This window comes from Hetaerina americana, unplaced genomic scaffold (assembly GCF_022747635.1).
Source record: "Hetaerina americana unplaced genomic scaffold, ioHetAmer1.1.p SCAF_1, whole genome shotgun sequence".
In the NCBI taxonomy this organism is placed as follows: Eukaryota; Metazoa; Arthropoda; class Insecta; order Odonata; family Calopterygidae; genus Hetaerina; species Hetaerina americana.
In genome coordinates, this window is record NW_027286069.1 from 78,371,402 (window position 1) to 79,522,146 (window position 1,150,745).

A 1,150,745-nucleotide genomic window follows, 5' to 3' on the forward strand; every position below is an offset into this window, starting at 1 on the left:
GAGCAGGCACGACGACCTGAAACACAAACTGCCACCGCGACGGGATCCCCAGCAGCGAAGGAGACCGTTCGCACCGATAGCTGAAAATTGGCTAGAGCGGAAAGTTTGTGGGAGGGGGGGGGCAGCGAAAGAGGTAGGCAGTGAAGGGAGAACGAAGGGCGTGGGGACGAAACGGTTCGGATCATTCTACCTCTCTCTCTCTCTTTGCGTGGCAAATCTCCCACGTTTACCTCCTCAATCCTTTCACTCGGGAACAAAGGAGCGTTACGCGTAAGTAATTAAAAAGAATACTTCCATTTTCCGTTCAGCGAGGATTCAGGGAGCCGAGGGGATATGAGGAGGAGGAGGGAGGGGAGAAGGAATGAAAAGAGGAGGGGGTTGTTGGGAGGGCGAGTGGCGAAAGATGAGGGGGTGTGGGTGCGAGGAGAAAATGGAGTGGGTCAGAGGGAAGGGGGTAAAAGGTGGTAGTGTGAGAAGGTGGAAAGGAAGTTAGGGGTGCGAGGGTGCCACACGTATTAAGCGCCACCTCTTTCCCTCCCTCATCTCTCCCCTCATCCCAGCTCTCCTTGCTCCCCCACACCGACCACTCACCCTCCATTCCCCTAGAGGAGTGAGGAGAGAGAGGGCTTCTCTCCTCGGCGAAAGATGATTAAGAGGAATTCAAAAGTGGCGGAGACTGTGCTCATGAGGGTGTAACGAGATAAGGACTCGCACGTGTATATATAAAAGGACGGGGGATTTTCAGGCTGCGGGGAAGGGAGGGTTGAGATGTAGGGAGTTCCGCGTGGGTGGGGTAAGGTGTCTGTGTGTGTGGAGGATAAGGGTGGAGGTAGAAATAGCGGAAGAAAGGGAGTGGGTAGGGGGAAATGATAGTAGTGGAAGAGAGGATGAGAAACTAAAGGAAGCGTGGGGCGTGGGGAGGAGTTGGGAGAAGTGGGGATTGGGAGGAGGAACAGAGAGGAGAAGATATGCTTAGGGTCTTCTCACGTGGGGCGAGAGGTGAAGCAAGGAGGAGGTGGAGAGCGCGGTACTTTGAGGAGTTATTGAGACAAAGTGCCTTCGCGGGAAGAAAGTGGATTAATTGTGCTAAGAGGTTTCATTTTAGCGGAATGTTATAAATTTATGCATCAACCACTCCCGAAGATATTGATTCCGATGGGGGTGGGAGTGGTTGATCATGTCACACCGCGAGCGCTACCTCTCCGCCCACCACCCGTCCCCCATCACCCGGGGTACACTCTTTTCGTCTGACACCGTCGAGCGTAATTATTAGCTCCCCGTGTAGCAGCTCATATTACCTCGTGAACTAAGCGCGGGGACGAGATACACGGAAAACTAGGTTGTTTATTTTTGTGGCATAGAGCTATTCGTTAGATGCCTTAAAATGGCATAAAGTGCTATGAAATACCTTCGCCGCCGACATGGAATTTTGAATGTTATATTTCCATGTCTTTAAATCATAAATTCACTGTAGCGTAAAATGCCGGTCTGTACATATGCACAGGATACATTAATTTAAAATTATAAAGAAATAGCTGTTTTCATTTAGAACACGAGGTTTCCTCTATGCTCATAAAGTTGAAGTTCATACAAGGAAATTTAAATGGCCCCTATAGCTGAATTGTGCTCAAGATAGTACTTGCTATACTTTTAGTATAGCTCAATCATAGTACTTTCACTAAAGATGTGGACTTCTTCTCCATTTAATTTTTATTGCCTCACCCCCTGTTGGCTTTTTTATTTTACATCCTTCTTAATTTGTCCTATGTACTTGTCTCTTGGTCTTCCTCGATGGATATTCCCTTCAGTTTTCCCTTTTCCATTCTGCTTTTCCGCATACTTCCCCGTTCCTCGTTTTGCCAGTTCATATATATTCAGCATTTTCCAACAATCCGATATTTCAAAGTATTTAATTGCTCGCTGGTTTACTTTTCCAACGTTTCATGTCCCTGATCCGTAGAGAGTCATGCTCCATAGAGACGTTTTGACAAACCCCTTAACTGTTTGAAAATTTAGCTTCTAAGAGTATATTAGCTGCCTCTTCATGATGACCTTCTTAGCTTGAGCTATTCTTTGCCAGATGCCGGTCGTACTTCTTACAACTCTAGTCGTACTGTTGCTAAAGTAGATGAAGCATTCCACTTGCTCTAACTTCCCTCTTCCAATCGTGTTATCGGCCTTCAGCTACTCTCTTCCAGACACAAGGACTTTAGTTTTCTTCTTGTTGAAACTCATATTGATATCCCGAAGAAAATTGTTCATAGCATTAAAATTTGCTTGAAGGACCTCTCCTGTTTCTGCTTCTGCTGCGATGACATCTGCCAACCGAAGCACGTTAATTTTGACATTCACGTTGACTCATTTGATGCCTAATTCTTAAGCGTCCTTTATTGCCTCTTCCCCTTGTCATAGCTTTCTTTGATTGGTTCAAATATTGTATCCTTCGCTTTGACCTCGAGTGCCTTGATTATTTGTTTTGTTTCTTTCTTCAACTTCTCGGGCCTTGCTGTTCTACGTGTCTTTCATGGTTCTGTGTAATTCGCTTCTTAGTATCTCCGGGCCCCATTCGTCTTCTTCTATCAAGATTTCTTCTTTAATTAAGTCTCATTTAAATATTTTGGATCCTTATTAGAGTGATTAGATTTCTTCTATCTCTTCCCAATCTTTCATCAATTAGTATTCCTCCATTGGCATCTCGAACGTTGTGGAAACTGTTTTTTTTTTTTTTCTTCACCAGTTAATAAGTCGTTTTGCGTTTTCCCTAATTTATGTTTCATTGATTATTTCTCTGCAGTCTTCTAACTAGCCTTCCTTGATCCTCTTGCCGTCTCATAAGACTTGGTTCCTCTTATTTGGTTTTTTAGATTCATGTATTTTCTTTTTGCCTCTATGAGGTCTCTCATTTGAGCTTCTACCCATGGCTGATTGGATTTCGTCGCTCTGCTCACGAGTTGCTCATCTCCTCCTTTGGTGACGGTATTTTTTATTTCCTTCCATTACAATTTTATACTAGTCTCATTGTTTCCTTTATTTTACTGTCTATGTTCGCGATAAATGTTCACTTGTTTGATTTTACTACATTATTTTTGTGTCCCATCTGGGCTCCTGAGCCACTTTCTTCATCTTCTTGATGACCAAATTTGCAGTCTTTAGTTTGTGACTACTATTTTTATCTGCGCCGGGGTAGCTCTTACATAGATGGCTTAACATGGTTCTTTTATCGCATTCTGATGAGGATATAGTCAATTTGGTAAATTTTGCTGTCCCCCGAGATCTCCCACGAGTGACATTTTCTTCGATGTTCCTCGAAGATGGTATTTGCCAATGTCATGTCGCAGAATTCAATCAGTGTTTTCCCGCGAAGTTTCGTTTTCCTCGTCCAAACTACACCACGCTGCTTCCCTATCGTTACTCTCTGACCACAGCGTCCCATTGTCTCATCAAGATTAAGTTTTTTAGGCTCTCCCTAAAATTTTATTATTGGAATTCTCTTACTGTATTGCCAGCACTATTAGACTCTTCTTGCCCGATCTTTTTTGAGCAAGATGCCTACAACTGTAATCTTCTCGTAGTTACTTCAGTATGATTATATCACTCAGCATCCGTCCCTCCGGAAGACGTCAGTCCCAGCTTACCTAATCTCGCTCACTTCGAGTCCGTCCAAATCCATCTTAATCTTTCCTAACTCCCAGACACTTCCAAAAACTTAGCGTTCCATATTCTATACTTCATCTATATCTACTATACTATCTTTACTATCTATACTTCATCTGTCCACTTTTCCTGGTATTTCCCACCGTGTAGTCCCAACCTAGAGACCCAATTTGAGGACTATTTTATATCCAACATATTTTTTACCAGGAAGCATGCAATAAATTAACAATCAAATTTTAAACAGCGTCTCTAAGTGATACCAATACGGTGGTTCCCCGTTCCCCTTCCATGTCGTAGTATTTCGACTGATTCCGGGACTTTCACTTTCCCCCGCAGTTGTGGCCGTTAATACTGGACCTATATTCTTGATCTACGCCATCAGTACGTTATGGTGAAACAGCTACCTCGCTCCGGAATAATTAAAAATACAATTTTTTTAAAGCTGAAAATTTATGGCGAGATAAGAACCGGCGAATTACAGCTCCTTAGTCAAACTCACTACCCCGGGGCTACCTATACCCAACTTTCATCGAAATTGTCAAAATTCCTTGACATTTTTTTCCAATTCATTTCTAATTATGCCATAATCTACATAATCTTGGAATGTTGCAGGAAAGAAACAGTTAGTAAATGAGCGGAACCACACGATATGCAGGTTAGGCAACGTAACAATTTTATCCCGAAAACTTATGCATCAAATTGAGCAAATGTCCCAAGAGAATTGTAAGTGGTACTTGGTTTAATGATTTCAACATTTATATTTCCAGACAAATATTTTGTTGTGAAAGCATTTTCCTTGTTACGTAAAAGATATAAATAGGTATTAAGCTACTAAACAAAGAGTTAGCTCAAAGAAAAAGTTTAATTTGACAAACAGCAAGGTTAAAAAGTAACCCAAACCAAATATTATTTCATATGATACTATGTTTAGGCATGAGCGCACGATGGTTTTCTACTAATACTGAGGTCAAAAGTGAATTGTTAGGAACCATAAATGGTCAAACAAATTTCAACATACCCCAGAAAGAACTTCAAAACTATTCCAAGAATTTAAAATACAGATGGATAATTTCGGTAAAGTGATTCTTCGAAACTTTATCCCGATTCCGAAACCACTTTCCGTCGCTCGCACAGCATAAATAAGCTGTTTTAAAAGGTTTCGTAGCATATTTTGTCTACGAGCTCAACTAATATTTATTTTATATTATTCAAGATATTTCAAATTATTTGAAGACAAAAACTGGCCTAATTACAAAACTGAAACTATTTTTTTTCGTGCATGTAAATTTTTCACCACTGGAAGCGTCAATGGCCGCACCTTTCCATCTGGGAGAACTTGCGACCTGCATATATTTCACTTCAGTGCACATGTGCGGCAAAACGGGAAATAGTATAACCTAGGAAGGGAGATGAGGGAATGCAGAGGTGTTGAACGTCCCATTATTCCCACTATTACCTCTAAAGAAACGCGGTTAAACACGGTTAAGGACACTCAATTGGCGAAGGCTTTGATTCCTTAGAGCGTCGTCGACTGAGACACACCCGGTGGAGGATTCCAGGAACTACGACAACTCATACCTATCCCCTTCCCGCCCCCCTCCGCTAAACCAAACTTGCTCCTTTTCCCCCTCCCTCCCTCACTTTCCTCTGGCCATCCGAGGCTTATAGTCCCCCTCGTTTCCTCTGGGGTCGGGTGGGTGAGATGGGGGGCGGGGGAAAGGAGGAGAGAAAGGGTTGCGAGGGGAGGATTTATTTAAGAAGTGGTTGGGAGGAAGGCAGGGGTTAGAAGGGCCGAGAGAAGGAAAGGGAGAGTTCCGCCTGTTCCTGTTTTATTGCCTCCCGCCACCGCTTGCCTGATACGAATGCATAGTGGGGAGGACAGCGGCAGTTCCTCTAACCTTTTCAATAAAAAGACTTTACTTCCCCCGCCCTCTTGCCCCCCGAATGGAACGTCTCGGCGGCAGCGGCGGAGCACCGAGCTCAGTCCTATAGATGGAGTAGGGTCTTTCTGAGGGGAGTGGGTATACCGTAAGGACTCTTTGGACTTTTTCTCTCTCGCTCGCTCAAGGGCTCTGAAATCATAGAAAATTACGACGCAAGAGGGGAACAGTTTGGTGAAAAATAAAATATTTCATTGCATCTTTATATATACGCGCGCAAAAATTCACAGACACACTCATGGATGTATGTGTGCGTATATATATATAATTATATATATATATATATATATATATATATATATATATATATACACATATATATACATATATATACACATACATACATACACATATACATATATATATATATATATATATATATTTATATATAGTTTATATATATATATATATATATATATATATATAAACTAAACAACCTTCGTCCGTAGAAAGAGGGAGATGACTTAGATCTCTAACGTTGAATCTTCTCTTTGATTAAAGAATGTGGTTGTTACACGGAAAGTTAAAAATATGTGCGAGTTTATTTTTTCCGCGTGCTCTACATGTTTTATTAACGTGTTTGTTTCTTGCCTGTATCCATCTATCTATCTAGCTAATTTATATATATATATATATATATATATATATATATATATATATATATATATATATATATATATATATATATATATATACAAATATATACATAAATATATATATATATATGTGTGTGTGTATATATATATACTACCAAACAGTAAAATCCTCAAACCGTCCACGCAATAAACTCCTCTCCCCAAACCAAACCGCCCAAAATGCCCTAATCTTATTACCACTTTCTTCCTCGGAACACACAAAATTAAACATTTAATTCGTGACCTCTTCCCAATTATTAATAACACTCAGTCCACATCACTTTTATTCCCACATTGTCCCTCTGTTTCGTTTAAACGCCCGTCGAACTAGCGAGACATCTCCAAGTCCACAAAACCAACTGCGAAGACCCCCGTCTCTCCCCAGCCCACGCCACCATGCAACCGCCCACGCTGCGAGTGTTGCCATCTTCTAAGACCCTCCCCCTCACTTAGCACCAACTCCCAACCAGTGCCTCAAAAAATTTTAAAAATTGCGTCTCCTGTAACTTCTACCCTGCCTTATACGTGGGCGAATGCACGACCACACTTTCCCGCCGCATGAATAACCACCGATATTCCACCAAATCTCCCACCTTCCTTAATTATCCCATCCCTACTGACACTGCTTCCCACAATCAATCTTTTGATGACTGCTTCTCCGTTTCGGTGATTGAAACCCTTCCCAAATCTGCTAGTATAATAGAGGTGAGAACCCGCGAGATGGCGCATATCTGGGTGACCCAGTCATTTAAACCGCTAGGACTGAACCAAGCCCACTGAATGCAACATATGGATGCCTACATATCCTCTCCCACCCCCCTGTTCACTTCCTATTGGTCCCTTACCTCTCCTTCTTTCACCTCTCCCCTGCACATGTCCTCTCCGCTCTTCCCCGACAACGCCATTCTAAAGAGGACGGCCGAGCCGTCGAAACGTCAAAACAACATATTGTGAGTGTCCTTTCTTTGTCTCTCTATGGTTGAAAAATCGACATTTGTGTTTCTTTGTATTTGTGCGTCGCCGAAGAGCGTTCCATTTCGAAGATATATATATGTGTGTGTGTGTGTGTGTGTGTGTGTGTGTGTGTGTGTGTGTGTGTGTGTGTATATTTATACATATATATATATATACATATATATATATATATATATATATATTTATATCTATACACATGTACATACATACATGCATGTATGTGTATATACATAAATGAATAAGTATAAATGTCAACTAAAAAATGTAAATACTTGAATACTTGTATATATTACACAAACCACAATCACACTCTCCCGGTAGTTAGGAAAGGTCTCGAAAGAATTCCATGGCACCGATTAAAGCGCGGCATCTACATTTTTTTCTTTCGAATAATTTCACAGGGAATACATGCTTGGGCTGGAACATTTTCGGTGAATTATTTTTTTGAGAGAAATCTATTCGGGGGCAGGAAATAATAACAATAAAATTGGAATTGGCTAAGGAAGTTGTTTCTCACAGCTTACCGCGATAATCCTTTCAGTTCTGTTTTGTAAAAATTCACATTGGAAATGTTAATCCCACAAAAACGTTGAAAACTTATTCCACTGTTCCAAATAACTTTTAAACGTCAGTATTGCGAGGCATAAAAACGTCTCACTAAAACCTAGGAATCCCTAATTTAGTCTGTGTAATTCATTCAAAATATTTTCCTACAATATCTACAAAATATCGTATTTTAAGACTACAGTCCAATAAATTTATTCAACATCAATGTCCTTCGAGGAGCTAAGCGCGCTATGTTCTGACACCTATAGTATCATTTTTACAACGTCATAATTACCATCATATATTTTGCAAATAAATATGCTATCTGCATATGATGGATAAAAGTAGGATGAGATATTGGCTCATTTTTAAACGGATAGCATGGTGTAAAACACACTTGAATCCAATTTGGATGTTCCAATGTCTTTGATTCTTGAATTTTGTTGGTTATTTGAATGAATTGCAGTTACTCAATTAATAGAAATATCTAATTTAACTTTGTTATCCATTTATGTATGATTTCACTCTAACACTTAATGAATCAGTTACACCGCTTTATTAAATGCCAAAAAATGATTAGGTAACCGATAACGGTACTTCTTTGAAGAGTTTATAATGCTCTGATAAGCACATGGGTCAGTAACTCGGTAATGGCTATTACTGGTATGATAATTTTACCTTCTGTTCTTCAACATCCAATTAGAGTGTGCATATATTATATTCCTCTAATTAAATCACAAATGTATATGAATACGCACAAAAACATTGTAAGCATAGCAAAACAATGTAACTGCAAATTTTTGGTTTCTCACCAATGCACCATAGGTTTAGTGAAAAGATTCTCAATAGCACTGCTTTTTTGTATGCACGGTATGTTTAGGAAATATAAATTAAGAAAAATTATATTTGAGCAAACATCTTTCCCTATTTTCCATATTTCCTAATACCTCGACTTATTCCAAAATTCAAGTGCATCCTTCAAGTCCTACTGTGCTTTCTTAAATCTGCAAGGATGTCTAGGTGCAGGGAAAGGACCTGGTAGGAACAAGTTGCGAAACTATGCCAACTCGCAAGTGATGGTGATATTTGCAGCAAGAACGTTAATGAGTAGGGAATGCGCACCATAACTCGTTAGGGTTGGTATTTTGGATAGAGGTTAACGTTTACTAGGGCGTAGCAGCTATTAATTCTACTGACGATTAATTTCAGAATTAGTATTACCTACATCGGATAGGGGGTTGCATTATCCCGTATACTGCACGAGGATACAACATATACTAGGAAATATGTTTATCGAGTGAAATCTTGGCAATATGTCATATAATATTCAACATATCAGATTAGCACTATGATTAATGAAAGAAACATTTCATATTTTACATTTCATGCTCCTCTTGTGTGCGTTAAGTGTGCATTAAAAGATGAAAGATTAACACGGCGTCAATAATAGGTGCAATATATGTAGAGTACAAGAGAAAGCTACTTCCTAGAAATATGCAATAGTTCCCAATAAGTGAAGGATCTTTAAATGGTTTTGTTCCGTTTTCTTCTGCGTTCTGTCAGATTCTATTTATCATAGTAAAAAATTAGATCCCTGTTTCCCCAATATTTTAATTAAAAATGTCGAAATTTTTGCTTTGATAAACGAAAATAAATGAAAAAGCTTCTTTTGAGTAAATATTTTTCGTATAACTATACTTGATCATGTAAAAGAATTAATTTTAATAATTGATTTGAAATTTATAACAATTCTCAATGCTTTTTTACATGCGACATGTAAATTTCCATACTTAATGAGTAACTTTGCATGTTTTAAAACATTACTGGAACTTACTGCGCGTTTTACTACACATAACCTTATTCATTAGTAGCATGTGCTGTAAAATATAGAGATACCGTTCATCCATCGGTATTCATAATAATCATCATGTTACGCCTGATTTATTGATTTTATACGTATATGCATTACATTGATCAAGACAGAAAAATATCACGTTTCTCAGTATAAAAATAAAAATATTCATGATTCTAAGACACTCCAAGGTGGGGAAAGCACGCTGCATCATCATTAAGGGCATAATATTGCCATCAATAATGAGGAATCCACAGCTTGCACTGGTCCAACCCTAATAAGTAATTTGGGGAAGAGAATCTGTTTTCATCCCCTGCAGCAGTTAGCTCGGCTACGTAACGTGGCCATAGAACCATAATGTCATTCGCAATGTGACGTTGTGGCTTAGAGGTCGTTTCCATCAAGAAAACCTCTTCTTCCATGTAGATGCTATGAATTTTCGTAATGAACCTGACAACACAACCACAAACTACAGATGTAAATAATCGCCCATTTGCATGTTCAAAATTTTGGAGTTGTTTTATTTTCTGAATAAATGTGTTTGACACTATCATCGAATACCCCTTACTCTCCCGTTTCTTTGCACCGCACGGACAAAAATTAAATGACAAGGATTCTACAAGACATATTCTAAAGGCATACATTGACCCTTCGCATTTTAACCCCCAACAAGAAAGAAATAAAGAACACCACTACTTGAAATACGATTGGTATCTACAGGGTTCGTCCGGAAAATAAGTGTACTGATTTTTTCCCGCCGCTCCAGGCGCGCCCAGCACCGCTCTGATGGGCTGCGATTGGAGGGGGGTATGTTGGCAAGCGACGCTGAAAAAGGCAGTCGGCTCTGAGCTGTGGTGTAGTGAGGAGCTCTGTTAACGCGAACCTCCACGCTCGACCCACGTCACGGAACGCGATGCCGAAGTTTTTGGAGTAGCGTTATTCCATCAAACTTGCGGTAAAGCTTGGGAAATCGTCTACCGAAACTGTCGGTATGATTAACCAGGCTTACGGGGAGTTAGCCATGTCCAGAAACATGATCTTTCGGTGGCACAAGATGTTCGTGGAGGGCAGAGAAGAGGTCGACGACGAACCACGGCCTGGACGCCCATCAACGACACTCACCGACGAAAATGTGCGAAAAGTTCGCGATGTACTGAACTCTGATCGTCGTCTTAGTGTTCGGATGATAGCAGAGCAGTGTAATGTGCCAAAAACAATAGTGCACGAGATTATTAGGGAGCAATTACAGATGCGAAAAATTTGTGCAAAGTTGGTGCCGAAAGTGCTCAGTGATGATCAAAGACTCAATCGTTTGGAAATCGCGACACAACTTGCGGATCACTGCAAAAATGATCCACATTTTTTAGAGAACGTTGTTTCGGGTGACGAGACGTGAATCTTTGAGTACGACCTGGAGTCGAAGAGATAAAGTGCGGAGTGGCACACCCCATCATCACCCCGTCAAAAGAAAGCTCGCATGAGCAAATCTCGGATCAAGGCGATGCTCATTGTCTTTTTTGACAAAAGGGGAGTCGTCCACTACGAATTTGTACCTGAACGACAAACTGTAAATGCTGCATTTTACGTCCAAGTGCTCGACAGGCTTCGAAAACGAGTCGCCCGCGTCCGGCCAGCGATCAAAAACATCTGGCGGCTGCATCACGACAATGCGCCGTCTCACACCGCGCTTGTCGTGTCGGACTTCTTGGCCAAGCACGGCGTGGCAACGTTGCCGCACCCGCCCTACAGCCCGGACTTGGCACCACCGGACTTCTTTCTGTTCCCGAAGATAAAGAGGAGTTTGAAAGGAACGCGATACGGGACTTTGGACCCCGTCAAAGAGGCCGTGACGACGTGTCTTCGAGAGGTTCCCGATGATGCTTTCGCGGGAGCGTTCCAGGAATTGGAACGCCGCTGGAACAAGTGTATCGACTCACAAGGGTCCTATTTTGAGGAATATTAGCTTAAGATATGTAAAAGTGTAATAAATGTTTTTCCTGAGCTCAGTACACTTATTTTCCGGACGAACCCTGTATGCGTCATAAACGCAACAATAGATTTTTTCATTAAAATGTAGAGAAAGAAAAACATTTTTAGCCTTTCTCTTTCTTTCTCCTGGGTCATCCTCTCACCAATCATCGATTAACTTTTTTACGGAGAATATTGTGGATCAATTACCACCAAAAATGAAATAGTGAAATATGAGATGAGTGTAACACCGTCCAAAGTATTTTGTTAATTTCTCAGCCAAAATCATCTGTAAGCGTTTAGAGAGCGTGGAGTATCTCCCACTCACTTCACCGGAAATTAACGAAGGATCGGGTTATTTCTCCTTAACCCAAAAAGAGAACGCCTCCTCCCTCATGGAAAGACTAAGGAAGCTGGCTCAAAATGGACATTCATCAATTGTACGCACCGCGGTGTTCTAGACGGATAAAAAAGTCTCCTCCTAAATGACTTATAGATAAAAGAATTTCACTAGGAAGAAGGAGGTTGTAAAGGAAGAGGAGAGGGAGTACGATGCTTCTCCGCGTGAGAGAATATCTATTACACCATGGAGTAAGGCTTCCAGCACACGCACACACACACACAAGGATCAGTGTACGGACAAAGTTGCGCGCGCAACTGCTTGGGGATGGTGGCCTCGTGTGTTGGTCCGCGTGAGTGTGTGTATTTCTGGAGGTACTCATTTCTCTTCCCTCGCCTCAAGTGCCGTTCATTAGCAATTTCTCCGCTCCAAACAAGCGCCGTCAACGGCGGCTGCCAACTTCCTCCTTCGCCGTTCCTTTACCACTCCCTGCTCGACTCCTCGTCTCCCGCCTCGTCCCCCCCTCCCCGATGCAGACTACCTCACCAACCCCCGCAGCACCCTCAGCACCACTGGCCGTCTCCTCGCGAAACCCCTCCCTCAGTCTCCCCCTCCATCTCTCCGCCCGTCCACTTCCGCCGCTTGTCTTGTCCCGAAAGTCATTTACCTTCTTCGTCTCACTCCCTCCGTCCATCCCCGAGACCCCTTCTCCTACACTTCGCTTCCCCATCCCCGTATCTATATCCCCCTCCCCTCTTTTCTTTAACTTACCCCGTTCTCCACCCTCCTTACCCAAAAGCAGGTTGTGTCCCCTCCCCTTCCAGTTCCAACTCGATACAATTTGACCTTCTCTTGACCAAGTCCCCAACCCCTCTCCCTTAATATCCCAATTATTTTCCTCTTCCCAAATTCGGGTCCAATATGCTTTGAGACCAGGTGTGAGTGCCGGAATTCTAGAGAGGGAACGATAATGGAGATGATAAAAACATTGATTCCAATAATGCTAAGCAACGTTGCCATATCACATTGCATGTTCGAGATTAAAATCTTGCTGGTGGGTTACATCAATCGCATTCTTGCCCGCTGTGAAATAGTAGATGAATCACGTTACGCATGTATGAGACACGGATCCTATGAACCCGTAAGCCTGCTGCAGGGGAGCATACTATACATCTCTGACCGAGTTAGAACGGGGCTCTCCCAATGAAAACTCCTCCGGGCGAGACGATGGAATTCAACCTCGGATTTATCCAAGAGATTCCATGAGGAATAAGAAAATTAAACTGAAACGACTGATATTTCATAAATCTGCAACGTCAGCGCTCCTACAAATGGATTGAGACAAAGATTAATTAACTCCGGCCGGTTCTCGATTATGGGTAGTTTAAAGATCCCATCGGGTGCGTGATCTTTTATACTGCCGAACGGACGTTTCCATTCAGTATTATTTCCATATCCATGATAGTATAATACATGAACAAAATGCTACCAACAACAGGTTATAAATAAAAATCTCATGAAAACATATATTTTCCTAAAGGTAGCGCATCAAGTTATTGCAATGGCATGGAACGTATGCCGCGCACTCATAGCGTAGCCAACGACTAATAATACCGAGTGCTAAAGGTGAGATAAAGCGGTTCTAATAGAATCATTATTACATTTCATTGATTGCACTGATATTTATTTTGGTCCATAACGCTTTTTGACCCATCATAAGCTTTGTGTGATTGAAAAACCACATCCTCAATCGTCAAATGCAAAGTAGGTATTCAAACTAAATATTCATGTTTGATAAAATCTCTGGTCTATTATTTTGTGGAAGTTTTAGTCAAAAAACGAAAATGCAATACATAACCTTTGATAATAATTGTATTGAAACTTAATTAATAAATATTCTCTCTAAATAATATGGAACACGCTGGTTAGATAATCAGCGTAAAATATAACATACGAGGGTCATCCGGAAAGTAGTACCCGTTCGTGAAATAAAGACACAAAAGTAAATATTAACAAACATAAAAAATTTTATTTGAAAGAGGATACTTTAAACTACTTCTCAACATAATCTCCAAGCAAATTAAGGCATTTGTCATAACGTGTGACAAGTTTCTGTATTCCTGCTGCATAGTCCTTCGCCGCCAGCTCATTGAGATACGCGAGGGACCCATCTTGCACAAATTTTTGCATAATGCAGATGGTGTTTAACAATTTCATGAACAATTGTTCGAGAAACATTGGGAAAATGCTCACAGATGTCATCAATTGTGACGCGCCGATCGTTCCTCACGAATTCGTCAACTGAGCTCACCAGTTGGTCTGTAATGACAGACGGTCTCTCCGAACGCTCATCGTCGTGTGTGTTCCCCCTCCCCATGTTGAAGTTGCGACACCACCGCCGAACAGACGACTCGTCCATTACATTGTCTCCATACACCTCCTTTAATTGGCGATGAATATCACATGGGCGAACGTTTCTTGCATTGAGGAATTTAATCACTGCCCTCACTTCACAACTGGCGGCGTTCTCAATTTTTTTAAACATTGTAAACAATCACAGAAACAACACAGGCAATGCTAGCGTCACGCAACTTGGCTCAGAGAAGGCAGACAAGCCACTGAAGCTATCTGACCTCGTCCAGCGGCTACTCGCGTCGTCAGCACTTCATGCGGCACGAACGGGTACTACTTTCCGGATGACCCTCGTATATCCTTGCGGCAAAAATGTAAATTTACGAAATAACTTCCACGGTAAATATTGTTCGGTCATTGAGAAGATATTGTGGGTGATATCAGGGAAGGGATACAGTCGTAAAGAAGAGCAAAATGTAATTGTCAAAGCCTTTCAGAAAGCATAATTGAAAAGATGGCCTAGTACGTCGAATATCTACATATTTTAGTCCACTTACTGTCCTGCCTTGAGGGCCAAAGAAAGTGGAAGTACGCTATTTAGTTCCCCTGAAAATACATATCAAACTCGTAGAGACAGAAGGAAACAACGGAATATAAAAATGTATTAAGCCAATTAATTTAGGATAAGTACTGGGAAATTTCAAAGTCATTAATTAATTTCAATTATTTTTTTAGAGCAATTCTATTTCTCAAGAGCATATTTTGAATCCCACATCTTATTAACTGTGTAATTCATTTACCTGATGCCTGTGGCGAGAGTCAAGGCACATTAGGAACGAGAATACTCATCTCTCCATAGATTGATCTATCAAAGCCCAGAGATAACATGGCCTTCACTCTAACAGCCAAAATGAAATTGATGAGTATAGTTGTCGGTGAGTATTAGAGAAATATAGAGCAGAACCAATACTGCAACGAAATAGTAAGAGTTTGGAAGCAGCGATATTATCCAGTTTTTATCTTGTTTCAGCATTACTACTCCACTGCATCCTTCCTTCTTCCTCTTTATTTCCTCATGTCCCGCCTCTTCTTCTAAATTTTCAAATAATTTCGAAATTTTCCCTTCAACACCACTTTTCAAAGGGAGATTAAGCTACATAAAAACATAGAGAAGTCATTTTCACTATCACACTAAGATATCAGGGAATCACATTAAAAGTAGATGAATGGACGATATTTGATGAATCATGATTTGTACTTAACGATGAATGCGGTTATTATTTTCATACGGCATTTTTCACAATTTTGCCAGGCAAAATTAAAATCACAATCAACGTGTCGTGAGAGCTTGACTACTTAGGCATGAGGTCAAGATGCCTTGTCTTACCTGAGGGCCTTAATATCTTTTTCCAAATTAATCAAATAACCAACTATTTAGTCGCTCTTTTATTTATCCTGCACTGAGAAAAAATTTAATCATCTGTGTGATCAGGTACACCTACATGGTATCCTGGAATCCACCTCTTGGATTTGTGGTAGGAGATATTTAATCGCAGGTATGTAATATCAATATTAAGTGTTCATTAAATGTTAGCCACTAATAAAAAGGCGAAATTTTCAAATAATTGATTACTTGTTAACTACACCTACATGCACCACGGTACATGGTGCAAAATACTTCCCTACGCATGAGAGTCAAGCTGTTGCTAGCAAGAAGAACAATAAAATAAGGGTCAGATAAAACAATTCCATCAGCAGGATGCCACATCGTTTCGGATGGCGAGGTAAATTATTAACCGAACATGTATAGGTGGTGCTCTACCACCACTCTCCACACGCCCTTGCGGCGGCTTGCAGGATATTGAGCGTATGTAAATGTAGATGAAGGAGCATGCCAAACAAACGTACCCTAGCCAACCAGTCCCGTTACCCCGACTCAGGGCCACACCGTGGACTTTGGAAGTATGCTCCTCACACAAGTAAAATGCCAAGGATAGATAGTCGATGTTTAAATTGCAGCATTTAGAGACCATAATATTATACATTTTCTCGAAATTTTCTGATCCTATTTTCGAAGATAAGCAGAAATCTATTTTGGTTAATTCCGCCCTTAAATAATCCTTTCTCTCGAAAAAAATGATTAAGAAAGTTTTGAAATATTTATGGACAAGTATTTACGTCTTGAGGTTCATCAATGTTTGCTACTCTTTTTTTATTTGAACGTAGCGAGTCAAAATTCTCATCTCTCCGTCAAATACATTCCACGTTTGATGTCGCAAAAGAGGTCCATCCTCTTCCAATCTTTTTAACTTGGCAATTATTTGGACGCTCTTATCACAAACTATAGCAATTGACTACTTATCTCTGATCCAAACTCCCCAATTAATTGTCTGACGACGAAGCCCGCACACTAGCTGGCCAGAATATAATGGCAAATTAGAGACACCACTGAACAGTTAGGCTCGAGAACTCATCTTTCTTTCCAAGAATTGATGAAACAAGCGTAATGAAAGAATACTTCTACTTCATTAACAGATGATTCGTTTCTCCATCATTTTCAAAGTCAAAGCCTTAGCACCGTCCACACGCCTCTGCCGTGTGTTGCGAGGTATTTTGTAAGAGCAGACACGCACGTATGTTTCCTCACGCCAGAGTAGGTGATTTGATTGCATTACTAACACTTTAAAAATTATAAGTGAGCATCGTGGCAACTATTTATTTGATAAATCATCAGCAGGAATTACTGTAACAGTTTAACAAAATATTGACAACGTCCTTTATTTTGCTAAATACTATATTTCAAACGCTCAAGGGAAAATTGCTTGTGAGTAGTGGGGGAATGACAGACTACTCCGGTACCCTCGTGATCTCATAATACCTGTACCTCTCTGACCCAGCCTTCATCCAACCAACTGTAATACTTCTCGTCCTCTTTAATTCCCTTCATTTCCCCCTTGCGGGCCCTCTCCCCGCCCCCTCACCCGGCTTCACCTTTATCCTCCCCCATTCATTCTCCGTCTCCGCTTCCCTCACTCAAACTACTTGGGTGAGTACAAGCATTTTACGACTCTCTTCCCGGCATCACGGGCCATGAAACGCAAACACTTTTATGCGTGCCAGATTACAATTGCTAATTATTTTCGAAAAGTTTGGTGCTTCAGATTTATTGGTCGTTGAAGCATTTGGTTACACGCTGCAGAACCGGAATAACTTCATTTGGATGGATAGAGCAGGTCCATTTGAATTCATCCACATATCTGGCTAAGCCTAATAGTCATGAAGCCTCGCCTCGACTCTGAGTAACATTTTTCCCAACAGCGGGTTAGCATTAGCAGCCACCGTGGAAGGCATTCATCTCTAGCGTCTTCCAAAATGTGGTCAATTCAACCACACTTACACACCTTCTATGAGCTGTATTTCCACTCCGTATTTTGAAACCATGAATAATTTTGTAAGGAAAATAATGCATAACTGCTGTAATGTAATTGGATGGTCTTCATAATTAGCGACCGGGCCATTCATGACCGAACCCCATGCTATACTGCGACAATTGGCATATTGAACCAAATGATTGAGTCAGTCAAGCTGTGTTCGCAATGACTTAATTTATTATTTCGAGTCATTAAAAAACGGGATTAAACGCCTCTGATATTTTTACGTAAAAGGACAAAGGCAATATATCTTCCGTTTCCATAACAATGTCAATATTTCAAATAAAACTTCAAAAATTATTTTACTGTTCCTAAATTCCTCTTATTCTCATTTCTCGACCATATCAAATATTTTATTCTTAAATGTTTCGGATTTACAATATCGTAATATATCTTAAAATGTAGTTGAGGTAATAATTTTTCGGTTGAGTTACCTAATTGTATGCACATATATTCGTTGTCGTGCATATTCGTTATTGCGGGATACTCAACTCGATATCAGGTAAAATGATGACTTCATACGAAGATAATATGTGATCTTAATTTAGAAAAATTTAAACTCGATTATTTGTTTAAAAACGCTAATTCACATTTGTAAAAATATCCTCTCAATCATTCTACTTTGAAACATTTTAGATAAAAATAATGATTTTTCAATATATTTCTCTTGAAAATCCTCTGTTATTAAATATTGCATTAAAATTTGCCCTCGGAATAAGATATTTGCCAACGTTTGAGAAATTGTCGTCATTATGATCGTCACCACTATTCTATTCAACAAGCAGTATGAAATTTACCGTTTCCTCCTCTTTTCGCTGTGATTACACGAATGAGTTTTAAGATTTGCAGACATAAAAGAACGTTGTGTTCTTGTCACATCAGGTTTTTTTATAAACACCGCTGGCCTAAAACGTTTAATTACTGCCATTCGGTCGTTGCAACGGCGAGTTAAGTACTAAGACGGATCGTTTCTGCTGAGGAGATAAAGTCATTTGTCCTTAGTCTAACGCCCGCCCATTTTCAATCCCCCTTCACCCCTTGTCTTTCCGAAGTCCCAGTCGACCCCTTTTCCTTTCCCATTCGCGGATCAAACTTGCAGGCCAACCTTCTCTCGCTCCGTCCTCTCCGCTCACCCGCCATCTACCCCGCCCGCCCACCTCCCATTATTTCCCCTCTCCCCCCTGACGTCTTCCGCGCGCCCCACCATTTCTTCTCCTCCCTAGGGAGCCTTCTGCGAGGAATATTCCAGAAATGACCACTTTTAGGAAGGTTTTAACTGCGGCAATATCGCACAAACCCCTCCTCTCTCCCGTGCGCATTGTTTCAAGTCCGATCGATGTTTGCCTTTTGCGATGATGAAAGCATTCTTCTGCAAGTAGAGCGCACTTCATTAACAACGCGTAAAGGCTTATTCGGATGCCAGGCAATCATTATTCATCTTAAATGATGGCACCTTCATGAGCCCTGCAGTATATGAGAATTTCATGAAGGTATTCACTGATGAGTGTCTCCCGACAGACGTTTAATCCGAAAGAATTCCACAGAGGATACTTTGAAATTAAAAAAAAACAATTGACATACACGGAGAAACAAAGGTTCAATAAAACATTATTTTCGGTTCTTGGGCAAAAATTTAGAAATATTAATTTCAACTATAATCTAATTGTACTAAAAACCTGTTATTTCTAGTAATATTTAAATTTAATTCTGGTCGGATAATTCGTTTAATTTATCATCAGAAGTAAACATTTTAATTCTATTTTCCTGATTGATTGCGTAAATAATGGGAAGAATTATTTCCTCGCAGGTAATTTTACGGAAACTGAGAACAAATTAGTTCGAATTCATGCTGATAAATCTAAATTTGTTCCTTTTCTTAAATTAAGAGGTAGTGGGAAATGTATTAATTGATCATAATGGTTCTTTCTGAAAGGTTATATTTAGGAAATAGCATAAAATTGCGATACTAACTATAAGTCATAGTTAATTTAATAGTATATAGGGTTTTATTTAGTTAATAATTAATGTTTCTACTTATTTATGATACCCAAGAATTATGAACTTTTACGTTTTCCACAGTTTATGGTTCTGGTTGTTTATAATGAAAAGGGTAGTGAACTGACAAATATGACTGGGACCAATTCACAAATTGTAATAGAATATATTCCAATATACTAATCCTAATAGCGCTAGGCAGTGCGAAATGTTCCGACACAACGCAAAGGTAAAAGATACTACAACAAGCTTAAATTGGCAAAGGTAGTTACTTATTCCACAGGAGACGACGACTTCAGATGTCGAGCCCAACGCAACTTCGCTCCTTTATGTATCGGTATAATTTGTTTCAAGTTACTCCATTTCACGTACCATTATTTCCGCCGTTTCCTTTCAAACCATTCTGAAATATTTCCCACATGTTTCCCGAGCAAAGAAAAGAGAGGAAGAAGGAAAAAATTTAACTTTCTGGACCTACTTCACGCCTCGGCGCACGAAAACTATAAAGAAGGTATCGCTCTGCGTCAGACGCCGAAAACGCGAGTGCAAAAAAATAAATAATTCTCCGGGAAAACAGAGAGAACAGGAGAAGGTGTGCTGCCGAAGAACGACATTTCTGCTTCATGTCCAGAATAAGTGAATGTTTGCAGGGGTTGGAAGGGACACATGGGATGTAAAGAAAAAAGAGAGAACACATCCTTTGCGGAAGCCGCTGCTGTTGTTAAATCAGTAGTAAGGACAACGAAAAGATAAATACGGGGGAGGCATGGGGAAGAAGGAAAAGTAAGTGGGTGAACACTCCATGCCCCGGCCCTTTCCTTCGGAAGGGTACCCTGCGGAGGAGGAGAATGTAGTGGGAACGGAGGCAATAATAAGGGTTCAGAGATAGAGGGGTAGGGGGAGTAGGAGGTGGTCCCGTGAAAGGTTGAGCGAGGGAGGCTGAGGAGGAAGGATGATTGATGAGGAAATGACAGCAGCGGAGGGCAGGGGTGAGGGAGACGCAGAGGGGGAAGGGAGGGGGAAACCCTTGGAGGGAGGTCGGGATGGCCCCTTCGGAGAGGTAGGAGAAATGACGAGAGAGGAGAGAGGGAATGTGGGGGAGGGGGAGGAGGGTTGTAGGGGGCGCGCGCGAGTAGGCCATCTTCTTCAATATTCTGGGCCTTGTTCGTCCTCACGAAAGCGTTGGCTTTTGTTGGCGGGGAGGGTGGTGCGGAAGGGAGTTAGTTGTCTTGAGGGAAATTTCGTTCGGTTGAGTCAGTAAAGAATAGCGTTCCTCGCAACTCCTCCAAGTTCGAACACCTCTTCTTAAAAATAATGACCCAGGGAGAAGATTCGAAGTCCTTCGACGACCTAACGAGTATGACTGTAGCAAAGGCTTTTTGGGGATGGTGTGATTAGGCACCGAAACATCCACGATGATTCTCCTTGAAGAGACATATTTCACGAATGATTATGTAGTGGCCAACTAAATTTGTAACTGAATTTGTTCATTTCCCCTCTCGATATCCGTGGAATGGAACGTGCTAAAATACTAAAAAAGGATTTAAATTTAACATTTTTCTGCCGTCATGCATGGTAATATCCGAAAGCAGTAAGATCGAGAAAATGTATGTCAGTGACTGCACATCAGTAATTAATAAATAACTATAATCTTTAATAGATGATAAACGCTGAGTAATAATTCATTGGGTTTTACTATCGCCTTGTTATGCACTAGCTTAAAAAGTACCACTTGGAGATTCCCAAAGAAATATTTCCTTTTAGGGCGTTTATTTACGGAAAGAATAGGAAGGCATTTCGTCTTATGAATAATTGAATAGACTGTCCTTTAGCAGCTTCAAAATTTGCATGATTGTTAAGTAAGACATGAAAGTAGAGAAACATTCTTTAAGTTTAGTGCCTATGTAATTAAGGTGTTAAAGTTCACAGCTAAAGTATTCATCGCACAAGCTTGAACTTCACCAAATGAATTTCACTTTAGTGTTTCACGGAACAAAAACTTAGTTAAAACCGTGCAATGAATTTTTCATTACCAACTAAATATCAGGGTTTGTAATCGAACAGATGGTGAATGTCTGCACTATGACTGAGTTAGATTTAATTAGAGTAATAAGTCGGAAGTCATCTCACGTTTCATTTTTATCTTGGTAAAAGTTCAAAATTCCGGAGAAATAATATTTTAAAAAGGTATTTTTCTTTTGAAGCAGAACAAATTGGAAAATCAAACTTTGCCAGGCGTTCACGACAGAGTTGAATGATATAGGCAATATATTTATTTTTATTTCTAAACGGATAATGAATCGATGTATTCTTATAATACTGCTTACTTAAAATACACTATTTTTCATATAAAATGGAAAATAAATATTAACCTAGCAAGAATAGCGTAACTTGTTATGAGTGGACCTTTACCTAGTCCATCTACTAGACATTTATATGTTACAGGTATAGGAGGAAAATAATCACGTAACAAATGGGCTTCCGGCGTTTTGACTAAAGATTGCAGAAAATATTCCAAGCATAATATGAAAATCACCGGTAACCCGCGCATAATACACCTTATTGTACAACTGTTCACATCTTGCGAATTCAAAAAAACTATTTTCTAATGAAACTTTCCATTCCGTGGCAAATATGATGATAACGGAGCATGCGCAGCCGATTTCAATGAGAGTCCACTTTATTTTGCCATAGGAACTGGGAATTGGGATTCGTAGTACAAGACATGGCAGAGAACATTGCACCCGTACTCAATCAAAAACAATTTAATACTGGACAACACATAAGTACACTCCCGAGATAATGTTCCTCATAGTTCACTAGTAAGGGCGTTACTGATCAGACATAATTTGGCTTTCATCTCGTGCTTTGCTGTTTCGAAATAAAAATAGCACGCATAGAGGAGACACCATGGAAGTCGTAAAAGTATTCAAAATTCTAAAAAATGTATTTAAATTACAACCATCGTTTCAATCCAATCTAGCGGTGTCTATTCTCAATTATATATCGAAAGTGAACAATTCTATTGAATCACAGCATTAATAATATAAAATGTTAAATTACTAGTTACGTTTACTCTTTAAAATCTTCCTTAAAAACGGATGTACCTGTTGCAATAATTTAAAGACGGAAACTTTGGAGAGTTTGGTTCCAAAATTAGAATGATTATCCCATTCTACTCTTTGATTTCTCCCAGAACTCCCACACACAATAGAGAATGAACGACGTATTCCAGAGTAAAATGGAGTTAACTTTTCTCCCGGGTCAGAAGCGCCACGCGTCTGGGAAGATGTGATTCAACAGACTCTGTGACAGTATAAGTAGGCTGACGCGCCATTATTGGCAAGAATACAATTTTGTGTCTAACAGATGGTATCAATAAGCCCAAATCTGAGTTCAAGAGCAAATTGAAAACCCCCTGGAACAGGGCGATGGAGCTGATTCCGCAGATCGCCCCCGCCGCTCCGGCTCCACCATCGATCCCGCCCATCGATAGGAAGAAAGTACCCACGCGTACGAGGGGCATCGTTGAGCCCCTCCATGGCTACATCACTGCCGCGTACACGCATGTAGGTACGTATGTATATGCATTAGCTTCCGCCGCGGACCGCCCGAAGATCATACCGTCAACGGCGCTATAGATTGCGATCAGGTGTCCACTCTCGTCTTTCTCCTTAAAATAAATACGCAAGCCCCCCACCCGGTCACCTTTAGACCTCCAGCAAAAAAAAAGGAAAGGCACATCTCCCAAACCATAATCTCGACCCCTATGACCCACCGCACGCACACACATAAGCTATATCAATGCGCGAAACTGTTTTTCCATCCATCCCTACTCCCTTCCGATCAGATCCGACCACCCCAGTAAACCACCCTTCCCCTTACCCCCCTCCCCGGTCCCCGGCCTCGTTCCCATTAAATGCTCTGGCGGTATTCCCGCCCGTTCATCGTCCACCGACCCAACCCGCCTCAAACCTCCCAATGCCGCCTATCAACTAGCCCGCCCCGCACTCCTACCCCTGTGAAATCATTCTCAACCCCTCCTAGGCTTGTCCCCCCCTCCCAAGTTCCAAGCCTGCCTACTTTTCCATTTAACCCACCCTCGAGCACCACCACCGCCACACCCACCCGGTTTCGCCCGCCCTACCGCCCGATTCCACTCCACCCCCCGCACTTCACTCCACCATCTCTCCCTCCCTTCCTCCCCCCTCCAAACCCTCCCGATCCTTCCGGCCGGCTTCCTCCCCGCCAGACCCGTTTGTTTTTGGCGTGCCTTGATATATCGCTCGCGAGCGAGGATAAATGGCCCCCCGGGAGGGAGGGTCGGGGGAGTTTGGTGACGGAGTATGGGGACGAAGGGGCGGGCGGGTGTGGCTGGAGGGAGGCAGTTGGGGAGGGAGAGGGAACGCGGGTGGAAGGGTGACGGAAGCCGACAGAGAGGGAGGGAGGAATGAGAGGGAGAAATTGAGGGAATAGGACGTTTGGGGAGGTTAGGCGGGCTGGCGAGTGGGGATTGAGAGGAAGGGATGAGGATGACGCGCGGGAGACGGAAAGGTGACGAGGGAATCGAGCAAGGGCGGACAAGACGAGATCATCGGGGAGATTTCGCTCCAGGAGGAATTGAGATCGTGCGAGAGACTGCGTCTTCATTGCAAACCCTTTCATTCGGCTTCGGTCCAATTTTTATCGCCGAGATACGGAGAGAGAGAGAGAGAGATAACGGGAGAAACGCATAAAAAATAAACTCCAACGTTCGATTGATTGATGAACAGGAGGGGGTGGGAGAGAGAGGGAAATGAGTTTTCCACAGAGAGCTAGGAAGAGGGTGAATCTGGCCGATCTAGACAAGTAACTCCTCACCGAAAAAACAATATCCAAGGGGAGAGGGAAAAGTAGGAGGGCGAACAATCTCAGACACCTAGTGGATTGAATGGCGGCGTTAAATTGTAAATAATTGAACGGATTTTGGAAATGTCAGTGAAGCTTGATTGGAATTAAAATGTCAGGTGACGCACCCCACGTTGGACGTGAAAATACCTAAATAAAATATAAACGCCAATCTGACCCGAAGTTCATGGTATGCAGTACGTTCTCTGTCACGGGCGTGTTGCTCGACTTTATGATTTTTGTCAAACGTTTTTCAGATTGTAAGGTGAAATTTGTCAACAGAAAAACTTTCATCCCTTCATTCGCCTGGTTGGAAAAATTATACAATGAGAGTAAACTCTTTATCTATTCCATATACATGAGTTGGCTTATCTCTGTCTACGCAGAAACAATCAATTTCTTCTATCAGACAAATCATTTATCATCAGCTTGATTACAATGAATTTCTAACTTCACATATGAGCATAATGATAAAAATGGATTTAAACACGCTTAAAAATGAAGACACCGTCATTTTATTTAAACTCTATTTATTAAAATTAAATTGAAAAAATCTGATAAAACTGATAGAAATATTTTATTAAAATGACTTCATTCGTAGTCATGAAAACAGAACTCCTAAATTGTTTAGTCAATCGTTGGTTAATAACAGAGGGTATAAAAAGCATTGAGCAATTTCTAGTTTCATCTTTTTCTTAAAATTTTATGGGATAATAATTAATACCACAGTAATCACACCAGGTCAACAGTATTTTCAAATTACTGGATTAACGGAACTTATCCATTATTAATAAAAATTCTTCAGAACTAATTTAGCTATTTGCATAATTTCACAATTCAAAAGGTTAATGTTAAGGAAATAAAATATTTTTTCGAGAAATTTACGAAAGAGAAATTAAATGCTCCGTATGAAATCACGTGATCCTCAATAGTTGCAAATTCGGCAGAGAATGAGATGGACATGAGAGAAATATGGTAGTTAGGATGAAAGAGATGGACGAGGAGATAGGAAGAAGCCACGCCGGAGGCGAGGCAGCGTCACCGGAGGGCTGATTTCACGCGGAGGGGGAGTGAGGGCGGGGATGAAGCCGCGTTGAGGTGGAGAGGCTGACGTGGAGAAGCGAGCGAAGGAGGGACGACGGGGCGAGAGAGAGGGGGGAAGGACAGACGTGGGCTGTTAGGGTGAAAAGGGAGCGGGGATGAGAGAGAGAGAGAGAGGGAAGGGAATATGCGGTATATCAAAAGGCACCTAAGTGAAGAGTAACGCAGCGGAGGGAAATGATGAGGATAGGATGGAATTGTGGGGGATTTTGAGGATGGCAGTGGGGATCGACGGGGTCTGTGGATGTTGAGGGAAAAGGGGGATTCGACATGGGGAGGAGGTAGGGTGGAAGGTCGTGGAAATGGGGTTTCGACAGATTGGCGCCGGGAGTCGGCATTTGATGCCGGTTGGGGAGGGAGAGATGCGAAAAATTATGGAGGGGATAGAATTCTGGAATGGAGAGAGAGAGAGGTAGGAGGGTGAAGAGAAGTGAAAGGAGAATGAATGGAGAGAATGAATCATTCGGGTGGTGGTAGACGTTAGGATTTTGAGCTGGGAGAATGAGACAAGGACGGTGAGTGGAGTAAGGCCCGAGGGAAGGGTTGGGGAAATGGGGGAGGGGTGAGGTTCGGCAGATGGGCCGGGAGAAAGGCGACGCGTGCCGACTGCCCCGAAGGACTTCACCCCGCCCCATTCGCCCGACATGCCCTCGGCCTGGGCCCTGTCCCGCCCCGCCCTCGGCCGGGGCAGGGGCTGTCCAATGGCAACCAGAAATACAGCGAACTTCTCTCTGTTCCGACTGGCAACTTTTTGCGTGAGGTCTCTTCCTCTCCTTCCCACCCACGCGAGTGCATTCACGCTTTTACATTGCAAACCACCCAACGTTGCATGGAAAGCCATGCGCGCACCAATGGGAAGGGAAAAGTAGGGGGAGGTTTACGGATGATTTAATTACAGGAGGGGGGCCTTCTTTCAGGTATTCGGAAAAATAGCTCCTATATCAATTGATTCCGGAATTCATTTAATCAGTTTCAAGATTCTTGGCTCCATTTTTAAAAATTAGTTGGCTAATTGAGTCATCTCAAGAAGAAAACCCGGAACCTCCAATATCTTTTAAACAATTAACATCGATGAGCAATACTTTTTCTCAAATTATCTTCGATAGAAGACTGAGAGAAGAACAGTGAGACACTTTTTGACACTAAAATAGGTTAAATAAAAAAATAGGCAAATTAATATATTTTCGCCGTCACGAATATACATTTCCCGTCCGTGGTTCATTTAACTTCTCCTTTCCATTTAAGTCTATTCCCCATATGCCAACTCGCCCCAACTGCCAACCTTAGCCCAGCCCCACCCGATCTCCGATATGCTTCGAACCCCTCTCTCTACTTCGATCTTGGTTCAAAGTGAATCTCCTGGATCCCTGAAGTCTCAAGGGAAGACGTGACAAAGTTGTAAAGAAATTATTTATCTGCTGGTATAATGTTAGCTGGTCTGAGTAAAACCTTTCCCGGTCTTAGCTACTTCCTTCTAATTAGTTCAAGTAAAACCCAGCTGAAATTTTCCCATTTAATCATCTACATTTACTTATCATGTGAGCCATTAAATATGTAAATGTTTGTGCTTTGACTGTTTTTACATTGATTCTACTTTTAATATTCAGAGGATGGTAAGGGAACTGAAGCAATTAAAGCGAGTCGAATAATTTAAATAAAATATTCCCCTGAAATAGAGAGTTATCAGGTGAATGGTGTCACTTTGTGTTATGATATCAAATCCTGCAGTTTGATTGTTTGGATACTGTATTCCTACAATGCCCTAAATGTTCTAGTTTTTAGTATGGTTACTCACTCATTATTTGAAAATTTATATCATGCGTCATACTTTTTAAGGCCTAAATTGATATTGATATTTTAAATTCAATGTGGATAGTCCCCTCTTCTAAAATACATCCTACATATTAAATTTACTCATACTTCTGGCCTGGTACATACGGTACAGCGAGGAAGGCCTTAATCTATTTATAAGGATGTTCAACTGAAGCAAAATAAAACCTAAATTTTGAATAACACTAGCAAAAACTTTAAAGCTGCATTGGAATATAATTTTTTCGGGAAATGAACTCAATATTGTTTTAGCTCTCAAATATTCAAAACCATATCCCAGCTCCAAAAATAATTCATGAAGGCCTTAATTTAATGCTCTAAGTTCAAATTTGTATGCAGTGTTTCCTTTTTCATGATGAGTGTTTTCAGGGTAGCGACTGTCCCTCTGCTTTTGACAACTACTTTTGCTCTAACTTCAACCTAACCTCTCCCACCTCCCCTCCCTTGTAGCTTCAATGCGTTTGCCCACAATCCCTCTCCTCTATCTCAACCAATCCTCAGGAAGTTCTGAATTATTTAACCACGTTACCCTCTTCAAAATCTACTAGATTCGACTGTATCTGTTCTCTTTTTCTCAACCGCGCTGCTTCATCACTCTATATCCCGATCTTTTCAACAGATTCTTCTCCAGTGGCACCTTTCCTTCTCAACTGAAGATTACTAATGTAACCTCAATAATAAAATCTGGCCGTATATGTTTAGTTCAAAACTACCGCCCGATCTCCATATTGCTCGTGATTTCAATAATCTTCGAGCGCATCATTTATGATCGTCTTCTTCACTTTACGCTCCCTTACATCTCTCACCATCAGCACAACTTTCTCCCCGGTGGATCATGCCTCACTAATCTCACCGTTCTACACCGCCATATCACAAAGCCTTTTGAGCTTAACTCATAATTGGATGTTCCCTATATTGACTTCTCGAAAGTATTTGATTCCATAAACCACTCCCTGATGGTCCATAAACTCAAACATCGGTAAAACATACATGGCATTTCCTTTCTTTAATTTCTTTATCATTCTCAACTCTTGCAAACAGCTTGTTCTTATTGATGGCATTTCATCCACTCTTCTTTCTGTACCGCCCGGGGTAACACAGGTCAGTTTCCTTGGCCCTCTCCACTATTCACTCTACTTAGACGACATTATTGACTATGTCATCCCCCTTGGACGCAATATTTTGCTTTGCGCAGACGTTTGCAAAATTTTCAAACAGATTGATTGCCTATTTGATGCTGTTTCCCTAAAATATGCTCTTAATTCCATCACTGCTTGGTGCTCCGAATGGCAGTTATGCATGAAAATCCCTCAAAATCAGCTCTCATGACCTTCTTTTTAAAGCGGGAACCACTTTCGATTCCCTACACTCTTTCGAACAACCCTATTCCATCCGTCGATTCTCACTGCGATTTATTTGTAATTTTTGACGCGAAGCTCACCTTTCGCAAGCACGTTCTAAGGATTTTCGGGAAAGCTATGACAATAGTCGGCCTACTTTATCGCCACACTGATGTTCATGATCCTCTTGCCCTTAAGACGATGTTGCTTCTGAGAAATTAAACAAGTCGTAAGCCATATAAAAAAATAAGGGAATGTAGGTCCTATAAATTCACTATGGAGCTGTGTTGATAGGAATTTTAGTTATGAAATCTGGCATTCCTTCTGCACTAATGAGCAGCCCGCTTCGTTCGCTTAAACTACGATACCACACAAAATATTCTTTTGAGGCTCAAAATTAGTTAAATATTATGAGCAGACCCCATTTACATATATTTTCAAATATTCCAAAAGTCAATTATTGTTGCAACAAATTAGAAAAAACATTTTTTTTCAAAACTTGAACTTATCCATAGTCGATTCAAAAGGAATTTTAGATAAATATGTATTTTAGTTCATCAAAATAAAATAACAAAAACAACTCTTATATTTAATCAAATAATGTAATGTTAATTTGAAATCATGTTAAAGGGGTGCAACTCTGATACGTTGCCTATGCGTCCAATGCCACACTTTTTCTACTGCACCGTCCTCAAGTCCCTACCATTCCCTCCATTCCTTCGCCTTTCCTTTCCCTTTCTCGCCCTCACTCTTCTTCTGTGTATCATATCCCTCAAACCGGCGCCATTTTACCCCACTACAACGTATAGACACCGCACCAGCAACAAAAACTAAATTGTCCCGCTTTCTCGACGTATCCGTGCATCAATCATGTGCCGTTGCAACATGCTTTCTTAATTTGGAACAATTTTTCCAACCGGTTTTGGCTGAAATATTTTTCTTGTTTGTCTTAAGTATCCGCGTTTTTTTCAATTGAAAATGAACACAAAAATGAAGACCATGACTTCGAACACTTGGGTGTGCGTTAAGGACGGTGCAGTTAAAATATGATATTTTTTTCATTTCTTAGATTTCGCAGTGAGCAACCTCGAACGTACTCTTCCGATCCCAAAGAAACAGTTGTGTGTGTGTGAGAGTGAAAGAGAAAAAAAAGCGAGCAAAGTTTAAGAAGAATACAACATTCATAGTAAAGGTTTTCCTCGCAAAATTGATTACATTCGGCGGGGGTGGATAAACAGTCTTAAAGAGACTAAATGAGCGTTCGAAAGAGACGAGGTTAAGGAAGCGAAAGAAATATCTCTTGACTAACTGAAATTAATTACAGACCAGAGAAAAGTCAGCGTCTCTCTAAACTCCTTCCTTCAGGCGCCATGACTCTCGCACGCCTATTACACACATGGTTATATCGCGGCATTCATCTGCGACTCAATTCCTCCTCTCGCTATTTATTCCTCCCAAGCCCCTCAATCGTCTACCAACACCGAAGACGCCGGGATAGGAATTTCGGAATCCCCGTTAATGATTACGTACTTATGCTTAAAGAGGCCAATGGGGAGACGCAGCCACGATAAACGATCCCATTCCCTCCGAAAATATCAACGTCCTGGCATCTCTTCCCGCCACTCTCGTGGCAGGGGTTCCATTATTTCCTCCGCAGCACCACTTCACGTCTCCTCCTCTCCCTCGGTCTCTCCGTCGTCACCACCCCCTCCGACCCATCCGTCTGCCTTTAACACCACTCTTCCCCCACCTCTCTAGTCCTCTCTCTTCCCCTCCCCGACGAGCCCTTTCCCCACCCCATCGCCCCCCCCCCCCCGGTGAATCAGAATCCCCCGATTGATGGCGTTCACCCTAACAGGCGCCACCATTCCACCCCCTCCTCACCGAAACCCCCGTCTCCCAAGACCCACGATCCTCGGCCAACTCATACTCCTTCCCCGAGGACCCTAGGCTCTTGTTTCCCAGAGGAGGAAACACGCTGGAACCCGGGTCTGGCCGTCAAGGGCTTTCGAAGGAAGAGGGCACAGACGGCGGCTAATTTCTTTTCGAGGAATTCGATCAACCCTTCTCCTTCCCACACATCCCTCCCCTCCCCCGCAACTTTTCACGATGCCCACTCTCCCCCCCCTTTTCTCTCTCTCTCTTCCTCCCTCCCCTTTCCTTCCCCCTTTACATCCCGCACCATTTAGAGTTTACGCAGATGGAAATCTCTCTCCCTCCACCCACGGCTGGAAGTCCTCCCAGCCACGTCATCTCTCTCGGCCCGTCTAATCAACGCCCTTTTTTCTCTTTTGCGGGCGATTTCGCCTTCCTTTCCTTTTTTTCGTCCTGAGATTACGACCAGACGCGTGGGGACTTTTCTCCTTAACTGACTGATCCACGGGACAATTCTCCTTTTTTATCGATTCTCCAAGAAAACCCCGGACGGCGAAATGCGGATAGAGGTTTTGCGATTACTTTCAGAAAATTATTTCCTGGCTTCGTTTCAATTAAAATTTCCAGTTAATCGAAACAAACTCTCTGCAAATATAAAAGTCGCCAAGAATCGAAGAGCTTCTTCTTAAATAAGTCGATGCAAAAATATACAGTGCTTTGGGGTCTATCTCCTTTTATTATCCTGTATCTCTTCCTCTAAGGAGCATCGAAGTACCTAGTGAGCAAATAATCCACCTTACGTACTCTTCGTTAATCTAGCTGACCTCCCTTTTCGTTATTGTGATTATCTCAGATAACTCGGTGAATTTTAACTTTTACTCGAATTTAAAGTTTTAATTCCTTCCAAAAATATGTCATTTTCTTGGCTTCTCTAGCTATAGCAGTATTAAATTTTCTTGACTTAAATAGCTAGAAGATTGGTCTTAATATCCTAATGCTACAGGGTTCAAAACCAGAGTGATCACTCTAGATATCCTCTACAAAGCCAAGACGAAATAAAGTTATCAGTAACTAAACTGTGCAAAGGATAGGTAAGTGGAACAATTAAATGAAAATATATACTTTGCAAGGCATGAAGAGCTCTACATTCAGCTACAAAACATAAAACCGTAAAAAAGATTAGTCTGAATTGGAGCAATTGAATAAATTCTCATGCGCAGAAGAAACGCCGACTATCTGGTAGGTTTAATGACCATAATAGTTAATTCTTTTACAATGAACCTCGACTGACTAATTGTCATTTTTATCCTCCATAATATAATTCTCATCATTTCTATTTTAGATCTCAAGGAAATGTCATTGATTATCATAAACACAAGGAACTCTTTTGGTTGAAATAAAATTAATTTTAAATTTTCCCCGTTCTGTTTTAAAATATGTATATTCCTCAATTCTAGTATTTGCCCTTTGCAACACAAATCCGATGTGACTTGATGTTGACAAGATTTGCAGCACGACAAGTAACCTTCTTGTGCTCCGGGGTGGCTGTGTGGAATATCCAAACCTCTCCGAAACATGTTGAAGCATGGTGAAGAACATAACTTGGTTCCAATTTCGGCACGGGGTTCCTACCATCCACACCAAAAATTCAGGGTGCGAAGAGGCTCTTTTGCACAGCTGACGGAAAATGAGTTCTTCCGAAAATGTTAACCGAAAAACGGTGAAAGAGAAGAACCTATGAAAGGAGCCAAAAGAGAAACGGCGTGCCTTTCATTTTGTTTAGACGTTTAAGGTCTTAACAGATAGACTTCTTTCGTTGCTTATGTGAAAGTAGGTAATTTCAATGGGTAAAGAACACGATTTTCATTTTATATTAATTATCTTTAACTAAAAATCTACAAAGTACTCAAAGTGAAGTAACATTTTGAAACTCTCGTACTCTTAGGCTCATCTCTATAAACCCTGCGACTTCTCTATCGTTAGAGCATCATTATTGATTAAAACTCAGAAACAAGCATTAACAAAACCTTGATATCAGCTTTTATCAATTGAATCTGCAACCATTTAAACTTGGGACAGCAAAAATAAGTAACTCTTTGGGAAATATAATATTGCATTTTATGTTACATATGAATTTCTGCTCGCTATATTAGCTTAAAAAGTGCTTCTGACGACGTAAAGATAAGTTCCAAATTATGAGTGGAAAAGCAAACTTTGGCTGTAAACCTCAATGAATATGAAGTTTAAAGTATAAAAATTGTGAAATAGTGTTGTTATTTATATATATACATATATATATACATATATATATACATATATATATACATATATGTATACATATATTATATATATATATATATATTTTTTTTTTTTTTTTTGTGAGGATGTCTGAGAACAGTATTGATTTAAGAACTTACGAACTAAAATCACCCAAAAATATTTCTCCTATATCCTAACGGACCAGCCATTGTACACGAACATTTTTTACTAGTTAAAACTCATAAGAAACTTGCCTAAATCTATCCAAAGTTACGATTCCTAATTGTCACTTAAGTATAAAGTTCATCATCATTGTGCCATTACATTTCATTCGCTAAAACTTGGATCGTAAAATTGGAACGTCTGTGCAGGCGCTAAAGACGTTACGCACCTGCGGAGGTAGGTCTAGAGAGAGAGTAAAGTGCGAATAGAAAGTTTGATGTTGGGAAGTACCACGAACATCTGCAGAATAGATTTAAAACTGATTACATTTTAGACAGAATAATTGCATCATTCGTGCTTAAACTTTGAATAGTATAATTTTGACAGACAACTAATCATTTTTATAACCTCCGAAAACTCTTTTGGACAATAACATGACAACACCAAATCTGGAGTCGAATGCGTGGCCTTTGGATTACATAAAAGACACACGGGACAACGTATTGGACAGCAATTGGCAAAAGTAATATGTCTGGTGATAGGTAGACGCAATATATCTGTTCATATGCCGTGACTTTCAGCAAAAGTAAATTCATTCGTAGTAACGTTGCAACACTCGAGCAAACCAAGGTCGAGGAAATATTGTGCGTGCATGCATCGAGGTCAGCGTCCGCTTTGAACCGCAAGCATGGCTTAATTTGAATGATCACATTGTGACTCCAATAGCTGTGGTAGGATACCAAAAGCATGGAAATTGGATCAGCAGATGGTGTGGACTATACCTTTAGAATTTACAAGGGATGTACGCATTCTCAGACAAATTATTCCCCCAGAGAACAATTCACTATTTTACATCATTTACGTTTTAATCTGTTTAGAATGGTATTTTTGAAACTGAATACGGATTTCATAACGGAAATAATGTTTAGTCTTGTTTGTATGGTTGTCATTATTTCATTACTGTCAATAATTTCTCATGGACTTTATTGCATTTATTTCATAACTCAAAGCATAGAATAAATTTTCTTCAATTAGATTTTTAATCCAAAAATCTGATGCTTATATTAAGCACACGGATTTAGATTTATGTGTATTAACTATGACCTTGAAGTGCTACAACTAGGGTATTTCTCAGCGAGGAGATAGCTTTCGTTTGATTAGAACTTATTCCGGTGGCTTACTGATTAATATTTTGGTACCCTTATTCATGGTTTAATTAAATTTAAAATACTGCATTTCTTGGATCATCTTAAGGTTTGTTTTCAAGCTACTGCATATCTAACATGGCTGGGAATATATTATCAGGTTTTTAACGAAATAAATGCATTTTTTATTTCATTATTTGATGCCCAATATATTACTTCCTTTCGATTTGTTTGTGAATACATAACGAAAAAGAGCCAGCATTGATTTAAGTAAACACAAAATTATAAAAACTGCAATTAATGGATCAAGTACACTTGTAACTATAAGGAAATTCCTCATTTCTTTGAGCTGGTGTGAGTCAAGGTACTAGGAAATGGCAAATCATATCCTACCATCCACCTACAGCCCTCATCCCTAGCCCCACACCATAACTCTATATCCCCTTCATCATTTTCTTAAGCTTTAACCTCCAACCTCTCGTCCCATGCAAGTTGCCCCAATCCCCATCCCCTCCCTTATCCACTCATGGCGCCATTCGCGAGCCACGCCACGGAGCAACCCTCCCTCCCCCTATAACAAACCTTCTCTAACCCACTCCCATCACACAGTTCGCCCCTCCCTCACTGCTGCACCCCTCCCAACAGCCTTGCCCCTGGCAAACGGCCATTACGTTCCTACCAAAGCTCCAATGCTCCTTACGCCCCACCCTCCCACCACCCTTTCCCATCCCTCTCCCTCCGTTCTTTCCGCCCTTCTCGGGAGATTCGCTAAACTTTCCCCTCCCAGGGCCCGCTCTCGGAGGTCAGGAGATGGGACTGGTGGAGGGAAGAGATCCTTTTCGGCAATTGTTTCCTTGTGAGACCACTAAAAGGATCCGGAATGACACAAAAATAAGAGTCACCCCGGCTGCCTGACTAGGGTCCGTCCTCCACCCTCCCCCACACGGAGTTTATTATCCCCTTCCATACACGACTCTTACTCCCTGTGTCCTCCCTTCCTCTCCCCTCTTCTTCCTCAACCACCCCCTCCGAAAACCCCCTTCCCTCTTCCCCCTCCATCTCCCGAGCCTGAAACTCCTTCCGTCCCGGAAATCAACGTTCCTCCGGGGAGGGATTTGGAGGGCTCCCCAGAGAACCCCACGCCTGGAGTCGCTTATGCGCGATTTGACTCCGTATCGACACACTCCCTCATCGACGGAGTCGCGTATTAAACTTCGCTTTTTACGGCCGAGATATATAACAACTACGCCCAGAAATTAATGGCCCTGGGCTCGATAATGCCGAAGGGAGCAGAGTGAGCTGAATAAATAAGAGGGTAATTGCGGGGCAGGGGAGGGGAGTTGAATTTAAGCCATCGTCGGCGAGCGGGAGAGGGCCTTCCACTTGCAACTGAATATCGAGCCGGCGAGTGCGCGCGGCGATAATCACTTTCAAGCCAGAAGGGAACCTGTTGGCGTCAGTTTTATTCAACGTCCTAGGGAACGGCTACTTTTCTCCAAAGCAGATCTTACCTAGGAATTAACCCAGAGAATTGCTCCGGCGATAAATGTTAGCAATTATCCCGTTTCGTCGTGCTCAGCTGCATTCTGGAACAAAAGGCTATTTGAAGTCAATTGGGTTATAGCATAACATAGGGCCAGAGCGTTGGCAAATTTGAATAGGGTCCATCAATAAAGCGTATCGCCTAAATGAATAAACGAAAATAGCTATTTCTTGATGGTAAATTTAGACATTAGGTAATTTGGAAAAAGGTTACGAATAATTTAGGGAAAATGTTCTAAGCTAAAGTAGATACATTTAACAATGAATATTTTCCGAAAATCATCAGAATAAATGGTTTGTTACGTCACGTCATTTATCATGCTACCCACGCACACTCTCAATGATGCGAGTTTGTATATAGTATATTGTATTTATAAATCAAAAGACAACTTTTTATGTTGTATAGAAGACGTAGGGGTTTTATTAGATCATATGCATACACAGCCTATAATCGCAATAATTTAAGTTATTAATACGGTAGCTAGTGGAAAAATATACTTAATGTCTAAATGTCATCCACACCTCCGATCTTGAGGTCTATCGATTTTTCTTTCTAGGTTCCTGAGGCCGGATTTTTGTATCAGTTGGGTAAAGTTATCACTGCAGTCAGATATGTGAGGGAAGAGGCACGACCAAAATTTTAGTCAGGCAACAATCCTATTCAAGACCACTGTCACCATCACCCCCCCCCCCCCCAACCCGTCTGCCACAATTCGATTCGCGATGCGAGCAGCTAAACACGACGATGGAGGAGTGGGAGGAAGGGGAGAACGGTAGGGAAGCAAGAGCAGGAAATCGATGGGCCTCCCGGCGGCGCTACTGTTTTTCGGGTGTTGCCTGTGTCCTTGTCCGCGCGTTCCAAAAGCAGTACATCCGCAATTGGCTCTCGCAAGGACGGGGCACTGCATTTCCCGGCGTCCGCGCGCGTGATTTAAGGCGGGATGGCGGTTGTCCGCGTGTAGAGGCCGCCGCGCGGTCCCTTCCCTCCCTCCCGCGGTCCCCGGTAGAGAGAGGTCGCGTCTCCGCTGTTAGGGAACGCAACACTGCGGGGACGTCGGCCGCATTAAATCAACGCATTCCACCGCCCAATTTACGAGGAAAACGGGACAACAGAACAGTTCCCCGCTCTCGTGCGGCCTCAGCAGTTGGTATTCCGAACAATTGAAGGCAAGAGGATAATTTCTTTTTTTTTAAGATGAGTATTTTACTGTCGTTCACTTTGATTGGTAATTGATATCGTTTCATTGATCCGCTGCGATCTTGAGCATCCCAGTACGCAGGTTATAAACGTCTGCAACGTGGCATTTAGTCTTTAGAAACCAGGACTTTCACGTGTGAGAAAGTTTCATATACCCCTTTTGCTAAACAGAAGTGCAATTGATGAGTATGTGTATGCGGGAGGAAAAACGTTTTCCGGACTATTCCTTAATAATTAACAGTTTAACACAAATATTCTCCAATTGTTCTGGTATAATTTTTGCCCAATTGCTATGAAAATAAACCCATCTAAAAACATATATGTATCTTTGCGCCTCTGATGCTCTGTTATTACTTCATTTAAGCTAAAACTTCATTTTTATAGGAAGTTAAAAAGTTCTGTTGTAACTTCAATTTGTCTTAAATTAGTATCGTCCAGTTTTTACTTATACCCACTCCTATTTGAGAGACCACATGCATCACCTGAATGACGGTGGACTGGACTAGATAAAATACACTTACTTTAGCAACATTAGTACTTTGAATTTCCTAATAAAAGAAGAAGGAAGGATAAAGGTGATCGACCTAACACCGAAGTGAACATCGATTTTTAGGTTTAAGCAATCTAAAAGTTCCGAGGGAATATTTTCTGAAAAATATTCCAATAAATAATATAACCGTGGCATAAAATATCCATGCCTTATCTTTTTCTAAAAAAAATTCAATTTAAATAATGACCAATTCTTCGTAAGTATACAATACCTCGGCATACTTCAAAATATTAATTGTATTTAGAAATAATATTCAAGATGGCGTCTTTAAAATCTAGGCGGCCACTACATTTCCTGTTTTATTTTACTATTTTCGATTGAATATTAACCATGGAAATGGAAATATCAAAAATTATCATCTAAAATTATCTCGCCCATGAATTGTTTTTCATTATTACAAATATGAAGTTCTTTAGTATAAATAAAGTTAATACAAAACCATATTGCTAAATGTCTGGTTGCAAAAAAAAAGAAACACTACAAATATTTTTGCATGGGACAGAAAATCATTTGGACTTTTCTTTGAAACTTTTGTCCTCCGACTTGAAAATCAATTTTCAAATTTTTTTTCGATCGCTACCAAAAATTCAGTTATGATTCAGGATAACATGTGGACAATAAAATATAAAAAAATATAATACTCTTATGAAATTTAGTACCATTTTTTTCTTAAGATACCGATTACTAATCATTATTTAAAAGCATAATCATCCTAGCCTAAAATATAGTGGAACTGTTTTATCATTTTCCTTATACCTCCTTAGCATACCAACCCGTCTATGTAAAGAACAACAGAAGGGATTTACCCACAGCACTATTAAAATGACAGATCTTCACGTCCAATTGTGGACTACGCTTTTTTTAACCCAATTTAAACTAGAAAAAGACTAAAAAAATTAAAATCACAAATGAATGTGTAAACAATCAGCAGTTCAAGCTACTAACTAACTTAAACTAAAAGTAAAAACTTATGAACTAAACTAATAAAAAGAATTTGTAACCTATGAAATTTCATAGAGCAGCCGTGGTTAGCCTCATGGAGCCGAAGGTATACGTAGAATCGAATAATAAGGATAAAATGATCGAAAACGAAAAAAAAACTACGGAATGTGATTGAAATCCAATCGCTTACCCGTAAGGGTGTTTTTTTAAACGTAGTCTCGGGCTAAATGCTGTATTTTCTTGAAAAACTATGCTTAGCTAGCACGATCGCTTAGGATGAGAAAAAGGCGTTCAAAAGCACGAACGAGAGCGAATCATCATCATCATCGGGGTCCTTCGAACCCGTTAAATTGGGAGTGCTGTCGTGGAGGGGAGCGGCGAGAGAAGAGAACGGAGGGGGGGGAGGAGGACGTGAGCTCGCGGAGCGCGGCCAATCTTCCGGGAATCCATTTCGGCCGGGAAGAGGATTTGCGGCCCGACGAAGGATCGACGTCAAACCCGCATGACGATTGAATCATGCGCCGCAGATGGAGCCGACCCCTCTTCTGTCTGCGCTGACTCGTCCGTGTGAGGTCAATCGAGCGAGAAACGAGGCGGGTCCACACACACTTACGCCCACACACACGAAAAGAAGAGAAAGAAGGGTGCGCTAGAAGGAGAATTTACGCGGGCTGAGTCCGGGTGATCGCCACCGAGGCGGGCAAAGAGTCATCTTTGACTCTTTTGAGGACGAGATGCTTGAATCATTCGGTGGCCCCCACACACACATCGAACTCCGAACGACATCGGGGTGAAAAATAGACTCCTTTCCTCGTCGCACATTTCATTCAGGTATATCGGGAATGATTGACTGGACAATATTTTTTGAAAAGGACGTCGATGTAAAAGCACCCACCTCTTCCGACTCGGTGTAGTGCAGAAGTCTGGTAGCGGGTGGAAATTACACATAACGACGGGCATAGAGAAAATTTAGAAAAACTTACGGTTGTAGAAGTTTATAATATAGATTGGCCTAAATTGGTACTGAAAACATTATATCCAGTTTTCATTTATAAGCAAAAATATAAACAGGTTTACATTATAACATATGAAGAATTTTTGCTTCTAAGCACGTCGTAATAAAAATGTTTGAAGGCAATAAGTGAATTTTAATGCAATTAAATTCTGAAGCAATGGTCAAAAACATTCCACGATGTCTGGTGTAGATAATTTATATGATAGCACTGACAACAACGATATTGAAGATGTTATCGATCATACCCTCTTCATATCCCGTTTACCTCATTATTCTGATAGCATCGATGTATATCGTAATGCCGAAATTTATATCGTCAATACAAGGGCATGGCATAGCTCAACGGCGGTTGAAAATCGTTTTTTGACGTCATACGTGCATCGCAGGCGATACATCGCGTTTTCGTGCGGTATTTCTCTCTTTCTCCCAACCAAAGTCAGTGCCACGGGAGACGGTGTATGGGAAAGAGGGATAAGGAAGGACGCAGCGTGGTAGGGGGAGCGGGGTCTGATGGCACTGTATTCCTCCGATGTTAACCACGATGACTCACTCACCTCTAATACACCGAGCTGCATCCCTCCGCCACTCGTCATTCCCGGCAGTGCACCACAGTCGCCGCCATCACTGATGCCACGCCGCTGCTCCCTCCTGCTCGCGTCCGAGTCATTGGATCCAGGAGATGACCTGGAATTTCACCTCCGCCTTTCCAACCCACCCATCTCCCTTCAGACACTTCAAGAGTCCGCGGTGGCCTTCTTCCACGCCCACGAGCCCTCCTGCTCAACCGCCAATCGTGCAGATGTCTGCTCCATCATCCATTGACGGGTCCTCTCCTCCTAGGACTCCGCGACTCGGAAGATTCCCCCACTTTAGATTGGTTTATCCGTGGTAATTGTGTTCCTCCGGGCTGTCGCCGTATACCCTGCAGATAAAATCGGCTTAGTTAGTGAGCTTCACAAAGAAAATTATTACGCATTTCAAGAGAAATCTAGAGAGAGCTTTAATTGCTTAAAGTAGCAAGCATATTAACTTACAATCAATATCTGATATATTATTGCACATTAAGTTGAAGCTAGTTTTACAATTGAATAGCATTACTAATATGTTATCTTACACAATTGAAATATAAAGGCAAATAATGGTATCTTTCGATCAACTCGGTGGATGTTTATGTCAAAATTTTATCACATTATAATTAATATTTTTGAACTAATAAAAACTTTTAATAACCTCAGCACTTTTGGCAAGTCAGAAGCAACCTAAAATTTGAATTAAGTGTAGACAAATCCTAAAATGGAACGACAAATCCAAGGAAAAGATGCATGCTATTGTAAACAGAGCAAATATCGATAAAGGAGGCATAAGAGAGACAAAGCTTTGATTTTGGTTTCCTGGATATTTTCGAGGTTATTTAATTTTAAATTAGTCATTTTGTGACATTTATAGGATCCAGACCCGCCCTGAAACAGCAGGGACAGGAAAAGGAGCGAGTCACCATGATGTGATGTGTGAGTTCCACACAGCTTAGTGCTGAGCTCTAATATGAGCCATTGCTACAAAACCTAGACTTGAACACTGTGGCTTTGCATTTTCCAACAACTTAATCATCGAAGACTTTATCACTAATTGCACCTTTTCATCCACTGAAAAATTCAGCAGTGCGATAAGTTTATGCGTTAGAGTCACTTCTTGGCCAGATTTATCGTGCATATATTTGAATTCGTTGTTTCTGTTTTTAAAAATCCGATCAAAATTGTAGTAAAATAATTAACCGGACAATTAAATTACATTTCACTTCCGCACTAATGGTAAGAGTAGCCCATAATGAGGGGGCAGGTTTTTTGATACGGAGATAGTTTATCGTCACTGCCAATTAATTTTATGACTCTCCACAGCAGCTTCTCACAACAGTTGCCAATTGGTACCAGCAATAGTCCATTCCCAATAGCATCTCGCCGCCAGAAAATATCATATGAATTACAACATTTCATTAAGTGCTCACCGAATTCCAAACTGTGCGCTTAAATTGAAAATGAAACCAGAAAATACTTTATTTAGAATCTAACGTAATTGATTTTCCCTAGTAGCATTTGCCTACCTCTGGATAAATCTAGATGCTAGAACAGGCAAATCGATTAAATTCTAAATGATGGAATGGACGAATGAAAATATCACAACAGTGGCTGCCTACATACCATGACTACAGGCTATCGCCAAAACGATGTCTATGAGGAGAGATTATTAAAACAAAATTCCTTATCTGCGGTGGCTCTTTCAGAGTTTAATTTGCTGCATGGGTAATGTGGTAGAGTTGGATTTCAGGGAATGGAGGATGGAGGGAGAGATTCCTGGCTTCGACATTAGCCTTAAAGAAAGACCCCGAGGGAATTACATTTTGACGTCCCATTCGGCAGACGCCATACTCCACATGAAGTGTACTCCACATAGCACTCAAGTTCAAGTTCAAGCAAGTAGCACATAGTTCAAGACACCTCTGAAAAATCCTGCAAAGTCTGAGATTCGAACGAGTCTTCAAGTTGGAAAAGTACACTTATTAATACACCAACCCGATCCCCAATCTGGTTGTTGGAGTGGCAAGCCAATTGGAGAATTAAGGATAGAAAGAAGGGTTGTGTGCAAAACCGGTGTTTTCATCACCCTGTTCCCACAGAGTGACCCCAAGGTGACCACTCTCTAATGTCGCATCCAGTGGGATGAACTATGAACTCTCCTTTAAGCGCCCTCCACTAGATGGCAGAATGTAACTGGAAATTCGGTCCCAACTGGTTGGTATGTGATTCCCGGGACTCGTGTGGGAGCTATAATTCCACAATAATAATCCGATCTCAGCGCTAACTTCTGTTTTCGATTGGAAAATAAGATGATACGGATCACTTTTCATCGACACTCTATTTATTCTCGCCGCATTCACGTGGATAACAAACAGTAAGCGCGAATTAATCGTCAGAGAGAGAGTATTTATCCGAGGAGAAGATAGAACGGAGAGAAGAGAAAGGACCTGATTTCCCGGGCTCGCTCCATTACTCATTTCAAATGAAAACTCATTCAAACAAGGATAACATTGACAGGGTACACATCAAAACCAATTACTTCTGCCATTACGACGGCGCTAATTCGAGATATCAAGCTGATGATGAATAGCCTACGTATGAATATCATAGTTCCGACTGAAATCTACCTATTTAGAAACTGAATGGCGCGGATTTTTTAAAGCACATAAGCCCTCTGGAGCCCTTATCTAATAACGATGTCAAAACAGCTTGAGAAGACATGGTGGTGCTGATCGCATCTTTTCTTGCGCTTGGTTGGTCCAAAATATCTCATTCATTTACTTGAAAAATCTTTGCTACACAAAAACACCGCGGAAATAGAGAATAAAAAAGATGATTTTTAAAAATGAATTAATATAGGATGTAAGAGGACTGAATCATTCTTTGACTTGTAGTCAGTGGCATCTATACAGAGGCTTTCATGTCAAAATTTAATTTATTTCAACCTGGAATCAATTACTTATATGAGTGATAGAAAAATTATCTAACCACTCAATCAATTAGAACAACGTAAACGCACCGCTGATGACCAGCGAAAAAAAAATTTAAGTTAGATACTTAAAGGAAGTCATACAAAATGCAATATCTTACAGGAGTATACAAGAAGTAGTCGGAAGATTCAATTGACTTTTCGCACAAAAAACAGGGAAAGATATAATCCTTGCATGCGCCAGTAAGAAGCTGAAGGTGTCGTCATAGAGAAGTAGAGAAAAAAATGGTGACGGAAAATGGCAATTAAAAATTGCATTTACCGACTTCACAGAGCACTGCAAGTACCTGAATGAACTCCAAATGCTCAATTTTTCTTTTACTTTGCACCTGGAAAATTGAAAAACACCAGTTTCCTGTGCTCAACTACATTTTTCTTTCCCTAACTGGACGATACGGCATGGGAAATCGCCGGGTAAAGACACTCGAAATCATATATCCAGTATTCAGCGCAGGGTCTCTCCTGGGAACTGTTTGTTATAATTTTGGATCCGGCTCTTGAATGTCATTAAAAATTTTATCTGGTTTTTTGTTCACTAAAGATGAGTATCAACACCATTTTAGTATATTTTGCGTATTCTCTTTTTTCTTTCTCCTTTTTGAACGGATCACCTTTCCTCAGTGAGAAACAAAAACCGTCAACGACCGTTAAATGTGAATTCATTTTTACCGTTATGGAGGGTAATCATTTACATTACTGAATGATTAAAAAAAGCATTTCCCATGAAAATTTCACAAATTGATTCTCATATGTAATCCGTAAGACGCATTCGACATTAGATGAAAAAATGAATACCACTGTATGTATGTATATGTCATGAATATGTCACTGTTGGTATAGTTTTGCATGTATATGTTGATTTTGCATGTGGTGTTGTTCCTTTTTACGGGTGGTGAACTAACACCCCCCGCCACACGCCCTTGCGGTGGCTTGCGGAATATTATGTAGATATAGATGTAGACTAAGTAATTTTTTTTTGAGGCAATGACGATGAATTTTTGCATGTTTAATAAAAATATTTTTCATTTGGATCTCTTTGTTTTATTTTATGAAATCGTGTAACTTTCCAATTACAATAAATTATTCTTGATAAGGACATTCTGTTGACAAATATAATAAAATTATATGGTAATAGATCCAAAAATGCTGTTTCAGGCATTTTCTGACTGATAAAATTCGTTAATCAAATTAACGTTGTTTGGGGAAACCTCTGAAATATTGAAGAATTCCCTGTAAATTTATTAGCTTAATATACTGTTTGAGACTAATATGTACCTTAGGATGACACAGTCGGTGAAACCGGTTGTTGTTTTAATAATCTGTGTTTTGCGGAACTCAATAAAGTTCGATGTGTATTCTCTAACGATGACATTTGTTTTTACCCGGTAGTATGATTTATATCCCATTTCCGCATTACGGTGTTGGCCTGAAAACGTGGTTGTTGTCAAATATTTTGAAAGTTATGTTTCCTATATATTTTGCAACCAGGTCATTCAGAAAAATTCGTTTTCTTTTTGACAGCCCGATCATTTATCTATGATTCGTGTATTCTACTCGCCTTTATCTATATTAATTAATGCAGTGCATGAATGATGTGGAAGAAAATTTCCTAAGGTGCGAAATAACGTTCATCTTCCTTCCAAATAGCCAAGTTCCAGCCGACTCCATATTGATAGTGGTTCCAAATGATTTACACTGGAAGCAGTCCCTCGAAGGCATAAATGTAACCGACGAGTTACACCTTACGGCGGCATTTCACTGCCTTGTGCAAGTCATAATATTCGGTCGGTGGCCGTTTCGCCTCCACGGCCAGCTGAGTCAATCAAAATCTTGAGCAGTGAGAATGAAAAATCGACCCATTCAGGGTTCAGGCGATCTCGATTGAGTCAGGGAGGCCTTCCGCAGTGCCCGAGCCAGAGTGGGTTGGAATAGGTCCAAGGGCATACAGTGCAGAGTAGTTTAAGAAGAAAGCAACCAATATACTCTCGGACGATAGAAGTTATAATTAAAGAACCAGCTTTAATTGAAAAGATAAGGGTCGTATGTGTCATCCGAAATGCATGGATCACTAGAAAATTAAACAGAAGAATAGGAGAGTCTTCAACCGTGACGATAGAAAGTAATGGTTAGCTTTGAAAAAATCACATGAGGAAGCATACAGAGGAGTGGAAAAGCTAATGTGCAGCGTTAAATGTAAATAAATAATAAACAATTATTGAGGCAAAATATATTTTTAGAAACATTATTCATATTAGGAAAAATTAAAGAGAATGACTCGCATCTAACGCCAAGACAGGAATACTAATTTCACATAGTATAAATAGATGCAAGAAAGAAGACACTTGTGGTGTAAAAGAATTAGAATATAGCAAGAAAAATGGAGGCCTGAACATAAAAAATATTCATACAAAAATAATAATGATAAAAGAGTTCATCACAATCAACTTCCGTTTACCAAAAAGAGCATTAATTTACGCACGAGCATTAAATTCACTCTGTTACGCTCAATCATGGAAGAACACGGTGAACTGAATGGACTGAATTTATAATACACATCTGAAAATCTCCGCCGAAAAATGGTCCATAGCCTTATGTTATAAATCTTGCAAACAATGACGTGGTATCGGTACATTTGAATGATGGACTCATTTCCGGAATTAATAAATGAAAATTGGTTATTGTATTCGACAACACGTAACATGAAGACTACTAATGTTGGCGATATTTCAAAATTCCAAGGTAAACGCAATCAATGATCAATTAAATCCTTGCATGAGTATCTGGTAATTTTTAATTAAAGCACCAATTTGGTAACCGATAAATTTTAATCCGATAATTAGTGTCCATAATTATAAAATTAAATATTATGTTATCACTGCAGATTTATTTTTATAAATATCACTAAATACAAAGGTCATTTATGAATGCTTGGAGCTCAGTACCATTTAGGTTAGTTTCTAAATTTCGCCAAGGTCGTTCCAGATCAGTCATAGAGACTGCTGTGGTTTTAAAACGAGTCAAAACATGCCAAAACAAGTCATTTCAATTATTTTATAATCCTTCTCATTGAATCTAATGATCTTATTAGCCCACGATATACACAGTGAAGTGGTAATTTTATTATAAGCCATAAATTCTCAAAAAAGGTAAATTTCAAAACCATAGTCACTCTAAAATAAAGTGTTTCATTATTCCTTTGATTCTTTTTTTCCAATGCAACTCAGCCCTCTGTTCTCTCACAACACAACAGAGTCGAAATTATACATCGACAACTGGTAATGGATAACCACATTAAAAATAGACGAACGAATTCCGAGGGATTTCGATAATTTCATCATCACGAAAATATTAACAGGTTAGAGCTACCCAAAAGTGGCGCCCAGTGGTATTATTTTTGGGGACTGCTCAAAAAGTTACGAACAGTATTTCATATCAATTTAAGAACTCATTATCGCAAATTTTACGACCCGATTAGCTTTAATAAATGACGATGCGAGCTTAATCCAGGCCAACGCCATAAAAACAAAACCCGACCTTATAAGCCTTCGCTCTCTTTCAGCGATACCCCCGTTTACCCTTGTCCGCCGCAACCCCATCCCTGGGACCCTCCCCTAACTGCCCCCGACACGACCCTTCCTCCACCCCCATTCCTTCCCCAGCTCCCCCGGAACCAGCCCTCTCCCTGGCCGTTCCAAAACCACTCTTCCCCGCCCACCGAGGTACCTTCCCACACTACTCCAACTTCCTATCGCCACGCTTATTACCCCCAAACCCCTCCTACTCCCGGAACCTCCCCCATTCCATAGAACCCCCTCCCCTCACCACCCCACCTCCCACGCATCCGACCACTTGGGTACCCTTTTCTCCTCTCTTTTATTATTTCACGGGTGAGAGTGCCCCCCAGACCTGCCTGCAGTTGTCGCGTTGATTTGCTGGACACGGCAAGCGCAGTGTTGTCCGGCAGTAGATAGCGCGCTTTCTCTCTCTCTCTCCACTCTCTTTGCTCCCCAACCGCCACCACCCCCACCCCCATCCACCCCGCGTGCGTGAGTTATGGGTATAAAAGAGAAAGGGAAAGAGGGGGAAGGGAGTCTATGGAGAAGGAGAGAGGGGGAGAGCGAAGAGAGCAAAGGAAGAGAACTCGGCTAGTAAAGAGCCAAAAGAAGGAAGGGAAGTGGCGAGAGAAAACCCGGGCCCTCCCCTCGCCCGACCCGTAATCCGTCGTATCGCCGTGCACTGGCAAAAAAGCACGACCAACTCGCGGGCGCATCGTCCGGCGGACGGCTTCGCCGGCTATACCATCCAGACATACCCTTGATCTGCCGCGACCGCGATTCTCTGTGGAGAGTAATTTCAAGGAGTATTAGTAAGACTGGGAGTCAAGAGAAAAGGAGTATTGGTGAACCTGCAGAAAGGGAATAGGAAATTTCGCGAAAAAAATGGGGAATGGAGGAGTAGTTCAGCTGCCACTTACTTGCATGAGAGAAGTAAGGATATTTTAAACCTAATTGCACATATTCATAAATATGAATGCCAATACCCATTGTTTATCTAACCAAATTTTTGGAAGAATGGAATTTGTAGATGCTGCATGATGAGCCTTAGGTAGGAAGGAAGACCGCCACACTCACTGAGAACATTTACTTGTCACGAAAAATATCCGATCCAATCCTGAAGACGTGACAATCCAGGGGTAAACACTGAGGAAGGAAGCGGTGGGGTGGAGGGCTTCGGGAGTTGAGTCAGGGTTGGTCGTCAGGGGGCATATGTGTTTGTGTTTGAAGGGGTGCTAGTGTGCGTGGAAAGGGGAACTGTGCCCCGACGATTCCCCGGCGAACTACCTGGCCTCCCCTTCCTCCACCACGAATGATGTGTTGGACACTCGTGTTTGGGGTTTTGCGGGTCTTGAGGGTGGGGGAAGATAAACGGCGGAGGACTGTCAGAGAAAGGGAGGGGAGGGAAGGGGAGGCTAGGAGGAGGCGGTCGGGAGAGCGTGGGTGGGGCGGACATGGGGTAATCCCTTGTCCGGGGGCGGGGTGTGTTGTTGGGGTCCCAGAGTCATAGAGTGTGATAGAACCCCCACAGCAAAAAATAGAGGCGAGGGAGGGGGGAGATGAAATGAGATGGAAGGTCGGGTGGTATGGGGTGAAATGGGAAGAGCGAGACCCAGTGGAATGGGGAAATGGGGAAAGGGAGAAGGGGCAGGGTCAGCAAGAGGACCGAGAGTAGGGCATGCGAGGCGACGGCTGCGTGTGTATTGGAACCGCGCCGCGCGTCACGAGCAGTTTGCATGGATTAACTGTAGGCGGAGGGACGATGTAACAAGCAAGATGAACATTTATTAGCGTAATTTTTTCACTCTTTTCGCCCCGGGCACCTCTTTTTTTATGCACGCTTCCAAGGATATGAATTCAGCATTGAAGAAATACCTACTTTTTGCTTCTCTTTTTTTACCTAATTGCTTCTCCCTCCGCCTTAAAGCAGGATGCCTCACAAAGTCAAGAAATCGTGCAGAGGAATGTAAGAAAGGGAAAGTAAGAATTGAAGAAATAGCGTTTTTACGTGGTAAGCGAGTGAATAAAATGGGCAGACTATCAGTCTTGTCGTAGCTTCGCGATTAAAACCCTCCGCGAATAGCAAAAATAGTTTATTCGTCCTCAACGTTTCGGTCACTAACAAATGAACTCATTGCCCTGTAGACTCGTATATAATGAAGTAAGATTCAGTATTTTTTCGTAAAAATCATTCGTCATTTATTTTATTTAGAGTTAGGTATCCGCTGGCCTTAAATCAAATCTTGTTTCCTTGATCTATGATGCAACCTAACAGAATTACTTGTTAATTGAAGGACGAGATAATTATTTACTAGGCGTGATTCCAGCAGAGAATAATTCCATTGGCGAGAAGAATGAGGCTCTCAAAAGTAAAATAATAACTCTCGGGAAAATTATGTTGTCTTCATTTTGCCTACGAGCAGGAATAGGCTCAGTGAATTGATTACGAAAGCAATTCATTAAAATTGAGAGCATAATTTTCTGAAAACATGAAAGAGGCTGAGTCAGATATTACGTGTATCCACACGCACACTTCATATTACTAACAAATATGAGAGAGTGTGTGAGAATAAGTTTGTGTATTTCTGTGTTTGTAGTAATATACCCTTTGCTTATCGGGTAAGTATATTTCTCTCCATAATCAGCAACTTCCGCTTGCATGTAATTATTATCAGCGATGCAAATTCCATTGCGGATATAAGGCTAATAGACCTTCTTTCCCCCCCGCCACCCTCCCTCCGCACGTTACGCATTCGCGAGGACCCTAGGCATGGACGCGGCGCTCTCGCTGGCCCTCTCGGACCGGGTGCGTTCATCAAAAGGGGAACGATAATGTGCCAATAAGGACGGGGGAACGCGCGCTCGAGAAAAAATGGCGGATGCTGTGTTTTGTAGGCGTGACTGCTGCACCCGCGTCCACCGACCGCGGCGGAGGTACCCCCGGTTCCAATTCCGCCGCGGGCCCGTATGATACACGCTCTATCGCCGAATGCCGCGACGTCACGGCCAACCAAAAGGACCGTTAACAAATGACTTCGCGAGCAGATAAGGGACGGAGGGACCGAGGGAGAAAATAGGCATGCGATAATCCTTCATGTTTGAATTCATTGCAGGCGGTTGTCACGAGCAACGAGGACGACCGATCCAATGGAGCGAGTAGTAGTATATCCCGCTACGCGAGGTCGCCATTAAGCGGTGGAAACAAAATAACCACACCTGCAACGCTATCAATTACGTCGAGAGTGAATATGAAAAGGCCGTTAGAAGCGGAGTGAGGTCGTTTTCCTCTTTGCCCGGAATGGCGGTGAAAGAGGAAGATTGAAGAAATAATTATTTTAAAATTCTCGAGTGTTTACAGTGCTCAAAGGGTTGTTTTCTAAATCGTGCGTCATGGCTTTAGCGGAGAAGTGAAAAAATAATGAAGAAAATTGAAGAAAAGGAATCTCATGGAATAATTCGACTTCGCTTTGAAAATGCTACCTTTAAATTCTGATTATCTAAACCGATGTATTTCTTGATAATGAGGTATTGTAATAGATCAAGTTTAAACTTAATCAAATTCAATAAAGAGATTTTAGATTACTCGTATATTATTACACGCTTCTGCTAACAACGAGAAGTTCACTTCTCAGGTGTGTAAGAAATTAACAAGCCTGGATTTTATTCCCGATTCCTCCGTCTACGTTCAGTTATTTGTTGCTCTAAGACGATAGTTTGGAGTAGCGGATTTAAATAATTTTAAAAGATGATACTAAAAATGCTGGGTATATCTTGACTTAAACAGGAGGAACTGTAAAATATATTCGAAAAAACCACTTGCGTAAGCCGCTGTATTTATATACAGCGGTATCTTTCGCCCCAAAAAACGAATATTATAAGATATTTGTATTGAAACGATACAATTTCAGTAAATGAAACCCCATCAGTGAAAAATATGATTTTGAACTGCGATCAGGAATATTTTCTATGAATATCTCACTACACTTATAAAGTCAAAGCCAAATAGCTCATAAATGTATTGCCAAAAATAATTAAATACAATTTTTCAATACAATTTTGGAGGATGTCTTTCTATCCCTCTCTCTCTCTTGGAGCATGTCATAGTTTTTATTACCAACCAAATATTATACTTCTTAATCATTCTAAAATACCTAACCATACTTTTCAGGCTCCTAAACGACAGGTATGTCCATTGAAATTATGTATTTAAACTACTTGTATGCGCATTGACGCATATTAGTTGAACAATTAGGAGTCCTTATCCTTTCAGCATTTCTACGTCATTAGTGGTGTGTCCATACGCACATAAAGCTATCACCCGACCAATTACCAGAGCATTTGAAGTGGATTAGAGAAACCCTGTACAAATTAAACCAGTCGCGAATACAACTATGCACAGAGTCCGCCATCTACGCATGAATGTGATAAATAAGAACCTAAAATAATTAAATCATATGCAAATTATTGAGTCCTAATTTATCATTATTTTATGTATGGCATCATTAACGTCTACCAACTTTTCTGAGCTCAAAAAGAATTACTTTGAGAGATAATATTACGATACGTTATGAAGGTAAAAGTAAAATACTATATAATCTCCTTACATTCTCATCGCTGGAAGCGTTTTCACATAAACCTTTGTTAAACCTTAGAGAAAACTTCAATCGCATCCATTTGATAGCAAGGCATCGCCTACAAAAGGTAAAGCTTGAATGGCAGATCATTCAAACTTATATCTTCATATACTCTTCGAATTCTCAAGAGAGCCCGCGGCCATCCAACGTAAAATTCGAATAAACGTACTGAATTAATGTACAATCACTCGGATACTTGCTGAAATTTACTGAATTTTTATTATATCATTCTCGCACTGATCCAAAAAAAATATGAAACGCGGATTTTCATACCCCAGTTCTGAGTAAAATAAAGGAAATGGAAATACAGAGCGAGAGTCAGAATTAAGTGGGCAAATATTTTGGCGTATACACACGGTATTAAGGGTATGCAAAAATGTTTCTCCCTCTGCGATGCGGCATTTTTGTCTCTATTTTCAATATATGAAGCCTCAATAACCATGGACTCCAGAATTTCCAAGCATTTGAACGTTTCAAAATAATGTTTAAGAAGGAACAGCTCTGTTCAATCTTTCAAGAAATGTCATCCTTCGTGCCCATTTTTGAGATAAACGGCGTACATGGGTTGCCAGAGGTGCTTAAAAATTGAAACAAATATACGTGTTTTGCATTGCGTCATTATTACTGATGGTGATTTGAGATATTTTACTCACGTAAATGGTAGGCATATGATTCATTTTATTATATTTTGCATTGCTGTAGCAAACATTTTTCAGCTACCCTGATTTTATACTGTTAAATGAAGTTAAGGAAGACGTCATGAATACCTTCAGTGCTCTGCGTCTAACCCTTTCACTCATCATGTGGTAATTCTAACTCCCGGACGGAAGGCACGATCGAAAACGGTTTAACTTTCACCATAAACGAAAAAATATTGGTCGCGAAGCGCGCTTAGGGACTAGACAAATCAGAGCATGAAATTAATCAGATGAAATAGATCATTGTTTCATCGAACCACCCGTTGGTACGTTTCAATCACTACCAAAGTAATAAAAATATCTGTGTGGTTATGTGAATGATGTTAATGTACGTCACATGATTCTCACCGATGGGGAAAAACTGTGACTAATTACAAGTATTACGAATTCTATCAAAATATTTTTTCAATGCTATGTTATTTTACAATGAAAAAAGAGTAAGCATGATTATATTTCGCTAACTCCGACAGCAGTCAATCTATAAAAATAATATTAATATGTTTCGAGCTGCTACTTACGCTAAAACATAGATAAATAATAAGAAAAATCATGTTCACTGGTAATTCAGTTATTGATACGAAATGAAATTAATTATTTCCTTCAGATGGCATGCTTACACAGTCAACTAGTTGTACGTTTGCATACAAATGACAAGAATATTTTGTCCAAGAAACCGTGCGATTGTATGGTAACATGTACAGTACATACATTCCATCAAATTTCGAGCGAAAAATTGATTTAGTCTGAAAAAGATGAATTTATTTAGGTGAATATTAACTAAAATATTAATTAATATGAAAAATTAACTGAAACTAAATACTTGTAAATATCATCAAGGTTTTTTAACTAACGAAGCAATCCTAAATATTAAAGCTGCGAGAGTGTGGGCATTCACTTTGAATTAGTTTTCTTTTTGTTAAAATTCCCAAAATGTCTCTGCAAAATAGTTTCTTGCTATTTAATTCCAAATCAACCCTAGCTATTCTCGATATAAACGATTATTTATTTGGTTAAACCAAATAAGTTTAGTTCTTGCTTAATAAAAATATTGCGAGAACAATAATTGTATTTTCATGCGAATTTGAACGACACTTTTAGATGGTGTGCTGCAACTTTAGCAGCTGAATAGCTGTAAAAGAAAAATTACAAATACCCGGAATAACCTTTTGATGCCATATTTATTAAAAATACGAGTAACAATTTTCGTTGTTGCACACGAGTCGTTCGTGGAATTTGGTATTGATTCTTTATCCTACGATCCGAACCTTCGCACTCACTCGCAGTGTAATTTTTTGCATTATTTATTAACTACATTTTTTTAGGGAGCGAAGCGAAGCAGACAAAGATTAAAACCAATAAATTCCTCAGTCCAGCGTAAAAACACCCCTAATAAATCAATCGTGCGGCGTACCTCGGGAGCAAAACAAACGAATAACTCCATGCGCACACCCTCTCCCAATACTCCTTATTCCCCCTAGCCCCTTCCTCCCACCCCCCCATTTCCTCACCGCTCCTTCCCTCCTTTTCCTCAACTTCCCGTCCCCCTCGCACCCTGGGGCCCCGTCCCCCTTCACCCCTATTTCACATACCCCAGACCTCCGTGCAGTTGGGCTGGGCGCCCTTGATGTGGCCGTGGATGACCACATCACAAGGGCGAAGGTCACGATGGGGTAGGGAATCGGGATGTGAAGGAAAGACAAAGCCCTGTGCTTGCATATCTGCCGGGCGAGAGGTTACGAAGGAAGAAATCTCGGAGGGCTTTGCGGGTAGAAAAGGGCAAGGCGCGTATCGGATGACGGAGATATTAAGTGAGGTTGGGAGGGATGATGGCGGGCAGAGGAGGTTTTGGGTGGCTGGGGCTGTGGAGAATGGAAAGCGGCGCGAGGGCAAATATGAAAATCGGTTTGGGAGGATAGAAAGAGGAGAGAAGGCGAGAAATATTCAGTTATATATATATATATATATATATATATATATATATATATATATATATATATATATATATATATATATATACACACACATATATAGATACGGATTTGCGTGTGCGTGTGTGCGTGCGTATGTTTGTGAGTGGGTCGTGGTAGTCCAGGTGTAGAGTGTTGGACTACTGACTGGAAGACTCGGGTAGTGGTTGTAGTTTTAGGGGAAGCGACCGACAGCTTAGGCCATTTGGCCCTAACTCCTTGGCCCTCTGGAAGTGGGCCCCCTACCCTGATGTGTCTCCTACTCTCTACCATCACCTACCAAACCGGCCTTCGGGTTGATTACTGTGTGTGTATATATACAAATATATACTGTGTGTGTACATATATATATATATATATATATATATATATATATATATATATATATATATTGATAAGATAAGTTTTTGATTGAGGAAATGAGTAAAATGTAGGGTAGGAAAAAAGAATGTAAAAGGTATGGGAGTGAAGCATTCCTCAAAACTATTTTTCTTCAGCCTGTTGAAATATAACTTCGCGAATCAATATTCCGTAGAAGTCGAGAGCCATTAATACTCTTTTCAATATTCCGTTTTTTTCAGTAATTCGAGTCTCTACCTAGAGCCCATTTAAATGCAACCAAATCTCTACAGCTGTTTAAATGAACCTTTTTTTCCATGTTATGATTCACTCTGCTTTAGGAGAACTTTTACCCCAAGAAGCAATGGTTATAATGGTTTTTAATTATTTCATTGGCTGCAGTATTTATACACACTACATAAATATAATACACATTTTCAGTTATCTTTTAAATTCAAATCGATTGCTTTATTCAAATATTCCCTACGATCATTAAAATGGAAATAAAAGTTAATGCTAATTGCGACGTTTATACCAGCTTTCATGCTACATTAATAACAGTGTTAAAGCTATTAAAATGGTTTTTTAAAGTCATATATAGTCTAACAATCACAATAAAAAATAGCCATCTTCTGGCAATGACATCGATTTTTAAAGTATTAAATGTTTTTAACGTATTTAATGTTTCGCGGCAGCAATCCAAATAATATTTAAAGAGAGGCATGGCACCCCGTGTGGCAGAACCGCATGATGAACAATTTGAAAAAAACTCATCACTGACGGTAATCCGCTATTTCGTGATTCACGGAATCCACCCTAAACCTTGGAAAACAAATTAAATTGATCCACTATACCGAAGCCCATAAGTAAAAACAGTCATTTTTTAATGTAAAAATGGATACTTAGGAAAACGAAGGCATGTATGAGTAAATCTTCTGAAAAACATTTCTAATGAAGTTAAAAAAGTTTCATTTTCCTCTATAGTTAAAATATAATACTTGTAAATTATCCTTTCAAAAAATTTATCTCCACATAGGAGCTTGAGAAACGGGCGATGGAACCATAGTGCTGAGGGAAGAGAAGGGAGGGATATGAATATGAGGAAGAAGATAAGGGTGGGAAAATTCGAAGTGGAAATAGAAAGTTTTCGCCACACCATCCGGAGTGAGCGTATACCTTGTCTGGGATTGCGAAAATGGGAAAGGCTAAGTGGACCGAAAAATTTGGGAAGCCGAAAAGTTTCGTTTCGCGGCAAGACTAGAGGTGGTAAGGACGCAAGCGAGTGTGGATATGTGTGGGTGGCGGACGGTTTCCGATGGTACTGTCTCGCAGCCCTAATGTATACGCTGCCGTGACCCAACGCCGTGAAAGATTTATATCGTAAGAAGAGGCTTCTAATACGCGGAATTCCGTTCAGGGAGCTATGGGCCCGAAAAAATCCGAATAACTCGATATTCGCACTATCCGGAGGCTCACACCGGATACATAAACTATCACGGTTATTCGATTACCAGCATGCGATCATTCAAAACAATCCGATTCTCCTAACTTCTGGATTTGAGTTCTAACTAGCTGGTAGAGAAAACTGTAAGGAAATCAATTTGTTAGTGAATTTTTCTTGGTATATATCTTGTGGGATACAAAATTCGTTCCGTCAAAACTTCCGTCCATGTTATAATCACACTCTAGGATGCGTCTTGAATGATGGGGATGTGATGCTATTTTCATTGCATTTTAATCCTTTATACCTCATGTACAAATGATAATCGGATCCGAAAACCCTATGTACATGCACTATGTACGAATACGATCATCATCACCACTAGTTACCATTCCTAGCATAGGCTCGTAGGAGCTCTCCAAGGTAGGCACACATCTTTTCAGCCAGCCTCTTCATTCATTATTTCCAGAGCTGTCACTTTTCATAACGTGCCTCTCTTACATCGCCCTTATCTTTACCCTTTAGTTCTCTGTTTTCTTTCATTTTGTTCTCAGTAAATTATCATGCCTCATATCAGTTTCCTTCTTCCTCTCAAGCTAAATGTCCTCAATAAGCATCTCTCTTCCCCCACTCTTCGAATTACTTCGTCGTTAGTCACTCAGTGTCTCCATTTATTTTCATCACTCCCTGTGAACCGTATATCCATTTTTTCTCGTCTTCTTTTCACTCCTGCTGTTATTGTGTATAAGTGTTGCTTTCGTAGAAATAAAAATGACTCCATAAATCTTAATTCCTTCCCTATGGTTGGTCTAATGTTTTCTACCGTTAATAGAGAGGGTTATGCTGATATAAAGTCCTTTTCCCCGGAATATTTTGCTTACTAATTTCTCCATGTTACTACCACTGTTGGTGATCGTATTGTCTGAATATCAAAACTCTACTTATGGTTTAAGGGTTTACTTTCCAAGTCATCATTTCATCTTTCTTACCGTAAGAGAAAACTATTACTGTAGTCTTACCCTTTTGCCTAGAGATTCTACATTTGTATACCCTTCTTCAATTACAATCTCCCGCTCTTATCCTAATATCGTACTACCTCCTTCTCATTAATATTTAAATTAGATCTTTTTTCTTCTCTTCAAAGTGGTTACATAATCAGAAAATCGCTGAATAATTACCCTTTCTCTATGCATCCATGTCTCGCCTTTTCTTTTATTTTTGCTCTGACTGCTGATACGGAAAAGCATGTGTTGCCAAGAGAAATGATTTTGATGAATTAGGGTATCAGGACCCTTGCTATATAGTTTGGATTTCTGATCGGAATCTTGAATCCGGGTGGATCCGAATTTGTTTTTCCCCGTAATCGGGAGAACATCGATTATTTGAATGGTCTCTTTTATGATTAATATGATGACATCATCATTTTGCAAAGAGTAGCGCGAAGGAAAGGCTGGAGCACCATCGCTTGTGACTTAGCTTAATGAATATAAAAAGCCGAAAAATGAATTTGCGTTTCAAAATATAAGTAATATAGAGATTCTATGGTGAAAGGAGGACTACGGAGGAGAAATATTTCTATGCATTAAACCAGAACGAATAGTGAAAGTCATATACAGAAGTGTGGGATATGTTGCAAGTCCAACCAGGCTCGTTAATCTAAAAATAAGCAAAACGCACCCAATGATATATATTTAAATTATGTAAATCAAAGAAGAATGGCAACAGTGTAAGCAGCCTGTCATTGATACAGAAATAAGGACAGTGATATCAATTGAACTAGTAAAAACTATTGGACCTGAAACCTCAACCTCAATAAGTGTATGTCATAAATATGCTGACCCTTTTTTAATCTTAATGTTGCGTCAGTAAAATGTGATTCGGCACTGGAATTAAAATGTATTCATACGTTCAGCGATTTTAATGCGGATAAAAAAGAATATTTTATCTTACTAAACCATCGCCTCTCTGAGTTTTCAATTATCCCAAAATTGGTTCCATTTATAAATACTATCTTTAAAGAGTTTAAGGTACTTTGAAAGTTTCAGTTTCCCTGGTTATTTATATTCGCTAATCATTCCCTCAATTAAACTATTTTTCTCCTCAATTTCCATTTATGGTAACTTCCTTGTTTGTTTTAATCCAATATATTTTCATATATTCTTTTCATCATTCCATATTATAATTACCAAATCTCACTCACAAAGTATTTCACATTTATTTTTCAAACATCAAATTCAGAATGAAAACTTCAAAATGTTTGCTTATATCAATATTGAAGTAATTTATACAATATATGTAACATATATATATATATATATATATATATATATATATATATATATATATATATATACACATATATCTGTCGGGATACATTGGAAAAGCTCTCTAAAATAATAAAAAATACTATAAATTGTGTCATCAAAGACAATTACCATTAACTATAATCTAATGACACGTTAAATCGCAAATTTGGCTAGATAGGAATTCAGTATTTCAAATTTGCAAGAAATTTTTATCGCATTTATAATTAAAACTATCTGATTTACGTAAAACACTGAATCAAGTATAGCTTGCCACTTTCCCATTTCCTTGGCTTCTGTTATTTTAAGTTTCAAATTGAAAAATACATTTCTCAAAAATTTCACGAAATAATTATTTCAACTTGAATGCCTATCTAACCAATTCCTGTACTACTTGGCGGAATAAGTCATGAACCTACGACTCGACTAACTTCCTGGCAAATATTTCACGAAATAATTATTTCAACTTGAATGCCTATCTAACCAATTCCTGTACTACTTGGCCAAATAAGTCATGAACCTACGACTCGACTAACTTCGTTAACTCCTGACAAAAAGATATTTTGTTGCTAAACAGTGGCAGACATTTCTTTTCTGAATAGTGCGAGAGTCAAGTTGAATAATTCTAGGCACCGACATATATTTGTGATATTCTAGACCCCGAATTACAGTAATCCAACTCATCTATCAAGCATTAATTTTGCATTTTACAATATATAATCCTCTATAATTAAAGTTCATCGTCGAAAAATATTCCCAATAGGACAACTACACAGAAAAACGGAGGCGGCAAGTTGTAAATTTTTAAGCAAAGGCATTAAATTTTCATTTTATTGACGAATGAATTAAAAATAATTATAATTTTGTCAAAATTAAAGTAGTTAAATAATAAAATCTGTCGTCAACCGCTAATATTTAGTACTAGATCCAACTAATAGTGTCGAATAAGAGTTTGAAACTAGCGACTGTCCAATATTCATGTTAAACTCTTGCGGTGGAATTCCTCGCAAGTTAGAGACGCTGAAAAGGAAGTCTTCACGGACCTTCAGACTCCGGACCCCTCCACCCGACTCCCACATCTCTCCTCACATCTCTTACCACCCCTCCAGTTTACCGAGCAATCAATTTTCACGGTTATCCACTCTCTCGCTGCCTCTCGTTTATGCGATCATCAGTAAAGCGAGTAAATGGGTCCCAAAATGAGCGCCAATCGTTATCCCTTTCTGCCGCGATGAATTTAACACACTGCGTTTGGCACGATTCCATCCACTCACTCTCTAGCGGAAAGCGATTCCCTTCCTCACTCTCCCTCTCTCTCTCTCTCTCTCTCACGCTGTCTCACTCACGGCAGCATCCGAGGAATAACCCAAGAGAGCTCCCCAGAGAGGAACCTCTAACCCCCACTCCCCCTCCTGCCTCCGCTACATCCCGGCCCAAACATACATCCACCCTCTCGCACGCCTCTCCCCTCATCCCTTTGAACACCTGCCAATCACGGCGGCAAAATTCCAGCACCACATGTCTTCCATCCACTTCAATCATCTTCAAATCATCATAGTTTCGCGTCGCTCGCTAATTCTCCACTATCCCGTTTAAATACCCACGTCCTCCTACTCGACCCCTTCCTATTCCTATCTCTTCTCTATATCTATCAATCTCGCTCGCCTTTTGCAACTACTGCCCCCTATCTAGGCTCCTAACGCGGTAATAACCTGTTTTTGCACGTGAATTTTGACTCTTTCGTTCTCCGCGCCTTGTGCAAAGGCATCGATCCACGCCACGCAACGAAAAAAGAGGAATCACAGCTCAGGAGCACCGAGTGGAGCATCAAAAAAATCTTTTATCTTCAATCACCTTGCCTTGCTGCTATTTACCTTGACTTGCTGCCACACGTGGCCACAGTCGATATTCCCTTCGTAAGTTCGTTGAGGTCGCATTCAAATAGGTTAGTGGTGAATAACTTTCATAGTTCAAAATATAATTTCGCCTCCTCTGCTAAACTGCTGATTCTTATAAAATCTCGTAAATTGTACTTGGAGTTGTTTTGTTAAGTACTCATTTCCATTGCGGATCAAGTACAAGGTTTTTTGCCAGTACAATTCAATCATTTGAAATATCTTTCGCATTCATAGTTTTAATTAATTTTTCCATCTGAAATTTAAATAACGAGAAAAATATTCTCATATGTAGGGTAAGGAGCAAATGGAGAGGATAACAAAACAGGGGCAGTGTTTGAATGAAATATTTTAAGGGGCAAGCGTCTCGAGCGATTGAAGTATATCAATGTAAAGTATTCCTGCTCTCGGAGATTGTAGAGCGTAAATGATTTTCCCGAGTTTCACGGATGGGGAAGAACCCAAAACTGGTCCTGTCCAGGTCTCATTAGTTAAATAAAAATGCATAATTCATGCTTGAATCTTAAACTGAATTGACGTCTACATAAATTGCCGTATTTCTTTGTCTGTAAATAACTGTGTCTAACAAAAAGTATCAAAAGATTTATTGTTGATTATTTGTGGCATAAATAGGCAATGTTGTTTGCATACAACCATTAAATACAAAGAAAATTAAGGAAAATAGTAGGAAAAAGAAAGAAAGATGAACCAATATGACGTTCTTAACTCAGCTCTCTAACTTATTTTGAAATAAAATGCCAAAAATGTTCTCCCTTCATAGAAAATATTTTACTTAACGCACTAATTATTCATTGATTTCATTATATTTTAATGCTGTAAATTGTACATGAGTCGTATGGACATTTTTATAATATAATTCAGCCATTGGGATGGTTCAGTGGCTAAGGTCCTGGCTTCCCACCGAGAGGGCACAGGTTCGAATCCTGGAGACAGCAGATATTTTTCAATAGTATCCTGATCCCTGCTTGAGGTGCTTTGTAGAGAGCACTTTGAGTAAGCACTTAAACTGCGGACCCCTTGGCGACTTTCAAGAAAAGTAGGCTAATGCTGACACCGGGTTTCTATCCACCCTTCCTTCACCATCCATCCCTAATGGCGCAAATGACCTGAGATATCGGTCCTAAAAAACAAAACTAAAATATAATTTGTTGGAAGGTTGTTACGCAAGATTTGTTAATTACTATTTTCTTACATAGCGAATACGATTGTTGAAATTAAAACTCAGAAAAATGTTCACCTTTGCGAGCATTAGAGAGAGGTCAATTAAGTAATGATTACACAGAGATTCCTGTTTATAGTAGTATATAAGTATGCTAAAAATATACATGCTCCGGTACAAATAATTTTCAAACTATATCTAACTAATTCTCATTAACATAGAACGGTATTGTGTACACTGTAGATTTATTCATGTAAATTATTGAATATATAATAGGTTATTATTAATAGATTCACGGTGTAAGTAACGTTATTGCCACAGTTACACCTTCAACAGAAATTAAAATAAAGCAATTATTTTCCATAATTTCGTAGTGAAAGCGGCACTACGCTATTTTTGATTCTGTAAATTATGCCACGTCATAGCCGATTTACGACGATCCTGGAAGGTGTAATATATGCATGTATATTGCCTTAAGTCACGCCATTGCAGGGTATGAGATTTCACTGAATTGTAACTAAAATTCCTCTTAGTCAATGGGATTCAAAGATATGTAGCCAACGTCACTGATAACAGTTGAAGAATGAATACCCTGTTCAGCTACTCCAACGAAAACAACACGGCATTGATTTTGATATTTAAAAGTTTTTCACAAAAACGGGGTTTCACTGGATTGAAGTAGGGTAGCACAACGGCTTTAATTCAAAGATAACAAAGTCGTGGTATGTAATGATAAAATAGCCCTTGATATACAGTTATACCATAATTACATATTTCCTCAGAATGTTAATTTATTTTATACGAAAAATTGAAGGTATTCAGAATATTTATGGTGCCGTAAGGATATAAGAGATAGATTTTCAATGGCAGTGGTGAATTAATGGATTAAAATAGGTTCGTTAAAAGGCACATTGCACATATTTTGATTTAAATGGATCGAGTTATGATGACGGAATACTGGTGAATATGCACAAGCATCATCAACGCAATTGTTATTTTCCATACATGCATATAATATGTTCTTCAGATGAGCAATTAAAACTCGAATGGTTATTATTAGTGATGGTATGGTGTTCCAACGTACATTATAAAGAATAACAATCCGCACGCCTGACAATGGGAACATAACACCGAATGTGTAATATAGTGCCAAAAGATAGAAAGAAAAGACTCAAATTAAGTCACATTCAAATGACTGAGTGATCTTCCTTTTATTTTCGCTCTTTGATAATGAGATATACCTAATTATTGAACACGTTTGTGATCATTTTTTAGCAAGTCTATTAAAAAAATCTTGTTTTCGTTATTAAAATAATTATAGAATATTTAATTGATAATATAATACCAAATTTGATATTTCAAAAATAATTTCTCCAACACTGCTATTCCCCAATTGTTAACTACAGTTACGGCTGATTTATATACGAGGGTCATCCGGAAAGTAGTACCCGTTCGTGCCGCATGAAGTGCTGACGACGCGAGTAGCCGCTGGACGAGGTCAGATAGCTTCAGTGGCTTGTCTGCCTTCTCTGAGCCAAGTTGCGTGACGCTAGCATTGCCTGTGTTGTTTCTGTGATTGTTTACAATGTTTAAAAAAATTGAGAACGCCGCCAGTTGTGAAGTGAGGGCAGTGATTAAATTCCTCAATGCAAGAAACGTTCGCCCATGTGATATTCATCGCCAATTAAAGGAGGTGTATGGAGACAATGTAATGGACGAGTCGTCTGTTCGACGGTGGTGTCGCAACTTCAACATGGGGAGGGGGAACACACACGACGATGAGCGTTCGGAGAGACCGTCTGTCATTACAGACCAACTGGTGAGCTCAGTTGACGAATTCGTGAGGAACGATCGGCGCGTCACAATTGATGACATCTGTGAGCATTTTCCCAATGTTTCTCGAACAATTGTTCATGAAATTGTTAAACACCATCTGCATTATGCAAAAATTTGTGCAAGATGGGTCCCTCGCGTATCTCAATGAGCTGGCGGCGAAGGACTATGCAGCAGGAATACAGAAACTTGTCACACGTTATGACAAATGCCTTAATTTGCTTGGAGATTATGTTGAGAAGTAGTTTAAAGTATCCTCTTTCAAATAAAATTTTTTATGTTTGTTAATATTTACTTTTGTGTCTTTATTTCACGAACGGGTACTACTTTCCGGATGACCCTCGTACAAGTCTTGCACTTCAGTTAGTGGCTTATTTCCAATGACTTTTATTTTTACTCCCTAATCTCTTTCTCATGTCACATACATATTCTCCCACGTCCCCTTTTTTAACATGGGCAATTATAAAACTTTGCATACAACTTAACAACTCATATGAATATACAACGAGGAGTTCTAAAAAAAACCAACCTGTCCTCTCCAAATGAAAATGTCCTGAGTCCTTTTTAGTACCATTTTTATTGGGAAATGACTTGTCTACATTCATTATTTTCTTTTTATTGTCTGGTCTTTCATATACGATTCAAGTAAAATTGAAAATTCTATTTAATAATATATATTTAAAGACAATCACGTTTACATAATGAAAATATTTTTAAATGAAAGGAGGCATCACTCAAAAACGTCTAAGAAAACTGGACCAATCCTGAATCCCCCAAAATAAATTTCAGACGACTTTTAAAGAAATTGCCCAATAAATTCATGTTCGAAGCGTGTTCATATTTTGTTCCTAAATGCATGCCATAAGAATGAAGGATAGAAGCAGCAGCTCTCTCGCCCCAAGTCTAATTCCAGCGATATCCAATTCGCAACGTCTAAAATAAATGCTCTTTAAGCTCGCGCGCACCCACGAATACTCCTCGACTACGATTGTTTCGGTATTCGAGTATAGAAGCTGGAAGCTACGTATCTTTTAAATCAGTAAGCTTGTGGGGAGAAAAAAGGGAAACTATAAAAAGCCGTTAGCGTAAAGACGTCCTCCTTATGCCACACGTTAGGGGAATGTAAAGGAAGGGGAGGGGGTGGAATTCATAAAAGGCAATGCATCTCCATTCGCCATTTCCCCAACCCTGCTCCCATTTCCTTCCGAGTCCGTAAAAATAAATATAGCGCCTCCCACTTTATGGCGAAACCCTTAGAAAGAAATTTGAATTAAGGCGCTCGTCTTTTCTTTTTATTCTTTTCCTCGGCATCGATAGGGTAGAGCGTAAGAGAACCGGTCCGCTGGAACTGCCGCCGACCATCCATCCTGCGCGTATCGTTCAACGACAAGCCAAGCCGAGGGGAGGATTGGGGGGTGGGTAGCGAAAGGAAAAGGGGGGTGCGGGAAGGAATGGGAACGGTAAGGGGAAGACGGGAGAAAGAGGGACAGGGGCCAGGGGACCATTCGATACCAAGATTATTCCCTCGGAAAGGACGTTTTCATTGCATCGTGCCCGTCCCCAACCTCGCGTACCTCTCCCCCCTTCGTGTATTTTATTGCGTCGAGGGTTCGGCGTGGGTGGGGGGGGAGCAGAACCTTTAAGGGGTTTAGCGAGGAGGAAGGGTGACGGGGAGGGAGAGTGGCTGAAACAGCGCATGAGGAGAGTGTCTCACATGCAGGAAGGCCGAGAGGAATGGCAGCTAATATTGCCGCTTACGTATCTGGACCCTGGTTAACGGAATGGATAGGGTAGGGGAGCATCGCAAACTTCTGCATAAGCTTCCACGGGGAGCGTTCCTATATTTTCTGTCGCTTGACCGTAATGCTCATCATTTGATCACCTCGTCGTCGTATGATGCATCCCAACAGTTCTACTCGGCTCCTAATCCGTTTTTGCGTGACAATAATATAACATCTGCCAATCCCGGGTTTGTGGCCAACAAAAATTTGAAATATGTGCTAGTTAAAAAAAATCTGAAAAGGGGACATTAAGTCCAGATGATTTACTAATAGTTCCCGGGATGGGATGAACAAATTCCATTGTATTGTATGTTCGACTGAGTTCAATAACTTGTCACAAATGGGTTACTAACGTAGCAGCATAAAAAATTACAAGGAAAAATTCCTGAAAAAAATTTTGAAATAACTTCCCACCAGATTTTTTCACTGATGCGTACCGCAGGGGTTAACAATACTTATGATTATAAATAACGGCCGAGATGAAAGCACTCATGTGGTAAAGAGTTTTTTGATAATAATAATTTATAACACCAAAGTGAATACAGCTTTATAGGGCATCCTCTAATATTTTATTGCGATGAGATATGGGATGGTTTTTTATCATTGACTCCTAATGAATCAGCCCAGAGTTACATCCTCTAGGTGAGATATACCCACACATAGATTTAGGAAGTTTTGGTAACTCCGGAGCGTAAATCTACGTTGATTGCTGGATATTTATTTCTTCCTAACACAAAACGACGGAGATAATCAATTTTCTAATTCACTTTACATCATTAGGAAGGCACGTAATGTATGAACTTTAAGTGTATCCTGCAAAAGGGAGCATAATGGTAAAAATATGCTCTATTTTATATACTATTCAATACTTACTTTAAAGTCTAAGTTATAATTTACATAGTTGATTATCATTAAGAAATATTTTAGCCCATGATCATTTGATTCATATTTCTTTACATGTATAATGATCTGAAATCTTGGTCTTCATATAAATACTTTATTAAACCTCCCCAATTAATATGATTGAAAAAAGTAATTGTAATGGGGTATTATTATTGCGAGGTAACATACTATATTCAACCGCATTCACTTAGTGGAGAGCGATGTCTTAACACCCGCTTGCATTCGCCTCCGCGAGTGCTAGTAAGGTGTAACGCATATGTAAATCAATATTTTTCACTTAGAAATTATACTTTTAATTTTTACTAATTATTTTCTTAAATATTATGCATAATTATTTAAGATACACGTATATTACAGAACTTAGGAATTTAGTCCCAACGACCTTTCACTATAATGTTTTACTTGAACGCCATTTGCATAAATAAATTCATTAATTGCCTAGTATCATCAATCCATAGTTATACATAACTGACTATTTAATTGCATAAAGAATGATCTATGTTAATAAATCGACTGTCAATGAATGCTAAATTCAAAGTTTGTAAGATATTTGTTCTCCACAAGTCTGTTACTCATGCATTTAATTTATATTATTTTGGTGCATTTGGTAAACGGGGGTTTATTAGTACTGAAGATGTATATGACTATCATCATTTGAGAAGACGTCATCAGAAAATTATCCAAGATTAAAAATCCCGAGATTAATGTGTGTGCAATACGCCGGGATATAAGCGACCTGTGTATATTAGTGGCCACTATCGTGAGGTGAGAAAAGTTTAGAGAGTAGTGATCTTTGTCATTTATGTTCATTCGTTTCAATCGCCTTGAAAATTACTCTTGGAAAAATAGCCCATTGATGAAAGACGAACGTTTCATTTTGTGAAGACACCTGTTATAGTAATGTATGTATTTCTGTAAAAGTCCTTAAATTATCTCCTATTTTCTCGACAGATTTACTTCATTTTTTAATTCTATAATACTGCGGAAATATTGCAATTTATAATCACTCACGCTCGCAGTTTCAGGTAGAATAAGGCACAGAGTGTAATCGATTGTTTCACTAGATGAGACAATAATTTAACTCCATCGATTTTGAACCGGGCCCTCACAATTACTGCTCGATAACACTATTAGTTAAGCTGTATTCCACTACAACGCACTACCTAGTTGAGAGTCTGATGTTAACACCCTGCATATTTAGAATGATTAAAGCTCGCTTCTGGCAAATGCAGACGCATTAATGTCTTCGGCCGAACCGTAACAAAACGTTTGAAGACGTGAACAAATAAAATGAAGCGGTGCAAACTACGGCGACGTTTGACAGTGGAAATGGGAAACAGCATTCATAAATATGTCCTTGGGAAGGAAACTAATGCCCAAGAAAAACTGAACATCAGTGTAATGATAAAGACCCCAGGCACGAATCTTGCGCCGCCAAATTACGATTCCAGTCTAAAAGTTTGATTTACAGTAATGAAACGCAGTTAACAGCTCTCCCAATTGATAATCCCAACTGGGAGTCCTGGCATTGAATGATAAGAGAGGATATGTAAATAATACTACAACAGGTACCTATCCCCTTCAACTGACTGAAGGTTGCCTACATTACCATTTCTCAGAAAACAGGCGCCTTCTGGTTGGTAAACCAGATAAATTACAAATAATTAAACGAAAATATTTACAACCAAGTAGAAACCTGAATCCACTTGTTAGCGTTTAGGAACCTCAACGTCTACCTGATGAGGAATATATGACAGGGCGTAATGACGAAGCTTAAAGCTATCGGAAACAGATACTTATAATGGCGTAGCGTAACGTTAAGTTCTTTCAATATCTTAAGATACATCGCCAGAAAATTTGCGCTACTATCTACGCGAAAACTCTCGGTATACAATCCTATCCACTAAATTGCTGAAATTCACTCTTTTAATTCAAAATAAAATTAATTGAACTACATATGAATTTTTTTAATATTGCAAATCATCCAAATACCCCAAATAAAATTATCAACTCTATTTAAATGTCTATAGAAACTAAAGCTTTTTTAAGATGTGCATCACAGTGAAAACTCCATTTTATGAAGGAAGACAAGACAATGCATTCAAGGTCAGAGAGATTGAATTCAAAAAGAATAAGTTTAAGAGATCGTTTTTTCCAAGAATATAAAGAGACAGAAACAGTTGTGGGTATTAACAGTATAATTATGTTTTAAGTATTGACCTAAAAGAATTATTTTCTATTTTCTTCCTTTCTTTTTATTTCGTGAAGCTATGATAACTAACAATTCTAATACTTATTATTTGTTTTAGACTGGTGAAGTTATTACCTTCACATTGGAGTTGATATTTGGATATTACTTGCTTACCTAGAAATTTTTGTCATGAATAGTGCATGTCTACTACATGATTTTCCTACGATTTTCTCCTAATAAATTTGGCATTTAATTTTTAATTTAATTTTTCATTTAGCAATGGTGTCACGTTAAAAACACTATTTAAGAGGGCAAAGAAAATTCAACTCAAACATTTAATCTACGATCATATTATGGACACCAGTATGAATAGTAATCACCCATAGAAGTGGTCCTCTGGGCCGTGTATCAAGCTTGGCAGCGGGGTAGGCAAGACTTCCGCGGTCGTCATCCTGCGAAACCCTTACCAAGCGGAAATTACTTCAGCAACAGGGAGGAAGATACAAAAGAGTAACCGCTCAGTTGCAATAGGGATCGGAATGTTAGAACAATTTTGAGGCCATAAAAATTAGAATTTATAATTCTGGAGATAGAGAGAGAGGAAATCTATATATTTTAGGGCTGTGCGAGGTAAGAAGATTAGCCAGGATTACTTCAGTGACATTTATAAAATAATATATAGCGGAGGGTACGAGCCAGCGAGAGAAGGCAATAATATTGAATAAAAAATAGGAAGGATCATAAACATAGAGAAGGTGGTTGATGGTATACTATTACTAAAATTAAAAGCTGAATTAAAGAAATTAGCCAATTTTCAGGCATACATGCCACCAAGAAATTATATAGAGAAAGAAGTCGATAGGGTATACGATCGATTAGAGGGCATCATTGCTGGTGTTCTTCAGGGGAAATATTTGCTGAGAGGAGATTGGAAAGCGAAAGTTGGCGAATTAAGAGGTGTAGGGGGATGCGGTTTAGGAATATGAAATGGTGGTGGGGGTAAAGCACTAGTTTTACAGTGAAAAGGGTTGAATCATAACAAACGCTTTGTTTTAACACGATAAAAGACGTAGATGTACATTGAAAATGCCCGGAGATTCAAAGATACAAGAATTGCATCAAAAGGTACACTTTTTCCTGGCGTGACTGTGTATTGCAGCGTACTCGCATCGCGCAGGCGGCTGCGACGTGGAGGGGTCTGACCGTCAACACGCTCTAAGCGCCAATCACCGAGCGTTTATTTAGACTAGATAGTGCTTTTAGTGGACCCTAATCGAGTGACTCGGTGCAAGCTAAAATGCAGAGTACGATTGAAAAGCGATGCGCCATCAAATTTTGCGTTGGATTGGTGACATCAGGTATGGAGGCGTTGGGTATGACTCGCTATATGTTTATTATACGAGCACGTCACAAACTTCAGTTTGTAAGAGGCACAAGCTCTTCGAAGATGGCCGAGAGGGTGTGAAGAACGATTCCTGCGCTGGAATGCCGTCGACGTCAAGAACCAGCGACAACGTGTGCGTGAAGTGCAAAATTCAGACCGTCAGTTACGTGTGCGTATGATCGCAGATCGTATTTAAATTGATAAGATGACAGTGCATACAATTATCACTCAAAATTTGGCAATGCAAAAGATCTAATCTATACTCGTCCTGAGGGTCTTGACGGACGACCAAAAGCACCTGCCTAAAGGTAACCAACTACCTGACGAAAAATGACATTGCGACGATTCTTCAACATTACCCTCACAGTCCCGACTTGGTACCAGCAGACTATTTCCTATTCCCAAAAATGAAATCCTTCCTCAAAGGACACCACCTTAGACCCTAATTGCCATCAAAGAAGCTTGCACGTGTACCCTTAAAGACCTTCCGGAACCCGCCTACCAGGCGCCATCGAGTTGTAAAAAATCCGCTGGTAAAAGTATGTCGACGTTCAAGGGATGAGCATCGAAGAATTTTGAGGCATTGTAGAAATATCAGAAATAAATATTATGAATATTTCGAAACTTTTTCCGATACTTTTTATTTAACCCTTGTATATCATTTAAACTAATTAATGGTTATACACAGACTTAGTAACCGAGTTACTGATGCAAAGTTTCCTAGGAGCGGATACGGGCTCAGATCACAATTAAATACTAATGAAGTGTAAGTCAGATTTAAAAGGATAATACAAAGGAAAAGGTTAAGGAAATGGAATGTAGCAGCATTAACCGGGAACAAAATAAAGAAACGCCAGCATTATGTGGTGAAAATTACGAGTGAGACCAGGATGACGGATACAAAAGAAAAAAAAGGGGTCCTATCAAAAGGAAGACATCAAAAGCTGAAAACGAAGCAATGATAATAGCCAATGGGAAAATGACAAAGAAACGAGATGATTAAGAAGACGAATGAGAGACGCAAATGGAATACTGTAAACTTAGAGATAGGGAGAGGGAAGTATAAAGAGTTGATAATAAACTCAGCCGGGAAACTAGTAAGATGAAATAAGCGTAATGGAAGACGCAGTGCAACAACATGGGAGAGTTTCCAAAGTAAGGTTGAAATGGGTACACTGTACAGAATGGTGAAAAATTCATTGGGAAGCAGGAAGATAAAATCAGTGCAAACAAACAGAAATAAGTCAGGAAAATTAATGATTGAACCAGTACAGATTCAAAGAAATGGAAAGAATTAATTAAGGAAGTGTTCATTAGGATATTAGGCTAGGCAGCTTAGACAGAAAGAGATTATAACGTGGTAGGGACTAGCTTAGGCGCAGACATACTTGATTGCTGGATATAGAGGGCATTAAGGCAATTGAAATCAACTATGTCCTTTCGATAACATTCCCGCGTAACTACTCAAAGGTTTAGGAAAACGTTGAATATTTATTATGCGCTAAGTCTTAGCATTTATTAGAAAGAAATACGGCCAGAAGATTTTGCTAGAGCAGTGTTATTTCCAATCTCAAAAAAAGCTAATGGCAGTCATATGTGATGACTATAAAACAATAAATTTGATTTCGCATATAGCTAAATTAGAATCATCAATAGGTTCCTCAGTAAGAGGATGGAGAGAAAGCCAAATGTTTACCCAGGGAATAATCAAATTGGGTTACGAAATGGGGGAGAAGCGCGTGATCCATAGCGTTAATGAGGTCATTCATAGAGAGGAGCATATTATATAATCAGAATGCATATTTTTGTTTCGAAGATTTCAAGAAGACGCCGAATAGAGTGAATTGGATTAAAGTGATGAATTTATTACAAAATATAAGGGTAAATTGGAGAAATAGGTGACTTATTCTCAACCTGTCAATATTCACAACGAGCCAAACTTAAGAGTTGCGAATGGCCAAGCTTTAGTTAGCCAGTCAACCAAGACATTGCTATCATTGCTGAGGAAATTAGAAAATCAATATACCATGCTCGGAAGTGTCTTGGACTGAAATAGTAGGTACATAAGAAGAAGTAAATCAAAGCTGATTTCACAAGGAGGAGGGAATTGATGATAGGGTCAGAGTAAGGATGTTAACAAACGGCTCGTTAAAACATTAAATTAGAGCGTGGTCGTCGACAGCTTGGAAAATTGGTCATAGAAGCAAAATGATAGATGTAGATTGGAGGCTAATTAAATGTGGGGGTGCAGGTGGATAGAAAAATGAAAATAGAAAATCAAACTAAGAAGTACTTGGCACTGAGGGGAAAGTTAGAGCGCCGTTGGGAGAAATCCAAAGTAGGCAGGAGTGCAGAACATTTTCATTGATGATGGAATCCCGAGAACTCTACAAGAGAGGGGGGCGTTAGGCATAGAATACCGAATAATTATAATTTTTCATTGCCTTATATCTTTATAAATACGTTTGTAACAACCAGTCTTATATATACTTTACGTGACCACAACTTTTCAAGCGCTGAGCATGCTTGGTGTATATTAACCCCCTGCCATACATTTTGCCAATGGTTTTTAAAATTTAGCGAGTCATAGAAAAAGGTAAGAAGATCGCAGATGGAAAAAATATTTAGATACGCTTTTGGGCCGCATTGCGCGTACATTACTTTGGCCGAAATACACGACAATTATTCATAAGTTCAAATATTGAATCAGCTCTAAAGAAGCGCCAATATTTTAGTACTTAAACAGCACTCTCAGTTGCAATAAACGATTTGTAACAGGAGATAAGGAAATACTTAAGCCCCGAAAGAGGTTTCACTTATAAAGATCAGTCAGTAATTACGAAATTCAGCAGGTTAATCACCTTTGGATAATGCGCGGACTCAAGAACGCGGGGCTTTCTCCCTGCCACACCCTGTTCACCAAAAATCAATCGGCGTCACCAAAACCGTCCCTTCTGGCACCGACGCGAACTGAATTGTGAACTAACCTGCGATACTTGGAGAATCCACGACCCCAGTGTATCCTCTGAAAGTGCTCGCGTGAACACCCCATTCCCCTTAGGGCGACCTAACCAACACCCACTCCACCCATCACCCTACTTCCCTCTTCTCCGCCTCGCCCCAAACACTCGTACAACGGAAACTTAGACCTTCATTACGGCCTTCAACGAATCCCCTTTAGACACCCGGCGACACGTTCGTGCACGTATACATGGAAGGTTGTGTGCCCACGGCCTTCTTCGCCCCAGGACCAACTTCTCGGGATACCTCACGCAGTTAGTCGCTTTCCGCGGGTACATGGAAAGAGTGAGGAGAGGCGAAAATGAGGGAGATGCGGGGAAAAGAGTATCCGAACCTATTACGACACTGTCTTTGCTGGGGGGGCGGGATGGAGACGGCATGAGGCAGAGAAAGGAGGTGGAGGAATCCTGAGACGGAAGGGAGGTGGAATAAGAGCGCCGCTGCTTCTACGTCGGTCATAAAAGGGCGGGTGGGCGCATAAAAGGGGAATTAGTGCCGCTGCATATAGAAATTGATACTTAGGGCACTAGGCTGGATGGAGCGGGGATGGAAGAGGGACCAGAAAGAGGTGGTGGTGGTAGGGGTGGTTTCCGACAGGGCTTCGGAGGAGGAGAAGAACTGGGACACGGGGATCGCGCAGTTTCCATGGGAGTGTAGGATATTGTGGGGGAGAGGCAAAGCGAGGAAAGGCAAGGACGAGTGTGGATGAGGTGAGGAGGGGGAGAGAGAGAAGACGAGGGAGGTAAGCGTATGTTGGGGAGAAAACATTGAGGGTACCAAAACTAGACAGAAAGGTTAAGGTAAGGGCGAGGAGAGGTGTGAATAAAGTGCAAAGGAGAAATTCCATTGAAGAAGCAAAGAAGACGGTGGGATGACAGTAGGGGAGTGAAAAGAAAGAGGAAGGTGGAGCTAGATGATGTTGAAATATTTGCGGTTTACCAGAGAACTTTTCATTCCCTAACTTAATGCAGTCGTGTCGATGCTTGGTTTTCAACGGGGTTCGGTCATGCTATCAGGAACATTCTCAGGTGAAAATAACTTATTTTTCGACCTAAATTTTGTTTTCGCAGATTTCTTTACATAAAAAATATTGATTAAATATTACGTTTGCTTAAAAGGGATAAAATTCCAGTTAGATCTAATTTATTCCATTACTTCCGTTTTTATAGAATGATGTAGTAGCATTAGGGGTAAAATTGGAAATGAAATTTAGGTGAAAATTTGTAAAAGGGCGGCGGTAGCCGGTTGGCGAGGTGAAGACAAACGATGATAAAAAATTATTTGCCATAATAAGGAAGAAATGAGAGAGGCTTCATTTGGAGGAAACCGTATGTGTAATCTGTATCAGGTCACTGACAAACCTCAGCGAATCACAAACATAGGCGTGCTCAGAAAATTATGAAATTGGAAGGGAAAAATATCGTAGAAATAAAAAATAAGGAAATTTGAGAGTAAAAATGACCATAGGTAGATGAAGATAGGGCTTGAAAAATAAAAAGTTGGAGTCATTTCCTTTCCTAAGGAGAAAGGCCGAGAAATATAATTGAGAGGGATATCATAATGGGAGCAGAAAAGAAAGAGAGAGGAGCAATAAAAAATTAAAGTTAGAGAAACATTAATGACATTTAAAAGGTTCCTACTCAACAGGAGAGAACATATATTTGAATTTTACAAAAATACATACAATGAGCATATTTGATACAAATCTTGAATTTGACTTTATAATACATATCCCAAAATATTAGCTGCAGATAAAACTATGAACGAAAGTGTTTAGCAATAAATATTCCTAAAAATAAGGTAAGAAAAATTCATTTCATGGATTTTTCCTTCCCAAGTCAGTTTCTGCCTAGTGCATAGTTCATTCACTGAAGCATTCCTGCTTACTCCTCAAGGTAACACACTTCGTTCAGTTTTATGAAGATTATGCTAAAACCGTAGGGATTTGGATTATATAAATATCAATTTATTACCCTTTTCTCGATTATGTCGCAACATTAAGTATTTTTCGATGAATTCCCATATAATATTCACAGATGATCAAACACAATTTCTAGGTCTCGTAAAAGTCTCATTCGCCGAATTCACATCCGACTCGTTGTCAGCCTTCGAGCAATGTTGCTCCCAGATGGTGATAACAACAACACCAGGAGAATTTATATTATTCGATGATTATATTAGTGAAAGGCTGGGAGTTCAGCATCAGTACCATATCAGATAAAAAGTAATACTAGGAGAAAAGTCGAGCATGTACTCGACGTTTTTGCATGAAATGAAGTATGAAATTTATGTTTGCCAAAAGGTGTGGCGGATTTATGAGGCAAAGTCGAAGAAAAAAGGGCCGTTTTTTATATTTAAACATTAGTGAACCAGAATAACGGCAATCACAATTTTTTCAAATAATTTGCAAATATTAGTTTTTTTGACTAAAAATTACCTTTTCCAAAATATTGGTAGGCCACGAGAATGAAATGAGGAAACAAGACAAACACATATAGAGTTAAGGGTTCTTAGTCCCTGACACAATTTCAGCTCACAAAATATGTATGTGTATATATATATATATATATATATATATATATATATATATATATATATATATAAACCATAAACACAGTAATCAACCCGAAGGTCGGTTTGGTAGAGTTCACTCAGTACTAAGCCCGACGGCGTGTGAAATTCACACATCAGGGTAGGGGGGCCAGTTCCTTTCCCTGTGCCGGTTATGATTTCCCAAGAAGACCTGGTACCCGAAAAATCACATAGCTTGGGTGGAGCTGCAAGTGCCCAGAGTGCCTTGCCCGGGAATGGAACCCGGGACCCTCTGGTTCCCGAGTCCAACGCTCTGCTCTCTGGACTACCGCGACCCACATCAGGGTAGAGGGGCCAGTGTATATATATATATATATATATATATATATATATATATATATATATATATATATATATATATATATATATATATATATATATATATACTGGCCCCTCTACCCTGATGTGTGAATTTTACACACCATCGGGCTTAGTACTGGCTGAACTCTACCATCTAATACTAAAATACTAACGGATTGATTACTATGTTTATGGTTTTTTTATATATATATACAGGTATATTCCTGAGTTTCTGCTTGCTTTTCCTTTTTTAATAAATTCGAGTCTCCCTATCAATCACAAAGTTCAACTCAAAGATCGAATTGAAAGATGAGGTAGAGCTTCTCTACGCTCTAGTTCCACGGCAACAGTCAAATGCTCGGACAGAGAGAACTTTCCCCACGTCTCTTATTCATTCAACAAGATTTTATTCCCAGAAAATCACGCATATATGGTTTGTTTAAAAAAATGTGGAATGATTTTTTTCCGCCGATGTGGACGGCTAGATTGGTGAAGTTTGTGGCAGAATTTGTGAAGGGAGGTCTGGGGAAAGCAACGCGGAGCACGTCAGTTGTCCGTGGGACGTTGCATTGTGCTGATCATTACAAAACCTGATCTCTGTTCGGGGGTTGCGTCACGAATTCACGATTCCACGATCCATGGAGCAACGATGCGCGATAAAAGTTTGTGTTAAGCTCAAAAAATCGGGTTCGGGAGATACAGCTATGTCCCGAGGAATGGTTTTCCGCTGGCGCAAGATATTCCGGGAGGGTAGAGAGGAGATGGACGATGAGGAATGCACTGAACATTCATCAACAACAGTGTGATGAAAATGTGTGAAAAGTGAGACTCATGCTCAATTCTGATTGACACTCAAGCCTCAGGATGTTAGCAGAATAGTGCAATATTCAGAAAACCATAGTGCATTGTATTTTTTCAGAAGATTCAGCCATGAGAAAGGAGTGCCTGGAGGAAGGTGTTCCAAGATGGTCAGAAAACTGCTTGTGTGAATATCTTGCCTTGAATCTCTTGGACCACGGTGAAAGCGACCCGAATTTTTTTGGATAGGTGGTTACTGGTGACGAGGAATGGGTCTTTGAGTACGACCCAAGTACGAGTACCATTTTGGACCACTGGATTACGTCAAAGAGGTCATTTAAAGGTGCCTGAACGAGGATCATGTTTTGGTCTTATAGGAAGCATACCACAACTGGCGGAGGCACTGCCATTGAAGTGTAGATACCTAAGGGTGCTCTAATGAAGAATTTTAGCAATTTGTACTTTGATCTGCAATGCATTTTTCCCCAGATTTATTCTACTAATTTTTGGGACCGATCTTGTACGTTCAGTTAATATCCGGGATTGGGATTCCGGACTCTCTGTCGAGTGACCTAACAATCTAGCCACTAGATAAACACATCAATTACATCAGCAGAGGTCGGTCGGTGTACGGGAACGCCCATCCTCACACGAATAAGCGAAAACTTGGTGAGTACGTTGGAGCAAAGGCGGAAAAGAGATATTGGAAGGTTTCCGAACCGCGGAAGGATCGATGGAGGGAGGGGTGAGGGGTTACAGGGGAGAAGAATAGGATAGAGAAAACCCGCTCGTGCTCATGAACCTTAATTGCCCGTCGGCGAGAGCGAGAGGGAGGGAAGGAGGATGATGGCGATGATGCTCACGGGGAAACGGAGGTATACCGAAGAGAGCGAAAGAAAGAGGGGAGGGGGTAAGGTAAGAGAGGGGAGGATGGACCTCGGCGAGTGGAATGGGGTGAGAGAGATCGCGAGGCGCGCGTGTGTGCTCGGTAGTGCGCGCTTATGTGTGTGTGTGTGTCAGTGTGTAGCGTGCCTTTTTGCATGAAAAGGTTTTCCGGGGGGGAGGGACGGGAGGTTTTTGGGAAGAAGAGGGAGAGAAGAGAGCGAGGAATTTGGGCAGTAAAGTGATTCTTACTTGGGCCACAGGAGGAGGCCACTCTCTGGGAAGAGCCCCGGAAAGGGGTGGGGTGGGTTTGAAGGGGTTGGAGTCGAGGAGAGGTGGAGAGGTGGGAAAGAGGGAGAAGGGGATGGAGGAGGAAGGGAGAGGGAGAGAGAGGAAGACTCTGTGGCGTGGAAGGAATTTGGATGACGCATAAGAGGAGATGGAGGAATTCAGAGGAGGAAGGAAATATCCCACGTTGCTCAAAAGCACACGCCGAGAGTATTAGGGGAAAGAGGTAGGGGGTGGGGGGAGTTGGAAGGTGACTGGAGACAAAGGACAGAGGTAAGTACGTAATACGTACAAGCGGGGCACCAGGCATTGCCGTGTCCCACATTATATGGTAAGCTGTCAATGCTCGTGCAAGTCACCAAGAGGGCGTCATTCAATCTGTAACCTGCTGGAGTTACAAAGACGTAATCGACGACTAAATGAGACTTTAAATTGAACAAAAGCAGTGGTCTGGGGTATTCATCTCAACGAACCATGTTGGACTGAATTCTTTTAAAGGCCTGTTCAAAAGAAATTTTTTTTCTACTAAGCCCAGCACGACACAATATACTTGTATTAGGCTTTCCTGAATGAAAAAATAGCAACCATCTCATTTCCGTGTCATTCATTATATGAATGCAATCAGTTAACATTAAGTGAGAGAGCAAGAAAATTCAACATCATACTTTTAACATATGTGGGTCTATTTTCGTTTTTCTAGTTATAGAACCTCAATATTTCGTTCTTGATTTATCCACTCAATTGATTAAATTTTTCTTGAATAACTGACAGTAGTATATTTCCATAAATTGTCACAACTACAATTCTCAGCAGATAAAATCCGAGAAGAATTGATGTTGTGGTTCAGTCTTAAAGAACTCTTTTCACTATATTTGTTGAGAGCAATGAGAAACATCTTTAACCTGCGCTTTTCACTACTATGATTCAGGCAGTTAGGCTTAGGCCTTTATCGCGAAGTGAAAATATATGCCGCACTCGACCCCGACACTTACCACAAAACGTCTCATATTGCAAAAGCAGGTACCTCTAGGTGCTTGCAGTATCATATTATCGCATTGTATACATTTTTCTCACACTTCTCCAAGTCTAGTTTGACCTTATCAGTAAGTAGTAGATAATTTGAAATTTAAAAAAATTAGTCTACTCATCAAATTAATATTCATTCAAAATCTTGGAAGTTATCATAACATGAAAATGTCAAAAGTACCGACCCATTTCCAGTACCATCTCGCCTAGGCCAAAACTCCTGAGTGGTCTCTTTATTACGTTCGCAAAAATTTCACCCTTTATGTCAAAATATATCTCTGGTTTAGTGAGTACAGGAATTTTGGTGAAATAGCCCACGAAGTGCAACTTTCATACGCTCTTAATCCCAAAAGCGAGCGGTTCAGTGCGTCTAATCTATGACTTGTCACTATGGGCCAAATTCTATAAAGCGTCGAATTTCTCTCTCCTAGATCCAGGACGTGCTCCGAGGAAAAAATTCGTTCGGGATCTCAACTCGCTAAATTGGACCTTTCTTATCCTCTTTTATCAGTTACAGATAAATCTCCACCACTGTAAATTCTATGGAATCAAATATGCACCGAACACCTTCGCCTTAACAAGGTTGCCAATGGGCCATCTTAGCCCAGCAATTTTGCAAAGGTGGGCTGAAGATTATAAGCAATTACTCCAAAATAATTTTGCGGTATAAGTTATTCGCTACCTTGATGAATGGTTATTTTATTCTTTGAAAGTATTTCGTATGTGTCCTATTTTGGATTGCCTAAATAACATCCTTGGTAAAACTATTAACTTAAAGAAATCACAAATGCGACTTTTTTAATCCATTAAATATACAGGAGTAATTATAGACAATGAACCAGGTGCTTTGCAACTGACCCGTTCTAGAAAACGTGTTTTAAATGTGATCAAAATTTTCCCTCGATTGTAGCTAATTGATATCCTGAGAGCAGCAGGATACTTAGCATGAGTGTGCTGTATGCTTCGACCACCCATGTTTTTGGTGTCTTATGTGTATTAACGACAAAACTCGTGTTGGAATATCCTCCTGGAATCAGAAATATTTAACCAGACGGTGACGTGAGTAAGCGCCACGGAGGAACTATTAGTCTACACAGATGCAACAGTTTCCCGGGGAGGAGTGATCTATTGACTACTGACCTGAAAGGGACTACAGGGTCGCACCCAAAATTGGTAGGACTGATTTTTTTACAAGAATTTTATTGACGAAATGCTTACATCGACTTAATAATCTTCAAAGTATGCTCCTTGAGCTGCTACACACTTAGTATAACGTTGCTCCCATTCCCCATACGCCCGCTGGAAATTTTCTTTGGGGATGCCGTTGATGACCCTCGTCGAAGCCTCTTGAACGGCCTTTATCGAGTCAAAACGTCATCCCTTAAGCTGTCTTTTCATCAGGAGGAAGAAGAAGAAGTCCGGTGGTGCTAGATCAGGAGAATAGGGCGGGTGCGGAAACGTAGCAATGCCGTATTTGGCCAGGAGCTGTCTGACGACAAGCGCGCCAAGGCAGAATTTTCGGCACCATCTTGGCGCAGACCTTGCGCATGGCCAAATCCTGTGAAATAATGCGTTGGACGTTGGATGCAGACAGATCCAACTGGTCTGCAATTTCTTCACTGGTTAAGCGTCGGTCTGTGTTCAGCAGTGTCCTCACTCTGTCCACATTCGTGTCGGTTCTTGCCGTCGACGGCCGTCCGGAGCGATAGTCGTCTTCAACGAGCTCCCTACCCTCTTTAAACAACTTGTGCCACTCAAATACTGTGGAACGGCTTAAGGCAGTGTCCCCATAAGCCTGCTTGATCATATCGAGGGTCTCGGTTGTCGTCTTCCCGAGTTTCGCACAAAACTTCACGGAATAACGTTGCTCTAATTTCAGATTCATTTTGTTTTTCGACGCGGACAAAAAACTTGCTTCACTAAAAACGGTGTCCTCACTCAACGACAGCCCGCAGGCAACTGAGGTTGGTGTTGGTCTGTTGCTAAGAGCCCCCTCCACCTTACCCTGCCAGGCAAACCCCCCTCCACCGCTCCGTTCGCGCCAGAGAAAATCAGTCCTACCACCTTTGGGTGCGACCCTGTATAAACCGGAGGATCTGGGTTCAAATCCCGAGCAAGCCCCTCTGGGCACCCTCAGCTCCACCAGCTATTCAATTTTCCGGGTATCAGATCTTCCTGGGAAACCTTAACTGGCACTGCCTCCCCTACCTGATGAGTGAATTTCACATGCCATATAGGGCTTATTACTGGGGTAACTCTACCATCACCTACCAAACCGACCTTCGGGTCGATTACTGTGTGTTTATATGTGTGTATGTATGTGTATATATATATATATATATATATATATATATATATATATATATATATATATATATATATATATATATATATACATATGTATATATACATATAAAAATAATATAATATACTACCTTGATCAAAAATTTCCCGGAATTTATTCAGAAAATTAAAAATACAAGTTTATTCATCTAAATCTATATTGTCCCCTTCAAAGTAATCCCCATCGACTGCAACACACTTATGCCAGCGCTTGATCCAATCCTCGAAACATTTTTTATATTCGGTTTTCGGTATGTCCATCAGTGCTTCCTGCGATTTTTCCATTACTTCCTCTCGGCTGCTAAAACGCGTTCCCCGTAATGGTTTTTTAACTCGATTGAACAGAAAGAAGTCACAGGGAGCCAAATCAGGTGAATTCGGTGGCTGTTGGATGGTATTTGTTGCATTTTTCGTCAAAAAATTACGAATAATGATAGCACTGTGCGACGGTGCGTTATCATGGTGCAAAATCCACGAGTTTTCTGCCCACATTTCTGGTCTCTTTCGGCGAATTGCTTCACGCAAACGTCTCATAACGCCCAAATAATACTCTTTGTTTACTGTCTGGCCTTCTGGCAAAAATTCATGATGCACTACACCGTTGTAATCCATGAAAACCGTCAGCATTGCCTTCTTTTTTGACTGAAAACGACGTGGTTTTTTTGGTCTCGGCTCATTTGGTGAACGCCATTCACTTGCCTGATGTCTGGATTGCGTGTCGTACTCATAAACCCACGTCTCGTCTCCAGTAATGATCCTTTTGATGAATGTGGGATCGGATTCAGCCTCGCAAATCATGTCTTTTGCGACGTCAACACGGTCTCTTTTTTGCATGAAATTGAGGTCTTTTGGCACCAACTTTGCTGCTACACGACGGAAACCCAAATCATTAACCACAATGTCTTGGGCGGATCCATAGGCAATGTTCAAGTCCTCCGCTATTTCTCTGATGGTTAATTTGCGGTTATTGACCAACATTTCTTTTACTTTATCAATTTTTTCACCGACTTTCGATGTCGATGGTCTGCCACTGCGTTCATCATCTTCGATTGACTCACGACCACTTCTGAACCGCTCGTGCCACTGGTAAACGACCGTTTTTTTTAGAGAATCGTTGCCGAAACACTTTTCCAACATTTCCAACGTCCGTGCGCCACTAAATCCGTTTTTTACGCAAAATTTAATACAAGTTCGTTGTTGCAAATTTAAATCCATTTCTGCAATTGTAAAAAATCGCCAACACACACAGAGATAGATGTACTCTTGGCTACGTAACTTTTGCAAATGTCAAGTTATGACACTAAGATTTAAAGGGAATATCAACAACAGATGTACCAATTTAACAAAAAAACAGAACTCAAATCGGAACGATGGGAGCGCCACACGGTGGTTATTCCGGGAACGTTTTGATCAAGGTAGTACATGTGTCAATAAATATATGTATGTATGTAAATGTATTTGTATATATACATACATTTGCACACAAATATATTATATGCAATTTCTTTTGGATAAGGATGATTCACTGACGCAGGAAAATAGCGAAATTCGACCTAAAACGTTATACTAGAAAATTTATTAGTTATATTTGATGTCTACACTGGCCCAAACGAAGCAATTCCATTATTACTAGTTTCAGTATCGTTTAATAGGGTAATTTTAACTTCTATAGAAAAGAGTTCCCAATGGCTTGTTCGTATACAATCAGTATTAATTGTTCTCATGGTATTATATAGACTATTTATACATAGAAATCAGATGATTCATGGACAAAATAATAAATCCGCACTCACGTCAAAAGTCACGGCCAACCATCTAAGGCAATAAAGACACCCATTTTACAGCTTGTAAAAATTTCAAAATCTACCTGAGTCAATTTATTTATTTCTAGCATTTACATTTCACTGACTAAAATTGAACTAAATTTACTTCTGTAAAAAGTTGTCAGCTTTCAACTTATTTTCATGAAATTATACAAGCATTTCAGGAGTAGCAAGATCCCATTGCATTTTTGTGGCCACGAAATATGAATCGAGAATGACTATTGCATTTAATTCGGCATGTAGTATGGAAGTCGGAATTCACCATTCTATTTGTGAAAGTAGGATTACATTGACTACCATTGTGCATAGTTTTCATAAGCTAATACCTAAAATAACTAAAACGGTTTGACAGTTCGCGATTAATTATAAGTCATTGGTGGTCAGACCTAAACCAAAGCAAACTTTGAGAGCAAAAAATCCACCGCAATTCGCTACCTCGTAAAATTTTGGTCGTCAGAGGGGATTGCATCCTGTATTGAAAAAAGGCGCTCTTTTTACGGGTGAACAAGTAAAAATAATATGCCTCAAGGAATTGAAATAAATATTTTACATAATCTGCCAATGGTATTGGTTATCATTCTTTTTTAAATGTAAACATCTTTACGATTCATTATGTACCCATTCAGTAGAGGGTTTTTACCTGAAATGGGAAAAACTCACAAAAGGTTATATCAATTAATTTATTCACTAAGTATTTTTAAAGTTTTTTCTAGAACATGAACGATTACAAAGTCTTGGCATTCTCAAAAGACGATATTTAGGTTAGGACAAAATTTTCTTTTATTGAGTTCATACACGTAACTTCCTAATAGATATGCTTCAGGTAAGGGCACACCGCATGATGGAATATCATAATAATTAAGAGGAAATATTAAATCAAATTCATTTTAATTTGTCATCAATGCTGTTATCAATACATTTCTACTCGGGATTATATTGCATCTTATAATGTTCATAAAAACATATAACTCCGGCCGAAACACCAGCAAAAATTTTGTTTATCATACGCAGATATAATTTCAAACAGAAATATCTCCGCCAGCACCATTCCGCGCAATCTTTCACATAAACCTAATATTGGTTTTGACACAGCTCTTCTTTATTTTCCTCAGAGCTCATCCCTGCATGCCTATTTGTTTCTTCTCTATATATTTTGACATCAGTCACTGTATCCTGTTTGCATTTCTGACGGGTTTTTCCTCTGCAGACAATGACTTATCTTAATTTTTCTCTGGTCTCTATATAGTTTCAAACTATTCAAATCATTTCATAAATACGAAGAAGTCAAAAAATTAGATAGGTGGATACTAAAAGGTAACGAAATTATTAAGTTTCTGGTTGAATATGAGTACTTGTAAGGAAAGTGGAGAAGAAACTAAACAGGAAAAATTATAACACTTCCTATCCAGCCGGAAGTCATCTCAAACCTTGGTACGAGAAATACTAACTCAAACACAAACATTCCCACCTCAACTAATGTCTAACAAAAATTAGAGGAATATAAAACTTGAAAAGTCAAAATTTAAAACATATTTTCAATAAAAAGGAGTCGCGACTTTTTTCAAAAAGTCGTCAAAGTCCACGAAAAAGTGTAATAGTTTTCAGTGACCGTAGAACACATAACGTACCTATATACACTGGGATACTACTGAAACCTTCATGGCGAAAAACTGAAAGATAAAACGCCCAAAATTATCTCATCGAGGGATATTAATCCAAAGATTGGTTCGTAGAATTTTTCCAAACTATACTGCCAATTACTCTACTGTTCACTGTCGCAATCTCGTGATTTATTCAAGGCTCTCTAACCTGAAAAAATTCCTTTTCCTATCTCATAGTTCGCCTCCCTATTTAATACCTCCCCTCCATGTTCTCTTCAACTATGAGCCTACTAAATTATCGTACCTCTAGATGCACCCTTCTCTCCCTCTTCTACTAAGTATCCTCCATAGGATACTTTCTTCACCCATCTTTCAAAATAGTACGCTTTTACCCCATCTATCCATTTTATTTTCGTCCCTCTTCTTTTGACGTAACATTCCTATTACTTCCAATCTTATTTTATCTGCCACTCCTATTGCCCAAGTCTTAAATCTGTAGAAAATTAGACTCCATATATAACTTTAAACGCCTCGTTATATCTTTTCTAGTATTTCTTGCTGTTATTACGTGGGTTGTTTATATGATGGAATGCCTTTATAGCCATTACAATTCCAGTGAAACCTTTACGGCGGTGCAAGAAAACTACTCACGCCACAGCTAAGTTAAAAATACCCTTCTCTTTGAAAAGGACAGATTTCAAATGGAAGAAAACCGAATTATTTGAAAAAAAGATATTGCTCACCTAGCAGCCGAACATTTTACAAGGTTTTAGAACCTATTCGTCCATGAAGCTTGGCAACACGCTTTGCCCAAACGACCAGAGAATAATAAAAGCCAATTAGTTGCTCAGGCAGGAGGGATGACTATATCAGGAGAAAGTTTCAAAGTTAATTTACGGTCGCTGCTCAATCATACAGCCGCAATGACTCCATCTCCTCTTTCGACACTTTGAAAAGATCGTGCCGGCATTTCTTCCTTCCTAATACATATGCAAATTCAGTGGGATACCACGTTCTGGAGTTCTGGCCACTCTCAGTGTGAACATATGTGAGAGAACCAAACTTAAGCAATGAAAACTTCTCACTATGTTCGACTAATTAATAAAGGGTACCGTTTTCACAAAACATTGAGGTGCTAATGACAAAATTGGACGTAAAGCTTAAGTTATAGTATTAAATGCCACCTGTCGTTTACAAGTTCTAATTAGACCGAGCAGTTATTGTGAAGGGTGAAATAAATTCGATTGATCGAGATAAATTCGAGGGAGATCTTGGAAGTAAGTTATGAAGTCCTAGAAGAATGCGATGAAAATACCCAGATTTTGCAATATCCATAGCAATTTTCAGAAAGTGCTGTTTTGGTTTTACTTTTATTCCGTCCTTTAAGAGTTTCCGTTCATGTAGTGCCATGGTTCAGTCAGTAATTAGGTTCTTAGCTTTCGTTTTTAGTTTCAGTTCCCGGTTCACATGCACGTAGTTCTGATGAATGGATAATAATGAAACAATCAAATTTTGATTGGCAAACAAAGTCTTGTTCACTTTCAAAGGTAATGGTACATTACTAGAAGTTATCCGTGAAGTATACGAGATGTTTCATACTATTACACAGTTCAGTACACAAAATTCGTGATTTTCGGAAATTTTAAACTGAAAAATAATTTTACAATATGCTTCGATACATGTGCAATACTCACTATTTTTTTCTTATCGGATGTGATACATGTATTGTTGAGAATACACATAAGTACGTTTACGTACATTCATTCTTTTGTAAGAATCCACAAATATAACTAGGTCATAAGCAGGTGTAGTACATATTAATAATTCTCTTGTTTGCAAAACAATTTCGGAACAGATAAATTCCATTTTGATTCCGGTTCTTATCCCAAGGTTCATTGCAATCGGGGACCGAAAAACTGAACCTATCCTTTTCCATTTTCTGCAGATAATAATTCCGCGTAATTCGGTTTTTTTATTGTTTTTTCTCCGGGACCAGCTAAAAAGGAAAGGAAACGAGGATAAAAAGGAGAGTCATCTATTCTGAAACGCTAAACCATCCATGCGATGAATAAAAACCAAGGGAAATGTTTGACGTAGATGTATTAACTTTCAGAAGATTAATAATATTAATGTATTAACAATGATTATACCCTGTCATGTAATAGAAAAATTCATTTGTTAAAGTGCTGATTTTCCCAAACAGTTTTGGTAAGTAAGAATTTTTGTGCACCAAGGAATACAAAGGTCGTATTCATTGATTTATCTTAGGATTCACAGCGACCAATTATCTCGCAACAGAAAATATTCTAGAATAAAACAACCATTTCTCCTTCTTTTTTTCCTTTATCGGGGGATAAGCATTGGATCATACTTTAAATATAAAAGTATTTCAAATTAATCAACCAAAATAATGTCTGTATAGGTTCCCCCCAGCTTTTCTTTTAATGCAACCCAATGTGAATTCCTCCGAAAAAAAGCAAGGTGTGTGTGAATCTTTTTACTAAAATTTAATTTTCTCTGTAAGTCGTATAATTGTGCCACATGAGTGAAAGATCTTCCCAAAATACTCTCGTAACCAGTAGTGGGTTGATAATTAATTATTTCTAAAAAAATACATAGAAAAATAATAATAATTCCAAGCTGCAATAAGTAAGCAAAGCCATAATGATTTTACTTCCGATAGCTGCGTTTAAAAAAGGTCTGCACGTTTCCGCAAAAAGACACAATCTTGACTCTGTAGTGTGACATTGCTCACTAGTGAAATACTTTTTTGCCACGCAATAAATATTTCGAGCCAAATTCTATTCTATCAATAAAGGATATCACAACACAGTCAATAATCATGTGGTGAAATCGTTTTCTCGATTTCAATTTATTCACTTTCACATTCCTATCCGTTTTTATATTCTACGCTTGGCGTTTCAAGCACGCGCAGAGTGCGGACTATTGCAAAAACAACATTGACGATATTTAATAATACTCGATGAGGGAGCCATTTGTTTTTTTTTCTTTGTATCCCATGTAGCTGCACTACTGCTGAGACATTTTTCTCGGTGGAGCGGTTAAGAGAAAGCTCGCACGGCCCCACTAAACATTACTGCATGTGTTCAGAAAAGGGACCATTTACTTTCTCAACCCAATCTTATATGTCCCAGAAGGGTACTCCTTGTCTTTCGAGAAAAAACAATGCTTTCGTAGATTCCTTAAGTGCACCAAAGTCCCCACTCAAAATTGGTTCTTTCACTGGGGAAGATTACCTTCCATTCCTTGTTAAAATGAACCTAGGTTTTGGGTGAAAAAATAAAAGTTGGAAAAAGTGAATTTCCTTTAAGAACGAAAGTTACTGTGGAGTTCATAGCGCAGAGATATTACGAGAATTTAAACCCTATACTATTTTAGCCGAAGCCGAACCCTATAAACCCTACACAACCCCGCCGCTCATCACCAACCCCTACTTCACCCCGCCTATCCGTAATTACTTGCTATGCGTTTCTCTATCTGCGTATTAATAATCTCAGAATAAGCAGTTTATTTTCACCTTTGATACTTTCCAAAATGTTATCACAATATTTCCAGTCTCAGAATAACGGGATACCATACCTGGTTTAAGAAAAGGTCCTTAGTTTTATGTAAATAGCGTTCACGAGGCTTTGGTCTCAATGTGACGTATGAGAAACGCTCACCCGCAAAATACTCCAATCGCCGGAAGAAAAACTAGGAAATCTCCTCACCCTCGTGCACAAACTTCTGTAATTATTGTCTTAATTCGGACAAAATTCTCAGTTTTTGGCAAATTCCAATATTTAGAAAATGTACCAAATTGATAAATAGTTTATTTTAATCCTTTTTTATATTGCTCCTAAGCCTGATAATCCATAAATTATATTTCCTCATAAATTCCCACAGCTGAAATAAATAACTATTATAACCATGAATAATAATCTAAGTTAACCTAACTTATATCCCCGCGTAGTATATCTTTCTGTTATTAAAATTAAAAAGGTCAGGTTGATTTTTTTCCATAGGTTTACTTACAATACCTTGGTCACGTTCGTATTCGAGTTCCTCCTAAATTTAGATATTACGTCTGTGTATATTCTAAGTCACAGATTGAGCGAAATCCAATTTTTGAAAGAAATGATAACTTTGGTGAATCCAAGTTCACAAAAGGTTACAATTGGTTTGCGAAATTTGTCAAACAAGTGGTTCTTGTAAATAGCGGACAGTTAATAACACTGTCATTTTCGAATCTTGCTAAATAAATATCTGATTATATCTTTATTAATTGAGGAAAATTTCTTCCTCATAAGCATTGCTGTTATTAGAAGTGCTAATTCAAAAATAATAATCTAACGGATTAGGTTAACTACAATCCCATGGTCTAGATTCCAATTAGCATCGTGTTATTTTTTTATAACATTAATTTATCAAGCCACTGAGAAACTCGAGAATGTTTTCAATTAAACTTCTGCACTAATTATTTAGACCAGATTTTTTAACTTAGTTACAGATATATTGTTGAAAGAGCTCTTAATTGGTCACGTTTTTTGTCCTCTCAAAAATGGAAGAGCATTTATCATTATAAATACAACATTGATCGTAAGTAGGCTTTGGACGGCTTCAATCATCTATTATATATCATAAGTCAGTTCCCTCTTGTCTTTCCACCCTTATTTTTTCTCCAGTCTCCTGCTGCTAATATTGCCTATTTTCCACCTTCCTATAAAGACCTTCAACATTCTAGTGCCTCTTAATATCTTCTCCATTCACTCTTTTCCCCATACCACGGTATTTTGTGATACTTTTTAGGTCTTCATCAGTCATCAAATCCATTCTCCTTATATATACTTTATTCACTAATACGATTCTCCTTCAAAAGTGCTTTTATTGAGCAATTGGAAAAATGATAAGATACTCAAAAATAAATTTTAAAATAATTTAATTCCTGCTTCTGATGATTGACTGTCCTTGGTGATTGGTTATGCTAAACCACGCTTATTTATGACTTCTTGACAGAGGTGTCACTGAATTTACCTATGTGGTATTACGCATAATCCAGCATGTACAGGGTTCGTCCGGAAAATAAGTGTACTGAGCTCAGGAAAAAAATTTATTACACTTTTACATATCTTTAGCTAATATTCCTCAAAATAGGACCCTTGTGAGTCGATACACTTGTTCCAGCGGCGTTCCCATTCCTGGAACGCTCCCGCGAAGGCATCATCGGGAACCTCTCGAAGACTCGTCGTCGACCTCTTCTCTGCCCTCCACGAACATCTTGTGCCACCGAAAGATCATGTTTCTGGACATGGCTGACTCCCCGTAAGCCTGGTTAATCATACCGACAGTTTTGGTAGACGATTTCCCAAGCTTTACCGCAAATTTGATGGAATAACGCTGCTCCAAAAACTTCGGTATCGCGTTCCGTGACGTGGGTCGAGCGTGGAGGTTCGCGTTAATAGAGCTCCTCACTACACCACAGCTCAGAGCCGACTGCCTTTTTCAGCGTCGCTTGCCAACATACCCCCCTCTAATTGCAGCCCGTCAGAGCGGTACTGGGCGCACCTGGAGCGGCGTGCCCAGCCCAGGAGTCAGTACACTTATTTTCCGGACGAACCCTGTAGGTGAATTGCACCTAAGTAACTAATGAAGGGCATTCTTTAGCAGTAAACTTGTATTTTTTCTAAACTGCAGCCCAAAACTTTACGCAACTTTTCTTAATACTCTAAAATAATTTATGTTACACCTTATCTTTGTCATTCAATTCAACTGCAAAATTAGTCATGGCTTGATTTAATCACGTTTGCTTTGCAATATACCGTAGCTGATGGCCATGAAAAATGCCGCTAAAAACAGAATCAAGTGCTAATATCGAGTATGTGTTTGTGTTGTATGTATAAATATGACTTGACTTCAGCTAAGTGAACGGTAATGCAGATTTTTCAATTTTATTCCTCTCCATTATTTCAGTGAAACCACCAACGCAAACCGTAATATAAGAAACATTCTGTACAGGAGAAAAGAAGATTAATTAAGTCATCGAAACTGTACATTTATGTTAGCAAAGAAACGCAGCCATACAAGTTCCAATTTTTTCCGATGCGTTTTCAGTATAGATTTAGCGAAAAAGTTAAAATGTCATGAATAATAAATGGCATTGATTGTTTTTCGCAGCTCGAAAACTCAGGTTAACTTAAATAAGTTACGGCTGCTTTTAAAAAAAACATCATGAGAAGGGCGATTTGCATAATTTAACGATTTCAGCTCTCCTTCACGCTTACCCTTCATCGCGCATCGCTAGGTCACACTTTCATAATCTTGAATCTTACAAAACATAGAATAGGTGGGAATGAATAAATGGATTAAAGGTTTTTATGCCAATGCATGTTTTAACTCTGTAACATTAAATTTAAACAAAATATGTGTCTATGAGGATCGTCGTTTTTGCTATTAGATCTTACTAAAAGTGATTAGTTTTGGTGAAATATTTTGTATTCAACACTATCTCATCAGAAGAGTATTTTCTGGTAAAAAGACACTTCAAGTTATCGAATGGTTGATTAAATGCCCTACTGAATATATGAGACTAGCGATGTCATAATTCTTCCGCCACAAACCCAAAAGTGGAAAAACGACAAAAATATGAGACGTTCTATAAAAATAAAAATAAATTTGACTATAAAATAAGTATTAATGGAAATTAACCTTGGAGTGATTATCTCTCTACACTCATTCTCCACTTGGGCACTTTTTTAAATATTCTATTCGCTGAAGTTTTCACAGAACGCTTTCAGTGGATGGAGGCGGATTGGGAAGACGAAATCCGGAAGGATGCCTTTCGATATCTGTCGGAGAGCCGGAATAGTGACAGTGAGGAGAGGAAGGGAGCAGCTAAAGAGTCAATGTTGTGGAGGTTGGATGTAAAGGGGAGACTCATTAGTTGCTGAGATAGAAAAAGGATGGTGATTCGAGAGTTGATGGGGGGAGGGTATTAGGGTGGTGGAGGTGGGGTGATTCCACCGAAGGAGTTAAGGGAACATGGTGATGCGGCCGGCGAGAAGGTGGAGCTGACTGGCCGGTAACGAAAGGGGAGGAGAGAGGCAGGAGAGTGGAGGAGAGGATATGGTCGGCGGGCAGGGGGTCGGTCGAGCGCGGGAGAGGCGAGGGTGGCCGGCGGGCGGATGGATTTGTCGGTCGGACTGGGGGAAATGTGTTGAGGGTGCGCGCGGGAGGAGATGGGTTCTATCCGAGAGCGAGAGCTCCCAAGTTCGGTTATTGTTCACTCGGTTTGCGTCCATTCTCGTGAAAATTCCCCGCCATTGTTCCACTGCGTTCGGCTCCCATTCGTGAAGTGATGAGCGTAGATATGTAGACACGCTACAAACACGCACAAACAGAAAATTACCAAAATTCCAAATCCACACAAAACACGCACGAATACATGCATGCATAAATACGTACATGGATGCACAATGGGATAATGGAAAAGGAGAGTGAAAAGAGATGGGGGAGATGGAAATTAATATTTTCGTTCGAATAAATGTCGCCCGTCGCCACTTCTTCCGTCGTCACCCGTTTCCCCCCTCCTTCTTCCTTCCTCCCCCTGACATCGTCAGTTCCCTCCCCTCCCATTCCACCCGCGCCTCAACCCCTCTCCCCTCACGATGGACCGAACGACTCGAAGCATTAACAAGCAGGAAGAACGAGTAGAGTTGGGCGCCTTTTGTTTCCCCCATACTCCCGACGTCCGTGAATACCGATTTCTTTGCAAATGTATGTATACATTATTCTGATGAAAAAGTCGGACAAAAGAATTGGAGAAAAGTGGAGCCTTCCACATTTTTAAAGACCTTTTGTCTTCTCTTTCGGGCATTACTAATTTGTAAGGAGACCACATTTCGGCCATGCTTCTCTCTTCCTGTAGAAACGGAGCCGAAAAATAAATATCATGACAGTGCTAAATTCTCATGGCTCTAATCAAGCTAATTGTGGTTTGACTGAACACCAGCGGCCAGGAAGGAATTCAGTGTAATGCAGGGCATTTCCCCGCGGAATAAATGCCTCAGAGGTTTGAAACTTTGTCTAACTTCTAGCCAAAAGATGTAATTCAAACATTGATGTTTCTTTCTGTACATATTCTAACAGTGGATTTAACCACGATTTTGTTTTTCCCGGGGGACTAAAGACTGAATTTTTAGACCAAAAATAAAAAGGATAAAAATGAGTTGACTAGGCTTTATAGGCCTCGGACGCTTATTATCGACCAGGAAAAGCTAAAGGTTATAATTGAGTTGATAGAAAACACGCTTCATTCTGTAAAATTTCATCGTATTATGGAAAAAAATAATTAATCATTGGTAAAGTACACACTTCTTCATTACGATGCAACTCATTTAGAGAGCTAATTGTCATAATTAAGATGATGATAGTCAACTTTAAACTGGAATACCGTAGTAAATAAGTGCCGAAAATTACTAAGAGTTAATAATTTGGTCCTACAATACCTTTTCATGACGCATTATAACCAAACCACCTCTAAGGTCGCCTGTTATTAACCGAAAAATGACAATCCTAGGTAGGTAATTACATAAAAATTGTAATTTTTATCACATAGTGTATCACAGGTCTGTTATTTTTCCCTCGAAAAAATTATTTTTCGAAAAGGGGGTTTTCTTTATCAGGAAAGGTAAATGTCAGTTAAGTTTCAGAAAATTCAAGCAAATCGGAGTAGTCAAGGGGTTAACGCGCTCTCCAGTTAACCCCAAGATTACGAATCGGAGTATCGCCCTTGGCATGGGCGTAAACTCTGATATTTGGGCCCCTGTGACACACGTGATAACAAGCCATAGATTTTTCTTGGGATCTTTCGTGGGAAAATTTAGCCTTTCCCTCGACACTACTTTCATTACCCATTTCCGTTGACATTAATTTAACACGTAACAATCACTAAGGTCGTCACATGCCTTCAAGGACGTGAGTTTTGACTATTATTTATTCCTAATTGGTGAATACTGAATTGGTGAATTGGATTGGATGTCAGTGAAAGTTTGCCTAACGTTCAAGAAACCAAATGAACTTCAACCCACTCCGGTGGGACATGAACTCACTTTAAATAACCTCTCAAAAGGATTTGAAAAATTTGATTTAATTATCTTCATGCGTCAAAATAAAATTCTAATTAAAATATCCATAGTTTTAGCATAAAACTGAATTTAACACAACTGGAAGCAATAAGACATCAGGGTATGAGGCCAGTCATTACTTCTAAGTCTGCCACTAATTTGCAATTCTATCGTCGTTGACGACTTCTACGAAATCAAAACTATAGATGCTGAAAGGATATTCATTTATTTTTTTAAGAACAAACCTAACTTTAACTTGAATAAATACATATTACAATTTAGAGTCCAAAATGATACTAGTACCAATACTAAGAAAAATAATTTCCTTGAGATATTAAGCACCTATATATGGGTGGAGTGGAAGTTAGGTTGAATTTTCGATAACTTATCTCCCGCTCGTAACGGTCATAATCTAGAAAAAGCAGTGGTTCTGTCAACCTGCAACGCATGCTCGTCGGCAAATCACAGGTTCCAAGCTGGATGCGTCCACTATCCAGACATGAATTTGGTGCGTAGTTGATGAAACTCAACGTTCGATCAATTTCACGTCATAATGCACGTGTGACAGAGACAAGGGTGTTTTCCTGATGCATCCACGAAAGGTGAAGCCGAGCGCGAAAGGCACTGCGGTCAACATTCAGCGTGCTCAGACAGATAGTTCATGCTGAAACAATCGCATCTCCATTCACCCTCCTCCCATTGCATGTTTCCCCACTCAATTCCTCGGCATTTATGTCCGACACGTTCCGAATGGAGACCCTGGCAATGTTGACGAATACCGCGCATCCTCGTGCGTCATGTACCCGCGTTAAGACAATTCGGCCACGAGACAGACTTTTTGTAGGGATTCAAAGGTTTGTGTTCGCACAACAGTTCAATTGATTTCATGAAAAATTTACATAACCGAACGCTTTGTTCGCTCGTATTAACCAGACTAACGTATACTAAGATATTCCGGTTAATTTGAAAATCATTTAAACTCGTATTCTCAAAAACATTAACCAACATACCAAAATATCTAAAAAAAAATGTAATAGTTCCGTTACCCAAAATCTAACAAGTAAAGGAAAACATTAAAAAGTTAATGATTGTTGGAAGTAAATTTTTACGTTCAACACATTTCTAATAATGTTAAATGTTATTCATATGTACTGAAAAAACATTATAATCTAAATAATTTGAAGCATAAATATACTGTAATCTTTTTAAAAACTATTTTAACTACATATTATATATATATATAGTATATATATATATATATATATATATATATATATATATATATATATATATATATATATATATATATATATACATACATACATACACACACACACAGATATAAATTAACCCTATTCTCTTTCCCTTCGCCGTGCCCTACACCCCCCACCCCACGGGTTAAATAAGTGCAACTCCCCTTCCTCCTATGCTCCTTCGGCGTTCCTTAACCGAAGCTCTTTCAAGAGTGTTTCCGAACCGCACACCCCCTTTCCCCGCACATCTCCTGGCAACCCCTTCTCCCAGGACAAGGAGAGGTTTCTTTCTCTCCCCGGGGGGCGTTTGTTGACTCCTGCGCCGCGGGCAAGAGGCTGGAGTAGGAGGGGCTGGTAAGGAGAGACGTCCCCTCCCCCCTTGCATGCGACGACGAGGTCGCGTCGTCATCGTCGTCATTGCCTTCCCTGCCGTCGAGCAGTTTAGAATGTAATAAGACATTGGCCTCCGGGAGAGTATGCGGCCCGTGGAATCTTGCCGGCCCGAGCGACAAAGCGTGGAGAGACCGGGTGGGGGAAGGCAGTAGAGGAGCAGCGGTGAAGAAGGATACGCGGAGAGGGGGTAGAAAAAAATACTGAAGGGGATGAAGGGGGCAAGCAAGACAAAGAGTTCGAGGGGAAAAGGGGAGATGGGCGAGGGGAGGAATAAACGGAAGCTGGGGCTGAAAATGGCGAAAGGGAAGGGAAGGCGACGCCTCGAGGGAGGGCGGAGGCTGGAATGGGAGAGGGAGGGAAGGAGAAGAAGATTCGAATGGGGCATGTGGAGGGGGGCGGATGTGGGCGGGGGAGAGAGAGGGGAGAGAGAGGGGGTTGGCCCATTCGACTCGAGATGGAAGCACGGACGGGGCAAGGGTGTGGGCGTGTAAAAGGGGAATGGGGGGAAGGGTGGCGTGTGGGGCCTAGGGGTGAGGCGGATGGTGTGGGGACGAAGGTGGGTGGAGGTACAGAGGAGGAGAGGGGGGGTTTGCGGAGGGAGGGAGGATTGCACATTCCTCTGCGGCCTCCTCGGCGGAATGGCGGCTTAGTTCCAGCATTCTCCACCCCGGGCGCTCCTCAGACGAAGCCAAGCGTAGCACGCGGTCCTCGAATCCAACCCCACCCGCCCACCCATCCCCTTCCCCGCCCGCCCGCCCCAGCCCGACCCCACTTCCGCTCGCCGGTCTCTCCACTCCATATATCGGGAGATTAGAGGGCTCCGTGGGGAGGGTGAAGATTCCGGAAACCATGGAAGATGCCCCACACGCGAGGGAAATCCATCGCATAGCACGGAAAATATTTCGCATTCGCGTCCACATTAACCTGCATCAATTCCCGAGTCCTGACGCCTACACCTCGAGACACGTGCACGTGTAAGCTGAATTCTATTGTCGGTTGTCGGAAGTATCGATTGTCGATTTCAACGAATTTTTTAAGATGACTGTAGTGCAATGAGGAGGGAGATTATAATAGGGAGACATTAACATCCGAGTTCATTAATACGACCGTTTCCTTTTTATAGAAATTGTTAGGTGTTGCTATGTTAGCAGTATCGGTATTAGATTAATTATGAAAACTGAATATTAATCAACTGAAGTCCCTAAAGTAATTATGCGAGTAAAAAAGTTTTGATACCAAACGTTTTTGTAATTCATTCTCTAAATATCCACATTAAATAGGCACACCATAGAGAACAACGCAATTCACAAATGGTTTAGTGCAGGAAAGTATTCCAACTTTTTTTATATAATTATTACAAATGCAGACTGTTTGGAAAAGCATCTATACTTTCATCAAGGTATACTGTAGTTTTAAAAACTATCACATATGCCTTCATGAAAGGATTCTGGAATTACGAATACAGGAAATAATTTGCGAAAAATAAAAAAACATGCAAACTTCAATGGGGTAAAAATTAATCACAAGTTAATTACATTTAAATACGGAGAAGCGATATTGTCCTCAATTTTTTATTTAGCTTTGCAAACTAATAAAATTATGAACTGTTTAAAGAGCAGTTAATGGGCAGATGCATCTATTGTGCAATGAATTGCACAGAACAAAAATTGAATGTTTACCTAACTAAATAATTTTTGCGACAAAAGCTCTAGACTATGAATATTCAATAAAACTTTTGTAATCTGAACTGTGTTTACAGCTGATTACTCGGTCGTACGTTGAAAACTCGCCGCCGACCTGACGTTTCTGCACTGCCTCCAGTTGCCTCCACATTTGTCAATTTGCGCTTGCGGTAAGGAATGGCATGGGGCAATATGGAACCTAAAAATCTAAATTTTTTATTTTATTCTAGCGCGTACTTTCATATTCTAGCATGACAGTACCTTATGAGTGTGCATGGTCCATTATGGAAGTAATGCGTATGATTTTATTGTGACGGGACTATCCATGGCAGTGCGGTAAAACCGATCGGGAAATGTGGCAGGGGTCTGCCCTTCCAACGCAGCCGGTTGAAAGTTTGCTCCGATTAGTCTGAGCCGCAATACGTGCCTCCACGTGAAGTGTGCTTTTCGACTTTGTAACACGGCGCGATGGAGCGTTCACTCCACCACGACAATATCCCCAGCCACACTTTTTTCATCGTTACCAACTTCCTGACCCGGTGAACTACTATACTCCCGGTGGTCCTACAACAGCCTTAAAGTCCCGACCTTGCTGCGTGCGACTTTTTTTTGTTCCCTCGACAGAAGAGAGAGCAGAAAGGAAAGCATTAGGAGACCATGGAAAACATCCAACATCATGTTACAACGTTTCTGAGAGAAATTCCCGTCGAGTTTAAATGTGCCTTCCATGCGTGGCAGACACGTCTCCGTAACTGCATTGATGGAAGGAAAGACTATTTTCAAGAATTTGAAGCATTTTTCTAGTATCATCAAATTTATTTTTCCAAGTGAATGCGCATGGCTTATATAGTGGTCCCTGTATATAGATCAAAGTACATCATTTTTTTACAATCATTTTAACATCATGTTAACGTAAATAGTACCTGATCAACATAAAATTTGAACTATAATCATAAGTACATAAAATGTGTTGATTAACTGATAACAATTAACATGAATTGTTGCTATTGCTTGTCCTAATTCATCAGTCTATGAGTGATAAATAGGAAAGCATATTTCCTAATAACTGTATAAACACGAGCATCAACATGTGAAACCATGATATAGTAAGGAGTAACTTAGATCATCAGCCAGAGGCTTTTTCAATTTTGCACTGGCCATTAAACTCGCAATTTGACTTGGTATCCTTAACCCACAAATACTTCTTTCAACGTCCTTAGTAAATGAATCCAAAACTTGGTTGAATTTTACCCTCCATTTTTAATATTCTAACTCTATCTCGCAAAACCCACACAGCCTAGTAGCTCAACAAAGGTGATCAATTAGCAGGTCTTACAGGAAATCCAAAAAATCTCAATGATCTGAATATTTGCAGCTACATACAGGGTGCGTAAAAATGTGATACTTCGCAAACCTAGATGATTTTATAAACTCTTAATCGACTTTCATTCCTATCTCCAACTCTTCCCATGCCTTTTTAATCATTTCCTCCACATATTCGTTGAACAGACGTAATAATGGACGACCCAGCCTTACTCCTCTTCCTAACACTATCCACGCGGACACTTCCACCACTCGCGCCTGCGTAGTCTATGACATGTACAGTTTGCGAATATATTCTACTGTTTCAGGATTCCCTCCGTGAAAGTGTTTTATATACATACTAAAAAGATTTGTACTCTTCCACAGATTTTTATCATAAGGTATCTGATGATGCGGTGAGTCGGTGAATTGCGTTGTACCTTATAATAAAATATTACATGATAACCTAAGCAAACGCCAAATAACTCATATATGATTATTGGGCGTTTAGACAACCATCTGTTTAGCTTTTAGGTGGGGTAGAGAATATGCAATTCCATTACAGTAATTAAAGCATTATTATGAGCTGATTATATGATAAATCCTATGATATATATAAATAAATAAGTACATATAGTATATACACACACACGTATAAATATAAAGTATAGCCGGGATGGTCTGATTGCGAAATTCATGGATGTAAAATATGAGTAAAAACCTTGGTTAAATATTACCTTAGGATTTTACTGGAATACATTAAATAATAGACGATCGTGGTAGTTAAGGGGTAGAGTTTTGGACTACTAACCGGTGGGTCCGGGTTGGATTCCCGGGCACGCTTCTCTGGATACCCTAGCTCCACCCAAGCTGTGTGATTTTTCGGGTACCAGATCTTCCTGGGAAACCATAGCCGTTACAAGGGGTGGAACTAGCCCCTCTACCCTGATGTGTGAATTTCATGCGCCGTCGGATAGTACTGGGTGAACTCCCACGACCAACTAAACCGATCTCCGGGTTGATTACTGTGATTAATGTTTTTATTAAATAATAGAGTACCGTGTTGAATAGAGAGAGGATGATCAATAAAAATTAGCCCAGCTACCTTATTTATCTTACTATCTAGCCACTGCTGCGTGGTCTGACCGAGATTCTCCCTTGTTCGGCGTCTGTTCTTCGTCTTCACGATCTTGCATCGACTCACACAGACAACTCCCAATCACTCATGGGGGCACAAGTGGCCAATATCCCTAGTGCCCCATCTCTCGACTAAAAAGACATACTAAGTAAACAAAAGTGTTGCAAAATATAGAACTGCGCTGGAATGATAGATAACCATTCGAAATTTAATGAAAGAGACGATACAATCCGGGTTAGCAGGATTGGAATTGGGATGAGTAGCGGAATGCAATAGAATTTTCTCTTATTTTCAGGGCTGTTTAACCCATAGGTAGATCGGGTGGCAGGTTATGAGCAAGATCTAAGACTGAATGTGGTTGGAGAATTTATTGATACAGGTTTTTCGATTAAAAAAATATTAGCTGTTCAGATACCCATGGGACTGCAGTTACGATTGAATTTATTACAATACGAATCCATGAATAGTGAGTTAAAAATTAATTACAAGAAAATTAAAGCAATTAGATTCTGAAAAAGCGTAAAGGCTAAGTTGAACATAAATTAGGATAGAGTAGATGAAACTGCTCACATATTTTAGCTGTATTTTGGAGTAAAATCGTATGGCATTAGGAATATCAGCAGAATAATTACAATAGATAAAGTGATATTTTCAATGAGAGATTACATGATGAAATGAGATAAACCAATTAAAGACCTTACGAGTATGTGGATTAAGAATTTCATAAGAGGCACAAGGTGATATGTATCCGAAACGTGACCTATGAGGCAACATCAACTATTAAACATTTTTGAGATACAGGTACGTAGAAGAATGTAAAAAATAATTTGAATTTAGTAGAAGACAAACGACCTCGTCTTCAAAGTCCTTTGGGCAGATATAAGGTTACTAAGATTCGAAATCCGAAGATGGCAATGAACTCAATAGCTGAGACAATATGCAGGGCTAGAACGGAAGGTTGTTGAGTAAATGGAGAAGAGAACGAAATAAACCAGGCTGTTTGGACGAATGGAATGCTAATAAAAAGTATGAGGAGTGATAAAGATTATGATGAGGGAGGAACAAGATTTTTTAATTAAGTCACTGAAAATATGGATTAGTTTTAGTAATGTTTTGAAAATTAATCCTAATAGAGATTTCATAACATGATATTTTGATCAAAAGTATTATCACATCTTTGTATGATATGCGTTTTACCAATAATAGAGGGGCTAATTGCTTGGTCATAACAGTTGGTCTCAGAGCGTTTTGTGGAAATATTTATATAAACAATATGCATCACCAGTAATTTTCCTATAACATGTAAATGGATTGTACGCTGTGCATTCAAAAGTAGAAACCCACTTAATTGTTTAGTTTCCGAGGTATTTAACCATTCGGATTGATTTAAATTGATATTTTACGGTTGTTTCATCCTATAGTTAAAAGAAACTTTGCTCAAAGGGTAAACGCGTTGGACCATTCCTGACCTAACATTATGCTATGAAATCATTCGATTTCCTCCTTAAATCGTCGATTCATTTCTGCTTGTAAAATTACAGCAAAGTTACTTACATTAAAAATTACAGCAAAGTTTATTACATAAAAAAGTAAAATTGGCACAGTCTTTTACACTGAAGACGAGTGATTGCCGATCCAGCGCAGACTTATCCAATCTCAGGTGGTATTGGAGTATTGCACCAGTTTTAATATTGAGCTGAGATGCTGGTACATGTAGAGTACTTTAACTCCCTGAGCCAGCGCCGGCGTATTTTTCACATCATTGACAGGCGTTGCTGGTTTTGAGTGCTGCATTTAATTCCTCACGCGCTCCCGAATCTCCTTGAATGATTTTTGCAATTCAAACATTAAATATCGTCATTTCTCATACTTTTTTAAGCCTATGTTGTATTCAGGCCCTTAACGTCTTTCTTGAAGAGAAATTTTGAAATCATTTATCACATTTCTCAAATAGAAGCGCTTGTAGACGTTATTTATCATGGTTCTCACTGACATGATTTATCGCAGCAAGAAAATTATTTCTACGTTGCACGACTTATATTAACCGATAATGTATATGTACGCGATTTTTACGACCTTTTCTAATAATATTGAAACATTCACTACTACATAATATATTTCAAAATTCATTTAATTCAACTGACGCAGAATAAAATGAAATACTCACGTACATAGTAATTATAAACCATACTACAGAGTTTTCTCCCGTTGGAAAGTGGGATGAAAACTGTTCACAGTTTCGATACAAGATTTCACATATTCCATGGGTAAAAAACATGAAAGGCGCATGGTTAGCAATTGGAACGAAAACAGATTGTTAAAAATTTCCAAATTTTTACAAACAAAACTAGGAATTTTATTTTCAATTTTGACCACACCGGGAAACTACTACAAAGCCCACCAAAATAAACACCGATGAGACAAAAAAACCTCATATTGGACCAAATGACGTAGATAAATTATCTCATAAGTATTTAAACTCGACATTGTAATTGAACAATCACTGAACTGATTTATTATGCCCTGTAGTTCACGGGTAAAAACTGTGGAGGGTGAGGAGCACACTTTCGAAGCGAGAGAGCAACGGAATTTGTTTTGTACATGCGGCTTTTGAGCGAAGCATGCATGGCCCCCTGCCCCGGATGTATGAGAGGGTAGCAGTGCAGGGATAAATTTCCTAGCACGTGAACGCCGCTCTGAGCAAAATTAATTATGCACACAATGCGTGAGGAATATGTAATGACTCGCAATATTTCACCGTAAAATGTCATCCATTATTTTCGGGCACTTTTTTGCGTTGAACTGAAGAAAAGATATACCGGTCAGGTATTTTAACGCTCCGTAATATCAAAAGTTGGTACTAACCATTTAATTGAAAGATATTAATCAGAGAATATTAAAAAATTTTAAATAGCGATAAATATCAATAGAAATAACGCAATCTCGATGGAATGCTTTTATTAGTAATTGAGTATTTTAACTTGGTCTGACGGCTGAATTCAAAGGTCATATCGCACCGCTTAATCCATAAAATCTTTTACCTAACAAAATGTATTTCAGATGTAAGGTAGGATTAAAAGCCGCAAAATTTTGTTTTCTACCGAGCTCTTGCTATTAGCCTAACCCACTCGGTTGTCAATTATACCCTGAACGAATTCAATTGAACTAAAAATACATAAAATTTCAATCAGCAACCAGTTCGTAAGTTAAAACTTGTAATAACCACAAAAGGATGGCTCGATAAATCATATCTCGTATTTATCTCTTCAGTTTATGAAATTCACTAATCAGGGTACAGCAGTTCCGTCCCTAGGCCGTCTGTGGTTTCCCAATAAGGCCTTGTCTCCAGAAAATTACACAGCTTAGGTAAAGCCGGGCCTGCCCGAATATGCCCTCCAGATTTGAACAGGAAATTCTCCGATCAAGAGCCAAATGGTCTACCCACTTAGTCTCCACGCTACTTAATGCAATTCACAACTTATAATTACGAACCTTTTCCTGTTAAAACATTTTCTGAAAAAAAATTGTTAGAATTGAAGATATTGTAATGAATAAATACATAATAAGAATACAATGTGTGATTGAAGATCATACTCATTCCTATTGGTACACCTAAACAGAATTGAAAACAAAGATCGGTTACAGACACCAAGGTAGTCATTCTTGTTCATTGAATGTCAGTTTGAAAATCGGTGACGAAAAACACATTGCAGATTCCAAAGAAGAAGACTTACAAACATGGAATAACTACGTGAAAAAATTTCTGTAAATATTGCGGCTATCTATGGATAACAGACCTGTATGGAAAATTATAGTAAAAAATAATGGTTGGCAACTATCTTTGGAGCTGGACGCGGATGCTGAAGACAACATATCTAGATAATGTAAGAAACAAGGATGTCTACAGATTTGTAGGATAAGAAATGAGCTAACAGGATGTGTAAAATAATTGTATACAAACGGATTGCTCACTCCTCAAGACTCGACGGATTTGTCAGAGGCGTTATAGAAGAGAAATGAGATGGAATGGTATGTAACTTATGCTTCTTACCTCTTGACAAAATATTCGGGTTCGATAAAGGAACGCGGAAAACTTGGTAAACTGACAAACGTTCAACTCTACTTTCAACTATTATACAACCAAGCTGGAACTTAAAGAGATAAAAATGAAATTGATAAAAATTCAATTGAAGTGAAATAATTAGTAACTCAGAAATGAAGGCTTCTCCGAAGTCGTCCCTGATGTCTAATGTAGTCACTTGTTTCAATGCAACAATTTCAGAGTGTAAAAATCATTCGTCTTGACTGGGATTCGAACCCAGATCCTTCAATATCCGGTCGAGTGCTTTAGCCACTTAAGCTACCGAGGCGTCCTCTTAAACTCTGAAATTTTTTGGGGCTTTTAAAAAATTTCAGAGTTTAAGAGGACGCCTCGGTAGATTAAGTGGCTAAAGCACTCGACCGGATATTGAGGGATCTGGGTTCGAATCCCAGTCAAGGCGAATGATTTTTACTCTCTGAAATTGTTGCATTGAAATGCACATTAGCGGATGACTCCGTTAAAAGTTACTGTTGCGGCATATCCCGCAGTTTCTTTGGAATTAGTCACTTGTTAGTCACGAGTGTCGTCTCGATAGTTTTGATGGCATTTGTATTATTTTAGACTAAATACTTTCCTGTGTTATTTTTGTGACATTGCTAATGTACTAACACCCTTTATAAGATAGGTGTATGCCATATGGTTCAACAATAAAAAACGTTTTTCGAGTAGCTGCCAGAAATCCTCGGCTAGGCAAAAACAGAGCTTAAGTAACTGCACCTTATAGTCGCGACTGATGGAAGCTTTGAACTTGATAGATTCCTTACACTAAAACTATCATCAATTTTTTATTTTTATTTCGCCACCCCTTAGTTAATGGTGTATTCATTAAAGTGGTGCAGACCTAATAGAGTGGTCTCTTATAATTCCAATATATATAATATTATTCCAACAAAAATATAACAATATTCAGGATATAAAATGTGCGCTAAGTTTTTGATATGCTTATGTTAAGGCATAGTTTATTTTTTGTCAATGAGCTAAAAAAAGTATAAAATATTTATCCATATTTTACCAATACTTTGAAAATTTTGTTGTGCAATTTTATTGATAGTTAAATCCCTTTCTTACGATTCCGGATAAACATAGAGAAAATACATTCTCAGGTCGAGAAATCATATTTTCAAAATATTGTAAAGACATGATTATTACAAAGAATTTTCTTGAAAGGAGTATAATAATTTGGCATAGGTAACGTACTTTTTTTAAGTCTCTCATCAGCTTGATGATTGCAGAAAAGATGAACATTCTTCTACTACATTGAGATGCTTATTATTCCTGGCGATTAATTTCAGATATTCTTCAGGCGGCATCTAAGATATTCTTGTAACAATAGCTATGAAAAACTGAAAGGAAAATGTTTCCTTAGTTGTTATTTTTCCATTTCCACTCCGATTCCTTTTCAATTTTGAAACTCAAATTCTTGGATTTTTTCCTTTTCACTATGTCAATTAATTCTTCAAACTGAATTGCAGCCAAAATATTTACGTTGTAACACAACAAGGTATACATTTTTTCATTTAATAGCATAAAAATTTCATTAAATATATTTCACATCACAGGAAATGTGATCAAGACAACTTTTTCATGATAATCTTCATTCACATTTTATTGCCTTTACTTGTTTCTGTTTGGTCCTATTTTGTCTTTTGTGTATCTCCGCGTCATATTAACTTGCTCGCCATAAAGTCATTATTCCTTCAATTATACGGCTTACTTAAGGGTCGAGTCAATTTGACTTGGCACGTTGGATTGCAGCTAGCTAATTCGAGGAAATTCGAATCGCGCCCAAAAGGGGCTAGAGTTTGGTCGTCCTTCACATGAAACGAATAGAGGCGATGTTTTGGTGACAAGAATTTTTCCTACCGGATGCCCTTCGTGAACCTGAAGAAACAACAAAAACATCCCCTCCTCCATAACATGTGTCCCGATATACTCCATTGCCACCATCGCGGGTCATTCTTCCCGGAAGTGCCGAGAGGGGTGAAGAGGTAACGGGAAATGTAGAGGCATGGGACGGGGAGCAATCCTGTACAATGTGGTAGCGAGAAGGACAAGGGAGGTAGGGAGAGAGAGAGAGGGATGAAATAGGAGGTTTCCGTGGCATGAGGCGGGAGAAGGGACGGGAGGGAGCATCGCAGCGTGCGGCTGAGTGTTCTTCCTAAGGAACGGATTAACCGATAACTTTTATTTACCTTATTCGGGCTTCCCAAAAAGGTTGGGAAGAGGAGGGGGTGGAAGAGAATGAAGGGTAGGTGGTACCAGAAGGGTTCAGGGGGAGGAGAGACGGGCTCTAGAGGCGAGAGAGAGGAAGCGGTGGGGTGATTGCAGGAGGGGAGGGGTTAGCCATGCGTGCCAAACGGCCGCGGATTCACCCCTGAGGGACGGGTGGGAGGATGCGACGGGGGGGAAGAAGAAAGCCTTACTCTCCTCGGACTCAATTCCCCTGGCGAAATCTCTCTCCCTCCCTCTCTCTGTCTCTCTCTTTACACTTTAACCCCCTTCCTACCACCAACCCACCCCCGTGCTTCACTCGCTATCTTTCCGCCCCGCAACGGCCTTCCCCGCCAACCCCCTCACTACAACCCCTCCCCTCCAACTTCCCTCGCTCCCTTACCCCATTCCCTCGCGCCCACCCAAATCCCCTGCCTCCGTCTAAGAGCGCCATTCCGGGATAAACGTTTCCCTGCCGTCCTCCACGATCCCCACTCCCTTTCCGAAGTCCCTCCACCGAGGCCTCACCCAACCCCGCACATACACACACTCGATGTATCCCTCAAACCCTTCACCCACGCCATTTCCGCCTCCCTCCCTCTCCTCTCTCGGTCTCCTCACTCTCTCCACCCCTATCTCTCCCACCCCACTCACCGCCCCCTCACCCCTTGCCGACTTACTCCGCTTCCCACAGGCGCACGAAACTCGACTAGACTTAAGCCCCACTCTTCTCTCTTCTTTTCCCTCCGCCTTTTACCCTCCTTTTTTATCTCCATCTCTCTCGCAACACTCTGTCCATCTGCTTATCTATCTCTCTCTTTCTATTCCTCCTTTGGGCTCTCCATTTATCCTCTACGCCGCTCCCTAGTGTAATTACGCGATACCACTAGCCCCAATCAACGATTAGATCATGTTACTCGAGTTATTATTGCGACGAGTTATCGAGTTCTTCCTTATTCACAAGCTCCACCCCTACCTCCCTACTCGATTACCTAGGATGGATGTATTCTTAACTTGCGTCAAGTCGTCGCATTACTCACCGAAGACCAATTCGTTTCGCCGAGAAAAACACGAAGACAAAGCCATGCACTGCTGGGTCTACTTTTTGGCAATTTATCTTGCCATTCCGGGGATCACGATTTATTCTATTTCTGATTCGAACTCTCGTGTATTAAGGTGCTGGCAGTATGTCGCAAGGGATTTTTTTAGTGTTTCAAAAGTGCTGCTTCTTTTCGCACCGTCATTTAATTGCTATAAAACCCATGTAAAGACAACGAAATCCCCAGATGTTCAGCTCGGTTACCAGACAGTGACGCCGGGCTAGGCAAAAAAGAGATAGCAACATGTTTGTTTACCTATGCTCACTCGACTGAGGTTTCTAGAAGTTAGGCGCAATATATATCTCGCCAAGAACTTTGGGGAGACAAAAAAAAACAAAAAACGTCCTAATAACTGATGGAATAGGCTATTATTGTAATAAAAAAAATTATAAACACAGTAATCAACCCAAAGGTCGATGGTAGGTGTTCGTAGAGCCATCCAGCACTAGAAATCACATAGCTTGGGTAGAGCTGCATATGTGCAGAGAATTGCCCGGGAATCGAACAGGGGACCCTCATTACTGTAACCCCGGGTCAATAGTCCAACGCTCCACCACTGGACTACCGCGACCCGCATTATTGTAATAATATTCTACATAATATCTTGGCATAAAATTAGCTTAAATTAAATTTCTGGCCCATTTAGATACTTGCCAAACTTTTTCATATCGTAATATTTCCGCATTCCGTCTGTAAAATCAGCAAAATAGAGTTTTTTAAAGAATATTGGGACACATGCCATTTCTCAAACGTGAAATTTAAAGTAGATAATGAATTACAAAGTCTGTTATACCGTAAGGACCGTATATTAAATGCATTGCATTAATTTATCAATGATAAAAATCTCTTACAATTGAAACCCCTACACGCTCAGGTTCGACCATGTTTGTTTTTATCATTAGGGATAAGTACGATGGAAAAATAACCTGATAAAACCCATTATTATAGCGCACTATTTTCCGCGTAATCATTTACAGCGATAAGATTTGGCATCTAATAATTGGAGGGTATTTCGTTTTTCTTAAAGTTTCATCTGGCACCTCTTTTGAAGAGATGCGAAGAGTTTACTTTCTCTTATCTCAATGAATCGTAATTCAAATTTCTAACATGATAATTTTAAATTATCTAATCTCTCGCCTTGCATGTCACTTCATCTCTTTCTTATCACTTTGTGTAGCTGGTCCCAAACGGTAAATAATGTTTCACTGGTGGCCTAATCTTATGACTTGCATCTCTCAAGATAACAGCAATAAGACGGATAAACGGATCCAAAAATACTCCCTAAGGGAGCGATTAAGGGTCAATGACCTCAAGGACGAAAGTGACAACGAGCATTGGACCACCGTGCAAAGTTTGTTGACTATTTTTTTCAAGAAAATTTTCCAAAAATTCTGCATTTCTTTAATAAATATTGTCTTAAACAAGTGATTAGTTATGAGCTTCTGACATTTATAGGATTAATTTATAAAATCTCTAGTATTTGGCTGGGAATTAGGGAGGGGGTCGTAGAGCCGGCCGTTGGGACGCAGTGTCCCTAAATCTGCCGTTAAATTACGCTTATAGGCGGAAGGCACCATAGCAATAACCATAATTATTTATCAAAATAATTACCACACATCTTTTAATATTAAATTGTGAATATTGTTACTACTTTAAGCCTTTTTTTAGGTAAGCACAAGTTTGCTCACCGAGCAATTTTCATTCCGCGCATAACATCCTTCTAGGGTAGCCATCCCGTTAATTGTTTGTTGTTTTAGTTCCTGACATTACTAAAATAACTAAATCAGCCTTGAATCTTACGAAAAAACCGTTGTCAACACACTTTATTTCCTGTAATCAATCTTCTTTATTGCAAACTGCTATCATTTTTCTGTTTAAGGAACAGTTTTCCATATGAATTAACTCATCTCATTCTCAGTATATAACAAAATTATAAACAATGGAACGTGAATTCCCTATTGCGAGGTACCGTGATTAACGAATGCTAGCTTCTTTGGAGTCTAAGGGACCCTGTCGTGTATTCTGATAAAACTTCGCCTTCCTTGATCCCCTTCTCTCATTCTCTCCCGTCCAATCTCACTCGCTCTACTCCCCTCCTCCCCTTCCAACAGCTCTCTCACCTGTCACCTTGATCCCCAAGTCTCTCCTCTTAACTTTCCCCCATTGTTTCCCTTTCCAGGATTATAATGAAGAAACACTGTCTTGCCCTCCACAGGCTTTCCTCATAAATTCCGATTTGACTATTTTTCTGACTTTGTTCAACCTTTTTCACTACATGGTTCCCCTATGTTCGTCTAACCTTCGTGGGACAACATCGCATGTCACACGAAACGGCTTCCACATGCTTTTTTCATATTAATTCGCTATTTAAAAAAGCCATAAGAGGATCAGCACTATGAGGTGCACTTTTTTGATATTAAACTCACTCTTTACACCAAATGGTATGAAATATAGTATATATTTATTAGCAACCGTAAATTGTCGCATGCTTCGAGAATATACGTTTAAGTTAATTTAAATGCATCATGAATACAATAATTCAATTTTAATTGAGGCAAATATTTTCCGCTATGTATTATTGATAACTCACCTCATGTTATTTCTAACGCGGGATATTACTATTATTATATTATTACACTCAATGCCGTATTTAAGTCTCAAACTGCGGTGCTGAGCGATGAAACGGTAATAAAACGTGAAGTGTGTCAAAATGACGATATGGTGAGGATGTGAAAGCTTCCCATTTCATTTTATAAATGCAATTATGTGGTCGTTTCCTCAAATTTAACCGCAGACGATTTAAATTTTATTGCGGCATCTTCAGATGGATGCTGCAAGGGCCATTGTACGAGGCTGGGACATTACGCTCAAATAAAATCCGCGATAAAACACACATCGTTCAGGAATCTCAATGAGCCATGGCGAGGGCTCAAAAGCGTAACGATCCACATAAATTTGGAAAACGCATAACACAAGGGAGCCAATTTCCTTAGGACAACCAGAATAAAATCTATGATTTGTATAGACTAGACGAAGTGAACCTCCAGACGGATCTATTGAACAGGCACGCAAATTGTGTTAGGTTCCCGTACTAACGCTTCTTTGTTTCGTGAACTTCTTTAAGGTTTTTCTTTGCAAAAAAAAAGTCATCCTCATCTCCTGTTTCAAAGCTTGAATCAACTCTCTTGGATCTCCGGGAGAATTTGGTAATACAAATGCTAGTTTGGCATGATCTTAGTTTATAATCTAAACCTTAAGAAACCTTAACCAAATATCCCCTATGATAAGCTAAATTTTACGAGCCTGAAAAAGAAATATTGAAAATATAATATATGCTCAAAGTACTTTCAGCGAGGATCTTGTGTAATTTTAATTAAAATATCTCCACGCTTAAAACATAAAAATGAAAATAACCAAGGGTCATAAGTGATTTCCACCGGAACAGTCTGCCAGAGAATAGTAGTTTAACTCGCGCACACTGAAGAGCAGTGTGCGCTCTGCTCCCCACCACGTGCAGAATTAGAAAGGGGCTTCTCTCGCTGTCTGTCGTCTTCATTCACAAAACGCAAAGCATGCACCCAAATTCGCATGTGTGCAAGGGTGTACTGGAAACCGAACTCAAAGTCAGGAGGTGTGAACTATAGTATTTGTGGTAATGAACACTGTATCCTGCCAACACAGAGTGACGAAGTTCGTACAAAGGCGAACAACGTTCCTGAGGTGTAAATGATAATAATTGAAACTCTGGTGAGTAAAGGAGAGAAAACAATTTTTAATTCCAAATTAAATACGAACAAAACAACATAAAGCCAAAAGTAGAACGTACGTAGATTTCTGATAAGTATGTGGCAAATTCGAGAAGTAAGAGCCGTTTTCCTATATTAGAATACTCGCGGATAAAAAAAAGTGTGCTCATGTAGAGCCATTGTTATTTTTTATTGTTTCTGAAGACACTTAAGTTATTGCCTTGATTCAATATTCGTTTTCCTGTCGGTGAATGCAGAGGACTATGCCCGAGAACATCGTTGCTCCCGCCGGGTGCGAAGTGCATACTTTGATTCGATTTTCACGTGCATAAGGATCATCAGATGCAAAAATTCAGCTGTGCCTAGTTTATGGACTTACAGCAATGAGTAAAGGAATGTTAGCCTTTGGTATCGAGACCTCAAAAATGGCCGTACAAATGTGCATGATGAAGAGCGGAGGGGCGGGCTCAGTATCCAGACCGATGAAATCGTTCAACAAGTGGACCAAGAACTATGATCTGATGGACGATTGACATTTAGTGCTCTGGCTGATAAATTTCCTCTTACTGTACGCAACACTTTTACACAATTGTTACGGAAACGTTTGTATATCACAACCTGTTCCCAAGGTGGGTATCAATAATGCTTACCGACTAACACAAAGCGCAAAGACTGTTGAGCGGACGAGCGTTTTTGGACCGCTATCCCTGCCCCCAACCTTGTACCTTGCGACCAGTCTCTCTTCTTGCACTTGAAACAGTGACTTGGTGGCCAACAGTTCGAAAACGACGAGGAACTCAAGACCGCGGTTGTGAACTGGTTCAATTCCCAGGAAGCGAACTTCTATACTGAGAGATTAAAGGAGCTAGTGGAGCTTGATGAAAAGTGCTTAAAATTGAACGGCGTTTAATTATAAAAGTGAAGTAGCTTTTTAGAAATCTGGAACCACCAACAAAAACTCTTACTTACAAATATATTCTTTTAATGATCAAACGGGCCTTACTCATAAAATAACCCCCTTATTTTACGCAAAACTTCTGCATAGTACGCTATTTTGGTGTCACCCAGATAAGGATTATATTAACTCATTTTCACTGTTTTTTTTTGTCCAGCCAGTATCAGTTATCTTAATAGGAGAGCCGGTGGCAGAAATATCTATATAAGAGTATTTTTTATACGATTTCACAATTTGATTCTGTGATGTAAATACTATTCATCTATCAATCAGTTCAAGGCAATGAAGTGAAAGGCATTGTAGTCGGGACTAGAATTGAATTGAGCCCGATATCAACCAAAAACCCCTCGTATGATTTCAAATTTAATTCGTAATTTTGATTTTCCTTTGATCCCAAGCCAAACTCAGGAATTTTCCGGTTCGATTCCCCGTTCATATTAAAACAATCAAATGAAACACTAGATGGATTGGATGGATGGATGGTTGGAACTTAATCGTAACACGCAGTTCATCTTGTTCCCTTCATTATAACAGGCAATAAATGCAGTGCAATTTACTTATGAAGTACATTAAACGTAATCTTGGAATTTCCACAAGTATATTTTGTAAATTTAGTTGTTTTAAAAATGTGTAAAATATAACCTCTTGTAGATTTTTATGAGCAATAAATATTTCATTTGACCTCAGAGGGCACATACAGTCAACTGCCTTGATACTTCTGATATACCTACTAAGTGGTTCCCAATTATTACTCTAATTACTAGAAGAATTACTTACAAAAATCAATGTGCAAAAGATTCCCCCGCGAGCGTTAGTGTAAATGTTTTCCTTCACAAATGTGATCCTCAAAGCAAAGACAGCATTACCCGACCAATTAACAGTTGGAGATCTAGAACTAGAAGAGAACCGGAGAATTAGATCAGCAGGTTACTCTAATTGCACTTATGTCGAGCCAGCAAATGTTTCCTCATTCCGTTGTGTAATTTTTATGCGGAACTAATTAATAACCCGGTCAAGGCGAATGATTTTACACTTCGTAGTTTCTACATTGTAATTCTACACTGATGTTCTAAAACCGGAAAGACAGAGGGCAAACTTCTTGTGCAGGCAATAGATTTTCAGATCAAAGCAGATTGAGGTAGTGATCTCCTTTCAGGCCTATAGTTCCAGCTTCGCATCCCTTAATACTTATCTAAGAGTGCGAGTCCTGTCTCCATACCAGTAATCATTCAAATCGATAAATGCCATTTCATGGCGTTCCGTCTTCAACATTCAGCGAGGTAAAATGGGCACATTCCTTGAGAAAGAAAAATCGATCAAGTTTAAATGCCGAAAAATGTTTTTAGAAGTTTTCTTTTCCAAGGAAACATGCTCCGAATTACGAGAAAATAGAAAAAAATTGGAACCAGCACCACATTTCAAAACTCGTTTGAATAGACTCTCGACGCTAACCGTGTCCCACCCTCGTTCCTGTCTTTTTCCCGTTCTCTCGAAGCCAATTCCTTCCGAAAAGTTTCTTTCCAACCTCCTCTTTCACTCAACCCCATCCCGTTGAGGATTTGCCTCCTTTCCTTACTTTCCATTTCCCTTTCTCCTCCTCCGCCTCCTCGCACCCACAACTTACCCATCCCTTTCGTTCCCCTCCTTTCTCCTGCCCAACCCCGGCGCCTTGCATCCACTAATCTACGCCATCCCGCCTCTCTCTCCCTCTCTCATTCTTCATCCGCCCCAACCTCATCCCAAGCATCCCGCTCTCCGCGCTTTCCCATCTCCAACGCTCATTGCGTAAGCCGCCCTTCCGCTTCGTACGTACGGAAACTCACTCTCTCACTTTCTCCGTTTCCCTTATTCACTCCCTCTTCTCTTTTTTCCTCCATTTCCCTCCATCCTGAGGCGACCCCACAATTCCGTTAAAACTGTTCCTCGTTCTAACCGCATTGCCACGCAGTCTAACCACTATCTTCCTTTCCCCATCCCCCACTCCAAGGCACCCACTTCCCCCGTTATCCCTTCAATCCTGTCTGAATTTTCATTTTGAATCATTTTTTTCTTCCCTCCCAGTCCATTCCCCCTCTTCTCCTTCACCACATTTTAAACCTTAAAACCTCATTTTTTTCCTCTAGTCTGCATCCTCCTCCATCAATAACTCCAACATCACATCCTCCTTCCCCGGTGGAACATCCCTCATTTGAAAACCCCCGGCCAAAAAATTTGTAAGGGCCACACCACTAGCGACTTAGGAGCCCTACCTATTCCACCGACTTCTCCCCATCCCCATTCCTTCCTCCCCGAGAAGAAACCCACCGAAAAACTCTCCGAATTAATTTTTTTTGTTTAGTCCTGGTGACAGAGATTATATCATCTCTTTTTTCTCATCGCGGATTTTTTTCCGATCCCTCCGATCCACAGTTTTTTTTCGGCCCCACTACCTTTTCCCTCTCTCGACCGCTTCTTTTTCACTCCTCACCATTCCACTACCCCTTCCCACGTTTCCCTCAAACCCGTGCGTCCTCTTCCCTCTTGTCCTCCGCCCTCACGAATCTCATCCGTCCTCCCTCCCAGCTGTCTCCCTCCTCATTTACCTTTCCCTCCCGTTCGCTTCCCTTTTGCCACTCCTCTCTCTCACACACATTCCTCCTGGATGAGAAGGAGAAGGGAGATAGATATTGCGGAGCAGCGAAGCAAGTCCTTTCTCTTTGGTGTATCTCTCCTTCCCACCAAAACACTCAAAAACCCTTCCTGCGCCTCCACGACCGCCACTCCCTCCCCTTTCGGCCTTCTCCGCACTTCTCCCCTTCCTCTTTATTGCCCCTCTCCTGCACCCCTTGCGCCAAACCCTACACTGATGCCCAGAGAGAAGTCGGATGAGGGAGGGAGGGAGAGGGCGAAACCCGCTCATCCACGGGGTCGGGCGTAAGCCGCGGACTTCGGAGAGAGACTTCGGCCCGCCGTCCTTATCTCGCACGCAGCGACTCGCTGGCCCATCCCTTATCGCCCTCCATCCACTCACTTCTCACCCCCCCCATTCCCCGATTCAACCCCTTTCCCTGACTGGAGAGGGGCAGGGAGGGGGGAGAGTAGAGAAAGAAAGGGATTGCTCCCCCCGCACACGTCCTCCGGACCCCTCTTATCCTGCCACCGTCCCTGTCCTCCACTGGCAACCCCCCCCCAAATCACCCAGCCTCTCATTTCCACTCCCTTGCCGTCCTGCACCTTTCCTGTCCAACCGCGACTTCTCCCTTTCCACCCTCTCCCGCAACTCCCCCGTGCTCCGCAAATTCCGTGTCCGCATCCCAGTGTTCCCGCAGCAGCCGCATCCAATGTCAGTAGGGAAACCCCAAGTTTATCCCCCTCAGTGCCCGTCTGTCCCTATTCACTCTCTTCCTATCACTAGTCTCCATCCCACACACACATTCTCTCTCTCTCTCTCGCTCTCTTCCCTCATTTCAACTAATCAAACTCTTAGGAATCGAATGTTCATTGAATAATTGATTGAATGGTGCCCTTGGCCTGCACTAACAAGAAATCTCCGATCTTATCCGCAATGGCGGTTTCACGGGACCAACGGGTGAGTTTGGTTGATAAGCATCTGATGTACTCATTGAACGAAAACGGTGAAAGCAAAAATTTACTTTCCAATGTGAGGTGCCTAATAATTTATCATAAATATACCCGAGTGGCGCCTCCAGTGTTTGCAGAGGGGCAATAAGAGATAGCACGTCTTTTGGGTAAAACTCAGGAAGGCAAGGTCGACGAAGTGCAGACCACATGGCTTAATATTCTCACTGTTCATGACCCTTAAGGAATAAGTAATGGCCCTTCAAGGCTTCCCGCCTCAAACTCGTAAATTAAGAGTTGGTATTAAGAAAGTAAAACACAATTTCTTTAATTTTATGTAACTCTACGAGACACGAAACAAGTTGATAACCTAGAAAATATTTGCCCTTTTGTTCTCATCTTAACATGTACCTATATATTTCTCTGAATAAAATATTAAATGTAAGAAAAATCTACTCAAGAAAGAAGGCTCAAATTATTTACCAAATTAAGCGGTTTATTATAAAGACCTTCCTCTATCGCGTCGTTTATGCTCATATTAACTAACTAAATAATACACGACTATGTAGACCCTACATTCTGGCAACCAGCCGTTAATTTTGGAATAGGGTTTTGAAATGTTTTAATAGATTCTAATAGATTGGGAACAGATTCTTAACTGCGGAAATGATTTGGAAGTTCGATAAGAGACCCTGATAATTTTGGTGTAAGCTAAGTATCTTTGATAAAATACTAGTATCTGGCCGCGACATGGTTCAACTGCCGGCCGCTCTCACGGGCGCCCGCCTTTTGGTATTTCCTTTCAATACCTAGCCCAAACGACCATCCTTGATGTCTTCCCTCCGGAGATACAGCCAAACACATTTTCATCACGCACAATGTTAGAATTCGTTTGATCTCCGTTTATTCTGTTTGTATTCTCGTTCCTAAATGACCTTCTCCAGCACCGGAGGGGTAGCCCCTATTTTTTCTATAGGGGTTTAATATGGTGGCGTAAATTTATTTGTTTTCTTCCCCAATGTTTTATCCGATTCTCAGATTTAACTTTACTTAAACCATCCCATTTTTAATACATTGTTTTGCGAATTAACCGTGCAATAGGTGATACATGTTGCATTATATTGCATAAATATTTATTGATTCAAGAGTTAACAGAATAATTTAACGCATCTGCCATATCTACAACTATAAGAGTCAACCATGAATTAATAGTTTTAAGTAATGATTAAAACATTTTGACATTTAATCAAAATAGAATGTTAATCTCAGTATTCCCGCCCAATGACTGAGTTACGGTCAACATTAATATGGATGGGTCTAAGGAGATAAATTTTTATTCCATTAAGCATTAACTAATCTACGGATGGAAACCTACCTCATAATATATAAGTTTATAAGCGAAACATATTTAAGTTTATACACATCCTGCTTGTATTCTTTGTCCATCCTCTTATTCTTAAGCCATTTATCTTTCCACTACGGACTTTCCCCAGAGAATAATAAAGTTATTTCTATGTATTTTCTCCCCTCTCCTTCTCTCGAAGATTTCAATTTCCTCCATTCGAAGAATTCAGCCAGCCGTGTACGCGGAAACTTTAGACAGCAGGACGATAAGAATTTTTGACATCAAAAGAGAAGATACAAAACCGGAACCCTATCTACGAAAAGAAAATTTGGGTAGGAAGATTTGTCTGCGAAAACTTTGAAATGACTACATTGAAATAAATGCCATTTAATAAAAGATTTCCAAGTAAAGACCTGCACGCGGCCAAGTTGGGATGATGGCCAGTGAGTTAGCCTGTTTTTCCAAAAGTAGCAGGTCAGTACTTCTCGAAACTCTAGATGGTGATTGTAGGTTTGCAATCCTGCATATAAATAGCCATCGCAATGCTTTGATCACACGTTCAGAACTATTCGGAAGGCTAAGAACTTTAAAAAAATAGTGAATTCGCGGCTTGAGAATCACCAATTAATGCAAGCTTCAGAATAGGGATTTCAAAATAAATCCAAAGTATCCGATATTTTTTATGGTAAGTTCTTAAGTTATTATTACGGTAAGTATCTTTAAACTTAGCCCATCCGAACTTAATCTTCAATGATTGAATTTGAAATGAAAATTGCTTGAAGTCTTCATTCTGTTACCTTTGATGCAAAGCTTATATGCAATGGATGTGCATATAAGCTTTGCATCTAAGGTAACAGAATGAAGACTCCACGCAGTTTTACAACTTCCTTCTAAATGACACCAAGTTTTAGAAAACAAATTAATTTTCAAGAATTTATACTGCAAAAGGAGTTGACCCGAGCAAAAAGTATCAGAATACGGATCGTTCCACAAACTCTCATAAAGTTGAAGGAAGCAACTTGCTGCTAACCATAAGAGAATTGATAGCGTGAAACTTCATTAAATACGCCTCCCTCGTGGTAGGTACATTCATTTCTGATTTCCTGTTGTGTTTACAGACGTGCACGTACAATCCTCGGGTAAATACTTATCTAGGTAGTGAAATGGCGCGATAATAAAATGAATGGACAAGCACAAAGCAACCTATAAGTGGTAGCCCATGGCATGTAATCCACCGAGTGTCTAAATTTATTTTTAACTTATAATACAAATCAACTCCAAAACTAATATCTTAACATACCCTTAATTCCTTCGTAGAGATTCGAAATTTTAAACAGCATAGTAAATTTCGAGTAGAATGTTCCATAGGTTTACTTAACCCGCTGAATAACTATATTAGTAAAGAAATATATGATCGCCTTCAAGAGATAGAAGCGCATTGAATTACTCAAATAACCCGTGTGATAATTCTATTAAAACTTGACTTATTTTCATATACACTGTATACTAGATCATCATCTGCAAACATTTTATCGATGTAACAATATCACTAAACGAATATGAGGGAGTTCTGAGTCGAAGTTATCATGGGTCCAGTAAAATTATTGAAACACAACTAAACAATTTTATCGTATTAAAAATACAATAGAGTTCATCTGAATGAATATTCAACACAAACCCTCTTGTATTTAAAAAAAAACGTATTTATTAACCTTCGAGCTCGAAAGTGCAAAAATGTTTTTCTCTTGAGATTAATGGTGCTCAATATCATATTCATTCAGGATCAACAGTTCATACTCTTTTTTCAACACTCGTGCAACGAATCTTTATTGCAATCCTTAATTCTTTAATACCTAATTATGATATTTTTCCATCCGACCTCATTCGGCAATTAATATTACACTTTATTCAGTAAAAGAATTTGTGTTTCTAACGAGTTATACTGCAAAGTAATACTTTTGCCTTAATGCTCCTAGTTATTGATTTACTTGGAGAAGTAGATATATATCAATCATTTCTGCTTAATGTGGAACATGTTATGGATAGTGATTTTTTCCGACTAGATGAAATTAACTAAAGGGAGTATATTCGTCGCATTTTACTTCCACCCTCACACCCGTCTTCGCATTCCGCGATTCCTTCTCTCAGGTTTTCTTGACACCAATCTCTCCTTTCCTCATCCACTACCAATCTAAAACTTCATTCCTCGACCTCTTCGTGATAGTCACTATTCCGCTGTCTTTTGTTTACAACCCTCCCACTGCTACGCGATCGCTGCTACCCCTTCCCTTAGAAAACCTTCCCTTCTACCTTAAAGGGAGTGAGGGAGAAATCTTGACCGTACCCTCATTCGGCACTAACCCCTAATTTCCGGCCCTGGCCTGGGCTGTCAGGGGGGCGAGGCGAGGCTAAAGAAGGTGCCTTCGCTAGGCTGATGGAGTAAAAGAGAGCGGATTGTAGGAGGGGAAGGGCCGACTTAAAAACACCCTTCTCCATTCCCACCCTCCCACGCCCCTCTTCCACACATAAGCACACAGTGCCGCTAATGGGACTTGAAGAATCACGGACGATGGCCAAGAGATACGGCGGAATTGCGAAGTCAAATGGTGCAGTCCTCTTCATCCCCTCGCACCCTTTCCAACACCACTCCCTCTCCCGACAACTCCTTTACCACTTCTTCGACTCTCCCCATTGCCCTAACCACTCCCGTGCCGCACCCCTAACCCCTTAAAGTCAAAAGAGCGAGTATCTCTCTCCTTCCTGCTCGACTCCCAACTTGTCTGTCCCCTATCTTCCTCTCGCATCCACTCCCTCGTCGGTCCCCTTCCCCTTCAAAGCCCCTCTAACCCCCTCTGGAAGGGCTGAGGGGAAGGGGAGGGAGGGAAACGCAGGTGACCCCGTAGCGTCCTCTTTCTCCTTTCATGGAGGCTTCCCTTCCTCGACCGCCTCTTATTTAGGCGGAGGAAAAGGGTGCGACGTGGTCTCGACTGAAAAGAGGCGCGAATCGAGATGCGTGAGTAGGTTTCACGCGAGGCCGTCTTTCAAAGCGATGGAGCACTGATGCACTTAATGAAAGTCGTGAAAACAACAGTACTCCGCAAAAATTTCCCTATGCGGTGCCTTAAACCCCGGAGATTCGAAAATAATTGAGGAATGAGCAGATCCTTCTTCATTACTTTTCGATTTTAATATTTTTGGGAGAAATTAAAATAATGTTTCAACTATGAACTGTGTGTCTCCCATGAGTTCATGTGAAATTTTATAACATATGGTTCAGGCTCGGAGAATTGATGCCACACGCAAATTTCCAATAAAACTTGGATGATGGAACAAATAAAATAAAATAAAAGTTCGTAAAAGTATAAAACTCGTCAGTTTATTTAACATAATATTTTTAGGCATTTATCATCCATAGTGGAATTCAAAAAATTGAGTCGAAGAGTTCCAAATCGAAAGAAGGGCTCACGGTACCACTTCAAAGAATTGACGCGTTGTACTAATGCCACTTAGCCTTAATCTATTTAAACTGGTAACATCTTATCAGGGAACCCAAGCTCTAGTGAAGTTTCTTCATCACAATGCAACAATTTTAGAGTGTAAAAATCATTCGCCCTGACCGATTGGATATTGAGCAACCAATATTGGTTGATTATTCTTATCTATGAACATATATTGTGTATATTAAACAAGGAAAAGTATAAGTCAAGCACTATTCACATTTCAATACCCATCTTCCGACCATAATCATTGCCATTTACAACTTATCTGACATATTTCCGAATATAAAAAGTTAAAAAGCACTTATGATATTGATAATTTATTATCTAACACAAACTATAAAATACCCACGTTGATTACTATGAAACATTTGGAGTTTCATAGAAATCATATGATGTACATAAATCTATTTCAGTATACGAATGTAATAAATGCTCGTAATGTATGGTGATTTCGCAGGTATAGTTTCATTTTTCATTATTTGTTTGAAGTGAAATGTAGTGTAGTGTGCAGGAAATAATAGAATATCAGTGCCTCAAATAAGGAGAATATATATAAAATTCAGTGGTTGAACAAATGACCGTAATGAAACGAAAACGAATTTGTAATATTAGTGCACAATTATTGACTAACTGAAACAGCTCGCGCATTTCATGTGTTTGCTTCAATGCGTGTAAAATATTGCCCATTTAATGCTAGTTGTAAGACTGTTGCGTTAAATAAAGAAACGAATGAACGTTTTTCATATTTACGCGGAGGGTGGAAGAGTCAACGGATCTGTTAGCCCTTGAAGTTCGATTACAAGTAATTATGCAGGAATCCAGTGAATTTTATGTCTTGCCAAAATGTATCAAATATTTTTCTATAATTAATACTAGAGTGCTAAAGAATATATTTAAAGTAATTTCATTTCTCTAAATGTAGTCTTATAATTAAAAGTACGTAGATGGGTATAACGACGAGCTTCAAAGAAGTTATTGTTAATTAATCTCCCCTTTAAAAGTAAAAAGCAGGTAAAACATTTCTTAAGGTGAAACTGAACTCAGTAAGTATAAGGATTCAATTTAATTTATACTCCTAAATGGAATATTTCTCTTCATGATTAATTAGTTTTTGTTTGCTATTTGCATCATAATTATAGAAATGTTTATGAATGGCTGTTATTTATAATTCATTTTTAAATTACGACGGAGTTAAATATAATTGTGTGATTGTAAACTTTGTTTGTATGATTGTTAAAGTAGAGTGCATATACGAATAAAAATAAAAAATAGCAAATTTCTATTGCCATACCACTTGTTTCTTTCGCCTTATATCTTAATTACAAATAATAATTTAAAAAATGAAATGCCAAGAAACTGCGGCAGATGCCGAAGTAGAAACCTTTAACGGAGTCATCCGCTAATATGCATGTCAATGCAACAATTTCATGGCATAAAAATCATTCACCTTGACCGGAATTTGAATCCGGATCCCTCAATGTCCGATCGAGTGCTTAAGCCAGTGAAGCTATCGACATACCCTCTTCAAATTTAAAATATTTTTAAAGCCCCCCAACATTTCAGAATTTAAGAGGACGCCTCGATAACTGGCTAAAGCATTCGGCCGGACATCGAGGGATCCGGGTTCGGATCCCAGTCCAGGTGCATGATTATTACACTATGAAATTGTTGCAATAAAAAGAAGGATATTTTTTTCATTTTCAAGTAAGTTTGAACCGTTACACTTGTCCGGGGCCTTGGAATACATGCATGAACTACTAAATAGTGAATTAACATTATTTTAAAATTGGAATCCAACACGATATAACCGAGAATATTTTCGAAATCAGCGAAAATAATATTTGTTTCAACTTGATAACCATCAACGAGGTATTTGGAATGGAATTTGTGTTTGATTTCAACGCGTTTCTACCACAGTACAATGAAGTTATCATTGCGACTAAAAAATGGAGATTAATAAATGATGAAAATATTGTCCACAGATTTTACTCATTCCAATTACTCTTTTTATTTTGACAATAAAATGCAGAAGACACCAGTTTTCAGAGGTGTGGCTTTCAAAAAAAATCACAGAGGTAATAATTGAAAGTCATGGAGCTAAACCTTATTTAATTGTTTCGCAAGGTTAACTATATACATATCATGATGACTCCATAATTAAAAATACTAAAAATGCCTCCAATATTAATTGTAAATAAAATTGCAAGTAAGTTCTAATAAACATGAAGGTTTCAAATATAATTTTAATTTCCCCAAGAAGTGGTATTTAATAAAAATACGAAGTTTGAGGGTGGAAAAATGAGTAATACTGACAGAGAAAATAATTCATATTTACGAATATATATATTAAAAAATAGGTCATCTTTATCAAATGCCAAAAATCGTTAATCGGATCCAATTGTCCCGAGATGGAATTTCGTACTGTCATCTTAAATCTTGACCCTTCCAAAATTAGTTAAATTTTTCGGATATCGTGCATCTAGAGTTTTCCGAGTATCATGAAATACATGTTGACGGTGATATAACGAGGTAAATTCATATTTCTCTTTAAGTATTTCCGCATTAAGCATTTCCGATTAAAAGAATCCCATTATTTACGCATAGGCTGTTACTTCAAATTTCCGCAACTATTTTGCAAAAATAAACTTCATCGATTTGCGGTTACATAAAAATCAATTTTGAAAAATACCTTCACAATATCCAATAATATCACTTAACCACTTTCGCGCACTGAGATGCAAATTCTTTTGCCCCGCCCCTCCATAACTCATGTTATGCTTACGCTTTATGATTTCTACAACACCTCATATTTTCATCTTCACAATGGTGCTCCATGAGTCGGTGTTCCTGACAGGAATTTCAAAATATTTACTGGTCTAATTAATTTTGTCTTCTTAAAATAAATATCAAAACCGACACTTCCTAACCTGAATTTGAGCATATGTATATTTTCAATTATACATAACCAGTCATTTAACTATTTGTAATATGCACATAAAGGTTAGTATTAACATAATAACACAGCATTTTGCTTTCGCACCTTAAATGTTTCACCTTTCATGAGTATTTAGAATGTGAATGTTTCCTTTAAATTTTAGGGGAGAAAAATGTCCAAAAATTATTTTGAAGTAAAGTGACTTATATTAAACGTGCCTCAAACAGTAGAACACGTCCTATGCCTTAATAAATATCATCGGCAAGATATATATGTTTAAGTAAAACAACCCATCATAATACATTTTCAACAAAAAAATCACGCATGAGAGAAAAGCCAAAATAAATTCTTCAACCAATTCACCAATCGTGCAGTAATAATACGCCCAGCAAAAATCCCTGACCAGTAGGCGAACGAAAACAAAATTCTCCCGCTCACAGATTTGATGTTTTATGCGTAAAAGAGAACGGTGCGCTGGTCTTTATTTATTATCCTCGAAAATACTGAAGTGAAATTTGAAGAGGGCATTGAAATGAAGTCGTTAGAGTCGGCACCAGTAGGATTCCAAAATGGTTCTCACAGAATCCTCTCGTTACAGAGTCGTAGTTTGCGACCTTCGCGTGACGAATTAAGGCAAAAACCTCGGCTCCATTGGTGAGAGGGGAGAGTAGAGCGGGCTTATCTCGCACTTTGGGGTGCCGTCCCCCTCTTATCTCCCAACCACCCAGCTAAAGTTATAGAACATTTGCCCCCGCCTTCGTCCCTTCCCGCCCTTCACCCTTCCCCCACCCTCTCGGCATTTCAACCCTTTTCCCTCTGCTGTGTCTCTTTCCCTTGGTGCTAAGGAGCCAACTTTTGAGTCGATCCAGGGTGCCGTGCCCTTATTTTCGTAATCTGGCCCCGGAGGATTGCTATTTGGACCACTAACAGTTAAAGATCTATTAGAAAAGCTCTGAATGTTCAATCTATTTCACTTATGCACATCAAATACTAAAGATGAGAAGAAAATTCAACCGATTTTGTAAATGACGAGTTTCCACGTGTACCGATGATTGAAAGGCAGTTGAGGTCAAAAGAAAAAGGTAGTTTTCAGAAATTTTCAAATAGAAGGAAAATCAAAGCAAACACAATCTCCATTTAATCACTCTAAAAACTTTTGAATTTGGAATAAACACTGATCTCATAAAGTCTTCCGGCCAGATTCCTTACTTGTAGATGCTACGACTCAGTCCTTAAAGAGTCTTCCTTCCACATTTTCCAAAACGTTTTAGCAGTTCCGCAGGAATTTTTTCAACCCCCACGGCCTTATTTGATTTCATCTCCCGTAATGCCCTTTCTATCTCATCGTCGAGTATGCCTGGGCTTATGCTATCTTCATCTACGTCATTTTCTCTTTCAATGTCTAACCTTGCTGGCCTAAGTTCTTTACCATACAGTTCTTCTATATATTCCTTCCAACTCTCTTGGATCTTTTTGATGTCAACTTATATCTTAACGAACTTATCTCTAACTGCCAACACAGATCTTCCCTTCTTACTTCCCAATAATGTTTTAACCTTCTTGAATAGCGCACCAATTTCACCCTTCCTCAGCAAAACCTTCCATATCCTTGAACTGCGTCTTCCACCGTGCTTCTTTTGCTTCATTTGATACCAGTCTCAATTTCTTATTTAAATATTTGCCGCTTGGCCATACTTGGCCGCTCCAATGCATCATGCCTCTTCCCTATCCAGGTGACATTCCATTTTTTAGTCAAATACGCTCCAGAGAATTAAGTAAAAATACCTTGCCTGTATCTAGTCATAATAATATCGGTATTGTAAACATCTGTAAGCTTGAAGAGTTTGCCTGTCAAACCTATTTCTCCAATAAAAAAATAATTTATGCTATTGTTCACAAAAACTCAGTAGTGGAAAATTAAAAAGTCAGTTATCATTTAAAGAATTTTATGTCTGACTTATTCATTTACAATTATCGAGTGAAGGGGGACATGGTAGTCTAGTGAGGAGAAGGTTTGGATTACTGACGGAAGAGCCTTAGTTTGATTCCTAGGGACGCCACTATACACCCTCAGCTTTACCCAAGCAGTGTGATTTTTCGGGTGCCAGATCTTCCTGGGAAACAGAAAGGATTGGGTAAGCTTCTAGGTAAGACTACTACGTAAGGTATTCCTACCTCTCAAACTGACCTACGGGTTGATAACTGTTGTTTGGTTTGGTTCAACAGATGATCTACTAATGGCCATAAAATTGCTTCTACTCGTTAACAGTATTGATGAATATTCATCTCTCAATTCTACTACCATGCAGGCCAAAAAACTTTAATATGGTCACAATTGTGACTTCACTTTGGCTTCAGTAGTTGAAGCAATGAAAATCAGCTAAAACACGATACAAAATCTGGGAGTGAATATTTGACAAGAATGGTCAACTTACACTACCGATCTTAGATGCTGAACCAGTACAGAGGTAGATAACAGAAATGACGGAGGACGCATTTAATATGGCACAGGTTAAAATATTTTACCCTAATCCTGAATTGAGCGGAAGTAAAGTAATGATTTGACGAAAAACAAACATGACAACTCACATTATTTTTCTCAAATTTACTTAGTTGGAAATTCAAAAATATAAGACATGCATTTTGGCGTCCATCTACGATATATTATCTCATTAAGGATGATATCTTATGATAAATATGTGGGAATGATATTTTTAAATCATAGTGCTCAATAGTATGATGTGATACTTATAAACACAGCTGGAAAAATTATTTTAGCAACAAATATTGCTTTACTCTTCATTGTAAAATGTACCCACGTCTTCTCATATTCATCATTTTTTTATTTAAACGGTATAGCTCACGAGATAACCCATTGAAAATTTGAAAATTAAGACTTTACCCGGTAATATTTACCAAATACGTTAATTTAATTACGAGAAAGTTGTCTTTTGGATATTTGAAATTCTTGACTTTACATTACATTTAAGTAAGGGAATGGTTACACTTTTCGTGCAACGCATTCAACGCAAACATTTGTTATGCATGTAAACATCATATTGTAATTAGTAATCTTAAATACACCTATTTGTCTGCCCATCACCACTCTTGTAAAATTACCGATTGTTATCTATATTCCGATTGTGATGAGTTCAATCCTCTATCTTTCGCCATAATTTTTTTCCAGAACCAAAAATCAACATTTCAAATCCTACTTTGCCACTTTAATGCTTAAAACCTTCGGAATGAGACCCCAGACAAGAGTTTACATCATCACAATATCAAAGCTCTGGTGCAAGATACGTCAAAAATTAGTGATTCGGTGGTAAGAGGCTAATCGCGTGGGTCGGTAGAGCCGAAAAAGATGGCAGTCATCCAATGATATCTCATTCAAAGCATTTCTAGCATTTCAAAGCATCCCTAGTTTAATTCAAGGCCTCCTCTTTAAGGCTTCCGAGAATACTATGTGAAGGAAGGAAGTCGGATTTAAGACGACGATTTCTCTGGAATCGTGCACTTGATTCTTTAGGTGGGCTTTCCGGGCAGAAAGGCAACCATCCTTTCGTTTCAGAGAATCCATTATGTAGATGAAAGAATATTCCTCACTTGCCTAGTCTCTTCGTCAACCAAAAATTTAAGATAAATGAGGACAATGGAAAGTTCAATAAAAAATAAAACTTAAATCACACATGGTAATCAATAAAAAAGTTTCCGGAAAGTCATTGCATGAAAGTAAATTTTTCAAACACAAAATAATATCTTTGACCAGCAGCACTTCTAGAAAAAAAACACCGAAAAACAAAGTGCCCTGGTGGAATTTTTGGAGAGGCAACCAGAGAGTTTTCCCTCCCATTTTTCCACAATAATTTCTGAACCACTTCCGTAGTGGAACAATTGAAATGCATAAATGAATAAGGGAACGTTTCGCACCCTCGCGACTCGGGAGTTAAAAAGGATCGAGGTTCCTCTCTTTATTTCTCCCTTCCTCCCCGCGCCTTCCCCACGTCAGTTCAGACGAATCCTTCCGCAAATGAATTCCCTCTCGGAAAAAAACAAACTTTTGGATAAATGAATCAGGAGTTCAATTTCCCTCTTCATTTGCTCTTCATTATTTTTTAAACCCAAAAAAAAGGTAAAGGTTCTCCATGAAATTTAACGAATTTCCATATCCGAGAGAACACAGTGAGATATCGAAACACAGAATGCGTGTTAGTTCATTCATGATCTTGAAAAATATTTAACAATAAGAAGACACCTTTATTATTATTCAGGATTTTCTTGTAGTGATTTCTCTCAGATTCGTGTCTATTCTGACTAAATTTGGAGAAACCATATTAAGTACACCGCTTATTATATTTTGGAAAAAATGTTCGTGTCTATGTGCGATTTCAGAATTTTAAATCCAGCCGACTGAGGAAACCTTAGTCTTATTCCGGATACGTTTATTTTATTGCATTTTATTTAATATTTTGACTGTCGGAGAATATTTATAGCAAATTATTCTTTCAAACTCGACATAAGGTAATAAAAAATGTGAAATGTTTACTTAGTACTTCATTTTTCCCATATTCGTAAGAAATTCGATAAACATTAAAATCTGATGAGACCAGCACATTATTTTATCCATACAATTTTTAAATTCATGACCAAAGGTAGGAATATAATATATTAACTGACAGCAACGCAATACTTTACTCGCGTCTATTTTAAGTTTTTCTTGGTGCCTCTGTAAGGCGAATCAAAATAAGTTTCGGAATCCTTTTCTCTAGCATTTTATTCTTATATATATAGATTATCATAGTTTTCCATTCAGGTATGGCAAAAAGAATAAAAAATCAAAAAACTTACGTAATTAAAGTGCTACAATATTTCGTACCAGATAATGTAAACGGTGACAGTGATTTTAAAATTCAGTTCTTATCCATAAAATGATTTAATTTTTTTCTCAATTATTTCCATTTTGATAAGAGAAACATAATTGTTCTTTGCAAAAATTAGTACCAGTTTTAATGCATGTATGTGTTTTTGAGGCGAGGGAGATTATTATTATGCTTTTGGTATGCTAAGAACTGAGGCCAATATCTGTTTTAGTTGGTTAACATACTTCTTCGTTAGTATCGGGTAGTTCATAGAATGAGCAATCATTTACCAATATTTCTTCGTTTTTCTTTCCTTTATGGCAAATCATATGCTTTCCAATTTTACATTCTCACCAAACGATGCATCAAAATTCTTTATATGATGACTACAAATTACATCCTACATTATGCGGTTATATTCTAAGCCTATACTATAAAATAAGGTAAATATACCTGTCTTACACTAATGCTTTTAAGGACCTCTCCACTTTTTCACAGTTACCCTGTACCCCCATCTTCTCCGTCATTGAAATATTTTCCTCCCTATCCTAGATCCCTCATCATTGAGGTATTTCTGCTGTACAAGTTTTCCACGTCTTCCACATTTCCATCATTCTGAGTTATTTGCCACCTTTCCTCGTCCAAAGTACTTTTCAAGCTTTCAAACTTAAATCTTCAAACGTGAACATACAATTGGAGAGCTCGTCTCTGGATTCTTTGAACCACTGATTTTCCCATGTTCATTTTTACAATTATGTCCATTACGTATATTAATTTCATTGTTTTCCTTTATAGCTAGATATCCTGGCACCTCTTCTTATCTCCTCCATCTTCACAGCTTTTCCAGCTCTCTGCCCTATAAGTCAGCACATTTTCTATGACTGTTTGCAGAATTCTCTTCTATATTTTCGCACATATAGCTCTATTTCATAGAATTCGATTTTACATTTTAATTGATCGTCGATCCTTAAGAACTCGGTATTCTACATCATATTCACACCTAGGTTGGAAAGAAGCTCTCATAACAGAGAGTTTCTTTCCTATCTTAACTAAAACTTGACACCATTTCCAACGTTCAAAAATTGATTTTCATTGGACTTAAATACCATTGTTTTATTCTTTCCTAAATTGGCCAATAAGAACGGAATCATAGGCCTTTACAGCACCCACAAATATCAAATCAATTTCCTGACCCTTAGTGTGCATCTTCTCACTTATTTTCCAGAGGCTAAAAATACAATCAAAACAGGATCTTCCCATAGTAAACCCTCCCCTGATCTCCCCATATATGTATTTCATATTCAAGCCTATTTTTTTGGATGGTTGTATATTCATATATTATACGCTGCTATCATTATTATCACGCATGCCTCATATGATAAATTATCTATTTATGGTAGAATAATTATCTTGTAGCTGTCGGAGGAGAGATTTGGAAACTTTCGCCCTCCCAACAGTCAACGAACAAACTATTCATGTTCAAGAAACAGTTCCGCACTCTATGTATATTTTGACTTGACCATTAAGTGTGTGTTCTAGGTTCAAGGAACGGGCGTGCTCATCGCACTGATTAGCTACCGAGTACCGTCTCCATGGCAGCCCTCCAGCTTCGCCGGCATGGGAATTCAATGCAGTACAGATTCCGAAGTATCACAGTTCTGCGATCAAAGCGCCGAAACCCACGCAGTGACCTACTTGCGCAACCGCATTAACGTTTATTTAGACCGCAGTTGGCAGTTCGACGACGATTTTCCTTTGTCGATCGCTTTGACGTGGCGCAGGGTCCGGACTGTTTTTCCGAGCTCTGGGATGGATGCAACCCTCCGGCCCGTGACCGCAATCGTTCACCATACCGAGACGAGTGCCTCGATTCAATCTCCATTCATCCTTTCACCCCCAACCTCTCCTTCGAAGTGTGCCGTGGGGTCGCATGCAACTGCGATTTCAGACTCTCGCGAACTTCTGTGTCCTCAAGCCACGCCAAGTCAAATGCCCTGGACTTGAACGTGAAATGTGGTTCGACCAGTTCCTAAGAGATCGAAAGTCAAATACGTGATGCGGTGGGAGAAAACTCGCAATCACAATACACGCTTTTCTATTACTCGTAGTTTACACAAAAACCAACAAATAGAAAATGTAATGTAATGATTTAGTACTCGTAAATGTACATGTACTCATTCAAATTTCTTACATTGATTTGAATAGATGCTAAAAATATTAGCAATGCTGGGCAACTAAGTATCCCAAATTGATTTCACGGACAGCGGGATGTTGATGCTGATTCTGTGACTATCTCAAAATTCTCGATACTTATGGTCACTTTTTCGAATATAAGAGCGGACCGCTATGATGCGAGTAATTAGCGGGGCATGTAAGACGTCATTCTTCGTTTTTTAGAATATTACTTTTTGGCATGAATTCATTAGATTTAATTTTAATCAAATACTTGCAAAACCAGTCTATTCCCTAGATGTCCAGTTGTATCCCTGGGTGTAACCAAATGAGGCGTTTTACAGTGGCACGAGTGGTTCTACTTATGAAGTTAATGTTAAAACTTTGCTGTTTCCATATTACGAATACGGTTATTATATTATTTATGCAAAAGTCCTCTATCACCTTGGATAACAATTTAAATAAATGCCGTAATTCGATTTGATTTGAATTATTTCTTCTAAATTGCCAGAGCGCGAGATACAGGAAATAATTTATCCGTTCCATAACGAAGGATACATGTGTGAAATGAAACGTTCATTTTTCCCTTAGCTTTGTATTAAATTTGAAATTGCATTCTCGCAAAATTCATTTAATTTATATTGTTGCTTTTTTGCGGTGTAGCTATTGACTTGGAGAATATCTAATCTCTGCGGTCTCGGCTATTCTGTTTTCCAGCTAATCTCTTCCTTAAATCTGCATCCTTTCAACCTATATATAGTATACGTTCTGGCTAAAATCAGATACGGTTTCTAAACATCCATATTATATTCCAATCAACTATAAAGAAGAAAGTGGCAAAAAGATGAGATAAATATATTTTCTTAGAGCAAATCTTTAGTTTAATTTCAGTTACTTATGCACTTAGTCAGAAAAATAATGTTATATTGTTAACAGGATCACACAATTATTTTCTGTACTTGAAAGGTCTAGTTCCAAAGCAAAGGAGGTATTACAAGGTAGGCCATTATTTCTGTGGATAAGAAGCCAGAAAAAAATTATTTGAAGTAGTTTATGATTCATCCCGGAATTCTCAAAGCAACACCAACACTTCAAAGCATCCACAAACCCAATCTTGAATTTCCGACGACCTCGATTAAAGGAAATTTTAACGTAATGTTTGGCATTCGCTGACAACACATATATATTCCCATACATATCGAATGAAGTGAGGGAAGAAGTATGCGGAATGGAAGAGGGACTTATTGAAGACTTACATCTCAGGTTGTCAGGATCATTTTATCTCTAGCGTACTTTCGCATGCTTTATATAAAAAGTAACAACTAAGCTGAAACTACAGACATAATTATTCTTCAATTTTTAGCACTAACCCTCCCGGATTTTTTTTATGATTAGTAAAATATAACTTGCATGTTTTTAACTTGAATAACTCACCCATTATTAATTTTCTCTGTGGCTATCAACAAACAAAATAATCACGCATCATCATTTCGGTACAATACGCCTTAAAATTTCAAATTCTTGGAGCTAAAAAAATCCTGCTCTCAGGGATTTTCGATTATGGCCACGGGGCCTTGCCATAATCTGAGGTTAAACCGGAAAAATGTTTTGGAGAAATCTAATCGATGGCAGTTCACAATCTGCCGATGCGCATTATGTTCATTGCCTCGTCCTTACTTCAGTGAAGCGATGTGTTCCCCCTCACTCCCCTCCCCCAGAAATATTCGCCGCGCTCTCATTTGAGCCCTTCCTCTCTATTCACGCGAAGAGTCACATCATATCACGCCAAGGCGAACAATCCGCCTCACGTACGAGCGAGCACTTCGCTTTAAAACTTGCCTTCCCCCCCTCTTTGGCTCCTTTTCTACTCCCCCTCCCCGTCCGCTGACGGCGGCAAGGAGCAAACATTTGCTCTGTCTCCCGTGCTCGCGCACACGTGCGAGAAGCGCGATTGTCACTGGGTTTACCCCTCTCCCGCTCTCTCTCTCTTCCCCTCCCTTTCTAATCCTCTCTCCTTCCATATCCGACATTCGTGATTCCCATGGCAATCGGATGGCAGTGCGCCGTGTTGAAATCACTTGAAATTGCACCCTGCGGGAATGGGGGAAGTTTTATCTTTTTTAGGAGAAAGAGAGAGTCGTTCCATGAGGGGAAACACCTTTGTGGGAAAAGGGGTTAGTGGGGATGGGGGAGGAAGCACCTAGCAGAGAGGAGAGGAAATGGAGGATAAGGCCAAAGAAATTGGGAGTATGTGGCACCGAGTGTTGATGGAAATAACAACCTTTTCGGGAAAAGTTCACCTGAGATCCTGTTCACCGGCTCAAAACTATTTAATTGAACTGATCGCTTCTGTAATGGAAGTTGCAACCTAACGGCTAGAGATAAAAGACGTTCAGTGAGCTAAAACGGGCATTTACTTACTAAATTGTAGAGTAGGGGAAGAAATAATTTAAGGATTAGGTAAGAGTTGTAATCAGGTATCCATGAACAAAGAAATACATCTCGTTGAACTATTCATTCATTACTAATAGTTCTCTCATCACAGAGGCAAATGAATCTTCAATACAACCAAATAATGATATAACAACAGAATTTTCAAGTTCACGGCAAACCGTCCCTCTCCGCTCTCAAAAAACATGATAGAACCTTTTACGAATACACCGAAACTTTCACGGCCAAAACAGATATGGAGAATTTAGCAATCCCATTTTCACAACGCTCACATTTTCCTCTTCTCTCAAATTATAAGAAATGTCATCGTATATTAGGAATAGCACTCAACTACGCTGTTAAAAATGTTACAATTTTAGAATACCTGTACGTAAGTATTAAAGGGGAAATGGAAAAAAAATCAAATGGAATTACTAAATTCTAAACTCTAAAATTTTGAAGAATTTCCTGAATTTACTAAATACACAATTCCATGCGCACAAAAATGTAACTTTGGCTTATTTCAGGCTAATGCACCATATTTTACAATTTACAAACACATCAATCAAATTCATTAAGCCTAGGGTAAAGGTTTTTCCCATTTTAAACGTGGAAGATTTATTAAATCGTGGAGGTACAGCGAAATATTTTGTGGATTCCTACCACAATATGCCCCTTGTAAATTGCAAACTCTAACCAAAGCATTGGGCTAAATCCAGACCCGTAGCATAACTTCTACAAACCCATTTCTCTCCTATACCAGAGACAGGTAGAACATTCGATCAACGGAGATAACGAATCCATTACAACGTAACCGTTTCCGCTCGTTTCCCCACATACATTAGTTTTCCCAATCCAGCGCACTGCTTCAATTATCTTCATATAAGTCGTACATACTTGCCACCTTTTCCACGAAAGGGCCCCGGTCAAAACTCTTACCCACTTCCTCTGTGTCACATTGGTGTTCATTTGCGCTCAAGTTCCCCTCCCAGGGCCCTTTCTCTTGCAGTCGAGAAATCGCGATCAAAATTTCAAAAATCGTCAGTATCGCATCTGATGGGGCAAGCAGAGCTTCGGAAAGAACACGTACGTTGATCGAAACGCCTGCTCCTTCTACAATTCAACATTTTATGTTTCAATTCTCTCTTTCAGCCATAGTTTTGGTCGTGTTCTTATTACCATATCCCCCGCAAAAGGCACCACATGGTTCATCGGAGCCTGTTTTAAGCTAATGCGTGTATTCTACCTGCAATACTTCGGCAAAGTAAGTACTAATTTTATTCCTCACCAAAATAATTCACCTTAATTTCACTTATCTGCTTTCTCACGCTATTCCCTTAGTAGTATTTTATAATTCAATTTTTCCGACAAAATAACGAAAGTTTGTCAGGTGTATTAAATTCGAGTAATTTAGCTCGCAATAATCTGCCCAATTATATTGCTGGCAGAGTCCCAATGCATGGGAATGTTCAATCAATCACCCACATTCTTGCTATAGTCCAGTTATAATGGCGAGGCCTAACTCGAACTAAAAAATCTAGATACAAGGCAAGAACATGAGAGCATTGATAAAGGCTCCTGTTGACCGGCAACTAACATCTACACCAGCTTCACACCTTTCAAGATGTCACAAGGATTTGTGTCAGGAAGTATTATAGTGACATTGCTTGTTCTGTGATTCAACTACGCGAACTTGTATGAATAACATTTCGAGGGTGAATGGATGAAAGCGATCATAATTACCCATAAGTGTGCGGCTGAAGTAGTTTTTTTTAATGGGTATGAAAAAAGTATAGGTACTTATAGTAAGAGTGCGTTACGTCGAAGATACAGTAACGAATTTAAAAAATGTTCACTTGCTGTCAATATCACTCAGAAAATTTCCGAGTGAGGTTTTTTTAACGCCGAATGACTCATAGCTTTTACAAATACTGAAACGCCCACTCAGCAAGTTGCTAAAATGTATTTCAGATAGTGTTATCAAAAAAACAAAAGTGTTCTATTACTATAATTTACTGATTCTTAGATATTAGAATTCGTCAACTAATTAAAATTAGAGCCATTTATGAGAGTAATTAAAGTATTCTCTAGATACATCTCCGACTATAAAATACCAAGATCAAATACTGTAAATTGATGCCATTTATAAACTATGTTCTTGCTAATTACAGCTATATCAGGAGAGGGTCAACGCAATTGTGTCAAAAATTCGGCCGACATTTTTTGTGTGAAATGAGTAATAGAATGTAACATACCTTTCGAAGTTTGTACCTTCTGCAAGAAGCAAAATCCATAACGCGGGTGTTACTGCCTTCGCGAGATGCAGCCCCAAATTAATACCCGTTTTCTTGTCGATCCGGCGACAAGAATGTCGATGCAGTTAACCTCTAACAACGCACTTGATACACTACGCCAGTCTTGCTATCCATGCGGCACACGCCACGATGGGCGATACTAAGGTGTTAACGAGGGGAGGAAGGTGTCGGGGAAAGAGGGGTAGATGGGGAGATCCTCTGCACAACGACCTTGAGGTCCCGTGATCACCAATCACAGCGTCTGAATGATTCCTCCCCCCCCCCTCGAGCCCCCTCACTCCCTCGTCTCCATGGAGACGGACTGCCACCGACGTCCCTCCGACTGCTCTAGGGGGTGATTTAACATGACAGGTGACTCCGTTAACATTTCCTCGTACATCTTTTGGTCGTAAAAATATTAAAATTCTACACTTGGTCGCATGAGTGCTGGGACAAGCATGATCCAAGAAAATATCATGATTACGAAATATCACGATTTCCTTTTCCTGTTACTCCTAATATTAAAATAGATGATATCTTACTAGTTTCTATTTTTCATATTAAGAAAAGCTAGCTGTACGGCCGTAAAACTATTGAGTGAAAATAAATAATTATTAAATAAAATTATTAATTATGAAATATTATGATAATACATTTTTAAAATAAAATTGATAAAAATTCTACCGTACTGATGATTGGCTAAATTAAATTGATACACAGTTTTTGGCCATTTTATGACCACTATAAATTGTGGGGATTCTTGGTTAACCTACGTATGCATGGTGCGATGTGAGCTACCGCTAGTATGTGGCATGGAGTGATTCCACACTAGGCGTGAATAATATATTTCACATATCTCTAATAGTTAGGGACTAAGATATAAAAACCTATCATGCCCTACAATAGTAATGCTTTGACAAGTACTAAAAGCTTATTAAGTAAACTGAATGGTGCTAGAACAACAAAAGCCATAGGCATCAACCCGTTTGTTCAGTAGGTGAGGATGGACGTCACCGCTCTCTAAGAGGTCCAGTTCCTCCCCCCCCCCCCCCCGTGTCGCATGCCATGGTTTTCAAAGAATTTCTGTTCCTCGAAAAATCACACAGCCAGGGTGAACCTGGGGATTGACCAAGTTACCAGGAAGGGTATTGGAGGAAAAATACTCCTAGAACGCAGTAATGGCCACAAAAAACTAGCTAGTTTAACAAATTAGTCCTCTAATTCAACGGCTGCAATGCTTTTTGCTGTTTTTAAGTTCACGAAAAAATGGCATTTAATGGCTAACAAGTCCACTTTTTATCTCTCTGATCTTAACCAAGATCTCATAGTTATCATTCTCTCCGAATGCTATTACCACAAACAAGTACTTAACTGTTTATGAGAGGCCAGCGCTTCCTTCGCACAAGTTCCAGAACAGTTCGTAGAATTTGTTATGCATAATGATTGTAGGGGATGAAATTTTTCAACCTCGAATCTTTGTCTATATTTTCAACAAGCTTTCTTTGTGAGTATAAAAATGAATCGTTGTAGAAATGTTTTACCGTAAAAGCTTATATTGAAAACCTATCTATCTAACTCTTTGATTCTAAAACAAGGTTACATTAGGTACCTGTTTCAGTAACCAAGTTGGCAAAATATTTTTGTATTATATCAGTCTGCTTTTATCTTGAGGAAATAAGTTGAATGAGTGATACGAAAAATATACGAAGGGAATGCATTTTATAATCGCTTTTGGTTTTTTCTTGGATTGGCAGGGGAAGTTTTGAATTTATTAAGACCTGTTTAAACTCGAGACCTTACTGTTTTCTTGGCGAATTCACATATACTTAAATCACATCAAGAAAATATACATTTCTACAAGTCATACAGTAAATAGTGTATAACTAGTATTGGGCTCTGGATATTTATTAAATCAGGTCTAATTTTGAACAAAAAATTCTTAACCCGTGCTTTTGAGTGACTAGAAAAATCATCAGGAATAATTATTAAAATTATAGGGATAGCATCTTCATGCTCAATAAATATCCATGTTATCTATGTTTTCAGACACAACTTTGTGGAAATCCATCACCACTGAAGTAAAAAAATACACAATGTATCCCTCCACCAATTTCATTAGGTGTGACTAGTCGTACCTAATATAATTGGTGGAAAGGCATATTGTTTGTTTTATTTGATTTAGAAATATACGTGATTTGATATTCCACATGGGATGTGGAATGTATTCATCAAATTATCATCATCGTGGTGATAACTGTCGTGAACGGCTTTTCTCTGAATGCTCATCCATTCTTGCCCATGCTCGCACCTTTTCCTTTTTTCGACGTCCAAAATTGTGAAAACTCTAAGGATAATGCAGAATCCAGGTTAATTCCCAAAACTGGGAATTGTATCCGTAGCAGCGTTCTTGGGAGTCAATCTTTGCGTGACTTCTCATTTCCGTAGATTTCCATTTCTATTTATTTCTGATGAAAGTCCTTTTTTCTAGGCTGATGATGGTTTAAAATGGTTCACAGCACACCTATGCCTATGTATATGGCTTACGCCATGAAGCAGGGGAGTCCAACCTTTAGGTGAAAAAGTGTTGTCTACATTTACACAATACCTCGCAACCAGCCGCAAGGGTGCGCAGATGAAAATGTTGGGCCACCAGCCACACATCTACAAATATCGGTTCATACAAGAATTTTAATACTTTGAGTTACATGTAAATGCACCCATTCATGTCTATAAACGTCATACAGCAATTGACTTTAAATGATCGTCTTTATGTAAATATTATAAGAAGTATCGGTAGACTGAATGAAGACTTTGGACTGACTTGTGTTTAGAAAATATTTGCTATTTGAGAACCCACGAAATGTAAAATACCATTGCATCCCCGTTTTGGTCCTCCTTGCGTAATCAGAAATGATACGAGCGACGAGAATATGGGAGAAATATCAGTGCGGTGACTGATAAATTAGGAAAAGGAAAATATGCAAGTTGAAAGGACAGCCAAGGAGTAAACAAAGTGCAGGTACCCACCAATACCGGATATAAGACCGAAATTAGTCGAACTATAAAGGATTGAGGAATCAAGCCTGCAGAAGAACTTTATGAGACAGTTGTCCTTAGAAGTGAGGGATTAAAACGAGTTTTTGGCTCCGTGAATACTAGGAAGCAAAACCGAAAATCATCATGGCAATTGAAGGAGCAAAACGTAGTTGCGAAAAAATGCCTGTTCCCTATGCATATTCAAGAGTTAAGGAAAAATGAAAGTAAGAGCTTCTCCCTTACAATTTCACAGCGTTAATGATGGAGCTCGGCTAGAAGACTTAATTAAGTCAGTAGTAATCCCCGTCCCGAAAAATAATACGTAAAGCAGCATTACGGGCAGACCATAGCTGAGTTGAATTTCGCACGAGGATAAGGAGACGCGGTGAACGTTTGGAGAAGTGAGCAAGCGACTACTACTATGGGAAGATTAATTTTGATTTCGGAATAAAAAAACACGCGAAACACCCAAATAATAATGATTATATTAATGTAAATGAATATAGATTTCCTTCAGGGATTACGAAAGGGAGGATTTTAAACTTTTGTTTTCCGAAGGCGTAGCTGAACAAAGTAAAGTAGAAAACTGTAGCAAATTGTAAACATAGGAATCATAGGCGTCTAACTGGAGGTCTGCATATGGTATACATTGCACCGAACGGGGTATGAATAGGTAGCGAATGGATAATTGGAATCAGCTTGGACAGATAGAGAATTGACACTGAATTTTCCATTTATTAATTGTATGCTGTGAGGAATGTGGGACGGGCTGAGGGTAGGGGTAAAAGTGGACGAGGGACTTAATAGGTTAGATTTAATGAAGCCAGTAGCAAGAAGTTTGGTCATTAGCAAGAACGATAGCGCGTCATGAAGCTAGTTTTACATGTTACCCTGCAAGCCACCGCTAGAGTGTGTAGCGGGTATTTATTACACACCAGGTATTCAGCATCGAAAGCTAAGTTTTTCTTTATTTTTAGTTACAATACATGGGTGTAAAATAATTCAAATAATGTAGCTCATGTTAACTACGTGTGCATGCTCCACAATATCTAAGTGCATACTAAATATACACTTCTCCACGCGCACGAGAAAAGATATTAGGAACGAAAACGACGATAACCAAGGTTGTGTGAGATAATGAGAACACACTAGACCACTTAGAATAGCGAAAGAAAAGTGCCTTTTCCTTCCCAGCGTGATCGGATACAGTCATTCTGGTTCCTTATCGTTTTTGAGAAAAATGCCATGTCTATCTGTTTTATCTCTCTAATTTTATTTGCGTGATCTCTCTTCTATAACACTATTGGACTAATAATACATTTCCAACATCATTGTTAACGAGACCTGACTAATTAGTGCAATGAATTTCATCTTTAGTCTGGCCTTCGTTTCGTGGGTGGTTCCTGCCCTAGTTCCTCCAACAATATTGATCCGTAATAACAGAAAACAATTTATCATACGAACGGTTAACAAATCTAGCTCCTCTACGTTCCAAGCAATCTAATTCCGCACTCAATCAAATAAACTAGCAGAGTATTCAAGATGAGGCCTAACTAGCATAAGATAACATTTCTTTTTAAGCTTCTCGTCACATTCCCCAAAATACTCGCATAATAAATACAATTTTTTGTTAGCTTGTATAAGCACATATTTAAACAAGTCTACACTTTTTGTTTCGATATTTCTGATGCAGACAGGAAGGGAACTACTTTGGTTTCAAAAATTATTACTTAACATTTTTTAAAGGTCAATTCTAATTTCCAAGTGTAGCACCATCATTTTATTGCATTAAGGTTATCTGCTAAAGCTACGTTTTCCTCAGTACAACTGATACATCTATTAATCACTGAGTCGTCAGCATATATGGGAAAGCAAAGCTATAGGTAGCCAAAGACAGCGATATATTTCAGTCATAGTTGGGAAAATCAAATAATCAGTTTTGGATGTATTTGATTAAATATTAAGCCATATAAATATCAAAGAAACAAGATTTTCAAGAAGTAAGTAATCAAAGATTAGCTTCGCAGCAGGAGGGAAAATATTATGGGTAGCAGATGTTAACTTGCACGAACTTTTAAATTTTTTTCGTTAAGGTATATATAGTATTTAGAGGTTGAGAAAATATTCACCAAGCAAAGAAACCATTTTTCATGTTGTGCGGTGGTTCAGAGTCCATAGACAGTGTAACGCTCTATAGGAATGGTCCAAAATCACCTCCTTCAAGTAACGTTTTGTGAAAATAATATTCTTTTTGCGGTAGTAAAACTTCTATACACTTTTTCCTCTTCGAGCCGGTATAAATGAAGTTATGTATTATATTTTACCACGTTATCCCTTTTGTAGGCCAGATTGAAAGACTTTTTGGGGCTGAATCGTGACTGCGGGCAGTGACCCATTTTTTATTTATTCTTTACATATACTCTAGATTAATGCTCTTAATACTCATTCCTTAGTTCTGTCGATGAACTAGCTTCTCATTTGAACCCATTGATCATATACTCCTGCATTAATTAACTACTATATAATCACGTAAAATATGCTTTCAGAATTACGGTCATTTGATTTTCAGGAAGGAGATCCTATTAAAATTTATACTTTTGACAACAAACTGAGTATTAGAACCCATATTTTAATCTTAATTTAAAGAATGCCGTCTTAAAAAACGCAAAAAGATTAGATCATAATTTAGATATATTACGACTTTCTCTTTTTCTACTGATTAGAGATCGGAAAAGATTTTGCCGCAATCGTGTGCTAAATAGCGGAAAATTATAAACTTCATTTCAAGGGCTATAATCATACCTATTATATTGAAAATTCTCCATTCTGAGTTACTATTTAGTATATAGTTATGCGTAATTTAGTTCGATAGCCTGCTACCAAGCCTCCGTACTCTATTTTGATTAATGAGAGCGAATTTAGTCACTAATCGCAGATTTATGCTCTAAAAATGGCAAACAGCAACTATTTTTGCAATTATAAATTTAACCAAATCAATTAGAACAATTGTAATACTTGTACATTTGGGGTGAAGCTTGGCAAGTGTATAAAATGGTTGCCAAATAATGGCTTCCTTTTTTGGAAATGTACAGGGACCTTACTTGTATCTCCCTAATTACACAGCCCAGGCGGTCTGGGGTTTTGTAATCAACATCAATAGCTGTCCTTCTTTTTGAATTAACAATGCCTGGAGGCCTCACCAGCCGCACAACAGGGCAACGGTCGCTATGGAGTAGTCATGCCATCATCCGAGGCAATGGCGTGGCCGGGAGGAGAAATAAATTCGGAAGGGTGAGTCGGGAGGGATAGAGAGAGGATAACTACCTTAATCGGACCAATAACCTCGGCAAAGTGATCACCTGAGTTACCTGAGGTTCAGATAAACAACCTTTGTTCGTTGCCTTGTAAACCGCGTAACACGCCTCCTGCTGGACCGCATTGAAGAGTCATCCCACACACCTCCGACCCGCTTCCACTCATCCCCTCAATGATCCAATAAATTAATAGACCAGGGTCTTAGCACCCCAATAGTGAAAGGATTAGGGCTGACTGGATTCCCTCCCAGTAAAATAAACGTGAGTGCATGTCACCTATCATTCTTTTTGGGAGATTCGTACACCACTGGGGGTCAAGCTCTCCGGCAAATTCTGGTGCGGTGATATAATACAAATACAATGCTAAGACTCATACTTAACGGTACAATCGGCGTAACTTGTAAATCAAAAATTGTATTGATGCCGTGTAATTTTCACCTTGATTTTGTAATAAATAACTCATTATTGTATACGGTGTCCTAACTCAGGGCAACCAATTTTCAAATTAATTGGGAAGATTATAGCCCTAGAAATCAGTACTATACTTTTTCGGCATGAATCACAGAAGTAGCGCAACAGCTTTTCTAAGCTCTAGTGAGAGGTAAAATACGCTGCTATACGTAATATTTACAAATTAGGATACCTAACCTATTTGCCGTTGCTTGAGGGTATTCTTCAGTGAATGATTACGATTGAATAACGTTATTCGTCAGTGAAATTACCGTTGTTACCCAAAAACTCAAGAGTAAAACATTCAATCAGTATGTATAGTAAATTTTGCATGAATTTAACGAGGAATGCAACATTTTAAGGGATCACGTCAACTTAAAATTAGATCCACTAGATCCGTGAAAATTGCTTTGAAAAGAATGTAGATGTGACGGGGTTATTGGAAAAGCCAGGTCTTGGACGCCAACGGACGCGAACAGGAGCAGCAATGGGCAAAGGCCGCCTGAGTTCCCACCTGACACCGCGGGAGTATTAGGACACCGCAATAGGACCGGCGAACACCTAGAGATAGGAATTACACCGACAAATTTTAATGCACACGATCCCCTTGCACCAATATCGCTCAAAACAAACACAATTTGAAGTACTCGTTATCCATTATTTTGTGACCACAAGTCCTGTCTGTCTATCAAACTTTTAACTTCACGTGTGTGCAAGACACGATACAGACAAAGATGCAGATATAACCGCGGCATTTCAAAATTGCATAAACGTATAATCCTAAAAATTGTAGAGAATATATCTCTTACCATGAATATTACACCACAATCTCTGTCTTCTCGGTAAGTTTTATACTTAACGTTCAGACATATTCTGAATCACGACTACAATGTTTTAACCATGTGTCCACCTCTGCATAAAATTTAAAAATTTGATTCAAACAAATATGCATTATATGTGTTCAATTTTCTCCTCATACACCATACATTCTGCTAAGTAAGTGGATATCACTCACAAAGCGAAGGTTAAATTACAGATTGAAGCTCTTGCATAAATTGGAATGACATCTCTTTATCAGTGATGTTGAACATGTATTATTACTCCCATCGTACTACAGTAGGAAAGATCACACTAATCAAATTAGAGAGATTAAGTGTAGAACAGATAGATTTACGATGTCATTTTTTCCACGAACGACAGGGGATCATAATAACATTGTTCGACCGCGGTAGGGTCATGTTCGAGTAAAAATATTCTGTGTATTGACCCCCTGCCCCACACCCTAGCGGTGTCTTACAGAGTAATATATATATATATATATACGAGAGAGTACATACGAGAGTATACGAGAGACAGAGTAATATATATATATATATATTAAAAAGTAAATATTATTCGTGAAGAGTTTGTTTGCGTATTGGCCAATCGTCCTGTCACTTCGTTTACTCGTTTATCACTTCGTTTACTCGTCAAAATTGAAAACGGATCCTTAACTTACATCATCATTTCATTGTCACATTTACTTCGCACATATATTCCATCGTCTTCTTCATTTTTTGCGAAGGAATAAACGGCTCCACTTCCCCACAAAAACTTGAATTATCCATCGTGCGTAAGGTCTTTTGCTACGGGAAAAAATCTTGCTGATATTTACCTTAAAAATTCGTTTATGAAACTGGAAATCGTCTAACTAAAACCGTTCATGTCCAAACAAAGGTCAAGGAGTGAGATTCTTTCTCATTCCCCTGGGCATGGTATACTATACTATATATATGCCGTGAGACAGAGATTTTAGGGTTTGTGAAATCTTCCGATAGATTAGAACCTAAAAAACCGCACAATAGGTTTGGTTCTTTAATTGACCACTGAAAAACGTGTTGTACAGCTTTCCTCCGACTCTATGGGGTGCTTCAGTGTCTTGAGTCTCCTCCAGGTAAACTGACAAAGCAAGGTCCATTTTACAAACTAATGCAGAAGGAATTTCTCCATCCAAAAGGGAATGCCCAACTTGAATTTCCACGACGTTTTTAGGCAATTCTGCCAAAGGGCATTCAACTGAGTATCAGGTGTTTCTTTAAGGTCATAATGTCGTCTAACAATCTATCCAAACTCAATTCACTTGCTAAGATTGCCCACTATGGGTTCTATCTAATAGTTTCACATAATTGATTCTTGGGCGAATTTCGTTTTTAGAATATCGGTATAGCAAGAGAATAGAAATAATTTGTAATTTTCCTTACTTCAGTTTCAATATACCTCAACCGGTGTCAACGCTTCCGCGTCGTTACCAAGTGTCTGCATGCTTTCCCATGTCCACCAAGAGCCCTTCTGTGCTCGGTAACAGTGTCATTTTAAAGATTAATGGAATTTTTCAACTCGCGTTCATCGTTTTGTAACGCAGAGATTTTCTTCAGCACCAAAGAGCAAAGCCGCGGATGATTCCTCGGATGGTTGCCGCGGAGTTAGCGGCGTCTCCGACGAGTTCCTTCATTCTCGGTGTTAAGTGGATCTTCATATTTTCAGCTGTTTCGGGTCACTCGCTGCTGACGTTTCTCAAGAGAATTTAGCGTTTCTTCTGACACCCATAGGCAGAGAATAAAAGCTCTTTTTGCAGCTACTACAGGAGATTGATCCCCGTGCTTGCTTGACAACATTGCCAAAGAAATCACACTTTGAAATTTCACTGTCTACTAGGAAAACGAATAACGCCGGAAATAGAACAATCGACAAACACGCCCTTTTACCTCGTGTTCGAGGCTGAGGCGGACCAAATTTCATCATAATGACAATAACAAATACTTTATTTTAATGAAAGATCTGGTGCGAATTCACCCTACTTTATTTTAGTTTACTATTCCTGTGCAAATGGGAGTAACCCATTTGCACAGGAATGGTTATTACGCATATTGCATTTCAGTATTATGAGAAAGACACATTTGAACTGTGAAGGAAGGGATATTTTCGATCCAAATGACCATCTGTACTGCTGCGTCCAGCTGAAAGCTGTTTACAGCATACTTCTTCTATTGGGAGTTTCTATATATATATATATATATATATATATATATATATATATATATATATATATATATATATATATACATATATATATATACATATATGTATACATATATGTATACACATATATATGTATACCTGTAGAAACATATATGTATGCATATATATATATATATATATATATAAATACATTATTATTAGGTAATCTACCGGTTAAGGTAAGTTTTTGGATGGACAAAGCTACTAAATAAAACATTTTGTGACTCCTAACAAAACACAAAATCTAGCATCCTACTCTACATCAGGTCCTTCAGCTCTGAGTACTTTCTTCCTTCCTTCATCCCGGCCAACATCCCTATCCTGTTCCTTCCCTTTCCTCGTTTGCCTAACATTCTCCCCTCTATTACAGTCTTCAACATCCCACTACGGGTCAATACCCCCTTCATCCACTTTTCTTGCCTCCATAGGATTTCTCCCAACAAACCCCTCTCTTCGCCCACCATACCAAGCACTTCATTTGTTTTCTTCCCTGTCCATTTCACCTCCTCCATTCTGCTCCATACCCACATTTCCCCGTTCCCCACCCGTATCAGAGCAGTCTGAGATATGTGCAGGTTGCGGATTAGCCTCCTTTCCCTCCAATCTATTCCTATTTTCTGCAATATACTCATTAGTTTTTCCCAATTCACTCTATCAAACGCTTTTTTGAAATCTAGGAAACAGGCAAATACCTCCTGGTTGTGTTCTATATTCCTCTCGATTAATAATCTCATTATTGCAATGGCATCACGCGTACCTCTCCCCTTCCTAAACCCAAACTGATCATCCCCTAAGTAATCATTTGCCCTACTCTCTATCCTTTTGTTTATTATCCAAAGAACAACTTTAGCTGCGTGGGATATCAAACTTATTGTCCTGATATAAAACCATAAACACAGTAATCAACCCGAAGGTCGGTTTAGCAGGTGATGGTAGAGTTCACCCAGTACTAAGCCCGACGGTGTGTGAAATTCACACACCAGGGTAGGGGGGCCAGTTCCTTTCCCTGTGCCGGTTATGGTTTCCCAGGAAGACCTGGTACTTGAAAAATCACTTTAGCTTGGGTGGAGCTTCAGGTGCCCAGAGTGCCTTGCCGGGGTATCGAACCCGGGACCCTCCGATCAGCAGTCCAATGCTCTACCCACTGGACTACCGCGACCTATATATATATATATATATATATATATATATATATATATATATATATATATATATAATATATTTTTCATTATTGAACTTTTTTAGTTAACCTATTCATTTCGCTCTCTTAATTTCTTTTTTAAACGTGGATTCCTTAATGTTTTTAATAGGCTTCTAACTTTTTCGCAGTCAATCCGGTATAGGGACGTGAGCTGTTGTGCCACTTTAAGTCTCCTGTGCGTCGTGGTTTCTCCTGGGGAATATCCCCATAGGTCCATTAGGATTGGGTTCTTTGTTTTTTGTACTGAGCTTTGCATGTTTAACGTTTGTTGTTTAGCGACGGCCAGAATTGGTGTTAGTTGGAGATCCTTTCTCAGTTCTTTGTTTCTTACAAACCACGGAGCACCGACTATTCTTCCAACGATTTTGTGCTCAGTGGTCTGCAATTTCTGAAGCTGCGATTTCGCCGCTAAAAGCCTCGCCGGAGCAGAATAGCTAAGAAGGGGGCGGATAAATGCCGTACAGATTGTTTTTTTTATGTTGAGATTAAGCTGAGCTCTGGGTTGCAGGATAGGGTTAAGTGCGGCGACTACGGCTGTTGCTTTTCCAGGCATTTTCAGGTACAAGACAAGATTCATATTTACACCTGTTTGAGGAAGGGGGGGGGAAGAGTGAGGAGTAAGGTAGGCGGGGACAAAGAGGGGAAATATGGAAAAACCGAAGCAACAGAGAAACTAAAGGAATTAAGAAGTAGAAAGAGGGGGGGCAGATAAGCACTTGCGGTCATTATTGAGAGGACGGTGCTGGTAGCTTGTATCATGGCGGTAGGAAGAAGGGAAGAATAGAGAAGGGTTAAGCGGTAGCGGGACATGGAAAAGATAGAGGCAGGTTGAGGGATGAGGTATAAGTGATTCTAAGGAGGACACAATATCAGGGAAGGGGTGGTCGACACCTACTGAGAGAGGAGGGTAGGGGGTGGTTGGATGGGAAAATATGCGAAGGGTTGAGTCTGTTGGAGAGAGTAAGTTTCACTGTTAGCTGCGGAAATGGAATTCTGAAGAGGGAATATTGGTTTATAAAAATATTGTCATTTAAAAGAACATTCCTTATTAATTTTGCAATTTCAAGTTGCAACTTTGCATTTCAGTACATATTAGAAAAAAAATACAAATATAGAAACCACATACGCCAACAATATAAGAAACCGATGCACTAAAGATGGGTCTCACCGAAAATAAAAATATATAAAACGCTATAAACTAGAAGTAGACTGAATACTAAAAGTAATAATAAATAGAAATTTTAATGAATAGATAGAAATTCAACAATCGAACTGAATTCAGATAAATACTTAAAATATTGCAATAATCACTCTTTAAGAGTGAGACGTATCTAAATTACCTGAATCCAATTGTACAAAACACGTACAAATTAAAGTAGAAAGCATGTAGCACACAACATTATACAGTAATTCGCCAAAGGCGGTATGGCGAAAATTAGTAAATTTCTAAAATTTAGACGTTGAGATGAATAAGCATACATTATATATCATCCAAAGAGGGTAGCGGTAGTGTAGGGGTACACTGTTGGACTACTGACCAGAGGTCCCACGTAAGATTCTGGGCACCCTCAGCTCTACCCAAACTGCGATTTTTCGGGTACCAGATCTTCCTGGGAAACCATAGACACGGCCGACACAGGGAAAGAAACTACCCCCCACCCTAACATGTTATGTGAATTCGACTCGGCGCAGTGCTTAGCATTGGGTGTACTCTTCCATTACCTATTTTGTTGATTACTGTTAAAAAGATTCATTGCTGGATTTAGTGGGGTATTACTGGCATAATTCGTTCCCCCTGTTAATATAAAATAATTAATTTGCCAATAAAAATTAAATTAACTTGTACCAGCAAATCTGGAAAATACGTTTGAATTCTCACTAATTTGAGAATAATAACCGTATCGTTATCAGCACTTTTCCGTGCTGTTAAAGAATTCTGTCTGACTAATTCAAAAAGAACTTTGCAATTAGTTATTGAATAAGACGTATCCATACGATAAGAATGCAGTCTACGGAATGTACATTGAACTTTTTAATTATAGCATTTTGAGATGAGAGACCAATACCGATGATATTCCAAATGTAGCCCAACTAATGCAAAATTATACGTCAACTTAAAATTGCATTTCCTTACTAACCGCGGAATGAATATTTTTTTGTACGCGCGCATTAGGTTAAGATAAGGGTGACTCCGATGAACGTTTGTATTCTTGACCTGCCTTAAATTATTCAATATGACCCCGTGTATATGTTGCATGCAAATTAACTTTCTCATTCTATTTATTCAAAAAGAGTATCAGTTCCATTTGCTAAAAGGAATACAAATTCTTTTCTTCACTCCAAAATACTATGTTAACCATATTGTTTTAAGACCTTTATCGAAATCTCTTAAAAGTTAAAAATTCTGCAGACACTTAAGTACCCCTCCATCTACCCTCATTTTAGCCCTTCGTGAGTAAATGGTCCGATTTGATTTGACTTGTTAATTCCTACGGCTTTTGTTGTACTAGCACCATTCAGTTTATTTAATAAGCTTTCAGTACTTGTCAAAGCATTACTTTTGTAGTGCATGATAGGTTTTTATATCTTAGTTCCTAACTATTAGAGATATGGGAAATATACTATTCACGCCTAGTGTGGAATCACTCCATGCAACATACTGGTGGTGGCTCAAATCGCACCATGCATACGTAGGTTAACCAAGAATCCCCACAATTTATAGTGGTCATAAAAGGCCAAAATCTGTGTATCAATTTAATTTAGCCATTCATCAGTACGGCAGAATTTTTATCAATTTTATTTAAAAAATGTATTATCATGATATTACATAATTACTAATTTTATTTAATAATTATTTATTTTCACTCAATAGTTTTACGGCCGCACAGCTAGCTTTTCTTAATATTAAAAATAGAAACCAGGAAGATGTAATCTATTTTTATATTAGGAGTAACAGGAAAAGGAAATCGTGATATTTCGTAATCATGATATTTTCTTGGATCATGCTTGTCCCAGCACTCATGCGACCAAGTGTAGAATTTTAATATTTTTACGACCAAAAGCTGTACGAGGAAATGTTAATGGAGTCACCTGTCATGTTAAATCACCCCCTAGAGCAGTCGGAGGGACGTCGGTGGCAGTCCGTCTCCATGGAGACGAGGGAGTGAGGGGGCTCGAGGGGGGGGGGAGGAATCATTCAGACGCTGTGATTGGTGATCACGGGACCTCAAGGTCGTTGTGCAGAGGATCTCCCCATCTACCCCTCTTTCCCCGACACCTTCCTCCCCTCGTTAACACCTTAGTATCGCCCATCGTGGCGTGTGCCGCATGGATAGCAAGACTGGCGTAGTGTATCAAGTGCGTTGTTAGAGGTTAACTGCATCGACATTCTTGTCGCCGGATCGACAAGAAAACGGGTATTAATTTGGGGCTGCATCTCGCGAAGGCAGTAACACCCGCGTTATGGATTTTGCTTCTTGCAGAAGGTACAAACTTCGAAAGGTATGTTTCATTCTATTACTCATTTCACACAAAAAACAGCACATTGAGTGAGTAAATGGTCCGATTTGATTTGACTTATTATTTTTCCAAAACTCATGTTAGCTTCAACTTAATATGTTTATTCCGCTTAAAAAAAGGCGTTTACATTATACAAGCATGTATACTTGCATAGCAATGACACGTTCCAATATTTTGCTATATATGGGGTTAAATATCGAAGTCTGTCAATACCCTGATTTTTATTTGCTACCCTTGTACATTGGAATAATGTGACCCAATTTCCAAAGGCTAAATATACTTTGATATCAGTTGAGTGGGAATTTGCTTCTGAGTAAGATGCAGCGTCTTGAGCGAACTTCTTTGCTGAATTCTACCAGAGATTATTTCCGGATCTGGTGCTTTATTTGCTATTATGTTTCAAAGCCGCTTTTCTATCCCTCTCTATGATGTTTTGCCGACCATTTTCTCATCACATGATCAAGAAGTACCTTTTGATGCACTTGTATTTTTAGAATAGCCTCTCTGAAAAAAATGGTCTGGAGTATTGTCCGTATCTGCAACGAGTAGAGAAAATTATCCAATCCCTTTGAATATTTTCCAATCCTCTGTATTTCTACACTGATTTTGTGTTCGTCTCTAAATATTCGCATAGAATGATGCTTTTGAATATACCTAGGGCCCTGCGCCCCATGCTATATTTTCCTCGTTCGACATTCTTGGAGCTCTGAAGTTTTAGGTAGCCTTTTCAACTATTTTTAGAGTAAACGTTTTATCCTCTTTTCCGCCTTTACACGCATCTAACTTTTCCTCTAGATATACCTTCTCGTACTCCTCCCTACTCCTTTACCAAGAAGCCAAAGGTTAAGAAAAATTTCCGGGACAAAGTTAACGGATCGTCCACCATTAGTCCCTCTGAAAGTTTCAAATGATAAATTCTAATTACAAAAAATCCTTGCCGGCTCCTCTTTGATAAGCCCTACCTCCCGCGTCAATGCTAACCCACCGATCTTTTCGATGAGTTCTTCTAATTTGCCTTATTTTTTCTAAATATGGAGTACCGCATGCTCTGTGGGTTCGTGGCGTTGGAGGTGGGTGGGATATTTTTGCTTACTCTTCTCTCTGTGAATTCTTTAAAGCGTAAACTGAACATTCGTCCAAGCCAACTATCTCTCAATGAAATATATACGTTTTCAACCTCTAGGGGAGGATGATAGCGTGGACCTGCCTGCGCTCTTTGTCAAAAGCGGTCGGCACGTACGCTTTTGCAGGCGCGGGTCGTATGTAATATTGGATGCATCGTAAAGACCGTTTATGATCACGTTTTCCAAATATTGGCATTAGAAAATTACCTTCGAAATATTACGAAAGTACTATCAGGCACATGGAACCCCTTTCAAATGTTTCATAACCAGCAGAAACTTATTTAACACTCCTTATACCAAAGGTGGCCAGTCCAATGGCAATTGAAATAGAAAACCGTTTCTGATATATCAGCTGATATTGGGAATTTAATAATGCCACCCAGTTTTACCCGATTGGCTATATTACTAGATCATTTCCCGATTCCAATACCTTAACTGTAGCATATTTTTTAAATATATTTTCATTTTGGACTCATCCAAGTTTAATTATTTCAACCGTTAGCACTTAACCTCACTGGAAACCCACAATCTGCGAGCAGAAGTGACAATTTAGAAATTCGTAACATTATTTACCGGGTTTTTACTTCTTTTAGAGACCGTTTCCTGTTTTTTAAGACAGCTCGTCATGTTATATTTCATATCTTATCACTGAAAATTACAAACTCTCTGAAAACGTTTCCAGTTAAAATTTACCCAATTGTTATAAAGTCGAACAAAATACAACTCTCGACCTGGGCTTCCATGAACACTCATCACCTTGAGTTTATGATTGTAATTATTACAAAAATTTTCTTTCAGTAAATTTCAGTGGACTGCCACAAATTTATAAAATCTTACACTTAATTTCAAATTGAAACTATTGAAACATTTGTTAATACGATCTAGAACAAGGGGGAACTGAATATATAGTTGATAAAGAAATACTTGAAACAGGTTTGCCTGTTTTTGAATAATTACAGTACATTATCCTCTAGTGAGTTAGTATATTGGACACACATGTATGTGCATAAATATATAATAATGTACCAGAAAATCTACAATAATCCTAAAATATCTATACAAATATTATATTCATAGACGTTTTGATTGGAGCTACTTTTCAGCTACTTCAAGGATAAATTTAGTGGTATGATCAAGATAATTATGGCAACTATATCCTCAACTATTAAATGAACAATTTTTGATAAATAAAAGCCATCGACGTACCCTGATATACAGCGTAATTAAAAGACGGCGCTTGGGACAGGTTAAACTTGACGTCAACTAGACCTAATGTTTTGGAATTGAAGCCGATGGAGCTGAGATTTGGGGACGGGTCTCTATTTATTTTACTTTCGAGCGTCTATACACTCGGGAGTTGTATAGAGCTCCTTTCGAAGCGAGAGGAATCGAGGACGCCAAGGACGCTTCTTGATTTTGATCAGAAGATTGAAGACGACAGAAGATCAGAAAGTTGATCCTAAAAATTTTGTATTAAGGAGACGAGTGACGACGGTACAAGTAACCCTTAATCTTCTATAATCATGCTGCGGTCACACAGAGCGTCTCTATGTCGTTATTAATACGTTTTAAAACATATTAGCATTGATTATAGAAATACTCTGGCGTGGGAAATTGAAGGCTATCCTAGGTGGGAATTCACTGTAACACGTAATTTGTCCCTTTCCTGCCGTGCTAATTTCGATTTCGTGCCAGAATCTCATTTAATATTTACTTTTGTATTATTTCTCTACTTATCGCTCCTGCTATATTATACTAAATCATCCAACAGCTTCGATATGAGAGTTATCCTACGCCACGATGTGCTACGTTGCATGTTTATAGGCAATTAACGCGTGAGCAAAATTTAATTTTGATGCTGCATCCATATTAAAAGACTTATCGCGTTTTCTCAACTCATGGCATAATTAGGTACGCCGCAAGAAATACGTTCTACCATAAAGAAAATTATGTGGAAAAGTACAAAGTCTTTTAATATGGGTGCTGAATCCTGAAACCGTAAAACCACGAAGAAGAATCACGAAGTGAATCCTGAAACCGTAGAGTGTATTTATGCTACATGCCTGGTAATTTTAACCACTCCCTGCCACACTCCCCAGGGGTGACTTGAAGTGTATATGTAAGCAACGGGGTAATTATGAAGAAAACAGTTCCGCGCTAGTGAAGAGTAGCCAGAGCATTCGTCTAGCGTGGATTTATTTAATCTGCATTCAAATTTATTAATCATTGTAATAAAGTATTATGAATTATTCATGATACCTGATTTGCCAATAACTTGAGGGAAGTTTTTTTACAAAAATCTCAACGGAAGATAACTATCACGAAAAGGGCGTACGATTGCTATTATCAAAGTGAATTCATAGTGGTATTCACATTTCATGGCCATATTTATTCCTCGAAATTTAGTGTCCTACTTTGTTCCGATTATGGAAGTTATTTCAATAGTTCTACACCATGTCCTTAACTTGTTTTTACAATTTAAAAAGTTCGATGGTAAAATTTTGATTCATTTAATTGATGATGAAAACGCCTATATAAATGCTGAAAATCGAAGTTTCCAGATATAGACTCTATGAATCCCAGTCAGCCAAAGGAGTACAATGACCCTTGGCTTCCGTTCTGATAGTTTCCGATAGCCTTCGACAAGGCCGCCTGCCACACTAGGCCGGTTCAAAGATTCTTGACCTCAGCTCGAAGGGAGCTGGAATGAAATCGAACCTCGCATCACCTTTCGGACTTCTTTTTATCATTAGAGTTCCCAATTGCCCCTACGCGCAGTAAGATAATTCTCATATTTCGTATGTCAAGTGCAGACTACTAAAATTGTATTATCATACGACATTTTTGGAATATATCGGGAGTAAATAGTGACACATTCGAAGGATCTCACCTACATTGCAGCCTAACACTTGAGCAGACATACGGGAAATACACACACAGTGGAAATCTTGAAACTAGGCGGAGTTAATCAGTGATTCACCCTATTATTAACTCAATTTTTTGCGTCAAAATTCATTCATCAACCTTGCTGAGTGGGGTTGGTATTCATTAGAATTGGTATTTCCTTCGTCATTTTTCATTGAAGAAGCGGAACACTGTTGACAGTTTGATGTAAACATAACTGATGAGTCGGCTGGTTGTGTGAGCGCCATTGCCATTAAAGTGACTAACGCACGTTTGAGCGATGCAAGTGAAGGGAGCGAGTGAACGATCGTGTGAACACGGCTTTACGACCACTTCATGAAACAATTCATAACTCGCAGCAAATACTTGAGACCGGTTCCCTTACACCCCCTGCCACAGACTTTCACGGCAGCTGGCAGGGTATGATGCCGACGTAAATGGTATACGGTCAGGGTATAGGTATTATATGGTCACGTCGAGCACGTGGTCGATGGGAGTGAAAGACGTAATTTTTCCGCGGAAAATTCGCAAATCTTCTGCTAACTCTCGTTACTTCTCTCCCTCCCCTCCCTCTCGCTCTCTCTCTTTCTCGCTATCGATGTCCCAGGGCTGGCGAAATACGTGCCTTCTGCAACCTCTCCTCGGGTCTCTCTACTCGATTTCTCCCCCCTCCTCCCCATACTGCTCGCTCTAAATCCGGCTACGAGAACCATCCCTCCCCACTCCACCCTCCGTCCCTTTCGTCTAGGCTACGTAACTCTCCCACACACCCCCTGCCTTCCCTTTATCCCTTATCTCTCCCCCTCCCTCTTTTTTCGCTACCTCCCCTTCTCCCTCCTCCTTTCCCGCACAATCATCGCGCCTTTCGTCTTTTATGTCCCCCCCTAAAAATCTCCCATTTCCTCTCTCTCTCTCTCTCTCCCGTTGGGTCCATGATTCGTCCTTAAGGCCCCTGTTCTCCACCGCCGCCGTGCAGTTTTGGAGCGGACTCATGTCCTTCCACTGCAGTGTCCACAAGCACAATGGCCGGCATGTTATTGCGAAACGGATGATGGCAATGAACCAGCGCCACCTTATTTCAGGTCAGAGTCAGGTGAATAGGTGTAGGTGAACAAATTAGACACCTTGATTTTGCCTTCCTTAAAATGAGTCAGCAAGTCCTCGGTAAGGTTTTTCAGCCCCATATTAAAGATTCCTCGTGCCCAATATAGATTCGATGAGTGTGCGGAGCAAACAATCAAAAACAATAGCTCCACACCACCGTTGAAGGTAAATGATACATTCAACAATGTGCAATGAAAAAAGTTTCAATCATGAAAAAATAGAGTGAAGGTTTGCTTGCTCCAATTAAATATTCTGAGCCTGCTTCTCCATCCATCTATGCACTGTCGGTTACCCAATCATTAATCTGGCAAAATCCAAACTGAACTGCGATATTCGTTTTGAATATTCATACAATAGGTACTTTAATTGTAATTCAACGTCCTTGGAATACTAAAGTCAGCAATGCCTTCTATTTGTGTTTCAGAGGAGGTCAACTCCGAGGGCCCCTTTAGAGCAAATGTGACTTAGATTAATCCTTCACATGCATTCCAAGTCGTGACTTAGGGTGAATGTCAAAATCACAAAAATGGCAATAATATTCGCGTGAGACGAAGAACATATAATTCCAAGATGAGATTATGCCAAGATGAAGAATGTTAAGCCTGGGGAATATTTCAAAGGGCTTCATTAATACGTATTATCTTACGTGTCCACATAAAAAAGTGTCAAAAAGTGTTATTCAAAATCATAATATAATAATTTTCAATAATTATATCGCTACTGTACGATTAGGGAAGGGTTACAAAGCGGAAGATTCAGTTTGTCGTCGTGCCACTTTTGAGATATTTTATAGAAAAAAATTGCAATTATAAACACAATTTGTCATGGATCTTCTACTAATCCCGATTAATCCTAATACTTAATGTCCACTCCGGCGTTGAATATTTTGCTATAATGCCTTGCAAACAACCTGCGAATGGTCATAGGAACACTACAGAATAATTTATGCGATCGGCGAAACGAAAACTGTTCCTCAAAATGGGAAGAGTAAGTAGTAATGGCATCGCAGAAATCCGATTCCTTCCTCTCTTCCCTAATTTGCGCCTTGATTTCAGCGAAGATTTAGGCGAATTGATCAAAAATAAATCTATACCTCATGTTAGATTCTTCAATTGGATAGGTATATCAGATATTCTCAATCGTCAGCATGAAGAATATAGACGATAAACGTTCCATCTGGGCTTCTTCTAACTCTTGAAAAATATCTATAATACTTGCACCTAATTGATAAGGAATATTTACTACCCAGCGTTTAACTTTTTTCATCGTTCTTTAAACTGTTCTCATACAAATATAACCCACGTCTCATACTTCAGTAATTTGTTCCATTTTAACGTAATTTTAACTAAATCTTCGAAATTGTACGAAAAATACTAATAAAATGTTCTCTCTTCGTCTCTTTTATTGCTAAATACTTCCTCAGATTATCGCAGTCGGGTAAGAATGGAATAAAATTGTTAAAAGATTTCCATAAGCTAATATACTGTCTATAAAACCGAAATCAAAAATCTATTTGAAGTGCAGTGATAATTCCTGGTTATCTTATTGGGGAGCAATGGAAGTTGGATAACTAGATAAAACTCATTCAACCTGCGCCTCTCGTGGACTACGAACTTGACTTACAGGTAGGATTGTTGACGTTGACCAATACTGGCGGGTGCAATGGTAATTTCTTCCGGTACGTTAACCCATGTCAGAGGGTTGAAGGGTAGGATCCAGATGTAAGGTAGTCGGCGCAGCGTTTTTTCCTCTGGGAGTCGGTTGCAAGGACATCGAACCCCAGTAGAGCAAAAATTTCAGAGATGATGTCATTTTAAAACCCATAATAAAGAAGACAACGGGAAACCGTCTCAATTATTTATTTCAATGATAAATATGAACGGACACAAATAAGAAATGTATCATGTCAACTATGGAACTCGGTCCATTGCGCCGGATGTCGTACCCGGCAACAGAGGTGGCGTCATGACTTGCACGACTTAGATAAAAGTAGGGGGAAAATGCTCAGAAGAGAGCCGCAATGGTTAGTATACGTACATGGAATTTTAGGTCGACGTTGGTTTCTGGTGTGATAGTTACGGGGGAATTTATAGTAAGTGTTCTAAGAGTCAACGTGGAGTGGCCATAGTACGCGTACTAAATAGGAAATTGGGGAGAATAATAATTAATATAGAGCAGGTGAGCAATAAAATTCTATTGATAGAAGTAAACCCAGAACCGATCATTTTAGTGATAATTCAGATGCATATGCTGGCAAGTGTCACCGTCTGGGAGAAGCAGACAGCTAGAGTGATCAATTAGAAGACATGATTGAGAGCGTGCCAAGAACGAAGCACTTAATAGCAATGGAGGATTAGAATGCAGTGGTAGAGGAAGGAATGGAAGAAAAGAAAGATAGGAGAGTATGATTTAGGAATTATAAATTATCGCTGAGAGAAAGCAGTCGAGTTCTGCAGAAAAAGGGGTTTGATAATAACTAATACCTAGATCAAACATCATCAATGGCATAGGTAGGTAAACATAGAAAATACTGGGAGAAACCGGCAGGTATCGATTAGTTTATACCATGGTTCGGCATAGATTTTGAAACAATATCATCTACTAACACAGCTTTCCGGGGTAAGGATTCAGATTCGTATCATGAATTAGTTTCTATTAAATGTAATGTCATGTTTTCCAACGATACGGAGGTTCAGTTGAGTACCTAATAGGAATCTTGCAGATGGAACAGGAGTAAAAATAAAGGAGCCACAAGAAAAATTTAATAAATATCTAAATGAGGATTTTGGGCTGAAAACAATCGGGGAGAAGTGGTTGGAGTTTAATAATGGGATGGAAATAGCCACAAGGAAAGCAATTAAAATAGTAGAGAATACTATTTAAGAATATTAAGAAAAGATGAGTTACAGAGCAAATGCGTCAGAGAATGGTTGAAAGAAGAAAACGAGAGAACTTACAGGTATACACGGAAATACGGAGAAAAATGTGCGTAGAGCTAAATAATAAACTATAACAAGAAAGTCTCTTATAGTCTATGGAATATAGTGGAAAGATCAGTACCATAATATGCAGAAATTTTATATACAAAGGAAAGTAGAAGATCTGTATAAGAGTACAGAAAAGTTCTTCATAGAGCCGGAAGAGGTACAAGAAAGCAATACGCTTATGGTAAATATGCAATGCGGCACAGTTTAAAAAGGGAAAGGGAATTTGGCATTGATACGAATAGCTTGAGTCCAGTGTTACCAGATAGCAAGATATATAATCCGCTAAGGGAGATGAATGTGGAAAAGACGGTAGGAATCGATTAATATATTCGCAAGTATAAAAATTTTACTAAAACAATTGGCAGTATGTAGGTATTTAGAATATGCCTTAAACTAGCAATATCCTTGCGGTTTCATCACCTTTTACACATCATCTAGTCGTCATCACTAGAAGATATCTTTTTCCAAATCTTTCCATTGCATTAACATGCATTTTATATTTGGATTCCTCTCGTATATATTTTCATAATGTTTGTAAACTTTATATTTTAATTGATATATTAATTAATTTTTATCTATGATACAACATATAACGGAGAAAATGAATTAGAGAGGAAGACAAATGCTGAGATTTTAAATAGCGTAGGTGATGAAAGGAAGTTACCGGGGGAAATCCTAAACAGGCGGAGTAAGTGGACTAATAAAATACTGAAAGTTAGTCGTATGCTGAAGGTCGCGATAGAAGGGAGAACTTTGAGTAAGCAGGATGGAGGAAGGAAGAGATGGGGCTTTTTACACAGAGGAATGACTGTCAGTAGTTACGAAGAAATGAAGAAAGGAATAGGAAGTTTTCACGATACTTAGAAATAAAAAGTCGTTAGAGATTATCAAAAATTCTCCTTTTAAACAGATAGGATTTACTCATTGATTGACGACAAATAACAATCATGAAAATTTACGGATGTCTCGAATACTCTCCAATAAAGACGCTCATCCACTCATAACTCAGTGGAGAGTTTGTGGTTAATGAAAGAAGAAAATAAGTGCCTTAACCCCACCCACTTTAAAGAAACAAAACTACACTGTCCTTTTATGTTTCTAATATAATTAATCGTATCAAGAAAAAAAGCATTATTATGCATGTGGAGAAGGCAGCGAGAGAAAGGGGAGGTTGTGGCGGCCAACGAATGGATACGGAGCGGCTATGATTAAACGAAGACGCTCAGCGAATGGTAGGAGGGTGCCTGCGGAACGGAAAAGAACGGGAGATGAGCAAGGGAAGAGTGACGAAAGGGTGAACAGAATGGAATGGAATGGAATGTTGCAGATGGAACATGAGGAGGAGGGGAGCGGTAGGGAAAGAGAGGTGAAGAATATGGGGAAGAAGGCGGTTTCGGGAGGAGGGCAATGGGGGATTGGTTGAAAAGAGAGGAGTTAGCATGGGCTTTGGAGGAAGGTGATGCTGGAGAGTACTGGAGGGGATGGAGAGAGAGAGAGAAAGAGGGCTTGGAGAGTGAGGGGGTGGGCCGGGAGGAGGGTTCGTAGGGGCGTAGAATAGAGGTCGGGGGAAAGGGGAGGAGGAGGAAGTTTGGTGTGCGGAAGGGAGGAAGACACAAGCCCACCGAGTTTCAATTTGGGTTTCATTACTTGGAAACGTTTGATTCCCTCCCGAGGCGTAAGTAAGCGTGTTTGCAAACGATGGGCTTTTATTGAGGACTATGCTGAGGATACGGAAAGGAGTGGAGGATGAGAAAGGCCAGATAAAAAGATTATCTCTCTCCCCAGCCTCTCCTCCACATCCCCTTTATCCCCCTCACTCCCTGCCGGCATCCCCCCTTCCGCCGCAGTGCCCTACGCCTCCCCCCAATCCTCACCCTCAATCTTCCACCCTCTCCCCCCCCCTTCTAACCCTCCCTTTCAGACTCCATATCCCGCGCATTCGCCTCCTTGGCACTCTGGAGCTTTCCTCTTCACGAACACTCTCCCTTCCGCCTCCAATCTTCCCTTACCACCCACAGTTGAATCCCCCCACCCCTTTTCTCCTGTCATACATACGTATTTCGAGTATGCGACGTCAACCCTGACCCTGGGAAACCTTGGCGGTTCTTTTCGTGCATATTTGAACAGGTTTGTACAATCTCTACATTACTGGGGCAGGGTGGATGCAGAAAACTCTAAGTAAACCCGTCGAGTAAAACTTGCCAAGATGAGCCACAATGGCACAGGAATTCTCTAATAATAAAAACATGTACCTATTAAAATATATGGATGATAATAGTTTTTTTGTACATCATTATTATCAGATAGCTGTTCTGTGTGCTTTTATCATTAAAAATATTCTTGTTGTAAAATTACGACAAATTTAAGAAATAAATTTTGACCTTGGGTACTAAAGTAGTTATCTATACGAGATCCCATGAGAATTTTTAGTGCTACTTTACCCGTCATTTACTACAAAATAGTGAGTGTTTGCGTGAAAACGTCGATTTAAGGATTCACTTAAGAAGGAAGATTTTACTGAACCCATGCCAGACACAAGACTCCGATGCAGTATTAGCGGCCGACTAGATTTTTCTTTACCATATAGATTCATTCATATTTTAAAAAATTTAAACCAAGATTCGCTGCATGTTCTCAATTCAAAAACTTACTTTAAAATTTTTTGTTCGAGAAAATCCAAATTCAAAGAGCATTAAGAGTTGGCGGTACATATGGAAAATGGCCTTGGCTCATATTTGGTGGACAAGGTGGACACTATCGGTACCCCTCAAAGCGGTCGCATTTCGTGGAATTAATATTCAATTAGGTTATATAAAAGCGTATAGGGAAACAAGAAGCAGATAATTAGAAATAGAATTTTCCTTAAAAAATACGGAGATGATAAACACGATCACGGAAGAAAAAGACGTAGAGTAATGTGTTGCAAATTATTTCATCGATAAATTTAATTTATTCTTTCAAGTACGTACTTGTTATTCCATGAGTTCGGATAAACCCCAAGACACCACCAAGTTTTAATCCAAACTAGAAAGAGTGAAGACTCGCACTGGAAAACCCGAATAGTGACTGGAATGTACACATCGATTTTTAAGGCGTAGCTGGCACAAGATATTTTTTCTCTGAAGAGAGTGATAAATGTTAGAAAGCACTGCCGAATCCAAAGCAAAATGTGAAATCATGAGAAATATCCCAACCCTTTCTCCCTCCCGCTCGATGCCAATCACAGTTCGTTTTCTTCGCACAGGAAACTGTAAGTTACTGGATATTTTCTCCATCGATACTCTTTCCTCGCTAATGAAATATTTATTGATGCGGTTACAATTTCTCCAAATTTTATCCACGACAATAGAACCAAACTTTCATAGCTTTCAAATAAACTCAAACTCCATGATGGTATGTTTCACAGCGGCAGAGATGCTTTTGAGGATTCTTACGAGAAAATATCATGCGTTTCATATAGTTGTTTTACTTTTCTGAATGACGAAAACACTTTGAAGTCAATATTCTTTCAAACGTTAAGCTAAAAATGTGAAAATTACTTAAACCATAAATATCACGTAGTCCCTAGGGTCCGTTTTTGATAGCCACCGCTCAGTTTACAAGTATTTGTAATTTGGACACACAGAGTCTGCTGATAGTAATAAATGATGCAAGACACGACACTTGGCTAAATGCAGGGCATGCAAAGATGAGAGTTTTAGATTAACCTAAGACTCTTTTTACTGAAATAGGCCAGCGATTTTGATAGACGGACCCCAAATATGAGAGATTTCCAGGGTAGGGGAATATTCTGCCACCCTCTCACACGCCCCCCGCCTATGTCCACAGCAGCTTTGATCGCATTGCGTACTGCACTTGTCACGTTTCAAGCACCGACGCACCGCGGCACATCGACTCATTCGGATGGACGTCGCCATAATCATCAACCTATTTGGGTTCCGCACACCGCGGGGACAATAATTCACCGAATCGTCCCTGATTAGGATCGACCCCGTGTGCTTGTGCGTGATTAGATGAAACCGGCTGTGGGGCCTGGGGAGACCTGGTGGGGGGAGGGGGTAGAGGCAGTAGGCAGTTAGCCTTTCTCTCCTCGGATGAAACGATCAATTAGTGGAGGGATACGTTAGCAAAATAACTGTGAAATTAGATGTTCCCGCTCCCGTCGCGATTGCAATCAAAATCAATTCTCGTCCTCCCACCCCCTCTCTCCTCGTCCCAGCGAGGCCGTCTATCCTCGTCAGATCTCCCCCCGCCCCCTCTCTCATTGCCCGCCTCCTACCACCACTCACACCCACCCCGCCTATCTACCCTCTCTCCACTCACTTCACCACCCACCCGTCTTTTCCCCCTCAACGTATTAGGCAATCCTTTCCTCTCTCTATCTCCCCCCCTCCTCCTTTTCCCTCTCCTCCCTCCCCCCACCCCCCTCTATCTCTCACACACTCCTCCAGACAGAATCCCACCTCTCCCTCATTTTTCTCCCATATCTGATGTTTCCGTCTTCTCGTTCCTTCCTAGTTCCCCTCAGACCCCTCTACCACCACCCCAATTCCGGAATCGTAATCTCCTCACTTTCCCTTCTTATTGTCGTCTCTTATCAGAGGGGAGTCGAGAAGGCGGGGGTGGGTGTTGTCGAGAGTGGAAGCGGAGGGTAGAGGCTGATTTCGAATGTGTATGAGGATCGAGAAGGAGGTTAAGCGCCCCCGTTCGATCCTAAGGGAGGAAATACGTCTCGCTCTTGGCGTGCTTGACCTACCCCCGCCCTCCAGTGCCGTAACCCCTGAAGCAGTCCCTATCCGCCTTTCCCCATCCCTCCTGCCCCTCCCCCATCCCTCAGAGTATTCTTTGTAACTCTTGTCCTCTCGTCCTCTTGCCCCTTCTCTCTCCACTCACCCACTTTCTCCCTCCCTCCACTTCTAGTTCCTCCACGCGGGACACCTACAAACGCCTCTCCGTCTCCGCCATGACCTCCGGGATTAGCCTCCTCTCCGCCCTACTGCTGCTCTTCGAGGGACACCTCTCCTGCCCTTTCCCCCCTACGTGCCCTTTGATCTCTGCGAGTCAAGACCGAGGGATGGAAGGGGTCTCCATTTATCGAGGGCTTTTATCCGTCTATCTTCCCCTCGCACCCCGCGGGGATCTGTGGTATCATGTATGTGAGTATTAAAAAGCATGCTCTTTCACACACACGCACGTATATTTTTAGACGTTCAATCTTCATGATAAAAAACACAGCAGAGTTTAACAAAAAAAAATTTGCTTGTGCGTCCCTTAACCTTTTACTGATGAAGGTTAAGGGACGCACGTATATTTGAATAAATTGTTTTATTTTGATTAAAGAGCTTTGTTTTGCAATTTCTAAAACTATAGTACAGGATGAAAGGTGTGTGTAGAAATGAAGGTGTGCGTAGAAACCAGAACACACGAATTATCGATATCAATCGAAAACTCAGGAGTAGAGTGGAGAGAATTTTAAATTATTACCATTACACTCCTACACATTCAAGGGTACACCTAATATATGGATAAATATACACCCATGCATGTATGGATCCATAAATACGCATCGCATTATGTGTATGCATCAACCTTCCCTCATAATCGTCGGCTCAACTACGTGGACTAAGAAATGGGACTCACAGGATGATGACTACGTTGTATGTATGTATGTTCGTTGTAAGAGTGATCATTGATCAAACTTGACCATTGCCAACAGGACAATTGCCTAATTGCCACTCGTGTCCTTTTCAGAAAAATAAACAATAATGGCATTGAATTCGCCTATAGCGAGCGAACTAGTCAACAATATAGCTTTGTTGTTTTAGAGCTAAAAATCCTATTTGATAAACTCATCTTAATCTTCAGAGATTAATGTTCAATATACGTTCTTTAACCTTTGGAAGCAGACGACAAATTTTTTATTTTGTATTAACGACAAATATTTGTGGGTTTTTAATTCACAAAATAATTAAGAGTATGATTTAGATAGGAGTTGAGATAAATTATGGCATATTTTAATCATCAAATTGAGTTTCATTTTACTTTGAATTTAGAATGAAAACTGGAAGAGCCATGATAGTTTATTAACATATTAGCAATAGCGTGATACGCTGAGTAACGACTAACCCATTTTTCCGGTGGAAATTTTAAATTTTAAATCTCTACGTTACTTTTATTACGCTCCAATGAATACAATTTTGCATGAGACTATTTAGCATTTTACAAAATAAGTCAAGTAAATCAACTTTTAATCAGACAAGAATTCCCATGTCTCGTCGATCTCTGTAATCAATCCTTAAAAATAAGCTAAAATTTAATAAAGGCTAACTTACTGCTTCATCTTACGTATTCCACCACCTAGGCCTTTCACAAATCATAGCGCACAATGGAAACTCTTGAGCATCAAGAACGCTCTCGAAAAACTCTTCATTTCTGATCGGCTCATCTCCTCGCTCGAGCAGCTTACCACGGCCAGAAGCGCATTTTATTTTGTCAGTTTCCTTTTACCCTTCAATCAGATCCCGGCGCATTAGCGAATTGGCTCTCCTAAGACTGCAACACTCGCGGTTTAATTACCATTGTGCTCGAGAATCAACAGCTCCCGCTTCTCTTTTTTTTCCCTTCTCCATTCAGCGCCGCGTGAAATTCCTTATCCAACAAGAGGAATTAGATTAAAATGACGCAGCCGTCGCTCTCGTGACGCGCTCACCGCGGGGGCAAACGACTGGAAGGGCAAAAATCATCTCCCTCGCGGAATAAAAGTGGGGGCGGGAGGGGCGGGTGAAAATGGGATGAGGGGAGAGGCGGTAAGGAGTGAAGGAGCGGCGGGAGATCCCTGCCGGCTTTTGACTTTGAGTGTTGGCGGGCGATGGGGTTGGAGGGGAGGCGGAGTGTATTTTGGAAGGGGGAGGGGTTGAGGCAGACAAGTGCTCTGTTTACGTGAGCACAAAAGGTGGGGGAGAGGCGTACGGGGGAAGGTGGGTTGGAGGCGACAATCGCGTGACGAGCACTGGCGTGGCGACATTCCCGCGCACCCGTGAACACACGCTCACACACACACACAAATACAAAAGAGTGCACAGAGCAAACACACAATGGGATCGCTGGTGGAAAATATGCGCCGATTCAGGAGTTCGCCCGCCTCCCCCCTTTCCCCCACTCACTCCGCGGGATACTATCGCGTCCCCCCACCTCCCTCCAAATATCTTCAACCCCGATTCCCATCCAGCGCCACATGCTCCTCGCTACAACTCCCACAGGGAGCGGCGAAAAACACCGTAGCTTAAGGAGGCGGAAGAGTGAAGGGGGGTGGTGGTGGGATGGGGGAAGAAAAAACCGCTCCCAGATGCAGCGGAAGGCACGGAACAATAGGGATCTCGCTCCTCACACTTTTCCTCGCCCCCCCCCTCCAGCCTCGGCACACTCCTCCCCCCGCGAACAAAGTGATGTTCCTCGCGGTGAATGAATAATACAGCTTATACTTCCTGTGTCAATCTTAAGGCTTTACATCTCCCGGGAGGGGAGGGAAGGGAGCGATGAAGAGGGCTAAAGTGGAAGAGGAGGAGCACGACTTCTCTCAGATGCATTGCTTTGTGGCAAAATCTTTATTCACAGATGGTTGAAACAGCTCCGAAAATGTCTCCTCCCACGATGCGCCGGATTATAATGGCTGGTGGATCTCTTGAGAAAAGAAATAATCGTAACTTCTGTCGAGCTTTGCGGGATCGCGTGACATTTGTTTCCGGATATTTTTAAGTGGCCGGAGAGGTATTCATCTCGTCTTTAAATCTCTCCATTTTTTTTGCTGCCGTTTGTGAGATCGCTTTTAAACTAGTTCCTCTGGCAGTTTCTTTCGGTGAACGGTTGACGTGATTTATTTTGACTCGGGAGAAAAAAAAAATATAAGAACATACGCTGAGCGTAATGGAGTTGCATGTCCCAGTAATCTCCGGCATTAACAATTAACGCTTCTCCCGAAACTGACGAGCCTCAAATCCACTCTTTTTTGCTAAGCCTCTTATGGCGAAACTTTACTGAAAATCGAATTACAACGCCCGAGCGCGAGTACGGGGAAAAAAGTAATGAAATGAAAATAAAATGATGAAACAGTCAATTAAGTCTTAAAACACCGTGTTTTGGAACAATCTCGCCCTTAATACCCAGCAGTGCTTCCCGTAAATTGATGTCACACAATAAAAATCATAGAAGACATAAAGAGGTTTTTTTTACTTAGGTATTATTTTCTAGAGGCCCATCTCGGATCTATCTTAAATTACAAAAAACTCTTTAAACAAATTATCTATGGAAATGTCCTGCCACCAATTTTTTAATAACATTTATAAATTTTTATTTGTTATTATCTGACAACTGTTTCACGTCACTTAATTAAATGAGTGATACCCCTTCATGTTCTGTTGTAACTGAATAATTTAAACGAACTTTGAACACAAATGTCAAATTTTTGTTCGTAAAAGACAAGTTAGTTCTGGTACTGGGGCGCCATTATCTCTAGTAATCGCGATATTTTATCAAATCTCATTCACTATTTAACAATTATTTGCTCCATTATCAATCATTTTTCTCTTCCCTCTTGCGGTAATGTACGCATTGCACCTTTCCACCACCCTCGTAGCTTTCTTGCATAATGCATCTGTCATCCGACAGCTGTACTGTACGGCTACTTACAATTGTCAAAGAGTGAAAGGAGTTTATTTTATTTTAAGGGGTCTAGAGATATTTTAGTTTATTGGGTGCGTTTGATTACGAGTTCGAGATCCCCTTGAATTCAGCCTGTTCGACCTGTTCCGCCGCTCCTGTATGCTACACTAATTAGAGTTCCAGCAAATATTTTGCCATTTGATTCAAGAAATGGGAATACGGTATACACTTACAATTTCCATTGAGGCGCGAACCTTGCAATATGCCCGAATGCAATCCTCATGAGCTCAGCATTTGCATCCTGTTATGTTATGGAAAACGATAAATTCATGTTTAGTGGTATTCTGTAGCCTTAGACTAGGTTTTTGAGGGACTCTGAGACTACATACAACTTATTCGTCGATCCTAAATGAAATGACACATATTTTTAAACCCCATACTATATATTAAAATAACTCCCTCTTTAGCTTTACACACTTTCGGCTTCCTGAGTTCCATCAAAAATGATTTCTCTTTACCTCTCTTTAACTGGTTTTCCAAGCATTTAACTCTCTATTTCCACCTTCATAACCCATTACAACTGAACTTTAAAACGTATGTACGTATTAAAAATGTAATATTTCTAAATTTTTACCTTAAATATCAGCAAGAAGTACCCCAGAACTTGGTTTGGAGCAGTCGGAAAGTGCAATATGTGTTCGATTAGATATGTATAATATATCTCTCAAAATAGTTAAAATGTTTCAATGTTAGGTTGCGGAGGATTATCTCCTAACCCACCCGCTAAATAAAAATGCGCTGTTAAAAATATCTTGGAATAGATTGGGATAAATATGACTTAACCACCAAGACCAACTCGCACGCCTCAATAAAAAACTCAATTGGACAAAGCAGCGTCCTTGCCCTCATTGGCATACTCGCCAACTTTTGCTCTGCCCTGCAAATGCCCGAATAACTATGATAATTGTCCTGAGATTAAGATCAATTGAAGAACCAATGGGTAAGATCAAGGAATTGCTTCATGAACAATTACTTCATAGTTATTACAGCAAGAAATCTTAATTTTTTTTAAATAGTTGCTAAATCAAAATATTTGGTGATATTTTCTGCAAATAAGTCTAATTAACTGATAATTGACCAAGTCTTGAGATATCGGATGGTTATTGTGCTGGGCATTGCTATTGCTTGAAATCAATGGTGAAGTGTGTTGCTCAAAGTTAGCAAAATATCTGTACCAACCACCACACCAATTATCCCGAAGGGAAGGTGGGATTTATATGTGATGGAATGTGATGGCTAGGTGGTAGTAAGCCCTATAATGACTGAAATTTTTCATGCCATTATCTTCCCCAGGTTTGTTTTGATTTATTACAAAGCTTTCAATTCCTCAGTAAATATTTATCTGAAAATGTCCAGAGGGCATCGAATGTGAGTGGATCAGCCGCATCTGAACACAGGTACTTTCCAGTCTAAAGCTGAATGTTCCTTTCGCTTGGACTACGGCTGAAAACCATTTAACACTAAAATATATTTTCTAGCCTAACCTATGCATTTTCCCCTAACTTTAGAAGCATGATTGCAACTGTTATATCGGTTGCTTTCTAACATGCATATTTTGTAATTGTAACTAAATGAGTCGATAGTGAAATTCTAAGCTTATATCCATACGAAATGAATGAAAACTTAGTATATTTTCCATGAAAAGTTGTTTTGGGTTGATGACCACTGTCATAATTTCCACCATTATCTGTTTATACTAGAAAATAATTTATACGAAATTCTTCGTAAGTTTTTTTCTATTTTTTCAGTGTAAATGTGCATAAAGAGATGGATACCACTTAAAAAAATGGCACTATATAAGTGACATAAACGCATTTGTTAATTAGTGGTAATAGCCGACGATTGATAGCGTATACATAAAAAAACCAATTCATCACCTCAGTAAAATGGAATAATAAATGCGAAGAAATGTTTGATAGTAGAGAATAGTGTCCACTACATAAAAATATCCTCTATGGATTGTGATATTCATGCATCGAAGTTGGGAGGCCAGTTCTCCGTGCAAACATTTATCCTCAGATATGCCTGGTGCCCGTGAAATCACACACAATGTAATTTTACGGGTACCAGGCATAGCAGTATTTCCAAATGTGTGTAGCAGTATTTCCAATGTCATCTCTAATCTACCACGTGTCCTGCGGTAAGTAATCAAACGCTCTACCCATGTATATATTTTAAATCATATTTTAAGAATTTTATCTACATATATTCTATCTATCTATTTATGTACAGAAATAAACAATTCAAAGAAGGCCGATAAGGAGTAAAAGTGTAAGATTATCTCCTTTAGTACTTCAGACGTTCCAGATTGATTTACCTGTCCTTCAGATTTGGGAAAGGTATATAAACTCAAATTTCAAAAGTGTGTGTACTCAGCGTGTACTCCAAAATTTGGATTTAAAATTAATGTTTCGCTATTTTTCCTATTTTAATATTACTAATTCCTACGGTGTTTATTCCTGGATGTGAGATTCTCAAACAAAGAAATGTTTTTACCTCCTTTAGTGTTGAGATTTTACAAGTCGTTTAATTATCTTTTTGTTCGAACGATTATTATTTGACATATTTCTCATTCCCATCTAATTCACTACATTTTTATTGTTTGGCTTCATTTAATGAATTTAATTCGGTTCCTTCGTGTCCTTGACGTTATTACAGCTCCACTTATCAAAACTTGATTGAAATCGTTACAGTTCCTCCCAGTTATATCCATGGGTAAAATAGCAACTAATATGGAATTACAAATGAACAAGTTGGCGTGTTTTAGTAATTGCATTTTCTGTATTCACGTTTTCTGTATACAGACGTTCCAGAATCTTTCGGCTGGGTAAGTATAGCTAAAGTCCGAATAATAGTTATGCTTGGTTCGCGTACACTGCAACGGCTAGCTCTGCCAATAACGGAAACTCAGGAAAATGTCCCACTAGTAAAAACGAGATTATATGCAAAGGGACCTTCAATTGAACCATTACAAAATTACCAACTCGTTGAATAGTCGGTGCGGTAATAAATAGTACGATGGCTAGTGTTCTAACTCCCATCACCATGAGCCCGGGTTCGAAGTTTAACGATGGAAAATTTTCAAACACGTATTCCAATGCTCGCACCCACTCAGGATTTACGTGGAGCGGATTTCTAGAGAAGTACGTCGAATGGAGTGCTAAACTGCTCACTGTTGGGAGTATTTCGTAAAGAGTAGGCTCATTCCGCTTCTCTCCACCATTCCTCCGCTCTCAGAAATTCTGCCTAACTTCAACTACCCAACTCTGTATCCCTAATGGTTATTAAGGCGATGATCGTTCTTACGGTCGTTGAATAATGTGATTGTATTACCTCTATGCCCTTAGATACTCTTTAAGGGAAGTGGACAGTGAGAATGGGTTCAAATGATCTCTGTTGTCGGTCCTCTTCCCTAGCTAATACTGATAGGTACTAAATTGACATCAATAAATATTACGGATTATGAAACTGGATAACAACTCTATCACCATTTAAAGAAACATACTAAGGTGCTCGTGATACAATTAGCTTAACTATGTAATAACTCTTGTATCATCTGCTTTCTTTCCCGGAAAATTCAACGAGTTAACTGAAAGAAACCATAAAGATGTACATGATTCAGTCTCCACTATAGAGCCCACGACAATAATTTCCAAACAACATTATGGTCTAAGATGGCTGTATAAAAAAAATTATTTTCTAAATGCTAACAACGAACTTGGGTGCAATCATTCGGCATTACAATCAGTATACTCACATTAACTCTACCCGTTTCTTCTACTTATGGTGCTCACAGGAGCCCTGCCTTTATCTCCACTTTCGGCACGCCCTGGAAAATTTCTCGGGCGCAACAGGAGTGGGAGGATGGAGGCCAGGCCGTTATCCTCCCAGCATTTCAGTCGGGAAAAGCACTCGCCTTCCCCTTTCGACCTCCGGTGGCATCTTCCCCAGCCCCGATGGCCCCAACGTGATTTCCCGCGGACGGACCCCACCCTTCCCCACCACGCCACGGCCACGCCCCTCCCTTGAAAACCCTCCCGCTCCGCTCGTCCCCACAGCCCCCCGCCATCACAAGGCCCTTCCCGTGGAAAAGCAAACAGCCGCCTCCGCGCGCTTTACGAGCCGTTTTTCTTTGCGCGATGCTCGCTCTGGATCGTCGATCGTAGTATGGTGCTCTTCTGATATCGCGACAGTACCGGTGCGTCGACAACGCGAGAAAAATGGATGATGTCATATCCGCATCGCAGTGCCGTACTTAGTTCGCGCGTCGAATTTGTTTCCTATCAAGAGCTGTCGCGCGATTTGAAACCTTCCTACGACATTTCGAATGAAGCCCCTATCCCACCATACCCATCCGGAAAAGGTGATATTGATACACTTGGATGTTTCTCATTTCGCCTTCTAAGCATGATAGTCACTTTGTCACATCGCTGGCCGATGCTGGGAATGGAATATCCCGCAGTTAATTTTCACATTGTGATATCGTATCGCTACACCAAAGTGCTGTCGCCTTCTCAAACGTATCGATCTGTCAGTGCGGTATCGCACGAGCGATACACATCGCAGTAGAGGCAGCGCTTCATAGCACAATTCTTTTTCTCCGCCCTTTCCCTTCCCTCGAACTCTAACGGACCCAATAAATTTTCTAGATTCTCATCCGGTTCTAATCACACGCTACATTTCCACTCAAACACACATTGACTTAAAGGCAAAATAGGACCTGGTGTCATCCCGGCGGTGTTGAATATTTTTCAGAGGTATCTCGATCCCTACTTGAGGTGCTTTGTGGAGGGCACTTTGAGTGAGTACGCCGTCCGTCGGATGGGACGTTAAGCTGCGGACCCCTTGGCGCCTTTCGTAAAGAGTAGGCTAATGCCGACGCCGGGTTTCTCTCCACTCTTCATCCTTTCCTATCCATCCCCTATGGCGCAAATGACCTCAGCCGTCGGTAACCTCCCCTAATTACTACTACTACCAGGACCTGGTGGGGGTTGTAGGGCACCAATAAGCTAAATCAATAACGTTTCCGGTATCATTGAATGCTTGAAATCCTGATAATTTCAATGAAATTTGTATATTAATTCGTTCATTTAAATGTTTTAGGGCTATATATTTTTGAGGATAATGTCAATGAGGTAATCAAATGAGATATTTTCAAAGAAAACTAATATTTCATTTTCCAAAAGCAACATATATGGTAAGTAGCTATTATTTACAGTTCCTTCAGGCTGGAAGTGTTTAATAAATTAGGCTCAGCAAGGCGCGATTTCGTTTTTTTTAATTGTTTTTTGAACCTCAGCCTCTACTACAATTTATGTTTACTGAATCCATGCGCATATTGCTCTCAGTACTTTGATAATAATGAAATTTTCTTCAACTTGAAATTTAATTACATACGAGCAAAAAAAAATCCCTTCCCGAAATGGTCCTTAACATTTTCAGGGTGCACTTCTTTTGACTGGCGAAACCGATCCTCTCCCCCACCCGCTCCACAGACCCCTTCTCCAACTCGCTCCCCTGCGCTTGCTTTGCGCTATTCTCTCCTTCCGTTCACGACTTCGCTCCTTTTCTTATGCCTTCGCTCTCGCACCCCCCCCACCCACCCCACTCTCCCGGTCCGAAACCCCCATCGCCACTCTCCAATTCCTTCGCTCTTTCTATCCATCTCGCCCCCTTCCACAACAACCTTCATGTTTCCCACCCTCCCCCCCATCCACCCACCGAACACCCCCAAAAAGCTACACGCTTCCCACCCACCCTCCCTCCCTCCGCGCCCTTTCCCCCTTCCGACTTCGGTGGTGAACCCTACGTCGCGGGCGCCGCATGTGCGTCTGAGGGCCGTCCAATGGGATCCACTTTCTGCGGCTTCCTCCTCACACCTCTTCTCCCTTCCCCCATTTAAAGCCTCCCGCTACACCACACACACACACATACACACACAAGCGCTCTCCCTAATACAACGCCGCCTTCTCCCCCTGCCTCTCCTCTTCCCCCGCTTTATTTAATCCCGCAGCCTCGATTAAGGTTAATTGGTTTAAAGTGGCGCATGGCGAATTACCGCAAGCCTCCTCTCCGTTCCATGACACCCCTCAACGGCCTCCCTCCTCCTCCTCCTTCAAGTACCCCACCCCCCTCTACAAATACCTCTCTTTCTCACCCTCCCTCCTCCACTTCCACCCCTCACTCCATCGCCCATTATCACGCTCCCTCCTCCCTTCTTTCTTTCCTCTCTTCCACGTCTTCCTTCCTTCCTTCCTTCCTCCCTACCCTCTCGGTGACCATCAACCCGGCTGCGAGGCAGCGTAGTGACGAGGGATTCCCAAATCCCCATCCCCCTCCCGGGTGGTCCTCATCCCGCGTCCCCCAATCCCTCCACTCCCTCTCACCATTAAGTGGCATTTGTACCAATTTGCTCCCTAGGTGCTCTTCCGACCCCCTTTTGGGATCTCCCGCGGGAAGTGCACTGCGAGGGATCCGTAGGTGGCGCTCTTAAACGCGCGGCCTTTTGTTCGGCCATCCGCCGAGTGCAATACAGCTACCTCTAAAGCCACTCGAGGGGAATATTCGTACGATATCGATGCAGTCTCCATTGTCTGTCTGTCTGACTGCGCGGCAGATATTTTTTAAGACTTACCGGAACCCGACGCAATCTGCAGCCTGCCTGAGTATGTGTGGAAAAAATGAGATTCTATGCAAAAGATTACGCTCAATTCAGGAAGATAATTCACGGGCTATGGACGCCTTCTGGCCATCTTTGTAAGCCGTAAGAAATTGTTACAAAAGAAAATACTTGGATTTTTATAATATTCGCATTTATTACGAATGTCAAAATGATTGAAAATGTGTATTATGTGAAAGAAAATAACATCAATTTGTAATTGAGTAACTAATACTGTACCTTGCAAGTGAACATCACTTAATACTTGAGTGTCGAATGATGTTTCTCCTCCAATTGTTACTCTCTGCTAATACATTATAGAAATGAGATACGTTAACGCTATGATTAGCTAGTGGCATAGAAGGCGGGAAAAACAATACAGGTCATTGTTGGTCTTGGCGAATACAGAATATTTTAGGACTCGATCAAAGGAAATAAATGAAACAACCACGTAGGCCATTTTACCGGCTTTGGTCACATCCCAGCTTTGATCTTGTTCAATATAGATACTAGTTACCTCCTGCTGTCGGCGCTTGACTTCTGAGGTATTCTGTGCTATAGGTCGACAAGTGATTGATAGAAATAAAGGAGGATGATAAAGAGAGGCAATTAATTAGCTTTCCCTTGACGGAGAGTATTCCGATGCATGCCCAACAGATGGTTCATTATCCTCTAAGTGGCTTCATGCGGAAAGTATAAAAACGGTTACTGTTTTTTAGCTAAATTGAAAGGCATTGTCGAGGAGGCAGTAAGAGGATTCGTATATGGACTACATTCCGAAAGTAATACGCCAGGCACCGCTGGAGAGTAAGTAAACGCACCAACCAGACCAAACCAGTTCCCTACCCCCGTGAAAATAATTATAACAGGGTACGTTATACATATGCACATCATAATTAAGTCCCGAGGATCATAACAGAAAGAAAACATTGACGACCACAGTCAAAGGGAAAGGTAAGGGTTGTGACAGAAAGGATATTGTGAGAATGGTGAATAAGATAGTACGTGCGAAGTGTAAATAAATATTTTTGGCAAAATAAAAGTAAAGATTCATAGTAATTTAATGTGATAACCAGTCCTGTCATAAGATATAGGTAAATTGACTGAGTAAAACTGACGCGGAAGCACAAATAATTGCTGGAATGATTGTTTTTGTTTCTAGTAAATACAACCAAGGAATTCATTCCATTTGATATTTTCCCCTTTCATCGATAAGAGACCCACTTGTTACAGTCCGAATCAGCGGTTCTTCTGAAGTCCTTTCTCGCCACACGGCGCCAAATAGCAATGCAACCAACACTTCCACACCTTCCAGGATGTGGACCCGGCTCTTCGGCGGGGAAAGTCGAAGCATTAGCCGCCGCTCCGCTGTCCGATTCTCCCTTCATATTTATTCATTCATGGGGAGGAATATCAAGGGTGGAAATCCACATTTGGAAAAAAACATGATTTATCGAAAGAATTAGCACATATTCCAAGGGGGCGGAGAACGTATTTATTCTCCTGATGAACAGCCGGCTGCTCCGATCGAAGGAAGGAAGTTCTTGTGGGTAACAATGTCACTCTTTTGAAATGTGCGTAAGTGGTGACTTCCGCTTTCGGTAACAGACCAGTCAATTTGGTAATGGCTCTCGTCACAGCCACGCCGCCGCCGGCGCTATTGGCGATCTTACCTTTCTTTCGGATTTACATCCTCGTCCGCTCGCTTACCCTTCCCTTCCTCCTCCCACGCTGACTCCTACCTTACCTCCCCCCCCCCCCAGGGACATCCGATCCCCCGGGACCTTCTCTCATTCAGACATCCCGAGGGGACACTCGGGACCGTCGGTCGCGCGGGGGTTTTAGAGAGAGGGGCTGAGCGCGGAAACAGACGGACGGACACCCAAGGTGGGTCCCGATCCCCGGGGATGGTCGGAAGGGGGCGATGACGGGGGATTTTCGTCGCCCCCTTCCGACGGGCGTCGGTCGGGGTGCAGACGGGGCGGAACGGCAGGGAGGGGGTGAGAGGAGGAGGGAAGGGAGTCAGCAGACCCCGATGGCGCACAAGGTTCGCGGTGTACAATGTACTGCTGCCCACATCCCCCCGCACGGAAAGCCGCGAACTCCCGCGCGCTCCCTGACCAGACCGGCGTGCCTCGGCCTCATCCACTCCCCCCATTTCAAAATCCTAAACACGTCACCCCTATCCCCTTCCAAACCATCCGATTTCCTCCCCCGCCCACGCCAGAGCACACGAGCAGGGCGTGCATGCATGCCTTTCCAACCCCCTCCCCATACACCCGCCGTCACACCACCTTGACCCCCCTCACCTACCTCCCCCGATATCAAAACCTCATCCCACCACACGCAAGCCCAGGGCACACACATTCACACACGGTCGCGGACCCATAACGACACCGTCCCCCTTCGCACCGCTATGTCCCCCGTCCCACCCACCCAGAACACCAAGCCGCCACCTCCTCCGGCCCCTCCTTGCAAATTGGGCGGAGACAATTTATAATCGGCCGCGCCTTTTGTTTGGTTTTGCCCTTGTTAATCTCCGGATAATGGGAGAGCGTATATTTCCCCCCTTTTGTGGCCGGGGATAAAAGGGCCGGGCGCGCGGCGACGATCCCGAGGGGGGGGGGGGGGTTGCAAAGGGGAGGCCGGGAAATCCGCCGCCCCGGCGCCGCAAAAGGGTGCACGCGGCGAATGAAGCGGTAGGCGGAGCAGGGTTGGAGGGGGGGAGGCGAGAAGGAAGGTGCGAGGGGAAGGGGGGGTAACGGTTAACCCGGGGGTGTAAGGGTGGGGGATGACGTGAGGGGTTTTATGAGGAATGGGTGGAGGAGATATTTGGGTGGGAGAGGGGGAGGGTGTATGGGGAGGGAGGGAGAGAGGAGGCGGTCGAGTAGAATGGGAGGCGTCAGGTGAGCCTCGGGCTAGGAAAATTAGAATAAAGGCTCGCAAATCAAACCCAAGGGGCGTCGTGAGGGGAGGGGTGGAGGGTCGCGGGGGTTTAGGATGGCTAAAGGGGATCCGAGTGGGAGGAGGAGGGAAGAATCGGCCTCCTTCGGTGGGGTGCGGGGGTCGAAGGTTGGGTAGAGAGAAAGCGGATGGGAGCGTATGGGGTGTTTACCGGGAAACCGCGAGGAGACACATATACTGGAAGGGAAAATAAGAAATTTCACGCGAGCCGACGGGGGGAAGCAAGGGTGTGAGGTGGGTTTAGGGCGGGAAGGGGGTGGTTTTTTAAGGTTGCGCCGCGTCGCTTTAAATCGTCTCCATCCTTACACTCCTCCTCCCTTCACCTTTGCGGGAAAACTTAAGCTTTGGCCTTTTATTTTATCTCGGCGTTGGTATTAAGTAATAATAATAATATTTCTTTTTCCTTTTGCTCTAAACCCATCGTTGACCTGATATCTCCGTCGGGTTTCCCACAGCCGCAATTCGAACTGTACCGGGAGGATTACTTGTGTTGTTGCGCGAATGTTACGTGTGCCGTGTGGCCGTTCGCATATTTAGGGTGGAGTAGGATCTGAGGCGATCTCGGGGGGTGAGGGGGGGAAGGCTTGCGGTGGCTATCCGCTCCCTGCTGTCTTCCCTGCGCGCGCTCTCTTCGACCTCAAAGACAAAGGTGTGGGGAGCGTTAACAGGCTCTCTAACCGGAAAGTCCAGCTTTTATCCTCAGTGAGGGACTTTTCATTGGAGTGATTAAGTACAGCAATAAATAATAAATGGTATAATGTGACGAATAATGTGACCATTGGGGTTTAATTCCAGGTTTATTCTAATTTCACCGTTTGAATAAACTCTTCGCGATGATCGCCATTTCGGGAAAATCTTCAACATGGTTTATTTGAAATCTTCTCCAACACGCACATCAGGGTATGATTCGACTTATTTATACATTTTAGTATTTAATAACCATTTCTCTATTAGTCAATTTCCATCTCTGACGGTTTGTTTCATTAACTCTTTATTTCATTTCATTCCCATAGAAAATGAACCAAATATCATGACAAATTTTAAAAACTATTTAATGTGTTCCACTAATAAATTACATTAGTTTATCATTCTATAAATTTCACGTTTCAGAGGGAATCGGATTTTTGCGGCGAACCTCGAAATAACCTCCGGATCCTGTTACTCATAAGCGATCCCGGAATCTAGTCTTTGATCTGCCCCATCCCATCGCCCTTTGAACGCACGATTTTATCGGTAAGTTAGTTTCCTGTTTATTAAATACAAATATGGTACATTTCATAAAAATAAATTTATAGGAAAATAACGACAGAGGTAAATAATAAAGGGACTTTATTAGTGAAAGATATTAGAAGAGACATTTGATATATTTTTAGCAAATGACCTGACATCATTAATCTGCTTCCTCACTGAATTGCTACAATACATTTGGAGCATATCCTTTTTCAAAATTAAAAGTCAAATATAAAAATTAAATAAAAAATTATGATGCAAAACATTTTTCAAGAATATTAAAAAGAGGGCGGGCGGGGAACTCTCACTGAATCACTAAATTTAAATATTTTACAATGTGAACATTTTTTTAAATCCAACCCAAGTATCCCTTACGTCATTAAACGAGTCTATTAACGACTCCCACTGAAAACGACTGCGGTAAATTTCATTTTCTGAAATTGGCGAATGGGATGCAGATCAAAGTTCTTCCGCTAAAATTTGCTGGTTTTTTAGCTCTGATATTGGACAAAGAATTTCTTTCCAGCTCCACTGACCTCTCTGAAAATCACAAGTGAGTCAATTGTCTATCTTGACTGCAAATATATTTCGTTACAGTAAATTATTTCCTCCGTTATTTGACGATTTGAAACCTTTAGTGCATTGATGTCGTAATACAATTAGCCACGAGAGAATGGGTGAATTTACCTTTTTAAGAGTGCATTTCAAGTATATCAATTATATTATTAAAATATAGTCGAATATTTCAAATATTTCTCTAATGCCATTGACATGCGAATGACACGTTTTCATTTTAAATAAGTGTTCAATTTTTTATTTTATGGTAATAGCCTTCGGGATACCTTAAAAACTTAATAACTCAATATCCTACATTACGTTCATAATGGTAATTATCTAATGATGACAATTTATTTCAACTAAATGTTTTCACTTTGCGATTGATAGTTTTTCTAATGGTGTGTTTTTCTTTTTTTCACTTGAAAGCATTCTCATACATGATTGCCCTAAACGTTGCTTGAATTTATTTTATTGAAACGGCAACCTTGTACTACTATATTTTTCTACGTAGAGCCGTCGGTCCAAAATATATTTCAATTTAACTTTAAATAAAGACGATTCTTAGCTACAGTATCATTCTAAGACAATTTTTATTCAGCTAGCTTAATTAGCAACAAGTTTGAAATAAAAATCTGCTATAACTTTCCACCCAATTAATATCCAAAAAACTATTTTTTTCTTCGATATACTTAACAAGTACCACTTTTTCACAATACATTTTATTTGTAAAACTTGCTCAAGTATTTTCTAGATTTATTCTTTGGGTGACAACAGCGATAGGGTTTTTTTTAAGTATTGAATCAGCTCGCCTGTCGATAAGACGAGCATGTTTCTAGCCATTAATTAGCCGTGGCATTTCGGAAAGTGACTTGTTATGTGTTTCCTTGTTTCACACGTCGTCGGGCCTAGTACTGGGTGAACTACCATCACCTACCAAACCGATCTTTAGATTGATTACTGTGTTTATATATGAATGTACATTTCCACGTATATATACATATATTTTATAATGGTATTATTTATTATTATTATTTCCCTGATTAAAGTAGGTTTTGGATGGACCCAGACTCTACCACCAAGCAGCAATATATCCGTTGACTGCTCTGATTCTCCTTGCGAAACACAACCTGGCATCCCACACTTCAATAAACACTTCTTCAATTCTGCATACTTCCTTCCTGCCTTAATTCCGTCCAACATCCCAATCCTATGCCTGCGCCTTCCTCGCTTGCATAACATTCTCCCCACTGTTACAGTCTTTAACATCCTACCGCTGATCAAAATTCTCTGCATCCATCTTCCCTAAATTCTACCAAATCTCTTCCACCACCATGTCTAGAAATTCTCCTTTGTATTACTCCCTGTCCATTCCAAAGTGTCCATCTTTTTGTACTCTAAGAATTAAGACTCCAATCAACGTTTTTAGCATACTTACTCAGTCCATATCATCAGCTCTCTCTTCCTTAAGAAAGCCTCTTTGTCTAGCGCAATTCTTTTCTGTCCACATTCTTCAATACCCCACCTACCTTGACCATTTTGGTCAAAAACACTTCCATAATACAGGGTGCGGCAACATAACTTCCTTTTTTCAAACGCAAAAGGCTTTCCAAAAAGGAAGTTATGGTGCCACACCCTGTAAATTAACTGTTCCACCAGATCAAATTTATGAGATCCTATTTTATTATTTTTCTCTTTCTGGAAAACTGTATAAACTTGATTTTTCTTTATCGCATTTATCCTAAACCCATACCTATCGCACCGCCTGCCAAATGCGCTGAGTATTGCTTGCCCATTGGCAAGCTAAAACTTGATCCTCCGTGATTTTATTAACCCTCTATCGACTTTCATTCCTATCTCCAGATCTTCCAATGCCTTTTTGATCGTTTCCTCCACATATTCGTTGAACAGCACCGGTGATAATGGACGACCCTGCTTCACTCCTCTTCCTAGCACTGTCCAAACGGACACTTCCGCCACTCACACCTGCGCACTCTATGGCATGTACAGGTTGCAGCTAGGTCTCCTATCTATTCAATCTATTCCTATTTTCTGCAGTATATTCATTAGTTTTCCTAATTCACTCTGCCAAACGCTTTTTCGAAATCTATGACACAGGCAAATACGTTCTTCTTGAAAGATCTGGTGCTTTCCCGGCGTATGAGTTGGGTGAATTCTTCTCGGGTCTTCCATCGGGTAAATGTCTCCATGGCTGCCGACGTTTCGATTCCCGACTCGGTCATCGTCATCAGGGCTTCTGATTGAAGCCCTGATCTTAGAAGCCCTGATGACGATGACCGAGTCGGGAATCGAAACGTCGGCTGCCATGGAGACATTGACCCGGTGGAAGACCCGAGAAGAATTCACCCAACGTTCTTCTTGTATTCTATGTTCCTCTTATTAGTGACCTCACGACTGCAATTACACCACGCGGCTCTCTCCTATTTCTGAATTCAAACTGATAATCCTCTAAGTAATCATTTTCCCTCCTTTCCATCCTATATTGATGATCCTGAGTACTACTTTAGCTGTGAGCAAAATCAATTTTTTTCAAATTTTTTCTCTTTTTCTCACATACGGCTGCCTTTTCTTTTTTGTGAGGGGAACTAATACTGATCTAACAGAATCTTCCGGTTAAATTTTTCCCTCGTAAATGCTTCGAATTAGTCCAAAAAAAATCTCTCCCTTCCGCGTTTTCATAAATCCGTTACTCGTTCCACTGGAATACTATCTACCACCATGCCCTTATTTGATTTCCATTCCCTTAATGCCCTTTTCATATCGTAATTTCGCAGTATACATATATACTTGGACCTAACCTATCTTCATGTGCGTCATATTATCTTTCTATGACTAAGCTTGCTGGCCTAACGTGCATACTATATATTTCGTCGACGTATACTTTTCATCCCCTTTGGGATCTTTCTTCGTTCAATTTATATTTTTTCTGAGATATCTTTGCTTTTTACAAGGATTTTCCCTTTATTTTTTTCTTTTATTTCGTTCTGCTTACTTCTTGACTCATGTTATTATTCAACTCTTGATACATTCTTCTACCTAACTCTGTGTTCAGATTCTTCCATTTCTTTCTGCCTCGCGCACGACTACGAATGCATGTGACATTGTATGTACGGTATTTCGTCATAACATCTAGTTCCTTTAAAAGCCCCAAAATTTCAGAGTTTAAGAGGACGCCTCGGTAGCTTAAGTGGCTAAAGCACTCGACCGGATATTGAGGGATCTGGGTTCGAGTCCCAGTCAAGGCGAATGATTTTTACGCTCTGAAATAGTTGCATTGAAATGCACATTAGCGGATGACTCCGTTAAAAGTTACTGTTGCGGCATCTCCCGCAGTTTCTTTGGAATTTGTCAAAGTGAAAACACCATAAGTGTTTAAAGTTGGCTTTAACCTCGTGGACAGTGGCGCCTCGCGCACGACTACGAATGCATGTGACATTGTATGTACGGTATTTCGTCATAACATCTAGTTCCTTTAAAAGCCCCAAAATTTCAGAGTTTAAGAGGACGCCTCGGTAGCTTAAGTGGCTAAAGCACTCGACCGGATATTGAGGGATCTGGGTTCGAGTCCCAGTCAAGGCGAATGATTTTTACGCTCTGAAATAGTTGCATTGAAATGCACATTAGCGGATGACTCCGTTAAAAGTTACTGTTGCGGCATCTCCCGCAGTTTCTTTGGAATTTGTCAAAGTGAAAACACCATAAGTGTTTAAAGTTGGCTTTAACCTCGTGGACAGTGGCGCCTCGCGCACGACTACGAATGCATGTGACATTGTATGTACGGTATTTCGTCATAACATCTAGTTCCTTTAAAAGCCCCAAAATTTCAGAGTTTAAGAGGACGCCTCGGTAGCTTAAGTGGCTAAAGCACTCGACCGGATATTGAGGGATCTGGGTTCGAGTCCCAGTCAAGGCGAATGATTTTTACGCTCTGAAATAGTTGCATTGAAATGCACATTAGCGGATGACTCCGTTAAAAGTTACTGTTGCGGCATCTCCCGCAGTTTCTTTGGAATTTGTCTTTGTTTACTGTCTGGCCTTCTGGCAAAAATTCATGATGCACTACACCGTTGTAATCCATGAAAACCGTCAGCATTGCCTTCTTTTTTGACTGAAAACAACGTGGTTTTTTTGGTCTCGGCTCATTTGGTGAACGCCATTCACTTGCCTGATGTCTGGATTGCGTGTGGTACTCATAAACCCACGTCTCGTCTCCAGTAATGATCCTTTTGATGAATGTGGGATCGGATTCAGCCTCGCAAATCATGTCTTTTGCGACGTCAACACGGTCTCTTTTTTGCATGAAATTGAGGTCTTTTGGCACCAACTTTGCTGCTACACGACGGAAACCCAAATCATTAACCACAATGTCTTGGGCGGATCCATAGGCAATGTTCAAGTCCTCCGCTATTTCTCTGATGGTTAATTTGCGGTTATTGACCAACATTTCTTTTACTTTATCAATTTTTTCACCGACTTTCGATGTCGATGGTCTGCCGCTGCGTTCATCATCTTCGATTGACTCACGACCACTTCTGAACCGCTCGTGCCACTGGTAAACGACCGTTTTTTTTAGAGAATCGTTGCCGAAACACATTTCCAACGTCCGTGCGCCACTAAATCCGTTTTTTACGCAAAATTTAATACAAGTTCGTTGTTGCAAATTTAAATCCATTTCTGAAATTGTAAAAAATCGCCAACACACACAGAGATAGATGTACTCTTGGCTACGTAACTTTTGCAAATGTCAAGTTATGACACTAAGATTTAAAGGGAATATCAACAACAGATGTACCAATTTAACAAAAAAAAACAGAACTCAAATCGGAACGATGGGAGCGCCACACGGTGGTTATTCCGGGAACTTTTTGATCAAGGTAGTATTCTATCAGTTGCTTGCTCTATGTTTACTACTTTTCTACCTACCGTTTCGTTCGATACTATTAATCCTTCGCTGGCTCTTTTCCCCTCCACTGTATGTACATTACTATATAACTATCACTCCAATAATCCCCGCTTTCCTTCCATCTCAACTCGCACAGCCATAAAATATATGTGTCCTCTCTCCATTTCCCGCTTTATATTCTCTAACTTTCCTGGCCTTGCATCTCCTGCTGCCGGGCATGGCCAACGGCCGATGGGATCGAGTAATTTCCAGAACTCATCGTCATTAAAATATCCATCATAACAATCTTAGGATAAATAATTGAGGTGGTTTACCATAGTATTTTTCAATAGTGTTGTTGAAGTGACACCATCACTTAAATGGTCGCCTCACTGAGGAACAGACGCCGGGCGTTTCACCAGGCTGCTACCCTCGGATCTATCTGGCTTGGATGACTCTACCGAGAGCAAGAAATGGCATTGCTCTCGGCAGCATAGCTCTAAGGGTTATCAGAACACGCAAGCCTTTACACCACGTGATGGTTGTAGTCCATGGAGAGGGCAAATGTATGAACGCATCAATTAAAATTGATGCATGGATGGTTGGTCCCGTACCCCCGCTTTCACTCCCTTGCGGCAGCTTTTAGGGTATTATGTAGATGTAGATCTATACTGGTTTCCATAATTACTATTTCTAAAATTATACTTTGCTTCTGTTGCAAATTCAATATATTATATACTAAAGCGTAATTCAAACCATCACACACCTTAATATCTGGATGAGATCATATCAAAATTACTTATATATTTTCTAAATATATTTGTAGTCTTCAAAACTGATATAGTTTGAATAATTATATCCTAAAGATTACTTGTTTAATAGGTTATATAAAGATTTGTTTGTCATTGAGTATGCGCTACTCAATATGTTCATATCAGGCGAAAGGATTGAGTGGTTTTAATACATAATTGAAACAGAAAAATGGGGGTCTTACTGAAATAATATATATGATTTGCAATATTTCCAAAGCAACTACGAATCCATTTCTAAAATCTCCGCGTCCTCAACTTCATTATCCCTAGAGTCATACCGCAACCATCTAGAAATCATTTCTTTAAGTTATTTAAATAGTAATTCATGATAATTATCTAATAAGGTTCTCCTTCACCAGAGATTTCAATAAATATATGCCAGAATTATTTGCATTCAGTGTCGGCTACTCCTATGGGAACCAAAGGAGTGTGACCACATACCGTCTGGCGGAGGTTGACGTGGATCAAGGGGAGGGGAGAAAAAAGACGGAGGAATGAAGGATAGAGGAGAAATGAGAGAGGGAAGAAAGTAATAGGAGCAATGCTAAGTCCACCCCAATGGGCGGGATTGAGAAGTGGAGAGATGACCGTGCCGCCACAGCATGTACGCCTTGTTAGCATAGGGCGCCAGCGTCCCTGTTCTCAGCCGAATCCGCTTCGAGATCACTGTTACTTAAGTTTTTGTCACTGCTCATATGAAGCACTTCGTACACGGTTGATTGTTGGATAAAACAAAGTCGATATCCGGTCCTATTTCTCCCTCCATATTTATCCAAAACGTCGGTGAATTAGCACAAAAGAACGTAAAAACCGATCACTCATATGTTGGCAGGTAAGATGAGATGTGGTGGCTTTTATTAAGGATGCATTTCAATGCTTTCCTTTTTCTGTCTCACCAACAGTAACATTAGTCATTTTTTCTCATCATCCTCCTTATCGATCTATTTCAGTTAACTCCACCCCTAACGGATGTGGAAAAATCCATCTTTCAAATCTATCAAAACTCACCCAAGCGCTACTTTGCGTCGTTTCACAGAAAAATGAAATCCATAGGTAATTCATAAGTTAAATCATACGTATTGTATCACATGAACTTGTGAGAGGATCATATTAAAAAAAACATATTTAATAAATATAAATATTATACTGTTCGGATAAATATATTATTATACTGATTTTACTGCATTTAGTAGATTTAATAATAGCACTTCAATTTAATATCATACGAGATCTCGTAATCTGAAAAGTAAATTTTATTTGGGTACTCTACTCACCCATCCTTGTTTCTCATGAAATGCAATACATAGCGTTTTCAGACGTATCAGCTTGCGCATTACTTTCATAGGGAAAGGGTGCACACTGCATTGAGTTTATTTTTGCGCAATATTTTTTCATGATATCGTTAAAAAGAGCAAAATCCCTTAAATTGAATTTTGCCAATGTGAATAGTCTTTCTAATATGACCATAGGAGAGTTGATCGGATCTTTCTCGAGTAATTCTTACCTTGGCCATCCACGGTTGCCCGTGTCAATTTAATTCTGATTGCAAAATAAAATACGATTCCAAACAAATAATAGCATTATAGATATAATATGTGTCAATATTTCTTCCAAATAAAAACCTAATACAATATACGTTTTGTAGATATGGAATATGTAAGGAGGCAATAGTGAAAAAGCTGGAATAAAAATTGTTGCATGAATGAAACGGGAGGATGGGTGAAAATAAGTGGGAATAAGAGTATGAAGGGAATTCCACAAAAAGTGAGTGGTTCAAGAAAGACGTCTGCGAGCTGCACTGAAAAGAATAAGTCATAAAATTGTTTGGCATACTTCGGGCTGCGATAGTTTGACAAAAACACGAATTGGGAGGTTAAAGGGAAAAAGTACAGAGGAAGATCTCGGACGGGATAAATAAAACATATAATGGCGGAATCGAAAGTAAGGAATTGTGTAGTTCTGCAGAGATTAGGCGAGAAGAGAATTGAGAGGATAGCTGCGTCAAAACCTATCCTAGAACTTACCATTGATGTTGAGCAAAACCTTGCAAAATGCCATATGACAAAAAGATAAAAGTATATTCCGAATGGTTTTGAGGAGATTCTTAGATCTTCGGATTTCCCCGCAGCCTTATCCTTACTACACCGATTACGTTTCATTTCGCAACTTGGCCATTTCCTCAGAGTGTGTAACGGCCCCGGACTATAAGGTCTCCTGAACAGCCAATTTCGGAACCTATTTTTTCCATTTCTCCTTCAGCCAGCCAGCTATCTTAGCAGTTTTGCAATTTACGCAGGGAAGGGAAAGATTTCGAGATACTTCTATACACTGGTAGGGCAACCGCGCAGGCATTTGCTGAAAAAAATTGCCGCATTCACTGAAATACTTATTCGTTTTGTGGAATAACATTTTTTATCTGAGCGTTTAAATCCTCAATTGGCAAAGGTAAACAAATATTGTCATCGATTGATGCCGCTTAAGCGCTGCATTTTATATGTTGTTAATAGTTTTGCTTTTACGAATCTCTCTTTGCGACGGGAAATGATTCCTTCCCAAAATGGAAATTAGGATTAAATATGATGAAGTCTTTCAGTATTGCAGATTTCTTCATGCAATTGCAGCAAAGCAATGTCTTTGCTTTTATTTTCAATGCATATATGGCCTACTTTTAGGATCACCATATGAATAACATTTATATTCTATTACACAACTATAATGTTTTCACTCAAAAAGTGGAGGAAATTTGAAAATCATCATTCATCTACATCTATATAATACCCTGCAACCCAACGCAAGGGCGTGCGGCGGGGGGTGTTAGGTCACCACTCGTAAAAAGGGACAATACCACATGCAAAATCAACACATACATGCAAGACTACACCCAATGATTCCCTTCCTCAAATACGCATGCAAAAACATACACTATCATCCAAGAAACAATTGCGCCCCAGGAATTGCAGCATGGAATCCATCCAACAACGCCCAAGCCAGAACATGAAAAGCAAGACTGCGAAACTCCACCACCACATGAACATGCAACATAAAATGCTCTCCTCCCCAAGGAAACAGGTAGGGAATGTGACCCAACGCTGCAGGCAGCGCGAGGGCCCCCCCACGGAGAGGGACGAGGGATGGAAGGGGATCCTTAGAAAGATAAAAGGCAGAACTAACAATACTGTAAAGAGCACTACATCATTTATAGGCATTCTTATGAGTTCATGCGGAAAGAAAGGGGTTTGACAACAACACACACGAGGTTAGTGAGAGTGCATGCAATTGAGAAGACCTAATTGTTCTCTAGACGCTGAGGGTGGCAAGCGGAATTTTTTCCATCTGTAACCCTGCAGTTGCTATCCCGTATTATCCGATGGAAGAGGGAGTCCTTGAATCTGCTAGTTCTGGTATCTATTTCACGAATTTTACATGCATGATCCAAGCGACCAATGTATATTGGAGTGCGAATAATTTGCGAGACCTCGGTGCTGAAACATGCGGATCTGAATTTACTCAGTATATTACCCCTAGCATTGAATCGTCTTTCTTCTAATGATTCCCACCCCAACTCCATAATCATACCCATTAATGTCATCGTTAATTTAAAATTTCCTCTGAGTTAATGTTTTTTTAGAGCAGTAGGTCAAAATAGTTGTAACCCGCCTAGATAGCTAAGAAGAATAAGAGGGTTGAGTTCAGAAGATATATGTGGTGTTGAGAACACGTAGGTTTCTCCCGTTAAGATTCCGATAGCGGCTCAACATACCCAGGTGCCGATGTCTCTAAGATAAATGGGAAATGGAGCATGCATACCATCTCCATTTTTATGATTTTTTAATTGAAAATTAAATTGAAATTTTAAAACAATGATCTATATTGTATAATTAATAGGCATGCTCCGATAAAATGTTCTCTTACTCAAAAGAGTCATCTCTCAATGGCGTATCCAAGTGTGAGACCTCCGCCTCTTCCCATTCCACTTTGTATGATCTCATCCCACCGCTAGTTACTTGCCAGAACACAAACTTATTAATGTTCTGATGCTTTTTCTTAATTTTCTTTTCAATTTTAAGCCCTCTCGCCTCTGTCTCCATTCCTGTCCTCACTTTTTCACTCCCTTCTCTTTCCTTCTCTCCCTTCCCTGCTCTGTCCGCCCGCGGCCATTCGGGGAGGCTGCGCCGTGTTGAGGTCTGAAAGACGATACATTTCCTGTGGAGGCACTCCCTGGGAGGTGAGAGGGGCTTTTTGCTCTTTACCCCTGGATGAAGAGCGAGAGCGACTGCGCCATCTAAAATCCGTGTCCGACTGCTCCTTTTCTATGATCGCAACAGTGTCTCGTATTCTATAGTCCGATTGAGTCACTGTCCACTATAGTTTAAAAAAACAAAATTCGAGGGGTACATTGATCGAGATAATGCTCATTGTGAAATAAAAAAGTTAAAACGTTTTTCTTTAAAACGTGGTGGAGACAAGTGAAATTTTTATGCTGATATTGATACTACGACATAGTGAATTAACGAATTAACTATAAAATGTGAAATGCCCATCTGAACATTTAAATGGAATGATTCATTTACATAGGACGTTAATTTTTCACTTCAGTGTTGCTTTTTATCGTTTAAATTACTTGTTGGCTATGTATCCATAATATAATTTGGTGGATTATGTGGATTATGAATGTCCTTTACGTTTAGCTTTTATAATTGGATAACTTTTCTTTCTCATGTTTGGCCAAGCAATGCGAGGCAGGTTGGTGAGAAATAATACCGCCATCTAATCCAACATTTGTCTAGTAGCGTTTGGATTTCCCACTAAAATTTCCTTCCTATTTTGCAATTCAGAGGTCCGTGTGTTGCAGGATGGCCTTGCTTGATTATTATTTTTTTAAACCTTTGTCATTTACTTTTTGACCAAATACTAGTAGTTGTTTCGCGTATCCAATACTGTGTTATGCGTTGTATACAACGCAAATATAAAAATTTTTTCAAGCCATTAAATTCTTTTGATACCTTTGTTGAATGTTAACTGTTGACTGATACGAAAAAATAATGTAATTAATTTTTCCGGGATATATGTATCACAAACATGCTCTTTACCCGGTTTCCTTTTTATGTTAGTTAGGTAAAATAAGTCTGATTTGACCCCATTACACAAACTTCCATGTAATCCAATAAGTCTATCCAAATTAGTCCGCTCTCTCCATCTGCTAAAAAGTACTTAACTATCCACCGCTGTCTTTCCATCGATCTTCACAGTCTAATACTTCCATTATTTCTTTCCCCATTACTTCTCCTATGTTGCAACTCCCGTGTCTTCAATGTCATTCTATCATCATTTTTCCTGAAGGTCGAAATTGTCGTTCCATTCTATTCTCCTTTCCGGGTGCTGCACATTCATTCATGTTCAATGAGAAAACAAGGACACTAGCGGTTCTATAGAACCTGTTAAGCAAAGAATGTTGAAAGGAAAGAAATGAAATGGGATTCGGTATCCTGAAGTTATATTAATGAATTTATGTAAAAATTTTCAATGAGCTAATGATTTGAATGGCTGAGTTTGAAATGAGGGATGCAAAAGATGCTTATTTGCCAGTGACTTCCCTGGAGTAAAAAAGCAAATTTAAAACTATAATTAGCATGGTTATTATATTGTATACAGAGTTATTGCCCAATATATCTTCTATTTTATTAGTAGATTAATGTATCTATCTTACATTTATGGTTTCAAGAAGTCTGGTCGAAGTCACTCACTTGTTCAGTCCTCTAATTATATACTTGAAGTTGTAATATAATTGATATTGATTGGTTTTAGGGACTCTGAAAGTAACCTAATTTAACTAAGGTTACTACAGAGTTATTTTAATTTCATTATTGGGGGAAAGTACATTCAAATTTTCATACTGAATAGTAGGTTACTTTTTGTCCTGATTCAAGGTATCTTGGCTTTGCCGCCGATATTTTTAATTTAACTCCTATGAAGACCCTTATTCATAAAATAAATAATATCGTACGTAGTATGTAGGATTAATTACATTATTCTAAAATTATACGTCCGATAGTTTTAATTTCACTTCTATGAAGATCCTTATTTATTCAGAATAAGCGATGCCGTAATTTGTAGAAGTAATGACATTGTTATACACGTGAGTATAAACGCTTACACTCGCTATCCAATCTCATCGGTACGAAAAACCATGAAGACGGCATAGTTTGAAGTGAGCATAGCTGAGTGATTCGCATTTTACTTCTACCTTGCAGTGAGATCCTCAAGGCATTGGGATCAGATGGGTTTCACCTGGGAGTGTCGTAAGGTGGTCCAGGCGTCACGCATATAACGTGCAACACCAATTCATCACTTCCCTGTTAAACCTTGAAGGATCAAAATTGGCAAGGGACATGTATCATTCCGTACGGTGCTCTCTCAGACGTACTTATCGCTAGCTATTTTAATTTTTAATATATCTTCTTTATTTATGACTAAATATTTTATTATTTCCATTTTCCCATTATAATATTATATAGTTAATCAAATTTTAATTAGTATTAGATTTTTCTCTTTAAATCTTTCTTCATTATGTAAAATTAAGATATGAGTCGAAGTTCAATGCACGCAGAGACATCTTACGAGGAATAAGGTAATGTGTTCACGGGAATGAGCAATTGCCCGGGAGATTTGAAATGTTGGATCGTGGATCTCTTTAAGCAATTTAACCCGAAAATACATTGATTCTCGTCGAATTTTACAATTTATTCATATAATATCGTTTTACAATTACAATTACAATATTTTACAAAATATTAATAAAATTTTTACGCAGAAGTGTCTGGTTAAACTTCGTTCCCATAAATAGATAATGCTTGTTGCCCCTAGCGATATCTCCGCCGTATGAGGACTATTGACGCCCTCAAAGATTTCTTTATATGCTTCATATTCGCCTTCTCAACTCTTATAGAGATTAAATGAGTGCACATATTTCGAAATGACAACAATTTTTTTGTAAATTATCATTCATCATAAAATAAACACAATGCTCCCATGAGCACCATGATGCAATGTGCCTTGGATAAGGGTTTGAGAGCTCACATTCACCTTCAGAAAATTAAATTAAGAAAGGGGGAAACATTATTTTGCACCGAATTTTTCCTTAACATTGCCATTTTTAATATAAAATTTGGCAAGGTTAGTAAGGTGGATGTTGCTACCTTTGACAGGACAACGGCAAATAAATATAATCGCAGTATATGATAACCAACAAATGATACTTTCGTCTCTTAGTCGGCAAAATCGGTAAGTTCCAAGGCGAACGACTAGTTTTACAAGAGAAAAATGAGACATGACGTAGTTTCGCCACCATTTCCATATCTGAAGTAGGATATTAAATGTTAACAGAAGAGGATAGCTACCCCGGAAATTAAACTGATACAAATATGAATAGCCTGAATCCTCATTCCAAGTGTCTGCCATTCCAATCCTCCGAGCGCCATGCTGCATGAGTAGGATCGACCTTAACTAAAAATAAAAGAAGCACATCGTGCGACAGATTTTAATAATTCCTTTCGGACAATTAACTATCTATAATGAAATTTTATATCATATTTTTTAACACGATGCTTATTAACAAACTTAAAGTCAATGGCGGGAGAGCTGTTTGCCGCGTGCATTACACCCTGCTCGTAAAGTACCAAAAAATTGAAGAACGGCAAATCTATCCTAATGAGTCATGCATGCTACAAACGTTCATTACGTTTCAATGACTTCTAGGGATCTTTGGTCCTCTTAGCTTCTCATTTTAAATTAATTAAATACTCATATGCATCATTTAAATTAAGTCTTCTGTTTATAAAAATGTTTAGTCCATTTCATCGCATCTTCTTTCATGCCATTCATGTATGCATTCTCACTTGAGATAATTTGCTTCGAGATAGCAAATAAATGGACGGTTGCTCGAAAACCGTGAAATCAGGAAATGGGTGTGTCGAGACTAAGACTACGAAGTCTTCAATGATTAAAACTGGTCTGAATAACACGGTTGTATTTCACGGCCAGCTATAAAGTCACTTTTCCCACAGTTGGACCCATTTTCATTTATTGGCGACGTCTTGTCTGAATTAAGTAGTTACCTCAAGAGAATACTAGAAAATTTCCATACAGGAAGGGATCCTCAATTGCTGATCAATGCCAGTGCCTTCCTTATAGGCTTACCTGTATTACTTACGAATTTTATCCATCACCTGGATGCCTTTTAAATTATTTGCTTCTTTCGAAGCTGGGGGGAGTTTCAATATTCCCTGCCAAAAGTTTGCCGTTGCTTCCGAAAGAAGAGAGTGAATATTGTATCTCTTTCAAATATTTCATACAAGGCATGATGCTAATGTCTTCGAGGAGTAATCGAAGGAAATGTCACGGAATCCATCATTCATTCCCTCAACTGGCACTCTCCTAGACACGTGCGATCCTGTCACCCTCCTTCGGTGCTGGTGGCGCTCCGAAGCACCGCAAACGAGGGGATAGCTCCGGGGCGAACATAACGCTTGAGGAGGTAACTCGTGTTCGCAGCGACGAGACGGCCATGTGCTCGCCGTTCCACTCCCGCCCCTTTAGTAAAGAAGCATGGTCACAGGACGGGAGAGGCACGCGAGGGAGAAAGGGACCACCGACACTCATTTCTCGTATGGGCAGTCGACGGCCCAGTAACCTCCCGTCGGTCGCCTTGCAGCTTAGTTTTAATTGCCCATGCTTATCACTGAGATACTCACTCCGTTGAATCGCTTTAATACAAGCAAATGCTAGTCATGTTTGCATACTTAACTTGTTTCAGGGGTCACCTCTATAGATGAAGTATGTGCATTAAGCAGATGACGTTGTAATTTTTCTTTACCAAGGTGAATGTTAAACGACACAAAAACATTTGTAATGTAGTTATACAGTCTGTGACAATTTTTCCCGTGTTTTCCTTGAGGTTCAATGATGAGAATCGATAGCTATATGTGTACATTTTGTGAAATTAAACTTAAAACACAATAGTTTGCATTGCTTTTGATGTGAGCAGATACGCTCGATACACCATTTCTCTCGTGTCATTTCACTCGACAACAAAAGAAGGTAGAGTCAGTGCTTCAGAATCCGCTGAATCTACCAATGCCTTGAATGAAAATTTTCAAATTGTTATCCAATTTATTTCTCGCATAGATAACCTCATAAATTTCTTTTTTTAGGTGAAATTCGATTAATAAAAATACCCTCGTGACTCGTTTAAAGCATTTGTCTATACAGGGTTCGTCCGGAAAATAAGTGTACTGAGCTCAGGAAAAAAATTTATTACACTTTTACATATCTTAAGCTAATATTCCTCAAAATAGGACCCTTGTGAGTCGATACACTTGTTCCAGCGGCGTTCCCATTCCTGGAACGCTCCCGCGAAGGCATCATCGGGAACCTCTCGAAGACACGTCGTCACGGCCTCTTTGACGGCGTCCAAAGTCCCGTATCGCGTTCCTTTCAAACTCCTCTTTATCTTCAAGAACAGAAAGAAGTCCGGTGGTGCCAAGTCCGGGCTGTAGGGCGGGTGCGGCAGCGTTGCCACGCCGTGCTTGGCCAAGAAGTCCGACACGACAAGCGCGGTGTGAGACGGCGCATTGTCGTGATGCAGCCGCCAGATGTTTTTGATCGCTCGCCAGATGTTTTTAATCTCGTGCACTATTGTTTTTGGCACATTGCACTGCTCTGCTATCATCCGAACACTAAGACGACGATCAGAGTTCAGTACATCGCGAACTTTTCGCACATTTTCGTCGGTGAGTGTCGTTGATGGGCGTCCAGGCCGTGGTTCGTCGTCGACCTCTTCTCTGCCCTCCACGAACATCTTGTGCCACCGAAAGATCATGTTTCCGGACATGGCTGACTCCCCGTAAGCCTGGTTAATCATACCGACAGTTTCGGTAGACGATTTCCCAAGCTTTACCGCAAATTTGATGGAATAACGCTGCTCCATAAACTTCGGCATCGCGTTCCGTGACGTGGGTCGAGCGTGGAGGCTCGCGTTAACAGAGCTCCTCACTACACCACAGCTCAGAGCCGACTGCCTTTTTCAGCGTCGCTTGCCAACATACCCCCTTCCAATCGCAGCCCGTCAGAGCGGTGCTGGGCGCGCCTGGAGCGGCGGGAAAAAATCAGTACACTTATTTTCCGGACGAACCCTGTATATAAGTATCCGTAAGAGATATTTGGTCTGAGAGAAAATTCCAGATGTTCTCAGGGAAGATTTAAAAAGGAAAACAATATGTCAGCATTGTGAAGAAATTGAAACATTTGCATTAATTTAAAAAATTTACATTGATTTGTAGCTTTTGACCACATGCAAGCGGCAGACTCTCTCCTATCATTTTTTTCCCATACTGTCCTATTCTCCTCTTGTCATGCTCACTCATCGCCCAACACAACCACCCTTGACTTTCTTGATCTTTTGAACCCCACCTATCCCTCAAACTATTTACTCTCATAAATGTCTATACATTAACTATCATAAATGAATATGTTTGGTTCTCCAGCGCTCATCCATTGTCAGCGAAATCAAGAAGCACCCTTCTTCCATATTTGTCTATAACTCCAGAGAATTCAGTCCACATTCTTTCATAACCTAATCATTCCTAATCCTATCTCGTATCCCGCTTATTATTCCCATGTAAAAGGTATTTCACCGATATTTACGAGTATGCTTACCCTGGCGTTTCCATTTTTCACTTCCATAATGTAAATCGTGTAAGCACTTTCACTAACTACAATTTTAGCTTCTTTAAATAAATTAAAATGGTTTAGTGACAACTAAATTATTAAAGAATATTTAAAGCAAAAAATTACGTTTAGGTGTGCATTTGCTATGAAAAGTCACCGCATAACTATTAACGCTCTTTGCTTAAGTTACCCGTAGGTAAATGTTGTCTTTCTTGTGGCCCACAGGTTCACAAAAATCAACGGAATTGAATGAGTTTTTGGTCAACGATGTCCTTCCAGAAACTAGCCATTCAGCTTATGCACGTTTTATATTGATTTGGCTTTTAAGGAGGCCCGAATTATTTTTTGTGAAGGGTATTTTGAACTACTGGTACCTTGTTATAATGGTTTTAGAACAAAGTAAACCTCTCGAATATTAACGTTGTTTCCTTTCTCCGAATAAATTCCATGAATAATTAATATATACTCCCAACCAACGTTTATGGATTTGGTAAATGCAGGCTTTGAACAATAGACAATTGAAACCTACTCTGAAGATTTGAAAAGTGAAACTAATTTCGGCGTGATCCATTTCCAGACTACTGCAAAAATAAACATTTCTGGGGTGGCAATAGGAAACACCACTAGTACCCCGGGCCCCTCTCCGAATTCCCCGACGCCTTTCCCCACCCCTATCTCGGAAATGATTCATTGAGAATTGAAGAATGAATTCTCAGTTACTTTATCAAACGATGTTGCTCTGTAGCGAAACCATGGTCATGCATATAATTCCATATGTCACAACGTAGTGCTGTCCATTCCATTGCGTTTGTACGGATTCAAAATGAAAATATAGTGGCACGCACTAAACTAATGCGCTTAGGTAATAATATAGAGCATATGATGCCCAGTTCAGGCTAACATATGATTCCAAGCGACTGCTCACCCGATTCAAGATGAGGTTTCAACACAGAGAATATTCCCCTCAGAAAACGGATGCCCAAAAGTTGATACATACTTGTTTTGCGTGTTTAAAAAGTAAAAAGTACCACTTCGCGATTCATGAATTTTACTATTCGGGCAAGTCATTGTTGAAAGGGTAAAACACTATTAAATCACAAATAATGTCTGACGATTATGATACCTCTAGTGGTGGAAAAACCTCTTCCCATTTATTACACTCGAAGGCTGGCGCGCCGATGTAGATTAGGACACGACAGACGCGCTTAATGCGCAATATCCCCGACAGGGTGCAGCTGGTAGTGGTACCGCAGAGTCGCCTGTTTACCTTATGTACCAATGTGTCGTTTACGTCGAAGTTATGACACATATGTGAATTGCTTCTTTCTAAGGGAAGGTTTTTTAATACCACATTCGTTATTACGAATTTTTGATACTGTACTTGGATGGCAATATTTATATAGCTATCGTATAAACGTACATACATTTTTTCCTGGCATGCATTATTTGTTATCCCTCGAGGGATGGGGTTTTAAGATACTAATTATAATTTCTCATGCAGATAAGTTTTCCGCTTCAATTTCCTCCTTAGGTTTTTCTATAAAAGAAGATCATACTCCATGTCACAATCTTTTTTCCATGTAACGTTTTAAAAGTTTTTTTTACGAAGTAGAAACCTTATCTTCAATTCATTTCTGTTAATGCTACTCTTGCTTACGACATTCTCTTTCCGGTCTAATGATCTTAAGAGCAAAGTTTTCGAGTATAAAAAGGGTAAACAAGCAGTAGTAAGAACAAGGAAAATAAAGTTCCAAGTGAGTATAGACTCCTTGTTCATAATATTTTCATCTTAATTGGTAGGAAAAATAAGCAATCATTTTTGTATTAATCAATTAAATATTTATATTATACAGGTATATGGTGCACTTCCTTCTAACCTTATTTAAATTCTAATGTAAAGGCGTCAATATATTATCAACCGTCTCTTTCATTGTTTAATCGCATGACAATAAATAGACAATTTTAATTCCTTCAACTTAATGTACACTTCTTTGTCATTACACTGGCAAAATGAATATTTGCAGCAAAACATCAAACTTCATTGTAATCCTGCAAATGAAGCTTCCCTTATGCACATTCAGGCTATGTGGAAAGGTGAAGCTGGTCTCGGAGGCAACATCATCATGAAGTTCATCGGCACCATTCGTTTTCACTATTTTCCAATCAAAGAAACAAAGCTGGAGTGAGTGAGAAAATCTTGACTTCCTGGTGCATGAAGAATTGGAATGAAACCAAATACTGTCCATTTGCTCTGTTTAGAAATTAAACCCCACTCATATTCACGATAGATAATGCAAGTATTTATGGAATTATTGAAAGGAGTAAGCTAAGACTAACAGACTTCATCATCCGTCATTATTCATGAACTTGTATGCACAACTATCCAATAAATGCTATTTGACTCTACACAGCTAGTCTGCAATGCATAGTGGTTCTGACCAATTTACCACTTTTTCAGCTATTTTATCACATCACCTACCAAGCCGTCCTTCGGTTTGATTACTGTGTTTATGGTTTATTTACATGATTATTTAAAAATTCCATATGAAGACAGATTTTTTTCCAGTTTCAAAAATCTTGTCTCCATTCACTCTTATTGCCAAAGGTCTGTATTTTACACTAATATATTTGCAATTTATAAAAAGTATTACTGAGTTTCAGCTTTATATATAAAATTCATTAGATACAGCATGTGTTACCTGAAAACTCTTTCCAAAATGCCATTCCTTTAATCTTAATCTGTATATATTCGTAAGACTCCCAATTAAAAATTTAAAATAGAACTATGGTAGCAGCACATTAATGCTATTTTTAAGGAATTGATAGTTACACTTATATGCTGAAGTCATGGCCAGGTGTTAATGCATCAGAATGGGAATTATGTATTTTCTCTTCTGCCAAATGAAATATCTGCAATATGCCACCCCCGGTGGCAGCAGAGTAATGTCCTCGCCTACCAACCTAGAAGTCGCGGGTTTGATTCCTGTCTAGGTGGATTTTTCTCCATCTAGGGCTTGGTTGTGTGAGATTATTTCCAATGTAATGTCTGAGGGTTTCATGGAAGTAGGAACTATTAGTCTCAACCTCACCCAATGAAGTTGATATATTAATAAATATGTATCATATTTATTTCCTCTGTCCACTCATGTACCCTTCAAACCTCAGTGTGATGTAACAACACTTACCATCATAGTTTTGGCTTTCCTGGCTGGTAGCATGCAGGATACACCACGCTTTTATTTCATTTAATAAAAACTTTGTGATTTGGTCAGTGTAATTATTGAAGAGAAAACCTCTTATGGCGGTTCTCAGAGATGCTGTTTGGAAAGTGAGTGAATGGGTATGGTTAGCTGGACATCATGACCTTCACAGCACATGACTGTGGCACAGAGCGAGACAGAGTGCTTCAGTGTGGTAGGAAATCCATTAAGGGAAAGTGGGCTAAAGGAATAACAATGGTTGGCTCTCCCCTTTTTTTTTGTGCAGCTACATGGACTTAGTTATATACTACAATGGAGTATGTGCATTCCCTGAGCATGTTCTTTTCTGTCTCACTCTGCAGCCAACTGAATCTCATATCTTTTTCATTTGTATGTTGATTCTATCATCATTATGATTTGACTGTGTGCATATTATGATTGTATGTACGTACATGTTTTTTTACATAGTCCAAAGAGTGAAATTTTAATAGATGAAGGTTTCAATTCAATATTACTCTCAGGCCTATATTGTGCACATTCATTCTCTTTCTGAGTTACTAATGAATGTTTTATGTATCATAAATCGAAATCTTTTGAAATTTATGTTGAGAAATGTACAGAGAGAGATATACAGGAATTATATTACACATCCACCATTTAAACATTCACTCGTGTCAGGCACCCAGTGACAATTTTTCCAATTAATGCAGAAATGGCTCATAACTAAAAAGGATGCAGTATATTTTACAAGGGAGCTAATGTGAACAAAATGTTACAGTGTTAGGTATTTTATTATGTGGAGTGTTCAAGTTTTGCCATTTTTTATTTGTGATGAATTCACAAGTCCCTCTGCTTTTATATGGTATCATAGAAGTAGGTACACTACTTCAAAACCTGCTCTCTAAGTGAGGAAGGTAACACAAAACAATTTTTTGCATAATTTTGTTGTAAGTTAGTTGGATTACTTGGCTTTTGAGAAGATTAAAACAAACTTTAAAATAATCTTTTGTTCATTCTTAAGAAAAGGTTTTATGGAACCCATTTCTTTTTTACAAAACAAAAAATTGTCACAATGAAAACATGATGATAGAATAATATTGGAAATATTGCATATGAAGAGTGCAGAAATTGCAATAAACAATGCATTGGTTACCTTCCAAATCGCCCTCTTAATCTATACATGTGATTTAGTTTACTTTGCAATGACTGTTTAACCCTTCAATGCACTTAAGCAGCTCTACGTAGGGCAAATATTTAGTTAGCATGTCTATTTATGTATCTTTGATTTGCTGTAAGGTTCCTTATATTTTCATGATGTCCAGAATTCACATACTTATAAGTACAATTGTGATGTATGATCTTTTGTAATACATGTTTTGGACCAATTGAAATACTTCTGGGAATAGTTTTCTTGCTCTAGAAAAAAAATATCTCTGCCTCTGTTTACTTCAATTCTCATTCCAAATGCTTTTTCACATGATCAATATTTATAATATAAATCCTTTTTCATTCAGGACAATAAAAATATCTATACTTAATGTTGTAATGTTAGATAAGTATGTTAGTCCTAGAATGTGCAGTTTCAACATAGTACCCTATGATTTTTTCAATTAATCATCATTCACTACGGCATGACTCCTAGTTTCAATTTGTACGTGGTTTATTAATTTGATACAAGTTTTCTCCTAATTATTCTTTAAAAAATCCTCAAGTTGATTAAGATGACCTCAAAAAATAGGTATCTAGAGAAAAATTGCTGTTTTCACATCCTGCTGTTCAAGATTTAGGCCAAGGTAATTAACATTCATACAATGAAAAATCTAATTTCAAGAGAGAAACTTATGATATACCGTAATTCCTCTCTGAGAAAAACTTTGCAACTAGTTAAATTCTTTAGGTTTCACATCCTTCCGTTTCTTCTTTCACTTTAAAACATTTAGTTTGAATTGTTCATTTACCCACTGATAAATCAATCTGTTCCCATAGATCATTCCTTTTTAACGGTTTTTGAAGTCCATCTTTAATTTCCTATTCCCTAACAAATGTCATCCCCCCTAAACATAGCTTCATATATTGTAAGAGGATTACCATGCAAGTTTATGAGTGCAGATTAAACTTTTAGATTAGAAATTCTTTCTTTTTTTCTGATGATGAAAGAAGACACTTTGCTTTTCTATATAGAATTTTTTTATTACAACCTAGGTTTCATTACAGCATAACATCTTTAGGTCCAAGTTCTTAGATCTGAAGACGTTACACTGTAATGAAACATGGGTCATAGTAAAAAAATTCTATTAAGAAAAGCAAAGTGTCTTCTTTCATCATGAAGGATTTCCACCATGTAATGCCCGAAACTCTTTCATTTTTTCTTTCTCTCTAAGGACACCAGTAATTTTCCTCAATTGGTAGCCCCAGTTCAAACTTTATTGGGTGTTCAGTCATTCCAGCTCTATGCAGATTTTGTTATTTATGTGAACAGTTGTATTGCACGCTTCTACTCACTGTTTTTTTGTCTACCCAGACGTCGTCATCATTGCATGTGTCATCTTTTATCCATATCCATCCTCTCTGCCACCTGATATTGTTGTAATTTATGTTGACATTTTGTTTTGATGTTGGACACCACTTTCAGCTAAACTTAACATGGAAGTAAAGCTGTAAAATTTGTTGCCATTTACAAATTTCATTAACTTCATTTTAGATTTGCATCATTTTTAAACCTCACCTAAAATAATTCAAAACTGCTGAATATCTCGGGTCTATATTTCAGAAAATGATGGAATGTTTAAAAATAAAATCATCCACAAACCAGATCATATAGACAGATATAGACCACTTTTAAGGAGTTCAGTCAGCATCCCACACAAGTTTATGTTTTATTTGCAACTATTCCATAGCTTTGATACTATTTGTCTTCAATGATTGCCAATATATTTTTCCTTGGAAACTAGGCATGGCTGGTTTATCATCAACATCTAAATAATTGTTTGTTCTTCAGATTTTCTACTGATTACAGTCAACGATGCCACAGTTTCTTATTTTTGATCTGGCAGAATATGTTCACTGGTGGTTTTGCAGCTTAGTGTTATTTTGTATGGTCCATCCATCCCCCCTCAGTTACCTATGGTTAGCAACCAATTTTGCAATAACCCTGATGACACACCATGGAGCTTCTATTTCAATAATTATTTTGTAGCCATTGTCTGTCATGTGAAACAAAACAGTAAACGAGTGCATAATTTTTAAAAAAACATTACATTTTTCCTCTCTCTAATATCATGAATGTTAACTACAAAGTCACCTATGCCTTCAACACTGAATATATTATCATTTGCTCAGCCAAACTTTAGACCATTTTCCTTCTCACTGAAGCCATTGATCCAATTTTTTGGGGGAGTCATGTAGCCTGATTTACCAGAACATATGTACCTACATGGGGTATAGCAAATTTACCCACTTGATGTAGAGAATATATCCTGTAAGTATAGTGACCTGAACCCCAACAACAATAGAGGTCTTCTTTTGTTTTTGGACTCTCCATTGCTGTTTTCTTGTTTTGGAACTAATTTTCAATCAATGCTGATGTTATTGATTCGTAAAATTTACTTAAGAATATTAATTTCAATGCTAACAATTCATCCTCTCTTCCCATACTGGTAATATTTTACTTGTTTGAATTAGTATTGGGATTTGGGTTATTCTATGAGTATGAAGGTTTTTTTCCTTTTGTCGATGGTGCAGATGAAGACAATCTTATGCCATTCTCCACATTTCATACAGCAACTTGTCCGTAACCATTATGCTAGACAGGTACTCTAATCTTTGCACATATTGGAGAGTTATCACTGAGGTGCCACATGTTGAAGACAAGCCACTTGGCAAGAGCAAACAAGAAAAATCATAACCCAATTCCTGGAGCTCATTTGTCGTCAGTATTGCTTTGTGTTAACTTTGCAATGTATGCCTCCATTTGGCCACAGTCTTCCAGATTCAGATCTATTACTATTCTCATTGCTAATTTTCTTTATAAATTCTTCTGAGAATATGTCTGCACTATGATATTGCGAACAGTCTTTACTGAAGTTGCATTCATGCAATATGTTTTACATTACAGTAAAATCATCAATCTTCATCAAATTCTGGATTTAAAGAGCTTTTATATTAATCGAGTGTTTGCCTGGCATACTGCGTTTCCAAAGCTGGTCTTGTTTTAATTGTGACTCAATCACAAACTTCAAGGTTTCATAATCCTCCGTAACTTTCAATACTTACGTGTTGGGGTAGAACAAATAATGCTCCATGTTGCCACTTTAGACTGATTTTAAATCCCTTCAGTTCTCCCCAGAAAGTCCTCCCACATAGTGCTCATAATGTGATATTTGATTTCATGCATTATTCAGCAACTTTATTACTAAAAAAAAAGTAACCGTTATCAGTAGCCCATACCCATAGATGAATGAAAAGGGTCCAGGCTGATGAAGATGGCTGTATGATATTGTGCATTATTTTTGTCATAGTTTGTGCAGACAAAAATTGCCGTACTTTTGCTATTATTGTAATCCTTCATCCTACAGAATAATATTACATAATTGACTTATCACTTCTGAAGAATATATTACTATAAAACAAATTCCAAAGAAACTGCGGCAGATGCCGCAACAGTAACTTTTAGTGGAGTCATCCGCTAATGTGCATTTCAATGCAACAATTTCAAAGTGTAAAAATCATTCGCCATCCCAGTCAAGGCGAATGATTTCTACACTCTGAAATTGTTGCATTGAAATATTACTATAATTTCATGAAACTATTCTGTATTTCCATTTCTGGGATATAAATTTTGAATGCTAGTCGCACACCTAGGGCTATTGTTTGGTTCAAGATTTCAGAGCCTCTATGAAATAAACATCTTTTTGTGGCAGAGCAAAAAGGAAGCATTACATCTAATAGTAGTATGATTCAATGTCATTACATAAATTGAGTTATTATGAATTACAAAAAACCATAAACATAGTAATCAACCCGAAGGTCGGTTTAGTAGGCGAGTAGAGTTCACCCAGTACTAAGCCCTTTACAGCATGTGAAATTCACACATGAGGGTAGGGGGTCCAGTTCCTTTCCCTGTGCCGGTTAAGGTTTCCCAGGAAGATCTGGTACCAGAAAAGTCACTTTAGCTTGGGTGGAGCTGCAGGTACCCAGAGTGCCTTGCCCAGGAATCGACCCCGGAACCCTCCAGTCAGCAGTCTAACGATCTACTCACTGGACTACCGCGACCCACATTTTGCATCATATCATTGCAATATTCAATGACAACACTAATCAGTTAATTCCAAAGCCTAAATTTAAAATTCAATTGAAATCCTTGAAAATATTCTAGTAACCCTATTAAATCCTTGAAAATATTCTAGTAAGCCTAGTAAAGTCTTACTTTACAGGGGAGATAAAAAAAATTACTTATTGGTTTAATGACTTATGTTTTTATTAATGGGTCTCTTTAGGTATGAATAGCGGTGATGTTCACTATTGGTGTGACTAAATTTATCAATAGTGCATAGTAATCTATAAAATGGCACAAGCCTGTTGAATTACAAAAAGAAATAATTTTTAAAGAGTCACAGTATTTACTTGTTATTCTGCAATAATTCTCAATTTCTATCAGGAAAGCATTGAGCATGTTCCAAAGGTGATATATGTATATTGAAAAAAACATTTATGGAATTTGATCTGTTTCTCCTTAAGTCTAGCTTTTAAACCTGGCCCTGAGGATAGGCATATGAGCTATGGAAAAAATCTTTAGCCATTGGAATTTGAACCGGAGATCTTGTGTGTTAATAACATTACCATACTACATATGTAAATGTCCAAATAACAGGTTGACAAATATCAAGGTAGTGTGTGCTTTGAGGAAGGGAACCAACAAATGAGTGCTGCCAAGTGAATTATATTCAGTGATTGTTTTCAGTATCTGCCAATGTTGAAATTGTTTTTTTATTATCATGAAGACCACAACAACAAAAGTCTCTTCAATAATTGTGTATTGTCAGGTAGTTTTATTTTTATGAATATAGTTTGAATGTTCATAGGAACAGGCCTTTATGGGGTTTCCAATAAATGAGTGGGGAGTACGGCATGCATGTCATGCACTAATTTAAGATTGATATTTCAGTGTTTACAAGTGTAAATTGCAGAATAACTCAGTTAACGTTTGCATGGGACTAGTAAAATAAATGTAATTCATGCATGCACAGAGTGTAATGAATAATTTTTTGAGCATTGTATAAATAACAGGTATTCAGGAAATATATACCAAATATTTTCATGTATTTTATTACATTCGTGAAATAGAAGGTTTTGCCTTGTGGTATCAGTAATGAACTACAGAATGAACTATAATATGTAAGTAATTGCATTATAATTACATATCCTCAAGTTATGCTCTCCCACATCACAATTGCAACTTGGCATAGAAAGTAAAACCTGGTTTGTATATTTCACTGAATAGTACATTCAGTATTCCAGATCCCATCAGAAACATACTAATGAAAGCCCCTAATATTACTCTTTTAGGACCACTTCATGATGTGTACTTAGAAAGAAATATTGCGAGATTAATATCACTAACAACTGGCTGTTTCCCATCACTTGTGGGAAATCTCCTACCAAGTATTTGCAGATCATAAGTCTTGAGAGTAACAGTACAGTTGAGCCTTGAACCAATATTGTATTATACTCATCATTCCATGTCATCTCATTCATTGCACAGTGGCAGCACAGAAGATATAAAAGAGGACAAAACCAGTAGGAACAGGGACTTGGAATGTTAGGACAATGTTGAGGAGAGGGAAATTAGAAGATATCAAGTGGGAAATAGAGAGGAAATGCAGGTATTTTAGAGCTCTGCAAGCTGAGATGTAAGGTTAGCAGGAACTAGGTGATTTCCACATTTTTCGGGCTGCGTCCGCGTATGTCGTTTAAATGTACAACAGTTTCGCCAGCTATCCTGCTGGCGTCCTCAGGTCAAGGATGAAAAGAAGCTTGTTGTCCCGTCTTATATAGGAAAAATCCGGCGCCAATACCGGGAAATTTCTTGGCCAATCAGGGAACGTCCTCATATTTGCGCGGAATTATTCGTTTCCACGCATTGTGGAGTAAGACGGGACAACAAGCTTCTTTTCATCCTTGACCTGAGGACGCCAGCAGGATAGCTGGCGAAACTGTTGTACATTTAAACGACATACGCGGACGCAGCCCGAAAAATGTGGAAATCACCTACTCATCGCCGCGGAAACCTTCGAACGAACATTAGCAGGAACTACTTGAGTGATAGTTATGAAGTAAAATAGAGCAGAGGGAAAGAGAACCAGCAAGGGGTGGCAGTAGTATTGAACAAAAAGGTGGGGAAAACCTGATTAATTCAGTTTCGTAGGAGTGAATGCAGATTCAGATAATAGTTGAGAACTAATGAAGGATAACTTAGGGGGATAAAATGGATAATTCAGGGAGATAAAATGGAGTATTGTTGAGGAAATGGAATGTTGAAGCCAGGAAGAATGATAAGAATAGCCAGGAAGATAAGAAAGGAGTGAAGCAGGGTTTAGAAAAAATTATGAGGGAGATAATGAAGATGGTACAATGGAAGAAAAATAGGAACATATCAAAGGCTGCAAACAAAAATATTGTACCTGTAAATAGGAAAAAGACAAGGAAACCATGGATTACATGCAGGATTCATAAATGGGAAGGATGTAAACACTAAGTAGGGTAGAATAAAATATAGAGAGTTGTATGATAAACTGAAGGCCATTAATAGGGCGAAAGAAGTATGGTAGAAGATGCAGTTCGAGGATGTTGAATTACAATGCAACTTCAGAGCGTAAAAATCATTCGCCTTGACTGTGATTCGAACTCGTATCCCTAGATATCCGGCCGAGTACTTTAACCAGTTAAGCTATCGTGGCGTCCTGCACTACGAAATTTTGGGGGTTTTAAAGGAAGAAGATATTGTAACGAAATACCGTGCATACAATGTAACAGGCATTCTTAGTCGTGCGCGATGCACCACGCAACTTTCGACAGTCATTCGCTAATATGCGGTTACACTCCGACATGAACTGTTTATTGGAACAGCGCTACGGCATCAAATTTTGGGTGAAACTGGGTAAAACCGGGAAAGACTCATGACATGCTCAAGACATGGTGATAACACCATAGGTAGATCGGGTGTTTTCGAGTGGTACAGGTTGTTTCGGTAGGGTAGAGATGTTGAAGACGCCGAACGTTCAGCAGGCCCTTCAACCTTAAAAAGTTACGAAAATCTTGCAATAGTGAAGGTCTTGTTGGACAGGGATTGTAGGTTAAGTGTGCGCGTGGTTTCATTTCATTGATAAATGTGTGTCGTCTATACGACGGAACTACGGTAGTTATCAATATATAGAATATCTATTCCATTATTTTGTGCATCATTGTCAATAAATGCTTGAATTACTCTTTATACAGGATGGGAAACTTCCATTCCAGCCCTGGAGTCTGGGAACTTTCGATGGTCGCAAATCGTGTCACCCGAGAGATGTCTTACTAATCATTGGATGCCGGAGAAATTTCAAGGTAGGTACTGATTTCTTCCTCTTCATGGCCTGTTTTGAATTTAATACGCAAAGTATTTAGTGGAAATGATCGATGCTGTTTTCCATTGTCATTACTCTAGTGGCCAACAAGCAAAAGTAATGAACATATCTCCGCCATAATCCATTATCGGAAGTTATCGGAAGTTAGAAATAGATTTTTTTTAAATTTCCAAAACGTGATATTCTTTCTCTGATAGTTTGCTTCAAAATTTGACATAGAGACTAAGATCCCTTTAAGTAACTCACTTTCTCTGAACGTTACCCAGCGTCCTAGAATACGTAGTTTTAATGCCTTTGGCAAAGGTTTAGGGGACATTCTATTAAATATAATCGAGATCAGCAAGCACAATACGCGGTATTTCTTGCAAAATATTGAATAAGCATTTCTCATATATATTTCATAATGTTTGAGGAAAAATATGAATTAAATTTGAGACAATATCTCCTGGGAGAGAATTATGAATATTTGTCGCAGTCTTTTGAGGGCAGAAACTTACTGTTAGTGATGTCCTGGCTTATCTTGTGGGCAATGAGCTCGCAGACTTCAACCTAACTCATTTCTTTTACTTCCCATTCACGAGTTTGACTTTGGCATAATGTTAACTTATTCGTTTAATGGAATTAATTTAAAGTTATGATATGATACAGCAACATAAAAACTGCTAATATCCCTAGGCATGCAGTAACAACGGGTTAGTTTTCTTTCCTTCAAATGGTATATCCCATGGAATTGAGTTCCGTAATAACATTCTCTTTTCCCCCATTTCTTCCCACACCATCAACCATTACACTTTGCTCGCTTTAGAAATGTAATACTCTGCGTTCTAGATTCTTCTTGGATCCATGGACAGGCCATGAACAAATTTACGACTGATGTTTGGTTTACGCATTTGATTGACTTTTTTGAAATTGTAATTTTCGCCCGCTTCTTGTGAATTTCATTTGAAAGAAAGTATTCATAACATTTATGTAACTAATATATTTCAAAGTGTGACTGGTAAATATTAATAAGTAATGGCACATGGTTGTTTAGCAGTTATTTTTGTCAAGTATGTGCATACTCGTCATTAAAATCGTTATTTTCTATATTTTTGTACTTCATCATATACGAAGGAGTCTGAAAGAATGAGTACACAGTAATTGCCTGCCAGGTATGAACGCAATTTATGTTAGCAAACGTCAGAGTCCTTCTCCATTGAAAAAATAAAATTACAGAATAAATCGAAATTAATTTATGTTAAATTCTCGTCGTGACTAAAATTATTTTCTTTTGAATAATGAATTCCTAAACAACACATACGAGTATACTATCCAAGTTTACTATTGTAGATCTGTGTTCATATTTCATGAAAGAGAGAAAATCTGACTTTTTCAACGATATTTCCCAAGTTTGAATTTTTTATAAATACCTCTAATATTTTTTAATCGCAATATGATCACGCTGCCGGGCGTGTAGTGCCAACAACCTGAGACCTTTGGCGGCGTTACGCTTATCACCATCCCTCCTGTATGGCTGAGCAGAATTCCTCTTCCTCAAAGTAAGTTAATAACAATTAAGACAAGATATTACTTTTTTGCTTGAGGCGACGGGTGAGGTCATTTTGCGGCAACCATAGTATATGGCCCGTTCTTATTCACACAAGTTCGGGAAAACGAAGCAAACCAGGCCATAGCAGATGATAGGTTGAATCACCACCAGTAAAATTATAGCCTTGTCAGTTGCCTTAATGATTTTCACAAAGCAGGCAAATAGTTTCCGATAGTAATTATATTTTTCTCTTATTGCTATGGCATCACGCGCACCTCTACCCTTACTGAACCCAAACTAATGATCCCCGAAGTAATTTTAATTATTTGCCATCTCCATCCTTTGGTTGACTAAGTATCGTGACTTCTCTGCAAAACCAAACTTATTTTCTTATAATTCTCACTTTCTCTCAATTCCTATTTTCTATTTTTGGAATGATAGTACTGGTTGTAATATATCTTCGAGCCAAATCAGTTCGAGAGATTAAGGGGGCCAGTTCAGCATTATTTCACAGAAAAACTAATGTGGTGCAACTAAAGTGAATACAAGTCGTTGAAATCGGAATTTAGCATAAACTAGTAAAATGAGAGATGTAAGGTACACACCGGGTCAAGTCAATGTTTTTGATGGAAGGAACGATTACCGAATTGACTATTTATCTTAAACTCTCCTGGAATGTGACTGAACTGAAGTTAACACCAGATGAGATTCTATGAGCGGTATCGAAAAAGAAAGGAGGCCACTTCAATGAATGTTTCCCACCAATATACACAAATTACCGCGAAAACCTCATTACAAGTCTTTATGGTAAAACGACGAAAACTGTTCTACAAGGACGTCCGAAAAATATTATAGCTAAGTCAGAGATTGTTTCAATTTAATCTATATAGTTAGTCTAGTCAGTAGGCTGAGTCAACCTACGTTGGGTTCGTCACGAAAATGCTTATCGAAAAGAACGTGCCAGATTTCGGAATTTAAAAAAATTAAAAATAGCAGGAAAACGTCTACGCAACAAATATAATACGTCGAAAGGCTAGGCAATGAATGTTTTTCGTACAAGAAATGACTACAACGCATATACGCTATAAATGCTTTTAATATATTACGAAACCGCTTCAAATTATCAAGTATAAACTTCAATTACGATGAAACAAGCTACGAAACCGCCACAAATTATTTAGTAGAAGCTAATAAATATTATAAAAATTAAATAATTTAACATTTGTGATTAATTTGGTGATCTTCAACTAAATTTTGATCAAAATATTTAGCAAGAAACCCAGAAATGCTGTTTGACGATATTCCTAACGTAAATGTTCAATTAAAAACTACATTCGAATAATCCAGAACCATCAGACTAGCAGAAATATGAAATCATCAATCGAGGCAGTAAATGATTCATATTCACCCAAAGTGTTACATCGTTACGTTATTTCAGAGGCGGAATGAATCCCGTAATCTACAGGCGAGCGCGCGACCTCCATCCTACTCCGAATGGAGTATGCACCCGCGCCTAACTTTCTTTTTTTTAAATACTTTTTCATTTCTATTTTTCATAAACATTAGTTTTATGATCATCATATATGAAAGTACAAAAAATTGCAGACGATTAATTCATGATAATGATACAATCTTTATCATATACCATCGTGGTATGATGTTCATAATATACAATAGTAGTATACTAAATTAAAAATTTATAAATGTAATACTCATTCAGGTTGTGCCAAACCTGTTCTAGCTTGACAGCAGGTGCCACATAAACAAAAATGATAGCTTAAAGTGTTGCAATTATAAAGCTACATATAATGTGTCAGGGTTTGTTCCAAGCCCTAACAAAATTACAATTTAACTAATTCAATGAATCTTTTAAGTTGAAAATTTTCACAGATAGTAAAAATCAATGCGCAGAAATCTTACCTTTTTGGAGTTGGCATGAAGAGCATCAGTGAAATCATCTCGCCGAACATCTGATCACAAGGGAGAAGACTTCGTCTTCCCATTTCGAAACGTGCCTCTGATTTGATGAAGTAGCAATGAGATGCTTTCTTCCGCAGTGGAAGTGGTCAGGACTCCTCCTCCAAGTAATACGATCGGCAGGTTTAGTTTAAGCGTCTGTTAGGCATTAAATCAGTAAGAAGAAGCTTTTTTGGAAAAAAATATTTTGTTGATTATTTCTTAGATGATAAGGATTTAACGTATTAAAATCGGGTAGGCTCATTCATACTCAGCCAAAGAAGCACCAATGCTCTGAGTCGGGGAAATCGCACTCGACGGGATGTCTTCCATGAAACTCGCCAGTTGCGACATCACACACCTTCGGGTGGCTGAAAGAAGAATGTCACACCGAAAATAATAAATTAAATCAAGTATTCTTAATTATGACATTTGCTTCATATTTAGCAAATTTTCGTTATTATGCCATATTGGGCAAGAGAGATTTGACAAATATAATTCCCGATGTAAAATTAACTTTATTCGCTTCTTCAAACGCATTTCCACGAATCTCGAGCATGCCTTGAAATAACGCAACCTAGTTCTCCCAAGTACAATATAAGGTCTGAAGAGTACAGTGGCTCAAAAACTTGAGAGCATACGCTTTCTGTATGCCTCTCGTCAAATTCCACCTTTCCCCAAATGCATAGTGTCATCACCCGCGATGCCTTAATTCAGTTACGGCAGAATACATGCACAACTTTATCCTTTTAAACGTGAAACAGCATTACTAATTAAGACATTATTAGATCTAAAAAAATAAGACGAGGTTATGACGTTCGTGGGAAATGTGTTTTAACAATATGAGGAGGATACTTAAGTTATTCAGGAAAATTACCGAGAAGAATACAAGTACCTGTACATCGCCACTTACATGATTTACTGGAGACGTGTGATCTTCCGTCGCTCTCGCTTCATCGTTTGCGCCGTGCAGACGTTCCCCCTCTCTTTAGCACACCTGTGGCAACCAGAGCTCGCAATCTTTTAAGAAGGTAGTTCTCGACCAGGGTATGTAGAGGGAGGGACGGCGGACGTAAGGGATTGGTGAGTGAAGATAAGAGAATGGAGCGGAGGGAGAGGCTTGAGCTGCCGGAAAGGAGGGAGGGGAAGAGTTATGGGGGGTGTAGACTATGGTGGGGTGGAGGGAGATTGGGATTGGTTTAATGGAATATTCCTAAGAGGGTATAACGAGAGAGACAGCTGAATGCGAAATGGCACGGGCCTAAAACAAGACAAGATTTTTTTGATGGAACTATATATGTAGTACAAATATGTGACAAAAATGAAGTATCTTGCGACATTGATTGGAACACAATGCTCTTGTCACACTCATCGGTATGCAAGGTATATCTTAAGTGCAAACAAAAAAGTATTATATTTCCCACTACCTTTTGTATATATACGAGTAAAAGACAGAGCGCACGAGAATAGAATAATATTGATAGCATTAAAAACTAAACGGTCACGAGAAAAGTTTTCACTGAAAGACTTAAAAACAATAACTGCTGAAGAGTATCATCAATCAGACCAATAACACGACATCTTGGACAATGAACATGGTCTAGGTGATCAAAAGTCATCCAAATTATCAGAAATTATTATTCCGACCACAAACGTCATTGTCAAATATTAACACTAAAAGAGTGAACGTTTCCGAGTATACTAGGGTATTTTTCAATTACTTGAGGTCTAAAGGGGGATCGGATGGTGTGATGGCTAAGGTACTGACTTCCAACCGAGAGGGTCCGGGTTCGAATCCTGGAGGCGACAGATATTTTTCAGTGGCATCCCGATCCCTACTTGAGGTGCTTTGTGGAGAGTACCTCGGGTGAGAACAACATCCGTCGGATGGGACGTTAAACTGCGGACCCCTTGGCGCCCTTCGACAAGAGTAGGCTAATGCCCACGCCGGGTTTCTCTCCACCCTTCATCCTTTCCTGTCCATCCCTAATGGCGCCAATGACCTCAGCTGTCAGTCGCCTCCCCTAAAACTACCACTAGTTGAAGTCTAAAGGATCCTCATTTAGACTACGACGTGTTTTGATCCCGTCGTCTGAATAGCTGCCCCATTGAGGTCGTCCCCGAGTAGACGAAGTTCACTCGTTTGGGCTCAATTGACGCATCGGCGATTCGAATGGCTTCCTATAGGACGGGTCGGATTTATATTCGCGGCAGCCGGATGTTTGCTCAAAAATGATCTGCCACCGCCTAGGGAGTCGCTGGTCTAAAATTTCAAAGGAAATCAGATCATGGGTCCGCTAAGACATCGCTTTGCACGCCGACCCGTTCGAACTGCCTTACCACGCTTCCATCACCTTGCAGCCAGCAGATACGGGAAACCCGAGTAAGCTTCCCCCCACCCCCCTCACGTGCAATGCTTCGCGCCTATCCGAGCCCGAAAAACCCGCCCACTCTCGAGAGGCACATATGAATCTGATTACCTGATCAATGTCATGATTTAATGAGCCCTTATCAATGATTTAATTTCAACCACGTACATAATTAAAGCCACTTTAATTTAACTAAAAGCTGTGTCTATCAAGAGGTACGAAACAGGAAGTTCTCTCGCGAAATTATCTAGTGCTCACCATTAAGCGAAAGAGTATAAAGGATGTTCCATTGCACTGTGATTTGAATCAGGGTAAGTAATAGTAATCCATTGTGTTCTCAAGGTGGTTCTCCATATCCTCAAAGAAGAGGGTCAAAGCTGAGCGGATTCGTTCGCGGAAAATTTCCAATTGCATCCACTGTACTAGCATGAGGAATGTCGTAAAAGGGGTGAGCATACCCCAAGAACAGAACGTTCTTCACTTCTCCATACGCAAGCCGAACAGGGCGTCAAACACAATGGGCCAGAATCCTTCATGTTTGCGGGGATCGGACAGCCATGGATACTTAGCGTTTGGTCTGGGGGCGCATTGCAAAGCCCGATGGCGTGTAGGGGGAGGGGGGTAAGCCCCAGATCAAGCTGAAAACCAGTGGACAAAGTTTCTTTAGTCTCTACCTCTTCCACGGACATGGGTTCAATATCTTCTCTCTACATTCCGCGTCGTAAAATGCGATCAGTTAAATATGTATGGATAAGTTATAATATTCGTAGTCTAGAACGGCATAAGAAATTCCTCCGGTATAAATTCCGCTTGCGATCTTTAGCCTTAAAACAAATGAAAGGACTCCTTTGGGCGATCTCTATTATTCGATCGGCATGTTACTAAAATGGAATATTGTGCCGGAGACACCACGGATTTAGAATAAGGTATTCGTAGGAGGCACAATTAGGTCTTTTTAGAATTTAGGTTTTTTTAAAAAATCTTCTTTCGCCGTTAAATTCACTTCCTCCATTTCAGATTCCACAACAATCTCATTTCACAACAACAAATTCACTGCCACAGTACATATCAAACCAAATAACCTTCATCAATACCTACAATTAACCAACTGTCATAATACTCACACCAAACGCTCGATTCCCAATTCTCTCTCTAACCTCGGACCCTGGATTTGCACTTCACAAACGCGGTTACCCAGAAAAGCTCCTACAAAATAAAATCCAACGCTCGTCCTGACCATACACACCACAGAAAAACAAACCCATATATGGCGTAGGACTCAAACTTTGCACTCCCCATTTCACAGGATCCCACAGCCTGAAACCCTTTCTTAAAGAACTTTTCCTACTTTACACGATAATAACGTTACCTCATATCTACTGCCCCAATGCTCCTCTCTCGCATGCAGACGACCTGCCATTCTCAGAGACATTCTGAGATCACCAACCCTTTGGCTCCCCTGACAAATTTCCTCATCTTTGCCCTACTTGCAACCGCCCCCAATGTAAAACGTGTCCGCTAGATATTGTCTGCCGTCTCCCCACATCCCCTCCATTGCCATCCCACCTCGGTCCTACGCTAATTGCCTCTCCAAAAATGTTATATATCTTTTGACATCAATCCTCTTCATTTTACATAGGCGAATGCATTACCCCCTTGTCCATTCCCATGAATAATCATCGTTACTCCTGTAATTCCACCTCACTCTCTTCTCTTGCTATTCCTTCACACGCTAATTTCCACCTTTCCTTCGACCAATATTTTTCCCTCGTCATTTTAGAATTCCTATCCGATTCAGCCACCAAGAAAGAGGTGAGAATCGCGAATCCGAGTGATTCCGATTTTTTACAATCCCCAGGCTTAACCTTCACGACTAGATTTTTACCGCTTTACTCCCCCCTTCCCAGCAAACCCTTTGCCACCCCGCCCTCGCTCACATTCCCGGTCAGGGTGGCGGTCGGGTAACGTCCTTGTCTGCCAACCCAAAGGTTGCGAGTACGATTCCTGCCAGGGTGGGTTTTCCTCCACCTAGGGCTTGGGTGTTTGTAATTTTCCAATGTTATCGTTGCTAATAGTCCTATGTAAAGGCCAAAAAGTGCTGTTTCGGAATGATGTTAAATAAATAAATAACTTCCCTCCGCCCGAAACCCTCCAGTCTGACCTGAAGAAAGCCAGAAGCTTAAACTTTCTGAAATGTGAGTGTCCTTTCCGTGTTCTCTATTTATACTTTTGTGTTTTATTGTGCCGTCCAAATGCTATATTTTTCTCATGAACATGCAAAACTACGTGATGTACAAATGCTTCATTATTAGTAGATTGAGCTAGGCGTCAGTATTTGCGATTATTTTCAGTGCTGTTTTCGGGTGAACTCGCATGATCTTTGTTAATACGGGAAGGTGTAAGTTGCCGCGGCGAGATATTTCTCCTGTAATCACTGTCTTTTAGCCCGTAGCATCATAAATTCACAAAAATTAACATCATGCGAGTCTTATTCTATTAATAATGTAAACCTACTAATACTCAGTGAAAAACACATGCGCCTCCATTTCGGATATTTCTTTATTTATAATTTTAAAATGGAGCAAATGAAAGCAAATGCTTGCGGAGCATTATTAGTACTTGTCGCTAGAGGTCGTGCAAAATTACATTCATCTTGGCAACTGGATGTAATATGTTTCCGAAAATATTCAGGCTAATATGCCTATTCTTTTAAAAATTACGTCAGTGAAGTTTTTACGGTCTTTAGGGAATGCTATCGAAGCAAACAAAACGTCAATTCTCTAATAACTCTTTTTAATTCGTCAATTTTTGATTTATTTCCTCGAAATTTTATCTAGTTAAGTTGTGTAAATATTTCCTTTAAATCAAGTCGACCTTGGTGTAACTACAAACGAGCTTAACCGAGAGCGAGAGCTTAAGCGAGATGAATACTGTAGCTAGGATAAACGAAAACTTTAATATGAGATTGTGCTTAGCGATTTGATATATTTCTGCAACCTATGAGTAATTCCTATAAATCACTCATTGTCGTGAGACAGTTTTCCCGATAGAAAATACTCATTTTCGCTCAACCATCAAACAAAAAGTCCTTATACAAGCGCCGTCCCCTTAAAAGAGGTAATACCTGTTTCTTGTGAATATAAAAACAAGTGCAAACGTAACGGCGCTGTGATATTTAACCGATTTTTCATTTGAAATATCATAATAGCTCATGCTCAGTCGAAATCCAGATCTTAGAATAAGTTGAAAAAAGCACAGCCATGAGCACATTTCGAACCCTGAACGGCAGAGGGAAAGAGTTTTCATCTTCCAACGGAACTCGCCCTACGCGGCGCCACCTCGCGGGGTGAAGGACTGCCGTTGCCGTGGCTTGCGACTCGAGACGCTCGCCTCCATTGGAAACACACCTCCTGCCCTGTCATGGGCTCCTGAGACGCCCAACACCGCCGGGAAGCAAAACACAGGCGGAAGGCAGCCACGGGCGGGGGTAATATAGCCCGCCCGCTGCGTCAACCCTCCCCGCAAATGGCATCATCATCATCATCTTCCGAAGCTCGCCAATTTAGTTTCTTCTCCCCCGCCTTGTGCCGCTGCTGCTCACGGTAGATGAAATCCGAGCGTATCGCCACCTCCTCAACCGTCGGGTGCACCTGATGCTCGCGGTCCTGCCTAAACTCCGCTCCCAGCCCCACTCGGGGATCCCGGTGGATGGAATCTCCCCACCGAGAGGATCAACTTGGGCTTTTCTGCCTCCTCCCCCTGATCTCTCCCTCCGATCCACTCCTCCGCCGCGCCCTCCCTCTTGGCCTTGGGAGAGCGAGGTTAATCTCCTCCCGACGATAACGGATATCGCACAATCTCTGTTGATCCTGTTATTGATCCTCCTTGACTGAGGGGGAGAGAGAGAGAGAGAGATAGATAGATATCCTCCTTGATTCATCATGTCCTATTTCCACGGAAGTCTCCGCACATCACTACGGCCGAGAATTATCTCCGTATTCATTATGGAAGCTCTTTCGAAGTGATACTAATCGTGAAGAATTCTTTCTCCATTTTAAATGCTTTCCTGCTAAGTTTTTTAAACACCGCGCGGTTTCATGTCATTATATCAGAGGAATTTGGCGACGAAAAAGGCCAAAAATTAGTGTTGTGAAGTGAAACAGTCAAGTATTGAACATGTTTTTACAATGCATTATTTTTTTCTTGATTTCAACCGCCAAATTTAAAAATTAATGTCCTGAAGTAGAGGCTTCAATTTTTCTCTTCCCTCTCTTGTCGATATTATGAGCATAATATAGGCAATACAAGGGGCCCGTCGTGTCTACTTGGGAGAAAGGGATGCTCAATGCGCGTTGATGGGCCTTGAGGCTGCTGCGATGTGGGTGTATCGGTTCAACAGTCCTGAGCACAAACAAGATAGTAAGCAAGGAACGTCGTCAATAGCTCAATCCAATTTTTAGTGAATATCTGCTTTGATAGTCGATATGATATCGTATTAATTTCATAAAATTACCATGACAATATGCATTTTTGGCCATAATTTCCGTTGGCACTGCTCATTCTAGGGTTTGGTTTCTTGGGCCATAGGCTTCGAGGTATCCCCGAAGCAAACAATTCTACGGGTGCACTTATCATATAATCAGACATGAGTTTCTAAACCTGTACTAGATGAAATATACAAATATACTTGTATCCAGGGATGTAAGTAAGGAATAGCGAAAATACACCATTTATATGGATCCGCATTTACTTTAGATTTATGAAGTGGTTTTTAAGAAATGGTAACATGGGACACATTCAGTAATATTTAGTTACAGAGACGCGTGAGGCGACGTAAAATTCACTGCATCATGGTGATAAAACAATGAAATTTTTCTGTCTTAATTTTTAAACCCTTTCATTTAACTCGCAACGAAATAGAGTATTTCATTTCATGACCAGGTGTGAATATGCGTAAATAAAATGATTTTCACTCGCGGTCGATGGTTTGTAAGCATATCAGGTATATTTAAATTCTATTACGTTTCCATAAATAATGCTGTATGCCAACTAGTTTATAGGACGCAACCCATGCTGTTTCGCAAAGAAGGATCTCGTCGGTTGTCTAGAATGGATAAAAGAATGTTGCATATTGAAATCTTAAATTTAACTCTCCGCGTGTCATCCAAAGGCTAATAGTGTAACATAGGCCAACCTATTATTAATGTCTAATAAATCATTTAAATGAAAGAATAAATGCGTATCATTGATGTTCCGTCAATACTAACAGCATGTAAGGGCTATCATTTCCTGCGTGTCCCAGTCACACACTCTCCCCTAGTGGCTCGTTTGGTAATTGGTGAAATAGGCGCTCGTTTAGTGCTCTCTCTGTTTTTATTGACCGCAAAACGTTTAAACTTTCTCATCATCAAATGATATACAGCGTGGCCCATTGGGTAGAGCGTTCGGCTACTGCCTAGAGGACTTGTTTAAATCCGGGTGATACCTCTGGGTATCTCCAGCTTCACCAAAGCTGTGTGATTTTTCAGGCACCAGATCTTACGGAGAAGCAAACCACAGGTGGCACTGGGGAAAGTAGCTGTCTCCCCTCCCCTGATGTTTGCATTTTGAATTTCACAGGCCGTTGGGCTGAGTAAGATGGGAGCTCTAACCTCATCTATTACAACATCCTTCGGATTGATAACTGTGTTTTTTTAAATAAGCATGCCACAGCAAACATTTCATTTTAAGACTTGAATAAAAATATTTGAGAAAATAAGGACATTCATGCGTGTGCATTGCCGAGGTCATTCGGCTGTAAACATTTGCAATCGAAATGGGTCCAAAAATCGAACAGCACCTCCACGTTTATTTGCACATTGTGTATCTTGTGTGTTAATCTTATCAATCAAGGAACCGTTCAACGATGGAACCTTTTTTTTTCTTTTTTCTTAACATCATAGTTGATATTTGGCGATCAGTGAATGAAAGCTGTGCAATTATTTTTTTTGTTGTACAGTATGTTGTACGTGTACATACTGCACCTATATAGTAAGATTTGCTCAGCCAGCCAAAGAAATTGATTCTTAAAAGATTTGCAACATGATATTATAGTTATCATAAATCAATTGATTTTCTAACTATTTTCGTGCACATTTATAATATATTCTCCTTCTTTTTGCCAATAATACTTTTCAATCCTCTGTTGTAGTGTACAATTCAACTAAATAGGCGAATCTACCGATTATACCGCAGAAACAAAATATCGCATCTCAAAGTTGATCTTAGAGTCGTTTAAAAATAAAAATTAACAATGCATTTTTTTATTAATAACTCTAAATAGTATCCGCTGTTTCCAGAGACAATCAGGATTCTCGAGGTGGTGAACTTTAATCATGACTAGCTCATTAATGAAACCCACATTTTTACTGATTTTTTCATCAAAATCTTTATTTTGTACATCCACACAATGTCGACTGTTCCTCTTTTCGAAGACTAGTCTCATATTTTAATTTTGTCATATCCATGCATCTAAAATGATCAAAATAAAATAAGTGATGGGAAGATGAAAGAGATTTTGAAGCGGTCACTTGATTCGTCACAATTTGGCTCACCGCCGAGCTCCGACATCCTGAATTTTCCCGAGAGCCAAATTCACAAGGAATCTCCTCCGCGAAGAAGGAAGTTACGAGACGCAAGGCGCTCAACGCAAGAACGTGCCCCGACTTCAAACATCCCGCGGACCCCACTCCCCGATTCGGTAGGTGTTTCTTCGTGGGTGGAGGGGGAGGAGAAGGACCACCACGGGGCGGCGCCGCCGAATGGACACTCGCCCAAGACGAAAACACCTTCTTCCAGCTCATGTGCTCCTCATCACCCGCGACTCAAGTGCAGGGCCGAGGACGTGTTCACGTGGCCCCCCGCGATCTGCAAAACCCACACTCAACGCTCTCACTCCTTCTCTACCCGCCCCGCTCTACTGATCACAGATCCTCTCCCGAAACGTACCCCCGCACCGCGTGACCCCTCCTCCCGTTAACTAGGATCGCGCCCGAGAGTGCTGGCGAGTTTGTTTACGCCTTATTCTCGCCGGACAGTGAGACCTCGCCCGAACCTCGCCCGCCTCGCTCGCGCGCCCTCGGAAATTGGGAGCAACGGGTGGGGAGAATGCAGCGCGACGGATCGGAGACCTTGAAGGGGTCGCTGATGGGGCGTGGGCGAAGGGGAGTCTAGTCACGCGTCCTTATGCCCCTCCTCCTCGAAACTCTCCCTTCTTCTCCTTTCCGCTAGGTGGAGACCCGAAGGACTTGCGGCAATGTGTAGCGTCTCGAAGAAACACCAAAGGTCCTCCCCACCTACTCTCTTCCTCTCTCTCTCATTTCCCTCCCTTTTTCTCTCTCTCGCTGCTGCCGCCGCCCCCCTGGCTGTATCCTTCGCTTAATCATTGACCGGGGTCCAGTGGATTGGCGCGCTGGAGGAGAGAGAGGGCGGTCAGGGGTAAACGCCGCCCTCCCTCTCGCTCTCTCCCCCTCCCCTCGCCGCCCCCAGAACCTCCGGCGATGGCGGAAAATGACAAGCTTATCGTGTTTGCGGAGAGAAAGGAAAGGGGTGATTGTGTGGGGAGGGGAGACTGGAAAGAGAGAGAGAGACGCCCTCGCCATCTCACGGGAATACCTCCTGCCAGGGCATGCAAGCCCACTCCCCACCATTTTCATTTTCAAAGACTTCACGCGTGAAGAATGAGCTTTATTTAAAGAGACCTTCCCCGGAGGCAAGGGGAGAGGAGAGGGAAAATGAAATTTGTTCTTCGTTACCCGGGAAAAATTATTTTCCCTCCCCAACTCCAGCCTTCGCCTGCTTCCCTCCAGTTGAAATTAGGCATTTTTCATTTCCTCGCCCCTGTAAATTCGCGTTCATAGGGCGAACAACGACATGGAGAGAGGGGAGAAAAGAGTGAGGTGTGCGAAGGAAGGATCAAAGGAAATGCGATCTATTTGGTTATATTTTGGAGTTAAGACCAGATTATACAGTCAAAGAGGATATTCAAGCGTAATTAACAGCAGAACAATTGCATTTCAATTTCGCAATTCCTCTGGATAAAAACTTTCAGTTACGACCTAGGTCGTTACCGATGACACAAGGTGACAATGCAATAATACATTGAGATCCGAATCGTAATTAAGCTTTTACGTATCCGTTGGAAATATTTTTGTGGTTAATCAAATCACCACGGGATTCAGACTTAAATTAAAGTTTTTTATGATTCTCTCTACAAAACGGTTCCAAATGTTGTGGCTACACTCAATGCATTCATTCATTTTTCAAATAAATTAACTTAGAGTGATCAAATTAGTGCATACATTTTGAGGGGAAATTTTGAAGAAAAAGTAAAATTTTGCTTTCAACTGACCGTGAAATTAGGAATATGTCCAAAGCGCAAATGCCAAATTACTCAGAAAAATGATCAAAATAGGTATAAAAATGTAATTGTTGCGAAACTACATTCAGTCAATTAATTCATTTCGCCAAATAATACATTAGAAAATATTGCTTTGGCAAAAGCTAACGTATCAGCGTTCGAGAGAAGAAAACTATGTAGTGTCCACGTACATATGGATTAAAATGAAAGAATTAACAGTATTCATTAGCAATAAAAATGTTATATCCAATTATTTCCAGGCATTACATGTTATGAAAACATAATGTAATCATTAATTGCTCTTATTTATTCTTCCTTGGGGACTTGTTATCCAACAGGGGCTAAAAATTACCTTTTATACAAAAATGATAAAAAATAACGCTAAATTGAGTCATTTCGTAAGCTTGAATTTTTTACTTCTTTCTAAAATCATTTGGAGGAATATTTTTAAATCTCCCAGCTTAAGATTAGGCCATATAACAAGGGTTCTAAAAATCACGTTTTAAAATCTAAGTATTCATAAAATGCATTGCGAGAAAATGTCAATAGGCATGGAGAAGGACGGATTGAAGTACGAAGATTCTTAATTGGCATGTGCGGTCCATGGAGGCATTTCCAATTCGTAAAATTCAATTGACATTGTTCAGATAAATAGATAAGACCGTAGTACATGATACACAGAACATTCTGAATCATAGATTAAAAAATTTCGATGAACTGCGTTACGAGACATTTTTTGCAACGAAAAATCCTGCACTATGGAACAAAAAGAATTTGCGCTTGTAAAGCAATTTACAATGTCCAAATACAGGGTGCGTTCCAAAAGTAATGCAATTAAATTTCCCACGCCGCTCCTATTGGTCGGAGTAGGATCGAACCACTTATAGCAGGTGCGGGGGGGGGTTTGAGCTTTGCCACGGAATCGGCCTCAGTGCTTACCAAGCTGTGGAAGAGACAGGACGTCATTTATTGTAAACCTCAGACCGTGTCACGAAAAAAAGTAGAACCGACGATTGTGCGATGTTACGTGATTAAGTTTTATGCTAAACTGGAAAAATCTCTTGAGGCTAAAAAAATGATTCGTGAGACTTACGGGGATTCAAGAGGAAGAGTGAGGGCAGGACCGGATCCAAAGGGAGGGAGGTCATGGGCCCACGTTGCGAATATTTTTCTTCTAATAAAGTTGAAAATTTATATTAATTGTCCGACATAACTTCTCAATACCTGTTGTTCCCTTAGCAGATAATTATCTGCCGCAGCATAAGTCGTTGCAAATTAGGTCGATTTTTTTTATTTAACACCTTTCACCAAATTAATTAGCAGGAAAATTATTTTTGTTAATAATTAAAAACCTCCCTTAGAGGTTCTACATATATTCGCTATTCAGTGTGGGAGGGTGTAAATGGATCGGCACCTAGCTGATTGGATTGGGGATAGGCAAGATAAAGGTGAGGGGTGAAAGGGTAGGAGAGGGTGATATTTATTTATATGCCCTGCAAGCCACCGCTAGGGTGTGTGGCAGGGAGTGAATATACACCAGAATAATTTTACCCGATCATCACCCTACCGCGGTCGGACAATGCTATTCTTATCCCCTATCGTTCGTGGAGAAAATGAAATCTTAAATCTATCTGTTCTACACTTAATCTCTCTAATTTTATTAACATGATCTCTCCTACCGTATTACGATGGGGGTAATAATACATTTTCAACATCACTGCTAAAGAGACCGCCTTCCAAGTTATGCAAGAGCTTCAATCTATAATTTAAGGTTCGCTCCGGGAGTATTTCCCAGCCCAACTGCTACAACGTTTTACAAATCTAGCTCCTCTACGCTGCAAGCGATCCAATTCGGCAATAAATCCAACTTGGTGAGGATCCAATATACTTGCAGCATATTCTAAATTATGCCTAACTAATGACAGATAACATTTCTCTTTGACGCTTTCATAACATTTACCTAGTACTTTTCTAATAAATCCTAATTTTTATTAGCTTGTCCACATATTTCCCGCATGTTTCACCTTTGAGATTGTGAGTGAGGGTAACGCCTAGATATCTAATTGAGTCAACACATTGCATTTCGGTGTTCCCAATGCAGTAGGCATTCGGAGGGGAATCGCTCTTTTTTCCAAAAATTTATGACTACGCACTTTTTTAAGGTTAATTCTAATTGCCAAGTGTCACTACGGCGTTGTATAGCATTAAGGTCATCTGATAAAGCTGCTGTGTCCTCAGGATCACGGATATTACGGTAAACCACTACATCATCGGCAAATAAACGTATCTTACTAGTGACTACGGAGTCAATGTCGTTAACGTAAAGTGAGAATAAAAGAGGTCCGATAACACTTCCCTGGGGATATGGAGGATGTGAGTGAGGTAAGTGAGGTGATGTGAGAAAGAAAAAGCCCTTTTGTGTGAAGCTTGTATGGAACGAATAACCATCGAATGTCCAGAAGATATAATGGGATAAAGCAGGGATAGACGAGCGGTCGAAGCCCGTCGGAGGGACCCAAGTCGGGGAATTCCATAATGGGCCAAAATGGTAGAATAGAGATTGTTGGTTGAAACTCGACGGGGGCCACCACCGCCTTTTCACTGGCGATGGGAAACGATGGGACTCACTCACTCACCGGAGAGGCGTCTGGGGATCCAACGAAGCCAACCCCCTTCCGGAGCATTGAACCCGGACGCACGGGGTGAATCGACAGGAGCATGGCAGCCGGCCCCCCGGCAGGGGTGGGAGAGAGACTCCGCGCGCCGATCCAACCCACACGGGCTCCGGAAAACTCGCATCGCCGTCAACAGACCGTGGAAGGGAGTGTTAGACGAGGGGGGTGGTGGGGTAATTGGGGAAAGAGAGACTCGTGCCGCTACAGCGGCGGCACCCACGAACCGCACTATCATAATTTCACCTCGCCGACGATGACGGGATGAAAAAAATGCAAGTGGGATTAAACAAAAATAAAACGAAGTGCGACCGCGTACGCTCACGCGATTGGAGGAGGAGCGCGGAGGACAATAGGCGTCGGAGCGAGCGGGTTCGCCGTCATCCAGTCTATAAACAACACCGGGAAAACTATACACAGCGAAATATCGAGGAGTAGGCGTCGATGGGCGGCGAAGAGGTTCGGGCTTGGGGAGGAGAGAGAGAGAGAAAGAGGGAGGGAGCACACACGTGTTAGCATCGTCCGTGTTTTGTTTCGGCGCCCGGTTCTCGTCCCGCCGGCGGAACACGGGGCGCACCCTCCCCTCCTCTCTCCCCTTCCATTTTCCCGCCATCGCTCTCGTCCCGGCGGCGCAGTAGCCACTCTAGTATTTCTCCCACCCCCCCCCCCATCCCTTTACCCTCTTCCTGCCGCTCCCCACCTCAACGCAACTCTTCCCCTCCATCCCCGTCCCATAATTCCGTGCGGGCTCGGAATTCATCGAACAGCTGAGAGGTGGGTGGAGGAACGGTGGTGGGCTGTAGACTGACGCATTCCATATCCACTCATTTTCTTGGCTGCTTGCCAAGTAAAATGTTCAGGCACTTGCCCATTCTGATATGTCATTCATACATATCGACACCAAACTGTTGGTTGCTGTACGATAATCAGACGAGAGGACGGCTACTGTGGGTCTCTTGGAAATCGTATGCGATACATCCATGGGTTCTCTGAAAAATGTTTTCCGAATAGCCGAAAACGAGTGGTCACCTAATTTGATTTTGTGAATATTTTCATGATTTTGTCCTTTTTCCCAAATATGAAGCACCATTATATGAGTCAATAAAAAAGAACTTGGCCTATACATAAAACACATATGTATATGAGTTTATTCTTTCAAGCAGGCATGACTCTTATTTGCTGAGTGAAAATCTCTTACACCCTAAACTCGATAGGTAAATAAAGACAAAGAGCGAGGATCGAGTTTGAAGCATCATAATTAGTATCGTGGTCGCATCATAATAAGTATCGTGGTCGCATCATAATGGTGTCGCTCAAGAGAAAAAGGGCCCAAGGGTAGAGGTCATTTAATTTTGGTTGTTACGCGTTTAATTTTGCAAATAAGGGATATGGGATGAGGGATACAATGAAACACGGGATAAATTAGCGAGATTTTCTTTGGAAAAATCAAGGAGTCTTAGGTACTCGTTGACTTAAAAAAATGATTGAATAAAGATCCATCCAATTCACAAAACTTCCACGAAACTGCGCATGGTATTAAAAAACAAGGGCCTAAAGAATGGAAGCCTGGTGCCTGTGGCAGGGGGGAGGATTATTCAATCGCTTATACAGGTGAATATCGTTCATATACAAACATTACATTGTTTTCATTATTCCTCGTGTCTCTAGGATGAATAACTAAATTCGATTCATCTGTAGATGCTTTACAAATGTTGCAACACTAAAACATATACGTTTTATAGTACTGACCCTGGTCTCGATGCGTCTACCCACGGTAATGTGCAAATTTGATTGTTATCTACACTTTTGTTTTTGAAGTAGACATTAAACTAGTGTTTATGGAAGGGTGTTAAAAGGGTCGGAATATATTTCGATTTGCCCACGAGGCGGCGTGAATGCAGCGGAAGAAAAATCACCCAGGAGATACTGGAGTGATTATTTTTTTAATTTTTAGTACCCTGCAAGCCACCGCTAGGGTGTGTGGCAGGGGGTGAATACACACCGGAATAATTTTACCCGATCATCACCCTACCGCGGTCGAACAACGTTATTATGATCCCCTATCGTTCATAAAAAAAGGATATCTTAAGTCTATCTGTTCTACACTTAATCTCTCTAATTTTATTAGTATGATCTTTCCTACTGTAGTACGATGGGGGAAATAATACATTTTCAACATTACTGCTAAAGTGATCCCCTTCCAATTTATTCGAGAGTTTCAATCTGCAATTTAACCTTCGCTCCCGGAGTGATTCCCAGCCTAGCTGCCCTAATATTTTGGATACGCTACTGAGTTTATCATAACAACGTTTTACAAATCTAGCTCATCTACGATGCAATTATTATTGAATCCATACTCGCTTTTTATGAACAACGGATAGGTAAAGTCAGTCATTATAGGGTGCCAAATTGGGGTAAGTGGTGCGTATAATTAAATGAATAGTTTGCAACGAGCACATATTATGTAACGTGAACTTTTGTAGTAAGCAAACCATGACATTTCGTGACTAGAGGGAGGAGAAAGATTGCTCTTCATGCCAAGTTAAATGCGATAAAATATTGTAATAGTTAATAACTCAATGGAGCTTTCTCGTCCCATTAAAAGGCCATGACATTAAGGGTACCATATAACAATCAATTAAAGTACACACAGAAATGGCAAGGGGTTGCGACATCTTACAACCCATCCCGTCCTGCAAATTTTACTCTTTGGAAATATTTTATCGGAATAAGTTTCCATCATCGTTAATTTAAAATATAATTTCCTGTGTGCCATGGAATCAAACGATTTTCAAGTCAAACTAAAGCAAGGGCTTCTCGGAAAATAACTGAGAGAAGAAGGCCGTTGGAAATAACGTGACTCATGCGGAATACTCAAGTGTGATTGTGCGACAAAAAGGAGGTAGTGGGAGAGAGGAAAATGTTTGAGATACGTAGGCAGCAAACGGCGTGACGTCGTTTAGGGTCGGCGTAGATCCCAGGGCATTTGTTTGAGCGACGAAGTTACATTCCATGGGGAGGAAATGGAACTGGTATAGCCGTTGGTTTTCCAAATTAATATTTCAAGACCCAAAGATGAAGAGAATCGGTGGTATAGAGAATACCATTTTGGATAGTACATCATATCCAATTGAGGGGGCATTAAGGTAAACCTCATGTGAAGGATATGCTAAAGCCTTGGAAATACATTTTAACATTAATGTACGCCAACAAAGATATGGAAATTCCATTAAACTTTCATCTCTATAAAATTTCCATCGCGTTCAAAGTACATGATGCTTAATTGAGTGATGACTTATCATAATGAGCTCAACAAAGACTAGTTTTTTTTAGGCAAGTTAGATTTTTTTCATATTGGTTTCCCAATATGTTTGATGAAGGCAGGAAACAAGACAGGATCAGTTCTGGGGGGGGTGGATAATACTGACTTGGAGTTGTCTGAATTACAAAAGAACACAAAAATGGGAACATCAGATAAAAGTACTAGAGCTAAAGTAACATAACAGATTTTTGAATTAAGTCCTCCAAACTGGTGGTAAAGTTGGCTGCTGCAGAGTTACACCTTCAATATCAGAGCTATTAAGGTAGGATAGGTGGTTTAACAAGTGGTGCTTAGCTTCTGGTTCAGTTGCTGAACCCTAGCTGCCCAATTAGTATTCAGTAACAGCATCTGAAAGATTATTGGGTCATAGCAAAGAAAATATGGGCACCAAACATTTGATCTCGGAATCTGTTAATCCTTCCATTTATCTTGGAGCCTCTACACCTAAATTCAGTTTCAAGTTATTTTAGATTCCTCATGAAGTAATTTTTCCAAGAGCAAATGCAGTGAAATCCAGGATATAATTTTAGAAAGGTACAGGGCACTCAATATTATAATAAAATTGATAAATTATATCATTCAGATCAAAAGAAACATAATTCCTGCACGGATAAGTCATGTACTCCTACATACTAGTTCACAAGAAAAAGGAAATCACTTATTAATTCTTTTCAGAACAAAACATGACAATAATGATAGGGAGGTAATCCAGTTTTTGAATTCCACAGAAAATATAATTATTGATCAACTAGTTTCACTAATTTTAGTATCAACAGGATACCATGTAATGGTATATGATAAATGTATGTATACTTATATAAACATTCTCAAGAGGTGATGGGTGAGATGGGAGGAGGTACATGGTGCGTAGGTGGTGGTGTGGGATTAGAGTAAGAGAAAAAGAGGAAAATACTAGAACGGGGGTTGGGATTCAGAGGTTATGGTCATCTGTTACTGGAAAGGGGTGGGAGGATGTGAGTGGGTTGTCTTGTGAATTCTTTGGGAATAGCCATGGGATTTCTTAGTGGGAGGAGCTGAAAGGGAATACGTGGTCATTTGTATTGAGTACATTCTTCCTAAAACAGGTTAATGTCGTCAATTGTTCTCAAATGTCCATCTTCATCCCTTTTCTATCTTGGTGAATCGTCTGCAGGATAAAGTGGTGGCATTAGAGAATAAGATTGGCTGCAAATTGTGACATTCCCAATTTTTTAAGAAATCTCTACTATGTTCCTCTGCTCACACTCAAAGACTTCCTGTCCGTCTGACAAAGATGCCTTGAAATGGTCACATTCGAGGCAGAACTCCATCTGATGGAATTCTTAAATGAGACGGTTCACAATTGGAAGCAGACATTTTTCATTTGTGATTGTGATGTTGTGCTGGTTTGATGCTCATGTGATTGGAACTAGTTGATCAATAAATTTATTTCCTGAGCAAAAAAAGTCTGGGTTATCTATATATCATACAGATAAAGTTAAATATCATTTTTGATAATACCTAACCAATCTATGGTCAAACTCTGTTGAAAACAGAAAAAAATATTGAGGCTTCTTAAATGATGTCTACAAAAATTCTAGAAAAAAAGAGAAAAACATTTTATCCATTACAAATGACAGCAGTAACTCTTTATAATTGAATACTATCACCTTTAATGTTATCTTATCCTAGCTATTGTTTACGGATAAAAACTAAGTATCAACACAGGGATGATAAAAATTTTAGTAACTAGCCCAAATCATTATCAGAGAACAATGGGTACAACATACAAAACACTAAATACTGGTAAATAGCAACATTTATTATGTGCACTAAATTATGATTGTTTAGAATGAATCCTCTATAATCATGACATAAGACATACACTCAGTGATCAATGGTGTGGGACTGTTCACATTAAAAATCACTGATCTAAAGTTAGCTGATTCCAAAAACTACGTCCTCAATTAGTACGGTATTTGATCCTTTGGAATTTCAAATATGGCTGACATACTGCTGCTCTTCACTGTCATCATTAAGATTTGCTGGGAAATTAGGAGAAAATCAAATTGGCATGAACACATGAAAAAAACAGCCTTCTAAAAAACAGTTTTGGCTTGGCATTGGGTAGCAAAACTCTACCATTACCTATCAACCAAACTAGAAGTTGACACAAATACACAAATTTCTGAATAAATAAATGTTGGTCATTTAAAATTGACGAGTGAATCAAATCAATATTTGGCTGACAGTTTGTATACAGTTTTATGATATACATTTTAAAGATCCTTATAATTTTTTCAGATTTTATTGCAATAAAAGAAGTACAGATTTAAGCCATACATACTTCTTCAGACATTCTTCCCATTAAATACTTCGTTAATGGTGCTATACAAGATTGTGAACGAATTTAGAATTAACACTGTCATCCGTAGTCTTTTCAGCATGGAATAGCCAATGAATGTATAAAAATAAGATTTCTATTTACGTGAACCATAATTACTTCAAAAAACTGATAAGATACTATTATACAAATATGTTTTAGTCTTTGAGCAATTAATTACGTAAAACACACAAGACAGTTAAAAGATATTTTCAGAAAAGAACTAATAATCCACAGGGTAAAAGTGACAGGCAGTTAAACCCACTCCAACACAGTAGGTAAAGTTGAAAGCACATATTACATACTGAAATACTTGTGACATAACAATACATAAGGTTATTTATTGCTCTGGTAAAATGTTTTTGACTCCACCTACATTTCAAATTCAATGTAATTTAGAGACAGGATCATTAACACAGTTAACTTAAATGTGAAGCATTCCTAAGTAACACATTATATTGATGTATTCCATGGATTATTATGGTCATATGCTGAGGTTTTTCATCCATTCCTCTACGTATAAAGATGTTAGAATTAAAAAAAGATTTATGAAAACATGATGGTTTTTCTTCTAAGTAAAAACATTATTAAATACTGAATTGGTGGAATTAAATGAAATATCAATCATCTCCAAAAATTTGAGAGCATAATTAAATAAAACAAAAACCTATTCATTTACTTAGAAATCGCTAAAAATATAATGAAGTCCCCATTGAATGAAAAACTGCTCCACAAATATCAAAGCATATGATTGTACACTACTATTAGCCAACATAATCTCATATGATATCATATTTGATGCATATTTAATATTAAATTTTGAAACGGAACTTAAAATTATGAAGATGATATCTTTCTACTCATTTTTATTAAGCATTATGAAACCAAACCCAATATTTTTGTCTTTCAACAAGCTTCACCTGTGCATGTCCTCATTAAAATTCCTCCACAATTGGTATACAAGATAATTCCGCCATACTGCTTGCACACTGTTAGATTTTTCCCAAAGAGAGGTTTTTCTCCAAATTTTGTAAAGAAGGAGCTATTTTTAGATATGTTTCTTTTTAGAACAAGAAAGATTCAACTTCCAATTTACGTTCAAATGAACTATTCAACACATTATATATAAAATCAAGAGTATTTCTTAATGTTCACTACAACAATATGGATATGTTTTCATGCATGTTCATTAAAATTAAATGAAAACAGCATTTTTAGGTTAACAAATTTGTTCAGTGTACCACACTTTGTGCATGTCACAATATTTATAGGCCACTTACAGACCAATTGGAACAATTTCGCTCTCATGGCTTAATACTGTGCGCTATCCCATTTGTTTTTTTTTCAATTAAGACATTAATTCACTATGTTAAGTTCACAAGTAACATTGTTCCCCAAACTTATAGGATGAGAAACAAATTGAGGACTTGGTGGAAGACTTTCAATCGGCATGTATGAATTTTCTGCTTAAGTCCAAAGTGAATAGTTTAACTAATCTCCAAACTATGCCGTCACATTCCACACAAAAGAAATTCCATTGAGAAAGTCCCTTCTTGTCTAAAATCGGTCTATGCGGATTAACTCTAGGACAAGAAAGGCCCTTCTGAAGGTTTATTGGGGTTTTTGTGCTTCATATTTCAAATGATTTACACAAATTCGCTATCATGAGAATTCAAAGTACTCATATTCAAAGTACAACACCACAATGTGCTTGTCTCCAGTGCTTAACATTTACAAGTTTTTCAGAGTACTTGACAAGTGCTGATATGAATGCAAACATGCATGCATCTGATAATGTGCTGCATCTATACATATAAAGTATTGAAATGTTTGTAGCAACTTTCCCTATAAAACCTAAATACCAGAAGAATTTGATTAATTTCATGAAGTCAAATATCATTTCCGCCTGCAGTTCCCTCCTAGAAAATGAATGATTACTTACTTCATCATACTGATATGTGTGAGTAGAGACTGGAAGGGCTACTCAGGACTAAGTAAAGCAAGGCAGATACACTGAAGGTGATGTTATGCAGCTGGTAGGAATGAATTATTATCACTTACAAAACAGGATTAAGGAATACTACAATTTGGTAACATCACAATAAGAAATGAGTATGTTTTGTGTGCTTATAAAAAACTTGTATTCCAGTCAACATTTACCACATCCCATTGAACATGGCCCACTTAACAGATTCACTTGAAGATGCTTGAATCAAACTCTGATGGGAAATACTTCAATCCCTCAAAAAAAAAGCAACACTTTCCTCAAGCATTCCTTTTTATCCACTGCACAAATTCACAACCACACTTTTAAGACATGCTCTTCTGTGACCAACTCTTCACGTTGCTCACATTTCACTGCATGTATCCTCTTTAATTGCACAATCACTAGTGAAGATCAATTTTATTTTCTTTAGGTCTACACTCCAAATCACTTGATGCCATAACCACTCGAGTTATTTCCCACAGACATTTGCCCCGAGACAATCTCGCCCTCTTCGCTCGGGGTGGCCGAACCCTGCTCATCGTCCGTCATCACTGTGACTAATTCACCCACTGCTTTCCCAAGGTCACCTGCTTATGAGAAAATGCACAGTTGGTGAGTTTTGTGCTCCAGTGATACTGCAATCATTATTCATTCAGTGGTACTCAAAAGCTTTCAACGAAAACAAATTACTTCAACATTGCACATTTGACACAAACAGATAAGATTTTAGTGGCAATAGCTCTTTTGTAAGTCTGGAATTTGGGTTTATTCGGATGCAAATGAACCTGAAAGCAATACAAAAGATAAAATTGAGAAAAAATGAATCCACTAGTCAACAAACTAGCCTGGTAAGCATGGACATAAATCTATGAAGGTTTTTTGGAAACTTCCCTCTAATATTAAGAAGATTATTGAAGAAATAATTACTCAGTGCATTATGTGATCCCATATAATAATATTTAAAGTTTATAGGATACAAATTATTAAAGGTAAGATAAAAAATAAAAGTGACAACAATAATAAAAACCATTTCAAGTTACTAATTTGCTGACATCCCCATATTAGCTCTTTGCAAAATTGAATTAAATTGTGAAACTTAAGTCCCATAAGCCTTTTAAATTAGCTTGGACAAGAAAGTTACTCAATCCAAAGTTGAAAGTGTTCAAATTACAAGAGAGGTTTTTTTAAAAGCTTTAATAATAGAGTATTACATTAAACACATCTAATCTTGTTTCATGTATTTTGTCTTCCATTTCACACACAAAATTTTCTTCTTACGCCCATCAATATTAATTCCACAACAAAGCATAATGTTTAAAAACAAATAGACATTAGTTTAGAAGTAGCCGATAATGTACATGGATCTTAATTTGATCTTATATTCTAATTCCATGAAGTCATTATGTTTGGATATGCACCATGTGCAAACATCCTAGGATAACAATACATGAAATGATATTCCAGATACAATTAAGGACTCAGACCTGATTTTAAAAATTTGAATTCTGCCCTTTTCCTAATTAAAGCCCATTAATTATTAAGAAAAGATGCAAAAATTTCACCCATAAAAACGAGATGAACATCACATGTGCTTCCAATCATTCATTTGCTTTACATTGTCTGATCATTGATTTCTGCAAAATATAAAAAAATTTCCCATCTTGATATTTATGCAAAACCAATAAATAAATCGACCCATTGCTAATAATACATTATTCCCTGTAAAATCATAAATTTTGCAAGACAGGCAACCACATAGCTATTTATATTTAACACTCCATTTAAAAAAATAAATTATAGCCACTAGTATCCCCTAACCCTGAGAAAAATTCTTAAATATTCTCAGTTGGAATATATGCCACGTAATATCACCCATTTACCCCGCCCAATACACCCTGAAAAGTACACTAAATGAGGTTGCCAATTTAAGTGGAGATTCCAAAATTTTAATCATTACAATATCACCCAAAAGAGGTGAAGATGTAGAGGTTTTACTAAAAAAAATTGGGTCTCCAGGGCCTGGCTAATAAAAGATTTACCGCAACAATTTTTTCTTCAAGCACATTTTTTTTAAAGTTGTCGTCAGTTTGGATTGGGCAATAACTTCAAAGTGTACAAAAAGTAAACTTTCTAAAAGGTTTAACCATCACTCATACTTATAAACCACACCTGATATCTGACTGAAATCAATGTCAATGCCTTATATTACAGCGAAGCCAAAAAGACAAAACATAAGCAGATGGTTATAAGACAGAGAGAGAGAGAGAAGAGTTTGCCCACCTGCCATATTCAGCAGATTGCCAACATTCTGGGAGGATGAGGAGTGAACGGGAGGAGGGGGAGGGGGCCTTCCATCCCCCCCACGAATGCCACTCCCGTTGCCACTCATGGCCCCAAGGCCACCAGAGCTACCAGTCATGCAGACTCCATCCACCCAACGACCTATTGGTTGGTATCATGTCAAGAAGATTACCCAGGAGAAAATAGAAGAAGCCATGCCACCAAAGGAAGTCATCAAAAGAGTACCCAGGGCACCAATCAACATTGACACTGTTTACTCCCAATACTTGCTATCCACGAATTTAAGGTACAACATAGTGGACTAGGAAATGTTCCCAGATCATAGATTTATAGACATTACAGAGCCATCAAGTGAACTACCGAAAGATTAAAGTCAAAATAAGATGGCAAGTGGCATATTAGAGCCATGAATTCCCCAAGTTCAAGCTCAGCAAAAATTAAGCAAATGCTCTCGTATTAGTCACATTTTATGCATCAGTAAAACTAATTCATATACATTCAAGAGAGGTAGTGTAATTTACAATTAATCCTACCTTCAATAAGAGCATTTTGAGTCACTTTTCAGTACTTAACCCTCTTAGTGCGGCGGGGATTTCAGGGGTACTAGTGAGAAGTGCAAAGTGTAATTTAAGAAAATGTATCACCTTAGGAAAAAAAACATTATAAAGTTATTTGTTTAGATATCCATATGCAGTTTTTTTATTTTAAAATATAATATTGTATTTAATAATGATGTAATACATTTACATCATCTGAATCATAAACGTAATTATTACAGTATCATAAATTTGATGAATATTTTTTAGCAATAATATTTCGATTTTTAGACACAAAACTAATATTTTTTTAAAAACATTTTTCAATTAAACTACGATATTTAAATATAATAAAGAATCAAAAAGACATGTAGAAAATATTATAAATAAATAAAGAAAAACCATTGAGTTACAAATTTTTTTGTCAGCCTCTGCATAGTTCGATTTTGTTGAAAAGGCTGATCTCACTGAGTCAAATTGGGACTTTTCCCCTTTCCTTGAGACTGCGGCAATGTACTTACAATCTAAAGGCAGAAAAAACTAAGTTCTAACTCACAGAGAACTGCCGACAATGTAATCCATTACACAGGGCGCAATTGATTAGATACGTCGGACGGCAAGAGAAACCAAAATGATTACAAAGCAGTGCTCTCATTTCCATCATCTCAACAAAGTCTGAATAAGCAGGTATATATCAACACCACGACACCACAACACATTCAAGAGATTACAGATGAAAACAGATTTGTAGCATTTCAGTGGCTTATCAAAGTGGAAAGACTACTCAGAAAAAAAAACGAATTAGGCAGAGCTTCCCGACATGTACAAAACTGAACGAAAAATTATGGTAAGAATTATACTTTTTTAAAAGCAATTAAAATTGCTAATAAAAAATTTTAAAAATAGTTACGTTATTCTATGGAATTCAACCTATCGATAGCACAAAAACCATAAATTATTAAAGAAAAAACCATAAGTTACAACGATTTAAACAAAAGCCTACGCAAGAGCCGATATATCGGCCCGCTGCACTTTTCGCCAGGGATACGAAAGCCGATATATCGGCCCGCCGCACTAAGAGGGTTAAGTAAGGAACATTGACATGCATATACCACATTCTTACCACAAAGAAATCATGCAGAAAGGTATTTGAAACTGTAATCCAAACATGAAAGTATATGAAGGTAACATTTTTTCAGAAAATGATAGCAAAAAGCTTGTTCAGAGATTGTTAACTTCAGCATAATGGTATAGATTCATGTAAATAGAAAACTGCTACATGCATTTCCAAATATTTTTAAAAACTCATGCACTCTTGTCGAGGAAAATTATTTCATTTTAAAAACAAAGTATCATGCAAAACTTTGATGCCTAATAGTAGCTTAGGAATTATTTTAATCCTAGTTTTAAAGTTAAACCTAGGAATCCGATAGCATTTTTTGATTGTGTAATGTCAGTTGGCTCATGAAAATTAGCCAACAATATAAATTCAAAAACACTGAGTATTCCACAATTTTTTTTTCTAGCCTTGCAATTCCCATGTACAATAAATAAAAATTTCCTAACAATTAAAAAGTAAATTCAATAAAAAGCATACCAAAAGGTATTTCTTCTCAAGCTTACAATCATAATTTTATTCAATCATTTAAGCTAAACTAAAATCAACTTGAACTACATGGTTGGCTCTATCTCCCTCTATCTCATACTTAAAGTAAATATTATGATACTATTTCCATTTGGTATAACTTCCAAGTGATTTTTGGTTACATGAAAATCAATACTAATAGACCAAAATATGTTTTAATAATTTACATAAGCAAGGTAAAATATCTTGCTGCCATAAGAAGAGCTATGTTAATACCTATATAAGATTGATAAGATCCACAAATAACAATTTTAATACTCAATAAAAAAGTGGCTGTTACAATTGGGCTTTAGAGTACAGAAGTACATTATTTTTTTTTTTAAGGTAATCTACCGGTTAAGGTAGGTTTTTGGATGGACACAACTACCAAACAATATATTTTATTACTCCTAACAAAACACAACATCCATCATCCTACTCTATATCAGGTCCCCCTTCATCTCTGAGTACTTTCTTCCTCCCTTCATTCCGTCCAACATCCCTATCCTGTTCCTTCCCTTTCCTCTTTTGCCCAACATTGTACCCTCTATCACAGTCTTCAACATCCCACTGCCGGTCAACACCCCCTTCATCCACTTTTCCTGCCTCCATAGGATTGCTCCCAACAAACCCCTCTCTTCGCCCACCATACCAAGTACTTCCTCATTTGTTTTCTTCTCTGTCCATTTCACCTTCTCCATTCTTCTCCACACCCACACGTATACGTCTATCCTCCTGCTTCAATGACCATGTTTCCGCACCGTACATAGCTATGCTCCATATCAAAGTTTTTATGAGTCTTTTCTTAACATCCTTACTCAAAGTTATTGCATGAATAAATTCAATTTCTATTTTAAGGATATCATCAGTACTATTATTATAAATTTACAAAACTGCTGAAATAGAGCAAATTGTCCAGGACAGGATCGGGCAAAGTTCAGCCTAAAATATTTCTCGGTAAAAATTAAACATTCTATCAATATCATAAAATAAATCATAAGCAAATCAGGGCTTAATGTTTTGAATTATAAGTAGTGTACAAAAATAATGAATTTGCAAGGAAAACATGAATTTATCATTTAATAATTATAGAAAATCAAGACATTTATATCGCATGGGCCGAGAGCAAAAAAAATTATCTTATCTAAAATATAGCCATTGTGCATGCAAATGTATACATATGCATATATACACATTAAATATTAGATTTAAGCCGGCAAAATTCTGGATAATAGAAAACATTTTCAGACAAAAATGAATTAAATTAAGTTTGCAGTGAGAGACCGATAATTCCAAAAAAGATTTCCAAGAAATGAATTGTCGAATAAAAAATGCAATGATTATGTAGTACAACATTTACCAAAGAAAGACAGAAACATTCAAATGCATAACTAAAAGATTAGATAGAGAACATCAAAGAAAAAATATGTTAGTTCATACTGAACTCATGCTAAGAAAAAGCATAATAGTTTTATGCTTTTCCATGAAAATAATAAGAGATGCACTGCATAGGTTACCAATGCTTCTTATGAAAAGCAAATCTTGGCTAGCAAACAGACTAAACCCATGAAAAATTGGAATTAGTTTACTATCAAATAGCAGTTAAACCAGCAATAATATTTCAAAAAATCAAGCTGTAAATTTATATATTTTCTGCTCAAAGAAATTTGGCCTGGTTTGTCCCAATTAGCCAAAAATCTCGCAAGCCTAAGGGTGTGAATACGAAGTAAGGTAGAAAACTTCAATGGCTGCTCCTATTATCTTACCTGTGGATGATGAAGATGTGATGGGGTCATGGCAGTGACCATTAACTTTGGCCGGTGAGTCTGTGGCTAACTGGGAAGCTGTCACAGACCGTGTTTGAAGAGTTCCGGTCTTTGATGGAGAAGAAGACCCCATGCCCACTCCAGGCTGTAAAATAATGTGATGGTATGTTGTCAGCAGCCAAAATTAATTTAAGAAACCTTTTAGAGCAATTGAGTAGTAGACTCTGGATAACATCAAAATGCAATTCCATAAGGCCATCTAGCACAAACTGAAATGTCTGTATCATCTACATCAATTCTTGACAAATTTATAAAATTGAATCCAAACAATCAATCAAATTTACTAATACAGAGTATTCTTATTTCATTAAAATAACATAAATGAATTGCTGTTACATATTATCATTAGACCAATCCATCTTAGTCATAACATGTTACACCATAAGGTGTTTAAATACCTTTTCTGGCGCCTCAAGTACAAATGACTTTTTGAGAAAACTAAATATAGAAAACCATAAGATGCAGTAGAAGACACTTCCCAAAAGAGAGTAGGGTACTTCACAAAATAGATTATACTTAGTAGAAAATTTCATGGGAAATATGGTTTTAATTAATGTGAACTGAGATGCCGGAGATTTTTGTTCCATAAGTTATAATTGCTTAAATTAATCTTAAAAATGCTTAAAGTACTCATTTTAAAAATTGAGGCATTAACATAGAGACATTCTGGTTTCTCAGTATTCTTTGATACATGCAACGTACTAATTCAATTTATAAGAGAAAAACTGAACTTCAAATAAATAGCAGACAATTCACTCATCTTTTCATGTTTCTATTCCCTTATAATTACAGATGTTCAAGCACAGTGATTAATTAGAAGTCATTCCAAATTAATTCTTATCCCTAGAGTTGAAAATTAACTGAAATACAGTACAGTACAATAAGTATCGTGACTGGTTCATTGGAGCCTCAACAGAGCTGTGGATGGGGGTCTGACCGGTCGGCTAGGTAGCGGTGTCCCCCACTACACAGGCGCACTTTACTTCAGTTGCCTCTGCACATACGTTAAAACAGGAGGTGGATTTCTGTGACGTGTGATTGTTTCTGGTATCATCGCACCAGCATGGAGCACTCCGTCGAGCAACGCTACGCTTTGAAGTTTTGCGTTAAACTTGGGTAATCTGCGTCAGAAACCCTTGAACTCATTAAACAGGCTTCTGGGGATGATGCCTTAAGCCACACAAGAGTTTTTGAGTGGCAGAAAAATTTTGAAGGAAGGCCGGGAGCTCGTCAAAGACGAGCACCGCGTCAGACACCCGACGACCGCTCGAATCTATGCTCAGGTGGCCAAAGTGAAAAAAGTTTTGGACTCTGACAGGCATTTAACCATCGCCCTTATCAGTGAGGAGACCAGCCTATTAGTCAGAACCGTCCACACCATTGTAACAGAGGATCTTGTAATGAGGAAAGTGCGCATGAAGCTGGTGCCGAAAGTCTTGAGTGAGGAACAAAAACTGTTGCGGGTAGAAATTTTTGCAAGAAATTTTGGACTGTGTCCAGGAAGATGAAGATTTTCTCAATAACGTTATTACCTCAAAGGATGGCTCAAAAGGAGCTCAAAGGATGTCAGTTGGACTCCATCGAGGCGGTTCAAGCGGCAATGACAAAGGCTCTCAGCAGTATTCTGGAAACTGACTTACAGCGGGCTTTTGACGAGTATCAGACACACCAAACAATGTGTATTGATGTAGGAGGAATGTATTTTGAAGATTATTAAGTAACTGTAATGACAACTGTAATTGATTTTGATTTTTGGAACCAGTCCAGATACTTATTGTACAGACCCTGTACATATTTTTTTTACAGTCTTACCTCATCCAGCAGCTGCCTTAGCCTCTGAAGCTGAGCCTCAAGCTGACGGTTATGATCTTCTAAAATCTGCATCCTTGCTTCCAGGCGTCCCTTATGCTGACGTAACAAATGGGCCTCCGCTAGCATGTCTGAGTCTCCTCCAAGGCTTCCCTGCTTTAAAGTAAATAGAAACATCAATACTTGTACAAAAATAGGGAAGCAGCCAACATCAAAAGTGATCCGAGATAAATATTTAAGAATTATTTTCATTACCATCAATTTCCAACATCATACTAAGTTTACAAGGCCCGAATCACAGATGAATAAATACAACTTACACATTTAATTTAAAAAACAAATACACTTGGATGTCTAAAACGTCAGTTTAAAGAATACTTCACAAAGTAGCGATTGATACTTGGAGAAAGAAACCAAAGTGATTTCTTTTTATTTACTTACTGAGTGCACTCTACCACCACCCTGAGCTAGCTGATGCTGCTGAAGTAGTAGTTGTTGCTGTTGGAGATGGTGCGGCTGAGATTGGAGGATATGTTGCTGCTGGTGCAATACTGGGGACATCCCAAGAGTGGACACAGAGTCTTCAGGAGTTGAGCCAGGGGTCTGCTTAGCTCTGAGACGTTCATATTCATTCTGCAGCTGTGAATTTTCTTCTTCCAACTCCCTATAATTCATTGAATTTATATGGCTATTTAGTCATTTAAATTTTCCTTTTAATATTGAAATATAAAGAAGAATCTCCTGAAATCTCAGTAAGTGAAAACTTACTCCATATTATTTGATACTATGCAGTGGATCTTTTAGGCACTAAGCACAGTAAATTTTTAAATCCTCTTAAACATTTTATACCAATTAAAAAAAGGGTGAATTAAATTACGCAGCTTTTCTCAAACTCAAAAATGTTGACAGCTATTGACAGCTCATGCTTAATGGCTTTGACCTAGAAGGCAAATCTCCCCTCAAGATACCATGATCCATGACCCATCAGCAGCAAAGCAGCAGAGGGGTCAAAGGAGTGACTCATCTTCCAAGATCTCTTATGAGCAAATGGTGATAATTGCAAAACCTGAATATTTATAACACACACACTGGCCTTTTTATGACAATTTCATGGAATAAAGCTGCATATAATGAGGGATGATAGGATGTATACAAAAGAATGAATCCCCAACATTTGCATAAATCTGATATTCCAAATCCACAAATAATACTAGAGTATACTATAATAACATAAAAGAGTAAAAAAGAGATACTCTTAAAGAAACGTTGCCTTATTTTCATCTAATAAATTTTTATCTAAAAGACTTACTATCAAATATGCTTTAATAATATTCAATTATTATCACTGACTGTAATAATAATATTAGTTGGAGGTAAATAATGTACTGGTCATGACATTTTCATAGTATAATTTTTACTATTATGTGAAATTGGTACTAGTATTTCAATTGAGAGATTTCAAAGTTATAGAGAGTCTTTGTAAAAACAAGTCTGAAAGTTATACATTTTACATAATACTCCAAAAATTAGCAAACTTATGGAACAATACGAGTGACATAACTTTCAACTGGAGAAAGGAGATTCAGAACTCGGTGTATTATATGCTTGATCAAAAAATTTATCTACATAAATCAAGGCCACATAGCTGTACAACTAAGTTGCAAAAATTATCATCAAAGAAGGAATTCACTCACCTAATCATTGCTTCTAATTCCTCTCTCTGCTCTGCATCAATTGCAACCATTATCTGCACAGGTGATCGGGGTACATTAGGTAATGATAATGACAGGGACTCTCCTAACACTCCCCTCAATCCTTCTCCATTGAGGGACTGACAATACTGGGCTATCAGTTGATGCTCATCATCCCTAGAATAAATATCATGTTTTGAAGTTTCAACTTTGTTTAGATTTCAACTTATTAAAAATATTGGGAAAATTAACTGAGTACATTCAAGTATTACAAAATTTTGGGAAACTATAAATCATCACACTAAATTATTTGCACTGAGAGACAGACTGTCTCCAGAATAAATCCATCTTCAAGTTGCTCCTTATGGCTTAGTGATTTAATTACAAATTTAGCCAGAGAAAAATTAAAAAATGCCAATGATATGCATACAATAGTCTGTAAATCATGATGTCTTTAGATTACACAATGGATGATATTTATTAATGAATGAAAAAAATCCTTACTATTGGTAAAAGCATAAAAGCACATACAACATTATTTAACATCTTAAGAAGCAAGTTACTTCCCATCAAGAATTTACCAGGAAAGCACCTTCTCATTCATTAGTCAACCATATTCTTCAGCCCAAAAGTTGTTACTTTCTTTGCTCAAGAGGCTCACATATGAAACCAAGTCCTAGGGCATGTGGAATTCACTTAATCAGGTAAAGGTAGGTCTGTACCTTTCCTTGTGTAACCAATGCTATCTAAAAAGTTATACTTGCCAAAAAAAAACATTCATTTTGGTTTCAGAGGCAATACCCAAATCTGAACCAATCAATCTATAGCAGGTAATCCATCAAACTGGTCTGTTCATTTGGGGAAATATTCTGTTGAGAAAATGTGCAAAATAAAGAAATGTTATTTTTTCTTACGAGTCCGGTGTGGAGTGTGATCGACCACGAAGTTCAACTTCAGCTAGCCTTGAGGCATACATCTCCAGCCTGGAGTGCATGTCTGCTGTGGAGGATGTGGTGGAGGAAGGTGCAGGGACAGAGGAGTTGGCTGACACACTGTTGGCTGGAGGCCCACTGGCCGGAGTGATATTCCCTTGCGGGGGTGACTGCTGGGGTGTACCCTGGGAGAGGTGGTGGTTCTGATGAAGGAGATGGTGGGGAGAGGGTGCAGGGCTCTCCAGAGGATCACCCTCAAGCACTGTCTGCACAGGGAGATATCCCACACGAGGGTGCTTCTTAAAGTAGCGCTTTGACTTGAACTTATTGCGAAGGGCACGGGTGAAGTCTCTCACATCCTCGCCAGAGGTAGTCTGCAATGATCACCAAGACAATGCACGTTAACAAAGTATGAGTTTTCTGACTGAATTGCTACAATTGGAAAATTCATTATTTTTATTATGAAATAAACACTATTACATGAGAACATAAAAAATGACAATCCACACATGCATTGCTAAGTTTAATTTCACTTTAAAATAGGACTTAGGAATTTCAAATACTTTTTTCACTCTTAAATTATTTTAAATGCATTCATCATCAATTTCAGTAATATTTTTATTCTCAATAAATGTTACAGTAATAAAACTTTTAGACATATCATTTCTCTAGGCATGGCAGTGTAATTAAGTTATATTAAACTCTAATTTAGCTAAGTAACAATGTTTCATGGATAAAATAGTAATTTTATTCACCTAAAGCAAAACAGTAAGTTTTTCTTCGATGTTTCATTATTATTCATTCATAAAAAATTATTGCTGAATATGCATAACCTAAATTAGTCAGGAATCTGTATTCAACATTCAGAAATTTGACAAAGAAAAGTTTACTTTTCGTGCACATAAATTACTCTGGTTTGTGTTGCATCACTCAAAAATGCACTTTCAGTAAAAACTGAATATTTAGAACATTACTTCAATTCATGGCTTTAATTTTAGAATCCAAATTACCTACATCACTCATCTAGAGATTCAATTTTTTCTGCCTAGCTTAAGAATGTGTCACTTTATGTATTATCAACTTGTTTCAAAAGAGTCCATGTTATCACTCAAATAATAACATGCTATACTCACAGCCATACAATACTCTTGCATGGGATGAGTCAGCTTGTGATTCTTTGCCTTCCGACCAGAAAAGAAGCAGTTCTGGCACATGTCAAAGTTGAAGCATTTTAAACAACGGTACCTATTAATGAAAAAGGGAAACATTACAAAGAGTTTATCAATAATTCATTTCAATTATCACAACCAGGTATAATGATGAGAAACATACCTAAATCCAACAATTGGATACTCTTTACAGATATTGCACTTCGCTTGATGTTTGGCTGTTTCTGCAGCAGAAAGGCGATGGAGCACAGGTAGCCATACTAAACTCTGAGGCTCCTGCTGCAACCAACTTAAGAAATGGACAGCCTGCACAAAACAAATACACCAAAATATTGTAGACAACTAAGGATATAAAATCCTATCAAGATTCTCCTCCTCAAACACCAGAGCTCAAGAAATAATAAAGTCACAAAATTAATCTGATACATCATTTGGAATTACAACTCTCACAATGAAACCAAAGACTAAAATATGAAACAACGGAGTGAAAACATTTTAAAAAACCATTTCCTCCTTGCCCATGAAAAATATAGAGAAATAAATTATGCTTTCAAAGTTAATTAATCATGTGCTTTGCTAGAAACATAATGCTTTATAATATATTTTTTTTTAACTTTTTTGGAAATACTCATCGAAATTGAAGTATGAATAGTTTTTACTATGATTCTTTCTCTTGGCTAACATATACTCACAATGGCTATTTTAGGGTTTTCATATGGCTTTTTATGGGCTCACAATGGCTTTTTTAAATGTTGAAACAAGTTAATTAATTGATAAATATGTATCATCATGAAAACAATTAAAATAAGAAATAGTACTAGTTTGAAAATACTAAAGTAATAGGGTTTTCAACACTTTAGCAATAAAAAGCACTTTAAGGAGGGAAAAAATATCAAGTGTGATGCTAGAGTAAATACAGGTGTATATATTTGACTCTGCATTACCCTACTTACATCTATTTCTTCATTCTCATTTTTTTTAATATCATACAACTTATAACTGCCTTATAATCGTAATGCCATACCTCAATGGTAGTCTTGTCCTTTCCAGCCTTTTCAAAGCAACTCCTGACTGATGGCTCTATGTTTGAACCACCAAAAGCAGCCACTTCCCCAAGCTGACGTGGCACCTGAACACAATCATGAAGCAACAAACCTAGTTTCCTTTGATCAGCCAAACGATTTGGGTCAGCAATCAGCCGGAAAAGGTCTTCACCATGAAATAAAACAATCGTGTTAATTCACCCATTGTGATCTGAAAGCCATTATTGCAATAGACAACAAGCAAGGCACTTACATCTATATTTCTCTTCTAGATGGCCTTTGCAGAGTAGCACCAATCCCACTTTGAAGGATAGAACCCGGATCTGTCCAGTTCGTTGGCTAAATTTAGAAACAATCACATTAGCAGAGAATTAATTTCCAGGTCTTCATCAATGATTGTTTAGACATTAATGATTTTTTTGTAATAGACATTTTAGAAATTTTTTCCCTAAGACCATACCAATATTTAAACAGTCTTGGTTCATAAAATCATTCAGTAAATGTAGCATATAACTATAAATTGCAATGAATAAGATAACAACCTATGCCTAGCAAAATTAGAGCCACAATTATTTACCAACAACTTGATACAACTGCAGTCTAACCAATGTTTTATGGGAGAATGCTGAATTCTGAAATTTTAAAGATTTTACAATGTATGATTACAACATAGCAGTCTGCTGTATTCCAGGAAATGAATCCCCATTTTCTTCCCCACCTTAATACTAATTAGTCACAAAAATCAGTTTGTTTCTTTAGGTAGGGGTGAAGACACCCTTCATACATATAACAGAAATGCCTCTGCTGCGTCAAACGCCATCGTATTTATGGTATTTCCAAGACATTCATCACTCAAGCAGCCATCTCCATGATGATGACTAGCACATTTTTTTTAATACAAAATTTTGTAGCTCTTTTTGGAAATAAAAAATATTTACAAATGACAGTTAGTAACATTTGGTATCATCCCTTCAATTTCACAAGAAAGACAATTTAATATTCTTAAAAAGAACCATATCCCTAAAACAGTGAAATTTACAGAATACATTTCAATTAAAAGAAAATAAAAAATAACAAAAGCACATAACTAAATTATTGTCATGAGAATTCATCTAAACCAATAACCAAAGAATGGAATTAACAAAATTTTAGATGAGAAATGTATAAACTTCCTATCTGTAAAATAGTAAATGGAAAGGAATTCAGTCTCTTTCTTTTTTATCAGAGGGTATGTTAAACCAGGGAAAAGAACCCTCCCAATTAGACTAAGGCTGTAAATTCTGTCTATCATACTGCATGTTGACTTTTTCGAAGGTTATTTCACTAGTTGTTGTATGAAAACGTTTTTTTGATTTTGATCAACCAAATTTGCTTGCGCTTATTGTTTCACTTTAAAAGCTAGCATGCTGTTTCACTTTGTATTAGTACCAATCTCACATCAATTGATCTTATTCCCTGAATTACATTTGAAATTCTGTTAAAATACACTATGAACTTCAATAAAAAAGTCCCATTTCTTTCATCAGTGTATGTTTGGCGTGGAAGGTGAAGGGATACCCCAATCATTATTCCTACTAAGGGATGAAGTACGAGAACAGTTAATAATGACAGTAGAACCTAATTTACACTGTAAGATCACCTACTTATAAATTTGACCGCTTCAATATCTTACTCTTACTTGCTGTCACTTATGTAGTATTAACATTGTAATTTAGTAAAAATACCATAATAATAGTAATATTTAAATTTAATCAATTTCAAGATTTTATCTGTGTCCCATACAATCAAGAAAATTCAGTGTCAACTCCAGCTACGTAATCAGTACAGAGGCTCTCTACATTTATCTACAGAAATATGATAGAAATCGATACAAACCTATCATAAACATTGAGCAGCCAATTCAAGCAAAGGTCAAGGCATAGGGGCAGATCAACAAGGGAAGGAGATTCAGCTGCCACAGCTTCATATAGTGATGAGAGTACTGTCACCATATCAGTGACATCAATCAGTTTGTCATTTTGTGCTCGAAGACCATGTGAGTCGAATGAATCCAGGGCAACACTGAGCTGGAGCAGATCCACTGGAGGGATGGAAAAAAGTTTCAGCACATGAAAATCACACCATAATGAATTACGATAGTTTCCCTTTTCACAAGTTTTTCATTAAAAAAATTAATATAAATATTATGGAGCAGCAAAAACATGCTTACAGCACAGCCTTTTCTGGACAGTTCTGAGCTTCATAGCTGTTCGATAGGCAGAGAATCTAACTTCGTTGAGGTCAGCCAAAGAATTGACTAGATCAATCATTTTAGGATGGTCCCAGTGGGTGGTTTCAGCCTGATGACTGCAAGAAATGCAAAAAAATAAGATTTTCACCATAAACTCATACAAGCGTATGTGTACTGCAGCAGCTTGTACTGCAGTGATTCTGCAAATGAAAACAATCCTGTTAATCTCAAGGATGCATAATGACAATTTTTTATCAACCATTGATATGGAATAATTCTCTTTCAATTTTTTTACCAAAATTTGTAATCTTGAGAATTTTATTACATGCTAAGATTCACTTCAAGACCTTGGAAATTCAGTATTTGTGAGTAATAGACATTCTCTTCCAATCCCTTAAATTGTGTCAGTGAATTCAATCTCTCCAAAGAAATTTTTTAAAGGAATGGTTGGAAAGAAATTATTGCCCATGCATGTTATTTTGACTATCATTTATAAATGTCTGGTGAAATTTTCAGACAATTTCCTTTGCCATATTGTGATGAAGTAAATTTACTTTTGGCACATTAACATGAAATGTGTTAAAACTGCTCACTTGATGTAATAAGGCACTTTTGTGGGTGTGGTGGCTCTCTCCCATGGGTGCTCCACCGAGGCCGAGAGGAATGCATGGCTGGGCACTGCACCACCCTCCTTCCCAAAGTCAGTTAGCTGGCGATATCGCTCATCCACAGAAACCTGTAGTGCTTTCCACCTGTATGGAAAATAAGAAGAAATTAGCTGCATGCAGAATGCATATGCTAGTGTGTGTATACAATCCAAAGAGCATCACAAACCTTGTGTTTTGTTCCTCAAGACGAGTGATGTTGCTTTGGGAGAGGGCAATGTTAGAGGCCGTGAACGAGTTTGCTTGGTCATTCACTTCATCAATGCTGCGTTGGATGGGTCCAAGTTTTTCACTAAATTTCTGAAAATTAACATTCAATTAGTACATAATACAAGATGTTTATCAATTTAAAACATTTAAGAAATTTAATTTAGACTTAATGCTAAGAATTAAAATTTAGATTTATAACAAAACCTTAAACAATTATTCATTAAAAATAACACCATGATAATCATGAAGCAAAAATGCCATACATATTTCCATGTCAATCACTCATTTAATGTAATTAATTCATACAAAGATTACTGCCATAATCACAGATACATTTAAAATTAGTTTAAGTGCAATGATGAAATTATGGCTTAATGATAACAAAGTTTTGAGAAAGACATGGAGTAGTCGAGTGAAAGATACATGCATCTTCCCATTTGAATTAAAAAATGGCTACTAACTAAATCATTCCAACCATGAATAACATTACATGGATTAATTAAAAATGTCCAAAGAAAAGGTTAGGGAGCTTACATTTGATTCAGGAGATTTCTTCATGAATTTGTAAAACATAAGCGTAAATGAATGTATTTACTTTTGAAATACAATGATAATTATTTATTTAGCATTAGTTGGAAAACAGCCCTTTAAGACTTTCACATCGGACTATTAACAATGATAAAACTAGACACAATTACAAACACCCAAGCCCCATGCGGGAAAAACCCACCCAGGCGGGAATCAAACAGATGACCTTTGGTTTAGCAGAGGAGGACTTTACCCCACCACCACAGGGGCCAACAGGGTAAGGTCCTCATCTCTTTATTAATAATAAAAGAGACATAAATTAGATAAATGAAGTTCAGCTGGATCATTTTGAAAATTTTAACACATATACCAAATCCAGAGAGAAATTAAGGGAACTTACAGAAATTTGGGTGCTTACTTGTAAATTATCTAGCATTTCCTTCGCTTCTGCTGCATCTGATGGATTTTGCCATTCTGATCTCATGGATTCCGCTGTTGACAATCTGTATGCCAGGTCATCAAGGTTCTTCTGCATTACACGCATCCTCTGCAAGAAAATTACAACCAGATCCATTATTGAAAGCTAAGAAATAGCCAATCCTAGCAAAAGAGAGAGTAAACGAAGGCCTGGCAGTGGGACTATGACTAATAGTTTTAATTTTTTTTAGGGTAGGCGACCGACAGCTAAGGTCATTTGCACCATTAGGGATGGACAGGAGAGGGATGAAGGGTGGAGAGAAACCCAGTGTCGGCATTAGCCTTCTCTTAATGAAAGGCGCCAAGGGATCCGCAGCTTAACATCCCATCCGATGGAAAGCATACTCACTCAAAATGCCTTCCACAAAGCACATCAAGTAGGGATTGGGATAACACTGAAAAATATCTGCTACCGCTGGGATTCGAACCCAGGCCCTCTGATGTGGGAAGCTTGTACATAAGCCACCACAACATCCCAACCGCCACTATCACTCATCCAAACAAACTAAAATGCTGGACATTAAATATTAGTAATAGTCAACAACATCCTAAGTCAATGTGTCATTAAGTTTACACTTTCAAAATGCCATGATATTATACCACGTTTAGTAGATTAGTCCAATCCTCAAAAACACATACAAGTTATACAGTTATTTCAGCAATAAATTATGAATTTCAGACCTAAAATTTTCTGCCCATAAACTTTTTTCACTGCAAATAACCTTCTTTTTAAGGCTGCAGAAGACTGGTAAATTTTTTATTTTAATACTAAAACATGTCAATGTTGTACATATGTTTAATTTAATGTAAATCATGCAATAAGTTAGCAGATACCTCCATTCCATTTAAGCTAATTCTTGCCAACTGAGGATCATCACCCAACTTCATTTATTTGAGCTAAGTATACGGGTGTAAATAAACTAGAAAAACCTTGTTCTTACACAGAACCTCCGGACATTTCCTTTACAGAACTCTTGGAAACAAATAATCAGAACTCTTCAAGTCAAATGCTTTCTCTGTGGTCTCCTTCATCTCCCGGGTGCACAATGTCACGTGCGCCCCCGGGTAAACAGATTACTCTATGATTGACAGAGATCGCGCGCGTTCTCCCTTCTCAAATGTCATCCTCACTTCTCCTACACCACCATGCGTGGCGACAATCGACGCCGGAGCACGGAAGGTCACGAGGCACTCACCCCGGGAGACGAACTGCGGGGTCCGCTCGCCGCCGAGGAGGAGCCGAACATATTGAGACGGCTGCAAGGAGAGCGATGGACTATGAGGCGCCTTTTCAGGAACCGAAATGGAAAAGCCAAAGAGGGAGGATGCACTCGGGAGAAGAAGGACGAACCATCGGCCGGCACTAACACGACTACCGCCGGGGAAAACTGTGACACCGCCCGAAGAGGAGGCGAGGGTGGTCCAGGAAGGAGGATAATAGGGAGTGGGAAGTGTTGGGAAAGAAAAACTTGGGCAGAGGGAGATTTTTTAGACGACGCGTGTGAGGGGAATCCGAAAAGCACTAAAAACCACGCGCAGTGCTCGACGGCCAGGAATTCAACTCGGGTCAAAAATAAGATGTGAAAAAGTCCAAAAGGCGTATAGGAGCGGGCGTTGCACTCTGTCGAGTCGAGTCGGGGCGTCAAAACGTCAAATAATTTAGCACTGCGGGGGCGGGGGAGGGAAGAGGAGGGAGGGGAGGCGCTAAATTGCTACCAGTGGGGCAAAATTATTTTTTCATCCCCACCGATTCCACCATATTTTCACTACGTCACCGTCGCATAGCCCTTCCGCGTCAGTGAAATTATTACAATTTAAAAGCTTTTTCCCGCCGCGCGACGAATGAAGGTCTTTCAGAGAAGAAAAAAAATGTTCTTCCAGATGGTTGGACGGGAGGGGGGGAAAACAAAAAAACGACACCACACGTCCGTCCGTGACCTAGAGCGAAGTGCCGAGCGACGCGCAACAATGATCCCGCGGGCCGACCCGTGATCGCACGCTTTCCCATCCGTCACGTGCGGTGACCCTTTCGAAAGGGGCGGGGGAGTGCCCGAGAGGGGAGTGTGGGGGCGAAAAGGGTGAGAGGACGCTTCCGAAACAAGAGGCGATCTTCCCTGATCTGCGGGGAGAGAGGCTGACGAGAAGAGCACACTGCCTGTGGGAAGAGGATAGGATATCCTCATCTCGAGGGCCCGCCCACGCTCGCGCCCCCCACTTGCAGCGAAGGCGACTGCGGAGCGGGGGACGGCGTGAGGGGGAGGGAGGGTGGGAGGTGGGCGGGAAGGCTGGGCTCGGGGTCGCTCCCGCAGACACCCGGCGGCCCCGCGCCGGCCCGAGTGCAATGTACGCCCGTGCGACGCCGTTTCGTTGACGCGATCGACGCAGAGCACTTCGGGGGTTCATAGAACTATCGAAAAACCAAGATGTACAATTCACATTGATTCCAACCAAGGATAAATAAACCTTTATTCACGATGAAACCAAAGTCAACAGTCGAATGCCATTACAAACCATTGCCTTAATCGATTTTAACCAATAGGTACGAAAAAAGTACACTTTCGCGTCCTAACTCATTGTTTTATTTACCTAACTCACATAACGTGCATATTTAAGGATCCTCTTTAGCGGGGGACAATATATTTCGTCAAAAAATATTGCTGGTCTTTTTTTTAAATGACATTTTTGGAGACTGTATAGTACTTCATGGCAACATATTTTGCGCTTATATTATAACAAACTTCAGGATAAGTGAATACCGTCCGGATACCAATGCAATAACAGTATTAACAGATATCAATGTACCTGATGCTGACGTTAAACAGAGAAAATCTAGGTGCTGTCGAAGTCTCAATAAAACTATAACGGGATAAATATATTACTTGGACTTTAATGACCCTCCTCCCCTTTTTCCAAGTAACGCTAACAATAAGTGACCAATATTCAATCCCTACCCATTACTACCACTAAGCCGCGCATTCCTTCCAGCACATTCACGAACATTTGAATCAATATCAGCGACTGTTCCGTTGATTAGCTACAACCTGGCGCTGGATGACGAAAGCTACTTCATTTTGTTGTTGATTATCGTACTCATCGAGGAGATTTTGGGCAATGGCCGTGCACAAACGCGTTCCCTTCTAAAACAACCGCCCCTCCCTCCCATGACGCATTTCGCCTTACCCTTCGTTGGGTTGACATAACTTACGGACAGCACCTCAGTAGCCATTCTCACCTATGAAAGAGAATGGAGTAAAGAAGAAAAAAACTGCTGTCCTAATGGGATTTAAACCTGTTCCGCAAAAATAATTAAAAATTGAAGAGATGTTATTCAAAATAGTCACGGGTTTTGCAGCGAATATTTTGGTCCTATCGCAGAAAGAATTAATTAAGGCATGGGATCAATTAATTAAAAATAAAAAATTGGCAATTTTCCACAAAATAAAATTTATTAATGCGACCGGTTTCAATGTAACTACATCATCGTCAGGTCCATTAATTTATTTTATTTTGTGGAAAATTGCCAATTTTTAATTAATTATGATATTCCACCATATCACCCCGGAAACGTCTCTTTTTATGCATTGGATCAAGTTTGAAGAGGATTCAGTAAATTTTTGAAAAATAATGCACGAAATGAAAGTAATTGATACATGGAAATTTGTGAAATAATAATGGAAGCTTCGTCAGTCTGGGAGAAAGCATACCAAGAAATCATCATGTTTACATGACGACAGTGGAAAAGTTCAAGAAAATCTATTTTAATTACGACACCAAGAAAATTAATAAAACTTCAAATTACTATCGACGGAGTAAAACTAGTTCAGGATGAAAAAAGATATTTCCGAGTTACATTCTTCAATTCTCGTTATCCACTTGCACTGTTAAATAAGAAACCTAAACCACTGTGAGGCACACAATATTTGTAATGACTATGGATGAAAATGTGGAATTGGCGAAGGATAACACGAACAGAGTAGAAAAGAAACATAGTAGTCAAAAGGGAAGTTAAAGATGATACGAATATGATAACAGAGTTGGGGGAAAGAAAAATCAAATATGCCGGACAAGTTCTGAGATATAACAATTTTCTAGAAAATACTATGGAAGGAAAGGCCCGTGAACAAAATGCATGAGGAAGGCGACAAAAGGAATTTCTGAATGGCATAAAAAGCATTACGGATGCTACAATACGTGTACATCAGAAATTGAAAACAACGGCAATGGAGAGAACCATACGACCACAACGACAAGGCTCTCTGCCTTTAGATAATGATGATGTACACCATATTTTTAAGCAAAAATCTTGCCTTTTTTTCTATCCTTATATTTAATAAAATACATTCTCAACTCTCCACATTTTAAGGACACGGCAGAAAACACAGCAGTGAAAACAACTAACTTCAGAGTTATAAAAAATACAATCCTCGTTGAATGACGCAGTGCAGCACATATGAAATGCAATAAGAGGGAAAGTGGATAGAAAAAATAAATGCTGCGGCCAGTAAACATTTTGTTACTGTGAGACAAATGAGCAACGCGATACTCGTGAAGTGGAGAATTGGCGCTTACGACGTGTACCCGGGGAGCCGTTCAATTATGAAATTTATGGCTAGAGTCCCACCGCCCCCAGCCCATGCGGCGGCTGGCAGCATGTGATGTAGTAGATGCAGGCGTGCGCCGCGAACTCCCGCTCCCCGGTGGCGCGCCTCTTGGCAGCCACGCTAGTTCACGCAGAGATCACCGAGGGGGGGGGGGGGTACCGATGTGGTGGCCGGCCTCCCACGCGCCGAGTCGGCGGCCAGGGTTCGATCCCGGGCCGCGGAGTTATTTCATTGATTCCACACTGCGAGACCCATGTGGGGGCTCTTTTGTGGATGGCAATAACAGGTTGACCCTCCAGCGGGTCCATGAGGAAACAGGTCGTTCACTTTTCAAACAACAGGAATGGATGAATTTTTCCAGGGATGATCGTAGGCACCGTGGAGGAGAAAAGGAGAGAGAGATCGAATCTTGCCGACTATCGTGACAACAGCGACTTAAGCATTTTTTTTGTGATTCAAATTCGAGTTCCTCACTCCGCACTTATTATCGCCATAAATTGCCCCAGAACCATAGTAATCAATCCGAAAGTCAATTCGATAGGTAGTAGAGCTCACCTCGTTTCAAGTCCAAAGTTTTTGTACGGATGCCAGTTCCTTTCTCTCAACCGCCTGCGGTTTCACAGCGAGATATTACGCAAATTTGATGGAGAAGAGGTCCTAAGTCGTCATGATTTGAGCAAGGACCCTCTGGTCATCAGCTGAACCCTCAACCAATACCTTATCACGCTCCCGCGAATCACAATTGAACGCTTCAAAGCCTGAAGGTACCATGGATGTCTTATGTCTCTCAAAAAAAACATGTACGCACTCACATCTGGAGGTCGGGATGTATCTCAAAGTAAGGCCAGCCAGAAGCGACTCAGAAGCCATCGGGCGGTTCACACGAAAACACAAGTTCTCACATAATGGCAGGAGGATAAAAAACAAAAAACACGAAAAAAAACACTTCACCACTCTACGCTACGATTCGCTCTCGAACGACACCACGGGATTCACCTTCCTTTTCTCCCGAACGGGACGAGCCAAAGGAGACGACGCCGGGTCGAAGGCGCACCACCGGCGAGCGGTCAGCACCCTTATTCCTTGGCGGGGTCCCTCCGCACGGGGGCGGTCTGGATCTCGCCGATCCTTCCCCTCGGAGGCTCGCCGCCGAAGAGCCTCCGCTTCCGAGCCGGAAGAGGCATGGTGAAAGGCGGGCGACGGAACGGGCCGACCGTCGGGAGGCAGTTAATTTAGGATTCTTTCGCGGTTGAATGAAAACCGACGGCCCGCAGCGCATGCAGTCCAAATAAAAGACCGACCGTCTCCCCCGCGGCATATTTATAGAAAAATTCAGAAAACACGGGACGCTCCCGGCGGTGGCTTCGAGTCTGTGTGTGCGTGTGGGGGGAAGGGAAGGAGGGAGAGAGAAAGGAGGAGTTTTGTCGAGGAGTGACCGCAAACGCAAGGCTTTTTTAGACGTAGTCACGGACGCCGCAACACAGCTTCCTTCCCCCTTCCCCATTCCTTTCGTCTCCCACCCACACCAGCAACAGTTCCTTTTCTCCCCCATCTCCACCGACTCCTCCACTCCTGTTTCTTCGTCTGCCCCCCCCCCGGCAGACCCCGTTCCTTACCCTCCAGGCCCCTCACCCGCCTCCTCACCACCCTCTCAGGAGCTCCGTTCCAAAACTCTCCAACACCCCCACCCCCTACTCCATCCATCCACCGTCGTTATCCGTTTCACTTCCAACATTCCACCAGCATTCTTATCCTTCCCCCACCCAAAGAGAGTTCTATGAATTCTACGAATTTCCCCGACATGACAATACCACGCTTCCCTCGACAACATTTGTGTCCATCCACATCATCATTTCATCTTGTGGACGACTCGCCCGAGTCAAAAACCACTACAACGCTCTACTTATTACATTAAGGGGATTGTAACTGATGTACTGCAGCCACGATGTAGAAGTTTCAGAGGTATTCAACGCAAGTTGTGTTTGGTTCACCATTTCACTTTTTTTTATCACAGACATAACCAGGTCTCAAATGTTCAAACAACTTTCAGGAATGAAAAAGTATTTGACCTGAATTAGCTCTACAACAAAATTAGTGGACTAACACAAAATGATTTTTTTTAATGACGAGAAAGTACCTCAAGCCTATGAAAACTTTCAGGTGACGGAAATATCATGTGTCTGCATTAACATTACAAAACTATTGTTTTTTAACTACAAAATTGGAATCATGATACGAATGGCGTTGTTTTTTTTTATTTCTCCACCTAAAATATCACGATGTAAATACATTTCCTCCACACACAGAAATTTTGCGAGTAATAACACTGAATTTGCATCCATTTCATACATTTTTCAGGAGTACCAGGCTTTCCGGCAATCTTGCGCCGTCATTCTTACCCCCCGTGCCGTACCCATCTCTTTCCTCTTTCTATTCCCTCTCCTTTCCAGCCCTTAATTCGCATCAAATATTACCCTCCCACATACCCCCAGGGCACCGTTCCACGTGCCACGGATACCCGCCACGACCCCCCGCCCTCCTCCGAACCCCAGGTGGAGCCAGCACTCCCTCCTCAACAATGCAGGAGCGAGCCCCCCTCCCCCCCCCCCCCACGGGACACAGCTGACTGCCACCTCGCTGGCATTTAAGACCGGGAAACGGCCGCGTCCGAAATGTTGCCCGCTCAAGCGGCACAGTAATTTTCAGTCCCACGGTAATTTTTAAGGGTCGCCCACACACCCTCCCTCCCACGCGATTTCAATATTTTTAACATGCTCCCCATCCCTTCCTTCGCCCTTTCCTCATCCAGTCCCCGACCTACTACCTACCTCCCTGGCGTCATGAATAAGTTACGCACGCCACAATTATCCTGTGATTATGAATAAATCCTACCCTCAAACACGCCCAAGGTAATCAACGCACAGGTTCGTTGGGTAGGTGACGGGTCACTTCCCACTAAGACCAACGTGTGTGAATCTCGCACATTAGGGTATGTGGCCAGTCCCTTTCACCGTACCGCCTGCTGTAGTCCAGGAAGTCTGGTACCCGAAAAATTACACAGTAGGGAAGCTGAGGGTGTCCATAAGCGTCACCATGATATGAACCCGATCCCTCGGGTGAGAGGCTCAAAGCCGTAGGTACTCGGCAGGTGACTACGCCGTCAACATAGGTTACAATTCTTTTCAATACGTTCGTATATTTTACAGTCAACATAAATGCTCACGAGTACTTCTAGTAACCCTTCAATTAATCGCAACACGTGATACGGTCATTTCGACTGGCAGGTGAAGGCATGGCCTATGCATAAATAGATGATCTCAAACTTTGGTTTCCCAAGTTCCCGACCACACATCGTCGGTATTTAAATCGGTTGGTTTTTGTTCTCTTTGAATTTTTTTCTAGTGATCCTCGATTCCTATATTGTAATCTATCATTTTGGGCCATGTTCACCTGCTTATTTCACTGCTTGAATTCCTTTTTTTAGCAAAAAAATAATTCGCCGTTTGCAAACTAAATACCTTCGCAAGAAAGGAGGAGTAAACTTACAAAGTTTTACAGCCCCAGCAATAATTCCATGAAGCAACAATAATATAGCTCTGCCGTTTCATCGCCCGGATTTTCAAACCGAGCATTTAGTAGGAGCGCACTTCAATCACACGCTGGCTTTCACCTAGGCCCCATCGGGATTGGGCGACTCCGCCGCAATTCGGAAGAGAAACCTGGGTAGTGATCCTTGAATTTCCTGCGCAGAGAAATTATTTCGGAGGACGAGAGACGCGCAGAAACACAAAAAGTTTTCATCCACCACCGAAGACCAGACGAGCTTCATCAGAAGAGAGAAAATTCCCAATCATACCTCGGAAGTAAAGGATATTTTTACAGGACCCGATCCATCTTCCCCCGACTCTGACATAATTCCCCGGGGACAAATTTCCGAACATCCTCGGCCGAACAGATCCAAGTCTTGATGTCTGGCTTAGGGTAGGGAGAAAGGAGGGTTCGGGGAGGATGGTATAAAACGAAGGATCCTCTTACTCCCTTACTTCCACGCCCACGTCACCGGTGACTTATCCCTCCACTTTGGGAGGGTCCCGCCGCCCGAATTGGAGACGATCCCACCGTTGGAAGTCCACGATATCCGAATTTTTCAAGCGGGCTCTTATTCTACGCCGGCTACAAAAAAGAGGATGTTCCACCAAGAGTGAGGGAGAGAGGGGGCGGAGGAAGGAAGGGGTGCAGGGAGATGGGACAGCGCGCGTGGCTCCTTGGGAGGATGGAGCAGGAGGGACGAAGGGCGGGGAGATGAGGCAGCGTTCCCCACTCGGATGTCTCTCGGGCACAAAGCACTCCACACATATTCTTCTTAGGTTTCATTCGTATCCCAGGAGCCGTGAGAAAGATGCCGAAATACAAGCCACACCAGTTACGTATCAAACGAAACAATGGAGGTTCTAGTTAGCGTCAAAAATCAAATGTTTCTAGCTATAAAAAAGCAACAATTAAATACGTTCGTTATAAAAAAATTACCGCAAAATAATAAAATACCGGACGGCATTTTTATTCAATTAGCCCGTTTTCCGTCCGTTTGGACTGTTGAGATGTGGGGTAACTAGATGTCACGCTTCGATTTAAACGACGGTGAATTACACTTTTTGAGGAATTTTTACAATTAATTAATAAGATAAAAAGTTAGAAAATCCACATTTTTATTTTATAATAAAAAATTAGCTTAAATGCATACAAGTTTGGGCAATATGTGCACTCCGAGAAAATATATTCCACGCTTTTGATCTAGATTTTAGAAGAAATTTATTTTACCGGTGGCTCATACCTATTCAGCCACATACAATTAGCATTTCTTTATTGACTCAGGTTACCATCATGAGGCAATTTCATAAATAGACATGACTTTGAACACAGAACTTAGTAAAACACGAAGGAGTTAAAAATATTGATCGAGTGATCATACACGTTTACTTGCCTAATTTTTTACGAATCGTATGATAGCAGGTGATGCCCTATTTCAACTAGATAGTGACAAGTATTAATTAGGTATTTTTTATTTTGATATGGAAAGAGCGCTATTGAGATTATTTATCACAATACTGACCTCAACATATATATAATTTACTTCTCCAGGGAAAAATATTCTATGACTGTATAGATCCTAAGGCATATTTATTGATAGTCCTGAGAGTAACAAGGTCACCAGATAACCAGAGGTCTACCGGTACGAATCGAGAGGCGTGGCCAACTGGGTGCGGAAAAGGGTATGGATAACGAGTGCGAAAAAAACAGTAAAAGAAAAAAAAAGGTCCGAAGAGTTGGATTAGTGGGAATTGGATTTTTGGCGCTCTGACAGGGGTGGAGAGTTCGCAACGTTTGAGCCATTTAAAAAAATTACATCACAACAAAACATCCATTTCCGGAACGACAATGAAGCATGTGCAAAAGCCGGAAAGTGCACTGCCCGACAATGTAACCAGGCTAGCGAAAAAAATGGATAAAGAAGAGATGATCATCCGAAAGGCACAGATTTCAACAAACTAATCATGGTCTTCATTATTATTGTAAAAGGGGACCATTAGGGAAATACCAAAATAATTATTTATACAAGTTTCCTTTAAAAGAAAACCTTTATGGAGCAGCGCATACATATCGAAGCGAAGAATTACGCCACGAAAATGGGAAAATTTTATAAAACAATGCGCCTAAAACTTATACGTTTAAAACTAAAATTACTACGACACTTTGTTGGATTCATTTGGTCCAAGAAGGATTTATTTTCTTTAGCAAAAAAATTTTAAAGAATCCAATTTTGGGATTCATTAATAATATTACACCGCAGACTGGTAGTATATTTCCCAAACACACGGCCAAAAAGACATGGAAATTTTAAATAATTTTAATTATCGTCACCCTGCATTCCTTGCAGTTTTTATCACAATGAATCCTAAAGCGGAACTTCGGAGAGGCGGCTGCAGACGTTTTACGGAAAGGAGACGACGATCAAAGGAGTTCGGGTACCACTGTTTACGTAGCAAACACAGTAGGGACACCATCGACAATGGGAAGTACACCGAAGCCGTCCCTTTCGCCCCAAAATCAAAAAGGCACTCCATGATTAAACTGAGACCGCCTTCCTTCCTATTCCCCGCATATTAGCGCAAGAGACGTCACACCCCCCTCCTCAACCCTAACGCTCCTGCTACCTAGCCCTCCCCCTTCCCTCCAAAAGGCATCCCTCCCCAGCCCCCCATTCGCCACCCTTCCTCACCCCAATGCCGCTTCCCGAGGCGGCATTCTCATTTTTGCCGTCTCATTTAACACCTCCCTCGCACCCTTCCCCAACCCCGCGCCCCGTCTCCCCCTCCCTCTCTCCCACAGGCCATCCCTCACGCCCGAAGTTGGCAGTTCCCCATCAAGGATCGCCAATTGTTCACCAGGGGCTGAAGCGAGTGAGATGGGGAGGAGAGGAGAGAGGGAGGGACGCGGCATTTGCACGCAAATTGCTCTTCGCGGGGCCCGAGATGTAAAATTTTATGTGCGTATGTTAAGCCGGGTCGGCAGAGATGTGGAACCCGTGGTACGGACAGATTTTTAACGCTTTCGAGAGAGAGAGAGAAAGAGCGCCCCTCGTTTACGTCTAGGCATTCGTCGGTGCGTAGAGCGAGGGCGCAGAAGTGAGCGGCGGGAAGTACCGGGACGGCGGTCTCAGGAAGATGGAGAAAAATGAGATTTTTCGCAGAAAAGAAAAACCGTCAGGTGATTAGTGGAGACGAAGAGGGAAAACAAGGGCTATTTTAAAGATGAAATATTACGACTTTTTCCGCTCCACTCTTGGAACTAAGTCAATGCTGCGTTCTACCTCTCTGGTTTGGTCGAGAGAAAAAGGATTGGTTATACTTTGTCGCAGGAGTGCGGTCACTTTTCCATCATATAATTCATTTCTGCATAGTTCAAGCCTAGCCTGCTAAGAGAATGCGAACCCTCTATAATCCTGGCTGTATCAAAAGTAAATTCTGTTTTCAGTACGTTCCGCAAGGACTTGAATATTCGTGTTTCTGGGTGATGCCATGACTGAGCTCGTTGTGATTGGTCCTTCGGTTATGTTTCATAATAGCGTTTTCAAATAGCCGGGCAGATTTCCCGTAGATTCCGTTCGAAACTTGAATAAAAACAATTTCCGGTCGGTTCCAAATGCTCCAAGAGTGCTGCAACTAAGGTGATAAAAACGAAAAAACAATATCACGCTTAATTAGCATTTTTATAGTCGCTTTACTACGGAGCAATATTTATATGCATTTTATATATACATATATTGGGACACTTGGTAGCATGACGGCCCCGCAGATCTCAGTGTACATTATAGGAGGAATTATTTTCAGATTTAGACAATCTGAATGCTTTGTTAGGGCAGAAAAGAAGTTCGTGTCAATCGGCAAATTGATTTTTAGAAACCTAAAATTTTTCGGATCCAACGCAAATTGATCCATGCAAGAGAAAAGGAAAGTGAATAGAATTCAATCCATCGGTATCGCGCGGATAGAGCGTCCGTTATGATTTTCATTTCTTTTGTAATGCCACAATTTCCGTAGAGCCTTGTGGCTGCTTTTGAGGTACAAAGCAGATGCGGTTTCCTATTATTTCGACGGCGCCCTCGCCACGCCTCGTCATAATTTCTTCTCAAAAAAAAACGGTGATATGACCGACCACACTCGACTAACTCGAAATATCCTTCCAGAAAAAGAACTGTGAGGTCATGCCTAAAAAACTCACTCGTTCACAAGCCTAGAAAACTTCTTCGCTCCATCGGAGAGCGGTGATATCACTTGCAGATGATGCTCAAAGCAGCTCGATTCACGAAGGGATTAAAGATGGGAATGCGTGGGCGAAGGCGCCGGACGCGTGCCGGGAAAGATGCGCAGCGCCCACTCCTGCTTCTCGTTTTGTTACCATCGCAATCCATTGCAGTTGATGCATGGGTTAGAGAGGAAGGAGAAAGAGAGACAAAAGAGCTCAGAAGAAAAGGGACCGTCGACGTGTTACGCCAGATAATAGCGGGTGGAGAGAGAGTACGGGATGAACCTAACGCTCTTACGAAGTACTCCGAATAAAGTGCATTACCAGTAAGGAGGCCTCAGACACCCCCGGAGATTTACGTACTAAGAAAGATCTCAAGGTACACACAAAGTACCTTGCTGACCCGGTGGATGACTGGCTGGTTTTACCATGAGCAACGGCATCCTACATTGCTCCAAGCAAATTGATAGGCACTAAAAGTAATCAGATTAAAAAATTTCACACTTTTTTCTAGCCGATTACTCCGATAAAATAAATTTTATCAATTTAAGCCCAGTTTTTGGGGCATATCCAAGATGTCTAGTCTCTCTAGCAATGTTGTCTCATGTTGCAACGAGTGTACTGCCACTAATTAAATGAGCATCACAAATTTAATTAACTCTCGCTAAATTCAATAACGCCATTTCATTTAATGCTTCAAAACTAATGGAAATCTTTAACTGCCTAATTTATTTCTGTAAAAATGTTACACGAAGGAATGTTTTAGGCAACAAAAACGACTTTCCGTTGAAATGATAACTAGCTTAAAGACAATATGGGAAAATTATTAATTGCATTATCAACTATATCTACCTATTGACCCACTAAAATGATCTAATTCTTAATCGAAAGAAAACATCAGAAATGTCAATGAGTTCGCGAGAGGAAAAGTCTCGGTATATTCGCATGTATTTTATCTAGTTTGGATACGTACAGGTAGGTATCATTTAACAACAGTTTTAAAAAGATGCTACCCTGGTTCACATCTAAAAGGCTGTCCTTCGAAGATTCAGAATAATATTTTTCAGAGCATAAAAAATACTCCACACCATGTGAAGTTTACTAATTAACATGAGGAGCTCAATTACTATTTGAGTAACATCTCAGAAGCCCTTTCAACTTCGGCCGTAAAGTTCGCATAAGAGAGAGAAATGAAGAAAATGAATCACATGAAAATTACAGCATTATGATCAATGCGAAATTCGAGTCCTCAATCTTCGAATAATACGAAGCGCAGTTACCCTTCGGATGGACAGCGTTGGAAATGCTTTATGTTTGCGTTGAAATTACGTAAGAAGAAACCCAGCAACTTCCCCATTTACCACGAACATGTGAAAGTTTATTTTAATGATGATAAAGGACCGCCATAATGAGAGATCCCACGCTATATTTCATTTAGCTGTACCGCACCTCTATGTGCATATCCGTTTCGGAAATAAGACGTTTTAAATTTGGATAATAAACCTAAGTTTTTCGGCAGCTTATTTGCAATCTATTAACTACCCTTTCCCACCGTGGTCACGCAGTTCTCGGATTCAATGCCAACAAAAACACCACACTGGGCGAGTCAACTCTGCTCTGGATGCGATTTTGACGTGACAACGGAATGCGAACGAGACGGAGCGTAAATTTGTGTCAAATTCTTTAACCTATTTGGGATTGGCATTTTGTTAGATCGTAGTCGGCGGAAAAGCCACTTTCATCCCACCGATATTGTAAGTTACTTTCGCAAACCAGTGCACGAGATGGAAAAAATGTTCAGCCTCGTGTTCACAATATTACAGTGGAAAAAGGGCAGGCGTTGAAAATGTGCGACCGGGCGTGGCGCGGGGTGACGGCATGTTTGGGAGGTGAGAGGCCATCGGAAGAGGTTGGGGGTCGAAAAAGGGGGACGTAATATATCGACAGCCCCCAAACACCAATAACAAGGCCCTGGTTAAAATACAACGCCATGACGAGCAGCCGAAGTCCGCTTAAAACGGCAACGCTGCTGCTGCTGCCGCCGCTACCCAGCACGCCGAAGGGCCAATGATGACGAGGCAGGGCACGCGCAGCGGTACTGCCCCCGTCCTTGCCCTCTGATTCCCATTGCAGAACCCTGCCTTTCGACAGACCACCCCTCCCCCCCTTCTTTCGGGAATCCTCTATCACTTCCCTCTCATCTTCCACTGCTTCCTACATTCCTCGGCGCACGATACTGAATTACGACACATTTTATGACGGACACAATACCGAATTCCGCCCCCTTTCCTCCCCATCTCCCACCTCTCACACCACCCAGGGGCATATGGCCGCGGTGGAGAGGGCGATATCTGCCGAAGGAACGCAGACCACTTTCAAAAGCTATTTCAAAAGAGAGGGTGAGGTGGAAAGGGGTAGAAAAAGTACAGGGAGACAAAGAAAAAACTGATATGCAGGGAACACATGGAAAAATTATCACGGGAGCTTCAGCGAACGACATCGAGCTTTTTTTACGGGGTGACCCAAGTGACAGATTATCGCATATTTCCGTAGTTCCCTCCCCGTGGTGATGCCGAAAAAGTGTACGACAGAAGCCCATTTGCGTAGAAAAAAACCACAGCGAACATTTCAAAATGCCAATAAAAGATGAATTTGAGAGGGGTGAAAGTATTTAGAATTATTTTGCGGACAAAAACGATGGTATGCTTAAAACGCTCGAGGTATTCAATGAAATAGAAATCATTACACATTAATGAAATGATACAACATCATTGTTGATTTATTATACAGTAAACCTACTATAATTAATTAAGTCATACAACTTACAGAATAAATGGGTGACCAACGTTGCTGTTATAATAACATTCTTTTATTTTAACATGTAACAGAAGAATGTGTTGGAAATTGATATTTGCGATTATTTTTATACTGGTACTTAAAATTGCTTCCCTGGATCTGGTGACATCTCTATCATTATACTTTTGCATTCGTTTTTTAAACTTCTAGCTAAACATTGATTTTTGGCATCACCTTGAACTGTACATTTAAAAATCTTGGATAAAAACAATTATTCGGCCATGCTAAAAGATCATTTCCTCAAAACATGAGCAACTGATGAGAATATTTACAAGTCATTCTGAGAATAAATATTTTAAATGGATGCTTTCGGGCATTATAACTCTCTCAATTCTAATAACAGTTTTTACTGTTACAACACATTTTAAGAAGTTGATCAGTGGAAACTAATTGAACTTTTACGGCTTGACAGCACTTTTTACTCAAATATATGAGTAAACTATTAACCTGATTGGATGCATCACATTCCAATGTTTACCTCACCTATAACATGCCACACCATGACTAACCATTTTCCTTCCCATACCATTTATGAACCCCTTCTCCACCTTGGCTCCCCCTCTTTTCTCTTAGCCTAAAGCATACTATAAGAGCTTTCTCTCTCGCCCATTGCAATAACATTAAATAAGAGCAATATTTATTTTGCAAATACAACACATAAATCATCAAGATATCTTTTAATTAAAAAAAATAATAACTAAATCCGTTCTGAACTGAAGTTTTTTTTAATAGTTATATTTGATAAAAGGGGTCACGGTAGTCCAGTGGGTAGAGTGTTGGACTGCTGACCAGAGGGTCCCTGCTTCGATTCCCGGGCAAGGCACTCTGGGCACCTGCAGCTCCACCCAAGCTAAAGTGATTTTTCGGGTACCAGGTCTTTCTGAGAAACCATAACCGGCACAGGGAAAGGAACTGGCCCCCCTACCCTGATGTGTGAATTTTCACATGCCGTATAGGGCTTACTACTGGGTGATCTCTACCATCACCTACCAAACCGACCTTCGGGTTGATTACTGTGTTTATGGTTTTTTTATTTGATAAAAGATAAATTTTAGCTACTCCAACAGCTGAGATAATATTTTATCATAGAGCCCCTTAAATGTACAAATCAATGAATAAAGACAGCATTCATACCCCAATGGGTTTCGAATCTGTGACCTTTCAAATTCCAACATGGAATGTTATTAAACTGACTACTGTGGCAGGCAGGAACAACTTATGCCATGAAATTTCAGAAAATATTTAGCAGAGCTTAAGTAACCAATTTTAAAAGCCTTTAATATGTTGACTTATATACCACCTATAACTTTAATAATCAATGTGTTGATTATCAACCAGTGATTTTGAATATCACAAGTTTATGACAAACTTTTTATCTATTTGATTCATTACTTTGGCACTTAACGGATTCATAACCTGAACTTAATGGATTCTAATACTTAATTCAATACCAAAAGTACTATCATGAAACTCAGAGCAATGGATTGATTTCAATGCTAATTATTAAGCAAAATTTTACATGAAACCTATAATTAATGTTTAAATGTGTTTTTTTCTCTTAAAGTACAAAAATGTCATTTATTAATTCTGCCATGCATATAATTAAGAATAAATTAATACAATCAGGATGGCAATGTTGGCTTACAATTCACTTATGCGACATAAATTATGTCTTGGGGTACTCAGGATATCTACAACAGATTTCAAAGAGGTAGTTTATACATGAATCTATCCAACTAATTTCCACACCTAATATAAACAGCTGACATGCTGTACATTCGAACCTCTCTACTTGTACGTTAAGTAAGCACATGTCACCTAAATACCATGGCATTCACTTTAATTTTTATAGGCGAGAATAGAACCAGCATCATATAGCCAACTGTTTGGGAAACTTAGGAATTCAAAGCAGGGAGATAGTTCTTTCTCTGAGTCCTCATAATAACTTAATGGTTTATCAACAATCTTTGAAAATTCATGACGACTGAACAATCTAAATTCTATTGAAATGCTATATGCATATCTTTCCTTAATGGTCCTAATAAAACTATGTTCTACATGGTATGCGAATTAGGAATATAACTTCTTAGTTTGTAGTTTAACTTCAAGAATTAAATAAAGTTTTAGTTCGAAAATTAAACTAAATATCCAATCCAATGACGTGAAAAGCTTTTAGCTTTAAGTTAATCTTGGACATGTTTTAAGTGACAAAGCAAAAAAATGATTAGCAATACTTCTAGACAAACTTGGCACTTATGCATGCAACATCTTTTTTGAAATATTGATTTGATGTACTGCCTGATAATTCTTTTATAGAGGTATATTCAACAGTGGGGCACCATGGGGCTATATTTTACTCTGATAATTTCCCAATCAATATTACTTGAATGCTCAAAACAACTTTTGAATACCTTTTGCCTTCCGAGCATAAAATATAACTGCAAGGTTCATTGTCATTTCAAATTAGCATAATTTATTTAAAATTCAAAAAGATTTTCAACTTTATTTGTAGAGAAATAGGTAATAAAATTATTTTTGTTTTTATATGAAAATACCACACGCCCCCATCCCCTGGAGGTTTTCTGCTACTATATATTATATATATATATAACAACTTAACATTCTAGTTTCCCGAAGAAATTCAAAACAAAACATAACAAATACTGTAAGTACTGACCGGAGTAGCCAATTACACTTAATTGGAATTTAAATCCTACTCCAAACCACTCAATTTTCCAAATCCAAACCTGAACTCCATGCATAAATTTCTTTTTTTTAAACGGCATTGATTTTAATCAAGGCTAGTTCTTATTGAAGTTTGGTGAGATTAATTTTACTCCTAATACTTTGGTTAGTCTAACACAGGATCAAACAATAACTTTGATTTGAAAAGGGAAAATGTGTTAACAAAGTTTGGATAATGGGGCATGATGGCATAAACACACAATAAAACATAATGAACTCTCTTTCTCACCGGCATATTTGCTGGACAAGCAGAAAGTGAAGCTGATTCAGCATTATCACTAAATAATGATGAATAAGTAGCCTTTGTGTTGTCAAGTGGGTGGTGGAGCAGGAAGAAATTTGAGCAAAAATGAATTCTAGTGAGTCCAATGAACATAAGATGAATAATTTCTAAAATGTACACTAGACACAGACAAATGTGGCACTTTTCACTAAATAAAATTTCAAATAACCAAACTAACTGGAGTTCAGAAAATTCAAATCTTCTGAACTAATAACTTCTTGACTCACTACACTTAAGAGAAACTACAATTATAACTATAGATTTTAAAAATTATCATTACATTTAATGTACACCACATGCATAATTCTTCACCCATATGAAGACATTGGAATGGATGAGGTAAAAAGATATATTTCAAGCACCTTAATTATAAAAGCCTCAAAGTAACAAGTTTAACTTATGCCCCATTTAGTGGCAGACTGAACTCAGGAGGTAGATCACTATAATCAGTTTTTCTTTGCTTGGTACCTTTGAGTGAAGAATTTTAAGTAAATTGTATGATCAGTGAATAAAGAAACTTGGTAATTTTTAGCGTACTTTATAATACTACTGGTTTCAATACATAGGTGACATCATCAGGTATTTCAAATAGGCAGAAAAACCAGACGATGTAACGATGCATCGAAACCAGAAGTATTATAAAATTTTTTGGGAGAAAAAATTTCAAGTTTATTTATTCCGTGATCATAAATTTTCACAAAGTAGAGCTTATTCACCATTAGTATGAATTTGAAGAGACAACCTTATATCATACTTTCAATACTAATTGTAAGAGTTGAAATGAAATGAAATAATTGACTTTGTAATTTCACACACTTTATTCAAAAAAACACGACCCAGGTTTCAACATTGAACGTCATCAGGTGGTAACCACCTGATGATGACGTTCAACGTCGAAACCTGGGTCGTGTTTTTTTTTAAATAAAGTGTGTGGAATTAGAAAGTCAATTATTTCAATATGTTATGCAAATTCCATAAAGTTACGCCTGAGACAACAAAATTTAATTGTAAGAGAATCATCAGGGTTCATAAGGAGGGAACACCACATACTACGAGGGTCATCCGGAAAGTAGTACCCGTTCGTGAAATAAAGACACAAAAGTAAATATTAACAAACATAAAAAATTTTATTTGAAAGAGGATACTTTAAACTACTTCTCAACATAATCTCCAAGCAAATTAAGGCATTTGTCATAACGTGTGACAAGTTTCTGTATTCCTGCTGCATAGTCCTTCGCCGCCAGCTCATTGAGATACGCGAGGGACCCATCTTGCACAAATTTTTGCATAATGCAGATGGTGTTTAACAATTTCATGAACAATTGTTCGAGAAACATTGGGAAAATGCTCACAGATGTCATCAATTGTGACGCGCCGATCGTTCCTCACGAATTCGTCAACTGAGCTCACCAGTTGGTCTGTAATGACAGACGGTCTCCCCGAACGCTCATCGTCGTGTGTGTTCCCCCTCCCCATGTTGAAGTTGCGACACCACCGCCGAACAGACGACTCGTCCATTACATTGTCTCCATACACCTCCTTTAATTGGCGATGAATATCACATGGGCGAACGTTTCTTGCATTGAGGAATTTAATCACGGCCCTCACTTCACAACTGGCGGCGTTCTCAATTTTTTTAAACATTGTAAACAATCACAGAAACAACACAGGCAATGCTAGCGTCACGCAACTTGGCTCAGAGAAGGCAGACAAGCCACTGAAGCTATCTGACCTCGTCCAGCGGCTACTCGCGTCGTCAGCACTTCATGCGGCACGAACGGGTACTACTTTCCGGATGACCCTCGTACATTACCCTAGTGTCACAATGAGGTAGCTTTATATCCTCATACATTTTATTTTGCCACTTTTTTGCGGAGTATACAGCCCAAGTTGTTATTTAAAGAATTATTCATAATTACTAGAATAAATAAGCTAACCATTTTCTTTTGTAGAAAGTACACTAATTAATAGCCAAAATATTGCAAGAGGCTTACTAACAGTCATTTTGTCTACAAATATTTTATCTACGCAGAAGTCTGGTTGAAAATGTGGCCCAGCATACTTTTTATTGTAATACAAAATATATTACTGGGGTACACAAGTATCCAAACTTACATTAGCTTAACTTCAATATGTCATTGTAATAGAGAGATGCTGAATGCTAGAGAAGAAACATATCATGATATGCCCTCTATTATATATACTCAAATTTTCTGTTTTCAGTTTTACAAAATAAAATACAAACCAAAATCCATGGTTAACCAGAACTGATAGCCAAGAGAGTTCTCAAGATTATGGTTTAAGCCATCGAGTAAAACCAGAGAGAATTAGTATGCAGAAGCTTACTATAAGAAAGCTTGAGTCTGTCCACTCTTATGTATATTTGTTGGAGTATTTGTAACTATTAGAGATCACAAACTTATGCTCAAATAATTGCTTTTTTGCAATAATTGTGCATAGTGTAATCGTCTGGCTAATAAATATAGTTTAACTTCATAGAGGCAACATTTATAAGAAAAAAATTCCATTAGGATATGATTTCCTGTTTTCTTTCCTGGTGAGATCTTCCTAATGATATCATGTGGCAGTTACCATACTTAAATGCCCTCTTTATTATCCAATCGTTCATAATGAAATATTCCAAAAATGAAGGAATTCATATTTGAAAATTTGTTTCCTAAATTTTGAAAATATTCTAAATAATTTAAACACTGATTTTTGATTTCATACATTCAATTACTATTTTTATTTCTCAAATGGTCACACATCTTGCATCAGAATAGCTGAATTAGTACCATAGAATTTGCCAGTCATTAGGAGTTATCAAATGATACAGTATAGGATGATCAACAGCCTGAGCCATTTCTTATTCTTATAGTATTGTTTTGGCCTAGTTCTATGTGACAAATACAGGTAAAATATAAATTCAATAATGTTTCCTCAGTACTTACTGCCATTGCATCATCCAATTTGCGCTGCCAGTGATCAGATCTCTGTATCAAGTCGTTCCATTTCTCTGACAGCTTGCCGACTTCCCGGCGAATACTACGAGTTAACTCTCTAGCTTGCTCTTCAGCAGATCGGTATCCTCTCGAATCACCATCAATAGGAGGCTCCACACGTCCTGCAATAAATGCACCACAACTTCAGATAATGCTATATAATTTGCAACTATAACAATTAAAATGTCACCAGTAAATAATTTTTCCTTGGTAAGCTAATAAAAATTAACTTCACTAACATTGAGGCATGAGAAGAATTTTAAAGCACTATAAATGGCATTCAAGCATCACAATTCTTTAGTTTGTGGTTTGAATGATCATATTGGTTTCAAGCTATACGTTTTTATTTCAAGACATTATTTCTGCAATTGGGAAGTATTTTTTGGAAATATTTAATTTTGATTACATTATATATCATGGCTAGTGCAAAAATGTGATGACAAAATTACAAGAATGGAAAATGGATGCATGAATTTAGGCTCAGATTAAAAATCTTACTTATAACAAGGAAACAAGAGCATTCATAGGTGAGGGAGGATAGTCAACTCTGAGAAACATATCTTAACTAACCTTCTCCATCACTGGCATCTGAGGAGAGTGGAGGTGCTTCATTTGCTATGTACTGCCTGCCACTCAGGAGGTTGCTTTCGACAACAGGTCGCTTGTCCTCAAGCTGTCGCCGGAAGGCTCTGTGGTCATCCTGAGGAAGGAAACCAATTGATTTTAACAACTGAAATACCTTCATGAATCTGTGATTGAATTTCACCAATTGTAACCTGAAATTTGGATTAATACATGTAGAGATTGAAATGAAGAAAAGTTAAGAGAGGCATTTTATCCATCTGAGTTTACTCCAGAAAAATACAATGAGCTTTCAATCTTAAGTCGGGGCAAATTAATTTATTTACCATGGCATGGTTCTGCCATTACTTTGAAATAGTATCTGCATCCTTCAATTAAAATATTACCCGATGCATTTTCCATGATATGACATTATTTATTCAATATGAATCAGCCAGTATCTTATCACATTTTAACAGTTCCATCAATCACTCAATAAGAAGTTAAAGAAAGAAAGTGTAATCTAAACCGTAGGTCACTCCTTGAGAGGACATTGGGATTCAAAACACCCATATCAGGCATAACTTGTCAGCAACTATTACTGTCTCTATTTGTTGCAAAGAAAATAAAATGCTAATAAATGCTAATAGCCAAGCAAATAAAGATTAACTCCGCAGATAATTGATTAAAAAACTGTTGCAGTAGCTTTAGATAATAAGCACTTAACACTATCACCTAATTTTTTTCTGATTTAATTTAAACTTTTGCACTCAACTCAGGAACTAGAGGGCAGCCCTCTTGAATCAAGCCATAAAGATTTTTTTTCTAATTCAACTCTATCATGAATGAAAATTCCACTTAAAAATTGTAGTCAGATAATTTAGGACGCAATTATTAATAACTATAAAAAAATAAATTTTCTATGATTTTCATCAGAGCAAAAAGTAATTTCAAAATAGAAATAAGACAAAATTTATAGCTAAAAACTCAATTCAATTATAAAACAGAATGTCCTAAGGTAAAACAGATTCAGAACTGTACTAAACCGACTATCAAAAAAGTACGTCTAATTTCTTGGAATTGCAAAAATGAGGTATTCTTATTTTACCTGCTGTTTTTGAAGGGCAGCTACATCACCACCAATTGGTCCAAGACCGCTGAGTTCGGTGTCTTTCCTTATGACCCACTCAATCAGTTCACGCAGAGAGAGGAGGAGGGCACCCCAATGCTCAGTATTACTCTCCAATCGATTCCTAGGATGTATAAAGGAAAAAGACAAAAGGTGTAAATTACTAAGACATGCATCCACTTTTATTTGAGGAAAATTATTCAGTCAACTCGATTGGTGATCATCGGGAAAAATATAGATAGGTCTCCAAAAAATTAACCTTAAAATGAATTTAAGTGGTTGACTTATCTCACTCTGTCCAATTCCATGATAGTAAAAAAATTCTTTCCATTGAAAATTATTATTCATAATTATTTCAGCATTTACTACTTCCTTTAAATTACATACAGAAAAATAATTTCATTTTTCATCGAATTCATTTAAAAAGCTCTATTTAGAATACAGAATATTTGTAAGGATATGTCACCTTTATGGTGACATTATATCCTTACAAAATATTGATACATTATTTATAAGAGTTTAAGTAGTTTTGTTTCTCAACTTGTAATTCTAAAACTTACAAGGAGGCATTTTCTACAAGTAACTATTTCTACAAGTAACTATTTTCTACATATCACTATTATGTTTCTTAATTTTCTTATGAACAATAAGCATATAAAACTGAATGTTGATGCCACAAAGGATATCTGTATGCAGTCTCATTATTTCTATAAGAATCACTGCCGTATTAATTATTTCCCATGATTTGAGATGTCGCACAACAAATGATGAGGAGATGGAAGTATACATGAATGCTATCACTCCTCACCTTATGGCCATGCTCTTGGCCTTCAGCGTGTGCCAACGTTGATTCATCTCATCCAGTCGCCTCTGCAGCATTACAGCATCTTCCTGAGATGCCAGACTGCTAAGCAGTTTTCTGCCAGTGCCATTGAGTGAGGCTAGAACGTCCCGATGTCCTTCCATCTCAGACTGAAGATCCTAATGAGGAAGCGGAACAACACGCTTGTTAGAGGAAAAATATATCAACGTCAAATAAATATAAGCAACCAGGCAGATACATTACATCAGACAAATATGGTCAAATCACATCATTTGATCACAAAATTTCATTTGTATTTTAACATTTTGCTTTTTAAAAAGGCAATATTTGAATCAATTGTGCATTTTTTTCATTTTCTTTTTATGTTCATACTATAAGACCATTTGAAAAGTGCTCTACAATTCCACTAAGGTGTAAAATCTGTATAAAAGCAAATAAAGATTTAGTCTATTTCAATGTGAATCCTCACAACCAATGAATTGGCATGACAACACAACTAAAAATTGTTTCATACACTATGATCACAAATGAAATCATTCTACATGAAAAGTGACAAAAATAATCTTCCATTAAAAGACTAACCACTTCATGAAACAGCTTTTCGTGCCACTGAAATGTTATATTAAAAAATAAGGGCAATACTGAGCATAACTAAGATATATTCCAGCAACACAAATTTAAATAACAGTAAAATATAACCTCATTAATATGAATTTAACAGTTATTAGGTTAGTTATTAAGCATACGGTAATACTTAATGGTAACTCCTCCTTTTCAGAAAAGCACTACCATTTTTCTCTAATATTTGATAAAAACTTATACAGGATTTAAGAGGTCATCAAAACATATATTTACATCTTTGACGCACTACATCAGTTCCAGATTTAAGTTGGTTGCACAAAATGAATCTTTAATCATCACTGTCTCCATAAACTTAATCAATTCAATGATAACAAAAGGTGTGCGGATTTCTATAATTTGGAATATACTTAAACAATACAAAACAGAAATGATTAATCATTATGTTAAAAGTTATCTACTCAGGAACAAGACAACTTGTCACAGATTGTTTCCCCGATGAGAAAGAAAACTACAGAGTTGTGCTCGTTAATAAGTACCTGACAAGGAGTGCACATTAACAAAATACATCTTGTAATCCCCATACAGTCCGACATGATTCCCGGAAAAATAGCCCAGGGTAAAGTGGGCAATGTAAAAAAATACCCCAGCTCTCCCTTGGAGTCCCTCTGTACCAGTCTTAAATGCTGTCCTGCAACTCTGATTTTAATATGAATGCCCAAGCATTTAAGTGGCCCACATCAAACTGGGGAAGTACCTCCACATGCTCAATTTAAATATTTATAATTTCTCAGTTCATCAACCAAGAATCATGTTTTGTGAATAGGGGATAATTGAACCTTTTTCTCTAAGTGATAGGCCTCTTTCATTGCTTTTGGTGCGGTAATAAATATATGAATAAATAACAGAGTGTAAGAGTCTTCCAGGCTACCACCAGGATCACAGCGCGACTTAAAAAATTTGCACACACAGCTTCATCACAAAGAAGCAATTTTAGCTTTGGCAGCATTCATTCCATTGGCATTTCACTATTTGGTCAACACAATGACTCGTCTCCCTCATCATCACATGATTCACCACTTAATGCATCAGGTAAATGAGCAAATAACTGCATACATCAGGAAATGAGTAGATAACTGAACAAAAAATCCAGTCGACACCTAGGGGTATTCTTTCATAATTTGGGTGGAGGAGGTGATCTGTCTGGGATGCTGAGAACATTCCAGACACTCCTAGAATGAAGTAGAAGGGAATGCTACACTGACTTGGAGTTATGCAGGAACATTATGGTCCATAAAAGATTTAACAGTGGTACACATATTTTTTAGATCTTACTTCAAGAAGTATTTTCATGACGTTTCATTCTAATTTTATTAAGTGCTTAGTAAAAATATTTTTTTGGTTGCATTTTCAAGTACACCTGAAGTATTTTAATTGTAGTCATTTTTATGAATGTGAATATTTATGTAGTAAATAAAAGTAAACGAATTTTTGTCAAAAAAAGTAAACGGTAGGCCTAATTATCTGGCTGCAAGTGGATGATTCCGCGTCCCTAACTAATGGCAACACTTTTTGGGCGATTTTCCAAAGCTTCCATCCATCTCATGGGATGATTAGTCACTAAAGAGCATTTATCATGCGAAAAAAAACTGCGAGAGCTTACCAAAAAATAAAGTCTGGAGGGCTTTATTAGTCCTCACCATTTCGTTCTCCCAACCTAGAGTTCTGAATTGAGAGCAAACTTCCTAAAACAACTATGATCTTCTAACCTTCCCTACTAGTCTAATATCCCATGTGGATTTAAGAGTGAAATGGAACCAAACTACAGATATTATTAGACCACTTATCCAAACGGGTCACCAGCGTAGTTAAGACCAAGCTTGTGCAAAGAACATGTTCGCCCAGTATTTAAATCCAAAGTATGGTTGACTATAAACTTTAATATTTCCCTTGATCAGTCCCGAGTAGATAGGGCTGAAATTAAAAGTAATTATTTTCTAAGATGAATTACGAAGGGGCGAGAGAAAGGATTACCAAAGCAGTTTACCTCAATCTAATGAAAGAATTATTCGCGTAAAATTTCACGGGACATTTGCAACGCGGGGACGGCAAAGCAAAGAAAATAAATCACATAGTGAGAGAATTGGTTTCCCATGCGACAACCCCACAAAAAGAATGTTCTATCGATCTTCAATCTCTGGTGCTCTTATATATATATACACATTCAAACACGAAAACCCGCCAAATGGCGAACACACATTCATTCATATGGACATTGATATAAGGAAAAGGGATAGGAACACATTCGGCTCGGCAAGTTGAAGACCCTTGGATCGAGTCCCAGCCAAGGACACTATTACCCTTGGGATCTACTCGATTCCACCTTCCCTCTCCTGTGTTGGTCTTTTATGTGCTCCCATCCCTTTTCCTTATATCTATTTCCATGTGAATATATATATATATATATATATATATATATATATATATATATATGTATAACACTTAGCACTAGTGGACACAGACAAAAACACAGAAACACACAAAAAAAGAGACTCACTATTTTTCGAATTTTCGGTGGTCGTTGCCACCTTTATCAAGGAGGAGAGGGACAGAACTCAGAAGACTGAGTTCTGTCCCTCTCCTCCTTGATAAAGGTGGCAACGACCACCGAAAATTCGAAAAATAGTGAGTCTCTTTTTTTGTGTGTTTCTGTGTTTTTGTCTGTGTCCACTAGTGCTAAGTGTTATGCATTATTATTCACGTCCGTGAGTCTTTCAAAAAGTGTTATATATATATATATATATATATATATATATATATATATATATATATATATATATATATTCACAAGGAAATAGATATAAGGAAAAGGGATGGGAGCACATAATAGACGATATATATATATATATATATATATATATATATATATATATATATATATATATATATATACGGGCGCCTGAAAAATATTTTCTTGCCTCTTAAGAGAGATTACTAAAATTCCATTGCTGCACACCGTTTTCGAGGGGCACAAAGGAGAACACAAAAAATAATCTGCCGGTTTCTGGCTGAATGCAATCTCTGAGCCCCGAATCCACAATGGAAAGCTCTTATGTGACGCGATCAGTTATGAGGGACCGGGGGAACTCTCGGATAATCGGCTTAGAGGACCGATTTTGCCAATTACGCACGCCGCTTGACGGAGAGAACCATAGAGTTCCGCCATTTCCGGATGAGAAGAGGGAGAGATTTACACAACAGCCAGTGTGAGTTACTACTAGTTAGCAATGCTCCCTCTTTCCCTCTCGGCCTTCCAAGAAAGGCTCGCACTAAGGGCCCATTTTTTTTTATTAGCCGTGCACCATCTTCCCTCCGTATGGGAGGGTAATATGGAGTTTACCATAAAACGATCAATAGTATCACTCTCTCTCTCTTCCTCCATCGCTCTACCCCTTCCCCTCCCTCCACCTCGCCAACCTCACCCCCACCTTTCCCTCTCAACCCCTTCCCCGTTCATAACCCTTGCTCACCCCTCCTCAACCTCCAACCTCCTCTCCACCACATTCCCCTCCCCTTAACCCTCGGATCTCCCTCACTCCCGGCCAAGGATCACTTGTCTTTGCCTCCATTCTCTTCCTCTCCTACCATTCAATTTTGCACCATTCAAATCCAGTTGATTCGCCCGATATTCCTTGTCCCTCGCCGCCAGCGATCACCGGCGTCGTTTTTGTTTGCCCATTCCGATCTTGTCTCCCACGGGGAACATCAAACATGACCACTCCCCTCTTCCCTCCCCCCTCTCTCACTCTTTCTGCCCTCGCTCATCCTCGCACGCTCTTCGCCCTCTTACGCTTACATACAGTGCACGTTTCGCGTCCACACGGCCCGGTCCATTATTGAGCCTCTCACGACAGATGCGAGGGGGCCTGCCTATACACTTCGACCTGGGATCCTCTCTCCAAACTGCTGACTGCGAACGTACACACACACGCGCCATGCTCTGTGAGGGCCCTCGTGCTATTGTCGTCGGTGTCGCCGCCGCCTCCGCCGGGGTGGTGGTGGGAGTAGTAGTGGCATTGGTGTGGCGGCACTTTTTCCATTCTCACTGATCTTCCGAATGTTTTTTTTTTTTACAACTCCTCTCTGGGGGACATTAGGAACACACAGCTGATGAAATATGACGGGCCGTTCGGATTGCTTCCATTCACTTTTTTTATCGCGCTTTTTTTAATTTCTGGACCCGAGAGTTACAATTTAATCGGGAAAGTCTCATCGCAGAAGAATGGCACGACTTCGTATTCCATCTTCGATTCACTCCCGCGGCTGGGTCTAAACTTTCATGAAATGTTTCGGACGATAGGTTGTATATGCGTACATGGACACCGGTAACTTGTCTGAGCGTCGATTCGAAAGGCGGCGAGGGATTCTGTCGAATTGCAACGTCCTCGGGGTGCAAGAAGACCTGCGTTCACCTGACATAATTTGTCTAAAACGGCGTTCGAATTTTTCCCAACAGCCCGTCTCTCTTCCCCTATATTGAGAGCATTTCATGTTTTCCTTTCTGTACATTTTATTTTTTCCATTCTTCTCCATACTCACATCTTTTAAGTCACCAATCTATATGCTTTACACTTTCAGGCTTCACTTCGTGGCATTTTTAGATGTATATATTAAAAGAGTTTGTAATTTGCCCCTAATTTAATTTCACAGTGCAAAGTTTTACACTCTAAGCGGCCTTTTACACACCCCTTACTCTCTCCACACTCTTTGCTAATTGCAACAAAAACAGGATATGTTTAATAAATCAGGAATTTAGAAACTTAAATGCGATAATATGCAACACTTCTTACGTCGGTCAAACTGGGAGGAATTTCAAAACACGAGCCCAAGAACACGCTGGGTAGCACAAAAAGCAAAACCCCAATTCCCTCTTCGGAAAAAATTCCTCTTAGATTGTAACCATAATAGCAATGTGGTCCCAGAAATACTACATTTCCTCCCTAAAGGATTTAAAATGAACGCTCTAGAGCTAATCGACATTCGAAGGCACTTTGCGGACCCCAACACAACACCTTGTAACGAGCAACTACAAGCCCATCCCTCCCCTTTCCTTTCCGAAAAATTGACCCCGCGGATAACTAAACCTAGAGGTTCAACGTAGACAGTTGCATCTACGCCATGACCAGATCCTATGAAACGTCATAACCAAAACAACACCATTCTCCCGTTTTGTTTTCTCTTTCCTCGACCACCGACTTTCACTTCCGAAAGATCCCCCGAACCTACACAGCCACCCCTTTCCCCGAGGGTAAACAAATCCAAAGGTTCTAAGTAGCCCCACCCCCCAATAAACCTGTACCAGACCCAATGCTTAGTAATAACCAAGGCGCCACCAACTCTACTTCCTTTAACCGAAAAAGCCACGACCAGCGACTTCGAAGTCCCAGCAACCCCCCCCCTTCAACTTCCCCCTCTCCTCTGTCCGATAAGTATATATGCAACAACTATGTGTGTCACTTGTACCTGATGATGCCGCAAGTCGGTGAAACGCGTTGTCTTGTGAAAAGAAGTCTGTGGAAAATTAAAAACTCTTTTAATATGGTCACCAATCTATGCTTATCCTCTTGACTCGATGACCAAATTTCCAAGGTATACGAAAGTACTCTCCAAAATATAGTTCAGTATTTCCTTGGTGCTTGTTACTTGAAGTACTCGTCATAAAGCCTGTCTCTCTGTTCAAGATTTAATTGAACACAATTCTTCATTAAATACCCACACTACTTTTCCCACCTTCATCTAGACCACATCCAAAATAGATGGGCTGTTCTATTTTATTTAGTTTCAGTCCCTCTGCTAAAATTTCAATTTTCGCCTTCCCTTTTCTTCAAAATCTCTATAACGTCGTTTTCTTAAGACTATCAACACCTTGCACATTCATTCTGCCATTCAAAAATCAGTGATTGCAATCTTTTGGCTGACTGACGACCTAAAATCCGCAAATTTAACTGAATTTCTGAGTTCAATACCAACTTTTATTCCTGCCTCTAGCTCTTCCCATATCTCCCCTCCACTCGGCATTTATACTGAAAACAACAGTGAATGAATAGCCTTGTATAATTCTCCTGCCTAAAACTCTCCATCCCATATCCGCGCGTGTAGCCTAGGACAGGTACGGGTTTCGGGTAAGAAGTCAATCCCTCCTCCATTCCACTCATATTTTTTGCCAAATGTTTTTAATTGTGCCCAATTCACTTTTTCGAACCTTTCCAAAATTCACCGAGCCCTTTCAAAAGGCATAGGCCACATTAACACATCGGTTCCCATTATATCACCGAAGTTAAGCAATGTTGGGCCCGCACGGACGCTGGATACGTTACCCACGTACCGTGGTGCGCTTGTTCACTGTCTGCATGTGGCAGAGGGGTTAAACATGTGTTGGCAAAATGGACGAGAGGTCTGAGTGCCCTGGGATCCGGTCAAAATATGGAATCATCATCAAGTCTTCTCGAGGTACGTACCGCGAAAAAACCCATTTTAGGTTATGAGAGGTAAGTATTTTTTACTTATTACTTTCATCCTGTACCATCCTTGCTATCTTCCTATCTTTCACATCTGTTACTTTCATCCGTTTTTACACATACCCTTCTGTTCCCGAGACTTATAATACCTATTCCTAGCCTTTATAATCTTATCGACCTACGACTTTTTGGCAAAACCCTTTCTCTCAAACCATCCAGTTTCATCCCTTTCACTGGGACATGCCATGAGATTACGAGTTCATAAGCTTTCAAGCCTTCTTGGCATAGACTTCAGCGTAGAGCCCAATTCCATAAATACCAAAAACATCTTCCGATATTTGTATCTTTTAACGACAAAATTGAAAATCCATTCCCACTAACGAGATATGTCTGCCCTCATTGGTCAAATTGAAACGCTCGTGTCGGAGGTACGGCTGAAAAGGATATAATGAATATAAGAGGCGCATAGGCTCCGGTTACGTGCACGTCAAGTTTAATCAATATCTCCATTCCGCTTCCAGCTGTCTCCTGCAGACATCACGCAAAAAAACACGGTGCGAGCATCACGATCTTAACATTATTCTACGTATCGCTGGAATTAAAAAGAAAACTCTCCTAACAGCTTGCACGCGTTTTCACCGCAATTAAAGGAGCGTGTGTATGTGTGCGCGCGCACTGATTCAGTCCTGCGAGTAATAATTTCAAATCGTAGCCACTCGTGAAATGGAGACTCCGCTAGAAAATCCTCCCGCTTCCCTACCCTCTCAGTGCCTACTCCTCGCGTTCGACAAGGATTTGCTTTCATTCCCCTTTGGAAGCAGGGCCCCTGCTTCGCAACCTGAACGTGCGATAGAAGTGCTTACACATTTCCATTCACGGCCTCTTGATTCGGGAAAATGACGTTTATAGCATCGGCCGGAGGGAAGATAGCGGGCGGGCAAGCCGCAGATCAGCAGTCGCAACGCGGGGGTCAATCGACGCGGAAAATATCATTGTGCGACTGTAAACATGCATTCGCCCTGGAGCGAGTCTCTCCTACGCTGCTTGGGGCGAGGGTGGGGGGGGGGAGAAAGAGAGAGAGAATAGGGTCAGCGCAAGACAAACCATTCGCCACACGATGCACATAACTCGCCTCGTTCCGATTGCGAGAGGTTCAAAAGCAAGGTTTATCGGCTGACTGCGACGGTCAGCTGTGCAAGTACGAAATCCATTCCCGACGTTTCCAGTGGACGACGAAAGCAATGACCTCATCCCCGAGGCCGAGCGGGCTCGATGCAAAACACGTTATTCTTTCGCGTGTTTGCCCCACGCGCCCCTCGACCCCAGGGTCGCGAAAGGATTTATCCCACGATCAACGCGCCGAAGTACAGGGGTTGAATCGCGTCGATGGCGAGCCGGTGGGACCCCGAGGCAGTAAATGAGGGTGAGGGGGGGGGGAAAGGGCGAGCCCCTCCGTCCTCCCCGAGCCCATCGAGTGGGAGGGTACATACACGCTCTGCCGCTGCCGTCGAATCGTGAACCAAAATTAAGACTTTTCGTATGGCAATAAGAGGTGTAAGCGTCGAATAAAAACGGGATCTGCATTTCACAAAAAAGGATCCGCCGTGCACAAAAAAGCAATGCAAGCTCCTATGAGCACAGCTGACAAAAGGCATTCATGGAAATGGCACACACTCATTAACGTGGGAATGGAAAAGAAATAATCACGACTATAAAACATTTCCAGAATTATGTGACATGCAATCAGTGTGTCTGGTAGGCTACTGGGAAGAAATAGGGGAAATAGTTCCGCTAAGCGCAGTTACAAACAGCACGGAGCGTCCTTTGGCGCATAACAATGAATAATCCTCGGACTGGTTAGTAATTGGAACTCATTCATAACTATGAAAATTAATATTTTTTTTAATCCATCACGATTGAAAATGAAAGGCTGACTGAACTTTACTTACGAGAACAAAATTTACTTACGAGAGTATACTATTAGCTCAAGAGTTTTAATCACCTACGTAACAATACGGATTTAACAATGATGATTTTCTCGTCGAGAGGTAATACATTTGTCAATTAATCATTGAGTAATAAATTAGGCGTCATTAAGTACGATACACTTAACACGGCGTTTAGCAAAAACCTTGATAGTTACCATGTCAACTGCGAGAATTTACTATTGAATGACATTTGTGGGAGATTCAAAAAGTCTAAATTTATCTATAAAATCACTGCGGTAAATTTAAGAGAATCTTAAAATCGAATGTACATAATGTATTAAGGACCTGTCCCACAAAACACCATTCAAGACCAAAGAGTAAAACAAAGTCTCAAATTGAGTTATTACAGGAAACCCTTTCACTGGTCCCTTCCATACCACACAATTATTAAATAATTCTTTCCCCTTCGTCTCATTCATATTTTTTTCACGCGTGCTCTTGTCTTTGATACTTTAATACATTACCCCTTCTGGTGATGCATTATATTCTCGTTAATATAATATCTCTTCGGTCGTCAAATAATTACTTCATTTCTGAAATATACACTTTAATACGCGAAGACTTAATATCAGATTAAATGTTTCACAAAGGTATCAATCCTGCAATTGCACTCGAGGGAGGAATAATTAAAACTCAGTCCTAAACACGTAGATCGGACAGCAGTGGCCTAATTCAAAATGGATTGTCGAACACAGAGATTAGTGAATTTTCATATCCCTGGTTGTTACTCCAAACAACATCTAATCAACTAAATTGAGTCCGGAGGTACGAGTTGTACTACTATTTTACTCATATTGTAAAATATTAGCCTCAGTTCAGTGAAATATTATTGCAAATAAGATAAATTCAAGGAGTAATTCAGCTCACGCACAACTTACGACCTAGACACAAAGGGAGTAGGCCAATTTCTTTGAAGAATACATATATCTCCGTTTCAGACTCCTTCCACTCCTTTGCATAGCAGATATACTAACACTCTTGCCAGAACTCTTCGTATCAACTAGCGGGATATTACGGATAGAGGGCTATTTAAAGGCGATCTATACCAATTACTTCAAACACGATCACCACAAACCGGCAAATATTACTCATGCGAAAACGATCTTCAAATTTCACCGCATAACATTTTCACTACTTTCACCATGAAGCCACAAGATAATTAGCGAGGCAGTTAATATGCACACGCAATACTCCAAGGTCACTCACTGGTTCGAGTTCCACATTTCAATCATGTTGGTTCAGCCCATATAAAAACAAAAAAAGGCAAAATTGGATTTTCGGGATTGGAGAGAAGCTAAGGGCATGAGAAGCAAAGACTCCAAATGAAAATAATAAATTAGTAATAAACCGTTTTACGAGGCACAAGAATTTATTTTCCGTATGGACCCTGGGAATATTGAGCAGCTCCAAATCGAATAACTAATATTTTCTACAAACTTTTCGAGGGGCTAAAAATGCTTAATGTGTCTGTGAAACTAAACGACTGAGGAAAATTCTAATGTAACAATGTTATAACTCGCTTAAAATACGATACAGCTCATGCAAACCTAATTTAAAATTTCCTTACTTCCAACGGAAAGAGGAACTATAAAGCGTCATACTACTTGGCTGGGAATTCTAAAAATTACCTTCACCCTCAATTTACGTCCAACTACAGGGTTCGTCCGGAAAATAAGTGTACTGAGCTCAGGAAAAAAAATTTATTACACTTTTACATATCTTAAGCTAATATTCCTCAAAATTGGACCCTTGTGAGTCGATACACTTGTTCCAGCGGCGTTCCCATTCCTGGAACGCTCCCGCGAAGGCATCATCGGGAACCTCTCGAAGACTCGTCGTCGACCTCTTCTCTGCTCTCCACGAACATCTTGTGCCACCGAAAGATCATGTTTCTGGACATGGCTGACTCCCCTTAAGCCTGGTTAATCATACCGACAGTTTCGGTAGACGATTTTCCAAGCTTTACCGCAAATTTGATGGAATAACGCTGCTCCAAAAACTTCGGCATCGCGTTCCGTGACGTGGGTCGAGCGCGGAGGTTCGCGTTAACAGAGCTCCTCACTACACCACAGCTCAGAGCCGACTGCCTTTTTCAGCGTCGCTTGCCAACATACCCCACTCCAATCGCAGCCCGTCAGAGCGGTGCTGGGCGCGCCTGGAGCGGCGCGCCCAGCCCAGGAGTCAGTACACTTATTTTCCGGACGAACCCTGTATTTCTACATCCTAATGATATCTAACTCATCTCGTCAACGCAAGAACGACAGTAATGACCGCCAGATTAAATAAAAAATTAGATGGACGTAAATGGAACATGGTTTGATCAGTGAGGCATGCCACAGCGATGGATACATTAGCTTAGAGCTAGGAATTTTTCAGCAATATCCCTATTCTAGTCTGGGTGCCGTGGGAGGAGAGAACCTAAGCTAACATACAACCTTCCCTCGGGTGCCACGTTCAACCGGTGCTCCCTTGACACCTTTCATTAGCACGAGGCCAACGTCGAGTGTCTTTCTCCACGTCCCCCTGGCACTAACTGCGTGCCTATGTTAAATGGCAAAAAAGCTCTGCCAGTTGCACCGCTTTCCTCAAATTTCTACTATCAGGGAATCATAATGATGTCCATTCGTCATAGGCGGCCTTGAAACTTTCGATAGAGCCTCCTCCATTACAATTATCAACCCGAAGGCTGATTATCATTGGAGACGGCAGATATCACCTTGAATTTAACCACACGCCGCATGGAATATATTAGGGTAGGAAAGATCCCTTCAATATGCCTCCTGAGGTTTCCCAGAAGGTTGCGTCCACTACAAAATCGCACCTCTTGGATTTTGAATGGGGTTGTCCATAGGGCATCACACGTGTAAGTGCCCGGTACCCACCAGTGAGCCGCAAAATACACTGCCCCAGTAGACCATCACGCCACCTTCGCGAAAGCATAACAAGACAAGAGCAGAAAACCATCCGTGAGGGCCCAAAGATTTAGTATTCAACCCGTGGTCCTATCGCCGAGCATGCCAGCGTATAAGGATGGTAGGCAGTGACGTCCGGATGACGTAGAGAAGGTGCTTTCAAGTCTGCATCGTATCTTGCAACGTGCTTACTGCCCAGTCTACGTGCCTGGACTTTTAGGCTTCGACGTTCGGTCGGTCTTAGGGTGCTCTCGTAAAAGTGAAAGGTCGCCCGCGCGCAACGTCGAAGTGCGCAGGCATCCGCCAAGAGCTCGGCTCGAACCCCAATTTAACGACACTATCATCCTCGGCGGGTAATAGTAGTTATTGCAGGGGAGGCGGCAGATATCCGAGGTCATTTGCGCCGCTGGGAATACGTGGGATTTCAGGGAGCAGAGGATGGTCGTCATTCGCCTACTCTACAGCGATAGCGGCCGGAGGGTTCAGCATTTTAGTGTCCCATACGACAGACGGAGTACCGCACTTGAACGGGGGGGGGGGAACGACAGAACGCGCTGGAATCTAAGCTTCACCGAAAAATCCACCACTGTGATTTGATGCCGCCCTCGACGAGGAAAGGCGGGACATCCGCCAGTCACCACGCTGATCCGATCTCCGGACTCAGTAGAATTGTGATTCCAAGACGGATGCACGATAAATTCCGGGTCAAATTCCATCCTTCCAGAACGAGGGAGAGAGAACGAGGCCTTTTCTTTCGGGCGGGCTCCGTGTTCCACCTGCGAGAGTGATGTCCTCGCCAGCTCCAAAAACGTTTTCGTGTTGCCCCCCCTCCGGTCAGGGAGCGCCATTCATTCAGGGCGGACAAAAAAATGGACGGCGTACGGGCGTCGCAGAAATCCAGGGGAGCCTTCCCCATCTCCCTCCCCCCCCCCTCCTTGGGGTGGGAAGGGAAAGGGAGTGTGCGGCCCCGGCCCATAGTTTTAGCAACAATGCGTTACTATGGAAATATTGCCCAACGCCGCCAAAGCAGACAATAATTATCCTCCCATCTAATTAACTGCCAGAAATGAGCCCATGGGAGGATTCATTCCGGCGGCTTTTATTTTCTCCACTTAGGCTTTACGAGTTCATAAATTTAAGGGGACCACCGCCAACTAATTTGACGATAACCCGGGTCACCGCCGGCCGACTGGCCGGAAGGCGGATTTTCCTCGTCGGCTCCCGCCGGGGGATCCCGGGGGCCCCCTTTTCCTTCTCGACTCCCGATTCGGGGACATTCCACGCTCTCACACACCGGATCGCTCACTTTCTCCTGATTTAGTTTCCGTCAGTTTAATGATACCCTTTCGGATAGGATCGCCAACTTGTTTTAACCGAAAATAAAGGCAGCCCAACTATTGCATATATTTTCACGCATGGAATTGAAATATTGTTGGAACAATTTCGAGCGCAACTTTTATCATGTCTGATACGAGCTAGTTGCACAATTAATCGATACCCCCTGCAGAAAACGTAAACAAAAAAGTATTTTCAGTAAATAATTAAAATTTAACCTATGCCACATCCTCAATGGATGACCGCACTTTTGTGTAAAATTAAATCAACGATATGAAAATTTTAAACAAATTGAGGGAAGTCTACGTTATAGGAGCATATAATTGCAGGAGAGTGGAAAGAAACAAATGTAAGCGAATTGCGAGTGATCTGAAATCGTTAGTCTTAATTTTGGTAGAGTTCATGAGAATTTATGAATCAACATGTCGATTGAATACGTGAGGAAATTCCTTACAACCTTTAACTTAGCGTCCTCGAATCTCTTCCTTAAATTTCCCTTCGTTCACCATTGTTAATTGCTTACACTAAAATAATATAGAATATTATAAAGTGATTCTCCGCTGGAGACAACATACATGATGGCTAATTTTAATGTAATCAATGCTTCGTACTCTTAAACCGCTTGGTAAGCGCCCCGAGCGCTCGGGCGGATATAGGAACAAAATAAGGATTTAAAATCACCAAAAATAATTGCATTTTAATTTTGTAAGTTAATATAATACAGTGATTAGAACATCAAATTCTCAAGACACCAATACCAGGGCTTACGCAGTGAATTTACAATTAAAATTCTTGCCATCAACAAAAGAGATGGATGGCGCCAAGGAAACATATTAGAAAAATGTTTCTGGACATTTCTCTGGCATGCTGACTTTCCCTTTCAGCCATAAATTTTACAAATTTTCATAAGGAAAAAATATCTAATTTAAGCAGCGAACATATCTAACATATTTCCTAATTCCCCTGTCGGTCCCCGATAGTAATTGCTTCCGGCTTATCTTGGTAATAAATTTCGAAGGTCTTTGCTCTCTTCCGTCGTTACGTTCTTTGAATGGTTTTTTTTCTCGACGACCTAAATATTTTATCAACGCCGACAGCTTTATCTCCGCCTCGAGCACTCGTCCTTCCTTCTCACGGCGCAGTTTGTATTTAAAAAGCATCCACTCGTAATTTCGGCGACCGGTTGCAATCCTCATGGGATTCTCCACCGTCCGACGGCTAACCGCGATCATTAGCACCGACTCGCACGCTCGCTCCTAAATTCTCTTCGGGAAACGAAACGGATGCCTTTCGATGTAGTAGTCCCTGGACGGATCCTCGGGAGGGGAACGAGAAGGAGTTTAGAGTCTTGAGCCCCACTCTGAATGAAAGCAGTACGAGTCTTTAAACGATTTTCCACTACTCTTTTTCATTCTGAACGATAACAGATTACCGTCGTCATTTTTTAATTTAATGAAATTGATGATGGATCGAACTGCATCCACAGCCAGGATCGCAACGCCGTGATAAACTATTCTCTTTTCCGAAATAACCAATAGTTTCATATCTTCGCGTTTCACAACGCGCTCTCCCGTGACGATACAGTTTACGTTAAATACATTGTCATTTGAAATCAAAAGTAATACACTAGTCTAATTACATAAAAATAAGATTTTTACATAAAAATAAAATACGCATACGTACGCATAAATAAACTTGAAAATCGCTTCTTCCAGTCCAAGGGACATGGATTCGCGCTCATCCGATGGGCATAAATAACAAGAAAAAACGACCAGAAGTAGCAAGCGAGGAATTAAAATAAATAAAATCCATTCGAATTCGACGGACAGAAGATTGTGCATTCCCTCTCTTGTGAAGATTAGATTAAATACATTGAAAAAAGATAAAAGCGGAATAAAAAAAAAGAAGAAACTCGAGAGGTCTCTCAAGTACCACCACTGACAGTATCTAACGTGGACGAACGGCACGGCGACCGCCTTAATGGCCACAAGAAGGAAAGGGGGAGGGGGAAGAAGAGGTAAGAGAGAGAGAGGATCAAAAGGAGATCAAAATAAATCCTTTTGTGAGAAAAGGAGAAGGAATAAAGAGGAAGCATAGTGAAAGAAAGGAGAAAGCCCTGAAGGGCGACCTCCGCTGGAATCTTCAGGGGGAGTGAGGGAGGCAGCCGCAGAGAGGCGGCTGCGTGGATCTCCCCGTCGTCGTCTTCGGGAAGTGGCGGTGAAGGGGGTGGGGGCGGAGGAGGAGCAGGGGGCGGAGGAGCAGGAGGAGACTTGCTTGTATACGAGAGCGGACGACGAGCTGGACATGAGAGTACCGCGGAGGGCGTGGAGGCACGGGGGCGGGAGAGAGGGAAGAAGAGAGTAAGCGGGGGAGGTGGGGGGTCGAGAGGAGTGAAATGGAGGGACCAGGGCAGGGTAGGGGAAAGGGATAAAGGAGGCGAGAGATGGGGGAGAGAGGGAGGGAGGGAGAGAGAATGGATTCTCCGTCAGACGAAGCGTCCACGTGGGGGAGGAGAGGAGGCAACGGGAGGGGCGGGAGAAGAAGGATGAGGGAAGGAGGGTGGTGGGGTTAAAGGTTGGGAGAGAGATACGGGTGCGGGGCGAGGATAAGGGGGGGGGACAAGGGGCACACAAGGGGTCGGCCAGAACACTCGAGGGGGCAAAACGCTCTCGTCGGCTTCGGAGCGCAGCGTGAGAGAGGGATTGAGGGGGCACACGCGCTCGTCGCCGTCCCGGGGATGATACGAGGGAGTCAAGTGGGGATTTTTCCAGGGAAGAATTAACAATGACGATACGAGGCGGCGGAGCTCGACACACACACATGGAGACAAAACACAAGAGGGCACATTCACGAGCGCCTCTGCACGCCGGGTTGTTTTTCATCAACATGAGTACGATTTCCTGGAAGCCATTTTCGCTTCTCCCCATTCTTCTCACTCCCTTTACCTTTATTCCAAAAAAATAACGGACAAACATTTCCCTCTACCTGCTTTTTCTCTTTTTGCCTACGAAGTTATCCACGCGCGATGAGGTTTCGCGTCGGTCTGGGGTACTATCGCGAAAGGAATCCCGACGCGAGCGGAAGGCAAACGATTCGCCTCGCTCCTCGGTCGGATGGGACAGATCGCGACCTTGATATCTTCAAAGCGGTCTCACTAGTGTGCGCCCGACACCGCGGATGTCGGGTGTCATCCAATTTCCCACCCGTCCTGACACCTCTTCCCCTCACCCCGCCATTCTCTCCCGGTCTTTTCGCAACCGACGAAATGCACAGGGTGCGATCTAATTTTTGTGCCGCGAGCCATTACGGAAAGTTGATGCGCTTATACGTGTGGCTGGAACATCAATTTTTTGCCTGGATGTCACATTCCATAACTACTCTGGGACGGTTCCACAATATAAGTCTTAAAAGAGTCTGATCTTGACGGGAGTCATGATTGTATGGACTCCGAAAGTCCAAGATAACTATTATTGTGTGCTAGATTTTGCCGCAATAAAGCTATTAGAATACACGACGACGATTATAACAACTTTTGTGTTCCACGGAAGGAAAAAATTAAGTCCATTTTATTCTAGTTGACAAATCGCTTAAATAGATAAGCATAATGAGAGCGATAAATGCCGAATGATCGTAAGCCGAATGATAAAATTTCGTAATTTCCTTAGAATGTTGAAATACCAAGTAAGGATTTCTGAAAGCTTCTTTTTTTATCTAAACACTTTCATTCTTTTGCCCATTCAAATATCTGAAAAGAATCGAATCCCCTTCGGACTGCGACTAAACTATACTTTGAACTATTTGCCGACTTTCTTCCTAAGGTGTCAAACCTTTTTACACATATTTTCTTGGTAACTGATAAATAATTATGCATCGAGCTAGAACTCATATTTTTTACAAAAGATATCGTTGGCTAATTCCTCTTTCCTAAACTGTAAGTTTTCAATTTATTGACTGGTTGAAAACTTTTACAGACCGAAATCGCATGATCCGGGTTTCAACGCATTAGCATTATCATCCGGTAAAAAGTAAAAGTTATCCATCAATCAATATTTTGCAATGGATTACTACAAAGTTTAAATAGAGCGAGTTTTTTAAGTAGATGTTCATTTAATAAATGTGCTACGCATTCACTGTAAAACAAACTATTACAAGGGCAAAATTTCTCATTGCATTAGATTGTCCAATGGCGAGTGGCAAATAACAGCAGATTTAATGCTTCAGCAATGACAGGAAGATGTTATAAGATAACAGGAATGTTTTATTCACATATTATATATATATATATATATATATATATATATATATATATATATATATACATACATACACACACACATTTTATGTAATCTTAAAGGAATTCTGGTCTCTAGAAATACCAGCGCGGGACGAGAAACGTCAGGTATCACCCCAATAAGACGCTGTATATTTGTCGAAAAGCTCCGTAACTAGGATAAGAATTCGAAAAATTCCTAAAGAGCTCGAGGAATGAACTTTTTATCGGGGAAGCTCGCTCTTTTCCCTTGAAAACATTCACAAATCATTCCGTGATCAGTGAAATACCGTAAAAGATATATTCTAGTAAATATCGGATGTACGACCAAGAGTCGTCATGTCGGGTTTTGCGGTGGCTCCTTTTAAGATTATTTCCACCCAAAACAGAATTTATCTTCCTTCTTCCCGCTATCTTGACGGCTGCAAGCTAGTATTTATAGACTGCAAAACGGGTAAATAAAAACGGCGACGTGGACGAAGAGGAAACTATGACCGCCTGGAGGCTTTAACTTTATACGCGAGAGGCATTTCTCCGCCATCCCGGAATTTATACGAACGATGGGGGAGAACGGAATTTTACTCCGACGAATCGAGAAGCAGCCCTGTTGATATACGGCCGACGACCCTGTTGATACGCCATAAAACACTTAGGCCGCCGCTCCTGCTCCGCGTCTCCTCGGGTGGTCCCCGAAATTCAAGCCTTCACGGCGCTCGACCAAAATCAATGCGACACGCAAATTCAAATGGGCTCCCCGACTCCACCGTCAACCCCCCCCCCCCCCGGCCTTTTTTTCCAGTCGGCAGCGGCGAATATCAGGTGGATTCGAGTTGACACGGCTTTCCTTTTCTCCGGCGAGCGTGAAAATTTGGTAAACGGCCTTGCTCTCGTGCGATAATGATTCCACGGGGACTGTTAATGCGTTCCCGAGATGCATGCGGGCGCTTTTATTAAAGTAGAACCGCAAGATTCACGGAAATGCTTTTCTATCTTATCTACCGCAACCAACTTAAAAATTCGAACGCTCAAAGCAGAGCCGTGGATTTCATAATAAGTAAAGTTTTACATGCTGGCCGTTAAAAAAAAACAATGCAAACCGGGTACTTCGTGAAATCCGATAGAGCGGATGGTTTGGATGATTTAAATATTTCAAGGAAAAATACGTAAAATACAAGAAAAGCAAGACTGAATACGACCTCGGTCTGAACTGGTGTCGTTAGCCAGGAGATCTGAGAGGTTCCGAACTATATAAATTTATCAACACTATCATCGAGAAGCGAAAATTTGATAGCCATCTTATCTTGATAGTAGAATCCTTATTGTAACATATCCATTCTATACAAATGCCTGTATTTTGTCATTAAATGGAAAATATTAATGACGAATAACACGTAGAAGGTCGGACAGAAAACTACACTTGAGCGGCTAAGCATGGAATCATCCATATACCGGATTTAATACGATCATCAGGAAAGCAAAGAGATGCTGGAGTAACGTAATAGCATAGTTCTGCCCATAGAATGTTATCAGCGGTTAATTTAAATTCAGGGCTATTAATCAATACAAGGCAGTTAGGTTTGCTCTTAATGGCAAAACCCTTATGCAAAGACTGGCGTTCCCTGAGGAACCCTTCCTTCTCAGTGTCATATTCTCACCCTATCCTCCCATGTCGTTCACTCTTTTCGCAGTAGGACACTTACGGATGGATTTTAATTTAAATAGAATATTTTGGGTATTTCTTTCCTTAAACTGACAATCCATCGGAGAAAAACTGAAAAGATAAAAATTTCATCCTATTTTTCGTGCCTAAATAAATTGCCCATATATTTACACGAAATAAGTCTGCAATTTTTTGTATGCACACTGATGCTTTTTCCTGTCTTATCTACATCAAAATTATCGTTAAATCGTACCTGGGACCCTGCTTGCCTACACTAGGTTCCGCCAGAGGCATTCAAACAGTTGAAGACCTCTCCGTAATCTCGGGTTCCAATATGAAACCGTTTCCATGATTTCATTTACATTAACGAAAATTAAAATAATGATCTACCGATCTCACTTCACGAACGATGGAAACACGAGATATCCTTAAGGCGGTGATGTAAAGCATATCAGGTAACGCTTTATGACAAGGAAACAGTTGTAGAAATTTGAATCAATCTACCATAGGCACATTCTTAGAGATTAAAGTATTATTGTTAGATATGGTAATATACGACACAAATTTGGGTACATGAGAATATTTAACTTCATTGACCGAATATTCTACACAGATTAATTATTAATAATTTATGAATTTCCTATTTTAAAATACGTCGTTTTTGGCGTGGGGAAAGCAGTTTTCGGATCCTTTTTATTCCTGGTTTTGGCTACTCAGTATGGAGGGAAAATATTTATCCTAGGTTTCCCGCATAGGAAGTGTCACTTAAACGACGACTTCGGAGGGGTATTTCCATCTCGCATGCTGCCTAACCTAATTTAAACCTACTACCGGGGCACGGTATATTGTTCCTCCCAACACTAAACCCGGACACGAATCAAAAGCGAACACGAAGATGCGGTGATTTGTTTGGGCGAGAAGAGCCACACAAGCACATCCCATATAACCTCGGGAGAGAACTCGCAATACCAGAATAGCCCCACGAACATTAAAGTACGGTTCGCGTCATTCCCTTGTTGAGTTCTACACGATTTTCCCGGGGCGCGACGGAAACGAGGGCCATTCTAATGCGACCGGAAAGACTCGAAGTCGGAACGGAAGAAAACGGTTCATTTAAGGGGACTAGAGGCGAGTTCCGTTAACTCTCGGACCGTCCGCCTCACCGAGGCTACATCGCAAGAGAGCGAAACGAAATAAAAAAAAAACGTCCAGGCCCATTGCCGCCTCGAAATAGACGACGTCACACACACACACTCAAACATCCGACAACAACGCATCCCAATATCTTCCCGAGGAAGCACAGGGAGGGACGGAAACCCCCCATACCCCCGAAATCCAAACCCCACCCTCCCACTTGGAGCAACATAAATAGTGGCCCGTTTATGGGGAGGGGAAACTCCTCCCGCCAGCCTCCGAGATGGACCGCTCGAGGAAAACATTTTTCTCCGACCCGACGTGACTTCGTTTTTTTTTCATCCCCTTCCCGTACTTTCCTTCACGACATCGGACCCCTTTCTCGTACCCTTCACCCTTCCGCCCTCCCCGCTAACCCTCCCCCGCTCCACTCCCACCCCTTGTACCGTCGGCGGGGAGCACTCCCGACAGAAATCAACCACCTACGGGGCAGCAGCAGCATCACAACACACATTGAGCCACTCAAGAGAGGGCCTCTCGAGAGGAATCCGAAAAAAATGAAGAAACCTTCCTCTCTCTCTCTCCGGCTGTGAACATTATAAAAGCCGCCTCCGCGGCTGCGGACTCGCCCCTACCCCTCTCCCCTCTACATCCCGACAAACCCCCGCAACCCCATCCCTTGACCGCCCGACCCCCTCCACTCATCTTCCTCTCCTCCACCCGTCCAGACTACTCAAAAAAAATAAAAAGAAAGAAAAAACCCACCCACACAACCCCTTAAAAAGCCCCTTATAGCCTATCTCCAGACCCCGCTTTTGCCCTCCAGATGTGTGTGCACCCTTTACATATATCCACCCAACCCCACTTTACACGCCACACCCCCCCCCGCATCTTATGCGACGACCCGCACCCCCGAAACCCCACCCCCCTGCAACATCCCCTCTCCCCCGCTTCCACGCCCGCGCGACTCGCTCAATCCTTGAGCGGAAGGCGGACAAAGGATACGGGGGTTGGTGCGGGGGCGGCCGACTTGGGGAGGGGGGGCGTGGGTGTATGCGATGTGGAGAGACGAGGAGAGGGAAAGTAGGAGAGAAAGACGTAGTGGAGGCAGTTAGTTGTAGGAGGGGAGCCAAGGAAGGAAGGACGTTATATCGAGTGCGCCTGCGCAGAACCATCCATCCCCGGCGTCCAAACACATACACACACACACACGTGTGCACATGCACATACATACAGACAGACACACACACACACTAGGGTCTCTCCTTCTAACGGGGGGGGGGAGGGGACCTTAGACACGCTCCTCGGCACTCGCACTACCCTACCTTCCACCCTCCCACCACAGTTCCCCTCTAGAGGAGGAGGAACAACGCCACCCGCAGCGAAGGCATGCGGAGTGACCTCCAGGGGCGGCGGGAGAGGAAGGGGGAGAGACAGAGAGCAGGTGAATGAGGAAAAGAGAGAGAGGGGGGGGGAGGTAGGGGGAGAGATAGGGAGGAGGACGGTGCGGAGGAGGATGAGGAGGTGGAGGCAGGATCGATACCAGCGGGCGTGGGGGAGTGCAGTGTGGAGGGGGCGGGGGAGGAGGAAAGTAAAGGGATGGAGAGGGAAGGATTTTTGGTGGGGGGAGGGAAAGGGACCAAGGTAGATCTAGGGAACGACAACAGTGGGGTGGGTAGAGGAGGAGCGGAAGGAGGGGGGGATAGATGGCTGCCTTAATTTGGGAAGATCCCCTCACGCTTAATATCAAGTCAAATATCAAATTCACTCGTGCGAATAACAAAACACACACATGAGGAAACGAAGTATAATGTTATTAACGTAAAGGCTGATATGATGCGACGAAACTCTAATCCTGTTCAGGTCTTAGGGAAAATGCATTACTAATGCAGCGCAAATAACAATAATACCGAAGAGGAAGAAAACGCTAGCGAGCGTGGAGAGATAGAAAGAGGTAGATACCACGAAATGTAATTAAAATAAAAGCAAGATTATAATAAAGATCCTTAAGATAAATTTTAGCGAGGGTGGGTAATTCAGAAGGCAACGGTTCACTAATAAGTTCATCACCATTTTTGCCTCCGTTTTCATTTCGCAGCGGGATGTGGGGGGGGGGGGGTAGAGTGCGGAGGGAGACAGTAGGTAGAGGAGGACAGCATAGGGGCGAAGGGTGTAGGGAATGAGGTAGGGGAAAAAGAACGAGGCGGGATGTAGAAAAATGAAGCAAGGGTGGAGGGAGAGGAAATTAACAAACCTCTGGGTTTGAGGGAGAGAAAAACGGAATGAAAGACAAAAAATACGGATGAAGAAGGGCGTGGGAGAGGAAAAAAATAATCGAGTACGGGGACGTGTGCGCGGAGACCAAGTAATTGGGAGAGGAAATTAAACAAAAAAATAATAAATATGAACGGAGACAATTATTCCATCGCACCATTGTATTCGGACGCGAGAGAGAAGGAGAGAGAGAAGGGAGGAGAGAGAGATGGAGGAGGAGAGAAGGGAAAAAAATAAATAACAATATCGAAATAATTCTGGCGTCGACGGCGCGCTAAGGGGCGACGGAAAATTGGAGCGACAACGCGGAATAGCGATCGGGAGTCACGATACATTTTCGCATCGGACCGGCTCGCACCATCGACGAGCGGATGTAGGGGTAGGGCGAGGTGGAGGGCGAGAGGGTTTGTTTAAAAAAAAATTACCGCCGCGTCAGTGCTTATCTCCCGCGTGATTGATTCAATGTCCGTCCACTCGCTGCCCGACTGGAACCCAAACTACTCCACACACCACGGTGCATGAATGAGAGGATGCGCTTTAACAGGAGCGTGCGGCGGCGGATAGGGGGGGAGAGAGGCGGTGCGGGGGCCGGGGGTTGGTGTGTGTGGGGGGGATAAGTGTGAGACGGTAAGGGGAACGCGGAGGGTGGTTGGGACCGCTGAAGGCTGGCGAGCGATTAGCGAAACGTTTATAGGGGCTGGAATGGGGGGCGTCGGGGGGTCGATGGGGTGTGTAAGAGAGGGCAGTTAAAACTTTCTTTGTTGAAAGGCCATGACAATTGGAGCAGGTTGTAATTACGGCCACATAATTAGCGGACAAGGCTATTATCTAACCATTAGCGGACACGAAATGAGAGAGTAATATCACAGAGGGCATTATCCCGATGGCGCCGATGGGAACAAAAGAAGCACACACTACCCGAGTCCTTTTCTATTCCCACCTTGAAGTTTCTGAATCCCTGTCCCCCAACTCCTTTCAAAAACCTGCGACCCTAACTCCCCTCCCCCCCGCGCGCGACCCTCTGCCTCTTTCACTCCCCCGAGGAATATCTACTTTTAAATTCACTCTGCTAGCTTCGGCATCGCACCCTCCTCTCCCCCCCCTCCGATTATTCATCTGGGAACCTTTTATTTTTTTATTGTAATAGTCTCGTTTCTCTCAGAGCAAAATGCAGTTGATGTAACGCCGCAATAAATTTAAATGATTTTTAATCATAAAAAATTTTTAAATGAATTTTTCTATCACCATCCCGCGCCCGTTTTAATCGGGCGCGGGATGGTGAGAGATGAGGAGGAAAAAGTAACAAGAATTACGAAGGAATGCGGAATATGTATTGCAAATTAATGGCGGGAAAATTCGATTGACGGGGAGGCAGAGAGGACGCGCGCAAAAACAATTCGAGATGCGTAATAGCAAATTACCACGAATACTTTAGTTATCGGAAAAGCGAACGCTAAAATTTATAACGCAATTAATCCAGATCAAACGATCATTTTACGTACGCATCACCAAATGGCGTGGTGAATGAAATGAGAAATTCATTTAATTACTGAATTATTTATTGTATTTCTTGGGCTCAAAGACAACCAGTATCATATCATAAATTCCTACTTCAGTTTTCGTCCTTTTAATATTTTTATGTGCGTATTAGTCATAGTACTAGTAGTAATTGAAAAGGCCATTCGAGGGCTTCCAGGATAATTCTGCATTACCCTTAATCTTGTTGACACTCATTAGCTAAACTCAAAACTACTTATCTATAAAAATTAAAATGCATGCAATACTTATGCGTATTTTCACACAGAATTAATTTGATTGCTCGGAAAGTTACCACAGACTTATAAGGCCAATTTTCTTAATACGGCAATTAATTGAATATTCCGGTAATTTATGTATTCATATTTATACTTATTGCTTGCGTGATCGAAACGACATCATAATAAAATATTCAATAAAGTCGGATCAAACAAATTAAGTGATTTTTCAGTAAATTAAAGTATAAAAGACTCAACAACAGCCCAACAGAAAAAAGACTTCTGGTTAAATTTTCTAATCAATAAGGCTTGAAAACAAAAAAAGCAAAGAGCCATAAAGGGCTGCACAAAATTCATTTACCCAATATTTGAATTTAAGGTTGTGAACAGATACTAATGATAATAATTTAACATCTACAATCATCGGAAAAATATTGAATAATTTTATTGATAATTTTGAATTCGATGATTAAAATACAAAATAAACTTATTTCACGAGAAAAAGATAAAAAAAAACCGTAGACTAAGCCGTAAAAGTAACGAGGCACAATAAACACACGCAAAAACAACGCTACCAGGAAGCCACTGAGGCTATAATGGTCGATCGAAATTAACGAACACCGACTGGACCATTAGCCTTCTAATCCATCTCCTCTATTAACTCATAGAAAAGAGATACACAAGCATGGCTAGACGGAAGGTCGTTACGAAACATGCCCTTAGCCTTCAAAATTTACGAACACACACAAACGACGCAGATAGATTTCCCTCTCTTCAGAGCAAGGTCACATTTAGGAATAAATCAAGCAAGCGTAATTAATCATTCCTGCGCTCGAAGCTTCGAACACTTATCAAGGAACAAAAGCGTTCATGCAATGCAATCCATTATTAAGTTCGCTCCATTTATTATTCGAGAGCGAAATTCATGAATAATAACACAATGGCGCGCTTTATTCTACTTTATTAGCTTTATTTCTTTATCTCCGCATACTCCTTCATGTTGAACTGCCAGACAAAAGGACTTCTATAAAATTCGGAACCCATGTACTTAGAGAATGCGGAAAATCACAAGCAAAAAAGACAAATCGGACACACATTTCAAACTCATTACACAAGAAGTAGAATACCTGACGGCTAATTCCACACTAACCCTTATTTCTGTTTCAATTACTTACATCGTTGCTTGAAATAACTTGAGAAATTCTGGCAATACCTATTCCAGAAGCTGAATGCATTAGTTACAAAGCAGTCAAATTACCCATGATTTTATTACAGCAGTGAATTTCACGGACGATATTCAGTCACAAATATTTAACAATTTTAAATTTGAATGTACTGATGTTATTTCTAGTTACTCTATAGACATTTCATCATTAATTTAACACATTTAATATCATTTGTATTCCAGGTAAACTTTAACATGCCAGAATATCCCGTTAAGTCTATAATATTGGTATAAAAATTTAGAAACGCCAAGGAAATGGACTATTTTCGCGAGGGAGAAACGATCTTACGTCATCCTCCACTAACAGTCTCAACAAGTATGCCAAGCTTGAGAAGATTCAACATTGGATAGAAATTACCGAGGATATTTTGAAAGGCAATGATATTGCGGGAAAAAAACTTCCAGGGCTTCATTCCAACCAATACCATTTGACAACTTTTTCGAAGATATCACTGGAAATTTCAACTCTCGACTAGTGTAGTAATCTATTGATACCACAAAGTTAAATCTATTACTGATCTTGCTATAGAATATTTTATGTTTACATAAAATAACCGCCATTAAATAGAAGACTACGCCTCAGGACTAATAACAGAACGGCAAGGAACGTGAACAACGGTCGCAATTCTCCACGCCACTGCCCCACACACAGAGAATTGCTTCAGGCCTAATTAAGGTCAATTGATTGGTTTAATTGGTTAAGAGCATGCCTTAGGGAGTAGAAAGGACGCCATCCAAGTAATTTACAAAGCTCGGTCTATTGTATCGTGAGAGACGCTGGCAGATTAAAACGCGAGGCGGAAGAGAAATGGAAAGGCTTCATTGAGCGAAATAATACCCCGGACCAACGACCCAAATCAAACGTTTACGACCAAAAGAAAACGAGTTTCGTGGGAAAGACGAAATTCCACCGCCGAATCCTCTCGTTACCTTTGAAAATCTGTCCTGAGAGTCCATTATTTCGATGAAGAGCTTCATTTTGTTGTCTATCATCTCGAGGCCAGCCTTCGAGTCCGCGGCCGCCGAGAAGAGGAAGAGACGGAGATCTTCGGCCGGACTCAAGCCCGCCTGTGCCAACCGAGAGATGGTCATCCGATGGGCGGCACCTTGGTGACCCCCCGGACCCACCGTCACCTGGTGGGGCCCATGTAGACGCGGACCGTCGTACGGTGAGGAGGGCAACGGGGAAGGAGATCCCGGCGGCGAGGGCGGAGATGGATGAGGCGAGGGGGCATGAGCCGGGCGTGGAAACCGGCTATGCACCCCGTCATCGGGACCTTCGCGATCCCCTGAGTAGGGCGACGCACCCCCATGGGGGCCTCCAGGCTTGCCCGCAGCGAGGAGGAGCGAAGATGCGGCGGGGCCACCGTGGGAGTGAGTACAGCCAATGAAGAGGGCCGGGTTGCACGCGAAGGGTCGCGCGGAGGGGGAGAGCACGGACTGGAGCGCGGCGGGCCGGTAGACGGGGCCGCTGGAGGGTCCGGAGGGCAGGGGCCGACGAGTGACGGGCGAGGGCCGAAGGTCGGCCGGTGGGGCGGAAGGCACGGGGCGGGCTGCGAACGGGGGCACGGAGGCGGAGAGCGGCGAGGGGGATGCAGAGTGAAGGCGGTGGTCGCTGGAGGAGGAGGGCAGGGAGCGGTAACCCGAGTCAGGGCTGAGAGAGGTGGAGGGAATGATGGGGGAAAGGCCAGGGGGGTCGGGGGGATCCACTCTCCGCACGAAACCGCCCTCGTCGTCGTCCTCGTCATCGGCAGCGGCCCCGGGGGCGTCTCGGCCGCCCCTACCCGCGGAACCCGGCCACGCGGCGGCATCCCGCTGCTGCGGCCACAGATGGAGGGCCTGCGGCGGGGAGCGCCTCCGGGAGGCGGCCTTCCCGCTCATGGGTAGCAGCGCACCACGGCGGGCGGTGGACGCGGGCGGCGGGTGCAGGGCGTGCGGTCAGCGACGGCGGCGGGCGGGAGGACGTCCCGGGCCATTTCACGCACACGCCAGGGAGGAGTGGAGTGGGGGCGACGCGGAAGGGAGAGAGATGGGGGAGGGGATCTCGGGGGGGAATGAACTGAGAGCGAGATATGTATAACGAAGGAGGGAGGGGGAGGAGTCGGGCCACGGGGGGTGGTTGGTGAGGTGAGGGTGGGGGAAATAGACGCAGGATATCTGAACGCAGAGAACGGTTTTTGGCGCCGGGGGAGAGGAAACGATGACAAAAGACGGGACCGGGAGTGAGGGGTGGGGGAAGGCGAGGGAAAGAGAGATATTGCAGGTAGAGCGGGTGGGGCGAGGAAATGGAAACGGGAGAAGAGATAAAATGAGCGAGAGCGGAGGGATGGAGAGCGAGGGAGAGGACAAAAGGGTCGACGGGACGGGTCGGAAGTCGGCGGCTGCGGAGGAACTCTTCCGGAAGGAGACTAGCACGGGACCGCGGAAGGAGAGGAAGGGTGTCGGGGATAGATGGGGGAGTGGGTCCTGGACTGCGAACGAGGGCAGGGGAAGGAGGGACAAGGTGGCGGGAAGGAGACGGAGGGGAATCGGGATCGAAGAGGGGGGATTTGAAGAAGGCGGCGTGCGGATTACGGGCCTAACGGAATTACCGCGAGGGTTTCCCGCAGCCGGGGAGACGGGGAAAGGGAAGTGTATTTTCGCCTAGCAAGAAAGGCGGGTGGGGACGATGCACCGGCGGCGGCGGCGGCACGGACGGGGAGCGGCAACGACACGAATACGACACCGGAATTGCCGCACGGAAGAGGCCTGGATCACAGGAGTAAGAGAAGAGGGACGGAAAAAGTTTCCGGAGATGAATCGGGGGTGGGGAGCGCGTTATCGCATCGGACGGGGAGAGGAGCCGCGACGGACGGCGCGGAGACCGTGTCTCAGGGACGCCCCCGGAGGCGGAGGACGTCGCGGAAGATGGGTCAAGGACGGAGGGAAGGTAGGATGAAACGAGCCCTCCGGCGATGCGAGGGCCGGGTTCTCCTCCCCCGCCTTCCGCCGTGTCGGTCGGTCGCACTCCCAGGAAATCGCGGATGATCTTCCGGCGGTCCCGGCCCCGGTCCACAACCTACGATCGGCGTATGAGAGTGCGGCCACCGCCACTGGAAGGGAGACCCCGTGTGGCGGGACGCGGGGGAGTGGCGACGCGACCCCGACGACCTGACGTCGCCGCTCGGACACGACTGCTTCTCCACCACTATCTGTGTGCACGGCACCCGGTGAGGTCCCCGACTCCTCTCCACCCCCCCGCCCGTTTTTCCTCCTTCTCCCCCCACAACACTCCCCTTTCCCCCCTCACCATTCCCTCACCCCCTCCCACTGAGTGAGCGGGTGAACGCCATCTTGATGATGGTGGCCGGGCAGAAGAGGCGGCACACAATCCCCCTCCTTCCCTCACTCCATCCTTCCCCACTCCCTCCTCCCTCCCCCATGACGTAATGCGCCGCCTCCAGGCAGGGGCACTCTGCCGCCACCCCCTCCCCTCCCCCTTGGCCTCGCCGCCCCCTTCCTCTCGCCCCACCACGCCGGCCCCGAGGCAGTGGAGTGTCGAACGCGCGGCTGCGTGCGGCTCGGATGCGCGGATTTGAGAGGCGCAGGAGACGACGGATCGACGGAGGTGGGGGCAGAGGGGCCAGGGGGGCTTTTTGGTGGGGTGCGGGGGCGAGCGAGTGAGTGAGTGAGCGAGCGTGGTTGAGGTTAAGAGAGGGATACCGAGGGGAGGGGAGTGGGGAGGGGTGGGACGGAAGAGGTGTCGCGGGGGATTTGACGGCTACTACCATGCATGTATACACTCACACACTTCGGTGTGTGCATGCTCGCGCCTTATTTACATTTCCCCACAATCACGTGTACCCGCACACAGAAATTAAACTCTGCCCTGTCTTAGACGTTTGATCAAACGATTAAATGCCCGGGATCATCACACCTAAGTGCTTAAGGGGCCCCGCGCGATTTTCCTCATTATATAGGTAGGGAGGGATTCGAGGAACGTGACAACGAGAACTCCGCAGATTCACTCGAGTGGATTCTGATAATCCATTCGTGTATAATTAACGTACTCGGCGCAACTTGGCGCAATTTCTTCAAAAATGGAGACAGAAGTAAGAAGCTTCGTTAACTTCATCGAAGAAATATTAGAAACTCCTAGTCATGCAAGACAGCGAGCATGAAGAATTCTACTACTTTCGTTTCACATAAGAGGTAGACTCCGTTTAATTAACTGTCTCGGTACCTTCCGGAGTCTTTCTATGCCAGATGAAACCGATCTGATATGAACGAGCTGATTTGAGTCGTGTGAAGTACTCTCTTGACATATTCATTAATTTGATTAAACAGAAGAATTTAGTGATTTCTCCGCGTCGTCATCTTCTGTTTTTAATTTCGATATTGCTAACAGCAGCTCTTCTTCATCATTCGTAATTAGAGCTCACTGCCAATACCGGCGTATTTAATTTATTTTTTTCCTCTCTTAGATTTCCTCAAATTCCTCGTACCCTGTGCCGCTCTCAATTTATTTTCCGAAGTCCGTGAATAATCCTATCAATTGGTAAACATTTTAGATCGCTTCCATCCGCAAACATTCACGCACCGGTGGATGGGATACGGGAGGGATAAGAAGCAATATTTACACATGGGCCCGGAGGAATTCGTACGAGAGCTGGATCCACTTTGACGCGCGTCAGGGTATAGCAGCTCCGACAGAAAAATATTGGAGACGAACCGAAAGGGTTTGAAAATGTGAGAGTAGAATCCCCTGTGACAAGGACTTTCGAAATCGCATCAGTTGGAGCGACAAAGTTTAGGTGATTTGGGCACTCGCACGGTGACACTCACAAACGGCTTATGCCGCTCTGAATTCGATCCCGCGGTCCATGGGGGAGGGAGGAACGAGCGGAAGATGAATTCTTCCATTACGTCTCGGTTCCTTACGAGCAAACTGACAGGAACAGATGGACGCCTTTATTATGCAATCGATAAACTTGTGCCAAGTCACCCGTAAATAGAGGATATCGAAGAAAACAAAAGCGGACATTATCGGTTTTTGTGGACGCTAAAATCTTGAAATAACAACGGCTGAACTATTTAAACGGCAAAACTAAGTTAGAATTTAAGCACCTCCTCACGTTTACGCATAGCTCTTTACATTTTCTTCATTATTTTATACGCGCAGATTTGACGACAAAATTTGCCCAAGACAGTAAGAAATTCGACATTTCTGAAGTGGATGAACAGGTGTGCTACTGAATGATAATTGCATAGTATTTGGTCTGGGAATGCAGTGTACATACAAGGGATTTTAAAAATTAAGTTATGTTTTAATCCGACAGAATAACTCCATACTTAATTTTTACAATGATTATGAATCATAACAACATTATTTGTATGGCTACTTTCAATAATACTGAACTCCAAATCTTCTTTGAGCGTATTTTTTTTAAATTGATCATTATTATTAATATAAAGAATATCTACTACATACTCTGTATGATGGTAATCGAGCTATTTACAATTCAAGACAACTTGCAGCACGAGCGCAAAGTCACTGTATTCTTAATACGTAAGTTAAAATAATACCTGTAACTCAAAATTTAAATTACGTCTGCTGTGAATGAAATCATCAAGTCGATCGCGATAATCCTGACAGTAGCTTCTTTAGACTCATTCATTGGTACCTTTCTGGTTTCAGGGAAATGCTTTTATGGCCAGAAGTGTACTATTAAAGGTTGCTAATCTTCTAGCTCCATGGGTTACACTTGCAAGAATAGCGAGGAAGAACTGGCGAGAAATGATGAGGTAATTTATATCGACATTTGAGGCGCAGCGGTTGCAGGCCAGAGTGACTTCGCCCGACCAGTTTGTCGTGCATTTGACAGGGGAAGTGATGAATCGAAAGGAAGTGACCCTAACCAATATTAGAATACTTTGAATCTTTTTTTTTAATCCTGTACACCCCTTAAGTCTAATGGTAAGAATCGTGCTCACTGTAAAACACACGTAAACTAAAACCAGCAAATCTCACATGGATAAACCGCTGAAATTCCATCAAACATGATGCCAATCGGTGGAAACGTTACCCAAAGTGAACCCGAATCCAATATACCTTGGACTAAATGACATCGATGGTTGATATTCACACCGACAAGAAATGGGAGTTGGCACTCTTCCTACGCAATCAAAATAGCTGACTACGCGGTTCAAATTTCCCATCGCCACTGACCGGAAGAAATGGATGGAATTGATTTAGCTCGTCGCTTTTTTTTAGAGAGGGCGGGGGTGGGGAAGAGGGGGGGGGGGCAGAGATATACGTGAGTTTTTCACGGTTTAAATTGCGCCGTGGAAATGCACTCCAATTAAAGTAGGAGTGATCTCAACGCCCATACAGGCTTTAAATTAAAAAAGCTCCACCGTCATCAGCGGTTATCCATCTTAGTAATGACTGGTGATAGCTCTACGTTCAATTCACTTCCCAAACCCATGTTCACCTCCTCGAAAATATTTAGCGGAATTTACATCCGTCGTTTCCTTTTTGGTGAACTCCATTTTGGATTTCCTTCCCTAGTTTGCCCAGGAATTTTCCATTCGTTTCACGACAGGCCTTTGGTGAAATATTTAGGCAGGTTGTCCGCCCATTTCTCTTCCGGCGTTATTATTTCATTTTCCGTGCTTTAACTGTGGTTTTTCGCAACTTGCGATAAACACGATTAACTAGATATTCAATTTTTTGGGCAAAATGAGACATTTTCCCCACGATAATGATCTACGCCCTCCCTAATATTTTTAAAGACATGCAAGAACGAGCCGGAAAGAAAGAAATCGACGCATCAGAACACTGTGATATAAACTACTAGAGTGTATCAGGGTGTAACAGAAAAATTACAATGGTATCATTTTTACTTTTATATCATCATACTTCTGTTGAAAAGGGCAATTAATTCAATGAAGAACAAGGCTTTCTCGTCAAAGGCCAACCTACATAACTGGTTGTACGAATGGCATTTGTAGTACCAAACATTAAAAATGGAGAAAAGTTGCCGAGAAAATTTAGTCTTCGCGAGAACAAATGAAAGAAGTTTCATTACAATGGACAAAAATTGAATAAATGATATCACTAAAGTATATCGTAAAAGGAACGTGATATTTCAGAATCCTATCCGGATTAATCACACATTCATCGATTTTCGATAATCTTCCGTATCTCTATCCTCATCCAACTACTATATTGCGTTTAATGGAGAAGAAGTTCCATCATTATTCCTGGCTCAATTATTTCCACGGAAATTTCAGAATTTCAAAGAGTGCCATTCTCCGCCGTACTGTTAATGACGGATCAGGGCACTTCCTTAAACATACCACGTCCTCGGGCCACTTCTTCAACAGGGAACCTCACCGTTAAATCCCATCTATCTTCGAGCAGATCGCATCGATAGCATTCGCTCCGCACGGAAGGCGGGCACTAGAAAAATAGTCGGTCGCGGCGAGAAAGGGAAACCGCACTTTGCACTGAAAAAAATCCGGCCCCGACCATCTAGGGGAGATAAATCCCCAAGACGTGTCAACCCTAATTGCGGGGGATGCCAAAACAGGCGGCCGGAGAAATTGATCGGCAACTCCGATCCTGAGTATCACTCAATTCCGCCAAAGAGCATCGGATGGGAGGGGAGATGGTGGAGAGACGCGAGGGGGGGGAGTCAGGAGGGAGGGAAAGAAGAAGGATGAGATGAGTGAAGAGCCGAGGGAGCGGTGGTGATGGAGGGAGAGTGTGACACGGGAGAGGGCTCACTCTCCCGCCGAAGCCGGGCCGACCGTCGAGGAGGCGGCGGAGGAACGCTCGCCGCCACTGCAGCCAGCCGCCCTTATCGCCGCCACTCGAGCCTACGCGGGGGAGAGGAAGGGAAAGAGGGGAGGCAGAGTGACGGGGGGGTTGGAGGGGGAGTGAGTGAGTGAAGCCAAAACCCTTCTTCCACTCTCGCTCCCGCCCCTCCCTCCCACCCATCCCACCTCGCCTCCTCTCCTGTCACCCTCCCTCCCGTTGCCATTCCTCCTCCCCCCGCACCCCTAGCCCCATCCCACACCCCGCTCCCCAAATCCCTTATCTCGCCGCTCTCCGACCGCAAAGCCTTGCGGGCACGTTCGGATTACCGGGGAGCACTTGGGGAGCTCCCCCTTTTCTATGGTAATCCCAAATTTACTCCGCGTATTACGAAACATTCGAGGACGATGTGATACACTTGATTTTCCCCGCATTCCCTCTACTAGGCCCACTCTCATACATGAATGCACATACGTGCGTGTGTGTGTGTGTACGTATGTGTGTGTGTGTGTATATATATATATATATATATATAAAATACAAATACATTGTTATATATACGTATTAATAAATATCTATATATATATACATTTATTATATATATATATATATATATATATATATATATATATATAACAATGAAAGTCACTCTCTCTACATCCCTCGCGGAATGAACGGCCGTATGGCAGCGGGATGAAGTAGATACGTTTCCGACGCTCGATAAATTCAATGAAGAACCAATTCGGCGAAACAGAGGGGAAGGTACGTTTAGCAGAAGGATTTACTCACGTGATCCGGCGTCGTTTGGCTTGCGGAAATAGAGAGAATTAGTTGGAGCCAGGTAGCCGGCGAGGTATCTTACCTGAAATGGAGAGAGACACGGAATGTTACACGTTTGTACGCTTATAAATCGTTTACATAAAGGCTACTCTCCCTCGAAACACAAGTTTCAAAAGACAATGGTGGAAAGGTACAACTCAATTCTATATATAACATATATTAATAAATACACACTATCGCTGCCAATGTCATGATAAAATAGATGACTTAGTTGATTTTGTCACTTTATTCTTAAAAAGAGCCAAGCGCAGTCACAGGTAAACAATTAGATCAAGAAAATAAAATCCTAAATGCTGCACCAAATGTTTCCTCTCATAATTACTTATGCTACTAAGGTGTTAGCACTATTATAAAAATCCTTCAGATGGTAAATCAATCTAGTTCGGCATTATCTTCGACGGAAGTCAGTCACAAAAAAACAACATTATTGGAAAATAATGATGCAAACTCAAAGAGCTCTTGACCTGCCATTTAAAAACACGTAATGAGACTGTCATGAAACATGAAAATAAACAGAAATAGCAAAAGACTCAATACAATTTATACAAAGCCGAGTATGCTATCTCATAAATGTAGATTTCCTATTACAGTTCACCGCTGTATCGCAACTGCAGCAAAAATTGAATACATAGCATAAAAGAATATGCAAAGTTTGCAATTAAATAATATTATTCCTTACCAGATTTTAAAAATTACTTTCATAGCTGAGAAGTTCAATTAAAACTGCGAAATAAATTTATGGAATATAAGTATTGGGAGCCTCTGGGAGCACAACCGCTTCGAGCTCCTCGAAATTATTAAATCCGGTAGGATGAGATGCTCTCAAATCAAATCGTTCGAATACCTCGAGTCAGCGATAAATGAATTTCCTAATTTCCCCCTAACAACACCGGACCCAGGGGGCGAATCTTCGACGGCAGCGGCTTTATATTTTGGTCAGCTATATCTGCATTCAATATTGATTTCGGGGGCCACATTTAATTTTCTTGTCGGACGCAGCCGCGCATCGCAGATACGCGATTAATTATACATTGCTCGTGCCGCAGCAAAATGTGAAAACACAAGTTCTCCTCAATCTCCTTCAGTGGAGGAATTTAAAAAAGTACAAACGCGAGTATTTCTACATTACCTTGCCACGGAACTATTCACGAAAGTGATTTATTCTTCCCCGCGACGTCTGAACGCTATCAGAGTAATAGGCAATTAAAAGAAGCAAATTCCATGTTCAACTAGCAGAATTAAGGCTTTTTCGTGAATAAAGAATGAATATCTCATGCTATATGTTCCTAAACTGCTAGACAACCGATGTGAAAGATACTTCGATGGATTCCATTCGATGCTTTGAGAAGTTGTCCCTTAAAAATACATTACCAATGGCTAATATCATGTCCTTATGCAGAATATAGCAATGTTTTTTTTTACATTTCAACAGAGACACAAGATTGTGATACTAGCAGCATATAATTACGAAGACACCTTCGCCGAAAATTCTCCAAAGAAAACATAATACAACGCGTTGCACTCAAATATCACTGCCAATCAAATAAAACCAAAAGGCAAAAGTTAATATAAAAATTCATAAACCGAACAAGCTGCAGCCTTCTACCGAAAAATAATATTTTTTAAATGCACGTTTTATTCGCCTTCATCTTATTTATTTTGGTACGTCGCCGATTCAAGTTGGGTTTTAGAGGGCTACGATATTTCAATCGTTTAAAATAAGAAAGAAATATACTTCTCAAGTTAACGATTTTTTCTTTTCAAGCCACCACAATTCACCTCCTGATATTTAATTTATTCCATTTGTTCATGGCTTTCAATGGTGAACATTCCCGGGGAATTTTATGAATACATAGCTATCAGCGTTGTGTTAAAAGCTTTTAACTTTAATCTTATGGATTAGAAAGATGGTTAATTTACTACATTTCACCTATAACGTGCTAGGCTAAATGCGCGTACAGTTTTATGATCACACTAAAAAAATATGGAAAGGCACAGCCACTCTTTAAATTTTAATCTCACGTTCCAAAAGCATGCATTTCCAAACCACGCCACGAGCTACTCCACCAGCGCACTTCGACGCGCACAGGCGGCGTGCCAACTCGCGCATAACCCCCGTGGATTCCCTACACCCGCCGCACATATCAATACGGCGGACTGCCTACAGAGTAGGCGCCCTTACAAATTGAAGCCTCTGGCAAATCGAGAAATTAAGCCGAAAACGTATCAATATTTAACGCCATAATCGACTTCAAGACTGAAAAATATATATGAACACATTATTAAGGAAATCATGGGGTCATTATAAATTTTTACGCGACTGAACAAAAAAACCTTCACCTTACGAATAAGAAATTCCTATTATTGACTCCTCCCGAGAAATATAAAAGGTATTCAAGGGTTGAATTTTTTTTGCAGCTTAAGAGCTTTCCTTTCGGCATTGGATGCGTTTTAAATTTCAGAATATGAAAAACAATCAAGTTTTATCAAGAATATTAAAAGCTTCACGGGGGCCGCAATGGATGCCCGAAATAACTGTCTAGCGGTCTTTAGGGTGTTGGGCCGTAGCACAACGAGCGGACGCTGAGGATTTAAAAGGGGTTTACGAAATTTTCTTCCCTGCTGATTCTGAATGTTCCCATAACCTTTAATATTCGTAGCGAGACTTTAATTAAGGCGGTTGGGGCAAATTTACATATTAATTTGGGATCTTGTTATTAAAAAGTTTAAAAACAAAGGGCTAATAGGACACTTTAGAATCCTAAGAGTTACGTTTTCGCTGTTGATTTTAATTAATGAAATATTGCGTCGGTAATGTCTGTGTAGATATTATTTAATTTATTCATTTTTAAACTTTCAAACGGCGGCAAAAATATTAACCACGAAAAAAAAACCATTTCGAACATAAAAGGCACATTTCAAAGGATATACTTGTAAAAGAGAAAGGTACAGAATATTAAACCCAAAGAGTGTTCATCCAATTAAACGTCGTTAGATAAGGAGAAGAATTACGCCCGAAAGTTTTTTGACGGACGAGCAAAGGAAAAAATATATCACCAGAACAATAAGTACGCTTAAAAATCTGAAACAACATGATAAATTAATTAATAAAATGAATTCATTCTTGAATTAATTACTGACCATTCTACCCCAATACCGTTTGATGGTATGTGTGCAAAAGAAAATCAAACTAAATTCCCATTCATGAATAATATTAGCACTAAAAATGTAATTTCAATAGTTCATGTACATTTTTTTAACTATTGGTGTGGCACGAATGGTTTTCCAAACAACCGTAATGATGATTCCCTAATATTCATTCAAATATCAAATCCAGGCGTTCATTACTATCTCAGTAATGTAAAAACAATCTAAAACCATTAAAATGCACGAAACTCGTAGCCCTGAATGGGTTTCAGACAAAGAGCACTTAAAAAAATACGTATCAGATGTAAACGCGCAAGACTGAATTAGCATTTCCAGAAACGCGGGGCACTGGTAGCCACAACATCACGAAAAATGAAACTAAAATAAGATCCATCGATCATTCTCAAATTTTCAACCCATATCCTACCATAATTTTTATGCCATCAATGACGAATAGGAGTCCAACTATAAATAATTCCTGAGGCTAGCTTACTAAAAAAATCCGTCTAGACCAATTTATCAACGTCAAGCATTCGAACGGGGCACATGGATTACCCAAATACGTCAAAACCTTTCGTCCCACCCGCAAAATACCTCTGTGGGTATGAGAAGGAACGGAAATCCGGAGATATCCTGAGGATCCATTCACTCATTCCTCGAATACGTGCTGCGAAAAAAAACGCGCCGCGGACATTTAAGACACTTCGTTATGGTCAAGTAAAGACCTCCCTAAACATTTCCTTGCCTCGCCTCCTCCTTCCCCGTGGGAGGAGGGGGAGGGGGGTTGAAAAAAAGGGATGGCCACGTACCTACTCGGGGAAGGTGGAGGAGGGTTAAGGTGTGGATGGGGGAGGGGGGTGGAGGGCGTAATTGCTCGCGGGGCCCGGCGGTAAAAGCGATCGGCTCGGAGAGATTTCCGGACCGTTACACGCGCCCTAAACGTATATTTTCCTGACGCGGCATATCGATTTCTTTGTCACATGCCTCGGTGGTAAAGAGAAATGTCGAGAGCCAGTTGCGGAGCTTAGAGGGTCGTTCCTAAAATCTGGCGGCTCCGAAGCTCACTCGCTCCCTCTCTCACTCACTCTCTCCCGAGGAGTGCCCGACTCTAAGAGGGTGGGAGGGGTGGGTGGAGGAAGGGGAGGGAGGGGGTGGTGGGGAAGAAGAGACGAGCGCGCCATCACCGAGATGGATCCACTCCTCCGCCTTGCCTTGAATCTTTTATTAACGCGGTTACGCTCCCGCGCCTCCCGTGTTTAATGAATCAAGCAGCCTCTCACCCTGGCCTCTTTCCAAATTCCCAACCCATCCTTCGCACCCACTCCCCTTTCTTCACCCATCAACGTCCTCCTCGCGCCTCCCACAATATCACCAACACCACCAGCCACCGCCATCAGACTCGGATGGGACCCCTGTGCACTCGATGTGTATCCAACACCCGACACCAACGAGGATGGGTAACAGGTGTCCTTCACTTCCCACCATCATCTTCTGGGCCGTTCGCGTGATAAGTGATTTACGTGGGCACCGGCCGGGGGAAGGGTGGAGTAAGTGAAGGAAGATGGCAGGGGAAGGTCATGCCTCCTCCTTCCTCCTCTCCCCCATAGGCTTTCGATTCTCTCATAAATTTTGGATAGACTATGTTTCATTTTGTTAACATAGTCATTTGAACCTACCTACCTATACGTGCTGGATAGAAGAAAATGACATACCTCGGAAAAGGTGTTGGGGAAAGGAGAGAAGGTGGGAAGGGAATGTAATGACTAATGAGGAAGCTCCGTCAGCAGCCTACTCGCTCTCGACGTTTCAACCTGCCGGAGCTCGTAGTGATTTACGGGGCTCCGGGCGAGAGGGGCGCTGCAATATTAAGTCGGTGGGGGAGGTTGGAAGCAAAGAATTTGTAGAGAGAGAGAGTCACGTTCCAGCCGAGCGGGGGAAGCTCGGACGGAAGGGGTTAAGGTTATTACGGTAGGGTCCGTCCTCCGTGAAATGAAAGTTGACAGCTGTCGTTCGAACGGCATCGGTTTTAATATATGACACGAACGGTTTGGATAGGACGGAGAGGAGAGGCGGGTTGAAGGGGAACTTTGGAGAAGGCGGAAAATGTGTATTTAGGAGATATCGAGAGGCAGCAGGCCATTGAACGAAACGTAGAAAGTGCGGCAGTGGGTAGACGAAAATTATTCAATTTTAGTCTACACGGGTTTTTCGAAGCAAAGCCCAACCTTGCATATTTAGAACTCTTCCAAATCAAAGATGATAAATAACCGAAAACGGGATGACAGTAGTCCATATTAATATACTACCCTATTATCCTTCCTGTTAGTCAGAAGCGATTTCAATCGATAAGCCATCGCTGAGAATGGTTCAAAACATAACTGAAAGAAATGGTTTCTAGCGTGACTTAATTAAAAATATTTTCATTGTGTAAGTGTACATGTAAATGTGGAGTATATAACGAAATGCTCCACGACTCTAAGAATTAGCGGACTACAAACAAGATATATTGGAACTGGCATCATCTTTTCACTGATAATAAATTTTCACGGTCCAAAGAGAATAAAATAGTCAAGTTTGGCAGACGGAAACCGTAAAAATCCTGATCTCTAATCGAGACGAGATTTTTCCCCAACATAAAAATGAATCTGATGGCCAAAGCATGTACCCGCTGGACCATCGGTCGCGGACTTAAGAACCTCCTCTAGAATAAATGTACGGTGCAGGTGTAGAACTCACTCCCTGAGATCAAGATGACAAGCTAAACGTGGCTTTTTGGGATCCACGTGGACATACGGGAAACAAAGACCACAACCTAAAAGGTTATTGGAGCTAATTACACATAAAAACCTGAAAAGTTGAAAATAAATGCATCACTAGCGGTGCGCATAACAACGGCTAGCAAATCAATAAGGGCATCACCGTTTTTACCTATCAACCACAGCTAATGTCATTCCCTAGACCAAAAAATCATTTAATCCATACATTAACATATATTTTTGGAATCTATTCATATAAAAATATTCGATTCAAAAGTGTATCTGGATCATGGTTACACAATTTTCTGAAATCAATTTGAAAGTCTACTTTGCTTCATTTGGTGAAACTTGGATACTATTTCAATGCCCCACTTAATAGTCTATAAAAAAAAACCAAGAGAACCTTACTCTTTTGCTATCGCCTTTCATTCAGCTCCAAATAACGAGGAATTAATACATAACACTTCTAGTCACAGTATATATTTCATATGAACATACTTCCAAGGAATATTCTAACTACCTTAAATTCCGGGGCAAAATTATTTTAAATGATTCCCAAGATAAAACTAACTAAATACAGTAAAAAAATTGAGGGTGAAACTGTGTAATGAGCTGAACTTCTCATTCTCTGCTAAGAACTACATGATAGCTGAAAAACCACAGTGAAATATGATTTCAGGAGATGGCAGAACAGTGTACAGTGTGAACAGTGCTTTGCATTCATGCTTGAGTGAAATATTTAAATTATTGACACCAGTGAAAAACTGAATGGTAAGTCCTACACAATAGGCCATATGCCTTTGCTGTGATATACTCATAATTTGCAACTGTCTTTATAATCCCAAAAATTTTAAAGTACATGAACTGAGCGATTTGCAAGAGCCACAAGCATTATAACCACATAGGGCATTACTTGCTGAAACTGAAGAGCAATTTCATCCCTGAGAACAGTTTCAGGTAAAATGAAATTCATCGACGTTTCCAAGATTTTGGGTTCTAACTACAATTGATTTTGCATAAGATGTTCCAAAACAGAAAAGGCACTCAATGAATCAAAATATATGATTTATGAATCCAGTTTGAACAAAAAAGCGCAGTAAATTATCAGGGACATGTACCGTCATCAAAATAAGTAAGCCAGATTAACACCTTCAACTTGCTTCCCAAAACTATATTTTTATGAAATATTCATCTGCAAGTGTATATAATTCTATGCAAAAGGTTTAAATCATTTTGCAGTTCAATTAATTTGTAGTTCAGTTGAATATTTCTTCTGAATACTTCCCAATATATGCATAAAATAACAATATTTTTATAAGACTTATGCAAAAGATAAACTAATATTAAAATTGTATATGCTGAAATCATTTTAGAGAGCCAAACCTCTAACACTTTTTTATAAACCAAGTTTCAAAATCGTTTTTGAAAATCAGAATAATTAAATTCAATAGAAATATAATGCCAGCATGTCTGCTTTCAATGAGTTATGACAGGGGGCAATTGCAGCAGACAAGACACCAAGCTACCCAAATGATTAGAAAGAAACCACAGCAAAATTGGGCATTGAGTACGTCACTTCTTCTTAGGACACACAGAAATACTCACTTGTGGGATTGGACAATCTGAAATAATTCCTGATAAAGAGTCTAACCAATCGAATTCAAGAAAATGATCAAGTATCAGTGAAATCCTGTCCTGAAATATTTCAGCATTGACTTTAAATTCAAGAAACCTACTACTAACTGTATTTACTAATTCAATGGGATATAAAAATCAAATTTAAAGAATTTTGGTCATGTGAAAAAATATTTCATTGATTATCTCCATGAGTACAGAAGGAAAATACAATATAATTTACTCTATAGACGTCTGATATTGTTTTTTTTTAATTATGAAAGTCTGTGGGGTTCAACTGAAATATAGGGCTTACTTAATGTTGACAGCCATATAAAATTTCAATTTTCAAAGGGTTGATCAGTGAAATGCTATTGATCTCAGGAAATTCAAAGCTAGCAAATCTAAAAATTAGTTCCACTGAAACTTCATACCATAGGTCACAGTTCTACGGAATTGTGATTATCGTGGGACAGTTTCCCTTTCACTGATTTAGCAGAGGATAAATAAATACTAAAACATTATAGTTATTAATGTGGAATTATTTCATTACAATTGTAATAGTCAAAAGTCAGTATCTAAAAATTGAAGAGGTGTAAAGTAAGTATATTGGGAATTATACACTGGCAATGATGTTCAAATCAATTCCTTAGTTTTCACATAACTAATGGTAACTATGCATCAGCTCTAAATTGCAGAATTATAAATCCAGTCAATAGCCATTTCTGAGCCATGCCCGTAAATACCTGAGTAAGATGGGGAGTCATTATGAGATGATGCAGCTAAAATGGAAAGCATTAGGAATTAAGTGACCAACTAACTACTGTGATCAAATTACAGGAAATGGAATAGTTTATGACTATGGATGAGTTAAATTCCCAGATGATGAGCAAAGAGCCATGTGCCTGAAGCAAACACTTGCTAATACAACGACGAAATGCCAGAATCAATTGTGGCATAGCAAGCAATATACCTTATCTGACTTTGTATTCCTTTTAATGACTTTAAAATTCCCTTCATTGACATTTATTCTATTCGATTCACTTTCTTTTAAAATCTAATACAGTATAAAATACTTGAGGATGATTTTATTGAATAATGAAGCTCATGTTTCCATTTTGTCACCAAACTTTCACACCTCATGGGCATATTTATGGATACAGTTTATGGTAGAACAATGGCAAATGTAACTTTTGCTTAGTATTTAGTATGAACAAGGTCAATTTTCACTGCGTTAGGATCATTAACAATTTAATTTCAACTGCACAGCTGTGTTGAAATAATTATTGAATTTTATTCTTTATATATCACCCAAATTATAACGGGAAAGCCTAATTGAGTCATTAAACGTCAAATAAGTTCAACATATTGAGAAGTAATAGAAATATCAATACCCAAATTTGTATTTTTGCCAATAAGTTGGAAATTTATGGACAGAGGGACACCACATATGTGAGACCAAAAGCATGAAAATGGAAGTACATCAAACGTGTATAATTTGTATTTATTCCATACGATGACTCCATTCTATGGCCATCTAAATATGCATGGATAGATCAAACCACAAATGGATAAAAATAAAAATTTTGATCAAAGGCAGCTTGAATATATGAACAGAGGGAAAAGAAAGCTTATCACCTCCAGACTTGGGGAAGCACACGGTAGAAGTTAGCTCAAGTAAAATGCTTTGTATTTTTTAGTGAGTTAATTTAAAAGTTCAAGCTTAATAAAATTATTTTCAACTAAGTAATGTTAAATCAGAATGAACTTTTAAGTTAACTTGCTTAAGTTAATTTAACAAAAATATTTTTCCTCTGTTGAAAACTCAAATAAAAAAATGTGACAATTTCTCAAATAAAAAATGGCTTGCTATAAAAGCAGAGGTCATTTAGTTCCCCAAAGAGGGCAGAAGTTCTGTGCTGAACTTGGAGACTTCTCATACTCTCTCATTTCCCTCACACTGGCACCGACCTACACAACCACTCCTATGAAGATCCACTTTCGTCCAAAAGATTCATTTTAAATACTTCAAGTTTTACATTGTTCTGCCTAATAAAATAAATGCATCTAGCCAAAACATTAACAGATAAATAAATTAGTGAGCCTAGTAAGTCTGAGTTACTCAAAAATCAAAATTTGAACATTTTAATTCTTGATGCATTACTACCCAAGTTTGATAATCTCCATTAAAAAATTACAAAAACCTGGCTTCCCTATATGATGACTAAATGTTAATGTTCCAAATAGTTTGAGCTGAATTTTGAAAGAAATGCCATTTGAGATACAGATATTTCTATCTTTTATATTCTATTAAGCACAAACAAGAACTCAGTCTGTTCAGATTAATGCAAAACAAAATTTATTTAAAAAATGAAATACTGAACTCAGCATAAGCACAGTCAACATCTACATATTGTGGAATAGAAGAGCTACACATCAGCCTATACTTGCCTATTGCATGGAACACTATTCAAAATATTTTGCTGTTGACACTTCAGGTATAAGAAATGTAATTGAATATAAATGTAATTTTGTTCATACATACTTTCTTTTAATCCGGAAACCCATCATCACAGGGCAAGAAATAAATATTTCTTCATTGGAATCCTTAAAAAATTTAGCCCTATGCTGATTTAATGCATTTCAAGATTTAGAATTAAAATAATTGGATTATTCTTTGAGGATCAATTCTCTAATCCACACATTTGTACTTTAAGACATTATCCAGAATACTGCTTAAAGGATATCACTGCCAAGTGAAGTCAGTGTCCTATCATCAGATAAAGCTAATATCAACTTATTTTACTGAAAATTATATTGCATTTTGAATTGCAATTTGGTCCTAGAGTTAACTTTCACACTTTGACATTAATCCATTAAACAGGACCAATCATATTGCTAAATACCATAAAAATGAACTCATACAAATTGATAAAACAACCATTGATCCCCACTTCATGTTGGGCTTCACAAAAATACATAACATTCAGGTAATTTTTTTACATACGTGAGAAATGCTAACCAAGGTGGCAAATTTTATGATTTACAAAGAAAAACAGCCTTAACACATTGGGAGAGAGAAGCTGCAGTTTCAAATCAGGAGTGATACTGCTAGAAATCGAAGATTTTTGTAAATGCTGTTCAACATGTTGCAGATATATGTTGCCTGTCAAAGTCTTTCAAGAACGTTCAACTTAGGGTTTCTCAAGTCAAGTTCTGTGGACAGCTAACTTATTGGAAAAACAGTGGTGATAGCAGCAGCAGAAAGTTTACCCACTTCTCCATTCCCATAAAATGGAATTGGTGAAAAAAATTAGAAATTGATAAAGTAACTTTTAGTGATTGAATCCAATTCATGAACACCAATGCCTTAGTATATTCAGTAATTGGGTATATTTAGTAATTTTGGTGAAATGTTGTGCTATCTTAATGTATATAATAAACTATATATCTTATAACTAAATAGAATACAGGGTTCGTCCGGAAAATAAGTGTACTGAGCTCAGGAAAAAAAATTTATTACACTTTTACATATCTTAAGCTAGTATTCCTCAAAATAGGACCCTTGTGAGTCGATACACTTGTTCCAGCGGCGTTCCCATTCCTCGAACGCTCCCGCGAAGGCATCATCGGGAACCTCTCGAAGACATGTCGTCACGGCCTCTTTGACGGCGTCCAAAGTCCCGTATCGCGTTCCTTTCAAACTCCTCTTTATCTTCGGGAACAGAAAGAAGTCCGGTGGTGCCAAGTCCGGGCTGTAGGGCGGGTGCGGCAGCGTTGCCACGCCGTGCTTGGCCAAGAAGTCCGACACGACAAGCGCGGTGTGAGACGTCGCATTGTCGTGATGCAGCCTTTTTTTTCGCATCTGTAATTGCTCCCTAATAATCTCGTGCACTATTGTTTTTGGCACATTACACTGCTCTGCTATCATCCGAACACTAAGACGACGATCAGAGTTCAGTACATCGCGAACTTTTCGCACATTTTCGTCGGTGAGTGTCGTTGATGGGCGTCCAGGCCGTGGTTCGTCGTCGACCTCTTCTCTGCCCTCCACGTACATCTTGTGCCACCGAAAGATCATGTTTCTGGACATGGCTGACTCCCCGTAAGCCTGGTTAATCATACCGACAGTTTCGGTAGACGATTTCCCAAGCTTTAACGCAAATTTGATGGAATAACGCTGCTCCAAAAACTTCGGCATCTCGTTCCGTGATGTTGGTTGAGCGTGGAGGTTCGCGTTAACAGAGCTCCTCACTACACCACAGCTCAGAGCCGACCTTGCCGCACCCTGTATATTGGTCTACAACATCACACTACCTCTTAATATTTACTCCAATAAATTTATCTGCCTTCTGGTTTTCCTGCGGCATCTTCCACTCTTCTCCCACTATATGACCAGAGAACCAGAGCCATTATTCTTCCTCCCAAACTTACTCTCTCAATTGTTCTCCATATTCACACAATTTCAATACCTCTGATCTAAACTAACCCTCTTGACTCGTGAATCAAGTTTTGATTGAATACAAAGGTATGCTTCGTATTAAAGTCTTTACTAATTTTTTCTTTTCTTTCAGCATAATGTCATAAGTTCCTTTCTTATTGAAACTATTTCTTTTGCGAACAATGTTCTTCCCCCAAAAACCATTTTCCTCTGAAAGAGTGCTAAAATATAAAGACTTCTGCCTGCACTAGTTTAGTCCACCCAACTCTTATCTTCAACTTCAGCTCCTTATTTAATGAGAATCTTATTATTTTGGGTTTCTTGATAGCAGACAACCCTGTCTTACTCCCATGACAGTTACTGTCCATTCCAATTCTCACGCAACTCTTACTTGCAAAATACGATTCCTATCTGGCTTCAAATAAATTGCCTAAACATCCAGTTCACTCCTAGGCATGTTCCAAAATATTTTCATAAACTTTTCCAACTCCACTCCACTGAACATTCTCTCAAAATTCATAATACAAGCCAAAAAATCCTGATTATATTCTACGCATATTCCCCTTCTCTTTCGAATTTCAAAATTATTTTCACTGAGGCTTGTTCAAAATTGCATTCTTTTATTTTCTGGAATACCTGTTGCACCATTTTAAGAAATAAAGAGCTCTATTATAAGTTATTTGAAGTAACAATGAACCTGATTTTTTGTGTGTAAAAAACAGACATTACCAGAAATGGAGTCGAGATCATTAAATATTGTTTTATTTAGTATCACATTATTCATGCTTGATTTTAAAAAAGGTGGCATTCCAGCTTTTGCCTATAGAAAGCTAAATTGTGATTCCAAAGAAACTGCGGGAGATGCCGCAACAGTAACTTTTAACGGAGTCATCCGCTAATGTGCATTTCAATGCAACAATTTCAGAGCGTAAAAATCATTCGCCTTGACTGGGACTCGAACCCAGATCCCTCAATATCCGGTCGAGTGCTTTAGCCATTAGCGGATGACTCCGTTAAAAGTTACTGTTGCGGCATCTCCCGCAGTTTCTTTGGAATTTGTCAAAGGGAAAACACCATACGTGTTTAAAGTTGGCTTTAACCTCGTGGACAGTGGCGCCTCGCGCACGACTACGAATGCATGTGACATTGTATGTACGGTATTTCGTCATAACATCTAGTTCCTTTAAAAGCCCCAAAATTTCAGAGTTTAAGAGGACGCCTCGGTAGCTTAAGTGGCTAAAGCACTCGACCGGATATTGAGGGATCTGGGTTCGAGTCCCAGTCAAGGCGAATGATTTTTACGCTCTGAAATTGTTGCACTAAATTGTGATATTTATCCTAATGCTGTTTCTTCGGTGACAGAGAAACATTTCAAATGGTCAGTATGTATGTTTAACCCAGCAAAGCTTCTTTAATGTTGGCTACTATTTATAGATCTCCATCAGGATATTTTGATAATTTTCTTTAAAAATTGGAATGTCTTTTAAAAACCTTGTACAAATAAAAGTGATACATGATTATTAAGGGTGACTTCAACTGTGATTTCACGGTGAATCATCCTCATTTAACTAGATTATATAATATTTGTCAATTTTTTGGAATATATTTTGTGATTTATCAACCTACAAAAGTTGCTTGGTACAGCTGTGCTTCACCTGAAATTTTGCTAAAACCTATGCTTCTTCTAAAGCTTGGATTCTGCAAGACTTGGGCATACCTGATGAGCATGTAATAGAAGTTTCTATGCTTATTGATCCTAAGATAGCGAACAAGTCACAATTTTTGACTACAGTATTATCCCCAGGGAATCTGTCTGGCGGGATGCTTTTCAAGCAAATTCTCTTAATGCATGTCTTTATTGTTTTCAATCAAAATTTCATTATAGGTTCAACAGTGCTATTCTAGAAAAACACATTTAATATTCTAAAGCATCAGGTGACGGGGTATGGCTAACAGAGGAACAAATTTCCAACTCAAACTAATGAAGGATAAGGCAAAATTTATACATTTTCAAACCCCTATATTAGCATAAATAATTTAAACAAATGAAATTTATTATTCATAATATTTCAAAATTGGCCATGAAATTCTATGATTACAATTAACTGGAAAATGCAAAGAATAAAATTAGCAAAATGTGAGATATTATAAAAGAAGAAATTAATGCTATATCCCACAAAAACATTCCAAAACTTTAAAACAGCAAGGCCAAAGAAATAACAAACCCTGATTCCAAATGTAATATGATATGAGGCCTTTTTGACTTTGTCAAGTCCACCTTCTGCTTTGAATTGTAGCTATCCAGCGCCTTCCTCTATTTCTATATCTCTGACTTACTGATTTCCCTGCCCATTTAATGAACAAGAGATTTCATTATGTGTGCACAAATTAACTTAGCCATCCACTCCTGATATTGATGGCACTCTAGGAAAGCTTTTGTATAATCCTAATGAATTTATATTAAAACCCTGGTTTATCTGATCAATGAATCTTTAAACAGGTTACTTTTTCAGAAGATTTGAAATTGGGTAAAGCCACACCAGTTTTATAGATACATGTTACATGAACAGGATTACAACCACTCAAAACTTTGTTTAAAAAAATGGAAAACTTTGAAATTCCCTTAATTTATTTTACAATTTAAATATTTATATTAGTGGTAATTTAGAAGAATTTACACTCAATAGCAAGCTACAAAGTCATGCATTAAGGAGCTGTTTGGGTATTTCACATTGATCTCCACAAAAAAAAGGCTTGCAGCACAAAGCCCTATTGCTATAAGTGGAAAACTTTAAAATAAGTTCCCTCTTTTTCTTGAGGAAACACCATCAGTTGACAACTTCAAGATAACGTTAACAATTGTTTTGTTAAACAGTATTACTCCGAATGTAAATGAGATTCCTTCCTCACCAATACTACATGTAATCCACACAATTCTATATATTTCATTTTTCCTTAAAATATTTAGTACTTTTGTGGGGATTATATCCATTCCTGCTAGCTTGTTCAATGTCATTTCTCATAGATTTTTGTTCCACTTGGCATTTAAAAATAATGGGCAAAAGATGGTGTCACCTATATCACTTTCCATGTCTACTACCTTGATCAAAAAGTTCCCGGAATAACCACCGTGTGGCGCTCCCATCGTTCCGATTTGAGTTCTGTTTTTTTTGTTAAATTGGTACATCTGTTGTTGATATTCCCTTTAAATCTTAGTGTCATAACTTGACATTTGCAAAAGTTACGGTCGGTTTTCGGTATGTCCATCAGTGCTTCCTGCGATTTTTCCATTACTTCCTCTCTGGTATTTGTTGCATTTTTCGTCAAAAAATTACGAATAATGATAGCACTGTGCGACGGTGCGTTATCATGGTGCAAAATCCACGAGTTTTCTGCCCACATTTCTGGTCTCTTTCGGCGAATTGCTTCACGCAAACGTCTCATAACGCCCAAATAATACTCTTTGTTTACTGTCTGGCCTTCTGGCAAAAATTCATGATGCACTACACCGTTGTAATCCATGAAAACCGTCAGCATTGCCTTCTTTTTTGACTGAAAACGACGTGGTTTTTTTGGTCTCGGCTCATTTGGTTAACGCCATTCACTTGCCTGATGTCTGGATTGCGTGTCGTACTCATAAACCCACGTCTCGTCTCCAGTAATGATCCTTTTGATGAATGTGGGATCGGATTCAGCCTCGCAAATCATGTCTTTTGCGACGTCAACACGGTCTCTTTTTTGCATGAAATTGAGGTCTCTTGGCACCAACTTTGCTGCTACACGACGGAAACCCAAATCATTAACCACAATGTCTTGGGCGGATCCATAGGCAATGTTCAAGTCCTCCGCTATTTCTCTGATGGTTAATTTGCGGTTATTGACCAACATTTCTTTTACTTTATCAATTTTTTCACCGACTTTCGATGTCGATGGTCTGCCACTGCGTTCATCATCTTCGATTGACTCACGACCACTTCTGAACCGCTCGTGCCACTGGTAAACGACCGTTTTTTTTAGAGAATCGTTGCCGAAACACTTTTCCAACATTTCCAACGTCCGTGCGCCACTAAATCCGTTTTTTACGCAAAATTTAATACAAGTTCGTTGTTGCAAATTTAAATCCATTTCTGCAATTGTAAAAAATCGCCAACACACACAGAGATAGATGTACTCTTGGCTACGTAACTTTTGCAAATGTCAAGTTATGACACTAAGATTTAAAGGGAATATCAACAACAGATGTACCAATTTAACAAAAAAAACAGAACTCAAATCGGAACGATGGGAGCGCCACACGGTGGTTATTCCGGGAACTTTTTGATCAAGGTAGTATTTCTATGCTGGTTGGCTAATTTCTACAACATTAAGTCCCACAGTGTATTTTTTTCACCTTTCCTGAATATTTTCCATTTTTCCTGTCTTTTCTTGTATTGTCAGCAGTTTTTCCTTTGATACATTCGGACAATTCTCTTACCTTCTTATGTAGTTCTTCCAATTTTCCTTCTCTCCAAAATTGCTCTGTATCCTGCAATACACTGACCTTTACATCACATTTCCTTGGCTTTACTAGTCTCCTGACAAAGTTTTTTATTCAGCTCTTAGAATATTCTTATTACTAACTCCACATCAACGTTATTTCATTTTCTTCTCCTTCCTACCCTAATCATTTCTCCTGTGATCAATGACTTCTTCATTCTTTTAGTCATTACCATTCCTATTATTTTCTCTGCAGCTCTTGATATCCAATTTTTAAGGTCTACCACACTTTACCCAGCAGTTCCCATCCCTTTATTCTCAGTCACACATTTATGGTCTTTCTTGATCTCCCTTCCTATTCACTCAATTAAAGCTTCAAAATTCCACTTTTGCACTCTCTTAGTCCAATGCTTTAAATTTTTAAATCGTATAAACTTATTTTATGTTGCTTCACTTCATGTAAAATTTGACATTCCCAAGGGTTTATGCTAGATTAATTAAGGGCCATTCATTAAAGGTGTTTGTGCAGAGAGTGGGAGAGGGAGCTAATATTCTTTAATCATTAAAATTGCCGTTGTAATTGTTTCCATCTTAAGTGTCCATTAATATCCTATCACCTCTCAATATTTGGCCAAATAGAAGGAACATAGGGGAAGAGCATTCAGCTACTGACTGAAAGGTCCAAGGTTCAAAAGTGAGAGATGACTCGGAACAACCATTCAAGCTAAGTAATGCATCTATTTCTCATATATTTTGTGGCTCCACTCAATAATCCAGAAAAGAATCACGTATTGTATTGTTAACACTTAGCAAAATAGGAGTCATATCATTGTTTATCCATTGTAGAATCCCAGAAATTTGTCGTCACTGCTGCTACAAGGTCTGACCTAAAAGAAGTGGGACTTATTTTTTCCTGGATAGATGAACTGACAGTCAGCAGTTTCTCTGGCTGGGTTTGCGAGAGGAGAGGCTCAGGAAAGGATGGAGGCCAGTGGCAGTTGGCTTCCAGCCTTTGCAGAGTACAGATTGTTTGTTTGCAAAATCTCTATAACATTACCTAGCTATGCTCCGTCATGAACCAATTATTGGAACAGCACTACACCAACAAATTTGCATGAAACTGGGTAAACTGGGAAAGGGATTCATGATATGTTCAAGACAGCTTATGTTAACAACACCATGGGTAGATCGGGTATTTTAGAGTGGGTCAAATTGTTTCAGGAGAGTAGAGAAGATTTTGAAGACTGAACTTTCAGGACACCCTTCAACCTCAAAAAGTGACGTTTTGCAAGAGAGAAGATTTTGCTGGACAGGGATCACAGATTAAGTGTTTGCATGGTTTCTGATGAACTTGGCATCCCTAAAAGTGATATGCATCGACTCATGACTGAAAACATGGGCATGAGAAAGGTGTGTACAAAGTTGGTGCTATGAGTACTCTCAGACGAACAAAAGGAAACTCACACGCCGATCCACCAAAAGCTTCTCAACCATGCAGCAGCCACCCTACAGCCCTGACGTTGACCCACCAGACTTCCTCCTTTTACCCCGCTCCAAATCAATGATGAAAGGACATCAACATGGCTTGATGGAAGCATAACAACAGGCCATGACAAGAGAGATTGGCAGCATTCCAGCTCAAGATCACATCAGTAATTGACCTGATTTTCAATGTATCTACTCTTTTATTATGGCAACAAATATCCTGAGATCTCATAATACAAGTTATTAATACAACAACTCACTCTTAGTTCAGCATACTTGTACCTTCCTTAATTTTATCCTAAATGTCTATTCTTGTATCCTTCTTTCTTGCTTTCCCAGCACTATCCCCTTTATTACAGTCCTCTACATCCCATTGCCTCTCAGCATTGCATAAATTTATCCAGCCTTCTACAAAATTGTTCCAAAAGCAGTCTCTTGTCAACTACCACACCTATTGCTTGTTTGCTCCATTGTTTATTTTACTGTCTGCCTATTTCATTCCCTTGACTGTTTTCAACAGCCATATCCTAAAAGTCTTAAATCCATGCTTAATCTCTTGCCTAAATGACCAAGCCTTTAAACCATACTCAATACTAGAGTTTTCACTAGTCTTTTTTAGATCTTCACCTTTAAGGTGCCCAACATGAACTCCCATATATTTGTAAACATTCTTTACCTTATACAGTTTTTCTTTCATTTTCATAACTGGTCACCTTCTTGGGAAAATTCCAAAATAGATGAGCTGTTCCACCAATTCTAACTTCTGTCCCTAACTTAAATGTTTATTTTACCATCCTATTTCTTGATCATCATTTTACCTTTATTTTTCTAATGATTAATTCTCATTCCATACCTATACCATGCTGATTCTAAAATGCACTAAGAAATGATTGCAACCATTTTGCTAACTAAATTGTACACAGTTTAACTTGTGAAAATCCTTATCAAATTATATAGCATACAAGTACATTGTTTAAAATCTATGCTCTTAATTAGTACTAACCTAATTGATTCTATGGCATCACACACCCCAACCCCTTTCAAAACGCAAACTGACCTTCCCATAAGTACTCATTTACTCTCTGACACATCCTTTTGTTGATGATCCTAAAAACCTACTAAATTTTCCCTGAGTAATGTCAAACTTAAAATCCTACTGCTGCTTCTCCATTTTTTTTGGAATAGGTAATAGTTTTGACAAATCTTATGGACAAATCTGCCTTCATAAATACGTGCCATTTAATAACTACTTGGAAAATCCAAGAGATACCTCTCCAGTATTTGTGACCATTTTACAATTGTGTCAATGAGTTTTGTTGTGGTCATTCATCCCCAAATGTCAAACATCATCCAGGATGTTCAGCAGTAGTGACTTCTTCGGAAATGATTGACAAAACCCATGGTATGGTTTTGAGTGATCGACAAACCAATGTTCGGGAAAAAATTGAGGCCACAGGCATAAAACAGGGTATAGTGATTTCAATTTTGCATGAAAAACTGGCAAAAAATCTGCAACAGTAACTTTTAATGGAGTCATCCATTAATATGTATTCCAATGCAACAATTTCATAGAGTAAAAATCATTCCCCTTGCCCGGGGTCCTGGTCTGGGTCAAGGCGAATAATTTTTACACTCTGAAATTGTTGAATTGATATTCTCAGAGCCTTTTCATTCCACTTCCTTTAATGCTTTTACCTCAAAGTAAAAGATTCCTGGTCATATGCTATCCCCATCAACCTCATATTCCCTTTAACTATCCAAACTCACTGGACTATAACATCTACCATAAAGTCTCTTTATGTATTTTATGCTCCCACCATCACAACCCAAGAGGTCCTCATAGCACACAAACCATTCTGCCATGTCAAGGTTGTACTCCAAGAGGAAGTAATGTTAGGTAATTGAAAACAATCAATGCTAAACTGATGCCAGGGAAATGGTATTGGATGAATTTTTAAATGATGATTTTCATGTATATAAACATTCACTGTTGACTTTTATGCATAAAGATGAGGATAGGTAATAAAATATTATTGATAGGCAGTAATTTTAACTTGTTGAAATTTTTTAAAGGATAAAATGAATGAAAAATAGGTTCAAGGAAATGAAAAAGAATATACAAAATAATTTGCTAAAAGATACATGCAAGGCTTTTATAAGACAAACATCTGGAAATACAATCTTAAGAGCTTGGAAATTTATATACATCCTATTATTCATCATTTATGATTATCCATTATCCCTCTCCCCCCACCACCATGGATAACTGGTGCTCTACAGTTTACATTATATATGTGTGTATATATATATTTACTTGTTTTGTTTTCACAGTGTATATGATTGATATTGATGGCTTTCAGGGGCTACTGCATATCTATTAGGGGTGCCTTTGTCCAAGCTTTCACATTCATTGCAGGCTATATCATCAGGAGTTCTGTGGAACTTGGAGAAAAACATCCCCAATGATAACTTATACCCTACTATACTGCATTATTCAATACTATCATCCATTTTGTTTATGGTACTTGAAAAGTTTACCTCCATAAAGTACTATGCCAAAGGTATACAATGTTTCATATAAATTATTATAAAGGATCAAGGCAGTAACAACCTCAATCCAATTGAAGACAGCTACTATTTGCAACGCTAAATAAAATCTTGGCGATATCACTTTTACTTAAAATATGGATTTCACCAGTAAAACTGATGATAAGAAATCTGTACCTTTTATAAAGAAAACAAAAGTGATTTTGCAGACAATAAGAATTTACGGAATAAAGTTAACCAGTGTCTAAAACTCACATCTGAAATGGCTTTGTCCTGAGGATGTCTGACAAATATTCAACTGTGCATGCATGGAAATGAGGCAAACAAATCTAACAGTAATAAGATAGTTGAAAAACACCTTCAGTTAGACAAATTATGAATGCAAATACATTATCTGAACAGACTTTAGTACTGGAAAGATATCTTTAACAGGCAGAATGTTCATAGATTTTTTTCTGACCAAGTTTAACATTTCTAGTACTGAAAAATTCATTAGTACAAAGCATATAATGAACTTAAGAGCAAACAAAGTATTAAATGATAGTCTACCTAACATAACTAGTGCTATTACTCCTTGACTACATCAAATGGCTGTTAGGAGAAAATTAACAAGGTGTACATTTTGTGACACCTCACGTGACAGCACACCAGTGCTGTTGCATAAACTGTTGTTCGAAAATAGGAGAGTATGCAATATCATGGGTCACTGAGGATAAAAAATGGCTGTTATAATTACCTTGAGTTGAGCAAGAGGTAGTCTCACAGCAGCCTGATGTTGCTCCCTGCGCATCCCTAATGGACTAGCAACAGCCGAGGCCAGTGCAGCTGCTACACGTGCATCTGCATCAGCTTCAATGCCTTCTAATGATGATTCGGCTTCTGAGAGCCATGCCAGGAACTTATCCAGGGATCGGTCAAAGTTTTGCAGTGAATTCATGGCAGTGTGAAGAAACTTCCCTCGAGCAATTATGCTTTCATGGAATAAAAAACATCAAGAGTTAAAATTGCAAGCATTCAACTAATTCACAATTTAAATTTAAAAAAATTCCCTACTACTTCTTTCACCCTTTTCAAAAACACTTCTTTTACCACAATGCTTATGAAAAACTGAAATTTGTAACTTGCTATGTTTCACAAAACATCCTTTCACAATATGTTATTGGTGTGCATTATTATTGTACATTTTCCCTAAATTTTACGTCGAGAAATATGAAATATTTACCGCATGGCTGCTTCCGTTGTTACAGGTTCCAGTAATGGGTGCCCATTTTCTTAGGGTGGAGATTGCAAACCTATGGCACTCATGCCCTAAGTGGCACGCAGAGCAATTATTTTGGCATGTAAAGCTGGGAGGGTGCTACAAGCAATTCCATGGTGATGAAACGATGGATTGGCATTCAAGTCAAGACTATACTCTTATTATACACATAAACATTGGCACTCAATTGCCAAAAGGTACACCATCCCTGATATAGCGTTGCCTCAGGACTATATAACCCACAGTCAGTACAAGGAATCATTATGAAAGGGTAATGTCACTTTTTATGGTTGAAATACTTAAAATCTATATCAGTGATAAATCAAGTCATGGCACATGTTTTGTTTAGTCTACCTCATTTGACTGTAAGAAATGGAACGTGAGTACAATGCTACATTCTTATCACCATTTACTTTACACCACTAACAGGAATTAGTGCAATAAAAATCAATCCATCTCACAGTATTCCAATTTTTTACATTGCCATCTCACCCTTGTCTATGCCATTCTTTGATACAACAATTTCAAAGAGTAAAAATCATTTGCCTTGACCTGAGTTCAAGCCCAGATTTCTCAAATTCAGCCTATGTGCTTTAGCCAGTTAAGTTACCAAGGCATCCACATGCGCTGAAAATTTAAGGGGCTTTAGAGGAACAAATGTTTATAACTCAATACAGAGCCCACAATTTCACAAGTATTCATAGTCATGCAAGTTGCACCATAGCTCATGAGGTTAAAGCCAATGCTCAAACACTAGGGTGTTTGCCATTAACAAACATAGGGAAACTGTGGTTACAGGAACTTTAGTGGAGTCATCTGGTTATGTGCATTACAATGCAAAAATTTCAAAGCATTAAAATCATTTGCCATGACTGGGGTTTGAACCTGGATCCCTATATGTCCGGCCAAGTTCTTAACCACGTATTCTCTTACAACCAAGACCAAGGCATTCTCTTACACTCCAAAAATTACAACGAGTTAGAGGAGAGAGGTTAAGCTCAAAGTTCTCGATTTTTTTACAAAAACCAACATTGGTGCCACCACTGAAATGTTTAAGGTGCATGAAAAGAATATCCCAGACTGGAAGAAAGTTTCTGAATTATTGAGAAAAAGTCCCAGGACTAAATGTGTTAACAGAGGAAAGTGCAGTAAATGGTCAGGACTGGAAGAGGTGAAAAAGTATGTCTTTAAAAACCATCAAAAAGGAAATGCTGTTTCTTGTGTATCCATTCGGCCCTCTGTAATGAAAACAGTAGAGCCCTTCAATGTTGCAGACTTCAAAGCAAGTACTGATTGGAATACAGATTTATGGAGAGGAACGATTTTTTATATTGTAGCTCTTACCATCAAAACTTGATGAAAAGTAATGGAATTTCACAAGTTAATATTAAGCAAGGTAAAAATGAACAAATTAAGTTTGGCTTGTCTTGTAAGTAGGAACAAAACTCCAATGTATTTTGATATGCCATCAAATTGGGCTGCAAACAGAGCTGAACAGAAATTACTTCTAATTAAAACAACTGAGCATGAAAAAACAAGGTTCACTGTTTGTGCTTCCCTGTATGGACGATGGAAGTAAACTAAGCCCAAGATAATATTTCAGAGAAAAAAAATTCCAAAATAGACATTTTCAAATGGTTTTGGCGGCACTTCTACAAGAAAAAAAGATTGGAAGGATGAAGATGGGTTAAAATTTGGGCTGAAGGGAACTTGGAATGTTCGGTTAGGACGGTTATGAAAAGATAAGAGTCTTCTAATCTAGGATATGTCCCATGCATGGAAGGGTAATAAAAGATATTAGGTTGCCAAATGAAAAGACATTTCAGTGATTTCCAGCAGCGTAATACTATTGAACAGCCATTGGATTTATCTCTTAAGAGGCCATCTAAATACAATATGAGAAAAAAGTGGAATGAATGAATGACGTGGAATTACTGGAGAGAAAATATTCACTTAAGGAGGGTGCCATAAAAGCTCCTGCAATCACGACATTGCGCAAATGACTTCCGCTGGCTTGAGAAGAAGCATTAACTGAAAATATCATTAAATCTTTAAAGATATACAGTTAATCCAATTGAAGAGATGGGTAAGAAGATGATCTACTGTGGGATAATGAGTCTGATAATGAGCTTATTCCTGTCAATTAACATGATGACTTACAGGGTTCATTATAAAAGTAATGCGCATTCTCTGGGCAAAGTAGATTTATTGATCGTACTTGTACAAATGCTTAAAATTCTTCCAAATACTCTCTCCCTGCATCAATACACTTGCGGATACGTGTCTGCCATGCCTGGAAGGCACCCTGAAACTCCTCGATGGGGATGTCTTTCAGGAACGACGTAACATGCTTTTGGATGTTTTCCACAGCATCCTAATTCTTTCCTTTCAGCTCTCTCTTCAGTTGGGAAAACATTAAAAAGTTGCACGGAGCCAAGAGGGGACTGTAAGGGGGCTGGGGGACCACCAGGTTAGTGCTCCTGGCCAGGAAGTTAGTAATGTGTTACAAGGTCGAAAAGCACACTTCATGCGAGGGCACATCTTTCCACTCAGACTAATTGGAACAAACTGGTGACCAGCTTTGTTGGGAGGGCAGACTCCACAACACATTTCTGGACCAGTTTTACCATGCTGCCATGGATAGTCGCATTAGAATAAAATCATGGGCATTACTTTCATAATGGACCATGTATAAAGGCATGATATAAACATTTCAGGAAAGGACAGGTTTGAGTTATTTAGAATTGATATCTCTGACGGTGAATTTGAAGGATTTCAATTCATTTTGCACTTAAATAATATGGTCTCATCTCCATGCATAAAGAGTTAAACTCTCATCATTGATAAACATAACAGTTTCAGGTTTGACTTTGTGGAATTCCTTCATGATGAGGGTAAAAAAATAAACTTTACACTTCCACAATAAAAATATTAAGTAAGTAACACTCTACCCTTCTTAGAAATGGTGGCGGACAAAAAAACACATTGTGCTCTACATTTACTTGGGAGGGGGTGTTTGTCTACAGTGGTTTGACCTTTATTAAGGGATGGTCGATGATCATCACTGCCTTGATGTGGGTATGGTTGATGCAGAAAGATATACGAGTCTTTTAAGAATTTTAGAAGGGGGGAACGGGAGAGGTATAATGTTTCATTAACCACCTCAAACCTGTCAGACTGAAGGGATTGCCGAATTTCCACCTCGTCCAAAGCATTCAACCTGCATCCTTTCATTTCAATGTGAAGAATGTCTGCTGTGAAGTTACTGGTGTGATTTTTATCAAGGAGGTGTTTGGCAAATTGGGATCCGCTGTCTTTCTTTGTGAAGCATGAACGGTGTTTTTTAATTCTAATATTGAATGTCCTTCCTGTCTGTCCAATATAGATGGCGTTGCAGTCCGCACAATTGAGCTACAATTCTTTAAAGACTCCAATATCTTTCCGCACCAACCCCACCCCCACCAAAGCAGTGATGATCAGCAACCGTCCCTCAATAAAGGTCAAACCATTGTAGACAAACACCCCCCTAATTAAATGTAGAACACAATGTGTTTTTTCCACCGCTATTTCTAAGAACGGTGGAGTGTTACATTGGGTTCTTCATTTAATGATCATTTAATTAACATAACCTTTTGCAAATTTGAGCCAGTGGCCTACCAATACATGCCCTTCTCCTCCCCCAGCCCACTAATAGGTTGCTGCACCTGCACTCAACTTACCCCCTCTCCCTCACTCCCCCTACCTTACTCTCCCATTGGAGCCAGACTATATAAGTTGATACAAAGTTGATGCATATTGAATAACTGATTGAAGCACTTTTCCACTTGATAAGACTTTATCTTCATAAGACTTTTCCACTTTATCAAGTGGAAAAGTGCTTCAATCAGTTATTCATTATGTTCGACTTCCACCACATCACGCCTGAAGCTACTCAATTTATTGATGCATGTTACCTGATGATGATGCGCAGCATCGAAACCATGGTCGTGAAATATTAAATTTTTATTGTGGAAGTGTAAAGTTTCTTTTTTGCCCTCCCATCATTGACATTAGCTGAAAATGTAAATGATATAGTAAATTATGATGGCTATCAAGTAATTAATAATCAATATTTATTTCAATTCTTTCAATCCATTGACCATTATTGGCAATATCTAGTTTGTGAGTGCATTCCATAATTTTCCAAAAAGGCTGCCATTAATGCCTTAAATCAGAATGTCGAGTGATAATGCTGTAATTGTTTGCTTACACTGCAGTCCTGCCACAAGCAGTCAGTAGTTACTTTATCAGTAAGAAAAGTCTTAACAGTGACATTATTTGGCAGTAATGGCAATACATTTCAGAATATGAACTTATATAAGTTTAACTCTTATCTAAAATAACATCTTTCTTTGAACTTTCTATAAATACCTCCCTTGTGTATAGCTTAACCCTTGAATTTTTAATTTAAATTTTTTATTTAAATATCGACCTATACACAGGTTTATAAGGTAAGTATTTCCACTGACCAGTCTGGAATAGTAGAAAAAAAGAACTTCATGTCAACACTAAATTAGCATTTTATTAATTATTCTGCTAATCAAGATCTATTAAAAGAAAAAATAGAGAAAATCAGGCACTGACTAAAGGCAGGCTGCATAAGTGGAGTGCTGTTTCCATAGGGGATATTAAAAAATTCCCATTAATACTTTTACATATGAATATCAGTGGAAAACCAAAAATAACTGACCTTTGAAGCACAGATCCAGTGGATTTTTATAATTTATCCGTTGATCTGATTATTCAAATTCCTGTCCAGATTGCTATCCTTCACACAAAATTCAACCACTGCACGAGATGATTCACTGTCAATTTAAATTTGCATAGCAAGCAGTGTAATTTAAATGTGCCTCAATGACTGAGCATACTATGTCATATTGGCCATACTAGGGCCATATTAGGAACGACAAAGGAAAATGATAAAATATACTAATTTATTGGGGATTAGGGATCTACATATATGATAAAGATATAAGGTCAAAAGGCTAGGAATAGAAATATACAAGGTTTGCATAAAAAGTATCGGAAACAAAGATGGCTGAGAGAGTGTTGAGGATTAGCCCCACGCGAAACGGCCATCGATGTAAACAACCAACTACAACATGCAAGGTGCGCATGAAGTGCTGAATTAAGACCATAGTTTAAGTGTGCACATGATCGCAGATCATATTGGCACTGATAAGATGACAGTCCACACCATTATCACTGAAAATTTGGTGACGTGAAAGACATGCTCTAAACTTGTCCTTAAGGTCTTGAGTGCTGGAGGCTCCAAGGTAACTGACTACCTGATGAAAAACGACATCGCAATAATTCCCCAACCCCCCTACAGTCCCAATGTGGCACCAGCAGGCTATTTCCTATTCCCAAAAGTGAAATCCTTCCTTAAAGAACATCACTATGGGACCTTAAGTGCCATGAAAAAAGTTTACCCATAAGGACCTTCCAGAATCTGATAACCGAAACCGAAACTTTTCCCGATACTTTTTATACAATTCTTGTATTATGACATAGTTTGGGATATCTTAAGCCAAGGAGAACTTAATTGCAAGAAAATACAGTATTAATGGAACTGAAAAAAAACAAGGCTGTGGGGATTGATAACATCCCCAAAGGATTTATGAATCTGCTTAAGGGTTTAGGAAAACCCAAAAGAAGAAGAGTTAATATGGGCAAATGCATTGCATTTATGAGAGAGGAAATGGTGAAAGAGACATAGGAAGAACTGGAGATAGGGATAAAATTGGTGGAGAATTGATAAAATCAGTTAGATTTACAGATGATCAAGCCTTAGTTAGCCAGTTTTCTAAGGGATTAAAATCATTTCCAAGGGAATTGAAAAATCAATGAGACAATATTTGAGAATTAATGTAAATGAAACAAAGATTATGAGGATTTCGAGAACGAGTATGTTAAGTATTAAAAAAAGAGGGCAAAAACTAGAGCAGGTGAAATGGCTAACCTATCTAGGCAGTACTTTCAACCAGGATGGCCATATTAGTATAGACACGAGCTTGTATAAGAAGAATGGCACTAGGCAAAGACACTTTCCCAAGGATGAGGAAATTGATGACAGGGACATTGAGTAAGGGTGTTAAGAAAATATTAGTGAAAATTTTGCTATGAACTATGATTTTGTACAACACAAAAACGTGGTCATTGAAGCAAGATGAGAGGTATAGATTGGAAAGATGGCTACTGAAATGTAGGTCTGGAGAAGGATGAAAAAGGTGTGACATATCAAAAAAAAACAAATGAGGCAGAGCTAAGCATGGCAGAGGAGGAGAGAGTGGGTTGTTGGGAGAAATCCAAAAGAGGCAGGAAAGGTGGATGAAGAGAATTTTGATGGGTGATGAGATGTAGAAGGGATGAAGGAGATAACATTGGGGAGGTGAAGTAGGGAGAGGAGAGGGATGGGCATGTTAGTTAGAATGAAGAAGTTGATGAAGGGTTTATTGTCGTTCAGGGTGTCAGATTGTGTTTTCTTATGAGAGGCTAAGAATGTATCAGTTCTCATTACTTGTTCATCCAAAACATACCTGAAATGATAGACTTCCCAATAATAGTATTTTGCATGCTCATTAAGTCTATGATGAGTTTACTAGTTGACATGAATTATATTTTACAAAACAACTCATATTTACTGTCAATTGGAAAAAATTAAATATTGATGACATAACTCGCATTGATTACTAGTTTAAAAGTAAAATTAAAACTTTTGAATGAAACTGGTTATAATGTGCCTAATTTTATTTGCGTCATGTAAAAAATGTCTGAATACAGTGACAATGATTGGCACTAACGTAATTGCACATATCACATTCACTGGTGGGCACTGAACGCTTTAATAATTAAGATTTAAAAAATGTTGGACTATAAGTCACCATATGAAAATATTAAGAACAACTGTGTATGAAAGCTTCTAATTTATGGAACAGAGTAAATCCACTATTCTCATGCCAATAAATACAAAATATATTTGAATCATCTGTAGAAAACCTATCAGGACAAAATTTGAAGTAAAACCAGGGATTTCATGATATTAAAATAAGGGAAATCATTTTACTAGAACATAATAGTGAGAACTGGCTACCTCTTTAGATTAAGTAATGTGCTGAGCAAAATCATGTTCATGGCATTTTAATATGTTCTAGCTGCTTGTGTAGTACTGTCAGACTTTTGGGTGTAGCAAGGATTGGCAACAGACCAAAGGGTCCCACATTCTAAACCTGGGTGATGCCTTTGGACAGTCTATTCTAAAATTCAAGTGATGTTGCTGCTGACTTAAGCAGGTGTCCCAATTTAAGGTGCCTCCCATACACCTTTGTCAAGACTTCTCTGTCTGCTTATTGAAGGAACACCAGGAGCACCTCAGATTGGGAGAACTGCTTTAGTTAGCAGCTGAAAAGCATGGTATTAATAGTGATCCTATGATTATATGGGACAAGGCAAAACTACTTGGTCACTCACAAGATTATTGGGACCTACTGACAAAGGAGGCTGTTCAATGAGTTCTAGCTTCACAGCAATCATTTCAATAGGTGTTTTGGTTACCAACTCAGGAATACATGGAAACCTATTCAGATATGTATCCAAGGAATTAGAAGAAATGGACAGCCAATTAGGATATGAAAAGTGAGGAACATTCTACCAAACAATCAGAAAGCACTTGACCCATGGGCAGAGGATACATACAAGACCTGTTTGAAAGGTTCCCGAACTTTTTGAATAGCACACCTACAGATGGCTATTTTTTTATCTACTTGGAGGTGTTGTCTCCACAGAAACTTCCACAATTACAGCCTTAAACCACTTTGTTGATATCTTGCTTCGTTGATAAATTACAGCTGTTTACGTAAAGGGGTGTTAGTGGAGTGCGGCAAAAAAGGGATACAAGGAAATGAGGAGCTCTTTGAAGGAGCAATGTTGTTCCGAGGAATTCTCCGTGAAACTCTGTAAACCCTTCACGGAAACTTTCCAGTTGATTATCAAGGCTTATGATGAGGATGCTATGAAATGCACTGCAAGTTACGAAAGGTTTACCGAGTTTAAAAAGCAGTAGCAATTAGGGGAAGATGACCCACTCCAAAAGAACATTAACTTTGACTGATGACCCCGACATCAAGAAAGCGAAAGATCTCATTCATGCAAATCGTTCTTGGACTGTCAGGGAACTTGCAGAAGAGTGTGGCATCTCAATTTGTTCATGCTATGAAATCCTGACTGAAAAGTTGAGAATGCATTGAATCACCACCAAATTTGGGCCTGACTTGATGACAGCAGACAGGAAACAACATCATGTTTTCATGGATATGACATAAACAAAAGTGCAATTTTCACAATGTATAGGTAAAACAACCCCAAAAAAGAATGGACAAGTTCGCTTGAATGTCATGGTGATGTTAACTTTTTTTTATGCATTTGGGGTTGTGCATCACGGATACCTATCTAAGGACAGACAGTCAACACAGAGTACCACCAGGTGGTTATGAAATGCCTAATAAAGAGAATCAGGCAAAAATATCCTAAGTGGCGAGTGGTTTCTTTCACCATAATAATGCACCTGCTCATTGGTCTCTTGGAACTTGTGAGTTTTTAGCCAAAAACAAGACCGCTGTGCTTCCCCCCACACCCTACTCACCAGACCTGGCCCCATGTGACTTTTCCTGTTCCCTAAACTAAAAACCCCACTCAAAGGAAAAAAAGTTGCCACTATTCTAGAAAAAGAGAAATATTCAACGGAGGAGCTTATGAGCATTCCGGAAGAAGTGTTCAAGGACTGTTTCAAAAAGTGGAGACACTGTTGTGATAAGTGTATACGTTGGGGAGAAGACTCCTTTGAAGGGGACCCGGACCAATAATTTGTCAGTAAAATTTTTATTTGTAATAAAAATGTTCAGTAAGTTTTTGAACCGACCTTGCAGTCAAATTTATTTGCCAAAAGACCAAAGAACCGGAGAAGAGGATTTCTTAAGGAAACAGCTTGTCCTATTTGGAATTGGAGCATTTGAATAAGTACTCTATGGGAGGAGGGAAGGAGTAGGTGTAGTGAATCAATGTTGCCATGAAGACAATGAGTGAGTTGTTCATCAAATCACTGGCAAAGATAGAAGAGACAACCGGAGATGATTTCATCTACAAAATATGCCAGGAAAACACCAGAAATTTCTTCTGTTACTTTTTATTCAGAAAACAGTGGTCAGAGTTGCCTTACTCAGGTCCTCTTGAACATTGTAGACTTATCTTTTTTGGCAAAAGAATTATGACCATTTATAGTTTTTTTTATTTTATTCTCCATTTTACATTAAGGAAAACATTAATATTGTGGTATATTATTAAATATTAGGCCCCATATATGAGTGGAATCTGACATTCAGATGTTTTTTTTTGTATTGTGGTTAGTGTGGCACTACATGTTCGCTGGCACTTCCGGTCATGAGGTTTTACTAAATAAACGTGCTATTATCAGATCAAAGCATTATCCTTCTCGTCCTTCATAATTAATAGGTTATGGGCCCAAGCAAGTGAATAACTCGATAAACTTTTATGTTTAAGCACAACTAGTGTCATGTCTTTGAGTGTAGTTAAATCAGGCTCTCTGCCTGTAATTGAAAAGGTTCAGGGTAATTATACAGTAATTATAATAACTGGAAGTTCCTGATGGAGCTCTACTTGGTACACGAAGACCTGTGGGATTGTGTTCAGTTATTGATTATTCCCGAGAGCAAAAGCAAGAAAGACCAGAGGGCAAGAGCAAAAATTTACCTCAGGATCATACCACACTGCTTGATTCATTATCATCGAAAACTTCTAAGGAAGCTTGGGATAGCCTTAAAGCAGCGTATGAAGACAAGAGGCTCACCAGAAGGCTTGGATTGCTGAGAAGACAGTTCGTGGAGAAATTGGACCACCATGAGAGTATGGAATCCTATGTAACATAGATGTCATTATGGCAACAGTTGGCTAATAGATAACCCCATAGATGACGAATTTGTTAGGGTCATCATGCTGAGTGGTCTGCCATCAGATTATGACCCGATGGTAATGGCATTGGAGAGTTGTGGTGCACAGATAACCAGAGACTTCATGAAAGGGAAACTGCCGAAGGAGGATGTCAAGCAGTCATCTGAGAAAAAATGTCACTCCAAATATGTGACATGGTTGTCTAGTACTCAAGGCAAGAAAGCACCTGGCACAACCACTCATAATAAGTTCAAGGAGAGCCAATATAAGTAAAGTTTTAAGTGTATTGAGTGCGATGAAGTTGGTCATAAGGCTAAAGACTGTCCAAGGAAACAGCCTAATTCTCATTCCAAAGGAACAGGTTGGTTGTTGTTTACCGCATTGTCAGCTAATATGCACACTGGTAGTTGGTACATAGACTCTGGGGCGACCAAACACATAACCATTGCATGGATTGGCCAGAGAACTATGATGAGTGTATGAACAAAGAAATTCTGGGTGCAAATGGTGAAAGCCTGCATAGCAATAAAAGTCATGCTAACATTAGAGTAAATCATAACAAAGGTAAAAGACTGATTAAGATTGTTGTTCATGTCCCCAATTTATCAAGCAACTTGTTACCTGTTAGTGCTATGGCCAAAAAGGGATGGTTGTTGTTTTAAAGGCATCAGGTTGTCAGATTTATCACAGACTGTAAAATTCAGGGCAATGTAAAAGTGACGGCAACAGAGGTCGGAGGAATTTACAGGCTTGGTGGCATGACAGAGATGGCCAACATAGCATCTATGAAGGATAGCCAAGAATTATGGCACAGAAGGTTGGATCACTTGAGTAGATATTACATGAGATAGCTGAAAAATGGTTTGGCTACAGATATTTCTTTTGTGGGGGGAGACGAAAAATCTTGTATTTCTTGCTTAAAAGGAAAGCAAACAAGGCAATATTTTAGTAAAATTAAGGCTAAGCAAGTACAAGAAAAGTCAGGGCTTGTCCATTCTGATTTGTGCGGACCTGTGAGTGAAAATTCATGGAATGGTGCTCAGTATCTCTTGAACTTCATTGATGATAAGACAAGAAAGACTTATGGCTACTTTCTTAAATCAAAAAGTGAGGTTATGTCCAAGTTTCAGGAATTTCATAATGCACTGATTGAGATTGGCTATGATAAATCAAACCCTGTGCCTATATGAAAGTTAGTAGGGAAGCTTAATTGTGATCTCAATGTACTGTATGTAGATGATATTGTAATCTTTTCCATTGACAAATTGGAGAAAGATGGACTTAAGGCTTAACTTATGACTAAGTTTAAGCGTAGAGATTTGGGTAAAGTCAATTAATGTCTAGGAGTAATAATTTTGCGAGATAAAAGTTAGGGAGAGATTTATCACGACCAGAAACCCTATATTGAACAATTGTTATTCAAATTTGGAATGAGTGAGTGTAAACCTGCGAGTACTCTCATGGATGTGAGTTGTAAATTGCATACAAATGATCGGAATAATGATAATGTCAATAAATTTTCTCATTTGCCATATCGGTGTCCACTGGGCTCATTAATGTACTTAGCTGTACAGTAGTAGGCCTGTATGTAGTAGGCCTGACATTTCACATGCTGTCAGCTTGTTAAGTCAGTTCAATTCCAACTACAGTGAGCATCACTGGAAAAGTGCGACAAGGGTACTAAGATACCTAAACGGTACTGTTAATAACTCTCTTGTATTTAGAAGGAGTGGCATGGATGTGCACGGTTTTATTGGGACAGACTGGGGAAATGACATGAAATACAGAAGGTCATATACTGGATTTGTTTTCAAGTTAGCGGGTGCTGCTGTATCAGAGGAGTCCAAGAAACAGAGAACTGTGGCTATGTCAAGCACAGAGGCTAAGTACATTGGGATGGCAGAGGCAACCAAGGAGGCCATTTATTTCCAAGGTTTCCTCTCAGAGTGGTTCACAATGGAAAAACCTACTGTTCTGTACAATGATAATCAGGGTGCTCAGAAGCTAGCATGTAACCCTATCTTTCATGGTTGGTCTAAGCACATAGAAATTTGCCACCACTTCATCAGGGACCTTGTGCAATATAATCAGATGAGCTTTTGTATCTACCTACAGATTCCATGCCTGCAGACATACCAACTAAGGAACTTGGTGTGTCAAAGCACAATTTGTACGTGAGAGGTTTGAGGATGGAGCCAAATCATTAAGAGAGAGTGTAGTATATTATTAATTCTTAAGCTCCATATACCAGCGGGGTCAGACATTCAGATGTTTTTTGTATCGCATTAAGTGTGGCACTACCTGTTCGCCGGCACTTCTAGCCATGAGGCTTTACTAAATAAATGTGGTATCATCAGATCCAAGCATTATCCTTCTCATCCTTCATAAATATCTACTTCAATGATCTTACACACACAATCACAAAACTGAGACTAAATATACATGAGATATTCCCAGATGTGGTCTAGCAAATATAAATTTGAGTGGTGTCTCATTTGTTACAACATGCAGCCAAATTCCATCAAAAATGTTGGCAAAAGAATATTTAGACTGGTCTTATAGAAATAGTTCAGACCTTCGTATTTTCTAGATGAATATTTTGACCTGGATTTCTCAAGTTTCAATTTAAATCTACAAGTATATTTCTTTTAACGCATTACATGTGTATTTGAAAATATTTTTTACATATTTATATTTTATTGTATATTGTGTTGATGACATTCATCATAACTGGTACTATGTCAAATACATAAAGAATATTGTTATTATAACACTCAAGGGATACCTCTTATGAAAATATTTTCAATACCCAACGAAAAATATAAATTTCATTTATGTGACCTGAAGTTTACAAGAAAAATTGAGACCTGGGTTGTGTGAATAAAAATAATTTAGTGAAAATCACAATTATTAATTATCATTTCTCACCAGTATGGAAAGTTTCCACAAAGCTAAGGCTGAAACTATACCGTTCTTATCATTTTGTTAAGAGAACGAAATCAAAACCTCAAAAGTTATACAAGATGCCCATTGTCATAGGACTTTATTTTTTTATATCAGAGCATGCATAGTAAATGTTTCAACTAGGAGGCTTTTTAATAAACCATTTCAATTAATTAATTACTTCAAGCTAAGAAACCTTCCCAACCATTAATGAGAGGAACCTTTTGTCACCCATATCTACTTTTTGGTTAGCTAGTTTCAACACAAAATATAATAGCACAACATAGCAGAAGCTAATTTTTAACACACACTTCTGCTTACCGCACACAAGTGAATTCCCCATCAAATTTGTCCTTACAAAACCAAATCTGTCAGTGCAATACTTCATATTAGAGAGGAAACCAGTATAGTAGATCATATGGGGCTCAATCTGAGTCAAAATCTCATGTTATACATACTCATTAAAATTGGATTGAATGTACATACATACTTCATCCATTGAGCACTAAGCTGTGAGAATATCAGTTGAAAATGGCAATTAGAATAAACCTGATGTAGAAACAAATAAATAAGATTTTAGGGTAGTAAATACAAGCCTCAGAACCTTATAAATGGAGTTTTTGAGCTTGCTGTGGCCTTATTATTACTCTAAGCGGAAAGCTAAGAAAAAGTAAGGGATTAATGGAGGGGTCGCTGAATATTCTCAGAGATTTTGCAGATATACATGTTATGTAAATGCCCATTTTCATGGCAATACAACCATATCTAAATAAAAATGAGCAGGAATGATTTAATTACATGCCTCAAAAACAATGTTTTTCCTAAAACCAATGCAAAGATGATAAAATCAAATATCCCAATCTAGGTTAATAGACTAAAACATTCTACGAGGGTCATCCGGAAAGTAGTACCCGTTCGTGAAATAAAGACACAAAAGTAAATATTAACAAACATAAAAAATTTTATTTGAAAGAGGATACTTTAAACTACTTCTCAACATAATCTCCAAGCAAATTAAGGCATTTGTCATAACGTGTGACAAGTTTCTGTATTCCTGCTGCATAGTCCTTCGCCGCCAGCTCATTGAGATACGCGAGGGACCCATCTTGCACAAATTTTTGCATAATGCAGATGGTGTTTAACAATTTCATGAACAATTGTTCGAGAAACATTGGGAAAATGCTCACAGATGTCATCAATTGTGACGCGCCGATCGTTCCTCACGAATTCGTCAACTGAGCTCACCAGTTGGTCTGTAATGACAGACGGTCTCCCCGAACGCTCATCGTCGTGTGTGTTCCCCCTCCCCATGTTGAAGTTGCGACACCACCGCCGAACAGACGACTCGTCCATTACATTGTCTCCATACACCTCCTTTAATTGGCGATGAATATCACATGGGCGAACGTTTCTTGCATTGAGGAATTTAATCACTGCCCTCACTTCACAACTGGCGGCGTTCTCAATTTTTTTAAACATTGTAAACAATCACAGAAACAACACAGGCAATGCTAGCGTCACGCAACTTGGCTCAGAGAAGGCAGACAAGCCACTGAAGCTATCTGACCTCGTCCAGCGGCTACTCGCGTCGTCAGCACTTCATGCGGCACGAACGGGTACTACTTTCCGGATGACCCTCGTACATTCACAGATTATCTCTATAATCAAGTTGATATTCTCGCAATGTGCATAGAAAAATATATGCCCACACTAATTTCTCTCTTCCAACCATGTCTCATTCCACTCTATCAGACTTCCTTCTTTATTTTTCAGTGGATAGCATTTAAACTATCTCCAATGAGTATATATGAGGAATAAATTTTTTCTTCATTTGAAACTTGTTCTGAGCCCAAGAACAGCAAATCACACTACATTAAGATGAAATATCCACAGATATTTCAAACTCCTGAAATATCTGAGAACTCATTGTGATCTGTAAAATTTGAAACTAGGCAGATCACACCTCACCAATTTAGGCCACTGATGATCACTTCTGTCCCTCCACAGGAATGGTCTGTCAGATCAGACATACAGTATTCAACATGATTGAAGCAAGTGATTGGTTCATTATGACACAGAAATGCCTCTAACAATCACAATCTAAAATTTAAAATCTGTTACCAAATCAAAACACCAAGTGTGATTGGCATATTTAATCAGTGCAAACTTTAGAAAGATAACTTTATTTACCTGGTATTTAAATTTCCATATCGCACATTGACCTGTTCTGTCATCCTCTTCACCATGGTGGTATCGTCTTGCTGGTACACAGCAATCAACTTTTGGGTCAAATGCTGAAAAATTTCTATGTGCTGTTTGTACTGATGAAGTTCAGCATGGAATGACTGGAAAGAAAAAATTAACTAATGAATCGGAGAATTTTATGCATATTTACATGATGAATATTCACTGATAAAGACAACCGATAAAACCTCTAACAGTATGAACCCTCTTTTAAAGGGTTTAAATAATATAACTTAAGAGAAGTAAAACGTGGAGTAGAACAAGAGAGACAAAAAATTTGGCACTTTCACAGCCCCTTTGATATTTCCGCATTACATAATTAAATTAGTAATAAAAACATATAACAAATAATAATTGGATTTTGTTTAATTATAAACAGCAAATTAAATGTGCAACATAGTTAACATTCTAATGCCTCCTCTTAAATTATTTTTCATTGTCCTTCCATTTCCTTTGTACTTAATTACTTTCATATCGTAGACCTGAGATATGAAGTTGGTTGGGCCATTTAACCATGAAGAGTGAACGTAATGCATTCTTTTTCAGTACCTATTGGTTTTCCAATTCAGGCAGCAATTCGATTTTCAGACTCCTTTACCCAGCATGATCCAGAGTTCAATCTTATTTTTTCACTAAGGCAACAGATTTCAATGAACTCAGCAGAAATATACAATGTAGTATCTAGCGTTACTTTGTGGAATTGATCCATGACTCAAAGAAAACACTCAATATTTCCACACAAAATATTTATTCAAATGACCTAGGTTTCATAGCATAGCATCATTTTCAAGTGTATACAAAGAAAATCCTGTACATCAACCTGAAGATAATGCAATACATTGAAATCTAGGTCATTTGAATAAATATTTTATGGGGAAACGTTGAGTTAATTCATTCAACCAACAGAGGAAGTGAAGAGACAACAAAAGAACTCAATCACAGCTGGTGATGATGAAGTTTTTTATCTTGCTACTTCTTTGTAAACTAAATATTTTCCTATAGGTCATTCAATTATTGATGCAAATCATCTAGCTTCTTCGAAGTATGTACCCAAAACTATCGGTGTGCATGGAATAAGGCAAAACACCTTACACAGCACAAAAATAAAAAAGATAGCTGTTACACAGAGTAAAATATTAATTTGTAAATGGTGAAAAAAAATTATAGAGGTCCTTACTTTAAGATATTATTTTAATCTACAGGACAGGATCTACATGAGCACATCCAAAGTATCACAAAGTGAACCAATTAATACAATTATTTGTGGTGATTTGCTAAGCATGATCTGTTGGGTTATAAAAATATGTATAGAATATAATTTTTTATATTCCACTTTTGGTCATAAACTTTTGGAGAGATAACTGAGGTGATAAATGACATAAATGTGGTGCATAATTAATAGCTATATATTATGGAATGAAAACAACTCAACTACTCTCAGCTCAAGAATAACTCATCTCAAACTTATGCATTGGTGCTACAACTAACAAGTCACTGGTAACCAAAGGGATACCTTTCTTCAACAGCCAACAACCCCTCCAATCGCCTCAAGCTACAGACTGATAGCATTTTACTGAAATGCATATAAATTATACCACAAATTCAGAAAGTCTTAAATTTCAGCAACATAGAACCTTAATTTCTTATTTAATTACAGCTAATTATCGACTCTCACAAACATAAAGAATTTATTAACTTCTGTAAACAACAGAAATAAAAATGTTCTACTTAATATTTTATAACTTAAAACACATGAAATAAAAATTACTGATGAGACTACTGGTTCTTATAGTGACTATGTCTGGGTTCATACAGATATAGCAATGATCTCAAAAACAATTTTAGTGACAAACCAACATTTCCAAAATGCCCTCAAACACTGCCTACCCCTCTCTAAGTGTTTTATGGGTTGAATACTTCCCACATACTCCTACAGCATTCATACAACTTCCTGAAATGGCTTATGTTTCTATGCCATCAAGCTTTCAATGTGTATCATCCTCCTCAAATCTAAGTTAGCACCCAGAAACTGTTGATATGTCTCTTACAATGGAAACTAATCAAAACTGCATTTCTTTACAAATTAAAATCATTTCCAACCTCAATATAAAGCATATTTTTTTCAGAATTTGAAAAGTTGATAAAATAAGTATTTAATAGCTCTCAGCAGTTATTTAACTAATTAATCCATGCTTTGGTAGTCACATATAACTTAATATTTTATCATGCATCCGAAACCAACTTAGTCCCTCTGGATGCTTTCTCTGACTCTTCGCCATGCTTTAACATAAAGTCACATTCAGGTATTTGGTGATAGAAATCAGTTAAGTCAGATATCTTCCCCATCTTATTTCCCATCCAACAGAATTCTTACATATGAATATTGTTCACCAGTGTTTTCAATTCACTATTATAAATTAAGCAACACTAACTTTTACCTTTTCCTGAATTCCTGTGTTTTTCACATGAATGATTAGGATTTTTTTAAATATTTTTTTACCAGAGCAGGATTCCCTAGAGTGGTACTTATCCTTCTCCAAGCTCCTCTACAGTGAATTTATCTCTTAATGGCAGGTATCAAAGAGGACATTCTCTCAGGCTTTTGCCAGAGATATTCCTTTGGTTTAAAAACAACCTTGATGCTTGTAAATAGTTTTACCCCATGTACATGCCTCCTTTGTTCAGCGACATTACCACCCTCAGTATCTTCTTCCCCAAGTATACTCAACGTTGGCTGCTAGAGGGATAACAGATGTCGTTGTGGAAAACCCAAAGGGGCTTTGATCTCTGATAGACATTTAAAGGGAAACACTCCAATTATGATGTCTACCAGTGGCATTATATATACATAAATATATACAAGAGTGCAAAGGAGAAATCAAGTCTTCAGTCTTAAATGAACAATTTTGTTCCAATTTCATCCCTGCCTCCTGCAGCAATTATTTCCTTGCCTTTCATCTATTTCCCTCCAAAACTTCTCCTTTGCAGCTGTTTCTCATGGCATTTTAGCTTCCTTTTCTCTCTGACCTACTCTAAAAAACTCCAGACCATTTATTTTTTCTGTTTCACATCCGATATTCTTTGTATTTCATTTTCCAATTACTTCAAAAGATTCTCTTACCCGGGTAAATCCTATTTCAGTGGAAAAAATCCAATGCAGTTTTCATTTAATAATTCATTTTGCAGGTTCAACTGATAACTGCTGGCTTTTGTTTCCATTTTAATGGTACTGTCTCTAATATTTCATCATATCCACCACAATTTAATTCTTTCATTCAATTTTTCAACCAGTTTTTGTTCCTGAAATATCCTACATTACAAATTATTCTATTTGACAAATAACTGCTGTATTCAAAAAGGTTATAACTTTTCATACTTTAAACATTGTTAAACGTTTAGCTATTAATTTTTTAATGTAACAATTCAATTTCTTTGTATTGCGTTGACCTAAAAATATTTTGATCTTTTCCATCTGATCCACGTATTTTTTGCATATTCCAACCTGAAAATTCAAGGCATATCTTAAACATAGGTGCATCTTATGGGCCAGAAAATATGATAAGCACTGGGGAAACTACAGTGTCCAACTCATTACACAATACTCCCAGGAGAAGTAAAACTATGCTTCTATCTCCAATGGCACATACAGCCCTCATTTTGCTAAGAAACATTAACAAGAAATATGCTACAGCTAGAGTATCATTGTGCAAGTCTCTACTTTTTTGAACTGAAATCTGAGCAACTAGAATCATTTAAATGCCCTCCTGATAAACAAGCACCTAAGACGTCCTGAGACAACAAATACTAAGAGTCCTCAATTATATTATTATACTCTACAACTTTAAGGAGATAAAGTCCAGGTAACAAATTTTCACTATCTAAAATATCTATCTAACCTCGTGAAATAGCAGAATTTCACATAAAAAATCAAATGGGAGACATTTAGCCAGAATAAGTGGAACAAAAGGGAACTTTTGTTGATTACATGATCTTATTGAGACACTCACCTTTTGCTCCCTGAGTTGGGCTTCCAGTACATCTGCAGTGTGACCCACAGAGCCCATCCTCTCTAGTCTTGCCTCCATCCTGCTCAGCCACGCCTCCACCTCAGCCCTCTTCGCTTCGTAGCGCTGACTGTCAGACAGCATGGCATCCAGCTGTGCCTTGCGCTGCATCACCTTTGAATTTGTTTCCTCCCAGTGCTCTCTAAGTTTGGTCACTAAAGGGTACAAGGAAAGAGTAAATGAAAGATGCACATAAATCTAGGTTACAACCTAAGACCATTAGGTGTATGACTGAATACAAAATTATTTGAAATGCCTGCAATTACAATTTTAATAAGTTCCATTTCTTCTCAAAATTAGAGCAATTGCATACTATGGCATACAGAAAAAAGCTATGTAATTAGCTTGACTGAGAATACATTAATTTTTACCCCAACTTCAAATCAACTAAACCGTTTCCAAGTTAACTTGTATTTATTTTGTTCAATCGTAATTTGCAAGAAAAAAATGACATAATGGTTATTTCATGGAATTAAAAATTATTCTTTCTTTAGTGAAGAGATTATTAAAAATTCTGAAAGCTATCATTACTTAGTTACAATGTACCATTAAGGAAGAAAAGACAATATGCCCATCCTCATTCCATCCCACCCTGTTAGCATGGCTCCTAGCCTTGAATATTGCCTAAACATGCTGGCATCTGCACACCAAACCATTTCAAAGGTGAAAAAGTGAATACTATATTTAGTATTCTAAAATGTGTAATGGTGAGCACCAAGCATTATTATTAGGTATAAAATATGTGATACACATAACTCTTGCAAGAAAACTATTCATTCTATGTGTGTGTGGAAGTCATCGCTGAGTTAAGAAAGCAAACAAGAAGTCACCACACAAACCAAATTTCCAAGATGGGCAATCACTATTTCCAGTCAGAGTTGAGTAACTGAATAACAGAAAAGTAGAGAAAAGATTAAATCACATGTACATAAACTTGCACATACTTCAAACCATAGTGAGTTTTCAACTATATTTCCTAGTTTGGATGTCCTTATTACTAATCAATTATATAAGATTCATTTAAAATTGCTACGTTCATAAATACCAAACTCTTACTTAGTGCCCTTTATCTATTGGATAAATACACATTCCGGGGGAAGATATGGACTGATTGAGAAAAAATATCAGGCATATTTGACAGAGCCTCCAGACCCATATTTGTTGCCCTATAATCATCAAGGATGCATAGAAATTGGAAAACTATTAAATGCCTAGCAAATATACATAGAGCCTCCTTCAAACACCTATACAAAAACATGGATAATTCCATTAACACTATCAAATAGGTTTCCAGCAGAGCCTAATAACTTTTTTAATCAGGCCAACAGAGTACTCATATTCTTCAATAATCAATTAAATGAAACAGAAGTGGCCATACATCAATGCTTTAAAATAGAGAATAAAAACTGGAAATGTTTTCCACTAAAGTTGAAAACCCTTGCTCAAAATTCTTTTTCTGTTTGACTTAGGGTTTCTGGATGTAATTGCAAAAATTACTATCAAGCACCAGTAACTAACATGAGTACATTTCAGTACCTAGCCATATTAAATGAACTTTTCACAACCAAATATCATTGCTGTAACTTCACAAAATATTCCTCATCATGATTTAATCCCTGATATAATAGCTAAGGGTCATTAAGTAAGGAAATTCCAAGGCAGTGATGTAGAATTTGGCCTATGAATTATATTTAAAATATAAAAATTGAATTACAAACGACATAAACATTAACAGCATCCAAGAATGGCTATTCTAACAGATTAGTCAACTCAACTGACAAAAACTGAAATCTCTCGTCAGCTGTATTTTCAGTCACAAAACATTTATCAAATTAACTGTAAATTAAAATCAAACATTGGTCACAATGAAAAAAATAGAAGTTAATTCTCACATGTCATTCATCTCACATTCTCTGTGTGAGATGAACATCTCAGTTGTTATTTAAAAAGGTGCAAAATATTTCCTAGCAATGGTATTAACAAAGGTTTCACAAGCCTCCTTGGCTCAACACAGGCAATATATGTATTGTTACAAGAATAAGTCCAATCTATGTGAATATATTCAACATGAGTATTAATCTACTAATATATTCCTCATTACAATTTTGCTTAAATTATATGAATACTCTCAAAGAGCATTTCCAATTTTGTAAGTTATATTTGCAATTTATTACATGTCTGGGACTGATGAAATTTAAAGCAAACTAAATGATTTCAAAATTAGTCTAAATAAAGACGAACCTTCAGAATATGAGTTCTGAGATTTCCAATTTAAAATTCCCTACTTTACCATCTATTTCACATCACTCCTCTCGGCACCCAAAGCAGGTTTGATACAATTATTCAAGTGAATTAATTAATTAGAATTTGTCCAAAAGACATCTTACAAATGGAAATAATGCCAGTTTTAAAAATATCAATGCTCATATATGACTCAAGTCCAAAGATGCTGCTTCATTTTGGGAGGACTGCTTGACTTGCTACATTCTATTGGTTGACTGATGTCCTTTCCCACTCTAAAAAGAATTAGTACACTTGTCAATTCCACCAATTAAAACCCATGTCAGAGTCCCATAGATAATTTTCCTTTACCATCAACATGAAAAGTAAAAAGGTTGTAAAACTTAATGGCAATGGTGCAGAAGACCATTGCAGAAGTGTACCAATCATATACAATGGCTAAGTAACCCCTCTCTCTGATGTCACAATACATGCATTGTGGTACTATTAAGTCCAGTGACTGTCTTATAACTTTAGAGTTTGATCATACAGATCATTCTCACCAATAATCAGGAGACTAGCAAAGAATTAATTTTACATTACAGAAGTTTTAATTTTAAATCCTTAGTTAAATAATCTGGTGACACACACAAACAAAATATTTTATTTTACAATGAGATGAAACGATTCAAATTGTGAGTAGACACGGGCCACTTTAGAACCTATAGGAAAAGATGTTCTGAGGATGTAGATGTTAATGACATCTAAACTTGCAGTTTCTACAAAACAAAGTAAAAATGCTACAGCAGACGACTAAAAATCAACCAGGGAGCTTGTATTAGAGGACCAATATATCTCCTCCTCTTCACACCTCATCAATCAGCTCATTTAGCATAATACTATGGCATTAAATAGAATGAGTTTTAATTAAATCCATATAGCAAAATATAATTAAACTCCATTCAAAATAAAATACACTTAAACCTTTAAAAGGTAATTTAACTCCAAATTTCATGGTCATTAAACTCCTATTTGTAATGTTACCATCTGGAACTGTAAAATAATTATTTTTATATAGGTATCCACGATGAAAACGCTATAAATTGACTATGGTATTGAAGAGCTATCAGATTGGGCTTGTGAACTACAGCAAAAATATCATGGTCAGTCAAAAATCAAAAAGGGATGAGGTATGTACATCTTCCAGCTCTTTTTCCCAATTAAGCTCAACCTTTCTCTAAGTGGTTCATGACAGGGTGTTTTTGTGCAGTATCATACCTAAGGCAATTCATGTGACATACAGCATACTTATTTATCTATAAAGGTATTTCCTTAATTGTTCTAGATTAAATCCACAGTTTTTGACTTAACTCGGTAGAATTTTTGAATGCTCATATAATTAAATTTAGAATTTTTAAAGGAATTAATTTTTCACAATATCTTTTATTATATTAAAGAATTTCATGAAAAAGTATCAACAATAATTATGAGAGTATTCCAGGTGGGTGAATACACACCCTGTCCATGTCCCCAGCACTACCAGGCCAGGACCATATGGACTTAAAAGTATCTTTTATTGTAATAAAGAGAAGCAAAGTATCATCAGCTCATAAAATGCTTGATGAGCAAATGAAAGAAAAAATTCAATTTTTTCGATGTCCAGATGTCACCTTCAATGTAAAGTAGAATTGTAATTACAAAATTTCGCCACATCTTTACACTACTTGTGATAATGAGTAGGTCTTACACAGCCAAATTCACAAAACAAAATATTCACGCCAAAAATATATATGCCAGAATGATAAAATGAGCTGATTATTGATACAGAAAGCAACACTTCCTATGCCGTGTGCTTGCATGGCAAATGATACGGAAACTCACATAACTAAACATTGACCAGGCTTTTTGATAACGGTAGTATTCCATTTGGCAAAAACGTAAACACCAAGTTTTCTTTCTACCGTATATATCATACCCATCAAACAATAAACCTTTCAGTCGAGAAACACTTTTTAAGTGGTATCTGTTTGGGCATGACCTAGTCGAATATTTATGATATTTAAGAGTAGACTGATGGTGAAATACACTAATGGAAAGTGGCGAATTTCCTAGGATCGACTATTGGTGATCCAAGAACCTTATCCCTCTGAAACGTTATCATAACAATCAGCACAAACACCATTACATACCAACTTCCACTGTGAGATTCGACCAGGCGACCAACTCTTCCCAAAATCCCGGTCGGAGGAAATACATTTCGATGACACTGTACAAAAGGTGACAGTCGACGAGGTGCAGTCGTTTGAAAGTACGTAAACCAAAGAACGTAACTCCGTTCTATAAATTGGTACTTCTGTCGTGAAAAGAGTGCATTCAACCATTTATTGCGCAACTGCCTCTTTCAAAGTTCACGCTCGTCACCCCACTGTCTCGATCCAGTTTCCAAGTTTCAAAGAGAGAAATATGAAAGCAAACTCGTTTCAGCGAAATTCATATGAAGAGGAAAAAAATACGCGAGATGAGCAGCAGTGATGCAAACTACATTTGCTCGCCTCGTGAAAAAGGTCACATAATAAGTCACAATCTTCACTTCCTACATCCGGGTTTTTTCAAACTTTTCCAACCTGTTAACCCTTACTCGAGTGCCCGATACACGAGGCCCACGGATTGACGCTAATTGTGTTTGTTTTCCTGTATTTAGATACGGAGGTAATTCTCCTGAAAGCATTCACGACTCTCGTGAGTTTCCGAGTTTTCTGCAGGGTTAACTTCATCGCTAAGCGTTCGAGTTAATATAACAAGATTCCTAAATGAAATTTAATAATTAAATTGAATAATTTAATAATTTCCACTTTTAATTAATCTTAAACTCGGCAAACGTGCTTGCCGAAGTATCTGGCTCGAACAAAATTTTTCCATTTCCAAAACTAAGAGCATGGGAACACTTGCGCATTTGAGAGTTAAACTAATGCAGTTTAACTATCTAATGCACGAATTATTTTTCACGAGGTAAAAATAAGTTTTTAAGGATGCGTCGTTAGCTTAAGGGGACGACACCTCACGGAAGCCTGGAGAATCTTTGTTGCTTAAAAGAGTTACATCAGAGCCCTTAGAAGAGTTATTGCGCACTATAGAGGAGAGCAAAATGAATCCCGAGATGAATGAATATCCAGCGAGAATATCGGGATCATTTCCGGCATCTTACCCTCTCGCGTTGTTGAACTACAGCTGTATCATAGCGTTTTCCTCCATTTACACGCCCGTTCCACCCAAAAATAATTGCGCTTAATACGCTGAGATGCTTGAAGATCACTGAAAATGTCTAGCGGTTGAATCGTACGAGCTCCAGGTCACTCATAATGCACCTATACGAGAAACGATCAAGGCCGTCACGGCAAGAAACAAGGTCCAACCACATTAAAAGGAAGCTCACTTGTATGTAAATCCATGCGGTTCTCCAGGAAGGGAACCGATCTCTCGGGCACTACGAAATAATCATCCCGAAGGTTGGTATTGATATGCGAAGGGAGAGCTCGCTTCTTGCTAATCCCCACCGCTTAATTCACGGCAGTGAAATTCACACGCTCAGGGTGGGGAGCCACTTTCTCGCCCCGTTACACATAGGTTTCCCACAAGTTCTGGCGCCCATAAAAAAAACCACTTGGATTTTCGATGGAGGAGCTCAGAGGCATCACCATCTCAAATATGAGCCCTGGACAGTATCCCCAGGGCTAACACCCTGGTCTTTTCTTTCCACCTCCCCCTAAGGAATGACAAATTTTTTACCACCGAAAGTAAACAACGGAACCGGTATTGCAAAACCCGAAATTACATCCGACGAAAGAAAATCCCATCCATTCTTGACCCCACGAGATTGTTTCGGACGGGCGGGTTGGGAGGGAGATATCGTATCCCGCATCTCCAGGGACTGACTGACTGACCTTTGTGTGCCTAATCCAGGTATTTTGGGACCGAAAATCTCGAGCTCATTGGAAAAAATTTAATGGAATCACCCAAACCCGTGGGAAGTTTCCTCGTGGAATAGCCCTGCTCCTCCATCCCCCGTCGCATCCACCAAAGAGGATTCCCTCTGGACCCACCCTGAGGCTACACCTACCAGCTCGCACAAACTCTCTCCCCTCCCCTGAACTCCCTCTCCATCACTCTTCCTCGCCCTAACAGCCTCCACCCTCGGACTCACCCCGGACTTTGAGGAAACGAGATCGAAGCAATCCTCGTAAATTTTTACGCAGCCCTTTTGATAATGTGCCGACACGTAATTTCCACGGAGCATCACGCGGTTTTTTTTAATCATTGCGGCACATCGCGTCATAATCCGATCCGCGGATAAAAATGATCCCCGGGATCTCTCGAGAGGCCCCCACGCCATGCCGGCCTTGAATCATCGTGATTAAATTCCTCGCCCATCGTTAGTCGAACATTTTCGACAGCTAATTTTCGGTCTCCCCCACCTCACGTTCCGCGCCTGATCCGGGTAGAGAGAAATTTCCATCTCCCTTCCCGACCCGACCTTCCCTCACCTCCTTCCCTTTCCTCCACGGACTTTCCCTCTCGGAGGGCGCTCGATGCGTTCCGGCACGTTGCCAGGGGACATTGGGCACTCTCTTTCGGCGAAGGGGACACGAGGGCGGGTGCGACACGAGGTTTCCAGTTTTCCATGGGCCAAGGGTCGCGCGCGTGGAGAGAGAGAGAAATCTCGTCCGGGACGGATTAGATGTGGGGGGGGGGGTAAGGACCTCTTAGTCGACCACGCCCATGCGGGGTCTGCGTCGGAACAGAAGGGAATGAATGCTCGACAAGGGAACGACGAGGAGAGAAGACTTCGGAAGGATCACGCGTACGCTCTGGGCAATTAAAACGCGAGGTGGGAGGGATGGAGAAAGGGAGGAATAGCCCGGTGTCGCAAACGGCTATGGGAACCTTAATTTTTCGACGTAAATCGATGTCTCGCGGGAAAATCCGTAAGATCAATATATTCACACGGATATAGATACTTAGGGAAAAGGGATAGAAACACATAAAGGAGCATCGGTCAGGCAAGTCGAAGGTCGGCGGTTCAAGTTCCTTTTATGCTTGGAATCCGCAACCTTCCACCTTCTCCACTAACTTTTAATCTGTCCACCGTATGTGTTTCTATCCTGTTTCCTTACATCTATTTCCGCGTGAATGTCTCAGCCGTTTGGCGGGTATTCGTACATGAACGTTTGTGAGTGTATATTTATGTGCATGCGTGCATCCAGGGTACAGCGCTAAGATCCGGACAAATTTCAATTTGAAATACCCGCCATATCATAGCTCCACCGGAGGTCGCGATTGGCGTTCTTGAAAGCTATAAGCGTCTAGTAAACAGTAATAACCTCAAAATGGCCGTGATTTTACGTACAAGTGCGGAGTACAAACGAAGAGCCGCTATTAGCGAAAGTGTTCGCGCTTGGCGTTATATTTCGAAATAGTTCGATTCTCTTGGCACCCCACATCAACTGTTTACGACATTGTGGCTAACTATAATGCTTCGGAGAAGTCTAGGGAAGGTTTTGCTAACCCGGCGAGGAAATCTTATTCGAGGGAATGCGTGCTTGTCCGGATTAAAGTTCCGTACCCTGTATATATATATATATATATATATATATATATATATATATATATATATATATATATATATATATATATACTCATATATACAGAAACAGATATAAGGAAAAGGGATAGGAACACATATAAAATTTATTGTATTCGGTTTGATAGGTGAGGGTAGAGTTCACATTACTACTGAGCAAAACGGCGGGTGAAATTTAAACGTCAAGACAGGTGGCCCAGTTTCTTACCCTGCGTAGCCTACTTTTTCCTAGGAGAATTCCTAGGAGAAAAATCACAGCATGGGTGAAAATTAGGGTGCCCAGGAATCAAACCCGGGCCCTGCCGTCAGTAGTTCAGTGATCTCTTTCCACTGGATGACCACGTCCCCATGCACACACACACGCACTCGTATATACGTGTACGTAAGTGTGCGTGTGTGTGTGTGCATGGGAACCTGTGCATGTATGTAAGGAGTCACACATTTAGGAAGATCACCAACCGTCGCAGGCTTCGTTGTTCTCGGGAGTAAGTTCGTGGAGCCCATTTTCGAAAAGATCAGTCTCCAAAATCTTATACTTAAATCTGAAATTTCTTGAGGCCAAGTAGGCTTTTGATATCATCTACGGAGATTCTGTAAATATGGAGACCAATGCGCAAATGATAAAGGACAATTGACAAGAAAAATATGAAATTTATTATCCGATATCTTTTAAAAAGCAATGGGCATGTGTGTATGCTCGATCACTCGTGTTTTTTTGTCTTGATCTGGAGCAGATAAGCTCCAGCTAGTTTCAGAATGTTCATTATTGCACCACCTGACTCCTCAGTTACCGAATGAGATTATCTTGATGGATTTAAAACACACGCACGAGAAGCACAGAAGGGCTTTATGGCAACATTCGACCTGGTTTCCGGAGGATGTTTGAAATCCATCGAGATAAATCCAAGGGTCTCATGGTACATTCACGAAGGGGTTGAAGGCTTTGTATTATTTGAGCTGAGATGCACAGAGAAACGGTACCAACATCCACAGATACGCGTTACATGAAGTCAAAAATATGTTGCAATTTTTTTAATTTGCCCATAGAGAGACGAGAAGTTACAGGGCACACAAAGTACATTTTTTCCAGTAAAATGATTAGAAAATCACTAAATAAAAATCACAAAATCATGATTCGTGCGTTATTTCGATTATTGACAAATGATTTAATCACCTGATGATATTAATTTCAACATAACACACCAGTTTTCCGTAAGGTACCACTCTTTCGAATAAACGCCTCAACATTGAGATTCATGGTTCAAAAGGAATGAGTCAAATTACTATGATCAATTATAGAGTAATTATTAGAGTATTCGTGAAAGAAGCATATATGTCATTCACACAAGCTATACATTAAATAAATAGATTAGATTATAATTATTGATATCAACAATAAGCCCCATCTAGCAGTTGAGTAGCACTCATGTGGCTAGTAGCTCAACCTCATTCCGTCGTCTTTATTTTCTACACGGTGTATACTCTGCCATTTTCAAATTGGCAGATGACGGCAAATAAGTTTCTCAATTAATTGTGATTTTGAACATTATTCCCAAATCTGGGCTCGCGTAATCTTATACACTCGCTACGGCCCTTATTTATTTAGATTGTAACGACTTCTGAGGAGATTTCAAAAACGTTCCCGCAGGAGGGCTGGATGGAGTGATTAATTTTGGGATTTGGTGGAAAAATACTTCGAGATAAACTTATTTCACAACTAATAAGCCATGTGATAAAAAACCAAAAAGAGTTCAAAAGAAGCACGTGGCAGTAAATTGGTGCCGGGGAGCGCATGCGGTGAAGAACGATTTCCAACAGCCTTAATGGATTTTTTTAGATTAAATCGTTTTTATCAGCAAGAATAAGTGGAAATTACAACACGTTAATATTTACAGCACCCTAAAATCTATGGAAACTGGTGAATATGCATTCAAATTTGCAGCAAGCGATAAATTAATCGCATAAAGTTCATATTAAAAGGTTTACGCCGTACTTAGGCGGCAATAATGCCATGGTTTACTGCCTTGAAATGAGCCCAAATTTTTCCCTCACGCTCAGTCCGCCGCAAAAATATCCCGATATTTATCGCGCCCTGTCAAAAACTGAAAAGCAGGGTTGCAAATTAGGATGCAGTAGTCCAAATGCACTACTGGGTGTCAACCACCGCCCGCGACTGCACCACGTGGGGCCCTCCCATTCGCTAACGGGGAATTACTTCAAAGGATTTCCGAAACGCCTGCATCCATTTATAGCTTCTCAAAACATCTAAATTTCGGTTGGCGTCTCCCACCAATTTTCGGCGGCACGTATCTCTCCCCATTTCTGTTCCGCCGCGGAGTTCATTTTCGAAAATACGGCCCCCCACCCTCAAACACTTCGCCTTTCCCCCACCCCTCTGGTATTCCCTCTATCCCAATCCCTCCCAACCCAACTTTTTTATTTTTTAAGGTTCCCTGGGCCATTAATTTTTACTGGGGATTGGTTGTCAGTCTAATTCCCAAAACCCCTTTTAGGAAGGCCGAATTCCGCTCCTCGTTAGCGCCGACATGAATACATAAAATGTTACTTTCCATCCGCATTATGGAACAGGAGACTGGATGGGGTTGGCCCATTCATTGGCCTGCCGTCCCAGAGAACCGGGTTCCAAAGAGACTCAACTCCTGGTTCTCAAATTTGCTACTACTACCCTCCCATATTCCCCGCCCGCCCCCTTGCCAACGCATTCGCTGAATTAATAAACGTGCGCCGAAAGGGTCAGGCAGATTCCGGGTTTCGACTCCCTACCGCCCCATTTTGTGATAAAACATCCAGTCTTTTTACACGACTGAGACACCTATCTAGTGAACGCTACACGCAAAACTCGCACGAGTATTTTGAGCTCTTACCGAGTGCGTGGGCGGACCCAGACTTCATCCTATTGGGGGGAGGAGAGGGGGGTAAATGAATGAACGAAAATGGAAATTGGACACGATCATACTGATTAATTAAAAAAACAGCAATTTTCCACAGAAATAAAATTTAATACGACCGGTTTCAATGTTACTACATCATCATCAGGTTTTTTAATTAATCATGATATTCCACCATATCACGCCTGAAACGTCTCTTTTTATACGATAATACTGAGTTTACATTTGAAATAAACGGAGGAAATGCACAAATCAACAGCAAAAGGAGTGCGCCCCTACGTAGCTGGCACGTACAGATCAAGCGTGACCGATTCTAATGAATAAATAACCGCTTTCAGAAAGGTGCACCGTGCTTTCCAGGCGGGCGGTGTCACCACCTTGCTTTTTAGCCCGTTTAGGTCGTTTACCACCATTCATCTGAGGATAATTTTTCAATCAGATGCAGTTAATCGATGTTACTATTCGTCAAAGAATAGGTAAATGTTACTGAAATAATAATTTGCCTTAATGTTATAACTTCAGCGAGGTGAATGTGAGAATTGATAACATTCAAATGTGATGAGGTAAATTTGAAATGTCTTTAAGAACGAAAACGTCCAATGCCATAAAACTCCAGGGTAAATTGCGATTGGATTTTCTGCTGATAATAACGGGTGATAACGGAGATGTAACACACATTTTCGAAAATTCCATAGAGAGAGAGAGATTTTCGCCCATTTTAACTCCTGTCTTGATCAAAATATCAACGAGTCAAATAGTAGGAATCCAGGCTAGATAGCCCGTAGGTCACGGATATGAATTTTGTCTCGAATGAGAACGTTATGTCGTGGCTTTTCCTAAATTACCAACAACGCTACGGGACATGAGCCGTCAAAACTTTTAAAGCATTTCCACTACCACTGAAACCCCGAAATAACAGATTCAATGAATAGGCAATCACCCTGAAAATGTTTGTTCTTTAAGAGAGACCTCAAAGTGTGTGCCCCCGATCTTATAAGCGGAGGTAAAAGAAGGCGCAGAACGAAAAAAGAAATGTGCGGTAGGTCGGAAAGAAAGTTAAATCCGGAGATTCTTCAGGCCTTTGTGTGAGAGAGGAACGATATTTTTTTTTTAAAGGATGACGGCGTCACTCCCATCTTCTTCCCATGGTGCTGAGTAGCGTAAAAAAAAGCCCTCACCCTATTCTCTTCACCACCCGAGACATCCAAAGACAGATGCGGGGAGAGAGAAATGGAATTCGGAGCCCCTGGCCATGGCCTTCAGCTAGGTAACCCATTACGGTGTAGCACAACCCCCAACTTCCAAATCCATGCCCCCGCACAAGCATTCAAGCCATGTGACCTCAACCGCCACTCGGATCAATGAAATTACAAAAAAAGAGGATAAAATAAGGAAAAACGTCACCAGTCTGATATCTTCATTTCCTTGTCGGAAGATAAAAAAAAAGTGCCATCAAATACGTCCGGGACCGACACTCGAAATGATGTTTTAATTCTATCTCAGAATCACTTTAAAAAAACGAAATTATATTTTTAAAGTTTCATGACACTTCCGGAACACGCCTAGAATTACCTGCGACAACACCAACTTAAACAAGTGGCATTTAGTAATTAAGGATTAAGGCTGATACTACTGCACGAGTATAATCATCCTTCCGTGAAAAATAACAAAAAAAATACAGTTTTGAAAGGTTAAATTACTCACATATTGATTAATAGGTTCCACAAAGGTCACCATAAGGGAAAAATAACGATTCGAAACCCATAAAACGCGATTATCAACCCATTTGAAAACCTGCTTTCACGATAATAAACGGAACTCGGCAAGAAGAAGGAAACCATTTCCAAATTCTCCACTTAGTTCATTCCTGTTTCATCCAACACGATGATTAAATGGGAGCCCGATAAAATTTCATGAGGGCCTTCGGGAGCTGTGGAAAACTTTCCCATTTAGGTTTGAAGTTCGCACGACAAGGATTTGGCACGTTACGGGAACGTACCCTCGGGTGGGAGTTATTATCCGACTTCTTTCATTTACGTCGACGGAACTCGCAAGGACGTCACAGCCGACTTCGGAACAATGTGTGCGTCAGCTGACATCACTCCATTTGCAATAAAAGTTTTAAACGTGTAACTTTTATTAAACTTGGATCAATAAATCGGAGTTTTGAGTGTAGAAGTTAGATCATATAACCCTCCAGGTCCTACAGGTGATCCCATTCGGATCGCGCTGCTACTTGGGAGCGCTTTTCGCTTTAATTCCTGGGTGACCATGGTCGATAGAATCTAACAAGTTCAGCACCTGTGTGGCACCAATCAAAAAAATCTAGCACCACTTTGAATGAATCGACAAATAAAAAAACAGCATTTTTCATGACATTCGACGCTGGCGCATTACGATTCGGTCGGCTTTGACTCTCCGATACACCCTCACGACTTGCTGGGCCGCGAAAAAACGCCATTCATCATACAATAAAATCCACAGGGGAGAGATACACAGCGAAGGAAAAATGAAATACGTGGTATTTACTGGACCAGGAAGTTGGTAGAGCCTACCGAGAGCGGAAATCTATTTGGTTGAAAAAAAACGCAAGGGATTTCATAATAGAATATTTTACAAATCTACCCAAAAGCGCATGCATCACTTTCACTTTGGATCTATTCCTTCGAGGCGAGCCAAGTTTCTTTCATCAGCTGTCAAGAAACATTCGGGAAGATGTGTTTAGCAAGAGTCGCTAAACACGTGGCCTCCATAAATGTTGATACGCGCGGAAGAGGGCAACCACTATTTATTTACTCGACCATGATGCAATATCGAACACAGCAGATTTACCGTTTCCTCACCTCAAAATGTCGAGGACGAAGCATTCCCACTCTACTGGCGTATGGGCATAATTTTAATACTACTTGCATGAATACTCACTGAAATGACAAATCTTGCTATTTTTTCCATTGATTAAGTGTTCAAAACTCATTCGCTTCATTGAACTACTCAGATATTACGATATAAGTTGGGTCTCATAATATTTATCACACACATTAAATAAAGTACATCAGAAAATATTATAAAATTGAATATTGACACTTTACGGCCGAAGGGAAGAGAAGAGATCCAGCGTGATCACGATCCAAGTTATAATACCCATTGGATTTAAGAAAATTTATGAAAGGAAGGAATGATGCAGTTTTTATACAACTCTCCAGTGTTGGTAAAAAGGAAAAAGCGCAAAATTAACGAACGCACCAAACCACTCTATGCTCGGACATAAATTTAGGACAATTGGTACGAAAATAGGTGTGTAAAGAGACGATTATTTCTTATTTAGAGAGCAATATAAAGCAAGATGACTTCACAGAGGGATGCTCAATAACGGCTGCCGTCAATATAGCTTAGCGTTAAGCAACGAGAAATGCGAGCAATTATGGAGGACATCATCAAACCGCATTGACTTAAATCTTTGACATAATATAACAGAGAAGATAAGTAAAGACTACAGTGATTTTCGGAGGAGTTGGTTTGAGTTAGAAGGGGCAAGGCATGAGTTCGATATAAATAATAATGGACTACGCACTTTCCCAAAGGAAATAATTAAAATGGACTACCTCTAATGTAACTCAATCAAATAAAACGTGATACTAGATTTAATTGGTGATATTTCACCATTATGGCAGCCACTATTCGTCGATTTAATGTGGAGAGACTTAATGAAGTCTTAACAAGAGGTTGGATGAGCCTGTAGTAAGATTAATGGTAACATAATAGCATTCAAGAATTTTTAGAGCTTAACTAGCATGACGACCAAACCAGTAACTAATACATCAAGTACCTATACTTATTCTTATCTCATTATTTAACTTAACTAAACTGACAGATTAAAACGATATCAGAGAATGAATTAAAAGGCTCCAGAAACAAATGAGTCTTCAAATAAACTCATCGCATCAGTACTTAGCACTACGTGAAGTTCGAGGAAGGATTCTCAACCGAGCAAACGAAGAGAACTAAATAGTTCATTTTTTTGTCTTCATTTTTCGCTATTATCTTGGAGGACGCATGAGAGCACAAAAGATGCCACAATCCGTTTGATCCCTTTAAAATTCTACTAATCAAAGAAACCGGAGTTTTATTAAAAAAAAGGTCGTGCGCGCAGAACAAAAATTCGACGGATGAAACCAACCACAGAGTAGGATGGCATGGACGAGGACGGAAGAAGAGCAAGCACGGAGACGAGTAAAGCACAAAATATAAGCATTGTATCAAAAGGTAGAATCAACTGCTAGCGAGGTTTTGAATAAAAAAAGGCAAATTTCCGTGAACCGCTTCAGATCTCAAGTCACAGCCGAATAAAATTGCTCGTTGCGACAAAAGATAATGGAATGCCCTTATCCAACAAATATAAAACTACATTCCCTCGTAGCGAGTTGAACGTTCTAATCGAGTCTTTAAGTACTTTTTTCCAGAAGTACGATGGAATTCGGGCGAAAAATTGAACAAGTCTGAGTATTTCACCCTATAAAAGTGCATAAAGTATATATACTCGCGATCACACTCTTTAAACGATAGTTTCACACGGTCTCGGAACCTTAGATGAGAATAGTTAACATTTCGGTCGTTAAAAGGTGATAAGTGAAAACAAAGTCAATTTTTTTTGTTTATTGTTGTGTCGTTCGATCATTAAGAAATGACTTGCATTAATAAGTATGGGCATTCAACTACAGCAAACATTGATTGAAGTTAGGTGCGTTATTGGCCTTACTAACTCGTCCCGATGTGTTGATTCCATTGGAAACAATGTGTCGAAGAAGTTTTTCCAGAAAATTTCTGATGAAGAACTTTGATGGAAATTGAACCGTCCACGTCGTTTCAAGTTTAACTTGACCGTGATCACGACGTCAGTTACATTCCAGTTACCAGCATAATATTTCTTTATTCTGTGAAAAGGTTAACCGCGTGAGAGGAGCCTTATAGCGAGTTTATCGATCCTATTGCCATGGTGTTCACCGCACCTACCTTAAGATGACTAAAAAAGTTTCGGGGTTCGACTCAAGCCCTGTGAATTTACGTTGTGCCCCTATGTAATTGGGTTACCTTCCATGGCTTAATGGAACAACCTACTCGAGGCTTACAAATCAAATGTCACGCAAACACACTTTTTATAACCGAACCATAACCGTCCAGAAGTAACTGACGGATGGCTCCAAACCGGAAAATGGTGCAATCACATGGCAGTGGAAAAATCTTCACACGACCGTAACTCGAAAACGAAAACGGATTGGGAAATTTTATCGATCTTTTCCAGTCACCACTTCTACAACTACAATCCCCTTCCTGGTTGATTCTACTATTTGACTCCATCAATCCCACGGATATATAAACACACCAGGACCCAGAGAGCTTCGAAACACGGTAGAGTCATCTCCCATCGTCTCCCATCCCGGTGGATGCGCCCCCCCCCCCCATATGGTTGCTCGACTCAACATTCGAGAGGAAACGGCGGGGGAGAGAGGGGAGAGCAAAATCGGATTGAATTGAAATGTGGTCGGCGGGGAATATCACGCGGCTGCGAATGCCTGCTGTTTATAATGGCCCCTAAACTAAAATAAAAAAAGCTTCAAGCATCCCGAGTGCTGCTTACGTGCCATGCTGAGCTCTCGCGTCTAAATTTAGTCGGGTCATGTGTTGCGGTGAGTTGCAGGGAGGCGTTTCTTTATCCGCAACCACAGCAGCGTTGGCAACTCCCAAAACTAACAACCGCGCCCGCGAAATGAATAATAACCGAGCTGTCCGCCGGACAGCGATCTGGGGCCCTGCCCCGAGCCCCTCACCATCAATAATCGATAAGATGTGAAACTGAAAAGAAGTCGAACGGGGAGCAGAAGGTGGAAACATATGGGGGTGCGCGAGGAAGGAGATTTTCTATCGGGTGAAACAATGACCGATGACGAGTACTACCGGGCCGAACGACAAGAGATTGATTCATAAAAACCAATTAGCGTAGTGGAATTCACTTCCCCGAGCCTGTGAAACCCGGGCGGCGGCATTATCGGAGTTAGGATTGGACGCGATATCAATGTGGTGGTTCAGAAGATTGATGGAGATGAAATGGACAAACACGAGCGAAGGCCCACGGAAGAGGCAGAGAGGGAAGTTTGCTGAAGACATTGGCGCAAGAAAGTTTAACGTAGACGACAATGTTAGATGTCTATAGACGGGAAGGACTAAGGAGGCAGATTTAAGGATTAACGATGGTAATCAAGCAATGGAATATCCGAATGTGAAAGGATATGAGGAAATGGTTGAGGGAGGGGTATCTTGGAATGCTGCTACTATCCGATCCTGGGATTCTTTACACACAATAACGATGACATGATCTCCGACCCTCACTCGCTTGTACCATAAGAGAATGCTAAAATGAAATCAGTACGTGCTTAAGCCTTCAGAAAACATCAGGGTGGGTAATTTTACCAGTTTGATGCATTACCAAATTTTAATACCAGCGGCGCAGTAAAAGGATGGGTAAAAATAATTCTTCCATTTGGCAGTACTGTAAAGCATGCATTGAATAACCTTAACCAACAACGCTTTTCTCCAAGCGATGATATAAAATGCTCGCATTTCATGGTGAAAGTAAACCGTCTCCAATTTGAATCCAACAATAACTGATAGCAGCAATTAACACTTTAAACCTCTTCTCTTAGATCATTTGGCATCACAGCAATGGGGATTATTAAATTATAATATATTAATAAAGTTTTCGACTCCGAGTTATCAAATTCCAGAAGAAACTCTGCCAATAAGGTATGAACAATGGCTGCAGTAAAATAACTTAAAAAGCATCCCCCAACATATCAGGAATAAAATTAGAACCACATTTACTCCACATGTAATATAAATACATTTTGAAGTTCTGCTCTATATCACTGACAGTCCGTGCGCCACGCGTTTCCCCCATTGGGTCCATTCCCACCAAGCTCCCCACAAACAGGGTGAAAACCGAAGGGAGTTGATAGCCAAATCTCCAAAGCCAGGTCTTACACTCGTGGCCATTGGGTTAGCTGGCGAGCAGGTCACTTATCAGACGAATCCATACGTTAATTCAACGCGATACACCTCTTACTCCGACGACAAACCCACCATTCTGTTAAAGGTCGTTGCAGCCAACTGTGCCCCCGGAAAGATTACAAACGCCAAAAGAGCTTCTCTAACCTTTCCGAAATAAATAGAGAAAATTACAAAGACACAGCATAACAGGGTATTCAGCAGGAGGGGATGGGAATATATTTTGCGCCGCGGTTTCGATTTTGCCAACTCATTCAGTTTATTTTTCCTTTCCCTCGCGCACGCCTTTCAACTACGTACCCGACACTCCTCTGTGGCTAATCCCTTTTCTCTCTCCCTCGTCCCAGCCTATCAATCTTCCTCCCCGCTCCCTTCCCCGTGTGTATTTTCCTTCACTGTGACCATCGCCCGAACGGAGGAGAATCCACGGAAGAACCTCTTAAAAGAAAACCAGAATATCCTCGGAAACACTCAAAAGTGATATAGCCACGCATCGCAGAGTTATTTTTTAACCGCTAAAAATAATAGCCATTCCTTGGAATCACGTTGTCCCGCTGGATCGAAAGTTTGCCCAGAGCTGTGATCGTACCATCGCCATAGCCCTATCGTGTGACAAAAGTGCTTTTTCCTCGCGCCGCCCGCTGACATCAGAACAGTGATTCGATGGCCGTATCATATTCACAACCTCTCGACTCGCAGAAGCTTCCAAATCTGCGACCTTTAAAGTCGACCGGAAGGAACAATATCAACCAAGGCTGAGCTGGCTGTTTTGTATTCCCCCATGATAGATTGGGAGCCAATTGTTAAATGATAGGGTTCGGATAAATGATATGTCACAAGCACGGCGCATAACGTATCCATATGGAAAAATATGCATCCAACTCATTTATCTGTCTCCATTACAAAGCTTTTAAGTGAAAAGATTTTGCTTAAGCCAATGGAAAATGCTCTCATTAAACTACGGGTGCAGGGAAAAAGTAATCCCTCTCGTAAATGAGAAGCTTATTTATAATGTTTAAGGTCAAAGTCCTTACAGTTATCAGGCTGTACATACTTTAATCGATTTATTTATCAAATATATTAGATTGCAAGCATTAGCACTGGAAATACTCCTATCGCTTTAATTAATTGGCGAAAATTTATCATGCTCAAATTTAATTGGATTACATTACTGTTCATTAATAATTTTATTACTTAACTACCAATCTAAATACCAACTAGTAATAATTTCGTGACACGAAAAATACGACTATATCAATAGAAAGTAAGTAAAAAAATGGGTTATATAATGCATACATTTTAACATCACAGGATTGGGTACAGGTATTACTTCCAATGCTACTTAACAAGTGCTCCACCTAGCCCCATGCTGTCTAAAAGAAAAAATAAAACCTCTTGTGTGTAACAAAAACTGTGTATTAAGGCATATCTGATAGAAAAATTGCAAAATATTTTACCTAAGGATTAAGATTTTCATGAAATTAATAATCGCAACAGCATTACGCGAATTAAGACAGTAGCAGATGATTAAACTAATAATTGAATACATCCAACACTGAAATACACAATAAACAGCGAGGTTAACGCTCATGAGGCGTAAGTTATGATCGATCATTCAATCATGATAAACAAATATTTTGATCACGTGAAAAATATATTCACCACGCAAATTCTCACCGGTCATCTTTCAGGATGAATATCTATTACGTATTTTTCAATCCTTCGCCATCAATTTCATTGGCACTTGTCAGTGAGGAGATTTTAGAAAGGAATTAATGTTCCCGAAAAGAGGGAACCAACATTTCATGGATTCAAGCAATGAATTAGTATTTTCCAATACAATCAACTCGGACCCCAAGCACAAAAAAAGACAACATCCCATAAACATAACTCAAGGTTAGAGATGGCATTTCTGTTAAGAGAAGACTAACGATAACCAGTTTAAAAAGGAGAGTGCGTGCAAATCTTCCACGGAAGGAGGAGATTTTAGTCAGTGAGGGTCACCAATGAAAAATCCTTCACCGTGTTAAGAGGAACAATAAAACTACACATTACGTGAATTAATAATGCAAATAGCGAACATTTTCCACTCTACACAAAAAAAGGATAAAAACCAGGAGGAGACATTTCTTTTTTAATCCCAACAAGTGACATAGCATAAAGATGAGTAGAGGCGCGTAGCCAGTGGGAGGATGGGGCGACTGGACGCGATCCCGCCCCAAGCCCCTCCCCTTTTCGAACACCATGTGGTTATCCGGAATTTGTCATGGTTTTCACGGCCAGATTAAGTTCAATTGCAAGCGGTAAATCACTGTCAAAGAGGATTATATGCACTGAATTATTTCACGCCACCAATTTTGGCCAAATTTGGGGCGGCGCGCGGTTCCTCCGACTCCCTGAAAGAAGGCAGCCGAAAAAAACATATGCGCCCCACCCCCAATTTCCCCTTAAAACTGATCCCTGGCTACGCCTCTGGATTTGTGAGGGGAGGGTTTTTGGTCTTTCTTAGTTGACTAATGAGATAAGAGAGATGTGGGAAGAGAAGTGTGTGGGACCACAGAGAAAATTTGAGTGCACGGTCAGATGGTGAGCGGGGGAGGTTGGGGAAACCGTTCTTTCAAATGAGAAATTGGTGCCTACCTTTGAGGCATGCCTGCAGGTGGTATAGGAGAGGTGATATGCACAGTGAAACATGTGGAGCTGCGAAAACGAGACAGATTGAGGAAAATAGGATGATTAATGCAAGGGTGAGAGCAAGAGAGAAATAACGCAAGGGAGCGTGAGAGGTAAAATACGGCGTCTCACCGAACAAATCCAACAGGGCAAATGGAACCTAAAGAGAATGGGGGATGTAATCTACGAAATAAAAAGGATGACAAATAAGTCTCACAACAAGGAAACACAAAATCAATAATGGATAAAAGAAGGCCATAAAACAAAATATATTAATGCATACAAATTAATTTTTCATGATATAATTTCTTTAATAAAAGAACTACACATTTATTCATGAGAACTTACGCGACTTTGATTTGTCAGTGAAAGGAAAAAAATGCAATGACAATGAAGGCAATAGGAAAAACCCAAAGAAATAAGCGTTGAGATGAATGATCGTGAAAAGTGCTTTTGATGGACACACTTGCAGTATGGCAATGATTAATTAATGGAAAATTTTTCCCGGCAGAAGCAGTGAGTTTTAACAATAATGCCACGACAAAATATGACATGAACAACAGAGATTTTAGGCGTATGCCACGCTACTCTTTCTATTAAAAACCTTCAATTAAAGCGTATATATATATTGTTACTTGCTCAAAACTTTGTTTATGAAGCTGATAATACGACACTACCTCGAATTATATCCATCTAACTCAAAAAACATGAATCAAAAAGTACTTTAGTGAGTATTTTTATTCAAATATTCAATATTGCTCACTGGAAATGTCATCTAAATACATAAAATTACACAAGAAGTCCACTGAAAATAACTGCATAAAAAATAACAACAAGGTGTTATGAATCACTTTTAAAATTTTACCGATTCATGCATTAAATATATTACATTTTTACTAGAAAGAATAATGAAAAAAATCACAGGTACTCATTGGCCAATAAATTATTGAGGAGGCCACTACAAAAAAGTTAATCAGAATCTTACATAATTGGATACTGAAAACGGATAAAAATAAGACATCACTTATTAGATATGCAAATACAAAATATAACATATAATGAAAAATACCACAGACAATTCAAGGAAAATGAAAGTGAGGAAAGCCAGAAGTGTACTACTCGGAAAAAGAAAGCGGCAATAGATGGTGCAAGAAAAACTTGAAGGGAAAAACGGGGCTCACACTGTAGTTATATTCAAGAGAGATGTTCCAGTTATATTGAGAGAAACAAAGTTTTTTGGGACGGATACTCAAAGGAAAAACTTCGGTAAAGTAAAATGGAAGTTTTCATTTGAGAAAAGTGGATACGTGCGCATCCTGGTCACGACAGTGAGGCTTTACTTGAGGGTGAAATGATGGTCTTTTACATGAAATGAAATCAACAATGATGACAAATACTTCTAAGAGAAAAGGAGGCAAAGATTAATTCCACGATGATAAAGGCGAAGCATGTAAATACGGTAGTAAAAGGGCTTTTATGCTATTCGAATGTATAGTAACCATATACATATAATCTGAACACATCGTGTGACACCTTACTTTTCATAAATATTCAACATCATGGATTTAAATAAATTTCTTCAGCCTGATAGACATTGAACATGAAATTAAGACAAAATGATAAATGGCAACAAAATCTACCCCTACAGCGCTTGAATTTTTATATCACTATCAAAGGAATGAGTAATTCTTTTTAACATATAAAATGAAAAGAAAACGCATAAAGGGAAAATTTCCAAGCTGAATTGTTCTTGTCGTTCCTCGTACGTAGACTTCATTCCCTGAATTTTTTTGTATCTCGCCTTACGCTCTGGACGATATACAAAGATTCGAGTATAACTTCATTGTTATTTTAATAGACGATTCAGCAAATATCAGTGTGAACACTCAAAATTACTAAAATGAGAAATAGTTCACAAGAGCCTGTAGTTCCTCGGGTGATTCCTTCATAGAAAAATACTTTTCATTAGCAATTATCAAAGAATAATGTCTATCGGATATTGATCGGCAGTTAATAGATATATAGATAGAGGTCTTTATTTGGGCTAAATTGAGACCTAATGGTCCCTTCTTCCATTTGTTAATAGGGAACCAACGGAAGCATACTAATACGTGAATACACAACGTCAACAAAGACAAAGAGTTAGATATTCAAAGGGAATAGTTCTCTTTGGATAAAGTACTTTGTCTTACTGAAAAGGTATTTCAAACTTCCACTATCACTGAAAACAGTGATGGACCCAAAAGGAGGTGGAAATGAAATGAGATCACTTCACTCAACACTATTGCTTACGAATACTCTAGTCATGATATTGGATCAAATAACTTTCTTGAGTTTCCACATGATTAATATTAAACTTGAAATAAGGTGCCATAAATAAAATAAAGAGCACCTTGATTATCACTTGGAGGAAATTCTTCACTATTACTTAGAACTGACTTTCAATGTAAAACGTGATTCCACTTATTGGTTGATCACCAAAGGGGCAAACGATCGATGTCTTAATGAGTACAAGCAAAGAGCATACGAATCCATTAAAACAATACAATTTGCTCATTTGAACCTATACATCGTCCAAGACGATTATTTTAGCATTTTAGTGCACCCGAATTTTATTAAAAACTTCCTCTTTCGTCACATGATAACGAACTGCAAATTCAAGAGATATCGTATTTATGATGGCATTAAACATTAAATTGGAATTAGTCTCGCATTCGTCGATGAAATGTAGCTCGCCTATTTCTCTTCACACGTGGTATCATTAGGCTAGAAATGTACTCTGGCAAATTATTCCCTCTATTATAAAGCGATGAGGAGCACGGAAAAATAGAAATCGACTTTTGAACTCTCGAACGAAAAACCATAACGCGATTTATTAAACGTAAACTTGTGGATACAATTTCCTTTCTTCTCGAGTTTTGACGATTTCCACCCTCGCGTTCACCGCCGCCCATTCTCCGACCGAGAGTCGAGCGATCCCGCCGCGCCCTCGGACCGTGAGTGCGAAGTAACAATGAGACGACGACGATAAGGACATGGGAAAAAAAACACTAAAATACCTTCTCCTCGCGGCCCCGCACGAATCCACTACGAACGCCGCCGGAGAGATTTTTACGTGGTCGACGAACAAAAGGGACGTAGCGCGAAGGGGAAGAGAGGGAGGACCACTCTCGGCGACACGCAAAAGAGCACCGGCGGGACGACTCCGGCCCGGCGCACGGCTCGGGAGGGATTGGGGGGGGGGGGGGAGGAGGCGAATTTACGCCGGGGACGGCGATGATGAGAACGAGCCTCCCCCCCTCTCCCTATCTTTTTCTCTCTCTCTCTCTCTAACTCCGCGTGTCTCTTCCACCCCCACCCCCACTCCTCCTCGCGTGGAAGGGAGGACCGAGAGACGACGAATGACTACTTTTCACTCCATTCACCGGCGATTGATTGACGAGGTGGGCTCGGCAGGATCCCTTCCGTCCCCTCCACTACTCCCTCCTTCTCCGATCCCCTCTCCCTCTCTCGCGTGAGGTAGGGAACAAGGGGCACGCCTCCTCCGTAAACGAGCCACGAGAGAGGGAAAGATAAAGAGAGTGGGCGGGAGTCGGGAAAGATAAAGAAGGGAGGGATAGAGATGGAGGATAAGGGGAGGGGAGCGCAGAGAGGAAGAGGGAAAACTCCTACTCGCTCCCTCCTATCCCTCCCAACTCGGCGCGACGTTACTCTTCCCGCCATCCCAAAAAAAACATCCCCCGAAGGGCCAAAAACACCCCCACCCCCCGGCCCTTCTTCCCCCACACAACGTTCCCACCGATAACCCCGCCTATCCCTTTGGCCCTCCCCATCCCCCTTCACCCAGACTCCCTCCGGCGTCGCCTCAACCAACCTCACATCCAGAACCGCCGCTCCGTCGAGAGAAGAGGCGTCACGACGCCCATTCCGGCGCCCTCGTCTCCGAACCGCCAGTTCCACGGACGAACACGCACGCACACTCGACCCCCACACCTCCACCGCCGCCCATCAAATCTACTAACATCACATTTCCAATCGGCGGCAAACAATCCTCCGTGTGACGTCACTCCCTTTCACCTACCCCCCGAACGCGCACACTAACGAACAAGCAAACGAGCACGCACCAACACTTAAGGAAAAAAGGGCAAACAAGGACGAAAACAAAAACTATTCGCGCGGGCGCGCACACACTTCACTTCACACACGACACCCTCCTTTCCCTTCGCCCCGCACCGATCACGCTCCCTCCGGGGGGGATGATGTTCCGGTTTGTCACGACTCAACGCCGCCGCCGCACCGCCGGAACGCGGAAAATTTCCTCTCAGTGGATAGGTAGGTAGGTAGGAGGAAGGGGCGGGAGTAGCGTGGCGGTTGAGACGTGTGGGCGGTAAGGGGGGAAAAACGAAATCTGGGGCGAGAGGGGTACTGGGGCCGCAAATGCGTTGCGTATCCCAAGTATTTCGGAGGAGGGGAGGGGATGTGTGTGGGGAGGGGTTTGGGGAAGGCGGGTGGTGGTAGTAGTAGTCGTAGTAGTACGGAGAGAGAGAGTGTGGGATTCGGCCGCGGGACACGAGCGCGCCCCTCCGGCGCCGCCGACGCTGCCCGCCCGCCCTTTCTCCCGCCCGCTCTCTTTCTCCCTCACACGCACACAAGCACCCTCTTATCCTCTCCGCTCTTTGCCGAGAGAGTGAATGCGCACGCTAGTGCTGCTGCCTGCCTGGGCAGCGGCCGGAGCGGAACTGCGGGGGCGAGGGACGAAGGGCGCACTTTCACCCGCCGGTGGCGCCGCCCGCACGGCGGGTCCTCGAAACTCCCCCCCTCTCTCCGTATCTCTCTCTCTCTCTCCCTCACAGACATTCTCTCTCTCCCTCCCGAACCTTACCCGCGCTCCTTACGCCCTCCTCCTCCAACACCCGTCTTTTACTCCTGGGAGGGAGAAGGGACCAACCAAACCACCTCCTCTCACCCCCACCCACCCTCTACCAACCCTGCCGAAAAACCATCCCCGCCCGCCGGAACTCTTCCCGCATATACCCCCTTTTCAACCCCCACCCCGCCGCCACTCCTCGACCGGAAGCCTCGTCCTAAACCGCCCGCCCCCCTCATACTACGACTGCGCCCACCCACCCACCCTCCACCACCCGAACCCACTCCTCTAGCTCTCCTCGCTCTGATCCCCTTACCCTCCCCACGGGGAAAAAAATCATCTCCTTCCTCCCATCCATCCAACCTTATACCTCGTTCGTATTACTCGTTTCTCGCGATTTCAAGAAAGAGCACACGGTGGAAGGGAAAACTGGAGGGAAACCAAGGGAAGAGGGACAGAGGACAAAGGGAAAAGGACTCGGGGAAGCAGAAGAGGGCGAAATTGTGGGGTGGGGGGTTCAAGACTCGAGCAAGAATGAGGGGATAATGAAATTAAAGCGGTCTAGTAAGGAGTGGAGGACCGCGACTGGGAAAGACAGATAAAAAATAATGAAACGTCGCAGGCGAGTTATCGGCTGACATTTATATCCATAGCAGATACTAGATCAGGCTAACGTATGCAACAACAATATTGCAAAAAAAAGATAATTAAAAACTATAGAAATGAAACCGTTGGCTATCGGTTATCTACTAACGCCACAGAGGAACAATGATGGAATGGAATTACCAATTCTCAGCTTGAAACTGTTATGGACGTGATTCAAAAAAAGCAATCACGCTACAAAGCCCTGACATTCATCAAAACATTTCGCCATCTGTCGATACTACACTTACAAACCCACGCTGGAATTTACGCTCGTTATGCATTAAGATGGCGGAAAGCGCGACTGAAAGGAAGCATTCATCGAATCTAACGCGGTCGTATATATCAATATCAATGAGCCACCCGTCCGCGATTCGTTTCCCTTCCATTCATTTTATTCACTGGCGTCCACGTTCACAAACTTTTACGAGTGATGCTGGGGATCACAAGCGTGAGAAACTGGTGATGCGAGCATGGAGGCATTCGGCTGCTTCTTCCTTCCTTCCTTCCCACTTCCTTCACTCCTCCCGGCCCCAGACGCCCCCTCACTTCCCTCGTACGCCCCCCTCTCCTCTTCGACCACCTGCATTCAGTGAGGGGTTCCGGAGAGTGGAGGGAGCAGGCGGAGAGGAGGCGGTGGAGGTAGAAAAAGGGAAGGGCCCCCGAACCACCAACCACTCCCATGCTCCCCCCCCCATAAGATAAGGAGAGCCCCTCCTGCAACCCTCCCCCTCACGCCACCTCTTCCAACCCCTAACCGCCACCAACACCAAACCACCACACCCCCAACACCTACCACCCTCCCCCTCCTTTACACGAGAGACAGAGAGAGAGACCCGCGCCCACTTTCTTCAAAGAGCCACGCCCTGCGCACGCACACACCCACACACATACACACACGCGCGCACGGTCGTGATCTCTCACGGGCACACACGTGCGAGGGGAGGAAAAAAGAGTCAGGAGGGAGATATCTTGGGGATGGGGTGGGGGGTTTGGATGGGAACGGGTGTTGGCGGATTACGGAGAGAGGTTCTGACCCGGAGGGACACGAGGAATACGTGATCGCGCGCGGGAGCGTGTTTCCGTCAGTGCGTGCCTTCGTGGACGGGAGCGCGCCGTCGCCTTATCCTCTTCCCACCACGGACAGGTTAAATTTCCCGCACGCCGCGGCGTGGGTGCAAAGCGCGATCCGTTCCGCCCGCCTCGCAGGTATATCTGGATACGTAAACAGGGCGGCCACGCATTTGTAAATTCATGAAATTCCTCCCCTATTCCTCCACGGTTTTCAGACGACAATTGCAGCAACCCCCCACCAACTCCAACGAAACGAAACTTCACGGAGGGCGATTTGCCATCGAGGAATCCTGGCACCCCCACGCGCTAAAAAAATATAGGATAGTACTGGCGCCAGTACCTAACACCGCAGTGCAGACACATGGCGTAGTTGTTCCGAATTATTCGGGGGCATGGAGAATTTCAAGGCTTTCCCACGCCGACGTTTGCTTACGACGACCGCGGTTGCGGCGTGACGCAACAAAGCCACGTGATGTTGATTGTATGCCGCCCGATGGCGTTACGCCCGCAACAACAATGTGGATGTGGTAAATCAATTTCACGCGGAGAACGTTAATAAATTCTCCAGCCCTTAAACATCAATTGATTTCCTCGAGTAAATCAGTGAAACAACGTCATTATGGAACTACGCTCTATTGCACGGCTGTTCGCCCGTTTGCACTCACACTTCCCTTGAGAATCATGCGTGAAGATCCAATCCCGAAATTGAAAAAGGAAAAAACTTAAAGTCAAAGGGAAAAGCCGAGTGTTGAGAACCAATTTTGGAATACCGATTCATTAAATTATTTGTTTGTTTTTACCAATCCAAGAGGGTCAATGTGGAATAATTATATCGACGGTACATAAGCTGTCAACATATTTAATAATTACCTCATTTTTTAACAAATTTCCTCGTTTATTCCAAGTTTTCCGGATTTTTTAGGCTTGATGCAACCCCGATATATTGTCTTCTTCTATAATCTCCCTGCGCCCTGTTCCTTCTTCGGTTCGTCCTCAACTTAGTTCTAAGTTGCCATTCCACCTCCTCCTTGGTCGTCCTCTACCTCGTCTATCGTCTGGGTACTTCTCTCCGGTCACTTTCACCAGCCTGTCGTCTGTTATTCGCCTTATACAAGGTGCGGCAACATAATTTCCTCTATTCAAACGCAAAACACTTTCAAAAAAGCATGTTGCCGCACCCTTTAATGTTCGTTTCATTGTTTCTCTCCTTGTAGCACGAACTCGTTTCCATCGGTTACTTCACATACCCTTCCGATATTTCGATATATTTACGCGTGAATATATACATGAGCGTACATATATGAGTGCAAACACATACAGCGACTCCCCCTGTACCCCTCTCAGACCCTCGGCATTTAATTTCTTCGTAATTGAAGACAGATGTGAAACCGCGGTTCATGAGCGCCGACAGGATGAAATCTTGGGTGCTGGGGTGAAGACAAACGAAGCTTCCTCACTAATAAATACCTCCCCCTTTCCCTCTAGGGATGTCATTTTCTCCCAGCAATTATGCCGCATGGTGGGATTCAGACGGCTGGTTAACTAAATACTCATATATCATGGGACAACCTAAATTTATGGAAGCAATATAATTTGAGAAAGCCATGGACCCCCAGCTGCCGGCATTCATGGTATGGTTTTAACTTCAAGAAACCATTTACAATCGACATTGAATCGAAACAATTCGTAGAAATATCTTTTTACAACGCATTTTCAAATCTGGTCAATTTTCACGCCAAGCCCTTCACATTAGAATTCCGTCGCCAGGTGAAATGAATTTTGAGCATTAAATTGCTCACTGTATGGTTGATTGTGACGTTAAAACTAATTTCGAACAACTGCTGACTTTTTCCACGACTCTTTGGATCTCTTAATTATGTCAGCGGATCGAAAAACTAGTCGCGCCCATGGATATTTTCGCCTCACTTGAGGTATCCTCTCCTTTAAAAAAATGCCCCATTCGTGTCGAGAACCACGATGAAAAAAACACCGGAGGTCATTCCGTTGCAGTGTGTATCCTTTTCGCTGGAACTAGGAATAAAAAGAGTCCAGGAAATCTGACTCTTAAACATTATTTGTTTGTCACCCTTCTCATGCCCCTGCGGCCTCTCTCTCCCCCTCTCCTCCCCCCACCGTCCCCCCTTTCGCATTTCTACATATATTTAACCTCGAGACGAGAAGAGGAGCGTATCGAAAATTCACAAACACGTGACGACGAAGGCGTGCTGTGGCGATAATGTTATGCCGTCTGATCCTCGAGCTTGATTCCGCATGCGAGAGTCATCGCAAAAGCGCAAAGGGTGGGGGGGGGAAGGAGGACGGAGGCGCCTACACCCCCACACGAGAAAAGAGGGTGGCGGCGGGATACGGAAGCAGGGGGAGGCAGAAGGGTAGGCGGGAGGCGAGATGGGGAAAGGGCCAGAAAGGCGCGCCTTTGCTAGAGGCGAACGGCATCGCTGCCTCGGAGATGGGGCGGATTGGGGGAGGAGGGTGGAGGAAAATATACCCACTCCGCGGCTCAAAAAGACCCCACTCGGAAACAATCGAAAATCGTGCGCGGAGGCGGGAGAGGAGGATTGTAAAACGGAGCGTGCGGAAGGATATGAGGCCCGTCGGCATCGTTGCGGATCTCCGTCGCGGAATAGTTCTTTCATAGATAACAATGTGCGTGCAAGCGTGCATGTGCGTATGTGTACGCGCACGCGCGAGTCTCTTTGTATGTTAATGCATGTATAAGCATAAGAGATAAATTTCGGCATCAATACAAAGCGCAAAATACTGAAACAAAAATATACTCGGTATTTCCTGTAATTCTCGGCGGTCAAAGGCATCTTCTCCAGCTTTAGGAAGAGAAACGTGACTTTTTACAGAACACATTCATAATTTTATACCAAAGAACGTGAATGAGAACACCGAAAATAACAAGAATGTGCATTTTTCTTCTTGGTTTGCAAGCTTTCCTCTTGTTCTCGGATAGGCTCACGGAGCGATTATTTAAATATGCCACCCGGGGTACATACGTAATATGTATACGTGTGCATGCACGAGTATAAAACATGGATACACACATGTGTGTGTCCGTGCCAACATTCTCACTCCCTTTCTCACCCACCCGCGATTTTTTTTCGCTCGCAATGTTACGCGATACGAAGCGGAGCCGCAGCACACGAGCGACCTTGAACGACGCCGGTCGGCGGTGAAGTGTGGTGTCCTGCTTTAACTTCTCCTGTGTAATAGGACTGGTACAAACGGTACAAACGAAATAAACAAGGAGATCACTAATTAAAGACACACGTGGTAGGGTGAGACTCGAGTGATTCGTCGTTCAAACAAAATCGGTAAATGAGGCGAAACCCCCAAACCGTTCGTGACTGTGATAGGGAGTGACTACCCTATTCCGAAAAAAGATTGCTACGAAGCGATCGGGTCACGCCCCTCTGCAGTGGGGATCGAACCCGTGGCGACTGGTGTGACGCTGCCGAGGTATCCCCGATAGCCTGATTCCTTGTCGTTATTAACAGAGATACAAAGGAATGAGGAGCTTTTATCATCAAAGTCAAAGACACTCTTTGTGGATCATCAAAGGTAGCCCTGGGGCGAAGTGAATACGAGCTTCAAAGAAACTTCGGCCCTCTGGGATGGATTCATAATGAAAGACCGCGCGTTAGCAGAGTGGTTGGATTCGCGCGAAGCCGTGAAATTGGCAATTAAGACTGCTCCCGCATGGACCTAAGTATACAGGAATTTGTTGACAATCAAATATTATTTTCTACAGATTACAGTGTGAACAATGGATCAAGGAAAAGTCCAAGCTGCCGTTACGAACATCCTATGCTTAACGGCGAAATTTTGCTTCAATATATACCGGACATTAGTGACAGGCGTAGAAATATTCATTCAACAAAAAAATGATATTGAAATTCAATTCAAAAACTTTTTCAACATAATTATGGCTCGGAAATTGATATCTACACTGTTAAAAAACCTTAAAACGTATCAAAGTAATTTTTTTTTAAATACCAAAGAATTAAAGGAAACGTTATTATCACACATTATTGGGTGACTAAGCGTGGAATTAATTTGGAACGGAGATGTGTATCAGACGGATAACGACGCATAGAGAAATGTTTCATGCAGCACGATCTATAGTACACGCTTCTGTAATTAATTGAAGAGACAGCAAAACGGAAATACTACAGCTTTTTTATCGAAGACACGGCGATTTCATCCGAATACAAGATGGTTGCTCAGAGAAAGAATAACGCATGGACCAAGATTCAAACACGTGAACGGACGATCCTATCCACGGGTCATCACCACGAATACCTGAGGTAGCCCAATTCCCCGACAATCTTTTATCTTCTTCAAAATCGACCGAAAGAGGGATTGTTAAGGGAGTAGTTAGGGAAACAAAGCGGGTGCTCAAGGGCCCGTTAAATCTGCGGTGGGGGTGAAGTAGGACGGAGGGCAAGGAGAGGGAAGGGGGTCGGGAACAACTTATCTTCCCACGGTCCATTGGCATTTACGAGCCAGCGACACCGCTCAGGCGACTGAGCAAGGTCGACCGGGCGGCCGACTCGGAACGTCCCCCATGAGAGGGGGGAAGAGTAGTGTGTGTGAGAGAGAGCTCGCCCCGTGGCCTCCCGCAACCCGCATAACTGCGGCGTACGGCGTGCGGACTGCTTCCCGGGCGGGGGAGAGAAGTATGCACCAGCCGTGCTAATTGGGTCTCAGAGATATGACAGCGTATTGACACCACGTCGATATTTTTTTTCATATTGACTGGGCCGATATGTACGATTCAAAGGAAACGATATCTCCAGGTTCGAAAGTTATGGACGGTTATATGATATGAAAGAGAGGTTCGATACATATACTACGACGTGGATGATGGAGTCAGTCTGTAGATACACGAAATGAACGACATTGACGATGTGGGCCACGTAGGCTATTAAAGCGATAAGTATTCGGGATGAGAACAGTGGAAATTGATACAGAAACCTTCCATGTGATAATAAGTATGTTCTCTCTGTGATGCATGGCATTTTTGTGGATAGAGGGAACGGACGAATTTGTCCACATTCTAAATGGACAACAGCTGATAAAGCAAATGGTCGATATTGGCATATTAGTCTATGTTTTTGCGAGTACGGCGATATTTCCGATACGGAAAATATTGTTGAATTTTTCGATACTAGTTACGTTTAATATGGACACGTCGATATTCCTCAGCCACATCGATATTTCTTTTGCATCGACGGCCGCTATCGGAAATGAGCATCGCACAGCCTCAGCGCTAATCATGGGGAAGGTGACAACGTGGAGAGGGAAATAGCGACGGAAGGACTCCGCCCTCGAGCCGACCCCACCCACTGCCCCCATCCTTCTGCCCCGCCCTATATTTTTCGGGTCGTGGGACGATTCCGAGGAAATATGTCGCCAGCGGTGATTCGGACGGAGAAGCCTTCTGCCGAGGGGGCGGAGTTCGAGGAGAAGATTCCTCGAAGCAATTTCCGAGTTCGGATCGAACTCTCGGGCACGAGTTGCCGGCGAACTTCTTTCGACGTCCTTCCCACGTCACCATGGCGAAGAATAGTCCCTCCTTTGCTCACAAAGTCGGCTTCTTCGACACGACTTCCAACCTCGAACCCTAAAATCGTGAATCATTCCTTCCGTTCGAGAACCTCTAAAAATCCAACAGCCAGAGACCAGGACAATGCGTCAGTTTCGGATTCATAGTTTCCCCTCGCCCTTCCAGGTTTTTCAGGCAAAAGAATCTACTTTTATGAATTAAAATTGACAGAGACTGGGCATTCAAGCGTTTTAAAGCTAGTAAATGGGAATTTTGCCAGTAACGCAAATTCACATCAAAGAAGAAATTGCAATTATGCTGAAACATTCCCCGCTAATTGCCAATTTGGTACGCACGTAATGTTTTACGTGACACATCAATCAGTTACTTAATTTTAATAATAGACTTATAATGGAGATTTTTAAGTTGACCGTGCTTTCCAGATTAATATAATAATTTCACAATATATTCCATGTTTTCGATTTAATTCTCAAAAACCATACTTGAAATTTCCCCCGAGAGCACCCGGTATCTGCTTAGGGTATTAACGTCAGTCACAAGCGGCGGTTAATTTGGACGGCGCTTCGAAGGAGGGAGCTCAAATGACTCTTTTTTGAATGTACCAAAATATTGACGAAAGAAGCTTAGCGCCATCGGTTAAATGCCGCCTCCAACGGTGAAATCGGGATTAAACGTATCCCACACGAAAAATAAATAACACAGAAAAACTGCGGAGAAATTCCTCGCATTAGGTAAGAGAATGCAAACCTCTGAGTGAATGGGATAGCCAGCCGTCTCCGTAATCTCCTCACTGATTAAATCATCACAAAAAGTGTGGTTAATACGAGGGTCATCCGGAAAGTAGTACCCGTTCGTGCCGCATGAAGTGCTGATGACGCGAGTAGCCGCTGGACGAGGTCAGATAGCTTCAGTGGCTTGTCTGCCTTCTCTGAGCCAAGTTGCGTGACGCTAGCATTGCCTGTGTTGTTTCTGTGATTGTTTACAATGTTTAAAAAAATTGAGAACGCCGCCAGTTGTGAAGTGAGGGCAGTGATTAAATTCCTCAATGCAAGAAACGTTCGCCCATGTGATATTCATCGCCAATTAAAGGAGGTGTATGGAGACAATGTAATGGACGAGTCGTCTGTTCGGCGGTGGTGTCGCAACTTCAACATGGGGAGGGGGAACACACACGACGATGAGCGTTCGGGGAGACCGTCTGTCATTACAGACCAACTGGTGAGCTCAGTTGACGAATTCGTGAGGAACGATCGGCGCGTCACAATTGATGACATCTGTGAGCATTTTCCCAATGTTTCTCGAACAATTGTTCATGAAATTGTTAAACACCATCTGCATTATGCAAAAATTTGTGCAAGATGGGTCCCTCGCGTATCTCAATGAGCTGGCGGCGAAGGACTATGCAGCAGGAATACAGAAACTTGTCACACGTTATGACAAATGCCTTAATTTGCTTGGAGATTATGTTGAGAAGTAGTTTAAAGTATCCTCTTTCAAATAAAATTTTTTATGTTTGTTAATATTTACTTTTGTGTCTTTATTTCACGAACGGGTACTACTTTCCGGATGACCCTCGTACTGTTATGATCCATATTACTTTCTCCGCTTCTTACATAAATCTCTCGACCACACCCAGTCATCATCTTTGGATCCTGTTCCCCAAGAAGCTAACAAAGAAATATGAAGACCTGAATCATAAAAGCTTCCTGCACGATTTAGGGTTTACAGATTTGGAATGTGTTTTGTTTCCAGAATGTATTTTCACAAAGTTGAAATTACGGCTGTTTTGAGTAAAACCACACAAGAGTTGTCGTCTCTACAGCACAGACACGCCGTAATAGCACTATGTACAACAATCGATTTGATTTTACCTTCATTTCACAAAATAATCAAACAAGGGAGAATTTTGACTATCACTGCGATAGCGTTTTTACGAAGGATTTTAGTGCATCGCATGTAACAATTACCATGCTTTATAATTCATTCCTTAGACCCCCTAACATTCCAGGGAATGCTAAGGAGTCAATTAAGGGGGTTTATGTTTCCTGATAGATTCAAATTATGTCACATAATTATTTGGGTGAACCTGTCTTAGACTTCGTCAACTAAAACATACATACTTATGATTTATTTGCTCATCACAGAAAAAATCAGGAGTACAATATATCGTACGAGCCTTCAACTAGCTGTGAACGAAATACATACGACACGAAGACTAGCATTTTATCCGTGAAAGGCACACAACTCTGAGGCTTGCTCATCTGGGGTAAACGCATAATGTATCCCTATGTAACTCAGTAAAGTGTGCCAGTAAAACACTTTTTCATATAAGGAGTGAATTTTCCCATGTGAAGTAAATTTCGAATTACAAAGAAAGGTAACCGAAGGGAGAAAATGTTAAGAGTCGGCATATTAACGCACTCCGCTATTCCTCATTTGAAATGTATGCTAATCGTTCTCGATCCAAAATCATAGCGCAACAAAATTACTGTGATAGGCTTCCGTCAGGTTGATTAGTGTGAAACTAACGTTAGGGCTAATCACTACGGTTTTTAAACTTAAATTATCCATTGCATTCAAAGGTAATGACATAGAAACTTCACGAATGATCATTACAGTGTATGTATAGTAACTTGGTCAATCATTCAACTACCAATATTATCATAGTGAAGTAAAGGTTTAATAACGTAAAGAAAATAATAACATTTCGATGTGGGATGAAATGCCTGTTACATGGTTTTCAAAACAACAAAATCACTTCAAACCTTCAGGGAATATTACTGTATTGTGAGTGCTTACTGATTTCAAAAATATCCCTGCTTCTTCATGTAATAGTGTGTGTGTGACCAAAACAATCAAAAAATTAATACGGGAAAACAATACCAAAAAACATTAAGATAAGGCCAAGTATTTGCCTCAAAGTCACAATTCATTTTATTGTGCCTTTATTTTTCTAAAATAAAATCTTCAATCACTCCACTGTCTACAACTATTCGAAGAATAATCACGTCTTAAGTATACAGATTCCATTCTGAAAATTTTAAAGTGCATTTATGAGGAATTTTGAAATGAGATTATTCTTTCGAGAAAGGAGATTCGTGCTTTAAAGGTTTCACAATTCACCAATGGCAGGCAAAACTAAAGATGGCAACTATGGTAGTTTCGTCACAACTAAAAAACAAACGGAACCACAGTAATCAACGCCGGGTCTTTTTTTAAACAATGTTCCCTCGTTAAGGCCCGATTGCGGTTCTCGCGAAACATTTCAAAACCGCATCATGAATAATAAAAACTTGACGGGTAGACGGACACAATTGAGATCCATTAAACATTCACGACAGCTGCATTCCGCCGTGCCAAAAATAACTAGTGTCATTGATTTTCATGAGTACCTTCGTAACGTTTCAGCGATGACCCTCAAAATTCGTCGGAGATGAACAATTCAACCAGTTTATTTTACCGCCCGAATCCGCGATAGCAACGAACGAGGAGCACGACATGTGATGTGATCCCGAGAATGCTGTCCCTTAAGTGAAAAGTATACAGCGACCGCGCTCAGCAAATCCCCGAGCCAAGAGAGAGGAGCCCAATCCCTTTTTGACGTTAGCAGGTGCCCAGGAACCGCATCTTCCGCCCTCCCAAGCGTCTGTTTTAAATGTAAGCCACGTCTCGCGTTATGCTATTCTTTTATTTTTTGCCCCAACCCCCCACCCTCACCCCATTGTCGTTAGCTAGGTCGTTTCTCTCGCCCTGTTTTTAGTCATCAAGAGAATCCCCAGGTGATGCTGGTGCCATCGGTGCCACCCTCCCCCTCCGCCGCGTGTGACGTCAAGGGGCCGCCGTAATAACGCAACACACCAACGACACATGAACGTCACACAGGTTGACGAGCTGGAAATGTGTGTTTTGCGGTGTGTACGTGCACACGGGGGTCGAGAGGAGGGAGGGAAGGAACGAAATGAGGGGAAGGGAGGGAGGGAGGGAGGGCGAGAGGAGACGCCTTTAACCATTACGGCGCGCGCGCACACATACACACACTCACACAAACATGAAGGCAATATTGCAGAGAGTATCTTCCACGCAAACAAATGGAAAGCCACTACTTCGCTTCACTTACGCCTTCGAGTGGGGTTTTTAGAGGAAGGGGTGGGGAGCACGTGAAAGGGAAGAAGTTTTCGGAAAGTGCGGGGGAGAAAGGAAGGATATCGGACTTGGAAAGGGGAGGAGAAAGAGTGAGGGAGTGAACGGGGAGGAGATAACGTGAGGAAATCGCGGATTTAGAATGGGAGGAGGAGGACCGAAGAGCGTCGGCGATTGGGAATGGCGGGCGGAGGGGGGGGCGAAGGCGGACTGGTCGAGAAGGGAGGGCAGAGTCCTCCCTTTCCTTCCTTCCTCGCGCGGAGGGGGCGGGGGTTCGACACTCACCGAAGGGAATCGATGGGGCCCGCAGAGAATCATCTCTCGAGAGCAGGGAGAGCGAATGAGTGAGCGGACGGGAGAACGAACGAAGAAAGGCGATGGTCGGTCGACCGAGCTGCCTCGCAGGGGAGGGAGGGAAGAAGAGAGGGAGAAAGCGAGAGACGAGGGAGGAATAGACATTACGAGCAGTGAAGGGAGAAAAGGGAAGAGGGTCGGGAGCGGAAAAAAAGGTGACCGAAGGGGATAGTTTGAGAGTAGGAGGGATATGGGAGGGCGGAATCGAGGGTCAAAGGGAGAGAGAACGAAGAGAAAATTGAAGAGGAAGGGATTGTCGGACGGGTTCCACGGGTGGTGAGGGTAGGAGCGTTGGGGAGGAGCGTAGACGTAGAGATGGGCTGGCTGAGAGTCATTACTTTATTCATGGGGGACGTGGTCGAGACTTTTACGGTCCACTCATCCCCTCGTCGAGGTTCTAGTTATAAAAAGGGCGAGCGGTGATAATAAATACAAACAACTACGCGGCGCTGAAAAAAAACGAGCGAGAAGAAAAAAAATACGTACTATATATGCCTTCACCGAAATATGAGAGAGTTTACGCACTCATTCCTTTGAGAGGAGCACACCGGCGACGGATGAACGACAGGCGGATACAGAAAATGAACTCGGCATCCGCCTCTCTCCCCCAATCCGCCCAAACGCAAAACAAAAAAATATGAATGACGTAAAATGTGTGAAGACTCCTAAGTATGAGAGCAATTCAAAAGAAATATGGGAGGGGCTAACCAATCCCTGAAAAGACACTCGGGATGCCCTTCGTAAAGAAAAGTTGTCCATTTACAGGGAAACGCACTGGGGGAAATGTGCAAATCACGCTAAGACTGCTGGGAATAAATGTGAATGTGCATCGAGCAACGGGTGGAGAATATAGAGGCAGTAAGACGGCGCGAATAATGGATACAGGGAAGCGTATTTGGGAAGGGTGAGTGGTAGCAGTAGTGAGGGTCTGAGAGAAGATAAGAGAAGATAGGAGAGCGAGGGTAGGGAGGGCGAAGGGAGTATTGGAAGAAGGTGGGAGGGGGTTGAAGGGCGAACAAGAAGGAATTCGGGAACTCTTGGGTGGGAAGGGAGTCGGGTGCGGTCGAGGAGGAGGGGACGGGTGAGGAGGCTGAGAGAGAACAGCGGGGGACCACGAAGGAGGAGGAGGAGGAGGCGGGTATTAAGGCAAGAAGACGAAGGAGGGCGGGGAGGGTGCCGGGACGTCGGGATATGGGAAGAAAGGAATGGAGGGGGAGGGAGAGAGGCCGTAGACTGGCGGAATGCTGAAGGGAAGGAGAGATACCCGGCGAAACTCTGGGGGTGAAAATAGGGATGAGGAATAGGCCAAAGAGGTGAAGATAAGAGCAGAGATAGGAGAAAAGACGGAGGGGTGGAGATAGAATCATAAGTAGAGGGTTTTACGTCATCGACTCCCCGCGGGGGCGTTCCCTCCGCTGAGGCGAGCGGCGAGGCCCAAAGTTGGGGGGCCTTAACGCAGATCGGAATACATATTTGCCCTTAAAGCCCCTTATCAACTTCTATTTAATTTGCAACGAAGGATTTACATTTTTAAAGAGGCTGAGTTCGCCTCTCCCCAGGAGATTACTGCGCTACACTGCCCTCCAATTCTCTCTTTCAAAAATAAGATTTACACAAACGATTCTCGGCCGGCATTCCGGTGAGATTGTTACTTTTTCAAAAAAATGTTACTTTTCGTTTCGCTTGTGACTATCAAAAGGACTTAGTTCAGCAGCGTGTAAACTTTGTTCGCAAGATGAACTACCTTTAATCTGATTACCGAGGAAAAACCATCATCCAGTTTTGGATGTGTGTGTGTATATATATATCATATATATATATATATATATATATATATATATATATATATATATATATATATATTTATTTATATATTTATATATGAATATATATATATATATATAATTATACATACACATATTATTTTGTGTGTACCTACATATGTATGTTAGAGTGAATTCATTATGCTTAACACTTTCTTTTTGTGATGGACCACAATCTAATAATGCACCATGCTTCATACTGATTACATTTGTTTGGTCAAAAAATGAATATTACTTTATCTGTTATTGTTCCAATATGTTTAAGGATGTAACAATACAATCCACGACCACAATTTACATGGGATTAAAATCAAAACCAATGACACGCAGGTTTTTTCATATGGATCCGTAGGAAATAATTAATTAAGCCTAGGAATAATTAATAATTAGGCTCTTCTGGCTCCATTTATTTACGCCAAACATTTCATCACTCGGTAAGGTATTCGTTTTTTATTTACTGAGCGACTAAATATTTACGTAAAGGACGGATAAAAACCACTTATTCATGACCGACCGTTCAGTGCCGATTCAATCTGAGGCTGATAAACACCTCTAACCGTTTCGGCGGTATCCCGTGATAAATTCAAACCTTGGCGATTTCCACCGATTGGTAAAGATGTAAGACGGACCAAGTTACGGGTGGCCATGAGCTATCGATGATTGAACATAATGCTCCCCAGGCTGTAGGGCGTGTTCCACACCCTTATCGAAGGGATCCGACAAGAAGGGAGAGAAAACGGTTGAAAAGAAGACGAAGGAGAGGGCAAGGGGCATTAAAGAAGAGCCAAGAAATGTTAAAGGGGAAACTGTAAGGCGAATTGCGTGCTATGGGGTATAATCGTAGCAGAGATACGCCACGGACATTTGCTGTGACCAGACAGGTGCTGGCCTTAATCGGTCAGGTTGCTGATCCATGCGCCTATTAACATCTATAAACTCACAGTTATGTTCGCCATTAATTAAATTCAAAGCTAAAAATATGACAGAAAAAGATCACCAGACCAATGGCATCCAATTCAAATTTTAAAGTAAAATTTCATTAAAAAAACAATCTAATTACAAAAATTATCGAATTTCACAGAATAGTTAAAGATCATAAAATGGTCAAACTTTATAAAAATCATCGAACGTTTTAAAAACGATTGAAGTATGAAAAGAGACCACTTCTTCTAAAAAGAATTCATTTTCTAAAACGATCAAATTTCATGAGGAATGGCAAAATTTAAAAAAATATATCAAATTTCATTAAAATGACACAATATTTTTCACCCTTCTAAACGCCGAAAACAACTATTATCAAGATTGCAGCCAACGGTATTTCGTAACGGCGATTTCTTCCGAGGAGCGACGTACTCCTAGATTTAATGGTAGTAGTACGCGATAAGTAGGGAATGCATTCATTGCACAAAAACTCGTCTTAATCCTAATATAAAGGTTAATATTTGCGCGCCTTTCTTCTGGAAGGGTAAGGTTTTCCACCGACGCAAAGTGCGCACACTTATTTAGTTGCGCGAACATAGGTGATTTTTCCTGAAAATGACCTCATGAAATCATACAATAGATGAAACCCTAGCGTCACTTGCTAATGCTTGCGTACGAAACGTGATCCAGTCTAGTTCATGAGTAAACGAGGGAGCATTATGCCGACGAACACCGCTGGTAAAAACGGTAACCCTGGGAGATCTCTAACGTTGCTGATATGAGTGTTTCAAGACGACACGCAAAAAAGATATGGAAGATCTATGGCGGGAGTTGCGGAGAGCAGGAATATATCTTTCCAAGTAAAAAAAAAACACGAAACATGACTCGTGACTGCCCAGATAACAGCGATGACACGCACCTTCGCTGAACATTCTGGTAATTGTTTCACAGGGTAGGTGAAGACTCATGATATCTTCAAGGCATCTTTAAAACATGCGAAATAGATACCTGTTGTCTGAATGCAGATTTTGTTTACCTCCATGAAATGAATTAGATAAACATTGTACGTATTATTCACTAAAAACGAACAAAACAATTTGAAGTATCCCGCCATCTACATGGCCCAAAAAATACTCCTGCTCCTCTATATATCTACTCCAACGTAACGCCTTTCTTGTATGAAACACTATTTTAATCATGCAGGCGATTCAAAATTGACGACAAGCACACTTTCAAGGTAATGTATTTGGAACAACACAATACAATTTTGAATTGATCACTACACAAAGTCTACACTAGACGGAAGTTAACGACAAAAATACGTAGATATTTTAGGAATCACGGCTTCTCAAATTAATACCGAGAAATTTTGCATATTTTCAAGGTTAAAAGTTATGGTGAATTAATGGTAGATCGGCCCTTCTACGGAAACCATTCCTATTCATACGTTTCATGATTTTATACCCAACACTTCATGGATCCCGGTTTTCCTATGAGCAAAATGGAATGAATAGATATTGTAATATTGTCGCGGAAATGGCTGAAAAGTAACATCAATGGAACATACCACTGGGCACATACAGGATCCATATATTAGTATTTTGGTCACCTGATAACCATGCCCAGGGAATAAATAAAGCAGGGCAAAGAGGTATTAACTTCGAAAACATAATCCCTATGATTACGTAAGATATCAAGCCAATTGGACTGCAATTAAATTTGATTTAAATCACTATTCACTCGGTCTTTCGTAATCCAAGACAATAGTCATTCCAAAATTCTCTTGAATCTCGAAAGAGATGAAAGCCAGGGCCAAATGAAGCTTATATAATGTGAATTATCACAATTTGTGAAATTAGTCCACACGTTGTGCGTAGTGCAAATTGCGTAGTGCGCATTAGTTCAAATTCGACTTGTTCGACAAAGGCAATAAGAAACATTTAACAACTGTTCATTACGCACACAAGACTAATCCAAAGGATTGGAAACCAGAACGAGAGGGAAGGTATGTTGCGGAAAGAGGAAAAATAAAAAATACGAAAATTAACATTCCCAGATTTTATCCGAAAAGAACAAACCAAAGGGTAAGGACTTCAGTTAAATAGTGTTGTCGTTATCTCCCATTTTACATTGGGCTGATGAAAAAATGGCGAGAAGCACATTACCATTAATAACACAGGAGAATGCGATCTATGTCCTCAAGGGATTTGACTCGAGTGCCTCAACATTGACTCACACCGATTCCTTTAGATAAAACCTGCGAATTCTCATTTTGAAACTGAGATGGAGAAGATGAAGTTGTTTAACAGAGTTAAGTTCGGGCACGCAAACGTTCAATTAGTTGTGGAGATGGAGACTAAGGTAATGCCATCCGAAAACGGGGAATCATTAGCGAGGAGGCCAGAATCTGATTAAGCGAGAGCTAGCTTACACGCTCGCGACCCTCGCGACAAAAGAGGGTATAGTCGCAATATGTACGCAAATTAGAGCGGAATTAAAAAGAGATCCCGTCGGTGTGTCACCACTGGACCAAAATGAGGTTTGGCGAAGTTAATTTGAAAGATCTCCCGGTTATTAATTACAACGACGTGTATCGACAACAAGTCAGGGCAGATGTGGACGTAAGTCAATTATCACGTGCTTTATGGTTTCACGGAACACACGGATCATGCACCCGAAGAGATTTGCAGCAGCCATGCCGTTGACGCAACGGCCGAGGATATACCGGACGTAATCATTGAAGAGGGGGCATTTGAAATCCGCGAATCGTCGAGTAATCACATTACTAGTCTACGCAGGATGTTTAAACCTGAATCCAAAGGATTTTAAAAACACGTTTCCACTGAGGTACAACATACGATTTTAGTCTGACAGAGAATGACTAGGAAAGTATCGCAGAATCAAAACAAAGTATAACTTGAGTGCGTTTCATTTACAGTATTTTAAAAATTTTAAAAGTTGCCCCAGCGAAAAAAATCCAGAACAAGGTCAGCAAAGAAAGGAAGTCTCCTGAATAATTCTAGAGCTAAAATGAGAAATTATACAACAAAGGTTATTTAAACAATTAGCACAGTTGATAAAATCACCCTAAAACAATACAATATTTTCAATCAACATTAGGGACTTGGGCCAAATATCTTACAACGGTATATCAGGTATCGTACCATAATTCACCTTTTCTCCAAAAGCTTTCAATGAGCCTTGAGGTTTATGCAACTTGACGCTGGATTTGAGTGTTCATTACTGTGATACTGCTGAAAATTAGACGACCACTTTGAAACTGGGAATGACTCTGTGGCTTTTCCCAACAAAAAGGTATTCCCCGACGTCCGAGCAAGGAAACTTAGCCGCGGGAATGTCCATCAAGGCGAATTGCGAGGCGCGAAAACCTCGGCAGAAATTGCCACGTATGCTTAGTTTATCAATGACGCCGCCTTCATCATTAGAAGTACCCTCCGACCGAACACTGAACGGGCTAATGAAAGAGAGAGAGCTACGCCGCCGTGCCCAAACAGACTGCAAAGTTTATTACCCGGGTGGAACTCGAAAACCGGCATCCGCACTGCCATTAAGGCGGCCCATGCATCAGTCGGGCAATGGTGCGGGAGGGGACGCCGGGAGTTGCATTCGCCGGCCCACTCAAGCCACCCCTTCTGCGGCGCGAGCCACCGAAAGGAAAATGAAACCAAAAACAAAACGAGGCGGATGTATGTCCCGGTGGCTGAACCTACACAAATCACTCCGGAAAAAAATTTCAAGTATTCCATTTCGCGACCGTTCTGCATCGATATATAGCGTGCACCCCCCCCCCCCGGGGATTTTACTGCGCGTGGTTTTTGACGAACGATTTCTATTGGTTCGGAAACCCACGAAATCAATCCATGAGGGGAGCGAGGTGCACCGCCTCGTCTCTGATTCATTTTTGCTAAGTACAAGTGGTGGGCTCACACGTGCTTTTCTCTCTCTCTCTCCCCCCACCTTCTCTTCAATATCTCTCGTTTCGGGGCCATTCGATTGCGGGAACGAATTTGGGAGGGGGAAAAATCAACGGCGGAGATTGGGAGGAGAGCAGGGGAGAAGGATGGGGAGGAAAGCGAGAGAGAAAGAGTGAGGGGAGAGGAGGAGGATTATGAGCCACTCGCCGCCTCCGGCATTGAGTCACACTAACGCAGTCATTGAGTCGCGGAAACCTGGGGTGGGCAGACTAGGAGAGGGGGGCACGGAGTTTTATGCCACGAACGAAAAGTGTGCAACGACGTCGAAAAACAAGAAACGCAAGGGGAGGGGGAGAGGAGACACGTAGGAGGGAGAAAGAATAAGGGAGGGGGAGTGGAAGAACACGCGCGCATACACACAAGAGATGGGCCAGCTACGATGTGGGCGGATAGCGTGGATGGAAGAAAAGCGGGGAGTAAGGGGGGACGCGGGAAGCAGAGGAGGGCGGGCGTTTGGGTGGGATGGCTTGGTTGGGCGAAGGCGGGGGGGGGGGAGGGTCTGCTGCTTCCGAAGCCATTCTATCTTACCCTTGCCGTGCAGTTGTTGACGATTCGAGTCCGCTTTGAGTGTCTCTGCCGTGTGCACCAATTCATCCAACTGAGGCTTCTTTTGTTCCAGCTCTCGGAGGACATTCTGCAAAAAAAAGAAGCGGAGAATGAGAGGAATTCTTTTGGTTTTCCCTTTTTTTTACTTAAAAAAATAAACCGGGGCTTAATACACTGGGTGGAGCAAATTAAAGGGAATCCGTTTGAAAAACTTTCTTCAGTGTTTTTTTTTCTTCTTACTTCAGCTTGTTAACTCGGGGGATGCGCTGCGCTTGGAATTCGTTCTGCACAACACTGCGGAACAAACGATGGAGGATGGTGCGGCAATTGAGACATCACGCCCCTTAAATGGGGAACGTTATTTCGTGAGCGCAAATAAGTTTCGCTCTTTAAATACAATTGTCACGATCGTTGAGGATGTTATCTCTTATCATTGGCATCATTTACGAGGCATTCCCCGGTTAGGTACGTGAGCGAGAAACTTAAATACCGTTTTTCCCGCCCGAAAGAATGCTTTTCGCAAGCGAGGTCATTCGAGCAAAAACAAGATTAAAATTTGATGGCAAAAAAAATTATTCTCGGTGGCGTAATCCTCAACTTCGGAGAAATTAATATGAGACAAAAATTCAACACCGAGTAAAGTAGTAGGATGAAAACTCGCTGGTTTCGCAGGTGGAACAAAATGAATATAATGTCGGTAATGAATGGGATGTTTACAGCGGAGAAGGGAACACCTTCACGAGTTGAGAACACCCATTGAAGTACAACGGAGGCTGTATATAAATGAATAAAAACACTCAAAAGTTTTAAAAAACACGAAACTCGAAAAAATTAAAGCATGCACTCCATGCCACCGTTGAATGCAAGAGCTCTGATATTTCATCATCGAGGCGGTCAAATTAAATTAGCACAACACCAACATCCACTTCAGCTTCTGTCACTCACTCTGGGCACTTTTAATCATTTTGACCATCTTTATTGGCGTTATGATAAGGGTCATGACCCCGAGCGCCCGAACGTCAAACACAGTCCTGCAAAGACGCTGATAACATCGATCCCCATTTGGACATTTTAATAATAGTTTGAGCAGAGAAAAGTAAATATGTAATTTAACTGGGTGGATAAAAATAAATTTATTTTTCTATTCAGTGTCCCTGAACAGCATCATAAGAAGGATGCCAAGTTAACAGCTACTATTCTCAGGTCAAATTACGGAGCTTGCAAAACTTATGAAAACAATACACGAACTCAAGATTAAAATATGAATTCTCTGGGCACTTGATTATCAAAGTCGACAGGAACATTCAGCATTCCTTCTTAGGCTACTCAATTTTATTTAGAGTCGAGAGAGGTGCTTACTTGGGAAATGAAGTAATAATAATGGGGGAGAAGTCTCTTTATCCCAACTGAAGAGCTTGGATTTCAAGCGAAAGCGGGAGAGGAGTCGTCTTGAGTGCTCAGGGCACTAAGCACACGCGGGAGAACGATAAGCCCAGGATTTGAAAAGGCCCTTTTTTATATCGCTTAGCGAAGCACCCCTCGCCTTCAATCAGGGCCATGAGAGAAGATGGCCGCTGACGCCGGCGCTCTTGCGAATCTGTGCAAATTGAGAGCCACGATTAAGCTCGCATCCCGGACCCTCCCTCAAACAGTAGGGATTTGTGGAATCCCTTCGGGTCGTGGGAGGACCTCTGACCGGGGGCTGAATAGCCCTGCGGATTCCCGGTTCCCATCCCCAACCCCGCCACCCTCTCCGTATATCCCACAGAGGAACGAAGGGATTCCAGTGTTCACCTAATTGCGCCCAAATGTTCAACGGCAGAAGTTTGCCATTCTGTGTTGTTATGAAGTGGCCGTTATCGGGGCCCGCGAGGCAACAAGCGTTTTGCGTACTCCTCCCTCTCTCCATCACCCCATGGAGGATCAATCCATCTCTTTTGAATAGCACCCGGAATACCCCACGAATAGGTACGACGTTGTTTCAAGCTATCACGAGACATAGGCTTGATTCGTTGTTCGCTGGACCATACCGAGAGGCATGGGCACTGCCGTCCAATCAGAGTAGCGGGGCTTCCGCGAACCGCGTTTTACGCACTCACCGGCCTTTTTCCGATCTTCCAGCCAAATATTCAATTTTTCCTATGGGAATTTGGATGAGGACAAATATACGATACGGTAGTTCCCCCGAACCCTCCCAGCACAACCACTCACTTACAGAGAATCTGTTCTATCAACTTGAAATCGTCGAGAGACTAACAATTACCAAACTTGAAGCAAACTTGTGAAAGCATTGGTTACGTGAAGTTAAGAAAAAAAACTCCATGAATAACTAATACTAATGCAGTATCCGAACAACATTCCACAAAATCGTTCACTTACAAAACAGTATTTTTCAACGCATGCATAGGTGCGAGTAATTGGGACTCGTTCATAGTAATTGGGGCCTGACGCCGGCGCCATCGTTCCTAAAAAGGGTACCCAGCCATAATTACACATTTCAATTCTTAATATTGCTACGGGGTTACACTGACCCCATAAATAATCTATCAACGATCATTGCGACAAATACTCATAAACTGAAAACTTACAAAAATATTAAGACATTCCCCATTGATTAATTGATGGTTATATATACATATATACGATACAATATATTATAGACTATAAATATGACATACATACAAATATACCATATAATATATATGTATATAAATACAATTACTATTGTTAACACTATGATAATATAACCATATTTTCGAACTTGTGGTTTGCGTTGTTAGCGCTGTTACCTTCAGCACATGCAGGAATAATTATGTGAATTAACCACCATTACACTATATAGATACTAGATAGACTGAATTAGACTAGATAGAAATTAGACTAGATAGACTGAATTTGATGGTTTTGAGGTCTACTTCGTGAAAATTCTTGATCATTGAATAAATAAATTTTTTGTGAGTAAAAATACTAATTTTATTCATCACTGGTAGATAAAGACTTTAAATCTATGGTTGAAACCAGACACGGTGTTATCTCCTATTAAAATATACGTCACTGATATAAAGAATTACTAATACGCTCAAGGCGGGGATTAAGCAAAAATGTTATAAATCACTCAAATTGAGCAATTAACCAAGAAAGAATTCGTTTTTAATTAAGGATAAAGTTCCTTCGTGAAGTATAACCACATAAGAACCAGCAGGTTTTTTAATGTTCACTCGTATAGTAGCGGAATAACTCTTAACTGCAGTCAAACCACTCGTTTCGCACGGTAATATACACCAGAGATTTATAAATTCAATTTATCAGCTCATTTTCAAGCTATCCACAACAGTGCTTGTTACGTACTCTAGACGAGCGAGATATTAAAAGTCTCAAGGGTAGCCATTAATCTATAACCTCCCCAGCACTTCGCTCACTTTTACAGCCTAAACCATTACTATAACATTCCATTCAGAACTTTGAGTAAGGTCAGAAAAATACCCCCTCTCACCCACGAAACATATTCCCGAAGGTGATGGCAGATTCATAAAGTAGCGGCGGAAGAGAAGGGAAAAAAAGCACGAATCTGTCCCTCCATCAAGAGGGACGAAACGGATAGCTAAGGCTTTCACATAAAGTGAGATTGACAGGATAAAGCGGCGAAATAAAACTAAAAGGAATGAAACGGGGCTAACCGACAATGGTGGCACTCGTAAAAGAACTTTACGAGTTTTAAGAAGAAATATGAGGATGCAGGAACCAGAAAAACCTCTCCCCATAATCGTTCGCCACAGGAACCGTCCCTTCGAATATTGCCAGAAATAGCCAAAAACTTCGGGCGGTATAGCCGACGACCGAATGAACTAAAAAGATGCTACCATCCCCCCTCCTTGGGAAGGTGATAACGGTTTACGCTTCGTCTCCTCCTGCGACTTACAAACTCGACACACTCGAGTCTAAATAATATGCAATGGGCGTGAAAAAGCAAAACAAAATCACCCCCGTCGAAGGGGACAACTAAGACTTAAAAACCAACAGAGAAAGTATCGAAGTATCCCTTATCGGATGTCCACAGAATTTGTTTTACTACCAGGAGATATTGTCACGCGCCACTCAAACAGTGGTTAGATCCAAATTAGAATGACACTTCCATTATTTTAACTGTAATTAAATCAGTTCTACTAATATTTAGGCAAATATTTGCCTCTTCTAGAGTCCTATGCACCACTTTTCTGCTACTCGTTCCTATCTTTAGGACTTATTTCTCCTCTAGCTATTGTCCTCTCAATATCTTCCTGCCATATTTTAACTGCTTTTCATTTACTGCATCCATGATTCTGTGAGAAAATAAAGACAGAGAGGAAGATCGACGCTGAGGTTTTTATCGAGTGGATGAAGAGAGGAAGTTCCTAAGGGAAATCCGGAAAAGGCAGAGAAACTGGGTGGAGGAAGTATTGAAAGGCGGTGGGATATTTAAGGCCGTGATAGATGAGGTAAGCAGGGTAGAGGAAGGCATCGGGTTTCTAGACCCTAGACAGGAAGAAGTTAGGAAGAAATGAGGAAAGAAATAATGTATCGCAAAGAAAGAGAAAGTTCTCGCTTACTTGTACTTAGAAGTAAATAGCCGATGGGGAACTTTCAAATGCTACCTTTAAATAGGTCTTATTTTTTCGTTTCTCACTTGATCGGGTGAAGTTTAACCACAGAATTTTCTCCAAGATGCCTTTTGTGCTGCCAGGAATCTTTCTGACACGTCATTGGTTAATAACCACACTTCGGACCCATGCGACACATCCGTGTATATCATCGATGTAAAATTCTTCCTTAGCAAGAAATTATTCTTCCTTAGATAGCCGTAAAACACAAAGAAAACTGAAGAAAAATGGTAAAATATTTGCGACACGAATTAAAAAAGCAAACATTCTCAACAGGGAAGAATAATGGCTAGCGCCACTGTTAAGTGCCATTTAAAAATACTTTCACAACTGGTGTGGATTTGGATCCTGCCCAGGGCGCGACTCTTTTTTCGGTAAATTTCCACTCCCAAAGAAAGATTAACTCGGTCATGTAAAGAGCGACTCCGCCACAACGGAAAAATAATCAAGGACGACGGCAGGTGCTAATAAAGCTTTCGTAAATTTCCCCTCGGCAGCACAGCAGTTTAAAATCCCTAAGGGGCGGGAAGAGAACAAAGAAAGGCCGACGTATTTACTCACGATATAGAATGCCATCAGAGCGGATATTCATTCTTAAAGTACGTCGGGTGCTCAATGAAAATTGGGCGATAACTTGCCCGCGTCGCATATATCAAGGAGATAATACCGAACAAAATAACTAACACATCCTCCCCAAATGCCAACCCATTTTCATCGACCCCGTCTCTCTCTCTTCGCTTCACTCCGCGTTCACACCCTACCAAACTCCCTCTTTCTCTCTCTCCTTTTGCCTCCCGCTCTCTCCGTCAAATCCTTCCTTTCTTCCCTTGATTTTGACTTAGGCAGGCGTAATTGTGACGCTCGACTCAGACAATCTCGAGGAGGGAGAGAGGGGAGGGAATGAGAGAGAGGGGAGGGAATGAGAGAGAGGTGAGGGACGAGCGAGAAGGATCATAATGAGGAGATTTAGGCAGGGGCTGAGAAATGGAGGCGGAAAGGAGATTAGGGGTCGGAGGGGAGGATGCGGCGATAGCCGAGGAAGGAGATATGGGGGAGAGAAGATTGGGGGAAGAGACGGAATAATAATGTCGGCGGAAATGGAGAATGAAAGAGATGTACGTGGACGGGAAATAGTAGAAAGAAAGAAGAGGAACCCTACCCACATACTACAACTAATTGAAAATTAAAACTCAAAACTTCGGAGGCAAATGTTATAAACTAAGCCAAATTTTGCCAAGCATTCAAGCTACTGAACATCTACTGACAATATTATAGGCAACTGCCGCGGAGGTAATTACTTAACTACAACAAAGATTGAAATATTTGAACTTTCTATCTTACTACAAGCCACCTGAAAACATACGATATAAATGGGTTCCAAGTCAAATCATTTAATACGTAAAATATCTTTTAATGCAGTAACATTTTTCTATCTCCAAGTGCTTGAAACTTGAACTTACGTAATTATCAAGCTCTCTTCCCGTAGTCATCCACGGATCCTCTACCTCTCTAAACTTACATTCTCCCGCCTCTTGCATCCTCCACAAAGGTCGCAAAAATCCTTGACAGACATAGTAACAAGCAAGATGAGGAACACGGTGTACCGATATAATACCATAAAGGGTTTCACGAGAAAGTGACGGCAAAGCGAATGAGGTTGGAATTCCTCGAAGAGGATGTGGCTAGAGGTATGATCTGTCTTCAAATTTCCAACTATGAATCAAAGCCATACGGCGCAGTCCGTAAACTGGTGGAATTAGCCGCACACGTTTCGCAATCATTCTAATGACATGGAATGTTTTTAATAACGTCAATAATATATGACGTCATTTAAAATTAAAAAATTCAAAGTTGTTAATTAAAATTCCATGAGAATTATTTGATATTTTTTCCAGTCTTGACTTCTTTTTTGCAGCACTTGACAAAGTGACTGAAGTAAACTATTTCCAATAGATTCTGATGGCGGATTTAAAAATTCCCTTTTATTTTTTATCCATTTAGTTATTTTGTTACTACTCTTTACAGCATTGCTCCCAACGTCGTGTTTTGCCATACCAAGGAACTCTCCCAGCCCTCCGGCTTCGGGAATGAATGGAATTTTGTAAAATAATTCTATACGTACGTTGCACGCATTGTTAAATACGTCGACAGTGTTTTAAATCTCTCAACTATAAGTTAAACCCATCTTCCAATAGCAATATCACCCACTTAGTCAGTAAGAGAGGACACCGCAAATTTATATACTATTGGGGTAAACGAAGTAATTAATCAGTCTAGGCGTCTAGATGAAACAGCGGCATCACCTGAGATCCAGATTACGTTGGGTCTAGTTCAAATAGATTGAGGCTCGTCGTAACCGACGCATAGCCTTATAAATATAAAGTTAAGAAAAATGCTACACAGAAGTCGTCAAGCGGAACAAACATCGACTGTGAGAAATATAAGCAGGCCTGTTGGAAGACCTATTTTAAAGGAGATGCAAAAAAACAGAATGTGACACACAAAGAAACCGACTGCGGGGCTCCAGAATACGTTTCCCTCCCGGTTCTGACGCGCTAAAAGACGGTCGCGATCTTTACGGTAAGAATGTTTAAGTGCCCCAACCTAACCAAGCGGGAGGCGTATTTGGACGGGAGAGAGAGATCAGAAATCTTATGCAAAGAACAAAGTGGATACGGAACGAAATGGAGAGAGGAAATGATAGAGGTAAAGGCACTTTCGGCCAATGTGGATATATATATATATATATATATATATATATATATATATATATATATATATATATATATATATATATATATATATATATATATATTCATTCAAACAAGGGATCCCGAGCGGTGGCGATAAGGGAGAAACACGGAGAAGCCGATATGGCACAAAGTATATATGGAATACAAGGAGCCAGGGAAAAGAAGAGAGATAGAAAAATACAGAAGGTCATTTTGCGGGGAAAGGGAAACAGAAGGGGATAAAGAGGGGCGAGGAGAAAAAAAGTAATTGGTAAGGAAACGGGACGGCGACGATAAGGACGGGCGACGACAATGAAACAAATGGGAGGAAAAATGGAAGGAGAACTCCCTCCTCCATATGGGGGCGAGAGTGTATTTATGTGGAGGGGAGAAAATAAGAGAGGTGGGACGTAGAAACGGAAGAGACAGAAGGGCATTTTTAGGCGTGGGGGTTCGGTAGTAGGGTGGGGATTGAAGTGGGAGGAACGCGGTAAAGAAAGGGCGGGAAGAAGAGGATAAGAACGACGAGAGGGAGAGAGAAAATAAGGCGCAGAAGAGAGACAGAGGGGAGGGGGGAAACTCCACGAAAGACAAAGTAGATATGGAATATATAAGGGTCGGAGGAGGAGGAGGATAGGGGAAGGGTCACGAGGAGGGGAGTTTTGGAAGGCAATGGAAGAGGGGAAGGAGGGATGGAAGGAATGGAGGACTGCTATGGCCGGAAGGGCTTCGCGTGGCAGGGTGGGGGGAGGGCACGGAAGGAGGGTGGTTGGCGCCACGGGGAGAGAGAGAGAAAAAGAGAGAGAAGTCTAGATGAAAAGAGCCGGGGGGAAGTGTGGAGTGAGGTGAGAGGAGGAATGTTGGAGGAGGCGGTGGAAAGAGGAGGAGGTAAACCGCGAAATGGAGAAATGCGGAGAGAGGTGGGAAGGGGGGAGTGAATGAGAGGGAGGGAGAGATGGAGGAAATGAAGAGGAGAGGGGTGGGTGGCTGGAAATTGGGGCCGATGCGCATTACGCGTTTGGGGAGAATGATGAGAGAAGGGAGGGTAGTGTGGTGGTCGGGGAGGGAGGGAGGAGAGAGGGAGGGGTGAAGAGGGAAATGGGGGGCGTGAATGTGCGCAGGGTCACACCCAGGGAGGGGGAAGGTAGAGAGAGAGAGAGAAAGAGAGCGGGAGAAAGGGGAGGGAGGAAAGCGGGAGGGAGGGGGTGTGGCACGATGAGACGATGGATGACCTCTCAAGGCATCCCACCCCTCCCCTCCCCTTCCTACCTCACTCTCACTCCCTCCGCGATACTCTCACCACGCTCGGCAGCTTCCCCGCACCCCACACCACCCGACCCTTGATATTCCCAGACGCACCACACGTAGTACATACGAACGGGGTCCGAGCGCGAAGAGGGGGGAGGAGAGGAAGGAGGGAGATTGAAGAGGGATCGGTGCGGGAGAGGGGGAATCCACCGGCTTGCGCATGCGCGCAGAGGGTAGGTCTATGGGAAGAGAGAGAGGGGGAAGGGCACATGATCACATGACCGCAACACAAAACGGCGAAAGAGCAGGAGAGAAAGAGAGAGAAAAAGGACACGAGTGGAGGGAGGGGAAGAAGTCCTCCTCTCCCTCATCTACCCTCCCTCAAAAGAAAAATTAAAAAATACAACGCATCCCTCCCCTGCCCATGCTGGGACACACACCACACCCAACAAACACACGCGACCGAGCGACCCTCCCTTCGTGGCCCTTCATACACCTCTCGTCCCAGCGGAAGGAGGACCCGAAAAGCGGGGACAATGGATATGGCAGGGAGTGGATGGCGGCGCTGGGGTGAGACGCCCCAGCCCCCCCCACCCCCTCCCCTTGGGCCGTCATCATCATCGCCAACCGCCCTTCGTCCTCGCACTCCTCCCTTCTTTCCCCACTTCCCGTCTCCTCACCTTATTCCTGCTCCTAGTTCCGCCTTCCACCACGGCCTCCTTCACGCAGCCCATTCCGTTCCACACTCATCGCGAACGTAACGTTAACTTCCCGCTGCGCCTCATGTAACCTTAATTTACACCTTAATGAAGTCACCGTCGGTTGTAGCCGTTATCTCTTCTTTTATGTTCTACCATAAACTGTAGCTGCTTTGTCACTGATTGTTCAAATGCATCCGACATAAAATGTTTGGTAAAGAAATTATGAAGATATAAAATTGTTAATCAAAAGATAAAACTTTTCCAAAGACAATTTTCATAAAATTTATACAGCCGTTTTTCTTTAATATTAACGATTTAACCGAACAATTCATACTTTTACGTAGTTAACATAGTTGAAAGCGCCCGTGTAATGTAAATTGAATTTTTGTTCCAACTGAACACGGCTCATTATTATTGTTTATGATCTTCTTTTCAAAAACCACGTCGTGCGTTCCTTATTATTTTGCATAAAGATACTAATTATACAGTATTGCATCTCACTAACTTTAAAGGCATGCTAAATGGCATTGTGGGATCCCGGTCCCAACGCAAATTAATTCGTTCCCTCCTTTCCGCCCTGTCCCGGTTCCTCGGCCTCACTCCTCCCGCGACCACACGTCCAATTTCCACACTTCCCCGCCTCGTCACACCAAAAAACCCACACAACCCAACCCCGACTTCCCACGACGACATTCCCTCACAACACTTTAACGTTCCCGCCTCCTCTCCCGCCAGCCCATAACCCTTTCCCTCGCCTCCACGAATCCCCTCGGACGCGTTTCCCTCTACTCCTCATGCCTCCCCCTGTCTTCTCACCAACATTCTCCCACCTCCTCCTTTCTCCTCTCGTTCCAGCAAGGGGTATGAGGTTTCCATTCGGCTCGAATAAGCGAGTAGGCGGGGACGGAGTAGCAGACGGAGGAGGCGGACCAGCGAATGGCGCGAGGAAAAGTTAAATACGCCGACGACGAGGATATTCAGGCCATCGGTCACATTTCTCGCGTCCCAACTTTCCGCCGAGTTGAGGAGCCTGGGGGGCGTGTGAGGAGATCCCGAGTTCGGCAGCGTGTTGCTTAACAAGGGACGGGAATAATAAAGGAGAGCGAGCGCCTAGTGGCGACCCCGCGAGAAAGACGACGGACACTCAATAACGATGGCAATATGCAGTGACCCGATAACGCGCATCGGCGCCGGGTAACGTGAATTAAAATCCATCTCGAGAGGTCAGGAGTATTTCCCGACTCAGATACCCGGGAATTGAATCGAAAGAGGAATACACATCCATTCATTTATCCTGTGACCCAACGACGTTCGGGAGATGGGCGTTTCTTGACTTCGAACCACGCGTGCTAGCATAATGGCACCCTTGCGTATATGCGCCCGGGAGAAACTATCTTATGAAATCACCAGCTTTGTGCAAAGGCGGCTACGCTGTCTGATATTATTTACATAGTGATGATGCACAGAAATTCCCTCTGCTTAGTTATGACCAACAGTGCGCGACAATTTGGCTTCTCGGGAGCGGGTGAAAATTAGATATTTGATGCAAAGAAAGGAGTCGGGCAAAATATTTGGGGTTTTGAAGATATTAGTGTTCGAATGAAGACTACATATGCATCTCACTATTCCTCGATGTTATCCTAACACAGCACGGCACTGGGTGTTACATCACATTAGTAAGAATCACGTCTCAGTACGTTGCAACCTCAGTACGATTATCCCCACGTAGAGATGTGAACCAAATTGGAAAAATAAGGCATCACATTCTCTCCACAGTGGAGGTAACACGCATTGCGCTTTGTTCAACTCTCTACGTTCTTCCAACGACGGTGGGATGAAACACTTCGAGCATCAAAAAATACAATGGAAGAGTGCTTTTCTCTTCTTTCGACCGAAAACACTGATAACTACAACTAAAAATGAAACATTCTCGTAGAGATCAATTCGTTTACCTATAACCGAATAAAACGAGTGTTTACCTTTCTCGATGAAGCAGTCAATATACCCTGCTCTGCCTCCGTGGGAACCACGCGTTATTTCTGTATCGAGTGCACGCATTATGAAATCTCTGTAAGATTCGCTAAGCTTTGAAAAAAGGGAAAGATTTCAACGGAAGGCGACCACGTTTTCTACGGTCTCACAAAAGATAAAACCGTGGGGGCAAAACCCTTCGGAGCAAAGGAAAATATGGAGCCAAGGATTATAAGGAGCGGGTAACGATCCGAAACTGGAAAGAAACTGTATTCTTACAGCATATGGAGTCTCGAGCGCTTAGAAATTCCGAGGAAATAATTTAAGAGGGAACTTTCCATCACATTTTGGCCAAGAAGTTCCCTCCGCCAAATTCTGCCGCCTCAGTGATCTTAAAGTCATATTGAAAAGTCCTCCAGGAAATAAAACCGTAAACTGTAAAACTGCTGCTCTGGCGAGAGATTATGAAAATAATTTCCAGCTTCACGGTGGAGAAAAAGAAAAAAACTAAGGATGCGAGCAAACCTCGTGGAACATTAAACTTTCCAAGGTATTTGGATAACACTGGAGGATGAGAGTAGTATCGAGAGAGAAAACTGAAAGATCGCCAAGGAAATCAATGCATTTTCCCAAAGCTGAAATGAAAAGGAAAACGTTACTAACGTAACACGCGAGGAGTGTCAATTTGACAAAACTCATAGCTAAAAATGAACCCATGAAAGATACTGTCAGCGGAGATGGCAGAGGAGAAGGAAAGATAACTTATAATCACCACCTTCGGGTTCATCACATGTAAGTTCATATCAAACATGTCCCGCGAGAAGTTTTTTCGCCAGGAAACTAGAGCAACGTCAAACCTAGCCACCTAAAAGTATTGGCATTTGCTTCGGTAAAAATATTTTAACAAAAAAATATATGTATGCCAAAAAGAAATTAAAAAACACTTTTAACTTTTCATTCATACAAAAATTAAACACAAAATCCCACTTGACTGAACTGATAAAAGAATACTATAACACATGGAATATGATAGGGTAAATCGCGGGGGCAAAAAACTAACGTCTCGTCGAATTACACGCGCACGGATTAAATAAAGAAAGTGTTATAGACAAGATAAGTAGAAACGAGAGAAAACGTAATTGTTGCCGGGTGATTGCAATTTTAATCTCATAGAATTGTTTTTCTGTTTTTTAAGCGTTCCTCAATTAAAGCTTAACTCAGCATCACTATCTTTTGATCTAAACCCTAATCAACCCACATCCTCGTACGTTTCAGCGGAATAATGCATGAAATAAAGAATAACTGCAGCCAAGAAAAATAGGAAGTACCATTTCATATCTTTAAAAACTATACTCATCGGAATATTTTCTTCATCACCCTTACAGTCACATTATATTTTTCTGAGCCAATACTCTACGAACAAATTCAATCAACAGGAAAAACGGCATTATGACACGAAGAGGTCCCGGGGTTAGCTGGTTCGAATCTCATATTGGGAATGTGTGACGTTTTCACGCGTTGTGGTCAATACTGAATGCTGTCAACCAGCGGAAATAATTACACCCGTCGGATCATCTAAAACCCAATTGCTATAAGTACATGGGTGACCAGAAGAGACGTAAATAGGTTACAATACCCCCACCATTTCAATACATAATTATTTAATAATTCAATAAATACTATCTTGAGGTTGTTCAAATTACAATATAAGTCTCACTCGAAGGATAACCACTAATTAAACTATTATAGGCGCAATAATTTTATTAACTTTAAGTATAATCCAGTAACACGCAAGGAGAGCAGAAGTGAATTCTGGGATGAAATAAGGGACGGTAATATAGCCACATAAACTATAGTAATGAGCCATTCTGAAAACGCATTAACTTTTGTCAACACTTAGCCATACTTAATACAAACCAAACATGCTTTATGATATTAATTTCTACGAATCTACTTTGCCATTAAACATGGATTAAACAAGCAATTGTGTAATTTTTCTTTCGACCGTGTGTGTACATACATACTACCTTGATCAAAAAGTTCCCGGAATAACCACCGTGTGGCGCTCCCATCGTTCCGATTTGAGTTCTGTTTTTTTTGTTAAATTGGTACATCTGTTGTTGATATTCCCTTTAAATCTTAGTGTCATAACTTGACATTTGCAAAAGTTACGTAGCCAAGAGTACATCTATCTCTGTGTGTGTTGGCGATTTTTTACAATTGCAGAAATGGATTTAAATTTGCAACAACGAACTTGTATTAAATTTTGCGTAAAAAACGGATTTAGTGGCGTAACGGGGGTCCGTCCACGAGAATTGGCACGGACGTTGGAAATGTTGGAAAAGTGTTTCGGCAACGATTCTCTAAAAAAAACGGTCGTTTACCAGTGGCACGAGCGGTTCAGAAGTGGTCGTGAGTCAATCGAAGATGATGAACGCAGTGGCAGACCATCGACATCGAAAGTCGGTGAAAAAATTGATAAAGTAAAAGAAATGTTGGTCAATAACCGCAAATTAACCATCAGAGAAATAGCGGAGGACTTGAACATTGCCTATGGATCCGCCCAAGACATTGTGGTTAATGATTTGGGTTTCCGTCGTGTAGCAGCAAAGTTGGTTCCAAAAGACCTCAATTTCATGCAAAAAAGAGACCGTGTTGACGTCGCAAAAGACATGATTTGCGAGGCTGAATCCGATCCCACACTCATCAAAAGGATCATTACTGGAGACGAGACGTGGGTTTATGAGTACGACACGCAATCCAGACATCAGGCAAGTGAATGGCGTTCACCAAATGAGCCGAGACCAAAAAAACCACGTCGTTTTCAGTCAAAAAAGAAGGCAATTCTGACGGTTTTCATGGATTACAACGGTGTAGTGCATCATGAATTTTTGCCAGAAGGCCAGACAGTAAACAAAGAGTATTATTTGGGCGTTATGAGACGTTTGCGTGAAGCAATTCGCCGAAAGAGACCAGAAATGTGGGCAGAAAACTCGTGGATTTTGCACCATGATAACGCACCGTCGCACAGTGCTATCATTATTCGTAATTTTTTGACGAAAAATGCAACAAATACCATCCAACAGCCACCGAATTCACCTGATTTGGCTCCCTGTGACTTCTTTCTGTTCAATCGAGTTAAAAAACCATTACGGGGAACGCGTTTTAGTAGCCGAGAGGAAGTAATGGAAAAATCGCAGGAAGCACTGATGGACATACCGAAAACCGACCGTAACTTTTGCAAATGTCAAGTTATGACACTAAGATTTAAAGGGAGTATCAACAACAGATGTACCAATTTAACAAAAAAACAGAACTCAAATCGGAACGATGGGAGCGCCACACGGTGGTTATTCCGGGAACTTTTTGATCAAGGTAGTATATATATATATATATATATATATATATATATATATATATATATATATATATATATATAATGTATAACACACAGACAAAAACACAGAAACACACAAAATAGTGAGTCTCTTTTTTGTGTTTCTGTGTTTTTGTCTGTGTCTACTAGTGCTAAGTGTTATACATTATTATTCACGTCCGTGAGACTTTCAAAAAGTGTTACATATACATTATATATATATATATATATATATATATATGGGTCACAGTACTCCAGGGGGTAGAGCGTTGGACTGATGACCATAGGGGCCCGGGTTCGATTCCCGGGTCCCAAATAGAAGTAATGACTTTGCTTCTATTTCTTCCGATGAAGACGGAGCTGAATTCCGTCAAAATGATCAAGAAATAACGTGTGAGTGATCTTTTTATATGTTCTTATCTTGTTGTTGCTGTCCAAGTTTGTTATTCAACACATCCGTGTTACTTCGACGAAATCATATATATATATATATATATATATATATATATATATATATATATATATATATATATATATATATATATATATATATATATATATATATATATATATATATATATATGTAAAAACACTGAAACACAAAAAAGAAACTCACACGTTCTCTTTCTTTTATTTTTTGTATTTTTCTGTGTTATTGTTTCCTAGTGCTAAATTCACATTGTACATATCATCATTATCAGTATTTCAATCCTAGGATTGGTTTACTGCATCCCTCCATTCTACGGTATTCAATGTCTATTCCCTGATACCTTCTCTGTTTTACGTCCGTCTTAATTTGTCCTATGCACGTGTTTCGTGGTCTTTCCCGTGGAATCTTCCCTTCTATATTTCCTTCTATTATATTCCTAATCAATCCATTGTGCCTAAATGTGTGTCCAATCCAACCGCTGCAGCTGGAGGCGTACTGACCTAATGTGTGCGTCAATCCGCGACCATTCGCCCTCCACTGATTCCCACGCTACAGGAAAATGGACATTACTTTCTGGACAGCTCTCGTGTGGGTATGTGTATATAAATGACAACGAATCCAAGATCTTTGGCCATGGACCAGCCAGTCCTTACGGTGGGCAAAAGAGACTCCACTATAGAATCGTTTTCGGAGGTCAAGGAATAATGGTTCCATCATCGTGAAAAATGTGTTCTTCTTCCGGGAGATCAAATTAAGATGTAAGAAATGATCCAACCTTCTGGTGTAGGCAGTTTGCCAGGAAATATTAGGATAAACTAGAACTTAAAGTACCTCGTACATTAATTACCTATGGCGTCATTAACTTTCCTATTTCTCACATTCAATTTCACTCGCTTGATTTGTAGATACCATTCCCATGCTCAGACTTGCGCGGCACACAATATCACAAACATTTTTCAAGTCCGTAACTCGGCTGAATTGAGCAAAAAGAATGGGAGATTCCACTCCGGGCTGACAAGGACGAGATCGCACGGAGACAAACTCCTAAGGGGATGGACGCGGACGATCAAATGAGGAAGAGGTGGGGGAAAACAACGACGGGGAAAAACGGCGCGAGGGAAGGAGGAAGAGAAGAGAGAGAGAAAGAGGCAGGCGAGGAAGTCGTGCGTTTTGGGGGTAAAGGGGGGGGGGGGAGTGGGCGTGGCGACTGCCGAGTGGGTGGTTGCCGCAAGGAAAGACAAAGTTGAGTACCAACTGTGAAAAGGGATGGGGGAATTCAGAGGGAGGGGAAGAGTTGAATAAGTTTAGGAAGCACTCGAATTTCCCAGACACGGTTTCCACGGCGATGATCTTAACTTTTAGGAATGAAATTTACAGTTTAGTCGACTTGATCGAGGTGGAAATTTGTCACTCTAATTAGCAAGTTACCAGCATTTGTAACCATTAGTAGAGTGGAACCTCACTGTAAATAAGACTGCAAGTTCAGTCCGAATAAAAGTAGTTACTGCCGAAAGCTGATTAGGAGACGAATTATCTTCGAATATCAATTTCCCGAGATGTCCTGTTTTGATCGAATTTCCGCGGGTAGAGATTTATAAATGGGATGGAAAATCTCTCTCCGTCTTGAGAATTTTCCAGATAATAATCTCACGGACCCAAAAAATTGATCATAACCAGGGCCCAGTCAAATCAGGTACAAGCAGCTACCTTCAAGTATAAAGACACAAGAAAAACTGCCAAGTGTCCTTTGCATTTGGCAGGGGGTTCAGTTTTCAAGGCGAATTTTTCGTAGCTGGAAATATTCTATCGGCAAAAAGGAGTTATTTGGCGTCGGAAAATGGATTTTTTAAAATATTTTCTCAACCAGAATATGACTTGTCCCAGAACTTTTAAACTATATAACTTTTGTGCCGTCATTGGGACTACTATATTTACAGAGAGTAGTTCGTTTATGTCCGTTTGCATTATCCTGGTTGCAGTTAAGTACTTGAATAATTATCACATTTTAATTCATTTTGTCATTAGCTTCGTGCGCAGTGGTGTAATTAACTGCATACCGTATTTTCTCGAAATACATGCCTCTAATCAGCGTATTCATGCTACCATGAGCGTGTGAACACGGGCAAAAATAAACTGCTTCAGGGATGACTGCACGCACGCCCTTGGTATTTCGGAGGAACTGTACAACCTACATAGGATTGCAATTTATTAGTAGTTAGAATTTTACGAATCATTTTAACAATGATTTGTTTCTTGAGGTTTTTATGAACCCAAAGCTCAATTGCACCCATAGTGTGAGTGGATTTCCCTCAATTCCCCGGTTTTCAATGACTGACGTTTAATTTCATTGACTTTTTCAAGGTTTTCCATGTTTCCCCGGGGTCGCAGCCTGGCGAGGTTGGGGGAGAGAGGGATGTTTTCGAGTGTGTTTTTATGCGTGGGCGGGGATTGGGGGGGGGGGCAGAAGGGTCTCGTGGGTGGGGGTCGAGTGGGCGCAGAGGAAAAGGGGTAGGGCACACACTTGACTGGAAGCCGGGAGAGGCGCGAGGGGACGACGAAAGCACTGCGACACTCTTTTGTCTCGCGAAATACCAAGTTGACTCATTCCTCGTTTAATTGAGATAAATATTATAGGGCAGGGAAAGAGGAGGGCGCAATTAGAGCGCTCGGGGTGGCACGGCGTCGGACGAACGGAACGCTGGAAAGGACGTACACCTAGATACAAAGAGACAGACACACACAAATACATATATGAACGCACCCACACCACGCTCTCTTCTTTGCCTCCCACTCTGTTCTCTACCCACCTCCCTCCCGGATCCCTGTGCCTCTAGGATAAGGGAAGGGAATTAAATTCATTGTCCCGGAAATTAAAAGGACTCCGTGGAACAATGGTTAACTGGATTCCGGGCTCGTGGACCGGTACAATTTCGGCTTTGGGAGTCTCATGGTTTCCGACGACGGGCCGGCCCCTCCCCACAGATGTACGGCGAAACCCTTTCGGACCTTCTCCCATTCGAGCAGACCCGTCAACGGGAAATGGAAACGGGGATGCAAAGAGACAAGAACCTAACTACACGGCTAAATCTTTACAATGGTAGCAACAGTTCTGGATTTATGAAACCATGAATGAGTTTTTTACGTTTTCCACGCCGAACCTTATTGAGGGAGATTAATCAGAGCGGAAACTTTGCATTCCAATGTTATCATGAGTAACGCGGAGCTCAAGCTAGGCAAACATATGGGAGTACACATTTACATATATAACCGTCTGAGTGCATACTATTGCAAGGATGACCACGTCTGGAAGAAGAGACTACGAGCCCACTGAGGAGGGGACCATTTGCGCCCAATACACCATATATAAAAGATAATAACATTTTCCAATCTACAAAAAATACCTCTTTTCCTCTTTTTTGAACAATGAAAAGATACTTACCCGAAAGAAATATATAAAAATTATATTTTAAAGATGATTATTCCGTTTTACATATGTTTAATAACTACCTAATCAATACACTTTAGTTTATTAGAAAAAGCTTCGCTATTATGGATTCCTGATTCAATTACCATTTTACGCCGAATACTCACTGAATCAAGGAAAATCGCTGTGATTGTGACATTTAAATTCAAAATGTTCATTCTTTATATCTGTCAATTTATGATATTGTTTCCGATATTTATTGGAGCCGCGGTAATTCAACTAAGCTGGACTACTGAGCGGAGGGCTTGGTTCGATTTCTGTATTTTCTAGGAAACTAAAAGCTGTACAAGGTAAAGAATTGACCCACCTGCCCTATGTGAGAATTACACACACCGTTGAGCTTAGTACTAGGCGAGCTCTACCATCATATATCAAACCAACCTTCGGGTTGATTACTGTGGTATTGTGGTTACAATTTCGTCGACTTTCCCGACCCCTCCTGATCTTGGGCCAGGGCCTCCTGGTCCCCCTGAGAATATTCCACGCTATCTCCGCCCTCTCTGTATATATGTGTATAGCTACAGTCCGCATCATGATAGACAATATTTGGCCGACTCTCATAAGAGTATTTTGTATTAGTCACATTTTTGTACTGCATGAGGACTCTACTATCAGAAATCTTATAATTCCCATATATCGCAACGAAAGTTCTTCACCATTCAAGTTTGCCATTACCAACATTTAATTCCCTGACGTTTCCATGTCTATATTGCCATGAACTTCACCGTCTTTTTAGGTTATTCTTGCCTAAAATCTTAGGATTCTCAAGATTTTCCTCATTTTTCCATATTTTTTACGCCAGCACCCCGCATCATGGACGCAACAGATAATCAATCCCCGGTCCCGGGTGACGAAGCAAAAGGGGAAATCGAGAGCCGTGGAAGCGATGGTCGGATGAAAGGGAAGAGAGAGAGAGAGAGAGGATCAGAGTTGGATGCCAATGGAGAATGAGGAACGTCACTCATTACGTGACATAGTATGTGACATCTCTCGGAGCGACGACCACCACCCAAGGAATTACGGAGCTGGGATACAATGCCGAAAGGGAACAATTGCCGGATATGCTTAGCGGCCATTCACTGGGTTCTTGCTGGCGGAGGAGATTCCGTTGTCGGAGACGCAAGAACTTGGCGTGCGCTGAATGAGTGACACCCGTGAGCCTGGCCAACAAAGCGAGACACAAAAAAATCCCCCGGGATCCAAGCGAGGCAAGGAGGAGCAACATTAATATGAATATGGATGTAGGAGAGGAGACAGGATTTGCACCGTCGAAAGGACAAAAGGAAACATTTGCTTGGAAGAAGAAGCCAAAGAGTAAAATCTTAGATTGGAATAAACACGACTCGGGAGGGTTATTTTCCTGATAAATATCGGAGCATTTGAAACGACACCATACGCACTTTCTGCAATTTAACTGTCGGAGGAGCGACATTTCTATTAAGAAATGCATTTATTGCATCTGGCAAAGTGAATTTTTGTACGATCAGGCATAAAAATGGAGATATTTAAGTTGTCTGAAGTTAATTATATTAGGATGTGTTATTGCCTGCAGTTTGACTTTAAGTTACGCTACAGCTTACTATAAAGAGAGGATCAATGCCTATAATATGAGATTCTTTGAAGCAATGAGTACTTAAAAAGTGTCAAGGATGTCGGTGCGCAACACGGGCCATGTCAATAGATAATCATTCGATGTGAAAAGATTAAGCTGTATTCATGAGGCCGAAAAATAATCAAATTCATCAAGCAAAAGGAATTATGAAAGATTAAATCTGGCGAAAAGAGACTAATCCCATGATCAAGTTAATCAGATTTACTTTTCCTTATTCGGCGAGTGATTAGATGAGAATCTTACACTTACGTAATGTTTTACAGAGAAAAACAAATATTGATTAAAATGATATGACATCTCAAGGCAGAGAAATAACATCAGAAAAATATTTAGGAGCCATACGCAAATAATATTTGTGCCCTTCTTTCTTATTTATTCATCCATTCTAACACCAACAGGCCATCAGGGTGGCCGACAAATTCAATGCCTCGAGTCTCGAGGTCAAAGTTCAAAGCCAAAATCACTTCAGCATTAAGGCCCTAGAGATGGAAGTTACCTAAGGCTGCCCTAATCGGTTTTTAAATAAGCATGAGCGCAATGCGGAATAATTTCCTCTCTCTTTGAGCACTCCATTAATCTAGTTTAAAAAAGCGCGAATGTTTCCATTTAAGGACGATAGACAACGGCGAAGCGGATGGCGATTAACTCTCGTGCAATTCAGCCATAAAATCCCAAAATCACGATTCCTACCAATTCCCACGGGCAGATTAAACGCAGACGGCCCACGGAAAGACCGCCGCTGGCGAGCCGTCTCGCGCCGACCGAAATCCTGCCGCTATCTCGAAAACGGCAAAATTATAGCACCGCCGCCACTGGCTAACGAGCCAATGGTCCCCAGGAGAGGTTCGATAGCCGTCGCTCAGGGCAGGGGGGAACGGCGATAAGGAGGTTGGAAAGAGAGCTGGGAGGGACACACCACCCTCGCGGCGTCATTTCTGGGGAGGACGCAGTTCGACTCCCGGAAGAGGGAGGGAGAGTGGAAGTGCGGTTCCGGCGCGCGGCCCTCAAGGGAGCGGTCTCAGTAATGTGGGGGGGGGGGTTGAGTGGGGTTGGTATGGCGGCGGGAGACGGGGGGGTGGGGGGTGGGACGAGTGGGATGGGAGGTTTCGGCAGCTTACGATGGGAAGAAGGAGAGTCAGGGGAAGGCTGGAGAAAGAGAGAAAGGGAAGCAAAGTAAAGGGTCTCGAGATGCGAGTACGAATGAAGGGGGAGAGGAAAGAGGAAGGGGGTGAGGGTCCTCGTCTCGGAACAATGCCTTCCTTCATTCCCTTCTCTCACGCCCTCCCTCCCTCAAAATCCTCCTGCTCCCCCACCCACAACCCCTTGGCTGCTGTTAATGCGAGAGGACGGATCAATTGCGAGTGTGTATGAGAGAGAGAGAGAGAGAAAGTACGGTTAGGACCGGTTCATGAACAAAAATATTTCGTTCTGGCGGGACCTTAGTTAATTTAAAATCCTGAATAAAGGGAAAAAATCAGCGCAAGGCTTCGGTCGGGTTTGAATTGACGTGAAATTAACTTAACTCCTTGTTCCTTGAAAACGCTTTGTAGTAATCAGCAATTTTGCGCATCGCTGCAGTCAATTTCCCCCTTTTTTGAGCTGTTTTGGGAAAACTGTGAGGTACATAAACGGAGGGCAAGACAAAAGAGCGAGTAAATATGCTAACCCAATACAAGCGCACTCCAATTGTACACCACGCTACGCTTTCGAAATCTGCAACGAAAAGCTAACGGAGACAAGAGAGGAGGATCATTGCTTTCCTCAAACACACTACTAAATATCCGAGAAAAGTATTCACTGTCCCTGCACGATAATATAGTTCTATAACAAAATGCTCAACGACTTCCCAAAGTTCCCAAACATAAAATCTTCATAGGTTTCATTATATGCATGAGTAAAATTTATCAAAATCAGCAAACAATGAAGGCAATTAAGGATATGAAAATTCGTGTATTCGTCCGAAAAGCAGATTTTGAGGACGAGAGACTGAATAATCGGTGGTGTAACATTGCACCTAGCGGAGGAGTGGAACGACGAAGAAAAAACAGAGAGAGAGTTATGTTTCCTATGTTACGTACGTTACTAGACTAGTCATGTTACCATCACCTCACCGTCAATTCCGATGAACACATAGCATATTCAATGACACAAAATAAAAATCAAGAAATGGCCTCGGTACAAATATAATTTTATCAATTGAAGATTGGAAATTACGCTTTCCTGATATTTTTTCATAACCCAGGCTTCATTTTATAAGCGATTTTGGAGGAGCGTTGCAGGCAAAAGGAAACGATTCAGCGCCACACCCGACTCCGCGATATACCTGCGCGTCCTGCAAGGGGACGGAGGAGAAAGAGTTTCCGACAGGTGCGAGACCTACTCCGAAAACAATACCGCCGGGGGAGTTTGATGTTCACGGCGTGGAAGGCACACGTTGAGAGTGGAGAAAGAGACGGGGAGGAGAAGGGCATTCCCTGGCGATCGAAACACTAGATTCTCCGCCCCGCCTCTACCCCTTTCTGGGATCAAGTCACTATTGAACGGACGGCGATCCAACGTTTTTGCAGTAAGACGCCAGCAGCCCATTGCGGAGGTAGGCGCTTGAATGCAATCCGCATTGACCGCACTGACACTTTCTATCCTACGGACTATATCAAAGCATACCGTTCGTATGTCCATAGTTTCCTATCGGATGGCAGGGCCACGGAGAGAAACAGCACATTGTTGGGGGCAGCACACATCCAGTCAGACATCACCCGGCAATAAATTACCCTCACGTTTCAGATCCGTGGCTTCTCCAGACAACCTTCCTCCAACGTATGCCATATTCCAATCGATTACTTTAACGCAAAATGAAAACATACAAGGAGTCCTCAAAAAAATGTGTCCAGGTTAAATGTTTCCCAAATTTATTCACTGAACTACCTTTTACGTTTCACATACGTTTGAAACAACGCCGATCGATATAGCACGCACGAAGGAAACTAAAATAATGATTGGCACGAGGAACAAAACGAAAAAAATGCACATATTAAACCGTAAGCAGAGAAGCCATAGATATTGAACCACGACATGCATCTCGGCAGTACACAGCGTGGAATGGAGGAGGTTCGACGAACGTTGAATTAAAGACCGGCTAAACATGGAAGAGGGGAATACTTTGCTCAAAGGAACGATGGAATATGAGAACACAAAACGACATTCTTCACGCTGAGTGCGGCACTTTTGAATTAGGTAACCAGACATTTGGAAGAGCTGAAGGGGGACTACTTTCGAAATAAGAAGCTGGGGCATCAAATAAGACTCTATGAAAAACTAAGGGAAGAAAAGAAGTCTTTACTGCAGAGTACAAAAGGGGAAAATCCTCTGGAGTACCATATGAGAACGAGGAAACAAAAGGATTGGGCTCACGCCGAGAGCCCGACGAATTGGTGAATTGCGAGCACACAAAAGATTAAGAGATCACCATAAAAGAAGAAAGACCGTGAGACAACAGGAAGCGCAAGGGACAATATTAAAGGAAAATATAAATACATGAGAATAAAGTTTATAGTTTGAATAATATCAAAAAGGGAGTAGAACAGGGAAATAAACAGCCCTGCAATTAATATCAACGTCCAAACAGAAAATTGAATCACCACTTCACATTATATTAGACAAAATGGAACACAACTGAAATTTATTTCATTAACAACAGAACGACGTTGGAAACGGCAGTGAAACCTGTGCTTCAGGCGTATCAAATTAACAATACAACAGGAGCCAAATTGCTTCGATTATAGCTCAAATATTTGGTAATTAAAAACACCGACAATTCAGTTGGGAATTTATAGCATAAAATAACTAGCACACGTCGGATATTGTTTAATCCTGATGATCGGTTCCCAAATATTACCAAAAAAATTTATTTAATTTTGTAAAATAGATCTCTTCAAGATCGCTTCTCTCCATTGCCAAAACTTGAAATTCGAATTCAGAGACCAAATGGCAGTGTTTCAATCTGTCAATGCCCAATGAGTATATACGAGGGTCATCCGGAAAGTAGTACCCGTTCGTGAAATAAAGACGCAAAAGTAAATATTAACAAACATAAAAAATTTTATTTGAAAGAGGATACTTTAAACTACTTCTCAACATAATCTCCAAGCAAATTAAGGCATTTGTCATAACGTGTGACAAGTTTCTGTATTCCTGCTGCATAGTCCTTCGCCGCCAGCTCATTGAGATACGCGAGGGACCCATCTTGCACAAATTTTTGCATAATGCAGATGGTGTTTAACAATTTCATGAACAATTGTTCGAGAAACATTGGGAAAATGCTCACAGATGTCATCAATTGTGACGCGCCGATCGTTCCTCACGAATTCGTCAACTGAGCTCACCAGTTGGTCTGTAATGACAGACGGTCTCCCCGAACGCTCATCGTCGTGTGTGTTCCCCCTCCCCATGCTGAAGTTGCGACACCACCGCCGAACAGACGACTCGTCCATTACATTGTCTCCATACACCTCCTTTAATTGGCGATGAATATCACATGGGCGAACGTTTCTTGCATTGAGGAATTTAATCACTGCCCTCACTTCACAACTGGCGGCGTTCTCAATTTTTTTAAACATTGTAAACAATCACAGAAACAACACAGGCAATGCTAGCGTCACGCAACTTGGCTCAGAGAAGGCAGACAAGCCACTGAAGCTATCTGACCTCGTCCAGCGGCTACTCGCGTCGTCAGCACTTCATGCGGCACGAACGGGTACTACTTTCCGGATGACCCTCGTACATACCATCATGGAAGACCCGCGAATTTTCAAACATTGTCACGTTGAACAGCTTGAATTCGAGGAGAATGAGGGGTAAGAGGAAAGGAGGTAACAGGAGATTAAAGAATCACAACTTCGATTTATGGCTGATTTCATATGCAAATAAACTGAAAGCCTCCTTTCACCGCAAAACTTACGAACTAAGTTATACTGACACTTCCACATTGAGTACCCATAAAATGAAGAGTCCGCTAAACCAAACGGATACGATATAAAATGAACGCTTAAATAACGGCGGATAAAACAAAGAGGGAATCCGCAAGCTTCTTAAAGGAGAAACACGACTTTTGAGGGATCAAACGACATCGCTCCACCCACCAAACTCCCTCCGCCCTCGTTTCTCCATCTTACACTACCACCCCACCGTCGGAAGTATACAAACTCAATCCCCTTTTATCCAGTTAAAGACTCGCGATAATTGCATAAACTGAAGTTTGCAATTTTGATTAAGGAAAGAAGTAACTAGAATGAGGTTCTCGGGGAAATTGCCGCCGCCATTCAAGCTGCTCAGGCTAAATAAGTGAGACGTTGGTGAGCGGAGGAGGAGGTAGAAGGAAGGGAGAGAGAAAGAAGGGGAGATAAGGGTAAAGGTATTTTGGGGGAAAGGGAGAGAGGCCTTGCGAGGAGTGGGAGTGGAGAGACCTTTGGGACGGAGGAGATAAGGAGCGGGCACAGGGAGGTGAGGGAGAAAGCGGAGCGAATGGTGGAGGGAAGGGTGTGGGGGAGGAGGCCGGCCGATGCGGGCTCCCTTCCCTCAAAACTGCCGTGGTCCCCGCAGGTTGGAGCGGACAGGGTGTGGGGGAAAAAGGACGCATGGGAAAATATCGTGGGGGGGAGGGGGAAACGGAGGGTTTCCAAAAACAATCCGATCAACCTAGTGCGTGTTTTTTTGCAGCATCTTTTTTCATGAAGGAGCCCCGGAAAATACCAGGCTCGCGGGATTGTTTCACTTTTCCCTCTCCTCGGTCCATTCAAGAGTGAATTGGATTCCTCGGAGCCCGGACACAATTTAGTCGCGGGTAAAAGTGAAAACGTAGAAGCCGGACTATACTCCCTCTCTCTTCCTCCTTTCTCTTTCCATCCGGCGACCTCTTTTTTTTTTGAGCGCGCAAAAGGAGGAATGATGGGCGAGAATGACGGAAAAGTATGCGAGGCGCGTAATTTAATAACCGGGCTACCGTGCTATGGAAATATTTTTCAAAAAAACAATAACAATAAAACAAGATCACGCGATAGCCATAGCATTCCCTCATGATAGTAATTTGGCCGTTAGTCTTCCTCATTAAAGAAGATTAATAGGCTCGTTCCCCAGAGAATGGAAAATTATTTCACGCACTATTTAACGGCCTGGCTCCAGATACGGGGGCGCCGAACATCATCTCACGGGACTCGAGATTGCAAAAGAGCTACAAAGTGAGTTTGTTAAAGGGAGATCTAGTGGATCACTATAGACTGTCCGTTATTGCGTTACACAGGGAGTATCTACCAACTCACGGTCGTTCCCTGCGATCCAACCTGCTCAATTCCTTTCCGGATTAGGCGCAAACGAAGGCGAGATTGGATGACCGAGGTTGCCATACACGCAGAATAATCCGCGGAATGGGAGTTTATCTAACTGTTCCGCCATTTGATTTGATTTCGTGAAACTCGGAGGACATACTCCCATACAATATCGTGAAAAACGATCTCCCGAGACTTGAGGAAAGGCAGTTTCATATCCGAAATGAATAAAAAAATACGAATATTGAAAAAGAGCGTCTTTTAAGCCGTATATCTTCCGTGCACGCCCGCGGAATCCGAAGCACTTGAATTTAAATGAAGCGAGCGACCTTCCAAGAAGGGTTCTGACAAACGACAGGGACCCACACACACACAAACGAGAGTCCTTCTGTCAACGCAAGCGCTAACGAAAAGAGACGCAATTACTTACGGAGTCAGTGTGCTCATCGGAGCAGAGCAGTGTTTAAAACAAAAAGAACACAAAAAAATGGGTACAAAAACGTGACACAAAAATAAATTCTAACAATTAAGGCGCTCGGCATTTACGAAGACGGCAGGAAAAAATGCAGTCCCCCGGCTTCACTGAAATATTCCATGTATTAAATTCGCCCGCTGCGAAATGCAGACGGGATAAAATATCGCGGCTATTTTTTCAGCCCCACTTCTCCCGAGCAACTGGTAGAAGAGGTACGACAGTAGTCTTAAAATGTATGGAGGAGCCAGCCAGTGGACTTTAAAGGGAGAGAGACACCTAAAGAAGATAGGCCGAAAGATAGCCTGTCCTCTGAGAGTCAAAAAGTCCCCATAAACACATCCACATGACTCTCCATAAAACACTACAAACAATCTGGTTAAGCTACGCTTTCACTCAAGACGCGATTTGAAGCGAACTTCACGTAATGGTGAAGTTGAACACGCGAACTTTGTGAGATACACCTCCCATCGGAGATTTACGCCGGAACCCAAATTTGGTGCCTTGGAAATGTGTTCAGAATTCGTGGTTCGTCGTCCGAATTATCCTCCGGGAGTGAAGCGTTCGTAGGTTATATTTTTTTTCGAAAGGATGTACCCCGAGAGTTCGGACTTCCAGAGAGCGGTATTCCCTCCCCACTTCGAACGAACCATTTCCCTCGATTTACGTGATGAGAAAGAAAAACACTAGTTTAAATAAAAATAACAAAAGTTTTGAAAAACTCGATAAAAAAATTAAAGGGCAACACACTGCTCCCGATTCCATTAATTCCGACGCGACCACAATTTTAAAAGACAGAAAATGCATATTTAAATTTGGAGGGGAAAAAACGAAGGGGAGGGTAGAGGAGGGGGTGTCGCACGTGAGCGTTTAAACCGAGAGCATGCTTCGAGGTACTCTATTACGGGGAATTGATTTTTATACACCCGGTGCAAACCAAATGAGTAAGCAACGGGAAGTCGCGGAGAGGTTCCGGTTCTTTTTAAGTCCAGCACCCCCACCCATAACCGCTCTCCCTACCTCCATATCTTTATCTATCTATCCATCCTACTTTCTGTTTCTCTCTTCCCTTGTCCCGTCTACCCTGTCGAGCGGGGAGCGACGGAAGAAAATTTGAATTTTCCCACACGGAACGCAAAACTTTCCACGCGATCGGCTGCCTTGCCCGTCTCCCCTTCCCCTCAATCCCCCCCACCCCACATCCTCAGAACCTCGACACATTTCCGGGCAAAAAAACGACTGCCGCCCCGCAGAGGGATAAAATAAAAGGACATCGCACGCACACACACGCACGTATGCGTCCGCACGAGATAGCTCTGCAAAAAATAATCTCAACGATATGACATCGTCGATTTTTTTAGAAAATGATTTCACTCAAATGTTATGGGTGAAAGGTTAGTGATAGAATGAATAACAGGGCGTTTGCAAGTTCACATTTCAACATGGTTTTGCCATTAAGTAGTCTCTCCAGGTGAATTCGCAAGTATGGGAACGCATCAACATTTTCTACAAAGCTACCTTACCAAACATAATGAAGGAATACCTTAAATTGAAACAAGTCATGCACAGTTTCGTAAGTAATAAATTGAATGTGAAAGAAAATGTTCATACACAGAAAAAAATTTGCAGAGCATTTTTTACTGACAATTGGTGATGAAACTCACGTGATATTCGCCACAAAGTTTTCTGAAATACGCTCGTTGTTTGTTTTATTTTTCATCCATTAAGCCAATAGGCATTCAAGTAGTAATTTCGAATATATGAATCCATTAACGTTTTATTAAAATATTCATGATATTTCAGCAAGGCGATAAGAAAATTTTCTTCTGCACAAAGGCCTTCCGTATTAGTTATACCATATTCCGGTGATAATGCACCGAGAACTCGGGACCCTAGGCAGAAATATTTTACATGGGAACTTAACAAAATAAAAACCGTAAAATTCGGTAAAACGTTTTATGAGCGAACAACTGAAACGCCACAAAACTAACAAAACAATCTGCTTTTAAAGATAGCTAATGAATCAAGTTTGCACGTAGGATCTAATGTGATGGAAATAAAAAATCGTACAAGATTAATAACAACGCCGCTGGAATACTTCCAACCATACACTACGCTGAAAAGCAAGACCACAGTGATAGATTCGGAGAGAGATCAGTTAGTATTCAACCAACTGATTTAGGAATCACAACCCACACGCTGAATTCAGAATCACAGTGAGAGCTACGAGTGGGCACATTCAACTATGCACCGCTTCACTTGTAAAACACACCTAACACGAGGTAATGAGAAACCATCGACTGCAATAACCCTTCTTCAATTCCGCGAAAACTCTGCCGCACTTCATTCCATCAAACATGCCCATCATTTTCCTCCTTCATCCTTTGCATCCTCTATCATTACCATCGACATTTCAAATCCAATCAAAATTCTTTTCATCCAATTTTCTTTCGTCCTTTGAATATCACCCAGCAACGCTCTTTCCTCTCAAGCACCATGCTTGGTACCTCTTCTTTTGTTTTCCTTTCCGTCCATTTAACCTTTTCCATCCTTGTCCAGGCCCACATCTCAAAACCCTATCATCTGGCCTCAACGAATAAGTTTCCGCTCTGTATAAAACCATGCTTCATATCATAATTTTCACTTATCTTTTCTTAACATCCTTACTCGACGTCCTTGTCATTAATTCCCTACTTGCGAAAACTTCCTGGCTTAACGCAATTCTTATCCTTGTGTCCCCACTATGTAGACATTACTCATCCAAAACATTTCTTACTTCGGTAAATTGTTCCTGTAGCGTAGCGGTAAAAAAAGGTCAGTAAAACTTATCCCAAATAACCATTCACTTCAAAACAAGTACCTGTATTCTAAGGTACAGGGCAAAGCCACAACGTCTCGCGATATGGTCGGAGCGCGGTAGTCCTTACCCGTACACCTCCCTACCAGATTGGAGGACGACGAGTATAACAAACATGAGAAAATATGGATAGGTAGACACTTGAAAATAGACGTTAATGGTTCAAAGGCTCGCTGGCAAACTCAAATTCGCACGGCTTTGATACGCATAAGGGCACCTACCACGTCCGACCGCAACCAAAAAAAAATGAAAAGTAACACAAGAAGAGAGAAAGGTGGAGGATTAGACGAAGCGGCTCCCACTTTCGATGTAAATTACACCCTCCGATGCCCCAAAAAGCGCCCCCGGCGAGGAAACCGGCGCGCGACGTATGAAAACATAAACGAGCGAGAGTGGAAATAAATTGACGACACCGCTTCAAGAGGGAAATTGGAGTGCGGTAGCGAGGGAGAGAGAGAGGCCGAGAAGCTGGGGGGAAGGTCGGAGAGGGCAAAAAGGGCCAAAGGGCGCCTGATAGAGGGCAAGGGGTGGGGGATGGGTCAGGGTAAGGGGGATTGGGAGGGGCGGGGAAGGTGAGTGGAGGGATGGGAAAAAGGGTAACGCGAGGACAAGCACCGGGGGGCATCAAAGCGGAAAGGGGAGCGATGGGGATGGGAGAGGAAACAGGCCGCGCTCGGAACGTGGCCGCGCGGTGTTCGAATTAGAACTACATTTTTGAGTGAGTGAGAAATCACACGAGTGCAGCGACAGTACGATGCAAAAGAAAGACATTGCATTTCACACCGAAACGCATTCACGTTGCAGTCATAGGACAGAACACAGAGCGACTTCATATTTATCCCATTTACTGAGCTGTACATACACACCACATGCCTTTCACTCGATACTGATATTTTTTCAATTTGAATATCTTTCATATACTTGGGATTTTCCATTACCGAACATACTTCCAATAAACACTTTCCGGCTGATCATATCCAAAAATTGAATGAAACCTTGGCGTAAGAAATCGACTTTTAGAGGCCAAAAAGTGTTGCCCATTTGGAACACGTATTACGATATCACCCATGATTGTATTCCACATGATTCTAGCTGAAGGGTGAATTCCAATTATTTCTAGGTTCTACATAGATTGCTTCAAGAGCAATCACAACTCCCGTACGATGGCCCCAGGTGTTTCTCAGTTTCGGCAATATACTGAGGGGGGAAAAATGAAATTGAATTCCTGGATAACCAGAATGAAGACAGTTAAGTCCAACTAGAATGAATGTGCGTGTGTATATAGGAGGGACTTCGGAATGTACTTAAATTGTTGTAAAATGTGTCCATTCAAAACCTAGATTACCTTTTATATATATATATATATATATATATATATATATATATATACATATATATATACACGCACACACATATATATATATACATATATATATACATATATATATATATACACGCACACACATATATATATACATATACATTGCACATCAAAAACACTTTTAAAGATGGAAAAAATAAAAAGGACGAAGAACACAGACACAGAAATCTGTAACTTGTCGACTGTCAAGCTGCCATCGTCGGCCAGAGACACCTACGTTGCCGATGTTCAAAACAGTGTATTTGAGGGTTACCTCATGTATACATACATCCATTACCTCGATATAAAATACTGTACCGATACTCGATTTCGAAAGCAAAATACCCAACATTACAAACTTTACGAGTTACCCGAATCGTCCGTGCATTTTTAATTATCAAAGGTGTCATTTAAGAGGAAGCAATAAATACTGAAAAAACTCTACCTTCGCCCTGCCTGTAGGTTCTGTACCGTATACATCGCGAGGGCATCGAGGAACGAATTCAAAGCATCGCAAAGCCCTGACTTTAACTTGAAAAATAGAAAGAGAGAGAGGAAGGAGGGAGTGGAGGCTAGAGAGAGAGGGAGGGCGGAGAGACGGAGAAGGACGGAAAGCCGGAAGGTAACAAGGAGAGTGGACGGGAGGGAGTTCGGGTACGGGTGAAAAGGGAACGAAGGGTATTTCGGGGGTGGGGAGGAGGGGAGAAGGGTTCCGTTCGGGGAGGAAACTCATATATTAAGGGGCACACGGATGAAAGAGAGGGGATGATGAGGTTGTGCCGAGGTGAAAAAAAGAAGAAGCGGAGTTGGGTCGTGGAAGAAGGGAGGGTACAGGGGAGAGAAGGGAAATGAGAGAGAGATGGGAGAAGGGCACGAGGAGAGTAGAAGGGGGATAGGGGGCGTGGAAATGCGGGCAGGTTGGGAGGGGCGGAGAGGAGTCCTAGGGTTGGCTGGGTGGTGGCAGTAGGGGAGAGGGGGGAATGGGGAGGGAGGGAGAGAGAGGATACACCTGGAGGTGTGTGTGCCCCGTATTGATTTTCAATCCTTCCCGACCTCTAACCTCAGTCAACTTGCTGTGAGTGAGAACGGCGTTGCCCTCCGACGCTTCCCTCCCGTCTTGGAAAAGAAACAGAGAGAGAAAGAGGAAGGGAGAGTGAGGGGGAAGATTTTTTTTTACGGGGAGGGTGAGATTTGTATGTGTTTTCGGAGGACGAAGTGAGGGAAGGGAAAAGCGGAGGGTGTGGTTGATGTAAGAGAGGGTCCCTTTCTCCGACCCCCCTACAACCCGCACCTTCCAAAACTCTCCCGCGTCGAGAAAAACTCCTCTTCCTTCTCCCTTCCGTTTTCAACAGTTCGCGTGGGCGGGCAGCATCGGAGGGGTGGGGGGAGAGTGGGTCTTCCCTCCCCCCCCCCCGTCCACCCCCTCTCCAGCCGCCAACGAATCGCTCCGATGGCCACAAAGTGCCCTCTCTCGGCAAGCGGGAAGCCCCTCTCTTCCTCCCGCTTTTTCTCTCTCTCTCCACCCTAACATACTCTACGTCGTAATGTGATACCCTTGTCGGAGGTTGTAAGGCCGGCCTTAAAGGCTGACCACGTACGGTCGTTCAACACCGTGAGCTTAGAAATAGATCGTGGTACGAAACCCCTTTTCTCTCTCCCTCTCTCACACCCTTCTCCTACACCTATCCAGAGTCTCTCTCCCTACCACACTCCACTCAACCCAATACCTGAAACCACTTCCTTTCTCTCGCTAATGACGTCGGTTTCGGACGATTTGAGACGTTTAAGGAAAGGGGGAATACCTAACCTCCCGGTGTATGAGCGACGTCATCGATTTCCCGCAATGGAAGCGTCGTCAAGGGACCGACTGGTTGATGTGACCCAGTGTGCTCACGACGAAACCACGCGCGTTCCCAAGTTTGTCGGCGAGGAAAAATGGGGTTTCGCTTGAACACGGAGAACACGCGGGTGGCAAGTCTTAAAATCACATTTTCGCTTTGACAAGGAAGTAGGGAGACGCTTGAGGGGATGGGGGTAGAGGCAGGGGTTACGCTGTCTTCTCAAGCTCTTTACGGCGGCGAGGATCGCTTCGCACCTCCGGCGAAATTCGACGAATACCATAACGGCGTGCGTTCCCGAGACAAGGCTCGAGTACGCGAACCCAGTTTACTGAAGTTCTTTCACCGACTTTCCTTCTGCTCGTAAAACTCTCTCGCGTTCACATTTTCCTCCACGAGAGATTTTTTTCCGGCAAGGGAGCAACCAGATAATATCGCCGCGAGAAGTTCGAATTTATTAGATTATTTCTCAATCACGTCCTTTTAGAATCCAAAAACCAGCAGGGGTAGTGGTTGGTCCAGGTTATTATCGAATTATATATCTAAATGACCAGATGGTCATTTAGATGGATAATTCGAGCAGATATGAGAATTTGAAAGGGTGCTGGGGAAATCGGCGACGGGTATATCCAATTAATTATCAGAAGGGTCAAGTATCGCACACTTTGTATTTATGTATCCGACCGAGGACATATCCAGATTGCTATACTAAGGGAAGGAACAATTGGGAACCAATGATTTCTAACGATTGAGTGAATAGGTGAGACTGCGTTAGTGAACATTACCATACATAGCTAGTCCAGCAACTAATGAAGACTGTTCATTACCATGTCTATTGTTTACTAGACTTACAATGAGAATATGGATTTCGGAATTTGGGGGAAAATGCATTTGTTTTACCTACTTCCGCCGAACGATTTGCGGTGACTAAATTGCCCTCCTTTTGGTATGGCACTGAATGCAAACAAAAACTTCCAAAAAGGCCGGGAATAGGACTCGGACTTAGGAGGAGGCAAGCTAACGATCGTTGACAATTTGTACTCAAGAAGGGTACTGAACGGATAATTTCCACAGAATATATTTTTTCCAAAACAAAAATTCTAACTCACCATACTGCCCTCGTAAATTAGAACAATACCAATGGCAGTAATATCAAATGCTTTTCGCAAACATCGAAACCAAAAACCAAATCGCACACACACACACACACACACACACACACACATATATATATATATATATATATATATATATATATATATATATATATATATATATATATATATACACACACACACATACATAGTACTGAGTACTTCTGTTTCTTCTGAGGAAGACGGGGCTAAATTACGTCGAAATTATTAAGAAATAAGGTGTGAGTGTTCTTTTTATGTGTTCTTATATTGTTTGTTGCTGTCCAAGATTATATAAATGGATCACAAAATATTTAAATACGCTTATTAACTATTGATAAAAAATAACTTAAGATTTGTACATACATTTATTACCGAAATAAATTAAAATATAAAATTCTATATTTTGAACAGACTGCATTTGATGCAGGAATAGGAAACGAACTTGTATTTATAAAATATTCAATTACCTTCCACATGACATGTCTTAGTGAGTACAGCGTGCCCCAATTTTTATGGACTGCACAATTAAAATTACTCTGTGACACGAAACAAAAAAACGAAAGTAATTTTTGGAAGTTCTACTCTTAATCTCATTCTGGGATCCTAGAAAGACAAATTTTCGGACATTTCCACGGATCGCATGTTGTTGGAAACTCCTACCGCAGTGTTCCCGGTTTTGTCATACCCTACACGCCCATTCTCAACTTGATGACTTCCGCCACGATGACAAATGCCTCCAACGTAGCCCTTGTGAAGCGGTTGAAAAAAAACCAAATGACTGAAAATTACATCAATATTTTTTAGTACACAAGGATATCATTCTCTTATTTCCCCTGCCCTTAACAAGGAAACGATCCGGACCGAATGCACAATTCTCGCTGGATACAGTGGATACAATCTAAGAATCTGATCTGCAATGCAGCTGAAGCATAAATAACTCGGGATCAATCGGCCGTGAATGATCAAAGACAGATTCATATTTTCATGATTGCAATGGGTCAGATAATGAAATCAGCTTCGGGCGAGAGGGCAAAAGGGCGGCGTTCGTTAAGATATTCCGATTTCGGGCACAACATGTGGTCAATTAAGTCATAAAATCCGATTTTCCAATCTACGTTCGATCGCCACCATTATCTCTCGAAGTTCTTTTGTGCAGGAGCCGCGCGTTTATCATCGACCCATCGACAGTCTAGACAAGATTGTGGGGTTAAATTGTCACGGCACGTCGGAGCGAGAGAAGAAGAGATCGACTACACGGTTCTATTAATCCTTTGCAATGGAAAATAAACGTAAAAAAATGGATCCAAAAAGAATTGCAATTTTTTCTATAGAGGCGGTCACACGAGTAAGCCCCATGCAATTTTCATCGCGAATGAGATTAGCACTAACATAAACAAACGCAATACACCTATGGACCGTTTTTATTAAACACAATTACTCGCAAGCAGTGTATATCAGTCGCACGAGGTAGGATGATGATACCAGCTACGACAAAGTGGGAATAAAACCTTCGAAAGGAAGATACTATTTAACGTCCAAGTTTTGACGTGAACTCCCGAAGTATTAGAAAGAGAGAAAAAAGACAGCTGTACTTTTGAAAAGCTCCAATCGCACAACACACATCGAAAACAGGGAACAAAGGGCAATGACGTACCAAATTGACACAGAAACATCGACTCGTCCATCAATCAATTCAAATCGAGACCTCGATCCGAAGAGTAGTACATTGTCTATCTAGTCTATCTTTCTGGTCCTGCAGCGATTGAAACATGGCCCGGAGGAAAAAAAAGTCGTTCAATCTGTTCGTTCGGCAGCCGATCTCTCAATTTGTCGCTCTTTTCCAACCCACTGATCCATTTGCGAAACTTTGAGTTATTCCATTGCTGGTTATCCCTCCGATGAACTCGCGCGATTTATAAGTTAGCAAAATATTTGATCCAGAATTAAATACTCGCGTTCCCGGGCCCTATTCACAATTCTCTGATAACTAATCGACACTTACTACTTGTTAACTGCAGTTTTTTTTAGGGTACCGAACGAATTCTCTCTGGTTTCTGTCCAACTAATAAATCAATGTTTTCTCAATTCCATCGAAACTGCAGAAGGAACGTTCAATGTGGATATCAATTGAAGGAAATAACAGTTTTTTTCCAATAGTTTTCGATATACGAGGGTCATCCGGAAAGTAGTACCCGTTCGTGAAATAAAGACACAAAAGTAAATATTAACAAACATAAAAAATTTTATTTGAAAGAGGATACTTTAAACTACTTCTCAACATACTCTCCAAGCAAATTAAGGCATTTGTCATAACGTGTAACAAGTTTCTGTATTCCTGCTGCATAGTCCTTCGCCGCCAGCTCATTGAGATACGCGAGGGACCCATCTTGCACAAATTTTTGCATAATGCAGATGGTGTTTAACAATTTCATGAACAATTGTTCGAGAAACATTGGGAAAATGCTCACAGATGTCATCAATTGTGACGCGCCGATCGTTCCTCACGAATTCGTCAACTGAGCTCACCAGTTGGTCTGTAATGACAGACGGTCTCCCCGAACGCTCATCGTCGTGTGTGTTCCCCCTCCCCATGTTGAAGTTGCGACACCACCGCCGAACAGACGACTCGTCCATTACATTGTCTCCATACACCTCCTTTAATTGGCGATGAATATCACATGGGCGAACGTTTCTTGCATTGAGGAATTTAATCACTGCCCTCACTTCACAACTGGCGGCGTTCTCAATTTTTTTAAACATTGTAAACAATCACAGAAACAACACAGGCAATGCTAGCGTCACGCAACTTGGCTCAGAGAAGGCAGACAAGCCACTGAAGCTATCTGACCTCGTCCAGCGGCTACTCGCGTCGTCAGCACTTCATGCGGCACGAACGGGTACTACTTTCCGGATGACCCTCGTATTTTCCGCTTAGCCAAAGCATGTATCTTCAGGGTGACATCGCGTCATACATTACGCGTTTCCATGCTTTGGTTCAGATGTGAGGGTTTATAACAATACTTCGGCGTGATTACGCATTGGGATGACAAAAATTGAAACTTATTAGCTTCTCACGAATGCGCGATAGTGGTAATGATGAAGAGTAAAGCCGAACAATGATGGTCATCACTTTAAATAAATTATGCATTGCGGTGAACGCACCATGATCGCGAGCTTTACCGGGAGTTGTGGCGGGGAGTTGGGACGAGAGAGAAGGCTGCGGTGACCTTTCATTAATTAAAGCGATTTTTTTCCCTTCGTATACATAAAATCAATGACATAACAGAGCTGGAAAAAGAAAAGAAGCGGAAATTACCGGGAAAACTCGGAATAAAAAAGGGACTCCAAAATGAACTGCTCGCCAGGACAACTTTCCCTCGCGTAACTACATGAAATTGTTTTTAAAAAGCAGGCGTCTGATCCAATTTACATTTGTTTTGGGCATCATCCCGGGACAGAATCACACGGCGTGGTCTATTCGAGTTCGTTTTATCTATAAATTTTGTAGGCGCCATTTAAATATCTCACAAAATCCGAGGGAAGTGGTCAGAGTGATAGGCCATCAAATCCAGGCGAAGCGGGCACCAAATTGCCTGTATAATTGACGTCTTGACAGCTCATTTTTCAAAACACACTTCGGCGATGAGCGGATTTCATAGCTTTTGTCTGTCCGTGAACTGACAGAAAATGAGGTTTAAAAAATGAAATGATGAGAAATAAACAGCACCTATTAAAATTGGATTCGTCACCTTTTTTGATGACGTAAGATCCGATATAACCATACGTATTTCCAGGAAAAATTGCGGATTATGGATACCGCATCGTGCACACATGCCCTCGTAAAATAATGAGAATGTGTGAGAACAGAAGGAATAATGGTTACGACGGTGGTTTTCAAACTTCCCCTCGTCACTCCTGATGAGGCCATTAAGTCATGGTGTGGCGCCAAATATTGAAAGGAAGAAAACAAATGGAAACAACATGAAAATTATACCATATACGTATACTCCTAATTCCTAAGAAGCCTTGCTGGAGAAAATGGCATCGCCAGAGCCTTTTCTTGATTAGAAACTTTTCAACACTGCATACATAAGGATCTTCTGGAATTTATCTTTTGTTATCACCCTTAATGGCTGGCCACTATATTTTTATTTTATACATATATATGTATGTATACATATATATATATATATATATATATATATATATATATATATATATATATATATATATATATATATATACATACATATATTATATATATACACACACACACACATACATACACACGTGTGTGTGTTCGTTTTTAAAACAGAAGCATTTTCCTCTAATCATATTATAGGTATCTACGTGTTCCCCAAAAACAGCGACGTCAATAAAATATTTCCAGTTCCTTTTCCACTTCCAGATTACGATCAGCAACTGTGGAACTCATTTTTTTATCCACGCTCAAGCTCTCCGACTTCATTTTCATTCACAAACTGCGTGCAGTAGATATCGGTTTCTCCTGCGCTATTTGAAGAGATTTACAGTAAATGTAAATAAGCGTAACCAGGATTAATTTCATAAGAAAACTCAACACATAAAAATTAATTTAAAATCCACACTGTTTACCAGAGGCACTGACGCTGACTCCTCATTAACGACGAGCTTTAACACTGATGATAGCAGTGAACCCGAATGGACGACTGCCAAAAAACTTATTCCGCTGAATGGTTTATGTAGGTATATCACATTACTTCCATTTCGATAACTAGGGAAAATTCAAATGCATATTATTTGCTAAGAATTGAAAGATTCTGTAGAACGTATTTCCAAATACTTTCATGGAGCAGGATTTTTTTAATGATGGACGCTATTTTTGAGGGCGTATATTCGGTATATATTCACCTTCGTGAGATGCTTTCAAGGCAATGATGCATTTTATTTCGTTTTCCCATGAACCGTGGATGGAAATCATTAATATCTTCAAAGTGGAACCTCAGGGATAAACCTTTTCTCTTCAAATCATTAAATGAAGCAAATTTAACCTCCTAGGCAACCCAAATGGCTTGGTGCGGGTGCGATTTCGCTATATCACTACGTCCATATTAATGGGTACGTATATCATAGCCTTAAGAACAAGAAAATGTTGGCACATCCGTTTCCTTTATTACTTGCTCTATTAAACATTCAAGTAACATGCAATTTTGATTTTAACGAACACTATCATTTTCTAATAAAGAGTACATCTTCTTTCCTAAAAACGAATACCTTACGACAAACCTTAAGGCAAAAATATCCTTGGAACATTTGCCACTACTAATCATAAGGGGAGCGCGGTATTCCAGTGGGTAGAGTCCTGGGGTCGTGTTCGATTCCAGGTGACGCCTCTGGGCACCCTTAGCTACACTGAGTCGGCGATTTTTCGTGTACCGGCACATTCACCATGATGAGTGGATACCACACGCCATTGGGCTTACTATTGTGTCAGCTCTACCTTCACAGAGCAAACCAACCTTGGCTGAAATACTTTGGTTGGAGTATCAAGACCAGTTTTATTCAGATCTCCAAGAAGCCACTTCAGCGTCATTGCACCGATGCTTGTTATGTCATAATATATTTTTTATCGAAAGATCATCAATATCTTCCCGCCGGAGAGTGGTTGAACACCGGGACAAGACCCCGACGTGTCGGCATAGTGAACCGAGCATGAAGTGTACAAGCTTGCGATCTAACTTCACCAAGAACATCTATTCTATTCGAGTTCAAGTTCTTTTTTATGAATCAAATGACTCAAATAAATTTTCATTTCAGAGAACCCTCAAACTAAGCTTATTTTTTAAGGTCCCAAATCTTATTTGCTTTGGGACCTTAAAAGAAAGCATAAACGTCAGAAGGTACCATTTTGATGTTTATCAGACAAATGGCAAACAAATTGAACGTTTCTCTACGCTCATATTTTATCGAACGATTGATATCATCCGCAACGGCATCATCGGCTGCATTCCAAATACTTATTACATTGCATTTACGTTGACTAAATGAATTTACGATAAATTCGTATATGCATGTAATACATAAGCGCACATGTACATTATGATACATAAATATAATTGCTGATGCCGAAACGGACAGCACCAGTCGCACAAGAGAAAGGAAAGTGCTGTACGATTTCAAAAAGTTCAATTTTTTACATTTTGAGGGAACTAAATAAGACGCGTCCTACTTTTCACTGCTCCACTTAACGATCTCAATAAATTGGAAAAATATTTTTCATGTGTATGTATGTATGTATGTATATATTTATATATATATATATATATATATATATATATATATATATATATATATATATATATATATATGCGAACATACTTAAAAACATTTTCGGCGACCAATATTGGAATACAAATTACATTATATCCGAGTGAGCACCCACATAACGATTTGGTTTGTAACACAAATGGTTAGGAATATCGGCTCATTACCAATGGTGGTGAGTGACACGATCTCTGAATGCCTGACCCTAATACGACACCCTGAAATGGCTCTAATGAATCATGATTAACCGACCGTGCACGTTATTGCAAACGCAAATCAAACACGGGTTGCCGTTTTTTTATTCTGATAAATTTCATCTGATAGTAACACGCAAAATAATAATTTCTCCACTGTTTCCTATCCGCAATTCTCCGATTCCGATCATTCTCATGAGATATTGTAGATGATGGTGGAATAATCAAGAGAGCTATCAATCACCCCAAGTATACTCGGCGGAAACCCTTTTTTGCAGCGGTCCGGGACGCTGGGTTTCGAATTGTTCCTCGGATACACCAGTAATTAGCTCGCTACGATTACAAAAAGCATTAAACTATAAATTAAAGGCAGTGTCGACCAAAACTCGCTCGCCAGGAATGGAAACTCGATGGGCTGAGGATCGCAAGTTTCCGAGCGTAGTTCTACGCCAACGTCATTCGGAGCATGTTTCTCCAAAAGCCTTGGAAAAATGAATTGTACGATGCACAGTAACGATTGTAAGGAATGGAAAAATAGTGATGTCAGAGAGTATTGAAGATCAAATGGAGGAAATCATTCACGTTGAATACCTTCAATAATGCAAAGGTTGTAAAATTGTAAAAATTATTCTCCTTGACCAAGGCGGATGATATTTACATTTTGAGCATTGTAGCACTGTAATACGCATTAGCCGATGACTCCGTTAAACTTGACTGTTTCGGCAATCCCCGCAGCTCCTTTGAACCTTAAATATTGCTTTTTTTCCGCAAAACATGCTCAGGAATTGAGCATTATGAATGACAGCAATTCATCCACTTTGGTTCTAGCATAGAAATAGCTGTAATTAGGACATACACACAAAAGTGATAATCCTCAATTAGTTAATCATAGAATTCCCATTAACTACAATTAAAATGATTTAAAATTCCTCAACCTCATTCTTATGACATGAAATGACTGAATGAACATTATAGCTAATATCATTGTAAAAGCTGGAACTGTTCTGCACTTAAAAAAACTAAGCGCAGGTTAATATAGTAATGAGATAAAATTAATTTAAAATGCCTTCCCTTCCTAAATGAGCAGCGTTATTTAGAAAATTATTGCAATTAACGACGAAACCACTAAAATGGCGCTTCTATCAAGAATCTGACAACTCTTTCTGAGTTATTATATTAATTATTATTAAATCAATTAATTAAAGGAAAGTTATCTCTAATAACTACTTATTATAGTCTTGTTGATGTTTGTATGTTTGTGTCCTTACATGTTGCTCTTATACGTGTCACTATAAATTGGCAATCCTGCTGTATGCGCACAATTTTTACTAAATAAATAAATAAAATAAATTTTGAACATTCGAAAACACATCATTTGTGGCATATCAAAAAACGCGAAAAAAGACAGGAAGAACTACAGAGGATTGCATATATTTAGAAAGATGGAATAAAAGTACGAAGCACGAAGGAGAGGTGGATTGATAAGACGGCTGATGTACCGGTATCCCACAACTAGGGTCCGCGTTAGAAAATCACCGGTGATGGATCACTAAGTGAGGTCCGATAACTTATTCTGGTATGTCGTGTGTACACGGAGGGAAATGAGTACTGTCGGTAAAATACATCCAGTCACTTGACATTCAGATGCTGAATCTTCAAAATGAGGCCACCAATTTGAATGCGGTAAAATGCACCTTAGAGAATATTTATTTAAGTTTTATGCTGTGCATCGAACATTTTCAGCGGGTTAGACAAATTTTTGCATATTTTTTATGGGAGAAAAGAGAATATTTTTAGCACTTAAAACTGCGGTGGCTCAAATTTATGTTTTCTCTATTCTGTTACGTGTACCGTATCTGCTTAGACTTCCTACGAAAGCAAACCACTTATGTTCTTAAGGTTTTAGTACAGATCTATCTCTTCACCAAAACAACTGTTCAAGTTATTTCGAGAACTTATAACTTCTAAAAGAAAGACTTGACAAAATTCTGAATGACACTGTAGTGGAGTTAGGGACCGATGCATCATGTTTAAGGAATAGGGAGGATGGGATAGCGATGGGTAGGCAGATATGAAGCGAGATAGGAAGAATAGCGTCAATTATTATTCAGGGGTGGAGCCCCATATCGAAAGCCTACAGACTGAAATATGGTAGACGATGGATCTCCAGGTGTTTAACCATAAGGTCACGTTACCCATAAATTCCACGAAGTTGCTGAGCATTCAAAATCGCCCGAGTTTATGAAAGTTTCCTTTAGATGGCAGTGGACGCTACTCTCCTCGTCCGGAGTTTTAGTATCACTCCCCCTTCCTCAAAAATACTCCTCCGAATGCAAATTCTGAAATGCACCGTGTGACGGATGCTCTGTCTCGCATCGTAACCTCACAGCTCCAGCGCGTTTCAGTCATGTGTTGGTCATTCCGCGTCGTCCCTGAAATGCGGCGAAATATGTTTTAAGTTTTGAAACTCGCGAATTCGTGTCTTACATTCCTCAAATTCTTCCAGCTCCCTTCCCTCCGTTTAAAAGCCGTGTAACCCCCCCCCCCCCGCCCGTCCGCCCTCCACCACCCGACCCTGCGGTCTAGATACACACTCGAACTGGATACCGAGCGGAGAGCACTTCAAGTTTACCACCTCGTGCCGTCGGAAGGGTCGTACAATCGAGGACCCCTCGGCGCCGGGCTCGTTTCCTTCCGACCCTCCTCACAAATTCATCCCAGTCATAAATTACCCTCCTATTCCTCAATGGGCTCAAAATGAGCTAAGCTGTCAGTCGCCTCTCAGAATCAGTATGGCAGCGACGCAAGAACGGCAGAGAGGAGACTTCTTGGGTGCTGAGCTCCCGAATGAGAGCGATCACACCACTTCCCAACTGATAACTCTTTAACGACGAGCAGTAGATTCACTGAACGGTGAAACGAGAATAGGATCGCATTGTTAAGGCACCCGGCTACATGAATATAGATACTACACTTCAGGATGCATGACTCTTTCGGGTCTTTCCGGGTTTTTCGAACGAAAATTTCCATATTTCCAGATGAACATTTCGGCAGTATGGTGGGAAAACGATACTCCACTAATGCGGTTTGTTGTGTTGCTAGTCCGCAACAGGGACAATACAGGCACATGCCGGAAGGAATGGTTAAAAACTTAGGTTTGACTGTATGCTACTGATAATTACGAAACTATTCGACCAAGCAACAATTAGGTTTAACTTATCCAGACTTTATTCCGGAAATATAGCGAGGTCATGAAATATTAACATTACCCTAGAGTTGAAAAAAATAGGACTAACAAAATGTTTTATTCCAGAATTGTAATGAATTTCCATTATTTTAATAGCATATAACAAACTCTACAACCCAGCGGATAACCATATAATGTTGAAGAAAAAACGCATATTCCATCTTGGGTTTCGTTTCTTTCCTTCGACTATGCTCTCGTCTGGTGAGTGTCGTATGCAGTAGGGTAGGTCGAAATAGGGCATTTTTTATGAGACTGTTAATAATACCTATTATACATGTATGTACATGTATATACATGAGTTTATATATGTATGAGGGAAAAAGGATTCATGGAAGAATGAAAATTATTCATTTATTTTACAAAATACATTCCCTAAAATTCATTTTCATTATTTATGCAATCCTTCAACTGAATTCGTAATAGGTATGCCCTGATTCCCTTATTTTACCTTCCGCAACATTACACATAAAAACCTATATACTCGAGTTCTAAAAACTTCCCGAAGTCTAATTCACACACGATTCCATCCATAAACAGATTTCAGGGCTCGCAGCCTTGAGAGCGACGATGTGGACTAAGAGCATAGGACGCACCGCCAAACTTCATCAATTATTTGGTGAGTAACTTGATCGACTTATATAATTTTAAAACAACTCAGCGGTATCAAACAGAGTCCAGAATGATTTCAACTGGTCTTGGATAAAGTGCTGCAAGATTCAAATGTTTGCCGCAAAGTGCCTCTGCATTTACGAAGTGGCTCCATCGCACGTTTTAATGCGTTGGTTTGAGCGCGAAACAATTTTCACGGACACATCGCGCTTAGACAAAAAAAATCAACCAAGGGGACTCTCGTGGACATTTGGGAGTTCTCACGCGATTACTTCGCACGTAGAGCAGTGGTGCACAACCTCATCTAACGACAGGCCACACTACGGGAATTTTTCGATCTTTCTCACGAATATTGCAGCAAACAAAGAAATTACTTGGCGGGCTTGAATTATTTTCTTAGATTAGTAGGTAACAGTAAAAGAAAATAAGAAACAGTTGTTTTTAAATTACTTTAACAACTAAATAAATGAAATTATCAGGAAATGACAAAATTTCAATGTGAAATTCAAAATATAGTGCGATTACAAAAGAATGAATATCATCGGTTGCGGTCCGCTGGTAGTGTGCCACTGATCGGGCAGCACCGCCGGTGTGTACTGACACAGCACTGACTAAATTTAATAATCTTCCCCTATTAGCATTAACCAGAATTATTATTTTCAATATTTCCATTCGAAAATTATTTGGCTTCTCCCCTTCACTCTTCCATCTTGAAGGATAATGCCCTAAGTATTTGATCGGTCCTCCTTCGAACTTGGGGGCCTACATATGTATTTGTCCCTTGCTCTCCCCCGTGTGCATACACGGATACTCCCATCTCTCATGTTCCTAATAAATCCAACACGTCTCAAAGAGCGACGGAACCGTATTGCCTTTTCCTCCTATCTGTATGCTTCTTCATTTATAAATTTATCGGCCCGTTCTATCATCAAAGATGCACCTTCAGCACCAGGTTTCGATGATATTTATTTCCTTCAGTTCCACTTTCCCAATTGTATACGTCTCTCGATCCTTAAATAGTGCCACGCACTACAAAGACTGCCTTCACGCATTGCTCCCTTTTGGCAAATCAAGAGACATTGCAATAAGCGTAAGTTACTCCGAATCTATTGAAATGAAATGAAATTATTTACTTTGTAATTCCACACACTTTATTACGAAACACGACGCACGTTTCGACGTTGAACGTCATCATCATGTCCGAATCTTTCCACCTGATGATGACTTTCAACGTCCACACCTGGGTCGTGTTTTTAAATAAAGCGTGTAGAATTACAAAGTCAATAATTTCATTTCATTTTAATATGTTATACAAATTCCATAAAGTTAAGCCGGAGACAACAAATTTTACTCCGAATCCTTTGTGTCAAGCGATACCCGAAGGGTCCCAGGTTCATGGGGTTGAAGGGTTGATGCCTACGGGTACCCTCAGCTCAAATACAAGCCGTGTGACCAGACTTTTACCGAGACTCTGCGGGAAAGCGTAGGCAGGCACAGGGAAAGGAACAGGGCACCCCAAGTAGGACGAGTGATCTCGTTCACGCGCCGTTCACGCGTGCACGCGACCGCTCGAAAGAACCAAAACACACTTTGCGTTGATTACTGCGGTAGATGGCAGCGATAAGCAAAAGACTTAGATACGTTCCTACTGGAATCTTTCCGTCTGACGTGTGCTGTTCCTCGGCAAGCTCTCCCGCAGAAATTAGATTAAGGAGTGGAATACTTGTGGCGGGAATCAGATTCAATTGGGCAAAACAAAGTGAACGACGATAAAAAAAGTGAAATTGAAGGGAATGTGTTCCACAACTGTGAAGGAAAAAATGGAAGATTGCGGGCGAGAGTTAACGAAAACTCAACTTTCTACGAGCGAAACGCTTGTGACAGCAAAAAAAGGAAACAAAGAATAAGTAGACCAAGAAAATAAGTGAAGAAACTTTTGCAGAGGAAAAGTTTCGTCCACAAACGTCAACACCGCGAGCAAGAATCCGCGCCTATTTCTGTTTACCTGTTTTCATTCCCCTCCTATGCACGACTCCGTTCGCACTAACAAACTTGAAGGGCATTATGGATTTCCCTAGAGACCACGCGGTTTCCCTCCAATTAAAAGAGAGCATTCACTCCAAACTTTCCTACGATTTAAAAGACTCTGAGGCCGGAGAAGTGTGCAAAAAGATGAACCAAAAAAAAAGAAGAGGTCCATGAATTGTGATAATAAGCGAAAAAAACCGAAAAGAGTGACGTCACTCTCAACTCTGAGACTCCCAGTCCTCCTAACTCAGCGAACCGTGTACAGGTGTCGCGGATGTGGCCGCCGTCGACACACGCCGACGCGTTGGCACGTGTGGAACTCATTCGCCCGCGGAACCTGCGCGTCTTCCTCAGGCTTGCGAATGTCAGAAACTCGCCTGCTCGGGATGCCTACTCAAAGACCGAGGGCATGGGGGAGGCATGTGTGCACCCTAATCAGATCACCCTCACGTTAAATGAGCTCGCTGTGACGGAAGGGAGATTCCAGAACCCTATCCCCCCCCCCCCGAGAACTGATAGCGAACAATGAACTTCCTCGCCTCGCTCAGGAGAAATTTCTCATGAGAAGAGCGATTTACTATAGTACTATTTACGATCTCGTACATCATCATCTGACTGGCTGAAATATGAGTGTCGCTGCTGTCAAAGTGAATTCAATTAACAATCCCAGTCGTCGAATATCGCAAACAAGTGAGTCTACACCATTATATTCAGATCGGTGCTCATGAAATAGGTTGCTGAAATATAGAAGTAAATTTCCCCAGCTTTTTGGCAATTTCCCTAACTACAATTCCAGATGGTGACTTAACGCAGCAGAATATAGACAGGCCAACTTATGGCCTGAGTAGCTTTTCAATGGTATCACCACAAATCAGTCGCAATTCGACACATGTAAATGTATGCCAATACATTGCTTTAAAAATAAAACAGCAAGTACAGGAAAATCAATTGTTTTACTTTCGGAACGCACCCTGTTACTACAAATGGAGGTTCTTACAGGAATATGTATGTCAATGTATGTCTAAAAATCTTGAATAATCTTGACCAAGCAATAAGAGCAACTAGTACTTTGAACTCATAACTTCCGTTTGATGAATTTTCTGTTGATTTGATGAATTAAGTGTTATAATGATAATAATAAGAGTTAATTCATTATCTCGAGGTCGCCAAAGTTTTATAGTCTTGCAAAAACTCAGATATAGAGCACTAAATCATCAAAAAATCAGCGAACCTCAATCGAGTCCCTCAATTCTCACAGATAAGAAATATGCAAATGCTTAATTAATACGAAAAAACAAAAACGATGACTAATTATGAAAACACCATTATTCAAAATATCGGCAGAGTAAACAGCAAATTCCTCTTTTAAGGTAGTTCTTGTCTTCAGCCGCCAGATGTCTCTACCTTATACTTGGGCCGCGGGAACTTGCCGCGCCAAAATTCCTTCGGGTGGTTTGGCAGAAAGAAAATGAAGGTTGATACGAGGGCCAAACGTAACAAAAATTTGAGAACATTGGTATTTTCCAAGGATTCAAATTTCCACTGATTCACGAAAAAGAGCTCAATTTTTCCATTTCGTTTATGCGCAATAAAGAAAATAAGCGATTAGAAATGTATTAAATTGTCAAAATCCGTCGCGTCGCGAAAATGATCTATTTCCTGACTCCCGCCGCTTCACTTTCACGCTCACTCAATACTCAATTAAGTCTTTATGAATAGAGTAATTTTTTTAAATATCGGCGCTCGAAAACAAGCTCCGGATAATGCAGCCACAAATCAAATCCGTGAGTAGCCGCATATCGACGAGAACACGTTCGAACGGGGAAAGAACGCTCGTGAAACAACGGTGCGATCGATTAGGCACTGACCTCACTTCACCCGGCACTACACCCCTTCTCCACCTGCCCACTTCTACCAAACCTACAACCCCCTCCAACCCCTATTGCCATTATGCCATGGTCTTAAACGTCGCCCCCGCATTCAATCCCGAAAATCGAGCCCACAGGAAGACCAATGGGTGCGGGCGAACACGCACGTGAGCTTCACCCTCATCCCGCGCCTTTTCCGCGAGGGAGACAGAACGCACGCGTCCGAAATAACGCCCCCCCCCATCAATTAGTTCAGCGGGATGACGAGGAGAGGCACTCGCATCGCCCGCGAGGGCATGCGAAGGAAGAAGAGTGGAGAGGAGGAGCAAGTGGGTACTCCACCGCCGCCGCCGTAGTCGTGACGAGCGCCGCCGGAGGGCGGAGAGGCCGTGTGGGGGGGAGTCAGGGGATGCGGCGAGGGAGCCAAGGCGATACGACAGGGTTGGGAGATCCCCGAGAAGGGGGGAGGAGATTGAGCTCCTCGAGAGGACCCGACTGGCAGCAGACAAGAAGACTGCCTGCCGCGTGAGCACAGTCTGCCCTCTTCTCGTCTCTCGACTGCGAGAGGGAGGGAAGGAGACACAAGCGAAACAATTCTCATTCTTCAACAGAATGAGGAGGAAATTCCCTCTCTTTCTCCCCTACCTCATCGAGAAAACAAGCTTGTCAACTTGGAATGTTCCCAAAATCATCCCTGTGACACGAGAGCGGCAGATGAGGGGAAAACATGTTATTTATATATATATATATATATATATATATATATATATATATATATATATATATATATATATATATATATATATATATATATATATCATCGATGAAGACGGAGTAGAATTCCGCCGAAATTATCAAGCAATAACGTGTGAATGTTCCTTTTTTTGTGTTTCTATATTGTCTGTTACTGTGTAATGTACTATATATATATATTATATATATATATATATATATATATATATATATGTGTGTGTGTGTGTGTGTGTGTGTGTATGTATTTATTTATATATATATATATATATATATATATATATACATACACATGTATACATATATATACACAATAATACACACACACATTTATATGCAAACATTTTTGTGAAAAATAATTATGGAGTCGTCTCCGAGTTCGACGAACGGTTGCCAAGGTGGGAAAAATGACAGAAAATGTTTTTGCTCCGCCCTTGCGTGCGTCCCTGTGAAGGAAATTAAAAAAATAATAATAAAAACACACACCACGAGGGCTTTCGGACGGTTCCGGCTCGAAAACACGCTGGAAACTGCCGAGTCTCCCGGGAATTGAAGACCGTTAAATTTATTGCAGGAATCCTATTTCCTCAAATTTTTCCTAACAATTTTCTTCTCCGGACGCGTGTGTGAAGTGGAAGGGGAAAAAATCTGTTGAGATTCTGCGGTTCGTGACAAGAAGCACAAAATGCTGGCAGGCGCAGGTTCTCTCCACACAAAAACTCGTTGACGTGAAAAACAGGCTGCCAAGTGTGTGCGTCGAATAACACCGCATAATTGCCGTCTGCATCCTTTCGCAACATACTAAGGCTCGCATTTTGCGTGAAAGGAGCAGCTCACGTCATTAAATCAGTATCAAGACAGCTCGCGAATGAGCACGCAAGGTGTTTCTCAGCAATTCGCTTACTTTCTAAGTTTCCTCCCACGAATGAATTACCGAAGTAAAGACAAAAGAAAAGGCTTTGGGGTACTTCAAATTCTACTCTCTCGAAACATTTCCCCATCAACCTTCAGATTACTTATTCCTTCGACCGTGCGTTTTTTTTATCCTTTTAAGCAAAAGAATCTGATTTGTTAAACGAGGGAAAAAAAGTGTTACGAAACACAATTTCCAAGGGTCGGTGGAAAATAAGCCGGCGAAATTCATAACACTCGAGAAACGATATTCCTGTCTGCCACAAAGTGTACACATAAAACACTGGTTTCCGAAATTGTTTCATATTGCCGAGGGAAAATCTCACCAAAGCATTGCCCTAATTTCGAAAAGGCAACCAGGCCCTCTTGAAAATAGGTGGTCGGATGGGAAAAAAATGGAACTTTTTTTTTCCTTAGGGAGCCGCAGTAATTTTTTTCCGGGTATCCATCAATGTCGGCAAAAAGGCTTTTCAACTTTTCCACCAAATAACATCTCGCACCGTAGCAAAACCAATTTCTGACAAATATGCGGAGAGGGATAGGAGAGGGGAAAGGAAGGAGACCGAGAGAAATTTTTAATTCGAAAAAGAAAAACATTCCGACGACCTACATACAAGTGGCGCATCCGAATACCCACAGGGGGGAACGGAGGAAGAGGGGCGATGGGGGGGTTGAAGGGGGTTCCGTAGTCGAGACCGGAGACCGGCCGGGAAGAGAAACTGAAAGAGGAGATCGGGGGTGAAGGGAAACGTGGGGCGTAAGAGGGTGGGTGGGGGTGGACTGCGACGAGCAAATTGAACGGCCGTTTCAATTTCCGCTTTCCGCGCAAAAGGAGTACGACTGAGGGGACCGGAACGCCGAACCGGAGAGCTCTCTTAGATTTCGGATGGGAGAACGCGGACCAACTTCGTCCGGATGAGAGGGTGCGATAGGGATTACGGGGACACTTCGGCTTGATTTCCGGGACGCCTCCATATAAAATCCCGGCAGGCGGCACCTGTGTTTGGGGTGGGCGGGTGGGAATTGGCCATCTCTCCTTCCTTCCCACTCCCCAGTCGACACCCGTGCCTCTCCCCGCGGAAATAAGCGATCCCCAGCGCAAACAAACTTGCCCCGCCACGGATGTTGAATTCGATGCCCCCTGAGGATCAATCGAACCCATGGAAATTCGCCCTTTCAGCGTTGGCCGTACGCGGGAGTGTCCGAGGGGAAGGGCTTTTGACACCCATCGGCCTCAACGACACTCACGGCGTGGTTTGATTGAATGTTAACCCTCCGCGCGCAATACGTGTTAACGTCCAAATCGAAAGTCACCGTGAACGGTATTTCGGGAGAAAATATGTAGAAAACTTCAGATTGCGTTGGCACAACTTCTTCCGAGGGTGAAAAGAGTAAACGTGACTTCGATGAATACGTACATTCAAAACGCAGTCGGTGCGTACCCATATTGAGCGAGGACTTGGTACTCTCCAGTTTTAAGCGAACCGCTTTAAAAGAGTTGTTCGGATGACCCACCTCTAGACGAACACACGTCCAGACGGTGGCAGTTGAACTGGCCTGGAGCAAGGAAGACCCTCTCCATCGACTAGTTACGAGCTTTCGTGTATGTCAACTAACTTTTAAAAAATATTGTGGCGTGTGCTTTGAGCAAACGGATACCATTGAATTCCGTACATATCTGTCGTCTATGATACTCTAGCGTAATGATACGTCATAAAAAAGGTTACACTGCGTAAGCCAAATACAGTTAACCATTACTTGCGTACGTAATCTTACATTTATCTTAATTTTATGAAAATCGTCCATAGAAGACTTCGTGGTTTATGGGCGGGCGGAGACTGTCTAAGGGAGAGGGCGATTTATGAATGAATAATTAAGTATTTATGACTTCTTTGATTCATAATTTAATCATAAAAATTAAACGTGCAAATTAGTGCAAAGGAGCATTTTCGGTTGATGTCCAGCGTAAATGAATAAATTAAAATCACTGTCAAGAACGGGACTTGGTGGTACCCCAGAGCAAGAGGCATTGTGACCCTCCTGGCGTATTTTATCTCATAAGTCACTTCAAGTCTCGCATGTATATTTGAATGGAATTAATATAAAATGCAGTTCATTAAATATATCTCATATTATAAATTCAACATTCAACAAGGGTCGCGATTTAGGTGGCAATTTTGGCGACTGTTCAGAAATTCTAAGCGGATAATTACCCTATTAACGCAACCTTAAATCTACCCGTGGTTTGTGTTTCAAAATAGAGGCAACGATGTAGAGCATTAGTCAGAAAAAAAACTTTTGCAGGCAGTATTGCAGATGTTAGACCTCCCTGCATGTACATTTTCAGTTAAGTGACTTCTGTTGCGGCATACGCACATTTTTTAAAGTGGCAATCGACATTCAGGACAGTACATGACCACATCAAAGAAGCATCCACTTTTTCAATCGCGTTGCAAAAAAGAGGTGCTTGTCAAAATAAATAAATCCTTTTGTTTTCTACGATATTCTAGCGTTTGACATGAATACATCCTACGGTCTAATTTATCTCAGAACTGTTCCGACAACGCCACGCACAGTGACCCAAAAAATCAAAACAACATGCTACCCATGTTTTTCTCAGTCAAAGGCTAACTCCGATAAATAAATATTGAGGTAGGAGGAGGAAATATAAATGTTAACCAGAAAAAAAGGTTACTTTTCACCTACATCATAGTTATCAACCGGAAGGTTGGTTTGATGAGTGAAAGATAGATAGCTCACCAAGTACTAAACCCAAAGGCTTGTCCAATTCGCACATCAGGCTCCTTAGGAGGGCCAATTCCTCATCTTGTGCCGACTGTGTTTTCTCAGGAAGATACGGTACCCGAAAAATCACACAGCATGGTTGAAGCTGAGGGCGTCCAGTGAGGTTGCCCTGGAATCGAGCCCGGGCCCTCCAGAGCCACTTTCTACCCACTGGAATACCACGTGATAAAAAATGGCAACTCTTAAATTTGTATTTTCCGAAACTATTGTAGATACCACTAATACCATCAGTAGTAACGTGTTTACATTATGCTCCAAAGGTTAATCCTTGAATTATAGGTCACGAATCCATTCTCTAAACTATATAAAAATCTGATTTCAATGCACAATTGGACGCTAACAGGAACGCTGCCAATATAAGCGGGAGCGTTACATAAAATATGTACAGAACAGCGCTACGGCATTGTGTCACAAACTTCCCATTTACGTCAAGCGGCGACGTCGGTAAGGCCTGTTTCATCCATTCGGCCGCAAATAGAGCCTATGTAGACGAGACACATCCAAATTCATTAACTTATATGTAATTAGATAGGTGAAATAAAACTGTTCGCAAGAAATTCAAAATACTTACAACTGAACCTGCTCAGGGGCTCATATCAGCAAAATTATTTTATGTCTCCCGATTTAGCGGTTTCCAAGCACCGTGAGTCACACGGATATTGAACAATCAGTTTGTTAACAATTTCCAAAACCATCACCATTTTTTATATTGAATGAATAACCGACAAAATAAAATCTCTCAAAAAGGAGCTATTTAAGTCAATAAATTGACTCACTCATCAAGTAAGCATTTTTAGAACGTCCGCAGGAAAGAGAGGTTTCATGAATTCGGTCATTAACCGTCAGAAGTATTCCAATATTTTCTTTAAACGATTAGCGACTATTTTATAACCTATTTGGGACCTGGGCGAACTCATGCTCTTTTTTTATGGACCATTACTCCAGATTTGGGGTGAGAGCAGTTTCAACGAGGATCCGCGGTTAATAGCGTCCTCTTTTGCACATGGACTACACTAATTCTAAAACCCACGGGATATCCGGAAAGACCCGCCTAAGTACGAAAACAGGACAGAACTCGGTCATAAACGGGCGTCTTGGGACCAGTTACTTGAGCACGATGCGGCCGGTAATCGATACGGGCGTTATCGCTAAAACCTGCATGCATCAATTAAAGCAGAGGCAATATAAATCAAAAAGAGAAGAAAAGCTAGAGACGATTGCTATAAGTATTCCAGATGAAATAGAGCCCAACGGAGGAGGTAATCTCATGAAGCCAGATCAGATCGGCAGTTGGGTAACTGGGCAATCTTCTGCTACGGGGCAGACAGGGGCAGACAAGGGCCGTTCACCGCGAATCAGACCTCCCTTTGGGCCAAGTTTATTAAATATATAAAGGTTAAGTCTCGTTACCTCTTAGACTAAATTAACTGGCTTATTATAGCTGCGCTCTTGACAAAGAGGACCTGAAAAGGGCACTAAGCTTAACGGAGAACATCCACGCCGTTCCCATTCAGGATAGGAATAGTCAAAGAACATGATTGTTAAGTTATTTCATGAAACAGCCCTGGCCATGGACACTTATTTAGCCTCTGCCACGGTAATGCATTGTGTCATACATGACCTTATGTCCCTGAAATTAATAATATTCCTTCCCACTCTTCAGAAGCTCTGCGACCGGATTCGCCCATGACTTCCTCGGTTCCCCTTCCTCTCTCAAATCATTTCTCTCGTACGTTTTATGAGACGACTTTCATTCATCCTTCGAAGTATGACTAAACCAGCGTAGCACACTAATTCCGTACTCGTTTACCACAAGGTTAATCCAATCTATATTCTCTCACGATGCACTCATTCCTCACCCTCTCTCTCCAATTTTGATTACAAGCACTCCTCAAGTACTACTTCGTACGCACCGCATTGCCTCGACATTTTTGAGAGAAAGGGACTTATTCAATGTTCTTTAAATAAGTACTAATGTAAAAACGAGCACAATACAATCAAAGAGCCTGTAGTCGAAAACTGGAAGACGATTTTAAAATAAAATTGTCCTTGATCAAATGACTGAGCAGTGCTTTTAATCAGCGGAGTCATATACGACCGACGGAATTTAAGAGAGAGAGACGTAAAAAGAATACGCCACGCGAAAAGGTTTTTATCTGAAGACACGGAAATTAACGGAAAAAGCACTAGCCTGGACATAAGGAAATACGTCATTAAGACCTTTACACGAATGTGTGCCTATAGACATTCCTACGGGTGTGAGACGCAGTCGTTAGCAGAAACAGGAAAGAAAGTTGGAGGCGACGGAAATGCGGTGCATCGGAACAATGATGAAAATAAAAGGAATAGGCCGAGCGACTAATGAAGAGGCACTCGGTTGAGAGCGGATGCCGAGGGTAGTCTACGGAAGACACGGAAGAAAAGAAGGAAAAAATAAATACGTTCATTAAGAGAAGGAATAGTTTACTTAAGGCAATAGAGGAAGGAATGTTAAATGAAAAAATACTAAGGAAGGATGAATTACAAGAAGCTAGCGATGGAGTACGCCAGCCCAAGGTGGGATTTTTATGCAAAAGAATAGCTTGGAGTTCAGTAAATTTTACGGATGACTATCTACTATAATCATAAAGGCTATTATGTGATCCTCGTTTTAAATGTGATCTTTATGAATGAGTTATATTTTGCCGAACGGTGACCGTCAACAGGATCCCCTCGTGGCCCAAAACTTTGCATATAAAGACCAAAAAATAATTTCTTCCACCAAATTTTGATAAAAAAATGTACTACGAAGTGTTTACCAAAAGGGTCGAATGGTAATAGAGGCCCCAACATTCCCCATTTATCATAAAAATCCAAAATGTTATTGTACAAATTCTTCAAGGGAATGCGTTACCAGCTTTATATTTTATATTCAAACCCGCTCGTGGCCGTCACACCGAGGGAAAATGTAGCCAAGTTCCAAAGCGTTGACGCCCTATATCTCGTCATATCGGATACGGGGTGGTTGGTGGGAGGAGAGGGAAAATGAGGGGGGAGGCGGAGCGAGAGATCCCTCCCCGTAGTGTAATCCGCGGATATCGGACGTCGGCAAAGAGTCTCGAGGGCTAGGGTGGGTCCCTTCTGCATCGCCGACTTCGTGCCTCGCACGTATGGAGGAGGTAGGAGCGGGGGATGAGGCAAAGAAAGACGGGAAGGGATTTGAGAGGGGAGAAAGGATGAGGCGGAGAAGTGAGAACTCCTTTCCAGAAATCAATCCTTACCTTCTGCTTGTCGATCATCTGCCGAATGAGGTCGGAGTTCCCGACGACGACCGTCTGCTGTCGAAGCATCGCCTCTTCCAGAGTCAGCCAATCGCGGATCTGCAACAGATTGAAGGGGAGAATGGCATTAGCAACAGTGCGCCACACACATTCGGGTTGGGAAATCAGCAAGGCGGCGAGCGCCCCGTGAAAAAGATGGTGCAACCTCCGGAGCTACCGAACCAAGCACCCCAAGACCCCTCGAAATACATGCCAAACATCTGTTCCATTCCACGGGGGCTCGATCAACGTACGAACGAAAGCGAAATGGATTGCTTGAAAAAGTGAGAGGCTATCGGGGTCGGACGCATTGAAATACTCCACCCCCTCCCCTTCTCCCGCCTATAAAATAAGAAGAAAAACAGAGAGTCCCGAATTCCTCGACCGATTACCCACCCTTAATCCTTCCGCACCGATAATAATGACCCAAAGAGGGTGGTATGGCACAGGAATGGGGGGGAAGAAAGAAAAGGAAAGAAATATGAAGGATTGAAGAGGGTACTGAGTCTGGAGGGGGAGAGAGGGGGGGATATTCGCGCTAGCAAATGAGACGTTAGCGACCGCGTTATTCACTATGCTCCGAATACTAAACGGACCCCTCGACTTTAATGCGATTTTCATCCGATAGGGATCATAAAAATGATGGAGGTACGTTCCTTTGGGGGGAGGGGGGGAGAGGAGGTTTTAGGGAGAGGGATGCGAGGACTATAAAACTATGGGTGACTCCGGGTCGTTTTTCATCGAATAACTCACACACACACACACACACACAATCACCCTCCATCTCCTATCCCCCACCCACCCCGGAGCTCCTGAAGGCATTTTGAGTGGTGAATGAAGCACTCGTGACATCGATCGGAGAGGGGGTCAGGGTGGGTTGGAAAACACCGAGGGAGGGAGAAAAGCCGCTCCCCCACACACAACCAACCAACCCTTAACCCCCTCCCCTTCACCAACCTCGAGTGAGCCGAGGGAATGGATTAGAACGGGAGCATGAGAGGATAATGGACGATTAATCGCGCAAATCTGGCGACGTGATCATCCCCGCGTGAGTCGGAAACATATAGTATGTATACATAAATGCACGTAACTATCAATTCATATATATACATAACCATTGGCTCACTCACTCAATCTCTCCCCCTTCCCCCCCCCCACCTCGAGGATCGAGGACGCCCCCGCGGCACTTGACGCCGGTCGTAACGCTCGACGACGAACCAATTTCTGTGGATGAGCGACGGAGAGGGAGGCCTGCCGGAGAGTTGAAAAGAGAGGGAGGTAGAGAGAGAGAGGCAGAGAATTTTGACGGGCCGCCGCGCGGAGGTCGCTTAATAACCCGCGCGCTCGTCGAACGCGGGAAAACGGACCGCGGCATCGAGAAGCGGGTCGCAGAGCGGCTGAACGTTACCCGGCGCACTCATCGCGATTAATCCGTGGCGGGTACTACCCGCGACGAGCCCTCGGCAGCCGGGAGAGGGAGGGAAGGGTGGAGAACGGGATGGAGGGAGGAGATGGGCAAGAGAGGGAGAAATAGAAAGGAGAAGGAAAAAAATTATATGAAGAGTGGGCGGGGGAGGGAAGAAGGGGTTTTAGAAAGAGCAAGAGAGAAAAAAAATCCGATTCGCCGCCGCCCGGGTTCATCCCCCCAGCCCCGACGCCCCGACACGCCCTCTCCTCAAGCCCTGGCCTCGTCTCCGCTCCACTCCCGCGCCAGCAACGCCATCCTCTCTCTCGTTACCCGTCTCCACGTCCTCCTCTCATCTCCCCACCCCCGCACGTGGCCGGGCCCATTCCGCGGGGCGCACACCCGGCGTCCCCCCCTTCGCGGTCCGCTGCATGCGCACCAAGACTCGGGCGGGAGCCATTCCTCAATATCCACCTCGCTGCTGCCCGGCTGCATTTAATCGTTACGGGAGACGGGGGTGGGGGAGGAGAGTGCGCGCGGACGACGTGAAAGTTAAAAAATAGATAAAAGATAAAAGAAAACGTGACGGCATCGGTGTTTCGATGGTTGAACAAGTGACGCGCGCCAGCGCTGCGAGAACCGTCACCCGCCTCGACGGGTCAAGTCTGCCATGAGCGTAAAATCGTAACTTAACCCGGGTTCAGAAACAAAGTCACGGCGATTCCACCGCCCGATTAATGCATTCAAAGCTTCTATTCAGGAAAAAGGAAAGGGGCCAAAAATGTTGGACTTTAATTTCAATTTCGTATTCGCTACGTGGGTGCAAGCTATAAAAGCTTTGTTCCTTCCCGTGAACACCCGTTACCTCATTCGGAAAATGAAATGTACGTTTTTTTTTCATTTAATTACTAAAACTGAATTAATTGGGATGAAATATTTGCAAACAAGCGCAATAACTGCTGAAACCGGGGAGAGGAGAGTGGAGAGTCAAGTTTCAATTAAATGAGTATCCCTTCTCTTTGGGGTTTAATGAAATCCTCCCTTAAGAGCATTGTGACTTTGTTCGAAATAGTACCTTCAAGGAGTCTTGGACAAAACATAACCATTCAGAATAGACAAAAAGGAAATACAGCCCTTGTTCAACGCTGAATTAAAACCAAAAGTTATTTCAAATAATGCTGATAGAATGAAGCGTGCAAAATTTCCTGCATAATAGGACACAAATCATTAAGCTATTTCATTTACCTATGCATAGTTATTTATCGGATAAAGCCAAGTGCTGGTGGTTATGAAAGACATGTACTTCAAATGTTTTCGAATGACATGTTCGGTTTTTATGGATGGTTTCTTTGCTCTATGCACGCTGCCTTTCCGAAAATGTTACGTCCTTAAAGTAGAAGTACAACGACCCTTCATTATTTAGGAGAAGTTTTTTTTTCTGCCCTTAACTTTTCAAACATAATTTTGGTCCTCAAACCATTTTTTCATGCACGTTAAACAAAGCAAATAGACCGCCTTCCGAATGAATTAGTGCCAAAATCATCATCAAAAGTAATCAAATATCTCCCTCAAACAAATTAAGCATCGCCCTTTTGACAATCGGATCAAAGGCTCATATGCTCTACGTTTTGAATAGGAAGACTGAATGATAACTGGACCGAAAAACAAAAAATGAGACATTTTAAATTAAAATTATAAATCTAAAACTAATGCGAATGTATGGTTTGTCAAAAATGTGCAAGCTATCACCATTATCAGCTAGCAATTTTTAGGGCACCCCTAACGTTTTCCATTATTTATATTGACCCATATACTACGCAAACTCTCAAGCCTTACAAGTACAACGACACCGCTTTAACTACTTCAAACGATCAATGGCCGCACAGTCATTTGAAACGCTGATTATATTTGACGAAAATTGGTAGGCACAGGGATATGGTAAAATAGAACAATTTGTTATGTTTTTAAACTGATCTAGAAGCAACAATTTTATATGATGGGTCTTCACCATTTCGAACAATCTTACACCATTATATTAATGGATGACAAATAAATAAAAGGAATCTAATTGTGTAGACAGAAGACTGTTACGAAAAATATGTGTCCCACATGTATGGTCCGATATCAGCGGACGCGGTCGTTCTCCTTTCCACCATTTAGAAAACTGTTGTCTCCAAACGCCCGATGAGTTTATTCCCTTTTCTTTCACCTTAAAGGGTTTCCTTGGCATTTTTTCACCCACTCTTCACGGAACCTCTTCATTATTCGCATAATTTCTCCTTTCAGTGAGTTGTCCATTCCACTTCTTTAGAAGGAGAGAGAGAGACACCACCTTCGGAGCGACGTGTCCGCGGCGAGAGGTGGCACTTCAACGCCCTGTTCACGGAAGGAGCGAGAAGAAGGGAACGTGCAATGGGAACGAAATCCAAGCGACGCCGCCTCAAACACCTCCAAGGGGATCTCTCTGCCATAGACGGTTAGCCCCCCCCCCCCACTCTCTCTCTCCTCACCCACGACCCCTGGGACGAGATGTGGGGGAGGAGATGGGGACTCTGTCTCAATGAATGTGAAGGGGTGGGGAGCGAGGAGGAGATTGAGAGGAGAGAACCTCCGCCTTATTTCTCCGAATCCCATCCATGGTTGGATATAAATTTTTTATTTGAGGGCCGAAGCCGCGATCTTGTCGTGGTTTTCCATTCAAGATATTCTGCCTATTGAAGGTAGGTTTTCGGAGGTCCCTAGCGATTCATATCTTCTACGTATCGCAAGAACTTCCACTAGTTTTCCCTACATTATTTCCTTCTTGAGTTCTTCATGAACTTCTGCCGGCCTCCATGCTTTCCTGAGAGTCTATCCTTTTCCTTCCTCTACCCCACTTACCCATCATTCGCCTTTCTATCACGGCCTTCAACATTTCACTACCACCACAATTTTTCCGCCCACTTTTTCTGCCTTTTTCGAATTTTCCATAGCACCTTCCTCTCTTCGCCCACCATAATGATGTACGTAAAACATCAACGTAACAATTCTTCTCTACTAAACTTATTCTCTCGATTTTTACACGTGCCCACATCTTAAAAGCCGCTCATCTCTGCGAATGCAGTTGCCTCGATAACTAGATTTTAGATGCATATTGCGCGAAGTCGTCGCTAATATTTTCTTTTAATTGGTACTTAGTGCACCTGCCATCAATCTTAGTGTACCTACCATCAATTCTCTAATCTCTCTTTCAAATGCTTGCTGTGGTTTAAGAAAATTGTAAAAAAACCAGTATTTTATCTGCATACCATGGATTGAGTCTTAGGGGAGGGGAGCTTTCAAAATTGTTTTTGTTGATCGTAGAATTTCAATAATTGGGTTAATGTCAGTAAAATTTGAGGGCATGTATCCTTACAAATTACTATCGCTGAAAATACAAATTTTCAGTCCATCTTTCGTTCTTCTTCTTGGAATATTAGATCGAAATATTTTTCAGCGGAGTTTCGGTGTGGGTTCATGACCTCCCCCCCTTGATCACATTCCCCTGAATCCGCCATTGGTGCCAGCGCCCGGCTCGCCCACCGCGGGTGCGATCACTCGCGGGTACCCTAGGGGAGAGGACCCGGACGCGCGATGCGATTTCTCCCGGTTAGGGGCCGCGTCCCGATTGGCTCGCCACGGATTTCCTGGGGGTGTCCTTTCCTCTTCCCAATCTCCCTGGCTCCCGCGTACGGGGGCGTATGCCTGGGGACAGAGGCATTAAGTCGCCGGTAACGAAGAACAATAGGAATGCGCGGCTGAAGAAGTATTTAACACTTAACTGTATCATGCACATTCAACTATTCCCCGCATTCACTCATTCCGTTTCAGTGTAACGTGATTTGCAGTCGCCCAAAAATAACTTTAGCATTAAAAATGCATGAGAGAGAGGAGGAGAGAGTACACTGGAGATGTAAAATGAAGGGTATAGTACAATATAATACGGTTTAAGTTGATTATTTTAAAGTCTGATTAGTCAACTTCAAAGAAACTGGGGTAGATGCCGCGACAGTAACTTTTATCGGAGTCATACGCCAATGCGAATTACAAAGCAGTAATGTCATAGCGTAAGAACTATTGGCCTTGACCGGGATCCCGCGGAATTTTTGATTAATAATTTACATTAACTCCAATGTCTTATTGGTCGTTCATTATCAATTAAAGCTTTCCAATATTTATATAATTTGGCGGTAATGCCAATAAACACATAACTTGCTGTACTCTCGTTAACCTGCGAGCGAGAGTGAGAAAAAACACAATTAAGTGCACAACGCACTGCATCAATCTAAGTCATTAATATATCACTCTGCGAAACTCAACAATTTAACATTGCTCCACGTATATACGACATTATTCGTGGATATAACGATACTCACAGAGCGCTCTGTACTATCTACCCCTTTAGGTAACCGCCGTTAGGTCTTGTATCTTATCACCCGAACGGGACAAAATCATGCACAATTAAACCAGGTTTTGCAGAACGTGACATCACTTTCCTATTGTAGGCGATCACGAGAAATGAATGCGTCTCGGAGGGATTGAGTGCATGCCTTATTCTTGAGAAAGGGAGAGAGAGGGAGAAGGATTGCTGAGATCGAGTAGAAGGATTACGCGGTCGCGTGATCAAACCTTTTCCGCAATTAACTAACTCCGATTAGAGCAAGGCCAACTCCGCCACTCGATATACGTGGGCGGAGAAACGTTTAACGTTTTGCCCACATATCGTGACTCGGAAAACTACGGCAACAATCAGCGGCTCAAATAACACTTAATCATATACTGATTTGCAGGGTTTTAACAAAATAATTTGATACTTTCAAAGACCTTTTGTGAATATCCAAAGGTATCTGCACAAATGATAGTAATAACTGGTTGATGGACTAGATGAAAAAGGTCTATTTCGTGCCAGGCTAATTCAACAAGTTACAAAAGTGAATTCACAACCTTAAAAGGAAATAGTTGCTGAGCTTAAAAAGTGCCATAGAGTCAGCAAAATAAGCAAATCTATGGTTTAGGACCGATGTCAATTAAGCCCTTACAGTCGGAAGTGTTTTTAATAGTGTACACTTTTGTAAGTCGTATCTCATTTAACATGCACATAGAAAATTGTGTTGTAGCGACCCATTACAATAATTTTTACTGTTAAGTCAAACTGCGATATGAGAAGTAAAGTTTTTCAGGCCTAACTTTCAAAGCTTGTCTATTAAGTTAAAGACTTTTTAAAAGCGCTGCGTTCGGAAGCTATTCCACAATTTGTCATAATGAATAATTATTGATTCGTATCACATCCACAGATTAGCTGCGCATCCACTTAACTATTTAACATATGTTATACGTGTGAGTAAAATATATTTATATTAGGAATAAAGTGAATGACAAAATCGGATGTTAGAAATGGAAGAAATGCACGTATATACGTTAAATCCAAGGACCTTTCTGCAAAGAGACAACCGTCTAATACACGTTATGAATTATTTCCCCAATTCAGGCATTGCCAATTCCTCATGGGAGAGAGGTCATTTATGCAAACAGCAAATTCCTCAAAAACGCAACCTGCCTTTTAGCTGACGCTTATGTAACTATGGATGTAAAAATTAACAGGAAAAATATAAGAACTGCGCGAGGTTGACTCTTCATTGTGTCGCGGACTTATTCTCCCGAGCCACCACTTTAACATAACTCATATATATATATATATATATATATATATATATATATATATATATATATATATATATATATATACATACACGAGGGTCATCCGGAAAGTAGTACCCGTTCGTGCCGCATGAAGTGCTGACGACGCGAGTAGCCGCTGGACGAGGTCAGATAGCTTCAGTGGCTTGTCTGCCTTCTCTGAGCCAAGTTGCGTGACGCTAGCATTGCCTGTGTTGTTTCTGTGATTGTTTACAATGTTTAAAAAAATTGAGAACGCCGCCAGTTGTGAAGTGAGGGCAGTGATTAAATTCCTCAATGCAAGAAACGTTCGCCCATGTGATATTCATCGCCAATTAAAGGAGGTGTATGGAGACAATGTAATGGACGAGTCGTCTGTTCGGCGGTGGTGTCGCAACTTCAACATGGGGAGGGGGAACACACACGACGATGAGCGTTCGGGGAGACCGTCTGTCATTACAGACCAACTGGTGAGCTCAGTTGACGAATTCGTGAGGAACGATCGGCGCGTCACAATTGATGACATCTGTGAGCATTTTCCCAATGTTTCTCGAACAATTGTTCATGAAATTGTTAAACACCATCTGCATTATGCAAAAATTTGTGCAAGATGGGTCCCTCGCGTATCTCAATGAGCTGGCGGCGAAGGACTATGCAGCAGGAATACAGAAACTTGTCACACGTTATGACAAATGCCTTAATTTGCTTGGAGATTATGTTGAGAAGTAGTTTAAAGTATCCTCTTTCAAATAAAATTTTTTATGTTTGTTAATATTTACTTTTGTGTCTTTATTTCACGAACGGGTACTACTTTCCGGATGACCCTCGTATGTATGTATATATATATATATATATATATATATATATATATATATATATATATATATATATATATATATATATATATATATATATATATATATATATATATATATATATATATATATATATATATATATATATCGTATCCACGAGCCGAGGAATAAGTTATTAACCTACTGATGAAGGATGTATTATTGAAATGAGCGACGTTTTACGAGGGAATCACTTTAAATCAATTTAAATCCCGACGCTCTGAAACGATCCCAATATGCATACGCAATAACAAGAGCGTGCTCTTCTCATTAAAATGCGAACCCAACCAACGTGATATCCCATGAGGACGTCTCGATCCCCCACAGAGAGCAAAGGGTGGGATACACGGGAGGTATTCGGATTTGCCGAGGGTCGAAGTCCACGTTTTAGATTGTATGGATCCGAGAGGAGGCAAACAGCCACTCAAACCGGCACGAAACTCAACGCTACGACAAATTATGCAAACCTGACCATTTTCTAGCGGTCCAATCTTGAAATCACAGTAAACAACGAGATTCCCGACCGGCACGCGGCCATTTCATGGTCGTCCCGCGCGTGATGAAACAAATGGAGGCGCTCATTTGACGGGCGCAGAATCTGAAAAACGTTTACGAGGTCACTAACTTTGAACGACACCTCGCCGCGCATATGAGGTCCCGGAACAACAATCCCCACTCGCGTCTCATCGCGACCGTTAAAAAAGACCCGACCTGGGGCGGCGGGCGGTAAAAAAAAAAAGCCGACCGGGCCTTGGGCAACGGGTCGACCCACGCACGCCGCATTAAGCACGCCCATTAGGTTCCAGTCTGCCGGAAGGATTGTCAATTACTGATCGAATTACTTGGCTCCTGTTGCAAAACTATGATTAAGGGGGCTGTCAAATGTAATTACTTCCAACGCATAAACAAAGGGTAGGGCATGCCGAAATCCTGGCGCTCGAGAGAATCGAGGTAGCTTGGCCACATAAAGGCAGCGTTTTACATGACTGGCAATAATTGATTTACAACCATTTTGGCAAATCCCAAATCTTGAATTATAGCTCATATTCTCTTTTCTCTGATGAATTCAATAATTACATTACTTATACAATATATTCATTTCACTAGCATATTTTTTCATAAAATATGGTCTTTTAAAAGTCCATCAATTATTATTGCACCCATAATTTAGGATGGCGGGCATTACGATGCGTGACCGTGAAATTTCAATGAAAAATATTTCACAGTATTTAGATTTTCTTTTTAAGCAAAACCAATAAAAAGTACATTTTATCCTATGTACAAAATGTATGTATACACGCATACGTAAGGGAGGCAGGATGACAGGAGGTAGCATGACAACCGCCAAATTCTTTTTAAAACGATGAACAAATACTTGGGTAGAATGCATCATATTAATATATCATTGCGTATAAAGCGGAAGAAAGAGCATTGTAGGAAAGATGATGCATAAAATTATTGCGTCTTTTTATTTTAATATTTTCTTACGCACCTCTTGGTGCCACTATGTAAACTAGTAATCTCGGTAATAAAATTCCGATTCAGTATACATTTAAGTATTAAATACTTACTCCGACACCATTACGGTAGGTTGAAAAAGATCTCCAAAATAATTATGTGGGTGAAATAAGGCTCATGAATGACGATATTTAGCGACAAAATGTAAATTTCTTGACTTGCCTGACCCAGAGTCCATGAATGGATACCATCGGAAGAGAAAGCATTAACTTGAAATGGATAACAACGTGAGTTAAAACACCTCATCACAAATAAAACCGAAAAATCAACCAAATAAATAACGTAAACATTACATACGAAAAAGACATGAGTCTTCTTAAAAGACTGATTGAATAATGCCACTGAATAATCATTTACATTTGCAAAGTTCGATACTGAGCAGGCCAAAATAGTAGGAAACCCAGTCGTCTACGGTCAACTTATCATCAAATGGCTTCCATTTCAGCTCACCTTTGCCTCGGTGAAATGAGACTCGCTACACCGCTCGCCTCCCCAGGCTTGCCATTCAATTAAGCCTGCTTCACGCGACAGAGATGACAAAACACGGCCAGAAAGGGCGGCGAGAAACTATTGAGTCGACAGCGCCATCACATTTTTTATACGGCAGGGTTCTTAACGATGAGAACAGAGAATGGCTCGTGCTAATCGCAACCTCTGCACCAATAAGACCTTCAAGGCATTACTCGACGATCCAAAAAATCACAAAAACTTCTAGTCTTCTGTAATATTTAGCTTGTGTCATGAACTTGATTCACCACTTGCAAATAGGCCCACCAGAATTTTGTAACAAAGTAACACGAGCGTATTTTATGAAGGGCAACGCACGGTAAAGTAATATTAGGACCCACGCCATTCGAGTTCCTCTTGGTTCAGCGTCGTTGTCGTTTCTCGGACGTTTCCTCGTTGTAGTGAGAAACAAGACGGAACTGCCTCCAAAGGAAGGATGGCATTGATTGCAAGCCATAAAAAGCTATCACCTGAGCAGCACCGAAAACCTTTGGGGCAACATAGTATCAACTCACCATTAAATCCAAAACCAAATTGTTTGTCTGAATGCATGCCATAATATCCAATTGAGTTGACGCCTAAATCAAAATGAAGAATAAGCGCAAGGCATCTCTGCCCACACCAAACAAAATTGGGCACAAGAATAACCGAACGATAGAACTGAGTTTTGTTCGAAGTGCGGATGAATAAACTTCAGCAAACAAAAACTCAAAGCAAAACCAAAGACTCGGGCATAGTGCAGAGGAAAAAGCTAAGTATGGCTTACGCCAAAGTCACTAATAATAAATAAAAAAAAGAAACCCATATTAGCCTGAGTTAACGCGTCCTTTTTTTATTTTTTTTCCTGCCTCGTGTTCCTTCGCCGTTAAAAGGCTCATAATCCTAAAATACATACAAAATAAAATGAAAACGCATGTCAAAGGAAACGGGGAAACTAATAAATCTCGCCTGATCTCGTGTCCGGATTTATTGTGCAGCATAAAATGCTGATAAAACTTGTCATCCTTTCAGGATTTCCAAAATAAGGTAGCGCTGCAGCCTCCCTCACGTACGCGAAGAAATTACTAGTCGAATCCAAACTTGCCGTTCGCTTACTCGTAAAAATGCCTCGTTCCGGCCTAGGCCAGAGTTTTTTCAAACACTATCACCCCCGCGAGGCAATAAAAAAGAAGCTATTCCCTGCAAAGTACTGAAGGGAGAGGGCACCAGGCAATATCTCCCGAGGGATCCCCCAACTTCATCGGAAGAACGGAATTTTCAGTAAACCCGCGTTCTGAGCTTTATTCTTAGCCATTCCGCTTTAGTGACACCCTTCCGTGTTCCCCACCTATCCGAGCCGATCCCTTCCTCGACAATCCTGAGACCAAGGTGTCTGCGGAAACAACTACGGAGGTCAGAGGTGCTTTTCTCAAAGCTACTACCCAATTTACAAGCCCTCTAAAAATAAAAATAAATTTAATATAAGACATTCCAGACCCCTAACAAAAGTACTCCACTAGAGGGAAAGCTGAAACGTGAATGTTAACAAATCGAGAACGGAAAAATAGAAATCAAGGTGAGGGTTGCAATGAGGAGATTGTTGATAATATAGAGAAGGGAGATTCTACAATAGGCCATCAGACAGCAAATAGTAATTGAAGGAACGATTGCACAACGCATAAACAAAGAAACGATCTAGCGTGAACACGAAAAACGCTTAAGTCAGGAAAGACTCTCACAGCAAATAATGTAATGACAGCCAAAAGAACGACGGCAAATTGGAAGACCAACAAAGAATTGGAAGAAGGGAATTAGAAAAACAAACAGCCTAATTTAACTTGGAAGAAGATCAGTGAAGAAGCCGAAATAAGCGTAATCTGGGAATTAAATGTCGAGAGCTGTTCCATACCGATAATTACATACACGTTCAAGACCACATAACTGTTAGGCCCGATGTTACCGCTGGAACAGATTCATAAACTACTCTTTTCGGGCGTGGACCAGAAATCTACAAATTGATTTCAAGGTTTCAGAGATATTTTCAGCGCGACTCGTGCGCAAACTATCCCTCACGCTTGCTACTTCGCGAACTAACAGGAAAAAAATTAAATCTCCGGAAAAATTCAATTGAGAGCTCTCGGCGAAAGATAAAATTCATCGCTTGCGCCGCAACTGGAAGAAATACCTTCAGTGACATTAAAAATGCAGTTTGTTCTTTTTTATTCCATTCCGTCAACAAACTAGAGTGCGGAACGTAGATTGCGATGTAATCTAGTCGAAAGAAATGGGAAAAAAATTGTTCCTGGAGATACATAGGGAGGACAGCGCCGAAACCTAACCCAATCCGACGCCTGCGCTTCATGTATTATTTTTCCGATATAAGCATTTCTCCAGCGCGACAGTCCCGAGTCCCAAGAATTTCCGAGAAATAGGGACAAGTGAACACTGTGCGGCAGTTAGTTTTAAGAGATTTCGAGATGGCTTTCTGCGAGCGACAGCGGATGGGAGGCAGCTCGCGACTCGGAGAATGAAAGAAGCCTCCTGGCGAGAGGTAACTCCGACAGGAAGGCATGAACAAATTTTTGTAGTAATTCGAATGACGATGTATTCATTGCTAAATTTGCCCTAAACTCCTTTCCAGGACCGTCGCTGAACGATAATTCGACTTCTCGAGAAATAAGGAATCTATTAAAAAAGAGAGTAACGGAAAATACGCCTGAATATCCCCAAACGAACCAGGTCTATTGAAAAAAATAATTTTTTAACAACCTACCGACATGTTTTTCTACTACAACCTTCCCAAACGCATTACGAAGTCTAATTACAAAATTGGGGCATTATTCTTTCTTGGTAAAGGACAATATATCACCCCCCCTGTTCGCCTTTAAACCGATGTTATATGGGTTTAACCTCTCAAGTTCCAACTCTCAATTTCCATCATTTTTTCAATCCTCATACGATAAAACAATTGACGAACACTAGCGTAATAAGAAGTTAGAAGAGCCTCGTTTGTTCCCTGAAATCCCCGATCAATATGAAAAAGACCCACTTACCATGCGCAAATTTAATTCAAAGGATTCACTAACCTCTAATGTTAACGAACCAATATTTGATTCGTCGGAAATTCGAATATTATTTCAAAAATAAACAAAAATTCCCTCAAAATGTTCTAGAATTTTTGCGGAACAAAACTAGTCCATTCTCACACGCAACAATCGACTTTCAACCTGGTTTCAAATCAAGAAAACGGCAGCACGAAGATAACTTTTACGATATACGGTGAAGTTTTTGACATCCTTTTTGATGTCTTGCCATTCACATGAATATTCGAGTAAAAAGTTATCTAGATTCACATATGCGTGAAAGGTAGTCACGGTCTACCGATATTACGACTGAATAAATACAAAAATTCGCAGGGTAATCTCAGGACAATTTCCTGTTCGTTTAGGCGAGGCCTGCAAGGGTGGTCTCAGAGCGAAAAATGGGCGCTTATAGTTGCTAGCATGAGATATGTTGCCAAACCCACCGCCCATTGAGCAAGCGCATCCCAATTAGTATCCAAACGTGACTCTTAGAATTAACTACATTTTTATATACGTGTAATATGAGATCAATTACAGCATGACACACAAAACCACTTAAAAAGACATTCAAACGCGAACTTCGTATTACATACTACAGTTACTTAATGGACAGCGCTGCTTAAGGAAGATGCCATCGAATCGTGTCGAAAACACCGTTCCGCTTTAATATTAATCAAGATAATACCGATGCACAACAGCTCGATAATTTATTATACCAAATTAAATCGCCGCTTAGTTTGCTTTTCCACTTTCATGTGCCCACCAGAATAAAAGCAAAAATGATTTCGGAAGATGGGGAAATGCTCGATGGAATTTGAATGATTTATATTCTCCTCGGTATTTTCGTCCGAAATTCTAGAAATGCCGTTCTTTACCACAACCGAGAATTCCCTACCTAATCCACCGACATCGGCTACACCAACAAACCTCAATCCCCAAAGGAACTCTTTCTCAATATTTATTCAGTCCCGGACGGACTTTTAGACAAATGGATGTCTTTATTTGGTGGGTGAGAGTGAGACTGTGGAGCGCGGTGGTGTTCCTCAACCGTCTTCTCCCAAGGGTGACGTGAGTGAGCTTGTTAGAGGTGACATAATTTGGGAGATAAAATATTACGTTCAAGGAGGCAATAAAGATAACAACCAGAAGGAGATTTTGAAGTGTTTCTTGTCTGTTATCGACCCAAAATCAACAGATTTTTTTCACTAGCATGGCCAAAGTTATGGATTTTGGAGTAATAAAAATCGCGAGACTGTCAATTTAATTTGTCATCCATGCTATTAAAACTAATTTTTGACTGTTCCATATTCCGAGCTCCGGAAGCAATTGCCGGAGACCCTGCCACTTTCTGAAAGGGAAAGCACCACTCCACTAAGTGTGTCCTTATTCGAAACTAAACCTGCCGCCCTGTCCTAACCCGCCGTTCTATGCCCGGACCCAATTGGCCTATGTCAAAATACGCCAATGCGCTTATCTATGGTATTGATTTACATTTCACGGGCATTCGACGGTTCTCTGACCAACGTTCCCATAATCCAATTTGAATGCATGCGAAGCCGCGTAAATTAATTATTATTATTTAACTTTTAAAGGGGAATGAAATTAATGCAACATACCATAAAATTATGCAGACATGCATGCTCAGTTCAATTATAAAATGAAATACGTGAAATGATCTAGAGTGAAACAATTGTACCTACTGTATCTAAAAAGGATTTTCTTGAATAAAAAACTGATTAGTCTATCAGAATGTAATAATGATATTAGAATAGAAAGTATGATATTAGAATCAATTACTGACTATATCTCCAGCAAAGTCTCTTCTACCACCTATCCCTCACAATCATTTCTGTAGTACGCGGAACACATTTTAAACGCTATCGGAAAACATAATTTATGAGTCTCTCCCGTATTAACACCTAGAAAATACTTACATTTTACGAATCCATGCGAAATATTATTTCAGCAAAACTCGGTATAGAGAAGCAGTATAAAATATTAAATCCTTTTTAATTAATAATCGTAGGTACCAATAACTATGTTTCCACCATTGAAATAACTGGAATTAGCTACGAATTAAGTATTCCTTTGCTTGGATAAAGCATTTGGTAGAGCTCTTCATTCAAGCACATCTTTTTCAGTTTGGTTCTTAATAAGACATAAGAATATAATTTAATTATATTATACGTAAACTGCATAACCACATGTAGACGATTTAGAATAGTTATTCCTTTCGAATGCTTTCGAATATCTGCCTTTACTTTACTGCCAACGATAGCGCAAAATGAAATTCTCCATAATTTTGAAATAATTGGAAAATTTGAAAATTATAACATGACCATATGTTACCAAAACAGAGGAGTAACGAATTCAGAATTCTTTACTCCTTTAGAAACCAATCCCAAATACATGTATGCAAACAATATGCGGCGGGGCTTAATACAGGTAAAAGTAGTAAAATTAATAAGATGGTCAGTTAAAGATTTAAAAAATCAGACCTCATGAAATGCCAGTACTTGCACGTTTTATCCCACAAGTACGTAAACAAGCAACATTTAATTCGATGGAAAGATCAACAGAAGAGGAGGGGCGATGGAGAAGGGAGGGGCAGGTCAGCAATCGAGTCTCGCCTTGGCCCCCACCTTGGCACTCACCTGCAGGATCGTCTTGTCGGCGACCGCCGATACGCCCGTCGACCGCCGAGTCTCGCTGCCGGCCGGGGAGACGGAAGGCTCGGGCCTCGGGGTGGCAGGGTGGGTCGGGGGCGGTGAGGCGGGAGGGGAGGGCGCGGCGGGAGGAGCGGCGGCGGCCGCCGACGACGCCGCCGCCGCCGGGGGCCCCTCCTTCGGGGGGTCGGGGGCTCCTTCCTTCCTCGCGTCGGCGGCGGGCCGACCGTCGGGGGCGCCGCCCCCGCCGCCCTCGCCGACGACGCCGGACTCCGCCTCGCTACTGCGCTCCTCGGCCGACGACGGGCCTCCTCCCCCGCCGCCACCGGCTCCTCCTCCTCCGCCCGACGGGCCCCGCTGCTGCGGCGTCAACTCTGCAACGAAGCGAGAGGGGCGCGGTTGACAAGGGGATCCTCGCGCGAGCAAGGAACCGAACTGTGGATCTCCCCTTCCCCGGGGGTCGGGGGCGTGGAGATCCACGGGGCTGTGTGACACCTGAACATCGATTGCTGTTCCATATTGAACATCCATTCGCCGCGTGATGCGAATGAATATCGCGCGGAATCAAATTGGAGAGGATACATGAAACTACACCCATCTCTTGGACGCAGGCACAGAGTCAAATTTTAAGAAACAGAATTATTTAAAATATTGTTGATGCACGTAAACCTGTCACGTGATTTAGAAGAAATCCCTGTTTCTGATTGAAGTCTTTTAGCACAAATTTTTATCCCTTAACTTAAGCATCAGTAGTAAATGAACAACAACAGAAACCGATTCAGAAGTATTTTAATATAGGTTTATCATGGACCTACGTCCAGATAAGATGGATACCTACGGCTTCATAGCAATGCATCTTGGATTTCGTTGAAGGTTTTCTCCAGCATTCGACATTTTATAAGTGAGCCAAATCGATGAAAACAATAACGTAATACTAAATTTTTCCATTCAAGTAGAAGCATTTCCAGCCAGAAAAGAGGTAAAAAGTTTTAATTAACTTTTACCTAGGTAGGAATATAGCCAAAACTAAATAGTCAATTCCGTGCATTTTCGGCTCACAGCGTCAACTTATCTTCAGAAATATAAGGGTCATTAAAATGCTCATTCTGATAATTTTCTATTAAAATCATGACGTGTTTTCGATGCACAGTACGAAGACAGGTGCGGTTTTATAAAGTTGACAAGGAGAATTATTATTACAGGTAATCTGCCGATTAAGGTAGGTTTTGGATGGACACAATCACCAAATAAATATCTTGTCCCTCGTGAATTTGGGTTTATTCACGAATTTCTCAGCTAAAATTAGACCGAATGCAAACTTTATTTGTAGGTGCTCCATCAAAACGTAACTGGTAAACAGGGGAATAACATATTACGTCTCATTAAATATTTCTTCTGTAAAAATAGAGACTGCAATATTATTATCCCAACAAAAGACAAACTAACATCCAACTCTACAATAAGTTCCTCCTCATCTCCGTAAACTTCCTTCCTCCCTTCATTCCGTCCAACATCCGTACCCTATTCCTGTCCCTTCATTTACTAGAACAAGGAACGAAGAATGAGATGAGGGTGGAAATTAAAAATACTGATCATGAACATTTTTCAACTGACACCATTTCTCATTTAATTTATAAACAACCAAACAAACTTTTATAACATTACGATAACTTTACATCAGTAATTCCATCTGACGGAGGCTGCACTATACTGCTCAACTTGATAACGAACGACCGAATGGTATACCATTGAAAAATCTCCCCCAACTCAAGTGGACATAGAACCGGGGCAAAGTGCTTGGGAAGCTAATCCAGCAGCCACCGAGACCATTCAATCCCAACGAATGTACAATGAAGTATTAAATGGAATATCTGATTTCCTGTGGAGGCATATTACTCTCGAAATCCAATACACGGCAACCAATGCATTAAAATGAAATGATTAACTGGAAAATTTCACGCCTTACACTAAGTTGTCATCGAAATACGCACTAACTCTGTTTGACACCTCATCATTCAACGCTTTTACGTTTGACGGCATCGTAATGTGCTCGCATCGCGATAGTTTTTAAGCGAGATAACAAACTGAGATCTTAGATACCGCTGATAGGGTGAAACAGCGGGGAATTCGAATAGTTAAATTTCGACAGCTATACCGCATGATGACGGCTAGTGAGATTTCCGATAGGTATTTCATGAATTTTAATCACATGCTTACGCGCAAATATAGTAAACTTGTCTGAAATCGAAATGGGTCCACCGAAATTTGGCGAGTTGCAGTATCGCGATGTAGTGCCCGAGCAGAAATTCTTTCCAAGACGGAAGAGGCAACGCCACCACTATTTAATGGAACCCGCAAATCATGCTAAGGGGCAGAGCATAAATATCCCGTTTGAGCGTCACACAGAAAACGCCAGTTAAGCGAAACGGCAGCGTTGCCCGGGCAGGTAATTTTCCTCTTCAATCCACGGCCTGACCCAAAGGTCACGGATCCTAATCTCGAGCCTGTCATTGACGGTTCTGACGCTGCAATTTTACGACACAACAAGCTGAAGTGGGAGATGAAGCCACGGGACGTGGGATTTCGTTTGTTTTTTAATCCATTAACTTCGAAAAAAATGAAGAAAACACACATTTAGTACTCCGCCGTGATTTAATAGAAAGCGAACTTCGCTCTGTACATACAAATGGGCATGAAACTAAGAATTATTTCGCCACCATCGCCATTCTGCAATAATGATTTTACAGAGATCAACTATTCGTAGGGCGAAACCAAAACCCGACCGAAGAAGTTTGACCCTTCCAAAGTTCCAATAAGACCGGAAGTGCTTCGTAGCGTCCCCGAAGGAGCAGGAAAAGCCACTGGATCTGACAACAAAAACCACTAAATCGGCAACACCGTCCATGGAAGCAGACGCAATCTCATGCAGCTTCGGTTGCTAAGCACCCGGTAGAGATGAGCGAAGCCCAAGTGGGTCATTTTTTATCGTGCCCGAAGGTGCTTTGAAGAGACAGAGGGGGAAAAAATTCCAAAAAATCTTCCTCCTTTTTGGGGTATTTATACGCTAATCTAATTAATTCGCCAAGAAAAGGGTTTCCTTTGGCTGATTTTCGGGGTGATTATTTTTTTTTATTCGGTGGGGCTTCATTCTGCTCCTCTTGCGGTAACGGCTTTTTAATCGCCGAGCATGTACAGCGACGGAGGGTAAGGGTTATAACAAAAAAGGCAGGCAGCTAGCGAATCCGCCAGATTATGCAACACGGCAACAAATCTATAATGAAACAATGCCACGCCAATTAAGAGCATAGTGTGATGCGAGAGGGAGTACCTCAAAAGTGGAGAAGGAACACCTTTGGGTGAATCAAGTAGAAGGCGAATTGGAGTCGAATGCGGCCACGGCAATCAACCACTAAATTAAATCACACGGCTGATAAGTCTTTGTAAAAAATTTCCATAGTATCCCAGATAAATTTCCATGGAGACAGGAAACCACAGACGAGAACCATCAAAAGAAATATATTCAAATCAGTTAACTTATCTTTTTAAGAAAAGGAAATCAAGGTCCTAAAAAGAAAAGAATAAAGCACAAAAAATATAGACGCATGGCAAAAAAGGGGCGTGGCATCATTTCGCGATATACCGTCATTACCAACCAAAAATAATTAAACTAGAAGTTCCCGATCGTTCCCCGAGCACAGCTATGAAAATTTGTACTCCGAACGTACAGCGAATTGCACACCCAACGCACGGCCTCGCACGCCACTCTTCACACTTAAGCTACTTTGATGCAATGCGATTCCCCCGGCGCTGGGCTGCCCACCCCAAATTGAATCACGATCCCCCTTACCACTCGATTCCCCGCGCCCCAACCTCATTCCGAGCATACGATCGTCTGGAGGTTCGCAAGACTCCAAGATGAGAAGGATAATACATGGAATAACAATGGGGCCGTTAAAAATATTCGCTCCCCTGGCTGAAAGCAAGTTGAACGTTTATTTCCCACATCTCACCTCGTTGAAACCAGCTTAAGTCCCTTGTTTCACTTACTTTCAAGAGCTCGTAACCGACTAGACAATTAGGAATGATCTTGGTCTATAACTGACGACTGCGGAGGCAGATGAATTAGAAAGCTTGTGGATTGAATAAATGCGCATTGAATAAATCAGTAATAAAAAATTATTTAAGTTCATAAACTTAAAAACATTATGCATTATGGAAGTATTTGCATGAGCAATAAACAGGTCAATTGATATACATTAATGCTTGATTAAATTTTGATTTGCCGAAATAAAGGTTTATCTGTGTTCAATTTTCTGCACATCGGAATTAAAGCAAAAATTTTGTTTCACAGCCACTGCTTTTCTTTAAGGTCTCATCATGCAATGAGGGGTCACCGAAATAGAAAAATGGAGACAGAAGAGGCCGCACGTATAGGAGAAGGCTCGACGATCACCTCCTCTCTCCGAGCACGCCCCTCCTGCTCCCCCCCTTCCCCTCGAACACTCCCGTGGCCACCGACGTACGCTCACATCGCATTGACGTATGCGCACATAGGTAGTTACCATCCTGAAATAAATACGCCACGAGGCAATCGCTTCCGCAATCTCCGCTCCCGCCGCGTCCTTCGCGACGACCAACACGTAACCATGGCAACCCATTCGGCGCCGCCGAGCCTCGCTCGGGCGATTCCACTCCATCGCTCTCGAAGTTCCAAATAACGTCCTGAGTGACGGAGCGACCCGTCTCCCGCGCGACGCCGGCCGACGTGGCATGGAAGCCAACGCGGGGCGCGCTCTCCCTTTTTAACAACCCGGCCACGATAACATCAATACGGCGGACGGAGCGCATTACTCCCACGGTCCGTTGGACACCCCTCCCGAAACCCACGAAGCCCCACCTCCGCGCGACAAATCGAGTGTATATCTTTTAGTCCGCCCACCGCCTCTTTGCTTTTCCATTTTTTTTACCGAAACATTAAGAAGGATCCAACGTCTCCCCACACAAACCCTCCCTCATCCAGGGTGTCCAAATGCAAGCACACAAAATCCGAATGCCACGCAAAGGCTGGTGGATATAATATGGGATCCCCAGGAAAGACTAAAGAACCACTTCGCTAACACTCGACTTCCACTGAAAGGAATGACGAGTCTGGCGATGCGGAGACAAGAGGGAGACGAAATTCGTCCCTCCCTCTCTCTCTCTCTGACCGACGACGCGAAATGCTTACAGAGGTTGGGAACGAGTGGGAATGAATGGCGAGTGCGTTCGTTGCAAGGCAGTCTCCGCGTTCAATGGAAACTGATCCTCTCTCCCTCTCTCACACGCTGTCGAGGCCCAAGAACGAGTAGGAGAGCGGAAGGGTGCAGACGAGAATCGCTGACTCGGGTGTGTGCACGGCGGAAGGCTCGTTAAGTAGGAGGCGCTTGTGGCCCGCTGATACTCCGATAGCGGATATCAAGGGCTTATATCGCCTGCCAACAAAGGCCACGGGGGGTCGGTAACCTTCAACCCATCTCCGTATCTATGAGAGGACTCTCCGATTTTCTCTCAGAGTCTCTAATACTCTCCCTCGGTGATCTCTCAAGATCAATGGGGGTGGGAGAGGAGGCAAACGCTTTAAATGTGCAACAAATTAGGCACGCGTGCGTCGCGACCGATCATCGTTGGCCGCGAAGAGCGATTCGTAGAATGGAGGAGTGGAGGTGGCAGCACGAGGGCCGACGAAAAGTGAAACTGCATCACGGTTTCATCGCGTGATCAAAATGAGGGTGCGAGAGTGCCGACGTGTTCGGAAGGGTCGGTTGGCCCGGGCCGAAAGGATGTGCGCACTGCGTTTTGCTTCCTTCCACTGAGATGGCCTCAAAAAAAAGGAAAGAAAATTAAACGCCGATAAGGATAAAAATAGGCCGAAAAGATGAAATTTCCAGGAACGGGCGCGGGTTCGAGTCCCGGTAGACGCATGGACGTTTCCGATGCACCGAGCCAAATACCACCGTACAATCTAGATGAATAAATAAACTGCCAAAATGAAACGAAATTAATACCGTCTTTGGAACGCTTTTGAAAAAAAATCCAACGTGCACAAGGTTTCTAAGAGGAAATTCGGGACCGGTTTCGCACGCCTTATTGGTTAGTGTGCGCTAAGGGTAAATTGAAGCACACATTTTTAAAATTCTATTTGAGGGACACCACTCGAATACTACTATATCAAGTAGCAGCAAGGGCGGTAATGCAGATATACTATACAAGCAATGCACAAAATACAACTTTTGAGAAGTGTACATGGAAAAACGTATAAATGAATTGAATGGAGATGAAGTCAATTTTTAACGCATGGAGAGGAAAGGCAGAAATTAGTCAAGTGAAAATCGATCAAGGCTGGATAGATGGATGGAGGAAATGTCGAGAGGCAATGGAATTTTGGAAGTTAGTAAAAGAAGGGAGAAAGTTAGGTAAACGAGGGAGAGGACGCTCGTGTACATGTATATGGTGCCTATCAGCGAATAGTTCACTCACCATCCTCTTAACTTAAAGACGTCTTCGAAGAGAGCCAACGGGAAGATAAATAAATTGGCAATCGTAGCAATCACAAAGGTAACATTGAGAGAACCCCAGAATAAAATTTATAGAAAGGTTCAAAGCCAAAATGTTTATTTTGTCATACGAGGAGTGGTGATAACATCCAGAACGAGGTGTATGTGCGAATGGCAATTGAAAAACATGAGAGAAATATACGTACCCCAATGATAGATTATAAAATACCAGTTCTACGGCTTCGGAAGTCAACAAGGATAATCGCCTTATTATAATTGGAGGGAAGCGTTTTGTTCCCTACCATTTCTTTCCGCGGAACTTCATTAACCAACTTCATACTTTCCTAAAGTTATACATTTAAAGGCTGGTGTTCTAATATACTCTGTTACACGCACACGTGGAATGTCACACTCATACAGTATGGGCAAACCCTACAGGAATTCGACAATGTATAGTAAGGGTGCACTAGTGACAGGAAGGCACCAATGATGAAAGCGAGGTAAGGAATTACAAACATGGATTTTCTCTCGCACTTCACATGGTGAAAAGGGAGTTCCTAAATACAATTATATTGGCTCTACAAATTCAAGATTCGTGCTCCTCTAGATGCAGTTTTAATTTTGGCCAATGATAATTTAGTGATGCGCGATTCCTGATTAGACAACCATCATTCATTGGAAGAAGACTTTTTCATGCCCAAATAGAGATAAAATTTCTCCCTCGAATATTAGCATAAGAAACAAGGGAATTAGATTTTACATCGGTTCACCATTCCAGTAGAATAATAAAAAAGAGCAGTACGGTCCAAACATACGATTTCCTTTTTTCATTCAAAATTGTTCGAAAACCCTTAATTTATCCTAATCCGTTATTAAAACATTTTAGCGGCGAGAAAATGTGTGGTGAATCCAATTCAAGATATTGAGGGAATTGAAATCAAATAAGGCCGAGGGGGTAGTAAACATTCCCGCGGAGATACTTAAAGTGTTTCCGAAAGCGTGGAAGGAAAAGCTTTAACGGGCCAATTTACAGTATTTATGAATGATAAATTTGGCCGGATAATTTCGTCAGAACAGTTTTACTTCACATTTCAAAACACGGAAAGGCAGCCATCAGTGAGAACTATAGAACAATAAGTTTGATTGCGCAAACAGCTAAAGTGATACTTAGGATCATCAGTAAAAGTATGGAGAGGAAGGCAAATGCTTACTCAGGGGACGATCAATAGGATTCAAGAAATGGAGAGGCACGCGTGATGCAACAGCAATAATGAGGTGTAAAACAGAGGTGAAGAGAGAATACATTAGGATGTGGCGTTTGTTTCGTATATTTCGAGAAAGCACTTGATAAAGTGAATTGAGTAGAATTAATGAATTTATTGCAGAACATAGGAGTAGCTTGGAGCTATAGGAGTTTTATCCGCAACCTGTACGTCTCAGACTTCTCAGGTGTCAGTGGCGGATGGAGAGTCGGGATAGGAAGTGTTGCGAAGAGAAGTAAGACTGGGATGTACATCATCACCTGGGCGTCCTGACGTACATGAGAAAGAATGATAACGGAGGCTTGAGGAGAGCAGCAGATAGAACGTTTGAGGGCAATCCATTGAATCAGTTACGTTTGCGGCTGCTCAAGTTTAGTTAACCAGTCAGCCAATGGGGTACAAGCATTGCTGAGGGCATTAGAAAATCAGTTACATGCTCGTAGGCATGAGATTGGCATTTACTGAAAAAACAAGGGTTTTGAGGTTTTCGAGAAATAGGAAGGCTAAACGTAAAAATAGAAGGTAAAAAATCAAAGTAATTGGAGCAGTTTACCCATCTTGGCAGTGTTTTCGACCAAGATGGTCAAACTAGACAGAATATCATAAAACGAATTGCGTTAGGCAACAGAGGTTTTCACGATAAGGAGGGAATTGATAACAGGGGCTTCGACCAAGCATGTTTGAGAAAAAACTGGGTAAAACTTTCATATGTATCGTGGTTTTGTACGGCTCGGAAGCATTGTCGAAGTAGAAACACGATAGTTGAAGATTGGAAGGTTTTGAAATGTTAGTAGAGAGATGAATGGAAAATGTGAAACAGGCAGACAGAGAAAAAATCGAGAAAGAGCTAGTCATGGTGAAAGAGGAGGAGAATGTTTGTTGAGAGAAATCTATGGAAGCAGGAGAGACGCATGCATATCATTTTGATGGGGATGTTGAAAATAACGATAGATGGCAGAACGTTGGGTAAAAGAGGAAGGGGTAGATAGAGACAGGCATGTTGGACAGAATGACGGGGAAAAGGAAGTAATCCAATCGAAAAAGAGTTTACGAGTACTGCGGTTAGGGATGTAAGGTTGTGTTTTGCTTTACGAGAGTTGTATCGTTGCTGTGTTCATTCAAAGTCTACCTTAAACGGTAAAATAACAATTGTAATTTCATGAAATAATATCCAAGCCGGTTTTTATTTTGGAAAACGCGCGATTAAGTATTATGCATTACCAATGCACGAAGTGTGAAGACAACCGTGGGTCCGCTCCGTGCATTGGTGGATGGTCCACTCTCATGGTTCGGCCCCTATGAATCATGATAGTAAAAAGAATATTAATAGCCATAATACAGAGGCAGGTAGGTATAAGGGAAACCTGAAGAACCCGAAATATTTACAGATGGATAGTTTTCTCAACTTTTTCCTCCGTCGAAATCTGGAAAAGATTTTTTATAGCGTATACTACATCGCATGTTTTTTTTACGATCAAATTTCCAGAGGCAGGTTATTATTCATTTAAGGAGTAATCTATTTGGTTCTAAGTCTGATACATACTCGCCCGATATCCTAATTTCAATCGACAGAAAACTTCAGCGTTAACCAGAAAACAAACCCGCTCTTCAATCAATCGCCGATAGTAAACAAGCGAACTAGATCCACACTTAACTTCAGTAATACTATATTACGTTGACTTCTGGCCCGGCTTGCGAGTTGCTAGTGCGGTGTTGTTCTTTTCCCGCAGCACATTTCCGCACTCACAGCGAGCTCTTTCTCAGCGACCCTTCATTCTTTTTTTCCTCCCCGCATCTTTCAGCTCGAGTCATTACGGGGCGATGGAAAGTTTGCAGGCAGTTCAGAGGTCGAGTGAGATCGCAAAAAAAAGCACGTTAAGCGAAGGAGATTCCCCGAGGGAAGTTTGGGGCTTATTTACATTGATAGTTGGAAAATAAGAGACACAAGACACCACCTTACTTTTCCCGTCCTGGGAGAGAGAGGCCGTGTAATTTGAATAAACACCGAAAACTTCGGAAAACGTGAGACTCGAAAGACGTGCATGAGTAATTAATTCATGGCCAAGGAGTTAAAAGGAGGCATATGAAATGAGAAGAGTGAGAACTGTAACCATGAATTTGTAAAAGTGCTTTCTAAATAATTCCCGTTTCATTACAATGGATAGAATTCCTAAAAGCATATATAATGAAAGTAAAATTTGAAAGACCTAAATTCACGGAGGGTTTTTGGCTAAATGCTGATATTTTAAGAGGTCATCTGTTACAAAGTTTTTAACCATCAAGATCGTCGCTAGAGTTTAGGGTTTCGAACGCTCCGTTTGTACGCACGTTTTCTTAACAGAAAATTCCATTTCTCGGCTACCGCCGGAGTTAAAATTTTAGAATTTCATACGGAGGAGGGAGTAGTCCGAGCGTAAATTCGGTGCAGTAACGTTTTTATTTGGATGATAATAACACTAGAATCTATCAAGTCCTGTTGCGCCCAGTTTCTCGCTACCTTCCAGAAATGTGTAATGTGTGAATATATTCGATGTTTCAGGTTTAACTTTGTGGAAATCCATTATCACTCGAGTAAAAATACCACTTTATCATCAAAAAAATACCAATGTAACATCTTAAAGATTGTCGAAAAGGGGAGAAAATGGGCATATTGGAAGAGCTGGAGATAAGAAGACAAGTGGAAAAAGGGCATATCATTAATGACAATTGTTCTTCATAGATATTCCCCACTGATGACAACCCCTCTCTCATTAAGAAAATGCCTCGTGACCCCCAACCGTGAGCCTTCCTCACTACTACCATTATCCTCGGAACTTACCCCCCCACTCGCCGCCGCCCACCGTCTTTGCCTCCTACATCCACCCCCACCAACGTCAACCAATTCCAGCTACCTCTTTCCTCTCTTCACCCCCACCATATATATATATATATGTATTATACATATATATATATATATATATACACACACATACATACACACACACAACCGACCTGTATGTGTAACTCTGTACGTGAGGATGATGCCTATGTGTCTAAACTATTTGTACCGAATAAAATTGAGTGGAAAGATACATTGGTCTTTTTACTTCATTGGACGAGTGAAGTTAGGCCTCGACTTCTCACACACAACACAAAAACGTTCAAGCATTTAAAATACTGAAATCGAGTGAGTTCGTAATTTGCGGGTTTAAACTGCCGATACTTATTCAATTTCAACGTATTTTGAATGACATTATCTCTCATTTCCATTTTTTAACAGATTTATGAGTCTTGAAACAACTCAGTATTCTCCACATTAACATCCAGAGTCATACATGTACATTACCACGCACATTTCGAACCAGCCATGTTTAAAGAATACATTGTATCAACTTTAAGGAAACAAAATCCTTATTCACCGATCTTAAAAATAGGAGGATTGGGTAATCCGCGTTTAAGTAGAAAAAGAACTACACCAGGGCGACCGTTAAAGAGTTCTTCATTATGGTGGAATAGCCATTAATATAATGTGGCAGTCACCCTTTAAAGCGCGAATTGGCACGAATTTTAAAAGCCCCTGCTGTCTGAACCAACCGCGACGCGTGTACGACGACCGGGTGGCCTACATTTCCGGCGAACACAATCCGTGGAACCATTGCAGGTTCCCCATTCGGTGCTCCCTTTCGAAGAAATTGATTTTAAACGTGAGGCACTCCTTCCTCGGCATCTCTCGCAGCACTTGAAGATACCAATCTCTCCATCCTCAGTACACTACGGATCAATTACACCGAGGAAAGTAAAGGGTTTCTCCTGTCTGATGCACGTAAGTCCCTTCGTAAAGCGCACTTCCTATTAATGAATGCCTCCCTCGACATTTGTAAATGCTACCTGGATAGTTTTTTGAGCGAGCGGGTGTGGAGAGATACTGTGGAAACTGAATTTACACAACTGCTCCATCACATATATTTAGTCTTTCCGTGAGTATATATATATATATATATATATATATATATATATATATATATATATATATATATATATATATATATATATATATATATATATATACACACTAGCCCAGAAGTAATGACAGATAGAGTCTACAATTACACTCAACGTTTGATGTTTTGAACAAAAAACACACGCCTTCAAGAAAATATATACATGCTAACGAGTACTTTCTAGCAGATCAGAAAAAGACTTAAAGAATATGAGTTATGAATTATAATAAAAATATTCAAATGAGGTATATTCGGCAATTCCAAAAGAGAGAGGGATATGCAACATAAAATAAGGCAATAAATTATCCAAGATTCTGAGAGTCATGCGCTCATTAACCTAGGTTTCCAATGGATTTGGATTTAATTTTCAAAAAGATATCTTAACTGAAAAGAAGGAATTAACACCAAATGAAATGAGATATCAGTGCAAAGAGCCGAATTTGGTTGGTCCATTTCTAGTTACTCCATCACGTTTATACAAAAAATGTCAAACGAAATAGTATGGAGCTCACGAAATAATATGAAATTAATATTAAGAATCTTAAAGTATAAATAATAATTGGTACCGTACCAAGAAAGCTAACAGTCTACAATCAAAACGAATAATTATATCTAACTCTTCCAATAATTTGTTTATTCCATAATGATGCGCTGTTAAATTATGGATCCACTGCATAACGACATCATGAAATACCTCACTGGGTAAAAGCATACCACTGCAAAACTATATTATGCATCAAAATTTTCACCTAGGAGGCGGAAGCGTATTGGCATCATCCGTAAGCCATGATTTCGAATCTCGCTTGGATGAGTTTTCTCCACCTAATAATAAGGCCTATGTCGTCGGTGGTGTGATTAGTACCGAAACTAAAATGGAATTACCAGCGTAGAAATGGAAAAATAAAATATTTTATGAAAATAAATAGAAAAAAACACGTAAGAATCGCTAATCGCTTGGCATCATTTTTTCTGAATCTCAATGGCTGGAAGCGATCCAATTTAAAACCTGCACTGGCGAATAAACCACATACTTGCTTATTTTCCCTTCATACGAGAGATCACATTAATGAAAATTCCATAAATCTGGAATTAATTTAACATTTGAGCTACAGGTAACCATCACAACTTAATATTCCATCGGTTTGGCCACACCAGGTTACATAGAACTGTTGGGATCCACAGCATATTTTCGACGGCTTAGCAGACAACGGAAATCGCACCCAACACACGGTTGGAATTACTCTAAAAGCACACCTTGAAGTGGAATATTCCAGTTAAAAGAATTGAATGTACGGAGTTCAAGGATGGAGGCAATGGAATAAATTTTGTTTTGTGGACCGAGTCGTACGCTTTTATGTCCTGAGGGCTACCGGCGGAAAGATAAGATAGCCGCGCACCCTCAAGTGAGCATTTTTTTCGTATTTGGTGGTAGAATATTCTTGCGAACGATCCACCGCGAGCCCACAATGCCCTCGGCAAACGCACTAAACTGCGTGAAGGGTGGGATCCGCCCGGCCGGAGAAGAAACTGGCTCTGATCAATATACACTGGAATGGAGTTTCGGGGGTGATGCGACTCGCTTACATTTGAAAATTTAGAATCCGTGAACTTCAACAAGGTTGAAATTACAAGGTCCTCGCCGTGGACGCCATTTCCATGACACCTTTATGACCGCTAGTATACCCAGGTGGCGTATTGCGAGTCATTTAAACTCCTTCTGGGAATGTTTTGAACTATTGTGTTAACGAAAGAGGCATACGCCATTAAAACGTTAAGCCTTCTTAATTTTAAAGATAAACTCATCTAAACTTCTATTTTAGGACTCTTAATCGTTAGATCGAGCCCAGCACAGCTCCACCATGTCAAAATGAATAATTTTACACAAATGCGTGAAATAATCAAGACGAAAATACACATTTAAATATTATTCATCAATTTTAGAGACCCGATTAAAAAGTGCCGATATGTATGATTTCATTTCTCCATTCGTAATAGGATATTAATGGACAACCGTGCACGTATTTCTCGTATATAATTCCGCAAACTACGAAACTCAACTACTATCCGTGGAAAAGGCCAAAAATGTGTTTGTACTCTTCATTATGACTTCCTTATATTTCTTCATGTCGCGTATTCAGATAAAGTTGACAACAAAAATAAAGAAAAAAAGTACTTAACACTAAGCAACCTCATACCCAAGAAGATATAAAGTCTTTTCTGAAGCTCAGACATTCTCGCTACCCTGAAATAAATTTCCACAAGGTTGGTTGGAGCTCGTCGAGCCGTATGAAGGAAACGCCCTCATTAAAATATTCTAAGCGTGTCCGTCGGGGTGAGAGTATTCCATAACGAGTGTCACTGCCCTGCCCTATCGAGCAACGCAGGGAAAAAATTTAAGGCCTGGTAAGTTAGCGTTTTGAGCCTTAAAATCAATTACAGTGAAAACTATACGACCCGCGAAAGTGAAACTCACCAACTTCAAGGGTCTCGAGCACTCGGATGAAACATTTATAATCTCCCGTTGAGGTGTTCTCTACGTACGTTAAAATCCGACACACGGTTTCCGAAAGCACGCTGCGACAACATCACCTCGTTAACGGATAAGCGCTTTCATCCGACACGATCCCTGATACCATCGTCATAAATTCCGCCGTTAATAAAGTTTTCGAGGTGATACAGTGGGAGATTAAAAGGCGTGGCTTGCGGCTTCCGCCGGGCACACACAACAACGATAATGGATAAGACTAGGACGATAGTCTAAGCGTCTCCGCAGACAAAGGCGTTTCCACGAGATTTAATTGCGATACAGGAATGACGGGCGACACCATACAACGCTCTCCAAGAAAAGTGCAAAGCGACAAAACAAACTTCGTCTCAGAAGCGCCAACGCAGGAAACGCGTCACCCACGTTCATTCGGAGGATGGCACTCTTTTTCTTTAGCCCTCATACACTTTACATAACTCAAAAGCATAAGATTAAGTTTTTTTTATTTTGGATCACAAGATGGGCGAGGGATGGAAAAGCAATTACAGAGAAAATCTCTTTTTAAAATGGAAATTTTCCACAGCGTGATGCATTTTTTTCAGTTACGAAGTATAATTCATAAGAACAAGATAAGAAATGTTTATTAGCACAAAATAAAGATTTCGTTCTACTAAAATAACGCCATGAAGAGTTTTGAAGAAGGAAATTTCAGTGATTGAGGAGCCTATGCTAAAAGAAAATTGACTGGATAGCTCCGGCAAACCAATTGTCTCACATTTAAATGATGGTAATGTCATTGCTCTTCGGCGTGTTTCATAAAAAATACTTGAAAGAAGCAAAACTTCATCTGACGTGAATTTTTCACTATTATAAACCGCTACATTCCAACGATAGTCATTATTCCCACTCAATTAACTCCGAGAATATACAGCTACGCTCGTTTTTCTTAATAGCTCGTTCAAAATTCTGTGAAACACTAGCATCGGCAAGTGTCCAATTTGTAGTCAAAAGGAAACACAGTTACATTATTACCCTAAACCTACAGACGAAAACAATTTTGCTGATAATATTTCTCTAGTTTGGTGAAATAAATCTTCAAGAAGGGTTTACTATGTTATAAAACAGCAAGTTACTATCTCTTGAAACAATCCCGTCCTTTGCATGCCTTATCTAAGAAGAGTAACGCCCGGGCATACACGTGAAGACAGCGTGAAATAAAGACGCCCACCAAGCGTTCCAGGAGAAAATCGAACACACAAACAGCTACCGACGACCCGTCTCAATGAAGCACGGATCCAGGAAACATGGTTTTTCAAAGTCTCAATACATGGGACTGTGTGGCGCTGGAACCACGCCAAGTAACGCCACAAGTACGTAAAATCCTTCAATGGCACCCAATGTGAAAAAGCAAACTCCGGAAAATTATTCTTCCTCTCTTCCTCCCAGAATCCTGGACCATTCATATTTCACGTCTCGTTTATACATGCATACTAAAAAAACTAGTTGGATCGCAATGCCTCGAGTATCGGCTGAAGCGGCAATTTGACTGAATAACAGAACCCAAATTTGCTTTCAGAGTAATGGGCTGCAGCGGACATTCCTCACCGTGAACAAAAAAAGAAAAACCGGCGAGGGAGAATTCCGATTTTGAAGATTCCGGGTTGAAAAGTAAACGGGAAGCACGTTATCCACAGAAGAGTGCACATCCAAATCATCAAACAGCCTTGTGCATGTTGACTTGATTCGAAGTGGGAGCAAGCACCCTTGTAAAACGCATTGCCCGAATAAAGTCTTTATGCTGTTCGGCTATCAATTAACTAAGTACCGCTCCTTTGACCGGCCATGTTTGTCCACTAGGCACCACGTTCGCCAGGCGCGCAAAAGTCACGGTATCGAGACTCCTTTCAATCATCACGTTATTTATTCATGTTAAAAGACATTTTTTGCGCGAGGGCGCATGTGTCTGAATCCTGTGCTGCCTTGAGAAATGCGGCGGTTAAGTTCGTGTATTGCACGAAGTGAAATTGAATGACTCAGAATTCATGCAAATGAATAAGTAAACGCCTGTTCTTTGAAATACTTTTGCGGATCTCTATGCAAGTGAAAGCCCATCTCATGAGCCTATTTACTTTGGAGTTGAGTGTATCTGCATAACTTAATAGTAACCCCAAATGAATTTGCATAGGGTGGTTCAATTAGCACAATCAAGGATTAATTTGACTCGTCACAGTCCTCATTCGCACTGTTATGCGTACAGTGGCTTAAACATTCCAGTTTTCTGACCTTTTTGTAAGATGGCACGAAAGTTGCTCATGCCTCAGCTACTTCAAACTGGTGTTTCATATCATTAATTAGTGAAGTATGGATAGCTTCCGAAACGGCACATACCAAGTAACTTACGGAGAAAATCTAATCCAGTCAAAAGAAGGGGATGAGTTTATGTCTTCTAAAGGAACTTTCCAACAGTCTAACTTCTCTCATTCAGTCATAATGTTCTAATTCAGACAAGAAACTTTTCCTTTCGCCCGCGTAAAATTTACCAGCGCATCCACACTCCTGATTACAGACGAAAGCAAATTTTCCGATGAATTGCACAAATTTGCACACTCATGCCAGATTGCAACCAAATAGATGACCCTACAATGTCGCACATGAACTGATTACTTAAGACTCAGTAATAATTGCCAGCAATTACTGTAGTTCAGTACGCCGCTCTTAGTTGGTAACTCGTACCAAGACAAGCCGAAAAACTTTTACCTATTCTATTCACATCCATGTGCATATATACGTTGATGTGTGCGTATGCCGTAAGTGTATGTGCACAAATATATGTGTGTATGTGTGTATATATATATATATATATATATTCCTTCTTATATATACTTAAATATATATACTTTTGTATATACAGGGTTCGTCCGGAAAATAAGTGTACTGAGCTCAGGAAAAAAAATGTATTACACTTTTACATATCTTAAGCTAATATTCCTCAAAATAGGACCCTTGTGAGTCGATACACTTGTTCCAGCGGCGTTCCCATTCCTCGAACGCTCCCGCGAAGGCATCATCGGGAACCTCTCAAAGACACGTCGTCACGGCCTCTTTGACGGCGTCCAAAGTCCCGTATCGCGTTCCTTTCAAACTCCTCTTTATCTTCGGGAACAGAAAGAAGTCCGGTGGTGTCAAGTCCGGGCTGTAGGGCGGGTGCGGCAGCGTTGCCACGCCGTGCTTGGCCAAGAAGTCCGACACGACAAGCGCGGTGTGAGACGGCGCATTGTCGTGATGCAGCCGCCAGATGTTTTTGATCGCTGGCCGGACGCGGGCGACTCGTTTTCGAAGCCTGTCGAGCACTTGGACGTAAAATACAGCATTTACAGTTTGTCGTTCAGGTACAGATTCGTAGTGGACGACTCCCCTTCTGTCAAAAAAGACAATGAGCATCGCCTTGATCCGAGATTTGCTCATGCGAGCTTTCTTTTGACGGGGTGATGATGGGGTGTGCCACTCCGCACTTTGTCTCTTCGACTCCGGGTCGTACTCAAAGATCCACGTCTCGTCACCCGAAACAACGTTCTCTAAAAAATGTGGATCATTTTTGCAGTGATCCGCAAGTTGTGTCGCGATTTCCAAACGATTGAGTCTTTGATCATCACTGAGCACTTTCGGCACCAACTTTGCACAAATTTTTCGCATCTGTAATTGCTCCCTAATAATGTCGTGCACTGTTGTTTTTGGCACATTACACTGCTCTGCTATCATCCGAACACTAAGACGACGATCAGAGTTCAGTACATCGCGAACTTTTCGCACATTTTCGTCGGTGAGTGTCGTTGATGGGCGTCCAGGCCGTGGTTCGTCGTCGACCTCTTCTCTGCCCTCCACGAACATCTTGTGCCACCGAAAGATCATGTTTCTGGACATGGCTGACTCCCCGTAAGCCTGGTTAATCATACCGACAGTTTCGGTAGACGATTTCCCAAGCTTTACCGCAAATTTGATGGAATAACGCTGCTCCAAAAACTTCGGCATCGCGTTCCGTGACGTGGGTCGAGCGTGGAGGTTCGCGTTAACAGAGCTCCTCACTACACCACAGGTCAGAGCCGACTGCCTTTTTCAGCGTCGCTTGCCAACATACCCCCCTCCAATCGCAGCCCGTCAGAGCGGTGCTGGGCGCGCCTGGAGCGGCGGGAAAAAATCAGTACACTTATTTTCCGGACGAACCCTGTATATACTAAAATATATTATACTTATATATATATAATATATATATATATAACCATATACATACATATATATAACCATATATATATATATATATATATATATATATATATATATATATATATATATATTTCAAACTGTACACATACTCACATGGATATAGATATAAGAAAAATGTACAGAAACACTTATAAACAAACATAATATAAAACACACACACCTATATGCACACATTTATACACAGACACACACACACACATACGCACTCAAGCACAGCGCTTTGTGTATACTCTAAACTTATGAGGTACGTGTACTCCACCAACCTTCATCAGGGAATATGGTATTGGCATAGATCTCGAAACGTGAGAAACTCAACTGCTCTTACCAAGAGATACGGGGTAATTTCGTTGCGGATATGTGGAGACCCTCCCCCCCGAACTCTTTGTGCGCACCCCGAGGCCCGGGGGGCGTACACGCCCCGCAAAAACCGGGAAAAACAGCAGCACTCCACGAGAAAAATTACGGCCCCTCCTTTTTATAACCTCCACAAAAAGAAGCGGATGTACACGTTCACTCGGAATACTCGAGTTGACACGCCGAGATGCTTTGATTGAATCCCTGTTAAGTGGTCGAGGCTTTCGGAGAGGAGGGAGAGAGGGAGAGAAAAAATCCCTCTGAATCCACCCCAGAATGCCACAGAGAATAAAAGAAACGTGCACTCGAGGGGGTGGCGGGGGTTTGAGGGAAAGGGAGGCATTCGAAAATCCACGACCGCCCGCCCGACGACTGTTTTTCAACATTTCCTTGTCGCACGCGAAATGGATGAATTTTTTTCCTGGGGTTGGAGGCGGGGGAGCGGGCGGTAGGGGTGAACGAGGGGCGAGAAAAACGCGCCCACACCGCGGTGGGGACAGGCCCGCCGCCGCCCGCCCAATGAGTGGGTCGGTCAGACAAGGGGACGTGGGAGATGGGCGTGGAGGGGGGGGTGAGAGTAGAGGAGGGGAGAAAGCAGAGTTACCATGGGGGCACCGGGAGGGCGTCGGTTTGGGGTAAGGGTTTTCAAGGGTTGGAAAGAGCAGGGTGAAAGAGGAGAGGGTGTCGGAGACGGGGGGAAGGGATGGAGGGAATAGGGGAGGGGGAGGAGAGTGGACGGGGTGGCGGCGGAAGGGGATTTTCGCTTGGGATCGAACAGATATGAACGTCCGCGAGCGGCGAAGTGAATGGGTATGGGGCGCGCGGGATCTTCTGGTGAGTTATTTGAAAATGTGAAAGGGACGGGTTGCCGGGGATACCAGGGAGAGAGAGAGAGAAGGGGGGAGGCGGGGATGACGGGGGTGAGGAAGAGAGGCTTAAGGGACGCCGTGCAGAGTTGAAAGGGACGGTGCGAAGGGATGGCCGGGGACTTAGGCCGGGAGCGGGTGAGGAGGATACTTTATGGGAAGAAAACGGACACCAAGGGATGGAGAACGGGACCCGAATTGAGCGTGGAAATGCCCTCGGAGGTGCACGCGTTAGCCTGTGCGTGTCCCTATGTGCCGGAATTAGAAGGAGGTTCTCCGAAAAATAAAGTTGCCGGGGAAAAAAAACCGTATGCTCATCGCTCACGGGGCAAGCGGGCGGGTCCGCACGCGACGTCGTTCCAGCACGCACACAGAGAGGGAATGCGTGCGGGAGTCGCGACATCCGCTTGCCCTCTGCCACTTCGGGCCTTCCCTCGATTTACCCAACGTCCTTTCCGGAGGGTCTGGGTGCAGGAAGGTACCCTGACGTTTGTTTGCAATTAGTGAAGACGGTAGGATTCATCGATCAAGCTAGGCGCTTGGCTCCCTGAAATTTGAACTCTTCATCTTGTTACTACTTTCTGTGTATGGTTGGTCCCAAAGTGTCGATGTAGCTATACTAACGATACTCGGAATTATTTTTGAAACTTACGCAGCCTATCTTCGGTATCTTCATCTTATTCTTTCAGCCCGAAGATTCATTATTTGGTTTAATCAGTAACTATAAGATCTTGTAGGGATATTAATACTTATCAGCAATTAATTCAATTCTATTTTGCTTCAGACAAGACATTTCAATTACATCGTCGTCGCTTACTGTCATGATTTCGGAGGTTTTGACGCTATATTAATCATTCGCGGCTAAAGGCCTTCTCTCAGCGTTACACCGCAATAAGACAACGTACATAACTACATTGCTACTTTCTAGTAATAAAAGCTGAGAGATCGAAAGCAATTATTCGCTGAGGCAGAGTTTAAAATCGTTCTCCATTAGTACATCGGAAAAATGTATTACGATACAGCTCGACCGAGGATCGAGTCTAAGCTTATATAATTCCATTAATAATCAATTGAAACAATGCTACTCATAAAAGAGCGAAAGCCTATATTGCCCTGAAAATGAGTTAATATTCACTTAATTATCGCTCCATCAATAAAGGAATGTGAAGCGTCAATTCACGTTCGCGTCAACTGAATCTGTCATTCAGTCATTCATTGATGAATTTTACAGATGATTCATTCATTTTTTGTTCAAATCAGAAGAGAAAACTTATTATTATGACATTTTGCTTAATTACATTGCAAAGAGACGACAGACACTGAGATGGCAAGCAATTTTCAATTTATATATATATATATATATATATATATATATATATATATATATATATATATATATATATATACACATACATGTGTGTATATACACACGTATAAATACATATACGCATGTGTATATATATCATTAAATTAGCAAATCTCTCATAAGTGACAGTGGGCTCTGCATCTGTTCAAAGCGCAATTCATTTATCATTTCACAATTAAATTATTAAAAAGTCCGCAATAAATATGCACGCAAGCTCTTCGTCCTCAATAATAACTATGAATCTATTGAAGAACTCCAGCTCGACTGGAACCGGACGTTAACTGGCAGTGACTCTCATGAAACCTCCATTAATAATACCGACAACAAGAAGTAGAAGGAAAATTTACTGCGAATCCGTAAAAATGAAACTTAACAGGCTTGGCAATGATGAATTATTATTTAGAGACTTTTTATAGATATAATCAGCCTTCAACGCAAAGGGAAGAAAGAATTACATTTTAGGGAATATAATACTGATACTAAAATATTTCTACAATAGTGATAAAGAAAAACGACGGTTTACCACATCCAGCTCCTGGTGGAGAAAAAATGTTAGGCGATTCGGGTTTTGTACAGGTCAATATGGATTGGCTCTACCCAATCCAAGACGTAATTGTGCTTCTACTGGCAAGCTCTGAGTTAATATTAGTATTATATACATACGTGTGTACGACTTATTAATATACATATATAATACGTATGTAATATCATAGGTGCGTGTAAATACATACACATATATTCTGCTGTTGAAGGCCACTCCTGGCCACTAAACGTTCGTGAGTTTCACAGTCTTTCTATATTCCTTCTAACGCCATTCTAATGGAACTGATTCACGTAGCTTTATAGGCGAAGAGCCATTATTAGTGAGCTCATTATTAGTAAACCCATTGTGCGCCCATTCTTTTGTGCCAAATCATAGTCTACTGTAGCAGAGTGATAGCCGAGCAAGCTGGCCACCTGCTCGGCTCACCTCGGCTCGACTCTCCCATCAACAGTGTACTAAACTTCACGAGGTAGTATTAGACGGAAAAATATTCATCTCTAAGTACTTCTCTGAGAAGAAGAGGATACTATCAACGAAAATTCCAAAAGGAACCTAAATCCTCAGGTTTGAATTTTACGCTGCAGTAAAGGACTTAGGAGCAAACAAAGCATCATGAATCGACTATATACCTTCGGAACTAATCAAAATTTGAGAACATAAGAATCTGGCAAAACTATACAACCTAATATGCGATAAGTATAAGGGAGGATTTACCGAGGGACTTCAAGGAGAATGTAGTCGACCCTATACGAAAAAGGTAGAGATATGTTAAAACTTTACAGAAATCAGACGATTCATGGATCGAATATTCTAGCAAGAATAATATACCGAGGAAGGGAGAATAAATGAGGCGAGATATTACAGGCGGTAGAGCACTAGACTATAAACGGTGAACCCGGGTTTAATTCCGGGTGACGTCTCCGGGCACCCTCAGCCTGACCCAAGCTGGGAGAGTTTTTCGGATGACATTCTTCCTGGGAAACCACAGGCGGCACAAGGAAAGGAACTGGGGCCCCGATGTGTGAATTTCAAAGGCCATTAGGCTAAGTGTTGTGTGAGCTTCACCCTCACCCAGAATATTAATCGATCGAACCATAGGATTGAAAACTGCGGTTAGTTTAAAGAGAAAGCGAAAGAGTATTTAAGTGAGGAGCAATTAGAATTTAGAAGAAGTAGAAGAAAAAGACAAGTACTTTTCGCTCTCAGACTTATCGCAAAGAAGAGGATAGATAAACAGATCTAAGCTGCATTTGCTTAACTGGAAGGGTCATTAGACAAGGCGCACTGGGATATGATATTACGGCCCTAACGGAAATTGAAAAAAAGTAGATGACAGGAGATTTAAATACACTCTACATGGAGAGCAGACGAAAGTTTACTTTTTCATGGATGCGAAACTTGGACGGTGGGAGCAACAAGGAAAAGTGGATTGGAGGCTATGGAAATGCGCTTCTACAAAAGAATCCTGAAATAAAGTAGATAAAAAATGAAGAGTGGGTGAAGATAGAGGTCTATGGAGGACACTAACAAGAAAAAGAGGGAAATTGGCTATACATAAACTGCGGCACGAAAGCTTAATGAATACCAAACTTGAAAAAAACACGGGGGGGGGAAGAATTATAGAGGAATGAACTATGAAAATCAGGCAGGGTAAAATATCGATGCAAGGATGTACGAGATAAATAAGAGATTGGCAGGGGACAGTATTATTTTTGTACGTTTTGACAACTGTTGCAAAACATTCCTCCGATTGACAACCCATGGTCGTGAAGCATATGAAACCGAAATTAATGTATATTCTACGATTTTCTTTAATTTACGACATAAAAAATGCCAATGGCGTTCTTCTGATGCGTGGATACTTCAGTCGATTAGGTTAAAATGGTATTAGTGTACTCATGGACTATTTCTGCCTCTATTTTGACCTAGGTTCCTTGGTCATGGTTTTTGTGTTGTTCCTGCGATTTTACATCCGAGCAACAGCCTGATGAGTCTCCAGCTGCGGGAAAAACTTAAGTTCAATAATTATCAAACTATCCATTCTATAGTTGAACGCGGTTCCACCCACTAATGTTAGCGTTTCTTCATCTGTCATATAATGTTTACATAGCATCACTAAAAAAAGATTCGACCAGATAAATTTGACCTAAAAACAAACAACTCAAACACCAGGGAGATGTTCAGATTATTCATGCAAATGCATTGATCTCGTCCACCTGCGTGTGGTGTTCAAATTTTCAATTATTTAAAAAGTGCCCGCGCATTTTTATCGCTCGACTGTTATATAAATTTAAAAGGCTACGACCTCTTAGAGAAGGGGGTAAGGGAGGGTAGGAACATGAAAGTGTCACTCCGAGGGCCTGGGCAAGGGCGAGCAAGCTCGATTTGGGAAAACCTTTGGGAGGGTTCGGAGAAAGGAGAGTCGTAAAGGGCTGGCAAGAAAAAAACCAGCCGTAAAAGGAAGACGGTGCACCGGTGTCAAAGGAAATGCATCAAGTTTCGCTTAGCTCGTTCATTAAATTCTAAAAGAAAGCCCATATTCCTGCTCGAGGTTTTTGCTTCTGTCTCTAAGATCAAAAGTAATTTAAAAAGAGTCTGTTTGCCGTCGATTACGTTGACTGCGAGTGCCAGCCAAAGTTAACCTCTTTCGTTAAAACAGCGCATCCCGCGTGAATACTATTGCTTAAGTTGCGACAGACGGTGAACAAAAAAGCGCCGTCATCTGCCCACCAAATCTCCGTGCTGCAACTGAAGCTTCCTTCGGATAATACGTTTAACTTAAACCGAGGATACTGTCGACCCATGGAAGTTTACAGACAATCCTATAATTTTCATTGCCCAAGCTCTTGAAATGGAAAAGAATTAATTTCACCAACAAATTTCCCAAGTAATTAGAATTTATTTGTAAATTATAACTATCAATAATCCTCATTGCATGCTGTTTAAACAGCAGACAACTAAATGACCATAGTTCTCCATGTTCACTTCGACTGAGCGAACGAACTCTATTTAAACTCGCTCGCCAGGCAATATTTGGTAATTAAGAGTTTCAATGAGAAGGAATACCACTTACTGCAAAATGAAACTATTTTTTAAAAAATGTGTCTTCTTCAAGATTGCAAAATAATCTACTGAGACCAAAAATTATCCTTTTAGATGAAATGAAGACACGTTGTTATAAACTCAATTTGATTGATTTGTCTAGCAAAATGCAGTAACGAGATTCTTCCAGAATGGCAATTCATCACGACGGGAAAATAATGTTCTCGGGGCGCTATTGCCAAACAGTGTTGACGGCTCAAATAAGGTAAAAAGGTGTGCTTGACTAATGACAGATTATTCTCTCCAAGTAGATAAGGGTCGCTATCCCTATTGAATCGTTACAGTGGCGAAAATAAATTGTCTAGAATCAACATCGTCGGAGGCATTCTCCCGGAGAAGGAAAAATGTTAAGGAGCCAAGTAAAAAAGCAGTCCTTTGGAAGAAGGTGAAGGGATGGATGGCTCGACGCTCGGGAATAGGGCAGATGATAATGACGCGGAAAGGTCGAAGGTCAAAAAGGAAAACCTTCCGCTTCTTGGGAATGAGCAGAAGAAGGAAGAGGCAGTGACGGCGAGAACGAACGAACGTCAAAGAGAGGAGCGGGGCGGAGGAGGGGAATCCACTCTTTCACTCCAAAGACTCGGAGAGTCTTTAAACACGCACCGGTGCCTTCAAAGCGCCACTGCGGGAGATTAAGTGGACCGGGACACGGAATGAGCTGACCCACCTGATATTTCCGCTGGTTTATTTTTCTTTTCGCCCTCGATCCCGCCTACCGTGATTCAATTTTTCCACCGCATCCCAAATCAAACGGGCGTCGTCAATCGACGGCAGGGGATTACTGATGGATCCCAGCAATGAAGAGAGAAAATTCGAATAAAAGTTTTTTTATAAAAAGGTGAAGCGGGGGAGAGAGCGAGAAGATAAGAAAAAAATAAACGGAAGAAAACAAACATTCGCTCGATACGGCGCTCATCTTTTTTTCTGCCATTAACCGCGCCACCGAGTGCAGTTCCTATTCGCCAGACTGCATTTTTTAACGATTTATTGCAGCAGCGTTGCCAAACGCATTTCACCTTAACGCATCGGCCTCGCCTCCTTTGGGAATCAGAGGAGCGAGGGAAACGACGACCCTGAGGGAAAATGTCGCGCCGCCCGCTATTCACCGAAAAACTATAAATTGTAAATAAAAAAAACAGTCTAATGAATAAGTGTGTATTTATAAAAAGGTAAAATTTTCGCGATCGATCGCTGTACCCTACGTGAGGCATCATTTTTTGAAAGAAAACATTAGAGGGTTAAGGCTGCTCGTGGCGTGGGAGGTGGGAGGACGCAGCGACGAGACGCGCGTGGCGGGCACGTGGTCGCGCGGGAAACCGGAGGGCTGACTCCATTCCGACTCGCATTCCTGCGCGTCCTCGACATCTCTCGGGGAAACACGGCGACATCCCCTTCCTCGTCCTTCCTTCTACTCGACCAGGATGGAGAAGTGGCGCGGGAGGAGGACGGGAGGGGGAGGAGCGTCCCTCTCTCCCCCTTATTCCTCCCGCCAGTCCGTCGAGAGCGAGCTCCACGACGGCAGGCCGATGTGCCATCGGCACCCCTCGATCGCGGGAGAGGTGATCGATCGGGAAGACCGCATGGGAAATCGCGGCGGTGTCCGCAGTTGAGCCGAGGCGAAACGAGAAGAGACCCTCGGGCAGGGAGAGAGAAATGAAGAGGGAGGGAGACGGCTAGGCTCCTGGAAACAACTCCTCCATCGAACGGAATCCGGAAGACGGGATAGGATTCGAGAAGGGAGCTATCGTCACCTTGATAACAGAGGTGGCGTGAAAACAGTTAAAGAACCGGCGAGCCACATCCTGCAAAGCCGATAGGATAATGATTTCATTTAACCGCCAAGTTATTTTCCTTGCAATATGTAAAACACTACACGAAATCAATATCTATTAGGATAATTCAACTCCCAGAAAATGGCAACGGCATCAACCTAAGTGACCCCTTCTTCAGAAATGAAGATTCTGGAGAAATTATTTCAAAATATTTAGCAAAATCAACTCATTTTAAATCTAAGTACAGGAAAAGGTATGCAAATTTCATTGATTCCTTAAAGCTGAAATACCAAAAAGCTACACCAAATACTGATTTATTTGGGAAAATGTTAGCATTCTTTCAAAATTTAATGGCATTGTGTGTGCGTTTCGCCGGCTGTTTCCTCAATACAGCCACGTTGGGATGAAAGGGCTCGCCACTAGAGTACCCTGATCGTGAGTTTTTACTACGATAACCCGCTTGCTTTTAATATCACAGTCCTATTTTTAAGCGCGAAACAATTTCGACGGACACGCACAAAAACAAAAGGGTTGCATTTCAGAGAGGCGGATGCATTTCCGACACAAAAAATCAACACGACCGTTCGGGGCGAAAACCCATTCAATGAGTGCAACTATAGGCTCGAGGTCATGTACCACAAACAACCCCAACTGTCCCAACTAGTGGAAACGCGTCTACACGGAAAGCGCAACGCCCAAGCCCCAGGCGGAATTCGAACCCCCGACCGTATTGGGGTCACGAGTGAACCACTCACCTGACCAACCAGGCAGACGCCATCGCCCCTCCTACTACTATCCCTCGCTCTCCCTGCCAACCGGATAAATTAAGGTCGCGGGTTCGTATCTCCCCGACCCACCCTCCCCTCACCTTCCGCAGAGGCCGTCCGCGCTCGCTTTAATTGCTCAATTAAGAAACGCGTCACGGGATGCAAACGACCTCGACGGTCGATGCACCGATATCGAAAAGTGCCGTACGTGCCCCTGTGCCCTACCGCTCCTACTACAGCTACTATCATACTACTACTGCTGCTGCTGCTGCTACGTTTTTGTTGGCACATAGCGACCAAAAGTAAATTATATTACCGGTTTCCCCCATGGAGGTCGAAGGGAATCACCATGTGGGAGGAGGCTGGGGGCGGAAAATGGGCGGGAGCGAGGGGGGTGGGGATGTTGGGGGGGTAAAGGTACGTCCAAGGGAAAGGAACTAGAGGGAGAGAAGTGGAAAGGAGCTCTGAGAAGGAAGGCGGAAAAGGAGAGAAATGTTGGGAAGAGGGGTAGGAGTGAGGAAGGGAAAGAGGGGACCACAACACAAAGTGGTGGAGGGCGGAAAGGGATCGATGCCCCGAAGAGAGGGAAGGGGAGAGCGGAGGGGATGGGAGGGGAGCGGACGGAGGGGAATATGGGAGAGAGCTCAGATGTTGGGGGAATGCCGGGGTGGGGAAGAGGGAAAGGAGGGGTGCGAGCGTTTGCGACGATGGGAGATGGAGGGGGAGCGTAAGAGAGGGAGCGGTAGCAGAGAGTAGGGATACAAAGGGTGTGTGGGGATGGGTCGAGGTGGGGGAGGAGAGAGAGAGAGAGAGAGAGGGAAGAGGAAGAGAGTGTTTAGCACACACAAAGACCGCACGCACAGTAACGATGGCGCACACAGCCCGAGCGCCCCCAGCCGGTCAGAGCCACCTTGCGGCGCTCCTGAGAGGTACACGACCGGCTCCCGTCCGCCACTTCCCCTTTACCATTCCGCATTCCCTCGCCTCATCGAAATCTCCCTCCCGCAATGAAGGGGGGAAAGAAGACGGGGATGGGGGAGGAAGGAAGGAGGTGGGTGGCTTAGAGCCCGCGGCGAGGCACGAAGATTGTCGGGGGAGGCGTGGAGAAGACCGGGGAAGGGTGAAGATGTTTCGGGTGGAGCGGGTGAGCCTGTCCGGGTGAGGGGGGAACTCCCTTCATACGTCCCTCCCACTCTACAAAATCCCTTCCCGCACACTCGCTCCCTCACCCTCCCCCTCGTCCGCCGCCCCCCGTCCGGGTTTCCCCCACGACGGAGACGCGTCCCCATGACAACCGCACCGCGCCGCAAGGAGAGGCGGAAGGCGGCGGCGGCATTTCCACCGGCGGGCGGACAGGTGAGACGGGGACGTCGGTTACGGAGAAAGATGGGAAAGAGCGCGCGCGGGAGGACACCGCCGGCGATGGGATGGCAGGAGCCCCCAAAACGGATAGGTGAAGGACAATTCCGTTAAACGAACACGCAAATACACACACACACACCCTCCCGCCCCAGAGGAGACCGAAGGGAGGGACCGCACAGCGGAGGAAGAAGGAAAAGAGCGGGCAAAAAATCTCAAGAGGAAGAAGGCATACTCACGTCATCCGGGAACGCGGCTCTGGGACGTCCAAGGAAAACCCCCCCTCTAGGGGGCAGGATAGGGGTCCGGCACGGCGGAAACCTTTTCTTTTTGCGCCCCCCGTCCGAAAGAGAGATAGAGGGAGGCAGAAGGTGTGTGGGGGAGGTGAGGAGATGTGGAGAGGGAAAGGGTGTGCCGTGAGGGTTGTGGGGGGAGCGCGCGTGCGAGTGCGGGGGTGGGAGGCTGGGACACGCGGCCAGTAGGCCACCGGGCGCCGCGACGGGCCCTCCTTCTCTCTGCCGGTCCTCCTCCTCTGTCCCGTGCCGACACCACTCGCTCTCTGCACCCGAGCACTCGGAGGCACGCACTCCCCGAAGCGGACGAGTGCGAGAGGGCTGAGGGAGGAAGGGTGTCTGTGACGGGGAGAGGGGAGGCGGCGGTGGTGGCGACGCCTGTCGGAGGGGAGGGGAGTGGGAGGGGGCGGGCGAAAAGGGTACCTTTCGGGGATGGCGGGGTGAGGTGAGGGGGGCCGGGAAGAGAGGGTGGCGGCGGGAACACGGTAGGCGACGGAGGAGGGGGCGGAGAGGAGGAGGGGCCGCAATCGGGAGAGACGGGGTGGAGGCTTCAATGAGAGGACGGGGGCGGAGGAGACGGGGACGGAGGGGTTGGGGAGCGCGCTGGCGGACGACGCATGCGCACCCATTGACCAGATTCCTATCGTGCCCGGCGTGACGCTTGTAAATGGATGGAAAGTCGTCCCAGGGCACACCTTTCGAGATGTACGCGTAAAAGGGAAGGAATTGGTGAAGGGTTGGCGGGGCGAAGTGGGTAGGGAAGGGAGCGGAGAACAAAGAGGAGGGCGCGAGAAGTCTGGTGGGGATAAGTGGGGAGGAGGGACGAGAGGGGGGAAAATAATGGGGCGATGACGACGGGGAAGGGAAAGGGGCGGGGGAAAAGGGTCTCAGGGTACTCGGGGAGTGAGGGGAGGAGGATCTAAATGGCCGGGGTGAGGGGGGAGGAGGTAGGTAGGGAGGGGAATGCGGCTGAAAGGGAGGGTGAGTGATGAGAGGGAAAAGTGGTGAGTGGGACAGGGGTGAGAATGATCCCGGCAAGTGAATTGCATGAATCCTGAAGTTGGGGAAAACTTTGTAAAACAAACACGGCTGGCATCAGAGACGTGAGGCATTCTGTATGCTTACATAAAGATGGAAAAAACACTTGGTGCATTTCATTCCTTTCTGGGCTTAGTAGAGATGAAGTTAAAGGACCAAATTTCGTTGAAATGTTCCAAACAACGAGGTTCACCTCAGAAGTCAAAAGGAAGTAGAAACTTCTCTTGATGAATATTGATCAAACATTTTCCATAATGTCTTGAATCCAGGAGCAAAGTGAGCCAAGAAGTTCATTTTTATGCAGTACCCGATATCACCATTTTCCTCACAGTCAAAAATGTAAATTGTGATGGTGTATGTAAACTTTTGCACTCCAGTTATTGAAGCAATTAATACAATCAATCCCAAATAAGTACATTGTACACTTGACTCTATGCTGAAAATAATTACACCTTCACCATAATATGAATACCCGAAAATAAAGAAATATTTATTTTTACTTCAACAGAAATTCTGTTATTATATTATTCTTCGGGCATATATCATTAAGTCACCGGATCTTATAATTCAATGAAAATTATTCTCAAGGGGACTTTTCTAACACTTTAAAATGCAAAGTGAATGTAAAAACTATAATATACAAATATAACGAATTATTGAAACAACTTTTTTATGTGAACAATCATTTTTACACACATCCTTAATTTGACAGTAAGGTGTAAAGATATTATCAATACTTTTTAAAAAAATATGAATAGGTTCATTGAGACTGCATTAAAAAATGTTCCTGATAATTACAGAACCAGATATTTAAAAACTCAATTGGGTTCTTTGACATGTAATTGTGAATTAAACTAACAGGTAAACAAGAGAGGGTGAGGTATTGGGTGCAAATAAAAAATTTTGCATAGGAACAAAATATAGGTGATCATTGAAATTGTACTATCATGCAGTACTAACAAGGGTAAATCATTATATCACAGTGAGCATGAAATGGGAATGAGAACTTACCAGTTTGCTGTTCTGCTCTCTTTATGGGGGCTTCAGCATGACTCCTAGAGGGTTGTAACACAGCTTCAGCTGGAGCTTCACGTCGATGCAAAGATATGTTTTCCTTCCTTGGCCCTCTCTGTGTGTCTATACTGAAGCTCCTCAAGTAACTCCAGTCCTCACGCAACTTCCTAATTTTTTTCTTGGGTTTCAAAATTCAAATTCAAAGTTACTCTCCCTTGTTAAATAAAAATCATAATGAACCTAATGCTACTGCTATGACGTTTATTTTCTGAAAAACCCCAAACATTTATTTTCGCAATATGACAATTAAAAACTGTTTCAGACCTCAATAAATGATTCCATTTTGAAAACAAAACATTTACTTATGAGCATTAAAAATCGGAAAAAATAAATTTAAAAGACTATATGCAGCATCTACTCAGCAAAAATGATTCATTCTTAGAAGATCTTTTAACAATCAGATGCTTGATTCGCAGACAAAAAACTGGGGAGGAAAGCACATTAGGCCAGTGCTTTAAAAAGCCATTAAATCAAACAACACTTTATTATTACAAACACATAATACCATTTCCATGTTTGATACAATCAATTTTCAATTATAGGATATTCAATCTGTAGATGCTGCCTCTACATAATTAAATTACTTGTCTCTTTCCTAATAGTAAGTTCACATCCTTCTTTTAATGAATCACCACAATTATATGAGTATATGGAGAAAACTTTTGAAAAGTAATTTTTTATCACTCAAAATATGCCTAAGTGAAATAAATAAATGCTGAAGAACACTTAAGAAATACCTGAAGATCAGGAGAAACTGGTTGTCTTGACACTTGGCACTCTTTTTCTAGATTTGTGAAATTTTCAAGTACTTCCTTCACTTCAGTCTCATGGTCACACAAGCTGGCCTGGAAAGATAAACATACTAATTAGGTAACATAGATATTGATTATTGCGATGGCATATATTTAACTCAAAAATTTGGGGACCATGAAAAATGTATAACTGAAAGTGATATTTGAGCTATGCAATCAGAAAATCATTATTACCATAAATATTTTTTCATTCATGGAAAATGAAATACTATAGAAACCACTAAAATTAATCAAAGAATAAATAAAAGTAAGCTCACTTTTATTTGTTCAATCACCTCAGGATTGCTTCCACTCGATGCAGATTCCAAGCAAGATCTTGCTTCGGCTGCCCAGCTCAGAGAATCATTTAGACGAGAAGTATATTTACCAAGGGATGCGAGCCTGCCTTCAACAAACTCACGATGGGCAGAAAGACCTGAACAAACCTATTAAATGTCAACATACTAAATTATTCTCATGAACTAGTTAAGCATTCACAACATAAATAATTAAAACTGAAAAGGCAATTAATTCCAGAAACAAACTACAGAGAAAATTGGAGATTTATTGATGCTGGAATCCCTTTTAGAGACATTGTTTCAGGAGTATTTGCATTTTAGGGTCATTGAAAAAGGATAAAATTTTTGAGATCTTTTATTAGGCTTTAACTTAAAATTTTATGCAAATTACTCCCATTATTATAGTTACTCAAATTTGAATCAAATAAATTAAAAACACCCTAGAGTTAAATATAATTCATAATAACTTACACGCTTATTTTGAGGGCCGTCAATTTGACCCAAAGGGACCAATTCCTTCAGACAAAATGACCTCAACATTATGTTTTTCCTAAGATTCAAATAAGTAATTACTCAAAATTTACTTAATGTTCACTTTTTAATGTATTTAACATGCTTTTGCTATGGTTCTAAGCATATGTATCACTCATAGTTTTTTCACATACACACAGGATGCATATTTTGTTTCTAACTCTTGATATACTGCTTAACAGGCATGGATTGAAATATTAAAATTTCCAAGAATGAATTTTTGTCATTTCTAAGTAATGTCATAAACATTTCCTGGGTGAACAGTCGTTGCCATCTTGAGATATCATATCATACTTACTCAACTTCAACTCTTCAATCTGAATGATCAAGCAAGAGTGAAATTTCATGTTAACACATTACTCACGACTTTTTAAATATGTAAATCACAAAACCTCACTGCAGACAAAAATAAGATACGTAAAACAGCAATGTTCATTTTCATGAATTCTCATATTTCTTTTTTTTCCTGCATTAGGAAAATATCTTTACTATCATTGCTAAACTGAAATTACAGACTTCATTATGCTACCAAAGCCTTTCCTCTAAAATATGAAATCCAAACTGGTATTATAATTACAAGTTCCAAAACTCGTCAAAATGTTTATGGATGCCTTTCACCATTATTCATTCACATGATCTCCAGTCATTTGAACTTTTATTCTTACATTTGCATGTTTATATTTTACCTATACTTGTCATATAGCATTTGCAATTCTCATCATAATGTTTTAACTCGATTCTAGCATATTGAAATAAAAAATGATTATTCCAAGGAAATTTCTAGTTGTAAAAGGATATTTGATAATAACTAGAAAAGCATGTTTTTTTGGAGTATTAAATGAATTCTTTGGAAAAAAGTAATATTTTGGAAAATATGAAAATAATTCAAAAGAACATCCCATAAGAAATCTGGATGGAATCATTTTATTTTATAGAACTTTCCCCTTATGACTCTAACTACATCCAGGATAAAACTTCTAAATAAGAAATGTAATAGAAAGTCTTTGTTGAGTAAAATAATTTCAATGCTTTCATGTTATGCAAACGTATCATCAAAAATTTAAGGTTTCAGGGTCACCTTAGATTAATTATATAATTAAGCGTTAGGCAGTCAAAAGAGAATGACAATTTGAAAATAAAATAATACTAAATATTTGTCAAAATGGGTGGGAAAAGAATTGATATATTCACTAACTATTAAGATGAAAAAACAATTAAATATAACGTTATGAATGACTGTTTTGATCATCCCAAACATTTAACCACTTAAAACATGACATGTTTACATTGGTTGTGGAATACTAATAATATAATTTGATTGAATTACTATTCTGACATTTAGTTTTTCATTAAATTTTGCATTATTGTAATAAGATATATCATTCAGACAACAGAGAGAAAATGGCATTTTGTGTAGCCCACCGATTGGGCAACACCACAATGAGGGTAAATGAATACTGTTTCTCACAATCAAGTCAAAATCACTAGCCACTGGGATATTCTTGAAAATTAACAACTTGCACTGAAAGTGTTACATGACTACCTCCTATGGATGTTGGAACATAATTCTACAGATGAAGGACTTTAATTGCATACAAGGATCAACATGAATTTAAATTAGAAGTGACTTAACTATTACAAATGTCAATTTTAAATACGTCAATGTTATCATTTTAAAATGTTTATAGTTTGTTTAAGAAGATACGTAAATGAAAAATAATAATTGTCTCCCATAGAAAAACACAATTATGCTTACCCACATCTATTCCTTACTTGATGCTGTGATGAAATAACAATAAAAGTAGCTATGAACTTCATTATACATGGGAAAAGGCTATGATTACCACCTTCATTACTCAAATCTAAGGAAAATATTTCACTAATCTACATCCCACAAAATGGTGTCCACAGATACAACATTATTCCCACAAAAAATATAAAATGATGGAAACATTATTTCATAAAATACATTTCTTTAATCATTACAAGTTCAAGGACCAGAATCTAGAGCATCTTTATGAAATACACACAATTTAAATACATTAATCAGCATTAATATTTATACCCATTAATGTTTTGGTTCCAAGCTGAAAGGTTTGTGATTTTACAGTGCCCTTTCAATTTTTAACTTTTAGAATTCATGCCTTAGAAATGAGCAAATTTCAGATATTTCTGTACCAATATTTTTATCATACTATAAGCAGTGCTTATCTTCAATCAATTTCATGCTCCACTGTCATCCATGAATATAATTTATTATATCATCCATTTAAGGTAATAACAAAGAAAATTTGCAGAACATTTAATTACTTCACATGATTTATCTTACCTTTTCCATAGAAGCAGATAATATTCTCAACTGGTCAGCATTTAAAGGACCAGATTTCATTTTTTCCATATCTTTCCTTCTGAGGAAAATCTCCTCCTCTTGAACCTAAATAAACAATAAAAACAACAGTTATGAGAATAACAGCTTATTTTTAAGGAAATAATATATACTTAATGAATGTTGGAAGTTCAAAAACCAACTCAACTAATGCAATGCATGTATTTTACTGATTCAAGACTAGAAAAATCTTATGACAAGAATATCTAGAACTATTATTTTCTATAACTGAATTGATTAGGGTAATTAATTGAGGACTTCAGAAAAAAACAGCTTAAAATGTTATTCAAATGTTAAGCAATTGTGGAAAGAGCTGAAAACAAGCAATTTTATGCATGTTTCTCTTGATGAAAGTTGATATATGAGTTGATATGAAGTTAATATAAAAGCAGAAGAGGTGGAATAAAGGAGAAATAAATGTTATTATGGTACTTATTATATTACTTTTGGAGCCATGCAGTGCATAACTGTTCAGTTTCGTCTAAGTGTTTAAATAAATACAATTATCACGAATAGAATACATTAAAGAAAAATATGTTAAAATCTTGATAATGAATGCATGTAATATGCAAAAAGTAAGATAATTCAAGCCACTTTAAATATCCTCACCTTAACAGCTTTGAGCCTCATTGTCAGGGAGGCTTCATCTGATGGATTTGGAGATGAATCAATCAGTGACCGCACCTGGGCAAGCCAAGAACTATCAACTTGACTGCTTGCTCCTGCTTCTGACTTTAATTCTTTTTTCTGAGCAGCTTCCATTGCAGATATTCTGAAAAAAGCATAATTTTATTTCATTTTACAATGTTTTAAATATTTAATATGGACATTGAATAATTCCACGATGTGAAGCCTGGAAGTGTAAAGTATACTTGTAAAGAGTATTAAACACAATTTTTCATCTAGATATTACTCAAAGCTTAAGTACCTAAAATGAGAATGAGCTTAATAAGCCTTTAACTGTCATAAGTTAGAATCTTTGCAGTACTAATTTGGCTTTCAGATATCTAAAATCGCATGATTTTGTACCATAACAATACCTTGCCTAGCAAGACACAACGTAAGACCTAACATTAAAATAAACCCTTCTTCAATTCTACATACATTCTACCTCCCTTCATTTCATCCAAAACATGTCTATCCTTTTCCTACCCTGACCCCATTTGTTGAATTTAATCCCCCAATCACATGGTTCAACATCCCATACCCAATCAAAACGCTCTGCACCTTTCCATTCTCCTCCACATTCATAACTCATAAGCCTCCAATACTCCTCCTATTCCTATTCTCTTACCCCGACAAGTTTTATGCACCATTTCAAAGTTTAACTTATCTTTTACTAATATCCTAAATCAAAATCCATATCAACTCCTTTCTCTTTGTAAAAGCTCCTTTCCCTAAAGGCATTTTTCTTCATTATGTCCCTACTACTTCAACCATTCTCATCCTAAACACTTCTTGGATATGTGAAATACTCTGCTTTATCTAATAACTGCCTTCCAAATTCAATATTCAATCAGATATATAAAAAACAATTTAAAAAATCAGGCATGACCAAGTAATTTTCAGCAATTAGTTTAATATGATCCCTCCATTCCAATATTTGCTACATGAAATCCTAAGTTGGATGAACTTACTTATCTCTCCTTGTCGTCAGTTCTGCCAGAATAACTCTCCATCGCCCAAGGAGACCATCAACTTTCTCTTTCAACTCTTTTGATTCTAATTCAGAGCTTCGAGAGACGACTTCATGACTCCACTTGCAGATATTCGTCATTGTTCTGTAAAAGAGTGTTTTCTATCACATTCAGGAAATTACATAAATAACAAGTATACCTATGTCAATTTGTTACTTAATTAACACAAACCATGAGGAAAAGGAACGGCATCTCCAGTAATAATCATGAATAAAATTACACACATCTTTAATGTTCAAATGCTAGATATTTCAATTAAATCTCAAAAATGTACCACACTAGCCTTTATTTCTTCTATGACCATTGCCAAAAAAGTTAAAATTATTTTTTCACCAAATAAATCCACATTCAGTAAAAACTGAAAGAAAATTATAGTTTGCACAAATAAGGAAAATAAAATAATACAAATAAATGACAAACCTACAGCACTGATTAAAGAAAATATTTAATTAATTTTTAACTATTGAATCTATTTCACCAAATAATTACATAATATGAAAATATACAGACTCCATAACCTAAGTAAGCATTATTCAATAGAGTTGTAATCATTTCTGATTGATCAGAGATTTAGCTTATGAACAATTGAGTAAACAGGCACATATTTCAAAAAAAAAATTATGATGAGATGTCTTTAAATACAAGAATAGGTTTCCTCTCCTAAAAAGAGTCATATAAAAAAATCTAGTCGCTGGTCAATTGATCACAGCCTATATAATTTGTATCTATGTACTTTACCAAAAGGAACTGGAAGTATACAAAGGTATTTCAAGGAATGCATGGAAATTGAACATATATATAATTCATTCATCAACTAACACTAGAACAGATACAAAGAAGAGATTTTTCCACTAAACAGGAAGTAAGAAAGTTTCTAAGGTAATAGGGTAAACACAATTTGAATTGAATGGTACATGGTATTGGAAGGTATAGATACGTATGCAGAAGTACAACGTATTTTATTTTTCAGTGAGCACAATTCATTTAAACAATTACTAACCTATGACGCATAGTCACTTGTTTCTCAAGCTCCTTCTGCTTAAGTCGTGCTTCTTCTAATGGCAATTCTTTTTCATTAAACTGAGCCACCATTTTTTCTGCCTGACACAACCACTCTTCAAACGACACACAATTGGTCTCTAAACCTCTCCAAACCTCACTGCATTTGGCCCAGCGACTGCAAATGGAATAAGTGGGATATTACGAAAAATATTAAACCAAAATTAGGGATCTACTGGGCATTTCCCAGATCCATTTAGTTTTACCAATCCCAAATTATATTAAATATTTTCCCTGGAGTAACAACAAAATTCACTAAAATAAACAACACTCTCCCCCTCAATAATTTCATACTAAATTCACCTGGGGAAACAAAATCATGCCAGAAAAGATGTTTTTGACACATTTGATTCACAGTAATGTTCTTCAAAAAGAAAAAGAAATCATATTGATAAAATTAAAACTGGAGGTTTATGGAGTTTATGTTTATCTATTACCCTCCATATCTTCAGGATAAGCAGTGAACATGCATGTATGTCTGAATATTTGAAATATTCCATGTTTTACTCATCTAACTGCGAGTGTCATCAGGAGATGCTTTCAATATGAAATGAAAAATGTTGAGTATGTGTTTTCAAATATTTGCAACTGATCCCAAAAATGACATTTGCTATGACTTTTTCCATTTTCATCACACAATATTCTCATAGCTGTTCAATATCAAGCACAAGGCATAATTATCATTACACTACATCTGTATGAAATAGTTGACAGTTCATGAATTTTACATTTACCTGTGTCTTTCGGCATATGCTCGATTCACTTGGGACCACTCCTCACGCAGCTTGTCTACCACTCGTCTGACTTGATCACCTTGTTCCCGAGAACCTGCTCTCCTCATCACTCCATCCCTTTCATATTCAACCTCATCAACTTTCTTTTTCAAAACAGCCAAACCTTCCTTCAGTTCCTGCAAAAGTTACCGTCAGGTGAGCTTAGCATGTCTCAAAAAATTTAAAGTAAATTCACGCCCATAAGATACAGGTCATGATATCGCTTCAGACAATTTAAGTACACAAGAGAGGGCAGCAATAATGACATTTTTTCAAAATCAGATGCAAAGAAAAAATATATCATGTCCCTTAAAGGAAGCTCTGAAGCACATCCCGTTAAAATTGTGATTTCAAAACAAAAGTATTCTGCATATCCTACCATTATGGTAAAGCATGAACTGAAAGAAAAAATGAAAGTAACGGCAATTTCAAAACAATGACCTAATCTTTTGATGAAATCAAAATACTAACCTTGAGCAACCCTTCCTGTGATGGAAATGAGTCATACTCGTGACCTGCAGGTGGAAATTCTGACATTCTCCTTGATATTGTCGAAACACCTTCACGAACACGATTTACTTGGGCAACAAAGTCACAGACTTCCTTCTCAAGCAGGGATTTCTCCACAGTAACACTTTTGTTGTCAACTACCAATGGCGTAGCTCCAAGACCTTTCCCAAAACACTGAAAGTGGCCACAAGCCTCCTTCCACTTGACCAACATTTCATCTATCACAGCATTTGACGTAGGATTCATTTTATGACTCATGAGGTATTTCAATGTGGTCTCAAGTTTATCTACATCTGAGGCACGTCTCTCAAACTCACTGCGAAGAACCTTCAGTGTTCCAAGGAAAAGAATGCACATTAAATGATAATGTTACAAGCACAGATAAGTAAAATTCATGTATTCAAGTAAGAACTTATAAACTGTATGTTGAGAACTTAAATTCAAAGCTAAAAATCAACATTTCTTGATACTTATTTCTTAAAACCTTCCCAAATCTTTGAAAAGAAAGAGCCCCAAAATCTATTCACAGGCTAATTCAACTCCAAAATGAATTGACAAAAATAGACTAAATAAAAGCAAGAATTTTGATAGCTGACTTTACCAGCTTTAACTCAAAAAAAAGTTCCTCTACAATATCACCACATGATTTCTCTCACCTGAAGTTGCCCTTCATCATTATTGGCTGCTTCCATTCTGCTTGATATATTCCTCAACCAATCTTGCAGGGAGACAGTGAGTGAGTTCAGTTCTTGCAACTTCGTTTCAGCATCCTGAGCTTCAGTTTTTCTTTTCTAAGTACGCACATAAAAAGGAGATTCCTATTGTAACCATTTCCTTTCATTTTGATAATTTTACATATTGTGTGACAGAAAATTTCACCCATTTTCATTCAAAATTGTCACTCACTAGCATCTAATATAAATTTTTCTTAAAAAGTAACAAATGAAAATGTGTGTTATTTTCAATGCTCGTCAATAAATTTCAAAATCAAGATGAATAATTACAGCTTGGTATTTCATTTCATTCTGTCTTTTGGCTTAAAAGTAAACATATACATGGTCCCCATGGCCATAGGCATTCAAAAATAAGTCTGAAACTGTAATTACCTCAATTTCACCCTTAACTTCCTGCCACTTCTTCCTCAGGATGTCTTGAATGCTGGCCAGGTGAAGAGCCTCTGCAGGATCCCTTGCATGCACATTCATTACTAATCCATCTCCTCGGCTGATCAAAGTAGCAACATCTGGAGCTAGACCACTAAGCTCGGATTCCAAAATCTATAATGAGTGTAGAGTAACCATACACTAAATTTCATACCACAAAGGTTGTCTTACTGCCAATACCTCATCATTCTTTTTGATTGCTGATTATTTAACGATTTAACGTAGCCCAGAAGACTTATTAACTCCTCTCTCAAAATGAATAATATGAGAGCATTATTCAATGTAACACAAAGGAAAAGAACATTATTAAGAAAAATAAATGGCAACATAGGGCACAGAGCACTGATTTATTACTGGTAGGAAAAAGATTTGAAGTCAAATGTTTATAAAATAAAGAGATATGAATAAATGTATTCATTTCCATAAAATAATACATTTGCACAAAACGTAAATTAACTTTTCCATATATTCCACTGCATCATGGCGAATACAATCACATTTAATAGTCCATATTAATTTGATCGGCAGATTATATTTAATTAGGAAAATATAGACAATTAACATATTATTATATGAGTTAAATATTATTTTTTAAAGAATTTTAAAGGACTATGAAAATACTCCTCCATCATAAAGACACCTCTTTTCTCTAATAAAATTCACACACTTTGATTTTGGTGAGGCAATTTTGCTTTCAGTAATTCTTTGACTAAATTCAATTTCCAAATAATTTCATTTAGCAATCAAATAATTTGGCATAAAATCGAGTCTGTAAACATAGGAAGAGGGGCTACTGGCAGTAAAATTCTAGTCTACAAATTAGAAGGCATTTTATGTACTTTATTTAAGTAATTATTAAGCCTAAAAACAATTTTCTGAACCCTGATTACAAAAAATGTCAAAAATAAAATCAACCAATTTAATGCAGCATGACTAATTCACTAATGATAAATGGTTTTAGATGTCACTTTACGGAGCCACTGCCGACCCCAGTGGCGGCAGGGTAATGTCCTTGTCTGCCATTCCAAGGGTCGCGGGTTCGATTCCCGCCTGGGTGAGTTTCGTAGGGCTTGGGTGTTTGTAAATGTGACCATTGCTATTGTTGTTAAAAGTTCGATGTAAAGGCCAAAATGTGCTGTTTTTGGACGAATACTGAATAAATGAAATGAAATAAAAGATGAAAAATGAAATTTTATTAACAATTATTTTTTTCATTGCTATTTGACTTGGACAAAATTGTTAAGTGATATCTTCAGGTGATGATAGCTACAAGGTCCATTGTCCTATTGTCACTAATGTGGGAGAACAGGGTTATTTTAAGGGGAGAAAGGATTGGTTCAGTGAACATTACAGGTGCCAATGGTAGAGAACAAAAGGAAGTACAGGAGGTGAATGAGAGGACACAGAGCACAGAGGGAGATGGGAGAGGGAAAAAAGCTAAATCTGTAGAGGATTATACAAAGTAGTGGTAGGTCAGATGGGAAGGGTCAGTCAGCCCATTATGTTGTCCCAACCCAGATGATGTGATGTCTACAGGGAAAGACGGAAAGTATTGGTACCCAACATCATTTAGCAAACACATAATATTTAATGGCTCTATGAGTCCAAGGTTTTTGGGTTCCTCCTTCCATGGTTAATATAGGAAAAGAGCTGTCCGCATATTCAGTTGGTTTCTTCACGTCGAAAGATGCTCACTGGACTGCTTATGAAGCCATTGTCAATCAAGTTGAAACCATATGAAAAACTCATTCAGGAGTCATTTTTACAAAGTGCATAAGTCTTTACAGAAACTTTACAACTCTGCATTGGACAATCTCTAGTAAAGATCTAGGAGTGGATTGGCCAACCATTACTATGCATATCCATCCACCTAGGAACCTTCCTTCAACTCTCCCTTAGTGCAACCCACTTCAAGAAGATGAAAATAAATTATATTCCATGTAGAATGTTTTATAACATGATTATTTACTACGCTAGGTGGTATCAAATGCAAATTTTAGATTAAAATATTTTATTCAAGTCCAATTTAGAAAAGCTACTGAAAAGTAAAATAAATTAACATGATTTTTACAGCAAAACAATAATGTATTGTGAATGTTTCTTCCACAGCCTTACCAAATGCTTCAAAAGTAATAGACCATGGCAGCATGTGTACTCAAGAGTACATATTCAGTTGGCTCAAAATTTGATTAAATGCTATGGCACGCAGTACAATTATTTTCTAATTGAATAAATGCTGAAAATGAAGCTTTAAATATGTAATGAAGATATTATATTATATTATACTGTACTGAGGATATTATAATTTAAAAATATGCTCACCACAAGCCTCTTCCCTGGATTAGACTCTGTTTCAACTCCCCTTACAGATGACATTGAAGAATTGATCCTCTTCAGCATGTCTTGCACACTGGTCTTATACTCTTTGAGTTCATCCTCTGGTGTAATAACAGGTGGTAAGGGAGATTGGGCATGACCAACAGATGCACTTGCACTAGCAATTGAAGCCACAGGAGAAGTCTGAACGGTTGGTTTGGAGATCACACAAGTGATTGTGGTAACAGTTGTTGTACTACTGGTGATTGTGACATTTTCAAATGATGATTGAGGTGTCAATTTTGAGGCTTGGACTGTGGTGTTTGTAGATGAAGGTGTGCTGGTTTCAGGAGTCACAGGATCAGATTGAGTCACAGACTTTGACTGGTGACTAGTTGGCTCAGCCTGTAATCACAATTACAAGCCTTAGAAAAACCATACAATACTCAAACAGTATACAACTAACAATTAATCTAATTAATATCTAACATGGCCATAAAATAAAAAATAAAAAACTTGATATGAAAAAATCAATTTCTAATTAGATACTGCAATTACTTCACACAGAAGCTATGTCTGAAATATTTCTCCTATAATCATTAAAACCATGGAACAAAGTATTTTCCACCAGTACATAACAGACACCAAATCACCTACCTAATGCTCGGCCTCCATGTAAGGCTATATTTTGAAACTTTCTTTCACAGCAAAAAATAAGCACAAAGAATAAACATTCGCTTTCAGACATGGTGATAGTTCAAAATAGCTAAGATTAATATGCCACACTTGATGCAGTATGCTATTAAGATCAAACACTTAGGTTAAAATAATAATCCAAAAAGTCATTTAAAGCACAGGTAAAAACGAAGTGCTTTCAGCAACAACTTTTTACATTCCACAGAACTTGGCTGTTTAATGCTAATTATTCTCTTTAGAAAAAGTTTCTGCTGCACACAAGTTAAGCAAGTCATTAGCACTCTTTCCACAACACTTGCACATTATTACATTTAACTCATCATTTCAATTTATGTACAGAAAACAGCCAAATCACATCTTACTCATTTTTTGAAGTCTCAGATGAAATTGCTTCATATTACTATAAAAAAGTTACCATCCAAACATGTTTTGGAGCGGGTGAAAAATTGAACACCAAAACCAATTATAAAACCTCAATATGCATTGAATGATGATTGCACAGACCTTCAGAGATGAATGTAGGACAGCCTCCATGTCCTCAACGCCATCTTCTCCTCCAGATAAGGAAACACACTCCAGCATCTCCAAAGGTGAATCTGAGCCAGAATGTTCCAAAAACACATCACAGTCCCTGTCACTGTCATAGTAACTATCACCTAATTTATCATCAACCTCATTCACCAACATATGATCCCTTTGGTGATCATCATCTGAGTCCAATAGTATTGCTGCCCTGTCCTCTACTTCCTCCGATGATGAAGGACCAATAACAACCCTATCCTCCATGACATCAAATGGAACTGGCGATACAGAAATCCGCGGTTGAATAGGATAACGTTCAGAAGAGACAAGGGCTTTCCTTTTACCAGCTCCCATGCCTTCTTCCTTCCTTCTCTTTCGCTTATCACTGACTCCTTTTGCACCAGAGAGCTTCTCATTCCCTTCAATTACCTTAGTGGTGGCACCTCTTGGGCTTGAGTCCACTGGCTGCTTTCCATCTCCAGAAGGAAGCCTTCCCACATCCTCCTCTTCCATAACCCTTGCTTGTGAAAGTGGAGGTTTCCGCCTATCACCCTGGATGGAATTCTTTGTGTCCCCAACAGTTCCGACAACCTTGGCATTGATTACAAGAGCTGGACTGTGGTCGATTGGCTGTCTGTTGTTGCTAGCTGAAGGGGTTGGCATCAGGGATGAACTGCACTCACTCCGTAACCCCGGCATCAAACTCCGGGGAGGGGAATACAATCGTTTGGCACTCGGTGGAGTTTCCATTTGGCCCTCTGGATGGCTGGCATTCTCCAATGCACCATCTGATGGTATGCCCTCTTGAGATGCCATACTATCCCCGCCTTCCTCATCCTGCATGCTTCCATCCTCATCCGTGTCCTCTTCTATTTCGACCCTCTCCACAGCACCCGGACTGTTCATCTGGACCCATTCAACCACCCCCTCCTCAAGTAACAGGGCTTCCCCTTTACACCCAGTGTCGGCATTATTACTGCCACCGCCCGATGCTGAGCTTCTGGTTATCTCCATTGCTCGGACTTCGACCATCCTGCACTTAGGATTACTCCTCTCAAAGTCATCCAGGTCATGAGAAAAACCTTCGCTTATCTCTGCCAATGTGCCACTTGATACTTGAGAGAAAAGAGAACTCTCTTGTGCCAAATTGAATGTTTCTTCCTCAACATCACCAACAGGCGATGATGGAGGCAGAATTGGAGATGACTCAACACTCATGGTCACTTTTGTCAGGCTCTTATCTGACTTTGGTGTGGATGACTCCACAGAACCTAGTGACTCTTCAGGGAGAGTGCTCCCTTTACCTGCACCAGACACCTCCAGTGATTTACTTTGCTTTGGAACAAGACGGCTCGGGAGTTTCACCTCAGTCAAGAACACCGATTTGGTGCTTTTATCCTCACCCTTGAGACAATTGTCAATTTCCTCACTGGGTCCACTTCCAAAATCAAAAGCTGGGTTCAGATAACCCCCATACACCTCATCCTTGAACCGTTTTGGACTAGGTGGCGACACACCCTCCTCCCTGCTATGAACCTCTTTCCTACTCATACCAAACATCAACTCCTGCTCGCTTGCTATAGCCTCTTCGGTCTTAGAGCGATTCAACTTCCTATCATGGCTAATTGGGTCCTTGTTGTAGTGCTGGCTGCATGATCCTCCCATAGCATGGGCCTGCAAAGATAAGTTGGAGGGAACGAGACCCTTTTCCTCAAGTTGTTGTGACTCCTAAATTACTTATTCAGAGTATAAAATGTGAACTAGATCTTCCCATATATTTAAGTAAAATAATCTCATGGCAATAAGCAGCATTAATGTTTTCCAATACAAATGCCTGGAAATCTTGAATTAAAAATACTTTTAAAGCACCAGTCTAGCCACACAATATTTTTTTCCAAAATTAATGGTGATCTCAGAAATGCATTGATTTCCTCAGTCAATAACTTGCAATGAGCTAAGTTCAACACACAAATGACTCTTTCATGATTTCTGTAAGTATTCAAAATGCAAGCCAATTCAAATCTCTTTAACAACAACAAAAATTTTGTTATCATAGTGTTATCAAATACTTTGAGTCATGCCATATAAATAATTAATGGACAGGCTTGCTGTTAGTTAAACATATTTTGCAAAATACATGTCAATCAATGGGTGTATAAGTTCTCCAACCCAAAAACCATGTTAATATGATGGGTGGTGGTTTTACATACAAATATATAAGAAACTAGTCAAGCACACATTCACAATGTGTATTCTACAGTATGTATATACATGGTACAAAATGGGATGATTGACTTTCATATTTCACAGGGTCAAGCTAGAATAGATACTCTACTACCCTCAATGCTCAGGGAACTCAAACAAAATGACAATAACATTTTAATTAATCTAGTTTCAAACAAATTAACTGCCTGTGTTTTTAAGCACAATTTCACTCAGTTCTAACATTGCTTACCGATTAACTATTTCCCTATCTGACTATTGCTTGCATTCTGCCATTGAAAATAAATATCACTCCACCACCAGATGTAAAATTGATTGCAAAAAATACCTGTTAAACCAAGAATGAATGAATATAGATGATTTTAGAGACTTGATAGTTTTTACTAATGATGTCAGTGATAAGGAATTATTGCTTAACAAGTGAATGGGTATCAATTATAGGCTTGCAGAGCTGGATATTAGTGCGAGAAATCTTGTTAGATAGTTCAGTACAACATCTATTGCCCCGTATTGAAATCAATTCTCCATTAACTTCCTGAACATGTCAATTTGAATAGGTTTAATGATGTAGGAGTGGAGATCTCATATAATGAATTCACTTCAGATAGTTTGTCAATAAATAATAATAATAAATAAAGCCTATTTCCTTTGTATCAAAAAGTGATTAGATTAGATTATAAGCATAAAATTAGGCATTGCCAAAAAACAACTGAATATGTGCCATCTTCACAAATGATATACATGTGTATATTCTATTGTTTCAGGCTTCACTTCGTGGAAGTAATTGATATCCATTATTAAAATAGAAAGAAAGACTCGTACTTTTCCACAGATTTTATTATACGGTACAACGCGTTTCACCGACTTGCGGCATCATCAGGTACAAATTTGCAAAACAGACAGAGCAAGCATATATACCCTCAGGACAGAGTGGGGGCGGGGAGGGTTGGAAGGATTTGAGGGGGGTGGGGGCTCGCAGGTGCGTTGATGGATTGTTTTGACCATTTCCAGGCTAATTTCTCGGAGAGGAGTGGGGAGGAGTATGGGAATAATTGCTCATTACAAAGTGTCGTGTTGGGGTTCACCAAGTGCCTTCTAATCTCTAATTGCTCGAGAGCGTCCATTTTTAATCCTTTTGGGAGTGTGTGTAATATCTCTGGGACAAAGTCACTGCTGTGGTTGAATTCTAGTAAATGCTTGGCGAAGAGAGAGTTGTTATTCTGATTTTTGTGACACCTAGCGTGTTCCTTGACTCGTAACTTGATATTCCTGCCGGTCTGACCGACATAAACGCTGTTGCAATCCTCGCATTTCAGTTTATAAATGCCTGATTTGAGAAGGCTATCCTGGGTGTCTTTTCCATTGGCTAGAAGTTTGGAGAGGGTTATGGGTGGGTAGAAGGCTGCTTTGAGTGAGGTGGGTAGGCAGTTGGAAATCCTATATGAAAGATCTCCCAGAAACGGGATCGAGCACCACTTAAAATCTTTAGATACTGCGGGCTGAGATACGAAAATGCTTTTTATGGCCATTGCTTTTTGTTTTTTCCATAGTAATGTGTCAACTAGTTTGGGGTTGAAACCATTGTTGGTAGCTATATTAGTGATATTCACGAGTTCAATTTTGAAGTTTTTGGGGGAAAGGGGGATGTGTAGGAGGCGGTGGATCATGGAGTGGAGGGCTGCGTGTTTGTGAGAAAAGTGGTGTGTGGAATCATTAGAAATTATATGGTCTGTACATGTGGGTTTCCTATAAATTGCAAATTCGTGTCTATTATCCCTAATTGTGATTGTCAAGTCGAGGAAGTTGATGGTGCCGTTGACGTCTTTTTCCATGGAGAAGGAGATATTCCCCCACTCCCCTCAAATCCTTCCAACCCTCCCCGCCCCCACTCTGTCCTGAGGGTATATATGCTTGCTCTGTCTGTTTTGCAAATTTGTACCTGATGATGCCGCAAGTCGGTGAAACGCGTTGTACCGTATAATAAAATCTGTGGAAAAGTACGAGTCTTTCTTTCTATTTTAATAATGGATAAACATGTGAATCCTATTTTTGGGCGTAGATATCACACTGCATGTAGATTACCTTAGTTTAATTTTGCTGCGTAAAATAATCTCAGCTATTTAATAATTTACTATTTTTTTACAAAATTCAATGTTAAACTTAACACAAATGAAATATCAACTGTCTATAAATTGCTAGAGTAGAGTCTATTCTAATTTTACACCTGATAAACATGATATGCCAAAAAATGATAAGATATTCATTAAAATTATGTCATGCTAAACCTTCTCACAATACCATCAATTCAAAGAAATAGTTCTTAAGGATCATCAATCTGTAAAAGGGGCAGCTTGTGGAGAGGAAATTTTGAGAGCTTCATGTGCATTCATATCTTAATTTATACGTTGATGGTTTCCGGCATAACTTTATGGAATCGATTCATGTTGGAAATGAAAATAGTAACTTTTTGATTCCACTGAAAACTTTTTTATTTTGAGACGACCCGGGTTTCAACATTCATCATCCTGAAGATGACGTTGAACGTCGAAACCCAGGTGTCTCGTTATAAACATTTTTCAGTGGAATCACTAAGTTACTATTTTCATTTCCAATTAATTTTAACACCTAATCATCAAATACTGTGTTTATATTAATTTAATGAGCCATTAAATGAGAGCTCATTTGAATTCTTTTTAAAGTTATTTTTAAACTTAAAAAAAAAGAAAATTCTCAAGACTGTAGCACTATTATCAATAGAAGTACTATGTTTACGGTATCTGCAATAATTTCAAAAGAGTTTCTTTTCACAAAATCATAAAAAGTCTCTTTTCTCTCGAATTGTGTGAGATACTACATAATTTCGATCTTGAAAACAAAGAACTGGTCCTTTTGACATTAGCTAATATTATTGATATTGTAGCGCTACTTTTATGGTAAGAGTTGTTATAATTACAGTCCTAGACTACTGCATTTGTAGCTTCATATTTCCAATGAAAATAAGGAAAGAATGAGGAAGAAGTTATACAGAAATAGGATTCTGATCTGCAGCCCAAAAGCATGAACTCACATGATAGGCTTACAGTTAACCAGTAAATTCAAATGGTGATTAGATTGATATGGTCCTAAATACTAACAAATTTCCTTTTAACTAGGGAAACCATAGACCAGCAGCTCTATTGATTTTCATTTAACTGAAGGAAAGAGTAAAAAATAAATAAAAAATATCCTTTTGAACTACTGTGAATAAATGCACATTTTTATGTAAGTGAAACAGAAAAATATCTGAAATTAGGACATTTTTATATGCTATGTTTTGTTGCTCAAGTCACTAAGTCAGGCTAGTTAAAAATGCAAAATTTCGAGTTAACAATAATATATTTTGGTTTTCCATGCAATCATCAATATCAGGAAATCATTAATACCTATCATAAGGCCTTAAAAGTCACATTTTCATCAGAATGGATTGATGAAGTTATTCCAAGGCTGTCTATCATAATTAAATTCTAATAATTTCATCATCTAGTGCAATGCAATGTAGCCATGCAATTAGGGTATCCTAATGAAAGTCCAATGCAAGGTAAATTTTCTTTATTTATTCCCTGCTGAGATAAAAAAGCATTTCAAAATATTGTTTTTTATTCAAATTTGATGCCTGATAATGATTTAGTTTTGATTTAAAAGTCCTTGTGTACATTCCTGCAAAAGGACGACAGCATTAAATCAACCAATAAATTTCAATGAACACCATCCATGAAACAATGCAGTGAGATGCAACCCGAATAAACAAGTCTATGTGATCAGTGGAATATAATTTTAAACTGGATATGGATTTGAATTCTTCCCATCCTTCCAGATATTTTACATTCAACACATCTACTGTACACAATTATCAAGATTCGATTCTATAAATGACGGCCACAGTAACCATTTAATTTCAAATAAGTCAAATGGCAGTAAAATAAGACAGGTAAATGTAGCAAACAAATATGTGAAGTAGCTAAAATGCAAAAGAATGGGATCGTTCAACAATTCCTAAGAAAATCAGAGAAAGGGTGCTCATTATATTGGAAAAGGTTTCCTCTTAGTAACACTCACTAGACTGCTCTTTAAGTTTCAGCTATGTCCATCTCATGATCTCATTTTCATAGTCAATTGAAACAACTAACTTCTTTTTATTCAGAAAATTGGAAAAAAATTAATTTCATGCGGAGACTAAACACTTCTTCAAAAGGCTTCACACCAAAAGAGATAGTCACATGGGATGGATTTCATGGCACATCTGCTCTTTTATTTGCAACTGTTTACAATTGGATAAACGAGTTCAAATAAGACTGTACATCCACAAATGAGAAACTTACATGGGTCATCCAATGGAATTGATTGTTCAAAATGATTGACAGAATCCACTACTTGGTTTTGAAGGATCAACGAATCAAAGCTTGCAAAATAGTTGATGCCACAGTCATATCACAAGGTAGAATGTTTTTAATTTTGCCCAGAAACTTGAGTGTGAAAAAAACCTCAGCAGGATGGGTTTGTTCTCAGTGGTGAATAAACGCAATCATGTGTGGTTGATTTTGAGGCTGGTTTGGTGCTTTTCCATCATGATCCTGCAAGTTTCAGCATCAATATATACATAACTGCAGACGAAACATGGATACACTACTACACTCCAGGGACAAAATACCAGTCAAAATCATCAAAACAGTGGGTTTCTGAAGGCTTAAAGACGGCAAAGATAGTGAAATGGTTTTTTTGGGATTCAAACAGAATCACCTACATCGATTATTTGCCAAAAGAACAAATAATAAATGAAGAGTGTTATGGGTAGTTATTGCACCGGTTGAAAAAAGGAATCTAAGCTAGAAGTCCTCATTTGGTAAACAAAAAAATTCTATTCCATCAAAACAATACATTCATAGGTGCACACCTGTGTAGTAAAAATTAAGGAATCAAAATACAAATTATTACAACATCCACCGTGTTCACCAGATTTAAACCCTATGACTTTTTTTAGTTTCCAAACTTGAAAATATGGCTTGGCAGAAAATATTCATGTCAAACAAGGAGGTCATTGCAATACAGATGTCTATTTTGAGGATTTTCCAAAATCCTACTATTTGGATGGCCAAAAAAAGTTGGAGAAATGCTGGGAAAAGTGCATTGAGTTAAAGGAGATTGTGTTGAAAAATAAAAAAGCTATCCAAAATAATTTGTTTTTCTTTTTTTTCCTAGGGGCATGCTGAACAACCCATGTGCAGGACAAAAATTTAAAGGATTTGATGGATGCCCTGACAAAACTTCTGTCCAATGGATAATATGCATTTGAGGTACAGTAAAATATCAATTAAGGATCCAGTAGGTACAGGTTTCCCCAATTATAAGACATTTGGCAAGCCTTTTCAAAGTCCCAAACAGATTAGCAGACTATTCAACTTTAAAAATTCATAGCTATAAAGTATGTATCCCAAGAAATTCCATAATAATAAGGACAATAAGGTACATGTTTTAAATAGCCTCATTTCATTAGAGCACTAAATTGCAGATACTCAATGGCCAAGACTGTGTCCTCTCATTAGAACAATTAAAAAAACCATGACAAATATAAGACATATGTGACATGGCAATAGTCTAAATCAATAACTTTGAATAAGTTAGTAATTTTTCTATCTACTGGAGAAACAATGCTGCTTTTTTCAATGTTACATAGGAAATCTTGATTCCATAATTTCAAAAACATTTTTTTTTCCAACTCTTGAAAGCCAAAAAAAAAATGTTTATATGTGCAGGTGGATTCAATTGTTGACTGTCAGCCTACACGGCAGCTTTTCTATACTGAGGGAACTTTTGAGTTTCTCTCACATAACAGTGAGCATATTCAGAAGCTAAGCAGAAGCTAAGAATCCTCAGGATGGTTAATGTACATCTACATAATACCCCGCAAGCCGCCGCAAGGGCGTGTGGCGGCTTCTGTAATTCGGCGAATTCTGTAATTCAAAGGAAACACTTAACTTATGTCGTTAAACTACAAATGCTCCACTAACAGAGAAACTGAAGTTCCATCTCAGCATAGGTGAAGAAAGACATACCTATGCACTTTTGTAGTATCATGTAGTATGCTAATCAAGAGAGAAATATGCATCATGTTTGCAGTGAATTACAGCAATTTTATGTCATGAAGTATTAAGTCCTTGATCTTTTACTATCCTATAAACATGATTACTGACATCACTCCTTAGAAAACTAAAAACATTTTCATGGAATTATTTTCAATCTCTTGAAAGGAAATTAATTATAATTAAGTAATTACTTAGGTTGGTGTGATGGCTATAAGGGTTTTGCTTTTTTCATTCGTTCATTTCATTCTATGAATCAATATTATTGAACTGCAATAGAACTTAATTGAAATAAAGCTCAATCTTAATTCCAAAGCACAAAGAGAAGGAAAAAGATTGGATAATACAAATTCCCAATACAACTGAATATTTAATTCTTGGTCGTTTGACCTAATTGGTCTATGAGCCAACGGCCACACAGTAGTCTAGTTGCTAAAACATTCCCAGTGACTTAGAACATCCTCAAATTCACTCAAGTTATGTAATTTTTCAGGTACCTGATATTCTCATGGAACAAATAAGCACAGGGAAAGGAACTATCCTACTACCCTGTCATTTGAAATTTAACATGTCAAACAACTTAACAGGATGTGAGCACTACTCTCACCTACCAAACCCACCAGCAGGTTGACTGTGATGGTTCAGTCACATAATTACCTATTTGATTCCCTCCTTCATACTACACATCTAAAGACTATTTGTTCCTTTTCCTTACACAACTTACTACCATCACTTAATTGTTTTTAGGAAGTTACCATGATCTGATAATGAACATCAGCATTCATTAAAGCATCATCATTTAATTAGCATAAATGTAAATTAAATTCCAGTAACTTGAACTTAGAATCCTAGGGCAATCCTAGAGTTAAATACCTACAACACCTGGTCAGCAATTATATGCAAAAACTCTTTTACAAATATTCAAACAAAATTAATATCTTAACTAATTCGATGATGCTACAGACAGGTTTACCTCATAGAGCATCAACATTATCTAAAAGATTTACATTTTCAAATACGTGTATAACAGCTAAAAATAGTTGCAAGCAATTTTGCCGTCATGAAATTTTCTCATAAATAAAAAGCTCAGACTGAAAAGCAGCATAAATTCAATATATGCTAACAGTAAACGAGGTGAAGGGAATTCTAAGGGTGATGTGGGCAGCTATTCAAGTTGAAGTAGGCAGCTACCCGGAGGACCAACATACAAGAAATATTGGCACTGCCATTTTGAGTAGCTTAATACCTAGAACGCAAAATTAGGGAGGTTCATAAGTTAAGCTAGCACTGGTAGAAGAAATTTTAAAGTTTTCATCTCTGCCTTTGGATAAAGACTGGGGGAGCAAACAAAGTTTCCTACACCATGTGAACAGAAACCTTCTAATCGACCTGACATAGTTTTAACTCTATTCTTACCCTATATTTTAGGCCTTCTAATGCTCAAAAAACCTTTCACATCAGAATATTCCATTCACCAACTTATCTGTTCACAACTTCCATCAACTCAAATTCAATTCCTGGATATTGGACTAGTGTGAGAAAGAGTGAGGTTCATAATAGGAGTGTGTATCACCACCACAGCCAAAACAAGCCCAAACACCAGAACTCACCATAACCCAGGCTCTTTACTGAGGATAAGATGGAAAAATATGTACTAGAAATGCACATTTAAAGCTTTAAACAAATAACACCAAATGATGACACATTTGACCAAGTACTCAAAAGGTATTCATTACCATTTTTTTGTAAATCTCAATCCTTACCCTAAAAAATGGTGAGCTAACATATTTGCTTTAACAGCACCAAAAGTTTGGCTCCATGACACACAAATAATGTTTAATAAATGACATCAATTCCACAGAGAACTTCAAAGCATTGAGCATAACAAGAAGCCAAGCATTTTATAGCTATTGGATAAGTTATTTCATAAAGAGAAAACTTAGGACATATATAAGATATTTTTTATTGAAAGAAAATGCACATAGCAACAATTTATGAACAAAATGCTAAGAGAATGCTGATAATTATTAGCCATTAATATAAATATTTTATGGCCCACTTCCAATGCACTCAATGATAATAAATTGTTTATGAAAATTAGCTGAATTGCTTCATTATTGTATTAAAACCTAAAAGGCAAAAATACTCAAATGTCATGAGCATGATACAGTATGGTAAATTTATTAATGAAAAGTGACCTATTTTCTTTTAATGACATTTTGGGACGATCTATGCAGTTATTTGAAAATATTCCCACATTTAGAATGCAAAGAAGTGACAAAATTTGTTAAGAAAACTTATCCTTAGCACAAAGAACATATTTTCTTACCTTAAAAACCTTATATATTCAGCTAATTAAGCATATACAATTCATATAAAATCCTCAAAGCACAAACAATTATAGTTACATTTCATGAGCACTTCACCATTACAAAGTAAACTGAGCAATGAATCACAATGAACAATTTGGCGATGGAGATTATGAGATGATAAATAAAACCACGAGAACCATCATAGCAAACATTTAAATGCATGTTGTTTGCAATCTATGATTTAAAACACAAGTGCAATATATTAAGCAACAAACATAGAAGCCAATTTACATCCACCCACCTTAAAACATATATCATGCTTGAGAGAATAAGCAATTGCAGTTAAATAATTGCAATTTCATTTATAAAATCTACCTTAAATATCAAATATTATATACACAGTTCAGTTATATGTATATGTACAGAAATTCCATTTTCCATTAATTTCATTTCTCCAGTTGAAATTTTAAATTGAAACCTCTCTTTTTTAAAATAAACATACAGAATACCAAAGGACTTGGATTAATTGGAATTACACCGTATGAGTTACTGTTAAATTATAAACTAGCAATAGACAGCTGTGCAATATAAATAAATATTTTAAGTAGTTACTCTGAATATGCGGAAAAATCATTCAGCAGATTGGACTATGTTAAATTGTGTATAACTGCTACTTTTATTGAGCCCTTTATAAAGATTACTCGATAACTCGATTACTTATTAATTAGCTATTTCTTTTTTAATAGTTTGTTTCACTAAAAAAACCGTTGAAAATGGAAAGTTCATAATTTGGATACACACTACTGATTATTTTTTAAATACTATTGAGATATGGTGAGGAAAAGCACAATGTTATTTGTGACTTCGTGTAATTTCATTTAAATAATATATATGTTGTGCCCTTTTCAGTGATAACTTCCAAACATGCATATGCTTTCATATGTATGGAGGGGCTTAAGAAAGCATATCAATGAATACAGTAAAGGAAACCCATGAAAAAACTAATCACAATGAACAACATTGTTTCATCACACTCATTGCTACTTTTCTCATTGTGTGGCAATGCCAAATTAGGACATAAAAGGCAAAAAATATTCAAGTACTCTGGCTGCTGAATTAACCCCTCTATAATTTCAATTTCCACTGACCCCCTCAACCAACCAATGAAAACTTCCAATATTAATGCTAATAAATAGCATTGATGTTCTCATACAAAGATGAAGTTAGAAAAGAAGAATATTGAAGCCAATTTGACAGAGAACCATTAAGAAACAAATTACAGAGTGATTTATTCAACAGACATGATAATCATTTCACCAATACCACATTTTAGTATTGAATACATTTGCATGCAACAGTGCAACTACTTGCATAATTTTGTATCTCTAATTTATTTAATCACTTTTTCACTTAGGGCAGTGCAATTAAAATGGTACATGCAGAGATGTTATGCACCACTTTAATTCAGCAAGGATAAACATAATAGGCATTATGTGTTGCCTTTAAGTCACAAAACTGGTAAATTCTCACTGTGAGTTTTCTAAGTGCATTTAACACAGAAAGCATTACTCAACTCAGCAAAGATTTTATGAAGTGAATTGCATGTATGTATTGTAATTCTCACAAACAATTAACAAATTAGCATTCCATTTTTTTTCCTTTATTTAGAAAAGTTGATGGCAGAGTGAGCAACTCCCAACATGTGTTTGTATATTTATGCCAATAATAATTCTATAAAAATTATGAAACTCAAATTGAAAATAAACATTTACAATCCACATAATCAGTCACAGGAAAACTGGTTAGGCATTACACAACAGAGAGCATGAAGGCTACAAAAATTCCACATAAAAAACCACATCATGAATCTTTAAACATCACAATGGAATTAAATAATGAAACATCACCATGAGCTAATCAGGAAACTGTGAGGTCTTAGGTTCAAATTGCACACAAAGTATACGTAATTACCTTTGTGTTTGTTTTTGGGTGTTACCTATCATGTTTTCCTCATCCTTCATTTAAAAATATTTTATTACATTCAATACTCAACATTTCCACGTATTACATCACATTGCTTGGTATTTTCTAACACCAACCTCCCATATGTTTCCCTATTTCATAAATGTTCAACCCAATTAATATTGCATCATATCCCTTTTACCTAAAACCATCCTACCTAACTACAACTATAGAGTTTGTCTTAGATTTTGAAGTGATTAATTAGCAGTTTAATACCCAAATCACTGTTATTAGTTTCAATTAATTAAATTAAAACTATATATTTAAATTATTAATATAAACACTATCCAAAAAAATTGATAGCATGCATCATATTTACTCATTTCATTCTCAACGATGTTCATACTTGTTTAATGCACAATTTTTAAAACCAATTTTTCTTTGGCTGGGAAAGCATGAAACTCAACATATGGATTTGTAACACAAATTTTAAACTACTTCTATAAATACACAAGAAAAAATTTTCCTTCCATGTCTCAGTATTTCTACAGGAATCTATCCCCACCGCCTTCATTGATTTCAATTCCCTTAATACTCTTCCTACCTTACAATCAAGTATGTCTGGTCCTGAGCTATCCTTTTATATGTCATACAGTATTCTTTTTATACGTTTAAAGTTACTGGAGTAATATATTTCTCATGCAGATTCTCTAAGCATTTTTCCATCCTTTCAAATATTTCCTGATTCAATTAGTAATCTGCCTGCCTTTTAATTGATATTGAGCACATATTTTTCCTATGAACTTCCTGATACATATTTTAACGTTTACAATACACCTATCTCACTCTTCCTTTGTAAACATGCCATGCCCTTGCAATGCATCATCCACCATGCTTCTCTCAACTTATTTGTTTCCATTCTCATTCTATCCTTATTCCCCTGGTACATCCTTTTAATCAATTCTTGGTTTACATTCTTCTATTTCCCTCAATCACATATCTTCCTAACCATCTTGTCAGTAATCCATGGTTTCCTGGTCATTTTCTTATTAACTGCTTCATTAGTTTCATTTGCCGCTCGACATCCTTTTCTTGATGTGCTCCCATTGTTCTTATACTTAACTTATCTCTCAGTCCTCGGTCATCATTTTCTGCTGCCTCCTAATATTCCTTTCTTTTCATACCAGTTAATGCTACTAAATTCCATTTAATCACCCCATCTTCTCTATTTTATTCTCTAGAATTTGATGCTATAATTCATTTGTGCAACTTCTGATCTGAATCCAATTCACTCCTCAGAGACTATATGAATTGATTACACTGTTTCCCATATCTGCATCCAATCATATTAGAGCCCAACTGATAGGAAATTTGCTTTCTCACTTGCTCTGCTCTCCCAGGAAATTTGCCATGATTATGTCTACTGTGGTGTTTAAACCAAGTCTTTGTTATGAATAAAACCTGTCACCGGGAGAACTCCATTGCTTTCTACACAAAGTGATTCCTCAGTCTTAAACCACAGTGCTCTAGCTGATTCCCACCTCTCCCTTCACCCACCACATCATTCCAATCCCCCATACCTAAATTTTTCCCACCAGAGACACACAGAAATTATTTCTACTTATTGGCCATATACCCTGTCTATTTCTTCCTATTTATGGTTACATGTTGGCATGTAGACCTGAATGATGATCAAGTTTTTTGGTTTAACTTTTACTTCTACCAATAATATTACACACCTACTCTAAGTTTACTTTTCCTGCAAAGTGGAACTGATTGCAGCAATAGAGAAGGAACAGAACAAGACCAAACCAATAAGAATAGTGACTTGGAATGTTAGGATGATGTTGAGGACAGGAAAATTATAAATTATAAAGTGGAACATGTACAGAATAAATATATTTTAGGGATGTACGAGATGAGAATAGGGAATTCATGAAGAGGGAATTAGAGCATGCCCTTCAAACGTTAAATGTTGGAAAGACAACAAGTGTAGATAATGTACCAGCTGAGATATTGAAAAACCTTTGAAACAGAATGAAAGAAAGACTCTTTAAAATAGTGAAGAAATGTTATGAAAATAGAAGGATACCCGAAGACTTAGGAAAAAGTGAAATTTATGACACCAAAAACAGTAACATCAATCGAATCCATGAATTACAGAACTATTGTTATTATGCCACATACTTCCAAGGCCCTTATCTATACTAGGTCTGTCCTAAAAGCAGTAAGATTTATTTTTTCTCAGATATACAGATGGACGGCTGGAGGTTTCTCTGGCTGGGTTCGAGGCAGAGGAGTCTCAGGAAAGGCTGAGGCTGGAGGCCAGTGGCAGTTGGCTCCCAGTCATTGTGGAGCACGAATCATTCATTTGCGAAATCTCTATAACGTGATCTCATTACACTCTGTCATGAACTGATCATGGAACAGTACCGTGCCATCCAATTTTGCATGAAACAGAGTAAAACCGGGAAAGGGACTCATGACTTTCTCAAGACTGCTTATTGTGATAATGCCAGAGGTAGATCATGTATTCTACACAGGCACAAGCTGTTTCAGGAGGGTAGAGAAGATGTTGAAGATGCCGAATGTTCAGGACATCCTTCTACCTCAAAAAAAAATTAAAATCTCACAAGAGTGAAGGATTTGTCAGACAAGGGTCGCAGACTAAATGTTTGCATGGTTTCAGATGAATTTAGCATCCCTAAAACTGATGTGCATCACCTTGTGACCAAAAATATTGGCATGAGAAAGGTGTGTGCAAAGTTGGTGCTGTGAGTACTGTCGGACAAACAAAAGGAAACTTGTACGTGGATCTGCCAAGAGCTTCTTAACCATGAGAGTGAGAATCCGAATTTTTAGACAATGCCCCACCAGACTTCTTCCTCTTCCCCTGCCTTGAATCCATGCTGAAAGGATGTCACCAAAGCTTGGTAGAAACATTACAACAGGCTGTGACAAGGGAGCTTAGCAGCATTCCGGAAGCCACCTTCCAGAAGGCATACAAGGTGCGGAAAACCTGCTGGCAGTGGTGTGTGGATGCACAAGGGTGCTACTTTGAAGACTTTGGAGTGATTCATCAATTCTGGCAATAATTTTTTCTTAATCGTCTCAATACTACTACTTATGGTAAAGGCCTTGTAGAGTAAGGAACAGAGTCAAAAAGAAAGTGGAGGAAAATGTTGGAGAAGATCAATTTGGCTTCAGGGAGGGTAAATCAATGAAAGAAGCTATCCTGGCACTATGCTTGGTTGAAGATAGATGGGTAGAAATGAACAGGAAATTTTTCCTTACTTTCATTGATATGGATAAAGTCTTTGATAGTGCAGATTGGATACTAATGTTTGAAACCATGAGGAGAATAGAAATAGACTACAAAAGTAGGAGTTTAATATTTAAGCTCCACCAGAACTAAAGCACTTTGATCAAAGTAAAGGGATGTGAGAAAGAATCATAAACTGGAGAAGAAATAATAGAAGGATTTCCACTTTTGCCATATCTATTTAACTTATAAATTGAAGAGGCTATTGGTCTCCACCTTTAGAATATGATCATGATGACAAGATGAGATGGAAGGAATGTGGGGCAATATCCGAGTGATAATAATGGAGTAATATACAGTGGAGGGGAGAGACAGTGAGGGGTGACAGTAGTATTGGACAAAAAGATATGAAAAAGCATTGTTAACTATTGATGATACAGATCTTATTTTCTCTTTATGGTATATGGTGCAAAGATAAAGGTAAATGAACATTTTTCTGCCATTTATTCAAAGCTGAAAAGGAAAAGTTAAAATGTGCAAATTACCCCAAGACCTCAAGTTTCTGATGCCACTTTTTTAACGGACAATTTAGCCATTATCTACATTCAAAGAAGAATATTTGGCAGAGATCTGTTGATTTAGTAATGCATAAAATTAATCTAATTTTCACTATCTCAAGTAACATTAACTGAAGGACTTTATGTAAGCAACATTTATGGTGGGCCAAATAAGATCTAATGAATAGACAGGAATTTTATAAAAGCACTGACCTGAATTTTTTGAGCCACTTCTTTCCACAGTTTATTCAATTTCACTAAATCTTCTTCAATGACATTTTTCACCTCATTGTTCAATGTCTCTGTATCTGGGGAATGTAGAAGCTCTACAGCTAATTCTCTTACTTCATCTACACACACCTTCTCAGCCTCAAATTCAGTCACTAACTTCTGGAAATAGAATCAATAATCAACACTGTGATGAATGTTTAAAAATGATGTGAAGTTGGACAGTAAAACCATAGTTACCACAAGGTAAAGCATAAAATATAAGCACATGAAGTTAGAGTTTCATTAATCATAAAAATTACCATGAGCTCTTAGATGAAATAAATTGAAGAGTTGTAGCAGGAAAGTGAAATAAATCTCAGGGTAAATAAACCTCAGTAAAAAAATGCAATGTTGATGCATTTGATTTAAAATGTGAATACACTATCAGGTTACATGACATTAACATAGCATTCAAGAATTAAAATATATTTACATAGATCATTAACAAATTTAACACACTCATCCAGCAAAAATTAACACTTATGAGAGCTCTTTAATAAAAAAATCATACATATTTTGTTCACATAATTTAAAGTGTGAAAATTTTATCTCACGTGGTGTTGATAGATTAATGCGTGTATTACACAGTACAAGTATTACAGGACAAGTTTCATTGATTCAACTCCAATACTGCATCAGTGGCAGCCATTGCAAGTTGAAATGTCCAGTTCACTGACAGTAATGATGAAAGTAACACAAAATGAGGAATATGCTACAGTGAAATATTGCTTTTGCCTGAAATAAGCATTTGCTTTTATCTGAGCTTCAAGCATTAGCTGAGCCTATGCAATGCTACAGGAGACTGGTGCAGAATCAATGTTTGAAGAGGGTAGACAATCAATTTCAAAGGAAAATGGACCTAGATCTGCAGTCACTACTCTTACAGAAGTAAAAATCAACACTAGCACTGACACTGTGAGAAAAGATCATTGAATAATGTTAAGAGCACTGTCAGAAATATCAAAAATTTAATTGAGGGCCACCCACGCATTGGTGACAGAAAAATAGTACATGTGATGCGTTTGTTTGTGATGGGTTCCAAGATTGCTCATAACTTGAAAAACAGGATGCTCACATGAAGCTTTATTTGCAGTTTACGGAAATGAGGAGTTTTTTTCAAGGGTAATCACAGTTGAAGAAACTTGGCATTATCATTTTGACCTTGAGAGCAAACAGCAAAGTTCTGAGTGGAAATCCATGGCATCACCAACACCCAAAAAATGCCCAAGTGGGGGGAAAATTGTTTAATTTTCATAGTTGCATCATGTTTTGATATTCAGGGAATGATGTATCAGCATATCTTATCAGCACACATGACTGTAAATGGAGCATAATATTGGGATTTCAAGTGATCACGTAAAAAAATTATGTTTCAACACAATAGGTTGAAGCAGCCACGATATCACACAGTCGCAAATCACAAATGTATGCACTTAATATCTCATAAAAGTAACATGAAGTATGCTCCTCATTCTTATAGCCCAGAAAAGAAGTTGTGAAGGCTATTAAAATGATTTTGAAGGGCCTAACAAAATATTACTTCCAGATGTTTAGAAAGACCAGAAAAAAAGGTGGAACAAAAAAGATAATGCTTAATTGAACAGCCATTGTACCTAGTGATGGCTTCAATATTTGATGCAAGTTCATTGTACAATTTTACAACCATCAAGATTTCAAACCTTAAGTTTTGAGAACTATGGGTACATGAGAACTTTCACTCACTTTTTTACTGATAAAGGAGTTTTTTTACTAAGTACTCAGATTTTTAGAATGGGGACATAATGAAAGACTTAAATACAAGGCCTCTATTACACAGGGATGTAAGCATAGAATGACCAAGCTAGATAGTTTTAAAAATATTTTTTCAGATATTCTAGCACTTTCCTGCAAACAACATGATGACATACAGCGGCAACTCAAGTCATTAAAATGCATTGAGAAACTGGCTTACCCTGTTCTCGTCTCTCTGCTCATCAGATACTTTATCACTTTCAATAGCCTCAAACTTTTCCAGTGAACTCTGAGCTCTGTTTAGCCATGAATTCAACCTCTTCATCAAAGAATGGAAATGATCCATCTGCTTTTTCTCGATGGAAAGGGCGACTTCCTGTATTGAAAATAAGAGGTTGATCACAGAACTTAATGCACATATGCCGCTGGCTTTACAAATAATTTTTTACATTATGTCTTACTTAAATTAATATCAATACATTTGTCTGACATGTAAATAGGCTAAACTTAATTATAGTCTGACATTGTCAAAGGTGTTCTCCTTAAGGTAACTACTGCAGAAACTTAAGAATTTACAAAGACAGGAGGTTCAAATTATGGGTCAACAGTTTAGTGAGACAGATATGATACTCAAGCAAATTAAATGGAGTCATATCTGGCTTTTCATTTCATGGAAATTTTCACATTGGTCTACTAACTTCACTGGTGCAGGATTTGTTCTTCAATTCTTTCTCCAGAGTCTCCCATTTTTCATTGACTTCTTGTACTCTATCTCTCAAGTTATCAAGGAAAGTAGGATCACAGAGTGTTGAAAATGAAGCATAAGACCCATTTATGCTGTCTAAAAGTGGTCTCCTTTCTGACATATCTTCCAAGGACACCTGAAAATCATATACATTTAGAAATTAAAAGCATCACTGTACTTGTTCTATCCTGTATCAAAATGATATTTCTAAATGAATGCATGCAACAAATAATATGAACTTATGATGAAATATGAGCCATATAGTTTATTTAGAAAAAAAATAAAGATTATACTTAATGTAAGCTTGACAATACAGTGATAACCCTTCATTATTAACACAACAAATTTAGAATTCCATACATAAACAAGAAAAATCTCTTAGGGAAAACATAGATTTTCTTATAACCATTAAATCTTCCACAGATACTGAAAATAGATGATGATGCAATTTTTATTTTTCCAAAATCATTGCCAGTATTTGATTTGATACTACTATGCAAATCAGTAACAAGAATTCTGGACCAAAATGGGACAATCAGACTGCCTGTAAGATATACTCCCAGAAATCTTTAATAAACAGTCTTCAGAAAAGTAGGAGAAGAATTTATATCATGAGAAGTAACATATTAACATGAAACTCCCAATTAATTATCAAACCAAGTATTTACATTATTAGAGTTTCAGAAAGTGCAATAAATAAACCATACATCATAGTATGCTTCCTAAACAACAAGGTCTTATCTTCTTAAACTTATTCACTCCTTAGCTGATAAACTAAATCTCTCCTTTAGCACTCAAGATAATTTATTTTAAGGGGACAATAAACTCCACAGTCATTGAATAAGATGAGCAATGATAGTTCTTCCTCAAAGTTATAAATATAAACAAACTTAATAAAAATTAATCGGGACAAGTACAACTGGCACACTGAAATAACTTCAGGAGATGCTGTAACAGTTACTTAAATGGAGCTATCTGATGATGTGCATAGAAAATGCAGTAATTTCACAGAGCAATAATGATTCACATCCTAGTCAAGGAAAATAATTTTTAAACAGTGGAATTCCTACATTTTTGCAACCACACTTCAAAATTTTTAAATACATTGCATCACTGCAAGAATATACACAATATACAAGAGCCATAATTCATCTTACCCGGGGATGATCCTGTTTAGGCTCATTTTTTCTCTGCAATTTCTCTTTAAGATTACTGTCAAGCCATTCTGATAAGGTAGTAATATCCTTTTGTAGGTTGCATGCTATCTTTAATGCATTTTCAAGGCTTGAGCGAGATTCAGTAATTTGAGATCCAAGCTGAAAAAAAATAAAATTTGTCAGAGTAAAAAAAAACAGCATCATGTTCCTACATTTATCCCCAGTACTTTGCATAAAAGCTACATAATATGAAAGTAGTTGCAGGGGTGCATGGTACCTCAGTCACCCCATTATCCTCCAGCTCTTCTGAAAGATCAAAGCATATGACAAGAAGAGGGGGAAGGATGAGTGAGTCTTTGTGAAGGGTTTGGTTTTGGGGATATTAATGTAAAGCCCAGTCTAAGTATTCAGTGATATACTCCATTTCAACATAAATTGAGACAAAACACATGGTTTGGATAAAAAGTATCGGAAACAATTTTTTCCTGACGTGACTATACAACACAGTGCACTCGCAACACACACGCTCAGTGGTAGGAGGTCTGACCTTTGACACACACCAAGTGCCAATCACTTGCGAGAGTTCGTTCAGGCTAGATCATGTTTTTAGTGGACCCCTGTCAAGTGACTGGGTGGAAGTGCAAAATCCAATGAATGATTGAACAGTGGTATGCCATCAAATTTTGTGTTGGATTGGGGAAATTGAACACGGAGATGCTGGGCATGATTCGCCAAGAGTTCAAGGATGAAAGCATGTCACAAACTGCAGCTTTTAAGAGGCATAAGTGCTTCAAAGATGGCTGAGAGAGTGTGGTGGACAAGCCCCTTGCTGGACAGCCGTTGACCTCAAAAACAGACGAAAATGTGCAACACATGTGTGAAGAGCTGAATTCAGACCACCAGTTGCGCATGATTACAGATTGTATTGGCAATGATAAGATGACAGTCCACACCATTATAGCTGAAAATTTGGCGATGCAAAAGATCTGCTCAACCACCCAGACATCTAGTGCACCCAGCCACACCTGATCCAAGGTAACTGACTACCTGAACAAAAACAGCATAATGAAGACTCCTCAACGCCCTGATAGTACCAACTTAGCACCAGCAGACTATTTCCTATACCCAAATGTGAAATCCTCCCCCGAAGGACACCACCATGGGACCCTAAATGTTTTCAAAGAAGCTTGCATGCTTACACATAAGGACCTTCCAGAATCTGCCAACCAGGGAATCTTTGAGTCGTGGCAAACCCACCCGCAAAAGTGTGTCGACACCCAAGGGATGTACTTTGAAGAATTTTCAGGCATTTTAGCAATATCTTAAATTAATCTATTTTTCCTAAACTTTTCCTTATACATTTTATACAAGCCTTATATAATGCACCATGCATTCCTATTCAATTGAAAAATCCAAACATCCTCCAGGCTAATATAACATTAGACATATGTCTACAGTAATATGGAAATGACAAAAGAACTTCTAACAGCAAATATAATACAAAAATTATGTTTACCTTATTGTAGAGTTCTTTGAGCAAATCAAGACGACTGTTCAATCCCTGTGAATCAGCAGTTTTCCCTTCCTCGACCACTTTTCTACCAGATGAAATGATACTCTCCACTTCCTTCTTCATATCACTTAAGGTGCCATAAAATCTCTGAAAAAAGGTAAATAAATATTAATTCATTATGCAAGACCAGAGTGATTCAATTAATAAATAAGACTAAGGCCTGAAGTCAGCTTTATGAGAGTAAACCATATTTGCTATCAAGTTATTTGCATGCATTACATTTAATTTCACATTGTAAAATTCTGCTTATATGGTAATTTTTTACATTTATTTACTTCTGAAGTTGCCCAGGAACTTTTAACCTAAGAATATTGGCATGATGAATTGGTTATCTGTGAGGATTAATTTTAGTTTTGAATGCATTGTGGTCACTCGTCTTTTATGCTCAATCTGAATAATTTTTCATTTGCAGGGGAAGTTAGATAATTTCCATCTCCCACCACACTGCCACACATGTGAATTAATTGTGAGCAAATGAATTAAATTTTTCCCTCAACTAGCAGAATGGCCTTCTTATTATATGCTTATATGAAAATATGCCTATGCATTTGCAGTGTTCTGTTTTTGGGGTATTTAGAGAGCCATCAAAAGTGATTTTTCACCCCCTCGGTAAGTTACTAATTAGGTTAACATATAAGTGAATGTACCAAACCATTGCCAAAATTACAAGCCTAAATTTTTTCTTTTTCTCACAGGCACACAACAAGAACACCCATTTTTTTAATAAAAGACGTTTTGATTTCGACTTCACACTGGCAACAAGTCACCTACCATACAGTGCTTCAGTTGGCCCTCTATTGCTTCAGGATCTTCAGAGGCTAATTCCAGCAAGCAAGTTGATTCCTCCACTCTCCTCAACTCACGTAATGCTTTGGCAATCATCCCATCTAAAGGTGCTTTTTCAGTAGGGGTAGCTCCATCAGCTAAATTCCCAGACGTTGAATGGAAGCGTTTGAATTTCACATGAACCTCAGCAAACCGTTTCTGCAAATAACATTTAACACCATTGTTTGCCATTGAAATAATTAGTATTAACATAAAAACAAAATAAAAATATTGATATACCTGAAAAAGCATATTTATACATACATAATAAAGCAAAAATATACACTCATACTGGCTACCAGTAATTACTGGAAGCAAGCATTACCACCAGCTTACTTAAAGGCCACACATTCATATCATATCTGTGGGATAGACATGGTGACAAATTTAGCTCAACGGCCAAAAGGAAAAGCACAAGGAAAGACAATAAATGGTTATTTTAGCCTTCACTTGCAGTACATATACGAGGGTCATCCGGAAAGTAGTACCCGTTCGTGAAATAAAGACACAAAAGTAAATATTAACAAACATAAAAAATTTTATTTGAAAGAGGATACTTTAAACTACTTCTCAACATAATCTCCAAGCAAATTAAGGCATTTGTCATAACGTGTGACAAGTTTCTGTATTCCTGCTGCATAGTCCTTCGCCGCCAGCTCATTGAGATACGCGAGGGACCCATCTTGCACAAATTTTTGCATAATGCAGATGGTGTTTAACAATTTCATGAACAATTGTTCGAGAAACATTGGGAAAATGCTCACAGATGTCATCAATTGTGACGCGCCGATCGTTCCTCACGAATTCGTCAACTGAGCTCACCAGTTGGTCTGTAATGACAGACGGTCTCCCCGAACGCTCATCGTCGTGTGTGTTCCCCCTCCCCATGTTGAAGTTGCGACACCACCGCCGAACAGACGACTCGTCCATTACATTGTCTCCATACACCTCCTTTAATTGGCGATGAATATCACATGGGCGAACGTTTCTTGCATTGAGGAATTTAATCACTGCCCTCACTTCACAACTGGCGGCGTTCTCAATTTTTTTAAACATTGTAAACAATCACAGAAACAACACAGGCAATGCTAGCGTCACGCAACTTGGCTCAGAGAAGGCAGACAAGCCACTGAAGCTATCTGACCTCGTCCAGCGGCTACTCGCGTCGTCAGCACTTCATGCGGCACGAACGGGTACTACTTTCCGGATGACCCTCGTATTTGTGATGGCATAATAAAAGTTATGCATTTTAGTTCCAAATTTTCCATTTTTCATGGGTGGAAATAGACATGATTGCCAAGAATTGAACGCATTGTTCTTCCCACAAACTAATGCTGTGCAATGAAAGAACAACTTCTGATTTCTCCAGAAGTGACTTCATTAAATCCTTGCAAAAATTTGTTTGCGGGCATCATAAACTTTTATTGACACCTCATTAATAAGAGTTAATGACTTATAAGGACCATTCATTTAGAACTCCTGTTACCAGCATGGAACTATTCAACTGTAACTGCATCTCACACTTATTAATTAGTGTAACTTGAGGAGTTCCTCCAATAAATCACTATGAAATGTAAAATGAATACCAGAGAGAATGAATTGTCATCAGACACAATTGCCGCTATTTAGAAGCGAAAGTTCATAAAAAAATTTCCATCTCATTTTGATCACATATTTTGTACATTTTTTAATATACTAATGATACCTCTATAAAAATGAGTGAACATACTCATTTATCTAAATCTTATAATTTCTGCTGAAATAAGCAATGTTTAAGAGGACTTAAAAGAATACACTTTGTATTGTCACATAAATATTTTGAGCAACTTATGTGGAAATACAAAGTGCACTCTTTTGAGTCATGGATCGCTTCCATAAAGTAAATCTGGAAACTACATTATATGTAAAAGAGGACCATAAATACAAATATTTCAACATTAATAAAATGGCAATACGCCAGCTCACCTGAAGTAGAGACATCTGTTCCTGCAAGCGGATAGCAGCTTCTGCTTTTCCAGCATCTTTGTAATTTTGCACCTGCTGCTCCATTTCCTTAAGTGTACCTTCTTGAGCCTTAAACTCCTCAACCAACCTCTATCACATAAAAAGTTTAAAGTACACCAATAAATTCCATATTTTATCCATCTTGTTGAACATAGACATTAACCAAATGATTAGAGATAATAGGAAGTGGAGAAATGGCCTTATCTCATATGAAGGCACTACTATAACCACAAGGTAAAAAAAGGATACAATATACATGTATAGCATATTAAAATTGTAAAAATTGAGCTGAATGAAAACGTACCTCCGTTTAAGATTAGTTGGGGGATACAAAAAAAGCAACTGATCGAAATATGTGTAAAAATGCTATTTACTTGTATAGACATATATTTGCACAGAATTGACTAATACCAGACTGAAGAGAAAATTTAGAAAATTAATGATGATGGCAACACACATGCCGCATGAATTCATTTATTCTGTTTGTATCTGATTCAAAGTAATAATATCCTAAATAAAAGTATCAATAATGGCACATGAAGTTATAGTGGCAGTCAATACATTTTTATAAAATTCAATGCCATAAAATTACTCTCCAATAAGTGCCAAAATTTTCAAAGGTATGTACAAGATTTTATTTCAGACTTACAAACTTCAAACGAATGAGCAATTATTTCATCAAGGTTATAATTTTCCAAAAATTCGTTCATCCCATAAGAAAGTATGCCATGCAGACAAAAAAAAATTAGGTTTAGTCATCAGAATTTTTAAGTTTATTATAAAAAAATCAGCAGTTTGAATTGGGAATTCATGTATGTATTTTTTCAAATTCAAAATTCTCTGCAAGAAGGCAGCAAATAATTTTTAGGTATGTAAACACTCATAATATGTACCTATAAATTACTTAATTTTACTGCCTTGCGTGTACTTAGTCCTATTTTCATACATTTTTCATTTATAATTGTATGAAAATCGCAGCATGTTTGTTACTAATGATTCACAACAAGGACAACAACAATTTAAGCGTATAGACTGCAGATTGGCTCTAAAGCATGTAAGATGGAGGATATTCATCTTGGGTACAATATGAGAAAAATTTTATTCTACAAGTGTAATTTTAACATGAATAGAAGTACTTTTCCCTTAAAATAATTCCCTTTCAATCAGCCTTGGCCTTTTGTGTCAGAGGTAAATGTTTCCGGGTCCACCATTTTTGACATTAATACAATCTCTATCTTATAAGCCGAAAGAAACTCAAAAGTAAAGGTGAAAATCCTCTGAAAGAATAAATGTATGTCGGATAGTAAGTTTAACACACAAAATATTTGTATCCTTTTGAAAACAATGAAATATTCCTGGAAAATTGGTGAAGAGAATTTATGAGCACTGTATATCTGAGTCTGTTTTAACCAATCTTCATAACATATTCTGGAATCATTGCTTTGAACTCAGCAGCAAATGCATGCGGAATTTATTGTGGAAGAAGTACCTTTTATTCATATTGAATCGCAAAAGAAGTCAACATTTTTCCTGGAAAAAAAATTCTAATTTTGGTAGTATCACATAAACTGAATCTTTCTGGACAGAATTTTATCTAGAAGCTTAATAACAGTATTCACTATTACCCATTTCTCTGCAGGTTGCTTCCCTTTTACAACTTTTTTTAAAGTTACAAGTATTTTCATGGGAAAAGAATAACCTTGGCCATGTTTACTATAAGCATTGTGAATGAGTATGCTTCCACAATATATCTATCTATCTGGTGTATTATTCAGATTATTGCTGACACGCCAGGCACCTCAATACGTCATGGCATAAAAGCCATGCACAACTGGAGACCACTTTATCTAATTAAGTCAAATTCTGATGCCCACCAAGCTAATTTCAACTTTGGATCAGGCCATGATGATGAAATTATCTTTTACTTATGAGAACTGTTTTTCAATCTCAATCTGCCGATGAAAAAATCCAGCATGGTATTTATTCTAATCATGGAATATGTATAGGACAAAGACTGGATCCTGAGAAAGTTTACTCCAAAATACATACCTATGGGAACAGCAAAGTATCATTAGAATATTTATTTAAATTAAGTAAAGAGTAAAAAAGTGATAGATTTACACATTAACACTAATCATTGAGTCGATGATTAGGATTCTATGCTTAGTACGTTCCAATCATATTTTACAATTTGGAGCAGATGTTTTCCAGGTGCAAGTCCATGCTTTTTTACCTCTGCACAAACTTCATGATGAAAAATATCGAGAAGTACCATGCAGCCTATTCAATCAATACATGTAGGAGCATGTTGACAGAATAGAGGTAGTTCTCAAAGACAAGTAGTGAAGCAGGTAACAGTGTGTATCTGATATCTTAAAAATACATTCTTTTAATGCTGTGAAATTTGCCTTTAAATTAAACTAAGTTACCTATGCAAAATTCAATACCTTTCAATTATCATTATTACAATAATTACCAATACCAGCCTTGGTAATGTCTTCCCCTGCTAATCCTGAAATTGCAGGTGTGATTCCTGACCAGGTGGGTTTTTCAACTAGGACTTGGGTGTTAATGATTGTCCTTGATGTTATATTCAGAGGTATTTCCTCCTTTCAAATCCAACATGGAAACTAACATAACTAATTTAAATTAAAACTTATTTTAAGTGCTTATTTAATTGGTACTTGGCTCAGGTACTTAAATGCATCAGGCTCAGGTAAATAAATATTTAAAATAAAAATTATCAACCAATTCCTCTACATTTTCTTAGAAACATTTGATTTAAGGTGAAATATGTTTCCAAGTAGACAGCTGAGGATAATTATAAACTATAGCCAAAAGATTCAACAAATGCTATTTAATTTTTTGATTTACCAAAATAATAGACTCTTTTGAGACTTTTTTTCAACAAAAAGTAAGACATTTTGCTTTAGCTCACATTTCTTGGAATTTTTTAAGACCTTTTCAAATTCCCATGACTTTCATTAAGCATTACAATTCATTAAGATTAATACTCACACAACGTTTCATATAATCAGTGTCTCCTGCAACACAATATGTTCTTAGCTCCCTGTCAATCGTAAAACTTTCAACCCCAAACTCCCTTCCTGAACAGTTAATTGCAGAAAATAATTTGAATCCTTGGCTCATGCATAAAGCTAAAAGCAGTGGTTTCCCCAAGGCATTACGCTAACAAAAATTCAGCAAATAAAATTTCCACTGAAAATCCCAGAGAAATGAAAGAAATGCTAACCAAGTTAAATTTTGAACATGTTATGTAATTCCTAATGGCATTAGTTTGCTTATAAAAGTTAAGGCAGAAATAGAAAGATATGTCCAGAAGAAATCGCACACATTTCTCAACACACTCCCAAAATAAGTCACAACACAGAAGAGTAATCCCAAGATGAAAAAGATTTCAAACACATAAATGGACAGCTTTTGAATAAATTAAACATATATCAACAAACTGAAGAAACAATTATACTACTTCCAACAAATTATTTTTGAGTAAACACTTCTCATTATTCCCCAGTCTCCAAGGGGAGTGATCTTTTCTGATGGATGATGCACACCCACTGACGTGAAACCACTGCACATCCTGAGTGAGGTAAAAAAAAAGAAAAAACAAACCCACTGCATGAGCAAGCATTACAGATGACAAGAGACAAACCTGATCGTGATCGGGGAGGTCTCCTGGGGTGATGTCTTGGTGAAAGCGTGCAGTTAGTAGGGCATCAACGTGACCGACCCACTCCTGGAGAGTGAGGATCCTTCCTTCCCAGCGCTGGGCTTCCCTCGCACATCCCTCAAGCAGGGCCCCCCTTCGGCCCGCCTTGAGAGCGTCCGCAACGGCCAAATCCCCCAAATGTTCATGCAGCCATGACAGAGAGCATGCAGGGCAATCGTGCAGACAGGTAGATAGGAACAGGTGTGTGTGGTGACAATGAGAGAAAGAGAGAAGGAGGCACGCAGGATGAGGACACATGTAAAGGAATTAAAATAAACTGGACTTTAAAAAAATACCAGAAAACACAAAAGGCACAGATGTGAACTATTTTTTATATTCTTTTTGAAGCAGTGAAAACAATATCTGTGCAAACACCAGGGTTACTCTTTGAATTTCCATGGCAAACGGAGATGCATAATATCCTATGCATTCCAGACACACAAAGGATACCTAGTGCTACACAGCACATATTTTCATCTACCAGATGTAATATCCATTTATTAAGGACTCGTATGTTAGGGAGCCTTTTGCTTGGGTGTATTAAACATGTTATGAGCAGCATGAAAGCCTTGTGGGCATGGCATTCTACTACTGACCAGAAGGTCCCGGGTTCAAATCCGGATGAAGCCTATGGAAACCCCATGCTAACACCAAGCTTTGTGATTTTCTGGGTAGCACAATGTTCTGGGAAAAAATGGGTTACACAGCAGAAGGAACCAACTTGAACTCAATGAATTCCACATGCCTCAAGTCTTAATGAAGCATGTGCTAGTCTAATGAATAGAGCATTTGGCTACTGACAAAAATGACCCAGGTTTATGTTTCAGGAGAAGACTTAAGATCACCCAATCTAAAATCGATTAGGTGTGATTTTCTATTTGAAGAATTTGGCAAGGAACCACACATGACAAAAGGAAGGTAACTGGTATCCCCACCCTGAATGTAAACATGTTACATTCCTTAGTCCTTAGTTTTGGTGGAGCTCTACCTTCAGCTATCACTACAGATCTTCAGCCAGATTACTGTGGTAGCATGAGGGCTAAATGCCAATTGAGGTTTGCCTTCATCTATGGACCTGAGGTTTGGGTTGAAGGCTGTCATTGGTTATTATGAGAACATAAAAGTCGCACTATGTATATTAATATTTTCAATTTCACTTACCTTGTAGGAAATTATATATCACCAGGTGGGACTAGAGACGAGGATGCTTTTTGATCCAATGCATGATGCATAAATAGAATTTTTAAGTTTTATAAAAAAATACTTGAAAGCTACTTCACTTCATTCGTCAATGGACTTAAGAATAATTACGATTGTATTTTACATTTATGCAAATTATAATTCGAGCACATACATGGTTGACATACTCGTATAACATACATGAGAATTTTTAAGTAAAAAGGAAATAAAAATCATTTCTCTCCCAGATGTACATTATTTAGTTGATAAATTATTAGCAAATCAAAATAATGCAAATTTTTCTGTCCAATCAAAGGTTTTTTTCCACGTCTTGCATGTATTTTCCCATTTCCATTTTTCAAAAATTAAATGACTAGTATTGCTTAATCAGCAGTGCCAATGTTATGTTTTCTGTATGCTAATTGTGGCCTGTGTATTACAGGATTCCTTATAAATAATAATTTGACATCATAATTCCAACAGTTCAAATCATGCTATATGTATACATGAGTATAAATGCTAAAACCAAGGCTGTGCTAGCAAACTTTCAACTAGCTATTACTTTCTCTAATCTTAATTTATTAATACCATTGACTAAAGGTAACTTATTTCCTTCATCTTCACTCAACACATGATACAGCAAAATCTTACAAAAACCACAAATACACCGTGGAACTTCAGAATACGAGCATAATCAGTTCTGTAACCTTTCTTGTAAAATGAAACACTCATTTAGTGAGTCCTTTTTTCCATATAAAGTAATGTAAAATACAATGTGCTCCATGCTGAAAAAATAAAGTTTGAGCTATGTTTATTCAAAGAAAATTATATAGACATTATTAAGGATCACGGTTCACATTCACCTTTTCTTTATTCACAGAATGAAACCACCGGGAATGCGAATTCAATTCATAGAAAACAAAAAAATTCAAACCAATTAGTCAATTTATGGTCATTCATAATTCTTTTTTACAGGAAACCCATCGAAAGAAATTTATTTTTACCCACTCTTCAAATTTTTTTGAAAATGCAAAATGGCTTTATGATTACGTCAATTTTGACTGTCTTCTTGTGGCTTTTTCTTTGGGGACATTTTTTTAAACTATTCATGAAATATTATTAAACTGAGGACAAAAAGTCACAAATAACATGCCAGAACATAAGTTGGGACAAACGTGTGATCACTAGCGACACTACAATGCTAGTGGAACTTGTGCTAAACCAAAATGTAAAAAGTCGGTGCAATCACTCTGAGAATCCCCCTATCCTCATCACTCACTATGTGAAATGCCACTCCCTAAGCCAGTTATTCTTGGCCACCATACATTATGCAAATTACTTGCAACTACTATCCTAGGTGCTCGTTAAGTGAGATTCCACTGTAACTGTACTATCCTGGGCAGATAAATATCTTCATAATTTGGAGTAAAATCAAATATCAGGGCTTATTTCACCCACCAGCTAGTAAAAAATAAGAGAATATTATCTAAACTTAGATCACAACAATGAGAACAGCATCGCCTTTCCAACATCTCTTTATCCAAAGCTAAACCTGATTATCAAAGTGTTTGCACAAATAGTGAAATTTTTGCACACCTCTCAAAAAAATTCATGAGGGAAACAGCTCTCTCCAATAACTTATGCATTTCTGGATTCCTGGAAATAGGAAACTGTAGCCTATAACTTTACTTAATAAACAAGTCCAATGATAAACTATATTAAAACCCAGGCTAATAATAAAATACTAAAAACATGCCTATAGATTATTTTATGTGCTTTTAAAAATAACACCAAGTGGAACTTTTGATAGCAATAGAATTTTAATTTTAATAGCAAACAGTATTTTATATGAGTTAGTAGAAACCTATGCTAAAACTCTAATAATAACTGGCATAAACATTAGAAAACTGAATGATTGAAAGAGTGCAATTCAATCAATGGTATTCATTCCAATATATATGTAAAGAGACAGTGGGAATGAATAGAATTATTACGAAATTCAAATTTTGTTGGCTTATATTTCTTACTGGGGATGATTATAAAATACCAAGGCCGGGCGACCATACTTTCAAGCATAAATCATAAAACACCACAGAAGCTCAGCCAGAAAAAGTTTGTGGCAAATAAGAAATTCTGAAAAACAATGATAAAATCTAAAACAAATTGATGGATATGGAAGTGAATTGGACTTGCTGAAAATATTTTAAAATGGGAAACAATCTCTTAAGCAGTATTATAATCAAAGTAAACCAAGAAAATTTTACAAATTCATAACATGTCCACACAATAAGCATACTCTATGCACCATAAATCAGAAGTGTGGTGAAGGGATTAGTTTTCCCATTGACGCTGACAGGGGAAAATGCCAATTTGGCTAGCAGTGGAGGGAATGGAATTGTTACTTGGGAGTATAAAATTAGTCTTTGCTCCCAGACACCAAAAACATAACTACACAACAGCCAAAAATTCAAGTACAATTTCTAACAGTTATTGAGAAATAGCAACAACAATTTTTAGCAATCATATGAATTGTTAATATTACTAAATTGATGAACAATCCTTGAAATCCCCTTTCCACATTTCCCAGATACACATGCACTACCTGTGCCACCTTTGGATGCCAAAGGACCATTGCTTATCAATCTCCACCTTTCTTGTCTAAGTAAACACTTTCCTCTCAAAGGACCAACCAGCTAGCACAGGTAACACAAATTTAATCCCTTAGTAGCAAGCTTCAATAAAAGCTCCTCAAAATTTTAGTTGCTAAGCCACGGAGATGACTGCTCAAAAGCCAAAAAAATTATTTGCTGCTTTCTTAAAGATTTCATCCTGACTTTAGATGATCTTTAACACAACATACTACTTTCAAGAGCACATTACACTACCTATCAATTAAGCTTGATTGTGTACATCAACACCATCGGATCTACAATTATTAAACATCCAACCACATGGGAGAAGCACAGCAAAGAGTTTTTTTTTGCAGGAATATGGATCTACTCACCTGCTGGCTCAATGATTTCCATCGGTTGCAGAGGGAATCAACATCTGTGGCAACAGCCTGAGAAGTAACTTCACCATCAACCAGCATGTGGCCAATTTCCTGAATGCGAGCTAAACGGGCCTCTGGATGATTTCTCATGTAGTTTTCCAAATCCTACAATTTGAAATTAGGAATAAAATTAACTCCTGGAATATACGAGACCTGCTAAAGAGCCATTGAAATAAAATTGTAAACATATTCAACCATATTGCTCAATCTCTCACAAGAGAATTGAGTGTTAGTAATCTTTGGGATCACTTCATCCACAAGCGGGTACATTATAAAGAAAACCTTTTGAAGGAGTCCTTACTAGCATTTTTGTGAATAATTTATGACCACTGAGTACTGCAACTTTGCAAGCCATAAGGTGTAACATAGTAATCAGGCAGTGGCTAGAGTAATGGCTTCCCACCTTGAGGACAAGGGATCAAATCCCAGGGGTTGTAGGATTTTTTTTAGAGGTATTCAGTCCCTATTTGCGAGACTAAATGGAGAGCATTTCAAGTATGCTGTCTGTTGGATCGGATGGTAAATAGTATACCTCTTGGTAACTTTCATTAAGAGTAGGCTAATGCTGATACTCAGTTTCTCTCCATACATCCTGTATTCCCTTAATACTAACTGTAACATTAAAATTTACCCAATATACCACTCAAAATTTTCATGAAATAAGGTGTAAAGTTAAAATGTTCACATAACTATCATCAGCACCACCAATTGTGTTGCCATGGCTGCAAAACTCAGGCATGCACCAGATTTGTGATGATATATCTCAATGGTTACATCCGTATTATACTAATTTTTCCATGTTCTTATTCCGCACAATTCTTGCATTTACATGTACCTTTCTACACATGACATAGCCTGGATTTTCATTTTAGAGGCTTAATGGTATTAATTAACTTAAGGTGTACATCCAATTCACTCTAACTAAATTATTTAAAAATCCCATAAAGCACTTGAACTTACATCCAGTTCCTCAGAGATTTCTTCAGCATCTGCAGCCGACTTAGGGGACTTCCTTAGCCGTTTCTCCAACTTGTCCAACCAATCCATTTCCTGGGCGACTAATGCTATAGAATTAACAAAAAAGGTTAATAATAGCAACTTACATTCTATCACTAATAAATGAAGCATTATATATACAATAATTAAAAGCACATCATTCGCACGAATGCAAGTCAAGAAATATCACATTACCTCTAAATTCACCATACTGATGGGATGCATCTTTTAAAAATTTACACCTTTCATATATTTGGTTCGTCACTTCAGTCCACTTAGCATTTAGCTGAGTATATTTACGAGCCACATCCTGGACAGAATCTCCTTTCCCAAAGATGCTCAGCAAAAGATGGTTTCCTAAAATAGATTTTCAAAACAGCAAAGCCCAGTGAATACATAAGAAATGATTCTTGTAGTGGCAATGAAACTTTAAAAAGAATGACCAACATATTAAGTAATACTCAATGAATTCCATAGAGTCAGATTATTACTCTTAACGATAGTACCACATGCATACTTCCATTACAATTAGATCACTTCTGAATTTTGCAACTATGTGATGCTACACTTCGTATTATGGATTTTTTTAAATATAGATTTTAAGTGAAAACATATGGGTATATTGTATTAAAATTATGCACCCCATGGAGGCTTCATGTCTCCACCTGTACCCCTCCATTGTTATTGTCCTGACAGCAAAAGTACCATTTTTTCAAAAGCTATGAGCTTAAATTTTGGTTTCAAAAATTGTCTGTTTATGATTGAACACTTGGAATACACAACAGTTATTGATATTGAACATAAACACCATCACAAAGAGAAATTCATCCTATTTCAGTTTTTAAATGTCACTCTTTTGAAGAGTAATTCAGCAACTTACAATATAGGATGAGCTTTTCTGATGATTCTGCATAATAAAGATAAATAAGCAATAAACTGGAGATCATCAATTAGAATATACTCAGGGAAAATAGAAAAACAACCATTATGTTTCAACAAATCACATCATACCATAGCTTTTTCTTTTAGTAAGAGCAGCAAAAGTGTATTTGATCTTTTTCACACATTCACTCATCACTATTTAAAATTTATTTCAGGCATGGTATGACTAAATTATTAACTTATGACTGGCATGACTAAATTATTAAGCTAAAATGGTTACTTAAAATGTGTGGAATTATTTCACAAAAACCTATAACCAACTGAGCTTAAGTCCTGTGCTGTGATGTTCAGTTTAAGTTTTATGTAAATACTTCAGAATTAGCAGAGGAAAGGCTCTCATTACCTGCTTCATTTGTATCCCGAAATTCCTGAGTTCTTTGGTCAACCTTTTCCTTCAAATCTTGAAATTTTGCTTTAACTTGAAAAAGTTCAGCAGGTGTGTTGATTGCAGACTTTTGAGGAAGTTCATCTTCTAGCTGACTAAGCCATTTGGTTAGTTCTTCAACCATTTGCAGAACCTAAAAGAAATAATTCACATTACTCCCTGCTTTACTGTAGGTTAGCTCAAACTCTTATCCCCTCTCACAATTTAGTTTCAAACTTTCAGATATACCAAGGACATCAACATTAAATCTTTCTTCTAATTCCAGCATTGAATCTCCATGTGCATATGCTTGCAGCCTTTTTTCATATAAGATAAGGTTCTAGACAACATGAATTATAGAGTACATTTTTGCATGAAAAGTTATAACGAACCATGAGGTCAAATGTTGAACTGGGAGTACACATAAGTTTCCATGAAATTTCTAAAAACATAGTACTGCCATGGTAACTGTTACAAAATGACATCAGGTTCAATAGAACATAAAAGAAGATGAACTTTATCAGCAGAGATCACAATATTTTGGAACATGGGTTTTCCAAATGTATAAGGTATGCAGCCATGTCAATCCATAGTAAAAATTGCAAAATTAGACCTAGTCTAAAATTCAAACTCTGAGACAGTTGCATAGAGTATGTACTTACATGTTTCCAATGTTATAGGATTAATCAGATTTAATCCAAATATCAATATTAACATTATAAAGAAAAAGATTTTTTCATCCCTTTCTAATACAGCTTGAAAATATTATTTCCTTTCAAATACATATAAGAAACATCTAATATAGACATTGAAAGAATTGATATAGGTCTCACTCAGTACATGTATGCATTATGAAAAAGGCACATTGGACTCCAGAAGGAAAGCTGTTTTGCAAGAACATAATTTTCCTTAAAACGATGCTGAAGCTGATGATGCCACAGCTGAGCTATATGAAAAAACCTAATTCCAATATGCTTCATCATTATTTGCTACAATGCTGACTGGCAAGGGAATAATTACAAAGCCTGTCATGGAATGGAATTCAACGGTTAGATAGATGCTCCTATAGTCAGAAAATGAATAATTCTCATCCATGTTACATTTTATGGGAAGTATCATTTATAACGTTATCCAAGGACATAGTCAATATGATTAGAATTCCATGGATTTCCTACAAACCTGATTTATGTACAGTTCAAAATATATCACTTTTAAATCACTATGTACTGACATAGCCAGAATAGTGAGGGGAAAGTACAGGATAGATGCATGATTCAGCTTAGAAAATTAGTATGCAACATTCTTTGTTCATGCTTCAGAAAAAAGTTAACTGAATTGGCAATTTAATGGGGGCCATTTTCTTTCAGAAAGAATGCTCAGATTCACTAAATTATTCAGGTTACTTTCCGTTGACACCTGAATGGATCTTAAAGATGTTTACTGACTGAACTTATGCTGGGTTTATAAACACTAGTCATAAGAAAAAATTTCCAAAAGCTAAATCAAGCAAAAGATGGATAATAAACTTATTGATACCATTCGTGTCAAATTGTCTCACCTTTTTTTGTTTTTCCAAAAACAATGTGATTTTATCATGTCCTTCTCTTGCTTTCTTTTCAAGCATCTTCCACCTTGCAATCAAATCATGTAAATCAGACCCAATCTCTGAAGAGAAATTTTTCTCAGCAGTCTCACTCAGCTTTTGACCTCTCCCCTCAATGGAACCCACTTTGCCAGAGAATGACTCCACCTCAGTCAGTAATTTCTAAAAAATTGACGAATAAAATACATAATATTACCCTAAAATGGGTACAACAATAATTAAGGCAGGGCACATAAACTAGCAGTAATCACACAGATGAGAGAAGCATTTTCAACATGGTGGCCATTCTTTTTTTCTAGATTCCCATTCCTGACTTTTTTCCTATTTTCCTAACAAACATGACGTGTTTTTTCCCAGTTTTTCTCCCAAGTGTTTGAAATCTGATCAGGCATTTTTTGTAGCCTATCCCATGTCACTTCAGTGATATTCCACTAAATCACTGATATCAACCCAGTCAGTTCCATTATAGTCGTCAGTTTTTGCCAAGGCCTGCACTCATGATGGCCTGTGGCAAACATAAACAGATCTGTCAACTAAAAGGAATATTATTCTCATAGGGTCAGTCTCAATTCCCATATTTTGTATTCTCCCATACATCCATATATCTGAGGCAATTGGTAATTTACTCTGGTTCCCCGATCACTGTCCTCGACCATCACTGTCATCAAATACCGTTGACCAAAAGTAACAACTATGGCAGACCAACTTCTTTTTCCCCCCTTGAATACTAGTGCAATAACACAAAGTAACAGTGACAGCTTCAGGTCCTTGAACTACTATGCATGCTCATGGACTTTTTATCAATTAATCCTCAGAAAATTGAACAATGAAATTTCTTTAGAACTTATTTCTTTCCAAAATTTATTAAATCATACCCATGGTATATGGCAATTTCAAGAATTTTTATAACTAAGTTATTTTGGTTGCTAAACTTTCATTACTTATCTAGTTAAACCAGGAGTAGAACCATGTAGTAATCTCGGGAGAAGAGCCTATTTGTAAGTTTTATTGCCTAGGGTGTATGTGCATATGTGAATGTAATTCAAAACATGTTTATTAACTAATTATGCTTCCCTATTTTCAAGGTATTTATGTTACATTTTAAGCATAACATTATAAGTTACCACTTGAAATGGGTGACAGAGGAAGAAATTTTTAAAATTCATTGGAACAGCTAATTCATAATTTACAGATTGAAAAGGAAAACTTTTGCAGAAAACTATAGTGCACTGCTGAAATTTGAAAAAAATGCAACATAAACAACCTCAAGGGGGAGATATACAGTATGTTAACATCCTTATTACCTATCACTAAAAAATGTATAACTGATAATATAACAGCAGATAACATACTTTACTGAATGCAAAATTAATGAAGATAAGTTTATCCAACGTTTATTCAATTACATCAGATATAGTGACCTATTTCTCAGTGAAACTCCCAGGGTACTGTTATATTACTGTTACTTAACATGACAATGAAATACAGCATAGCTCTGGCAAAATGTTAACCCTCAAGATCACATAAGACAAAACTTAGATTTCATTAAAGTTTCAAATGAAAATAAAGGAGAAAAGAGTGTACTTCTTATCTGCTGACAAGAGAATTTACCTTCTATACAAGAAACTCATGCAAAATACCCCACTAAATAACTATTCCTCATAGAATTTTTAAACATCTGATTCCTTAAAAAATGTATTCACAGGGTCCTGAATGCATTCTGCAAAACCACACAAGCATATTTCACTGACTTTTAGAGAAGCTGCTTGATCTTCCAAAGTGTTTTGTTTGCCTGCTTCATCCATTTCCTCTATTTTGTCAATTTTTACATCTTCATCTGCAACTTCTTCAATGTTCACAGTGGCTAGACATTGTTCAGCTCCAGACAGCCAGAGTGATAACCATTTTTTATCTTCCAAAAACTTGTCCACAGCATCAATATCTGATAAAAATTAAAATATTCTCTAATTAATTAGTTATTTGAATTATTTTTTAAATATGCCTTAAATATACATGAAAATCATTTTCTCAACAGTTTGACTCTTTTTCACAAATGTGAAATGTCTTGCCCAGCACACTAATGCATGCAGTTCTCATTTCATAAAAGATTAATATTCCCTGGTTAACATCATAATTCTAAACTCAGATTGTAGCAACTTGATTTTTCCACAGTAAAATTGACAGTTGGTAGATACATAGAGTGCATTGCCAATATGTTTATTACTGACTAACTAGCTAATGAGGGTAGGTTCCCGATGTCAAAAAAATGGTATACCATACTCCTGATAACACTTTTGCACACTGCCAACAAAGGCTATGGTGCACATAGTCACCAAAGATATATGTTAACCACTTAGTTCAACAAGTAATGTATTAAGATATTCCCTTCTTGTTCTCTTCTTTTTATCTAAGAAGGCATCTAGCAGAACTGGAGTTTATTACAGAATGCATTAGAGGTTGTACATGACACAGTGGAAACTTGCTTAACAAACACCTCAAATAGAGAGTAATTTGCATAATGAGCAAAAATATTTTTCCCATAAACAACATAACAACCAAATGTTTGCATAAAAAGTGACAAGAAGGGGGTATTTCCCAGATTGATTTTGTATCTGCTACTTCAGTTTGTGCTCAGCACACATTCTGCTAGCATCTTAATATCGCTAGTGATCACACAGTTTTCTAAACTTATGTTCAAACATATTATTTGTGAAAAATTTAATTATATTTAGCGCAGAGTTTTGTAATAATATCCCCAAAGAAAAGCCAAAATAAGACTGCCACTAGAGAGCAAAAATAACAGTAGATTTTTAGTAAAATCATTGAATAGTGAGAACAAAGAGTGAGCATGGCTGATCTAAAAAACCCGTGCACAATCAGTCTTCATCAGTGAATTGCACTATCCACAAGAACAAGGACAAAATTAAGGAGACGCTCCAAAGGGAGTGACAAGAATATCTACACAATGGTTATGTATTCTCAACAATTTTACGGGTTGCTTCGCATATGGATAAACAAATAGCAATTGCAATGTGGCACTATTAACGAGAACACCATTTCTGAGAAGGTGAAGGTAATTTTAGCCAACCTCATTAAGAAGATGATATGATTGTCAATGGCCAAAGAAGTATTTATGCATGTGGTTCAAGAAATTTAAGAGAAGAACCTACATCCATGGCATTTTGAGGCATGGTGAAGCAGCAAACTCAGACTCAAAGGTAGCAGAGAACTTTGTCCGTGACTTCAAGAAACTCATACATTCTGGGGGTTACCTGCCACATCAGTTTTTTAATTGTGATGAGGCAGGTCTCTTCAGGAAGAAGATGCCAAAGCAAACCTACATACATACATGCAAAGGAAAATACATTGCCCAACCACAAGTCAATGAAAGACCATCTCACACTATTTTGTGCCAATGCAAGTGGTAATTTGACAATGAAATCCCTGGCCAGCTTACCATTCAGAAACTCCACGAGCCTACAAGAAGTAATTGAATTCCAGAAGATCATGCTAAATGTGACATAGAGGTCATGAGAATCTGTTGCATTGTACCATGCAGCATACAAAGCAATCACCCTAATATGACAGTGGCTATGAATACTATAAATTCATTTAATGATACTGCTGATTTACATTTTTGCATAATTTTGAAACGTTGGCAAAAACAAATGTCTCTAGATAGATTTATTTTAAAAAAGAATAAGGAATGTATCATAAATAAGTAACTAATTATTTTTATGTTTTTGTTTTTACAAATCAAGTTTGCATTCCAGGTTGACTCATTCTGCAATAGAAGAAATGTGAAGATGATTCACGATCCTAAACAATGTATACATGATTTTCTTTAAATAAACATTGTAAATAATTTACTGTTTTGGCATGGATTGGATTATTGCATTCTACATTAATTTAGATGGGAAAAATTGTTTCACCAAATGAGTGTTTCACTTCACCAGAAAGATCCCTGAATAAATTATACTCGTTTTACAAGGTTCCACTGTACTCATTTAATAAACACTACTATGCATGAAGGATTGTATTAACTGGATTTTAATTTTAAGAGACTATCTTCCTTTGAAATATTCTTAAACCCTCTACCACCATCTTGAACTGACAATTAACATTTAGTTACATAATAATAATGCTTAGTAATTATTCCGTCTTCATTATTCAGCTTTTAACGGTTCATTTTATTTATAAACTAAAAATTGATGGTCATCATAATGTTAATGCATTCATATTTCCTGTAGCCAGTTAATCCAAATATTTGCATTGAAATACATAATATGTAAATGCCAGATTAGCATTCTTCTACAAGGGTGCAAATGAAATAACGTATTGCTGAATAACCAGTCATTGAAAATAGAACAAAGATAATCACCAGTCATTAGTGCCATAGAATAAAAATCATTTTAACTAATTAATAAGTAAGGAAATAACTATCAGGATAAGAAATCATCTAAATAATAGTTTAGGAACTTTAATCATCTGATACTCCATTTCTTAAACAAAAAATGTAAATATATGAGCCAAATTTTTACTTAATATCTCCAAATAATATTAATCAAATTGATCAGACAAACCTGCTGAGAGCTTTTTCATCCTGTCTTCCAGCAAAACTGGGATATCACTCCATCTTGAAACCAATTCCTGAAGTTCATCCCTCAGCAGTTCACTCTGGCGACTTTTTGATGGCTCTATATCCTTTGTTAATTCTTCTAAGAGTTCCAATTTTCTAATAAGTTCTTGGCCATCATTATTAACATAATCAAAGGTAGGTTGAAGTTCAACTGTTTTTTGGGAAAGTTCCTAAGAATAAGAAAGACCATTACATATAATTACAGCAAAAATTTCATTGGCATGAGAATTCATGCTGGTTTTATATTTATATCCATTATAAGAATATTCTTCACTATATAAAAGTATTATGTAGCATTTCAGTACCTGGAACTGAACCAATTGCTGATTCATTTGTTGAGGATTAGTTAATAAAGGATGCTCTGAAAGTAGAACACCTTCTACTTCATGTACCCAGTTAAGTAATGTCAATTTTGATTCCCTAAAGGACTGAGGCTCCACAGCACTTCTTCCCACCTCTGAGAACAGTTCTTGCTGCCTGACATTCAGCCTTGAAATGATAAAATTACACCACAATGATGATAATTATGTTATGAAAAATATAATACTGATCCATTCTCAAAGCACACATATATAATCAGACCTCTGCCCTGACTGCACAGATATGCATCAACAAAGCCTATCATGTTTTTGAGGGGCTGTATAAAATTGACTGAGAATTGCATAGAAGCATGACTCAATTTGAATTCTCTTCAACTCAAGTATCAATGGAAGGAGAGAATAACTATTAAAGTTAATACACATGAGTTATTATCAGTGGAAATCAGAGGGGTAAAATACCACAACACTAACTGGTAAACTGACAATACAGGTTCAAAAAATGAACGATTAAGTGTCTTCATGTAAGTTTCCAAGCAGGGACCATTTTATTGCATTTCAATTGGCATGTAACTCAATTAACATACCTTAATTCTCATTTAATTATTTTCAACAAACAATTAGAACAGAAACGTGAACACATGAAAATATAGAAGTCTATCAGTAATTTAACTCAAAATAGTTTATGAATTCTTCTTCGTAATGATTAAACAGCAAATGGACGGTGGCTAATATGTAATTTTAGAAGGCTCATATATTTTTTCTAGTTAAATAAATAAATAATTATCCCATATCCACCCTCAATTTTGGCTAATGACATTAAAACTAATTTGCAATACAAAGCATTCTAGAATCAATGTTTATTTATAATATGTTTATCCTATGCCTTCTAAAGTAAGTTGACAAAGGAGTCTTTCTACCCATTTTTGATAAAGGATGTTACATACAACCAAACAGAGGTGGACCATTAGATTCCTATATTCCAGTTTATAATGAGGATAATAGGAGGAGCGTAAGGATCCTAACTAAGTCCACTTTGTCACTACATATCTATATTTAATTGCAACAATGTACAATATGTCCATTGGGTGAACCTTAAACTGAAAACCACTGCATTCGACAACTAATAAAAACATTTGAAAAAGGATTACTCGCAACATGTAATCAAAATTGATCTTCAAAAGACATAAATTTGGATATAAAAAAATAATTCTGTCATGATTTGAAACAAGATAATAAAGTAGAAATAATTATAAATTTGCTTTAATGTCTAACTAAAACCATACACTAAACAATCAATCTCACCTCTCCAAAGTATCTTCCCATTTAGATATAAAATTCTTCATTTCGAGAAGGATGGAATCTCTATCTTCTCTTGCAGCCACATGACTACTCAAAGAACTACATTTTGCATTAAGTTTGCTTAATTTTTCTTCGTGCGACTTCATTGATTTAACTTTCACCTATCAATACAAAGAGATTTAAATTAATCAAAAAATGTTTTAAATCGTGAAATGAAAATCTGAATTGCAGGATTTAAATAAAATTATATTTTCAAAGGCCAAAAATACTACATCAACACAGGAAATTAGTGTTATTCTAATGGCATATCACTGACCCTGCATTGTTCCAGCTGCTGCTGTAAAGTCTGCGCTGTTCCTGATGGCATCTTGTCTCCTAATGATGAGGTACTATCCAACCACTTAATATAACCTTGCAAAGCCAACTGAAGTGCTCCCATTTCATTCATAACGGATTTTTTCTCAAGAAGAAAGTTGATTCTCTCCCTTCTATCTCTCAGGAGTGCTTTGAGATCATTCCACCGCACTTCAATCTCCCTCACACGCCTTTCAATGCCATCAGCAATGTCCACACCTTACGGGAGAAAGATGGCTTCATGAATAAAGGAACAACCAGCATGTTTCATGAACACTGCTGACTTGGGATTAACGACAAAACTTTCCACAATTCAAAATGTCTCCATGGTACAGATATTTATGCTGACAGTTTGTCAATGAAAGCTTTCGGTGTGTTACATCAGTGCTGCAATTTTGACATACTATGCAATTGATGCACAAATTTTAAACACGTCTCAATGCCTCTGGAGAAAAAAGTGACAGATTATGATTAAAAAATTATAGATTAGTCAATATACATCAGCATTTACGTTTGATACCCTGGAAATGTGAATCCTATTGAGAGAAGTATAAAGAAATCAGATCTTAAGAATGGAAAAATCAATAAGTATCATCATTACTGACTTCATCTGAGTGTAATTTGATTTTAAGTTGAGACATTTGTATCTGTAGTAACCATTATTACTATTGTGAAGGATTGGTGGGGTCATATATACCATGGCACTAAAAAAAGAAAAACTGATCTCACCTTTGGAATCTTCAATAAGTTGCTTTCCTAGCATTGAAAGGTTCTCAAGGTTAGCTGCATTGAACTGAATTTCTGCCTCTGTGTCCTCATACAAAACTAGCTGCTCATCAACACTGAGCTCATCAAAGGTACTCCCTCTCCCTCCTGCCCCCCTACTCCCACCTTCCCCTCCACCTCCTCCAACAAGGACACCTTCCATGTGCTCCATCCACACCATAATCTGGTTCATTGAGTCATCAAACTCCATGCGAGATGAATTGGGGGGGCCAACACGTCTCCTCTTAGATCCTCCCTGAACAAACTGAAAGAATAATTGGAATTGAGAACATAAAAAATGCCATTAGTACCAATAATGTCATTAAATAAGATAGCATAAATCTCAATGGATATATGCATTTTTTATATTCCCTTTTATATACGTTAACTTTAAAAGACAAAATGAATAATTACATTATGCTATTGATTTCGTCTTTCAGTAATCACATCCTTTGTACTGGAGTCCTAATAAAATGTTGATGACAAAGGAGAAATAAACATTTGAACAGCAAAAGTAGTGTTTGCAGCTTGCATTAAGTAGTTCATAGTGCTTATGGACAAATAATGAAGAGTGTACTCTATGCTCCCCCTCATAATAACAAAATGCTTATACCTATGTTAGTTGGCCTCCATAAAAAGGCAAAAAATTCAAGTGCAGTCTCCCATGATTTACCCAGATCATGATGAAAAGAGTTTACTCAAAAGTTTTGACATATTGAGGACTTGCACTGTTATTGAAAGATTTAGAAATAAAAATTTCCACAGACCTCTCTGCTTCCCGCATTTTTGTGAGTTGATTCCTTCACTTGCCACTGCTTCCCGGATGTGACCACTGTGGCTGATACCTCCACTGAAGGAGATATTGTATAACCAGTACCAGGGGATGATGCCATCTGATTTTTTTGAAAATGGAAATAAATTTAACTTTAGTTAATGAAATTACCATTAAAAACATTTCCAAATAATTTCATTACCAATTTACTGATAAAATATTACTTTAATAGCACAAATACCAGAGCAGGTTAAACCATACAGATTTCACATTAATGAATAAAATATCATCATACACTTTCACTGTTGAACATAGGTGATTCAATATTCACCTTTTCTATTTCATATGAAACAATCCAGGACATTTTCCCTGTCTAGTTATATTGCCACAGATTTATTCTCAATAACATTTCCAGCATTGTTTTACAAAATTTTAAAATGCATGACAATTTTTATAAAATTATGTAATAATAAGCTCTTTTAATTCAGGTTGGTAAGTTCACTTTACCTCTGCACTATGGTTCCAAAAAGTATCATTAATACATAACTTTTCAATCTTTATTTGGTATCATCAGACAAACAGAGCAATGAAACATGTCCTTCTCATATATCTTGTCTTTCTGTTAGTAACTACATCCTACTAAGTAGGCACTTTGGATAAAATTTATTTCATGTGCCAAGAAGAATTAATGATAGCTCAGTGCATGTATTGAACTCACCCTCTGACCCTGAACACTCATTATTTCTGCCAAAGCATCCCATCGGTCTTGCAAAGCTTCTATTTGTTCCATAACATCGGTAGGTGGGACAGAGAGGGCTGTAGGCATTGAGTTTGGATTTTCACTCAGGTGCTGAGCAGATTCATGAAGTGATGCTAACCTCCTCCTTTGGACTTCCATTTCGACCCGCAAAACCTATTTTTGTATCCAAAATTAAGCACAAAAGCATATTAATCAAAAATATATATCAATGCAACAATTTCAGAGCGTAAAAATCATTCGCCTTGACTGGGACTCGAACCCAGATCCCTCAATATCCGGTCGAGTGCTTTAGCCACTTAAGCTACCGAGGCGTCCTCTTAAATTTTTACGCTCTGAAATTGTTGCATTGAAATGCACATTAGCGGATGACTCCGTTAAAAGTTACTGTTGCGGCATCTCCCGCAGTTTCTTTGGAATATATATCAAAATCAAAATACATTACTTATGAAGAGAGGGAGAAAAATAGGCCTCGTGGAAAATTGATGTTTTTTTAGAACAAACTGCTCTAATCAATCAGGCTAGCACCATAATGTGAGTTAAATCAAAATCATGCTTTTCTCAAAGCGTTTGGATATGCACTTTTAACGAAGTAAGAGGATAATTGATTCCATAATATTTAGAAAGGCAATCCAATAGGAGAATTAACAAATAAGATACATTTCAAATCTACCCAATCATTCTACACCAATATGCATCATAATATCCAAAATATTCTTTTGAAGTGGAAAATTGATTTTTACTTAAGATCAAACATGAATAAGCCACTCAAAATTTCACTCAAGAAAGTCAATTTTATACCAGATTATCTACCAATGAAAACTAACATGTAATTCCTGCGAGACAACAGATTTATTGGTCTCTTCTGGTCTTGTTGCTCCTTCAGCAGATTCAGCATCCATACGCTTGATTCGTGCCTCCCTTCCATCCAGCCAAGATTTCATCCCTTGGGCCTCAGCCTCAAGATTGCGCCATGCTTCCAGAGCACCCTCAAGACGTCCCCATCGCTCTTCCATCCACTGACATATGTGGCCCCAGCGTTCACTTAAGGCGGACAGGTCATCTTCCATTTTTGAATAAACTGGAATGAAACAGAGCACAAGCAGCAGTGAGGGTACAATACCAAGTAATTTTCTCCAGTACAACAATTTTAAATTTCCACAAGCTAATAAAAAATTAATCACTTGCAAAAGGATGCATTTCAATAATATTTATTAAAAAAAGATATTATGCCTTCTTTTATTTTATTGAATGTAGACATATGATCAAACTGAAGTATCTATTAACACCAAAAAGTATAATGAAGGATAAATCTAAAACGTCTCATGAACAATATGTTATGTCAAATATTTTTACTACACAAAAGATTTGCAGATTATGAGAAAAACAGTTTTGCAACTCTACTTTAGCATATTATTTTAACATCTTGACAAATATGATTTTTCACAAAAAATATCCCATATATTGATTGCATGCACATCTGACTATCATGTTCTATTGAATTTAACCAACCACTTTCCTAGACATAAATCTAATTTTGACTAGCTGGCAAGATACAACCACCATATATGACCACCAACCACCATGAGCATTCCTCTTTGAGCACTTCAATGACTGAGGGCTCTAGGTATTCTTCCATATCCCCATCACTTATACAATGTTAAATTGTATATTATGAATTGAAATAAAGGGTACCTTTCACGCCCTATACAAAAACTATTTATAAATGCAATATGTACCAACAGTGTTCATGAACTAATGAATCTTTAGCCTTTTAAATTTTAAAAACATCTTTATTTGCCTAAAGCTAACATTAAATTATGAATCATATTTGCAATTGTAAAGACAGATCTTTATCAATTTTACAAGACAATTGGAAAAAACTACAGGTACCAACAAGTTTTAATTCTATAAATAAAGTAAACTCTATTAATTCAGGTTTTAATTTGTGGACATTTTGAGCATTAATTTAAAATGGTACGTTCATACTATTCCAGGGAAAATATTTATAAATATTATATAACATTCACTAATTTACAGCATTGTCTACTGCAAATACAGAAGCATTCCGTTGGGGTTATTTAAAAAATATGCATGGGGGAGGCACAGGTATAAACTTCAGTTTTGAAAAATTGTGCTCAAACTCTAGATTGCCCTTCTTCCTCATCACAGGTTTGGTACACAGAAATCAACTAATAATTCTTTGAACTTGATGGTGTTGTAAAATGGTGAATTGCATAATACCATCAAACAATATTTCTCATGAAATTGTTAAATTGTTCTTTCTTCAATTAATAATCTAGAAATCAGGCTATTTTGTCAATTATAACATTAAAAACTCCAAGTAATTCATTGCAAAAGCCTTTTTTTATATCCTCTCAAAGTCTAACAGATAAATATATCCCTAAGTTCATTACCTCCAGCTGTGTCCTCTTCTCCATCCACCACTACCACCATGTGAGAAAGCGAGTCCACTTGAGGTTGCTGTGCTTCAAGGTCAGTTTTGAGAATGGACAGTTGCTGCATGTGTTTTTTCAAAGAGCCTAAAGTCCATCCTTTCTGCTTGCCATCGTTCTCTCTACTCCCCTTGTCAAAAAAGCCAGAAGAAATCTCTTCCTGCGCCATTCGTGATATTCGATCCTCAGTTGCTGTTAGCCACTGTCTCAGGTGCTCCAGCTGTGTCCTCTGCAGTAACATCAAAGAGTCATGGATGCTGGAGGAAGGAAGGACATCCATGGATCATATTCAAAATTAAATCCAATCTTTTGTCTTTCGTGTAACCTTAAAAGTGCACACATTTACATATTTTTTAAGGAATGCTGTATATAACTCTTATCCCATATAGCATCTACCACAACTTTTCAGTCTCATTAACCTCAAATATAAGGAATAATTTTAAAAACTATTAGCTATTTTAGTCAGTCACTATGTGGCAAAATGGTCCTCAATTTATGACCACTGAGGCACAATTTACAAACAATTTCCATACGTTCATCCACATATATCTTCTAGATTATAAGCTGAAATAAAAAGTGTAGAATAGGTACAACTATATGATGCACAAAGATAACCAGGGTTATTAAACATGGGTTCAGGCACAAATGAAATACATTTGATAAGCCCACCAGCAATAAACAGATGATTGCCCTGAAAACAGTATTTTATATGGGCATATTATTTCACCATAATATATAAATTATCTCTCCTATGGCAATGTTTTTGATGTAGAGTAAACACATATTTTGATAATATTTCAATCGAAGAAGCCAATAAAATGTTCTAAGTGAAATAAATGTCAACTCTCCACTTGCCATGCACCATGGTTTTTATTTTTCATTAACTCCAGGAGAAGAATGAATGGGCTATTATATTTAATAGCCAGTCCATTCAGAAATTTGCTATATTTTACACTCCATCTCAATAAAGACGGTGGCTGAGTCAATCTTCCAACAAGGAGAAAATATACTACTACTACTACAATATATCCAATCACATGGCCATAAATAATCCTTGTAAAGCATTGTTAATATTCAGATCCTAATGGAATTGTAATAAACAATCTATCAAATCAGGATACAATGAAAGCTCATCCAACTTCTTGAATAAATGCAAGAGAATATTAATGTTTTTATAACATGGGAGCTCATTCCTAAAGCTCAATCAGTCAAATATGTTTGTTTTGCATTGTGTATTGTATTATTGGAGGAATGTCCTTAACAGTTCCCCAGAAATTTATCATGATCACCCAGATTTTGTCTTATTCAATTATTGTTTTATTACATATTTATAAACTACTTTATCTTTATTTCTATTTTGACTTTCAGGTATATCAAGTTAATAAAAGCAGAGTGCACTTCATTATACTGCAGGTTGATGAATACTAGAAAGGCAAGGGAAGATAATTAAAGAAAGGGAAGATGGAGATCAGGATACTCAGGGGAATGACCATTGGTTAACCATTTGAGCTGCAGCACGGCACCAATGATTATTTCCAGAGGAAGATATTTCACACTCTTCCATGCCATTTTAATCCATTCACTGCCCTCCTCCTCACTGACCTTCAGTCCAATATTAATGGATTTGGTCTTATTATTTTATTTGCCTGAAGATAACAGGAATGAAAGCCTAGGTTCATGTGAATAAAACTTCTCTTGGATCAATGTCTTTTGCAAAATTTAGGCTGGAACAAGGTCATATTTTTAACAAATAGTCATTATTTTAAGCACCATAGCTTTCCAGAAAGTGACTTCCGTTTTGAAACAAAATATGAACCTAGGGACAACACAAATTTTTATGATATACAATTGAAAGGCACATTCTTTAACTATTTTTCTACATAGCCGCCATTCAAATTGAGACATTTATCATAAAAATACACAAGCTTTTCAATTCTGTCTCTGAAGAAATCTGCCCCCTTACATTTCAACCACTTGTTTACACCAGCATGCAATTCTGCATCACAGTAAAAGAGCTGTGTTGCAAGCCACGCCTTCATCGCAGGAAAGAGGTGGTAATGTCTCATCCCCAGTTACAAAAAGATCTAAAAATGCATTACCATCTTTGCCATACGCTTTGAGAAAAGTCAGCAATGCAGCAAGATGCTGTTTTTTGCAGTCTTCCATCAAGATTTTCGGTACCCATCTTGCACAAAACTTGTGATAGTCAAGCTTCCTCACAACAATTTTAGGCAATAGAATTTGTAAAATTTAGGGAAAATGAAGCAAGAGATCTGTAATTGTAAATCAGTGATTTTTCACAAATTTTTCATTGATTTTCACAGTCAGTTCATATGTCAGAAGGCTAGACTGACTACTGCGGTCCTTGCAGTGAAAATTGGTGAGGCCATTTTAAAATTGAATGTACCAATGCTTCACTCCACCTTTAGTAATTATTCTGTCTCCTTACACCTCACAAAGTGGCCCATGAATTTCAATTGGCTAGTGGTTTTTTGCCAGTAAAAACCTAATCACAGATCGCACTTCACAACTAATGGGATTTTCTATTGCAGCACACATTTTAACAGCTCACAGTGAGCAAAGTAGAAGAACCACAGTCTGCCCACTATCACAGCAGGATGCATACTGAGTGTAAGGGCATTTAGACAGCTGGATGATGGCTCTAGCCCTACCCACCACCACGCCAGGCTAAAACGTAAGTTACATTCAGGAGAGCCCTCACATATATTTTTATTAATTAGAAAACCCTTTTTTTAATTTTTAATTTGTTATTTGTTATTTTCCAGCACATACTTAATGTTTTCCTAATCTATACATGCATTATCATGCTTCATTATTCATCATTTTGTTTATAGTAAAAGTCATCACTGCTCTGGCTGTGCATGGTTTCGTCCAAAATCATGTTATTCAAATCCCCCCCAGGTATCACAGAATACAAGATGAAAATACCCGTGGATACCATTTCATCAGCATCCAGAGCTAAAGATTTTTACCTTGTTTGACGCTGCATGGCTCTGAGCCTGAGTTCCTCCCATCTGGAATTTAAGAGCCTCATCTGCACACGAACTTCGTCCTCTTCTTCCCTTGAGAGTCCACCTTCACCCAGTAGACGAGCCCCTTCCTGCAGCACAGCACCCACACCACCCTGGTGACCACTCAACTCTAACAGAAAACTCTGATACAAACAGAGGGTGAAAATGTAGAGGAGCTTGAAAATTACCCATTCAGTTAACTACTACAATTAATTACAGGAGTGCTAAAATCGTACGTTTTCTCAAAGTAATTTCTCTTAAGGACCTTCGCCTACAGCTATGAATGAAAATTGGCAAATTCCCAGCACCTATAAATTAACCATTTTTTTGCAAGCATATGACAGTGGGATCAAATGAATGAATCCACTTTTCCAGGAGAAAAATTTCAAATAATTACCAAGAAATGAGTTCCTCAGCACATGAATAACATATTCTACCTTTCAGCAGTTCTCAAAATCAGATAATCATGCAACAATTTTTTAAATCATAAAGATTTATCTCAAAACAAATAATGTAGTCAAGCTTGTAACAAATTTCACTTAGTAGAAAAAGCAAAAATTAATCAGTCACTGTGAATCATGAACAACAATGAACTAGTCATTTCGTTAGAATTTTCATAGCTGGAGATTAAATAATAATAATGGACAAAAAAGGTCCCAACAATAAATCAAAAAATCTGAACTACCATCATTTGTCATGTTAAATTTACGTTTTAAATACAAGGTGGTAGGTGTCATAATATCCATAATGAACCATGCTTACACAATTAGTATTCTGTCACTAATTCTACATAAATGTATGACTTTATTCACCATGATACAACCTTACCAAACATTATTCATCATGGGAGCTAACGCAACCGCACTGATTTTGGCTAAGATTTTATATGGAAAACTTATTTCTCCAGTCAAAAACAAAGACAAGATTAAACTTAGCAATTAGCCCACAGACCTCATGAGAATGAAATTGTTTCTTTGCTTTCTCTAATTGAGCAGATGATGTCATATTTTCCTCTTCAACCGGACTACCACAAGGAGACAATGGAATGGAGAGTTTGTCCTCAGCTTCCAACAGCCATGTCAACACTTCCTCCAATGCCACTTGATATCCACCAAGTTCCACTGACACATTGGTAGCCAAACTGAGGGGACGGGATCCTGCAGTGCTCATAGAGCACACCTAAATCATTTAAAAAAATATATATGATTTCACAACAGTCATCAGTCACAACAATTATGCTTTTTATTTGAGAGCATGGAAATTCACATTTAATCATCATGTAGTAATTCGTTATTAATCTTTTCACTGGATGAATCACATATTTTAATCAGAAAATATGATAAAAATTTTCAATAGACAGAAACTGACATTAAATTTGGTTCAGAGCAACAAGGTATTTGATGTGTTGTTATGCATTTAAAATGTTGAATTATATTACATTTATTTTAAATCAAAGTATTTCTACTATTTAGGCATTGAATATTTCACTAAATATTCTTTTATTAAATGTCTATTTTTAAATATTATGATATTCAAATACTAATAACTTGGCATGAATTTGATTTTATTAGAGTATAGAAACTAACCTATATACATGTATGGCATGCAAAATGGTAAATTAATGTATTGTAAATCAACAAAATCTAATCCCAAAAAGGAGAAAAGACTGTATGTATAACGCAATATTTTGAGAACAAAAACAAACGACAATATACATATTTCTCTCATGATATGAATCTTCTAGTCACATTTCTTTAAATTATGCAGAGAATATCTACATCTTTCTTGCCATATGAAACCTTTTCATATAAACTTAAAACAAAGGGAAAACGGAAAGACCAAAGTACTTGAAATTTAGTACAACATATATGGCCAATTTAACGAAAGTTTAAAAATATCTCATGTGGTTATATCCCAAAACATGACTGCCAATACTTGAAAAACAATAAGTTCTTTATCAAAAATGCCCTTCAAATAATTACAAGCTTATCTTAAGATGTTTCCATCAATACTTTGCTCATGCCATTGCTTGTACAATACCTTCGTCATTTGACCTCATTCCTTAAAATACCATAGAAATTTAGAGTGGGATAAGACATAATACCAGCAGAACTATTAGCAAGATCTTCAAGAATTTTGGATTTATTGATCCATTTCAGAAAATTATGCTTTCACCATGAGTTTCTTGCATTTTTTGTTCATATATTTTTGGGTAAAATTCAGAATGATAACCAAAAAAGTTACTAATTAAGAATTGGTATTACTATAAGATATGTAGCAAGTAACTTGTGAAACATTTTAAAGACATTTGCACTGGAAATGCCACCACAATTGTTCCGGTGTTCTTACTCACATCTACTACTTGGGAGTTCATATCAGTAACAGTTACATCTAATTCATTCCCTCCACCAGCATCTACTGAATTGGTCCCTGTTTGAGGTAAAGACTGGAACAGGCACATAACATACATCATGATAGATTTTTTGTCAGGAACAGTCGTATTGACATCTGTAAGAAGAGGAAAATTTATTGTCCAGTTGTCCAGGTGGTTACAAAAGAAATACCAAATATATTACTGATGTAAAAATAAAGAATACATAACACCTGATATGTATAGTAGTTATTTCAAAATAAATGGCAGATGTACTTTAGCTATAACTGCATAGTGCATTCTTATTATCAGTAGTAGTAGTTTTAGGAGAGGCAATCGACAGCTAAGGTCATTTACACCATTTGGGATGGATGGGAAAGGAGGAGAGAAACCCAGCATCAGCATTAGCCTACTCTTAATGAAAGGTGCCAAGGGATCTGCAGTTTACCATCCCATCCAACGGACGGCTTACTCACCCAAAGTGCTCTCCAAAAGGCACCTCAAGTAGGGATCGGGATACCATTGAAAAATATCTGCAGTCTCTAGGATTCAAACCCGGGCCCTCTTGATAGGAAGGCAGTATGTTATACGCTGCACCATCCCAATCCCTCTCTTAAACTCATTAATTCCATACTTTGTAAATATAACATAAACAAGTAATATATAATCTAGCAAAATTCTCATTAATAATATTGATATTTTTGCTGATGCATAATTGCATTTAATGCCATCATTAGGTAGATGAATTGTCAAAAGTTTTACAGTTAAAATAACCATTAATATTATTTTCCCAGGATACCCAACATATTTTCTAGGTCAAAAGTTTTTATGACTTTAAATAAACAGTCAAACAACCACACATATGAAAATCCACCGTCATTATTTTATAAAATATAATAATATTGCATAATTTTAGAGGTTGAGAAAAAAGGTCCATATTATGTGACCTTTGTTATATGTCCTCAATTAAAAATATGTCAGTAGCAACAACTTCCATAAGACTTAACAAAATAATTAGAAAAGAGAGGTTAATAATAGGAGTTTTTTGTTTCTGTTTGAATGGCTATCAAATTCATACTACCTTCTGGATCCAGAAGTCTTTCAATTGAAAGGTGCTCAAGTGCGACACGGAAAGCATGCTCAAGCCTTGCATTGGGATGCTTTCTGGCCACATGATTATAATCAAAAAGTTGCGGTCGCCATCGATGGATGAGCGCATTAAATGCCAGACCATCAGACCAAGACGTTGTGAAATTTTTCACTTCCACACCAGTATACCCCTGAAACATAACAAGAAGCACAAAGAGTGAAGTTTGCTACTTAGTACCCGGGTATAAAAATATACTACTTTAAACATCAAAATGGTAATGGAATATTCTACCGAACATGATGGAATAATAAAGATTTCACCACAGAATTAAGTGTTAAGTATGATATCTTGCCAAAGAAGATGACACCTTACGAAAACTCACCTGTGTATTTTGCTGGCACCATGATAATAATGTCTTCTCTAAATTAGTCTGCTGCAATTCTGTCATAAGATCCTTTAAGTGGTAATGTACCTGTAAAAGAGAATAAAATATTGTGAGCCCTCGCTTGACCAAACCCATAAGGGGTGAAAACCTCAAATAATCTCCTGATACACATATTCAGACACATAGGCATTCATGGCTTGAGTTTATATCGAGATCTAGGAATTGAGAGTGTCGAGGTGGAATGGGTTAGCACATACTGAGGTTGAGGAAGCTGTAATATATGAAGGGGAAAGAGATACAAGGCATAGAATAATGAGGAGGGGAAAAGACTTCATCAATGAAATATGCAAAGAGGGAAAAAAATACTCTTAGGAAATTATAATGTGAAATACAACCTCAGTAACACTAATTTTACAAAAAATATATACCTTAGTCACTATGGCATGGGATTTACCTTTTCATTACCATAGAAGTTCACCATGAGAGGATTATTAATTTGCGCAAGCCAAGAATTTAAAGAAATATATATTTTTAGCTATGAGAAGTTATCACTTGAAGTTATAAGAGAAGAGCAAAGAGCTCAATGACTTCCATTGCTTTCTTGAGACAAGCTATTAAAAACCCTTTGAAGTGCAGATCCATAGAAACACGGAACAATTAATCCATACCTGCCAGTGAAGAATGATACTCCATACCAGCCCAAGGGTCAACTTTGGATTGCCATCAACAATATCATTGCTGCTAATGTTAACTAACTTCACCTGTAATAGGGTGAAATGGGAGCAAATTATTATAATTAAATGTAGCACTAACACCTGGGGTAATCTCATATAAAAAGTACAAGTTAATCATAGAAATATAGCAATCGGTACCAAAAAAAATTTGGCATATCTCGATCTGCCACGGTTTTATTTTATCATCCGGCATAAACTAGCGTTCATCACTTACATTATTCTGTTCCAGTATTTGGAGTGCTTTGTTGACATTATTGAGGTGGTGAACTCGCATTCGTCCTCTTTCCCTTTTCTGAAATTAATATTGCAAGAATATTACACACTTATATTAATTAAATTTCCATGGTTAATGAATAACTGATAGCAGCACTGGATAAAATTTACTTTATGACCGGGTTTCGATGTATTACATCATCATTAATGACCTGATGATGATGTAATACATCGAAACCTGGTCATAAAATAAAATTTATCCAGCAGAATATTGCTACTATCAGTTATTCATTATGCTCGATTTCCACCACATCATGCTTGAAACTAGTCAATTTTATCCATGGTTAATTAAAAATTCAGTAAAAATTATTAATACTTACACATTGTTTCCCTGTAAGTACTTCCAAAAGGGCCAATAGTCTGTTTCCATCCCTGAGATCCAAAAATAAGTCCGTGACCGCAGAGTGGCCACACTGAAAGGAAGGATAATTAAGGTGAAACCAAAACTTATAAAACCATTCCATACTCAGCAATGATTATCTATAAATAAACAGGTAAGTTTCCTGGAAACTGACTATTTATATGCCAATGAGTTTCTGATACGATTATAAGCAACAGGGATTAGGAGATATGGTAATTTTTTAACAGATAGGTGAGACAGCAGAAGATAAACATACATAATTATACAGTTTTTTGCATTATTTTTTCATGTGCAATTTTAATGGAATTTTACACTGACCAGATGAACTAAAATAATTACTTATTCCAAATGCATCCCTCCCTCCCTTATGTATATATCCAGAGTAGCCACCAAAATCCAATGACAAAATTCCCTGACCTTTCCAGGTTTAACCACAAAATTTCCTGACTTAATTTGACTGATGATAGCAACACAGCACCACTTAGTCCTACCCTGCCTGTTGGGTGTGTTGTCCATGCAACAAATGAAACGGCCATGGAAAAGACCCTTCACTTTTGAGGAAATATGAAATTTGACTCCTAAGGTGAACAAATTGCCAAACACTCAAAGAATAATTTAAGTACCCAATACTCGGTAGTAAAACAGGCAAACTTTTCAGCTTAAGGATATATACATTTTATTTGAAAGAGCCTGGTACTAATTTGCAGAGCTAATTGTCAAGGAATGCTTGACCAAGGGCCCCACCAGATAAACTTCCTTCCTGAGGCAACAATTAAAGAACAAGCAGCAGTTGAGTCCCAATGAATATTCAATTGAGAAATTAATGCCTTCAAGCTGAGGCAGCCTGTTCATAGGACTTAAGAGTCCATGTGACTGGTCAAAGCTCTTCTACCAATGCTGCTAAGAATTTTAAAGCTAGGGTTTACATCTAATCTCATTGTTGGGCAACTGTGAGCTCAAAGGGGTTATGGGTTACAAACAACAAAGGAGGGTGTGAAAATATTCTTAATGAGTGTGGCACCCACTGGATTAAAGATGTGGACCAATACGCAAACAGATGACAGTAGTTCTTCCATTTGAAATATTTCCTAACTCCGAAGTTTTGGGCAGGTATTAACACATAGCCTGATTTTTTCAAGAAATTTCAAACTTCTTTCAAACATAATTTGCCGTTTTAATTCCAGTTTGCCGTTTAAATCCACCGTTTCAACTAAGAAAAAATAATGATACAATACAGATTTACAAAGGTAGCAAATAGAAAACTAAGGAAGATGCATGTTAATTAGGAGGAACTTCTTCCACCTCAAAAAACTACGGTAAGGACAGTTCTTTTACCGGAGTCATTCGCTCGTGTACACTGGAGTGCAGAATTTCACAGCGCAAAAACCATTCGCCTTGACCGGGATACGAATCCAGAGAGTAAGAGGACGCTTAACTGGCCAAAGAACTAGGCCGGACATCGAAGGATCTGGATTCGAATACCGGCCATGGAGAATGATTTTTGCATTGTGAAATTCTCGCGTTTCTTCCGCTTCGCTTATCACATCGCACTAATTATGAGTTTTTTTAGTATAGTTACCGCTTTACACATCAAAGCGACCGAAAAATCATGGCATATTTTCCGCAACGAACCCATTTAGGCCCTTATTTATAGTCGTCTAACAGCTCTGAGATTCTCTGAGGGGTCTCCAATCGCCAGAATTCCAAACTAATATGCTTTTTGACTTTGTACTCGGATAAGTGAAGTGGGTAGCAAATAAGATAAAACGGACTAAATCGACATCTCTGCTTTGAGAGTTCACCCAGGTGGAGTTGATCTAAGGTGTAAGACCCTAATCCAGGGATTCGAGAAAGTATTATTTGATGCTTTCAGCAAGATACTCATACCGTTGCAACTCTCTCTAAAACAATCCACTACATTCACAACAGAAAACAATTAAAACGAAGGATTACATTATTATTTGTCATACATCTTAAAATTAAAGCACTCCGCGAGATGAAGGACATTTAAAGATATATATGCTCGTATATACTATATGTTTCTACATAAAATACCGCCAACAATGGTCATAACTACCAGTTATTCATTTGATTTGTAATTAAAGACGTTTCAAAATGATTTGCTCCAAATACAAATGCATTCTACACCAAAATATTCATTACATCACATCAGTTTTCCCGTTCAACCTTTTGAATTACCGTCAGTAATTGCGAGCAGTGTTTTCAAACCTGAAGCTTCGGTGTAAAAATGATACTATCCAGATACTATATTTTACGTGCATGACAAAAGCCACACCAATCACGTCAGTTATTGAGAAAAATTTACCAGTACGTTTTAGATTTCGCTTCAACTTTCTTTTACGAGTAATTATCAACATCTTAAATGGTATTTCAATTTTTATAGACTAGGAGAATAAAGAGGTCATGGTTTGTGTTGAGTCCAAAAACTACAGTGCACGCTCTCAAGAAAAATAAAACACCTTGGGACTACCACCATGTGCTGGGGCTGATTTTGAAGGCCTAAGAACTCTCCCAGGTGACAACTTCCATTGGCTATTTCGACCAAACATATATTTTTCATCTTATTATCTAAAACAATATAACATCTTAACGACAAAGCCACATACGTTTTAAAATAATCACACGACTCGTAATTTATCTTTACGGGAGTGGTTACACGAGGCATAGTAATTCGAAAAGTAAAGGCCGTTTTCGTAAACATAAGTATTGGCGGATCAGAACAAAGGTGTACGCAATCAACGCCATCTACTGATTGCTTCCAAAGCCACTGAAGTTATTTTTGCACGTTTGCCTGTCGGTGGATGCAGATATTGTAACAATGTACGCGAAAATCGTTGCCCCCGCAAGTTGCGAAGTGGGTGCCGTGATTCGATTTTCGTGTGCTAAGGATCATCAGCAGCCCTAATTCACCGGGAGTTGTTCCTAGTTTATGACTTACATTAATGAATGAAGGAAACGTTCGATAATATGATCAAAATTTAACAGATGACCGTACAACTATTACTCTGGTGTATATTCACCCCCTGCCACACACCCTGGCGGAGGCTTGCAGGGTGTATATGAATAAATAAAAATAAATAAATAAATGTGCATGACGAAGAGCGGAGTGGCAGGCCCAATATCCTCACCATCGAAATCGTTAAACTTGTGGACCAAGAACTGTGATCTGATTGACGATTAGTGCTCTGGACGATAAATGTCCTCTGACGCATTACTATTTATACGATTTTATCGGAAAAGTTCGGATATCACAAATCGTGCGCGGGAACTGAAAATACTTACCGACCAACACAAAAAGCAAAAACTGTTGAGTGGACGAGCTATTTCCTCTTCTTACACTTGAAACAGTGGCTTGGTGGACAACGGTTTTCAGACGACGAGGAACTAGAGACCCCGTTGTTAACTGGTTAAATTACCAGCCAACCAACTTCTAAGCTGAGGGGTCATAAATGCTGGTGCAGCGTGACGAAATGTGCTTGGAAGTGAACGGCGATTATGTACAAAATTGAAGTAGCTTGGTAGGAAACTAAATCCCTCAATAAAAACTTTTTCTAACGAATATATTTTTATGACCAAGCGGACCTAACTTGAAAAATGAATCTCGTATTCTCAAGCTGTAAATCCTATGAAGCCTACTTACTTAAGTTTACTCGGTGATTAGCGCAGTCCTTAGACCGACCTCTGAAACAACGAAATCCAGCTGATTCATTCTCTCGGAGGATTGCGCGATCCCATGAGTCCTGATTTTCATTAATGCATGTTACTACTGCCCAGCGGAAAATTTATGAGCGTCGAGATAAAAGATTCAAGAGTTAAATTTTACTGTTTTCTCCCTCTAAATTGTATCACTTGAAAAATGACGCACTCGCGCAGAGCTGTTGAGTATTCAATCAGTTTACCACACTTGTTTAGTTCAGTGGAAGAATTCAGCTGCGGATCGAAGTGAGATTATGCACAGAGAAAGTAGGGATGCTCTCCTCCTAGAATAAGCTCACAAGCACAAGCGAAAGTTTATTTTACTCAACTGTATACCTTCAGTGGAAATATAAGTTTAGTATTTACACTGCAGGTTATTTTTTTAATGTTATCTCGAATGCTTAGCATCAGAATATGTTAATCTTCAGAAATTCCAAAACACTTGTTAACGAATAGATTCAGAAACAATAATTGACATTGGTCAATCGCAAACTAAAAACGCTGGCATTTATGTATTCGTTCACGGATTGATATGAATGGCCATCATAACTTATTTTCTCATAATTCTATTTTCTAAGATTTGGTGATCATTTCCTGTCAAAAAAGGCACGGGAAATCCAAGGGAAATTAAACTACGTATAACTGATTAAGTTACTTCATTTTTTTCAATACTGAGACTGACTCACTATCCTCCATCATAATGCTTTCGAGGACCAAATGTTCTGGGTTTCATTAGAGACGGCTCCTCTATTACGGCCGTATCACCAACAGTTCCATCATCTTCGCCTCTTGGGTTCTTCGGGTTAATGAAGATTTCATTCACGTTATCTCCCAACCTTTGTTATGTTAAGTAGGCTGTATATCTAGAGTATGACAAAGTAAAATCACTAGATAAATGCCCAACACGCATGGCCGAAAACATGGTCAGTTAAACAAGTGGTGGGTAATTACTATGTGAGGAAATTTACATGCTGTTATTAATTATAAAAAAATCCACAAGGTAAGCCTGGTACCATACCATAAATGATTATCGTCGCGCTTAACATCGCCCATCTTGATCGAGGCAAAAATCCATGATCTCGGGTTTCCGGGGACAAATTGCAGTTTTCCAAAACATAGAAACTTCGACGCATACTTACGTGCTTGAAAATAGTTCACTTTACATGCCGAGTGAATGAATAAGATGGTATTACTAGAGGGCGAGGCTTTCACCGTTTCCTCCGACGAAGAGGAGTTATACGTACTGTTAGCTTTTGGGCAGTATATCATCAGAATAAAACTATCCTTTGGGCAGTGGAAGTTGTCGCAAAAAGACTTCCATCTCTGTTCTGCCAAGATATACGCGCGAGTACGAAGAGGCTGGGGCGGATCGCCTTAGAGAAGACTCGTTGGAAAATCGAGCGGACCGATAGGTACGTAAACACTTCTAATTTTAATCCGTCGGATCTCCCACAGGAAAATATCATCACTTAAGGGGATAAACTGAAGGCATAATGGTAATATTGCCGAAGTCAACAAGTGAATTTAGATGGAATTTTATTGGAGTACATACAGATTCATTAGTAGTGAGCCCGTAGTTCATTAGTTTCATTTGACGTGCAATTTAATAATGAAATGTAAAACCTACATCATTGGTAAACCAATCTATGACCATTGGAATAAAATGCAAACTACAGATTACTTCTGGGGCCACACCTACTCTTTGTGGGCACAATGTTGTGAAGGAGAAATTTAACGAAGAAGACGGTAATAAATAACTAACATAATACATTAAAAATTAAAATATTCAAATCATCACTACGCCCATGCAAACACTCCCACTCGGCTTATTTGCTGTCTACAAAGACTTCTCCGCATACGAAGTGCGCGTGACTCACACGGGACCATTTTATTGGATATTATACATTAGTTTAATTGTATTAATAACTCCATTAAACCTTTATACATCTTTACCTCTTTGTGCCCACGAAGAGTAACGCCCAAGGCGTTATCTACGTTGGCTTTTTGTAAAAACTAAATTTCTTCAGCATGCGTAAGAAAAAATTACTGCCTTGAAAAAAAATATTATTTCAAGACCTGACATACACCAGGATTAGCATATCCAAAATAGTATACGTACGTCTTCAAGATTGGTACCTTCAGTTTTCCGGAAAAAGTGATAGAAAGCGAACGGGGCTATTAGTGGGTGGGTTAAGGGGCGGGGTGTGGAGAAAAGGCAGGATCTCCACAAATGCGCATGTAAGATCTACGGATTTTCTTTGACTTGCTTCCCAATTGCTTCATGGTGTAAGAATAAATTCTTTAGATATTTCTCAAACCAAATTCACCTCATAAAACAATCTCTGCTCGCCGGGAATTTTGCTCCGGTTGGGTTAATACCCTGCTTCCCTCTTCATTTTGCAACCAAGTTCGCAATTCCCATTAAAACATGATACAATGGCAATTGAGTACGACTTAAGCATATTAAGAAAAAAAGGAGCAAGCAAATGGAAAAAAAGAGAAGAGTGCAAGGCTGGAAGTTCAACGGACAAGCATCTGAGAAAAATAGGAAAGGAGTAAGGTAAATTACCAATGCAAATTAAAATGGAGTATGTAAGAATGGAAGTTTTAAGTGAACGATCTTCAGAACTGAAAACTAACGACATGCTATTTGCATGCATTAAAACTGTACAATTTTAAAATAATAAACTCTACTAGTTTAGTCTTAACTTCCTGGAAGGTTTCAATGTCCACTGGAAAGGTACAACCGTGCTATTCAACAAAACATTTCATTTTATACACGGCATGGTGCCGTCACGCGACGTAAATTGTCGCAGCTAATTTTAATCATCAAATAAAACTTACCTTAATAAGTTGCGAGTTGATCCATTTCGAAAACGTTTTCTTTTGCACATCTTCTCGTTCGTCTGGAAAGAAAATAAAATAATGTAAGTACTTCAGAACATGACTGGCAAAAATAAAATGTCTAATGTTGCGTCAGTCCTTTTGAACATGACAGACTAAAATAAGATGTCTAACGTTAAACCCACCGCTCGATATTCGCAACTCAATAAGTCATAAAATCGTTAGGGCACCTGACACAATACGAAATTCATGAAAGAAACAAAAAAAAATGAAAAATCCATGAACATACGTAAAAACTATTCGCCTCCAACAAAACGTTAGAGCAACAACTTCTCCGCTCCTAATCCAATCCCGAAAAGTTCTCTTCGGTTCACCGTTCCTTTCCACTTGCGTTTGCACCCTTTGCCGCATACCACTCAATGACCTGCCCAATGCTAATTTACAATCGCAAAGTCAATCGCTGGAGAAAATTCGCGTTTTCTACGAATCCCGCATTAAAAAGCGTGAGCTATGCTTAACTCTAGAATGGTACTGTAGAAAGCCGTCGAGTGGACGTGTCTCGAAATTCCCGGGTTCACGGATATTTAGAAACTCGGATTCTCAACTCGAGTACCAGAACGCCAAGTGAAATCCGTCAGGCGGAGGGACGAGGGGGGATCCAAACCCGAGGGTTTTTCAACTACCCAGGCTTTTTTCAACTGCACCTACCCTAGATTAAATATGTTAATCGTAAAAAAACACTTGTTTTCAGACATTAAACCTGAAGAAACAACATATTTACATAAACAGAGGACAACAAAAAGAACAGGTGGCAATGGCAATGAAAGGAATTCGTTAGCAATCGGGATGAAGTACCTCGCGCGAACCCAGGATATATTTCTCCCATATGGAAACTTACACTTGAGCAGCGCTTTTATGGACTGATGGACTGATTCGCACATACATAAGATATTAAAATTCATTACAGTGGAATTAATACGGCCGAAAGGGATTGCGTTCCTTCATATCATTCCTCGAACTCTAAACACTTCGGCAGACTTTTTGCATGAATTTTCGATCTTCAGATTCGGGGTGAGGGATTGGTTGAATCACATGGTAGGCCTAGACATTTCAGCCACACCAAGAGCGGAGTGTCCGCAGCCGACCTGAAGTTGCATTTCTTTGCGTTGGGGTTCTGAAATCGCCCTTCAGCCTCCTCTCAAAACTGCTCATTTTTTAGGAATTTTCGAAAATGAACCACGCATGGCAAAACCAATCCTAGTATAATGAAAATTGAAGATAATAATATTTATAATTTAAGAATCCGTGTCTTGAATCTCGGCTGTGATCAAAGATTTCGGCAAATATCTGAAAAATATCAACTGCTCGAACCTTGCAGTAAAGAATAAGGCGAGTGAGTAATTACTTTTAAATGCCACAAGAAAGCGATCTGAAATACGGCAAGCATCGAGTATTGTGGCCCAGATATTCATTCATTGCTTAATTTTGTGCACCGATTTTAAAAGAAGTATGTCGAGGTTGCAGACATAAATACAGCTATAGCCCAGAAATTACCAAAGGACAATTACTAAAAAGCATACACCATCCAAAATGTAACTTGTGTAACAATGAATCGTGTTTCCTTCTCATCGATGACCTATTACGGTTGTTTTGTCTAGGAGGTGCCGCACCTTGTTACGTATGTATTCCAACAGGTTACAAGCGAGAACACACCATTTAAAGCCGTAGACGTCTTTCACTGGCCCTTATTAGTATAACCATGATAAATGCTTTGAAACTTCCCCAAAGGTGCTTCAGGAAAAAAAAAACTTTATTAATTGGCGTTTAATAATTGTGATAAATGGCAACATTTCAGTTTGTATTTATTTCAGAAATACACAATCATGGAATTAGATTTCAAGGTTTATTAATTGATGGTGGAGCTCAACTCGTACTCAACTTCTAAGTCGCGTAAAATTCACTCAAATTGTGGTAGAGGAGCAGTTGCTTTCCCAATACCGTCGGTTGTTTCCTAGGAAGATTAGATAACTGAATAAAAAAACCAATTTGGTCGAAGTTAGGGGTGCTCAGGGGAGTCGTCCTGCATCAAACCCGGACCTTCCGGTCAATATCCGAATTATTTACCCAGTTCACCACCGCACATCTCATAACTACCTTGGTAGATTTAACACTTGCTTCAAAATTATGTTAAAGAAAAACTTTGTTTCAGTGTGAATCAAAGTACCCATGCGCCGTGCGTGGATTTTAATAATTTAAAAAGTTAATTTTTAAGCCTTTGCCGTCGCTATTTATTTTTCCTTTTTGACGCCCTCCCAGGAGTAGCCGTCGTGGCGCCCACCCCAACGACCGCGGGGGATGCGGCCGCCCGCCATCTCACGGCGCGGGGAGTTGTCGACAGGGAGGGAGAGGAAGGAACGGAGAAAATAGAAGGGAAGGAAGATGAAATGAAAGATGAGAGAATGTGAAACAGAGTGAAGTGAAGATGGAGAAGACAAAGTGGCATTCTGGATGATCCACGGTTGGAGGGCCACGCCAGGGGGGGGCACGCCAAGGGGAGGGTTGGCGACTACGTCCTGGAACGCCGGGCGTAAGCGCACCCAAGCAGTGCATTTACTACAAAAAAAGTAAGTTGGGAAGTTTGCATCTCAACGAGGTGGGAATCTGTCAATAAGACCCTCGAGTAGGGACTTAAATAAGAGGCTATTAAAGCCTTTGACATGAAGCAAGAGTTGTACGGTTCAGTAATTTGGTCTTTGAAGAAAGTTCATCAGCATAGACTGTAGACTTCGGAACTCTGGGTAAGGAAAATACGTGTAAAGGAGGCTGGATGAAATACAAGACAAACGACGAGGTGTTGGCTGGCATTGGGCGAAAGGCGAAATTGTCGGGAATTTTTTGAAAAAGGGAGAAAGAGTGGATGGAGAGATAAGGAAGGATAGCTGGTTGTCGAGGAATGCGACAGACGATAGGATATATTAGGTAAGCCAGAAAAAGGGAGGAAAAGAAAAGTCATCTGGACTGCTGAAGAGGAGGAAACTACGTGTCAGTTGAAGCAGAAGGGAATGCTGTAGCTTTCTTAGGAAGTATTTACTAAGTCCCCCTGGAAGAGTATTTTTCATGGTTCATCTAGAACCCATCTTCCCACGTTAGCCTATTTGCCATGATTCATGTAAAAGGCCATAATTGAACATGAGATAAAATAAATAAAATAAACTTTGTGTCTCAAGTATTTTTCTTTCCAACACGTATAAGCTTCTCGTCTTCTCACTAAAATGTACGATAAAATACGCAAACGGCAGCCAAAATAGTGTAGCGATGGGTAAGATCAAGATGTAAGAAAGGTGATATCAAATTACCCTAATGTGAACTCCGCAATAAACCATAATTAAATGAATTGCGGCACGCCATTCAGTAAATGGCGTACATAACATTTGAATACGATGGAATTTCCCTGAGGAAGAAATCATGGACCTTTTATAGTCAATTTGGAAAACTACTAAGGATGTCCAATCACAATTTCGCAAAACACTCATGTACACCGGAAACCCTAGGTGCATTTCATCCGAGGTCAATTACAATTTTTTTCTAAGGCGGTCCGTTATGACTACTAGGTGTTATCTCCAACAGCAATATCAAATACTCGTAGCACCACTTAGTTTGACTTGATCTTACAAATTGAACAAAATGAAATGTTTTCAATGGCATATACAAAGCGTAAAAGCGAAAGAGAAGAACATGGTACGAATTGCACACTACATAGATTATGAATTTGCTTATTACCACCACCCAAGTAAGATTTAAAAATCACAAGAATGGCATGGCATTATTTTGTTTACGGTCAGTTTTGCACAGATGCTACTGACTGTCGCATTGAAGAAAGCCCATTGAATTGATTGTCTATCTCAACCAAAAAACTTGCCCCTGAAATCATTTCATTCGTTAAAAGGCAAGTAAAACATCATATCAAATAAGTTAATAGCTATACTTATATCCATTCTCGGATATGTAAACCATGTAAATATGTAAACCATGACCATTGTTTTCTTTACCAAAAATCGATTTGCTCAATCAATAAGTCTTTCAATCACTAAATAATAGTTTCATAGATTTGAAAATGTTTTTAAACTTCATAAATTCAACAATATGACGATCTTAATAGAAGTGCTAGCCAACCTGCTGAAACATCGGTTTCTCTAGATGACGCATCCAACGCAAAAAAGTGTCGATGTTTTCAAAATGTTTCCTTGCCAAATAGAACCCCGAATTTACGGCATAGTATCTAATGCTAGAATTTTGTATACAATTGTAACAACTTTTAATATAAAGTCAATGCTGTATTCCGGACCTTTTTAAGTTTGGTGATACATGATTATGGGCAGATGGCAAAGAATGAAAGTCGCATTTAGCATGCAATTTGTATTAACCACACGAAGCCTCACAAATTCACTATGAGCCAGAGGTGAAGTTGAAGTGTCCTATTGGCAAAAGACTTAGAGTAACTATAAAAACGCGAAAATTCAGTTTTTCGGCAGAGGCTAACTTTACTTTTTTATGCACTCAGACTCGAAAATCATTTCCCACCGTCAATATAAATCAACTCAAATAAGAATGTCACGATTAAGTTCAACCTGTTAGCTAGAGAGTTGAATACCCACTACGCTAAACCGACATACTACATTCTTCAGGCTTTTCGTGCGATTTGCCAGCATTTTATGCGTTTTTTTATTTACGACTGCTTTTTGAAAAGTGGCCAAACGGTGACGTCCGCCTCTTTCAAGCATAGCTTCACTCCCAAGTGATACCTACACAGAGAGGAGTGAGCAGCGAAACACCATATTTTCTAAATTCTGGCACAAATTCAATTTTTTTAAAGCAAGTACTCCGAAAAATAAATAAGAATGTTGTCGTCAGAGTGAACTTCTTCACTTCGTCCTTCTCAGTGTTAGCGTTATCAGCTTTTCATGCTACTAGTTCATCATAGTGATCAATCCTGGAGATGAGAACGCCAATTTCCCCTCATAATACCAATAAATTTTTTAACGTTCAAAAGTAAATAACGATGGATCCCGAGGAATAAATGTCTGCAATTGAAGCCAAATTAACACGAATTACCGAACAGAGGAAGACTATTGCGAAACAAAGAAAATGACGAAGTGAGCTGAGTTTATAAAACAGTTGCCCGTATCGCCATTTTTGTTCAGTGCGAACAAGTGAAAGTTATCGGCTTTGTCGGCAAAGGAAAATATTCAATGACATTGGTAATTAGATTGAGATAGACTCCTCGCGACTTAAGTTGGCTCTTTAAGCACCGACCTTCGAGAATTAAACAAATGACTACGCACGCTGACGAGGCAACGCAATAGGAGCTTTAGACTTTCGCTTCTAAAATGTCGATAACTCGATTAAATCTTATAATTCAGGTCACGGCGGGGACTCCATAGTCGACCCACTGTGCTACCAGGATCTATGTACTTAGGAATTCAATTCATTGGCTACTTACGTATACATATATTATTGTTGTGGAAGTATTTCAACCAATAAACCAACAGCAATAGCCAGCAACAGAGGATTAGCGTTGGAACCGAGGCCGTGGTGGTTGAGGGTTGGTCGGCTATGTTCTTATTTATTTAACATTCGAAATCAGTGCCACATTGTGATTGGATTTGCCCAAGAGAAATTAAACAGTGTCTACCCGAAAGAGCGTATCTTTTCAGGGGACTATTATGATTCCAAGACTGAAATCAGCTCGCATCTTTTCCCACGATCAATCGTTCACCTCACCGCCGTGAGGACGAGAAGGTGTCGGGTAAATGCTGTCGGATCCACGGCATGGTACCTATTACAATTTCGAAGAGAGAGCGCTACCAATATGTTTGGGAAAACCGATGAAGATTGCATCATGGTAATAAGTGAGAACAATCAGATACTTCATGAGGAAACACGAGAAAGAGCCATGCAGGCACAATATATATGAAAATAAGCACACACACTATACACATACATTTATTAACTTTTTGTCACGGCGAAGAAATAAATTCTTTGAATTCGACTAATTTGGATGGTCATTGTCCCCAAAGAGATCTTCATAAGCATTGCACGTAGTATTCTAGATCCAACATCTTCCTACAGATCCAACTTTGGTAGTAGATACTCGCAATGATGGCGCAAACATTAAATTAAACAAAAATCAGAAATAATCATTTTTAAAACATTTAAACTTTTTTTCCTTCTTTCTGCATACTGACCCGCATATAACCTACCTTTTCAAGAGCGAGAAAAGGCGATGGAATTCATATCCAGGAGTTAGCGTATTACCAGTCAAGTGAAGTTAAATGCTGGGAACCGAATTTAAACCCAATGCGATATAATCCTTGCTAATATACTTCGCTAATTTAAGTGTTAATGCCTTAGTTATAAAACTAACATTTATGAATTCACACTGAACCCTCACGTGTTTGGTGCATTTCCTCGAAATAGTATTGACGCTTAGAATAACATTTTGTGACCTTTTTTAAAGTTGTGACCATGAAAAACGTATTTTTTTTAACTAAGTGTAACTATTATTTAGAAACGCTATTATTCCTTAATAAAAAATCACTTAAAATTAAACCTTTCAGAACTTCATTTAGTATCTGATAGCCGGTATAAATTCACTGAAAGCTTATAATGGAAGGCGAAACATGAAGGCTTACTACTTGCATTGCAAGAATTTTGTCTCAGGTCAGTTGATGCGAAATCAGTGTTAACCAGAAACAAACCATCTCATATAATACAGCTGTAGTGATTAGTTGGTCCGAGACGACTAAGAAAGTGAAATGTCACATTAATTATTTTCCTGAAAATAATTATTTGAATTTCAAATTAGCTATCAAAAACTTCCCCGGGGCCATCAAAACGTAAAATGCAAACATAAATTGTAAATTACCTTTTTCCTCAAGCGTATAACCTTAATAGAATACAAAAAGGGCAGTAATTGTATTCCCATACAATTGATGAAAAGTTAATAATTAAACGCTTAGCCAGGGGTTTGTTCCATAAACCGAATGAGCGACCTTCCAACACAAATGTATGCATACCATAAAATTAAACAGCAATGTAGTAAATGGATGCATGAATCAGCGTTGTTGATGCAAACCAAAAACGAGGATACATTTTGGCTAACCAATGTGCATACAATTTTAATGTAATTTATCGAATAGGGTACAGCAGAATGGGTTTCGTTAACAATCAACATATCACAAGGAGCAATAATAAAGGCAAGCCAGGGCACAACCGCTCAGCCTGCCCTCGTCCTTGCTCGATTGAAAGATCACACATCTGAAGACTAAGTCCACGAATCACGGGTTACGAAAAATCTCTGATTCTTGTTTCCTCAATTTCAAAATTCCCTCAATCCATCGAAAGTGCAGCTGAGTCTGGTATCGCAATAGGGAATAGCATCAGTAGTCGCAGTTTTTAAGGGGAAATATCACAACTGACAGTATGCATCATTAGTGGTGCTGCTTATCGACGCAAACACCGATATTGCATGGAAAAGAAAATGCTTGATTGAGAAGACAGAACGACGTGGAAAACACTGAGTGGCAAACAGGCAAAGAATTATGAAGAAAGGAAAAGACAAGCGGAGAAGTTCACCGTAAGACAAGATCAATCTACGAGTATTACTGGATGGTTACACTGAACAAAAGAATACATCCAGTATAAAAAGTAGAGGCACAAGTATTTTTTAATTCAGTGATGTATTATTCAAAAGAAGATTCCATGGAAAAAATTTACACTTCAGGCCAATACCCAGCTCAGCCCTATCTTTCGTGAAATCATCAGCAACCACTATTCACCTCAAGGTTCAAACATCTGATAAGCTAATGCGCTAGCTTATCACTTTTCTGGAGCTACTAAATTTCACACACCACTACTACTTGAAGCGTTATTTTCGGCAAAACTTGTGCAATAGTACGTTGCGCGCTTTGATATCATAAAAGTGGTCCTCTGTATTACGAGATATTTCCTTCGCTTCGACTACCAACTCGAGTCCGTCAATTCTGCAAAGTCTATGGCATGAGACACAAAGTGACGCCTCAAACCATTCTATCCATGAGTGCCTTCAAATGTTATCCTGCATCTTTTCCATATTCTTCCACCTTCAGCAAAGACCAAGGGCACCAAAACAATTGAATGTAATACTCTAATGCAAAAAAAATGTTTACTACAACCGGCTGCATGCAGTCTGCTCAAGAGGTGTGACACATACCTCTACGGAGAGAGGACCGGAAAATTTTGACGACCTCAAAATAAATGCAGAAATAAATGGAGAAAGGAGGATAATCTTTTTGAAACGTCAACTGGAACAAGGAAGATAATACCCGAATAAAACTAGGCGGGGCATACTCGTACTTGAACGGAATTTTAAAAGGTGGAGAATTATGCTACTTAGACATCTGTATCATCCGTTGGAAGATGCAAGAAGGAATGATACTAAAAAGAATTGCCGAGAGATTAAGATTTACTGACTGATGAAAAAACCATCACCTTTAAATTATACTAGCCAAGACCTGAGGAACTGGTTGATAAAAACCCATTAGGAAGTTAAAAGTTTTCCATTTCAGAGGAATCGCAAATTTGTCGAAAACTGAGGGAAAAAGATCAGAAGTGATGTAAACTTGGGAGCTCCGTAGATTAGTGAAAATGAAATGAATAGACCGACGGGCCAATGGAGAAGTCGTTCAAAGAGCAAGAGGAAAACAGAAATGAGCACACTCAAAGGAAAGATAATGTATTGTAACTCGTAATGTAAGGAACCACGAAAGCGAAAAATTAAGAGAAAGCCAAGGGTGGATTCATGAAGTGATGGAAGAGTCAGAGAAAGAAGCTATGACGGAATTGGCAAGGAACAGGATGGCTTGGAGCGTGCGTTACAACGGGTAAGTGATGAAGCGTAGGGTAAACATCTTTCCACGATGATAAACCCTTGTCCCCCCGATGCTATTTTATGCTTAAAAAGGTTATGCAATCCGCAAAAAATATCTTAACAGATATCATCTTCCCAACGAAACAATGCCAAATGGAACGCGCGATTTTAAGCTCTTGTTTTCCCTTCGTGGAGCATTGCGGCATTTGGTTCGTGTCGACCTTCGCCAAACGTTGATTCACCACCGTCGCCGCAAAGTGGAAGACCTGCAGTCGGTCTTCGAGGCGTGCCCTCGCCTGGTAGGTGGCCCCTTTAACCGGCAGTAAATTTATTTGGAACTCTAGCTCAAGGTTTCCTCGGCCCACGGCTGAGCCCTCTGGTGGAACGCCGCGGGGGCAAATTCCGCACGTACAGAAGGCATGACTCGGAGGAAGTTAGGGGAAAACTACCTGGGCCAAACAGCACAGCGAAGAAGCATTGCGAAGGAGGCTCGCTCTAATTTCATTATGTCATTTGGTCGATTCGATTGCTCAGTTAATTCGTTCACTCACCCCACTCTTTTCTCCCGTTTTAATCAATTCATTTCCATTTCACTCAGGTGAGGACAGATCCTTCTAAATTCGTTTCTACCTGGAAAATATACTTCTAACATTAGCGCTTCGGTGCCATACACTCATCCCTAACACTGGTGACCTCTGGGTCGCCAGTGTTAGGGAAGCCTCAAATACAGCTACACTACGTATTACTGAATATCAAATGAAATGACGCTTGAGCATTGAAACTAGTTGTACGTGAATAAAGGACAGTGTAAAGATACATTGTATTCTTCATTTAATTAATTTGAATTTTTTTACTATTTACACCTATCCTACGAAGGGCTGGGGTTCAATCCCACGATCAACAAGTGAGCTGGTGATTTGCATTTCACTCGTCCCACTTAGAGAGTAGCTCAACTAATTATCAAACCTGTGATAATTCACAATGATTCGTTTAAAACGAAAGAAAAAAATACACATACGACCCTGCATAAAGATCGATATCCTCTCAGCTGGTTGACAAAGTGTGTTCGCTTTCCGGATTTACTGAAGGTCTCACGTTCGATTCCCTCCTTACGCCTGTACATATATCATAATCAATTTCTATTTTTTGAGTTTCGGTGTGACATTTCTTCAGCAACGGGAGCACCGTAACAACCCAATTATTACATTTTTCTTCCCTTTTATAACGGTGCATCTGCTACTGTTCGGTAGGTGAAATCAAAAACCATCAAAGCCACCTTTCATAAAAAAGAAAGAATAGGTATCTTTCTTTTTTATGAAATGTGGCTTTGATGGTTTTCCTCAACTGATCAAAACGGATTATTTTCCAATACCCATATCCTAAGACTCTGTTCAAACAAAACGATTAGAAAACTGCATGAAAAGTCCCTGAATACATATCCACTGCTTAGTTATAAAATATGTGACCGAATCACTAAAACCGCAAACTAATGGCTGTAATTAAACAAGAGGGAAGTTTTCCGTTACGCCATGTTAACTAAATGAAATACAAAGGCATGAAGATGATATCACCTATGCTATTTGCATGGTGAAATGTATCAGCATAGTATCTGAATAATAATGATGAACCTCATTTAATGTAAGAGGCATAGAAAAACTTCGATTCAGGTAACTTTTCCGATTAGATTAACATGAATGACATAACTTAACAGAAATAATAGGAAGCATAAATATTTTCTCGGCTAGTGATACGTAAGGATATGCTATTTCAAAGAAAATTAGGAAAAAATGATTATCAATGACACGGTGTAGCATAATCGAGCAGTGCTCACAATATCATTTAAGGGCTATCTGTGACTGATAAGGCAGACAAAGTCAAGTAACAACCTCAACCAACCATGCAAGCCACTTCAGTGGCTGACATTTTAAATAATACGAGGAAATGATAGTTTTCTTTTGAATCCCATTTTTGTTCCAAGAAATATTTATGGTATAAAAGTAGAGAAAAGACTAAAATTTTAATCAATTATAAGAATAGACATCCGCTCCATTGATCGGAATGAATTTCTGAGAACACGATTGCACATAGACTAACCTTAAAAATATTTGCGAAGACAGCAACCATCTGGAATATTTACATTCCAAAAACATTAATTCTATAAATTTAGACGCATCGTCAAAATCCTTCGGACGAACTGAATAATGTGTTGTCGATGCAACCAGCAATTTCTAAATGTAATTGAATATGGCAGAATAATTCGCAAAAATCTTTAATCCCAAACAAGATTTCTTGATGGCCATCCAGTTGTTCCTGTAATCATCATCAAACTTTTTTGGCATTTTTTCATTAATAGGTTGCAATCTTTACCCGTTCAAAAATTAGAAAAAAAATTATGACAGTCCTCCATGAATGTTGACAAACATATACACTGAAAGTCAACATCTTCAAACACCCCATTTTAAAAAAATCTGCCAACGTCGTAACCTCCGAGTACTTATTAACCGCTTTGGTTTATACAAAAAGAATCTTATATTAGGGTAGGGAAAAACTAAATAATTTTTCATTTTTCCCATGCAAGTGGTCCATTGCAAATGAAGAAAAATTTTTATGTACGCAATTAAATGGAAATACGATGATGATATCATGAAACTGAACTGCCCTTTTACATCCCGAGTATATGACAAAGATGTGAAATCCGTAGCTGAAACGCGACTGGCTCGGAACGCTGAAATAACATAGGTGTAGACAGTCAGTCATCAATGTGTCTCGAGGAGGGGGGAGGTTTGAGAAAACCTCGTCGCCGGCGGTAAACTCCTTCAACACACAAACAACAAAAAGGAGAATGAAAAACTTAAAGAAAACCTGAAATGACCCTATTCCAAGAAATAATCCGAGGGCGGATGAAGATTATAAAAGTTGTTGTCACCCGGAGTTTAATGTGCGGCCTCCACCCCCACCACACCGATGCAAAGGCATAAAAAAAGAATACGGGAGTTTGACTTAGTGGCATCTTCTTCTAAATAGTCAAGTAAACATTTTTTCTCAGTTAAACAACACATTATAACGTCATGATGTCACCAAGACTGGTCCTAATGGATATGAAAAAATCGATTTCCTCCGGATTATTTTTTTGTTTTTAAAATTGGGCCCTTGAAATAGTTCCTTCTAAAGTAATCCGCCCTCCGAGTCGATGCCGACTCAACATTCAAACCGTCACCTATCCAGTGCTTCCCGCTTATACAGAGTGAATTTACGTAACAGGTGGCATATCGATGGGCGATTTCAATTTAGACATGTGACCTTAAATTCTATAATTGTATTACATTAATAAAACACTTCTTGATAAATTCTCAGAAATTCTTTGTCTCCGCGGGACGCGGAGTAGTCCAGGGGTAGAGCGTTGGACCGGAGGGCCCGGTTCTATTTACGGGCATGCCCCTGTGACACTCTTCAGCTCCATCCACACTGGGTGATTTTTAGAGTACCAGCTCTTTCTGAAAAGCCATAGCCGGAACAAAGAAAATAACTGCCCCACTTTCCCCGATGTGCGAATTTCACAAGCGATCGGGCTTAGTGCTCGGTGAACTCTTCCATCACCTGCCAAACCGACCTTCGGGTTTATTTCTGTGTTTATGGTGTAAACGTATGTGTATGTGTGCTTTTGAGTATTTATACATAGTGCATACATGTTGAACAGCAACGGTGATAACGGGCAACCCTACCTTATACCTCTTCCTCACACCGCCCATCCGAACTCCCCGTTCCCCACTCGCACCTGAGCAGTCTGAGACATGTACAGGTTGCTCCTGGATTGGAGGGACAGGATTAGGCTTCTGTCCCTCCAATCGTATTCCTATTTCCTGCAATATACTCAAGAGTGCTTCCCAATGCGCTCTATCAAACGCCTTTTTGAAATCTACGAAACAGGCAAATACGTCCTGATTGTATTCTATATTCCTTTGATTAGTGATTTCATGACTTCAATGGCATCACGCGTTTCTCTCCCCTTCCTAAACCCAAAGTGATCATCCCTTAAGTAAAAATTTGCTCCACTCTCTTTACTTTTGTTGATGATCCTAAGAACAACTTTATCTGCGTGGGAAATCAAACTTATTGTTCTGTAGTCCTCACATTATGTAGCCTCTCCCTTTTTCGGAATAGGAACTAACACTGCTCTCACTAAGTCTTCCGGCCAGATTTCTTCCTCAAAGATACTACGAATCAGTCCATATAGCCTCTTCCCCCCACATTTTCCTAAACCTTTTAGTAGTTTCGCAGGAATGTTGTCTACCCCTCACCCTAATTTTATTTCATGTCCCTAAACGCCCTTTCTAACTCAGATTTGTGTTATATAAATAAATAAATAAATATATATATATATATATATATATATATATATATATATATATATATATATATATATATATATATATTTAATCCATTCACGCACACTGTGCTCAAGTTTCAGAAAAATGTTTCGGTGCAGACACTAGAGAGTAATTATTGGGGAAAAGTGCGCAGATATGAGGGACACCATCCGTGGTCCTTCAACAATGTATAAGAGGCGGCCCAAGTCTTCGTGCTGGGGAGCCTCCATTACGAATGAATGCAGTACACTGCCTTTTCTCGGAAAATAAATATGGCTCCCACACAACCCATTTCGGGGGACCCGATATGCATTGGCACGAACACACCCAGTAAGCTGTGCCAAAACAGAACACGTGCCACTGATCACTGTTCGTGTAAAGATACCACCGACCCAACAGAATGCCTGAGTTACGGACCCACACCTGCGCTCAATGTGAAATGTGAACAGCTGTGAAATTACGTACACTTTGACAGAAAAGGCCACTTTTTTATGGGCCCTCTCATTGCTGACAGCATTAAGCATGGAAGATCTCATTATCAATTTAGGAGGTAATTAGGCAATAAAAGTGACGCTTTCGCCGGTATACCTGCCATCTTCAACGTGCTTTTCGCATTTTTAGAGAAGCGCTCAACACGGTGAGTGACAATACCCGTAGGCGGGAGAAAATTATTTAGTAGAACAGATTGCGAGGTCCAGTTTTTTTCGTAACTGCTATCTAGGGTTTACTGAGCAACGTTTATTTTTTTTTGGTCATACTTGAACGAAAGAGCACCGAGTTCGTCAATACTTTCAAAACCATGTCGTAACGATAAGTCAAATAAACACCAACTAAATTAAACATAGCACACAAACACAGCAGAATGCATAGCTATGCGAGATCCATTCAATCCCACCTGCCCCAGCACATTTCCTCTTGCAGAATGCTTTACTACTTTACCATATTCCCGTTCGCTTTCACAATGATTATTCACCCATATGCACGATGGAAAATAAGATGACATCAGCGTGACGTCACGTTCATTCGTGATTTATTTAGAAATTCAAATTCATTCGGGTGATCCATCACAGGACAAATGTATTTATCCACACTCCGTTTCACTGCCTAACATGACATTTTCACAATTATTCACATCCGAAATATATCATCTCACCGCTGTTTTTTTGTACAAATGCTGATTGTTCCAATTCGTGAAAGCAGTTGAGGGAAGGGATTTCCCATCTCATTACAACGTTCCGCAAACCAATGCAGACAGTAAGTAAGGCGGACTATAAAGAGTAGGCAACGAGCATGCCGAATGTCTCGGGTTAGAAACCCACCCGAGTCGGAAATTTGATGAGTCATACCGCAAAAGTGAGGATAGAGAGAATCGAGAATGGCAGTTAAAGGCCGTTTTCACACAAGTTTATTTTTCAAATTAAACGCAGAAGACAGGTTAAGAGATAGGCATTGGAAGGGCTTCAGTTGACAATGATTAGGCCTACATTTCAACAGAGAAGAGTCACTATTTTAATCATGAGAAAATGACTGATATGTCAGGGCTGAGTCTGAATGAATAAAAAGGGTTATTGGGGTGGAAGATGAGGGTAGGTCACACGGAGGGTAGGTACATGGCCGTACTTAGGATCACAAAGGGAGAACTACAGAAGTGTTTCGGAGAAAACCTGTACAAAGAGTAAGGAATTGATGGATTCCATAAGTAAAGATGAAAACAAAAGATAAATGAAAATATTGATATTCGTACCTGATGATGCCGCAAGTCGGTGAAACGCGTTGTACCGTATAATAAAATCTGTGGAAAAGTACGAGTCTTTCTTTCTATTTCAATAATGAAAATATTGATGTTTGGCGTCGCCTTGGATAGCTCGAAACCTATCTATGAGAGAAGAGGATGAGCGTAGAGAAGCTACTTGAATGTAGGTATTACCAAGTTCGGAGCGAATAATCTGGGCAGATAAGAAGTATTGAATATAATAGTGGAAGATAGAACGTTATGGGGACATTTTAACACTAGGCGACGCAAAAAGTGGAGGGAGAAGATTCTGAGAGTGAGTGGAATGCAGTCAGCTGTCATGGAGGGGAGAATGCTCGACAATCGAGAAAGAAGGTGGCAAAGAACAACTCTCTTGGAGGAAATGAATGAGGGTACAGAGGAGGAAGGGCTGAAGAAGGAAAATGGCACGAGGAAGGATGTTTGAAGTGCTTGCTGAATGAAATTATTAAGAGCATTTGCGATGCTATAATTGCTGCTTAAGTGTTCGCCAACAAGGATACCTAGAGCCAGTTACTTACTTTGAATGGAACTCGTTTTATTGATCATACAGTGTACAGTGAAAAAATATTCTTGGGTCACCGACAGTTAACGAAAGATATTTACGTCTGACAATATTTCCCTCGCGGCATAATGAAGACCTTCCTCCTTATATATTTTTTATCAAAAAAATTGGTCCGCGTAATACTGCGCGGGTAATAACACCTGTATATTAAACGTCATGGAACGCCATTTATATTTTTACAGCATAGGTCACCGACATCACAGCACAAATGTTAAAGAGTTCAAATAACAAATGTCTTCACCGAGTCACTGAAAATACCAAAGTTTAGCTTTCCAAATAAAATACCAATCAAATTTTAAAATCACATAAAATCGTTAATATGTTTTACGCTTTCAAGTAATTACACCTTTCTCATAAAAATACAAATTCATTCATTTTAATTGTCGACAAAATAGCAATCCCGATAACTTCTGCTTTGAACATGCACTGGAAACGCACGCACATAATACAGTTATCTGCATGATATCCAAATATAGTACAAAGATCAGCATAATCAATATAAATATACCTAATTAAGCTTAAACTCAATCATTGCGACTATAGTCCTTTGTATTAAATAAGCACAAAATTCACCCCGTTTTTCACCATCTTTCAATTCTGCACGACCTGGATTCCGTTGCCACGCAACATCACCAGGTGAGATCTGATGATGCTGCGTCGCAACGAAACGCGGGTCGTATAAAAAATAAAAGTTTGTGAATAACCAAGTGAGATTTGTGCCTATTTAACAAGACGTAATTCTCCCCAAGAGACGCCATATACCGTTGATTAACCGGAACCGTTATCTTTCTTGTGAATATAAGGGATTATCAATGCGAATTTCGAAAAATGTTCGAAGTCCGACGCAAAAGTCGAAATGCCGTTTTCGGACTAATGCAAAATGAATATTAGTGGTCGAAGCACATCTTTCCTCTCAAGATTACATAACATGCGCACGAGACCCTGAACCCCGAAAAATGAAGACAAATGCGTTTCAAAGTCACGGTTGCCGGCCCAACCCTGTCACAATGGCACGACCGAACGGCGGCAGGTCAAAACTTTCCCTACGTGTCCCTCCCGGGCGCCTATTTATTGTTTGGCACGACGCGAAGGATTTACGGTTGTTTCGATGAGCTTGGTCGGGAGTGGACCGAGGGGGGTTGGGGTGGAATCGTCGCCGGACAGGAATCCTGCGGTAAGAGCGGGCTGATGGAGTGCCTCGCCCTCGACCTCATCCACCACCACTTGTCCGGCATACCGGTACTCGGGAATCGCAGGCACTTCTTCTGGCCTTTCACTCAACGCCAAAAATATGCAGCACCACTAAACCAGGAAAAATCGAATTACAAGTGGAAGCATGGATGCATAGTATGGTATTGGGAATTCTTTATTTTATAGTGAAACGACATTAGAGATTTCACGACTTTCCTCGATTGGCTTCGTTTGGTAGATATCTGACATTTTCGGTGGCGAGGAGCGCTTTCTTTGTTCGGAAAACGAAGTGCTGATAAGGTCAAATTTAATTGGTCCTCGGTTAAATCATCTCTTCAGCGTCATCATTTCCAGGGAAAGGTGTCAAGTTAAATTCGATGTATTTTATTGGGTCCAGAATTTCTTATAAATCCTTTTCCTTCACTTAGTGCCATTAAAACATTACAGGGCTAGTGTGGATGAAGCTTTACTACCTCGTCAATGTAAAAGGAAGGATTATTAATGAGATTTTCGACTCTCATCCAGAGCAGTCAGGAGGAATTAACTTAAGGATCTGATCCATTGGTATGCAAGTAGTACCTGACGTTAATCCCTCTATTTTATCTATCCCAACTGCCATACCTCGTTCTCGGAAACGTTACGGTTCGTAAAGTAACAACACGGCACGCTTACCTTTCTAGTACATAGGGGAAATTTTGAGTATCGCAAGCATATACACCAAAATTAAAACAAGATTTCTCCTCACAGCACTCAATAAACTGTTGTCAGTCCGGTCTACGACTACAAAGGGTTTCGATACAGGTTCTTCTACATAAAGATCAGTTTTGCATTCAGAACATTTATATCGCCATTCGATAAGGAACAGACGGAAAAATTTCAGTTAAAACTGAGAATCAAGTATTTCAGAGGAGATGGAGCACGTCAAACATGACGTGGAAATAAATTAGAGGTCAGTTGCATGCAGGATGGCGAACTTGAGCCCGCAACCACGTGCGATAACTTTAAAGACTGTACATAAGCTTGCAAGTGTTGTGGTGATGGAAAAATATCTCTCCATGAGCTCCAGTAACTAATGTGTGTGCACGATTACGATTTCGACTAGACGCATACATTAACAATCAAAGAGCATATGATAAGAAATTAACGATTGGGACTATGAATAAAGTAAAGAAGGGAAGGGTCAAGATTTCAAAATGGAGAGTGATGTTTTATGTTCAAGAAGTTCTCTTGGATTTCCCACCGGGTCAGGTTGCAGTACACCGACGTTTCGAAGGCTGACTCTGCCATCGTCTTCAGGGTGAAGTGTCTCTGCAACGTCTTCACCCTGAAGACGATGGCAGAGTCAGCCTTCGAAACGTCGGTGTACTGCAACCTGACCCGGTGGGAAACCCGAGAGAACTTCTTGAATACCATACGCCGGGAAAACCTGAGATCCTTGATGTTTTATGGTTCAAAAAATTGCTATTGCTCGGAAAGGTTATCGAGTTGTAAGAATGGAGAAAGATGATTAAAAAATAAGGTGAACATAGAATGAGAAGAATGAGCAAGAGTTTGTGAAAATGACAAGAGGAGGGAAAGGAAGTTGGCGGAGGAAAATCGAAATAGACAAAAAAATAAATGGGGGATAACGAGGGCTAACGGGATGGGGCAGGCTGCTAATAAAGAGAGAAATGGAAAACAAGAGATGAATGAAATGAATGTACATTTTTGGGGGAAGGAAAGAAAAAAAAATGTTCAGGTCCTGATGTATGCAATTGTGTAAGGGAATTAGTCGCTACATTTTTTATGAACAGGGTGTGAACGCATTCAAATGATCTGTCCAAACACTAAATTTGTACGGTAGATTACCTTTACTTATAACCGGATAACTATATCCCTTATACGCTTTTTCATTACACACCGAGTTAAACAAATCGTACAAATATCGAAATATAATTCGGTATTTTATAACTAAAATTATCATCATTATATTCAAGCGAGAAGAAACTGACGTATGTGAAGTATCCTGAAAAGTTAAAAATTTCGAAAAATTTGAAGATAGACAACAGGGATCAGAGTTCAAATCCTTGGTGAACTACAGACATGTTCACATAATTGCTAAGCCATTTCGAAAGCTATATTTTCCAGGAAAGGGGCAACTGACTTTTTCCAAAAATTAACAGTAGTGCAGAAAAAGTATTCCCCAATATCGCCACGCTACTTAGCGGCAAAAGATATGACAGGATAGGAGCGTGACGAATCAGTACAGAACATGAAAATGTGTTCCTTTGGAAGAATGACTCAGAAATACGCGAGTTGGAACGAGTTACTATGGAGGAAGTTCTGTTAAAAGCATACAAAGAAGTGAGAGGGAAAACCCAAAGCCCAAAAAAAGCAACGGGGGGAAATGCTCATGAAAACCAAAAAATGGCAGGACTACAAAGAGAACCACTAACGACCATGGTATCTTATTTATGCAATGGGCGGAAAATGTCATTTTTCATATTCTCCCAAGTTAAGCGATAGAACGTAGAAATTTCCAAACTGGGAAAATCAGCCGTGACCAAAATCTTTTGATGAATCCATTGTCTCAAGCTTTGTCGGATTCACCTGGACCTTCTTTTGCTGAAATGCTTCATTAAGCCTTTCTTGTCTTACCGCATCCACTACTTTAACCCTAATTTTTAATGGGTCTAGCGGTTATTCATTGTAACTGGATCCAATTCCATCATTGACATTCCGCTTACGATTATTCTCCGATGGGTCTCATTCAGTTACATTGTACCTAATCACTGAATACGTGATCATGTAAAATTCTGATTGCTTCTCCGCCGTAAAAACTTCATAGCGAGCGAAAACTTCTCGGGCCGCAAGAGGTTGCCGGGAAGAAAATGATATTTTACAAATGCCGACCTCCTGAAAAAAAAATTAGCAATAAAATACATATGTGATTTACTTGATTGAACCAGTAGTAGTAGTAGTTTTGAGGGGAGGCGACCGACAGCTAAGGTCATTTGCGCCATAGGGGATGGATAGGAAAGGATGAAGGGTGGAGAGAAACCCGGCGTCGGCATTAGCCTACTCTTTACGAAAGGCGCCAAGGGGTCCGCAGTTTAACGTCCCATCCGACGGACGGCGTACTCACTCAAAGTGCCCTCCACAAAGCACCTCAAGTAGGGATCGAGATACCTCTGAAAAATATTCAACACCGCCGGGATTTGAACCCGCGCCCTCATGGTGGGAAGCCAGTACGTTAGCCCCCGCACCATCTCGATCCCCCCGATTGAACCAGTGTAAGCGATAATTTTCCACAGGCTCATTATGCCTGATAGGGTGAATGTAGCTGACGATAAAGACGGCATGAGAACCGAACCAGTTTCTTCCCTTTGACTAAGCACCTTAACTTGCATTTACGTTGGAAACCTTTCGCATAATTGATGAAATGTTCATTAAATTTCCGAAGATGGTTGATTTTCTCAACAGGTATGACACATGAACTGATCTCCAAAATTAACAGACATCAAAAAAGGGACATCGTTGCCATAAAATTCGCCGAAAACACCAGGCAAACTATCTATTAATTAACCTAATACTGCGAACCCAAAAACAGCGCCTTAGAATTACCATCGGCATGAATTACGTGCGTACGTTAGTCAGAGAGGCGCCAGACATCTCTTTTGGTATATTATTCTGTCAGAGCTATTGCTCCAAGACGATACTTCACTTGGAACGATTCCAAAAGTCTCCTCAGAACCGCAGATTCCCTCAGTTGGCATCATCCATTTGACATACAATTCAAATCAGCATTTATCCTAATACAAGATCAACGTTTTATCTCCACGTAATTTTCAGCAACACAAGAGCGCGGAGTTTTGTAAGCATTAAACCGTGGTTTTAAGTTAAAAAAAACCGATGAACTACTAAGCCCAACCAATCATCGGGACCATTCTGACATTTTTCGACTCTTTCACCAGCAGTTCCGGTCGCTCGCCGGGAATGAAAAAGCAGAGATGGCGAACACATGGCACGCGTTCACTGCTGTCACAACGGATTATCCACTGCTTCACCAAAGGCGTGAAAATTAAAAAAAAATCGCATTTACATCCTCCAAAAGCAGAACAAATACCTACCCAATAAATCTAAACTTTTACGGGATCGTCCGGCAAGAAACAGAATCATTGACACCTTCGATTTCCGAATTGGAATATGTATTAACACGTGACGTCGCATGTTTCATATAAAAATAAGGAACGATAAAAACACTCTCATTGACATGCATCTACTACACCTCTAATCTCCGGCACTCAACGTCGAAAGAAGTCCCTTTCAGTCTTGTTATGCGGAGTTCCCAAGAACAGTTCTTTAACGGAACAGTTGCAGAAACAACTCGGGAGCCGTTCCGTATTCCCTGGCGCCAGTGCAGGCTCTCCCCTCCCGCCCCGCCGGGAGCCCCTTTGTCAATCCGGTGGAAAAATTACGTAAGTGGACGAGAAGAGCGTTTTGGCACGCGTTTCTTTAAAAGTGGACGGGAGGAGGAGGACCTCTGTCTCCAAACGATCTTGAGTGGTTGCGGGAGGAAGTGGGCGGGGAAGAGAGAGAGAGGAGGGGGCGGAGAGGAGGAAAAGGGACAGACAGACGAGGAGAAAGAAGAGCGGAAAAAAATGAAGGCGGGGGTCCGTCGACGTCACCGCGCGAGAGAATCGCGCGCTCTCTCCATGTCACGGGCGGGAGACGAATCGCAGGCCAGGCGACGGTCCACATTTAGATGACCTTGTTTGCTTTCGGGATATCCGGAAGAAGAAGAGAGAGAGGAAAGAGACGGCAAGAAGATGGTGAGGAAAGAGAGGAGCAAAAAGAAATGGAAGCCGACGGACGACATTCGTTTGTTGTTGCGAGGGATGTCTACGTCAGGGGTTGCCCAATTATATTGTATCGAGGCCGGCGCGAAGATTCCCACTGACAACCTTCCGAGGTTCCAAGATTGCACTCCGCCATACATTTACCCGAACGTACAGAGATCACGCTCTGATGAACAATAAATGATAAAAAAAAATTGTTTCAGTTTTCTAGTTGAGCATTCGACTGATTGAGAACACTTGATAGGGATCTGAAATGGCCCCTCTTGAATTTACCTTTACTTAGAGGGCAATAAAATCAGTTTTAAAAAGTGCATTGTTTTAAAAATTGTTAATTAATGTTAATTCAACTTATTACTTTTATTTGAATACAATTAAAGCGCCAAACGTAAGTACATAAATAGTATTTAATGTCGGAATGTCATTGAAACGCTAAGTATTTCCTTCCCGGAATATATGGACCTATAATTAGAAGATCCCTAGAAATATAATCAATAAATTCCCACCGATCGATTTTGTCACAGAATTACACCCATACACGTAAAACTAGTGACTATGCTATTAATTGAAGATGCTCCTAAGCCAATACATACCTAAAGAAAATACTCAGATTCTGGTACTGTCTTTCCATATATTAGACTGCCTAGTGTATCAATAAGGTGTACATTTCTCCATAGAGTCATGAAATTTCTCTTACTTTAATGACATTAAAGTAGAAAAGAAAAACAAATCCTAGAATCCTAAATGCAGTATCCATGCGGGAAAAACCAAAATAAATAGCGAGCAAGGAGTAGGTGGGCACGGGCAGTGACATCATCCATTGAAGGAGCACACAATGAGTTCATCCGCCGTTCACCAATTGACTATCCCTTGCCCTTTCGCTATCACGAAACAAGATATTATGGTCTTTTTCTATTCTTCGAAGGAGTGCCGAAGGCCACACGTCGTCGCTCATGCTGACAACGTCCAAAAAATAATAAAATACACCATAGAATAGAGATATGTGATATTCCATTGTATGTTGTGGCTAACTTACAAGCTATTGTATTGATACTGTGGCTACTGCACAGGTATTGTATTGATATGATGGATAATGTACAGGCTTCTGACCGAGAGGGCCCGGGTTCACATCCTACAGACGATAAATATTTTTCAGTGGTATCTCGATAACTAGTTGAGGAGCTTTGTGGAGAGTATTTTCAGTGAGTACGACGAGAACGAGTCCGTCGGATGGGACGTTAAACTGCGGACCCCTTGGCGCCTTTCGACAAGAGTAAGCAAAGTCCGACGCCGGGTTTCTCTCCACCCTTCATCCTTTTCCATCCATCCCTAATGGCGCAAATGACCTTAGCTGTCGGTCGCCTCCCCTAAAACTACCCACCTACGTGATATTCCAGTGGCTAGATCGCTGGGCTTCTGGCCGGAGGGCTCAGGTTCGATTCCGGGTGACGCCTCTGAGCACCCTCAGCATGGCTCAGAACTATGTGATTTTTCAGGCACCAAATTCTTTCTGGGAAACCACAGAGGGCACAATGAAAGGAACTGGCCCCCTTACCCAGACGCATGAATTTAACACGCGGTTGGTTAGTATTAGTATTGAGACCTCAAATCTCACCTATCAAACCAACCTTCGTGTTTATTACTGCAGTATTTTAAATAGCATATATGCATTGGTAGATTGGAGGCTTTTGAAATGTGGGTGTGGAGAAGAATGGAGAAGGTGAAATGGACAGAGAAGAAAACAAATGAGGAAGTACTTGGTATGGTGGGTGAAGAGAGGGGTCTGTTGGGAGCAATCCTATGGAGGCAGGAAAAGTGGATGAAGGGGGTGTTGACCGGCAGTGGGATGTTGAAGACTGTGATAGAGGGGAGTTGGGCAAAAGAGGAAAGGGAAGGAACAGGATAGGGATGTTGGACGCGATGAAGGGAGGAAGAAAGTACTCAGAGATAAAGAGGGACCTGATATAGAGTAGGATGATGGATTTTGTGTTTTGTTAGGAGTAATAAAATATTTGTTTGGTAGTTGTGCCCATCCAAAAACCTACCTTAACCGGTAGATTACCTTAAAAAAAATATGCATTGGAATGGAGACGTGGTAGTCCAGTGGGTAGAGAGCTAGCTGGAATACTGACTGAGCACTCCTATGGGCACCCTCAGCTTCACCCAAGCTGTGTGATTTTTCGAGTAGACGAACTGCTCTTCCTGAGGAAACAATAGACGGCACAGGAAAAGAAACAGGTCCCCCTAACCTGATATGTGAACTTCACGCACCATTGGGCTTAGCACTAGGTGAGCTCTAACATCCAATATCAAACACACCTTCGGCTTGAAAACTGTAGCGGTCATATGCATCCACCAGGTAAAAACGGGTTACACGGTACATCGCCGATTGGAAACAAATTTAAATAAGTATGACGAAACGGTTGAAGCGTTCGGCTGCAAAGCACGAGGCCCCGGGTTCCGGTGAAGAACTTCGGGATAGCGCCTTCTATAACCCAAGCGGGGCGATTTTCTAGAAAAAGGAAGTTCGTAGCAAACAGAAAGCGTCCCAAGGGAAAGGAACGGTACACCCCATCCTGAACACAAATGTGAAATTCATATTTGACTTGAGCTCTATCCTCACCTATCAAACTAACTTCAGGAGGCTGACAACAACAGTAAGGCAAGGCGAAACGATTTTAAGCACTGCGCACTCGTCTAAGTCTTCTTCAGGTCGGCACCACAAAGCAATATTAAATGAAACCGGTGAATACCTAATTTTTTAACAGTTAGCTTTAAATACTTCTCGGAGAGTTAATGGACACCATTTCAGGTAACTTCTAGCATGTGGAGATTATTAGCCAAGCTACTGTAATCAATTAAAAATTACTTTGATTTGACCTCATATATTGTAAACATAAAAAACTATTTCCGGCATTTACTTAAGGTAAATATTAAGGTAGGCGATGGCCAGTGATTAAAAATACAATACGTACTTATGATAAAAAATATCTCTCAATGAACTTCGTGGTAACTTGAACACAACGGCTGGAATTGAAGGGATCAGGATGGTGTGGTGTCTAACGTACTGGTTTCGCACCCAGAGGATCCGGGTTCGTATACTGGGGCGACAGATATTTTTCCGTGGTATCCCAATCCCTGCCTGAGGTGCTTTGTGGAGAGCACTTAAAGTTAGTACGGCGTCCATCGGATGGCACGTTAAGTTGCTGAACCCTTGGCGCCTTTCGTTAAGAGTAGGCTAATTCCGACGCCGGGTTTCTTTCTCTTCCTCCTTTCCCATCCATCCTTAATAGCGCAAATGACCTCAGCTGTTTCAGTTTTTTTTATTTAAAACGTAAACCGATAATAAAGACTTTCAGCATCATATTTACCAGCGAAATTAATACAGATTCAAAAACTGGCTCAACCGCGTTAAAAAAACCGGAGGAAAGAAGAAGACTCAGCAGCAGACGCAGAAGGGCCGAGACGGTGCTTGCACGCGCGCTGAAGCGACAAAACAGGTTGTCTCCGACGGAGAACGGGATGAGGGGAAGACGGACACATTCTCCGCAGAGCGTTGGAAGTGGAAGGGGGTGAGATAAAGTCCTAGCCCGAGACGGGAATCTACACCCCCGCCCCGCTCGGCAACACTCATAATCACGGCCGACGGCAGTTCCAAGGCATATCCGCCGACTCCTGTCTTCATCCCGCTGATTACACACACTCGCCTCACTCAGAGCCGAGAGCGGCGTTGACATGACCGCATTTTTTTCACTGCCCCGTCAAATTCCCCACACCTCTCTCCCCCTCTTTATCATATTTCTTTCCCTAACCCTAGGAGCGTTCGAAATCCCAAGAAAATTCAATCATTCGTTGAGGAAAACGTGGAGATAGACACTTCCCTAACTCTCTCCTCGCACTTGGGAGGAGTGGTGAATCAATTACTTTCCCATCAACAGAGATCGAACGCAGTTTCAACGAACGTTTTTCTAGCGAAGCTCGACAATCGTCGAGTCGGAGTGCGAGAAATAAAATAATGATAATAATGAGGGTTCTCCTCTCGCCAGCCTCCCGAGGTTAAGGTCTCCGCTACCCGACCTCATACGACGGCCCCGCGATTCCCGCCCGAATTCCGCCTTCCCACCACTCCCAGACCAACGACGGCGACATCGGCGAGAGGACGACGGGAAGGCGAGAACTCTTCCAGAGGCAAGTTCATATTTTTTGACCGCCCCCATCCCGAATCGGCCCCAAGCAACTGCACGTGGTGCGCCGGTCCGAGGAAATCCTCCCGCCTCCTCCTCCCCCAAACCCTACGACCCTCTCGCCCTCTCCCCTCCGCACGCCCCGTAGTTGGGAGCCTGCCCGTTCCTCCTCCCACGGGGGTTCAAAGGAGCCGGGAGCGCAGCTAATTAACGCCGGCGACACGCCGAGAGGAATCCCACCCAAGGAGACCCCACTCTCCCCCCTCGGCCACCGAGAGGGATGTCATTTTACGCAGGCAAAGAAAAACTTAAAGCCTCCGAAACCGCTGCGACGCAACATAGCGCGCAGGGAGAAGAAGGTAAGCACGTACTTGAAACCGAAATAATAGACCATGCGGCGAATGCCCAACTGGGACCATCTGAGGAGGTTCTAATTGAGGAATTGCAAGGAAATTACAACATGGGCCACAGGATTCACGAGCAACTCTTACGAGAAACCTAGTGTAACAGTGGAGAAAGTCGGACCTGGAACTAGCCCAACCTTTTCCATCATTCCTAAGCGCCTGATCGACAACCCTTAAAACAATAGCAATCAAGAAGAAAGTTGGTTTGATAGATGAGGGTAGAGCTCGCCCAATACTTGGCACAATGGCGTTTGTAATTTAGTCATCAGGGTGCGGGAGGATTTCTTTTCCCTGTGCCCCCTGACGTTTCCCAGGAAGACCTGGCACCCGAAAAATCACAGTTTGGGTGAAGGGACCCTAAGACGCCACACTGAATCAAAACCGGACCCTCTGGTTAGTGGTAAAATACTCTACCCACTGTACCCCACATCCCATAAATATCATTACTCATCATTAAGTAATTAATTGGAGACATTTGGAGGTCAAGTGAGTAGGCGTCTGGCTACTGACCGTAAGAATCCTGGGTTCAAATTTCAGCTGATGCCATTGGGCAACTCCACAGAAAAATTCTAGCGGTTCTAGTTAAAAAAAAATTGCTGGAAACGGAATGTTGGCACAGGGAAAGGAACTGTCCTCTCTACCCTGAATGTGAATTTCGCGAAACATAGGCCTTAGTATGGGGAGACTTATACCCACAACTAATAATTAACCACCGGGTTAATTACTGTGCATAATTAGTCATCATAATGAATCATACTCAATCACTATTCATTCAATCAAACATTTTGAGCGTGACGAGCGTTTAGATGGCAGTAATTTTGAAAATAAAAAACGTATTGTTTTAACCTTTTTGTGGGAAGTACATAATGGTTAAACCACATTCGTAGTAACAAATTGAGTAGCTTCAGGCGTGATGTGGTGGAAGTAGAACGTAATAAATAACTTTCGAATCGAAGCACTTTTCCACTTGATAGTGGAAAAGTGCTTCGATCAGTTATTCAGCAGATGAAAACGAGCTTAAGGTGGGAGCCAGTCCGAGAAACAAGAAGATACAGAGCACTCGAGTGAGTTAACTTGTGATGCCGATGGAGTAATTAAGACTTTATACTACGGCTACTTATACTAACGGCAGATTAGGCCGTTTAGATAAAACGAGAAATGAGACTCTCGCTCTGAAAGACATAAATACGCGACCTTCTTTCGCACAATCCGTGGTCACAAAAACACCAAGGTTAAAAACCTCAAACGATTCTTGACAGAACAACCTCGCACTCAACTACTCTTCTTTTTTAAGAACACTTCATAATTCCCTACAATTACATAATTGCAGACCGGCGATCCTATGTGGAACGCCCACCCTATGGCCCGCAGGATATGACGTTCGGACCATTTTCGAGGCAAGCAAACATAAAATTACATTTTGCGAAAAATATTGTCGGCAGAAGTGACTTAGAATTTAGGGCACGTCTCACTCTAGTCAGACCCTATATGCAGTATTCACTCGCGTGGCATACGAGATCCAGCCAGGAAAAGTTGACACTCGCGACATCATGAAGCATACACTTGAGTAAGATTAGTTAAAACTTACTGTGACTAATGAAAAATAAGACTACCTTGCAATGAGATATGGATGGGAAATTTTCAGTGATAATGAGAATGACGAAATAGATGAGGAAGCTTTGCCAGTGAGTTCACTCCCGCTGCCCAAGCATGTGTAGCGCACACATTTGATGAATGAAGCAGGTACATTGAACTAGAGATGTGCGAAGCCAGGACTAATATTTTTTGGACTACTTCATTCGAGAGAAGTAAGCAATAACTACTTAACCGTTAATAAGTCGCATCAGTGAAAATAGTAACAAGTTCTTTGCCCCTGATTCAAGTACTTAAGTTCATTTTCATATTTCATATAATAATTCTGAATTGATTGCAAACGCAGAGAATTTAGTCAAAACGGCTTTATGGCCGACGGGAATGGAAAGTGGCGGGGGGTGTTAGGGCACCACCCGTGATTGAGAAAAACACCGCATGTAAAATCCACAAATTTATACAATCCACAAACAAAACATGTTATGCATTCATGCTAAAACCCTTACAAACCACACAAAAGCAAACACTCCTAAACTGAAAGATCTGGTGCTTTCCCGGCGTATAGTTGGGTGAATTCTTCTCGGGTCTTCCAGCGGGTCAATGGCTCCATAGCTGCCGACGTTTCGATTCCCGACTCGGTCATCGTCATCAGGGCTGATTGCCGTTCCGCCAAAAAGTTTCAAATATATTTACCCGCCTCCACGGCTCCGTGCCGTGGAGGCGGGTAACATGAAATATTTGAAACTTTTTGGCGGAACGGCAATCAGCCCTGATGACGATGACCGAGTCGGGAATCGAAACGTCGGCAGCTATGGAGCCATTGACCCGCTGGAAGACCCGAGAAGAATTCACCCAACTCCTAAACTGCCAACTAACATACACATGCACCTACAAATACACCTGATATCTTTGCAATGTTTAATTTTGTTTCGCCTTGTAAATTAAATGTTTTTAGTGTTCCTAAAATGACTTCGGTTTCCTACTATTATGATGTCTCATTAGTCTGGGAAAGAATGAGTACTTGTATTTATCTGTACTGGAATCCGAGATTGTTTCTAGTCTCTAGAGAGCAGCTCGCGATCCAGTTGGCTCCTCATTTCCCTATATACCACCATGTCGTCAGCAAACAGTCTGAGATTGCTAATAACGTGTGCGCTTAAGTCCTTAATCCATATTAAGAATACTGCTCCATTCTACATGTATTCCTTCTCTTTCCTCATGCACTTGGCACCCTGCGATCCACCACAAACCGCGTGGAAAGGGGGCGACCGAACATCAATCATGCAACATGCCTACACATATTATGAGTATTACACGGTTGCAGCTGTTTCTATGCCTACACAAAGAGGAAGAGGGCAGGCGCACATGCAATTCAAACATTACCGGTGAGTATTCTAAACGTTCCGGATGGACAAACACAACGGACTATATACATTCACCTACACTCCACTTGGCACAAGGGCGCACAAGAATTCTGAACAATCCACAAGAAATCAACGAAAAGGCCTGGACGGTGGGCTGGACAATGTGCCCAAGGCGAAATCCATTACAGCGTATTTTCTTATCTCAGATGGAAGCAGACAATGGATCTCTTTCACAGAATTTCACAGGGATGAGAAATAGTGATTTTTACTACCACTCGAACAAATAAGCTCAACTTATTTGAAACTGTTTAAGTTTTATCTGGTGTACTGCTGCTTAAAAGGTCAGATTGCTGACAGGTAGAAAAGGGGGCAACGAATACCCAGAACTCAACGCCGCATGGCGTTGTTGCCTTCGTTCCCACGGTCTCCAGAAGGGGAAGCAACATATTTTCTATAGCGGGGGAGGTAGCATGCAACATGCGGCCATGACGCATGCTAAACGTTACCTCCTGTTTCCCCATGATGAGCCCAGGCCCGAAGGTATGAACCCGTCGGGCAAGTTTTCCTCGAGGGAGAAGCTGTGACTTTGATTTTCACGTGCTCCGACGGCTGAGGTCATTTCGTCTGCTCGAATTCATTCGAACGCAAAACAGCACTTGGGGATCTAACCCGCGTCTAACACATCAGTTATATCTTCCGAAGTCTTCGATGCAAACCATTCACATTTCGACGCTAAGTTTGCTTGACACGCTCCCACGAGGGGCCGTAACATCGCGTTTTTTCTTCTTTTTTCTCCAAAACAATCAGTGCACTCGAAGACTGAATGCTTCGCCTGGACGACGATCTCATGATTGCAAAAGTTTCCCTGAACAAAATTGGAGGAGGGCACGAAATTGAATCTTCTCCACGGCAAAGAAAACATCACGCGATGAAAGAAGGCTAATTAACAGGATAAGAGAGTTTTTTGTGAATTCCATTGTTCCGATTCCGTTGTGCGTTCAGAATTTCTACACCTTAACACCCAGAGAAATTTATTTCCAATAAATAACGACTAGGCTTTATTCCCCTTTATTCCTTTCGTTACTCGAAAGCGTGATATTCCCCAAGAAATGAGTAAAGACGATATCCTAACGTGTGCGGTTATAATTTGTAAACTTCCTTCCAAATACATTCGAACGTTTCGGGCGGGACCTTTAAAGAATTTAATGGTCTCAAGGGTTCCCTTCAAATGACAACAATTTAAAGGCAGAGACAATGGCCCTCGATCACGATCACGGGGTTATGATTTTTGAGCGACTTTGCAAACGGAATTTCTGGAATTACGTAAAAATATTTTTATAAACAATGGAAGAAACAAATACGGCATGGTGTATTATATACAACTGAGTTCCTTCCTTTTATTCCTTGAAAAAGGTTGCTTGACCACCGAAAATTCGAAAACGTATGAGTTTCTTTTCTTTTTTGAGTGTTCCTGTTTTTGTCTGTGCCCACTAGTGATAAATTTTATATATTATTACTCACGTCCGTGAGACTTTCAAAAGAGTGCTTTATATATATATATATATATATATATATATATATATATATATATGTGTGTGTGTGTGTGTGTGTATAATATATATATATATATATGTGTGTGTGTGTGTGTGTGTGTGCATAATATATGTATATATATATATTACTTTTTATGATTACTTCTATATCTTCAGATGAAGACGGATTGTTTCCGTCGAAATATCAAGAAATAACTTGTGAGTGTTCTTCTTTTTTTGTGTTTCTTTGTACTATTCGGCACTTCCGTGTTACGTCTACGAAAGCATATATATATATATATATATATATATATATATATATATATATATATATATATATATATATATATATATATATATATATATATATACTCATATATACAGAAACATATATAAGGAAAAGGGATAGGAACACGTATAAAGGACGAACACAATAGAGGTGGGGAAGGCGGAATCGAACGGATCACAAGAGTAAAAATATTTTATATATATATATACATATTATATATATATACACATATATATATATATAATTTTGTTTGGATGCGTAACCTATAAGTAATGACAAACCTCCAGAAAAAACATCAAATGATCACTTGACGAGATAATTTAACAAAAAATCAATACATTTCTGAATAATTGTCGACACCAAAAAGGCTACTTAGCAAATTATTTTTTACTAAGGACTGACAGTCAACCAATGAGGAACAGGTTTCGGTACGGTCCCTGAAAATTATAACTAACTGTTCGTGTGCTTCAAGGGAGTTCCAACAATATGATATTTCATGCACTTCTAAAATTTCCAACCCCTGTTGTACCGTCTACAATTACTATTATTTTGCTCCATCCTCCACATTAACCCATTTCTCTCCCCTCGATCGCTGTTTTCAACATCCCAGCCTCTCGATATCTCCTGCTTCCAATTTCCTGCTTTCATCAAATTTCTTCCAACAACTTCCTCTCTTTCACAAACATATCTGAAACTTCTTAGCTTGTTTTCCTCTATACCCCGCTCGTTTTCTCATCTCTCACAATACTAATATCTTAAAAGCCTCCAAATCCACGCTCATCCTCTTCCTCAAAAACAGCTTTGCTGAGCCACACAACACTACGCTTTATATTAAATTATTTTCTAACTTTTCTCTATGGCCTTGCTCAGAGCCCCTATCATCAATTGCGTACTCATTTTAAAAGCTTCTTTGCATTACGCCATGATTAACCAATTGCCGTTATTCATCACTCGACTTAGCTTTCTTCCCTTCAAAACTAGCAAAGCCTTTTAATTTAACTGCTATTCAACTAACTTCCTTAGAGACAATCTATTGGGTAAACAAACCTGTATTAAGCACCGAATTAACAATAAGTCATGTGAGCCTGAAGATAAATTCAAATGGATTCGCCAGGAAAAAAGAAACCCAAGACTTTTCAACACTTAAACCTACACAGAATAGAAAAATCTAACATGTGATCAAAACTAAAAGAGATATAAATAAATAAATATATCGTTGATAATTCTGGTGAGGGCTAGCTCGCATTTATTTTTAAATTGAACTTCCCTTAAGAACATAAATGGGATGAATTAAGTTGAAGGTGTAACAAAAGATGAAATGAAATAAAAAACTGGATCAGAATAATTTTGAGTATGAGAAATATTAATGAAAAAATATGGTAGAATTAATCAACGACAAAATTAAAAGGCCGTCATCGATAATTTGACAAGCAAGGAGCCTCTCTCCTTCATAATTAAGTTTACTCCTGGCAATCAATAAATTACTCGTGGGACATGATATTGAGACTTTAAAATGTACACTATTTTAGTACGCATATAAAAAAAACATACACAGGAGGTTATGAATAGAAAATATCAATCCACCATTTACACTCGAAATTTTATTTTCACGAAGGCAAAGCCCACAAGAGTAGCCGATTCCTGGAAGCACTTCCAGAAAAGAAAATTTCTCTAAAAAGGAAGCGCTCTTAGCAAAAAAAAACGTCTTGGGATAACGGTTGGCGCTTTCCACGGCGAATAATAAAAGCCCGCCTAAAAAATTACTCGCGGAAATGAGAGAACATAATTTCGAGAGATAGAAAAGGAAATCCAAATTGTGGAGGAAAGAGTAAGGAAACACGCCTCAAAGAGCAGAGGAATCGCTTCCATAAACACGAGCATTTCCGATGATAAAGCGAAGAGGGGGGAAGATCGGGAGGATGAGGGACGCGGCATGGGTAAAGGAATAAACGGAGAGGCCGGACGAACTGCGCGGTGGTAAACAGAAGAGACGTCCGAGATTGAATTCCCACCCGCGCCCAAAGAATGCCAAGTCCTGAAATATACCAATCGCATTTGGAAACAAGAAAATGAAATCGTGCCTTCTCGACGTACCCACCTCCCCCGTAACCGAGTTCTTTATATCAGGATACCTTCTGACGTGGACCCATGAATTCAAGAAGTGAGTCGAGGGAAATTCCGCAGCTTCGGAATCGTTTCAGACTTGAAATCTAATTCCAAGTACCGCGGAAAAGTCTGCTTAAGCCGAAGGACCATGGAAAATTCTACGGTGGATGCAGCGGCATTCACGACCGCCATTTCTCATCCAGGTAAATGGAATTTTAAAACGATATATTTTACGCTAACATAACGTTTGGTGTCCTGTTAGGCCAGCGCTACCAGTGTTACAGCGGTTAGTGCCTATGTTCTTTTGAAACCTACCTTAATTGGTGGACTACCTGAGATTATCGGCAGTGATATAGGTATTATACAGGGTTCGTCCGGAAAATAAGTGTACTGACTCCTGGGCTGGGCGCGCCGCTCCAGGCGCGCCCAGCACCGCTCTGACGGGCTGCGATTGGAGGGGGGTATGTTGGCAAGCGACGCTGAAAAAGGCAGTCGGCTCTGAGCTGTGGTGTAGTGAGGAGCTCTGTTAACGCGAACCTCCACGCTTCGACCCACGTCACGGAACGCGATGCCGAAGTTTTTGGAGCAGCGTTATTCCATCAAATTTGCGGTAAAGCTTGGGAAATCGTCTACCGAAACTGTCGGTATGATTAACCAGGCTTACGGGGAGTCAGCCATGTCCAGAAACATGATCTTTCGGTGGCACAAGATGTTCGTGGAGGGCAGAGAAGAGGTCGACGACGAGTCTTCGAGAGGTTCCCGATGATGCCTTCGCGGGAGCGTTCCAGGAATGGGAACGCCGCTGGAACAAGTGTATCGACTCACAAGGGTCCTATTTTGAGGAATATTAGCTTAAGATATGTAAAAGTGTAATAATTTTTTTTCCTGAGCTCAGTACACTTATTTTCCGGACGAACCCTGTAAGTTTTGCATTACTCCAAACATTATTCATTACAAACCCTTTTCTTGTTAGCTTAAAGACTAATTCATCTCTATCTAAATTAATTCCGAACTCTTCTTTTCCCCGATGAGTCGAAGAAATTTATTAAAAATGTTACCTGTTCCCATATATCCTAACTCAACTCTTCAACAAAGACGGGAGGACTGTTTCCATCAAATAACAATACCAAATACCAATGGCTCCAATCACACTCCGTCCCAAAATATCCGTTTTATATTGAAAAAATCGATACAAAGACACATTGAAAATTAGTTTTACTACTTTTAAAAAACGGCGTTCCGGGGTCCTCGTCGCAATACCTATTACGCCATCAATGATTACCCCTAGGTGTGTCTGGCGTATGCGAGCCCCTAACGCCACGACAGGGGAAAGCATTGTTTATTTATCTATCTGTCCCTTGAGATAGGATCGGCGTGTAAAAATCGACACCAAGCCGTTACGATACGAAGAGAGATCCACATAACGACACAAGCATCGTGTCGTTAATTTCAGTGGCAGGGTCATGCTCTACGATATCTCGTCTTCTACAGCTCGTAAGCTAGGATGCAGATTGAAGAAGAGGAGAAAAATAAGGGTTTCCCTATCTTTCCGACTATTAGAAAAACAGCAATAAAAAGAAATAAAAGAAACCCTTCCAAACGGTGCGTTGGTTTCCACCTACACACCTTAATTCCGAAGCTCACTTTCTGCACTTGATTTACAATGACCGCTAGCTATCTTACGACTACATTTCCTAGCACGGCTAGACCATCGCAACGAGTGTTTTGTAAGCTCATCACCCTCTGGGACTCATGAACCCTTGTCGGCAAAGGATTCCAAACAAACAAGCAGTTCTCAACGGTGTTATAAATATCTTTGGCTCATCGGCCTCACACAGGCTAGCCGAAATTTTTTTCCCGGCCGTCGACACTTCGTTTGGAGTCAGCTGAGTTTTTTCGTCTTCATCGCGTACTAAAATGCACAAGGCATCCATCACAAAACCTTTGAAATCGAGCGCCTTCGAATTCCGCCATATATACCGCCAATATGCTCCAATTTCCCCGATAGAATTTAGTTCTCACTTTTCCAGACGCCTCCCTCTCTTCTTCTTTTAAAAATATTGCCTCTACTCGCATCAAGGAAAGCGATTAATACTGATATTATTCACATTATGAGAATACACTAAGCATTCCCGTTTCCCGATATATTTTTCATATGATATGTGAAAAGCATCGAAGGGGGAATATTGAGTATGGACCAATAAAACCGGAAGCCAATCCGTTAGCAGCAATTACGAACGTCTAATTACCTGTGCCATACCAAAAAATCAAGCCCAAGGGCTAGATTCCGAAGACAAAAAAATGAAATTCATTTAAAATAGTTACCCTACCTACGAGCGACGAGTCTTCGATTATAACCATTCTTAAAATTCTACACTCGAAATCCCGTCGAAAAACGTCATATACGATCTCGCCACAAATCGATTCCGCTCTTGATTATATTCCTGGAGTTACGATTTCCCTTGTCTTTCCTGAATTTACCATACCGAAACCGAAGTTTCCTTTGGGCGAAAACCTCCTTAAAGACGACATCAGAGCGATAAAACTGGCAACAAAATGCCCCAATTGATGGCTCATAAATACTCCTACAATACTAGACTCAGTCGCTTCTATTACTTAAGTTCAGCTATCTCGCGGAAGCATGTTGTGCCATATAGGTTCTCATACAAAAGTTTCAAATTATGTTTAAACAACAATCATATCGGAAACACTGTAACAATGAAGGATACTCATTGAAATTAATTTGAACATTTAAAAATGTAGAGAAAGTGTAACAAATACCTATAACTTTTAGGGTTTCCCAGGACTAATACCAATAATTAACATATCCGGGCTGACTATACATGTATTGAGGTTCATGAGGATAGCGACGTTCAAGATAAAAAGTAAATATAAAACAAAGCGTAAATCCTCAGACCAGCGAACAGCTAGTATATTCCACCCACAGTGGTGAAGTATCTTTTCTCAGAAAAAGTATTTCGATGGAAATCACGAAAGGGAGTTAATTACGAATTATTCATTTCAAATACTAGTTATAATGATATCCTGGCCAACTGAAGAAATTGGCGGTCAACGTCGAATCAATCAGGTGAAATACTGCAATGTAATGCCTTAACCTACACTCATGCGCGCAATCGCAAACAACATCATTTAGGGATTCCTCGCGGAATAATAAACATATTTCCGCCAAAAGTTTAGCTTTGAAGGGTCTAACGTATTCTGCCCAACAAAGGGAAAACTTGGCTTGGAAAACCATTGCCCACATCGTTAGACCACAACCATGGCAAAGTTCAACGCTATTCACAAGAGCCTCCACACAAAATCGACCACGGTAAATTGTAGGCATTTCTTTTCGCCACAGGAAGCAGAACCCAGGGCAACGGTCCCGCTACGCTTCCGCCCCCACACACTCCAGCCGGCCGGGTGGTAAACACTGGAGTCTCCAGCCCCGCGAGACAACAAGAACGGTGCCGCATTGTTAATCCGCCAACAGTTCGCGTTGGCTTCGGCACCGGAAGTAATGCGCTCTTTCGTATTCCTCCTCACACCCAACTTCCTTCCCACGGCCAACCCAAACGACCACACCACGCATAAATTAAATCAAACAAGGTGTGCAGCGGTCTCGGAATTCCCCCCCCCACCCTCACCATTCGGAAAGCCGCGCCTGTAGCTGCAGCGGTTGGCAGTAAACTGAGCCGCCGGAGTCGAAGGGATTTCGTACATCCATTTCATGACCAAGGCGTCTCTCGCGTGATTGATGACCCCGGGGAGGTGACATCAGTTACCCAAAATAATTCCATTCTCAGCAGTGTGGGACTGATTGTCCGCAATTTAGCATCGAAGGGGGCCAAGGTGACGCGCCTATGGCCCCGCCGTCGTGCAAAAAAGACGGATTTATCGCATATACACACATATCCTTCAGGTCGTCTCATTTCGGGGAGGAAAGGGTCAAAACCACCCTGACTTTGGGTAACGACAAACAGAAATCTCACTCCAAGTACATGCCTTCCAAAGTGCGCTACCCTTGAACAGTCCTTTTGTATACATGTACAGATGCGAAAACATGGGATGCATGATCTCCTATGCCTGAGATTACAAAATACAGATGGTGATGAGTATTACAATGACAGAATGACAACATGTACTTTCAAAATTGGGAGAATAATAATGTTGGTCGATCATATTACGTCATTTTGCAGACTTACAACAACCAAGCCTTGGGTTAAATTTCCACTGTGGGAAAAAGGAGGGCTGGTTTTACGCTATTCGCTAATTATGGATATGCGATTTTACGATGTACGCATTCGATATACAATATTCATGTGAAATCGGATTACGAGTTTTAGCCGTCGGGCAAAAGGATGCGACATCGAACGGCATCCGATAGCGATACGGGTATACGATACGAGATGTGAAAGTAAGACTGCCATACGAAATACAATTTTTTTCATTTACAGCGCGAGCCATACTTTTATGGGTCAAACTTTGCATCTAAATGTGATGCACATACTGGAATATCGCAAACTTCATCTCTTGCGGAGAACGGTCTCTTAGAGAATATACTTCGCGTCATATGGAGAGCTCATTCGGTGACTTCCCTTAAGAATAAAGCCACTGCCGTCACCGGATTTATCTTCAACATAACTCTTCTATTTATATTCCGATAATTTTCTCTCAACTAACCATACGCCAACAATAACTGACACATAAACGCAGGAGTAGGTTTGTCATTCTGATGCGACCTTTTATTTTTATGAATAAATTCCACCGAATGTTACCAGAAACCATAAATCCTTCGATGACTCCAGCGCCCATCGTATGCCACCAGCGTTGACTGTCACTCATTTTATGTAGGCGGTTGCAGGCAGAAATGAAAATAGATGCCAAGTGAAGCGAAAAGATGCAGATATTTAATGTAAGAAATGCAAATCCCTAAAATTCAGCAAGACGCTTTCCTGTATTCATGCTATCGCTCAGAATACTCCCATTATGCAAGTTTCTCCAACTTTTTCCAGGTTTAAATCATTCCCCCCCTCCACTACGTCGAATGCTATGTTTTAAATTCCTCCCATATAATAATCCATATAAAAATTATTTTACTATAAAGTCAAAAACTGTTAAGTCATAAAAGATTATTACCCCATTATTTCCAAGGGATAAAAACTTAAAACGCTGCCGATGCTGAAATGCCATACCTTAACCTCATCATTACAATACTTGTATGAAAATAGTACACTCAGACATAAAAGTATGCATATATGGATTGAATTTCCTCATAATTATTGACAGGAGAAAGATGGGAAAAGATGTGCGCTTAAAACTACGACATAAATCATGTCATTATTTTCACTGTCAAGAAATTTGGAATCATGCTAAATTGGGCCAAAAACTTAACACCAGTGTAAATTTCTTCGATTGCATCTTAGCTCGGAGGAATGAAGTAATGGCTGCGAAAACTACGATAACCTTCTCTCGGAGAACCCAATTTTGATAAACGCATGAACATCGACAAACACCAAGATTATAAATTGTTTTTTTTTTCAAACATATTAACATTCTACATTCCAAATTAAAGCCGCGCAATAGAATTAATTTTTCGGGCAGAACATTTCATTCAGCGTTGCATTCTAATAATAAAAAAGCCATACTTCTCCTTTCCACATTAACTGGATATCTGCGTTAATTAATTTCCAACAAATTTAAAAAGAGCAATCCCATGAATTCACTTCTGATATTGAACTCGTAATATCACCGTGACTATGAAATCACTCCAGCAACAATTAGAAACGAAGATATCTAGAGCTTCAACCCCGCCACAAGGGAATCAAGAGATGAAAAACAACCAGCTTCATTCAGCCTTGATATTCGATGTGCAGCACCCAACCGTAACGTAAGCCACCTAAAATAACATTGAATTTTGTGCCTAGTCACAAGATGACTTTCTGCCTCCCGGCATTAGACTACAGTAGGTCGAGTTTATTTGAAGCGAATGTACTCACCTCGATCTTACTTTTAAGCTCACACAGCGGTTGATGGTTTCAGAATAATCACGACTATATATTATCATTCTAATGATAATATATAGTCGAAATATATACGAAGCCGACAGTTATTTTCAAGCGTAAACTGCCCTTTCACTACGAGCGACATACAATCGCAGCAAAGCAAAAATTCAAATGAATCCCTATTGCCACGAACCTCACCCTTTCACTCTCATTGTAAATGCGAAAATATAGTTTCAAATGAAGTTTTACACTAAAAAGCTTAATCTGTTCTAAGGATATAAACAATTTTAGGATTTTGCCATTTAGTAATAATTTTAATTATCAAAAGTCGAGCTGTCAATACACTGTACCCAAGCATGAATTTTACTAAATCGCATTCTTATGACAAAATGGATGAAACATCCATATATATAAGAAACTGTATCAAATAGTACCATCATCATAATATCTTTTGCATTAATTATGATAAATGTTTGCCCGGATTAACGGAATGAATTTCAGCGTGAGCCCCAAAATTCAAATATCCAAACGCCAGCCTCAAAAATGTCAAAGATACGTCAAAACGTCACAGGACAAAAACGTGGTTTCGGTTCTCGGAGCCGAATCGGTTGAATCGCCCATTTTTATCTGAAATTTTGAGAGATTGCCCATTTTTATCTGAAATTTTGAGAAATTGTCTCCAAATCTGTGACATTCCACAAAAATACCTTTATTTTCATCCACTGACATTTCCAGGTCTGAATCATAGCTCACGGGTTAATTCCATGCCTTGTCAAATAGCTTACTGGTCGCAAGCATTATCATGTTTCGGCATTGCAATTCCAAAACAAGTCACGGATTCTCTGTACAAATTACTGTATATACTATACATATTCGTATGCCTTCACGTTTTGTCCTTTATCTGCTTTCTAGATTATGCGGTTTAAAAACGAATGTATACAGCGACTTAATACTACGTTTTTCTAGGGTTGAATAAATTGATCTTGTGACGGCGTAGATGAATGTAGAAGACTATTTTAAGCATTAAAAATTCAATAAGAAACAAGTATTCCCTTTGAAAAACTACGCTTCAATCGGCATTAAATATTTTTAAGGAAGGAAGAATACTTATTTAATGAAAAAATCTAACAATATTGTACCTTCAACTGCTTTATTCAGGACCATTTTTATAACCGATCAAGTAAGTTGATACGGCATGCACACCTCAAGGTAAAGAAAGAAGGGTAAAAAGCAACATTTTATAAAAAAGGACCTGTTACGTTAAATAGTTTTGCTTCAACTGAAACTTTAACTGCTGTAGCTGCTATGTGAACTACCTAATTTGTAGGTTACAGTTCAACAGCCAGTACCTAATTGGTAGCTTACGTATTTTAAATAATAATGATAAATAAGTTAACCATGAGAGTTAGTTATTGAACAACACCAAATATTTTGGAATTCCCAGTCACAATAACTTTTAAAATTTTAACTCAAGAAAACACGGGCAACGTTATTGCATGTGGGCAAATATTCGTTGCAGTGGATAATTTTTTGGCAACGTAAAATTATGTTTACTTTTCATTTTAGAGAGTGTATCGAAACTCGTGAACCCAAACTGATCAACCCTAAGTAATCACTTGCACCGCTCTCTACCCTCTAGTTGTTGATCCTGAGATCCACTTTCGCTGCCAGCAAAATGAAACTTATGGTTCTGGGGCGGCCATTGAGAGATGGTGTTATGTTAAAAACACTCTTAAGGAAGGCTTCCGCGGTCGTCATCTCACGACACCCCTGCAAAGAAAACTGAGAGCAGCAGGACATAAGACGCAGAAGAAGAAGACCAAAGTAGTTAGAATAGGAACTTGGAATGTTAGGACAATGTTGAGATTAGGCAAATTTGAGAATATTAAGCGAGGGATGAAAAGAGGAAATATAGAAACTTTAGGTTTATGCGAGGTGAGATGAAAGGATAGAGGGGATTACTGGAGAGATAGTTATAGAATAACATCCAGCGGCGGGGACAAAATCCCACGAGGGGTTGCCATAATATTGAATAAAGAGGTAGGAAGATGCAAAGTCAACATAGAACAAGCAACGCGTAGAATATTAGCAGTAGAGATAAAAGCAGAACCGACGAACTTGGTCATTTATTTAGCCTGAGTCCGACAACAGCACTTTTTAGCCTTTACATCGGACTATTAACAGTCAAAATAATGGAGAGGATTACAAACACCCAAGCCCTAGGTGGAGGTAAACCTACCCAAGCGGGAATGAAACCCGCGACTTTTGGATTGGTAGACGACGTTACCCCGCCACCACCGAGGCCGGCATTGTTCAGCGATACATGCCACCGAGCAATTATAAGGAGGAAGTGGTCGATAGGATATACGATCAGTTAGAGGACATAGTCGCGTGTGTTCCTGCTTGAAAACATTTGATAGTGATGGGGGAGTGGAATGCGACGGTAGGCGAAGGAAAAGATGGTGATGAGGTGGAATGCGGTTTAGGCACGAGGAATGACCGAGAGGAGAAAGCAATTGGGTTCTGCAGGAGACAGGGGTTAGTCATCACCAATACTTGGATTAAGACACCACAAAAGGCGTTGGTATACATAAAAATTCCAGGTGTCTCAGAAAGCTACCAGTTAGATTATATTATGGTTAGGCACAGATTCGGGAACAGTGTGATCAATTCGCACAGTTTCCCGGGAGCGGATGTGGACTCTGATCACAATTTTGTTGATATGAAGTGTAGCAACTGTTAGAAAAAGAAAAGGCAGGGGTGGCGGGTTAATAAATGCAATTTAGAAGCATTAAATGGATTGACTCGGAAGGAGCGTCAGCAGGATATTGAGAAAATCATGGATGAGGGTAAAAAGCTGAGTACTATCGAGGAAAAATGGGAATACAACCAAAAAGGGGTATCAAAAGCCGCAAATGAAACTATAGGAACCGTTCATAGGAAAAGGACAAGGAGACCATGGATGAGTAGATGAGAAAGATGGATGAAAGAAGAAAATATAAGAATGTAAACACAAGGAATCTGGTCAGCAGACTTCGTTAGATCAGAGTTCCTATTCCGAAAAAGGAATAAGGGCTACATCAGGTGAGGATTACAGAATAATGTTTGATTTCCCACGCACCAAAAGTTGTCTTCAGGATCGTCAACATAAGGATAGAAGGTCGACCCGATGATAACTTAGGGGATAATCAGTTTGGATTTACGAAGGGGAGAGGCACGCGCGATGCCATTGCAGTAATGAGATCACTAATAGAAAGGAACATAGAATAAAATCAGAACGTATTCGCCTGTTTCGTAGATTTCGAAAAGGCGGTTGCTAGAGTGAATTGGGAAAAACTCTTGAGTACATTGCATAAAATAGGAATGAAGGAGGTACGGGAGGCTAATTCGCAACCTGTATATGTTTCAGACTGCTCAGGTGCGAGTGGGGAACGGAAATTACGGCTGAGCAGTGTTTGGAAGACGCGTAAGACAGGGTTGTCCATTATCACCGGTGCTGTACAACGTATGGATTATAAGGAGGAAATTATTAAAGAGGCATGGAGAGAACTTTAGGTAGGAATGAAAGTTGGAGGGGGATTCGTAAAATCAGTTAGGTTAGCTGATGATCAAGCTCTAGTTTGTCAGTCAGCCAAGGGGTTGCAAGCTTTGCTGAGGCAATTGGTAATTCAGTGCGATGGATACAGGATGAAAATCAATATAAATAAAACAAATGTTAAGCAATTGACCATAAAAAGGCTAAGCTAAACATTTAAATAGGAGGGCAAAAAATAGAGCAGAAGGAACAGTTTAGGTGCCACGGGAGTGTATTAGATCAACATGGTCAAAGTAGTAGGGACGTAAGGAGAACAATTGCGGTAGGCAGTGAGGCTTGCACAAGGAGGGAGTTGATGACAGGGACGTTGTATACACACGAAAATTGATATGGAATGTGTATATATATATATATATATATATATATATATATATATATATATATATATATATATATATATAATATATATATATTTATATTTTTATATATATATATATATATATATATATATTTATATATATATATTTATATTTATATATATATATATATATACACACACACACGTGTGTGTGCGTGCATCGCACGTTGGTGAACGACATTAAGGTGCTATCTTCAAACAAATCTAAACGTACACACACATAAATGTATACTTAGCAACGTGAGTTGTTTCCACATCAAATATAAAGCGGGGCTGATGATGCCAGAATTTTATTATGAGAAATTACGCGAGGAAAAAATACGTCGTACATTTTTTATCCAGGTGTCCAACAAGAATTGCCGGAAAGGGTACAGAGCATGAGCCTGCAGTATGAAAGGAACTGGAAAGGTAGGAGAGTGCAATCGAATTCCGAGAAAAAAAACGGAATGAGGGCCATCACTCGATAACGGTTCCATGTCCGGATGATTCCTATAAAGCCATATGTATTAATATTCCACGCCAGCTTCCAGTAACCGAAACCTTCAACCAGACCTCAAGTTTTATGTTTTCCAGTCCGACCGCGTCGTTCCGACGTCGTTCGTGGAAATAAGGGAGCGCGTTGTTCCGGTGAGACCCTATACTCCTCTTCCTCTCTCTCGCCCTGGGAAAAGGAAGACCCCAGGGGATTCCATTCTCTGCCTGCACGTAAAAAAAAAGTTTCTTCCTTTTGGGCATCTGGCTGCTGAAGCTCCAAGCCTCAGCCGCATACGCATCTTCAGACATCGGGCTAAGCCAAATACCTGTGTACCTTTGTGCCATAATTTCCTGGCAAACCCATCAACGATCGATCTCATTGGTTTAACCTTCAAATTATTTCTTCAAGGCACATTTTACGATAGTGAACAGAAATATCTTTGCATTAAAGTGGAATCATTTAATGTGTATTTTCACCCGACACACATGAGAGATGTAAAATTTGTAACTAAAGATCGGAGTTTGGTAAAATTTTGACAATGAAAAACATGAAATAACTTATCACTAAAAATTTAACATTTCATATCAACGCTGACGACGGCATAGATTAAAGGTTTTGATCCTTCGAAAATGTCCGACGTCTTTGAATCAGTGTCTCATTCAGTTTTTTCTTCCAACAGCAGCATTTTTATACAGAAATCCATACCTAAGTAATGTCTCTAGGAATGCACTGTATACGCAGGATAACCAAATAGAAAGGAAATTATTGTTAGCATTAGGTCATATTTTGGGTAGTTTGGATTCCAGCAATTTTTTATGCTCATTGAAAAATATTGTACACCATCATTGACCAGACTTAAAGTGATCTCGAAGTCAAACTTCAAAACCTTTTACCCCATTCGTGCCCTTGAAGCACCAATCGCGCAATAAAGAAAACACGCACGCTATATTTTCCTCTGAATAGATTCGTGAATTAATTCGGCAAACGTATGTAATTGCGAAGCCGCGACTTACATGTTGATATTAAGTCCCTCACACGTGCTCTGAAAATAATAATTAGCACATGCAGTAAACACAAGGAGCCTGCGGTGATCATAACTGACAACTGAGGAAGTCATAGATTCATCCAATATGTCAATATGACCTCGAAAAAGTCTTATCCCACGTCCAAGGTAATATTATGAAACAGCTAGTATAAAACCTAAAGCCGAAATTACGACCCGACATCATATTTTGAAGATTTTTCCATACCTAAACACGTCAAATACCTGAAAATGGATGATTTAAAAAACTCAACATAATTCTAAGACAATATGTAACTCAGAATAACAATACCGTATAATTATATAATGCCATTATAACATAACAAGTAAGCAACGATTTAACGAACGTATTCGCAAATGCTAAGGATAATGCTAATACGCTCGTATCGAGGAACGAACAGACTACAGCAAACCAAAAAAGAGGAGTTACGAGGGGCATAAGAATATTTTTAGGGCATAAATGACGACAGATAATGCGAATATATAATCCCCTTGGTGAAAAAATTGATGAAATTAAAAGTACTCAATGAGAAAAAAATAATAATTGCCCTCCCTGAGACGAAGCATGTCATACCTTTAAAAAAAACAATTGCCGAAGAGCAGACGGTAGACGGAGTCTTGGGGGGAAATGTAGCGGAAGGTTTTTAGTGGCGTAGAGAAAACGGTAACTCAAACAAGCGAAAAAGGGACGAAGAACTAGTTAGATGGTAGAAAAAAGTAATGAATATCAATTTCCCGGTATTTAATACGACTATACGATTTCATTCAGTGCAATCATGAATTATGTCATGATGAGGTCATCGGATGATTTTTCCTCAATATTTAACGGTCTTTCGTAATTTTACCACCTACAACTCCATATTATATTCTGGATGTGCAAACAACATGCATACGCAAGTAAAACAAATATGCGGACGGAATTTAAAACAATTTAAGTTTTACCATGTTGCTGATACAAAAAAGCATCATAAGGCGAGAAAATTCAAAAGTTCGGGGCACTAAAACAATGCATTTGGCACCATTAACTTTTTTACAGGAAAGAAAGATATCGCGTTCACTCCCGGTAAGATTCACATAACCCGGTCTAAAAAATACAAAAATTCAACGCGTCGATCATTTACGGTGGTTATCACTAATCCTTGGAATTCATTTGTTCATAAAATTTTACATCTAAAAATCAGTCCTAACTCATAAATGAGGATATTCACTGTTTAATAATTATGACGCGCCATTTACTTTCTGGGGAAATGACACATATAAGTACTCGTGACACATATAAGACACATACAGGTATGTACCTGTATGACACCTGTAAGTACTCGTAATTACAAAACAGATACACAGGGAAGGGCAAAATGAATACTAATGTTCATTTTACCCTAATCAATAACATTCTCCGCAGAGTTGTATTAAATTTCCAAGTTTATGAAATCATTTGGACGCCCATAGCAACTTGTTTATCCACACATTTGACTTGAAGGTTCAAGATAGGGAAATATTTAGTATTGCCCGTGCGATCTGATCTGAAATTAGGATCTACATACGCATACAAAAATTTAAATCCCCTGATTTCGAATGAATGTGGTTGTGTGTCCAGATGGATTTTATTAGTGAACTTCTGAACATGAAATTTCAAACAGGGACGATCGCTACACTTGGGTGTGAACGCATGTCTACTCTTTCGGCAATATTCCCTGTCGTCTCAACTTCAGCCGCCTCAGGACGCTAGAACTGTGTTCTGTAAGACCTTGTTCGAGAGGCAGATCTCGTTGGAGAGGGTCAAAGTGGCGACATTTCTCTGCAGACGATTTGCACATCGCACCGTAGCATTGATGAAAAGAGATAGGAGACCGAAGGGAAAACATTCGTCCAGCCCGAAGTTTTCAGTGCCAGCATAGAATATTTCAAGGAATGAAAATACATCACCACCCACATCCACACACCGCTGGAACGCTTAGGTGACCCTTCCAGAAAAAGAACCACGGTAACAAAAAGACACATTTAAAACCTATGTAGATAGAGATTTGACGATTGAAAAATCAGAGAGTTAACATTCAGCAGTATCCCTCCATACTAACATTAAGTCATATAGGTGCACACTCTCGATCCGTCCGTGGACCATTGAATAAGGAGAGGGAGTCCGCAGGTCAAGGTTACACAGCGAGCTATCCGGTTGGCCCAATTGCAGATTTCTCCGGGGGAAAACGTGATCGAGGTAATCTCGAATACAGGTGCTTAACGATAAATGATACCTCGCGCGGAATTAGGCTGAACAAGCCGCGGTGGTTGCATGCCGAACACCCCATATGTGACGGTGGAAACAGTATGCACTAAAAGGCAGAGACGCTAGGGGAGAAATGTTGCAAAATGTTATGTCAACAGAATGGCTACGTACAGAAAAACACTCAATCAGACAACGCTCCAAACGTCAAGTATTTTTGAAGCAAAGTCTAATTGGCAAAACAGATCTCATTAAATGAAACAGTGAGAACACTGCTGATGAATTACCCTCATGTAAAAGTCACTGAATAAAAGAGAAAATTGCAGAATTTAGAGTGATAAAAACTTATGAATGCCTAGGATTCCTTAACGATGACGAAATTACCAACCATAGAACTTTGATACACTTATTTGTAAACAGAAAGGGAAGTTTTAAGGCTTGGAAAGCCTTCGCCTCTCCGCTTCCCCTGCCCATTTGAAGAGAGGATAGTAAATTCCGTCAAGCATCCATCCTGCATAATAAAAAAGTACTAAGTGTGATGCTGGCGCTCCTGCCAGAATGCAGAGATAGGATCCTGTAATAAAGATTGCACCAACTTGAATCAACGTGAAAACTATTTCTCTCTTGTATTCTTTAAAACCGTATGTCCTGTAAACGTATTTCAAAACTCCACTATTAGTCTCATCCGCGGTGTGAAAGCGTTTCCGTCCCAGAAAAAATATCAGTGGCGTTGGAAATATCACTACGCGAAATCAATGAGATAATCTTCGCTCCACGAGAAAATCTGTCATCGGATTAGAAAGTTCTAGTATTGTGGAAATGTAATGTCCAACTGTCGATATGTGTACGATGTTTCCCAGGAACGTTTTCTTCCTGATTGGGCATATTATTATTTAGAATTACGTTGCAATTAGGCGATTTTCCTGGTGGCAACGGTCAAGTTTGGTCAAAACTCTTACAACGAAAATAACATACGAAAATTACGCGTGTAATAAAAAAATTCACAAATCCACATCAAACGAATAATTACAAACATCTGACGTCCATCCGGAAAAAATAAATAAGGCAGTCAATCGCCTTTTCGACGGAGTACACAAATTCCAGCGAAGGACAGAGCTGGAAACAGAAGTCGTGTGTACTCATAAACACCTTCTATGACATTTTTATACCGTCAAATAAAGCACGGTAGCTACCAACAGATTTTTAGTGAAAGAGAAGTCGATGAAGGAATTGATGAGCGGCGTGAAATGTTGAGACTGATGAAGGGGAAATTCAGGTAACCAAGGCAGAGGCAGGAAAAGATTGGGCATTTTAAACAGAAATAAGGGGGGCAGAAAACACGTGGAGCTTCAAAATGATTTATTGAACTGATTCTACTAGGTGGGGTTTATAAGTGCATCCACGGTTATCTCCTAAGAGGCCACGACAGTTTTTCTGACCGCTTTCTGATCAAACAATTACTGTTGAAGTCAACCGAAATAACTACCGAGAGAAGTCAGACCTCTGGTGATTTCCATCTATACTATTTCTGGAGCTTCGTCGGTTTTTGTTGATGACACGTTAATTACAAGACCGTAAAAATTATGAACGAAAATGAACACCTGTGAGCAAGATGTGTTCGTCCAAAACTCTATTGGCTTAAGTCTGGCACCTGAATCATACTGCCCGGCGTCGAGCAAAGAACTTTTCGACCGGACCGTTTCGAATGTGGAGGCATCTATTGCAATTGAAATCCACACCTAATGAACTGATGCCTTTACTCCTTCCTAATCATACGAAAATTTCCGTCATCCAAGGCGATCTAACTATACTTCCGACTTGAGCCGTTGAAGGCAGGGTAAACAAACATCATTCTTAAATGACCAAGTGAGCGACGATGTTTTCCAATAACATGTCGTGAACACGTGACTGATAACCGACTAGTGTGAAGGAAGTATGCTAATAGTTTAATCTTAAGAGGAGGCATGGGAGTCGAATGACCAAACGGTTGCATGTGAGAGGAGAATTGTTCAACAGTAAGGGGTTGACAGAGATAGCCATGGATCCAAGTGGTCGAAGAGACTCTCAGGACAAGGAATATTTGAAGTCTCGGGAACATCAAAATATAAGAGTTTTAGAAACAATGTATTAATGTAACAGACTAAAGAAGTAAAGAGTTTCCTTTCGTGACATAAATGCGAGCTGACCTTTCCCTACCCCGAAGAGAAATGGAATATCTGTGAAGGTTTTCGCTTGCTAGAGAGGAATAAAATTACCAATGTCCAGGGACAAAGATCGAAAAAAAAATATTACGGAAACAACCGTACACTTCACATTTACGTTTTATAGAACTACTTCAAGTAATACAATCAATTCGAAGGACATATATTAACATAATTTCTTGTGAGTTTCATCTTTTTCCTCGTATTTTTTAACTGAAGATTCTCAAAATATGCTTGTAGAACTACATGATAATCTTCCCAAAGGATCGGTTATTCCGGTTCCGAAGAAATAAACTTTTCTATTTCTGGGGAACATGTGCAAATGTTAATTTATCGCGCAACTGGTGCCCGAAGATAATCATGCATCGCAAAAACAATAAGCAGTATTCTGTAAACAGAATTTATTTTAACCACCAACATAAAATGTTCTCAAGGCTTTCGCATTTGTCATTATCATTGAAGCATCATTAATGTAGAGCTGCTGCACTTCACATAACTCTTTACTTCATCGGACATGGCTTTTTCGCTAGAATTAATAATCGTTTGCCAACAGTCGGAGAGGAACCAAGAACAAGAAACTCAGAAGACACTTCAGGAAATTCAGCCTGAAATTGCCGTCATGAAATAGAACGTTGAATGTTCTGCCACATTAAAGCGAGGTGTACATATTCTAATAATCTTCCAGAAAAAACAAGCGACAAATGTTATATTGCATAATATCAATTGCAAAATTCTTGAAAAGTTGACGACAGACCACACCCAGAATTTGGAACTGCCAAGCTATTCAACACAATATTGTTGCAACTGAATCACAAAGGGATCTGAGAGATGTATGTAACAAGCAAGGTACGGAAGGTATGAAACACCTTCATGATTTTTCAGAAATTGTCCATCGCCAATAAAACTAATTTCCTAAAGATTTCAGCAAAACATCATTGTAATTCAAGTTCATTGAAGGCACAGCTAACATTTGCCAGGTTTAAGGAAAACACAGCATAACAGGGACTAGGATATAGACATTAACCTTAAAAAGAGAAAAAATCCACAGCAACAAGCAATTTGACATTCTCAAACTCTAAACCAGGCAAATAAATGGTTACCAGAGACTAACTTAGAAATATTGCAAATCAAAATAATGGAATTGTAAACGATAACTGCAAAAATTCAACAGAAAAGTAGACGGTCATGGGGGGACATTTATTTCCCAGTTGATGTGTTAGACATCAGAACGCTAATACACATTTGAACACTCCTAGACCCAACCCAAGAATCGGTTCTATTATTTTGTTAGAGCAATCGTTCTTAAAATGTTAACAAAATATACGTCAAACAAGACTGACCCAAACAACAAATCAAGTATTTATATGCATCCAATCCAAATAGTTATATCCATCGAATGCATCCTAATATTATAGGAATCGGTCGTAGATTTACACCGCTGTTGTTTTAATGGAAGGAAGCTGCCTTTAATAATAAAAATGTAACAATTAATAAGGGGTTTGATTAGTTAAAATTGTAAAAAATACACTTTTGGCTCAGAATGACTTTTCCTGCCAACTTAAATTTTCAACAAACATTCTGGAACAAAAGGAAATCAAGTCACAATTACATGACTGTTGTCAGTGGATATCAATATAATTAAATAAAAACAACCTAAGCACTAAAACCTCTTGCATCCACATTTGCTTCGCAAATATGTAAGTCTTAAGGGAGTAAAGGCATAATGTATAACTAACAGTAGTTTCAATAAGAATGAAATAAAACACTACTTTCAAAGGCGACATTAAATGTTCCCTAGATTTCCATGTGAAGTCACATTCAATCCAAGACCAGAAGTCTGGGATCCATTCATATATGAACGTTGAAAATTTCCATATCCTAGACAAATTCATTTCAACCATTTTGTGTGTACAAAAAAGGCTATCAACTGCTACAAAGCTTACACTTTGTAACCTAAATGATTTATGTATTGTTCGGTTAAATATTTGTCATATTATTATTGAATGTTTATACTTAATTGACATGTGAATGCAACTTAATGCCGGCATTACTTGTTTTCCTTTTGCGGTGCCCTGGTCCGAAAAATTGCAACGTTAAAACGCCTTCAAATATTCCACGCTCCGAGATGGAAGAAGAGACTGTGACACAACGTTTAAAATTGTAAATAACTCCGTACTTAGATATGTAGAAGAATGAAGGGGAAACTATAATATAATAAGCACCCAACAACATTAATACCGCAACAGGTGTTCACAATTCACAATTGGTTAATACATGGCCTCATTCCCAAAACAAAAGAACGTCGAAATGTCATTAATAAATAAACAAATAAGACTTTACCTATAAACACGACATCCATTTCTTCAATCGCCTTATTTACGTGTCCAATAGATAGTCGACGATCACGTACCACATATAATCTTAGATTTGGCAACTTTATCAAACACTCACGATGCCCAAACACGTCACCGTAGCGATGATGTAGTACCACTCGAACATGTATGAAAGGGGATAGCGTAAGAATCTCACAGACACACCACAACAGGTAGAATTCCTCGTTCCCATCTATTTGCGGCACACGATAAATAAGATACTCGTTACATAACTTTTTACTTCGAAAACAGAGCCACACCAATCAAATTCGATAATCTCCAGCGTCGGCGTGATACTTCCTTGCGAGATGTTTTATCGCCCACAGCCACTCGTTCGTTCACACGCCATCTAGAGGCCTCGCCTACTGCCGCTCGCACAAGTCACCGTCTAAGGATCGGCGTCTAGCTGTGCGACGTTGCCAAAACTTGAGCACACTGTGGCGGCGACTGGCAGCGACGCGAGGCGAGTGATCGTCCTTCCGGGTCACGGTGTGGATGCCATTCCCATTAAGAGGAACAACCCCAACCCTCTCCCCCCCTACCGTCTCCCCAATGCTTTCCCTCTTTCGCCCTCAGTCTTTAATCTTGGTTGACATAAGAGACAGTCGTTTTACTCGGGGGAGTAGTTGGAAATAGACTATGAGATAAATGGAACTGCTACGGAAAATATCCAATTTTGACGTCCTTACGTTCAGAAGGTGGAATTACGGATGTAAAGGAAACAGAGGTTTCTCGGAGGATCCCCATGCATACGATATAGTGACAAGGGCCGCTCCGGAGCCCTAATATCCCTCTATCATCTCAGCGTTAATATATGAATGAAAATATTTACGGAATTTACTTCAGTATTATCAATTTTGGTGTTAGAATAACATCAATTAATGTGTGACGGCTCCATGGAAACGTGTGAGTGGCACGTTCAAAATGCTGCCACTTTTTTCATAATTCAGACTTGTAATTATAAGTTATCAGTGACTTTGCATTTCTAGAAACTTACTCTGGGTTCTTTGCACCCTTCATCTACGCCTTGCCACCCTTACGGCCGATGCCCTACCACGCCCTTACGGTGGCTGGCAGGGAATAGGGTACATGTTTACAAGAAGCTGATACATGCGTATACATTCCAAAAATAGAAGTTTACCTCGCAACTCTTACGATTTAAAAGCATGTTAGCTATTACAGTTCACCTAAAGTTGGCATGATTCTATTTTGCTATCCTTTTTGGGTTTCCCTTTGGGAAAAGTTTTTTGTGGAGAACCCACAAAAATGTATTCGAGTCCGACGTATTTGAAATGAATGAGCAAACGTGTTACCCCCTCTTTGACCTCCTTGAATTTTCCCCTGAATAAAACCATAACGTAAATTAAAATGTTTCATTTCACCACTCAATTTTCAATCTTCTGAGTCATCCTTACGTAGGAAACCGTCTATGCCTGGTTGGAGATATTTTCGTCTAGTCTTGTTTAGAGCTTGATACAACGGCGGACAATTTTTTATCGCATGGTTACTACCAAAAATAGAATTCCTTCAGTCATACCGGAAGAACGTATCAAGTTGGTAAACAATCTTCCCGAACAAAAGACGATTTTTATGTCGTGTCATCGGGAAGAGGCTTGGCGGCTAACCTCAAGTCATTATTGGCTTGGAACAATTCCATAACCTGTTTTTCCTCCATTTACAGACTAAGTTGAGAGTTAAGTTTAAGGAAGGTGGCGAGCAATACCAACAACACTAAGGTAAGCAGGCAGTAGTGGAAACCTTCAGAAGAGAAAACCTTCAGAAGAGAAAACCAATATTTTAATCAGTATATTTTTATCCTTTTTTTATTTATTCATCTAGAAAACTGTCCACAAAGAGCAATAATGCCGATTTATAGTAGCACATGTAACAAAACTAGAAACAGACACATTTAAATACATCTATTCACAAAAACAATGCTACCAAAATACCAAAAAATGAGATAATGAACAGAGGGGCCGGTTTCGAATCTCGGGACGCCTCTGAGCACCCTCACTACACCCAAGCTGTGTGAATTTGCGGGTATCAAATCTTCCTTGAAAGCCATAGGTGGCACAGGGAAAGAAACTGCCCCCCCTACCCTCAATGTCTCATGTCTAAACTCCACATGCCATTGGGCTTGGTATTGGATGAGCTCTACTCTCACATATAAAACCGACCTTCGGGTTGAAAACTGCTGTGACAGTGGTGGAGTGCAAGAGTGCTAATTATTTTTCGGAGAGATGAGATACGGTTTGGGTAGTGAACATGTTTGACGACAGAGTAAAGGAACAATGCTTCCACGAGGTGACTTCAGGAGAGAAGAGAGGAGGAAGAATAGCGAACACTTGGGGAGTGATATTCTATGAACGGGCATGCAGAGTAAGGAGTGACTACGGGTAGGTCGAGATGGTTCTCGGAAAGTGATCGAAGAGACCAGTTCAGGGGTGTCAATGACGGAGTTTATAATGTTTATAATGAACTTTGAATCTGTTTCAAACCTGTGCCTAGGAAGATAAAAGATGAAGAGTGAAGACAGAATGGCATAGGTGGAACAATAGTAAAGGGGGACTATGTGTTTCATTATTTTAGCAAAGGAAATTGTTACCCCGCTTGAAGTATTGAAATTAGATGGAACAGATATACGTAGACCAAATGGGAGAGCAAAATGAAAAAATTGGATGAGCAACAGATGAAAAATATAATTTTAATGCATGAGGATCTTTGATTTCAATTAATTGGTATAGGAGGCCAAGGAAATGAATGGCTTTATTTTTCAATACCTCGATATGACCAGAGAAAATTAGTTTATATCTGTTAATACGCCAGGCTTCTTTACTGTGGACAAATGGTTCAGTGGCATGGAATTCATGGTATAGTTGACGTGAACTTACTGGAGTTGAGGTTCAGTTTCCAGATAATGCACTATTCCGAGATTCAATTAAGATCATCCTGATGTTCGGAACGGCGTGCAGTATATAAATATATTTTAGGATACAATTAGCGTTTGATGACGTTCCGGGAGAAGTAGCAAGCGGACCTCTCATCACTCGTCGCAAATGAGCGAAAATCATGCGCTAAATAGCAATAACTTTGTCCGACATTTTCGCCGACGTCACCGACCTCTTTCGGGAGCGGGAGACGTTCCGGTTATCGGTGAAATCGGAGTAATGATACTGCTATGCCGGCCGCCTCCTGCTGAAGACGGCCGTTAACTGGCCAAACGAGGATGCGAGTGCATCCGGCACAAACAGATGTGAGGTGTAAACGCAACTTTCGAGGGACCTGGACAAATAGACGTGACGGTGACGGCCGGTGATTACTAATATGCAATGACTCTCAAATTCTTCTCTCTGAAAACCATCTCCATGAATAATTATTTCAACAGACAAACATTAGAGGTGTATTTACGTCCGAAAAAATCCTCATAATTGTAAGACTGTACGCGTTTATTGTGAGATTATAAATACATACACAATAAAGAAACGATAATGCACCGATGAATCCCGTAACTAAGTCGAAAAGACTCTTAATCATCCTATATCCAGGTCAATACAATTACCAAAATGAGCAATGCGAACATTTAAATGTCGTGCAAATGACTCTAATTTCTATTAGATTACTTGGCGATCTTTTTTCTAAAGTTTATTACCCGACTTTCTCGGACTTGGTATCATAACTATTATTTTCCAAGATCGAAAATGTTAGTAATAGGCAACATACACTGCTGAAAACAACGCTTAAAAACCACAAAGGCCCTACAAATGTTAGAGAGTCGTTTAAGTCTTGGCTCAAGAATATGAATTCGAAATATTTATTTTTCCGTAAAATATTATCCAAAGCAGGATGCGGATTTGTGTTTGGAAATGCGTCGGCCATTGGACAGTAACGATGTTAGATTCACATCCAAAATCATTACTGCCCAGTACTCACATCCAACATTACTACCCACATTCACATCCAACATCATTACTACGCGGTAATTACTCCATGAACTAGATTCCATGAAGCTTCCAACACTTTATTCCTCGGAAAGATGAAGGACAGAATATATGTGTGTGGAGAAGACTTTAATATTCATGTCTAGTGTCCTTGACGTCGGTCAGCACCCCAAATTAGCAAATGTGATTTAACCCTCTCAAGTTGAGTATTGGTTCGTAAATAGCACTGACTATGTACACGTCTCATACACTAAAACTTGGATGGTGGTGCATATTAAAGTCCTACTACAAAATACGGAATAATAAGCAACTCTGCCAAATATAATACGATGTAAGCGCGCATTTAGGATAAGCAAGACAATTTATAATCCTAATCAAACGTACACTCCTCAATTGGAAGATCAATGTAAAATATGCCGCTCAAAATTATCCGGAAATCTAAAATGATACGATTAATGTTAAGAACTGCATTCACAAACTTGATTCCTCTATTGGTTACCGATGAAGTTGCCGGATGCGAAGTGTATGCTATTATGTCTCCAACTTATACAATATGCAATGCACACAAAGACGCTTACAGCATGACTATGGAAAGACGAGAGTGAACTTAAGAATCCGTTTTGTATTGGCACATTGCTTGTGAGATATAAGAGAGGAGTGATATCACCTGCTGATACCAGGGCGAGATTTGAATTTTAAACGAAACAAATTTCATTACCATCCGATTTCTACCGGCGACACCTAATGGGTAATCTAAAAAAACTGTTTTTCCAAACGTAATTTATCAATGTTATAAATATAATTCAGATACAAAAATTAGTCCCCCCCACCCCCGGGTAAAAGTGGCTCACCCATTTGCTAACCCAGAACGAGTGTTCGAATACCGTATTTCCCGTAAGCATTACATACACACTCGTATTTTAATTCGTTCGATCCCTTTCACAACTCAGGGCAAATCAAATATCAGGGGATATTTCACTTTTCTTTGCTATACTTGACTTGTATGGGCAAATGAGAGTAGGTTTGACGATGGTTAGTTTAGGGAAATAAATTGTAAATGAATTAGATAAATAAATGCTAATTAAGGTAAATATTCGAATCCAGAAGGGAAAATAACGGACCGAATAGTTTCAGGCTCAACTTTGTGGAAACTTTCCATGTCGGAGAGAAATGATAATTAACAATTGTGATTTCCACTATAGTACTGTTATTCACATGACCCGGATTTCAACACTTCTTCGTGTCATCTTCAGGTCAGATAACACCTGAATATGACATGAAGTGTTGAAACCCAGGTCATATGCATAAAAATATTATAGTGGAAATCACAATTGTTAATCATCATTTCTCTCCTAAAATAACGGAGATGAGGATATCCGATCACAGTGGGGAATGAGGAGAGTGGCTAAAATGGCAGTTTTAATCCCTTCCCTATGCAAATATTATTTAGGTGCAACACAACAAACAACTCTGAAAGAAACATGTGTGGTCTATTGTAAAGACAAGACATTCGGAGATTACAGGAAATGAAGAAGATATTAGGAAACAAGGTGATGGCCAATTTGGATGAAATGAAGGGAGGAAGAAAGCATATGGACCTCATAATGGATTTTTAATGCAGAGTGGCAAGAGGATAAGCGTAGAATGGAGGCTTTTGAGAAATGGGCGTGAAGGAGGATGGAAACAGTTAAATGGACGGAAAGAAAAACAAACAAAGATGTTCTAGGCATGGTAGGGAAGGAGAGAAGGCTGTTGGGACAAATCCAAAAAGACTAGGAAAAATTGATGAAGGGCATGCAACGTGGCGATGGAATGTTGAAGACCGTGATAGAGGGGAGAATACTGAATAAACGGGGTAAGGCCAGAAAAGAATAGGTGTGTTGGACGAAATGGATGGCGGCAGAAAAGTATGTAGCGTTGAAGAAAGATTGATTATAATGCAGGTTTTAGAGTACTTATTAAGTGTCATATTAGGAATGACTTTGAAATGTAGTAGAACTTAGGTCATAAAATAAAATCACCCCTCCAATACCTATCTTACTCTAATCTAAATGGAGAATCATAAGATTTTAGTTACGTTAATTAGGACTTAATTACTGATATTAATTAGAACCTTTCTTTTATTTATATTGATATGAGATGAGAACCAATATAAATAAAACAAAGGTTATGCAATTTTCCAGAAAGAGTAAGGCCATAGTTAACATTAAAATAGGAGGTGGAACTAGAGCAGGTGGAACAGTTTGCGTATCTCGGAAGTGTTTTGGACCAACATGGTCAAAGTAGTAGATAGATAGATAGTGGTCTTTATTTGGGCGAAATGGAAACCAAATGGTCCCTTCTTCCATTTAACCCAGTAGTAGGGATGTAAGGAGAAGATCTGCGCTAGGGAAAGAGGCTTTCACAAGGAAAAGAGAGTTGATGACAGGAGCATTGAGTAAGGATGTTAAGAAAAGACTCGTCAAAACTTTCATCTGAATTGTGGTTATGTACGGCGCGGAAACGTGGTCACTAGAGGAGGATAGACGTACATTGGAGGCTTTTGAGTAGTAGTAGTAGTTTTGAGGGGAGGCGACCGACAGCTAAGGTCATTTGCGCCATAGGGGAAGGACAGGAAAGGATGAAGGGTGGAGAGAAACCCGGCGTCGGCATTAGCCTACTCTTTACGAAAGGCGCCAAGGGGTCCGCGGCTTAACGTCCCATCCGACGGACGGCGTACTCACTCAAAGTGCCCTCCACAAAGCACCTCAAGTAGGGATCGAGATACCTCTGAAAAATATTCAACACCGCCGGGATTTGAACCCGCGCCCTCAGGGTGGGAAGCCAGTACGTTAGCCCCCGCACCATCTCGATCCCCGGCTTTTGAAATATGGGTATGGAGAAGGATGGAGAAGGTGAAACGGATCGAAAGGAAAACAAATGATGAGGAAGTACTAGGTACGGTGGGTGAGGATAGGGGCTTGTTGGGAAAAATCCTAAGGAGGCAGGAAAAATGGATGAAGGGCGAATTGATCGGCAGTGGGATGCTGAAGACTGTAATAGAGGGGAGAATGCTAGGTAAACGAGGAAAGGGCAGGAGCAAGATAGGGATGTTGGACGGGATGAAGGGAGGAAAGAAATACTCAGAGATGATGAGGGACTTGTAGAGTAGGAGGTTGGGTTGTGTTTTGTTAGGAACAACATAATATTTATTTGGTAGTTGTGTCCATCCAAAACCTACCTTAACCGGTAGATAACCTAATAATAAAATTAGGAATTAGAAATGCACCGGAACTAATTCTAAGAAGTTTCTAAGAAAATTATGTTACTATATAATACCTTCGCTGGGAATAAATCAACTCTACCTTGGATATGTAAACAAATAGTAATCTTGATAATTACCAATACAACAACTTACAGCCGCCCCTGGAGCGACGCATCCTATGGATTGATAATTGCTGTTCTCAGTCGTTCCGTTTCAAACACATTCAAAATTTAAATCATATTTCCGCTTATTGCTTTCTTCACATTTCTGCTTAATAAATCCAAAATTTAATTGTAACACGAATACTTCTATGGAAACCAAAGCCAATGTCACCCCGTACGATTTGATGTCATTATCCTGAAACTGCAAACTGACGTATACGGAAAAAACATGCTTGCGGTGGTCGAAGAAAATTAAGAATAATTTATTGCTTTATGTATGACTATGAGAATGCAAGTGCATATCTTATAATACAATGCGCGCTACAAGCAGGATGATTGAGAGCGAAACTTTGGTATGAATGCAGTCTTTAGTAGATGAACTTTAATTTTAAAAAGTTCTATGATAAATTCTAACTTCGAGCGTGTTACCCTGTGGTTCCTTGGGGGCTGAAGTTTTCACGGTGAAGTAAAGTCTAAAAGCTTACCGTTTACGTGAGCGCTTTATATAAATCGCCAAGTAGGAGGAAGAGAGGAGAGTAGAGTTGATCTCATCCGACGCCACCAAACAGTCACCAACCTTCTCCCCAAATACATATATATGTGGGTGGGGCTCGGCGGGCGCACCAACCCCTCGGCGTGATAAAACCACGCATTTAAAGGGTTCTAGTACCTTCCTATGTCGCCTGCCGTTCCTGAAGGATGTGGCACTAAGGAAATCTCACTGCCTGGATTTATATGGGGGAGGGCTTTCCGCCGACCTCACCAGTATATGACATCGCGCTTAGTAGCTGAACCTTCCACCCACCGGGGAACCAATTGCATCAAAACTCACAAAGATAAAACTCTCCAGTGAGTCAGCTTAGTGTGGCTTATTTTTAGAGGGCGTATAACAAGAGAGGAGAAGAGGAATGCTCAAGCGATTATGTTTATTTTTTGATCAATTAGAATTTATTAATTTGTTTAGTTGAAAATATACAAGTGTATGTGTGTGGGTATATATATATATATATATATATATATATATATATATATATATATATATATATATATATATATATATATAACACTTTTTGAAAGACTCACGGACGTGAATAATAATGTATAACACTTAGCACTAGTGGACACAGACAAAAACACAGAAACACACAAAAAAAGAGACTCACTATTTTTCGAATTTTCGGTGGTCGTTGCCACCTTTATCAAGGAGGAGAGGGACAGAACTGAAGCTTGTCTGTGTCCACTAGTGCTAAGTGTTATACATTATATATATATATATATATATATATATATATACGTACTCATTTATATGGAAACAGATATAAGGAAAAGGGATAGGAACACACATAAAGGACGAACACAATAAAGCAAAAAACAGCCCCCTGACGCCATCTCTAGGCGAAAGAATCGCGGCGCTTGGCGACATATTAGACCCACGGATCTCAGGATGAATTATGTTTCCTCGATAGCACAGTGTAACATACTCGACCGAATAAAACTAAATTGAACCATAGCACAAGTGGTTAAGAGCATCCGCCCGGCATGGGGAAAAGTCCGGGGCTCGAGTCCCGGTCAAGGAAATAATTTTACTCTTGTGATCCGTTCGATTCCGCCTTCCCCACCTTTATTTTGTTCGTCCTTAATGTGTGTTCCTATCCCTTTTCCTTATATCTGTTTCTATATAAATGAGTATTTTTTCGCCGTTTGGCGGGATTTTGTTTGAATGTGTGTGTGTGTGTATATATATATATATATATATATATACTATAACTCCTTTACTGATTAGTTCAATGATTCGCAAAATTAGCTGAACACTTCATGATTTTGTTCCAAGAAGTATTTATTTATGTGTTAGAGCCAGAAAAGTATCTCTGAAGATGAATGATCAATCTGATATCGTTCTTAACTCGCAAAGCTCTGACAATGAGGGTTTGTAAAACTTGTAGTTATAGCATGGCAAACTTCCGTGTTACAATTATCGCTAGAGGCTAGGATAACCTACTTCTTCGTGGAATGATACATTTTAAAGTCACCTTTTTTTCTCTACCATCTTCCTTTGCCATATCTTCGAATTTCGGAGTCTCTTCTCTTGAATAAGTAATCAAACTCTAATGTGGCTTTTTGAGATTTAATTAAATTATCATTTTTTTCTGAAAACTGCCGCCGCGTGGCCCTGCCACCTGCATGAACATCGACACTTCGTCAAATATTTTTGTGATTAATTACACGAAATGATATTTCATGCAAACGGAAAGAGAAAAGTTGATACTATAATTATAAGCCGTTGAAATATGATTAATTAAAATAGATATATTGTCGCTTGTGCCTCGAAGATGCTCCTCCAGCACAGTTCCTAAAATGCCATTTCATGGAAATGTTATCTCTTATGGAAATCTTAATCTAACACTTGCCAGAAAAAAACACAACGTACACGTTTATATAGAAAATGATTTAGAGAACTTCACCCTTACATTGATTAATACTCACTTAAAAGGGGATTTCAGGAATTAGTGAAGATTCTTTGAATTAATCTAAATTTTATCCATAGTCGATGTGCTGTGACTACCACAAGGTGTGAAATTTACGGTATAGGATTAAGAAGGGAAGTGACTGTTTTCATGCCAGAATTGAGTCTCCCCAAGTTAGCCCCATTGCCATGCAACCTTGACCTCGGCAGTTATTAATATATAAATAAAGCTTCCTCTGTTAAATTAACCCAGTCTCGGGCAACTTAGCTGCTATTTCCTCGGAATCTTCGGGCGTAAAAAATGTTCCTTTTAATTGTATGATATATGGCGCATTTTTTCCTGATATCTATTAAAGTAAGCTAATCGAATAAAACGTTTTATTAAGTTTTTTTGACATCATTCATATGAGTGCGGTTTTGTGTTTCATAGTTTAGCTATTAATGCCTTTTCTCCTTTCCATCTATGAACACGTAACGAAGATATTAACTAATTACGTGGGCATTCACCAAATCGAAGTTATTGGATCCGTGTAATGGAAGCGAAGTTGGCTGTTTATTTTTACGGGGTGGGCATTCTATTCATAAAATATCATATTTGTCGGAAAAGTATACAAGCCAACAATGTTTTTTTATTTTTTTAAATCTCTCATGACATACGGAAATTCCTATGGTGTTCACTTCTTCAGTAATTTTAATTCTTCAGTAATTTTAGTTATTTAAATCAAGGCGATGTGACTTCCGATGCGCCGAAAAGAATCGATCAGGATAAATCATTGGCAAAATACCACTACTTGAATTTTGCCAATGGATCCAGAAACATTTTCCCTTCCGCATTCAGCTCCAAACGAGAGACGCTCATTCTCCTTTCCAAATACCCTTTGTGCTCGACCGTGATTTTTTACCTGTCTCTCGATTACTCTATCTTTTCTTCTCCGTCAAGTCATCATAATGACTGATGATGAATGACGAAGGTGATTTGGCCGACTCCACTGTTTTACCCCCCCGAGTACCGTGTTGGACTCTTGTGATCGCCAGCTTGTTGACCCTAGTCTATTTTTGCAAATTTTATAAATGAGCCGTATTACTCACGCATTTCAGTTTCTCGATTCATTTTTATTTTCTCCATTTGAAGGGCCGGGTATTTCGTTCCAGGCATTCGTATCTCATGCTTAAATCTCGTCCCATTTCCGGTGGTCCAGGCATGCTGAGTTAAAATACCTTAATTAACTCTCTCTTAATCCTTATTGCATTACAGTACTGTAGACTCCTTCATCACGGACGATTATCGACCACAAGGGAAATACCTTAACATCAGAGGATTACGAGATGACTAACAACACGTCGCTCTATAACGGTATCCGGCTACGACAGTTGACAATGCGAGCAATGAAGTACGACTGCAGTGCTCACCGAACAAACCTTGCATACTTCACGAGTCAACCCTTGACCCCGCTTCACAATGAGGATACCTACAGCTCATGTTGCGAGAGCGCCACGGTGTATCCGCATATATCGAATCACACAAAATAAGCTTTCTGATGGATTTGAATAAAATCGTTTTCCTTGTGCTAATCCAGTAGCTTCGACTTGATTTTTGCAAAAGATTATTCCCAACCCAATCAAGGGTTTCTTTGAGACCGGATACCGCGGATATCTGGGTGGACGTCCATCCCCATCGGCCGCCCATGTCGAAACTCTGAACGGCGATCATTGACTCGATTCGACGACGCAGTGAGGGGAGGAGAGACCGAAGGATTAGTTCGAGACGGACTCGACCGATGTCATTCCCTTTAGCGTCGAGGGCTTTCCTTTCTTCTCTTATTAGGAAAGGCTACGTGACTATGAGCAGTCGTTATCAACAGGCTGTGGAGAGCTGCCGACTACGAATGTGGAGGGAAAGTGGTTGGGGTTGAGGTTGTTGGGATGGGCGTGAGAGGGGGTAGATGGTTCGGCGGAAGCGAGGGTAACCGAGGGAGGAGGACGGGCAAGGGAAGAGGGGATCCCTGGAAATTGGTGGGGGTGAGGAAACTTGCGGTGGTGGGGGAGGGCAAGAGACGTGGGGTTGAAGGAAAGGGGTGAGTGGAAACCGCTGCTGCATCACGATGGTGCCTGGAATTTGAAACGCGTTGCGAGTAAAAATAGGAGAGGGCGGTGGGAGGATAGTCGGACGGGGGATGGGAAAGGGGGGAAGGGGGCGTGGCGCGAGATGACATTCGATGTCATCGCGGCGGGTCGAAAAAGCCAATGTTGCTTTGTGGGCTGAAAAAACCAAAAGCGGGGCACGTTTCGACCGAGAAGACTGGTCGAGAGCGGTCTGCATGCACTGCTGTAACCCGAGGAAGGATCGTCACCGACTGCACTCATTTCGTACCGGTACTAAGCTCTATTTATAAGTGCACGCTGAGATACAAATCTGAAAAAATTGACATCTTGAGATATCGCCGAGGCTCTTCCCTCAAGAGCAAGAAATTTCGAAATTAAAACACGTCTTCGCGAAAGTTAATCATTGCCTCATAGTCCGTCGACGCTTATTCAATGTTCCTCAACCTCAAATTTTACCCTATTTTACGCGTGTACTCGTATGTGCAAACTCTTTGATACCGTGCATTGGATGCATAAATAATTATTAATCGGTGTCCATAATGACGCTTAAATAGTTTGTGATAGTGGCTATAATGTATTCAAAATGTCCACCATTGTCATAGGTTATCCATTCGGAGATTGTTTCCTAACAGACCTCTTTAACTATCGTGTTACGTGCCAATACTATATGTTTATTCCTTCTTAGCTCCCGGTGCTGACCTCTTCTAATCGCGTGCTCCTCTCAATGAAAAATGTGATCTTATTCAAAGATTGTTTTATATGTGCAATTGCTCTTCAACCGATCCCTGACCTCAGGAACTTGTTTTTCGAGCCACTTAAATGATTTGATCAAATAATCGTGGGTCTCCAGGGTTTTAAACACTATACGAATTTAAAGTCTAGTTACATTCCAATCAAACATCACTAATGCTTACGTGCTCAATAGAGGGCGTAGACACGAGTTAAATAATGTGACCTTCACGATGTCCAGCGATGTTCTGGTAGTGTGGGAGTCAGGAGCACCTACCTGCTTTACTTGTGTAATTAGCGGGACCGGGATTTATTCGGACAAGCGTCGGTGACTTCACAGCGCCAAGTGATCGCTCGTGGTGAACGATTTAAGTTCCACCCGTCGATAAACGAAGGGAGTTCAGCAACTAATGATTACACTGCATGGAATCAAAAGCAAGAGAAGTATTCATCTTCAAATCTTCACCAAATTTACCGTGGAGCGTTCACGATTCGTTGTTGCACGATTGATTCTACTCCAAGGGGATATCTTACATCAATATCACCTTCAATCATTTCTTTAGAAAGTTCTTATGCACGATTTTCAGACATTGCAATGGCGAATTTATATTGCATGGTTGATACATTCGCTAGGCATTAAGGACGATACTAACCGAGTACAATTAGCATTGAGAACGTACAATAAGTGTTAAGTATTATATATTTTACAAATGAAAGGAATTATTTTTTGGTATTTGCATTAAAATAAGGACTCCAAACATAAAATCAACTACCGAAGGAAATTGGGCTGAACACACACTCGTACATATTTGTATATATGTGTGTGTATATATACATATATATATATATATATATATATATATATATATATATATATATATATATTTCTATGTATATATTTCTATATATATATATATATATATTTCTATATATATATATATATATATATATATATATATTTCTATGTATATATTTCTATATATATACTACCTTGATCAAAAATTTCCCGGAATTTATTCAGAAAATTAAAAATACAAGGTTATTCATCTAAATCTATATTGTCCCCTTCAAAGTAATCCCCATCGACTGCAACACACTTATGCCAGCGCTTGATCCAATCCTCGAAACATTTTTTATATTCGGTTTTCGGTATGTCCATCAGTGCTTCCTGCGATTTTTCCATTACTTCCTCTCGGCTGCTAAAACGCGTTCCCCGTAATGGTTTTTTAACTCGATTGAACAGAAAGAAGTCACAGGGAGCCAAATCAGGTGAATTCGGTGGCTGTTGGATGGTATTTGTTGCATTTTTCGTCAAAAAATTACGAATAATGATAGCACTGTGCGACGGTGCGTTATCATGGTGCAAAATCCACGAGTTTTCTGCCCACATTTCTGGTCTCTTTCGGCGAATTGCTTCACGCAAACGTCTCATAACGCCCAAATAATACTCTTTGTTTACTGTCTGGCCTTCTGGCAAAAATTCATGATGCACTACACCGTTGTAATCCATGAAAACCGTCAGCATTGCCTTCTTTTGTGACTGAAAACGACGTGGTTTTTTTGGTCTCGGCTCATTTGGTGAACGCCATTCACTTGCCTGATGTCTGGATTGCGTGTCGTACTCATAAACCCACGTCTCGTCTCCAGTAATGATCCTTTTGATGAATGTGGGATCGGATTCAGCCTCGCAAATCATGTCTTTTGCGACGTCAACACGGTCTCTTTTTTGCATGAAATTGAGGTCTTTTGGCACCAACTTTGCTGCTACACGACGGAAACCCAAATCATTAACCACAATGTCTTGGGCGGATCCATAGGCAATGTTCAAGTCCTCCGCTATTTCTCTGATGGTTAATTTGCGGTTATTGACCAACATTTCTTTTACTTTATCAATTTTTTCACCGACTTTCGATGTCGATGGTCTGCCACTGCGTTCATCATCTTCGATTGACTCACGACCACTTCTGAACCGCTCGTGCCACTGGTAAACGACCGTTTTTTTTAGAGAATCGTTGCCGAAACACTTTTCCAACATTTCCAACGTCCGTGCGCCACTAAATCCGTTTTTTACGCAAAATTTAATACAAGTTCGTTGTTGCAAATTTAAATCCATTTCTGAAATTGTAAAAAATCGCCAACACACACAGAGATAGATGTACTCTTGGCTACGTAACTTTTGCAAATGTCAAGTTATGACACTAAGATTTAAAGGGAATATCAACAACAGATGTACCAATTTAACAAAAAAAACAGAACTCAAATCGGAACGATGGGAGCGCCACACGGTGGTTATTCCGGGAACTTTTTGATCAAGGTAGCCTTGATCAAAAAGTTCCCGGAATAACCACCGTGTGGCGCTCCCATCGTTCCGATTTGAGTTCTGTTTTTTTTGTTAAATTGGTACATCTGTTGTTGATATTCCCTTTAAATCTTAGTGTCATAACTTGACATTTGCAAAAGTTACGTAGCCAAGAGTACATCTATCTCTGTGTGTGTTGGCGATTTTTTACAATTGCAGAAATGGATTTAAATTTGCAACAACGAACTTGTATTAAATTTTGCGTAAAAAACGGACTTAGTGGCGCACGGACGTTGGAAATGTTGGAAAAGTGTTTCGGCAACGATTCTCTAAAAAAAACGGTCGTTTACCAGTGGCACGAGCGGTTCAGAAGTGGTCGTGAGTCAATCGAAGATGATGAACGCAGTGGCAGACCATCGACATCGAAAGTCGGTGAAAAAATTGATAAAGTAAAAGAAATGTTGGTCAATAACCGCAAATTAACCATCAGAGAAAAAGCGGAGGACTTGAACATTGCCTATGGATCCGCCCAAGACATTGTGGTTAATGATTTGGGTTTCCGTCGTGTAGCAGCAAAGTTGGTGCCAAAAGACCTCAATTTCATGCAAAAAAGAGACCGTGTTGACGTCGCAAAAGACATGATTTGCGAGGCTGAATCCGATCCCACATTCATCAAAAGGATCATTACTGGAGACGAGACGTGGGTTTATGAGTGCGACACGCAATCCAGACATCAGGCAAGTGAATGGCGTTCACCAAATGAGCCGAGACCAAAAAAACCACGTCGTTTTCAGTCAAAAAAGAAGGCAATGCTGACGGTTTTCATGGATTACAACGGTGTAGTGCATCATGAATTTTTGCCAGAAGGCCAGACAGTAAACTAAGAGTATTATTTGGGCGTTATGAGACGTTTGCGTGAAGCAATTCGCCGAAAGAGACCAGAAATGTGGGCAGAAAACTCGTGGATTTTGCACCATGATAACGCACCGTCGCACAGTGCTATCATTATTCGTAATTTTTTGACGAAAAATGCAACAAATACCATCCAACAGCCACCGAATTCACCTGATTTGGCTCCCTGTGACTTCTTTCTGTTCAATCGAGTTAAAAAACCATTACGGGGAACGCGTTTTAGCAGCCGAGAGGAAGTAATGGAAAAATCGCAGGAAGCACTGATGGACATACCGAAAACCGAATATAAAAAATGTTTCGAGGATTGGATCAAGCGCTGGCATAAGTGTGTTGCAGTCGATGGGGATTACTTTGAAGGGGACAATATAGATTTAGATGAATAAACTTGTATTTTTAATTTTCTGAATAAATTCCGGGAAATTTTTGATCAAGGTAGTATGATTCCTCATGAACAGACAAAGCAATCATAGAATAAAAGAAAGTTTTAAGTCATCCAAATGTGTTGGCATAATAAATTTCCCGTACGAAATAATACTTTAAAACAAGTCGTATTTTGTCTTCAGATTTGGTCTGCTTGATTTCAGATCAACATTATACTGGGTAGTAGTAAGTTCACGCAACCTGAACGCCCTCCCCTTTTTAGGGATAAGCAAAGTGCGTAATAACAAGGGTATGGTCCATTATTTTCTTTCGTAAATTCATTAGAGAAATGCGTCCCCATTCAAGGAGCGCAGATTGGCATTCACCTGTCCCGCACATCTTTGAAATACCTGATCGGTAAAATACGAGCTTGTACTTAACCGGCACGGCACTTGTGGAAGTGTAGTAAGCTCTATTTAGGTTTTAAGCGTGTTTTTACATAAAAATAACATTAATTCAGGAACCCTTCCTGCCATCTGACCACGCATTTTTAATGATTTGACTCCACGAAAACTAATATTAATATAAAATTGAGGTTGTCGGAGGAAAAGAAAAGGCATGTTGGACGGAATGAAGGCAGTTAGAATGCAAGCGGAATGGAATAAGGGTTTATTGCCATTTGAGATGCCAGGTTTTTTCTCGCTAGACGAGGCTTATAAGTGTAGCGGGGCTCAGTCGGTGACCGTTAAAACCTACAGTTAACCGTAGACTTCCGAATAATTAAAAGAATAAGATTGGATCGTTTCGTATCAAATAATAATGCACTGATCCACTATTAATAAAGATCTATTTCCACCTAAGTTCCGACGTTACTTCGTCACCTTCAGGTGCATCTAGGAGCATCTTCAGGTGCATGCTAACATGAAGGAACTTCGAAACCTAGGTCTTTATTTACAGTGAAACAGGGCATTATTATTTGCCATTGCTCGATCATATTTGCCTTCCACAACATAACGCCCGATTCGACAAAATTGAAAAAAATAAAATTGCATGCCTTTTAGTTCTACAAATTGTTACTTCGTACGAAAAAACGCAATAAGTATCTCAGCATAAATACGTAACCTCTGGCAACAATCTCGTTGCCTTGAAGAAATGTTAGGTGCATTTCGATTGGGAGTAATTAGTTGACCTTGTCAACCATGATGGGTAACACACTCTCAACAAACCAAAGGTGGCGACTCTAACCCCGCATCGCGCGTGTATCCGAGGTAGGGTGTGTGCACGTATACTCCTATAGGCGCAATAGGTTGTGGCGCAATCGAGTTAATAACGTTTATTTTACGATATAATTTGACCTTAGGTGTTAGTTGGTCGTAAAAAACCACCAATGATTACTTTGATGACCTACCACTCTCCGTATACGTGCTTACATGAATACGAATCGCACAATTAACTCACTCTAATCCGATTGCTTCATATTTCGTTAAATACTGTGGAGAGATTATCGGCCACCCTGTAACAAAAGATCACTGTTTAAAGTTCATAATAATAACTCAGTCTCTTGACCTTGGATTTTCTTTGAATTCTAAGACTATAAAAGTTAAAATGCGAGGAATTACCGCCAAGGAAAATTTATAAGCACTGAAAACCTTGTTACATTTGAAATTCTCAGTACGGGACCTTGCATCCCTATGTCATATCCCACGACTAATATTGAAACCTGGCTAATGACCCAACCTCACGTAAGTTGACCCATAGAGTGCTGTGACACAGTGTCGTTTTTTTGGGGAGCCCACAAGAATCTTTTTATTTTAATCTTCCCCGCATAGTTTAAAATATCGACAGGAAGATTGGCGTCCCGTGCCCTAGAAAATTTTGGCAGCGTCAAACTGGCTTAATAAATATCCTCGTTGGGTCGCCAGACAAAAAAATATCACGAAAGAATCTTGTTAGCGTCTCTTTGGGATCAGAAGCCAAGTTGCTATCACTAATGTCCCACTGCCATTTCTCTTCTACTCATCTTGTGCGATTACTTTTCCACATACATGAATGATGGTATTGTTGTAATATTCTTCTGATGCTTCATGAAAGGATCCAGAGATTCCAATGCTTCCTTGCTTATCGTAGATGTGAAATTATCATTGTAAAGTACTCCACCAGAGTGAGTCCCTCAGTAGAGAATATCTGTGAGTGGTACGGGAAATAATCACTGCAGTTCGAGCGGCCGGGTTACACAAGGTATCACGATTCATAATGCATTTTTTACTCCACATTTTAGAATAAAAATGCACTCTATAACTCTTATCCTGGAGGTCTGTCAAAATGATTACGAATTCAATGCAAATATTTCTCGACAACTTCCCGAGAGAGACGCCGATAATTACATATATCCCAGCTTATAATTTCAAACGAATGCCTAGGGGAGCAAGACTTTATCTGGCTCATTCTTTGAATGACGACCTTCGTCAGTGGACCCAAATATCGCCTGGGGTGATGATGAATATCCAACCTTCCAGGAATCGATAAAATGACCATCCTTTATTTCGTTTGATAGTAGAGAGCGTTGTCTCATTATGCTAATGTCATGAACTTTTCTTCAGTTCACATACTCACCTTAAAGAATGGTAGAACGGGTTCCAAAATACTGGTTCAAACAATTGTTTTCCGAGGCTGGGAATAGGCTTGATGGATTTGGCGACAGCCAAATGCAGGTGGTGCACCCTAAGTATCCGATTCTTCTTTGAATTTTAATCTCCATGGCCACATCTTCTCATGAAAAGGCTACAGTCAGGTTTTCTCTCGTCTAATCGAAAATCCTCTCCGCTACGAATCTAATTCTATTTAATAGTTTTCAAAACCATGCCCGTCCATTCAAATTCTAACCAGTGATATCTCAATTAATAGAGTTTCAGATAACCTGCAAACGCTTTCGGCTCGTTTTGATATGCTGCGCGAAAGTAATAGGACGCTATTAAGACGGTTCGGCACCCTGAGGGCGCGGGTTCAAATCCCGGCGGTGTTGAATATTTTTCAGAGGTATCTCGATCCCTACTTGAGGTGCTTTGTGGAGGGCACTTTGAGTGAGTACGGCGTCCGTCGGATGGGACGTTAAGCTGCGGACCCCTTGGCGCCTTTCGTAAAGAGTAGGCTAATGCCGACGCCGGGTTTCTCTCCACCCTTCATCCTTTCCTGTCCATCCCCTATGGCGCAAATGACCTTAGCTGTCGGTCGCCTCCCCTAAAAACTACTACTACGACGGTTCGATCGTTAAAGCACGAGTCTATGAGTCACTACATTCGATGTTTTAGTGAGGTCTGATGAAGCTCATTTTATGAATATTTTTAGGAAATAGATATGGACAGTTTTCAAGCGCTGCTGAGATTGAACAGAAACAAAATATGACACTTCGTAAGTTTCACCATGTTTAATTCAATTGACTGTTGGACGAAACCGGCGGTTTGAATAAAAAAATGTGGCACTTATTCATTTTTTATTTTTTCCCGAATAGACTTAACAAAGTTTAACTTACTTTTAAACTTAACAAAGGTTTGTTTTTGTTCATCATTAAGTTCTACAAGGTTGAGCCCAATAGTATTGAATTCACTCCGAGATTCTTAATAATTTTGAAAACGAGGTCTAAAATTAATTTTGGACCAGCTTTGAGGCACAAAATATTTTAAACGATTCAATTTTGGTTGTTTATTTCCAACAAATTAATAAATATCACCCTCCCCGAACTACAACCTTGACGTGGTGGAAGGGCTTGTGCGTTCCGATGACCCCTAGAGCTGTGCTGGCGGGAGTAATAAAAATTGCTCCTGGTAGGGTCACCCATGCCAGATAGGTCGAAGGTTAGGAGCCAGACGAAAGGTAGTCCACGCAGCGTCTGTTCCTCAGTGAGGCGGCTGCAATGGCGTCTGACCCCAGTGGGGCGGCCAGTAAGTGATGGTGTCACGTTAAAAACACTATTGAGGAAGGCAACGGGAAACCACCTCAATTATCATTCCCAAGAAAAATATGATGGACTATAGAGATATTTTGAGTCCTGGCAACCACGGGGCTCGCCCCATCGGCCGTGTGTCGTGCCCGGCAGCGGGGGAGGCAAGGCTTCCGCGGTCGTCATCCCACGAAACCCTTGCAAGGGAAAACCAGCAGCAGCAGGACAGAAGACGCAGGAGAAGAAGACCAAATTAGTTAGAATAGGAACGTGGAATGTTAGGACAATGATGAGGACAGGGAAATTGGAGAATGTTATGCGAGAGATGGAAAGGGGAATTGTAGATATTTTAGGTCTATGCGAGGTGAGATGGATGGTTAGCGGGGATTACTGGAGTGATAAGTATAGAATAATATACAGCGGTGGGGACGAGAGCCAACGAGGGGTTGCCATAGTATTAAATGAAGAGGTAGGAAGAAGCGTAGTCAACATAGAGCAGGTAACGGATAGAATACTACTAGTGGAGATAAAAGCAGAACCGACGAACTTAGTTATTATTCAGGTATACATGCCACCGAGCAACCATGAGGAAGAAGAGGTCGATAGGATATACGATCAGTTAGAGGACATGATCGCGTGTGTTCCTGCAGGGAAACATTTGATAGTGATGGGGGATTGGAATGCGACGGTAGGCGAAGGAAGAGATGGTGATGAGGTGGGCGACTACGGTTTAGGCACGAGGAATGACCGCGGGGAGAAATCAGTTGAGTTCTGCAGAAGACAGGGGTTAGTCATCACCAACACTTGGTTTACACAACACAAAAGACGCAGGTATACATGGAAAATGCCAGGTGACTCAGGAAGATATCAGCTTGATTATATCCTGGTTAGACACAGGTTTAGGAACAGTGTGATAAATTCGCACAGCTTCCTGGAAGCGGATGCGGACTCAGACCACAATTTAGTTGTTATGAAATGTAGCGTACGTTTCAAAAAGATGAGGCAGGGGCGGCGAGTCAGAAAATGGAATGTAGAAGCGTTAAATGGGTTGAAAAGGAAGGAATACAAACAGGCGGTAGAGAAAATCATGGAGGATGGTAAAGGGCTTAGTACTATCGAAGAAAAAATGGGAAATGATCAAAAAAGGGTTTTCTAAAGCCGCAAAAGACACTATTGGAACCGTTAACGCTAAAAGGACTAGGAAACCATGGATCACGGATGAGATGATTACAAAGATGGATGAGCGGCGAAAATGGAAGAATATAAATACAGAATTAGGCAAAATGAAGTACAAAGAATTGAACAATAAATTGAGGCGGGCAACAAATAAGGCAAAAGACGCATGGTGGAAGACGGAGTGCGAGGATATGGAAAGTCTGCAGAGGAAGGGTGAAATCGGTGCGCTGTACAGCAAAGTTAAATCGTTATCGGGAAGTAAGAAAGGAAGAGCTATGCTTACAGTTAGAGATAAGGCGGGTAAGGTAATAGTTGACGCAGGGAAGATCCAAGAGAGATGGAAGGAGTATATAGAAGAACTGTATAGTAAAGAACTCAGACCAACAAAGTTAGACATTGAAAAAGAAAATGGCGTAGAGGAAGATAGCTTAGGTCCAGGCATACTAGACAATGAGATAGAAAGGGCATTAAGGGAGATGAAACTAAATAAGGCCGTGGGGGTAGATAACATTCCCGTGGAACTATTAAAATGCTTAGAAAAAGGTGGGAGGAAGAGGCTATATGGGCTGATCCGTAGTATTTATGAGGAGGGAATCTGGCCGGAAGACTTTGTGAGATCAGTTTTAGTTCCTATTCCGAAAAAGGTAAAGGCCACGTCATGTGAGGACTATAGGACAATTAGTTTGATATCCCACGCAGCTAAAGTTGTTCTCAGGATCATAAACAAAAGGATAGAGAGTAGGGCAAATGATTACTTAGGGGATGATCAGTTTGGGTTTAGGAAGGGGAGAGGTACGCGTGATGCCATTGCAGTAATGAGATTATTAATCGAGAGGAATATGGAACACAACCACGAGGTATTTGCCTGTTTCGTAGATTTCGAAAAAGCGTTTGATAGAGTGAATTGGGAAAAACTAATGAGTATATTGCAGAAAATAGGAATAGATTGGAGGGAAAGGAGGCTAATCCGCAACCTGTACATGTCTCAGACTGCTCAGGTGCGGGTGGGAAACGGGGAGTCAGGATGGGCAGTGTTAGGAAGGGGTGTTAGGAAGGGTTGCCCATTATCACCGTTGCTGTTCAACCTGTATGCAGAGGAAATGATCAAAGAGGCATGGGAAGAACTGGAGGTAGGAATGAAGGTGGGCGGGGAATTCGTAAAATCAGTTAGCTTTGCTGATGACCAAGCTTTAGTTTGTCAGTCAGCCAAGGGGCTGCAAGCATTGCTGAGTGAATTGGAAATTCAGTGCGACAGGTATGGGATGAGAATCAACATTAATAAAACAAAGGTTATGCGATTTTCTAGAAAGAAAAAGGCCAAGCTTAACATTAAAATAGGAGGGCAAAAACTAGAGCAGGTAGAACAGTTTACGTATCTCGGTAGTGTCTTGGACCAACACGGTCAAAGTAGTAGGTACGTGAGGAGAAGAATTGCGCTAGGCAAAGAGGCTTTCACAAGGAGGATAGAGTTGATGACAGGGACTTTGAGTAAGGATGTTAAGAAAAGACTCGTAAAAACTTTGATATGGAGCGTAGCTATGTACGGTGCGGAAACGTGGTCATTGAAGCAGGAGGATAGACGTAGATTGGAGGCTTTTGAAATGTGGGTGTGGAGAAGAATGGAGAAGGTGAAATGGACAGAGAAGAAAACAAATGAGGAAGTACTTGGTATGGTGGGCGAAGAGAGGGGTTTGTTGGGAGAAATCCTGTGGAGGCAGGAATAGTGGATGAAGGGGGTATTGACCGGCAGTGACATGTTGAAGACTGTGATAGAGGGTAGAATGTTGGGCAAAAGAGGAAAGGGAAGGAACAGGATATGGATGTTGGACGGAATGAAGGGAGGAAGAGAGTACTCAGAGATGAAGAGGGACCTGATATAGAGTAGGATGATGGATTTTGTGTTTCGTTATGAGTAAGAAAATATTTGTTTGGTAGTTGTGTCCATCCAAAAACCTACCTTAACCGGTAGATTACCTAAAAAAAATAATAATTATCAATGAAACGACGCTGTTTTGCCGTCAATATTACAACTATTATATAATTGTGGGCATATTATTATTTATTCGTGAGAACATGCATTTTTGGACCACTAATCCATAATTTTTCTTGTGGTAGCTCTCCACTGTCGTACTACCACATATTGAAACTTGGGTTTTCAATGCCAATTTACATTGCATCTAAAACGGTAGAGCTTTGCTTTATCATCGTCACATCATAGAGTGCCCTTAGCACTACGAATGCCGGAAACGTTAACAAAATGACATACAATAACATGCCTGTACCTACTTGGCATCTCAATGCAATTTGCTTAAAAAAATGTAAATAGGATGCTCATTTTCTGAGAAGTGACTGGGAATAAGTAAAAGCTCGGAGAAAAAGAAAAACCGAAAGCGTAACTTCGCAGGCCTGCAGCATTAGAAATCCCAAGAATATAGAAATAGACTTTAAAAAAAGATGGACCACACTATTTTTCAATATGTATTGAGAGTTTCAACCTCGTTACATTTAAATACTTCGGTTTTCGTCCAAAATTACAAGGTCGCATCATATTCCAACATTAAAAAACGCATGAATATGCTTCTTTAATTGTAACGCGGCTCTCGATTTTCGAATTTCTAATTTCTATCAGGGCGCTGCCTAAATTTCGTCCGCTTGGCTGGGAAACAAACTTTGTTATGCGTTGTTATAACCTTCAGACATTCCGCAACGCACGTGAATTTCATATATCTATGGGCATTTTTGATTCTATTTGGGTGAGGTTAATTCCAAAGTTGTATCCTCATGGATTGTTTTAATATTAGTGACGACACTTTATCAGACATTTCCTGTGATGTGCCTTGAATATTCATAGCATCTGCCTCGGAGTTGCCAAAATCCGTACACCGGGAAGTGAACACGGCCGTGAAAGTCACGACGAGCCCAGGCGCAACTGTTAGGATCTATCAAGTTCCCATCTCCTAACTCGTTAAGCATTACGCCATTAACCTCCAAAATATAGAACTTCAAATTTTTGGCAACTCTTTCAGGCTGTCCAATTAAATACGTATATTGGTTTTCATGTTTTTGGATACAAGCGAGTCAAGGGAAATTAATTTTGTTTCCCGGCGTAAATTAATATTATTTCGAAATTGAAAATAAACAGGAGTTCGTCACATTACTGAAATATCTTAAGTTATCCAGAATAATATTATGAGGTTGTCACAAATCATGAATTCATGGTTTTGCAAAGCAAAAAATAACGGTCTTTTGGGTATGTTTGAACTGAATTACGGTCTTTCGCACTTCTCATTTCATTTCGTATGCATGATAATCCGAATTCAAATTGAAAGGAGTCCGAATAATACGAACTCAACCCTACTCAGAGCGGCGTTTACTACATCAAGGCAAAGAAAATGTTCAGAATGACGAAAATATTCGTGTTTCTCCCGGAAGGAGGCGTGTAAGATTAACCAGGGCAAAGTTTTGCCCTTGACATGCACGTAATTGAATAAATAGTCGAGATGTAAACAGAATGGCATTACACTGAAGAAAATCGATGACACTAGTAAACGCAAAGGTCTGAGACACCCTTGATTTGATCCAATTCAATAGGATATAGAAGAGGAAGTGCTTAGTAGTGAGCGGATGGACAGTAAATTTTCCAACGAAAAACACGAAACAAGCGTTGCGACTGCCCGATTTTCAGCACACACATGCACTACAGTTCGCTGAAAATCTGAGAACGATCTCACAGAGGAGAAGAAGACGCATGGCTTCCTGTAGATACCATCGGAACAAGCGGAAGAGATTTCTAACGCCGACTGCCGGGTCTCGTCACACTACTCAAACAATAAGTCAGGGAATATGAAGTTGAAAAATACCCTGTAAAAGCATTATTCAGTTAAAATAAACTCGATTTAATACTTCAATAACCTTATTTATTCATATTATATATTTGGTTCATAACAAAACGCATCCATTCATCAAATATTACTGATATACTCGTATAATAGTCAACTCGGTCGAAGAGTCCGTAAATCACGCTTCCATGATCTTAAGGATTTTCGTCGTCCTCAAAACCTCACTAATGAGTCCCCTTTCCACAAACCGTGACGCACCTTTTCCTCTTTCTCTCCTAAGGGACAATATTCTTTCCCTAAACGTTGTTATAGAATATCATTATTCATAACAGTAGTCAGATTTAATACAAGTATGCGCTATCTATTGCATTTTCGTCCGCGCAGACTGTTATCATAGAGTAATCAGTTACTTTTGATGTGCCCCAGAATAGGTAGGCACGGATGGTCTATGACAGATATCCGCCGACGAATCAATACCGCTCGCGTTTTATTAAAGCAGCAAATATTTGGAAAAATATGCTGGTTTTAGCACGCGGTATCTACGATTTTGACATTATCTGATGGAATGTTTTCGAAGAAAAATTGAATGAATCCTAGCGGGCAAATTTTCTATTTTCCCAAAGTTTCACTAAGCTTGGTCTTTTCAAGAAGAAGAATACCAAACCTGGAATGCATGACGACAATTTGAGAAGATGACCTTGTCTCTTCCAACTCTTTTGAGTTCACCGGAAAATCATCGCAGGTAAGCTTATCGAGAATTGGTCAAAAGTCCTCTTTTTCTTCATTATCGTGTCGCGTTCTTGTTGCCTTAAACTGTGCTGGGTGTATGACTCAAGCTTTAAAGTGACTGAAAATATTTATTTTTCGTAAATAATCATCCCTATCTGCCGAAGGAGCAACTCTAATCAGCCGAGTGTGCGTTTTTCTGACTTATTTGAACGTATAGCTATGCATCAGCGCGTTTTTTTAGCCCCTTAGGGAATTTTTCTTCTTTTGAAACATAATTAATCGCAGAAAAAATTATCGATGCGAAAACAATCGTGCGTGGATTTATAAATACTTGAGTATTTACAATATCTTTTAATTAAATGAAGACAATATCTTTTATCCATACTAAAAAGAAAGAAAGACTCGTACTTTTCCACAGATTTTATTATACGGTACAACGCGTTTCACCGACTTGCGGCATCATCAGGTACAAATTTGCAAAACAGACAGAGCAAGCATATATACCCTCAGGACAGAGTGGGGGCGGGGAGGGTTGGAAGGATTTGAGAGGGGTGGGGGCTCGCTGGTGCGTTGATGGATTGTTTTGACCATTTCCAGGCTAGTTTTTCTGAGAGGAGTGGGGAGGGGTATGGGAACAATTGCTCATTACAAAGTGTCGTGTTGGGGTTCACCAAGTGCCTTCTAATCTCTAATTGCTCGAGAGCGTCCATTTTTAATCCTTTTGGGAGTGTGTGTAATATCTCTGGGACAAAGTCACTGCTGTGGTTGAATTCTAGTAAATGCTTGGCGAAGAGAGAGTTGTTATTCTGATTTTTGTGACACCTAGCGTGTTCCTTGACTCGCTTAAACGCTGTTGCAATCCTCGCATTTCAGTTTATAAATGCCTGATTTGAGAAGGCTATCCTGGGTGTCTTTTCCATTGGCTAGAAGTTTGGAGAGGGTTATGGGTGGGTAGAAGGCTGCTTTGAGTGAGGTGGATAGGCAGTTGTAAATCCTATATGAAAGATCTCCCAGAAACGGGATCAAGCACCACTTAAAATCTTTAGATACTGCGGGCTGTGATACGAAAATGCTTTTTATGGCCATTGCTTTTTGTTTTTTCCGTAGTAATGTGTCAACTAGTTTGGGGTTGAAACCATTGTTGGTAGCTATATTAGTGATATTCACGAGTTCAATTTTGAAGTTTTTGGGGGAAAGGGGGATGTGTAGGAGGCGGTGGATCATGGAGTGGAGGGCTGCGTGTTTGTGAGAAAAGTGGTGTGCGGAATCATTAGAAATTATATGGTCTGTATATGTGGGTTTCCTATAAATTGCAAATTCGTGTCTATTATCCCTAATTGTGATTGTCAAGTCGAGGAAGTTGATGGTGCCGTTGACGTCTTTTTCCATGGAGAAGGAGATATTCCGATGAAGAGTGTTTAGGAAATTAAGGAAGGAGTCTAACTGTCGGTTGGTTCCGGTCCATAGGCATAGTATATCGTCGACGTAACGAAACCAATAGCCCACGTTTTTGTTATGCTGATTGTCAGCATTAAAAAGATGTTCTTCTACAGAATTGAGGAAGACTTCGGCTAGGAAGGGGGACAGTGGGGAACCCATAGCTAACCCATCCGTTTGGCTGTAAAGGGTGTGGTAGAAACTAAAATAATTCTGGTTAACTGTCATTTTGATGAGGGGGCCAATTCGTCTGAGATATTTTGGGCAATGGTGGAATCCTTGAGTAGTTCTTCCACCCTAAGCAAAGTTTCCGATATTGGTACGCAAGTAAATAAATTGCTAATGTCGAAGGAGACTAGCCTGGTTTTACCGGGACATCAATATCTTTCAATTTTCGGGCTAGCTCTATAGAGTTTTTAACTCCATATTTAGGTTTAAAACCTGTGAGATCTCGAAGCAATACGTCTAATTTTCGTGCCAGAAGGTGTGAAGGGGCGGACACAGCTGAGATGACAGGCCGAATAGGTATGGCTTTTTTGGGTAATTTGGTGAGTCCGTACAACCTGGGAGCGGAGGGGTTCATTTGGATTAAACTAAATTTTTCCCTAGCATTTAAAAACTTACACTTGGACACTGCACGTTTCACTCCAGCCTTGAGCAACATACGTCCAGCCTCCGACGCCTGAGGAAGACCATTGGCAAGGAAGACCTCATCATCCAGAAAGCTGACAAGGGATCTAGTGTCGTAGTGTTGGATAAACGAGTGTATGTGGAAAAATGCCTTGAGTTCATCAACAACAATCCTATTACTCCGTTATCCAAAGACCCAACCGCGAGTTTCCAAAGTGAAGTGAAACGTGCAGTGTGAAGATTTAAAGACAATTGAAACTCGTCTGAGATGTGCCAGAAAGAGATGTATTGTTATTGGAAGAACCAATTGTTGGAAGAACCGATTGGAAGAACCAAATGATTTGAACTCCAATGCCTTCAACATATTTAACTACTCTAACGTATCTAAAAAGAAAATACTTATATATGATGTGATGAAATGAAAATCAAGGTATATTTTGTGTTTCTAAAGAAATGAAGAGTATTTCAAGCAAACTTTGCGACAAGAGTTTACAAGAAATTAATATACCCAAAACGTTCTTACTTTAACAACGATTGATCATTTAATCATAATAAAAGTGCCATGAATACAAAATAAACGACCGCTAAAGTTGAAATATGAAGAAGCGTATTAGGTAACTAGACAAGATGCTAGAGTAGTCAAATCCGTTAGGATTATGCAAGTACAGCGCAAGATTCACTCTTTGTATTTTCTAATATATTGGAACACAGGTAGCGCCCATAAAACACCGTGCATATTTCTCTAAGATTTTATTTTTACTAAGGATTATAAAAATGGAATATAAATTGATTTTCCAAATTCGTTAATTGGTTTTTTTTTCAAATTTATTCAGGCACAGTTTTAATGATACAACGTTTCGTTTTACTGATTCTAGATCTTGAAAATGTTGGAAGATTCTCAAGGAGAGACAACGTAAAGATTTTTTGTGAAAAAAATCAATCAGACATGTCGCTTATTTTGACAAAATGTAGACCCATATTTTGGCTTTTTTTTACACGACCAATCAAAAAACTCAATCTCCAATGGTTTCATTTCAACTCGTTCGAGTAATTTACGATGGATTTTTTCTTTGCTCGGTATCTGGTTTCGAAAATCCAGGTATATCCAACAATATGAATGGCAAAGAAAAATTATCAGCAATCAAGCAGTATATGGACTTCGAAGGTATGTGATATGACCAAAAAATTCATTGAATACCTGTATTTATCCCATTCCCTTCATATTTCAGATTAGGGAGACAATTTTACAATTCAGGAAAATATATTTCAAATTGCGTCCGGCGGGCATGGCGATAGCGTGCGAATCAAGTGTTGAATTAACACATCGGTGTGTCGCTCTCGAATCTTCCTTGTGAGGAATTGTATTAACCCGCTCCCTACTTGATGGGCATTTCACTAATTTTGCAAATCAATGAAATACAATTCGCTGGAAGGGACTAAGAACGCCTGGGCCGAGGGGATAGTTTATACCTTCTTTTGCCATCTTAACGACAATATTATATTTATCTTAATAAGGAAAGCGACTAAATAAAGTAAAACAAGTTTATACCCACACATTTTTAATCAATTACTTTGATAATAATTATCGTAGAATTATTAAGCATATACTCTGCGTAGAAATAACTAGAAAAGGAAACGTTAAAAACATCGGCGCAGAATTGCATATACCCTGCATGGAATGGCATATGTAATTGAGATTTCATGGAATTTACATTGAACGTATTTATACATTGATGCTGATCGTTGCGAAATTACGATGGCGATACATACTTGAAGAAGTGCGATGAGACTTTCCTTAAGGTAAAGAGTTTGACCTTGCCATAAACGATGTTCCAGTTTGAAAATGGTACTTGAAGCATTTTAGACAACTTATTATTATTTCAACAAAATATCGTAGGCAGTTTCTTTGTTGCAATTGTGCCAACGGGGTGACATCATCTTAGCGCCCGAGTACCGAGGTCCAAGTTCATCCCTTGCCAGATTATGACATATTTAGAAATATTAAACCCTGATTTTCAAATATTGAAAGAGTTTTCATGAAATTTAAGGCTTAATAAGAAGGAAAGGGCACATTCTTGTTGCTCAATAGATGGGGAAAACAGTGAGAAATAGAGCTGCACAGTAAGTCTCTATTAAATCTCAAAGCAAATTCGAGCTTTCAGGAAACTGAGAAAATAATCCACAGGGAAACAAAGAATAATAACGAAAAATCAAAAGAGGAGGTCTCATTTTATAGTGGTTTTTTTCTCTAAGTGAATTTTTTATAGCACTTTTTTTACACATCATCCTGCATGAGGAAAGAATCTGGCCGGAAGACTTCATTAAATCAGTGTTAGCGCGTATTCCGAAAAAAGTAAAGGCTGCATCATGTGAGGACTGCATAACAATAAGTTTGATTTCCCACACAGCTTAAGTGATTCTCAGAACCATCAACAAACGGATGAAGAGCAGGGCAAATGATCACTTGAGGGATGATCAGTTTGGATAGGCTGGATGGACAGGAGGCTAAGCCCCAACCTGTGTGTCTCAAACTGCTCAGGTTCTAGTGGGGGACGGGGAGCCCGGATGGGCAGTGCTAGGAAATGGTGTAGGGCAGGGTTGTCCATTATCACCGGTACAGTTCAACGCATGTGCTGAGGAAATGATTAAAGAGGCATGGGAAGCACTGGAGGTAGGAATAAAAGTCAGAGGGGAGTTCGTAAAATCAGTTAGGTTTGCTGACCAAGGTCTAGTTCGTCAGTCAGCCAAGAGGTTGCAAGCATTGCTGAGTGAATTGGAAATTCAGTGCGACAGGTATGGGATGAGAATCAATATTAATAAAACAAAGGTTAAGCGATTTTCTAGAAAGAAAAAGGCTAACCTAACATTAAAATAGGAGGGCGAAAACTAGAGCAGGTAGTTTACGTATCTCGGAAGTGTTTTGGACCAACACGGTCAAAGTAGTAGGGACGTAAGGAGAAGAATTGCGCTAGGCAAAGAGGCTTTCACAAGGAGGAGGGAGTTGATGACAGGGACGTTGAGAAAGGATGTTAAGAAAAGACTCGTAAAAACTTTGATATGGAGCGTAGCTATGTACGGCGCGGAAACATGGTCATTGAAGCAGGAGGATAGACGTAGATTGGAGACTTTTGAAATGTGGGTGTGGAGAAGAATGGAGAAGGGGAAATGGACCGATAGGAAAACAAATGAAGAAGTACTAGGTACGGTGGGCGAGGAGAGGGGTTTGTTGGTAAAAATCCTAAGGAGGAAGGAAAAATGAATGAAGGACGAATTGACCGGCAATGGGATGTTGAAGACTGTAATAGAGGGGAGAATATTAGGCAAACGATGACAGGGCAGCAATAGGTTAGCGATGTTGGACGGGATGAAGGGAGGAAGGAAGTAAACAGAGATGAATTTATGTTAGGAGAAACAAATATTTATTTGGTAGTTGTACCCATCCAAATCCTACCTGAACCAGTAGATTACCTAATATAGTACCCTTCAAGCCACCGCCGGGGTGTGTGGCAAGGGGTGATTACACGCCAGACTACTTTTGGCCCAAACATTTTCCCTCCTAGTGCGGTCGGCCAATATTATTCTGATCCCTTTTCCTTCGCAGAGAAAATTACTTCTTAAATCTAACTGTTCTACACTTCATCTCTAATATCCGTGCTTTCACAGTAATTCACATGAAATTGGGAGTGTATTAAGGTTACCTCATCGAAAGCGATTGCCGAAGGTTCTCTTTTAAATGAGGGCCGCAAATATGTTTCTCAGGGAGCCATTTTGGAGGATATTAAAGCGGAAGCAGCTACGAACGGTGGGAAAATATTGATCAACGATTTGACAACGATACCACCTCGTCAAATTAATGAATTCGTATGAAGGTTAGGTTGCAAAATACATATAACTTCTCTTATATATGTACGTGAAATAAAACTGCATAGTGCCTCCCGAGCCTTCCTAGACCGTTTCAGATTTGATGCAAATGTTAAATTAGAAGAAATCAAGTGAATGCAAAAAAAGCAATAGAAACGATAGCGGCTTAACTCAACAGCTTGTCAAAAGATTTTCGTCCCTGAAATTACTCCACATCCGGGGACATATTAAACTACCGTACCCTCAATACTATAGAACTCAAAAATGCTCCTTTACTAGCTCCCGTTGCCCCCGCGGGGAATTAGGACATTATGTACTCTACCGTCGACTGGATTTGATGAGTTCCGTCCTTCCGTCTGAGAGTGGAAACCATTTCCTTAAAAGCCATGTATGCAGTCGGCACAATCAATTTCAAAATGAATTCCAGGCTTTCACAACGTTTACGTACACACGGATACCCTCGCAAACATTAACAGCAAACAGAAAGCGTTCCCCGAAGGCATATTCCCTCCTTGTCGAGATAAACCTTTATCCACGTAGAAATTCAATGTTTGCCGGCTGACACACTTGCGGTACGCCACGCTAAGCCCCATAAGACGATAAAAGGTTTAGAACATACAACATTAATGCAGGCACAAAAAAATTCAAAATAAGTATCTGTTTTGAGAGCTAGCTGAAGGCAAGACTTTGTGTGAATCCCTATTTTGACATGAAAGTAAAGTGGCTGCTTTTCACAGAATATTCAAATATTCATTATTAGAATAATAATTATATTTTGTGTGGAACGCAAATTTTATAACGCGTTACTTTCCTTTTTGAATTGAGGATCTAAATTGCAACCAAAATATTGGTGCATGCATTAATGTACATACCCAAAGCTCATTCCACTCAAATAATCAAAAATCGATTAAGATTCGGTTGAGTCAAATGTTTTTAACATTTTCCGACCGCGGTAGGGTGGTTTTCGGGTAGAAGTTATTATGGTGTGTTTTCAACCCCTGCCACATACCCATAGAGTTGGCTTGCATGTCACATAAATAAATAACAAAATAAATGAGTCACCAAGAAAACTTTCTCCCAAGAGTCGCGCATAACTAAAATAGTGACTTTCCTGTTTCCTTGTTGCTTCCCTAATCCGAAAAAAGGTACCAGCAGTACTTTTCTTAGAGTACATGAAATGCAAAATTTAGAGAACTTAAGCGATTTAATAATGCACGCCAAAATAGTTAGCGCAAAAATCCTAAAGCGCAGGAAACTCGCGTAACAGTAAATTAGCTTTAAGTAGGTATCCACGTAGATTAAATTTCTGTACGAGCTACATTACGTTGCCTTGCATTACCATCCTATTTAATGCCTTCTAAATGAACTACACGAAAACATAAATATATTTAAACATATTTGTTCATGAAGTATCTTATCGAGCTTCAATTTGATGTTTTTTTCTGAAGAGAAAGTTACTTCTTAATAAACGTGTGAATAAAATAAGCGTACAAAGACACGAGTCATGCATGTGTACAACAAACCAAACTTTGGGATGATTACAGAGGAGACGTAAAACATTAACGAATAACGGCGCGGATATTAGTGAAGCAAACACTTTTCGCAGGTACCTGTCCGGACGTAAGAATATGAAACGTGCGGAGACCTACGAGGACAGTACGGCCTAACTGAAGATAAGGATTCTTAAATGATTTGATTTTCGTGTTTTCCCAACAATAATACTGGAATATTTAAATCCTGAGAAACACACACGAGACGGACAAAATTCCAACAAAAGAGCCATGTTATTAATTATGTCTTATTACCTTATGCCTTAACGACTTGTACGATATAGACCCCACGGTATATAATGAAATGAAGTTTTTTTACAGATTGAATCGCTATATGAAGGGCTCATTTGTACGGAGTCTCTCAATGCATCAGATACATTTTAAGTAAAAACTGAATGTGATCGCTGCCGCTAGTGATCTTAGTTCTCATAAAACCAAGAAACATCGAGAGCATGGAGTTTGCAACACTAGGAAAAACATCTGACTCTGATGACGAGAGTGATGCATGATTACACTTACTGAGTTGATAGCGTCATATTGACGTACCAATACTTTTATCAATCGATGGGAGGAAGAATTCTGGAAAATTATCAGCTCTATCGGCAATCTTCGACAGCTAGAGAACAAACGTGATCCGAAACAATAGGAATGTGTAAGAAACAAAGTATGTGTCGCAAAAATGCCAAAGAATACATCTCACCGATTAATACCTTACATTCAAACAATTCACAATATTGAGACTTCTAATCCTGCAGTGTGTGTATGTCTCCGGCTTTAAATGACTTAATGAAGTCTTTAAAAAGACCCACATCCCTTAGTCTAATGTACAATATTCCTGTTGAAAGTGGAAGCAAACAGAAAATGTTATTCCAAATTATTACTTTTACATTAAATAAGTCACAAGCGATAACAAATGCCAAACTTTCCGTTGGTGGACGGCCAGAGTAAAACGGTACGATGGATATTACTAGCACTAGATGGAAGAGAGGTCAACGAAGGGTCTTCGAAATCCAGGAGGTATGGTTTTATATGTATATATATATATATATATATATATATATATATATATATATATATATATATACACACGGTGGGTCGCGGTAGTTCAGGGGGTAGAGCCTTGGACTATTGCTATGTATATATATATATATATATATATATATATATATATATATATATATATGGTTACGACAGCTTATAAGTGACAGTTACCTCCTCGATGTTACCACAAAAGTTTCTTTGCCAATGAAAACAATTCTAAATAAGCTAACCTTACAGATATTAAAATTCAGACGAAAAAATACTCAATGTAATATGATTTGCAACGAATATCCTCCATGGCAGCGGGATGTTGAAGACTGTAATTGAGGGGAGAATGTTACGCAAACGAGGAAAGGGAAGGAACAGGATAGGGATGTTGGACGGGATGAAGGGAGGAAGAAAGTACTCAGAGCTGAAGAGGGACCTGATGTAGAGTAGGATGTTGTGCTTTGCTAGGGGCCACAAATTATTTAATTAGTAATTACGTCCATCCAAAAACCTACCTTAACCGGTAGATTACCTAATAATAGTAAAAATCTTCCATGGCAGCAGATTAAAAGGGCAGCACAAAGAGGCCCTGTGTATACTCTCAGAAGGTATATATACAAGCATATATTGTATATTTGTATACCAAGGACAGAGAATTAGGGATGTTACCTAAACGCTTCTTAGCTTATCTATATCAGGGAAATTTCCCTGAAAACCTACACTGCTATATTTAGCCTAATCATAAAAACTTGGAAACGTTCCCGCACACTGCTTCTCGGAGGATGAATGCCACTTTTCTAATTCGGATTTTTTAAAAATGGAGGATGAAACAAAAGACGAATGAATATTTTCCTCCTACGCCCACAATATGTTAAATGAGGCTGAAAAATATTATTTATGGTTGTATAATATTTAATGGTTAATTAACAAAAAACCACATATGATATAAAAAATAGTACATCACTATGTGACAACAAATACTGCGAAACATAACAAATGTTTAGCTCTTTCATTAATATTGAGAACACGAAAAAAGAACTGGAAAAGGCCGTCCTTTCTCCCAAATGCATTAGACATTTGGGGTTACTGCTGCGTTTATAAATGAAAATTCGATGTTTTAATTTCTGAATTTTTAATATCTCGCATAAATGGAGGACTGGTCGTGAAAATTGGCACCTATTTAAATGTGTGGACATCCGTTTTCATCTTGTCATTCTCATCTAGATGCTCCAAGTAATAAGATTGAAATATCGATATATAACGGAAAGGGATAGGAACACATATGTAAGAAAAACACGAGAGAGGTGGGAAAGGCGGAATCGAGCAGATCACAAGAGCGAAAATATTTCCTTGGCAGGGACATGAGCCACGGATCTTTCGACTTGCCGGGCCGAGACTTCAAGAAAATATTTTTGCACTTGTGATCTGCTCGATTCCGCTTTTTCCATCTCTCCTGTGTTTGCCTTTCCCTTTTTCTTGCATATATAACATGTGAATTAATATTTTTGGCGGGTTTTCGTCTTTGAATGTGTGTGTGTATATATATAGACCAGTTAAGGTTTCTCAGGTAGACCTAGTATGCGAAAAATCACATAGCTTGGGTGGAGCTGCGGGTGCCCAGAGATTCTTGCCCAGGAATCGAATCCGGGCCCTCCGGTCAGTAGTCCTACACTCTTCCCCTGGACTACCGTGACTCGCATGCATTTATATATATATATATATATATATATATATATATATATACACACATTCAAACACGAAATCCCGCCAAACGGCGAATAAATACTCATATATACAGAAACAGATATAAGGAAAAGGGATAGGAACACATATAAAGGACGAACACAATAGAGGTGGGGAAGGCGGAATCGAACGGATCACAAGAGTAAAAATATTTCCTCAACCGGGACTCGAACACCGGATCTTTCCACTTGCCGGGCGGATGCTCTTAACCGCTCTCAAGTGGTTAAGAGCATCCGCCCGGCAAGTGGAAAGATCCGGTGTTCGAGTCCCGGTTGAGGAAATATTTTTACTCTTGTGATCCGTTCGATTCCGCCTTCCCCACCTCTATTGTGTTCGTCCTTTATATGTGTTCCTATCCCTTTTCCTTATATCTGTTTCTGTATATATGAGTATTTATTCGCCGTTTGGCGGGATTTCGTGTTTGAATGTGTATTTGGCCAATGTGGCTCATCTCTTTCTTCTGGCTATGCGTGCCACGAAACGCACTGTTCCTTTCCTGTATGATGTTGTATGAATTCTAACCCACTGTCCTTTCCTTTCCTTGTGTATTGTCTATTTCTCCTTTGGTGGGTGAAACAGCCCCCTGACGCCATCTCTTGGCTGAAAGAATCGGGGCGCTTGGCGACATATTAGACCCACGGATCTCAGGGTAAATTGACTATCCTCGATAGCTCAAGTGGTTAAGAGCATCCGCCCGGCAAGTGGAAAGATCCGGTGTTCGAGTCCCGGTTGAGGAAATATTTTTACTCTTGTGATCCGTTCGATTCCGCCTTCCCCACCTCTATTGTGTTCGTCCTTTATATGTGTTCCTATCCCTTTTCCTTATATCTGTTTCTGTATATATATATATATACATACATACATTTTTTTAATAGAAATATATATATTATATATATATATTTTTTTATATATTTATATATATATGTATCTGAAAATTTCTAATATGTTTGAAAAACAAATATAAGGAATCGTCCACTTTAAAACAACCATACTTTTCTATTTTCACTTAAATGGCGTGTCCAAATCAACGTGTATGAGTTACGCTTATGATTATAGAACATTATTTTAAAGGTCGAAGAATTAAATTTATTCTACTGAGCGGACATTCACATTTAATAGCCGATTCGAACCATTATAATTTCGGACAGTGCCTCACTCAAGGAATAAAACAAACGCCACGAACGCCGACATTAAAGACTTACTTTAACAAGAAACTTGGGATATAACTTTCATGTGACATATTCTACAAGGATCTTCATCCCTCTGCTAAAAACTGGAGACTTAAGAATCATAGGTGTTTAGGTTTGGGCCAAGGTTTTATGCGGTGAACAATCTTTGACTACATGATAGTTCATTTTCCATCAGTGCTTAATCTGGTACATACGGAAACATAACAGTGCGACAGTATTATCAGTTGACATTTTTACAATGTAATTATGTAAGGCGAACTTAAGCCTTTCTTCTATCTTAGAAACTAAGCAATATTTAAAGAATCGTACACATAAAACTGCTTTTATAGGCGCGTTCCGTCTCATATAATGAAGATATGGTGACGTGAATGTGAAATTATCATTATGAACTCTGAGGTCAAAATCATTTTCTCAGTCTGTATTCAAGAAAATCAGCAAGGATGAGATAAAATGTTACGAGGAAAGAATCCGGATAGAAGGAATTGGAATAAAAGCCGTTTTTCAATGACATCGGCGAGAATTTTTCTGGAGAACGAAATGTCTAAGTTTTGCAATGAGGCCGAAGAAGACTACTGGCAGAGGAGTGGACTTCTCTTGAATTTGAGGAGAAAGTCAACCGAAACTCAATCCGCACGAATCTTCCTTGACTCGAGGATGACTAGTACGAATGACAGAATGGGAACGGTGTGCGCTCCTCTCCAACAAATCGAAACGCCAACAAAACGAGGTTCGAACGTTGTTTTTCTTAAATTCTCGGGCCACACCCAAGAACAACATGACCGTCGCGGCAGTAGCTTTCTCGTGGATATCAATTTCCACGAAATAATTCGCTCGTAAACGAGTTGAGGTACCGAAGTGTTGACGAACGCAGGTTTAATTTTTGACAATTCACTTTGTGAGGTCGTTTTTCGTTTCCAATTAAAACCACCGCCGTTCTCGTTCGTGTTTCTGCATTCTTGTTACCTCATTGAAACACATTTTAAGGCTCGAAAATGTGCACTCCATTCCCAAAGGAGGACAGAGTTAATGATATAAATCCGCAACGGGTTGCCTCGTATTCCAGGGAACCCACTGCAGACCGTCGTGTCTAATCCGATTGGGTTTCCTCAGCGCCGCCATTCTAATTAAGACGCAAACAACTCCACTTGCACAATTTCCTAGACACACGCACGCCTGAAAGATGAGGAGCTAACCGGGGAGGAATTGTGAAGTCTTCTCGCAACAGAGATGCCGATGGTTAATAAAAAAACGGTAATTCTCGATGCAGTTATTAGCGCTGAACTTATTTTCTCAATTGGGTCGAATACCTGGATGTGATTACGTGACAAGCGGGGTAATCCCTTGCTCTCGTCGGCATCATGATCTGCTATCCAGGTCGGTCTGAGAATGACGGTGGATGTCTGTCAATGGGACGGAGAGATGGGAGGTGCTTTTCTTCTTCGGTTAAGAAGGGTAGTTTTGAAGACGTTGACGCTTGCCCTTTGATGTACAGGCATTAGGAATAAAACGAATTTTACGCGACAATCCTGGCACTCCTTTGAGGAATATCGAGGAATAGGTCGAACGTCAGGAACGTAAAAACATGTTATATAAACTAATCAAGAACATTTTTACGTTTTTTCACAGTTTAAATACAAAACCCCGACCGGGGCATCAAACGCTGAAGTGTTGTCATTAAGGGATTTCTTCTACGGTGCCCATCTATTGACGGTGACACTCCAGAAGCCTTAGCCATATTTTATTTTGAGATTAAAATAAACAGTTACTATCTTTATTGGCCATTATTTCCAGATATAACACATTAAGTATTATATTTATCCCGACTGAAACAAGTCATTGTGGAATTTGAGAACTGCAAAATGTCCGTTCATCAAATAACTCGATATTATTTGAGGCACATACGGAATTGGGCAAAAGTAAGTTATGACTGATAAATGTAAATCACTGCAATTTGTTCCAATTTAAACTTCTTTCTTGGGCAAAATATAACTCTCAACGACTAATAGAAACTCAAGCAAAAATATTTTAAAGTTTGTCCAAAGTCGACTCAAAGGACATATGTTGTCCCTCTCAGATTCATTTGATAACCAAATGGATAATAGGACTTCCTATCTCTTCGCTCTTCATCTCTTCATTATCTCCCTCATTCCTCATAACGTCGAACTATTCCAGTATAATTTTTCTCTGCAAATATCCAATCTCTTTTTAAGGCATTTATGCTTTTTTAGCTAACGGCTACGAATTTTCCTCCCCACAACCTCCTAGTATAAAACAAATCCATCTATAGTATTTCTCTTTCAGGTTGCAGTTTTACGTAATTATTCCTCGGAAGTCTTACGAGATTAGTACTCACCGAGCAAAATGGTGCGCGTCTCAGTAGGTACTATTTCCTAACATCAGTTTTCTGAAGGTAACTTAAAGCTACTCGTTAAAATGGAAACGATTGCTTTCCATCAAAAACCTGAGTACGATACTAATGCCTTTACCTTTTTCTAATAGGTCTTAGGTCAACGGATGTTGTAAATTAAATAAAAGAAACGGAATTAAGATCTTCGTTTCTTTATCCATCATTTTAAATATAACATTTTTTTAATATGTACCAAAAATATACAGCGTTTCCAACCTATTTGCGTACTTTCTACCCTCTCGACCCACTCTGGACATTCAACTGAGGGTTGGAGTTCTCGGTATTACCCCGGTGAATCACGCTCTGACAATGCTTAACGCGTCTTTTGGGGGATTCCGAGTCTGCGCTCACGTACACAGGCGACCTAGCTCACAGAAGTGATTTTACGAACCCCTCGACTACGGAATTCATTTCCACCCTTCAGGAACGGGGGATAAAAACGGCACTTGGGAAACAATAGTTACGGGAATGGGAAGCGGAAGGAGGATGAATGAAAAGTGGGTTGGGCGTTGGCCTATTCTCGACGAGATGGCGATTATAATAGGCCTTGGACTGATCCGAATTCGTTTTGAATAATTCGCCTTTAACGCTGACAGGGATGAAATAGATCTGGATCCGGATTACATTAGTCGGCGATACCACAACGAGAGGAGAAACTGATTCTCCAACAGTCAGGGAAAGCTTTTTAAGGAATCCTTTTTCAGTCACTCTATTCATCAATTAGTCAGCAGGAATATTATGACAATTAGAACGTCCCGAAAATCAATTTTTCGGAAAGCCAATGATGATCAATTACTTTAATTTCTCATGAATAATGACTAAACCCACTGCGACCTGCTCGTTGGCAGGGTAAGATGTAGACTCAAAATCATATAGATTCAGGAATATCTTTCACTTTGAATAACCTGTCGCGGAGAATTACAGTTGGACCATGCGATAGGCGTTCGTTTAGCGGGAATCGAACCGGCGTTCTTGGGGTGATCCGTATGCTTTGCCGATAGAGTTGGCGCCACTTAGTGGAACTCCATGGCGAAATATTCTCACTCGGTATTTCCACACAGAACTTTATTTACTCGAAGGTGTTGCATCGCAATTAAAACCTGGGTTGTTCTAAATAAAATACTCTGCAGAAACACCAAACGAATACACGACATACATCATAGAAACTGATCCAATCGGGCTCATTTCCAAAGAAATTACAAGAACGCCTGGATCTCCTCTGCTTTACTAACCGTGTGCAGTGCGACGCAAACACAAGACCACTACACAAAACAGTAGAAGTATCCCCCAGACGGAATTACCTCAATGACACAGGTGTGTGTTGCAGACTGACGGAATCGAAGTCGGACCTTGGGCACGGACGGTCGAGTATACGAGCCGTAATGCTAGTTGATGCCGTCGCATGCCCGTCGCGAACATTCGCGGCCGCTACCTTCTGATGGGACAGAACTTGTGCACAAGAAGGGTTAGGGATGAATCAGTGAGGATGAGGGACACTTGTAACCGGCTTTAAAATTGTGAGGGCCCATGCTGTGGGATAATTCTTAAGCATCACACCTTGGTGTAAACGGAACTGATGATAAAACTACAATTAACTCGAAAATCCGCTGAGTTTATTGGTTATCCACAGGGATGAATAACTGAAGATCTATTTTATTATCACCTATTTATCTCGGGATTAAATTCCACATCTCCGTCATCTGAGAGGCACGAGCGACTTTATCTTTCAAAACACTGAAAGAACTTTCTTGTTCGCGAAAACGCAAATCTGGTTGTTCTAAAACATGCATATATGAAAGTGTCAGTCGCAGTGACTGATTTCCTTGGATTTTCCCAATGGCATGGTCCCACGACTGGAGTGCATCCATGCGCTCGTATCAGACAATAAAATCACATCATCGGACATTAATCAATGGACTGCGGAAACCAGCGATAGGTTCTGTTGGCTGCCGACTACCTGATGACGGTGACGTTATAAATTCCGACGGGGCGTGTCGCAATTGGACGTATTCCTAGACACAGCAATAGCTCGCGTCGATACGTCGCACTCGTACGTGTTTTGTAGTGAACTGCAGCATCACAACAAACCCTCTGAACCACAGAAAACGTTCCGAACCCGCGTACTCCGAGGGCAAGGCAGCGGATATTCATACAATCGAGTCGCAAGGGCACTGCGTCAGGGCACACGGAAGGGCCGGTGGGTGAGACAGTCATAAACCAGCGATATCCCACTGTAGAGAAACGGGTTCGATTCCTAGGGACGGCAAGATTTCGCACTCTCATGTCGCGCATCGCTTGTTTTCTTGTTAAGAAGACAACACGAGAGGACGTTTCGACAACCCCCCCCCCCGGAAAGGAAGGGTGGATAGGATTCTTTTAAACTTCCCGGCCTTTCCCCTGAGGCTACACCATCCATCCGAGACGACCGAAGAACGCTGACCGCACCGGCGACCCCCGCAACACGATCACCGACTTACGAGAGAGAGCACCCCCACGGAATGAATTCGCCCCCACCCCCCGCTGCTGCTACTCACTCTTCCAGTTGTCCGCCACGTACTGCATTAGAGCCGCCTTGGGCGACAGCAACCTTCCAAAATCCATGGGCACGCCGCGCGGGGCCCGGAGGAGCTCGGGGGCAGTCGAGACGCTACCTCTGACGGCAGCAGGCGATTATCCGTCGCCACGCGCGCACACTGACTCCCTGACGACACTTGTAGGGCGGCTAGCGCACATCGCGCGGGACGAAGAAGACGCCGCCGCCGACAACGGTCTCTGGTCCCCCCGGAGCGATCGGGAACTGGCGGGGTGGGGGAGCCAAGGGACGGGAGGGGATGTCTCGGGGGAGGAAAGAGAGTAGAAGTAGGGGAAGGAGGGACAGGGGGGGAGAGAAAGAAAGAGATCTTCCCTCCCCCACCCAAGTTCCCCCCACTGTTGAGGCGAGCGGTCTGTCTCCTACTCCCCATTCCCCTCGGGTCGGGAAAGGAATGAGGGATGAGTGAGCTCCCTCGGAATTCGGAATAGGGGTTGGAGAAGAAGAGAGAGAGAATAAAAGAGTCGAAAAGGAGAGAGAGGGAAATTAGGAGAGAGGGTGGGGAGGGAGAAGGTGGCTGGTCGTCGGTGTGACGAGTAGGTGGACGGGGATGGAAGTAGAGTGGGGAGGGGGCGTGGAGGGGAGGGAGATAATTGGTTCGCTTGCGTGTAAGGAGGGAGGGGGGCAAAGAATAATAGGAGAGGATCTTTCGGAGGGGGTGTAGATGAGGAGAGGGGGGCGTTACCTCAGTGGGAGGAGGTAGGCGGGCGATCGGAGGAGGGGCGGGCATATCGTTGGAAGGAGTGATCGCTGTCGGAGGAATGATAGTACGTTACTTCCGCACCAGAGCGCAAATTCATGTCGCGAGCGCTCGAGGTAGGAGAGGTAAGTGCTATATTTTATTAAGTTACGTTGAAGGCTGGTTTCAAATCTCACTAAACTCTCGAAAACTCAGCATCAGCGAAAAATCCATTGAGTACACTGACGTCCGAGGCGGGATTCGAACCCGCGACGCTCGCGCTCTCCGGCGAGCTAACTCCTTCGCACCTAGAGAGCAGGATTGGCTCACACATTCGGTCTTCGGTAACACATAGAAAGAATGCAGTCGCGATCATGCAGAACGCCCTTACGGGCAGTAGGTAAGCTTGCAGAATTCCTCCGACAAAATAAATACAACCGTAACTTCTAAAATGATTTTTTCCAATACAACGCGTTCTTCAGTACTTTACGAGATTACCCGGACATTGGAGGTCGTCAGATGAACCTGCTTATGACGAAAAACAAATCGTAATATATAATATCGTAACGTTTGATAAATATATGCACTAAATATTACTTCAACTACCGACACGCACATTTAGCACATGTATGTATGTACTCAATATGCGTCTCGCATTGTGTTCTGTAAATCGCCATGTTTTCGAGTACTTGTTTATAATCATTTCCATAAATGTAATGGGTAAATAATACAGCAATGTGGCCTCCGATTTCAGAATTTTAATTTGTTAAAACAACGAGGAAATGTGAGGTTTTTTCAGTATGCTTGAATTCGGGAATAGATTTTAGTTACGTGGTTGGTAGTAATGATCTTTAAATCATCATTCGAATTGACTAATTGGTATTTAGCCATCGAACTAGTGCCCCTTACAACGTAATGGCCTACTGCGCTCATGGTCTAGGTTTGATTCCCATGGTATTGGGAGGGAAGGCTTTCCCAGTGGGAATCTTGTTCATGCTCCGGTGAACAGTGGAGGACACTCCCAAGTAAGGTGCAACGCCCGTTGGGCAAGGACCGTAGACCCTCGGACGCCACGGATCGGAATAAGCTTCACTCGACCTCCTCAAGAAACTGCATCACGTCGAAGGCTGGTTTCTCGCCATTTCTCTCTCTTTCCGAATTAGGGTGCGGCGGGGAAACCTTAACGGCGAAAAATGACCGCATTGGTCTGGGAACCTTTTAAATGACTTTAAACGTACTTGTATTAGGTTCTTGAGTTCTCAGGAGGAAAGAAAGATTTCCTATCCGAGCGTCAGTTTAGGTATAAACCAGTCAGGCAGCACAGCATCCATGTCCAAGGTGAGAGTGGATCTTTTGGCCCATAGTCTTTCTTTCCTATTGCAGAGTAGTAAGGAATTCCGTTCCTACTATTACCACTTGGCTACGTCGAACGAAGATGATAACTATCATATTTGAAATGTATCAGTTTCCAACAAAATCGCCGGATATTCATCAATATTATCTATTCTATGCACTTCGAATACCTCTAATAATGGTCAGTCAATACGAGGAACCTCGGACAAAAAGCCCACATGGTAATACAATGAAGAAAAGATATCTATATTGATAAATATAATTTTATTTTGGACTACGGAAAACATATGTACCGTAATCATTCATTTTACGACCGATATGGATTCCCTTCCGGAAAGAGTATTCGGAATAACTGCTGTCTAAACAAGGGTTGCATAGATTAATTAGTCAAAGGAAATGAGTTAGAGAGAATGCCCTATTCATTGTAAAATTTTGACATACCGGTACAATAAATGCATTGTTTTCCATCGATTTCTGGAACCCAAATCCGATACACTCCGAAAAAAACTCCCTAAAGCTTCACGGGATGGTGCGATGCTCGGCTGCTGCGATGACAATGTCATTTGGCATTTTTTTTACCGACGGGCGTTCACGACGAAGCAGATACCCTTCGCCACGACCTTTGGCTCAATAGACCAGAGTACGCAGAAACTACTATCACCACGCGCAGGAAGCAAAACAAATTAATTGGGGAACGATGCTTGCTGAGGAACAGCAGGAGGGACGTGATGCCTTTTCCGGAAGTAGGGGGTGGGGATGTTGTGAGAGGGGGAGGAGGGAGAAGGGGATATGACAGGAACAGGAGGGGAGAGAGAGAGAGAGAAGAGGACAGGGAGGAGAAGGGGAGAGCGGGGAGAGGAAAAGACGAGATAATTGGCCGTCCAAGTGGGAGTTGGGCAATAAGGTGTGTGCGAGCTAGGGAGGAGATATCTGGAGCGGGGGAGGAGGGAAACTGGGTTAATGAGAGGAGTACGGGGAGGGGAGAAAAGGAAGTTGTTGGGATACGAGCGCAGTTCCCCTCTGACTCGTACATGGTAACCAAGAGTATAAACATTGTTGCGCTCCGTGTGAAGTATCCAATCCGCTAAACAGCCATAATTTCCACTGAAGCATCTCCACGCGAAAAGATGAACTAGTTCCGATCACGCGATGACTACGACGAATCAAAATCATTGTTGACCCATCGATTAGTGAACATACGACCGCTCACTTTCGGACCTCGAACACAAAAGGTTTGCCGCTTGACCAGCCGAACCCAAGTTCGTTTCTGACTTCCGGAGCACTGGATTCATACGGTGACGCAGGGTGGTCGCGATAACCGAATCTTGCTCTCATCGATAATACTCGATTCCACGAACCCCACAGCTAAGTACAATATGGGGTTTAATGTATCGCTTATGATATCAACTTTTAGGCCAACCATTATATTTTTAATAAAAGCAAAAAACAATCACTAGACCTTCCCAGCAAAGAACAGGCGCTCCTAACCCCAAGTACTCTACATGTGTCAAAGTGGCCTCCTATTTAGGTTTCCATGTGTTTTAACATAAAAGTAAACGACTTTTAATTCCAAAATTTGAAAACCTTCTCGCACACTATATGTGCACTATAAGTATTCTGAACAAAGTATTGCAGCGTTCTGTATTTTTTAATAGTGAGAATAACCATGCGGATGCCATATACGACAACTGACTCGAGAACAATCAACTCCATCAAGAAATGCGAATGATTTGTACGTCTACTCGGACAGCTCATGGGAAAATGCCTATGTAATAATTGAAAATATATGTAAGGTTATACGGTTTATGTGTTCCCTCGGTAGCATTTAATGTATGAAACAAAGGAGAACACAATTAGGTCCCGTTTCAAAACTTTCCTTTGTTCAATAGTAAAAGATCAATAAGTTATGTTGTCCAATTATTTTCCCATTTAAAGGAATGGCAATTATATAGCATGGTCGAGGCTTTTTTTTTTTAAAATATTTGGAGAAAGTTACAAGTTGTGAGGTTCGCGAGTAATTAGCCGGAAAAATATAGGGGAAGGGCAGGGGTTGATGGAAGAGATTGGGGAGGATTACGTAATTTGTTCATTAAGAGTTTAAATGATTCCAAAAACTGTCGTAGATAACGCTACAGTAACCTTTAACGGAGTCGTTCACTAATGCGCATTACAATGTAATAATTTCAAAGGGCAAAAATCATTCGCCTTGACCGGGATCGGGATGCCAGGAAAGGCGAATGATTCTGTTACTTTGAAAACGCTGCATTGTGAGTGTAAATGATCCCGCCTTTTTAACTATTAGCATTTGAAACGATGCAAAAACCACACTAATTATTATTTGTTAGATTCCAGTTCCTTTGTCAGATTTGCTAGACCCTTTTCTAGATTAATTTCTGGAAAATTGGAAACGTATTATATCCAGGAGGAATAATATGGAAAGAGCCATTAGGGTAAGTAGGAGCGGTAGCGGCCATTTGTTCAGACTTCCGGCACACACCTTCTTCTCGGGTAAAAACACCGTGCACATCTAAAGCCTTCACCTTTTTGTTCAGTTACTGTCCTAACGCAGTGCCGCAGCAAAGGGAAGAGTAAATCCTCCGGAGCCCACTGGAAAACTCTGAAACATATCTGAAATGCGTGCAGCAGAATCAATTGGCTTGTTTTAAGAAAGATAGTAATCACCGAAAAACTGCGGATCCTGGAATCACTTCCTTGAGATCACGCGCTCAGCAGTGAACAAGTTCATTCCCAGTCAATTGATAAAAGATAACCAGGATGTTAGAAAGGCATTGCGACGTCAAAGGCTATGTCACGCCAAGATGAAAAATATTAGGGTTGATATCTCTAGCGACAAACTGAATGAGATCACTTATGATTATAAGATATCTAGGGCGAATGACAGGAATGAATTTCGGAAAGCATTAAGGGAATTCAAAAGGAAAAGGTTAGCGGAAAATTTGAAAGAGAATTCAAAAGCATTTTCGTCATGTGTCAGAGAGGTTCAGGGAAATAAGTCAACTGTTAATTCAGTCAAAAATGATAAAGGTGAAAGAGTAACCAGCAGTTTGGAAAAGGCTACCTTATTAAATTCCTTCTTTCAAAGCGTCTTCACGAATATATATCATAATACCCCCGATAACTTACCAAATCGTGCCGGTCAACCGATGCCCAAAATTGAAATCTAATATAATGGAATAGCACGTTTGCTGAGAACTGTTAACCCTAATAAATCCTCCGGGCCCGATGAAATACCTGCTCTTATATTTAAGGATCTAGCTCCCGAAATTGCGCCGTATCTAGAAATAATATTAAAGAAGTAGCCGGTAGATCACAAGGTTCCCAGGGATTGAAAAACGGCTAACGTAACACCAATATTTAAATACGGAGACAAGGAGGAACCGAGTAGTATTTAACAAACCTATTTCCCTCACATCCATCAAATATTTATGTAACAAACCTATTTCCTTCACATCCATTTCGTGCAAGGCTATGTATGCAACATATAGTTGCTAGTTCGATCGTGAGGCACCTCGATAATCAGAAGTTATTGATGAAAAATCATCACGGTTTCCGAAAGGTGGATCCTGCGAGACACAACGTGCGATTTTTGTTCATGATATTCTTATTTCGGGGGAGAGAAATGTTGGACGCGATTTTTCTGGATTTTAAGAAAGCCTTCGACAAAGTACCTCATAGTAAACTACTCGCAAAGCTAGAAGCATATGTCACAGATTAAAATATCCGGGGCTGGATTAAAGACTTTTGGAATGGTCGGGTTCAAAGAGTAGTAATAGATGGAGTAAGGTCAAATGCAGTAGAAGTTACTTCAGGTGTTCCCCAAGGATGTGTCATCGGACCTCTTGTATCCTTACTTTACGTTAACGATATTGACTCCGTAGTCACCAGTAAGATACGTTTATTCGCCGACGATGTAGTGATTTACCGTGATATCCGTGATCCTGAGGACAAAGTAGCTTTGACAGATGACCTTAATGCTGTAAAACGCTGGTGCAACATTAATTTGAATTAATTGCCGGATCGGATCGCGTGCAGCATAGAAAAGCTAGATTTGTAAAACGTTGTTATGATAAAATTAGTAGCGTACCCAAAATATTAGAGCAGCTGGGCTGGGAATCACTCGCGGATTGAAGGTTTAAGTACATATTAAATCTCTAACATAAATTGGAAAGAGGTCTCTTTAGCAGTGATGTTGAAAATGTATTATTACTCCCATAGTACTACAGTAGGAGAGATCATGGTAGTAAAATTACAGAGATTAAGTGTAGAACAAATAGAGTTAAGATGTCATTTTTTCCATGAAAGATAAGGGATCAGAATAACATTATTATTCGACCGCGTTAGGGTCATGTTCGGGTTGAATTATCCTGGTGTGTATTCACCCCCTGACACACACCCTATCAGTGGATTGCAGGGTACATACGAATACATAAAAATTAAAAACATCCCCTTCAACAGTCGGTCGTGGGGTTGATGCAGTAGCTAATCCCCTGCGTCACCGTTTTCATGCACCGTATCCCTCGTTTTCACCTTGGATTCTTCCTTACTCATGACTGTAATTCTTCGCTAATCACTGGATCAGTCAATATTATCTTCATCATTCTTCCGCAACATATCATTTAGAATGCTTTCAATTCATGTTTCGCGCTGGCAGTAGGAAAGACTGATTTGGAAAGCCTTATTGGCTCGTGCAATTCTGCAAATTCATTCTTAGAGAATCAAAAGTGTAGGTCATGATTTCATGGCAAATTTTCGTTTTCAAAATTGAAAAAAAATATGATTCTACTAATCACAATTTGACTCAATTGAGAGGCAAAACGCTTCTACATGGGCAAACCTTGCGTAATTTACAAGTGCAGCACAATCTGTGCAATCAATTTCAGTATATTCATTTTTTAATTAGATAAGAAATCACTCTTGAATTTTGGGTCTTTCGTTAATCTCGATGTCTACACACTTTAAGGTTTTTATTTCCCAGGATTAAACATAATTAGAACGAAAAGTTAACCTCAAACCCTTCTACTATCAAATGTTATCACGGCCAGGTTTTCATGGCAATAAAATAATTATTAATCCATTTGAACTTAGAGCTATTAAAGGTGAACGGGATAAGGATTCGATAATGATCAACCAGCTCACAATATAATATCATTAGTGGAAAACTCGTTGCAAATGAGTTTGAATTACGTTTCCGTAACGTTCAGGTCTAAGCAGCATAATATATATGAAATTCATAAATAAAAATTTGACATTTGTTAAAAAAACTCCCGAAGCGAATCACGCCTGTCACAGCTGCCCGAATTTCATGTTTTCTTGGCACACGTGGGCCCTTAAGCCATTTGTTCTCGTACTGTTCAGCACCCTAGACTCTTCAAAAATAAGTGGCGCACCAGAGGCAAGTATAGCATGTTTAGTATTGAACGCATGATTTTCAAGGATCAATGGCTGAATTATTTCCACCAAAAGTTGGTCAATTATAGCTAGTCTGCTTGAGAGGGCTTAGAACTCACCGTTGGTCAATCAGCCATCAGCTCCCACCAAAATACATAAGTCGCCTTATGGTGCGACTCTAAACCAGAGGAAAATCTTATCTTTGACGGTCAGAGACCGACGAACTTAAGCTTGCTACACGCACGGAACTGCTTCAGCAGTGTTCAGCTCCAACAGTAATCTTCCAAGAGCACCATCGATCGGGTGAGTCGACTGTTGGGCTTCTCACGCCAAGTGTCGTGCGTCGAACCTAGGAAATTACAGGAATTGTGATCAACATTCAGGTGCCTGCCTACTGCTATCGCATTAAGTGCACCGACCGTTGGTTCGGATGTCCACTCTCTTAAACCCAGTACATAGTGAGGTAGAAGAGTGTCCCGAATACGACGCAACTATTTGTATCTCCATTCTTCGTTCTCTTCCCAAATTTCGTCTTTCTTACAGTGTTAACCCACCGGCACCAATCTCCTTAAGCGCATTTTACTTCGCCCGCCTTCAAAGACGATAACATGATAATACCATTGTCACGCAAGACTTCGCGGGGGTTACGGATACCCAATATATAAGTAATCCCTCCGTAACGTTTCTCTATATTTTATTTTGCAAAGTCAGCCATTATTAGAATCATTTTTAAAGTTGAATGTCATGAAATAATTTCCTTAAATACTGAAATACTTCTCTTGGTATTTGAAAACACTATTACCTTTGGAACAGGTGATAAAACTTTTATTCAGAAAAATAATATGCCAAGATGAGTTGCTAAGGTTCTCTGAGAGGAGTGGATGAATGTCATTCAGTACTCAGTAATAGAATTGCACACACGAAAACATACTTTTCTCAACGAGGGTTTCAACTAATGAACAGTCATTTTCAAATTCAACATGAAAAATGAAGCATATATGGTTTGTATAAAAAGTACCGGGAAAAGTTTCGTAAGAATAGAATTATTTCAACTAATGCTACATTGCCTCAAAATTCTTCAAATTACATCCCTTGAGTGTCAACACACTTTTTCCAGAGGGTTTTCCACATCTCGGTAGGCGGATTACGGAAGGTCCTTTCGGATGCAAGCTTCTTTGACGGCATTTAGGGCCCTTAAGGCTTAGGACACGGTGGTGTCCTTTGAGAAAGTATTTCAATTTTGGGAATAGGAAATACTCTGCTGTTTCCAACTCGGGACTATAAGGGAGTTGGGGAATCGTCGCGATGCCTTTGAAGAAGGTCTTCGCAAGCAGACACTCGACTCTACTCTTGGTTGTCCATCAAGACCTTCGGAACGAGTTTAGCGCAGATCTTACACATCACCAAATTTTCAGTGATAATGGTGTGCACTGTCATCTTATCAATACCAATACGACCTGCGATCATGCGAACACTTAACCGACGGTCTGAATTCAGCACTTCACGCACACGTCAGGAAAAAATGATTACCGATACTTTTTATACAAACCATGTATATATATTGTAACAGTCGAAAATAATATTAATCTGAACACGGATCATAAGTAGTTATTTCTGAGTGAGATTTAGTCTTTAACTGAACACGGTTGAAAATCAGCTTCCATTTCGTAGCGAAAGTAGTCCTACCCCTTGGGAATGAACTCACATAAAATCAATATGACGTCATTCATAGCATCTAATTGTTGGGGAAATCAACGTATTTGCTTCGATCGAAATCTATAGATAAACGAAATTCCCTCGATTCCTCCGTTTCTCATCAATTATCACAAAAGACAAACCAGTAAGTACAGCGTTAGGATATAAAAATTACAACCACATGGTACTTCGTATGCCACCTGTAGTTTGTGCAACAGTTTAAGACACCAGGCATGCAACGTCAAGAGTAAATATTGCATAAATGATGGTAAATAATGCAGAATTTATTTAATTCGAACGCTGTATGATTTTTACACTCTTAAATTGTTGCATTGAAATGAAAATAGTATTTAAAAACAGCTAACCAGCACAAGGGTATCTCAATTTAAAATATTACTCTACGCATACGATACGAGCAAAAGTAAGGGTTGCAAAAAAATAAGAGTAAGATTAAACAATTATACAAAATAGGCTACTTGATTTAAAATATTTTTTCCATAACGCCGCTGTTTGAAGTTATTATGAGTCTCATATTAGTTTTTCTTATGAGTCTTCAACGCTAGAACTGTGAGACCGGAATCAGTGCTGTATTATAAATTTGAACCTGAACAAGGGAGATCCCTTGCACCATTCTCCGGCGAGGAGTAAGGAATAGGACACCATGATAAATCGAGCGGATGTCGACACTAACTTTCTAGTCGACATACTAGCAATGACTTCAAATGCGGATGAAATATTGTGAGCAATACTGATGTCCATTTCGAACCGGATGATGGCGACTACCGATATCCATTGCGACACTAATTTGGATATTCAAATCTAGATAATCGACCATGTTTACTATCTCGGTCGACATAGTGGGCATTTACAAGCATTGACATGTCCATCGAAAATTGACGACAGCGAGGAGGAGGCGTCGTGATCGCACTAGAATCGCAAAATCAAGAATCCGATGTCGAACAGCTCTGCATGCGACTACGCCCACACTCCTCATGTGCAGCGAGGCTAAATAGAGGAGGGACTGGATTGAGGAGTGCGGGGAAGGGGAAGGGAGGGGAAATGCGCTCGAGGGAGAGGTAGGGTTGAAGGGACAACTGGTAGGGGAGGGTTTGCGGAACGACGGGAATGAGGATGGAGGAGAGAAAGAGGGATCGGTGGGGTCAGGAACGAGGGAGGGAGACGGGAGATAAGAGGGAGATATAGATAGAGAGCAAGAGTTTGGGATAAGAGCGGGTGGTTTAGCTACCCAAGCTCGATGGTATCGAAGTGGGCAGTCGATAGTCGATTATTCAACCATCGCTGCTATCGATAATTATGAACCTCGATGGAGAGGACATCGCAGAACAAAATCTTAGCGTTCCTTAAGCGATTAATATCGTTAGCCAATTGAAAATTTGACGTAAAAGCTTAGCATATTGAATGATTAACTCAAATGCAGATTTTTATTTAAAAAATAATCTGCGTAAATTAAAGTGTGTTAGCTCAAAATCTAAACCACTTTTTATCACGTACTTGATAATTATGTCCCAAGTTTTTATTTACCTGCTGAAATGTCTTTTTTCATCTTAAGTAAACGCATCAATTATTCCCTAACCACAATTCACGGCAGTATTGTGTATTAACGATTCTCCGGTGTAGAGACACTTCTATTATGAGAAATAAAATATGAAATAATTAAGATTAAAAATAATGCAAATGGAAACGGGTTTCTTTGTTCACCAAATAGGTTATTTGGAGCATCGATGGAGGGTGAAAAATGGCTTTCTTTTAACATTGACGGGACTCTTTGAAGTCGACGGTGAATAGATCGACAGTTGGCTATATTGAAGTGCCATTCCCGTTGAGGGGGCAAGGGTAGGAGAGGAAGGCGGGGGTTCGGATCTGGCATCGGTCCCGCCCACTGCCCGGGGGTTTCGCGTCGTTTTAAGATGGATTGCCGACGCATCCGTTCGCCGTGGTTGGGAAGGAGGGAAGGACGGCCTCTCGCCTCGCCCTTCCCCGGTGTCTCCCGAGCGAGTTGAATCCTGAAGTGCGGAAAACGCGTGGAATCAACGGGGGCGGCGCGGCTCCTTTCAAGTTTCTCTCCTCTGCTGAGCGAGCCGGACACCCGCGGACGACAAAGGAAGCTCCCCCTTTCAATTCGAAGAACTACAACGAGCGATAGCGGCGCTCAGATAAATCACGAGAGAAACGCGTGGTGCGCCATGACGACTCAGGGCGCGCAGCGTGTGTTAGCGAGCACATGTGTATTGCATCTGTGAGTGTATGTATGCATGGTATGCGTGCGTGCGTGCGCGTATGTGTATCTGCCGTGACCAAGTTACGAGGGAGGTTTCCTGCCAAAATAATAATCTACAAACTTTGATGGGAGAGGGTTGAGAAAAAAGCCGACTGAGGTTGTCTACAAAATTTTCGGACCGTTCATTACCAAGGACACCAACAGTTTCTGAAATATGTTAGGTGCTTGGAGTAAGGGTTGTTTTTTTTAAATTTTAGACTCCAACTGTAACGTCCGCGAACATCTAAGTATTTAAATTTTTAAATAAGCATTTTCTAAGAAGCATTTTTTGGTGATATTTTGTCATTTGTTTTTTTAATTACGGAAATGGTCCTGAAAATAATATAACTACTCAAAAAATTTAATGTAATCAAAATTACCAGCCAGCTCGTGATTACAGCTGCTTTATTTCAAAATAGCACTAATAAAGACATGAAAGATCGAAAAATTAGTGGTAAGAGAAAGACCAAATCGATTCACATCATTGTCCCGACAACAGCTTAATCAGTAGAGTAAAATATAAAAAAAATCTCAATCACAAGGGGATCGGAGTGTTACGGTGGCTAGCGTACTGGCTTCCCACACAGAGAGCCCGGGCATGAAACCTGAATACGGTAGATCCTTTTCGGAGGTAGCCCCATCCCTAGCTGATACCCGATGCTTTGTGGAGAGCCCTTTGAGTGAGTACGCCGTCCGTCGGATATGACGTTGTTAGCCTATTCTTCCATTAAGGGTAGGTTAACGCTAATAATCCATCCGCCCCTGCTGGTGCAAATGACCTCAGCTATCGGTCGAATCCCCGGCGTCTACTACTACTACTCAATCATAAAGTCCTCCCACTTATCAGAAATGTGAAATCTATGCCAGATGATTTCTCTCAAGGTGCGTTCGCACCGAAGGAAGATTGTAATGGAGCGAAAAAAAATAAGGAGAGTTAGTAAAAAAATATTCTTGGGTGTCTGACCACGACACAGCAAGGCCTTTCATCGCCGTACATAGGCCCGCGCCATAGATGGACCACTTTCGGCGATCTTAATCTCTCTCTTCACGTATACACACAAGTCCTCGATTGAAAAATGTACCAAGCCACAGGCATACCCACAATGCAAACAACAATTCATTTATCTAAAAATCATATGATAGCACGATATCAGTTTTCTACATTAACTTAGCTTAACTGTTCGGAAGGAATGTGAACTCGCGTGTCAACTCAGAACGAAGCCAGAAACTCTAAACCATAAGGGCCCTCTAATTTCGCCTTCCTTTTTCGGCCAAAGGTCGAATAGTCACCGATATTGATAACTCACTAACGTCCATTTACATCATTTTTGACCCGAGCTCTTTCCTTTGGAATCGGTAAATCCGCATCAACATGTTTCAAGAGGGATAGAAGGTGCGGATGATTAGCAATCGAAATGTTTTGGTCCGATGTTTCGTTCTAGGCAGCGTTAGAGCAGATATAGGCGACTAGACCGAGTTATTTTTTGAGGTCTCATTCTATCGCGCGGAAGTGGAAAATCCCCGATGATCTGGACCGATCTCAATTGTCACAATTAACGCTTTGGGGTTATCATAAATGTTTATTCGCGAAAACATATGCAACTGGTGTTGCGACCGAGATCGAAGTTACGAGATACTATCAGCATCCCCACATCCGCTCGGACCCACAGGGTTCGTCCGGAAAATAAGTGTACTGACTCCTGGGCTGGGCGCGCCTGGAGCGGCGCGCCCAGCACCGCTCTGACGGGCTGCGATTGGAGGGGGGTATGTTGGCAAGCGACGCTGAAAAAGGCAGTCGGCTCTGAGCTGTGGTGTAGTGAGGAGCTCTGTTAACGCGAACCTCCACGCTCGACCCACGTCACGGAACGCGATGCCGAAGTTTTTGGAGCAGCGTTATTCCATCAAATTTGCGGTAAAGCTTGGGAAATCGTCTACCGAAACTGTCGGTATGATTAACCAGGCTTACGGGGAGTCAGCCATGTTCAGAAACATGATCTTTCGGTGGCACAAGATGTTCGTGGAGGGCAGAGATGAGGTCGACGACGAGTCTTCGAGAGGTTCCCGATGATGCCTTCGCGGGAGCGTTCCAGGAATGGGAACGCCGCTGGAACAAGTGTATCGACTCACAAGGGTCCTATTTTGAGGAATATTAGCTTAAGATATGTAAAAGTGTAATAATTTTTTTTTCCTGAGCTCAGTACACTTATTTTCCGGAAGAACCCTGTATGTCGAGTTCTGTGCTGGAATTGGCTGGAATCGACTCGTTCCCAATCGACTGACGAATTTACTGAGAGACGAACCATTGTCATCGCCGCAATGAAATGGACGTTAGACCATTACGTCCCATTTGTCTCGCCATGAAGTATAACGGAGAAACTAGTGTGCTCTGTTATATTCCAATACAATTGATTCATTCAATCGATCTGGGCTCTCTGTGAGCAAGGGAGCAGTGAATGACGATGGTTAACTCTGCTAACGGTTATTGTTAAAGTGCTGCTTTCGGCGTGTCCAGAACTATTGCCGCACTTTTAAAAGGAGCACTCAGGTTTGTTAAATACACACATGGAGCGTTTAAGATGTGAATACAATGTTCGTAACGAAATAAAGGTAAATATAATAACCACGTCATTTCTTCAACAGGTCAACCAAGGACGAAAGTCCAGTCTACTAAGCAAGGCAATGCAATGAAATGCGTGTGTGTGTATATATATACTACCTTGATCAAAAATTTCCCGGAATTTATTCAGAAAATTAAAAATACAAGTTTATCCATCTAAATCTATATTGTCCCCTTCGAAGTAATCCCCATCGACTGCAACACACTTATGCCAGCGCTTGATCCAATCCTCGAAACATTTTTTATATTCGGTTTTCGGTATGTCCATCAGTGCTTCCTGCGATTTTTCCATTACTTCCTCTCGGCTGCTAAAACGCGTTCCCCGTAATGGTTTTTTAACTCGATTGAACAGAAAGAAGTCACAGGGAGCCAAATCAGGTGAATTCGGTGGCTGTTGGATGGTATTTGTTGCATTTTTCGTCAAAAAATTACGAATAATGATAGCACTGTGCGACGGTGCGTTATCATGGTGCACGTGGTCCACGAGTTTTCTGCCCACATTTCTGGTCTCTTTCGGCGAATTGCTTCACGCAAACGTCTCATAACGCCCAAATAATACTCTTTGTTTACTGTCTGGCCTTCTGGCAAAAATTCATGATGCACTACACCGTTGTAATCCATGAAAACCGTCAGCATTGCCTTCTTTTTTGACTGAAAACGACGTGGTTTTTTTGGTCTCGGCTCATTTGGTGAACGCCATTCACTTGCCTGATGTCTGGATTGCGTGTCGTACTCATAAACCCACGTCTCGTCTCCAGTAATGATCCTTTTGATGAATGTGGGATCGGATTCAGCCTCGCAAATCATGTCTTTTGCGACGTCAACACGGTCTCTTTTTTGCATGAAATTGAGGTCTTTTGGCATGCTACACGACGGAAACCCAAATCATTAACCACAATGTCTTGGGCGGATCCATAGGCAATGTTCAAGTCCTCCGCTATTTCTCTGATGGTTAATTTGCGGTTATTGACCAACATTTCTTTTACTTTATCAATTTTTTCACCGACTTTCGATGTCGATGGTCTGCCACTGCGTTCATCATCTTCGATTGACTCACGACCACTTCTGAACCGCTCGTGCCACTGGTAAACGACCGTTTTTTTTAGAGAATCGTTGCCGAAACACTTTTCCAACATTTCCAACGTCCGTGCGCCACTAAATCCGTTTTTTACGCAAAATTTAATACAAGTTCGTTGTTGCAAATTTAAATCCATTTCTGCAATTGTAAAAAATCGCCAACACACACAGAGATAGATGTACTCTTGGCTACGTAACTTTTGCAAATGTCAAGTTATGACACTAAGATTTAAAGGGAATATCAACAACAGATGTACCAATTTAACAAAAAAAACAGAACTCAAATCGGAACGATGGGAGCGCCACACGGTGGTTATTCCGGGAACTTTTTGATCAAGGTAGTATATATATATATATATATGTGTGTGTGTGTGTGTGTGTGACTAAATAAATAAATATAAATGTAAAAATATATGTTGGTCGCGGTAGTCCAGGGGGTAGAGCGACATTGACTGCTGACCGGAGGGGCCCGGGTTCGATTCCCGGGCAAGGTACTTCAGGCACGTGCACCCAAGCTATGTGGTTTTTCGGGTACCAGGTCTTCCTGGGAAACCATAACCGGCACAGGGAAAGGAACTGGCCCCCTACCCTGATGTGTTAATTTCACACACCATCGGACTTAGTACTGGGTGAACTCTACCATCACCTACTAAACCGACCTTCGTGTTGATGTGAATACAATTTATAAACACATGTGTATATATATATACTCATATATACAGAAACAGATATAAGGAAAAGGGATAGGAACACATATAAAGGACGAACACAATAGAGGTGGGGAAGGCGGAATCGAACGGATCACAAGAGTAAAAATATTTCCTCAACCGGGACTCGAACACCGGATCTTTCCACTTGCCGGGCGGATGCTCTTAACCACTTGAGCTATCGAGGATAGTCAATTTACCCTGAGATCCGTGGGTCTAATATGTCGCCAAGCGCCCCGATTCTTTCAGCCAAGAGATGGCGTCAGGGGGCTGTTTCACCCACCAAAGGAGAAATAGACAATACACAAGAGGAAAGAACAGTGGTTAGAATTCATACAACATCATACAGGAAAAGAACAGTGCGTTTCGTGGCACGCATAGCCAGAAGAAAGAGATGAGCCACATTGGCCAAATACACATTCAAACACGAAATCCCGCCAAACGGCGAATAAATACTCATATATACAGAAACAGGTATAAGGAAAAGGGATAGGAACACATATAAAGGACGAACACAATAGAGGTGGGGAAGGCGGAATCGAACGGATCACAAGAGTAAAAATATGCGTGCCACGAAACGCACTGTTCCTTTCCTGTATGATGTTCTATGAATTCTAACCCACTGTCCTTTCCTTTCCTTGTGTATTGTCTATTTCTCCTTTGGTGGGTGAAACAGCCCCCTGACGCCATCTCTTGGCTGAAAGAATCGGGGCGCTTGGCGACATATTAGACCCACGGATCTCAGGGTAAATTGACTATCCTCGATAGCTCAAGTGGTTAAGAGCATCCGCCCGGCAAGTGGAAAGATCCGGTGTTCGAGTCCCGGTTGAGGAAATATTTTTACTCTTGTGATCCGTTCGATTCCGCCTTCCCCACCTCTATTGTGTTCGTCCTTTATATGTGTTCCTATCCCTTTTCCTTATATCTGTTTCTGTATATATGAGTATTTATTCGCCGTTTGGCGGGATTTCGTGTTTGAATGTACTACCTTGATCAAAAAGTTCCCGGAATAACCACCGTGTGGCGCTCCCATCGTTCCGATTTGAGTTCTGTTTTTTTTGTTAAATTGGTACATCTGTTGTTGATATTCCCTTTAAATCTTAGTGTCATAACTTGACATTTGCAAAAGTTACGTAGCCAAGAGTACATCTATCTCTGTGTGTGTTGGCGATTTTTTACAATTTCAGAAATGGATTTAAATTTGCAACAACGAACTTGTATTAAATTTTGCGTAAAAAACGGATTTAGTGGCGCACGGACGTTGGAAATGTTGGAAAAGTGTTTCGGCAACGATTCTCTAAAAAAAACGGTCGTTTACCAGTGGCACGAGCGGTTCAGAAGTGGTCGTGAGTCAATCGAAGATGATGAATGCAGTGGCAGACCATCGACATCGAAAGTCGGTGAAAAAATTGATAAAGTAAAAGAAATGTTGGTCAATAACCGCAAATTAACCATCAGAGAAATAGCGGAGGACTTGAACATTGCCTATGGATCCGCCCAAGACATTGTGGTTAATGATTTGGGTTTCCGTCGTGTAGCATGCCAAAAGACCTCAATTTCATGCAAAAAAGAGACCGTGTTGACGTCGCAAAAGACATGATTTGCGAGGCTGAATCCGATCCCACATTCATCAAAAGGATCATTACTGGAGACGAGACGTGGGTTTATGAGTACGACACGCAATCCAGACATCAGGCAAGTGAATGGCGTTCACCAAATGAGCCGAGACCAAAAAAACCACGTCGTTTTCAGTCAAAAAAGAAGGCAATGCTGACGGTTTTCATGGATTACAACGGTGTAGTGCATCATGAATTTTTGCCAGAAGGCCAGACAGTAAACAAAGAGTATTATTTGGGCGTTATGAGACGTTTGCGTGAAGCAATTCGCCGAAAGAGACCAGAAATGTGGGCAGAAAACTCGTGGATTTTGCACCATGATAACGCACCGTCGCACAGTGCTATCATTATTCGTAATTTTTTGACGAAAAATGCAACAAATACCATCCAACAGCCACCGAATTCACCTGATTTGGCTCCCTGTGACTTCTTTCTGTTCAATCGAGTTAAAAAACCATTACGGGGAACACGTTTTAGCAGCCGAGAGGAAGTAATGGAAAAATCGCAGGAAGCACTGATGGACATACCGAAAACCGAATATAAAAAATGTTTCGAGGATTGGATCAAGCGCTGGCATAAGTGTGTTGCAGTCGATGGGGATTACTTTGAAGGGGACAATATAGATTTAGATGAATAAACTTGTATTTTTAATTTTCTGAATAAATTCCGGGAAATTTTTGATCAAGGTAGTATATATATATATATACACACACACACATATATATATATATACACACACACACACACATATATATATACACACACACATACATTCAAATACGAAAAGCCACTATGTGACGAAGAAATATTCATTCATAGTAAGGAAAAGGGATAGGTACACATATAAAAGACGAACACAGGAAGGGTGGGGAATGCGGAATCGAGTAGATCACAAGCGCAAAAATATTTCCGTGACCGGGACTTGTACCCACCGCAGATATCAACGTTGCCTCGATAGCTCACGTGGTTAGAGCAACGGCCCGGCAAGTCGAAAGATCTAGTGTTTGATAGATTTTCGTCAGTTAAAACTATGACTGAACTTTCTTTTTAATGGGTGAAAGATACTTCTCCATTCTTCTCTCGTTGCCCGAGCGTCTTGAAGTCACGCAAATTAGAAGTGAGTTTTTTCAACAGAATACGTATCCAATCCATATTGCCATGCGATGTGAATATACCTACAGATCTTGCATCACAATGCTTCCTAATTTGATGGCAAAAAAGCTCTCCTATGACCGAATAGGCTATTTTAACATTGGTACCTGTATTACCCTTGCCTATTGACAATTTGATTGTTTTTATTCCTTAAACACGGTGGCGGCATCACATAATTTATGGTGACTAGCATCCAATATTAAAATTTAACCCATAAATTGGATAGTACACCGTCATAACCATGAGTGTAAAGAAATCAATAATGTAACAATCAAAATAATTTATTCAAGAGCCGATGCATTTAGCAAGAATCTTATAAGCAATGCTATTTTACAGTGAATATAGACATCTTTCAGTCGTGAAAAAATTAGCCCAAGCCCATGTAATCCGAGGGCATTTTTTTGTCGTTTATTGTACCGAACTAATGGATTACAATTTATTGTGGCCCTATCCTGTACACGCCGCAACCCAAAATACATTTTCCGGAACGTAGGCAACTTGTCGGCACACCATTGGAATTGCGTTTTCATCAATACACGGTACACAATCATCACTAAGAAAATTAATGAAGAGTTTCACTCTCACGGAACTGAATATAAAAATTCGGTCGAGCAGAGTTGCTGCCACTTAAATTATCCTTTAGGCAAAATATTTTTTAAATGTCATCTACCGGTTAAGGTAGGTTTTAATTGGACAGAACTACCAAAAAAATATTTTGTAACTCCAAATAAAATGCAAGCCAACAACCTACTCTACATCAGATCCCTCATTTACTCTGTGCACTCTCTTCCTCCCGTCCATCATCCCTATCCTATTCCTGCCCTTTCCTCGTTTACCTCACATTCTCCACTCTATTACAGTCTTCAACATCCCACTGCCGATCAATATGCTTTTCATCCATTTTTTCCTGCCTCCTTAAGATTTTTCCCAACAAACCCCTCTCCTCGCCCACCGTGCCTAGTACTTCATCATTTTTTTTCCTTTCGGTCCAATTCAACTTCTCCATTCTTCTCCACACCAACATTTCAAAAGCCTCCAGTCTACGTCTATCCTCCTGCTTTATTGACCACGTTTCCGCGCCATATATAACTACGATCCATATGAAAGTTTTGACGAGTCAATTATTAACATCCTCACTCAACGTCCCTGTCATCAACTCCCTCCTCCTTGTGAAAGCCTCTTTGCCTAGCGCAATTCTTCTCCTTACATCCCTACTAGTTTGACCGTGTTGGTCCAAAGCACTTCCGAGATACGTAAACTGTTCCGTTTGCTCTAGTTTTCGCCCTCCTATTTTAATGTTAACTATGGCCTTTCTATTTCTGGAAAATTGCATAACTTTGTTTTATTTGCATTGATTCTCATCCCATATCAATCACACCGAGTTTCCAATTCACTCAGCAATGCTTGCAACACCTTGGGTAACTGACAAATTAGAACTTGGTAATCAGCAAACCAAACTGATTTTACGGATTCCCCTTCGACTATAATGTCTACCTCCAGTTCTTCCCATGCGTCCTCCTCATAGAGGTTGTACAGCACTGGTGACATTGGAGAAACCCTACCTTACAGCTCTTCCTAACACTGCCCATCCGGAATCTCCGTTCGCCACTCCCACATGAGCAGTCTGAGACATGTACAGCTTGTGGATTACCCTCATGTCCCTCCAATCTATTTCCCAATTCCCAACATCAAATGCCTTTTTGAAATCTCTGAAACAGGCAAATACGTCCTTATTGTATTCTATATTCCTCTCGATTAGTGATTTCATTACTGCAATGGCATCACACGTGTCTCTCCCCTTCCTTAACCCAAACTGATTATCCCCTAAGTAAGCATTTACCCTACTCTCTAGCCTTTTGTTTATGATCCACTACGAATCAGTCCATATAGCCTCTTCCTCCCACATTTTGCTAAACCTTTCAGTAGTTCCGAAGGAATGTTGTCCATCCCCACGGCCTTATTTGATTTTATCTACGTTAATGCCCTTTCTATCTCATCGTCAAAGATGCCTGGACCTAAGCTGTCTTCCTTTCCCTCTCGTACGTCTTATTCCTTTTCTATGTCTAACCTTGTTGGCCTAAATTCTTTACCATACAGTTCTTTCATATATTCCTTCTATCTCTCATGGATATTTTCGGTTTCAACTATTTTCTTACTCGCCTTATCTCTAACTGTTAGTACATATCTTCCCTTCTTACTTCCCGATAGTGATTTAACCTTTCTGCATAGCGCATCAATTTCAATCTTATCCTGCAAAATTTCAAAATCCTCGCACTGCGTCTTCCACCATGCTTCTTTTGCTTTATTTGTTGCCCGTCTCAATTTATTATCTAAGTCATTGTGCTTCCTTGTGCCCAACTCTTTTTTTATATTCTTCCATTTTCTTCTTTTATCTATCTTTCTAATCATCTCATCTGTGATCTACGCTTTCCTTATCCTTTTCCAATTAACGGTTCCTATTGTTTCTTTTGTGGCTTCCGATATTCCTTTTTTGATATATTTCTATTTTTCCTCGATTCTACTCAGCTCTTTTCCCTCGCCCTTGAATTTGTGTACAGCCTGCTGATACTCCTCCTTTTATCAATCCATTTAATGCTTCTACATTCCATTTCCTAACCCACCGCCCCTGCCTTATCTTTTTGAAACGGACACTACACTTCACAAGAACAAAATTGTGATCAGAGTCCACATCCGCTCCCGGGAAGCTGTGGATATATCCAGCAGAAATGGATACATTTGTATCTGCCAATTCTTACACTTCGTATTAGATTTTAATGGGCATATAAAACTCATGAGAAATTGAGATGTATCCCTGGAACAGAGAGTACGTGTAACAAGTCAATAACCATATATTAGTAATTTTCACGAAAAAAAGCGAAGTCTGTCTCGATTTTATTTGTTCTTAGAGGATTTCTCCTTGAAGTTCCTATTTTCACGTTCACTGAACACAGAGGTTAAAAAACTATCAAATATAAACTTTACATTTGAACGACAGTGCATAGGTAACAGCCATTTGCAAACTTAGCTTGAACCAGTTACCACGCCAACTTAGCAATAATTATCATAGACGATTTATCCCATGATAATAAAATACTCCATTTAGATTTCATAAACGAAGAAAATTTGAAAAGCTTATGAGAGAAGACCAGATGTAGGATGTCGTCGATTGTGCAGATAAAGAAAATCAAATGAACGGTACGGTAAGATGAAGAGAAGAGTTAAAAATAAGAAAGTAAAGAGAAAGCCCAAAAGAAAAAAATATGTCAAAGCAGATGAAAATTTTACGGCGACAGAATAGATAGAGAAAATAAACACGAATGAGAGAAAATTGACCAGTCAATATGTATTGCAGGATCATTATTGAAAATGGAAGATTTAATGATTGCTGTTTTCAATCTTCGGATTGAAAAAAATTATGATGGTTAAATAATGTATAGAACTTTACAAAATCACCATGCCAATTGTCCCGTAACTTCGTACAACACATGCGATTCCCTGAGATTTGTCTGTCGATCTTTACAGGTCATCGTCGGTCCCAATACCACCTGTCACGCCCACTTGTTGCTTCTTAAAAGAAAAAGGTCATGGATAGAAGCATTTTTAGATCTATTGAAGCAATAGGAAATTTTTTCTTCGCATAATTGTCACTTCGTCCGTTGTTCAACATGTACGAGTTATTATACGAGTATTATTAATTTAATCAGTTAAAGGAAAACTCAATATCACACTTTGCAATACTATTATCTTACTTCGCGTTCCAAGGAATGTTCGTATCCCGAGAAATCAGTTGTTGTATTTTCAGTTCTAACATCAAACAGTTTCTATGATCAACGAGATAATTTCACTCGTTTATTTGATATAAGAATGCCACAATTAAATAGGTCTTTCAACTGCATCTAAATACCCCTGAGTATATGAGATACAAGCGATTAACAATGAAAATGCGAAGAGAGTCTATCTCATAAAAATTAAGCATTTTCTTAATTCATACCAAATAGCGCCTACTCTCAAGAGTTTCAGGTATTGTCCCCGGTTAGGCTCATTCCATTTCACCCGTTGAAATTCACTCACTGTAACCCACTGCCTCAATTCTCCTCGAACCCCTTATTCTCTCGCCATTTGTCTTTCCTTCTCCACACATCCAACCCGCACCCGCGCTACCACATAGGGTATGAGGTCATACGAATAGGGTATGGGGGGTGGGGGACAGGTGACATTAAGGTTGGTGTAGTACGATTAGGGTAGGCGCCACCATGAACAGAAATATGCCTCAACTTTTATTGCCAACGGGCCTAAAAGATACACCCAAGATCCATCAGTATATTCTGTCAGTAATAGATAAGCTTGTCAGTATTTTTCCGGCGATTAATCCTATGGACTGCCATAAATTATACCTTACTGAACCCTGATAATAGGTAACTGATCAAAAACAAGCTGCGTGTACACCCCGGCAATCAATAGCGTAACACGGAAATTTTTTGTGAGTGAGCCGATGCAATTGAAGCAGATAGGAAAATGGAAATAAAGAAGCGTACACAGACAGGATTGGGGATATGACTGTATGATCGGGGATATCATGAAAAACGTCCAGATACGAGATAAAAGTAGAATTAAAGCTAGTGCTAATGGAGTATAAGTACCAAAAACATTCTCGACGAAATTTCTGCCGTCGCAGTTGCAAAGTTATTCTGGGTAACTACTAATCCTACGGTGTGTGACGAATACGAAACTTGTATATTGAAGCTCACGTCAGAAACGATAAGCAGGGATGACTCGACCGACTGTAAGGGGCAAATTGAAACTCCACGGAGGGCCCACCTGGGCTTAATCATGGCTGACTAAGAGTCAATATGTCAACAAACCGCTTGTCGTGTTGACTTTCTACTATGACCGAAGTCGCACATAATCGCATCGTGTCAACTACCTTGGTGCTTGTAGGTTGAAAACGACTTCGGTGCTTCATTTCTATATCACATTTTGCTTCATTCGTTCCCATTTGGATTCGAAAGTAAAAATAATTAAAATATGTTACCGTTAATTCCATTTGCCTCCTTTAGAGATGCGTGTTCTCCTCTCCTTGATTCGGGGTTTCTTTTGGGTTCTTCCATAAACACACCTACGTGTATTGCCAATCGAAACTACTGGTAGGTATTTCAACTTCGGTTGTGCTTGTCAATAGTCTTGAAAATCAAATGATGAAAAAAATGCTCATCTTTTAACCCACTTTCACGTGTTTTACTAATTTAGATAAACTGCGAGTAGAAGACATGAAAATACGGGCATAGTAATTAGTTGGGAATTTCCGACATAAAAATAAAAACGATATTAGTTAAGGTTGTTCATGGTTTGCCCGGGGGTTTGGTTACAATTATTTATTTATATCCATTCTATGAATACAAGACCAGTCAACTAGCGACAAGCGGTGAGACTACAAAGCATTTTAGTAAAACTATGCTTCGTTACAAAAAGACTTGTCGTTTTCATGTATAATAAATAGCCTACCTAATCATCTACAAGGAGAGCACTGGAAGCAAGGGAATCACAGTAATTCTTCAGAAACGAGAAGACATATGCACCTTTGAATACAACGGAAAAATCACATCCAAATAGTTTTTAACGTTTATAATTCATTTCGAAATGCGACGCTGTTTTGTTCTATTAAGTTTTCTCGTTTCATTAATTCACATTCTCTTTTGTTTTAATCAAGAAGAAACTTGTAAACAAAATGAATTCTACTAAACAAGATTTAAAGTACCAAATTAGAGATTTTCAAAGCATTATTGATACATAATATATACGCTATATTCAAAAGGACAACTCTAATCACCCAATAGGTCAATTCTGAGTACCAAATTCCTAATTAATCTCCAATTCATACCAGGTAAGTGAAATTGTCCGCTTTAAATATCATAAGTATATAAAATGATATAAGAATTTTCAAATTTTATATCATTTAACTTTATTGCAGGATGAACCGATGTTAATTTCAACAAATAATCCAGGGAATGAAATAATTAATGCGGCTGATAGTCACCGAGGAGTAACCCCCGATAGTAATACTAGAAAATCAATACTCACTAAACATTTAAAACGTTCGATGCGACGGACACTTATTTACGTACCTTGAAACAATTTTGAGGTGCTGGGCAACGAAAACGAACTCCCTCGCTAACCAAACACCGTCAGAGGAGAACGGCGACTGCAGATTCAATCTTAACACTCCTGCCACCTAGGGAAAACAGGGCTAACTACATGCTTGGGAACGCTAGTAAATGCAATATATGAATGGATAAAATGATAATCTCAGAATATTTTTCTTCTAAAATTGTGAAACTGCCGATTAATATTTTAACACTCACAAGGTATGAAATAAATTAAAGCTGGAATGTATAATCATAACCATTCCAAAGAGAAAGAGGCATGTTGTATATGAAAACGATTAAATAACTAACAGAGTTTGACCCTGCCTTGAGATTAAATTGCTTCCTAAATAATTAATACCAGTGGTACATCAGTTAAAATCAGACTGTTTGAGCGTGTTTGACGTCAGGTTATTCTGGAAAAGAATAGACGGCAATGAGAAAGACGACGTCCACTCCTTGGATGGAAAATTTTCTGCGCGATTGCGCAAGAACCTTAAGTATTCATCTATTCTAGCCAATGTGGAATCAGCTGGAGTGTGTGGATGTCAGAAGCCCCGGCGTATAGACGATTATGTATCAATAACAAATACACCTTAAATACTAATTTCAGAATAATTAACCTAGGTCTACACCAGTTTGAAAACCAACGACAATTAGCTTAACCAGTGAAAAATAGTACACAAGTTCATTAACAGTTAATTCATAAATATAATGAAAATGCCGCAAAATTGCAATTATTTTCATCTAAGGATTCAGTAAGTAATCTTGGGGCAATGTCAAAAAATGTTGCCGAGATGGAATGAGATATTAGGCGATCGTTCCCTATTTATCAGACGAATTTGAATAAAATCAGCCAATTAATATCAAAGAGTGCATAGAAAATACATCGAAGGTATGTATGTCTACATATTTATATGCATAAATTGTTTCATCTTCAGGGAAGGAGGTCCTTCATACGCCCGCCATTTTTTCAACACCCATAACTGTACGTGCTAAGGATAGCTGAAGTCAGCGTTCCAAATTCCTATCCATTTATACCGCCTTCAAGTGTTCATCACATCTTCTGGCATGCGTCTTGTTTGTCATCGGGCATAAAGAACAACCGGTTGGAACGCAACTATCCGTCACCTTGGTATTGAGGATGATACATCACGGTGGAGAAACGACTTGGTATGTAAACGGGAGTGCTTAGAGATCCCACTTTTGAACTCAGGCCCACGACAAGACGCACGAATGCGATCCCTCCTAAATAAAAGTGTCTCCTCACGCGGGTGCAATTTTAAATTCATCTATGGATCCGGCACATGAGTTCGTCGAGCCCTCTCAATCAGAATTCAATTTCGTATCGGCCTCTCGCCTCGAATAGTTCGTGAGCAGCCGACTCGACTCGACCTCTTCCGTATCCTCTGGAGGGCCCGGAAAAGGAACTGGGAGGCTAGGAGAAGGAAACCGATGAAAACTTATTTGATATACATGCATTAACCGTACAGCCGTAACCGTATTCAGCCGGCACAAGTTCAAAAATATGTCATCTAGAAATTTTGAAAAACTTAGACCTAGGAATACTATCCAAACAAGAGAACATTCAATACAAGGATTTGACTGGTGTGAGGATATTGAATTGATTTCAAGTTCTTATACTGAAAGTCGATTAAAATATTAATGCCTGATGTTCACATTATTAAGGAGGTATTTGTATGAAGATTTTTGTGCTACTGAAATTTCGAGACTGATGCACCGTTATCAATAAGTAAATGAGAATGGAGGGAAAAATAGATAGCCACCGAAGCAATGCCAAAGACGATAGAATTTAACAACTTAAAAAAAGTTTGAAAGGTGAGTAAACCAGTGTAAATATCCGGATGGTGAAAGCAAGTTCGTTTAGATGGAAGGCTGATGGTGTTGAAAGTATGCTATTTGAGCATGTGGACAAAGCAAATATTTTTTAATATAATACAATATGGGATGTCATTGATATTTGCCTTTTTTACCATAAGTTTTCTGTTGAAATTCATTAGAATTATTGAATTTGTAGATAGAAATTAACGGCTAAAGAGTATGTATTTTGGTCAGTTTTGACTCACGCAAATGCACTGATTGTACGCCAACCAACCAATTTAACCACAACTCCGAGATAACTGAAAAGAGGCGCAGATACAAGGATATCAGGTGTATCTGTCCCCGCTCCTTTTGGTCCCTTACTCATGTTTCCTTATCGAAGAGGAAAAAGCAAAGTCAGTATTATATTGATTTGTATTAGAACGGCTCCAATGTAGTTAACGGAATATAAGTAAATTACACTCTCCAACACTTTTTAGAACATTGTTCAGTACTTTTCATTGGCAGCTGCACTGCATTACGCGATACGCTACCGTAACGTTTCCGCATTTCAGTCCTTTTTAAAATTTGCAGCCTTCTCCAAGAGTTAGGTTAAATATTCTCCAAGCAAAATTTTAACCGCTGAGGTTAATGTATGGGCAGAGGATTCCATTCTCGGGTTCTATCGCAAACCAAAAACCAAATATTTTTCAGAAGTGATGGAAATGTTCACATCCATTTCAATTAACACTCCATTTCATTCGCTTCATATCTATTATTATTAAGTTGTCATGTTTTACCGTCTTCAATTGGTAAGGTAAAGACTTGAACCTAAGAGTTCAATATTGCACAACGAACGTCATCTACCCTTACATACAAGAAAGGTCAAAAAACATGGTCGCCGCGTCCGCCCAAGGAAACAACCATAACTTTGTCACTTTGCTAGTGAGTAAAGGTGACGTTGAGAAACATTGCAATTCATTTCCACTCTCGCAACGGGGTCCGAGTACTATTGAGATTCCAATGCGTCACGGAACGAATCAACAACGTCATTCCGGGTCGACTCCAATTTTTTTATCTTCCTATTATTATTCCTATATCTTTCCCCCGGACGATAATTCAGTGGGCAATAAATATCTCCTGATTCATATGAGACACAGTTTCATACGCCCTTATCAGTTATATATTGCTACCAATATAGGTATTAAGGCCCCTTGATATTGGGGCACACGTTCCTCCCAGACGTTTTATTAATTTCATCTCGAGAGTTTCCCAATTCTCGCAGCTCATTTCACAAATAAAAATCTCCGTTAACTCTTTACTCACCGCAAATGTACCCAAAGGGCATATCTTTTGCATACACAAATATCTACATACACAGTGAAAGGTAAAAGGTTTTTCGAGATCACAGAAACTAAGAACGTGATCGGGCGAAACAAACAGTCACCGCAGCATACGTTTTGGGGACCAGAGATGATAAGGGTCCCAAATACATGTTAAGAATTGAGTCATGCAACAGAAACTTCCCAGTCGGTCTGGATTCCCGACATCTGCGGAAAATTGAAGAGACCCGATTCGCACTGTGCCTGCTACATCTCACTTCGAGGTCTCAGGCTCGAATCCTGACGGTGACGGGTTTCTCAGCAATACTCTGATCCCTAATTGGGAGCCAGGCGAATATCATTCTCAAAGAACAGCACTCGGTGCGTTGGTTGGAATGTTTGAACTATGGGTGGCTCCCGACGTTGATTTTCTTAAAATTGGGGCATTGTTAACGCTCGGTTTCTCTCTCAATCCGCCACTACCTAAAATCCTTCCAAACAGCTGATGTGGGGGGCAGTGCCTCCGTGGATCCATATTTCCACGGAAGATATAGAAGTAATGATCATGACTCATGAGTCACTGATGATCATGACTCACTCATGACCTCTATATCTTCCGATTAAGACAGAGCAGAATTCTGTCGAAATGATCAAGAAATAACGTTTGAGTGATCTTTTTATGTGTTTCTATATTGTTTGTTGCTGTCCAATTTATTATTCTATATAAACAGGTATATATAGAATATATATATTATGTACATATATATATAAAAAAACATAAACACAGTAATCAACCCGAAGGTCCGTTTAGTAGGTGATGGTAGAGTTCACCCAGTATAGTGTGAATTTCACACGCCCTATACGGCGTGTGAAATTCACACATCAGGGTAGGGGGGCCAGTTCCTTTCCCTCTGCCGGTTATGGTTTCCCAGGACAACCTGGTACCCGAAAAATCACTTTAGCTTGGGTGGAGCTGCAGGTGCCCAGAGTGCCTTGGCCGGGAATCGAACCCTCCGATCAGCAGTCCAACGCTCTACCCACTGGACTACCGCGATCCTTATATATAAACTTTTAATGTATATATATATATATATATATATATATATATATATATATATATATAAAATATCTTCGAAATGGAACGCTCTTCGGCGACACACAAATATATAAAAAACACAGATGTAGATTTTTAGACAATATAGAGACACAAAGAAAGGACACTCACAATTTGTTATTTTACGTTTCGACAGCACGGCTGTCGTCTTCAGAATCTGAAGACGACATTCGTGTTCATCCTCATCGTCGAATTCATTCTGAAGACGACAGCCGTGCTGTCGAAACGTAAAATAACAAATTGTGAGTGTCCTTTCTTTGTGTCTCTATATTCTAAAAATCTACATCTGTGTTTTATATATATATATATATATATATATATATATATATATATATATATATATATATATATATATATATATATATATATATAATTATAAATTTCTTCGAAATAGAACGCTCTTCGGCGACGCACAAATATATAAAAACACAGATGTAGTTTTTTAAAACATAGAAACACAAAGAAAGGGTGGAGGGAAAGAGCTAGACGGTGTAAAAATTAAAAATACGTAAACACCTATTGCCTGAGACAAAATTAAGCATATGCCAGTTATTAGACCCATCGTGCCACACTCCATAGAAGCAACGGCACAGGCAAGCAACACGAAACAAAGAATGGAAGCTGTAGAAATTATCGTCAGAAGAAAAATAGCAGTAAAGACAAGAAGAGACGGGGTAACAGATGAAAGCGTTTGAGATTCTTATGGATGCCGCCAATAAATAAATAGAATGGATATGCAACAAAGAATAGAAGAAACACGATCAGTAACGACAGGATGAGGAAGCAGAACATAGATCAATAACGCAGGGGATGTTCAGATGATCACGTCAGATAAAAGTCAAAGCCCGAGAGGACCGGCAGAAATGCATTCGGAAAAGGAGTAAAAAGGTAAAATATTATCTCCAAGCCGCTGTGTGCAAAAAGAATCTTCCCCAGAGTAGGTAGTACTGGTCACGTCCGCACTTCCCAGGAATGGCCATATGCATTTACAAAAAGCTAAATATGCGTATTATTTTTGCAGATGATTGCCGAAAGAGAGCCGAGTAGTTCACCGATTTCCACTCCCTCGGAGACTGTGATATCTGAGACGTTGGCAACCCAATCCTTAATAAAGAGATTAATTTGCGGCACGCTAAATCCTCCCCCGTCGGCGGTGCACCGGATGAGAGGTGGTGTCATATTGTGCCTCCACCGGAATGAGAAACCGTCGCGCTGGGAAACAGAGCGGAGAGAGAGAGAAGGCGCGTGGAGAAGACGGGTGGGACACGTCAAGGACAGAGCGCACGTTTATCGGAGTGTACCATATATGTGTGCGTAAGTATGCATAAACATATATATACAAATACAAAAAAAGCATGTGTGTGTGTGTATATATATATATATAAGTAGTAACACTTAAAAGGACACTCACATGGTAAATTGTTTAAGCTTCCGGCCTTCTCCGAGGCCTTCTTCAAGTAAGACTCCTTACTTGAAGAAGGCCTCGGAGACGGCCGAAAGCTTAAACAATTTGTGAGTGTCCTTTTAAGCATTACTTTATTATTTGTGTTCTATTGTGCCGTTCAATTATATATATATATATATATATATATATATATATAATACGTATTTCGCACAAAATTTTGAGTGTCCTTTTTTGTTTTGTCCCATCACCACACCTATGAAAAGACCATACACTTTCGTGAACATGGTTTCATGTGTTTATGTAATTACTACTACTTCAAAATCGGATACAAAAAATAAACTTAACAACAACATAAACTTTAAAAATTTTGATTGGTGCATCGCCACCAGCCTCAAAAGGAAGAATTCACTCACACACAATACTCATTTAATTTTTTAATAAGCAGACCCTCCTCAATAACCTAGCCTTCTCGACTCCAGGATAACTTCTTACATAAATCAGCTCCGATAACTCCGCGAACCCAGCGTTCATGTATTATATTTCATCGTTGCGCTCTCAGAGGCGCCGTAGAAGAAGAGGGGGAAAACAGAACGGACGTACCTATCCATACCATCATGAAAGGCAGACAGGGACGAAAGAAAGGGCTTCTTTATCCATTGGAATGCCAAATGCGTCTGAGTCGGTGCAGAGGCGAATGGCGCCTTAGGCAGGTCATCAACTCTGAGTCTGTAGAGGAGGTCAGAGGAAAGGGAGGGAGTGGAGAGATTTTCGGCGGGGAGAGTCTCTATAGCGGAGTGCAGAATCCCTCAATCTATCCCTTTGAGGTAGGAGGATGAGCGTGCGCTGAATGCCTCTGATATATCGCTGTGTTTGTGGAGATTAATGGAAAAAAATAAAATGGACCCAAAGGAAAACAAACGAAGAAGTGCTAGGCATCATAAGGGAAGGGGGAAGGTTATTGGGAGAAATTTAAGGAAGGATATATACGTGTCAGTGGATGCCGGAGACAAGGGCAGGAAATTGAATGTCGAAGAGTGAGATAAAGATGTCGTGTGAGTGAGTAAGGAAGAGGACAAGATTAGGCATGTTGAGCAGAATGACGGGAGTTAGAAAGTATGTGGAGCTGAAATATAGCACATTGTAACGTGGCGTGTCAGCGTATTTAATGCCGTGTTTGCTTGGTGGTAACAGTGGATCCCCACACTTAGGAAATTAAACGCGGCATCTGCATACAGGATTCCAGAGGAAAAATATGGAGAGAAGAGAAACGTAGAAATCGATCTAAACAGTTCCAATAGGAATATCTGCAATTTGAGCATTAGTAATGGAAAATATAACATAAAATTTGTTTCAATCAACTCATGATCCTTATGCCATTTTTTAACTTTAAAAAATCATTAAATTTAATGCTTTACAGAATTCTTGTAAGAATAACTCCAAGAAAGTAATGAATAGGTACTAGAGTTTATCTTGCGCTACGTCCAGGCGATATTTTCGACTGTTTTCGGTTTTATCCCGCAGCGTTTAGTCGATTTCTCGGTTATTTGTGTCGGTCTTTTTCCAGAGGGTATATTGTACAACCGTATTTAATCGTAAAACCAGGGAAACTTTATCTCCAACATACCGATGTCAACAATGGGTTTGCACCTGTTCAGTCGTCTCGTCTTTTCCAAAAGTTTCGTACCATACGTAAACGAGTACGTCTTAATTTTTCACGTATTTTCCGTCCTCGAGTCTAACTCATTCCAGCTTTTGGTCGGAGAAAACTAATACTGGAGAAAACTACACGATCCCATAATTTACCATTTACCAAATTTAGCTTAGACAAATACAACCGGGAAATATTGCACATTGTAATCCTGCGCCATTGAGTGACTCAACCTCAAGTACCGACGCTCGTATTAGTGACGTCAGACTTGGCTAAGCACTGTTCAGGCAAGCACCACGCAGCTGTCTAAGCATCTTTGGCGCGCCTCGAACTAGGCGAACTGCTGCGTCGCAAAAACAGTTCATGGGGATTATTTTGTCCATCCAAAGAGGAAGACTGAAGTCATTACTCAGTCCTTTAAAGGGAAAAAGTCATGGACCTCAGTCTCGATGGTGCCACCACCATCTCCACCAGATCCTGCGGATTAATGTCACTCACTATTTGGCTCGAGCTTCCGTCCTGATTGTTATTCTTTCGCGGACGGTACTATTGTCGCTTCGCCATGAACCGACGTTGAGTTTGGGAATCGCCATGCTACGGTGGATAGTGTAAAGTTTACTGGCGGTTTTCTCATTTCATCGCAGTCTGCGTCGTTCGTATGGTGCTGCGAGTAGCCCCATTTCCCACTTTGATTGTACTGAAATTATTATAATTAAAATATTCATGCGCAGGTAGACAGTTTCAGGTGGCACACAATCAAACTTACGTTTCCCAAACGATAAACATGAAATTTCTCAAAATCAAGCTAATCTTAAAAAACATTGACACACATTTATTTACGAGTTCTCAATCATAAAAAACCTAAACTACATGTAAGCCGGTATGTATACAATATATTACTCACATATATTGGATCGGGAGACTAAAAGAGGATATCCGTTTAGGCGCTTAAGCGAATTATTTTCATGAGATTTAGTTTGCCCGTGGAACACGCCCTCCTTTTCCCAAAATTCCCGGTTGGCTGACAAATTACCGAAATATTCCCTATTTTCCCATATCCTTTCGAATTCCTGACATTTGACCGATTTTTCCCGGTTGCTATACTCATCTGCATCTACATTATACCACACAAGACGCCGCAAAGGCATGTGGCGGGGGGTGTTAAGTCACCAACCGTAAAAGAGTACAAAACCACATGCAAATGCTATACACATTGACTCTAGCTGAAGATTAAGTCACAACAAACATTGTGATTCTGAATGAAGAACTTTAACGCTGAAGTCTTAATGATGACGGCCAGTGAGAGGGAGAGCGGAGGACAACACAGACATGGAGCTGACGAATCGCAAACCAGGAGAATGGAAAGTTATTTATAATATGGGAAAATGAATTAATATTGATGGAAGAAGCATCATGATGGAAGCGATAAACAAAAAAGCTGAGGCAAATACGGCATTTTACTAGAATGATGGACCACCAAGAATAGGCAACACAAGCCTAAAAGTAAGGAAGCGTATAATTAAAACATGACTGGAGTGAGCGCCCCCCCTGACTGCGGGATATTAACGATAAGAGCAGCACACAAAATGGGACCACTGTAAATGGTGTGCCAAGGGATTCCCAGAAACCAAATTGATGAATGGGATAGCTAAGCAAGATGTTCTATGACGAATGGAAGAAAGATATTAAATGAAGACTCTGGAAAGAAGACGGAATATATTTTAAGAAACCATGACCTGATGAAGGTAGCCGTCGAGGGATAAGGAAAAATACAGAGGAAGATTCCGAATGGGACAAACGGAGCACAAATGAATGACAAACGCCAAGGAAAAAGGATATGTCGACATGAAGAAGTTAGCCAACAGAAAAATAAGAGAAATGAGTTAAACTAATCTTACTACTTAGGGCCAGTGATGTTAATTTGAGAATAAAATGCGTAATTTATTGAGATTAATTTGTTATAATAAATAATATTTGTTGTAATAAATTAAGTTGCAAAAACGGACGAAACTCAAGCTTTGAAGAGTTCCCATTTATCCTCAAAAATGATGTAAGAACTCCGCCAAAAACGAAATTAGCAGACTGTTTTAGTGCATCCGACATTTAAATCGGTATCCAAGGTTTTGTATAAAAAGTATCGGTAGCAATTTTTACCTGACGTGTGCGTGACGTGCTTAATTCAGACCGTCGATTGAGTGTGGGCACGATCGCAGATCGTATAGGCATTGATAAGATGAAAGTGCACACCATTATCAATGAAAATTTGGCAATGCGAAAGATCTGCGTTGAACTCGTTCCGAAGGTCTTGACGAGACGATCGAGTGCAGAGTCGAGTGCCTGCTTGCGAAGACCTTCTGTAACAGCACCGCGACGATTCCCCAACCCCCTTACAGTCCCCAATTGGCACCGGCAGACTATTTCCTACTCCCAAAAGTGGAATACTCCCTCATAGTGCACCACTGTGGGGCCCTAAGCGCTGTCAAAGAAGCTTGCACGCGTACCCGTACAAGGACCTACCGGAATCCGCCTACCAGGGAGCCTTGGAGTCATGGGAAACCCTATGGCAAGTGTGTTGACGCTCAAGGAATGTACTTTGAAGAATTTTGAGGCATTGTAGCAATATTTGAAATAACTCTATTTTCTGAAACTTTTCCCCACACTTTTTACACAAATCATATACACCTTTCGTCAACGTTCAATTTCGTCAAACACACATTTGATGCACGTCACTTATGTCACACGTATCAAAATATTAATAATTGAGAAAACCAATTTATCTTCGACTTGTTTAATTGACAAAAAATATTTTTAAAGTTAAATTTTTTTCATTTATGAGCAAACTTTTAAACCATTGTCGCGAAACCGAAATAAATTGAAAGAAAATGCGATGAAAATAATTTAAAACTGAGAAGCTCATCAAAATTATTAGAGGATATAGGTTGGGAATCACTCCCGGAGCGTATGTACATTACAGATTAGTTCTTTTGCAGAAATTGGAAAGGTGTGTCTATGGCAATAATGTTAAAAATATATTCCCCCATCGTACTACGGTAGGAGATATCATGCCCATAAAATTTGAGGGATTAAGTTTAGAACAGATATATTTAAGATGCTATTTTTCCCACGAATGATAAGGGATCAGAATAACGTTGTCTGATCACGCTAGGGGGGATGATGTTTTGGGTCAAGGGTTGTCTGGTGTGTAATCACTCCCTGCCACACACCCTAGTGGTGGCTTGCAGGGTACTTTCAAATAAATAAATGAAAAATAAGAGCAATGCAAACGGCTACACTCATTATCGGTATGACAAAAGGTCTTAGAGTTCCCAACCCACTCGTGGCTGCTTTAATAGGTTAGTCGCTTCAAATATGTCCGCACCGCGTCCGCCTATCTATGAATATTATAGAAATACAGATAAATTAAAAAGAAACACTTTGTTCCAATCCACCACTTTATTACAGGTACGACTAGTTTCGACGCTACGGCGTCATCCTCAGGTACAAAGTTTAAAGTCACAACTTTGTACCTGAGGATGACGCCGTAGCGTCGAAACTAGTCGTACCTGTAATAAAGTGGTGGATTGGAACAAAGTGTTTCTTTTTCATTTATTAAAATGAACTTCCACAAAGTTGAGGCTGAAACTATTGAACTAAGAAATACAGATTATTCCAATGTGAAACACTCGTGCGGTCACTCAAGATTTACCCTGCCAACAGATAAACGCCAGGGAGTGAAAGTTACAATGAAATGTTGCCAGTTAAAAAAAAACAATGACAGTAAATATTATGTTCCTCCAGAGTGGGGGTTATAGCATTCTGGCCTTTTCTAACAGCTCACCGAAAAACATAACAGGCCGTAGTTTGTGACCGAGGAAGAGCTTTTATTCTCGCTTACCTCAGACGTCAACCGCAAAGAGCCCTTGTTTATGTCTATGCGTAAGAAATGAGCGACGGGACCAATGGGACGTAGGTTTTGGACTACAACGATAGGTAACTCAGACCATCATGCAGAACAGTCCAATCCCAACGAACCAACCAATCCCACGGGAGTAAAAGTTGCTCGTGCCATCAAATGAAAAAAAGATATGCTTGCGAAATTTAGCATAATTGAAAAATGGCAGTTTCGCGAATTGATTGGTTCTTTTTAGGCATGTGAATTTCGTTAATTATATTTGTTCACTTTGATCCCACTCAAACGCTTTGCCCACACTGCAATGAGAACATATTTGATGGCGCGGAGCGAACGAAAATTATAGCCAATCACACGATCCTTAATGAATACGTCAGAGCTTATTTCGGACTCGCATTAAGTTCTGGCCGTGCCGAGTCCGTCTCGATTCTCATTTGGGAGATAACAACTGTGAATATCCCATTAAAATAATGAAGATGGATATGTGTAATCATTTAATTTTTTGGTGGGAAGCAGAATTAGCAACGATGTAAGAAGCAAAGACGTAATTAGTTGAATGCTCATGGCAAACTGGACTTTCTACCAAAAGAGAAGTCAACTAACAGTCGGACACACAAGTCTGGAAATACGGAAGCGCTCGTTTGGAACACATATCTAGAGTATGCTCGTCATCTATGCTGGTGAAGCATGGAGAGCAGCAGAGAAGAGAAGACTGGACTCATTGGAAATATAATGCCATAGGTGAATACTAAACATCAAACAGTCAAAAAGAACACGTACTACCTGAAAGGTTAATAACGGCATGGAACTTTTGGGTTGACGAGTCGATCATCAAACCTGGTCTCGAATCCATAAATCTGGAGAGATGATTGATTGACGTAGAGTGAAATGGAGTCCTACTCTGTTGTGTGTTATGGTGTTCACTTATCCGCTCGCCGAGCCAAATGAGACACAAGGTGCAAAGTCTGGCTAGTAAGCGATCTTCTCCCTCGAAAATAACGGTTCGAATAGAGAAACAAGGCCCTGGACCAATTCCGAGAACACGGAGCACGTGATACGCACGCATGCCACTATGAGGCCTGATAGAAATTCATGCGCATTTTGTTTCCCTTCGTCTGTCGACACGTCCGTTCTTATGCTTTCTTAATACCGCCGAGAAACACAGCGAATTACATGTCTACGATTTATACTCTTAGATAGACAATAATTCATGAATAACGCTGACAAGAAGAATAATTTTAGCTCCGCATTACATTGGCAGGAGGGACCGCGACGAGAAGTTACGGGAACTTGACTCACGAACCGGCTGATATTACCGTGGAAGACTTTTCCTCTCCCAAAAGTCGTGACAACAGTAGACAACGGACGACATTTCGAACCTACCAAATTAATTTATACGAAAAACAAACAATCACCTATTAATCTCATTACTAATGGCAGGTGGTCTTAGTAGTAGTTTAATGTTGTATGTTTCCTACACGCCCTCATGGCGGCTAGCAGGGGAAGGTATTAGATGAAGGTAGGTGAAGGTGGGTGGATGTTAGGACAGACAAGCAAGCTTTAAATATTTAATTATGAATACATTTTATACCCTCGTAAAAGTAATGACAGATGAAAGTAAGATTTTTCATTGCACTTATTTTGGGGATTTAGCCCAGATTTGATAGTGATTGCAAGTTGTATGATAAAGAACGCTTACTTAAAGTTATCGGGACCAAAGTCAAGCCTTTCCCATTTTAATTTACTCAGGTAAGTCAATGAGTGTGGGGACCTATTATTCCCTTCGTGTCGCAAGTTAACACGGAGAGTTATGGACTTTCTTCATCCCAATTTCACCCTGTCAAACTCACTCCGATTTGATAAACATAACGATTTTTTTGAGTTTTAACTAAATCCTTTATTAACTCCAAAATAATTAATTCTTTTACCCATCGACGCCTCCTAACACTTGTGGTACATTCTAAATGCGCCCTAGCTAACGTGCAATAAAACTCCTTCGCTTTTTACCACAATTTACTTCTATAGCTGGTATAATGAAATAAAGTTTCTTTACGCAACAGATGTGTTCAATGATACATCCAATGTTGCTGTACCTTTTGAATTTCTTCTCATAATTAACTGAAAATTCTTAAGAATCTGGTAAGCGGTAACATAAAATTAACTGAGCTCAAATTATGTCAATTAGTTTAGTTGTGTGTTATAAGTACTTCGGTTTGAATATGTGATAACGTTTACATGCAATAAAAAGTCAAGTCAATGTTGTACGCAGTAAAGATGTAGGTATTGGGTGAATTTGGAAGTGAGTTTACTATTATACCGTAAATGAAATGCTAATGACCTGGGTACAGGGAGAATAGTAGAAAAGTTGGTTTCGGGTGAGTGAATCACTCTCGAGACCTTACTGTAAGTCACTTCCATGAGAAAAATGCCACTCTGTACGGACGGTCAATGTGTATATTAGCAGTCAGGGGCGAATCGGCTGTCGGTGGGCCGGAAGGAAAAAGGCGAGAGATTAGATACGGGGGATCCAGAAGTGTAATTTTCTGGTCGATTAACACATTTTCCCGATTTAGGGGAAAGAACGAAGAGAGGGAGGAATAGTCTCGGGTGGTTTTAATTTGGGGTCAATGTCGAGTTTCCCGAAGGATGAAAATAAAAGAAAGCTCCATGGAACCGTGGAACGTAAATGCTGTGGGTTTTGAAGATTACATTAGGTAGCTAGACGCCTCGTTCATCGAGCAGTTCCTTATCCCTCTCTCAGGCAGACCCGTATGCGTGAACACTCCAAGAAAATTTCTCCGAGTACGTACTCGACTTGCTCCGAGATACAACGTTGTCGTCTATTTTGAAGCACGCTAAACGATGCGGGTTGAGATGACTGTTTGACGATACGGAATCGCTTTGCACCTCATAGCGTGGAATGAGACCGGAATCAACACTATCATTCTACGCTATTCTTCTGGCCGCGTGATATTCTTCGTGAACCACGGGTCATCCATAGAATCAGAAAAAAAATGTGAAGAGTTCAGAGATTTTACGAGAGTCGTCGACGAATAATTTACCAACACGGGAGATTCCTAAACTCTCACTGTAATTCCCAATTACGTTAATTTTGTTCCCTGCTCTAAGCCAGCCATTTCAGCGGCACCTCCAGGTTTCAACACTGGGGGGGGGGGGGCATTTTGTATAATTGAGTGTTGTGCGAATATTTTATCAAACATTTTTTCTTTGCAACTAATGATGCATGAATGAATAATTTCCACGCCAATTTGCGATACATATTCACCCAGATTCTTCATAAATACACGGTGACACTGGAAAAAATCGATAAAAAAAGAAGAAAGCGGCTATTTAAAAGCGGATAGATTAATAATTTGCATGTCACTCGCTAGACTAGAACAGCTATCCATCATAAAGCGAGAGGTGGTGCTCCACGGTTTATTTTAAATCTTTCAACGACTGGCTCGACGAGCCCTGTGGGTAAGGGGAGGGGAAGAGATGTCCCCCCTCTCCCCAAAGGATGCGACTCTGTACCAGGCACTGACCTTTTTTCCTCAGGCAATTACGAACTCCGCGAAGGACTGAGATCATCGACCCTATCTACCCTCAGAGATTAGAATGGCTAACGTGGATTACACGACAATGAAAGGCGCGGGAGGAAGAAAAAAAAACGTTATTTTCTAGCGGAAGTTGAAAGTGTGAGAGTAGGTATCTCTGAAGTGTGCGCGAAGTCGAGAGAAGACCCGCTGAATTTTTCAAAGATCAAACACGAGTGAAGAAAGAGTGCGTCTTGGGTCATCCACCAAAGGAGCCGGGGAGGAGATTTCTCTCCGCCACGCGGGCCTTGGCAACGTTTCCTCACGTTTCATAATTTTCCACCAGCTTGTGCGTATGATAAAAGCCCGACCGACTCGGTCAGATCTCGCCGTCCCGTGCGAATTCACACGAATCCTTGATTTGTAAATATCCAAGGGAAACAGCTCACTCGCAACGGCAAAAACACTACCGTTTAACTCTTCGCCGATGCCATCAGGAGGGGATGGGGTGGGAAAACCCTATCGGGCGAATAGGGCCACTTTCGAGTAGAACCACGTAAAAAATCTCCTTCGCCTCCGGACTCTGGAGAAGACAGATAACGAACTCTTAAAACAGGGACGCGTTATGTTTTTGTGTCACTCCCTGGCAACTTACCAGTTTGTCGCTCTCAAGTGAATCACCTTTTAAAACATGTTTCTAAAATGGTGCTTAAAGTAATAACGGTTTTTTATAGAACCAAACACAGCTGGGAGGACGCGAAAACCGTCAACACGTAAAAGTCACTCTATTTTAATTATAAAGCGCAGTGTCAAGGGGATTTATCGCCACGCCCTGAGGAAGCGGGTCTCGCGTCGCATGAGTCGGATCTCAAAGGAACCGAGCGGCCGTAATTTCGGTACGGCAGTCATCTACTCTCCGGACTACCCCACCCCACTCCTCGGTAAACATTTGATTTTTAAACGTTCATTGAACTCAGCAGTCGAGAATCTTCGCGAAAGTCCCGCACAAGGGCACTTATTCACTGCTCGAGGGGGACGACTCAAAATATTTCATCTGCGGTTGAATCGTTTCCAACGGCGGAAAACCACGCACTTGCCCTTTGGTTCGGACCGTAACGCGTTTTATTGATTAGCTCACTAAAGTTCCTGTCTACAATAGAGAAAATTATGACTTAAATCTCAGTATTTCAGTTTCTCCTTCTGCCATGATCAATTGGAAACATATGTGTCTATTCACATTTCAATAATAAAAATTAAATTGTAAAATAGTGAGAAATGAAAAAAACTAGTAATATTCTATGAAGAGATTGAAATGGCACCCAGGTATTTTGATGCATTACCATCGAAACCGGTGAGGTTCTTCCTATTAATTAGTGTGGAATATTATTAAGCACTTTTCATATCTAACGTATCGCGCGAATCCATAAAATTAATATCAATTTCAATGTAAGTAAGCGAGCTTACGCTAAGCGAGAGTTGAGTGGCTCGACCACTTTTAACTAAATGGTTCCATCCAAATTCAGAATTGTATGTCAATAACCGTCGTAACATGAATTTCCAAGAATAGGCAATCGGTAACCGAACAGTGATTGCTACGAGAATTGATCGGGCTTCGATTCACGAATACATTTTACCCCTCCGATCATCCGCAGTCTCCTCCCTCCGTCCGTCATCCCCCCTCTCTCTCGAAGCCTCCAAAATTTACTCGGGCTCGAGAACGAGATATATTATTACCCACTGAGGCGAAAAACCAAAGGGACCAAATCTCAGAGGAAATGAAGACCGGATCCTCGAAGCGAAGCGGATTGGGTGCGTTCAAAATTTATTTTAATTTCCTCCATCGGCGCAGGACAGTGGTGTTCTCTAAAAATTAATCCAAGAATTGGGGCTAAGTCTCTCAATCTCTCCTTTGAGAAACCTCGCGGGCCTCCAGGCCACAAATCGCCATCGACACCCGGTACGATATCGGGCGCCCGTCCAACGCAAACTTTTATTTCCCGGTGAGTCACTTGATAGGCAGCCGACTAACAATTGAGATGCTAGATGTGCCCGTGAGAGCTCCAAACTCCCATGGAACAATAAATCCTCACTAAAACTGAAATCTCTAAGTAGCCGCTCTCGCTGCCAATGCGGCCCACGCCAAGGGGAGAGTTGCCCATCTGACCACCCCTGAACCAAGTCCAAGAAAGACATTTTTCCTCTTTTTTTTGGTAGGAAAATAGAAACTATGCGGTTGGCTCCGAGGAGAAGGGGGCTAGGGAGGTTTACGGAGGAAAATCAGGTCCGTTATGGGTCACGTACTCACGGGGGATCGACCCCCGCGCACTAGTGCCCTAAGGAAAGCAAATATAGAAGTCTCAGGCAACGAATGAAAATTGTATGATATTTCAACTGGCAATTCCCCAAGGAACGTCCGTGTGACCTCCAGAAATGATGTCGCCTAGGCAAGAGAAGAACACAATTGCGAATATTTAAGAAAAATACGATTTGCATGAAAGATATACAATATATACTTGTAAAGTCCCATTAACAATCGTCTCCTTATAGAGAAGCACCTTGTCGATTTAAGTTTGACGGAAATATTGTCTTTAGCCTCTAGACCCAATATCGGGGTCATGAAGTTAGGTAATCCATCTGAAGGGAGGCTCATAGTGACCTTCGAATTAATCTTTCCCCGACCAATTCCTTCATTACACCACGCAATGAACTGTCCCAAATACTGTTCCTCATAATGAATAACGTCGAAATAAAACTTAATTATTCCACACATAAAATAAACTAAGAATAGGCAAAGTTCTCCAGCACGGAACAATTCCACAAAGTTGCGTCTGCAACGATTACTTATACTGTTTCACATAATTCATCCTCATTTTGCAATTTATTCCCTTCTATGGTCTCTTCCATTACAGTCTATAGTAAACTATCTCGCATCAGAATGAGTCCAGAATTTACCCTTTATCTTTCGTGCCGTCCCCTGGTTCCTTTCTTTATTCCCTCTGAGAAGGAATTCATTAGTCCCCAATTAACCAATTTAATTTCATAATCATACGGTGGATTTGCTCTTACATCGTCTCTCCAATCCTACCCTCTGTTATTGCTACTGCCCAGGGTTGTCTCTCAAACATAGAATAAAGATCTTCATGAATGTATAAGTTTTTATTAACCTCTTTCTGATATCAAGTGGCGGTAGGATTAGTAGTTTTTTCACTGAAAAGATTCTTTGGTTGGCTATTCTGCTCACTGTCGCATTCTTCCTTCCTCCATCGCTAACGCTCCTTATGCCAAAACAGCAAAATTCTCGGAGTTGTTCAAGCCTGTCCTTCCAAACTAGCTGCCATGTTTCGGCTATGGGGGATTATTCTCGATTTAAATGTGCTTAGTTTGATGTCGTATTTCGATGTCTCATTTAATTCCCGTCTCCATATAGGAACATCGTCATCATAGTGTGTTTTCTTTTTCTAAAAGACTTATTTTTTCCCCTTCATCGTCGTCTGCAAACCGCAGCATATTTATTACTCCATTCATGCGTGGGTACGTCGCCTTTTATATTTCCCTTTATCTCGTTCACTGGCACCTCGAGGTATACATTAAAGATCAAGGCTATTAGTCAGCATCAGAGCCCTACTCCTTTATCTCATGTTCTTCTTACTTTCAGCATATTTGATCGCTGCCGTCTGCTCTTTACACAGGGCGTATATCAATCCTCTGCCGTCGCAGTTCATTACAGTTGCCCTCGTGATATGCACGTGCATTATGTTTTGACTCGCCTAAAGCTTTATTCTGATCCACGGAAGCAATAAAGTAGTGGTTGATTCCTATCCATTCCCTCCTAAACGATAACTCGGGAGGGCGAGAATAGCTTCTCTTTCTCCTCGTCCTCTCTTTGCAGGAGTTTCACAATTCACGAAATAATTAGGCACGCACATTCTCTCCCCGGAGACGTCGCAAAGCTTTTGGAGTGACGTAACGCCCTCGCACATAACAAACGGCGTAAACCGCACACGCGGCGACAAAAGAAAAGATGAATAACGAAGCATGAAAGAAAGCGCTACTACATCTATGAAAACATTTTTACCAAAAAAGCATTATGTGGCATCGTGCATCAACCACGTTAGCGTGCGTGCACTCAGTATACTCACAAATGTCGTCATCCATCATGGAAAATCGTGCGGAGAATTCGCGGGCGAAGTGGGTAAACCGTAGGATGAGAGAGGTGAGTTGGGGGATAAAACCGAATCCTCCTGGTCGCCGAACGAATAAAAAAATCAAAAACAAAGAATGAACTCAATCCCCCGTGCGTTCAGAGACGGCGGCGGCGGTGCTTCTCAGCGGCACTTCTCATCGGCGACCACGTCATCGGCCTCTGGACGGAGCGTGAGGGGGGCGTGGCCCCTGGTGCGACCGGGACCCGACCGTCGGTGCATCTTCCGGCACCATCGGGAGAGGGGGGAGGGAGCGGTCGCCGTAGAGACGCGAGGTAGACGCCCGGGGGAGGGGTAATTTGGGGATGAGGTTGGGGGGGAGGGACACCCGAGGCGCCGAGTCCGTCGGAAAACGTCCGATTTACAGCGTTCGTCCGGAAATCCGTGGAGCGGGGCAGACCCGCGAGAGTTCGCGCGCTTCCGGAATCGGCTTCACCGCCGACTTATCCGTTCGCGAAAAACGCGAGTCAACCGACTGATCGTCCGACGTATGGTCTCCACTCCTCACACACAGGCTCACACACACACGTGCACACGCACTGCCGATAGTTCTCCGCACGAGCGCGGGACCGCGACCGACCGGGCGGGATCAAAACATTCTCCGGAGGAGAGACAGATAAATAGAGGGAGGGTAGATGATGACAAAAATAAAAAAAGCGAGAGAAGACGGGGAGGAGGAGGTCCACGCGATTCGCGAGGCGGCCGTCTTCTGAACGGCACGCGCTCAGTCACACGGCCGAAGGCGTCGGAGTGAGCGCCCGAATTCTCCCGATCGGCGGCGTCCGCGAGTGGCCGAGCGGTTACGTCGCCGCGGCAGCGGGAGGTGAATGCGACGCAGAAGGAAGGAGCGGACGATAGAGGGTGGGGAAGAGAGACACGATCGTGTTGCGCGGGGGAGCAGAAGTGATGTATGGGTGGAGGGGGTGGAGGCGAGAGGGGGACGGCGTGGAGAAGGGATCGGTGTAGTACGGGAGGAGACGAGAGGAGCAGCAGCGTGACAGCGACACAGACGGTGAACAAACACAAGGGAGGATGGAGAGGGAGGAGGAGGACGCGAATAGTGTCTCGCTAGAGCCACGGGAAAGGAACACGGTTAAGAGCGTGGAGAGAGCTCCCGTCGTTGGCAGCGAACTGGGGAAATATGGCCGCGCCCACGTCTATAAAAGAGAGGAGGGAGGCGAGAGAGACTGAGGACGGAGGAAGGAAGGCGGAGATGGGGCGACGGAGAGGAGGCCGGGGAGGAGAAAGTGAAAGGGAGAGGAAGGAAGTGTGTCGGGAGGGAACACGAATCGGACGTTTGCCCTGCGGGCCGAGGGGAAGGGGGCCTGCTCGAGAATTTGAATATTGCCGAGGGTGATGTGAAGTGAACGGAGTTACATTTCATATCGCACAGCGAATTCACAGAATCAAGGATTTACGATTTTATATTTCTATGGTGAGTTAGTTTGCAACCCCCTTAAGTTTTGTCTCGAAACATGTTCCTCGACAATACTGAGGTTGTGACTACACACCCTCAAAAATTCCCAATTCTTGCGCCCACGACGACTTCATCGGGCCCATGACGTCAAGATTTCATCACTGTCGGGACGATTTCGTGTCCTTTACTAATTCCGAAATCCCACTCGAAGACATCGATCTAAGATATTGAGTGAATTTAAACGACCTAGGTAAATGCCTGCCACTTCCATTTTCAATATTAAAACTGATGAAAACAACCATAAACATAGTAATCAACCCGAAGGTCGGTTTAGTTGGTGTACGTAGTTCACCCAATATTAAACCCAACGGTGTGTGAAATACACACATCAGGGAAGGGGGACCAGATCCCCTAAACCGCCTTTGGTTTTCCAGGAAGTTATATACCCGGGAAATATCCAGTATAAAAACTATATATATATATATATATATATATATATATATATATATATATATATATATATATATATATATATATATGTATAAAACTGTCGTAATATTACAAATGACAAATTCATATCACTATCCTATGTTTTTATGTATTCTATGGCGGCTGGCTAACGTAATATGGTATTGGCATAACGATACGGACCGGGCGCTAATCTACATATGATGGGTTAAAATATCGTTTATTGAATGAAATCGCCAGTATTCGACGGTAAGTTAGGTTGAGTTGCTGAGTAATATTACAGATCGCCGCAAACTTCAATATAAAACCCTACCGCACAGAATGTTCTTTCCTGCACTTTTTTCCATTTTCAGATCCTGATATTTTAAGGGACTTGGAAATGGAAATTGACAGCAAAACAGATCAATTAAATGAATTATTTTCCCCTCACACAATTCGTGACCATAGCAGCACAGAAAACATCACGTACGACATTCCGTACTACCCGAAAGTACAACGATAAAGATAATAATAATAATAATAGATGCAGATACAAATAATAATAAATAATTACCATAAGAACAGGTCACCTCTAACCCCCTGCCACACACCCTCGTGGGGATTTGTAGTCTGATATGTAGGTAGATGGGACATGCGGTGCCAGCTGATCCAAGTTTCCTCAATAAATCCTTGTGCAACCTGGAACAAAATGATGAATGGCAGAAATTTCGTATTTCAAAACACAGAGACCATTTTTATCACTATTACTATAATGCAGGGGCGACAATTCCAATTTTTTCATCCAGCAACTAATAAAATTTAGTATCATTTAAATTTTTCAATTGAAGAAATACAGATACAAATTTCTCATTGGACTAAAATTCCTCATGAAAGGCTTCATTTGGAATGATAATTTAAGGTTAGAGTGAAAGGACCATATGAAGGTAGAGATGGTGATATTTGTGCAAATACTGCATCTTTAACTCTCAATTAGACAAAATAAAACATAATTTGCTTAATGCAACAAAAAGGCCACTTTCTCATCTAAATTTTCGGTTGAATTCTTATTTTCACGCTTAAATTCGTGGTAATCTACTCACTTATTCGGGCTCTACTGTCATTTGGTTGACGCTGCTTATTACCAACATGCCTTTTGTACAAGATGTAACTGTAGTGATGAATTTTATTACTTTGATACCTTAGAGTATTTCGGACTTGACATGATCCATCAATAAGAGTTAGTTCACAGACACAAGTGATTCCATGATAATGGAATGTTAAGATCCTGTGGCCTTGGACTGACTGGCGAGTATATAGCATATTATTCTGGACTTCACTATCTTCCACCTTTATCTAGTTCTGATGGTCGAAAGTAATGGGATGACCAAAATATGCAATCAAATATCATAAATGATTAATTGCATTAGAATGGCGGTTACGTAGCCTAGTGGGTCGAAGGGACGACTACTGAGTGGAGGATCCCCGGATTTAATTCGGGAGATTTCTCTGGATAATCCAGCTTCACCTGGAATGTATGCTTTTGTATGCATGCGAAACATAATGGTGGAAAAATTGCAGGGAGGATAACTACTACATTTGATGGTGAAATATTGCACAATGACGGTTTTAGTACGAGATGAACTCCATTTTCTCGTCTACCAACTAACCTCCACTTAGATTACTTGGCTGTTGTATTGCAATAGCATTAGAATGAATTTATATTAATAACACCACATTCACGCGAAAATATCGACGTTATTCTTACGTCTGCCTTCAACTACACATAGAACATTTATTTACTACGATCAAACTTCACTAAAAATGTGTAAACTTACAGGATACAGAATTTAAAAAATGAGCTTCAGAGAAGAGCAGCCTAAATTTTAATTCGAATTATACGGAGCGAAACCAAATGTGCTGAACACAAGTAAAATTGTGCAATTCGTATTTAATCGCTATCAATGTGGTTCGAAACTAAAATTATTTTTTCGAAGCAGAAAAATTCCCAATTTATGCAACGCTGCACTTTATAGATGGTTTACATTCTAATGAGAACATGAGTATCAGGAGATAGCATATCAATAAAATTAGAGAGATTAAGTGTAAAATAGATAGATATCAGATGATATTTTTCCACAAATTATGAGAAATCTTAATAACGTTGTTGGACTGCTCAGGGGAAAAAATATTCGGGTCAAAATTAGCCTGGTGTGTATTCATCTCCTGCCACACACCCTAGCTGTGGCTTGAAGGATACTAAAAAACCAAATACTAACATTTATTTTTATTAATACATAGAATGTAAATGTTTACCAGGTCCCCAAGTTCAGGAATAACAAAAATCCCTTTCAATTTTCAGGATTATTAAAATGATGAAGATACTACATTTTTTATTTTCCTGAAAGTTAGCGTAGAAATAACTCCACATTCGAGCATATCAAAATGAAATTTTTGTTGATTTTTCTCTCCACCAATTATTTATATTGGGGTGATTTTTTATGGTACGCTCGCGCTGATTTTGACGCCTGCAAATGCCACCGAAATTGGCAAATTGGCATAAATAGTGCAGGGAAGGAAGTGAGGAAATACATTGCAAGTTAATTCAGTATTGGACAAGTTGCAATGATCGATCTTATCTAAAAGTTACGTAAATGCAGTTCCTAAAAATTTGAAAGTTAAAACCATCCTGATGAGTGTTTCAAATTAGATAAGACATAGAAAAAATTACATATAACACCGTCATGCTCGAGGAATGCCCATAAGGTCTTTCGGAAACGGGCGTTTTCACGATTTACCCCGATTCCGAAAAGAAGGAGTTGACAGACTCGAAATGTGTATTCAAAATTACCGAGGAATCGGAAATATTTTTTTCTCTCTGTAACCATCGGTGGTTTGTCAATATTTTTCCGTTTGGCACGCTGGCATGCATGCATTTCGCAAAATCGCTGCCCTGGAACCCTCCCCTCACGACTGCGTTGGGTGGCGCCCTTCCGCGAGGGTGGAGACTTCCGTGGCGGGAAAGGAGAGGCCCTCTGGGGGCCCACCCGCCCAAGTGAACGTGCAGGCGCTACAAATGAGATTCTCACGCAGACTCTGTAACTAGAAAAATCATGAATTCAATTCAATGATTAATTACGATTGATAGCACGAGAATAGCATTATAAGAAAAAAATAATTTTATCCGGCCCAGAATTAGAGTTAACCACAAAAATAAACTTAGAGTTAACCACAAAAATAAACTTAGAGTTAACCACAAAAATAAACTTAGTTAATATGAATATAGTATTTTAACCAAGTCAATGTCAGAGTTAAATTAACGGGAAAATTAATTTTAGTTTAAGAGTGACAGTTAGGTTAAATTAAGTTTGAACCTATCACTTAATCCATCGTGGATTTCGCCAAGAGATCGAATCAATGAAATTATCCATATCTTTCCCTGTAATATATACCAAATGAACTAAGGAAAGCGGCTGGTAGGTCACCAGTTATCATGGAAGTAGACGCTTAAAGATAGAAAACAATTCGATTATATTTTACTTTAAGAATTTTGAATGGATACGCCAATTTTTTCTACCGCCGCGATCACGAATTATGCGAGGGGAGGAAACATTACGAGTGTTCTCGACGCCAATTTCTCTCAAATTCATGATCTCATCTACGAAAGCGGTGCAGCGTCAGCATTATTCCTTCAGTGTCAGCATTAAACTCATACAATTTGCATTGATTCGGTTGGTGAAACTTCCCTGGATGTAATCATCTTGCCTCCAAAGACTCTCATTATCAAAATTAATGTTACGCTTTCAGTTAGTCGGGTGTTCAATTCAGAATTCGAATTAATCTCCTATGGATCCCAAAGGCTGGCAGCATATTCCAGACAAGGGCTCAATAACGCGAAGGATTAAAATGTCGAACCTTGACTACAACGAACTGTTGACATTGCGATCTCGAATAATCCCGAATTCCGCGTCCCACTGCATCCAGGGATTACGTATCTGAGACTGTGAAGTCGAACCTCATTAAATTGGATAATTGACAAGTCTGAGGCCTCCACGAATATGCCTCTAGTTCGTGCGAATCGTCCACATCTTGACTCGCAAGAGGGTGTGGCCTGGAGTTTTATGTCGTCGGCAATTCGGGCATTTGTTGAGTTGCAACGTTTGAGAACATTTTATTTTCAAATACATTTACTTGGTACACTGCAAGCCACCGCGTGGTAGAGGATTATTACCCATCAGGCAAACAACATCAAAAATTAAGTTCTCTCTAATGCTCTAATAAATTGAGCTATCGAGGAAACGTAAGTTACACTGAAATCTACAGGGGGTTTATGCAACCAAGTGCCCCAATTCTTTGGCCAAGAGATAGGGTAAGGAAGCTGTTTCACCCACCAAAGGAGAAGTAGACGGATGGAAGGGGAAGGTGGGGAAAGGTTTGCTAGGGTTATATATTAGACATTAATTACCCCAATCTTCATATATTGTCATCCCTCCTCCACTCCCAAAACATTCCATATAATTCCCCTCCCAACTCTTCCTTAGGCAAACCTCCCCCCACCTTCCCCTTCCCTCCAGAGTCCCCGGCCCCTTCTGTTAAAACCATGTCCTCAGTTCCTTCCTTCTCTTATGCACCAAAAACACAGTAACCAACCCCTCTAAAGTGGGTTTGGTAGGTGACCATTGAGTCCTCACCCAGTACTAGGCTCGACGGCGTGTGAAATTCACACATCGGGGTTTCCTTTTGTTCGACACCAATTCTGCACACATCTTTCTTTTGCCCATGTTTTCGGTCACAAGTCTATTCACATCACTTTTAGGGAAACCAAGTTCATTATAAACTATGGGAACACTCAATCTGCGATCCCTGTCCAACAAAGCCTTCACTTTTGCAAGATTTTCGTAACTTTTTGAGAGCAAAGGGCGTCCTGAACGTCAGGCGTCTTCATCATCTTCTCTACTCTTCCCAAACAACTTATGCCACTCAAAAACACCCTATCTACCCACGGCGTTATCACGATAGGGTGCCTTGAGCATGTCATGAGTCTCTTTCCCGGTTTTGCCCAGTTTCACGCAAAATGTGATGGCGTAGCGCTGTCCCAATAAACTCTTCATGACGGAGCGTAACGAGGTCACGTGATAGAGGTTTCGTAAACAAACGATCCGCACTCCGCAAAGGCTTAGGGCCAACGATCACCGGGCTCCAACCTTTCCTGAGATTCCCCTCCCTCTAACCCAGCCAGAGAAAACACCGTCCGCCCGTCCGTCTATCCGTGAAAAAATAAGTCCTATTACTTTTGGGGCAGACCTTGTATGTTCGATAGATAAGCGAAATATACAGGGTGCAGAGCTAAAATCCGGACAAGCACGCGTTTCCTCGCCTGGTTAGCGAAACCTTCCACAGACTTCTCCGAAGCATTATACTTGGTATGGTCTGATACCTTTCTATGATCTGGGGTACCAGAAGAATCGAGCTATTTCGAAATTTGACGCCCAGCGCGAACAATTTCGATAAAAGCGACTCTTCGATTGTACTCCGCACTTGCACGTGAAATCTCGGCCATTTTGAGGTTATGCCTGTTTACTAGATGCCTACAGCTTTCAAGAACGCCAATTGCGACCTCCGGTGGAACTACGATATGGCGAGAAATTCCAATTGAATTTTTTCCGGATTAAGCGCTGCACCCTGTACGCGTATAGATACGAATATACGTACACAATTATGTAGGCATGCGAGAAGTAGTGGCCGAATCAGTGAGTTGGAGCTCGAGTGGTCTCGCCCAAAAATGCGTTTTGGGGCAAAATTATTATTATCAAAAATACACATGTGCTGATAGACAGAGTCAGGTGGCACACAAGTCCCAAATAATCACAAAAGATAATAGATAAAATCAGACTTCAAAACACAAATCTCTTTAACAAAACAAGCGAATCTCCATCTCATTTACATCCATCAATCAGCAAGAAAAAAAGATAAATTAAAAATAAAATTAAGCTATTACATATAATACAATACACCACACATCAATGAAATTATTACATATATTTCTTACATCCTTTCTTAAAAGCATACACTCCGTTAGGAAAGGGCTCGAATATTTTTTTGCCGGTAATTATTGTCTGGGTCTACGTTACACTAATACGATTTGAATATACGCATATAAAGTAGCTTAAGCCGCACAAAATCTTCACGCTTACAGTCCAAACAAGGATTTACAATAACATTGTGAATCTTTCCGTTCGTTCCCATCAAGTTTTCATTAAAGGGATCTATTTTTTCCGGATCTTGTTCTTCGCAGAAATTTAAAAAAAACACAAACCTACACCTCGTGGGGTCCCACATACCCCTCGCATATTCAAAGAGAGGGGGCTTAACTCGCGCCCGCGTAGCCGTGGAGGGGGATACGCAGTCCTGTGATGCAAGTACACTTGCATACACGACGAGGAGTCGGACGGGACGAGATGATTCACGAGGGGGGGGGGCGGAGGCAATCACTCTCCCGCTTTGCACCGCTTAGTTCACGATCTGGATATAGCAGCGCATTCACGAACAGGGCATTTAAAAAAAAAAATCACCGTCGACAAGGGGCATCCATCGAACGTCACTCATCCGTTTAAACAGTCGCAACCGTGTTTACGAACGATTATGGCCGGCGAGTCAGGATGTATTTAGTACACAGCCAAGTCCGGACAAATTCACACTCCGCGCCTACGAATTCATTCAATCGTACATTTTAATCAGCGCAAGCCGCATGTCAACCGAGTTCAGTGTTATATTTCCCTTTCCAAAAGGGTCGTGCGACATTTTGGGTACTTCTTTTTCATACCATTTACCGTGCCATTATCCGTAAAAAAGAAAGTAAGAACCCGTTTAGTAAATCCATGGGACGTGGATCATATTTGTATGAAAACTCACTAATGATTGACGAAGAAATCATCTTTTACTACTTTTTTACCTACCGCACTCACACGACTTACTGCATGAACATTTGCCAAACATTTTCTCGCGCGGGTGATTTTTGGGAGGACTTAAATTCTATTTATTTCGCATTAATCCGAAAACAGCACTCTGGCCTTAAATCGGACTTATTACAATGATATATATATACATATATATATATATATATATATATATATATATATATATATATATATATATATATATATTTGGGTTTTGCAATTGTTTCTATTATATATATACATATATTTATATATATATACATATGCGTACATACATATATATATATAATATATATACATATAAACCATAAACACAGTAATCAACGCGAAGGTCGGTTTGGTAGGTGATGGTAGAGTTCACCCAGAACTAAGCCCGACGGCGTGTGAAATTCACACATCAGGGTAGGGGGGCCAGTTCCGTTCCCTGTATATGTATATATATATATATATATATATATATATATATATATATATATATATATATACATAATATATATAACACTTTTTGAAAGTTTCACGGATGTGAATAATAATGTATAACACTTAGCACTAGTGGACACAGACAAAAACACAGAAACACAAAAAAAAAGAGACTCACTATTAGTGAGTGAGTAAATAGTGAGTCTCTTTTTTTGTGTTTCTGTGTTTTTGTCTGTGTCCACTAGTGCTATACATTATATATATATATATATATATATATATATATATATATATATATATATATATAGAAACATTTATAAGCACCCAAATCCCGAATGAGGAAAAACCCACCTACACAGGAATCGAACCGGCGACCTCTGGAAGGCGAGCATGTTACCCCGCCGCTAGCGATTAAAAATTAAGAAAAATGCTGACTATCAGCGGAATTTGAGGAGGCATGCACTAGCTGTTCATCTGAAATAAGATAATCGTTAATTAAGATAAGTCGTTCGATGCTTTGACATCAATTTCTATTAATGAGCAGTAAAAGCTACTTCTGGTGATGCCCAGGGAGTGTTATCGGACCTCTTTCATTCCTGCTTAACGTTCACGGCATTAACTCCTTAGTCACTAATGATATACGTTTATTTGCCGACGATGCAGAGGTTTATCGTAATATCCGTGATCCTGAGGACACAGCAGCTTTATCAGATGACCTTAATGCTATACAACGCTGTAGCGACACTTGGCGATTAGAATTAACCCTAAAAAGTGCGTAGTCATAAATTTTTGGAAAAAGAGCGATTCCCTTCCGAATGCCTTCTGCATTGGGAACACTGAAATGCAGTGTTCACTCGATTAGATACCTAGGCGTTACCCTCACTCACGATCTCTCCTGTGTGAAACGCACACGGGGAATATGTGGACAAGCTAACAAAAAATTAGGATTTATTAGAAAAGTACAAGGTAAATGTTATGAAAACGTCAAATAGAAATGTTATCAGTCATTAGTTAGGCCTCATTTAGAATATGCTGCAAGTATATGGGATTCTCACGAAGTTGGATTAATGCCGAATTGGATCGCGTGCAGCGTAGAGGAGTTTGATTTGTAAAACGCTGTCATGATAAACTCAGTAGCGTATCCAAAATATTAGAACAGCTAGGCTGGGAATCCCTCCCGGAGTGTAGGTTAAATTACAGATTGAAGCTCTGGATAAATTGGAGTGTCTCTTTAGCAGTGATGTTGAAAATGTACTATTACCCTCATCGTACTACGGTAAGAGAGATCATGCTAATTAAATTAGAGAGATTAAGTGTAGAACAGATAGAGTTAAGATGTAATTTTTTCCACGAACGATAAGGGATCAGAATAACATTGTTCGACCGCGGTAGGGTCATGTTCCGGTACAATTATTCTGGTGTGTGCTCACCCCCTGCCACACACCCTAGCGGTGGCTGGGAAGGAACTAAGGTAAATAAAATAATTAGCTGTGGTTCTCGTGATCCACGTTATAGATTATGCATCGGACACTCTTGCTTGTTTCACCTTGTGGAATTTTTCGTTTGCTTGATGAAATGTTTTCATCCCTTTTCCCAAGATATATTACACATATTCAGACGTTCGCTCTGAAGTCCTAATATTTTGGGCACCGCTCGGCTAAATCTACTACGACTTTGTCCTATTTCTATTTCTTTATCGATGTGATCAAATCTGCCAATATAGTGTTTGTCGATAATAATTCTCCCGGTGTCACAGGAGTACCCTACTTTTCTTAGTCTTCAAATTAGCTCCGCCTGTTCTCTAAGTGGTAGGAGGGTCATCTATCCGTATTTCAACACTATGGATGATAAACTCGTAGTGAAGCATAGACCGATAAATCGGTACACTTCAAAACTATTGAACCAAACGATATGCATTTCGCGAAAAAAATTACCTTGGCAATTACCCCGTTCTTCAGGAATATCGTCACATTTACGTGTTGGTGACAATAATTCAAATATATGAATCTTATTTAATAATTATCTAATATAAATACGTTTTTTATTTATTAAAGCTTTCTACGACACATACAAAATACTCGCTCCACATTCTAAATGGGATTTAGCCTATGCGAACGCGAAATAATTTCCGAGCAATTTTCTGTCTTGTTTTCCCGTATTTCGAATACGAACCAAGTCTCCTCAAACGGACCCGTGTATTCTTCTATAAGGATTCCACGACAACCAGGAAATGTATTGTCAGACCCAAGCATGCACTTCATTCATTCCGAGTGACTTCATTAGAGACCGCCTGTTATACGTGTATACACTGCCCTATCAGCCGAACGGTTAACGCGCTAGGCTACCTGGTATGGGGAAAAAATGACGGGGCCGAGGTGAGGAATATTTTAACCGTTGGGCTTGAGGAAAAGATAATTAATGGTGGGTCATTAATTAGTAGCAATACGATTCAACAGCACCGAAGTTCCCTTCCCCTGACAGACGAAGGTGAGGGGGTGTTGGGACGAGAGCACGGGTTGAAGCGTCCCTCGGGTAGATATGTACGGAATGCGACGGTTGCCTGTCCGCTTTGCCCATTCCGTGCTCTGCAGAAATTCCCTTCGCGGCGTTTTAACACGAGATTTCCCATTTGACATTTCCAATTTCTCGGTATTCTTCGAAATAGCATTTCGGAGGGTCCCCAACGACCCAAACAAGAGTGAAGGAAAACGTATTGTTTCCCAACCCCATATTGAATTCGCTAAATAACCCATCACAGAAAAAAAACAAGAATTGAACAAAATACTACCACAAAGCCACGGTGAAAGTACGCAGGAGCGTCACACAAGTATTATGTTATGACTAACTAGCTTTTGCAACGAATTTTTACTTTTGCTAGCGACTTTTAACGAATAACTTCATCCCGGCTTTCTGTGTTCTTTTAGAACGATGACGTTATCATTCTAAAAAAAGGACAAAAGGATGTCGAAAAATGTTATTAGTTAAAATGAATAACACTAGTGAAAATATAAAAAAACATACCGAAGTGCAAATAGATTCAGGGATTCGTGTTCCCGTCGTGAAATCAACCGCAATAAGGAGTTATATTAAACAGATTCAGGCGAGATGTAGTGGAAGTTCATCATTATAAGAAAAACAAATTTGCACTTTTCCACAGATTTTCACCCAAAATCCGTGGAAAAGTGCAAATTTTTTCCCATAACAATAAGGAGAGTGATTTGCAATCAAATTAAAATATATCTTCCCTTGATACAAGTACACCGGTTTTTATCATGGTCCAGAGTCTTTAATACCCTGTGCTACATGCTCTTACGGCTCTCTCGCTAATACGATAATGAGGTGCTTAGCACATGTAGATAAAATACTAAGGTCACAAATTTGCACCAAAGTCCAAATATTTGGTATACTTACTACACCAAAGCAAAAATGATTTATAACTTCTACTTTAAACGCAAATTTTTAGATTTTAAATGGTAAATATAACCTTCGTCAGCATTCATCGATGTTAATGCTGTAAATTAAAAAAATCTTTCCAACCTCATCAAAACTAAAATAATCGACGCTTCTGAAAGTTACGAGGGACAATAATGTGAACTTTGCGAAGTAAACAGAAAATTGAAACCTGTCGTTAATTACAGGCTTCTGCCTACTATGGGTGCGGACCAAAGGTCTCTCTAATGATTATTGATTGGTTAAAGCATACCAAGAATATCCAAATATTCTGTTGAATTTCTGTTAATCCATACCAAATGGTATCCATACAAAAGGAATCTCAGGAAATATTCAAATGTGGACCTACGTGTAAATGTCGACATGCGGAGGTTTTGGCTTGAACTGCTTTCGAAAGCGATAACATAGATATGAGCATGTACCGGTGTGCGACCGTGAAACCAGGGGCCTTTTCCTCAAAGCTAAAAGTCGAATTTTTACGAGTCTTCTGAAAACAGTCCAAAATGAAACAAAACTTCAATATCGCAAATCGTGTTACGTCGGCAAGTAACCACCATTCGTTACCATTAGCACATTCCCTAGGGCAAATTGCAACGGCTTGTAAACTGATTTGTAGCTTTAAGAAACGGACCTCAGTTTTTCTGTGTTCATCGACCATGTTCGCGTTATGCATGGTCGATATGAGGAAATCCTATTCCATGCTATTTCGGAATAGTTCTTTAGGTCCATTCAATGGCTGGCGGGGCTATTCGCCATGGAGTTGGGCTTCAAAATGCTTAATCTCAATGAATTCTTTTCATTAAATACCATATGTGAACGAATACCAGTTCTGCTGCTATTTTTCTCTTTCTATAATCTTTTAATAAAGGTGAGGATTTCCAATTACATACGGCCTAAAATAGATGTCATCATTTCCTCACGAATCTGATTTTTTTTAAATCTACTAATCTTGTATCTCCACTGAAGGAAAACAAGTTCTCATTTCCAATTTCCCATTCCAAGCTCTCCGTCTCCAAGAAAATGCCAATTTCTTCGAGGCGAGGATCCCCTCCTTAACCATGATTAATTCCTTTTTACATTCCGGTAATAGAATTTGAATCAATTAAGGACATGATTTAATGAATGAATCGATTCGTGCGACGTGAACGGAATCGATTCTTTCACAACATTCCCACCTAAACAAGGGGATCATTCTCTCCTGGGGAATGACGGCCGAAGAGGGGGGCATCGCGAATAATCAGATTCCTTGCTGCGTAACTCACACGAGGCTGATCAATCCGTAGATATAAAGAGAACCTCGTCAGCTGCTGGTGCCCCGCCCTAATTCCTTCCCGCTGTACCCCTACCCTAACCCCCCCCCCCCGGGTTGCGCAAGGCACACTGAATGGGAGTCCAGAGGGTGGGGGAACATTAATTCTCGCACGCAACTAAGCGGGCCAATTGTAGACTCACTCCATGAGACAAAGTCGGGGGGCGCCCGAGCGGGGTAAATCGCGGCGAGCGGCTGCGCGCCTCCAGTCATTCGTCCATGCGAACCAACAGCGACAGAGGAGAATTATCACATGAGCGCGCCTTTACACGGGGTTGCGTAGAACCAGGTTTCCAACCCCGTGGGAACGGTTCCAATGGGGATATGAGGAACGGCTCTTTGTAAAATTTCGCGAATAACATTTTCACTTCGGCCATCTAACGTGAGTCTTAATCGGCAAACGATATCCCCGGATAGTTTTTAATATTCTAGCTGTTACCGAGTAGAACATGCATTAACTTCCGCAGGCAAGTTGAAATCAGTGGATAGGCGACTGAAAGGGGGCATATGCAATTTATGGTAGCATTGAAAATCGAGAGGGAATGTTTTTCGCATGGGTGTAATAAGGAAGCCAACTATAGTTTGGTTTGGGCGAACACATTTTATAATTTAAATTACCTGCGAAAATAAATTATATTTGCATCCACCTTTCTTTGGTTGCATCAGGGGTGTCTGCCCTTTTTCCATTATGGTACTTTTCTCGGATATTTTGAAAAATCACGAGTTGATATTTGTGACTTCAGCATTAAACAAATCAAGTTCCTTGTTTGCATGATCCAATGGTTTTGAAAGCACCTTTAAATAAAATATTGATAGCTATGTACAATTTATTTTAGAGTAGAGAGAACCAATTATTTATTCAGTAGACTGAAATTTTGATTAAAAAAACTGGAAAAATTAATTTCCAATAATAATCATCATTCCAGGTTGATCACCTGAATCCCTATTTTTTATAAAATAAATTTAGATATTAAACCATTATCTACCCAAAATTGTTTCCAGAGATCAATTAGATTTTTTAAAAGTCTGTATTTTAGAATATTGACTATATTTCTCAGAACCATATAATAATATATGCTTGAGAAAAATGTGGACAATTGAGTCTATTAAAATATGAATGCATATAGGCGAGCTTGCATTATCATTATATCGCAATTTAAAACAAGGGAATTGTTGTTTACTAACAATGATTGATCCAAAGAGAAATAATTGATTGAGGAATTCATTGAAAAAACAGCAAAATATATAATTTTATTTTTTGAAATCCTTACCCATATCATATTTTTTAACTTCACCGATGCAAACAATATAATATCCAAGGTAGCCCATTTAGAGCAGAAGAAAGTATGATGAATCATTTTCCTATGATTCATTGTCAAACCATTGCATTGAATATTCTCTTGCCTCAATTTCAATTGCCTGCAGCTATTGTTGTTTTATGCCTAACTGATGCATCTCAATTAAACATTACACAGCCTAAAGATGGAAGAAATCACACAAAACTGTTACCAATATAAACTCAGGAAATTTAAAAAAATTATAAATTGATTTATTATATCAGTTTCCATTTTTTTCTGTCTATAAGGCTAGCTTGCTCAGCAAAACTAGTCTTCTGTAAAACTAGAGTTAAATAAAAATTCGAAAAAACCTAGCGAAATAAACATTATTTAACATTGTCAGCAAAGATAAAAAACATATATACAACTCAATTTCAACAGCACAAAAATTAATGAGCTCGAAAACAAAAATACCTAAGAGCACATCGTAGATAGCTCTTCTCAATATCTTTCAACAAGACTCCCAAATATCGGTGGAAAACTATTCAGAACTTCACATGTCCCACTGTTATAAGTATTTCTGCAATGGTTCACCCAAGACATCACTCAAGGCAGCAATAGCTTTCTGAGCTGCCATTTCCACCTCTTCCTCCTCATCCTCCAACAGTTCGGCCAAAAATGGAACTGTTTCTGGCAACAGAGGAAGGAAGTCTTCACCTAATTGTTTACCTAACTCCAGGAGAGCAGAGAGACCTGCAAGACGTACCTGAAAAAATTTAATTAATTGATTAAATAGATCAACTCACTAAACGAATAAAATACTTGACCGATTAAGACCATCCAAATTTACAACTAACAATTTTGTCAAAAAAATTAAATTTTAAACAACCGTAAAAATTTAATTATGAACTCATGATTACCAAGGTATGTTCAAAGTATGCAATGTTGTAATGTTACTACAAAGGGCAGGGCTGTCAGACCCACAACATTTAAGAATTTTATGCCTGGTTAAGATTTAAGAGAATGAATTTTTGAAATTAGCCCTCATCTCATGGCCAGAAGATGCTATAAAATTGGTAGGGGTAAATGAACTAACTTAGTAGTTTTCGCAATTATTTTCATTGATCACAATCATGGTTTCATAGTAAGGCTACATCTTCAGGGGACAACAGTGGAAATATGCATGAGAGAAACTGCTGGACAAGAGGGGGAAAAGGAGCTGAAGAAGGCAATGAAAAGGAGGGGAAAGGGAAGCGTAAGGGAGGGTGGGGATAGTGTTAAGATGAGGGGGGAGGATAGGCGGTGGGGAGGGTGATGCACTAGTAGGTGAGAAATGGAAAGGGTAGGGCAATTACAAGAGGGGATGTGTGAGAATGATCTATTCACATATTTATTTATTTATCGACTTAATTGGGCGAGGTTGGAACTAATAGTCCCTTCTTCCACCTAACCCTACATTACAGACTATATTGCAGACAAACACATACAACCAAGCCCTAGATGGAGGGAAATCCACCTAGGCAGGAATCGAACCCGCGACCTTTGGGTTGGTATGCAAGGACGTTACCCCACCGCCACCGAGGCCGGCATAGTGAAAATTCAGCTTTGTAAGAGCTGCTTCAGAGCTAGTATGTAAAAGACCTTCCAGCATATAAAAGGTTAATACATTTAGATTCAAAATTCAAGCTATATTGTTTGATAAAAAAGTCAATACAAACAAATTATGGTATTTACCAGGACATCAATGGAATAAATGAGAATTTTCCAGAACATAATAAAGTTTTCAAATGGTAATAAAAAAATACTTCCTTTCCACACTTTATTATGATACTACTCATTTCAACTGTTGACTATCATAATCAAGGAACCTAGATTATGCCCGTTAGCGGTCAAAACTGGTAGGTACTATAGTGAAAAGTGCGGAAATCACAAAGAAGTTATTTGTTTCAATAATATGAAATTATTGCGCAAAATTAAGCCAGATTAAAAAAATTAAATTTCATATCGTTTGCACTAAAATTCACATTTGTAACAATTTAACATATTTTGCAGTTTTCAAGCGGTCAGCGGTGGTGATATCAGTGTCAGCTGTTGAGACTCCCAAATTAGAAATCCCTAATTATGAGCCATGGCAAACTTCAAAGGGCACTCTATAATATGCCACACAACAGATATAACATAAATATGAGGTGTGTTCAAGTTCTACATGCTCCTGGCTTTTTTATAACTTCTTACATTACAAAATTGAAACTTCTGTAACTTCTCAACATGATCTCACTTCAGACAAAAATCTCTCACAATATTAACACCATGATTCCATGGCCATTGAGAATGCTCCTTCAGGGGTCCCTTTTACCCCCCGGAATAAAACCAGCTCGTTCGTGTCCAAAGCTTTCCGAGGGTTCATTGTCACACATTTCTCCATTTGTTTTAACTGTTGCATCCATGAACGCACATTTTTAATGCCCATAAAACCATTGCCATATCTCTCTCAATTGACATGGAATTTCAAGGTGTGTGAAACCACATTGAGAAAATCGATGAACATGCTGTTCTTGTACACAAAACAATGCCATTTTAAGCATTGAAAATGATTCTCATGATAGTGGCAGCTATACCACCCAGTGCTTAGTACACAGCAGCCATCAATGTCTTCAATTCATAAAGAAGGCCCGCATATTTTCAGCTAAACCACGTCTTTCTATTTTCTCCCAGCCCAGAGAAAAACACTAATATACTTTAGAACTGGAAGGCACCTCATATTTATCATTGAACAAGTTTCTTTTGTTGGAGGACTGGAAAAAATTGTTTACACACTGTGAGTTACAACTGAGAAAGTTTGGAGAACCCCTGCACTACACATTATTTCATATTTTATGCTTCCAACCGAGCTGATTATCTGCTGAGATGAGATTTGCAACTCAAATACTAGATAGTTCTGATCCACCATTGGCAGATGATAATTTTTCTTCTGCAGGCATTCAACATTGTTTGTCTTCTATATTGACAATGTGTAAGAGAAATAATAATTTAATGAAATCCTACACCATAAACAGAGTACCATTTCAAGTTTAAGGCAATCAATCTACAGTTGTATGAGAAGTATCAATTCACAATGTTAACTTGTTATTACACCTGATCATCTGTAATAATTTACAAGTTTATGTAATGTCATCATTGTATTACCCAGTTCTACATTACGAGCTGAGTTCTAACCCAACTTCATACCTAATTTATGATACAATCTGATCATCAAAACATAAAAATTCATAAATTAGGAAATTGAATACTTTTACTCCGGGAGCCATAAATTAAAAATGACACATCCATTATTAAGTTTACAGCACCACAAAATGCCTGCTTAAAGCTAAAAATCTTGAAAAAATACATTGACAGGAATGTAAATCTACCCTGGGACAATATTTCACTTTTGAATCATCTTGAAACCAACTTCCATCAGTTTTGATAACCATAAGGATTAAGCCTTATTTTAGAGACAAAGGTCATTATGCTAGCTCGGGAAATAACCTGAAAGAAAATAGGAGTGTAAAACAATACAAACCTTAGGATTGTTATGACGTGTTTTTAACAAAATTTGATAATTGAGCTGTTTCCATAGTGAATCATCAGCTGCGGAGACAGCAAACTTCACCAAGGTTGGGATTACATTTGCGGAACATCTTTCTTCAAATCTATCCATCCCACCCACCAAATTTTCCAACTGTACAGAATAAATAAAGAAATACGAAATTAAATTAACTCAAAAATATAAATGGCTTCAATTTTGTACTTGAAAAATGTTTAAACATGGAAATCAATGTTTATTCCTCTAGTTAAATGAGTCAGAATTCGCTACAAATTTGTTATGGAGTCAAAAAGAAGGTTCATGTAAATGAAAATAACATGAACTATTTAGTAAGCTGAAATCAATGAAAACAACTGACAAATGAGTGCCATTGCCCTGTGTACAATTGTGTGAACAAAAGCATTTATTATGCTATAAACTAACCCTCCACTCAATGCAATGGAGGCATTGAAGCACCTCCCTCACCTGGTTAACTAATGGTGGCATTAAAGTCTCAAAACGCCCAGACGTGACAAAACGACCAGTTCCATCTTCATAAAGAAAGACTGCATTAAGAGTAGTAAGAATGCATTTTATTAACATGTGTGCCTCAATCCCATCACTGTCCTCATCCCCAAAGTACAAAGTATTGTCCTTGGGTTCAGCTGGATTCTCTTCCTCATCCGCTTCTTTCAAGCTCAGAATTTGTTTCTTATCCTCAGCACCAACTTTAGCCAAGTTATTGCGATCCAATAGAATGGCAGCATGCCTGATGCAGTGCCCAGCAAAAAGGACAAATAAACCCTTCAATGCTTCTGCGCACCTACTAGAAAACCTGAAATAATATGAGAGAAAAAAACTTTATTTAAAATTAGAGCACAGTGTTTGAAGAACTTCATGGTTATTCTCAGGTTGAACAGGCCTCACATAAAAAATTTTGAGATTTTCAGATGACAGCGGTGGAAATTATAGTTTATGAAATGGGTATTGGCCCAAGCATTTATACTCAATAACACAATCTACATGGTAGACTGCTATAATGAAATAATTTTCCATCACTTTAAAATACCAAAATAGAATTGGATTGAGAAAAATATCACATATTCTTATTATTTCTTGCATGCTATTTACAGAATGATGGTCATTTATCTTCAAACAGCATTAATGAAATGCCATATCTAGACACTTAAAAAATTCTTAAATTCAATATCACAATGCCATGCAAAATTTTACCAGGAAATATTGCTATATCTGTCAGAGCTGGAAAGAAAATAACAGAAATGGTAGCAAAGTAGAGTCTACCTAGTTGTGTAGAAGTTGTCTGGAACAATATCATACAAAATAAAGGAAACGAAAAAATTTGGAAAATTATGCTTCCAATTCAAGTAATGAATGTAACTTATATTACATCATTGTGGAACAACTTGGCACAGAGAAAGTTAATACTCAACCAATTACAGTAGAACCTTGTTTAAAGCACAAGCAAATTGCACAGCAAGTAGTTCGCATCACAAGCAAAAATATTCGTTCAGAAAATGACTCGCTTAACAAACAACTTTTCCCATGACGAGAGACAAGGAGAGAGGAATTCCTGGATTCATTGTTCGCCTACTTCTGCAGTTCGTCTCTAGCACTTATTCTGCAAGCACCTTAGCATCGCTAGTGATTACTTAATTTTCCAAACTTGTGTTCGAACATATTTATGTTTTTTTCGTGCAAAGTTCAATCATTTTTTGTGCACAGTTTTAAAATTCAACCCAGAGAAATATCTACAAGAAGAAAGAATTCGAGAATAAAAATAAAAATTAAAATCGGGAACAAGGTGGGAGAGTGGCTGATCTAGTATGCAGATCAACAATTGGCCTTTTCTCCAAGAATATGGACTAAGGAGTTAGATTCTTCAAATAGACTGACAAGAGTATCTACGCAATGATTACACATTCTCAATGATGTTGAAAGGTTGCTGGGGATTGAGATTGTGCGGGGGCTAACGTACTGGCTTCCCACCCCGAGGGCCCAGGTTCAAATCCTGGTGGTGTTGAATATTTTCCAGAGGTATCTCGAACTCTACCTGAGGTGCTTTGGGGAGGGCACTTTGAGTGAATATGCCGTCTGTCGGATGGGATGTTAAGCTGCGGACCCCTTGGTGCCTTTCGTAAAGAGTAGGCTAATGCCGACGCCGGGTTTCTCCCCACCCTTCATCCTTTCCATCCCCTATTGTGCAAATGACCTTAGCTGTCAGTCGCCTCCCCTAAATACTACTACTTGAAAGGTTGCTTCTCATATGCATAAATGAAACGCAATCGCAAATAGACACCATTAACGCGAATATAACTTTTGAGAAGGGGAAAGTGATTTTTAGAAGAAATATAGAAGGTGAACATGATCCATGATCCTAAGCACGGTTTTCTATTTATCTTTGAATATGCCTTTTACATGATTTTTTTCAGCATAGATCGCATCATCAAATTTAACATTAATTTATACGCAAAAAGTTTCACTAAATGAGTGTTTCAATAAACTAGAAAGATTAAGCTCGAATTACTAGGTTCCACTGTAATTAAAAATTTCAAGCAATTTTTTTTCAGCTTCAACTCTGTCAAACCATGAAACAGTGCAATTCGCAGATGAATGTAAATTGTAGTAGAGATTATTGCAACACAATTAGTAATTAGTGTTTGTCTTCATTTGACATTGAATACATGAATGGTGCCCTCACCAGACTCTGAAAATAATATTACACCTTCTATGAAATTAAGTTCAAAATCTTACAATTATCATAGAGTTGGTTAATATTGTTACTCTTATTAAGTATCAGTACGCATGAATGTGCACTTAGCATTTTCTGATCAAAAACTCGGAACTCTTTTGAATTACTGCTTACATAAAAACATGATTTAATTATTTAATTCATGAAATTTCGAGAGGAAGTGTGACTTTCACAAATAAGTTCAAAAACTTTTGTGAACTTTTTCATGGCAGAGTAACTTGCCAGTACATATATTTTTAATCAATAAAATAAAGAAATAACTCTGAAAAAAAAGATAAAATATATTTCTTGCCTGTAGAACGTGATGGCCCTGTGAAGGGGAGCCTTATCTCCAGAAGCCCACTCAAAGAGGCGATAATAAAGTGACCGGAACATGGCCTCAGACAGCTTCATCACCAAAACAATTAGGGTACTAATCAAACTTGCTTCCACTCTTTCAACCACTTCACTACTTTCCACACTCCTGTTCTTAACTCTGAAGTCCAAGGCACTGAGAAAGAAGCTCTCTAAGTCAGAAATGTGATTGTTTAGCTCCACACGTGTCATTTCAGAGAGGCTGTGGGAAAACATGTCCATTAAGGGAATGATGGCTGTATGACACTTTGACTTATTTGGTAACACTTCTAAACTTCCAACAGGTATCATGGTTTCTTCTTCGGAAGTTGACTTGAGACGCTTACGCTTCTTTCCATCTTTTGAAGGTGTTGGACTCTGTGGTGGTAATTTCCCTTCAGTCAGGACTATGTACGTTTCACTTACAGCAGGGATTAACACACGAAGTGGGATAGCTGATGCCACCTTGTTCCTTTAAAAGAATGTTTTATTATGAAAAGTTAGCAATAGACTGCCCAAGAACAAATATATATATGTATACATTGAAGGATAGAACAAATAACAGTAAAGTGCTCTCGGCCTACATAATTACCACATCAGAACTGATGTACTTTGGAAATATTTCCCAGCAGACTGAAGTATTTTTTAATGCTTGGTGTTAATATAAGAGAAAATTTGTCCGTATTCTTCTCGAAGTCTACTAACTTCCGCAGTTTAATTTGTACTTTACGTGGGATATTTACTAACCATGGGTAAGTATATATTCTCCTTGAACTGTATTTTACAGAGTATTCTTAATGGTATGCAGTCTCACTTTTGACTATGGGAGACATTTATGACTTGTTCCATTTCTTTTTCATTTGTTCTTTTTATGCCTTCCACCACCTAATCTTAACAACTGTCTAAATACACTAGTGGTTCTATTTCATTTCTAACATAATGCTGGCCAGACCATTCAGCATTTTGCAATCCTTTTGGGAACCCACTCATGCAATGATGCAGCTGACTCAGGTCAAAGAAAGTACAGAATTTCACCATAATTAAGATACTGAGATGATGATCACAAGGTGGAATAAGTGAAAATTAAATCAATTTTGGCTCCATTTTTACACAAGCAATGAGTACTCTAGTATTCTTCATTAATGCCATATGGCATTTAAATTCTTAATGGCGTAAAGTTAAGACTTAACGTAAAACTAACAGAGAAGAACCAAAAGAATTCACAAGGAAAAAACCAACTGCCAAATAATGGGTTTTAAACTGCGAAGGAACACCTGCCATTAGAGAAAATCAACTACCTGGATGGCGCTTAATTCCTGTGCAGATGTCATTGGAATATTTCAGATTTTGACCACCCTAAAAATCATATGTTCAACGATAAGTAGATGAAGCCCTAGAAACTGCACATTTCAAGATTCTAAAAAATTATACTTCAAAACAAACAACTTTGAAATAAATAAACATAAAATGTTTATACCTCTTATTTGACAGTGCATCACAATCCTGCTTTCACTACCCATTGAGATTCTAAGCAAGTTGACTAGAAAAGTTAGTAATTTAACTATATGGACAATGTTTCCAAAAGAAGCATGATGAAAGTAACACAGTAAAATAACAGGCTAGTCAGATACGTATGCCTCATTAGCTTATATGAAACAATATAAGTATTATCAGCATGGACATACAATCAGAAATTGTTTGGTGAACAAAATAAACTAGCCCAATATAATTAGTTAATTAAAATCTAATCATTACTCATAGTGTTTCCAACTGATAGCAATTAATTACTATGGTCTGTAATTCATAATCTTCAACATGCAATTTCTCTTAATTCCAGGGAGATTATTCCAACAACTCTTAAGAGATGACTTATCATATATGAGGATTTGTTTCACTTGCACCAATGATTTAAGAACCGTGCTCACAGATGAGTTGGGTTTACTTACAGTATTGATGTTAATCTTAGTGACAATTGATCATTTTTGGTGGGCAGAGCACATTCACTTTCTTCGCTGGCTGTTTGCTGAGTTGTAAAAAGACATAACCTCACCAAGAAGGTTTTCAAGTATGGTGAGATGAAATTGGGGATGCTCTCCACAACGCGTTGTACAGCAGTAACCACACCAATCTGGGCAGTATTGTTGACACTAGAACATAAGAATTAATTAAAAACTATCAATGTCAATAATTGCAACGAATATACATTAAGGCTGGGCTGTAAATTCATGAGGAGGATAATTCCAAATTTAATCAATCCAAAAGAGCTATTTTAGTCAAGAGAGAAACCAGTTCATCAATTACCCTAAATATTACTCTTACATTTTTTATGCATTCCAGAGAATAAACAAAATAACTCTTTTACACACTCTATACTTATAAGGTCTCAATTATATAGCCAACATTGATTCTGAATAATCAATATCGCCTAAAGGATTGATTCCTTATAAAATCACAGTCAATAGTTCCCACCCTCTTTTTCTACACATCCTATAGTTTAGCTCTGCCAACTCACAGCACTTTGATTCACAAGGACCATAGCGTATTTCATTAGATAATGCATATTAAATAAAAATGGATTTCTACTAGGCAAGGTAACACAATACTCTTCCCGAAGAACGGAGTACCAAAGAAAATCACACTCTTACAATTATTATGCAAAATAATAAACAAATTGTTTTTGCAAGCAATGGGTAATGTAAGACTGGGAATTGATATTGTGACAATGGATCACCAGGATGAGTAGCACCACCCATTTTTGTGTGTTTTATAGGAGTAGTTAACATGTTATCTATCTTAAATAGGTGATATACATACAAGATAAATAGAAACAATAAAATAATTAGGAGTTACATTAATAATTTACAATCAAAGCAAATCAATAATGAGTAATTTAAATAGTTATTGAAGAGTTTGAAAACGATTGAAATAAAAGTTTAGACCCCAATCAATGTCATGAAACACTAAGATTGATGTTCTAGAAAGCTTCTGAATAAATGATAACCAATTAATATTTGAGCCCTATGTTGAATTCTTGATTCATTTTTAACATTTCTTGACTCTGCTTTAAAAAAATTTAAGTTTTGATCACTCTGAAAAAGGGAGAAATATTTCAAACTGAACTCACATTCACAAAAGATTCACATTTCAGGTGAGGAAGATACCAAGAAATAAGAAACTTGCCCTATGTTGTAGTTCTTCAACAAAAAGTATGATGTTTTTAACCATTGGGAAAATGAAAGGGCAGACTGATGAGAATGAATATCCACCCAGCAAGTGCAGAGCTACTTCCACATGGTTTCTTGGAAAGATGTGGAACACTCGGTACGATAGACATATCTACTTAACCTCCTAGCGACTGACTACCAACAATCCAATATGTTTTTAATAACTAAGTATCCCCTCAATTTTGCTATTTCATTTCACTTAATCTATCTATAGATATAATATTCTGATTGAAGTAATAGCTCACTATGATATCTAATTAAGAGAGAACATGTAATCTAACACATAAGGGATCATACCTGTCTTTCATGTTCGAGCTGAGAGCAGAAAGTAACACTGGCATGAAATTATTAAGCTCGGTGAGAACATTCACTTTCATAACGGTACAGATTTCAGCAATGCACAAAACAGCAGAGGCAAGAACGCTTGAAGATGTGGGTGCCATTCCACTCTCAACAGCCAAGGCACCTGATGCAACACTGGTCACGTGGGACAAAACCTGTAAAGAAATTTTTTCATTACCTCATCTCCACATTTCTGATGGCATTCCAGCATGAAATTGGTTCCACTCCATAAAAATGTTATGTTCAAAAGAGAGCTCAACTCAATAACCATATAATAACTTGTGTAAGTTTGAAAAAAATATGAGTAAAGAGATACACAAAAATAACAGCAATTCTTGAACATTCAATTGATCCTTAGCAAAAAACTTACACATATTAACGGTGTGGATTTCATTGTTACTTCAAAAAATCTTAATTTGTGAATTTAATCAAAATTTCTGGGCAAGCAAAATGATAGCCTTAAATAAAGCACTAAAATTTTGAAACATCACGCCAATACCAAATTTCATTTCCCACACAGATAGTCATAGTTTCATGAGTGGCCTGCACCTGGCAGCATGATACCAGAATGCAACAATATAATGCAAAAATAGCTACTCCACCTTTCAACATGCACCACAAAGAAACATCAATCTTTCATTCATTTATTCAGCAGTAAGATGGGTGAAACATCACTAAATTCATCAACGAATGAAAGTTCAGAATGATGATTAAATTATTTCACTATAGCTACGATGCCTGGACTGTTAATTCTTAAACTGTGCCATTTCCATATCAGGCTCCCTCAACCAGGGCAGAAACACACTGTGTTATGATGGCAGAGGCTTTTAGAGCAGTTAAAGATATGGTTTGTACCCATGAGCTTTTGAAGTACTGAAATACTTCTATCATATGCCAAGAGGAATACATAAGAAAATTGTATGAATGAGAACCTTTTGTAATCAAGAAATTATGAGATAAAAATATTTAGGCTTTTAGGTTTTCATGACCGACCCTAGTAAAAAATGTGCAAGTGTACACAGAAGTTAAAAGCAGAAACCAAAATCCAACAGGAAAAGTTTTCCTTTGAATTACATTCAGCCAAGAAGTTGACTCCATAAAAAAGTTTCTTCAGTATTAACTCATTCTCTTGATGGGCAACTTTTAACTAAGGATTAATATGTTGCATAAAATTGGTCAAATTTATCATACCATTATTTTAAACCTTGGTATCTGGGAACTCTTACCCTTAGTACCCCATTTGGTTATTTATTTCTGATGGTTGGTGTAATTATAAAAAAATTATGTTGGTATATCATGCTTATTAATATATGGAGATATTGTGTTCTATCTTTCAGCTGAAGACAATTCCCATCCAAACACTTGGAATTTCTGACCTAGGTACTGTTAAGGTGATAATGATAGATACATATAATACTTATCTTACTTTAGGCACTAACTCCTATTACACATCTATATTGACTCACAGCAAAAGTTAAACACAAGCAATATCAGCATTAAAAATATTCTATACTTACTTCTTTTAATACATCTGGCTTTTCCACAGGCCCCACAATGCGTACAAGCAGTTTGACGGTAAACAAAGACACTTGACAATTGAGATCATTTTCTTTGGTGGCTGCAGAATCTATTTGACTCTTATCTCTGCTGTGCATCAGGTTCACCAGAGGCCCTAACAAAATTCCTTGCAAAGATGACAGATCTTCCTCAGAGAAACTAGCACATGCATCTGAAGGAGTGCCTTTCTCACTTAGAAGAGCCAGGAGTCTGTTGCTGAGTATGTCTGCAGCTTTACGACGGACAGACGGAAGTTGATATCCAAGAAGTCCCCTCACCACAGTTAGAAACAATGAGCCAGGCAGAAGATTGTTGACCTAAAAAAACAAAGTTAACATTAGGACCAAGTTTAACCTGAGTAAGTTATCATTATTTTTCCTATTTATTGATGAATTAAAATAATGATGTTTTAAAAAACTTTGAGCAAAGGCACTAAAAAGATTAGTGAAAACTTGGCATGAAGCGTGGTTTCGTATGGTGCAGAAACTGGTCACTGATGCAAGATGATAGGCATAGATTGGAGACTTTTGAGATGTGGGTAAGGATGAGGAGGGAAAAGGTAAACCAGGCAGAAAGAAAAACAAATGAAGATGTATTGGGCATGGTAGGGGAGGAGAAAAGATTGTTGGGAGAACTCCAAAGGCAACAAAGGTGGATGCAGAGCATTTTGATTGGAATGACTGACAGAGGGAAGAACATTAGGCAAACAAGGTTGGGGAGGTAAAGGACAGGCAAGTTGAATAGAATGAAGGGAGGTAGAATTTGGCATCACTAAAGATCAGTTCATGGTCAACACATCATAACACAGAAAAAACTCCTAATTTATTAAATTTAACCTCTGAAGACACAAATATCATCTGAAAAATACTCATTAATCATTATTAATAATTATTTAGACCAATCGTGCCATGTGATCCACATTTTCCATATTCAAGTGGCCTGGCAGACTTAAAAGCACATCATTATATTTTAGCACTTAATTGAATTCTGTGAACATTACATCATGAACGTAATAACAATGATAGAAATGCGATATTTTTAAAATGGCAACATCGTTAGAATATTAAATATGAGGTCTGTTGTGGAATTTAAACTCTTTCCCAAAACTGAGGTTTCATAAATAGGGGGGGGTGAAGAGCTAATATTCATTCAATTATTTTATTGCAAACATGTAACATAGACATTAAGGCTCCTAGTGACTACCAGATTATGAAAATAATAAAGTTCAATGACAATGGAGCAAGTGGGGTGACAAGCCAGCAATCAACGGGTTCAATCTGGAAATTGTGATAATCATATTAATTACCTTCTCAAGAATTTGATGACAGCGCTGTTGCATTGCTTTCCAATAGCGGCCTGAAGAGTTGCTCCCTCCAGCAACATCAAGTTCACCAGCAATGGTTGCTATATAACTGAGCAGAACCTGGATCAAGTCTTGGAAGAGCTTGTCTACACCTTGCTGATCCTCGACATTTTTTCTATCAATTTCATCCACCAAAGATACCTAAAATAATCAGACAAAAAAGAGGCTTCTAGATTTTCAGCTATATTTCTGTAGAACAAGGTGAAATTTTACTCTCAAACAGTAGAAAAACATTTTACAGATGCTTTCCTGGGTGACTAACTCAACCACCTTAATAGTCTTTTACACATATCGATGAATAATACTTTAGTTTCTTTCCAGATTTTATCTTCCAATAACAACTTCCTTAAGCCATTTGAAGAACATATTACATAATAATGTTCTCTCCATAAAAATAGGAATGCCAATAAACTAGATAACCCTCAGCTATTAAAAAAATAAAATTCTTACCTTGGCAACAATTTGTGGCTCAGAAATAATTTCTAGAAGGAAAGAAAGTACAGCATGTTTGAAGTGCCGGAGCTGAGTTCCAGTATGTATCTTTACATCAAATATATGAGAAAAATTGTGAGACAGCTGCTTTGACTGAGTGGTTTGCCGGGTATGCCACAATATTTTGCCATTAGCACCTGATTCTGAGAAAACGAGAAAAAGTGGCTATAAGTCACAGGCAAGGAAAAAGATATAAGTTATCATAAAATTAGAAAAAGTGACTTAAATAAGAATTATTCAAATTAACTCAACCAAATTAAAAAAAAATAGACCAGTAGATCATAACAAAAAACACAACTACAGTCAGCATCAAGCTCAAATATATTAATTACCTTTGTCTGCAGGAAGCAAATTAACAAATTCCACCATCCTCAACATGGTTAAAATGATGAAATATGGAGGGGCCTCTCTGGCTATTTCATGTGCCAACTCAATCCTTGAATCAAGATACGTTTTGCTGGCATCTTTCTCAAGGGATTTGGTATGAGCATGCAACACGTGTCCTTCGATTACCAACAGTAACAACTGTGGTAGTCCAATGTTCCAGCCAACAGTCTCCACTAACTTCACATAGAGGGGCAACCTTCTGTGTGGAGGCACATCTGGGACAGCATCAGCAAATACCCTGGTAACTTTAAGGACTCCAGCAGCCCCTCGGCCCTCCAGAAACTCAAGCCAACCCTCGGAGGCCTTCTTCCTTGGGATGGATTTTGTGGGATCCACCTAACATAGTTGAATTAAGGTAGAAGTTGGTATGATCACCTTTTTGAATAGTTTCTCATCAAGATTCTGAGAAAGTGATAATGTACATAATGGTGTACTGCTAAAAACTTCTTAAACATAACCTGAACTACTTGAAGTGAATGAGATGACTACAGGCCTAGTGACCCATAATTGGATTATTCATTCTGACCTCTTATGAAATGGGTGAATATTATCTATTTAAGTATGCACATAGTCCTTGATTGAAATTATTTTGATTTATAATAATGTAATGTGTCCAGTATATTTTTAAAACATATGTTACACCATTCATAATAGTCTTTTACACATAACCTGAGCCATTGCTCCGCTGCAAGACTACACTCATATTTTTTTTTTAAGGTAATCTACCGGTTAAGGTAGGTTTTTGGATGGACACAACTACCAAACAAATATTTTATTACTCCTAACGAAACACAAAATCCATCATCCTACTCTATATCAGGTCCCTCTTCATCTCTGAGTACTTTCTTCCTCCCTTCATCCCGTCCAACATCCCTATCCTGTTCCTTCCCTTTCCTCTTTTGCCCAACATTATACCCTCTATCACAGTCTTCAACATCCCACTGCCGGTCAACACCCCCTTCATCCACTTTTCCTGCCTCCATAGGATTGCTCCCAACAAACCCCTCTCTTCGCCCACCATACCAAGTACTTCCTCATTTGTTTTCTTCTCTGTCCATTTCACCTTCTCCATTCTTCTCCACACCCACATTTCAAAAGCCTCCAATCTACGTCTATCCTCCTGCTTCAATGACCACGTTTCCGCACCGTACATAGCTACGCTCCATATCAAAGTTTTAACAAGTCTTTTCTTAACATCCTTACTCAAAGTCCCTGTCATCAACTCTATCCTCCTTGTGAAAGCCTCTTTGCCTAGCGCAATTCTTCTCCTTACGTACCTACTACTTTGACCGTGTTGGTCCAAGACACTACCGAGATACGTAAACTGTTCTACCTGCTCTAGTTTTTGCCCTCCTATTTTAATGTTAAGCTTGGCCTTTTTCATTCTAGAAAATCGCATAACCTTTGTTTTATTAATGTTGATTCTCATCCCATACCTGTCGCACTGAATTTCCAATTCACTCAGCAATGCTTGCAGCCCCTTGGCTGACTGACAAACTAAAGCTTGGTCATCAGCAAAGCTAACTGATTTTACGAATTCCCCGCCCACCTTCATTCCTACCTCCAGTTCTTCCCATGCCTCTTTGATCATTTCCTCTGCATACAGGTTGAACAGCAACGGTGATAATGGGCAACCCTGCCTTACACCCCTTCCTAACACTGCCCATCCTAACTCCCCGTTTCCCACCCGCACCTGAGCAGTCTGAGACATGTACAGGTTGCGGATTAGCCTCCTTTCCCTCCAATCTATTCCTATTTTCTGCAATATACTCATTAGTTTTTCCCAATTCACTCTATCAAACGCTTTTTCGAAATCTACGAAACAGGCAAATACCTCGTGGTTGTGTTCTATATTCCTCTCGATTAATAATCTCATTACTGCAATGGCATCACGCGTACCTCTCCCCTTCCTAAACCCAAACTGATCATCCCCTAAGTAATCATTTGCCCTACTCTCTATCCTTTTGTTTATGGTCCTGAGAACAACCTTAGCTGCGTGGGATATCAAACTAATTGTCCTATAGTCCTCACATGATGTGGCCTTTACCTTTTTCGGAATAGGAACTAAAACTGATCTCACAAAGTCTTCCGGCCAGATTCCCTCCTCATAAATACTACGGATCAGCCCATATAGCCTCTTCCTCCCACCTTTTCCTAAGCATTTTAAAAGTTCCACGGGAATGTTATCTACCCCCACGGCCTTATTTAGTTTCATCTCCCTTAATGCCCTTTCTATCTCATTGTCTAGTATGCCTGGACCTAAGCTATCTTCCTCTACGCCATTTTCTTTTTCAATGTCTAACTTTGTTGGTCTGAGTTCTTTACTATACAGTTCTTCTATATACTCCTTCCATCTCTCTTGGATCTTCCCTGCGTCAACTATTACCTTACCCGCCTTATCTCTAACTGTAAGCATAGCTCTTCCTTTCTTACTTCCCGATAACAATTTAACTTTGCTGTACAACGCACCGATTTCACCCTTCCTCTGCAGACTTTCCATATCCTCGCACTGCGTCTTCCACCATGCTTCTTTTGCTTTATTTGTTGCCCGCCTCAATCTATTGTTCAATTCTTTGTACTTCATTTTGCCTAATTCTGTATTTATATTCTTCCATTTTCTCCGCTCATCCATCTTTGTAATCATCTCATCCGTAATCCATGGTTTCCTAGTCCTTTTAGCGTTAACGGTTCCAATAGTGTCTTTTGCGGCTTTAGACAACCCTTTCTTGATCATTTCCCATTTTTCTTCGATAGTACTAAGCCCTTTACCATCCTCCATGATTTTCTCTACCGCCTGTTTGTATTCCTTCCTTTTCAACCCATTTAACGCTTCTACATTCCATTTTCTGACTTGCCGCCCCTGCCTCATCTTTTTGAAACGTACGCTACATTTCATAACAACTAAATTGTGGTCTGAGTCCGCATCCGCTCCCGGGAAGCTGTGCGAATTTATCACACTGTTCCTAAACCTGTGTCTAACCAGGATATAATCTAGCTGATATCTTCCTGAGTCACCTGGCATTTTCCATGTATACCTGCGTCTTTTGTGTTGTGTAAACCAAGTGTTGGTGATGACTAACCCCTGTCTTCTGCAGAACTCAACTGATTTCTCCCCGCAGTCATTCCTCGTGCCTAAACCGTAGTCGCCCACCTCATCACCATCTCTTCCTTCGCCTACTGTTGCATTCCAATCCCCCATCACTATCAAATGTTTCCCTGCAGGAACACACGCGATCATGTCCTCTAACTGATCATATATCCTATCGACCTCTTCTTCCTTATGGTTGCTCGGTGGCATGTATACCTGAATAATAACTAAGTTCGTCGGTTCTGCTTTTATCTCCACTAGTAGTATTCTATCCGTTACCTGCTCTATGTTGACTACGCTTCTTCCTACCTCTTCATTTAATACTATGGCAACCCCTCGTTGGCTCTCGTCCCCACCGCTGTCTATTATTCTATACTTATCACTCCAGTAATCCCCGCTAACCATCCATCTCACCTCGCATAGACCTAAAATATCTACAATTCCCCTTTCCATCTCTCGCTTAACATTCTACAATTTCCCTGTCCTCATCATTGTCCTAACATTCCACGTTCCTATTCTAACTAATTTGGTCTTCTTCTCATCTACATCTACATCTACATAATACCCCGCAAGCCGCCGCAAGGGCGTGTGGCGGGGGGTGTTAGGTCACCAACCGTAAAAACGAAAAATACCACATGCAAAAAACAACACGGAAAATTACATCTCCTGCGTCTTCTGTCCTGCTGCTGCTGGTTTTCCCTTGCAAGGGTTTCGTGGGATGACGACCGCGGAAGCCTTGCCTCCCCCGCTGCCGGGCACGACACACGGCCGATTGGGCCGAGCCCCGTGGTTGCCAGGACTCAAAATATCTCTATAGTCCATCATATTTTTCTTGGGAATGATAATTGAGGTGGTTTCCTGTTGCCTTCCTCAATAGTGTTTTTAACGTGACACCATCACTTACTGGCCGCCCCACTGGGGTCAGATGCCTTTGCAGCCACTTCACTTAGGAACAGACGCTGCGTGGACTACCTTTCGTCTGGCTCCTAACCTTCGACCTATCTGGCATGGGTGACCCTACCAGGAGCAATTTTTATTACTCCCGCCAGCACAGCTCTAGGGGTCATCGGAACGCACAAGCCCTTCCACCACGTCAAGGTTGTAGTCCGGGGAGGGACACTCATATTAGATACCACTATATCACTTTGCCATATAATCAGTTAAGCTCTTTGAAACAGAAATTTGAGTTAATAAATCATTCTAAATATTTAAAAATACATACTATCTAAATATGCGTGGGCATTTAGAATCCAATTCAGCTTGTTGTCAAATTAATTTATGGACTTGCAGGCCTTAAAGTTTGTCCCTTTACTACTTACCTTGGTTAGTACTGGTACTACACTTTCTATTGTCCTTGCGATCACTTCAAAACTATATTCATCATCTTGGCGAACCATTGATGTTCCAACAAATGCAAAAATAGCCATCACGTTATGCAGCACAGAATCCTGTAAAACAAGTGAGTTGAATAAATTATGCACATTACAGCTTCAGGGCATTTAATAAATGAGAAAGCTTTGCTTGGATTAGTAAGATAGGGATATATGAGTGTCCACCTTTCGTGCCAAATTATACTTTTACAGTAACTTTTCCATATAAATATATATTATACGGTAACCAAAACTGTAGTAATTAAATCAAGTAAAAAGACATCCAATTTCACAAGGGCTTTCAATCAGGGAGAAATATTATAAAGACTTAAATCTTCAAATTAACTAAGAAACCTGAAATTTTCATAAATTTAAGATTTAAAATCTGGTATATCATTTTGAAATGTAATGAAATAATTGACTTTGTATTCGGATAATTGACTGAGTTCGAAATAATTGACTGGTATATCATGACTTAGATGAATATTTTATTCAAAACATGATCAAAAGTATTTTTGGTTGTCTTTTTATTCATTCCCTTGGTATCAACTAGAATTCTCAATTGAAGTGTTTGTTACATTACCCACACCACATACTTGTGAATTTGGGGATCACAAGAACTGTGTGTATGAGCCTAACAATCTGCTTGTGAGGTTCCACCTAAAAGCCTGGTGATAGGAAGCATGGAGCCCAAACTATATGTAGTTTAAATATACCAACAGAATGAACCAATTACCTTATATCTGAGCAATAGTGTAAAGTTTTAAACTGTTTATGTGTATGGTGGGTTTCAACAATTAATTGTCAAAGATACCTACTGTTTCCAATAGTCAGTGATTTCAGAATTGCATGATAAGGCGGCGCAAAGAAAACAATTTGTAAACATTAGGTTTTGGTTCTTGCACAGAAATTCTTATATTAAATCTAGGTAATGCTATGGCAAGCAAGAATTTGTTAGCAAATGCACTTAAGGTGATTCTTATAATTTCATCAGCTACAAAATTTGACGAATATTTTAGAACAATCTTACAATTAGCTTTCATGCTTCATGACAAGAGGAAAATGTGTAATGGAACAAACTATCTCCAAGGATTATCAGTACGCTATCTAGGCCATAAGCATTGTTATGGTTTATCTAACATTGCAATCACTTTTCCCCTTCACATCATACTGCATCCGGACAAATTAGCAAAAAACTACTTGGACATTAGTATTATTTTGATCTTGACATGAAAAAGTAATACATCGAAGGGAAAGATATTGCACATAACATTTAATGATCAAATGGAGAGTAGAGTTTTATGAAAATACAAGCTACTGCTTCAAAGACTTACCGGGACCAGTTCTGCTGCTCGAGAGAGAAGAAGCAAAGCATGACGATGAGTGTGTGGATTCTGTGTGGACCGAATACAATGCACAATTGTCTCCACATCCAATTGACTCTTGTCAATCTTTTTCTCATCATGTTCATTGTCATCTTCATCCTCTTCACTATCATCCATTTTTCTGAGACAATGCAGTGCACAAGCAAGAATTAACTGTTTCGTGTACTCAACTGGTTCTTGGTGCTGGAGCTGCAAACATCTGATTTTAAATGAGATACATACAAATTTATTCATCAACAACAAAATATTACAACTATATGGTGACTACCAGGTTTGAAGAAACCCTTAAATCTATCTAGGTTTCTAATCTCTTTGCCTTATCTTGTTTTCATAACTCAACAAGCTACTGCAAATAGGGCCACATATAATCGTTATTCTTCCAATGTCAACCCACCAGGTATATGTTTTTCAATTTATAATTTAAATGAGGTCTTATACAAAAAAGAGAACCAGGTTTTTAATATGTAAGTTGCCTCTAACAAGAACACCTATTCTCAACCAAACGCATTTTTGAGCTATTATTATTAGTAGTAGTCTGCTGAATTCATTCATTCATGTTTGTCCAAGGATTGCTAGGAATGTTAGCTTTTTTATGGACCCTGGCACTACACACTACTGTGCTTAAAACCCATGACTAACATGACAGAAAATTTCCTTTAACCTTATTATTGACATTACAATAAATAATTTTTAGCTACCTTTCACTAAAAAAAGCAAAATCAGCAATGAAAATGTATTGTTAAATTTTAAAGGGAAACATACATTTTATCTTTCCATGCTTTACCAATATTTTTTAAATCTAACCACCAATCCAAAATCAACATATCACAACATTGACAGCCCCTAATATATGACCACTAATGAAAAGAAAACACCCATAAGATGATTGAATCAGCAGCCTCTATATTAGCAGGTGAGTGTTTAACCCCCGCCACTGAGGTAATTTTGTGTGCGGAAAATCAAACAACCTTGGGGTAAGCACTAAGACTCTGTCAACCGAGATAATCAACCCATCAACTCTTCTGTGATGGATGGATCCTAAACCATGGTGCTTCACTCTTGATACTAACTCCTGAACCATTCATCATATAGCTTTCAGGCATCGGAACACAAGGGAATCATATCATGGTTGACGAGTAAGATTTTAGTGGCACAACTTGAGATTTGGAAAACAACTAACTGGCATTGCACATTCAAAAAAAGATACCACAATACGCAAAATCATTGTACAAACTTTTCTTTTAAAATAATTGCCACATATTATTCATTTGCTTCACCATTTCACAACTTTATTCACATCATTTATTAAGAAATATGCCCTTCACCATACATTTCAAGACTATATAACTATACACTATACATTGACCATATACAAATTTATCGAGTTAATTAATTAATTTGGAACCAACATGGCTGCCATACTGAAGACACGCGTTCCTCTCTCTCTTTTTGTATTTCTATCTTTTTGGGTTGATTTTGATCCTTTTTGTGCTTTTTTCTGTCCGTGTGCATGAGAATTTATATGGCGAATTTCCCCAGTTAAAAGTGGACCCTGTTCCCATCAGCTGCTTCAGCTACAGAAAATTTAGATTTTCCGGCTTTGCCTTGTGTGGTTTGTCGCCTGTCAGCCTGCTGTACCCCGTCACCTTGCCGTCAAGGCCCTGGTGATCTGCCAGCCTTTCCCTGGCAGCCCTGTCACCGAACCCCGGGAATGGTCTCATCCTGCTACTCCTTGTGATCATAACAGGTGATGTGAGTGTTAACCCTGGCCCCTCTGGCTCTTCCTTGAGCTTGTATTACCAAAATATCTGGAGCTTAAATAACAAAATATCAACGTGCAACTCCCCCGACCATGAGCTATGCAAATTTGATATTATAGCTCTCTCCGAGACATGGCTAACTCCATCTTTTAGTGACAGTGAATTGTTCTTTTCACCTTTCGAAACAAAGAAAAGACCTAGAAACTAACAGTGAAATAGTGTGGAGCGAATTATCATTACCCCATGTGAAAGCCTCAAAACCCAACTAATTATTCGTAGGCTGTTTTTACCATCCTCCCACAAATGACGAGTGTACTGGAAAGTTGTCTTGACTCAGTGTTTCAGGTCATAAATCTGGAGCCTGTGATTCTTGTGGGTGATTTTAATTTATCCATTCCCTGGGAATCTCCCACAAACGGCGACCCACTCAATACCAATGACAAATTTTTTAGTGAACATTTTGTTAATGCACTCTAACTCCCACAACACTGTCTCAAGAGCACCCACGATATTGCAACCCTAGACTACCTGCTCTCTACCTCTATGCCCAAGGCAATCACCCCCAGCAGAAACATTTTTGACTTCGACCACCAGCCCATTGATACCCATTTCTTCTGCTGTGGCACCTGGAAATCCCGTGGGGCTCCTCCCACTCCCTCTAAGCCCTTCCTTGCCTGGCAGAAGGTTCACTGGGATGATGTCAACTGCTCCCTCGACCTTATTCCCTGGAGCGTCCTTTCCTCATTATCCCCTGAAGAAGGAGTGGACTTCTTTCACGTTGTCCTCGAGGCCATCATAAAAGACTTTGTTCCTCTAGTTAAGCCCAAGACAAAAAAATTCCCCTCATGGTTTAAACAGGATACTATACATGTCCTGGGTAACAAAAATTGTGCTTGGTACCTCCATAGGCCATCCCAAATGTGGAAACGCACTAATCATTCGCTGATCTTCGCCGATATTCAGAATTCCTCATCCGCTGTGACTAAAAACTATGCGCAGACTGTCTCCTCTAATATTTCCTCTAGCCCCAAAAAATTCTGGTCCTCTATCAATCACCACCGTAATCATCCTCAAATTGCCAAAGCTCTCTCCTATGGTACCATAAATGCCACAGAATCAGAGAGACCAAACCTCTTTCTAAAATTCTTTTTCGATTGCCTGCAGCCAACTTCTAACCTCAGTATTATATCTGCCATTCCCTCCTTCCAAATATAAACCATTCCCTATCCCACTTACAGACAGACTCCCGGGAATTTTTTCAATACCTCTGCAAAATACCCCAGCATTGCTCACCTGGCCCAGATGCTCTCAGTCCTTTCGCAATTGCACTTCAGCCTTCTCACAATGTTTAGCCATCTTGTTTAATCGCAGTTTTTCCCAAGGAACCTTCCCCCCTCAATGAAAATATGCCAATATCATTCCGATACATAAAACAGGTCCCAAAAGTGATGTTTCAAACTAACGCCCTATCTCATTGCTTCCACTCCTGTCTTCTGTATTTGAACGTATTATTCTCAACAGGATTTATTATTTCACCTCTCTCTTTTTAACTTCTCAGCAGCATGGTTTCCTCCCGGGCAGATCATGCCTGAAAAATCTTGCTGTCTTTCAGCACCTTCTTGTCAATAGACAAATCAAGTCAACTTGATGCTATCTACCTTAACTTCTCTAAGGCTTTCGACGCCCTGCATCATCAACTCTTCCTTCATAAACTCAGCCAACAGTTCGGCATACATAGTATGCTCCCAAGCCAACTTTCTAGCTTTCTTAACCATAGAACCCAGCATATGATACTCTCGGATGCTTCTTCCTCTTGGTCTCCTGTGACATCTGGAGTTCCCCAGGGCAGTGCCCTTGAGCCATATCTTTTCAATTTATTTGTTAATGATCTTCCTTCCCGACTCCTTTCCTCCCAGGTCTATACCCTTCTCTAAGCTGATGATTACAAGATTTACAAGCAAATTACTAATACTCTGAGTGTATTCACCTTCAAATTCGAACTTTCCTATGGTGTGATACCCATACGATCATATTGCTCCCCAATTTGGCCCACCTCATCCCCAACTAATCTAAAATCCCTGAATTGTATCTCTCACTTCTTTGCCAAAATAATCAAACATCGAGTCCCACATTTCTGCAACATGTCCTCAAATGCTGTTCTGTCTTCTTTATCCATTTCTAAACCCCAAAACTGCAGACTTAAAGCTGATTTAAAACTCCTCCACAACACCCAAAACTCAACTATTGATTGCCCTGAACTGCTCTCTATCTTCAACTTCAGAATACCAACTTGATCCACCCAATCCCTCCTCCATCTGCCTATTCCTAGAATATCTCTCACCAAGCGCTCACCTTTATTTTGCCTCTCCTCCCTTCTAAATTCACTCCCTCACACTGACGATCCTTTTAATTGATCATGCAATAATTTCACCACACAAGCTTTATCCCATCTTTCAACAAATTAAATTTTTCCTCTGTCCATGTTTGGTTCTCGTTGTTTATTGTTATGCTGTTATTGTATTTTGTCCTCTTTCATGTTTGTTATATTTTTCACTGTAAATTGGCGCTACTGCTGTATGTGAATAATGCTTTAAAATAATATAAAATACATAAAATTTCTTTAGAGAGAGAATCTTTCCTAAGCAGAATCCAGGAATTTCATAACACACTTGAATCATAACAGGAAGTATGACATTAAAGTTTTCATTACAAAGAGCATGGATTCTACACCAGATGCAGGAGTTCTGGAGCACATGAAAAAATCTCTCAATATTATCTACTCTTTTTCTTAAATCAAATATTTCTCAAGCTCTGGTGGATCTACCTGCAGCATATAAATTTATGCCTAAGACAGGTACATGCAATTCAAAGCTGGACGCTTAGTATGAATAGCACACATTCAAAACAGATCATGAAATAAGTGATTAACTTATTTACTGCACCCTCATATGTACTTACAGTTTCAAGAGCTCAAAGAGAAGAGGCAGAATCAACTGAGGATTCTTGATTTTTTTCTTAGTTTGCATGATCTCCAGCAAAACCACACCCCTCATCCATGACTGTGACTGCAGATCTTTTGGCGTTAAAACTGAGAGGACCCTATGAAACCAAATAAGAAGCCATGCATGCAGCAGTTTAAGGAAATAATCTGGCATTAAAGTACAAACATTACACTAGGAATTAGAAAGACCAAAGTCACAAGCCTAAAATAACTGCGGTGATTCTATATTCCCTTAAATGAAATGTAAACCATCTTGTGAGTGATATCACTATCTGGAGGGTGAACAACTAGGATATATTTCTCTTTAATTTTCACACAGTCATACTTCAAATATACATTTATATGAAGTAATAACCACGTTGTCTAACTGATCGAATCACACCTAGTTCTAAGAAACATAAATTTGAACAATCTATAAATTCTACACAATATTTTTGGTGTTTTATAAAAATCAAATAAAAAGTTAAAAGTTCAACCAAGATACTAAAAATTGCCGTACTTTTAATGTTTCAAAAGCAGACCAAAACGATTTATTTAATAGTAAAAAAAAATTGCAATTTATTTACAATCAGAAAAACTTTAAGGCTTTTTTTTTGGAATCCAAGTGTTCACTATCATAATTAATGTTTGAAATAACCGCAATGCTGAGGATGAAGCTTAGCCATGTAAAGTTTCACTTAGGCAACTACATTTGAAAACTTTAAGGTTGCTTTAGGTCACAGCCATACAAAGTCAAATAACTTTTGGAATTCTCACCTTGGGGTAGGGAGACCAGTTCCTTTCCCTGTGTATTTAATTCAAGAAAGTAAAAATAATGTTAACAAACAATGTGATCATCAGTACATACTTTTTCATTGGCTTACGAAGGCTGGCACGCCTCTTCCCAGCATCTTCGTCAAAGGTAAGCATTTTTTCCATTTCTTCTACAATCAAATTTGCATCAATTGATAACTTTTTAATGACATTTTTAGCGGCTAATGAAGCTGCTTCAGCCAATGGAAACTCTTTCACGGTGCTGGGTAAGGTTCTGGTATTACTTTGTGATGCTACATCAATCATAATGGAAAGTATCTCCTGTCGGATATTTTGAGAAGGTAGCGCATCATAAAATTCCCTCGTTACCTGTAATCATTCACATCACATTGAGTCAAGTGGTTTTGTTAAAACAAATAATCATACAGTGACAAATTAACATACAATGTGCTGTGACAAGATCTGAGAAACAATAAACAAGAAAATTAGACAAGAGTAGACCTCAGTACTGGTTTTACCTGCTGCAAACATAAAATAGCTGGACAAGTCACTTTCAGAAAATCATTAGTTGGAAACTGGAACTGCTTGACATCTTCAGTTGATGGAAGTTCTGTTACTGTGTCCGACAATGAGTTTTTAAAAAGGGTCCACAGAGCAGAGCTACCTTTCTTAGAATCACTCAAAAACGGAGCAATATTACTATCAAAACGGCTGATAATGGCAGCAAAGCAGTCTGTGGAATATTCATCCATTGCTGATATGTGCTGCCCTTCATCCAGCAGAGTCATTCCTAATTGGCTTAAGTGCTTGAGGAGATCCTAAGAAAAAAACCATCAAAGGAAATAAAATTCAATAAACAACAGCAATGATTTAAGTTTAAACAAATCTACACAAACTATGCTCTACATTAACACATCGTTTGGCCTTATTTCATGATCACTTCATTCAATTATGAGAAATGTCAGAAACAACACAAAACTCGATCGAAAATGCAGAACACAAAAATTCAAAATAATGAGAACAAATTCTTACCACAGATCTAACTCCATAGAGCATCTGTAATAGAGCCCTCTTAATGTAGCATGGTGCAAGTGAATCAGGTGTCAGGATAGAGAATATAGAGTCCCTGATTTTTGTCATCTCTTGTCTCTTCTCCATAGAATGCATAGCTAAAATGTCAGGCTCAGGTGACAGCTGTGCATAGAGTGCCAACAGTAACTGCCTAGAGAAGCAAATTGAAATATTGGGGTTTGAATGCCACACAAAATAAAAGGTTATTTAAATGATTAGATAAAATTTTATGAAACATAACAAAGCAAAGGAACCATATGTCTGAGGGGCATCCAAGAATTGATAATTCACTGGAATGAGGTAGATGCTGAGGATGAAAACTTGCTTAAAATACATTATTAAAGAATTAGGATAAATCAACATGGCCACCATACTTGTAGCACCTAAAAATTTATTGAAACCATTATTACACCAAATTCATTGTGGTCAGACTCACCCTGGATCCAAAAGGATTTCTTCACTCTGCCCCACCAGTTCTTTCACCAGAGGTGTATACAAGCTCCCTTTGTGGGGCAAATTGGCTCCCACAGTACACACCAGCGATCGCAGCAGAGATATAGTTGCAGCTCTCACACAAGTCACTCTACTTGTGCACGCCACTAGAATTGATGGGACGATTGCAGTACCAATTCCATCTGATTCCAACAACCAGCTGATAGGCACGCTTGACCTTGAAATCAGGGCTTCAGCTAACCGCAATGAGCGAATTTGCAGTTCAGGAGAAATACAGAAGCCAGACCTCGTTACTGAATGATAGTAAATATAGTCTTTGGTCTTACTGTGAATTGTTAATTTCTCCACACTCACAGCCACATCTTTCTGCCCTTCTGTCCTACTCAATGGAACTTCATGAGCAACCCAAAGGCATGAAAGGAAATTAAGCTGATGAGGAAGCTGTGGTAAGTGAGCCTGTAAGAAGTAAAGAGTAACACAAAATATTACTCCCAACAACTACAAAAGTGATTATTATCAAGTATTTCATTCAATTTAGACACTCTATGTACCCATATTTTCAGCAACATATTACAGGAATTCCACATACCATCATGTTTCTAGATGCCCAAGCATTTAAGAAGATACTCCATGAGCTATATATAAGATTCGAGGACCAATTTGTATGAAATTACTCTAGCACTGTAAGTTCCATTTTTGTGTGCATCTACATTTGAAAATAAAATTTTGGATAAAAATTTATAATATCCATCAAGCAAATAGAAAATGAATATAGTCATATGCCTTTTCAACATTAAATGCCTGGTTTCTAAACCGCCAAAGGTTACACGAAATCATTTGATATTTTCAATCAATACAATCAAAATATGCGAACACAATTTATTTTTAATGATTGATTGAACTCAATATGTATTGTTCCACTATGTATTGGATTATTTACTACCTTGAAAAATGAAATTTTTCTGGGTATGCATTAGTCGTTATTCTAAATTATTTATAAAACAATTTTGAAGAAGAGATCAATAGGTTTACATTTTCACCATTCCTCAATAAGTGTAACTTGTAAGAAAAATGGAAGTTTTATCAGCAAGAAATGCTGCAGGTCTTCAAAATAAAATCTGTGTATCCAGCTGAAAATATGAGGGCCAAAGAAATCATACAATGTACATAATCTAATTCATTACAATGAAATTTTGCTATGCAAATTCAAACTTATTGATATGAAAAACTTATACTTACATCAAAAAAGTCCTTCAAGCATCCAACGTAAAGCATCTGCGTATTTGCCACATCTTCGGGTAAAGATTTTTTCCCTTTACGTAAGAAACATCCAAAAATTAAGGCATCAAATATTTGAACAGCAAGAGTAGTGTGCTGATCTTCCACAGCTGGGGCCCCATTCACCAAACCATTATGGCTCCACCATGCAACTAACTGAGAGGGTGATGATGAAAACCAACTGGACTCAGAAGAGGAGTGGAAGACAGAAGTAAAACAGTGCAAAACTGCCTGGATGGGAAGATATCCTTTCCTTGCAGTAGTTATACAGGAAGCCCAAGTCTTTGGAGAAATAACATGTGCTATGGGTTTATGCCCCAAATCCCTCGTTACGGCAACCTATGGGAGGAAAAGAAGCATTTGATACAATGCAAAATATATTATGTATGGAGCAGTTTTCTATGAGACTTAACTTGAGTCAGCTATTATAGGCTACTTATGTATGCTCCAGTGAAATTAGTTGACTGATTGGCACACCACTATTTTGTTCTTTGAGACCAAATTTAAATTATCCACACTGCTGGATTTCTAAATCAAACGGGATCATTTGCAATTCCAGTTTCTAGGGACATTTCAGTTGTTTTCACTTATTCCTTTGGTTTATCCTTCTCATTGTTCTCTACATCAATTTTTCATTTATTCCACAATTAAAACCACCGTGCCAGACTTCAACGTAAAAACAATTATAGTAAAATACTATACAAAATAGAAACAAACTAACCTTTGATTGATTTAAAACTTGAATGCCAAGGTCAAGAATTCGTGATTTAATTCTAATGGATGAGTTGTTGGCTATAGCAGACAGAATTAAAATGATAATTAATTGGCCGAGAGTATTTTCAGTATCCTGCATGCATTGGCTACATAAAGTTTCCACCAAATCCATTATTTCCATTTTCCCTCCAGCAATGAAGGATTCAAAATTCAATAAGTGGTTGAATACGGCACAGCAGAAGCTCTCGTCATTGTCTTCGTCTGAAATTTCTGCAGGTGACAAATGATATATGTTAATACACAAAGAACTAACACAGTAAGAAGCGCAAACTATGCGTAAATATATGAAGGCGTGGAAATGAAAATACTGTTTGAAAGGCAAATTCATCCATCCATAGGCAATATTGAAGCAACATTAAATTAATTCTCTTTAAAAATGATATATTATGACCATTACATGATGAAATAATGCTTACCATTACTCAATGAATTCAGCATTGGATCTGACAAAGGTAACTTCAGAATTTCCTGAGCCAACTTAAGTTCATCTTCAGTTGTAGGGCACAGAAATGGGATGACAGTGAACAAGACCTTGAACCTTTGTTTTAATAAGCTGTTGACTTCTTCGAGTGATCCTTTTATTTCTATTCCATGAGAAAATAGAGCCCGAATTGCTGCCAGAGTTACTTCTTGCCATTTCTTACTCTCTGAGCTGTGACCCATGTTTTGTGAGGCCCTTTCCACGATATTAATGCCTTGGGCAATCACCTTGTCTTTTCCAAGGATTGAGTCCAAAAACGGGAGACTGAGTGTGTCCTTGATAACAATGGCACAATCATCATGAAGTCTTTGCTCTAAAACCCAAATCAACGTCTGTTTATCTTCTTCACTCTGTAAAGCAAAAATAAACATTTTTCTTACAATTACACTCGGTGCGAAGTCATAACAATATGTATTACTCAAATCATAAAATATTTAAAAAATATCTGATTCAGTGGATGACACTCGCACAATAAAAACTCAAATCATACATTTCCACTTTGGCACTAGAATTGAACATTTAAATCAATGCACAACATTCTGCTAGTCCTGACAGCTCAGCTTATCATTCACTAAAACATACAGATACATAAGTGATAACAAACATAATCATTTGCTACTTTAAATTCATGCCAAGCAGAAACAAATAATCAATCTGCTGTAGCATAAACCATCAAAGAAAGATTTTCATGAAAACAGACGTATAATGCTCATGTACCATTACTTAAGTCAAAATGATCAGGGCATGTACAAGCCAACTAGAAAACCAACTGCTTCTTCCTAAGCAACTCTTAGGTAGGGCTTGCTTCGCAGTAAATAAATTCAGTGGTCCTTCTGAGAATGCCCCTTAAAACAATGCATGTGATATAGCTTACTAATTTTGAACTGACACTCTTATGTTGTTTTAAATTTAAAGCTATGTCATGGCTCACCAAGGACATTTAACTTTCAGTTCTTTGTATCTCATTATAAAATATTTTAATGTATTTGAAAACAGTAACATATTTGCAGATGCATACAACAAGCAGAAATGCGAACAAAAAACTTTTACTTCGGCAAGCTATATTTACTTATTAGATTCTCAAGGTAGTGACATGAAAAGAAGCTAATTATCCTAAAAACAGGATCGGTAAAATCATCATTTTGTATCAGTGTATGAATTGAAATCTAAGTGGGAATTTCATAAGATTAGGAAATAAAAAATCTTTTTGTGAACTTACTTTCAATGCGGCCAAATCCATTTCAGAAAGTTTTTGCAATGCAATAATGCGAACTCCCGCTTCCGGATGACAAAGCTTTTCAATCAGAGAACCAAATTCCTCTTTGTCTAATAGAGATATGCCCAGAAGTCTTCCAAAAATGGATGCCATCTTTGAATTTTCATTATCTTTCACTAAAACTAGTTGTTTAATAAATGAGTCAAAGTCAGCAGGATATTTGGTTTCCATACCCTTTATCAAGCCGTTAAGCCATGATGAATATAAGTGATCACCAAAGTCTTCACTTTTTTCTTCCTCCACAACATCAGCCAAAGCACTTGCAAACAGTCTAAAGTGATTAAAAAATGTGGTAAAAATAAAAAACAATATCGTGCCATATATTAATTATCTATCTTAGTTTAAAAATGCTAATCTCTTTGGAAAATAGAATTTTTTTTCAAGGATTTTTTGATAAACTCATTCTTCAGCTGTTAAAAATTAGAATGCACTCTGAGGTAGCTTTGGAAAATTTAGTTCACTCTCCAATCACTTAAACAGAGCTGCAGTACTGGTAACATGACAAAATTTCTAACAAATTTGAAAGTAATGAAATCAGAATGATGTAATCCTCAGTCTCGGTGAGATTATCAACAAATACCAAAATGCAATTTTCCTTTACAATAATTAGAGACAAGGTAATGCTATCTGCACATTTGAATTATGTGAAGGCAAGGGAAAATATGGACCAAAAATAAATCTGCATAATACATTTATGACAATTATGTATGGACATAATTACACAAAAATGGCCACGATAACAATTATTGCAAGGGAAATTCAAAATTATCAATGACAACTGAACTAAGGAACTTACCTAATAGCTTCTCTGGAATATTTTTTTTCTAACAGGACAGTAGATATTAGTTCATCCATAGCTTTCCTTGACAAAAGAGCTAAATTGCCATTCACAGATTCTTTGGCTAGGGGAAGTAAACCAACAATGAGGGCCATCATAAAACTTCCTACAAACGCAACCGAAGACATAGAAACACTCTCCCTAATTAATGGAATCAGTATATTACTCTCCAACATTTTTTTCAATGCAGTCGCTGGGAATATACTGAGTTTTGTTGAGCCTTGTGTTTCACAAAGGACAGCAAACAATGCAGCAACTTCCTTTAGCTGAAAAGTTTCACTGTTGCAATTCTGTAACAAAATGCAGAATCAGCAAATTACAAAATAGACAAAGAGAAAATTTTACATATTCTTTTTCCACACTTTTCAGTAAAATCATACAGATTAACAAGCAAATGGTTCATTAACATGAGATTCATAACAGGATTTAAAAAATTATCTTGTGCAGTAAACTATGATTAGTAAAATGTTTCATAGAAATCATGTATTTTGATAAGATCAAGGAGCAACAGCATTGGTGAATAAAAACTAGTCAATGGACTTTCCTCTTCGCCTTGGATTAGTTTTATACATTATCACTCCAGACAATTACTGCTAGATATTAAAAGACATACTGTGCATGCAAATCACACAGTTCTGCATATATTAATGCTTTCTCAAGTGGCTTGATAGCATCAACTAGTTGGTGGCAGTGATGCCAAGGTGGCTCAAGCTCAATGCTGAGGAAAGATTGAACTCAAGTCGCTCAAAACTGCAGATATTCTTGAATGCCTTTTTTCTGTTGAAACCATAAAAAGGTATGTATACCCTACACAGATTAATTTGAAGCCAAAATGGGATATATAGTTGAAAACCAAGGAAAAACATTACATTACTCATATGACTGTTTAGTTATAAAATAACGAAAACAATTATTTACCAGTGAGAAAACTTATATCAAGTCAGGTTGACTCAGAATGTCTCTAAGGCCATGTAATGTCTAGTTACATTGAATGTTAACTTTGACCTTTTGGCCATAGGCTCGATGCATTGGATCAATTAAAAATTTTAAAGTGCCCTTTGCAAGGATGAACTTGCTAACAAAAATTTGTAACCCTTCTACGGCCTCACCTAGATTTACCACTCTTTCACATCCAGTGCTCACAGGGGGTATCTCAATCCCAAACAAACCCCCATTAACAACCAACGATTAACACCAAAGGTTGTACTTCCCTTTCCTTTCCCTCCCCTATACATCCTTCATTTGAACTTTTTTATGCCTCCACCCTCCCTCCCTATACCGCTCTGATCAATCCCCTCCCTCCCCTGCTCTGAAGGTGTCATACAAAGTTGTCTTCTGTAAGAACTGTACCTGATGATGACGCCCTCGAAACCTCAGTTGTTTTAAATTAAGTGTGTCTGCAATTACAAAGCTACTTCCTTCATTTCAATGTATTGTATAAATTCCTTACAGTTATGATTTTTACACTCTGAAATTGTTGCATTGAAATGCACATTAGCGGATGACTCCGTTAAAAGTTACTGTTGCGGCATCTCCCGCAGTTTCTTTGGAATTTGTCCTTACAGTTATGCCTGAGGCAACTAATCTCTAAAATGTGTATTAGGGTTTGGGAGAAATAAAACCACATTTCACAAGCCTGGGAAAAGAAGCAAGGAGACATAACCTGCCGTCAGTTTTCCTAATTCCATTTTTTCCTTAATTTGTATTAAGATTTTAACTCTCCCTCTTCAATTGCTATGCCTAATAATTTTTTCCAATAGCTCCTGAAAGTCATTTGAGCAAGGCATGAGTTTGCCCAAATTGTGAGCCATGCAGAATTTAGACATTTTGTTGCATTTTGTGAACTCAAAGTTATCCATTACGGCAAGCCTGGTTGGCAAAGTTATGTAACTATGGTAATAATTTGGTACATATTTAATAATGTAAAACAAAAGTTTCTCTCCCCAAAGAAATTCATACTGATATAAAAAAAATGATAAATACAAACCTTGACAATTTTATTGACTATTTTATGCAGCAGATTATGGGCCATGTACCCATTTCGTGCAAGTGATGACACAATCATGAACGAAGCACATGCGAAGTCTGGTATGACAGAAGGTAAGCCCTTCATGAGGCATGGCAGGATTACTTGAAGCTGAGCCTCCCTTGCACTCTGAATGGTTCCCTTGCGCTTCCTCTGAATGCGCTCAATTGCACCCACAACAGTGGTACAGTAGAAGGCAAACAAATTTGACAGGACACTTGCCTTTGCCTTATGAACCTAGAAAAACAAAAGGAAGAGAAGTAATATATTTTTCGAGGTTTTCTATCATGAAGCATTTCACAAAATATGACATTTACCTCTTTTGTTTTAATAACCTATGATTACTTCATAATTGTTGGACATCTACAAGGTCTGTCCCAAAAGTAGTAGGACTTATTTAATCCCAGATAGACAGGTGAATGGGCAGTGATTTTTCTGGCTGGGTTCAAGGGAAGGGAGTCTCAGGAACGGCTGGAGGATCTTTCATTTGCAAAACCTGTATAACGTGACCTCATTACGTTTTATCATGAACTGGTTATTAGAACAGCATATACCATCAAATTTTGCATGAAACTGGGCAAAATTGGGAAAGAAACTCATGATATGCTCAAGGCACCCTACAGTGATAACACCGTGAGTAGATTGGGTTTTCTCACGTGGCACAAGTTGTTTAAGGTGGGTAGAGAAGATATTGAATGTTCAGGATGCCCTTTGACCTCAAAAAGTGACAAAAATCTCGTGAGGGCTTTGTTGGACAGGGATCGCAGATTAAGTGCTCCCACGGTTTCTGATGGACTTAGTATCCCTTAAAGTGATGTGCATAGACTTGTGATCGAAAACATGGGCAAGAGAGAGATGTGTGCAAAATTGGTGTCGCTAGTGCTCTTGGATGAACAAAAGAAAACTCGTACGTGGATCTGCCGAGAGATTCTCAACCATTTGAGTGAGGATCCAAATTTTTATACAATGCCCCACCAGACTTCTCCCTCTTGCCCCACCTGTGGAAAGGACATCACCACGGCTTGGTGGAAGTATTACAATAGGCCATGACAAGGGAACTTAGTAGCATTTTGATTGCATACAAGGCATGAAAACCCACTGGCAGTGGTGTAAGGACGCAATAGGGTATTACTTCAAAGGCATTTGAGTGAATGTATCAATTCTGGCAATAAATTGTTTTTAATCTACTCAAATCTACTACTTTTGGGACAGGCCTTGTATATCCGAGGAGGTTATTTTAATAAGAGGGTCATCCGGAAAGTAGTACCCGTTCGTGAAATAAAGACACAAAAGTAAATATTAACAAACATAAAAAATTTTATTTGAAAGAGGATACTTTAAACTACTTCTCAACATAATCTCCAAGCAAATTAAGGCATTTGTCATAACGTGTGACAAGTTTCTGTATTCCTGCTGCATAGTCCTTCGCCGCCAGCTCATTGAGATACGCGAGGGACCCATCTTGCACAAATTTTTGCATAATGCAGATGGTGTTTAACAATTTCATGAACAATTGTTCGAGAAAAATTGGGAAAATGCTCACAGATGTCATCAATTGTGACGCGCCGATCGTTCCTCACGAATTCGTCAACTGAGCTCACCAGTTGGTCTGTAATGACAGACGGTCTCCCCGAACGCTCATCGTCGTGTGTGTTCCCCCTCCCCATGTTGAAGTTGCGACACCACCGCCGAACAGACGACTCGTCCATTACATTGTCTCCATACACCTCCTTTAATTGGTGATGAATATCACATGGGCGAACGTTTCTTGCATTGAGGAATTTAATCACTGCCCTCACTTCACAACTGGCGGCGTTCTCAATTTTTTTAAACATTGTAAACAATCACAGAAACAACACAGGCAATGCTAGCGTCACGCAACTTGGCTCAGAGAAGGCAGACAAGCCACTGAAGCTATCTGACCTCGTCCAGCGGCTACTCGCGTCGTCAGCACTTCATGCGGCACGAACGGGTACTACTTTCCGGATGACCCTCGTATTTTATTTCAGCTCTGTAAAGCCTTGAGACAACCTAAATCCTGCCAACACTGCAACAATTACCACAAACAAACAATGTCCATAACAAATTAGACAAGTTGTGGATTCAGATCAAACTATGCATATATACCATCAAATTAGAGTGCATATGATGTATATGATATGGATTAATCTAGCAGAGATTAAAGCAACCAATGTCAACAGAATCCTATAGATGCAGTTTTATGTTCATCTGATCTCAAGATAATCAGATATCAGTATCAATATTAAACATCTTTGGGCTGTATCAATTACAGGCAATCAATATCAGCTGATTCAATGAAATTGATTATTTGCTATTAATCACCCATATATAGGCACTATGAAGCCACAACAACAACACAAAATTCACACAAACAACATATTTACTAATTACACCATTAACAACATATAAAACAAGCATCCTCATCTTACATGTTATCTAAATTCCAATCACATGGGTGTTGCTCAATGTGATGGACAAAAACGATGGTTATCAATTGATATTAATTCTAATGCACATATTTCATTTGACCCCAAAAACAGGAGTCCCCTTAAAAGGATGATTTGGAGTATTTACAATAAAAACATGTCACATAACTTAAAATTGTAATTTTTTTAGTCCCATGATCAGACACCAATATAAAAATTAACTCTATGATGATTTATATTAAAAATATAATATATTACCTTTATTGAAAACAGAACATGTTCGCACAAAGAAATTAGAAAGGAATTGCTGGATGATGCGTGGCCAACAATTGTGCTGAGTGGCAGAGATGTACCAGCTTGTCGAAGTGGGTTCAACCAATACCACTGATGTGAGGGACTGGATATGTCAATGAGCTGAAGAACCCGTACAAATATTTTTGATTCATGGTAAGGAAGGAACAGGAAGATCAACTCATTCTGGTTGTACTCATGAATATGAAACCTGCAGTGATAAAATTACATTACTGAGTTTATGTCCACACAATTATTACAATTAATATGGCTAATGGGAATGGATGGACAACTGTCATGATAACTGGGAATGTAACTTAGGCCACGGAAAATGAGATAGAAGAGATTCTGCATTAAAATCTCAGACACTGAACTGTACAACCAAAAACCCTCAGGCACTATGGTGACTGCCTCAGTCTGTCTTCCACAAATCACTTCAAACTTGAATACTTTGCTATGTCTATCCTCTAAATATCATGCATTGGCCTTTCAGAGTTGTTTCTTCAAAAAACCATTTCATAAGTTCCTTGGCCTAATCCTATTCATGTATTTTTTGTGCCAATACAGTAATCGATTTTCTAAATATGCTATATTTAAAATATATAACTCAAACACCTATTAATAATGTAAAAGATGAGGCATGCCATCTTCCTTATGCATGATTTTTACAGGGTAGATTTTTTAAACTTAAGGGCAACAGAAGATGAACATGATACCATGGATCAGCATTGAATAACTACTCAGGCATTTTTATTTTCGAAAATACAGGGTAATTTGAAAATTTGTTCTCTTAATGGGGTTTTAGATCACAATAATGTTAATATATTAAATAATTAATTTAATTATTAATTAAATAAATTCAGATCCGCATGTTTCAGCACCGAGGTCTCGCAGATTATTCGTACTCCTACATACATTGGTCGCTTGGATCATGCATATAAAATTCGGGAAATAGATGCCAGGACTAGCCGACTCAAGGACTCCTTCTTTCCACGGACAATACGGGATAGCAACTGTAGGATTATAGATAGTAAAAATTCCACTTGCCACCCTCAGTGTCTAAAAAATAATTAGTTCTACTTAAATGCATGCTCCTCCACTAACCTTATGTGTTTTGTTATAATAACCCATTCTTTCCGCATGACATCATTCGTGTTCTGTTAATCTGTTTTTAAGTTTCCCTTTCAGTCCCTCTTCCCTCCCGGCGGGGGGAAATTCCTGCTACCTGCAACGTTGGGTCGAATTCCCTTCCTTTTACTGTCTCTTTGGGGGGTTGAGTGTTTTGTGGTGCATTTTCATGTGGTAGTGATGTTTCACATTCTTGCTTGTTGTGTCCTGGCTTGCGTGTTTTAGGATGGCTTTCGTGCTGTATCCTGGGGTGCAGTTTTTTGTTGTTTTGCGGTGTATGTGTTTGCATGAGTATTGGTTGGAGGGAGTTTTGCATGAGTGTGTGCGCTGCTGGGGTGTAATTTTCCGTGTTGTTTTTTGCATGTGGTATTTTTCGTTTTTACGGTTGGTGACCTAACACCCCCCGCCACACGCCCTTGCGGCGGCTTGCGGGGTATTATGTAGATGTAGATGAATATTATAACATGACTAATTTTATGTCAAATATATATTTCAATGCAATGCAAAAAATCAATTCCACTATTTATCTGTTTGATTATATTAACAATTTGTTATTCCACACCACCTTGGGCCCCAATAAGTTTGAATAACCCACCCTCTATTGTATAAATGAGTAGTTTCTGTCAACATCCAGGGTGTATCAATGACTAGTTTTGATTTAATCAGTGGACAAGGAGTAATTAATAAAAACACTGAAAATTGTAGATTTTATATATTCCAAATTTATGGTCATATAACTTAAAATTCAAAATTAAAGCTCTATTAAACAATTTTTCTCACAAATATAATTGTGTACACCATGGAGATATCATATTAGTGAGGCCGTTATATTAATAGAATTCCTGGCAATAGTAAAGGATTATTATGGCCTATTTCATCCATTACTTGGAGGAATTCAGAGAGCGCGGCAACTGTGATAGATAGACCTCGAACATACACTCTTTTTCGCGTTCCATCAAGTGCGGACTGACATTATTGCCCAATTACTCATTCCGACCAAATATTTTTCATACTTCAAAAATAATTATTAGTCAAATGAAAAATTACTTGCCTCACCAAAAATAAACTTACGAACTCTTGTAATCATAAGAGGAAAGTTTTGGATTTACTCGAGTTAAAAAAATTGGTAGCATTTAACTATTACTGTAATATTTAAATTACTAAATAAAACGACAGACAAGAGAGTTGCGGAATTTTTCGATAATCATTTCTCATATTTGGATAGAAGCAATCCTCCAATTATTTTTTAACAGTTGTTAGAATAATACTCCTATAACATAGTACATACCTTCTAATAAGCCATTCAAGGGTTTTATAGGCGGGTTTTAGAATTGCATAAGGTCCTAAAATGGCTAAAAATTTTTGTATTCTTTCATTCAGCACCTCATTATCCCCTTTAGTTAAAACAGCTCGCTCTATACCAACCGATGTTATATCAAATAAATCTTTTTCAAAATATCCAAATTCAGGTCCTCCAATATTTTCTAATTCATGAAGACCACTTAAACCTGAAAATATGCGCAAAATGTATTGTATTATTTTGAAAATTCCTGATTTTAATTTGAAATAACGAAGACAGAAAGCCAATTTCTCCTAATAAAATATCGGCAGCTTACCAATTTCCAAGACTGTATCAAGATCAAGATTTGACGCCTCCTTAGGATCGAAGAGGAGAGAGGCTCTTTTCTTGTCAGCTAAGAGAATAGAAGTTTGAGGAACAGCAAGGCGACGAAGTTGTTGAGCTAATGAGGTATTAGCCATGGTGTGAACAGCAGCAGTCCGTATTACTCTGGGCATCATATTACAAGTTTTGGTAATACAATATGGAACAAAATAATAGTGGAAAGTATAAATCTCTCCTCAATAGCACAATTAATTTGAAAAAACAGCATAATCCATAATTTCGGAGCAAATAATAACAGTGACTTAAAATACAAAAACTATTAGAAATTAAATGAAAAGAGATGTGTAATTTTTAAAAATAATACCAACCAACCTGAAAATTTACTTGCGTCTACAACCACAAATTGGATTAATTACCCTTATTTAAGGAGTGAAACAATAAACATTCATCATACTATACTCATTCGACGCACACGTGTTTACTCACACTATCAAATAACCGCAACACGATGTTGCCTATCATAAACAATTGACGCGCGAATTACCCGTACGGTTGATAATTTCATGTTATTATCGCCCGCGAAACAGCATTTTATATGTATTTTAGGAAAACCAAAATGTGCATAGAGATAAAATTAGTGATTAATTGCAATTCATAAATGATATCAATCGGGGAAATGATTATAAATAAATTAAATGAGACTAGAGTAGAAATATGAGAATTTAGTAATTCATTTCAATAAAAAATATTGAATTTTCTGCTCTCGGTGTTTTTTTGAGGGAAGTTCAACGGTCATATTTTCGTGTGGTTTGACCTGTGGCAGAAACTTGTCAAAGAAAGCGTTTTCAACCTTAGAATTTAAAAAAGGTATAATGTAGTGATATTGGATAATAAGTGAAGATCAAAGCTGAACCTGTTTAATTAATTCGTAGGTAAGTAAATAATCGCAAAGGACAAATACATTGGATTGGATAGTACAAACTTTATAAACTTTTCTCGCTTTTTCAGTCGATCAATGGGCTAGCCGAACGTATAATTTAAAGTGATATTACACATTAAATCTATTTGCATGCTCAAATAATTTCTTTCTTATTGTGCTAATTAGCGAAAACATTAGTATATTTTTACTTATGGTAATAATTATAATACTAGCGATTGTCAGGTTCTTGAAAATATTTCGCTTTCATATTATTTACACTGGGCAAACTAACAGCCTGCTCGATTTTCTGCCTGCCTAGATAATGTAATTACCCATTATGGCCCCGAACTGTAGAGTATAAGTGTTATTGACTATCTCCTATCTGACCATCAAGGTATAAGCTTCACTTTTAATACTCAAATAACTCAAAAGATATTCTCAAATAGAGGTAAAACCATTATAATGAGGCCCATAACAAGAGAAGGTTTAGAGAGTTTCATATTGCTCCTATCTTGTATCAATTGGTATGGTATTTCCACAGACCCTGTAGAGCAAACATGTTTTTCAAGTTTTTTGGTAATTTTCTTGACATTTTTGAACAATGCTTTCCTAAAAAAATGCCAAACTCTATGCCCACTAAAAATAAAAATAATCTCTGGTATACTGAGGAATTATCAGCTCTTAGAAATGATTTACTTAGTTACTACCACTCTTACAAAATCAGTGAAAGCCTGCATGACAAAGAGGTTTACTTGAAATACAAAAGAGATTATTATAATTCAGTTAGGTGTGCAAAAAATAAACAAAAGGCAGCATGGAGAGTAATCAATCAAGAAGTTGGTCATGGTAATGGAAAAGAAAATCTTCCTATCATCGCAGGTGCTGTAAATAATATTTTCTTAAAAGCTATTGAGGACAATTTGTTCTCTCCAAACGTTGATGCTGCCAATATTGGCAATATGCTGCAAAATCTTCCTCCAAATAATTTAAATTTTAAATGGAATTTTGTTACTCCATTTGATATTATATCGGCTGTTAAAAAATATAAAAAAATCCAACAGTAAGGATATTTATGGTCTGTCTAATTCCCTAAGCAAGGTCATTATTGTGTTCATTGCGGAACCATTAGCTATGTCATTCAACTTATGTTTTGAGACAGGAGATTTTCCGACAGCTCTAAAATATTCCAAAACAGTACCTGTCTATAAGAAAGGTGATAAAGATGATTTAAAATTTTGGGTAAAATTTTTGAAGCTATTATGAAAGATCAAATATGTAATTCTTTTGAGTCAAATACTCTCTTTTCCAAATCACACTATGGCTTTCGATCTGGGAAATCTACAATTTTGGCAGTAGAGTCCATAGATAATTTTGCCATAGATGCATTTGAAACGAAGGAATCAGTAACTGGGACACTATGTGATCTCAGTAAGGCTTTTGACTGTGTTAATCATTCAGTATTACTAACAAAGCTAGAATATTATGGTATTAGGGGAGTTGCACTGAAACTAATGAAGTCATATTTGGATGATCACCACCAACTGGTTGAGCTTGATGGCTGTCGATCTGCAGCTCTTAAAGTAAAATGTGGTGTACCACAGGACTCTGTGCTTGGCTCAGTACTTTTCATCATCATGATTAATGATTCTCCCAGTTATATGAAACCTAAATCTGTTTTATATGCTGATGACACTACTTTTGTTCAAAAATGTCAACATCTAGAAGATGCAAAGGTATGATCTAGCGCTACCCAAAGACAGGCTAAGGAATGGTTTGATGTGAATCATTTACATTTAAATACTAACAAAACTCAGCATATTGTGTGCAGTCTTAAATCAAAAATAACTGATGTTGAAACTGCTAAAATACTAGGAATTCATATTGATACAAAACTTAACTAGGAGACTCACATCAGTCAGACCTGTAATAAACTGAGTAAAGCTGTTTATATGTTAAGAAAGCTTAACTTGCTCATTTCAAATGAGTATCTTTTAACACTTTACCATGCCTTCTTTCAATGTCATTTGAATGATGGTGTTGAGTTATGGCGTCATTCCCCACATGTTAAACAAATTTTGTTATTACAAAAGAGAGCTACTCGCTCTCTTGCTAATATACCACCACATGATTCCTGCAAACTTTTTTTATGAGGCATGGAATCATGACTGTATTTAGTTTATGTATCTTTAAGGCTCTGATTCATGTGAAAGTTAATCTAGAAACTTACCAATTAAGATCTAACATCCATAACTACTCCACAAGAGGTAAATCAAATCTAAATACTACTTATTGTAGATTGTTATCAACTTACAACACATTTCATAATATGAACATATGATTGTATAACTATCTGCCTACTCAGTTGAAATCAGAGGTATCCAGAGTTTCAAGAATAGGGTATATACCTGGTTACTTGCTCACCCACTTTACTCATTGGATGAATTCTTTTGTGACAATCTTCATCACATTTAAGAACTTATGTTTATATGTTAAATAATATTTATATTGACGACATCGAATATGGTTGTACCATTTTTCAAAATGAATAAAGTATTATTATTATGCCTGCCATTTAGGATTATTTTTCAAAGTTATTTTAAAAGCAGGTAACAGTTTTAGCTTGCTTAAAATTTAGTGCAATTGATAATGTGCTATGAGCTATTGTAATATCCAGTGATCCAGGAAAGTAACCAGTGAGTCACAAAACATCCTGATATTAGATTTTGGAAACTATCATTCATTGCCCAGATTGATGACTTTAAAGTCAACTTTTCCAGAAAGCAGAACAAATAGAATTTCTAAAGGATTCCACGCTGCCTACAATAGTGTGCTGGCTAGATCTAGGAAAGGACTCTAAGGAAGGGGTAGTCAAGTGGGATTCCACCTTTCCAAACTACCTTGCATTAATATCTGTATGGATTTCAACTAGATAAGGAAAATTATATGCCACACAGCATCTTATAGAACTTAAGCTAATATGTAAATTAGAAGGAACGTATATTTGTTCATTGAATAAAAGTTGCCCAAAAATAATTGGACACAAAGATCTATTTAATGTGAATACCCAAGTACAAATTGTTATGATGATCAAAATATGCGCCTGAATTTAGTTCATCTATTCAAAAAACATGTCTCAATTCAGTTCAGCAGAGCAGTTGAGGCAATTCAATTTCATCATTGTGGTTGATCTGCTACAACAGGTTCCAGGTGTTTTTTCCGGGGGTGTCTTTTGTCCTCTGCTACCATCTTCATGTCTTCATATCATCTTCCTTCTTTGAGACAATCTATCATTTTTTTCTTCTTCCTCACTTTGGTTTCCTCATCACCATGCATTCAATTGATCGAATGAAAATACTATTGATGTAAGTGAAAAACTGGTCATCCCAGGTTTAGTGTCATTGATTGGAAAAAATTCCTCATAATTGTGTTTCAGCAGTTGCATAAAACATATTGATAGTGATGTGAGAGGAGAGTAAGAATATATTTTTTGAACTCATAATAACATCAAAATTTGCCCATGCTGGCGCATTAAACACACTTTTAACCTTCTAAATTCAAACTTTCTCGATATGAAGTTTATGGATCTCATGTTAAACTCACAGTTGAGTCAAAGTTTACCATCATAAATGATGGATTTTAATATATAGTTTTGATAATTAGATGAATGACTTCAACACCACACAGTACGATTACGTAAAAGCATAGATTTTTTCAAATATTAGCCACAAGAATGCCATGAGAAATTAGCATGAGCTGCTCCATCTGATGTGGTTAATTCCTTTCTACTTGTATGTGTAACATAGCCTTCCTGTTAATTGAAAATATGATTAGTTTCAATGCAACAATTTCAGAGTGTAAAAACCATTCGCCTTGACTGGGATTCGAACCCAGATCCCTCAATATCCGGTCGAGTGCTTTAGCCACTTAAGCTACCGAGGCATCCTCTTAAACTCTGAAATTTTGGAGCTTTTAAAGGAACAAGATGTTGTTGCGGCATCTCCCGCAGTTTCTTTGGAAAATGATTACATTGGTTTTTTATAGTCGACTATCTTTCCATACTTCTCGCATTAGTCATGTAAGGCATTTATCAAAACTCTAATTCCTTGGAAGAGTTACTAATTATTGCTCTATCATCTACAATCCTGACAATCACCTTCGAGTCCTCGTGTTTCAGGCTCAAGCCCTTCTCATGCTTAACATTTCCTCCAAATACAGGGTGAGGCAATATAACTTCCATTTTTTAAACACAAAATGCTTTCAAAAAAGGAATTTCTGTTGCTGCACCCCATATAAGTTAAAAAGCACTTTTGATTAATTTTACCAAACCTGATTATCGTTTCAAATTCTACTTCAAGAGACTATACATCACATTGGCTGATGTGAACAGTCCTAGTTTCATTCGTGGACTGGTTATATAATAAAAATTCAAATAATGCACCGCAATGCATCCATTAGAAACGCTATGAACCACCACCTTGAAATCTACACATCACAAAAAGACATTCTGATTTTATTCTATATCCCTTTACATTTAAGTTATACCACTGAAATGGCATCAAATGATCCCCTCCTCTTTTTAAGTCCAAACTAACTTCAATTTGGCAGTTGCTTGCACTCTTATATAACCTTTTATTAAAGATTCTAATTACTTACTACCGTTGCCGAAATTTAATGTTATCTATATTATTTAAATTTAATGCATACTATAGTCCTCACAGCCTTACACCTTTTATGGGGTGTTAGTCAAAATTATCCAATTAAAAACTTCCAAACTTATTTATTTATAAATACAACATATAGAAACAAATTCTCTTACTTCTGTTTTCTCCTAACCTCTTCAATCCTGAAATACTGCAGGGATATTATCTATTTCTGCAGGCTTTGTTAACTACTAGTCGCTGCCACTTAAGCTGCCCTTGTCTTCATCATATTCTCTGTTTCTTGCCTGACTTGCCTAATATTTTTCCCATAGTTTTGTTGTGTATACTTGATCGATTTTCTCTGAACATTGTATACCTACATTAATAACTTCTTTATCTTGTATAGTACACAGGAAATTGTAATGAATCCATATTACAATGACAAATTGGATCACCAGGATAAAATAAAAGAGATAGGCACCTCAATAGCAGATTTAAGTTCTTGTTCCTCCCCCACATTTTACACATTCATAAAATCAAACAATCCCCCTTCCCTCCCAAAATTGTTAACTCAAAAAGCAAAATTTAAAGCTTTACTCAAACACACCCACTGTTGCATAATGTACATAGGAATGCATTTGTGTATGCATAAAAAGGATGAATTGAGCTTTTTTCAGCCTTTTTTAAGACAATTATTTCCCAAAATCTCTGGCTTCACCATTTCCTCAAAAATGAAATTTCATTTTTACTGGACTTCACTTTAACAATGATTAGACAGTTCCAATAGTAACTCCATTGTGGAAAAACAGACCAGTTCTGCTTTCAATGACATTAGCATAGAGATCTGAGATACTTGATAAACGACATTAGCATTCTTAGGAGAACCCCCCCCCCCCCACAAAAAGGAAGAAAAAACTAGGGATAATGGATTCAAACATCTTCCGTTTGGAAAAATATTAGTGAATTAGAACTTGCCCCAAAAATATTGGTTTAATTTCCAAAATTCAATTAGCTACTACCTTGTCACCACCTTGTTTTGCATTAAAATGATCATTTGTGTTTAGATTGATAATTTGCACATTCATATCCAACGAAGGATTTCTTGCTTAGATTTCCTGCTAGATTTGATACATTTTCCAGCTTGTCACATTCAGTTATACCTTATACTTTGGAAGCATGGATGTGCAGTTACTAATGAAGAATTTCATGGAGGGATAATATTTTGATTTTTCCATTTCATTAAGTAGGATCGTCTTGAAAGACCAGTCAAAACGGCATACCATTATCATAATGGTTTGCAGTGACACATGGGAATACCTCTGAACATATGGGAACACAGAAGGGAAACAACGTCATTCCTTCGTTAATAAATTTATTTTTCAGCACAAAAGGATATTGCATGGTTACATTAATCACTCTTAAACTCACAAGCAGCCAAGCTGGGGTATGAATACATTGACATAATTGCTACAAAAATTGTTAAAATCAGGAATGTATAAATAAATGTTAATCATTATTTTTGGTAACTTTAATAGTAATTTTAGACATTATTAAAACCGTGATCAGTCTTATTGGCTCAGATAAACTTAGTAATAGTTAAGGAATCAGTCTTAAGTAAAAATGTTATAGTGCCATAGTAATGCCACTTCTCAAAGAGAAAGAGTGTCGTAACCTCAACTTTATGTGCACTTCCTGGACTTCTCAATAACAGGATGTTTTGCTGATTTTGTCTTGATAGCAGGCATTCCTGTGTGCGAAATTGGAATTTGTCGTAAATTTCCAGAATCCTGAGGTTGGACCTTAAATGAAAATGGAAGTATACATGGGTGTTTAGGAGACAGATTTTTTCAAGTTTATGAAACATATGTGAATACCATGCTGAGGAATACGTAATATTAAGTAATAAAAATCCGTAAGAATCCATTTTAACTTCAGAAATTCAGTATTTGCAGTAAAATTAACAATTTTGGAACAATCAAACTCTTCAATATTGTTGTGAAAATTAACGATTATTTTACTCTTATACGAATGTTTTAGCAAATTGGTACTTGCCCAAACAGGTGGTCACCAATACCATTTAACAAGGATCAATACCGAATGTGGCTTGACATTGATTTCATATGTTAATACTTGAAAATTTGATTTAAGAAACGAAACCGGAAATAAACATATTCCATACTTTTTTCTCGACATTCTTTGAAATTCTTTTGATTCCGGCATATGTTTGGACCTGATAACAAGTTTTGATCAGTACTATGATGAGTATCCACTAACATAAAGTCATAAATGTAGTAAACATGACGAGTAATTTAAATCAAGGGGAAAAAGGTTGAAATAATTCTTAAACCGAATAGGGGCCAAAGGAACCGTTTAGTTAGAACGGATTAGTTTTTAAATATTAATAATTTGCAGATTAGAATGCATATCATTATTTCAACACTTCATATTTTATGAGCCTCAATTGTTGATTTTAAAATCGTACAATTCTCCAAGCTAGAATCATTTGATTCACTACACATTTAAAATATCATTAATCTTTATCCCAAGTCAAACTGAATATAACTAGAGCCACGGAGCCAATTACTGCGGTAATACACAATTGTTAACATTACTGGTTTTGGAAACCTTCCGATTGAAAATAGCACCTCCTTGATATCCTATCAAAAATAAAATGGAGCGTTACGCGGCAATTTAAAATGAACAGCGATGGTAATATACACATAAGGGTGGGGTCATTCGGAACAAAATTTGCGGCAATGTGATTAGGCTGAAAGTTCGGAGAGATAACGGGATTTACGCTGTACTTTGCCTCTTCGGAATATTATAAATATATTAAAGGACTAACTTTGTAGTTCCACACGAACGATTTATTCACACGACCCGGGTTTCGAAGTAAAACTTCATCATCAGGTTTTACTTCTAAACCCGGATCGTGTGAATAAATCGTTCGTGTTGAACTACAAAGTTAGCTCTTTCATTTATTTATAATGAATCGGTTCCATAAATTTACGCCAGAAACCATCAATTATCTTCGAAATATAATGGAATGTGAACTCATTGGTATTACGCAATTTTTGTCCATTGATAGCAAATTTAATTTTGAAGAGTTCAGTTTAGAATTGAAGTGTGATTGCACTAATGAAGAGATGCTACTTACCCGAGGGGCTGCGACCGTCAGAACTCCATCTGATGAGAGATTCGACGTAAGTGCGTCAGCGTTGACAGTCTTTGGCAAAATATAACGACGGACGAAGTGTCTGGAGATGTAACCATGTTCGTCGGGCATTTCTTCATGTTTTCCCTCTACCACAACCTCATTGCCGACATGCTTCACCGTGATTTCTTCCGGGGAAAACTGCTGCACATCCATCATGACATGGAATCCATCCTTATCCAGGGAGACGCTTGATTTTGTGCCCCGAGGACTGGCGGCGTGTCTCCAAGGGCGGTAATAATACCCAGGGGCAGGACGCAAGTGTCTTCCAGTAGGGTGCATTAAGTCGCTCCCGTTTATGCCATGTCCAAAGTGTTGATCGAATAAATTTAGAGGTGTAGCGACACAGTCCCAAGGGTCGCTTGCGAAGAATGGAAGCAGAGCCATCTGAAATACCCAAGTTAGCCGTTAATGTAATGACAATTTTCCTTCGATAAACTAAAGATTATACTGAACATGATTCTTGGGCTACGACCAAGTACGCTATTAGGTTCACTATACGCATGTGAAAGACACAATTCCGAAATTAAAGACCTTTACGGAAAACGTGAAGCACCACCGACCATCCTATAATGCCTCGAACTTAATTCATTCATTTCCTTAAAATTCGTCAAAACTCGAAATCTTCGCATAGTACTTATGCGCATCAACTATGTAAATTAAAAACACCTTTACTCACCTCGTCTTGGTCAAACACCGGGCTAGAAGCACTAAAGCGATTTCTCAAATTCAAAGCGCTGGACTCAGGTTCGTCAGCGTCAGATTGCTTGTGTTTGGTGGACCCATGGTTCGTGCCGGTGCCTTATAGGGGCGTGATAAGTTCTTGCCTTTGCCGTTAGGTGGCTGTCAACTAAACATCGAGAACTATCTGCGAGACCCACGAACCTACCCGATCCCCAGGTCTCGGGGGAGGGATAACAGGGTTTGTTTGTCCCGCGAAACCCTTGCAGCTTCGTAGAAAGTGAGAACGAATGCACACGTTAGACTGATCTCCCATGAGCGGCAGGTGCGTTTGCGAACCTCCTTTTGAACAGTATGGGACAGCTGTTTTTAATTGCACCAAAGGGAAGTTTTGCAAATCCTCTCAGGGCAGAAAGTGGATCATGGAATGGAAAATAAATATGTCTTACGCACACCTACATGTATATTCTAACTATAATTTGTTTTTAAAACGAAATTTTGCTATTTAATACAAAATGATGCATTTCTGATGAAGTAATTAAGAAAGACTGGACGTGGTTTCTAGAAATAATGCTTCAAATAAACAAGGTGACGGACCGAATAGCCAAAAAATGCCCCTGACACTGATTAGATATGGCGCAACCGGCTTTTTACTGTAATAGTTTATATGTAATTCATATTTTCCTGAATATATTGAAAAATTCGGAGAATATGCGTATCAGTCACAATGAATTTTATGTTATTAATATATGTACTTTTCACTTCTCGAATCAGCTAAAAATCAAGTGAAAGATGACACAAGATATTTATGTCTAATACGGACGCTAATCTACATTTTACCTTGCGAACACCTACAAGGGCTTGAAGCAGCGGTCGTTAGGTCACCAAAAATTAGACTGATTAATATTATTTGGCAAGTTCACTTCGTCGTAAGTAATTTTTGCCATTTCACGGTACTGAATAGTGATTGGGAACAATGATCCCTTGTATCAATCGATTCGGCAGTCAATTTCCCTTCTCACTGTGTTCTCGCATCCTAATTTAATGCGGCGCTAGGCTTAATCCTTTTACAAGTAGGTTGCCGTTAAACTCAAATTATTTGTATCTTTCTAAACGTTTAAGTCGTGGACGTAATCTTTGTGCTTCCAATGTCTCCGAATTAGGGTATCCATTTCTAATCAATTGATTCTTCAATTTTTGGAAGTAAAATAAAATTCTTCCTTTGACAGAAAGCGTTTTATAAGTGCAGGCCTTCCGTCTGCTTGGCAAATGCAGATTATCACGTACTAGCGTGTTAAAATCAACCTTGTTTACCCTTAAGTTCGCACATGTGTAATTGTATGACATACTGTATCCGTTTCGTGAAATGCTTCCCTGCCGATCATATTTTGATATACTTATTTTGAAAAATCTTACGTAATGAGGCTATCAAATAGAATATCACAAAGCTTAGAGAAAAGAAACTATTTTTCTCTTCAATTTGCAATCGCTGGATTTCCTGGAAGATAAAACGCAAAAGAATTTAATTTCCAATTAAATCCCCTTCATTGACACAGGATAATATTGCTTTGCATAATTTCCACGAATTCGTGCCTTATTCATTTATTAAGTTTTCTTCGTGTTGCATTATTTCTCCTACCTCCTCTTTCAATGAGCTGTGCCCAAACGGTGATTTCCTGCAAAATGAGCTTTATACCGTGTGTAAAATTCAAATGTTAGTTTTTTGAGACCATAGCAATAATTTTTGTAACCTGGCGTGGGTCTTGCTTGGGAAATGTCTGAGTGCATGCGTACGAGGCTAGCGAGCGGAGACTGCCTACGTGACATCCGCACGTAGCACCCCAATACCTCTCAACGCGCGGGGAAACTTAAGGGCTAGGGGAACCCTTGTGAAACTTCTCGAGAGAACTAGTGCCCTCGGTCGGGTCAGTAATTCGGTGGGTTGCGCGGGAATGACCAGCTGCAAGCTACTTTTGACCTTTTTTCTTAAAAAAAAAAAGATCGGGATGATGCGGCGGCTAACGTAATTATTTCCCACCTAGAGGGGCCGGGTTCGCATTCCGGCAGAAACGTATATTTAGTGGTGTCCCGATCCCTACTTGAGGTGTTTTGTGGAGGGTACGCCGTCCGTTGGATGAGACGTGGGCCCCCGTGGGACTTCCGTTAAGAGTAGGCTAATGCCGACGCTGGGTCTCTCTCTACCCTTCATCCTTTCCTATCCATCCCCAATGGCGCAAATGGCCTTAGCTGTCGGTCGCCTGCACTAAAAACTACTTCTCTTATGAGAAATTTGGATAGAATTTTTGCAATTCATTGTTGGCTTGTGAGTAAAGCGAACAATAAAGAACATGCCAACTTTAAACTAATATACTTCTTCTTAATGGCTGGAATAGAACAAGTTTTAAAGGGAAACCGCCGAGACATTTTATTCACAACATTTGGATAGCTGTTCTAATGGCAATATCACAGTTCGGAAATGCAAAATATCAGTGTTACAACTGAGTATCCCTTAAATAAATCTTTCAAGTATTTACCTAAACTACTGGGATATAATTTTTCTTTCTTACAGCTATGCTTTCCACGGGGCCCTGACTTAAACCGATGGTCTCAATTGTGCCCAGCGCTTGCAGGCCTACAACTTCACAGAGCAAAAAGATGTTTGTTTAAATTATCACCCCAAAGCTAACAGTTTTCTCTCCATTCCAAGTACTGGAATCCTCATGTTTTTCGTGGGCACTGGAGATCCTCCCCTTCCCATTGTCTCCCGAACATTTCCTTCCTCAAAGAATACACGCTCCTCTACTACCAATCGGGCCCCAAATGCTATTGCTTTCAGACACTGCTCTGTCTCGGAGTACGGCTGGGTAAACACTGCCGGCACATTTAGACATTGCAGGGAGAATCTCATCTCGGATGCTTTGTGAATTCCGTTTAATTTTAGTTTGTGATGTAATGATAATAGCAATATTGTGTGAATTCGATGCGATGGACCTCTGCAAGCGAAATATGCACAAGTCTCCACTCCTCTTCGCCTCAGGCTCCCTTCTGCTTCGTATGCAGAACTTTCACATTTCGTCATTGAATACTCAGTATGAGTATTACTCCATATGTGCGTTGAGTTCGATTTTAGTTGTTTAGTATTTGTAGCAGTTTGAAAACTTACGGATGAAATATGCACTATTCCCGATTCAATAAATTTTTGAACCAGATTTTTATTTCCAACTCTTGAGAAAACAATGATTTCACTCCCATGCGCAAATTATTGGTACCCCTACTTTTCTGGTGAGTTGCACGCAGTTTAGTCTAGTCTGGTGAGTTAGACAGTTTAGAGTAATAATTAGTTCTGAGTCATCCAAGGTATTTTGGCGGCATACATGGGAAGATCTACAATCTGGATCAAGAGGTACATTTCCGGAAAAAGAAATTTTACTTTTACGGTTAAGCAAGAAAAGTCGAAGTGCTAAATTTCAGCCCAGTTATTCAATAGCAGTCGAATGAAGACAACTCATTGGAGCTACGAGACCTATTCCAAATGTTGCAGTAGCTCATTCAAACTATTGCGTTCACAATATCCAAGCTATTCAGATGCTTAACGAGCTCACATTCTGTCTTTCGGGTCTGCACATCGACCATGTCATCCAATTCATTTTTGAAGCCGATTTCATGGAAACTCCCTCTATTTGAAGAGATAGCCAAAATGTCTATCATTTGCGTGATATGTTTTCCATGTGGTCCCAGTGCCCCCTTCAATATTTCGGAGAGATGGAGGAAAAGTGCCATGGGATGCGCACACTTCCGCAGAAGTTCCTTACAAGGTACCTCCGCTAGTAGAAGGATATAACTGACCAGCATGAGAAGCAAATAAATTTGCAGCACTTATCACAGGATGTGCTGAATTCGTAGAATATTCATAAGGAGGCAAACAGCTGAAAAATGAGAATTTATTACTAGTCTATGGAAATGCCATTCACCAAAAACTTTTTTGTTTGGTCATGGTCCGTTAGGCCTACCTAACAGGCTTCCGGGCCCTAGAGATTGTATCATGATAAGCCTTCACTAGTTATTTGGGTTCCCATTTCGAACCAATAAGAGATAACACAAACTTCGGAGTTTGCCAGCAGACATTGCCCAGCAGAATAAACTGAGTGCGATATTATTCACCAGTTAAAATGATAATGACATGCTCTAATTCGTATAAATAAACATTCTGAAAAATAAAAATTATTTATTTTCCGCAGTGGCTCAATTTGTACAACTCAATTTAATGGCTATACCTGTGTCGTCATCAGGTACATTTTATTTATCCGGAGTAGTGTCTGTGTATGTGTATATATATATATATATATATATATATATATATATGTATGTATGTATATATATATATATATATATATATATATATATATATATATATATATATATATATATATTTGTACATTTATATATACACACACATATATACATATACACATATATACATATGTGTGTGTATGTCTATATATATGTATTTATTTATTTATATATGTATGGAAACTTAATCAATCAGTCGTTTCGTCAGTTCGTTTGATCAATCTTTTGAAAGTTTTGAGCATGAGAATTATATCTGGTGCGATGATAATTTTTACTCCGCTACTAGAATCACATGGACTGAATTTAGAGACTGGAATATGATTTGTCAAGAAGGCGCAGGCACGCTGCTCCGCTAGTAGAGGTTTAACAAAAATCTTCGCGCATGGCCGGCCAAAATATGAACGCCTGAGTTTCAAGCAATAAAAAAATATTTTGTAGCGGGCATTTAAAGTTCTAAGATTATTCATACTATTACTACTTATGCCAATAAGTTTTAATGGCGATTTTAATTGGAATTGAATTGATGACAAGTATGCTAAGCAAGTACATAGAAAAGATTATAAAATACATTAATTTGTTTTCCATCAAAATGTATCGTCTGCTTTAGAAGGAAGGATTAGGTATAATTTTTTTCCAAATGAAATGTATGACGCAGTAGAAATTGGCCCGATGCAAATTTTTATGTATTCTTATTATTCCATCCCAAATAATGGGCAATATAATTAAACATCAGTTCACACGAGCCAACACTGACCGCGAACCGTCGATAATGAACGCTTGGCTCAAGGATCTCGTCAATCCTAAAACGAATGCAAGCGAGGAAAACATAACGCCCGATTGCTAATTTTCTATTTGAAAGCGGTGAATAAAATCAATGTGGCGGTTGGAAGAAAATTACCGTTTGCTCATGTCGAAAGGGAATGTTAAATAAAGAAGATTTTTAAAACTTTCATGGTATTCCCTCTTAATAATGATAGTTTCTGAGCGTTATTAGATTTTACCGCTCCGAATCATCAATATTCCCAGTACTTTTTGTACTAACTTTGAACATTTGAGGAACATCACTCACCAGACGCGATCTACTCTATATCAGGAGGTAAAAGTTCTTGCCCGGTCTCTTATTGATTTATTTGAGCATTTTTCATTTTGCGGTGATATGCCATAGAAAGGGATGATTATTCCTCATGCACAGAAGTATTTCGGGATATCATCGATGACATTGAGTTCATCCATGCGTGCGTATATGAACGTGACCTTCATCAAGGGTGGGCAAACGGTTGAACTTAACCGAAGACGCAAAAGGTTTCGAAGTGACAACAAAGGGTCTTTACCTCCCCCCCCCCCCGGGCCTTAGGGATGAGAAGGGGCCTCACCGCGGGGCGAGTAGAATTTTCTCGATGTTTTTGGAAGTTGATGGTTGCCACCTACCGACAAAAGACAAAACTTCACAAGCCCTTATAAGGCACCGGCATGAACTTGCGTCCACCAGTCACGTCAGAACCGACGCCGACGTTCCTGTGGTTAACAGTGCAACCAAATTTGAGGCCACTTGATTCTTCTAAGTCGCGTTTCACCAAGGTAATGTAAGTGAAGATAGTTTTTATTTCATAATTACTGCAAACGCTATGCTAGGATTTCAATTTTGCATTAAGGCCAATGAGAGATTAATTTTAGGTATCAAAAATAAGCTAGACATGATGTGCGAAATATCTATCATACACGCACTTCACTGAACTCCATGAGGTGCTGCGGTCCTGAGAATTAAGTCTGATATAATAATCTATTGTTCATCTAATAAGCAAAACCATGGAACAATTACACAATTCATTACCTTCACGGTTACCTTTTGTGTTTCAGATGTCTCTGATTCCGTTCTTTGCAAGCGACCCTTGGGATTGTTTTTCCGGCCCCCTAGAGTTATTCGATCAACACTTTGGTCATGGCTTAAACTTGAGTGACGTGGTTCACCCTGCTGGAGGACACCTTCGTCCTGGGTATTACCGCCCTTGGAGACACACTGCACGTCATCATGGCGGAAAAGCCAGCGTCTCCCTGGATAAGGATGGGTTCCACGTCATGATGGATGTGCAGCAATTTTCCCCGGAAGAAATCACGGTGAAGCATGTCGACAATCACGTCGTAGTGGAGGGAAAACATGAGGAAATGCCAGACGAGCATGGCTTCATCTCTAGACATTTCGTCCGTCGTTACGTTTTGCCAAAGAGTGTCAACGCCGAGGCACTTACGTCAAATCTCTCATCGGACGGGGTTCTGACAGTCACGGCCCCTAGGGTAAGTAAAAGTATTTTTATCGACAGTACATTCATACTCGGATTATATATGGGATTTTTATAATTTGAAGAAAATCTCGACGGAATATGTATGTCCATACAGATGTTAATTTACATTTAGCGCGTCGCGATAACTGGTGTGTTTTGTTTTTTAGCAAGCGAAACGGAGCGCCATTTTAATAGGTGTTGTCGATGTTATTTTAATCGAAACTTGTAGATTGTCCTGCGTAGTTTCATTGCAGTTGTTTATTTCGAAGAAATTGCTACACTATTTTAGCTTAATCGTTTTGTCACTGCTCTGGCTTTGATTTTACGGCGAAATAGTATTTTCCTATTCCTGTATAAGATCATTTCCTCACCATGTTCCTGCTTTTTTTTAGTATGGCAGATACTATGCTCTTTCTTGCAGTTGGCAATGATTTTCGCATCCATTCAAGCGCCTTTTCTCCATATTGTGACTATGTGTGTCATAAGCGAATTGAAATTAAATTTAAAATACTTCGCCTTTCCACATAAACCACTTTATTACGACCTAGGTTTCGTTATGGTATAACATCATTGTTATACCATAACGAAACCTAGGTCTTAATAAAGTGGTTTATGTGGAAAGGCGAAGTATTTTAAATTTAATTTCAATATGAAGAATTTCCACCAAGTGACGCCAGAAACTGTTTCATTCATAAGCGAATGTTTTTAATAAAATAAATAAATTTTATTGGTCTTAGGACTTGACACAGTAAAATAGAGGACAAGTCAGAGAACAAATAATCTGTTGTTTCAGTGTTCCATAGACTCCAGAAGCTCTTCCACTCTGTAAAGGAATTTTTATACCTGAAAATGCTTGAGATATTTCTTAAATGTACCCATAGAAAGAGCAGGTTTTATGCCAGGTGGCAGATGGTTGAAAATTGCGATGATCACATGAAAGGCACTCATTTTATGCATAGCAGGAGGGTGGCAGAATGATTGTACATGAACACTCTATCGAGTAATGCGATTACGTTTATGTAATTGAGCATTGGTGATCAGTTGTTTCACGTTATCCTTAACATACGTAATAAATGTACAGACAAGGTAGAGTTAGAATCTTCGGTGCTGAGAAATTAATATAATAAATGGATGTGGGCTGGGTTTGACATTGGTCAAACCAACTAGCACGTTCTCAATTGCCTCAAATTGGGTTATTGCATATATTTTTAGTTACATGAATTTAGGATGTTCCTGGAGCGATATTAATGAAATTAACTGGCGTCTCTTTTTGCATCGAAGTTTTAAAAAATGAGTTATTTTATTTTTTCTTAAATTTTTGTGATTTATATTAATTTGAGAAATATTTAAACTCAAACTCCTTATTTTTATACATAATTTCTCATAGCTCTGCGAGTTTTCTAAATTTTGTTGGCCATGATGATTTGTCACTCACTCGTATCATTTAAAACGGGGTAAAAGACGTTGTATACAGTCATGTGAATATTCTCAAAAACAAAATAAATTATTTAATAAAATGCGAAATAAATATTCTGGAATGTGTGAAAACGGTATTTTTAAAATGATGATTCTCCTCTGCAATGGCGTGGTGGGCATGTTAAATGTAAATAGTCTCATATAACAGAACGGTGTTACCGTAGTGCCTGCCTGTGAAAATGCATGAAGTATTGATTATTCGACCAATAAAAATTAATATTTATTTAAAAACCTTACCATACTTGTAGACTGCCCTCTAAATCTCCAGCATAATGGTTAACTAATTAATTAATTAAGTGATCACCCATATTCGATGGTTTCTGGCTCAATTTTGTGGAAGTTCATGTTTATTAAGTGAAGAATACTAATATTAACACACAACATAATGTACGTAAGAGCAGTGAACGTCATCTCCACCTGATGATGACGTTCAACGTCGAAACCTTGGTCGTGTTTTTTAAATGAAAGTGTGTGGAATAACAAAGTAAATTATTTCATGTAAATAGTTAATTGTAATTAATGTAGTGGTTTGTACAACTTTTTTGTATAAAATCGTGCACATTATTGGACAGGAATATATTAAAACAATATATGGAACATTTGTATCAATACGGAGTAATCCGACAAGCACATATGTTAGGAAAACAACTTCCACTGGTTTTTTAAGAGTGGTAGTAACTAAGTAAATCATATCTAACCGCTAATAAATCCCTAGTATACCAGAGATTATTTTTATTTGGCATACAGTTGAGTATTTTTTTAAGAAAGCAATGTTCAAAAGTGTCTAGGAAATTCGCTAAGCAGTCTGTGCAACTACTATGCCATACAGATAGGAGCAGCTTGAAACTCTCTAAACCTTCTATTGCTGTGGGCCTACTGATTGTGGTTTTAGCTCTGTTTGAGAATGAATATCTTTGGAGTTATTTGAGTGAATAATGTTCCATTATTTGCCTAAATTCCAAAATTTTCATATGAAACTGCCATAAAATTATTCCATAATGTTTTGTTTCTTAGTTTAAATTCAGTTGTAACTAATGTTGAACTATTGGTGTGTAATTTGACTGCAATTTCAATGAATAATTGCCTGTTATAATCTTCAACTCGCTACTAAATCAATCACTCTATTTGGATCTCTTCTCATCCCAAGCCCTCAAAGTTTCTTTCTACGAAATTAATAAGATATCGATGTTAGAACTTTTATTGATCCTTAAACTTTTGCCTCTACAACACTTAAAATTTTGCATTATTAAGGTTTATATTTTCATTTTAGCTTCAACCTTTGGAGGATGGAAATGCTCGCCATATTCCCATTACTCGCACTGGGGTGCCTGCTATCAAAACTGGAGCCGTGACCGGAAAACACCCAAGTACTGAGAAGACCAAGCAGTGAACAAAAAATCCAGGTTGCACTTCTGTCTTTGAGGAACAGTAATCTTGTATGATTCTTTGTTGTAGTTCTCTGAAAGTCTGATAATATCTTTTTTTGTTTACACTGTTACGGAATTACTTTTAATTCTTACAACTATTATTCACACCAGCCAATTTTAAATAATGGCTGGTCATTTTTTTACCATTGTATCATAGAAGTGGAATTGAGTGATATTCATGTGGGTAATGATTTTGATTAATATTATATGAGTGAAATGCATGACTGAACTAAAAAGACTGACTAATGTAACCAAAGTCACTTTGTGACAGAAAATAAAGTTGCTGATGAAGAAACGAGTGTGACATTCTTTTTTCTTTTGTAATTTCATATAAATTATGCTAGTATTTTTATCACAATAAGTAATGTATAATTTGCTGTCCATTTGTATTCATACGCGTTTTAGAGAGTATTATACTTAAAGGTGCTAAAAGGCAATTTGTTCGCTCTCTGTAAAGCAATATTATGAAGCACATTAAAAAAAATGATCAGGCAAAAATAACCAAAAAATTCATTTACATAACCGAACATGTGGGTATTCACAAAGCTTCCATAAATTATTATCATTTTTAAGTAATCTACTGGTTAACGAAGGTTTTGCATGGACACAACAATGAAATAAATGTTTTGCAACTCCTAACAAAACACAATCCAGCAATTTACTCTACATAAATTCCTTCTTTGTCTCTGTGTACTTCCTTCTTCCCTTCATCCCATCCAACATCCCTATCCAATTCCTGCCTTTTCCTCATTTGCCTCATATTCTCCCCTTTATTACAGTGTTGAATGTCCCACTTATTTGATTTCATCTCCCTTAATGCCCTTCGTATCTCATCGTCGAATATGCCTGGGCTTAAGCTATCTTCCTCTACATCTTGTTTCTCTTTCTGTGTCTAGCGTTGTAGGCCTAAGTTCTTTACAATACAGCTGTTCTACGAGGGTCATCCGGAAAGTAGTACCCGTTCGTGAAATAAAGACACAAAAGTAAATATTAACAAACATAAAAAATTTTATTTGAAAGAGGATACTTTAAACTACTTCTCAACATAATCTCCAAGCAAATTAAGGCATTTGTCATAACGTGTGACAAGTTTCTGTATTCCTGCTGCATAGTCCTTTGCCGCCAGCTCATTGAGATACGCGAGGGACCCATCTTGCACAAATTTTTGCATAATGCAGATGGTGTTTAACAATTTCATGAACAATTGTTCGAGAAACATTGGGAAAATGCTCACAGATGTCATCAATTGTGACGCGCCGATCGTTCCTCACGAATTCGTCAACTGAGCTCACCAGTTGGTCTGTAATGACAGACGGTCTCTCCGAACGCTCATCGTCGTGTGTGTTCCCCCTCCCCATGTTGAAGTTGCGACACCACCGCCGAACAGACGACTCGTCCATTACATTGTCTCCATACACCTCCTTTAATTGGCGATGAATATCACATGGGCGAACGTTTCTTGCATTGAGGAATTTAATCACTGCCCTCACTTCACAACTGGCGGCGTTCTCAATTTTTTTAAACATTGTAAACAATCACAGAAACAACACAGGCAATGCTAGCGTCACGCAACTTGGCTCAGAGAAGGCAGACAAGCCACTGAAGCTATCTGACCTCGTCCAGCGGCTACTCGCGTCGTCAGCACTTCATGCGGCACGAACGGGTACTACTTTCCGGATGACCCTCGTATATATTCCTTCCATCTGTCTTGGATCATTCCTGTGCCAACTATCATCTTAACCGACTTATCTCGAACTCTTAGCATAGATCTTCCCTTCTTTCCTCCCAATAAAGATTTAACTTTGCTGCACGGCGCACCAATTTCACCCTTCCTCTGCAAACCTTCCATATCCTCGCTCTGCGTCTTCTACCTTGCTTCTTTTGCTTAATCCATTGCTCGTCTCAATTTATTATCTAACTCTTTGTACTTCCTTCTGCCTAGTTTTATGTTTACATTCTTTCATTTTCTTCTCTCATCAATCGTCTAATCATCATCTGTGATCCACAGTTTCCTTGTCCTTTTCCCATTAATGATTCTCATAATTTCATTTGCATCTTTTGATATCCCTTTTTTGATACATATATTCCCATATTTCTTCGATAGTACTCAATTCTTTATCCTCATCCATGATTTTCTCTACAGCCTGTATATACTCCTTCCTTGTCAATCCATTTTATGCCTCTACATTCAAATTTATAACCCACAGCCTGTGCCCTATCTTTTCAAAATGGACGTTACACTTCATTACAACCAAATTGTGGTCAGAGTCCACATCCACTCCAAGGAAGCAGTGCAAATTGATCAAACTGTTCCTAAACCTGTGCCTAAACAGAATATAATCCAACCAGCTACCTTTCTGAGTCACCTGGCATTTTCCATGTATACCTAAACCTTTTGTGATGTCTAAACCAAGTTTTGGTGATGACCAACCCCTGTCTCCTGCTGAATTCAATTGCTTTCTGCCCACGATCCATTGCTAGAACCTAAACCATAGTTCCCCACCTCATCACTATCTCTTCCTTCGCCTACCATTGCATTCCAATCCCTCATCACTATCAAATGTTTCCCTGCAGGAACACACGCGATTATGCCCTCTAACTGATCGTATATCCTATCGACTTCTTCCTCCTTATGATTGCTCGGTGGCATGTATACCTGAACAATGACCAAGTTCGTCGGTTCTGCTTTTATCTCTTTTAGTAATATTCTATCTGTTGCTTGTTCTATGTTGACTATGCTTCTCCCTACCTCTTTATTCAATATTATGGCAACCCCTCGTTGGCTCTCGTCCCCGCCACGGGGTATTTTTCTATGACTATCACTCCTGCAATCCCCGCCAACCTTCCATCTCACCTTGCATAAACCTAAAATATCTATATTTCCTCTTTCCATCTCTCACTTAATGTTCTCAAATAACCTGTCCTCAACATTGTTAAATTGTCCAATATTCCAAGTTCCTATTCCAACTAATTTGGTCATTTTTTTGTGCGTCTTCAGTCCTGTTGGTTTTCTTTTGAAAGGGTTTTGTGACATGACAACTGTGGAAGCTTGACTCTCCCGCTGCCGGGTACGACACATGGCTGATTGAGCCGAGTCCCGTTGTTGCCAGGATTACTTTTCTCAATGCTGTCCATCATTATATTCTTGGGAATGATAATTGAGGTGGTTTCTTGTTACCTTCCTCAAGTGTTTTTAATGTGACACCATCACTCAATGGCCACCCCACTGGGGTCAGATGCCTTTGCAGCCACTTCACTTAGGAACAGACGCTGCGTGGACTACCTTTCATCTGGCTCCTAACCTTTGACCTATCTGGCATGGGTGACCCTACCAGGAGCAATTATCATTGCTCCCACCAGCACAGTTCTATAGGTCATCGAAATGCACAAGCCCTTCCATCACTTAAGAGATTGTAGTCAATGGGAGGGCTTCCATAAATGTCTATCAGAACTAAATTCTCTGTACATGAACTTGCACTTATGAGAGTCTCTAAAGATCAACTCTTTCCTTTTTCTGGAATTTGAATGAAAAATAATCAAATGATTTCTTTTGACGAAATTCATGATACATGCATACTGCTTAGTGGGCTAAAAGACCTCTTTCTCTAATTTTGTCATTGATATCTTTGGTATTTCTAGAAAAGGTGTCTTAAAGGAATTCTTCTTGATGTTTTTCTTATGTCATACTTTTTTATGTGGAAGCAATACTAGTTCTGTGCTCGGAAGATGTCTTTATTATAACATAGTCTGAAAATCATTTATTAAGTTTATGATTTATTGCAGCTGTATTATAAACTAAAATACCTATTCTTCTTATTACGGTTAACTTTTCATTTTGCCCTGTCTGTCTCCCGCATCCTACCACCTCTCAATATCCCTAGCATCCACTTTTCTTGCCTTCTTCAAATTTCTTTCAACGTACAACTCCCCCAACCATGGTTATTGCTTATTCACCTTTCCTTTTATCAATTTAATTTTTGTTACCTGTTTCTGTCTCTCCCTCTCTTAAACCTTTAATCCATGCTTCTCTCTTTGAATACAAAGATTCATAACCATATTAACCCCATGTCAAAGCTGAAATATCTCTTGTTTAAACAAATTTTTCTTTGCTGTCTCATCACCCAAGTTACCTCCAACAAAAATCATAAAGTGGTCATCTGCATTTCCCACCACTCTGTCCATGTGTTTCCCACCAGATGTCAGAAGAGCATTTGTAATATATTAAATCTGTATTAAGATGATTTTTTTCAAAAACCTTCAAGAGTATTTTCACCACATATCTACTTAAGATTTTGGGGCTGTGATCCCTCATTTAATTTGTCTAATACGCAGGATTTTAAATATATTACATGTCCAATGCTCTCCTTAACGCTATGCCCTCCTCCTCCCATCCTGAAACTTATCTTCATGAAATAATGATTAGCCCTGGGCTAATTAAAGTGCTCATTTTTGATCTTACAAGGCATCTAAGCTGCTTACAAAATGTGACCTACGGTCCGATATTTTTTACACAGATACTTTTTTCAAATGGGTTTTACATTGATGTAACACAGTTGCCTGGTTATGCTCATCCCTCATAAATGCTTTTAATTTATGAAAATTACACAGAAAGTTGGTTAGGTCTCTGGGCAAGTTTTCTATAAACCTTTGCAATGGTATCTTTAATAATAAAGACCATCATAACTGAAGCACACACAGAGGGAAAGAATTACAGTCGAGGACCTAGGATGAACAATGAGAACTAGGTAATGGAAAATGATTGCGCAAGGAGCTGCTAAGGAATAAAGAGATTGATAGGGGACCGGATGTTTAATAAAGGTGTCACAAACCAATACTTGTTAACCTGAGATAATGACGAGGCAAAAATACGAATACATTTCTTTGATTTGATGGCTCAACACTCTTTTTGCTAAACGTTAAATGAAAAAAACACAATGCCCTGCATAAATTAAAACAATAACCTTAGAATGCACTGATTAATCACTAGCTGTGATTGTTTTCAGAACAGGGTGCATAAGAAGATGATCTCTTTTTATAAATAACTTTACTGATAGACTGCAGACAATTTATTATTTTAATTTTTGTCTAAATGGCAAAGGCATAATGCAGAACATTAGCTGACATTTCGCACATTATTTTGCCGCACATGTACATATAAACAGTTATCAACAGAGTAATTATTGTCCTTTTTGAAAGACCATTTTAGTGAACAGAAAATTCTGGATAAAAATAAAAGTGGGATTTTATTTACTTTACTATTATTTACAATATTTGTACAGCTTTGCAATACAACTGAAGGAGTGGCACAAAATTCCAGTGTACCAACACCTAATGCAACCAAATGAAAGAAACTACGACAGACAATAATACATTAAGAGCTTCAGTCCTTAGCAAATATATACTTTCCACGCATGTGATTCGGTAATGACACAACACCAGAGCATGGAACTTGACCAGGTATTTCACATATACAATGTCTTGGGCAACCTTTGCCAAAATTAGCTGGGTTGTCCTTCTTCTCCAAAATTTCTGCCTCACTGATAAGCTGTTCACTAAAAGAACAGGAATGAGGAAACATTTTTACACAAAATTTGATAAAAAGACGGGTATTAGTTTAGGAAATGACACAAACTGCAGGAAAACTTATTTCTGTCATGACAAGGTCATTAATGATGAAAAAATTTCTAGTTGCCCAAACACCATATTGAAAAACTGTACACTAAAAACCAGATAAAGTACGTACATTAACTCTTGGGAGGCAACTTTGACTAGTGACCACTCAACAAATATTAAAATATACACACAAATAACCTTGTCAGCCACATATATATTTGCATTTTGACGGTCATAGGAGATTTTCTTTCGACAAATAAGTGATCGCAATCCAAACGTAAAAATGCATGAGAATTATTTAAAATGCAAGTGAAAGATACAAACGGAGTTTCTGAGGAGCTGCAACAGGCGATGCAAGATATTAACGAGCAAATTTTATGATACTCAGCTTTACTTACTCGCTTTTACAGATGATTTTTTTAAGATGATTATGGACTTCTTCCTTCGTTTTACTATCGATGTCTATTAAGAACTGTGTTCCATTATCCATATAACATCTAATGAAAGGAGATGGTGTCATATTTTTGAACGTAACCACTTGCACATCTGGATTTTTATATTGAATCTGTGGTAAATACCAAAATGTGAAGTCCCTAAGGCATGAAAGCATGTAGATTAATTATATTCGCATGTTGTTTCAATTTGATAACCGATAATCACGATGTTATTTACCTGGCTCCTTCATGGTGGTCGCCCCGTGTATTATAATTTATGGTGAAAATTTTTACACGATCTTTAAACACCAGTTTACCAGCTTCCAAATACTTTAATGTCCTCCTTATCGGCGCACTACCTTTCATAAACGGCATTTTGCCTACTTTAAGAAGGTTGTCGAAAATAAAAGATACTATTAAATGATGTTGGTTTCAATCGTACTATTTGCGAGGAATATTAATATGTTTCTTTCAATTCATCAACCAGGATTCGTTTACAAGCAACACCATACCGGTGAAATTTGGTTCATGTGAAAATATGACCAATGGAATGAAAACAAACGGATAACATGGGAGATGGAACGATGTATTTAACCCACGGAACGACTCGTCGAGCTCGAATACATCGATTGTTAAAAAGCTAAATCGACTTTGCTTGATTTTTCGCCCGAACGTTGAAATAAATTCGAATAATACTCGCCGTTGATAGGTTTTCTTTTTCCAAGATAGTCAATGAAAGTTATCCCTCGCTCATCCCAAAATACGAGGCGACGACCTTGCCTGCAGATGGAACGGATTTCCCCTTCTTCTCCCTTTTAAATCCATTGTTTTGATTGTCCTACTGTCTCGGGGGTGAAGTAACGGACTCATCCATGGTTATGAAACGGCGCAAAAATTCTACTTCTTTGCTGTGAAACTTTTCCAAACACTCAATTTTTTTGCTATTAAACTGAGAAACCTTTCATACCTGATGTCAGAAGTGCCTTCATTACACCTGTGAAAATATCTCTGTGTTTAATTAGAACTTCGAAGACTTCTGGGACGTATCCCCTGACTATCCAATCTGAATAATAATAATAGAATGGGAATAACTAATCATTTCCCCTTGTTATGTGAAGTCTCTCCATGTTCTGGAACCTTTAAACAATTCTTCATTAGATCTAGCATCTTTCTAAGCACTTTCTGGTACTTAGTGTTGGAATTTTTGGATGTATAATAATCATTTCATGTGCTACTTAGTCAAAGGTATTTTCAAATTCCCTTCCCCTATGCAGCCAATTGTACAAACACCACTTATGACTTCTTACTACTTTGGCCAGAATTGTATTGCCGAGAACTTGCCATTCACACCAATCAGTACTTTGGCCATATTCTTCCTAAATTTCAGCTAAATACTGAAGAAGGTCATTGATTTCAGCTAAATACTGAAAATCATTGATGATGTCAAGTTCAATTTTTGAAGTGTTAGAATATCTTCTGATTTCTCTGATTCATTATTAACTTTTAACACTTGGCCTAAATCACCTTCCAGCGGGAAGAATATTTCATCCAGGAATTCTCTAACCCTGAAAAATCATCTTCCCTTAGCACAAGCTTTACCCAAAATTCTGTAAAGTAAATGTAATGTTTCCAGCTAATTTTTCTCAGCAACCACTTTGCCAGGAAAAAACTTCTGTGTATGAGTTGGTGAACACCATCTCTTAAGGTCTTTAATCCTGTGCTCTGTACATACTCAATTTTATCACTCTTCAAATCATATGATTCAGTTATTGGATCTTAACTCCTACCGACCCATCGCTATTCAAAGCCGATTCTCAAAAATATTTGAAAAATTCTACCACTGACAGCTGGTTCCTTTCTTAGAATCCTCTGGCATATTGACTCCAAATCAACATGGCTTTTGAAAGAACAAATCCACCTTATCTGGCATATATGATAATTAATCATCTACACAATGCTCTGGATGATTAATTTAATAACTGCACTTCATTATTTGATTTCACCAAAGCCTTTGCCAATCTTGTCAAAGATTGTTGTGTGTTAGAGGCTCACCAAAAGACTAGTTGATGTCATATTTACAAGACAGAGTTAAGCGTGTTATTACCTATAAAGATGGAGCAAAATATACTTCTCCCCCTATAATAATAAATCCAGGTGTTCCACAGGGTTCCATCCTTGGGCCCACGCTCTTTCTAATATATATTAATGATCTACCCAATACATTGAACGGAGTACCAGGCAGGCATCCCATTTTGTATGCTAACATTCTTATTTCCTCGGCCTCACCTCAACAACTTCACAGTGACAGTCTTGGAACCCAGAAAATTCATTCCTGGTCTGTAAATAATTTCCTAAAAATCAATACTAATAAATCACAAATAATACAATTTTCTTATAAGAACCCTCTATCCCAATTGTTGAAAATACCATTGGGAGGTTAATATTTGTCTCAGGTTGAGTCAGTGAAATTTCTTGGTACACATTTAAACTGTCATCTTTATTAGGATTCTCGCATTGATATGCTCTTGAAGAAACTCAGTCCACTATAATGAGGGTAAACAGAAACTTTACCCTTCCACAGAAAGATTTAATATTTCCCAACCATTGTTTCGATGCTGCGCATCATCGAAACCATGGTTGTGAAATATTAAATCTTTATTGTGGAAGTGTAAAGTTTCTTTTTACCCTCATAATGAAGGAATTCCACAAAGTTAAACCTGACACTGTTATGTTTATCAGTCCACTGTGTTTCCTAATCTGGAAAATCCGCTTTACTGTTTCTAATAATGTTCTTCTATCACTCTATTATGGTCTGTATTATTCTCATATTGTTTCAAATGTCATTTTCTGGGGTTCATCCCCAGAGACTATATCCATTTTTAAATCACAAAAAAAAAAGTTGTACGATTGATAGCTAATGTTAGATATGATTCCCCTAGTCTTCCATTATTTAGGCATTTGACCTTTTACCCCCTCTGTGTATTTATATTTTTACTATTGTAATATGCACAAGAATGAACCTAAAGACTTTCCCTACTCATGCTGATGTCCGCAATCACATTACCCACAACTGAAACAGTCTACACATCAATTTTGTGCGCACAAGATACACCTACCAAGGGCCCAAGACCATGGGACTTATTTTGTACAATAAACTTCCTTCTTTTCTGAAATCTAATATGTGTTTGGTGACCTTTAAGAGTGAATTAAGATATTTTTTATTCAAAAGAATGTTTTATTGTGTAAATGAATACCTGTCTTATAGCCAATGGATGTGTCTGTATATAGCTTGAATTGTATCCTTATATATAAAACAGTTTCTGGCATGCCTTGGTGGAAAATCTTCATATTGAAATGTAAAATAAACAGCTTGGCTTTTCCACATCGAAACTTTATTATTTACGACCTAGGCTTCATTATGGTTCACATCATTGGGTAAATATACAGGTCAAACACAGTATATACGAGGGTATAAACACAGTAATGCTTGTATATCTCTGGATGGAGGGGAAAAGGAGGGAGGAAGGAAAGGATTGGTTGAGGTAGGAAGAGAAGGGCTAAAAGTTTATGGTTGGAGGAGATGGATTGGTAATATTGACCAATTAGCAGTCTGGGAGGAGGGATTAATACAATGTTGAAAAAGGTTTGCTTGGCATTAAGTTAGTTGGTAAAGGAGTGGGGGAATGGGTAATGTGAACGGGAAGAACGGCACTAGGTAATTAGTTAGGTGATTAAGTAGCAGGCTGGGAGGGGTTACTATATCATGGAAAAGGTTTGCTTGGTGTCAGTTTAGTTGGCAGAGGGGTGAGGGAAATACTATAATGGGGAATGTTAAGGGTAAAGAAAATCGATAGTCAAAACGTCTTCTCTGTAATTTATGCACTGAAGGATTTGTAATTGCTCCAATGCATCGAGGTGGTAGCCTTTCTTCTCAATGTGAAGGATTTCAGGGATGAAGTCGCTGCTGTTGCCACAATCTCTCAGGTGTTTGGCAAAGAGTGACAGAGAGATGTTGTTTCTGAAGCATGCTCAGTGCTCCTATAATCTCGTCTCAAATCTCCTTCCCATCTGGCCTATGTGTATCCGGTTGCAGTCTTTGCAGAAGAGTTTGTACACCCCACTCTTGTGTTGAACCCCTACCTAAATAAAAAATATTCTATGCTGAAAAGCCAAGTTGTTTATTTTCAATTTCAATTTGTATCCTCATGCTGCTATTGTTTTAAATACATATATACATATTCTGCTTTGAGAAAACCTATACCATATGGTCTGCTGGTGAATAAATGATGATATGACATTCATCGTCAATCAGTAGTTATGCAGAAAATCTCTTCAAAATTTTCTCGGTTTCTCCTGACCCATCTTGACCAGATTGCCAGCATTGACAGTACCTTATGCATGGACCTTCTCTCTTCCGAAGATCTTCAACTTAATGTCGTAAAATCGCTAATAGAAATGGGCAAGACTGGCGTTCCTCTTCATTTTAAAGGAGTCGTTAAAAGTATATTTGCAGCCATTTGAACATGGAATGGTGTTTCCGTGATTTTGACCAGGCCTTGAAATGAAGATTACTGTTCCAACACAACCCTTGCCACTGGTATAAAAATCCATTTTTTTGAAAGCCTTTTTGCACTGACTTGGAGTCATTTACAATTTTGTCCATGTCTTTCATGAAATTGAATCTGTGTCATTGATTTCAGAGACTAACTTCTGAAAGTTATCAATAATGGTTTTTGTTTTCTCTAGCCTATTCTCCAACACATAAGTCCCAAGAGGTGCATTCCAATATGCATTCATGAAATTAATTATGTCCTTTTGGCTAAATGGAGCCAGACACTACGAAATTGCATTTAAGGAATTTTCAAGTTGTCAAGTCAAGCAATTTACAAGTTCCATAAAGTCTGGTTGGAACAAAGATTTTTTATGTTGCAGTTATTTTTCCTCAGTACTAAAATGAATGAAGTGACAGCAGTTCTGAATTTACGGCATATTTCATCGAAGCCATCAAACAACATCATCATTTCATTATCTCTTTTCCAATAGTTGTTGAAAATCTTTTGTTATAGGGCAGAGCTCCCAATTTTAACAATTTCAAATAGCCGATATTTTACCTCTAATTCTTCAACCTCCAAGTCAGAAGCTGAACAATTTAGCCACTCTAAAAGATGATTCTGATGTTCCTCCATACTTGGATCTATGACTGAAAGCCATTTCTTAGGATATCACCTCTGAATTTTTTTGGGCAAGAAAGTTCAAGTAAATGGCTTTCCCAATACCAGGGTCATCTACTGTCAACATCACATCTACAACACAACTGTCCCTCTGAAGGTTGATATTTTGAGTGGATTCAAGATGGAGTGCAAAGAGACCCTAATGTTTCTTGGCATCTACTGAGGCATCATCCATCCATTTAAAATTTGCAGAAGTGACACGTATGGACTTATCTTGCCATAACTTGAAGTGGTGAAGCATTTATACCGACTGACATCTATGTGTACTTTTGAAGTATCTCCTTAAACATTTCCTCCTACTTCGTTACATCCATTTTTTGTTCTGCATCATAGCAGGGAGCAAAGACATCACAATGTTCAGGATCCTAATGCCTTATCTTATCATTGCCTATTCCTGTATGACATAGATCTTCGAAGTTGACATTGATGACAAAAAAGTATCATTTTTATATTTAGTCAGGATCTATTCATTGAAGTCAACAGAGCTTTGGTTTCATTTCCTAGCTATAAAACACCAAAGTGGACTCCAGATCAATGTGTCCCGCTGACCACTCATCCAAGGGTTATTTACTCAAGGTTATGCCCCCTTCCTTCAAAAGCATGCTGATGACGAGAGAATTCAACTTATTCCTCAACAAATTCTCACTTGATGATGGTTGTTTAACAATGAAACTATGACATGGTTACATTTTGGTTGATAGATGGCGTGGGCATCACATTATTGCACCGTAGATCATATTATGTCACTGTCTGATTCTTCGTATTTCTTATATTGCTTTACATATATTGATCATATTTTCAATTATTTATTAAATTATGTCACCAAAGCGATGCCCCGACATCAGGAAATGACTTTGGCGATGTTCTAAGGAAAGAAAAATATAGGCCATTTGTTATGTTGGCCATTATATATTTATTGAATGGAGAAACGCATATTAATTCAATAAAAAACCACAAATTGTTCATTAAAAAATGGGTCTTATATTTAATGCATATTTTTATAACAAACCTTAGCAAAATGACTGTCAATTTTTGGTTGGTACCACAAAACTCTTCCAAAGAAAAAGAATTACATTAGAATTTTGGTATCGAGTGAGGAATTGTTGCAATTTTGAGAAATATATATATGAAATCTGGCAAATTAACAGTTGACGAATAAGTGTTTCAATAATTTGTGAAACTAGTAACTATGGCTGCTGCAATCACCATGAAAGTAATTTAAGATTATATTTCATAAGAACATTTAATAAGTAATTCAAGATTATTAATTATATTTTATAAGTAATTTAAGATTATTATACGAGAAAAAAATATCAAAATCAATTCTATGAGTGACATCTGAAAAATTGGAAATAAACTGCTTCAAACAGTTTATGGGTTATTAAATTGGACAAATTTTTCTGGTGATCTAATTGTGTTAATTCACGCCCAGCCATAGTGATGCATATAGGAGAAAGACGTTCTTCAGAGAGTCAGGTTGTGGATTGTTGGTCATCACCTAAAAGAAAATACAAATAGGTATCCTGTAATATATTAAATTCTGTAGTAAGGGTTGTTCCACATTGGTCATAATGATGAACCTTGAGAAATGCCTGCACCACATGAACCACCCATATATGCAACTGAACCTATTTTTTGTGAGTTAACGTCATATCCTTTTCACATTTGTCAGAAAGGTGAATATTCAAACGCAGAAAAGAATTGTCTACGCTTGGCGCCCATTAAAACATTTCTTTTAATGTATAAATATTTATAAATAAATTTGAAATTTCCGGCAAAACCTTGTGGTGCCGAGATTGTTGCGTCATCTATCAACCGGACGCCAAACTACGTTAGCTTAACTTTCACTTTAACACGAGTGTTAAGTGTCCGGGATCTCAGGCTTTTGTCATAAGTTGACAGCACAAGTAAACGGAACAATGGCGTCTGTGTTGGTTCCCGAGAATATTGAACCGGGTTTTTCCTTTGAAAATTGCAGAAGGTTGGGAAATTATGTTTTTTTGCATGAATATGTCTTTAACGCTCAAGTGGAAAAGAATCAAAAAATTATTATTTTATGCTTCGCTTTAGAATGTAGTCTCAACAGTTAAAATTGCCTAGTCATGAACTTATGCTTTCAGGAATGCACTGCTGGTTCAGAAAGGATTTCCTTTGCCTAAGTATACCAAAACGGGGACGACAATCGTAGGAATAATTTACAAAGATGGTGTTATTCTTGGAGCTGATACTCGAGCAACTGAAGACACCATTGTATCTGACAAAAATTGTTCCAAGATTCATTACTTATCGGAGAATATCTAGTGAGTAATCAGTTGGTGTTGTAGGAATATTGCTTTGAAACAAACGGGGTTAATGGAAGTTTTTTCCGCATATTTTTCAAGCAATTGGTCATATCTTATATTAGGCACGTTATTCCGTTGTTAACCTTAGTATACTCTGTAATTTCATCGGTTTTGTACTGAAGTTTTGCTTGAAAAACAGCTGCTGCGGTGCTGGAACCGCTGCCGATACTGAAATGACAACACAGATGATTGCATCTCAACTAGAGCTTCACCGCCTTAATACTGGCCGAGTCGTTCCTGTTGCTACCGCCAATCGAATGTTAAAGCAGATGCTTTTTAGGTATCAGGTATGTTATTTTCACAATGACATGGAATGGTTATCTTTCACATTAATAATATTCATGCTGTAGAAATTCGATATAGTTATTCAGAAGTAACATAATTGATTTGTAATCATTCTATTTAAGTTATTATAAACTGCAAACACCCTAATTCCTTAGCATTCCAGAAGTCATTTAGGTAAACGTTATGTTTCTAAGGTATTGATTTTGACCAACCACAAAATTGCTGGATAATTTGGCCCATTCAATACGATGCGTTTGTGAATTTATATACCCTGCAAGCCGCCGCTAGGGTGCATGGCAGGGGGTGAGCACACATCAGACTAATTTTTACCTGAACATGACCCTACCATGATCGGACAACGATATTATGATCCCCTATCGCTCGTGGAAAAATGACCCCTTAACTCTATCTGTTATACATTTAATCTCGCTAATTTTATTAGCACGATCTCACTTACTGTTGTATGATTGGGTTACTATACAATTTCAACGTCATGCCTAAAGGGACCTTCCAATTAATGCAAGAGCTTCAATCTTTTATTTGACCTTTGCTCCATGGGTGATTACCAGTCCAGCTGCTCTAATATTATGGATATGCTTCGAAGTTTATCATAACACTGTTTTGCAAAGCTATCTCCTCGATGCTGTATGCGATCCAATTCTTCAATCAATCCAACTTCGTGAGGATCGCATATACTTGCAGCATATTCTGAATGATCTGGCCATACTAAATCATCTCAATTAGAAATAGATATTTATGCTATGGTGATTACAGTCGCTCAATGGCTGCATGTAAATATTTTACAACGAAATGCAAGAAAAACAGTTTACTTGGTATTTAGTAGTAGAGACCTTCAGTCAAATATTTCTGTAGAAATAGGAAAACAATTGATTTCTGAGTTGGGACATACCACCTTATTGGGTTTAGAAATGGACACCAAGTTAAGCTGGAGGTTTCAAATAGAAAAATGTAGTAAAAACTTATGTTCAACCCTTATCCTTATAAAAAATCTTGCCACCTATTGTAATATAGAAGTATTAATCCCAGTATACCATGGTATATTTGAGTCCATGGCTCGAAAGGGCATCGTCTGCTGGGGGTGTTCAGCAGATGGAAACATCAATAGAATATTCACACTTCAAAAACGTGCATATTTAAACTAAATGCAAGAAAATCTTGCAGGGAGTATTTCAAATGTTACAAAATCATGACCATTCCCTGTGTATATATATATGTATTATGTGATTTTGTTAGCCTGCACCAAAACCCCTTCACTGGTCAGGAATAGGGATGTTCACAAGTACGACACCAGGGGTTACGATAATTTTCATAATGGCCATTGCAGAGTAGCAGTACTACAAAAAACCCCAGAAGTTTCAGGAAGACTGCTGTTTAATCGACTTCCTGAAGAGTTAAAACGAATACTCCCCGAAGAAAATAAATTCAAAAAAATGTTGAAAGATTTCTTTGTAAATAATGTTTTTTATAGCATCCAAGAGTACATAGAAAGAGCCCATGTAGGAAATTCCTTTTTTTTTTAATCTTTAATACTCATATATTTCATGTACATAATTATTCCTATGAATATGTGTATGTTAATGTACCAAAAAATGTAATTGAATCTTAACCAAGCCCATACCATTATGTATTGTTCTATGGCGAATAAATCTATCTATCCATGAGGCCTAACCAACGACAGATAACATTTATCTTTGATCTTTTCATCACATTTTCCCATTCAACACATGCCAACACATTCCATTTTGGTGTTCCCCAAGCTGTAAGCTTTCGGGAGGGAATTGCTCTTTTTCCAAAAATTTATCACTACGCACTTTTCTAACTTTAATTCTAATTGCCAAGTGTTGCACCGGCATTGTGTATAGCATTAAGTTCATCTAATGAAGCCGCTGAGTCCCCAGAGTCACAGATATCATGGTACACAGCTACATCATCAGCAAATAATCGTATCTTACTTGTGACTACAGAGTCAATGTGGTTAATGCTGCCCGGAAGTATTAGTACATTAAGAGACCATTGCCGTGTAAAGCAAAGAATTTATTGTAAGGGATGTTCATTGAATTATAACGACCTCTTAATGTCCACACCAAGACTTCTTTGAAGTAATTGATTGAGATTTTTCAGGGATTCATTGGTGCTGCCCTTGTGCTTGGTGGTGTAGACTTATCAGGTCCACATCTGTACTGCATATACCCACATGGATCTACGGATAAGTTGCCTTATGCTACAATGGGTTCTGGATCTCTTGCAGCGATGGCGGTTTTTGAGTCACATTGGAAGCCAAATATGTCTGTAAGTAAACGATAATGCATGATATACTAATGTAAATATTCCATCTTTAGATAATTACAGTTTTTTTGGAGGGTGAAACAAGTCTTGGGTCCAACAATTTTTTGCTGAAATTTAAAATAAAATTGTTGTGCTAAATGAGATTTCTTTTATAACAAATAGAACTACCCTTGGGTGAAACAATGAATTGACATAATGTACATTATAATTGTATATTAGGTTCGAGAGTGCTTTCCATTAGGAAATTTTCCCATCACACTAGAGTTGATGCTAACCACTGGTCTAGATATTTATAGTTCATCTTTGCAATCATTTAATGGTCAAGAAGAATAGATAAATGCCAATTTTTGTGGTGTCAAGGTATCAGTTGAAATTGTTGTAAATATATGTACATGTACCCAGAAAACCCTTATTTCCTGCTGACATTTTCCTTATCCAATTTTTTGTCTTGCTCAGCCTCTCCGTATTTTTCTTTACCTTTTTACCCATATTCCCTTCAGTTTGCCTGCTCTCTCCTGACTTTTTAATTTCCATAATTAATATTAGATTCACTATACAATCTTAAAACAAGATTTGAAATTAATGTACTGCATATGTGATAACTTGCTGTTTTGATGATGCATTTTTTGTGCAGTTCTGGCATTATCTCGGTTGAGTGCATTGCACTAACGTGTTGCAGTGAAAGAATTTCAAAAACAATGTTGTTTGTCTGTAAATATCTTAGGCATTTTTATGCTTTTTCCTTAGAAACGGTTAAGTTTATCAGGTTCATTATGGGCGTAGGAGAGGCTACAGCAGCATTTTCCATGGTTGTAGCTGATTCAGACCTATGGCATAGAATCATAGGCATAGAAGGTTGAGATAATTAGTATGAGAGTAAATTTTGAGTGGAGACAATCTGTTAAATGGTGTTTGGTATGGTGCCTGAGGAGTTGGCTGCTGAAAGTAGAGATGCTTATAATAATTTTGGGTATGACAAGGCAAATTCCACTGGGTAAGGCTAGTGGTAAAATCAAAAACGCAGACATTGTGATGAGGAAAACACTTGTGAAAGGAGGTGAATTCTCATGGTGCTTAAGTACGCATTAATTTACCAACGAGAAGAGTTCTTTGAATAATAAATTATAAAGACTTTGGGAATCAAATGAATAACTTAGTGTTTCACAAATTTATTTAATATATACAACTTTGGTTTCATCACATCATGACATCACAGTATAGGCTCTGTTCCAAAAAAGAGGGAAATGATTATGTAAAAAATTTATTACAGATAAAAATACGAATTAATAAAATTCTTCAAAATGGAACCCTTGTGCATCAACACATGGATGCCAGCACCTCTGCCAATCATGGGAGACTTACTGGAAGGCATCAATGGGAATTTCATTGAGGCACCTAATCGCGGCCTCTTTGACATTATCTAGCATTCCCAAATGGTTGCCTTTCAAGCTCCTTTTTATTTTTGGGGACAAAACTTAGTTCGGAGGCACCGTATTGGGGCTATAAGGCGGCTGGGGTAGTGTTTCCACCTTGTGCTTGCCCTGTTACTTGATTGTGAGGAAGGCGGTGTGGAATGGCACTTTGCCTTGGTCTGTCCCTGAGGCACAAACTGTTTGTGGATAATTGCATCTGAGTCTACAGAAATAATTAATATATTAGTTATTTTTTAGGCAGACCCTGTACATAGTCTTAGATATAATAAATGCAATATCTTCCATGTAATAAGCAAATCTCTCTCTTCATGAAAAGTTCGAAATAATTGCCAGGTTATCCTATGTGTAACCTGTGCCCATCCAAAACCTGCTTTAATTGGTAGATTACCAATTATAATAATGTGTCCTTATTATATCAAAATATTTTATTGTATAAAACAAGTAACTATTGAACACTAGTGTAATGCAGGGCAATGTTGGTGTGATTTAATCATGTCACTGTTATGTCATGTGTTTTAATTCCAAAATTGTCCCTTATTAATATTGAATTTTTGGCTTAATTAATTTCTCTTATTAATATGAGAACTTTCCTCTTGCTACAAATGTTTTCTTCGTGAGATATGAGAGTTAGACATAAACATCAAAATGCATGTTAATTTTGTTCTGGTTGTTATATAATATTGGCTACCAGTATATTTATACAATATTTAATTTACAGGAGGAAGAAGGGAAAAAATTGGTTCGTAATGCCATTGCTGCTGGTATTTTCAATGATTTGGGGTCTGGAAGCAATGTTGATATTTGTGTTATAAGGCGTGGCAATGTGGAATACATTCGTCCTTATGATCAAGCCAATATTAAAGGAGTAAGGTATGTATTTAGTTGATGCATGGTACACTTGAAATAATTAGGGACAACTCCAACCATTATAGTAGGTGCTAAAGGGAACTTCAAAGTGGAGGGTAGCAAACCTCATTATCTGCAGATGTCATAAAAACAGTTGTGTGCTCCAAGTGGCATGACATGATTTTGAGGCCGAAGGATGTAGACTGATCTTAAACCAAATTCCTCCCTTTCACTTTGTAGAATTCTTGTCTAGCCTTGATAAAATCAATTGACTACATTAACAGATATTACAAATATTGCTCTTGAAATATCTTCATATTCAAATTAAAATGAAGTACAATGGTGTCCTGGAGAAAGTGATTTGAACCATTGTTTTAACTATTTCTATTGAATGAAATAAATAAAATTTACATTCCTTTTTAGCATAACTATCAATGACATCCTCATTTGTCTGTGTGCCACGTAGCTTCTTCTATAGTAAATTTTTAATTTTTGGCAATGCCAGTGAAAATAGCATTGTCTGCATTGATTGTTGCAAAGGTTTTTTTTTTTCATTTAGACCACTGGATGCACACTGTAGAATGACTGGGAGAATCGATACAAGTTTCCTCCAAATGCAGTATGAATTTTGCAGGAAATGTCACACATCCCAAGGAAGTTTGAATGTTTGTTGACTCAAACTCTAATTTTCTTTGTCAGGATCTTGATTAGAGCCAGAATGAATGCATTATGTCAAAAAAAATGCCTCAATAGCTTTCTTTGAGGGGGAAATTGCAAATTAAGGAAAAAATACTCCTAATTGTCATAACTGTTTGGTCCAAAAGGTTTGAAAAATGCATTGTTGCTTAGATCAGATGTATTCTGCCTCATAAAGTCAATTACAGTATGCCGTCATGTGTACTTTTCTAGGGACCCTAGAAAAATGTGTAACATGTGGATACAAATAGCAGGAAAAGCAAACTTTTCACTTTTACAGCCTTAATTACTGAAGTCATTGTCTTTAATGTCGTTATCATCATGAATAACTTCAACTGGAATTTTTTCATCACAATCAACTTAAAATCCTGTCTTCCTAAAGCATTTACTACCTTGATCAAAAATTTCCCGGAATTTATTCAGAAAATTAAAAATACAAGTTTATTCATCTAAATCTATATTGTCCCCTTCAAAGTAATCCCCATCGACTGCAACACACTTATGCCAGCGCTTGATCCAATCCTCGAAACATTTTTTATATTCGGTTTTCGGTATGTCCATCAGTGCTTCCTGCGATTTTTCCATTACTTCCTCTCGGCTGCTAAAACGCGTTCCCCGTAATGGTTTTTTAACTCGATTGAACAGAAAGAAGTCACAGGGAGCCAAATCAGGTGAATTCGGTGGCTGTTGGATGGTATTTGTTGCATTTTTCGTCAAAAAATTACGAATAATGATAGCACTGTGCGACGGTGCGTTATCATGGTGCAAAATCCACGAGTTTTCTGCCCACATTTCTGGTCTCTTTCGGCGAATTGCTTCACGCAAACGTCTCATAACGCCCAAATAATACTCTTTGTTTACTGTCTGGCCTTCTGGCAAAAATTCATGATGCACTACACCGTTGTAATCCATGAAAACCGTCAGCATTGCCTTCTTTTTTGACTGAAAACGACGTGGTTTCTTTGGTCTCGGCTCATTTGGTGAACGCCATTCACTTGCCTGATGTCTGGATTGCGTGTCGTACTCATAAACCCACGTCTCGTCTCCAGTAATGATCCTTTTGATGAATGTGGGATCGGATTCAGCCTCGCAAATCATGTCTTTTGCGACGTCAACACGGTCTCTTTTTTGCATGAAATTGAGGTCTTTTGGCACCAACTTTGCTGCTACACGACGGAAACCCAAATCATTAACCACAATGTCTTGGGCGGGTCCATAGGCAATGTTCAAGTCCTCCGCTATTTCTCTGATGGTTAATTTGCGGTTATTGACCAACATTTCTTTTACTTTATCAATTTTTTCACCGACTTTCGATGTCGATGGTCTGCCACTGCGTTCATCATCTTCGATTGACTCACGACCACTTCTGAACCGCTCGTGCCACTGGTAAACGACCGTTTTTTTTTAGAGAATCGTTGCCGAAACACTTTTCCAACATTTCCAACGTCCGTGCACCACTAAATCCGTTTTTTACGCAAAATTTAATACAAGTTCGTTGTTGCAAATTTAAATCCATTTCTGCAATTGTAAAAAATCGCCAACACACACAGAGATAGATGTACTCTTGGCTACGTAACTTTTGCAAATGTCAAGTTATGACACTAAGATTTAAAGGGAATATCGACAACAGATGTACCAATTTAACAAAAAAAACAGAACTCAAATCGGAACGATGGGAGCGCCACACGGTGGTTATTCCGGGAACTTTTTGATCAAGGTAGTATACTTGTATATTGTAGAATCCTTAACTTGCTTCCAAGCCCATGATATGCAGTATAAAGCATCAACTACATTCAATGTAATTGCCTTTATATTCCTGCCACAGTCATGCAGAGATATGAATTTTGGTACAATCATTCTTTGATAAGGGGCCTTAAATGATTGAATTATACCTAAATTCAGTGGTTGAAGCTCACCAGTACTGTTCACGGGAAAAAATTGTATCTGCATTTCTCAAGCTGAGTAGTTTTCTCCCTTTCACACGAGAGGAGTTCAATTTATAAGTCCAAATCTCATTGACTTTATCCTCCAAAATTCAATTACTTATATGTACTTATGGATTTTGAAACTTGATAACCAGTTCAAATATAAACTGAATACTGGAATTTGAACAAATCTGGTAGAGTAACAAGTAATTAAAATGTGTTTGTTGTGTTTACCCATAACCTTAAAACCATAGCAAAGATTTATTGTTTTCTGTGACCTTCTATACTCTGTCTAATGTAAGAATAAAGAAAAAACAGGGGACTACGTAAGGTTAAAAGAATGTTCTTGGAGGTTTTATAGAAATGTCCCATTATCTTCCATTCTTATGGTAAAGCCAAGCATCAAAGATATTTAATTTAAGTGTTGGATGGTAGGGATGCAATTGCTTAATCACATTCCTTATAAAGTGGTTTTCATAGTGCCAACGCAAAGCTTTTAAAATCAAAATCCAAAACTGATTTAGTAGATCAACGTTTCTGTCATTCATTCTCAGATGATATCTCTTTTATGGTTTATGTTCTCACTACATATGAAAGGAAGGCATGTGTGTATTTCACAATTACAACCATGCCTTAGTTCACTTGGTACCAGTCATTTTTCTTATTTAATACCAGGCATGTAACCACTACCCCCAACAATATAAGAGCAGGTTTTTTCTTCCTACAAAGAACATTCTGAGATCAGAAAAATGGAAAAACCACCATGCACTTAAGCAACATACTACCGATATTTCTTGCATGTGTACAATACTTTGGGCCATGTCTTGCCTGTCAAACTTGTTACTAAGCAGATCAGATCTTATAGATTTAGGCCACTAATGATTAGGTTTGTCACTCTGCTGGACCTATCAGTCAAATTGAATATTTCTGCATTATTAGTTGATGAAATATCTTTCCCTTCATTTTGTATAATTGAGGATGGACTGACATTTGTCTTTCCAGATCTGACAGATAATGCACTTGCGTGTAGCTAGCTAATCTTCTGGTGCTGGTATCTGGATGTAGAACTATCCATATGCCTGATGAACCTTGCATTTTCTCTCAATTGCGACTGTGCCTCTGATTGGCCAAATGGATAAGGGATGCAATATAGGGAAACCTCCCCAAGTAATTTTTTTCCATATCGTCGAACTTGAGGACTGAAGCTGCGAGTCCTTAAAAACATCACTGAGTGAATGAAAGCTATACAGAGGAATATCTCTACCAATTCTGAAGTACATAGGATATCATCATATCAATATAGCTATAGTGTGTATGTCATCTCTTTCTTATCTTTCCTTTTCCATAAGAACCAAATTTCGGTCACTTAAAACTGTTAAAATTAGGGCCCATTTAAAATCCTTAAAATTTCAAGGTTATTTCCAGCTAATTAAATGTGCTGATTGTTGTTTGATAAATTATTTTTTTTATAATTTTAGTAAGAAATTCAAAAGAAAGTTAACGAACTGGCTACATATTTATAATTCTGTCTGGGTTTTATTCTGGGAATTATTTCTCAGTTCATGTGATTAATTTTCAAACCTTTGATCTATACCCAAATAATTTCACTATCAAAATTAAATCTGGAACCTTAGCATGTCATTTATTTCAAACTGGTCAGATCTTCTCCTACTTTTAGAGTGGTTTGAATTCACATCTAAACCTTAATCTGGAAAAGGGAAAGAGCATGCAAAAGATTCTCCTGATAGTATCATTAATGCATATTTTTTAAATATTTTGTGAAGGTTTGAAAAAATTTACCTTTCAAAATTTTATACCCTGGGAGTAAGTATAATTAGCTTGAAATGCTGAAGAATTTTGGGACGTGATTACCAATGTCCTTGTTGAAAAATTAATCATTTTTTGTGTAACTATTGCCCGCAAATTCCTCCAGCTTATCACTTATTCTGAACCAAATTTTGAAATTATCCTGTGGCCCTATGATTAAAATGGGTAACTTATAATGCATTGGGACTAAAGAAATTCGGTTAAGTGAATTTGCATTGTATGCATCTAAAATTTTGTGTGTTCTCTACACAAACTAGGTAATCATAATCCTGGGGAATGCTTTTTAATTCTACATTCTTATGTTTGTGATTATATTTTTCCATTTGTTGACTTGTATTCCAGCCTTCATATAATGCTGCTCTTGTTGCAGGCAAGGCTCTTATCGCTACAAGAGAGGAACTACTGCAATCCTTACCTCAAAAACCATCCCAATTGTTGTTGAAGAGATTTCAGTGAGGAAGATAGAACAGCCAGAAGAAGCAATGGATACATCAACATAATTTTGAATACAAAATGGAATATTGGATATTCCAAAAAATCTTGTTCTTGTGTTTTAAATAAATTTTTTGTCCATTGATATTGCCTCATGATAATTAAATGGCCTGGTGTAAGATTGAATATTTTTCAGAATTCTATGCAAAGAGGTAATTTTCTCCTTATTTACATGAAAAAACCCACCTAAATACATAACAATTTTTCTGCTTTACTGTTTTAAAAGTTGACCGACAAGTTGAATTTAAAGTTGTATCACACCTTGGGACTTGAAAAAGTGCTATTAATATTTTAATAAATTGGACTCAATAATTTGAAGTGTATTAATATGGAAATATTTTGATCTAGTTTTTAAAGCATCTTTGTGCTGCCTGTTCAGATAAAGGTTTCCCAGGAGCCCATGGAGCATAGTAGAAACTTAACTTTTGCCCAGATGATGTCAAATATATTAAAGGATAATTATTACCCTCTCAAGTTATCTCTAATTTTAATAGTTCACTTTCCTTAGTGCCAAGAAAAACCTTAACAGCTGGGTGGGTTGGGTTTTGATTCAAAATATTTTTGTACGGTATTATGGGCATTTTACTTGCCCACTGTATTGGTTACGTATGTGTGCATATTCAAATGAATAGATAAACATTCAGACAATGAAAGTAGCATTTCTGGTTTTCTAAAGAATTTTACTAGTGAATAATGGCTAAGCCTAGTGTATGGTGTCAGAATGATGACTTCACTGCAGAGCTTTTATTAAATGAAGGTTGAAACCTAGCAAAAATGTTTAAAAGACCATCCGGCTATTAGATCGGCATTCATTTTGATAATTATTTATGATCTAAGTGAATGCTGATCTAAGTGATGTTTGAAAGTATGTACCTCTTAAATCAAGTGCCTCTCTGTACCATCCTAGAGAGGGAAATTATATCTACAATCTAAGTATTACTTTGAGCTCATTGTGTCAGCATAAACATTTCATTAGTATCAATATTGATTGGTGGTGGGTGAGGGTTGAAGTAGCATTATACCGGTTAGATAATGCAACAGGTACTGTTGGCTCACTCAAATTGTAATTGAATAACCGAAAACAGCAGCCATGTTGAAAGTTATATGGTTGGGTTGCTGAAGGAGCTCTTGCAATAACTTCTACATAATACACTGCATGCCACCACAATGGTGTTAGGTGGATGTCGAGTACTAGCCATTCATGCTGAAATATGCCCTTAATGCAGTAGCCATTTCAATATGCCATTGCAGAATTTTTATAATTTTTCAACAATTCATTAAAAGGTATCATTGAATGCTGATCTTTTATTGTGTGATGCAGTATTTGAAGCAAGTAGAGTCCTGGTCTCCTCTCTCCTACTTGGTGTGGCATTTCATCACTGCCTGTACTAATTCTTCGATAGACTTATTACATCATGTGGAATTCAAATCTTAGCGAACGAACTTTCACAGCATGACAATGGTATTGATTGCCATTTCATTGCAGTACTATATCAGTGAAAAAGATCATCTTATTACTAGATTTGTTTTGATTCCTTAGCATCACCATTTCAGATATAATTTTGATGAATTCTGTCTCTTAAAGTTTGAGAGAATGTATTGGAACAGTTGCCATATCTGGGGTAAAATGGCTGTAATGGGAAGTTCTAGAAGAAATGTGTTTGTAGATGAAGCATTTGGAAAGAGAAGGAAATAGCTTACAGGAATATTTAGCAAATAATTAAAAAGGGAGCATTTTACTGTATTTATTTGAAACCAGGTCTAAAGGAGACCAGAGGATGGGTGTGTACATATTAGAGATGCTGTCGGTTTGGAGGAGAATTGAGAAAGTAGGTTGGGCTTAGGTAGGTAGGGAAGAATAATGGTTATTATTATTATTATTACTTTTTATTTGCTCATAGATCACAATACAAAAATACCAGGTGGGTGTGTATGTACATGATATAAGGCACGTCAAAGAGGAGCAAAGACACAGGCTCAGTTAAGATATATAAAAGAAATTATGCTCATAGTTACATAAATGTTTGTTACAAACCCACGAATATTGGCTGTAACATGCAATATCAAATTCAGAAAAATCATTGATCATTAACATGAATCAGACCATGACCAGTGCTAGAAACTAAAAGTATGAACTTACTGGTTGGGAATATTGTTGAGATATTCGTCAACTGAGTAGAACATATTGCGCTGTAGATATCTTTTTAATGTATGCCTGAATGCAGCAGTTCCCTTTGTATCCTTGATACTTTTGGGTAGTTTGTTATATAATCTGATGCCCATTTCATTGGGTCCTAATTTCAATGCTTTAGTTCTTATAATCCCATAATGGAAGTCATTCCTTCCTCTGGTGTAATGATGATGATAGGCAGAGTTAAGAGAATAGTTGCCAATGTTATTTTTTATACATAGAATTAAAAACATAATGTAGATGCACGGGAGTGGTAGCAAATTTAATTCACGGAAAATAGGCCTTGATGGAGCATTGTGATGTTTCCTGGTGATGATTCTAATAGCTTTCTTTTGCATTTTAAAGATGGTTTGAGAAATATCAGCTGATCCCCATAATATTATACTGTAGGTTATATTTGAATAAATTTCCCCATAGTACAAATTGAGTAGTACAGTTTTACTTGCACTTTCATACAGTTGTCTTAATAAGTAGCAAGTTGAACTCAGCTTGTGTTGAAGGGCTTTTACATGAGTATCCCAAGAAATATTTGCACATAGAGAAATACCTAGAAATTTGCATTCTGTCACATGCTCAATTGATTGGTCATTAATTTTTACCAGCAGATTATCTGACACGTTCTTATTGCGGTTGAAGTTAAAAACATGATGGGCAAGCTAAAGATATTGCTGAAAAAAATCTGAAGAAGGCTGAAAAAGTATGTGGAGGTGATATTGAGTATTGGGATACCAAAGGCCTTAGTGGAAATCATTATGCTAGGTAACTGGGAGATACAGGATTAAGTTTTCAGAAATGAAAAAGGAAATTATATAGGACAATCAGTTAGAACTCTGCATAAAGGATAGCACAAAGAAACCTTTGAACATGGAAACCTTAAACTAATAATCATCGGTTATCATTAAATCCAGGCTTTACCTTTTCTGGATCCATTTTGTTTTTCGCTGTATATTTATTTGTTTTGAATGAAATACACAGAACAACAGTTGAGATAAAAACATTTTATTTTCTCCAATATTGTCCCTGTACATTTTTTAAATGATATTTTGGCTGGAGTTCCCAATCCCCAAGTTTATCAATAGCGAATTCTCTGATTACACAACTTAAGATATTTCATTTAGTGAATTCATCCGATGGAAATTATTTAATTGTTGAAGCCACATGGTGATGCATACATAATATAATACTATGACTCAAAGTGGCGGAAAGCATGAAATTTGGTGGACATGATAAGTTATGGGTTGAACCTCCATGACCAGTGGTCCACAGCAATAAATACTGTAGTTGTTGGAGACTTCTAAAACCTACATTTAATATATAGATTTCCTATGATGCTGATATGAAGGATATAAGATAAGCAGGGTAGTGGAAGGGTTCTCATTTGGTATAAAGGTAGGTATATAGGAAATTGAGAAGAAAATGTGAGGGCAATCAATAGCATTAGCACATTTGAGGGACCATCCAAAGCCTATCTTTAATTGCTTATTAATTTATAATTGGTGACATACTCATTAGAATATTAATGTATAAAATACACATAGACTTGGATAAAATCAAATGTCTAGAATAAAATTAACACAAATGTAGAAAAATGAGCATCACATTAGTATTTCCCAAATATCCAGACCGAGAATATAGCCTTTCAGCATCAGTTGCCATCAGAAAGTTGATCTCGTAATATCTTAAACTTGAATGATGTGGCAGAGAATTTGTCACCAATACAGGCACATTTTGGAGATAAAATGTACTCAATTTATAAAGGCGGCCTCCATACCTATCATGATTAGAACATGTGCATATTGAATTAAATGGAAACGGTAGCTATCTGCATACATCAGCATCTTCTGAATGTACCTAAGCCTCTGATGATGTTTTATCCAACTCAATTACTATTAAACATTTTTCTCTACAGAATTTATTTGGTTTCTGTAAAATCATTTCCAATTCCTAAACCCTACTCTCCTATCACTACATTTCAATCCCATTGTACTATTAGGAGCTTCATTGCTGACAGGTTTCCAATTATTTCTTATGATTAACCGCACAAGCTGCCCATTTGTTCCTACCAGTACTTGCCAGCATACACACCTGAGTTGCCTCTAGATTGTTCGAGCCTGCTTTTATCTCGATCAATAGAATTCTAACACTTCCTTGCTTTATATTCACTCTCCTTCTCCCTAGTTTCCTATTCATTACTTTTTACATTACATAGTACCCTGAAAGCCACGACTAGGGTGTGAGGCAGGGGATGATTTAATACTCATCTAATACATCCATGCGCCCTACCCCCGCAATGTACAACTATCTCTCCAGTAATACCTGCTGTCTCTCCATCTTGCCTAATATATCTATACCCACTCACCATTTTTTTCCTAATATTTTCTAGCTTCCTTGTCCTCATCATTGTCCTAACATTCCTTGTACCAATCCTAAACATTGCGTCCTTTTCTGGATCTTCTTTAGATACAGGAAAGACCCTTTAGTTTAGATAACGCAAGGATTTCTAGTGATTAGGACGTTTCTTTCAGGTGGCACACTGATATGCCCACCCCAATCGGTCAGTATCCTTTGCTCCTAACTCATTGACACTCGGATGCCGCGAGGCCTATTTTTGTCTATCTCCTAGCATTCGACCTTTCTAGCATAGGAGACCCTACCAGAAGCAGTTTTCTTTAAGCGGATATACCTAATCGGCCCTCATGATTCCTCTCCTATTTTCTATACACTCCAGGCTAACAATGGTAATGATCGTAACAATAACGATGGCTACAATCGTAGTGATCACGATAATATATATGCTTACGAGTACAACTATTAAAGCATCTTACGGCCGCCTCGTGAACTACGTGTTAACTGTTCGCAGATTCTCAAGTACCATCTCTGAAATGGTCGGGCTGTTTCTATGCCATAAGGATACAGCACTGACAAAGTTGGCGCTTCAAGCGTGTTTTTAATAATTATATACAATGTATCTTCAATGGTGGGAGTTTCGTCTTCAAGACAATGTGTCAATGCGTGATTCGTTGAACGAATTTGCCACTTAATTTGAGCAAGCCAAGTATAAAGTTTCCACAGATCATCGGTCTACCGAAGCGGATTGTACAGGCAGGGCGGGGAAGTGATGTATTATATATATTGTGAATATTTACGATTTGTTACGATAAGTAAACGGCAGTTACTGTGACAGTGTAAGATAATTGTCAATATGGAGTTAATGGATCAGGAAGTTAGGAGAAAAAGAGACCCGGTAAACTTTTTTCAACGAGTTTTGATGCAGACACGAAAACCGCCAAATTCAAAGGAAGGTGATAAAAGCACTGAGAAAAGAGGTTCCGTGGCTGAGGGACATTCCAGTAAACATGTAAATGGCAGTGGTGAGGCTAATGATGGAGGAAGAGTTCGCGGATACACGGAAGAAATCATAGATTTAGTTGTGCATGGAAAGTGTAGCGTACGTGAAAAAGTTCTTACGTTGAAAGTATTAATTGAATACTGTTCAGAAAACCCTAAGTTTGTAGAAACAGATTCGTTTAAAAGCCTGATATCTTATTGTGAGAAGCTCCTCGTTGCTTACTGTAATAGCAGAACAACAGTTGCCGAAGATTCAGGGCTGTTAGTACCTTTGCTGTTCTTGTTACTAACGTACACAAATCACGTAGAGACAAAAGTGTTTGAAGCTTCGTTAGTCAGGCAGTCAGATTTGATGTATCAGTTGATGAGGTCATGCGTGATGTGTGTAGATGCATTATTATCCAAGTCGGAAGAACTCATGAGGGTTGCTTGGAAAAAGAAGCTTGCCGGTCGTGTCAGTAAGTTGGCGAAAGAAGATTCTGTATTGAAAGTAACCCGTCTTATTGGAAATCCTTCCATTTCCACTCATGTAAGCTTTTTAACAATATCCTTGATGTGTAATTCAAACAACGGGATAACTAGGTTGTTTTTATGAAAACACCAAAATCCTCGTTGTAGCGGTTCAATCACAAAATACAAGCAGATGCTATGCAAAATGTGAGCATACTTTAAATTTTATGTCCAATTTTATGTATTTAACGTTCTGTTGCAGGAGTCTGACATTCCTCAAGAAAATGTGCCAGTAGAAAGCTATCAAGTGAATCTCTTTGACACTTCCTCCGGAGTTACTGATAAAGATATTAATCAGCATATAATAAATATGCAGTTCCCAAAACTTTCAACCTTTAGTGTAGATTTGCCTGGTATTTCAAGTTTTGGTAGTGGATCTAAGAAGGAGCTGGATGGAGACGAACGGGTTTGGACTGACGTTGTTGTGGCCAACGTGCTTCCACACGGGGAATTTCTTGCTTACACAAATGGAGATTGGAGTCATTGGTTAAATCACATAAATGGAGAATTGGTAGAGTTTTTACGAACTATAAATTTGAAAAATGAGGAGCGAGATCAAGATTTGGAAATCAAGATCGGAAGTATTGTTGGATTCTGGTCTGCTGTAAGCTAACATTTTTTAAAGTTTCGATTTAGTTAATCAGGGTTTTGAAAAGAATGATAAACCGTCGCAAAACTGGAAAATAATTATATTGACTGGGAACTTGTAAAGAGAATGATGATAATGTCTGAGTTTTCTGTTGATAAATTTGTGGAATCAAGGTGAAAATTGTTTTTTATGACACCTCAATAGTTAAATTCATGAAAAAGCCATTATCTTTTACTTTAAGCATTTTATTTATAGACCAGGTTAGTGTAGTTACTACCCACCTTGAGACCCTGGGCTCAAATCCTGGTGGTGGCCGTATTTTTCAAAGGTATCCCAATCCCTACTTGGAGTGAATTAAAAGAAATTGAGCTCTACGGCCTCGTAAATTAATAAAATAAAACTCCTATAGCTGTAATAATTTATATTATATATTATGCTTATGTTGTATAATTATTACAGCTATATGAGTTTTATTTTATCTACTATTTTATCTGTCAGTTGTCTCCGATAGTAACTTCTACTGCTATTGTTTGGTGACAACAATGGGCAGAATTTTAATGCAATTCAGATTTATGACATGTAGATCACATGAAAGAATCTAATGCCCTCATAGCATGATATGTATATGTTCTTGTGGAGATGTTAAGCTCTCTTTGACTATGAGACCCCAATCTCATACTGTAGGAGCTTTAATAAATTACAATGCAACAATTTCAGAGAGTAAAAATAATTCGGATTGACTGGGATTCTAACCCAGATCCCTCGATATTTGGCTGAGAGCTTAAGCCAGTTAAGCTACTGAGGTGTCCGATTACACTTCAAAATTGTTGCATTGTAATGCACATTTAGCAGATGACTCTGTTAAAAGTCACTGTCATGACATCTCCTGCAGTTTCTTAGAATTTGTGTTAATAAATACCAAGACCAGTGGAATCTGAAAAGTTAGTTTTCGTTCATCTACTATGAAAAACTTCCAAGTAAAACCTTCCAAATAACAGTGTCTTAATAAATACCATCTATTATGTAGAAGATGGAAGTTGGTTGTAGTTATTTTTTCTACAGAAACTTATGACTGCATTTTTGATTTAGTGTGAGACCATTAAGCGCCAATCAGATACCAAAAAAAATGAAGTTTTCTGTGGAGCACTAAATATGTATACAGGCAGTTCTGGATATACTTAAATCATCTGCATCTGTGATAATAAAGGCTGGCTCCCAGTTTTGTGAATTAGGGAGAGATGAAATCATCTGGTATTTGCGTAGGGGGGATTTTGCTTTATTTTATTTTTAAAATGATGAAATAATGTTTTAAAGAATACTTAGTAATATACTGATTCATTTTCTTATTCTTTGTCATTTTAATGTTAAGTATCCCATAAACACCTTATTTTCTCTTCAGGAAATGAAATTCAACTGGAAACCATTGATGATGATGCAATGTTTTAGAGGAATTGTGTTAGGTAAAGCTGTTAATGGACTACTTGAAGGAGGAAGTAATGTATCATGGGCTATATGGGCCATGGATATAGGGACGTTAGTGTTTGGAAAAGCTGTTTGGCTCCTTGGACCACATTTATGCTCAATCCCGCCACTTGTTTCCATATGCTCTTTGGAATTGGAAGGAGGTATGCAAAGTTTATGACTTGCTACATAGTTGTAATATATTTTACAAAATAAAATTCTATTAAGTGTTTAAAAGTACAATAAACGTAAAGTTAATACTACACTTATGCAGTTTGTGCATGCCTTATAAAAATAAAAGAATATTTCTTATGTTGTCTGTTAGCATCATTTCATGCCATGAAAATTTATATCTGGGGTGTACAGATTATTTTGATTCACTTCAACAAAATTTTGCCAAATACTTTAGTTTTTGAAAGAAAGTTTGTTGTGCATTTATTGATGGATGTTCAATACTATATGCAGGTGGATTCCCTGTGTCAGATCCAGCATGACAAATCAATGCCATCAGTCCATCCCCTCGAGTACTGAATGAAGGGAGATATACTTCATCTAATAACTGTCACACTCAGGGGGAAAAAATTTTGTTGGTGGCCTAATATCTCTAAGATCCAATCTGCCTAGTTACTAGGCAGTTAAGATGGCCCCTTGGATCTTTCAGATGTGTATAAAATATCTATAGATAGTGACATACTGTTTTTGAGCTCAGAGAATGCTTTAAAGGTAGAAAAAACACTTGTATTTGTACTTAATGCTTTGATATTAGGGAATGGATAAGAAAAAAGAATTGTACAAAGTGTCCTGAATGGTTGTAAGTCGAAAATACGTACAGGCATATACCTTATGTGAGCATATCAAGAGATCATAAACCATATTGCAGGAATTACCTGAGAATGAAAAACTCAGAATTAGTTCTGCTAATCCAGATTTGGATTTTTGACATAACATATTTGCAATAAAAAGACCACTTTTTAGAAATGTCATTATGTCATATTCCTCCAGCGTAATATTTTGTTAAGATATTTTTAAGGGTTTCTTTTGCATAAGAATGGAGTGTCACAGTATTGCCCTATAAAATCTCTGAGAATGTACTTAAACCTTTCCATGGGTCTCTATTTTTTCCTTTGTTTTTAGGTTAGAGATAGCGTAGAAGGCCAGAGCAAACTCAGTAATTCCTTTTCTAGCTACACGGATAGCTTCATTAAGGAAACAAAGAGAATTAAATTGAGGGTGAATGCATCCTTGGTGAAAGTAGTTGTTTTATTAGGAGAGTAGGTTGAGTGATTCCATGGTGAAGGTAAATGGCAAAATGATTGAAAAGGTGAATTTTTACGAGGGCGATTTGAAAAGTAAGGTCTCCTATTTTTTTTCATGAAAAATCAAATTTATTCTCAACTTTGTGTGCATCGTAGGAAAGGCTGAGCATTTAGCTATTTTTCTACATAGTCGCCTTGATGATCAATCACTTTTTGCATCCTTTTAAGCGGTTTTTTAATAAAGGCGTCGTACCTTTCTCCCGCCGCGTCGCGAAGCCAACTGATGACTGCTTCTTGCACTTCCTCGTATGACTTGAATTTCTGTCCTCCCAAGATTTTTTTGAGAGCGGGAAACGAGACATTTACATAAATTTGAATTTTCATGAAAAAAAATAGGAGACCTTACTTTTCGAATCGCCCTAATACATGTATGTTGATACAATAAATATGGAATTTTATTGCCTTCCATTGCATGTTATTACTTGGATAAATAAGTATTGCCGAAGACTTTTGATCTAATTGTTTTTTATTAGGTGCCAGTGAAGGAGATTCTTTGTTTTTATTTGTGGCCCTAAAATTGCTTGCCAAACTTTTGGCCACTAATCCTAGTGCTGGGAGGCACATGGTGGCTTTTGGATCCAGAAAATTTGAGAATGCATGTGATAGCTTTGATGAAAATGGAAAATCATGTGATGGTGGAGTGGTCCTGAAGCTGATTGTCCACCCAGACATTGAAATACGCGTAGAATTTCTTAAACTAATTATTTTACTAGCACGAAGCTCCTCTGAGGTAAGTTATGAATTTTAATTAACCTTGTTTGATTTTATAAATCCTTGTTGCAATCTATTTGGAAACATTCAAATTACTTATGGGGGTAATATTTAATTGGTAGGGTACACAAATGATGCATTATTGTAAGACAGTCCTGTTAAACTTACACATTTCTGTTTGATCAACATTTGCCTCTCATGGAACTGATCATAGTGCATACTAAGTTTGGAGAGTGTGCACTGCTGTAATGGGGGTTATCATGCCAGGATGATGTAAAAATATGATTATTTTGTTGTTAAACTTTACAATACATGGATTTTTAAGCAAAAGATATAAAGAACAATGGTATTAAATGGTTGAAATTAATACTGGCCAGTATTTTCTCATTATTGGATTCATCTAATGGATTCTGAAAGATCCCACTGGCTTATGAAGGTTACTGTTTGGAATAACTTTAGGCTATGAAGTTCATTAAAAGTAGGTTTGTCAAAGACTTGATGGACTAAAAGGAGTAATCAGTCCAGTAAATGTTATGTTAGAATTTGAAAAAAATTATTACAGCAAGGGCTGTCTTACAGTAACTAGGAGAGTCTGGGGATTAACAATAATACTTTAAATTTTATACTAGGCATGGGAAATATATTTACCTCCTTTGAATAATACTCAAACTGAAGGGCAAAGATCATTTGATGCTATTAAGTTAAGTTAAGCAGTGATAACTACACCAGTCATAAATATTCCAGAGAAACTTTAAGTCTTGAAAGGTAGCTGCTGCATTCTTATATGGTTGAGGCAACACCTGAGGAATACATTTTGGAATCCAGTAGTGTTTGCCTCTTAGTCTATGTCTTCTACAGAGAAAAGATATGTATAGTTGTAAAAAAAAAGGCACTTTCACTGTAAAGTTTTTATCATACATCCTGGGTTCTGAATTCCTTTAAGTCAGAAAGCTGTTTTAGTGCTATCTGAAAAAGTTGCAGGACTTCCAATGAGGTTTCTTTATTTCAAATATACAACCCTGAGCTCTTATCAAGAAAGCCATTACTTTTTAAAGGAGAAATAACACTAGAAGCATTTTTTTAATGGCATGATAAAGGCATGCTAGTTCATCTTGAGAGACTCAATCCTGAAATGTTAGAAGTGGCACATTTGAAAAAATTATTTGACCGACATTATGTACCATTTTCTAAGCGTAACAGTGGAAGAACACAGTGTTGTACAAAGAATCTGCAGTCCTGAGTTCTTCAGTTTCATCCCTTGTGGTTTTTCTCGTTCTTTTTCTCCAATTAACCTGGTGCATCCTTGATATTTTATATGAATTCATTTAGCAAAGAAATATTTTCATAGAAGGCTTTCTTCGATTCCAATTCACCGATAATCCCTAAGGCATGTGCAGTGGAATATGATATACTACCTTGATCAAAAATTTCCCGGAATTTATTCAGAAAATTAAAAATACAAGTTTATTCATCTAAATCTATATTGTCCCCTTCAAAGTAATCCCCATCGACTGCAACACACTTATGCCAGCGCTTGATCCAATCCTCGAAACATTTTTTATATTCGGTTTTCGGTATGTCCATCAGTGCTTCCTGCGATTTTTCCATTACTTCCTCTCGGCTGCTAAAACGCGTTCCCCGTAATGGTTTTTTAACTCGATTGAACAGAAAGAAGTCACAGGGAGCCAAATCAGGTGAATTCGGTGGCTGTTGGATGGTATTTGTTGCATTTTTCGTCAAAAAATTATGAATAATGATAGCACTGTGCGACGGTGCGTTATCATGGTGCAAAATCCACGAGTTTTCTGCCCACATTTCTGGTCTCTTTCGGCGAATTGCTTCACGCAAACGTCTCATAACGCCCAAATAATACTCTTTGTTTACTGTCTGGCCTTCTGGCAAAAATTCATGATGCACTACACCGTTGTAATCCATGAAAACCGTCAGCATTGCCTTCTTTTTTGACTGAAAACGACGTGGTTTCTTTGGTCTCGGCTCATTTGGTGAACGCCATTCACTTGCCTGATGTCTGGATTGCGTGTCGTACTCATAAACCCATGTCTCGTCTCCAGTAATGATCCTTTTGATGAATGTGGGATCGGATTCAGCCTCGCAAATCATGTCTTTTGCGACGTCAACACGGTCTCTTTTTTGCATGAAATTGAGGTCTTTTGGCACCAACTTTGCTGCTACACGACGGAAACCCAAATCATTAACCACAATGTCTTGGGCGGGTCCATAGGCAATGTTCAAGTCCTCCGCTATTTCTCTGATGGTTAATTTGCGGTTATTGACCAACATTTCTTTTACTTTATCAATTTTTTCACCGACTTTCGATGTCGATGGTCTGCCACTGCGTTCATCATCTTCGATTGACTCACGACCACTTCTGAACCGCTCGTGCCACTGGTAAACGACCGTTTTTTTTTAGAGAATCGTTGCCGAAACACTTTTCCAACATTTCCAACGTCCGTGCGCCACTAAATCCGTTTTTTACGCAAAATTGAATACAAGTTCGTTGTTGCAAATTTAAATCCATTTCTGCAATTGTAAAAAATCGCCAACACACACAGAGATAGATGTACTCTTGGCTACGTAACTTTTGCAAATGTCAAGTTATGACACTAAGATTTAAAGGGAATATCAACAACAGATGTACCAATTTAACAAAAAAAACAGAACTCAAATCGGAACGATGGGAGCGCCACACGGTGGTTATTCCGGGAACTTTTGATCAAGGTAGTATACCAAATCCTTGGGAATGATGAAATAGTCTAACAGCTGTTGGATATGAAGAATATGCTCACTAATATTCAATTACTTTCACCCCAATGGGTAAGCATGTCCTCAAATGAAGAGGGACTTAAAGCCTGTCACTCTTTTTAGTTCCTTGATGACAACATTGGTAGAGATCAATTTATTCTCCTCAAGGAATTCAAGTATTACCTGCTTCAAAATGGGTTGCTTTGTGAAGGATTTTAGTATAGATTTTTGTCCAAAATTCTCCAAAGATCATATCCATATTTTTTATGTTGTTCATTTATTAATAGGTCTTGAATAATAAAAAAAATCCAGCTGAATTAGCATTTCCCAGGAGATAATACATTATGCAAAAGAAGAACCTAAATTGTGAGGGTGCCTAGAAAATATGGCTATAGTTAATATTATCTGTGTCAACAATTTTACAAAAATGTGGGACTGGCGTGTGATGCAGTGTCTAGGGTACAGGAGGATATTAGAGAATTCAATACGTGGTTATGGATTGATAAAACCCTGATGCTCATGAGCAATACATGGCTAACCTGATTGTTGAAATCTTCTAAACCAAGAAGCTCTCCAAATCTCACCAGGAAACTACACTACACAAAATGAACAATGGACTGAAAATCATGTATCCCTAGGGAACAGGTGCTGCATCTTAGAGTTGCTGCCATTCAGCTGCTTAATGTTTTATCCTTCCCTTGGTCATGGGGCATGCATAGCCATTAAGTGACTGCTGTAGATTTGAAAAAAATTTTGCGCAGAACCACAATCTGATTTTACTGTGCATTTTTTTATACAAAAGTGGTGCTTTAAAAGTGGTGCTTAAATGCTCTTTGCTTTTTCAAAAAAGGCAAAAGTAGATAATAATATCTTTATAGGCAGTGTAAAATTTATTTTAAGGATTAATTATTCATGAAACGTTGAAACACATTATTTATATATTCAGTTATATTCTCATGAAATAAATAGTGTTTTACTCAAAGGGTCAGTCTTCTAGGTAGTATGAAATATGTTAGCATTGAATAGTCTAGTAATTCAAATGATAATCACTGATACCATTGCATGCTGAGGCAAAATGCATTGTGGAATCTATGTTGGTCTCATAAACCGAAGGTCATGATAAATATGATGATTTTAATATTGATGGTTGTAATTATATGTTGCACGTGGTTATTGGTATTTAAAGTAGACAAACATGAAGCCAGATGTTGTTAGTGAGAACTAAGGTGAAATGCATCATGTTTTACTGCACTGCACTCTGAGGCAGTACAGTTGGTGCTTTGGTGTTTGAATGCCAGAAAGATTTGACAAGTGACAACCTATGCCTCAGAAATATAATGGTTGCATAACAGAGGACCCATGTTAGGTTTATGTAATGTAAATTATTACTTATAGCATTGTTATTTGTGCACAGTTTCACAAAATTATCACCAAGGCCCAACAGAATATTGGATTCACTGAATAGGGTTTATAATTAACTCTTAATACCTTGGGTTTAGCTTTTAAAACATAAGTTTGGACCTAAAAATCTATGACTTTTATTCGTTTCTGTGCTATTCCTTGCCCCTTCCTTCACTTTTAATCCAGTTCATTTCAATTTGTGCTAAAGATTGTAATGGTGCAATGGTATTTCTTGTGCAGTAATGGATCACATTCCTGCCAAAAATTAGTCTATGTATGGAGAAGTAATAAATAATTCAATTAAGAGATATATTGCATCAATTAGTGGTTTCCACATGTCCCTTTTTGATCTGTGTTATTTATTGGTTGGGGAAGGCAAATGTTCCCTGGTCCTCATTATAGGTGTTTATGTTATATTTCAGGTACTTCGTTATTTGATGGAATGCAGATTTTACTTGGCTATCTATAGCCGCCTTGAGATCTGTGTGCATTTGTGTAATATGTGGCCATCAAACTGTCCAACATGGTCTGAGGTCCGCCTTTTGGTTATGCTGCTTTCTACTATGGCAGAAGGAACTGAAATGAATATGAGTGAACTTCCTGGATTTAATCGTATTCAGCAAGGTGATTGATTAACTTAGTAAAACAGATGGGTGAAAGAAGTTTAGTGAAATGACTCATGGTGGCCACTCAAACATCAAGCTGTTAAAACAGGAATTTACTTTAACTTTGGAAAAATTATGGCTTAGGTGTGAATTTCATGTTCAAGCCTGTAATTTGACCGCACACACTCTCGGACCCATCAATTATTTTGTCTAATTTTGAGGTTCCAGAAATCAGTTTTATTTCATCCTGCCGACATATTGTGAAGATGTCCACCTAAGGTTCTTTAACATTGTTTCAAATTTTTAAATTTTCTGTCTTCTCAGTTATCATTATATTTTATAAATTGGTGATTTCAGTGGCACTGAAGGCTAACAGGGCCACAGCACATAGTCTGCTATTTCAGTGCTTCAAATTAATGTAATATCTGATGTCTTTGTTGTGTGACCCGTATGTGATCGCCCATGTCTTGTCGTCAAGGGCTATGACATTCAACAGTGTGGTGATGTTTTTACAGTCTGTGTTTAGCCACTCTCTCCTGGTGCTGAATACTCTCCCTGTGGTGCTCTTACGTCATAGGGTTTTATACGCTTGAATCTTGGTGTAATTCTTGAAGAAGTCACTTTCAAAAACTTAGCATTGTCGGTGTCTGCAATTTCTAAAAAAAACTTGAATTCTAAAAGAAAGATCCTGAACACTTAATACATGAATATATCAAGTATGAATATATTAACCTATAAAGAGAATTAACTTCATATTGTGCAAAGTGAACTACATATATACTTCCTATAGTCTTGTGCTACTATTTAGATAGATAACCATCAAAACTATCATAGAGCTGCATGACAATTTCAGATTTTCTCACATAGTTTTCCATGCTGTATGAAGTATGTATGGCTTTTTTTAGGGCACAGACCCATAAGAAACTACTGTTTAAATCTTAGTGTAAATTTGTTTGAGCTACACTATTTCTTATATTTATTCATTCTTGACATACTCATTAGAAACAAATTTATCATAATAACCTTTTTCTGTATTTTGTGCTAAACATTGGCTTTATGGCAGTTATTGGTTATACAGGAGGACAACATTTTAAAGAGGGTAAGGATGGGCTGAGGAAATACTACCTTGATCAAAAAGTTCCCGGAATAACCACCGTGTGGCGCTCCCATCGTTCCGATTTGAGTTCTGTTTTTTTTGTTAAATTGGTACATCTGTTATTGATATTCCCTTTAAATCTTAGTGTCATAACTTGACATTTGCAAAAGTTACGGTCGGTTTTCGGTATGTCCATCAGTGCTTCCTGCGATTTTTCCATTACTTCCTCTCGGCTGCTAAAACGCGTGCCCCGTAATGGTTTTTTAACTCGATTGAACAGAAAGAAGTCACAGGGAGCCAAATCAGGTGAATTCGGTGGCTGTTGGATGGTATTTGTTGCATTTTTCGTCAAAAAATTACGAATAATGATAGCACTGTGCGACGGTGCGTTATCATGGTGCAAAATCCACGAGTTTTCTGCCCACATTTCTGGTCTCTTTCGGCGAATTGCTTCACGCAAACGTCTCATAACGCCCAAATAATACTCTTTGTTTACTGTCTGGCCTTCTGGAAAAAATTCATGATGCACTACACCATTGTAATCCATGAAAACCGTCAGCATTGCCTTCTTTTTTGACTGAAAACGACGTGGTTTTTTTGGTCTCGGCTCATTTGGTGAACGCCATTCACTTGCCTGATGTCTGGATTGCGTGTCGTACTCATAAACCCACGTCTCGTCTCCAGTAATGATCCTTTTGATGAATGTGGGATCGGATTCAGCCTCGCAAATCATGTCTTTTGCGACGTCAACACGGTCTCTTTTTTGCATGAAATTGAGGTCTTTCGGCACCAACTTTGCTGCTACACGACGGAAACCCAAATCATTAACCACAATGTCTTGGGCGGATCCATAGGCAATGTTCAAGTCCTCCGCTATTTCTCTGATGGTTAATTTGTGGTTATTGACCAACATTTCTTTTACTTTATCAATTTTTTCACCGACTTTCGATGTCGATGGTCTGCCACTGCGTTCATCATCTTCGATTGACTCACGACCACTTCTGAACCGCTCGTGCCACTGGTAAACGACCGTTTTTTTTAGAGAATCGTTGCCGAAACACTTTTCCAACATTTCCAACGTCCGTGCGCCACTAAATCCGTTTTTTACGCAAAATTGAATACAAGTTCGTTGTTGCAAATTTAAATCCATTTCTGCAATTGTAAAAAATCGCCAACACACACAGAGATAGATGTACTCTTGGCTACGTAACTTTTGCAAATGTCAAGTTATGACACTAAGATTTAAAGGGAATATCAACAACAGATGTACCAATTTAACAAAAAAAGAAAGTTATTCAGACTTTGTTGAGACGATGGAAATGAGAGCACTGCTTTGTAATCATTTTGGTTTCATTGCCGTCCATCCTATCTAGTCAATTGCGTCCTGTGTATTGGATTACATTGTCAGCAGTTCTCTGTGAGTTAGAGCTTGGTTTTTTCCTGCCTTTAGATTGTAAGCACATTGCCGCATTCTCAAGGAAAGGGGAAAAGTCCCAATTTGACTCAGTGAGATCAGCCTTTTCAACAAAATCGAACTATGCAAAGGCTGACAAAAAAATTTGCAATTCACTGGTTTTTCTTTATTTATTTATAATATTTTCTACATGACTTTTTGATTATTTGTTATATTTAAGTATCGTAGTTTTATTGAAAAATGTTTTAAAAATAATATTAGTATTGTGTCTAAAAATCGAAATATTATTTCTAAAAAAATATTCTTCAAATTTATAATACTTTAATAATTACATTTATTTTTCATATGATGTAAATGTATTACAACATTATTAACTATAATATTTTATTTTAAAATAAAAAAACTGCATATGGATATCTAAACAAATAACTTCATAATGTTTTTTTTCCTAAGGTGATACATTTTCTTAAATTACCCTTCGCACTTCTCACTAGTACCCCTGGAATCCCCGCCGCACTAAGAGGGTTAATATATTATTCATTGTAAAAATGTTTTTTGCATGCTTATATTGCAAGCTACTCTTGCTTCCTTATGAAAGGTTGTACTTGTAGTTCATATGATTTTATGTTGAGTTTCATATTATTTGAATATGTGTAATATTTGTATGAGTATATCAATTCTCCTTAGTGTATTTCAATTGAAATATGTGCTATAATGGTGCATGCTTTTTAAATGTATTCATTAATTATTCATATCCTGCCCCATACTTACGTACTATTTTTCTGTAGACTATTAAAATTTTTCATTTGCAAAAAACTGATTCAGTACTTGTTTATTCCAGTTCTTATAATGCTGACAGAAATAGACAATCATGCTTATGTTAGATTCATGGCAGCAAAATGTCTGGCTAGCTTTGAAAATCATAAGGTAATGAAATCCACCACAAATCGGGGAGCTATGCAGGGGTCATCCAAGCAAAGGCCACATCAAATTTATGCAGCGGAGAAGTCTAATGTGGATGCAGGTTTTCCAAAGACAGAAAATCAGAGACCATCAAGGAGTGGAAACAGTCATAAAAGTAATTTTAAGACTGTTAATCCTGCTCATTTCACTGAAAAAGGCAAAGAGTCCCAGGAATGTTTTCTCTCAGTGTTGGGAGAAGGGGATGATTCAAGCAGTGATGAAGAGTCTTCAAGTCTTCCACCTGGTGAGTTGCTAAGCATGATGACAATGCCCTTTCATTCAAAGTAATTACCAATTAAGAGTAGGATTCGGATTGCGGATTTTGGATTAGATTTTGGATTGATTTGGTTGAAAGTTGCACTTTCAACCTTGTGTTGGAGGTGTTTTCCCTTTGGTTCGCTGATGAGGGCCACTTTGTGGCCAAACCACGCGTGTTCGACGCATATCTTCGGTTGCGCTCTTTACCTGTGTCCAGATTCTCCCAGAAGTTGGGCCCTGTTGATTGTGTGAGTGTGAGTTTCTTGAGTGCTTGTATGTGTTATTGGTCTGTGCCAGTCACAAAGTATGTGCTTGAGAATATCCTGGAATCTTTAATGGGGTCTTCTCTACAGCCTCGTGAAGGATTCCATCTCCATCTGAAATTCTTTAACAGGGTCTCACAGCATCATGAAGGATTTCAGTCTGGATAATTTCCCGTAAACCACCACAGAGGGTATTCTGGTTGAGAGGTTGTGGTTGGTCCCTGACATGGTTCCCGTTAAATCAACACAACAATTGGTCTGACGAGAGAGTTGCGACTAATTATTACGGCCATTGGAGTTTTTTCCCCATTCTTATTTGAACCTTGCTTAATTTTCTGCTTTCAGTCGGTCAGTTATGGGGACCCGGCAATACAGTCATCATCAGTTGCACATGAGTGGCTGGGTGCCTTCAGGACAAGTTAATTGCAGATATTTCGCATCGCCAAAATTTCAGTGATAATGGTGTGCACTTTCATCTTATCAATGCCAATACAATCTGTGATCTTGAGTACACTTAACCGACGGTCTGAATATAGAACTTTACACACATGTTAATGTCGGTTCTTGATGTCAACAGCTGCCCAGCGCTGGGCTTGTTCTCCGTACTCTCTCAGCCATCTTTGAAGAGCTTTTGCCTTTTAAAAACTGCAGTTTGAGACATGCTTTCATCCTTGAACAATTTTCATATCATGCCTAATATCTCTGTACCTGGTTTTCTCAGTCCAACACAATATTTGATGGCATACCACTGTTCAATTGTTCGCTGCATTATGCACTGGCACCAAGTTACTCGACAGAGGTCCACTAGAAACATCATCTATCTGAATGAGCACTTGCTAGGAACTTGGCTTGGCACTAGGCACCTGTTAAAGGTGAAACCCCATACCTGTGAGCCTGTACTCGACCATGCTGCTACAAACAGTTACGCCTGAGAAAAATTGTTCTGATACTTTATATACAAACCTTGCAATTGGGGTCATACTTTCTATGGAGTACCAAATTAACATGATGGAAAGGCTTGCTTGTTCTGATGACCTATAGGCTGTGCTGGCTGGAGCAATGATAATTACCCCTGGTAGGGTCACCTTTGCCAGCCTGATAGGTTGAAAAGTAGGAATCATGCAAAAGCTAGTCCCTGCAGCATGTTCCTTAGTGAAATGACTGCAAAGGCATCTGATCCCAGAGGAACAGTCATTTAAATGACCTATTACAATAATAGATGCAAACATAAGAATATGAAAACTGGGTAAATGTGGGGTTCAGCCCATAGGGCTGGATATCATTCTCTGCAGTGAGGGAAGGAAGGAATGTGCAGTCATCATCCCGAAAAATCCTTTGAAAACCTAGAGAATATGGTTCCAACTTGAAACAAATTGAAAACTAAGCAATAAAAATACACATCTAAGAAAGTAATGTAATCAGTGAAGATAACCTCAAGGAATGAAGTTACGCATTTAACTTAACAATGTAAATTAACAAGGTATTTGTTAATAGGGTAGATAAGAGTTATTAAAACTTTTTAAAACCTTTGTTTTAACATTGAACATCTTTTCATAATTATTATTACAATAAATTGCCAATCCCCTTAGATTTAATATTCACTATGCAATTCCATGTTATGTATTTTATCACATAATGTAACAATTTCATTACAGTTGATGCTCTAGAAGACATGGCCAGACAGGTGGATCGCTATACTAAAGGCTATAGAGTTGGCATTTGTAATGACATGACACATGAGCTCTCCCAAGAAAAATTTTCAAATCAAATTTCAGAGAATATCTTATCTCAGGTGTGTGGTTAGATCCTAATATTTTTAGTACATAGTTCAGATGTGAAGTCTTTCTTTTGACATAATTATTTTTGACGCTTTTACAATAATTTTATGGAACAATGATGTTTCAAATGTATCTCTTGATGCACAATAAAAATATATGTACAATTAATAAGAATAATATGCATGTACCACACTTGCTATCCTACTCTTTGCATCCCTGGCCTCTAATGCATTGCGCATGTTCCTTCATCCTTGAGTTGATGGGACCACTGAGACTTTCTTTTCCTGCTATAAATAAATCCTGGGATCTTTCATCCTTTTAATAAAGGGAGAAGTATGCAAGTAAAGCTTTGATTTAGTGCTGGGTTTGACCAAATGGCTGCTGACTCTTGAGTATAAGGTTCTTCTAATTGCTATTCTGCTCCATGTATTTAATTGATTATGAGCATCAAAGTGAACTGCATGAATTTATTCATATAAAATAATTTGAAAACAATTCTTTTTTGTTCAGGATTATATTTTTGCTGTTTGTGAAGCCATAAAAAATGACTTAGTCACTCATCTAAAAATGGTTAATAAAGTGAGTAATCAATAAACAGTTCTGCTAAGAGCTGAAATTTAGCTTTTCCTTGCAGTTGATACTGGTGATAGATCCAAATTTGATGTATACCAACTGTTTGGAAGACCGAATTCAATCATATGAGCGATTTAAAGTAGTGAAAAAATAAAAATTTTGTTTGAGAAAAACAAGTTTGAATTTAAATGGAAAGTTTTAACTTGAGCCAAAAGTGAGGATTTAAATGCAGAGCAGATCACCTGGTTTTAAAGGGACAAAAGCTTAGAATGCTCCAATTTCCGGTCCTGAGTCATAAGCAAAAGCTGTTGTGCAGATTTCTTCCCTGTGTGAAAAATTGATATTATATGTAATTGATTATGACAGACAATTCCTTAAGACTTCCTTGTAGGATTGTGAAAATTTTGTCAAGATTTAATTTACAATTACTTTTTAAAGCTTTGATACTGTTAGTGTTGATCGATTGCTTCATTTCAGTATTATCCTCATCAAGTCTTCTGCTAGGCAAATATTTTTTGGTCATCATGTAAAAGTATCCTCAGCATTTGGAATATGTATATGCATATTCTCTCTTGTTAAAGGTAAAATTTGATCGCAGGAAGCTGCTTTAGAACTCTGAATTGAGAATTCAAAAATCTTGCAAAGTTATTTACTAGTCAGTGAAGGAATCATATTGTTATGTGCATTGGTAGTAATTTAGTGTATGTATTATTGTGATGTAGTAAATAGTTACATCATTTAATGAGGCTATTATTTTATTGGTTTGATTTGTAATGTGAATACTCTTTCAGATTATATGTGGATTTTTGAACAATGGTGTTGGCGGTAGTGTTTATTTTGGAATCAATTCCAAAGGCATAGTAGAGGGAATTAGAATGACTCGAGCAGAGCGAGACAATTTTCGTAAAGGTAAGTTCACTTGATACCTTCTATCACAATGCATGGAAAATTCCATGATTTATATTTTGTTTAACTAGGAGGGTGGTTAAAAAGGCTCTTGGTATCACCATCAGATGTCAGCGATAGAATGAGTTTCCCGCATAGTGATAGGTAATTTTTGATGAGTAAACATATAATGCATCAGTGCTCTGGGAAGAGATCTGTGGTGCTGATGTGCCTCTAATGTTACCATGTTGAAGTTTGTTAAGATGGAAAAAATTAAAATTCAAACTGATTGAATACTTCCTAAAAAATGTTATGAAAGCAAAGGACTTTCAGAACACTCCGCTCCTTCATACTCAACTGTTGCTAAGTGAACAAAAGGGTTAAAGTTTGGTTGGGACAGCTAAGATAGTGATCCATGTAGTGGTCAGCCAAAATGAGCCACTACCCCAGAAACTATTGCAAAAGTGCATAAACTGGTCATGGAGTATTGCCAACTTAAAGTGTGAGAAATCACTGAAGCTGTAGAATTGGATAGGCCAATGCAGGATCAAAAATGCATCAGAATGGAAATTTTAACCATTTAAAGAGCAACCGTCAAGATTTTCCGCCCTCGTTTGTGACCACAGATGAAACTTTGGTCCACTACTATAACCCAGAGATTAAACAGTAGTCAAAGCAGTGGAAACATGTTAATTCACCACCACCACCAAAGAAAGCAAAGGCAATATCATCGGCTGGAAAGGTGATGCTTCAGTTTTCTGGGATGTGAAAGTGATTCTGCGATTAGATTATTTTCCCCCTGGTCAAAAAATTACTGGGCAATACTCCGCCAACCTCCTGGACTAACTACAGCAGGAGGTACATGACAAAAGCCCAGGTTTGGCGAGGAAGAAGGTCATGTTTCATCACGACAATGTATGCCGAGAGTCGTGTCATTGCCATGACAAAAATGCGTGAACTACGATCAGAATTGTTGCCACACCTGCCTTATTTGGCTCCATCAGATTTCCATTCTCTTTCCCAAGCTCATAATTTTCCTCAGTGAATGGAGATTCTCTTTGAACAAAGAACTAACAGGGGAAGTAGACAGGTATTTTGCAGGCCTGAAGGAATCCAGTTTTCTAGATGGGATCAAGACATTGGAGCATTGCTGGACCTATTGCATTTGTGTACAGGGAGGCTACATCAAAAAATAAAAAGGTTTCCCTGATGTAAGTAGTTTGTTCTATGCCATTCCGAGAACTTTTTTAACCACCCATGTACAATTTTGCATGTTGGTCAGGTGAAAAAAATATCGACCAAATGTAAAATAAAAATCCTGATTGCAAAATTAATCTTCAAATAAAATTTGAGAAAAACAAGATTAAATTAGGGGGTAGAAACAATAACGATTTACTGACCATATCTATGAGGTGCTAAATGTTAACTTTATTAACAAAGTAATTTTTTCTGTTCTCCATGAATAATGGCATGTTAATGTTTTTTGTATTAGTGGTACATCAAAGTACACAGCTAAAGTGTAAGTCCTGAAACCATTTTTGTATATATTCTCGGAATAGATTTAGTAATTTATTACATATAGCATTTGTAGATAGAATTTTTCATTTCAATGCCTTAAACTATTTTTGCAATATATTTTATTGCTTTTATAAAACTTTATTTTTTTACTGGCTTGGAAAATCAATGCATTTTTCTCAATTATTTTGGAATCCCTAATCCATTTAGTACCCTCTATAGGTTGGAAAACAGTTTTCCATGTTCAAGGTGTGCTTAATATTCTGCAAGGCGTAGCCTCCCCCCCTAAATCCAGTAAATTAATCTAAATGCTTGCCAAAAAGTAGAAATAAAACACATGCAGGAAAAGATCACCTTTACACCTATTATCCTTGTAAACTCCTGTGTGGATTTCAATGGTAATTGCATTACCTTGATAGCTTATTTGGTAGAGCATCAGCCTGGCAACTTAAAGTTCTGTGGTTCAAGCCCAGTCAAGGAAAATTTTTGCTTGTGGTCCGCACCCTTCTACCTATTCTCACAAATCTGTTTGTCTGATATTGGCATTTGGCACACACGCATGTCTACATATACATTTTCTTTTATTTTCAGGTGTTGATCGTATGATGACCACTAGCATTTTCCCTGAGGTTAGACCAGCCTGTTATGATGTTAATTATGTCACTGTCCTTGGCCCTGGAGAAGTGGTTAAAGGACTTGCCACTCATCGAAACTGGGTGATTGAAGTCCACGTCAAAGCTTTGCCGGTAATGATAATGTATTTTCAATTACCCTTACTATTTAACTTTAACGTTGCCACATGCTTAAGTGCATAAAATTTGAAAAATTCATGTTAAAAAAAATTATTGGCCAATATAGGAATTTGAACCCTTAGTCCTAAGATTCTGTCTGAGTGCTTGAGAAAGTTAAGCTACAAACCATACTTAGTAGCTACTACAAAGCTACTTCTTTTATTTTGTGTTCCTTCAGGTATGGCTCATAGAAATTCACTTTGTGAATGGATGCCATGATGACCAAATTGACCAAAGAACTCTACCAGTACTTGGGAGATGTGGGTAGAACAAGAATTTCTCAGTTTTGTAACTTAATAAGTGGAACATATACAATTGGATACTTAATATAAAACTATATTCCTGTATTATCCAAAGGTTTCATAAAATCTGGTAAAAATTGGAAAACCTGAGATAGACAAAAATTGAATTTTGTTCAAGAAAAATGTGGAAAGTTAGGGAAAATCATGACATCCCTTCAAGTATTGAGTTTTTTTGTAGATACCCAAAGAGACCATTTTTCACAGATGTATGTTGATTTGGACCTACCATTATCCCCTTATTGAATTCAACAAAAAATTGTTGCATATGTTTCCCTGGCGACTTAATACATTCTCCAAGTTAAGAGTTGTAATGCCTACTGCCTAAGTACAAGGTTATACCCATAAGTACCCGACCTGACCTAGAGATGGCACTAGTTGTTTGAAAAATAGTGCTGTATTAGAAAGTATACAATCTATAAAGCATATGTTTCAAGTTTGAAGACACCACGTTGTGTAGTATTTCTTTGGCAGTCAAAAATAGTGAACATTTTCAGTGAATTTGTGAAAATAAAGAACATTGGTCATCGTTATGTGATACAATACTTTTATTTGAAAGGCCTCAGCCCAACCAATATAATAGCTCAACTGGATTCTAGTCTGGGTAAGTCTGCTCCTTTGTTTACCACAGTAAAATATTGCGTGGCAGAGTTTAAACGAGGCTGTACGAGCTGTCAAGACGAGCATCTCATTGGTCGACCCAATGAGGTGACGACTCCAAAAACCGTGAAGAAAAAATCCACAAAGTGAGGCTGGATGATCATATATCCTAGAGCTTATGACTGAAAGTGGGTGAGCTTGCAGATTAGACGTTTCAAAAAGTGCAGTACATCGCATATTAACTGAAAATTTGGACATGAGAAAGCTGTGTGCAAGATGGGTGCCGCATTTGCTCACACTCGAGCAAAACCAGTGTCATGAAGATGTTTCAATTGGATGTTAAGGAAAGTTTCACAGCAACAAAGCAGGATTTTTGTGCCGTTTCATAACCATGGATGAAACGTGGGTCCATTACTTCACACCCGAGACAAAAGAACAATCAAAACAATGGATTCATTAGGGAAAACCGGCTCCAAAGAAGGCCAAGACCATTTCATCATTAGGCTAGGTCATGGTGTTGGTTTTTTGGGATGCGCGTGGGATAATTTTCATTGGCTATCTTGAAAAAGGAGAAACTATCAACGGTGATTATTACGCAAACTTATTGCAATGTTTGAACAAAGAAATCAAGCAAAAGCAGCTGCATTTGGCTAAGAATAAAGTGCTGTTTCATCAAAATGCACCAGCTAACAAATCTGTTATTGCAATGGCCAAAATTCATGAATTAAAGTTTGGATTGCTACCTCATGCACCCTATTCACCAGATTTGGCCCCCCTCAGATTATTCTCTGTTCACAAACTTGAAAATATGGCTTGGTGGTCAAAGATTTTCCGACCATGAAGAAGTGATGTCTGCAGTTAATGGCTATTTTGAGGAGCTAGACAGTTCTTATTATAAAAAGGGTGTTGAACATTGCTAGGAAAAGTGTATAGAGCTCTAAGGAAAATATGTTGAAAAACAAATATGTTTTTTTCCAAAATTTATGTTTTTTCTTTGTTGGGTTGGGTACTAATGGGATTACCCTCATATATAACTTGTGGGATACAAAATCTGCCAGTTATTTAATGCTCTTTTGGATTGTGTGTCCATTTGGTTGAGTTTGAGAAAAATTTAAACATAATAATCAAATAAATATTTTTGTTTGGTCGCTGCTTGCTTTAAAATACAAATTTTTGCTAAAATAAAGCTGTGTATGTGTGGTTATTACTCAAGAGAGCAATTTAGTTATACTCAAGGAATGAAGGGACACATTTGGAATTATAGTATACATCCTTTAATGTATTTTTATATTCATAATCCACCAATGTTCTTAGTTTTCTCATGAGGGTGTGCAGGATTGCAAACAATGCATAGAGAAAGTGCCCGCCAGTCTTGCTCTTCACCTATGGGTATTCCAGGAAATGAAATTATGTTCTGTTTTTTTCATGTACTTTGTCTAGAATTCTAGGTTTTTAAATTTCAATTTGCTTAAAGAAAGACAGAAATATAATGCTACGATGGTATTGATTTTCTGGCCTGACATGCAAATGGCACTGTAATTGCATAATCCTGAACAGTATATTCTAACAGATTCCCTCTGAATGCCTCAGCATTCCTTTGAAAATAGTATATATCTTTGAAATTACTACATAATTTATTAACCAGAAGATTTGGAAGAAATACACAAGTTAGGGCTCAAAAAACCCTTAACCATCATGTTGTGTTGCCATTCCTTTTAAGTTTTAATTCTTAATGAACAAATTTGCTATTCATGAATATTAATTAATTATTTTTGGTATCTTTTAGCACGTCATTTATACTATATCTTCAAATCGCAAGTGCTATGTACGTAAAGGATCAGACTGTGTTGAATCCATGAGTATTTGCTTGAGGCAAGAAGCTGCTGAGCAAAACAAGAAGGAAATTCTTCAAGCAATTGAAGAGGTTAAAGCCAAAATACCACAAAATAGAGATAAGCTGCTTGCATTTGTTAAGGATTATTTAGAACGAAGTAAAAATTTAGCCTGAAACTCCATTTTATGATGACAAATAATTTAATTTGTTTTCTTCACCTACGTCTAATGGCATTGTTGTGAGGGATAAGCATTTTGATTCTTCCTTGTTTTAAAACATTGAATGAATTGTTTTGTGAGGCAATATATTATTTTAGAAGTTCTCATGTTAAGCAATATGAGCAATATATTAAAATTTTATTTTATTTGATATTCCAATATTGTTTCTCTGATTATAATTCAAATGGAGTTATTTCCATGCCTTTTTCATGTTCTTTCCTGCTTTTATGTACACGTATGTTTTTACATTCCACATTATCATACAATTTCTAATATTTCTTCAATAGTTTACTGTTTTTAAGGGTTACCCTCTTGTATGAAAAAATATCTTTCGTACATCCAGTGAGATTGGTGCAATTTTTTGCTAAAATTATTATAATATAATTCATTGTATTTCAGTGAACCCACAAGTGTATTTAAAATATATCACCTAAGAGTCTTACTCCATATTGAAAGTTTGGATATTAAAAGGTAGTTTATTTACATTATTTTCTGTACTTTTCCAAGTGTTTATTATGAATGATATTGTATATTTATGTTTCCAGAGAAATATATTTTCATTTTCAATAAATAAAATGAAAAATAATTGTTTTGGAATTAATTTACTGTCTATTGATGCATAGTATTGAGAGAGATACTATTCTGAATGGAATTGCAACCCTGCTTGCCAATTGTGTATGCTAATATTTTAGGTGAATAATTGTTATGTTCCCTGCAATACATATTTTGCAGTTACAATTTCATTCAGAATTGAAGCTCTAACCACACCAAAATCTCCCCTATTAACATGGCTAATTATTATTTCATTTCTTTGACTAATAAGATATTGTCATTAAATATACATCTCTTCCGAGAATGTTTCCTTTTTGCTATCATTCTACTTTTTCATTTCCTAAATTCCGTTTTATCATGATTTTTATGATGAAATATTATTTAAAAGTCAGTAAAAAATATTGGGTTGGAATTATATAATGCATGCATGCATTCCTGTCAAATATGAAAAATAACCTCAACAGTGCTGGAACTACAATGTATTATAACATGGATTTGATGATAATGTACATCATTGTTACCTATTGATAATATCCAAATTCTCAGATTTTTAGGTAACAGTATATACATATAAGTAATTCATGATAAATGAGTAACACTATATAAAAGCCTTCCCATGGTAAAGAACCATGATGTCATGGAAGGGATTGGAAGTTCTGATGACCCCTACAGCTGTGCTTGCCGGAGCAATGATAATTGCTTCTTGCAGGATGACCCATAGGTTGAAGGTTAGGAGCCAGACGAAAGGTAGTCTGCACAGAATCTGCTACACAGCAACAGCTGCATATGACCACAGTGGAGCGACCATTTGAGTGATGGTGCCACATTAAAAACTCTATTGAGGAAGGCAACGGGAATCCAACTCAATTAAATGTCACACACTGCTATTCAACAAATAAAGCAAAAGAAGCATGGTGGAAGACACAGTGTGAGGATATGGAAAGTTTGCAGAGGAAGGGGGAAATTGGTGTGCTGTACAGCAAAGTAAAATCTTTATCCAGAAGTAAGAAAGGAAGATCTCTGATTGCAGTTAGAGATAAGGCAGATAAGATAATAGTTGACGCAGGAAAGATCCAAGAGAGATGGAAGGAATATATAGAAGAACTATATAGTAAAGAACTTAGACCAACAAAGTTAGACATAGAAAAGGAACATGATGTAGAGGAAGATAGCGTAGGTCCAGGCATACTAGACAATGAGATAGAAAGGGCATTAAGGGAGATGAAACTAAATAAGGCCGTGGGGGTGGATAACATCCCTGCGGAACTGTTGAAATGTTAAGGAAAATGTGGGAGGAAGAGGCTATATGGGCTGATTCTTACTATTTATGAGGAAGGAATCTGGCCGGAAGACTTTGTGAGATCAGTTTTAGTTCCTATTCCAAAAAAGGTAAAGGCTACATCATGTGAGGAATACAGTGCAATAAGTTTGACATCCCACGCAGCTAAAGTTATTCTAAGGATCATAAACAAAAGGATAGAGAGTAGGGCAAATGATTACTTAAGGGATGATCAGTTTGGGTTTAGGAAAGGGAGAGGTACGCATGATGCCATTGCAGTAATGAGATTATTAATTGAGAGAAATATAGAATACAACCAGGAGGTATATGCCTGTTTCGTAGATTTGGAAAAAGAATTTGATAGAGTGAATTGGGAAAAACTAATAAGTATGTTGAAGAAAATAGGAATAGATTTGAGGGAAAGGAGGCTAATCCGCAACCTGTGCATGTTCCAGACTGCTCAGGTGCGGGTGGGGAATGGAGAGTACGGATGGGCAGTGTTAGGAAGAGGCGTAAGGCAGGGTTGCCCATTATCACCGTTGCTGTTCAACCTGTATGCAGAGGAAATGATTAAAATGGCATGGGAAGAACGAGGTAGGAATGAAAGTGGGCGGGGAATTTGTAAAATCAGTTAGGTTTGCTGATGACCAAGCTTTAGTTTGTCAGTCAGCCAAGGGGTTGCTGTGTGTATTGGAAATTCAGTGCGATAGATGTGGGATGAGAATCAATATTAATAAAACAAAGGTTATGCGATTTTCTAGAAAGAAAAAGGCTAAGCTAAACATTAAAATAAGAGGGCAAAAATTAGAGCAGGTAGAACAGTTTACGCATCTCGGTAGTGTTTTGGACCAACACGGTCAAAGTAGTAAGCACGTAAGGAGAAGAATTAAGCCGGGCAAAGAGGCTTCCACAAGGAGGAGGGAGTTGATGACAGGGACGTTGAGTAAGGATATTAAGGAAAGACTCGTTAAAATGTTGATATTGAGTGTAGCTATGCACGGCGCGGAAACGTGGTCATTGAAGTAGGAGGATAGACGTAGATTGGAGGCTTTTGAAATGTGGATGTGAAGAAGAATAAAGAAGGTGAAATGGACAGAGAAGAAAACAAATGAGGAAGTACTTGGTATGGTGGGCGAGGACAGGGGTTTGTTGGGAGAAATCCTACGGAGGCAGGAAAAGTGGATGAAGGGGGTATTAACCGGCAGTGGGATGTTGAAGACTGTAATAGAGGGGAAAATGTTAGGCAAATAAGGAAAGGGAAGGAACAGGATAGGAATGTTGGACGGGATGAAGGGAGGAAGAAGGTACTCAGAGATGAAGAGGGACCTAATGTAGAGTAGGATGCTGGATGTTGTGTTTTGCTAGTAGTCACAAAATATTTATTTAGGAGCTGTGTCCATCCAAAAACCTACCTTAAGCGGTAGATTACCTAATAATAATAATATAATAATGCTATTTTGGACATAGATGTATGAGGTAGAAGAAAATGGGAGCATATTAAGAAAGGGATATCTGAAGCTGCAAATGAAACTATGAAAAAAGTCAAGACAACAAAGGATGATCATGCAGACAAAATGATTAGAAAGATAGATGAGGTAAGGAAATGGAAGAATGTAAACTCAGAGTTAGGCCGAAGGAAGTACCAAACATTTAATAATAAAACAAGGCGGGAAACTAATGAAGCAAAAGAAGTTTCGTGAAAGATGCAGTGCAAAGATGGAAAGTTTACAAAGAAGAATGAAAGAGTGCACTACACAGAAAGGTGAAAGAATTATCAAAAAGTAAATAAATCTGTACACACTAACAAAGATACATCAGGAAAATTATTAATTGGACCAAAAATGATTCATGAGGGATGGAAGGAATATATATAGAATAGAAGTGAAAGAGAATATGACCTATATGAGAATAGCTGAGGTCCCAGGCATATTTAATTGTGAGATAGATAGGTTGTTGGAATCAAAAAAAGGCTGTAGGAATAGATTACATCCCTGCGGAACAACTTTAAGTGAATAGGAACATATGGAAGGAAGAGTTTTTGTTCGCTAATTGGGAACTCTTATTAAGAAAGAATTTGGCCGGATGATTTTGCCACATCAGTGTTGTTTACATCCCAAAAAAGGGGAGTAAAAGTCATTTGTGAGGAGTATAGAACAATAAGTTTGACTTTACATACTTTGGATCATAATTAAGAGGAGGGCAAATGATTAATTAAGAGGATGATCAGTTTCGGTTCAGGAAGGGGAGAGACACATGTGAAGCCATTAATGGGACCACGAATACAGAGGAGCATAAAAGATTACCAGGATGTATTTGTTTGTTCGTAGGCTTTTGATAGAGTAAATTGGGTGAAATAAATTAATGTATTGCAGAAAATATGGTTATATTAGAGGAATAGGCAACTTATATTGATTAGGAGGAGGGTTAAGGGTCCATTGTCACTAGTGCATTTCAATGAACAAGTGGAGGAAATGCTTAAAGAGGTATGGATGAAGATTGTAACACATGGTGAGAGAAGAGAGGGGACTCTTGGGAGAAATCCAAAGTAGGCAGAAAAGGTAGATGAGAGCGTTCTGATTGGCAACAGGATGTTGATGACTGTTGTAGTGAGGAGGAAATCAGGCAATGAGAGGCATTGAGAGGAAAAGGATAGTTATGTTGGGCATTAAGAAGGGAAGATGCAAAATTGAGAAGGGTTTAATTGTGTCATCGGATCTCAGGTGTTTTGTAACGAGAGGCAAGAAAATGCATCATTGTATAGACTGTGCCAATTTAAAACCTACCTTAATCAGTAGAACACCAATAATAATATGTAAAAGGCTGAGGTGTTATTCACAATTCAACAGGTTTTGCATCTCGGAATTGAAAGCAACATATGTACTATTTTTATCGAGTGCTAAAAAATTAATAATTGTTTTCTGATACTCATTTAAACAGGTCATGTTTTTCATATATAGTTCCAAATTGGGAAATCTTGGTATAGTATTTATGTTGGGGACCCATCTCATCTCCTTAAACTTTCACCTGGTATGCCCCTATGCATGCTTTTAATTAAAGTTTATAATTTTGTGATCATTCAAATTTTCAAAAATTACAACTGATAATCATTGCACCACTTGAGAAAATCAGATTGTAAATTTTTATTAATCTAGCAATATACCTATTATCCAAATTAGAAATCAAATCATAAATTGTTTTTCACTTTAGATTGATAATGTACAACCCTTTTCCAACAACAGGGATGCAAAGCAGATATTTTTATATCTTACATTAGGAATATTATGACAGCGTAAATTTCTTGTGTTCCGATTGAATCATCCCTAAAATGTCCCTTATATATTGATAACTTAAAACCTTAACTTAATAGAACTTTTCCAGCAGAGACATTTGTTTCCAGTACTAGCTTTGATATTCTAAAATGTATGTTTAATTCAAATTTTCGACCTCAATTATCATTTAGTATTATATTCTGGGGTGTATCAAGCCATATCCAAAAGATTTTTGAGTCCAGATACAGACCATAAGAGCCATCTTAAACTTCTTTTCAGACACTCCTACATGTCTCATTTTCATGAACAGCAAATGATGCCACTGGCTGATCTTTATGTACGCAATATAATCTTATTTATAATGAGTGACATGCATACATATGAACAAAAGCTGAATATACATCATCATAATACACGTACTAAACTTGACTTACAAATTGAGGAAAGAGCGTCCAATTTGAGTGGCGAGGAACCATATCACCAAGGAGCCGGGGTTTTCAACATGCGCCCTCCAGATTTGACAGCATTTCCTTCAAATAGTTTCAAGCGTGAACTTAAAGCATACTGACTTATTAAACCTTGGTACTTCGCGGATGACTTGTGTGCAAGTAAAAAAAGTCTGAAATGAGGTTTGTAAAATATCCCTATTTAATGGAAATAACTTTTTTTCCAAGAGATGTACACCAACAAAATTGATGCACATTTTCTTGTTTTATGGCGTAACCATGCTGGCTTACGGTGAACAAAGTATATTTAAACATGGTAATTATTGAAATTACGTCGTGAATTTGAATTAATTAATTACAATAGTCATTATATAGAGTATCCACGGAGCATTTTTCATTATTTACATTAAAAATAATCAGTTTAAATTGCAAGTATCATTTCACTAACAGAACAAAGATTGAGGTTTCTAAGAAAAATGAAGGATTTGTTCAACATTATAATGGGAAAAAATATAGAGCACGTGGAGCAATTTGTTGGATCAATATTGTCAAAATAGTAGGGACATAGGAAGATTAAATTGGCCGATGAAGTTTTTACAATGAGGAGGGAATTGATGACTAGGATATTACATTATATTTAACAGAATTAAGGGAAGCATAAAGTATTCAGATTTTAAGAATAGTTTTATGTATTGTGGGGTATCAATGTGTCCTGATAGCCGTAGCTAGCAAATGAAGGGATGGTCGGTCTGTGTCCATCCAAAATCTACCTTAAATGCTATACTAACAAAAATAATATTATTATTTAAAAAATCCACAACGGTTCGAGCCACTCAATTAAGGGCATCGGTACTGAAAAAGACTCGTTGGACACAATAGAAAAATTTATATTTTAACTGTTTAAAAATCTTCGTACAATGTTAAATGGTTCTTCGTTAAAGAAATTAGAACATATCAATTTGAATATTTTTCACCGTATAAACTAAAATTATAACATTACCACCGTGAACGCAGTCTTGGGTTACAAAATAACTATTTAAGGCTTCGTAGACTCGGTTAAATTTTCAGCAGTTGGTGATCAAACGGTGGTTGCATCCATTTCATCGGTTTCATGTTGGTGTTGGCAACTCTGGACAATTTTCAGAAGAAGTTCGATGTAGCGAGTTGTGAATCGTGTGGTGGGTCGAAGTTTGTATTTGTAGGTTGTTTCAAGTTGAATTGTAAACAAACTTCGGAATTTTATCTTTACCAAAATGTCATCCGACAAAGAAAAAAGTTTGATGCGGGATTATCAAATCCTACTTCTTCGAGTGGAAGAAATACGTAAGAATAAATTACAGTGGAATGAAAAGAATTATACCTACACACGTTTCGATGGAAATATGTGGATTAATTGGATTTTACTGGTTTTAGGAAAGCAAGATGTTGGATTGGACGCTGTTAGAAAACTTATCGATGCCATGGACGATGCGGAGAAACTAGTGGAGAGCGGTATTTACTGCTTATTTTGTTCAGGTTTTTGGAACCAGTGAAGGCAAAATAATGGATCTTTATTGACATTACATTTTATTTCATTCCTCCCAATCTGAGGTCACGTTTTGAAGATGGCAATCTGATATTTTACGAATATTTCTGTAAGAATGTGGTATGACTACCATTTCAGGGGTAGCTATTTTGATGCTCATGAAATTGAAACTTAACACAAAATTAAATTGCCATCATTTGAACAAAATAACCAACTTTTTAAAAAAACACTGAAAAAAATCATACTGATAATTTCAAGCACATATTACCAATTAAGATTTTAAAAATTAATTGCAACGAAGCGTACCACGGTGGTTACAGATTGCATCTGAGTTCCACCGCTTGTTCCATCCTGCTGGTCCGCGGAATTTGGACATATATTTATTTATATATTAATTTACAATAGTTTACTTGTAAACCTTTTTATATTGCTATTTTAAAATCAAGTATCTGTAATTTCAGTGTCAACACCCAGAGAAATTGGATTCGATGCAAGGGTCCTGGAACTCACCTCTGTAGTTGTTCAGCAAAATACTGAGAAGTTAGACTCCGTGTTCAGACCTCTAAATTTTGCTGATAAACTAGTGAGTATTTTAAATCAAACTTTGAAATTAGAATGCCGCCGTCAACCAAAGACTAGAATATTTTTTCCAGGTGATATGTGTTTAAATAGAAATTAATTTTGTGAAACAATTTTTTTGGTTTGAACATATTGTTTGCTTCATTAACGATGTTAACTCCAAAGTTGTCCCATACCGTTGCTGATGTTGCAGGAGAAGGGTGTATACACATAGATCCTGTGGTTGTTTCAGTTTAAGCCTATAGTGACTTGCCATTGTATTTCAGACAGGAAGAGGAGAACTGTTGAGAATATGCTACATTAAAATCTTAGGAAAAGTACAGACATCTAAATGAAAGACGCAACTTCTTGTGAAATCATTACAAGTCAGGTTGTGCTACAATCACTCGGTACGAATTCCATTGTCTACTTTAAATTATGTACTTAATATGTATCTCCATTTGAGCGCCCTTATGGGATTCAACTGGTTCAAAAAATGAAATAGCCCTTTCAGATACTAAAACCTTGGTATTATTAGTCTTGAGATCATTTAAACATCTGATTTTACATGTTGGTCTCTCAGTAGGAATTTGGTATGAATTTTGATAGTGATGATAATGATTTGACTTAGTTTTATGCCCTGAGTGCTCTCTTATCTAGATTTCATTGTATTATCATCATATCCTTTCATCTACTGATGTCACCAGCTATAGTCAACATTAATGTTTTATCGTTGCACATGAACCTTAGTCTAACTCAAACCATAAGTATTCATTGTTGAATGATACACAGGCGAAAACTCTTTCAATGAATTATGAATTTTAACTTCAAAAATAGAGAAATACAGTTATTTACATCCCATTAATTTTCTCAGTACTGACAAAATAAATCACTCATAGAAATCCAGGTTTCAGGAGCTCGAGCATGTAATTAGAAAACTAATACTTATTGGGATGAAAATGACTCATCTAGTGAATATTTTCATAAATTGATGAATCATTTTGCTGTACAAAAAAGTTTAATTTGCAACATTGCTGGTGGTAATAAAAAACTGGTACAGTGATTTTCAACCTTCAAAAGTCATGGACACAGGAAATCATTGATCATTTGGCCACCTTGTTTACTTCATTTAATGTACTTCGCAGATTAGGCAATAAGTTGTGTCACATGTGAATGGGTATAGATGCAGGACTTTAGGAAATGGAAGTGGCATCAGAGATGGTGAAATGGAGACGTGCCTGGGTAAAAATATGTGGCAAGTGTGCTGAAGATATTATTGTTGTTGATTCAGTGACTGTTCACAGTGCTGATATCAGTTGGAACCCTAAGGTGTAAACCTATGTGCTTTTCTAGTCACCGCAGAGGTCTCCTCCAAAAAGAAACTCTATACCTACATGTTTGCTTTTTACAAAAAGTGCTCTGTACCGATTCTCTATATAAAAAGTATTCTATGCCACACTTCATTGTTATAAAGAGGAATCACCTTGATAACTCAAGGCCTAAAAAATGGCCCTGCTGGGGACTGAATGTGGAATGCAGGGAAATTCAGTGGAAATATCATACATTTCGACTGGAATTCAAGTTTGGAACCCTTTGTTTCTGAGTGCTTAAATCAGATAAGTTACTGAGGTTGTCTTTTACACCGTGGATTTCTAAGGGGTTTAAGGGAGCAGGTAGTTGGTGTTGCAGAATTTCCCACAGTTTCATTGAGTTACTTTGGTTATTTAATTTCCTTAAAAAGGTGGATGTTTTATGTACAGGTTAAAGGGAAAATATTATCTACTAGGGAAGGGTACATGGTAGAGTTTGTCAAGCTCATGGTGTTGCTTCGAATGACCTCTACCTGAATCTTGCACATCTTGCTTAGAATGAGTACTATCTGGATATTTTCTGTGTGCTCCAAGATTTTCTGCATGAAACTTACTCAAGTCAGTGATAGTAATTGTCTGTTTGATGGAAAAACTACACCATTAAATTATTAACAAACTGCACCATCAAATATGTATTTTATAATTGTTGGATTACAGCCAGCCATGTTAGACAGTAAGCTATTAATTCATTCCTTAGCCCTAAGAATATCTAATTCTCCTTTAAGGTGAGGAAGTATATAGTTTTACTATGCAACAAATAATTCAACATAACTATCTGCCCTGTATTATTTTAATCCGCAGCATGAATATGAATCCATGTATCAGCAATTCTTTGTCAATATTTGTCCTTCACCAATCATTCGTTTTTCCTTACTAGATGATTGGTTTAGCTTTCTGAAAATACATTCCACCATTCAGTTGATGTTAGTTCTGTGTTCTTGTGCAACTATAATTCCACCAGTATAGAAAATGGTAGAAAAGTGAAAAAAATCAACTATACGTTGATGAAAAACTCAAATTAATTACTAGAAATAAAAGAGGAGGAGTCATTTGCATCCGAATCATAGTTAATTGTTTTTAAAAACTATTTTCACTCATACAAATAGAATCTGTTTATATCACGACCATATTTTCCATGTATTTTGGTTATCCATGTTTTCAGGTTATTCGTGCTTCATTATGCATTCATTAGTATAGATAATGGAGAGTTGACTGGATCTCCACCTGCACATATTTTTTTTAAATGGTCAATACTGATAATATTGGTTAATAAAGTCTCATTGTGCTGTGAATCCATTTCTACTTATGCCAGTTTCTTATGCTTGGGAAAGAAAAGACTGCATGCGCAAATACTCATTGAAGGGTGATTTTAGAGACATTTAAACAACTCAGACAAATCTCTCTTTTGGTGACTCTCCTCAAGGGTCTATTCAAGTCTAAATTTTAATGCCTTGAATCTTCCCGAGGGTGTAGTCCTTAGTAGCACATATTGTACTGCTTATCAGTTGGTATCCCAGGCATCCGTCCTCTTAGACTTAGGTAAAACTAATCTTGATGCCACTGTTGAAGGTGGTGGTTTTTGACCATGAAATCCTTGTTGGATAAAACATGTTATATGGCTTTGATTGACATTGGAATTGAAATCAGTGGAAAAATTGAGCATAAAAACGAAAAATAAGTATCATTACAAAGTTATGAATGAACATGAAATCTCCCTGCATGTTGGCTCACTATCGACTCATAATAAAGTTGAGACATTAGTGATTGGGGGATGACTAAATTATTGATAGTGTATAGATTGTTGGTAATACAATGCATTTAGCCAGATATAGCTAATAATAGCTCTATTAAATTTTAGGTAACTATGCTTGCATCACAGAGGCTTGAAACATCACAGTCTGAGGCTAATATATGGACCCAATTTGCAGAGAATTTTGGTTATTTGCTACCACTGCGTCCATCATTTGACTACATTAATGGAACCTATGACAGGGAAGGATTCAAGCCTAAGGAGCGAGCACAGCGCCATTTTCAAAGGAAAAAGGAGAATATGAAGGAAGTGCTCAACACTCGCTCAGATGATGTAAGTTCATACTTGCTTGATATATGGTCAGTAGGTGCATTATTGGTTATATAAATTGTGAGAAAATTTTGCTCTTCTAGGGACAAGATGACCAAGTATTAGGGCAGCAGGAGATATTGGACAAGATATCAAAAAAGCTTAAGAATCTTTACAAGACTACTGGAAATAATCCAATTAACTACTTTGAATTTATATTAAATCCAGATTCCTTTGAAGAAACATGTCAGAACATTCTTAATGTAGCATTTTTGGTGCGGGATACATTTGTGAAAATGTTCATGAGTAAGTAAGAGTCTAATTAATAATTATTGCTTAAAAAATATGGCAGGAGTGATGTAATTTATCGAATAATTATTTTTCAACTCTCAATGTTAAGTTTATTTAAATAATTTGGAAGCTTCATATTTTACATGAATGGGGTGCATCAGGTTTATTGAAATACTTTAGTTAAACGTAGCCAAATGCCAATTGGCAGTGACTAATGACAAGGAATCCTGGTATACAATGGAAGGAATATACATGATGCGGCAACAAAACTTTATTTTTTAAAGGGGTTTTCCTTTATAAAAAATGAAGTTATATTGCCGCACCCTGTACATTCACACAGAAAGACCACAATGGACAAAATTGGTACAGAGATAAAAGTGGACTCAAAACAGTTTATTGGTAATCCAGCTTGTACGATCAATTAAAAGAAATAATTGGAAGCCTGCCAGGAAGGGCCTAATAGTAATCAGCAATTAAAATACCATGGTAGGTGAAGGGAGGAATGGAAGAGAGATAGATATGGTTTAGGGATTAGAAATGATAATAGTGAAAAACCATTAAGGCCTGAAGGCCTGGATTTTATAATAATTAATACTCGGCTCAAACATCATCAGAGATATAGGCACATACATAAGATGCCAGTAGAAATGGTAGATACTAGTTATTATGTAATATATAATTGTTCAACATAGTTTTAGAAGCGTAAACTCTCATAGCTTCATGAATGCAAATGCAGACTATTATCATAATTTAGATTGGCAATTTACAATTCAAAAGAATTTAAAGGGTTGCAAGAATTTACCATTGTGGAATCTTGAAGGTTTAACTGGAGTAAAAAGGAAGGAGTACCAAGAAAAACTGAGTAAATATCTAAATGAGGGGAAGGGAATAAAAATGGTTTGGGAAAGTTGGGTGGAGCTTAAGAGCCAGATGGAAAGAGTAGCTAAGGAAATGGCAGTGAGTAAGTAGAGGATTAAGAAGCAATGTGTCACAGGAGAGATGCTTAAGAGGATTTCTGGAAGGAGAATATCGAAGAACACAAACACAGAAAGGGGAGTAGATTATATCATGATCTAAACTATAAACTAAGGTGAGAAATCAATAGGTCCGAAGAAAAGTGTTTTAAAGATCAATGCAAGGAATGGAACAATTTCAGCTGCAAGGAAAAGTAGAAGTGCCATATGAGAAGATAAGAAAATTATTAGGCTGTAGCAAAGGAAAAACTATACATACCATTAAGAAACAAACAGGTTAGTTAAGAGCCAGAAAAGATTCAGGGATGGTGAAAATAATGCATAGAAGACCTCTACGGTAAAGATATTTGGTTGGCCAGCTTAGACATAGAAAGAGATTGCGACATAAATTGAGATAGATGGGCTCCATGAATACTTGACAGCAAGATTTAAAAAGCTCTGGGGGTGATGAAGTTGAACTAGGTGGTTGGAATAGATGTAATCCTTGTAGAATTACTAAAGAGCATCGGCAAAAATGTAAAGAAGCGATTTTTGAACCCATATGCTTTATTTATATTGAAGGAATACGGCCAGATTTCCTAAAGTCAGTTTAATCCCAATCCTGAAAAGGTTAAAAGTAGCTTTACGTGAGGACTACAGGATTATAAGTTTGATTTTGCATGCAGCAAAGGTAGTTAGAAGAACCACCAATAGATTACAAAATGGTGGAAATAACTACCTAAGCAGAGATCAGTTTGGCTTTATAAAGTGAGAGAAAAGTTTCATGTCATTGCAGTGATGAGAACATTATTTTATTACGAAGATTCAATTGTGTGGAGCCAGCAATATTAATGAAAGATACATGCAGAATATCGGAGTAGGTTGGAGATATTGGTGACTCATTTGCAACTTGTACTTGAATCCAGCAAGGGTAAGGGCAGCAGAGGGAGAATTGGGATTGATTAGGGAGCCAGGCAGAGTTGCTTGATATCACCAGTAATTTTCATTGTATATGCTAAGGAAATGCTTAAGGTAACTTAGGAAGGGCTGGAGCTGGGAATAAAAGTGGATAGTGAGATGATTAAGTCAGTTATTGTGCAGATGATCAAGCAATAGTGATTCAGACAGCCAAGGGATTGCATTTACTACAAGTATTAAGTGCTTTACAGGAACAATCAAGAGTTGTGGGATGAAGTTTAACAAAAGGGAAACCAAAGTAATGAATTATTAAGAAGTAGGAAAGCTAAGGTTAACATTGAAGTAGGAGGAAATAAACTAGGATAGGTATATTTAATTGTTTCTGGTTCAACTTTGTGGAAGTTCATGTTCATTAAATCAAGAACACAATGTATTTTTTCACTGTTCTTTATTTTGGCACTACTAGTTTCAATGCTTAGGCATCACCATCAGGTACCTGATGTTGATGCCTACGTGTTGAAACGAGTAGTACCAAAATAAAGAGGAATGGAAAAAGACATTGTGTTCTTCATTCAATGGGATAAGTGTATTGAACAGTTCATGTATTTGGGAATTATTTTAGAGCCAAAAGGGCATAGTAATGGTGACTTAAGGAGAAGAATTGCATTAGCAAAAGAGGTATTGGCAAGAAGATGAGAATTAATGTCAGATTCACTGCGTAAAGATGTGAAAAAATATAGGTAAAGTAATGCAACAATTTCAGAGTATAAAAATCATTTGCCTTGATTGGGATTCGATCCTAGATCCCTCAATGTCAGGTCGAGTGCTTTAGCCAGTTAAGCTATTGGTTCAATTAAGTTTTATTCGGTCTAGTATGTTAAACTGCTTGTGTTTACATTGTACACATTGTCAGCTTACAGATTATGGTTACAGCATATTTTCTTTCCTTATTATGGTTACACACTTACATAGACATACATTCATATACATTGCATAAAGCAATTGTGACCATGAACAATACTGTGGAAGGAAATAATGATGGCAGGGTTCACAAAATATGGAAGGAAATATTTGGATTAGCGGCGGAACATTACATTTGGCTGGAATTATTGATAGCTTTGAAGCACAGTTATTCAGAAAAACAACTTTTTAACCACGGACGAAGTGTGTCTGGTACCGGGGGCAGCCACATCCATTCCACCAATGCTTGCATGCCTTTAGCAGAATGTTTATTCGCGGTTCTCATCTGTGTGAATTCCACGATTAGGGTGGACATTATGAAGGATTTGAAGCTCGGAAAGAGCCGAAAGTTCAAGGTGATCAGATTTATGTCAGTAATGGCACCACCACCAAACATGTCCCAGGTTTTATAAATCTATTTTAGAGCTTCCCATTCTCTGATTTTATCGTTGCATCGAAGGATCAGATGCGCGACGTTGTCTATTCGACCGCATGATGGACAAAGGGGCGAATTGGCTAGCTGAAGGTGTTGCCTCACTTCCCTCGTCATGAGTGTGTTCGCGATTACGTTAAACATTCCACTACGTGCCTCATCGTTCGCCTTGCTGGTCGCCCAGTTTTTCCAAGAAATCTTTCTTTTTGGTGTATTTTGTTGCCGCTCGGTAAGCGCTCTGACATACAGGGTCTTGACCCGAATTGATTCTCCATCTCGCAGGAGGGAAGCGACCTTTTTCGTTTCATCAAATGCCCTCCGGTGGCATACGTTGCGCGCGAGTTCCTGCCACGCGTCCCTGAGGAGTGCCTTGCACCACGCGTCGTCACCGCTGAGGATGCGCAGGCTAAGCTTCGCGTAGACCACCTTCGCCTTTAGAGCTGTATCGGTTGAATTGAGACCACCCTGCTCAATCGGGCCATGAGGCTTCATCTTAAACTCTGAAATTTTGGGGGCTTTAAAGGAACAAGATGTTGTGATGAAATACCGTACATACAATGTCAAAGGCATTCGTAGTAGTGTGCGATGTGCCACAGTCCACTAGGTTAAAGCCAACTTTTAAACACTTCGGCTGTTTATAAATTTACAAATTCCAAAGAAATTGCGGGAGATGCCGCAACAGTAACTTTTAATAGAGTCATCCGCTAATATGCATTACAATGCAACAATTCCAGAGGGTGAAAATCATTTGCCTTGCCTGGGATTCAAACCCAGACATTGAGGGATCCGGGTTTGAATCCCAGTCAAGGGAATGATTTTTACACTCTGAAATTGTTGTATTGAAATGCATATTAGTGGATGACTCCGTTAAAAGTTACTGTTGCGGCATCTCCTGCAGTTTCTTTGGAATAGGTGAAGTAATTGACTTGAAATGTAATCCTTTATGGATGGTGTACCTGGCTATTGAGGCAAGAGGATTATCATAATCTGGGGGCTTTAAAGATGTGAGTGTGGTGGTGAAAATAAGTTGAATGGAGAGGAAGACAAACACCAAGGTTTTAAAAGATTAGTGAAGAGAGGAAGTTACGGTGAAAAATCTTAAATTGGCAATGAAAGTAAATGGGGGAAATATTGAAATTTGGTGGTATGTTGAAAGATGTGTGATAGAAGGGAGATGTTGGGTTAGCAGGATAGAGGAAGTGAGTAGGTTTTTTAGACAACATGAAGTTAGGTTTAAGTTCTGAGGATATGAAGAAAGAAACGGTGTAGGTTGAAGGAAGAGGATGTTCTTGAAATACTTAGATGTAAATAGTAATTAGGAATAATCTGAAACCTACCTTAAAATTGGTAGAACACCTTGAATTAATCAGTTTGTCATTGCTGTAAGCCATTATGTGAGGAGGCCCTATCAAAAACTCAATTTGTAGTCAGAGTGACATCAGAGATACCAGTGACATGTGAAGGGATAAGGAATGACCCACGTAAAAATACCTATTGAGATTCCAAACACTCATGTTTTTTGGTAAAATTAGGAAAAGGTGAGGAATGGGAATCCATAAAAGAGTGGCTGTCCTATTATGTCGATGGCTGTTAATGGGCAGTCAGGTACCTCTACAAATTTGATACCAGCACTTTAAATGCCTATCTAGGACCTGGAATTTTGAGTTTGATCTGTGTTTTTGTACTTGGAAGTACAGTTTTGAAGAGAAAGTTTTAGAGTTTTGAAGAAGAGTTTTGTACTTTGTCTTTGGAAGACTTTGGTATCTACTTGCCCTGTCATTTCTACCTATGAAATGGTGGTCTTTTTAAGAGCTTAGTTATATGTGGTAAGCTAAATTTTCCCTGCCTGTAGTGAAATTTTCAAAAATCAGTGTTAAAGTAAGTGCTTGTAATTGTTGAGTTAATTGATTTTCCACTTATGAAACTCTCTTTCTTTATTTATTTCAGAGAACGATGAACTGGTTTTGGCTCCTTGTAAGCCAAATAATAGTGGAAAGAATGTATTGCAGAAGGAAGAGTCCAAAAGACAGTTTGTAATTCAAATAGATAGGAGGGACTGGAAGGTAATAACCGAGAAAGGTGTCCAAAGTGACCATTACCGATCTAAATCAAATAATATTGCATATATTTCCTCTCAAGTTTTATTGTTGATATTGTTTTCCTTTGAGTGAAGTCTTCTTAGGGCTTTTAATGAGTCGGAATCTTTATTTTTCCTCCCATGTTTTCATGTCAGACTCATACAGGCATCTGAGTATAACCTCTTAAATCACTGAATATGATCAGAAATTTAGATATTTTAGTGCTGGCATTAGAGGAGAGGAATACCTGAGGAAGCTTCACCCGGGGTGTAAAGTGATAGTTTCTCATCATATGGAGTGTCCTATTATTTACATAATGGATATGGAGTATTTTGTCAGTATTCTTCATTTTTACAAGAAACCCTATACAAAGTCATTCCCTCTTGCTAGTATGAATCATTGGTGCTTTATCATAAGATACTTGATCATTAAAGACTACAGAGAAAATGGTGTTACAGATAATGATAACATATAAGTCTATGGATACTCCACAAATCTCTGGTCAGTCCAGAGTCACTTTCCTAGGGAGTAAAAGGGAGTGCACATTTATAATAGAAAGGGCTGTAAGGATAAAAGTACACCCTGGTAAAATATAGTTCATCACCTTTTATCTGTGTGTGGTACGTTCCAAGACCTACCATCGGTGATTGACACCACACCCTATGTGTGGCATTTTACATTTACAAATTGACAATGTTTCACTGATTAGTTGTACACAATAAGATCTTAGAAAGGCAAGGGCAGTACGATTTTGTAAATGCAGAAATTCGATATAAATACTGACTAATAGGAATAACAAAAATATTGCAGCAAAAGGACAATACCTTAGTGAATGCTGAACACAAAACTTGCAGAAAACTAATTCTACCAATAATAGATATACATACCAATTCAGAGTTCTATTGTTTCACTTCAGTTCATAAAAAAATCTCTTTTACTGGGGTATAAAAATTTCACTAATTTTATGTTATTCCCTTTTGAATATTGCATGGCACCCTCCTCCCACAAAACTTTTCCAATTGTGAATTGGTGTTGTGTACTATGTTTAAACATCTTAACTGGCTGATTTATGTCCTCATGTGAAACAAGGAAATAGAGTTTGTATTTTATTATAAAAAGTGCCTTGGAGATATTGGTGGTGTTGTATTTGAGCATAATTTGTGTACTAATCCTCAGTTAAGTAATATGTCTAACATTAACAATTAGTCATCTTACACTTTGGCTGCTTAAGAGGTTGAATGGATTTGCTAGTGATAGTAACAACCTTCCAGTGTGTTGACATTTCCAAATTATTTTATCTAAATTTTGTTTTTTTTTTTCAGAACCTTGTTGAGGCCCATAATGTAACAAAACCAATGATCAACTTCGGCCTGGTTTCCAGAAATATATGTACAACAAGTCAAAATAATTAGCTCATGTTATGAAAATATTTATTTTGGCAAAATTTTTCAGCCTATGTCAAGCAATTTGTCAGAAAAAATGGATTTCTCTCTCTACCTCACAGTTGTTCAACATTGTACAGGCATTAGCCATGAGAACCATGATAATTGATGGCCAGATGCTAATGATGTCTGAACTATATTTTGAGAAGTATTTAATTTATAATATCCCTTAAATATATAGTCGATATTTTTAAAAGCAGGTATATTTTTTGTTTGTTTGTTTTGGTACTGAGCAATTAGTGTATTGCCATACCTATTCAGGCAGTGTATGGCAGTAATTGTTATAAACTGACTTGTTGTACAAAATAATGATACATGAAGACTTCTTAGAAGGAATTGTACATATGTACATGCACATTCCAAACAATGGTGATAATGCAATGACATTAAAAAATGTTTTTAAATGTTCTTGAAATTGCAGTGCTGTGAATCACTAGGAATGGGTTTATATTTCTACTTTCAAAGAAAGTTAATGATAATGTTGGTAATATATGTATTAAGTAATTTCATAATAGATGCATACTATAACACCTCCCAATGTGTATTTATTTGTATTTTACGCAGAATCATGAATTTAGTAATACATGAATTCATGAGCTTTTTGAAATAACCATAAACAAGTTGACAAGTCACATATGAACTTTAATCTTTTTCTGTTAATGTCACCTCTTGAATCTGAATTCTTACTGCATTTTCTCTTAATTTTGTCAATGGATGAAACCACACTATTCATGCACTCAATAATATTAATACTCTCGTTTTAAAAGAAGTAATGCCCTTCCTTCATTTTATTCATTTTGATGTAAAAATATATGCATTTAATGATTTGATGGTTGATTAATTTTTTGTAATTGTTGCATTGTCGATTAATTCTGATGAATTACCACAGAAAGAATGGGTACACCTCCAACTTCTGGAAGAGAAAATTCAAAGAAATAATTTCTTACAAGAATGAACCAATTAGAACCACCCAAGAATTTGTCAACCTGGGACAAGGAATGACAGATGGTCGAGGATATGGCTCGTTGAATGCCTTCAATGAAAATTTAATAACCGGCACCTGACTTTTCGTGAGTTCTAAGCCACAAATCCCTTCCACCTAACTCAACTTTTATAATTGTACAAAATAAAAGAATATTTTACATAATAGTCAATGGTAGTATTGATTTTCTGAGTCATTCTTGAATAATATTCATTTCATAGTATTGAAAGGACTGTTATTTAAGACCATGGGAACCATATGGATTAAATGAGTTTACATATATCTTTATTTAACGGTTTTTGTGCTATCCCTCCCATTTTCAATGTATTTACCTATAGTCTAGTTGCAATAGAAGGTCCTGCGTCACCTTACATTGACTAGTCATTAATCATGTTAAATAATTGGGTAATATTTTCTTGTTTACCGATTTCTTTATACTAAGGACCTATGAATGCTTTCTTACTATATAATGTGCTAAGTTTATAATGTGTTGTAGGCAAAAGTAAGGGCTTAATACAGTTGTCTCCAAATCTATTACAATATTTCTGACAAAAGAGAATCCGAAACATTGCATTTATTTTTTTATAAATTTAATCAGCCAAATGAAAGTGGAGTTTATGTCATTAATTAAGGTGTTTTTTTCCATATGATATACAACCAACTCCATGTAACCCATGTACAGTGAAACCTCGCTTAACGAGAACCTCGCACAGCAATTATTTTGCGTAACGAGCAAGAATGTTGGTCCCGAAAATGAGGATAGGGGGAATTCCTGGATTCATTGAGCACCTGCTACTGCGGTTTGCCTCTAGTACTCTTTCCTCTAGCGTATTTACATGCTAGTGATATCACATTTGTACAAACTTGTGTTCAAACGTATCATGAGTGATTATTTTGTGCAAAGTTAAATAATATTTGGGCATAGTTCTAAATTGACCCAAAATTCATATGAAGAAATCCACATGAAAATTAAAATAAAAAAAACAGTAGAAATGAAAAGTAAAATCATTTAAAATCGGGAACAAGGTGTTAGCATGGATGATCTAGTATGCTCATCAACAATTGGTATATGCTTCAAATGGAGTGATGAGTGTCTATGCAATAGTTGCGTATTCATAACTATGTTGGAAAAGGATACAGGTAAATAAATGACCATAAATGACCATTTAACTTTTGAATATGAGAGTATGGATGGTCAAATTTTTACCAGAAGGTTTTCAACAACGGATAATCCAATTGTTGGTTATTTACATCTCAATATCCAAATATTATGCTTACTCTTGGCATTTTTATAGGCATTTGGGGGCTATAAATGATCGAGAAATAGGAAAGCGAGGATAAGCATTGAATCTTTCTTAAAATGCCATGATCGTCTTTGAAAAGGTCAAGAAACATTAGGTAATAACACAAATAGAACGATAACATAGTTCTTTTCCTTGAGAACTTTGGTGTAGAAAATAAAGATTACAAAATGTAAGGTAGTTTTGTGGAAGGTACATACTACTGCACTACTTAAACGGCATGATTTAACGTGCAACTTTTATTCACTCAACCTATACAACGTACTTAATTCTGATTACCAGATTATTTAATCTATTTTTTTGCTCAATATAACCAATCTATATATTTTACAGACCTCTCTTTCATTCCGCTGAAGAGCTGAAATTTTAATACTGGTGTGTTTCCTTTTTTATACGCTGCATATTGAAACGTATGTCACCAAACTATCTACCTACTTAATGAAGCCACAGTTATCAACCTTCAGGTTGTTTTAATAGATGAGAGTAAGGCTCACCCAGTACTAAGGCCAACGGTGCGTGAAATTCACACATCAGGGTTAGGGGGCCAGTTCCTTTCTCTGTGCCGGCTATGGTTTCCCAGGAAGACCTGGTACCCAAAAAATCACACAGGTTGGATAAGGCTGAGGGTGCCGAGAGAGAAAGGAAGTGAGGTGATTCAACTCACTTACTTTCATTCCTCCCCCCCCACCCAGTGCACCCTTAACCATCTTTGTTCATCAGTCATTGGTTTCTTTAATTTTGCTTTTACCAACCCCCTAAAATTTCCCCTCTTAAATTCGTCTAATTTTTCTCCTGTTTTCCCCCCTTAAATGTCATTGGTTCCTCCAATTTTTGCCCCCCCCCCCCCTTCCTTAGCTTAGGGTTTATATTGAAAGTTTGTCGGTTTCTCAATTTACATACAATGCTTACAACCTTTTATTACATGTCCTTTTTTCCTTCAGTTCCCTGAGGAGGGCCACATTATAGCCAAAATACGCGTATCCAACACACACTCTCGTCTTTCCCTATTTTTTTCTCTTGCCAGGTTGAAAATACTAGAACTGTAGTTTGGGGCTAGGGTAGTAGTGTGGTTCAGTGTTGGAGAGGATTTATTTTGTACACATTCTGAGAATTTTCCCAAAATTTGTATATGAATGCTTACGGAGCAGTCAGAAAATGTTTGGGTACTACTTGGATTAATTTTATGTCCCGTGGTCAAGGCCAAGTTGATCAGAGTTTTGAAAATATTTTGGCATGGAAATATTTTCTGAAAAAAATATATGAAGCTGTGAATAAATCAAATACTGATCTTATTACTGAGAAAAATTCTATTTATCTTATGTAGGGAGTTACGCAGATATGAATATTGATCCACTTTACCCCATTGATGGGAGTGAAGTGGATCACCCCTTATTTTTGTGTTAATTTTAATTTTGGAAACAATAGGATTAGAATGGATGAAAAAGTTTTTTAGAAATGTATGTAAAAAATGCACATTCTTCTTAAAAATCTCTCAAACTATATATTTTTAAGAGATTTAAAAAGTACCTCATCAAGGGCTGGCCGATGTGTGTTGAGTTTGTTGGAATAAATCTGATGCAGGTTTTCACTTGCTTGTGGGGCCATATCATCTAAAAATAACCTGAAATCACTGAATCAAATCATCTACTCATGCTTTTGTTTATGCAGCACCTAGTACATCCCCTTCAGTCCGGCTTAGGTACAAATTTTATCTTTGGGACCACACACCTCCCACCCTGTGTGGTGGAAGGTCGTGCAAATGTATCACAAACTGTTGTGTGAAATATTTTTTATTCTACTATGTCTCTTGTTCAGGCAATTTCATTAATACATTTTTACCTGCCTGTTTTGCAATAACTTTCACTACACTGGAACATCGGTCATATTATTTTCATCATAATTGATTTTGTTGCTTACTGGAATGTCAGTAAGGTTTTGAAAGTATTCCTCAATAATCTCTCAAGATATAACTACTCTTACTCTTGAGTAGCTTCAGGTGTGATGTGGTGGAAGTCAAGCATAATGAATAACTGATTGTAGCACTTTTCCACTTGATAAAATTTTTTTATATTTTACTACTAGGTTTCGATGTGTTACATCATCATCAGGTAACAAAATGAAGTTGTGTGCCATCTTATATACATTTAAGATTCCGGAAGGAGGGTAGACGACGTGGTTGGAAACGAAGGGGGGAGGAAGAGCGAGAGGGGTAAAAGGGGGAGGAGTAGCCTGAGGGAAGGGCCTAATCCCCTTGGTCTGGACTCCAACCCTCGGCCTGGGCTCAAACCCTCGGCCCGCCTACTTGCAGGCTGAGGGCTGGAGTCCAGGCCAAGGGGATTAGGCACTTCAGAATCATCCTGGCTGCCAATGGATTATTGGTGACTGCCGCTATTCACCTGACTGGACCACTTTGCATGGCAAGATCATGTATGCTGTTTTTAACTTGGTCGCTAAACACTATTTTTCTGCTATCCTTTGCAAACATCTCCCTTGTCCCCCCCACCATTGAATGTTGGACTTTTCCATCCAAAATTTTAACATACTATTATTTAAGTGTGCCTGTGGGTATATGTGTATGTAATCTAAAGGTTTGTAGGATAAGAGAGGGTAAAACTCACCTCATGCCAACTATGTGGCATGTGAAAATCACATCAGGGGATGGTCAATTTCTTTGTCTATGCTGCCTAAGGTTACCCAAAAGGATAACCATTAAAAAACTATAAATACAGTAATCAACCCAAAGGTCAGTTTGGTAGGTGATTGTAGAGTTCACCCAGTACTAAGCCCACCGGTGTGTGAAATTCATACATCAGGGTAGGGGGGCCAGTTCCTTTCCCTGTGCCGGTTATGGTTTCCCAGGAAGACCTGGTACCCAAAAAATCACATAGCTTGAGTGGAGCTGTAGGTGCCTTGCCTGGGAATCGAACCCGGGCCCCTCCAGTCAGCAGTTCAACACTCTACTCCCTGGACTACTGCGACCCACACCCAAAAGGATATCCTACTTAAAATTTTGCACAGCATGAGTGAAGCTCAGGGTGACATTTGCTACCAGGAATCAAGCTCAGGACCTATAATCAATAGCAAAACATAAAAGCCCCATTTGTGTAAAACAAATATAATTCCAGTTTTTTAGATTTTCTGTGTTGCTGTAATGATGCAGTGTTAACTAGCCACTTTTTTTAGGGGTCTAGCATGTTGCATTTTTCTTAAAATTAGAAATGAGTAGTGCATGACCTAAAACCTTCCATAAAACCATGAGGAAGAAAATACCTGAAGGTGTGATATTTTTTATGCGCAATTCAAATGTCTTTTGCATTACTTTTCTAATTGTCTACCCTCTTAATTTCCTTAATTTCATTTCGCCCCATCACAATATTTAATAAAACATGCAACTGCCAACTTTGAAATCCTCTTCTCTCTGTTTTCATTGTCTCCAGTCTTACTTTAGATTAATTTCATTATACTTGTCATAATGCTTGCTTGACATAGTACACCTCAAATTTTAAATGTGGCTAGAAAGTGGCTGCAAATATTTGTGCCGAAGCTACTTGCTGGACTGAGCAGCATTATCAGTTTCAGTTAAAAATTATATTCAACATGCTTTTAGGTGTGGCTGTGGGTTGTATTTGGACATTTTTTGGTCATTATTTATCTCAATTTGCAGCAAGAATCTTCAAGCGCAAAGTAATTACTTGCTCATTTCGTTTTCCAGTGGTGGATTCATGGGGGGGGGGGGGGGGGTTTAAGAAGGTCATAGCCCCCTGTGGAAAAATCTTTGGATCTGAAAAATATTTTATTATCAGACCTCTGACCAGGTCTGATAGTAAAGGCCAATACCTACACAAGAGTAATTCACGATCAATCCAAAATAATTAGAAGGACCATGAATTTGTGTATCGATAGTGTCTATTTCCTCAGGACCCCAGACCAAGTATCTGATTTCCCCTTTGCCAAAAGTCTTTTATAATATTTTTCTATTTTTTTTTCTTTTTTGGGATCTCATCGTTGTTGTTTTGGTTGATATTTTCGCCTTCGTCAGTGTTCATTTTATAGTGTGAAATTTGCCTAAAAATCTCTGAAAAGCTCTATGATTAATTTTGTTCCCAGACAAATAAATATATATTACAATATATATCAATTTAGCTTTAATTGCGATGGCTTCGACAGGGGTGTTCAAAACGTTGTTAATTTCTCCCAACCACCCCTTCGAGGAGGTGCTGTTCGGTGAAATCTGTCTCTGTTGAAATTCTGTTCCGTTTCCTCATCTCTAATCAGGTAAACACTGATTAATTTTGTTCCCAGACAAATAAATATATATTACAATATATATCAATTTAGCTTTAATTGCGATGGCTTCGACAGGGGTGTTCAAAACGTTGTTAATTTCTCCCAACCACCCCTTCGAGGAGGTGCTGTTCGGTGAAATCTGTCTCTGTTGAAATTCTGTTCCGTTTCCTCATCTCTAATCAGGTAAACACTGAACCGTGGGAAATATAATTCTTTCTTGGCCAAAACCTTTGTATGTTCGATTTATATCTTGTGCCCCTGTTCGGAAATTGTGTATTTCGCGTTCCCTGATGTTTTCGGTTGTTTATTCGAACCACCGTCTTTTAATCTTAGACTTTCACGTCCCTGCTCGTTGCATAGACCTAGGTTGCTCCCTGTTGCTGCACGGTGATGTAGGGCACCGTACTCGTATGTTCCTTCCGTCAGTGGAGGACAATTTGTTTCTGACTAAGTAGGATATATCTTTCGACTGCCTTGCTGAGCCAAAGCGTGACACGATCACAGCTCTTCCTAAGAATGCGAGATATGCGATCAGTGGTTACTTTCACTTAGGGAAGCACGGCGAAGGTCGCAGGTATTTATTTTCTATTATTCTCTTGAGATTCCCCCTCCGTGGCTCATCTGATGAAGGCATCGTGGTGAGCATTAATTTTCAAGGCTCCGATGAGGTTCTTTTTCCCTCCTGGAAGCGATATAGCGTCGGACGCCTTTGGCGATCTGGTTGAGGGTCTTGATGGCAGTCGTGTTTTGCTGTGGATGGTAGTGTGATGGCATATGAAGGTAGCGATCGATGCGGGTCGCTTTTCGACGCACTGGGGTGCCCGAAAGTTTTGCCATTTCGTCGCGAGTAAATCGAGGATGGATAGCCACCCATCCTTCCCAAGTTCTGTCATTTATTGCATGACCTGGTTGATCCTGTTTAATCCCATTGGAAATCTTGTTTTTTATTCACATGTGGTCAGATGACGAAACTATCGTCCACGTAGCTTAGCATTCGGTGGTAAGGCTGCCAGACGAAATTTAAAAAAAAATACTTACTCAAAGGCAATCACGATAGACTTGGAAAATGCCAGGTGACTAAGAAAGGTATCAGTTAGATTATATCATGGTTAGGCACAGATTCAGGAACAGTGTGATCAATTCTCAAAGCTTCCCGGGAGCGGATGCGGACTCCGGCCACAATTTAGACGTTATGAGTGTATCTGGCGTCCGTTTTAAAAAAAATGTAGGGGCAGGGGTTACGAAATGGAATGTACGAGGTTGGCTGAAAATTAATGCACACATGCTTGTAGACCACAATCAAAAGCAAATAGCAAGCTCTGGCAGAAAGGACATTAAAGTACAATTCTCTTAAGTTTCAAAATTATATACATATTTTTTAACATAGTCACCGTTAGGGTGAACACATCTCTCCCAACGCGGAACAGATTTTTCATTCCGTCACTGAGAAACTCTTCCGACTTTTCTCGAATCCAGGGCTTAACAGCTGCCTTCATCCTCATCGTCCGAGGTGTAATGATTACCCTTGAGGTGTCTCTTGAGTTGAGGAAAAAAATATAAATAGCAAGTCGCAAGATCGGGGGAATAAGAAGGGTGTGGAATCTGTTCAAATTTCAGGTTTCGTAGAGCCTCTCCAGTTGCACGCGAGATGTGTGAACGAGCGTTGTCATGTTGCAATATTATTGGCGCCAGGCTGCCTTTAACACGACAAACTCGACGTCAGAGGTGTTTTAAAGTCAGCATATACTGAGAAGAATTTACCGTTGCCCCTCGTTCCAGAAAATCGGTCACAGTAACTCGGTGAGAATCCCAAAGCACAGTCAAAAGAAGTTTAATCAACAATTATGGCTTTTCCAGGCTCGCAGCCACGAAATTTGACTACCCATCGATTTACAGTAGACCTATCAACAGCATCGTCACCATAAACAGCCTTTAAACGACAATGGATTTCTGTAGGAGACACCTATTCAGCAGTTAAAAATTCGACAACAGCACGTTGTTTAACTTGCGTTGACCTAGCACTAGAACACGTCTCTATACTTCCGCTTCTAAAATACACTAGATGAATGAAACGACCTCAAAACTGCACATATATGTTGAGAGGGAATGTTGCTTCCACATGTGTCCAGGAGTGCTTCTGAAGATCATTTTTTTGTGATCCACAAGTATGTAGCATGTGTGCATTAGTTTTCAGCCTATCATCATAGAAGCATTAAATGGATTGACATGGAAGGACTATCAGTAGGCTGTGAAAAATAATGGGCGAGGGAAAAGAGTTGAGTAGAAACGAGGAAAAATGGAATTGCATCAAAAAAGAGGTATCGAAAGTCGCAAATGAAACTTCAGTAACCGTTAATTGGAAAGGGACAAGGAAACCATAGATCACGGATGAGATTATCAGAAATATAGACGAGAGAAGAAAATGGAAGAATGTAAAAACAAGAGTTAGGCAAGAGGAAGTACAAAGAGTTAAATGATTATTACGTGACGGGCAACAAAAGAAGCATGGTGAAAGATGCAGTGCGAGGTTATGAAAAGTTTACAGAAGAAGGTTGAAAATGGTGCGCTAATACACAAGGTTAAATCATTATCGAGAAGTAAGAAGGGAAGACCTGTGCTAACAGTTGGAGATAAGTCGGGTAAGATATAATTTGACACAGGAAAGATCCAAGAGAGATGGAAGGGGTATATAGAACTGTATAGTAAAGAACTTAGACCAACAAAGTTAGACAGAAAAGGAACATGAGGTAGAGGAAAATAGCTTAGGTCCAGGCATACTCGATAATGAGATGGAAAGGGCATTAAAAGGGATGAAATCAAATAAGGCCGTGGGGGTGGATAACATTCGTGGGGAACTACTGAAATGTTTAGGAAAATTTGGGATAAAAAGGCAAATGGACTGATTCGTAGTATCTATGAGGAAGGAATCCGGCCGGAAGACTGAGATAAGTGTCAGTACCTATTCCGAAAAAGGTAAATGCTAGATCATGTGAGGACTACAGGACAATAAGTTTGATTTCCCACCCAGCTTAAGTTGTTCTCAGGATCATAAACAAAAGGATAGAGAGTAGGGCAAATGATTACAAAGGGGATGATCAGTTTGCGTTTAGGAAAGGGAGAGGTACGCATGATGTCATTGCAGTAATAGGAATAGATCGGAGGGAAAGGAGGCTAATCCGCAATCTGTACATGTTCCAGACTGCTCAGGTGCGGGTGGGAACGGGGAGTCCGGATGGGCAGTGTTAGGAAGAGGTGTAAGGCAGGTTTGCCCATTATCACCGTTGCTGTTCAACCTGTATGCAGAGGAAATGATTAAAGAGACATGGGAAGACCTGGAGGTAGGAATGAAAGTCGGAGGAGAATTCGTAAAATCAGTTAGGTTCGCTGATGACCAAGCTTTAGTTTGTCAGTCAGCCAAGGGGTTGCAAGCATTGCTGAGTGAATTGGAAATTCAGTGCGATAGATGTGGGATGAGAATCAATATTAATAAAACAAAGGTTATGCGATTTTCTAGAAAGAAAAAGGCTAAGCTAAACATTAAAATAGGAGGGCAAAAACTAGAGCAGGTAGAACAGTTTACGCATCTCGGTAGTGTTTGGACCAACACGGTCAAAGTAGTAAGGACGTAAGGAGAAGAATTAAGCCGGGCAAAGAGGCTTCCACAAGGAGGAGGGAGTTGATAACAGGGACGTTGAGTAAGGATATTAAGGAAAGACTCGTTAAAATGTTGATATTGAGTGTAGCTATGCACGGCGCGGAAACGTGGTCATTGAAGTAGGAGGATAGACGTAGATTGGAGGCTTTTGAAATGTGGATGTGAAGAAGAATAAAGAAGGTGAAATGGACAGAGAAGAAAACAAATGAGGAAGTACTTGGTATGGTGGGCGAGGACAGGGGTTTGTTGGGAGAAATCCTACGGAGGCAGGAAAAGTGGATGAAGGGGGTATTAACCGGCAGTGGGATGTTGAAGACTGTGATAGAGGCGAGAATGTTGGGTAAACGAGGAAAGGGAAGGAACCGGATAGGGATGTTGGACGGGATGAAGGGAGGAAGAAGGTACTCAGAGATGAAGAGGGACCTGATGTAGAGTAGGATACTGGATGTTGTGTTTTGCTAGTAGTCACAAAATATTTATTTAGGAGCTGTGTCCATCCAAAAACCTACCTTAACCAGTAGATTATAATAGTAATAATAATCAAGAAACAAGTACATGGGAAAATTCCGCGACAGTCCTGCAAGAAATATACAAGAAAGGACAGTATAACATATTATTGTTCATACAATACTAGTCTCTTCTGTTTCTTGTGTCCAGAACCTGTTTTCTACCCCAGAAGAAGAAGCCCTTCTTTGCCTTTCTAAGTTGACTCTACCTCAATGAAATGCACATACCTGAACCCAAGAAAGGAGAGGAGAAGAAAGTTCATACTAGTCAAGGTCATTCAGGAAGAAGTGGTAGCGCTGACGATGAGAGTGAATGAATAGCAGTGGAAATTTCTGCAATTTCCAATGTTTATCAGTGATTATCATAGTTACATTTTTTAAATTATTATAATATCATAAATTATTACAATTACTTACCTTAACCTTTAACTATTCGATTTTTTTTATCATATATGATAAAATGTTTTCATTAAGGCGGATAAATTATTTAAAAAGTGATAAATATTTTATCAATGCTGTTACGAAACGATAATTTAAGTACATTTTTCTCTATCAAGATTAATCAAAAAAACATTTTTTGTCTCGCTATTACAACTTTCCATCACGTTAAATATACTTATTGACATAATTTCATAAGAGTTGCCATCCACCTTGTTTATGGCACAAGAAAAATTAGTTGAATTGAAAATATAATTGTTTCCCGATTTATTCGTATTTGAACCCTCTGTGATTGGTTCCGAATTACAGAGGTGAGGTATTTTTTCCTTTTCAATAGTTCTAAAAGTCTTTAATTGTGGGTCAATAATAACTAATAAATATGCCGGAGTAATCATTGCAAAACGAATTTTTTTCAATAAATGTGTTGAATATTTTATTCGGGAAAAGGGAATGCTGTTCCGGTACAAAAATTAACATGTTTTAATTTTTAATTAAGTCAGTTATAACATTAACAATCGAACAGTATTGATATGCCATTCAACAGTCTTCAATCAAGGAAAATACCATAGCTGTAATAATGGTTAAGTACACATTAACCTTGAGATATTTAGCATAAATTACTTTCAATATGTCCTACGTTTTTCTCGAGAATCCATTGCATACAATTATGAAGAAATAAAAGGGCTATCAGTTCGTCATCTCACTTTAGGGAATTAATATTCGCTATGCATATACAATAGAATTATTTCTCTTTGTTGACAGAAGAAATTTTATAGAATGAGTACATTCCCAGCAGTTTACTCTCGAGCGTTTTTTATGGGTGATAAGAAAACACTTGAGGGTAAATTAAAAAATGGTATATGCACTCAATCTAGATAGTTACTCTTTGAACATATAAAAAAATTTTATTTTATACATTTGACAAATATTCAATCCCTGAAGTGCCATAAACGATGTGATGACCCTATTAAGAAAGTTTTCTATGCTTGCGAGGAGCCTCGTCTACGGCTGGAGCGCAGCCACAGAGATGTCTACGAGTAGCTACAGTTGGAAACGGGCAAATGACGTCATCTGATAACCATGATACTAGGGAAGCGTTTCGCCTTCTGCCGATGCCAAGGAATTTTGCAATTTTATTTCGTCCATTTCGTTACAAAATTGCCCTTTTCACTATAAGTAATCATATTTATTTTTCTCTATCCTTTTTCATTTCTCTGAAAGATGCTCTAATTGATTTTTTAATTTTTATGTCTAGGGAATGGAGACGAAAAACATAATTTTTGGTTAGTGAAATGGTATTTTCCAATAGCATTCATGATAAAGAGCAAACACCCAAGTAGGCGTTTAGCAATAAAGATAGCAGTGCATTTTCACTAAATGTTATTTTAAATATATTAATAATGAAATTGTCCTTTATTTTAACTTGTAGCAATGTTTGTTAGGCTCTATGTTGATTCATTCAAAGTAATTGCTGATTTAGTAGGTACGAGTGCCTTATATTTAAGTTTAGAGGATTTCTATAAAACAATAAGGTCGAGACTGAACGAATACATCTATGAAATTAAAATTTTGAAAAAATACTACCAAGAAATTCATAGACGTTTTCCAATTACAAGATGGCTAATTTTTTCAATTAATCTGCTGTTTTTTGGCATGCTCACATTAATCATAACTACAAGTATTCTTGTATGAATTATTTTCAGCTAGATCTTCCATGAAATATTCGAGGGAACGTAATTATGGAAAACAGTCATGACATACTTTATCAGACTTTGCTGTGTATATTATTAAAATATATTCATAATTAATTTTAATTAATTTATCCATTTCTACAAGCTGTTTCACATGTTTATCTATAAAAGCTTTTACAATACAGATTACTCATTATTTGGCACACCATTTTGCAAAATCATTTTCAAATAGCTTTATGAAATTCAATGGTAATATATTAAATATTGGAATTGGTAGTCCAGTGTGTAGACAGCTGGATTACTAACCAGAAGACCCGGGTTCGATTCCGGGTGACACCTCTGAACTTCACCCAAGTTGTGTGATTTTTCGGATTTCAAATATTCCTAGGAAGCCATAGGCGGCGTAGGGGAAGGGACTGATCCCTCTACCCTGACGTGTGATTTTCACTAACCGTTGGCCTTAATTTCGGGTGAGCTCTAATCTCATCTATTAAAACAACCTAAGGGTGATAACTGTGGTTTTATATTAAGTAAGTAGGTAGATAGTTCGGTGACAATGGCTTGACGTACGTTTCAACACGCAGCGCACAAAAAAGGAAACACACCAGTATTAACATTTCAGCTCTTCAGCGGAAGGAAAGTGGGGGCTGTAAAATACATAGATTGGTGGTTATATTCGGCAAAAAACTAGATTAAATGACTTGGTAATCAGAGTTAAGAACGTTTGAGTTAAGCTTGAGTGAATAAAATTTGCACGTTAAATCATGCCTTTTTAAGTAGTGCAGTAGTACGTACCTTCCACAAAACTAATTCACATATTGTTATCTTTATTCTCTACACCAAATTTTCACAGAAAAGAAATATGTTATCGTTCTATTTATGTTATTACCTAATTTTTCTTGACCTTTTCAAAGACGATCATGACATTTTAAGAAAGTTTTAATGCTTATGCTCGCTTTTCTATTTCTCGATCATTTATAGCCCCCAAATGCCTATAAAAACGCCAAGAGTAAACGTAATATTCGGAGGTTGAGAGTAAATAGACAACAATTGGATTTCCCGTTGTTGAACACCTTCTGGTAATAATTTGACCATCCATACTTTCATATTCAAAAGTTAGTCAATGGCCATTTATTTACTGAATTATTGCCATTAGATTTCTTGACCATTTTATTCGGTGAAAAGGAATACCTTTCTGATAAACAAATTAACATGTCACTAATTACGAGGGGGGACCCAATAGTAATGGAAATTGGGCTGCGGTGGGGTGCGAGAGTGGGTAAAAGCCTTAGTTCGGCCGGTCGTGCGTCAGGCTCACGCCACCTGCGCCAGTATGCGCAGCGCCGTCGCTGTGACTGGATCGGTCCGTCCGCGAGAGCTGTTTCAGTGAAACAACTTTTTTCGTTTCGGCGATAAACGTGATGGCGGATTATCAAGAGCAACGCGCTGCAGTGAAATTTTGTTTCCTGTTGGGGAAATTGGCCGCGGAAACTATTGTAATGCTCAAGACTGCTTATGAAGAACCAGCCCTAAGCAAAACCAGAGTCTACGAGTGGTTTCCACGTTTTAAAAATGGTAAAATGTCAATTGAAGACCAACCCCGTTTAGGCCGCCCTTCAACATCAAGAACTGATGAAAACGTCGACAAAATCAATGCCCTCATACATGAAGACCGTCGCAGAATCATTGATCAACCCTGTGAGATGTCTGGAGTCTCATGAAGTTCAATTCAGAGGATGCTAGAGCAGAACTTCGGCACACAGGCGACTGGTTCTTCCATCATGACAACCCGCCGGCTCATCCCGCCCTCTCCGTGATGCAATTTTTGACAAAAAATGGCATGACATCGATTGTCCATCCCCCCTACTCACCGGATTTAGCTCACTGTGACTTCTTTTTGTTCCCCAGATTCAAAAGGGACATGAAAGTAAAGCGTTTTGACACTGTGGAGGAGGTATTACAAAAATCGCTGGAAGGCCTAAAGGACATCCCTATAAATGAATTTCAGAAATTTTTTGTAAACGGAAGCATCGTTTGGAGAAGTTCATTGTGGTCAATGGGAAATACTTGAAGGCGAACAAAATTTAATGCAAATATATTGAGAACTAAATATCTATAACAACATTCCTGTTATTTTTGGGTCCTCCCTCGTATGTCAATGATGACATTATAGATCAAACGGTATTGATACATAATTCAATTGCCAAGATAATGTCCTGGATCGAGGAAAATTCCAAAAATTTAATGACGGTTTAATAAATATTAACCTTGAGGTATAAGGCATATTTCCCTTTCAATATGTCTTATGCTTTGTCGAGTTTTCATTGCATTACATAAAATTAGAAGGACAAAGATAACGTTTACCTGTTTTTCTTTCATGTGATGCATAGCATGTCTCAGAATTGTGAACTACATTACCATTCTTATTAAAGAATATTTCTCCCATATTATACACAGGGTGATTAATGAAGCTAGTACATAACTTAAGGTCAGTGGTAGGGCATGCGATATTGGTCTTTTTTTGGTTCGATGAAAATGTGGTCTAAACTCCTTAGGTATGGAGCTATTGGCAGCGTAAACATTCCATCAAGTAAATCGTGCAGTTGTCATAAAAATGATTAATTGTAGGGGGACAAATTCATAGACTTGAGCCTGCCTTTTCAGATACTCATTCAATGTGTGTCCTTGTTAATCGTACTTATCATGTCTTATAGACTGTAAGGTATTTTTACCACAACCTGTTTAATTCAAGAATTCATAGCTGTGCTTCTAGAGTTATGAGAAAATTTAATTGCTTAATCCATAGAATATGTATACTCTCTTAATAATCTTATAATCTTTATTTTCGGCTAAGATATGGTCATTTTGTAATAGCCTGAAAACTGAAAATTATGACTGAATATCAATAATTGAAATACTTAATCAGTAATGAGGGAAGATTAACCAAAATTAGAGACACGAGAGAATTTATCAAAATTTGAAATTTAACTCTAATTCTTATGCTGAAATTTATCTTGAAAGATACATCATGGGGAAAGGAACTGATCCCTCTACCCTGGCGTGTTATTTTCACATGCCGCATGTACTTTTTCTTTCGATATCAGACTACTTCATCAGAGTCAGGTGAAGATGATGTAGTATATCAAACCTGGTCGTTGTTTAAGTAAATATATAGTGGAGAAGTGCCACATTTTGTTTAGTATTACTTGAATGGCTAGTTCTTAGTTTCCAGTTTTTGCCAGTCTTTTATGTTTTTAAGGATGTGAAAAGGTTCATCATTACATGAAGGTCTTTTACCGATATCCGAGTTTTACCTCACGCAGAGAAAAGAACAAGGCATGGGGTGCGTTTGCCTTTCTGTTTTTTCTGGGGCATTTTTGTTCCTTGTTTCCTAGTGAACGAGTGAATCAAAAGGGCAAATTAGTTCCGTCTTAAAGTATTAATGGAATTAAGAGAAAATGGCAAAGGAATGATGTCCATCAGACGACTTCGTACGTATCGTCAATAGCGGTCAACTGGGTCAAATCTAGTTATATGCTACCAGCGATACGCGACTACTTACGATATTTAAGAACTCACATTCGGATAAGAGACTAACGCAGGTTATTTTATTAGTCACGTGAATTAGCTATTTTACTGGTTTCTTTCGGGTTTTAAAAATGGAAAATACGTTCGAATGCTTCTCAGGTCAAGAATCACCTTATGACAAGTTTAATTTTCCTCTGGCAAAAATCATCAACTACACAGTCCTCCAACCCTCGGGATCACACTCATGTGGTCTGCACAAAATCATTTTAGAATCAATCAATAGTAGAAATCGTAAAAAAGCAGTATGTTTGCTGTAGTTCGAGGTGTCTTTCTGCAATTATTAATTACTTCCATTCAGTTAATGTATGTATGTAAATGTATCGCAAAAATGAGTTCCTCAATTTGAGAAATATTCATGAAATACTAAAGAAAGATATCATGTCACCTATAGCGAACAATGAGTATTGTTATAACATTGGATCTTCGATTCAAACTGATTAGACCAACTTTTCTTGCCTTAGGTTTTGCTGTCGCATGTTACTCCAATGGATGCAGCCTTCCACCCTAGAATAACAACTGGTCCTTACACTTATTTGACTTGAATGTAAAAACTAATACAGCCGAGTATTTATTAAATAACAATAATGGAAATTGTTCAGCTGGCCCTGAATGTGCAAATTTTCACTTGCACATGAATATACAGCTATAAAGTTTTTAATGCCTTATAAGATGCAGAAACTTAAATGTTTGTCATTTTTAACTCAATGCAATTATGGAAAGCATTTAAGCGTCATAGTTCGTCTCGCAGATCGTTACAAAAAAATCTGTCGTCAAATAAAATGGATTAAAATTATAATTTTTTTATTAGTCTTTTAATAAGTAAGGTTACACATTATTAAAATTTAAAATAGAGCGAAAGGTTGAAATCACGAGCGAATTAAATGAGGAAACGGGACGAGGTGCTGGAAATATGCTCTTTTGACTTCATTATTATCGTCAAAAAATATTCCATTTGCGATAGCAGTACGCAGAATAAAAAAGAGGTGCCGTGAATCATTTTTAAATCTACGTTGGCGTTTCAATAAATGTAGGATGTTGGGAAAATCATTGTAAATACTTTGTGTGTGGTAGATTTTGTAAATTTAGTAAGTTTTCTATTCTGTAAACATGTCATTTACTCCCTGCCTACTGAGTTGAGGGACCGCGACAATTGAATCGACCATATATTTTACTATCATTAGTAACATTAGTTAGAAACGCTCCATAGTCTCCTGAGACTTCTACAGTACAATATTGTAATATTTTTATCCATTTAGTAAATATACTAAGTCATCAAAACGTGAATTATTGAATATGACTTAATCTTTTTAGAAAGAACCTGAAATTCGTCACAATTTCTTCACTTTACGGTAATTGTTCCCATAAGCAATGTTTTTTTTCCAAATACCGAGATACAAAATAGTACTTTGCGATTTGTTAACAAATTAAAGTTTCTTAACAAATATATAAATTTTGTTTCCGTGGCATCAATAGTGGACTCGAAAAAGACGTTTCCGTCTTCACTATAGTAAACAGAGAACTCGTGAGAAGCATTGATCAGTTTTGTAAGCAAGGCTTGCATACGGTTGCATTGCCGTGGTCGTAATATACATATATGCACACGAACGGATATATATGGCTTCGCCGGACTAATTCATCCGTACATATGTAACTGGCATTAATTCGTACGTATTCGTACGTGCGAATTAATTCGTAACAAATCGAACCTAGTCTATGCTACTTTGTGTATTTTTACCCTATTTATGCAAAAAATAGAAGCTCTTACTCCTTACCGTCTTGGCGTGATTAATCTCCAAACAAACAAAATAATTTTCATTTACATGTTATTAAGATTACTGAGGCAGACAAGACTTTCAATGTCGTGGTAATCGAAATTTGTTTGTGCGTCCTTTTATTGTCCTGTATTTTAGGACCGCACCTGTGCTAATCGCTCCAGCGTGTACATCGAGGTTGATCTGAAAAGTACACACATGACCGAGATTACCTTATAACTTTGGGCCAGTCCATCCCAAAAATCCAAGCGGTGTGATTTTATGTTTTGCTAGAACTCTGTGGGAAACTGGTGGAATCACACGAAGGAATTTTCTTCCCCTTTAGCGTAAGTATATGCTCTGTGTGGATGCCAAACATAACACTTAGTATACATGTGATATCCTCCTCCCTTAAGTACCATGTAGCGTATAAAATCTATGTAGAGGCGAGAAAAATTAGTCTAAGATGAAATTCGGAAATAGGTTCAGCCCAAGCTCGAATAATAATGCTGTGCACACTACATTGGACGTGCTCTTCCTTAAAATGCTCTTTGCCTATTCCCATTTATTTGGATATGTCCTGCATTGCTGCAGTTTTCGTGAGACTGTGGGAAAATATGAAAATTTATCTGTAGCTCATTTAATAATGTCTCCCACACCATTTATTTTATGATGAAAAGTGAAAGCATTTAATTTAAAACTAAATATTATTATTTCAAACTAAATAACCGATGTATTTAATAGCATAGAAGTAATTTTGCTTCTGGCATGCATTTTTAGCCGTAGATAATCATATTTTTTGTAATTCTTGTTCATCACTCTACGAAATTTTTAGCTTTAATCGAGGTTTTATTGTTTATGCAATGCTCCTGTTGGCCATCCCTCATTCCTAACACCAGTTTCGCCTGCACCTCCTTCCATGCACCATTGTCTGGTTTTCAGTATATGATCTTATGTGCAAATATTTAAAGCATCAAATACAATCATATTCTGTGTGCAAATGAAACTTACTAAAGGTGGGAAGATATATTTTTGTCACGTATCAAAACAAGTGATTTCAGATCGAATTATAGTTGCATTAAAATTATTCTCGCTCTCATATAAAATATAATCGAGAAGAAAAAACCCGGTAAATTTAATTTTACTCAATATATTAGCATTTGTTTTCTGAGTTATCACTTACATGTGGCGAGTAATTTAAATATATTTTAACGCTCGGAGATAATAGTTTCGTCTTTAAGACCTTATTTTTTTATTTGTTTCTGTGTAAAAATTTTAATTTTGGTTAATTCATTACCTCTACCTCTTATTTATTTACCTCTATTACCAAGTTGAAGAGCAGTTTCAAATTTTTTATGTTCATACTGTGGATTAGGACGTCTTTATTACGAGTACTGTCTGATATTTTCATATCACAGTCCATTAAATATTAATTCTCTGAAAGGTTTTTAACTCCACTTTTTCGAGAGAGATTAAGAAATACGGGAGAGGGCCAAGCGATTCAAATATTAGAGGCTGTAAAGATTAGAAGGGAACACATTAAATATGCATTTTCTGTAAGGTTTTATTCCACCTTTTCGAGAGATATGAAAAAGTATGGAAAATGGGCATGTGATTCGAAGGTTACACTAGACTGTGATGTGAAGCGAAGGCAAAAAATGTTGGAGGAGTTACCATGGAAAACCGAGAGTAATCAAGGAAATTAAATTAAAAGTTTTGTAACAAGCCTGTAAAAAATATGCGAAACCGGAGTTTGTATCTTGGAAACTAACATTTCGAGAATACGGATTCTGTGGTCAAACCTGTTGAGTAAAAGTGTCCAAAAACACTAATACTTACCAGTTAATCAGTTGGTAATTTTGCTACGGTAATTCTGCCCAGCGATAAAATAAATGTACTCGAATTGGCTTTTTTAACAGAAAACAAAGAGCATAACCTTGCTATTTACCACATATCATATCAACTTTCACCCATCATGGCATTCATGCCTCCGGGCATATTTTTTAATGAGTGCATATACGCTCATTAAGCAATTATCAGCATTTCATAACCGGATAAATCATTTTTATACTATTGCCAACGAATAATGCGTGAGAAGATTGATCGTCAGAACGGTTACACGGAAGGTTATGTTGACTACCTATTAGCCGTTAAATAAAGGAAAATAGCTTCGAAGCAATAATACCTCTGTTCTCAATGGGTAGCTTTGTCGGATTCGCATTGAAAATCATAGGACTAGCCTCAGGCAAAGCGCATAAACTTCGCAAAGACATTAGTCTAAAGCCATTCACCTAAATCCTAAGAGCTCCTTTAAGCAGACGACCTCTTTGGCTAGCACGATCAGATCTGAGTAGGTACATCGTCAAAGATGTGGACGGCTCCGGAGAAGTAAGGCTTATCGGGTAGAAGCCTTCGTGCCCAGGAAACCGAAGGCAAACTAGGCGTTATCAATAGGAGGGGTAGTTCCCATCTGCCCGACGAAGGTCACCACTCGGACTTCCATCCGGTAATTTAACCGCGAGTGAAGAGACGGAAGCGCGTGGACATCTTAGAATAGATGGAAATCTTATCTCACATGCAAAGAAAGAAAAATATGTATCACCGATGACTGTTTGTACCCTTTCCACTCCCTTGGAGACCTGCCGCATGCACTAACGCGCACCGCCCTCTTGTTTCTCTCTCTTCCCCACCCGGCACTCTGCAAATTCCTCGACTCTCTCTACCTCCTCCCCCTCCTATGCTGGACTTTGTTTCTTCTCATGAACAGCTCTGGTCCCTCCTCGCCCACCAACAAGACCGGCAATCGGTGAGGACATACTTGGGGGAGGGCGGAAACTTTCTTGACAAAAAACGTATTTTTCGTGAAGTCCAATGGCCCCAGAAACGTCCATGACAGATTGCAAACATCAAAGCTTCTTTCAGTTCGAAGTAGTTTTTCCTCCTTAATTGATATTTAATGTTTGGTCGTTTTATTTATTGGAAAAAATTTGGTTCAGTCTTTTCGCTTGATGGAATCGCTGGTAATTTGCCAATGGCAAAATTCAGGCTCGGTTGGTGATGGGATATTGCCCTCTCCCACTTAGCCATTGGTCACGGGTTCGATTCCCATCTAGGTGGGTTTCCTTCATCTAGGACTTCGGTGTTTGTTATTCTTGTATATTGATATCTTTTTTTATACTTAGGTATTTAACAACCCGATATAAACGGCCAACTTGGCCGTGTCCGCTTTTGTTGTGAAATAAAAAAAATGTGAGGTTTTAAGCCGGGTTGGCCATTTTGGTGACTCGAGTTGGCCATTTTGGCCTATGGCCATAGCCAAACACGTCGTAGTTTTTTAGACGCAACATTTCATCTGATTTAAAGAGTGAAGCCGACTTTTTTTTTCGTTTCGTGAGATTTAATCATCTTTAAGAGCACCTGATACGAATAAAATTAAAATTTTCTATTGCACGATTCTTTGTCAACAGAAAAAAAACTCTCGCGATCCCTTCCGAAATTTATCGCAGTGAAAGTATTTTGCTTTTCAATACAGGGGAGAGGAGAGGAAGGAAGGGTCTATTGTGAATAGCGGCTGGAGGAGGAAATGAGAGCGGATAACTGAGACCGTTTTTTATAGATGAGTGCACTTATAGTGAGAAGAAGGGCGAGACGCAGCAACTGGTCCATCGACCGCACCAGTCGTCCTTGATGGAACCGTAGTGAGGTGCTTGCAATGCAATGCATCCTTTGAGGCAGCAGTTTCGTTCATCCTAACATTTGTGATCAGGAAGGAAGTCCTGAAACAACGAACTGAACGGAATGAGAGATACGAACCTCGCCTCCTCCCTTGATGAAAGAGGGCGGCGAGGTGAAAACCCGCCTGGCAGGAAAACGCTATTGAACGTAGTCGAATCGCGTTCGAAAATTACGTGCATCGATTGCATCACGCGTGTGGTGCTCTTGCGGCCCACGAACCCGACGGCAATGGTTTCGTGCTCAGTAATCCAATGCTCTATTCAGGCAGGATCCTGTATCACTCAGATGCTTTTATTCTTCCAGTTTTGTGTTACGCGTCGTTGATATTGCAGAAAATAAAATAATGTGAAATTTCAAGGTGCATGGTCCCTGCGTGAACTTGATTTCGTTTCTGGGAGGCACATGAAAATGCACACCTCAATAAATAATTTTGCTATCTCATACATTTTACATCTGAGGAAATAATTAATTAAAAGACTGAACACTACTACATAAATTAGGCTTGTGTCAATCGGCGCACTGCAATAATAGCTTGTATAAATACATTTACCACCATATTTCATATCATTAAATTGAAATTAATAAAATGTCATTGGCGCAAGGAATTGTGATGCGGATATGGTGTTAAATGATAGAAGAATTCAATTAGTTATTTTTTTCTTTTATGTACATCGAAGTTAAATTTCGTAAGAATAAATTTTGGTGGTGCCATAAGGGTCATTCGGTGATTTACAGGTCGAAAAGGACTTTTATATGCAATGTACTGGATATGAACAAATGCTGAATTTCGTGAATCACGTAGGATTAAATTTTACGTCTTCGCAATCAATCGTATTGGTCGAGTAACGGTGGTCGCCGATGTTCCAAAGTCCTTTCAGGGATTTAAAAAGAAATTCTGCACAAATTGAATTGTCCATGCATAACTTAGGGCCCTCATTTTAAGCAAAATTTATTTGCTTAAACATTCCATGCACCACAACCGCTCGGCTGAATTACGCGCACCTTTTTATAATTCTCTGTAATTAATGCATTTCACAAAAATGCTGCCTAGTCTTATAAAACCATCCAATAAATCAGTTATTTCACCTTTTATGGTAAGGTTTTTTATGGAAGGCTTTTGCAGTCTTCCCGATTCTCCTTGTCAAATATGACTGCCTTCCTTCTAGACGCATTGACTTTCAATGTTATTCCCCTATGTCGCTTCACGAAAACTATCCGCAGTTCCTGTACATCTGTTTGGTTCTCAGTCAGTAATGCTGCATCGTCTGCGTAGGGAATAACGGACACATTTGCATCTCCCATCCTATAGCCATGGTGACATTTTAAAAAGACCACTCAAGGTCCCATCTACTATTATACGTGCCAAAATATTTTAATAGAGTAATGTTATACACTCAGTCTTACTCTGTAATTCATTCCATTTTCTCTCAAAACATCCCTCCTAGCCGTCTGCCGTTTTCTTATCAACAGCTGCACAATGAACTTTCTTTCGCAAATGCAGTCATTGCTCTAGCTCGCCGAGCACTTTATACATGTACACTCAGCTAATTGCTCTATAGCTTTTGCATTCCACCCTACTCCCAATTCCTTTACACAAAGTTAACACGACCCCATTATTCTAATCATTTGATTGAATTAAAGTTTGCAACATATTTTTAACAGTGCAAAAAAAGAGCAATAAGTAATTTGACTACATACCACAATATTTCACCGGCTATTTCATCTCCGCCAGCAAATATTTTATTTTTTATGTTCACACGTTAGTATGTCATTTTCACGAATAAGAGATTTTCTCAATAAACAGTTATCGCGTTCTTTTCAGCAGCATACCTTTTCTTCATAGAAACATTCTCCACCAAGGTGTATGTGCGCATCGGTGAGCAGAAAAAAAAATCACAGGGGACTAGGTATAAAGTATAGGGAAGATGATGAACGCATTTCACTTTGATTTCCACGAGATATCCAGGAAAAACATTTTCCACATTTCCAAAATATTTGCTGAGTGTGGCCTTGCGTTATCGTGGTGCAACATTCAGCCTGTTGCTTTGAAATGTGCACTTTTGCAAGTGATGAGACCTTGGAAATTTTTTCAGTACATTCCCATAGTATGATCCATTTATAGTTGTGTTCGTTGGCATACCATGCTGACACATCATTTCCTGAATTTCGTAAAATAATGTGACCATAACTTTTCCAACAGAAGCCACCATCACTTTGGATTTTTTCGATGTTGTTGATGCCGTAGATCTCCATACAGAGCTTCACTGTTTGCTCTCACGAGTAAATTAATGTAGCCCAGTTTCATTTGCGGAGATAACCTGTGAAAGAAACTCTTCATATTTCTGTAACATCAACGTCAATTACCATCAAACCTGCACGCGAGAGTCCTGTTCTTCGGGGCAATCTCGGAAGCCATCTTGTGCCAAGTACCAAGCCAAGTACATCTAGCCACACAAGTGCCCCAGATGGGATAAAGGGACGGCGATACTTGTAAGCCAATCGAATAAATTGTGCATTGGTACATCATCTTGAAAGGTAGGGTTCTTTTTGAAGGTGTGTGGGGGAAAGAAGGGTGAATGCTTACATAGTGGCAAGAGAAATTTTACCGAATGAGACAAGTTCGTTAAAAAATACACAAAATTACACTTTTGCGAAAGGGTTCCTCCCTTTTCACCTAGTGCCTATCACGCATTACCATCGGATACTAAGAAGTCAGGGAGTGTTATCTGGCATTGTTGGGAAGGGATATCTGCAAAACTTGTCACTTGGTGATTATGGGATGAAATATTAGTTTGAATACAAAACATGACAGGACGGTGAGAATAAAATATTGTAATCCTTTTAGCAATTGCTCGCTTAATGCTGTGCAGTACCATCAATGGAACTATATAAGGCGACCCATTGACTATTCAATATTTTATCATCACGTTAAGTCACTTTCCGGCGAACTTCAAGATCCTCAGTTCGACTCCCACTTCCTTAAATTTTGCGGCTTAAATCACTTAACTCGGACTTAAGGGAAGCTTTAATGATTCAATCGATTAATCGATGGAATCTCATGATGCGATGTGGTTTTCCGTATGCTCTTCGATAGCCGGAACAAATGCGCTTTCTTTCCACTCCATACTGCGTACCTCTCATTTTGCACATTTCCACGTGGTTTATCTGGAAAAACTAAAATACTAACGATTCACTTCTTTTCCCGCACCTTTTGTACTTGGTGCCTCCGCTTTCCTCTTCCAAGGAATTTTCGCGACCATAGCGTGTAAGAATTTAAATGTATTTCGCGGGGCCATTCCCGGGGTCATAGGAGTTGGACTTACGTAATACCTCTCTCTTGATTGATCCTTATTTTTCTTATCTCTTCAATCCGCGAGCTGAAGTTAAAATATTAGGGCGCTCACGAATTAATTTGCTCATCTATTATATGACTGATCAAAATCAGTCATTTTACGATTTCGGTGGAACCATGGATTAAGGTTTGTTATGCTTCTAAACCTTGCCTAATATGACACTGAGAGTTTGAAAACCATTCTTTAGCACCATATATCTTCCACATCTTCACCTCCCTTCATTTCGTCCAACACTCCTCTTTTCCTCCCTCTCATGGCTTACGAACGTACTCCCCTATAGCATCCCAGTCTTCAGTATCCCATCGTCGCTCAATATGCCTTGTAGCATTGCTTTCGGATTTTTCCCAACAACCTTCTCTTCCCCATTATCATGTCTGGAACTTCGTTTGTTTTCTCTTTCGTCCATTTTATTTTTTCCATTATTCTCAGCACATACGTCTCGAAAGTCTCTAAATTGCACTATTTGTATTCTTGTCCTAATTATTAAGCCACACAAAATGACGCTTTTTACTAAATTTCATTACGAAATGAATTTTCCACTTGATATCAAGTGGGAAAGTGCTATGATCAGTTATTCATTTTGTTCGACTTCCACCACATCACGCCTGAAGCTACTCAAATTTCATCACATCCTTACTTTCTGTCATCAACTCTCTTCTCTTTCTTTCTTTCTTGCTTCTTTACTTAACGTCATTCTCCCTTTGAATTCTTCATATCGAATTTAGTATTTTCCCCATTTTCTTATGAAAAACGTCCTAAATTTGTTAATTTTTCTACTGGCTGTATTTTATACCCTCCAACTTTAATGATTAACTTGTCCTTCCTTTACTCAGAACCTCATTACCTTCATTTTCTGATGATTGTTTCTAATCACATATCTATCGCTCTGGACCTGAATTTCGCTCAGAAAAGAGCATATAACAGTAGCAGTACTAGCTTCGCTGTGATTTATCTGAATCGCTTGCGGAAAACAAGCCTCCAACCCATGCTTCAAAATTTCAATATGACACCTTTAATTCCGTCCGTTAAATTTATATTTGTAACATGTTTCTTCCATTTGATCTATCTTGTTTTGATTTTTTAATTTTTTGCCGTGGAGTCATGTCTGTAATTTTAAAGTTTCCGTTTATTATTTTTTCTTCTAATCAAGAAATAAGAGAAAAGAAAAACGTTTCCCATATACCATCGCAATCAGTCAAGGGCGAGGCAGGTTTCCCATTTTTATATTGGTTTTCTTTTTATACGGTGAAGCCGAAATCAATGTAATGAAATATTCATATAAACGTAATATATAAAGTGGTTTAGTAAATATGTCGACTACGGCTATAGTTATATGAGTCAGACCTTCCAAATTCCAGATTAATAAAGTATCAATTTATTTTAATGGCTTGGATTTTGTCAATAGAGAAAATATTGGTATTTTACATGCAAGGTTCCGTGTCTTACTTATTGAAGCATCACTTTACCGTACATCACCGGACCCCTCCCTTCTCAACGTTTGTGACGTGACGACAGAACTTAAATGCCTTCTTTTCTCCTTTTGTGTTGATTCGATAAAAAAATCAAACTTACAAGTGACCACTAGAATTCCAATCGTATATAACGCATACAGTACCTACGTATTCGTACCTGTACGTATCCCTTCAACGAATCTCAGCATCACCTTCCTGTTTCCTAGTTCATGGCAGTTTGTATACAGGTTTCAGAGAGAATGCTCAGAAGGTAACAGTAACTCAAGAATATTACGTCATGAGAGGGCAAAATGGGGTTATTTTTCTGTTTCAACTCAACGCTGTCCTGGTGGAGATAGTGGTCATTGACGGAAACGTTTGCCCGAATAAATATTACGCGGTCGCTTCACGCAACTTCGGCAAATGATTTCCATCTCTCCTTGCCGCACGAGCGTCGCTGTAATTCTAGGCCGCCCCATAATGGTGACTTCTTTCATATTTCACTCGCTACAGTCCATTAACCCATATTCATTATCCCGCGCATATTTACCAAAATCAATTCAAGAATCACCTGATACCTTAAATAAATACATAACGTTTTTGATCAACAAATTGCAGTGGATGAGGAAGATTTATTCTACTAAAAAACATCTAATAACTGTCAAAGTCAACGAAACTCCAAATTTATCAAAAATATTTTTCCTTTGTGCTCTAAGAGTCATGCTTGGTCGAGGTCAAATGTTTTTCGGGCAAAATATAGACGCTTCCTCAGCATCTTTCCTTAACCGGACGAGTGAATTCGGCCCTCACTTTTCCTCTCCACTTTTATCGAATTATTTGCCAATAGTATTTTTCGGACTTGATAAAAATTATTTTAGAACTTGATAAAAATTGTTTTACAAGAAAAAATCTAAATTCTCATCACCTAAGCTAGAATTTACTTGAAAAATATCGATGCCAAACTCAAGGAATACACTTGGTATTTCCACATTTAATATTTATTCAAACGACCTACGTTTCAATGCGTCATTATCAGGTCCACATACAGGATATACTACCTTGATCAAAAATTTCCCGGAATTTATTCAGAAAATTAGAAATACAAGTTTATTCATCTAAATCTATATTGTCCCCTTCAAAGTAATCCCCATCGACTGCAACACACTTATGCCAGCGCTTGATCCAATCCTCGAAACATTTTTTATATTCGGTTTTCGGTATGTCCATCAGTGCTTCCTGCGATTTTTCCATTACTTCCTCTCGGCTGCTAAAACGCGTTCCCCGTAATGGTTTTTTAACTCGATTGAACAGAAAGAAGTCACAGGGAGCCAAATCAGGTGAATTCGGTGGCTGTTGGATGGTATTTGTTGCATTTTTCGTCAAAAAATTACGAATAATGATAGCACTGTGCGACGGTGCGTTATCATGGTGCAAAATCCACGAGTTTTCTGCCCACATTTCTGGTCTCTTTCGGCGAATTGCTTCACGCAAACGTCTCATAACGCCCAAATAATACTCTTTGTTTACTGTCTGGCCTTCTGGCAAAAATTCATGATGCACTACACCGTTGTAATCCATGAAAACCGTCAGCATTGCCTTCTTTTTTGACTGAAAACGACGTGGTTTTTTTGGTCTCGGCTCATTTGGTGAACGCCATTCACTTGCCTGATGTCTGGATTGCGTGTCGTACTCATAAACCCACGTCTCGTCTCCAGTAATGATCCTTTTGATGAATGTGGGATCGGATTCAGCCTCGCAAATCATGTCTTTTGCGACGTCAACACGGTCTCTTTTTTGCATGAAATTGAGGTCTTTTGGCACCAACTTTGCTGCTACACGACGGAAACCCAAATCATTAACCACAATGTCTTGGGCGGATCCATAGGCAATGTTCAAGTCCTCCGCTATTTCTCTGATGGTTAATTTGCGGTTATTGACCAACATTTCTTTTACTTTATCAATTTTTTCACCGACTTTCGATGTCGATGGTCTGCCACTGCGTTCATCATCTTCGATTGACTCACGACCACTTCTGAACCGCTCGTGCCACTGGTAAACGACCGTTTTGTTTAGAGAATCGTTGCCGAAACACTTTTCCAACATTTCCAACGTCCGTGCGCCACTAAATCCGTTTTTACGCAAAATATAATACAAGTTCGTTGTTGCAAATTTAAATCCATTTCTGAAATTGTAAAAAATCGCCAACACACACAAAGATAGATGTACTCTTGGCTACGTAACTTTTGCAAATGTCAAGTTATGACACTAAGATTTAAAGGGAATATCAACAACAGATGTACCAATTTAACAAAAAAAACAGAACTCAAATCGGAACGATGGGAGCGCCACACTGTGGTTATTCCGGGAACCTTTTGATCAAGGTAGTATATTCAATATATACCCTTGGTGGGTTTGTTGGGTGGTTGTGAACGGTGCTGGTCATTGGCGGGTGTTATAGTGGGTGGGGGAATGGGCGGGATAGGATGTGGTAAGGTTGACGTTGGAATGTAGGAGGGAGGAAGTGGGGGAGGAGGACCCAGGATTCAAGCAGCCCGTTGCGCTGAGTGACCGTTGGAGGATGATTGGAAACATGGGAGGTTGAGAAAGGGTTAATTGGAGGTAAAACTCATGCTATGAAGTATTTCACATTTTGAGTTTCACATTTTCCATCATCTCTAATTGCTCGACGGCGTTGAGCCAAAACCCCTCCTTTTCCATATGTAAAAAAACTTCGGGAATGAAGTCGCTCTCGTGCTTGGTGTCCAGACTATGTTTAGCGAAGGTGGACTTATGGATCCCGCTCAGGAAACAGGCTTCTTCACCCCTTCCTTGAACTTCCTCCCGGTTTGGTCCACGAACACCACTAAGCACTTACGCTTGAGTTCATGCACTCCATTTTTTCTCGAAAAATAGAATTTTGTCTTTACAGGTAGAGAGAATATTTTTTAATTTGTATTTGTTGTAAAAGCCGATTTAAATTTTATGTTTAGGCAGGGATTTGGTCAAGAACATTTATCTACATCAACATAATACCCCGCAAGTCGCCGCAAGGGTGTATGGCGGGGGGTGTTAGGTTATGCATGCACAATGACAATTATTACACCCTTGCAAAATTATCTGTTCGATCATACACTTTAACAAAGTTAATCACACGAAAGAGTATTACTTAAAGTATTGAGTAAGGGTATTGCTGTTGCATAAAATAATATTAATTAACAGGATATATTAAAATCAGATGGGCACAATGTTATAAAGTTGGGTGTAATTAAAGATCATGCACGATATCGACAAAACCAATACACTAGCAATACTAACCATCTCCTTCACGCCTGCAGTGATATATATTTTGGTTTCTGATGGTACGAGGGAAAAATGACATTTTAAATCTCTCCGTTCCACTGTCTATCGATCTAATTCTTAAAGCGTGATCTGATCCACCGTAGTAAGTCGGGACGTGTAGTATGTTTTTTGACATTCTCGGATAAGTGATCGGCCTTAAATTTTCCAGCACACCTCACCAACGCAAAATCATCGTCTACGTACCGGAACCAGCAAATAATATTTTTCACTAAAGCTTCCCCGGAAAAGAATAAATCCTGCTCCAGATTCTTCATGTATATTTCGGCTAGGAATGGGGATAAGGGTGGCACAGTTCAAATCTGAGTACAGTTCTGGGATCTCTGGTGTTGGAAGAACCTTCTGTATGAGGAATCTTTTGCATGATAAAGGGCCTTTCTACTTGGGCACTTGAAAACAGGTTACATACATTGAGGAAAACAAGGGCATATTTGGGAGGGAGAAATATTGCCATCAACCAACGGGCCAGGTCATATCAGGAAACTACATCGTGTATGGATGCCAAAATTTTAATTAATTAAATGCAGGAATTTCACCGCGTTAAAATCATTCAGCTTGGCCGGGATTACGATTGAACAGGACTTGAATTAATAACATATTTTGAAATAATATTTATTTTTAAATAAGTGGATTTAAAATGTAAAAAATGGACATAAGTAGAAGAAAACAAGTTCTAAAAAGGCATTTGACGTGGGAATTCAAGGTTACATTCCGACTTTTTGTACTTTGAAATATCTGTGGTGTAGGTTCGTCTACTGACAAATCTTACATTTTCCACAAGGCGTAGGAAGGAGTAGAATTAGTTGTGAGTACCATAAGATGTTAATATTTTTGACCCAACGGAATCGTGACTATCGGACAGAAGGATATACTTATCCCTTTTGGCGTACTGATTTATACAGTATTTTCAGAGGTCATCGAAAAATAAATAAACCACCGTTTTAGGTCCTTTTGGATGATATCAGGATTATCATCAACTCTCATCTGAGATAATTCCTTCCCTGTCCGATTCTCCCTCCTTTGCTGGGAGAGCGGACTACGAATTATGACTCACCAAGTAGGCAATATGCACGAGTATACTACCTTGATCAAAAATTTCCCGGAATTTATTCAGAAAATTAGAAATACAAGTTTATTCATCTAAATCTATATTGTCCCCTTCAAAGTAATCCCCATCGACTGCAACACACTTATGCCAGCGCTTGATCCAATCCTCGAAACATTTTTTATATTCGGTTTTCGGTATGTCCATCAGTGCTTCCTGCGATTTTTCCATTACTTCCTCTCGGCTGCTAAAACGCGTTCCCCGTAATGGTTTTTTAACTCGATTGAACAGAAAGAAGTCACAGGGAGCCAAATCAGGTGAATTCGGTGGCTGTTGGATGGTATTTGTTGCATTTTTCGTCAAAAAATTACGAATAATGATAGCACTGTGCGACGGTGCGTTATCATGGTGCAAAATCCACGAGTTTTCTGCCCACATTTCTGGTCTCTTTCGGCGAATTGCTTCACGCAAACGTCTCATAACGCCCAAATAATACTCTTTGTTTACTGTCTGGCCTTCTGGCAAAAATTCATGATGCACTACACCGTTGTAATCCATGAAAACCGTCAGCATTGCCTTCTTTTTTGACTGAAAACGACGTGGTTTTTTTGGTCTCGGCTCATTTGGTGAACGCCATTCACTTGCCTGATGTCTGGATTGCGTGTCGTACTCATAAACCCACGTCTCGTCTCCAGTAATGATCCTTTTGATGAATGTGGGATCGGATTCAGCCTCGCAAATCATGTCTTTTGCGACGTCAACACGGTCTCTTTTTTGCATGAAATTGAGGTCTTTTGGCACCAACTTTGCTGCTACACGACGGAAACCCAAATCATTAACCACAATGTCTTGGGCGGATCCATAGGCAATGTTCAAGTCCTCCGCTATTTCTCTGATGGTTAATTTGCGGTTATTGACCAACATTTCTTTTACTTTATCAATTTTTTCACCGACTTTCGATGTCGATGGTCTGCCACTGCGTTCATCATCTTCGATTGACTCACGACCACTTCTGAACCGCTCGTGCCACTGGTAAACGACCGTTTTGTTTAGAGAATCGTTGCCGAAACACTTTTCCAACATTTCCAACGTCCGTGCGCCACTAAATCCGTTTTTACGCAAAATATAATACAAGTTCGTTGTTGCAAATTTAAATCCATTTCTGAAATTGTAAAAAATCGCCAACACACACAGAGATAGATGTACTCTTGGCTACGTAACTTTTGCAAATGTCAAGTTATGACACTAAGATTTAAAGGGAATATCAACAACAGATGTACCAATTTAACAAAAAAAACAGAACTCAAATCGGAACGATGGGAGCGCCACACTGTGGTTATTCCGGGAACTTTTTGATCAATGTAGTATTCTACGGTCTCTTGACACTGGTCAATTTGGGAATGCACGTGAGAAGAGGGAGGAGATTTGTTATTTTGTGTATTTAGTTATGCAATGGTTGATTATGAAAAGCAATTCAAGGAGTTCCTTAACGATGAACTGAACGATGAACAAAGACTTCGTTGCAGCATATTCGTTCACTAATTGTAATTAACTCAACGGATGGCTCGTTTATCAGGAAGGGCAGCTACTTCTAGAACCTGCATAATATATGAAACGAATCCAAACGCAGTATTGCCTTTCCTTCTCCCTCGCGCCACTGCCAAAAGAGCCTTGAATCCACTGGCACTGGATTATCTAGCGATCAAAAGAGGTGTGGTACGCGGGTGCTAAGCCGACTTCTCTAAATGGGGGATTGATGCCTTGAAATTCATTTTTATTCCTGTACTCCTTGGATACGAAAATAATTGAGGTGAGGGGGAGCTAAAGATGATAGGTATTAAGACGCGGAAAAGGGAGGCGCTAGTTTTGGTATTTAGGGGAGGCGACCGACAGCTAAGGCCATTCGCGCCATTAGGGATGGAAAGGAAAGGATGAAATGTAGAGAGAGACCCGGCGTCGAAATTAGCCTACTCTTTAACAAAAGGCCTCCGGGCAGTGACGTTCACTGCAGAGGGAGCTAAGGAAGGGAATTAATTTCGGTTGCCGACCGAAATCGGCAAACTACAAGGCCCCACTGTCAATCGGTGGCATCGTTCGCGAGCTCCCCTTCATTCCAAGACTGTTTTTCGAGTGGCATAAATACGCGGAGCGAAGTCCAACTGAAGAGCTTGAAATCCACCGGAGAGCAAATTAATTTGATGCTAATGCATTACATAATTAAAGGGTTGCTAAATAAAGTCCCGTGAATTGTGACGCGTATCATTGAGCGAGATATTATTTTTTATTATTATTTGGCAGTCAACCGTTTAGGGTAGGATTTGGATGGACACAGACGGAACACCCCTATATTTCTTAGCCTTGCCAATCAAAGCACACAAATTTATACACTACACTACAACAAACCTTTTTTTAATATCGCAAACCATCTACCTTCCTTCATTCCGTCTAACATGCCTATTCTTTTCCCCCAACTAACTGTCTTGCACCACCTTCTCCCTTTTATCAGTCTACAAAATTCCCACATCTCAAAATCCTCAAAGCCTACGCCTATCATTTTGCATCAACCACCCAAGTTTCCGTTTTGTACGACACCACCCTCCATATAAAAGTTTTCTTTGATTTATTCTAAACATCTTCTCTCAACGCTCGTGTCATCAACTCCCTAATATTACAATGTTATAATCATACCATTAACTACGTTTGCATCCAATCTGATGTGTTTATCATGGTTACTGAGTGCCTATTAGGCATCCCCACCCAAATATTCCCAATAATACCCCTAATCAACTCTTAAGCATATGATAGTAATGAATGGTAGGCATTAATTCAAAATGGAGGGACCCATTTACAAAAGGTTGCATTAATTGTTGACGCACGTGTTTTATCTAGAAAACATTTTCTTGTTACTTCTTAAACATTCCTCCTTTCCTTCCACATGCATCTATCACTATTAGCACACAAGGGGAAGGAAAGGCGAGGGCGAGTCGAACTCACGAGCTTGAGACCATGAAATTAAAATTAATGTGATGTTAATACATTAATTTATAGATCATTGGGTAGACTAATTGAGTCTCGTGTAGCGTAACGTGTAGCTTGTGTGGAAGATTGTGACCAGTCCCTAATGTATACGCATCCGTTTAGAATTTTTAGCGTCCCCACTTATGAAATACTTGCATTCCATCAATTATGAGTGATCGGCCTTGCTGGTCTCTGGTCGGGAGTGGTATTTTTTCAGTTTAACCGGGAAATCAGAAACTCCGGTGAAATCTCGGGGTTTTTTTCAGCTCTGGAAATATCGAATACTCATAGAAATTTGTAAAATCTCAAATCCTATCAGGGAATTTCATGGGAAGGGCTCAATCAGCCCTCCAGAAATGTCAATAAAAATCTTTTGGTAACTAGCCGCTTAAATGTTATTCTCTCTTCATTTTCTCAGTATTTTGCTATAGACAGTCCATTAAATTTTATATTTAGTGTTACAACGATCTTTTTATATCTAATTAATAAAATACGATGCTCACTTCACTTAGTCAGTATTTGTATTGATTGAAGCCCATGACATTTATTTTTAATACCAACTTCATTCTATGTCGAGGTATACGTTAACACTCCCTAATATTATCATGTCACAGGCATAGTTTTGCATACGAGATCCTACATGTCATAGTGAAATGGTCATAAACATTTTTAAGAAATCAAGTCATGGAGTTTTTTTATTCACTCGATGAAAATATTTAAACATTTTATAATCTTCTACTACCATCTATGAGACCCATGCTGAAAGTCATTGCTCCTTGATGGTTCTTGGGCTAGTAAAAATGTATCTAACAAAGCTGACTTCAGGTACGCAGTCTTTCGATGCAGGCCTCACCCTCCTACCTCAAATTTTTCTCTCGCCTCCTCTCCTACCCTTCTCATTCTTTCGATTGTATCCTTACACTGATGAAAACGGCCGTGACCATCGAGGAATTTAAAACTCAAAAGTGTGTTTATTTATTGTGTTCCTGTCTTTTGAGTCATCCTCGCGCCATTATTTGCTTATTTATGGCCCTAATTGACCCGAGAGAGTTTCTTATTCCAGGCAAGCGAGAGAGAGAATGGCTCTTGACTTTAGACACTTCTACAAAGTCGACTGTTCTTCGGCAACGAATTGCGGCGCTTTCAAAAATCAGTTTCGATTAATTCCATAGATTTGTCGCCGTGAAATCTTCGAGTTAGTTATTTTAATTGTATGCACTTACGGAAAATGAAGATACTCCCGATCGATATTTCGTAAGTTTGTCGCAAAATGACCTGCATTATCTTATGAAAGAATCCCTTCCTGGAGGCCAGAATAATTAAGCTTTGAAATTTTCGAGATGCCCAAAGTATAAGGCCTATTTTGAAAAGTGATCATACATTTATTATTCATCTAATTTATTGTACTAAAGTTTATTTTTAATATTGCTAGCTTTATGTGTAATACAAGTATATGTGTTCATATATGTATGTATATATATATATATATATATATATATATATATATATATATATATATATATATATACTACCTTGATCAAAGATTTCCCGGAATTTATTCAGAAAATTAAAAATACAAGTTTACTCATCTAAATCTATATTGTCCCCTTCAAAGTAATCCCCATCGACTGCAACACACTTACTACCTTGATCAAAAAGTTCCCGGAATAACCACAGTGTGGCGCTCCCATCGTTCCGATTTGAGTTCTGTTTTTTTTGTTAAATTGGTACATCTGTTGTTGATATTCCCTTTAAATCTTAGTGTCATAACTTGACATTTGCAAAAGTTACGTAGCCAAGAGTACATCTATCTCTGTGTGTGTTGGCGATTTTTTACAATTTCAGAAATGGATTTAAATTTGCAACAACGAACTTGTATTATATTTTGCGTAAAAACGGATTTAGTGGCGCACGGACGTTGGAAATGTTGGAAAAGTGTTTCGGCAACGATTCTCTAAACAAAACGGTCGTTTACCAGTGGCACGAGCGGTTCAGAAGTGGTCGTGAGTCAATCGAAGATGATGAACGCAGTGGCAGACCATCGACATCGAAAGTCGGTGAAAAAATTGATAAAGTAAAAGAAATGTTGGTCAATAACCGCAAATTAACCATCAGAGAAATAGCGGAGGACTTGAACATTGCCTATGGATCCGCCCAAGACATTGTGGTTAATGATTTGGGTTTCCGTCGTGTAGCAGCAAAGTTGGTGCCAAAAGACCTCAATTTCATGCAAAAAAGAGACCGTGTTGACGTCGCAAAAGACATGATTTGCGAGGCTGAATCCGATCCCACATTCATCAAAAGGATCATTACTGGAGACGAGACGTGGGTTTATGAGTACGACACGCAATCCAGACATCAGGCAAGTGAATGGCGTTCACCAAATGAGCCGAGACCAAAAAAACCACGTCGTTTTCAGTCAAAAAAGAAGGCAATGCTGACGGTTTTCATGGATTACAACGGTGTAGTGCATCATGAATTTTTGCCAGAAGGCCAGACAGTAAACAAAGAGTATTATTTGGGCGTTATGAGACGTTTGCGTGAAGCAATTCGCCGAAAGAGACCAGAAATGTGGGCAGAAAACTCGTGGATTTTGCACCATGATAACGCACCGTCGCACAGTGCTATCATTATTCGTAATTTTTTGACGAAAAATGCAACAAATACCATCCAACAGCCACCGAATTCACCTGATTTGGCTCCCTGTGACTTCTTTCTGTTCAATCGAGTTAAAAAACCATTACGGGGAACGCGTTTTAGCAGCCGAGAGGAAGTAATGGAAAAATCGCAGGAAGCACTGATGGACATACCGAAAACCGAATATAAAAAATGTTTCGAGGATTGGATCAAGCGCTGGCATATAGTACGAGGGTCATCCGGAAAGTAGTACCCGTTCGTGAAATAAAGACACAAAAGTAAATATTAACAAACATAAAAAATTTTATTTGAAAGAGGATACTTTAAACTACTTCTCAACATAATCTCCAAGCAAATTAAGGCATTTGTCATAACGTGTGACAAGTTTCTGTATTCCTGCTGCATAGTCCTTCGCCGCCAGCTCATTGAGATACGCGAGGGACCCATCTTGCACAAATTTTTGCATAATGCAGATGGTGTTTAACAATTTCATGAACAATTGTTCGAGAAACATTGGGAAAATGCTCACAGATGTCATCAATTGTGACGCGCCGATCGTTCCTCACGAATTCGTCAACTGAGCTCACCAGTTGGTCTGTAATGACAGACGGTCTCCCCGAACGCTCATCGTCGTGTGTACCATAAGATGTTAATATTTTTGACCCAACGGAATCGTGACTATCGGACAGAAGGATATACTTATCCCTTTTGGCGTACTGATTTATACAGTATTTTCAGAGGTCATCGAAAAATAAATAAACCACCGTTTTAGGTCCTTTTGGATGATATCAGGATTATCATCAACTCTCATCTGAGATAATTCCTTCCCTGTCCGATTCTCCCTCCTTTGCTGGGAGAGCGGACTACGAATTATGACTCACCAAGTAGGCAATATGCACGAGTATACTACCTTGATCAAAAATTTCCCGGAATTTATTCAGAAAATTAGAAATACAAGTTTATTCATCTAAATCTATATTGTCCCCTTCAAAGTAATCCCCATCGACTGCAACACACTTATGCCAGCGCTTGATCCAATCCTCGAAACATTTTTTATATTCGGTTTTCGGTATGTCCATCAGTGCTTCCTGCGATTTTTCCATTACTTCCTTTTGGCTGCTAAAACGCGTTCCCCGTAATGGTTTTTTAACTCGATTGAACAGAAAGAAGTCACAGGGAGCCAAATCAGGTGAATTCGGTGGCTGTTGGATGGTATTTGTTGCATTTTTCGTCAAAAAATTACGAATAATGATAGCACTGTGCGACGGTGCGTTATCATGGTGCAAAATCCACGAGTTTTCTGCCCACATTTCTGGTCTCTTTCGGCGAATTGCTTCACGCAAACGTCTCATAACGCCCAAATAATACTCTTTGTTTACTGTCTGGCCTTCTGGCAAAAATTCATGATGCACTACACCGTTGTAATCCATGAAAACCGTCAGCATTGCCTTCTTTTTTGACTGAAAACGACGTGGTTTTTTTGGTCTCGGCTCATTTGGTGAACGCCATTCACTTGCCTGATGTCTGGATTGCGTGTCGTACTCATAAACCCACGTCTCGTCTCCAGTAATGATCCTTTTGATGAATGTGGGATCGGATTCAGCCTCGCAAATCATGTCTTTTGCGACGTCAACACGGTCTCTTTTTTGCATGAAATTGAGGTCTTTTGGCACCAACTTTGCTGCTACACGACGGAAACCCAAATCATTAACCACAATGTCTTGGGCGGATCCATAGGCAATGTTCAAGTCCTCCGCTATTTCTCTGATGGTTAATTTGCGGTTATTGACCAACATTTCTTTTACTTTATCAATTTTTTCACCGACTTTCGATGTCGATGGTCTGCCACTGCGTTCATCATCTTCGATTGACTCACGACCACTTCTGAACCGCTCGTGCCACTGGTAAACGACCGTTTTTTTTAGAGAATCGTTGCCGAAACACTTTTCCAACATTTCCAACGTCCGTGCGCCACTAAATCCGTTTTTACGCAAAATATAATACAAGTTCGTTGTTGCAAATTTAAATCCATTTCTGAAATTGTAAAAAATCGCCAACACACACAGAGATAGATGTACTCTTGGCTACGTAACTTTTGCAAATGTCAAGTTATGACACTAAGATTTAAAGGGAATATCAACAACAGATGTACCAATTTAACAAAAAAAACAGAACTCAAATCGGAACGATGGGAGCGCCACACGGTGGTTATTCCGGGAACTTTTTGATCAAGGTAGTATATATATTGTATATGTGCGGTATCAGTTTTATTGATTTGATACCAGTAATACAGCTCCAGCACTGATTCAATGATTTGACTCCAGCACCAACGCAAAATTGAAATGAAATCAATGAAACTGGCGCCACTTATAGGAGTTACTCATTAAGTTGCCGTTATAAAAATAATTTGCATGATAAATTATCTTAATAAAAAATATCATCATTCTCAATTAAAAAGCCCTTGTACTTAGGATTGTTTATAACAGCCACCAACTCAACCCAGAATGAAGATGGACTAACTAGACGTACCCTGCACTCACAAAGCGCGATTGTCGTACGTTGAAAACATTTATCTTCATTGATCGGATGCTATTGGCTGGCGCGGAATTTTTCGGCGTTCTTAGAAACCTCTTTTGCCAGCGTTTCTCATAGAAATAAAATTGATGAATGAAATGTTCACTAAAAATTGAATATATTTTATCATTTCTCTATATTATGCAATATTTCATATTTTATGCAATTTAATTCCTCATTGTCGAACATAATAATAATACTTGGAATCATGAATTTCGGTCTTTCCTAATCTAAGTTGCATTAATAAAATGTGGACAAAGAAAACGAAAGAAATGAGGAGAAAGAATTAAATTAATTTTTCACTTTTTTGGGCAAGGTACGTGACTGAAAGATATATTATGAAACTCGACGCGCGAATATTACGCCACCTCTCCGCCATGTTCTTAACAATATTATATTTATCCATTCGTTCAATTAAGTATTCTACATTAGAAACTGGTTCTAACATTTATATGTACATTTTAGCTGCATAAACTCGATGCATGGCTCGCCCTTGAGTAAAACTGAACTTAAATGCATGGATAAGAAAAAATACACACTTGCATATACATGTCTAAACCTTTCAGTGTTTCGTAATACCAACTGCACGTGTATATTTCTCATGACTAATATGCGGTTGGTACCATGGTGCACATGCTGTTTTCTTCATAGGGTCCTGCATTCCAAATATAAATTTCCCCACCACATGCAACAGTGGCAATTTTCGGTTTAATTTCACAGCACCTTGATTGGAGTAAAATGTTATTCTCATACCCTGCCTCCACTCCGATTACAACATTTTCATAAAAGGTTTAAGACAAGGAAAACTATAAACAACCAATATCACCCATGTTTTTGTATTCTTAATATGCTCACCCACCTACCTTAAAGAGATTACAGTTGAGTTGTGGCTTATACGCAAATATTTGAAAAAAAATTCAAATAATATAACAATATATTTCATTATATGCACTCCACGTCGTCTTAAGTTGGAAATGTCATTTCTATTACTTTAAATTTAACGTGCGACGAATTACAATCTTTGGTAAGGCCTTGACTCGAACTCAGAACCTTCTCACGGCCACGGGTTGGTAATCCCTGGATAACTTATTCGCTGCCATGCAACATCCTGGACAATTATCAAGATCTCGCATTTTTTTTCAAGTGCCAATCGTCAATTGCTTTGTTAATAATTTCTCGACTCCGAATCATCCTTAGGGAAATGCCACTCCTTTTCCCTTCCTCTCTGTCCATTGTCCTCGATCCGAACCCCTTCTTCCTCCACCACCTCTTCACCTTCACTGTCATCTCTCCTGTTCCCCATCCCCCGCGCCTCCCCTCATCCCCCACTTCCTAGCACGACACCCGCGACCTGTCACTCCCCTCTACTCGATACACATATCCGGCCCGCGATCTATATTTGAATGGCATTCCTCCGTCAGCACCCAGTCGGGCAAGATCACCAGCATCACCAGATCCCGTCGTTCCCCCAGAAGGACTCTGTCTGTCGCTCTCTATCTCGTTCTCACCCTCAACGAGCCGCCGACCACCTCATCGTCCCCGCCGCAGAATGAACGCCGAGGAGTTTCGCGAATTCGGCAAGGCGACCGTTGACTACATCGCCGACTACCTAGAGAACATCCGAGACAGGTGAGGAAGGTCGGGAGGACGAAGAGCCCCCATGGCTCCTCTGTCCTCGTCCGAGAAGAATACGTACCCTTAGGGGCCGACAAACCTGGTCCCTCGTGCTCCCCTCCTCCGCTCGTCTCGTCGCAAGGCGGTCTTCCGCCTCGTCCGCGTGGAGAGAGTTCCTACGCCGGGAAGGTTTCGTGCCCGTTGACCCCGGAACCAGGGTCAATGGATTTTCGAATTAGTGTGGAAAAGTTTACCCAAGGAGTGCTAGTATTCAATCCTTCAGCAAGTGTTGAAATTTTAATTCGTTTGGCGCAGTCTATAAAATGAATCTTCCTTTATTATCAATAAAATTTCTTCAGAAATTTCAGATGACAGAAACAACCTTTCTCTAGAAAATTATAATTATTGGTAGCAGTTTACTAGATTAGATTGAGTGTACTACCACCAAAATACTCCAGCGATATTATTGAGAGATACCCATATCTCAGCTAATTTATACGATCATATGTCAAGTTTTCACAACCTTTATTATGACGGAAACTCCTGGCCATGGAGTCAATCAAACCCTATGCTTTTGAGTAGGTTTCCAATGTTACCAGTTACGATACCCTCTCATTATCTCCTGAATCTACTTGACCTGATTTCTTTGGATTTCTTCCAATGACCTTCTCTACCTTACCTGTTGCTTCTTCGTTTATTAGAATCTTCATTAGCTGCATAAAACTCTGTAGCTTCATGAATACTTCAGAATTTTAAGCATTTTTTTCAGATTCTGCTCATCAGATATTGTCATCACAAAAATATTAGTGTGCTTCAAATGTGTTTAATTTTACATTTTTGTTGGAAAAGGGCTTTGTATGTAAAACTCAAAGATTTTTGATCCGGCCAGGAATCCCTTATAGAGATTGTGTGTGTCTGCAAGTGATGAAATTGTGGCATTATCACTTTATTCTATGAAAAAAATTGAAAAGTAGGAATCCATTTTGCTCCAATAATTTTTTTATTCAATATCATGCGCATTAAAGATATTGTAGATCAGTCAACAAAACTAGAGTGCTGAAGTATAGTTCAGTGAATCGATGATAAAATTGCCAAGAATGAGATTTTGGACTACTTTTCTGATTTAGATTGTATTTAGGTAGCCTTAATAATCTAAATCTTCCATCTATCTAATGGGATGTAAACGGTGTTGTGTCAACTATATGAATTTGTTCAGAGTAAAAAAGGTGTATTCTTTCTTGTATGCCACTTGTTGAAGTAGTGAATTAGAGGAGAGAGTGTGAGTGCAAAGCTAAGGTCTAGAATGATCACTTATGGCCCACATACCTCTGAAGCTGGTTCTCCTTTGTGCTCATGCCACCATTCTGCCCCTCATACACATTCTCAATATTAGTCACCTCAGAGGCTAGGGCCTCTTCTTAGGGTGTTGTCATCAGCATCAGCCTCATTCATTCACAAGTGAAACGCTTTCTCTCATGTGCTTCTTTGACCTCCACAACATTACATATACTCTCAGTCAAAGGTATTAAGCGGAAACCTCGTGTCACTGGAAGCTTCCAATTTCCTCAGTGTTAGATACCATTATGTTGTAAATATTGTGATACCCACAATTTTTTAGAGGCCTGTCTATATAGACATGAGTAATTTGCATTTGTTGCTTCTAATGATTTTGTACTGAGCCTGGACAGAATAACTTAGTGGAAAAAATTCAAGCTGCATGGTTTTTTGGGTATACATAGATATGTATAACATTATATCTGCCTTGTGATCATTTTTTTCTTTATTGCTGTCTTAAGAAGTTGACTTGAGCACTTTCTGGCATTTTCACAAAAAAGCACATCACTGTTGATAGATATGATTTCAGGTCGGCTTTTGATAATCTCTATTTATTATCTCACATCCCCCTTATATTGTGAAGCAAAAGCAAATATGCATACAAATAATTTTGACCTTTAGATAATGAAATAAACAGTTATTCCTATCAAGAGGAATTATTTCACTAAACATGTCATTGTCTTAAATATAAAAGATTGAAATAGTTTTGCAATTACTTCGCAAATGCAATCCCTGCAGGTTAATTTTTGCTGTTGATTTTGGCTGATGGTAGAGATATACCACAAACGCCTTTGACAAGTGCCTAAAGTTAATAGCATTAGACAGTCTAGTAATTTAATTTTTATCACTTTCGATCTTATATCAAGATTATATTATGGCATAAGTCTAAAATAAAAGTCAGACTTGTGGAACGTTATTTCAAAAACCAACACAATTAAGATCCAATAAAAATAACGTGAAGTTTAGTCAATATAAGAAATCATTACCTCATATAACCATCCAAACTACTTAACAATCAAACTAAGCACACCAAAAGGACAATCGCTGATGTCAACTGATTGTTGATGTGCGTAATAGATCACCTGTGCTCACACCTTGCTCGCAATTATTAATGACTTTACTTTCCATTTCTACTGTTATGTCTATTATTTTGTGGTTCTCTTTTTACGGATTGTTCTTCGCGGTCATTTTTAAAAATTTGCACAAAATTTTATTAAACTTTGCACCAAATAATCACCAATAAAAAGCCGAAACACAAGGTTGGAAAAATATGTGATCACTAGAGACACAAAAGAGCCAGTAGAACGAGTGCTAAACACCAATTGAAGTATCAGGTGTGCAATCATTTTGTGAATTGCTCTATCTTAGTCACTCGTTATTTGAAAATTCACTCGTTAAATGAGTCATTTTCTGGAGCAAAAGAGCTCGTAATACAAATTTTTCACTATGGGAGATGCTCGTCAAGCAAGGTTCCACTGTAGTCGACTCTTACCTGTGGTTATTAATGGAGATTGTAATCTATAACAATTTAAAACTTAAGGATGGCAACATAAATTGTCTTAGTCCCAATCAATAACAAACTACTCTGTTTATGATATTTTCCAACAAAAAATAAAATCTGAATGTATATTGTTCCTACATAAATTCTTGGATGGATTGGTATTTTTACTTGCTGGCTTACATATGTTGTATCTCTTCTGCTGCTATTGCAATAGGCAAGTGTTACCTTCAGTGGAGCCAGGATACATACGGGCTCTATTACCAGATGAGACACCAGAAGAACCTGAACAATGGCAGGATGTACTGAAAGATGTGGAGAGAGTAATTATGCCAGGGGTGAGAGCCTTTTTTTCTGAAACATAATATACGAGGGTCATCCGGAAAGTAGTACCCGTTCGTGAAATAAAGACACAAAAGTAAATATTAACAAACATAAAAAATTTTATTTGAAAGAGGATACTTTAAACTACTTCTCAACATAATCTCCAAGCAAATTAAGGCATTTGTCATAACGTGTGACAAGTTTCTGTATTCCTGCTGCATAGTCCTTCGCCGCCAGCTCATTGAGATACGCGAGGGACCCATCTTGCACAAATTTTTGCATAATGCAGATGGTGTTTAACAATTTCATGAACAATTGTTCGAGAAACATTGGGAAAATGCTCACAGATGTCATCAATTGTGACGCGCCGATCGTTCCTCACGAATTCGTCAACTGAGCTCACCAGTTGGTCTGTAATGACAGACGGTCTCCCCGAACGCTCATCGTCGTGTGTGTTCCCCCTCCCCATGTTGAAGTTGCGACACCACCGCCGAACAGACGACTCGTCCATTACATTGTCTCCATACACCTCCTTTAATTGGCGATGAATATCACATGGGCGAACGTTTCTTGCATTGAGGAATTTAATCACTGCCCTCACTTCACAACTGGCGGCGTTCTCAATTTTTTTAAACATTGTAAACAATCACAGAAACAACACAGGCAATGCTAGCGTCACGCAACTTGGCTCAGAGAAGGCAGACAAGCCACTGAAGCTATCTGACCTCGTCCAGCGGCTACTCGCGTCGTCAGCACTTCATGCGGCACGAACGGGTACTACTTTCCGGATGACCCTCGTAATTATAATAAATATTTTCAGTCCATTAGTCAATTTAAATATAGATTATTGTTAATCGTGGTATCATGGGCAAACATGAATAAAATAATGGACACTTGCAATTAAGCATAATGGCCTTTTTCAATTTAATTTCTTTAATCTTCAGCCGTTGAAGGAGGTAAATTTTTTGGCCATAGAAGTATTTCCTCAGCAAGTAGGTTTCCTGGTCTTTCTGAAAGATTGAATAATAGGAAATGTTTTTTTAATTTTAGTAGTAACTTATAAGAGATCTTGGATGCTACATTGTGGGGACTCTGTTATCATAATGTTAATTCATATTCCATTAGATGTATGTCATGTTTCCTTTGAGTATCTAAATTATCTTCATTGAAAACATTTGTTGCAAAAGCTGAAACATAAAGAAATCTTTTAATACATGCCATTATAGATTATGGCAAAATGGGAACAATTTGGTTGTCTTTCTAAAATAAGAATTTAAAATGAGTGAATCACTTATATTTTTTAAGTTTTATAATTCAATGAATTGATTAGTAAATTCTTTTCAGGTGACACATTGGCATTCACCCCAATTCCATGCATACTACCCAACAGCTAATTCTTACCCAGCCATTATAGGGGAGCTTTTAAGTGCTGGCATAGGATGTGTGGGCTTAAATTGGGTGAGTATCTTTCTCCTTTTATATAATGACTATTGAAAGCCATTTTAAATACATTCTAAATTGAGCAGGTTGCCAAGGGTATCTGATAATACTAATTTAATAGGTAGAACCTTCACCTCTAACCTTAAATTGAAATTTTAAAAGTAATTTTCTCCAGCTTCCCTTAAAGGCATGCAGGTTGATTATGGAGATATTTTCTCCCGAATTCTTGAGATGAGTCTCAAGAAATCAAATACATATATTGAGTTATTTCTATATAATGAAGTTTTTTTTAAATATTTAGATCTATAAGCAAATATTGCATGGAAATCTTTAAAGTTAATATTCTGTCAAATACTCATTTGGAACTTGTGTAGATGGCTTTCCAAATGCATTATTGATACAATGGCTTGACAGGATGTTGAAACGCACAGCTAAAATTCATTTTAAAGGTGCTAATTCAGAGAATATCTTCAATTTCATTCAATTTGTTGATTTCTTAAGTCAGGTAGGTGGCCATTTAAATAGATTCCTTGATTATGCTATGCATGTTAATTTTGAAAATATTCATAAAGGATGTTTGTTTATAAAATAACTCCTATATTACCCTAAAGTTTAAAAAACCATTTCTTAAACCTTCTCTCTCTATTTGCGCGTATTTTTATTGGCAAAAACTATTTTTTTCTTACTGGGCCTTATTGTCATTTTCAAATATGTAAGGGACTGGCGCCTAATGCATCCTTGTAATCGCTGCTTGGAAGTGGGTGATGATGGCAATTAAACATTGCCACATGTACTGTATTTTGGATGCACGTGGTGGTAGAGACTGTTAATGTATTTGGTAATATTCCAGGGAAAGCTCATGAGGAATCAAGCCAGTGGTTCATATGATGAGTCACTTGCACATGTATGCTATAGTCATGAAATAATAGGAAGGGTCACCCTTTGGTTGCTGTTATTTTCTTGGTAGGGGCATATCTTAGTAATTAGCATAGACCCTATAGAGTACCAAGTTGTCCAGAAAATTGCCAAAATAATTCCAAGTGGATATTTAAAAAACTAAAGTATCAATTTTTCCTGTGAAACAGTTATTATAAAAAATATCATCATCATATTCCTTGCGACAACCTGGTTGATTTGATAACAAATAGCAAACAAATTTGCTGTCTGTCCCCAATTTGCCTTAAAAAATTTTTTGATGTTCATTGGTAAGCTCTTGAAGATATATGCTTGTGAGGAGAGGATGAAATGGATAATCATAGTCAAGGTGACAGATGAATAAGAAGATGGAAAGGTAACAGAAAAACAAGGAAGAGAGTAACTGAAAGAAAAGGGGAGGAAACAAGAGATGAGAAGGTGTAGGGAGAACATTAAACAGGAAAAGGATGAAACTGAAAAAAACACCTGGTAAAATCAAGGAAATGAAAACAACAAAAGTTTGACAACATAGCATGTAGACCTACAAAATGAGCACAATAGAGGTTTTGGAGCAAAAAATTTTTGAGAGGCTAGACACCCTTCCTACTAAGTTCTAATTGGTCCATGCAAAGTCGTATACTGAGCTTTCCATTCCCAAAGTAACCTGGGTTAGTCCCTCTGTCCCAAAGATATGTGAAAACGATAAGCATATGTTGTTATTTTATTTCAGAAGCTATTAATCATTGCATCTCATTAGTACATGATATGTGACTTATTTTCATCCTGATTTACTCAATAGATGGCTAGTCCAGCTTGCACTGAGCTGGAAGTTGCCATGATGGATTGGCTTGGCAAATTACTGGACTTACCCAAGGAATTCCTAAATTGCTCAGATGGCCCTGGAGGAGGTGTGATTCAAGTAAGGGCATTACTATCTTGCTTTATCTTGTGTAATTATGAATAACACTAACAGGAAGTTTTTTTGCATTGAAATATTTTTGGATTGTTACAGGATCAACTTTTTTAGGGATTCAGTTCAATAGCAGTACTCAATATTAGAATTTAAATATTTCATAATTTTGAGGAAGTTAAGAAGCAGCGTTTTTATGTCAAATTATGAAAATGATGTAAAATTAAGATAACTGTTAGGTAAATGAGTTATGTTTGTTATATGCTTAATTGGCATGTCCATGGCTTAATTGTAAAAATATCATCCTAGACCTTGGTGGGATGCCATTATAAATTATTGCCATAATCATTTTTTCTTGGAGATTCCCTCAATCATCCCAAATTATGAATTCTTTGTCATATACGACAAGTTTGTAAAAATCCTCAATCGCCAATTATATTGACCTAATTTTCCTAGTTTTGTTATAAACGGTAATCAATTGCTGGTTCTTGCATTACTTTATCATGTATACTATTCATGTATGTCCAATCGCTTCCTAAGAATGTGTATCAAGATTGAATCAAGAGTTGCAGATGAAGTAAAGACAAAGGCTGTTTATAATTGCTAATTGTCTTTGCATTACAGGGTTCTGCAAGTGAGTCCACCTTACTCGCACTTCTGGCAGCAAAAGACAGAACAGTGAGAAGGATCAAAAAGGAAAGACCAGACTGGGACGAGGGGATGATAAAAGCGAAGTTGGTTGCCTACTCATCAGGTGACTTTGAATTTTATTATTGACCTGGCTGGGTTGGTTGTTTCAAGTGGTAGTATATATTTACCAGAGGCAATGCAGCTCTTATTCCTTTTTCTAGGTCAATATTGTTTCCAGTTCTTGCTAATGACATGGAATTTCAATCAATTTTACCTGCCATTTCATTATAACGTCTCAACATTCTATTAGTGGCACTGAAGTAGGAGGAAATAATTCTGCAAAATATCTTCACTGAATAACTTACTTTCTCAAGTGTTAACTTTTGGCACACTGAAACATAATGACTCAAGGAGATCAGGGTAGTCCGCAAGATTATTACTAGCTTATGTAAGAATGTTAAGTCAATAATGTCTCTCCGATGGAGTAAGGTAGTTATGTTTGTTAATTGCATAGCATCATCATATGGTACATCATAAGAAAAATTCTCAACTTTTCTGTATACTAATTTGGAGAATTTGTGTTGAACTCTCTCTGTAGAGTTTGTCATTAATAGCCAAGAGATTTGTCTCAGTCAGCAGACATGTTCTTAAGCCATGCGTAAAGGCACTAAGGTACTTTCTATTAGAGGAGGTAATTTACATCCCACTAAATTTTCAAGAATGTTGGTGAGGCATAACTGAATAGTAATTGGTGATAGTTCATAATATTAAATATTTTCATAATTATGAACAGAAACAATATAACAGGGTTTCAGACATTCAGGAAATAATGGATAGGCTTAGGAAATTCTACAGTTTTTCATAAGACAGGTAGGAACTTCATATGGGACACAGCTTTTGTGTGTATCTATGATAATTATCGTATTAATAATTTCATGAACAGGGACAGTTATTTTGTGGAAATCAAAGGTACCTGTGGATTCTATTTTAGGAATTGCAACATTTTGTGATGCATCTACTGATGGGAAAAGATGAGAAAGTTCTCTGAATTCAATATCAATTATTTTTAGTCATATAACAAAATGCAGTGTTAGTGAAACTTGCGAGAAATGTGCAAGAGATATTCATGAAGAAGCTTGGTCAATATAGCACCTCCTCAATGGAAGAGTAGTAAATTCTTTATATCACAGGAAATGGCTGGAAAAACATTTGGACTAAGCCCTTCATTTCTCAACTGAGGCCCTCAACTTCTTATTAGGTCCTATTCTGTTGCCTGACACTGTTCAAGAGCTATGTGGATAAGGCAGTTACTGATTTGAGATAATGCCATTGGAAGTTACCTAAGTGAAATCACAGCATCCACTGTACACATCAGATATTAATACTTGTGATTTAGACCTTTTTCTGAAACTTAGGAAACTTAAAACTAAATATGTCCCCAGTCCAGAACTGGAGAAAATATTCCAATATCTATGTTGCAAGTAATATCAGATAAGTAAAGAAGCTATATTGATACTGGTATCAAAAATCTTCCTGAGATGTGGCGACCATTTTTCTGAAGCAAGATAATTAAAAAGATAGTAAAGATTCACCATTGGAGAATACATTTTTTCATACATTTTTTATTTTAGAGTGGCCTCTAATTTTTTAATGAATATTCACAGAGCATTTATGCACTCTAATCTAAGAGCCTAGGGTTTGCATTTGTGGTATAAAATTTGAAATTAATATTATTTCAGTTCCTTTTCTTGGCTTTCCAAACTGCTATACCATCTTTTTGTAGTGCATTATCCAGCTGATGTTTCGACAGGAAAGAGATCATAGAACAGTTCTATTTCAACTCCACATTATAAGCAATATTGATTTTTTTTAAATATCCCCTTCACATTGGGGCCAGATTTTGGCAAAGAAACTATGCTGTTTCTCTCATCCAAGTTAGTGGACATTCAGAACATTTTATCTGTCTCTTTCACCCAAATTAGAAGCTCACTGATTCTGATAAAATAACATGTGTATTAAACAGCTTTTCCAGGTGCTAATCTCTTCTAGCTAAATCAATCGAACAGCGTAGATATTTATATCTAGACTCATTATTCAAATCCATCCATATAAGACTAATCACAGTGCTCTGGACAGACTGAAATATTGTCCTGGACTGTCCCACAGAGAACAGATCATCCACTAAAAGCACATTTCCCTGGAAATTACCTACAGGCAGACTGAGAAACATAATTATAATCTCAAATTAAAAGTCTAGATTGACCCCTGTATTGACCTTGAGCTCTTTCAATGCAATTAGAGAGGTGCATGGGAATCCCACATCAAACAATCTTCCTTTATGAATCATTTTTAGAAAGTGATGCTGGCTAAGTAAACCACTCATAGTAACAATAAAGAATGAAGATTTTTCTTCAGGGGTAGTAATCCATTATGCCAATTGACCTCTTATCATTAACTTCCTACATCTGATGAGTGGTAGTAGAGGAATTAATTCTATCAAACTGAAACAATATGCAGCATAGACTACGTCGCATGTGACATTACTGATTAAAATTCATATAAACTGGCCATTATGCTAGTAAGAAATTATGTGTGTTAGAGGAATTTATTTGGCAGATTTATGAAAACACCTGTGTCATAGACTAAATGTTATATTATAATTTCAGGAAGGCAAAATAATTGTTAACATAAGTATGTCACTGCACTGGTTTGGTTTATTCATAAAAAATAAAATGGGATATATGAGGTAGATGCCCTTGATGACAATAACTAATGTGAATATTTTTCAACAGATTATTGCATTGCATTTTACCATGTTGGTAACTGTAAATTTTCTCAAAAACAGATCAATCCAACTCTTCCGTGGAAAAAGCTGGAATTTTAGGATCAATGACTATGCGGCTTCTACCTGCTGATGAGAAGTGTTCATTCCGTGGCTCAACCCTCAGAGAAGCTATGGAGAAAGACAAAAAACAAGGGCTTATTCCTTGCTGTGTGAGTGACACTCATATATATCATTCATAGATCAGAATTAATCTAATCAGTACACATTTATATGAAAATACTGTTTTATTCAATGGCTGTTTTCTGTCTTAAATGTGTATAGAAGTTATAAAACTCTTTAATGACAGCCTTAATGATGTGCTAAAATTCAATAATGGCTGTACAATTTGAAGAGACTATATATTTTTGAAGCAAGTATGTTTGTGAAATATTGCCATTGCTTAATCTGTATTGGATTTTTTCATTAATAATCTATATTTATGCTGGGTAGAGAGAAGGAACAAAAATATATCTTGATTATTATATATGTAACAGCATTAAAACAATTCATAATGTAAGCATACATAGCTACCAGATAGACCCTGCTTTCTGTATCATATGTGTACCAAGACAGACTGAGTCACTGGCTCACCCATAAAGGGAAAATAAAACCAAATTATAGATATCAGCCTTTTTCTGCATTAACTCTGAAAGCTGAATTTTTGCGTGAAACCATAGTTACAGATATCTACAATATCTATGATATGATAATGTTATTGGCAGGTACAAGTAAGGGATCATACTCTTTTAGCTGCATACACTTTTGACCATAAAAATTCAGCTAGTATACTACTGACTAGAGCGATCACATTAAATAGATGCACTAACCACAAGCCCAAAATCAGTTAAAACTTATAGGCTAGATATCATTGCAGTGTCCCATGATCAACAAATATTACATTATGCTGTAAATACCTAATCAATGCAATCAGTGGATTTGTGATTAATATGCAATGTATGATGTCTGCAACCATTTTCACATTTTGAAGTGAAATTAATTTGTGCCAACTTCAATCATAATATATACCATTATTGCTAATATGAAAATAATACTACTCTACAGACAGTAGGAGTGGTGCAAACCAGTTCCATTAAAATACACAAAATCCAATGAATGTTGAAATTAAGGGCCCCAAGGATTTCTTTGGTTTAGACTGTACAGATAGCACAATCCATTGAATGCAACAAAGCATAACCACAAAACAACTCCATATCCACACTGAAGGAGGTATCGTGGTGGAAATAATGACACCTCCTAACAATTAACAAAGTTTATTGTGCTCAGAAAATTAAAACCTTGATGAGGCGATTGAACAGTAATTATTCAGTAAATATTCGGCCGTGCGGTGGCGAAGCCAGGAGAGAATCCTTCACCAGGAAGCAGCGTCCTTGGGTTGACCACGGTGGCGGCGCGCGTGACGGTCCAGAGCCAGTCAGAGAGAGAGTGAGACTGAGAGTGGCTCTGGCGGCGTGGTTGCGCCCTGGCGGCGGACCCTGGTGGCGAACGCCGGAAGCCAAAACACTTGCCGGCAAAGGCGCGTTCGCAATGGCGCTCAATGATGATTCAAGGGTTGAGCCGCCACACCACCCCCTTGGTTGTTTTATAGTCCCTGGTGATTAGTAGACATTGGAAAAATTGTGGAAACAGGAGGTGATAACGGGTGCGCGGGCAAGGAAGGAGGGTGTAGGGGTGGTGGAAGCATGACAGGTTAGGTAATGAAGTCAAGACAACGAAAGAAAAAGAGAAAAAAAAGAGAAAATTATAGTTGAAATTCTTCAAGATGCGACGGAAAGTGCACGCGTCTCCCAGATCGGGTTGTCCGTTCGCTGCGCTGTGTGCGCAGTGCAGCACCTGGGGGCTGAGGGTCTGGCGGTGCAGGCAGCGCAGCTGGGCGTGATGTGAAGGCGGCAGGCCGTCTTTCGTCCGGTTCTGCTGCCTCCAGCTGTGGCGCGGTGTGGTGAAGCGGTAGAGCTGCCTGGTGGTTATAAATTGGTAGGTTGGATACCGTAAAGGCAGGTTTGAGTCTGTCGAGAGAAATGAACACATCACGGTTTGGTAAGCGGACTTGTACGCCTTATCATTCCGTTCTAAAACTTTAACCGGCCCGTCATACGGCAGCTGAAGAGAACCCCGCGGGGGGCCGTGCCGGACGAAGACGTGGGACGCCGTTGGCAAGTCTTTGAAGATGAAGACCTGACGGGAACCGTGGTGGGCAGCGGGGCGAGGGCTCAACTCCCGGAAATGCTCGCGCAACTGGGACATGAAGGCGGTGTCAGCTGGCTGCGATGGAGAGGTTGGTGAGAGGAATTCTCCGGGAAGGCGGAGAGGCTCCCCATACACTAACTCTGCAGTGGAGGCATCTAGGTCTTCCTTCCAGGAGGCGCGGAATCCCAGGAGGATGGCAGGAAGTACGTCCACCCACTGAGAGGTCCCATGGCAACGAAGAGGCGGCTTGCTGTAGGGCTAAGGTCGGCGGCCGCGTCTACCGAGCGCCCGCGGTGGGTATCGTGGTACCTGGAATGAGCACGGCTGGGTGCAGTGCCGCGCGTCGGCACCAAACTTCCGGTGACACCAGCAGCGTTGTGGTGTCGTACGGCGCCCTGATGGTCCGTCTTCAGAGCCGCGAGATTGGCTGCGGGAACGGGAATGGCCTCGGAAACGGGAGCGTTCCTCTCGAGGGTGCCGCGCCACCGAAAGAGCCGCAACTTGCCGGGTGAGGTCGTCCATTCGGCTCAGGAGGGAGGCCAACATGCCCGAGCATCCACCGGAACAAGATGGCGGGTCGGAACTCACCTCGCTTACCTGAGCGTGGGTAGGGGCGGGCACTCGTTCCCGGGGTATCACCTCACTAATTCTGTCGGCGAGGGAAGCCACGGCGTCTAGGTCGACGCCATCTTGAGCTGCTAAGATGGCGTGGAGAGGCGTGGGTAGCCGGGTGAGCCACAGCGACCGCATGAACTCGTCAGGCATCGACGAGCCTGCCAAGTCCTTGAGATGGCGGAGAAACTGGGATGGCTTCCTGTCGCCCATCTCCTCTCGCTCAAGGAGTCGCCTGATCACATAGCGAGGCATATGTACAGATATTCGGGATCGACCGTAACGGCGTGGTCAGTGCACGGCTAAGCACGTGGGGAGAAATGAATCACGTCGGGGTCACCACTATTGAAGGAGGTATCGTGGTGGAAATAATGACACCTCCTAACAATTAACAAAGTTTATTGTGCTCAGAAAATTAAAACCTTGATGAGGCGATTGAACAGTAATTATTCAGTAAATATTCGGCCGTGCGGTGGCGAAGCCAGGAGAGAATCCTTCACCAGGAAGCAGCGTCCTTGGGTTGACCACGGTGGCGGCGCGCGTGACGGTCCAGAGCCAGTCAGAGAGAGAGTGAGACTGAGAGTGGCTCTGGCGGCGTGGTTGCGCCCTGGCGGCGGACCCTGGTGGCGAACGCCGGAAGCCAAAACACTTGCCGGCAAAGGCGCGTTCGCAATGGCGCTCAATGATAATTCAAGGGTTGAGCCGCCACACACACCATAGTTGGAATTTAAGCCTGTTTCATTAGGGTCAAGTAGTAAGACAGTTACCCACTTCATTTAAGGATTTATTTTCAGAATTTTCACTCATTTTATACTATAGCAGAACAAAAACTGAAGAAGGGCTATTTTTTACAGGTAATTGCAACACTGGGGACTACAGGAACCTGTGCTTTCGATCATCTCGTTGAGCTTGGACCTATTTGCATTCAAAATAATGTCTGGCTGCATGTGGATGCTGCATATGCTGGTAGGATTCTTAACAATTTTATTTACCTAGTTTAATTACTTCATTCAGGATATTAAGCATATTTTAGGGTAGCTTTCAAATTGATTCCAAATTGAGAAAACTCAAATTTTATAATAATTGATTTGAAATTACCACAAATAAAAGGGAAATAAAGGCATCAAATGCCTGCTCCATGGCCATTCATACAGGTCACTCCCACCTCACTTATGATCACTTATCGCGGCAGTTGTTCGACCGGTGAGTCCTGAAGATTCTTGTAAAAAGTTATTATTGTACAATATGCCATTGTTCTTAACATTATTATAATTTTTTATGTGACTGCTTGATGACCCCAGGAACTAAGCACAGCTACTCTCTCAGAGGTATGGTAGCTTGAAGGGTAGAACATTTGGCAAGCAATCAGGGGATTCAAGGTTTTTCACTTCCCGGGAGATTCCTTTGTGCAACCCCAAGAAAGCATCCTATTGGTGCAATTTTCTGTTTAATTCAACTTAATAGAAACCAGCAGTGGTATAGTGTTGGGATGGGCATCCATACATGTCATATTACTTACAGTTTAGTTCGGGGTGATAGAACCCCACCTCCCAGTCACTAGTCCCTCACCTGTCAAAACAAGTCATCAGGTTGATTACTGTGGATAAATGGGCTGGTTGTTGATGTATTTTGTGCTATCGAAGTGTTTTTTTGATAATGTAACATAATTATACTGTTTTTTTATATTGAATGTTACCACTGACATGAATGTCTTAAATGTCTTGTGATTGTGGGGCACAGATATGTAATGTGTCCCACAATCATTTGACAAATAATCTTTCTACATTTTTACTATAATACACATTATAATTACTAATGATAATTTAACTTAAAGGTGCAGCATTTATTTGTCCTGAATTCCGTCATCACATGGCTGGTGTGGAATATGCTGATTCTTTCACTTTCAACCCCCACAAGTGGCTCCTTGTCAACTCTGACTGTTCTGCAATGTGGTATGTGTCATTAAAAAGTTTTGACAAATACTGCTACACATGCTAGTTGATTGTGTTAACCAAAACATATTCAATTACATGCAATCAACAGTAACCAGAACCCCATAGAAATCCCTGACTTCAGATACAATTGATTTAAGATATTTTTTAACCTATGACTTATTTGAATACTATTAGTTTAATTAGTTATTATGTTCATGAATTTAAGTTTTGTTTTCCTTTGTTTTATCTTAATTTTAAACAAATCTACCAACCTCTTTCTTAGGGTGAAAAATTCGAATGACTTTGTGAATGCTTTCAAGGTGGATCGCATTTACTTAGCTCATCAGAAACAAGGACTAGCACCTGACTTTCGTGTAAGTATTAAATACTTATGTGTTTCCTCATAAATAGCCATTATAAAAATACGAATGATACCCTGAAAGAGAATCCAACATTATGGAAATTCCCTGGGCCACCCTTGGAATTAAGTCACATGATCCATGATTGTGAGCTGTTCTATCGGCAAAAATTGCGTTATCTTTAGTAGCAGAGATGAAAAGCAGACTATAAATCCAAAATCACTCCTTAGAATGCAAATTATAGCTGTAAAAAACCATAACAACACACATCAAGTTAATTTCAATTTTGTCAGTACATGGTTCATGCGGATAGTTACAACCAAACAGTATTAGTGGTGTGTGCTAGTTCAGTTCTCATTATTGTCCTAATATTATTCAAGAAAGAGTGGGAAAACGATTGAGATTTTAACTGAATGGTTTTGAAACTATAGGTTTCTATAATGTTTTGATAATTGGTTTCATCAGTTCAAATAAAAGAATAAATACTGAAAAATGATTTCACAGTTACCTTTCTTGATACTTTTCTTGTCTAACTGGCTGTGGTGGAAGTAATAAGAGATGACAATAGCTGTTAGCTATCTATCATTCCTAGCTAACATATTTATTCCTGGGAATCAACATATTTTCCTAATTTCCAAGCCAATTTAGTTACTTGGAAATTAGATGGTCTGGCTTCATTTACTAACTCTGAAATTACTAAAAGTAGTTATCAGAAAAACTAGTAATTAGTATTTAATAATGATTTTACTCAAGTTTTCACTCTGCAACTCATGTAATACTAATTGCATTTGTATTTTCATTTGCTAAAATTGAAATTCAATTCCATAGCATTTGATTCCTTCATAGGGGCTACATGCCACTTAGTCTGGAAGATAAAAGAAACTTGCAGCTCCATCTCCAGCACATGGTCTCATTTCATGTCAGTTTAATAAGGCAACTTTGATTAAAATCTACTGATAGTTATTGAGTTTTTCACCCACTATTAACTTTCAGAAATTGCTACAATTAAGATTCAGTTGTGAAATAGTTATACGAAGTTTATTTAAAGGAATGGAAGTACAACGAAATGCATTTACCCTGCAACTGACCTTTTGGGCATCAAAAATAAACAAAAGGATACTAAAAATGCTTAACAAGCTAATTGACATAAGTACTAAAAAATAAAAAAAAACACTATGACACTTAACACTATTTCCAAAAATAGTATGGCACAAAGCCATACCAATTTTGGACATGTGAATTTTCAAGCAAAGCAATCTACATAATGTGATTCACATTGATTTTTTCCTTTACCATTTCATACTGAATGCCTACGCTCAGATTCAGGCAGCATCATTCTGTTAAGGCCAGATTTATCCAGGAAATCCTGAGGGCCAAGAGATGAGAATCTAGTCCACTGGCCCTGAATATGCGATTTCAATCATCCCATAAATCTTAATATGAATAATAAAATGAATTGAGCCCTATATTTCCATTTATCATATTCTGTTAAAGCTTAGTTACACTTGAGATAAATCCTAGAAAGTTTTATATAAATCTATAACTAATGATGTTAACTGAAGTGCACACCATGTGCATGTATGTATTTGAATCATGCATCTGGGAAAATACCAGTGTCCCTCAATTTTTTTCGATGGAGTAGAAAATCTTATGCATAGACTATTCTGCAAAGCTTAAAATTACAATGAAGGGGACATGAAATGAATTTTTCACATGTTCAATGGTTTTGTTCTTTCAGAATTGGCAGATATCATTAGGTCGTAGGTTCCGATCACTTAAGCTGTGGTTTGTGCTGAGACTGTATGGAGCTAGTGGCCTAAGAAAACACATCCGTAAGCAGGTTGCACTAGCTCAAACATTTGAGAAGCTGGTTGTTGCTGATCCAAGGTTTGAATTGGTTCTCAATTCCTGTATGGGACTGGTTTGCTTCAGAGTCAAGGTAAATATATGGCGGTAAACTTCATTTAAAATAATCAATGTCCTTAGAGAAATATGTGATTGATATCAGGAGTGTTTTATTTTGTTGCAGCTATTAACTCTGTTAATCATGTATTCTCCTAGGGTCCAGATTCAATCACCAAAAAACTCCATGAAGCTCTCTCACAGAGTCATAGAATCTATGCATCAGCAGCCACATATGATGGAAGTTGCATGATTCGTTTTGCTGTATGCAGCCGGTTTACTGAAGAGAAAGATATTCTCTATTCATGGAAGGAAATATGTGATCAAACAGAGCGCTTGATTTCATTAGAACAAAATGGACATGGAGAGATTCTTTTTCAAAAGAAATGTATTGGAAGAATGCTCAGAATCCAACAATCATATAATTAAAATGAACAACACAAGTTTCTTCAACTGTACACTAAAATATGTGGATCAAATACTTTGTAGATAATTAGTTTTCTTGGTGAACTTGTTTCTTAGTGCCTAAGGCAAACTCAATATCTTTGTACAGATGACAATTTAACTTTAGAGCAATGAAAATCTATGTGAAGACAATCAATTCATGAGAGAACAAATTAAAAGAAATTTTAAAATTTCAAGAAAAGATAAATTAATGATTGTAAATAGAGTTTTGTATAAATGGATGTTATATATTTTCTTGTTAAAGGTATTTGCCATAATGCATTTTTTATGATACCATGTTTAATAATAAATATGTATATCATAACTGCACAACACATCTAAGTTCCTATCAGAATTTAAACCCTGATTTCAAACATTTGCACCTTTATTCTTTTGACTGAGTAGGGGAAAGTATTTTGTCTGTGATTGCTTGGCCTGTTCTAGAGGATTGATGGAGCAAACAAATACAGACGCTTACTAGCTCATATTCCCCAAAACTACTATCAATCTGTAGACTTGAAGCTATTGACTGCAATGCCAGTTAAGCCATTATCCAGTCATTTGGATTAAGGATGGTGCAGCCTGAAAAACTTGGTATCATTAGGACATTGCCTTGTAAACCTTTGTTACAAGTTGAGCAGTTAAATAATCATAGAGCATCATGTATACGGAGTATTGCCCTTATGGAATAGGAGAGGTTGAATTATCCATTACAAAATATCTCTAAATGTAAATATCTGAGTGGTAAATTCAGCCATTTCAAAATATTGTATATCGTCCTCCCATAAATTATATGGAGTTCTTTATTGTCCATTCAGAAAATATCTCTCCAGTGAAATTAATATCTCTAGAGCTTGGCTCTTTTCTTCCATTCCATGCCAAGGAACTTAACCAGTTGCCACCAGGGATAGAAGAAGGGGAATGTTCCATTCTTGGAAACAATTTACATGCATTATTACTGCAAAAAAGCTTGTTAACTGACAATAGGTTTCAGAAAGAACATTGTTCAATGCCTGTTACCATGCCAGTTATCTGTTAATCCATTTGTACCACTTTACTCATGTTTACTTTCATACAAAATCCTGAGTATGGGGACTTTGAAGGTGCTTTGGCTGCACTACACTTGTTTCTATTTGTTTCTCACTTGTTGATTACCCTTTTTGATGCTTAAGGACCTAAGTACTTCCCAAATATAATCAAATCAATCAGTGATGGAAGGGTAATGTCATATACACTTATATCTTCTACAAAATATCATGTGAGCTTCAGTTAAAAAAAATGATCCTAATTTTCTCTGATTTTGAAGATACATAAGGACAACTGATTTCATACATATTATCCTAATCCATATATTGCTGCATCTCCCCTTCGGTATTTAGCCACCCCTTCATCCTGATACAGAAATTGGCTGCATAACACAATTAACTTAATAATTGATGTTTCTGTGATGGAGTTAGATCTTTATAGCAAGACCCCTTTAACTTGAGCCTATTTTATCGGGACTTATATATGATTAGGTGCCCAAAATAAGTTCCACTCTCTTTGGTGCTGAGAAAGGGAAAAGCATAATACCCTGGCTGAAGATATGGAGACTGCTTCTGAGAAATTCAAATAGAAACTTATAATCAATTATATAATTCTAGAAACTGCCATCAGAAAATTTGTTTCCAAACCTACAAGGGCTAATATCTTCTTCTCCAGGCCTACACTGCACTGACTTCTCCATATATATTTCCGCAGTCATTAACCTCTGTCACAGACCTTCCTCTCCTCTGCCTTCTTATCACACTCGTCCACAGTCCCTGCTCACAAATATCACATGATACATAACTCTTGTCAGCATTCTGTTACCCTCGAAAATATATTCTAAGACATATATGATAGGCTGTGATGCAAACTGGCCTTGGCAAACTTTCACACTGAGCAAGTTGCTCCACTGAGTGGTTTGGCATGCACCTCCCACAAAAACTACAAATAATAATAATATCTATTGAATGCACGATAAATAAAATAATGCAACCTCTTTAAATGAGGAATGTATTTAACAGAAATAAAATTCATTGCATTTTCCTTTGGAGAATTGCTTTGGAGGATTTACTTTGCTTGAGCTGGAGGACCAATCCTGGTATTGGCACTCATAAGACCAGTGATGTGCATTCAAACTTTTGAAACTTCAGCATTTAATCGCCTAAAAGATTACCTAAACTTTCAAAGCATGAATACACAGTTGAGCGGAAAATGAAATCTAATAAATTAATCATCTCCTAAATGTTTTAACATTACAAATTATTTATCCTGTAGCTTTACAAGGACTGATGGGAGATAATTTCAGCCATCTGGAAATTTGAAAAAATAATGTTGCATTTCACTGATTATTACCATGATTACCACCATTGTATTTTATTATTGATTTACGACTATAGCATTGTATTTCACACTGAAAATACTTCAAAAACTACTTTTGAAAGAAAATCTTGTCTCATTCATACTACAGTTATCTTTATTTAACTATTTGAAATGTATGTAAACACAGCTTAAAAAGTTTCTCAATTTTTATGAATGATATTAAGGGGCCAGTGAGGATTTTTAGCAGGTTTTGTTCTAATATATTTGGAGATAGGATTCATTTAAGTCTATAGGTTCCACAAAAAAATTAATTGGCTCCAATCCTATTACCCAGGCTATACCACTATAATGTAATACGCGGAATTCAAATTTCCAAAGGGGGGGAGTCCTTGCGTAGGTACTCCATACCACCTGCGATTTACTGCATAGAGAAGATAACGGTAACAATTTTGGCTGGATTTATTTATAGCTTTATCAGAATTTGAATCTATCCAGTCAATAAAGCAATGCTTAGCTCTCTTATCCAATGTTATATCAAACTGTGATTTGTAATGGCATATCACCATTTTAAAGCCGCGGGCACCTATGATTCTGTCCGCATTTTTTTGGTATCAATGTCACTGCTGTGAAAATAATTCTTGTCCGTCATCGAAAATATATGATTTTGAAACATTAAAAAAAAATAATTTGACATGCACTTTACATGAAATTATCCTATTATTTTTTCTGAAAAATGCTTCAGGTACGAACATTGATAACGAATTTCCGCTTGAAGAAACTGTATTAATCTTTTTCGTTCAACTATTATAGAAAAAAGGCCACCAGCGTACTCCAAGTTCTTCCCTCTCGGTTCTCTGTTTATCGAGATATCCTCCAAAGTTTGCGAATTTCAAGCATGTTTTCGTGACTCGGTACCTAGTCATTTTCACTAGTTTCACCGGATGGCGGATGCGGAAAACGTCGAGATAGAAATTAGAGACGTCTATTCCCACGCAATTGTCCCTCCCAATAAATAGTTTTACGTTTTCGTGGCTAAGAGTATGGGCACTATCCGGGCAAAAAGATCCATCATTATCAGTCTCTCCTTTGATTTTATAAAAACATTTGTAACTGCGGATCGAATATAGATTTACCGGAAGTTTTCAGCAAAATGTTGACATGGTTAATTTTCTTGAATATTATAAAATTATCAAATACTATACCACGACGCATTTTATAGTTTTAAAATTACTATGTCAGTTAAAGAATACTATGTCATGGAGCAGCTGTAAGGTTTGAAACGCTACACACTACTCATGCTTTCCTAGGAGTCTTCTGGCAGCGCCACTATGCTGCCATGTCATTCGAACTGTTAAAAGCACGCGTTTGGTAGTTGTGTGGCCCTTAATTTGTGTGAACATTCTCAGTCTTAATTAAATTATAAGACAATGGATCAATATTCGCGGATGAATAGGATTACAATAGTAAATCGTAGTACATCCTGGCCAAATATTGCTCTATATTCAAATGGGGATTATTCAGAATTGGCAAAAATATTCCCAGTTAGCGTTTTTGCCTTGTCGAGTTTTGTACTCTACTTATCGGAACTTTTCCCCGCATCCTACCGTCTGCAAACTGATTTATTTGCCTATGGTGAGTTGGTAGGAAGGTGAACGAGCAAACAAAAATTTGTGTAATATGTGATGCATGCAAACTGTCTCCTGTCTACCTGCGATTGTGACGGTGTTTCCATTGTCACATATTGAATGGTAACTAAGCTTGCGTAATTGGACACTACGAGATTACAGGGTGAGCCAGAAGGGAACAATTCTTCGAGTATGCTGTCTTCTTTAAAATGTTAGAATTTCATGCTTTAGTCGCCATACATTGGTTTCTTATGTGTTTTGATTGTTTCCATACCCCTTGTTTGGATATTGCACGGTACTATGTATAGCCATATATTCCCACTCATAAAAATATTGGCTTACATTTTATTAATGTTGTTTTTTTAGAAAAAGTGTTAAATGAAACTTTTACAGGTGAATGGAATTTCTAACCAAAATATGTATCCCACGTGCCTACGTTGTGAGAATTATTTAACATCATGTAAAGCAAAGTAAGTTATTAATGTTGGAACTAAAAGATTGAGTATTACATATCGGGAAATAAAAAGTTTGTGACAAATTTATGTTGCCATAAACTTAAATAATGTGGCGTACGTCGTCATGTATTTTTGTTTTGTAATGAGTCACTGACTTTATAACTTTGGTCTAGATATCCAGCTAGGGTGGATTAAGCCTTGCCATGAGTTCGGGTGAATAAAGTCTAGGGTGTTGGGAAGTATGACATTAACAGCTGTTAATTGTTAGTGTTTATATATTGCTACAAAGTCAAAATAAAAACGATAATTAGAATATTACCTACTTATGACAAATCACAACATGCGGTATCATGGGCAAAACTCGGCTTTAGACCAGTTCTTAGGCATATTTTTACTCTATCGTTGATATAGAGATTATGGAAGATTTTAAACTAAGTTCTGCAATCCAACTTTTTTTGTGAAGGCAATTTTTGCCATTTAGCAAAGAGTAGTGAGTTCCAGGGTGTGCTTCTATCAGATTGCTGCACTAATAAAATTTAGTAAACAGAAAAATGTAATCTTTCCATTTATTACAAAATCCTAGATAAAGCTGGACAATTATGTACTCATTGCTTTCATTAGGGTGAAATAATTGGAAATATTGATTTGAATATTCAAATACACATTACTTAAACCTAATGAGATGATGTGGAACAGGAAGAAGAAAACTGCTTCATATTTAGAAATAATTCCTCATTCTTATGTTTACTTTTTCTTGTGCCAATCATTATATTATACACTCAGACAATTCTTCAATTACTCTTGGTTCAATCATTCTTTGAATTTCAGGTGTCGGGATTAACTCCTGTACGGCAAATTCCACTTAGAGTCTAAATATTTCTGGCCATATGGGAATTGATTCATGGGATCAGGTGCTTGATTTATCTTCTAGATAGATGGTGAGCATGATGTTTTACTTCTGATTTCAAATTGTAGGATTTACCTCGAATGTTAATGTAAGTAGAGAATTTGCTAGGGTGGATAAAAAATTCAGCATTCCTTGAAATAAGAAATGTGCTGTGCCACTGGTTTTACGATGCATATGTTAGCTAAATCTTTTTTAATTGGTTGGTTTCTTTAGAATTCCACTTTTATATTTCTATCGAAGTAATGAGTAGATGTGACACAACTTTGTTTTGTTAAAAGATAATATCACAGAAGTAGTTATGCCGTATCATTCTCATTCTAAAAAAATTTGTGCATGTTGTTAGATCATGAAAACCTTGCAATTAGGTTTATAACTCTGGCTTGCCCTAGTATTTTTTCTAAATCTTCATTCTCTTTATTTTCTTTCTTGTATTGGGAGCGCAGAAAGATAAACCATCACTGAGAGAGAGGTTTACCCTCTCCTACCCATCCTCTTGTCTCTAGTTGCCAATTCTTCTACCAGTTGTTATAAGAATACAAAAGTGATTGCATGACTTTTAATGCTTGGGGTTTAATATAGTACTGCTTTATTTATTGTAGTGACTATGCTCTATAAAGCTCTTTGTAGAGTTTGAGGATGTTATTGATATCAGGTTTTAAAATAGTTCACAGCACTAATTGAAAATGCATGTCTGCTTGATGGAATTTAATGTGTGCTTCATTTCCCCATGCAGCATGCTTGCCCCCTTCATGAATGTGTAAATTTGCATATGGAATGGCAGGGCTTATGCAATGCAAATAGAGCAACTAGCAGCAGTGTCACGTGGGAAAAACATGGATTCTAGCACTGTCCCTTTTGACCTTCTCTCATTCCCTCTGTTCAAATTGCAATTGTTTTTATGTAAAATAAATGTTACTCTATAGGCCATAGAGGTATTTCCAATTAGTTTTGCTGTGTGATTTGTCTCACTCCAGGAATCGCACCAGGAGAATTACATACACTTGTAACTGAAATATACACACACAATAATTTCTCATGTACTATCAATTTGGTAATTTATGGGAGATTAACCTTCCAGGGACCAATGCACGTACAAAGCACATAATCAAATATGACCTGTAATTGTTTATGGAAGAATGAACTTCTTGCCTAGGAAAATTATGGATTTTGAGACACTCACCTGATAATGCATTCCTCCTAGGGTTGGTGGGGAACATCACTGAGGAAAGAAAATAAAGGCCACATTCCCACTATTGACTTTTAATTCTGTGCCAAGGACCAACTTGCTCCTCACATGCATCCCAAGAGATATACTTGTTTATTTAAAGTGAACTATGGAGAATATTATTCCCGATGCCAGGGATGGACTTTGAGGTTTAGATTTGCCCAAAATCCCTCCCAATAATGGATACACAAAATCCATTTATCCTTGATACTGAAATTAGAAACGAAATAACCCGCAGAAGTCTCGTGCCAAAATATAGGAGTCTTTAAAATACACGTATGTTATCATCGCTTATTAGCCCTTCCTAAGATACTCAAGGAAACTCTGTAGTACGACCAAAGTTGGTTTCACAGCACTGGGAGACATGCACAATACTATATAGAGAACCTGGGAAAGGGGGGAAATGGGAGTTTTGAACTGAATAATTTAATCAGCAGTAGAGAGGGAGTAAGCTATGTGATTTTTTGGGTACTAGATCTTCCTTGGCAACCATAACCGGCACAGGGAAAGGAACTGGCCCCCCTACCCTGATGTGTGAATTTCACATGCTGTCGGGCTTAGTCCTGGGTGAACTCTACCATCACCTACCAAACGCACCTTCGGGTTAATTACTGTGTTTATGGTTTTAGATAGGGAGTGAAGATTAATAGTGCATCGTTATACAGTATGCATCAGAATGGACCTGTATACACCAGTTTGGATGTCTTTCTTATGGCGGGATCCTTGACATGAGGCTAAACTTGGCAAATGTCATGGTAAGACCCTAGGTATGAAGTTAATGTAATTATGTATGTTTAGTATTCAAATTTTGTAGGTCTTTGGAGTTTTTGTTCCATCTTTTCAAGAGCACTTTTCAATTAATATATCATTTATTCTTATCCAATTTTGCACTAATAGGCCTTGGCTGAAGGAGTAGGCCAATTCATTAGATTTGTAGAGGTATTTAATACCATTACACTCAATAATAATAATATTTTTATTTTCCACTGACCATACACATCATGTAGGTGTAGGAGTCGTCAAACACAAAAAGTCAAATATAAGTACATTTCTACACTCAGAACATCCTAATTAAAAAAGAGCATATGAATCAAAGTATCTAATTAGAACAGAATTCTTTACAACTGCATATCAGTAAGAATTTCATTAGTTGAGTGATAAGACTTCATTAGGGAAAAGTTCTTGAGTTTAAATTTGAAACTACTTAATTTATCACTTGTTTTCAATGAGTGTGTTAATGTGTTAATAATTCTTACTCCCGTTTCTATTGTGCTTTTATATGAAATTGCCATGGTTTTTAGTTGAATGTGAATGAATATCACTATTTGCATGAAAGAGATGAATATTTAAATGCATACAGGTAATCCCCAGAACACTATTCCATATGATACCCAGGAGTAAAAATTTGAATAAAACAGTACAAGTTTCAATACTTCTAAAGACATTCAAATGTTGCAATAAGTTCAAATAATACTCGCCGTTGATAGTTTTTCCTTTTTAAAGATCATAAATAAAAATTTTCCCATGCGCATCCCAAACAACTGACACCGTGACCTTGCTTGCAGATAAAACGGTCTTCGCCTTCTTTGGAGCTGGTTCTCCCTTCTGAATCCATTGTTTTGATTGTTCTTTTGTCTCTCTCAGGTGTGAAGTGATGGGCCCATTTCATCTATGGATATGAAACGATGCAAAAATTCTGCTTTGTTTCAGTGAAACTTTGCTAAACACTCAATTGAAACATCTTCACAACACTGGTTTTGCTCGAGTGTGAGCAAACGTGGCACTCATCTTGCGCAAAGTATCATGTCCAAATTTTCAGTTATTATGCGATACACCACACTTTTTGAAATGCCTACTATATCTACTAGCTCGTGCACTTTCAGTCAATGATAATCCAGTATCACTTTGTGGCCATCCGTCACCGTTTCTGGGGTCGTCACCTCATTTGGTCGACCAATGCGATACTCGTCTTGACAGCTCATTCCACCTCGTGTAAACTCGGCTACCCAATATTTTGCTGTTGTAAACAAGGAGCAGACTCACCCAGAGTAGAATCCAGTTCGACTTTAATATTGGTTGGGCTGAGGCCTTTCAAATAAAAGTATTGTATCACATAACGATGACCAATTTTCTCCATTTTCACAAATTCGCTGAAAACATTCACTATTGATACCTGTCAAACAAATAATAAACAACATAGCATCTTCAAACTTGAAACCTATGCTTTATAGATTGCGTACTTTCTAATACAGTAATATATTGCCTACAATTACCGCCATCTCTAGATCAGGCTGGGTACTTATGGGACCACCATAATACAACACGGGTTGTTGACATGATTATTCCATGCACCATTTTTTTGAACATGTAGATCTAAAAGCTTAGTATTGGATGCACAATGAATCCTTTCATTGTTAAAATTTAAATTAATATCCTCTTGCTATACTGCTCAATTAAATGCAAAGACCTGTGTCTTTTTACAATTTAATTTAAGTTTGTTGTCATAGCACCAGTTCCAGACACTGTCTAAAACCTTTTGGGTTTTAGACAGAACCAGACAAACCAGAAGTTTTGGACTACTTTTATCAGAAATTATGAAGTTGGAGTAATCAGCAAATATTATTGCTTTGGTCATTTTTTTATGAATGATAAGTTATTGATAAATAACAAAAATAAAATAGGTTCCAATATTGAGCCCTTCAGAAGTCCCGTGCTAATAGAATAGGAAACTGATGTATATTTTTATAGATTTCAATGTTATTTCCCCTATTTGTGATCTTCCAAATAAATAAGATTTTAGCCATTTCAAGGAATTGCTTCTGACACCCACGCTATCAGCTTTACTCAAAAGGAGGGAATGGCCAAAAGGTCTAAGCCATTATTAAAATTCAGGAACAAAGCTAGAACTAAATTCTGGTTATTCAAAGAACTGGTTATGGAACTGAAAGCATTAATGAGTGCCAACTCTGCCGATCTGCCGTTTTGCTAACCCCATTGCGAATCAGAAATAACATTGACTTTATCTAGGAAACCTATTAATCAAGAATAAAAAATTAACTGAAATAGTTTTGCAAACCGAGATAAAAGAGATATTGGTCAATAGATATCTATATAAGTTTTTTCACTTTTATTTTTGAACTGGTATAACCTTGCTAATTTTCAATTGGTCAGGAAAAATTCCACATCTCAAAGATTCATTTATTAAATAAATTATAGGTTCAATTATATAATCCTAGCATTCCAGCAATAATTTTCCAGTTATTCCATTCACCCCTGGAGAGGGTTTTTTAGAATTCTTCTGAAGGCAGGCTAACACTTCTCTATGATCACAGGGATATAAATACAATGTTTCTGGGATGCAATTTTGAGGAATCATGGGCTGTTTTTGGCTTTGAGTATTTCTTTGGATGTTTGTAAAACTTAAAAAAGATTCATAAATTCTATTAGCAATCAGTTTGGCATCAGTGGTAATTTTATCAGAACAATTATGAATGTCAGGAATCGAGCTATCTACCCTTTTACTAGTTTCCTTGTTTATTATGTTCCATGCTTCTTTAGTCTTATTATTGGCTAAGAGTAGCTTATACTCGTTGTACGATAAATTTTTTTGCCAGAAGAGGAGACTATAATCTCTCTTCATTTTGAGATAATCTGATCACACATCAGGGGTATTAGCAATTTACATAATCAAGCTTTTTTAATGCAACAATTTCAGAGCGTAAAAATCATTCGCCTTGACTGGGACTCGAACCCAGATCCCTCAATATCCGGTCGAGTGCTTTAGCCACTTAAGCTACCGAGGCGTCCTCTTAAACTCTGAAATTTTGGGGCTTTTAAAGGAACTAGATGTTATGACGAAATACCGTACATACAATGTCACATGCATTCGTAGTCGTGCGCGAGGCGCCACTGTCCACGAGGTTAAAAGCCAACTTTAAACACGTATGGTGTTTTCCCTTTGACAAATTCCAAAGAAACTGCGGGAGATGCAGCATCTCCCGCAGTTTCTTTGGAATTTATCAAGCTTTTTCTTTGATTATTCTTGAGAGTGCAATGATGTCATCAGATGTCAATGCCTTCTCCAATAATTCTTACAATTGTCTTTCACTCAGATAGTTGGGATAGCACATGCGAATAAATAACACAATTTCAAGAAAAATAATTGAAGCTAGATTCAAAAGAGTTGGCTGAGTAGACTTCTACCCGAGTCTCTTTTTTCAGTGTGTTAATAAAGTTGTCAATATTGCTTCCAGTACACCTTTTTGGAAAGAAACCTGTCCAAGGCTATTGTAGTTGCGAGAATGTAATCAGACTGTCCTGGATTGGACGCAGATGAAACACATTTTGAAGGATCGTGATTTGTAATTACATTGTCAAGTAGTGTCATAGATGTGCTTGTCACACGAGTAGGCTCTAAAATTAGTGCTTTCAGGCCATAAGAGGCAAAATCATCACACAGCTCTGATTTTTGGATAGTTTCCAAAAGAAAACCATAATTAAAGTCATCAGAATAATAGTTCTGTCTGGAAGATACAATTATTTTAATGCTTGATCCAGCTTTTCCGTGAACAGTTTGAAATCACTTGAGAGGGAGCGATACACCCCAAGTAAAACAATTTCACAATTTTCACATTTCCAGCTACAAGCTGTACATTCAAAGCATAATTCCTCAATAAAGAGTAAAACCATCTATCGAAGCACCTGCTTCCCTAATAAGTGCATACCCTCTTGATGACCATTTTTTTAATGGATTATCAACAGTCACTGAATACAGGTTTCATTACATTTTGAGACTTTAATAGAAGGCGATCCTTTGAATTGAGAGAAGCCCACACTTTGGTTTCGTTGTTAGGTGGGGGGAGTTAGATGTGTGAAAGTAGTGGGGTTCCAACAAATAAAGCCACACCCATGTAGCAGTAATTAATATGCTATTTTTTGTGATTGATCACAAATGGCAGTATGCCATATATGCAAAAGATAATATTCTAATGATTTTTTCAGTTAAAGTGCTTAGTCTTATAATTTTCCACATTCATTCCTGCAGTTTCAAGGAAAATCAGGTATTTGCACAGTATTACATAAATTTGAGTTAATGCTTAGTTGTTGATTAATTTACATTTGAAGATAATTCTTGGGGTGAATTCAAAACTTTTAATTACTCCTGGTATGGCCACCCATGCCAATTAGGTTGAATGGTAGGAGCCAGGCATAAGATAATCCGAGTAGCATATGTTCATAATTAGGTAGCTACAAAGGCATCCAACCCCAGTGGTGAGGCAGTATTGCACCATTTAGGTGACAGTATCGCAATAGAAACTCTATTGAGGAAGGCAGCAAGGAACTTATTAATCCCATGAATTTTGATGGACATAGGTATCGAGTCCTGACAACTAAGGGACTACCCTCTGGGCCCTATGTCATGCCTGGTAGCGGGAGAGGCAAGGCTTCCTTGGTTGTCATTGCATGAAATGCTTGCTAAGCAGAATAGTCTGCACCACCAGAGATGTAGAAGAGGACCAATTCAGTTAGAATAAGGACTAGGAATGTTAGGATGATGTTGAAGGGAGGGAGATGAGCAAATACAAAGCAGGATATGCAGAGAGGAAGTATAGATATTTTAGGGCTGTGTGAGATGCGACGGAAGGATTGTGGGTTACTGGAATGATAGATATAGAGTAATATACAGTAGAGTGGGAAGAGAGCCAGCCAGAGGGGTCAATAAAATTGAGCAAAAAAGTAGGAAGAAGCAGATAAAAATAGAGCTGTTGAGTGATGAACTATTAATAGTATAAGAAAAAACTGAGCCAATGAACTTCTACTTGAGGTCATCATTCAGACTTCCATGCGAACAAGTAACTATTGGGAGGGAGGAACAGACAGGGTTTATATATACATATAAATATATATATATATATATATATATATATATATATATATTTATTTATTTATTTATTTGGGATACATTGCTGTTAGGCGATAAGCCGGGTGGCAATGACATGATATAACAAACAGTAGTCATTCTTAAAACATATCACAGTGTCATTAAATAGTCGCCATTAAATAGTGTCATTTAACAATCCCATTATGTATACCTTTTGCATTCACGCCTAAATGATTTAATGCTTTTGGGTAAGGGCTCAAAGAGTTCATCAGGCAGCTGGTTCCACTCTTTGATTCCCATATTTAGGAACGAAAACTTGGCGGTGTTTGTCCTTTGGGGCATGTATTTGATTTTAAGCGGGTGATCATTCCTGCCGAGATAACATGGCTTATTTACGCTCTCGTTCAGTTCTTTCCAGCCTCCGTCAGCTTTCAATATTTTAAAAATGGCACACAGTCTATTCAGCTTCCGTCTGTTCTTTAGTGACCCCCATCCTAGTGAGCCTAGCATGTCACTTACACTGTCGGTCTGCCTATGTCGCCCTAAAACGTACCTGGCAGCCTTCCTTTGCACTGCTTCTAATTTTTTCACATGCCCTATTTCAAAGGGATCCCATACTGTGGTCGCATATTCGACAATAGGCCTTACAATTGTTTTGTAGGCCAATTCTTTAGTTGATTTAGTGCTTCCTTTGAGGCTCCGCATGACCCAGTGGAGCGATTTAAAGGCCTTGCCTACCACATAATCTGTGTGAAGTCCCCACCCTAAGTCTTTACTTAGGTGTACCCCTAGATATTTACAATTATCTTTTGTTACAATCGTTTCTCCCATTATTTTATATACCCTTCCCTCACCTGCCTTCCTTTTGGAGAATGAGATGTGGATAGTTTTTGCAATGTTTATCTCCATTTTGTTGATTTTGATCCAATTAGCCACGTTATCTATGTCACCCTGCAGAACGTCGCGATCACTGCTGCTGCTGATTTCCCTATAGAGTATACAGTCATCAGCGAACAATCGTATTTTGGAATTGACACATTCCGCAAGGTCATTCACGTAACAAAGAAACAGAGGAGGACCAAGCACGCTACCCTGAGGTACTCCGGATGTGACGCGGGTTTCTTCTGAGATTTTGTGCCCAACACGAACCTGCTGGGTTCTATCTTGTAGGAAGGCCTTCGTCCATAGTAGTACTCTTTTATCAATATTTAGTTTTCCAATTTTATCTAACAATCTGTCATGGGGAACCCTGTCGAAGGCTTTTGAGAAGTCGAGTATAACTGCATCTATTTCTTTACCTTTGTCTAAGCAGTCTGATATTTCCTGGCAGAGTCCAAGTAGTTGGGTTTCGCATGAGTACCCTTTGCGAAAGCCATGTTGGTATTTAAATAGCCAGTCCTTATCCTCCCAGAAGTCACGTAGATATTTTGCGACCTTCTTCTCCATTAGTTTACAGGTTACAGACGTTAGGCTAATCGGGCGATAGTTCTCTACACTGCTATTGGTCCCACCCTTAAAAATTGGTATTACATAAGCCTTCCTCCAATCATCGGGGATTTGATGATTATTTAACGTAATGTTAAAAATGGTGCGCAGATACGGTATCATTGCCTCTGACCCTAATTTGAGTGCGTCTCCAGAGATGTTGTCAGGGCCAATCGATTTGTTGACTTTAAGCTTTTTTACTTTGTCCATAACTTCGCGGTCACAGATCTTCATATACTTAGGAATAACAATATTACTCTTTGAAGGTGTGATGACTAGTTCACCCGGACATAATACGTTCTCCCCTTCACAAACATGAAAAACACGTGGGGGGAGGTTTCCACTGAAATCCTTGCTAAACACACTTCCATACCACTTGTTGAGCTCATTTGCTTTCCCTTCATCATCTGTTATAATGTCCCCCCCTTGGGTTTGGATCACGCCTACCTTCACCTGGCTGTTTTTTCGTCTTCTTAAGTATTTGTAAAATTTATTTGTATCGTTTTTAGTGAGAATGTTCACTAAGTATTCTTCTTTTGCTACCCTCTTTTCCCTATTCAGTTCTTTTACTATCGATTTATATTTGCACAGATATGGGTTCCCATACTTGATCATAGAGTGACTCCTCCTAGCCTTTCTCTTTAGTTTTTTTATTGCGCAGTTATAGTACTCGGGGTCGGTGTTACTTTTGAGAGTCATTTTTGGAACGAATTTTTCCAGCCCTTCGTTGACAATGTCTTTGAAACTGTTCCAGATGTCGTTTACAGTTCCCCCTGTACAAGCCCAGTCCTGAAAACGTTCCTTCAACAAGGTAAGAAACCCATTGCTATCTCCTTTGCTGTATCTCCACACCGAATTTCTTACTACCCTATTCTCGGGTACCCGGAATTCCCATTGAATATTGATACATACCGCTGAGTGGTCGCTTATACCAGGAATTACCTCTCCTTCCGAGAACATATTGTATGGTCTAGCTAGAAACACATCAAGGATGTTCCCCTCCCTTGTGGGCTTGTTTACAACTTGGGTAAAACCCTCTCTTTGAATGAGACGATTAGCGAGCTCTTGGGCTTTGCCACCTCTTGCCGTGGGGCCACTCCAATGAACGTTGGGGAGGTTAAGGTCCCCCGCTATTAGGGTTCGACTACCTGGGTTTTCCGCGCACGAGGCGGCAAGGGCCTCTATTACCTGGAGGCCATCGGTGGGTTTTCTATAAACGGCAATGATGTTTAAGAAGTTTTTGTTATTCTCGCTTAATAATTTTACGCAGATCATTTCATGGTCCTTATCGGACCATTCTAGTACATTACGAAGGCCTTCCTTAACGCAGATAAAAACACCCCCTCCTCTCGTATCTCGGTCTCGGCGGTATATTGTAAAGCCTTTCGGAAAGATTTCATTCGAGAAGACGTCACTACTCAACCAAGATTCCGTTCCTATTACAATGTCAGCCTCGCTGACCTCGACCAAGGTCTGAAAATCATCCCGCTTATTGATTATGCTGCGACAGTTGACCTGAAGAACTTTTAAGCCCTTACCTTGCATGAACCCATTACTGCCTGGTATGTCACTTCCTGGATCGGCATTTGGCTCAACTCCGCTCTCTTTGCAGGTCCGGTGAACATCTCTGGTTTCCTTTAGTAGTTTCCCCGTTTGGTGATCTTCTCTACAACTTCGTTTAACAATTCCGCGAATAAAAATGATCCTTTTCTATTCAACTGAATACCATCCCGTCCCAGGTGATAGTCACTTATTCGACAATTAGGATCAATGAAGGTAACCCCCATTTTGTCACACACCCATTCTATGCCTTCATTTACGTATCTGATTCTTTTGTAGTTCACGTCTCTTCTTTGAATAATACCTGTCACTACAATTTTTGCATTACTAAACTTTGATTTGGCAGCGGTACACAGGTCCCATATATAACCGGTTACGTGGTCATCAGATTTGGCACTTTTGATGTCTTTGGATCCAACATGTAAAATCTACTTTTTCTTCTCCACGACTACTCATGTTATCGATTTGCCTCTCCAATTGTTCCGTTCCAATACCCGGAAAACACTGAACGGAGGCTCCCTTCCTTCTGCAATGGTCTCCGGCAAAACGTATAAGGGAATCCCCGATTATCATCGCCTGGGGTGCTCCCGAACGTCCGCCATTCGCCGGGCTGGCCGCCTCCGTCGCTCCGCCGTTGGCCCCTCCGCCGTCTCTCCTTTCTCGCTTGCTTCCACTCTTCGTACGCGGCGATCTCCACTCCGCCGCGGCGGCTCGCAACCTCTCATTTTCGGCAGTAAGAGATTTAATTCTCTTATTCGATTCCTCCAACTCGGCCCGCAGCTCAGCAATGGTGATTTCCCTCTCCTTCAATAGTCTCCGGCCCCTCTGAATGTCGCAATCACAGCACTTCCATTCCTCTTTTACACAATCCTCCAGCTTGGATTTAGTACATTTAAAATGGTACCAGCAGCTGCATGCTTGGCACTGGACACCATTTTTCAGTTTTTTACTGCACACTATGCATTTAACTTCAACAGCGCTTCCCTTACCCATTGCACCTCGCTCTGGGTCCCACGTACGGATGCTTTCACTACGGGAGGAGCGGTGAACACGACCTTTCTCCTCGGCTGACCAAGGAGGAATGGGGAATATTGATATTGATATATATATATATATATATATATATATATATATATATATATATATATATATATATATATATATATCAACAAAAACGTCGATGCATAGGTATTTTTCTACTTTGTATCGAACATTATCCACGTATTTAGCTTCTCTAATGCACCATTTTAACTTGACAGTTTGAGTGATGCTTGTATCTACTTCTCATCGTCTCTGCACTTTTAATGGCCAATGTGTGGGTGCTTTTTCCTTCTTCGACTGTTTCTGTGGCATTTGGTGCATGTGAAAGCAAGAGTTTCGAAATAAATATTTCATTCTATCAAATGTTAAGGTCACTTAGACTTTTTTAGGTAAGTTCATTTAGACATACTATGCAGCCAATTATCTATTACTTAGATTAATGCAGATTAGATTGAAGCAGACTTTGTGAGAATTTTAGTCGTATAAAAAATGAAAAAGGTAAGATTGTTCGGTAAATAAATAGCCCCTTGCCTTTCACCACTTATCTACAAAAACATTCACGAGAAACCTTGATCTTTTTATTTATGGGGCATACCTATTTCCTTATCTCCTATAGTATAGTGTTTAAACTAGCTGATCGTTTTTGTTCTGTAAGCGAGTGCATTATTGTACATTAATGTGGAAATAAAAATGAAATGCCTTTGAAAGGAAATAATGAAGATGCCGGAAAGTACCTTGTAGAGAGGTTTTGAATGTTCGCTCAAAAGCAGTTTACATATTTCACGGATCCGGTAGTTTTCGCAGCCAAGACTTCTGCGTTTCATTATTTTCTCTTTCCGTTCTTGGCATCAGTCTACTCCTATTCACGCAACACAATGCCTATTCTCTCCCTCACTCTTTACCGCTCTTCCGGAAGTCTTCTTGTCTGAAGATTCACTCTTTACCGCTCATCTTGAAGTTCTGTTTTCTAAATTTTGTATCTGGCGTCTTGTGGCAGCAAAGCATGGACGGTTAACAAGAAAAATGAAAACTATTTGAAATGTGGCTGTAATAAAAAATGCTTTTGGTAAATTGGACAGACTGAGGAATGAGGAAGTAATGATGATAATTGGTGATGGCATAAAACTGCCGAGAGAAATAAAAAAGAGAAAGACATTTTGATTGAGGCATGTTTATTACGATGAAATTGCTTGCCAATAGGAGTCTTAGAGCGAAAATTTGAAGGAAAGGGAAAGAAGAAAAATTGGAATACTTGTATTGGAAAAACTCCCCTAGTATGCATAAAGATTTTGGAAGAAATTTATCAATGAACTGGTTTATTTTTTCTTCTAAATAAATCCAAAACAATTTTTTACGACTACGTGTAACATCAAAATGCTATGCAAAAATTTTTGGTAAACATTTTATTGTAAAAATTGAAATATGAGGCGACTCAATCACCCCGCACAGCCAAGGGGGCTCAACACTGGATCAGCTGTATGTACTCTGAATCCAAATTTAACTATATTTTACTGTTGAAAAAATTATTCAGAGGAAATAACTAAATCTTTTTTCCAAAAGTAAAGTCGTATTCTCTACCCTTCGATTCATTTTTTACCGTGGTATATAAAAATGCTTCAATTCGCAATCATTTGGTCACTATTTGAATCGAACGTAACTCTTGCGGTTACGACAAGTCCTAAATCACCGCACGCTTAAATAAAATTTAGGATCTGGGCCCGGATTGTGTTAGGCGGCTAGATTTTTTTAAAACGGTCCTAAATCGTCGTAGTAGAATTGTCATCCCCACCCCTGTGCTGAGGCATCCTGAATGTTGCAAAAACGCTCCTTAAGTTTTGTTCGTCGGCTGTTATCTTTGTGCAACTCTTCCGCATCGCCCTTGATGGCCCCTCGGATCCGACGTCGACTCTTGACTCCAAAGACATCTGGTTAATTTCATGTAGCATCCCCGGTTCACATTGGACGAAGTCAATCAAGCGATTGGCAATATAAATATCCTCATATCCATTTTTTATAGGTCCTCGCGCCCAAATTAAGATTTTAAAGGCTCAACCGCATTATTGCTCGTAATCTCCTTGCATTTGAAACATGTTTTAGATTAAGAATCTTACATTTACGGTGAATGTAACAGAAAATGTTTTTTTCCAAGAAAACATACCTGTAGTGATACGGAATTACGAAAAAACTAGTCACGATTCCATTAACTGCGTGAGAGTGCTTCAATCCCATTTATATCTACGATGTCTCTCCATTTAAGGGAAGTGGAGAAGTCCGACCCAGTTGCTCAAATTTTGTGGGAAGACGAGTGTGAAATTCTTCGAGGAAGTCATTTGCTTGCGCCCATGTGCGAAGCGTGCGTCTTATCGACGGATTCGAAATGTATTGCGAAGAGGACCCGCAGCGGGACAATATATAGAATTTATAGGGTAAAGGCGACCGAAAGATGACTTTACAGCTGGAAATATTTGTATCCACGAGTTTAATACAATCCTGGAAATTGTAATTTTCCGTAACCGAAAAATATCGGACCACATATTTAGACTTTAACAAATGGCCATTCACGCTCGAAGTAGGTGTACTTCATTTTTCATTTCCCTGGTATCTTCTTATCTACTTAAGAAATCTATGCATTTTCGATATAAACTCTCTTCCATTATTATTGCATAGACAATCGTGTATTTCGTTTAATTTCATGAATGAAATCATGCGGTGAAGGTACAGGAAACAATTATTTAAGAGAAAATGCTTCATCTGTTGCTGACCATAATAAATTGTGTTGGATGGGTGGGTGGGTGGGATTAATTGATATTCCACATGGAGAACGTAGGCCTGCCCATTTTCATTAGCATATATTTATGCATTTAATTTTTGAAAATCGATTATTGTGCATTTCAGTTTTTTTGATGGATTTAGTTTAACGTATACACTACACGACTGTCATTCAAATTTGGGGAGTTGGACATGCTATATAATTCTCCAAGCAGTTAAATCAACCCGAAATCGCCGAACGTGAAGAAGGAACTCGTCTACTTTTTAGTTTCGACATTGCGATGCTTTTGTTGTCCTCACCCACATTCACTAACTGTCCAATGAGATTACGGCGTTTTTGTGCTTCGTGGGTTTTTCCTCCGGCCTTCACATCCCGCTGGCATTGGCGATGTTCGGTTTTCCTTATTCTATTTCGTCGTTTCACGAGGTTGCCCTCCGATTAATAGTCGTCGTGCCAGGATGCACAAAATTGAGCCACAAAAGAAAAACAGTCAAGGACGAAGGGCGTGAACCAATCGTGTTTCTCGCTCTTCCTTCACAAGATCTACGTACGCCATTAACAATCCCATTTCTCCGCTCTCATTTCCTCCTACGCCCTCTCATCCCAGTACGCCAACCTCCCCTTCCTTCGGCGTTATCTCTTCCATGCTTCTCAAGTCCTTCCGCTTAGCTTTACATCGCTCACATGTTGCTTAGCAACTGGAAGTAAATATGCGAATTTAACATAATTAACCTTTCCCGAATGTAATAAGTAATACGAGACGCTCCTCACTTAACGCGCTTGGAAATTTAATCCCCCAATTTTCACATTTATTCGTTGTAATTCCACAATTTTCGGTTTGTAGTACGTATTTTTTTCCAAAAAATTAGACGAGTAATTATCACAAATTAATTTTGCATGTTATTCTATGGTATTATATTCGGCAGCTAACTCATATTTTCAGCCAAGGAAATTGTTATGTACAGGGTGCGGCGCTTATATCCGCACCAACACACGTTTCCTTGAATGAGATATCCTCGCCTAGTTAGCGAAACCTTCCCCGGACTTCTCCGAAGTATTATACTTTACCACAATATCGTTGACAGTTGATCTGGGGTACCCGAAGAATTGAACTATTCCGAACTATAATGCCCATCGCGAACACTTTCAATAATAGCGGCTCTTGGATTGTAATCCGCTCGTGTAAAGTAACATCTCGACCATTTTGAGGTTATGACTGTTTACTAGATGCCTATAGCTTTTAAGAAAGCCAATCGTGACCTCCAGTGGAACTACGATGTGTTGGGAAATTCAAATTGAAATTTGTCCGGACTTAAGCGTCGCACCCTGTATATATCTCGTTGATCTTATATCAATTAGATAGTATGTAAGGGTGTATCTGCCTTAAATATTCTTTACCTACATGTACATGCATACCTCCAATGCATGTATAGTGATAAAAGGATTTATAGATCGTGAAGAGTTGCACTGAGCTGAAAATATTTTTATACGTTCTAGTTATGCACGATACTCAAATATTTCATTTCAGTCGCAAATTAATTATCGCGTAAGGTACATCCAGAGGGAAATTTGGACTCTTTGTTTTTTTTAATTATGGTTGCCTGATCTAATTAATGTAGTTTAAGATATCTCAGGTGTATTGTAATTAAATGCATCACTAATGACTGATTGCATCACTGATCAATAGTATATTTAATTTCACTCCATAGGGTGGCCATTGAAATATAGTGGGGGAAATATTTGAAGTATGCTAATAGCAACTTTAAAGTAACGTAAGTTTCTGTAGAGTCTGCGCTCAATTAGTTATAGTTGAGATTAGACTAGCTGAATATGTCATATCAACTTTTCATACTGTTCTCTTGATAAGAATGAAGCCCTTATTTGTGAACGCTATTCCATAAATGCGCGCAAAATGATTAACTTTATTTTCATATTAACGCACTAGATATTGTCAATTTCTCATTTTTGATTTATCCTCATGCCGGGGTGTGGAATAAGAGTGGAGAGAAAGCACGAAAAATAAGCTTTGAGATGAAATATAGGTTTTCTCGTAGGCTTTACCTAAATACCAAATTACATGTGAAATGTTAATCTCCATGCTTACCAAGCTCTAATTCTAATTTCATGCTAATTTAAGCAATCAGGAATGAAGCATATTGCACTTTTACCCAAAATAAAAATATTTATTATACGCGCATTTAGACTCGATTAGAAGTCTAAAAGATGCGTCGCATTGGCTATGTTTTATAGTCTCCATTATGGATTCCTTTTACCGCATGAAGCTTGGAACTGTGAAGCTAAGTTCAATATTTTATCTCGTCCATAATATTCGTGAAAAATACGCTTGTGACATCCCGGAGAATAATGGGAAGTGGCTTCTTCTGAATTTCTATAAGCATTAAGAATTAAATGGCGTACGAAACATTCTTGTGCTAAAAATTCGCGTATGACATGATCAAAATGCGCCTGAAAGAAGGATCACTATAGATAACTTACTTTGTTCTCTCGTGAAAATAAAATGTTGACCAAATTGTTTACGATCAAATGGCTTTGAAGACATTGGCACATGTGGACACCCAGAAGGAAAGAAGAGCTCATGAGAATTGATACGTACAAATGGGTTGTGATGAAACAATTTCAAATTAGCGACCGTCAAGCATTAAGTGTGTTGGCAACGGGGGCTCCGTAAAATCTCTAATTCGTGGTACCACCGGGTGTACTTTGCTTGATGTCTTTTATAAGGATTATTGGAGAGTATGAATTATCCCAACGAAAGTCAGACCAGCGAGAACGATCATATAGTATGGTGAAGCTGTGATGATACGTCAGCCATCATTAACAAAGCATAATTTACAAGAGCCATTCATGATCTTAGTTGTGTCAGTCATGACCGCTTACTCTCTGTTACGTATTATATTCGTAATTCACTGGGCTTCATTAGGCATCCCCCTGAGCATTTAATATGTAGCTCTGCATTCCGCTGTTTTCCTCCGAAGCTGAAGTTCATGAGTTGGGCTCCACCCTCGCGCAGTTATTCTTCTGAAATATAGTACACTTGACTCGGAATGCTTCGGGGCTCAATTGATTTAATGTGTTGACCTCGGCGTCTTATCGGCCGCAAGATTTGGCATTTCATCCAGCCGCTGAACAATTTACCTTTCTTAGCTCTCGCCACTGTGGAAAACTCAACTCCCCGGAACCAGCTTCCATCCATTTAGAACTAAGAATCCGCATTCACACCTGGAGTCCACTAGCCGCGATTCGCGGATATTTCGCTCCTTTATCCACGCCTTTTTTCTGTCCCACGCCCTCGCGCTCCCCGCCCCAAGAATTTTAACAACCGTATATTACGGGAATACGAATGCAATTGAAGGAATATAACCCCCCCCACTCCCTTCGCGCTGCGGACTTGGCTCGCTATCTTGATTGCTTGATAATCCAACACAAGAAAGATTCAAGGCTCTTTAGCCGGTGGCGAAAAGAGAAAGGTAATACTGGGTCTGGATTAGTTTTTTTTTTAAATTACAAATTCTCGAAATGTGCACCCGTTTTCACGCGATATGCCTGTTTTATCATAATGTGGTGAAGGATAAACATGGCACAAATTTCAACATCGTTAATGGAAATCCTTCCCATGCATTTGTGTGGCATTGAGACTGTTGGAAGTATCGGAACCAGACCACCTTTGTTGTGTAACTTACTCAAGATTTTATTCGACGTACTTGACGTTTTTAGTTCGTAAGAAATCCAAAATTTTACAGGAGTAAAAATACAGGCATCCCCTGCACGTTTTTACTTCTTTGTGCACAATAAATAAACACTCTTAGAGTATTTTTTTGTGTAAATTTGATCACGGAATTCGAAATTGCTGGATAATAGAGCATGACTATTAGATCTACTTTTGACACCGTATTGACCTCCGAATTTATTTTTTCTTAACATTTCTCAGCTTGCTTGCCTCAAATTTTACTTCTAGGAAAAGAAGTTCATAAATTTTTGAGCCTTTCATTACATTTTTCTTTCAGCTCCTATTTCCTTGGCGGGTAAGGTTCGTTTTCTTGTTCCGGGCCATATATTTTATTTATCTGCCGTGATCTTCTTTCTTCTCCGCTGGGGGGGATATCTGCTGACAACTAAGGTTAGGCTTTCGCGGTATTTCGGTTCGTTTAGATGTTCATGCTAAGTGATATTGTTTTCTTTTTGCTGTATTCCCCCCATTCTATCAGCACTGATGTCTGCATTTCTATATGCATCGTTTTAGTCTTTCACACATTTTTAAAAAATATTTTGCATTTTAGTTCCCTGCAAGTCACCGCTAGGATGTGTGGCAGGGAGTGAACACAACCCAGGCTAATTGTGAACCGAATATTGTTACCCCTACTGCGGTTGAACAATGTTACAATCTGTATTCTGAATTCTCTATCCAGTCGTCATTATCTTGTATTCTGATCCCTTATCGTTTTTGGAAAAATGTCACCTTAAATCTATCTGTTCTACACTTATTATCTCTAGTTTTATTGACATGATCTCTCCTACCGTAGTACGATGGGGATAATAATACGTTTTCAACATCGTTACTAAAGAGATATCTTTAAAATTAATGTAAGGGATTTAATCTATAATTTAATCTTCGCTCCGTGAGTGATTCCCTGCCTAGCTGCTCCAATATTTTGGATACGCTACTAAGTTTATCATAACAACATTTTACAAATCTAGCTCCTCTACACTGCACGCGATCCAATGCGGCAATCAATCCAACTTCATGAGGATCCCATATAGTACTAACAGCATACTATATTCTATATGAGGCCTCACTAGCGAAAGATAGTATTTTTTTGACCTTTTCATGGCATGTACCCAGTACTCTTCTCGTTAATCCTAATTTTTTTGCTAGTTTTCCCATATATTCCCCTTGTATTGCACCCAGTAGAGCTTGTGAGTGAGGGTTCCGCATAGGTGTTTAGTTGAGTCTACACCTGCCATTTAGCAGTTCCCGATGCAGTAGGCGTTCGGGAGGGAATCGCTCTTTTTCCAAAAATTCATCACGACGCCCTTGGTTTGGTTTCATTCAAATTTCTGAGTGTCGCCTCAGCGTTGTAACAGTATAGCGTTTAGGTCATCTGAGGAAGCTGCTTTATCCTCACAAATATGAATATCGCTCTAAACCACTGCATTGTTGGCAAATAAACGTGTATTACTATTAACCATGGAGATAGCGTCGTTAACGAAAAGAAGGAATAAAAGAGTTCCGTTAACACTTCCCTAGGAAACACATGAAGTGACGTCTGCAGCATAATAGCTATTAATATCAATGACTACTCTTTGTATACGATCATTCAAAAAGTCTTTTATCCAACCCAGGTTATTTTTATCAATGCCATATGATTCTAGCTGTGTGAGTAGTTTACTATGAGGTACTTTGTCGAAAGCGTGCTTAAAATATAGAAAAACCGCGTCCACTGGAACATTGCTCTCTCCCGAAATAAGAATATCATGGAAAAAAAGCGCAAGTTGAGTCTCGAGGGATCTACCCTTTCGGAAACCATGTTTATTTTTCATCAATTACTTTTGACTATCATTGTGTATCGCCGCGATCAAACTAGCAACTACAGTATGTTTTCCATGACCTTACGTGAGATGGATGTGAAGGAAACAGGTACCAACTCGTTTGTAGCTGATCGGTTCCGCCTTGTCTCCGTTTTTAAATATTGGTGTCATATTAGCCATTTCCAATCTGTGGGAACCTTGTCATGTACTAGGGGCTTCTTATGCCTGCATGATTTATGGATACGGTGCAATTTCCGACGCTAGTTCCTTCAATAGTTATAAATATTAAGAAATTAATTTCTGTCTATTATTTTCTGTTCATCTCTTATGTGGCTGACTCACGCATCATTTGCTAAGGTAATTGTTGGTATTGCTACTGTCTTTTATAATTTTATTCTAGAGTCTTTTCTTGATTTTTTCGATAGTTATCCACTAAGAGTTATTACTATTCCACATGTTTCATGGAAATTGTTTTTGTCTATTATCTACTATATTTGGATCTTCATCTTACGTCATAGCTCAATTTAAATATTGAAAGTGCGATAGTCGTTCCCATTAAATTGGTACCGTTTTCGTTTTATTAGGCTTCTTTCTTGCGAATGCCATTACTTTAGTTTTAGTTGTTAAATTTCTAAGATGAAATTGCTGTACATCATTGTTATGTAGTATACAGGGTTACACCCAAAAGTGGTAGGACTGATTTTCTCTGGCGCGAACGGAGCAGTGGAGGGGGGTCTGCCTGGCAGGGTAAGGTGGAGGGGGCTCTTAGCAACAGACCAACACCAACCTCAGTTGCCTGCGGGCTGTCGTTGAGTGATGACACCGTTTTTAGTGAAGAAAGTTTTTTGTCCGCGTCGAAAACAAAATTAATCTGAATTTAGAGCAACGTTATTCCGTGAAATTTTGTGCGAAACTCGGGAAGACGGCAACTGAGACCTTCGATATGATCAACCAGGCTTATGGGGACACTGCCTTAAGCCGTTCCTCACTATTTGAGTGGCACAAGTTGTTTAAAGAGGGTAGAAAGCTCGTTGAAGACGACCATCGCTCCGGACGGCCGTCTACGGCAAGAACCGACACGAATGTGGACAGAGTGAGGACACTGCTGAACACACACGGACGCTTAACCAGTGAAGAAATTGCAGACCAGTTGGGTCTGTCTGCATCCAACGTCCAACGCATTATTTCACAGGATTTGGCCATGCGCAAGGTGTGCGCCAAGATGGTGCCGAAAATTCTGCCATGGCGCGCTCGTCGTCAGACAGCTCCTGGCCAAATACGGCGTTGCCACGTTGCCGCACCCGCCCTATTCTCCCAATGTGGCACCACCGGACTTCTTCTTCTTCCCCCTGATGAAAAGACAGCTCAAGGGACGACGTTTTGACTCGATAAAGGCCGTTCAAGAGGCTTCGACGAGGGTCACCAACGGCATCCCCAAAGAAAATTTCCAGTGGGCGTACGGGGAATGGGAGCAACGTTATACTAAGTGTGTAGCAGCTCAAGGAGCATACTTTGAAGATTATTAAGTCGATGTAAGCATATCGTCAATAAAATTATTGTAAAAAAGTCAGTCCTACCACTTTTGGGTGCGACCCTGTATATGTACACTTATTTAAAGGTGATTTTTTCTCTCATGTGTATCGCTACATTTTTGTTATAATTACATGTATTTTCCTGTCATTTGAAGAATTTAATTTCCTTTTATAGGAGACATAATGAGTTAATTCTAATAGAGAAAATAATGAAATTCGGAAGTTTGATTTTTGGCTCCGGCGCGTATGTTCAATTCTTTCGGTCGAGCGTCATAGCAACGGTGCGTAATAAAAGGAATTTTAACATGGAGTGAAGCCAAATAGGCGGAACATATTTTGCGTGGAGGTATTTGTGGTGATTGTTTCTGACCGTAGGGAAACTGGGGGGGAAGTGAGACCGCAAATTGCCCACAGTAACGACGAAAATTCCCCGCCGGCTATTCAATGTGTTGACATCATAGTTCGATGCGAAAAATATATCATGGGATCACATCACCCGGATTAAATCAACCCGGATTAAACTTTTGTGGCAGCCATTATATTATATATACAAGCCTAATTTTTCTATACCGTAAGTTCGAAATTCTCCTCGTAGAAAGTATAGAAAAATTATCGTTTTCAGTCAAAGCACTGCAGAAATTTCTCCAAGGATACATACTTGATTCAGTGTTTAAGATTTAGATTGCCAGTGGTTTTCGGCCATTTAAGACCTGACGGTTCATTCACTTGCGTTCATTTTGCATTTTACTGTATTTTTTAGTACTCACCGCTAGGGTTTGTAGCAGGGGGTGAGAAGTATCTGACGACAGTCTCTTTGATTCTCTCCATCTTACCGAATCCCTTGATAGTTACCTAAATAAAAATCATATGGAATTGTTTCTCGAAAAAATCCACAGTTAGTGAGCATTTAAAATTTTCATGTAAATTTTAAAGATGGTCGGGAATCGTTTAACGTTGTGCGTGACGTAAATTTTGAATTAATTTCAATTTGATTAAATTTTTAAGTACTCCTGTAAGGGCTATATAATTTGATTAGTATTTTTTTAAATGTTTACTTAATATTAAAACTTCTAAAATCAATTAATATAATTATTATATTTTCTCGAATTATTAAAAGCTGTATTCTATTTTTTATTTTAGACTTGAGTATTCGTCACCAAAGTCCCACACGCCACACCTTCGCTGCTTCTATTTCTCCGTCCCGACAGCATAACGAGTTTCAGCGCTACCTTTGAGTTTGACGAATCATTATGTAAGTCTTTGCATTATGTAAGTCTTCGCATTATGCAAGTCTTCGCGTCTTGTAGGTCTGCATCGTTAAGCTTTTTCACGATTTTTTTATTTTCGGTGTTTTTATCCAGTGCACAGAGAATAAAGTCATTATTGGAAGAATGAATATGCTTAGGAGCGAATCATGACACATATGGTGGTATAAATTAAGGAAAATTTATATTACGTCGGATGTAATTACGTCAATTCAATTTATTCCATTCATCAGGGGGAAATGATAAGTACTCTGTTAGGATATGAAGTGGATAACTCAAGGGAAAACGCGTGACAGTTGGGGGTTGGTTAACTACGCCCCCCTATAGTATCACTTGTCCGGACGGAAGTGGGCTTGGCAGGTATTAACAGGCTTGAGATAGCTAAGGGTGACTTCATGTTTTCTTTCTTGTCTTGTGTGAGCATGGGGCAGTTTGGATGATCTATTCATGCGACTTTTGAGAGGTGCCAAGAATGGAAGATAAGGCGTCGGAAATAATCGCGGTTGATGTGCGCGAGTGTGTCTACACGAGTTGGTGCTTTGATGCCTAAAACGAAAAGCCCCATATTTGCTTACAGACGTATTCAAGTGGGCAGTTTCGAAATGGAAAACTTGGCAGGACGAAATTATTTCAATTCAAGTAGTAATTTGTAAATCTACCCTATATTAGATTTGCATGCTGGGGTTATGGAGCCTACAATCCAAGCATTGTTACCATTTATTTTGACCTATGAAGTCAAGATTAACAATTTTCGGGTCAAAATTACTCAGGTGTGTATTCACCCCCTACCAAAACCCTGTCGATGGCTTTCAGGGTGCAATTTTTAATTCTGTCCTCGTCTTAATTGATAGCCTGGGTTAACATAATCCCATCACTAATATAATTATATTATCGGAATATTTCTTTGCAACAGTATTTCTTGTACGCTATTGAAAAAGTACGGAGTTAATTTATTTATTACGTATGTAATAAGGTAAATCTTTGAGATTTTTGCGGGCATTTTGTTTGAATTTTATTTTAAATAAACCGCAAAGATAGGATATATGTAGATATCCGTATGTTATTTTTCTTTATACTATCATCGGAAGGCTCATTCAACAATATAAATTAGGTTTTCGCCATGGTTAAAATAAAAAAGTATAGTGCATATAAACAATTTCTAAGACAATTCTTTCATGTTCAGTTCGATCATACTTGTAGACACATTCAAAATAATAAGTAAATAAGTAATTGTATACCCGATAGGGCATTCATGGTTAACTCGTAGTGCTTCCAGCCACTCCGTGAGCTGTCGAATAATTATTAATATTTAAGCATGGAAAAATTCGGATACTAGGTAATCGCGAGCTGTGAAATAAAATCCACAATTAATCCCCATTAAATAATTCAATATTTTCAAGTGATAATGTATTATTGACTACGTCTTGTACTTGCGCCAGTAATATCTCCTTACGCTTGTTTTCGTCCGATGAAAACTTTGTTACCCCGCGGTAGATGGATACTACTTGTCTTCGCATCTTCATTCGGAGTGGTTTTAAAAAAACGAAACCCCCAATTTCCGGTGTAAGTGGTTGATTTCAACTTTTAATTTGAACTATAGCGGTAAATTGGCGTTGTTATAAAATTCAAGGACCCATTTTCAATTAAATTTTGCAAAACACGTGTTTTATTCAATAATGGCACCAATTAATAGGTACATGCCAACGTATTTGCTGTCTCTGAGGAAACCGAAAGTATCAAGTACGAACTGCCATGCATTTGGCAAAGAATGTGTTTCAGCGAGGAATTCTATGTTTTGAGTCTTAAGCATGATAAAGAAGCACAGTAATTAACTCGAAGGATAGTTTAACGTGATGGTAGAGGTAGTCTAGCCCTAATTATCCCTCAAATCGAATCTACGAAAATATAATACTCGCGGATTCAACTTGGCGTGTGGTCTTTTTTTTTTAATTTCAGGGTTTTCCGCTTACAGCAGTTTCCTTTCACCAAGTAGGTATTAATTAGTTTTGACGCGATAATTCTCTCCATCTATCCCTATGCGGAGTATTTTTTCATATTCTCAGTCATATCCTCTTCCACTTCATTTAACCAAGAGTCGGTCTACCGCTTCTTAATCCTTCTGGTTCCCATTTCAGAGCGGAGCATTTGTCCCTTTCAGAGCATTTGTCCCTCATCCTTTTAACGCGTTCTAACCGTCATTCTCTTCGTGCTTCCCTAATCTCTCGATTATATCTTTCTCAATGTCCATCATTTTTGTTCTTACCGGTGCATTTCTCAATCCTCGATTGTTTTGCCTAACACCTCCCATAGTCCACTTCCGTGCCTCGTACGAGGGTCATCCGGAAAGTAGTACCCGTTCGTGCCGCATGAAGTGCTGACGACGCGAGTAGCCGCTGGACGAGGTCAGATAGCTTCAGTGGCTTGTCTGCCTTCTCTGAGCCAAGTTGCGTGACGCTAGCATTGCCTGTGTTGTTTCTGTGATTGTTTACAATGTTTAAAAAAATTGAGAACGCCGCCAGTTGTGAAGTGAGGGCAGTGATTAAATTCCTCAATGCAAGAAACGTTCGCCCATGTGATATTCATCGCCAATTAAAGGAGGTGTATGGAGACAATGTAATGGACGAGTCGTCTGTTCGGCGGTGGTGTCGCAACTTCAACATGGGGAGGGGGAACACACACGACGATGAGCGTTCGGGGAGACCGTCTGTCATTACAGACCAACTGGTGAGCTCAGTTGACGAATTCGTGAGGAACGATCGGCGCGTCACAATTGATGACATCTGTGAGCATTTTCCCAATGTTTCTCGAACAATTGTTCATGAAATTGTTAAACACCATCTGCATTATGCAAAAATTTGTGCAAGATGGGTCCCTCGCAAGCTTACAGATGAGCACAAAACCAAGCGTATGGCTGCAGCACTGACGTTTTTGGGACGTTATTCTGATGAAGGAGACTCTTTCTTGACTCGCATAATTACTGGTGACGAAACATGGGTTTGTTATGCATCACCTGAGAGTAAACGACAGTCAATGGAGTGGCATCATGCTCATTCACCAAACAAACCAAAAAAATTCAAGACAGTTCTGTCCACCAGGAAACTCATGGCAACCATTTTCTGGGATCGACGAGGTGTATTGCTTATTGATTTTATGGCCCGTGGAGACACTATTAATGCCAATGCGTATTGTGAAACATTAAAGAAATTACGGCGGGCAATACAAAATCGGCGGCGAGGTCTATTGTCTACTGGTGTCATTCTCGTTCATGACAATGCCAGGCCTCATGCAGCTGGGATAACACAAAAACTTTTGCAGCAATTCAAATGGGAAACTTTCGACCATCCACCGTATAGCCCGGACTTGGCCCCTTCAGATTTTCATCTCTTTACAAAGCTTAAAGACTTTTTGGCAGGAAAAAGATTTGACAGCGATGAAGAACTTAAAGAAGGAGTGACCCTGTATCTCAATGAGCTGGCGGCGAAGGACTATGCAGCAGGAATACAGAAACTTGTCACACGTTATGACAAATGCCTTAATTTGCTTGGAGATTATGTTGAGAAGTAGTTTAAAGTATCCTCTTTCAAATAAAATTTTTTATGTTTGTTAATATTTACTTTTGTGTCTTTATTTCACGAACGGGTACTACTTTCCGGATGACCCTCGTAGTTTATCTTTTCCTCTTCTTTATTAATCACTTATATTCCCCATTTAGTGCTATACTTTCCGCTATTAACTCATGTAGAATAGTCTTTCTACGGTCAATAACATTACCCCTCCATAATGAGGGTTTCATTATACGTATTACCTTCATGACCGGGCAATGCGCATCTCTATTTCTAATTTCTCTTCTACTTGTACCACTAATCCCAATTATTTGTAATTAGTAACTTTGAGTTTATTACCCTCTGCTAGTAATTATCTATCTTCCTTGCTGAATATAAAATGTCATGTCTTGTTTCAATTTATTTTTAAAACCAATTTTTTGTAGTCGCGTGATTGCCTACCCAAATAATTAATATCTGCACATCTTGGACAATTATAATTTAGTAGACGTCAAAAAGAAGTGAAATTTTTGTCTTGTATCCTAGGATAACTAAATCTACATCTATTTTGTCCACTATTTTAAATTTTGATCCAAGTAAATCTTGAATATTGAGGAAGATAACTTCCCCTATTAAATTCATCTGTCTGTGATATGAGATTTAGGTAAATTAAAGCCTATTTTAAAACAGCACGTGTTACATTCATAAATGTCTTTAATTTCTCTTAAACGCTCACGTATTCCAGCTATTTCAAGGGCTTTCCATAGCATTTACCTAAGAGAGCTATCATAGGCCATCTCAAGGTTAATAAAGAATAATTCTTCTACTCCTTATTCTTCATTCTTCTCACTTTAAATATGTGGTCAATACACATTCTTCCAGATGTGAAACAAAGTAATACTTCTGATAAAATATATTCTTGATCTAGTCTATCTGTTATCATCATTCCCATTATTCTTATCAACCCTGTTGTTACACAAATCCACATTCATCCCATTCCCTTTCATACATGCTATATTATGTGTACACTAGCATAAATATAATGAAAAATGCATCCTATTTTCATTTCATCATGAACTTATTGCCTCTGAAGTTTTATTTGTAAATGCGATTTTTGCAATTTGCAAATTATCTTCATTTTAACCCTCTTTATTTTATCAATACCAATTTCATCCCTTCTGGCTCTGCGGATTTCATACTCTTCCCCGCCATAATTTCCATTTATTCCTGAGTAACCTCCAGTCCTGTCTCTTGTTTTAATTTGAACTTTCTTTTATTTTCTTGTCGAATAATGTTTCCCCAGATTATGTAGATGATTTAAATCTTAGTGAGATGAACGCCTCAAATATGCGCCCAATACTCCCCTTAGATTAGTCTTTATGTTTCGTCTCTTTCCTCAACCTTTTGATGGCGCCCGTCGTTCTCCTGATCGCTGATGTCCTTATGCACTCTTTGCCCTCGGCTAACTCCTCTCCCTTTCTTCAATTTTTCCATCTCTTATTGTTCTTTCACTGGTCTGGTCTTTTTCATGTATTTCTTCTTATGTTTCTCTGATTTTGAGTTTGTCACCGTTGCCAAGTTCGTTTTTTGTAGTCTCTTATACTGATGTTAGACTGATAGGTTTTTGCTTTCCATTACTGCCAGAAATTGTAATCTTCCTTTCTTGATTCTATTCTTAAAATGTATTCGTAAACCTCCTTTAATATATTCATTCCTCCTTCAAAATATTCATTCTTTCGTTCAGAAAAGGATCTTACACTTTTTTCTTGAAGTTAGTCTCGGTTAAATTTTTGTTCTACCTTGTGCTTATTTGACCGACAATACTAAATTAATTTCCTTTCATCTTTCATTTTCCAAAAGCCTAAAAAAATTAATTTTCGATCATAGATATTCAATTCACTTTTTACTTCCCTATACACGTATGTCCTAACATTAAATACCTTAATGGTGCTTTCATATCTGATGATGATGTAGTCAATGATTGATTGAATTAGTCTTGTATATTGAATCCATGTATGCTTATGTATAATGAATTTACTTAAATTGGAAGGAAGTATGAAAAACTTTCAGAATGATGTGTTCTTTCTTGGCCCTTCCCTCACAATGCCTTTCACCCATGCGACAGGACATCAGAACAGATTCGCTCAGTAATTGAATCTAGGGGATACTCTCTTATGCATGCGGTAGTTAATGCAACGGCGACCTGTTAGTATAGTATTTCAAAGGCTATGCATCCTGATTTCACGATTACTTATCTGGTTGATGTTCATCTATTATAACATCTACATTTTCTCCGCAAGCCGTCGCAAGGACGTGTGGCAGGGGGTGGTAGGTCACTAGCCATTCTACAGATATATATTCCCTCTATTTCCTCATGTACCTGGCACCCCGCGATCCACCAACAACCGCGTGGAAAGGGGGCGACGGAACACCTTTAATGCAACATGCCTACGTATATTACGAGCATTAGATGGTTAGCAGCCACTCCTATGCCTAATCAAAGAGGACAAGGAAATACATGAAAAGAGGGCTGGTACACATGCAATTTAGACATTTACTACCGGTTAGTATACTACGCATTCCGGACGGACAATTAACAAATCTCGCTGCCTCTGTGGCGAGACACAAGGATGCTTCGCGATCAATCCCATTTTTTAGCCCATATCCAACCGTAAACTTCGCAATTACGGATTGCTAAGTTCATGACATTACGGACTCTAGTCAAGGCTTGGTTATTGATGTTCGGTGAACTCCATTATTTCATTCCCTAGAAGATGGGTTCACCGTCTTTAAATGAGAAAATTACCAGTGTTCTAAAAGGAAAGTACAGCGAAAATACAATAATTTGGGCGATAATTGCATTAGGAAATGTAATGCATACCCACTTTCAAATGCATTCAAAAGCAAGGAAAGTAAAATATGAATTCTGATCAAATTTAATTAAGTTTTATAAGCTAATAAATGTGGGTGGATACTGAATTCCACCGTTGGAATATATTGCATGCACAGGTGCCCTCTGACGTATATACAATGTATGGGAAATGAAATACATGCATTTTATTCATGTATTTCATTTCCCAAGAAGGTATAATAAATTCTACGGGCTCTTTTATATTTACCAAAACGTCTATCGACAACAATATATCAATATGAAAAAATGTATCACCAGTCTTTAATGGGCAGCCATCGTAGATAGATGTCGAAATGATTCCATGTTGCAACTATGAATCAAGAGTTTAGTGAGCCGCGAAACTTTGGAAAGTGTGTACCTTAGATTTGATTAGTAAGTACTAGGTGCAAGATGTGAAAGGACTGGGGTTTAAGGTATCGCCTGTGTGCACACTGCGTCCCATTTTAGAGCAGACTTGGGGAATTTTCTTTCCGTCAGCCATGTCTTTTTCACGCCTGCAATGCCTGGAACAGTCGCGTCGTCATACGTAATGCATGCGTTCGCCGTGTCCGCGGTGGGCGTTTCCGTGACGAAATTTCGCCCCTCGCTCCTGTGCCCCGGTGGTACCCGCCGCACCGCGCCGAGGCCACACCCTCACCGCCCGGCGAGCGCTCCGTTGTTATGCATCAGCCCCGGCCGGCGTATTTTGCTCTTTTCAAGGTGGGATCGAGAACTTGACCTTGAAGGCGTTTCCGTCCGCTGCTGTTTTATACGCTCTTTCCCCGCGAGTCGGTTATGTGACATTTCTCTCCTCGTCTTTGGTTCTAGAAGGCGCCTGCTCTCCCGGGATCGTTGATAACTTATTTATTTAAAGCACTCACCGGGTAAAGATTCTTTCTGAAACGTTACTTGCATACATTTTACTATCTCTGAACGCTCGACGACCTTCGGGTGATCGAAAATATTTGAAAAATAACGCACCTGTAAACATTCAAAGGGGTACCGTAGATTCGGGAAAATATCTAGATATTTTGTAGAGAAAACCTATGGACGGATCATATTTATTTTGACCGAAGGTATTTTAACCCAGAATTATAATAAAATATGCTATAGCATTTTAATAGAATCTCGTCATTGAGGTCAAATACGAAGTTGAAAAACTTCGGCAATAGTCGATTGCAAATGATACTCCCGAAATGTAAATATCCCATATATTAATTTCAAAATTGGGAAACCCGTCGCAATCCTACACTTGAAACATTTTTGCTCCCCTTTCAAAGACCCCTTTTTGAATGTAGAGTCTGATGAGATATCCTCAGGATTTTAAAAAACCCGGCTTAAAAATTTGGCTTTACCCATTTCAGTTTATTTTTCCATTTCTCTCTCTGAATGACTATTATTTCCCCCCTCAGAAATTTAAGCAATGTTTTCATTAATAAGAATTATTTCATTGTGCTGCAGTTTGTCAAGCCCAAAAATGTAATGCATGTTTACATAATATTACACTGGAAAGGATAGGGCTGAATTAATTTGAAAAATGCTTAGCAGGAAAAAATGAGAAGTAACCGTGAAATACCAAAAAGTCTGGAAAGCGTCAATACTTGTACTCTCTCCTCGCAAGATATGTATTTGGGAGTGAAAGAATGTGATGGAGTAGAGCTTGAAATTCCTCTGTGAGTGGAAATTATATGATAACATACAAATTTAGTTGTAGATTGCGACCCTGGCAGTTCTTTCAAGGAAACATTAATATTTTTATATTAATTATTTTTTCTTCTGTGATGTGGTGAATTCAGGACAGTTCTTGAGAGAGATTTTCAAACGCTGCTGGAGGCCATAACCACTGATATTTGGCAGAAGCCCAGAAAATCTATAAAACAATATAAATGTCAAAGGGAAATTAGAGTCAAATAGCATTAGGAAAAGAAACTATTTTAGGAGCAGGGTAAGAAGGGAGCGAAATTGTTGACACTACATGTCAAAACCTTTCATTTTGGCGTATTCTCGTTCGCAGTGCGGTTAATGTGGCATCTTCAGGGTTTAAATCTATGATTCAGTTCTACATGGCATCAATGCCATCAGGTAAGAATATTTTCTGTACAGCTCGCTTTAGATCGACCGGGTAGGGGTATGAGGTCTATGAGAGATTTGTATGCAGACCGTAGATCCCATAAGCTTAGTTTGTTTTAATGTTTCTTCATTGCGGCTTAGGAATCGGTCGATATGGGATTGAGTTTTTTGAAAAGTGAGGTCTTGAAGGAGGCTGACCAAGATTTTGTAGAGGTTCAAGCGGATGATTTGTTTGGAGCTTGTATGCTGCTGATCGTAGGGGTTTAAATCCGGGTGAAGCATCTTGGCACCCTAAGCTTCGCCTAAGATATATGATTTTTTGGGTACGTGCTGCGTAGCTCTTCCTGGGAAACTGCACAAGACTCGTAGCTGCGTACTTGTGGTCATCCAATACATGCCTGAGCATTCATTTCTGAATTCTGCAAACTGCGTCTACTTTGGTGATCTTGGTTTTTCTAGACTGAAATTATTTTTCGCATCACCCATATGAATGGTTCCACTTGATATGATTGTAATACAGGTAAAGGTTTACCTCGATCGTATCCCTAGAAGGGTTGGCCCTAGGATTTTATGCCAAGATATTATGAAGCAACTTTTCTTTTAAGTATGATATGTTTTTCGAAAGGTAATTGCTTTTAAAATTAGTTTTTCCAATAATATATCAAAGAAAATAAAAATAAACATCGGCCTAATATCATCTTTTTCTGAACATTTCAATTGGATGTTTAAAATTTATAATGCTGTATTTTACTTCATTTTTTGGAACCATGGCCTTTTCCCAAGAGATCGGCACTTTCTGTAACATAATTATCTCACTTTCTTGCAAGTTTACTCTTGTTTTAGCGGATCGATACAAAAAAAACAATGGAAATATACTGATTCGATAGGAGTTTTATTCGAGAAATCACACTAGAATGGCCTCCAAGTCAATGCGCATTTTTTATGGAACGCGAACTCGGCGTCAGTTGAGTGTTGTGGACCTTATGTAGGGTCGCGTAGGGTGTTATCAACTTAATGTATGGTTTGAATCTATACCCATTGACTGTAATCTCCTGTCAGCGTGAAATTTCCCATTCACATGCCATTTACCATACCATTCAGTGACGTAATTATGGATCGGCGAAATAAGCTCGCTCTCAACTTCGAATATTATAAAAATGCTAGAGAATGTAAGTTCTCGTCCATAGATGAGGGACAGAGGGACAGCCACAAGGCCGCCGTGGTAAGGCCCCGTTTTACATTACCTACATCCCTGTAGATTGAGAACAATTTAATGCGCTAATAATATTGCTTAGAATTCGCAACCAAATTGTAGCAAAATCCAGGTATGAAGTTGTCAGGAATCTCGTTCTAGCCGGTCATGTCTTATTTTGAAGAGCGCCGGTGGAGGTCCTGCAAGGATATAGATTCTAGCCCGGAATTTTCCAAATAGTGAACAATATACGTAGTAGTAGTTTTTTTAGGGGAAGCGACCGACAGCTAAGGTCATTTGCGCCATAAGGGATGGATGGGAAAGGAAGTGTGGAGAAAAACCCAGCGTCGGCATTAGCCTACTCTTTACGAAAGGCGCTAAGGGGCCCGCAATTTAACGTCCCAACCGACGTGTCTTACTCACTCAAGTGAACAATATTTACGTACGCTAAGGTGTGTATACACGCGCACACACACATAATTATAAATTGTCCTCTTCTTTTTACTATAATTTCTACACATGTCCTTTATTAACATTGAATTTGCCTTACGTTTAATTAAAAAGATGTCGTAATCATATTTTTGAGTAGACGATATAAGTTAACCTCAAACCGTTGCTTGTACCAAAACACTGACTTCACAGAAATTTATTTCTCTCGCCCAAATGCTGAGTATAATATCTTCCTCATGCTACGACGTGAATTGCAAGCCCTATTTCGAGTTTTCTCCTTATCCAAAGCTACGTTCAATGAATGAGGCGTTTTAATCTTTTGGGTCGAAACTTCGATTGATGACTGAGTGAGTCAGCGGAGGCGCAGTGATACAGGACCACGTGTATACAACAAAGAACAAGAAGAAATGGCTCGAGGGAAATTTATTTTAACCTAGGTCACCGTCAATCGACCATTTTTTGCAACAATTTGATACTACTCTCACATCGAGGGAAAGAAGTGACCACCTTGTGCTTAAACAATATAAGGAAATTTTACACCGGAACAGGTCAGAGAAAACTAGTTGCACTAAAATAATTAGGGGGATTCTTTCCCTTTTATTTCATCGTCTAAAGGGTGCTCTCTTACCTCTCTCTATGTACTTTTCAATTTCTATAGCGGATGTTGGAAGTGGACGGCAAAACAAATTGTGATTAGCTCAAAGTAAATGTTAATGAGGGTTGTCAGTTCTAGCCTGAAACCCTGGCCGCTACCCAAAGGTGGAGGGGGAACTCTGCTGCCGCCTATGCGTTTAAGGGCCGTGGATTTAAAAGTCCGTTCGTTTGGCACACATCGGATTCGCGCGCGGCGTTTGGCGTGCGTGAAATGCGGTTCCCATCAAGGCAGACACGGTTTAAAGTCCCCTCTCATTCCCCCTTCCGCAAGTGGGAGGGAGACTGTGGAGCAGTCAGTCGGTGGTCACTAGGCACTTCACGTGCGGGGTGGCGATGGACCGGGGAAACCTTGGGAGCCGGTAGGGGTCAATTTCAAATAGAAAAAAAGAACTGGCTGACTGTATTACCTTGAGGCGGATCGAAGTGGGGGATTCTCTAACGATCACCTCCTCACCCACCCACACCCCACTCTCCCCTCACGTACCGATTGGATAATTCTTGAGTTAAAAGAAATTGTATCCGTGAGTGGGCCGTCGTGCTGGTGACGTAAGAGCTGTGTTGCTGTTTTTGTGTGTCAGACGGTTGGGTAGGGGAGGTGAGATAGTCTACCTTTTAAAAGCACATTTTGAACGGCCTCTGGCAGCAATTATTTGTTATTTACCGCGTGTTCATCCTCTTGTTCCCCCAAGATCAATTTCGTCATTAGTCCTTCTACCCGCCCTCGTCTCATTCAAAAATCCTCATTTCTTCCGTCGTCTATCTTTCCCATCGTCTCATTCTCCCTTCTACCACGGCCTTTTACATCCCACTATCTTTCAGTATATCCTCCACCCACTTCTACTGCCCTTTTCGGATTTCTTCTTGCAACTTCCCGTTCCATATTTTCAACGTCATCTTCCTCTAATGTCCAAATTATTATTTTCATTTTTCCCGCATCCACTTCTCAAAAGCCTCCAATTTACCCACGTCCCCTTGCCTCAAAGTTCAAGTTTCAGAACCGTATATCGCTACGATACTTATCTAATAAATGTGAAACTCCAATAGCCGTAAACAGTTTACCTTTCTAAACAAAGTAAAAATGAAATTAGTTGGCTAGCGCCACAAGTCAAGACTCACTTCGACTTGTGTTGTAGTGACGATTACCCTTCAGTACGTTGAAGAGGGCTAATTTGTGGCCGAAATACGCGTATTCGTATTCACCTTTCTTATCCTCTCCCTTTTTTACCTTTTGCCTCTTTTACCTACCTCATTATCCTTTTTTACCTTTTACCCCTTCTTGACTTGTGGCGCTAGCCAACTAATTTCATTTTTACTTTGTTTAGAAAGGTAAACTGTTTACGGCTATTGGAGTTTCACATTTATTAAATATTACTAGCCGTAAGAGCTCATTTCTATCAATACTACGATACTTGTTAATTTCTCATTTCCTCTGGCTCTATTGCACTGGTTTGGCCCTGTCGTAGTGTAATTCGTGTCGATTCTTCTCTTTTCTATTCCAAACACCCTCCAATTCCTATCTTGCAATGTTCGTAGGTCACGCTCCACATCCTGCTTCCATTCTTTTCTTGGGGCTTTTTTCCCGACTTCCTCCCATAACCCTATGATTCTGCAAGTCGACCTTAAGCGTTTCAATTCCTTCAAAACTTTCTGCATGTCGTAGCCTCGTAATCGTTTGTGTTTTATTCCTTTTACTGCCTCGGGGCGGTATATCGGCTTTTGCCACTGGCTGATTTTGTAGCTCTTGTGCAGGCAGGAATTGAAATCGTTATAACTATTTATTAATTTAACGTTTCGTAGCTGACTCTGGTAGCAGACGAGAGAGGATATTTAATACTTGATTAAAAATATTATACTTGTTTTTAAATCAACTTTTTATTTTTAAAGAAAGAGTGTAGCCTGCTATATTTTCGTCAGAAAGGTATACGTTACTAGGCCCTACCCAATAGGATGGCAAAGTATGACTGTTTTGTGCGCTCAGATTCCGGGAGGAGCGGAGAGGATATGTGTGGAAGGGTGAGGGTGGGAGGTTAGGGGCGACTGGAAAATGGACAAGGGGGTGAGAGGGGATATCTAGGTGATTGTTGGATGGTTTCAGTGGGCTGAGTTGGATACGGGAGGTTTAAATGACTGAAGCACCCAGATATGCGCCATATCGCGTGTTCTCACTTCTATACTGCTTTCGGATTCCGGAAGGGTCTCAATCACCGAAACAGAGGAGCAGTCATCAAAAGATTGGTCGTGGGAAGCAGTGTGGGTAAGTATGGGATAATTAAGGAAGGTGGGAGATTTAGTAGACAGGCGGCAGTTATTCATGCGGAGGGAAAGGGTGGTGGTGCATTCACCCACGTAGAAGGTAGGACAGAAGTTACAGGATAGGCAGTACATAATGTTTTTTGAAGTAAATGTGGCGAAGGAATAACACTTGGGTTGGAATTCGGTAGTCAGGGAGGTGGCGGGTTGAAGAAGATGGCAGCATATGCAGCTTGGGCGGTTGCATGGTGCGGATGGGGGAGAGAAGAAACAGTGGGACCCGCAGGTAGTCTTGTGAACTTGAAGATGTCTCGCAAGTTCGAAGGGCTCTTAACGAAATGGAAGGGCAATGTGGGAATAAAGGTGATGTGGACTGATTTTTATGAATAATTGGGAAGAGTTCACGGATTATATGCTTTATTTTGTGCGTTCCAGGGAAGAAATTGGTGATTACGTTAGGGTATTTTGGGCGGTTTGACTCGTATTGCGTCTCTATTATCATCAATCTTTGACACATCTAAGCCAAACTACAAGGCGGCAGAGCTTGTTTTGTATCCCCGTGTTCCACCATGTCTTGTGAATTAGTCCCATCCACCACCTCTGGGAGATGCCAGATAGGAGCGTCCATCAATGGGAGCAGCTCCAAATTTATATTCAGTATTTTTTTCTTTAAAGTCTTCTGTTGGTGCGATTTTATCAATTTTCTTCTCTAAATTCTGCTTTGGCTGACGCCATGCTCCTTCAACGTAAACTTGTACACCTGATTTAGTTCATTCCATCCCACTCTAATGTTTAACATAGCCTTCTCATTTATTGAGAACCACAATACTTTGGTTTTCTCGGGGTTATCTGCATCCTGTACTTCTTGCATTGGTCCCGTAAATGACTCAAAGAGTAACTGTAAACCCTTGAGTATCATAATATACTATATATTGCTTTATCATTATCAAACCTGATTTAACTAATTCGTCGCCTACGTTTATGGCCAGATAATGCCATTCCCATATCACTTATTATATTATCTCAGCTTACAAGTTAAAAAGCACCGGCATTAACAACCCTTACTGTTCTGCCTGTTACTACTCATCCCGATCCTTCTTCTGCACCCCTTGCTTGTGCCGTTAACTCCATGTTTAGGTTTTAAGTGAATCGCCTATCCATCTAGTCTACTATATTATGCCATACTTCCATCAGCTTTGCCCATTCTATTCGACCGAGTGGCTTCTCCGAATTTATGAAGGTTATAAATGCCTTTCTTTAAATGCTCTTATTTCTGATTTGGGTTACTTGGTCCACCGTCCTTTCTAAACCCACCCTGACATTTCCATAGGTAATTTGTTATCATTTAACTCTTCATTAGCTTCAATTGATGATACTTATTTCTGTATTTGCTGCATGCTACATTAAACTTGTGAATATGTAGTCCTCACATACTCTCTTTACGCTCTTTCGGGGTGGCGTCGAGAACTGATGTAATGAAGTCTTCTGACCGAATTTCTTCCTCATAAATATGCACCGCTTAAATCCAAAACGCGTATTCCGTCTCTTTTCCCCTAAGCGTGTCAGTAGTTCAATGGGAATATTATGTATTTTAACCGCTTCGTTCGATTTCATTTCTCATAACACTCTTTCTATTTTGCTATCTCATATTCTTGCATCCGAGTCATCCTCGTTTGTGTCCCATTCCCTATGTAAACTTGTTGGCCTAATCTATTTACCATAATCTTCTTCTACATGTTCTTTCCGTTTTCTCTAAATGTCTTCAGGCTCCATCAATAATTTTCCTTTCATCTCTTTGAGCCATTATAGTTTTCCTTTGCTTCATCTTGACGATTATTCTTCCCTTTTTGTACAGCCCTTCTAATTTTCCTTGTCTCTGAAATTTCTACGTACACTCTTACTGTTCTTCCCATCCAGCGGTGCGCTCAAATTACCCCATGAGACTGTCATCGCAACTCACTCGCTCGTAATCGCTCTTAAAAAATTGCCTATTGAATAAAACTTACGCTGACTGGCATCACGGCTTCGAGTAATTACAGCAGGTGTGCTGTTGCAGTCGGAATCACTGTCAATTACTGCCCAAGTTCAGCCACCACGACAAGAGAAGCGGCTAACGATTGCGGAGTATATTGAGAGGATACTGCTGAGGATACTAAGGAGGAAGCTGTGCTTTGGCGAGGAGTTTAGCTCGGAATACCGATGCGCTGGCATATGATTCGCATCGCCGCGCGCCAACAGGGCGTCCCGTTGGGGTGGTCAGATAGATTTGCATGTGCACTCTTTACTTCCAAAGAAGAGGAATACGTCTACGGAGAACCGTGAAAATATACACCTCACATACCTCTCATAGCGATTTCCCTCTTTATTTTTCTACGAGCAGAGAAACTCCGCGGAGTAAGTGTGCGGGTAGTTTTAGATGCATGGGTATAGGGAGTTTGTCATCTAGGAATAGGATAGGTCTTGATTGGTCAAAATATTCCCTTTCCTCTCAATTCCTTTCCGAGGGCGCAAAAGACACAAGATTCATTGGGATGAAGAAGTATTCAAATGAGAGCAAAGGCACTACGGATGTCGTATCATTTTAACTTTTGTGAACGAATAGAGGCGAAACGATGGATAGAGGGTGCGGTGGCGGGTGTCACTTTCCTCTAACATATCTCATTTATTGGTTAAAAAATGAGCAGCATTACATCTGGAATTTATGAAAACAACAATAATCTAGAGGGGAGCATGGTCCTCACTATTCCCTTTGGTGTGTTCAAATGAATTCTTTGACGAAGAAAGAGAAATAATTGTTTATAGAAACCAATTTGACGAAAAAATGGAATAAATTGCAAAATTTTAATTCACCTAGGTTTATGCATAATGCAAAGTACACCAAACGACCAAAGTGATTTAATTTTGCACTCCTCCCTTTATCGTTTTTAATTTAGTTGACTCACTTAACCACCCAGTGGGCTCTTTCCACCAAAATACAAGCAATGCCCCATTCATACTTTGCATGGTGCAAGCTCTCCACCTACTCTGTTAAAGGCATTTTCACCTGGAATGGTATCCAATATAGCACTAATATAATTTGTATGTATTTTCCCCATTTATTTTTGCCGCCGTGGCTCCTTGGGGAACACAAGAGATTTAGTATTTTCTCCACAAGCTTCATTTCCCTACCCGCGTTCCAAACTTTCCATCGTTGCCTAGGTCAATAACCCTGATACGCATAATTACTGTACGGTCTAAAATCAGGAAAAATCAATTCTCTTTCACTCATCCGAGATCGCAAAGTTCTATATACATAAGAGCATTGAGCATAATAGTTCCTTCTCATGAATCTACGATATAGTAAGTCTGAGAGTAATCGCCCAAAATGAAATGCGTCAAAGGCTGGCGTGGTCGCCACTTACCTCACTCGCCCATGGATTCATTTTCATAGTTTCAATTGACTCAGATCGAATTTGTGCAGCATATTTTTTATATATGCTGCACATATTGTATTTATCAATACATACACGCGGAAACACGACAGTAAGTTACCCAAATGTTGATAGGTGGAGATAGGGAACTCATAGCAATCATTTCAGTGCTTACGATATGTGAAATTCACACTTCAAGGTGGTGGGGCAGGTGGCTGTTCCTATCTCACTGCCTGTGGTTTCCCACGAAGCACTAAACTCCGCAAAACCAATCAGCTTGGGCCAAGTTTGTGGTGACCAGGGACAGAATCTTCGGTCAATATCAGGACCTAGGCTCTACCCTCATGTTTATTATGCCCCAATTAAAGGATGCATTACTCTCTCTACTAGGGGAATTTGCATAATGGACGTTCCGATGGCATCATGGTGAACATTATTCTTTTGAGTCACGAAACAAGTTTCTGTTGGCCGAGTAGAAATCACGTTTTCTGAGACGGAAAGGGGATAGTTACAGCGGCGAAATAAGTTGAGGAAGGGGAAGTATTAGTATAAGATACTTTCTTTTCTTCCTTTTCTTTTGTGTTTTTTCATTTAACTGTATTACTCCCCCAGTCGAACAGTTTGTCCTTGCCTTCTCCACCGCATTCCCTTCGGTAATACAAGGAACGCTCTTCCGCGGGGAGTATGAAGAAATGCTTTGCGCCATAGAGCAGGCGATGCTGTCTCCGATTCTTGCAGTTGTCGATATCTATGTATGTTCGCGGAATTTCAAACTACTTTGCTGAATCATTAATCATCAAGGGCGAGGTGATGTATTCGATAGCTTTCCCACTTCTCTCTCAAGTTAATTGATTTCTCATGGTACATTTCCTCGCTGAAATTCCTCCATCTCTCTGAGCATGATTTTTGAATTGCAGAAAATTGACTTGGACTCGTCGTTAATAGATTGAAGCCAATTTAAAAATGTATTGTGCTCATATAGAACCTTTAATTGAGTGCGCTATAATTCATACCTCGTGACCACATTTCTCTTGATGTGACGCAAATAAGTATGCTATGCTTAAGACTTTTTGAGTGGATTTACGGATTGGATAATTGATTTGAGAAAATGTTCACTTGGTGGTGAAGACTTTTCCTCTTTATTATTGTGGTACTTCGCGGACGCGGTGTAATATTAGAAATGGCTACTTTAACCTAATCATTTGTGGAGTTAAATGTAACTGTTTTGTGATTGTTGTAAAAGCATATCGGCTTTTCATACGCATTGTGCTGTTGCTTTTGTGTTATGTTTATGGATGAAACAATCATTAGATAAAGAGATTTACGACTGGATTTGATTAAATGAGAAGAAATGTAATGGCAGTAACAAGTTGGAGCACTCAAACGTTTTGAAATGAATTGTCGTGTATAGTAGCGTATATCGATATTTACGGGAATTTTCTTCCCACTCCATGAAACCCATTGGTAAGAAGTCCATACACTCTAAACTCATTCACAAAAAATGTCAATAACGAAATATCAACTTGGGTGAAATTAACCTTCTCCAGGGATCAGCTCACGTACCAAATACACCGATGCAAACGTCCTGAAATCGTTTATAGGAAAATTAACTTTCTGTCAGAAACAATGACAGCTACTCTAATACTCTCTTGACATACGTATATTAGCAGCATATTTTAAGCAGTCCCAACATTTTCAATCGTTATATCTCCTATCCATAAATTTCACACACGCGTTTTCACAGTCATCGCTTCACATCATAAACGGATGAAATGCATCTAAGTTTGAGAATACTTCTTGTGTGATTTTCAAAACGTATGAGCGAGTTAATATGATATTTTTGCACTGTCCGTTTATTTCAGAGTCGGGTAATTGTGGGTTATTAGCGGACGTCATTTTTTTTATTTTTGTACTTTCTGATTAAAAAATTCCACTTAACCAATAAAAGAACTGAACGGTTCCAACCAGAAAAAAATATCGTGTTTGGTTATGTCAGATTACTGGGAAAGTAAAACGCTCATACGTATATACAATGATTCGGTTTGATTGCAAATTTTCGGTTAATATGAAGTTGTTGGATCCCGAGATAATATTTTTTCTTATGATCTGTTCCAAAAACACCTTTTATAAATATATTTTTCTTGAATTATTTCAGTGACTGCAGTTTCGATTTTGCTACGAAGTCAAGGTATAGGCAAAGCGGATCTTCGGGAAAGTTTTCAAAAGGTTAACCAGTTTGCGCCGCTAAGGTCAGGGTGGGGTCATCCTCGTAGAAAGGAAGTGTGTGATCTGAGGTTTAAGGACGGAATGGAAAATTATGAATGCCCTGGGAAAACCAATCGATAACGCTAGCGTGATGCAAACTCACGCATGTTGCATGCATCCATTATGAATTTCGTTATTCCCGAAGCGGAAATAATCTAATAGTTTTGAGACCGAACTGGTGTGTGAGGGAGATTATATACCCAGAATAATTGTTTAACGAAATAAGTATGTGAAAACCCGAAGTATACTAACTCCGGAGCTCTGTTCACCAATGCACTGCGAAGGCAGGTGACTAGTGTCTCTCCGTTGGCAGGATTTTTTGTGCCAAGAAAAAGTTGGAACAGGGCTGTCACGGAAATTCTGAAAATATGGGGAAACTATGGAAAGCAATCTTCTCGATACCAAAATTTTTCCGGGCAATGGTTTACTTATTTGACGAGAACTGGAAGGCGCTGTTCGCGCAGTAACTGCATCGAAAGATAAAATTGCATTTTCTTCTTTCAAATCTTGACTTCAAAACTGACTTTGACCAAACTGATTTCCCTGTAGAGAGTTAGTATATTAATTCCAAGCTTAGGAGAAATCACGTGAGTTTTGCGCTGGAAGAATAAATCGTCGCAGATCTTTTCACTGGTCGCAGTTTTAGTAGTATCGTAGGCCTTTTCTTCAATTTTTTTCACGTTTGGATGACATTCCTGTCCTATATGAAATATCTGAATAATTCGAGAATAAACAGCGACAAAGAAAGACGTTAGTGGGGGAATTTTTGCGTAATATGTCGACACCACATTAGTTTAAATTTACCTGAACTTTGTGATATCCCACTTCCAACATCGACCCTAAGGGTGCATAAATGTGGGCTAAAAAGTCAATATAGGTACCTTACAGTTTCTTCATTTTCATATATCAATGCCGTACGTATAGGGTGGATGGTGAGGGGTGACAAGAAGTGTGAGTTAAACATTAAAAATCGGCTAAAAGAAGCCGTTAAAAGACAACGCGATAGGGTGAATCCGATTTCGCACATTTGCATCGCCATGAATCACAAGTGCAGTAAACTCTTGATTATCCGTGTGCGGATTATCCATGCTATTCTCTCCTCAACATTTTAATAAAATTACAATCGTATAGGTAATTAAATGTTTTAAAACTTCGAAACCTCGGTTTTTTTAAATGTTTTTATTTCCGCAAAACAAGTTGTCAATAGATGCAATGTTTTATTTAAACAGTTTTTTACTATCCGTACTTCCCGATTATCGTTTCCCTCGCATTCAATTGTCCTGAGAATGATGTATTTTCCTCTAAGGCGAGCAAGCACATAGCTCTACTATGCAACAAATAAGTCATTGACTATTTAATTTGCATTATTTTAATCAGTATCATATGACGAATAGGAATACTTATCAGCGATCCTTATTCGATATTCGTCCTTCGCGATTTATTTGTTTTTTTTTCCTGGCTATATGACTGGTTTAGCTTTATAATGATGCATTTTGTAATACACTTAATAGTTATGTGTTCTTGTAAAAATATAATTCCACTCTAATATGAGTAGGTGAAAAACGGAAAAGTTTGTACTTTCCATTGTGGAAAAACGCGAATCAATCGAAAGGAATGAAAGAGAAGTCTCCACATAGTCCTTGTTTTTATGTTTATAGGGGATCGGGATGATACGATGGCTCACTTACTTACTTCCCACCCTGAGGACTCAGGTTCGAATCCTGGCTACGACAGATATTTTTCAGTGGTGACCCGATCCCTACTTGAGGTGCCTTGTGGAGGGCACTTTGGGTGAGCACGCCGTCCGTCGGATGGGACGTTAAGCTACGGACCCCTTAGCGCCTTTTGTTAAGAGTGGGCTAACGCCGACGCCGGGTTTCTCTCCACCCTTCCTGTCCATCCCTATGGCGCAAATGACCTGAGCTATCGGTCGCATCCCACAAAAACTACTACTACAATATGTTTATATCACGACCATATTTTCCGCGCATTTCGGTTATCTGTGTTTTTGATTATCTCTGCTTTATCATGCGGCCTTTGGCTCGATAATCGAGAGTTTACTGTAATCGTCGACTTTGTGACAGTTAGGTTTACAGGTCGTATCGATTAGGCGTTCTTAGATAGACTGTAACGTTGATGATTCATATCCATGCTCGAGAGTGGTCGTGGAGTCGTCACGTGTTGGATTTCATTTAGTTGAGTTTATTTATCAATGTGAAGTAACTGATCGGATTAATACCATACAACCTCTACTGTTAATGTGTCAAGCATGAGAAACAAATTATCTGTTGTCCCATTTAGAAAAATCAAAGCTCAAATTCATATCCTAGGTATCAATCTATTTTACAAGCTTTTATTTATGGGTCCGGTTCGCGAATTTCTCCTCAGAAGTACCTTCTCTGCTGTTGCCTGGAAGAGCAGTAATTTTCACTCATTGGGTCGATGGCAGTTGTTCATTATAGGATTGTAAGCGGAGGCATCGGGTACGATTCACGTGCAGCCGTTCTGCCAGTTCCAAGCAGATGGGAAATGTTCGTGGAAACATCGCTTTTGGAATATTTCGACTCATTTTTTTTCTGATGCAGTGGCACGCAATTTCTTTACTCAGAGCCAAATATGTTTGCCAATATATGTCGGCTGATGTAATATCACAAGGAAATATAAATGCTCTTGGGTTCGGTTTTATAAAAACGCCCAACCTCAGTTAATGATTATTTGTAGCGCAAGCAGCATATGTCATGCATATCAGTATGGGAATATTGAGCTTGTAAACTTTAATATTTAACCACAGTTATCAACCCGAAGGTCGGTTTGATAAGTGAGGACAGAACTAATTTAGTACTAAGTCTAATGGCGAATTAAATTCGCACATAAGGGTAGGGGGATAGTTCCTTTCCCTGTGCCGGCTATGGTGTCCCAAGAAGTTCGGTTACCCGAAAAATGACACAGCTCGGGTGAAGTTGAGGATATCTAGAGGCGTCACTGAGTCCTCCGGTCATTAGTCCAACGCTCCACCCCCTGGACTACCACATCTCCTACTGTAATACATTCTGAAACTAATCATTCTTCGTGACAGCGAAAACTAATTACGTGCGAAATACATTTGAGTACCGGCAAGAAGAAATGAGATAGAAAAACAAATATTTACCTTGCGATTTAAGTCTCTCTTTGGATACAGAACTATTGTTAAATTCCTACGACGTCGATTCTTTGGATTGCACTTGGTCTTGCTGTAAATATTCGTAATTAGAATCGTAAACTATTTGAATTATATTTCCTATGTTTTCGGCCTTATGTTCCCACTAACCTTGGATGCTTCGTCATGGAGATCTAGAGGTTGGAATAAGATCTTTCTTGACTGTGAGTATCAATAATCATCAGAATCATCAGAATATTGATATTTCCTCGATTCCGCTTCCTTTTACCTCTCAATGTGAAATAGCGCGTTCTCATTTCACCCATTTCCGCCGATTAACTCCCCGAGCATACAATGTATACGACGATGTGATATCCGAGCCTCATGAATGTTTTTTAAATAACGCTTTCATGTACTTTTTTCTCTGCTAACCGAGCCAGGCGTGACTTAGCGGAAGTACATGCTATCCAGAGTGGACATAAACGTGATGATTTTCCACAATTTCCCTAGATAGTGGCCCGATGAGTTTCACTAGGCTGCAGCTTGATTTACTCCACGGTATCTTTCATTACCAAGCAGCGGAATTAACAAACATCCACATGGTTTTCATAGCTAAGGAAGGCTGCGAGGACTGGAATGGGGAAGGTTCGTGCTGCAGTTGTTTGGGACTTGTTCCCAACCGATGACCCAAGTTTTTTAAAAAACGTCGTAACTAGAAATGAATTATGGGTCTACGGCTATGACCATGAAACAGCCCAGTCTTCCCAACATTCGGTTGACGAGGTAAAGGAGAATGCGATGAGGCAGCAGATGACCATTTCGGAAAAAGGCAGGCGATGGTTTTGAAACGTGGAAGGGACGCTTAGATAAGTATGCGAGGTCCCTAAGGGAGTACTTCAAATGGGACTTAGGCCTCATTGCTGTAGGTGGGCTATTTTTCTCAAAATCTTCCATGGCTCTGTACGCATTATATATATATATATATATATATATATATATATATATATATATATATATATATATATATATATATATATATACACACACACACATATACAAATACACACACACACGCACGTATATTTGTTACGTGGTTCGTTCAGTTAGTCCTTAGGAAAATATAGAGCAACAAATTATTTTGGGTAGATTTTATTGTTCAACATAATCCCCCTTCAGTTATACGTTTACATTTTTCCCAGGGATTCGTCAGCTTTTTTAAGTAGTCCGAAAAGTAGGATTTCCAAATGCCCTCAAAGTAGGCATCTGTGTTGGCGATGACATCATCGTTAGATGTCTATCGTTTTTTGCCGAGCCAAATTTTCAAGTTGGAAATAAAATGTCACCGTGGGCGAGATATGGTGAATACAGTGAATTTTATAATAGTTCGAACTTTAATTCCGTAATTTTCACCATCGAAACTGCGCAGGTGCGAAACTGTGGATTGTCTTGACGGAAGTGAATTTTTTCTTTAACAACTGAGAACTCTTTTTCTTGATTTCTTCCCTCAACCGAAGCTACCAAAAGCAAACCTATTCCGATACTGCGAGCTCCAGCTGTACGATTTTCTATGGAGTTATAGAACTAACCACGTGTATCGACACGGGCCCTCGGACCTCCTGAGCGATCCGGAAAGCAAAAAAAATTATATTAGTTACGTGTTTAATTGGACGGTTGTATGCATAAATTGATTAGGAGTGAAAAATTGTTTTCGAGTTATTGAAGTCAGTTTCATTTACTTAAGTTAAACTTATGATATTTATTTCTCTTATATTCGCGTTTTATCGTACAATTGTATATGATGTTTTTGTGTAAAAATATTAATCCACAAGTTGTAATAATACCGTAAAAATAATTTTGGTACGTTGACAATTGAATCATAATACCGTTCACGTAATCGCAAACAAAGCAGAGGTGAAAATATATTTAAAACGTGCACTTATCTACTATTTGTATGTAATTTTTTCGATGGAAAAATGTAAAAACCACGATTGACGTTAATTCAAATGTTATCAAAGCAACAAAACAACAATATATCATTCGTATCACAAGTAACTAAGTACCCTTGAGTACAAAATGAATGTAATTTAATGGAAATACCGTCTCCATTGATTTAAAGCATAAAGTTCAAGGAAGCGCCTCTTTACCTTTATCCCACATAAAATTTTCCTTTTTTCATAACGTAATACTACTGCCAGTGTCGGATCATATTTTTCCTGAATGCATAATCAGATTTTACGTCTATGCATATTGTAATGCCAGGGTTGAATCATATTACCGTCAGCGAAAAGCACATGTGAGGGTGCGATAAATTGTATTGAGTAAATTTTCTATCCAAGGCGCACGTCCACGCCGCAAAAAAATACCATCCAAGAACGCAGTACGTATTTCATTCGTTACGAGCTGCCACTCGATTGTATATTCTATGAGCTCAGTTATATTAATATCAATTTTGAGAAGCATGTGTGGAAACGCTTATTCAATTTATTCTCGATAAGTTGCAAAATATGAAAAGGAAAAAAAAATCGAAGCCACGCAACTCCTACACGAAGGAACTCTTTTACGCCTCTGCTTGGTAACAAACGCTCTTCCACTAAGCTCTTAATTGAACAATCAATTTTATTACCCTCGCTACTGAGTCATTTAAATTTTTTCTGCCTCCCATGCCCTTTTATTTTAATTTGCCATCAGCAGGAAGGGAAGATGACGTAGATATTACATTAAACGGCGAAAGAGTACCGTTAGTACGTCGTAATGTTGCAATCAAGATCGAGCGATACGAGGTAAGTAATATCAACGCAGTGGGACACTGGATATCGAACTTCTTCATTCTTTTCTAATGAAATGGTCTAATTATGCCACGTTTATATGTCTTCCAACACCTTTTTAGCCAATACAAAAGTCTTTGTTTCGAATCCCATGGTGTGAATGGATGTTGTATTGTCGTGTCATTATCTATTTAATGGACCTTAAAATTCGATGGTACCTCAGTTTTCGGAGAAATGAGATTAGCTCTACGCGAGTTTTACATTCTAAGGAAGGACTGGTCACTGTCTCGCTCTTAATTGAAAACTCATTTAGTAAGATTAATTCGTTAATGAAAACGAGGGAACAATTGCGTGCAGCTCTCGGCCATTATCGGATACTATCACGCAAACCACTGGACAATGCTAACAGCAGTTTTGATGAAAGCGATGTGACACTGAAACTTAATTTATAACATGCGAGATTACTTTAATGAACGATACCAATTTTTGATACTTAATGTAGAACTTTTTTCTGTCCGAGGAAATTCTTTTTTCAGATCTTCTTTTCAGCAGCCATCGTTCTTGATTAATTTGTTTGTGATTACATGGTTGAAAATAATTATATTGGGACATTGGATATTTAAGAACAATATCGTAGAAATCTCCCATGTTGGGAGAAATCCTATTGAGGCAGGAAAAGTGGATGAAGGGGGTATTGACCGGCAGTGGGATGTTGAAGATTGTGATAGAAGGGAGAATGTTGGGCAAACGAGGAAAGGGAAGGAACAGGATAGGGATGTTGAACGGGATGAAGGGAGGAAGAAAGTACTCAGAGATGAAGAGGGACCTGATGGAGAGTAGGATACTGGATTTTGAGTGTTTTTAGGAGTCACAAATTATCTATTTGGCAGCTTTGTCCATCCAAAAACCTACCTTAACCGGTAGATTACCTGATAATAATAATAATCGTAGAATTCGGTCGGGTCCATTGGGCCGGAAGTCAACTGATTTTAAAAGATACCTCGTTGTTGCCTCTATGCTTGGTGATGTTGGCCGAGAAACTACATATGCCAGGTACAAATTCGCTCTGAATTTGCGTTTATATTTTTCTCCTAAGAGTTTTTATTCTCATAATTTATCCTTTGTTACCTCAAGACATTACGAATACCATTATTAATCTGGTGACTTTAACTTCAGTGGAGAATAGTGATGGACGAAAGTATTGATGAATTTGACTAATTTTTATCCAAAATACAATTTCTTTTGTAGAAATATCAATTGATTTCCATGCCTCCCAATGACCAAATGAATTGGCAGGGCATATATTTTGGATTCATTCGGGCATCGAAGTCACTGAAATCGTACTATTTCAATGATCCCAAATATTCGTTCAAGGCGCAAGGATATTAATGTATTATCCGTATTATCCTTTTGATTTATAAATGTGAGGATTAAATTAGATTAGTGAAAATAGTTTGAATAAAGATGGTCGTTAGTTGTCACCTTAAAATGAGTTTTGTGTGTTCAGTTGTATTGCGTGTTACTTACATTTGATTTAAACCCCTTCATATCATCTTCATCAGTATTTCAATCCTAGGATTCGTTTACTGCAGCCATCAATTCTACTCTCTAATATGAATTCCCTCAATCCTTGATTCATCTATTGTGGGTCCTTCTTAATTTGTCCTATACACATACTCTTGGTCTTCCTCGTGGAATCTTCCCTTCTATTTTCCCTTCTATTATATTCCTTATCAATCCATTGTGCTCCAATGTGTGCCCAATCTTTCTATTTCTTTTTTGCCGCAGAGTTCTCCATATGGTCCTATCCTCTTCCGCTCTTCAATATACCTCCTCGTTCCTTACTTTATCTGTCCATTTAATCTTCATCATTCTCTTGCAGCACCAAGTTCCTAAGGCTTCTATTTTTCGCTGGTCCACTTTTCCAATGTTCCAAGTCTCGGAACTATAGAGCGCCATACTCCATACGAAAATCTTAACGAATTGCTTCCTTGTTTCCAGCCTTAGTTTGTTTGAATTTAGTAATTGCCTCTTCTTCATGAATGCGTTCTTATCTTGGGCTATTTTTCGCTTGATGTCAGTCGAACTTACTCCATCCCGTATTATGCTGCTGCCCAGGTAGATGAAAGATTCCATTTGCTCTAAAATCACCCCTCGACATGTGATTTCTGCATTCAGCTTCTCTTTTCCACACGCTAGGATTTTAGTTTTCTTTTTTTTGATGCTCATATTATATTCCCCCAGTACTTGATCCATAGCACTTAGAGTTGCTTGCGGGTCCTCTCGCGTTTCCGCCACTATTGCGATATTACCTGCAAACCGGAGCATGTTTGTTTCTTCTCCATTTACCTTGACTCCTATGATACCCAATTCTTGTATTTCGGTTATTGCCTCTTCCAGGTATACGTTGAATATTGCTGGAGAGAGGTTGAATCCATGTCCTAATCCTTTGTATATTTTGGCTTATATTTTTCATCCATTTTTCGTTCGTATTTTTGTAACCTGATTCTTGTAGAGGTTATGGATAATTCTTCCGTCGTTTTAGTCCAATTCTAGCGCTTCTAGTATCTTAAACATCTTGTTCTTTTCGACGTTGTCGAAGGCCTTCTCCATGTCCACGAATGTCACATACGAGAATACACATACGTATAATGGCTTACATATTTACGTGTCTCATTTTTTCGGCCATTACTCTCAAGCTGAGAATTGCCTCTCTTACTCCTCGGTTCTTTCTGAATTCCAATTGATTTTCTGAGAGGTTTCCTGCTATTCTTCCTTCTATTCTTCGGCTGATTATCCGAGTTAGGATTTTTTAAGCTTGAGTCACCTGACTCAATGTTCTGTGTTCGTCGTATTTATCTGTTTTCGGTTTCTTTGGTATTGCAATCATTATAATTTTCTCGAAGTCTTCTGGTATCTTTCCGCTGTCGAAGCTATCTTTGATTATTCCATAGAGGGCATCCTTCGCTTTGACCCCGAGTGCCTTGATTATTTCTTCGTTTATTTTGTTAACTCCTGGTGCCTGGTTGTTTCTCAGGTCTTCCACGGCTCTATAGTATTCGCTTCTTAATATCTGAGGACCCCGATCGTCTTGACCATATCAGGCTTTCATCTTTAATGAAGCTTCTAGTAGTTTGGGAGTTTGATAGAGTACTTCAATGTATTCTTGTCATCTATTTCTAATGTCATCAGCATCTATTAGGGTTTTTCCATTAGCGGCTCGGATGTTTTGTGATTTTGTTTTTCTTTCCCCAAATTGCCTCTCCACTAGTTAATAAGCCATCTCGCTATTTCCCTATTTCATGTTGTTATTAATTTCCTCGCTGCTGCTTTCTATCCATTCTTCCTTTGCCTTCTTGCACTCTCGTATTACCTGGTGCCACAACTGTTTATAGAGGTCTTCTTCACTCTCATTTCTGGGATTCTTGTATTTCCTTCTTTCGTCTATTAGACCTATTATTTGAGCTGTTATCAATGGCTTCTTGGATATTTTCGCCTCACTCACGAGGGGCTCATCGGCAGCTTTCGTATTTATATTCTTCATTTCTTTCCATCGAACGGCAGTGCTGGTATTTTAATTCCTATTTATTCTGTTCCTTTTACTTCCCTTTCGATGGCGAACTTTTCTCTTGCACTTTTTTTCTTCCAGTATCTTTGCGTTCCATCTGGATTGTTGCGTCTTTAACTTCATCTTCTTATATCGCAGTCTGCTGTCCATTATCACCAGGTTGTGATCGATTTTTATGTCTGCGCCAGGGTAGCTCTTACACTTTTTAACTTGGTTCTCGTATCTTTTCCTGACAACGATGTAGTCAATTTGGTATCGTGTTTTGTCTCCAGGCATCTCCCATGTGTATCTTCTTCTCGGATGTTGATCGAAGATAGTATTTACACTACCATGTTTTTATCGTTGCAGAATTCTATCAGTCTCTCTCCCGCGGCGTTTCGTTTCCCCATTACGAGGTATCCCACGCTACTTCCCTCTCGACCCTCGCCGACCAAGCGTTCCAATCTCCCATTACTATGAGGTTTTTCTTCCCTTTTACAGTTCATAGAATCTCTTCCAGTTGTTCGTATAATTCCTCTATTTCCTCATTTGAATGGCTGGACGTCGGCATATACACATGTACTATCGCTGTATCCGTAGGTTCCGCCTCTAACTTAATCATCAATATCCTTTTATTATATTGCCAACACGATATTGTTTTCCTTGCCAATTTCTTCGTGAGAATGATTCCTACTCCTGCAATTTTCTGGTCGTCTCCCGAGTATATCACTCTGTAGCCATCGCTCCAGAAGACGTTCGTCCCCGCCCACTTCATTTTGCTCAATCCCAGGATGTCTATCCCCAGCCTATCCATCTCCATCTTTGCATTTTCTAGTTTCCCGCCCACCCCTAATGACCTGATGTTCCACATCCCTATTCTGCATTTATCCACCTAGACTGATGTTCCTCTCCCAGGGGTCCCCTCCCGTAGATCCGATTGGTGGACTAATTTACCTAGGAATATTTACCGCAGTTTTGCCATCTTGTCATATTTGACTGTAAGGCTGCATATTTTAGGGAGGATAATGCGGTCGTTTCCCGTAGACTTCCACATCGCAGTACTGCGGCCGATACCGTGCACTTCACTCTCTCCCGCAGCTGATGCCTGGCCGACCCACTCGTTCTGCGCCACCTGTGTCTAACGGTGAAACTTCTGCCTTTCATGCATCTAAATGAATATTTGCATCTCTTGGTGATTGAAATTCCGTGGAAATCATAAAAATTATATCCATTTATAATATCAGCAATGATGCCTATATGCCAGTATAGGCTATTTACAATCCTCTCCGACTACTCTTTTTTATTTGATTCAACATTGATGTACGAGTTTCCTTATAAGCAACTTTTGAATTTTATGTTTTTTTTAATCCAATAATGTACAGGTCTGCTAAAGGACGTAAATTATGTAACAGGCGGTAAAATATTGCGCAATAAATACCTGTCGAATTAAGGTTAGCTAGAATTGGCGACGGCAGCAAAACCTCATAAATATTCTGTAAATTAAATGACAGATATGTAAGTAATGTAAAATTCTAAGTTCGTACAGGGATACTACGGTTAAAATCAGAATTAACGTAGCGAATTAGCATTAATTTGCATAACATGTAAATCACGCGTCTAGTTTTGCAACTTTCATGAGAAATCAAGGAGATAAGATGTCTCAACTCACAGAAAAGATGTTCTTGTCAGAAGATCACAATATGCATATTAACATGTGAATTGTTGGTAGACGTAGCATAACTTCTACGAAAAAGGTATATTTATTTCTACTTTTATGTTGACAGTACTGGAGTTACACTGTATCACCTGGCGTAAATTTCCTATCCTTGCCGAAATGTTGACTGCAACCTCAAATGAAGCGTACAATTCCCAGGAAATGTGTATACGTTAAGCGATTTCATTGGCTCTGGTTAGGGTGCCGAACGAGACAAATTATGGACATCCGAGAGAGTGATGCCGTCTCATTAATAGTGAGACTGACATGAAAAAGTTACTTAGCGCCTTTAGTTCTCCCTTCGAAGACATATTACTCTCGGGATAAAGGAATAATTTTGCCAAGTATTCGTTGTAATCTGTCATACAAGTGTCGGAACTTGTCAGATGACAAAATGATATTTCTTAAAATGTAAGATAGTGGCACGTATTAATTGGCAGTGCAGGCATGGCGCGATATAATCATTAAATATAAGGTTTACAGTGTGATAAAATACATTTATGTCTTGAAAAAAACGTCCCTATTTTCTAAAATCATAAAATATTGCTTCATTCTGGCTTGCTGGCTGCCTAAAAGGAGTGTAAAATTTTTATTTGCTCTGTTGTGTTAATTAGATTTGTCGAATTTAGAATTTCGCGAAATGAATGAACGTCTTCAGAAATAGTCCCGCTTTGATCTGTAAACGCCGTTGCCGCGAATAAATTTAAAAGGAGCAATCATTTTAGCCACTTTCTCCTCAAAATTCGGGATTTGTCACCTTGTGTTGCGTTGCTCCCAAGTCACGCGGAATGGGCAATTGTTCATATAAGCCATAAATCCTCTATTATGTAGGACTTTTGGGGTAGGAAAAGCAACGATGGATTATGCGGCTGTCAATCTTACATGGATAAGATTTTACTGAAGATTAAGTGTACCTTATACCCCAAAACTACTCAAACCGAATGAAACTCATTTAATACCAATTTTTTGTTGTCGAATTGAAATCTAATTAAAATTTTAAAGGAATAAAAGTAAATTTTAGGTACCATCAAATGTATTGATGTAATATGCCCTAAATTGGTCAGATGAAATGAACTCTACTAGTTTGGATAATAGTTAATTTGTCGGTGAATGTGCAGTAGTAGTCTAAACTTCATTAATTACTTTGCCTCATGTTACAACGTATCCTGTAACTTACTAGCTATCGGCATTAAAATTTCATTTAATCTTGCTTACGTAGGCGCCTTCGTTTGTTTATTTCGGTTCCACAAGGTAGCTGTTATTACCAATTGTTTATTATTTAAAATGTTAGCGTATTGAAGACTGATAGCATAAGTTATATTACTAACTGGAAACAGGGATATTTTAAAGGTAATACGGTATTTAATTATCAAGACAAGCATTAATGCAAATTATCCAACACGCCCTCGAAATAAATCATCAGTAGTGATGAGCTCGTAAGTTGAACTTACGCCGCATGTTTCTTTCGTTAGATTTCGAGTGGGATGAAGAGGGGAAATTTTGAATTCCAAGTTTCCTAAAGTGCAATGAGTTAGGCTTTACCTGATATATGAACGGCTGCACTGAGATATCGATTTCCGTCAATGGCGCGGTGTTAATGGATACTCCGACCTTCTATCATCAGAGAACTATTAGAGGCCCTCCTCGTATTAATGTGTTTCGTCGTTCACAAGCATTAGGCGACGGAGGGATATGAGTGTTGGCTACCGTGTCGTTTTAAGCATGGACGACGGAGAATCGAGCATGAAGCATCATCACCTTCCTCCTACCGTGTTGGTTGACGATGCCTATTGGTCGCAGACTGTTTCATTATAATTGTTACATCAAGGTTTGATGAAGAAATCATGGATGAGCCTGCCAACTTGTTGGCTAACGATACCTATGTATTGGTCGCAGACTGTTGCATAATCGTAATTACATTAAGGTTTGATGAATAAAGCATGGATGAGCATTCTGGATAAACTTCTTTGGCCGTCGAACTCTTGAAAAATCCCTTTAGTCGTGCAAATTAGGGTTGAACGCTCCCTTAGTAATCCCTTATTTTATTTTATTGAAAATAATAAAAAAATAGTGTATAAATATTTTTTGGTGCTTTATCTTCTCGGAATTTCTCTCTGTTGGGATAGTTATTGAACGTCTTCAATATTAGTGGTATTCAGTGGAATCAATATAACTTTTAGACTCACCAATCACCATCTTTTTATATAATGTTCTTAGGAAATTGTGATCGACATACAAATATGCTATGCATTCCCCATACCCGAGTTCTCTGAAGTCCCAAGCACTAATAGAATCTTGTCAACTTTAGAGTAGGGATACATTCGGATGTCAGGTTGTGTTTTGTTAGGAGAGGCAAGGAAAGAATAACATTTTCATCCTTTGACTTACAATGAGACTCATCTATTTTCATAGAAATGCTTTCACGTTCGCATGGTGTGTCGAGCAGTTGAGTGGCTGACACTTCCCCGATCCATTAAGATTAGAGTGTAAGCCAAATGGAAAGCTAACACATTTGGAAATTTTCGAAAAATTTCAGCAGATTGGGAAAGGTGAAACAGTTAATTTCACCTTATTCATTGCATTCGTAATTGTCCCTACTACATTATCCCTCCATATAAGTAGATTTTTCGCTCAGCTCTCGCCACAAACTTTAAAAATACTTTAGTCTGATAAATCGGTTATTTCAACTGCTGCTCCTGACAAGTCCGTAAAATCCTAAAACCAAGGTAGCTAATTCATTTAATTATTTAACTCCACAGTCATCATGACTCTTTAAACTTACGATTGCATTTCGGATCCTTTATCACTTGTCGGAGTGGTAATACACCCGGTTAGTCAGGATGCCCTTTAGGACATTGTTCATGCTAAACCGTAATTAGCGCCATTCCTCGGTCAATATTAATCGCCAGCCTTTTCCGACTCTGTCCCCCAACGGAATTAAATTTGCAAATTCCGTCCTACGGTGTAGAATTGAGCATTTTAATTTAAGCTGAAATATTAATCAGCGATCCCGAAATTACTTTATTAAATGCCTCGCCATTTCTTTACCCACTTCGCCATTTTTAGTCTTCGGCCGATCTGCCACAATAAAAATTTTAACTAAATCTTTTTTTTTTTACTGACTAGTGTCTCGAGTTATCGGAGAGGAGTAATTTGCCGTCGACTTTGGTTCAAATTCCAATTTTTCGTCTAGGCCTAAGTGTTTATTCTTGGCTTTAAACTAACCGGTTTTTTCGTTCTAAACTATCTGTTGTATAAATGTGAATTATAAAAGGGGAATTTGACTCAAGAGGACAGTAACGTAAGGGGGTCACCTTAATTCCTCGTGGCTATTGTGAAATTCGTCTCCCCAACATCTCGGTCTACATTTTGGAGTGGCACACAGGAAAATAACGGGAGTTTTTCATGAGCGAGGTCGCGACATGCTCTTCCAACTATGATTAGATTGTGCTCGGGGTCGTGAAAACTTGAACTTTTGATCCACTCGAATCGTATTAGTAAAACTGATAGGAGTTCCATTCTCAAGGAAAGGGAAAATCGGTGGCATAAGAACATTCTTTCCTAAAATTTTCTGGATGGATGGAATCATGCCTACATAGAGGTGTTAATAAAAGTCCTTCATATATAAAATCGGTTGTCTGAAGTTGAAATCTCTCATTGCAAATGATTTAATATGAATCTGAATACATTGCTCTTAAGCACTTCGTTTGGAATTGTAAATACGACGACGAAGTGGTTTACAGAGTATTCGTTGTCCTGAGGATATGTTGCTTCAGCAGATGACCTTCTGGCAATACAACGTGGATGCGGCACTTTGAAATTAGAATCAAATCAAAAGAAAGTGTTTAGTGATGGGCGTATGGGATCGAAGTTGTTATTCTCGAACGATTACTGCATCAGAAATACCGAAATAGAAAGTGTAGGCTCGATTAAATACTGAGGTGTTACCCTAACTCACGACCTCTCTTGGATAAAACATATACCGGAAATATGTGGACAAGCTAACAAAAAATTAGGATTAATTAGAAGAATACTTGGTAAATGTGATGGAAAAGTCAAAATGAAATGTTATCTGTTGTTGGTTAGGCCTCATTTAGAATAGGCTGCACGTTTATGGGATCCCCACGAAGTTGGTTTAATTGCCGACTTGGATCGCTAGCAGCGTAGAAGAGCTAGATTTGTAAAACATTGTTAAGATAAACTTAGTAGCGTATTCAAAATATTAGAGCAGCTAGACTGGGAATCACTCTTGGAGCGAAGGTTAAGTTACAGATTGAAACTCTTGCATAAATTGGAAGGTTGTCTCTTAAGCAACACTGTTGAAAATGTATTATTATCCCCATCTTACTACGGTAGGTGAGATCATGTCAATAACATCAGAAGGATTAGGTGTAGAACAGATAGATTTAATATGTCATTTTTTCCACGAACGATAAGGGATCAGAATAACATTGTCCGACCGCGGAAGGGTCATAACAAGGTCAAAATGATTCTGTTGTGTATTCACTCCCTGCCGCACACCCTAGTTGTGGCTTGCAGGGTACTAAAATATCTAAATTTCTACTCTCAATATCACGTAAATAAAATTAGAGAGATTGAGTGTGAAACAGATAGATTTGAGGTGTCATTTTTCCGCTGAACGATAAGGGATCAGAGGAAGTGTATCCGACAGCGTAAGAGAGGATAAAGGTATTTTAATTTTTTTTATCCTACGTAGCCTAGTATGCTGTCGTTAAATCATCTTACCTCAGTTATTGTCCTTCTAACAGCTCCACTCGTATGCGTAGAGAAGTATATCTTACCCAGATACCTTGGTGCACGTACTTATATTATTTGAATTAATATTATATATGTATATATGTGTATGTTTATATATATATATATTTATATATATATATATGTGTATATAGATATAGATATACACATATATATATAAACATATATATACACCCACACGCACCTAAAGATTGAGAATCACCTCGTAACCCCCCCTAAACCCTCCCTAGTGGCGGCAAAGTGCGCATGAAAAACAAGCATTTTTCTCAAGATTAATTATTCATTGAGGTAACTTGAAATTGAACTTGTCGTGTATTAAACTTTTAAATAGATATTAAATGCTTTTTCCTTATATTTGTTGCAATGGTCCTGTTCTAATGAACCTTCACTTCTAGTGAGAGATGATTTTCGGGCATTGGGGACGGAAGCAGTTTTTGGAGGAGCGAAAAACACTGCTTAATTCTGGTGCATAATAGATGAAGAATGCCAAAGTTGATCAAATTTATTTCGAGCTGTAAAAAATTCGACTTCTGTCAGTCCGAGTGACTGGAGTTCGACTGCATCTCGGATGGAACTGGCCAGTGATGAATTCCGCGCTGAGTCGTAAGTGAACCCTGAAAATGTTCCATTGTCACTTAAGCTTGCCAACAATATATCCCAACCATTCAGTATAAAACTTCCAGCGTAAAGTATTCGTCATTCAACTGAAACTTGAAGGAAAACTCCTTGAAAGCAGATTGTTTTGCGTCAGTAAATTGTCGCGATAAATCGCTTAAACGGTTGGCGATAAATTTTCCTGAGAGATTGCACAGTTATCCGCTAAATATTAGCATAGAATTATATTTTTAGTTTCTAGATTTTACTAAAAAAATAATTAATAAGCCAACTTTTGTATGTACGTACATTACATGTTAGAAGCCAAGATTGTAATGAAATGTGTCTCACGCCCTTCTATTTATGTAAGCATACCTCTAAGATATATGGAGAAGAATTTGAATTTAAAAATCGAAGAAACATTCTTGACATTGATAAGTTTTTCAAGCAATAATGATTTTCCCTTCTGATTGTTCTGAAATATTTTATAATTTGTGCTCGGGAAACTGATCCTTGAGAAAAGAAAGAGTCGTATCGGCATCACGAGGCATCGCGACTAGCAGACTTGCTCCTTTCAAATAAATTCCCTTAAATAGTAAGAACAAATCTATATGGCACTGAGATCGCACGATCATATTTCTTACAAAGGTTTATTTACAAAAGCAGCAATGGATAAATTCTAATCTTATCTTGTCACACCTAACAGTACGAGCGCCCGTAGGTTGAAACTAATGGGTATAGCAAAAGACAAACAAACAACAAGCAAAAGTTTCCTCACTAATCATGGCCCTTTCACTTCCATTCTCATGTAGGGATATTCTCCCATCACTTATTCTTTGTATGTTAAATTAGCTGGGTTAACAGAATAAACCTTGTAATAAATGTATCATAAATGTGCGAGTATGAGTCCATACTGGGGAAGTATATGTATATGTGGAAGGAAGGTGAGGCCGCCGCCCTATTGAGGCTCTCGGTAAATGAAATCTTTCTCGTGTATGCAGATTGAGAAACAATCGAAACTCTGCTGAAAATATTTTCATATCGTTTTGTTTCAATATATGAACCCAAAACAAGTATAAACATTGTCAATAATGATAAGTAGAAATAGAATTACGAATTTACCAACATATTACGTGCAAGAATAATAAATCTAAGAAATAATCTCCTCGAACTGTAATTATCATAAATGTTTTATTTAACGCTGAAATAATGCTTATGATGATTAATAGCAATATATCAATGTAGCACATTTCAACATCGATTAGTGATCGGTGAGTAATCGATCGCCATATTTTCCATCAGTTAGAAATCGGTTTGTTGTGATTTTTTATTTGTTTATGTTTTTCATGGAATGTGCATTCCGTAGAACTACTTCTCCTTTCGTCGTACCGTTAATAACCGTTTGGCTAAGGTTACAAATCGTTTTTTTGCTGAGTGTATCCAATAACTCAAATGCAATAAAACGTGATAACAGTCGGACAGCAGTTAAACATCTGGAACAAGATCGTGCTCAGGCGAGAAAACTCTCCGTTAGTAGTGGAGAAATCTAAAATATCTCGGGATGACGATTATATTTGGCAATTTCAGCTGCAGCTAACAAACCAATTATCCTTTTCTCTCAAAAATTTTGCTATCCTTCAACCTCCCTCACTCGAAATCCAATCGCGCCATGTGGACCAAACATTCCCATGTCGAGAATAATGTGAATGGAATATGATTTTTCGGAAGAAACATAAGTATTGTCTGTTTGAATATGCATAGGTTTTCGGGGAGTTCGTCTCTTTGAGGATAAATGTCTACTTTTCGGGAAATTTTACGTGAAAATATTTAAATTTCCTTGGTCCTTACCACTTACCTGAAGGTCCCTGCAGTAGAGTCGGTTGAATGTTTTCATTTGAATATTTTCCACTTCGGGTTTACCCAGGAGCAGATTATCAGTGTTGTTTATATGAGTGCCATTTTTGGTGCCAATATAAAAATGATTACCAACATAATATTTTTTTGCGATAGCAAACACATTACTTTTTATAAAAAAGTGGTCTTTGAGCTAAGAGGATTGTTAAATGTTATTAGTTGAGTTTCCTTATAGTGCGTATGCATCCAATCATTACCCTACAAGCTGCCACTAACTCGTATGGCGGCTTGCAGGGTATTGAATGCAAAAGATAAAATTTATTTAATTGACACCATCATAATTTTAAATACCTTTTTCGTTTTGTAAACAATGTGAAAGTTCATTTTGATTTCATTTCAAATTCTTATACTTCCACCAACTGTCGAATGAGGCTTATAAACAGTCGTGGGACAATATTAGAGTCAGCAGGAGCACATGCTTGTCCGAAGTGGAAAAATAGATAAACTCTTCTTTGCTATCTCAATCAATGAGTGAGTATTTTATCTTTCGTGGGATTATCCGGTGTGTCGCAACGTCCGAAATCAGCAAGTAAGTGGGATCTTCTAGTGGCAAAGTTCAATTGCGAGTAAACGACCGGTCGTCAATCTATCAAAAAATAATAAATAATTAAAAATGAAGCAGAGGGGACTTTTTATACTTGTTTCTGCCACGAATAAATTTACGCAATCATTATAGTTAATGCGTATTTAAAAGAAAGAGACCAAACGAGGAATGAAATATAATAAATAACCGTTGGCTGACACAGGCGTGGCAGTGAAAGTGGAAACCCGTAATAACTTATATTTTGCCGTTTTTTAGGAAGTGTATCCAAAGTAGCAGAAAGTATATCTAAGGTAGAGTAAAATTCTTGACTAAAATATTTGACGATAAGGAGATACATCAAGAATCAGCATGGCAAAATAATGAATAATTATTTTTACTAGAATAAGAGCCTTTGCCACAAAAAATCTCTCCCCTAAACTTATTTATATTAATTTATCATCAGAATCCTAACAGAAATAAAAGCATGAGCAGAGTCACTTATTTTAAATCAATATTATTAGTTTTAACTTTCACAACGCTATTCTGCAGGTAACTCATTAATGACATTCTTCTATTTATTTTTTTAGCACTAACCATTACGGTTGTTTTAGTGAAAGCCAACCACGTCTTCTTTGGTTTTTCCCAAATTAACCTGCTAAATCCCTATCTCGCGCCCGAAAACGGTAGATTCGCCCTATCTTAGTATACTTAAGTGACAAAAAATATGAGTGGAAAGAGTTATTTCTAACATTCACAGTTCTATTCAGCGCAATCACTTCACAATGGTTTTCCCCGATTAAGATTATTTATCAATGAACGTTACAAAAACTCGAGCAATACCCACGCTGGCCTGGGCCATGGAGAATGACTCGTGGAGCTGTACTGGTCGGAGAATTTATAATTATTTACCTCAATAAAATATATGTAATAGAATCTAAGGCGGTAATAGAGGGGCGAATTTTAAATAATACAGAAGGAGAGAGGAAAAAATTGGCATTTTTGGATGAAAATAAGGGAGATAGGTAGTATGCAGAGCTGAAAAAGGCGTTATCGTAATAGGTGGTATGTAATTTAGGGATATTTCCAATAATAATTTAAAATTTAATGTGCGTGTATACTTTTAGATATGCGCATGCGGCATGCGCTTATTGTTTTACTCCGTTCGGTATATATCTCCTGCATACGTATTGAGACTTAATGCAAGCCCGACATGTAGACTTACAATTATTTTTATAGTTGATCGCGACACTCTAACGGGTTTCAGAGACAACCGTTTGACTCCAGTTTCTAAGTGAATCCCGACTGAAGACTCAATTTGAGATGAGTTCAGTCCAAGAAAAATATTTAGCGTTCTACTGCACTGCGCTCTGATGAAACCAATTCTGCGATCAAAAGTCGAATTTTTGGAGTGGAATTGTGCAGTCGAAATTCATGTGGAATGATAATAATAATCAATCTTCGAGTAACTGTTATCCACTTCAACAACCATCACCACTGCGATCCAACCAGATGTTGGTTTGGTGGGTGAGGGTAAAGATCACCTCGTGCTAAGTCCTATGCCTCGTGATAAATGCGCGAATCTGAGTAGGCCAACCAGTGTGGTGTCCTAGGAAGGGGCCTGACAAATCACACACCTTGGGTGAAGTTGAGGGTACCTGGAAGAATCGAACTTGGCACTCCGGCAAGTAGCCAAGCTCTCTGGCACCCACTGGGCTACAACAACGCGAATTTTTAATCGGTTAGACCGTGAGTATAATATGATGGTATTTTTCTGAGTTTCCAGTTTTCCATTATTTGTTTCGGAAGAGTTAAACACCGAGATAATGTGATTCTTCACAAACCCCTGACATGGGTTTGTTTATGATGGATAGGAGAGCAAATATCCGACGGCGTGCCGATAATTTCGGCCGAAATGCGACGAAATCAAATATTTGGGGAGGGGGACAGAGTTGGGTTGTATTGCCTTTCCGCACGTGCATCTATATTCTTCCCCCTTGTTAGACGCACGTGGTCGAAGATCAGGTTTACCGCTGCACATCTCTCGTCTCTCGAGATTGGAACTTCCAGACGCTGGTCGCTCGAAACGGAGGCACCACTCTCGAATATTCTGTCGTGGGTCAGGAAAGGAAATTGGTGCAGATCGAAATAGGAAAGATATTTTAGTACATATTCTCCCATTTCCGAACTTGGAATCCGAGATGCTCAGCGTGATGAGAGAAAGATATTCTCGTGTGCCTACTCGAGTAGGGAGGCGAGGGGATGGGGTCCAATCCTCTTCCTGACCTTGCATTTTTATTGAGTGTGATTGAGGGGCAAAGGAAACGTATTCAGTCATGCCCAAAGTACTATTATGGGCAATTTTATTGCTAGTCATAAGAAATAAATTATTTACTCCAAGAATGTCCTTCGACTCGATACAATTTTTTTCGGCTCTTTTTCTGAATCACGTTGTTTTATAACTTTATTCTAAATTAAGTATATTTATTCATTTCGTTTCGTTCACCAAGAGTGCACGGCGAGTATCAATCAGTTTCATTCCAAAACAACTCAAATTCACTGTTGCCAACGTGGTGAAATAGAAGTACATTTTCTCTAAAAAACGCAAATCTCAACTTTTCTTTAAAAAAAACAAAAAAAGCCACCGCAAATAAGTTAAGCAAGGGCAAGAAATTATTATTTTAGAAATAGTTTTTGGCTCGAATGTAAGGTTTTTATTTCTATGGCTGTAGTCTGACGGATTAGAATAGGGTCTTTGTGGACCCTGGCACTGTACGCTTAAGCCCTAACTAACATGACGCAAAATATCGTTAAACCCCATGCAACATATTACAATAACAATTATTTAACGACCCTACTAACATCCTCCTTCAAGACATTCAGTTATCCAGTTTTAATGCTGAATGTTTCTCTGTATTTGCGAAATACTTATATTTCAAACGCACCTTGTAGTGAGAAAGTGAAATTTTGAAAAGCCATCGTAGATTATACCGCTTCACAGCCACACTCTGATCGAACATACGATGAGCAACACTGGTTGAACATTATGGCTGTGGAGTGGATTAAATGGATGTATTCGATCCAGGATTATAACGTACGAAGTGTAGCAGCGAACCAGGTCGTGTGAAAATGTCAAGCAAATGGAGTAGTATGCCTAATCGGGCCGGTCGCACCCATTAAACGGGATTCACCGAATTAGTGTGAAATGAACTTTTGTAATAATTGGTATGACTGTTAAAATTTCAATCACGACTGAAAATGAAATTTTTCCGCAAGCAATCCAAATTTCAAGGAAAAAACCAAGGACTCCAACTCGTCCCAAAAGCCTGAATATATACCCACTGCGTATGTTTTGAACTCACACAAGGCAACGCTGCTCCGGTCGGGTGTACCAAATACGGCGAGAAGTCATTTATCTTTGTTGGTTAGATGTTATGGGAGGGGTGAATCATTTGCGCCATGCAGGACAACTCGGCTTTTTGGGAGTAGGCGGGATTTGAGGGAGTGGATGAATGGACACATAGCCTTTCGTTTCATCCGAGCTCCTCATTGGAATTTCTCCCAGCCACACGACCTCCACCCAAGGATACGGACACGAATAATCCCTCCGCCTAGAGATTTGAACGGGCGCCCGAGGTTTGGGAATTGAGTTCAAAATCCTCCACCGTTATCCCACCTTCTTTCTTCCAGCCGTATTCATACGAGTAGTTGTAGATACCGCCATCACTATTACGAGGGTGGCCTGAAAGGTTTCCGACCTAACAAAGATACCAGAAATTTTTTCTGAAATTTTCTGAGGTCGGAAACCCTCGTATTACACGAGAGTATGTATTTGAGAGATTTAATTTTGCTCATTTCGGTGGACTGTTAATGTATGCTAATATTTAATATAGCCAAAATCACGGCGATAGCGATTGCGTCCTCATACGTTATTCCCTGCAATGCTAGACACAATAAGTGTCCTAAGTCTTATATAATCTGAGCGAAAATTAATCTCATGTCTTAAATTATGATAAGGATCATCTAGTGTGACCAAAGGCCGCCGTGATGGCGTCTTAAATCAAGTAATGCGTATCTCTTGTGAGTCACTATTATATTGTTAAAAGTTATTAATGCATATTTTTTAGACAAGAAAGATAATGACTTTCACATGGAATATGTAGAAGAAATTCTGTTATTGTAAGTCACCCGTGTAGAATTTAGAAAAGGGCCTTGAAAGGCAAAGTACCTAGGTATTTAATGGCCATGCATCTCAAGATAGATTTATTGTAGTCTAAGGTGGATTAGATATTTTGAGCATTTGTTCTATAACAGAAGAGAGTAATATCTGTTGTTTCCTTGATACTCCTGTCCATTCTTCACTTGCCACTGTGGAATGAATCAATGTTCAGTGTACCGCATCGGGCGATCGAAAACTGTATAGATACCATCGCCAATTTCCGCTAGTGTATATTATTCAGGCTATGGCCTTACTATTCGATGGCGATCTCGTATTGTAAAGCCATCCAAATGGTGGCATTGTCCGGAGCGTCATAAAAATTCGTCAGTTGCCGCGACCGCCCCAATTGTCCTACGGACGGATGAGAAATGGGACGGTGAGTGTTTGAAAACGATTACATAATTGCGGAACTTCATTTCAAAAGCTAAGCACGAATTTCTAAACTTTCTATATGAAGCTTCACAATAACAATGATTCTTTAACATTTTTTGATCTGGAACTGAAAATATCCAGCCCTCTCCACGACGGTCCTCGTGCATGTCACTAGGAAAAGGGTATTTCACTGTTTCACTATGTCCTCGGTTATTTCTAAGTATAGCAACGAAATTTATTGAGAATGTCATTTTTTTCATAATACCAAGAAAAGAATTCACAGGATACCTAAGAAACACCAGACATGATGCTTGTTTGGTAATCCTTTCTTTTGAAAATTTGTTTGATGCATGCGTTGACCCTAAAACTCATTTTGCCAATATTTTGGATTTTGCTACCCTACAGATTCATGCTATGCAATTGAGAATTTACCTCAGGTCAACACGGTCAGTTGTCCTTACCGTAGAAAGAGTGATTATTTTTTAAGCAAGTTAGATATTGTCATGTGAGTGATAATGTTGAAATAAAGGGAATGCTGTGTAGTTTTAAATGCAAAAATCCTGGCAATTGCTAAAGAGTAGTTGAGCATATTTTCAACACTTAGGCATTGTTAATAAAATCCTTCGAGGTGATTCTCGATGATGTATTATGTTCTCATAGAAAACTTTCTATACTATCTTTAGGCAGTAGTATGCCTGGGGTCGTGTTTGCAGGCCCCTGGGTTAGTCCCAGCTTGAATTCTGAGAGATGATTAAATCGTAGATACATTTCTTTTGGTACCATTCGTCATATATAATAGTATTCATGAGGAAAAAAATTAGTTTGCCTCAGTCAAACCTTAATTGGCCTTGTTATCAACAGCTTTACTTACTGTGCAGCTGCTTGAAAACGTTATTTGCAAGATAACGAAATCAAAGAAGAGTGAATGTACCCGGAGGAACTTGATGCATGGGAAAAATATTTCCTTTTTTGCTAATAGAAACTCAGAACGTCAACATTGCCGTAAAACTATTTTGAATGAATTTAGCGCTGAAGCACCTAGAAAAGCCATTATGTACACTTGGTAATGAAAGGAATTATGCCTTTTCATATTGTTGAGAATGTTTTACCTACGTGAAATGCTTCTCCACTGACCACTGACGTCAATGAAGTTCATTTGCATGCATCACTGGCATTACCACAAGTTGTACCACCAAGAGATCTCACGCATTCCGACTCGGGATCGTAGGTGCGCAGTTTGATTTCAACCAAATTATGTAATAGAGAGCACTACACATGAAATTTTATTGTGTTTGATTCTCCGAGACTAGATCACTCTTAAACATCATCTCTTACAAAGTCGGTCTGTGCATTTAAATAGTGATCAGCGCAAGAGTTAAAACGTGGCTAGGTGCCTGGCCGCATTTCTTAATATTAATCAATAATACTTGCCATCAATGTTGTGAATGGATTTAAGGCGTTACTCTTGTACTTAATTCCGTTTGATTATGCACATAATTCTCGCGTCGTCATTAGTAACGGCCACTTTTTGGTTTGCTTGAGAAGTCAGCGGATTGGCTATCTGATGGGTGTTAAAATCTCTACATGAGTATGGTCGCAGGAGAGCGATCTCGCCGGTGGACTTCTTACAATCACTCAATTCATGTTTGTTTTTTTTAACGAGGGTCAACTCATGTGGACACCCAGTAAAGACAAGGGATGCGCGCGTTGAATTATCAACTCAATTCGCGTCGTTCGAGTCGGCGATGTTTGTTCAAGGTCCCCTGCCGCCCTCCTCCGGACACTGCCTCCAGCCGTCGCCGGGTCCCATCTCCCGACCCTTCCCCTTCCTCACTCTCTGGGGAGAGATCGGGGTAAGATTGGGTTGCCCTTCCTCGACCACTTCTTTCCCCCGCCTCCTTCTGGTGACGTCGCCGCCTCCCGCTCCCCCGCCCCCATCCCACAGCTTCTCCGGATCCCTTCCCACTCCCTCTTTCATTCCTCTTCCTCGCTCTCTCCGAAACCCTTCTTCCTCCTCCCTTCATCTTCCCCGTTTCCCACTCCTCGCGCCCGGTTTCCCCTCGCACTTCCTCGATCGATACCCACGGCTTCCATTTGAATGGCATTCCTCCGTCGGCACACAGACGGGTAAGATCACCAGCAACGCCGGATCCCGTCGTCACCCACCAGAAGGACTGTCTCTCGCCCTCCATTTAGTTTTCATCCTCAACGAGCCGCCGACCACCACATCGTCCCCTCCGCAGAATGAACGCCGAGGAGTTTCGCGAATTTGGCAAGGCGACCGTCGACTACATCGCCGACTACCTAGAGAACATCCGAGACAGGTGAGGAAGGTCGGGAGGAGGACGAAGAGATCCTCTTGTGGCCCTGTGGTTCCTCTGTCCTCGGCTGAGGGGAGATGTGTGTTTAGGGGCCGAAGAACTCGGTCCCCCATGCGCATTAGTGGACTCCCCTCCTCCTCCGTTCGCTCGGTCGCAAGGCTGTCTTCCTCCTCGTCAGCGTGAAGACATTGATAGCGCCGGGAAGGGGTCGCGCCCCTCTAACCCATCTCCCTCCATATCTCCACCTCATATCTCCCCATGCCTCTCCGTCGATCAACTTCGTTGCCCCTCGGGCCCGAGAGTGTTTAGACACTTTCGTAAGCTGTTGTGGCCAAGGACCATTCGATTAAGTTCACTGGGGATCGATTCGGTCAGCCCTTGATTCATCCACGACCTCTTGATGTTATTGGTATTAATTTTGATTAAATTGCTTTGATATTACTTTTTTGGGCTACATATGGTCTCCATCGCGTCGTCCGAAATGTTTTTGTATAAAAGTCTAAAATCTAAAAATATAAACAAAATGTTCCGGGTTCAAATGAATAAATACTCCTACGAGCAGTACCGGCGAAGATTCTGGCTGAGAGTCGTCGTTTTACCACCCCTATGAAATCGGCAGACATGGACTTAATCCCAAATGTTTCTAAGGTCCAAGATCAGACATTTTATTTCTTCCATCTTCATTTCTCCTTAGTTTGTTGGACACTTTCTTAGTCGTCAATTGTTCGTAGATTTTTGGTAGTTGTATCGTTGCTTGATTTCTTTGACGGAGTTACAAAATGAGTCGATTAAGGAAATGATCAGTGATCGAGACTCAATGTTTTCGGATGACTTCTATTTGCTTTCTAATGATGTCATTCAAATGAAATTGGACACTTGGTGTGTTAATGAGTAAGACATAAGACGTCGTAAGTCCATTAACAGTGAGCTAGACCGGTGAAATTCGCTGTGATTAAGATGAATTTTTAATGTTGCTATCAAGTGATCGATGATCAACAAATGGTTAAAAAGATCGGGCCCCAGTTACTGAAACCCAACATGCGGACCACCATACATTTTTTAATCCCTAATTCCCTTGATAGAAAGTAATTACGTGTGTGTATATATATATGTATATATATATGTATATATATATCGACCCAGAGTTCGAGTTCGATCGAGTTCACCCAGATCGCTCGACAGCGTGTGAAATTCACACATCAGGGTAGGGGGGCCAGTTCCTTTCCCTATGCCGGATATGTTTTCCCAGGAAGATCTGGCACCTGAAAAAAATCACATAGTTTGAGTGGAGTTGCAGGCGCCCGGAGACTTACCCGGGAATTGAACCCGGGACCCTCCGGTCAGTAGTCCAACACACTATCCCCTGGACTACCGCGACCCTTATATATATATAAGTATATATATGGGTATATTTATATATATATATATATATATATTTTTTTTTTATATGTACGTATAAATATACACCCACACACACACACACACACACACACACACACACACACACACACACACACACACACATATATATATATATATATATATATATATAATCAATTACATTGAAGTCTTCGTGGGTGTTCTACCGGGTCAAGGTGTCAACTGCCGGCGTTTCCGTGACGGAGTTAGTCATCGAAACGTCGGCAGCTGATACCCTGGCCCGGTGGTTAATCCGCGAAGACTTTACCTTACTTGACCAACGGGAAAACTCAAAATATTGCTCATTATCAATTAGTAATATTTATTGCATTCTTATTTGTTTTTTATCCTTTTGACTGGCATTACATCGGCTCCGAAATTGGCGCATTGACCATTAACTACCGTCGGATTCGTCCGTAGAAATAAAGCAATCGTCGGCGTTCGCAAGGTAAGAATATTTGGTGGAGCAAGAGATAAATGACGTCGAGGACCGCGACAGAAGAGATTCCTCGGTGTTGGTCTTGAATTTTGATACCAAGAAAGAAATCAGTGTTGAAATTTGAAGTCTAACGCTGATTTACTTTTTGTTTTGTTCGATCTCCTACAAAACGACAGGAAAATTGTTAGCCGAGCAGCGTGGAACCCTTAGAAGCCTGGGAAATTCAATGAAACACAGTATACTAGCCGAATTTTTTCAGAAAAAGTTCTAACAAAATACAATATTAATGTAAAAATTCCAAAGTGCAATTAAGGTAACTACCGGAAGCAAACAGATCCACAGAACTAAACAGGTTTTTTAACTGCTGTGTAGTGTAGCGGGGTGAGCTAGCTATTCTTGGGTTAAGTGGCCCTAGTGTCGAGATTATAGTTAGCGCCGTTACTCATATAATTATGGTGTAAGAGTGCCTAATTTCCTCTCTAAATAATGCTGATATTTCTTGACAATTCTAACCCCGAAAAGAAATAGCTTGGAGAGGAGTGCACGATACTCCATGCTCCCTTAATATTCTTCCAGAGAAATAGAATGCTGTGCTTGGAAAATCTGGCAGCGTTTGGACATTTGATATAATCAACCCTACTCATACTACATTAGGTTTTAGAATGCAAGCCAATTTTAAAGTATTTTCTTCTCAACCTCAAAACTCAGTTTATTAGATAATCAGTGTCATGCTCTAAGAAAATGCTCAGAAAATGTTCAATATTTTCCTTTTATTAGTGTATGCAATAATTTTCCGTGATTACGAATAGCTTACTGTAGTAAAGATGAGATGCATTGTATCCCCGTACTGAAGGTGTTTTCTTCCTTCCGCTGAGAAAGGTGGTCGTGCCACCGTAATGTTAAAAAACTGAAACTGTGTTCCTTTATTTTGTGTTTCTAAGTTTTATATATATCATCTGGACGCGTATGACTGACATTGTATTCAATTTTGTGAACAGTTGCGTGAATATATATATATATATATATATATATATATATATATATATATATATATATATATATATATATACACACACACACTCTACTGTGTTCGTCCTTTATATGTGTTCCTGTCCCTTTTCTTTATATCTATTTCTATGTGAATAAGTATATATATATATATATATATACACACACACGCGAGTATATATAATTATAGAAAGAAAAAGGTTTCGCGAATGTAATGAGAGGGCAACTCCTGCTGTGCAGCATTTTCGTAGGTATACAGTAGAATTCTTCTACTTTGTGTTTGTTTGCTTCATCTTCTTTCTGTTTCCAAATCCAAAAATATTTGATATATCTTTGATAATCAAACATGCTGACTAAGAAAATATTTCACGGGAACTCCCGTCTTGTCTCGAACATTACATTTCTGTTGCAATGTATACTTTTTCTCTTATATTTGTTTCTCCTTTGTTTGTTCTTTATTTTATTTTTTCATCAACATCTAACCTTGTGCATACTGAATCCACCGGAAAGGAATAAGAAATGGCTAAGGATTTTTATGCTCAACGGAAGTGCTTCCGAACAATGTCAGCTTACCAAAGATATTTGGATTTTTGCAAAATTGAAACCTCGAATTATGGACGTTAATGCCGTCTTACCTCACTTCCGAAGACCGGTTTTGCCTTCGTTGAGAAAACTCTCTTGTTTTAAATCCATCTGCAGTTATCAATTGAATTGTTATATCTGGCGCTGGTGGGGGTGAATGTCGCATAATTACGTCACCCTCCATGACACTATCTTGTGTTTCCGCTGCATTTTCTGAATCGAAACTCTTTGCATGGATAACATTTGGGCATGAGCATATTTCCATCCCCGGAAGCGAATGGTTGCGTCTCGGAGACTAAACAGAAGTGGACATGTACCGTTGTAATGTTCGGGACGATTTCCCCAGAAATCCGCGCCAAAAATACGACCACGTTTAAGGTTAAAAAGTCCCCGAAAGAGAAATCCACTTGGCCTTCCCCGATATGCAGTTGGACTTCCCCCTCAGACGTAGCAAAGTGCGCGTCTTTAAATTCCGTCGGGCGGAGGTGAGAAAGAATAAAATAAATATTCAGCTCCCGCGTGGATGCAGAGCACACGCCTATGCTTGGTGATTGCTGTCCGACCCCATCCTTCTTCTGATTCAACTGTTTCCAGAAATGTTCAATGTTCATTCGTTTGTAAACATTTCGTTCTAATCGTTGTACGAATTATTCGAATGTAGAAGAACATATACGAATCACGAGTTGTTGTTCCGCGAGCCATCCTTAGGAGTTTCCGAGTGACTCGTGTATTCACGGGGCAATCCCCGAGGGAGAACGGCGACTTAGTCTTACCACGACGCTTAGAAGAAAAATTAACGCCTCCCACAGTGTTGAGAGATAATCGTGACGCCACAAGTTGCCGCTACGTCAGCAACGGACTTTTTTCAGAACCAAGGCTTTGAGAGGCTAGGACCAAAACCACCTTCACAATTTACACAGCGGCCGAAATCAGACCGCACCGAAAAATGGGGTAAAAGGATAAAAAATTTGGTCCCCTAACCCAGAGAAACTAGACATGTCCGTGGGGAACATGCATCAGATAAGCTAAAATAGCCATGATACATTCAACAGTGATATGCCAGCAGTAGACCAAGAATGAGAAAAACTTGAACTCAGGTATTTAAATAAGATCGACCTATAAAGTTGCGGTCATTTCAGTAAAATTCGATAAAATAATTTCATCGGTACGCTGAACTTCAATTGAAATAGAAAAACTGAAGTTCAAAAATATAGAAACGGGGGATTTTGTTTCACATTGTGCCTATAAGTTCCATAAATCAGCCGTTCGGGGTTCAAGAAGCTCCGCGACTAGAATCCCTCTTCGTTACCAAGGGCGACCTTGATATGTAGCCGCCGACTCGCGGCGGCGTGTGCTCTGGATTATGACATAGTGTTATTGCTGGGGTAAATGAGTTTAATTTTCTGTAAAAAAAGAGTGTACCTCCGTAACCTGACTGAACAACGGAACTCTTCTGGCCTTTTGTTAAAGAGGTGGTTGTCGTGTTTTGATATTTCTTTTCAAAGTCACGTGCCATTAGCATTCTATTAGGGTATGGCTACGTTAATCAGCTTTGGTCGACAAGTTTCTCCTTCTATAACGGAGGAAAACTTATCAACTAAATCTGACCAACGCAGCCGTACCCAGAATGGAAGCTGTTACTTCAAGATGCTAAGAAAGCCTTCCTACCAGCATCAAGTAGTAGTAGTTATTAGGGATAGTGACCGATAGATAAGGTAATTTTCGTCACCAGGGATAGATGTGGTTATTTTGGTCGGGGTGGGATGTTCAAGGAATGGAGGAAGGGTGAAGGGAAACCTGGCGTTGGCCTTATCCCCTTCTAAATGGAAGGCGTCAAGGGATCCACAGCTTAACATCCCATCCATCAAACGCCTTACTCCACTTGAAGTGCTCTCCACATAGCACCCCGAGCAGGGATCAGGGTACCGCTGAATAATCCTGCCCACTTCGGGGGAAGGGAGGGGGAACTGGCACATTAGTCCCCATACAATCCCGATCCTCCGAAGTTGGTCAATCTCTATCCCTTTTAATCGTACTACGTACGAGGAAATCAATCTACGAAAAATTGTCTGAGAAAAGAATTGAAGCGAATTAGTTTTTTAGGGATACCTTCAACAATCCTAGAACTCAATATAAATGTGCTTAACAATTGAACGATAATTGTTTTCGTTTGAAATATTTGGAAATCCTAAATCCCGAGCAAAATAAATGTTTCTTTTAATATTCAAGTCCGCACGAAAACCACGACCAGGCGTAATTGCTTTTGGTCAATCAAAAACTTATAAATGGTTGGTAGGCTAAGAATAAGGATTAATAATTTTTAATATACTAGTCAACGCAGCAATTGTATAAATGGTCTTCACAATTTTTTTGTTCGGTACGAAACTCGATTGCCGCCAAACTCGAATTCTGGGCGCCTTGTTTGGCGACTAGAAAAAATCTCTCCCGTTGAAAATAGTTGTCGACTGAGTGTCTGGAAATAAATTGAGTTTTTGTCCCAAAATGACCTCGACCTTAAGATAATTTAAGTCACGCGCACCTTCGGCCTCCATTGTATCTGCCTCCATCAATAAGCGAAATATTTGCCTGTCCAACTAAATCAGCCTTGGTTTTAAAAATAGGCTTAATTCGAATGGAAAAGTGTACTCCATTTAACAGCATAGCTTTCGCAGAGCACTTAAATGCTTCCCTTGCTCCCAAATTTACCGTTTGTGAACTGCATGTCATAATCGGAGGCCTACATACTGCCAGGTGTGAACCTTATTCAACATTCACCATTTACCTACTCGGCACGAATTACTTCCTCCACTTCCCTCTACCTAAATATAAACCGTTCCGTGTCCTCGAAGGAGTCAAGGTGCGTGTTATGTCACGCGCTTTCACCCCTTATTTCACGCGGAAAACAAACACTTGGGCGTTCTTGATCACGCGCCCACCGCATTCGCACCACTTTCGGCGCTGCGGGGACGCTTCTGCTCGGGTAGGTTCGGGCGGGAAATGTGCCCCCAGCCATCAATTAGGACCTCACTCCTCCAATCGTCCATCGGAGGAGACATTCGAGAATTTTTAAAAAAGAACCGATTTTAAACGCTCACTTTCCATGCCGAAATTGTGTCACGCGACCTTAAATATTGGTGGCTTCTCTAATTTTCGTTAAAATATCCTGATTTTTTACTCCCACCGCCTCGATTTTAGGCTCCTACCTTACGTGGCATGTCCTTAACTTTGATACCCTAATTCAGTCCGAAAGGTGTACCCGTTTTTGCAGCGATGTACCCATTTTAATCGTTCTTCAAATCTAATGTTTAAAATGTAGCAGTTGCATAGGCTCTGAAAAAGTTAACAGCAAATTATCGATGTGCTGGACAGCCCAAAGCCTATCACAAATACAAACTGAGTTTCAAATTTGAGCCTTCTAATGGTAAAATAATGTAGGTTAGGACGAACACATATTTATCTCTTCATAAAATAGTATATGGAATAATATCTTATCTTTTGACAGTTGGGATGAGAGATGGCATCGGACAAAAACATATCGGTATGATTCGTAGCACATCCAGTCAAACAGATATCATTTATCTTTAGGAGAAATTAATTACTTTGCATTGTTAAAACATTTATCCCCAAAGCAAGTATATACGCGGTGGTTTCAATGGCATTTTAATTCTCTAATTGAAGACATATTTTTATTGTTTCAATTGCACTAGCATTTAATCCTTAGTACTACTGGATTATATGTTACTGTAAGCCAACTATTCTATGTCTGGAAAATATGAGCCATTTGTCAGCAAATTGTGGAAAAAACTTAAAGATTCCATGTGAATATAAACTTGGCAATGTTTTCACCAAAGGATATTATTATTGATTTTAATTGATATTTAAAGCTTTTGACACTAGTAAAATTCATTAGCTAGCAGTGACACAAAGTAAAGCATGCAGTATTATGATTTTGATCTTTGTGTTCGGAAAAAAATTCTTATTTGTATTGACTCCTAATATTGTAGCATTTATTACATTAATTGAAAAAATACTAGTACCTGTTGTTTGAATATTAAAAACAAATTAATTGGTTTCTCTCATATATTCAAGTAACATTTGGTTTTTTAGTGAATAATTCAGTTTGAGGGTTGGTGTGAATTGATGAATTATTAAGGATGAACAATAGTTCATCATTTCAATGTAATATAAAGTTCATATAATGTTAAATTTATAGGATTATTAATCTGAGGGAGTATCAGAAAGGAAATTTTGGCTGGAGTTCTTTAAAAATTCTTGTTCACATTTGTGTTTTTCCTCCACTTCTTTACATGCATGTGTTGTATTTTTATCATTAAAATAGACAAGTGTTGCCTTCGGTAGAGCCAGGTTACATACAGAACCTGTTGCCAGATGAGGCACCTGAAGAACCTGAACAATGGCAGGATGTACTGAAAGATGTAGAGAGGATTGTAATGCCTGGGGTAAGGGCCATTTTTTTCTATAATATGGAATTTATGGAATTCTGGCAAGTATTTTCTGTCCTGTCAGACATGCTGTAACACTGCAATCACATAAAGCATGTATGAAAACCTATTGAATTCCCTTCTACATGCCACCTTTAGATGTGGTACATTGGCAACAGTTGAACATTTTCATTCAATCAAATGGCTGATGTATTGCCATTATCTTTTGGAGATGGAAGCCATTCAGTGGGAGTGGAAAGTCTTGAAACATCATCCTTACTTGCCAGACTTTGGTCCATGTAACTATGATTTGATTCCCAGAGTTGAAAAGCTGTGGAATTTGGGTGTAAAACATTTCGCAAACAAAGAGGACATTTTGTGGGCATTTTGGCGAGGGACACAAAAATTAGTGACAGCCATTTATAACTAATGATAGCCATTAATGTTTTGTCTTTTTTGTTATATTTTGATTGACTGTGTGCTAATTATGGTTGGATTATATTATAAAATTTTGGTTACTGAAGAACTGCTAAAGATGGAAATACATGCATTGTAATTAAATTTACAATAGCCTATGCTTTCCCAATAGCATCTGATTTTGGTGCTTCAGTGTCAAATTTTGCTGCAACTAAACAGCTAAGTTGGAAAGCAGATGTCTTTTAAAAAGCACCAGCCAGTTGTAAATCCAAAGTAGGCAAAGGAGTATTAAACATGAGTATCTTCAATCTGTTTTCCATTTTTGATCCTTTTTTGCTCTGATTATTTTTCTTCACTGATGGTTAAATGACTTTTCCAAAGACCCGGCAAATTGAAAATTATAGGAATGTGATGTATTTATTAAAAAACTGAATTTTATAGCAGCTGTTAAAAAAATGTAAACCCTAGCACAATATTTCCGCCATTAGTATGACTGAAATATTAGTTATGCAAATTAAGTATGCTTTTGCATGAATAAAGTTGGGTGAAGATACTTATTCATGCCAATTTAATTGAAATACTCTATTGATTGCTAATTTAATCCTTTACAGGTAACACATTGGCACTCACCACAATTCCATGCATATTATCCAACGGCTAACTCATACCCAGGCATTGTTGGAGAGCTTTTAAGTGCTGGTATTGGGTGCATTGGTTTCAGTTGGGTAAGTTGTTTCTTCTTTAAATATATTCATAAAAACAATGTTTAGTATATAAAATTGAGGAGATCAACAAAAGAGCATCTCAAAGTGAATAAAGCTTTTAAAAAGAAGTTACCGCTTCTCAAAAACCAGTTGGTAGCTGTGCACAAGGGTGATTGTAGGACGTGAAAAATAATGTGTGTAATTTCTCTAACTGATGTAAAAAGATTTATATTAACCTTTGGATTACCTTTGAAACGGAAATTAACAAAGTATAATTTTAACATGAATGTGTAGCATGCCAAACTCCATTTAAAAGATTGGTTTGGCATGGAATTTAAATGTTTTGTTTGCAACAAAAATCACTGAATAATATACATTTTGGAGAATATTGGAATGTTCATAGGAGAGAGATGAATTGCATGAAGCTGATGATAGGATCATATGGCATGTAAGACTGTGTATGGAAGATTGTTTTAATGATAGACCAAATTGTTTTATAGATGACTAGTCCAGCTTGCACTGAGTTGGAAGTTGCAATGATGGACTGGCTTGGCAAATTGTTGGACTTACCCAAGGAATTCCTTAATTGCTCAGATGGTCCCGGAGGAGGTGTGATTCAAGTAAGACAATCACTATTTTTTCTTCTTTGTGAATGATTTTGTATATGTACTTCTTAATGCAGTTGAGACAATGATGATTAATATTTTATTAAATTTTTTAACCATATAATACTAAATATATATTGATGTGATATGTAAATGTTAAGATTCTGTAGGATTTATTTTTCTGCCCTGGAATATAATGGTCACATATTCACACAATGAACATCACATGAATTTTAGATATGCATGCGATAATTCACAATGGATGAGTTTTTAAAGTTGATGGAAGAAGTTTTACAAATTGATGAAATAAGATAAATATTTAAGGAAGTGCAGTTGCATAAAATGCAAATTAAGAAGTTGTTCCAACATTCCAAAGCCCAGAAACTGAATATTGCTTTATTCCAGGGTTCCGCGAGTGAGGCAAGCTTGGTTGCTCTTCTGGCAGCAAAAGAGAGAACAGTGAAAAGAATCCAAAAGGAAAGACCAGAATGGGATGAGGGGACTATAAAGGCAAAGCTGGTTGCCTACACATCAGGTAAAGTTAAATTATTGCACTACTGTCCTGGTTAGTATGGTTAAAGTGTAGAGTTGTACTCAAATTAAGCACTTCCAATTCCTTTCACAGCATGGAAATTGACTTGTATCTATTTAAATTACCCTTGCATTTCTTTTTTAAATATTGAATAGAATTTCAACAGGTTTTTTACCACCTAATTTTCCATTCATCACTCCTGCCGAACCTCTACGGCTAATATTGAACTAATATATAGTCACTGACCAAATGTTGAATATTCTGGATTTTTTGGTGACAATTGTAAAATACTGTAGGTAAAGTTGAGAGAAGATTGCTTCTTTTAAGTATTCTTGAACAATTTATCAAGTTGATCTGCTGACATAAATTCTCTCCCTTTGGGATCATCCCTCCAATTATTATGTTCCCCTCCTTATATTACTTTGAATTCAATCTCAGAAATGACTTGCATTGAATTTGACATCAATGTAATTTGTAGCATCGGAAAATACAAAGAAATGAAAACAAGAGAATTTCATGTGCAATAATTCAAGGGAATAAAGGACGTTTTTGTTTGCAAATGACACATGAACCATGAATGCATTGTTTTTAAATATAATTTATATGTAACAACAGTATATTGCATGCAAATAAAACGTTATCAGCTTAAATCGTGCCTTATAAAATGGAGGTTATAGATGCCTTCATAAATTATGTTTAATGTTGGGTAATATTATTTAGTAATGGTTCAAAATAAATTTTATGATTCATATTAATAATAATATTATTTTCATGAAATAGATCAGTCTAACTCTTCGGTAGAGAAGGCAGGAGTTTTAGGATCAATGACCATGCGACTTCTACCTGTTGATGAAAAGTGTTCATTCCGTGGCTCAACCCTCAGAGATGCTGTGGCAAAAGACATAGAACAAGGACTTATTCCATGTTGTGTGAGTAATTATGATTCTGTTCTATGACTTTGAGTTTATCTGTTCAGCACATATTGATATTAATATATTGTTTAATTCAGTGGCCTCCCAGTTCTGAGATAAGGTATTTGGCACTCACAGTAGGTTTCAATGGCCCTTCCATAAACAACTTTTTTCTCCACTTGGCTTGCCTAAAAAATAGAAAAATGTATAATGCATTTCTGTCGGTTTAATTTTTAGGTTTGAAACTGAAGAAATCAAATTTGTTTTTCAACCAGTGTATTGTGTGGAATGTGCAAGTGTATGAAAGCTTAAAAAAGATATCAAGGCTATTTTTATATGCTAAAATAAAATTTATAAGGGACAGGGTCAATAAAGGTTTTTTATGCCTTGTACGCTATCAGTGAGATCTATTGCTCTTTGTTTGATTTTCAAATGTTTCCGCATACCCAAGTTGTATGTGCAAAGAAGTGTAAATGAACAACATACCCTTTTTATACAATTGTTTAGCTTTACTTGAAATTCCCATAAGTAAATATGGCCAGCAGATCAGTATGAATACCTGTTGTCAGTAATTGTGTACTATCTGGTAGATGGGCTGGTCTGCCTTTGATGTGATGATAGGACTGTGTAAAGTTAGTAACAGTGGCTCTGAATTTATGTAACATTCAGTTTTTCTTGGCATAACCGTTCATTTTGGATCTCCTGTGCGTAGATATCACTGCTGATGGAAATGTCAATTGAGTGAGAGGTGGATCCAAAAAAGCATAAGATATGAGAACAATTAGACCACTTGAATACTTCCAGGTCAGCCAAATATACTCAACCAGCCACCCTGTTTATTAACATGGGGGATATATGTTTGATCAATTCCTTCCTCTTTGAAATCGATAAATTCAACAGTAGGTGCATCTAGTTTTCTTTGCATTGTAAGGGTCATCTAAAAATCACTTCCACAGGATTATCATCGCACAAAATCTTCAGAATTTGTGAGATGCATCTTCATGACCACTGCCCTGAATTCCAATACTTTCCTTTGGAATAGGTCTTTCTTCAAGGTGTGTCAAAAAAAAGAAAACTTGTAGATTAATGTTGCACATAATAGTGAGAGAATTATTGCAATATTTAGTGCTCAGTTATTTTTTCCAGTGATATCATGTTACAAGCAAGGTGATATTAGCATGACATTCAAACTACTATGAAATATTGCTCAGTAAATTAGAGTTGTGATTTGAACATTAGGGGAGTGCAAATTTGGTTGGTTTTAACTTATTAATATTTTCTACAAGGAGAAGGAGAGAGTACAAATATGGTGCATATCAAAGACCAATAACCTTGTAAAAATGTTGTTCTCCATCCCCATTTCAGTGTCCAATTTTGAAGTGCATCGTTCAAATACTAATATTATTCCACTGGGGTCAAACCTGAACTCTTTTATTAATGTGGGAACAGATACGTTTTTGACTAATTTAATTATTAGGTGGCCTGTGATCTCCAATTTTCACTCCCGGTAAATCTTTATGGACATTCCTCAGAGGGTCCCTCTTTCCTAAATAATTTCAAGAGGATAAAGAATTCTTGCAAAAAATGTACTTCTATTTTATCCTGTATTTAATTTTGAAAGAAAAAATACCTTGTATACTATTTTAGCACCACAGGGAACAAACATATTTTTAAATCAGTCACAATAATGAACTCTAAGTTTGTCTTGATATATTTAAAATGGTCTTAAATAATATGTTCGATGACATCTGAAATTCACAGTTCCTTATTTATGCCTCCTGTGGTGTCGCAGGAAGACCTGGTGTGCAAAAATCACAAAGCTTGGGTAAAATTGAGGGTGCTCAGAGGCTTCACCATCCGTAAACCCAAATTACCAAATTTTGAAGTCATGCATAATAATTACCATTAATGTGACAGTCTGAACTACTAGTCAATTGAATGTACATATTTATGAAAATTTAGCAACATAGATTGCAATCTACAGAGAAAGTGCTTTGTGTAAGTATCAGTTCTGGTAATATATTAATTTAAGCATTTCATGGTCTATTTCCATCTTTTTTAAGTTATCCTCACTCACCTCTCATCTAATAAATGTTCAACCTTTAGCTGGAAAAATTGTAGCAGTCAAGAAAATTCAGAAATCCAGAACTTATACCTAGTTCCAGATTCACATGTCCTATGGTAGTCAGGATTTTAAAAGACTGGTGTATTGAAAAATTGATTAATTGCTATGCAATGCTACTATTATCTTTAAAAATCTGGGCAAATGGCATTGGAAATATAGTATAACCAAACCCCCTTATTAGTTTTTACATTGATATCAGAATCCTTAAACTTCAAATTACCCTACCACATGTGTATTAGCTCTACCTACCATCCCCACTTTGCCTATCATCATCAACATAATAAGAATTAAAGCAATAACATTTTATTCCCAAAGCAAATTCTTGCAAGCTAAGGAATTAGGCAATACATTTCCTTTACTTTGGTATCATTGTATTTCCCTTTGTACACATATGCTGTTAACATGGTACAATTAAGGAAATGGATTGCATTACACCAAAGCATAAATTTGCCCAAAACAGTACAGCTATCCCTAATTAAAAGGATTTAGTCATGCATCCAATGATTCTGTGACACTGGCAACACCTTGGGTTGTGGAAAAGTACTTATATACATACTATAAGATGAAATTTTCAGTTCCTTCCTGAAGTCTAAAAATATATAAATCATTTTAAGCTCTCTTACTTTTCAAACTATATTGCTAAGAAGTAGATATGGTAGCCCAGTAGGTAGAACATTGGACTACAGATCAGAGGGCCTGGGTTCGATTCCTGGGAATGACTTTTGGCACCTTCAGCTTTACCCAAGATGAGAGCTGTATTTTTCGGGAATAAGAACTTAATGGGAAACCTTAGGTGGCACAGGGGAAGGAACTGGCCCCCCTATCCTGATGTGTGAATTTCACATGTTGTTGGGCTTAGGGTGAGCTTTATCTTCACCTATCAAACGACCTCTGGGTTGATAACTCTGGTTTCATATTTTTAGGCAGAGGAGGAGCTTATTCTTTTTCCAGTGAAAATATAGGATCATATTTAGAAAGTATTAATTTTTTATAGCTAATCGCAACACTGGGAACAACAGGAACCTGCGCTTTTGATTCTCTTGTTGAGCTTGCCCCTGTTTGCAGTGAAAATAATATCTGGCTGCATGTGGATGCTGCATATGCTGGTAAGGTTTTTCAGTTTTTATTCAACTACTTAAATTACTTATTATTTTGCAAGTAATAATATTTGCTAATTACACCAAAAATGATTTCAAAAATGCCTGAAATATATAAATTAGCCCTAAATTAAAATTCTGTCTCAAAGTCTATTTGCTGCAGTTTATTGGTTTATTTAACTTATGTTTTCAGGTTACATTGGAATATATAGTTAACCGTTGAGTAAAGTAGACAAAAGGGAGATACTCTGGGGTCCTAATCTTTACCTCTAGTAAATTTACTGTATATATATCATATGGGAACTCTTTTAAAATGGTCATCTGGAATCATGTAGTCCTGATTATGAACTTTATTGAAGTATTTGAAAAGCAAAGGTAATTTAACTATTCATTCTAATTTTACTTATAGGTGCAGCATTTATTTGTCCTGAATTCCGTCATCACATGGCTGGTGTGGAATATGCAGATTCTTTTAATTTCAACCCCCACAAGTGGCTCCTCGTCAACTTTGACTGTTCTGCACTGTGGTATGTGTGGTTGAGCAATGATGACTAAATGCTATTCTATTATGAATTAGTACATGCCCATAGTACTGTTTAGAACCCTGACAAATGAAAAGTATCCACTCACAATAATTAAAAAAAAACAAATCACTTTGTTGCTAATTTTGTTATTCCTAAAATAAGTGACTTCATTTAACTCTAAACTAACCATCATCCTTCACAGGGTAAAAAATGCCAATGACTTGGTGGATGCCTTTAGTGTGGATCGCATATACTTGGCTCATCAAAAGCAGGGACTAGCACCTGACTACCGAGTAAGTATTGAAAATGAGTGCATAGGTTTGATACAGAATGCCCATCTTTTATGAGACTAGTACGATGACATTAAATTTTATGAGAGTAACCTGAAATGCTAATTATTTATTAATTATTCATTTACTTATGTATTTACTTACTCATATGATGAGCACAGGCAAACTGATTTTAGAGAGGCATATTAAAATTTCATGTTGAAAAGTGTATAACTTAATATGAATTTTCTCGGTAGATACATAAGTACCTAATCAGGATTTGTTTACAACACATCATTATCCCTATATGTGACTGCATATCATATTGGGGAGGTAATTGGAAGTGATGATATGCTACACTTGGCCCATAGGATATCACACATTTACCCTATAGCTTCCATTAGATTGGTTTAAATGTTAACCTGATTCCAGTCAGATAATCACATTTAAATTGATTCGCTTGTAATCCAATTTTGGAGCATAATTTTTTAAACAAAGCAAACCATATGGTGTATTTCAAAACACTTCTTTCTTTAGCCCCTCAGCCCATATCTATTTTAGAAGACTCCTCTCAGATTCAGGGGTGCAATTTTCTTGGTTCCATATTCAGTAGGAATCTGAGCCCTTAACCCAAGATGTACAATTTCACCCATAGTATTACAGTGCTTAAAATGAACTAAGCTCTATCACTCCTCAAAATCAGCCTTGCATTGGTGACTTACAAAAATCATCATGCTAAAAAAGGTTTGCCTCTGGATTGCCTGCTGTAAGAAATTGTTATTTTGGAAATACTTGTGTTTCAATGTATCTTATATTAGAACATACATGTGCATGTTTTGTGTTGTGCATGAAATAGTCTTCTGTATTTGCATCCCAAGAATTAGAAATGGAAATAATTTCTCGAGTGCTCAATATTTTTATTCTTTCAGAATTGGCAGATACCTTTGGGTCGTAGGTTCAGATCACTTAAGCTCTGGTTTGTGCTGAGGCTATACGGAGCTAGTGGCCTAAGAAAACACATCCGTAAGCAGGTTGCACTAGCTCAAACATTTGAGAAAATGGTAGTTGCTGATCCAAGGTTTGAACTGGTTCTCAATGCCAGCATGGGACTGGTTTGCTTCAGAGTCAAGGTAAATCAATTTATGGTGAAATTTTAATCTGTGTGAATCAATGATTATAGGTAAATATTTCAAATTTATTGTATTTTTTTCAGTTGTTAGCTCTATTAATTATTTGTTATTTCAGGGCCCTGAATCAGTCACCAAAAAGCTTTATGAAGCTCTCTTAAAGAGTCACAAAATTTACGTTACAGCTGCCACGTATGCTGGCAGTTATATGATCCGTTTTGCTGTGTGCAGCCGCTTTACTGAAGAGAAAGATGTTCTTTTTGCCTGGAAGGAAATATGTGATCAAACTGAATGCATTATTGCCCGTGAACAAAATGGCCACACAGGGAATTCTTTTTCTAAAATCACTCCTTGGCAGACCACTCAGGATCCAGAAATTATTCCAGCCAATGCAACAAGATGAATTTTTTCACCTGTGAACTAAAAATATGTTGAAAACATATTTTGCGGGTAATTAATCTTCTATAAAACCTTGTTTTTATAAGGTCTAAAGTGAACTCAAAAGTTATATGTAGATGCAAATCTTAGCAATGGAAGATGAAGAGAACACATGTGAAGGCAGTTGCACAGGAGAAGCAACCATGCAAAAAATGTTAACTAAAAAATATGCCAAATTATTTCATATCACTAATTTTGTTAGGCGATAACCATTGTAAATACAATTTTTTGTCTATTACATTTGTTTGTTATAAATTAGCATGTGCCATTATATACTGTCAAGTGGAAATCACCACCTTTTTGATATGAATGAATATGATAAATGATATAAATGCTACACAGAACTACTATCAGAAAGGTCCTCCATTTAATTGACACTTGGTAAAAGCTATGAATCAAAAAATATTGGGTTACATTCTTATAACTATAATGCTATTGAATTCTAGTAACGGTGAGGTGTCCTGTCAATGGTTGCCTATTCTTTAAGAATTCTTTGTTATATTACAGCTATATTCTATGTTCAAATATTGAGAGGTCCTCAATATGTTTGGACATCAATGAATACACTTGTTGGCAGCTAACTTAGGGGTCAGGAAGAACAATTGCACAATTTTATCTCCTAAGGGTAACCACTTGCCTGGAAATTGAGGAAAACTTGTAAAAGTGAGAAAAAGTCATCAAATTACCCTTAAATTATGAGATTTTGGAAGTATTATCCTGGAAAATTGAAATAGAGCATGGATGTGACAATTCCAAGGTACAAGGTAGTAGTTTAGCAATCCTGAATCAGTATGTATTTAGTGAAAGACAGTATGACTGAACCACTTAGAAAATGGCTAGCATGACAATTGCTCAATGTCCCTTTGGAGAAGAAAATGTATGCCATTTTAAAGGGTTGGATTCAGGATGTTTGTGGGGAAGAGAGGGACAAATCTGGCACTCAGTATAACATCTGGTCAGTCAAAATTTTGCTTCTCATATTTTAGTTATGTTTTCTTTTGGCTTTTGTAGTTATTCAAAGCATTTTACCTATGAACAATAGGCTTTGGAAAGTCCCCAATGGCTGTTATCGTATATGCATCAAGAGAACTTTCTTTTGTTTCCGAACATTTTTTCCTTCTTCATTTCTTTGCATCACCTACCTACCTTCATGCGGTCCAAGAAGCCTACCTATCCTCTCTTCCTTTCTCTACCTTAACTATCCTAAATTCTCCCTTATATCACAGCCTTAAATACCCAAAAATTGGGAATTCTGCATTATGAAAGTATTTCTTCGGTAGTTCAAATATTGCAACACCCAAATTCCGAAGAAATTTGAGGGGCTTGGGAAGTTCATTGCTCAACCAAGTTAATGTATTAAACTTGTGTAATATTTGAAAGTATGTAAATTGTTATGTAGTATTCTTATAAAGTGAGACCGATAGTGTATATTAATAGTAAAATTCATTAAAATTTGTGAATATTTTGTGCTAAACAAAAATTACAAGAGAGGAAGCATGATGTGTATCTTGATATTGCCATATTATTTGGCAACCCATTTCATATCCTAGCCAAGGGATGACCACTTTCATTAAGTATTCCCCAAAAGTACTCAAATATGAGTGTGATGAATCCAGGAATCTTTTAGGTTCTCAAGAATTTTAACAAATCAGTATTTTGCCCTGAAAATGGCGTTTAATCCTTAATAACACCTGATGTCATTAGAGGGTTGAGAAAAGAGCAGCCCAAAGTAAACAGGTTTGAAACCTAGTCGGTGAATTGAAGCCATCAAGTAAGTGTGGTTTCTGCCTACTTAGAGCCATTACACAAATATATACACATATGCCATTATTAGAATTTGCTTCATCAGGTGGAAATCTATAAAACAAGGGTTAAAGTATAGCTTTAATGTGAATATTTAATCTAACATGTACCTTACAGTTTTTCAGCTCGATATATTGATCAAAAACTCCAAGTGAGAGATAGGTCATAGACAAAATGGAGGAAAAAATATGTAACACATATGTATATATACATAATGGATGATACCGAATTGACCAGTGAGGTGCAAAATCCCATAGGCTATCGGTTCCATTCTTTATCTCGTCCTCGTGTTCCCAATTTATAGTTGCTTTGTTGAATTTGGAATTTCGATTATTTGAACAAGTTTTAAATTTTTCCAGGAGATTTGATTCCCTGCTTGAGGTCAACTTTCCCGCGGTCAAGAAATAATAATTTGGCTTAACAACAATCAAATTAAAAATTGATTTGAATTTTTTTTGGGATGGAATGAGGTCCATCACTGTCTCGAACTGTTCATTTAGGCATCACCACCAATAATAATTTTACAGAATATAAATAATGTGATACTTTTCTAGAGGTGTTGCTATTTTTTAGGCTGTTTGTAAAATGTTGTTCGTTCCACTTAATATATGTCTTTGCATTATTCAAGTATTAAAAAAATACTACCCTTATGAAAAGGCTTTTGGAAATTTTGTGATTCATGGAATTTTTTTTCATCGACTGGAGAGTGAAATGCATCATATTTAGCAAAGGTGACTGAGGCAACAACTGACCATGACTATTCTTGGCATACCAATCACAGGAAGTGAAATGAAATATAATCATACAGAAACACTGTAAGAGAACCAGGAAACGATTGAAAGAAGTTTTGCCTAATCAACTCCGATACACTAATGTGTGACTTGCGTGCATGCGGATGGAAGAATAGTTTTTCAAAAATAATAATCATATTACTCACAGAAAACTTTCTTCGGACGCAAAGCCGGCACAGCGCAACGAGGGCGATCCGCGTCGCGTGTCCAGTAAAGATTTTGTCAACATTTTGTATTGCTCGGGAGAAAAACGGATAGAACTGTGTTGGAGGATAATCTGAAATGTCGATCGATACTCAATCTCTGCTGTTGACAAGCGCGAAATGATATGGACATGAGAACCGCTTTACAACAGAAAACGATGCCCTCTAGACGATTGTTGAGACAAATTTCGCGCGGTGTACGTCATCTGCAGTTGAAGCAGGCTGCCACTGCCAGATACTGCTGAGGGGAAAAATGTTTGGATGGGTAGAGGGGGTGCTTGGCTCAGAGGCGTATCCAGGAAACTGGAGGCGGGGTGTTCAGGCTTCCCATGAAAGCTTATCGATCCATGATTTAACCCAACCCCTCCGAATGCGCTCTATCTGTTGCTTCATTAATTGCCAGAGGTGCCCAGTTCTGAAGGAATATTTTCCGATTTTATTCCTCTAGTCGGGCTGATGCCAGGACAAATTTAGCGTGCACTCAGCCAAACTACGACCTCAAGTATACTCATACCGTTGATACGATGGTGTAGGAAGAGGTTTAGCACAAAAACAAATTTAGCCTATTAAATACGTTGAAATTTTCATGTTTCCATGTACTTTTACTTGCATGTGCATTTGGAGCAAAGACGAGGCATCCCTCACACATGACCTTACTTCGGTTCTAATTCGTGTTGGAGACAAAAATACAGTGCCCTCCTTCCTACCTAACTTACCCAAATCCCATGATGTCCCCATTTTTTTCGAGTTTGTATTCACATATCTTAAAATATATCACGGAAATAATGTCTTTCGCGACAAACGCAGTCATTTTCATACTTACTGACCGTCGACAGCCTTCTGACTAAAAGGTCGCGATTCGAAAGGAGTCTGGGGAAATGGTGCTGTGCGAGCTTTATTAAGTCAGACCATAGGATTTCATATAGAACCTTTTTCGCATGTCAACGTCTTTTTTGTGCCCTAGGGTCTTTTTATCTTGGTAAGTAGCATTATTTTTTGTTCGATAAATGATTTTAAGGGTCGTATTATTGGAAATTTATTGACTGGGAAACACCCTAACTGTTACCGGTGCCGTTTAATCTTTTTTCTTTTGCTGGTGTCTAGTGATTGCAAATTCGTTAAAGTGTGAGAACATAATTATCCCAATCGATTGAAAGTGCCGCGATTGCCCGGATATAAGAAATAGCTTTCATGAAAGCAAGAGTGAACGAAGCAATATTATCGCATTAGCAACTTGTTCCTCTCTTATGATGCATCGAAAATTGACTATGGTGGAAGAATGAGAGTAGATGTGGGTCGTTGGCAGTTGGATGCATAAAAATGTTTTCGAGCAAGCGGAGCCATTTAACGGCCTTACCTCTAGGGTTTCGCCAATACATGCTATGATTTCAGTTCATATGAAGACTATTGGCTTCCTGGGCATTTATCCACTTAAAAATTATCATTCGCGTGAGATTACCATTTTCTCGAAGAAAAATGAAGAGTTTGAAGGAAGTATCATTTATTAAGAGCGATAGAGTGCTACGAAGACACTGCTACAGTAACTAGTGTTATTTTGTCTCGTATTAGAATTATCCCTAAGGTGATCATAACTGTGAACGAAATGTATACTAAAGTTACAAAACGTTATTATTAGTCATGATATTTTTATTGTGTTAAAATGCTTTACAACTGTATACTATAAAAATTACACACACACTTGCACACTTCTTTCGCCTCTGTCACATTCATTCTCGGCTCCTCTAATATCCATTGTTTTGAGAGTTTATTTGGCAACATCATCCATAAATTCCTCAGTATATATCTTCCTTTCAAACCATTCACTCCAATGTCATATACCTTTTTGACTATTGGACTACTACACATTTTCTCAACAGTTGAGTTCCCCGTGCCATCCGCATTTATTTGCAATTTGCCTTTATTCTTGCATCCCTAGGTTTCACTTCCACAATAATGGAATGAGTGCACTCAAATTCGAGAACTCCACAGTGGTGTGTGGTTCACAGTAATTCTCCTTGGCGAGGATCCCGGACAAGGCGAATAATTTTTACTCTCTGAAATGCTCGCATCTTTATACTGGGCGGTGGTTGACTCTGCTAAAAAAAATTATCGTTGCAGCATTTTCTACAATTTCTTACAAGGGTTCACTTTCATACGCCGATGTTTTTGGTGTTATAAACTTATCAAGGAGGTGTTGTAAACGTAGCAACAGTTTTAACCACTGCTATTTCTGCTGCCTAAAACCGAAATTCATTTGTTGATACAATTTTCAAACTATCAACAGCCTTTCATCCGGTTTTCGCGATCCCTTTAATCTCCTCATCTATTGTAACATATTTTATAAAGAGTCTGCCAAGATATAAAGAATCATCACTCGTTCAATCACTTCGCTGCCTACATTTAGTAGGCAATCATTCCAATTCTCCCACTCATTAACAAACCCGAATAACTTAGCTTCATACATATTTGCACTCAACACCATCTTCTCTGTTGCCACACTAAAACCGTCGATCCAGGGTTCGCTGTAGATTTTTTTTGCTCCCAGGCAACAATAACGCATTGTCAGAGTACAGGAGGACAGGCATATTTAAATTTCCAACATGATACCGGCGATATCCATGCAGTCATCTGTCACAGATTCATCCATAACTCATTGAACAACCTCGGTGACAGTATGCATCCTAGTGGTAGACCGTCTTTTTAAATCAGCCAACCAGGTTCCATTGTGCATAACTTACTATATCCATAGATCAATTTAAGTAAAGCATTCAGTATCTGCTCATTCACTCTATATTCTCTCAAAAACTTCCACGGCTTTCCTCTGCTTGCCTTGTATGCCTTTTCGAACTCTTCCAATGCACAAGAAACTTTCTTTAACAATTAAGATTGACTGTTCACAAAAATAATTTCGCAAATAAGATAAATATCGGGTAAATATACTTATTAAATGCATTATACAACTATATACAAAAACATAAATATGTTGAATTATATAAATATAAATACGCTTACTATGGCACGGTTGTGAGGCGGCACGCCCGCTGGGAAGATGGGCTTGAATGTGTATGGAAGGACGGTAAAGAAGAAAGAGAGGTTTGAGGAAAGAGGAAAAATTAAAAAAAAGGGAGGGAGGGAAACGTAAGAAGTGAGGATGGAGGTATGGAAAACGATGCACTCGCGGAAAGGAGCTGCGACCAAGCCTTGAAACACCAAACTTAAGCACCATTGTTCCCCGCGATACATTGCGAGAGATTCTTTCATTCGTTTCGTGAACTGAAAATAATCGGGTGGTCCCAACCGACGTGACGCATGGCTCTTTCTGCGAGGCGTGCAGGTTGCGAGGGGACGAGTCACGCGCAAGCCCCACGATTTCACGCCTGCCCCTCCATCAGCTGCTCCAGCTCCATTTCGGAGACAATCGAAAATATTTTAGCTTTGACCACGTTCTGGCGAATTGGCTTGAGACTCCTGACAGTGGCGGCCAGACTGGAGAAGAAATTTTCGATATGGTCGGGCCTGAGCTCGTTCTTCTTCAGGATATACTTCATGAGAATTGTAGCGGGGGGTTCGCGGTTTGACGAAGACCTCCTCACGCCGCCGCCTTTCTCCGCCTTCCTTCTCCTCGCCTCCCACTCCCTGCCCTCTGCGTCGCCAAAGGCGTGCGACGGCGACCCTGTGCCCTCCATCTCGTCACAATTATTGGTTCCGTCGTCTCCGTGGTTCGAGCTAAACACAAGTTCCCTCTCCTGGAGAAAGGGAAGCAGGAAGGACATTTCGTCCTCGTATTTCCACTTCTTCGAGTCTGACGACTGGCTACTCTTTCCCCGTTTGTTCTTCATGGCCCTCCTGTACTGGTCCCTTAAACTGAACCACCTGGTCTTGCAGTAGGCCCCTGTAAAGAATGATTCGGGTCAGTTGGTTTGCACAAGAAAGGGTAAAAATTGGCCACAAGCCGTGGTTTAAACGACAATTACGTGGTCAAATGTGGTGAGGTTGTGAAATGGTTAGCAAGTTCTCTTTCTGTTGCCTATTCAATTCCTGATGGTAGCTCAGGACACCCCTACCTAAACCCTAGCTGGGTGAAATTCGGGGAAAGAGAACTTTCTAGGAAGTCTCAAGAGGCAAACGGAAATGAACTGGCCCGTTTACTCTAAATGTGTACATTTCTCACATTCCATCTCTCTGCACTTCTCATACTACATTTGCCTAACAAACAGATCTCGAAGCTAGTTATTTATGCGCGATAAATTCTAGCAATACATACCAGAAAAAGCTTATCATATATCAGGAATACCAGGGGAAGTTTGAGTATGATTATTTTTCAAAAGTGGTTAACTTTTTGGAAAACTTGCGAATGGCCACCAAGGAAATGGAATCATCACCACAGTAATCAACTCAAAGGATGATATCGACTGGTGGGTGCTGAGCAAACCTCGAGCTAAGCCTCATGGCGGATCATATTCATGGTAGAGGGCCTAGCCTTCCTTTTCCTGCCCACCGTCTTACCTGTCCTGCGTTATTTTTTGGGCACTAAAACCTGCTGGGAAATAACAGGCGACCCGTGGAAATTAACTGCCCCCTACCCAGTGTGAATGTCACTCGCCGTATCAGGTGAACGCTACTATCGAATATGAAACCCAAATTTCGGGTTCAATACCGGAATTCGATTCAAGTGTTGTCCATGTATGTATAATTTTTCTTTGAATTCAGGGTTTTTTTCTCCTGGCGTCGGGCTTTCACCTAACAGTGTGCCCCAATTACCTAACTTGGCGCATTGGGGCAATAATATTTTCGCGAGCGAGTCACAGTCAGGGGGAAGAATGGCCTGATGGAACACGTCGTATCTTTCATATATCAACGTTTAACGTCGGACTAAATTCACTGGTTATGGTATATTTTGGTACTGACGTTATAGTACACACATTATACGCTGATTATTGGAAGTTATCCTGCGTTTCATTTGATTAAAATGTTAGCCTTCCATAAAGTAATACCACGAATGACCAACCTTAAGAGAACAGATAGGTTACAAGTAGGATGATGAAGTTTTCTGGGGTCTTCCACCAGGTCAGGGGTTCCATATTGGCCGACGATGCCCGACTCGTGCATCGTCCTCAGGGTAGAACATCTACCCTGATGACGATGCATGAGTCGGGCATCGAAATGTCGGCCAATATGGAACCCCTGACCTGGTGAAAGACCCGAGAAAACTTCATCAAGCAAATACGCCGGGCAAGCACCAGATCTTACAAGGATGGTTTAGTTGACTGCTACGGCTCTAAGGGGAAAGCGAAAAAATCAGGGAGAACCATCTTGGGCTTCCTATTTAGTAAGGTGGCCATATTTACGCTCTGGACGTTTTCGCAACCCTCTTTCCCCATCGCTTCAATTTTAATATGCCAACAGATACAAACAATGTAAGGGGCCCATGTCTCTCTCGATCATTGACTTAAAGTTGATCTACACATTACTGCGGTAAATCAACGCACAGCTCGATTTTTTTGAAGCTGAGAAAATCGGAGGGTAAACCTTGTGGTTTAAGTTCTGGCACTGATAGAAAACTCTTTATATATATATATATATATATATATATATATATATGCTTTATATATATACTTTAAGCATGCATAATCATGCATAAGCTCTGCTAAGTAACACTTCCACACACAGGTAAATAAATACCTTTGCGCCGAAGAGAAGACAGTAAAATATATTGTCATCTGCTACACCTTAGTGCATACAAAAATATATCAATGTTAGTGTTTGGAACGTACCTGTATGGTCTAGTTCTTCTCCTATGGTTCTCCAGGTTTTGTCTTTGAAATGATTATCGTTATATCTCTTATGCATCATATTAAATAGCTCTTCATGCTGGTGCACCAAATAAATTAATTTGTGGTCATCCATGACTCCTTGCAAGGAAATCTAATGCTCGAGGACTACTGTCTTCACGCTGGGAAGGTTTAGGTAAAACACGCCGCCCTTACGTCAGGCGACGAAGAAAACTCCGGGGATAAAATCACAAACACCAGAAACGGTTAAGAAAAAAATGAACTAAATCATCCTTGAATGAAGTGACTTGTGTACCGTTGCAGACTAAACGACAAGATTCCACCTTTCCATACGAAAGATTCGGTTACCATCGGCATTTTGCCGTTCTTTGGTCATGGGTCTTGTTCGTTCCTTGCAATTCAGTAGGATTGAGCGTTGTATATTACCGGCACCGTGATGTACGAGCAGAAAGTCTGAAGCGGAAAATAGGAGCACGTAACAAAATTGCGAAGATTACCCCAAAATAATGTTTGCCTCAACCGAGCAACCAACCGTCTTCCTTCACCAGATCACCATCGATGACGCACACATATTTCTGAAGCTGTCGACGAATATCTGATGATTATTCCACCTACGGCTCCGAAATTATTCCGTCTCACGTTGACATACGACGTGCTGAATCAAATGTAAGGCGAGCACCACGCCTTGGGGCTATGGCGACGACGCGTCGGTCCGTCGACGGTCCGATAGAGGGCGTCGGCTCGCACTCCACGGTACCGTCAAGTGCCGGACGCGCTGCTCCTTCGTCCGTCCCTCTCGCCTCCTCGATTCCGCCCCTACCGCCCCCATCCCTCACTTCCCCTCCCCGCATCTCCGAAACTACTCGTCTGCCCTACTTCCCCACACCCCCGCCCATTCGAAACGAACAAAAAAAAGAAAATTCTCCCTTCCTCAACCTGCAGCATTTCCCTTCCCTCCCCCCTCTCTCTCTGTGCTCCTCCTCGCGCGACATCGTCACTTCCGCTACGTCTCTCCTCTACTCCCTCACGGCGGTGAAAGGACTATTCACACAGCTCTTCGCCGCGTATGCATTGTGAGCGCGGGCGTTTCACCGTCGCGTGCAGGAGGAGGCGGGGCGATCGGTCGCCGTCACAACCATCAGCGCGAATTTGTGTCCACGTAAATTGAAGTGTCCCGAACGGGGGAGCCGGTCCATCTCGCTCGGCTTTCCCCTGCGGACGGGCCCGCGCCCGAAAAGAAAAAAAATATCGAAAGGGAAATAAAGAGGGAGATGGCGTGAGGGAACATTTCCTCGAATTGACGTTAACAGGGTTCTCTCGGGCCTTCGATCTGCTCTACTTTCGGCGGAGGGGCGAGGCGTCACGGGGACTATGTTCAAACTAGACCCGTAATTTATTCATTTTGTCTCACAACTCGTGATTTTGCACGCTCCAAAATACTTATATTCTTCCACCCCCTGCTATGATGATAATTATTTTTCGTAATAATCCGATGGAAACTTATTTCTGTAATATTTTATACCCTGACATTATCGGGCCCTCGTCACGTGAGGACGCCCGGATAACTGAAATGCGATACAATTGAATCCGAGAAGTTAGAATTATGTCTCTGATGGTCAGAGAGGGCAACAGGAGGATTTTTGATGATTTATCAGGGGGACGAGTGGTAAATAGCAACAGATTCAGGTCGTTTCCCATCCACAAGGCAAAGGACGCTCCTAGAACTCGTAATGCAATTCGAGTGCTAAGCGCAGGCATCGTTTTCGAAAAAATAATCATCCCAGAAATGAAAAAATTCTGGCATTCTCGGGGCGTCTGAGTGCGGTGCTCCAACGTGCATCGGTAAGGCTGCTGCTGAAACCAGAAAACAACACTAGAGGCATAGGAGGAATAGATAGGGAATGGGCGTTGGCAAGTTCCATCTCCTAGTGTAACTTCTAGCCCTTATATGTAGATATCGAGGATCGTACTATTCGACAATTTTCACAGATAGATAATACATATAACGCATACGTTTTTAAGCATTGCATTCTTTTGGAAGAATAATGGAAAATGAATATATATATATATATATATATATATATATATGTGTGTGTGTGTGTGTGTGTGTGTGTGAGTCACGGTAGTCCACGGGGTAGAGCGTTGGACTGCTGACCGGAGGGTCCCAGGTTCGAGTCCCGGGCAAGGCACTCTGGGCACCTGCAGCTTCATCCGAGATATGTGATTTTTCGGGTACCAGGTCTTCCTGGGAAACCATAACCGGCACAGGGCCTCCCTACCCTAATGTGTGAATTTCACTCTACCATCACCTACCAAACCGACCTTCGGGTTGATTACTGTGTTTATCACATAGCTTATATATATATACTATATATTATTGACATTAGATATATCATTCATTGATCTTACTTATATCATTTAACCTATTAGATATTAATATAATTAAGTTTGGAGTCCAAATGCGTGCATAGGGCGCCTATAGCTGAACGCGGCATTAAAAAGTGTGTACTTGTGTGTCCAACATAATTGACTATTGCAGTGATTTTGCATACATATATACGTCCAGGAATATTTTTTTGTTTTTTGACCTTTCCTTTGTCCTTTGTGTTATTAGTATAAGATGTATGACTGCCGGTTTATTCAAATGGTTAGCTTCGTTACATTGGACATGCATTATTCTATACAACTATACATTGCGAAATATTTTCCGTCATTAAGAAAATACGGAGTTCTAATTAAAAATTGGAAAATTAATACCAAGTCTAATACCTCATTCTAAACAGAAAACAAAGGAAGTAAATAGTCCAGACTATTTCCGCGATTTTCTTATCTGTTCCGTCGGCAAGATTCAGTTGTGAGCAATACTAAACAATTACCTGGTTTCTTTTCTTATGTAACAGATTTGAGGAGCAGTGTTTTTTAATATTAATTTGAAACCAACCACCCATTAGGGTGCCTAATATTAATAGCACAAGCTTGATTCATCCAAAGAAAATCTCTTTAGAGCATGGAACGGCGACCTGGCAACACCGTCCACCATCGGCACGGACTGTCACCAACAAATCGAGGACTGCTGTCCCCAGGGAAAGAGAAGATTTTGACTAACTTTAATGTTTGCTAAGAATTTTATAAAAGAGCAGGAAATAAAGGCACACTACATTCTCTTTTTAAAGTATAAAACTCTTTTTTAATGGCCGGGTTCAGAAACGCCTCTCCGGTAGCCACTAACACTACTATATGCGTCACATAATAGCGTATGTATGTAGTACAGTTAGCACCCTAAATGCGGTAGTGTGTCACTTTTTAGTGGTAGTGTTGCTACTCCAGGACCGTAGAGATGAAGTTCAGGAGAAAAAACACCAAACGCTGCATAATAATGGTGAGCGAAGCGATAAATTCGTATCTATGATAATGAAGCACTATTCACGTTTCTTCCTTCAAATGTGCCCATTTCATTTATCAAGCTTGTGCATGACCACTTTTGACTCGATAATCATGGGTTAAATTATCAATGGAATGTACAAAATATCTCAAATCATACGCTCAGTTTGTAGTTTGTAATATATATGTACACTTATCACTATTTTATGTGGCATATTTTCGGTTGTCTTGCAAGACACTATACTGGACAGGTATTTATTTACTGATTAGATTTGCCAAGTCAAGTCAGTTTACGGAGAATTGTAATTTATGAAACACAGGATGAGGCTGTGCCCTGCTGAGGTTTGCATATGGATATCTGAAATAAATATACATTAATACGTTTATAGTAACTTTGAAACGAGAATATTCACCGAAGAGGCTTGCGCATGGTTTCTAGAAACAAATGTATAAATAAGTCTATATCAACTAATACACTTGCATCATAGCGCCAAGTTGTCAGCAATAAAGATTTTACCACCTTCACTATGCATGGGATTGAATAAATTGGATCCGAATTAAATCCGTGTATGCAATCATGGTCACCTATCAAGGTCATTTTAATTAGACGCATAAGTAGCACTAACATATTAAGGAGAAAGTTCCTAATGTAGTTCTTTTAAATCAGTCGCGTAGAAACCATGGTATTGTTCTAGGTGAGAAAAAACTCGATACTTTAGCACTTTCGTCACTTAATAAAGGTGGTTGAATGTATTTACGTGGGTATATAAGAACCGAGAACGTGCATTAAATAAGTCGTGAACAAGCGGTCACCAAGGAGAATGCACATTTGGGAAAGCCTGGTGGCATCCTTCACGTAACAATGATTTAGGTATAGGGATAGAGGGTAGTATTCTAGCATTACATGCCCCAAATATAGGTAATACACAATCCAAGGGTTTCTTCATTTTTCAAGCGAGGATTCCTCCGAGAGCATTCTGTTCGTTTCCAGGAAGCACAGCAGAAAGAAACAGAGTTTGGAACAAAACCTTTAACTCAGATCTGTTAATGATGACCAGAAGAATTAGATCATCAATGGCAGAAATTTCCTCCTCCTAATTGCGACGTCACTTCAATGTTATCCGATATGTATGGACCAACATCTATTCTCATCCTTCGTCGAGTTAATTACCACATATTGTCTTTCCTTCTTTGCCTTTCATTCGACCCAAGTTTCGTAACTGCCCTCCAGTACGCTTTACTGAAGTAAAAATCGGATAACAGTGTTATAAGCCCAAGTATGATGGTACTTCGTTCAAAGTATGAATAATAAATTCATACATGAATAATATTCTCAAACAATAATATCAGATTGAAATATTACTGCTACTGTTGGAATGCAAAAGCACAACGAAGAAAAGCATTGCCATCTTGAGGTTCGTAGCTAACCTGAATTACTTGCCCATGAACAGAGAATTTTTCCTTTCAACTCTCTTCCATGCCTTTTTCTTGACCATCGAACGGTATGTATAGTATCGGTCTTCTTAAATTTTAAATAGGCTTTAATATACAGTAGGTCTAATTTTAAGTGCCTACGACATGAAGTACACATCAACAACACCTATTTTGGTTGGTGGTACGCTAGTCCAAATCATATTCCACAAATCCCGGCTAGTTCGGCCAGCTCCTTTTATAAACCGAGGAAAATGTCGCTGATATTCACATGCAAAAAGAAATTAATACACGTATGTAGCAATAAATCCCTATATGAGAATACAAGAGTAGTATCCTTGTGGTTTCGCGGCACATACTTTATGTAGTGTCGTTTATGTATACGGACCTAATCAGTAATAATTATTAATATCCTCGAAAAAAAAATTTCTTAAAATAATTTTTCGCTAGCTCACTTTTGGATAACTTTTCATTTGAAGGTTTGGAAGAATTATTGATTAATAACCCTTATTTCCTTTTGATTAATTTAGCGTGATTTTATTAGATGCTGTTGAAGAACATTTGTCGACAACATTGACATTGGATCCTAAAATATTTCATAATTCATCATTTTTAATTATGTGTACGTAATGTGCAATCCTTCTGGAGCTGCTAGTGATTTCGGTTTCCTTGCCACTGGGTAGCGATTCCATCTGCAGTGTTGGTGTACGTCGAACGTATGGTCTACCAGCCAGGATATACACGTCTGTGGAGTAATATGTAAAGCACAAAAATGTAGGACTTTCCAATTTCTAGGAAGTTCTAAATACTGGAAATGATAAATAGATGCGCGCCAAAAGTAGGAGGTACAAGCAGTTTCAAATGTATACAATGAATCAACATCTATTGGATTGCTCAATTAGGAGTGATCGTACCATTTTAAACTCGAAATTTGTCATGCAAAAATATAATTTGACGTTATTTTGCTAACTGAATGAGCAATAAATGCGTGGCACAAGTGTTATTGATTTGACTCGAGTACATGAATTACGTCAGTGGCGGTCGCTGGAATTTTAAACGTTCAGTTCGCCTACGGCAACGATGGAGGTAGCACACGACGCGGAATTGGAATTTTGCTTTCACCCGAACAAATTATCAGCCGAGACCTATGCAATGGTACAGGAGACTTATGGAGAGTCTTTTTGACCCTAGGAAACAGGTAGAAAATATTTTCAAATGTTTAAAGAGGGAAGAATATAAATTTCAAAGGGAGGTGGTCCCAGGGCTCCAGTCACTGCTCTTGCGGAAGTAAGCATTAACACCGCTGGGGTCATTGTGAGAAATGACCATTGAATAACGTTAAGAGCACTATCATAGATATTATAAATTCCGTTGGGTGCCATCTACACATTTGTAAAAGAGAAATTGCTCCTGAGTTGTGTTTGTGTGTAATGGGTTCTACAAAACTTAACCCAAAATCGCGATTATCTCACGAAAATCGATGTTAAGTGTGTTCGTCATCCTCCTTATAGTCCATATCTCATTAGACTTTGTACCTTTCCCCATTATAAAGAAACAACACCGTGTAAATTGTTTTCCATCATCAAAATCAGGCGCAGGTGAACTAAAATGTTTCCACTTGCAACGGCTGCTCCTGATGTAATACTGGAGTCAAATGGATGAAACTTGCGCCATTTACATGTACAAGTGGTCAACATGTATGCATTACACATTAAGCTAATAATTGAGCAAAAATTAAATTCATGTGCAGGTAGCAAAATTAATGGCCACCCTATATTTTACACCCTTCGTGTTTCAGGTGGAAAACACTTGATGCGTGGATAAATGATGCAAACCTCTTATTGAATAAAATAGTTTTGGTCAAAAACGGCCGGCTATTTCAACTCAAATAAGCCGAGTACCTTTTCATGTACGAAATAGATATTAAATGCCTTTCACCTTATAATTGTAATTATTCCTAAATTTAATCCATACATTAGCACTAGCGGCGAAAGCGCTTCTAGAAAGACGGAACCACTCATTTTTAACACCTGAGAGGTACTTTGCGGATATCTTTTACAATTTTATAATCTCCCACTTAAGGTACTCGTATGCTAAAAAAACAACAAAGGATACGTGTATATTACCGGCTGTAGTTTCCAACTGGAAGATTAGTTTGAAAGGTGTGGGTTGAGCCTACACCATTGCATACACTATTGAGCTTAGGCCCAGGTATATGAAATTTACACATCGGGGGAGGGAACCAATTTATCCCTGTTACGCCTGTGGTTTCTCAGGAAGTTCTGGTCACCGGAAATCACACAGCAAGGGCGTCACCCGGAATGAAACCCGGGCCTTCGGGCCACTAGCAGATTCCAGAAAATCCATCTATGCATCATCATACCCCGAAAGAACACATCAACTGTCGTCAAAAACACTGTCTGCACCATCAGGACAACCATATAGAAAAATATTTCATGAGTTTCCTATTCGGAGGACAGTAGATTTTTCATGGAACGACGAGCATAACGCGGAAAAATGATTTTTGTAATTAAAAAATTGTTGAGGATGTTAACCCCCGAGACTGGATTCAAAACTCGTCATACTTCGTACATGTTATAAATATGTATACATGCAATAAATTGATTCTTTTAGGACGGGGATAGACCCCAGTTGTTGCACCGTTAGATTGAATCCGTGCGATAACATTTAGATCTGCCTCTGACAACACTTCACAATAACATCCTTTCCGATGACGTCCAAGACTAAATTACTGGCTAAATAATTTTTAGGACAGATAAATAGAAGTCGAACAGGGACATATGAGAGCATAGTAAATGGTTTAAGAGGATGGGATATATGTACCGAGAAAGTCATCGGTGGGTATGGTTGAAGAGTCTGTCAAGGCGAAGGATATTAAGAGTACCAGAAACATAACATACCTATATGCAACAATGAATGTGTCAGAGGCGAAATAAGCACGAGATGTGTCCGAAAACTATCCGACCTGCATTCATATCTCCACATTGGTGCTAATCTTCGTCATCCGGGTCATTCGCCATCCTTCGAAGTAGTCCCTATTTGATTGAACCACACGCTCCCAGCGGTGCTTCCACATCTTAAAGCAGATCTTCACCTCGCGCGTCGTATTATTCTGAATCGTTTGAATGTCGTCGAACTGCTTTCCTTTGAGCGCCATTTTCAATTTTGGGAAAATTCAAAAATCGCAGGGAGCTATTTCGGGACTGTACGGGGGCCGGCAAAGCTGTACAATCTTGTGTGTCGCCAAAAATTACTGCACAAGGTCGATGAATGCGCTGGCGCGTTATTGTTGTGAAGAAGCCAGTTACCGCTTGACCAGAGACGCGGTCGTTTTTATTTCACGGCATCACGTAATCTTTTCAGAACTTCAACGTAATATTCTTTGGTGATCGTCTGACCTCTTGGAGCAAATTTGTAGTGCACAACACCATCACAATAAAAAAAAATTAAAAACGTTGGTCGGACACTTTTCGAACGCACCTCGTATGTAAGGACGGAGCAATATGAAGAAAACTAGTGAATTTGAGTAATTAAAGTGAAATGGCATTAAACCAGGCTTAGTTTACGTTGTCTACGTCAAAAGGGAACGACGGGAAGATATGTATGCAATGGATAAATTTTGGTTCACAACGCGCAGTGCCCACTCCGAGGCGTATTCGTCGGGCGTTCACCTTGCTGAGGCAAGTGAAGGTGGCTGCACTTTGGAGGGAGAGCGATGGGAACTGCTTCTGGCAGCGCGATCAATCGGAAACATTTCGTAATTCTGCGATGAGGCCCGTGGCGAAAGAGGCCGACGGCGGAAATTTCTACTTAAAAATCAGAATTGGACTGCTTCCAAAGCATGCTACCAGGTAACCGGATCCAATTTCATTTCTTTATCGGCGCCATGACTCGACTAATTTTATTCAGATTTAGTACTAACCGACGCTATACACTCGACAGGTAGCCATTTTTCACAAGGGAAGAATCGGGTTGACAGGTGTCGGATATCAATAAAACCTTGGGCAGTTCCTCTTCCCTCGATCTCCAGGATAATAGAATAGCCACATTTGGACGTATGCAACTCATTTGTCAGAAAATCGTACTTAAATATTGCTTGAAGTGTTTTTTTGGAATTCAAGTACATTGACTCGAGGGAGAACTAAGGTCGAACCACATATCAGCGGCAGCGTAATGAGGCATTAGTACATTCCTATTGTATGCCGTGAGACAGATGGGTCGGGAACGTTAAAAGAGGGAAAAAACTACGGAGGCCTTCACAGGGAAGACAAGGGACAAATATTTTTGGGGTATGTAGAGTGGTTCATGAAAGATAAGATACCTTTCAGGGCGTACAAGAAATAGCACTGGAAAAGTAAGTATGAATGTTCGCAGTCAACCAATCTTATATCTGCACTCAAGGACGACGTCTCTGAGTTGAAACCTGAAATGTCTACCTTAATAAATTGAGTTCAACTTTCAGTTTAAAGCATTTTTTCAGTCTTCTGATTGAAATACTAATGGATTCTATGAGAAAGTTAACTCAAAATGCGGAAATAAGTTTTCATTATCATTCGTTTTAATTTCGAAGATAATTTATTTTAACGTTTCTTTTCGTTCACTCTTGCATTCTGAATACCTAATCGTGTTGTGTCTTCCATTTTCTTATTTTTTAAAGTTTAATGATTAATCGTCCTTGTTTTAGTTCATTTTCTTTCACAATGTCCCCAGTTGTTTCTTATTCTCCAAATGATGTTCCTCAGCGTTTTTACTTTCTTGCATTAGTCATTCGTACATATCTTAATTCCTTTCTCTCTTTATCCATTTGCTTCTCTTTAATTATTTTTCTTTTTCCATCATTATTTAAAAAGTATACTCTTTTCTAAGCGTTTTACGTTCATTTAGAAGAAATAGGTATACTTCTTGTACTTCCACACTTAGTATATTTTCCCGACTATGCTTTAGACACAACAGTGCCATTTTCAAAGTGTCGGGTAAGTGTACATATGCCGGGTGTGTCCCAAAAATAAGTAGTATAAATCCGGGAAAAAAATTATTGCTGATATAAGTACAAGTTTCTAAAATTCTTCAAAATAGCACCCTTGTGCATCGACACACCGATGCCAGCTCCTCTACCAGTCGCAGTGCGCTTCTTGGAAAATACGAACCCGAAAATTGAATGATACCGAATGTTAATAATCACCAATTACACTAATAGCTGGAAATCTATCACACATTGACACGAGTCCTTAAGGTAAGTTGACTGTGCAGATTTTCCAGAATATAAAATCCGGGGAAAGAATGTATCTGGGCTAGTATTTGTTCCGCAATTTTTCGCTCGATAATTATACAATCATTTCCTGTTCCATTATGAATAAAATTCATCCGGAGAGCGAAAATGATCATATTCTGGCGAATTGTTGCTCTCGTAATGAGAAGAACTAAGTTCGTGACCCTTTTACGCACGAAAAAGCCCACTTTGTACGAAGTCTAACAAAGTGCCAGCTTTTACACACGAAACTTCGTATTCGATAAGTACTGTAATAGAGCCACCGGTCTCCTTGACATTTTAACACAATCTGGAAGAAGTGTTAAAAGCAGTAAAGTGGACAGGCCGCATTAGCCCCTTAAAAGATTTATGTTTACAAAAGGCCAAAATAAGCATTAACGTCAAAAGAGGCATTTATGTGCGCTATAGCATATGAATCTTGGGGTTAATTTTCAGGAAAAGTATATAATTATATCATCGTATATTATTTTGCCTTTTAGAGCAATACTCGTGAATAAGCATTTAGCTAAGTATCCGCTATCTAGTGCTAACATGAGGAACTTGATGCTTCAGTCATCCAACTTCATCATTCAAGATGGATGGAAGTTTGATCTGTTGACATTTTGTAAGGATAACCCCGAATAGGAGTGCCGAATACATTCTTACTCTGAGTGTGTTTGGTCGCATTCTGTATTCAACTGAACGTTAAACTCCTTTCTCATAAAAGGACCAAATGAGTAATGCAACTTCGGTACTAAAACGCTCAGTTAATGTCGAGAGTAATTCATGAAATGCCAGTCCCGCTCACTGAAAACGCCCGCCGTGTTCACGAAAGCGTCATTCATCGCCACATCGAATCCACAAACGGAATTTGTAAATATTACAATCAACCCTACTGGCCCCATGAGGTGTTTCCCGCATAACCATTATCAGCCGGTCCGTTTACCGTTTCCTCTAGACCTCGCTCAACGATGCTGCAAGCAACAAAATAACAGCAAACGAGAATGACGGGACTTTTCTATAATATCTGAAAGATTTTAATATTTGCATTCAATATTTAGGCACTTTGGTATGTTTCATCCAATTTTCGGTATATATATGTATGTTGGAATCAGTCCTAGGATTGGTTTACTGCAACCCCCATTCTGCTATTAGGCTGCATTTTCTAGAGAGAATAATGTAGTGGTTTCTCGTTGCCTTCCACATCGTAGTTATGCGGCCAATACCGTGAACCTCACTCTGACCCGCAGTTGATGCCGGGCCGACCCACCCGCTATGCACCACCAGTGCCTAATGGTGAAACAGTTTCCTTTCACCATGAGTTCAGGGTAGCTCTTTAGTAGGAGTCTATTTTTGTCGTAGTTTCATTCCGAATTACCATGATTGTGTTTTTTTGGTTAATGTGTGGTTGCCTCGTTCCGAAAAACCATTAACAAATTTTTTCTAAGCTGCAAAATGTTCGCCAGTCACGGGGATCGAACCACCGACCTTCGGTGGTTCACAGGCTCCACAGGCAGACCTTCGGGCTACCGCTGGTCTACTCTCGCCCCAATGTTTGGTATGCAAAAGGAAAATTGGCCTTGGGAGGCCTTGCTGGGGCGTCCGTTAGCGTTGATGGCGAGGGGAACAACGCTACTGAGGTGATTTCGATATGCCTCTGCGACGCTCGTCGAGAGTCGTTGGTTATATTACAAAGGTCATTCGGAAGATGACCAATGTTTTTGGAATTTAACCAAGGCAATTCAGATTCCCCGTAAAAATCCGTTTTTTTGTGTAAAGAAATTTCTCATTTTATTCATCGTAACTGGTTGAAATGCAAACTTGATCCTTGAGTAACCAACGCAAAATCACCATTAGAAAATTAATGAGGATGTATTTCACTCCAGCAAGCAATTTAACCCTCTTGCTGGGCCAGTAGTAAGCAGGAGATGAATAAAACAAACGCACTGATACGCCGCAAATGTTTTTGAACATTCATGAATTAAAACTGCATGAAGTAATCGTACCAGAAAAAAAGGTTCCAAAAAGGAACAGAACTTGAAAATAATTTTGTAGTGTCAGGGTCTGTGGAATAATCGGAGTCCCTCCTTGTTTGGCCCCATTGAGCTATTCCCTCATTTCAATAAGTTCCGCCTCTATAGGATCGGGTCCTAGCAGAGAATTGCTTTCACGGGGAAATTCAAAAAGGATTGAAATAGTCAATGAAGAAGATTTTGAGAAGTAGCAGGATGTCAAAGGATGCAATACTTACTCTTTCCTCCCCTTGTACAAGAGAGAAAACAAGAGTAAGTTTTATAAATGGCATTTTAGGATTTGGCTGAAAATTATGGGGAGTTTAAGAAGGGCATTGTGTCAGACATAAGGTAAGGTTTAGATTGAAGAGATAAATCTCAGACTCTACAAGTATTGGTATAGAAATCCCGTCCAAAATTCGCCTCCACATGATGGACCGCCTTTCTCAGTGCTAGGCCCAACGGCGGGTGAAATTCACTGTTCATGGTAGGGGAGCCAGTTCCTTTCCCTATGTCAGTGTTGGTTTCCCAGGAAGATTTGGTACCCGAAAAACCACACAGTTTGGGTGGAGCTGAGGGTGCCCAGAGAAACTTGCCCGGGAAACTGATACGGGCCCTCCGGTCAGCAGTACAACGCTCAAAATTCGGTGGAACTTACTAAGATTCTATTTTTCACAATCCATCATGAAGTTCAATAAAGTTGAACCGATTACCATAGAATTTGCCTGCAATGGGTATAAAACCTAGTGCGTATTCAATTCATTCTAACGCCTAATCTGATCCCTTTGTTCTTTCCACTGTTTTCCGTTGTGCATTCTAAACCTTCCCAAGAACACATTTGGAGAGTTTTATCACTCATTCGATCTGGCTGACGTTTTTGTTTCAACTTATCCATTAAGAAACATTCCCAGGAATTACTGATTTGTAGCACGCCTCTAATTCACCCCACTCGCCGCTAATTACATCGTTCGCCCGTAACTTTTCGCACTGATGTCATTCATCTCTCGTGTCTCGTAATATGTCCTTGGCCATCTTGACTCTTGCTGCTTTTCGTTTCCACGTTTCCTCCTATTATGGTCTTAAGTAAACTTTTATTACTCGGGTACGTGCCCAATCAATATACCTCTACGAGATTCTATCATCACTCATTCCTCGAAGTACGAGTACATCTTCATTGGACACACGGCATTGTCTTTTTTCCGTGCAGTCTATCATGGCTTATGGGCCAACACATGACCATTATTTTTTACCTTATTTTCTCATTGTTGGTCTTCTTCAACGTCTTTGTTGTTAGCAGTTCCTTTAAGTAGTGCCGTTGGGCATGGTGATAAGGTGGAGAATTAGGTCAGCTAAAGACGTATTTAATAGATGAGGGAGTTTGTTGTTAAGGACTTAAGTTAAGACTTAGCCAAGATTGAAAGGCTTAAGAAAAATTTGGAAGCTTAATATGGAAAGTCGGTTATTGAGGAGAAAAGAGACGCTTAAGTTGAAGGTTCTTGCGGATACGGAGGAGAACGAAGGATAAAAATGAACGGTAAGGAAGAAAAACGAAAAAGTGATGGGCAATGTGGGGGAGGAGATAGGTTTAGTTTAATGGGGTATTTAGAGCTTGTGAGATATTGAAGAAAATATTAGGCAAGCGAGGAAGATGAAAGGAAGGAATTGCAATATCGGATGACTTGGAGGGGGTAGAAAGTATATGGAGCTACAAAGTGTAATACTTTCCTTTAGGTTATTTACTTATATGCATGTACATATTTACTTGTATGTATGTATGTATATATATATATATATATATATATATATATATATATATATATATATATATATATATATATATATATATATATGTATATGATGTATAAGAACTCACGAGAGTAATATAACATTTGGACGGCACAAGAGAACCCCAGAATATAAATAGAGAACACGTAAAAGGACACTAAAATTTAAGACAGTTTGAGCTTTCGGCCTTCTCTTAGGCATATATATATATATACATACATACATATTTTGTGTGTGTGCGTGGGTATATATACACACATACTGAGTACTTATGTTTCTTCTGAGGAAGACGGAGCTAAAGTCCGTGGAAATTATTTAGAAATAAAGTGCGAGTTTCTATTTATGTATTCTTATATATATATATATATATATATATATATATATATATATATATATATGCATACATTTTTATATTCACACACATAATGTTAAGATGTGCTTCAAATCAACATTCTGTGCTCCGAATCAAGGATGACTCTGTGTAATAGTTTTGCTGGGTTTATTTTAAACCTCGAATGCTTATGATCGGCCCTGCGACTTCTAAGTGGTTAAAAAATCATCATAGAGTAAAACAATCTTCCCATACCCTATGGTATCAATTACGTATAATGAGGCTGCCTATCCTCCACTATGACTCGGTGTGCTGGGCATGCCCCTCGGTAAAGAATAAATCATGCTCTCCACCACAGCCATACCTTGAACGAGGTTAGTGCCGCCCCCAGCATTTTCCGCTATTTTTAGAAATGATTTGCAATCATCGGACATCGCGTTAAAGGTCATCAGTTTCACGCATTTAATAATAAAAACGTTCCAGTTCTACTATAAAAATGCCAGCGCCGTTTACAGTCTGAGATAAGTGATTTTTTCCTTTGCTCTGGGGAACTCCGTAGAGATTATGGAAGTGATTGGTTCTCGGAGGCGCAGTGCTGGACGATTGTAGTTGTTATTAATACTGTGACCATTATTGATATTTATTAGCAACTCAATTGCTCAATTCGATAGCGCTCCATTCAAGCATTTATAACCAGGCTCATTAAAAATGTAATAAATATCTGAAATCCACGAATCGAAGGTCATTCATAATTATTATCGCCATAATTTCGTTAAATACGTTGCTGTGCTCAGAAAGCCTAAAATAAAACTTGTCAATCGCAGATTGACGGCCTCCCAGAAGGCATTTATCGTAAATAATGAGAAAAGTCTTTGGTTTGAGTGATTATTTTGGCAAAGAATTCGCTGATAAGAAAATGATGGCTTAACTCTAAATGTTGAAGTCAACTTTATTGCAACGCTTTGAAGCTACAGCTCACAAATCAAAGTAAAATTCATATAGTTAGAATGTCAAAAAAAATACTAAGGTTTTCATAATTTTCTGAAACCGGAAACTTTTTTATAGAGTTTAAAATGAAATGAAATTATTGACTTTATAATTCCACGCAATCGCTTACAATTACAAAGTCAATAAATTCATTTCATTTCAATTTGTTGTGCAAATTCCATAAAGTATCGCCGGAGTCAACCCATTTTTCATAGAGTTGTTTATCAAGAAGAGGGTAGGGATAAATTTGTTGGGGACATTGATTTGACGATAGTCCAAGCTGCTAATTGGAAAACATGAAGATGCCGAGCTAAAATTTACTTCTTCAAAAATGAGAGCATTCATTTGGGATCCTTTGGGATTCACCTTATGAATATATACCTTAAATTGTCTCTCATTCAAAATGTTTCCTGATATCACAATTTTCTAAACACTATCCTTACGGCCTAACAATGTAACCATTCGCCTGTATAGATTATTTCACACTCTTGTCTAATTGAATATTCATAATACCTTTTTCGCTTTTGGCATTGACTCGGTTTGTGAACTACTACGTTGTGTTGCTTGAAGGCTGACCGATGCTCTTCGCTTTTCAATAACTTTCATTGAGGCTGTCATCATAATCTTAGATAAAGCATGAATCATGTCTTACCGAATTAATTTTTAGTGAACATTGGCGTAAAATTAAACGAAATCAGCTGTGAACATCAATTACATTGCTGATAAAAACGGCGGAAAATTGAACCAGAGGATGATTTTAAATACTTTGGCAGAATCATTGGCGTTTGCTGCAATTTAATCAGACTAAAGTGTTTTCCGAGTGTTATTGAGCTTGTGCACTGTCTCAAATTTTCTCTTTCATTGCAGGGAACACCTTAACTCCTGAAAACCCTAATTGCGTCTCGAGGAGACGTTGAGCTTCATGATTCTCCAATCTCAACGAGACTCGAAGGTCAACTTAGCGTCGTAGATGTTTGTGAAGGATGGCAAGATTAGAAGAGAAAGAAGAGATTAAAAGGCGAGCGATTGCCGGAAGAGAGGCTGCTTGTTTGCGGGGTAAGTAGGTAAATAAACGAATATTTGGGAAAGCAGCAGCTCCATTAGCAGTTCATAAAACTGGCATTTGGAGCTTCCCACATTATCGTATATTCGTGAAATTTAGTTGTGTCGGGATAAGCAGAAAATCGAAAGGAATGCGTTAGAGTATGGAGCAGCGTTTGTGATAAAACAAGAGAAGAGGGGTGAAGGAACAGGCCGCTAAAGATTGTGGAGGATGCACCTGTAATATACATGTATGAAAGACGTTTGCTGCGCTGATTTGGTCATTTAGGAAGAGGGGATGAGAGTCGAATTACTAAACAGTAAGTTTGATACACATGAAATTATATGAGAGGGATAAACAGTTTGATAATAAACGAAATTTCAATGTGAATATGTGGTCTCATAGACCACAACTAATATTAGAAGTCTCAGGAATAAAATAACATTGATAAAATATCCATGAATGTGAAAAAGACGTAAAAAGCGTGTAAGGATAGGGTGATATACAAGAAATTCAGAAGAGAAGGTGCAAATGTTTTATGTCATGACATAAAATTATGATTTTTTGATCGTACTTACCTCGAAAGAGAACGGTGCGAAGGGTGTGTGTGCGTGTATGTCAATAAACTTATTGTATTCAAGTATTATGCCTGACTTCAACAGGGAAATTGCGAATATAAAACACATATTATGTACTCGTCTTTCCAAAGCTGAAAAAGAGGACGTTTTGGCATTTCTGATGTAAAGAAAGAAGTAATACTATTGTAGGATATAATTTTCTTTCCGAAAACCAACATTTTACAGGCTACGTCTGGGGAATACGCCACCTCTATAATATCGGAAGACGCAACCGTAGAAGGCGGACATTTCCAGACTGAAGACGGTAGAAACCTGCGATATAATACGATAGTTTGGAGAACGTAAACCAACTTCGAAGCAGCGGAGAATGCGTCACTTTAAGTTGATAGCTATACTGAAATATATTTTAGAGGAATCTTTGACAAACCTTGAGGACATCCAGGAGATTGCGAAAGTAAGTGAACAGGATTTATTGTCTAAAAGCCTAGCCATATAGAATTTAGGCTACCTTGAGTTCTTGTTCTGCAGCTCCATGCAAACTCTCGTTGCGAAGGAGAGGCGAAGGAAAAACCAAACTGAAAATTATCAAGAGTATGACAACATATTCTCACTCCATATGGGGGGCAAATTCTAAGATTTATCTCGACGATTGCCAAGCAGAAATACCATCCACGAATCAACTCCACGAGCTGTGTCATCTTTTCCTATTCTCTGATGTATTTTGTCAACCACCGTCACCAAAAGATGTCAACTATGTTTCGCTCATCCAGGCGTTTTTCCACCCACACTCCCCACAAAGTTCTGATTTAGCGAGGAGGGGAGGATTTAGGAGGTATGATAGCCAATACAGAGGGTCCCCCTCTGTATTGGTTGGGCCACATTCCCTACCCGTTTCCTTGGGGAGGAGACCGTTGCATATTGCATGTTCATGTGGTAGTGCAATTTCGCACTCCTACTTTTCAAATTCTAGCTTGCGTGTTATTGGATGAATTTATTACTGCATCCTAAGGTGCCATTGTTTGTTAGGCGATAGTATATGTATTTGCATGCGAGTAGAATGAAAGGATTTTTGCATGAATGTATATGCCACTGTGGGTTTATTTTTGCATTCATGTATTGATTTTGCATTTGGTTTTGTTCCTTTTTACGAGTGGAGACCTAGCACCCCCCGCCACACGCCCTTGTGGCGGCTTGCGGGGTATTAAGTAAATGTAGATGAACCAAACGACCCTATCATCAAAAAAAGTAGCCGGGATCTCGTTAGAACTGTAATCGTCATAAATGAATTTGAGTGTAATAAAGAGTACTACCGCGTGCGTCCTTTGGCGTCCCCAATGAGATCATCTTCCTTAGAGGGTGCAAGGTTCCTCTCATGATGTCCCAGGTCCGAGGAAGATAATGAAATCTTAATATAGGGCCTTCTTTTAGTATTGTCAATGTGTCTCGGAGCATAATTAAGGGAGTATTGATTATGGATGTTACTGGAGGTTCTCTTTTATCATGGATTACTTTCCCTTGTCCTTTTATGATTTGTTTACTTTTCAGGCCGACAGCTCTATCTTTCACTTTTAGATAATGTGACAGCGCAACTAAGCGTGGCTGCTGAAATGAGTAACTTGAGTGAGGGAACACAGCTAAGAAAGACAAGACCTCACTTATGCCTCACTTAATTCTTGCACCACCACTCACATTATGCTGATAGAATACGATACAACGCGTTCTCCGTTTCGGCTTCATCTTTACAGTTCTGTTTACCCGTTTCACTGAATTATTCTAAAAGACCTATATTTATGACCAAACGCATGTCTATCGTGTTTTAGAGGAACGAGAATGAATTTAACCATGAATTTCCCCGCTTTGTTCACAACTATTCTCTTCTTTCGCATGATCAATAGTCGGGCTTAGATGAGAATTGAGTTTGAAATGACCATTTAGGCACACGAAATTGATTAGGAAGGAAAGAAATGGACGAATTTCAGTATCCGCATCAAAAACCGTCCAGAAACTCCATTTAATGACCAGTATACGCGTTTTGTGTAGGCGAATATCTTAACGATTAATATCCGATTTTTTTCTTATCTGCGAAAGAGTTGTAGAGTTCCAGGAAGTATCATTCGTGCGTCTAAAATTGAAGCTAATATTGCAACAGGCCCTCACACTTAAAGCGTCCATGAATCCCCCTCTTCCACCATGTGAAACATTGAGTAACAGCATGTTCTTGCTACCATGCCTTGGTTCATTGCCTTCCTCAAATGGGGAGCCGTGTCCCTTATGAGGAAACATACGTTCCTTAATTCACTTGACATTCTTTTTTACATTTCCAAACCACACGCCACTTCCCCTCCCCCACCCGCCGCCCAATCATGTCTCGGCGTTTTTAACAATGCCGCGCTTAGCCAACCCTTTCCGGACTTTTTTAAGGGACAAAAATTTTCATATTTTTAAAATGTAGTCGTAATTGCTGCCAGCCTCCTTTTTCATGATTATTGTTAGCCACAACTACATGATAATCTCACCCGCTCGTGGGAATAATGTAATTGTTAGATGCATAATTTTTCCAGAACTCCAGAGAATTACACATTGTACTTGCATGGTTAAAGCTTCCTTAGCTATACGCTAATGAGCTGATCAACTAAGATAAGTTCTCTGACCACCGCAATTACTTGGCAAATTTTTTTAAATCTCTTCTTATTCACAATGGCTGAGGGAAGATTTATTACAGCGCGTGTATAATAAAATACATTAATAATTATTGATCGTTCAAAATATATTTTCCATTAAAAAGCTAGTCGCAGCTATCTTGACATGTTTTGCTTGTTGCTAATCGACACACAACAAGATACGTACCTATCAAATAGTCTGAGGGCACAAAACACCCTATGTGCTTAAAATAAATACTCATTTAAAATTAGTATCAGGTGTATTGTTAAAATCGAAATATGATGCAGATGGATATTTATGTTGTTTGGTAGGTTAGCTGTTATTTTAGATGGAATTGGTTAGGCATTTGGTTTTTCATCAAGACCTTTTTTTGAGTATATACTCCCGGTATTATCAACATTGACTTAGAATTCACCGAGGATAGCAAGGGGAGTTTGGCAAATTTTCGCATCGTCGTCAATGGGAAGGCTGGAACTTCTAACGATCTCGTATTCGAACGAATTTTTTATATTTATTTAAATATTTCACGACGTTCAAACTGAGTAGAAATGATATTTTCAGAGTCTTAAAGCGTAGTTATATTTAGAGCAACCGAATATTTGTTCTTGTTTTTGGCGTGCACTCATTTTGTGTGGAATTTCCCCTTGCCCATGATAAATACGGGAGGAAAGTTACTAGTATATGACTGCGTTATGAACGTCGGCATGACTTCCTCGCGGATGTGCCAACAGAGGTTCCTGACTGATTCTATTACGTTATTGTCAATCTTGGGATCCGTTTTGACGCCGTATGAGTCACGCCCAGGAACAAACTGACGGAAGCCTTCACATTTATAAAAAAACGTGAATTTTCTGAAATTTTTCTTAGAAAGTTTTTTTTTGGGACGTACGCAGACTGATTCACTCCAATAATACCTTACTTTAATTTGGTGGGGATAAGTTTCAAAGTGGATACTGATGAAGTTTTCACTTGATGGCTTACTTTTTATAAACTGGATTTTGGCGCTTACTCTTACAATAAATTATGCGTAACCAACCTTTGTAGAGCTATCTTATTCAGGCAAGAAGCCCTATGCTGCGTGCTTTTCAAACTTTACTGTGTAGCGGCACGTGGGAAGTTGGGAACTTCTGAAGAATTTATTCTTCTCTTTCTCTCGAATATCTGGAAAATCTATGTGAAGCTGTTAAATAATAAAATATAATAAAGATACTAGAAGTACTAAATTCCATCGAAACCCAATTTTAATATTTTCTCCGACTATTGTTTTCATTGCGACAAGTTTCAGCTTTCAGTTTCTAATGCAATGGCTCGTTGCGCAGAACTCACAAGTGTTTGCAGTTTCCCGTCGAAATAATGACAGAAAACGCTGCCAATAGCAAGAGTGTTTTCAATTGCCACACAAAACCATGCGCTGCAACGGTTTGGTGGGTTTTTGCGACAAAATAAAAAAAACGAGAAAATAAAATGTAATGACGTGGCCCATTGCCAACATTTATCGCAGGTGATCACCATAGCTCATAGCCACGTCTCTCGGATTTGTTGGATGTTATGATGAGAGAGGTAGGAGGAAATTATCTTGAACGGATTGAATTTGATACTTTTTACCTCCCTTGCTCCTTTGCAGAAACCACAAGTTCCACTTTTTTCCATCTCCCATGCATGGAAATGGAGAAAAAATTCGACATACTTAATTAAAGGCGTGATAATTCTTGAAAGATCGTCCAAAAATTATTGAAATGTGCAATGTCAAATCCGATTAAACAGCTCATTGGAAGAGATATCTATGTATTTGTTAAACATTTCCGGACATTATCAATATTACCTCTCCCCACCTCAGAATTGCCTGGATTTATTTATAACCACTTGTAATAGTATTGATGGAAAGGATAAATTGAGCTTCTTACGGTAGTTTCAAGACTGACTATTTTTATTATTATTATTATAAGGTAATATACCGGTTAAGGTAGGTCTTTGGATGGACATTACTACCAAATAAATATTTTGTGACTCCTAACCAAACACAATCCAGAAACCTACTCTACATCAGGTCCCTCTTCATCTACAGGTATGTGTACTTCATCCCTTCATCTCGTCCAACATCCCAATCCTGTTCCTTCCCTTTCCTCGTTTGCCTAACCTTCTCCCCTCTATTACAGTCTTCAACATCCCACTGCAGATCAATACGCTCTTCATCCACTTTTCCTGCCTCCATAGGATTTCTCCCAACAAACCCCTCCCTTTGCCCACCATACCAAGTACTTCCTCATTTGTTTTCTTCTCTGTCCATGTCACCTTCTCCATTATTCTCCACACCCACATTTCAAAAGCCTCCAGTCTACGCCTATCCTCCTGCTTCAATGACCACGTTTCCGCACCGTACATAGCTACGCTCCATATCAAAGTTTTCACGAGTCTTTTCTTAACATCCTTACTCAACGTCCCCGTCATCAACTCCCTCCTCCTTATGAAAGCCTCTTTGCCTAACGCAATTCTTCTCCTTGCGTCCCTACTACTTTGACCGTGTCCAAAACACTACCGAGATACGTAAACTGTTCTACCTGCTCTAGTTTTTGCCCTCCTATTTTAATGTTTAGCTTAGCCTTTTTCTTTCTGGAAAATCGCATAACCTTTGTTTTATTTATATTGATTCTCATCCCATATCTGTCTCACTGAATTTCCAATTCACTCAGCAACGCTTGCCATCTCTAAGACTGACTTTATTAAATAATATTTCCTTAAGCCTTAAAGGGTTTTCACACGATTGTAAATGTAAAAAAATTAGGGGATCATTGAGATTGGTGCGGTGATTTACGGGGAAAGTTAATCTCTCGCCAGTGATCAGACACATTCAAAATAGTAAGGCGTTCACATTTACTCAGGGAGGGTGTGTTTCCCGAATGAGTTTACAAAGAAATTAGCCCTATTGCCAGGGACCGTATTCGGGAACTTACAAATACACAGAAGAAGAGTTTTTCCCTCGCCAGGGATCGCCTCCCTCTTCCATTTTCCTTCGCCTATGGTCTACCTTAACTACTTACGTGTTAACTAGAAAGAGACCGAATGGGTTTTCGAAGAAAGTTTGCGTTTCTTCACAAACATTTTCAGTCTCTATAAGGTGCTCGAATAGAAAACTGTTCCATGTTACAAGACGCATCTTTTGTACGACGATATATATGATTCGGGAAGCAGCGTGTCTTACACCGCGTCGGCCGCCGCCGCACATTGCGGTCGCTGCTGTCACCGTATGCGGGGGCAACCGGAAAAATGAATTGAATGAAATGAGTGCGTGTGATCGATGGAGCAAGGAAACGCCGGTGTGCCTGAGCCAATCCCAGCGCCCTGTCCTTCCTTCATGGCCTTCGATTCGGGTATATTGAGGCCGTGCAGGCGGACGACCAATGGTCTAAGTCCGCAATCCGCACAGGTTGTGAAGATGCCCTGGCCTTCCCTTGATCGAAGCTGTGGCCGACGACGGACCACTCCCGCGTCTCCTTCTAGAATTAACACATAAAACTCCACCGGCAGTTAGTTGCTCACGCACGAGCAGGAGTGAGGAAGGGGGCGAGAGTAAAGAGCGCGGAGAAGAAATCATCTCCGTTCGCCACGGGCGACTTCCTTCACTCCTCTTTCATCCTTCCCCCTCTCCACCACCCCTCAGGGATAAGCTTCTCGAACCCCCACCATTCCGACCCCATCCTCCCCTTCCCCACCCCCCGAGACTCCTCCGCTTCTCTACTCCGTCCTCCCACTAATTTCTTCGCCCCCCCCCCCTCCCAGCCGCCCCCTCTCCCCCGTCCACCCAACTCTCCCACCCTCATTCCCTCCCCCCCGCGCCCCTGACCCAAATTATCCTCTTCCCCGGCATCCTCATCCGCCTCTCCGGGGTTCTCCTCTCCCTCCTCCTCCAGCCGCTAACTCCCCATCCCCCTCCGCCCCACCCAGGATCCCTCGTGTACCACCGAATGTATTTGTGTACGCCGCTCTCAGTGCCAGGGAGACGAGGAGAGCCGGATGAATCATGGAGCTGTGGTGTAGTTATTGACGTCCAGCCGATCGCGAGATTGATGGGGGAAGTGAGAGGGGGGGGAGGGACGTCGCCCACCTATCCCGTCGCCTGGGAGCGTGAAATAACAAATTAGAGGATTTTGCTCTCGGGATCGTGTTATTGTCCATTCATTTGAACCGTAGGAACAAACTCTTTCTGGAATATGTTTCTTAGAGGCATATGCTGATTTACAATTTCTCTTAATACGGACTAAAATGAAATAGAATGCTTTCAAATTTGCCTGCTGTTTACGCTACTTAAGCAAGTAACAAGTATTCCCCCTTAAGCTCCTAGTTTGCTTAGTTACATTAGACTTCTTATATGTACATTAAAATGACTTTTTAACTATATTGTGACTTTGAGAAATAGAACCCTGATTGTCTCAACCTGTTGGTCTTGGTTTAAATTCAATGAATTAAGCGACAGTTGTAAAATTTGACGCAGGACTCAACCTTTCAACCACCTATTTCCCCGGATCACGCAGACTGAAAACCTATCTTAAAGAACTGTTTCCTATTTTACACGACAATGACGCGACCTCATCCTTACTACCCAAATGCCCATCTCTCGCATACAGACCAATCTAAAAACCTTCTTAGATCAACCAACCCTTTGGCGCCCCCCCAGACAAATTGTCTCATATTTCCCCTACTTGCAACCGCCCCCGATGTGAAACATGTCTACTTATCAGATCTGCTCCCCTCTCCCCACATCCCGTCATTGCCCCCTCAACTTGTTCCCCCGCTAATTGCCTCTCAAAAAAAATTATTTACCTTTTGTCATGCAAACAATGCACTTCATTTTACATAGGCGAATGCATTGCCCCCTTATCCATTCGAGTGAACAATCACCGCTGCTCCTGCAATTCTGCCTCACTCTCTTCCCTTCCTATCCCTTCAAACACAAATTCCAACTTTCATTCGACCAGTGTTTTGCCCTTACCATCCTAGAATCCCTACCCGATTCAGCCACCAATATAGAGGTGAGAACTCGAGCATCCGCGTATATAGTAGCTTTCCCATCTTTTAAAATTCCCACCCTTAACCGCCATCTTTAATTCTCCTCCCAGCATTCCCTGCACCTTCCCCTCCCCCCCCAGACCCCTAACTTATCTCTGAACATTTTCAGTCTTACTTGAAGGAGGCCTCGGTGAAGGCCGAAAGGTCAAACAATCTACAATGTTAGTGTCCTTTTAAGTGTTATCTATGTTATTTGTGCTCTATTGAGCCAAATATTATACTGCTGGTGTGAGTATTTCTATATCATCTGTATATATATATATATATATATATATATATATATATATATATATAGAAAGAAGAAAGTATATAACAAGAACACTCACACGTTATTTCTTAACAATTTCGATGGAATTTAGCTCCGTCTTCATCGGAAGAAATAGAAGTACTGACTGCTGGAATAAGAGAGGTGAGGGGTGCGAGAGAAAGGGAAGGGGGCCAGGGGAAGGGGGATCGGGAGGCGGAAGAGGGGTCAGAGGAAGGGACGCTAGGACGGAAACATTGTAGCACTGGTTGAAGGGGGTTTTATAGGAAGCATGTTTAGGGATGAGGAGACCCGCGAACAACCACCGCGCCTCGTGCAATCCTTCCTCCCCGTCCGCGGGTCTCCCCATCCCTAAACATGATTCCCATCATAAAACCTCCTTCAACCAGTGCTACAATGATTCCGTCATGGTGTCCCTTCCTCCATCCGATAACCCTACAGAATTAAAAACTCTTGAAATTGCATTCATTTGGCTCTGTATGGCCTATCAGCATGCGGGTCTCAATGTCGTTCACTAATGAGAATGGTCTGAATTGTCACTTTGTGGAAGCGATTCATATCGGAGAGGTGAATACTTTGTTCCTCCGCATGAGTTTTGGTGTGCGTGGCCTTTGTTTCGACTTGCAGGGTCTTGATTACGACTTTGTAAGTTGAAACCTGGGTCTCGGATGTTGCAATAGGTGTGGTGAGCAGATTGTTTTCCTTTCCGATTATGTGTCAAATCCACCTCCTCCCTCTCACTCCTTCCCTATCTCCACTCCCCTCTAGCCTCTCCTCCCCCTCTCACCCAACCATTCCTCTCACCCCTCCTCCGCCTCAGGTTCTCCCCTTCCCCTGGCCCCCTTCCCTTTCTCTCGCACCTCTCATATTTCTGCAGTCTGTACTTCTATTTCTTCCGATGAAGACGGAGCTAAATTCCGTCGAAATTATTTAGAAATAACGTGTGAGTGTTCTTATATATATATATATATATATATATATATATATACACGGGGTTGTGGTAGTGGGTAGAGCGTTGGACTGCTGACCGGAGGGTCCCAGGTTCGATTCCCAGGCAAGGCACTCTGGGCACCTGCAGCTCCACCCAAGCTAAAGTGATATATATATATATATATATATATATATATATATATATATATATATATAAACACACACACATTCTAAGACAAACCCCGCAATATGGCGAACAAATATTCATTCACATGGCAATAGATATTAGGAAAAGGGATAGGAACACAGGTAAAAGGCGAACACAAGAGAGGTGGGGAAATCGGAATCGAGCAGATCACGATTGCAAAAATACTAGCAGCCGAGAGGAAGTAATGGAAAAATCGCAGGAAGCACTGATGGACATACCGAAAACCGACCGTAACTTTTGCAAATGTCAAGTTATGACACTAAGATTTAAAGGGAATATCAACAACAGATGTACCAATTTAACAAAAAAAACAGAACTCAAATCGGAACGATGGGAGCGCCACACGGTGGTTATTCCGGGAACTTTTTGATCAAGGTAGTATTTCCTTGACCGGAACTTAAACCACGGATCTTTCGACTTGCCAAGTCGAAATATCCGTGGTACAAGATATATATATATATATATATATATATATATATATATTTATTTATTTATTACGGTGTTTATGGTTTATATATATTTCCATTCCTCTACGGCCATGCATAAATATGAATATATTCCAATTTATGGAATTTTTTCACCAACATATGGTAGGGGCATGTTCGATGTCCCCACTAACAAGGAGTCATGGTGCGAATCTGTCACGATTCGCGAGGTGACGATATGAATTTTATTAAAATACCTGTCTCAGTGATTAGCGGATTTCCAACTTGCCAACCTCCAAGACAAATTTAAGACTCCCGTCCAGAGTTATCGCCCTATTCGATGTTAACGCATCGCTACAAAAATATGGATATATAAATATATAATAACATAAGTACATAGGTATATAAATGAAAAGTACAGACATCATAGTTCCACAGAGTATACATAGTAAATCCTGAATAGAATCAAATTAAAAATTCATTTTCAACGTCGCTCATTTTTATGAGATCAATATATGAACAAATAAAAGGATGGAATGAGTCAAAGTTCCAGTGGCAAGAAGCCAGTGCCCTAGGCGGTGGATTCAAAACGTTTGCCGTACGCGCGGTCTTTAGAAACGCAATCCAAATAGAGTTTTGAGTCATAAAGTCGATATATAGTAATATGGCATTTCGGATATTTGACTGAGTCGATGTATCGGTGTTCAATTAATAGCGCTATGCAATATAAATACATGGGCATTATTGTTCATATCGTGGGTGGCGGCAGTCCAGGGGGTAGAGCGTTGGACTACTGACTGGAAGGCCCGGGTTCGATTCCCGAACTAGCCATTATGGGCACTTGCAGCTCTACCCAAGCGATGAGAATTTCTGGGTACCAGATCTTCCTGGGAAGCCATAACTGGCACAGGGAAAGGAACGGCCCCCCCTACCCTGATGCGGGAATTTCACACGCCGTCGGGCTTAGAACCTAGATAACTCTACCATCACCTATTAAACCGACCTTCGGGTTGATTATTTTGTTAATGGTTTTATTGGTCATATAAGCAAGAAGCCACAGCGTGTTACCTACACATTGGACAATATCCACATCAGAATTTATCGTTCTTACTTAAGGGCGATACTTAAACATGATTAATCTTATACAGAAGCATGGCAGCTTAGTTGGCAGATCTTTCAAATACTCAGTGGAGGGCCGCGATCTTATTCAGATGACTCTGGGCACAAGTGTTGCGAGTTTTGGGAATTGGACGTTCCCGGTAAACCATTTGCGGGATAAGGGAAGGTATTGGCCCCCTGTACTCTGATGAGTGAATTTCACAAGGCTAATGGGACGCATACGAGTAGAGTTCTACTCTCATCTGTTAAGCATACTTTCGGTTTGATTACTGTGTTATGTATGTATGCCTCAAATATTGTTATGCCCGTTAGTTTAATAAAATGGAATTTCTTCCATTCTCTCTGTCTGCTGAAATTACTTTATTTCATTAACAAATTTCACCTTAACAATCACACTTGGGAATTGCTTCGCAATGGAATCCACTCGGAAGCAATACTTTTGCCTGTATACCCCACGCGAGTTCACCATTAACTACGTCTGAGCTGGACACTTGGGCAGAGTTTTCGTCATCCCAGTCGCTATTTGCATGAATATGATTACTTCGACTAAATCAGCCGGAGCGGAACGGAGAACTTCGTAGAAGTGCGCACCTCTTATTTATAGTTTACGTCGAAAATTATATTAATATTTAACTAATTGAATTATTTATTATTAATTTAATTCCGCACGGTTGTTAGAGTGGTCCCAAATATGTTACCAATGAGCGCTCTGTTAATCTGAAAACCTGCTCCTTGAGGATAGAAGATAAGTTTAGGGAGTTGATTGGTGAAAATAAGCTGAATTGAAGGATTAACTACTGAAAAAGTTTTAAAATGGCAGGAACAGAGAAGAAGTTGCTGGGTAAATTTCGAAGAATGCAGATAGAGGAGATATGGGAATATTAGAGACCATAATAAGTGAGAAAATGTTATTCAAGTGGAATTGAGGAAGGAGAATACGTACACTTTTTGACGGCTTGAAGACAAGTGTAAATTATGAAGAACTGGAGAAGGAAATAATTAATCGAGGAATTTCATACAATAGGCAATAAGTAAAAGTGGTCAGGGAACTGCCAAAAATTCCTTTAATATGTGCGTACCTATGAAGATGTAAATTTCAAACTCGGGGGTGTAATATTCGCTTTAAAAAATACACACCGATATGCCTTCGCCACATCGATGTTCTCGAATCGATGCTGTCAATGATAGATCGCGGAGTGCTGCTAAAGGCGTCGCCCACACACCCATGCCGGGGGCGTTGGCCGCTGGGCGTTTGCGCTCGGCGGTCACCGAGAAAGTCCCGGCGGGGGAATCGGGTGAGGAGAGTGGTGAGGTGTCGCGGGCCGGCCGTCCGTCGGTGGCCGTGGGGGAGGGTGGACTGGCGGGGCCCCGTTTTCATCACAAAGGCAAAAGGGGAGGAGGAAGACACCTGGCTAAATATGGACCGAATCCAGGAAAGTCAGAGACAGACGCTAGGGGATGGGGGACGTGAGGGTGAGGCGGGGTACGAGAAGGCAGGGAGGAGGAACCTGTCACTTGTTTCCCCCTAACGACCCGATTACCCTCCCCCCCTCCCTTCCGCCGGAATTCAACAGTCGTGAGCCACTGGCTTGAGTTCCGAGAGAGCAAATGTATTCACATGAATTCACGGCACGCGTGGGTGAGGTCGTGGAGGCTTCGCCAGGGTGAAGCGGCGGATCCCTTGAATTCAAATAAGTGTGCTCCCTGTTCCGTAGGAATATCAAAAGCGAGATTCCGCCTTGGCAAGCGTTCATATTTTTTATTTTCCGTTGCATGTTGTATTTCCCCCAAGACCCTCCAAGCATGCCGGCTGGAGTTAATCCGGAATTCGATGGGAGTAGGAAGCTAAAAATATACAAAATCCAGTTGGATCCCATTAGCCGCACTCAAAAGCTTTCTGGATTTAATTTCGAAATATCTACGGAAAGTAATTCCCCGCTGCCCGATGGGAATGGTTTTGAGTGGAAACGTTGAGGGGGATTGAGTCGCTCACCGGAATAGGTGGAATACAAATCTTAAAAACGGGTCGCCACAAGCTTCATATTAATCCATTTCTTTACATAGGTAATTGCTTTGGTGACATCACTAATGTAATTGAATCGCGAGACTCATATCGCCTTATTCGTCGGGAACCCACCCTGTTGGTCCCAGCAAGAACGATAAATGAAAGGATAGCAAAAGGAATTTATTTAAATTTAGGAATTTAAAGGAATTTATTTAGATTTTCTGCAACTCAAGACAAGTTTAAGGTTAAAATAATCTGTTACCTGGACGACTGGCTAATATACGCTAAAAAGAAATTTTGCCCGTTCCAAATCATTCAGTACCTACAAGAGGAATTTGGCATCCAAATTAACATCCCAAAGTCAGTAGTAATTATCACCAAAACACTAAAGTACCTAGGAGTAATCATTAATACGACACAACAAACAGTACAACTCACCGAATATTCACGCAAGAGAATCCATAGTGTCATCCCAATCTTGCCAATTCTCCGAGCCGTAGATATTCCAAAGGCAGCCGGATACTTATCCTGGGTTGCGTGGATACTCCGCTTGCCCACGTTCTTAATTAACCATATATATAAACGGAACAACGAATGGTGGTTAATATTACAGGAAAGTGAAATTTTTAATAGGAAAGTGTCGTTAGTTCGAAGTTCAAACTGCATTGACGTGTTCACCGACGCCACCCCCGCACAGGGCGGAGTGGTAATACAGGAATGGAGCATTTCACAAAGCTTTCCCATCCCAGAACTGTCATCTATAAATGCAGCAGAGTGCTTTGCAGCCTTAAAAGGCCTGGAACTAACTTTTGACTTGTTAAGACACTTTAAATTGTTCAATGTGTCTGTTAACATGTATGTAGATAACTCCGCCGCTGTATATTCCCTCAGAAAGGGAAAAGGAGTAATCTTTAACCTAAATCCAATGTTAGTGACTATGTATATGACTATACTAATAAATGAAACTCAGTCACATACAGTGACCTGGTCGCTGATCCCCACTGGTGCCAATCCGGCTGACGAGCCCTCCCGGGCCGTGCCGCCTGCTCTCAATATGCCACTCGGCAGCCATCATGGCTCCAGCGGTATATAGGGAGCGCGCGACGCGGACTCGGGAGTTGGATCCAAAGCTCTGGAGAGGCATCAGGTGGGATCAGAGGCCAGCAGCAGTTGGGATCAGCGACCAGGTCACTGTATGTGACTGAGTTTCATTTATTAGTATAGTCATATACATAGTCACTAACATTGGATTTAGGTTAAAGATTACTCCTTTTCCCTTTCTGAGGGAATATACAGCGGCGGAGTTATCTACATACATGTTAACAGACATATTGAACAATTTAAAGTGTCTTAACAAGTCAAAAGTTAGTTCCAGGCCTTTTAAGGCTGAAAAGCACTCTGCTGCATTTATAGATGACAGTTCTGGGATGGGAAAGCTTTGTGAAATGCTCCATTCCTGTATTACCACTCCGCCCTGTGCGGGGGTGGCGTCGGTGAACACGTCAATGCAGTTTGAACTTCGAACTAACGACACTTTCCTATTAAAAATTTCACTTTCCTGTAATATTAACCACCATTCGTTGTTCCGTTTATATATATGGTTAATTAAGAACGTGGGCAAGCGGAGTATCCACGCAACCCAGGATAAGTATCCGGCTGCCTTTGGAATATTTACGGCTCGGAGAATTGGCAAGATTGGGATGACACTATGGATTCTCTTGCGTGAATATTCGGTGAGTTGTACTGTTTGTTGTGTCGTATTAATGATTACTCCTAGGTACTTTAGTGTTTTGGTGATAATTACTACTGACTTTGGGATGTTAATTTGGATGCCAAATTCCTCTTGTAGGTACTGAATGATTTGGAACGGGCAAAATTTCTTTTTAGCGTATATTAGCCAGTCGTCCAGGTAACAGATTATTTTAACCTTAAACTTGTCTTCTATGAATTTAGTCACGTCTTCCGCCCAGCGCTGCAGAATGGCCGGGGACAGAGCATGGCCCATGGGTAGTCTAGTAAATGCATATGTATTGTCGCCATACTTGATACCGTAGAATCGCCAATGCGCCACATTGATCTGTAGTTGATAGAATGCACTAGATAAGTCTAATTTTGCCAGGAAGGCTCCCTTCGGAATGTCTGCAATAGCTCGGCCCGGCCCTAATAAGGAAAACCTTGGGGTTCGATAAAACTTGGTCCAAGGAGATAAATCATAGATGAGGCGGCAGCCTCCTCCGGGTTTTGGGATTAGGAAGCACTTGAATGAACACTTTATCCTCCACTTGACGATAATTCCTGCTTCCAAAAGGCCTTCTAAATATGTGGTCATATTTGGCTGCACTGGGGTTTTGATGGATGTAAATGGGGCTCCGTGTGGCTTTGGTAGGGAGGCTCCCGTCCGGGAGATCACTGAATTTACCTTTTTGTGGTAATCCCTGGCCTTGATTGGAGCTACTGCCGGCACCTCCTCTGGGAGTACTATGTTGTCCGGGAGTATTTCTGCTATTTCTTGCGGTAAGAGCGCCTCCGGGTCTTCCGGGACTTGGAGGATGTTCCCCGGATCGGGGATCGTTTGCACCCTCCAGCGCTGGGCCTCCGAGTCGTCGTCATCGGTGGGCTGACTGAGCTCCTCGTCCTGCGGGTCGGGCTGCGACTTGTTGACCTCGTTGTCCGAGTCGTCTCCCGATCTGTAATCCGAGTCCTCCGCTGGGAGGGGCACGGCATTCTCAGGCTCCGCGGAATTTGTCCAGCGGAGAAGGGCGCTCTCACCCAGGGAAAGAGAGCGCTCGCTGATCTGCAGGACGGGGCGTTCAGGAAGGCTAACGCCTGTTTCTGGATCCCCGGCCTCTGCCGGGGTTGCGTCGAAAGGGCTGCGTCGGCGGCTGCTGAGGTGCCTGGCTGGTTGTCTGATACACAGGGCGTGCCTGGGCTGGAGGTGGCTGGTATCCCGGTGGTAATCGGAGAATTTCTGCCGGCACCGTGGGTGTTAGTCGCAGTGCTTCCGGCCATCCGTAGGTGGCTACGGTGAGGAGGAGTCGGGCTCTGTTGTATAGCGTATTTTGGAGAGATTCAGACAGAGTCTCAAATTCCGCCCCGACGCTCAGCACGAATTCTGCCTCATGTACGTCCCTCGGCTTAAATCGTGCCGATGTAAGTGAATTCTTTAGCAAGGTAAGCAATTGCAGTACCTCGGGTGCTGGCGGAGTTGGAATTCCGGTGGCAGTGGCTGGCCGCAATGCTGCGAAGGTTGGTGGTGCCGGTGCTCCGGGTTGCGTTGCGGGCATGCTCTGCTGCATGGTCTGGAGGGCCTGCGAAATTTGCGCGATTTGCTGTGATAGGTGGGTGAAGCGCTCGTCCATGGCTGGGCTGATAGTATCTTCCACTTCTTCTTCAAAAATTTCTAGGTCTCTTTGCCTGATGGTCACCTGGTCTCTATCCTCGAAAAGGTCTTCCGAAACTGGCGCTCTAGATCGTGTGTTCATTTGTAACTGCTGCTGGCCTCTGATCCCACCTGATGCCTCTCCAGAGCTTTGGATCCAACTCAGGCGTTTATTGGGGGGGGGATTATTTGGCAATGTACGAAGGAGAGGTCGATATGTAATATGAATATTAGATCATTGCGGGACAAAAATTGTCGGTAGATTGCAAGTTAGTTTGGAAGCTAATGATTAAAATTATTTTGCATCATAATGTACCCACGCGTTTACTTGAGCATAATTTTAAAATTAACAATCATGGGGGGACACGTACAAGTTAAAATAAATAAAAACCAACTCTGGTTAAAATTAATCAATTCGTATTCGTTCGTATGCGTATTCGTTCACTCTGTTCTCATGAGCACCGGACTTCCCCTAGCTGTGACAAAATATAAAATTAAAAAAATATTTTTAAAAAGATGGAGTGGTAGTCCTGGGGTATATCGTTGGACTAATGATCGGTGGGCCCGAGTTCAAATCCTCAGATTCACTCAAGCTGTGTGATTTTTCGGGTACCGGATCTTCCAGAGAAACCATAACCGGCACAGGGAAAGGAATCGGCCCTCCTACCTTGCTGTGTGAATTTCACACGCCGTCGGTCCTAAGAAACGGACCTTCGGATTGATGACTGTGTTTATGGTTATGTAATTAACCATTATGGCATTCAAAAATAACATTTAAATATGTGCTCTAATTTGTAAGCATCTTTACTTAATTATGTGCTTCTGTTAATTACTAGAGGAGTCTCATAAAAAAAGGCTCTCATAAAAAATGCAATTCAGACAGACATTTTTTCTTGGAGTGATTATGTTTTAGGATAGCCTTTTTTTTAGGGTAGGATTTCCTGTCCAGGGCTATTTGCTGTCGGAATTTTCGGCACCTATTTTGAGCATTCAGTTCTGAAAAAAATAATAAAATTCATTTCAGTCGAATGCTCAATAAATCCAGCTGTCTCCTTCTATGATATCGCCGAAAGAAGTTCCATCTTTCATCCTCATTTCGGGAGCAGCTCTCAACTTCAGATGAGCGGAGACGACGGGCGAAGAGGAAGCACGTGAGAGCGACAACATCCAAGTGGAAGACTGACATTAGTGTGAATGGGTTCCCGAGTATCTATTTTTGCATTGGTGCAAGCGGGGACGTAGTCCGCGGGCGGACTTCCCCGGCTCCCGGCAGGACCTTCCCGACTCCGCTGAGAGGCCATAAATTTCCCCGCGATCAAGGCGGAGGAAATGGGTGAGACGGGAGCTCTCGTATCTGTGGATGTCCGAGACCAGAGGGTGTTGGTAGGGGTTCCTGATGGATGGGGGAGTGTCATCCATTTCCATCCAATCGTAATAATAGCTAATATAAAGGAGGCCATCCCGAGGAGGCTTACCCTCAGCCGGTTCTTTCCGATCCATTCTCTTGAAATTTCTGCTGCGCACTTCGTCAAATACGAACCTGACTCGAGAGTAATAATATGTTCTCGTTCTAAGCAATCATTCAAATCGTAAAAACGGCAAAAATAGAAACTTTCATGAAATTATCTGTAATGACAATTTGGTTAACTCCTATAAATTTCTTCAAACTCAAATTCCCCTGAGTTAAACTTCGGATGGCATGAAAAAAAATGTTGATGTCGTTGGTATTATTTACGTTTTACTCGCCAGCTTTATTGAGTAACTCGAAAACAATGTCTTGAAAGATGTTTATTACCCCAATGCCCGACAACCATCAATAACTAGTAGTAAATTTCAATCAAAGCACTTATGACTATTCTAATGGATTTGAGAACAATTGGGAAGCATATATTTAGGTTTGGTCTTGAGAATCAATTTGCCACGATCGATAAGTTGCGTTCTTTATAGCCTCTTTTATTTTGCAAGGTGTAAAAAAGCTCTGGAAAACGCATTTGCGGCCGATCGATTAATATTCCATGCGAAGCCATAAACAGATACGTAAGGCTCTAGCCATGGTATATGCATATACTTCTGTGCAAGGCACGGGTATACAAGATATGTACATGCTGCTACACATGGTACTGTGGTCATGCGGGGCCATACTCCTATGAGAGTAGTGGTCATGATAGCTGTGATGTCTGAACATATAGCCTCCGAAAGATTAGTAAAAGATATGAGCACGAGCCAATGTTTTCTGTACGTAAGGCAAAATGCAGTCATTAGTCGCTAGAGACAATTATGCCGTCTGCTTGTTTGTCAGCCTACGCGCTGGACCCCGGAACCCCGGACCCCGGTTATGTGGTTGTTTTCTATAAATACTCGTATCATCAGTAGATATTGCGAGAAAAGCTATATCTTCGCCCTCGAAACAACATCGCCATTATGTGCTCTAAAATTGATAAGTTTAGTTTACACTGATTACAATGGGACATAAATATTTAGTTAACTGTATTCCTAGATTTTTGAGCATACTTTTGCTCCGCTTGAAGTTGAAGCCGATGAAGGTAAACACAGAGCTTTAGCTCATATATTTTGTAAGTTCAATTTCTGCAATAGGCAGCAATCATCTACAAGTAATGCATTTGCCCATTTATTTAAAGCACGAACATTTTTGATAGAATTTACCACGGAGTTCGTTACAATAAAAATGTTGCCAATATACTTACTATCTCTTGTATAACCTGATATAAATTGATTTTCTTAACTAGGATTTTCCTTGACTTTATGGATCTTTCTGCTTCCAACACACCTCGACTCATCAAAATTAGAGTGTAATAGATTCACAACAAACAATTGCAAATTTATTTTTAAGAAATTTTACGCAGTTTGGTTGGAATATGATTGAGCTTAGAAATATGAATAGATTATTAATATCTAACATGATGAAATAAAAAAGCAACACCCAGATATCTACGAAAGCGAAGTAATGCGTTAAAGATTCCATCCCAGTAAACTATTTGAGCTAGAACCACAATTTGATTACCCAAAACATCATTACTGAAACTTTGTTATCTTTGATTATGTCAGCCGCAGCTTCACGAGCCGAAAACCCCAGCAAAGACTGATGTTAAGGACATGATTCTTTGTTAAGTACGACTACAAAAATAAGTCTCGATCAATTTTGTTCGTATTTGCTGATGCCATACAACTTTACCGAAAGAAGGGATCTACTTCGTGCCATGGAAGTACACGTTCTTTGGCACCGTCCCTGAAGGACGTGAATATGTTTGTTTTCCTTTCGCAACGCTCATCTCCCACCATTGTTACGTTCCGTCATGGTAGGACGGTCGCCCCCCACCCTCCCTCCACACTAAGATGGCACCGTCCTGCTCCAAAAAGTCTCCCTCCATAATTTTACAGGAAATCCTTGATTCGCTCGATTCTCCAGGCGTCCGGTTAGGAATTTGGGTGCCGAACTCTCAAAGGAGCTAACTTGGGTGATAGATTTCATTTTACATTTATAATTCATTTGCAATCATTGACGAAATCATAGTCACTGTCGATAAGGAGCAATAGCTAAAAATGTTCATGGTCCTTTTACAAATTAGCGGCCATTCAAAGTTCGTTTTTTATCGCATTTATCTTATGCAACCCCAGTGGAACTTTTTTCTCAGAAAGATTCTCGTAGAAAATCCTGGAGTTTCTAAAACAAAACAACTTTAATACGAAATAGATATATATGACTGATGGTTCTTAGCAGTAAAAAAATTATTCAGGAAAAGTGTACCGACCGAAACAGTTGAATTTTTAGTGACTTAAAAAAAAATATTTTGTGGGATACACGTAGGCTTTCGTAAACATCATTTGCTCAACTGTGAGCTCAAGAAAATAATACTTAAATATACTAAAAGAAACATTTCCCTCGGTAATTGAAAGCTCACTTTTTTTAATAAATAATAATTGGATTAAGATAAGAACAACAAAATGATGCAGCTGAATTGGCTTCTTAATAAGGAGGAAAACTCAACTACGTACCGCACCTAAACGTCACAACAAATGATAAATTGTTATTTTAATTTCGTGACTTTATTTCTTTATGTTAATCTTAATGTTATTGGCGCAGGCAGAAAAAATAGGCATTCACAAGGTCAGGGCTCTCTGTTCAGGCCGTTAGGTCCAGAAAGGAGTGATTGATTAGCTAAAGTTGTTTGCAATTACGTCGTCACACTAAACATACAGCACTGAGCAATGTGATTGTTCTAAATAGGACTCACAAAACTTTGAACGTTGCCAACTTCCTAAGCATAGAAAAAAATCAGCGTTTCGATCGTGCGATATTTCCTAATAAATATGTCCAACTAGCTGTTTAGTAATAGTAATATGGCTATTACGAAATTTAAGCATGGAGCTAATTTAATTAGTAAATTATATACACTTACACACACGCGTGCACGTACGCACACGCACAAGGATTCTCTTGTGATGAATTAATTTAATGGCAAATAAGGCACGTTTTCTTTTTTTCCAAACACACGAGTTTTTCGAAAACTGCAGCAATCAGCCCACATTAAGTTTGATGGGCTCTTAGGTACTTCCACGATATGTAAAATACAGAGTATCCATACTCAGGGAATGGGGCAATTCCTTCTCTTACCCTATGCCGCCCTCTTATTTCCCAGGAAGTTCTGGTACCCGAAAAATCAAAGTTCATGTTTTATTATTTTGTTTCCTTTATATAAACTGGTTGACCATTATCTTCAACCGTTTCCTGACGTTGCTAGGTGAGGTTTGGAGGTACATTACATTATCTTAATGAGAATCGAAGCCCGCTCCCTTCACTTACATTTATTGCGAAAGAAATAACATCTCAAGATTCGAAAAGATTTATAAATATAATTTATCCGTCCACTACATATTAACAGGGAGCATGAGATCAAAGGTCGTCCAAGCTTCGTTAGTTGACATGAAGCATTTGAAACTCACATATTTTGTGGAGAATAAAATCCCCATTTTATTTTTATGACTCTTCATAAATTGAAATCTGGGTCATGTTTAATGAAGGCTCACCAAAAAAAATAGAGGAGTGTTTTTATCCACGTCAAACCGCTCTCGTTTTCTTGTTTGGTTTCCGTGAAAGTAGTTCCGCTCTTAAAACGCTTTTACTTCGTGCTCAACTTTGGAGCATGGGTGACCGCTTCTCTTTGTAACGCCAAATACTCAATTTTTAACAATATTTGGTACGCACTTTCTACACTACGCCTTTTCTCCCGGGAAATCGTATCAAAATGTACAATAAAATAAGTGCTTGCAATCCGTTTGGACGTATTGTAGCTCGTATGGGAACAAATAATTTTGTTTATGATTATTTTTCAGTTTAATGATGAACTATTGCACAGCCAATTAGAAGGATATTCCGAGGTTTGATTTACAGATATATTTCACAATTGTCTTCTTGGGCTAAGGCACACATATACTACAAACTCGGCTTCTGATACGATTAAGGAAAGAGTGAACAATGAAATCCCCAGGGCTCTCTCCGATCTCAAAACGATAACCGATGACATTTTTTAAAGTGCAAGCAAGCATTGCTGAATCTAAAAAGCCTTTAGAAAATATCATACAGGGGCCTTCTAGAAAAAGAACGAATAAGCAAGTTTTGACGAATTCAAACTCACTGCATAGGCCAAGTGGAAAACGGAAATCCTTTCATATCAGCAAAAAGGGACTCATCTACCTGGGCACAAGTACGTGTTCTTGTACTTCTGGGTCGAATAAAAGCGAAAGAAGTTCGACCGACATCAAACGAAGAATAGCTCAAACCAAAAAGGGGTTCATGGCAGCTACTACGATACGTTCAAGGAACCAGGAAGCAGTTCGTCAAAATTTTCGTACGGAGTACGGCACTCTACGTATGAGAGATATGGAACATTGGAAAAGTGGACAAGCGAAGAATAGAAGCATTTGAAAAATTGTCCTCGAGGAGAATATTGAAGATTAAATGGAGAGACGATGTGAGGAATGAACGAGTACATAGAAGAGAAGAAGAGGAAAGGATCATATTGAGAACTCTACGGCATAGAAGAATCAAATGGATTGGACACATCTTGAGGTACAATGGGGTTAGGAACATGATGGAAGGGCATATTTTAAGGGGAGATTCCGCAAAGAAGAACAAGAGACAAATACATAGGATACATTATGAGGAACAGAAAATAGTTATCGGGGTGTGACGGAATCAACACTAAATAGAAAAGAATGAAAGACTGCAGTAAACTAATCTTAGGATTGAAATACTAATGATGAGCGAGAAGGCAACAAATCTTAATAAGCACGGGACTTCCTCATACCCGAATATGGTATACCCTTCAACTCGAGAGAGGGGCTGTGAGAAAGCTCTCGCGAGAGAGAGACGCCGAAAAATACTTGCAGTGGACGCACGCATTCGATTCGTGTCAATTCTATCTGTCCACGTGTCTCGAAACCATTCAAGGCGTGAATCGAAAGCTTGGTTTAGTCTTGGAGAAAGAGCACCCGATACTTACGACTCATCCTATCAACTAGTTATTAATTATTTTCGTGCATGTTTCTTGTGAATTATTGACTGAGGCGACTTCGCACTTCATTCTGAACTGATGTTTACATTTCATCACTCGTCACTTAGTGACGAGTGATGGCCGGACCCTACGTATCTGTCACGTGGGTGCATTCTCTTTGCGCTTAACATTTTCTCTTATTTCTAACCATCTCACTATCTTGGGTGCTCCAACTATAACCATTCCATCTAGTGTGAATATGTTAATCGGACATACGTACCCCTTTGCCTGAATTATATCCTGATCATTTCTAAAGCGTTTAATGCAGAACCTATCCTCTCTCCGTCATCTAGGTTGACTCGTGAAACCATTATGCTCTTCCGTTTGGACTATGCTCGGGCGGATGCCTGGTTTTCTACGACTCACTAATTATCCTATACATCTTTCTAATCAACCAGCCCATCCTAAAATGACCTCGTCTTGCTGGGGAGTATTTGCTCGAACGTCCACAGGCAAAGATTTTCATTTCGTGACTTGAGTCATTTGTTTACAGGCTCTCTCTATTTGTCGTTCGGTCTTTAGATCGGACGTCCCCTTGGAGCGGGCAGAGGTGAGCTAGGGACAGATTATCCAAGACGCCTCAAAAATAGCAGTTGGCAAGCTCGGCGGTGCTTTCTTTCGAGAAGAGGAAATCGAAAGTTTTGAATGGCAACGATCTTAAAAAGGGTGAAGGGGAGCGAGGGTATTCGAGCGCGACGCCCACGGAAAGGAATTGCCTCCAAGAATGCTTATGCCGCCTTCCAACATCCTCGCGTGGCCGGGCACATGCTACCGTTTCCCTGATGTTCCTGCGCATTCCTACGAATTTCACTAAGAGAGGAGCACGTTATCCCCCGCACGAATGCGTTTCAAACTCGGGTGATGATACTGACGGGCAAAGAGAGAGAGGTGGAGAGCCAACCACCCGCAGACCCAACCCCACTCCCCCATTGCCTCCCGCCCATTCAACGCCCTCTCCCGCTCCGATCCCTCTCTAACCTGACAACATGGGGAAATTCCTGCTACCTGCAACGTTGGGTCGAATTCCCTTCCTTTTACTGTCTCTTTGGGGGGTTGAGTGTTTTGTGGTGCATTTTCATGTGGTAGTGATGTTTCACATTCTTGCTTGTTGTGTCCTGGCTTGCGTGTTTTAGGATGGCTTTCGTGCTGTATCCTGGGGTGCAGTTTTTTGTTGTTTTGCGGTGTATGTGTTTGCATGAGTATTGGATGGAGGGAGTTTTGCATGAGTGTGTGCGCTGCTGGGGTGTAATTTTCCGTGTTGTTTTTTGCATGTGGTATTTTTCGTTTTTACGGTTGGTGACCTAACACCCCCCGCCACACGCCCTTGCGGCGGCTTGCGGGGTATTATGTAGATGTAGATGTAGATGTAGACAACCCTTCCTCAACACCGGAGGTGGGAGGGGAGGGTATGAATGCTCTCCTTTTCCCAACCCTTTTCTCTCTCCCTCGCCCCCTATTCATACCCGCCAATGCACCCCATACCCATTTTCCGTGACCCACTCTCGTGAGCTCTCCTACCCCTCCCTTCCCCGCCAGCCCGCACTCTCTCTCTCCCACCCTCTCCCTCCCGGCCGCCTCACCACCCAATAGCCCGTTCCCATTCTCTCTGCCAGTCGCCCTCGCACGGCCGCTCGTAGTGCCACTCCACGCGACCGTAGACGAAGCTTCCTCTCCTCCCCTTCTCGCGGCGTCCGCTTTGATCTTCATCCCTCGCTGGGTGCGGGAGAAGCCGTTGGAGAGAGGAGCGCGGTTGAAGGCAGCTACGACACGAGGCGTCCGGCCGTCTCCCGCGCGCGCACGAGGTGCGATATGTGGCTCGCGCTCCCCTCCGAGGAGTGGAGGACCAAACCATCTGATACGTCCCGGCCATAGCAAGGGCTTTGAGCCCCTCCCTCACCCCGCCATTCCTCTCCTCGCCGCGCACTCCCGCACAAGCCAAACCTCACTCGGCGGAGGGAAGTCGCGTTCGCGGACATGTATCCGTTCGGGCGCAGAGTGAAAAAGTGAAAGTTCGCCGGCACTGGCACCACCCTCGGAGATTCCTTTCCCTCTCTCTCTCATTCCCTCCCTCCCTATCTCACAAAACTTTTCCTTCAAACTCTCTCGCGAACCCGCAAAAAACTAAGATTGCTTCGGGTGCTGGTACCCCTCCGCCTTCCCCGCCCCCCTCGATTTCCCCCGTCCCCGGGGCCATCATCATCCTCCTCCCTTAGCGCTTCCCCGCGCCATCCCTCCTTCATCACTCCTGGGACCCAGTGACTTTTCCGCGAGCAGCCGAGGTGGGGGAGAGAGAGAGAGAGAAGAAAGCGAGGTCAAATTTCTCCCGATCGCCTGACGCCATCACCGCTGAGGTGTTGTTGTTGTCCCGAAGACAGTGAGGCAGGAGAACGGAGTGGTGGAGGAAGCATCGTCGCCCCTCGGAGAGCAGCCTTTTTAGTGACCTTTCTCAGTGGCTCCTCCCGGACGGCGATAACTTCTTTCCCTCTCTCTCCCCCTCCGCCCCCTTCCCGCCACCCTGTGTATAGGTAGTCACAGTCTTCATCGACAGCCCCAATCCGTCATTTTCCCGGTGACCAGAGCGCCCTACCCCCACTTCCAAGAATTTGGAAGGGACCCCATTCTTGCCGCTGTCCTCCGAAACGGTCGCGTGAGAGGGCGGCCGCGGGGACCCAGGAGGTTGCCGCATCTTTCGGTCGGCGCTGCCCGCCGCAACGTTCTAGCCGTCCCGCCATCGTTGAATCCAGGGTGGCGTCACAGCCGTTGTCATGGAAGTGGAGAGCCCCGAAGTCGGTCACGTTGGGAGCCAGGTGAGAGAGTGCGCCAGAGAAACTGTATGTTAACGTTTCCCAAATCGATCGTGTTATTCGTTCCCATCCGGGCCCTTCCCGCCCCCACGCATCCTCAACAGCCCCATTGTGTTCCTTCCCTTACCTCGGCGCGGGGAAAAGAGATTGCCACGCTACAGGTGGGTGGCATGGTAAGTCCGTCGGAGGCCTTGATCCGCGTTTTCTCGTGTGCACACTAATGCTGGGTCGCCCCTTGCTATGCATTCTTATCCGTCCCTTGCGAATGTACCGCTAACTCTTGGCAGAGGAGCTGGGTGAAAGTGCCTGCACGTTGTAACTGCCATATGTTAGCGGGGACTTCGCAAAAGTGTACAATGACGTCGCATAGCTCTCATTCCGGCCATCGACCTCCGTCATTTTTCGATGGTTGAGGTTCGAGGTCCGCCCTCTTCTAACATACAATGTTGGTGCCTTCACGCGGTAGTTCTTACCTTATCTGCTCCTTAAAATCAGCTGGAAACTCCTTCCTTTTTGTTCCTCACGACCTCTTTTGAAAGACTAAATTTTAAATTACTAAGCAAGCTTTTGAGTCTATTCGAGCTATCTCTTTCACTCTTTGAAGGAAGGGCGTGATGTGGTCATGGCCGAGCGTGATTGTGGAATCTTTGACGTCATTCACATCTTCGAAGGAAAGCATGTTGAAAGGGTTGCTTTGTTTTCCAATTTCATTTGCTCGGGCATTGCGGACGACAGCAAGCCAAAGGAAAATGTTGAGTCTTTTAGCAGTAATATGTTTGCCCTTTCATTCTCGTTCGTATTGGAAGGTTAGATGAAGCGCTGGATGATTGTCCCGACCACGGCAAAAACAAAGGCCCAGGTGGTTGATTACACTGGCGAGGAGCCAGATGCAGGCCCAGGCTACTGCCAAAAGGGGAGGAAATAATTAAGCAGTAAATTAATTGGAGATGGATCCCTTTCATTGATATCTCGAGTAGAAAAAAATGAATGTAGATTGAAATTCTGAAAACTGTGCCAGGAATTCAAACAGTGACTGAATGAAGATAAAATGAGACGTCTGAAAAGGACGTCGTGGTAGCCGAGCGATCTTGTAGATCAACACCAAGTTAATCGACCCGAAGTTGTTGTCACTCGGAACCATGCCCTCGGTTGTGAGAATATAATTGATCAGGCGTCACCATTATGTTTCTAAACAAGCATTAGTAGACATAAAATCGGACCCCCTTGTTTTTACATGTGGCTGTCCACAGAAATCCGCCAGAATATAAATCCGGAACCTTCCGGGCAATGACCACTAGGCTGTCACTACTCCTTTCATAGACTTGTTATCCTCTTTAATATGAGGATAATGCATATTCTCATATTTTTCTATTCCATATTATACAGGGCAATACTAATTTTAAATAGACTGATTCAATTAACACAATTGCAACCAAGAAAGGCCTTACAAAACCACACGAATCAATCCGCAGGATGGCTTGATGGGCGAGGGTCGAGTTCATCTGTTCACTTGCTCAGAAAGAACTCAGCCCAGCTCGGCGAGTGAAATTCAAGCATCGAAGTAGGGAGCTAGTACCTTTGCCACCTGCGTTTTCCCAGGAATATATGACCTCAGAATAGTCACTTGGCTTGGATGAAGCTAAGATAGCCTATAGGCACCACCCGGAGTCGAAGCCAGGCTTTCTGACAGTTGCCCAGTACGGGATGACTCAACTCTTTGAAGGACCACGCTCCTTAATTTCTCATATGTGTGATTGTTTTTAGTGTTCAGGAGTTATGGTAAGGAGAAGTCATATTTATCCCCACGAAATCGCCCTCGAACTTAAAATGTTCGTGAGCAAAACAGTATTTATTTGTGATAACTGCTGCGTATGAAATCAACGGCAGAAGCTCGAAGAAGCGTTTGATTACTGCTCAGAACAGAATAAGGTGAGGTAAGCATATCTATTATGAGGGTTTCATCAGCACAGATTGTTTCCTGGTTGGTTTCCTGGAATGATTTATGGCCACCCTAAGCTTTCATGTTTACCTGCGACTTATGGCGTAATGATCTCTACTCAGAATATATTTCACATTTGCTGAGAATAATTACGTAATAACCGAAGGCAATAATAAGAATGCGTGTTGACAACTGAATAGGACCAGATAACTCCGTCCTTATTTCCAATGTTATGGGACGGAACTATTAAGAAAGGAAGATAAAAGAGCGGTGGCGGAGAAAAATATTTCTTTGTGACTAAAGAGACTCGTTAAAGGTTACGGAAGTGAGTTATTTTTCCCTGAGGCTAAGTCAGCCCGGTTTCCTAGCGTTAGATAATTAACTTCACGTGTGCGATGTTTTCCGAGTAACAGGCATATGTTTATTTCCATAGCGGAAGGCACCCTCACATTTCTCCCCGGTACGAGGTGTGTCCAAAAAGTATCGGGACTTATGTAATTTCGCATAGTTCATAATGCACCATGAGTTCTTGTTACAAGGTCAAACGATAATCAAGAGTACTGCTTTCAAGTTCAACGCCATTTGCACGAAGCATCACAAAAAAAACTCTCATCTCTGTGGCGAAACAATCCATGGATTTTGCATCTCGAGATAATGGACCAGCTCACACTTCACTACTTGTACTTGTATTTTTGGCCAAAAACAGCACTGTAATGGCGTTCCAGCCTCCATGTTCACCAGATATGTCCCAATGTCACTTCTTTCTGTTCCTAAAAATAAATAGAATCTTAAAGGGCGTCGTTTTAAAAGCATATATGAGATTAAAAACGCATCACCGAGAGAGCTCAAAGCTAAACCAAAGATCGAGTTTAAGAAGTGTTTCGAGGATTAGAAAAGGTGCTGGCATAAATGTATTGCATCCAATGGAGACCACTTCGAAGGGGATAATACAGGATGAATAGACCTGTATGTACGAATAATTAAAATTCTTTCCAAATAAATCATTCCCGGTATTTATTGAACTCACCTCGTACTCTTATAATTATCGCAAGTGAGATAACTATTAGTAATACGTAGATATTAGGGAAGGAGATGGACGGCAGAGGTAATTAGTGTCAGAAGGGATAAGTAGGTAATATGGTATTGGTAGGATGTTCATGGAATGGATGAAGGGTGGACAGAAATCTGGCGTCGGCATGTGCCTACTATTAACGAAAGGCCTCGATGGGTCCACTATTTTAAGTTCCATCCAAAGGACGGCGTACTCACTTAAAGTGCTCTTCACATAGAGCACCCTAAGTAAGGATCTTGATATCACATAAAAATTCTGCCATCTCCGGGATTCGAACCAGGGCCCTCACCATTAGCCTCCTCGCCATCCCGATTCCCATTAGTTGCTGACGCCTCTGATGACCACTCGCTAGCGCAGGTTATATATTTAGTTTCTCGTCAACTAACACGAAAGTCAATGTACATCCCCATCTAATTTACCCAAACGGACTATAACTGATCACAATTATAAGGGGCAATAAACTTGACCCAGCTCTGTCATTCAATTACGTCTTAATCTAAATGGGTGGGGTTTACACAGAATGTTTTGTAATGCATTAAGAATTTTTTCGTAGGAAATTGCCACTGAAAGTGAATTCGGCCATCATTTCGTAGATGCTTGATTCTATTTGAATTTCCGATATTGCCAAAAGAAATTTTCATTGCGTGTCACCAAGTTCGGTACTATTTAGAATGCAACCATACAACTGGCTGAAATCTGTGAGCGTGGTTAGCTGCACACATATATGTGGCATTTCCAGGTTAATTCTTGAGCTGTAAAAGTTTCATGGAAGGGGAAGAGCGCCTTCATCACAGCATCGAATGTCATGACGAAGTCGTTCCACACGAGTGCTGATATGAAACGACGCAAGCACTTAGCAGAAAATCTAAATATCCATCAATTCTTGGTACACTAGTTTCCACACAATGTATATCTCCCGAGCTTTTGAAGAAATAGCACTTAAAATAATTTTCAACTTACTCACTTCATCCTCTGAAATTAAAAATCCTATAAATCTGTAAGCGGTTTGTAGACCTGTAGAGGACTTGTGCGACCCATTCGATTGTTTGGTGTTTCGGTTTTCGGGTGTTTGGTTTTGGCATCGTAGGTGACCACAACAGTCAGTCCGCCGCCTTCGCACACAGCGAGGTATAATTTAAATCACACCGCTGGTATCTCCTAATGTATACATTAGCCATGTAAATTGAATTTACCGAGCTGAATAAAAATAAACAGAATCTCGTCGACGTTGAGACTGAGTCGCAACCTCATTCCAAGGGTCACGGGTTTGAATCCAACTCCGGATGTAGATATTTTACTGAGTATAACAAGGAAGATACATGATTAGTTGGTTATTGCGATTAAATAACTGTAGCCCGCAAGTCACGATTCACCTAAAACGAATAAAAACAATCTCTCGAGCGTTACAAACGTGGAAACTGTAGGGCAGATATTCGAGTACGCTCCGTTCTACTCTACACAAACTAATGTTCACGATGTGAACATGACCATTGAATTTGAAAAGTGGCAGATATTAATTGCCTTGAGGGTGGAGACGTACGATGGCCGAGTTCATATGTAATTGTTTATGATACCTGAGAAGCATCGGAGTCGGCAGAATACTGCCGCCACATAAATCCGATCTCCGCGCGGTTGAACGATCGCACTTTCGTGCGACCAGCGAAATGTGGTGATGCTCACCCAGATAAGAGACCTGCCGGGGAAACTTTCGCATATCAAACAACAAATTATCAATTTAGGGAGGGCGTTCGGACCTGTTGCGTAATCCTTTTTATCTCTTGCGTAACATTTTAAGGCCACCATTTTTGCATACATCCCGCCCGTTCATTCTCTCGCGTTTCTTCGATCGCCCTAAATGAGGAGATATACGTAAGTATGCCCCTTGCTCACCTGATTCTATTGCTCGCGCTTTTCCCTCTCACACATGCGCAAATAAATTAACTTCTCTTTAATTCTTACATTCCAATCCACTACCCTTCCGTCTCTGAAAATGTGAAATAATCGAATTCTTCCAATCGTTTGAAATAGCTTGCTATTTTGAGCATAGATAAAACAATTCGCGTAAATTAGAGATACTGTATGTCCCCATTCTTCAACATTTCGCTTGAAATACTATCTACGCCCTCGGCTATTCTGTTCTTCAACTATCGTATACTTTTTGCAACCATATTCAACTTATATAAATTGAAATGTGACGTTTCATTAAAGTAATTAATGAAAGTGACTAATTAAAACTATAAATATAGAATCCAAGAGGCGAACGTATTACTGTTAATGAGGTGTGAATCACATGATTTTATTCGCGCATATAAATGCTGTTATGGTCATTTTCACTTGCTACGCGCTAATGATTGATGCTTGGACATTCGCTACATGCTAATTAAGGATGAATGGATTCCTGAAGTTGAATCAAATGCATTTTAGGGGAATTTTCGCAAGTATTTGGATCCGGAATGTGGGATGGATAAACAGATTTACAATTGTAGTAGATTTAGGGATACCTTTTCCGCGCGGCCCATAGATGCGCGAAAGTGTCAAATTGTGATTCCCCTTTCTTATTGAATTACTTCCCCATTACTCGCAGAGGAGAATGCGGTTGGATGTCACGGGCAGTCACCTCGGAGGAAAAACTTTGCATATAATTTTTCAATGAGGAAAAAAAACACAAGCGAATTAGAATTGCGTGATTGAATCATTAGTGATTCGTGAGGGCACGTGACATTATAATATTTAAAGACATTATACCATTAGTGACATTATATGGATGATTAAGTCGGAATTTTGTCAACCTCCCATGATACGACGTGTAAAATAATCTATAGCTTTGAAAAATAATTTGGTTATCTAGTATTATTTTCTTAAGCCACGACAAAACCGTGACCTCCCCTCTGCTCAATCTAAAGTTATTAGATACGCCCCTGGTTCCACATATCTCTTTTCGTTGACGGCTTTCCTTTCTATCCCCTGACAAAAAAAATACAAAAGCAATATTATTAATCCAAGCTGATTTAGGGTAGAAAAGCTATGCTTTGCTTCACATCAAATTCAAAATTAGCCCCAAATCCAGATATAAAAATTGCAACAATACAAACAAACAATAAATTAATAGAAAATCCAGTAATTAAAATCAAATAATTTAACCAAACTATCAAATGCACGCCGGAAGTAACCAGATTTGAAGGATGAACCAAGGCGGATATATAGTAGTGTGTAGGAGCACATTGGGCTGCAGGGTACACGCGTGGGGGAGTTTAAGAGAATGCATCGTCCTACCGCCTGCGTTGATGCCCACTGGGGACAGCAAAAAAGGACCTTCAGTCCCTTATTTTGTTAAGTATTACCCCTCCTCAAGACTGATTGGAAGCAATGTGAAGGGCTTTTACTTTTTCCTTGGAAAATTTAAATCCCTGTCCACTTCCGGCCGGAATGAGCGTACGAAAACTAGACGCACCACGCGCGTGGGATTTCATATTGTTCGTTGCAGGTGGACCCCTTAAACGAACCCCAAGGGCGCTCTCACACTTCATCACCCTGGAAGATTTCTAAAGAAGATTGTGGTTGCTATTGTGGTTGCTATATCATTGTCCTTACAGTGTGACACAGTGGGAAAAGTTGCCACACCCATGGCTGTGTTTAATGGCGTACTAATTGCACTTGCAGAATTTTAGGTATTTTGCTGATACATGTTCACTAAAGTATTTGCCGCATGCCGAGTGGTCTCGGTTTCAAGCTGCTATGCATTGGGGGAAGGGGGGTGAGGATGACTGTTGTGAAGTGCTTGTATGTAAGGCTAAAGACACTGGGCAAATTAAAAGATAAATGCTATGTTATGTTTTCTTCTGCCAAGGGCCATCTTTGCTCATCGTTTAGTGCATTGTCATGTAGAGCAATTTTCCCTAGAAGTCCTGAAGTGAAAGCCATGCAACGCACTAAACCCTCAATAAAATCGAATATTACCTGAGCTTGAAAAAGGGATTGTCATGCCAAAAAATATGACGAAACAAAGGAAATGTACGGTATTGCTAAGTGCGAGGCTATGAGAGCGCTCTTTAAATAATTGCCTTCTAAAACTCGAACAAATTCCGGAACTCTCAATTTTATGCATAATTTTCTTCGATAGTAAAATTCGCATTCCTTTCGTAATTTTTTTTTGAATTTTTTCCATTTCCGAATCAGAATTTAAAATGCGCGCAAATCAATCCCCCCCGTAATTTATTTATGGTAAAGTATGGAAAGAATGATTCCTGCATTCGTGAAAAACGATGTATCCAAGCATTATCCGCAATGCCAATTTTATTGCGAATAACCGCTTCCGCGCTGGACGTTTTTTCGTTTGACGTTTTTTATTGCATGTCAATTTCCTCAATAATCAGCGCATGGAGCCTTGTTATTTTAGGTTGCGGTTTTCACCATCTCCCGTGTGTTGTTGGTGCGTAAACCCATCTCAGCGAAGGATTACTGCGACGGTAGCTCACGTCGTCATTGCCGTTAATCGCAACTGCCCTGTTTTAAAATTTTTTTCATGCAAAGAAAATTAACCCGTTTCCCGTTTTTAACTAGATGCCGCGAAGAACAGCGTGGCACCGCCCCCAATCAAAGCCCATTGTGGGAGCCTCCCTCCCCTCACTTTAATTCCTTCAGCGACTCAGGCCGTTGGCGTCATTTCGGCCCAGGGGGAGTATCACGGAGCTCATTCCGCTGAACGGCGGGAACCGGCGGTGCCCATCTCGTCGTGTTTTACATCCACGGGATCGAATGTTGGACGGAGACGGAAAATATAAAAATAAAACGTGAGAATAAGTAGTTAACTGTTCTTTGATCGGATACCCTCGATTTGCGAGTTGAAGTGAGTAATTCATGTACGATGTATCTAATAATTGACTATGCAATTTCCTGGAAAGTGCTCTGATACCTAATAAGTGAATATTTAGTAAGAGAACCATTCCCTGGCTTCCTTTGACTACTTATTTTTTGTTGAACAATAACTAATATTTAATAAGATTTTCTTAAACGTATAATTTTTCTAATCAAATATTGGTTTACAAGTGTTTGAACAGAAAAATGTTGAGAGCTTCGAAGATATGGCAAATCAAAAAAGTAACTTTTCCATAGCTGAACATCGCGGAGAGCTATTAGTCATCATAAAACCTTCCTGCCTTCCCGTTCCAGGGTTATGGGTAAATTCACCGAGGTGAGAGTTAAGGAGGCTAGTTGAACGGTATGAGATCATCATCAGAGCTAAATTTCTCCCCGGAACATATCTGTAACTTTGCGGGAAATTACTTCGTAAGAGCACACAATAGCAAAGTCATCTCATAACACTGACAGACAATCTTATTTTAAGCGAGAGCTATTATATTTACACTAAAGGTTTCGCATACCTAACTTAATTATTGTAAATGTTGTGCTGCGAATGGCGTCCATTTCTTAATGCTGGGATTGTGTCTTGGAAATCATACAGTTTACGGACTGCTTTGCTGCCTCTCTATAGGTTTTTAATTTTAAATTATCCCGGTAATTTTCTTTACAGAAATGGTAACGTACGCTGAATACACTTGAGTTTTTGTAATGCGGTAAAAAAAATATATGTTACTTTTTGCAGTGTCATTCAATGCCACAGGTTTAAGATATTTTTATATCTATTATCTCTCCTTCACGACTTTGGTTCGCTCCTTCAATTCACTCTTCCGTTATCCGCCACCTTTTGTTGATGCTGTCTATATTTACTGCACCTGCAATCGGCATTGCTGACGCGGAATGGCAGTGTTTTTTGTCGAATTCATCTTTCTCGCATAAGGTTCTCAATGTGAGTGATATTAAACGTGTCCATGGTCTACGATTCAGGTAATGGTTAATGTAAAAACAAAATATTATGAAACACATCTATGTGGAAACAAATCACGCCCGGCTAACAATCGGTGATATTCAGTCATCAGCTTATTTTTCCCGCCGGAATTGTGCATAGAATTTCGGTAATCAGAGTGCACGTCATTTGACTTGGAGGTGGCGGACTGATATCTCAATTCGTGTAGGAATGTTTGTGGGTCGTTTTGTATCAATGGAATCGGTGGATGAGGGGTTCAATATAAGGAAAACTGGACGAACATACAGCACTTCTAAACACGGTCGTTGATATCAGCTTCGTCAACATTCACGTAAATCCCTTGCAGTAGACTGGAAACGATATTTTTTAGCTATGGGAAGACAAGATTTTATTATTCTTCCAGTGAAGAGCTGCCATTCCTGCTAATGGATGACGTTTTTGGTTTGGGAACGAATATTAAATACAAGGACCTTGTGTTTTGAGCACAAAAATGCCATAACAAAGCTGTCTCTAATTCTATTTTCCAACCAAGTTTTCTCTTGGGGAAACAAGACATTAACCCCGCACAATTACACTTGCTACACCATGAGAATTATGCCTCAAATTCCTCTCACTGCAGAAATCATACACGTCTATATAGAAGTGACTGGGAGGTAGGAACGCTTAGCACCGCCCGCTTAGGGGAATTACGTAAATTACGTTTGAACCTCTCGCATTTCAGTCGCGCAATTTTCCTGAGCGTGTTTTTCACGCCGAGACGCACGTGATTCTTTATTACTCAACATAAACCTTTTCGGTGTTTCACGCACAACCTCTCGGAGGTTATTCGTTGAGATTATTTTATATAACCTTTATCTTATTGTTCTTATTTTTACCTGCAGCTCGCCTCGTATATGCAAAGGTATTTTTAACACTTGTAAATCGTAGTCCATTTAGTACCTGCAGTTAAAAATATCTTTATTGTTTCAAACATTTTACATATTTATTGGGCTCTGATAATTAAGAAAAACTTCAATTTGATGTTGAATGCCTGGTTTTGATTCACCCTCTGCCACAGAACCTAGCGGCGACTTCAAGCGTACCCTGTAGTAGTATGAATAAAAATAAATGATTTTCTGTTCAAAATCGTTTTCTTGGAGACGAAGCCCGACAGAAGAGCACGGTAGCTACTCTACTGCTCTGCTAGTGGTGCCTTTGGGTTCTGGTATAAGCATGCCGAGTTCAAACCTCGGGCGATGGCGCCTCAGGTACAAGCCCATCTGAAATCCTAGAAATGAAATTTTCTAGTTCCTAGAACTTCTTGGGAAACCGAATCGTAACAAAGGAACTTAGCATCCCATATACACTGATGTCCCGTCTCACCAACATCATCTCGCCGATCGTTTCATGATTTAATCATTTATTTAGTCCCACCGTTATTGGTAGAAATAAATTTACGATATTTTTATGAAAATACTCATAAATCCACCAGTAAATGAATATTGATGATGACTTAAATGTAAATGGCCAAACTGCAGTAATCAATCCAAAGGTTAGTTGGTGGGTTTTAGAGCTCATACTGAGCTGGCGGGTGAAATTAACGCATCAGGAAAGGGAGGCAGATTCCTTTCCCGTAAATAACAATTAGTTTGTGAATTACTATGCTTACTCATCAAGTGACCGATGAACATTAAAATGTCGGCGAAACCGACTCTGAACGTGGGAATATTTCTAACCTTTAGGTTGAGTTCGAGATGAACTCTCTCTCCACTCTCGCCATCAAAACTATCCTCCGGGTGGATGAAACTGGATGAAAGCGAGTGACGAAGCAGAGAGAGCAAATGGGTGATACGTAACTGCGGGTCGCATCGAACCGAAATCGGGTGGCCACGCGATGGTTTTGACGTCGCGAGAGTTCGTCCGACTCGAGGCTGAAGAGGAGTACCTACTCATTCAGAAACATTTGTTTACTCCAGCGTGGAGGACGAGTTTTCCGTTACCTTGAATTAGCGCGTTCTTTTGAGCCTCTACGTACTATCGTCGTCATCGCCCGCATCGCCGCGCTGCAGGGCCGTGCGGAAACCGGACTGGCTTTCTCGCACCCACGGATGCCAGATTTCAGATCAGGTCTCACTGTGTGGAACGAAAGAAGTGAAGGTGGGGAGGAGTTGGGTGCGCGAGGCGGCTAATACACCGGCTTCTCATGTCGATGACCCAGGTTCAAACTCCGACGAACATTTTTCAGTTATAATCCGATCCCTACTTGGATGATGTGACGCGATCAGCATTTGTTTGATACTAGTCAACATCAGTATTTGATGTTTTTTGGCCTGCTGGATGTATGGATAATACGTCCAGCAGGCCAATGTTTCAGGTCAGCGATTTTGCCCCAAGGGCGATGTAATGCTCGCGACAATAAAATCGATGGCTACCCACAACTTCCACAACATGGTGGGAGAAACTGTGTATTTTATATTGTGGAGCGTTTGTTAAGGGATTCATATTATTTTCGTGGTTTCGCAAGGTGGGCAATGTTTTCCTACGGGCATCCCTTTCTATCAATACCCCTTAACCGCTGGGTTACCGCTGCACGGTACAGGGTGAGCCAGAATGGACTCCCTAGTTTTAAAAAAATCACTGAACAGCGCGCAGGTAAATAAGCGGAGTTGGAGTAGTGACTTTAGCTGGGGAGAAACAACGTCATTTATAGAAGTGACCATGCCGTGGACCGGTAAGTACCGAGGAAGTATCTTTGTCGTAAAAACGTTCTTTAAGAGAAATGATTGTGTGGTGGCGACGCAGAGGGCGCTGTGGTCTAGCGATGAAGGGCATTTTCACCTATCCGGCAAAGTAAAGAAACAAAATTTTCTTTACTGGGTGACTGATAACCCCCGCGAACTTTAACTAAGACCTCATCATAGCTTCAAAGCGACAGTTTGGTGCGCTGTGTCTTCCATTGCAATTAAGGGGCATTACTTTTTTTAATCTCGAGGTTAAACTGTAACTGTGAACTCTGTGCGCTTTGTGAGATGCTGGAGAACTTTTTACTCCCCAAAATGGAAGACTATGGTGAGGAATATGACACAAAAGCCTTTTGGTTTCCACAGGATGGTGCCACGGCTCACACCTCCCGTCGTTCACTCAAAATCCTGCGAGAACAATTTACCGGCCGCCTGATCTCCTTACGAGGGGATGTTCCATGACCCACTCGCTTCCCGGATTTGGGCCATTGTAATTTTTTTCTTTGGAGATTTCTCAAATCTGAGGTTTAAAAAGTTCGACCAAGGATCTTGGAAGCTCTTGAGGAGGCAATTACAGATGCCAACGTTGGGATAAAGCAAGATATGCTGAGAAGAGTTCTCGAAAACTTTTTTGAACGACTCTATATGTGCATCGCTCACCAAGGTCGTCACCTGGATGAAATAATTTGCAAAACATAAGGAAAATTTGAAAAAAAAAAACAATGAATGTAGTTTTCAGAGATAAAAATCTTTTTTAATTATCTTGGTTGGTTTTTTGCAATTTACCCGTCAAATCAGAGTCCATTCTGCTCCACCCTGCATAAGTCGGCACATTTTTTACGTGCACGAAATTTGAATCTTACGGGATATATCACTTAGTGAGGGGGCAGTCGGGACGTCTGGCGTTCCCGCTCACGCATTGCCTCCTCTCCTCCTCCCTCGAACAACCCTGCACCTATCAATTCACCCAGTCCGAAGCCTTCCGCATGCCGCTTGTCTCCTCCCTTCATCCGATGCACTCGCGGATGCGCTGACCGGGGTCGAGCGGGGTACAACACCCTCTCCCCCCTAGGTAAATGAGTGGCTCAGCGGCAGTGGGACTCCAGGCGGAGGGTAGAAGGACATGGAAGTGGGCACTTGCGCCCTATGACGGGTCACAGCAAGGGGTCTGACGGAGGATGCGAGCTCCAGAACCGTAAGCGTTGCACCACAACCGGTTCCCAAAGGAGAACTAAATTGAAATGCACGTGTGGACGATGAGTATTGTCGAAAATTTTTTCCGAATATCCAATGTATGCAGGCACTTTCATATGCCACAAAATACTGACTTTTTCTTCTACAGAACACTTTAGAACTTCACCGATTCACTGAACATACTTCGTGGTAGTTGTGTCATTAAGTTTTGCGCTGGCTCGCGCTAATACTCATCGACCATTAAAGAGCTTTCCGTCCCTTTTGTTTTTTTTATTCAAGTACCAATTTATGTGAGGCTATATTTTCTTGAAAGAAGATTTCGAAATGGCCCAATGAAGTAGATGTCCGCCCTCGTGCTGAACTCAATTCATTGATTTTCAGTTTGCCATTTTTCAACGCCAATTTCCGCTGCATACACATAAACTGAGCAAAATACCATTTTTGCAACTCACATGGTAGAGTTTTCATCTCAATATTCGTGTAAGTCTCATTCCTATAGCTGCTTATAGGAATTTTCAAAACACCAGTCGTGATTTTCGTAGGGTTATCGCGATGAGTTTTTTTAATTGAATTGGTTTGTAGCCGAGCTTCGAGCTCTCCCGCCAAAGTGTAGTGCCTTTGTTCCTCCATAAATCCTTTTGCTGGCACCTTTACTCTGTTGCGTCTCGTAACTCACCCTGGGCCTTCGTCAGTACTTATCCCCATTTGTAGGTCCTTACATTGTAATCGTCATTAGAATGCTATTATTATTATTATTAATAATCGCATTCCATCGGCCAACGTATATTTTAATTTGCACAAAGACTAACCGCCGGAACACTTCTATTTCCGATCTAAAACGTCACAATTTGTCACCTCACGCTACAATAAACCCTATTTAAATTCCCGTGCTCCCTGACTCTCTTCATTGGGCCCAACTTGCCCAATCTTCAATTATCTGACATTCTTTCATCTACAACCGTTTCCAGCAACCCATCACCAATCAAAAAGAACCGTATCCAATTTTCCTGACTTCTTTGACTTTTACCCAAACCTTTACCCTCTACTCACGACTATCCCCACGATTCCCAGGAACTTATCGTTGTTTTTTCCCATTTCACTTTTTCCTTACTTCTCCACAGTCAATCAACTGGACTAATACTCTTGCCTCAACGACTTAGTTTCCGAACCGTACAAAACTACTTACCAAATCAAAATTTTTACTTATATTTTTCTGTCCAGTAGGCTGTCATCTCTCAAAACCTTCTGCTGTGCACTCAATGGTATCAGGCTTGACTATGGTGAAATCATTTCCGAATGAAAGAAGAATGCTAAGTATTTTCCACAAAACGTTTTATTTGGTACATTTAGCTTCAACGCATAGACGTCATCCTCAGGTCTGGTGTGTTTTCATTTTCCGCATCGGCACCTTTCAGTAGCTTCTGATTGTCCTTCACCTACTCATGATATTCTAAGGGGACTGCACATATTTCTTTCAATATGTGCGGTCCCCATTTCCAACGCCAATTTCCGCTTTTTGACATTTGGGCATTTGAATAATTTTCATTTTCAGTTTAATCGAAGACGAAAATATTTCCCAAATGGGGGTTGTCCCCCTCCCTCGGGGAATGCCCTCCATCCTTGGATCCGCCCATGTTTCCATTTACCTCCATTTCCATGTTCAGCACTTAACTTGCCATTCTTTCGGAACTTGGACTGCACTTTGATTCGGGACGCGAGGGAGACCAAATGGAAATTATTTCTGTGGGCACCACTGGAAGTGGCAGCCGAGCCCACTTTGCTGTCCCCCTTTTGGCCCGTCCTGCCCAGAATCAAAAGCTTAACTTGAATGCTGCAAACTTAAAATAAGATGAACCGTGGCTCCTAAAAATAGAACATTCCAGAAAGGTGTCCTAAACCAAGTCTCCAGCTGCGAGTGTCTCGTCAACGCATGGAACGATCAGATGTTCAGCGGAGAGAAATTCTTGTCACTCCATTCATATGATTAGGGTTTGAGCTATTGGCGCACGTTTTTTCTCCCCTGGACGACGCCAATATATTTACCGAGAAAATCCATGCTTACCGCTTTTGTCGACGGAAGTCACTGTATTTCCCATTTCTCCGTGTCTTTGTCAACAGCCACCGAGTCAAAATGAAGTAACGCTCTACCGTTTTTACCTTTCTAAAAGATAACGGAACGAGTTATATAAAGGACACTGGAGTTGCGGACAAAATTGATTTCCTAATACAGTAAGTCCATTATTAATTTCCAAGCCGGGTCAGTCTCCATCAAGCAACTTGAAATGTAGGCGCATAATTGAGTTTTGCTTGATAATGACGGCGACCACAATCGCTCATTTTTTTCCTGCGGCGAACTTTGTTCGGAAATTAATTATGGTGTAATCATTTCAAAGCGTAATGTGATAGCATAATAACTAAGTAGTAGTGGCAAAACATAAAGTAATAGTATAATAAGTAAGTAGGAGCAGCCTAGTAAGTAATAGTGGCCAAGTATTAGGGGATAGCACTCTGAGAATCAGCCCCCAAAACCCTCAACCCGAAAGCTAAATCGCATACCCGCTATCAAACCGGCGCATTCAAGTGGGGAAAACGGAAAGCCTTGATAGTATGGACGAGGCAATAGACAAACCTTGTTTGAGGAAAATAATCTCACTGGGGGAATTTTTCTCTTGGCATTTTTTTAATCAGGCAAAGGGACTCACAGAAAGCACATTTAGGACGATGGACGACAGCTGTCATGGTTGACAGTTGGAGATATAGTTGTTTCGGTTCGCCTCGGCGTCGCAGGGGTGCTATTTTCGAGGGAAACGTAAAAAGAGGCCCCGTGGTTCGTTAGACGAAAGACGAGCTGCGGGGGGCGAAGGATGTTTCAACAATTACTTTCCCTGTTAAAATACTTACTACAGGCAAATTATGGAAGCAAAATGGATTAGCCAGAATAAGAAGAAATGAAGTAATACGAGATGTGGAGCCTATGAAGTACACCTGGAAGAAGACGATGGTAGGCAAGTGGACACAGCCCAAGGAACGGTGGTACATAATACCATAATTAAGGGTGCATGAAGTGGAAGGACTGAAGAACTCAGTCAATGAACAAATTACACAGAGAAGGGGGAGGGGAAGATATCAGGGCAAGAAACTATGAGGGAGTGAAATAATTGGCAGCTATTAGGCAGAGGCATTATTTAGGGAGGACAGGACAATCACTACCCCTCATCGCCCATAGTTAAAACTTTTTTTGTAGGCAAAATTCATTCACCTATGCCACACTAATGGCAAGCAATTCCATGAAAATTATGGTTAGAAGTTTTTGCTATCTTTACCTCTGGCTGCTTGTGAATTTTCATGATTCCCAGTAACAGTTTTTCTTAATTCAAATTTGAATTGCTATTATATTACTTCATTTATATTTTTCATGTCCTAATGCTGACATTGGGCCAGTACCTGTTTTGCTTATCAGCATGTTTTCTTGTTGTCCAAAAAGGTCGCCTTACCAGTAGCTTTATTCTGCAGATTACCACAGATAGATAGAAATTAATCATACGTCATTGATACTGATTGATTGTAAATAACCTTTTTGAGTCTAAAACTGCCATGTGTCAAGTGCTGGAGGAAGAATTGTTTTTTTTTTACTCAGAGTTGATGAGAATTACCCTTCTGTCTGATCGCTCAGTTACTCTGGGCCGTGTGATTGAGCCAATCCCCTTTCTCTAATCAGCAGTGACTGAGCTATAAACATGCCGGTGCAACTTGAAAACAAGGTGAATTGAGGGGAAATAACTAGTCTTAGGTTTCTCATGCTTTCAATTTACTTTTCATTTGGAATTCATTGGAATCTGAGATATTTACTCAGCATTCCATTTAGGAATGGTAAATTTTATCATGAATTTGCAATTGACTCTCTATGAGGAAGTTAAAATTCCTAATTGCTGAACTCAGGGCATTGCCTAGATGATAATAAGTAATTGAAATATAGAAAATGCCCAGTAGTAAATATTTTATTAATAGATTCTTAATGGTAAGATTCCTCATTGTTCTAATGTTAGAAATTTCATTTTGATTGAATTGCTCTAAGCCAATATTATTCTTACCTTGGATCACATTGTGAAATTTCTCTGAAATTTTGGCATTTATTTAAAAAACTGCCAGCCTAAGTTATCATTTTATATTATGAACTGTGTAATACCTTGATTTTAAATTTAATTTGTTTTAGTTTAATGAACATTGCCTTCCTTTCCTCTCAATTCTTGCTCGTCTTGATTTTTTAAATTTCTTCTAATGTCAGTTAATATATTTTTTCTTGATTCTCCTTTACCAACGCAGTTTTCTTGCATCTATTGCCATATCATGTATTTTTGTTCATTGATTTTAATTTATTTCAATCCACAGCATGGACTTCTATCAAAAACTAGGCGTAAAAGGTGGAGGAATGCCCTCACAGGGTTAGCTGTGGTTGGTGTGATAGTGATTGTGTCTATTGTGTTGATAGCAACATATGCAGGGAATGAAGACAAACCTGAGGTATTAAAAAGTACTGAACAGTTACGGACAATTACATTGGAAGAATTTGTTGAATATAAGTTAGTTCCTTCAAAATTTAATGGAACATGGATTTCAGGTAAGCATGTATCCCTCATATTAAATTGGCTTTTAGATGCATATACATGTATGTGGTTATATACGTGTGCTCCAATTAAACTAGGGCTGTTATGGACATTGGCAGCATCTTTTTAAAGTTGGTCAAATTAACCAAATAGGGCATGCAACTACCTTTCAAAAGTAAAAAAGATGACTTTTAAAAAATAAGTGTGAAAAATATCATTTCAGTTAGTTTTTTCTCTGTGGTCATTATGTATGTTGGTAATTGCTAGCAGGGAGCTAGTTTGATAAATGTGTGTTCTTATGGTGATGTCCTTTAAATCTTTGGCTCAGTCAATCTTTAAGAGATAATTTGGAACTGCTAAAATTATTCCCTTAGATCTGAAAGAAATGACAAGTCATAAGTGAATGATTTTTTCTGTTTAAGTTTCTGGCCAAAAAAATGTGAAAAACATGCAACAAATGTTTTCAAGGAATTTTTCACAATTGTCAGTTCACTGTTCCAGAGGGCTGGTAAAGGTATTTCTTAAAATTTTTTTGGAAAATTTCTTTACTATGGGCTCAAAATCAAATACAAATGGAAAAAAAATTGAGAGAAAGTCTAACAGTGGCTCCTCCCTCTCCCATTCTCTCTTATCCTACATCCACTTATACATCCCTATCATAAATTCCTTATGTAAATAGTAAAAGTGACTGCATTCATTTTCAATTTTCTGAGGGTAAATTCAGATCACTGCATTGAGTTCTTTTTCCCCCCCAAGTCAAAAATTACATCCCATAATGACTCCCAATTATCCTATGGTAAATCCAGCTTTAATGTGGCTAATTTCCCAATGTTAATTTTTGTAAAAATCGTTATGAGAGACTCTCACTAGTGAAGAGGTTGAAAAAGTCACCATGGTTGTGTGGCATCAGGCATCACCCTGTTTGTGGCAAAACTTAAACAACTTACTTTACCCCAAGCTGTAAGACAGTGACACCACTGATGTTACCACAAATGTCCAATGTAATTATGATATCTTTAACATTTGAACTTTGGAGAATATGCAGTGTTAGTTGTAAAAATTACAATAAGTAATGCTGTTGCTTTTTGAATATTGAGTTAAATATGTGCACCTAATATTCAGTATCTCTACAATATTGCAAGTTGAAGCTTATGGGCTTTTGGGTGATTCATCTCCAAGTATTTCTAATCAGTGGCAATAGTTTTTACAGCCATTTCTTAGCCTCTCCAGGCCCGAAGGCACCAGTAAGATAGCCATAGAAACTGCAGAAACTGAAACTGCTGACACCAGTGAACATCAACATTGAGAGGGACACCCTGTCCATGAGGAAGCTGATAAGCTTTGATTGAAATACTGCAGAAACTTAAAAACAAGTTTTGCACATATCAGAAAATTTCAAAATCTGAGATATAATACAATTTTGCTCTTCTCTGGATTACTGGAAAACAAAGAACCATTTTTTTGCTATGAAGTGTCTCACTGTGACCCATGAGTGGTTGAAAAGTTGAACACTTTAACTGTATTAGTTTAAGGATTAGTGAGATAAATTAAAGCAGGGAGCTTCAAACACAATTTAATTCTCATGGGGTGTAGAACATTTCTTCCAATTTATTATTTGGCATTAACTCATTTGTCCATGTACTTTTATTGAAAATAGATTAAATAGTCCCCTAAGTAATATATTGAGAACATGGAGTAGTTCCATTATTGATCTCTGAAGAGTAAATTTCCTCATTAGGTATAGCAGTTAATAACAGAAAACAGTTTCCAAAGAAACTGCGGGAGATGCCACAACAGTAACTTTTAACGGAGTCATCCGCTAATGTGCATTTTAATGCAACAATTTCAGAGTGTAAAAATCATTTGCCTTGACTGGGATTCGAACCCAGATCCCTCAATATCCGGTTGAGTGCTTTAGCCACTTAAGCTACCGAGGCGTCCTCTTAAACTCTGAAATTTTGGGGCTTTTAAAGGAACGAGATGTTGTGATGAAATACCGTACATACAGTTTTTGGTACAGAAAACAGTTTTTGGCTGTTACCCGTGATGTTGATTCTGTCAAACCTTCAGAAGACTGGCGAACCTACATATGCAAACAATGGGCTATTATATTTTGGGAATTAGTGAAATAAGATGTCATGGATGAGGACTTTTAAAACCTAAATTACTAGAACATACACCATTACTAGTATGGAGACAAATTCATTTGTTGGAATAATGCTATGAAAGAATGCGAATGTAGAGTTTCTGGTTATGAAATGAAAGCATGGCAATGTTCAGGTTTTTAGGAAGCTGAAGGACATCATTTTGATGCTAATGTATCATGTTGATGGTAGATCATAATTATGAGGATGTAGTATCACCTGCTTCATCAGCATTCTCTCTTCTACCACTGCTTTAATATCCTCTCAGTCCTTCCACCTTCTCTGTTTCTGTCAAAAGTATCTCAAAATGTACTTTTGTCCACTACCTTATCTAACATTAATTATTTGTCTATTATTAGCTGTTATTTATTTGTCCTTTCTGTCAAGCTATTTTTTATCTCATCTTTTTCTATAACTACATCTCAGGAGTCTATAAACCATACTAATCCTTTCAACTCAGAAACTGACTGGTTTCAGCACCACATAGGGATACACTCTAATAATCCTCAGATTTTAATTAAACATTGATAGCAGTTTCCTGGCAATGACAGATCATAGGGCCAGGATGTTACCAGTCTTTAAACCTGCATGATGTTCTAGATCATGGAATGGTGCATGGTTATTGATGATTTCATTTTAATCTGAAGAATTTCTTTCTGGAAATCTGCAGTATGTTTTCCTACGAGAAATCGTTTTAGCTGGAATATTAACATTCATACTAACCAGTCCATCATGTGTCAACCTTTCTGGAGCCATCTGTGAACCATGTGAATTCCCCAGCATGGAGATAGTCTTTTTCAATTACATTTCACTGCTGCAATAAGGGAAATGTGTTGTGAATTGGTGGTATTTCAGATTGAACCTTGCTCACCATCATATCCCATCTTGATTATAGCACCTGTGTAGAGCTCACTTTTTATTGGTGTACAGGTCTGAGATTGTATGCCTGGAGATTTTTCCCTTTTTTAGGTGATTAAGCTTTAACTCCGTTTTGTTCATCCACTGAATCACAGTGGTGATAGGATTGTTAAAGGAGTTTCTAAAGCTGCAGCAGTTCTAATAGACCCAGTGATACTTAATTAAACAGGCCATTCTTTGTGTGGGTTAAAGTGATTTTTGGATGCTGATGATAGTCTCCACTCCAATATGGTTAGCATAGACTAGAACAGCCAGAGAAATTCTGTTAATATGAGTGCAGTCTTACCAGTTGTGGGACCCACTTAGTTTGTGGGTTTCCCATTTGAGGTTCCCAAAAAACTTGGTAATAAGGATAGGTTTCCTAGAGGCTCCCTCCTTGAACAAGGTTTTCTCTGAATTATTCTAGAAGTATTTTTTTGAAGGTTTCTCGAGGGTAGTTTGGTTTGATGAGCACTAAATTGTTCCAGATTTCCCCTGGGTTTCATATGCATAGAAAACATGATTCAAAGCATAATCCTCCTGGTATTTGGTGTTTCACTGGTAAGGTACTTCTTGACTCCTTCTTCAGACACCATCACCATTGGTAAAGAGAGTCATGGAACTTACGGTTAGTATATCAACCAAATTCAAAGAAACTGCTGGAAAATTCACAGCAGTAACTTTAGTGTTGTCACTCACTAATGATATTAAAGGTGAGACATACCACAATGGAATCATCATCCTGGTCTAGACAAATGATTTTTTCCACTAAAATTTCCCACTTAAGTTGTGTATTGGCTGCCTGAGGCCCATTTCTCATTGATAAATCTCAGTTTACAAGTTCAGTAATTACTGTATTGAAGGTAATGTAAACATTCTGCTACACATATTCTTTGAAAAGTGAATATATGTGACGGGTGAATTTCTGGTGGGTGACCCAGATAATTTCAGCTAAGTGATCTCATTTTAAAGCATGATTGGGCTTTAGTGCTCTTTAATTAGCAGTTCTTATTATAATAATGGAGGAAACCTTTGACGCTCCTACATATGTTATTTAACACTTTTACAGCATGCATGGACTGTGATTGTTTGAAATGACCCCAGACCTATAAAACCTAAACCAGGTTCTACTACATATGTGTTGGGACAAATTTGTTACCATAAGAAGGACCTCTCAGTAGCAGGGCCACAACTGGGCTCAACCCCAAAGGCAAACCTAGACTCTGGTGCTCCTTCCTCTAATGGTCTCCCACACAAATTTTATCCATTGTTGTGTCTGGGAATAATCAGAAGTACCATGAAGCAATAATGTAAAATATACATCTGACCATGAACCTACCCAAGGGGTAGTTAGTTAGCAGCTCTACTGACCACAAGAACTTAAAATTGGACTTGTAATTTTAAGAGATGGGGCTCAGCTTCATCATGTTCTCCAAAGCTATGAGTATCTTAATGGTGGAATGTGATCCTTATTGTGACTGTACTTATGGTGATATTGGTGGGAAAGAGGTGCTTCATTTGCTCTATCCTACCCTGAGACCATTACTCATTGGGTGTTTATGTGTATGGATCATTCATGTAACTACAGCTTTCTTAAAAAGTTGTCTAGCTGTGATCACAAACTTGGAACCTAACGATGGTCACACAGTGTTTAAACTTTAGTGTGTAGACTCTTTCATTAGCAATAGATCATAAAAAAATCAGCTCTTTCATATTTTATGGAATTCATTTACTAGGGTTGTTCAATAAAGGATGAGTACAATTTTTTTATTCACATTATTTTTCATGCAAGTATTTAATTTATATTTGTACATGTGGTACAAGTCTCATTGACTTGACTCCATCTTCCATTAGTGGCTGTTGTTATGGGTTGAAACATCTTCAGATAATTTACACCTACTTGTAATGATGAAAAATGCTTTCCATGAGGATGTGTCTTCACTTAGGGGAACAGAAAATTCACATAAGGATAGGTCTAAACTATGTATAGGGAGAATGAGGTGCCCACTCAACAATTATTTTCATGAGATATTCAGTTGCAGAATTTGTAATGTATGGCTATGCATTATTGTGATGAAGCATTCTGCCCGTTGCTTATAAATGTGGCCTCTTACAATTAAATGGCCATGGAGAATTTTCAGTGCATCCCTTTAGTGTGCTCCATTTGCATTTGTGTGTGCTGATTCAACATGCTGAATCACCATTCCCTTAAAATCAAAACAGTATATAACTATAACTTCCCCACTACTTGGACTTTTTTATGGCATAGTTGATGCTGGATATCCATTCAGAGGTTTGCTGTTGGCTCTTAGAATCGAAATGATGTGGCCAAGTTTTATCATAATTGATATTGATAGATTGATTGGACTGATGACCTTTGAAATAAATTCATCATCTTTTCATAACAACAACCACAACAGCAAACAAACCTTCATGCAAACATCCTGTTGTACAGGTATGAGCAGTCTCAATTCCACCACTCACTAGCATGCCTCATGCACAGTTTTTCTGATATTGACATGTTGGTGGCACCCAATGGAAATTTTCATATTTCTGATAGTGCCCTAAAAGTTATTCAATGATCTTCTCTCACAATGATAGCAGTGGTATTAATGTATTCTTCCATTATAGCACTGACTGGAGCTCTGGATCCACCTTCTTTTGAAATTTATTACCTCCCATCTTAACACATTTTCATCTTCTTAGTAGTAGTACTGGGCCCTACATGCCTCAATTGCAGCTGACAATTAGGCTGAAAGAAAGCAAAGTTTCAATTCAGCATTGGTAATTGGTTCTATCATTGTCGTAGGCAAACAACTTGTTCCAACTTACAAGGGCTGCTGCTGATGCGGTACTGCAGTTAAATCAATGAAACTTGTGCCACATGCACATTACTCATTGATTGAAGAATATAATAAAAAATTAAATTTACCACCACAACCTCAGTAATCAGCTTAAAGATTGGTTTGATTGTTGAGGGTAGAACTCACCAAGTACTTATCTTTAGTGTGCAAAATTTACACATGTGAGTAGTGAGGCCAGTTTCTTTCCTTGTGCCAGCTATAGTTTCCCCAGGAAGATTTGGGGTTCAAAAACTCACGCAGCTTGGATGAAGCTGAGGTTGCCCAGTGCTGTCACCCTGAATCAAACCCGGGTCCTCCATTCACAGTTCAGCACTCTGTCCACTGGACTACCACATCCCCCAAATTTAATTTATGTTCATTAAATTATGTGAATAAAAATTTTATGATCACTCTTTATGAAACAGACCTTGTATGTGTTGAATGATGGGATGCTTTGAATATGAAATGTTCTAAATTAACTATTTCATTTCAGAAACATAATATGTCTTTTAATTTTTTGTGTACTTACCTCTCTACTTTTTTCACACAGGGTCTGAAGTTATGTACAAAAGTAAAAAGAATTCTCCAGTTGTGTTTGATTTCAAAACCAATATTGAACGTCCTCTCACTCGTTTCAGTAATGAGGTTAGTGTACTTTGATTACTTATCTCCTTGAAATTTTGCACATATCTTATTATTTCACCATTAAAAACAGGTCTTTGGAACCAAATAAGTAATATCTCATTAATTATAAGGCACCAGACTGGCTACATTCTAAATATGGTCATTATTAGACAAAAGTTAAATATCCTTTGTATTTTCAACAAATATAGCTCAAGAGCCCTTTAAAGTTGCTCGGAATGTCGACTAATAACTGTAAGGAGATAAGAGCCAGACATAAAAAATTGTACAACTACTTTTCAATATCTCCTCCATTCCTTAATTTGCCATTCTTAGATTTCCCTCACAGCTACTTCTCCCCCAAAAACTTCCTCTTCCATACCACTCAACATTTGCTCATATCTCTTCCTCTGCATCCAGATTATTTTCTCCATACTTATCCAAGACTACATGTCGAAACTCTCCACTCTATTTTCATTCTCTTTCTTCCAATACAAAGTTATAACACCATTGTATCATGCTTCATTAATGAGGTCAAAACCGGAAAAAAAATGATGCAATTGTGATGTCACTTGTTGTAAATGATTTCCTTAGGCTTTTCAGAGTGAAGGGTACTTCCTTCATTTATGATCAATATCCATTCAAACAGCTACAACTCTCCCACCCTTGCACTCCCTAATTGGGCATGGAAAACGCCCGCTACAGATTCACACTGCTCATGGCCCCTGAGGGTCATGAGAACAATTATGAAACAAGAGACAGACATAAGCTAAAAAAATCATATCTCATTTGGCTAAGACCCAAGTATCTGCACAATGCATGAGCATCATATTCTTAAATAAATTAACAGCTACCCCAGCTATCAGCATTTCAAAATTCAAAACCAAACTGTCTTATTGGTTATCGGCTCAGCCTCTTCATTCTGGAAATCAAATTCATGAGACTGACACTATTGATTAGATACTCTAGTGAATGTATATAAATATGTGTACAGGTGTTCTGTTTTGTGATTCTAATAGTATTGACATTATCTATTGTGGTATGTTATGATCTAAGGATGAATAAAGATTATGATAATATACTGACCTCATTCCCTTCCATCTATATGTGTATCTTAATTGTTGACTTTTTTTAAAGGCTAACCGTAGAAGTGAAATTTGGCATATTTTGCATTAGGGTTTGTTGGGAATTGCAATATTTGTGCTAAAATTATTTAATAAAATTTAAATGTTAATTGCTGAAGGATCTGAAATGAACTCTTTTTCAGGTCTTAAAAGATTCATTCCAACATGACATTTCACCTGACAAAAAGTACTTACTCGTGGCAAGTCAAATGCAAAAGGTAGGTTTTTGTGGTTAATGACATAAATCACAAGTAGATTTTACCATGTGTTCTGATGTTAAGTATGCACTGAACTACTCCATTGTTGTGATTTTCTCTATGAAATATTTTAGAAAGCATATATGCATCTAATCAGAATCTCTCCAAAATGATATTTAAATCTACTTTCTTCCAATTTGTGACAAAGGTATCCAATCAAAAATTACTGGCATATTTTAAAAGAATAATGGTGGTATGTATTGAAGAAACTTACAGATAACATATCGTTGTTCAGTCTCTGATAGACATGAAACTTGATAACACAGAACACTCCCTATAAAGGACCACAAAAAAAGCAATGCAGGGAAAATCTATCTTTATCCTTAGATACTTAATTTATTACTTTTAAGATGAACACCTCATTACCATAACTCAAATAAGTTAACCAGCGAAGTTATTTCCATAAAAATTAGGGTAGGTAATATGATAAAAATTCATTTTGCAATTTTTAATTCCTTAAACTCATGTATTAGAATCTTTTCCTCAAACCTGGTCATAATGACATGCATACCTGCTCACAATTTTTAAAACTTTTGTTATAGATATTAGAAGGTACTTACTAAATGAAGAGATGATAAAATCTATTGGAGATTTTACATTGGTTAACTTTTTTGTGCAGCCTCCTGGTTTAAAAATTGACAAATTTTAGACTTAATATTTAAATTCAATGCATGATTAAAAATGATTTAAGAAAAGTTGTAAACTCAGAATGGGTGGAAATAATTCTTTTATGGGAAAGTTAGTACATACATTGAGAATTGTAAATTCAAATTATCAATAAATTCATTAGTAATGATCGATTTTCTTACATGATATTTAGAGTCATATATACTTTCCCTAATACTACCATCATTACCCTATTTTGGAAAAAACCTGATTACATACATATGTGACTGATTTTTTTTGAAATTCATTTAAATGTACATAGAATGAAATGTTGTTAATCTCATGTGAATTCTCAAACATAACATATTTGGACTTCATAATTTCAGGTCTACAGGCACACCTTTCTTGCTACTTACAATGTAATTGATCTTGAAACAGGGTAAGTTGTGCATTTTTACCATTATTTTTTTGTAATATATCATCTGATAGACATAAGTTTCCAAAAATTGCCAAAAAAATCCATTTTCCAGTCTCCATGGTTACCCTATGTCCACTCCTTCACCTTAACATTTTTGCTAGAATTGGAGAACATGTTGGGTGCCAAGTAAAAGCCAGCTACTCAAGCAATATCAATTGTAGCTCCTCAATACTGTCAAATCTTTGTCTCTTCCTCTTGATTTTTGCTTATGGATGGAGAAAGACATCACAAAGAGTATTGCAGTAGGTCACAGTGGGATGATGGAACCTTGTTTGTTTGAGATCAAAAACTGCTAAACAGCAGGGTACCATATGTGTGTGTACCTGAATTGGAGAATCTAATTGCTTGCTTATGAGTGCACCATTTATTAAAGCTATCTACTATCTCAGACCTTCCGTTTATGCATTTTGGAATGCATGGCAGTGGAACTTGGCATTGACAACCTGCCTGGGGTAAATACACACTCTTTTCGGAAATTCTATCAATGGCAAATATGACTACTACTATGTAATAGTTATGTGTATATATGCACACGCATGCATATATACCCTTGTGTGTATGTACACACAAACACATGCATATATACCCACACACATACACACATATAAACCATAAACACAGTAATCAACCCGAAGGTTGGTTTGGTTGGTGATGGTAGAGTTCACCCTGTACTAAGCCCCATGGCGTGTGAAATTCGCACATCAGGGTAGGGGGGCCAGCTCCTTTCCCTGTGCTGGTTATGGTTTCCCAGGAAGATCTGGTACCCAAAAAATCATATAGCTTGGCTGGAGCTGCAGGTGCACAGAGAGGCTTCTCCAGGCCCTCCGGTCAGTAGTCCAATTCTCTATCTCTGGACTACCGCGACACACACACACACACACACTTGGAGAGATAGGCAAAAACTTAGTGGATGCATACAGCACAACCTGTCAGAATAACTAGCAAAGGAGATTGCAGAAAATGACAGTGGTGCCAGTTTGTTAAAATATAGCTCTATTACAGTACTCAAACTTTGAAATATTTTTGGAAGCATCTTATATGAGAAGCCTTGGATGGTTCCTTTACTTTTTCTATGTTCAAATCTATTTTGATTCAGGATGAAATATTGTTAATAAATTAAACATGAGAAAAGTTTAATTTTATTTTTATGCAGATTAGCCTTGCTCATATTCATATAGAATATTTGGATTAATATCTCACAACTTGTCCACAATTAGCCTGCTTAATATAATTAAATGGGAATATATTTCCACGAAAGTTTTCTTTCTGAAACAGCTCATAATTAAATTCTTAATGCTGGGATTGGAAATGCTTTTTCATAAATGATTACTACGTATGACTTTAATTGCTATGGCAACACTAAATGCCATTTTAGCTGTGTATAGCTTTCAGTTCTGTTTCTCTTAAGTTTTCCTAAGCATACAAGTAAAGCACAGGCAAGTCTCTATTCTTTTTCCCTCCCTTAATTCAACAGGGTAACCACACCAGTTTGGATACCAAATGTGGACCTCCAGTTGTGTGCATGGTCTACAGTTGGCAATGCCCTTGTTTTTGTATTTGCCAACAATATTTACTACAAACCAAATGCAACAGATAAGAAGGTACTACAGATAACAACAGATGGGGTTAATGAAACTCTTTATCATGGTATCCCAGACTGGGTGTATGAAGGTGGGTTCACAAACTTCGTGAAATATGTGTCTGTGGTATTTGCAACTATTTCTCTTACATGTACATGTCTGTACATAAGGTTTCATATGTTTATTTAATAAAAAAATGATTTATTTCAGAGGAAGTATTAAGTTCAAATTCTGCTATGTGGTTCTCACCATCAGGAGAGAATCTAGCTTTTGCTTCATTTAATGACTCTGAAACTCAGATAATGACCATTCCATACTATGGACCACCAGGAAATTTGCAGTTTCAGTATCCTAGGGAGCTACATATTCGATATCCTAAGGTAATTCCAAGGTAAATCTCTTCAGAAGTGATGATAGTAATGCTGTATTGAATCATTATAAAGCAAATTACACATCACATTGACTTGGATAATTTCTTCCTCTCAAAATTTTGCTAATAAAAATTGGAATGAAAAAAAATGTTTCTCATGAAATCATCATTAAATTCTAATGTAACTATGTACTCCTGAAATCCAGGGGAGAAATAATGTAAATAAATACTGTGCTGTAGGTGCTATTATGTTTTTATTAGAATATAGTAGCCCATGTGACATAGGTAGCTTGATTTCAGCATGACAATATGGTCAACAAACTGGTAGTTTCAATTAAGGAAATTATCATTCCTCCACCCTGGAATGAATTATATATACCCTCAGTGCCATCCTTTCTATCAGTTTTACCATCCCAGAATTTGTATATTCGGAATTTTTACGTATTAATGCATAAATTTCCATTTATTTAAATAGCCTGGAACTCCCAATCCACAAGTCTCACTTCGTGTGATCAACCTAACATCAGCTGGTGATGCCAAAACCATAAATGAAGGATTAATCAGTATACCAGCTCCAGTTAATACAGTGACAAAGTAGGTAATTTATTTTTTTCCTAGATTACTTCAGCCTTTAAAATATTGCTTTAATGATAAACAGTTGCCATAATTGAAATTACCTTATTTTGTATAGATCATTCTTCCTCCTTTTTGAATGTGAAATGGATTTTTTCAATGATAGATCTTCACAGATTAAAGTTAAATCAATATGAATTTTTTAAATTCTGGATTTAGTGACCACATATTGGCTGCAGTAACGTGGGCAAGTGACACAGAGTTGGTGGCTGTATGGATGAATCGCGTACAAAATGTAGCAGTCATCACGACATGTGACATCTCTTCTGGGAAAGCAGGAGCTTGTTCTAAGGTTATCTTACTTTCCACAATGATGTAATTTTGGTATGCCATATCAAATGGCACATTAAAGTTCTTTCCATTTATATCAAGTCACGTTCAGATGTTAGCTACGCAATAGCTATGTTTATAGTATTAGTTAGTCATGAATAAAATTCATTGTAATATGTAGTGGATATTCTGCAAGAGAAAAATATTACAAATCGAGCAATGCAGAAAGAAACATTCTTATTTTATCCTAATTCTGTTTCAGCTGTTGCAAATTTCTGAACCCTCTGGGTGGGTGGACATATTCTCCCCACCACACTTCCCAAAAACCAATCCGAGTTCATCTTCCATGGTGTTGATATTGCCACAAGATGTGGGAACAGGAGAAAGTGCAGACAGTTACCGGCATGTGACGAGGGTGGACCAAAAGGCTGGGGAAAACCCTGTGATCACATCTTTGTCTTTAGGGAAAATGTCTGTGACAGAAATAATTGAATGGGATGACAAAAATGGAATCATGTGAGTGAATGTACGGGAACTACATTTGAAATTTCCTGGCTCTTGTTCTCTTGGCCTCTCTGTGATGTCTGGTGACATCTTAGCAGTTACCAGTGATAGCTAATGCAGACTAGTAGAGCTATGATGCCTGATAGCTCCTCATCCTCCTTCCTTTTGAAGATTTAATGAGAAAGGGAACCTAATGGTATCAGTTTCATCAAAACAAAGACATTTGTCAGTGTAGCTATATCTTGCTAATGTTTACCTTTCCTTCATTGCCAATTAATATACCAAATGGTAGGAGTGATGTGAACACAGTCAAATGATCAGAAACTGGTTTTGAACTGTATTTAGCTAGGCAACCATGTTCATAATTTTCTAACAAAATGTTACAAATTAATGTTTCTTTTTAGATACTTCATGGGAACAGCAGAAGGTGACTCAGCTCAGAGACATCTATACAGGGTTGCGGATAAAATACCTCCTGAGCCGGTAGAATGTATGACATGTGGTGTTAAGAATGCTGTTACCTCAAGTTCTTTTAAATCATGGGGAAATAATCCCAACTGCTCATACAATTCTGTCTCATTCAGCAAGGATTACTCATTATATTCCTTGTATTGTGGTGGCCCACAAATTCCAGAGGTTTCCATATGGACAAAGGTTAGTATCTTAGTACCAGTTAAAATTCTGCTGAAGTTACACATTTTATCATATATAAAATTTCTTAATACTTTTACCATAAATATGTGAGCATCAAATTGCCTGGAGGTTTTCAGTTTGAATTTCTGATAGACCGTCTTCATCATCAACTCTAAATCTTATGATTTGTTTGCTGCATCTCTCACAATCCCCTCAATTTCTTGATAACTCCCAATCATTACAGACTCATTATCTGGTTGATATAGTCCATCATTGGTCTTCCAATATCTTTTAAATGTAGAAGAATGATTCAGCCATAGTATTATGCTTACATAGAGATATTCCACATTTACTGACCTCCTTTCTTCTTAGACCTATTTTTGCAATTAAATAAGGTGAGTTAGTCATATTTTCCCCTCCAGTTAGCTGGTTGACCATGGCATAAATACTTCAGTTTTGAGTTCTTTCATCTCCATTCCTTCCTCTCAAACCCCTTTCTTTCAGCACTCAAACAGGGTGATTATCAATTTCTCATTCACTAGCAGTATTGTGTCCTATATAAAAAAATGTCCAATAAGTTAATAATCATGCTCACACCATTAGCAGGAGAATGCAGCACTTTCAAAGTGTAAAATCACTTTATCATTTATGGAACCTTTCGAATTGAAATTCCCCATGGAAAAGTTTATTTTTAATAAAATTAATTATGAATGTGTATGTAATCATTTTTACCCCTTGATAAAGGGTACCATTAAAGATCTTGGTTGACCTGTAATTTCAATTAGGAGATCCTAAAGAGTTGACCTACCTACTGGGTTGACTGGATACATACAAATCCATGCAACTCCTTGGAACATTAGTTCAGGGATACTGTGTTGTCCATTGAACAGCAATACATTTTCTGACAACAGTGTTTGAAATTCCATGGAAAAATAGTTGCTGATAATAATAGCTAGACTTTTGTGATGGTTAAATGCAAAATTACATTTTAGACATTCATGAACCCAGATTGAATGCCAAGGTTGTGCTCCCAATTAAACCTGCTGTGTTGATCTGGTGTAATTTATCAAAGTCCAGTTCTACCTAGTATAAAACATTTTACTTCATACTGCCATAAAAGTAATAAAAGTTCAGAATGAAAGTAAAAATGAAAAACTGTATATGTTATGATTCATCTGACCTTTTTAAAAGGTAGACTATTTGAAGACATACTTTATGCATTTTCTATTTTGTTTTTAAATTTTGGTCTCAAGTTACAGTAATTATCTATGGTGTTAAAAAATCAAACTCTTTCACAGAATGGCGAACGGCTCCTAACATGGGAAAAAAACATGGGTCTCCATTCTCTCTTGGAAAATAGGGAAGTGCCTCAGACGATGAGAATGCAAGTCCCACTTCCGGGGGGTTTGGAAGCCGAAGTCTTACTGCGGCTGCCATCCAAGGTGGACAAATCTGGAACTACAAAATATCCCATGATTGTCTATGTGTATGTTTTATGACATATAGTAACCCTACAGCAACTTGATCGTTAACTGAATTTCATAAACCCTATGCTAGAAATAACGGTTTTGGAATAGGACAAAAAAATGAATCAGCTTCTCACTTATCTTTTAGATACGGTGGCCCTGATACAAACCAAGTGAATGAGAGATTTACAGCTGATTGGGGTACATATCTTGCGACAAATCGGAGCATAATATATGCTAGTATTGATGCACGTGGGTCAGGACTCAGAGGACACAAGCTTTTGTATTCAGTCTATAGGAGGCTCGGGTCCATAGAAGTAGAAGATCAAATTAATGTGACGCGGTAAGTTTTAAAAATAATTCTAATGAATGAAATATCATACAATAAGGTGATGTTATAATGCAGATTTTCCAGTATCTAATACACCAATACTCACTTTTCCCTTATGGTAATTGTTTATGGTAAGAGTGGTGTTTGCTATACACACGAATTATCATTTGAGCCTTTTAATGCTCATTGTCACTCATGTACTCACTAAGTTCAGCTTTCTCTGGGAATTTTTATGATTTTTGGGCAGAGCATAGGTATTAATTATGTATAAATTAATAATAGCATTCACAAAGGTTAATGTACTCCCCACCCTTTATATTAGCCTTGAAGACTTACCATATCATAAATTTAGTGGAACTGTCCTACATTACTTAAACTAAACTATTTGTTAATAACCAGAGATTTTTTCAATTCATTGACATAACTTCCCTCATTTAATTGGTGTTGTTTCCTAAATTAATTGGTATTTCTTCCTTAATTAATTGGTGTTGTTTTTGAACTCATATATAGCACATGAAATCATTGACTTTTTGAGACTATGCATATTTATATTTTATCTCAAATGAGCTATTTTCTGCTGGGTCATCATTTTTAAAAACATCAAGCTATTCAGGGGTACAGAACTGAGAGGGACAATGTAGAGTATGGATCATTTCACCTTCCTAGTAGTTGCTGTCAAAAGTGGGCAAAGGGAGAAAAATTTGGGAACACCTCAACCAAAAAGAAAGTGGATTTCTGTGAAGCTATAGTGTGAAATTCAGCATCAACTGCATTACATGGTTTTTCCTGTGAGAAACGAGGCACATGAAGACAGGTACCTCAGGAGGACAGGCCTTTAGGGAGTGTGAAGAACTGAAGAAGGAAAAAGTGTTGGGAAAATAAAAGGAAATCTTCACATTATGTAGTATGTAATAGTTTTAGATGCCATACAAAACCTGCTTTGGATATGTAGATTACCTATGATGAATTAGTTACTAAAAATTCTCAATTAGAGGGTGTGGTAGAGCAGTGAGTGAAGTGGTTGATGATATAGTTGAGGGCTAGAATTTGACTGCTTGGCGACTGCCAGCACCCATGCCTTTTGCCTAACTTTGCTCAAGCTGCATAAGTTAGTGTGCAAGCTGCCTTCTAAGGAAGCCACAAGTGGAACATGGAAAGGAAACTGACCCCCCATACCCTGAATATATGAATGATCTCATGGTTTAGCACCTAAGTGGGACCTTCATCATCACCTCACAAGGAAGACTAAGAGACATTACTATTCAGAAGGGCATAAAACAGACAAGCTACATGTATTAGGGGTGAGGGGGATTTAACATTGAGTAGAAAAGACTGGAGGGCTACAGTAAATCAATCTTAAGATTGAAATATTGATGATGATCTAACCAAACCAAGTTGATTACTGTGGTGATGGTAAATTGCAAATAAAACTGAATATGATGAATAAAGGGCAACATGCTTTGATATTCTCACTAGAAAGACAATGTATAATACTCAAATGTAATTTAAGCTATTTTAGCACTAGCACTTGTGAATTTAGAGTTATTTTTGGTTATGCAATAATGGAAAAAAACGACATCTAATGGGCAAAAGTGGTGTTACAAGGCCAATATTACTAGAGAATCTTCCAACTCACATTAATTGGAGGAAACCATGCAAGTTGTATTTCTTCCCTGCGATCAAAAACCTTAATGGACCACTGAACCTGTTTAAACTGGCCAGTAATCCCAAGCATTATAATCTAACCTACTTGCATATCATCCTCCATTATATTTGATTTTAATTATGTATACTCATGTACATCTACATAATACCCCGTAAGCCGCCGCAAGGGCGTGTGGCGGGGGGTGTTAGGTCACCAACCGTAAAAAGGAACAATACCACATGCAAAACAACAACATGGAAAATTACACCCACAGCAGCGCACACACTGCCTGTGCTTAGAGAAATTTCGGTAACTAAAATCTAGTACTGGAATAATTGTTGATATGTTTTTGTTTTTAGGTATCTACAGAAAACATTCCCATTTATTGATAGCAAAAGGACTGCTATTTGGGGTTGGAGCTATGGGGGTTATGCCACAGGAATGGCACTGGCTAAGGACAAAGACAATGTATTTAGGTGTGGAATTTCAGTCGCACCCGTGACTGACTGGGCATACTATGGTAAGAATGTGTTATCCAGATGGAGAACACTGGGTAATTACTGGGCAAAGGTGATGGAAGGCTCTCTTAATTCCAACTCCTGAGTGCTATGTTGCCACCCAACAATACTCCCTTTTTAGTCAAAAAACCTGAGTTCCAAATAACTGGAATTTCCTGAAAAATGCTCTACTGAAAATAATTAATTTTTATAATCACTAGGGCAATTTTACTGATTAACAATTTTCCTATGCAACAGTAAACAAATTGATTTTGAAGTAATTCCTAAATATTTGATTTCTAATAACTTTGGCTTTCATTCAGAAATGTTGAATATATTCATGCTGATTGCATCCTCTGTGTAATATACACTGTGTTTTCTGGCTGGAACGTACTTGTGATGTTTCATAAAATGTTACTGAACATCTTAACCCAGAAAATTATTAGCGAGGAAGGGAGTGAGGTGACTTATTAAAACTTCAGATGCTGCCATGGTGACTGAACTACAGCGTTTCTGTAATACAGCACAATAGTAAAAAAAACTCAAAAATAAATTTGGCTATATTCCTTTTTGAAATCGAGTCGATATAAGGTGGTTCTGTTTCCTAAAATATTGCATATTGATCAAATTAGGCAAATACTAAATTCTCAAATCATGATACATGTATTTATTCCACTTTTAGAGTCCCTTTATTCAATTCTTTACCCATTAGTTTTAATGCTGTGCTATTTATTTTCATCTTCAGATACAATATATACTGAGCGGTACATGGGGCTCCCGACTTTGGAAGATAACATTCAGGGTTATGCTAAGAGCAACTTAAACCATTTAGCCACAAAAATAAGAGGGAAAGAATACTTGTTGGTTCATGGAACTCTTGATGACAACGTCCACTTTCAGCAATCTATGATGCTATCCCGAGTCTTAGAAACGAGAGACATTCTTTTCCAGCAACTGGTAAGTGTTTAATAAAGCTCTTTGTTATTTGTCTGAGACTCAATTTACCATGTACATGGTGGGTAATGCAGTTATTCACTATCTGCCAATGAAATATCTTTGTATGTTTGTAGAGGAAACAAGATAGAAAAATGTAATTCTAAAACAATGGTATTGTTTGTGTTATTGTTACTAATGATCATGAGCACTTTGTACTATGCATTTAAAAAACTTGAAAGTTTGATAAGATCATCCTTCTCCCAGTTACGTTTTTAGTATTTAGGATTGTTTTCCAAAGCCAAATTGATCCATAGCGGTTGCACACTTTGAGAATGTATTTTATCTCAGCAGGTCATTCGAGGTAATGCATTTATCCATATTTTTGGATGCTATATAATTGAAACTTTTGAATCATTTCATTTTGATTTCTACAGAGTCATGAGTGCAGTAAATAGTCTAACTTGACCCATTATTTGTCATCTATTCTTCTCTTTGGATTCAAGTTTGATCAGCAAATACAAAGCAATTGTTTTAGAAAGAAAAAGTATAATGCATGGGAAGTCTTAGGGACTCTTTGGCAAGAGACACTAAGTGTTCATGAGATCTAAATATTACTAGGTGGTGTTAACACTTTCTCTACGGATAAAAAACATGAGGTGGCCAGAGATTATCTGAAAAGTATTTTCAAGTCAAGTTAATGAACATAGTGAAGGTAAAACTAGATTGTCTGACAAATTAAGCCAACTGACACCTTTCTTATGGCAAAGTATGGTGGAAATAATTATTTCACCTCATTCAGCCAGAGAAATATGGTTCCATAGTGTTAACTTTCTGCCCAATGCACAATGCTAAAATAAATTGCCAAGAGTGAAATTAGAAAAAACCATCTACACATGATTGTCATCATCCTGTCCTGACACCATTTCCCCACCATATAGGCCCTATTGCGGTGAGTGCTTAAAGTGTAAAGGAGAATATTAAGATTGAGTATCATATAATTTTGGTGATATGCTATGCTGATACACATTATGAATATTAGATTTCATCATTTGGGAAAATTTGATTTTTCTCAACAATTTTACAATCTTAAAATATTTTGCGTAATCATGAAAACAATATTATGCCTGCCATATCCATGAGGAGTTCCTGGGAGTATTGTGATAATGAAATCTATGGAAGTATGAGGAAAGAATCTTTGTAGTATATGAAATGTAATCTTACTTTATGAAAGATCCCTTTAATTTAAGGTCTACAAGGTGTTTTGCTAATGCCAGAGATCAAAACTTGTTATGCTCCTCGCATAAAGAATTTTCAAAGATGTGCTAATATTGGACATTCATTCAAAAACTCATCCAATAAATTCTGTATTATTTTAATTTTGATGCTGCAGGCATCAATTATCATTGAAGGGTGTATTGAATAATCAAACCATATTATTCATTATTTCCCTATTTAATCCTCTACCATCCCTCATTTCACCCCTCTTTATCCCCATCTCTTTATCATTGACAATTGAAATACTTCAAAAAAAGTATCCCCATTCAGCCAAAATCAGAGGTCCTTTTTAAGAACAATTAAGTTGGTATAATTGATAGTTTTAATATTATCTTATTAGTTGCTTCTGTTATGAGGATTTGGATTTAGCATAATGTTTGAGAATTCAATTCAATGATAATATGATCATTCAAGTAGATCTGAAAATGGAATCAATTTAAAGAAAATTATTGAAATAAAAATTAAACTAAATGGGGCTAGAACCAAATTAAAATTTTGGATTTGATGATATATCTACTGGACCCATCCTGGCTAATATAACAACCGAAACACAATGCAGTTATTACCATTGTGCATTTATACTGCAGTGTATTTAAACTGTGTTAAATATTATTATTATATTCACACTACTTAAATGATGAATTTTGTTCTTTGCAGACTTATCCAGATGAAGAACATGGACTGACTGGTGTGCACCTTCATTTGTACCATTCCATAGAACATTTTCTCAACCAGTGCCTAATGTTGCCCACCAACAGCACAGCCTGACCAAGAAATCTTCGACTTTTGTAACAAACTGTGCATAAAATATGCAATGAAAACTTTTAAATTGTTGAAATGATCAATAAAATATTTTTTTTGTAATTTTGTTTGAAATTGGGAAGAATTTGAAAACCCTTCCATGCAATCAAGGCAAAATCTCAAGAAATCCAAAATGTTTGTTCTGATCTTGAACAACTTTTATTTTGTAATAAAAATAATTAGTTACGGCTGGATTTATTGTGAAAAGGTCAGAGGTCTATAAAATCAGTGTTAGAGCTAAGAGTATTGGGAAGGGCTGACGAAGAGAAATCAGTAGTGTCTTCCATGAACAAGTTCACAGAAAAATATTGTTCCGGCTATTAGGCTGGTGCTTTAGTTGTAAAAAGATGAGTTGAAAAATGTAATTGTTTAGGTAAATATTAGCTTGAAAAATGAATCAGATTTCCATGCTGTTTTATCTTGATTTAATAATTTTTTCAAGAAAAAAAGCAATGTAAATAGTCTTGTTAAAAGTGAATTCACCCTATGAATTCAAAACCTTTGTTATTTCAGCCTTGGCCATTCTAAGCTAAAGTTTATGCTTAAAGGAATTAGAGTGAAAAAGAATTTGCTGAATCTGCGGAAACCTTTTGTGCATATAGTGGTTCTGTAGAAGCCTTAAATCCATAGTCCCAATGTCCTCCAGTGAGTTTATATGTAGATTTGGGAGAATTGTAAATTATCATAGGTATATGAAGAGCCAATTCTGGCGATTAAAAACCATTGTGGTTGATGTTGCAATATGATTCCCAGGCAAGCCTATCTGGGCACCTGCAGCTCCACTCAAGCTATGTGATTTTTCTGGTACCAGATCTTCCTGGGAAACCATAACCAGCTCTGGGAAAGGAACTGGCCCTCCTACCCTGATGGGTGAATTTCATTCACTCTCGGGTTTGGTACTGGGTGAACTCTATCATCACCTACCAAACCGACCTTCAGGTTGATTACTGCATTTATGGTTTTTTTATCAGTAATGGGGAGGGGAAACTTATGGTGTATCTGATCAACTGGGGTTAATGATTGTGTGTCCCTGAAAGAAAACACTTGATCGTGTTGGGGGATTGCAGTGTGGTAGCAGCTGAAGTGAATGAATCAGGATAATACATCAGGAGTACAGAATGACAATTGGGATAAATCAATATTTTTCTGATCAATCATACTCTTGCCTTAAATGCAGGTGTTCAAAACACTCTTCTTTAGGCCAAAGTCATCTTAGTTCATCTATCTATAGTCCCAATGAGTCATTGGCTGACTATGTAATGCTGGCTTTTTTTTTGCTTTCTATTCTTCTTACAGTCACTCTTCTGAGCTTTACACCAAATGTAAGGAGCCAGTGCACTTAAAATGACTTGTTGCTCATTTTACTCATCAGGTTCAAAATAAGTTTTTATGGTTTTTTAACGCCAGGATGAAATTTGAGGGAGGATAACTCTCTTTCTCTGGCAGTTAAAAGTTTTAGTTCCAGAGATTAATGGGCCTAGGTTTCCATATTTTTTAATTTTCATAAATATTTCCAGGGTAAAATCAAATGTACGTTGGGTATCTACTCATTGATATTGCCTAATGAGTAATTCTTTTGTGGTTAAAAATATATAACTCAAATGAATTATGTTGTGGAAGAGTATTTATGAAGTGTTTTGGTGTCTTATGTGCTTCCTTGGGCAACCTTTAGGCTTCAGCGAAGGAGAAGATGCCATGGAATGTTACAATTAATGCATGATCAACTGGTTTTGCTGGGTTGTACCATCAGGGTGGCAACATTCGTAGTAATTACATTGGAGGGATTTTAAGTGTTTATTTAAATTAAACATTCCTGTCAGGTAGTCTCTATCCTTTTAAAGAGTATGCTGGCAATCACAATGGATCGACAACAGTGCCCTTCCTGCACTACAACACCAGTGAAATTGAGGTTCACAAAAATGTTTTAAGTAAAACATTTTCACATGGAGATTGACTAAAATAAATGAAAAAGTATTTCTGTAGTCGAGAGATAGGTGCTTAAAATATCAGAAAAATGAGATGGATGGACTGGGATGTTTCTGAAATTATTTGTGTGACTTCACATTAAGGCTTCTACAAAATCTTGGAGCTGGGATGGACTACCTTTCAAATGTTGTCTATGGTGGAAAAATTGAGAAAGTATATATATGTGCTTTTAATTTGGAAGTGACATTAGCTAACCTCTCCTCTCTCAGACACCCCATAAAAAACCCACCACAATCATCCTCTCATGCAAGGTTGGTGGCCCTACCTCTGGTATATTTTGTATTAGACCTGTAGGTCCAAGATCATGCATAGTGTGTATTAAAACATTATTCCAGTTCTCAACTGGAGAGCAGAACTATTATGAGAGGTTATTTTATCTCTCTCTTCGTTTGTAAATCTGAGTCAACTAAGGACTGCAAGTTGTACCAAACTCGTGGGTGGAAGAAAATTACAAATTGCTGTGGTCTAAAAACGTTTTTCATCACTGTTCCATGAATGAAATAATTTAATTGAATGCGCCCACAATATACAATAAGTGATGATGACCTTTTAGAAAGCATCACTGATTGTGCCCCACCTTGCTGCAATAATAGTGTTATATATTTCACTTTTAACATTTACATTGATTATGATATTAAAAAAAGCTTAACTTCTGTTGTTTGCCTCCTCTATGTTACTTTAACTCAATTTTTATTCATAAAAAAGTTAACTAAGTCTTGTTGCTTTACATATGAGTTCTTATGAGTGGTTATGCAAGTTCTTTATCTTACTACCATAGTATTTTCTGAGTTATTGTACCTTTCTTTAATTTTTAGTAGCAGTAGTGTTTAGGGGAGGCGACCGACAGCTGAGGTCATTTGCACCATAGGGGATGGACAGGAAAGGATGATGGGTAGAGAGAAACCCGGCATCGGTATAAGCCTACTCTTTACGAAATGCGCCAAGGGGTCTGCAGCTTAACGTCCAATCGGACGGACGGCGTACTCACTCAAAGTGCCCTCCACAAAGCACCTCAAGTAGGGACCGAGATACCTCTGAAAAATATTCAACACTGCCATGGTTCTTTTTCCATGCAGCATCATTAGATGCTTAATGGCAATGGAATCATGATATTGTAATAAATTGCAAATATGGAAACATGGTGCTTTTCTCCTGTTCCTCACGATGAAGGAATTCTTGTAAGTGACAAAAGCAGCATCCAATAGATGTAAGTTTTGTATAGATCATCACTGAGTAAAAAAATTACCGCATTTAATTATAGGTTTTCATCACCTTATGTTCTATGATATTCAAAACAAAGCAAATTTCCTTTATTTAGCTACTGATCTTACTTGATAACTAGAATTAAATATTACTTATATTAAAAATATTAGCAGTCCCAACTCTAGTCCCTAATGCCTAACAAGTCTCATCGCATCCAAAAAGCATGTGACATAATGTATAACCAGTTTTAACGCAGCTGTAGTGTCGTTTCTGAACACAGGATTAAGCTCCCGATGAGATTAAAAACGATCCGAGCCAGATAATTAGCTTCAAATATGTCTAGCGTTTTGCCGGGTGTTCCGTTTGATTTAACACGCTGTCATATTGTCATTTGTTCGTTATTTTTACTACCTTATGAAATCATACGCTATGGATTTCGGAGAGGTAAAGTGCACCAAATTTTGTAAATTCTACTGCGTGGATTGCATCGATAATAGTTGTATGATTATAACCATTGATTCGATTCGTGAAGAAGTAAATACCTGTAAAACTCTTCGAACTTTTTTAATCCATGTGTTTGGGACATGGAAGTTTTTGAAGTAATAATTTCTTTTTCGTTATTACCGAAGGATTGCTAACATCGAAGTAGCTGTTAAAAGGTTTGCCGACGTTTCATTTCTTTTGTCTCTTATCTCTTGAAGCGGATCTTCTGTTACGGTTGACAACTTATATAACATAGGCTGATTGTACAAAACGGTAGTGATGCATAAAGGTTTAAGAAGACCACTGTTAACGACAACATCCGGCTACTTTTGCGATAGGAGTGCTTAATTATTTTCAAATTTCCTTTCTGTACGTCTTCTAATTTTAATTTCTAGTTGGTGGTTTCTTCGAGTTCAGTTTAATTTTACTATAATATTAAAAAATGTAGAAAATTATTTTGCTCCAGATAATATTAAAGCAGTACTGTCATAATCGGAAAGACGAGTAATTTTTCATTTCGTTTTAACTAGTTCAGCTATAAGTAAAATAAAATCCGCATCTTTTATTTAATATTGGTTCTTTAGATGACATTAGTTCCTGGGCCATATAAAAAGGAAACAATATATCGTGAATTTGTCAGTTGAAGAGAAATATTTAAAAAATGCTAATGATGCTTTATTCATCATTGGCCGGTTCGGCAACGTTTCATCATAAATGTGCATCACTTTTCTTAGTATAAATCGAATGAGAAAAGGTTATTTATTTCACATAGAGATATTTAGCAAAAATAGTTGACTTTCTTTCCATAATGCACAGGTGTACCTAAAGATTATACTTGAAAGTATTTTAAGGAGATTCTTTCAAATCTTTAGGGAGCTGGGCAAAACCATTGGCTCCTGAATAGTATAGTCCCTCACCACTAAAATTTGACGATCTTGCTTCAATGTGTATGTCAAGCTTAGTGCGTTTATCATGGTGATGGATATTTAGGTTTTGTTCGAAAAATATTTCACATTAGTTTTCAGTTAACCTTTGGCTTTGTATATAGGTATTCAGCATCATTATGAATGTTAACTGGGAGAAATTCAATAGGGGTAATTAGGGAGTTTGATTTAAAAAAAGCATAGGTTTTTAATTCACCCATGGAGTAGAATTTAAAGAAGGCATATATGAAGAGGATTAATAAGAAGGCATATATGAAGAGGATTAATAAGAAAACGTATATGAAGAGGATTTATTAGAAGGCATATATGAAGAGGATTTACAAGAAGGCATATATGAAGAGGATTTACAAGAAGGCATATATGAAGAGGGTTTACAAGAAGGCATATATGAAGAGGATTTATTAGAAGGCATATATGAAGAGGATTATTAAGAAGGCATATATGAAGAGGATTTATTAGAAGGCATATATGAAGAGGGTTTACAAGAAGGCATATATGAAGAGGATTTATTAGAAGGCATATATGAAGAGGATTATTAAGAAGGCATATATGAAGAGGATTTATTAGAAGGCATATATATGAAGAGGGTTCATAAAAAGGCGTATATGAAGAGCATAACTATTTAACTTTCAATTTAAAAAATGCTATTCTGTAACATTCAGCCGAGAAAGTGTCCACAGCATTATGAAAATAGACTAAGCCCAATTAACAAATATAAAAGACCTTGGAGTAAGATTTGACTCACAGTTGACATTTCATCAACATTATAACTATGTTCCATCTAAGGCATACAAATCGCTTAGATTTATCTTCCGATACTGTAAAAACTTAAACTACAGAGAGCCATTTAAAGTACTGTTCATCTTAATAGTAAGGTCACTCTGTGAATTCTGCTCTACTGTCTGGTCACCTAACTACAAACTCCATATTCAAGCAATTGAATGTGTTCACAGAAAATTTGTGCACAAAATTGCATTCAAATTCAATATTCACAAAGATTTTTAAAGTTATCATGAAATGTTACCTCAACTAAATCTTCCCTCCTTGCATTAATGTAGCAAAATTGTTAAAATAACTTGTCTTTGTTAATTACTGCATAACAAGATTGATTCCATAGAAATTCTAAGGGCAATATCTTTCTGAGGACCTTCACATAACTCAAGGTATGAAGCACTCTTTGAAATTAGAAAGCATGCACAAAATTACACTTACTACTCGCCTGTAAGCCAGATTATGAGAGATGCCAACAGTTGTGATTATATTGACCCATTTTCTATTTCACCAGGATCCATTAAAAAAATCTTATTAAAAATGTCTGAAGAATTTTAGAATGTTAATTATTGCTGTGTGGATATCAGTACATGTCAATAAGTTGTTCCTAATGCCCATTGGGAAAATTTTCTTAATCGATACCACAAAGTCTACTTAAATACTACTACTAAAATTTATCATTTGGTACCATCATCTGGCCTGTAACAAATACTATATTTCTAATATTATTACCATTTTTTATTTGAAATATTATTTAGTATTGATATGTTGCCTACATTCATTAATATAACTAGGTATGTTTGCATACCTGTGTACCATGTGAAAATGTCTTTCATGCATTGCATATCAAAATTATTCTTTAATTCTAAATTATATTTTAATTCTCAATAAAGAGTATGCAGCTTTATGTAATTTGTATCCACATGTAAATGTTTTTCACAATTGTGGAACTAATAAATGTTTTTGCCCTTCTTTTTGTAAAAGGGTTATTCCTGTAAATAAAAGTCTAACACTTTGCATTGTGCTTAGTGGATTACTGTAAGGCTTAGGGCTCTAAAATGATATTTTTGACATAATATTTAGGGTACTGATGTTTTAATATCTGTATTGTACTTCTTACTTACTGTAAAGCCTACAGTAATGAGTAGAAAAGTAACTATATCAATATTATAACCTATGAACTACAACAGTTTATGGTTGGTATCGGGGACCTAAGAAAACTTGAATTTATCTGTTTGACCTTATGGTGAACATGTTTTATGATGTCTTACTGTATCCACAATGGTCTGGGACTTCTCCTCAAAGGTTAATTGTTTAATACCAACCTCTGTAATTTAATGTTACATTCAATAAACCCACATCGCCAATCATTGTAAGTATTGCATTGCAATTTCAATTTTGCTTCTCACTTACTCTCTTCTAATTTTATTATATGAATTGGTTCCAATTTGATATTTTTTTTAAATTTTGGTCCTGTGATATATACTGTTAGTAATCTATTGTAATGACCTAATGTTTTTTATTTAACTTATTGAACTAAAAACAAATACAAAATATATTATTAAAGAGAAATAAAAAGAATAATAAAACTACTTAGGGTAATCAAAAGTAGCATGGATTTTAGTTACATTTGGAAAGCATATTTTCTAGGACAATGGAATGGTTGTCTTAATAGATATTATCATCTTTGTAAACCTTTCCATTTCAGTATGAAGTTCATTTTCCTGATTTAATTACTTAATACTTATTCAATCTTGAGGTAAACATGAAAAAATTTGAGTACTTCAGTGTTGCACATAATTCTCTCATTTCCTGATTGGCCTGGTAATTTTCCCCAATCCTTTTAGGAGTAATTAAGGTATGTAGTCTCATAAGACTATACCAAGTGTTTACATTATGGTGGGCAGTGCTAACAATATCTGTAATTCAGGTAGGTGATTCTGGATTTAAATATTAAAAAATAAGTAGATACATTAAGTTATCCAATTCTTTCTTGCAAGAAAAGGCCTTTTACTTCCTGTATTTGATGGCATTTAAGGTGCACCTTTTTTCCAGGATAATGATTTAAAAAATTATCCGTCTTATATTTGTAGTAATAGCATTTAGGGGAGGCGACTGACCGACAGCATTTGAGCCATAGGGGGTGGACAGGAAAGGATGAAGGGTGGAGAGAAACCCGGCATCACCATTAGCCTACTCTTAATCGAAAGGCACCAAGGGGTCCGCAGCTTAACGTCCCATCCGACGGATGGCGTACTCACTCAAAGTACCCTCCACAAAGCACCTCAAGTAGGGATCGAGATACCTCTGAAAAATATTCAACACCTTATATTTGTTGCTGGTATTGTAATTATTGAGATCATCACTATTATGTGCCATGAATATTATTGCTTGTTTCTGTAATGTCGAAAAATGTGCTAGCAGGATCTCGAATAAACTTGATCACATTTAATAATAACTGATCAAAACTTTGTGAAGATCCTGTTGAGTGGAATTACTTGTTTTACTATAATTTTACAACATCCAGCAAGAAATTAAGTTACACAATTCAACTTAAGCTTAGTGTACCAGATTACACAGTGGAGAATGGAAGTGGAAATTATTTCTGTAAGTACATCGATGATGGTTTTTGGCTTTTCTGAAACTTAAGTGCTGAAGGAACTATAACCTAAGTTGGTGAGATATCGCACTTAAGTGCAGGCTGTAAAAATATTTCTCTTGTGTATAACCTACTGAAATGAGGGTGCATCATCCTACGAGCCATCAAATACGGCATTCACTCTAGGGCAAACTGAGAAATTTGCAAGCATAATCAACTGTAGAAATATGCTTCTTTGCATGGAAGGCCTGGTCTTCTGCATGAAAAAATACTGGGACAAACTGTAATGTATGGGGAATGTAAATTATATTTAGGATTTTGGGTGTTGTAGATTATAATGTGGTGAGGACATGATTGAGATCACCAGATCTCGCCAAGAAATTTGTGGGAGAAGAACGTTACTTGGAAGCCTTTACAGGTGTGGAATGCTATCAATGACTCCTCTGGTCATTCACGATATTTTTCCAGGGGTTTGTATTTTCCTACCCCTCTTGTATTCTGAAGAGCCAAGAGGATTTCCCTGCATGCGACCTTCCTGAGAAGGGATGCAGGTGGACTATTTTGTTAAGGTCAGGTTATTATTCCTATTCAAATTATGCAGTTGTATTTACCTCGTGGGATATGCTGTCATCATCTACTCATGATTTACTACTATTCCATAGTCTGAAGGAAATATTCACTTACCACCTCCAGTTTTGCCTGCTCAACGTAACCCAAAACAGCCCATAGAAAGACAACTTCCTTGAACAGATAATGACAAATCAGAATTGTGAGTTAGTGTTCATGACATAAGGCTTTTCATTCATTACCTGTGATATGTTAAACTTCACATGGTGTCCCTCAACTTTGCACTATTGAATAATAATATTTTCAGTAACTTAATTTTGTGACAGCTATTCATATTTCAACATGGAAGACTAGGGAATTTATTCTTCAACCATAACCACGTGGGGTATAATTGCCAGCTACAATGTGACAACTAACTGTATTTTTTTAAACTTAAAATTGGTAGGCAGTATACAATACTCTCATGAAGTGTTTGGGTATTAAGGAGTACTGCAAGAAACTGCGACTGAATGAGATTGAAAAATGTTGGTAGGAATGGGAGTTGTGTCCTATTTTGTTTTGCAATTTCTGCTGGATTAGATCGGTCCCTAAACAATGTGCAGGTAATTAGGCTAGAAATTCATCATGAATGTGCACTGATTCTGATTTTACAGAAATCATTGCATGACTCCACAATTATTAATATACTTATTACATAGAGGGTAAGTATACAAAAGTGTTCTTATTTGGAAAGTCAGAGAAATTCAATCTTTTAGGTGTTTAGAAAATGCATAAGAATAGCTGAATTTGTAGGGGACAATTAAGCTTCAAAATTAAAGTTACTCGGCGGCAGCAACAATTGTTTCTTTATGCCTAATTAATGTAATATTGCTGCCTTATAAAATGTATACATGCTTCATGAACTAATTTTAATTTAAAGCCCACTGCTGATTGTTGCATACCAAGGTTATTAAAATAAGAAAGCAATCGCACTAAGCAAGACCGTATGTAATAAAAAAATTCTTGCATGAATTTTTTTGTGAACAAAATACTTTGCCATATTTTCGGAATATTAAGTAAGACAAACTGAGCTCAAGATGACCACTAACTAATCTTTGAAGTCAAGAGGCATATAGATAGGAAAGTTCATTATGCATCAGCACTCCCAGTGTGGGGTATTTTTGTTAGGAATAAATATTTGCGCAGCAGTACCATTGGGTTAACTGCACATTAAATAAGAATCTTCAACAAAAGCAGAATATCCGTTTCAAAAGACGTAAGAAAATAAAACGACAGCAAACCTTCAAAAGCTGCGTTGATGTTATCAATCCTTTAATGATGTAGAAAGAAGGTATTACTTCAAACTCAATCATATCCCGAAGACGGGTTAAAACAGTTTTACGACTCTTGAAAGTATATACTTCTGCATGATTCGAAATAACGATTATAAGCAAATAGTCATAAAAGCAGTCCACGCAGCAGAATTCACAAAATGCTATGAACTTTTTTGTCTCTGATATTTAGTGAGTAAGCATTCAAAAGTAAACTACGAACAAATGACAATGTAAAAGCATGTTGATTAAAAACAAAATGAACAACAATTTTAAATAAGTTCATCTGGCTCTCATCGTTTGTACCTTTTCGTCGGGAGTTAAATATCAGGTTTTTAAAGTACAGCGAACTAGTAACTGCCAAATAGCGATTAGGCGTGCGAATGAAAATTGATCACGATCGATGCATGAAATCTTAATTAGATAAAAGTGTAAACACTAACCTATTGACCATCTGTTGTTGCAACTCAATCTCTATAAATTAAATAGAAATTTTGCCAAATATTGGTCGTCTAGCACACCAATGGTCCATTCCAAAGAGTATTATTTATTTGGCAACGCCAGTCAATCTTACAATTATTTTCAGAATGATCTGAAATTGTGATTATTAAAAAATGCAGGGCAAATCAATGTAATGCAGCAATGATATAAAAATATTGGAAATACAACCAATCTGTATGCGCTTGGGATACGTCTCACAGATGAGTTGTTAAATACTTAGTTGTGTAACATTTTTATTTCATGAATTATCTCGTATACCAGGGATAAATAAAAAGAAGAATACAATCCATCATATAATGTAAAGGAATAATTGCATAGCAGGTGATAAATATTAACGTTCGACCAACACTGAAAATCCGGCGGTTCAGAAACTTGGTATCCGGCGAACATAACATGTCAGGAGGTATCCTCGTAGGAGGTATCCTGGTAGGAGGTTCCACTTAACTCGTACTCCTTCCACCGCAGGTAAAATTCTCCCCCCTAGCACACGCCCAGCAGTACCCCATTGGCAATGAAAACTGGGAGGCGGAGTTCACAGAAAATATAAAAGGGCATCAGCGAATCCGGTGATGTCTCCCACTCCCCATTCTGGAGAGCGAAAAAATTATGATTGGCCGCTTTACCCTGGGAAGGCTCGAGTATCCACCTACATAACTGAATGACCAATAAGCCACCTGCGACCGGTGGAGTGGTATGAGGCAATTTCCGCAGTACCAGGAGTCAAGTGGAACCTTCTACGAGGATACCTCCTAGCGTTTTATGTTCGCCGGATACACATCTCAAAAACTTGCGGACTTTTGTTCATCTAAACGATAATTTTTAACTTGGACGCGCGCGACCAATAACATACCAAGAGACCACCATCATTATCACCATTATCAGAGACTACCAAAGTCACCCTGAAGACCATATTTTCGTTAGGTATAAATACTATCTATATGTAGGTAATATTAATGAAATACGTTATTTTAGGACTCTTATTGTGTTGTAAGCTTTAAAGGAGGTTTCATTTACAAAATCTCCTGAAAGCGAATGATTTCAAATGAATGAAAAGTTTTAGTAATGGTTACACCATTAAATATGTATCGCTAAATCGAAACTTAAACGCCAATGGCAATAATTTTTTTGCATGATGTTTTGAGCTCTGAAAAAAGAATATTTCTATTCGACGTCAATCATCGCGTTGTAATACCTTTTTATTTCATGAAATATAACGTATACCTATGATATATGTTAAGAAAAATGTAATCAATCATGTAGTGTACCGGAATATTTGCATATCATGCGGAAAATGTGAAGTAAAACGCAATGACGATGCTCGACGACAACGCCAAAAGTCCGGCGTTTAAGAAACTTGGTATCCGGCGAACATAACATGCCAGGAGGTATCATCGTGGGAGGTTCCACTATATCGCACTCCTTCCACCGAAGGTAAATTCTCCCCCTTCGCTCACGTTCGGTAGTTCCCCATTGGCAGTAAAACTGGGAGGTGGAGTTCACAGAAAATAGAAAAGGGCATCAGCGAATCCGGCGATGTCTCCCACTCCCCATCTTGGGGAGCGGAAAAAATTATGATTGGCCGCTTTACCCTGGGGAGGATCGAGTTTCCACCTACATGGTGAAGGACCAATAGGCCAATAGCCTCAAACCACTCCACCTGCGACCGGTGGAGTGGTGTGAGGCAATTTCCGCAATATCAGGAGTCAAGTGGAGCCTTCTACGAGGATACCTCTTAGCGGATTATGTTCGCCTGATACAAATCTCGATTTTCCAGCATTTTGTGCTCCCTGTGCTGTAGACTCGAACGAACTTCGTTCGTCATTTCGAGCGCGTTGATCGCAGAATTTGAAATTATTCTTTTAAATTACATGGTAGTTAACTATTTCAAATATTTATGTTGATTTTAAGAACGATTTTAATGAAATACGTATAATATAATTCGTAGCTTTTTAGGTTTTAACAACATTTTCATTTCTTTGTTTCCTCACCATTAAAATGTAAACAGGGACTTTTCTTTTTCTGTTGAATAATTCTATGTGAGACCTAATATTCATTTACTTACTTCTCAACGCTGATGAGAAACTACGTTTAGCTAGATTTAACGGTAGTTCTTTAGGAATTCTTTTACGTTAAAAAATGCAAAAGTGTCCAATTTGAGCAAAATTATTTTAAAACATGTGTAGATATATTATTTTTTCAAAATTACATGAATTCCATTTTTTTGCCATGGCAGATGATTGCCCAAGTTATCAATCCCAAAATGTAAACAAACCAATCAAGGCAATATTCTAATACCTTACAAACCCCCATCTCCAGCTTTGGAAAAATTATTGAAGTGTCTGTTGAGATAAACGTATTTGCAAAGTATATGCACAGGAAATAAATAAAATTATAATTGAGAGTAAATGCTGAGGCTGTTATAAAAATAATTCATGCAACCACGACAGAAGTCACTTTATTGGTGTAAAAAAGTAAGTAGTACAGGCAAATCAAATATCTTGAATAGATGAAATGTCACTCCAGTGCAACAGTTGAAATTCTTCCATGATATATGACTCGTTTAAATCTGATTTTGTGAGCAATGACAGCATTGATTCTTATTTCATGTAGTCCAATATGTTATGTAGTTACAGTGTGACTACACCGTTGTTGACTGGCGCCAGCTGCACAAGGGTTCATTATTTTGACAAAACTTATGGCAGAATGATGTTACACAGGCTGTTCAAAAAATAAGAAATTATTAGCTTTTGTAAATTACAGGGTGCCCCTAATTGATTTTTTGATGGAAATACAAATAAAATAAATCTTTAATTGCTGTCCAAGATATGTCTTTGGGGTGATTCCAGAATTTGAATTAACCACTGTTACATTAAAAAAAAATCCAAAGCCTATAAAATGGGATAATACTTCTAAGATAAATTAACCCATTAAAGTGAAATATAGTGCAAAAATGTAATACTGTTACCAAAATTTATTGGGCGAAAATTCTTATTTTTGTAGCTAGATACCAAGTGCCCGAAATTACTATAATTACCATTCTGTTATGAATTATTGCGGCAAGTGTACTATGCCATTTTTTATACTTTCCAAAGATATTAGTGTTTACCCAACAATCAAACGAGACTCAATGAGAACTTGAGTTTGACCATTCTGAATAATGAGACAACCACATGAATGCACAGAAGATAATAATAAAAAAGCATTTAACAATATCAGCTCCGTCATTTTGAAGACACCTTAGCTTAAAAAACTCTTGAGCTGTGTTAGTCTCGACATGTTTGCATGAGGGTTATTAAGTAACTCATATGTCACCCAATGCTATTCTTTCAATGGTATCTAAAAATGACACAAGAGTGGTCAGCATAAGCAAATGGCATCATTAACAACTAATACCATTTCTGATGCTACGGAGGAATTATGGATAAGTGAAGTTAATGTCTTATGCATGACCATCCGAGTTGATGGATAGTTGTCAATAGAAAAACTTTCTTTCAATCAATGCCATTGGTTGAAATGATATTTTCCTACAATTGAAAAACACAAAGACATCTGGCATGGATTGATTTTGTCCACTGAAGTAACTATATAGTGTCACTGACACTATTTTTACATCGTATAAATCATATTTTATAATTACCATTTTTATATCATGGATAGCTTGTGGAGTGATATGAAATTGTGAAACAAAAATATTTTGTACTCTTTGGTTAAGTATTATATTTGACCGATCATTTCCATTTTCTTCTGCAAACATCATCCATGTCACAAGGCAATAAGGAAATTACATTTTTATATAGAATTGCATCAAAAAGCAAAGGCAACATTTGAAGTATAGGAATATTCTTTCAAATGAAAAATCCATCTTGGGTGTGGACGATTTCAATGCAAGCAAGGTTAGTCCATTTTCTCTCAGGACTGAAATCACAAAGGGCCAACAAAATACTGCACTAATTTTTTGAAATGATATTTTTGTCATACTATTTTTGGAAACATAATCAAAGATGGTAGAAATTTAGAGATATCAGCAGTTCCGTCATAGTACCAGTTTCACTCTGTTTTGCAAAAAAATAAAACAATCAGGAATTACCATGTGCATAACTTTTGTGACTCTTAAGTATTGGTATTATTTGAGAGACAGTTGAAGCTGATTTTTAATGGAAATCCATTTGTAAAGCACAAAAAAAGATTCAAAGACTTTGCTCTGGAAACACCAAGTCTTTGATTCTTTCTTCATGCTTTATTGGTATCATTATAAATATGCAGAACCCTGACAACTGAACTCATTGCCAGCAATTTAAAATTGCAACTAAATGTATTACAACCGTACAATGACAATAAGCTGATGAAATAAGTTAATATGCTGTATCCTCAATCCCAAATTCTTATTCCTCAAAATATTACTCCTGATTAGTAATTCAAGTATCTATTTTATGTCAACACACATGAAGGAATCTCTGACAGCATATTCCATGAATGAATTTTCAAGCACAAACACCTATCATATTATAGGTATGAACCAACTCACAAAGTAGACAGGTATCTTGATACAACAATTTCAGAGTGTAAAAATCATTCGCCTTGACTGGGATAAGGCGAATGATTTTTACACTCTGAAATTGTTGCATTGAAATGCACATTAGCGGATGACTCCGTTTAAAGTTACTGTTGTGGCATCTCCCGCAGTTTCTTTGGAAGGTATCTTGGTATTTGTTTAAACAAGCTTTCCCGGTCCAAGATACTATGTACCTCCCTTTATGTACCATTTAAAAACAGACTGAAGTTATTTCTTTGTCATATTTTATTACTGAAGGAAAGTTTCTAGGAAGAATAATTAGCATTAGTTGTAAGTAGTGGTGCACTAATCTGGATTTACTTCCTAGTGAATTAAAAGTAACATATTCCCATGGAGTAAGATAAACTCATTCCATTCAATTCTGCTTATTAATTTATTTATTTGGAATGGAATGAGGGTAAAAAATTACACAAAATAATAGAGGAATCCAAGAAATACATTTTCATCAGAATGAAAATTGCATTGAAGCATACAATGCATGTGATTGCTAACACAGTTTGAAACAATTTAGTAAAACATACTGAATACTTATGGGTAAATGCAAGCTATTAGTAAAATCGGCAATTAAAAGACAATATTAAAGTTCTACTCCTAACAAAGTTTATACATCCCTGTTTTGATGTAATAATTATAGAAAAATATAAACAATTTCTGCATAAGAGGAAAATTGCAGCAATCATTTCAAATTTACAAGACAAAATATTCAGTTATGTGAGGCAATCACGGTGGTTTGAATATAATAATTTACCCACAGAATATAACTTCTTTGCATGCAAACCATTTTATTTTTAAAGCAATTACCTGCTTTGTAGTTGGATAACTCCCAGTTTTCTAGTAAGATGATATGATGATTTTCTGCCTTATTCATAATAATTCTACACTCATCCCATTTAAATAATAGAAAGTCACATTGAAGACAACAAATTGGTTTTTGCACCAATTCCAGCTTGAGGGTATTTGTATCAAAATGCAGCTCATGCTAATAGTTCACCCCTCTCCATTTTTGCCTTGGTCAGCATTTCTCAAAAAGGTTACATCACTGACTTCATGCTGAATATTACAAAATATCTTCATAGATAAAATAAAAACAACAACATATACAAAATTCCATGACTGCCACACTCATATGTCAACCGACTCATCAGGTCATATTTCTTACCATACATTGCAGTAACTTTTTAAAAATTTGCTTTCGTCATATTTTATTTTTTCATGATGTACGTATGTCTCGGACTATTTATTAACCAATTCATTTTGGCAGTGCATGAATGACTTTTATTTTTGTCAGGTTTGTACATTAGTGAAGCCCATTTTACTACATTCTAGATAAACATGGTGGCCCCTTCAAAGATGATTTTCAAGTGAATTAACAATAGGTTGGATAAAAAGAGCAAATCTTTATTTCTTATTTTTTGACAAGATATACACGTTCAAATTTAAAATGTCAACATTCAGACTCTCTAGTTATCTAGACTATCCAACCTTTTATCCAAATTTGCCATAAAAACTAAAAGAAATTCAACAGGATGTTTAAATAAAGTTTTAATAAAGATTCCAACTTGTTCAGCCAATTTTAAAAATGAGACACACTTAACCATTCACTCATTTCAAATTAACAAGATTCTCACTCATTCATTAGGATTCACACTGTCACAAATATGTGTACATATGCATAAAAGCTCTTTCTCAGGCATACCTGTTAAAAAGAAAATTTCATTCTGTCCATGTCATTAAAAATGTCTCAAATTAAAACCATATTGAAGTCACTTTATTTCTTCATTGTCCACAACAATTTTCAGAACTTCAAGTCCACATCCACCAACAACCACTAGAACACCATCCCTAAAATAAAAAAAATGTTAATGTAGAATATGTATTAATGCATGTGCTAGGTGGCATGCAATGGGCAGCTATGGATTGACATTGATGCAACATACACAATATGAGAATACCATTCTATAGAGCTTTAAAAGTACATAGTGTTATTGTATATTGTTACAATTGGAATCTTATGCATAAAGATAATCATTTAAGTCTTCATTTCTATTTAATTAACATGAATCATCAAGTTTGAGAAGACTTTGAAAGATCCTTCATGTAAATATCCAAAAAAGCAATAATGTCTATGGCCCGATTAACTAACAAAAAATCTCGGAGTTATATTTGACTCAAAGTTGAAATTTTATCAACATTATAACTTTGTTCAATCTAAGGCATAGAAGTTGCTAGGATTTATCTTCCGATACAGTAAAAACTTAAAATATAGAGAGCCATTTAAAGTTGTGTTCATCTCATTAGTTAGGTCACTCTGTGAATACTGCTCTACTGTCTGGTCAACTTACTACAAACTCCATATTCATGCAATTGAATGTGTTCAAAGATAATTTGTGCGAAAAATTGCAATCAAATTCAATCCTCACAAAGATCTTTATAGTTACCATAAAATGTTACCCCTACTACATCTTCCCTCCTTGCATTATGTAGCAAAATCACTAACATAACTTTTCTTTATTAATTACTGCACAACAAGATTGATGCCTTAGAACTTCTAAGGGCAATATCTTTCTGACGACCTTCATATAACTCAAGGTATTGATTACCTCAAGGTACCTTTGATTTATTAATATTGATTCTCATCCCATACCTGTCAAACTGAACTTCCTATTCACTCAGCAATCCTTGCAACCCCTTGGCTGACTGACAAACTAAAGCTTGGTCATCAGCGAACCTGACTACTTTTACGAATTCCCTGCCGACTTTCATTCCTTCCTCCAGTTCTTCCCATGCCTCTTTAATCATATCCTCCACATATACTTGGATCAGCAACGGTGATAATGGGCAACCTTGCCTTACACCTCTTCCTAACACTGCCCATTCGGACTCCCCATTCCCCACTTGCACCTGAGCAGTCTTGAGACAAGCACAGGTTGCAGATTAACCTCCTGTCCCTCCAATCTATTCCTATTTTCTTCATTATACTCATTATTTTTCCCAATTCACTTTACCAAATGCTTTTTCAAAATCTACAAAACTGGCAAATACGTCCTGATTGTATTCTATATTGCAGTATTATGGGGAGAAAATAATTAAAAAAGATAACTATGAAGCATATAGGAGGAAGTGTAGAGAAATGCAGAGAGTAATTTTTTCAAATGTATAATCCGAGGGAAAAAATATTTTGTAGTCATTTTCTAAATACATGCAGTTGAGCAACAGGAGCAATTACAGTGAAAACAACCTTCTAAAACTTTAGAGGGTGCCATTCATCCAAGTAAGAATACACCATAATGTCAGATGTACGAGGGTCATCCGGAAAGTAGTACCCGTTCGTGAAATAAAGACACAAAAGTAAATATTAACAAACATAAAAAATTTTATTTGAAAGAGGATACTTTAAACTACTTCTCAACATAATCTCCAAGCAAATTAAGGCATTTGTCATAACGTGTGACAAGTTTCTGTATTCCTGCTGCATAGTCCTTCGCCGCCAGCTCATTGAGATACGCGAGGGACCCATCTTGCACAAATTTTTGCATAATGCAGATGGTGTTTAACAATTTCATGAACAATTGTTCGAGAAACATTGGGAAAATGCTCACAGATGTCATCAATTGTGACGCGCCGATCGTTCCTCACGAATTCGTCAACTGAGCTCACCAGTTGGTCTGTAATGACAGACGGTCTCCCCGAACGCTCATCGTCGTGTGTGTTCCCCCTCCCCATGTTGAAGTTGCGACACCACCGCCGAACAGACGACTCGTCCATTACATTGTCTCCATACACCTCCTTTAATTGGCGATGAATATCACATGGGCGAACGTTTCTTGCATTGAGGAATTTAATCACTGCCCTCACTTCACAACTGGCGGCGTTCTCAATTTTTTTAAACATTGTAAACAATCACAGAAACAACACAGGCAATGCTAGCGTCACGCAACTTGGCTCAGAGAAGGCAGACAAGCCACTGAAGCTATCTGACCTCGTCCAGCGGCTACTCGCGTCGTCAGCACTTCATGCGGCACGAACGGGTACTACTTTCCGGATGACCCTCGTATCTATCTCTCCCATATAACTATTATAAAAATTTATAATTTGTAGCCAAAGTTTTTGACTTTACCATGCCTCTTCTTACTTAGATGAGTGCTCTGTGCTGTTGCTTTTGGGGAAAGAAGCAGAACATAATTTTTTTGGACTTTTTTCCCCATTTGCCCTAAAAAAAAATTTTACCATTTCAATAATATTTCCTTTCCCCTAAGCTAAATTTTCCTTTCCATTCCTTGGGTTTATTCTTCTTATTCCTTCTCAATATCCTGGTCAAATACATTTGATTTTTAAACAATTATTGTACCAGGTAAACACTGGAAAAAGGTTATCCACAACAACATGATATCCTTTCATGAAATAAATATCTAATGTTCAAAGCTTTTTCACAATGACAAAGCTTAGTCCATGTTCCTGCAAGTCTTTCTTATCTTCTTTGTTTCGTGCACCTCAACAGCAGGAGAAGGCCAGACAATAGTTCACTACAGAACCACAAAGCATCCAGAATTTTATAACACATTTGTGGTGATGTTGATTAGGTAAATATTGAAGTAACTGTGACTGGCTTTTGGTACCAACTCATGTTTCACCAATGCTGAGGTGTTTGGGGGGTGCATAGCAATGGAAAAATAAGCAATTAGCATGGTCAAAAATGGGCTGAAATTTATCACAAGGGTCATACTTTCCACTTCCAGGAGGGAAAAGTTTGGCTTCATCTGTAAGATGAAAGAGCTCAGAAATAATTGAAAATAATCTCTAGGCATCATTTTTCTGAACCATGGTATGGTGCAAGAATTTTTTGCCCAGTAACAAAAGATGGTTGGCTTTTTTATTACACCCATTTCTAGCCAAATTGCAATGAATGTTTTCAGTTACTGTCACTTTTCGCCATTGCCTTACTCTCAATCAATGCGATATTTAATGGGTGGCTAGAAACTGCTCAACATACCCGGTGGTTTCCTCAGTAAATAGATTCCATAGCATGGGTGTGAAAAATAAATTGAAGTATGTTATGTGGTCAGCAGCAGTAGTGGCACTTACTTGGGGCCTGGTATTTCCGTATAACTAAAGGCGTTGGTAAGTGTCACGGCCCTCTGAGATGACATTGAACTCTGGTAGTGGATGATCATCTGTCACATCACTACATATGTCATCTTCATCCCTTTCCTCCATAACTCTTGGCTTTTTTCTCTGCATCACAATGACAGAGTTGTCAGAATCAGAATTCACTTCATCATTCAGATGCTAGCTCTCATCGTCTTCCTAACAGTTATCTTCACTATCACTTAGCGATAACAAGTAATTCACCATTTCTTCAGCTACTTTAACTATCAAAGTCTTTAATAAAAATAATAGTGTCAGGTTTAACTTTGTGGATTCCTTCATGATGAGGGTAAAAAAGGAACTTTACACTTCCACAATAAAGATTTAATATTTCACGACCATGGTTTTGATGCTGGGCATCATCATAGGTAACACACATTAACATTTTTTCAACTTATATAGTCTAGCTGCAAGAATGGAGTACTATTCTCTCCTTTCCCTTACCCCCCTCTTGGAACCAGACTATGTAAATGGGTTAAATGGAAGAAGGGGTCATTTGGTCTCAATTTCGCCCAAATAAAGACCACTATCTATCTATCTATCTATGTAAGTTGAAAACATGTTGATGTATGTTACCTGATGATGAAGCACAGCATCTAAACCAGGGTCGTGAAATATTAAATCTTTATTGTGGCAGTGTAAAGTTTCTTTTTTAACCTCAACTCAAAGTCTTTTTTTTAGCTGCCATTTTCAGTAACTGAACCACAACACAAAAATAAAAACCTATGCATTTGCTTGGAATTGCATTTGATTCAAACGCATGCTCGCAAGGGCTGAAAAAGTCACCTCAGCCAAAAATGGAGAGACTACTGAGACTGCTTTCTTCATACTTTATTGACAATATATTCACTAACTCAGGGCTGGTAAGTGCCAAGGCCTAAAAAAACATAGAGTGGCTGACTATGTAGCCTGATTCCACAGGGCCAAAGGGATTAGCCTGGGCCAATGGCAAGAGAAATCAAAATGATTACAAAGCAAAGTTTTCATTTGCATTATATTGCCTAACTCTAAGCTAGCGTGTTTTACCAAAGCCATCATAACACAGTCATGAGATTACTTAATGAAACATTTTTAATTTTTTTAACAGTAGATGGATAAATCAGCAAACAAAATGAGTGCATGGTTAGGCATCACTTCCTACCATGCATACATCTCAATTTCAGAATTATTGCCAGACGGTTTCTTGAAACATTGTCGATAAGAAATAGCAAAAACTTGTTAAATAAACCAAGGAATACACTCTTTAAACAGGACTAAAATGAAGCAACCATATGAAGGAAAAATTCTAAGTTATAGTGAACAAAGGTCTGTGCATGAGCCTATGTATCAGCCCACCGCACTAGGAGGGTTAAGACTCGCCAATAGTTTTTTTATTTTGCAATGAAAGTTGATCCTGAAAGACATACCTCGTGTTGATCACAGCAATATCTTCAATGTCAGGAATTGTTGAGTAGCAGCAGGATATAATTGAAGCATTAAGGGAAGAACTTTTAGATTCATAGCACCATCTCCACAGAATTACTTGCTGACATTTTGAAACTGTAACCAAGTAGTTATCCAAAACAAATTTGACTCCTGCAAAGTTAAAGAATAGTGACATAAATAAACCTTTATAGTTGGTGTGGGATAATAATAACTCATAGCTAAGAAACTAATAATGAGAAATGTGTATACCAACATTTAAATCAAGTTGGTATAATACAGCAAAACCTTAGTTCAACCCAAAAAAAATCAACATCACTGCAAATTATCATACATACTCATATAGAGGTTGACATTGCACATAGGATGACTCCCATATTTTAAATTTAAAAACTTTATTCACATATATTGTTGTATAAGTATACTCTAGGTTTTTTATTATTGCTACATGTGGCTTGGATGATTCCCATGAAATAATTATTTATAACTTGTGAACTTCTGTCAATTACATAATCTTCAATAATAAGGGTTAAAAGAGATACATAAAACATTTTTAACAGCAGATATCAAGTTGTAAATAATAAATATTTAGTTAGATTAGTTCGCTGTGTTGACTACTATTATTAACAGTGCATGGGTCATTCAAAAAGTCCTTAGGAAAAAATAGAAAAAAAATTATTTTGGGTGGATTTTTTTATTTTTCAACAATATTCTTTTAGCTCAATACACCCTTCCCAGGATTTCTCCCAACTTTTTAAAGATATCATAAAGGAGGACTGCGGAAGTTCCTCAAAATAGGCACCTGTGTTGGCAATGATACCTCCCTCGACATGTAGTGCTTTCTGCAAGCCATTTTTTCCAGTATGGAAATAAAACAAATGTCATTGGGGGGGGGGGGGCAAATCTGGTGAACATGGTGGATGTTGTAATAATTTGAACTTTAATTCAATTATTTTTGCCAGTGAAACTGTGCACCTATGCATTTTCTTGATGGAACAGAATTTATTCCTTGCCAGATGAGAATATTTTTTCTTGATTTATTTTGCTCAACCAGGACAATAACAATGTATAACACTCTCAATTTATCATTTGTCTTTTTGCAAGTAATAGGCGTAGAAGATTCTGAGTAAAATCCCAAAAAAACATGGTTGTAACCTTGTTGGCCGATTTCACCTTCATGCCTTTTAAATTGGTGTTTCATCAGCACATAACACTTATTTTTATTTCATTTTTCTTAATAAACAAAAGTTTTTCGCTTCAAATCACAATGGAAATGAAACCCCGGGATGGATATAGCTGAAAATAAAAACTGTCTAGTGAGAGCTTACTGAAAGAAAATTTTTTTGGAAACTATGAGAACCATCATTTGGATTTTACATGAAGTTATTGAATGACCCTGTTAATATGTTGAGTGCATTCCCAAATTCACCTTAATTGGTTAATGCTTAATCAACTTCAAATTAATAACCCATGGATTCCTCATCATTTTGTACAAATTTTGGTAAACTCAGGGAATGAGCTCAAAAATATTTTGTGATATATATTTCTATATATGTATATATAATATATATATATATATATATATATATATATATATATATATATGTATATATAAAATATATATATGTATACGTATATATATATATATATATATATATATATATATATATATATATATATATATATATATATGTATATATATATGTATATGTATATATATATGTATATATATATGTATATATATATATATATATATATATGTATATATATATGTATATATATATATATATATGTATATATAAAATATATATATGTATACGTATATATATATATATATATATATATATATATATATATATGTATATATATATGTATATGTATATATATATGTATATATATATGTATATGTATATCAATCAGATTATTTAGTCTAGGAATCACATAAAATTGGGAAATAATTTGATTCTCTGGACAAATTCTAAATCAATCCAACCAGCTATACACATAAGAAATATGAAGCATGCCCCAGTAAAGGAAATTATGCATGGCATAACGTGAAAGGGTTCACATTTACTTTACCTGCAATTTGAGTGGCTGCTGCACCCTCTAATTTCCAGGATGTCTGAACCACGGCTTTATTCCAGCCCTCACATTTGCTATTCCCAAGGAATGCTAAGAGATCAAGGGAAAGAGTGCCATCCTCACCCCCTGTGGCTACTAGCATGCATGGTGGCACTTGGGACCTGTCATCATTATTTTGCAAGTCTTCAACAGCAAGCCTGAACAGGGTAAGAGACAGTGGATGCAATTCAAAATACACAATGTAACAAAATTCATGACGACATGAACATGCTAATCTAATTTTCCCAATTATCAGAACATTTAGGTTTTGCCCAGATTCTTGTCGATTTCAGCTGAAATGATTGCATTGTGAACTTTAGCTCAACATCCTCTAGAACATTATCACTGCATTTTGACGAGTAAATGCCAGGGTAAAATATGAAATGAAAAAGAAAATACTGCAATGGTAAATTTTATAAGGTGGCCAATAAGATGTATGTCATTGGAAAATCCATATATCATTCCTCTTAACCTCTGCTTACCACACTGCCCATACAAAGGCTACTGGGATGGTTTCTCTATACCATCACAATTTTTTTAAATTCGGGTGTTCATTTTAAAAATATGTGTCTGGGGCCATTATAACAACATTTAGTCTTTCTTCAAGCTTGACTTTTGCCAATTGATTTTCATGAGAAAATAGCTAAGAAGCAAGAACCAAATATGCTCATGAAGGTTTTTAGGAGTTCTTCTAACATGATATATTGAAAACCTAACTTTGTAATACTTCACACTATTTCATCGTCCTGACTGTGGTCTTAACACCTTAGGCATCATTGCCAATGGCAGCAAATTAATTAAATGATTAAATGCAAATTTTTATCCTTGACAATGGTGCTAAAGCATTGAAACAATTGTTGAGACAATAATATTGATGACTATGACAAAGTGTTTCACTATCCCAGAGAAACAAAAAACTTGAAACTTCTGGTAAGTAATGCCTGGAGGTCTTACTACACTACTTCTAGGAGTTTATTTCAGTCATTCCTAGACAATAAACAGGAGAAACTGAAGTGTTGTTGATGTTAACACAAGAGTTAAACAGAAAGTTTATAAACAAACAAAAATAATGGTTTTTCACAGAACAATAAAAATGATCAACAAAGTGATAAACCAAATTAATCTTAAGGCTCCCACGACCTCTTTCTAATGAAGGTTCTCAAAGATACCCACAACAAATGGTCCAAAAAAAGACCACTAAGAAAGAATAGGAGCTGACAAAAGACCAGATTCTGGCAAGGAAATGAAACAAGGAGAAGCCAGAAAAGGACAAGCTGACTGCATATGCTAACATCCCATACAGCGCCGGAACGGCTGAAAAGATAGGTAAGCTCCAATGGAAGCATAATGTAGTAACTAGGTTCTCCACAACTAGAACAAATCAGCGACATCATCCCTAAGCCTAAGGCCCAAAACCCCAATCGCATGTACTAAGAAGTATATGAGATCAAGTGCACATGCAGAGAATTCTACTTCGGCCAAACATGAAGGTCAATTAGATGCAGAATTAAGGAGTACCAAGGGGCCACAGATAAGAAACAGTTCCGACTCTAAGCAATCACTGAACATGCATGGTCGGAACCAGGACACACATTCGAGTCCGACTGAACAAAAGTGCTGGCCAGAGAAAAAGGCTATCTCCTGAGACTCATGAGAGAAGCGTTAGAAATAATAAAAAATCCTAATAATTTCAACCGTGAGGATGGTTACACCCTGAATTCCATGTATGGGAAAGGATAATTCCACCGAACCGCCAAGGAACAGTCAATCAGAGCACTCTGGGCCTGCCAGCATCTCCAATAAATAGAGGCTAAATTGCAACGAAAATCAATTTGACCTGAAGACACCTCCAGGACAGGGGGCAAACCACTGTCCATCAAGCTAACCTACGCGACAATAATTCCCGGGAGCAAAATGGAACCTTCAAAGTGATAAACCATTTGGAAAAAAGGACAGCAATTGATTTTGAATATCCTATACAACTAAGTATAAATATGAATTTGGAGTCTGTTTGTAATTTCCTAAGTGACCCAACTCATTCTTAAGCATAAGGAGGATGACAAAAGCACAGAAAATAAATTCAGTTGCATTTCAGCAGCTTATGAGGAATAAACTTTAATGGAATATTTCCACATTATAAAAAAACTGAGGGAAATGAATTATGTAATTACACTCACCAGCTTTGCTCTTTCCAGTCAACAGCATTTATGGAGAACTTGTGAGTAAGTTTACTAAAGAATGGGAAGAATGGTTCCTTATCTCTTTGCTCAAAATGCTTTGTGTCTAAAAGAACACTGCTCATTTCCATTGACTCCAATTCACTGGTTATGTCCCAAAGATGATAATAGCCAATGAGGTCAGTGGTGATTACAATGTCGTGGCCAGCAAATGAGCTATGCAAAACCTTGAAAAGGCAATGCCGCTTGGAGATTGTTGGATGAGGAATACCATGTGACCACAAACCAAGGTATGGCTTCTGTTCTACCCTCTCAGGATGACACTGGCTCTCCCTGTAACCAAAAAGCCTGGAAAAATAAAAGAATTTAGTTTTAAATCCATGACGATCTCTAAATAAATTGAAAATAATTGAAAAGGATATAATGACCACTGAAGGAATTACGAAGAAAGGGGGCAATTCAAGTGATAGGTTTAGAATGATACATGAACAATGATCTTAGATTTTGTAATAATATGCATGTGACAGAAATGAAATGTATTTACTGCACTATAAAATTCAGAATAACTAAATTTCAATAATTTATTGGTTATTTTACCAGAAGCTCTTCTGAGCAGTCAAACAAATTCACATACAAAAATACTTAAAGGAAAAATAACATACACCTCTCCAACCAAAAACTGAAACCTATTTTTACTGAGATTCAGAAACACATTTTAAATGGTAAGTGCAAAATGAAGTCAAATGTTTAACTTAATATATTTTGTGAGCTAACATATATAAAAAAATTATTTACGCAGCATTACCAGAGTTTCAGTAGATATCTCTCAGACAATAAGCCAATATGAAAACATGCATAGGAGATGTCTCACATTCATATCTACATTTACATTTTACATCCACATCTAATTCATAAATATTCCCTGCAATATGTGGAAATGAAACATTCATGAAACCTCAGCATAGAAATCATCTTTCCCAGCACATGAACAGTTAGAAATTGAACAGTGAAAACAGTCTAATTAAGAAACATATAATTCAGATCAAGCTGCAGAATTGATTTTTAATAGATCGTCCAGATTTGGGCATTTTACACCATTGAAACTGCATTCTAATTGTCTATACTAGAAAAAGTGCCCATGCATGCAAGTTTTGAATTTAAAGCCCATTTGGTGATGCAGCAAGTGAATAGATCTAATCTAGATGTCTTTGGGATAATAACACAACATTTCCTTCAGCAGTTCAACTGATAATAGTTATCATGCAATGAATGTACGAAATTATTACAAAAAAAATATTCATCAAATACTCAAAGGATTCATCTATGATTAAATCTCTTGATACTGTGAATTAATATATATTTTCCATTCTCCCTAATTCCTTTTCAATTTTAGTTTGCATTAACTACCTCAGAAGTCCATCAGAGCAAGCTGTTACCACAGCAACTAAAATCATATCCTGAGATTTTTCGGGGGTTCTTCCTTTAGCATAGAATGACTGCACATCCATAAATCTTGCCTCCAAGTTATTTTCAATATTTTTGGAGTCTCTTTTTTTATAGTCCAGCATCAGTGAAAATTTTTCTTCAGCCCTACACAGCTGCTGACTTGGATGCACACCAAAATGCTTTTCTGTGAAATAAGAATTATAATAAACTAAACAACCTAATAATAGCTTTGGCAGAGTGAAAAACACAAGGTAACACAGACCTTTGTACCTTTGTCCGGTTAATCAAAGATACAAGTTGATTTACAAGCACTATGAAAACATTTTAAAATGTAATAATTATCTTTCAAATTCAAAAACTGAGTAATGTAGGCAAGCAACAAATGCTGCACAACATATAACCATACATGTATTCAAATTATGAATACTTGTAAAAATAACCCACAGGGCTTCGAATCCCGGCAGCGGCACATATTTTTCAATGGTATTCCAATCCCTACTTGAGGTGCTTTGTGGAGGGCACTTTGAGTGAGTATGCCATCCGTCAGATGGGACGTTATGCTGCCGACCCCTTGGCGCCTTTCGTTAAGAGTAGCCTTCGTAAGAGTATGTCAGGTTTCTCTCCACCCTTCATCCTTTCCTGTCCATCCCTAATGGCACAAATGACCTCAGCTGTAGGTCACCTCCCCTAAAATCACCACTTGTAAAAATAAATTGAAGCTTTGAGAAATGGGTCCCTTGACAGTGGTTAATTTTATTATTAGTGATTTAATCAGCTATATTCATGGTTCCCAAGCTCTTTAGTCGCGCTGATTTTCAATGACTATTGGATATTGCACTGACTATTAGAGCAAATGTTTATTTCACTTTGGCAACAAAGGCGCAATGAAAATTCACTAATTAAAGTAACTTATGGTAACTTCAAATGTGAAATTGTTTCAATGGCCATGTTTAATACGCACCCTGTTTTCAAACTCATCCCACCTAATTTCTTCATCCAGTGAAGTCACCTAGGAAAGAAAATCCTAATCTTCTAATCCTAATCTCTCTAATCTTCTTTCCCTTTATACATTTTTCTGTACACATTAAATATGTTGAGGATTACAACTTTACATTTCAGACATGAAGATATTATACATTTCATCATTCTTACCATTCACCAAATTAACTCACAAAATACACACAGGTTAGATTTGTGCAATACAATTGAAAGCTTTTTTCTAAATGTTTTATAGTAGAAATGGACATGACCAACATTTCAAATATTAAATTATGAATGCACAGTTTTAGCATTTTTTACTTGGCTTTTCCTTTGTCTTCCAAGCATGACCTCAGCAAAATTGTTAGATGGTGTTACACCAATTTATTAAAATTCATATGTACTTTGATGAATTTTACATTAATGTGACATCAGTCTGTACAATGGCAAACACAGACAGAGTTTCTAGACATGTTCATCTTAATACAGGGTAAGGGAGAGCATTAGAGTAAGGGGAGACTTTGTTTCGTCACTATAAGGTCACTGTACCAGACCTAATAAAAAAGTAACATAATGACCTAAAAACAATACAACATAAGGAGGATATACCACAAAACCATAATTTCAACCTGCATAAATGCAAGTTAGGAATTTTTTTTCCAGGGTGAATCATAACCATAAACAAATTTTAAATTCTTAAATTAGCAATTAATTAAATTAAAATTTTCACCAGCATCCAAACATATACGAACCAATTTGATCAAAGGAAAGTTTCCAGGCTTTCAGTTGGGCTCTCCCTCCAGCTGAGAAAACCATGAAGTCAAGGTGTTCATCGTTTGCTTCAATTGTCACAGCATTCCTTGATGCATTTTCCTTAAGGGCAAGGTTCTTACACCTGAAAATTAAGGTATTTAACTTAGCTGTTAAAACTATGGAAAGTGGCATTTAAGTATAATTTGAAAGTTATTGGGTAAAACAATGCTCACTCATATAGTGTGTCAGAGGGAAATATTGGAAGTATAGATATCGCTCGGATGCTGGACAGGTGTCCATGGAGAGTGCTTATGGTGGAGAAGAGTGGAGTCTTTTCACTGCTGTTATAACTGAAGCTGCTCACTTTGGCTGTGGTGTCCTCACTTCCCGTGATCACAAATGTCATATCATTTGAAGTATTGCACAAATATTTTGAAGGGCTAAAACAACTTATGCAATTGATCTCTCTTGAGTGGAGCCCACCCTATGATGGAGAAACAAGATAGTGTTATTTATAGAGCAAGAACCAATAGCAAAGAGGATTATTATTTATATAATTTCATCAGTTTAAATTTGACATGTTCCACATATTACATTTCAAAAACTTGAGCAACAAAAATCCATTATACTTACACATGTATATTAAAGGTTGGGAGAATTGTTGACCATTCAAGATTAATTTGCTACTAGACATCGGTTCGGTACACAAGCTCTAAAATTTGCAGTTACAAAGTATATGAACAGCATTTTAAGCTTGGGATTGATTTAATTGAGTAATAAAGAAGAAGAAAGTGGCTAGCATTGAGTAGGCATAACTAGCAGACTTTTGCTCTAGAAAAGGCTTGAAACCACAAGGTGTGACTATTATTTTTTTCGACTAAGAATTTGTTTGGAGATCAGGTCTTCCCTCTATACATGGATACTTTATGTATAAAAAGTTTATCATTTTATTTTTTATCATCATAAACTTTTTAGAAAAGATTAATGCACACTGAAAATTTTAATTCAAAGTGAACATTTAACGTGTAAAAAGATAATAAAGGTAATTTTTGTAGTTTTACTCTGAGGGCATCACAGTGATCCATTTGCTATCAGCACTTGTACAGGTTTAAGAAACGTAATCTTTTATTCCACTCCACTCCTACCTTCTGCAAAATGTTCATGAATTTTGCCGTTTATTCTGTCGAACAACTTCTGAAAATCCACTAAGCATAGAAATAATTCCATCCTGGTTGTGCCATTGTGTTGATCCTACTTGTAACCTAATCACTGCCATGGCATCACATGCGCCCATCTCCTTACTAAACCTTAACTGATCAATATTCAAGTACTCAGTTGCTTTCTTCTCTATCCTTTGGCTCATGACCATAAGTATTACCTTTGCCACATTTGAAATTGAACTTATATCCTATAGGCCTCACATACTGCTGCTTTCTCCTTTTTGAGATGACAGTAAAACTAAGCATAAAGTGACATGTACCTTTACCTATCGGAGCAACCATTGGTTTGATAACCTGCGAGGCTAAGTCACTAGGGTTAAATATGTGTATGCCAAAAAATTTAGGAAACAAGTACCCATGCCAGTATATTTTATCATTTACATCATATGATTACCTGCACTACACTTCCCCCTGGAGTTCCTGAAGGTAATTTCCAGTTTACTGTTGTGAGTTCTCCATTTGTGACCATTGCCAAGATTAAATCAAGAGATCCATCACTTTGAGAAACAAAGTCTATATCCCATGATCTGTGTCCTCCACCACAGTTCTTCTCCAACATTATACATCTTTCTTTGATTCCCCATATGACAGCATTAGCCTGTTAAAAAGATAAAACTTTTTTAGGCTAAAAAAACACTCATTTCTAACTCAGAAGAAGAATCTTTGGTTAATTACCATCATTCATAATGATATCAATGATTAATTTAAAACAATTGCAAAAAACGTGTTTTTATTCCAGTAAACTGAAAAAAGTAAACCTCACTTGGAAGCCATTATATATCATTTGTAATTTCAATTAACTTTGTCTGGAATATTTGAACATTGCCAGCACTTGCAGTCCTGACAAATGATCTGATGAAACATTAATAGGCAAAAGAAAAACTACCACCGTGACCATTAAAGGATGATTAAAATTCTGCAATGCATTAAATAACCATAAGTAACATTTGTTATCACCAGCTTTAGTGAATGAACATTAGTTATTGGTGGATAAATGTTTACAAATTAACTTAATACAGAACACATGGGTGCAAACCAAATCCACAAGACCTTAATTCATGGGCATTATTAGAATTGATTTGTAAATTACAATTAATTCTAAAATCCTCACCCATGTATTCTTGAGATGAATTTAACAAAAATGTAAAAACAAATTATGATTTTGCCATAAACATAGATACAGACTTATTGAAAATAAATTACATGGCTTGGATTAGAGGAAAGATTTATCAATTCAGTGCAATCTTTTCACCATGAATTCTGACTGGAAATTCAGATTTGAGGAAAAGTAGCTTTTGGCCAACCTTTATTAACTAAAGTACTTACCCCTTTAAAACCAAAAACTAATATATTTTTATTTAAAACCAAAAATCGGGCTGCCCACTCAAATCCTAACTTTTCACTTCCTTTTAACTTCAGAAGACCATTTCTTAAGACAAAAACATTCACAATGCCATCTCTGCCAGTAGAATATATTTCAGCACTGAAAAGATGGCCAGAAACATTCACACGACTTTGTTGTGGTTGTTGAAAGTAAATTTCATGGTAAGTAGGCTTCCAATTCTTGTCTTGACTGTAGGTAGGCCAAAACACCATTAGACTGGTAACACCCATTTGGCCATGTAAGTTTTTCAGGATTTGAATTGGATTCTGGAAAAAGAAATGTAAATTGTTCTATGGAGACTGTTTAAATAGTGACTAAACTAATAAAACTTCCAACATATATAATGTAAAAATTGGCTTCCCAAAACTTCACAAATGAATATCAAAACACTCACTTACAATGGACAAGTAACATCATGAATTACATGTGAAATGTTTAAAAAAGAACATTGGTCCTCATTTAAAAAAATGATACAATTTAAAAATCATTTTTTCATCAAAGAATAATACATGAGCCATTGTAATGTATATGGCATAGTTTAATACAGTAGAGTATAATTAAGTAACATTTACTCTAACATATCGAGTTTCGGTAAAATTTATATCAATGGCATGAAGATACAACAATTATAAATATTTACTAGATGCCTTTGAGACCAACTGCAAGCAGTGAACTTCTAATGACAAAAGAAATACAACTTACTTCACTTATATGATTAGTATTCAGTAATCTACCATTTAAGGTATGTTTTACTTGGGAGGGACTGAAAACACCGACATGTGATATTTTACTGATATGTAATGTAATCCCTCCCTGGGGTTTCATACCGCACTCAAAAGGTACAACAATTTTTCTATGCATACATAGTCTCACCCAGCAAGGCACAACCAAACAAATCACACAACAATGAACTATTATTAAATCCAGCACACATTCCACCACTGATGTAATCAATAATATTTATTTAAAGTCAATAAAACTTATCACTTATATTTCAAAAGGTCATGTAAAACTCATAAAAATTAGAATAAAAATACAGCTATTGAAACGGTATGAATGTTTATAGCACAGTGCACATCCCCGAGAGGATGTGGGGTGGATCAGAAAAGTGAACTGAATATGCCTGTACATGCATTTCTACAATGATTAAGCCCTAATTTCTTGGGAATACTATTCAATGACATCCAAATATAGCACTCTCCCATGCTGTACAGGGTGCAGCAGTTATCTCCGGACAAATTTCAATTTGAATGTCCCACCATGTCCCAGTTCCATAGGAGGTTGCGATTGGTGCTCTTGAAAGCTATAGGAATCTAGTAAACAGCCATAACCTCTACATGGCCGAGATGTTACGTACAAGCGCAGACTGCAATCGAAGAGCCGCTATTATCTAAATGTTTGCTCTGGGTGTCCACCCAGTGAAATAGTTTTGATTCTTCCGGTACCCCAGATCAACTGTTCATGATATTTCAGCTAAGTGTTATGCATTGGAGAAGTCTGGGGATGGTTTCACTAACCCATCTAGGAAACCTCATTTGAGGCAATGCATATCACGAACTGCGGCAGTCGTCGAGAAGGCTCAGGTGCTGATTTCAGATGACCTGGGGCGTTCGCCGAGGAAATTGGCATCAGAATTGAATGTTAGTGAGCGAACAATGCATCAAATGGCAGAGGAGGACCTATCATACAAGTCGTATACAATAAAGATGCAACAGATGATGTTTGAGGCTGCCAGAACAAAGTGGATTGCTTGCTACAACCGGATTTTGTGTTCTCTAAAAGCTGCAGGGTGAATCAGATTCTTTTCTGAAGAAAAAATGTTCATCATTGACATAAAGGTCAACCAGAGAAATGATTGCTGGCTCGCCCACGACCCCGAAGACTTGTTTCCAGATTGCTGCTCAAACAGAATTTTTGGCAAGTGTTCACGTCCCAGGTGTTGTGTCCAGTGAGGGTGATATCATGCCGCCACATTCCTTTGAAAAGGGGGATCGAGATGGTGCGGGGGCTAACGTACTGGCTTCCCACCCTGAGGGCGCGGGTTCAAATCCCGGCGGTGTTGAATATTTTTCAGAGGTATCTCGATCCCTACTTGAGGTGATTTGTGGAGGGCACTTTGAGTGAGTATGCCGTCCGTCGGATGGGACGTTAAACTGCGGACCCCTTGGCGCCTTTCGTAAAGAGTAGGCTAATGCCGACGCTGGGTTTCTCTCCACCCTTCATCCTTTCCTGTCCATCCCCTATGGCGCAAATGACCTTCGCTGTCGGTTGCCTCCCCTCAAAACTACTACTACTTCCTTTGAAAAGGGAATAACTATCACAAAAGAAAGTCTATCTGCAAATTTGAAGAATGTTGTGTGACCGTGGATGGTAACTGTGGCCTCGGGGAGACAATATACCTTTCAACAGGATGGTGCACTAGCTCATACGAGTCATTTAGTCCAAAACTGGCTCTCAGATAACATTGACATGTTCTGAATAACCCAGACTTTAACCCCCTTGACTATTATGCTTGCAGCATAGTCAAAAAAGTTACCAATAAGATGAGGCACACTGATGCCGCATCTCTACGCACTGCTATCGTATCAGCATTTGCAAATATGGACAGCCCTGGTTTAAAGAGCGCGTGCGATCAATTAAGGACAAGATTGAAGGTGGTCATTGCATCTGAAGGGGGTTACATTGAGTAATGTTACTCTTGACAGACACCACTATTTGTATGTGAAAGGATTTTCATTTCCAAATGTATTTTTAAAAATTAATTTGCTTTTAAACAAGTTTCATTTGCCCGGATTTAAGTGCCGTGCCCTGTGTAGTGGGCACCTCTCCACATGAAGATATTACATTATTGGTTAGTTCAAATAATAGCTAATTACAAAATATAATTAAATGGTGTTTTTTGTCGAATAAACATCTACAAAAAACTGATTCTGAACTATCAAGAGAAAGGCAAAATTTTATCATTGTAATATATGATGTGGTATTTTACTGATATGTAACGTAATTCATTCCGGGAGATTCATACTGCACTCACTAAGTACCACAATTTTTCTATCCATACATTTAGTCGGGATCTTTAAGGTAGCTACAAAGCAATATAGATCAAACCCCTTAATTTTGGTTCACTGATCCAGAAAACCATTTGATTTTTTCAGTTTTTAATCTGAGTTGACATTTTCATTTAAATGAAAAAAATGTCCACATAGAGTTAGTGGTGAATCACTTTTCCTTTTGGAAAAATAAATGATAGAGTATTCCACTAAAAAGATTTGACACATCCTTACAGGACTATCCTTGGAGTAAATAAGAAGATCTCCTGAGCGATTGCCACAAAGGATAAGACCTGGTGGCTCTCCCCATGGAACCCAGGCTGCAGCAGTTGTCCAGCATTGCTTTGAATGTGGCAAGACCCACGTTCTAACCTCTTTTAGTGTTGGGAAGTCATCTCCTGAAATAATAAGAATTGTTGAAAATATAAACATTTAATAAAAATTGAATTGTAAATACTTATAACCAAGGGTTAAATGTGTAAAAATGGAAAAATAATTATTTCAGATAGTAATTGATTCTTTGCTAATTTTACTTATTTTTCCTTTAGTGACATTAGTAATTACCCTTCTCCAAAAAGGAAACCTTCCACAAATATCCCTTAAAATAGCATATTTGACAGGATAAACTGGAAAAATGAATTCAAATAACTGATTTCCTTTGCTAACATTTTTAATAAATAATACATAAGTGGGAATATAAGGTAAGGGTCGGGGGTGGCATTAACCTCATGAAGGACTTAACATATAAGACCCACAGGTGATTTACTGAGCCATTACTTTGGAAAAAACGTGCATGTTTTATGCTGTAAATTATGGTAATTAGCAAAAACAGCTGGCATCACAAAATGATTTCAAATGAGACATTGAATCTCAAGCTTACCCTGAACCATTAGCCATAGCTGTAGCTGACCTCTGGATCTGCAAGTCAAAAGAAGGTCATCTGCTAGCCAGTGGATTGAAAGTATATAATCTCCATCCAATGTCACACCATCCAAATACTTAATGGCTCCATCACACTGTGACACACCATCTCCTTCAGCAAGATGACTTCCTTTAAAAATAGAACACTAATTACATATTTTGGAATGTCAAATGAAATATTTGAACTGATATTGAAAATTAATCATATTGCAACCCTAGCAAATCATACATTTTTTAGTTGACATGCTGACAAAATTAATAATTTCAGGTGAAATGGCCCATGAAATACAGAATTTCAGGCTAATAAATAATCTAGTGCATGGTAATACAAAAACATAGATAATAATGGGAAGGGATAATGATAACCAAGCCAGCAACCAAGTTTCCAGCATTCTTTAATAATTCAATGTTTCTAACAAACCAATTGTACTGATTCTACTTCCATGCTGAAGCATCATAGTGAATAGGGTCTACTGTGTTTCTAGTCCAACTCATTCCATTATATTTTATCAGCTTGTTTTACAGTATATGGATCAAATGTTGGATATAAATTGCTGGAATCTAAATCCAAAACCAATTAATTCTGTACACCATACAATATTGAGATTTGTTTTTCAAAGTAGCAGGAATGAAATGCATTAGGCAACTTTCTTATCATATTAAAAGCAGTAATTTTGTACAGCACTAGGCAACTTTCTTATCATATCAAAAGCAGTAATTTTGTACAGCACTAAACCAGGGCACATACTGGAAATATTATTAGAAGAACAGAGCTGTGCACGGCAAAACTAGACATCACTGCATAATGATATTTTTTCTCAACAACATTTCAGTTCTTTATACGTCTATTTAAAGACTTCTATTTTTTAACTAATAATTGTCACAATAATTTTCCATTCAAATTAGGTGGAAATACTTATTACGAACTAACTTATTATTTATTAAAAGTTATCACATGGATCAAAAATCTCTCCTCCCACTCCTCATGACTGGAAGTAATAAAAACCTAATAAAGCCAGGGCATATTATTACTAGCTTCAAAGTTTGATAGGTGTACTCATGATCTACTTTTTAGCCTGTAAAAGAAGTCTGATGACCACTGATGAGATATATGGCAATGAGGCAGACACGTATATTTTTAGTTAGTTGCAACCAATGACAATCACCGAAATCCATAGTCCAAAAAACATTCTGGCTGATGTTAACCTGATAATATGCCCCTTCCTCTATCCTCCAAACTTTCCAGCTGCAATTAGACATCTTTCACAGACCCTACTACAGTCTTTCAAGAGTCACAATCAACAGGAAATGCTTTTTATGAGCCATTGAACCTAAATAGAATACGTTGGTAGAGAAAGAGGGTTCCATTTTCTGAATTTAAGTCATGTCTTTAAGGTGATCCAAACCAAAGATGCTTTTAACAAGTTAATGTAGGCACACAATCATAATATTCTGAGAAGAGCTCACAGTCAGCTAAAATGTGTGCATACATCATCCAACTATCACAATTATGTGACAAACCTACAAAGTGTAGCTTATAATCATTAATTATATTTTCCACTGGTTTTAGTGAAAAAAACTCACCAGATAATATGTCCAGACTTCCATCTGAAGAAGTTAAAGCTATTGACTTTCTATCAAAGCTGGATTCTAACAAACACAAACCAAGATATTTTTTTTCACAAACATTCTGCCACTTGGACACTTCGTCATCCAATCTTCTTTTGATCAAACCAGTCCCACTTTTTGTAATGACTATAGGCTCAAGCTCTTTGCCATACAGGCATACTCTTCTTGACGGATCACTACTGCCCAATGGGGAATCGGAAGTTATGTGAGCTGGAGACACCAGAGAATCCAATGTCCACACAAGAATACCACCATCTCCAAGTCCGAGAGCCTGTGAGAATCAACAAATGAGCACAAGGAAAGTTAACTGTCACTAAAAACATGTGCAAATGATGTGATTATTGTGACATATTTTCAACGCTGAGATGCTTAACCTATGCAACCCCAAATTTAAGACAATTTAGGATTCAACTTACATAAATGTGAATGATACAGCTCAGAAAATGTATTCAAAAGAGAATCATGAATATGCCATAAGACATTAAATATCAAAAAAGAGTCTAACTTACCACCAGTCCATCAGTCAAACTGAAGTCCACATTCCGAATGCTGCCACCATGAAGAATCTGCTTCCTGGCAATGAGAGGAAATTCTGACTGCTCACAATCAACACCCTTGAAAACTTGCTTAATCTCTAAATTCTTCCAAACACACAACTGAGAGTCCTAAAAAAGGAATTTTCTAAAATGACATCCATGTAATCAAACATTGACAAAACTTGCATGCAGAAATCCCATGATGAACAATTAGCTTGTAGGGTATAATTACCTGATTTTATTGCTATTGTCATGCGGTTATATTAACTAGATATCTCAAAAATCTCATTTCAATGGTATTTTGCATGAAACTTCATCTCATTATTGTCATAATAATGAATCCACTGGCACACCATACATCTAATTACAACTTTCTTAGCCAATAATAATACATTATTCCATTCTCTTAACTGTAAAATGCAGATATTTACCCTGTTTACCTCTGTAATATTAAAAGCATTACATCTTGGGTGTAACCAAACCAAATTCATTATACTTGTAACCTACATATATAACAAAGTTTGAACTTGCATATTTTAAAAGATAATTCAGCATGAAAAGAAATAATTATCTAATTATCAAAGTTATTGATCATCATGCAACAAACTAGAGTACCCAAAGCGCCGATTATGACTTGACAAGAGTCCATTTAAAAAATTGTTTAATAAATACAGAACACCAAAAATTACAACAATTTGCTTCCGAATACATAAATGGCAATAGATTGACTTTATTCTGATGATAGCTCAAAATATAGGACACAATGGTGGAAAATTCTACATTGATTAGATTAGATAGATATTATCTACATGAGAAAATAAGAAAATATCATGACTACTTCTACATTGTCACAAAACATCAATTTGCCATTAATCATTTTGTTACTAAGCCAACAAAATAACTGGCAAATATAAGAGAGGCTCCAAATGATTTTTTCATGACAAATTTTCACAGCTTGTACTATGTAGTATGTTTCTCTGCTCAGAATCTTTACCATGGTTTACTAAACCATATCTATGAAGTTTTAATGATCTCCACAATTCCAAATTTTTCTTCTCCTCATTTAACTCAATCATCAGAGAACTTATATTCAAAGAAATGAATACTGTGAAAACTCTTTGAGGCCTTTCAAAGGGTAAATAAGGGCATTATGCAGCTTAAATGTTTTCACTCATTCCATTTCAAAAAAGGAACCACAATTCTTAATATTTTGCTCTTAATTAATTCCAGCTGGTCTTACCTCTCCAACAGTGAAAGTGAAAGATGGAGAAACAAAACATTTCCACACTCGAGACAAATGTCCATAACCAGCGGACACTGGATGAATGAGGGCTGCACTCCATGACTCGTGAAGACTGCCTGAATTTTCATTTTGTTGGACTAACGGAGATGATTTGTGCCACCATCTCACACTCCGGTCATCTGATGTAGTGCAGATTAAGTTTGATACTGGATCATACCTGATGGAGTATATAGCCCCCTAATTGACATTATTCATGATTGAATGACAAAGTAAGAAGTATGTATGTATCTCATGATCATAAACTTAAAGGCATAATTGAGGAGTCAGAGCTGGTTCCATTTTAAACACTACTTAATAATAAAAAATCATAAACCCAGTAACCAACCCGAAAGTTGGTTTGGTAGGTGATGGTAGAGTTCCCATCAGTACTAAGCCTGAAGGCATGTGAAATAGACACATCAGGGTAGGTGGGGCAGTTCCTTCCCCTGTGCCAATTATGGTTTCCCAGGAAGATCTGGTACCCAAAAAATGACATAGCTTGGATGAAGCTACAGATGCCCAGAGAGGTTTGCCCTGGAATCGAACCTGGGCCCACCATTTAGAAGTCCAATGCTCCACCCCTAGACTACCACGACCCACTACTACGTAATACTAATAACAAAAATGGTAAAAATAAAACTAACAGAAAATAATAGACATTCAGAGAGCCAAGTAATATCTTATACTATTTTCCCAGATCAAGGGCTCTTTATCATCCATTGCCAATTTTTAAAGGCAGTGACGAGCAGGCCTCAAGCTCATGGTTTTTCAAGTCTCTGAAATTCTGACGTGGCGATGTACATAGTGTTCCCACTGAGCGTTATATTTCGAAATAGTTTGATACTTCTGGTACCCCAGATCAAACTGTTTACGATATTGTGGCTAAGTATAATGCTTCGGAGAAGTCTGGGGAAAGTTTCACCAACCTGGAAAGGAAATCTCCTACAAGGAAACGCATGCTTGTTTGGATTTAAGTGCTGCACCCAGTATGAACAAGAACAGTGGTAAATTAAGTCAGTTTAAAAACTCAAGTCATTTTGTTATCATCCCCCTCCACCTCTACATCTATCTTTCATTTAACAATTATTTTATGATCTCCATAACCCTTACCATGGAATGACTCTCGAGGTCATGAGTAGGACCAGCTTGTGCAAGTACTTTTTTACTCATGCTTTACCTCACTGCACGACAGCTGTCATAACTATGGAATGCCCTCCACAGCTTAAATTCCAACAGATAAATCAAGTAAAGCAAGTAGATATTCTGGCTTTTAAAACATATTTAATGGTTACAGGGGAGCAGACAATCACTGGGCGATTGGGCAAAAAACACTTACTGACATGTTTATTTGATCAAACTTTTTCTTTTCCATTATCCTTTTTTGGAGAATGTTTTCAATTATTTATACACCTTAATCCATATGCTATATTATATGGATTTCTGTGAAATTCGAATATCATGTATGATATTATGGCAACTCTGAAACCAGCTTGTTTGGTATTTTGGATTGTTTCCATTAATTTAAATGGCATATATTAAAAGAGGGATTCATTATGCACATTTCTCATCACTTAATTATGTCTAAAACATTACTAAAAACATTTTCACAGGCATTGCCCCAGATCATGCCATGAAGCATTCAAAGTAGTCAACCCTTAATCTAAGAGTGGATCAATTATTTAAAAATTTATTTTCTGGCCATGGTAATTGTCATACTCGGCAATTTAATGCAAGAATTTGTGATCCTAAGGAGGCAGGTGACCTTCCTGTTTGCTTTTAGTTAGGAGGCAAGTAAATGTACTCTTGTACAATTGTTTAGGCTGTGTACATTCAAACTGACCCTAACCAATAGAATGCCAACAATAATACATTTAGAATTGGATTGAGACAGATTCTACTTGTTTCGTAGATTGCATAATTTCAGTTTGACCCACCTTCCCTATTACCCTGGCTATGCTACTGTGTGGTTTCCAGTTTATACATTAGCCTTCAAAATAGCAACATTTGCTGAGTTCAAAAGTGAATAAAAAGAATTTGCTTAATACATTATCACTTTATACACCAAGCAGGACCTGGAAAATTATAACGGTAACCTATGGGAAAGATAATAAATAGTTTTATTTATAATACACACATAGATCACGAAATATTATTTCTATCCAATTGTATGTAAAGGTGAGAAAGAAAATAAAAATAGTAATTAGTTATTTCTAAATGTAGCCAACTTTTAAATTAGATATTGATACCAAGCAAAGGACAGGCTTACTAATTTTACATTTTAACCTATTTATGCTCAAAACCTGAATTAATTAGATTCACCAGCTTAACCCCTTCCACAATATGATTAATTGTTATGCTTACATGGGGCCCAGAATATAACATGGTATAAATGAAGAAATCCCCTAGTTTTATCTGGAAAAGTAAAATTGAACAATTAAACATAATATTTACCTTATGGCCCCTCAAGTAGTGCAAGGTCCCACAAATCATATCAGCATGTTTTGTGTTTACCGACCAAACTGCAACTTGTCCAAACACCGTACCAGCAAAACAAATTAAGTCATCACATTTGTCACCAAACAAATATCCACTATATCTGATATTAAAGTTAAGAAAATGCAAACTTATTGAGTTTACAGACAGCTAAATTTCACATGAACTTAAGTGCTAATTCTTCAATGTGATCCAAGACTGGTAAAATTCAAAATTAGGATGCTTCTTCTTTAGTCTATCTCCAATAACATACCTGTCAGCACTAAATGACTATTAGTGTAACTAGGGTGGGATCCATAACATTCATTATTCCACTTATTGTATAGAGGTAGTACCAATCTTTCTCCTTCGAATATATCTTGTCATATGCATAAATATGAAGAATTTGAAATAAAAACAACATTCAAGAGCATAAGGAAACACCGTGATTGCTAACCATCCTTCCCCACAAATTACTACTATCTTTAACTCCAACTTACAGTCTATCTGCAAGTAGATATAACCACATATATTTCTCTTCAAAATATCCTTTAGTGAAAACGGAAAGATATAAAATATTTTTTACGCTTAAGTTTGGAAAAAATGGTTCCTGTACAACACTGAGATGCAGTGTAACTTATTTCTATTCTTCCAGGCTCTAGTAGTTCGAAATATTTAATGGAGATTTCATAAAAACTACAAAGGATACAGAATAGACTGATCATGGCATTTAATTTGGAATTTTTTTATCCCTCCATTATTCCAAATGGTAACCACATTGTGAGCAGACAGCGTAGCGACTTCGTCACATACTAGCCACCTGGAATGTACTATCCAATCATCTGACTTCCAGGTAGATACATCGGTGATTTCTGCTTCAAGACCACTTTCTGTGAACTTAAAAATTCCGGCTTCTTTTCCTCCGTATACTAGAACTTTATTCACAGAGTTCACCGATAACTCTCGAATCTTCTGTCGGCTAAGAACTTCTCTTTTCGAAAGTAATGTCTTTCTCTGAATGCTGAAAACGTACACTGACCGGCCAATACCTAAAACAGAAATAAATTTCATTAAGGTAGGACAGATATAAATATTTACGATTCATTCAATATCCATCCATTGGACTGCCTATAATTCAGCGGATAAAGGAAACGTTCATCACTGTAGAAGGTGTTTACACTGAATTTACACATTCCACAAGAGAATGCTCAGCAGCCACAAAGTAGAGATTCACAAGCCCATCTCATCGAATTAATCATTTACTAACATGTGCCACTTAATTTAATACTGTAAAATCCTAATGTACAACAGTAATTAATCCATTAAAATCTCATACAGCCGTTCTCACCCAGCGGCAATGGACAAAAAGTACGGTTGTTTATTTAGCAGACATCGATTTAAATTCCTTGGCTGTTTATTGTAATGTAACTAAAACAAGCGATGAAATTATTAATATACCTGCAAGGATAACGTGTCCTGATAGTTTGACCGCAGCGGCGTCTGACATTGAAAAACAGGTTTCCATTTTTTCAAGTATAACCATGCTTTCGACATTACTAAATAGATGGGACAAATGCATCTGTGAATTTATAATATAAGCAATTAAAATACAACCACATTTTTAGAGTGACGAGCGAATCCATTTAAAAAATGTGTTTACATAGTGCGCCTATCTTCAGTCAATCGCGCCGAGTGCATTTCAGTTATTAATGTTGTTAGCTTCCTTAGCATGTTAAAGTAAACAGTAAGCGTGAAGTGTGATTTCGGCTACATGTATTTTCAGAACGTTAGTGGAAGTAAGAGGAAGGATGAATATTTTTTTTCTCATTTAATCGTATTGAGGAAATTATTAAGGTCGACTCGGAATGTTGTCCAGCCATGGGATCCCAAAGACCGTAAACTAATTCATGAAAGATCAGTAAGAGAGTTCTGAGCTTCGGGAAAATAATAATGCTAACATTAAGTTGAGTACTAACCTAGGAATGAGAATGTACACTAATAGTGGAAGGGTACTTATTTTTTGAGCAGTTCTTTCATCTTGATGGTGACGACATTTTATTTGTTTCAGCGATAGCAACCTTTTAAGAAAATAACTTAAAATGAAATAACATTGAAGTAGGACGAAGAAGGAAAATAATGCTCAGAACTTAAACTTGGAACACAGTAATGCATGTGAGAAAATTTGTCCTTGAGATGTACGAGTAAATATATAGAACAATTTTAATAATGGCGAACGACAGAAAATTTATGTAGACCAAGGGTCGGAGTAAGTTTTGTTCGATGATGAGAGAAAATAAAACAACTTAATTTATAAGTCTCAGAAGCAGATGTCATACAGCAGTAACTTCATTTCATTGGAAAATCTAACAAAGTAATGGAAGATTCGAGTTGGTATTTGAGATATTATGTTTAAACCGTGACTTAATACAATTGAACATCCATCTGTACTCATACAGCTGAAATGAACAACCCAATAGTGGCTCATTGCATCTTTCTCAGGCGGGGGAGTTCTTGTTAATTATAACTAACATCTTAAGGGGTTAACTATTAATAAATGATACATACTCCAATGTTCACGCCTGATAGACTGAATAGATAATTTTAGCACAAAATTACCATACACACCTCCATTTGCAAATATTAATGCATTGTAAATCATAACTACATGCATCAAAATTACATTGTGTATATTAGCTACATGCCTAGAAAGCGCAACGGTGTTTGCTGTCATATCCATGAAGTACTTCGCCTCTTGGATTCACATTTAAACATACATACACGATACAAAATTAGTACGAAGATGAAAAATCAAACTGACACAAAGCTTACTTTCAGTAACATTATCGGTCCATTATGTCGTTTTTAGATAGCTTTCTAATTAGCTCACAATGGTTTTTATGCAGATTCGGTGAAATTAAATTTAAAAAAGTATCGCAAATCATCGAAGTTACAAGAATGAATTACTCAATAAACATTACGCTCTAAAAACGATCGTTTAAAAGCAAAAGATGACTTCTCTTCTTCGCTCAATCAGAATTTCATTTAATAGAGGACGATGAGGAATGATTGATGCAATTTTGACGTTCCTAAGAGCATTTTCGAAAATAGTTGACCATCTCACGTCATGTGAAAAGATTATTGCTCCACGAAAGTTCCAGAAATGGTATTTTAAACACTCGGGCCTTCTAGAGGGGTCGAGTGCGTCGAGAAGTATCCAGAATCCACTTTCTAGAGCCATCTACTGAGACCCAACAGAAGTTTCTCGATTGATCTACGTTCGGCATCGCCGGCATATATATTCGGGCACCCTCATTGGGGAAGGTTCAGACACCACGTTCGAACGGTTGTGAGAGGTGTATCCCTGCTTGCCTATCTGTGGAAGGATTCCTGATAACTTTGCTGCTACAAATACTTCGTTCTCGTGTTGGTGGCGGCATAAACAGAGGTAAGTATTTCTTAATTTAATATTAGGTTTGGAATAGTACACCAAAACTTTAATTTCTCGCTTTTAGCAACCGTGGAATGTGATGTTGTTTATTTTATCTCCTTAGATGGCCTATCTTGCGTATTCACTTGTGGACCCTTTGGATACACTTCAGCGGTCACTGAACCATTTAGATCAAGCTATGACACTGGTTCCACCACATAGATACGGTCCTAAAGTTGCATACTATCGCCCTTGGCGGCATGTTGCTGGCCAAAATAGTGGCATGTCGAATGTGACTATGGACAAGGGAGGATTTCAGATTAAACTGGACGTTCAGCAGTTCACACCCGAAGAAATATCCGTTAAGACGGTGGATAATCTATTGTCGTCGAAGGGAAGCACGAGGAAAAGGAGGACGAGCATGGATTTGTGTACCGGCATTTCGTGCGTCGATACGCAATCCCCGAAGGTGTGCAAGCAGAGGCAATGACCTCTTCGCTGTCGTCCGATGGGGTGCTGACTATATCTGCTCCTAAGGTGCGTATGATATTTCCACAGCTGTTCTGACACTTCTTTTCAGCCCGAAAACATTTTAACTCTATTAGAGGATATTATTCTTTAACATGTGTTACATAAAAATTGTCAATCAGGGGTTGCCCTTGCATCCATAAAGCCTTGCCTAATATTTGTAAATGAATTGCTTTCGTTAAATTGTTCGTGAATATTGAAAATGCCGTTGAGGATGTTGCAGAATTTTGAGACCAGTTTCAAGACAAGCTAGGTACTTTTAATGCATCTTATTGATTTTCTACAACCCACGTATGAAAAAAGTATGAATAGCTCGACAAAGAGCAAGAAGTAGCGTACTGCTACGACCGTTGTTACTAATTTGAATACCAGAACCAGCAAAAATTTAAATTACATCAGGAGTATGTAACTGCTGTCTGTAGTCACGTAGAAAACGTTTTCATGGTCTTTTAAAATGTTGCACTAATAATAACTGTCTACCCTTAAAAGCAGTAACGCGATACTTTACGATTTAGACCATACAAAATCTTTCTTCGCTAGTTAAATTATTTAACCCAGTAACGAGTGATTGATGATTTTGATAAATCGAGGGACTCTTTCTGTTGTCTCTTTCGGATAGTTGCAATAATTTGTGTTCTGTGGTGTTTATTTGCAGCTGCAACCTGTGCAAGGTTCCAATGAACGTGTCATCTCAATTGTTCAGACCGGAGTTCCTGCCAGAACGAATGTGGAAGGCTCGGAGAAAAAGCCCATTGGAGAAATGTAGTCCTGATGTCGCTATGCAATACGTGATCCGTATTGAAAACTGTCATTTACCAGCATGATGAGAAAGAAAAGTCTGATGTTTGTCATTATGTGTATTTATTGCCCCTGTTGTGTAAATCAATGTTTTCATTGTTCCAAGATTATCTCAGAGTACATCTCGTAATTTTTTTGTATTTCTTCAAACTGTAAAGTTGATTTTGTATTTTGTTTACTGATATTTATAATTAAAAAAGTATGTTTTACTTGTTTTTGTTTTGTTTTTATGTTGTAACTTGTTTTTATGAAAACGAAGTGACCTAACCCTTCGGTACCCTAGTCTGGCATTAAATTTACTACCTTTTCTGCTAAAAGTTGGGTTTCGTTTCGTATAATGGGTTTAAATGGAAGAAGGGACCAATTGGTCGCAATTTCGCCCAAATAAAGACATCTATCTTTGATGGAATTGTAATCGTAAATTCATTGGGAAGAAGTTTCTGAGGGAAATGTGTACCAATAATTTCAACAATTAATTAAAAATAGTAAAAGAATGATTTTAGAAAGTCAATGAAATTAAAATTATCATGAATATAATTCACATATAAATAAATTTATATTTGAAGCAATTGGTGATGGTGATGTCTCTTGACCCGAGTGACTGTATCAACTCACGAGATGAACATTCAATAACAACCCATCCTACTGCATAGAAAGTTCACAGATGTTCTCATTCTCTGTAAAATAAAGGAGGGTTCACTGAGAGAAACCTTGATATTTTGGCATTTCGGTATCCTTGCATTGTTTACATGATTTTTAACTTACAGGTGTGCTCTTCAAAGAGTTGGATTTTGCAACGAAAGAATCCGAATGAAACCAAATAAGTCCAAACAATACTATACAAACTTGTATCGACTACTTCGAAAACTGAAGTGTTTTCATTCTGCATTGATGAGGCGAGTCATCGTCGTGTGGGTCGCTGGTTCACAGGGGCTCATCTTAATGATCGCGTCAAGATAGATATTTGTTGCTCTCATTAACAACACAAAATACAGGATTAAAATATTTATACTTGGGTATCGTTGAATGGAAACTGTGTTGATGCCACCTTTCCAAGAAATGAATAAGCAACAAATTTCCAAGGGACTAAAAATACTCGCATGTAAACGTATTTTGAGTTGTATAATTTTCTGAAACAATTAACCAACATAAAAAGCAATAAGTGTTAAAGTTAACCACAATAACGGGTACCAAGTTTTCAATGAAAATATTTATAATTTTTTCAAGAGATCAAATGCATTTTAACGGATGTAGGGTTGTGTTCTCTGGTATATACAAGGAGGTTTAGTTCTTTTAGCACCCTGCGAGCCATCACTAGGGGGTGATTACACACCAGACTGCTCTTGAGCCGAAACACCTTTCCCTCCTAGCACGGTGGGACATTATTCTGATCCCTTATCGTTCGTAGGAAAAATGACATCCTAAATCTATCTATTTTGCACTTAATCTATTTAATTTTATTGGCATGATCTCTTCTACCGTAGGACGATGGGGCTAATAACACATCTGCAACGTCATCGCTAAAGAGACATCCTTCCAATTTATGCAAGAGATTTAATCTGTAATTTAACCTTCGTTCCTTGAGTGATTACCAATCTAGATCCTCTAATCCTCTAATAATGTTTTTCATAACTCAGTTTGTCACAACGACGTTTTACAAATGCAGCTCCCCTACTAAGGGAACGCGATCCAATTGGAATATATCGTTCCACCGCTGTGCCAATCAAAATTCTATTAATTATTTTTACACCACAGGTTTTAATCTTTTTGAAGAAGGAAAGGTATCAGCCGGGCAGTATGAGGTGGGAATCATTATCTTTATAAGCATTTTATATATTCACATAAGGATTTTATGCATTTTAAATGCATTTAAATGAATTTACGGACGTTGTCAGACTGTTTTAATGTGATTTAAGTGTAGATGTTCGTGAAACTTCAAGAACATATGTATAAAAACGATAGAATGCTTGGAGACAAAAGTACGAGTGTGTGGAAGCAATAATCTGTTTAGTGTAACCTCGCGTGTAAGAGTGTCTTGTTTGGTAGGGTGAAGCGTAGAAATGCTTCGTTTCAGAGACAATAAAATTGGGTGTTGTAGTACCATGCTTCACAAACTTCATAGAAATATGTGTGTCAGCCTTAAAGAAACGGGGTTTCATTAGAACGCATTGAACGAAGTTTACCAAGGAACAGAAAAAGTTTAGGAAAAATCAGATCTGTTAAAAATTTCTACGAGGAAAGGTCAAGCTTGACGGGAAAGCAGAAGGAATTAAAAAGGGGGCCACTCGAAAGACGAAGATTATCAGGAAAGGTCTAGCGGAGATTCCTCCATTCACGGGAATATTCAGGAAAACAATGTAACGGGAACTGATACAGAGTATGAGTGAGTTTGAAATGTTCTTAACATGTACTATTCTCTCCAATACAAAATAAACCTAAGGACCTCGACTGAGCTTTCCTTCTGACGTTGCAATAGTGACCTTCGTTCCACTCCGGGAACGCTTTGGTGGAGCCGCACAAAAATGACTAAATCGACTATATTTAAGGAGATCTTAGGAAATCCCAGATTACCGAAGTTAACTTGTGACATCGACGGAATTATTGTGGCCCCATATTACAACGGTATTTTGAACCACGAGGATAAAATAATAAAAGATGGTCACCACCTCTGGCGGATTCAAGCACTCATTCTTCCCTCCAACGAAAAAAGATGGCAACAAAATCAAACCTCACCACACTTATATTTATAATTTAAAAAATACACAAATTTAATCGAAATCACCCATTATTGCATGATATAGATAGGCAAGTATGCGTGTTATGTATACGTCTGCTTATGCATGTGAGTAAGCATAGATTCATCGAACGCATAAATGACCGGTGCCCTAACGCGGTTTAGATTTAGTTAAAAACTACCTTGATCAATGGACTACTGTTAAATTAAAAAAATGTGAGCATAATAATGATGAATTTGACAGTGGACTTTGCCATCGCCTCTGCTAAAACGTGAAATTTCACCGGGGAAACTCTGAAAAACGTCCTATGTCAACGGCGCACCTTCTCAGATCACATTGGTTCAGATGACTCGCGAAGGTCAACCGAATGCCACAGATAGATTTCGCCTTAAGGAGGATAGTACTTATCGATAATTCAAGCGTGTTTACTCCTGGGTGCCGGGAACTGACCTACTGCAGGGGTGGACATTGGAATTCGGGAGCACACAGGTCCAGTGGAGATGCCTTCATCCACGGGAATATACAGGAAAAAAACAAAGGAGAGAGTGGGACCTAGTGTGAACGAGTTGGAAATGTAAGCACGCACTATTCTCCCAATCACTCTACGCCATGTATCATCCCTTCACTCTAACTGTTAGCAATGGCTTTAGTCGAGCCGCGTAAAAAATACTAACACAAATAGATTTAAATGCCACTAATCGCCCTAACTCCAGCCTCAGCCTTCAGTGGCGCGAGGGTAGTGTTGGCTTCCCGATCGAACCGGATTTACGGCTGCTGAGTCGATTGTAGGGACACAGGGAAACGGTTCGGTGACTCTTTCCAATAGTAAGCTTGAAACTTCTTAATCAGCGTGGAAATCTATAGGCAGCAAGGGGCGGATCCAAGGGTGTGGAGAAGGCAAGGGGGACATAGCCCCCATGCCCCCCTTTTAGCTTTGGTAAAATTTAAAATGAATATTACCTGTATGCCCGAAAGTAATGTTGAAGACATGTTGTCCCCTGAGCATGATATTATTTACTTCAGGATACGTTGTGGTGCGTTTAGTTTCAAATCGGACATGGTTTTCAATTTTATTTGTATAAAAATGGGTACGATATTATGTTTATTCATACCTGAACATGGTGCCCACAGTTAGAGGGTGTCCAGATCCACCACTGGTCGATCGCCAGAGCACATTGGCCAGAGGTTCGCGCCAGAGAAAATCAGTCCTACCACTTTTGGGTGCTACCATGTATATGACTGCAATGAGATGAAAAACATGTATCTTACAGGAGAATCAACAATTTCATTAAGGTATTCGCACAATACGTACACAAGCGAACATTTTAGTAACAAAAATGTCAAGTTTTGCATATAATTTCGTCCAAATTTGCATTCCCACCACTAAAAAATAATGGAAATATTTTTCTTATTTTTACTGGCTACACCCAAACAATATGGAGCTTTCTCGAAAGCATCTTACTAACATTCCAGAAAGGCAGAACTTTGCGTCTGCATTGGTCAGAATGAGTGGTCTACTTGAAAAAAAAAGCAAAAGAGCATATAATCGATTATCAAACTTGTTTATCTTTGAATCATACGTAAAAGGATTATCATCAACGAAACGAGCGTGGAGCTTATCACTTATCACAAGAAATACGGCTCAAAGATTTATATCAATATAATGTGATGAGAAGCACAAAGTCTGATAATAGCCACAGTATGACCACGCCTCGTAGATATGTGTATATCTAACGCATTAAAATTGTTCATGTCGTTATGAAGCTTACAAAATATTTGATTAAGTCATAACAGCGCACCCCAAGGATGACATGTCAATGCAGTCCGTAAATAAAAGAGTGGGGCGTGAGTGCAAAACGCCCGTGTTTCTTTCCTTCTTCCCATGATGACTCTCTTCCTCGAGTATTGTCATCCCCCCGGGAAGAACCTCCGCTGCTCGGTGCGGTGCAGCGAGACGCGGTGCGCGAGGGAGGTGGAGAAAGTGCAACGCTGCGGAACGGTGTGGACGCACGGCCGTGAAAAAAAGACGAGGATTGGTGGACGCGCCAAGGCTCCTTGGCACCGGGCGTAAGATATTTCTGTGGTGATCCGCTATGGTGTACCCCCCGGGTGAGGAAGGATCTCTGTTGCGGCCAAAATTGGATGTTTCCTTTCGAGCGTAATCGACTCTGATCTTCCTTAATTTTTTTCATTGCGCGTATATTTATTTGTACAGTACAATAGTAGTTATTATTTGGCAGTCTATCGTTTAAGGTAGGTTTTGGATGGCCACACTAATTAATCACCGCAACATTTCTAAGCCTCGCCTCAAATGACACAGTCGAACAAGCCATGCTACGATAAACCATTCTTTAATACCACATAATCTCTGCCACCCTTCATTCCATCGAACATGCGTTTTCTTTGCCTCCACTTATCTCGCCCGCCAGTTCAGTAAAAAACTCAGTAAAAACGATCAGTCGAATCAAATAATATGATGCACTAACCTCTTAAGGCCTGTAAGTGACGGGAAATAAGAAGGCAGGGGCGAGATCCTTTCCTTGTGCCATTTATGGTTTCCCAGGAAGATCTAGTACCTGAAAAATTACACAGGCTTGCAGAAGCTGAAGGTTTCAATTATCACCAGAGATCGAGCCCAGGTCCTCTATGCAACAGATAGAAAATCTACCCACTAGGCTACCAGGCCTCTGTATGTTCAGTCAAAGAAATAAACCAGTTACGGAATATGGTAATTACTTCTAGCATTGGCAGTATTGTGTTGGAATACCTTTGGAATTAAAAAGCAATATTATCTAAAGTTGAACATGTTGCACCTCAATTCGGGTACAAGCTGAAGCTAAAGTAATTGTTTAAAAGTCGAGTAAAGCAAACTATCACCTCTAAAAGGAATTTAAGGATAATTAAATACGTTGACGGGCAAACCTTCCTGGAGAATTGTACACTTTCGTTTGGAATTATCGACCAAAACTGGAGAAAACCTTTGGCCAAACTCTAAAATGTTTCAAAAGTGCATTTGTCAGCCTGTCTCCATTAACAATCAAATTTAAATTTGTTTACAAAAGGAGTAACTTTGTACCATATCTTTCTCTTTGCATGCATGGAGAATAAGTTACCGAGATCCACCCATTTGGTAGTGATTATCGTCGGAATATATACGCGGAGGAAGCCTTCCAAAAATCGAAGGGCAATGAGCGGAAGCCATTGCACTGACAGTTTTTCGTTTTATTGTCACTAATTTCGACGTAAGGTGATGTCATACTTTCGCCAAACTCGCCATTTCTGAAGATTGACATGGATTGGTACGGTATAGGGTTTCGGTGACACATACAGTATAGAGGCTTGTATTTAGCCTGGGCTAACTCGCTCCTTTAACGCCACCTTACTATTTCTTAACCCTTGCACCTGCATCCTCTGAGATTTTCTGAGGGAGCGGGCGGAGTGCATCATCCCTTAAACAAGGGTGACTGGCGTGTCTTGGATCACTAAGAATAACATCGCCGATGGAAATGCAGCCACGGCATTTGTTCGAGTCGCTTTCTCGACCGTGGGCGACCGATATCATAGCTGGGCTAGCGTACCTTGGAAAGTACTGAAAACGGTGGTGGATCAAATCACTTTTGCGCACGGATAACGTTCAGAATTTACTCTCTGAATTTCCTAACCTTATATTCTGCGCACATTTAACATGGCGGCCTTTCCAATGAATCTGGTTCATCCATTTAGATTATGATACGATAATTCTCAAATGCGGTAAGATTATTCCAACACTATTGCTCGTTTTGTTCCCTGCGCTGAAAATATTTTGTTGGAGGTCACATCTACAATTTATATTCATATTATTATGATGAGCACTTTTTCAGAGAATATATATTTATGTCATTACGCGGATACCGAGTGCTTTGAACGCTATTCTTTTATTTATTGTTGAGTATCATAAATGAATCCAAATAAGGCGATAAACAACAGATCGGCCCGTATTTTTTTAAGCGTTGGAAAAATGGAAATTAAACTCTTTTGTTTATATGTATGATTCAATCAAATTATTGGAAGGGGGTGGAATAAAACGAAATTTTCTTACCAATCATTACTTTCCCTTTTCCCACGTCTTATCGCTCACAAGGATGTTCTTTTCTTCGAACTAATATCAGTTTAAATGAGGTGGGGCCGAGCGGTGCAAAACCCAGGGCCCATCATTTCTTTTTATTTCGCCAGTGACCGCTGATGTTGGTCTATTTAAAATTAGGCTATATTTGAAATATCATATTACTTCTTTTTTTATTCTTTTATTTCAAAAAAATACTTAATTTTGCCGTTACAATAAATTAAAAATTTTTGTGTGTACCTAATTTTTTCACACAATACTGTAGTTAAAGATTTCAAACACTTCAAGTAATTGCTATATGCAATACAATGTTCCTAATGCGGTTGGCCGGTTTAGAAGGGCTCTCGTCTCGCGTCCTCTTACAAAGAGCTCCCTGGCTCATGTGCAATTTTGATTCCCCGATGCGCCCGGAGTCCTTATAACCCACAAATTGTGCATCAATGGGCTAGATTAACACCTAAAGCTATCATTCTAAAGGTTTCCGCGGCGTGAGGTCGACAAAGTCGTTCTTTTTTCGGATTTCTCTGCGCTAAATGGACATCCACTCGAAGACACTTTCACTTCGACCAAGAGAAGCCTCCAGGACCAGTGACGAAACTTTTGTCAAGAATCTCAACTTATGCGGAGAATCGTGAAAGAAGAACTCCTTCAAAATAAATCATAACATATATGTTATTTAAATGGTAGATTCTGTATTCCGGAATGGGTGTCGCCGCAAGTTTATCCTATATCGTCCGGAAGTCGGTCTTTCGAGAGAGAAAGAGAGGGACGCACGAAGACATTGCTAAGGTCGCCCAAGATGCAGGGACGGTTGGGTAACCCATTTACTATCTTAGATTCACCTTTGAAAAGTACGAGTAAACACAAAAGGGCTCTCAACTGGCGTCCTCTTACCAAGAGCTTTGTGACTCATGTCCAATTTTGTTTCCCCGACGCGCCCGGAGTCCTTACCACCCACCGACCCATTCAGCCATGAAGGGCGCGATGAACCGCCGCGAATAGGTATCATTTGGTGCCAAATCGATTCACCTGCGTTTTCATCGCCCGCAAATAATAGAGGATGGCCATTGAGGAAATTGCGCAGTAGCAGTGGGAGGGTTGATAAGGCGCTCCGACCCCTGAGGTCGCGTCGCATCCAAAAATCAAACTTTAACTAGTGGAGGGAATACTTTGATCAAAATGTTCTTCACGCCGATTGCAAATGCTTATGCATGGAAAAATTTAAAATTTATAGATAAGAACTCTATCACTAGCTGAATCTAACTCTTGCCAATTTACTACCTCAGAAATCAATCGAACATGAAACGAACACATTTATGCCCGAAGTGGGTTTCCTCGGTCGGTTTGTCAAATGGACCGATGGACGGGATTTGTAATGGCTCTATTCAATGCACCTATTTTCATCAACAGCAGCAGAAGTAGTTATCACTCCCGGGATTGGTTTGCAGAAGCTCTCCAAGGAATCATTTTGATACTTTTATTCCTTCATAGACCCTTGCACTGGAATTTTCCATCCCCTACTTCTCATAATTCGTCTTTTATCTCACCCTGTAATTCTTACTCCCCATAATCCCTCCATCGCGGTCTTCAGTAAACTATCACGTGCCAAAGGATGTGTCTAATTGGTTTCCATCTTATTTTCGCATTCATTTTATCAGGGGTTTTTAATAAATTGAAGTTATTATATTTTCGAGAAATCGAATAGGGAACGGGGACATTTTTGATCACGAATGGCAATAAAATAGCAGGGTTGTGTAGTTGAAAAGGAAATCTTCGTGACTCCAATAGCATGATTAGTACGACTTTGTGTCACGCTAGTAATTATGAATCTCATCTCACAAAATCATATCTCTAGATATGTAGACGAGGTTGATTTATAACAAAATCGCTTCGATGGGTTTTACAATCTCGACTGTCATTTGGTAGCTGTGCATATGAATACAATGAGATGAAAAACATGCATCTTACAGGAGACTCAACAATTTTATTAAGGTATTCGCACAATACGTACACAAGCGAACATTTCAGTAAAAAAATTTCAAGTTTTGCATATAATTTCGTCCAAATTTGCATTCCCACCACTAAAAAATAATGGACATATTTTTCTTATTTTTACTTTTACCCTAATTGAAGAGAAGAAAGTAGTTATGGCCACCACAAAAACAGAGAGTAGTTGAAGGCTTTACGGGTTAATTCCCAAACTAGTTGAAGGGACTGCGACACAGCTGTCTTAAAATCCTGCATATAAGCCACCATTTTTCATTAATAGATAATTGGTGAGGTTGATTGAATTACATTAAAACCTCTTTCTTTGGAAATGTTTCCCGATTCAGAGCCCACGCAAACCAAAGAATAAGATCTACAGGGTGCGGCAACATAACTTCCTTTTTTATAAAGCAAAACCCCATTAAAAAGGAATTTATATTACCGCACCCTGTCGTTACGAAGAATGCGTAGTACCTTAAAAGCATTATTGTTAATAATCAATCCAATATATATTAATCCAATATATTTCATATGAATGGTCACGTGAGCAGCGTATACAATTGTACTAAAATTCTCATTCTTCTCAATATTTATTATTTTAGAATTACGTTGCAAGTAGGCGATTTTCCTGGTGGCAACGGTCAAGTTTGGTCAGAGATAACACTCACAACGAAAATTACATACATACACGCACTAGAAAAACAGATAAGAGACAAAATATTCTTACATACAATGAACTTCCACATCACATACAAACAATATTTTGATAACTACAATGAAATAAATGAAAAAGAAAAACTTTGTTCCAATCCACCACTTTATTTCAGGTACGACTAGTTTCGACGCTACGGCGTCATCCTCAGGTACAACTTCCACAAAGTTGAGGCTGAAACTATTGAGATAACTACAATGAAGTTTATTACCCTGTGGCTGCTTTATATTTATGCATAAAACTTCTAAAATTGGATGGAAAGGGCTCAAACAAACCTCCTGGTTTCAATCCATAATAGTTCTCAATGCAACAATTTCAGAGTGTAAAAATCATTCGCCTATTTTTTCTTATTTGTTTTTGCGTCCTTATTTTTATTTTGAAAATATGGTCATTTTCACAATTTTAAGGCTATTCTACTTAACTTTGCCACAGTTATCTAAGACGAAACAAGTGTTACTTGTCTCTGGCTATACCGTTCATTATATAGCATTGGCGGGCAGCATACATCGGTTTAATAAGGTTTCAAGGGTAGCAGTCATGCACCTGCTATCAACGCAAGACGAAATTGGAACAACGTTCGACGATCACCAGTAATAATTTGCCAAACCCTTTTCCAGTGCACCTCAAAATGTTGACCCCTCCGTGATCTCAAAAAAATAATTTTCAGGTCTCAGGAAACCCCTGCAATTATTAAACATCATTATTAAACTCCACCTTCACAAACATTTCACGCTTTAAAAAATTATGCCTACGTGTACAGTAAAATTACGATTTCGATATGAAAACGCAAAAATTACCCACAACAGACTCATGATTGACATTACTCTTTCTTGTGAAACACCAAGTGACCTCTGATGGAAAATAAAGTTCCAGAGAACGTGGGTTGAGAAACGATGTTCTATTTTGACGGTTGATAAGGTCGAGAGGCGCCTTATTAGTGTAGGGGAGGGATCAACGTGGTAACAATGCCCAAGAATACACATGCATCAAGCGATGGGAAGTAAATTTGGCAGATATCGATTTTGTCAAGGAATTATGCCATATATAATTAGCAGCAATAATTAAATGTGTAGAATATTATTCTTCAGAAGTTGAAGAACCAAAGTTATCATAATAGTAATCAGACAAAATGTATTGACTTTCTTTAGAATGAACAGATAAATTTATATATATATATATATATATATATATATATATATATATATATATATATATATATATATATATATACACATATATCGATGATGTAGAAGCACTCACAAGAGTTATATAATATTTGGACGGCAAAATAGAACACAAAATAAAATAGATGACACGTATGAGGAAACTCACATTGTAGAATATTTGAGCCTTTGACCTTCTCTGAGGCCTTCTTCAGGTCAGACTTTATATGTATATAAAAATAAATATAAAGTTTGTTTTCCACAATAATTTGAATAATGAATCGAATCCTAAAAATCTTTCACTGCACGCTCTTGTTGCGGTCACTGAGTGTGATTTGAATAAAAACAATGTAAAAAAATAAGCGGAAAATAAGCAAAGCTTTTTAAACAATCCTAACGATTAGATTTTTAGTGTTGAAAGGAGTATCTTCAAAAAAATTATCATTGCGTATTGCAACACGCTTTGGAACAGAGGGGAAAGAAACCGCCGTCAAGATAACGACCTGAGATATATTTATGTTAATAACCGACAGCAACTATAGAGTATAACAATGATAGTTACCGGATACAACAAATAATCTACACGTGCGATTACTTCTAGAAGGCGACAGTCTCAGCAATCGATTCGATTCCAAAACCACAAGTTGACGCATGGACAACAATCAAAGTAATTATGTAGATGGAAGAATTGTTTTTGTTTTCTTTTGAACGCTAAATTTTCTCTTCGGCTGCTTTTAAATCAGTAAACACAGTCTACGTATTTTTCTTCTCTCAGAATTCAAATCGATTACGTGACTTTCATGATTCTATTGCACGCAGACCAGCCCTTTAATGATGAATTAATGGACGGTTTAGACAGTACGAGGACAGAGAATAACTGCAATTACACTCGCTACCTCTATGCAGAGAACGTACCTATTTGATGAAGTAGGTGACGCGGTAATGGTTTGAGTGTGTTGTGTGTTATTACGTATTGCAACACGCTCTGGAACAGACCGGAATACATCCAAGCTATTACGTTTCGCTGTGCAAGGACATAGATAAAGACGTACTATTTGAATTCATGGAAATTACTTTTTTATCCCCTCTCACGACCTACGAAGAAAGGAGATGTTTCCATTTTTCAGTCGGCCAAAGATTTTCCATGACACAATGAAGGGCTTGCGTCGATAACCAGGACCTGCCCGAGGGCAGAGTAGAACCACGGAACCTTGTGCATCGGGATGATGAAATTAATAGAATCACGTCACTCGATGTTCAATTTAACATCACCTTTTACTCAGAGAAGAAATAAGTCGTTAATTAAAAATACCTAGTCAAGAGCTCTCTTCAATTAAATTTTCGTTAAAATAGAATTTTATATAATCTACGTATTAACATACCATTATCATTACACTGGGGGATATGGTAGTATAGTGGTTAGAGCACAGGACTACTGACTACTGGAGGGTATGGGTTCGATTCTCGGGGACGCCTCTGAGCACCCTAAGCTTCATCCAATCTGAGTGATTTTCGAGTACCAGACCTTCCTGGGAAACCACAGGAAACGGCAGAGAGGAAGGAACTGGCCCCTCTACGCTGATGTGTGAATTTCACACGCCGTCGGGCTTAGTACTTCGATGAACTCCACCCTGACCTATCAAACAGACCTTTGGGTTGATGACAGTGGTTTGGTATTGACAATAATTATACCACTATTTAAGAATGATTGCCTGTACATTTTTCTTTGGCCATACACTTAAAAGACAAGATTTTTAAAAAACCATGGTAAAAAAGCGGATACTGAAGTCCTGATGCATTATCCTTAGGCAGCACCCTTCAAATATCTAATCTCGATCTGGCAATAATCACAAAAACTCAGGTCATAATATTTCTGACTCGCCGCACACTCGAGGTGTTCGCGTCAAGTTAGGCAACGTCGAATATTGCCAGCTTATTCCTGAGGCTGCGGTTGAAATTAACCGTCAGAGTAACGGGGAGAGGCGAACACTGCGCGATATCACCAGAAGGTCAGAGTAATTTCTTCGTAACTGGCGCAGGCAGCTGCCGATGACGCCTCCCGCAACAGGGGCGAGACTGGTGCCCGACGGGATCTGACCTACGCGGCCGAAATGGGATGTAGATAGAAAAAGGAGTTCACCATCTAACAGAGGGGATGTGAGAAAATGAGGGGGAAGCGAGAAATATGAAATTAAAGAGAGAGAGAAAGAGAGAATATAATCTTATGAGAGAAGATCGACTTTGCAAAATGAAGGTGGGGTGGGGGTAGAGATAGGAGACTCCATCCGACTTGACTAGTTCCCCATTTAGCTCAGGTATTAGCTTTTTTTCCCGTGAGGTGTTTGTTGCGGCTACTGCTGAGGGTAAACTGATAAAGTTTCAAGCCAATTTTTGATCCCGAGAATGGATGGATTTCAGTAATGTGTCTTCGTCCATAATAGAATGCGATTTGAAGAACACTAAAATCGTTTACATGACCCAGCCCATGTGCACAATCATTTAGTACTTGCGAGCTTTCAGATCACATCAGGATAATTGAGAGAATGTAGGCTACTTAATTTAATTAATTCATATACTTCATTTCATGACATTAGTAGGCGCATAGAGACACAAAAAACAGACGTATCTAATTAACTTAAACAGTGATGTATTTAAACTGTCGGAAAATAACGAAATCATTGAGCGAAATTTGATATATCTTTTGATTGAAGTAATCGCACCATTGGTTCTAGCCAAATAAAAAAGGCTGAGTGAGGCCTTCGGGCTGTCCACAACTGAAATAATCCGTCTTATGGGATGAAAAACTCCAAGCTATACGCTAAGTTCCGCCGCGCGAGTAAAAATGATGTAAATTTTATAAACTCAACACCGACCACAAGTAAATTCAACCGGTTTTTCTTTATTTATAACTAATAAAATCAATTGGATCATTCCGAAAGTGGACACAGGTATGATGAGAATTAGCAGAAACCCGAGAATTAGCATTTACCCGCAAATCGGCAATAAAACTTATCCAAGATACATAAAAGATAGAATGTGCCTAGGGTAGGGCGATGCGTGTTAAAAGTCTAAAAAGGAGGATGGCTAAATTAATATTTAACTGGTAATACAAAAGAGCAAAGCCAGAAACGAAGTAGCACGAGTAGGCGAGTTTCGAGATAATCACGGTGCGATGGAAGTTTAATCCAAGAGACATAAAATGCACATTTCTCAAAACGAAGCAATTTTTGCCACTTATTTGAAATTAAATCGGACAAGTGATATACAACAACGTTTTTTTAAATAAACTGCAGCTTCTCGAACCCTCGACAGGGGTCCCGATGGCATGAGGTACATGCATCCAGTAACGTCAACCTTTTGGTGGTTCATTACCAGTCGAAATCTTGACCCCTGCCTAGAAAATAATATCCTAGTACAGTTTTAATTTTAGCAGCCAGCAATTGTAAACAATGTAATCACACCAAAAAAGCATTGCAAATCTAGAAATTAATGCAATTCAACAAATAAACATGTGACTTGATTGCAACTTTCTTTCAAGATCCAATCGATTTATCAGAAATGTTATCTTTCACTGGTTAGGCCTCATTAAGAATATGCTGCAAGTATATGGGATCATCACGAAGTTGGATTAATTGCCGAATTGGATCACGTGCATCGTAGGGGAGCTAGATTTGTAAAACGTTCTTATGATAAACTAAGTGGCGAATCTAAAATATTGGCGCAGCTAGGCTGGGAATCACTCCCGGAGCGAAGGTTAAATTACAGATTGAAGCTCTCGTTTAAATTGGAAGTCTCTTTAGCAGTGATGTTGAAAATGTATCATTACTCCCATCGTACTATGGTAGGCGAGATCATGTCAATAACATCAGAGGGATTAAGTGTAAAGCAGATAGATTTAAGATGACATTTTTTCCACGAACGATAGGGGATCATAATAACATTGTCCGACGGCGTTAGGGTAATGATCGGATGAAAATTACTCTGGTGTCTACTCACCCCCTGCCACACACCTTGGCGGTGGCTTGCAGGGTACATAAATAAATATATTTTTAAAAATTACTATTTTATTCGTTATCGCGGGGCCCCTACATCTACATGGTACCCTGAAATCCACCGACAAGGCGAGTGGCCGTGGGTGCATCCACATTACTCTGAGAAATGTAGTCATGTACTGTGCATGGACGACTGGTAGTTTGATAAAACACTTCTCTAATATTAGGCAACGAAACATTACGAGCGTGAAAGCCATCGAGAATGGGCCATCACTACTGGAAGAGAGATTGTGCACACGAAAAACAAACTGACAAAAGAACTTCGGAAAAAAATCCTAAAAAACTTCCTTTCCCTAAAAATACCTAGTATGTTTCACATGAAAAACGGAGAAATTCAGAAAAATACTGACACCCTTATGATACCCCAGACAGACGTGGGGTCAAAAAGCCGGTGACTCTATATTTGATAATCCGGCCCTACATACATTAAATTATTTCAGTCTTCCATTCACTTTATGGTGGAAGGGGGTTGGTTTGGAGAGCCATGTCCCTCCACCGATAGTGCATGCCCACGAAGACATCATATTTCAACTTCCGTTCCGTATTTCAAGCCGGGCACGAATCCAAGTTTTAATTTGAAGAGGGATTTCATGAAGTGTCGGTTTGATGGAGAGTCTTAACATTTGATTCGAACGGGGTGACCTTCACGGAGGTTTTACGCCCATTACTCTCGCAGACCAACCGAATCTTGACCTCAACACAAGAAACCAAAACCAAAGTATTGCGAATAATTTACATCAGAATTAGGTTCAGTGGGTTACTCGTTAAGTGATGGGATTCAACTGGTTTGCATTAGTCGACACCCTAAATTTCCTGTGTTCGCTCCAACGGATATCTCAGCCTCCTGATTTTTTTCGGTTTATTTATTTTATTATTTCATGAATTACTACAGCACATATCACGGAAAATGGGTGAGGCGGAGATGAATAGGTTAGTCATAATTACCTTATGGACGTAAATAAATATTTTTAACTAACGGCTCGTTCCCTGCATACCTTACTAATTAAAGTTAAAAGTCACAGGATTTTTATTTGATGGAGTTTAATTGCTCAATTTCAGCTTAAAATTTTTTAAATAGTCAATATAAAGTAAATCGTCAAAGAGCCAATACAATCATACGATTACCACGGAGATTATAATTTGTATAGTCGCCGATTACATCACTGGATCTAAACATTTCGAAGTTTTTTCGACCGCATTCATACGTTTTGATACCGTAGTGACAGAAAAGTCTCGAGGTACCTCATTAAGTAATTAGGTAAACAAATATCCAATGTATTTGGTCAAACGCACTGATCTTATGCAACTAAAAATCTGAAATAGAAGCCTAACGATGATTGTGCAAATCCTTCAACCCTTCCCATTTTAGTTTTCTGAACAAGATTCCCACGATAGAAAATATGACATTTAAACAAAAGCATACATGTTCAATGTAACAGCTGCAATCCTTGGGAGTACATTGAGGTCTTTTAATCCGGCTATCAGATAATTACCATGGCACACTACTCTTTGCAATCATATCCATTAGGATACCTGTTCCCATGGCATCAAAATCGCTCTCGAATACTGAAAATGACGGGATTAAATTGCCAGTAGAAGCTAGAAAAAATGTAGGAACGACAATTCTATGACCTTGTATGAAGGAAATACCTCCCTACAGTCAATGCATTTAACTGGTCATGCTCGAAATGAATATCCTGGGGCGAGAAAAATGAAAGAACCGACATATAAGCGACAAATTATTTATTTTTCCATAATCGGTATACAAATCAGCTTACAGGTTTTATTTACAAAACGATAAAAAAATATGAGCAACTGACATGCATTAACTAAATATTTGGTAACGACAAGGCGGAGTTAAATGACATCAAATGAAAATACAAAGCACAGGATCAGCTATTCCCGTATCACTCTCTTGGTTTCTCCTCGGCCTCAGATACGTTGGCCTTTTCGCTGACCGTCTCTCGGACGTTCTTGACCGCTGGGACACCAGTTGAGGTGATAGGAACTACACGAACATTTTCTTCCTCCAAAGAATGGGCCTAAAATTGTGAAAAGAAAAATGTTTATAATCTCTTCCTTCCCAACATTGAGTGGAAGGATGCTGGAACTGTGGTTGCATAAAAAATAAAAATCTCTATTTTTCTCACAAGGTCGATCACAGTGAAAAACACATTTTATGTACTATATAATGCATGGCTAGGACATTTAAAATTCGTGTAAACTCGTCCTCACATCTAGAAAGTCTTACTAATTAATGACTAACCACATATAAGAGTTGCATACAATTATCGCATTAAGAAGAAGAAATGTGAAACAAATTTCAAACAATTTTTGATCAAAGGACATGAACAGGCACTTCCTTTTCATGACTAAAATCATTTTGTAAATGAGCAAATTTCTCATAACAAGAATTCATAGTAAGTTGGCCACTAGCTTAGCAAGAACGGCATTGTTTACGTTCATGCTAATCGAAATTTCATTCCATTTCGAAAAATAACTACGATTAAGAAAACATACTAACATATTTAAACGCATCATCATGATCAAAGTTAACCAAGTGATTGCACTATAAAGGGAAATTTTATCGAAATTCACCCAAAGCAATCTGCATTAATCTTACAATTGAGTGACCCAGAGCTAAGTAATCCAAGGAGAATTCTCTATTAATTAAATAGCACTGAATGATGTACATCATATATTGCACTACTTTTCTTCCTTACTAGATCCAAGTCGACATTTGAGCACCCGTATGATCAACACCATCTATTTCCATTTAAATTTTGTTTGAATAACTTTCCCTTGATTAAATCAATTTCATGTGAGGGCGAGCCCATTCATTACTCACACGGTTCTCTTTAGGATGTATTTGTCAAAAGTGTCACTTGCCAGGAGGATTTTATCAAAGTTTCACGTTTATGTCTCCAGTTCAAAAAGTAAAATTTTGTTCGAACTTCCACGAGAACAAGCAAAGCACCACCCACCCCAATGAAGAATAGAGCATCAACGGACGCTTCATTACAATGAATCGTCCGAGGTAAGTCTGTGATCACGGGTGAGCGTAAGGTACATCAAAAGAGGTACACATACCTTCGGGGCGGATATGGTAAGGATTCCATCGGATGAGAGCGAGGAGGTGACATTCTCCGGGGGGATCCCCTGGGGGAGATTATATCGACGAACGAAGTGCCTTGACACGTAGCCGTGCTGGTCCTTCTTTTCCTCGTGCTTTCCTTCCACGATGACCTGGTCCCCAACAGTCTTTACCATTATTTCTTCCGGGGCGAACTGCTGGACGTCGATCACGGCGTTGAATCCATCTTTGTCGAGCCGTACGCTGGACGTCCCGCTGTTCTGACCTGCGAGGAGGCGCCAGGGGCGGAGGTAACCAGCGAGAGTCCGGTCAGCGATAGGTTGGATGAGGTCGCTCAGTCTCATGCCGAGGCCAAAATCTTGGTCAAAAAGCAAGGAGGGAGTGCGATAATCCTCCCACGGATCCGCCAACAGAGTTCGAACCAGAGACATCTGGGAAAAAATTACAAGTCCATTTGGTTACAGAAGTGTTCCTTCCTGCCTGCTGATTAATAATATGCTCAGAGAAAACAATGATATTCAAAGCTAATGATTACGATCGTACGTATCTCACCTTCTTTGGATTGGTAATTCACCGACACAGCTACACCGCGTAAGATCGGAGGCGCCGCGAATATCTTCTCAACTTCTGATTCTCGTTTCAGTGATTTCAAACCTGCGAGCGCTTGTGGAGCGACAGGTATATATGCTTTCGACGTGTTTCGCAAGGTTGCCGCTAGGCTGCGCTGGAAACTCCCATGTTTTTCGTTCCTCGATCGTTCCAGAGAGGGGTGGAGAATCGTCTGCTTCGCTCATGCGCAAACCGCAGGAAATTTCGCGAAAATTCTCTCCATCCCCACTTACATCTCTGTGGGAAAACATTGGCAGCAAAGAATCATCTCGAATCACTGAAGATGTTTCGCTTGAGTTATCTTTCAGTGAGCTGGGGTTCGTGTGTGCATTTGGGACAGAAAGTTCTCGTTTCAACAAGTGAACGCGCGTGACAGTAAATATGTCAACAAGTGTGAACGCTATTGAGTTTTAAAATAGGTCTGTTACTTATTTTTGATGGTGGAATGCTTTGATGGCTATATTCGATTTAATCATGGGCAATGAAAGTTACTCTTGTACTTTTGCCAGACCCATGTCAAACGATGAGCACCAACCTTTTCACTTCAAATGCATGTTCCTTTTGCTTTAGAGCGTCGGCTTGCAATCGTCTGTTCGTAAACTGGGCAAATGAAAAAAAATGATTTTTAATGCATGTAAATCGTCGAGTTAGAATTAGCGAGTCATTCTCATTTCGTTCGACGAAAACATTTCAGGAAAATGTTTTCGATTGATTTTCAACATCATTGCTACATAGACATCCTTCCAATATTTGCAACAGATTTAATATGTAATTTAGCCTTCACTCCGTGAGTGATTTCCAATCTAGATCCTCTAATTATTTTATACGCTACTGTTTGCCATAACAACGGTTCACAAATCTAGCTCTTCTATGTTGCACGCGATCCAATTCGGCAATCAATCCAACTTCATGAAGATCTCTAATACTGGCAGCATACATGTATTCTGCGAGTGACAGTTCCTCACTCCCTGCGTCGCCTGTGGCTTCCCATTAAGATCTGGAATTCGAAAGAACCACACCTTGAATGAAGCTAAGGGTGCCCAGAGGGGTCCCCGAGTATTGAACCAGGGCCCTACGGGAAGTAACCTAGTGCTCTACCCACTGGATACTTTTATCAGCTGCCATTCCTTTAACGAATATTTGACTGTTATTAAAATCATAATTCTTCACAGATCGATTAATGAGGGGCTAGTCTTCAAAGACTCCTTGCCAAACGCTCGTGTAGGATTCTCAGGGAATTATGTAAAAAAATCCCGATCACGGGGGCCCCACGGTGATTAAAAATAAGTGTCCTAAGCATTAAATAGTTCACCTCTTTGAGATGCCAGGTGCTGAGAATGTGCCGACATGTTTAATCGCTCCAGAATAGCAAATAAAAATTTCTGAGTAGCATCACAATGGCGAAAGATGTTAACAATTACCTAACTACTTCATTTTTAAGAAGATTCAGAAATGATGACCATTATCTGTATTTGGCCCACTGTATTCGACCAATCTGATGGCATGAGAGGCCTTCTGTAGGAGGGGAAGAAATTAAAATGTGGACATTTCAAAGGATAAAATGAATGTTTTAATGACAACATAAACCATTCTAGTTTTCAAATATTTGTTTGGAGTTGAAGGTGTCAAGCTTTTTGCAATACTACCCTAAGAGGCTCGCTTAGCTAACTGCATAAGGGCACTGCGTTGATATGGATGGAAATGCATATGTGATAAAATACACTTAATTTCTGCACGAAGATTCGAATAATTAATTCACGGTTCGAAGATCATATAGAAGTCTCTGTGAGCTAACGAGCGTGCGAATGGTTTACTTCATGGACCAGTACTCGTTTGAGCGACATAAGGGTGAAACCTACGGGGGAGGAAAAGGGCGAACATTTAAATTGACTAGCATTAAGTATTTCTCCCCCCTTCCACCACCTTTTAAAGAGATGTCATTTTCCTTCAGCATATGCTCGTATGTATATTTGATAGATTTCATTGGTCGGGTTAACAAAATACGTCAAAATATGCATATGTACAGTATGCATCTGAAATTCATGCAATTACCGCAAATCTAAGGGGAGGGATAATCCATTGACAATTTAATTACATGACATGATAAAAGAAAGTGTAATAATTTGGTTATAAACATTAATATAATATATTAATGGTTAATTAAAGGCTGAAATTCGTCAACTCAGCAAAAAGGACAAAGTTTCCTTATAAGCGGCCTATTTACGTCAGAAACATTCCTTGACGTAAAACCATATTGGAAAAGAAATCACATCTAAAATAATTTCAATGGTTGATGATTCACACGGTCACGATTTCAAAATCAAACGAATATGTAAAGTCTATTGACATACAGAACAACAAATGAGAAAGAATTCTCTGGAAAGGTCTAGAAACGTCGAGAACGCCCCT

At 39.2% G+C, this 1,150,745-nt stretch overlaps 15 protein-coding genes and 1 long non-coding RNA gene across 19 annotated transcripts; 9 read left to right on the forward strand and 7 right to left on the reverse strand.

Annotated features, from left to right (window-relative positions):
• Window positions 1-227,087: 227,087 nt before the first annotated feature.
• On the reverse strand, window positions 227,088-706,806 carry Dys (Dystrophin). Its single transcript, XM_071591999.1, has 74 exons — window positions 706,018-706,806; window positions 568,697-568,758; window positions 562,095-562,187; window positions 561,716-561,793; window positions 561,436-561,528; window positions 560,765-560,854; window positions 560,374-560,572; window positions 559,275-559,429; window positions 557,873-558,100; window positions 556,883-557,064; window positions 553,851-554,146; window positions 552,261-552,514; window positions 551,395-551,589; window positions 550,672-550,797; window positions 549,869-550,169; window positions 549,102-549,358; window positions 548,789-548,946; window positions 547,472-547,655; window positions 547,111-547,336; window positions 544,279-544,469; window positions 542,483-542,689; window positions 540,904-541,078; window positions 539,814-539,975; window positions 539,583-539,686; window positions 538,575-538,727; window positions 534,335-534,496; window positions 530,623-530,751; window positions 528,604-528,816; window positions 527,776-527,919; window positions 526,260-526,418; window positions 525,056-525,238; window positions 524,578-524,733; window positions 522,570-522,746; window positions 505,907-507,598; window positions 504,713-505,111; window positions 502,334-502,504; window positions 501,884-502,018; window positions 501,189-501,554; window positions 500,679-500,854; window positions 499,886-500,062; window positions 498,826-498,969; window positions 497,798-497,960; window positions 497,132-497,236; window positions 494,251-494,418; window positions 493,919-494,026; window positions 493,119-493,299; window positions 462,094-462,479; window positions 446,361-446,459; window positions 390,193-390,298; window positions 366,223-366,282; window positions 345,700-345,911; window positions 341,639-341,793; window positions 325,982-326,216; window positions 270,475-270,647; window positions 269,646-269,790; window positions 268,547-268,676; window positions 267,926-268,098; window positions 264,921-264,992; window positions 246,628-246,756; window positions 245,641-245,771; window positions 245,400-245,558; window positions 244,786-244,922; window positions 244,452-244,656; window positions 242,830-242,915; window positions 242,558-242,742; window positions 241,697-241,839; window positions 241,498-241,609; window positions 240,347-240,738; window positions 239,436-239,609; window positions 238,183-238,405; window positions 237,745-237,897; window positions 235,873-236,017; window positions 231,926-232,087; window positions 227,088-230,232 (listed from the first exon to the last, which is right to left on the reverse strand). Exons 1-74 carry the CDS (start codon window positions 706,034-706,036, stop codon window positions 230,090-230,092), a joined length of 14,121 nt encoding a protein of 4,706 aa, XP_071448100.1. The 5' UTR covers window positions 706,037-706,806; the 3' UTR covers window positions 227,088-230,089.
• Window positions 706,807-721,593: 14,787 nt separating this feature from the next.
• On the reverse strand, window positions 721,594-760,907 carry l(2)k09022 (HEAT repeat containing 1 homolog l(2)k09022). Its single transcript, XM_071592012.1, has 27 exons — window positions 760,803-760,907; window positions 760,423-760,595; window positions 760,095-760,314; window positions 757,646-757,889; window positions 754,902-755,177; window positions 752,873-753,204; window positions 752,020-752,347; window positions 750,736-751,150; window positions 750,267-750,529; window positions 749,507-749,884; window positions 748,251-748,723; window positions 747,776-747,965; window positions 747,262-747,561; window positions 746,838-747,112; window positions 745,948-746,088; window positions 741,179-741,428; window positions 739,794-739,922; window positions 735,332-735,722; window positions 734,958-735,142; window positions 734,451-734,648; window positions 733,105-733,461; window positions 731,543-731,742; window positions 729,968-730,168; window positions 727,981-728,493; window positions 725,405-725,753; window positions 724,916-725,074; window positions 721,594-722,119 (listed from the first exon to the last, which is right to left on the reverse strand). Exons 2-27 carry the CDS (start codon window positions 760,565-760,567, stop codon window positions 721,922-721,924), a joined length of 7,110 nt encoding a protein of 2,369 aa, XP_071448113.1. The 5' UTR covers window positions 760,568-760,595; window positions 760,803-760,907; the 3' UTR covers window positions 721,594-721,921.
• Window positions 760,908-767,668: 6,761 nt separating this feature from the next.
• LOC139686783 (protein lethal(2)essential for life-like) lies at window positions 767,669-769,485 on the reverse strand. The gene is made up of 2 exons (XM_071583870.1): window positions 769,147-769,485; window positions 767,669-767,788 (listed from the first exon to the last, which is right to left on the reverse strand). The coding sequence occupies exons 1-2, from the start codon at window positions 769,483-769,485 to the stop codon at window positions 767,669-767,671; spliced, it is 459 nt and encodes a 152-aa protein (XP_071439971.1).
• Window positions 769,486-775,727: 6,242 nt separating this feature from the next.
• LOC139686152 (protein lethal(2)essential for life-like) lies at window positions 775,728-779,633 on the forward strand. 2 transcript variants are annotated; one of them, XM_071583340.1, is made up of 3 exons: window positions 775,728-775,817; window positions 776,092-776,526; window positions 779,260-779,633. In XM_071583340.1, exons 2-3 carry the CDS (start codon window positions 776,092-776,094, stop codon window positions 779,377-779,379), a joined length of 555 nt encoding a protein of 184 aa, XP_071439441.1. In that variant the 5' UTR covers window positions 775,728-775,817; the 3' UTR covers window positions 779,380-779,633. The 2 variants fall into 2 exon arrangements, with proteins under 2 accessions (XP_071439441.1, XP_071439448.1); XM_071583347.1 differs by having other exon boundaries at window positions 775,736-775,812.
• Window positions 779,634-784,640: 5,007 nt separating this feature from the next.
• mRpS25 (mitochondrial ribosomal protein S25) lies at window positions 784,641-786,059 on the reverse strand. 2 transcript variants are annotated; one of them, XM_071583363.1, is made up of 4 exons: window positions 785,976-786,059; window positions 785,702-785,843; window positions 785,428-785,622; window positions 784,641-784,968 (listed from the first exon to the last, which is right to left on the reverse strand). In XM_071583363.1, the coding sequence occupies exons 2-4, from the start codon at window positions 785,836-785,838 to the stop codon at window positions 784,797-784,799; spliced, it is 504 nt and encodes a 167-aa protein (XP_071439464.1). In that variant the 5' UTR covers window positions 785,839-785,843; window positions 785,976-786,059; the 3' UTR covers window positions 784,641-784,796. The 2 variants fall into 2 exon arrangements, with proteins under 2 accessions (XP_071439464.1, XP_071439456.1); XM_071583355.1 differs by having other exon boundaries at window positions 785,702-785,846; window positions 785,976-786,055.
• Window positions 786,060-792,558: 6,499 nt separating this feature from the next.
• On the forward strand, window positions 792,559-802,990 carry Prosbeta2 (Proteasome beta2 subunit). Its single transcript, XM_071592023.1, has 6 exons — window positions 792,559-792,675; window positions 792,815-792,994; window positions 793,176-793,323; window positions 795,464-795,631; window positions 797,780-797,931; window positions 802,726-802,990. Exons 1-6 carry the CDS (start codon window positions 792,614-792,616, stop codon window positions 802,853-802,855), a joined length of 840 nt encoding a protein of 279 aa, XP_071448124.1. The 5' UTR covers window positions 792,559-792,613; the 3' UTR covers window positions 802,856-802,990.
• A 5,037-nt stretch (window positions 802,991-808,027) lies between these two features.
• On the forward strand, window positions 808,028-830,766 carry LOC139686192 (uncharacterized). Of its 2 annotated transcripts, XM_071583366.1 has the most exons (10): window positions 808,028-808,915; window positions 809,099-809,500; window positions 810,885-811,110; window positions 812,736-812,992; window positions 817,560-817,761; window positions 821,094-821,459; window positions 823,392-823,528; window positions 824,879-824,996; window positions 827,079-827,233; window positions 829,964-830,766. In XM_071583366.1, the coding sequence occupies exons 1-10, from the start codon at window positions 808,241-808,243 to the stop codon at window positions 830,183-830,185; spliced, it is 2,760 nt and encodes a 919-aa protein (XP_071439467.1). In that variant the 5' UTR covers window positions 808,028-808,240; the 3' UTR covers window positions 830,186-830,766. The 2 variants fall into 2 exon arrangements, with proteins under 2 accessions (XP_071439467.1, XP_071439470.1); XM_071583369.1 differs by lacking the exons at window positions 824,879-824,996; window positions 829,964-830,766 and having other exon boundaries at window positions 827,079-827,192.
• A 6,180-nt stretch (window positions 830,767-836,946) lies between these two features.
• Window positions 836,947-849,476, forward strand: Nse4 (Non-SMC element 4). Its single transcript, XM_071583379.1, has 7 exons — window positions 836,947-837,098; window positions 837,189-837,266; window positions 837,762-837,883; window positions 841,087-841,311; window positions 841,392-841,593; window positions 846,790-846,905; window positions 848,243-849,476. The coding sequence occupies exons 1-7, from the start codon at window positions 837,029-837,031 to the stop codon at window positions 848,330-848,332; spliced, it is 903 nt and encodes a 300-aa protein (XP_071439480.1). The 5' UTR covers window positions 836,947-837,028; the 3' UTR covers window positions 848,333-849,476.
• A 39,788-nt stretch (window positions 849,477-889,264) lies between these two features.
• Window positions 889,265-906,662, forward strand: LOC139686870 (aromatic-L-amino-acid decarboxylase-like). The gene is made up of 11 exons (XM_071583975.1): window positions 889,265-889,360; window positions 892,396-892,516; window positions 893,847-893,960; window positions 895,657-895,776; window positions 896,392-896,521; window positions 899,243-899,391; window positions 902,893-903,004; window positions 903,873-903,990; window positions 904,256-904,346; window positions 906,070-906,270; window positions 906,393-906,662. The coding sequence occupies exons 1-11, from the start codon at window positions 889,281-889,283 to the stop codon at window positions 906,660-906,662; spliced, it is 1,506 nt and encodes a 501-aa protein (XP_071440076.1). The 5' UTR covers window positions 889,265-889,280.
• Window positions 906,663-910,438: 3,776 nt separating this feature from the next.
• On the forward strand, window positions 910,439-912,862 carry LOC139686226 (uncharacterized). Its single transcript, XR_011700336.1, has 4 exons — window positions 910,439-910,655; window positions 911,042-911,118; window positions 911,932-912,041; window positions 912,744-912,862. It is a non-coding gene; the product is annotated as an uncharacterized lncRNA (long non-coding RNA).
• A 65,749-nt stretch (window positions 912,863-978,611) lies between these two features.
• Window positions 978,612-997,068, forward strand: LOC139693760 (aromatic-L-amino-acid decarboxylase-like). Its single transcript, XM_071592035.1, has 11 exons — window positions 978,612-978,920; window positions 986,705-986,825; window positions 987,836-987,949; window positions 988,429-988,548; window positions 988,939-989,068; window positions 989,846-989,994; window positions 993,096-993,207; window positions 993,608-993,725; window positions 993,925-994,015; window positions 994,921-995,121; window positions 995,237-997,068. Exons 1-11 carry the CDS (start codon window positions 978,841-978,843, stop codon window positions 995,519-995,521), a joined length of 1,521 nt encoding a protein of 506 aa, XP_071448136.1. The 5' UTR covers window positions 978,612-978,840; the 3' UTR covers window positions 995,522-997,068.
• A 2,981-nt stretch (window positions 997,069-1,000,049) lies between these two features.
• Window positions 1,000,050-1,004,849, reverse strand: LOC139686231 (uncharacterized). The gene is made up of 2 exons (XM_071583394.1): window positions 1,004,128-1,004,849; window positions 1,000,050-1,002,245 (listed from the first exon to the last, which is right to left on the reverse strand). The coding sequence occupies exons 1-2, from the start codon at window positions 1,004,258-1,004,260 to the stop codon at window positions 1,001,725-1,001,727; spliced, it is 654 nt and encodes a 217-aa protein (XP_071439495.1). The 5' UTR covers window positions 1,004,261-1,004,849; the 3' UTR covers window positions 1,000,050-1,001,724.
• Window positions 1,004,850-1,045,228: 40,379 nt separating this feature from the next.
• On the forward strand, window positions 1,045,229-1,083,720 carry LOC139693770 (venom dipeptidyl peptidase 4-like). The gene is made up of 16 exons (XM_071592044.1): window positions 1,045,229-1,046,396; window positions 1,063,532-1,063,760; window positions 1,070,181-1,070,275; window positions 1,071,519-1,071,593; window positions 1,072,625-1,072,677; window positions 1,074,191-1,074,387; window positions 1,074,507-1,074,676; window positions 1,075,142-1,075,260; window positions 1,075,459-1,075,591; window positions 1,075,832-1,076,085; window positions 1,076,478-1,076,727; window positions 1,078,005-1,078,192; window positions 1,078,321-1,078,515; window positions 1,080,508-1,080,668; window positions 1,081,391-1,081,602; window positions 1,083,514-1,083,720. Exons 1-16 carry the CDS (start codon window positions 1,046,355-1,046,357, stop codon window positions 1,083,622-1,083,624), a joined length of 2,484 nt encoding a protein of 827 aa, XP_071448145.1. The 5' UTR covers window positions 1,045,229-1,046,354; the 3' UTR covers window positions 1,083,625-1,083,720.
• Window positions 1,083,721-1,099,938: 16,218 nt separating this feature from the next.
• On the reverse strand, window positions 1,099,939-1,126,791 carry LOC139693779 (tRNA (34-2'-O)-methyltransferase regulator WDR6). Its single transcript, XM_071592058.1, has 17 exons — window positions 1,126,589-1,126,791; window positions 1,125,840-1,126,179; window positions 1,125,110-1,125,254; window positions 1,122,617-1,122,856; window positions 1,121,350-1,121,505; window positions 1,120,796-1,121,111; window positions 1,119,171-1,119,341; window positions 1,118,525-1,118,688; window positions 1,115,183-1,115,506; window positions 1,114,251-1,114,454; window positions 1,112,870-1,113,120; window positions 1,112,636-1,112,778; window positions 1,110,867-1,111,089; window positions 1,109,460-1,109,807; window positions 1,107,241-1,107,440; window positions 1,105,146-1,105,314; window positions 1,099,939-1,100,436 (listed from the first exon to the last, which is right to left on the reverse strand). The coding sequence occupies exons 1-17, from the start codon at window positions 1,126,707-1,126,709 to the stop codon at window positions 1,100,358-1,100,360; spliced, it is 3,594 nt and encodes a 1,197-aa protein (XP_071448159.1). The 5' UTR covers window positions 1,126,710-1,126,791; the 3' UTR covers window positions 1,099,939-1,100,357.
• A 1,642-nt stretch (window positions 1,126,792-1,128,433) lies between these two features.
• LOC139686241 (heat shock protein 26-like) lies at window positions 1,128,434-1,130,292 on the forward strand. Its single transcript, XM_071583405.1, is given in 4 exon segments — window positions 1,128,434-1,128,575; window positions 1,128,682-1,128,934; window positions 1,128,937-1,129,094; window positions 1,129,741-1,130,292. Coding segments are annotated over 3 exon segments (522 nt in total). The 5' UTR covers window positions 1,128,434-1,128,575; the 3' UTR covers window positions 1,129,852-1,130,292.
• Window positions 1,130,293-1,146,361: 16,069 nt separating this feature from the next.
• Window positions 1,146,362-1,148,396, reverse strand: LOC139686253 (protein lethal(2)essential for life-like). Its single transcript, XM_071583411.1, has 3 exons — window positions 1,148,280-1,148,396; window positions 1,147,724-1,148,158; window positions 1,146,362-1,146,675 (listed from the first exon to the last, which is right to left on the reverse strand). Exons 2-3 carry the CDS (start codon window positions 1,148,156-1,148,158, stop codon window positions 1,146,541-1,146,543), a joined length of 570 nt encoding a protein of 189 aa, XP_071439512.1. The 5' UTR covers window positions 1,148,280-1,148,396; the 3' UTR covers window positions 1,146,362-1,146,540.
• Between the last annotated feature and the right edge of the window lie 2,349 nt (window positions 1,148,397-1,150,745).

Excerpts from the sequence above, each read along its gene's own strand:
- Nse4 (XM_071583379.1), top strand. The coding sequence starts at position 837,029 with ATGTCATCCGACAAAGAAAAAAGTTTGATGCGGGATTATCAAATCCTA. Across the intron at positions 841,312-841,391 it reads TCAACACTCGCTCAGATGAT|GGACAAGATGACCAAGTATT; the intron begins GTAAGTTCATAC and ends TTGCTCTTCTAG. Across the intron at positions 841,594-846,789 it reads ATTTGTGAAAATGTTCATGA|AGAACGATGAACTGGTTTTG; the intron begins GTAAGTAAGAGT and ends TATTTATTTCAG.
- LOC139686192 (XM_071583366.1), top strand. The coding sequence starts at position 808,241 with ATGGAGTTAATGGATCAGGAAGTTAGGAGAAAAAGAGACCCGGTAAAC. Across the intron at positions 817,762-821,093 it reads ATTTAATCGTATTCAGCAAG|TTCTTATAATGCTGACAGAA; the intron begins GTGATTGATTAA and ends TGTTTATTCCAG. Across the intron at positions 823,529-824,878 it reads CAGAGAATATCTTATCTCAG|ATTATATGTGGATTTTTGAA; the intron begins GTGTGTGGTTAG and ends ATACTCTTTCAG.
- LOC139686231 (XM_071583394.1), bottom strand. The coding sequence starts at position 1,004,260 with ATGGATGACCACAAATTAATTTATTTGGTGCACCAGCATGAAGAGCTA. Across the intron at positions 1,002,246-1,004,127 it reads AGAAGAACTAGACCATACAG|GGGCCTACTGCAAGACCAGG; the intron begins GTACGTTCCAAA and ends CATTCTTTACAG.
- LOC139686783 (XM_071583870.1), bottom strand. The coding sequence starts at position 769,485 with ATGCACCCTACTGGAAGACACTTGCGTCCTGCCCCTGGGTATTATTAC. Across the intron at positions 767,789-769,146 it reads TGACGGTCGCAGCCCCTCGG|GTCCAACCTCAGGATTCTGG; the intron begins GTAAGTAGCATC and ends TTTTCATTTAAG.
- Dys (XM_071591999.1), bottom strand. Across the intron at positions 501,555-501,883 it reads ATGATGAAGGGCAACTTCAG|GTTCTTCGCAGTGAGTTTGA; the intron begins GTGAGAGAAATC and ends GGAACACTGAAG. Across the intron at positions 245,772-246,627 it reads AAATGCTAGATAATTTACAA|AAATTTAGTGAAAAACTTGG; the intron begins GTAAGCACCCAA and ends GTTAATTTTCAG.
- LOC139693760 (XM_071592035.1), top strand. The coding sequence starts at position 978,841 with ATGAACGCCGAGGAGTTTCGCGAATTTGGCAAGGCGACCGTCGACTAC. Across the intron at positions 988,549-988,938 it reads CCGGAGGAGGTGTGATTCAA|GGTTCCGCGAGTGAGGCAAG; the intron begins GTAAGACAATCA and ends GCTTTATTCCAG. Across the intron at positions 993,208-993,607 it reads TGTGGATGCTGCATATGCTG|GTGCAGCATTTATTTGTCCT; the intron begins GTAAGGTTTTTC and ends TTTTACTTATAG.
- LOC139693779 (XM_071592058.1), bottom strand. The coding sequence starts at position 1,126,709 with ATGCATTTGTCCCATCTATTTAGTAATGTCGAAAGCATGGTTATACTT. Across the intron at positions 1,121,506-1,122,616 it reads TCACTTTCACTGTTGGAGAG|GACTCTCAGTTGTGTGTTTG; the intron begins GTAAGACCAGCT and ends TTCCTTTTTTAG. Across the intron at positions 1,111,090-1,112,635 it reads ACTTTCCTTTGATCAAATTG|AAAAGCATTTTGGTGTGCAT; the intron begins GTTCGTATATGT and ends CTTATTTCACAG.
- LOC139686870 (XM_071583975.1), top strand. The coding sequence starts at position 889,281 with ATGAACGCCGAGGAGTTTCGCGAATTCGGCAAGGCGACCGTTGACTAC. Across the intron at positions 896,522-899,242 it reads GTTGGTTGCCTACTCATCAG|ATCAATCCAACTCTTCCGTG; the intron begins GTGACTTTGAAT and ends TCTCAAAAACAG. Across the intron at positions 906,271-906,392 it reads TGGTTTGCTTCAGAGTCAAG|GGTCCAGATTCAATCACCAA; the intron begins GTAAATATATGG and ends GTATTCTCCTAG.
- LOC139693770 (XM_071592044.1), top strand. The coding sequence starts at position 1,046,355 with ATGGAAGTGGAGAGCCCCGAAGTCGGTCACGTTGGGAGCCAG. Across the intron at positions 1,046,397-1,063,531 it reads TCGGTCACGTTGGGAGCCAG|CATGGACTTCTATCAAAAAC; the intron begins GTGAGAGAGTGC and ends TTCAATCCACAG. Across the intron at positions 1,078,516-1,080,507 it reads GATCAAATTAATGTGACGCG|GTATCTACAGAAAACATTCC; the intron begins GTAAGTTTTAAA and ends TTTTGTTTTTAG.
- LOC139686253 (XM_071583411.1), bottom strand. The coding sequence starts at position 1,148,158 with ATGTCTCTGGTTCGAACTCTGTTGGCGGATCCGTGGGAGGATTATCGC. Across the intron at positions 1,146,676-1,147,723 it reads TTACCATATCCGCCCCGAAG|GCCCATTCTTTGGAGGAAGA; the intron begins GTATGTGTACCT and ends TCACAATTTTAG.
- mRpS25 (XM_071583363.1), bottom strand. The coding sequence starts at position 785,838 with ATGCCGTTTATGAAAGGTAGTGCGCCGATAAGGAGGACATTAAAGTAT. Across the intron at positions 785,623-785,701 it reads GACCACCATGAAGGAGCCAG|GGACTTCACATTTTGGTATT; the intron begins GTAAATAACATC and ends TTCATGCCTTAG. Across the intron at positions 784,969-785,427 it reads AAAATCATCTGTAAAAGCGA|TGAACAGCTTATCAGTGAGG; the intron begins GTAAGTAAAGCT and ends CTGTTCTTTTAG.
- Prosbeta2 (XM_071592023.1), top strand. The coding sequence starts at position 792,614 with ATGGCGTCTGTGTTGGTTCCCGAGAATATTGAACCGGGTTTTTCCTTT. Across the intron at positions 792,995-793,175 it reads TACTTATCGGAGAATATCTA|CTGCTGCGGTGCTGGAACCG; the intron begins GTGAGTAATCAG and ends CTTGAAAAACAG. Across the intron at positions 793,324-795,463 it reads AGATGCTTTTTAGGTATCAG|GGATTCATTGGTGCTGCCCT; the intron begins GTATGTTATTTT and ends GAGATTTTTCAG.
- LOC139686152 (XM_071583340.1), top strand. The coding sequence starts at position 776,092 with ATGTCTCTGATTCCGTTCTTTGCAAGCGACCCTTGGGATTGTTTTTCC. Across the intron at positions 776,527-779,259 it reads TGACAGTCACGGCCCCTAGG|CTTCAACCTTTGGAGGATGG; the intron begins GTAAGTAAAAGT and ends TTTTCATTTTAG.